The following is a 1,129,978-nucleotide window of genomic DNA, read 5'->3' on the forward strand; positions in this document are numbered from 1 at the left end:
AATAAAAAAATCTAATAGGTATAATTTACTTTCGAGCAACTAAGGCCCATAAACATACCTACCTTAACTAACATATTTTCATACAATAATTATAATCTTAACAGCTAAAATTCAATCTGGCGATTGCATTATTTCGACATTCACTCGGAACAGCCGAAATACCACACCATTCGGACACACCCATGCCCGCGATGGTTTCCAGCCGCGGAACACGCTTTATGGCTCCTCTACACAATGGGCCAGCGCCGGCCACTCCAAGGGACGCATTTATGCGGTAGAGGGAGCAAGTGATATTGCTATCTCATTCTACCGCATGGCTGCGTCACTTGGAGTGGCCGGCGCTGGCCCATCGTGTAGAGGAGCCATTACGAATGAGCTGAAACGCACGCAATTGCACGATTTCCTTAGTTTTTTCTAATCCATCGGTGTCGGCGGATGGTCGTGGGCGTTGTTGATCTTCACGACTTGATCGTCAAAGGTGACCGCGGCGCCCTTGCAATTGAATCGTTGGTGTGTAGCGCACTGCCAGCGTACCTTAGCGCCATGGTTACGATGCTTGATATACCGGTAACCGCCGAAGATAAGCGAGCGCGCTCCGCGGGATGACTTCATAAATATAGGGCCTAAAACATGAAATATTTTACCACCTGTACAAAAAGGACAAATCTAACAACAGAAATGTAAAAATGACGGTTAGAGACAAACGATTATCCACGGTTTATTATATTTAACAAACGAATATCAACGGTGTTATATTAAAAAAAAACGTTTATGAATAACGCTGTTAATATTTCCAGTTACCGTATTCCCGTAGCAAATAATACTTTGCACTTCAAGCAATGACTAAAATTTGCAGGTTAACACTGATGATTTAGGTATAACAGACTTTCACGTTTTGTGTAAATAATAAACTAAGCTTTTAATAATCGATATTTTTAGAGTACTGTTTTTAAATAATCTTATTTTTAATTGTGGGTCATTGTTATCAATAAAAAAATGTAACTATTATTTATCTTTCTTTATACACAAGGATATATAGTACATATATGTAAATAGTTCACACATAAGCAAATAACTAAGTCTAAACAGTAAAACTTACATCTAATAAATCTTATTACTTACTAAAATCATAACAATGCCCATAATATTTGATGAGTTCCTTCGATTTCTCCAAGATCTTAACAAAATTAGAATTTCCACATTCTAACCCATCGGTGTAGGCGGATGGTCGTGGGCGTCATTGATTTTCACGACTATATCCTCAAAGGTGACCACGGCGCCCTTGCAATTGAATCGTTGGTGTGTAGCGCATTTCCAGCGTATCTTAGCGCCGTAACCACGATGCCTGGTATACCGGTAACCGCCGATGATTAGCGTGCGCGCTCCGCGGGATGACGTCATAAATATAGGGCCTAAAACATGAAATATTTTACCACCTACTACAATAAGGACAAATCTAACAACAGAAATGTAAAAATGACGGTTAGAGACAAATATTTGCAGGTTAACACTGATGATTTAGGTATAACAGACTTACATGTTTTGTATAAATAATAAACTAAACTTTTAATCATCTTTATTTTCAGAGTACTATTTTATAACTAATCTTATTTTAAATTGTGGGTCATTGTTACCAATAAAAGAAGGTAAGTATTATTTATCTTTGTAAACAAGGATATATAAATATGTAAATATTTTATACACAGGCAAATAACGAAGTCTAAACAGTAAAACTTACATCTAATAAATCTTATTACTTAAGTAAGTACTAAAATCATTTATTTATTTTTATTTATTAAGCCTTTTATTCCTTAAATATATATATAGGTAACTACATTTTATTTTATTTCTAATTTAAGGACCCCTTTTGGGTATAGGCCTCCTCCAATCCTTTCCAGTATATCCTATTTTTTGCATCTTTGGTCCAATTAGATCCAGTACGGATATGATGGTCGTTCTTGTCTACGTGACAGCGTGATAAAACGGTGTCCGTCACTTTCTTTCCCACGGTGTTAAACAGTGACAGTTATTTTATCACGTGGATAAAGATGGATAAAGCTATCCATAATAGGCTGGCTGATATTGAGACAATATCATCTGTCCACCTCGTCCGTGGTTTCCCACGGTGTCTGGTACCTTGAGGTCCTTGCCATTCTGTGACTGTCTTTGTCCATCTTTGGTCTTCTAATCTGGCTAAGTGACCTGCCCATTTCCACTTTAGGGTTCTTGAGTAATCGAGTGCATCTATGACTCATGACTATGTGCATGTTATTTTTCTTATATCTGAACATCTTTTTTGTCCTTAAGTTTTATGTTGAGTATGCTTCTTTCTATGACACACCTGGATGTCCTTCATTGTCTTGGTATTGTAAATCCACGTTTGGCATGCATAGGTGAGGCTAGGAAGTATACATGTGTTAAGGACCTTGCGCTTGAGTTTCATAGGCAGGTTAGATTTTAGAATTTCTTTATGACTCCAGAACTTTTTCCATGTAATGTTAATCCGTCTGTTTATTTCTTCATAGTGTCTGCTTTTTCTAAATGTTATTTGCTTTCCCAAGTATATATATTCTTCTACATATTCGAGATGTTTTTAGTTTACATGTATAGGGATTTGAAGCCCGTTGCTTATTACTTTAGTTTTGGCGGTGTTCAGTTCTAGACCAATACTTTTGCTGACCATGCAGAGTTCATATTTTATCATTTCTTGTAGCTGTCTTGGGTTTTCGGAGAAGACTATGATATCGTCTGCATACCTCAAGTGACTTAGATACTTTCCGTTTATAAATATTCCTTTTCTTGCCCAATCTAATTTTTCGAATATGTGTTGAAGTACAGATAGTATAAAATAATTTAGGCGATAGGGGGTCACCCTGTTTTACTCCTCGCTTTATTTTTATAGCTGGTCCTGTTTCATCTAGTTTCACTCTACTTGTACTTTTCTCATATATATTTTTCAGTATGTCTATGTACATTATTAAATTATACAACGGGACTTAATCGCGTATCTAAGTTTTAAGATTTACCTCCGACGTTTCGAGGACGGCGTTGTCCCCGTGGTCTCGGAGAAGACTGGCTTACGTTGACATCAGCATCGTCTAACCGCGCGAGTCTTAGACGATGCTGATGTCAACTTAAGCCATTCTTCTCCGAGACCACGGGGACAACGCCGTCTTCGAAACGTCGGAGGTAAATCTTAAAACTTAGATACGCGATTAAGTCCCGTTGTATAATTTAATAATGTGTAAAAATCGTGAAAGTTTAAATCAGTGTTATGTCTATGTACGTTTGGTGGACTTTTTGGTGTCGTAGGGCTTCCCATATGCTTATGTGGTTGATTGAATCAAACGCTTTCATGTAATCAATGAAACACAGGTATAATGTCCTTCTTTTTTCTACGTATATTTCTACTATTTGTTCCACTACATGGATGTGGTCTATTGTAGAGAACCCTTTCCGAAATCCTGCTTGTTCGATTGGTTGTCTGTAATAGGTGTTATTCTTTTTTCTATCACTGATGAGAAAACTTTATATAGGGTCGGCAACAGGCTAATGGGACGATAGTTCCCTGCATCTGTGGGGTCGCCTTTTTTATATAGTAGTATGATGCTCGATTCTGTCCATGCATTGGGTACTACCTTGTTTTGTATGATTTTGTTAAATAGAGATGTTAGGGGATGGAGTAGTATTTTTATCCCGTACTTTATGACATCGTTTGTTATATTATCTGGTCCTGGGCTCTTGTCGCTTTTTAATAGTTGGATTGTCTTCTCTATTTCAGAACATGTAAACGCTGGAACTTGTGTTTAACTAAAATCATTACAGTGCCCGTAATATTTGATGAGTTCCTTCAATTTCTCCAAGATCTTAACAAAATTAGAATTACTAAAAACGGTTCAGCTATCCTCAAAAACTGGGGAACATACAGGCTTTGCGAATGATCTAAAGTGCACGTTCACGTTTGCAGCTGTTTACCCTCAGCTCGTTCTAACCCATCGGTGTCGGCGGATGGTCGTGGGCGTCATTTATTTTCACGACTTGATCCTCAAAGGTGACTACGGCGCCCTTGCAGTTGAATCGTTGGTGTGTAGCACACTTCCAGCGAACCTTAGCGCCGTGACCACGGTGCCTGATGTAGCGGTAACCGCCGAAGAAAAGCGTGCGTGCTCCTCGGATTGAAGTCATAAACAAAGGGCCTAAAAAAAGAATAAAAGTTATCTTTTTACCACCTGTACAAAAAGTAGAACAGTTAATAGTAAAAAGTTAGTAAGACAATGTTCATGTTTTGATAAGTGGACATATGTGAAACTTGATTTATTCGAAGATATCGACAAAGGACGAAGCTTAAAAACACCAGGTGCCTTGTTAACACAAGTAGGCTTTTAAAGACCCAGGAGCAAATAACAAAAACTTTAAATTGAAACAGGTATTAATTTGGAACTGGACCCACTACGATTAAATTACGACTCTCAAAGACACTGGCATAGTTGACTAATATACATTTATGTAAATCATGTTTGTTAATAACCGACTGAAAGTTTGATGATAGCTTTCAACCGCAGATTTTTTTTAATTCAGAGTAAACTTATGTAGTTAAATAAGAGTACTTATATTTTAAATAGGAATAGGAGTAACAAACTTACACGTTTTTTGTTATTAAGTAATATTTTAATAATTCTACATTCTTAAAATATCATTTTATAAATAATCTTATTTTAAATTTCAATCAATAAAAAAATCTACATGATAAAATCAAGTAGAAACCGTAAAATGTAGGTATATAAATATTGTAGGTAATTTCTTTACTACTGTTAAATAATCACTATCTACGGGTCCTCGATTTCTCCAAGATCCTAACAAAAACAAAATTTCCCAAAATGGTTCAGCCATCTTTAAAAACGTGTTCCCCACACGTGAAAAAAGATCTGGGATCGTACGAAATTTTTAAGTCTGTAAAAATACATTTTTTCTGTTCTCCGTGCGGCAGGCGTCAATTTTCGACACGCTGCGCTAAACATCGTCGTCGAAAAGAAAAAGCTAGTGTATTCACATCTCGGCTAGTAAAAAAGAAATAAAGATACATTTCTTACTCTACTGCCCTATAAGGTATAGGTAGGTACAATTGTTTACATAAACTCGTCCTGATAAGCATCGTGTCGAAAAGGCTCCGGCGGCGGCGGCGGGTGGTCGTGCGCATCGTTGACTTTGACGATGTGGTTGTCGACGGTGAGCACGGCGCCTTTACAACAGAACCGCTTGTGCGTGGCGCAGCGCCAGCGCACCTTGGCGCCGTGGTTACGGTGACGCACGTAGCGGTAACCGCCGAAGCAGAGGGAGCGCGCGCCGCGGGTCGACAGAGTGAATATGGCACCTGAAGTAAAATAATTACAGATTAGTTATATTTACCAGTTATGTTGGGAGAAGAGAATAACATCAATCACTAATCAGTGTTAGCGTGTGCTAGTGAAAAAGAAAATGGTTTAACATCGGTTACTCGAAATTCCGTTTTTGCATTAATTCGTCTCATTCCCTACTCAAGAAGCTTACCTGGCTAAAACGTTGCGTATATTTAACTAAAGATAGGTAATGAAATCTGCATAATACTCATTGCATTTTCATAATAAAATTCCTAAAATTAAAACAGATACAATAAAATTCTTATTAACAATCAAAACAGGAAGGAAACTGTAAAATTTTCCTTATGAAAAATACACTTCTGCTCTATTCTTATGTTTATTCCAAAAATGTAGAATCTCAATAACAAAACACACGTATACAAATTAAAACTAAACTAAACCTAGCAACCTATGGGGTATTATATGTATGTACAACTCGGTATTTGTTAGTTGTGGGTAAATGTAAAGTTGACGAAATATAAAGTGAGCCGATCTTGTTCAAACTTGTTCGAGAGATCGTCTCACTTTCTATTTTGTCAACCTTACTGTATTTTATTGCTATTTTATGTATTTAATTTGCCAGTTGTCGATCGCAAAAGGGAGGATCCTCCGATCGTGCAGTCAATTGCATTTTTTTCATACCTAACTAAGAATGCAAAAATATCTGGCGTACTTACTTTAAGACTCGTAAAAGCCAGTTACACACTTTTTCGGGTTTTAGTGTCCATTATATTTTTACAGGTGAATACTCTCATCTTTCAAAATCCAAAGGTTAGAGGAACATGAGAGTTTACCGACAAAAATATAATAAAATGAAATCATAGGCCAATAAATTTTAATCATAATTATATAAATTAATTCATTTTCATTTTAATTATTTTAATAAATAGCATAACGCTAAGTTTAATACTCTCATAATTATAGAGAGCTTATATATATTATTATAATTTAAGTTGACATTTGTACGGCTACTGTGACCATATAAAGGTCGTCTGTGACATACAAATGTCGACACGGTGAAATAAAAATGTCGGGATTGCCATATAAATGTCGATATTTTAGAGTACAATCCATAATATATCTGGTCTAGCTAACTACTCGTATAAGAAGTAGAGTGGTGCCTTGTACATTATATTTTTTGTAATTAAAGTTACTCCTTACACAATCATTAGGTACTAACGAATCTATTTTTCCAGAATGATGAAAAATGCACTAGTAAGTTGCAAATGTACGAACTCACAATTGCACTATTCCGTATTGCACTTAAAATGATGTGTCACAACAGCTTAAATCAGATTATTTTCATTCTTAATTATTTCATTATAATACATCATTAGCTCATGAAATGCTTCAGGCGGATGGTTATGACAAATCTTCGTACTGCACAACCTCCTCTCGATGGTGGTCACGGAGCCGAGACAGGCTTTTTTGCGTCGGACGCAATGCCAGCGGGTCTTGCCTGCCCTGGTGTATTGGCGGTGGTACTTGTATCCCGAGTGATATAGGACAAGGGAGCCTAATCGCGATGGCAGGAACACAGGCTCTGGAAAGGATAGAACTGTTAATACAAGTACGAGTAGGTACCAGGTAGTAGATAAATAGGTTGTAACCTACGTCTCATGAAGCTTTTAGTGTAGTGTACTTGTAATCATAGATATAAATATCCTAGAATTCCTAGAAATTTTGAAACTGTTAAAAGTACTGACTTTTATTTAATAAACTTAAAATTAACATCTTACAATTAATTTTTTCTTTTATTTTAGATTCCACAGACGTTTATGCATAACAACTGTACCTAAAGTTAGTGTACGAGTGTAAGGTTTTTTTTAGAGATCAGATAACGTTTATGTATGAGTAATTGAACATTTAAAAAAATAAACTAACTTACCTATAAAATAAAACAACAAACTAAAAACTAATACCAAATAAAATTAAAATGAATCTAAGAAATTGGGCCCCTTTGGCATGGTGCCGAGGCCGCTGGCAGCATTTCCCCGCTGTATTGCGAGGCTAATATGCTTCGCGAGAAAGCTGCCAGCTCTTCGGTCACCAGTGAGGTCGATCAGTCTTTTCGACAGGTCTTTAAAAAGTTGTAGGGCATTAAGACCCCACGGGCCAAGGGTCTCAATCCCAAATGGCATAAATATATACTCGAGGCCGAGACCCCTGTACTTATGGGTTTTAAGGTTTTCGGCCGCTTTAGCCGCCGCATCTGCTTGGTTACTGGTTCCGGTGAGGTGGGAAGGGGTCAGTGTGTCTACACAGGTCCTACAGCGTCCCACACTAGCACCCTTCCCAAACCCTAAAGAACCAGGGACATACCGTCTGGGCCCCTGCCGTCGTCTTTGGATATGTTAGTAAGTTCCATTTTTAACACAATTCGTACATTCATCTTATGATTAACTACAGATCTAGTTATCAATTTCTTGGTCGTAAGGAAATAGTATAACCTGCTCGTAATTTTCTCCTTCCTTTCCTTTAACTTCCTGACAGAGAAAATTAAATACGAGTCAGAGTAAATTATGATCATGTTTATTAAGGGTTGTGACAATAATATCGTCTATGGTATGTACAATAGCATTGCAACCCGCCCGCTGGTGAGTGCCGCACTGCCAGCGCGTCTTTTTCCCCCAAACACTGTGTTTGTGGAACTTGTACCCTTTATACCTATAGTACAGTAATCTTCCCCCTTTTTTAGTCCTTCCGAATACTGCTGAAAATTCCATGTCTTGTTGGTTTTCTGAAAACATGAAATTGTCAAGGATATAAGTTAATAAATGGGCATTTCTATTTAAAGTTGTACCTAAAAAAATCTCCTAAATTTTGTTTCTTTCTGCGTCAGTCAGGTGAAAATATTCATATTATTAAATGATTGTTTTGTGTTTGATGCCTGTGTAATCTCATGGAGAATATCAATAATACAAGAATGATACATTCTTTTCTGTGTTTGTACCACTTGTATCACTGGTAGTGTAGGGAATAAAGACCTGCTTTAGAATAAGGAAACTTGAATAATGTCACACTACTTTTATTTCATACAAGTTCAAAGTACTACATTCCTCTCTAAACACACAATATTTATTCTACATAGTATTACTATCATTATAAATGCACTAAAAAGATCAAAGCGTATTTAGTTATTAATAAATGTATATCAATAATTGTAGTAAATTATCAAAAGCGCTTAAATTCTGTGACAATACCTACTCAAATCAAATTGTTTATCATATCACTAAGTCAAAGCGAGTTCTTTAATTTAGGAGTCTAACCATGCACGTTTATCAAAAACTACCACCGGTTTTTAAGGATAAACTTATGTCTCAAGAAGAACCGGGGAACGACGAAGTATATATTTTTTAACAGTATACCTACACCATAGATTACAACTGAGGTAGGTATATTAATTAATTAGACAGAGATTGTAGTATATTTCTATCCCGGTTTTATAGTCACAAAACATATTATATGTTTCAGTTGTCCTATATTGTTACATACTAGTGAAACAATACAATGTTTCACATAGTGAAACGCCATATTTTGCATATGAATAAGTTTGCGCAAATAACAATGCACCGTGCGGCATTTACTTGTAACAGTTGGCGAGTAAATAAATGCAAAATGGACTGTGGACTTGTGTTTACATATCACTTTATATTACAAAACTTTTCAGTTGTATTCTGGCATCAGAGGGGCCTAGCAAAGTAACAATCATTGGTAGAAAACGCCAATCGAAAATTAAGAAACGTATGCTAAATGATCACGTGACTTTTCGATGCATTGTCAGTTCATTGTTTATCATCTTGATTGTCATCTTGATTAGACCCCCATATCAGCTGTTTATGGCTATAAATACATATTATGTTACCTACTGACGGTATACGTGTGAATAGAAATGGTGCTCCCTTATAACAGCGTCCAATATAAAATCAACATAAAATTAAAATGTTGCATGCCAAGGTTATATTTTGTTATTTTGAGTCCCATACAATTTTCTGAACCATTTCTTATTGACAGACCTTCCATGATTGTGGCTGTCCTTGTACTTCACCACGAAGTTATCTACCGTGTGCACTGTCGCCTTGCAGTGTGTCTTGTGTTCATGACAAATCCAGAGTGTCTTGCATCCATACACCATGTTTTTGTAGAACTTGTACCCCCTGAAGTGTAGGACTCGACCACCAGCCCTAGTCGGTTGAAAAAAGGCTGAAACAAGTAAGGTAAGCAAGATCATATCGAATGCCTACAAATTACACACACTTAAAACAATTCACTAAAACATACAGCTGGGTAAAAATATAGGCTTAGGCAGGTAAAACAAAGTTATAGATTCATGAGTGAAATACTTTTTAATAACTTACAAATCTTACAATTCCACATTTACTTAGGTATACAGTAGGGTGGAGCGAAATCCAAAATTCTTGAATATAGCAATGGAACCCCTCTAAAAGGATGTCTAATTTTTTATTATTTAATGGAAAAATAATAAAAAGATATTGGTATATACTTTTAGCCCTCTACTATTCGATTATATATAGCAATATATGTATATTTTTAATAAATTTCATTTATGCTTGTTTTTTTATAACAAGTTTTATTCATTAATTTTTTACACATTTTATTCATTTTTTTACACTGTAGCATTTTCCTTGTTTTGCATGAAATTGCTGTTTAATATGAAAGTTTGAAATTTTATTTAAAAATGCACAAAATTTTTGGTAATAACTTATTATACGCTTATTAAGTATTATACAATTTCAATAAAATGTACACATATTAGTGAAATAGTATATTTAAATAATTGATGAAAATTTACCTTTATTAATTTCTTGAGCGGCTGGGTAGAGGGCTAAAAGTAGTGTTTATTTTGAAACTTTATATAATCACTATAATCTACATGACAAACTGCAACTTTTTGTATCGGTTCCACATTGATAATCAAATTTTTATTTTTTCCCATACAACGACGCTCCACCCTATTATACAGGGTCATTTTTGGACCGTTAGCCATATTGTGCGAGGTGATTAGGTAGGCCATACTGAACAACTTTTTCTATGGGACCAACTCCGAAATCACAAAAAATTTTTTGGCCGTCTCATACTTACATTTTGGTCGAGTGGATGTCGACGTTTTCTATGGGAAGGCCAAATTTTTTTTTGGGATTTTGGGGTTGGTTCCATAGAAAAACTTGTTCAGTATGACCTACCTAATCATCTCGCACAATATGGCTAACGGTCCAAAAATGACCCTGTGTTTAACTTGAATAAAATATGTCTATTTTCATATCTACTTTACGATGGCAGCTGTAAATATCGCTTTATACGTATTTTAATTTAAACGACGGTACGGTACGATCACAGTTGCTAATGGTTGTGATTATTGTGACACCTGACCACGGCATTGTCTATTGTGACCACAACCGCGTTACAAGAACGCCTTTGCATTTCACACTTCCATCGCGTCTTCGCCCCAATGTTGTATTGCCGGTAGAATTTGTATCCCTTGTAGAGTAGTGTTAGACCGCCTCTGTTATTTTTCTGGAATGTAACTGAAAACAAAAATAAAGAAAATAAGTACCTTTTTGGAAACTACGATGTACAGTCAGCATCAGTCATCACTAACAAAAATAACGGATCAGCCTACGCGTCAAAAGTTTCCACGCAAATCATTTATTATTATGCATGATTATTGTACCTATTTAATATTTTAGATTTAATATATTAAAAAACGACCTTTCTATAAAACACAACTAAATACTACAACTACAATTAGACAGTGACTACACAATTACTTTAGAACGCGAATTGTAGAGATATAAGATTCGGAAAATCATTCCAGGATGATAGATAACTGAGGTTACATGCTCTCTTTCCTACTAAGTGTTGGAGTGAGTTTCGTTCAGTGGGTCGAAAACGACCCAATGGGCTTATCTGGGTTAGGTATCCAAAAAGGACATTGGCCTAGCGCGTCGGGAGTCGGAAGATGATTATGATTGTCGCTGCGTTTGACCATTATATCACCAACAGTGTGTATGGAAGCAGGGCACGTCCGTCTACATTGCCACCGAGTCTTGTTCCCGTTGCACACGTGTTTGTAGAACTTGTAGCCTCTGTAGTATAACAAGCGACCGCCGGTTGGAGTGCTTATGAACGCGACTGGAAGAAATCAGTTATTGTTAGTATATTATGCCAAAAATAAAGAGCTTTAAAACGGTAACAAAGGAATATAAATATTCACATAAATAAAAAATAAAATAAAGAAACAGTAAGTACAAAAGAAAACAAATCGTACAAAAGTTTAAGTTACATATAGGTGATAACTATTTTTAATTTTAAGCTTATGTTCAGCACAATAATTTTTTGTTGTGAATAATTAAAGAAAATATAGTATGTGCAACTGAGTTGTTACAATAAATATCTGATAACGTAGCAAAACACTGTTACAGGTAATTTAGTATAGTTAGGTATTGTAAATTTGTACAACTAAAGCTATTACACACACACACACACACACACACGTCGTGTTGGATGAAATAAGACTAAGTAGGTAATTCTAGGACTAGGTAGGTGATCTTTTGAATGTTTCTAGGTGTCCGTGTAAATTACAATGCCTCTCTTTGTAACAAATATGGTTAACCCGTGGAGCGCCCTAACAAGACACGTGTGCCAGTAACTAGTATAGGAGTTCCATACTACGGTAATTTTGGGGCGCTCCAGGGGTTAATATGTTACAAGCCTTTTATAAAACGAAACCTCTTTTAGAAATTTAAGTAAAAGCCTATGAAATTTATACAAATTAAGTAACGCAGACTAGATATATATGTTGCGAAACTATTCGTCTATCAATAATGGTTATGTAACTCTTTCGCCTTCACTATCACATCTTCTATAGTGTACACCACCGAGGTACAATGATTCTTGTGACGGTGGCACTGCCAACGTGTCCTCTTTCCGTAGCACTCCTGCCGGTAGTATTTGTATCCCTTGTAGTGTAGGGTAAGACCACCTCTGATGCTACGCTGAAATGTTACTGGAACCAAAAAAAAAGGGAAATAAGTACATTTTTAGACTAACTACGATGTACTAATGTGAGGTGCCTGCCGTACATCGTAAGTGGAAATATCGCTAAAAAAAACCACGTTACCGATACCTTATTGCTAGTAACGTCGTCGAACGTGTGCGTAGACGTGCACGTGCGCGTGCGCTAAAATATTGGAGCCATGCACGCACACGTCACGCAAGCGGTGTGCTGTCACCGTCTCTCATAAGGATCTCTATATAGGGTATGAGGGGTCTCTATTGTTTCCCAAATAGTTTTAAGCCATAATGTATTGTTTGCCCGAATTTTCGTTATTCATAATTCATTTGGTTCAGAAACGGGTCACTTTTCAGGATTGCCATAAAACAAACCTAACCTAACCTAACCTATCTATAGGATAACCTAACAAAGTTCAGTTTTATGACTAACGATAATATGACAAACAATACAATATGAATTAAAACTTTATGGGAAACAACGGGACCCCGGGGCAGGGATCGGAACCGGTTTTTTGCAAAAACTTAGAAATAACCATATTTTTCGAATTATTGTATTCTCGAAATGTAGGACTCAGTTGTGTTTTTAGGTTACGACTTCGTATTATTAGATTGCCCAATTAGAAATGAAGTAATTAGCAAAGAACGAAAAAATACCGTTTCCGTTCCCATACAAAAAATACCGGTATCCGATCCCTGCCCCGGGGTATGACACACTGCGTCCGATTCGCACGTCGTTATTTCATTTCAAAATCATAAAAGAGATAACAGCTAAAATTACAATTAGAACACTAAATTGATTTTATTGTTATAATTTCAAATGCAAATTAAAAAAATAGCACGACTAAAAAACTAATTACATAATATCATCTATCTGCATAGCAAAAACGTAAGTATAATATAGTGTATTCTAAATACTGTAGACAAAGCTAAATATAAAATTACACAACATTAGAAAATACATATCTAAAATATTTATAGGTTCAAGTACCTAAAGGGCAACAGTTCCGATAAGGTTGGATTTGTATTCCTTTACGTAGTTTCAGGATAAACTAAAATAAATGTCACGAAAGAAAAAAAGGCAATCTCCCTTGACCAGGGGCCCGTTTCTCAAAAGCGTGTAACTCGTAATACAAGTGGAAGTCCCTTTCTAACAAAAGCTGTCAAAAAGTGACATGCGCTTGTATTACAAGATACAAGCTTTTAAGAAACGGGATCCAGTTCTACAATACGTGGTAGACGCCTTAATCCTTAGGCCACCCGAGTCATCGCGTTACCGTGCAAAATTTCTTCAGCATTGACCACAGTATGTACTTGCACTTCCTATACGGATCCCTATCGAGATTACTATATTACAGTTTTAGGATATTTGAGAGAACTAGGCTGGTCGTGGATGTGAAATTCGTTCGCTTTGACGATGCAACCGTCAATTGTGTGTATGACAGCATTGCAGCCGAGTCGCTGGTGGGTGCCGCACTGCCAGCGGGTTCGCATGCCGCTACTCCGGTGGCGGTGGTACTTGTACCCCTTGTAGTACAGGCACGGACCACCGGTGTTAGTCACTCCGAATATTATGGCTGAAAGAAAGTCCCGATGTATTGCCGAAAAGGAACATTTTAAAACTAAATATAACTTGGTTAAGGTCAATGTGCAGAAGAGCCGTACATGGTTAAAATTGAATTCTGAGAAGACCGTCATAGGTCAAGAATTCTCGTAGGTAAAGTGTACGTACGTACTTCGCACATACAGAGTCACAAAAAAGTAATAGTTTCACTCCTTCTGCTCTACTGACCTTCTTTACGGAGTAAATATGTCGTGTAGGTATGTGTACAAACGTTTTGTGATTCGGTAGTTATGAATTTAATATACAATAAAAATACACAACTGCCTGAAAAGATTTATATATAATAAAAATACACAACTGCCTGAAAAGATTTTGTATCTAAATTAGAAATGATTAGTAAGACACTTGTCATCTGATCAGTGGCGGGATGTCCATATAACTGGATTACCGTTGGTATTTTTTTATAAGAAAAAAGAATAATTCTAGTTAATTTTTCTGTCAAAAAATATTGAAATATTGCTTAGAAAAATAATCATCGTCTTGAAACACAAAAAATACGTGTTTGTCCGTACAAAAACAGCCCTTGGAATGCTTGTCAAAATCATTAGGTATGTACGTCACGTCATAGTATAGTAGACTGTCTACTTCACTTGGTACTTATAGGTACTATGGCGGGGTTTCGAAACTTCGGACGAATACTAATTTAAGTCTGTCATTTTAGTACAAAACTAGTCAGATTGGCCAATCTAACCGTCTTTTTAGTATCTTACTTCACATGGTGACCCTAGAGGTCCATTCTCTCTGTATTATGTACATCGCCGGGGATGCAGTTTTAACATTTCACCTGCAATTTTTCTATCTGAAAATTCATCAAATGGTTATGCGTTGCATGAATTTTAACGACACGACTCCCCACAGTGTGTACTATGGCGGGACAACGGAGCCTCTGATGGGTACTACATCTCCAGCGGTACTTGGTGCCGCTGACGCTGGTGGCTACTTTGTAGTACTTGTATCCTTGGTGCACGAGGACTATACCGCCTTTCCGGGATCTAACAAATTTTCCTGTAACATAACACATGTATAAAATAAATAGGTAATCAATTATATAAGTTTATATACGTATTAGTTACACCTGTTCATTGTTTATCTAATAACACCAAGGTAATTTTTTGAGCTCAGTGTGGATTGTGACGGTATTGTTCATTTCGCTTGAGGATCTTTTAGCCTCCTGACGTCGACATAAGGTACCTACTTATATGGGAGTTATACTGTACTACGAGTAGGATACCGGACGTCAGAATATCAAATAAAAATGGGTAATTTTGTACTACTAACAACGGTAATTTACTCAAGCGGATGAATGATGATTATTTAATCTAAATAAGTACTGAATTATTATTTTTATTTCGTAAATGAGTAGAACTTATGTATAATTATGTTTTTTTTGTTGATGACTAGAAGTTATGAACTTATGAATTATATTTTTATTTTGTAAATGACTAGAACTTATGTATAATGTAGATACTGCTGATGGTTGTGTGGTGCACTTAATTTGACCACACAATTTTCTATGACATGTATCATGGCTTTGCACCCAAACTTGCGACGGTCGCAGCACCTCCATCTCGACTTGACGCCAGCGCAGCTGTGTAAGTGAAACTTGTACCCATTGTAGTGGAGAAGACGACCTCCAGTCTTGCAGAACTCGTACACCATGTCTGAAAATATTTTATGTTGATAATGAACACATGACAAAATGGTGTTTTCCATTTATGTAAGTATGCATTTCTCTATTTAAGTATGTATAATTATATCGTCGCCTAGTAGACCCTCACTACAAGCTTTGCTTAGTTTGATCTGTGTAAGATGTCACCTTATATTTATTTATTTATGTACCTATTCATTAATCATTTACCTACTTTCATACACTTACACTCTGAAAATGAGTCCTCTAAGTACGTTATTCTTGTTTCATATAATGACAACGCAAAATAAAAGATATCTATTCTTATTTATTAGTAAGGTACTCATTTTGACTTATTAACAATGCTTTCAAAAAGGATTGTACATAATGTACAATACCGCGTCTTGTAGTGGTACTAAAACTAACCACTCGTACATCTTTATTATCTTACAACAGTTTCATGTACACATATATATCGCCCAGTGACTTTTATTACAGCATAATCTACATAGCAGGCTGAGCGTTACCCCAGCCAAAGGTATTGTCTTATACCACCTTTAGTCTCTTCTTCTTCCTCGCGTTATCCCAGCATTTTGCCACGGCTCATGGGAGCCTGGGGTCCGCTTGACAACTAATCCCAAGAATTGACGTAGGCTCTAGTTTTTACGAAAGGGACTGCCATCTGACCTTCCAACCCAGAGGGGAAACTAGGCCTGATTGGGATTGACTAATCCGGTTTACTCACGATGTTTTCCTTCACCGAAAAGCAACTGGTAAATATCAAATGATATTTACATAAGTTCCGAAAAACTCTTTGGAACGAGGCGGGGTTTGAACCCGCGACCTCCGGATTGAAAGTCGCACGCTCTTACCGCTAGGCCACCAGCGCTTCTTATACCACCTTTAGTATACTGTTACAAAACACTTTCATGTATATGTTCTCTGGCGACCTTTATCACCACGTCATCCACAGTGAGGGCTGACGCGTTGCACCCCAACCGCTGGTGGGTACCGCACTGCCATCTGGTCTTAACCCCGCTGTGGCTCTGATAGTGATATTTGTACCCCATGTAGTAGAGAACACGACCACCTTTTCTTGACTTCGTGTATATTGCTGTAAAATAATAAATTTAAGTGTTAGTAGTACTCAATTGAGATATTGTTGATTACTTTTTTCTAAACCTAAATCATAAATATACAAATAGAGAAAACCTCATTAAAAAAACATAATAAGTTTAAATTTAGACACACGGGGGATAAGTACAACTATTAGTCACGATTCTTTAAAACCTATTTAATTATTTATATCATATTAGCCTTGTTATTCCTATACAGTATGACATCAACAACCACACTACTAATGTTTTTATTAATTCCATGAGTCTCGATAAATAATATCTATAAAAAATTATATCCCGGATAACATAATGCATCATAAAAGTTCAGCTAGGCAGGTAGATTATATTGAGTTACTGCTATTCTATAAGTCGGTTAAAACCTACTAATAATGGTTCATTGTTCAACTTAATCATCTCAATCACAACGTGATATACATATTATTCTTTTGATCTCGTAATAAATGGACCACTACTGTTTTCGCTACTTACAGAGTTATTTGTTTTATGATTGAGCATGACGGTAAAATGGCTAAGCCCTTATCGAAAGTTTGTTAGCAGTGAAGAACTAACAGAAGGGGCCATAAATGTTCTTGTACTGATCGTCGTGCTTGCTCTTCAAATGATTTTTCAGCGAAGAAGTTCCAGCAGCCTTGCCCTGGCCGCCGCGCGATAGTTTGGATTTGCAAAGTTTACAAATTGCGTGCCTTGGGTAGGCCATGTCCGTGTCAAAAAACTGCCAAACAGGTGATCTTTTGGTTACGGTTTTTGGCTCTTCTATTATCGCAAGCACTAAAGAACCTATAAAAATAACAAAAAAAGTTAATTAGCCTTAGCGTATACTCGTATATTAACCTAATGTTAATAATAACATAACTGCTAATTATAAAATTAGCAGATAACTTATAATAATTAACAGTGCTTGAACTGGCACAGTTAAACACTTATAAGAATCAAATATTTTATTTGCATAGAACACATTAGGTAAATGAAGACAAAAACTAAAACGTACGCTATTCAAAAAATAAATGATTTTTTACCCACTATTTGTGTTATACCTTGTAGGTCTAAAATTATGTATGTATAATGTTTAGCCCAGTATACGAAATAATGGTGATTGCTGGAGCTACAGTATTTTGTGCATTGTTTATAGTTGTGATGCGATCGCGAAATCACTCATTGTGGTCCCTTCGTCCTCTCCGGTGTTGTATAGGCCCGGAGAGGACTTTTGGACCACAATATGGATTTTATTGGCAGGTAAAATCTTTCTATTTTCGTTTTTTCTACACGGTCCTTTCATTATAATCTTATGATTGTGATTCTCATTACATTTAATAACAACGTCGTCAATCGTAGTAACGGAGCCAGTGCAACCCTCCTTGCGCTGATGGGTGCATTGCCACTGAGTTTTGAAATTAAGCTTTCTCTTCACGTGGTATTTGTACCCGTTGTAGTACAGAATGCGACCGCCTCGTTGCGACACTCCGAAATTGGCTGAAAAATAACATTGTTCGCATAAATAAGTCAAAATAAAATAAAAATAATAAAAAAAACTCGACAGATTTTAAAGGTGTATCCTTGACCGCATTTAGATACTAAAATGTCATATAACGTTTTTTGAAATCGATGTTGTTTTAGGGGGCATTTTAATTTTAATTTGTACTTTAAAGCGCGACTTAAGTCGTGTTTCAGTAACTTCTAACCTTTACATTCCTGACAAAATTTATAGGATTTGACATTGACATCAGTTTTTTAACGATTGCTAGCCGGCCGTTAATTATAAAAACTTACCTTATTCGTTGTAATGTTTTTTTTCGCCAAGATGTAATAATAAATAAAATTATAATTTGAACCTTGTTGTACAGTAAATTGGATATCGTTTGTTTGAGAAAGTAATGAAACAAAAGAAATGCTACTTTATTTAGTTTGTGACAAGTCCTAATTAAATTGAACTGGAGTGTGCATTGTAATGCACATCGGGCATTACGAGGCTTGACAATTTGATCCTTGCATAGATTAAGATACAATATAGCAGCCATACTCTAAGTGTGTTCCGCGGAACCCTAGGGTTCCGCGACACCCCTACAGGGGTTCCGCAAGAATTTAGAACACTATGCTTTAGTCGCCTCGAAAAATTTTACTATGCCGCCACCGTATTGTAGGGTTCCATCAAGTATTTCGCTTTCCAAAAGGGTTCCGTCAAAAAAAAAGATTGAGAACCGCTGCAATATAGGAAACAAATATATTTTGTGTGGGGATTTAATATAATGAAACAGAAACATAGTTTCAAACGTGTACTGAAAGTCACACCAATTCATAAATTCATACAGAGAATGAAAAAATAATAAAACATTGAAACAGAATTATAAATTAACAGTCAGTAGAAATGGTACAAAATTATGTGGGTTTGTGGGTCAAGGTCTTTAAAGGCTTCGGCACACAGGCGCGTTTTCCGGGCGGGGCGGAGCGGGGTGTGAGCATTTTGTATGTAAAAGCGGCGCGCCCCGCTCACGCCGCGCCCGGAAAACGCGCCTGTGTGAAGAAACCTTAAATTTGCTTAGCGCCGCTTGCACCATCCCACTAACCCGCGGGGTTAACCGGTTAAACCTGGAGTTATTATGGTTAGGTACCAGTACAATTTGACACTGGGTTAACGGTTTAACGGTTAACCCCGGGTTAGTGGGATGGTGCACGTGGCGCTTAGTCAATTAACAAGTTTTAAATATATTCCTACGTGATATATCTTTTATTATTTATCACAACACAGAACACATCAATGATCATAAATGATAATTCATTTTTATGATGATGGATTAGAAGAAGAAATACATTTATACATTTATTTTAACGCCACAACATAGTACATGAAAACAAAGAAAAAAATAAAAGCATGCAGACATAAAAGACATTTGGACGCTAAAATAGGATCCCCACTCAGCATAATGCCGCGGCAAACCGTGACGCTGGTTTTCTGTTATCTGGCGTGGGATTAGGTATTTGTATACAATACATTTGGTTTAAGATGAAAATAATAGGTACAATGTCCTTATTCTAACACGCATTGTTAGTGACGTGATAATTGGTAGAGACAGGTAGACTTGACCGTGCTGTATTCTCTATGGACTAACATCAACCCTACCAACTCAAACCCGAATTTTGGGTGCCGTAGGCTAAATTATTATTTTACAGTACTGGGTAATGGTAATAGTAGGTATATGTAGTTTGCAAACTTGATTAACTTATTATCCATGGTAGTGACATTTCACATGCACCCAAGTTTTAAATGTCACAGTGTCAAGCTAATTAGATAATTATTTTAAAGTTGATACTAAGATATGGTTTTACCAACTATATACCACGGTGGTGACCCAAAACTTGGGTTGTGAATACAATATATAGGTGCTATAGTGACAGGCTGACTAGATAATTATTTTAAAGGACTGGGTGATGGTAATGACAGGTAAACTTGACCACCGTTTCATCGATGGTAGTGACCATTCCCTTGCAGCCGAGTTTCCTATGGGTGCCACAGTGCCAGGCGGTCTTATTGCCCGTCTCACGTTTCTTGTGGTGCTTGTAGCCTCTGTAGAACAACGTCTTATTGCCAAGGTGTGATGTCCCGAAAAATAATCCTGAAATTTCATATCTGGTAATATGTGTTTTTTTTTTTAATAAATAAAAGGAAATGTTTTGAAGAGGATATTTATGTTTGCTTGCAAACATTACCAAATTAATCCGCTCTTCCTTATTCAAGGATATTCTATAGATTCACTCGAATAAGAATTATAACACCCGATTACCCAATTAGCCAAGTATTTTTTTATTTTTATTTTACTTTATTTTAACCCAAGTAATTTGATATTGTTTACACATAATAGATACCTGACCGATAAGTAAAAGTATTAAAATTATTTGGGAACGTTTATTTATTGTACAAAAACATTTGACGGATTTTTTCAATTATTGATCTTACGGGGCTTTTTAAATTTGTAAAAGCAACATTTTTTGTACTAGTATTACACATTACGTTAACATTTCAGCTCAGTTTTTACTCTTATACCATTTTTACTAAAGCCGCTCCCGCATTTTAGGCATTCCATTCTATATAGACAATCCGTCCCTAAATAATTCGTTGTCTTCCCAATGGCTAAGCATATACTCCAGATTTCCACTATCCAAAAGTCACGGGACCATGATTATGTTCATGTGCTTTCAAAAACTGGCCCTCATACGTAGTGACAGTGCCCGTACACCCAACCCGGCGATGTGTCCTGCAATGCCACGTGGTTTTACCGTGCCTCTCCTGCTTACGGTGATGTTTGTATCCACGGTAAAAGAGCACTCTGTTTCCTAGCTGGGATGTTCCGTAGTAGAGGCCTGGAAGTATGATGTTGTTAAGTTGCATCAACACCGCAGCAACACTTAACACTTTGTGGAACAACACAACACACACAACACAACACAAGGAAACCTACCTGACGATAGGTAACTTACCTAGTTTCTCACTGTTGCACTGTGTTACTCCACAAAGTGTGAAGTTTAGCTGCGGTGTGGATGCACCTTTAGACATTGGTCCTCGTCAGAGATGTGAAAAATACTTTATAAAAAGTATTTAAATACAAAATACAAATACTTCCTTGATATACTATTTCAAATGCAAAATACAAAATAGTTTTTGAATTTGTATTTAAAATACAAAATACGAAATAGGTATTTTCAAAATACTTTTTAAAAATACAAATACTTTGCGATAAAAGGTACTCTGAATAGTGAATACCTAGTCTGAATTAAAAAGTATTACTCAGAATATCCGAATTGAAAAGACTCTCTTCATTCTTTGAAAACAGTGTATCAATCAGTCCTCTATCTAAAGTGCAAATTTCTAGTTGTTTGCTCATATTAACCGGAAGGATGGATGGATGATGGTTTATAACGGACAATTTTTAAAAGCATTAATTTAGATTTGTAATGTTTTACAGCTAGTATAATGCCTCTAGTATAATGAAAACGTCTCGTTTGTGCAGAAAAGTTTCATCAGGGCAGAAAAGTTTGTTCTCCTCTCGTACCTTGAAACCCTCGCACTCGCAACACTCAAGATTCCACTTTTTTTAACCACTCGCTACGCTTGTGGTCATGTGCGACGTTACTAAACAGATTCAACAGTATGAGAGAGTTGCCAGGATTGTAACATCAGAAGAGATTGTAACTCCTACCTACATTACCTACTATAAAGTATTTTGTATTTTGAAAATAGAAAATAGGTCCCAAAAACTATTTCAAATAAAATACAAAATAGTTTTCTTCAAAAGGTATTTAAATACAAAATACAAAATAGGTATTTTGCATTTAGTATTTGCATTTTAAATACAAGTATTTCAAATAAGTCACATCTCTGGTCCTCGTAGTAGAAAAAAATGTGCAATACAGTCAAAATTGTACTGACTAAACTACCCACACAAATTGTATGGATTAGAAATAATAGTAGATTTTGTACGATACAAGTTATGTAAGTAGTTATTTAAAAAAATTTGGTAAGTCATTTTCGGTTTTTATAATTTTCTGACCTATTTACCTGTCTCCGACACATTTAAATTAGCGTCATAATGAAGAAAAAAATATGTATCTGAAACAAAAGAAAACTTATCTTATTATACCGTTCCGAATATCATTATGTAACGAGCTTATAAAGTAATGTCACATAATTAATAGGTACTTTACTTACGCGACAGATTATTAAAAAATTAAAACAACCATGTGCCAAAACATACAAAGTACTTGTTGTCAAATCATTAGATACTATCAAATTAAAATAACAATATAGGTACCAATAAAAATAAACATTTTGAAATCTGGTCCCACACTGGCTGTTATATAACGTTATATAACATCGTGTGACACGGACAACATGATAGTATTTGATTATGTTGTCCCTGTCACACAGTGTTAACAACAGCCACTGTGGGACCACCATTATATTAATCTAATTTATAAATTTAAACTTATTATTTATTTTACAGTCCATGCCAATAATATTTACATTTTCGCCTTACTTCAAAGGAGACAGATGTAAAAGTATCTTGAACATCAACTATACACATATGTACTCAATTTTATTATTTATTCATAGCTAATACAGTGTCATCGTTGTTAACACTACATTGTCTCTCGCAATATTGCTCGTAGTCAACGCACAAGATGCTTGTTTTATCACGGTTATCAGTTACAAAATTTGTTGTACTCTTTTCCAACCTTACGTGTAAGTCTCAGGATGGTTATGGGCGTTACTGGCCCTCACCACCATGTCGTCCACGGTAATGACAGAGCCGGTGCACCCGAATCTGGCGTGTGTGCCGCAATGCCATCGCGTTTTTATCCCGCGTTGCCTCTCACGGTGATACTTGAAGCCATCGAAGCATAGCACTCGGCCGCCTTTCTTGGATGGTAGGAATATGGGTGCTGACAAAAAAACAATGTGTTATTTAATACAAGTTTGCTGTAGTAAAGTTTCTTCTTACGGAATCGCAACTAACCAGAAAGTTAATACCTATTAAATTTACAACGTAAGTACACAACGCAGTTGATGCACACAATGGTAAAATGGTAAGTCCCATATGTAAATAAATGTCATATAAATTACTTTATTATCAAAATAATTAGTTCAATCTCAATATGACATTTTATTATTGCCATTTTATTTTGTCTCCTGGAAAATGTATTGTCTGCATCAAAACATATCAAACACAAGAATGGAATTTGCAAACTTATTTTGGTATTTCACCAAATTCAAACATCTACTTGTTAAGTTGATTCATAAACCACTTGAAGTCGGCATCTGTTGGCTTGGCATCACCATCCACGGTATGATTATGTTGGTAACTGAGCTTGACCACCTGGCCCTTTAACGTGGTTGCGGTTGCTTGCAACCGTTTCTCTTGCGAGCGGCGCAATGCCAATGAACTTTGAGGCCGCGGGTATGCTTTTTATGGTACTTGTGGCCAGTGTGGATGAGCATGACGTTGCCTTTCTTCGTTCGTTGGAATGTGGCTGGAACAAATGTTTGGTTAGCTACGAGGGCTGTTTGATAAGTACCCGTTTTCCAAATGTATTAATATCACGGGCCGAAAATATGTATACAATCGTTTTAAGCCATTTTTCAGAGGTGGGAAAATTTAAAAAAAAACAGCATTCTTTTGTTTTTTTCTCATTTGACAGCGATTCAGTGAAAGCGTGAACTTAAAATTGTGAAAATGGAGAAAGAGCAGTATCGGTCTGTAATTAGATTCTTGTTTTTTAAAGATAAGATAAAGAAAGATAAAGATAAAAGATAAAAGATAGTTTATTCAAGTAGGCATAATTACAATGCGCTTATGAACGTCAAATAAAGCTAGGTAGACCGGCTCCAACCCTACACCTCTGCCCCTGTCGCGACACGCCTTTGTCATTATGGGAATGTTATGTAACTACAGTGGTAGAGTGAATGAGACTTGACAAGGCGTCGCGATGGTATGAGATAAAGATGTTTGAATCTTACCTTTATCTCCTAGTATAAGCCTTGAGGTTCCCACGTCTATGCCCTCGGACAACTCGTGCTCCTCGCATGATAGGCCACGCCTGCGGTGTTCCAGCGCACCACCTAAGGGTTTTAAGTGATCTATGACATCACCGTTATCACTGAGTATCTCGGATATCTTTTGGGGTTTCACGAAGCTACTAATACAAGTTGGCATGATGAAGATATGGTGGGTACATGCGTCTAATAGAGATTCAGTCGGTCAGTAATGTCGTGGAGACTCTGCTAAGTTACTTGGTCAGTTAGTCGGTAATGTCCCGTAGATCATACACGCTGATTAGGCTTCAAGGCATTAAACACCACAAGTGGTTGCCGTTACGGATAAGATACATTCGAGGCGTTAACACCACCAAATGGTCGCCGATATAGTCAAGGCGTGAACGCCGCACGGGCCGCCGTCATATAGATATGTCTCGTCAGACTTGTTCCAGGCATTAGCGCCCCCTTTTACAGGCTGCCGATATTGAACCATTCTCCTCCTCCATCTCCTCGTCGACCCTATCTAAGTTGTGGTCACATCTATCCAGTTACGGGGACAAACATTATAGAAGTAATTCTCATGGAGGATCTTAGGTATCAAGAGTCATGAAACTAGTAGTGAAACAAATTAGCTACATTATGAGTTCACATTACATGATCAGGATAGAGAGCAAAACAAATACAAACAAGTGGAGAATACTCAGCTTTAGGGGGACCAGCCCATGTGGTTCCCTGCTTCGTAGGATGAACATAACCTCTAACACACTTCACTGTTCCTCTCGGAATGGCGACAAAGTATGATATCTCATTAGCCACGTGTACGGAGACAGTGATGACCATAGAGACTTCCATAGACAATGAAGATTATGACCATAGAGACTTCCATAGACCATGAAGCTTGTTTACTCACCATAGATACACTACTCCCTGGTAGGGTTGCCAGCGGTGAATATTGCTGTTAAACGTCATCGCAGTGCCTGGCACTCGCGACACTCCCAACGGCGAGCAGAAGAGAAGATAGGGATCGCGTCCACTGCCGGATCTTCTCTCGGGCCTTGGCGGCGGCATCCCTTTGCTGCCGCGGTCGTGGAGATGCGCCAGTGTCATCATCAGCATTTGATCCATTGTCTGTCTCAATATTATTAGGCGAAGTGACTCTCTGTAGAGTACACTCTTCACTAATACCTTCCGTATCATATAAACTTTCCTTATCCCCTTCATCATTAAAAGGCATGTCGCCCAAATTATCGACTTCGAGGTCGATATCTAAAATTTGTGAATCTTCAAGAACTCTTGAGTCTTCTTTATTCACCGTTGATGCAGCAGCTTCTTCGCTTGTCACATCTTCTACTTCTAATGGATACAATTGTGCTAAAGAACGAGTATACACTTTATTCCCTACTTTAACGCAGGCAACACGACACAAATTGTCGCTTCCCCTTTCAAGAGATATAATTTTCCCTACTTTCCAGTCTTGTCTATTCTTGTTATCTGCCTTTATTTGTACTACTTGGCCCTCCGATGGTTCAAGCTTGGATGTGCACCTAGGTTGTTTAGGAGAGTGTGAATACCTTTCTCTCAGGCTCAAAAGGTACCGATCTATGAACATTCTTTTAAACTCTTCCAATATGCTGATACCTCTCTTCCAGCTTTGTACTAGATCACTCTTTGTCTGTGTTTCTAGAGGTAAGGATTCATCACTCCCGGTGTCTGTTATTATGGTTCTTCCCATGGCTATGAAATCAGACGGCCTAAGTATATGTTCTACATCTTCGTCGACATATGTTAGCGGTCGCGTATTGACAACAGCTTCAATTTCCTTGACTACGGTACTTAGTTGATTATCCGTAAGAAGATGTTTCTGAAGAGTCGTTCTCATGCAGACTTTGACCATACCCACAAGTCTCTCATAGAAGCCCCCGAACCATGGTGCTAATTGAGGGATGAAACGCCACTTAATCTTCTTTTCTATACAATAAGGTCGTGTCATAACTTCGGATATTAATTTAAAATTAGTGGCATTGTCAGATGTTACTACTGTGGGTACGTTCCTAGTAGCTATGAATCTTCTTAATGCGAGAAGTCCTTCTTCTGCTGTCAAATCTCTCACTACTTCCAGATGTATGGCGCGTACGGCAAGACAGGTAAATAGGCAAATCCATCTCTTCTTCGTTCCTGATTGGGTTTTAACTAGTATCGGGCCTAGATAATCTATCCCTGTAAAAGTAAAAGGTTCCGTGTAGTTGACCCTTTCAGGAGGTAAAGCCGGTGTAGGCGGTAGTTTAAACGGTCCACCCCGTTGTTTGATACATTGACTACATTTATTTATGACATTAAGAACTCGCTTCTTCCCTTGTGGTATCCAGAAGTTCTGACGAATTATACTAAGAGTGTGGGCGGCTCCGACGTGATAATTATCATTATGAGTTCTCATAATGATATTATCTGTATATGTACTCTTAGGAGGTAGTAAGATTGGATATCGTTTGTCATACGTCCAATTAGCGTATTGGAATCGCCCCTTGCTTCTCATTATTCCATCTTCATCTATAAAAAGACCTAGATTTCTTTTTAAGCTAGTCTCTTTTCCTGCTAGTTCTTCGGGAAAGTACTTAGCTTGGACTTCTTTGATCTCGGAAACCTTAGTATATACGATTCCGATGTCTTCGTGCGTCCCTACTTTAGGTCCAGTTCCTGAGCTGTCCTCTCTATGTGTTGTTTCTTCAGATCCAATACTTAAACTACCAGCTTCAACCTGTATCTCTCTGTCGTCAAGTTCTATTTCCATTGGAATGCTCGACAGACCCTCCCCAACCAAAAGAGAAGTGTTACTTGACGGACTGACAGGCCATTCTACTGGGTCTTTCGATAAGAACTCGGGTCCTGTCAACCATTTCTCCAGTTCCTCCTTTGGCTGTGTGGGCCTGGTAGCCACGTCCGCTGGGTTTAAATCCGTTGGAACATATCGTACTTTCAGTTCTTTATTTTTCTTCATTTCTTGTATTCTTCTTGATACGAACGGTGTTAGAAGTTTATCTGAGTAGTACCAACCGATTACAATCTGACTGTCCGTCCAGAGGATTTGTTCAGTTATTTCGCCTTGTAGTGACTTCTTAACGTACTGGATTAAACGATGACCTATAAGAGATGCGATAAGCTCTAATTTCGGGATCTTCAAATCATCTTGATCCTTAATAGGTATCAGTCTTGACTTTCCTATTACGAAGTTTCTCTGGTTGCCCTGCACTATGTAGACAACCGCTGCATATGCTTTAGTAGAAGCATCTGTGAAGCAATGGATGGAGTAGCTCTTCTGCCGAAGGTTCTCTACACAGCACCGGGGAACACAGATGTCCTTTAAGTTCTTAAGTTCTTTCTGTATGTCAATCCATCTCTTCGCTTCATCTCCAGTTAAAGGGTTATCCCATTTTGATTTAAGTTTCCACAAATCCTGTAGAAGAAGCTTCGCTGATAGTGTAGAGGGTGCTGCGTACCCACAAGGGTCGTACACTGACGCGATGCATTGTAGAACTCCTCTCTTTGTGCTAGGATACTCACGTTCCTTTAGTCGCAAGTGAAGTGTATCTGATTCTAAGTTCCAGTCCAGTCCGAGTACTTTAACTATTCTATCTTGACAGCTGTCTGGAACCTGTTCTATGAAGTCACGTGAGTTGGAGCTCCACTCCCTCAAGTTCATTGACATTCGTTGAAACTCTTGTTTTGTTGCGCTATATAAGTCTATAGCCTCTTCTACAGTATCTGTTCCAGTCACCATATTATCTACATAGATGTCATAAGCAACACGTTGTATACTTTCTAAACTAGATCTAGATAAATGGTATTTAATTGTGGCGTTCAGTAAGAACGGACTGCTGATCACACCGAATGGGACTCTACAGAATCTCATATGTATTAAATTGTTATTTTCTATTGGTTTATCTAGATCCTTGATCCAAAGGAATCTAGTTACGTCACGGTCTTTAACTTGTAAACCTATTTGTAGAAATGCTTTCTCGACATCTGCACAAATACCTATGTTATGTGATCTAAACTTCAACAATATTCCTGTTAACTCTTCCAGCATTAAGGGACCACAGTAAAGACACTGGTTTAAGCTCTTATTGTCCTTGATTTTAGATGACGCGTCGTATACTATGCGCGGAGGCTTATTCTTCTGTTTGACACAGTGATGTGGTAGGTAGTGAACGGGATGACTAGGGCTAATAACCTCTTCCTCCGGTACGACTTCTATTATACCTAATTTCTCTTGTTCCTTAATTAATTCGTCGTACGAAGTCAATGTGTCAGCATCTAGACGATTAATTAAACTGACAAGTCGTCCTAGTGCCAAACCGAAGTTAGGATCCAAGTCTGGAGGGTATTCTACCCATGGCCACGAGACTTGGTATCTGCCATGTTCAAACCGGGTCGTCTCGTTGAAATGACGTAAGGCTTCTTCCTCTCTGCTCTCTTTCGGAGAGTCCACGATGCCAATTGTTTCAAGATCCCATAGTTCCTTTAGGTTTACACCTTCTAATGGTAAGTCAGGTTTGTTTCTTCCTATATCCAAGTTAGTCTGACAATAGGTGATGATTTCCAAGTTATTATCTGTTTCTATCTCTGGTTTTCCACCGAAAGTCCATCCAAACTTGGTGTTAATCATGAAAAGATCTTCCTTTAATTCTATTATCTCGGGTAATAACAGAGATAGATAGTAGTCGTTACCCACTAAAAGGTCTATCCGGTCACCGAAGGATCCATCATCAGCTAACTTATATTCCGGATTCCATAATTTAAGGTCAGGTCCTAAGTATGGAACGCCTCTTGCAATCACAGGGATGACGTTGACATTAATTGAAACAATTTCACCGGTTTGTGTCACCATCTGTATCTTGACTTTGGGACTTTCCACTTCTTGAGGTGTATTGGTACCAAAAACAAATATGGTAAGATGACTATCTTCTATGGTTACCAAGTTGAGTTTCTTTGCGAAGTCCTTTGTAATGTAAGATCTCATGCTTCCTCCATCAAGCATTACCCTACCCTTATGCCTGTTGTTATTTCCTTCAGCAGTTATCTCTATAATGGCTGTTTGCATAACGGTGGGTCGCACATCGTTCACTAAGCCTAGTCACAAAGGAATGGTAGGCCCGGAGGCTCCGTTGTTTTCCTGTTCATTTTTAGATGTTTCCGCTTTGTTCTTCTGTACTTCCGTTGTCTTTATCTGCTTATTTTCTGGAAGTAACCTTGGGCACAGAAGCAAGTGATGGTATCTGTCTCCACAGTGCGTGCAAGGTTTCCTTTCTCTGCACATTCGCCTCTGGTGCCCCCTTCTTATACATCTAAAACAACGAGTCCTAAGTCTATCCATTCTCCCTTTTATTGTCGTGTATCTGTTGCAATCTTGGGAGTTATGTTCTGCTTCACAGAAGATGCATGACTTCTTAAACCTCTTTCCAGATGGTTCCGTTGAAAATTTTCTTTCTTGATTATTTTCAAACTTCCTCTTCCGCCCCTGGTCTCTTGAAAGTGAAGTATAATTGTTTCGCTGTCCATTACCATTATTCTTAAATCTATAATTATTTCTTCCTCTTCCAAATCTAGGGTTATTAAATCTTTCACTGATGTGCAGTGTCTCAGTAGTGTAGTTGCCTGAAGTACTTTCACTTGTCTGAGACATAAATCGACTAGCATCTTCCTTGGCGGATATCAGCTTCTCTAGCTCCTTCCTTATTTCGGGTACCGAGTCATCCTGAACTCTTTTCTTCAACTCATAGACTATTTCTTCGGGGAATTTTTCCAGTATTACAAACCGAAGGTAGCTGTGTGTGTCGTCTTCGCCTAAGGAACTTAACACTCTAAGATGAGTCTCTATCTCGTTCAAAACCTTCCGGCAACTGCTAGTGGAACTGTCGGCAGGCTTGATCTTGCTTAAAGCAGAGTAATGTGCATCCTTAACAAGTTCCACGCGTCCATATCTTTCTTTCAAAGTGTTGACAGCAATGGCGTAGTTCCTGTTGGTGGTTCCTAGCCCTTCGATCAGCTTCTTGGCTTCTCCCTTAACAGCAGAATTGAGATACATGAATTTATCTACATCACTTAGTCTTCTACTATCAACTAAGGAGACGAACTGATCCTAAAACTGGTGCCAGGTTAGAATATCGCCGTGGTACTCTGGTAGATTCAATTTGGGTAACTTCCCCGAGACCGGCATGGTAGCTTCTTTTGATGTGGCTCGAGCTCTTCTAATCCGCACTTGGAGCTCACATAAATCTTCTTCAGCTGCCAGCTGGATCGTAGAAACCCTGGAGATCTCGTCGGCATCAGGCTGGTTAGCCATCTTAAAATAGTTGTTCATTTCGGCCTTTATCCTACTCAAGCTACTCTCTAGCTTGGAGATGACAATTTCTATTTCCAGAAGAAACTCGTCCGTAGGGGAACCAGGTATGATACTCAATATCTCCCTCGCCTTGACAGACAAACTTTCTAAATGGTTGGCAGTAAACCGAAGTGCAGTCTTCAAACCTTCCTCCATGTTGATTAGTAACGTAGATACCTGTAATATACACACACCAAAATAGTAGAACCACATTGCACACCGCTTAATGTACAATGTCCCAGGGAAAATAATTCGAGAAAAAGCATGAATTCTTTGGTTATTTGTAGTATAGCATCGTAGGCATATATTATTTAAAGTTATTCCATAAGCCTTGTATGTGTCCAGCATAACTCAAACTTTCACTTCATATAATTACTTAGATCTAAGGGTTCAACGTTAGTTGGTCGAGGTCGTATGCTGATAGCTCTTGGCGGGTCAATAATCGTTTCGTTTATTTTGTGTAAACAAACCTAGTTATCAATGCAAAATGGACTAAATGTTCCCAAATGTGGAATGTGTACCTATTCGAAAATTAAGAAACTAATATTCTAAGGAAGTTTTAAATACTAGCAAATTTTCTAATAATTATTCATTAAGTCATCACCAAGTCTATTTGGAAATTAAAAGGCTAACTTATTAATCATGATTTGTGTATATTTTGTGTCAAAATAAATGAAGTTAAGTAATCATAGATTGAAAGTGTCTTTATGTTGTAAATGTCACTAAAGAAACCTTCCATCCAATAAAATTAATTTTGTCATTGATGTATATCTCAGGATTGGCCTTACGGGCAATAATATTGTCCACAAAGTTAGCTAACTTTCTTATGAATTTGTAATGCTGAATTAACACTGACTCTAATTTGCAATATTTATTCATTACTTAATTTGTGTATAAACTATTGATGTATAATAACTCTCAAAGAAAATCTATAATTTCAAAGTGTGTTCACTGTGTTTTAACAAAATCAAAAGTCAAGAAATATCTAACAAAGTATTTATGTCACATAATGATAATCATAGTGTAATCATTTAGTTTTAAGTTTGATATTTTATTTTAATTTTAAGTTTCACTTTATTTGTTTGTATTGTTCTTCAATTACTACAACCTACATCATGTATATATTGAAAAACACTGTCACATATAACCGCTGTAAATTAACACACAAAGCATTCACCAAATTATAAGCATGGGTAAACAGGGTATGGGGCATGGGTTTTGTAAAAAATCAACACACAAATATTTATTTAATCACACATAGCAGAAGCAGTTCTCTAAAATTTGTAAAACTCCAGGCGGCAGGCAATATAGAGAAATCTCAACGTTTGATGAAATTACTGGACTAAAGTTGAAATTCTTTTCCGTTCATATTTAATTTGTTTGAGCACATCTTTGAATTTACTTCTAAATAAGATATTATATCATGATATGAATATACTACTGATAGTCTGGAATATTATTTATTACTCTATCAAAATAATGTTGCTCCGATGATGGCTAGAATTTTACTATAAAGTTAAATTGATTATGATATTTAGTAAAAATATAGTGAAGTACTAATTTTATAAGAATTTACTTATATAATTAATCAAGTAATTAATTTGTTGGACGCATTATTAATTTTAGTTTCTAAACAAATGAAGGTAAATTAAGCAAATATATCACACAATTATATTCAAAATGAATTACTCCTTTCACTAAAGTGCTCGTGAATCTCATATCAAGTATAGATAATATTTATTTAGCGGCGAAATAAGCCCCAAGCAAGGCATATAGTGTAGCAGGCACATGTCCCGGTATGCAGCAGCTTCTCGGTCTTCTCATGAACAAACGCTAGATGAATTTAGGTAGATAACATGTACTTACGGTAAAACAGATGAATCTCGCCTCAGATGACACCGGGCAGACGTCGCGCTGGCTCCGTGGGACGTAGGTTAGGTGGCAGCTATTAGCCTATGGATACCGGAATATTTTGTCAAACAACGCTAAAAACTAAGTTAGTCAGAGAGAGGGACCCTCCCTTTAACTAGATTTTGAAAGTTTTCTCACAAACAGGTCGAGTTCTAACTAGAAGTCTCAAAAGAGTTTGAAAAGGGAACGTGGATAATATATGGCGTCAACATTAATTGGGAAATCGCGTAAATATCTGGTGTCTACATGGTATCTTTATTTGATTCGCATTCTCTAATGAACAATCTAAAAATTTTCCTATTTTAAAATAACTAAAAGAACTTACCCCGCAACAAAAATATAATTATCAACTTTGTCACCGAGTTCTCGAAGTCGTAGTTGAACGAAAAAAGAAGATGGCTACCCACGCTGTGATGTTATGCGCTCGCTGAGTTGACAATACCAATTATACCAACACAACAAACTGAACCGCTTCCAATAATCGTAATTGTGTCGTAGTAAAATAAACCTTAGACTGATGAAAATAAAGCTCATAACGGTCTATTCTTTTAATTTACTTAAAGATGGAATAAAATATGAAAATATAATGATTATTAGGTTTTATACCTATTCAAGTTTATTAATCATTAAATTAATTAAGACGAATAAATAAATGTGTTCTAACATATTAGGTTGTGTTAAATGATTTTAAGATGAAAATAATACCAACGATTGACCAACCAAGCGCTCTACAGTTTACTTTCTCATAAACCCACGTAATTCTAACTTAAATACTATCACATCCATTTTACTCAATAATAATACATAATTAAATTTTCCACGCTATTTTTGACAATTTTCTTGAGTATATCCCTTTTTCCGAAATTAATTATATTTTTTGTACTCCGTGGTTGTTCCGGTCGTCGCTCTGTGTTGCCATTCTAAAATTTCTTCAGTATCGATGATTATGAATCGAATGAGTCAAACAACATTCGATCTCTTCATTGATCGAATCGAATGCTTATCGATTGATTATATTCGCAATTCGTCATTAAGTTTAAATCGGTTTCTTGTTGTTTCTCTTTTACACCTTAAGTAGAAATTAATACTTAGCTTATGAACTATGTATTAACCTAATCTCGTATCTGAAATGGACATTAAATAACAAACACATTATCAGTTATTCACCCGTTCTGATCAATGCGATCCTGGTATCTGAAATAAATTTCTTCTATTTCCTGAAAGCTCGAAGAACAACATCGACTATTTTTTGGCCCATATCACGAGTTTTAGGCATAGATTCATACATCTCAGCATCATTCCACCATGTCGCGACACGCCTTTGTCATTATGGGAATGTTATGTAACTACAGTGGTAGAGTGAATGAGACTTGACAAGGCGTCGCGATGGTATGAGATAAAGATGTTTGAATCTTACCTTTATCTCCTAGTATAAGCCTTGAGGTTCCCACGTCTATGCCCTCGGACAACTCGTGCTCCTCGCATGATAGGCCACGCCTGCGGTGTTCCAGCGCACCACCTAAGGGTTTTAAGTGATCTATGACATCACCGTTATCACTGAGTATCTCGGATATCTTTTGGGGTTTCACGAAGCTACTAATACAAGTTGGCATGATGAAGATATGGTGGGTACATGCGTCTAATAGAGATTCAGTCGGTCAGTAATGTCGTGGAGACTCTGCTAAGTTACTTGGTCAGTTAGTCGGTAATGTCCCGTAGATCATACACGCTGATTAGACTTCAAGGCATTAAACACCACAAGTGGTTGCCGTTACGGATAAGATACATTCGAGGCGTTAACACCACCAAATGGTCGCCGATATAGTCAAGGCGTGAACGCCGCACGGGCCGCCGTCATATAGATATGTCTCGTCAGACTTGTTCCAGGCATTAGCGCCCCCTTTTACAGGCTGCCGATATTGAACCATTCTCCTCCTCCATCTCCTCGTCGACCCTATCTAAGTTGTGGTCACATCTATCCAGTTACGGGGACAAACATTATAGAAGTAATTCTCATGGAGGATCTTAGGTATCAAGAGTCATGAAACTAGTAGTGAAACAAATTAGCTACATTATGAGTTCACATTACATGATCAGGATAGAGAGCAAAACAAATACAAACAAGTGGAGAATACTCAGCTTTAGGGGGACCAGCCCATGTGGTTCCCTGCTTCGTAGGATGAACATAACCTCTAACACACTTCACTGTTCCTCTCGGAATGGCGACAAAGTATGATATCTCATTAGCCACGTGTACGGAGACAGTGATGACCATAGAGACTTCCATAGACAATGAAGATTATGACCATAGAGACTTCCATAGACCATGAAGCTTGTTTACTCACCATAGATACACTACTCCCTGGTAGGGTTGCCAGCGGTGAATATTGCTGTTAAACGTCATCGCAGTGCCTGGCACTCGCGACAGCCCCGAGAAGATTTAAATCCCCCCTCAATTGGAGGAGGGTATCCCAATATGGGACCGGCAACAAACTCGGCGGGACACATCTTTTCAAAAATAATTACATCTTATAATTAACATGCATTACGAGAAAATAAGGGAAAAAATACAATTTAAATTACTATAGAATTCATGCAATTATACACATAAGGTGTAATAGAAATTTGATTTAGAAAATATACATATGTACATGGAATCATACAAAATCGTAGCTCTTTCAGAAAACATATCAAATTCTTACAAAAGGAAAAGAAAATAAAGTTATTAAAAGAAATGGGAAAACATATTATATAAATCTGATTGATTATTATTAATTACCAACATATAATATTTGATGTGCTTTCCTGCTTACCTGAGCTGTGTCACCTATAACTCTATACATAATACAATGTTTTTAATTGCTACTACTTTTTATTAGTTAGTTTCTGGTTTGGACCATGCATGTTTGTCTGTCAAGTAGTCCTCGACTCTGTAATAAGCTTTTAACATCAATGACTTTTTTAAGTAATTCTTAAGAGCTGGAAAGGGTAATCTTAAAGCATTCTCAGGTAACTTGTTATAAAAATGAATGCATTGCCCAACGAATGACTTTTGTACTTTACGGACACGAAACTTTCTGATAGCAAGCTTATTTCTATTTCTAGTGTTAAAGTTATGGACATCAGAATTCTTAGTGAAGGAGTCTAGATTCTTAATAACATAAATAATACTATCATATATGTATTGGGAAGCTACAGTTAAAATATTAATTTCTTTGAAAAGTTCTCTTAATGATTCACGCGCTCTTAAGTTATATATAGAACGAATGGCTCTCTTTTGTAAGACAAATATAGTCTGTATGTCAGCTGCTTTGCCCCAAACCAGAATACCATATGACATTACACTATGAAAATAACTATAATAAACAAGGCGAGCTGTTTCAACATTAGTCAGTTGTCTAATTCTCCTCACGGCGTAAGCGGCCGAACTTAATTTGTTAGCTAGTGTTCCGATATGAGGACTCCATTGTAGATTTTTGTCCAATGTTAAACCAAGAAACAGAGCTTTATCTACCATCTCTAAGCATTCATTATTCAAAAGTATTTTAGTATCGACTGGTTTAACATTCGGCAAAGAAAATCTAATACATTTGGTTTTCTTAGCATTAAGAAGTAAATTGTTCATAGTAAACCAGTTAAGTACATTAACGAGTGTGCTGTTAATTACACTATAATCGGTAGATTTCCGATCAACCTTAAAAAGTAATGATGTGTCATCAGCAAAAAGAACTATTTCACAAAGATTTTCTACTATACATGGCAAATCATTTATATAAACCAAAAACAGGAATGGACCCAAAATAGAACCTTGCGGCACTCCTAATTGGACTACAGCTCCGCTAGACTGGGTTTTGTTTACAACAACTGTTTGTGTTCTATTGCTAAGGTAAGAAGACATAAAGTTTAGGGCATTTTCTGACAGACCATAGTGTTCTAATTTCAAAATGAGCGTTCCATGAAAGGAAGGAAATTTTGGAAGGAAAAACATGTGATGAAATAAAAGTAAGAATGCAAGCGGTTTACCATGAATGTGCTCCTTCTATGACAACCGTCAGATACTGGTTTAACGAGTTTAAGCGGGGGAGAACAACCGTCTTTGATGAGGATCGCCCAGGCCGCCCAATTGAGGTGACTACAGACGATATGGTTAAGAAAATTGAAAATATCGTTTTAGCCGACCGCCGAATTGAACTTCGAGAAATCGTTGATGCTGTAAATGTTCCAATCGAGCGGGTACAAAACATATTAGAAGAAAAATTGGGTATGAAGACAGTATCGGCGAGGTGGGTGCCGCGTTTACTCACGGAGGAGCAAAAACGGAACCGACTGACTACTTCGGAGCAGTGTTTGGCCGTGTTCAAACGTAACCCGAAGGAGTTTCTGCGTCGTTTCGTGACCGTAGACGAAACGTGGGTCACCACTACCCCCCGGAAATGAAAGGGCAGTCGAAGCAGTGGATTTTACCGGGTGAACCTGCGCGAAAGATAGCAAAAATCGTTCCATCGGCTGGAAAGGTCATGGCGACCGTTTTTTGGGATTCGCAGGGTATTATACATATTGAGTTCTTAGAAAAGGGGAAAACGATAACAGGGCAGTACTATGCCAATTTATTGGATGAATTTGACGCTGGGTTGAAGGACAAACGACCCCATTTAAAAAATAAAAAAGTACTGTCTCATCACGACAACGCACCAGCTCATTCGTCTAGAGTTGTGATGGCTAAATTAACACAATTACGCTACGCCCTATTGCCTTACCCCCCGTATTCTCCAGATTTGACCCCATGCGATTTATTTTTGTTTCCCAACCTGAAAAAATGGCTCGGTGGTAAGCGATTTGGATCAAATGACGAAGTCATTGCCGCCACAGAGGCCTATTTTAATGACTTTCCGAAATCATACTTTTTGGATGGTTTATTGAAGCTTGAATATAGGTGGAACAAGTGTATAGAGTTAAAAGGAGACTATGAAGAAAAATAAATGCATATAAACAAAAACAACTGATTATTTTTTTCATAAACGGGTACTTATCAAACAGCCCTCGTACAAGCTGATTCGACAGGATGGCTGATGACATGGCTATCGTCTCCACTTTCCTCATTGGCTAATCCAATAGCATTGCCGGATCGTCTTGCAGCCGCGTTGAACAGTGTTGCCGTTCATTAAGGTGCTCCAAGTTACCGTGGAGAGCGTGTATACCAAACTAGTGTATACACACACACACGAAAGATCCAAATATTTTTTAAACTACATACATATTTTTTACTAACTTAATACCGATCATATTAGGAGAGTATTATAAAGAAGAATAGAATTTCGGACATTTATAACAACATATTATTTATTTATGGAAATAAAAAGGCTTAGAATAGAATAGAAACATTTATTTGTAAGAATACGTAAGTAACTACAAGGTGTTACAGTATATACATAGAGTATTCAGCCGAAACAGCAAATCCAATAACCAAAACCTACTCATCTAATTTGTTAAAAAATATTCCAAATTAACACAAATAACAGCTTACGAATGATTATGATTATGGCTAAGCTTCACAATATCGTCTCCTATAGTAACCGCTGTTGCCGGACAACGGCATTTCAGTCGCGCTGCGCATTGCCAGCGAGTCTTGCAACCGTGTTGGCGCTCTCTGTGGTACCTGAAGTTACCGTGGACGAGCACTTGACCGCCGCGTTTTGTTGCCAGGAAGATTGCTGAAAAAATCAGCGTGCGATGATAATTGATAAGTAAGGGCTCATTTAGACGGCGCACGAACTCGCATGCGATTTTAGTTACATTGCGGATCAGTGAGGTTACAACAATTCAGCCGACCGATCAAATAACGCAATGTAATGAAACTCGCATGCGAGTTCTCGCACCGTCTAAATGAGCCCTAATGTAGTTAGCTCACGCGCTGATCTGGTTAAGGTAATTCCTATAGGTATCGCCATTAAGAATGTAACTATGATTGCATATTAAGATTTCTGCTGAAGATAAGTAAAATATTGCGTCAATTCAGTATTTATTTAGCAATTTATAGGACAGTTTTTGAATGAAAGGCAGGATTTATTATATCTAAAATGAGGTAAGTAAAACCACTTTATTTAATATTTATACAAAAAAAATGTTCAGTAGCAGCGCAGTATCGTTTCTCTTACAATAATATATATGCTTTCTGTTGTACTCGGAACCTTTGTTTTAGTTTAGAGAATGCGATTTAGCGATGCAGTTGCAATACATAAAAAAAACATTAAACGGCCGATCGCACGACGTGGCCTGAATCAGTCACTCAGTTTACAACGATTTTAAATTAATACCTAGATTTTTTATACCTGTAGATTATGACAGTTCAAAAATTGACACATTTCTTCCGGGCTCTGAAAACAACTGTCAACAGATTCCTAATCAAAGAAACAAGGGACATGGTTGTGCACAGATATCTTGATCACTTGGTCCTCTAGAGTGGTGACGGCCCCGTGGCACCCTTTCTTCTGGTGTGTGCCGCATTGCCACCGGATCTTGGCGCCCTTCTGTCGCTCGCGGTGGTACTTGTGCCCTCTGAAGTACATGATGCGGCTCCCTCTGGATGTCAGTTGGAAAATTGGTTCTGAAAATAGACAGGCAACTATGTTAGAAGTAAGTAGTTAAATATTTATTTACTAGTATTGCCTTTATTAGACAATTTTTGGTTTTAATGTGACGGTCATCCTTTGAATCTATAGCTTCCAAGCTATTACCACCATTTCTAGCACCAGGCAATCAACAATTTTTTTTCTGAAAATAGACGGGTAAGTAACTAAGTATGTTAGAAGTAAGTACTTCTATATTATATTTATAAAAATATAAAAGGACTTGTTATAAAAATGATGAAACAATATTTTACATTATTTAGTATTACTGCTACTCCTCGAAATCGAAACGAGTTTAGAAGTTGTTAATACTTTATGTAAGGTAGTTTTTTAATATTATGTTTTTGAAAGATATAACACCCGTCATCAGCCCGTTGCAGTCCACTGCTGGACATACTTAGGCCTCTCCTAAGGTACGCCACAGAGCCCGGTCTGCCGCTTTATGTATCCAGTCGCTGCCGGCCCTCCTGTGCAAGTCATTCCGTCGTCTGGCCAGAGGGCATGCCCCTAAAGTAGTGGAATGCCCCTAAAGTAACGTGGGTTCCCCAGTGTCCCTCTATACTTCCAAACTCTTCATTATGGCTATGTGGCTTGGTATGTTTCGTCACATTGTTTCCAATGGTGACAGCGGAACCGTGGCATCCCTTCATGAGATGAGTCCCACATTACCAGTACACTTTTACGCCACTCTTCGATGGCCTTTGATTCCTGATGTGGTATTTGTAGCCTTGGTAAAACATACTGGTCCATTATTCCATTTATTGGTGGTGAATGCATTTTTTTCTATATTTATGCAAGTACTTAGGCGTTTCACCAATGACATCTTGGTCATCTTCAATGTTTTTAGTAATTGCTATTTGCCGACCTACCATTTAAAAAATCGTTTGTGTGTGTTGTGTTTAGTTTTTACCTTATATTGTATTTTAATTTATTTAAGAATCTGGTAGCATTAGCACAGCAACGTAAAAGAACACATATTTTATGGTCCTAGTAAAATGCAATATGTCATATATGAATGATTAAGTTTTATTTCCAAATTAATTAAAATCGTAAAACAGTGACACTTACAAAATTCAATTTACCGTTTATTATTTCAATAAACTAGTCAGAGGCGCAGTCTTATTGTAATAACGGGTTATACATTTGATCTGGATTTTTATAGACATGGTCTGTCAGTGTCAAAAGTGACGTTTGTGGTTGAGTCTAGGTATCTACCTAGACTACAGGTCCAAACAGCGATTTAATTCTCCCATGACTATTGGAAATCGCGGTTAGTCGCGTTCTTACTCCACAGTGGTTAAAAAGTGACAATTATTCGTCATTACTATAAACAAAATCTTGTATAAAGCTATTCATTCATTTGTTTACAGTACATATGGTGCTACTTTCCCGAACTAGTGCGGGTAAGAGCACTTTCCGTGCGTATATCTAAAGTTTAAAGTGCATAGCATATGTATGTATGTCACTTTATTGCACATAAACAGGTTTACATAAAACGGACAAAAACAAAACAAAAATAAAAATGTTATGTACAAAGGCGAACCTATCCCTAAAAGGGATCTCTTTCAGCTAACCTTTGAGAAAATGCGAAAGGACTGTACTGTAAAACGTACAATACACATTCGCAACTCGTGTCGATTTAAATCATCGCGTCGTGTTTTAATTTAATGAATCGCCACGTTTTTCGAATTTCCTCTTTTACGCACTTGTATCGTAAATAGCTATTCAAAGTGATTTCCAAGATCTTTCCTTATGGTTATCCGTTTATTCAACACATTTTCTACAGGATGATGGTTATGCGAATGTGTTTTCTTGGTCGGTACAATTTCACCGCCTAACGTACAAACAGAGCCAGTACAGCCTATCTTCTTTCTATGCGTTGCGCAAATCCACCTTAACTTTGCTCCGATTACTTTATCTTTGTGATATTTGTACCTTTGGTAGTATAGTACAGAGCCACCGCGTAAACCGTTTTGAAATACTGGGCCTGAAAAACAGACACTAATCATAATCAGTAAAAGTAAGTTCTTTATACTTTTCAACCAACGATAAGCTTAAAGATTATCAGTTTAATGACGTAGTTATCAATCCATTTCTCGGAACTCTTTCAGACTTGGAATTTTTTGGTCTTAGTTTAGTTATAAGTACCTACATATTTAGGACATTTACATATTGAAGAATTTCTAACCACTAAGATTATTGTAGGTATATGCTTACAAGATTATCTAGTCACTATCCTCTTATAATTATCATCATCATCATATTTTAGGTACCTACTAAAACGGATACCCACCGTTTATTCAACACATTTTCTACAGGATGATGGTTATGCGGATGTGTTTTCTTGGTCGGTACAATTTCACCGCCTAACGTACAAACAGAGCCAGTACAGCCTATCTTCTTTCTATGCGTTGCGCTAATCCACCTTAACTTTGCTCCGATTACTTTATCTTTGTGATATTTGTACCTTTGGTAGTATAGTACAGAGCCACCGCGTAAACCGTTTCGAAATACTGGGCCTGAAAAACAGACACTAATCATAATCAGTAAAAGTAAGTTCTTTATACTTTTCAACCAACGATAAGCTTAAAGATTATCAGTTTAATGACGTAGTTATCAATCCATTTCTCGGAACTCTTTCAGACTTGGAATTTTTTGGTCTTAGTTTAGTTATAAGTACCTACATATTTAGGACATCCTGAAGAATTTCTAACCATTAAGATTATTGTAGGTATATGCTTACAAGATTATCTAGTCACTATCCTCTTATAATTATCATCATCATCATATTTTAGGTACCTACTAAAATAAGTCATTGTTGTTATAATTAGATTTATTAAGTTAAATGAGGGTTAACTGCTAATTAATTTAGAATAAATAAAAAGTACATAATCCGGTACAGGAAAAAACCGCTTACATCTATAGAACAACAAACACACCACATCATTCAAATGATCTTGTTAATTACTTAAATATGTTTTCGGTTTTAATAAATTACCTATAAAAAACACTAAATAATTTCACCACACTCGGTGGCCCCATGAATGTGTATATTATTCAACTTCACGATGGTAGAGTCTACAGTGGTGACTGTAGCCACGCAGCCGTACTTCTGATGGGTCCCGCAGTGCCAAGTGACCTTCGCGCCTGACTGACGCTTGCGGTGGTACTTGTAGCCTCGGTAGAAAAGCATTACGCCACCTCTACTCGTCTGTTGGAAAACGGGACCTGAAATATAAGAGGAAAATTACTGCCGTATTCGAACTTCATGATATTCACAAGAGGCGACACGTACTAGATCCATTCTAGATACGTTATAGTTTAGATTTCAACTAGGTCTCTATTGCAGCGCAATTCGGGCAACCAATGTCACTTTTACGATAGTGTTAGATATCTATTAGATGTGAATTAGATCTCTAAGTAATATCTTGCGGAAATCGTTCAAGAGTATCTCCAGAATCGCGGAAATGTCAAATTTGACAGCTTAGATCTTAAACATATCGTTATCGTATCTTGGCGATGTCTATTAAGATATCTAACAGATGTCTATTACAAAATCCGAATCGGGCCGTTAAGATGTTGTTCAGACGCACAGAGTTCCAATAAATACAAGACAAGAGAATTAAGTGCAGTTTTCGGATATGACACAATTGAATCAAACGTGATACAATAGAATACATTGACAATTTGACATCATAAAACAAGCCTCATCTGGCTTGTTTGTGCTGGAGATAAGTCAAGGAGAGTGGCTGTCTTTCTGTCAAATTAAACCGTAGATACTTATCATTACCTTTTTTACTGATATTGAAAGTAAAATAAAAAAGACGCATTATAGCTAGGTAGGTAGGTACCTATACGTATGTAAATTATGGTATTTATATTTACTCGTACAATCGTAACTGAACAACTACTTTACGCGTAGTGCGCAGTGCACAGTGATGCGGATCAGCAATATACCCCTTCAGTGATTCTTCTTCTTAGGTATACACAATTTAAAATTGTTTCAATGGTTATGGGGGTATGCACTTTTGCAACTCACAGTAATTGAAGCCTTGGAAGAACAGCATTATCACGCTATGTTTAATGATTTATTTTCTCGCAACGTAGATAATTTTAACATCATTAATGGTTTTGCATGCTATGTGATCGTGGTAGCTTTTCCCAAGCAGTCTTCTTGTAGTTCATCCCACAGACTCACGCTGCTTTGGCACCTGTCTGTTTTCTGCGATAATACTTATAATCTTGGTAGCACATAATTTCGCTATGTTTAATGATTTATTTTCTTCCAACGTACTGATAACTTTAACAACATGAATGGTTATGCATATTATGTGTAAATATCTCAGTATTCATCGTGGTAGCTTTGCCTAGGCAGCCTTGCTTGTAATGCGTCCCACAGACCCACGCTACCTTAGCGCCTGTCTGTCTTTTGCGGCGGTACTTGTAATCTTGGTCTGCGCATTATTTCGCTATGTTTAATGATTTCTATTCTTCCAACGTACTGATAACTTTAACAACATGAATGGTTATGCATGTTATGTGTAAATATCTCAGTATTAATGGTGGTAGCTTTGCCTAGGCAGCCTTGCTTGTAATGCGTCCCACAGACCCACGCTACCTTAGCGCCTGTCTGTCTTTTGCGGTGGTACTTGTAATCTTGGTAGCACATTATTTCGCTATGTTTAATGATTTATTTTCTTCCAACATACTAATAACATTAATAACATAAATTGTTATGCATGTTATGTGTAAATATCTCAGTATTAATCGTGGTAGCTTTGCCTAGGCAGCCTTGCTTGTAATGCGTCCCACAGACCCACGCTACCTTAGCGACTGTCTGTCTTTTGCGGTAGTACATGTAATCTTGCTACCACATTATTTCGCTGTTTAATGATTTATTTTCTTCCAACGTATTGATAACTTTAACAACATAAATGGTTATACATGGTATGTGTAAATCTCTCAGTATTAATCGTGGTAGCTTTGCCTAGGCAGCCTTGCTTGTAATGCGTCCCACAGACCCAAGCTACCTTAGCGCCGGTCTGTCTTTTGCGGTAGTACATGTAATATTGGTACCACATTATTTCGCTGTTTAATGATTTATTTTCTTCCAGCGTACTGATAACTTTAACAACATAAATGGTTATGCATGTTATGTGTAAAAATCTCAGTATTAATCGTGGTAGCTTTGCCTAGGCAGCCTTGCTTGTAATGCGTCCCACAGACCCACGCTACCTTAGCGCCTGTCTGTCTTTTGCGGTAGTACTTGTAGCCTTGGTAGAACATCATAACCCCACCGTGGCTGGTTTGGACGAACATGGGTGCTGAAAGAAAAACAAACGTTGTAAAAAATAAATCTTGGCACATTCTTGACCGTCGACGCTGCTGTATGTGTCCCGTCTACACTACCTTACGAAGGTCGATGATATCGTAAAGTATGTGAAAGCAAAAACCGGAGTCATCCTGAGGGTCGCGAAGTTGGAATCTCGACACAATGCGAATTTTAATTCGTTTTTGGTGACCGTTCCGACTGAACATCTAGCGACCTTCACCAAGGAGGAGTTTTGGCCGAAGGGTGTCAAGTTTCGGCGGTTCCGCGGCTGGTTCCCTGACACTGTGGGGTTGCGTAATGCATCACAATCATAATGTGTTTATTAGTGTTTAGTCATATTTTTTTTATAATATGTATGCTAGTTTGAAGGTATTTATGTATGGTCCACTAGTTGCCTGAAATAAAAGATTTCATTCATTCATTCATTCTTCATAATATTTGCCTTTAAATGATATAACTGTAAAGGGTTCACGAGTAAATAACTATATAACAATTACCAAAAACACAACAATAATTAAATACATAATAAACTATTATGATAAATCAAATTAGATGTCAATGTCACTACATAGTATAAAACAAAGTCGCTTCCCATTGTATGTCTGTCCCTATAAATGCTTCGATCTTTAAAACTACGCAACGGATTTTGATGCGGTTTTTTTAAATAGATAGAGTGATTGTTTCAAGAGGAAGGTTTATGTATAATTTATTAACCCGTGCGAATCTGGGGCGGGTCGCTAGTTTCAGTATAATTAAGGATACGACGTACAAAATTATAAACAGTTATAAGCATTACTCGTATGGAAATAAAAAAGCAATAGGTACTTTTTTGAAAACTTTTACTCCTTTACTGTCACTTGACAGACTTCGAACGGAGGCTCATGGTCATGGTCCCCGTGACGTTTGACTATGACGTCATCAACCGTGAATACGAGAGCTGGGCTGGGCTTATGTGTAAATATCTCAGTATTAATCGTGGTAGCTTTGCCTAGGCAGCCTTGCTTGTAATGCGTCCCACAGACCCACGCTACCTTAGCGCCTGTCTGTCTTTTGCGGTGGTACTTGTAGCCTTGGTAGAACATCATAACCCCACCGTGGCTTGTTTGGACGTACATGGGTGCTGAAAAAAAACGTTTTAAAAATTAAATCTTGGCACATTCTTCATGATATTTGCCTTTATGTGATATAACTGTAAAAGGTTCATGAGTAAATAACTAACGATTACCAAAAACACAACAATAATTAAAAACATAATAAACTATTATGAGAAATCAAATTAGATGTCAATGAAAACTTCAACATTCAATATACCTTCCTGCGTATTACAGTATAAATAAGGATACGACGTACAAAATTATAAACAGTTGTAAGCCTTACTCGTTTGGAAATAAAAGAGGTATACTATTTTCGAAACTTTTACTTCTTTACTGTCACTTGACAGACTTCAAATGGAGGCTCATGGTCATGGTCCCCGTTACGTTTGACGATGACGTCATCAACTGTGAAGACGAGAGCTGGGCACCCATACCGCTGTGTCTGGCTGCAGTGCCACCTGGTCCTGTCCCCGTGCTGACGATGTCTGAGGAACTTGTAGCCTTCGAGGATTAATGCTCGACCGCCTTTGCGTGTGCTTGTAAAGTTCAGTTCTGAAAAAAATGTTTCTGAATTAAGAATCTGCTTTACCGGCCGCTGTATCCAAACCCCACCCCATCGTACAATGCAGTACTAGGAACCTGGGTACTAACCGCCTAAGTACATTTTTTTTTTATCTGTATTATGTATTCTAAGTTAAAAATAATTGTAAATGTAAAATTATTAATAAAGCATTTTAGATTTAAGCCCTAGGATTATAACATTTATAAAAGTCCTTTAGTTATCGACTAGTAATATTTATTTTAATTAAGGGTAGGTAACATTTGAATAAGTAAGAACTAAATAGGTAATACTGTGTGCAAACTGAGTGAACACTTGACACTAAGTTGCACGCTCCGCTGGACTCTTGCCATTGAGCCCTATACTTAATTGTGATTTCATTAAACGCATCAGTATTGTGTATAACGTGACATTAATCATTATACATTAAAATTGTCTAAGCGTAAATTCTTCCGTTATTATCGGTCCGCAATGGAGCAACACGGGTGGATCCGAGAGACCTACGGGTGGATCAGGAGGAGCAGGGGTTATATACGCTGTTGGATCAATAGGCGTATGGTCGTGCTTGCCAGTGAACTTGATGATGACGTCATCGACCGTGTAGACCACAGCGAGGCAGCCTAGTCGCTGGTGGGTCGCGCAGTGCCAGCGAACCTGGCCACCACGCGTTTGCCGATGCTTGTGGTATTTGAACCCGTTGTGGTTGAGGACACGGCCGCCTTTTAGCGATTTTGTGAAGAATATACCTAAGAAGACAAAGTTGTATTAGATACTAGTGGTAGGTAAGAAAGGAATCAATCCACAAATATGTAAAGGATAATTCAGGTAGAAAAAAAGACGTACAAATGTAGAGCTACATTTGAATTGCAATTAAATTACGTAAAGTGTGAGTAGAGAATACAAAATGCAATTAGAAATGATTAGACTTTCATTAAGGTTGGCGCATCGTTTCCGTAGCCAAATAATAAAGAGATGAGGATGTCATTGCGTTTATGAAGTGTCCAATTCTGACGCCCTTGACACTTAAAGCTAAATATTACAATCGAAGTAACATCGTATGTTTCAAAATAATTCCAATAACATAAAAAAATGTGCTGTCTCAAAAATGTGCGAGCATTCTCTCTATAAGTACCCATTATTATAGTAGGTATGCAATATCGTGAAAATTGTCTTCAAATGCAGTCATTCAAATTTTAGAGTACACTATGTGTTTCTTTATATGTGGTACCTACATATTCTATCTGGAGGTATCTCGCAAGTTTTCACCGGAACGTAGTACCTAGTTATTCATTAAAACAGCATATTTAATTATAAATGTTTTTATGGCATTTCAAATTAAGGTACATATATGTATAATCTACAAAACAAAACACAACATTTTTTTTAATAACTATAATGCCGCGCGGCTATAGGACTCTATAGCCATCGACGGCGTTGCGTAACCCCGTAAACACACAAGCGCCGCAACAAACATCTACAACAGATGCTGTGGCCAATGATGATAAATGACTAATAAATCAGGGCTATTGAGGGAACTTTATAAAATCCTCTTCCTCGTATTGCTCCAATACACTCAAGCACCTGTTTCTACGACCTAACTTTGGTAACCAAACTGCCTTTCCGCCAACAGCTTATTAAATTGCTTCCAATGCTCTTCACTAGGAGGATGGTGGTGAACGTTTTTGTACTTGTAGATGGTCTCAGTGTTATCAAAGCTGTAAAGGAAGGCGTTACACCCATCTTTCCTAAAGGGACAGTGCCATCTCACTCTGCCACTAATAGTTCTGTGTTTTGAAAACTTGTAGCCATCTAAGTACACGCAGCTAGCTCCTCGGACCGTGGTGGTGAATATAGCTGGGGAAGAACACACAGTGTGTATAAATAAGGTGTACCTAGATAGTCAAAAAGCGGATGATTTGTTGGGATTATCGTAACGTACTAAAGAGAAGATAGTTCAATTTATAATTTTATTAAATCATGAACACAAATATTTTGCGATGACAACGCTGATCATAGCAAATATTGAGCAGCCACAGTACATATAGTGGACAAGTTGTTTAAAGGTACTAACCATTTCATATTTATTTATATACAGGAAACTAGCCCATTGCCTTTATTTCAATTCTACGTTGTTCTATATATTATGGTGAAATTATACTCCGTAGAGATACAAAACATAGGTAATAATATTTACAGTACATATGGGGCTACTTTTCCTCGCTAGTGCGTAAAATAGCTCTTTTCGTGCGTATGTCGAAACTTTAAAGTGCCATATGTACTGTAAAACGTTGTCCGATACACGTGCGAATAGGTAATTCGCAAGTCGTATCGATTTAAAACACTCCCTTTGGTCGTGTTTTAATTTATCGCCACTCGTTTCGAATTTCCTCTTTTTCGCACTTGTATCGAAAATAACTATTTATACAGCAGATACATGAATAGATTTATTCTAATTCAAGGGTTCCAAAGTTTTTCATTATATATATTGACTAAGTACAAATTACAGTAGGTATTAATTGCATGCCACTCTGATAAAGTAAAATAAAAGTCTGCGGGATACCGGAATGTATTACATATTTAAATACTGATATTCTAATAACAATTTTAATAACAAAACTTCCGTGAGACACAGACATATTAAATATATTAAAAACTGATTATATTAACTGATATTCTATATTGTAATTGGAAAGCAGTTGTGTTAAAGTACTTAACTTATTTTATAAAGGTTACAAATAACCTAAAACAAAACGCACAAAACATTTCATTAAGTCATATATGGTGGATCATGGTAATGATCATTATTGCATTTAATGATTTCGTCATCATTCTATACTGTAATTGACGTGTGTTAAAGTAACTTATTTATAAAAGATTAAAAACACATAACCTAAAACAAAACGCACAAAACATTTCATTAAGTCATATAATTGGCGGATCATGGTTATGATCATTATTGCATTTAATGATTTGGTCATCAATAGTGAAGATGACCGCCTTGCAGCCCCGCTTTTGGCCGGAGCAGAACCAGCGGGTCTTCAGGCCGTAAGTAAATTGCTTGAAGAATTTGTAGCCGCCCAACACAATCATTCGGCGGCCGCGCGATGTCATTTGAAATGTGGCGCCTAAAATTGTAAATATTTTTTTATTATTTTTCTAAAACAAAAAGCTGATTGTTTGGGAATGCACTTCACAATGTCAACGCTTTATTGCAATATTTTGTTGCAGCAAGTTGTTAAGTGGCTGAGTGGGTAAACCATTTCATATTACAACCTACTACAACAATACAGAGAAGCAGGGAACGAGTCAATTAAACTTCATAGATACTCCATAGTAAACATAATATTTTATGCAGCAGTTACATAAATATAATTGTTACGAGTATAAGCCAGGTATTCCGAAGCATTCGTTTTAATTAAAAAAACAGTGGCAGGATATGGGTATTCGCACGCAAAATAAAAAAAAAACAGATGCACAAATATTGTAATAAGAAACGGCTAGCAATTAGAAACATCCTTGTCTATGGTATACCAAAACACATTTTATTGCAATAATGTTGTTATGGATTTTAATTATATTTAAGTGTTACCCATCTGTCTGTCTGTGGTATCTACCGCTGGGGAGACAGTGTGGAAGCGGATCTGCGTCAGCTTCAAGCCGATAATTGGCAGGAAACGGCGCAGGATCGGGAAGAATGGTGTGCTCTCGTTTCGGAGGCCAAGATCCTTTTTGGGTCGCTGAGCCGTAATAGTTAAGTGTTAAAGTAGAAAACTTACTTATGAAATGTCAAAAATAACGCCTGTTCCATCTATCCCTACCGCCTTATCCCCCCCGATAGAGATATGTGGAATATTTTTCCTTCTTTCCCTATCGGTAGGGATATAATTCCATGTATCCCCACTATAATTCACTGCGGTAGGGATTCGTGGAATTATTTCCAACCATGCATACCAGCATACTCCCTGGTAGGGACTCGTGGAATTATTTCCAACCATCCATACCAGCATGCCCCCTGGTAGGGACTCGTGGAATTATTTCCAACCATCCATACCAGCATGCCCGCTGGTAGGGCCTCGTGGAATTATTTCCAACTATCCGTACTAGATTCAATAATTCAATAATACCAATACAGTACCCGGCGATAAATATGCACATCGGTCTTTGAAAAGAGATTCGGCTTCGTAGCGCATTGTCACACTCCATGCATGTGACGTTTGTCAGTCGTTGTACAGATAGAGCGTGACAACACTCTAGGAAGCCGAATCTCTCTTTTACAAAGACCGATGTGCATTATTTATTGGGTATTGTAATGTAAATTAGAGTGTTTGTTTCGCTAGGCATCAGTTAAGTTGGTTTATTGAGCTCATATATACGGAATAAAATCCATGTGTCTCTACCAAAAAACCAGCTAGTAGGGATAAGTGAAATAAAATCCAATTATCCCTACTAAGGGGCATTGCAGTAGAAAAAGGTGGAAGAAATTCCATCTTTCCAACCAAGGGGGCTAGCTAGTAGACATGGGTGGAAGAAATTCCAATTGTCCCTACTAAGGGGCACCGTAGTAAAGAAATGTGGAAGAAATTCCATCTATCCCTACCCATGGCGGCTAGGAGGGATAGGTGGACATATTATTTCCATATATCCCTACCGGTAGGGAAACAAGGAAAAATATTCCACATATCTCTATCAGGGGGGATAAGGCGGTAGGGATAGGTGGAACAAGCGAAAAAATAACCTACAATAAAACGCATTCATCATTGCGTTAAGTCCTGTAAGGCGGATCATGGTTATGATCATTATTGCATTTAATGATTTGGTCATCAACGGTGAAGATGACCGCCTTGCAGCCCCGCTTTTGGCCGGAGCAGAACCAGCGGGTCTTCGGGCCGTAAGTAATTTGTTTGAGGAACTTGTAGCCGCCCATAATGATCATTCGGCCGCCGTGAGATGTTGTTTGAAATCTGGCACCTAAAATTGTAAATACTTTTATATTAACTTCGTAGACAAAAGGTAAATATAAAAACGGGTTGCACTCCAGGAGTGCCGGCAGAAGTGAAAACTCAATGACATTGTAACAGGTCACGTGTCCGTCTTACGAATTTTTAATCTGTCGAATCTGTTGGTCACGTGACCTGTCGCGAGTTTAACATTTTTTCCCCACCTCAAAAAATGCACAGCGCCGCTAAAGAAGTTTTCACTTCCAAAACATAAATTGAATTTATTGTGGCAGAATACAGTGTTACAAAAAGCCTTTCTGATAAGGTAATAAATAACAGGTGCACAATAGTGTAATAAGGAACTGCTAGAATTAAACAATTCTTTGTCCATGGTATACCAAAAATTACAACCATTATTTAAATAATGATCTTCAATTTTTTATTAGACAAATTTTGTATTACCTATGAAACAAATACACAAAATTGCAATGAAGTGACAACAAATGTATAAAATGTCACAAATATAAAACAACACACAAAACACTGAATTAAAAAATTCTATAAGGCGGATCATGATTATGTTCATTATTGCATTTAAAGATTTGGTCATCGATGGTGAAGATGACGGCTCTGCATCCCCGGGCGTGGGAGGAGCAGTACCAGCGGGTCTTCTGGCCGTAGGTTACTTGTTTGAATAATTTGTAGCCACCCATGGTGATGATACGAGCGCCACGTGATGTTGTTTGAAATGTGGGACCTAAAACGGAAAGAGGCGTTGAATGTCTAAACAAAATAAGCCATACCACTTCCTTGCGCTGTTCCGGGCGAAGTATTTACTCATTTTCGAAGAACGAGGAACTGTAAATGTAAACATTCCTGTTTTTTGTCCAAACTGTAAGTAGGTAATCACAGTTATATAAAGTCACCAAATACGTAACTAAACTGACCCATCGCATCATAGTTGTTTTTAGATAAATCATTAAAACAAATTTATGATAAAACAATATAATTTGCGCTTTTATCAACCGGATTTAAAGGAGGTTCATTAACCATTAAATGTTTTTTTTTACTTGTCTTAAAAAGCCTCTAAATTCACTCAGTCGGGCAGTGCATACTGTAAATGCTACTAGGTGGATCGTGGTCATGCTCATTTTTGCCCTTGAAGATCTCGTCACTAGTGGTGAAGACTGCCGCTCGTCATCCCAACATATTTTTGAAGAAGAAAATAAAAGCATGCAAATTTTATTTATAAAAGTATTTCATAATGAATATTACGTAGTGTTTTGGCATGGCCAAAAACGTAAATAAAGAAAAAAATGTATTTATTCAAATGAAAATACACACACAAGAGACACATTAAATTACATTGGCGGATCGTGGTTATGTTCATTCCTGCCCTTTATGATCTGGTCATCAACAGTGAAGACCACAGCTCGGCATCCTCGACCCTGGCCTGAGCAGAACCAGCGGGTCTTCGGGCCCGTGGTCATTTGGCGGAAGAACTTGTAACCGTCCATGAAAATAATCCGGGCTCCACGTGAAGTTGTCATGAACATTGGACCTGAGACGATATAGGTTAATAGTAACACTGAAAATACAAGTACCAACTAAAAATGTATAATAAAAATTTCTTTAGGGGTGTAAGATTTTAGGTAACATGAAATTACGAACTCGCAATGTAGCGATAACTTCTAAGTAAGTATATGTGATCATAATACCTACGCTAAAAAATTGTGATGCCATTAAATCGTTGTACTGATGAAATCAATAAAAAATGCTAGTGCTTGTTGAAGGACAGATAATTTATTTATACACAAGGCACATTCATAATTGATGGACATAACAAAATATTAAGTAGATCTGTTTGTTAAACGCGCCGTGATTGGCGGTCGTGAGTGGCGATAGGTAAGGTAAACGCACTGGTGCTCGACGCGGTCCCAGTACATGTAACCTTGAAACTTAAGGCTCCGTTAACGATTTTAGAGCCAAAATGTAAAATTGATAGATTTAGTCGTTGAAATTGTACTCCTTTTGTTACGTAATATCTAAATAACAAGTATTGGTTTCTATTAACACGTCTTCTCATCTTACCTTTTAATAATAAGGTCCCGAGCGTGCGTCACCGGCAATATATGACGAGAAGGGGCAGTTTTTAAAAATTCATCAAAAAATTATAGTTATAAATTATAAAAAATGATGTATAAGAACAGTTTCAGGAAATGTTGTAGATTGTTTAAGTATCAAAATTACGTTGAAATTAAGTCGATTTTCACGAAAATTTTTCACTTATTTTGAAGTAATTTCTGGTGAAAATTGATTTCGTCTAACTTTCATTTACTCTTGTTCAATATCATATAACAAAAATGTAGTATATGAAAGTTGGAGTACAGGATATGTGTAATACAAAATTACCATTTTTAGCAGTCCAAACTTTACGAAATTTACAAATAAGATCGACCAAATCAGTGCTTTACGCGCGTTTACCTAAACGTCCATCAGAAAAAAAATCATTACTAATTTATTGAGTCAGTTTTCAAAAAAATTATCTGTACAAATGCAAGATAAGAAGACGTGCTAATAGATACCAGTACTTGTTGTTTCTATTACGTAACAAAAGGTGGACAATCTCATCGACTCAATCTATCAATTTTACATTTTGCGACTAAAATCGATACCGGCCTCTTAAGTCATTGTCAATAGAAGTGTGTCATCTATTGAGCATTAGCATGTCGAGCACTAGTACGTTTACCTTAGGTACTTGCCTTAGCCACTCAAGAGACGATAATGGCACACAGTTGAAATTGCGTCCTTAGCTATTGTTAAGAACGTCAAGGATCATGGTTATGAAAATTCTTCCACTGACAGAACTCTTCTCCGATGGTTATCAGACCAGCTTTGCACTGTCTGGCGTTGTGTTTGGCGCAACGCCATACCCTCTTCACGCCTAGCACGCTTTTTATATGGTACTTGTAACCGAGATGAATGACCATCACGTTCCCGTTTTTAGACGTCAGGAACTGTAGATCTGGAAAAAATACGTCCCGGTTGATTCTTTTTTGAGTTTGCAGTGTTTGGTTAATTCATTTCATTATTTGTTAATTTGGTTAGGTCAGGCCTAAATAGCAATACGCGACATATGAACCTTATGATGATCTGAACAGTTTAGAAATAAATGAAAAATGGAAATTATAGTATATACTCTTCAAGGACGAACTAATGAAACAGCAGGCCTGGATGCGTAGACAAGATGACAATCTTTAACGCTCCGTAGCGAATGAAATGCAACGGACACTGTCGCACTAATATGGAAGAGTGATAGAGAGAGGTGACTACGCTACGCTAAGGAGCGTTAACGATTGCACTCTATTTCCAATTCACAAAATTCGAAGTTATCAATTTAATAAAAGTATTTATGACAATTATTAGCTTCGATAATGGCACCATCGTGTTTGAGGACTGTGATCTATCAATATTCATGGTGATTCGAGGACATATTGAATCAACTAGCTATTCAAGGACAAACTCAATATATTTATAAAGAGACAGGTATAAAAGCACGGCGCAAATCTACAGCTATTTCAAGTCCTTAACATTTGGCAAGTGGTTATGAGTATGCTTTTCAGCTACGAGGACTCCTTTGTAGGTGTGGACCGTGGCCTTGCATCTCTGGTGCTGGTGGGTTGAGCAGCGCCATCTGATGGCCTTACTCCGCAGTGGTGATCCCGCAGAGTAGGTGTAGCCGTTGTACTTTATCAGCCGTTTACCACGTTTGGAGCGGACGTACTCAACTGGAAATAAGATCATCTTAGTAAAATTTAGTAATTTGTACATTTAAGATCACTTTCAATTAATTCAGCTGTTGAAGAATGCTGTTCAGCTAAATACTAGTTTAAACATATATTATATAATAATAATACGCAACAGTAGGAACAAAACAAAAAAAAAACAGTAAGAGATCATAATGTTTTAATGCATTTAAATACAGGCTACTTACAAGTAGCCTTTTTTTTCAAAAATCCTAATAGTACAATTTTGACCTGACTTAACTATAAATGTACTTTTTCATGCTCAATAAAATTAAATTTGAGCAATTTATTGAATAGCTGACTACTAAATGTTGGGAATTTGCCTTCTATAAGCCACTCCTCAAAAATGTACATAATCACGGACCAATTTCTGCCCCTTTTTTTGTCTTAGCAACATTCATTATGTGTAAAGGGAGATAGTGCCAAATAAAATATAAGCACGGTTATAAAACTATTTATCTTACCATTCCCGGTAGGTATATATTAATTGACTCTTAGTGTAAGGCCTGAGTGGACGCTCGAGTTGGGCGTGCAGCGGGGCGGGGCGTGCGGCGTGCATGTTAAACAAATGCAAACGTATAGGAGCGGCCTTAGTGCACGCTGCTCAAATCACTTGGGAGCTCGACGCCACGCTGTACGCCCCGCCGAACGCTCCGCTTGGAGCGTCCACTCAGGCCTTACATTTAGCGCACGCTGCTCAAATCACTTGGGAGCTCGACGCCACGCTGTACGCCCCGCCGAACGCTCCGCTTGGAGCGTCCACTCAGGCCTTACACTTAGGCAACCATTTTGACTATATCACCCAATCTTCTTTATTACCTCGCACAGTATAACGACAACACGCTTTTACAAAACAAACGTTACAACAGATGGCATGTAATTATAGATAATTGCGACGAAAAAAGAAACTGATGACTTTAGTCAGATACGCTATTACTGGAAATTTGCTTAAACCACGTAGCGGCAAGCGGCGCGTGATTATGCTCATTTCTGACAGCAATTACTGCATCAACATCTCGTATAGTATATACAGCAGCTCTACATCCCTGGTTGTGATGCGAGGAGCATCGCCAGCGGACTTTGGGTCCTCGTGAAATGGTGCTGGAGAACGTGTAGCCTAGGTACATTATCTGTCGGCGGCCTTTTGCTGACGTCACGAATTGAACTGAAATGAGAGGAATATGTTAAAATCGGTTCTGCCAAAATAAACGCAAATTCATGCAAATAATTTTAAAAAGGGTGGGTCAATCATTTTAATAATTATTCACAAGCAGGTATTGAGGTATGTTTTAAGTAGGTTCATATTTATTTAAACTTTATTGCACATAAAATAAGAAGTAAAAATGGCATACTTAATAGGTACCTACATGCCTTAAGGCAATCTCAACAACTGTGCCAAAAAGGGACATTTATAAAGTCTGTGCGGAAAAAGAAGAGTCGTGGAATGTATTGCGCCCCTCGACTCTTCTCTTTCCGCACAGACTCTACAGGTGTATCCATACATGTATTAATTACAAGTAGATAAGTATATTTCACATTTCCTGTTTTAAAATAATCTTGGATTTTATTCTTACAAACCGGATCCATCTATTCAGCAACCAGCATCCCAGCTATCACTGGCGCAGTCGGTGTGTTTTATCATAGAATTATCTAACTACCTACCTATCCTGGAATTTCAAAGGAAAATATTTCCCTTATCCAGTCTGGGCTCGTGATTGTGCGCCTCCCAAACGGAGACGATGACGTCATCGATGGTCATGACCGAGGCTCGGCAACCATGATTGCAGTGGGTAGAACAGCGCCAACGTAGTTTGCCTCCGCGCGATCGGTCCGCGCAGAACGAGTATCCGTTGAGTTTTAGCAAGCGTCTTCCGCGCTGGGACGTTACATATAGCGCTGAAATAACACATATATTTAAGAAATGTTGTTTTGAAAATAATAAGGGACTTATTGTACCTACGAATAAAGCCGCTAGCGAAAATGCTAGGATGGCGGCCAAGCGCAAGCCAATTAACGAACAGAAATGAAAGTTTAAAAAAATGTAGGCAGTTACTTAAGTAAGGCATAAATTTATTTTGCTTCTTTTAGCTTCCGGTGCATGGTTATGTTCGCCCGATATAAACACGATGCAGTCGTCCACGGTCGTGACAATAACTAGGCAGCGATTTCTAGGTTTCAGCTGGTGCAACTCAGCTGAAACGTCGGAATTTAAGGTAAAAACAATGAAACTATATCGCGGTAGACCCGTTTGTGTAATTAAATAAGAGCAAGGGTAGCAGATACTTACGATGTTTCAACCATTGACTTTTTAAGCTTTGGTCGATGATTTTCATGAAAAAAGCATGATACTCGTATAATAAAATTAATGTATCTCAGAGTACTCATAAGATTTCATAAATATTATGAGGGATGCTAAATGAAATGCAAACCCAAAGTGCCAAATATTTACCAACAATTTAATAACATTACATTTTATTATTTATTTATTTATCTTCTCAGTTTAGGTTCTTTATAATATGTATATAAAAGTAAAATATATAAACACTTACAAAACAATAAAAAATACATATAAACACATTATAAAAAACCTAACCTAGAATGCCGCCGACATTACATTTATTATTATTATCATAATGTTTTCTTCGTTATTGTAGTATCATACTTCCTATATTTTTTCACTGGTGGTGAATGGTCATGACATTCTTTCAAGTAGACAACCTCGTCCTTCACGGTTGTGACAGTAGCGCGGCAACCGCGGTGCGTGGAGCAGCGCCAAATTTTTCGATTAGGATATGAACGATGTAAATTATATGTAAAGCCGTTTACACTTAAAAGCTGCTTTCCGCGTTGCGAAATTATGTATTTCGCTGAAATAAAAAAGAATAGAAAACCTTCAACGCCTATTAGGAATGAAACACTAATGATTGTAGCGATAAATAACCCCTTATTGTGTAATTATTTTATGAGGCTAAAATTAGGTAGGTAATAGTAGGTACATTATTTTACACTTTTGATTGAAACGGTAGTTTAAAATTCAACAAATATATTAAATAAATATATTACAACGAATTTAAGGAATACCTATGCCTAAATAAATAATCAAGTTAATGATAAAGTTTTCGCGGCAAATGGTCATGACTGTTCTTCACGGCGGCAATTATGTTCTCCACGGTCGTGACTGAAGCGCGACAGGACCGGTGCGTGGAACAGCGCCAATAATACCGGAAGCCATTCCTACTTCTACGGTCTAAGTTGTAAGTATAGCCGTTTAAGCACAGCAACCGCTTGCCACGTTGCGAAATAATGTACTCAGCTAAAACGTAACAAGTTAAGAATTAAGAAAAAAACAAAGGATTTAATTAACTTAGGTATAAATCCCGAAAACAAATAATTTATGTCACGAGTTAAAAAAAAAAAGTAATTTATTAGAGTTTATATATTTAAATACATTTAAAGCTGCAATATTCGATATCCAATACACACATGTCTTCACTTACTTGCCCGAATAATGTAAAGTCGTATGTTACATTGTTACGAAGGATGATCATGTTCATTCTTCATGGTAACATTAGTAACAATTTAACCTTTTCGTCTACGGTCATTCTACGGTAGTGGCAGTGGCGCAGCGCGATCTCTGTTGCAGCATAACGGCCGCGCTTACGCGCCGCTAATAACGAACGAACTTCATTACTATTATAAGTATTAGAACAAATTGAATTGTTTTCAGAAAAAAAAATGTTTTTATATCAAGTAGAAACACAACCTATATAAATTACTAATTGAAATAAATGTCATATATCTACTAAGAATAAGTGACCAAGGCCCTCCAGTGCCCCAGGCTTCAGTAAGAAGTGCATTTACTTAGAAAAATTCGACCTATGCCACTGTGGCCCGGTGGCCGAATGGCACAGGCACCTCCCGCGATAGCAGAGGACGTTGGGTTCGATTCCAGCCTGGGGCACTGGAAAACTTACATTGTCTAGTAATTATGAAGTGGAGGATGATCATGTTCGTTCTTCACAGTAACAACTTCGTTTCCCACGGTCGTGACGGAGGCGCGACAACCCTTGTTGCATTGCAGGCAACGCCAGCGAACCTTCGGACCGCTCGCGCTCGCGAAGCTTAACGTGAACACGTACTTGTTCCACTTCAGCAGCCGCTTGCCGCGCACCGATGTCACGTACTGTGCTGAAAGTGAGGTGTAATCTTAATTATACTGGACTAGGATATTTTTTGTCAGGACCACGATATAGGCCGTGTATGGTCAAACACATCTGACAATACATAAGTACCTAATATCTGTACGGCTACCATCAGTTTGGCACTGACATAAACGCCGTCGAGAACGTAATTTACTTTCTATACATTTCGCTCGTACTCGCATATTTGTGCGAACGAGATGTAAAGAAAGTAAATTACGTTCTCGATAGCATAAATGTCAGTTTTGACACTGTCAGTGACTCATGGTACGGGCTCTGATTATCCAGTAATAACATAGACAGTGACATATATATAGTGACATTCTGACATAGGTACATCTTTAAAAGTATACACGGAAGTGTTTAAACGAAGTGTCATTTTGCCTATATAATATAGTCAGTGATTTGCCTTTTATTGAACAACCTTAAAACACTTTTTTTTTCAATATAGGTATTTAATGTTGTTATTTAAACTAAGCAAAACATTATATTGTAAAAAACAAGTACCTATACCTATACCTATAACAAACAGAAGAATTAGTAAATGTGTAAAACACACGCGAACTTATCAATTAAAGGGTTCTCAACACTAGGGCAACTATGCGTTATTTTCTTGTCCGGCCAAATAATATCCATAGCATGTTTGTGTATCGTGCTCGTTGGTGACTTTAACGACAACATCCTCAATCGTAACCACACTGGCGCGACACCCTTTCTTTTGCTGCCTGCACCGCCACCGCAGCTTCGCACCACTTGCGCGGTCCAAGAAGAATAGGTGTTCGTTAAACTTTAACAGTCGCTTGCCTTTCTTAGATGTCACGTATTCCACTGCAAACAATGGTAGGTACATTACTATGTAATATGGGCCTTGTTGCCTGATTTAAATTACTAAATAAGAAAAAAAAAACTATATAATATATATATCTGGAGGCCTAACCAAGGTGACAATCGCTTGTGCTTCGCCATCGAATCGCTTTGTTTCTCTTTATCGCTCTTCCATATTAGTGTGACAGTGGTAGTTGCGTTTCGTTCACTACGTAGCGTTAGCGATTGGCATCTTGTCTACGGGGTCACGACATCGACCGAATATCAAAATACCTACCTAACAATGTTTTTCCCATTCCAACAAAAAGAGTTAACCTTTTGGACGCCAATATGACCGATATATCTGCACCGTAGGTTCAACGCCAAAGATCGATTAATCGGTCACAGACCACAGAGCAACATAGACCTACATGGATATGCATAAAGTTCAATTTCAGTTTTGACACTTCGGTGACGTGGCGTCAGCGTGACAGCTTTTGTGTTTGACACGGCGTCGAAAAGGTTAATGAAAAAACTTAAGTTGAAATGCTTATTCTGATTGTCATTGTGTGATTGAGCATTCAAACACTTCGTAATTAATTATATTTTTAATTTCATAATAATTTATGATCATTTTACGAGTACGCCAAGCGAATAAACGGTAGTTAATTGTTTCAAATTTCATACAATTCTATAAGTAATCATTTTACGCTAAGCGAATAAAAAAAAGGTAAATATGAGTTGACGATCCTATTATAAATTCGTATAGATTACTTAGCTTAAAATAATTTATAATATAATTTCATATTATGAAATAAATAAATCTAAATCGCAATCTATATCAATTAAAAATAATTGGAGTCCATTTTAATTAAAAACGATAATTGTCTTACTAAAACGAGTATACTCATTAGTGTATTATGTGTAGAGCCGTACACGCATACATCACGCAAGCGGTGTGCCGTCTCTTATAAGAATCTGTATATTACAACGGGCAACTGCACGCACACGGATCCAGTATAAATAGCCCTTTTAAGGACTACGTTATTGGCAAATAAGTGTACGGCCCTGATTCAGTGCCCGGCTGATGGCTGTGGTCGTTGTTCAGGCTGACGATGAGGTCATTTTCGGTGAAGATGCTGGCACGGCAGCCCTTGTAGTGGCGGATGCACCTCCAGCGGACCCTGGAACCCCTCTCGCGGTCCACACCGAATATGTACTCGTTGAGCTTTAACTGACGCTTGCCTTTCTTCGATAACATGTATTCCGCTGCAAATTAAATTTGGTTAATGTAGAATTAGAATATTGGGAAAATCATCCTTATTCCTAACTCACACCACAGCCGCAAGAGGATACCGGAGCAGGAAACTGGGCGGGTCTTTTTTTTTGTTTAATCTTATAAATTATATGTAACGCGTTGCATTAGCTTTAGAGATTCTCCCTGCAAAATGTTCGGCCCTCGGTGGAACATTTCGCAGGGATAATAAGATTTCTGTAGGATTATCTTAGACCGGATATATAATTAATTCTCAAATAAATTCTTTATAATTCCGTATCGTCTATACTTACCCAAAGTTCAATTGATTTTTTCAAGAGATAACTTCAGTGAAACCAATCCATTTTGCGTTTTGTACACAAAACTAAATCAATATTAACCGAAATAAACCAAGGTTGGAAATGGTCATAATATATAATATTATATATTATGACCATTTCCAACCTTGGTTTATTTCTTAATTACCAATATATACTCGTATTTTATTTTATTAGAAATAGATAGATATGTACTAAGTTAAAAACAAACAAATTATTTAATTGCAATATGATTTTATCGGGTCTATATATTAGGACTGAATTGTAATATGATTAAATTAAAGAATTAAGATTAAGAAATTATATATTATATTATATTTGGAAATTTCGACACATAGGTACCACCGTGACCAAGTGGCCGAGCGGTTCAGGTATCTGTCGCGTAAACGGAGGACGCTGGTTCGTTTCCAGCCTTCGACACTTGAGGCCTTGGTATTTTTTTCCTTCGTATATGACATGTATTTCGGTTTGTAATTTAAAATATGTAGTAGTTTGTCTATTTGAAATAACACAAATCAAAATATTGTCATAGAAAGTAATTTAATTTGTTCTTACAGTAAATCTGGGGACACGACACGGCAGTGCCCCCGCCAAGTCGAGTAACACAAAGAGGCACGGCCGTACCATCCTTTTCTCGAAGCCATTCAAGCCATTATCAACGTACATACCTATTATGTAAAATAATTTCGATTTGTACGAGGATGGTTGTGATCATTCTTCAGGTGAAATATCTCACCGTCGAACATACCGACAACAGCGTGGCAACCATTCCGGTGATGCGTCGAACAGCGCCAGCGAATTTTGGCCGCGTGACTTGCCGTCTTTATAAAACGTGTATCCGTCCACCATGAGCAGACGATTTCCCTTCTGTGATGTGATGTATTTTGCTAGAAACACAAACTGGTTCGTAAAATATACGTAAAGAAGTTATTATTTGAGGTCCCGTGTAATTCTGCACCGACTTTGACAGAACAAACTGTGAAAGTGCCACTATACTAAAACGTCATACTACGAGTATATGTAGTCTAAAAATAAATAATGAATGGTGAAAATTCCACACTTTATCACTGCTAGGCCTATACAATGTACAATAGCTTTAAAGAACTAAAAAACAAAACCTCGTTAAATGTAGGTACTATGTTCTTTATTATAAGTATATTATTTACTTATTACACAATCTTTAATTTAAGTAATGTGTTTAAATATATAATTACCTAATGAGTTTGTACATTTGTTAAGAATATGTATTTGTAGTTTTCAATTACCTGTGTTTTTGGCAATTTATGACATCAGGATATTCAGGACGTGTGACCTTTACCTTTTCATTACGTAAGTATTTATCTTTTTTTGACCACTATTAAATGATCATGTTTTGTGATGCTGTAATTTGGCTTGACATTATCTAGTGCATGGGTGTGCCAATTTTTTCTGGCAACTATTTTATTGTCTATAGTTAAAACAGCAGCAGGACAGCCCGTTTGGTTCCTTTTTAAGCACAACCACATCATTTTCTCTTCAACTTTTCGTACAAAATAGTACTTGTAGTCATTGGGTACATCCAGTATGTATCGTGGTCTCTTCGCTGTAACAAGTACCATATTATTTTAGAGAAAACAATTCAAATAAAAACGGCACGTTTAACCGTATTGCGGCCAGAGCACACCGGCAGCGGCGTGTGTGTAGACGCGCATGCACAGTATGCACACGACACGCCAGCGGTGTGCCGTCTCTCATAAAGATCTGTATATCACAACGCGTACGTGTACGTGCACGACTACGCACATATATCTGGCGTGCACAGGCCTTTCAGATAAGTACAACAGTATTGGTTGATGTATCTCATCTCAAATGAAACGTCGGAGGTAATTTCAACGGGACGCAGATCCGGGGCCGAACGGAGATTCGAAAATGGAGTTAGTGGGTGAGTAAAACAAACATTTCGTAATAATTTAACGCTTTTTTGTACCAAATTATAATTATATATCAAATATTTTTATTTTTCCGAAAACTATACAAAGTGTTAATACGCAATGACGTTAACAATCTTGTTGTAGATGATGATGACGGTGGAGCGACAACCATGGCGGTGGTAGGAGAGTAAAAAAATATTTATATTCTTCAAAGCTATTCTCTACTAAGTTAAAATTCTATATTGTATTATTAAATTTTTCCTAGAACTATAAAAATGTTAACACGCAACTATAAAAAAATATTATGAAACTTGTATTTAGTCAGCTTCGTGGCATGATTATGAAAGTTCTTGAGGTTAACAATCTTGTTGTAGATGGTCGTGACCGTGGCGCGGCAGCCATGTCGATGGTGGGTTGAGCAATGCCATCGCTTTTTGAAGCCCCTCGCATTATATAAGCTGTAGGTAAATCCACGGTATGTGAGTAAGGGTTTCCCTTGAGATGATGTCACGAAGTTGCCTGTGAAAGTGTTTTATTTCAGTAATATATCGTTTATAATGTTTTCGTAACAATATATACTCGTATTTTATTTTATTAGAAATAGATAGATATGTACTAAGTTAAAAACAAACAAATTATTTAATTGCAATATGATTTTATCGGGTCTATATATTAGGACTGAATTGTAATATGATTAAATTAAAGAATTAAGATTTATATTAAAATAAAAATATATAAATATATCATATAAAATGAGACATATAATATTATTCATTGGAATACATAATAAGACAGAAAATAAACACAATACATTTAACTTAATTCAATAACGAGCACTTATTTGAGCTTAGAATATAAGTATTGTTAAGTATATTTATTCAGCGTTCCCGCGGAATGACTCAAATTTTCATGCTTTTAATATTTTTCTTCATTTGTAGGCGGTAAATGTGTAGCTATTACGAGGCACCATATCGCGTGTGTGTGGAGCATCGCCAGCGCATCTTCTGGCCGTGACCGCAGTGAGCGCTAAACGTATATCTTTTGTACTTCAAACGTTCGAGGTTAGTGCATGTGATCATTTTTAATGGAAACTATGACGTCATCATACGTCGTGACAGCTGCGAGACAGCTATATCACGTGTGTGGTGTGTGGAGCATCACCAGCGCATCTTCTGGCCGTGACCACAGTGAGCGCTAAACGTATATCTTTTGTTCTTCAAACGTGCGAGTTTAGTGCATGTGATCATTTTTAATGGAAACTATGACGTCATCATACGTCATGACAGCTGCGAGGCAGCCATATCGCGTGTGTGTGGAGCATCGCCAGCGCATCTTCTGGCCGTGAGTGCAGTGAGCGCTAAACGTATATCTTTTGTTCTTCAAACGTTCTTGGTCAATGCATGTGATCATTTTTAATGGAAACTATGACGTCATCATACGTCGTAACAGCTGCGAGGCAACCATGTCGCGTGTGTGTGGAGCACAGCCAGTGCATCTTCGGGCCGTGTCCGTAGTGGGCGCTAAACGTATATCTTTTGTTCTTCAAACGTTCTTGGTGAATGCATGTGATCATTTTTAATGGAAACTATGACGTCATCATACGTCGTGACAGCTGCGAGGCAGCCATATCGCGTGTGTGTGGAGCATCGCCAGCGCATCTTCCGGCCGTGTCCGTAGTGGGCGCTAAACGTATATATTTTGTTCTTCAAACGTTCTTGGTGAATGCATGTGATCATTTTTAATGGAAACTATGACGTCATCATACGTCGTGACAGCTGCGAGGCAACCATATCGCGTGTGTGTGGAGCATCGCCAGTGCATCTTCGGGCCGTGTCCGTAGTGGGCGCTAAACGTATATCTTTTGTTCTTCAAACGTTCTTGGTGAATGCATGTGATCATTTTTAATGGAAACTATGACGTCATCATACGTCGTGACAGCTGCGAGGCAGCCATATCGCGTGTGTGTGGAGCATCGCCAGCGCATCTTCCGGCCGTGTCCGTAGTGGGCGCTAAACGTGTATCCATTGTACTTCAAGAGGCGTTTGTTGGATCGAGACGATGTTATGAATTCAGCTGAAAATAAATCTTATTTTATTTCTCATTTAACTTTAGGTCCACGAAGATTAATACGACTAGGTAACACCCCAGGATCGTGCAGTTGCGATGGAACTGGTATGCAATCATATAGATTGGTTCCAAGGCAGAGTACTTTGTATTGTATGCTTCTGTTTAGCCGCATACGCAGCCGAACTAGCAGCATTGATGGTCAGACTCAAATGAGCGAGGCAAAAGTACTAACATTTGTTGAGTCACAGAAAGAGATTGAGTAAAAGTGGTTCAACTTAGTTTCTGTGAGTATCCAAATAATTAAACAGGAAAAAATACAACACAAAAAAGGTGTTAAAATGTATTTATTTAATAATTATGACCAACTTAGGCTACAGTCCCTATCAGAGCAAATAGGTAAGATGATTTGTTGGCAGTGTCAAAACTGACATATGCTATCGAGAACGTAACTTACTTTCTATACATCTCGCTCGCACTAATATGCAAGTATGAGCGAGATACATACAAAGTAAGTTGTGTTCTCGATAGCGTTTATGTCAGTGCCTAACTGGTGGTAGCCACACTGGTCACTTGTACATTACCATAAAAATTTAAACTATCAATTTATCACTTACCGTTATCGAAATGCTAAATTACTGTAACGTAACACACATACACAAACATGCGCGCGCGCACACCCATACACATATTACAAATAGTACTACTATCGTTATAGATGTATCTGAGTAGTCGATATTAAACAATAAAAGATATAATTGATACTAATAGCTTAAGTTGAAGAAATATTATGTACCTTACATACTTACATCTAAATCCAATTGCTTTCAAACTGTATTATGACGTATTTTTTTTTCTTTATTTATTTATTACTAAAGCTACTTCAAGTACCTATTCGCACTAAAGTATCAAAATCTATTATTTTTCACTGATTTGCACTGGATGGTTGTGGTCATTCTTCAAATAAACGATAACGTCTTCGACTGTCATAATGAGTGCCTGGCAAGCTTTCCGCGTATACTTTGAGCAACGCCAACGTGTTTTCTGTCCAGTAGAGTACTGTGCGCTAAATGTGTACCCATTGTACTTTAGCAAGCGTTTTTCAGATCGCCCCCATGTGACGAATTCAGCTGAAACAAAAGATAATAATAAGTAAAGCCTTGCCTTTCTTAGAGCCACTTGCACCATGCCACTAACCCGGGGCTAATCTGTTAAACCGTTAACCCAGTGTCAAATTGTACTGGTAACCATGGTAACTCCAGGTTTAACCGGTTAACCCTGGGTTAGTCGGATGGTGCAAGTGGTGCTTATGGATGTCAAACTTGATGATAGAAAGTAATAAAGAATTATAGAACTATATCCAATATCTTGGCCCATAGGGCTGCGTCTTCACTTCACGAGGCGCGTACAAAAGTCTTCATGGTTGCTAATAAACTTACTCTTAGGCTAGTCGAGTATTATTTATTACTATCTAATATTTTAAGCAACTCGAATCTTGTTTGCCATACGATTAGTTTATTTTTATTTTTATAGAATGCCAATTAAGTACATATTATACTGATAAGTAAAATCTCAGTAAAAATAGTAACATGGTTTAATAACTAATTCGGTATTAGAAAAAAATACAAAATCACAGTCCCATCCCGCGCGGATCTGTCGTTGTCGATACGCATAATATAGCATCTTGCTCATTACAAGACATAATTATGATCGAAACCACTAAGAGTGATCTTACGTAGTCGCTAGCGAAAACAGCTGTGCTGTGTTGAACTCATGGTACAGCCACCAGCAAAAATATGTTACGCAATGAAGGCAGCAAAAATATCTGGACATGATCTTATTTGTAGCGCAATAAAAGCGCGTCACATATTTTTGCAGCCTTCGTTGTGTAACATATTATTGCAGGTGACTGTACCTACCCTTATTTTTTTTATTTCTCTGCAGGGAATTTACAATGACAAAACGTGGATTTATTTAGTTAATGTAAAATTCCTATTATTGTTTATAGTGCCACTTTCTCACTTTGTACTATCCAAATCGGTTCAATGTTAGGATAGCCAGACTCTAGCAACTTGGGAATGGATGATTATGATAGTTTTTCATGGTAATAATAACGCCGTTTAATGTCCATATGATAGCCAGGCAGCCTTTTGAGTTATGCGTGGAACATCGCCATCTTGCTTTCGACCCCTTTGTGTAGTGCATGCTGTAAGCGTATCCTTTGTACTTTAGCAAACGTTTCTTCGATCGCGCCGATGGTGTGAATTCAGCTAAAATGATAATACTTTATTTTATTTCATATTATCGTCGCTGCGCTTGTAAAATCCCACACGTTTTTGAAAAATGGTTTTTGACGTATTTTGAAACTACTTTTAAAGGCGTATGGAATTTCAACGCATTTCAATGGAATGGTAATTAAATAAATCTAATACCTTTAAACGAGCAATTCTTGCATATTTATTTATATATATTTCGGGGATCTTGGAAACGGCTCTAACGATTTCGGTGAAATTTGGTATATGGGGGTTTTCGGGGGCGAAAAATCGATCTAGCTAGGTCTTATCTCTGGGAAAACGCTAATTTTTGAGAGTTTATATGTTTTCCGAGCAAAGTTCGGTCTCCCAGATATTAAATATTATAGGACATTCTTATACACAGATTGACCAAGTCCCACGGTAAGCCCAAGGAGGCCAGTGTTATGGGTACTCAGACAACGACATTATATAATTTATAAATGCTTAAATACATGGAAAACACCCATGACTCAGGAACAAATATCTGTGCTCATCACACACATAAATGCCCTTACAGGGATTTGAACCCAGAACCATCGGCAGTTGGCTTCACAGGCAGGGTCACTACCCACTAGGCCAGACCGGTCGCCAAAGAATCTCCTCTCTACACGCGCTTATATTTGCAATAAATCTTAATCACCCGTCAACCAGAAAGGAAACTCCACTGTTATCCTCATAAGGTAGTGTTTATTTTATATTATTAACGGTTATGACTCATAGATGACCGGCAACCACTGGGAGATTTTATGCTTCAATAATAATTTTATTCGTTTCGCCGCAACCGTGGTGAATGGTTGTGCGTTTCTCGTAGGCTGACGATAATATCTTCTATAGTTATAATGGCCGCTCGGCAACCCATAGCGCAGTGCGTAGAACATCTCCATCGGACTTTCTGGTGCCGTTCCCGGTCAAGCCGGTACGCGTAGCCGTTGAGAATCACCATACGTTTACCCCTTTGTGATGTTATAAATCTCGCTGCAAAGGATTACCATTGTTAGTAGGTACAGTCGCCATCAGATATATCGGAGCGGTAAAGGCGTTCACAAATATCTGAACACACCTCTATTGTCAAGGCGGTAGAGTACGTGTTCAGATATTGTAAACACCTTCGCCGCTCCGATATATTCGATGACGACCTATAGTGTACCTATAGTAAATTATAAAATGCAGTTATTTTTTACATGAAAGAGTATGGAAAACATGTCGTACCTAACGATCACCAAATTCGGGGTCTCTATTGTTTCCCAAATAGTTTTAAGCCATAATGTATTGTTTGCCCGAATTTTCGTTAGTCATAATTCATTTCGTTCAGAAACGCGTCACTTTTCAGGATTGCCATAAAACAAACCTAACCTAACTTATCTATAGGATAACCTAACGAAAATCCTGAAATGTTAACGGTTTCAGTTTTATGACTAATGATAATATGACAAACAATACATTATGACTTAAAACTTTATGGGAAACAACGGGACCCCCCAAATTCAATGTACCTATATCTGACGAATAGTGAAACATAATATTTGGTAACGACGCCATTCTGTAGATATTTCCTGTGATACGATGTCGATTATTCTTGCTAAAATCACTACACTTTATAAAACAATGTTCCCCGTCGTGTCTGTCTGTATGTACCACGTATGTTCACGATTCGATTAACTCAAAAACTACTAAACGGATTGTCATGCGGTTTTCACTTATCAAAGTGATTCTTGAGGAAGGTTTAAATAATTTGTTAAGGTTTTGTGTAACCCGTGCAAAGCTGGGGTTAGTCGCTTGTATGTAGGTACAAAAAAGAGAGCTAGGCGGAATGAAATGATAAAGTAAATTTTAACTGTAATTTGAGATCTAACACCATATTCCGTACTATGAATATGCGTGGAAAAATAAATAATTTTGATTTAACTCACAGTTTGAATCACAATAGATACATAATAAGAGGCGATTGTGCGTCGTCGATATTGATCAGTTTGCTAACAGAAATTTATAGGTCTATTTTAACAATGAGGATTTCTTAAAATAAATGGCCGATCGACTTCTAGGCGGATGATTATGATTCTCTCTCACGTATACGATCTGACCATCAATAGTGAAGATGTACGCACAGCATCCAAACGTGCGAGTGGAGCACCTCCATCGGATCTTAACGTTAGTGACTTTGTCTTTGCAAAATGTGTAGCCGTTCAGTTGGATCATGGTCTTTCCTCGTTGTGAGGTTATGAAGATCGCTGTAATGTAACATATTTTTAAGGTACTTAAAACAATAACGGGATTCATTCTAGTAATCTTAGTTTAAAGATGGATATAAAATAAGGTTTAAATATATATAAAATTTAAATACAATGTAAAAATATAATACAAGATAATAAATAAACACACGCATACAAATATCCAGTCACACATTTTACAACGGCGTCGTATATAGATGATGGTTTATCTATATATATAGGTATTAGAGAAAAAAACTGAGAAAGTGCAAGAGAAGTCTTGCTCGCATAGTTTAGATGTCATTTGGACACCTGCTAGATAATTTTGTATGTACAAGGCGCCTTTAAAATAAATGGTATTAAAATTAACTTAAAAGGCAGATTTCGTAACGGATAACGAACCACGCTCGGTTTCATTTTTGTCAATACGCGTATGTTTCCGTCATCAAACAAAACGAACATCAACAAACCTAGGTTCTGACTATTATTCATCAGAATCTTTCGCAAATCGCGGTGGATGGTTATGGTTTTCCTTTTTGGTGACAATCTTGCTGTCAGCCGTGGTGACATACGCACTACAGCCAGTGCCCGTCGAGCATTTCCACCGCAGTTTGGAGCCGCCCGCCGTCAGCTTGTGTTTGCAGTACGCGTAACCGTTTAGTTTTATGAGTGTTTTCCCACGTCGTGACGTAATGAACGTAGCTGGAAATAAAAATGTATTTAGCATACGTGTAAAATTTTATTTCAAAGAGGGACTTATCGGACGGAATCAGAAACACCACATAGGGGACCAACTGGTCAATCTTGCCAGAATATATCGATGTTTGGTGTAAATTACCCTTCAAGCTCTACCTCACACACTACAAAACTAAGAGATTTTCTAGTAGAAATAAATACAATACAATATTTCGTAAATGAATGGAACATTCTATTGTTAGAAACAAAACTTCAATTTTATACTACCCTGAACCCATCCAATTCATCATCTGAACCTACGGAATTCTGACATCATAATTATTTCAAGCTTCATAAGCTCACATTATTTGCCAAATATCAATACTGAGAATACACCTCCTTACTAATTGCTCTATCTTATTGAAATCGAGGAGGGTGATTATGCATTGCATTTTTGTGAACGATATCTTCCCCAATAGTGACGACGTAAGCGCAGCAACCAATATTGTGCGTGGAACACCTCCATCGGACCTTGATACCTCCGCTACTTGCCCTGTCTCGGCAGAACGTGTAGCCGTCTAGTTTTATCAAAGTCTTTCCTCGCGCAGATGTGATGAAAATAGCTAGAACAATAAAATAAAATCATACTCGTATAATTGTGTTAATTGTAAGTAATTTAGATAATTTGGGTAAGAAAAAAGTTGAGTTGGTGATTAATGTAATATATTGTAGTTCGACTCAACGTTTTTTTAACTAATGGGCTTGCGCTTAAGATCTCGCGAGACAGTCTATGAATAGGCTGTCTTAAAACTAAAAAATGGCACAAAATTATAACATGCATTTATTTAGAAGAAAGGGACATTTATCGAAAACGAGAGGGAAAGTGTTTTTCATTGAAACACTGCAGACACATTGATTTATCACATTCCGTACAAAATGTCATAATTCTTTTAGCTCTCTTGGAAGCTTCTGTACCACTCATTTTAAGTCTTAATCTGTTATAACAACCAACGCAGCGCCTTTTCTTATCACGTCGTTGAAACACATGGCCCATTATTTCTTCAGGGTGTTCTGCAAAGTCAATATAGACATTCGTGTAAGACATAATCTCTATAAGTAAATTGTAGTAGGTACCTATGACAATTTCGTTATGAAGATGAAAATGCTCATTTATTTTGTTCTGCTACCAGTACCAAAAATCTTGGAGGATACAACTAAACGGAGTAGCCATTAACAGGCTTTCCCCTCTGTCGAAAATAGGCGGCCAACGGTCATACACAATGTATGGACTGACGTTTATCTGACATGGCTATTTTTACGTTACGCATACATTTGACGTTCCCCTCCCCCGCAAAAATCGGCAGACTGTTTTGTACAGAAAATTACAGACATGGCGTCTCCGTTTGATTATATCCTCCAAGCCAAAAATAGATGTTTCATATAAATAAACTTGACAATACTTGTTGTTGTCTCGTCAAAGGTCAAAGGTCGATAGCTGTGATAAAAGCATGACAATGCTTGTCGTGACTAGGTACGCGTACACCACCATCTTAACTTGAGTTTAAAACTTTCGCATTTTGAACACATAATAAAACGTTTTTAAAGCGGGTCTATCATGGGCCAATTTTTCATAGACTTTTCGTCGGGTAGACCTGCACCTCTGTTTTGACACTTTTGACATTTTGCTGGGACATCATTATGCGCGACCACGACCAGTGAAACCTGCGTCGTAACGTGGAAAATAAAGGTATCAAAATAAATTTGCGATTTAAATATGTTTTTTTAATAGTGACGTGACTACAGGGGGCCTAGCCAAGATGACAATCGTACAACGAAAAACGCCGATCGAAAAGAAAAAATGTATCGGGACGACATAGTGCATCAAAAAGTCACGTGATCATTTCCATACATTATTGAAGTTTCGATTGTCGTTTTCTATTAATGATTGTCACTTGGACAGATGAAACATATACCATATAGGGAAAAAGTACCCACAAATTGCAGAATAGTGAACTGACTGAGATCGCCTGTTATTATTATTATTTTTTTAATTTGCATTGAATTTTTTGGGTAAGATTTTAACTATTATACTGTGTCACTACACCACAAAACAATACAAACATTCCTTATTGCACACCTCGGAAAAAACGATAGAGGTACAAAATAGAGGCAGACAACGGGCAGACAACTTTTATTTTATTTTTACTATTTATTGTTGTATCTACCTAACGGCAATCAAAATGCACAAATTGTGTGAGGGGAATCCTTGGAGAGCGAATATTACTTGCACTTCAATGATTTTTAGGTACCTACTTATAATATATTAAAAATGCATAGTTTATTCATATTGTTTTTATTTAAGTAGGTATTGTATTTTAGTATGAAACTTTGCACTCACTTTTAAGGCCAAGCCACACCGAATGCGTGTGCGTAGACGTGCACGTGCACGTACGCGTCCCGCTGCGTTGTAGAATACGAAAACTCATAAGAGAGGACACACCGCTTGCGTGACGTGTGCGTGACGTGCGCGTACGCGTGACTTGCACGCAACGCAGCTCCGACGAGACAAACCGGCTGCGTACTGCGTGCACGCGTCCACGCAGCGGAGCGGCAACGTCGCTTCGTTGCGTGCAGTGATGACGTTGTGTTTAACTGCGTTCCCTATGAGAGGGCGAACCGAGCAGGTTCGGACACGCACAGCTCGGTGCTGCATAGGTGCTGTGCGTGTACACGCGCAGCTCGCTTGTATTTATTTACAACTCGGTCGGTGCGCGTGCTGGTTTTTAATATGGATTCAGTGATAAAAGAAAACTAATTAAAATCGTTCGTCAATACGAATGTATATTTACAACATAGCACAAAGATTACAAAAAAATACGTCTTATATAAATTTAATTTGGCCTGTGGGAACAAATCGATGTTAGGTATTAAGGCCGAGCCACGCCGGCTGCGTGTGCAGCACACTGCGTGGCGTGCGCTGCGTGACGTGCGCAGCACCCCTGTCACACCGGGTGACGCGCACGTCACGCAGCGCACGCCACGCAGTGTGCTGCACACGCCACGCAGGTGCACGCTGCAGCTCAGTCATGCGTGCAGTAAAATAAAATACTCCTGCGACAGTACCTACATCATGTGACTCCCGTTGCAAATGGAAGCAGCTCACCTAATGCCGCCATTGCAATTATTACACATATAACATGCCTGGTTAATACCTAACATCGATTTGTTCCCACAGGCCAAATTATTTATATAAGACGTATTTTTTTGTAATCTTTGTGCTATGTTGTAAATATACATTCGTATTGACGAAAGATTTTAATTAGTTTTTCTTTTATCACTGAATCCATATTAAAAACCAGCACGCGCACCGACCGAGTTGTAAATAAATACAAGCGAGCTGCGCGTGTACACGCACAGCACCTATGCAGCACCGAGCTGTGCGTGTCCGAACCTGCTCGGTTCGCCCTCTCATAGGGATCGCAGTTAAACACAACGTCATCACTGCACGCAACGAAGCGACGTTGCCGCTCCGCTGCGTGGACGCGTGCACGCAGTACGCAGCCGGTTTGTCTCATCGGAGCTGCGTTGCGTGCAAGTCACGCGTACGCGCACGTCACGCACACGTCACGCAAGCGGTGTGTCCTCTCTTATGTGTTTTCGTATTCTACAACGCAGCGGGACGCGTACGTGTACGTGCACGTCACGCACACGCATCCGGTGTGGCTTGGCCTTTATTTTACTGCACGCATGACTGAGCTGCAGCGTGCACCTGCGTGGCGTGCGCTGCGTGACGTGCGCGTCACCCGGTGTGACAGGGGTGCTGCGCACGTCACGCAGCGCACGCCACGCAGTGTGCTGCACACGCAGCCGGTGTGGCTCGGCCTTTAATTATGGAATTAAGTTACTACATCCTAAATTTTACTATAGGTACGTTTTAATGAACCTATTTCTATCATTATAGTAGGTAGCCGACTTATTTGCCCAACTTTATTAGTGGCTCCCTGGCTACAATTAAAAAGAGAAGAAAAGATGGGAGCAGAAATATAAGTTATTTAATTATGGATGGTCATAAAACATGGTTTGATACATACGGTTTTTGAACATCCCACACAGAAAGTAGAGATTCGTTTTTTGCAAACAACACATTTCCGGCGATTTTTTGTATTTGTATTTGGGCGACATGGAAACACGTCCAGGTGGTGTTGTTTAACCCAATCAACCTGGACAGTGGCGATAGTCGATTGGTTGGTCGCATGCACAAATAGCGAATGCCGTGCCAACAAGGTTTTTACCAAGATGGTACGGAAGTCATGATGCTGACTATGGTTGGTTCCTTTAAATAGTATGTATGCATTTAGCGTCGAGACGTTTACGAGTCGTCTAAACAATTTCTTATACCAAACCCTGGTTCTTTTGCGTTCAATGGGGAAAGCGGTCAACATTTGGTCCTTATTATCCACCCCACCCATCATTGTATTGTAATCATGAATGACAGTGGGTTTGGTGACCCCATTTATTTGTGTAGTAGCGACACCGTGGTAGGTAGAAATGGTCGCCACCCTGTTTTTATCACGCCAGACTAGGAGGTCCACGTCCTCAGAGGTATATCCCGTTATTTGTCCTTTCTTCATCATCGCTTTCGTTAAGTCTGTCAATTCTTTAGGTACGTACTGGCGATTCGTCCGGAGAGTTCCAACGCAGTCGAAGTTGAGCGTTTTTAAGGTTCGTGCCAGTGCTGGGGAATTGTAGAAACTATCCATCCAGACAGTGTGTCCCTTGTTTTCAAGCCCCTCTAGGAGCTTCAATACTTGAGAAGGTGCAGAAGAGCGGTCTGTATCAGTGCGTGCATTTCCAGTCTGGCGCTTATGACCGTGTATAAAAAAGCGCCATAAATACCCAGTTTGGGGATCACATATTTCGTAAGTTCTTAAGCCCGCTGTTGCAGCTTTCTTAGACTGCAGCAGTGATTCATCGATCACGATGTTTCGACCTAGGTTGTAAAGAGATTGAAATTTATTATTTAAATGCTGGATAATCGGTTGAATTTTGAATAGTTTTGCGTCGGAGGCGTCTCTCGTACACATATCTTCATTGTCACAGAAATGAAGGCAGCGACTCAGCAGCTGAAACTTTCTGAGGGACATGTGCACGTGAAAACCGGGTGTCGAAAATATGTCCTCGTCGGCGTTCCAGTAGTCTTTCAGGCGAGCTTTCACAACGAGTCCCATAGCGAGAATCATAGCCAAATAAACGTAGACATCATCCACTGTCACATCTTTCCAATCGCAAATGCGACTCGTCGGAAGGAGCCGACTCTCGTTAAACATTTGTAGGCTCAGTTGCTGGGCGTATCTATTAGTTTCCAAGCAGATATGCTCGATAATTGGCCGATCCCATATCGCTACAAACGCTTCGTATGGATCAGCGTATGGAATCGTTGGACCTACGTTAAATTCAGAAAACATTTCCCTCCTCAACTCAAAAGGGACCGGAGGATTGGGAGATATGGTCCACGTAAAGTCGTCAACAGTTAGTGTCGGTGCTGCAGCGTTTTCGTCATCATCGTCGTCTACGGGTGTATCCATCATCGACAAAGCTACACGTGAAATGCCTTGCGCAGTTGGTATATCATCGTCACTGTCCTCCGATTCAGACTCAGATCCTGTAAAAAAACGCATATTAATAATAGCCTAAGGGAGACCAGTAGGTTAGTCGGGATATACAGGGTATAGGGTATGGGGCTTGAATTACACGAATTAGGGTTTAGGGTCGGAAACTGTTAAGTTTATTAGATTATTTTTATAAAAATGTTATCAAATTTTACTTCAAAATAATCAAGGTTTTTTTTCACATCACTACAATTTTTCGTTTCGGTTCGGGTGTATCTACCTTTTCTCTAAGGGACACAACCCTGTGGCTGTTTCGTTCTCCACGCGGAGATCCTTTACAACATCCAGGAAATTGTGGTCGGAAACTGCAGTGCTTTACAGTGCTTTTGCAGTGCAGTAATACGATGACATAGAAATGACAAATAGGTACCACCTCTTCCAGCTGATAATACAGGGGAAAATCCAAGGCAAACGAAAAGGTGAAAGAAGACGTACCACGTGGCTCAAAAACCTGGTGGTGATGGTTCAAGATGAGCACCAGATCGCTGTTTCGAACTGCAGCGTCAAAAGTGAAAATAGCCCTAATGCATGATAGCCAACCTCCGGCAGGAGACCGCACCATAAGAAGAAGAAGAAGAAGAAGGAAATTGTGAAGAGAATATAAGTGTTTAAAGTCATATACTAAAGACAGACTGACCAAGCCCTATAGTGGTCTAGGCCGGGATCGAATCGGCGTCTTCGACTTACGCGGCTAACGCTCTGTACCTACCTCTAGGCCACTCGGCCACGGCGGTACCCGTTCCACATACTCGAGTATATATGCAGTATGAAAGGCTAGCCTTTGACTTACTGTAAATGGCGAGTAATGCATGCTTGCACCTCCTACACGAATCCCTTACGGAAGTCGTGGTGGATGCGTGTGTTTGCCTTTAATACTAATGATTGTTTTCTCAAAAGTCACCAAACCCGCGCGGCAACCGTAGGTGACATGGGTGGAACAGCGCCAACTCATTTTATCTCCATATGCTCTGTCTCGGTAGTAAGTGTAGCCGTGGAGGCTGATCAATGGGTTCCCTCGCTGTGATGTTGTGAATGTCGCTGGAAGAAACAAATTATTGAAATAGTAATAATATGGCATTACTTATAACGAGTGTTTTTTTAGAGGTTTGGTTTTTAAATTAGCAAAACTGTTTCTAGTGATTGTCAATTTAACAGTTGGCGGGATATTTGTGGTCAGTACGTTTTGCCATTTTCACAATGAATAGACTTACTCCAGAACAACGATTGAAAATTGTGCAAATTTATTTTGAAAATCAAAATCACCATCAATTCATTGCGGTGAGCGCATAATTTCCCGTAATGGACCTGTGAACTGGCCTCCACGATCGTGTGATCTCACACCTATGGATCACTTTCTTTAGGGATATGTGAAATCACAGGCGTAGACCTTGGAGATAGCGTTGACCCAGATAACGTTGGACCACTTGGAAGTCAACATTCGCCGCGTTATTGCCAATATACGGCCCCAGTTTCTCAAAAAAGTGGTCGAAAATTGGTTTTCCCGATTACGCTTCATTCGAGCCAGCCGTGGCGCCCATATGCCCGAAATCATTTTTAAGAACTAATGGCATAAGAATATCTTTTAAGTAAAACCAATACCATTATAATAAAATTAATTTTTACGTGTTTTATTTAATTTTGAATTTGTATACCTTTAAAAAAAACATGCTTTATATAAAACACAACATGCTAATGCCCAATAGATGACACCCTGCTGTCACCTCTATTGACAATGACTTAAGTTTCAAGATGAAATGTACTGGGACCGCGTCGAGCACCAGTACGTTTACCTTATACCCCGGTACCGAGAGATGTTTCATTAGGAAATTCTCGGCACTAGATTTTGACTGCGGCACCTACCAACCATAAATGCGAAGAAAGTGGCATTGCAGCGTTGCCTACTTACTCGATATAAATCTCAATGTAAAATTATAATTTCGTACCTACATTCCTGCTATAAAAAAAACATTTGCAACAGTCTTAACATTAGTGGCATTCAGTGTATTAGTTATTAAATTAGGCAGACATTTTTAAGTACAGTTTTATTAATACCTTCTTGGAAATAGTAGAAATAAATTAAAAAAAAAAAACATATTTCTAGCTTATTGTCATGACCATTCATTTCATACCTAGGACATATTACCTCCCAGTTTTAGCTTCTTTTGTTAGTAGATTAACATTTTTAACTACATACCTATTGTGGGTGTAAATATTTAAAATAAAGAATTCAATTTTATTATTACTATCCACTTGACATTTTATTCGCGCACAAAACTATTCCGTGCCTTCAATAATCTAATAATGAATTATCTATTATCTATCTAATATAATAATCTTATACCTTTAAACGAGCAATTCTTGTATATTTATTTATTTATATATATATTTCGGGGATCTCGGAAACGGCTCTAACGATATCGATGAAATTTGGTATATGGGGGTTTTCGAGGGCGAAAAATCGATCTAGCTAGGTCTTATCTCTGGGAAAACGCTAATTTTTGAGATTTTATATGTTCTCCGAGCAGAGCTAGGTCTCCCAGATATTCATTATTAACATCGCATAATATATTGTTAATCATCAATGTGCGTGTAATGTTTGTGTGGATGTGTGCATAATATACGCGACATGATATAGAGCAGGCGCCACTTTTGAGCATCTATATTAAGTAAAATAAACTTAATAAACATTTTATGCACGCTGCTCAGATCTCGAAGCTAAACGAACCGCTCGACCCGCCGAACGCGCCGTTCGGTGAGACCCGGACTTCTGAGGCCGCGGGCCGGACCGGACCGGAGCGCGGCAAGCGGCAAATCAAGGCCGTTCATACTTTGGTCGAACGCAATGTATGATGGCCTTGATTTGGACGCGCCGCGTGCGTCCAGTCCCCGCCTTTGACGGCCTGGCCACGACATTGCGCGACTGGCTTCGGCTAAGTCCATAGATGCGAACGAAAGGTGATAAATGCGAAGAACTGTGCTTCGCTAAGGCGACAAACATAGGTGGGAACGAAAGGTCTGATCGCTGTATTTCGCTCCAACCTATGGTTGTCGCCTTAGCCGAAGCCAGTCGCGTAATGTCGTGGTCAGGCCGTGAGGTATACACCTTTTTAATAATAGTATTTGGTCGGATAATGGTTATGGACGCCCCTCATCAACAACACCACATCCTCATAAGTGTGAACAGTGACTCGACAGCCACGGGACCAGTGAGTGGAGCAGCGCCATCGCATCTTCTTGCCGACCGATGATTTCGGGTAATAGGTGTACCCGTGGTACACTAGCAAACGGTTGCCTCTTGAAGATGTGGTGAAATGGGCTACAATTGAATTATTAAATACATTAATTCTATGATTAATTCACCGTTTGATGAAATAGGGATCTGAATTTTGTAGAAATTTAAACACGTCTGATGCTAAGCGAAATATTACTTATAAAAGGATAAATAGTGCTTTTATAGAACACTAGCTTAAACAACAAATTGCTTATATATTAAATAAAACTAGGTATGTTATAACTAAATAAAAGATAACAATTCTTAAAGAAAATAAAATATGTAGGTTCACTACCTTTACCTACACAATATTAAAATATATAAAAAAATCGAGACAATTTTAGTGTGATTATAAAATATCCGTAACAGCTATGTTATTATTACGTAATATTCTAATTTAAATAGAACCTTTAGCAGTGTGATTATGTATTGCTTTCACCGCAATTATTACATCATCGTAAGTATAAATTGAAGCGCGGCAACCTCGCGACCAGTTGGTCGAACAAACCCACCGCACCTTGCTTCTGACTCCTGATTTCGCGTAGTAGGTAAACCCGTCCTGTACTAGGAGACGATTACCTCGTAATGATTTGGTGAAGTAGGCTGTAAGAAGAATTAATTCAAGTTTTAGTTATTTTAATTAAGATATTTTCTCATTTACATAGAAACTTTAGAAGTCTAATTATGGTTGCTTTCACCGAATTCATTACATCATTCGTAAGTACATAAATAAAAGCGCGGCACTCTCGCGACCTGTTGGTCGAACGGATCCACCGCACCTTGCATCCAACTCCTAATTTCGCGCGTAATAAGTACATTATTGTCGAGGTTCGGAAGTAGCTACTTGCAGGCTGAGGATTCGTTTTAAACGGTCGACCTTGGGAGTCCGTTTAATTGAATCCGAAGCCAGCAAGTAGCCTTCCAGCCGAGTCATATATATATGACACAAGCACTATAGTGCTTTTCTCAAAAATGGTGCAAGAAATAGAAATATTTTACAAAAGCAACGTTCTAATTTTCACAGAATAAAGTAAAACCATTAAAAAGATTTGCTTGCCGCCTTTAAAAAAAAAAGACGTGTATTTTCTGCTGAAAATACGCCAACGTATTTGAGACACCTAAATAGTCGCGGTACCAACATTATAATAATACGTGCTGATCATCTGTTTGGCTGTTTAATGGACCTATGCCTTCATTTGATATGGCCATTTAAAGTTTTAAAAAGTTTGGAACTCGTTAAATAATGGAATTTGTATGCAACATTGCAGTCCCGAAATCGAGACTGCAATGTTTTTAACTTTTTAATTTTTTGAATGACCATAAACTACGCACTTCGCGACCTATTTTTTAACCGCCAACGTCGACTTTGCCGTCCATTTTTGAGAAAAATAACTTGGTATGTGGGTTTTCCTTTAATTCAAAGAATGCACTTAACCCTTTATAGAGAAAACATATATATTATACGACAAAAATGACCACCGTTTAACATCTTTTGTAATTTTTTTACACAGAACTTTTAGGACTACAGAGGCGAGGCTATAATCGTGTTTTTTTTTAATTAACAAAAGATCTAAAATGTTAAATATCTTATTTGTTAGAACATGTTACAAGGCATGATCTTAATATGGCTACGTTGGCAATAATGCATAATATTCAACCTGCATTCAGGCGTGTAAATTACCAATAAAAAAGAGGGGATGGAATTGTGGACTGTAATGAATAAAAAGGGGGAATTATACCTTCGATAGTGATTTAATTATCAATACCTATTTACAATAAATCAGAAAATCACATGAATGACACAACCAATCAATGTAACCTGAAGTAATGGAATGACAATGTTACATTTTAATTTATAATAGACAAATAAACCTGAACCTGCAAAGAGTCTGCAACATATGTTATTACAAATTCTAAACTAAAAATACAATATTAAAATGTCCATATAATTAATGGATCAAATAAAAATCTAAATGTGTAATTGTTAGTAGGTAACTAACAATTACACTTTCATTATATTGTCTAAATTTCACATGTCAAATACTCCTTATCGCTATAAAAACATTTGTCAAGTAGCCATTTCGATAATTTAGTATTAAATGAGGTATTATTTTGTATGTGTTCCATGTTGTAGCAGTTTTTTTTTGTAAATGGCTGTTTGGCAGGAAGGCTGATGTAAAAGGTTTTGTGTTCGTGTATGTCTTGTACTAAAATCGCAACGATTGATTAAATAACAGGGGGTTCCTAACGTGGAAACATGCGTCTCTGATATAGAGACACGGAAGTGGAAAAATATTGAATTTCTTTAAAAAATAGAAGTCAGGTCAGCTACTCTCTAGAAACCACGCGTTATCAGACGCCCTTTTACGTCGCTTCTGAATAAATGCCCGGTCGGAGTAATTTCCACGTAATTTCCCCATAAGAGTTTCATCAATCACACAGAAATCTTACTTAATTATTTTATTCCATTTCTGAACGTAGCTTTCACTTGCAACATGATTGTGAGTTCCTCTCGTTGAAAATATTACATCTTCAAAGGTATGAACGGTAGCACGGCAACCGCGCGACCAGTGGGTCGAACACACCCATCGCACCTTTCCGCTGAACCCTGACTTTGCGAAATAGGTATACCCATCATACATAAGCAACCGCTTGCCTCGTTGCGATACAGTAAATTGGGCTGAAACAAACACTTTATTTAAAATATTATAGACAGGTATACATCGCCAAAAGAGGGTTAACATATAGAATATTTTAGGAGATTAAGAAAAGTTCCATTGATGACACAAAAATAGTAATTAACAATTTTATACTATTTCTGAACGGAGCTTTTAGTTGCAACATGATTGTGAGTTCCTCTCGTCGAAAATATTACATCTTCAAAGGTGTGAACGGTAGCACGGCAGCCGCGCGACCAGTGGGTCGAACACACCCATCGCACCTTTCCGCTGAACCCTGATTTTGCGAAATAGGTATACCCGTCATACATAAGCAACCGCTTACCCCTTCGCGATACAGTAAATTGGGCTGAAAGCAAATACTTTACTTAGAATCTCAGACAATCGAGATAAGGAAAGAATGAAATAACCTATCTCAAGCAACTAACAGACAATATTAGTAACATAATATTTAAACCAGTGTCAACCAGTGAAACGTGTGTCCTCTTTTAAACGTCGGTAAATAAAGGTAATTAAATAAATTTCGCGATAGACCCGTCTATAAATGTGAGTTAATAAATAATAGTAACACTTCGACCATCAAACAAAATATAATATAGGACGGTCGGCGTCAGCGTGGAACATACGTTTAGTGGCCCTCAGGAAAAGTAAAAAAAACACCTTATTCCATTTTTCAATCATGAATATAAACTGTACAAACATAATACACATTTAAGTATAAAGTATTAAATCCATCTTCCTTTTATGAATAACCCTTAGGTGCACCATGGTTATGAGTTCCTTTCGTCCTCACTATTACATCCTCATAAGTATAAACTGCCGCGCAGCACCCACGAGATATGTGTGTAGAACAACACCACCGGAATTTGCCAGCCACAAATGATTTCTCGTAGTAGGTGAACCCGTCGTATACTAGGAGGCGCTTGCCCTTTGCTGATGTGGTGAAATGGGCTAAAAGTAGAAAAAAATATACATATTATTAAACGATTTAGACGACAACGGTTTCAGTCACTTATATTTTTAGTCGCTATGGCGACATGTTTCGGGCCCGTTGGGGGTTTGAATGAATCAGATTAAAATATGTCTCGCGAAAGTTTAATTTCGAATATAATACATTAACAAAAAGTAATAACTACCAATACAAATACATTTCATAATTAATTTATTTATTTCTAGAAAGCCATGCATTGTTATCATTAATATAATCTTCGACCGTATAATATGCCACAGCAGACCCCCTATTGATATTTATGTAGTATCTATCTAGTAGTAGGACGGGTCGGAGCTTCCGGCGCTTCGTTTTCGATGGAAAGCACCACGTGCTCACTAGAGCTCGGCGGGGGTGAGCTATTTACCTTATAATTTGACATGTCTTACGTCATATTATAAGGAAAATAGCTCACCCCCACCGAGCTCTGGTGATCACCGATCAGCCATCATAGAAAATGAGATGTTTGACGTCTCGGCCCGGACTAGCGTGTCCATCCATAATCGGTAACCGGTAATCATTTTTTGGGACCATGATTATGAATTGGATTCATCGACCATACAAAGTCCTTGTAAGTATAGATTGTCGCGCGACAACGGCGGCGACTTCCAACCGAGCAACACCACCGCAGCTTGTCGCCGTTGGGCCCGTTGGAGGATTTCACATAGTACTTAAACCCTTCGTATACAAGTTGACGCCGGCCTCGTGTCGATGTCTCGAATTGGACTGGAAGGAGAACGGAAACATGTATTAAATTGAAAATGAAAAAGGTAAATGTGTAAAACTCTTAATCTGTCAGCTCCCACGGCTCATATATGAGCCAGAACGCTTATGGTGACGTCATATCGTGGGATTCGACAGGAAGTAGAATACTTCAGGCGTGCAACGAATTGCTCCGGGGTTAAATTTTTAATTTCTTTAAATAAAAGTCTTGTAACCGTAGTGTTCTTGTTTTCTTTATATAAATACTCTATACTTAAGACCCTTAAAATAATAGTTTTTACAAATTTATAAACTAATAAAAACTGACAAGAATGCTTTTAAAAGACAAATACTTAAGTTTTTTTCTCACGTTTATTTCCACTTAAAGCAGGTAACTATTTCTTTTATTTAGCGGTCATTCCTTACATTCATTTTATAAAAATAGGTAGGTACATAATTATTTGCGGCCACGGAGTTTTTGTCGCATGGTAAGACTAATAGCAAGCTATGGAGTCGACATTTGCCATAAATGTAAACTCTTATTCATACTCATACTCATTTATTTAATTTATCTTAAAATGCCTTTAGAGCGGTCGGTCGTGTATATTATCTTAGTCGAATTATATAAAAAAATATTTTTCTATTACATTATGAATTCATAACTTCAACTATTTTAACATACAACTATACAAACTACATCGCTGCGAAAGACCTAATGTCATGTAGGTACTGACCGCTGATAAAATTGATTAGTATTTGTCATGTGTCAATCACTGGTGATTGCAAACGTAGTAGTTATTTATATCTGTATGTGGTAAATACGTTGAGGAATATTCCATAATTAATTATTATGCCTAACCCAGAAATAGCTGCAATTTTGGCATGGATAGAGCCATACAACGATTTACAATATGACTATGAAAAATCTGCTATAGTGTGCTTGAGTTGTGAAGTACAACTCACCCAATTGTAACAATACATTTATTGCAACAAATGAGGTTTAATAAATTAAACTGATATACGTAGTAACTATTTAGTAATCTGTTCTCATATTAAATAAAATTAATCATGAGTATGAGTATGAATAAGAGTTTACATTTATGGCAAATGTCGACTCCATAGCTTGCTATTAGTCTTACCATGCGACAAAAACTCCGATGCCTGAATTTATTTATTTGCCAGTCAGTTTTGTACGGCCGGCATTTTAGTTGATTTAAGAATTGATGTTATTCACATAAATTATTTACAAAAATCATTTTACTAGAACTTGGGGGCAAAAAAGCTATAAAATGGGATTGAATATTAATAATTTAAGTATGTGTTTTACTTGGGGAATGAAAATACAACAAATGCGTAGTGTAGAATACTTTTGAGTATTTATTCACCAAATTGCATGCATCAATCAATAGCAGGTCAGTTTTGTACGGCTAGCCAGTCGCCGCAACGTATTTAAATTGCATTAGGGTAAGTTGTTGATCAATGAAACACTAAAAGTTCAAGCCTTTCTATCTCTGGTGTTTTTAAAGTTACGAGTGCGACATTTCGCATGAAGATAAACAATTTAGTTGGCTATCGTATGGCATTTAAGGTTTCTACTTATCTTTATCAGTTTCTGTATTGTAAACCCTTTTTTGAAAAATGAGTTTTGTTTCATTGTGTACTTGTGCATGTTTTCAATGAAACACTCTAATTTTTACAGTGAAACAGATGTAATATATATAGTCTACCATGAAACATCCTTAATAAACATTGAAACGTTGTAATAAATAAGTTACATTAATACATACATCCTTTCAATCAATTGATGAGAAAGGAAAGGAGAAAATAGTGGTAGGCTGAAATTTGTTATTTAAAAGGTTTCCGAAATATGGAATCGTTATAAGATTGCTGAAATATCTAAAAGCGAAAGACTTATTTCATTGTGCGCACACCTAAGTTTCATTGTGAATCGAAAATCTGGTCGGCACTTACGGCATGCTGCGAGAAAGGCGCCTTTTATGTCCACGGAGCATGATTGCCAACTAGGTGGACGCGGAAGGGTTTTAAGCATCTCCATGCTTGATATCATACACTTTCTTGCAACATAGTGTTTATAAACGACTGTTTCAATGTTAAACATGTGACCTTAATCTTGCCATCAATGAAACATTGAACATATAAACTATCCTATCTCAGCCATTTCTAAAGTTAAGTATCTTATATTTTGTCATGTGATAGACAAATTATTATCAATTTTCATGGTATTTTAGTTTCACAAATTACGCACATAGTCTTTAATTAATTAAAAAAATAATGAGTTTGTTTCATTGTGTACTAATACTGGTGTTCAGTAAACATCATGTTTCATTGTTTACTACATAAACATGTTTCATTGTGAGACTAGGGGGTGTTTTTTGAAACAATTAAAAAAACTGCACCAAAGAGTGAAAGAAATTTAAAAATACTTAACTCCAAAGTAACTTTAATACACATAGAACACAACAAAAAATTAAATAACGCCAAACTAGACTCTATATCTTGGTAAAAAATTGCGAAACATAAATGAAAAATATTACTTTTGTCGCACGAATTCACAATAACCCTCGTAGCAACGTGCTCCTTCTCCGTGGCGCGCTCGCGTATTGGGGAGGTGCTGGGGGTCCCTGAGCCTGCCCTTGCTTGACAGACGGCACTAGCTGATAACACCTATTTTCCGAGATATCGCAAAGTTTCACTGTGTACGATTGTTTCAATGTTCGACAAGTGACTCTACATGAATTACATCTAATTCTAATCGATTTATTGATTAGTACGATTCACGCATTTACATAATATTTATATTATGTAAATGAGTGTATATTTTTCTGGAACGTGATTATGAGTTGTCTCCGCCTTTATTATATCTGTTACCGTAATTAAATATGGCCAGGGAACCTGTATTATAATGTATGTGTATACCTATCTCAGAAGCATCAAATTGACGTGATTTTTTTTTACTAGCCTGGTTTAGTGTCCCACTGCTGGGCAAAGGCCTCCCCTCCTTTCCTCCACTCAACCCCGTCGTTTGTATTTTCCTGCCAATCCGGATAAAATGCGTCCGTGATTAATTACATAAAATATTTTGCTGGACCATGATTATGAGTTGTCCTCGCCGTTAATATATCTCTCGCCATAATTATGTCCAGGGGCGTATTAAAAGTGTGTATCTCAGCGCGACAGCCGCGGCGATTGTGTGTTGAGCAACACCACCGTAGCTTCGGGCCGCGTGTTGCTCTCATGTAGTACGTGAAACCATCGTACACTAGTAGAGGCTTGCCTTTTTTGGATGTGGTGAATTCGACTGAAATTGGAAGAAGGCAATGTTTAAACAACAGCAAATGAAGAACATTTTAAAAATCTGGATTTTTTTGTGTCTCACAAAATCATCTTACGCGCTGCCGTCGCCGCTTTTCACGATATGATCAACTCTTTCATCAGGTTCCTAGTCTCTAAATAAACACGTCAAGTTTAAGAAAAAGGTACTTTATTTAATTAAAAATCAGTCGTTCAACTTATACCTACAATTACTTAACACGGCTAGTTTTGGCATCACTGATGAAGCATTAAACGCCAATTGATTGGCGTAGAAAAGTACCTATTAAAAGCATACCTACCTACTCATTAATAAAATATAAACAATTCGCAGAAAAAAAAATATGATTTGGTCTGGCTGTCACTATCTCGGTCTAGATCGTAAGCGCAAATCGTCACCCGGAATCCGCAAGGGCAGTGGGTCTACCAGCACCATCGCAGCTTGTCGCTGTTCAATGATTCCAGAGGCCCGTTTCTCAAAAGCTTGTAACTTGTAATATAAGTGGAAGTCCCTTTCTAACAAAAGCTGTCAAAAAGTGACAGCCGCTTGTATTACATGTTACAAGCTTTTGATAAACAGGGCACAGGTCGTAGAGATTTTAATATAAACATTTCGCAGGAAAATGATTGTGATTCGGTCTCGCCGTCAGTATCTCGTCCTCGTAAGTGTAGATCGTTGCCCGGCAACCGCGAGGGCAGTGGGTGGAGCAGCACCATCGCAGCTTGCCCCCGTTAGATGACTTCACGTAGTAGGTAAACCCGTCGTAAACTAGGAGACGTTTGCCTTTTATCGATGTGGTGAAATGGGCTAAAAGTTGAATAAAATTATAAATTTATATTTGAATAAGTACATATAAATTTAACCTGTAGCTGCCAACCTCCAACACGTCAAAATTTGAAAGGACAAAATGTAATTTGGATTTTAGGCATCAGACTTCTCCTAGTTAATTCACTGCATTTCCCTTCCTTGTATTGCGGTGGCGAATATTGTACCATAAAATACCTATTAATTTTTTTTATGTAGTATTATTTTATAAAAAAAAAATCTAACATCAGTTTCAAATTAAATTATACAATGAATTTTTGTAGCATCATGGTTGTGATTTCCTTTCGTCTTCAAAATGTCACCATCAGCAGTATAAGCCGTCGCTAGGCATCCTTTGGAGCAGTGTGTGGAACAACACCACCGCGGCATGCCGCCGGCTCGTGATTTCATGAAGTAGGTGAACCCGCTGTGTACAGCCATCAGATATATAGGAGCGGCCGAGGCGCTCAAAAATATCTGAACACGCACTCTAAAACCTTGACAATAGAGGCGTGTTCAAATATTTGTGAGCACCTTGGCCGCTCCGATATATCTGATGGCGACTGTACTAGCAGACGTTTTCCCCGTATAGACGTTGTGTATTGAGCTGCAAGTAAAAGTACCTAAAACTAAAAAATACTAGAAATGCCTGAAATAGAACACTCTTTTTTGTTTAATTAAGCAAAATCAACATTCAACTTAATTCTTATCAATTGTTTTTATTTCCTTTAGCCTTGGATACCTTAATTATGTACTTGTTTGATATGCCTATAAATAGCGAACACAATCGTTGTTAGGTTTGTCGTCGTTATCAAGTTGCGAGGTTCGAACGGTCACTCGCCAAATCATGAAATGGCGGAGTTTCATGAATTTCGTGATCTGGCGGATTTTACGATCAATAGCCGACCTTGTAAAGAATAAAAAATAAATAAAAAAGCACTTTATTAATTTATGATCATACAGAACATGACTGAAATATTGATTTTACAAACATCTTTTTCATTGTATAAAATTTGCATAAAAGGTTGTACGCATAGGGATTCAGGTATCTCTGCCACTATATAGTAAAAAAATAAGTACCGAAAATAAAAATAAAACTTAAAGCGTACATTATTCGCCATTTTACGTTCTGAAGAAGAAATTATTAATGAAATAATTAAATCTCATAAGACTATGGATACTCGTATTATCGATTCTAAAGAAACTAAATTATTATATTAGAAATGTATACTTACAAGTAAAGTTAAACCAAGGAATAAAATTAATTGTAACTCTATGAAACTAAAAAAAAACTAGACTACATACGTTTAATGGGAATGTTATTGTTCTACAAAAAAAAAATAACGTGGCTACAAACTATATAGTAGTAGACGACCTCGACTCGACCTCGACCTTAAACTAGTAGACGATATTTTGGACAAAGATCCCCTACGCTACATGGTTATGAGGCCCTCTTGCCATAACTATTACGTCGTCGTAGGTATATACTACAGCGCGGCACTTGCTAGTAGACCCAGTAGAACAGCACCACCGTAACTTGCCGCCGGTTGACGATTTCGCGTAGTAGGTAAACCCGTCGTGAACCAGGAGACGAATGCCTTTGGACGTTGTAAATTTGGCTGAAAAAATAATTCAGTGTCATTTTATTTGCAAAAAAGACGTAGGCTTAGGTACCATATTTTATTAAATATATTAAAAATAGATTACATAATATGTATTGGGACTACCTATTGGGTTTTGTTAGTTACCAATATCTAAAAAAACAAAATGAGAATTAATATTATTTATTAAAAAAACCGGAAACTTTTAAAATGCTTCGGGAAACTTAAAAATAAAAATGCACGGAAACGAATCAACACATTTTATTCTGAATAAAAATGTATAAGAAACAGTGTGGCAGTGTCATAATATACCTCACAGTACGAGTATGAAACACATACCTAAGTAACGAAAGGCAATCGCAATTTTTTGAAGTGAAAACTTCTTTAGCGGCGCTGTGCACTTTTTGTGATGGGGAAAACAAGGGAAAACATGTTATACTCGTAACAGGTGTCACGTGACCGTAAGACGGTCACGTGACTTGATCGAAAAACTGGTACTTAAATGTCATTGAGTTTTTCTTTATTGATTTAAATGCCATATTCTAGTGAGTTTCGATCTAACTGGTATTAATATAACTCGAGTATTTAATCAGTGATGTGCTTAGGGGTTTCAAGTAATGCGACGAAATAACGCTAGATGGCGTTAACCTCAATTATACATAGTGCTGCAGACATTTTGCAATAGTGATTGAGTCTTCACTTCTGCAGGCACTCCCTGAGTGCAACCCGTTGTTTTTTTTTTAATTTTAATTCCACTTTGGTGGTAAATGACTATGGTTATTCTTTACTACTATCATAACATCATCGACGGTGTAAATGACCGCTCGGCATCCAAGGTGGCCGTGAGTGGAGCAACACCACCGCACTTTGTAACCGCACTTGGAACGGCTATAGAAGGTATAACCATCGCACTCCAGGAGACGTTTGCCTACTTTTCGTGATTCAATATATTTAGCTAAAAAAGGAAAAATAATATTATAAGAAAATATATGTTTAAGTGTGTTTAAAATTTCTGTGTATGAAATCTAGGTCACGCTATTTACCTACCACTCTTTTTTGTATTACTTTTCTCGTGGAGGCAATTATACTGCAAACAAATAACAAGGAAGGCAGACTCCACCTTCAGATGGAAATAATAATTGCCAAGGAGAGAGAGACAGAACGAGAGACGCGAGATCAACTGCTGGTTTATTCAATCATTAGCATTATTTTTAAATATGTACTTACTTATTTTATAAACCTTTTTTTATAATACTATTTATACAAACGTATACAAATGTAGAACATAATAAAATTGAAGGCGCATAATGCAAAAGTATAATGAAAGTGTACAGACAGCATAAATATAAGTTGAAGATAAACCATCTAATCTAAGTGGTGAATTTACCAAAGCCTCTCACATTTCTGTCAATAACTTTCGTTGAATTCTCGCTGCCTATGATGATTGTGTGAGCTTTTCACCCACACCACCCTATCTTCAACCGTGTACGCGGCCGCACGACACCCCAGAGGTTCGTGAGTAGAGCAACACCAGCGGATTTTCCCACGGCCTTTTGATTTCTCGTAGTAGGTGAAGCCATCGTGAAGTAGAAGCCGTTTTCCTCTTTTCGAAGTGATGAATATTGCTGGAATTGGGAAAGATGTTTATTTAGGACCGATTGACTATAGAAGACAACGACATAATAAACCCACAAAGGCATATTGGTCAAACTACGAGCTCTTATATTTGTTAGATAGGGTTATTTTCTTGCTATATGTATGCAGATTAAACTACGCATTTAATCAAACTAAGAATTATGGTTTTATTCGTGCCTATCACAAATCACAAATATAAATTTCAACAACGAGCAAAAGAAAAAAAATCGTACCTAATACTTTAGCCATTAAAATAGTTCCAAAAACGCACCAACATATTATCCAAATAGTACATGGTTAAACAGGCTAGAAATTTACCAACATAAAGAAGGACGGTATATTGAACTTTCGGCTGAGTCATTACAAAGTTCTTTAACTTTCTAGCCTCTTTAACAAATTACAACACATGTGTAACAATGCATTATATTGCAGACATATTAGTCTCTAGGGCCGTGCCACGTCTGTCGGTGATTGTGTGACCCCTTAACGACGATCACCTGATCATCGACGGTGAAAACGACCGCTCGGCATTTCAACGACTCGTGTGTCGAACAACACCATCGCTGCTTCCCATTCGCCCTCTGTGCCTTCAAATACCTAGTAGGTGTACCCGTCGTGTAGTAGTAGACGTTTGACATTTGCCTCTTCTCGAAACCACGAATTCATTCTCACCCATGGAAACTAGTCTTTAGGGCCGTGCCACGTCTGTCGGTGATTGTGTGACCCCTTAACGACGATCACCTGATCATCGACGGTGAAAACGACCGCTCGGCATTTCAACGACTCGTGTGTCGAACAACACCATCGCTGCTTCCCATTCATCCTCTGTGCCTTCAAATAGTAGGTGTACCCGTCATGTAGTAGTAGACGTTTACCTCTTCTCGAAACCACGAATTCAGCTGAAGAGAAAGAAAATGTTGAAAATGTTAGGTACATCATGGATTGTTGAAGTTTGCTCCAAGGTGTTTTTACCTTCTTTACACTTATGCCGTGGGGTCCGCTTGGCAACTAATCCCAGTAATTGGCGTGAGCACTAGTTTTTACGAAAGCGACTGCCATCTGACCTTCCAACCCAGAGGGTAAACTAGGCCCGTATTGGTATTAGTCCGGTTTCCTCACGATGTTTTCCTTCACCGAAAAGCGACTGGTAAATATCAAATGATATTTCGTACATAAAGTTCCGAAAAACTCATTGGTTCAAACCCGCGACCTCCGGATTGCAAGTCGCACGCTCTTACCGCTAGGCCACCAGCGCTTTCTTTACACTTATAACCTACCAATATAATTATCAAAATATCGTTGATCGACATGACCGACGAGTTGCTATGGCCGATGGCGAAGGGAAGGGACAGGGGCATATATTTAGTGACAAATTTGCTCACATGTGAATAAAATGCAACTTTGCTATCAGTTTTTGAATAATCAAGAGAGCCTTTACCAGTTGGTGTGGTAGATTTTATTTAACAATATAAGGATATCGAATTATGTATTTCAACGAGTCTATTAATGTAAATTATTAAAGCATTCTAAACAAAGATGTGGTTTTTGAGGACAGGCGTCACAATAAGTCGTAACTTTTCGAACCCGTCTCTTGGCTGTTGAACTTCCTAGTTCGACTGCCAGTTGTTTATAACAACTGACACACGTTCTTCTGGTTTTTCTGGCGAATCCAGGTTTTTCCCGCAAATGGTGTCTTGTTCGTTCTATGAAACATTAGAGTAATTTAATGTTTTTTATCCGTTAGAGTGGCGTAGTTTAAAAAGTCAAAGTAGATTTTGAATAGCAATTTGAAATAGGTTACACGAAACGAACGGTTACGAAACACGCGATAACGATACCTACAAGGGATTCATTACACATAATGATGTTTTATAGCGTTTTAGGGCAATACAACAATCGAATAAAATAATAGTTTGTGTAAACTCATCAAAATAGTGGTAGATGTGTATAAAAGTATTTATTTTCACAATTTACATGAGTTTTAATGGTTACATTATAGACATACCAATACTAATTATAAAACAGGTACCACACGAGAAATAAAAATGTCAAGTTACATATATCCATAACCTTCTGTATGTGCGGGTGCGTCATGATTATGAGAGCCCTTAAACACCAGTATCTCCTGATTTTCGCCTTCGCCCATCGTGCACACTGCCGCATTACACCTCATGCTCTGCTGGTTGGAACACACCCAGCGGATTTTTTTGTTGCGACACGATTTTTGGTAGAAGGTGAATCCGTTGTATACGAGGAGAGGCTTGCCACGCTTAGATCTGATGAAATGGACTGAAAAATAAATAATATATGTTACAAATACTCATAGAATATATTGTTTCTGTACTTATTGGAATTTGAAAAATGTACCTAATTGGTGTTCCTGAGATTATTAAATGAAAAATTATCGATTCACCAATTTTAAGGTTAACAACATTTTTTTAAATAAAATGTAAGGAATCTAATGGTACCATTATTTTTTCCTATTTGGAAGTTAAAATAGTACATTATTGCCGAGGCTCGGAAGTAGCTACTTGCTGGCTGAGGATTCGTTTTAAACGGACGTCCTTGGGATATTTGAATCTGAAGCCAGCAAGTATTAGCCTTCCAGCAGAGTCATATAATTATAGTGCTTTTCTCAAAAATGGTGCAAGAAATAAAAAATAAAATATTGCCGCCTTTTTATTTTTTTAATAAAAAAACAGAAGTGTATTTTTCTGCTGTAAATACGCCAACCTATTTGAGACACCTAAATAGTCGCGGTACCAACATTATAATAATAAGTACCTACTGATCATCTGTTTGGCTGTTTAATGGACCTATGCCTTCATTTGATATCCATTTCAACTTTTAAAAAGTTTGGAACTCGACAATAATATTTGAAAAGAATAAAGTTTGAAAATTGTATGGAAATTTTAGGACACTTTTTTTTCTTCTATAAGGATGAAAAGGGCTCGCGATCCTGACTAGAAATAACACAAACGTGGCAAAAAAGGTCACAATATACCTATAAAAATGGCTAAAATGCCATGCCATGCTGTTAGAATTAGGTAACATGCGTTTATGAATAACGCAATTATTTAGGTTCTATTCTAGTTCCCCATACTTTCTTGTTTCTCTTGTTTCAATACATGTGGGTAGGTACAGTCAGCAGCAGAAGTTGCTAAGCGGGCAAGGTGTTCAAAATGATCATGACGCGACGTTAAGTTAAGAGAATAAGAGCGTGTCATTTTGAACACCTCGCCCGCTAAGCAACTTCTGCTGCTGACTGTACCTAGCTTTTGATGTAAGATCATATTGTTTACAAAATTATGTTAGTTTAGTACTTACTGTAATAAAATTTAATGAAATATGTTCAGTCTGACTGATGCGTTTTGTAATGACAGCTGTATTCGCATGTTACACACATACACACAATAAACGATCGGTTTGATCATAAAAATTAAAATAAATTACGGTTATTTTCACCCAACCCACATTTCTTCGAACAATCGAGAGGAACTCCCGAAATCGAGACGGCAATGTTTTTAACTTTTTAATTTTTTGACTGACCATAAACTTCGCGACCTAAAATATTTTTTGAAACTGATGGTCCTGTATTTTTTTATTATTCCTATATTTTTTTTAAATTTTCAATGCATTATGATAAATTGCTCATTTTCTATGTGTCAACGACCCTATTGCATGGTTGTGTATATTCTTGACCTTAACAATCTGATCATTATTTGTACAAAGGGACGCGCGGCACTTCAAAGTCTGCTGTTTTGAGCAGCTCCACCATCCTTTAACGCCTTGCTTCTTTTTCTCGAAGTGGCTGAACCCTTTGTAGATCAGTAGACGCTTGCCCCTACGAGACTTTATGAAGTAAACTGAAAAGATAAGAAACTTTTGAACTATTCACATTAACTGCTTGTAGTTAAGATGTTAGATGAGAGAGTTAACAATGTTAACATCTATCCGCATTAGCCAGTTTTCTCAAAATGCAAAAGTTGCGGATAGGTTCTAAAAAGTTGGAAAAGTTCTCAGAAATTTCACAGGAAACAAAGGAAAACAATGGAGCCTTTACCTAACAGTGGAGCACTGAATATAGTATTTTTTTTAATATTGTATTTAATATTTAAGACAAGCATGAACCTGACAAGTACCTAAACATAAGAATTCAAAAGGCGTGTACCGATTACTCTGGGGAATAGCCAAGTAGGGGTTGCACGACGGATTTGAAATGTATGGGAAGATCCGCGGATCCGGATCCAGATCCGGATAATTTCATACATTTCGGATCCGGATTGCAAACCCTATAGCCAAGTGACAATCGTTGATAAAAACGCCAATTGAAAGCAAAGAAATGTATGAAAATGATTACGTGACTTTTTGATTCATCTGTCATCTCCATACATTTTTTTATTTTCTTTCAGCGTTTATATACGATTGGTATCTTGGCTAGAAACCCTGTTGCAGTTGCGTTATTGAAATGACAGCGACGAACTCGAAATTCCGTCTTTCGAAAATGTCGGTAGCCAATACCCTGGTGGCTCATGGTTGTGAGCACCTATGACGACCACGATGACATCTTCGCTCGTGATAATCTTCACTTGACACCCCGCGTTCTGTTGCTGGCAGCAAGCCCAGCGCACTTGGTTGCGGCGTTTCGATCTGTTCTTCTGATAATAGCGGAACCCTTCGTAGATTAGTATACGCTTGCCTTTCACAGACGTAGTGAAATAAGCTGAAAAACAAAAGTATTAAGGCGAGATGTTCAGTACGGCAGAAAGGGAGCTTGGAAGTTTCTGCTTAAGAGCCCATCAACGCGCACACTAGCGCCACTGTTAAATAATCGTGATTATTTCAATTTAGCGAAAGATATTTAAAAAAGGGCCGCTACGTACTGTATCTTGTATTAAAGTACCTTTTGAATACATCAAACTAGTTTCTATGTTGCTGGATTCGTCAATCTATGCGTCCAAAGTTAAAACGGCTGTTTTTGTTTTGAGTTTATAGATTGAATCCAGCAACATAGAAACTAGTTTGATGTATTCAAAAGGTACTTTAATACAAGATACAGTACGTAGTGGCCCCCTTTTTTAAATATCTTTCGTTAAATTGAAATAATCATGATTATTTAACAGTGGCGCTAGTGTGCACTTTGATGGGCTCTTATAGCAAAAAAATGTTTTAAGCATTTCTTCTATAATATACCGCTGCGCAATTTTCATGTATGTACTCGCCAAGCGCTGATTTGATATTGTTCACAAGAAATAAGCATAAAGCATAAGACGGATAGTCACATCTGTCCTTGTGGTTATTGCATATCTAGTTTATAGGTAATTTTTAGGGTTCCGTACCCAAAGGGTAAAAACGGGACCCTATTACTAAGGCTCCGCTGTCCGTCCGTCCGTCCGTCTGTCACCAGGCTGTATCTCACGAACCGTGATAGCTAGACAGTTGAAATTTTCACAGATGATGTATTTCTGTTACCGCTATAACAACAAATACTAAAAACAGAATAAAATAAAGATTTAAGTGGGGCTCCCATACAACAAACGTGATTTTTGACCGAAGTTAAGCAACGTCGGGCGGGGTCAGTACTTGGATGGGTGACCGTTTTTTTGCTTGTTTTTTTTTTTACTTGTTTTGCTCTATTTTTTGTTGATGGTGCGGAACCCTCCGTGCGCGAGTCCGACTCGCACTTGGCCGGTTTTTTCAATTAGAGGAAAAAAAGAAAAAACACAAATAGCACCTCACTTGAGTTGCACTGAGAAAAAAATCGTTTAAAACAATTGAAATTGCATTAACGTTTAATGTTTTAAACAGTTCCATATGAGCCTATCGAACCAAGCAGTAAAGTTAACTGTTTGTACGTTACGTATGAACGTACGTACATTTATTGATATTGTAAAAGCAGTTAATCTTAATGAAATAATTTTAATGAGTGCTCATCATATTTTTTTCAGAGTGGCTATTAAAAAATACCTAAGCATAAGTTTTTTTAAGTTTTAGAGTGGTAATCTTATTCTTTTTTGTCACTGCACGTGTTGAAAAGGTCTGGGAATCGAAAACAATGTAAAAGGAATTTCGAAGCGTTGATCACTCGCAATCAGTAACAATAGGATGGGTTCGCTGAGTTCCGGCTTTAAGATTCTTATGTTTTAGGCAGATTTTTAGGGTTCCGTACCTCAAAAGTAAAAGGCTGTCCGTCTGTCACAGCCCATTTTCTCCGAAACTGCTGAATCAATTAAGTTGAAATTTGGTACACATACATGTAAGTCTGTGACTCAAAGACGGACATGTAACGTAATGAAATGAATATTAAACATAGGGGGCACTTTTGGGGGTGAATGAGACAGATAGAAATCAAAGTTTTGCAAACTATATTGTGTTATATTTTATATGAAAGAGCTCATTGTGAAAATCTCAAATACCTATATATTTTTTTTAATTTTAAGATAAATATGTAGTTTAGAAGTAATTTAAGAAAATATGCAAAAAATTACCATTCATCTCCCCCTTATCTCCGAAACTACTGGGTCTAAAATTTTGAAAAAAATACAGAAAATAGGTTTTTACCTATCATTGAGATCACTGGAAAACCTATTAGAAATGTGCAGTCAAGCGTGAGCCAGATTTAATTACTTAGTTTTAGATCCGACCCTTACGGGTTTTTTTAAGACATTTCACTCACGTTTCATATCAAAACATACATACATTGTTAAAAATTGTGTAATGTACGGAACCCTTGGAACGCGAGTCCGGCTCGCACTTGGCCGGTTTTTTGCGTATTACACCTAAATGTCGTATTTTTAAACATATTAAATTTAGCTAGTGTTAAATTGTATCAACTAAATTATTAACTCGTATTCATTGACTCATTTACTTATATTACTTAGTAAAGACGGGCCCCACGAACCGGGCCAGTTCGCTAGCGCGCAAATGGCGCTTGTGCACATTTCGTTGGTGCGCATGTTCGATAGGCATTACTTACATCTTTAGAAATCTATGCTCATATAACCAAACTTAACCCCAACAATACCCAATGTTATACCTAACCTACCTACAAACACTGTTAGGAACGGAAAGATATTTAAACGTGAAAATGGACAGATCTCACCAGTAATTCACACTGTTGACTTTGCTGCTGTTTCACTTTGGCGTATGCGCACTAAGACATTTGAAAACTCACGTACAGCAAACCCACGTTTTTCAAGATAAGAAGATTCTACAGAAACGTAAATTGCATATATCTATCTCGATGCGCGCGTCGGTTACAAACTATCTCGGTCCGGTCAACATCTGGTGCCATTGTAAAGGGCTCCCGGAATACACAACCGATCCCGGCCGCGGTCAAAACCGAACTCCAACATTTATAGTAGAAACTTAAATATAAATACAAACTAAATATATAAAAAATAACTACCTACTAAAACCTCTTTATGGAAGTAGGTGAACCCGTGATTTCACAGGAGGCACTTTTCCAATCGGGCCTATGGCCTATCATGATTATGAGGAGTATTTTTGACGGCAACCAATTGGTCGTCAACCGTGTAGACGGTGGCTCGACACCCGCGGCGCTCGTGTGTAGAGCAACACCAGCGCGTCTTGATGGTTACATTCTTTTGGTAGTAGGTGTAACCGTCGTGGACTAGGAGACGCTTTCCATTTCGGGATGTTGTGAAATACACTGAAAAATGAATATATTTTTCTGATTAAGAAAAAATAAATAGAATAACCCACAATATCACCAATCATATAGAGAAAAAACCCAAGAGTGAATACTTATACAAAGAAAAAATATTTCCCAGATAGTAAGTAGTAGTAGTAATCACTTTATTGGACACAACACAGATTTAGGTACAGAAATAAACTTACGTACAAAAAGTTACAAGGTAGATAGTATACCTATAATTCAAATTACATAATATATATGAAAAATAATAGAACAAAAATAGTTGCGTCAAGAAATATTATCTACTTCAGATCAGATGACAACATTTAACTCTGTAAAAAAGGATTTCGCATCACCCGCTTCAAGGTAATCTTACTATTAGCTTTCTTAACCATAGATGGATGGTTATGACTACTCTTGGCCGCCACTAACTGGTCGTCTACCGTGAGAATTGAGGCTCGACAACCGCGAGGTTCGTGTGTAGAACACCGCCACCGGACTTTGCCGCCAGTCGATGGTCGCTGGTAGTATGTGTATCCGGCGTATACCAGGAGACGGTTTCCCCTCGCTGAGCTTGTAAATGACACTGAAATAGGAAAAGATTATAATAGTAGCTGTAAAATATTTATTAGTGTCGATAGAAGCTAAGAGCAAGCATACTGTAATGGATAAAGTCAGATAAAAGAAGCACATGCAACTGACGAGATATACTTAGAAGCTAAAATAAAATACCTGTTGCGTTTATTATATTAACAAACACTTATAAAGGGAATAATAATCGTACTGGGTTTTTATTGGGTTTATTATGAGAAAGAACAGCTTTACTCGTACCTACCCAATACACAATATATGGCAAAAACCAGCCTCCATTATTTATTTTAAAACCCGGTAAAATCCATATACACAGTGTTTATTATTATTTTTATTATTTATTTATTTATTAACCAAAAAAATATACAGCTTATACAAGAACAGTGTCCCACAAAACAGTTTACACGGTTTGACTGTGGGATCGTGCAGTCTCTACTCTCTTATATTACAAAATAGTTTACATCTATCTTTACTAATAATGCTCAACAATTACTATATGCGATTTACGAGATAACTACGCAGCTTTTTACCAAATTTTACATTATTGGCTTCCTGTCTGATGTCAGAGGGCAGGCTGTTGAGTATGTAGGGAAGGCGTTTATAAAGACATCTATCGCCGTAGTAATTAATCACCCTCGGCACAACAAACTTGCCCGCAGACACCGACCTGGTTCCACAAACATCGTTACGGTGTAACTGGGTATGCTCTCGACTGCCATGATTGTTGTACAAAATTAAATATTTATGCTTAAGGCTCACCGGAAGAATATTACATATTTTAAACAAATTTCTGTAGTCTTTTTTATTTTTATCTCTAGTTTTATTATTAACTAACAGTTTTAGGAATCTTACTTGCATACATTCTAACTTGTTTAAATTAGTTTTAGTTGTTAATCCGTAACAGTCAAGTGCATAACCAATTATCGATTCAACTAATGATACATATAAATATTTTAGAACATGCAGAGGTACTTTGAATCTTAGATAATAAAATCTTCCTAGTAATACTTTAAGTTTGCTATAAATAAACTCGACATGGTGCGACCAGGTAAAATACTCATCTACTTTGAGACCTAAATACGTTACACAGCTAACACGAGATATTGGGTTACATTGACAGTCTAATATATCATTATGCATACAAGAAAAATCATGGGTTATAATAGGAGTTGACAGGTTAGACACTTCTAAGTAGGGAGATCGAATGAATAATAGCTTAGTTTTATCAGCATTAAGCACAATGCCATTATCATGCGACCAGCGAACTACTGCATCGACATCTTGCTGCACCAAGCGGCAGGTGTCGGGCAGCTCGCTCGCACTGCCGGCGCACAATATACACAGGTCGTCGGCGAACATGTGCGCCGAGCAGTGCCGCAGCACGCCGCACAGGCTGTTCACATGCATCAGATAACTCACGGGTCCAGTACAAGAGCCCTGTGGTACGCCACAAGACACCTGTCGCTCGTCGCTGAGCGCAGAACCCACCCGCACACGGTACGAGCGCCCAGTGAGGTAGTCGCGGAACCATTGGTTCAGCGGCTCCCCCACGCCGCACTCACTCATAGCCTGTAACAGCGTGCAGGTCTCTAAAGTGTCAAATGCTTTGCTGAAATCGAAAAATACTGCCACGACTACACACATTACTATTACACACATTCTTAGGCATTACATTATCTATCTAGATACAGTTACAATGGTGGATCGACATTCTATGAGAAATAAATTAATCTGAATCTGAATCAGTAAAACTGTGTAAAACAGGTTTCCGCATAACTCGCGTCAAGGTAATCTTACTATTATTAGGTTTCATTTTCACTGGTGGATGGTTATGAATACCCTTGACCGACACCAGATTGTCGTCTTCGGTGAGAACCGCCGCTCGGCAACAGCGACGTTCGTGAGTGGAACACCGCCACCGCACTTTACCGGTAATCAATGTTGGTCGTTGGTAGTATCTGTATCCGGCGTATAAAAGGAGACGTTTGCCTCTTATTGAGCTTGTGAAAGACACTGAAATTGGAAAAGTTTATAATTGTAGTTAGATTTCTTTAAAATGACTATAGGAGCTAAGAGGAAACATCTTATATGGATCGATTGCGATAAAGGAAGCACTTGTGAGTTGTGAAGTCAATCAAATAGGTTTTATGTCAAAAATTTCATTTTTGATGCAAGCTTTTATCGCTGTCTAAACTTTTCTTTCAACAGGCAATTCTGTTCTTATTGACGCGATTACATTATCTATATCTAGTAACATCTTCGACATTGTAAGGGCTCATGCGTACATCTTTAATTCCTTTAAAACATTCAAAGGGAAGGAAAAGGAAAGGGGGGTTCATCATGTGACTTATAATTTCTTGTGTGATTATTATTTAGTTCTAATAAGTATATCCTTTACATAGTGGTTTGACGTCGTACGGGCTCGAATGTTTTGTAAATGAAGATACATTCCAAGTAATAACTCAATCAAGTAATTTTTCATTACATATGCAGCATGATCTTTGCATCATTGCCTGACAGGTTCATGATTATGTTCTCCTCAGAGCGCCACTAATTCGTCTCCGAGCGTGTGTATGGTGGCGCGACATCCGCGGCGCTCGTGTGTGGAACACCGCCATCTTGATTTGCCATTGGACAACGGTCTCTGGTAGTGTGTGAAGCCGCGGTGTACTAGGAGACGGTTACCTTTTAGGGAGTTTGTAAAGAAAACTGAAAATAAAGGATAATTATGTGGTCTTGTTTATACAATACTTGTAGACAAACATATTTAAACAAAGATAATTAAAAAGAGGTACTTGACAATACGCGGTATTATCGCTTTAGTTAGCAGAGATAAAACTATATATATATATAGGCAAGTACATAGTTATGTAGGTATTGTCGAGAAAAAAACGAAACATTACGTAAATAAGTATAATCCTAATAATGTTTATCATATTTCTTAGATTTATGAAAATATTAAAATACCTTAAACGTAGGTACGTTCAATTTTATACGTACCTACCTATCTGATAACTAATCTGAATCATAACTATGATGATGAATTGCGAAAATGTTTGAACGACCAAGAACCACTTTGTCTTTTAAATAAAAATGAAAAAAATAAGACACCATGTGTGTGTGTGACATTAACAGGGCGTCCTTAAAACTCGATTTCCACCAGAGGCCTAATGTTCACACAGAGTTAAGCACTATTTCTACAGATCATGAAAAAAAGGACAGCTATATTAGCTCCAGCTTGTGGTCCGGCTTATTTATCATTAATCTTTGACGCGCCGCCACTGGTACAGCCAGCAGCAGAAGTTGCTAAGCGAGCGAGATGTTCAAAATTACCTTGACGCGCTCTTATTCTCTTAACAATAAAGTCGCGTCAAGATCATTTTGAACACCTCGCCCGCTTAGCAACTATTGCTGCTGACTGTACAATGTCAAAATCAAGCTACGCATCTTTCGGCGGGTGGTTGTGAGAACAGCGCACAGAGAGAACCGTTTCGTCCAGGGTGTATATAGTAGCTTTACATCCTAAGGGCTCATGAGTCGAGCAGCGCCAGCGGGTTTTGCCATAGTTGGTCGCCGATTTCCTGTAGAACGTGTACCCGTTGTGTATTATTTGACGTTTTCCTCGTTGAGATGTGGTGAATGTCACTATAAAACGGTATAAATACTATTTATATAAAAATATTTATTAAATTGATAATGTTATTAGTAAACATGATAAGGTTATTACTTATTATTTATTAAGGTTAGATTGGGTAAAAGAAACATTGGGGCAAAGAAACACTTGTAGCGAATTCTCATACTATATCCTTATCAGTCTTACCACGAATTGACACTGACATACATTCGAGTTCAGTTGAGTTTCTCTTAAGTCACATGACCTTAGGTAAATGGTTTTATGAAAATTCAATTGTAATCAATATCATAATTTCCATGTTTTGAAACACTTCGCCATATGGTTATGCGAGTTGCTCACTGACGCTACTTGATCGTTGACCAAGTACACGTCGCGTCGCAGCATCCCGAGGGATATGTACGAACCCAGCGAAGTGAGAAGATAAGGCTAAAGTAGGCCGCATGGCTCACCACTTCGTGTATCGAGTATCAAGATACTGATTAGAGTATCTCGCCGCGTGGTTATGCGAGTTGCTCACTAACACTACTTGGTCGTCGACCGTGTAAACTGCGGCGCAGCATCCAGAAGGTGCGCGGGTCGAACAGCACCATCGCACTTTGCCGCCGCGCGTCGCTCGCTGGTAGTAAGTGAAGCCTTCGTAAACTAGGAGACGTTTCCCTCTTTGAGACATGGTGAATGTAACTGAAATATAAAAGTATTTTGTCAATGTCAATTGACATTTGACATTGACAAGAGGAAAACGTATATTTGTTTACTCCGCAGAAAATAATTAAAATATCGTGCTAAATCAACTCAGTGATATTTTAAAACACATGAACTGAAGTATTAACACACAGTGCTATCTATTTGCGATTATATTTATACACGAGAAGCATCGAAACAATGAGTTATGACCATTGTCAATATCAACATATAACTTAAAAGCTTACGGATTTAAATCGCCTAAGCTTCTGTTCATGCTCATGTACGCATGTGTGATCAGCCAACGCGCATTTACATACACCAAAGAGAGCCACAGGAGTTATTCCGCAGCGGTCATTTACTTGCGCGACTACGTTCCTAACGGAGCTGGCAAAACGCTTTCCTTTTCTGCCGCACCACATTTCATGAATTCAAATGGAACCAAATCACACAAACCAGAATGGAAGTAATACAATTAAGTATATAACAGTACAAAAGTATAGATTTGTGATGTGAATTTAGAACGTTTTATCAGTTTGCAGTTGTGCAAGTACTATTTTCGTGGTATTTTGGGATTTTAAATTGCATCCTTTTTATATTTATGTTATAAGCACTGTTTTTCTTTATTTGTTGTCATTGCTGTGCCCCCTTTTTTATTCCTTTGCATTTAGAGATAGTATTGTTTTTTTAGGTCAGAGTGATTTGAAATTGTATATATATATTTGTATATGTTGCTATGCAAGCCGCATCCCAACCTACCGCAACATATTCGTGTCATTTATGTCCGAAATCGTTTCTAACCTCTAAGGGTTTGAACATTCACAAAACCAAGGCTCACCGCACCTGTGTTAGTCAAGATGATGTCCCACTGAACTTAGGTGGCGCGCTACCGCCTCATCATACCCATCCTTTTCATATACAGCTAAGCCAACTGAAGAACAACGTTGAGGTGGTTAAGCGGATCCCTCGCGGGGCTAGAATCGTCGTGGCAACTCACCTCGCACAACTGGTACAAAAGTGTTACGAGTCAAACTCACCTCAAGACTGGCATAACCTGCTTGTTTTTCCGTATACCATACTTCATGTTAAAGACGACGATCATAATATATCATTGACGCAAAAAATTAAAAATAATTGCTCACCCCATTCTGTCCCGCCGGTTGTACGAGAAGACCGTCCGTCAACTTTGTATCGAAAAAACAAGAATATTGAAAATAAGATCAGTGACGGAGATCTAAAAGGTGCCGCTCGCCTTTTCTCTAGTGATGTGTTGTCTCCGGATAACCCTGACACTCTATTGGCCCTGCAGGCTAAGCACCCTGCCGCTCCGGCAACCCCCTTTTTTTTTGATCCCCCAGTACCGCCAGAGTTATGCCTGCACATCAAAGACGTCGATGTTTACAACGCCGTCCTTTCTTTTAAAACTGGTTCGGCGGCTGGCTTGGACGGGCTGGCTCCTCAACACCTAAAGGACTTGACGTGCCCGTCTGTTGGAGATGCAGGTGTGCAACTCATCGCTTGCATTACTAAATTAATAAACTTTATGTACTCAGGTGGCGTCCACCCGGATATTGTACCCATTATATACGGAGCAAATTTAATTGCACTCACTAAAAAAGATGGAGGTGTACGGCCAATCGCTGTGGGTTCAACGTTTCGCCGTTTGGCGTCTAAAATAGCAGTTCGGTACATTTTGGCAAAGTTGCAAAAAATTTTTGAACCTGTTCAATTAGGTTTCGGGGTCAGGGGAGGCTGTGAGGCTGCTGTGCATGCCCTCCGGTCTTATCTGGAGGCTGGACAGTGTGAGGTTTTACTGAAAATCGATGTAAAGAATGCATTCAATTCTTTAAACAGAGATATTTTGCTTTCTGAGGTAAAATCTCACATTCCTGAAATATACAATTACCTACTACATTGTTATGGGGACCCTTCGAAACTAATGTATCATTCGCATGAATTGTCGTCCGAAGTCGGTTGCCAGCAGGGAGATCCCCTGGGGCCGGCAATTTTTAGTTTAGGGATAAACCAAATAATTAAAAATTTGTCATCAAAATTCAATGTATGGTATTTGGACGACGGGACTCTAGGAGGTGACGTGGACTCTGTACTGGTCGATCTTTCGTTGATAAACGATAAATTTAGATCCATCGGCCTAACTTTAAATTTCGATAAATGCGAACTTTACATTCCAGATTCCTGCGTCGTCGATGTCAATAGTTTAGTACAAAGGTTCAATCAGCTGGCACCCAATATTAAAATTCTCGATAGACGTACACTTTGCCTCCTAGGATCCCCAATATTCGAGGAAAGTTTTCCCGATTACATTCAAAATTCTGTATCAAAATTCCAGGATAATTCTCATCGTTTGCTCGAAATTAGTCCCCACTATGCACTCTCTATTATCAAATTTTGTCTCTTCATTCCAAAGTTAACATACGTGCTCCGATGCTGTCCTCTGTGGAAGAATCAAGATCTTTTATCGCGAGTAGATGATTTAATTAAAAATAATTTAGAGAGAGTCCTTAACATTAAGTTTAGTGACCGGTCTTGGTGTCAAGGGTCCCTTCCCATCAGGCACGGTGGCTTAGGCATCCGTACGATGTCTGGTGTAGCTTTGCCAGCTTTTTTGTCGTCGGTCCATAGTTCCTTGGGTCTCATAGGTAAAATCCTTCGCACAAACTATGAGATCTCGGGCTTGGAAGACGCAAAAAATGCATGGCTGTGTGCGTGTCCCGGTCAAGACATCCCTGAACATCCAGAGTCACAAAGAAATTGGGACGACCCAGTGTGCAAATTGGCTTTAGATACCCTTCTCGACCAGTGCGGCGGCGCTGCGGAAAGAGCTAGACTCTTGGCAGTAGGCACTAGAGAGGCTGGGCACTGGCTCCGCGCGCATCCTTCTCCTAAAATCGGAACTTTTTTAGAGCCCAACACGCTCCGGCTCTCGATTTGCCTCCGTTTAGGTATCCCGGTGTGTGCCCCTCATCGTTGCCCCTGCGGTGCGGACGTAGACCAGTTAGGTCACCACGGTCTCTCCTGCCAGAGGAGCGCGGGCCGCTTCTCCAGGCATGCCGCCCTTAACGACATCATCCGTCGGTCTCTTGCATCGGTCAATGTGCCTGCTCTATTGGAGCCGACCGGCATATTGAGAAGTGACGGCAAGAGACCCGACGGGATGTCTTTGATTCCGTGGAGTATGGGACGGGTGCTAGTGTGGGATGCAACCTGCGTAGACACGCTGGCCCCGTCACATCTCCACGGAACCTCTGTGAGGGCGGCAGCTGCTGCAGAGGCGGCCGAAAATGCAAAGGTGGGGAAATATCGCGGTCTCGGTGCCGAATATAGGTTTATTCCTTTCGGCGTCGAGACCCTGGGTCCGTGGGGTCCTGGCGCTCTGAGTCTCTTTGGAGACCTTTCAAAGAGACTCAGGGACGCAACTGGGGATCCAAGAGCTGGCAGTTACCTCGCTCAACGCTTCAGTCTGGCAGTTCAGCGGGGTAACGCAGCCAGCATCTTGGGGACCTTGCCGCAGGGGCCTTTTTTAGATTTAGGTTAGTTTTAGTTTAGTTTTATTTTAGAATAGTTTTTAGTTTGTATTTAGTTTAATTGTAATTTTAAGTTGTTTTTATTTATTGTTTTTTTTTGTGTCATGTTTGTTATGTTTTTGTTCAATAAATACTCTTCTTTTGTCAAAAATGTAATTTCTGATACAAGCTTTCATTGAATCGCTGACTGTACTTTTCTTTTAACAGGTAACTAAAAACTCATCGAGGCCATCCTAACACACCCAAACACGAGGTTGCGTTGTTTTATCACAGAGTTCCTATGGCCACATAAGTATTATCTAGTTATTTACCTATTCAACTTTGCAAATGTTTAGTTAGGATTTTGCTGAGTACACCTAAGAAAAAAATTGGTTGATTTTCTTCAGCAGATTGTCAGATTAGAGATTGGTTTCTAGACAATATTCGGCTTGTTGAAGCCATAAAATATAGGTACCTATGCTATAACCGATTAAAGTGTGAATGATATTTCAGAGATGAGGACCGTGAGGAGAATTGCAAATGACCGTACATTTTTGGAAATTTTAGTACTTATTCTAATAAATAGCTGTATCATACATAAAATATAACATAAGTACTGGAACAACCTTACAATACTTTCAGTACAGATTCACTATGTAGTCACATACTCAAAAGTGCAGCCTGGGATTGCGATTTTGTTTATTGAACTAGGTACTTTCTCCTTCGAGATAAATCGTAGCTTCATGATATTATACTGTATCGTGTCGTATAGGTAATATCTAATACCTTTAAACGAGCAATTCTTGTTCATTTATTTATTTATTTATATATATATATATATGTATATATATATTAAAACCCCCGTATAGCAAATTTCATCGAAATCGTTAGAGCCGTTTCCGAGATCCCCGAAATATATATATATATATATTAAAACCCCCGTATAGCAAATTTCATCGAAATCGTTAGAGCCGTTTCCGAGATCCCCGAAATATATATATATATATATATTTCGGGGATCTCGGAAACGGCTCTAACGATTTCGATGAAATTTGCTATACGGGGGTTTTAATATATATATACATATATATATATATATAAATAAATAAATAAATGAACAAGAATTGCTCGTTTAAAGGTATTAGATATTACCTATACGACACGATACAGTATAATATCATGAAGCTACGATTTATCTCGAAGGAGAAAGTACCTAGTTCAATAAACAAAATCGCAATCCCAGGCTGCACTTTTGAGTATGTGACTACATAGTGAATCTGTACTGAAAGTATTGTAAGGTTGTTCCAGTACTTATGTTATATTTTATGTATGATACAGCTATTTATTAGAATAAGTATTAAAATTTCCAAAAATGTACGGTCATTTGCAATTCTCCTCACGGTCCTCATCTCTGAAATATCATTCACACTTTAATCGGTTATAGCATAGGTACCTATATTTTATGGCTTCAACAAGCCGAATATTGTCTAGAAACCAATCTCTAATCTGACAATCTGCTGAAGAAAATCAACCAATTTTTTTCTTAGGTGTACTCAGCAAAATCCTAACTAAACATTTGCAAAGTTGAATAGGTAAATAACTAGATAATACTTATGTGGCCATAGGAACTCTGTGATAAAACAACGCAACCTCGTGTTTGGGTGTGTTAGGATGGCCTCGATGAGTTTTTAGTTACCTGTTAAAAGAAAAGTACAGTCAGCGATTCAATGAAAGCTTGTATCAGAAATTACATTTTTGACAAAAGAAGAGTATTTATTGAACAAAAACATAACAAACATGACACAAAAAAAAACAATAAATAAAAACAACTTAAAATTACAATTAAACTAAATACAAACTAAAAACTATTCTAAAATAAAACTAAACTAAAACTAACCTAAATCTAAAAAAGGCCCCTGCGGCAAGGTCCCCAAGATGCTGGCTGCGTTACCCCGCTGAACTGCCAGACTGAAGCGTTGAGCGAGGTAACTGCCAGCTCTTGGATCCCCAGTTGCGTCCCTGAGTCTCTTTGAAAGGTCTCCAAAGAGACTCAGAGCGCCAGGACCCCACGGACCCAGGGTCTCGACGCCGAAAGGAATAAACCTATATTCGGCACCGAGACCGCGATATTTCCCCACCTTTGCATTTTCGGCCGCCTCTGCAGCAGCTGCCGCCCTCACAGAGGTTCCGTGGAGATGTGACGGGGCCAGCGTGTCTACGCGGGTTGCATCCCACACTAGCACCCGTCCCATACTCCACGGAATCAAAGACATCCCGTCGGGTCTCTTGCCGTCACTTCTCAATATGCCGGTCGGCTCCAATAGAGCAGGCACATTGACCGATGCAAGAGACCGACGGATGATGTCGTTAAGGGCGGCATGCCTGGAGAAGCGGCCCGCGCTCCTCTGGCAGGAGAGACCGTGGTGACCTAACTGGTCTACGTCCGCACCGCAGGGGCAACGATGAGGGGCACACACCGGGATACCTAAACGGAGGCAAATCGAGAGCCGGAGCGTGTTGGGCTCTAAAAAAGTTCCGATTTTAGGAGAAGGATGCGCGCGGAGCCAGTGCCCAGCCTCTCTAGTGCCTACTGCCAAGAGTCTAGCTCTTTCCGCAGCGCCGCCGCACTGGTCGAGAAGGGTATCTAAAGCCAATTTGCACACTGGGTCGTCCCAATTTCTTTGTGACTCTGGATGTTCAGGGATGTCTTGACCGGGACACGCACACAGCCATGCATTTTTTGCGTCTTCCAAGCCCGAGATCTCATAGTTTGTGCGAAGGATTTTACCTATGAGACCCAAGGAACTATGGACCGACGACAAAAAAGCTGGCAAAGCTACACCAGACATCGTACGGATGCCTAAGCCACCGTGCCTGATGGGAAGGGACCCTTGACACCAAGACCGGTCACTAAACTTAATGTTAAGGACTCTCTCTAAATTATTTTTAATTAAATCATCTACTCGCGATAAAAGATCTTGATTCTTCCACAGAGGACAGCATCGGAGCACGTATGTTAACTTTGGAATGAAGAGACAAAATTTGATAATAGAGAGTGCATAGTGGGGACTAATTTCGAGCAAACGATGAGAATTATCCTGGAATTTTGATACAGAATTTTGAATGTAATCGGGAAAACTTTCCTCGAATATTGAGGATCCTAGGAGGCAAAGTGTACGTCTATCGAGAATTTTAATATTGGGTGCCAGCTGATTGAACCTTTGTACTAAACTATTGACATCGACGACGCAGGAATCTGGAATGTAAAGTTCGCATTTATCGAAATTTAAAGTTAGGCCGATGGATCTAAATTTATCGTTTATCAACGAAAGATCGACCAGTACAGAGTCCACGTCACCTCCTAGAGTCCCGTCGTCCAAATACCATACATTGAATTTTGATGACAAATTTTTAATTATTTGGTTTATCCCTAAACTAAAAATTGCCGGCCCCAGGGGATCTCCCTGCTGGCAACCGACTTCGGACGACAATTCATGCGAATGATACATTAGTTTCGAAGGGTCCCCATAACAATGTAGTATATATATATATATATACACATATATATATATAATATATATATATATATATATATATATATATTTCGGGGATCTCGGAAACGGCTCTAACGATTTCGATGAAATTTGCTATACGGGGGTTTTAGGGGGCGATAAATCGATCTATCTAGGTCTTATCTCTGGGAAAACGCGCATTTTCGAGTTTTTATATGTTTTCCGAGCGAAGCTCGGTCACCCAGATATTTATAACTACATTAGGACATCCTTGCGGTACATAATCTCGGTTAGTCGGTGAATCCATCGTCTATTAGTAGAAATTTCCTTCTTATTATTGTAGTCATTGTTCGTATAGAGAACATCCTCGTGAGACATGATTATGAGTGTTTCTCACTGATAATAATATGTTCTCAAACGTGTAAATAGTGGCTGTGCATCCCAAGGCGGCGTTGGTGGAGCAACACCACCGCACTTTACCGGTCTGCTTCGATTCTGATCTAGCGTAATAGGTGTATCCTTCGTATACTAGTAGGCGCTTGCCCCTCCTTGACATAGTAAAGGTGGCTGAAATCGAAATTCACAAGTTGGATTTGAAAGATTATATGTAAAATGGTTAAAGCAAATATTGTAAAATGAGTCACCTTTATAAGAAAATGATACAATAGTTGTCAGACCGATTGTCACCTGCCTCTATTTCTCGAAATACTGAAGCTTGAAGGTGGAAAAAATTGGGACAGTTACACTAATGTTTGGGCACTGGGAGATTTACATCATAGAAAACCAGGTAAACAGAACAATTTAATTTAATGTCACCTTGAAATTCTTTACAAAAATAAAGTAACTCGTTATTTTTGTATCGTTCGATTTCATTTGTTTTTGACACCAATCGTATTTTTTACAATCGAAATAGTCAGATACAGCCCCAAGCCCACTTTTAAAACTTAAAATGTCCTTGATTACAATTAAAAAAGCTGTCTAATGACTAAAAATCCATAGCTCGTGCCTCATGACTGTGTTTCCCTTTAAGAGACAGTATTTGATCGTCAAACGTGTAGATAGTAGCATTACATCCAAGAGACTGATGGGTCGAGCAACACCACCGTAGCTTCAAGGAGGTTGTCGGTCGCGAGTATATAGTAGGTAAACCCGTTGTATACTAAGAGACGTTTGTCTCTTCTTGACATTACGAATTGCGCTGCAAAAATAGTTTGGTGTAGTATTAAGAGTATCACTGTAGTAGGTAGATAAAATAAAGCTCGATAATACGAGTAGAAAAGTTGATATCCGAGTAGAAAGGTAGGTGTATAGTTGAAAATATAAATAGGTATTTATAGTAAAGATATTTATTTTGTTTGAGGTTGTTACTAGGTACGCCTAAAAACATTACGAAATTTATGATTATGAGTCCCTTTCATGCACAGAAATTGGTCGTCCAATGTATAAACAGTCGCTAAACATCCATGTTGACGTTGGCTAGTGCTGCAACACCACCGCAGCTTATCTTGACTGACATCTTGACCCTGTCGTAGTTTCGAGTAGTACGTAAACCCCTTGTATACTAGTAGACGCTTGCCTCTCCTTGACTTTATAAATTTCACTGTAACCAATTAAAACTAAGATTTTCTTTGACAAAATAAGATAACGAGAATAAATAAATTCTACAAAAAATACCAACTGTAAAGAAGGTGTACTGCTATTTACGCAGCTCAATCTCAATATACAACACAATATAATTATATATTTTTTTAATGGGCACGCTAAAACGATGAATAATCATTAATTCAAAAGTAGTGTATTGCGAAACCAACGGATTAAAAGTCGATTTTACTTGTATAATTTATATTTCAAAAGCTTATCATTGTAATTTAGTACAAATAAATATACATCTGGCAAAAATATACCTGTTTTTTTAGATATTGTATTTAGCTAAAACAATGCGTCCTATATAGGCCAGTTCTCTAATTTCGGATAACGCGCTTCATGGTTATGCGGTCCTTTCACAGAAATTATCGCGTCCTTATAAGTATAAATCTCGGCTCTGCAGCCATGGCGTCGTTGGTGGGTCGAGCAACACCATCGTAGCTTATGGGCGCCTTCGCGGGGTTTCGCGTAGTACGTGAACCCATTGAATACTAGTTGACGCTTGCCTCTTCCTGACATTATGAACTGCACTGTAACGAATTAAATACCTACTAGAAATAAATGGGGCATTATCTATGAGAAGGGACCTTATTGTCGATGGCGCTTACGCCGCACAGCGTCGCGCGGCATCGTTTTTATATGGTAGTTCGTTAATAATGGCGTAAGCGCCATCGACAATAAGGTCCCTTTTCATAGATAACGTCACAAATAAGCAACAATTAAGGCTAAACACGGGAATGTAGAGAATTTAAATAAAAATACATTTATAGGGGACATTTTAATGAAAGGGTTTAAAAAACAGGGCGCCATTGGACGATCGATTCAGTGTTAATGGTTATGAACATTATCACATTTGACAACGTCATCATTCACGGTATACAAGTGGGCCTTACAACGTGAGTTTCGTGGTGGACGCAATACCATCGGACTCTCCAGTGTTTCGCTGGACCTGCTAAACCTGTTAAAGCGCATTCTGTTTTGTAAGTGAACACCTATTCTTTGGCTAATTTGAAATATTCCCGCACCGAATTCCCCGTTGTATGATGATGATGATTATGGATATTATCACATTTGACAACCTCGTCATTCACAGTATACAAGTGGGCTTTGCACTTGTGAGTCGCATGGTGGGCGCAGTACCTACCACCGTACTTTCCCGTGTCTCTCTGGTCGCGCGGAGAACGTGTGTCCGTCGACGACTAGCTGACGATTACCACGCTTAGATAGTTTGTAGGAGTAGGACACTGAAATCGAAGAGGCTTTTAGAATCATTTAGGTTCCAATGTCATTTTATTACTTAATATTTTGCATAGGTTGTGTAGAACAAGGTAGGTTAGGTTAGGTTTCTTTTATAATTTTGCATAAATGTTAATAGTTTCAGCACAATAACAAATATGCGAAATAAGACCGTCTATAAGACCATCATTAGACCTGCCCTTCTGTACGGCAGCGAGACTTGGCCTTTACTAGAGCGGCACAAGCAGGAACTGCGTGTCACGGAAATGAAGATGCTGCGGTGGATGTGCGGAGTTTCACGCAAGGATCGCGTCCGAAACGCCCACATCCGGGGTAGTCTTGGCGTCCGTGACATCGCTGACAAACTGCAAGAGTGCCGCCTTCGTTGGTATGGCCACGTCTCGCACAGACCGGCAAGTTACGTGGGTAACAAATGCCTGGCCATGCCGCCTCCTCCCGGTACGGGAAGAAAAGGCCGGCCTAGGAAGCGATGGTTTGATGTCGTTAAGGAGGACATGCGTGCCAACGGACTCACCACCAGGGACGCCGAAGATCGGGCAAAGTGGACACGAAGGAGTCGGAAGGCGGACCCTGGGTCCTCGCGCCCCGCGCGGGGGCACAGCTGGGATTGACGCCAGGATGATGATGATGATGATGATGAACAAATATGCGAAATGAGTTTATTAGGACAATCAATTATTATGCGACCCAATACTGGCCAATACGGACCCCTTTTCCATCACAGCAGGGGCGGTAGCATGGTAGGATTATTATCGCCTGTCACTATTCCTGCCACTTTCGCACTTACATACTTGTTAGAACGCGACAGGCATGGTGATAGGTGATAAAATTGCGATCATGCTACAAACGCAGATTAGATTAACGGAACTGTAATTTGCGTAATACCATATCACCGAGTATTTACCTAGTGGACCTTTCTTTTCTTTTCATCATATAATAGTAACGAAATAGGTAATCTATTTCGTCCGCGAGATGTCTGGCATATGGGCCAGGGGTACTGATTATTTGATTGATGGTATGTACTTACATATTATACAGATGTATATACATTGTAGATTAATCACACATTTTTCATTCTGTATAATAAGAGAGAAAATTATAATATTAAAGGTTTTTTTCATTCAGATATATTAGAGAAGATAAATAGAAGAAAAACTCTGCAATGACTAAGACGTATTTAATTTTATACTTACTTACAAATTAAGTAACTTTAGTACGAACATTACAAAATCAATTTTAATTCAGTATCAGTGTTTGTAGGTAATAAATTGAATGCAATTTTTCGTTTTATAAAATGGCTTACTACCGACATGGCTAGTTATATTGGGTATAATTTGATTCTTCACCCATTCTCATATCAGAGACTGTTCTCCGAAAGTCATGATTGTGTTGGTTTCTTATTGACACAACGACATTTCCGACGGTGTAAATAATAGCCTTACACCCGTGAGGAACGTGTGTGGAGCAGTACCACCGCACTTTCCCGTTTTTCTCTTGTCGCGCGGAAAACGAGTACCCGTCGACGACTAGCTGACGATTGCCCCGCTTTGACAGTTTGTAGGACACTGAAATAGCAAGCTTTTAGAATCTTATGACAGTTATGACGTTCCAACGTCATTTTATTACTTTTACGTCACTCTAGTCCCGTAAGTTGTATTTTCTTCCCGCTACGCGAGGAGAAAATCACACTTCCTGGCCAAGTCAAGACGTAAAACTTTAGACAAACCACGGGCGGTAATTCGTAAAACCCCAGATCGCATATTTATGGCCCTCACCTTCGGTTCGGGCCACAAACACCTGCGATCTGGAGCATTCACGAATTCACCTCCCTAGGTATGTAATGTACTATACCGTCACCGGACTAGTTAACGGAAGCGTTATTTGCGTAATACCATAACACTTAGTAGAATTTAGGTAGAGATAGACTACCTTTCTTTTCAACTGTAATTAATAGGTAAGAAAAAAATAGGTGGTTATCTTATCTTTCTTGTGCGCGAGATGTCTGGCACATCATAGGCCAGGGGTGCTGATCATTTGATTGATGGTATGTACATTATACATATACAGAAATACATATATACATTTTTAATTTTAAACAAGCAGAAACGTCTGCGATCGATGCTATTAAGCTTATAGAATAAATATTAAAAGTGGAAAAATTACTGTCTTGGGTGAGACTTGAACTCAGAGTCAGAGTTGTATCCAGAGGCCGTGAGTTCAAGTCTCACCCAAGACAGTAATTTTTCCACTTTTAAAATTTATTCTAAACGTATATACATTGTAGATTAATCACACTCTTGTCGTTCTGTACTAATAAATAAGAGACAATTATCATAATCTAGATTTCTTGGTAAATTTGGGATAAATTGAAGAAAAAATCTGATATGAGGAAGACGATTTTAATATACTTACAAATTAAGGTACTTAAGTACATATAGCATAAAAAATTTAAATATATTTTGAATTTTAATTTTTTTATATATATAAATAAATAAAATAAATATACAATTGTTCATTTTTAGGGTTCCGTAGCCAAATGGCAAAAACGGAACCCTTATAGATTCGTCATGTCTGTCTGTCTGTCTGTCTGTCTGTCTGTCTGTCCGTCTGTCCGTCTGTCTGTCCGTCCGTATGTCACAGCCACTTTTCTCCGAAACTATAAGAACTATACTGTTGAAACTTGGTAAGTAGATGTATTATGTGAACCGCATTAAGATTTTCACACAAAAATAGAAAAAAAACAATAATTTTTTGGGGTTCCCCATACTTCGAACTGAAACTCAATTTTTTTTTTCATCAAACCCATACGTGTGGGGATAGATACATAGGTCTTCAAAAATGATATTGAGGTTTCTAATATCATTTTTTTCTAAACTGAATAGTTTGCGCGAGAGACACTTCCAAAGTGGTAAAATGTGTGTCGTCCCCCCCCCTGTAACTTCTAAAATAAGACAATGATAAAACTAAAAAAAATATACGATGTACATTACCATGTAAACTTCCACCGAAAATTGGTTTGAACGAGATCTAGTAAGTAGTTTTTTTTAATACGTCATAAATCGCCTAAATACGGAACCCTTCATGGGCGAGTCCGACTCGCACTTGGCCGCTTTTTAGATATTGGCATATTATAACATGGCTAATTGTAATTATATTTGGTATAATTTGAAAATCCTTCTCTTATCTGCATTGCACAGTCTGTATTCCGAAGCCCGTGATTATGTTGGTTCCTCACTGCCACAAGATCATCCTCTACGGTGTAAATAAACGCCTTGCATCCTTGAGGCACGTGGGTCGAGCAGTACCATCTGACCTTCCCGTGCTTTTCTGGCCGGGCGGAAAAAGTGTAGCCGTGGTATACTAGCTGACGTTTTCCTTTTTGTGACAGTTGGAAATACGCTGAAAAATGTGGACGAATTTAAAAAAATGGTTTACTAAATCAAAACCGAACCAAATGGGCCGCCTGGTGCCCGTTTCTCAAAAGCTTGTAACTTGTAATACAAGCGGAGGAGACTTTTTGACAACTTTTGTTAGAACGGACTTCCACTTGTATCACAAGTTACAAGCTTTTGAGAAACTGCCCCCTGGACGTACAGAGTTGACGCACATTGCAAACAATGGCACGTTTTTATTAGTATTAATTTTTATTCTCTTACTCTTTCCCATTTACCTACTTAGCACAGGCCAGATTGCAGTACGTTCCAGGTTTAACAGTAAAAAGAAAATCAATTAATAAATAGTTGTATTTTTATTTTATTTTTATATAAACTGATAAAGGCGCTTGAGCATACATATTATGTATTGTTCAACATTAATGATTATGACCATGTTTCACTGCCATGATAATATCATCGAGGGTGTAAATGACAGCTTTGCACCCGACGTACCCGCGCGTAGAGCACGTCCACCTCACTTTACCGTTATTCACAGGTCGTGGGCTGTAGGCGTACCCATTGTACACCAGCTGCCGGTTGCCTCTCTGCGAGCGTTTGAAAAACACTGAAAATTATTTAATATGAATAATAAACATGCTATAGATTCTTATATATACATGTCATACTTTTTTGTTTTTTCGGCGATTGGCTCTAGTCACCAAGGAGGTTCAGTAATTTAAATTTATATAGACGCGGCGCGCCGCAGTTCGCGATACACGGCCGTCGTGAACGCTGCTCGCACTATTAGTGCTTGAGAAAGAAAACTTAGGATCACCGAAACATGTCGCGCGAGTGAGTCTAAAACCGTAAAATTATTCAATGTAAATTTATAGACTTGATGTAATTGTTTAGGTATACTTTTTAACCGCCGCTTAAACTTACTTAAAAAAAAGTACTTAATGAAGAAAAACAATAGTGTAGTAAGGGTTACTCTCCGCAGACGAAAACAACGTAGTTATCTCAGTCGGCTTATTTATTGCAATAGTAACGTTATTACAATTAAACTGATACGTATCGAAGCTAATGTAACCTCAGTAGGCGTTTCGACAGAGACACCGCACTGTTATTACAATAGTTCGCAGGATTAATGTTGGAAGGTGTTCAATAACTTGAATGCAGCCAACCAAGCACTATTCCGCTCCTAGCGTTTGACATCGATCGGTAATTTGCATCTCGGAGGTCATGATTCTACGTCGACACATCGTTAGCGCGTTCTATCTCGGAGGTGGCGCCATCTCTTGACGAGTTTGGGTACTACATTCCCCCCCATTTGTTTCCGAGATGCCCCAGCGAGGGTAACTCACTGTTTCTTCGGTCGGCCACGACCCCGTGTGGGACGATCTTGCTGGGTTGCCTTGCGTGGTCGTCCTCGTTTCCTCAAAGGTTGAGCGGGAGTAGGTAAGTCATTGACTGGGCCCGTGTAGGGTGTCAGCGCATTCTCCGCACTCACTTTATCCGCTAACATCTTCTCGATTTCAGCTTTCAAAATTTGCTTCCTTTGTTCGGACAGCCTATCTGGAGGGACAGATATGGGCAAATGATTAGGCGTATCGATTGTGTGTTCCACATCATTCACTGGATTGCCATTTGATTCTAATATGTCTTTGAACTCTTGAAGCAAACCGTCGGGTTGTGCTGCTTGTACTTCATCCATAGTGGTAGATACATCTATAGCGCATAGGCCCACATCATCAAAGAGCGTGGCCGTGTGCGGAGATAAGTTGTATTCAGCTTCCTCAATATTCTTTATGGCATCTCGCATCATGTATTCCATTCTTGGTGAATATCCATCGAAAAGAAGTTTATCTTCAGAGCAGTTAATTTTCGAAGGCAATGTGGCTTCTCCAGCCTTTGTAGACACTGCTTCGTCAGCAGCAATTGCTTGCCTTAACTGTCTCTTCCCTCGTTCCATATCAACAGGAGCAACTGCGATTTTAGGAGCAACTGTAGCTTTAGGAGCAGTCGCGTCTGGTTGCGTGAACATGATAAATCTCTCTTGGTATAGTTCAAACTCCTGGTGCGGTTGGTCTATGTAGCTCCACGTGAACTGTGCGATATTCAAAATCATGCCAGCCTTTTGCATAAGGTCGATTCCTAACAACGTACGGTTGTCATGGGACTGTTGTAGGACGATGAAAGGGGCGTGTAAACGACGACCACCAAGGTCAACTTCAGCCTCGAAAACTAGTACTCTTTGCAGTCTTGGAAGCCCATCCGCCAAGGTCACTGTAGCCATTTCTTCATAGAAAATCTGTCCACGCGCTTTTAGTAACCCATATAGTTCCAATGATGCAACGCTAATCTTAGCTCCAGTATCCACGTAGGCTTTACCTTTAACGCCATTGACCTCCAGAAACACCATTGGACGAGACCGCATCTCTAACTGTATATTTATAGCACAAAATCCTAAAGTGCCCTTCTTCTCAAGCGAATCACTGGGCTTGTTAGAGCATATCTTGCAGTTACTGCGATAGACCCCTGGTGCACCGCACCCATAACAGGAAAACTTCACATCGCTTGATGTTGGCAGAACAGTATCCGCTTGTCCATTACCCGCTTCCATTGTCTTTTTGCGTTTTCTACACTCTTCTATGACGTGGCCAAGCTTCTTGCAGAAATTACATCGAGATGCTTTCTTCGCACGTGTCGAGACCGAAGTGTCTGATTTGGAGGCTTCAGCAGTTTTATCGCTGGTTTCTTTCTTCCCTTCCCCCAGTGCTTTCTCTTTCAGTAAAGCTTCAGCGCTGCGTGCCTGCTTGAGAAGGTCATCAAAGTCTTTAACTTTCTCTATAGGGACTTTCTCCCTAATTTTAAGATTTAACAGCCCATAAGTTATGTTAAGCTGCTGCTTCTGATTAAGGGCTTCATCGCTGGGAAGTTCGGAGAACAGCATTCTCTTTTTTGTGACGAAATCATCGGTAGAGACTCCTGGGCCTTGCTTGGTCCCGCAAGCTTCCAAATAAATTTCATATACGGGTTTCTTTGGAGCGAACGTGTTTCTTAGTGCTTCTTCAAATTTAGCCCATGTAGTGATGATGTTCTTGGTACCTTGCCACCATACTGCAGCCTCGTCTCGCAGGATTAAAGGTAGACCAGCTAGTGCGTCGCTGTCGGTTATATTTTCAAGCTTCTTGAAAACTTGCACCGCCGTAAGAAAAGCTTCAACTGTCTCTCTGTCCTTTTTACCGTTATAAGTAGCTTTGCATGACGTCATACTGCCTTTCCGATTACTTCCTATGCTGGCCAATAATTGCTGGAATTGCTCCTGAGTTAGGTTGACAGACATCTTGTCTTCAATTTTCCCTCGGAGAGCTTTCACTGGATAAGTTGTTTTCCTTCCGAGTCGTGTAACCACGTATCTGGGTTCGTTCGAGCCCGAGTTGGACGCCACTGTAGTAAGGGTTACTCTCCGCAGACGAAAACAACGTAGTTATCTCAGTCGGCTTATTTATTGCAATAGTAACGTTATTACAATTAAACTGATACGTATCGAAGCTAATGTAACCTCAGTAGGCGTTTCGACAGAGACACCGCACTGTTATTACAATAGTTCGCAGGATTAATGTTGGAAGGTGTTCAATAACTTGAATGCAGCCAACCAAGCACTATTCCGCTCCTAGCGTTTGACATCGATCGGTAATTTGCATCTCGGAGGTCATGATTCTACGTCGACACATCGTTAGCGCGTTCTATCTCGGAGGTGGCGCCATCTCTTGACGAGTTTGGGTACTACAATAGTATAAAGTTATCAATTTTGATAAAAAAGTTATTCCACAAAATATCAATATTAGCTTTTGATAACGCTAATAATAGCAGTGCTAGGTGAAAAGGACCAATCTTGGAGTGAAATGAAGTGAAATTAGTCAAGACACCATATTGGCAATTCACTCAAATAAGTCGTTAGCTCAGAAATATTGGATGTCCTGTGATCGCCAGTATAACAAAAAACGAAATACGAGTTTTTTTATTTTATTATTAAATAAAAGTGAACTTCAATAATATAAACATACTGAATAAGCTTTCCTACTCCAATATCTGTAGGTAAGCTTTTAATTAAAACAGCTGCACTAAACTTTATTATTACATCACGATAAAATTCACACCTTACAAAAATGTAAAAAAAAAATGGCGTTATACATATAAAATACTAAAATACTCTACTATACAATAGAAGACATTGATGTGTTAGATATGACTGTGTTGCAAACTCTAATATTAGCCATATGATTATGACAATTTTTAACATTAACCACATCGTCGCCAACAGTGAAGGCAACCGCTCGACATCCACCAAAGTGCATTGCGCAGCGCCATCTAGTTTTAAAACCGGTGGTGGTGTGCTTGTAGAATGAGTACCCATGTATGACAAGTCGACGACCTTTCTTTGATGGCAAGAACATGACTGAAACGTAAATATAGTTATCGTAATAATGTTCCTACATGATTTTATAGATTTGTAGAAACTTAACAAAACTTAACTTAACGTACAGTCAAAGATTTCAATTTCGGGCCCATTTTGTATTGTATGACAATCGTATGAGGACTCTAGCGACTGTCATATTGATTGTCACTGTGACAAGGTACGAAATCGGTCATAATCATAAACTAAAATATTCTAAGCAACAGCGATTTGTGAGGTTAGCAAAGCTTTTTAATCGTAGCTATTGTTTAATCAATATTAATGCCTATTTAATAAAAATCGGTGTTATGGCGTTTAAAACCACTGTAGGGTAAGGAAATTAATTTCTGTACCATTTTACAGTAACAAAATTGTGCGATCCCTGCGGCTTTAATATTGATTGTCACTATGACAACTTGACAAGGTTCAAAGTGGTGAATAAATCAAATTTCTTAATAACTGTACTAATTTAATGAAATCCCCGTGATTATCCAATCGTGTCTTTCACCCCGGTTTACCATATAGGCTTCGTCACACAGGCGCGTTTTCCGGGCGCGGCGTGAGCGGGGCGCGACCCTTTTACATATAAAATGCTCACACCGCGCCCGGAAAACGCGCCTGTGTGACGAAGCCTTATCAAGTGAGCATAAACTTGCAGTCTCTCAAAAAAAATAGGCGCAGGGATTAGTGTTTTAGTGTTTAGTTTATATTCTTATAATATGTATGCTAGTTTAGTATACGTATGTATGTTTGTGTGTGGTATTTATGTATGGGCCACTAGTTGCCTGAAATAAAGATTTCATTCATTTTCATTCATTCATTCATAAACTACCACCCTAGCAGAGAAGTTCGGTAAGAAGGATCAGGTTTATTTTGGTCTAAAATAATTATACTGACAAAATTATTACGTCCATTAAAAATGTATTAAGAAGCAAGTTTATTAATCAACGAATTCTAAATAATCCTATCAAATAAATAGAGATACATCACTGAGATATCCCATTAGTCCCTATCAGATACCTAATACACATATGCTAACTTAGGTATCTTACCATGAAAAGCTGCATATTCGATAGACTTATAGTTATAACCGGACCAAGTTAACTCTGCATCGACTGATTACAATGAAGTATCATGGTGACACCTGTACGGCTATGATGGTCGTTCTTGTCTACGTGATAGCGTGACAAGTTATTTTATCACGTGGATAAAACCATCCATATTTCTCATCCTGCACACATTGTCATTGAAAAGATTGTGTAGAATTAGCTTAGTTCGACTCTATCAGTCTTAACAAGGTGGATGCGTGTGTTCATGTCTCACAGAAACGATCTCGTCATCAATGGTGTGGATAACGGAGCGACATTTGTGCGAACTTTGCCGGTTGCACCGCCAACGCGTCTTGATCCCGAAGACTGTGTGCGACTGATAGGTGTAACCGTTGTAGCGAAGCCAGCGGGAGCCGGTCTCGCGGGTGACGAATTTGGCTGGAATTTGAGACAAATGTTTATATTAAGCTATGTAATCAATCTCAAGTGCTTTCAAGAGAAAGCAATCCGTTCAAGTCATCTCGGATATGACAAAAAAGTAACAAAATAATAATACATATTGTGAAGAACCTTTTAATCAAATACTCGATTACAATAAAACTTAAAACAATTTAAACCGATACATTAAACGCTTATGATAACAAAAAGGAACAATCTCAAATAAGCTCAACCAATACATGGTGACAGTGGTGACTGATGCCATTCCCGGATTACTTAATCGATTGAATTAAAAAAATTAACTGAATACACAGGATGGCTAGGAGCATCAGATTTAAGATCAAAAAATAGGTCAAAACAATCGCAGACGCGTCATAAGAACATTTTCTTGGTACCGTAAAATGGGGTGAGTAAAGTTCACGGGGAGAGTTGAGTTATGAATGGGCAGAGAAGGGATGAAAGGGGGGTGAGATGGGATTTTAGGGCTACTGCTACAAAAATAATGTACCTATTCCAATTTAAAATGGAGCTATAGTAATACTCATAATAAAAAAAAACGATCCAACAATCTTCCAAAATCACCTTTGTATGAAATGCCATCTCACCCCAATTACGAGGGACTACGGGGTGAGGTGGAATTTCCTGTTTATCGTCAAAGTTATGAAATGGAACTACCCAAAATAAAATAAAAACTAAAATACAAACGTCCGGAACACTTATTATATACACCATTCAGTTTGTATATGTAAAAATAAAATGTTATCGAGGTTTGAATGTCAGTTTTGCCCATACTCGCCCCATTTTACGGTATTCCAAAAGTTTTGTTTTCATAACAAAGCAATACAAACTTTTCTATTTAGATAGTTTACAAAGGGATCTAATCAATTTGTGCTTGCCGATCCAAATGATTATCTTAAACTATCCCTAAACAAAAACGTACATTTTGGATTTCTAAAGTAGTCTCATTTCCGTAATCTTAACGAACTACCATATATTTCGCTTATTCGCTATGTGCACGACTGGTGCTGCCCTCATTTTGTCGGACTTTCTACGTTAAATCTTATGGAGTAAAATTCGTTCAAGCGGCTGCCGCTAGTACTAATGTCGGACATTCCATAAGATTACCTGTGTTTGTGACGATCAGCGCCACTTCCCCCTGCACCGACTTCGCACCTTCCCAATAGGCGCGTATAGAACGCCAGTCTGAAACCTCCCTTAGCCTCCACGCTCTTTTCCCAATGTTTCCTATTATAAATTTCGGATGGCCTATGGTTATGGCTGTTTTTAAATCGCACGATCTTGTCAGCACTTGTCTGTATCTTAGCTCGGCAGCCGCGTGCCCAGTGAGTGGAACACCTCCATTGTGCCTTGACACCAGCAGTCGGCAAGTACGACTGGTAATACGTGTAGCTCTGGTAACGAAGCAGTCGCTTGCCTTTTACGGAAGTTACGAAGTCCACTGAAAGAATTCGTCACTTTAGTCACCTACATAAAGTTTTAACACGATGATGAAACCTATTCTAAACAATCATTAAACTAAATATTGCTACTTTAAAGGGGCCCACTGATTACCAGTCCGCCGGACGGTATCGGCCTGTCAGTTGCTCGGAACTGTCAACTTTTTGTTCTAAATTACCAGCCGATACCGTCCGGCGGACTGTTAATCAGTGGGCCCCTTTAACGTATATATATGTCACCGTAAAATTGTAAACACTCGTCATATTATAATCTCGTTAGTTACATTATAAACTGACGGTAGGGAGATTATAATCTAACCTAACCTAACCTACGTTAGATTATAAACTAACGGGTTCACAATCTTACGGTGTCATATATATCATATGTCAAGGTAACAATTTGACACAAGTTTATTGTTATTCTAACTACCGGCCCAATTCGAATAATGCTTAGAAAATTATTCGAATTGGGTCGTAAGCGTAAGAATTTACACCAACTCAGAATCAGATCACATTTGCAAAACCAAGCAAAATATATTTATAAACAGTTTTTAATCATAAAATTACAAATAAAACAATATAAAGAAAAACTCTTATCTCAATACCCAAGCTGACAATCATTAGGTACACCAGCCAGCAACAATAAGGGAAAGCTTACGAAAAATACTCTCACTCTTCAGAGGAGGAAGATTCTCTTCAGAGGACAAAAAGCTTATTCAAAATATGCTGATGGCCTTTCCATACAAAAAAATACAAGTTTTTTTAGGATCTCGAAATCCTGTTTAAGGAATGCCCCAATTACTCAATTTCGGCGGTGGATGATTATGACTATCATTTAAGAAAACAATTCGGCCGTCATCTATCATCATGCGAGCCCTACACTTATGTTTGGCGCCTGTGGAACACTTCCAGCGTATGTTGGGGTCCTTAGTTAGACGTCGGTACTCGAAGAAAGTGTAGCCTTTGAAGAGAATCAGTTGGTTTCCTTTCTTCGAAGTGATGAAGTTAACTGAAAAAGGTGCGATTATTTAGACTGTTCAAGTGTTCCGATTCGTGATAATAATTTGATATAAACAGCCCGATTCGAACTTTTACTATACCTACGTCAAATATTACGTCTAGTTACGATATGGATTAGATATTTTAGTGTCAAAAGTGACGTTTTTGTTTGAAGAAACGTCACGTTTAACTCTGACATATCTAATCCAATTCGTATCTAGATTGTAGACGTAATATTTGACGAATCTTAAAGTTCAAATCGGGCCGAAACCTACAATAAGTGATATGCTTATTGTACATGTAAGATTTATTTTCAAAAAATATATATCTGCAGACAGGTTTAATAAACTATTTTTGTACAATTCTGAAGTCGTGTCAACTAGCACCGCATACTATGTTTTTATTGAATTGTTTTCTGTAGGTACATTTTTTTAAAAGCAAAACACCTACCACAGATTTTCGTGTTTTATTTTTATATATTTAATATTTACATTTAGTTAAGATTAATTTTATACTGGAAACGCGGCCAGCCTGCTGGGTACCCGGCCCGTTGACGGCGATTTAGGGCAATTTTTTTACCTGTAGGATAGTGTAGTAGGTTTAGTAAGTGTTATTATGTTGATTTTATTTTTATTTTTGTGTGTTAATAAACGAACAATAAATTTAATAAATAATTTAATGCATATCGGTAATTTCTACCATAACAGCCAAGGAAGAGTGATAAGGTCACGTGGGGTAAGAGAAACATAGTTTATTTTATTACCCTCTAGCCGCCCATACGTCAAACCTTGCCAAGCATAATGAAAATTTATTTTGTCAACACAAAGTTCAAATTAGAATGGAACAGGAGACCTTTTTATAGGTCTCTGGGCGGCTAGAGATTAAGGGCAAGAGGAACTGTATGAGAATTTCCTGCAAGCATTGCTCTTGTCTCGGTGTTTTTCTTACCACACTTGACCGTATCAGATTAAAACACTACTTCCTTCTAAGTCCCGATGTCCTTTTAAAACGACAAAATCAAATAGAATTTGAAACTATAATGGCAAAGAAACTATAATGGCGGGGAGGCCTTTGCCCAGCAGTGGGACACACTAATAGGCTAAAAAAAAATTTGGGACTGAGAAGGATATATTGCAATGGACAGATATTTCTGGTCCTGGTGTAGTGTGCACTAACTCTGTTGTTTCTCGAAGGCAAATGAGTATGAACATCGCTGACGGTGATCAGTTCGTCTTCGTACATAACTACGGTAACCCGGCAGCCTTTGGACCAATGTGTCGACAAACCCAATGGGTATTCGAGGTTGTCAAGTCAGTGAATAAGTACGTATAGCCAGCGTATAGGAGCAGTTTATTTCCTTTTTCAGACTTGATGAATTTCACTAAAACATAAAAAAATATGTTAGTTGAATAAAACATAAAAAAATAGTTAGCTAGCTAGAGAAAAATAACGGTACTCCCAATTAAGTTAATGAGCTCATATTTGATCAGAGTTTCAATAAAAAAAAACCTTTGCTGTTCATAATGATTAACTTGATGAGTTAAATTATAACCATAAGAACTAACTAGCGCATGCACACGCTACAAATATAGCTGGTCAACCAAATCTTGTCAGTAAAAAAAGGCGCAGAATTCAAATTTTCTATGGGACGATATCCCTTCACGCCTACATTTTTCAAATTTGCCGCCTTTTTCTACTGTAAGATCTGGTTGACCAAGTATATTAAACAAATTTTAAAGAATAATAAATAATACATCCATTTCAATTAATATCATATAATGAACAGATTTTCATTAGAGGCCACGCGATAGAAAATTCTACTGATGTTCCACACATATTTATCATAATTTTATTATATTACATTTTTAATAATACTATTTATTTTGAGGGTCACACAAACCTTAACCACGTACATACGTTTTATATACTTAACATGAAATTTGACATAATTAGGGCTTGCAATATCGGACGGTTTCCAATTCCGGAACTGATTTTCGATATTCGTTCCCAATTCCGGAATTCCGGAACTGGTTCCGGAATTAGGGTTTATCATATTTTTATTAGATTTTTTAATCAAAAAACAACAAAAAATACGAAATACTGATACACGTTTATTAAAGAAAGTATTGTTTTAGAGAAATTTAATCTGACGTATTATGAATCGAAAAATATCAATAAATTGAGTACTTAGTGCCGTCTTTGCACCTTATTAGTTTATTACTATGGTCACTTTTATTCACTTCAATGATACGGTGTATTTATTTGGGGAAACTACGGATGCTAGAAATCGGTTACATGCCCAATTTTATATAATGTGTACATATAACGGCTTCGTAGCCTAGTAGGTATGTAGGAAGTGGCCCTGTTTACGAAGATGAAGGTCCTGGGGTTCCGATCTCGGTAAGGTCATTTATTGTGCTATGACGATTATTTGTTTCGGAGTAAAGGTTGTTTTCTATGCATTAAAGTAGGTATTCAGCTATTATACAATACATATTACCTTTATGCATTGCCGACTAGTGCCAAAAACGCCAGCCTTATTGAGATTACGCTTTTTAAGTAAGGTTTTTTCCTTACTAGTTCCTAAATTCCTAATTCAGAATATAAGCTTCTACAGGATCCAAAAATTCCATCGAGGAAACTTCTTTCTGAATTGAGAATAAAATATCCAAATGTTTATAAATTTTAAATCAAAAGTTTCGCGTTGGTAGGATTCTGGGCAAGTAAATATATGGCTTTGCTTCAAGTATCAAAAGTAAAAAAAATATGGTTACGTTAACGGGGCATGTTAATGCATGCTGCTAGACTTCAGACTTTTATCAGTGACGGCTAATAACACCAGCATATTGTAGTTTTCTTGGAAATTTTCAGTAGTATTAAAATCTAATAAAAGTACTTAAATCTAATTCCGGAATTTTCGATATTCAGTGGTCTCAATTCTGGAATATCGGAAAATTTGTCCGAGATTCCGGAATTTCGAAATTCCGGAATTCCGGAATGCAAGCCCTAGACATAATCAAGTAACAGATCGGGTACCAGCATTTTTTGCTAGATATTGTAATACAAAGATATTAGAGCGAGACGCTCTATTGTCTTTGATATAGGTATGTAAGGTATGTTACGTTAACTTAATGTTCGTGCCATATTCCATGTAATTTAGAAAAGTATATATTTTTAGGGTTCCGTAGCCAAATGGCAAAAAAAAAACGGAACCCTTATGGATTCGTTATGTCTGTGTGTATGTCTGTCTGTCTGTCCGTCCGTATGTCACGGCCACTTTTTTCCGAAAATATAAGAACTATACTGTTAAAACTTGGTAAGTAGATGTATTCTGTGAACCCCACTAAGATTTTCACACAAAAAAAGAAAAAAAAAACAATAAATTTTGGGGGTTCCCCATACTTACAATAGAACTGAAACTCAAAAATTTTTTTTTCATCAAATCCATACGTGTGGGGTATCTATGGATAGGTCTTCAAAAATGATATTGAGGTTTCTAATATCATTTTTTTTCTAAACTGAATAGTTTGCGCGAGAGACACTTCCAAAGTGGTAAAATGTGCCCCCCCCCCCCCTGTAACTTCTAAAATAAGATAATGATAAAACTAAAAAAAATATATTATGTACATTACCATGCAAACTTCCACCGAAAATTGGTTTGAACGAGATCTAGTAAGTAGTTTTTTTAATACGTCATAAATCCCCTAAATACGGAACCCTTCATGGGCGAGTCCGACTCGCACTTGGCCGCTTTTTTTTAAATGAGGGCTTGACTTCGTTTGTATGGGAGCGGTTTTTTGGCAGCATGTTCTTAGTCTTAATAACAAAGCATATTGCTTTTAGAAGGCGGATGGTTATGCGCATCGTTTACGCTGATAATTTCTTCATGGAACATCACAACAGCAGCTCGACAGCCTTTGGACCAGTGTGTGGAACAGATCCACCGGATCTTCGGAGGGGTGGACCGTTTCAATGTAGCTGAGTATGTGTAGTCCTTAAGGAGAAGCAACCGATTTCCTCTTCTGGAGGTGATGAATTTTACTGAAAAAAGTACTTCGATTAGTGTCATTTAAACTTAGGCAGCAATGGGGGATATTCCACCAGTGTCGGATTTTTTTTCTTTCTAAAAACGCTAGGAAGCAAAAGTTTGGTTTGACACTCTGACATTCTAAATTTATCAGACCGAAAATTGGCTTCCTTACCATAAAAAAAAACAAGTAGAGTACACACACAGGAAAATTCATGATGGCAGTGGTTTATGTAAACTGTCACAGAATAAATAATAGTACTAAGGACAGAAGACTCACTCTCTAACAGAACGCGTCTGTTACGATCAGCACAGATATGACCGCTAGGTGGCGACAGCGCCACGCGCGGCTTATGGCTTTCCCCAAAATTGGGGCCGAACGGATGTAATTTTAGCTACCTGTAGCAAAGCGACGAAATCGCGGAGTGAGACACGCCTGAAACTCATACAAAATACGTAAATAATACAGCAGTAAAAATAAATACACAAAGAAAATAAATAAATGTTTTATTTACTTAAGTACCTACTTTATCATAATTGAACTTGGCTTGACACGTTGCCGCGTGTCTAGATCATACGATTTAGATACGTAAAATAGGTTTTCAATGGGCACTTTTTATTTTTATACTAAATAAATAAAAGTAAAATTTTACAATTTAACCAATGCAATAACATAAATTATTTATATTTTGTTAGAATTAAACAAAAATTAAAAATGTGGTTATCAGACCACATTCAATTTCCTAAAAATATAACCTAAATAATAACATTTAGAAATACAAAATACAACGCATGCTAGATATATTGGAGATTCAGTCTCGGCTAACACTGTCTTTTTATTTACACTTCTGAATGTTTCTCTTAGTATGTCTTGGTAGGTGGTTCATGATTATGTTTATCATTGATCGCTATGACCTCATCGTCTATCATGGTTATAGTTGCCCTACAACCTTTAGGGTAATGCGTGGAACATATCCAACGGCGTTTCGGCCCTCGACTGTTTTGGTACTCGAAGTAAGTGTAGCCCTTGAACAGTATCAAACGCTTCCCTCGTTTCGACTTGATATACTGCGGCGGTGGATAGTCTGAAAAAGCATGTATTAAAAAATATATATATAATTATTAACTTAATCGGAGAGGAACTTTGGATAGATTGTATTATAATACGTTGGAGTAAATTGGTATGGCTAAATAAGAAGAAATCATCATTTTATTCAGACATTTATTCTATTTATGAATACCTCGTTAATCAACAATCTAGTTATGACAATTAAAGTAGTTTTGTTTGAGATATGTGATATTTATATTATTATTTTCATGACTGACAGTAGTGACAGTGTATTTTTATTTTTACTTTATTTTTAATTTTGTTGATATTTAATTTTACAAAACAAGCTTAAATAGGTTAAGTTAGAAATATATTATACTAAGATTTGCATGCTCCATAGTCAGTTAAGAAAGATGGGAGTTTAAATTGTATATTTTAAAGAAAGAACTTGTATATAACCTTTTTTAACGCAAATAAATGATTAAATGATTATTAATAAAAGTACAGCTATCCATTTTAATTAAAACATTTAGTTAAAGGTTGCCTTTGTGCCCAATAGCCTGTGTCGCGTCGCTTAACTTTACTATGAAGGTATGTATATTTAATGCTTCGTTGAAAGAGTGCATGCCCCGTAAGATTTTTTTTCATGTTTTGCCAGTCTAGATATTGATGTCGTGGCCAGATCAGGAAATTTGATCATGTCATGAAATGTAATTTTAGAAAACCACTTTTTCCGAAGGTAATAAAACGATTTCCAGCTTGCCAGGAATTGATTTCTGAATACTCTTTTTTCGGATCTAATTTGACTGTCTAGATATGGTTTGATGGGAGCAACCGACAATTTCACGAAATGATCAATTCTGAACCGAGGAAACGCTGCAGGCATCATGGGGACTTTTGAGCCGGGTACGATGCGGGGTGGAGGCGCATATTAGACGTTTTTTAGTTTATTATTAGTTTTAATGATCATGTTTTTTTATTATTTATTTATTCTTTATTAAATAAAAAGCTTTTAAGCATTCTGAAATATGGTCACAACATTAACCTGTACTTTTAAATTAATTAACAAACATTTTCCTACATCAATACATATATGTTGATTCAAAAATGTAGGTAGCTCATAAAATGTCGACAGGAATGACGTCTTTTAACAACTGGCGGCTAACGGCCCATTTAACTCTTGTCATAATTTTAATGAAAATAAATACCTAGCTGTTTGATTTACCTATACATGAACGTAGGATTTTATTTGGGGCCTTAAGGAATAATAAACTCTTCTTTTATATCAATTTCAGAGACAGAACGCGGCGAAGCTGAACCAAGTTTAGTTTTCTGTGCTTTCTTTTTATAATAGTACCTTTGAGAATTTTGTCTATTTCGTTCCCTTATTTCTTCTTGAATTTTCTTTGGCCATTTGTGAATTGGTTTTATTTTTCCGTCTTGTTTCCTTTTATTATATTGCTCTTTTTCTTTTTCCTTATACTCCTCATAGAGTGCTGGGTCGCTTAATATTTTTTCATATCTGGCACGACCAGCTAACCTTTTCTTTTGTAGAATGTCTTCTCTTGATAATTTTTTTCTTTTCTTCTTTCTGTTTCCTACAACATTAAAAGTTATTATATTTTCTGCTGTAAGAGCTATTCTCTATACAGGTAGCCACATGTGACGAATATAAAGTACGAAAAATAATTTAATAAATATTGGAAAGAAATATCAAAGATGTTAAGAACAATACCTTTTCGTGGTAATTGTTTTTATTAGGTACAAGTATTGAAAGCCCAATATATCCAATATTCCAATATTATATTATTATTGTTGAAGATCTTCAACAAAATTGGAATCTAAATTTATCAGACCTAAGTAAATTACTAAATTTTGATACGAAATAATAAGAAAACATACTTTTGTTATATGTGTATTAAGTAACAAAATCTTTAATATAATATCAGACGCATGTATCGCCCGACAAAAATGCTCATCTTCCAGTGATTTCTTTTAAAATTACAGAGTTATTTATTTTATGTCTGGCCATCCTATTTTTTGTAGACGTGAATAACTTAGTCCTACTGAACAACTTTTACTATGAGGCCAAATTCTAAAATGAAAATCATCCTGAAATGGCATTTTGTTAATTTTTCCGTATAGTTTAATATAAATTATAAATAAGAAAACTAAATAACCGTAATAAGACAAATCATACCGTAACACGATCCATTCCTGGTGAATTTATTTTTTAAATATTTGTTTTTAATTTATTGTGAAACTGCTGACTAGTAATTTAATACCTAAATTTTGAATGAAATTTTGATTGTGACTGTTATTCTTCATAGTTATTCAATTATTCGTAATGTAAAAAAACTGGCAATCACAATATAAATTCCTGACAATCTACCATATGTAAAGAGCGAAGGCAGACTAATATACTTAAGAAGTAATATATTTTTCTTTTGTTTCTTCATTTCTATTTCCCTGTGCCTCCTTCTTCTTCTTTAAAATATGTTTTCGGCTGCTAATTCTGTTTTTCAACCGTATAGCTTTTTGCACTTTAACAGGCATTTCGTGAAGCATTTTTACTTTTCCAGCCGCTTTCCTATCGTAGTAACGTTGTCTGTCTTTTTCTTTATATTTCTCATAAAGTGCTGGATTGCTTGCTATCTTTGCTTTTCTTATACGTTCTGCTATCCTCTTCTTTTGTAGTTGTTCTTCTCTACTTAGTTTATGTCGATGACGTTGCTTTTTTTTGTGACCTGTAATATCAATGTGTTTGAAAAACAGTTTTAACATTCACACAAGCTATTTACTACAAAAATGAAGTGGGGAAGGTATTTAAACGGTTGTTAATGTAATGAAAATAAAAACAAAGATTTTGATTACATAATTTATACCTAAGCTCTTTTAGTACGTACCTACAGCAATTTAATTTTTTCGCGCCTGGAATAAGAAAACTGGAAAACTTTGCCGCTAAGGTTATCCAGTTTCATTAATAATTGTTTTATTTTATGGAAGTCATTTAATTTCTTCTTTATTTACATACTTTAAGAATGTTTTATTCAAAACGCAAGTGAAGTAAACCTTAAGGTCCAACTTCCTTTTGAATTTAATTATATGAAAATCTATCACTTTTTTATTACTAATAATTATTTAGAAGCTTAATGTAATCAAATAAAATATAATCATTAAAAGGAGGTGATTAAGGAGTTATGTATTCTGCTTCAGATTGTGTTTCTGGAGACAGACGTGATAAGAGCAATATATTTTTGAACTCCTCTTGTAACTTTTTTTGCTTTTCTGTTTTATATTTTCGATAGTTAATTCTATTTCTTTCCCTTCTTATTTTTCGCAAACGTGGTGGTAATTCTTTAATCGGTTTTAATCCTTTTATTTTTCCTTCTGCTTTCTTTTTAAGATAGCGTTGTCTGTCATACTCTTTCACCTTCTCATACAATGCAGGATCGCTTGCTATCTTTAATCTTCTATTACGTTCTGCTATTCTTTTCTTTTCTAGCTTCTCTTCTCGACTTTTCTTCACTTTTTTCTTTTTTTGTCTTATGTGATCTGTAATGTTAAAGTTTTTCTTTAACCCTTCTATTGTAACTTTTCGACACCACTTAACTAAGTCACCAACTCTTGTTCCCATGATACGTAGTAAATATACAAACTGTTTTTGTAAGTCTTTATTAAAATTTTAATAAATAAATATTTTAATAATGTGATTGTTTAGAATCCTAAAATAATGTAACTTGAAATAAGCAAATAAAATTGTTAATTACCAAATTAACGACTTAGGTGTGTAGGTACTAAAACTAAAAAAATCTGTCATTAGCTCTAAATATGCCAAGTATAAAATATGTCACAAACTTAAACTCAACATATTTCTTTGCTACAAGTAAGCACAGTAGCATGCAAACAAAAACAGTTAAATTATAATAAACAATAGCAACAGGTATAAAACAAATTAAATTATAAATCTAAATAAAAAAGTAAAATAGTATACAATTAGTAGTATAATAATGGAAAAAATGTCAAGTTAAAATATAATTTAATGCATTACGAATACTTTGATATTCGTCAATACAGTAATATGACATAAAATATTTATAAAATCACCTCACTTTACTGTCAAATAGTTTAATAGAGTCACAATTCCTTATATCTTTGGACAACGTACTTTACCTACTTAACTTTATACGGTGTATCGGTATAGTATAATTGAATTGACTCTGACCAAAATTCATAATAATTTCCTGCATAATTATGTGTGATAGCTTCTCTAAGGTACTTTATAGGTCATATTGACGCCGTTTTCCTAAGCCTCAATACAATAGCTGATTGTAATGATATTTAGATAAAAATAAATTGGCACTTTTTAATACATACTTATGAGAACAACTAAATATTTTTGAATGCATAGAATGCGCTAGCAAATTTCCTATTAATGTACATATGTTCAGTAGCCATTAACTATAACTTAAACATTTTTATAATAAGACTTAAGCATTTCCTAACAGAAACTACCTACATAACCCACCACAAAGCATAAGCTTACATGGTACTGACCAATCTTGAATCAGACAAGTTTAGGTTGCAGAACCTGTATCAATATCAATACGTATTATAAAACAAGTTGGCTTAAGCCTATGATGCATGTTATCTCATAAGTTAGTGTTAAGTATATTGCTATACCCTTACAGGGTTCATGTGGAACTGTACTAAGTAGTTTTTAAGATCTGTATACTAATATGAGTGCAATAAACAATTCTGATTCTGATTCTGATTCTGATTCTGAACAAAGTCCCCTGCCGCGTCTGTCTGTCTGTATGTTCTCACTCAAAAACTACTGTAGGGATTTTCATGCGGTTTTCACCTATTAATAGAGTGATTCTTGAGGAAGGTTTTGATGTATAATTTCTAAAGGTTTTGTGTAAATTCGTTGACCTACCCGTGCGAAGCCGAGGCGGGTCGCTAGTAAATAATACAGTACTATGGTGTAATAATTTCTTCTGAAGTAGAAACCAAGGATGATACAGACTTTATAACTATATTATTCTTCATTTTTTTCCTGTATTTAGAAACAGACTCCCTGTTTCGACGTCTTAATCTTTTTTGAACGCGTGTTGGCATTTCACGTATCGGAACTATTCTTCCTTTTGCCTTTGCTTGATAATATCTCTGCCTGCTCTTTGCTCTATACTGTTCAAGCAGTATTGGGTCGCTTTTAATTCTTGCTAATCGTGCACGCTCAGCCAACTTCTTTCGTTCTCTTTTTTCTTCTATAGACATTTTTCTACGAGTACCAATCCAACGGTTATGATCTGAAAAAACAAGTACTTACTTAAAACAATGCTCTATGAAAAAAATACTAAAAGTAAGTACTTACTTATCCTGAATTTCTATGACTTCCCCTTGACTTATTTTTTCTTAAAACATGACAAGAGGTTTAAGGATGTAGGTAAGTATTCGCTATTAAATCTTATAGATCACTTCATTATATTTGTTTTTCAATAAGCAGTATGGAATGTTTTTAGCCGTTTAAAAATGTTTTAGCTATAGATTGTTGACTGTAATTTATACCACAAAAACATATATGCACATAATAAAACTAAACTTTTGAATAATTGAATTATATTATGTATGAGTAGGTTACAATATTAAGCTTAATTATGTATGTTTATGCTTTTCATATCAAATAAATTAAATAAATAAATATTATAGGACATTCTTACACAGATTGACTAAGTTCCACAGTAAGCTCAAGAAGGCTTGTGTTGTCATATCATTCATATCTCAAGACCACGGGGTCCCAGACCTTTGGAAAGCGTAACGTGCGTGGGCCCTAAGCCAACAACGCAGAGGCTGATCGAATACCATCCCGAAGCGCCCAATATGATACACCCGGAGATGATCCCCGTCAGGTGCAAAAACTATTGAAGTGCAACACTAAGTGCGGCTGCGATGGGCGCTAAGGTCATAGATAGGGAGTGCTCCCGGCACTGGTTTTCTATATACAAATACAGTACCGGAACCGGGAATTCCCGGTTCTCGCCATATAAACTCAGTGCCGGGAGGCCCGGGAGCGTTCCCTAGTCATAGACTATTGATTTGTATGTTGGGTATGGGCAATGGGAGGACACTAACGGACAATCCCATCAAGGCTAACACATGGTGCAATGCGACCCGCTAGGCAGGGCATAAAATTATATATTTCTATTTCGTCAATGTATATGTTCAGGATTAGCAAAGATGATAGAGTTATCTATAGTGCGCAGAGAGGCGCGACAGCCACGCGTGTGGTGCGACGAACAAAACCAGTAGACGACTGGGGTGTTCCCGCGTTTGGTGCGCGTGGAGAACTTGTAGCCATCGTACAGGATCTGTTGGAGGCCCTTGCGTGACGTCACGAATACGGCAGCTGAAAGAAAAGATTTATTAGTATCATCAGTTACTGTTGTGGATGATAAATAGTACCGTTATTTAAGTGCCCGAGATTAAAAACCAAATTTTTTGTAACGATTACATATTAATGAATATATTAACTATGTTATCTTGCCACACGGACGCCCGCCTCTGACTTTACTTAGTAGTCCTAGTACCCCACAGTGTCAACGTATGTATATGTAACTCTTAATACATACTTACAGAGATTGAAGGAAACCTTTAAAATAATGTGTTCAATCGCCTGCTCTTTATATTAGTTGTAAAATTTAAAAAATTAAGCAACGTATTATTTTTGCAAGTGATTTTTTAAGTACACTCACTGTGTATATTAGCTATGTTTAAAACTTACTTAGTAAGTTTTGAGACTAGATATTATAATACTTAAGAAATAAAAAAATATTTAGCTACTTAAAAATAAAATTAGCTACCTAAGGAACTCAAAGTATAATGCTATCATGTCAGCAAAATAAAATCAGTATTTCAGGTTTTTTGATTTGTTGGTTGTAAGACATAAGGATGGGCAAGACATGGGGAAGACAACCAATAGCATTGGTTGATTTCCACACGTTTCCTCTCATATCCGCTCATCTCCGCCTCAGTGAAAAAGCCAGCCTAACGAAGCCTTCAATGTATTTCATTCAAAATATAAGTCATACATTGTTTATGTTTCTGGTGGAGTTACACTGAAAACATATCCGACAGGTAAGTAACATACACACTTAGTTTTATTTTTATTCAAGGTAAATCATGGTTATGTTCATTCCTAACTCTCGTAATTCTATCTCCAACAGTATAAATGACAGCCCGACAGCCCTTGTGCTGCCGGCGACAGTACCATCTGATATTCAGAGCGTTGTTTATCATCCTGTGTAGGGTTTGCACGACGGATTCGAAATGTATGGGAATATCCGCGGATCCGGATCCAGATCCGGATAATTTCATACATTTCGGATCCGGATTGCAAACCCTAATCCTGTGGTAGTGCGGAGTGAATATGTAGTTCTGGTAGAAGAGGCGCTTGGATTTACCTTCCCCGTATATTTGGTAGTATTCACCTGTATAGACAGTTATTATAGTGTAATTTGTCTAAAATTTAGGGGCCCACAAAAAATGCCTCGACAAATGAAATACATTTGTTAAAATAAAAATTCAAAATGCGATGGAATTAAAGGCCTTTTCGTAAACGCTTGAAATGTTTAAATTTGGGTAGTATATAAACAAAAAAGAAGGCATAACACTAAAACGGGATGTAATTGCACAAAAGAAATAAGCTTAAAAAAATCCTACGACGACCAAAAGTATTTATGCAAAAGTACTTTTTGTCAATCTCATTCTTAAAACTCAGCAAGGAAATTGCAGGTATGAAATTACGAAGTTGCTACACGGTAATGTTTTCTTTAATTCAAGGTGTATCATGGTTATGCTCATTTTTGACACTTATAATTCTGTCTTCGATAGTGTAAATGAACAGCCCTGCAGTTCCTGTGCTGCCGGCGACAGTACCATCTGGTCTTCAGTACGTTGTTTAGCATCCTGTGGTAGTGCGGAGTGAATATGTAGTTCTGGTAGAAGAGGCGCTTGGATTTACCTTCCCCGTATACTTGGTAATATTCACCTGTATTAGACAGTTATTATAGTCTCATTTGATTTAAAATTTAGGGGCCCACAAAAAATGCCTCGACAAATGAAATACATTTGTTAAAATAAAAATGCGATGGAATTAAAGGCCTTTTCGTAAACGCTTGAAATGTTTAAATTTGGGTAGTATATCAACAAAAAAAAAGGCATAACACTAAAACGGGATATAATCGCACATAAGAAATAAGTAAGCTTAAAAAATTCCTACGCCGACCAAAAGTTTATTCAAAAGTACTTTTTGACAATTTAATTGTTAAAACTCAGTAAGGAAATTGCAGGTATAAAATTACGAAATTGCTACACGGTAATGTTTTCTTTAATTCAAGGTGTATCATGGTTATGCTCATTTTTGACGCTTATAATTCTATCTTCGATAGTGTAAATGACAGCCCTGCAGTTCCTGTGCTGCCGGCGACAGTACCATCTGGTCTTCAGTACGTTGTTTAGCATCCTGTGGTAGTGCGGAGTGAATATGTAGTTCTGGTAGAAGAGGCGCTTGGATTTACCTTCCCCGTATACTTGATAATATTCACCTGTATTAGACAGTTATTATAGTGTCATTTGTCTTAAGATTTAGGGGCCCACAAGAAAATATTTGCCACTACAAATAAAGTTCAGATAAGTATGTTAAAATAAAGATTAAAAAAGAAATGGAATAAAAGGCCTTTTCGTAAACGATTAAAAGGTAAGTTTATAAATATAATCGCACATAATAAATAAGCTTAAAAATTTTCTCCGATGACAAAAGTAATTTTTCAAAAGTACCTAAGTACCTAAAAGTATTTCATTTTATTTGGAAACTATTTAGAAACTCATTTTGTCAAGGAAATTGCAGGTATGAAATTACGAAATTGCTACACGGTAATGTTTTCTTTAATTCAAGGTGTATCATGGTTATGCTCATTTTTGACGCTTATAATTCTATCTTCGATAGTGTAAATGACAGCCCTGCAGTTCCTGTGCTGCCGGCGACAGTACCATCTGGTCTTCAGTACGTTGTTTAGCATCCTGTGGTAGTGCGGAGTGAATATGTAGTTCTGGTAGAAGAGGCGCTTGGATTTACCTTCCCCGTATACTTGGTAATATTCACCTGTATTAGACAGTTATTATCGTCTCATTTGATTTAAAATTTAGGGGCCCACAAAAAATGCCTCGACAAATGAAATACATTTGTTAAAATAAAAATGCGATGGAATTAAAGGCCTTTTCGTAAACGCTTGAAATGTTTAAATTTGGGTAGTATATCAACAAAAAAAAAGGCATAATACTAAAACGGGATATAATCGCACATAAGAAATAAGTAAGCTTAAAAAATTCCTACGCCGACCAAAAGTTTATTCAAAAGTACTTTTTGTCAATTTAATTGTTAAAACTCAGTAAGGAAATTGCAGGTATGAAATTACGAAATTGCTACACGGTAATGTTTTCTTTAATTCAAGGTGTATCATGGTTATGCTCATTTTTGACGCTTATAATTCTATCTTCGATAGTGTAAATGACAGCCCTGCAGTTCCTGTGCTGCCGGCGACAGTACCATCTGGTCTTCAGTACGTTGTTTAGCATCCTGTGGTAGTGCGGAGTGAATATGTAGTTCTGGTAGAAGAGACGCTTGGATTTACCTTCCCCGTATATTTGGTGATATGCGCCTAAGAAGAAAATTATAACCTATATATTGTCATTAGATCATAACGCTTAACTTTTTAAATCCGGTCACGCAAGTAGGTAAAATAAAAATAAACTTAAACGATAAAAAAAAATACTACAAAATGTATTCGATAGCTCGTATACATTGGGGTGTATTAAGACGTTTAAGGCGAAAACACACTTATCCCACGTACGCAACGTATGCAACGCATTATGACAATCTGAACCCTGAAAGTTGTATGCTTAGAACCATATTTGTCATGCGTTGCGTTGCGTATGCCAAGTATGTCTCTAAGCATACAAATTTCAGGGTTCAGATGTCATAATGCATTGCATACGTTGCATACGAGGCATTAGTGTGTTTTCGCCTTTAACTTTTAGAAGTACTTGTAAATTGAACAAAATACTTATACATATAATTCTATAGATTGACAGTGTACGGAACCAATCACAGCGCACCAAGTTCATTTGGTGATTTGATGATATAGACGGCACGCTGGTAGGAATCTAAAATAAATAATTAATAAAGTAATAAGGTTAAAAATCCAGAAAACGCTCGTAGGCAATTGTTAACTTTAAGGTCTCATTCTATTTCATTATCTGCAGTGCGAAAACTGTACAATTTTGGGTCAACTTCATAAACAAAAAGGTCAGTTAAAAACATTTATTTCTATCTAACGACACTGCGATGAGATACAGCTAGGGTTTGCAATCCGGATCCGAAATGTATGAAATAATCCGGATCTGGATCCGGATCCGGGGATATTCCCATACATTTCGGATCCGTCGTGCAAACCCTAGATACAGCTACATACATATAAGGCACAAAGTAGATTTTTTTAAGAAACTATCGGTTTTTTTTTAATTTATACCCCTTGGGTCTTCCTAGCTGTTTGGTATATTTTCCTGATTTGAGATGATTTCTGAGAGTTCTCCGAGGTATGCCGTAACGTGCAGCCGCTCGATGTTGGGTCAGCTCCTTATTTAGTACAGCATCCATTGCGGCGCGCATATTGGATTCAGACCAAAGGCCTCGCTTTTTCTGTCCAGAATAGTCGATGAACTCATATTTAACTAAAACAAAGAAGAATAATAATAGGTACTTAGATTATATAACATTGGCATTAAGTAAGTAAAGTTCAATATAGGTGGAGGATAAAATAGGCATTTATGTCCGAGTTATTATATACTCTGCCTTTCACTTCGATTACGAGGGAAATATACAAAATTATCAAAATGTAAGGATTTTTTACCATATTTATTCAAGACTAAAGAAACTCACAAGAAATGAGTAGGTAATACCTACTCGGGCCCACGTACGGCGGCGTGGGGAGGGAAGCGCACCAGCCCCCAGCTGCAGCATGGTATTTATGGCGAGTTTCGGATTTTATTACTAAGTCAATTAAGTCAATAAGGGTCGTGATAATTTTTTTTATGCTCTAGAGCGTAAAGAGTAACTTTAAGCATCCTGTAAGTAATTTTGATATTCATTATATGGACAATGAATTCAAAATTTAATTACACAAACGGATCTACCGCGATATAATTTCATTGTTTTTACCTTAAATTCCGACGTTTCAGCTGAGTTGCACCAGCTGTGGTCACGGAAAGACTGACGTCGCAGCAAATGTCAACGGAGATATAAATAAAACAACACAGAACTACCCGAAATTAGTTTATAAAAATGTTCGGGGTAGACAAAGGAATTGCGGGTAGCTGCAGTCAGTATACTGAAGAAGATCTCCATTAAGACTGTATACACGCCCTATATCTACTATGTAATATACAGATCTTTAGTGTAAGGCCTGAGTGGACGCTCGAGTTGGGCGTGCAGCGGGGCGGGGCGTGCGGCGTGCATGTTGAACAAATGCAAACGTATAGGATCGGCCTTAGTGCACGCTGCTCAAATCACTTGTTAGCCCGACGCCACGCTGCACGCCCCGCCAAACGCTCCGCTTCGAGCGTCCACTCAGGCCCACTGCACGCCCAACTTGAGCGCCCACTCAGGCCTTACACTTATGTGCACGTTTACGCACACCCGATGTGGTCTGGCCTCAAGGTGAGGTAAAACAAGGCACAGGGTACAAGTAAAACACGTGACCGTCAAAAATATTTTTTGATACACACTTTTATTGCCGACTGTACTTTCTCACCTGTACATGTCTAAACAGTGCTCTCGAGATCTTTCTAATAAGCCTAAACTCAATGTGTTTATGTTTTTCCATTGAAGAGTTCCTTTGGCTATATTCCGACTGCATCATCAGATCAGCTCCATGTTAGCATAATATTGCATTGTCATTGGAAATACGGAACTATACCAAATTTCAGCTCAATCAGACACCGGGAAGTGGTTCAAATTTAAGTTACAAGATTTGAAGCACATATATGTATATACAAAGAATACGCGCATAAATTATTACACACTTTTTATTAAAAAAGGGGTGATTTTCTTAATTTAGTCCGCTGCCTGGGTCGTCTTAATTATAGATACATATTTACTTAAACATTTGTACCTGTAAGTGGAAACTGAAAAAGTCACAACCAAATCCGAGATGACGAAATATATAATAAGTATTAATTTTTTATCTAGGTGATAAAATAATTGCGAAAAAAAAACAAATATGAATTCCTTTAAACTTGCAGGCAGTGTACATTTGTACAATACATAGGAAAGTATTTCACAAATACAATAATGAGGAAACAGTTAGGTAATGAAGAACCTATTATTGCTTTCAAAATTATAGTCTAAACTTACCAATAAGCCGCCCCTCCGAATTATAGGATTCACTTTCCTTTATTACTTAATCACAATCACTTACAAGAGTCACAGAGTCACAATCCAAAAATCTTACTTAGGTATCTATCATCACAACACTATGAAATACCTATCACAAATTTATCTATACAGACAAAACACACGTTAACGCTAGCGACTATCTTGCTCGCTCTCACGCGTTAATATATCCGTGAATTGAGAGACACAAAATTTTGCGATCTAGCGTCAAAACTTTGAATATCTACCCACGATGATATTTTTACCCGCTCTAATATTTTTAACCACTGCGAATAGGTAAGGTAAAAAAGAGGGTAACAGTCACAAAAACTGGCAGCGTGCAAGGGCAGGTATACAAAAGGGTCCCTTTATCGGAGTTTCGAAGTAGGGTCGCTTGCACCTGTCATTTGTAAGACCGACGACCCTATGGCGACTAACGTAAAACCATTATTGGTTGGTTAGTGGGACAATTTAAACGTTATGTTTTTTTTGCGCCTGGCTTTTTTTATGACTGGGCTTGACGTATTCTAAAATCTTAAGACACGTTTAGTATATAGTTTTATTTTTCATACATTATTTGAAACACAAGTGTATAATGTTTACAGATAATCTCGTCAACAACAAACTCCATGGTCTCGGAGAAGACTGGCTAGCCAGACGTAATTACACTTACATGTAAACTTAAGTAGCTACACGCGACGTGATTAAGTTTTTTTTTCTGCATTGTTTTTCTTTATGTACACTAGCCTTTAGGCTATTAAGATGCATTTTACTAACACACCTATAGATTATGTTGGTCCGAAATAAACAATTTTTATTTTATTTATAAGTCCCGCTTTAGCAAATAGTGAGTCATTGTTTGACTCGTTCTTTTCCTCACTTCTTCCGCTGTTTCCGTATGTTGGTCAGGTAGCTGTTCAGCTGCTGATCAACCAAGTCCAGTATTATTGGCTCGGGCTCTCGAAGACCACCTGAAACCAGACATTTTTCTTAGACCTGTTCAGTATTAGGTATTTTAATGGGCTCTCAATTTTCTACTAAAATTGTTGACTAGGAGCACGAAATTAATCTAATTTTAAGCTTATCTTTGGTTATAGGTATATCAGTTAGATGTACCTAATAACCATGTAAGGTAGGGTCGCCTAAGATCGGATGTGACATAACACCATTACATACACACCATTTGCTTGGTATGTGTGGGTGGGAGAAATTCATGCAAAAAAAATGAAAATTAAATTAAAGCATTATAAAAAGTTGGAGGCGCCGGGTATCGATCCCGGTACCTCTCGCATGCTAAGCGAGCGCTCTACCATCTGAGCTACGCCCCCGTGCTGGCTGCAGTTGAAATCCCACAAGCATTTAAAGAGAGAAAGCAGTTATAGTTACACTTGACACTGTGCCAAAAGTGGTATCATACTGATGTGAGTTCGCACGTCCGCTCGGTATGAGCGTGATTATGCTATATTCTAGCTAATCTAGCTAGCTCCGGAGCTGCGTGCGTGTTTAATTATATCATGAAAACGGTCAGATATAATGTAGATACATATATAAAGGTAGGTTATACCTCTTCGTTGATAAGACTAAAATAGTTCAAAAAGTTCGAAGAATCATGATTTTAAGAAATATTGTAACGAGCACAAATTACAGATTTATAAATTCATACAAATTAATTACATAAATACAGATATCGGACCAAATATGCCTTGTGAAAGGTAATTAAAGTAACAAACATACACAATAAAAGAAAATTCGTATTTATTTCAAAATTAGTTTTGTATTTTCTATTGTGGAGATATTATTGGAATAAATAAGACATTTAAATCAGTAAATACCTTAACTCGCATTTTAATTCTTCTGTTGATTAAGTACCTGTGAAGAAACGTACCTTATCAGTACTATTACCTTCTTTTTACATAGTTACATAAAATAAATCAACATCCCGGTTTGAGACTAGTTAGAACATAAACAAAAAATGTGCCATCACATACCATTATTTACAATACTAATTTAAGATTAAGTCTTATCATTGTCATTTAAAATTAATAAAACTGCCACTGTCATGATATGTGATAAAGCAAACGTCTCTTTTGAACACCGCACTCTGCGTCTGATACTGAGTCTCTACGACCCAAATTGAGTTAATATCACACGTGTGATACTATGGCTCACCACGGGTTAAACAATGATATCATATAACCGTAGATAGGTTATACTCATACTTGAGGAGCACAAAAAATACTTCCATATTTATTTCTGTGCCTACGAAGAAATCTTTTATTTTTGATAAATTTTCTCATTTCATCCATCTTTGTCCCACTCGTTGTTAAACATAAGGTCGTCTCTTTCTCTTTCGTTGTGCGGAAGCTCGTTAGCGCGTGCACATTTCTCGCTGGACCAGCCGCGACTAAAGGAAACTTGTCCAATTTGTCACAAGGTAAGCGCTTCAATTTTGGAACGCCTATAACCTATCTTGAGTTATAAATTATTGGGGTTAAAGATAATACCTGGACAAACATGACCATATCAAAATACAATCAGACGCTAAAGCGGCTAAGCCGGTGAGGTTTTGAAAACCTGCACACGCTTTTATTCTCTTAACAATAAACTTTACATATATTATGTAAACCATGTAATTCTATAAAGGCATGTATACATTAGTAAAAACAAGCACTTCTACAAATATTCTATTTAAGTCTATATGTTGAAAATATTTAATCACTCATGAGAGAAGCTGTTAGGTTAGGCACTTACTTATGTCCTATGTACGTATAATGGAAATCTAAGCACTATCGCACATTTTATACCAACAGAAAAGTACAAAATTATTATGCAGCAATAGCTAAACAAAATTATCTACGTAAAAATTATCACTAAACTGATCTATTGGCCCAGGAAAATAAAGCCAAAAAAGGGGTCAAACTTGGAATTAAAGATAATACGTTGGCAACTCGTATACACCGTCGTCATGACCTTCTTAAGGTTCCCTTAAAACCTTTAATATGCCTGAGCCATAATATAATTTCTTTTGTCACAAATAATTATTGAACACTAACTTATTAAACTTGTAAAATAAAAATCACCTCTTTAATAGCATCAAAGCTTTATAATACTTAAAAAAAATCCGCCTCTTCCCAGCTTCCCACAGACTTTTTGAAGTGAAAACTTCTTTAGCGGCGCTGTGCACTTTTTTTGAGGTGGGGAAAAAATGTTAAACTCGCGACAGATCCCGTGACCGTAAGACGGTCACGCGTGACCGTAAGACGGACACGTGACCTGATCGAAAAACTGTTACAATGTCATTGAGTTTTTCTTTATTGATTTAAATGCCATCTAATGAGTTTCCCTCTAACTGGTATTAATATAACTCGAGTACTAACAGTGATGTGCTTAGGGGTTTCAACTTTCAAGTAATGCGACGAAATAACGTTAACCTCAATTATATTGATTAATGATGAAGAAATTGATATTCCGATGTATGAACTTCTTTTGCTTTTTTTTATTTATTTGACATTTAGATTTTATTCTAGAAACATTCTAGACTAGTATTTTTTTATACAATTTTTTTCATGTTTGACGATCCTTTTGTGAAATTCTTAAATTTGTGTTAAATTTGATTTGTATAATAATCCAATATTATTATGGAATAATAACATCAATAAATTGCTCTGATAATTAGCTTAAGATAATATTTATGTTAACGATTCATAAGTGCTTGTTGCTAGGCCTACATGAATAAAGTATATATAGTGCTGCAGACATTTTGGACTAGTCATTGAGTTTTCACTTCTGCCGGCACTCCCGGAGTGCAACCCGTTGTTGTTGTTTTTTCAAGCCTATCTGAGTGTCCAACTGCTGGGCAAAGGCCTCTCCCCTTGATTTCCACGACTCGCTATTTGGTGTTTCCTCTGGCCAGTTGTTCAGGAAGCTGTCCAGTTCATCCCGCCACCTCCGTTTAGGCCTGCACCGTCCACGTTTCTCTACCGGCATCCACTTGGTGGCTAAGCTAGCCCACCTCTCCTCCCACAGACTAACAATCATATAATCAATGGTTATGCTGATTCTTAATAAAGATGATTTCATCCTCAACCATGTGTAAGACAGCTCTGCACCCCCTCGAGTTGTGTGTGGAGCACATCCACCGCGACTTGGCGCCCCCCAGCTTCTGGAACCCGAATGTGTAGCGGCCGAGCTGGATGAGCTTGCGGCCTCGGCGTGACGTCACGAAATGAGGTACTGGAAAAGATGAGGTGGTTAGGATCATTCTAATGTTTGGTAAACCATTTACAAGATTTTAGCCTTGTAAATAAGTGGTTGACATACAAAACGAATCTTACTGAGCTTTTTCTTTAACCTTTTCCACGCCGTGTCCAACACAAAAGCTGTCTCTCAGACGCCACGTCATCGAAGTGTCAAAACTGAAATGGAACTTTATGCATATGCACCTAGGTCTATGTTGCTCCGGTTGTTGTCATAGACCACAGTCTATGACCGATTAATACGTCTTTGGCGTTGGACCTGCGGTGCGTATATATCGGTCATTGGCGTCCAAAAGGTTAAACAGTAACACAGTACATGTAAGTAGGTAAAGATAAACACATGTTAGTGCAACAATGCATTCAATAGCTATCTTAAAAATGTAATGTTAGAAATAAGCATGTAAGCAAATTATGTATCCAGGTAGCAGTAAGATTTGTTTATTTAATTTTTAAGAACCAATATGTATATACCATAGAATTAAGTACATATACTTGTAAACCAAAAATAGTTCTGCAAATTTACTATTTTCGTCTCAAAAAAAAGGAGAGAGTTGTAGTGAGGCCACACAGCTGACCACAGCTGATCAGCTGACAAATAGATAAATTATAATTCTTTATCACGCTTCAATAATAATCGGCATTCCAATGTAACTCGAGACGACACAATAAAATATATAATTAATATTATTATGATTCATTGCGATTTTCCACATGATTGAACTCAGACAAAGGATGTAAATTAGTATATAAGGCCAACAGTTTTCTATTAAAGTATTCATTATTTACCCGACTATAGTGGTGTTACTTTCTACCCTTCCGCATCATATTTCAGTTCGTAATCCGAATAGAATAATATCTTGGCTTCAACATGACTTTAACTTTGCCAAACCGAATTTGATTTTATAGAATCGATACTTGCTAGTCTTATAAGATAACGCAATGGTGTAGGCAACTAGGCACTAGTTTATCACAGTTCAGCTGGTTCTGTATCTTTTATTCTAAATTCTAGATTATAAGTGAACAGTAACATGTATACATAATAGCGTAAGCGCCAACCGCCATAAGGTACCTTTACCCGTGGGACGTCACAAATAATAACATATATACCCCCTGAACTTGCAAAAGCTTATAGGCAACTCTCACCATATTAATAGATATCATTTGGATGTTTACGATATTTGAACAATAAAAAGCCTGAGTAAACTAAAACATGCAATTATTTAATAAATCGTATGACTGAAGCATAACTGACGATAACTTAATGTAATTTCCTCCACCTACTTATTAAATTCATAATTTTTAGCGATGCCATACAGCATTTAATCTTTTCTTAAAGTTAAGACTACTACTTAAAAATGTATGTACTTAATCGACTAAAAATGTGTTATAGAGTAATGAACAAAACAAAACGTACTTACTGAAAAAGTACAATTCTGAGAACATAAAACATTTACTTCGGGCACTTATGATTTACATGGCCAAAATCACAATTGGCTATCCTAGTGGTCAAATCAGCTTCTTTTATAGAACTGTCAAAACGAATTGCCAATATGGAATTTATATGAAAAGGAGTATAGTGACGTCACAGTCAACTCTTCAACTTTTTATATTTCTATCCGATTTATTAAATAGAAATTGTGTTTCAAAATAAGTGCTCTTAATGCGTGTAATGTATCATAAATAATTTTATAGACTTACATTACATTTCAAATAAGTGCTATCTATGTACATATTTCTAATAATTATCTGGTGCTTTATTTCGCGCACGGTGCGAAATAATTTATTTTAACGGTTATCTACAGAAAGATAATTCGAAAGCTTAAATAGATTAAGCTTTCGAATTATCTTTCTGTAGAGGGTTATAGCTATTAGTATCTAGTTACGTTTCCAGCTGCTTCTGAATTTGATTGACCTGTCGACACTGCACGCTCCATTTTCTAAGTTTATCCAAATATTCGGTGTACTTCACAGGGTCTGCTTTTAATTCAGTGAACCTTACTCGCTCACTGAGAGCATTCTTCGCCTCTTCTACTGGTGACATCGATTTAACAAAGATTTTGACACCTGTGACAATACAGAAGAGTTAATTAAAAAGCGTGAAGAAACGTTAATTGAGTTTGTAACTATGTATGCAGATTATTAAATGGTCTTCTCTTTCATACGATTCTGTACTTATATCATTTTAATAATTTCTGACATTCGTGAAATAAACAAGAAATTATTAATATTTAGAGACTATTCCATTGCCTGAGCGTTCTTAAAGCATAAGTATAGGGAGAGCCTACCGCAAAAAACGAGAATGGAACTTTCGTTAACTGCTTCTATATCGCTCTTGCATATTCGAGCATTATAGAGGCAGTTACACAAAATTGTTTTTCCCGCCAGAATGTCTGGAATCGTGTCTTAGGATCCTAAGCGAAGGAAAATAATTACCATACTACTTTCAATCCTATTTTTTAATAATAACAGAAACAATATTTATAAACAATCAACATTTATTAACATAAAGGCCACATCACCAAGGAAACAAGTCGTTCCTCAATTGGTTAAAAGTCGGATCATGGTTATGGTCGTTCCTGACCGACACTATAGTGTCATCCACGGTATAGATAACAGCTTTACACCCGCGGCAGAAGTTGGTCGAACACACCCATCTCTTCTTCAAGGATGGCGGCCCTATGGTCTGCTCACGCTTCTTGTGGTAAAAGGTGAAACCACCTAAACTTATCAGGGTATTACCACGCTGTGACGTCACGAAGGTCGCTGAAAGATAAGATAAGGTTACAGTTAACTGAGACTAAAAGTTAAACTTGACAGTGAGAAACAAATTATGAGAATCAAAAAATCTATGATTATTACAAAATTAAACGAACTTAGTCGAAATACATAGAATCGTGCGGTACCTACACGTATTGAGTTAGATATTAATAACCTTTGATGCTTATATCTCATATGGTATTATACTGTTGGTAACTGTAACAAATGAAACCCCTGAGTGTATAATCATAATATTTTACTGCTGTCGTTAACAAATAGCTTCAATCTTGTACAATTTTAATAGAAGGCATAAAGTTAAGCGATAAAGTACATCATGCAAAATAATTATCACGATAAAATTATGAAATTCATAAGTAACAACATCTGTAGGGCGTCATCATTCCACAAGTCAACGAATATACCTACTGGTCGGGCGTAAAGGTGACGTCAACATTAACAAAATGCAAGTTAATTTGGCTTAATATTTTATAAAGAGCTTTTAAAAAAAAAACTGAAAATCAGAACAACCTTTATGGCTGGTTAATGTGGAAATCTATGAACGCCACCACATGTTGAAAGCCTAACCTAACCTAATCACTATCATCAATTCTGTCTTTCTCTTCTTCAAACAAGATGGTAACTTTCTGCGGTGGTATTTTAACCATACGGCCATCCATCTTTATACCATGGTCATGCTTCCCATCGTAGGAAACGATAGTTTCTCCAACGGTGGTGACTTTAGCCTTGCAGTCGCGGTTGGTGGAACACACCCACTTGGTCTTCACGTATGGGGATCTTCGTCTGGAGTCGCGTTTCTCGTAGAACTTGAAGCCGTCGATGATCAGGTTTTTGCTGCCGCGGTTGGAGATTACGAATGACACTCGTGCTGTGAAAGACAGGTGTGCTTTAGCTTCTTCACCGAATACCACCATATACAGTCAGCTACAGAGACAGTTGACCCCCCTGCAAACAAACTTCTATGCAGGGCGGAGTCAGGTATCTCTGCAGCTGACTGTCCAAGGAGCATACTTTAGAGAGTTTAGAGGCTACGATTGGTGAGTAAAAGGTAACTGTAGACTCAGACTATTTATTCCATATTAATTAGTACTTTAATAAGCGTAATAGGTACTACATTCTTAATCTATAGCAATGCAGGCATAATCGGCGGCAACAACGACGCCGCCATAGCGCGCTGGCCACGACATTGCGCGACTGACTTCGGCTAAGGCGACAACATAGGATCAGGGGCGTATTTACCCTAGGGCCAAGGGGGCCATGGCCCGGGGCGGCAGGCTCGCTGCTTTTTCTGGGCGCCTTTTATAATCAAATTTAGCTATATTTTTTATTATATTTTAATTGACATTTAAATTAATAAACAAACGAACGCTTCAAACCCCACCAATTGCTTAAAATATCTACCAACAAGTACCTAAATTAAGCAACATTTTCGTTCAAGAAGTATTAGTACGGCGTGATCAGTTGTTAGCCGGGTTGAGGAAGCGCAAAACGTCATACGACGTAGTAACGGCCAATTTTGTCTTCTTAGGTAAATTAGACACAATGTCTGAGGCAGAAGTCAGGAGTGCCGTAAACCTTCAAACAGTATATCCGTTAGATCTCGCGGTAGACCTACAAGAAGAATGTGTTTTATTAAAACATTTTCTGACCGCCTACGAAAATAAAATCAGCTTAAGGCCTCCTACTAACGAGCGCTTTTTCAACGCGCGTTAAAAAAGCGCTTGAATCCGTCCATACGCTAAATTCGATTTAACGACCAACGCTTAAAGTTGAAAATCCAACAACGCTTGATAAAAAGCGCTACCGCCATTGTGTGAATGTTTCCATTTGTGTCCTTCAAACGCTTTTTTAACGCGCGTTGAAAAAGCGCTCGTGAGAATGAGGCCTAAGGCAAGTAAGCTTACTCATAAAAAGGGCCTTAAAGAAGCATTCCCATATGTAGAAATTGCACTGCGCATTTTTCTTTGCACCGCAGTGACTAATTGCAGTGCAGAACGATCATTTTCTGCACTCAAAAGAATAAAAAAAATATCTACGTTCCAGGGCCCGGCCACATATATGTCAGCGGTGCGACGCCGCCGCCGCCTAGGGCTTCCAATACCGGGATCCCGGGATCCCGTCGTTTTAAACGCATTTTTCAATACCGGTATTTTTAAAGGCAATACCGGGATCCCGGTATTTTAAAAAATGAGGGAAATGCGCAGTATAAACCCCTTAAATCCATTATATTCGGCTGTATCAAAAAGCTTACTAAACGTCAGACGCATCTAGAGTTAGACCAAGAAAAGTCTGCAACCATTTTGATAACACGCGCAGTGCATGTGTTATATTAAACGTCAAACTTCTATGAAATTATGACGTACAAATAACACTTGCACTGCGTACTGCGTATACTATCAAAATCGTTGCAGACTTTACTTGGTCTAACTCTAACTGGTCTCTAGCCCGCATTTTATTATTGAAACAAGATCGTTGCCTAATGCGTCAGATAAATATTTGGTGGTTGGTGGTGGATGAATCCTGAAGTTATGTGAGTGATGAATATGATGATAGTGACTTTAACATTAACATAATTCGTTCTTATAATTTTATCAAAAAATAAAACGAAAGAGCAAGGATAACTGTAATAATGGCTAACCAATTTTGACGGAAATTTTAAAAATGTTGTCTGGTTGGTTAAGTTGGACTACAAATGTGACTGGTGAGGTGAAGTCAACAACCTGGAGTGTGAAATAAAATTATTGCAGATGGCGGCATTGATTGTTTATTGTTGTAATAGCTTTTAGGACATATCTGGTATTCCAGTGAGCCTTTCTAAGTCCCCTTTTTAATAAAACTATATATTTTAAGCGATTCATATCCAATACCGGGATCCCGGGATCCCGGTATTGCTGAAGACAGTTTCGGTAAGAGGCCGGTATCGATTTTAGTCGCAAAAATGTAAAATTGATAGATTGAGTCGATGAAATTGTCCACCTTTTGTTACGTAATAGAAACAACAAGTACTGGTATCTATTAGCACGTCTTCTTATCTTGCATTTGTACAGATCATTTTTTTGAAAACTGACTCACTAAATTAGTAATGATTTTTTTTCTGATGGACGTTTAGGTAAACGCGCGTAAAGCACTGATTTAGTCGATCTTATTTGTAAATTTCGTAAAGTTTGGACTGCTAAAAATGGTAATTTTGTATTACACATATCCTGTACTCCAACTTTCATAGACTACATTTTTGTTATATGATATTGAACAAGAGTAAATGAAAGTTAGACGAAATCAATTTTCACCAGAAATTACTTGAAAACAAGTGAACATTTTTCGTGAAAATCGACTTAATTTCAACGTAATTTTGATTCTTAAACAATCTACAACATTTCCTGAAACTGTTCTTATACATCATTTTTTATAATTTATGACTATAATTTTTTGATGAATTTTTAAAAACTGCCCCTTCTCGTCATATATTTCCGGTGACGCACGCTTGGGACCTGATTATTAAAAGGCAAGATGAGAAGACGTGTTAATAGAAACCAATACTTGTTATTTAGATATTACGTAACAAAAGGAGTACAATTTCAACGACTAAATCTATCAATTTTACATTTTGGCCCTAAAATAGTTAACGGAGCCTTAATGCCGCGCGGCGTCGCCCGCCGCACCACAATATTTAGCGGTGCGCGGCGCCTTCATAGCGATAGCGGTTCGCCAAAAAACGCTGCAAATGGTGTTAAAGGTATGAAAATCGGTACGATTGATCTTTAGGACATTTGAAACAATTTGACCCGAAGCACCAACAAATAAAAAAAAACGAGAGGAGTTATGACGTCATCTTTTTTTTGTATAGAATTAAAAAAAAATTTAGAAACCTATCGTGTGTGGTATTACACGAAAGGTCTTTCTGAGCCGATTCCAAAAATGTATCACATCATTACATTTGAGTTTTAAATTATAATAAAACTAATTTTCAAGACGTACCAAGTTTGAGCTTCTCCAGATACAATACCGTTAATTTTTTTTGGAAAGTATACCTCAAATTATACCTTTAAATACGAGGCGTTGAAGATGACTGAAAATAAATTTTATAACTGTTTTCGAATGTCTGTGCCGTGTTTTGAAGAACTTTTAAGCAAAATATCACCTCGACAACAGCAAGAACAGAACACGTGTGAGGGGATTCATGTCTGATCAAACAACTGGTAGTCGAATTTTTATTCTTTACTATGCAGCGCGGCATCGCACGCGGCGACGCACGCCGCTCGGCGACAACGCGCGCGGCGCCGCGCACCGCTTTGAGGCGCCGCCAGGCGGCACCGCTAAATTTTGCGGTGCGGCGGGCGACGCCGCAGAGCAGTTTGCGGCGCCGCGCGGCGGCGGCGGTGTCGCACCGCTGACATGTGGCCGGGCCCATCAGCGAAGAGCGCCTGAATAGCTTAGCTCTTCTTAATATGGAAGCTAAGCTAAGCTAAGCTATAATATGGAAACGTTTTAAATTACGACAGATTCATTGATGATTTTGTCAACCAATTTGTACATAGGAAAACAATGTAAATGCCTATGTGAGTAAATGGTAAATGTTTAGTTTTTTTTTATTTCACACCCCAAAGGTACTTGTTGCAGGTGTCCTAAATAAAATACTTTATCGTCACTGATGAAGGGGGGCGGCAAATCAAAATGGCCCGGGGCGCCAAATTTGTAAATACGCCTCTGCATAGGATGGAGCGAGCTACAGCGATCGGACCTTTTGTTCCCACCTATAGTTGTCGCCTAAGCCGAAGCCAGTCGCGCAATGAACGTCGAGGTTTGCGGTCACGGTTCTCAAAATGGAGGAGGATGGTTGTGACAATTCTTCTTGCTTATTATTTCATCGTCATACGTATGCACAACTGCCTTGCACTGCTTCTTAAACATGGAACACCTCCAACGTGTCTTTCTGCCGGTTTTATAGTAGACATAGAATCGGTAACCACCGAAGGACAGCAGGCGAGTACCCTTTGAGGTTTGCAAGTAGTGTGGTTGTGCACCTTCACCCAAAAAACAGAATCAAAATACATGAACTGCTAGTAACCTTAATGTTATGAGGTCTAAAAGATCTATGTCGATTGGTGAAACTTAAAAAAAAGTAGTTAATAATTTGTATAATTAAAATAAAACTTCGGTATTTGTTTTTCTAATAAGTAGCTGTTTGTTTATCAAGTTATTGATTTGATGGACTTTTTTGTAATATTAAAATTTAAGTGTAAAAGACATTCATCATTTAGATATGATAATTATCATATATTTTATTATATGCAACACAACATATAACAAAAGTTTGTGGTACTTCATTTATTACCCTTAACAACATATGTATAGTCACACATATTCGTTAGAATGTCAAACGATACCTACTAATATCGTCAGGTGACAAACTCAACTCACTAATTACTAAAAAATATTTAAACAAAAATCAAACTTCTTTTAGTACTAATATGGTTCACTATGGCTATGAACTTGGGGTGATAGTGAGTTTTGGTTGTCACGTGACGATATATGGGCTAAAATTATACGAAATGTAGTGCACCCTTATTATTCATAATATGCATCGGAGGATGATTATGGCCGTTCTTCTCTGCTACCACGTCATTTTCATACGTGAAGACAACGGCTTTACACCCGATGCTGTATTTTGAGCATCTCCAGCGTATCTTCGTTGACTGCTTAGCCTTCAGCCGCTCGGCTCGCATGTGGAATCTGTAGCCGCCGATGAATAGATACCGGGTACCGCTGATGGTGGTTTCGAAATACGGTTTCGTGCCTAAAAAGGAATAAAATAAAATTAAAAACAATACTTCACCCAATGAAACTTCATCTGTTTCACTGCATTGGGTTTATATTGATAAAACACGCCTAAGAACCACTGCTAGAAAAACTGCTTTTCAAATAATAAAAAGGCGCAAATCGGTTCACTTGTTTAAGAGCTACGGTGCCACAAGAAACACACACATAGTAGTCAAACTTACAGCACCCCTCTTTTTTGTGTTGGAGGTTAAAAAGGGTCTCTATTGTTTCCCAAAAAGTTTTAAGTCATACTGTATTGTTTGCTCGCATTTTCGTTAGTCATAATTTAGTTGGTTCAGAAGCGCGTCACTTTTCAGGATTGCCATAAAACAAACCTAACCTGAAAAGTTAACGGTTTCAGTTTTAGGACTAATGATAATGTGACAAACAGTACATTATGACTTAAAACTTTATGGGAAACAAAGGGACCCCGGTTAAAAATTATAAAGTTGTGGAATGAGCCGTTTTGCCGGCACGTGAGATCAATAACCCTGAACAACAAATATGATAAAAAACATGCTTAGTTAGCATTTGTCTTTATTTCTACGCAAATTCCGGAATATATTCTAAGCAGAGCAATGAAATACTTCCTATAAGTCAGCCAATCCTAGTTGTTATTTACAAATGGTTGTGTAAATTCTTCTCTGATATGACCTCATCATAAGACGAGTACACTACAGCTTTGCATCCACTTTTGTATTTCGAGCACCGCCAATGTATTTTCATGTTTTTACTGTTCTGATGCCATTTGTGAAATCTGTGACCATGAATATATAAATGCTTAGTGCCGTGTTTTGAAGATTCGAAGTATGGCTTTAGACCTGAAAAAAAAATTGTATTTTAGAATGTTTGGATCCAAAACAACAAAGAGAAAGGCAAATTTTTGAATTGGCTTTAGTACGACCTTGACGTTTGTCTATGGCGCACACAATGTATAACACGCACGACTTTTACTTCATTGCGCATGCACCAATCACCTTGTGTGTCACCCTGAAAACGGCGTGGGTCATATATTCATACCATGGTCAACGTTGGCGCAAGTCTAAGCTTTCGTACCTCTGTACCATCGTATGCATTGTTCCGTATCTGTTTTACGCCTATTGTATGACGGAGAGTACCTACAAGGAGAGTAGAGTGTAGATAATGCAATCTCGAACCAAGATTGGCGATTCAAGATCTCGCGCGAAAAATCTGAATCGAAATTGGAGGCGTATTCTTATTTTAAAATATGAAATTAAACATTTTTTAGAATTTTGGAAGCCCAATATTATTAAGGATATAATTGTGGAATACGATTTTTAAAAAGTGGCGATATTGTAAAACAAAAGGTGTTTTACAACGACACCGGACGGGCAACCTGTGTTAGTTAATTATGCAAGCATAATATATAAAGAAAAGTTAAAATATTTACAGATTTAATACGTAAAAAACTTTATTAGAAACAAATAATGAAATAGGCCAGTACATGACTGAACTATGATACATTAACTGAAAAAAAAACTTAAAGTAAAAAATAACTAAGTAAGTACAATCAATTCTCCCAACATAAAAAAGTAAGTGACCCGTTTTAAATATACCACCACCTTGTAAAATAAGTAAGGCCAATACGTGTAAGTGTAAACAGGCACCAATATGTAAGCCAGTCACACTTATCCCGCAGTTGGCCTTATTTTAATCGGTATAAGTATACAAAGGATAATTAAAAAACTCGCCATGTGAAGAATTTTTATCTATCAAATGAGGGTGCGTCGGGGGGTGATTATGGCAGTTCCTTTCCGAAACCACATTATCTTTATATGAAAACACTACTGCTTTGCATCCTTTACTTTTCTTGGTGCACTTCCAACGAATTTTGGGAGATTTTTTATGTTTTCGTAACCACGTGCGAAATCGGTGACCACGCATGTATAGATGTCGATTGCCGTTTTTTGAGGTTTGGAAGAAGTATGGTTTGTACCCTGAAAATTAATTTTGATTGTTGAGTGTTAGGAAGTCAATAGTTATTTTTGAAACAATTGTGGAATACGATTCTTAAAGAGTGGCCATAATGGTAAAAAAGAGGTGTTTTAGTTGTATTGTAAGTGTCGTGTTGGACACCAGACGGGAAACCTACTTCAGTTATTTTTACGAGCAAATGAAGAAAACTTAAAATTAAATTATAAACTTTATTATAAACCATCATCTATATGTACTATAAGTATATAAAAATCAATCTTTATTTCCCTATTGGTCCCGGAATCACGCGTGAACGGGTAGCCCAATTTCGCTAATTCTTTTACAGTACATATGCACCTACTTTCCCGCACTAGTGCGTAAATAAGCACTTTTCGTTGCTATGTCAAATATTTAAAGGGGCATATGTACTGTAAAACGTTGTACGATACGCGTACGAATAGGTGATTCGCAACTCGTGTCGATTTAAAACCCTCCCTTCGGTCGTGTTTTAATTTATCGCCACTCGTTTCGAATTTCCTCTTTTCCGCACTTGTCTCGTAAATAGCTATTTTGTTGCGTTTGTCAGGAGAAGGTTCTTATGAAAGAAAAAAAATAATAAAGTACCAAAAACTTAAAGGTAAAAATTACTAAAATAAATTGTCCAAACATGATTTAAATTTGTATAATAGGTATTTCTGTGTTAATTCGTTTGTTCGTTCAAAACCTGTAAAGGTGACGTTCGGATGTCAACTGCAAAACCGTATAACTGTTGCAGCGTCGTTTTCTTCTTTGATAAACTGAGTGATGTTTACCTCCGCATTAATGCCACGATTATGACGTTCATTCCATCACTCAATTTATCAAGGAAATTAAGGGTAACATTCCATTTCTGCCGCAGCTGCACTACTGGTACTGAACGCGTCGCCGTTACTGTCAATTTCCATAGTAAAATGAACAGTAGTGTAGCTGCGGTTGGAAATGGACTGTCACCTTAAAGGTAACAGTCCATTTCCAACGACAGCTGCACTAGTGTTGCGACGATACTGTCATTTATTTTACTATGGAAATTGACAATAACATCGACGTGTCGGAGCAGTAGTGCAGCTGCGGTCAGAAATGGAATGTTATTTTAAGAGTTATGCAGCTGCAGTTGACATCCGAATGTCACCTTAAGACATCAGGTATAAACACAAGAGTTGTTCAGGAGAGCCTAGAACGTTCCTCAAGATTGCATCGGAGGCATTGACATAGATATCTAAGGGACTGGCTTTACGGGCAATAATAATGAGGCATGACAGGGGCCAGTACAGCGGTGCGAAATCGCTACAACGCGATTGGTAGATGAGTTCGCATCACGCGCGCGATTGGTTGACGAGTTCGCATTACGCGCGCTATTGGTCGCAACTAGTTGCGTTAGACTGCACGATTGGCTGGAATTCGTGAGTAGCACCGCTGAACTTGTACCATTTTTAGTGCCCCATTAGCCCGTCCTTAGATATTATACGTCAATGATCGGAGGATGATTATGACAATTCTTCTCCGATATCACCATATCTTCATACGAGTACACGATTACTTTGCACCCAGACCTGTATTTAGAGCATCTCCAGCGTATCTTCACAGGGTTTTGGCAGTATTCCCTTGCATTCTGCAGCCACATGTGGAAGCGGTAACCACGGACGTATAGATGACGAGTACCGGTTGTTGAGGTTTCGAAGTAGTATGGTTTTATACCTGAAAATGTAACTGAGTTTTTACTTAGAATCGATACATTTATTAAGCATACATTTAAGGATCATCAATATTATGATATCAACCGAAAGAATACTGGACAAATTGCGTTTTTCATAGAGTTGATAAAGACGGTCTCCTGGTAGGTAGCTTGGCTAAATCGTAAGTCGACCTTGTTGGGGCACACTGCTCTTACTCTCATATCTGCTCGTCGCTCAAAAACCTTGATGAATCCTTTATTTGGGTAAGATTTAACTTACTCTAAACAAAGTATCGTAACATATCGTAACGCTTGGACTTAATAAATCGAGTTCTAATCAGGACAGCAATGTGGCAACGAAAGCAAAGCAATTTATCAGGATATGGACAGTAATATTGCAACGCTGCAGTCGCATTCCAAATGCATGTAACGTGTATTTTTATCTCCTTTATTCATTAAAGATCTTAGATTAGGTTTTTACCAATATGGATAATAATATAATAGTATTTTATGCAACAGAGGGGTCAAAAAAGGCGAGTGGCGTGAGTAACAATTTGAGGCGAAGCCGAAAATTGTTCATAAAGAAGCCACGAGTATTTTTTGACTCAGTTAAACAACGTTGCATGCAATACTTTTTCTACGACCAAGCACTTACATTGAAATAAAACAGTAAATTTAACAAATATTTTTCATTCAAGAAGTAAGAATGGAGGGAACGGGCGTGAAAAGAATGAATGAAATAAAAAAACATGTCTATGGTTCACTCATCTGTCAGAGATGACAATTAAAATTAGGTTGGCAACACTGTCTTTCATTCAATATTTTTAAGTGGTTATTACACGAAGTATAGTAAAATCGCCAAAAAGATACTGCGTGTATGCGCAAATACTTTTTTGGGGAATAGACTAAAGACTTGTCTTGACAACTATAAGATAGGGGTTTAAAGGTGTGTGCACGACCCTTTAAATGACAAATAAAAGTACGGGAGTAGAAAAAATATGAAAACACGAGCGGCGTTGGTTGGTGGTTATTTTTCCAAACAATATTGCATAAAAATTCAAAACGTAAATTCAGTTAAAGCTCTGAGTATGCAAGTCAAATAAAGTAAAATATAATTTTATCATCAAAACAGTTAATATTGAATTATATAAATATGTAGGTAATACCTACACAAACTACACAGTATTTATATTAACACACAGGACGAAGTCCTCCATTAACTTAACGCCATAAACTCTTTAACTTTCATCAGCTCCGACGGAGGATGATTGTGCTTCTTATTGACCGCTACCACCACGTCGTCCACGGTATGGACGACGGCGGAGCAGCCTTTTTTGTGTAAAGAGCATCTCCATCGGATCTTCCGTTGCTGACGGCAGTTCGTCGTAGTGTGGTAGTGGAAAAGGTAGCCAGCCATTTTAAGAATTTGAGAACCTTTCGGAGACCTCTCGAAGGTGTAGAAATTACCTGAAAAATAGTGTCTAGTCAATTTTCCCTCTTAGCATTTACTAGTAAGCAAGATACACACTCAAGATCACTACAAACTTGGTCACTTTGTGTAGGAATTTCCAGATAAAGTGAGTCGTTTTCACTGCTCTTAAGTGTAATTGAATATCAAGCTCGATATATGTATTTCGAGCATAAGTATATAGTATGTAGGTAGGTACTTGTTTAACTTAAATTTAAGTGAAAATTTAAGTCGGTAGGTATTTACTGAAGACGAAAGAAAAAAAGAGAGAAAGACGTGTTAGGGGTAAATAAAGCACTCTTTTCAATGTCACTAAATTTAATTTATAGCCAATATGTATATAGGGTAACGGTATAATGTATAATTATCACCCACACAAACATTTACTACAAACGTTAAACCCAAGTATTATAAGTACCTATACTTATTAAGTAATTAAACACTCAAATACATTTATACGATGTTGTATATACACTAAAATACACAGCGACAATAAAATATGTAATTTTATTTTAGGCATCTATTCCCAAAACCGAATAAATGTCTGATACATAAATTACTTTTTAGGGTTCCGCACCCAAAGGGTAAAAACGGGATTTTTTTGAGCTATTTAACGACAATATAGAGTTAAATTAAGACTAAAAAACTGCAAGCATATATTATGCAGTATTTTTAGACCACAGATCGGCGTGACCCAATGTTAGGTTAGATCAGGAATCGGCAAAATTTTTAGAAGAGCCGTCCATAGTAGAAATCGTAATTTTTCTGAACCGCAAAGAGCCACATTTGTTGCCTTTGTTGGTTTTAATAATCTAAGAACTCTAAGGGCCATTTGCACCATTCAGTAACCCGGGGTTAACCGGTTAAGCCTGGAGTTACACGACACTGGGTTGACACTGGGTTAAGGGTTTGACCGGGTTAGTGGAATGGTGCAAGTGGCGCAAAGTGTCAATCTTTCGGATTATTTGAAGAGCCGCACTTGTTATACCTCCATAGAGTCGCACGCGGCTGGCGAGCCGCGATTTGCCGACCTTAGACCTTAATTAGAGTTAAGACGAACAAAATCGAGTAGAAAGGCAGTATCAAATAAACTCAATTCGAAAAATAGAATAAATCTCAATTCGGTGATCGTTGCCATTAGAATAACTTTCGCTAGGAAACATGTCATTGAAACTATATATGGTTGACTATGTTATGGTTAGTTAGCAACTATACTTTATTTTACTTAGCTTTTATTTTAACTTTGTAAGATATCTACGTATAGTATCTGAAGCGATGATGGCAGTATGGATATTCAGTCAGAATGGCTGAGTAACAAAAACCAGAACCCGCGCTAAAATTTTGATTTTAATAGTTATTCAATAGCCTTTTCCAGTCAGAGTTTCTTGCCGGTCCCATATTGGGATACCCTTTTAGAATTTAGGAGGGACTTAAACCTTCTCGGGCAGAGGTGTAGGGTTAGAGCCGGTGTAGCTATCTTTAGACAACACAGTGGAAGGCCATTTATTTTCCTGGCTTTATTATTGGTGTACAGTACATTATTGGGTTAATTTCATGTCAAATTATAGAATCCATATCATTTGGCGGATGCGAATGATTATTTTTCGAAGATACCGGTACATTATCGATGGTATGGACCACAGCCTTGCAGCCATACTTGGGGCATCTCCATCTCTTGTTCACCTTATTCTTGTAGTCGCCGTGGACGTAATATTTATACCCGTTCAGGCTCATGACGATGCCGCCGCTCCTAGACACTTTGAACTTGCACAAATTGGGACCTGAAATTTATAAAAAATATTAAATACCATGTCAGGTGTATTGTGGAAAAAGACTACAATTACAAGGGAAATTTCCAAAGATGAGTTATATCTGGTTACCATACCAGGTACGTAATCATACATGCTCAAGTAACAATCTATAATATACCTGGAGCCCGATTGAAATTTAACAACTTGTAATGGTTTTGATCTTAAGCGCTGGTGGCCTAGCGGTAAGAGCGTGCGACTTGCAATCCGGAGGTCGCGGGTTCGAACCCCGGCTCGTACCAATGAGTTTTTCGGAACTTATGTACGAAATATCATTTGATATTTAGCAGTCGCTTTTCGGTGAAGGAAAACATCGTGAGGAAACCGGACTAATCCCTAAACGGGCCTTTACCCTCTGGGTTGGAAGGTCAGATGGCAGTCGCTTTCTTAAAAACTAGTGCCCACGCCAATTACTGGGATTAGTTGCCAAGCGGACCCCAGGCTCCCATGAGCCGTGGCAAAATGCCGGGACAACGCGAGCAAGATGATGATGTAATGGTTTTGATCTTATTTCGATACGACCTTGCAGATCGCTCAAGCTGATTGGTGCATGCGAAATAAAGTGAAAGTCGTGTGAGACTAAGACGATCGTCTAGGTTGCATCAAAATCCAAGTTGTACTTCCTCTAACCTAAGGAAAGAAATAAATCACAATACAATACAAATCCTCTTTATTGCACAACCTCAATAAAATATTTACAGCAGCGGTCTCGCTTGATAGTCATTTAACTAAGTGACTTGGTAATCACTTGAGTTTCATATTCAGTCACATGTGCATGTATGGTCATTTTTAATTGCCACCAGTGATTTTTCCATAGTATGCACTACCGCTTTACAGCCTTTTTTATAAAGAGAGCACCTCCATATCTTCTTGATTTTGTTCTTATATTCGTTGAAGAGGTAGTACTTATACTCGCCCATGTGCATCACATGCCCGCCTTTACCGTTCGATTTGAAGTACAAAGTATCTAAAAGGCAAATAAATATACCAATAAAGTAACGAGGTAAGATATTTAATTATTTATATGCAATAAGAAAATAGTAACTTGGGTTTAAAGAATTTATTTCTCATAAGATTTTATACAATTCACTTACAATTAACTTTAACTACTTACTTATATATTATAACTCAAAGTTTCAGCAACACGGACAACAGTCTAGACTTTTCAAAATGTACAAATAAGGACTACTAAATCAGGAGTTTTCCTAAATGTTCATCGGAAAATAATCATTCTCAATATAATGAGTCCGTTTTAAAAAAGGTCATTTATTTTCAAACACACATAAAAAATAAAACAGAAATAATACTAAATTAAATTAATTAAAAATATTTTCAATTGATGAATATATTTATGGTTAAAGATTAAAATAAGTAGTATATAACAATTAATAAAAATCCTTAAAATAAAAATTACAAACTAACATTAAAAACAAAAATTAAAAACTAAGCTTGAAAACTAAGCATAGAAATAAACTATAGCTAGAAAGTTTGCCCCAAATCGCCGTCTATGGGCAGCGTGCCCAGAAGGCTGGCAGCATTGCCAGTATTGCCACGTTGTATGGCAATTATGATCCGCTGTGCAAGATATGACCCAGCCCTCTGGTCACGCGTCAATTCAACTAACCTGCGGCATAGATAAAAAAATACATAGAGTGCTCACTCCATACATCAGTTTTAGTACCAAAAAGACTATTAGCATCTAGTATCGAGTAGCGGAACTACCAGTACTGCTACATCTATTGTCAAGTAGCAGTACTGATAGTTCCGCTACTCGATGCTAGATGTAGATACTGAAATTAATAGTCTGAACTGATGTATGGAGTGAGCACTCTTGTCTTACTATATTTCTCTATGCCTGCGGCTACATTGGTTAAAAACCATGTGGGCGCTTTCCCCCCAAGGCCCCATTGTCCCCAAATAATTGTTTTATTAACATGAAAGAAAGAAAACCGCGCTAATTGGGACTAGTTTTTAGTTTCTATTAAGAAAAGAAAAATGTACAATTTCAATGGTGAAAACTATAAATTTAAAAATTTTCTTTTTTCTTAAAACTTTTGTTTGTTATTCTCAAGTCCTTTTGTGAAATAGACAGTTTAATTTATTTACCGGTTTAATTTTATATTTAGGAAAATGTGAATGGTATTCTTTCATGGAGACCGGGACGTCATTGACTGTGTGTACACTTGCCTTACAGCCTTTTTTAAAATGGGTGCATCTCCATATTTGTCTTGCCTTGTCTTTGTAGTAATCGTCAACGTTGAACTGGTACCCGTCGATGACTATGGATCGGCTGCCTTTAGCGTTTGTTTTGAAGTAGTAATTGTCTGTAATTTAGACAAATAAATGAATACCATTTTGGTATGAGATTTTTCAGAACGTAACAAAAAACAGGACACACATACCAGACCAATAGAACCATTTGGGCTAAAAAGAAATAGTTTGGTGCAGGATTGTAAAGAGTGGATATGAAAATAGACACAAGTCGAGACTACTATGATACTATATTTACACAATATGTATACAATATATACCTACATATCATAACTCTATTTCTCAATTTCAACTACCTACTCAAAGGTTATCTGGAAAAGATCGCCTTTTTGCGATAAGACCGCCTGTTTTTTACACTTTTAATCTTTAATATGTTATTTGACTTTTTTTAAACATTCTTAAATCCTTTTATGAAATAAACAGTCTAATTTTTTTTCCGTTTTACTTTTAGGAGGATGTGAATGGTAATTTTTCATGGAGACCGGTACGTCATCGACCGTGTGTACACCCGCCTTACAGCCTTCACTGAAATGGGAACATCTCCATATCTTCTTTATTTTGTCTCTGTAGTAATTGCAGAGGTAGAACTGGTACCCGTCGATGACTATGGATCGGCCGCCTTTAGCGTTCGTTTTAAAGTAGAAATTGTCTGTAATTTAGATAAATATATTAATAATTAAAACAATTGATTTTTCAGAACATAATCAAGATACAAACGAGCCGACTAATCAGCGCTTTTTTGAAAATATTTATTAGGTATTATTTTTATACCAAAAACTGCCAGCAATAACAATAAACCAGTACCAGACATAGATACACGTAGGTATATTAAATAAATGTTCATGCCAAGTTTCATGTAATAGCATTTTTTTCTTACATATTAATTTTGTATTATTTATATTTATATTACCAACATGTACATTATTACATTAAAAGTGGCTTTATCCACATTTAAGTATGTCGTGTGACTTCGATTGTATTTGAGCGTGTTTTTTCTGCAGGTTTATGTAATTTTTAAGTCGTAGTATTCGATTTCATCACCATATCATGGGATACAATGGGATATGTTAGAATCCCTACAAAATTGCGGTGGATGTGTACTTATGCTCATTCCTCATAGAGATCGGTTTCTGTAATATCGTGTACACAGTAGCCTTACAACCACTCTTGAAAAGGGAACATCTCCATATCTTATTGATATTCGTCTTGGACTCGTTGCGTTGGTAATACTTGTACCCGTTTCTGTACATGGTTTGACCGCCTTTCATGTTAGTTTCGAAGTAAACTGCGTTATCTGAAATAACTGAAAAAAAAAATGGTATAGGACTTATTGAAGAATAATAAACGTAAAATGGATGCTGGTACCTATTTACTATCAGAACAAAATCTTAATCTTATTATTACTTAGGGTTTTCATATGAATAATTGAAATACCCTGACAAAAATTCGGACATCACACTGAAATTCCCGACATTTCCTAGATAATCATTTCTTTAAAAACCTTCCTTTTCCTCTGACCTACTCGAAATTTTCAGCTTGTTAGCTATTGTTGTTGTTGTTGTTGGTGTTTTTGTCGTGTTGTTGTTAGCTGAGGTTTCTAAAAAACCCTAATTCTCTCAAATTCCATTCGAAGCTTGACAAAGGAGAAAATCCTGACGTACGGAAAACCCTACTAGTACTAGAACTTAAATATGATATTAATTTTTATCATCTTTATCTTTAGTAGGTTTTACCAACAACTTCAATAACTACCATCTTACCACATCCATATCTTCTTGGTCTTGATTTTTTTGAAAGTAGCAGAATATTACAGAGTGACAAAAATATGTGAACACGCAATCCGATAAAAAAGTAATAGTTTGATATAAACGCATAGTAAATTGAAGATTCACTAGTAAGTATTTGGACCTTAGCCAGAGTTAGGACCTTAGCCAGAACTTAAAAACAACATTGAAAACAAAACGACCGAAAAAATATGACGTATTTGATTTATGTAATAAGTATAATATTAAAAAAAATCCTACTTAAAACTCACATTACATTACGATATTCACTATCAATTAAAAAGAGTTAAATATTGCTGGCCCATGATTTCTTTCTTTACAAGGACAATTCGTGCGTGTAGACAATCGAACTGCACCTTGTGCGAGGATCCACTTATAATTATTTTTAACCATTCTATCTTATTAACGATATCCACTTGCAACTCACATAATATCTATAACCGGTAGACTGCTGTTACTGCAAGTCGCAATCAAGATACTTTTCATTTCCTGCAGCAATGGAATCTCAGCAGCAATGCTGCTCAGCAAGGCAGTTGCAGTCAATATCCGAATGTTAAGCCGTGAGACGCATGACGCTGATTCTTAGGATAACCAGACGAAAAACGAAAACTGGACAGTGGACATCTATGAACTTACTTTGCTCAATTTACCATAGCCATACAAAAATATAGAGTTTGTTGGCATAACCTCAGTCTAAAATTGATCCGATAACAAAATAAAAATATATTAAACTAATGTTACATTATGTAATCCAGACATTTTAAATTTTCCAGGTCCGTGATTGTGTTCCTTTCTCACAGAGACAATTCGGTTCTCGAGCGTATAGACAACCGATTTGCACTTTGTCCGCGTATGGTTTGCGCACCTCCACAATATCTTATTCTTGGTCGTCATGTACATTCTCTTGCACCTCGCATAATATCTATAACCGTTGCACTCGATATGCCGAGACCCTTTTTTGGACATGACAAACTGGTAGCCCGGAAATCCTGAAAAATTACAAGAACTTTAGTTTAGACTGAAAATATTGGGGAGTGTCGTACGATTTTTATTACCAAAAACAAAATAAAACTGCCATGAAAAATAAAACAGTTTGTATTGGGTAAAATCACTTTTTATCTGAATAAAATGTATCCATAACTATTTGAAATACCTCATACAATCATAATCCTCATATCTATCTATACATAATACAATAAATGTTGCTTTCTAACTTTGAAATCTTATTATTGTGAAGTTATTTAAATAGAAAAGGATAATAAATTAATAATACATGTCTTAATAACCACATCACATTGGTCAATGTTTATTGAACTAATTAAATTATTGATATAATTCAACATGAACATCCGAAATAAAACATAAATAATTAAGAAAACAATATGTATTTAATTTCACAATAAAATATGGTTAAAACATTGAGCTAAAATTATTTATTTTGACCTTTCTTCTTATGGTAATAGGTGGATACCTATATCAAAAGTAATGGTTGTACCCTTTCCTTCACATACCCTTCAGTTTTTTTATAGTTAACTATCATAGTCCGTTAGCTCGTTGGGTGAACGACATTCGTAAGATCGCGGGCACTTCTGGAAGAGGCAAGCCAGAACCGGGATAAGAGGCGTACACAAAGAAAGGCCTATGCTCAGAAGTTAGCGACAGGAGTCTAAAATGATGATGATGATGTTGGCTATAGGCAGGGGCAGCTATATCAGCTGGTCCTCCATTTGCAGACGCGGCCAGCAGGCACTTTTCCTGGCTCTCTTTTTGCTACCACTCTACTTTTTCTCATGGTTATGTTGGTTATATATGGCTACTATTTTATTATCCACCATATGAAGACACGCCCGGCAGTACTTGTTCTGTGTGCAACACCATCTTTTCTTGTAAGTCTTGTTGTTGCCAGGCTTCAGGTAGAATGTGTAGGCGCCTACTTTGATGTTGATCTTCCCCTTCTTCGTCTTTATTATGCTTACTGAAACATTATCTTAGTTTAATGATAGTTCCATTATTACTTCAGGATCTCCTGTCAATTAGAAGAATGTTTAAAATATTTAATAAGGTTTAGAACTTAGATAAAAAAAAATTGTTAGCGGCTTCTTTATTATTTAATCTACAACTAAATATAAACCTAAGAACACAAGGTTTTGTTAAAGTTTATTTTATTTTTATAGTAAATCAATCTGGATAGTCGCAACAGGATATAGGTACATTCAATTAAAGTTAGTTTCATATATTTGGTACAACAAAAAGTTGGGTCGTTAAGCCAACGGATTAAGTAGGTAAGTAAGATTGGTAAGTAAAAATAACTCGACCAATATAATTTGGAAAATGAATCAACTTGATCTAATTTGTTTCAATGTTAAAGCACAGGGCGGACACGCCATACATCGAAAATCATTGGCGTTTATATGTGTGAACGGCACGTCTGTACACGCGTCATTGTGTAAGTCGCTTAGGGCTGAATCTCGTGCGGCGCGCTGGGAAGGCTAAGCCGAAGCCAAGGCCGGCCGAAGTGACACGACGAGCCGCCCGCTGCATTGGATAATTCAAGCGAAATATGTTAACTAATGTTTAAGTTTAATTACGCTCCAATTGTTTTGTTACGCCATTATTATATTTACTTACGTTATTGTTGATACCTATTGATTTTATATAACATACATACCTCCAGGAAAAATTCAATAGGTATGTATTAACTAGCTGTTGCCCGCGACTTCGTACGCGTGGATTTGTATATTGGTGGTTATATATTCTACATTAGCTTAGAACATTATGCAGCAAGAGATTGCGGTAGGACGGTTAATCATTTCTTAATTATTAATATTATACGACGCATGAGACTTGTCTTTCACAACCTACGAAGTTTCAAGCCCCTAACTGAATAAAATTGTCCTCGATGTAATCCCTCTAAACCCCCTTAGAAGATTTTCATGTCCTCTATTTAATAAAACCTACTACCTAACTACCTATTTACGTAGTTTCAAGTTCCTAGCTTTAAATAAAATTTGCACCCTAAGACGAACTTTCATCCCCTTTTTAACCCCCTTAGGTTGAATTTCCAAAAACGTTGCAATTACTTTTTTAATCGGCTATTATGCTTTTCTAAGAAGTTTTAAAGCATTTGTAATGGATTCAAACATTCAACCCCTGTTTAACCCTGTTAGGGGATGAATTTTACAAAACGCTGAAATTACTTTCCCTGTATTTTAATAATATCCCGAAATACAAAGTTTCAAGTCCCGCGTTCGAAAAAATGTTTGATATCCATACAAATTTTCAACCCCTTTTTCACCACTTTAGGGGATGAATATTCAATAACGCTGAAATTAGTTTTCTTGTATTTTAATAACATATATATTTACGAAGTTTCAAGTTCCTAGCTTAAAATAAAATTTTAACTCCATACAAAATTTCAACCCCTTTTTAACCCTGTTAGGGGATTTACAAAACGCTGAAATAACTTTTCCTGTCTTCTAATAATATCTCCAAATACAAAGATTCAAGTCCCCACTCTCAAAAATATTTGATATCCGTAAAAATTTTCAACCCCATGTTTTACCACCTTGGGGGATGAATTTTTAAAAACGCTGAAATTTGTTTTCTTGTATCTTAATTCAATACCTTTTTGCAAAGTTTCAAGTTCCTAGCTTAAAATAAAATTTGCACCCTAAGACGAACTTTCATCCCCTTTTTAACCCCCTTAGGGGTTGAATTTCCAAAAACGTTGCAATTATTTTTTTTGTAATCGGCTATTATGCCTTTCTAAGAAGTTTCAAAGCATTTGTAATGGATTCAAACTTTCAACCCCTGTTTAACCCTGTTAGGGGATGAATTATACAAAACGCTGAAATTACTTTTCCTGTATTTTAATAATATCCCGAAATACAAAGATTCAAGTCCCGCGTTCGAAAAAATGTTTGATATCCGTACAAACTTTCAACCCCTGTTTCACCACTTTAGGGGATGAATATTCAAAAACGCTGAAATTAGTTTTCTTGTATTTTAATAACATATATTTTTACAAAGTATCAAGTTCCTAGCTTAAAATAAAATTTGAACTCCATACAAACTTTCAACCCCTTTTTAACCCTGTTAGGGGATGAATTTTACAAAACGCTGAAATAACTTAACCTGTCTTCTAATAATATCTCCAAATACAAAGATTCAAGTCCCGCACTCTCAAAAATATTTGATATCCGTACAAATTTTCAACCCCATGTTTTACCACCTTGGGGGATGAATTTTTAAAAACGCTGAAATTTGTTTTCTTGTATCTTAATTCAATACCTTTTTGCAAAGTTTCAAGTTCGTAGCTAAAACTAAAATTTGCAACCTAAGACGAACTTTAATCCCCTTTTTAACCCCCTTAGGGGTTGAATTTCCAAAAACGTTGCAATTACTTTTTTTTGTTATCGGCTATTATGCCTTTCTAAGAAGTTTCAAAGCATTTGTAATGGATTCAAACTTTCAACCCCTGTTTAACCCTGTTAGGGGATGAATTTTACAAAACGCTGAAATTACTTTTCCTGCATTTTAATAATATCCCCAAATACAAAGATTCAAGTCCCGCGTTCGAAAAAATTTTTGATATCCATACAAACTTTCAACCCCTTTTTCACCACTTTAGGGGATGAATATTCAAAAACGCTGAAATTAGTTTTCTTGTATTTTAATAACATATATTTTTACGACGTTTCAAGTTCCTAGCTTAAAATAAAATTTGAACGCCATACAAACATTCAACCCCTTTTTAAACCTGTTAGGGGATGAATTTTACCAAACGCTGAAATAACTTTTCCTGTCTTCTAATAATATCCCCAACTACAAAGATTCAAGTCCCGCACTCTCAAAAATATTTGATATCCGTACAAATTTTTAACCCCATGTTTTACCACCTTGGGGGATGAATTTTTAAAAACGCTGAAATTTGTTTCCTTGTATCTTAATTCAATACCTTTTTGCAAAGTTTCAAGTTCGTAGCTTAAAATAAAATTTGCACCCTAAGACGAACTTTAATCCCCTTTTTAACCCCCTTAGGGGTTGAATTTCCAAAAACGTTGCAATTACTTTTTTTTGTTATCGGCTATTATGCCTTTCTAAGAAGTTTCAAAGCATTTGTAATGGATTCAAACTTTCAACCCCTGTTTAACCCTGTTAGGGGATGAATTTTACAAAACGCTGAAATTACTTTTCCTGCATTTTAATAATATCCCCAAATACAAAGATTCAAGTCCCGCGTTCGAAAAAATTTTTGATATCCATACAAACTTTCAACCCCTTTTTCACCACTTTAGGGGATGAATATTCAAAAACGCTGAAATTAGTTTTCTTGTATTTTAATAACATATATTTTTACGACGTTTCAAGTTCCTAGCTTAAAATAAAATTTGAACGCCATACATACTTTCAACCCCTTTTTAAACCTGTTAGGGGATGAATTTTACCAAACGCTGAAATAACTTTTCCTGTCTTCTAATAATATCCCCAAATACAAAGATTCAAGTCCCGCACTCTCAAAAATATTTGATATCCGTACAAATTTTTAACCCCATGTTTTACCACCTTGGGGGATGAATTTTTAAAAACGCTGAAATTTGTTTCCTTGTATCTTAATTCAATACCTTTTTGCAAAGTTTCAAGTTCGTAGCTTAAAATAAAATTTGCACCCTAAGACGAACTTTAATCCCCTTTTTAACCCCCTTAGGGGTTGAATTTCCAAAAACGTTGCAATTACTTTTTTTGTTATCGGCTATTATGCCTTTCTAAGAAGTTTCAAAGCATTTGTAATGGATTCAAACTTTCAACCCCTGTTTAACCCTGTTAGGGGATGAATTTTACAAAACGCTGAAATTACTTTTCCTGTATTTTAATAATATCCCCAAATACAAAGATTCAAGTCCCGCACTCTCAAAAATATTTGATCTCCGTACAAATTTTCAACCCCTTTTTTACTACCTTGGGGGATGAATTTTTAAAAACACTGAAATTAGTTTTCTTGTTTTTTAATTTAATACCTTTTTCGAAGTTTCAAGGTCCTAGCTTAAAATAAAATTTGCACCACAGGACAAAGTTTCATCCCCTTTTTTACCCCCTTAGAGGTTGAATTAACTAAAACGTCGCAATTACTTTTTTTATCATCGGCTATTATGCCTTTCTAAGAAGTTTCAAAGCATTTGTAATGGATTCAAACTTTCAACCCTTTTTTAACCCTGTTAGGGGATGAATTTTCAAAAACGCTGAAATTGCTTTTCCTGTCTTATAATAATATCCCCATATACAAAGTTTCAAGTCCAACACTCACAAAAATATTTGATCTCCATACAAACTTTCAACCCCTTTTTCACCACCTTGGGGGATGAATTTTCGAAAACGCAAAAATTAATTTTCTTGTTTTTTAATTGAATACCTTTTTACGAAGTTTCAAGGTCCTAGCTTAAAATAAAATTTGCACCCCAGGACAAAGTTTCATCCCCTTTTTTACCCCCTTAGAGGTTGAATTACCTAAAACGTCGCAATTACTTTTTTTTGTCATCGGCTATTATGCCTTTCTAAGAAGTTTCAAAGCATTTGTAATGGATTCAATCTTTCAACCCCTGTTTAACCCTGTTAGGGGATGAATTTTACAAAACGCTGAAATTGCTTTTCCTGTATTTTAATAATATCCCCAAATACAAAAATTCAAGTCCCGCACTCTCAAAAATATTTGATCTCCGTACAAATTTTCAACCCCTTTTTTACCACCTTGGGGGATGAATTTTTAAAAATGCTGAAATTAGTTTTCTTGTTTTTTAATTTAATACCTTTTTACGAAGTTTCAAGGTTCTAGCTTAAAATAAAATTTGCACCCCAGGACAAAGTTTCATCCCCTTTTTTACCCCCTTAGAGGTTGAATTACCTAAAACGTCGCAATTACTTTTTTTTGTCATCGGCTATTATGCCTTTCTAAGAAGTTTCAAAGCATTTGTAATGGATTCAAACTTTCAACCCCTTTTTAACCCTGTTAGGGGATGAATTTTCAAAAACGCTGAAATTACTTTTCCCGTCTTATAATAATATCCCCATATACAAAGTTTCAAGTCCAACACTCACAAAAATATTTGATCTCCATATAAACTTTCAACCCCTTTTTCACCACCTTGGGGGATGAATTTTCGAAAACGCAGAAATTAATTTTCTTGTTTTTTAATATAGTACATTTTTACAAAATTTCAATTTCCTAGCTCAAAATAAAACTTGAACCCCATACAAACTTTCATCCCCTTTTTAACCCCCTTAGGAGTTGAATTTCTCAAAATCGCTCCTTAGCTCTTATACATTTTATAAATGCAACCTAGTGTCCAAATTTCAACTTTCTAGCATTTGTAGTTTCGGCTCTGCGTTGATGAGTCAGTCAGTCAGTCAGTCAGTCAGTCAATCAGTCAGGACACGTGCATTTATATATATAGATAACAGAGATTGAATAACAAAATAAATCAAAAATCTAACCCTAAATTAGCCCTAAATTAACCCTAAGTTGGATCTCCATAATATAAATAAATAAATCAATAAAAACGCGAATATTCCGAGCATAAATTCTTTTTTGTGAAAAGAGTGTAAACTAAAAATAAAACATTTACAAGTACGAGTAATATCTGTGTAGGTATTTACATTAAAATGTTAACTTAACAATGTTCCTAAATTCAACGATCAAAAAATCGGTAGGCGTGTATGTATGTGACGTTCGATATTATTATCTATTATTATACAAAAGTTTAGCCTTATACACATTTCGTGTATTTTAAATTGAAAAACTTGATTACTTATTTCTAAAATAACACACACACACACATACACACACACACACACCCACAGGGTACACTCGGTACTCGTACATAGCGCAATAGACCGGCATTTTGAGATTTGAACGTTCCGTCCGTCATCGCGTCGCTAACCGAACAGTACGGTTAGGCATCAGTTTGTCACTGACATAAACGCCGTCGAGAACGTAATTTACTTTCTATACATCCCGTTTGCACCAATATGCGAGTGCGAGCGAGATGTATAGAAAGTAAATTACGTTCTCGACGGCGTTTATGTCAGTGACAAACTGATGGTAACCGTACTGAGCGCGCGGGTAAAACTCTGCTAACTGCTGTCGAGAGGCGAGGTAATCCGAGTCGGGGCGGGGCGGTGCGTGTCCGTTATGTATGATAATACTATTACTTATTCTGTGGTTAAAGTATTAGCTGGCATGATTCAATTCGCATAATTTTAGTTATTACTTGAATTATATCAATTCCTCAGCTTCAAAGTACGCGTAAATGAGCTTGATGTGTCAGTAAAGGAATGGTCTTGATTAACATCAACCTTATGTTTTATATTATTATTTCATCATTCTCACTATTCCCACTCTGAGGTGCAGAGCTTTCCATATGAACCTGGTTACTTTTAGTTTTTTCCTTCCGTCTCTTAAGATAATTTAGAGAATTTCTTCTCCATCTGCGCCGCTGTTCTCTTTTCTCTCTTTCGCTCATTTCCTTGATACTGATGATCGTCTTCTTTTTCTTTTTCAATAAATATCGTTGCTTCTCCTTTTCTTGATGAATACGATAAAGCTCCGGATTTTTCTTCATTGCGGCATATTTCAACCTCTTGCGTTCTCTATCCTTCGCCAATATTTCATCCTTGATCAATCTTTTCTTTGTCTTTCTTTTCTTCTTTAAAACATTACCTAGAATAGACACATACATCTAGTTAATCTAATAGATCATATAAGAAGATTATCACATTCTGGCGCCTATTTTACTACGGTGATAATTGACACCTGACACTGGTAATTTTCTGTCATATTTACTTGTTAGACTAACAATGAACAGTGTATTATCATTTTTAGGTAATGATTGTCACCGTAGTGAAATAAGGCCCTGTGACCTTCGCTGTTTCACAATAATCCCAACGGTGGGCTACATTTTGGTACTGAGAGAGAATATATTTTTTTAGGTGTATTAATATTTATTTTAATCACAAGGTTCAACGAATTTCACATAAATGCTTACCTACTTTTGCAAAATTGAATACCTTACTTAACTGCAGAATATAACCATATGTTAAATATGGAATATGGAAATTAAAACACTAGATTTGACTGAATTGAAATCTAGTATTTTAATTTCCACACGTAATCCGAACGAAATTGGTAGAATGCAACAGCAAACTTTGGTTTAAGTTATATTTTATTCTATATAATGTTTTTAACGATAAGATTACTTAAACGTTTATGTATTCCTTTAACATGTATTCGCTTGGCGATATTTGGGCTTTATCACTGAATGAGTAGGTAGGTACTAAATCTTATCATTTTCAATAAAAAAAATGATTTTAAGTAAATTACTACTGTTAGTGATATTTATGATCTTGACTAAATTTAAAGAGTATTTTAAATAAGCGAAAAACTAGATACTAACGATTATTAGCAGGCATCGGAGTTTTTGTCGCATGGTAAGACTAATAGCAAGCTATGGAGTCGACATTTGCCATAAATGTAAACTCTTATTCATACTCATACTCATGATTAATTTTATTTAATATGAGAACAGATTACAAAATTGCAGCTATTTCTGGGTTAGGCATAATAATGAATTATGGAATATTCCACAACATATTTACCACTTACAGATATAAATAACTACTACGTTTGCAATCACCAGTGATTGACACATGACAAATACTAATCAATTTTATCAGCGGTCAGTACCTACATGACATCAGGTCTTTCGCAGCGATGTTGTTTGTATAGTTGTATGTTAAAATAGTTGAAGTTATGAATTCATAATGTAATAGAAAAATATTTTATTATATAAGTCGACTAAGATAATATACACGACCGACCGCTCTAAAGGCATTTTAAGATAAATTAAATAAATGAGTATGAGTATGAATAAGAGTTTACATTTATGGCAAATGTCGACTCCATAGCTTGCTATTAGTCTTACCATGCGACAAAAACTCCGATGCCTGATTATTAGTAAGAAAATTAAGGGACCTTTTTAACAAAATAATAGCACACTTTTTAGAAACTGTAATTAAGAATGTAACCTAAGAAATATAAACATGAAAATCTAATTTGACTAACTTAAAACATTTCTTTGGAAAAATAAATTATTCCTTTTTTCGACTTAAAACTAACACAGCTACGAGGACTAAAAAGCACAGCACAGGGCAAAGACAATTTCGAAATCTACGACCAATCTACGTTGTTAGAGTGTTATTATTTCCTGACATTAACATAGTGTCCCTTAGCTGTCCTCATGAGTACAGGAGGGTCATGATTATGTTTGAACATGGTCGCCAGTACGCTGTTCCCATCATCTAACACCAAGGCAGCCTTACATCCTGCGTACAGTTCTGTGCATGCACAGCGCCCTCGGTTCTTTAGTTGGTATGTGTGACTTTGGTAGAGGAGGACTCGGACATCATTCTCGAGACATATCTTCTTTACTGAAAAGGAATACGAATATTTAAATTTAAGTTAATAAATTACACAAATGATTTTCGCTTTTGGCATAATATTTACGAATTCAGGGTGAAAAAGCTCTTTCAGACAAACCTTCAAGCCTTAACGTTTGTAAAAGAAAGCTTGTTTTACAAATCGTTAATGGTGATAACATTACCAGCATAAATATAATCAAACGACGATATTTTTTACTCCTGAGAAAAATATATGTACAATAGACTGATTAATAAAAATATTTTATTTGATAAAACTAAAAAAAGGATACAAATTACGAATTAAATAACAACTAAAGCTTACAAATAAAAATTAAAACTAAAAATGTAAAAAGACAAACCGCTCCCTGTGCAAAGGTGCCAATGATGCTCGCAGCATTTCCACGCTGGATAACCACGGACAGCCTTTGCACAAGGAACGAATCGACTTATAAAATAAACAAAGCCTTACAAAGTAACAAACTAATTAAATTTGGTCCCTGGATAACCCCTCATTTACACATCAAGCTCAAAAAAAAAAGACATTTTTGTAGTCCAACGCAGCACCCATTCATAGGACACAATTATAAAACCTTGGGGCCACCCAACATCTAGCGTCTTTCGAGCGTCGGCGTCTACAACTCTATGGCCGCTGCTCGACGCAACGTCGAGTCAACTGCGCAGCGACGTCATTTTCCATAGCGCTGACCAGACGCCGACGCTCGAAAGACGCGAGATGTGGGGTGGCCCTTAGCACAAACAGATATTACTCGGAATTCAGAAATTTTTTGGCCGGTGGATGCTTATGTGAGCCTTGATGTTTGATGACTTTGCCGTCAATGGAGGTGTGCACGGTGGCGTTGCAGTCCTTCTTAGAGGAGCAGGCCCACCGGAGCTGGTCCTTGAGCCAGCGGTGCTGGCGGTACGGGTAGCCGGCGAACACCATCATCGGATTCCCGTAACGGGTCATTTGGAAGACCGCTGCAAAATATATTTAAAACTTAGATTTTTCATTTATTAGGAATACAGGCGGTTCCATCGCTAAGCGGCCATTTCCTGATAAACAATGTGATTGTAGTGATAAACTGATAAAATATCACGTAACAGGTAAGTTATATTAGGTTAAGTTAAGTTATATTATATTAAGTTATATTAAGAAAAAAATTACGCAGGGCAGTAGACAAACAAAAGAAAAATGAAATTTTAATTTTTTTCAAAATTATTCCAAATAAAACTTAAGTAACGTTAAAATAGATTTATTAACTCCCGTTTATCTTTGAGTACCTACATAATATTAAAAACCTACATTTGCAATAAAAAAAATATGATTATATTAAAATTAATAAATCTTCCGAGTATAGCAAAGTATCAAATATACCTACCTACCTACCTACTGCCTACCTTTATATGTATAAAGTATAATTTCACCTAATCTCCCTTTAGCTGGATGAAAATTTGAAAGCATTGTGACTTAAGTATTAATACTTCACAACTAAGACCAAATCATTCTTAACATACCTAGCTTAGAACCAATATCACAATACATCTTTTAGCTAATAACCATTTTGTACCTCATTTTTCTAGTGCTCAATCATAAAATTATCATATACAATAATATACATCATATCACCAAATACGAAATAAATGTCCACTGCAGTGCAGTGGCATCCCCAAAAAAAAATCCAAAATGTTCGCTGTGGTACGGTGTCCGTATCCCATGGTTTCCACTAATCCCACTGTTCCCAGCCAATTTTATCTGACCTCTTCGTCCAGATGGATACCTAGTCTTATTACAGACCCATTTGTTTTTTCCAGTACGCAGTCGCCAATTAAGGGTAGGGTGCACAAAACTGCCTGTCACTATAAAAGCGTTCGTTCAATTTTATTGTTTATTTCTTAGTTGTCTTCTGCGTGCCGTAAAGTTGAACAGTCTGTCAATTGAGGTTTTACAGTACTTATGGCCCTTTAAACTTTTGACATCGCATAAAAAGTGCTATTTTACGCACTAGTGCGGGAAAATAGGACCATATGTACTGTAATAGTTATTTTCGATACAAGTGCGAAAAAGAGGAAATTAGAAACGAGTGGCGATAAATTAAAACACGACCGAAGGGAGTGTTTTAAATCGACACGAGTTGCGAATTACTTATTCGCACGTGTACCGAACAACGTTTTACAGTACATATGGCACTTTAAAGTTTCGACATCGCACGAAAAGTGCTATTTTACGCACTAGTGCGGAAAAGTAGCCCCATATGTACTGTAAAAGTCTATTCAGGAGAAATCTTGCTTCTCTGTTTGTTTAGTGATTGTGATTCTTGTCCCCTATAGAAACAATCGTATCATCCACCGTGTAAACACACGCCTTGCATCCTTTGAATACATGCGAGGAACACACCCACCGTTTCTTGAAGCCCTGGGAAATTCTTTGGCTATACAGATATTTCCCTAGCTTAATCATAGGGCGCCCCCTTTGAGAATTTACGAATTCTGGTTCTGAAAAACAAACAAAAACACTTGTTGAAACCTTTGTAAAATTTTACTGAAATAGGTATATAAACCTATTTAAATAAGTTTTATTGGAGGTCGTCGAGGAGTTCGTATCAAACTTTTAGAACAACTCCCACTATTTTCCATTAAGGTGGTTCGACTAGGTTACTCAAAGCTTAACCCTCGCTAGATGGTGCCACTTTCGCAAAATTTCATGTTTAATTTTTTTATGGAATGGTCTTGGTATTTGTATACTTAAAAGTATGTTTAGCGAACTCTTTAAGTAAATATTGAACTATTAAAATAAACATTGAATACTTCATTATGCAAAAACCAGCCTTTAAAGTCGACGGAGTGTTGCTGTCATGCTTTTTCCTACTATAACTCACACATGCAAACAGTGTTTCCGTGATGCTTATAGTAGACAATTTCACACAACGTAAGTATACTGCAATAGCGTTACGGTATGTTCGTGGAAATACGTGCAAGAGGATTGGGGTTCAAGACTGGTGCGAGTAGGTAATTTCTTTTTGTTTATTTTTGTCCTTTTTGTGTTATCTTACCTTTAAACGAGCAATTATTATATATATATTTATTTATATATTTGGATGATATCAGAAACAGCTCTAACGATTTCGATGAAATTTGCTATAAGGGGTTTGATCTCTTAGCTAGGTCTGATCTGTGAGAAAACGCGCATTTTTGGGTTTTTATATGTTTTCTGAGCTTTGGTCGGTCTCCCAGATATTCAATCTCTTCTTCCTCGCGTGGGGTCCGCTTGGCAACTAATCCCAGAATTGGCATGGGCACTAGTTTTTACGAAAGCGACTGCCCTGACCTTCCAACCCAGAGAGTAAACTTATTGGGATTAGTCCGTTTTCCTCACATTGGTTTCTTTCACCGAAAAATAGGTATCGGTATATAAATAGGTTCCGGTAAATAGGTATCAAATGATATTTCGTACAAAAGTTCCGAAAAATCATTGGTACGACGGTACGAGCAGGGGTTAGAACCCGCGACCTCCGGATTGCAAGTCGCACGCTCTTTCCGCTAGGCCACCAGCGCTTCCCCCAGATATTCAGTATCATCATCATCACTATTACTACATAGTATAAAACAAAGTCGCTTTTCTGTCTGTCTGTCTGTATGCTTAGATCTTTAAAACTACGCAACGGATTTTGATGCGGTTTTTTTTAATAGATAGAGTGATTCAAGAGGGAGGTTTATGTATAATTTGTTAACCCGTGCGAAGCCGGGGCGGGTAGCTATTATCAATAAATTACATTATCAACGTTTTCAAAAAAAAATCAATACCAGATTTTCACAGATTATGATCTTTTTGGGTTCTTCCAACTCAGAATCACTAGCATATTCTTATTGAATCCTGAAGCTAAATGTCCCAAATATTTGTATAGAAGTTTTAGTTTCCGCTACGTCACGCAGGCTGGGAAACATTTTTGATACTAAAACCTGACGTGATGACCGACATTTTAGGATATCTTTTTATGCTAGGATGGAGAATACCTACTGACGATTCTTAAGGCTTGGCCAGACTCAGAGCGCGACGCAGCGCCGCGTCCGCGCCGCGCGACCGCGGCACATGCTAACAGGTTACCGACGTCAAACAGACTGCGTCCCGCCGGTATCACGCCCCGCTTCTGTCGCGCCCCGCGCCGCGCGGCCCCTTGCGTCCGCGCAGCGCTGCGCCGCGCGGACGCGGCGGGCCGCCGCGTCGCGCTGGGTCACATCAGTCGGATCGGACGTTAGGCAGCGAGCGGTGGCGCGCGGCCGCGCCGCGTTCCCGCGCGGCCGCGCCGCGTTCGCGCGCGCGATGAGGGCGTGTTGAGAGCGCGGTCCGCGCGCGCCCTGTTTGAACAGTCATCGCGTCGGCATCACGCGGCGCTGCGTCGCGCTCTGTGTCTGGCCAAGCCTTTAGTAGAATAAGCCCAAAGAAGTCCAGTTTGTAAGTGTCAGGTATCAGTTTTTTTTAAAGCGCTAATAGTTTGTTCTACAAGTAAAGCAATCCCTTACTGCCCAGCCTCTAATAAAGTAGTAGGTAATTGTAAAATAAAATAAAAGGAAAACATTTTTTTTTATTCAAGTACCTACAGTACATTTTTTTATATTTGTTATCCGTAGTAATCCCTGTACCTGAAAGAAATATAATATCATGAATCATGATAGAAAAAAATATCTAATGTAATAGGAAGAAAGATGATGCAACAATATGGATTCTAATAAAGTTATAATCAAGTTATAATTTACATACCTGGTAGTAACTAGTAATAATTCTGTTTTTCATTCATAGACAAAATTCCATTATTTTCAACCACAGGAAATTTTATACATTTCTTTTTTATTGCTGTGAGGATGTCCTGATTGTAAAAATCAAAGAGATTAGGTAGAGTATAATTTCTAATTATCTTTGTAAAAATTAAACGAATACGCTTAGCCCATACTTAATCCATCGATTTTTGAAAATAAGAAAAATTAAATAAAAATAAAAAACACAACACGAAATTTAGGTGTAAAAAAAAAATACAAAAAGTTATGTCCCAGCATACAATGACTGGGGTTTGAACCGGGGACCTTCCGTTTGTAAGCAAAAAAGCGACTGTTTACAAAACGCGCCATGATACTTCTTAGCTAAGCTGACGAACTTCGGGTACTTATTCAACAAAATCGGGTAGGTCAACAAAATTGCGCTAAACATCACGGCACTTCAAATTCGCGCCGTGGTCAGCCCGGCAACGTCGGAAATGGTATGGCAACGTCGCAAATGTATCCGTACACGACATTTGTGACGCACACATACGTAAAATTGATGAAAAGTTAACTATGATTTTTGCATGATTTCTGTATGAAACATTGTTTTCCTATTCATTTAGAGAAAATGAATATTCGAAAGAAGATAAATGCGGAAATATTTATGTAGTAAAAGTGTGTAGTTACTTAATGAAAGTCGATTGAATTTTGTATGAAAATCGAACCACCTTAATATCTACCTCATTCTGTTTCATAATTTATAATCATAATCAAGGATTTAGTTGTTACTAATAAGAATGACGTAGTTTAGATACGTACTGATTTATTCTGTTTATAATCAGAACATGTCTCGTTTAACTGGCCCTATAAACAAGTCTGGCCATCATGAGTCGAACAAAAAAGATACCCTCGCATGTTCCTATTACTAACCAATTAAATCTAAACCTTATGTTAAGACCATTAGGGTCGATTTTTAGTCTTATTCTTGTGTTTTAATTATTAGTTTAAATCTAAATGCAACTGTTTATTGTTAAACACTGTCATTAAGTGCTTGCTTATTGCGTAACTTGTAAATACTGTAAGTTATCTATTTATAAGTTGTCTTATAAGTGAAATTTCTGTAATTTCTTAGACAATAAAATTTCTTTCTTTAAACCGAACATTAACGTGTATTCCATTTGCAGGAATCTTAAAAGCCATGAAAATGTTTTAAATAAAATAGAGTTACGAAATATCGTAAATTTCAACAAAACTCATTGTGTTCAATAATTTTCGTACAATGAATCCTGTAATTCAGAACTTGACACATAATTATTTGTACTTCAGCTTGACCACATCCTCAACGCGTCATTATTCGTCGCTGCACCTTCATACTGCAACTTATGCAAAACATTACACATATATATGTTTCAATTGATTTATTGAAATTACCTCACGAGATTCATCTTCGTTACATTTTCAAGAAAATTAATTAAAATAATATTACAAATGTTTTAGTATCACTACTGAAAATCAGCACGAGTAGTATGTACACCTTTTACTGCTACTATTTCATTTTCTATGGTCTGTATTGACGATTTGCAGTTATATGCAGCGTGCGAGGTGCATCTCCAAATAATTTTGTGAGCTGAGCGGCGGTTCACCCTGTATTTGTTTCCTTTGTATATGAGTATCTGGCTCCCTCTGCTTGAAGTGGAGAACATTGCTGAAAAAATTGACCGAAAACGTATTTAATGTAAAACGGAAAACCTTTTCGAGAACAGTACAAACTACAAACAGTCCAAAATATTTAGCTACGGCCGAAAATAATTAGAGCGTATTTGGCTAACATCGTACGAGTATGTTGGATAATTCCGAAAATGTCATGAGAATCACAAAAAATCCATCATAATAATTTTCAGAATTACTCGTAATCAGGAAGTTACAAAATATTTTATTTGTTTACTCATTTCATTTATTCAGAACAATAAATATTGTGTTGATCACATTAATTTACATAATTATGGATAGTGCACATAATACTATAGTTACATTGGTAGGTATATTCAAGTTTTGTCTGTCATTAAGCATTGTTAGGCAGCGGTGTTAGTTAACAGCACTGGCCGTCGAACTCCAAACAGCGTACAAACTGAAAAGATGCTCAAGCTGAACTTCATCTTCCTCGCGTTGTCCCGGCATTTTGGCCACGGCTCATGGGAGCCTGGGGTCTGCTTGGCAACTAATCCTAGGAATTGGTGTAGGCACTAGTTTTTACGAAAGCGACTGCCATCTGACCTTCCAACCCAGAGGGTAAACTAGGCCTTATTGGGATAAGTCCGGTTTCCTCACGATGTTTTCCTTCACCGAAAAGCGACTAGTAAATATCAAATGAATTCAAATGATATTTCGTACATAAGTTCCGAGAAACTCATTGGTACGAGCCGGGGTTTGAACCCGCGACCTCCGGATTGCAAGTCGCACGCTCTTACCGCTAGGCCACCAGCGCTTCATCTCAGCTCAAGCTGAGTGTGTAGTGGAAATGGAAATGAAGGTGAGCGGCCTGTATCACTCTGCGCTAAACAATTTGCCACATGCCGCTCCGCTGAAGGCCCCGCTGGACGCTCGCCACTCATACCGCACCCTTACTAACATGACTATTAACATGTATACCTTTCGTGCACACTACCAGGTCCCCAATCGTCTGCACTGAAGCTTTACACCTGCATCTACTATGGCTGGTACACCGCCATATGATCTTCTGAGCTAATTCTGGAGCGTCCTTGCTAGAACATACGTACGCTTGTCGGTAGTTCACACCTTCGTATGTCAATGTTAGGTTCCCTTTTTTGTTTAGGGAGAAAAATGGAGTTTGTCCTGAAAGAACAATGGTATTAAAATAATTATGCTTACCAGAACATGTAACATTAATTTGCTGAATTCTGAATTATATTTAATAAGTATTAGGTATGCTTACATTTTCTTATGCAGTATAGGTATTATTATTATAAATGCCGCTGTATATGAATCGTAGATTTCTACAAACTGTTTCTGTATTTCATAGATAAAAATACTAAAACACACTATAATTGTAACACATTTATTAAAACGCAAAAATATAAAAATATTTTGTAGTGATACGTACGTTTACGTATACTGTAGCTACTTAGCTACGACAATATAAAAAAAGTCTACAAAATATATTAAAATATATGTTAACGTGTATAACGCCTTTGACCAGCAGTCGGTTTATGAATGAGGTGACATTACTGATAACAAAACTACGATGTTTTAAAAAAAAATGTTACATGAGGCACATTTGTACTCATTTTAGCGCTATTCCTTATAGTGAGTATCACGACTTTCACCCGAGAAGCATCTTCGTCGGTCCTTGTCATTTTCTTTACTTTTTACACCCACATCGGTGACAAACAAGCATGCAGTCACCTGACAGTAAGTAGTTACTGTAGCTTATAGACGCTTGCAACTCCAGCCGGGCTAGCACATGATTGGCGCGACGGTATCTCGCGGCGAGATAAACTACCCGTCCCTCTATTATTAACATAGTTTGAAAAAGACGGCAAGTCTATCTCGCCGCGAGATACTGTCGCGCCAATCATGTGGTTCGTTTTTTAGCATTAGAAATAAAGTAGGTAAACAATCTTGATGTGTCTTTTAATTGAAAATCACATTTTTAAAATAAGTTACGGTAAATATGTAACAATTATGAATCTAATACGATCTTTTATAGTCTTCTGCTTTCATACGTAATAGAACAGTTATTGATTTTTAAAAAGTGTTTTTCAATTAAAAGACATATCACAATCGCTTACCATCTTTCAAGTTCTTTCTAATGCTAAAAAAACGAACTATATAAGCCTACAGGGGAGGCACACGCGCGATCTACTAAAAATGTATACAGTCTTATGAGGCTACACCTACAGTCTCTTAAAAAGACTTCAAGGTAAAAAGGTTTATTATTCGGCGTGAGAGAGAGGGTACAATTATCATTTAAATTCAGTAGTGTGTGTATCCTTCAGTACTATTAGCTCGTTCCCAATAGTAAGGATCATGGCCCTGCACCCATACTTGGAGTGAGTGGTGCACCGCCACCGAACTTTGTCGGTGCGGCTCGTCTTGTTCTGCATCTGGTACTTTATTCCACCGAACATTAGAGTCTGGTTTCCGGATATAGACGTGGAGAAGTAAGGAACGTGGTCGTCTTCTGAAAAGATAAACAATGCTTACATTATAGGTATACATTAAATTTTTTATCGATTTGGTATTCGGGTCATAGACATTTACTTGTTCGCGTCTTTCCTGTAGACATCGCAAAGTTAGATTCCAAAGCTAATACTTGAACTAGGTGCACACGTTACCGACTCATGTACCCAGCTCGCTAAATTTTGATATTTTCTCAGAAGTAACCTTTTTCGGAAATGTGATTGACTCATTCTAGAAACTACAATAAAATATATATGTGTATAATCCACATTTATTTGAACACAATCATTAATGAAAACAGAACATGAAATTAAAACAAATCAGACTATCGTGCAAAGTTTACACAACATCCTCATTTGTAACAACTTTGTTATTAAACAGAAATATATTCATATATAAAAAAAATTGGAGCCTCATAACGCAGTACAGAGTCAAAAAGGTGTACGGATGTCAACAGCAGCTGCATTACTGTTGCGGCGTTGTTGTAGCCGCCGCTATATCTGTCAATTTCAATAAAATGAGTGACGTTCGCCGCCGCATCACTGCCGGGATTATAACGCTCATTCCGGTATTCATTTTACAAAGGAAATTGTCAGATACAGGAGGGAACAAGGAATCCGCAACAGTAATGCAGCTATAGGTGACAACCGAACGTCACTCTTAGACGTTTTTCAGTTTACTGCTAGCTTGGCAGTAATTAATACACTACGTATTCATCATAGGTACCTCAATAAAATAGCACAGAGAAGTTAACATGTTTAATTTTACCTTAAAAAAACTTGAACAAAACTAGATAACTCTTAATTATATCAATTTTTAGGGTTCCGTAGCCAAATGGCAAAAAACGGAACCCTTATAGATTCGTCATGTCTGTCCGTCTGTCTGTCCGTCCGTATGTCACAGCCACTTTTCTACGAAACTATAAGAACTATACTGTTGAAACTTGGTAAGTAGATGTATTATGTGAACCGCATTAAAATTTTCACACAAAAATAGAAAAAAAAAAACAATAAATTTTTGGGGTTCCCCATACTTCGAACTGAAACTCAAAAAATTTTTTTTCATCAAACCCATACGTGTGGGGTATCTATGGATAGGTCTTCAAAAATGATATTGAGGTTTCTAATATCATTTTTTTCTAAACTGAATAGTTTGCGCGAGAGACACTTCCAAAGTGGTAAAATGTGTGTCCCCCCCCCCTGTAACTTCTAAAATAAGAGAATGATAAAACTAAAAAAAATATATGATGTACATTACCATGTAAACTTCCACCGAAAATTGGTTTGAACGAGATCTAGTAAGTAGTTTTTTTTTTATACGTCATAAATCGCCTAAATACGGAACCCTTCATGGGCGAGTCCGACTCGCACTTGGCCGCTTTTATTTCTGCTAACTTTGCGATACACGAAATTTTAATAAAGGTGACTGTTGGATGACTACTGTAGCAGTATCACTGTTGCAAGATTACTGCTGCCGCGTTGATGCGGGTGATATCACTGTTATTTTCCATGAAAGTTTGCGTTTGTTATGGTGCGGGATTTATTGTCGAGATTAGAATATTAAATTTGTCACTCATTATATAAACGAGATCAACAGTGACATTCCCCTCGTCAACGCCGCAACAGTAACGTTGCAACGGTAATGCTGCTGATGCAGTCGTCATTCGATCGTCGCCTCCTCCTCTTCCTCTTCCTCCTCCTCTCGTAAAGGAAGTTAGTTTATAGTATGCTCCCTCTCGATACAGATAATATAATCGCCCTTGGTAACGATTACCCCTCTGCAATGGTTCTCTGAATGTGTTGTAAGTACATCTCCAATGGGCCGTGTGAGTCATCTTAGATTCGTGGTTAAGACGGTACCTTATGCCTATGTGAATGAGGATCTTCGCACCGGTGCAGGATAAGGCGAAAATAGCTGGTTCTGAAACAAAGATCAATAGGTACCTATAATGTAAGTGGTTGAGACCGTTTAAGAAAATCAGATTTTATACTACTCTTTTAGTACGTGGCATGCAAGTGTTGGACGTTAATAAAATAAATACATTGAAATTATTGTACATACTTGAAACAATTTAATGTAATTATAAGTTTATTATAAATTAGGTGTAATAATTACCTCGGGAGTAGCAAAATCATATAATACCTATCTTAACAAATAAAGTAATACAAAGAAAAAATAAAACACCTAAAAGTATACGTACGTATGTATCCTAAACTAAAACAACATTGTACTAAGCATAAAATGATAGAAACAGAACGGCGTGGCTCCATTGAATCGTCTGCTCATGTGTCGGATATTGCACTTTACCGTGGAACCTCCGAAATACGACACCCTTCAGTCAAAAGTCGGCCCACTCGATGGTCCCCTGCAGCGGTCACGGCAGGCGCGTACAAAGAGTTGAAGTTCTAAAACTCGTGAGCACTAGTAGTGTGAACATTCTTCTCATATACAACAACGTCGCCAACAGTAATGACGGCAGCTTTGCATTTGAATCGCGCATGCGTGGTGCACCTCCAACGGACCTTATCGTGAGACTGACGGTGTATTCTGTACTTAACGCCATTCAAAATTAATATCTGGTTACCTCTGGAGTTCATTGAGAAAAATGCTAAAAAGGAAGGGTAAATATTAAAATCTTTTATAGGTATAACGCAACATGTGTAAGTTACTACGACTAGCTAGTTCTTGTCAGATGGCTCCGCTTGAAAATTGTTACTCGGGTCAAACAGCTGATTATGTCTCCTAGCCAGTCGCTTTACCTCAGGCTACCCCAAGGAACAAATGTATGCAAGGTTCAACTATCACATTTTGACGTTAGGTAGTCCTGCATCTGTCTCTACTGGCCATAAAATAAATATGCAAGATTGCAAGATCACGAACGCTGTAAAGGAGATTAGCGTGATTACAATATTTAAAAGCACATTTTTATATCTATTTTTTTTAATCAAGAACTACATTGTTAGGTTCTGTCAAAAATATTTTTCATAAGTTCACACTTCTATTGCCGACTGTATTTCCTCTGATATCATTACAAGTTTCTACTGAATGCCCTTTCATCAACCTCAGTAAAAGGTCCATAGAGTATCTGAAGAGTGCAAACATCAATATCTAGAATAATATTTAATTTAAATCCAGTAACTTTAATGACATAGGTATGATAAAAAATAATGTTTCTACTCATACTCTTCAAGACCTCTATAATGAGCCTAAACTCAATGAGCTTGTGTTTTTCCGTCGAAAAGTGTCTTCGGCTATCCATGGTTCATGGTCCATGTTAGCAGCACTGTCAACGCCTCATTTTCTCAGGAATTTGGCATGCAGCATAAATAATAATACGGTTGCAGTATCATTTCATTCCCTAATATCCCGTGGTATGTTCGCCTTTGACAAGAGCAATGACGTCCCCAATAGTAATGACCACAGCTTTGCACTTGAACCTAGTATGCGTGGTGCACCTCCAGCGAACCTTCTCACCAGTTCTAGCGTGTATTCTGTATTTGATGCCGTTTAATGTCAGCGTCTTATTTCCTCTGGGGTTCAATGAGAAATAAGCTGGAAGAGATTAAACAATTAAATTAATCCTTTCATTCAGGCATACCTTACCCATATAAGTGTTAAAAGACAGTTACTTAGTCAAATAACCTTTGGCGAAATGAATGGTCTTCATAAAAGAATGGACTTCATAGGCAGTCTTTAATATATAATTTGCTAATAATGTAAACTTTGCTACCACTACACAAATTCGAAAAGGTTAGTTGTCTCATCACACTGAAATACAATTAATTAATTAATATAATATTTAAAACTTTCGCGTTTTGAACACAAATTATCTGACATTTATAAACGGTTCTATCGCGAAATTTATTTTATTACCTTTATTTACCGACATTTCGACACAGGTTTCAGGTTAGCCGCGACCACGACCATATAAAAAAAAAAACATCGGTAAATAAAGATAATAAAATAACTTTCGTGATATCGTCTTTAAATGTCAGTTAATTAATTAATTTATATTATATTTAGCTTCTACTTAGCCGCCCAGAGTAGTTTGCATCTTGAATCTATAATTGGCAAATCAGAATTGCATTTGTCTTGGCAAGTTTTGACGTAAGTACTAGGACAATAGGTACACTAATTGGTTCATTCGTACTGAGTGGTATGCGTGTTTTTCTCAAAAACAATCATGTCTCCAACCGTCATGATTACAGCCTTGCACCGATATTTAGCATGTGTAGTGCACCTCCAGCGAATCTTATCCTTAGTGGTGTCTCGAGAGTTCTTCCTATATTTAATGCCGCGGTGTATTAGAATACGGCTTCCTGCATCCGAGTACGTGAAGTAAGCGGGACCTTTGGAAAAACAGAGATGGTAGATAAGTATCATTTTCGAATTTTGTGAGCAGCTCATTCTGTTGCTTCGTAATATTGATTTCTTTTTTGGTATTTGCCCAATTGTCTGACATAAACATACCTATTTAAAGTGGCGCCCAAATTAGCCCGATCCTCTCTGCTGTGACGCCGCCTGTTTTTGCAGTCACTTGTAAGTTACCACAGAAAGTATCAATATCACCCCAATGATCTCGTAATGGACGAGAAAATTACATGTATCAACGTATATAGACTATATAATCATTAGATCTGCCGTCAAAGACGTGTGTTTCAAGGAACAGGTTTTTGGTAAAAAAAAAAATTGTTTCCTTTGGACACCTAATCAAACATGGTTGCAGTCCTCATTATTTAATAAAATAACCAAATGTGTGATCATTATAGAAACTAAGTAAATTAAGTTGTGTGCGAAGTATCCACGTATAGCAAGATGTCACCAACACTTCTAGCAGTGGCTTTACACCCGGATCTAGTGTGCGTGGTACATCTCCAGAGAATTTTGTCGCCATTTTGATAGTTGATTCTATACTTGATACCTTTAAATATTAAAATTTTGTTACCTCTTTTGTTAATTTTGAAAAAACACTCTGAAAATGCAATAAGTAATATTATTGTACGAAGAAGGACTCTATAGATTAAAAGGTTATTTATTAGTAAGGTTATTAGTTTTTTAATATTTATTTTAGGTACCTACCTAAAATAAATATTAAAAAACAACACCGAAACTGAAACATGTATATTATTGTTTAAACTATGTTAATATCTACATTCATTCATGATAATAAGATTACTATAATGGATGTCATTCAAATAATTAATTATTGTGAAAAAAAAATTAGTCACATATTTTTATAATCATTTTTATTTTGATTGACTTTGTATATAACTAATAGATCTTTAACGATCATAACATACATTAATATAGAAAGAAAATTTAATATCATTTAGCTTGTATTATATAAGTAAGTACCTAAAATATACAGTGTTTCAATGACACAGTAAAATATTAAATTTATTTAGAAAGAATATTTAATTAGATAAAACTTAAAAAAGAATACAAATTAAAAACTATACATTTAACATATTATTTATTTAATATTATGTATGAAATAAATCTTATCATATACATAGCAGGAAACTTGCAACATAATGACGATAAAAAAATTCAAACACAACTTTAGGGCCACCCCACACTGCTGCTGGCGTCTTTTGAGCGTCGGTGTCTGGTAGATGTGCCGTCAAAGCCGTGTGTTTCAAGGAACAGGTATGTGGTAAATGTTTTTATTGTTTCCTTTGGACACCTAATCAAACATGGTAGCAGACCTCATTATTTAATAAAATAACCAAATGTGTGATCATTACAGAAACTAAGTAAATTAAGTTGTGTGCGAAGTATCCACGTATAACAAGACGGCACCAACAGTCCTAGCAGTGGCTTTACACCCGGCTCTAGCGTGCGTGGTACATCTCCAGACAATTTTGTCGCCATTTTGATAGTTGATTCTATACTTGATACCTTCTAATATTAAAATTCTGTTACCTCTTTTGTTTATTGTGAAAAAACACTCTGAAAATACAATAAGTAACATTATTGTACGAAGGACTCTAGATTAAAATGTTATTTAGGTACCTAAAATAAATATTAAAAAAACAACACCGAAACTTGAATATGTATATTATTGTTTAAACTATGTTAATACATTCATTCATTATAATCACCTTCATTCAAATCATTAATCATTGTGAAAAAAATAATTAGTCATTTATTTTTATAATCATTTTTATTTTGATTGACATTTGTATATAATTAGGATATGTTTAACGATCATTAACATACATTAATATTACTTGGTTCAACAGTTCTCCATAGCAGTTCAGCGGGGGAATGCTGCAGGCATTATGGGGACATTTGAGCCAAGTACGGTTATTTTAAGTTTAGTGTAGGTTAAGTTTTATTTGTATTTTTCTCTTTATTTATTTATCATCTTAAGTTAGGTTAATTTATAATATGGATATAAAAATAAAATACAAAAACACTTACAAAAACAATACAAAATACTTATAAACATATTATAAAAAAACCTAACCTAGGGTGCCGCCAGCAGCGGGGCAAGGCCCAAGCTGCCGGTGGTCAGGGCCGCAGAGAGAGGAACCGACGGACTATCCGCGCCGTGTCCAAGATCACCGCCTTCTGCATCTGACCCTTGATCCAACCACCTAGCGAGAGTCTCTCAAGATGTTGGTCGAGACTCTTCTCTTATTTGTATTATTTTTAGGGTTTTTTATTTTTATGTATAATTTAAGGATTAAATGTTTTAAGTTTAAGTAAATTATTATTTAAAATTAAGATCAATAAACTATGTAGCAGGTTTTAATATTAATTATTTAAAAAAAATAATGTCTAAATCATAAGCACCTAATATAGAAAGATAATTTAATATTATTTAGCTTGTATGTTATACCTAAAAGATACAATAAGTTTCAATGTCACAGTAAATAATTATAAATATGTACAATAACATAATTAGGTACAATATAATATTAGATATATTTAGAAATAAGATTTTATTTGATAAAACTAAACAAAGGATATAAATTACAAATTAAATTACAACTAAAGCTTACAAATAAAAATTAAAACTATAAATTTAATATATTATATTTATATATTATTTATTTAATATTATGAATCAAATAAATATTATCATATACACAACAGGAAACTTGCAACACAATGACGATAAAAAAAATCAAACACACGTTTAAAGCCACCCCACACTGGCGTCTTTTGAGCGTCCGTGTCTGGTCAGCGCTAAGAAAAATGGCGTCGCTGCGCAGTTGCGCCAACATAACCCTAGAGTTGGCTAATGTGGGGTGGTTCTTAGATTCAATAACAATTTTAAGAGGCACATCCACATATCCACAGTAAATGAAAATTTGGTACTAAATACATCAATTATTAGAATTAGGTGAAAAACATTTATTATAATATGTATTTAAAACTGTCGCGTTTTAAATACATATTATAATAAACGTCGCGAACTGGGACATCAGTTAAATAGCCGCGACCACGACCAGTGAAACCTGTGTCGAAACGTCGGTAAATAAAGGTAATAAAATTAAATTTCGCGATCCCGTCTATAAATGTGAGTTACCAATTTTTTTTAATGCATGTTTGTGAGACTAGTCAGACTCCGTATGTGTATATTTTGTACAGAAAAACTTATCATCGACAGTTACCAGAGCAGCTCTACAACTGTATTTGGCATGCGTCGTACACCTCCAACGGGTCCTGTTGCCTCTCTTGTAGTCAATCCTGTACTTGATACCATTAAATAGAAGAACTTGATTGCCTCTGGCGTTGACAGAGAAATAAAACTCTGAAAGTAACCAAAATATGAGTATCAGTACAGAGTTTTGGTCATTAAAATTATTCTTATTTAAAAAACGGCTTCCATCAAACGAATGATGAATTGATGAATTCGACAGTGTCAAAACTGCACTAGCATGACGTCTTTCAGTAGTAGCTTTTAGTACAGTGATAACTAGACTGTTTTGTCGAAGCCATAAAGGTGATTTTAGTCTAACTTTGTCAAGTATAAAGCTAAAAGCCTGAATTAAAAGTGACCAAGACGGAATAATGAAACAAAGATATTCTCATTAACATTTTATTAGAAATTATAGTTTAATAATTATTTTATTTCTAAGGGCTATTTGCATCATTCACTAACCCGGGGTTAACCGGTTAAACCTGGAGTTACCATGGTTACCAGTTCAATGTTACCAGTACAATTTGGCACTGGGTTAACGGTTTAATCTACATGGTTAATGGTGCAAGTGGCGTTAAGACATTTTGCCCCTGAGCTCAAGCAGTTTCACATCACACTTCTTCTACTGCAAAAAAGTTTTGCGATTGTACAACAAGTCGGTTAATTTATTGAGGATATTATTTGTCAGTCCATAGGACTGAACTATTGTAATTTGTTACGTAATAATAATAAGTTAACTAATTACTAATATTAGTTATTTTTTAGAAAAAAAGAATGATACAAATATTACAAATCCTTATACATTATACATTACCCTACACATCTCAAGTTTTGAGACTCTCTTCACGACGAAAACGTTTCGATATGTGAGTTCTTCATTAAAATTATCTCATCATTATAAGTTACAACTATAGCTTTGCATCCGTACTTGTCGTGGGTGGTGCACCTCCAGTTCATCGGGTTTTATTGGTTGGATTTTGAGTTCATCCTGTATTTGATGCCATTGACAGTCAAAATTCTACTTCCTCTGGCGTTTATTGAGTATAAAGCTTCTGGGACTAAAAACCAAACAACCGAAATGTTAGTATTTACTTAAACTAATATTTTATCTTTTTTGAAACCAGAGAAAAATGTAACCAGAAGGTAAATGAAATGCATATTTTAACAAGCATACCACATGTAATCTTTCTTCATTTCTCATGCTCTGAAAGAGGGTCATTGTTGTTCAAAAAAGTGTGCAGTAAATTATGCGTTTCTGCACTAGAGCGTTTTACTCTGCAAGTACGATTATGTCCATGTTTTATGATAATCAATTGAAATTTCGTTTTAAACGGATTTGTTATACAATTTCCATTATGATATTTAACTACCCATTCCATAAATAACGATACTTTTGCCTAAATTGTTAATAGAAAGTACCCTCAAGGAATACTATAAAAAATATTCTTAGTCATGTTTTAAAATGCATGCATTTCGTATTCGAAATGAATAGTAGAGTGTTTAACTCAGGTGAAAGGCATCATTTTAGCCTCGGACTATTGGCACTCTCACTGCGCTCGAGCGCCAATCTACCTCGGCAGAAATGAATGCCTTTCATCCCTCGGTTAACAATCTACTATTATATAATCTTAACTAGGTACCTACGTTTGGTATACAATATTATTATTATAACAGGTACTTATGATGTTATCCGGTAGCTGATAAATAGTTTCAATACGGTTGTACATATCAGCTGCCAAGCGTCATAATATTTATACAGTTAGTATGGATGGGTCATAAAGATGTATTGTATTATTTTATGTAGTCGATCAAGATGCCACTCCACTACAGAGTAGATGTCCATGGGCAAAGCCTTCAACCTGAAATTACTTTATGGCACGGATTTCGATTACCGCACAACAAATTTAAATTTCGTAGAACCTTTCCCTCTTTCCACTTCCTCAGCAAAAAAATCGGAGCTCAGTGCGTCGTTTCAAATCCCAATTACCTGAGCAATTTTATGTTCATTATACACATAAATAATCTGGTCATTAACCGTAATGACAAAAGATTTACAGCCATACTTGGCGTGTGTAGTGCATCGCCAGCGGCTCTTCTCGCCGGCTTTGTAGTGTAGTCTGTACTTAACCCCGCTCAGGTTTAGTACCTGGCTCCCTCTCGAGTTTACTGAGAAGAAAGCATCTTGATCTGAAAATATAGTTGAGTCAATAGGAAGTAGAGTTTTAAAACAATACTAAGTTCTACCTGTAATTACTTAATATAAAACATTTGGATGCTGATATATTCAAAGACATTCAATCATATTTACTAAATTTAGATATTAGCCTGCGAAAGTTATCAAGCGGTTCACTAAAGGTGACAGTCCATTTCCAACCGCAGCTGCACTACTGTTCATTTTACTATGAAAATTGTCAGTAACTGCGACGCGTCCAGTACCAGTAGTGCAGCTGCGGTCAGAAATGGAATGTTACCCTAATTGAAACTTTCACGATTTTCACACATTTTTAGGGTTCCGTAGCCAAATGGCAAAAAACGGAACCCTTATAGATTCGTCATGTCTGTCTGTCCGTCCGTATGTCACAGCCACTTTTCTCCGAAACTATAAGAACTATACTGTTGAAACTTGGTAAGTAGATGTATTCTGTGAACCGCATTAAGATTTTCACACAAAAATAGAAAAAAAACAATAAAGTTTTGGGGTTCCCCATACTTCGAACTGAAACTCAAAAATTTTTTTTTCATCAAACCCATACGTGTGGGGTATCTATGGATAGGTCTTCAAAAATGATATTGAGGTTTCTAATATCATTTTTTTCTAAACTGAATAGTTTGCGCGAGAGACACTTCCAAAGTGGTAAAATGTGTCCCCCCCCCCCCCCCCTGTAACTTCTAAAATAAGAGAATGATAAAACTAAAAAAAATATATGATGTACATTAATTACCATGTAAACTTCCACCGAAAATTGGTTTGAACGAGATCTAGTAAGTAGTTTTTTTTTTATACGTCATAAATCGCCTAAATACGGAACCCTTCATGGGCGAGTCCGACTCGCACTTGGCCGCTTTTTATTTACTTTAACGGGCCCTAATAATCGTATAGCTACTCCGAGAATATGGGGACAATGCCCCCCTTGAAACATCGGAGGTACTTTTAAAAGTGTACAGTAAAGTGTACGAAGCGTTTAAGTCCCGTTAAAATAAATAATATTATCAATATTAAACTGTTGACAAAAGAAAAAGAAATAACAAAATCAGCATGTATAAAGTCTTGCTTATGTGATATCTACATATACTGGGTGTTTCCTGTAACAGGAGCAATAAATTAATTTGTACTCCTCAAACTGACCAACATTTGTTCAGCAACTTTTAAAAATAGCTTATAATTATATTGATTTTTATTAAAGTTTAAAGATGTATTGCAAATTTTGCTATGTTTATAGCGTGACATACAAGCAACGTCAAACACACGGATGTCAGCGTACAATTAAAAGCAATATTTATTTTGTATGAAAACGAGGAATTCTAAAGGATTCATAATATTTAAAAGATGTTTAACAAAAGTTTTACAGTTTAAGGAGTATAATATAATATGTTTTAATTATTTTCTCGCGTTGCAGGCAACACCCGGTATAAAACAACAAACTTATATCCTTAAATAAAATAAATAAATAAATAATAAATAAATATTATAGGACTTTCTTACACAGATTGACTAAGTCCCACAGTAAGCTCAAAAAGGCTTGTGTTGTGGGTACTCAGACCTCATAAATACATAGAAAACACCCAAGACTCAGGAACAAATATCTTTGTTAATCACACAAATAAATGCCCTTACCAGGATTCGAAGCCAGGACCGCGGCTTAACAGGCAGGGTCACTACCCACTAGGCCAGACCTGTCGTCAAGCGTCGTCGTCGTCGTCTTAAGTGTTACGTATTTAATCAATGTTACGAGTATGTACTTACATGAAATGAAACCACCATTAATATTAAATAAAATCCAGTCTTATCCAAAATAAATATACATAAAACTAAGAAAAATAGTTATAATATATTGATTTACCATACTTCTTCACTTAAATATATAAACCATACACTATGATACATATAATATAACATATACTTACCTACTTGGGCGTTTTTTTTTTGTTGTTCCCTACACTTTTTTTTCAAATTCGGGATTTTTTATGTTATTTCTACTCAGAATCACGAGCTCTTTCTAACCTAATAGGAGAAAAAAAGTGTTCCAAGGTTTTTTCCCATTCCGTTACCATTTTTCATAGACTTTGTATGGCGGTTTCGGAATGGAAAGATCGAAAATGTATGGAAATCTTGGGATACTTTTTTTCTCCTATTAAGATCAAAAGAGCTCATGATTCTGAGTAGAAATAACATAAAAAGTCCCAATTTAAAAAAAAAGTCTAAGGGACAACTTTAAATAAAATGGCCCAAAAATAGATATAATATATTGATTTACCATACTTCTTCACTTAAATATTTAAACAACAACCCATACACTATGATTTTAACATATACCTACCTACTTATGGTTTTACTTATCAACACCCACCCCAAATGAATACTACGATCTTATAAATTAAACATTTCAGTTGATTTTTTAACAGGACAGTTTGGCAACTCTCAAATGTAAACGCAAAGAACAAATCAAAAGAAACGGTATAGAATAAAACAATATGTAGATCTAAGACAGAGGCAGAAACAAGCGGCCTCATCACTCTAGGTACCTTTCGTCTCGAATGATGGTCATTATGACAGTTCTGTTCCTTTAAGTATCTTGGTTAAGTTTAATTTTTAAAAATAAAAAATAAACATATTATTATCGTATTTTTAGTTCTAAAAGAATTACTGTGCGAAACTTCCAAAAAATGTCTACAGACACACATTTACCTTGACAGCGATTCCATATAAATACGAACTGTCATAGGCTCCATTATTTGACGCGAGAGGTATAAAAAGCGATGTCTTCCAGAAAACGTTCAGCCACAAAATTCTACCCCGGGAACGTATGCTCATTCCTATAATACACTATCGTGTCGCCTATAGTGTGCACCAACGCCCTGCACCCGTGCCTCTCGTGGCTGGAACACCTCCACCTGACCTTCGGACCCTCATTGCCGTTCATACGGAACCTGCAGCCGTCTACGATGAGGATCTTCCGGCCTCTGTTTGAAGTGCTGAACGTTGCGGTGCATTCTGGAAGAAAGGGGAGGGTTAGGTTTGGACAAAGGAGGAGCCTTAACCAATGAACCTACAGCCACAGATCTCCCGACCCACTTAAACCTATGATATCGTTAAAGCTCCTTGAAGCTTAACATGTTGAGCAATTTTTGACTTATTAATACGTGAGTGACCCCCGTTTTAATAAATTTATTATATCATTATGCTAAAAGACGAACGCTAGGTATTTACTTAAAATATTATTTCTACTAAACCTGAATGCTTAAAGGTTACACACCCTTTTTGTCAGTTTTTGTAGGTATTTAGAGACTTTAACTATACTCGTATAATTTGGTAATATACAATGATTGACTAGTCAAAGAAACATTCAACACGATAGTTTCGGTGTTTGACTACAACATACCTATACGAAAGACTTGTTTAGAACGTGAAATAATACCTGCAGAACAATAATTAAAGAGTAAATTTATTAACTGAAAAGAAAGTAATACATATATCACAGAAAAACCTTTTAGGCTAAAACTACAAAATGTTAAAAACTACGTTGAGTAAATAGCTTCAAAATTAAGTTACAATACAAATTAAAACATAATCAAGTTCATAAAGTACATTTAAATGCGTAATTTCTTAAAGATAAACATTTAGTAGCAATAATAATCATGACATCTATTTTTTCAAATACTTTAAAAGCAACTTAAAATTTAAGTAAAAAGCAGTTTTATTTTATATGCTTTAACTATTAATATTTAGCCACTTTAGTATAATTAGTAATCGTAAGTTATAAAAAGCTGCTCTATTCAATAGATCTTTATTGTTAACATAATAATAACTTAATCTTAATAACGAAAGATATTCGAATATTTATTAACAACCAATCATATCAAATATTTCAATTTTATTTAAAGATTATACGTAACAACCGGGATTTGACCAAATTTTTATTATTTTCTGTGTGTTACAATAAAAAGTATAGCCCTATTTTTTCACACTTTTCTGTCCTTAGCAATAAGAAAAAAGTTTAATAACGTCTATGAAACTCCAAAAGATTGAACCTGTCCTGTTTTGGACATATTATACTTAGACGATTTTATCTTCATCTTAGTGTTGTATCATAACTCATTACTATCTTTCCTAATAATATCGTATACAGGAAATAATATAAAACAAACTGAAATCGCCAATTGGCTCCTTCCACAACTGTACCGTTCTGTTTTCTAAAGGTGATGTCAGATGTCAACTGCAGCTTCATTCCTGCCGCTGTATTTATCAAATTCCTGGATAAAATGAGGGACGTTCACGGCATTACTGCCGCGAGTACGACGTTCCGTTATTTAGTATCCGAACATCACTTTTACGTAGTCTACTGGACGCTTGGCAGTTTAGTTCAAGTACGGATACTTGATGCTAGGGTTGACCACGCACGGCGGGTGCGTGTGCTCATCCCTAACCGACACAACGTTGTTATACACCATGACAATCCTCGCTTTGCAACCTTTAGCGTAGTGGGTCGAGCACGCCCAGCGGGTCGTGTCACGGCGCGACGACGCCGAGTGCTTGTAGTACGTGTATCCGTTGAGCTTCAGCATTCTGTTGCCTTTTTGTGACGTCACGAAGGATACTGGAATGAAGTAAAGAGTTAGGTAGAGGTCATTTATGATGCGTGTTGTGTGTTAAGTTAAGACGTTCAACGTCAAAAAGATTTGTTTTGATTTAGCACGACATACATACAATGGTCTACGGATACGTAAATATAATCTACATATTTTGAGCCTGTAAATAAAAAATATTTGCCTTGCATTATAAATGAAAACAAAACAGCGCTATATAAACGTCTATTTATTAAATATATTGCACTTGATAAAATCTAATGACTTAAATATTATACTCGAATTACAAATACCACACGCAAATAAATCTCAAAAACAAATATGCATTTATGTATTACACTGACTAGAAACATTACTATTATTCTTTGCACTATCTTTATTTTTATTTTTATAGAGAATATAATTCTAATTTAAGCTTACGTTTGTAAGCTGTACCTATATTATACGAAAAGATTCTCGCCTCTCAGTATACACTACCGCCTTGCAGTTGTACTTAGCATGGCCACCCGTTGGTTGGTTCTACAGGGTGGCCAAATAAGAGGTATACACTTTATTTTTGTAATTTTATCTATAAAACATAAAAAATATTAAGTATTCCTTGTTAAATATAATATGTAGGGTCAGTAATTACACATGGAAAATAATGTCAGACAAATGTCCACCTCTAGCAGCATGGCAGATGCGAACCCTTTTCATCGCGTTTTTCATCACTTTTTCACACATTTCTGGCGTTATCTCAGCGACAGTGTTTCGAATATTTTGTTTTAATTGCTGAAGGTTCGTTGGCCTATTAGCACAGACACGTCCCTTTAGATAGCCCCACAGAAAAAAGTCAGGAGCTGTTAAATCAGGCGATCTTGGGGGCCAGTAAATGTCACCGTTTCTCGAAATTAATCGACCGGAAAACGTTATTTTTAATGTTTCTATTGTTTTTAATGATTAAAACACGTTGTTCCGTTGTAAAACGCTCCATAATAATTTTGCCGTATCTACACAAACTAATTTTCTAACTGTCATATTTACCGCCAAAATAAAATGGCGGCAAAAAAAAGTTGTATACCTCTAAGTTGGCCACCTTGTACTACCAATTTACATTATGCCTACTTGGCTTCTAAACACTTTCAAGGGTAAAGTATGTTGTACATTATACGAAAAGATCCTCGCCCCCTCCGTATAAACAACCGCCTTACAGTTGTATTTAGCGTGCGTGGTACACCTCCACCTCACCCGTTGGTTCGACTCGTAGTTCTTCCGGAAACGGAAGCCCCCCATTACTAGGACTACAGCTCCGCCTCGGCCTTTCACGAATTGTGCTGTTAAACCTGGAATATGCATTTTGATTATATTATTATAATAACTTAAATTATAGTTAGGTATTTTCCAAATATTGCCAACACAGAATAAAAGTTTTATAATAAGTAACTAAAAGTCTGAAATCAAAATAAAAAAATAATCTACTCATAATACTTAGTACATAAGTTATGAAATATAAAATTAAAACATAATAACTCTGGTTTTTTTAAGGCATTTATTTGCTCAGCACCCAGAGCATGAAACCGTTGAACTGTTGCGAGGGATTTCTTGTTAAAGAACATACTCTTTCGTTATTATTTTACTATGTATTAATTAACTATAGTAGTTGTACGTAACAAACAGTTTACAACATATTGCTTACTAATAAATGTGTATAACATCCTCTTGTATTACACAAGTCTTAAATTAAGTAAACTTAATTATTAACAATGTATGAATTCGTAAGGATAACGTAATCGGATAATTTTTTTTATAAACTAACACATATTGTCATGTTTATTTCAACCAACATTTGAAAAACAACACAACATTTTCTTTCATTCAACATGTCACTTAAATAAAAAAGCTGCTATCAATATTGGCCATATATATGGGGTATGTTTACTATTTTTATTTATTAATATACATTAAATCCGTTCACAATGCAGAAATTAACAAAGGCCAACGTTTCATTTTATTTATTTTTAACAAAGTACGTTTTTAGCTAGTCATACAATATGTATATAGAATTAGATTTCCTCTTAAGAGATGTATTAACTACGTCAATAGCAGTCTTGTCACTGTGCACAAAAGTCCTGAGCGTAGTTTTAGGTACCATATATTCTTTGACGGCTTTTTTGAGACCCATTTTGCCTTCCCGGACTGCTGTTATGGCATCTATCATTTTGGTTGGGTCCCAACATCTTCTTTTAGGTCTTAGGGGGCTAGTTAAACCGGCAAGAAAATCTGAAAATAAAATTGTATTTATAGTTTATTCAAATGGAGCAGGAGAGTGAGCAGAGATTATGTATTTAGGTAGAAAAAAAAACAATAAATATTATACACAAATAGGTAAAAAAAGTTTATTTACTAAAATATAATGGCACGACACATCTTAAAATAAATTTTGACGAGGATCATAATATTATCACAGTTACAAAAATATAAATGCAATACTTAAAATACAAATAATATAATATAACCTATTGATTGCTAAATTTTCTTTCGTTTGGTTTCGCACGGTTAAACATTTTAACCACACTAAAATATTTACAAAAGGCTAAAATATTAGGTACTTAATAGGGGTAAGTACATAATATCTATACTGGCCTAATATCTAAATCTAAATTTAAAAAATGCACACTTAAATACCCTCTAAGAAGTCGAAACCTCCTAAATGTTACTTACAGATATTTAAAATGATATATCACACCTGAAAAAATCGAACTAATCTTGTTTAAAAGTAACTACCTCTAAAAAGTATCCTCTAGTTTAGCTGCAGAAATATATATAGATAAAAAACAAATACACATTGCAAGTAACTCGCGGACTTCACAACTTGGTCCCCGATAATCTTGGTTACCTTATCTCTAAGGTAAAAGTAAAGGTCTCTAAGGTGTCTTAAATATAGTATACCTAAATCAATTTACTTAACGATCAATTTAACCTCGCAATAAAGCTGTCAACAGAACGGAATTTTTGACTGCAGTTTTAACAGTATTTTGAAAAAAAAGACCGAGCCTTGCTCGGAAAACATATAAAATCTCAAAAATTAGCGTTTTCCCAGAGATAAGACCTAGCTAGTTCGATTTTTCGCCTCCGAAAACCCCCATATACCAAATTTCATCGAAATCGTTAATCGTTATCGTTAGTCGTTTCATCGTTAGAGCCGTTTCCGAGATCCCCGAAATATATATATAAATAAATAAATAAATAAATATGCAAGAATTGCTCGTTTAAAGGTATTAGATATGTAATATGCACAATTTCACTTCGACCATGGCAAATCGGCTTTCCGCGCTTTACTCCACAAATTAACATTCGCATCATGAGCATAATATGTTTCACCACGAACTTCATCACTTGATCCCGATGACGGCGAAGCGTCGAGGCATGCGAAGGCCAAAGGCCGAGCTCCGCGTAGGACCGAAGGCCCAAAGCGTCGCCCGAGAGGGGGAAGTTGGAGCTTAAACACGACCCAATAGTAAAAGTGTCTTGATAAGCTCACGTCGGGCCTATGGCCTTATCATGAACGCACCGCAGCGATGTTTGAAGTATTTTATATTTATTAATATTTATTCACAAATTTTACTTGGACCATTGCAAATCAGCCTTCCATACTGTACCCCTCACATTACTGTTTGCGCTATGCGCATGTTTGGCCACGAACTTCACCACTTGACCCCCTATGATCATCATGAACGCGCCGCAGCGGTGGTTTGTGCACTTCCATCGCTCCTTCGCGCCGGTCACGCGATAGCTGTAGTATGTGTAGCCGTCGATGTATATCAGCTTGTTGCCGCGTTGCGATTTCGTGTAGAACACTGAAAGGGATATTGAAGTTAATTTGAATCCGGTCTGTAAAGATGCCCTTGCTTCGGAATTGTGTAAAGTGTATTGAAATGCAGAAGCACTAAGTGTCAAATTAAATGTCTGTAAATAAATTTGTAAAATCAGCACTTACCATTTGTTTTATTTGCGCCATCGGTTTTTTTAATGGATTGGGAATTAAAAAACCACCTACCTGTAAACTTTGAAATATATTAATGTAAAAATAGTAATCATATCCTATACTATTGTATAATAATAACTTGATTGCGAAGGTAGTATTGTCAATTTTATTACAACTATAATCACTCTTTCAAAGCCCTTAAAACATTTTTTTTAAAGATTAAATATAAAGTCAACAAAATAATATATCTAAGTTATTAACAAATATTCCCTACTGCGTAATATGACTATTTTACATAAAAACTATTTTATATAAAAACGTAAAAATAAGCTATCTGGTCCTTGATACCATAAATCTCTAATTTGAGCAACAATGTATATTTCCTTACATAATAATTACTAAGGTATTACATTTACTATGCCCATAAATAAATATTAGGTATACTTAGTTACATTTGTTTAAGATGTCGGAATCCAGAAGAGCTCTGGCTTTGGTAACTAACATACGGACATGTTATAAAAGTATGCACTTGCATTTACTTTTTCATACTAAAACATCACCATATATTTGTCCTCTTTCCCCACAACTCTCATTTCAATCAACTTTACTATAGTGTATGGTGGAGCGCCGTGATGTTAAAATTATGCTATCCCCCCCCCCCTCCCCCTTCAAACTCTCGTTAAGTACGTTATGTTCTTTGCCATAACCATCACCATCGTTGTCATTCTTTGCCGTGAAAATCATATCGATTAATTCTACTATACAGCGCTATGGAGACGCCGTAATTATGATAACAGTTTTGAATGATTCACGGTTAGTTTCACTAGACTTATATCGACCGGGATATGAACCGTGATTACCTTTTGTATTTTTTTCGAGCTCCCGATACCGAGCTGTGATTATGGTCCATATTGACAAATATTGGCATATCATCCAACGTGTGTACCCTCGCCGAGCATTTCCTAACTGTACACCGCCAACGCACTTTCCCCGTGTGCTGGGACACGGCGTGCTGACAAAATCTAAAGCCGTTTACTATAAGTCTGCTTCGGCCGCGCCCGTCGGTGACGATTGACACTGAAACAGACATAATTGTGTTATTTGATTATATGAAATATATTTGTTATACTATTAACTTCAGACCCATTATGCCCTCCTAAGGTAAAAGGCCGTATTTTCATATAGAGTTCTTTGAAAATACGGCCTTTTAACTTAGGAGGGCAGCATTGGACATAATATCTGTGGTTATTTGTCGCAAAACGACACAAGTACAACTGGCGAAAATGGATTAGAGCAATATTGATACCGACAGTCAACGTACAGCCTAAATTGCTGAAGGTAGGACCATTAATTTTTTCTAAGTTTACATGTTGTAAATGTGGGATGACAATGGATTGAAATTATTTTTTTTACCACACCAGCTCGTAAAGGCCCTCTTGATACTTCAAAAACGAATAAGAAAGTTGCATTTTATCCACAAGAGTGGCAAAGCAATTAGATGCAAATTTTGAGTTGTTTCCTCATCCATCCTTTTAGCTGGTGGAATTGACGAAGTGATGATGAAATTTTGAATAATACATATTCAATAGCGTTCATTTGGATTTGATTTGTAATGTTTTATAGTTAGTATTTTCCTCGCGTTGGTGTGGTGAACAATTTGGTGTACCACACGGTGGAAAACTTTGTTAAACCTTCGTACAGTTTAAGATTCCATCTTCGTACCACTCGCTACGTTCGTGGTTCAATTTCGATATATTTCGCTTGCGCGGGTATCAATGTTAGTTAGAACGAGGGGTTAAACAACAACTGTGCCCCCTTGTAAAACAAATAACTACTCGTATTAACAACTTGTACGAGGATCGAGGAAGAAAGTCGCGGCCGGACACTAGTTTGTAGGTAATTTAATTAAATGATACAATGAACATTAAAAAAAAAAATATATATATATATATATATATATATATATATATATTATTATTATAGGTATGTAAAAAAAAATATTTTTACTTTTCAAAACAGATTAATAAAAGAAGATAATTTAAAGGAGATGATTTATTTTGCGTATTAAAATTAAATCACAATTATATGTTATTTTATTACACACATTATAAATTAATAAATAGAGGATATAAATAGTACAATACCGTAACAGATAGATCAATAGTTAAAATTAAACTTATTAATTATTTTAAATTGCCATGTTTTCAATTAAGTTTCATTTCAGATTCATAACTTATAACTGTAAATTGTTTAGGTAACATACTTAATTTATTAGGTATGGCAGAGTTTATTTTGATTTATCTACTTATATTGACCGACTAACCTAACGATTAGAATTGCAGTAGGATTGCACTATTTAATACTTTATAAATAAAGTAATTATTAATATTACTTATTAAACGTAGACGTAGCTGACTTTTCCTATCAAACCTTCCGTGAGACAGACATATTTAATATGTGCATTCACTTACGTGTTCTAAGCCGAAAATGGCTAGACATTCCGATCATGCTCTCCGGTATGGAGTGATACATTCTTGCTAAGATGAAACCGTTTTCATCAGTATTGCTGTCATAACTTTTTACAATATTATGGTATTATGTCACTCTGTTTTTACATGTCTATAAGATTCATTGTTACATACCTAGTACTTTAATTTATTAAATACATCGTTTCTAGTTTTTGGTGTTCGGGACGGGACCCTATTAATAAAACTTCACTGTCCGTCTGTCTGTCACCAGGCTGTATCTCATGAACCGTGATAGATTGACAGTTGAAATTTTCACAGATGATGATTGTATTTCTGTCGCCGCTATAACAACAAATGCTAAAAAAGTACGGAACCCTCGGTGGGCGAGTCCGACTTGCACATGTCTGGTTTTTTCATCAAACTATCATAGTATTACACTCTATCAATAGCTATGATGAAGCTCAGTGTCCATTCTGAAATATATACATAACCACAGAATAAATATAATAGTACTAGGTACAGAAGACTCACTCTCTAACAAAACGCGTCTGTTACGATCAGCACAGATATGGCCGCTAGGTGGCGACAGTGCCACGCGCGGCTTATGGCTAGCCACCAAAATTGATGTGGAACGGATGTACTTTTAGCTACCTGTAGCAAAGCGACGAAATCGCGGAGTGAGCCACGCCTGACATAACTGACAATTTCAATAAAATGCATTGCCTAATATTTTTCTCGGCGTCCTAGCCGGATGGTTATGGTTATTGTTCATAGAGATGATTTCCTCAAATTTGGTGACGACGACGGCCTTGCAGCCCTTCGGCCTGTCTGTGGAGCAGTACCAGCGCTTGCAGACGCTCTGCCGGTAGTGCTTGGGCAGCACGAAGGTGTAACCGGCACAGGAGAGACGCATTTGCCCCTTTTGGGATCGACCGATGTTCACTAGAAGAGACAAGCCGTTAGTGTGCGATTTCGTAACATCATTTGTAGGAAGTTTAGCTCATATACATATATTATTTTAAGATAAGTATATATATGAGCTTACGTTGTAAGAAACGATCATTATATGAATATGTAACTTTAACTTGCTAAAGCAAAACTACTTGTATTTTGGTAAGCTGATTATAATTCGAAATCTTGGTTTAGCTTAGGTACATTGTTTACTAAACGTGAAAAAACTGATAAAACCTGACGCTTAGTCCTTAAATAGGCTAAACAAAAGCATCCATGTTGATAAGATTTTTTCTAATTAATTTATAAACAAAAATCATTACTTTATAGTATTAATGCAGATTTTTTTAACACACAACTAATTGTGTAAAATACCTATATCATCATTTTGCTTTTGCTGACGAGATCAGCTATGAAGAGACTATATGTATTATGTCAATTAAAAAATAAGTATGATTTCAGCTATTCCTATTTTTTCATATCAAGTGGATTTGCTAGCAGAATACTGATCCAGTTTGATAAATATGATTATGCGTCCACTTCGCTGTAACAACAATCCCACGTACCGTAGTCACCACATGATGCATCATGGCAGGAGTACTAATTCTTCCGTTGGGATCCATCGGATCGTATCGGTCTCCTTCTGTCGGGTTTACATATTACTCTAACTATTAGGTACTTAAGGTAGTGTCAAATTGTGTTTTGAAGTTGCACGAAATTCCGATATCCATATAAACTTGTTGTTTAAAATATAGAAGAATATCATTATTAATTAATTATATCCAGTATGATTATGCACCCCCTTCGTCGACACCACATTCCCCCGCACAGTTGTCACCACAGCCTGGCAGGAGAACTTCTTTCGCTGGGAGCAGTACCACCGGCGGGCAGTATCGGTTTCCTTCCGACGATTCCAGTTACTGGAGTACATGTAGCGCTCGAAACGGAGCACGTAGTTGCCTTTCGATGTCGGTATCATTTCTGCAACTGAGGGAGACAGTAGGTTACCAAACCCTTTGTTACATGACGTGGTTCATTAATATTTTGTGGTTTCTTTCTTCTAAAGGGTCGTGTAAAATGTATTTAATAATTTAAATAGGCAACCATACTAATTAAACAATTCTGATGGCACGAAGTGCATAAATATTTATTTGTGTGACTAATGTATCGGAATACTCTTCATTCACACTGCTTACACTGCGGGGTTGCGTAACGCATCGCAATCATAAAGTGATTTTTAGTGTTGAGTAACATTTTTATAATATGTATGCTAGTTTTAGGTTATGTATGGGCCACTAGTTGCCTGAAATTAGGGTTTGCACGACGGATCCGAAATGTATGTAAATATCCGCGGATCCGGATCCAGATCCGGATAATTTCATACATTTCGGATCCGGATTGGAAACCCTACCTGAAATAAAGATTTTATTCATTCATTAACTCGGCTCCCCTCCAGTAGGCTTTAGGGCCTACCAGAATACTCCAACTTTAAGTACAATCTAAGATTACTGAAGGTCAGTGAAGTTGGAATAGGTACATTTGTTTTTATTACAAAAGAAATAAGGAAACTACACTAATAAGTTTCTGAGATATATCGTTCACTAGTTTTTGGTTTCTAACCGCCAAGGTCATCACAAATCCACGTGCCACAAATATGTGCATATTTTAGAAAAAATCTAATAGTCTGCATTTCTCTCTATGAGAAGCCTACACCTACCTATATAACCTGTATATATGGTACATGGTTTCGCATCAATGACAATGTGTGCCCTTGATAGACAAGATGGTCTCTCCCATCGTCACTACGGTGACTTGACAGCGCTTCTTCCTTTTCGAGCAGTACCAACGACGTGATTTGCTAGAGTTCACGTCGCAAATATTAAAATTGGAGTGAAACGTGTACTCTCCGATTCGTAGTAACAGGTTACCAGTTTTGGTCGGCATGAACTCCGCATCTGGAATATTAATTAGATAGTTAAGAAATTTTAATTCCGAGATCTCAGGTATGTTAACTGAGCAAAACCAGAAAACGGAAACACAGCGGCCATACTCGTATTCCGGTCGGGTCGGGGAGTGTCGGACAGAGAAACAAACCTTACAGCACGGTCGACGGCTGTCTTATAAATAAAAATATTGTGAAATTAATAAATTTTGCTAAATATTTTATTTACGGACAACACATTCCTTGAATAAAATAAATCGCCATAAAACAATAGTTCGAATGCAAAAAAGGTACTAACACAAATTCGATTGAACACTGATCAATGGGTAAAAAGGGTAGAAATATTGATAAATAAAATGAGTGAAGTTCGTCACCGCATTACGGCCGCGATCAGAACGTCAATCCGTCACTGACAGTGACAGCCTTAAAAACGCAGTAGGTAGTATGTTCGCACCGCAGCAACAATGCAGCTGAGGTTGCCATCCGTACGTTAGCTTTATATAGCTGGGTAATAAATAACACAAAACATGGCATTTTTAAATACAGATAAAAAAGGAAAACTCACCGCTTCCCGCAAGATTCAGGTTTTTTTTACATATGCCAATGATTTACGTAAAATTAATTTCTTAGTTCCTTGAGCAGCAAAAGCATACACTTGAAAATCGTGACATGGTAAATTCATTTATGATTATGCTGGTAGGACTGTCCCGTGACAGATGTGCCTTTGGTCAACAAAAGAGCTGGACATCTCTTGTCCAATTTCCTGACACAAATCCATGACACATCGCAGTTTAGCCTACCGGGGTTTTTTGACATTGGGAAATTTGAGTAATCGTATCTGTGTGTGTAGCGTTCCTTTTTGTAGACACATTCCCATTTTCTTTCGGAGGTTCGTAGGAAAATGGGCCCTGAAAACAATTAACATAGTAGATGACTGTTTTATTGAAATAATAACTTATTCTATAATCGTACCGGCGTACCAAGGAAGACTGGTGCCCACCCAGTAGGTCGGCCCAGATACCGCCGGGGAGACAGTGTGGAAGCGGATCTGCGTCAGCTTCAAGCCGATAATTGGCAGGAAACGGCGCAGAATCGGGAAAAGTGGTGTGCTCTCGTTTCGGAGGCCAAGATCCTCTTTGGGCCGCTGAGCCGTAATAGTTAGTTATAGTTAGTTAGTTATAATCTATGGGCTGAAAAACGAAAATAGAATAGGAGAAATTGAAATAGTATTACAATTTGTAATACTTGATATATATTGATTAAAAACGGAACTAAAACCAAAGCCTACAACGATTCATTCAGGAAGTAAATGTCATCATTGAAGGCAACTTGATTCTCATTTCATCTCAGGTACGGTATGGAAGTAAAAACTAGTGTAGGCCTTGCTTATTACAATGAATTCATACATTTTTATATTATATTATATAAAACGGAATTGTACGGCATACGGATGGCATACGAATGGGATACGTAATAAATCCCGTCTTACTTTAACAGTTTGTAACTTGTGAAATGTAAAGTGTAAATCAATACATTAATAAATGCGTTACAAACTTAAATTATACGTATATTATGCGTTTGGTTACTGGCCAAAATAAGACTAGTAAAAAAACAAGTCAAATCACAAGTCAAATCTCTTACAGCCTGTCCGATTTCTAAAATAAAGTTCGCCATAGATTTACTATGGCGCACTTAGAAAAACGGACGGACTATACAAACCTAATGCTCTAGGTACATTCGCTATCAGATATATCGGAGCGGCCGAGGTGCTCAAAGTTCACTTTTTGTTAAGATGTAGATACTTTTGACGCATTGTTTGATCAGCTACTTATGATGCTGAGCACAAATATTAATTAAAGCTATACATGCGAATGTTCTCCAATGTAAGCGACAATGTACCCTCGGGCCATCTTGATCGAGGCCCGACACTTCCGACTGACCCTCTTAGAACAGTACCATAAGGCCTTCTCGTGAATGTTCTTGCAATTTGTCGAATACGAGTGAGACCCGACCATTAGTAGGTGGCCGCCGCTGCGTAGAGGAATCAATTGGTAACCTGAAAATAAAACGATATATTTTACATTTGTCAAATAACATATCAGCGAAACGATGTCCAACGATGAATATTATATTCTTCCTCGGTGATTGCCACAATAGAGAAGACTGGTGTTGATGTACGCACTACTTCAAAATATATATCGCGAAATTACTTTTAAAGTATGTTTCTTGTGAAACAAAATTCGAAAAATAAAAGAAAATCATTACTTAAATATCCGGTATTTTTTTGTTAAATCATGTGAATCATTATAAACATACACACAAAATATACAAAAACAATAATCCAGTCTGGCGCGAAGCGATCTAAAATTAAACGACTATTTTTATTTTCTGATTTGCCCGTGAGTTGGCATCGTGTTGGCTACCCAAGTAACATTTTAGTCCTATAATTTTAGTTTTTATCGCTAAAAGCTTGTATAGACGTCGTATTAAGGTTTCAGAGGTGACCACATGTTGTATAAAAGCGTTTGACAACACTTTTTTGCTCTATAGGCTTATACAGCTAATATATTTTATGAGAAATTGATGTAAAGGTTTACTTCACCATTTTATAGAACCGTTATAGGCGTGTACTATAGTTGGTTCAAATATAGCCACTATAGAGCAATATTACTGTATAATAGTATTTGGAATCACTTTTATGCAACTATTCTATAAGCAACTGATGTAAAGGTTTACATCATCATTTTATAGAGCCGTTATAGGCATGTACTATAGTAGGTTCAAATATAGCTAAGTTAAGTTCAGTATAATGGTACTTAGAATCACTTTTATGCGACTAATTTGCGCTATTAAGGTTCCCTGCAAGCCGCTATAATTTTGTGTTTTAACAGTGACAAAAAACCCAACTATACAACAATTTTAGGATATAGTGGCTTTAGAGATCACTGCTATAGTACATAATACTTTAGTAGTGATACGAACACTATTATAGAACTGTTTTGCTCTATAGTAGCGTTTTTGGGACATATTTATAGCGTTAAAAAGCGCTATAGTAGTTTTTAAATCCCTATTATATCTCATCGCTATAAACGTCACAATGACTCTTTTATATCACAAAACCGTTGTATAGTGGTTTTGGGTTTTCTTTTAAAAGATAACAGCGTTATAGCTGAGTTTTTATGTCTTTTATAAACCCATTTAGATACATAAAGGTAGAAAACGACTACTTTTAAATGATAAACTTGACCTGTAATGGCTACTTATATCTTGCTTATATCAGTTCAGGCCTAAGCCACATAATGTGGTTCCGTACAAAATATTTTTTATATAAATGAATTGATAAAAAAGTTCCCAGTGATATTAGTCATTATAGTTTAGATTTATCAAGCAATGACAAATCACAAATACAACAATACAACAACACAAACAACACAAAACGACGATACAAGTAGAAAATCGTGACAGTTTAGATATTTATCGACATCCACTATTAGCACATTTTTTTACCAATGACACTGAAAAAGAAAACAACAGTAATGACTACATCTAAATTAAATAAATATCCTATGTCTTTCTAAAGAATTTGTAGGTGTAGCTGGGTCACGGCAAAATTCTTTTGGAACCCTAATTTTATTCATGATGGCGGTGAATACTTCGTCGTAAGTTCTATAGTTAGCCTATAAGAGTGTATGTTTTACTTATTGGCTCCATAATTGTAACTATGGTGCCATTCATTTTATTTTATTAAATTATATTTAATTATTTTATTAAAAACATATATAAATCCAGGGCGCATTTAAAATACTTCATTAATCTAATACTATTCTAACGGTAAAACTTCCGTCCCATACACATTTTTGCAGTAAAGATGAATTTAATCGACATCTAAATAATGCATATTATAAACTCTTTACTTACCACTTATTATACAATTCCAAGTTTCCTTGTGTTGAACCGTTTTTAGGGTTCCGTAGCCAAATGGCAAAAAACGGAACCCTTATAGATTCGTCATGTCTGTCTGTCTGTCTGTCCGTCTGTCCGTCTGTCTGTCCGTCCGTATGTCACAGCCACTTTTCTCCGAAACTATAAGAACTATACTGTTGAAACTTGGTAAGTAGATGTATTATGTGAACCGCATTAAGATTTTCACACAAAAATAGAAAAAAAACAATAAATTTTTGGGGTTCCCCATACTTCGAACTGAAACTCAAAAATTTTTTTTTCATCAAACCCATACGTGTGGGGTATCTATGGATAGGTCTTCAAAAATGATATTGAGGTTTCTAATATCATTTTTTTCTAAACTGAATAGTTTGTGCGAGAGACACTTCCAAAGTGGTAAAATGTGTGTCCCCCCCCCTGTAACTTCTAAAATAAGAGAATGATAAAACTAAAAAAAATATATGATGTACATTACCATGTAAACTTCCACCGAAAATTGGTTTGAACGAGATCTAGTAAGTAGTTTTTTTTTATACGTCATAAATCGCCTAAATACGGAACCCTTCATGGGCGAGTCCGACTCGCACTTGGCCGCTTTTTGTTTATCTTTACTGACGAATTGCTGCGTTGTAAAGGAACTATAAATTCTATTATAGCATAAAAAGGTGATATAATGGAATCACAAATGCTACTATAGTATAAATTAACACTATAATGGCGTTACTGACAACAAATTAGCACAAGAGTCATTATTACATCACTTTTATAGACCTAAAACGTCACGACTGACACTGCTACAGGTCTGCTACGTCACTGAATGGCACATAAGATGCGCCATTTCGGCTTTATAGGGCCTTCTTAGGTCTTTTATAGGGCCAGTAAGTGGTATTGAAAACGTTCTCTTGACTACTATAGTACCACAAATTGTTACTTGGGTAGTCATGATGACTAGCACAAATGGGTTAAAAACGTTCGGTAAAACCAGCGTTTCTTCTGTGGACATTACAAAAATTAACGACTTTATTTATTTTTCTAAAACTCTCATCATACAAATATAAAAACTAAGAGGTTTTAACATACCTATAATAATAAAGTACAAAAATTAGACTAAAGTCCGTTTATTTTTAGCGTTCAGGAAAGTCGCATTACTCGTATATTATACATATCTTTATACAAACAAGTTGTTGCCTCATATTTACTTAGCTACTCGATTATCAGCGTTTCGCTCTTAATATACTTATGTCCATAGATAACTTAATAATGGTGAGCAAGAAAAAAGGTACAACTTGAGCTAGCCCTACAATCTGCTTCTCGAATAAGTACAGTCACTTATTTTTCGGTAGACCAAAGATCTCGCCTTGCACCAGTCGCGCCAGTTGAAATCACGACACGACCACATCTCCAGCTCCAGCATACTTATCTCAACCAATAAATGTTTTCTGATATGACCATCTTAGTGAGTATGGTCGCCTCGGATGGATAAAAGTTCTCCATAAAACACTTTGACAGCAGCACGACACCCTTTGCTAATGCGCTTTGAACAATACCACATACTTCCGTCCTTCACGTCTTTCGCTTTCGAATACGTATTCTCCCCGATATGAAGGAGATACCGCCCCGAGGGTAGTTGAGTGAAGTGGCTGGTTAGTTCTGAAAAATTGTGTTTGTAATAGTAATAAAATTTCTGTGATGTTGTTTCTTACAAAATTCGATAAGATAAATAAAAATCTTTTTATTTCCGCTAAGTATTTTTTTATGAATCTTTATACACAAAGCACCCAAAAACAATAAGGCAGTCTAAAACGAAGCGAGCTAAAATTAAATCATTAAGTAATTTTATTTTATGATTTGACTAGCACCAACGGGTCAAACTCGAATTTGCATCGAATATCAAAGTCATTTATTTCTCGGTGGACCAAAGATAAGAACTCGCCTCGTGATTCAGTCTAGTTATGTTCTAATGTATGGGGAAGACAAACAAATTATAGCCAGCATAAAAATACCTTTGGGTATGGTGCTTTACGCGCCAATTGAAACCACAACCACATCGAATAATTTTACGGTTTAGACTCACTTGTTTTAAGTCACTCGTGCGACATGTTTCGGAGAGCCTAGGTCTCAGCACTAACAGTGCGAGCAGCGTTCACGACGACCGTGTATCGCGTACGCGAGTGACTTAAAACAAGTGAGTCTAAACCGTAAAATTATTCAATGTTACTTAGTATCAGTTTAAATTCGACAGTTTAAATTCGATCACGTCCGCATCCTAACTCCAGCATACCTTTTCTGATACCTATGGTCTTCTTAGTGAGTATGCTCGCCTCGGCTGGATATGAGTTCTCCATTAAACACTTTGACGGCAGCACGACAACCTTTTCTGATGCGTTTTGAACAGTACCACGTACTTCCATTCTTCAAGTGTCTTGCTTTGGAGGAATACGTGTTGTCACCAACATGAAGGAGATACCGACCCGTGGGCAGTTGTGTGAAGTGGCTGGTTAGTTCTGAAAAATTGTGTTAGTAATAAAACTTCAATGATATTCGTACAGATTTGTTCGTGCTACTAAATACCTCCTTGCAAACAATCTATTAGTTCAAAACAGGTAGACATTACTTCTTTCTGAAGTCATATGATTGACTATGACTATGAAATCTGCACATATCTTTAAATTATAAAACGGAGATTACACTTTGTTTTTGTAAAGAAAAAGAGATACATTATGTTTTGGCAATAAAATGATTTGAACTTTGAAGATAAATGGAAGCGTCTTCTTAATAAATAGATTTATCTGCAGATAAAATAAAATAAAAATATTTAAATATATTTATTTACCAAAGAAAAGTAAATGAAACTACACATTTAAATATAATTTGCTAAAAATAATAGAAGGAAAATAAGATTGCCTAGGTATAGACATGAAGACATTTTGAGTAAAATATTATAACTAAAGTATACATGCAGCCGTTAATTTAACTTAGACACACATAAGTATGAAAGGAAAAACTAGCAACACAAATATTAAACAGAAGACCCCGGCAACCTTCAAATCAAGGGTGAACAGGCACCTTCTGGGCAGGCTCGCTCCATCGTAGGCCACGTCTTCGCCTCGGCTAGTCTGTGGCCATGAGTAAGCCCATTAATTATAAAAAAGCGGCCAAGTGCGACTCGGACTCGCCCATGAAGGGTTCCGTATTTAGGCGATTTATGACGTATAAAAAAAAAACTACTTACTAGATCTCATTCAAACCAATTTTCGGTGGAAGTTTACATGGTAATGTACATCATATATTTTTTTTAGTTTTATCATTCTCTTATTTTAGAAGTTACAGGGGGGGGGACACACATTTTACCACTTTGGAAGTGTCTCCCGCGCAAACTATTCAGTTTAGAAAAAAATGATATTAGAAACCTCAATATCATTTTTGAAGACCTATCCATAGATACCCCACACGTATGGGTTTGATGAAAAAAAATTTTTTGAGTTTCAGTTCGAAGTATGGGGAACCCCAAAAATTTATTGTTTTTTTTCTATTTTTGTGTGAAAATCTTAATGCGGTTCACAGAATACATCTACTTACCAAGTTTCAACAGTATAGTTCTTATAGTTTCGGAGAAAAGTGGCTGTGACATACGGACGGACAGACAGACGGACAGACGGACAGACAGACAGACAGACAGACAGACATGACGAATCTATAAGGGTTCCGTTTTTTGCCATTTGGCTACGGAACCCTAAAAAAGACAGCATTCTGTAATATCAATACTAACTAATACTAAGAACTTAACAATAACTACCTATAGGCAACAAAATGCATTGTGAATTTCAGGTGTGTGTAAGTCATTAAGTTGCTTTTTCTAATATTAAAAATTGTAAATAATACTTTAACGTTAAAATAAAATAAAACCACCTTTAAACAAGCGACTGCATTCAAAATTCATGTCATATCCAAATGATTTTTGATAGCGTACATAAAACATATCTAGACGAGTATAAATTTTCTGCTATATTTTGATATATTTCCCTTCATGTAAATAATATTTGGCGGGTGGGTGTGTATGCTTATTCTCAAAATGCACTATTCTAAAGTCCTCATCCAACAACAGTTTCGCGTTGCATCCCTTGCAGTTGTGTGTCGAACAGTACCAGTTGTTCAGTTTGGACTTTTTGCTCTGCTTCTTGCAATAGTACGTGTATTCATTGTACATGATGAGGCGCTTGCCAGAGTACCGGGAATTGGCTAAGACAATGATAGCTGGAAGGAAATTATATATTGTTACAGATTTGTTCTCTGATCGAATTCTCAGTTCACACATAGCCAATCTACAAGAGATACTACTACTACTTACAGGGCAAAAATACCTAAGTATACAAAAATAAAATAATAATAACTGATTTTTTTACTTTGCACAATAGTTATATTTTTGGCTTTATCTTAAGATAATGCGAACACCGTCTTGAAGTAAATACTGGCCATTAAGCGTACGTACATTAAGCGTACCTATAGAGTACGATATTAATTGTCTTTCTCTACTAACAAAGCTGGCTCGCCAGACGATAAGATGTAATGTTTTCACTTCTGCCATTGATGGCACGACAAGCTTTATTAGTTCTCAGAAGGAACCAAACTTAAACCTAGAGCATACAGCTCTATATTGATGAAACAATATTAGGTAGGTACCTATTTTGTACGCGCAAATTGTTTAAAATGCGTACACATTTAGAATTCAACAAATTTAGGAAATATGGCCGCAATTTTAAGCCCATCAAAACAGAACTAAATAATTTGATGTTCATAATTTCTGCCAAAATTTGTTTGATGGCCAAAATTCAGAGCTAACATTAGTTACTTACACATTAAACTACTTTTAAAAACACGCCATCTTGTATAACGTAATTCGCCTTAGGATGGCTATGGAAGAGGTAATGCTTGTAGATGGTGTAGTCGACAGTTGTCATGCTGAACCTAGCCTTGCAGGCTTTTCCCTTTGTGCAGCGAAACGAGCGAGTGGTCGTGCCTCGCCAGTCGGGATAGTAGGTGAAACCGTCTAGCAGCGCCATCTCTTTTCCGTTCAACGTTCTGACCAATTGGACTGGTAACTCGCAGAACTCTGAAATAATTAAGTTGTTAGAGATGATCACGGTTACAAATTGCTTAGATGAGAAAATTTTCACGTGAGACTAACGTGTGGCGTTTAGTGATTCTGATTAGGTACATACATAGTATTTGTTTATAAAACATATTTAATTATATATAAATTAAACAATAAAAACGATATGATAGTCTTAATAATAACACCCACCAAAAACCAAACTGAAGTTATTACAAAAACAGAATACAATGAAACTTGGGACGGAAGATATGGCTATCGCGCGGTTTTCTTTTTCTTTTATCTCAAGTACCCTGAAAATAATATACTTCTGTTTAACATTTTACTAGATTTTTACGCTGCTCGTGATTTTTTCTAATATAAGTAGTCCCAAGTTCAACCTTTTAAGGTATTGGTCGGAGTGTACCCTCGCATAGGTCTAGTTTCCGTGTGTGTTTTCCACGGGATTTGATCCTTAATTAATACATGTAAAAATGTAAAAATTAAATATAAAAAATACAATTTTGCGTTAGCCATTATGTTTATAAATGACCCCATCAGTTACATAGAACTTAGGCGGCAGATGATCATGTTCAAAATTAGGTCTGATAATCTCACGGTCCGTGGTGAGATGGAAGCGAGCCTTGCACTTCCTTCCGGCCGTGCAACGCCAAACCTCCCTGTACTGTCTCTTAGCTTCGCAGTAAAACGTGAACCCTCCGTGTATGATGATATCCTTGCCTTGTGAATTGCGGACCATTTGAACTAGAAAATAAAGGGTATCAGATTAATAAAGGGGTTCTACGTAATGTTTGCGTACCCACCAGACTAGCAGCAGTTACAGAAGAGCTTGTAAAGAATAGATGACATCCTAGCTGACAACAACAACACACCAAACCGCAAGGCCGGCCCAAGATGCTTTGGGACCTAATGGTTCCAGGAAGGCCAAAGACAAAAGTGCAACATGGAAGATTATTAGAAATTAGGCAGTAAATCTGTTAGTTCCATTTCTAGAAAAAAATCCAGTTCTCTGTTAGAAAATAAAATATTGGCGGATAGACGTTGTTAATAAAAAGTCTTAATCATTACAGGCTTCGTAGTACTAACTACTCTTGGACATTAGTAAAACGCATTTTTTCACACATATTTTTTTATATTGATAATTAATTGGATGGCAATTAAATCGCATCCGATCACGATAATTTAACAAATCCAGTGTTTCATTACCCATTCCCGTATAGCAGTCACACTTAAACCCTGACTTTCTGCTTTGCGTACATTTGAAACCCTAAATCTTGTAGAAAATACCGTTTCTTATAATATGTGGCGGAGGCGCGTGGTCATGCAAGCACGCGTATCGAATCACGCGCCGATCCTGATACCTCGAGTGTAACCTCGCCCTGCAGAGTCGAGTGCGACATCGCCAGACGACCTTGGACTGAGAGCGGGACTCACAGTAGAATGAGTAGCCTTCATATATGGCCAGTTCCTTGCCACGGCTGTCGCGGAGGATTGTCACTGTAATAAAGTTGGAAAAATACTTAAAATACAGGATGAGCTAGTCGTCATTGACAAATATTGGTGAGAGACTTGACAGGATATGGTAGGGTTGCCAACTATTTTTTGGTAGAATATAGTATTTTCCAGAATAGGGCATCAAAAATATAGTACATTTCAAAAAAATATGGTACTTTTAGATAAAATACTAAACATAAGTGTATTATAGCGTACTATATATTTTTCCAAAAGTATATAGTACAGAGAGCCAAAATATAGTACTATATTTTGGCTCTCTATACTATATAATATAGTACGGTTGGCAACCCTAGGATATGGCCACGTAGAAAAAAAGAGAATACGAGTACCTTGCCACTTACCAAATTGTCACGCGGCTTTTCCTAGCCCAGCTGTGGGCTTTACTTGGAGGAAAACCGCGCACAATAATATTAGGTACTAAAATTCATTCATTTGGAATAGGTAGGTATGTTCAAGGTTGTCAAATTAAGCGTTGAAGATGTTGTGCCAATTAGAACGTTTTGAACTATGAGATTTCCCTTTTAAGTAGGTAACAATTTTATTGCGGACAGCGGTTTGGTGCAACCGGCTCTAATATTATTCATTTTATGATAGGTAGTAATAGTGATGAGCACTTTTCTACAAAAAGTAATCAAATAAAACAATACTCTAAAATAAATTAATTTTAATTTGTAAATTTGTAATATTATTACAAATATAAGGCTACCTGTTTAACAGTTTATCTTTATAATTTCAAAGTAATGTTGGAGATAAACATTAACGTTCCAAACAACATTTTTTCTACTTATTAAACAAGTTATTTTGTATTATATTCGTATTTATTTCTGGATAATTAACAATGTAGTACATCTCGCTCGCTTGCCAATGTACGCGAATTTAGAGCCGCCATAAAAGAAAAAATCACCAACTGTCACGATGACACTTCATATATTTTGCGCGCGCCGTAACGCATCTGTCGCATAGTTATTAAAAATTAAGTTTTATCGAGTAATTACTAGTTTTTCCCATGCAGTTATACCTAAAAGGTCTATATACAGTGCAATGTGTACATGGAAAATGAAATTTGTAAATATCGCAACGTAAGTACCACGGACTGTGGTAAGTACATTGTACAGCCTTGTACATCTTTACGGACAGCATTTGTCAGCTAGTAAACAAAAGTAGTTTTCATTTTCTAAATTCTTGCAGCTAGAAGGTGCTAAGAGTGCTCCCGTGGGGAAACTTGGACTTCTGATACAAGTCATGTACTTAACCTCACTTTATTATAGAGTACCTATACAAAGTTTTTATACATTCTCGTGTGACGAGTTTGTCTATGTCCGTGGGACATTGTTCGAGGTGTTGGCTTAAAGATATTTACATACTTAACCTCACTTTATTATAGAGTACCTATACAAAGTTTTTATACATTCTCGTGTGACGAGCTTGTCTATGTCCGTGGGACATTGTTGGAGGTGTTGACTTAAAGATATTCACATATCGCGTAGCGACATTTTGTGCTTCGTTCTATAGAGAACATAGACTTAGGTCCGTGGGACATTGTTTGAAATGTTGGCTTGAAAATATCCACATGTTGCGTGGCAACATTGTGCTTTGTTCGTGGAACGAAGGTCAGATCTTTTTCAACTCACTTTGACTATAATATAATGCTTATTGCATAGCAAGGAGCCCTTCGTCCGTGGGACGAGCACGAGTATCACTATTCAATAATAAAATGGATTAAATGTGAAGAAACACCTCATCCGTGGGATGATAATTTGTGAATGGGAAAAGTTTTTTATTTCAATAATATAATTATGTACATACAAAACTTAAGAACTAAAACCTGTTCTGAGCCATGCCGGGTCCAAAGGCCCCAATCACACTTGCAGCGTTACATTTGTGAATTGTTTTGTATTACCTAATAATTTCTTATAATGACATTAGCACTTGAAATTCAGTGCATGAATTTCGTCACACTCAGGGATGTGATCCTGTATCATTTACAAGCATATTCTGATATAGATGATATTCTGTCATTAGCAAGCCCGCTAGCGGCATTAAACAAATTGTATGCTAATTAAGCATCTACTTACTGTTTACAAATAATAACAATATTCTGGATGCTGTTGGAATAATGCCTCTGGATTAATGTATATGCTAAGCATTTATAATATATGCTGAACCCTTTTAAGGCTTAAGAATGGCCTACCATTTTTATTATTTCTTTGCTAATCAAAACTTCTGTAACCTGCACTAATACAATAAAATAAATAAGTGCCGTGGCAGTGTACAGCACACACATACTAGTGTACAAAAGAATGCTATTTAACAGCCTTTATAAGGACTAGATCCAAACCACTGCCTTATTGTGAAGGTCATATCCTGGGGTTAATGGCTTATACTTATTTCACTCTTACAAGTTTACTATAGCTTGAGCGTGTTTCATAATAATATATCATATTGTGTGAATATGGATAACTTGTTCCCTTTTCAGGCAGTTTGGTAAATTGCCATACAAGTTTACTAAAAAATTCTAATATCATAACATCATAACATAACCCTTCAAGGGCTACTAATTTATTTTAGCCAAAATGTCACAATTATAGTGTGAACAAAATTATGAAATGTCCCCGGATAGCTCAGTCAGTTGAGCATGGGAATTTTAAGTTCTTGAAGCCCAATTGCCTTCGGTGAAAATGTTCAAAAGATATATAAAGATATTATATACTGAATTAAGTGAGTTTATTATTACTTTCAAATGTAAGATAATGAGAAGTATGTTGTATAAAATACAAGACTGTAGGTGAACAAGGATACAATACCGAAACTATACCTACATATGAAATCTTAATCAGTCAGCCATTGGATGGATATTTAATATCAATTAAATTATAACCCAACGCTTCAAACTCATTTATTTATCAAACTTTCAGACCTTTATAAGCCAGTGGTAACATTTATTTATTTTTTGGAACCCTTATACAAAATGATAGGGTTCAGTTTAGCACAAGTTCATGCCCATTAAATGGCAGACTTGAATACATTTGTGATAAGAAAGAGAAATGGTTAGGTTGGTATGTAATATAATATAAGTAGGTAGGTAGGTAGATAATTAGTTAGGTTTATAGGTAAGTATGTAATAGCTATATTACATTTCCCAACTTTTGAACAGTAGTGTAGTAACAAATCTCTATAGCAGAATCCTTGACTTTTTAAAACAGTAACGGCCTTAGCCAAATTAAGCCCAAAACATAAAATGAAGATAATATAATTACTTACGTATTTATTTATATTTGTGTTAGAATGTTTGATACCTCTTGGTACTGTAAATTTACTTTGAACGGTTGGGGGGCTAATGATAATGGGTCAGGTCCATCGGAGACAATTATCAATAGTAGAGCTGAAATGAAAGAAGGATTGGATTCCGAAAGTAAAATTATGCTTTATGCCCATTTTATGCCATAATGAGCAATAGATATTTTTCTTTTATCTCTAATGATCTAATTAATCAATTATAAATGTATAAATAATCAGTAGTGAATTGAAACAATTTCAAAAGTATAATAAAATGTACAACAGATCATTTTGTTGCATTTATATGCTTTTCTTTATACTCTCTGTACGAATATGATCAGAAAGATCCAACAGAAAGTGGATAGATAGTTACACCTCTCAGCAGTCTTACTGTTCAAGCTGATCTATGAAGATATTTTTGGGCACTTAACAGAGCATTATAGACAAACTGTCGATCCATAATAACTAATGACTATGTTATATAAATAGTCATTTTCTGTTTTTCTTAGTACCTATTTAGAATTCTCGAGGTGTATGCATATGTACAACATACGAAGTACGAACATATGTCACTTACAAGTGATTTGCGGTTTTTATTATGGGATAATACACGAAACGTCACAGACCGATCCACATACATATGTGTGGTTTTATAATTCACACAGTCCCTAAATAAATGTTTTACATTATTTTACCTAATTACATGTTGTTTTGGTTTAAACTGCTTATTTTGTTAGATTCTGTAGTGGTGAGAAATACTAGAACAAATAATTGAAAGAATGTTACCCAACAGGATCATCTTTTTATATAAGTACCTCTAGATATTTATAATAAGTACTTAAATAAAATATTCCCTATGCCCATGTCCAGCAGTGGACGTCCTCTGGCTGATAGGATGATGATGATGAGGAAATAAATTATTAAAATATAATACAAAGTGAAACTTGTTGTAGCTAGGAAAGCAATTTATCGTATTTTAAGTGTAGGCTATATAATTGGTAATACCCCGTTTAGCATAATTAGCAAGTAAGCAAGTGAATACTTACTTAGCTTAGTTAAGTACTTAACAATATTTTAAATAAGGGTACTTAATCCCTTCTAACGTAAACTATCTGGTGTTAAGTCACCATGTAGTAACAAATTTACTATATTTAGTTTAAACAGCTCCAAACATGTCTCAAGATTCTCCAAACGGGGAAAGAAGAGTTTATTCGGATTAGAATATGGACATGCAATCAATTACGCTTAATTGCATGCATGAGAAGCAATGCGAGTATATTTAAGGGTGTATGACACGAATAATAAATCAACTTGAGAATTTGAAACTAAGATTACAGGGTTAGTTACTTCATGTTTCAACAAATAGCTAGTACATTTATTTTTATGTTTACTTAGAATAGCAAAACTCTTTGAAGACCTTAGCTAAGAAAAATTAATAGTGTCAAGATTTTACTTACTGGGTGATGCCCAGAACCTATGACTATTGACACAATTTTAATAAAATGAAATTATGTATTTATTGGAATAAACGAATACAATATAAGAGAAAAATATGGCATCATAATGTCTTAAAACCTTGTCTTACGTATCTTAGACAAGTAACAAGAAAGTACAAGGTATTTTAGTAGCCATTCACATGTCTTCTTTCTTTTATGGAGGCTTTATATTTATATATATCTATATTATATATATCATACATTACTTAGATGCTATTTAGTACTAAAAGAGGGGGTAATAATATTTCTATATTTTCTTTACATATGACAATTATCATGTCTCACATTGGATAAGGTAAAGATCATAAGGGCAGGTCTCACCAGTGAATTTAATGTTTTAATATAATGGAGGGATGCTTCAGATAACTAGTCTGCTACTTTTGTTAGATACTAATTTATTAGATATATTTACATGTTCAAAATTTTGTATACAGTATATCTTTGATTCTCAAAGTATTTACCTATTAAAATAGCAGACTCTAATTTTATTGTTGATAATTCCCATGTCATAGGAAGGAGAATTTTTATTTTAACATTGATCTACTTTAAGATGTCTCATAGCAACTTATGTTTAGTTTACCTTTGATGATATATAGAGATAGGTATCCATTATAGATATATAGATATATATGTATATTCTTACCAAAAAGACAAGTGCTTGTTTTTGGGTAGATTTTTGAGATATTTGGTTTTTACAAATTATTTAATTCTCTTCTCTAAACATCTACATTGTTAATTATCCAGAAATAAATACGAATATAATTATAGGATTAAACGAACTTACCTGAAGTGAAGTTCAATCCTGATTATATGAAGTATTTATTTCTGGATAAGGGATATCCCCACCCTCCTCGAGTAACCATGGATCCATGGTTACTTCCCAATTCGTGTATGAATACTCTAAACTATATGAAGTGTCATCGTGACAGTTGGTGATTTTTTCTTTTATGGCGGCTCTAAATTCGCGTACATTGGCAAGCGAGCGAGATGTACTACATTGTTAATTATCCAGAAATAAATACTTCATATAATCAGGATTGAACTTCACTTCAGGTAAGTTCGTTTAATCCTATAATTATATGCCTTTGCACCTAATTCGTATCGTAATTAATTATGTTTCTAGGGTTAGCTACTTCTTTGAAGTCTTGCGAAAATCAAATACAAAAATTAAATTTGAATTTGATTATCGAGTAGCATTGTTGTACCTATATGAACATTGTTGTATACCAACATAATTCATTGTATCTACTTAGTCGAAATTCCTATCCAACTCCACTTGAAGTGGCGAATTTGTCTTATGACGCTGACGCTTCGTATTGCGTATATATACTCCATCTACTATTGAAAATGAAGGCCGCCTGTGACCGTGTTCCAAGTTTGCTTTATACATATTACCGTCCATCATGCTGAACGCACTGCGGCACCGCTTACTGTTCGTGCATCTCCAATAGCTCTGACCACAGTGGACAGGTCCCTTATATGTGGAATAGTAACTGTAGCCATTGATTAGGACGAAAGTCTTCCCAGCTTTGTTTTTGACCACTGCAAAAAAATGAGTTAAGTGGTGAGCCTTTAAAGTAGCTTCAAAGTATGTTTCTCAAACATGCAATGAAATGTCGTCGCTACGGGCGCTATATCAGGCTTCGAAGTATCACGTTTCGGGCGGAGCAACTCGAGAGAACTGTAAAGGAATATCATACAAAATTGAAGGCCTAGGCCGGGAAGTAATTTTTTTTAATTTCCATTTCACAGATATTTGTAACACAGCTTTCTGGCATTCAGCCATTAAAAAACTATAGGCAGTATTTGCTTATTGTTCGATTTATTTTTCATATTTATAGGGCTGTATCTCCTAAACAGTGTGTCGTAGCGCAAAAATAATCAAATTCTCGTTCCCCTTTAAGGAACCCCTAATTAATATTTAAATAAAACCAAAAAATAATAAATAAACTTTATAAGGCTGTATCTCCTAAACCGTACGTCGTAGCCCAAAAATAATCAAAATTTATATGCCTACTCACCCGGCAAACCCTTCTTTCCCGGCGTCTGCAATAATGTACTATTAAATTAAGGGCAAAAGAGAGAATGCACAGATAATAATCAATATTACACACAATTGAATTCTCGGAGATTAAATTTGACACACCACCCACCACTGTAGTAGCGTATAACATATATATTTATAACTTTTCTGCTATAAATGTTCGAAATCACTGTTAAATTTTTGCTTTTAAATTTATGAAGCCGTTCATACTAAAGCTACAGTACACAAGAAATTAAAAACTAAAATAAAACGGTGTTTACTTTTCATAACAATATATATTATATTATTTGGCATTATTAATAATTTAGTTAATTAATTGATTGCTTAATGGTTTTTAAATTGTGTATTGCTTTACATTTGTATAATTACAATCAATTGTTATTTTCCTACTTGATGATCATAATATAAATTCGTATATAGCAGTGGTTCCTAACCTGGAGGTAATTACCCCCGTGGGGGTAAAACTGGTATTTTACGGGGGTAATAAGCTAACCTAATATAACAATACAACAAACGTACACGTTTTATTTTTTATTACCATTGGGAGGAGGGGTAAAATCAGGTTCCCTAGTTAGTCATAGGGGTGACCGGACTGAAAAGGTTAGGAACCACTGGTATATAGATTAGTGTAAAATAATTTATATTGTGATTTCATATTATGATAAATCTATTATTTGAAGTAATCAAATTATACTAAAGAAAACATAATTAATAATCTTTAAGGGGCCCACTGATTAACAGTCCGCCGGACGATATCGGCCTGTCAGTTGTTCGGAACTGTCACCGTTTGCGTTTAACTGATAGGCCGTCGTCCGGCGGACTGGTAATCAGTGGGCCCCTTTAGACAGACATTTTATTCCGCACGATGTTTGATATACACTCCGTTCCGTATAGAAAATAAAGGCGGTTTGTGAGTGTGCTCCAAGTTGGTTTTATACAAATGACCGTCTATCATGTGGAAGCCGCTGCGACACCGCTTACTGTTAGTGCATCTCCAGGTGCTCTTAGGACCGTGAAGCCCTCCACGTTTATTGTAAAAACTGTAGCCCCCGACTATGATAAGAGGCTTCCCTGCTCTGTTTTGGACAACTGCAACAAAGTAAAAATATGGAACATTTAAAGTAATCACAGCGTGTTTTGTATAATTATTCACCAGTATCACGTCTTTCTTTCAGAAGTGCCTTTCCATGGCTGCAGCAAAGGGAGGAAGGGGCAGGCCAGACCTGGCTGACGAATGTCCGGAGAGACATGAAGGAGTTGGGCCTGTCCAGTGACGACGCTTATCAGCGAACAAAGTGGCGCTTCAAGATTAGGAAAGCCGACCCGCGTAACGGGATAAGACGAGGATAAAGAAGAAGAAAAAGACGTCTTTCTTTAATAATAGGAAAAACTTCACATGTAATTAAACAATAAGTTATATATTATAAACTTTAATTTATTTGCGAGAGAGACTTATGGCTGTACTGTATCTTAGCAGTCTAATAGTCATAATAATCAAAAAATGTACATTGCTTAACACACACCTAACAGTTTTTCGTTCTAATAAGCAAACCATCTCGTATTATGAACTTTGGCGGTATATGATCGTGAGTAGGGAGACATTTAAGTACGATTCCCTCTTGGGTGAGATGTATGCGAGCTTTACATCCACTGGTGCAACGCCAGATCTTCGAGTCAGTCGTAGTGTGATAATAGGTGTAACCCTTGTATACTAGCAGCTGCTTTCCCGAAGTGTTGTGAACCATTATCACTGAAATTGAACTTATTTAAAGTTTTTGAATGTTTAATAAAAATCCTAATGTTATCAATTCCATGACTATATTTGTATGAAACAAAAAAGGTCCAATAAAACTTTTAATTTAATTTATGTGTTATATACTGTTTATTATGTAACAGTAGGTATATACCACGTACATACTATGGTGATTTCGTAGTAAATGGCACAGTTCTACAGACTTTTTGCATTTGCGGATAATGTACTATGGATATCTTTCATTTATTTGTTTCATTCAATATAAACTTTGTGTTACACCAATAAGTTTACATTAGACTATTACATATGTATATGTTACCTATACATAAGACATTAATATATTAAGAAACAAACAATGTCAGCAAAAGATAAACAAAAGAAAACCTAAAGATTTTACCCACATTAAAAATAAATACAAGGCACTAAAAAAATGTCAGATCATTACAATTAAATAATCAAAATTTACACACTTAAATTAAATTAGAGCAATCAAGTTAGAATAAAACAATTAAATTATAACAACAAAATAAATTAACACATAAAATTAAACTTAGGAGACATTTTCTGCAAAATTCACCAATATGATCTGTGAAAACTTCAATGTCATGAACCTCAATAGTCATTACATTAAAAACGGACAGTGCCCAGGGCGTTAATTTGTCAGCCTGCCGGTGCGCGTGCGCAGTCACGCGAACAGGCAGCGCGTTCACGGCGTCCGACACCCTCCGCTGTACTGGCATTGGCACACACAGGCCCATTCGTACTAGTACGAATGAATTATTTACTCTCTCGTGTACAAAGGCATGGTAATGTACCAACAAAAGTAGTTTTTCTACTCGTCGACTGCAATGCTTGAATTAAGACTTCGTATTTCAAAGTGAAATCGCATAATTTTTTCACTATGGGACCCCAACTCAACTATAACATTTATTTCGATACAGTTTAGTCAACTATAATATTCATTTCGATACCGTTTAGTCAACTATAATATTCATTTTGATACAGTTTAGTCAACTATAATGAAATTGACCAATCGTTTCGTCTCAGTTCTAGAGATTTTTATCAAACTCGACACTGCTTAAGGCTCAGCTCCCTTCGCAGTATCTACGAGGGGCGTTCAATATATAATGAGAATGAGATGCAAACTCTTTAAATATTAGGAAAGTAAATACTGGCCGGTAAAGCTAATCTACCTAGCTGATTGCCATGAAAAAAAAAACTAACTGTTTTTTGTTTAAAAAAAAAATACGGCGATTTCTTTGCGATGCTGTTGAGTACGTTAGCGAAAATGGAGAAAATTGAACTGCGCGCCGTTATTAAATACTTGTGTTTGAAAAATTTTTCTACGGACCAAGTCAATTTAGATTTACGGGACACTTTAAGGTCTAATGCTCCTGCGTATTCGACAGTTACACGTTGGTGCGCCGAATTTAGACGTGGAAGAACATCGACCATGGATGACCCCCGCTCCGGACGCCCTACTACAGCAGTAACTGAAGAAATTGTGAAAAAAGTCGAAAACTTAGTTTTGGCGGATCGTCGTGTCACGGTTCGTTTTATTGCTGAAAATGTAAAGATTTCAACGGGGAGCGTGCATAATATTTTACATGAACGCTTGGGTATGAAAAAGGTATCAGCGCGTTGGGTACCCAGAATGCTTACTGACACGCAAAAACAAACTAGAGTCGAGATTTGTCAAGAAGCTTTGGACCTGATACAGCAAGACCGGGAACTTTTTTTGGCGCGATTTATAACAATGGACGAAACATGGCTCCATCATTACGACCCTGAAACGAAACTGCAGTCTATGACATGGAAAAGGCCATCATCTCCAACTCCGAAGAAATTCAAGGTGGGCCCATCTGCCGATAAGGTCATGGGCTCTGTTTTTTGGGATGGTAAAGGGGTCGTAGTGATTGAGTATCTCGAGCATGGAGCCACTATTACGGGCTCTTTATATGCCAAACAAATAGCAACATTGCGCAATGAGATCCGTGAAAAACGGCGAGGTAAACTATCGAAAATTGTGTTGTTCCATCAGGACAATGCACCGGCACACAAGTCCGCCGTTGCAATGGCTGCAATACGTGATGCTGGGTTCGATATCCTTAAGCATCCTCCGTATTCACCAGACCTCGCCCCTAGTGATTTCTACCTATTTCCGAGATTGAAGAAATACCTAAGAGGCAAGAAATTTGAAGACGACGACGCGGTAGTCGCTGCAGTACAAGATTTTTTAAGTACTCAAGATAAAACCTTTTTTAGAAATGGAATATTAAGTTTAGAATAAAGATATACTAAGTGTATTATGTTAAAAGGTGACTATGTCGAAAAATAAAATAACATTTAATAAAAGTTGTATATAACATACTCATTCTCACTTTTTATTGAACGCCCCTCGTACCTACATCCCCTGCGTTGCAGAGGTACTTGTAAATGTATAAATGTGTGTGTAAATTAAAGCAGAACGCAACGCGAGCGACAAACTACGCAGAAAACCGGAGATGTGTTGCATTCCGTTGAGGTCAGACCTTGAAAGATTCAACTATAACTATTGAAGTTTGTACAGTACTCCCTCCCGTATCACAAAGTTCGGTGGAGGATGGTTATGAGTCAGCTGCGACTTGTACACAAGACCCTCGGGTGTAAGGTACACGCGCGCTCTGCACGTTTTGCTGCTGGTGCACCGCCAAATCTTCTTCCAGACACTGGTATTGGGCGAATTCCAGTAATATGTAAAGCCATTGTAAATCAAAATCTGCTTTCCAGCGGCGTTGTATACCATCGTCACTGTAAATAAGAAAGTTGTAAAATTCACAACACAAGTCTTCTTAATCTTACTGTGGGGCTTAGTAAATATTTGTAAAGGAGTCCTATAATATTTTTAAACAGTACTAGCTCGGTTTAGTAGGGTGATTGTTAGCGTCAACGTCAATAATACCTACCTACACACCTGTAATTATTTAGAGGTTGTGAAATAAAGATGAACTAATGACGTGAAGCACTAGAAATGTTAATACACTACAACATCACAATTATAGGACATAGGACATAGGACATTTTTACACAAATTGACTAAGCCCCACAGCAGATTATGTTATTATTATTGGGGTGGTACTGGGCCCTTGAGTGTCACGTCGACCAGGTATTGATCTATTGTGACGGCCCTTTAAAGTTTATTACTAATGCCCGTTGCATCCAGAAAATTACAGGTGCTTTGGGCCGTAACGTTCTGTACCTCATAGGGTTGCAATACATGCCGCCCTAAGTAGGTATTTCTTTTTGACATTAATGGTCCACAGGAACAGAGAATGTGCATTGCAGTCTCCTCTGACTCCTGGCAGAACCTGCATGTGGCATCCTGTTTCTTGCAAATTTGAAACATGTGCTTGTTCAACTTACAGTGTCCAGTCAGTATTCTGGTCACCGCGCACGTTTTGTGCCTTTTGAGCCCTAGAAGCTCCTTAGCGATTTTGCTGTTGAACCCTTTGATTAGAGCTTTCGAGTGTTCTTGTCCTTTAGCGAACTTTCACCAATCGATTGCTCTCGTTTTTTCTAAGTTGCTGAGCAGAGAATATGCATCCCGTTTTGTGATTCCACAGAACGGTTCTGGGCCGACCAGGGGTGTGTCTGATGCGCCCTTTCTTGCAAGTTCGTCTGCTTTTTCGTTTCCGTTAATGTCGGAGTGCCCTGGTACCCATCTAAGTGTGACTTTGTTGGAGTTAGCCAGTGCATTAAGGTTTGTTTTACAGTTCTGGACTAGTTTTGTCACAATTATACATATGTCACACACTGTATGTTACATACTTAATATGTGTAAATTATGGTAAATAGATTATTTAGAAAGACGCATAGTCTCACCCGCCATTATTGACGCTGACGCTACAAAAAGGTTTATAGGTAATTAGAACGGGGTAAAACCATAATAATCAAAAACCTTAATCAAAAAGTAAAAAAATCTAATGCACTTAGATAAATGTTGTGAATACATTGTACAATACAATACATATTAAAAATACAAAAACTATTGACGATTACAGTTTAATATACATATTGTTCCTTATCAAAAATCTCGGCGCTAGATGACAATGATCCAACTGAGCCTTCATAACAACCAGATCAGGAGACAAATGCAATCGAGCAGTGCATGCACCGCCCGTAGTGCACCGCCAGATCTTCTTATAACCACTGGTGTGGGCGTTGCAGTAATACGTGAAACCTTTGTATACGGCTAATTGTTTTCCGGCGCGATTATGTACCATTTGTACTGAAAAATAATAAGATATTATACAATGCAAGAATCTTTTAAAGAGTAGATAACATTAATTAGAGATTTAGGTACAGTCAGCAGCAGAAGTTGCTAAGTGGGCGAGATGTTCAAAATTACCTTGACGCGCTCTTATTCTCTAAAGTCTAAACAATAAAGTCAGGCCAACTTCATTTTGAACACCTGGCCCGCTTAGCAACTATTACTGCTGACTGTATATCTAATATAACCTGTAGTAATATTATTAGTTATTGACTAACACGAAAAGCCTTTAATGGCTTTAATTTAACCAACTTAAAGATTCTTCGTAAAATTCGTAAATTTCGTACTTATACAAAATGAGAAGGGGTAGGTACTATACATTCAAGAATGATTTTATTTCATAAATGTATTACGTACTATACAACACAACGGAAATTTTAACGGATTAAACAAATACCTGCACATGTCAGTTTTCTCTGTCTAATTCAGAATACCAGTGAAGTTGACATCTAAAATGACGACAGGGCTACAGATGTAAGTTTCTCTAGTAACACATTAAAATATGTAGAATGGGTATTATATAAAACTATTTGCATAACTTGCCAACTAGGTACAACATTACAAATATACGTGAAGCAAATGAAGTGAACATTATTAATGCCTTGAATAACTTTGGATACAGTGGAAACACGGAACATGAAACATGTACCAAAACGGATCTATATCTGAATCCCTAAAGTATCTTCTCCTATCTTTGCATTCCCTAATATTGTTTGTCATAATGATCAGTTGTCCTAACACTAAAAACCCTAATTTTGGTTCCCCTAATTATTGATTACTTATCCTAATGTTATTAAGCATATTTTCTTTTTTGCGAGGGTCGCAGTTCTAACCCTAACCTAACCCACTTTTGTGGCAGCAAGTTATAAAACCTAACCATTTTTCAGAACCTTACATTATGGAAAATATTTTTTATGACAGTTGATCGTTAGGGCATGTGCCCATTAGGACAAACCAGTTAGGGCAAGTGACTTTAGGACAAACATTGTTAGGGATTGCAAACATGGTGGACTCATAGATATCACTAGCGTTCCTACTTACAAGAGCTTAAGAAGGGATTTCAGCATCAGTTTTGAATGATTCACGGTTAGTTTGACTAGACTTATATCGACTGGGATATGAACCGTGATTACCTGTTGTATTGTTTTCGAGCTCCCGATATTAATTTAATAATCCCGGTATCCCGGTCGATATAAGTCTAGGGATTTTGGCACGTTTATCCTATTTTAGTATAAACTCCATTCCTAACGATAAAGCGTGGAGGTGGATGGTGATGCTCATCAATGATCTTAATGACACTGTAATCCGGCGACAGATGCAGTCTAGCAGTGCACCCTCCGGAGCCGCAGCGAGTGCATCTCCAGTACTTTTTCCAACCGTTAGCGCTGGTCACGTTGCAGTAATATGTGTGGCCGTTGTATATAACTAGCTCTTTCCCCAAATGGGTGCGGACGATTAGTACTGAAATCAAATGAGCTGGTTAACTTTCTGACAAATGTGTTACGTAAATATGGCTGCATGAATTATGATGAAAAATGATGCGACACGAATATTTATTAACTCAGTGATTTACGGCACCTACACTGGAGCAGCCTATATGTATTTATTTTATTTAAGGTAATATGTTTTTTCTAGTATGAGTTAAGCTTGCCAGTAATTAAAATATACATAGGAATCAAAATAGAATTTATTTTATATAGAAAACAACAACGAACTAAAAGTACCTATAATACTGTCGACAATCTTTGACACGTTGTTTAATGAAATTGTTCAAATTTTATTAAGACAAGTAAAAATAAATTAAGTAGTCAAACAACTTATTGATAAAAACAAACACACACCTACGATACGCCTATACCTACATAAATACATCAAATACCCCTATTGTCCCATTTTACGGAACGACACATGTACTTAAGAATCCATTAAATTCATATCTAGTTTCACGATGGTTTGTGTTGGTATACAACCATAGTTTGCTGCGGCATCGGGTCACGAGTCACGACCTCGACGTTAACTGAGTAATTGTCACAGCAAAAATACAAGTAACAATTATTTATTTATGTTATCTATTTAGCCGCTTACTAACGTTTGATATACAAACCATTTTGAATAACAAACTTTGGTGCTTTGTGTGAATGTAGCGGCTGACATTTAATCATATGCGAGTCTTGGAGCAGATGAAAGCGTGCAAGGCAGCCTTGCTGGCCACGGTTGGTGCAAACCCATACCTTCTTCGTACCACTCTTGTTGGTATGCTTACAGTAAAATGTATAACCTTGGTACACAGCTAGCTGCTTTCCTTTGTTTTGTACCATTCTTACTGTAAGAAAGTAGATAATTGTTTACATTTTAAATGAAATTGATATGGATCAACTAAACAGAGCAGAAGCGTTATTCCTTTTTTATAACACGAAAATAAAACTAATACTAAATAATATTAATTATATATTTATTTATCGTCGTGTGGGGCGAATAGCCATAGGGCTTGATTCTAATTTTAATAAACGTCAAAAATTAGATCCACATCGTATCGGGATCTAATTATTGACGTTTATTAAAATTAGATTCAGGCCGATAATTAAGACAAAAAATAATATTGTGTCTGTTTTTTATTTTAGTTCGAAAAAGACAAAAACAAAATTAAAAGAAATTTTTGCCTAGTTGGTCATAATGCTGCGCGCGGAACAAAAAGCTAAAACAATCTACCTATTCGTAATTAACATTTTATTTTTTATTAATAAGTAGGTACCTACCTAAACGTATGTGCCTCCTAAAGTTTTATATACAAACCATTGCGAATTATAAACGTTGGAGCTTGGTGTGAATGTAGCGGCTGGCATTTGATCATGTACGAGTCCTCAAGCAGATGGAACCGGGCTCGGCAGCCTGTGCCACGGTTGGTGCAACCCCAAATCTTGGTACCACTCTTGTTGGTGTGCATACAGTAAAATGTGTAACCTTGGTACAACGCTACCTGTTTTCCTGCTTTGTTTTGTACTATTCTTACTGTAAGAAAGAATTGTTTGTTATTTCAAATGAAACTGATATGGATCGACTAGATAGAGAAGGAGCGTTCTTACTGTTATAGTAAGTAACTAATCAAAACGAATGCTAAATAATCTGACACACCAGAATAAAACCAATCAAGTAAAATTAAACTTTAATAACAGCCTTAACTAGCCACCTTATACTAAAATGAATTATGTTTATCGGTAAATGGAATCATTTTTAGTTTAGGGTGGCCAGTTACTAATAGGTAGCCAGTTACTGGTGAATTACCCTACTTTCTGTCATGTCCTGTAATGCAGAGACGCAGAAAAAATAAATGAAAAATAGTAGGTACATAATACACATAAATCTAATACAATTTATTTAGTTTTAACATACATCCCATCCTTGATAACATACTCATACGGTTCGTGCGTATGCACCAGGTAGACGTTTGCAAGGACTTCATCCTTGGTGATAGTGAAGCGCGCCTTGCACGAGCACGAGTTTTTCCTAGTGCAGCGCCAGTACTGCCCACCAACTCTTGCTCTTTCGCAATAAAATGTGTACCCGTTTACCAGCGCTAGTGTTCTGTTTGCGTGATTCCGGACGAAAACAACTGGAAATTATAAAAGTTTTGTTGTATCTATGGTATTATTAATGGAACCTCTTCATTTTCTAGGCGTTGCTGCTCAATTTTATATGCATTCTTTTGTAATTTTACCCTTATCGCAAATTGCGCAAGTGTCACTTTTCAATATTTATATCGTGTGATATTGTGCGTAGATACATATAAACAAACTACCAAAAACAAGTACGAATACTAGAAGTATACTGACACCAACTTTTAGTTCCCATAGGTATTAGATAAGTTGCATTAGGGTAACATCAAAAGCGGGATATTTTTGAAAATGACAAATACCTATAAAAATCTGAATCATTTCATACTTTAGCATAACTTACGCAACTGCAACGTTTACCACCACATCTTGCTTGCCGTTGCAACAGAATTACCCCGTTTTCAAAATTACCCCAATGCACCCTTACATAGTTAATCCAGGTTATAATATGAATGACAAATTCAACTAGTTTACTAACAGATTTTGGGCGATTGAGTAACAAGCACACATTATAAATGTATTTATAAATGTAATTTTAAGCGTAGCACTATACCAAATACAACTCACACTTAGAGTTTAACATACCGCCCCTCTATTATAACATATTTAAATGCCTCATGTGTATGCTGCAGATGCACATTAAAAAATGTATTTACGTCCATCTTGTATACAGTAAAACGTGCTCCGCAACCGCGAGACCTTTTTCTCGTGCAGCGCCAATTTTGCGTGTCAACGTTCTCCTTCTCGCAATAGAATGTATACCCGTTCACGAGCGCTAGGATTTTCTGCGCAGGGCCTCTTACAAACTCAACTGGAACAAAAAACTTGTCTTACATAGCTCAGTAATACGAAGATAATAGAGCTTTTTTATAAGGTTATTCTAACCTACAACCTGCTGCGTGATTACATAGGACAAGTTTTTTTAAGATTCTGAACCAATGGTATCGGTAGTTTCATCCTAGTTGCAGGGAACTAATATGAAACTAAAGGTCTTATAATAATTAGCTTCGTAGAACTAAGTAAGAAGCGTGCGTCTAGGGCATTGCCAGTATACCTTCTCGCAGCAAAAGGCGTACCCTTTGACCAGCGCTAGTTGCTTCTGAGTCAGTAACCACTGTGTTAATTGCTTTCATAGGTACCTAATACAAGTTCTAGTCGTTAGGCTCCAGACAAACTCGACTGGAATATCCGCTAAAAGAAGTGTTTTTAGTTATTGTATGATATTTAAATAGATTTTAGTCACAGAGCTACACCCTCAACTACACGTATGAGTTATTCAATAGGGTTGTTTATGATTAGTATTTATTTATTTAATAAAATACAGAGGTATTCTTAAAATATAAATAGTCATAGCCCCGCAAAACTCAACAATGAGTTTGACTGTGGGGTCATCAGTCTATATATCTATAGTTACCTTTGTAACTTGATAACTTATAGTAAGTACTATTGAATTACAATAACATACGATAAGATGTTTATTTGTATAGTCATGTACATGGGATGTTATTACAGTTATACAGGCGGCTTCCATGACACCCTGTCAGGGCAAACAAATAATTATCTTATATCTAGCTTAATACTAAATTACATTACAGGTCATGCATGCTATTTGTATAATATTTGAATTAATCATTGGTCAGTGCGAATTTCGTATATGTATGAGTTATATATTATGGTAGTGTTTTTTAACATCATCTTATCTTATGCGTTCAGGCAAACTATTCTTTTAGTAGTAGTTATTAATTCTAGGAACGGATAGTTTTCCTGAAGTCACAGCCTTTGTGATGCATATCCCACCAAAAACATAAATGTAAAAAAGGAGAGCCAAGTTCAATACAAAAATTATGCTTGACTGTGGGCTTCGCCGCAAAAAGAATGGATATCTAAATGAGTGCCAAGTTCTATGCAAAATCCAAATATGTATTTATAGGAAAAAAATTACATTATGAACAAGTATTAAACTCTATTTCTTTGCTTTATTGGATACCTATAACAATTGCTGTTATTTAAAAAAAAAATTGAGTTCTTAAAGTAGGTTAGATTTGACTTGGCCAGTTTCCATTACATCAGTCAGTTCCTTTGCTTGAACTTGGCTTGACACGCTGCCGCGTGTCTAGATATGATTAACTGGTGATAAGGAATCTGTTGAGTTAAGCTCTTGGTAGCTATGGTTATGGATCGCAAGTAAGTATGTATTTATGTTTTAAACTAACTGGTAAAATATTGCAAATTTTGAATAGGAGTCTGTAGTTACCTTTACATTTCCCTGCTGTATGTGTCCCGTCTGCACTACCTTACGAAGGTCGATGATATCGTAAAGTATGTGAAAGCAAAAACCGGATTCATCCTGAGCGTCGCGAAGTTGGAATCTCGACACAATGCGAATTTTAATTCGTTTGTGATGACCGTTCCGACTGAACATCTAGCGACCTTCACCAAGGAGGAGTTTTGGCCGAAGGGTGTCAAGTTTCGGCGGTTCCGCGGCCGGCTCCCTGACACTGCGGGGTTGCGTAATGCATCGCAATCATAATGTGTTTTTAGTGTTTAGTTATATTTTTATAATATGTATGCTAGTTTTTAAGCGGTGGTGGCCGAGTGGATATGACGCCCGACTTTCAATCCGGAGGTCGCGGGTTCAAATCCTGGCTCGTACCAATGAGTTTTTCGGAACTTATGTACGAAATATCATTTGATATTTACCACTAGCTTTTCGGTGAAGGAAAACATCGTGAGGAAACCTGCATGCATCTGCGAAGAAATTCAAAGGTGTATGTGAAGTCCCCAATCCGCATTGGGCTAGCGTGGGGAATACAGCCCGAACCCTCTCGTGCATGAGAGGAGGCCTGTGCCCAGCAGTGGGACGTCTATAGGCTCAAATTATTATTATTATTATTATTTATGCTAGTTTTTAAGGTATTTATGTATGGGCCACTAGTTGCCTGAAATAAAAGATTTCATTTCATTCATTCATTCATTTGAGTTAAATTTTAGGGTTGACAAGTAATTTTAAAAATCTGATCTGCAATATTTTCTAAATTAAGTCAATTTCTAAAAAAAAAACTTAATGCTTATTTTGCAAAACATAAATACTAGTAGGCAACATGTACAAATAGAGCTGTTTTATTGCGTGAAAATGTGTCTTTAAGTTAATTTTTAAGTTTTACATATATACCGTTTTCAATGACGTATTTGTGTGCATCATGGGAATGTTTTAATCTGGCATTATGTACTTCGGAGATCTCTTCCGTCTTTGTGATAGTAAATCTGGCTTTGCATTTATTTTTCTTAAGACAACACCAATATTTCGTGTTTCCTTGGGCCTTGTCGCTGTAAAACGGGTATCCCTCGACGAGAGCTAGTTGCTTGTTAGCTTGACTCCGGACGAACTCGATCAAAAACTCCTCTAAAAAGATTTATTTAGTTCCTAAGATGTTTTGAATTTAAGTCAAAATCTACGATCTGCATTACGCTCAAGGGCAATGAATAACACTATGTATGTATATTTCGAATATACATATGTTTAAGGAGTAATAAATAATTGGTTATAATTTAATGAAAACAGGTGAGACGACCCGAGAACTTCGGCGGTCGTTTTTCAAAATAATTATAAAGAAAACATATCAAACGTGTGTTTTTTTTTCGTTATTTAATTCTTTAAATTTACATTACATTCTATTATAAAGGCAGTAAGTACCTAAAACCGAGAAATGTAAGCAAGAAAAAATACATTGAAATACATTAGGTACGTTTAATACGGGTGTATTACATAACTAGGGCAGTAAAGTAAAAAAAGTCTCGGCTTCGCCTCGGCCGACACTTACATGGGATCTGAGTCTGATGCTTTCTTATTCACTGTGTGTGCATACAATTTTTCTGTTCGACGGAGCCAGAAAGCGGCAACTTCGTTTAGCGCAGTGGGCTGAAAGTTGACGCTTTCCGAACGGAGGGCAGAAAAACGTTTTAAATGCTACCCGTGCTAGTGTTTAGGAATTTTTAAATATATCCCATCCTTTATAATGTATTCGTTTGGGTCATGCGTATGTTGCAATTTCGCATGATAAATTGTGGATGTTTCTTCCCTGTTTTTGGTAGTAAAGCGTGCTTTGCATATATTATGACTCGTACATCGCCAATAATGAGCGCTACCACGCGCCGTCTGACAGTGAAACGGGTACCCGTTGACGAGCGCTATTTCCTTGTTCGCGTGGTTCCGGACGAATTTAACTGGAAACAACATTAAAACTTAGATGCTTCAATGGTTATACAGATATAAAATTATTAAAAAATTCAGCAAATTGTGTTAGGAGATACAAACATAGATTTTAAGTAAACACTTCTTAGTTGCCTCTGTAGCGAAAAATTTATCTTTAAAAATGTTTACAAAAACATAGGTAACTTACAGTTTACAAATATTAAAAAACAAATTAAGTTTCGTTAAAAAACACAGGTATAGGTATAATAAATTATGTGATACGTTCGTTGCATCCTATTGTATCCACCGCAATGATGTGACTTACTAAATGTTGTACTGTATTGAATGCAAAAAAAAACCAACAACCACAAACAAAAGTTGTAATACGATCAATCAATTAGTCAGAGCATTACAGAACGCCTTACAGCATTAACTAAAAATAATCTAATATGTTTATTTTTAAAAACATCTATTAAATATAAAAATATATTTATGTACAATATATATTGGGTAACTTACTAAGTTGTACAGGTAGCTGTGTGTGTCTAATTATTTTTAGTTTTTAATTAAGCATTCTGTAGGGCTAAGATGGCCGGCTCTTTATAGGTGACAGTCCATTTCCAACGACAGCTGCACTACTGTCAATTTTACTATGGAAATTGACAGTAACAGCGACGCGTTCAGTACCAGTAGTGCAGCTGCGGTCAGAAATGGAATGTTACCCTATCATTTTGTCACCATGGCTGTCACGTTCTAACAAATACGTAAGTGCGAAAGTGACGCATAGCATGACAGGTGATAAAAATGCGACCATGATAGCTGGTCTGGACACTTGTGTTAAGAGATACTGGTCTTCCACAGAAGGTAACAACGTTGTAAGGGATGAAAACCACCGTGTGATAAAATTTACCACTGACATAGAGAAATATAGTACCAAAACTGATGTTTGGAATGAGCAATCTATGTATTTTTTTCTCTATGCCACCGACGAAAAGGAGTAAGGAGATTTCGATCAATGTTTACAAGATATGTATAACTTATATTATAACTACTATTAACAAATTTTTGTATATAATCCATTCTTTACGATGTATTTATCTGCGGCATGGGTATGTTTAAGCTTGGCGTTGTGTAGGGTGGAGCTATTTTCAGATTTAGTGATGGTAAACCGCGCGTTGCACGAACTATGTTTAAGACATCGCCAATATTGTTTAGTTCCTGTCTCCTTCAAGCAACTATACGGGTACCCGCCAACGAGCGCCAGTCGCAGATTCGATTTGGTCCATACGAACTCAACTGAAAAATTCAAGCATGCTCATTACTAAACTCTATAATACATAATACCTACAAAAATCGCTAAACAATTATTGTCTTTACCGCACCACAAAACTGTTTGATATAGAGGGAGCTTTAAATTCTCAGCAGCCAAAATCTGGAATGATCTGCCTCCACCTCTAAGAAATAATGTGTCACAAAATACTTTAAAACTATACTGAAATCAATACTCGTATTACCTATAAACAAAAGAATACTTAAGCACCCTTGAAACACCTAATGAACAACATTTAGTAATTTTTCATATCTTGCCCTAGCTATTAGTTTTATTTTTATTTTTGACGTTATAACGTCTTATAAATCGATTAACACCGGTAGCATGTACGAGAAAGTGTCACGTTGTGGACAGATCTCCATGGTAACGTTGTGGATAGATCTCCATGGTAACGTATAAAAGTATGCAATTATTCATCAATGTATTCTTATGACGTTATCACGCAAAATTATCGTCCGTAAACTGACTTTACAGACAACCATTTTTTTCATGCCTTTTCCTCATGCCTTACCCTTGCTAAGTTAACTTAGATTTAGTTATTAGTAAATAAAAAAACACTTGTTAAGTATATATTTTAATATTTAATTTATAAATAAAGTACCTTAGGTGGAACAATTTGGAGGGTCAGAAAAGGCAAAGGATGATCCAGAATATCGAGATCCAGTTACGTGGCTTAAGAAAAAAGTTGGCTTTGTTTTATCTCATACCTCTCGTATACGCTAAACGCTATAGCACTCGAAGTGGTAGGAACCGACTCCCGGACAATTTACGTCATTTAAATTTGAAATTTGACTAATTAAAATAAAATCGAAATTCCTGCAATGTCACCAAAAAACAAATAGAATTAGACCAAGATAACTCTGCAACTGCAAGTGTTATTTATACGTCATAATTTCATAGAAGTTTTAAGTTTAAAATAACAGTTGCACAATGCACAATTGCACAGTCTGGGCTATCAAAATCGCTGCAGACATATCTTGGCCTAACTCTAGTCTAGCTTGCATTATAATTAACTCTTAAACTTTAACATATACCCCGTCCTTTATGATATATTTGAACGGTTCATGTGGATGTTGCAGATTTATGTTGACCATGACATTCATGGTGTACGTGAAGCGGGCCTTGCAGATTTTGTTTCTGGTACAGGGCCAATACTGAGTTTTAGTAGTCTCTTTTTCACAGTAGAAAGAGTATCCATTTATAAGCGCTAGTGGTCGATTTGCGGCATTCCGGAGAAATTGAACTGGAAATATTGGGCATAGTTTAGCCACTAGTAGTTTCAGCTTTTCATATCATCGTCTTTAATATATGTAGGTACATATTCTTAAATTAATATATGTATTAATAGTTGACTGTCAACAAAAGGTTGTTCCCGTCAAATCCAACCTATTGACATGACCTCCATTTGGCACGCTGTTGTACCTTGTGCACGCAGTTTGAATAAATAAATAAATACCTACACTCAGTATGGCAATACTGCATCATTTTAGATGAAGATCCTGCGGTCTGCATGGAATATTTTTAGTTATTACATATTAGTTATAATAAATTTGAAAGCACTGCTAATACGATAAAAAAACAGTCAATTTTGAACGGAAAGTCTGTGCCGAAAGAGAAGAGTTGTGAAATGTATCCAGGGATCCAATACATTCTACGACTCTTCTCTTTTCGCACAGACCCACAGTTTACCGGGGTCGAATAATAATATCAATTTATTACCAGTCAAACCTCGCCGGGCATGTCATTCTCCTGCCATCTAAGCGGTCGCAGCTGCCGCTATCGCATTGGACTTGCTATAGACATTTAGGTAGTGTCACATTCTCATGGACGCTGCTTAATCTATCATATTATTGACGTTTGCCTTTAACCAAGAGGTCAAAAGTGTTTTCCATGAATGCATTTTACTTGTAATGTCATCTCGATTTGTGTGGTAGGATGTGTACAGCACAGGGGATGTCAGAGCATAGCCCAACTGGCGAAGTAATATAATACTAGACCCTACTCATAGTGTTGTGCACCCGCGGTGAGTAAGGTTGCCCAAGCTCAACGTGGTTGCGCTGTGTTAGGGTCGGCAATACGTATATAATACCTCTGTTTAAAAAGTCAAACATACAACAAGGTGGTGCTCCTGTGCTTTAAATTTGCTGAGTATAGAAGACAGCAATTTTGTTATTTAATTTATCACTACACCTATGAAATAAAATTTTCTGAAACTGGTTCATGAACATTTAGTAAAAGGTTCTACATAGTGATTTGCTGATTAACAGACATCACTAATTATATTTATTTTGAAATTTGAAACGTTAAACGCTACGATAATAAGACGTATCTTACATATTTAATTCTACACTTTCTACAGTGATTTAAAAATTGATTTCATTTGGTTAATAATTGCAAATATGTAACAAAACCTGACACCGTGTATCCTAAATATGCATTTTATTATTATGATTTCGAATATTTGTATACATAACTATTTTACATATTTTAAATATATATAAAATGCAACAGCAAAACGTTGCAATCTTAAACTTACCCATATATTTAATTATTATAATCATATTTTTGGTATTTACGTATTTGGTATTGTTTTAAGGTAAAAACAATGAAATTATATCGCGGTAGACCCGTTTGTGTAATTAATATAGGTATACGCTGTTATCCCGTCATCAAAATCTTATAGTTTAATATACACTCCATTCTTTATCATATATTTAAACGCTTCATGCGTATGCTGCAGTTTAGCGTTAAAGATTTCTTTTTTGACCATAGAGAAGCGCGCCTTACACTGCGTGCTACTTTGTCTCGTGCAACGCCAATACTGAGTTTCCACGTGTATCCTCTCGCGGTAGAACGTGAACCCGTTGATAAGCGCTAGTGGTTTATTGGCGTCGTTCCGGACGAATTGAACTGAAAAGTATCACCAAGTTAGGAAATGATATACCTATGTTAAAAACAAATGAGAAAGTTATATTTAGGTATGAGCGCTACCGGTATGTCTCACTATTCCGAACAAATTACAATGTATGATAATACCTATAGCTACACAAAAGCTGCCAATTTGTATGGAGTAGTCTATTCATGACACGGAATTAATACTTACGCTGAAACGCACTCACCTTCGATTTTGGATAAATAAATCACTCTCACCTGGATTCACGCGCCGTGACTATGAATAGAGAGGATTAAATTTCAAAATTTTCCAGGTCTAAATTATTAACAATGATACGAACAGTTATGAATTTATTTAAATAAGTACCTATAAAAAAAATATTCCATATTTTTACAATAGCGTAATATGCTGTAAGGGCAGCTAAAAAAATACCTGTCTGTTATTTTAGAGTACTCTATAACATATATAAAAATAAATTAAATCGAAGCCGGACAGTTAGGTACTTTCCTTATATGTTAAAATAAAAAAATATGTTTTTTTTTATATTTTCGTATATCAAACATAATTATATTTAAATGCATTTTATGTCGTAAAGAAATGGAACTACTCCTGTGTTTTTACGGTGCACCCACCACACCAAATAGCGACACTGTGCAACAGTAAATAACTAGATAATTTATCTAATATGGCTGTGTTGCAGTGTTGCTCAACAAGTTACGAGTAACGACGGTGTGGATGCACCTTTATAGGTACAAAAACCAAATTCATAACTATGGCGCTATGGATGGCGACTTCTTTAAAGGGTGTAGCAGATTTGGAGGAAAAAAATAAAATAGTTTTGGGGTTTATCGGGTATTGTGGACCCCCAGGGGGTCGGAGGGGGTTGAAATGTTGTGCAGCGTATTATATTGTATATATATTGTAAATATTTTAATAGTTAATTAGGTACTAACATTAGGAACGTAAGTCTACTAACAAATCTGTATGAGTCCATAGTTGCTCGAAATAAATATTTTTCATTTTCATTCATTATCCTCTTAAAATGCATCGTTTGGTTATAGTTTCGAACCAAAAGCTCTGGGGGCAATTTTTCAAAGGCTATCCTGCTACACCCTTTATTATCAAGTCAACGTTTAATGTACACGCCATTTCGTATGATATACCTATTGGCCTCGTGGTTGTGGTTAAGGTTAGCATTGATAACATCCCCTGCATGTGTGACCAGGAACCGTGCCCCGCAGGTGCTGCCTCTAGTACATCGCCAGGTTTTCGTTGACTGCCGTTGACATAAGAGGTGGAAGGAGTGGCCGCCGACAATCGCTACAGGTTTGTTTTTGATGTTCTGGACATATTGGACTGAAATAATTGAGTATATATAACATTTTGTGTTTAGAAATATTTGATATTTCGGTTTAAGAACAAGATCACTTTATGAATAATTCGAAGTAAGGATGTTGAATGCCGTGTTATTCACAAAGACAATAGAGTAATGTTGGTACCAATACTCATGAAATGATGCATATGGAAAAGAGGTAAAACAACAAAAAAAAAATCTGTAACTTTATAGATCATCATGTTAAATAGATAACTTTTTAACAACAATACCTACTCATATAACACTAAAACTTTATTTTATACAGATTTTAAGTACTTATTTATAAAAAAACTATCATTAAAAATAACATGCCTTCGTATTCCCTTATATAAATTTGATTTTGAATTGCACCATGATGGCAATAACGCTAAAGGTTCCGTCGCACAGGCGCGTTTTTCGGGCGGCACGAGAGCGGGGCGTGAGCGTTTTATATGTAAAAGCGGCGCGTCCCGCTCACGCCCCGCCCGGAAAACGCGCCTGTGTGACGAAGCATTAATATAGACAACGCTCCATGCGGTTGGCCAGTTACTTTAAAACGCCTACATTTTATGGTAAACGCCATTACGCAGAACATATCTGGAAGCTTCATGACTATGGACTAAGTTAGAACGAGTAACTATGTCATGGTTGACGACGAAGCGGGCCCTACAGCAGCTGCCCCTAGTGCATCTCCAGGTGGTCTTGGCGCCCTTCTGCAGGTCTAAGTAGAATGAGTATCCGTTGACAAGCGCTAGGGGCTTGTTTGATGTCTGGACACTTGTGTTAAGAGATACTGGTCTTCCACAGAAGGTAACAACGTTGTAAGGGATGAAAACCACCGTGTGATAAAATTTACCACTGACATAGAGAAATATAGTACCAAAACTGATGTTTGGAATGAGCAATCTATGTATTTTTTTCTCTATGCCACCGACGAAAAGGAGTAAGGAGATTTCGATCAATGTTTACAAGATATGTATAACTTATATTATAACTACTATTAACAAATTTTTGTATATAATCCATTCTTTACGATGTATTTGTCTGCGGCATGGGTATGTTTAAGCTTGGCGTTGTGTAGGGTGGAGCTATTTTCAGATTTAGTGATGGTAAACCGCGCGTTGCACGAACTATGTTTAAGACATCGCCAATATTGTTTAGTTCCTGTCTCCTTCAAGCAACTATACGGGTACCCGCCAACGAGCGCCAGTCGCAGATTCGATTTGGTCCATACGAACTCAACTGAAAAATTCAAGCATGCTCATTACTAAACTCTATAATACATAATACCTACAAAAATCGCTAAACAATTATTGTCTTTACCCTCGGAGGAATAATCATATGGAGTGGTGACACGCACTAATTTCTATGTGAAAAATTCTGCCGTTTTCGGCGCGGGGGGCGAGGAACGCACACAAATAATGTAAACACTAATGCATTTTTCGCATGCGTCGCTACACACGCACACGACAAAATTATCAAACACTAGCATAAACTATATTCACACAAATACAAGAACAAACACAGACAACCCCGTCCGTGAACGAGATGATGTCAGTTCTAAGTAAACGTAGAAGTGCGAGGGACTTGTCGATAATATTGTCGATATTTTATTGACTGAATTTTAACTGTCTGCTTTAGTCAATTATAACCATCAAAAACATTACATGTAAAAAGGTGCAAGTCTCGCAACGCTTCTACTACAAAAAAGTTTTGAGATTTAATGCTAATGTGAAACCAAGTCGGTTATTTTAATCAGTGCCAGGGGGTGTTAAAACCGTATCAATAAGATATCTTTAATTTGTAATAAGTATAATGACTTGGCCATCGCACGGCTGCATAATGACCTAGGGATCATCGTCACCTACTAAAAATAGTTCTAATTGAACATAACGCTAGCACAGCTAGCGCTAATTGCAGTTTGAGCATTACACATATTTACGAGTACGGTACGAGTAAATCATTATGTGCGATTGCCAAGTCATTATATCTTATTGATACGGTTTTAACACCCCCTGGCACTGATTAAAATAACCGACTTGGTTTCACGTTACATCTCAGAACTTTTTGTAATAAAAGCGTTGCGAGACTTGCACCTTTTTACATGTAATGTTTTTGATGGGATCTCAACTCTTTTTGTAGACAGTCCTTCTTTTCGGGTACTCATACCCATACTATGTATACACATTAACTAAACACATCTTTATTCATACTCACATCGTACATACATCGTAGTGTACCTTTACCTACTATTTGTAGGAACTGCAACAGTAACTTTGTAATAGCATATATTTATATGAAATTACAATCTTACTTATGCAGTTCTTAGATCTTTAAAACGTGACTGATATTGCAATATTTTTAGGTTTTCGATGGCTTGATAAGCTGAAAACTACTTATGTTTAAAATTTATTGCATCTTTTGGAAATCTAAAAAAGTAAATCGAAATAACAATATATTTATAATGTTCATATAGATTTTATCGATATTGGTTTTTATGGTGTCACATCGCTAACTACGGTAGAGTGATACCAGAGTAATAAATTAAAAGTGCCTATTTATGGAAAATGACGGCAGTAAATACCTTAAAATAAATAAAATACAATACAAATATTGGACATGTCAAATAAAAAATATAGATTAGATTAGATTTTAGATTAGATTAGATAGATAGATATACGATAGAAACTAAGAGAAAAATGAATTTTCAATAGGGTAGGTGCGTTAGTTTTCGTCCAGCTCTAGTTTTCGTCCACTTGACGAAATTGAATATAAATCTACATTGCTGCACAAATTTGGACTTAATGCAATCCTTAATGTCGAGACAATATATCTATCTACATAAAAAATGTATTTGGCAAGTAGCAAATTAAATATCAAATATGTTATTTGCTAATCTGTCATGTGGTCGAAAACTAGAGACTAGAGCATGGACGGAAACTAGCACAATGGCCCTATATCGGTAATATCACGTTATTTTTTATACTATTTATTTCATTGACTGGATTATGTTGATATAAAAATAAGGTGTTATATAAAAATAATGTGTTATATAAATTATATAATAATAAGCAACGCAAATTAGAAGTTAGGTATACCTAATGAATATTTAGAAAGTCTTCTTTAAATATTACCCTAAATTAGATCTAGTACCATGAAGTGGTATCACTTTCAGATTGACAATGTTTTTTAGTTTTTTGCTAAATTAGTGCACTATTTGATAATATTGTACTTACATATGAAAAGAAACGTGTTCTTTAAGTACGCTAGATGTTTCCGATCGGTTTTTACAGGAGAAAACGCTACAATTCGGCATTTTCTGCTCCTAACATTCCACTTAGACTGACGTTTGCTGAATGGCGTATGACGTATGGCAACTAGTTTTATATAACCTCCTTGACCGGCGGCCGCCGACTTTTGGCAGAGGGGAACGCCTGTTAATGGCGGTTCCTGTTGGTTTATTATTCCGAGTCTTTACCGCACCACAAAACTGTTTGATATAGAGGGAGCTTTAAATTCTCAGCAGCCAAAATCTGGAATGATCTGCCTCCACCTCTAAGAAATAATGTGTCACAAAATACTTTAAAACTATACTGAAATCAATACTCGTATTACCTATAAACAAAAGAATACTTAAGCACCCTTGAAACACCTAATGAACAACACTTAGTAATTTTTCATATCTTGCCCTAGCTATTAGTTTTATTTTTATTTTTGACGTTATAACGTCTTATAAATCGATTAACACCGGTAGCATGTACGAGAAAGTGTCACGTTGTGGACAGATCTCCATGGTAACGTTGTGGATAGATCTCCATGGTAACGTATAAAAGTATGCAATTATTCATCAATGTATTCTTATGACGTTATCACGCAAAATTATCGTCCGTAAACCGACTTTACAGACAACCATTTTTTTCATGCCTTTTCCTCATGCCTTACCCTTGCTAAGTTAACTTAGATTTAGTTATTAGTAAATAAAAAAACACTTGTTAAGTATATATTTTAATATTTAATTTATAAATAAAGTACCTTAGGTGGAACAATTTGGAGGGTCAGAAAAGGCAAAGGATGATCCAGAATATCGAGATCCAGTTACGTGGCTTAAGAAAAAAGTTGGCTTTGTTTTATCTCATACCTCTCGTATACGCTAAACGCTATAGCACTCGAAGTGGTAGGAACCGACTCCCGGACAATTTACGTCATTTAAATTTGAAATTTGACTAATTAAAATAAAATCGAAATTCCTGCAATGTCACCAAAAAACAAATAGAATTAGACCAAGATAACTCTGCAACTGCAAGTGTTATTTATACGTCATAATTTCATAGAAGTTTTAAGTTTAAAATAACAGTTGCACAATGCACAATTGCACAGTCTGGGCTATCAAAATCGCTGCAGACATATCTTGGCCTAACTCTAGTCTAGCTTGCATTATAATTAACTCTTAAACTTTAACATATACCCCGTCCTTTATGATATATTTGAACGGTTCATGTGGATGTTGCAGATTTATGTTGACCATGACATTCATGGTGTACGTGAAGCGGGCCTTGCAGATTTTGTTTCTGGTACAGCGCCAATACTGAGTTTTAGTAGTCTCTTTTTCACAGTAGAAAGAGTATCCATTTATAAGCGCTAGTGGTCGATTTGCGGCATTCCGGAGAAATTGAACTGGAAATATTGGGCATAGTTTAGCCACTAGTAGTTTCAGCTTTTCATATCATCGTCTTTAATATATGTAGGTACATATTCTTAAATTAATATATGTATTAATAGTTGACTGTCAACAAAAGGTTGTTCCCGTCAAATCCAACCTATTGACATGACCTCCATTTGGCACGCTGTTGTACCTTGTGCACGCAGTTTGAATAAATAAATAAATACCTACACTCAGTATGGCAATACTGCATCATTTTAGATGAAGATCCTGCGGTCTGCATGGAATATTTTTAGTTATTACATATTAGTTATAATAAATTTGAAAGCACTGCTAATACGATAAAAAAACAGTCAATTTTGAACGGAAAGTCTGTGCCGAAAGAGAAGAGTTGTGAAATGTATCCAGGGATCCAATACATTCTACGACTCTTCTCTTTTCGCACAGACCCACAGTTTACCGGGGTCGAATAATAATATCAATTTATTACCAGTCAAACCTTGCCGGGCATGTCATTCTCCTACCATCTAAGCGGTCGCAGCTGCCGCTATCGCATTGGACTTGCTATAGACATTTAGGTAGTGTCACATTCTCATGGACGCTGCTTAATCTATCATATTATTGACGTTTGCCTTTAACCAAGAGGTCAAAAGTGTTTTCCATGAATGCATTTTACTTGTAATGTCATCTCGATTTGTGTGGTAGGATGTGTACAGCACAGGGGATGTCAGAGCATAGCCCAACTGGCGAAGTAATATAATACTAGACCCTACTCATAGTGTTGTGCACCCGCGGTGAGTAAGGTTGCCCAAGCTCAACATGGTTGCGCTGTGTTAGGGTCGGCAATACGTATATAATACCTCTGTTTAAAAAGTCAAACATACAACAAGGTGGTGCTCCTGTGCTTTAAATTTGCTGAGTATAGAAGACAGCAATTTTGTTATTTAATTTATCACTACACCTATGAAATAAAATTTTCTGAAACTGGTTCATGAACATTTAGTAAAAGGTTCTACATAGTTATTTGCTGATTAACAGACATCACTAATTATATTTATTTTGAAATTTGAAACGTTAAACGCTACGATAATAAGACGTATCTTACATATTTAATTCTACACTTTCTACAGTGATTTAAAAATTGATTTCATTTGGTTAATAATTGCAAATATGTAACAAAACCTGACACCGTGTATCCTAAATATGCATTTTATTATTATGATTTCGAATATTTGTATACATAACTATTTTACATATTTTAAATATATATAAAATGCAACAGCAAAACGTTGCAATCTTAAACTTACCCATATATTTAATTATTATAATCATATTTTTGGTATTTACGTATTTGGTATTGTTTTAAGGTAAAAACAATGAAATTATATCGCGGTAGACCCGTTTGTGTAATTAATATAGGTATACGCTGTTATCCCGTCATCAAAATCTTATAGTTTAATATACACTCCATTCTTTATCATATATTTAAACGCTTCATGCGTATGCTGCAGTTTAGCGTTAAAGATTTCTTTTTTGACCATAGAGAAGCGCGCCTTACACTGCGTGCTACTTTGTCTCGTGCAACGCCAATACTGAGTTTCCACGTGTATCCTCTCGCGGTAGAACGTGAACCCGTTGATAAGCGCTAGTGGTTTATTGGCGTCGTTCCGGACGAATTGAACTGAAAAGTATCACCAAGTTAGGAAATGATATACCTATGTTAAAAACAAATGAGAAAGTTATATTTAGGTATGAGCGCTACCGGTATGGCTCACTATTCCGAACAAATTACAATGTATGATAATACCTATAGCTACACAAAAGCTGCCAATTTGTATGGAGTAGTCTATTCATGACACGGAATTAATACTTACGCTGAAACGCACTCACCTTCGATTTTGGATAAATAAATCACTCTCACCTGGATTCACGCGCCGTGACTATGAATAGAGAGGATTCAATTTCAAAATTTTCCAGGTCTAAATTATTAACAATGATACGAACAGTTATGAATTTATTTAAATAAGTACCTATAAAAAAAATATTCCATATTTTTACAATAGCGTAATATGCTGTAAGGGCAGCTAAAAAAATACCTGTCTGTTATTTTAGAGTACTCTATAACATATATAAAAATAAATTAAATCGAAGCCGGACAGTTAGGTACTTTCCTTATATGTTAAAATAAAAAAATATGTTTTTTTTTTATATTTTCGTATATCAAACATAATTATATTTAAATGCATTTTATGTCGTAAAGAAATGGAACTACTCCTGTGTTTTTACGGTGCACCCACCACACCAAATAGCGACACTGTGCAACAGTAAATAACTAGATAATTTATCTAATATGGCTGTGTTGCAGTGTTGCTCAACAAGTTACGAGTAACGACGGTGTGGATGCACCTTTATAGGTACAAAAACCAAATTCATAACTATGGCGCTATGGATGGCGACTTCTTTAAAGGGTGTAGCAGATTTGGAGGAAAAAAATAAAATAGTTTTGGGGTTTATCGGGTATTGTGGACCCCCAGGGGGTCGGAGGGGGTTGAAATGTTGTGCAGCGTATTATATTGTATATATATTGTAAATATTTTAATAGTTAATTAGGTACTAACATTAGGAACGTAAGTCTACTAACAAATCTGTATGAGTCCATAGTTGCTCGAAATAAATATTTTTCATTTTCATTCATTATCCTCTTAAAATGCATCGTTTGGTTATAGTTTCGAACCAAAAGCTCTGGGGGCAATTTTTCAAAGGCTATCCTGCTACACCCTTTATTATCAAGTCAACGTTTAATGTACACGCCATTTCGTATGATATACCTATTGGCCTCGTGGTTGTGGTTAAGGTTAGCATTGATAACATCCCCTGCATGTGTGACCAGGAACCGTGCCCCGCAGGTGCTGCCTCTAGTACATCGCCAGGTTTTCGTTGACTGCCGTTGACATAAGAGGTGGAAGGAATGGCCGCCGACAATCGCTACAGGTTTGTTTTTGATGTTCTGGACATATTGGACTGAAATAATTGAGTATATATAACATTTTGTGTTTAGAAATATTTGATATTTCGGTTTAAGAACAAGATCACTTTATGAATAATTCGAAGTAAGGATGTTGAATGCCGTGTTATTCACAAAGACAATAGAGTAATGTTGGTACCAATACTCATGAAATGATGCATATGGAAAAGAGGTAAAACAACAAAAAAAAAATCTGTAACTTTATAGATCATCATGTTAAATAGATAACTTTTTAACAACAATACCTACTCATATAACACTAAAACTTTATTTTATACAGATTTTAAGTACTTATTTATAAAAAAACTATCATTAAAAATAACATGCCTTCGTATTCCCTTATATAAATTTGATTTTGAATTGCACCATGATGGCAATAACGCTAAAGGTTCCGTCGCACAGGCGCGTTTTTCGGGCGGCACGAGAGCGGGGCGTGAGCGTTTTATATGTAAAAGCGGCGCGTCCCGCTCACGCCCCGCCCGGAAAACGCGCCTGTGTGACGAAGCATTAATATAGACAATGCTCCATGCGGTTGGCCAGTTACTTTAAAACGCCTACATTTTATGGTAAACGCCATTACGCAGAACATATCTGGAAGCTTCATGACTATGGACTAAGTTAGAACGTATAACTATATCATGGTTGACGACGAAGCGGGCCCTACAGCAGCTGCCCCTAGTGCATCTCCAGGTGGTCTTGGCGCCCTTCTGCAGGTCTAAGTAGAATGAGTATCCGTTGACAAGCGCTAGGGGCTTGTTTGATGGGTTCCGGACGTATTGAACTGCAAAATTATTCGAATTAAAATCAGCCTTTGAAATAACTCCATTTTGTATTCAAGTGCATTCACTTGTAAATCGAAGTACAGATGTCTCGGATGGCACCGTGCACTAGTAGGTACAGTAGTATATCTGTTACCCTGAAATACATCTCCAAATTAGAAACAAATCTGTACCGTTCGCGTTCAAAAGTAACTGTTACAGTTTAATTGTTGTACATGTATAATATAATCATATCTTCTTTTGTTAAGCTGTTAGAGAAGGTTACATACTTTTGAGGTTGACTGTACGTGATCTTATAAAATGCTACAATTGCCGTCAAACGATTGCAAGGCAATTAATCGTGTTTGGACCGATCGTGCCAATATCGTTGGCATCAGCATAATATTAGTCCGGCTAACCGGAAGAACGCAAGAAACTTGGTATGTTGTGTAGAAAAATTGATGTGGAAATAACTGGTCAAGTGTGTATTTCCCTCCTTCTCCCAACTTTGGTGTCCCATTTTGCAGTTACATATTAATGTTGTTAGAAAAGAGATGAACTAGGTACATAAGCTAAGAGTTTCATGCTTTCTTCCAGATGGAACAATACTTTTGAGATTTGTTACGGCAATGAGCCGTAATTAGGTTGTCATCAAACAAACATAGTCATTAAGAATTTTATTTACTGATTTTTATGTCGTGTTATATATTACTCGTAATTGTGAAATAACTATTTAATGTAGATGTTACGGATTTAATATCCATTATTTTTAACGCTAAATTTTCACATAGGTAAATACCATCCCTAATAATATACCGCGAGGCCTCATGCGAATGATCCAAATAATAATTGATAATCACTCCATCGTTTATCGTGAACTTCGCGTTACATTGATTGTGTCTCGTACAGCGCCAGGTTTGCTTGTTGCCGACCCTCTCACCGTCCTTCACGAAGAACGTGTACCTGTTCACGAGAGCTAGCTCTTATGAGAAGCGTTTTTGACGAACTGAACTGAAACAGTACTAATTATGAACAAAAGTATGAGCTGTGATGCTATTTGGAATAATTGAAGTCAAAAATTTAACTGTAGGTACCTCTTACATATTTATTTTAAATGTATAAAATATAACGGTAGCATCCAATTTTCTTTACCGTTATAAAAATAATGTCACTTAAAATTCCCTTGGTATTCCCAAATAAGTACCTACTTACCTACATAGTTTATTGAGTTTTTCAAAGTAAGGCAATAAAAACTATGTTGAAGTACATTTGTGTATGTTTTCTTGTAAGGGACATAGGAGATTACTCAAGCAACTCTTTATTATGCCACTGCTCGTTTATTAAATCGCATAGAAATACAAGTACTTCACGCTAAATATTTATACATCTATGCAATCGTATAAATACCTTACAAATACAAGGCCGTAAATACTTAATGATAAATATGCGTGGTATATAAATCATATTAAATTGAACAAAGCTGCAAAATAATATGACATATTTCGGGTTGATTTTTCTTGTTCAAAATAAATTTATAGAATTTTCTTACACAATATCTAAATAAAAGCATACAGAATTTAAAAAAAGTTGTGATAACTTCACCTCCTTCACAGCTTTATATATAAACCATCTCGAATAATATACTGATTTGGTTTATGCGGATGGTCCAAGTTAGCGTTGGTCACCACCCCCTTTTCGATGGTAAACTTGGCCTTGCAGCAGTTATGTCTGGTGCATACCCAGGTCTTCCTCAAAGCACTGCCAAACTTCAAAGGGAAGAAGGTGTAACCGTTGACGAGGGCCACAGGTTTGTTGGAGGCGTTACGGAGGAATTCAACTGAAATTAACAAACGAATAAACAATTATTTAACCAGCAGATACATATGTATTTTTTTAATTAAAGGTAGAATTGCAATAAAATCCCTGCTCCGAGCAAGACTCAAACTTGCGACCTGTTGGAACTCCGGTCTGGCTGATAGAAGCTTATTTAGTTGACTAAGAGCGATCAAAAGTTCACAAGTTGGACTTCTGCCTGAAGCGGTGAATTATTCCTTTAAATAAAATAAACAAACAATAAGTGGATTAAAATATTTAAACCTAAGATTTCCCAGGTAAGAAAGTTTCCAAGTAAACAATACTAGTAACGGATTGATTAATAAACAAGTGATAAAGCGTCGATTGTATGTGCATATTTTATTTAGAAGCATCATTAAAATCACAATTATGTTATAAGTACCTAGGTATTACAAGTGTTTATTATATCTACCTAAACATTAAACCTAAACATTAAAAAAAGTTATTTATCCTCGTACGACCCTCGATAATACGCTAGTAAAACTGATAAATTTATTAATAATAATTCATATTACATGATTTACATGTCATATTACAAACAAAAATTTTTGTAACTACCTTAATTTTTATATCAGAGTTTAAAGATCTAAATTGAATTCGTACTTGTAAAAGTACGCTAAAACTTACGAGGATAAGTATAGAGCATTTCTTAGTGAAAAACTATAATTCGAATTATAGGACTTAGGTACTATTGTTTCTCTTTAATTGCTATAATATGCCTACTGTTTAATTGCTTCTAATTGCATCTCATCATTCCTTTAGTTACTATTAAGAATTAATTGTAAGTAATATGAGTAATGAATAAAATAAAGAACAACACACACACGCAATATACACTATGTTGTATCTAGCTTATTAAACTACCAGATAGTTTGTTCCCCACTTCTTCATTTCCCTTTTTTATCTTTCTTCGTAACTTTTTTTTTATTTTCCTTATAATAGATGCCATCAGAGACAGTGAACGGGGGTGCCTCATGGTTGTGCTGGAAGTCCGACTTGATGAGGACCCCGCAGAGCGACTGGGTGAACCGGGACTTGCAGCCGTGGGTCCTGCTGCAGCGGCAGTACCACACCTTTTTGGTGGCGCTGAGGCTGTCCACATAGAAGGTGTGCCCGGCGACGAGCGCTAGGGGCTTGTTAGCGGTGTTCACGACGTACTCCACTAAAACAGGAATTTTATATGTAAGTGCTAAGTCAACTAATTGTTTAATTCCTTTATCATCAAAATATATTTTTTTAAATTATTTATTAGTTCGTTTAAATTATTACTACAAACGCGTAAACACTAACTATTATTTACGCGTTTGTAGTAGGTAACTTAGTATTTTGATGATAATGGAAGTCACAGAATGTATTGGTTCCCTTATATTTCACGACTATTATGTTTCCGCGCAGAATTTACTATGTCCATTCGTTTTAAATTAGTTTTAATTATTTTTTTAATGCAATATGGGTATCAATAACAGCGTGAAATAAATGCTTTTTAGTTTATTTTTTATTTTATTTATTTATACTTATGATAGAGGTAAAAATATTGAAATGTACATATAAAAGTTTATTCAAAGTTAGATACAATTCCACACATACATTTTTTTATCAAGAAGATACGTCTGCAAGCAATACTACCTACAATTTTTTCATTTAATATAAAAAAATTACATCCATAGACGAAAAAAACTAAATACCTATATGAAAATCAGAAGAGGAAACATTCCCCATATTATATCTAAAGAACTGAAAGAGGAATAAAAGGAAGAAAAAAGTTTAAATAATAATTAATTTATGATGGTTTTAAGAGTCACAACAACTCGCCACCGCCATACAAGCAAAGTTACGCTCTTTACTAAAGTTACGTGCTAAAGTTACGAAGAGTGGCATACGTGATATCCTCCTAAGGCCCAAGGTCCTACCTATAGTATCTGTTCAGTTCGATGAAATTTAAATCCTATTCAATTGGAACAGAGTCGCTGTTGCTTTGTTTCGTTCAATTTTCCAACAACGCAAAATCAACTATATTTCCTAGACTATAGGTTCAAATTTCAGTAGCAAATTTTGGATTTTTTATTTGTATGGCTGGGCCTTAGGAGGCTATTTCATTTTAGAGATTCTGTACACTAAAATTTATTTAGATATAACACATTACAGCTTAAAATAAATACCATCCCGTATGACATAACCGAATGCTTCATGACTATGCTCCAAGTTGAACCTGGCTACTTCGCCCGTATTCATCATCATGAACTTTGCTCTGCAAGAGTTGTGCCTCGTGCAGCGCCAATTGGTTTTGGAAGCCGTCGTTGTGTGCACGCAGAAAGTGTAGCCATTCACGATAGCCAGCCGTTTGTTTGATGAAGAACGGACAAAATGGACTGAAAGAAATAATACATTGAAATAGTGTGACCTCTTCTAAACTACAAGCACAATTAAATGGAACAAATACCGTGGTTCAGATATTCTTTCAGACATCTCTCATTGTCAGACGAACGATAATTATTAAAAACATCAAGGAATCATGAAAGGTACCTATGGTATCATAGCAAATGAACATACAGTTATGTTTAACATAAATATTTACAAAAAATTGGATTTTCAATGTTTACATTTGAATGAAAATTATTAGTATTAGGTACATTGTGTTAACTAAAACACCAATCATCATCAAATAAAGGATTTAATACAATAAAACAGACATAACTTGGGAAACCACTACGACGACACCGCCATTGCGGCGATGCTCATCTGACAGTCCTTGCCGCGCTATAGTGATGTGACCATTTCCAATACCGATTGTTGGGCTGCACTCGCGAAAGCTCATTATCGGTAATCAATTGTTATGTCGTAATGTTATTCCTCACAGCTTAATGTAGACCCCATTACGAACCATATACTCATACGCCTTATGGCTATGGTCAAGGTTGGCGCCCACCACGGTGCCGCACGACGTCACCGTGAACCTGGACTTGCAAACGTTGTGTCGGGTGCACCTCCAGCTAGTCGAGTACGGGTTCTTCACGGGATAGAAGGTGTAGCCGTTGACGAGAGCCAGCTGGTTTCCGGAGCAGTTGCGGAGGTATTGCACTGAAATATTTAATTATATTGGTCAAAGAAAGGAAAATTAAATATATTAAAACGGGTCACTCATCAGTCACGTATTTCGAAGTCGGATATTGCTCGACATGTTTCGGTCCATAACGAGGGGTTCAACGGGAGCCCGCGTTGGCGCACCAACGCAGAGCGCCGCGACACCGGTGAGTGCTTTAATATAATTAATAATAAGGTCCGTGATTGGAGTCTACCCCTGCAAACATGGTTTAGTTTCCGTGTGTTTATTTTTTCATAGAATTTGCCCATGATTAAAACTTGTAATAAGTCAATATAAAAACTTTTGAGTCATTCTCCTCTTAATATTATGGTGTTGGTTGCCACAAAAATTTTACTACCTATAAAGTTATATAGGTATGTATAAAAAGACTATTCAGTATGGCAAAAACTCAAAAAGAGATAAGTCAAAAACTGTGGTTGTTTTATTTATTAAATCTAAAACAGTAAATCACTTACACAGAAATAAATAACTAAAATACATAGATCAATATCTTAAAAACTAACATACTTAATATACCAAATATTTAACTTAAAACTAAAACACACACATTATGTTGGAACTCTATCTATGTATATTTTGCCCAGAACTCCTTCTAGGTAGGTAAAGATCTCTAGATGTTCAGTCGGAATTGAAACTCGACCAGTTCATCAAAACCAAGAAAACTAATACGGGTACCTTCGATAGGTACCTATCGACCCTAATAGCATATAATACCCTTAATTTTTATATTTACCTAGTTTGTACCTAAAAGTGTTCCAGAATAAATGATTTCAACAGAAAACTAATATCATATTATAAAATACATACAATACAATACAATACTCTTTATTGCACACCTCACATACACGTAGTTTACAATAAATGTACAATGACATAAACAAAGACAATAGAGGTAACATCAGGCGGTCTTATCGCTTAAGAGCGATCTCTTCCAGACAACGAAATTTCAGCAGCACAAAGACACAATCCAAAGTACTAACAAGTTAACAACATTCAAAGGTAGAACTTGATCTTGAACTGCAGTGCTGGAAATTGAACCGAAACTAAGGCAACGCGGGCGATAGCTGTTGAGCGCACTGTACTTTCTTCCTACAGTTTATAATAAGTACCATCCCTAATTACATACAAAGATTTCTCATGAGTATGGTCCAGGTTAGCCTGAATAACTTTCCCGTTGTGAGTGGTGAATTTTGCTTTGCACTTTCTACCTCTAGTACAGACCCAGCTCTTCTTTGCGGCGCTCTCATTGCCCCAATAGCATGCGAAAGTGTAGTCGTTGACCACAGCCATTAATTTGTTGGTTCTGCTCCGAACGTACTCGACTGAAAATATTGAATAATTAGTAATTTGTTCACAGTAAACTAAGGCAGCGACGACGCAATGTTATCTCCAAAGATTTTAACGCCTGTGGGTTAGCTAAAGATGATTTTCAGGATAAAACGGAGTCGAAGGAGAAAAGCAGTAAGGCGTCGACCCAGTCACAGTAAAGGCTTCGTCACACAGGCGCGTTTTCCGGGCGGCGCAGTTTTGTGTGACGAAACTTTAAGGAACAAACGCTAGGAGGATGATAAGTAATTTTCTCCCAGAACAAAGTTGCTACCAGATTTATTAATCGTTAATATCTCATACGCAAATCATCTCTCTCAGACTTTAAATGCTGTAAAGAAAGATTTGAATTATTTACATCGATTCCGACTCAAGGCCAAAGGGTAATCAACACGGGCATAAGTGACCAATCAAGCCAGTAGTAAAGTAAGTTTGTTTTTATTTACTTACAATGAATATCAGAGACATTCCAACTTAAATCTTAATTAGAACACCATCCCGTATGAAGTACTTTAACTCAGCATGACAATGTTGTAAATTGCCCATGATCATTTTTCCATTTTTCATGGTGAATCTGGCTTTGCATGGCGACCCTCTGGTGCAGCGCCAGACCTGTGAGTGGGACGCATTTGTTGCCAGATAGAAAGAGTAGTCGTTGACGAGTGCTATCAACCGGCCTGCGAGGTTCTTAACGTATTGTACTGGAAAATAAAAGTCACAGATATTAACTATAAACCTCCCGTCAGAGTCGAACAAACAATTTTAATACATATTACAGAGGATCATAGGTATAAAACATAATAATGATTGGGATCGTCACTGGAATTTTCATAAACTTCGAATTAGGGAATTGATTGTTTTATTGACTAGAAACAAATATTATTAAGACTACACAAACGTACGGGTAAAGTAATACTTTTAACACATAGATATCAATATATATATATATATATATATATATATATATATATATATATATATATATATATATATATATATATATATATATATATGTCGGAGCGAGACACCAGAAAGACGTATTGCAGCATTGCAGTTCATAGTTAGACGCCTGTATAAAATCGATTAGCAATGTTTGGCGTATTGTTGAACTAAATGACAGGTAGAAGGCTTTGGAACGTCAAGATGACGTAGTATCTTGAGTGAACGTAGGCACGAGCAGGCATTTTTGTCGTTATGTTGGTAGACTGGTCAGGCAGGTTTACCAACTTGAATTGGAGGCGGGAGCGGTTGGCTCCGCCGCTGGAACTGGCTTCCTTCTTCTTGATCGGACCGCGCTAGAGATCGGACGTTAGCCAAGCTCGTGCCTAATTCGCTACGTTCCTGAAGGCTTACACCTGAAGGATTATTCTGAAAGCTTATAGATTCTCACGTTGTTTAACCGTTTAGCTAAGTGTTTTATTCCAAGTGTTATTTTGATTTCTTATGTGCCATTAGAAGCTTACTTTTGTAAAATAAAGAAACTATGTGTTGTTTTGAAAAGATGTGTCCCGCCGAGTTTGTTGCCGGGTTAAATCTTTTCGGGTCAGATGTGTAGGGTTGGAGCCGGTGTAGTTTGACTTAAATAAAGATTTGAACGATTTCATGTGATCTTTTTATTTTTATTGAATACGATTCCATCGTAAGATCGTTTATTTAGTACTGAAATAATAGTAGGCACTAGTATGGTTAATGAGTCCGAATGTTTATTTCATGCGTTGGTAGTATACCTACTATTTTGGCTGTGAAGTAATACATCTAGGTACTACCCCCACGCGCCCACCGCCATCGGGACCATCCGTCGCCGACATCAGCAAGTGGGATCGATGCGGAGTTTCATGTATTGCTTACACAGCCACCTGGGAGCGTGGTGTATTTCTGGTGACCTACATTCCATAATCTGAACACGTGGTAAGGTAAGCTCACGTGTCTAACCTTGATTGAATGGCGAGTGTAATTCATTGTTATTTGGTGAGAATTATTGTGAAATTGTGAATTATGATTGAGGCAGTCGAGCATAGCGGTCGTTACGTGACGTCATGTCTGGGATCGTTATGTTTCTTTGTAATTAATTTTTGTAATCCATTTAAATCGAAGCGATCTTGAGTTATTTTGATTTGAAATCCATACTGTTAATTAAAACCAAGTATTAGCTATCACGACGTGATATTATTCATCGCTCACTTGTGAATCTACCCTCAATAATTGATTTTTCATGAAAATACAAATAATTTTTAAAATCCATTTAAATCTAAGTGATCTTAAGTTATTTTGGTATGAAATCCATATTGTTAATTAAAATCAAATATTGGCTGTCGCGACGTGATATTATTTCATCGCTCACTTGTGAATCTACCCTCAATAATTGATTTGAAAATACAAATAATTTTTAAAATCCGTTGAAATCTAAGTGATCTTAATTTATTTTGATGTGAAATCTATATTGTTAATTGAAATCAAATATTGGCTGTCGCGACGTGATATTATTTCATCGCTCACTTGTGCATCTACCTTCAAAAAATATTTTTTTTTTCATTAAAATACAATGCACCGTTAGAAATTGATCCTGCTGATTTGCCAATGCATAGGATTATGTAATCTTTACCCTGTAACGTTTAGTAATTAATAAAATTGCGACAAATTATTGCTCGTAATGCCCTGGTAGATCACAAATCGTGCATACTATGGAAACATGAGCTACGCATATGAAAATTAATGTTACAGTGTCCTGCAGCCAGAGCCGAGCGAACTTGCAGACATCATACCATTACGCCCGTGACACAGAAGCAGCTGTGCAGTATCTTAGTGCTGGAGATTTGGAAATAAAAGGACAGGTTTCGTTCTATTTGTTTATTAGTGAATTTTTTTTTTGAGTGTAATGGCGAAGCATAACAGTCGAACGTAACTAATAAGCTGTCACTTTTCGTATTGGCCCATTTTACCGTGTTACTTATTTTTGGAACACGTGTTTGTTTGTTCATAGAATGAAATAAAACACACTCATTGAAGTTTAAATCTTATTCTGAGATTTTTGAAGTCCCGTATACATTGGAAATTGGAAACATGTTTTTTGTGTCTGCTAGCTTGCATTTCATAAACCTTTTGAGTTTAGCCTGCATACATGATAAACCTGATACCGTGCAAATGATTTCAGTAACAGCCACCATTTCAGTTGAACCACATCGTGTCTCTCGCAATCTGCCACAGCAACGGCAATGGCAAGCGGAAAGGATCAGCCTCCGTGCTTGGGTTGGACCTCACCACCACCACCTTTGACTTGGTCGCGTGCATCATACTTTATTAAGCTGGTGAGCAATTCCCATTTCGTTGGGATTATTTTGAGATGTTTTACTTCTGCATAGAAGTCTTGAGCGAGTTTCTGTTGTTAAAGCTAAAGAATAAAGCTATTTTTAGTGATTTTGATCAGTAATGTTCAGTTTCAGTTGATCAGTTGACGCTGATAGTACCAATGGTTTCGAGTTCTGAGTTACATGATTTAAAGACCTGTTTTTATTTTCTTTTTTTTGGAATTCACTGTTAACATTGTTTTGCTTTCGACGGACTGAAAGCTTGTACTTTCGTATGGGCTGAAATCACGCCCGATGGACTGGACAATACTGTCATGCTTTCGATGGACTGAAGGCACGCCCGATGGACTGGGCAATACTGTTTTGCTTTTGATGGACTGAAAGTATGCCCGATGGACTGGGTATTGTTTAGTGACCGCATCAGAAGTGCCGGAGCATGTAAGAGGTGCACGTGGTCTGCTTTTTATGTGCAGAATGCTCTTTGCGAGGAGTAGCACTTACGCGGCTGAGATGGTTACTTCTGACGAGGGTCTGGTATCTGCCGAAGGACTGGCAATGCACCGAAGGACTGGTGTTGTTTTGTTAAAAATGAATTCCCGTTTATGTACTGTGTTCATATGAGTAAAATTGGAACTATCAATTCAGAATATTATTTATTTTAAGATGTCTTACAAAAATTTAGATCACATATGACCTTTTTTTTTTAATGCCAGATAATTTCCCCGTAAATTGATATTGACGACAATAGTAGTGATACTGTCGAGCAATGAATTAGAGCTGTTGTGATTTGTGTTTTTGATGTTTGGGATTGTTCTGTTTTCACATAAATTTGAGAATATCCGCCAGATGGAGGCGATGATTATTGGTGTGTATCCGTTAGATAGCGGCGATGATTACTGATGATTATTTTTATTTAGTCGTTGCTCGATGGACTATTTTTTGACTAGAGAATTGAGTATTGTTAAAGTAATTTTGAACAATTATTTTTTCTGGTTTGATTGATAACAAAGTTTGATTTTAATAGTAATTTGAGTGAGACCCAAATTGTTGGTCAGGAATGACCGAGCGATGAGATACTGTGCTGTATGTTTTGTTTCAGTATCAAATGCATACACCCACACACGAGGACGTGTGTAACGCAGGACGGCCGTGTCGGAGCGAGACACCAGAAAGACGTATTGCAGCATTGCAGTTCATAGTTAGACGCCTGTATAAAATCGATTAGCAATGTTTGGCGTATTGTTGAACTAAATGACAGGTAGAAGGCTTTGGAACGTCAAGATGACGTAGTATCTTGAGTGAACGTAGGCACGAGCAGGCATTTTTGTCGTTATGTTGGTAGACTGGTCAGGCAGGTTTACCAACTTGAATTGGAGGCGGGAGCGGTTGGCTCCGCCGCTGGAACTGGCTTCCTTCTTCTTGATCGGACCGCGCTAGAGATCGGACGTTAGCCAAGCTCGTGCCTAATTCGCTACGTTCCTGAAGGCTTACACCTGAAGGATTATTCTGAAAGCTTATAGATTCTCACGTTGTTTAACCGTTTAGCTAAGTGTTTTATTCCAAGTGTTATTTTGATTTCTTATGTGCCATTAGAAGCTTACTTTTGTAAAATAAAGAAACTATGTGTTGTTTTGAAAAGATGTGTCCCGCCGAGTTTGTTGCCGGGTTAAATCTTTTCGGGTCAGATGTGTAGGGTTGGAGCCGGTGTAGTTTGACTTAAATAAAGATTTGAACGATTTCATGTGATCTTTTTATTTTTATTGAATACGATTCCATCGTAAGATCGTTTATTTAGTACTGAAATAATAGTAGGCACTAGTATGGTTAATGAGTCCGAATGTTTATTTCATGCGTTGGTAGTATACCTACTATTTTGGCTGTGAAGTAATACATCTAGGTACTACCCCCACGCGCCCACCGCCATCGGGACCATCCGTCGCCGACATCAGCAAGTGGGATCGATGCGGAGTTTCATGTATTGCTTACACAGCCACCTGGGAGCGTGGTGTATTTCTGGTGACCTACATTCCATAATCTGAACACGTGGTAAGGTAAGCTCACGTGTCTAACCTTGATTGAATGGCGAGTGTAATTCATTGTTATTTGGTGAGAATTATTGTGAAATTGTGAATTATGATTGAGGCAGTCGAGCATAGCGGTCGTTACGTGACGTCATGTCTGGGATCGTTATGTTTCTTTGTAATTAATTTTTGTAATCCATTTAAATCGAAGCGATCTTGAGTTATTTTGATTTGAAATCCATACTGTTAATTAAAACCAAGTATTAGCTATCACGACGTGATATTATTCATCGCTCACTTGTGAATCTACCCTCAATAATTGATTTTTCATGAAAATACAAATAATTTTTAAAATCCATTTAAATCTAAGTGATCTTAAGTTATTTTGGTATGAAATCCATATTGTTAATTAAAATCAAATATTGGCTGTCGCGACGTGATATTATTTCATCGCTCACTTGTGAATCTACCCTCAATAATTGATTTGAAAATACAAATAATTTTTAAAATCCGTTGAAATCTAAGTGATCTTAATTTATTTTGATGTGAAATCTATATTGTTAATTGAAATCAAATATTGGCTGTCGCGACGTGATATTATTTCATCGCTCACTTGTGCATCTACCTTCAAAAAATATTTTTTTTTTCATTAAAATACAATGCACCGTTAGAAATTGATCCTGCTGATTTGCCAATGCATAGGATTATGTAATCTTTACCCTGTAACGTTTAGTAATTAATAAAATTGCGACAAATTATTGCTCGTAATGCCCTGGTAGATCACAAATCGTGCATACTATGGAAACATGAGCTACGCATATGAAAATTAATGTTACAGTGTCCTGCAGCCAGAGCCGAGCGAACTTGCAGACATCATACCATTACGCCCGTGACACAGAAGCAGCTGTGCAGTATCTTAGTGCTGGAGATTTGGAAATAAAAGGACAGGTTTCGTTCTATTTGTTTATTAGTGAATTTTTTTTTTGAGTGTAATGGCGAAGCATAACAGTCGAACGTAACTAATAAGCTGTCACTTTTCGTATTGGCCCATTTTACCGTGTTACTTATTTTTGGAACACGTGTTTGTTTGTTCATAGAATGAAATAAAACACACTCATTGAAGTTTAAATCTTATTCTGAGATTTTTGAAGTCCCGTATACATTGGAAATTGGAAACATGTTTTTTGTGTCTGCTAGCTTGCATTTCATAAACCTTTTGAGTTTAGCCTGCATACATGATAAACCTGATACCGTGCAAATGATTTCAGTAACAGCCACCATTTCAGTTGAACCACATCGTGTCTCTCGCAATCTGCCACAGCAACGGCAATGGCAAGCGGAAAGGATCAGCCTCCGTGCTTGGGTTGGACCTCACCACCACCACCTTTGACTTGGTCGCGTGCATCATACTTTATTAAGCTGGTGAGCAATTCCCATTTCGTTGGGATTATTTTGAGATGTTTTACTTCTGCATAGAAGTCTTGAGCGAGTTTCTGTTGTTAAAGCTAAAGAATAAAGCTATTTTTAGTGATTTTGATCAGTAATGTTCAGTTTCAGTTGATCAGTTGACGCTGATAGTACCAATGGTTTCGAGTTCTGAGTTACATGATTTAAAGACCTGTTTTTATTTTCTTTTTTTTGGAATTCACTGTTAACATTGTTTTGCTTTCGACGGACTGAAAGCTTGTACTTTCGTATGGGCTGAAATCACGCCCGATGGACTGGACAATACTGTCATGCTTTCGATGGACTGAAGGCACGCCCGATGGACTGGGCAATACTGTTTTGCTTTTGATGGACTGAAAGTATGCCCGATGGACTGGGTATTGTTTAGTGACCGCATCAGAAGTGCCGGAGCATGTAAGAGGTGCACGTGGTCTGCTTTTTATGTGCAGAATGCTCTTTGCGAGGAGTAGCACTTACGCGGCTGAGATGGTTACTTCTGACGAGGGTCTGGTATCTGCCGAAGGACTGGCAATGCACCGAAGGACTGGTGTTGTTTTGTTAAAAATGAATTCCCGTTTATGTACTGTGTTCATATGAGTAAAATTGGAACTATCAATTCAGAATATTATTTATTTTAAGATGTCTTACAAAAATTTAGATCACATATGACCTTTTTTTTTTAATGCCAGATAATTTCCCCGTAAATTGATATTGACGACAATAGTAGTGATACTGTCGAGCAATGAATTAGAGCTGTTGTGATTTGTGTTTTTGATGTTTGGGATTGTTCTGTTTTCACATAAATTTGAGAATATCCGCCAGATGGAGGCGATGATTATTGGTGTGTATCCGTTAGATAGCGGCGATGATTACTGATGATTATTTTTATTTAGTCGTTGCTCGATGGACTATTTTTTGACTAGAGAATTGAGTATTGTTAAAGTAATTTTGAACAATTATTTTTTCTGGTTTGATTGATAACAAAGTTTGATTTTAATAGTAATTTGAGTGAGACCCAAATTGTTGGTCAGGAATGACCGAGCGATGAGATACTGTGCTGTATGTTTTGTTTCAGTATCAAATGCATACACCCACACACGAGGACGTGTGTAACGCAGGACGGCCGTGTCGGAGCGAGACACCAGAAAGACGTATTGCAGCATTGCAGTTCATAGTTAGACGCCTGTATAAAATCGATTAGCAATGTTTGGCGTATTGTTGAACTAAATGACAGGTAGAAGGCTTTGGAACGTCAAGATGACGTAGTATCTTGAGTGAACGTAGGCACGAGCAGGCATTTTTGTCGTTATGTTGGTAGACTGGTCAGGCAGGTTTACCAACTTGAATTGGAGGCGGGAGCGGTTGGCTCCGCCGCTGGAACTGGCTTCCTTCTTCTTGATCGGACCGCGCTAGAGATCGGACGTTAGCCAAGCTCGTGCCTAATTCGCTACGTTCCTGAAGGCTTACACCTGAAGGATTATTCTGAAAGCTTATAGATTCTCACGTTGTTTAACCGTTTAGCTAAGTGTTTTATTCCAAGTGTTATTTTGATTTCTTATGTGCCATTAGAAGCTTACTTTTGTAAAATAAAGAAACTATGTGTTGTTTTGAAAAGATGTGTCCCGCCGAGTTTGTTGCCGGGTTAAATCTTTTCGGGTCAGATGTGTAGGGTTGGAGCCGGTGTAGTTTGACTTAAATAAAGATTTGAACGATTTCATGTGATCTTTTTATTTTTATTGAATACGATTCCATCGTAAGATCGTTTATTTAGTACTGAAATAATAGTAGGCACTAGTATGGTTAATGAGTCCGAATGTTTATTTCATGCGTTGGTAGTATACCTACTATTTTGGCTGTGAAGTAATACATCTAGGTACTACCCCCACGCGCCCACCGCCATCGGGACCATCCGTCGCCGACATATATATATATATATATATGTATATATATATATATCGAGACTTTAGTGGATTTGTCTTGTTGTTTCATAACAAGAGAACTTATTATATTTAGTATACTGCTACATCGAGTTAAATAGTATTTACGTACGTAAATATGTACGTTTATTTCAATTTAACTAATCAGTAAAATTATAATTTACTTATTTCTTTTCTTATTTCATTTGTCTTTGGTGCCGTAATACCGTTAAGTAAGTAATTGTCTCTATCTATTACGTCTGTGTATCCATAGTAATTTATATATTTTAAAAGATTCAAGCAAGCAGTTTCGTTTTCGTTTTTGTTTCGTTCGTTCGTTTCTTTTCGTTCGTTTCGTTTTTTTTTCGTTCCTTTTTGTTTGTCCAGATAATACGTCGTCTCAAAATTCACCTTCCTCGTTTTCTTTCTCTAAATAAAGGGTAATCCTAAAACATCAAGATATTGAGGCTATTTTATCTTAATATAACGCCCATCCTTTATGACATACTCGAACCGACTATGACAATGCTGAAGATTCGCATTATACATTTCACCTCCCTCCGATATGCTGAACCGGGCCTTACATGGCGACCCCTTGGTGCACTGCCAACTAATAGAATGGGACCTCACTTTTGCTCTGTAGAATGTGTAACCGTTGATGAGAGCAATGAAGCGACCTGCGGAGTTCTGGACATATTGTAATACTGAAATAAAATAACATGAGTAAGAATGAATTAGAATGGATAGGTACCTACAGGAGAGCTCTAGTTTATTTGGGGAATGCAATAACGTTCCTTGGTGCTCATATGCCTAGTGCTTTGTGTTATTAACTACAAGTTTCGTATAATATTAATATCAAAAATAGAAGATTAAAAGCCGAGGCATTTCATTTGACATTGATGTGACATTAAGTAGTACACAGAATCTCGTTTGTATTTTAGTTTATGTGCACGAGATACATTTAAAAAATTAAATATTAAAACCGATATATATAATAAAACATTACGGCAGACAGATATAAAGGATGATGAGATAAGATTTAAGCTAGTTTTTAATTTCTTTTAGTAATACACTGTATATATCTTGTTTGTAAATAAATGATTTTACCTAAAAAAAAAAAAAAGGATGATGATAATCGAAGCCCTTGATTGCCCACAGTAAGCAAGAACCAGCTGCAAAAGTATATGGCCACTTTATAAATAAATTTGATTTATAATGTGTTCCTGCAATTTTGCAGCTCGCTGCACGTACCTTTCTGCCTGAGCCCGTACCATGAGTCACTGACAGTGTCAAAACTGACATTAACGCTATCGAGAACGTAATTTACTTTCTATACATCTCGTTTGCACTAATATGCGAGTACGAGCGAGATGTATAGAAAGTAAATTACGTTCTCGACGGCGTTTATGTCAGTGACAAACTGATGGTAGCCGTAAGTACTGGTCAAAATTAAACATGCAGGTACCAGTTAGTTTTGCATTTACAATAACATATGAGGACGTACATATTAAAGTTACTAAATATATAAACATTATTAAAAAACAAAGTTAAATTTAGTCACTTCCTTCTAATATATTTACCTACTTACATAATAACATATAATATAAAAACTCAATTCTCCTTCTATAAAATAATATCGGTACATTTTCTCGTTGTTTTTCCATATTATTTAGTATTACTAACCTATTTTGTTCTTAAAACCAGTTGGTTTTTTAATAATAAAAATAATTTCCCCTAAACTTTCAGTAAGGTAAACTTCGTCGCTAGTGTGCACACCGTGACCATATTCTTAGTTTGCTGCATTGCTTGTAGCTAGACTTTAAGGTAAACGCCATCTTTGATAATAAACGACGGCGCTTTATGCATATGATCGAGATTAGTCCTTAAAATCATTCCGTCCTTCGTGGCTACGATCCTTGCTTTGCAGGGGCCGATGGTGCAGACCCACGCATTATTCCTGCCCTTGCTGGCGTGCTTATGTAAGTAGAAAGAGAAGCCGTTGTAGATCAGTACGTCCAAACCCTTGGTGTTACGCGCTATAAACACTGGAAAACAAAATAATCGCCAATATTAAGTCGTATTGTTTTAAAGATAAGTGCAAGTTTCGTTATTAAGATCTAATCCAATTAAAAAAAAACAATCGTAATGAAAATTGATGTATGGTACATTTGGTTTATAAAATGCATGGAAGATATTAAGAGTCTAATTAAATATTACAATGTATCTAGTTATAATCTTCTACATCTACACCAAGGTAAAGAATTAACAGGATAAAGTGTCATTATATGGAACTTGCTAACAACTTATTTATGTAAACAAAAGTCAATTCATATTTTTTGTTTCAATATGGCGGTTTGTTTACATAGGTAAGCAAGTTCCATAGAATGACACTTTACATAATATTAACTCATTTATTGATTCTTCATGTAAAGCTGAATATAATTATTTTAAACTTTTAAATATAAATGCTCCTAGAAATAAAATACAGTAATTACAGTTTAATGTAAACGCCATTTCTTATGATATACTTCTTCGCCGGATGGTTATGAGATTCGTTAACATGGGTAATCGTATTCTCCTTCGTAGCAGTAATTCTCGCTTTGCAGGTGTTAAGGGTACAGAGGTACACGTTTGTAGTCCATCTGCTACTCGCTTTGTGGAGGTAGTAGCAGTAGTCGTTATACACTAGGGATAGTCCACCGCGGATATTGCGCACCCAGTGGACTGAAGCTGTAATTAAAGTAAGTATAATGAACCAGACTGTCATTTTTTTATGAAGGGACTCAACGGAAATAACAGACAAAGACTGCTTAAATGAGTAGGTAGTAGTAAACAAAGTGTGTAAGAATAAAGCAAGCAATTAAGTAATGAGACAATACTTTTTCTCTTCAGTAATAAATTTGTAAATCGCCCATTAAGTCGCTCCCGACCCGTGGTCCAACCGCTATGTCCAACTGGTTGTGCCACGGGTAAGTACAATTATCCATAGTCCAACCGATTGTACCACGAGGAAGCAAGTTTACCCGTGGTCCAATCGGTTGGACTACGGGACACTAAGTTTATCGGTAGTCCAACACTAAAAAAAATTTTTACCCGTCGTCCAACTGTTGCACCACGGAAACGCACGTTTACCCATGGACCAACTCACATAAAGGCAAAAAGGTTATCTTAGTCAATTGATTGATTGCAACCTTGTTTCGATGACGATTAGAAATTGACACCAGTGTCAAAGCTTGCAGTCTTATCTCTACTGGACTCAAACTGGACACCACTAGAACAATAAAATGATTAGAATCATGCTATCTCTTTCGCACTCGTACGTTCTTAGAACGCATCTTGTTATCAGTAGGGTGGCGTAATGCAGGTAGTAAAGTAAGTAGAGTCAGACCGAGAAAAGTCTGCAGCGATTTTGATAGCCCACGCAGTGCAAGTGTAATTTTAAACGTCAATCTTCTATGAATTTATGACGTGTAAATAACACTTGCACTGCGTGGGCTATCAAAATCGCTGCAGACTTTTCTTGGTCTAACTCTACGCGGCTAAAGTGTAGAATCTAAATATTGCCGTTGAAACCATGTTTTGCACCTCAGATATCGATTTTGAATGCAAGCAGTCACTTTCAAAGAATGTCACTAAAATGTCCCAAAACAGGACACCTTTCAATATTGAAGTTGAAAAGATGTTTAGAATCCTCTGGTTACCTCAGATATCGATTTTAAACGCAATCGGGTAATTTCTAGAAATGTCCCAAAAAAGGTCATCTCAATATTTCCCTCGGAAACAAGTTTCGAAACCTTTGGGCACCTCAGATATCGATTTTGAACGCTATCGGTTAATTTCAAGGAAAGTCCCGAAAATGTTCCAAAAAGGACATCCTTCATATTGCCGTCGGAAACATGTTTCGGAACCTTTGGTAAACTCAGACACCGCTTTTGAACGCATTTGGTCAGTTTCGAAAAATGGCCTAAATAAAAAGGACATTAGGTAGGTAAGATACATACAAAGTAATCGTCAATACGAATTGATGATTGAGGATTGAGGATTGACCGATCAATTCGAATTAACGATTAGTAATCTTCAATCTTCAATCAGTAGATTTAGAATTAGTTTCGTCAATCGTCAATCGTCAATTCTAATTGATCAGTCAATCCTCAGTCATCAATCGTCAATTCGAATTGATTTTTTACCAACAGTGATCACTAGTACAGTGCTCTGCCATCTGAGCAGCTCATCTGGTAGCTCAGATGGCAAAGCACTGTACTAGTGATCCAGTGGTCGTGGGTTCAAGTCCCACCCAAGACAGTGAATTTTTCCACTTTTAATTTATTTCGAAGCTTAATAGCATCGTTCGCAGACGTTTCTGCTTAATACAAAATTAATTATTAAATCTAGGTAAATTTTGTTATAAATTATTCATATTACAATAGTTATTAGAGATTTATAACAAAGCATTATTAAATTTATTATATCTTCTTATTATTAACCATATAATTGTAGCTTTATTTAAATCGGAAATAAAAATTCATTAAACGTCACAATTCGATACCTCAGTCTAGGTGTCATCCAATCGTAATCGCTTGCTGTGACAATCGATTTGGGTTAGTTACATCTCTATATACGTCAGTCATAATGTGTCAAATAATGCAAATACGAATAATCCCACTATAGTTAATTATTAGGTAACAACTTTAGAATAATAAGGTTAAAAAGAATAAGATTTATTCTGTTGCGAGTAGCGAGAATATTTTGTTTATTAAAGTTATATTTTTAGGTTTGTATTTTGTATGTGTTTGTTTTTTGAATTCGCATACCTACAAATTCCAAAAAATGCTAAAGATCCAAAAAATGCAAGTCTTTATTTCATTCAAAACCATTACAAATCTTACAATGCACAAGGGCTGGAGTCTCCTTGTTGTAAGTTATTTACAAAATAACCTGTGCTAGGAGGCACCGTGTGTCTTCCGTGTGTGTGTGTGTCTGTGTGTCTGTGTGTCGGTGTGTCGGTGTGTCGGTGTGTCAGTGTGTCTGTATGTCTGTGTGTCGGTGTGTCGGTGTGTCGGTGTGTCGGTGTGTCAGTGTGTCTGTGTGTCTGTCTGTGTCTGTGTACATCAACTGTGATCTACCTATTTAGTACCTAGTAGTAAAACACCTTATTGAACTGAATAATGTATAATAGTTAAAGGATTGTTTTTTTTTTACAAAATTTTACGCTTAGTAGTTTTGGAGATAAGTATTAGACCTCAGCAGAGCACTACCCGTCCCTCTCTAATTAATACCGCTACAAAAAGACGGGTTATCTATCTTTCGGGCGATATACTGTCGCGCCACTCCTCCTGTAGTCCTGTGCTAGGCCGGAAGGTTTTTTAGCCCATATCTCAAATTACTTTTAAACTATTTATCTTTAAATTATAAATTAGAGATTCTCTCAATGAGATATTTCCACTTCATATTGTAACACGATAATTATAGTTTGCAAAACATATTTTTTTAATTTTTAAGAGTAAATTTACGTTTCATGTCCGTCTTTGGGCTACAGACTTAGGTACCTACTTCAATATCTGTACCAAATTTTAACTGTAGTTTTTAACTGGTCGCGTAGTTTCGGAGCAAATAGGCTACAGACGGACAGATAGGCAGACGTTTTTTCCTTTTGTGGTACGGAACCCTAAAAATCGGTACAATGCGTCTCGGGTGATGGAGAGTTTCGTATCTTCGTAGGAGTCTCTGTGCTTCTAATTCTTTTGAATCTCTATAAAAAAATGTAGTAATTTATGCTTAGAGTTTCCTACTGAACAATAGATGCCGCTACATGTCATAACTGTACGAACTGCACCTACTTAAATATTGACAATTAGGAAAGACGTTAATGCCGTCGGTCTTACTCAAGTCTTACTCCATCATTTAATTAAAGGTAATAAATAGGCAACGATTATCTATGCATGATAAAAAAAATAGCTGTCACCTTATGTCATATAGAATACAATCCAAAATGACATTTTAAATAATCATTAATAAACAATTTGCTCATAAAATATTTTATTTTAACTATAATAATATTCTTAAAACGCTGTAGCTACGTTCAAGAAATGTAGCGAATATAAAGAAAAATTGCGTCACTCGTCCTATCGTCCCTGATAATGTAGGGCTATATTGGAGTTGAAGTAGAACTAGCATGTTGACGCTGACAATAAGAGACCATTTGAGAATATCGTTGAGCCCGGCGTGCCTGTTGTGTTCGAAGGCATCGTCGGACCTCCGAGGACCTCGGCCCGAAGACGTCATTACCGCAGTGGTACATACCCGGACGCCAAATCGTAGGCAGGTCGCAAAGCGCTAAGTGTGATGTTCCAACAGAGTACCGGTGTGTAACGACTGAAGGGCGTGTAGCCCGCGCCAGATTCCCTGCTACTAAGCGTCTGGCGTATCCAGAACCTGTGCTGTGTGATATATATGCCGGAGAAAATAAATTCATTGAAGTTATGCTGACAATCAATCTTCAAACGAGAACGAACGGGAGAAGGTAACGTGGTGGCGGTTCCTGGGCCGAACCCACTGGTTTGCTTTGGATAAGAAGTGTAACGTCTGCTATGATTTGTAATCAGTCTCGTCCAGTAATGAGTTGAATATCGTATTTCATTGAAAGCCCTCGTCATCCACGATTGAAGGTTCTGATGTACTGTCTCTAGTATACATATAATAAATAAGTGACATTAATACATATATGCTTTCAATCAATTAATGAGAAAGGAAAGGAGAAAATAGTGCTAGGGGGCTATTCATAAATTACGTCATTTCAAATTGGGAAACCGTGGGGGGGGGGTCTTAACATCGGATGATGGTAGCATGACGTAGGAGGAAACGGGGTCATTCGAAGCATGATTTTTGAATGATTTTAGGGAGGGGTCAGAAATCGTCAAAAATAGATGACGTAATTTATGAACAGCCCCTAGGCTGAAATTAGTTATTTAGTTAAGGTTTCCGACATATGGATTGATTATAAGATTGCTGAAGTGAGACCTGAGAGTGCACCAGCGATGCTCTTAGCCAGCGGTCGGCAACCCGTGGCCCGTGAAGCTGTCACTTGCGGCCCGCGAAGCCTCCCTGTCGTTTTTTTGTATGTTATATTGACAAACGACAATGTCTGATAAAGTCATAAATATTAACAATGTGCGGCCCGCGTCAACTTCGTTAACTACTATGTGGCCCTTGGCTGCTAAAAGGTTGCCGACCGCTGCCTTAGCGGTAGAAAGCACTCGCTGTGGCCGAAAACGGCTAGATGATGATTTGATTTGATGACCTATATATTATGTATTAATTATTTTACCCTAGAATAGTTGGTCAAACCAATTTGTCAGTAACTTACAAAAGTGCTTACAAATAAAACTATACTCATTCTTTTCTTTTGGGTGCTAGTACCAGTGTAAGACATAGATAGTATTATTCTCTCTGTCTATGTTTGAAATGAGACAGTCCTTTGACAAACTATACCACCTAACACCAGCGTTTATATTAAAATAAACGTTTGTTTTGCTATTGTCTATGATTTTGGTAAAATACAAAGAGCATATAATCACTACGTTCTAAAACAAAAAAACATAAAACAGTGACATTGTCACTGCAATAAACTGTCATTTCAATATACCTATTTCTTTCAAAAGCAGTGATATTGTATTCATAAAATGTATTTAAAAAGTATTAATAAAATAAAATAATGATTTATAGAAATAAGAAAAGTGTCTGCACCGTATTCTTCAGTATTTTGGTCACATTGCTCGCAGAAGCTCTGACAATCTAGAGCGCCTTATAGTCACCGAGCAAATCTGGTTCCAACCACCCTGGAGATGCAAGTGGACATATATATACATTTATTTCCAGGGATATATACAAGAGAACATGCTGAAATACCTTGAGATAAGTATTTTATAGTTATTGTGGACAACTGGCCTGTGTTTTTTTTAATAGGTGTGTAGTCTATGTAATTTTAAGCGTGGTGTAAGTAGTGACTGAAGTGCTCTTAAAATTCGATCGGGCCTACTAAGTGTCATATAAAGTGAAATCCCTACTACACAATGTTATAAATGCGATAGCAACTTTTCCTGTATGTCACCCAGCTCTTCACGCTTAAACTATTAGAACTGATTAAGATAACATTTGACAGGGAAATAACATAGAATAAGGAATGGAATGGTTGTATACCTAGTGCTTATTCTACACAAACAAAGCGACCAGTAATACATAGTTATATTATTAACAACAGACTCCTAGCCTAGGCGGTAGTGACCCTATGAAGCTAGAGGCCCTGGGTTCGAACCCCGGTGAGAGCATTCATGTATTTGGGTGTTTCTAGACAAAAAAGCCTTTGGGCCTTTTTACATGCGTACCAAACCCAATCAGTACTTCAAATGCATAGTATACCTACAGTAATAGTAGTATTAGTTTGCAGATTTCAATACAAGAATCATCCTTTCACTTTAATAGGTACCTAACTTTTGCAGCATTACATAAAAGTAATCGCAGTGCACGTAGGTATGTATGTAATTATATAGTTAAGGGTGTATGTATTAGTACCTATATTACGTGGGTGTGTTAGTACCTATATTACGATAATATGAATTACCTACTAATTTACAAAATAATGACGAAGATGAGGATATTTGTGAATATAAACGATGCTTATATGTACATACTCGTACAAACTACTTAAAATTGAGACCAAGACTGCTTTCACCCTAGTTAATAGCGACCCTAAGTTATGCTACTTTAGAAGTAAATAGGTGGCCGGCCCCGGGTTCGCATCCTGGTATAAAAAAAATCCTATTGTTGAGACTTGGAGCTGTTTTCTATCCACTTAATTGGCCACTAGAGTTGAGACTAAAACGAAGACAATGGATTGTGGGCTAATCGATAGAGTCCCTGGCTAAGAAGTTGGCAGCCTCTGGTTCGAATCCTGGTTGGGTACTTTATTTGTGAGATTTGAGAAGTTATTTATGCACTATATTTCCACTACCTACTCGTTTGAATCAAATGTAACAAAAACGATGTTAAAGAAAAAAGTACTAAACGGTATTTTAAAAGCTAAATAGAACTGATACCTACGACGATTCAACGGAGCCCGTTTTGTCGCCTAAATATTAGTGTTTAGTTTTTTTTATTTATGCCTTTTGGTATTAAGTCCCCCATTAGTTCAAGAAAATGATAGATGTGATAAAAAAATAAAACCTACATATTTTATTCTACTTGCAGTGAAAATTTGCGTAATTATATGGAAACGACACCGCAATGAACTATTCTGCGAAACTGCTCCTGAAAGATGGATTGTTGTCATAAGGTATGTTTATTAAATAATACTATTCTGGTAATTTTGCTGTGTTCAGTGTGTTGCCCCGCGTGACTGATGAGAGACAAATGAGAATAATTCATATGAATGTATCTATTCCCATTTACCTAATGCCATGAGAATGGGAAAATAGGAACACACCGTCAACTCGCTGTTATAGTTATCGGCCCTATCGCTCGTTCTATAATCCCAGGGTAATCTCTTTAGGCTTTAAGCACCTTTGAAAACATACTTATTACCGTGTCTTACTATTTTAGTCAGTCTCGGTACAAAAAGTACTGAAGTTGATTGAAGTAGCACGACTATTTAATACAAACGTTTCGAAGGATTACAATTATGCACTACATCTGTACAATATGTAATTTTATTTACCATTTCTCAGAAATAAAGATTCCGTTTGATTAACCAATATGTACTCATAGAGTTAACGTTAATATTTCATACAAAAAAAGTTGATCAGCTAAAAATTGGGCCTGAAAATGCAAAAAAGTAACTTGTTTTATTATAAATCAGGATGATAGCCACCCAAGAGTATGGCCAAGGGTTTTGTTATTAAATCAAGAAAAACATATATAATATATGTTATACTTACAGAGGTACATGGGATAGTATGTACATAGGCGACCTGTCTGGCCTAGTGGATAGTGACCCTTCCAGCGAAGCCGATGTTCCCGGATTCGAATCCCGGTAAGAGCATTTATTTGTGTGATGAGCACGGATATTATTTGTTCCTGAGTCACGGGTGTTTTATATGTATAATATCTGGGAGACCTAGCTATGCTCGGAAAACATACAAAAACTCAAAAATAAGCGTTTTCCCAGAGATAAAACCTACCTAGATCGATTGTTTTCCCCCGAAAACCCCCATGTAGCTAATTTCATCGAAATCGTTAGAGCCGTTTCCGAGATCCCCGAAATATATATATAAATAAATAAATAAACAAGAATTGCTCGTTTAAAGGTATAAGATAGGTATGTATGTATCTATTTAAGTATATATATCGTCGCCTATTACCCATAGTAGTCACCTGCAATAATAATATTACCCTTCGAAGGCCGCATTAATATGTGACACGCTTTTATGGCTCTATAAATAAAATCGTACACTGACTGTACAAGCTTTGCGTAGTTTGGGTCTAGGTCGATCTGTGTAAGATTGTCCCCAAATATTTATTTATATTTAACAAACCAACGTGGAGACTTTCTGAAAGTCTTTCCCCATGACCAGATTTTTGGCCCACATATCGGTATATGTGGGCCAAAAATGTGGGTGTTGTCGGTACAAGCAGCTGTTTTGCCTTTTGGTATGTACCTAACTGATATTTAAATAAATTTTGACTTATTGTGTTTTACGCTTTTAGGTAAGTAGGTATAAAGTAACTTGACGTTATTCGCGATTTCGGTAAGGTCAGTGTCAAAAAGACCATATAAAGTATAAGGGAAGACCATTTACAAGCTCTTTCCTCGCTTTTAACTGCTTTTAATTTTGCCAGTCGGAGTCTAAAAGACTTCAGCGTCGTCTGAATTGTTGCCTTTTGCGCATGCCACAAACTATGTGTTTTTCAGTTTATCACTACATAGTATAAAACAAAGTCGCTTCCCGCTGTCTGTCTGTCTGTCTGTTTGTATGTATGCTTAGATCTTTTTTCTAAACTACGCAACGGATTTTGATGCGGTTTTTTTTAATAGAGTGGTTCAAGAGGAAGGTTTATGTATAATTTATTAACCCGTGCAAAGCCGGGGCGGGTCGCTAGTAATTCATATCACTGTAAATACTTAAAAAACACACACACAAATAAAACTATTTCATAAAATAATTTGATTTGTTCCCAAAGTTGTAGGTATTATGTATGTTACTTTATTCTATGTAAGTACCTACGTTTTCATGTGTTTGTGTGCTTGGTTGCAAATAAATAATTTGAAATTAAAATATAACAGAGCACGTATTTCGAAATGCTTGTTTATTTAATGTATGGAAATAAAGTAAGTAGGTAAGCGTAATCAAAACTAAAACGCACAATTACTTTTTCAGAGATGCAAGTATGTACGACTTTCAATATGTACGACAAGCCTACGACAATATGTACGACTAAATCTGAAGCAAACAAGACGAAATTTATCCTCATATTTATCAGTATAAGTTTTCTGATTATTATGTATTCTCGATATTGACTAATAAATTAAACTATGTTGTGCATTAGAATGCCAGTATCATCCGGAATGCGTGTTATATCTCTGGTGGATATTGTGTATTCTAATGCACAGAATTTTTTGTTGTGTGCTGAATCTGAACAAAAATTCATGGGATCCATAAATTGAAATTATTAAAATAAACCTAATGAGGATTGCCCATAGTTTTTGTTTGGTTAGGAGTAAGAGAAGCATTCCTTTTTACCAATTGAGAAATGCCCTTGTTTCTTGCATCGTCCTGATTTAGGTCAACCGTAAACTTGTATGTAGTATTAAGATCATCTCTAGGGTACTTTTGGAGGTTTTATCCTACTTACTATGACAATGTATGAATTTGGAAAGTAAAAAAAATGGTAAGGAGTCGCCGTACATAGCCGCCGCCATACAAACGTATTTTATAACGACATGCTAAAATAATATGAAATTTGGCATTAACATTGAAGTAGCATATATTTAACAATTATTACCCCTGTCTGCCCTTCCGTCCGTCTGTCTGTATGTCTGTCTGTCTGTCTGTCTGCCTCTCTTCGTCTGTCTGTCATTCAGTTGAATAAGTCATACATTGTTCTATACGAACATTGAGCAGATTTAACAATTTTTACACTTGTCAGCCATTTGTTCGTTTGACTAGTGTAAAAATTTGTGTCTCTACGTATGTCTGTCTTTCAGTCCATCCGACCGTCTGTCTGTCAGTCAGTACGTCCGTCCATCTGTATCTCAGTCCGTGAGTCCGTCTGTCTGACCGGCCGTCCGTCTGCCTGTTAGTTTGTGTCTCTTTTTGTCTGTCTGTCCGTCCGTCCGTCCGTCTGCCTGTTAGTTTGCGTCTCTTTTTGTCTTTCTGTCTGTTTGTCCGTCCGTCCGCCTGTGTATATGTCTACCTGTAAGTTTGTGTCTCTGTTTGTCTGTCTCTCTCTCCGTCTGTCTGTCTGTCTGTCCGTCCGTACGTCTGCCTGTCTATATATCTTCATGGCAGTTTGTGTCTCTGTCTGTCTCTCCGTCTGTCTTTCTGTCTGTCTGTCCGTCCGTCCGTCCTTCCGTCTGAGTGTATGCCTGTCTGTCTGTCCGTCCGTCTGCCTGTCTATATGTCTTCATGTCAGTTTGTGTCTCTGTCTGTCTCTCTCTCCGTCTGTCTTTCTGTCTGTCTGTCTGTCTGTCTGTCCGTCCGTCCGTCTGTCTGTCCGTCCGTCCGTCCGTCCGTCCGTCCGTCCGTCCGTCCATCCGTCCTTCCGTCTGAGTGTATGTCTGTCTGTCTGACTGTCTGTCCGTCCGTCCGTCCTTCCGTCTGAGTGTATGCCTGTCTGTCTGTCTGTCCGTCCGTCTGCCTGTCTGTCTGTCTGTCCGTCCGTCTGCCTGTCTATATGTCTTCATGTCAGTTTGTGTCTCTGTCTGTCTCTCTCTCCGTCTGTCTTTCTGTCTGTCTGTCTGTCTGTCTGTCCGTCCGTCCGTCCGTCCGTCCGTCCGTCCGTCCTTCCGTCTGAGTGTATGTCTGTCTGTCTGTCTGTCCGTCCGTCCTTCCTTCCGTCTGAGTGTATGCCTGTCTGTCTCTCCGTCTGTCTTTCTGTCTGTCTGTTTGTCTGTCTGTCTGTCCGTCCGTCCGTCCTTCCGTCAGAGTGTATGCCTGTCTGTCTCTCCGTCTGTCTTTCTGTCCGTCCGTCTGTCTGTCTATCCGTCCGTCTGTCTGTCTGTCCGTCCGTCCGTCTGTCTGTCCGTCCGTCCGTCCGTCTGAGTGTACGTCTGTCTGTCTGGTAGTCCATCCATCTGTCTGTCTTTCTGTCCGTCCGTCTGTCTGTCTGTCCGTCCGTCTGTCTGTCTGTCTGTCCGTCTGTCTGTCCGTCCGTCCGTCTGTCTGTCTGTCTAAGATAGTTAACTATAATAAATAGTGACCTAATGTTTAAAGCTTAACTTAAACTGCTGCTTATAGAAAAAGCATGTTATTATAGCATTGACGAATTTATAAATACTCGATGAGGTCGTTGACTACTGCATCATAATTAAAATATTACCTAATGTTTACAATATTAAACGTAAATGAGTAATTTAAAGAACATATGTAAGTACCTACCAACATATATTTTGTGTAAATAGTGTATAAAATGTGACCTGTAAAATCTGCTATTACCAATAAAGATCTGTATTCTGTATTAATAGATTAGATAACAAGATGTACCTTTATTGGATGGTTTCAATATAAAGTACCTAGGTAGAGATATTACAGGCATGTGTCGAAGAATAAAATATGAATATTTATACGTCGCGTAGCACATATTTACCCGGAACATTTTGGGCATATACTGGAAGGATAGGGTCACGAACGAGAGGGTGCTTGAGATTTCTCAGCTGCCCATCAGCCTCTTTGCGCTGCTAAAGCAAAAACGCTTATGCTGGACCATGTGCATCGAATGCAACCACAATGCAACCTTCTCGTTTGCCGCGGCATGTTTTGCTTAGCGCCATAGCTGATGGCAAGAGAAGCGTCGTTCGGCCAATGCTACGACATAAGGACTGCGCCTGGCGAGACATGCACGCCTTCAACATACCAGTTCAAAAATGGGAGGAGCTTGCCGAGGACAGAGTCAAGAGGCGCAAAATGGTATTCAACGGATACGTCTATACGGAAATTCACGACGACGCATGGTTTAAGACAATCGCAAGTAAGTGAGCCAATCGTCATCAGCCCGACACCTGTTCGCTACGGGCACACTACACCTGCCAGGCCGGTGGTCATGTTTGCCGCTCCCGTATTGGCTTACACAGCCATGAAAACGTTGTCGGCCTACCTGACACAGGCCAATGATGATGATAGGTACGTGTACCAGAGTCCCTGAAAATTGCACTTATAATATAATACCTATAGCTATAATTATGTAATATACATATATGGCCTGTGATATATCGATGACTTATAGATGTGATGCGGTTGGCGAGAAAATGCAAAGTATTAATAATTATACGATATGATTGTGAAAGGCTGAAAGAGAAGAGGTAAACTAATTACGTAAGAAGAAAATGAATGAATGATATAACTGGTAACAGAGTGCAGAGGTCTGAAGCAATACTAATAAATAAGTGCCAGTTGCACCAACCGCTATTAGCGAACTGATTAAGTCACTCACTAGTGAACTATGAAATTTTCCATACAATAAAATTTAGCGAACGCTTTAACGGTGACAGACGGTCTGGTGCAAGTTCCGACCCTATATAAGATAAACAAATGGATAACAAACGTCCTAAAGTAGAATCAAGGGCCTAAGGGTTTGTAAACTATTTATTATTTAGTTCCCATAGTAGGTAGTGTTACAAAATCTTATAAGGAATATGGTAAAACGGAGTGCAGTGTTAAAAACCAAACGATGACACGGTCGTTCAAAATAATACAGCAGGCTTAAGGCTCTACACAGGAGCGCCACGACACCGCTTTACCGCGACACGATTACCGCGAGATAGGTCTAAGTTAGAAGCCTTAACTGAATTGGTAACGGCTTTGTAATTGAGGTTTGCCATAACTCATATACGGGGCACGGATTGAACGTGTAATAGTATTTTTCACATAGCTTGGGTACGGTGACAGCTGTCATCTGAATACAAATATGCGGAGTGTATACTATGATTTCTGGAAACCGTTTTTCTAAGTTGCGAATTCTGGTTTGTTCCTGGTTCGTCGTATTCCTGTTTCGTCGTATTCCTGTATCGTCGGATTTCTGATTCGTCGTATTCTTATTTCGTCGGAATTATATACATATAATTAAATATGTCGTGCAGTAAACCAGTATTTACTACCTAAATATGAAGATTTAATGTAATCACCAGTGATCGTACTTTTTATAGCATTTTTAGCACATTTCGACGAATCAGGAATCCGACGAAACAGGAATACGACGATACAGGAACAAACCCGAATTCTGCCATTCGCAATTTACCACTTTATTTTTTCTCAATAGCCTTCTTTCCCGAAAGCATGTCTAACCTATCGCATAAGTTTCCCATTATATTTATGTTACAGGAGCCTATCTCCACCTGTCTTCCGTGATTGTAAGGAAATGAAACATAGTGGCAAATCAAGTAAATAAGCTATTGAATAATAAATATAATGGGATATTATGCGTATGGTGAGAAATGCTTTTGGAAAAGGAAGCTATTGAGAGAAAATAAAGTGTTAAAAATTGCGAATGGAACAAATCGCAACTTGGAAAAAACACATTTAACTGATTTGCAAGACTGATGTGGTCCCATAAGTGTACCGCGAACAAAGTTTGTGCGGTACACTAAAAACGACTTCCGGAAACAACAGTACAGCTCATTATGCAATTTAAAGTCTGTCAAGCTATTTCCGCCAGTAGAAAAAAGCAAGCTTTCCTCCTCTTTTCAAATTTAAAAAATGTAGGCGCGAAGGGTAATCTTCTTATACTTAGAAGATTAAAATTTCGCTCCCTTTTCTACTGACAAAGTTGTTTGACAGGCTATAATTAATGTGATGTCGGCTATCAGTTGTCATCGTCACTAAGCTAGTGCGACATAAAAGTCGTAACATACTATCGCACCGCACCGCGACCTGTGCCGCACACATATTTTTTTCTCGCTCTCATAAGTGCGACGCACCACCAAGGTGCGATAGTATGTTACCACTTTAAAATAGTAGAAATTAAATAAAATGGAACTAAAAAGGTCCATACTAAATTGTTGCCCTCAATAATTTTCTACAATTACTTATCGGACTATATGTGAACAATGCTATGCTATTGCTGTCGGCTGACAGCAAAATGTCGGGTTTGAGCATGGTTTGAGTGTCGTTAAGACCAAAGAGTTATGAATTCTGGTGCGCTGTGTATAATTTCTGTTAGGCAACTCTAAAGAGGTTGTTACATCTATCCTTTTGCCAAATACTGCTGTTGAGAAAGACAGGAAAACAAACTGTGCCTTTGTGTCCCTCTTAGGGCCGGTACAGACGAACTGCAACCCGACTGCTATAGCTGGTCAACCAAATCTTGTCAGTAAAAAAAGGCGCGAAATTCAAATTTTCTATGGGACGATATCCCTTCGCACCTACATTTTTCAAATTTGCCGCCTTTTTCTACTGTCAAGATCTGGTTGACCAAGTATACTTGGGCGTGCAGTTGCCATACAAATTGCAGTCGGGTTGCAGTCCGTCTGTACCGGCCCTAAAGAAGACACTGTCCTGAAAAAGGATAGATGTGTAATAATCCCTCAAGGCACATCCCACACGGTACAGTATGTATGAAGTTATAGCCTGTCAAACAACTTTGTCAATGGGAAAAGGCGCGAAATTAAAATGTTCAATGAGACAATTACCCTTCGCGCCTAAATTTTTTTTTAATTTGCTGCGTTTTTCTACTGACGGAAATGGCTTGACAGACTATAAGAATAGGGGAATATTACTGCAATGTTCTGCCGTCAGAGTGCAGCATTAGTGCAGTTCAGGTTGATTTGCCCAGCTCGTCTGGACACGGTTTATAACTGGAGGTTTTAGTGACTTTTTAGCATCTGTTTAGTAAGGAATTGTAGGAAACACCCATATTCCTGTAAAATAAGTGTTTAACAGCGATTAAACAATGGCAAAATTTTACCATAAACAAATATAATTTAAGTTGGACGTTTCATTAATTTGTCTGATTTAAAAACACCCACGCCCAGTACGCCCACCCCTCATGCCGAGGGCCTACCGCGAACCACGGTGTGCGTCAGGAAGTCTGGATGCCGGGTGGACCTCAGCGAATTATTAGCAATATAAACATATTGTACCTTCGGTGTACCTTAGTGTAGGTACCTACCTTAATAGAATCCAGTGTACTTCTCCCGGAAACGAGATATTCAACAAAAAAGGTCCACCCGAACCACGTTCGACGTGTTGCCTCCCTGTCACACTTACGGCCGCATTTACAAGCGCGACAAAGAGGGAACGCGTCGAACGTGGTTCGCGGTAGACCTTCTGATTCAGTTAGGTATAGACCGACAAGAAATTGTAGAAATTAAAAAGTGGCAACATCGTAGTATCGTCCCGTTTTCTTAGATTGATTTGAAAGGGACGACTATATACTAGAATCATGAGTTAGCTTTGCTGGCAACATGACCCAAAAACGACCTACGTAATTTAATCGTGTTCAACAATGTAACGTCCTAGCTGCTTCCTTACGCATACTTTTTTCGGACGTGTAAAGTCATTATGTGGAGCTAGCATTATTGTCATAATATCGTTAGTTCTGCTACTCGCCACCTCAAACAATACAGTTTGAGTTCTTCTATCGCATACAAGATGTCACTAGCTAAACCTTATTATTAAAAAAAACTTGAAGTACGACAGAAACCATAATACTGGAATCGTTTTTTGTCCAGTATTACGTTTTCTTACACATGATACTTTCCGCTAAGGGGCAAAGCTTTTATGTATTTTACTGGACCTAGAAGCGATCTTACGAGCATTTCAAATTCAAAATTCAGCAAGGTTTACAAGTTCAATGAACTGGTGATTCTTTACCATTACTGCCTCATTCTGTGTTACCTCACACTAGGCGATGAGTGCTCTCTTAGAAAATCCTTCATTTTGGATATATCCATGATGCTGTGGCCGTTTCATTGTAATTATAATACTGGTTGTCTGTACCGGTTCTATAATTTAGTAATAATAGTTCAATGAGTAGAACATAACAAACTACTTTCCAACTGCGAAATTCTATCCTCCTAGTCCTATTCTATCATGAATATGTTTATTTTAGGTAAACTTACCAACTTTTAGGAACTAATTTAATACCTTACCCTGATAGGGAAACTAAATCGAAGAAATTATACTTGGTGCATGGTAAATTAACCGTTAATATATTTAAAATGAAATTTAAGTCAGGTTAATTCATCTGCATTTGGTCATAATCAAATAAACTTTAAGTAAACTTAGTTCACCTGCAGTGGGTCACAAGTACATTAAATGAACTTTTAGTTAACCTTATGCACCTTGGGTGAACAGAGTAAACGAAAAATACATTACATGTGTTAGTGTCAGTATAAACTCAAAGCTAGCTATAGTATAAACAGAGTTTTATTTCTACATACAGTATAATATTGGCTTGCCTGTCAGCACATGTATTCTGATAAACGGACATGACGAATAGACAATAATATCGCAGAAAAAAAATAATTCTGACAGTTGAACTACGGATAGTTTTACTTACCCGTGGTACCACCAGTTGGACATAGCGGTGGTTCATTATACTAGTTGGACAATTGCCCCTCAGTTGTACCACGGGTCATAAAAATATATCACAGAAAAAAAAATATTCTGACAGTCGAACTACGGATAGTTTTACTTACTCGTGGTGCAACCAGTTGGACATAGCGGTTGGACCACGGGTCGGGAGCGCAGTAAGTTAAGTACTAAGCTTTTGAGGGAAGGAAAGTATTTATAATTATAGGTACGTTGTTGAATTATTCCATTAAATAAAATATAAACAAAAAAAGAGCACTCCAATGGCCTTGAATTAGGAAGTTGTGGTCTATTTCAGTAGTGTGACTTCTTATAATCACAATCAAAATATTTAATAAAATTTGATGAATTTGATTAGTTTCCTGGTCAAATGTAGGTATATCATTTGAATAATATAAGTTGGTTGCAAATAAAATATTTTAATAAAATTGTCATACATTTATTACACACACAAAACTTAAGCACATCTTAAATATAGAAGCATTCAGATAAAAGATAGTTTATTCAAGTAGGCATAATTACAATGCGCTTATGAACGTCAAATCGTCAATTCGTATTTAGAGTCCGTCTAAGTTATCCCTGCTCCGGCTTTGCAATGATAAAGTGTCACCGTGATCATAATACTTCCATAGGAATTTTACATTATTGGTGCAACTTCCATATAAATAAGATATGGAAGCATAAATGTTACAAATGTTTTGCCATCTAAATCAAACCCACACATATGTAAACTATTCATTTACACAAAAACCTTTACAGTCTAAAGTAAACTCCATTTCTTATGATATACTTCTTCTTAGGATGACTATGTAATTCATTCACAAGCATAATCCTATTCTCCTTGGTAGCAACGATTCTCGCTTTGCAGGTGTTGCCCTGGCTGCAAAGGTAGACATTCTTGAGCTTGCTACTCGCTTTGTGGAGAAAGTAGCAGTAATCGTTGTAGACCAGCAAAGAATTGCCGCGAGTGTTTCGAATCCATTGGGCTGAGGCTGAAATTGTTTTCATTGTTAATATTGGATTAAGAGCCCATCAACGTGCACACTAGCGCCACTGCTAAATAATCGTGATTATTTAAATTTAAAACGGCCGTTTTTGTTTTGAGTTCATAGATTGACGAATCCAGCAACATAGAAACTAGTTTGATGTATTCATAAGGTACTTTATTACAAGATACAGTCCATAGCGGCCCCCTTTTTTTAGATATCTTTCGTTAAATTGAAATAATCGCGATTATTTAGCAGTGGCGCTAGTGTGCACGTTGATGGGCTCTGAAACATGATGTTATAACGTATGAATTGAAAAACGAAGCAGACAATAGAAGCACTACACAACACACTTACGAACACATTTCTTATTGTAAATTAATTATCATCAGGATAAATAAGCAATGCAACGTACATGATGACAAAATACTGTAATTCATTTATGGCATCGAACTATTTGAAATAAAATATATTAATTAAAATAATTATTGACGTACTAGGTAAAAACTAGTGATGTACCGACTATGGTTTTGGCCGACTAGCCGACTAACCGACTAATCGGCGCTCGGATGGCCGATTAGTCGGCCGACTAGTCGGCTAGTCAGCCGAGTTCATAATCGTTACTTCCCGATAAAGATTACATTCATATGGCAACTGTAGTAGCTTTATTCAAGTTCGGATGCATTAGAAAAACAATTGTTTTGCTCCTTGCGTCGTCGCGCTTTCAATATCAACTGAAAGATGTTCCGTGCTACTGTGACGATACACCTACATAAGTACCTATACATGAATTTAATATGAACACAAGCATATTTTGTACCCTAAATACGTTTTGAGTAAAATGGACATGTAACATTTGACTAATATGGCCTTTTTATTTTATTTATGTCCTGCTTTCTGTAATTAATAATATTAGGCCGACTAATCGGCCTTTTTCGCCGACTAGTCGCCGACTAATCGCCGACTACAAATTTGGCCGGATAGTCGGCTTTCCCGACTAGTCGGCGACTACTCGGTACATCCCTAGTAAAAACCAATGTAGTTATGCTTACACTTTAATAAAAATAACCAACATCTATTTCATATGTATCAGTTAAAACTATTTGATATGGTTACAGCTGAATATAAACTCCTTTTTTTATAACATAACGCTTCGGATTATGATTATGTGCTGCATTCATATGGATAATATTATTTTCTTTCGTAGCAACGATTCTCGCTTTGCAGTATGATCCGTGACTGCAGAGGTAAACCAAGACATTCTTGAGCCTTTTGCTTGGTTTATGCGGAATAAAGCAGTAATGGTTATAAACGACTGCAGTACCACCGCAGATATCACGCACCCATTGAACAGAAGCTGCAATTCAAGTAAAGAGGTATTGAACCATTTAGTAGAACCACGTAGAACCTAGAGACGTGGTAGAGCACTGAATATCTGTATAATGGCATCTAGTTAATCGAAATTGCTGAAATATACGAGTTATATCTCTATTTTTACTATTATTTATTTGGTAAGTAATAAATATAACACAACTTTACTGACCTCAGAATTAGGTACTTAAGTTTGACTATTAGAAAAATACTACTTATATTCTAAAACTTAATAATGATTTTAAAAAAACTAGCCATAAATGTTGACTTTGTACTAAAAATGCAATTATATGTATTTGTTATATATTTTATTTTATGTCATATTTGTATCTACATTCTAGATATACATTTTTAAATAAAGAAAGCATAGAAAATAGTACTGCCCGGCGATGTTACTATCGTCAGTGTCAAAGATGTTCGTATTTTTTGGGAGCCCTTGCAAACAAAGCAAACATTTCCTTTTCACATTCAATTTCTAATTCATCAAAGTCTTATGTATATACCGTTACGAATAACAAACTTGGCAGGTAGATGAAAATGGTCTTCCAAAACTCGATATATTACCCTTCCCTTGGTTGCGTAGATTTTCGCCTTGCAGTGCCGAGTACTGCAGCGCCAAAAAATGTTAGCTTCTCTAATTTTTTGCACAAAAAAGGTATAGCCATTATATACCAACATTTCACTGCCCCGAGAGTTTCGTCCCCAAATTACTGAAAAAATATAATAGATTAAAAGGGTCAATGGGGGCCTACTTTCCAAAAGTAGGTAAGTAGTACAAGTTTTGACTTATTAAAAGATGAAATAGTAAAATTAAATTACAGCCTTTTAATTCATATCTTGTATGGGTACAGCTCTGCAATACAGTAATAATGTAGGTATGTACTTTCCACCTTCGCTAGTTTATCTATAAAAGTTGAAAAGTATCTTAATACGGATCTTTATGAGAGACGGCACACCGCTTGCGTGAAATGTGCGTGCACGGCTCCAACATTTAAGCGCACATACAGCCGGTCTGGCCTTTAGGTCGGAAGGAGGTAATTCATGAAATAAATCAATTATCGTTGAATAATAGTTTAGTTTTATTTCCAGGTGAAAAATACATACATTGTTCTAGCTAAGTGCTCGACATTAACATGAATTTTGTCCGTGGTCCTTTGTATACACGTTTTACTACGAACTAATGTAAGTGTAAATAGTTTTCAGACCATATTATAAACCCACTATTGATAAAAAAAAATCAGTTTACACCATACACAGTCTAAACAGTTTAATTCCATAAAACATACATAACATTACAACTTAACTAATACTCCGTTACGCATGACGAATTTTGGTTGTGGGTGAGAATGGGTTTCCACGACGTGATAAATCTCTCTGCCCTTTGAAGCCATAATTCTTGCTTTGCATTTGGCGCCAGTGCAGTACCAAAAGTTACTGTTGCCTCTACTGTTGCCCTTGTGCATGTAAAATGTGTAGCCGTTGTACACTAAAAGCTCGTTACCACGTGGATTAACAACCCAGGCCACTGAAAAAAAAATACTAGTGAGCAAAGTTACGTATAAAATAAAATTTTAGTCACATACAGATTTAAATAGTACTAGGTCCGCAAGTAAAGTTTATAAGGAGTCTATATTGTGTCGCATAATTGTTGTTGAAACTCATTTCGCATAATTGTTATTGTGCTGAGACTATTAACATTTCTGAAAAATCATAAAAGAAACCTAACCTAACCTACCCTGTTCTACACAACCTATGCAAAATATTATCGAAAATACTTTCTGTTTCAGCTGGACAAAAATTATGCGAATAGAGCTTTATGCGTAACATTACATAAGGACAATCAATTATTATGCGACGAGATACGACCCCGTTTATAAGTCATGAACTTTCAAAATACTTTTTTTAAGAAAAACAAACTTATCAGTTGAAACATAGTTTATTTCAAACTTTATATTATATAGTAAACTCCGTGACGTATGACAAATTTGGTAGGCGGATGACCATGGGTCTCCACCGCGAACTTTATCTCTCCGTCTTTGGTCACCCAAATTCTCGCTTTGCAGTTACTGCCGGTGCAGTACCAAAAGTTACTACATCTACTATTAACCTTACGCGTATAAAACGTGAAACCGTTGTAGACTAGCATTTTGTTGCCACGTGGATTGACAACCCAGGAAACTGAAAAAGTTAGTAATTTGTTTGTATAACCCGTAAACTAGGGGGTTACTTTGATTCGCGGGGTAACATTTATCATCGATTTATGATGAATAGTTAGTTCATTTTGAAATGCTCGCGTAAGAATTTTATGATATGGGTTGGCAACCTTTACATAAATACGTGATAGACTTCGTTCAGAAACAAAAAAATCGGTGATCAAAGTTACCCCACGAATCAAAGTACCCCAGTTTACGGTACCTAATCAAAATATTTAAAATATTTGACTAGCTACATTTACAATGATAGAGAAGCAAGGAATATGGCTAACTACAAGGACAACTATACTACTTAGTCGTCTTCCAGAACAACATTATTGGTTAGTACAAATATACATGTATAAAAAATGTATTTTTCATCATGATTGAGGAAAACCAACATTAATAATAAAATAATAAGCATAGTTAATGTCAATTTAATTGAAGTAAAAATATTATAGTTTATAATACACTCCGTTACGTATAGCGAATTTTGTGGGTACATGACCATGGGTTCTAACCACGCGCAGTATTTCTCTATCCTTGGTACTCTTGGTAGTCCAAATTGTCACTTTGCAGCCGTGGCCAGTGCAGTACCAGTAGTCGGTAGAGTGTGTACTGTTGCCCTTGTGCAAGCAAAATGTATAACCGTTGTAGATTAATTGTTCATTTCCACGGGTATTACGAACCCAAGATACTGAAATTGTAAAGAATTTGATTATAATATAATTAAGAAATATAATATTAAAGATAATAATAAATAAATTAACCTGTCTTATGTACAATATAGTGTTTACATACATACATAAATTTAAAAAATAACACACTTTAGAAAGGCACAGCACCACGAGAAATTCTCTCAACATTTTTTATTGTTCACCAAATCACAAACGAAAACAACATAAAAACATAATCCAAACAAAGTATTTATTGCATAATATAACAATTTCTTTTTCTTATAGAAAAGTGTGTGTAAAAAAGTTTTACATCTTATAAATTAAAAAGGTATCTATGACAAATTACATACTCAAAGAAGTTTATAAAAAATAACCTATGACATATACTTACTATACAGTACACTAGCAGCTTTTGCAGTTACGGATAGCTAGTAAACAGTGTTGAATTATGGTTGAAATAGTCACAACGCATTAGCTGTCAATAACGACCCCACCTTTTGTTTCATTGGACTGATGCATGAATTAATTTCTCTATTTATTTTTGGTCTTAAGTTAGGTTATTTTATAATATGGATATAAAAATAAAATACAAAAACACTTACAAAAACAATACAAAATACTTATAAACATATTATAAAAAACCTAACGTAGGGTGCCGCCAGCAGCGGGGCAAGGCCCAAGCTGCCGGTGGTCAGGGCTGCAGAGAGAGGAACCGGCGGACTATCCGCGCCGTGTCCAAGATCACCGCCTTCTGCATCTGACCCTTGATCCAACCACCTAGCGAGAGTCTCTCAAGATGTTGGTCGAGACTCTTCGCTATTAGACCGTTCACTGAAACGACTATCGGGACAATGATCGTCGAATCAACATCCCACATGGCGGTTATCTCGTGAGCCAAGTCTAGGTACTTGCTGGACTTGTCCTTCTCGGCTTTCACGAGATTCTCATCATGGGGGATGGTGATGTCAACGAGCACGGCCCGGCGTTGCGATCGATCTATTATCACAATGTCAGGCTTATTGGCTACAATAGTCCTGTCAGTGATGACAGATCGATCCCAATAGAGCGTGGCACGACCATTCTCGAGAACTGGCGCAGGTGAATACTTGTAGTACGGTACTTCGCGGTCCACAAGGCCGTATAGAAGAGCAAGCTGCTGGTGTATAATCCTGGCTACGAGATTATGTCTGTGCAAGTACTCGCCGTTAGCAAGATGAGAACAACCGGAGATGATATGCCTGAGTGACTCTCCGGGACGACGGCATGCCCGACAAATGTCGACCGTACCGTCCTTCAGGATATATTTCCGATAGTTGTTCGTCATCATTACTTCATCCGCAATTGCACAGGCAAAACCCTCGGTTTCTCCGAAGAGGTCCCCGAATCGTAACCAGTTCACCGACGCGAGCAGGTCCACATCGGGTCCCGTGAGGGCCTTGTAGAACCGCCCGTGTAGCACCTTACTCTCCCATGCCGCCTTGCGATCCGCAGTACTTAGTACCACAGGTTTGCGCCAGTTCTCGTTTGCCAAGGAGAGCGGCGTGAGGTTCCTGTCTACTGCCACCACATCACGATGCATCCCACAGTCGTTGTTAAGGAAATAATTCCTGAGATTGTACACCTCGCGGTTGTGGAGATCCTTGGCGTTTAGGAAGCCTCGGCCTCCACATTTCCGTGGGATGTACAATCTCATAACTGACGAGCGCGGGTGTAGCATGCGATGCGCGGTGAGCAGTGATCGGACCCTCCGATCCAGGGCATCCAGCTCGGTCTGAGTCCACCTTAGTATGCCAAAGGAGTATGTGAGCAGGGGCATTACCCAGGCGTTGAAGGCGCGCACTTTGTTGCCTCCTGACAAAAGACTGTTAAGGACTTTTGTGAGCCGACTGAAAAAGCGCTCCTTCACCGACCGTCTAATACCCTCGTCCTCAATACCCAACGACTGTGACATACCAAGGTATTTATAGGTTTCTGACTCAGAGATAGATCTGAAAGACATTGTCTCAGAAGGTTGTAAATTTGTTGAATTTACAACCCTCCCCCGCTGTACATGCATAACCGCACATTTATCGACACCAAACTCCATGTTGATGGCACTACTGAAGACGTCGGTGGTTTTCAGTAGCTCCAACAAGTCTCGGCTATTTGGTGCAAATAATTTGAGGTCATCCATGTACAGAAGGTGAGAAATGACTTCACCCCCACTCCGGAGCCGGCAACCTAGTCCCAAATCCTTCAGCAGGGTGCTGAGGGGATTCAAAGCTAGGCAGAACCACAGGGGACTCAGACTGTCGCCCTGAAAGATTCCTCGCTCAATCCTTATAAAATCCTGCGGGCCAGGGCGGTCATCTCCGCCTCCTGGTTGACGAAGGACTGTGGTCCACTGCCTCATACACGCGCTTAGGAAGGCTCTCAAAGCTGCATCAACTTTATAAAGCTCTAAGACCCTCCCCAGCCATGAATGAGGCACCGAATCATAGGCCTTCTTATAGTCAATCCAAGCGGCTGAGAGGGCACCCCTGTTCCGCCGGACTTGTTGGCAGATGGTCATGTCTATGAGGAGGAGCTCTTTAGTACCACGGGACCCAACCCTACATCCATTTTGAGCGGAAGCCAGAATATTGTTTGCGACAATGTGCGCGTTGATTTTTGCTCTCAAAATGGATGTAAGGAGCTTGTATAGTGTAGGCAAGCATGTGATGGGTCTGTAGTTCTTCGCTTCCGTGGTACTACCGGACTTATAGAGCAGGAAGGTGACACCAGTTGTTAAGGAAGGTGGGAGAGAACCAAGCTCGAGGGCTTGTTGAAATTGTGCTGCCAAGCGCGAGTGCGAGCATCGGAACCACTTTAGCCAGAAGTTGTGCAATCCATCCGGCCCAGGACTTTTCCAGTTCTGGGCCGTGCGGATGGCACAACTCACGTCATCGGGGCTGATGGTGACTGCCCCCATGGATTCGATGGATTCGCACTCACGCTCGACAACACTCATCCAACCCCCCTCGGTGTGTCCGACAGGCACCGACCAGATGCTACGCCAGAAGTCAGTCATGGCAGTAGCATCCGGTGGCTGCGTGTCGGACGCACGAAGGTTGGTTTCCTCCCACTTTCGGTATACCTTCCTTTGGTCACTTTGAAAACGGTGATTCTGCTGGAATCGATCCACACGCTCTCTGTAGCGGCGAATACGGTTTGCCCATGCATAGACTTTCTGCTTTAGAAAGTCGATGCGCTCTGTGACATTGGCCATGTAGTCGCGGGGCCTGATATCCGTCCCCACGAACGCCTGGTTCACAAAGCGCATTACTCGGGGGCGATTGTTGCCCCCCCTGAAGCAGATCAGCTTTGCGATGAGAGTCCTAAACGAGCTGATACGTCGCTCAATCCGCGCTTGCCATGCAGGGACACCTCCGACGGTCCTAGGTGCACGTTCAGCGTCCGGAAACTTGACTCGAGCAACACGGCACGCCGCGATGGCTCCGCAGTACATGATTGAGTGCGTATCATCTAAATCTTTACTAGTCCGTAAATGTGGCTCTAGTAAAGCGTTTAGGGCTCCCATTAGCGCTAGATTGCGTCTATTCATAGGCAGACGTGGTAATCGGGGCCTAGAGTTGGTTGTGGCACGATACTGCGTAATCGCCTCTTCCAAAGTCCTCCTCAGTTGCTCATTAGCAATTGTACTCACATTCTGACTCGCGAAATCCCCCTCATCGGTGCAAAAATCAACCCGTGGCGCCCCCGGTGCCAGGTCGGGTGCGGGCACCGGATCCGGCGACATGGCGGGCAGATCTCGCACCGAGGTGGAGTCCGCGCGAGCAGAGAGAGCCTCCTGGCGAAGCCGATCAAGTGTCGCGTCATCCAGGCGCTTTAGCCTCTGAATGACGCGCACCTGATCCGATAATCGCTGCTCCGACACGGTGATGGTAGGTTCAAGAGCCTGAAACAGAGGCAGTATTCTTGAACGATAGGCGGATAGCTGTGTTCCCCCCTCTGTAGCCCCATAATAGGCGCGCATGACATTCTCGTTCATTTCTCGAGTCCATCGCATGCGTCGCACTATACCACCGGCAGCGGGAGCCGTGGGCGGGGCAGGATGTCCCGCAGGCCCCAAGCGTGCCGGCAGCGGTGGCCGCCCTCGTCGCGCAGGTGGTCGTGGCGGCGGCGGCGGCGGCCCGCTCTCGTCACTGGACCCGTCTGTGTCAGGCGCCGTTGCAAACTCGTCGCCTGACGACGATGCGGACGAGGAACTGGACGAGGCGGGCGGGGGTGGTGGGCGTGCGTTGTTGGTTGACTCCGCTGCACGTCTTTGACTCCTCGTAATCATTGTTTCATACGTTTTTTACCGTTTGCTGTAATATTGTGTTGACCGTTTTGTTAATTTTTACCTTTGCAAGGGAATTTCGGCGATTGAGTAGAGTGCTCAGAACGCGATTAATCTCTCTAAGTATACGTGAGCACCATTATTATCCCTTTGCAGTTAAGGACTATGCAACATTGTACTAACTTTGTTATAAATCCAATACCATGTTTATGTACTGTAATATTATATTTTAATAAATTCCCCGTTACGTAAAATAAATTTCGGCGGATGAGTATGGTGGCCGAGAACGCGGTATATCTCCTTATCCGTGGTTGCCCAGATTCTCGCCTTGCAGTTCCGGACCGTGCAGACCCAGCAGTTAGACGCGCCTTTACTGTTCGCCTTGTGGATGTAGAATTTGCAGCCGTTGACGAATAGAATTTCGTTGCCACGTTCGTTAAGGACCCAAGATACTGGAAGTCAATTAGGAAGTTAGTAAATTAAATTAAGTGTGACCTGCATTCGTCGTCGTCACGTGTCAATACTGTAAACCTTTGTATATCTTAAGTAAGAAAAGGGTCAACGCGCTTGTGTAGCATTTAGAGTATAGCAACAGTCCATAGGCCGTAGTATCCACTTCCCATCGAGCAGGAATAAGAAAAATCGAGAAAGGGATGAGCAGGGGCTTGTATTACAAGTTACAAGCTTTTGAGAAACGGGCCCCTGATATCGAGATTCTATACTTACGTGCTGCGGTGGAAATGCCCATTCACGAATTATGAAAATGGTCCATGGAGACTAGCCAACTTGAGGATAATTAAATAGAACGCATGGAAATAGTCACGTAACTTTTCGTACATCATACCATAACGATACATTGTTAATTTTCATTTGGCGTTTGTCAAACTACGACTGACATATTGGCTAGGCCGCCGTTTTAACTTAATAATACACTGAAATGTGTTTTAAAATAGTTTATTGAACCATAAATCATCGCGATTGAAATGTAAAAATATATTTTTATATAGGTATTTAAATTAATAAAATACATACGTAATTATTTACAGATAAGTGGTTTAAGTCGATTGTTGTACAATCTTAAGCACCTTTATTGTCTTTTATGTAAGTTTTTAATATAATTATAATTATATAATATTTTGATAGAATAATAAAATTATATAATATTTAAAACCTTCGCGTTTTGAACACATATTAACTCACATTTATAGACGGGTCTAACGCCGCGACCATGACCAGTGAAACCTATGTCGAAACCTCGGTAAATAAAGGTAATTCAATACATTTCGCGTTAGACCCGTCTATAAATGTGAGTTAATAAAATTATAGTCAACATTTCTACAGTCCATGAATTAATAAATAAAATCCTCGACACCAGTGCCATTCATACATTCTTTAAGTACTTACACCATGGTCATTCGATTATTAATAAATTATAATATGATTAAGCCTTTGAGGAACCCTTACCACTTTACAAATGATCTCAATTTGATACTTTTATAAGATTAATGAACAGTGTCTAAATTTTTATATACATTCCATCTTTTATAATAAACTTTGGCGGTGGATGGTTATGATCCACCGCCACCCTGTATATCTTCTTGTCTTTGGTTGAGCCGATCTTCGCCTTGCAGGAGCGGATGGTACAGCACCACGAAATAGTCGTTTTGTACGTCTTATTGACATAAAACGCGTAGTTATCGCAGATAAGTATTTCATTGCCGCGATTATTGCACACCCAGAAAACTAAAAAAACATAACATAATTATTGCCCATAAAAGAATAATTAATGTGACATAAGCTCTTCATATTGTTATCAGAACAAGATTAAGGTGGTACAGGCTGGCTGAAGAAGTCGAGACCTTTGGCTTTAATTGATGGAGTCATCTAGTTGTAGACCAAACTTTACACTTTCAAAAGGTTCTTAAAGCCTTACGTAAAAGTCAAGTTTCAAAATGTAGGAAGTACAAATAAAACAAATATTTCTTCAAGATTATAGTCTTAAATAAAGCCCTTTACGTATTACAAATGGATGCGGTAAATGTTCATGGTCATTATTAATTTTTATAATCTGACTATGTTCGGTGGTTATTCTCGCGGTGCATCCCCTTTTAGTGCAACACCAGTGCGTACGTTCACCCCTGCTGCTAGGTCTGTGGATGTAGAAGGCGTATCCATTGTATATCAGTACCTCAAAGCCGCGACTGTTCATGGCGAAAATAACTGAAAAAGGAAAATATACAAACTGCTTAGTGAGGGATTTATTACAGACATGTATTTCTGAAGAGCGTTCCTTATGCCAAGAGAGGATTGAGAAGTGTACGGGTATTACGGAATCATGAAGCGTAATAAATAATAATCATATTTTAAAACTGAATACCTAGTATAAAGCGGCAGTTACACTTCGTCGTTCGCCGCATGCTGCATGCGGCGACCGCAAAATTGAAAAGAACACGTTAGTCGGTCGCATTCGGCGATCGACAGCTGCCAACGCTTATAAGGTGACGTAATAAACTAGCTTTCCTAAGCACAAGCTTTGACATCGCGACAGCTCTCAGAGATCTGATGGATGACTTTGTAATTCAGCCGCCGCATTCGGCCACCGCATTCGGCCACCGCATTAGGCGGACAGACTAGTGTAAAGACGACGTCCGTTGAACGAATCCATTCAAGAGTCATGCGGTCGCCGTAGTAGGCGGACAGACTAATGTGAAGACGACGTTTGTTGGCCTAAGTAGTTTAAAATGAATTCGGCGACCGCTTTAAGTGAACGACGTAATTGCCGCTTAACTTCTCCAGTTGCCCAAATATATACTCCTCTCATCATTTCCCATACAGTGAGAAGCCCTAGTCTCATCAGGTTGTTCAGGTCATAAAAGAAGGTACCAACTAGGAAACCAGTTTATATTTCCAAGCAGCAATTATGTACAGTCAGTAATACTATTTGCTTAGCACCTTTGCATACAAACTTATATGCAGAGGGAACCTTTTCCCTGAAGCTGACTGTATGTAATTGTATGCTTAGTTCGTAATCAATAGGTGATAAGAATATCTTACCTGAATATGTACATACTTTCTAACTCATGGGTGTCAAAGAAATTAAAAAAAAAAACATCGTTCCCTTTAATCATATAATTTTTCAAGAAGTTGGAACACTTGAAATTTCATAATATATTATTAGAATATTTCTGCCAACTCACGAACCTATATAATTAGTAAATTAAACGAACTTATATACCTTAAGTGAAGTTCTATTATAATAACATTATTCTCTCTCCCTGTTAATTAACTATTGTATAACCTTTATTGTATCCAACATTTATCACAATTTTCAAAGCTTTTACATTTCATAATATTATTAGAATATTTCTGCCAACTCACGAACCTATATAATTCCAGTGTAATTCACCTACATTTTATAATAAATGCCCTTATTAATAATAAAATGCGGCTTATCATGTTTATGGCTGTCAAAAATCTTGACCAGTTCCCCTTCCCTGGTGGTGGAGATTCTGGCCTTGCACGTACTGGTGCAGCAGAACACGTTGAATCTGCCTTTACTGCTGTTGTACTTGTGGAGATAGAAAGAGAAGCCGTTGTAGATGAGCAATGTGTTGCCCCTCTGATTTTTAACAAATCGAGCTGCAATGACACGATATTGAAGCATGATGAATTGCAAAATCTTTGCGTTTGAAGATATATTGTAAATCGTCCGAATCAAGTTAAGAGCTTGTAACAACTTAAGGTCCCATTACAATCTTATACCTTTAAAAGAGCAATTCTTGTATATTTATATATTTCAGGGATCTCAGAAACGGCTCTAACGATTTCGATGAAATTTCCTATACGGGGATTTTCAGAGGCGAAAAATCGAGCTAGGTCTTATCTCTGGGAGAACGCGCATTTTTGAGTTTTTATGTTTTCGCCCAGATATTGTATCATAGAGGATGCCTCACGTTAGACGCGGCCGTGTCCGGGCCGGAGCTTCCGGAGCTTCGTTCTCTATGGAAAGCATCACGTGATCAACTGTCATCTGTTTTAGAAAAGTAAGCTCCGGCCCGGACACGGCCCGGTCTAGCGTGAGTCATCCTTAATGCCATGACCGTACCGTACTGCGAACGTACCTATCACCTTTAAATTGAAATTAATAATTAAGATAATCTTATCCTTGTGTCGGTTTGGTTGGTTTTGTTGCGCAGAGACATAGCTACAATGAATTAGGACAATGCGATCTTATTTCATGCGACATCTGGGTTACAATTGGATCATCTGGATGCCTTGTATCTACTAAATGTCTAAAACTCTGGGGACGAGTGGATGTCAAAGGATTTTCAATTAATAGATTGTGTTGAATTGTAAACTTTATTTACAGTAGATGTAATTCTTTACTTATAAATATTATTAAGTACATCACCTGTAGGACTTTCCTTTATTTACAAACAAGATGCTGGCGGCTACCTCGCACAACGTATCACCATTGCGCTACAGCGAGGAAATGTCGCCAGCATCCTTGGTACAATGCCTCAAGGGCCTATTTTACATTTAAGCTAGTTTTGAATTTCTTTTAGTAATACCATCACCTGTAGTAGTTCTAGAAGCTGTAAGTCCGTTTTATACTTTAATATAAACACCATTTCTCACTACAAACTTCGGTGGTCGATGCTTGTGGTCGACGTTGACACGTACGATCTCCTGCCGTTTCGTTGCACTGAGGCGCGACCTGCAGCTGGGTGTTTTGCACCGCCAGGCGTCCAGCATGCCCTTGCTGCTGTGTGTGTCCAGGTAGAAGGAGTAGCCGTTGTAAACGAGAATGCCCTTTCCTCGTGTATTGTGAAGCCATAGAGCTGCGGGATGGCAGAGAATTAAATAAAAGTTACCAGCAGTCAAGACTGCTGCAATTTGTTAACATTGCATTTAACATTTAGGGTAACATTCCATTTCTGACCGCAGCTGCACTACTGGTACTGAACGCGTAGCTGTTACTGTCAATTTCCATAATAAAATGAACAGTAGTGCAGCTGCGGTTGGAAATGGACTGTCCCCTTTAAGTAAATTTTTATCTGAGAACCTACAGGAGGCGCAGCTTTGACCATCTTTTGCTTCTTTTTTGAAATCATTAGGAATATCAAGCTCCGACCAGGCTACTTTGAGTTAAGTTTAAGAAAACACCCAATGTTTAGGATACATTCATTCATTCATCATACTGTTCAAAATATTAATACACTACACAACTTTGGGAACAAATCAAATTATTTTATCATATATTTTGATTTGTGTTCTTTTCAGTTTATAATTAATACACTATTTAAATTTATTTAAGAACCCAACCTGTGTAACTATAATTCGGTAAATATTTTTGGTCAAAAAAAATCTTTGGTTCACAAAAACTGTATAATATATTATATTTTAATAAAAATGCCATCTCGAACAATAAACTTCTGTGCCACATGTTGATGTTCTTCAGAAGTCCGAATGATCTGCCTTTCTTTGGTGGCGCTGATTCTCGACTTGCAACTGGGGATCCTGCAACGCCACATATTCCGGGTCCCTTTGCTGTTGTGTGAATCCAGGTAAAAGGAATAGCCGTTGTAGATAAGGATTTCCTTGTTTCGCGTATTGATAAGCCATTGAACTGCAAAATAAAGGATAATAATGATAAGCTCCGTACCTACTAGGTGTGCTCTAGCATACACGTGACGATGGTGTATTCCTATTTGTCCCGGGCACAGATGAGAATAGGTGCATTCATATCAATTCTTCCCTTTCTCTTCGCTTCATGTATGGCAGTAATCACCTGGGGCGGAGACAAATGGGAATACGACCGTGACGATCTCTATCTATAGCGCTATTCCTCTTGATAATCTTGATGGAGGCAGACATCTAATATTCACGTGTATCTTGGAATGCGAACTTGACTTAATAGAATCCAAACTACTTACTAACAAACAGGTTTGGTGACGAGGGTACGTTTCTACAGTGAATTTAACATACACAAATGGTTGAGTTCGTTTAGATGAAAAATAACATGCTATCTTTATCAAACATCCGCGCTAAAAACACAAATAAATTCCCTTACCAGGATTTGAACCCGGAACTTTCTGCTTCGTAGGCGGGATCACTAACGACTAGGCTAGGAGGGCGAACAAACATTCTAAAGAGTATTTTGGTGTAATAAATTTGTGACACTGGAATAAACTGCATGATAACACTTAATTCTTCCTTTCGTTTCAAAAACATGTCGTTGTTTTATTCACTGTTGTCATTATATTTTAATAAAAACGCCATTCCGTACTACAAAATTGGGTGCTCCATGCTTGTGATCGATATAAACCCGAATGATCTGTTTATGTTTAGTGGCGCTGATCCGTGATCTGCAGCTTCCATTAGTGCAGCGCCAAGCGTCCCGAAACCCTCGGCTGTTGTGCTTGTCCAGGTAGAAGGAGAAGCCGTTGTAGATGAGCAATGCCTTGTCTTGTACATTGCGAATCCATAGAACTGTAGAATGGTATTAACATATATATAGTAAATTAAAACATTTAAACAGGCTTAGTACTGAATTTAATGTAATAATGTAGAAATAATATATATATTATTTCTCATAATGAGAGTAAAGAAAATGAAAGATAGGAGTATGAAAGAGGAATTATCAGAATAAGAGACGTCGGACAACGTATACAAAAGGTGCGAAATTTTTCACAAAAAAAATTAAAAAAGTAAATCGTATATTATATATATATTTTTTTACATAACTATTAACGTAAAATCACATATTTAAAATAGCTGTCAAACTAATCATGGATCATTCGAGACCAATTATTTACCGGAAACACTTCCTGTATTTAATTCAATTGTTTGTAGTTTATAATTTTTTTTCTGTTAATTTCGTGCTTAACCAATAGTTTGCAAAACTGAACAAAGCTATGGTCCTTTATAACAGAATTTAAAAAAACAATATTGTATAAAAATATTAAAAATATCAGATCCTATGACAAAGACCATTCCGAATGACGAATCGCGGTGGCGGGTGATTGTGAACCAACTTCTGCCTTAAAATGGTGCCATCCTTGGATTCGTTGATTTTGGCGTTACACGTGCGTTGTCCACGCGCGCAGTACCAGTACCTGGTTCCCTTGATAGATACCTTGCGGCAGTAGAAAGTATAGCCATTCAAAACCAACAACTCTTTGCCTCTGCTGTTCCGCACGTGAGTGACTAGAAAAAAAGAATGAGTACTACAAGAATTAAAGCACATCAAATTTTTAATAATTTTACTGCCATAAGCGAAGCGACCACGTGCAAATTATATTGATATACTACTCTCAGTGCACCTTTCGTGTCCTTATTTGTTGGTGCGGTTAAACAAAAAAGATATCAATAAAAAAAGTACCTATGTGTTTTATTTTTCACATAATAAAATAAGTCACGATTGTATCAATATCTCAGATCTTAAAACAAACACCATCCCGAATGACGAATCGCGGTGGCTGGTGAGTGTGATCCAACTTTTTCCTTAAAATGCCGCCTTCCTTGGATTCGTTGACCCTGGTATTGCATGAGGTTCCCCGCGTGCAGTACCAATACCTCGTTCCCTGGGTGGAAACCTTGCGGCAGTAGAAAGTGAAGCCACTCAAAACCAACAACTCTTTACCTCTGCTGTTTCTGACGTGGGTCACTAGAAAAAATACGTACCATAAAAATTAAAGCACATCAAATTTTGGAATCATCCGATTAAAATGCCTTGGACGTTTTATTTAAGCACAGATATTGATGTGACATTTCCATCAATATTTCTCGTGCTCATGTGTTGGCGCGGTTAAACACAAAAACATGTTCAGAACCATAATTGACTATATTTTGGTTAAAAATACAAAACATTATTTCATTTTGTGTAAAATGCCATCTATAATTACACATTTTGGTGGCGCATGGTTGTGTTCCAGCCTCATCCTAAGAACTTGTCCGTCTTTGGTGGTGTTCACCATGCCTTTGCACGAGGACGCATAGGTACAGTACCAGAAGTCCGTTAGGCCCCGGCTGGAACGTTTGTGACGGTAAAAACTGTAGCCTTCTGCCATGAGGAGCTCGTTGCCGCGCTTGTTGCGAACCACTGCCACTGAAAAAAGATATACCGATTGGCATGGTCTAATAAAACATGGTCTTCTCTTCCCAGAGTGTCACAGGCCTACGTCACAATAACATTGCCACTTTATTTCAACATAACATGTTACATGGGTACATTTATATCGTCGCCCCCATGGAAAACTCACCTATCTGCAAAAAACACATTTTTGAGGGGAAGGATTTTAACTAGTCAATGTTGCGGTTGAACTGGTATTTTAAATATATAAGGGTTCCAAAATGTATGCATTATATGATCCATTTGTGAGATATACATTACGCTATTGTAATCAGAAGTAAACGCATTTTCGCAACTTTGTAACTCCATAGACAGTAAAAAAAGGTCAACTTATACACCGTGGTAAACTGATGAAAATGCCACTTTCGTAAGTAAAAAATACATTCCAAACATTTTGAACAAATGTAAAGTTACGGAAATGTTATTTTCGTAAGTTTCTTATGGTGCATGTGAAGTTGTGAATACGTTTTTATTCCTCTATATTTAGCTGTAAAGTTCCGAATGAGTAGGTATTTACTTTTGATCCTAGTAATATCTTATAATATATCATATGCGATTGTATCACAGAATTCACAGAATACAAAAGCAGTATTTTATGACACTTTTAGTAAAATTATGAACTTTTTCTATTTAAAATTTGCTATCACTTATTACATAGGCCAATTCGAACGTACTCTGTCTGACATAAAACTGATATAAAAATGATATTGGAATCATAACAGTTAGCTGTCATGCATTCTCACGGGGGTCTCGCTCTCATTGATATTTTCTAATAGGTATCGGTTTGATGTCAGTGCACGACTGCACGTTTGAATAGGCCTGACAGTTAGGCCAATAAAAAACATTATAAAATGTAGTGTAAGTATTTAATAAACAAAAGAAGTATGAAACAAGTGTTCATTTCATTAAAAAAAACTAATCTTCTTCCTGATCGGGTTCCGGCAAACGATCTACAGAAACTGGAAGGTTTGCAAAATATGAGTGATAGTATTTAGGTATTTGATTATCACGGCATAGTTTCATGAGATCACCTTTTTTTGCTTTTGAAATAGGCATTCCTTTATCATAAGCAGGAATAGGTAATAATGTGGCACTTTTTCCCCTTTTTGCTTTTAATTTTAACTCTGTAAAGTGTTTGTCACCATAATCACTTTTAATGAAAATTGATTTGGGACTTTCTTTACGATATTGAATCCATACTGCATCATAGAAATTAAACATAACTTTTTGTCCTGTTTCGTCCTGTGATCCATTCTCAATGCTTTCATTATTTTTAGTTCTCTTCTTCTTTTTCTGTTGTTTAGAATTGGTATCCTTTGCAAATTGCACCTCATTACTGTTAAAGTCTAAAAACTCATCATGAACCAAGACGTTTACATTAAATGGACGGGGATTCGTTCTAGCCAATCTCATTATTTGAGCCCATCCATCTGGTGTATATACTGGTACGTTTTTAGCCTTTTGTTCACTTTTAGAGTGAACTGAATCACACTCCATGTGGCTGTGGCCGGATTCAAAGAGTGATCTACTATTTCAATCGTTTCATGTGTCGAAACGAGGTGCAGAAGCATGCAACAGAAGTGGTAATTTTTCTGCTCCCCACCGCAATTATCTGATATCATTCTGACATGTGTGATACCTTCTTTGTCCAAAATATATTTATATACGCAGGTTGCGACTTCGACACTACCCCGCTTCCCTTTAGTTTCATCCCACGTATAACAGTCAACATCTTGATCATCAAACTTATAAAAAGTTAAGTTATAGACAGCTAACTTCCGAAAATACAAAAAGGGCCGAGCTGCCCCTTTAGGTGTTTGGAGAACTGCTTCTAAATAAAAGTTGAATGCCAAAGTTTTCACGTCATTCACTGCTGCTTGTCTGTCAGCGTCTCGACGCAAAAAAGCGTCATCTCTTCCTTTTAGGTGCTGAAGATAATCACCCTCTTCACATTCTCCATTTCTATATGACACGCACTTTTTGCAAAGATCTTTTTTTGGCACATGAAATTTTAATTTATATGATCTGAAAATTTTCCGATATGTCTCTATACATGCTGGAATAGTGCCTTTTTCTGAACACTGTATTTAACAAATTACATTGCTTACAAAACTTATTATATTATAACGATTATTCTAAATTTTTTACCTTAACTAAAATGCGATGCAGGTATATTCGCAAAAATGTGAAATGTGATTTCATTACTAAATTATAAATTACTACCATAAACTTGCGAAAATGCCTGATTCGCGTATTTACTTTGGATAACATTACGAACACAAACACACTTGCCACCCACTTGCCACCATAACAAATTAACGAATTAGCCAGATTCGCAAATTTGATGTAGGCTACTCATGTTACTAGGTAATAATCGCCACCATACAAATTAGCGAATATTTCAAATTCGCAGTTTTGCTATAGGTTTTTTATTATATCTTCGCCATAGCAAACTGACGAATATACCACATTCGCAAATATACTGCAGGCCAGTCATGTTGCTGGGTAATAATCACCATTCACCACCATAGCAAAGTAACGAAACAACTAGATTCGTTTATTTGCTATAGGCTACTTGCTTCATATATGTATAATATTTGACACAGTGAATATGCGAATTTGCCCGATTAGTAAGTTTACTATGGGACAAAATCTTTCATGATCCATATAATCGTACACGGAAAAATACCTTAACTACAAGTTGTAAGTTTACCATGGGTGCAAACATATAAACATTCAGATTTGTACAAATGTAACTCTGGAACCATGAATGTTAGATCTATGAAAATTTGTGAGGTGTATTCTCCTATTTGGTGCAGATTTATATCAAAAAGTCAATTTTGTAAAAATACGTAGCAGATACGTGAGTTTTCCATGGGGGCGACGATATCTATGGTTAATAAGTTAAAATATTTCTTTATAATTTTCATTTATATGTATTTTATCTTAAATTTTACAATAACACGACATTTTTAATTATTCGTTAGCAATACCTTTCGATTCACGAAAGAAATTTCAGACGTTCGGGTAATTCTGTTTACACTACTGGCAACACAGGACGCTGTCACATTTGACCATCCGCCATATTATCCCTGACCGTCATCCTTGTCGAACGCGTGTTAATTGTTATTTCCTTCTCGCTCAGTGTCAGCAGTCGCAGTGTTTTCCAAACTTTTCACGTCGTAAGCTTGGTAATTAATGTTTTGTTACGAAAATGGTTGGCTCTTCTATTCGGAACTGTAAGAGTAGGAGTGAAAAGGGCAGTATAGATTTGTTTTATTTTACTATGTTTCTACATGAATAACTTAAAATTAATGCCGTTAAAATAATTTTCACCGTTGGTTAAAATTCTCCCACATTTTAAAATTCGAGAACCTGTAAACAGCATGATGACGTAGGCCTGTGACAGTTAGGTCATTCGCGAATCTCGGAAGAGAGTACCAGGCGGAGTATATTATTATACCATGAGTCATGGTACAATAATATACTCCGCCTGGTCATGGTCCATGACCGATTGGTATCGCCGAATGTTTACACTGTTGGCGTGATCTTAAAGCAGTCAAGGAATGAAAGAAGAGTGGGTTTAAATGGAAATATTTTATTGTTCTTTATATATTTTTTATTGTAAGTAGGGCAAAACGGTGAAAATAGCGGATTGTCAGTGGTCCTTCATAATTAGAATCTAGCCGCCGTTATACAATGGAAGTTGCGCTTTCTTTTTAATACATTCGGATATAACATGAAATTTGAGCGTACCTAACTTTGATTATATGGGAGTTGTATTTTTGGCGGCGAGTTCGTGTACTCTTAAGATGAGCTACATTCTTTAGCTTCCAATGTCTAATACAACTCATTTTTTTTCGCCCTCTTATAAATGCCGTCTACTATGGCAAACTTTTGCGGCTCATGTTCATGCTCATTGGCTATCTTGATCTCAGTATTATCGTTAAAAGTAACAGCTCTAACTTTACACGGCCTTTGTGCACATCGCCAGCCCAGGGTTTTTTTAAGTTTCTTATGCAGCAGGAGCGTATAGCCGTCCATTATCATCACTCTGTTGCCAAACATGTTTTTCGCGTAGATAACTTCTGCAAATAACATCAAGTTCTTGTTAATAATACCTGTTATATTACTTAGGCGCCAATAGCTGAAGGCCTGAGGGCCCATTTCTGGAATGGTAATTTTTAACTAATATTATTAGTGCACTGAATAGAAAAATATACGATTTGAGGCAATTCGTGGACTAATAATACCTTTAGTAAAATGAACGCCAGGATTAGACACAAATTCTTCCTACTTCAAAGAATTAGCGTATTGATTAGGTGGTCACGAAAGCGACTTAATGTTCTACTGCAGCGGTCGGCAACCTGCGGCCCGCGAGCCTCCCCGGCTATTTTGTATGTTATATTGACAAACGACAATGTCTGTTAAAGTCATGCATATTAACAAAGTGCAACCCGCGTCAACTTCGTTAACTACTATGTGGCCCTTGGCTGCTAAAAGGTTGCCGACCGCTGTTCTACTGAATAAGAAACCAGACAGTCAGTCAACATTTTTTTTTTAATAATGTGACAACGTCCATTAAAATATGATGTTTCTCATTGTTGGCAGTTGGCACTTTGTCTTTGCAGAGTTTGCTTAGACGGTCTCTAAGTTTCTAACAAAATGATTTCTTCACTTTTCTATAAACACCATCATCTATAACGAATTTCGTTGGCGGGTGATTGTGCCCATGCGTCAATTTCACTTGGTCCTGGCTTTTGTTTGTCGTTGCGCGGACCTTGCACGGCCGTTTGGGACATCTCCACTCTAAAGTTTTCTTGTTTTCTCTATGGAAGTAGAGTGTGTGCTCGTCGATCACCATGACTAGGTTGCCGGATGAGTTCTTTGAGAATATTACTGTGAAAAGGATCATAGCAAGGTAAGATTATTCTTTAAGTAAATGTGATCTAAAACAGTGTTTTACAAGACTTCTTTTCTCAGGTCACTTATTAAAACTTCAGTATCCACGTGAATTTTACAATTATTTATTTATAAAATTAAAATAATGTTATCTTATTCCGTAGTGAGGTGATTAAATTAATCTATGAACCTTTTTCATCTACTGCCGTACCGTGAACCTGCATACTCGTAACAGTAATCGCTAGATTACTTGAGTCAAATCAATGACATATATTCAAATTCGATTCTGAAAATATTATACGACATATTTAATATAGTGTGTCAAAGGTCTGTTTGATTTCAAACATAGACAGAGATAATCATACTATCTTTGTCTAACACTAGTTCTAGAACCCAAAAGAAAAGGATGAGTATAGTTTTTTTGTTACTATTTACTGACAAGATTTGGTTGACCCAGTATAATATAATAAATTAGATCCTGGTCAAAGACTCTTTGAGGAAAATCTATCATTGCATGTATTTATACTATTATACTCGAATACAACTACACAAAGTCAATGCTGAACTGTTTTGATCAAACACAGATAAAACCAAATTATTGTATAGATAATGGGTTTGGAATCTCCTAATCTAAAGTTTAATATACACTCCACCACGTATAACATAATTCGGTGGTGGATGATGATGCTCCAACACGCCACCAATGATTTCCTGCAAATGCGTCACAGTAAGCTTAGCCTTGCACTTCCCGCTGTATGTACATGTCCACAAAGTGGTCGCCTTGTGCTGCTTCTTCATGTAGAACGTGAACCCGTTCACTAGGAGCAGCTGACGACCTCGAGTGTTCTTGGTCCACGTCACTGAAAAAATAAGTAACATTTCAATTCGGATCGATCATAGTCATCAAATTTACTCATGATTATTTTACAGTAAGTAGGTACAATCAGTAAAAAATCGAAATAAACGATAAAAATACTTATAATAGTAATATGTTTTTATCTACTATAGTTGTTTATTTTAACCTATCTTACCTTGTTAACGTTGTTAACCTACGAGGGGTGTTCAAAATATTCTCGGTATGAGAATGAAAACAAACAAGTACGAAAAGTTTGATATTTTTATTTTTCAATATACTCCCCCCCTATGTTCATACACTTAAAAGATCGATCAATTATTTTTTTTAATCCCTCGTAAAAATATTTTTTATCTTTCGTGTAAAAATGCTCCTCCACTGCCGCCTTCAATGCTTCATCGTCAGAAAATTTATTTCCACGCAGATCCTTTTTAAGATTGGGGAGCAAAAAGAAGTCGCTGGGGGCTAAGTCCGGACTATACGGTGGGTGAGTAACAGTTTTAAACCCACATTCAACAATAGCTGCCTTGGCAATATGAGCAGTATGGACGGGGGCGTTGTCATGCAGAAGCATAATACCTTTGGTTAACTTTCCTCGCCTCTTTTCTTTAAATACATCCTTTAATTGACGTAGAATGTTAGCGTAGTACTGTCCTGTGATATTTACACCTTTTTCTTTATAATCGATTAGTAATACTCCTTCACAATCCCAAAATATCGTGGCCATGACCTTGCCAGCTGAAGGGATGACCTTGAACTTCTTGGGATGAGCTGAACCCTTAATGTGCCACTGCATGGACTCTTGTTTACTCTCTGGGTCATAATGATGAACCCAGGTTTCATCTCCAGTAACTATTCTTTGCAGCACCTCATCAGGATTTTCACCGCACAGGTCAATAAAATCGGAACAACAAGCTACACGCATGTCTTTTTGAAGCCGAGTCAGCATTCGCGGAACCCATCTTGCACTTACTTTTGACATATTAAGATGGTCATGTATAATATCATGTACGGTACCAATAGAGAGATTGGTTACTTGTGCTATAGATTTTACCTTCACTCGACCATCTTCCAATATAAGTTTTTCCACTTTATCAATATTTTCTTGTGAAGTAGCTACTACAGGCCGGCCAGGTCTAGGGTCATCTTCAATACTCTCCCTTCCGCGTTTAAACTCGCTTGACCACTTTTGAATGGTAGATAAAGAAGGAGCAGACTCACGGTAAACACAATCCATTTCCTCTTTTATGGTTTTTTGATTTTTACCCTGTTTTGTCAAGAATTTTATCACGCATCGATGTTCTAATTTAGTTAACATTGTCAATTCGCACATGATGTTCATGTTTGTTCAGCAATTGCAGAAAAACAAAAGACTATCTCGGTTCGAATTATACTTTTTTTTAATGTCAATGAACAAACCTCAGCGGCCAGTAACGAAAGAAATTTTAGAAGAGGTCGTAAGATATCAATACCGAGAATATTTTGAACGCCCCTCGTACAAATGAAACTCCAGGTCTATTTGTTCTTTGTCTTTATTTCTGTACATTGTGTACAATATTATGTAATATGCTTATTACGACTGTTTGTGTTCTAAATAAACTTTTAAAAAAATCGAGCTTACATGAGCTAGTACACAGTAACACATACAAATATCAGCATGCATGCACCTGCATGCATGCTGATAGTTAAGTGAGCGCTTCATTCGCCAACAAACTGGTTAAAGTTTGACGCTATCATAAATTTTGTTTGTGAGCATGTACCTTTTGTGTAAAAAAAAAATCAAAGTCTAGAATAAATCCCGTTCGTTATAACAAAATCCGGAGCTTCGTGGTTATGTTCCAATGACGCTTTAAGTATTTTCCTGTCATGAGAGGCGAGGAAATGACTCTTGCACTTAAACTTGTAGTTAGTACACTTCCACGATATGTTCTTATGTCTCACTGTGTTCCTGCAGTACGAGTATCCGTTTATCAGCACCATGTCATTGCCTCGTGTGTTCAACGCCCAAATTACTAAAAAAAACAAGCATTGTAAAATTTGTACAACGAGTGAAATTGATTCTCTCAGATGGTATTGGTTGATAAAGAAACTCGAAATTTAAGAAAGTGTATATACTTAAGTACCTAATAAACCAGAAACCGTAACTATGACAAACACACAAAAATTCCCTTTTCAGTATCCGAACCCAGGACCTCCAGCTTCGTAGACAGGGTGACTATGGACTAGGCCCCTTTTAAGTTTTTTATATATCCCGTCCCTTATAACAAAATTCGGAGCTTCATGGTTATGTTCCAACGATGCCCTGAGTATTTTCCTCTCTTGAGTAGCGAGGAAACGACTCTTGCACTTGCTGTAAGAATTCGTACACTTCCACGATATGTTCTTTTCTCTCGTTGTGTTCCTGCAGTACGAGTATCCGTTAATCAGGGCCATCTCATTGCCTCGTGCGTTAAACGTCCAAACCACTAAAACATACAATAGAAACTGTACCTACAAGTGAAACGAATTCTCTCAGATGACATTAGTATAGAGTCTGTAATAAAGAGAAGAGTTGTTGAATGTACAGGGCCCAATACATTTCCTACCTCCTTTGACTACTTCCTCAAAATACCTCTTTAGTAGCTGCAAATATCATCTGCAAAGATGCTGTGGCCAATGATGAAGATGAATACATTCCACGACTCTTCTCTTTCCGCACAGACTCTATCCCAGGTAGCGCCGTGAGTCCTTAAGAGATTGCATATATTAAAGAAAATTCGACCCATGCCACAGTAGCTCGGGTGACTCAGTGGTTTAGGCATCTTCAGCAAATACAGAGGACGCTGGTTCGATTCCAGCCCCGGACACTGGTGGCCTTGGTCACTTTTTCTTTCATATATGACATCTATTTCAGTTTACAGATGGTAAACGTTGATACTGAAACTCGAACTTTAAAGATAATAGGTAAAATGATTTATTTATATTTCATTTTTATACGTAAAAATGCCTTAAAGGTATAACAGTAATTATAAATATAATTATTTTAATATAATACTAAATAAATTAATGCCTAGTTGCAACGAGACCATGTCACGTAATTAAACTTATTTATTGTACCATTCATATTACGTGCTGTTAAAACATAACATATATGTCGGAGCGAGACACCAGAAAGACGTATTGCAGCATTACAGTTCATAGTTAGACGCCTGTAAAAGTCGATTAGCAATGTTTGGCTACGTATTATTTGCTTGTAACGAAATAATAAAGTTGCGTAGTGAATAACGCCACCATCTATTGGCGTATTGATGAACTAAAATGACAGGTAGAAGGCTTTGGAACGTCAAGAGGAGTATCTTGAGTGAACATAGGCACGAGCAGACATTTTTGTCGTTATGTTGGTAGACTGGTCAGGCAGGTTTACCAACTTGAATTGGAGGCGGGAGCGGTTGGCTCCGCCGCTGGAACTGGCTTCCTTCTTCTTGATCGGACCGCGCTAGAGATCGGACGTTATCGTTAGCCATACCTCGTGCCTAATTCGCTACGTTCCTGAAGGCTTACACCTGAAGGATTATGCTGAAAGCTTATAGATTCTCACGTTCTTTAACCGTTTAGCTAAGTGTTTTATTCCAAGTGTTATTTTGATTTCTTATGTGCCATTAGAAGCTTACTTTTGTAAAATAAAGATTTGAACGGTTTCATGTGATCTTTTTATTTGGATTCAAATCATTTTGGAATAGTGATTGGTCGTTTTGATTATTTAGTACTAAAATATAGTAGGCACTAGTATGGATAACGAGTCTGAATGTTTATTTCATGCGTTGGTAGCATACCTACTATTTTGGCTGTGAAGTAATACATCTAGGTACTACCCCCACGCGCCCACCCGCCATCAGGACCATCCTTCACCGATATATATAACAGAAACAAAATGGTCTAACAAGATAAGAGGCCAAAAATGGTGCGAAGTACTAAGTAGACTCTAGAATCTACTAACATTTTCGTCATATTTTATTATGTCAGAGCCTAGGCTCTGGAGTTGCTGAGGACTTAATAAAGCTAACTTAAGGTAATATGTATATTACGTATTTTTACGTGTTTATTTTGGAGTAAGTGGGTTATACGTGAGTTAAGGCTCCGTTAACGATTTTAGAGCCAAAATGTAAAATTGATAGATTTAGTCGTTGAAATTGTACTCCTTTTGTTACGTAATATCTAAATAACAAGTATTGGTTTTTATTAACACGTCTTCTCATCTTGCCTTTTAATAATAAGGTCCCGAGCGTGCGTCACCGGCAATATATGACGAGAAGGGGCAGTTTTTAAAAATTCATCAAAAAAATATAGTTATAAATTATAAAAAATGATGTATAAGAACAGTTTCAGGAAATGTTGTAGATTGTTTAAGTATCAAAATTACGTTGAAATTAAGTCGATTTTCACGAAAAATTTTCACTTGTTTTGAAGTAATTTCTGGTGAAAATTGATTTCGTCTAACTTTCATTTACTCTTGTTCAATATCATATAACAAAAATGTAGTCTATTCAAGTTGGAGTACAGGATATGTGTAATACAAAATTACCATTTTTAGCAGTCCAAACTTTACGAAATTTACAAATATGATCGACTAAATCAGTGCTTTACGCGCGTTTACCTAAACGTCCATCAGAAAAAAAATCATTACTAATTTTCTGTACAAATGCAAGATAAGAAGACGTGCTAATAGATACCAGTACTGGTTATTTCTATTACGTAACAAAAGGTGCATAATTTCATCGACTAAATCTATCAATTTTACATTTTTGCGACTAAAATCGATACCGGCCTCTTAAGCCGTAAAATCTGTTTAAGGTTTAAATAGGTAACTCACGGCTCACGGCAGTTTAAATTAAATTAAATCAGAGTCTTCTAAAAACCCCGTTATCCGTCACATAGAACTTCGGAGCCCCGTGGTTATGTTCCAAAGTGGCCTTCAGGATCTTCTTCTTGTGAGTGGCGAGGAGGTGGCTCTTGCAGCGGTTGTGCGAAGACGACGTGCACTTCCATGATATCGTCTTCTTTCTCACCGTGTTTTTGCAGTACGGAAACCCGTTCACTATCACCATCTCTTTCCCTCGGGCGTTCACCGTCCAGATTACTGTGAACGGGAAACGATTGTGTGATGTAGTAAATTGTGGATAAATGCATATAAATAATTACTTCAGGTTTCTTTCGATGGGTGTAATGATAATTAAATGCAGATAGATATGTCGGCGGCAGATCGTAAAATCGGGCATATCGAGATATTCCTAGGCTTATCATGAAACGCCGCCATTTCATGATCTGACTAAGATTAACTCAGGCGTATCACGATCTGCCTTATAAAAGAGGCGGCAGATCGGTCAGACCAATGTATTCGTTGATATTCCTAGCTTCATACCGGGCGCATCGTAAAATAATTGACGAGATATTCCTAAGCATATCATGAAACGCCGCCATTTCATGATATGACTAAAATTAACTCAGGCATATCACGATGTATCTTATAAAACATTCGGCAGATCGATGGGAGCAATTCGTCGTCGTCGAATTCCTAGCTTCATTCATACCGATCGCATCTTAAAATAATTGCATTTTTTGCCACTGGTGGCGCTGCATTCTATATGGCGCTGCGTCCGAGTCCAGTGTTGCCAGATCGTACCTTTTAATACAAGTTTACGTTCCTTTTGAGCCTTGAGGTTTGCACGATATGGCTGGCGGTCGCGCTAGGCAGATCATGAAATGCCGGCGTTTCATGATCTGCCTAGGAATATCACCCCTTAAGGTTTACACGATATGGTTGGTGGTCGCTAGGCAGATCTGCCTAGGAATATCTCGATATGGCCGATTTACGATCTGCCTCCGACAGATATAAAAATAGAGGTTTTGTCAAGAACCTTTAATTTATTAAAAAAGTCTTTATAATACTCTTATTTAACAACATTTATACATAGAGGCGGATATACAATGTTATCATAAACGTTTAACTTAGCCGCGCGATCTCTTGTGTTGTGATATGCTAGTCACCTAAGAAATCACAAAATCAGGCGGTTTCACAGTTTAACATAAACCCCATTCCGTATAACAAACCGAGGAGGATCATGAGTGTGGTTGAGATCAGCACGCAATATGACTCTGTCCGGCGTAGACAGGAAATGGCTCTTACACTTGTGGTGAAGAGTACATTTCCAAGAGATTGTGTTCTTCCTGATACTGTTGGGGCCAAAGGAATACCCGTTGATTACTACCAACTCCGTCCCCTTGTGTGTTCTGCTCCAGATCACTGAAATATCAAAAATAATAACAATTCATAACGTGCGCTATGTTTACTGCTGTATTTAGTAAGTACCGGAAAACTTTGTCAAAGTAGCTACATTTTTATTCGAGTTGAGTGACATGATTCGCATATACATATATATTTATACATATTTTTTATTTTTTTATTTCGAGAAAAAGTAGATGATATGAGCATAACTGACATTTTCATTATATAAGTCACACACAAAATGTTACTATGCAACAAAGAACTATGAACACGCAATTCTCACACAAAATGTTACTATGCAACAAAGAACTATGAACATGAACTGTAGGCGACCGTATGTCTATCTGCTTATAGGTACCTATATTTTAAACACTATTCTGTCAGTAAACTTAAAGCGTCCTCATTAAAATTTTAAAGGCACGCATTATTCTCGGTAGCCCAACGTCAGATAGGTAATTATTATCCTTAATGATCACTTCACACCTTAATATACAGGCCATTTCGTATTTGGAACGAAGGCGGCGGGTGATCGTGATCTAAACGCGTCTTCACAATTTCGGAGCACACTGTGGTGATGACGCGCGCCTTGCACGTGCGGCCGAAGGTGCACCTCCAGTGTACTGTGCTCGTGCGACGGTAGTTAAAGCAGAAACAGTAGTCACGTAATACTAGTACCTCCTTGCCTCTGGAATTCCTCGCCCATAGAGCTAGAACAGATGATTTAGAAATTTAACACTGGAAGTCAAGTAACAAGGCGTGCATCTAGCTACCATAACAGGTCTTGGTTACGAAGACAGCTGACGAAAGCTTAAGCTAAAACCAATGCAACAATCGGCCTTTCTGACTTCAGGTTTGTCGTCAATCAGGCATCTCGTATGCCTTTTATCAGCAGTCACGTCTTAGTGTCACTTAGGTTCATAACGAATGTCTAAATACATAGGGGAGAAATTATGAATACATCAGAGCAAAAAGATGAGACGGTCTTTAATCAATATCCTGAATATGACCAGCAAGATTCTCCAGGATGATTAAACATAAAATAGGTACTGATTTAAATTTTAATATAAACGCCGTTGCGTATAACAAAATGATGTGCGTTGTGGTTATGGTCAAAGTTGCTTCGCAATATCTTTCCCTCTTTCGTGGCAAGGAAATGGCTTCCACACACATGGGTCTGCGTGCATCTCCAGGATATGGTTCTAGTGTTCTCTGCATTGATATAAAATGGGTAGCCATTGATGATAGCTGTGCGCTTTCCTCTTATTGTTTTGGCAAATATTACTGAAACAGAAATAGGTGAACCACGTTCTTATACGTTTTAGAAACTGTTACCTTTGACATTCATGATTAGGATATAACTTAATATCAAGAAACAAAATGCCTTTGTTAATTTTTTATTAACCAGAAACGTCTGCGAATGATGCGATATAGCTTAGAAATAAATTAAAAGTGGAATAATTCACTGTCTTGAGTGGAACTAAATCACTAGTACCGTGTTCTGCCATCTGAGTTACCAATCCCGTACCCAATTCAGAGAATATTTACACCATATACGAGACCTAGGAGGCTCTTAGTGACATCTACCGTAAGAGCCCAGTGGTCGTGGGTTTAAGTCCCACTCAAGACAGGAAATTTCTCGACTTTTAAATTATTTCTAAGCTTAAAATGCCTTTGTGTTCCTAAGAGGAAAGTGAACGACCCAGACGACCGCTTCTCCATACAAACGTACACCAAATTTTCCTCTGAATATTGACATGGAGAAAAATAAATAAAAATAAACTATAGAACTTTATTTCACATAAAAAAGTAAAAGATAAATATATATGACTCTGAATTCGCCAGAATTGTGGTAGTGACATAGGCTATATAAATTTTGCAAATTGCGCCCGCAGATAAAAAAAGGGGTGGGGTGACTGTATTTTTTCTTCCTATAGCAATATGGGTACCAAATGAAAGCTATTAAAAAGTATACTTCATTTTGATATAAATCCCGTTACGTATGACATACGCGGGTGCCACATGGTTGTGGTCAAGGCGAGCACGTATTATCCTTCTGTCCCTGCTGGCAAGGAAATGGCTCTTACATCTTATGTTGTTGTTGCTATACTGAGTGCATTTCCAAGATATGTTTTTGTTAGTTATTGTATTGATGCAGAAAGTATACCCGTCGATAATCACTATTTCCTTTCCTCTAATATTCTTCGTCCAAATGACTGGAAAACACGAAAAAATAAATATACTGTTAAAGTGTTTAATGATAAGTTTGCAAACGTGGAAATGGCATATGGAAAAAATACACAAAAATTACAATAATATTTATATTATACAGCAAACAAACATCCGCACGAATGATCTTTATTCACAAAAAAAACATATAAATAAAATGCATAGGTACGTCATATTTTGATATACATTCCATCACGTATAACAAAAGAAGGTGCCGCATGGTTATGCTCCAGAAAGGCACGGATTATTGTCCCATCCTGGGTGGCCAGGAAATGGCTTTTACACCTTTTGGTGTAATACTGAGAGCAACGCCAAGATATGTTTATCTTATTTACATTATTGAGGCTAAACGCAAACCCATCGAGGACCACTATGTCTTTCCCATTTGTATTTTTCGTCCAAATCACTAAAAAAACCCGAAAATAATAAATTACAAAAATAAAACAATACACAAAATAAACATTAAAAAGGTTATGTGCTATTATTTTTTTAAGGAAATAAACAAAAATACAACGGGTTAGGACGGTAATAAAAACGTTTAGCAATGAATCACACTTTAATATAAACTCTATCATGAATACCACAACATGATTGTGTTCGAATGTAAAATCAATTCTTAAAATAAAGAAAGTATCTTATAATAAACAAAAGGAAAATTTTGGGCAACTGTAAGAAAAATTAAGTGAATGTAAATTAACACATGCAGTAATACTTAAAAATCTTAAAACGTTTAGTAATGAAGTACCCTTTAAAATAGGTAAGCTTCATCAGGTATGACTACGAGTAACCCAACTTCAACATGTTCATTCTAAAAAAAAAAACAATTCTTAAAATTATACACATAAAAAGGGATATACATATATTAATTAAGCAAATAAAAATGTTTAGTACCAATTGGTTACGTTTTAATGTAAATCCCATCACGAATAATAAACGCAGGGGCAACATGATTGTGTTCGAGGTAGGCGCGAATTATTTCCCTGTTCCTTGTGGCTAGAAAAGTGCTCCTGCACTTTGTTCTGCTGTTATATTGCGTGCATTTCCAAGATACCGTAATCCTACTAGTGGTGTTGACGCAGAACGAGTAGCCGTTGATGACGACCGTCTCCTTTCCTTTCATGTTTGTGGCCCAGATCACTAAAATACAAGTGATTATGATTAAAAAAATAACTACCGAAGTGTTTACTCGAAGTGTACGAGTATACTACTTTGACGAAAAGTAACAGTTTAATTCAACAATGTCTTTATTTATGTAGAAAAAGAAAACATTTATTTCAGTAATATAAATACGTACAAAACTTAAGAACTAAAACCTGTTCTGAGCCATGCCGGGTCCAAATTGTTAATGTATTTTTTTTGCTTGTATGTAAATTAAATGTTGACGTGTTTGAATTCTGCCACAATAAAAAAATATGAATAATTCGCATACCTATGCAATTTTAATAATTAATTTTACAATACACGAATCATTAGATGAGTACAACAAATTAGACGCATTATATTATACATACTAGTAATAAATGCCATGTTGGATGAATTCAAATACACATCCTTTAAAGATAGCCATACTTTAAAATGAAAAATTGTTAAAAGCGTAATATTTTAATTGATTTTAACCTGCTTACATACAAATGAAGACATTATTACTTAAATAATGTCATAGTTTATAGTAAACTCCATCTCGTATAAAAAACGTAGGGGCCGCATGACTGTGATCCAGATGGGCGCGAATTATTCTCCTGTCCCTGGTGGCCAGGAAATGGCTTTTACACTTTTGTCCTGCGGTGCATCTCCAAGATACGTTTATTTTATTCATATTATTGATGCAGAACGAAAATCCGTTGATAATAACTGTCTCCTTTCCTTTTTTATTTGTGGCCCAGATCACTGAAATACAAGTTAAAATTACTTATGTAAGAAAAGTAAAACTACCCAATTCAAGTTTTCATTCTATAGGTACACTACGAAAGACATTAAGTAAGATTTATAATTGATTAAAATGTCGGCCTGCCTGACCGCCTGTTGTTGCCTGTCTTCATGTATTATGTGTGTCTCTCTGTAAATGTTTTATCGAGGTTGTGCAATAAAGAGGATTCATATTGTATTGTATAATAATATATATAAAACCGAGTTATATACTGATATAAACACCATCACGTATAATGTACGTTGGTGCCGCATGGTTGTGGCAGAGATTGGCACGGATTATTCTTCGGCCCGGTGTGGCAAGGAAACGGCTTGGACACCTTTTTCTGCTGCCCTGCGTACATCTCCAAGATACGTTTCTTTTGTTAACATTGTTGAGGTAGAACGTGAAACCATTGACGATTGCAGTCTCTCTTCCTTTCACGTTTTTGGCCCAGATTACTAAAAAAACATAGAAAATACCAACCAATAATTTATAGCATTTTCACACTTTGTCACCACAAAGTCGGTGCATAGTTAGCTAAGACGGATTCTAGGTATTAATTACTAAAGTGAACGAGCAAGATTAACAAAAAAGAGCAAAAAGAAAATGTCGTCTCGTGAAGGTATCATTTTACGTTTTAGATCCGGTTCACTCAAATAAATGTAAAATTAACTTAAGTACTCGTAGTCAAGAAATAACAATGAACGATTTTAGAATAAGATCATTTATTGAGATATTTGTGAATACATACATAGGTTAGAAGTTAGAAGTAATAGTTCATTAAAAAAAATAAACTAACTTATCTAGAATTAGGTCCCGAGATAAGGAAATACAGACAAATAATAATTTTAAAATTAAATTAAACAGCAGATAGCAGTAGCAAAATCATAATGATGATGATGTCCTCCCAGACGTATCCGTCGACGGCGACATCCTGACAAATATGTAGAACAAAAAAAAGGGTCTTAACTATTACGTGCATGAGCGCGAGCGTGGCTCGCAAAACCAAATTTGGTTTTGAAAGTGCGACAACATAAAGCACAGTAGAGCTGCCCAGATGCGTTGTATGTGTAATTGTAGGAGGGCTTGGGCCGAGATTTTCGGAGCTGGCGTTTGGCGTCAAGATCTTCAAGTCGGGTGTGTTCGAAGATATCAAGACCCGTATTGACAGCAGTCCGCCAGTCCGATCTCCGTGTTGCAAGCTCCTCCCACGACTCGCATGATATGCCGGTGGCCAAAAGGTGGCGTTTCAAGACATCCCTGTAGCGTAAATACTGCCCACCAGCCTTGCGTTTACCTGTGGCTAGCTCAGAGTAAAATACTTAACTAATAAAACATTTGTGGACATATTCCAAGTATATATTAACTGAAATACAATTAATATATACTTGGAAAATTCGCAGATTTATAGCCTAATGTAAACTCCATCTCGTATAATGAACGCTGGGACCTCATGACTATGTTCTAGGTTAGCTCGAATTATGGTTCCGTCCCTGGTAGCGAGGAACCGACTTTTACACTTTCTTCCTGTTGTGCATCGCCAATTCACGTTTTTTCCATTAACAGTATTCATGTAGAACGTAAAGCCGTTGATGATCGCAGTCTCCTTGCCTTTTCTGTTTCTGGTCCAGAAAACTGAAAAATAATAACAAATTTTAGTTCAAGTAGGTCAAGAAAACAGAAGACGACTAGATTGTATGATTTTTGAAGGATCTTAGTCTCCTTTCCTTTCACGTTTTAGGACTAGATCACTAAATTAAATGGGAAATAAAGATAGTGAAGAATTAATTATTGAGATATCAAGGAATAGGCTGAAATAAAACAACAAATAAAAATTTAACATTTATACTTTACAAAACATGCATTTGGGCACAATACGTGGTACACGGTTCAATCACGGCTCAATGCTTGGAAATAATGCAAAAGTAGAAAGATTTCTTGTATAGGGCGACACTCGAATTCGCGACTCCGGGCCAGAGGGGCTACCGCAAAAACAGTTTTTCGCAAATTGCGGGCATTTTTCTCTGTCACTCTAATTACGCTTTCATTGGAGTAAAAGATAAAGGTCCCCGCAATTTGCGAATTTCGGGTTTCGCGGTAGCCCCTCAACCCGCCCTTCTACCGCCTGAGCTAGGGTATAAGCTTACCCGCCGACAGAAAATATTTCCACCGTATGCTTAATATGTGCCTTCGGGAGACGCCTAGCCTACTTTTCCTTTATTTAGAAGCATTGTGACAATGTTGCTGCTATATACACAATTAGTTTAATACAGCTTGTTGAACGCTTCCAAAATTTACCTACAGTCTGACATAATGTCCTTCTCGTATAATGAACGGCGGAGCTTCATGGCTGTGTTCGAATCTGCCTCGTATAATTTTCCCCTCGCGGGTGGCCAGGAAATGGCTCTTACACCGTCTCCCTACTGTGCATCTCCAAGATACATTTCTTTCATTTTTAGTGGTACCGTAGAACGTAAAACCTTTGATGATCGCAATATCCTTTCCTCTGAGGTTTTTAGCTCGGGTAACTAAAAATATATGGGTAAACATAGTGAAAAAGTGTTGACGAAGACTTCAGTGTAAAAAAACAAATTAATAGGTAATAGATACCTTACGATTAAAATTATCATTACAGGTATTTGCACTGTCATAAAATTGTCATTTTCTAGATGTTATTTAACAAAACACACAAATAATAAGTCAAGTCAACATATTTAATAGGTAAGTAATTGATAATTAAAATGCAATAAGAATTACAATAATCAATTACTTTTATGAGAATCACGAAATAATGTCAAAGATTTTGAGACATGATAATTATAACTAGAATAAAGTATCCACTTCAAGTAAATTGCATATCGAATACAATAACACTTTATTGCATATCTACCTCAAATGACAACAACTGATATAAATGAACTTAATAAAATAACTCATCATCATCAGCCTTAGGGCTTATTTAGACGGTGCGAGAACTCGCATGCGAGTTTCATTACATTGCGTCATTTGATCGGTCGGCTGAATTGATGTAACCTCAATAGTCCGCAGTATAACTAAAATCGTATACGAGTTCGCGTGCCGTCTAAATGAGCCCTAAATCGCTCCACTGCTGGACAATCTTCCATGACACGTCACTGAAATCGATCCTCAGCTCTCCTCTTCCAATCACAGCTTGCTGCTTTCCGGATATAATCGCCCCACCTAGTTACAAAGCAACAAGCACTGCGTGTGCCGTCCCGTCGTCTTCACTCGAGAACCAGTCTGCCCCAGCAGCCATCGGTTCTTCGGCATATATGGCCTGCTTACTGCCACTTCAGCTTGTTAATTCGCTGAGCAATGTCGGTAACCGGTAACGGATATTCGCATAAAATAAAAACTAACTTAAATCATAGAGAAATAAAGACAAGAGTGCTCACTCCATACATCAGTTCAGACTATTAATTTCAGTGTCTACATCTAGCATCGAGTAGCGGAACTATCAGTACTGCTACTTGACAATAGATGTAGTACCGACCGGAAAGTCTTATCTCAACAGCATAAGACTTTCCGGTCGGTGCTACATCTATTGTCAAGTAGCAGTACTGATAGTTCCGCTACTCGATGCTAGATGCTAATAGTCTTTTTGGCACTAAAACTGATGTATGGAGTGAGCACTCCATGTATTTTTTTCTCTATGCTTAAATAAAGTTAGAGAGCTAAGTCATAGTTTTATAAAAATTCCATCTCTAATAACAAACGCAGGTGCCGCATGGTTGTGGTCGAGGTTGGCGCGAATGATCGTCCGGTCCGGTGTAGACAGCATACGACTCTTGCAACCCATGCTGCTGTATGTGCACTTCCAAGATACGTTCACACTGTAGGTGTTGATGCAGAAAGAAAAACCGTTGATAATCACAGTGTCCTTTCCTTTCTTCGTTTTGGCCCAGATCACTGAAAATATAAATCATTATTTAAAGTTATCATTCCCTATCAATAATTTTACCGATGTACAGTTAACAGTGTGGGCGATGGTACGAGTAGTTCTGTAAGTATTGAATTACCTATAGTCGGTAATAACGAATAACAGTCACTAAAAAACACCAAAAAACTTTTTATTGTAATTACACTTTAATATAAATGCCATTTCTCACAGTAAATGAAGGAGCCACATGATTATGATCGATACTTCCGCGGAGCATTTTTCCTCCCCTTCTAGCGAGAAAATGACTCATACATCGTGTCCTAGTCCAATATTGGGTGCACCGCATTGATACCATCTGGCTTTTTATGCTGGTCTTGCCATTTTTACAGAATGGGAAACCATCCACGATTGCTATATCATTTCCTCTCATGTTTCTTGTCCAAACCACTGAAAAAATAATTAGCAAAACATTAGATTTTTTTTAGTTATAAAATTGTTTACAACACCTATGTTCATTACCTGTAATACACAATACAGGGAGCGGTGAAGTAAGCAAGAAGAACAGGAGACAAAGAATGCATGGATCAAGTAAAAGTAAAACTCAACGTCGTGTCGTATTAGGCTGCCGAGGAGAATAGAATAAGACTGATAGGTATTACGAGTATATAGAAATCGCATCAAGAAAGGAGGATTTCTGTTTTTAATGATTACTAATAACAAATTTATTTACAATAAACGAAAGTAATGAATTGATCCGACACTGACATTAAAGAAAACTAAATTGTAGGTATGTAACACATAAATGTAATTCAAATTATTATAAGAAAATTAAAAAGCGATAGTTTTCTCTTGGTAAATCGGTTAAATAAAAAGGATTCTTAATGATCTGATAGTACATGTACTTACTTAATAAAAGAAGTTATTCAAAAGATTGCAGAACAAAATTAGACTCAGGTACTTGACGTATAAATTATGTGTAGGTATTTTTAAGTGCTGCTTCATCAAGTTGAAGCATTGATTGACTGATGATTCTATTAATTTCTGTACTTATAAGATTACACTTTGATATAAATTCCATTGCGTATAATATACGCCGGAGCATTATGGTTATGTTCGAGATTAGCACGAATAATTCTTCTATCCTTAGTGGCAAGGAAGTGGCTCTTACACCACCGGTTGGCGCCGTACAGCGTGCATTTCCAAGACACGTTCTTATTACTGACGGTGTTGATGCAATATGGGAAGCCGTTGATGACTGCTGTGTCCTTTCCTTTTACAGTTTTAAGCCAAATTACTGGAATTAAATATTAAAGTAAAATAATGGGTACAGACTAAAATTACAAACAGGTTTAAGGTGTATTTTTAACAATACAATACAACAATCGCATTTTTAGTTATTGTGTATTTACATTTTACAACAAAATTTTGCTCTATTATTTAAATATTGTATCATCTTATTGCATGTTGGCTCAATATTGCAAAAAATATAAATACTTATATATTTACAAAAATGGTTTTGTTATAGTAACCATAAGTGAAATGTAATTTATAATGCCGACAGCAAATCTTCGTATACGCTTTAGAAAAATCTATTTTCTATTTTAAATTGAAGTCTGGCTAACCTAGCCGAGGCGTGGCATAGCATGACTTCGTGGAATCCAGTGATTAGCAAATGTAAAGGTGAAAAAACATCCCATCTCATACCATCGGATGTCGTGAGTGTTATGTGTAGGCAAAGACAACCCTAGCGTACAAGCATGGTATAAAGCCTCCTCGCCAGTCTGCCTGTGACCACGAACGTAACGTCACGTTCGAAACGTATAGTAGCCATAAATAAACGTAAGTCTTACGCGATTAAGTCCCGTGGTAGTTATAAAAGTAACGCATGACTTATCAATGGATACACTTTTACTAATATTGCACTAAATTAGTAAATTAATCAAATATACTAGATCAGACTTTAACATAAACTCCATTTCGTATAATAAACGAAGGCGCCGCATGGTTATGCTCCAGATGTGTTCGCAGTATCAGTCCGTCCTTGGTCGCGAGGAAATGGCTCTTACACCTGTTCCAATAGTTGACACACCTCCAAGACTTGTTCCTGTTCGACACGTGGTTAATGGTAAACGCGTAACTGTTTATGACCGCTATGTCTTTCCCGTGCATGGTTTTGGCCCATTTCACTGGAACAAAATAAAGCAGGTTAGTTATTAAAACTTTATTGTCAAAAAAAAAAACAAGTTCAATTGAATAATGGAAAGTCAGTCTAATTTAGCTTGCAAAATTATTATTATTTTAAATTATAGTGTACTTATTTTAACCGTAGGTACATATTTAATTTGTTAAATATTAAACCGACTTACTAACTCACAAAAAAAACTGAAATTGCTAATCAGTCTGTAATCAAAAAGTAGAGAAGTAATTACAAAAAGGGATAGCTTGGTAAATAAAACAATAGTTACAGAATGCGTACCATATCACAACCATTCGCCGTATAGGTTCTGCCGGCAGGTTCGTAATGTGGGTACCTTTATTAAACGAGTTATTATGGTCAAAATGGTAACATAGCATTTCATACTAATCCAGACAAAACTATTACTTTCGACACAAAGCGAACACTTATCTTATACAGTAGAATAAACCCCATTTCTTAAAACAAATGGTGGCGCCACATGATTGTGATCGAAATGAAAGTATGGTTTAACTATTCGCCCTTCTTTTTTAGTAGCGAGAAATCGGCTCTTACAGTTGCTCTTGTATTCTGTGCACCTCCACGACACGTTAAAGTTACTCGGATTATGGATGATGCAAAAGGAGAACCCGTTGACTATCGCTATATCCTTCCCTTTTTTGGTTTTGACGTATGTCACTGGAAATCAATTTATGCAATTTAAAGTAAGTCGCAAGTAACTTCGATTGCAAGTAAATTTTAAAAAATGCATATATTTACTCAACTAGTAGCACCGTCTACTGTAGCAACAGTAAGCAAGATACCTTGATAAGCATTGCAGTAGATTAAGTGTTGATAAAAAATTAAATGCTTAACTGGTTTAGTATAAATTAGCGATTTTCAAAATTACCTATTGGCAAAAAGAAAGAGTTGAAATACTATGAGGTTAGATTTGTATTATTGAATAGACAATAAATAAAAACAGATTTAGACATTATATTTACCGTTTAATGAATTGGTCGACGTTGACAGATACTCAACCTTGCTTGATCTAAAATATGCTATCTGAAGTAGGTAGGTTAGGTAGGTTAATATACGCCCATGTGACCGCTTCGTCACATGGGCGTAAGGTGAAATATGTATTCACTATTAATTATTTTTTATTATAAAATAGTTTTTGTAATAATGAAACGGCCAAGCCACATATTTTGACTAAGGTGTAGAGTCTGTGAAGGTAGGGCCTGTAGAGTTAGAAGCTTGGCTCTACAAGATATCTGATAACTTTCTGTCAGTGCGAGCCTTATGGTTTCGTCTTGGCAACATTTTACATGAAAATGTTTTTGGTGCGATTTCACATCTTTTTGTAAGTTGCTTATGACAATCTTCTGATTTAAAGGGTTGCGGGTGATTTACTATTAAAAATCCTGAAATACGTACTTGGGGGGCATCTTTTATATACAATCTGATTTTTTTACTGATTCCCCATACAAACTTCAACCCCCTTTTTCCCCTAATGCCTTTTACCACCCCTTTTCACCCTTACGGGGTGATTTTGGGGTTGTAACTATTTTATATCCTTCCCCATAACAATAACTATCTACATATCAAATTTCAACTAAATCGGTTCCGCGGTTATCGATTTCCCATACAAAATTCCGCCCCCCTTTTTACCCCCTTAGGGGCTAATAATTTCAAGTTTTTGAATTATTTTGTTGTTTGTGGACTAATACTATCTCACATACCAAATTTCAGCTTCCTAGGACTTCAGGAAGTACCCTAGAGGTTTTGATGATCAACAGTGAGTGAATCAGTGACGAAATCGGGGTTTTTTTAGACATTAATAAAATCCAAGTATAAGAGCTATGCAATTGAAATTTTTTATGCTTAATAAGTCCACTATTGACATCATATCCCGAGAGTTTTGTTTATCTGGTATAATCCAAACCCAAGTTAAGAGGGTTAAAAAAAAACCGGCCAAGTGCGAGTCGGACTCGCGCACGGAGGGTTCCGCACCATCAACAAAAAATAGAGCAAACCAAGCAAAAAAACGGTCACCCATCCAAGTACTGACCCCGCCCGACGTTGCTTAACTTCGGTCAAAAATCACGTTTGTTGTATGGGAGCCCCACTTAAATCTTTATTTTATTCTGTTTTTAGTATTTGTTGTTATAGCGGCAACAGAAATACATCATCTGTGAAAATTTCAACTGTCTAGCTATCACGGTTCGTGAGATACAGCCTGGTGACAGACGGACGGACGGACGGACGGACGGACGGACGGACAGCGGAGTCTTAGTAATAGGGTCCCGTTTTTACCCTTTGGGTACGGAACCCTAAAAAACGACGAAGCGCTTCGAGAAAAGGTAGGTAGTGCCCTTGGGCTTCGCTTTGCTCGTCTTGGCGGGGGCACTACCGTGCCCCCAGATTACCTAAAATAAAATTATAATTGGTGATCGTCATGTATGGATCAGAGTGTTGACCCTTAAAGGTGACGGATGAAAAGAGATTGTATGTAGTGGAGATGAGAATGTTAAAATGGATGTGTGGCGTGACGAGAATGGATAGGATAAGGAATGAGTATATAAGAGGAAGCCTGAAAGTTGCACCCATAACAGAAAAAGTAAGGGCAAACCGCCTAGCGTGGTATGGGCATGTGATGCGGAGGGATGAAAGTCATGTGACGAGTAAGGTATTATGAATGAATGTGGAGGGAAGTACGAGGAGAGGAAAACCGAGGAAAAGGTGGATGGACTGTGAGAGAGATGATATGAAACGAACGCAAGTGAATGATGAGATGACGGGTGACAGAGAGGTATGGAAGAGAAAGACATGCTGCGCCGCCCCAAGTGAAAAAAAAATGGGACAAGGGCAAGAGAATGATGATGATGACGGTACCTAATTAAACATTAGAAATAACCAACAGAGTACTGATATACATATTTATTTATATTTTATAGTAGACTCCGTTCCGAATGATAAAAGAATTGGCCTCGTGGTTATGGTCGAGTGTAGCGCGAATGATTTTCCCGTCCCTAGTCGCGAGCAAGTGGCTTCTACACTTGCGTTGGTAGTGGAAGTTGCAGGTCCAAGTCACGTTTGCTCCTCTCACACTTTGAATGCCAAATGCGAAGCCGTTGACTATCATTACTTCATGTCCTTTTACACTTTTAGCCCGGATCACTACAAAGAAAAGTGCTATTTTTATGCTCTGTCCAGCTTTGCTCAAATGAATTCTGTAATCTCTCACTTACTGATAGTAGTAGTATAAAAAATGAAAAAACATTTCTTTAATGGTTTAATCGTAAATCGTAAATATTATGTAAGTACAAAAAATATATGTAAAAGACGTAAAGAAGAGTCTAGCACGATGCCAAAGAAAACAGCTCTGATAATGAAATTAATATGAAATCCACTCATTTAAAGAAACTAGTCTTAACTAGGGAAAACGCTTTTTGCCTATTAACCTTTTGGACGCCAATGGACCTTTAGTACTTATATAAAGGATGTAGAAAATTTGCAAACCAGATTAGTTAAGTATTTAGTTGACAGGAAAATAAAAAAAACGTGTAATGATTATAGCGAGTTATTCCCACTTTGTAAAATTTTATCTGTACATAACTTACGGCCAGCATTTAACAAATACAGCCTCCGACGGTTAATTATTATGGGAAAAGGTTAAATAAATATTTAGTGCCTAGACTGTTTAACGAAATAGGGTGGTTAAGAGGGAAACCTAAGTTAAATAAGCCGGTCCTTAAAAAGAGATTAAAAACATACCTTTTAGAAAATTAAAATTTTGGAAATTGTGATACCTATTTAACTTGTTAAGCATATGTGTGCATGTTAGTTTTTAGATTATAATAAGGATTACCTATTGTTTAAATGCTATTGTTTTGTACTAATTGTTTTGTTTAGGTGCATGATTCGATTAGTTAAGTGAGCGCTTCATTCGCCAACAAACTGGTTACAGTTTGGCGATATCATACATTTTGTTTGTGAGCATGTACCTTTTGTGTAAATAAAAAAAAAATAAAAAAAAATGATCGATATATCCGCACCGTAGGTTCAACGCCAAAGACCGATTAATCGATCACAGACCACAGAGCAACGTCGACCTACGTGCATATAGATAAAGTTCAACTTCAGTTTTGACACTTCAATGTTGTGGCGTCTGAGGGACAGCTTTTGTGTTTGACACGGCGTGGAAAAGGTTAAAGAAAGGAATATTCGTTTATTACCTTGTGATATTACTTTAAAAATACATCCACTTAAGGCAAATTAAATACATAAGTACCTATTAAAAAATTAAATAGGTAGGTACTAATATCACGTACATTACATTTATTCACACATTTAATAATATAACGATAGCCCAATGATAGGCTTGTAGTTGATGTAAATTTAATCAATCAATAAAAACTTATCATTCTAAGCGCCACTTGCACCATCCCACTAAGCCGGGATTAACCGATTTAACCGTTAACCCAGCGTCAAATTATACCGGTAACCATGGTAAATCCAGGTTTAACCGGCTTACCCCGGTTTATTGGGATAGTGCAAGTGGGCCTTACAAACCAAAGTTGAAGTAAACCTTATTTTTGTCTTAATTCAATAAATAATAATTCCTAAGGTATTAACAGGGAGAATCAACTTTTTAAGTCGTGCCAGTCGTTGCCGTGGTTAGGGTTAGTTGTCCAGGGGTTTTCTCCTGCACTTTAAATCCTGATTGTATGGTATAATAATTTGCGAAACATGCATTTCTTTGGCTGTTATAAACCATAACTATAATGGACCATCTTCTAAGCATGTTAGTGGAATGTGATAAAAGATTTCGTCTAACAAACTGTGCTACTATTGTCACTTGGACAACGACCTAGAATAACAGCAAAAAATATCGATCCACATACACAATATACACATAACGCTTTAAAGTCTCGCGTTTTGTACCTACACATACTTATTCAGTGATTTAAATGGGCCTTACGTAATAATATTTAATTACTTTTACCTTATTCGACATTTCAGCTGTGTTGCACCAGCTGTGGTCACGGATGAAACGCTGGCGTCCCAGCTAAATATCAGATAAGGTGAAAATAACGAAATAACTTTACGTTAGACCCGCTAAAATCGCCACCTATCTACAGTTTGATTATAACTCCATTTCGAATAATAAAATTCGGGGGCGCATGACAATGATAAAGAGGGGCGCGTAGAATCCGTCCATCCTTGGTAGAGTGGAACCGGCTCTTACAAACGTTGTTCTGAGTGCACTGCCAAGATATCTTCTCTTTGTATACTTTGTCGTGGCAAAAAGTAAAGCCGTTCACTATAGCCGTCTCCTTTCCTCTTAAATTTTTTACAATGGTTACTGCAAACAATACAGAAAACGATTAATTTCCAGCGATGCTCTTTATCAACCATAAAATAACGCTAGATTGTTAGTTACACACAGAAAACTAGGGGTTGGTATGTGGTTAAACCGAATCATTTAATCTCAGAATGGCTGTTAAGTAAAACAATCCATAAATAAATATGTAATAAACATTGATTAGGTACCTTTTTATAACTTATTTTTCTCAGTTCATCACTTATAGTTAATTAAATTGAAAACTCAATTTTTTTAAGACCCAAATACATTCGTAAAAATATTTACAAAAAATCCGGCTGGTTTCTTGCGCCGGTATCATCTCGAGCTGTGGTGCAGGGTAGTGGTAGTAAAAGATAAGATAAAGATAAAAGATAGTTTATTCAAGTAGGCATAATTACAATGCGCTTATGAAGGGTAAGTAATAGAACGTATACAAACTTATAATATATTGCTCAGAATATATAAATTCAATTAGTATAATTTTGAATGGCATAACGTGCAATAAGTATAACGTGTGATACGTATAACAATGAATTCCATAATTTTATGACGTATAATGAACTTTACATATAATATCGTTTATGATAAGTATAAAAAGATATAACGTTGAAATAATATAATATACAAAACCAATACCACGCAATAAACCTAACCTTTTATTTTTCTGGGGGTAACAGTTCTAACCTAACCTGAACCTACTTTTCTGGTAGCTGTTACTTTCTCCGAGGGTTCACAGTTCTAACCTAACCTAACCTACTTTTCTGGTAGCAGTTTTTTCTGTGGGGGGTCACAGTTTTAACCTAACCTAACCTATTTTTATGGTAGCAGTTTCTTTTTCTGTAGGGTAACAGTTCTAACCTAACCTAACCTACTTTTCTGGTAACAGTTTCTTTCTCAACCTAACCTACTTTTCTGGTAGCAGTTTCTTTCTCTGTTGGGTCACAGTTCTAACCTAACCTAACCTACTTTTCTGGTAGCAGTTTTTTTTTCTGGGGAGTCACAGTTCTAACCTAACCTAACCTACTTTTCCGACAATAATTACTTTCGAATGGTTTCGATGACCTATGAAATACTGAGCTATCCAAATAATTTTAGTAATGTTCAATGATCGGAATAGGTAGTGCCATTTGGGGTCAATGGCCTCAAACATTGTACTTAACATGGATAAGACTCGGGATTCCAAGACTCTTATTTTTTCACGAAAATATTTCTTGGTATGTCTTTAATAGGCTACAGGACTAATGTTCATTTATGGTATCAATCGATCGGCTTTGTTTTTAGGATCATTTGTCTTTATGGGACCCATTGCATTAAAGCAACACAAAAGTCAGAAATTATAGTCAAAGTCCGACAGTCGCACTTCACTCGCGAAACGCCCCTCACAAAAGGATAAGTGAACGTGACGTCAAGGTCATTGAGATCCTATCTTGAAGTATGGACAAAACAAGAAAATTGCGTTTTTGTCCGTGAAATATTGCGTTTATGTATATAGTTGCTGTACAATATTTTTTTGGATAAAATGTAAGGAATCAAATGGTACCCTTACTTTTATCGTTTTTGGAAGTTAAAAAAAACTTAAATTTTGAAACTTTCTGGTCCTGTATTTTTGTAACATTTCCGTATTTTATTCCACATTATTATGATAAATTGCTCATTTGCTATAAGATTTTGTTATAAAATTCAACATGTGTCATCATCCCTATTGAAGTAGGTAATATGAAAACTCGGGGTGAAAAGGTATATCCATACTATTATTATTATTGGGGTGGTATCGGGCCTTTGAGTGTCACGTCGACCAAGTATTGATCTATTGTGACGGCCCTTTAAAGTTCATTACTAATGCCCGTTGCATCCAGAAAATTACAGATGCTTTGGGCCGTAACGTTCTGTACCTCATAGGGTTGCAATACATGCCGCCCTAAGTAGGTACTTCTTTTTGACATTAGTGGTCCACAGGAACAGAGAATGTGCATTGCAGTCTCCTCTGACTCCTGGCAGAACCTGCATGTCGCATCTTGTTTCTTGCCAATTTGAAACATGTGCTTGTTCAACTTACAGTGTCCAGTCAGTATTCTAGTCACCGCGCAAGTTTTGTGCCTTTTGAGCCCCAGAAGCTCCTTAGCGATTTTGCTGTTGAACCCTTTGATTAGAGCTTTCGAGTGTACTTGTCCTTTAGCGAACTTCCACCAATCGATTGCTCTCTTTTTTTCTAAGTCGCTGAGCAGAGAATATGCATCCCGTTTTGTGATTCCACAGAACGGTTCTGGGCCGACCAGGGGTGTGTCTGCGCCCTTTCTTGCAAGTTCGTCTGCTTCTTCGTTTCCGTTAATGTCGGAGTGCCCTGGTACCCATCTAAGTGTGACTTTGTTGGAGTTAGCCAGTGCATTTAGGTTTGTTTTACAGTTCTGGACTAGTTTTGAGTTTGACTCAAGGGATTCTAGTGCCAGCAGAGCAGCCTGGCTGTCTGAGTTGATGTAGATATGTTGGTGTCTTAGGTTTCTGTCCAGGTTAATCTCCGCACATTTGTTGATGGCGAAGACTTCTGCCTGGAAGATTGAGGCCTTTGTGCCCATGCTGACGCTAGCTCTGAGCTTAGGTCTCTCACCATAGATCCCACATCCTACATCATTTCCTTTCTTTGAACCATCCGTGTACCAGATGTGGCTTCCCTCTTCAACGTACATTTGGTTGTTAGTCCATTTGTCTCTAGGAGGTATTTCTACTGTGTACAGTTTGGTGAAATGACATTCGGTGTGCGTGTCATCAGTGGGCATGTTAAGGGTTTTATTTGCAAAAACCCAGGCCTTTAGTTTGGCTAATGCTTGGGAGCGCCATTTTGGCCTATTTAGCGTGCATATTCTGTAGACGCACTGCTTGGCCTCCTTTTGCACCTGCAGATGGAGTGGTATAATGTCCAGCAGTGCATCTAGGGCCGCCCCCGGAGTCGAGAAGGCGCCTGTCGCTGTTAAACAAGCCGTGCGTTGCAGGCTGTTTAGAGTTTCTATTGCCGTCTTTTGGTTGGTTTTGTTACACCAGACTGCGGAGGCGTAGGTGATAATTGGCCTCACTACCGCTGTGTATAACCACATAGCAATATTGGGTCTTATGCCCCATCTTGCTCCTGCCATTCGACAGCAAGACCACATGGCCATTTTCGCTTTTTGTATAATATTTCTCAGGTGAGGGTTCCAAGTTAACTTTTGGTCGAAAATAACCCCTAGATACTTGACCTCTTCTGAGAATGGTATTATTTGTCCATTAAGTCTTGGTTCTTTAAGCTTTTCGAGCTTTCGTTTCCTTGTGAATGGTACTAGTACAGTCTTGCTCGGATTAATGGACAATTCATTTTCTCTACACCATTTGAATATTGTGTTTAGAGCTCCTTGCATTAAGTTGGATATTGTGTGGAGGCAAGGGCCTTTGACGATGACTACAAGGTCGTCGGCATATCCTTGTGTGTCAAAGTCTTGGCCTGACATAATTGCAAGAAGTTGGTCCACTACTAGGGTCCATAATAGTGGGGATAAAACTCCTCCTTGTGGGCACCCTTTTGTGGTATAAAATTCATGTTCTGTAGTATGGAGGGTCAGAGTGGCTACTCCGTTAGAGAGCATGCTATGTACCCATCTGGTGGTGGTTTCGTCTACTCCCTTTGACTTCATACCGTTGAGTATGGTCTCTGTGGGCGTATTGTCGAAAGCACCTTCAACATCAAGGAACGCACATAGAGCGGTTTGCTTTTCCTCTAGGGTTTTCTGCACCTTGTCAACCAGGTCAAGTAGGGCAGTCTCCGTAGATTTACCCTTTTGGTAAGCATGTTGGTTTACACTAAGTGGTCTTTCCACCAGGTATTTCGCTCTAATGTGCTGGTCAATGATTCTTTCCATCGTTTTAAGTAAAAACGATGTTAGACTAATAGGTCTGAAGGATTTAGGTTGTGAATAGTCCTTTTTCCCTGCTTTTGGTATGAAGCGTACCTTGACCCTAGTCCATTGATCTGGTATGATTCCCCACGCGAAACTTGCTCGGAATATTCTGACCAGATGCGGGAGGAGGAGGTCTTGTCCTTGCTGTAAAAGCGCTGGAAACACTCCGTCTTCTCCCGCTGATTTAAATGGTTTAAATTTTTCCAATGCCCATTTAATTTTGTTTGGTCTGAAGATATTAGTTGCCAAATTCCAGTCGATATTGCGTGCCCTGTGGATTTGATTATTCCTTTGGGCGCATAACTGTGTGTTACTGGTTGTGTACGAACCGGGGAAGTGGGTGCCTCTGAGCAAGTCTAGAGTTTCCTCTTCTGTGTTCGTAAAAGTGCCATCTGGTCTTTTAAGAAGACCGAGATAGTTCGTCGGTGTCTTTGAGAGTATTTTGTGAATTCGTGCTCCTTTGTGAGTTTGGGCAATCTCTTCACAAAACCTTCTCCATGACCTCCTTTTTGCCTTCCTGATTTGTTTATTATATTCAGTCAGCGCTCTACCATACCTTTTCCACTCATTCGGCGTGGTCGAGTGATTGAATATGCGACGTGTGGACCTACGGAGGTTTTCTAGCCTTTTGTTCCACCACGTTGTTGTGTTAGTAGTTTTAGTCTCTTTCAACGGACAGCTTAGTTCGTAGGCCCTAAGTATGCCTTCAGATATTAGGTTAACTGCTACGTTGAGAGAGTCTGGTGTTTTGACATATTTTGGTACATCCTTTAGACGGTTTTCAAGGTCAGCCTTATAGGCTTCCCATGACGTTTCTTTTGGATTTCTACGCGTTAGTGGTTCCCTATCTAGAGATCCTTTAACACTGAACAAAATATGTCTATGGTCCGACATTGAGTTTTCACTACTGACACGCCAGTCGGCTAGGCAGCTGGCCGCCTTTTCAGTAGCGAAGGTTATATCTAATACTTCTTGCCTAGCTCTGGTTACGAAAGTGGGCGTGTTTCCCTTATTCAACAAGTGCAGACAATTGGTAAAGATAAATTGGGATAGTAACTCACCTCTTTTATTGATTCCAGTGCTCCCCCAGATAGTGTGGTGGGCGTTGGCATCACATCCCACAATAAGTTCCGCCTTTTGTGCCTGAGCGTACTCTAGCACTTTAGTCAGTTCTTCTGTGGGGTCTTGCTTCTCTCCGGGCAGTTAGGCGGAGCAAACTATTACCTTCAGTGCTCCTCTCCCTTTGAGATCGACATAGGCAGCTACTGTATCTTCACTGCATAGCTCTGTAACAGGCAAGAAGTTAATATTTTTGTTAAATACGATGCAGGCTCTCGGTTTAGCACCTTTTTCGTAGTTTAGTACCTTTCCTGCTCTGTTGAGTCCTGTTACCATGGACTTGGTGTTTATCCATGGTTCTTGTATGAGGGCGATGTCCAGGCCATTTTCGCCGAAGAGTTTTTCTACGACCGCTGTGGCCGCTATGGCGTGGTGTAGATTGGCCTGGAGGAACATCATCCCCCTACCCCTGGTAGCGTCTTTATTTGCCACGGCGGTGGGCACTGCTGTGCCCTTGGTGGCCTCCTCCGTCCCCTCTACCCCTACAAACAATCCGGCTGGTTTCTTGCGCCGGTATCATCTCGAGCTGTGGTGCAGGGTAGTGGTAGTAAAAGATAAGATAAAGATAAAAGATAGTTTATTCAAGTAGGCATAATTACAATGCGCTTATGAAGGGTAAGTAATAGAACGTATACAAACTTATAATATATTGCTCAGAATATATAAATTCAATTAGTATAATTTTGAATGGCATAACGTGCAATAAGTATAACGTGTGATACGTATAACAATGAATTCCATAATTTTATGACGTATAATGAACTTTACATATAATATCGTTTATGATAAGTATAAAAAGATATAACGTTGAAATAATATAATATACAAAACCAATACCACGCAATAAACCTAACCTTTTATTTTTCTGGGGGTAACAGTTCTAACCTAACCTGAACCTACTTTTCTGGTAGCTGTTACTTTCTCCGAGGGTTCACAGTTCTAACCTAACCTAACCTACTTTTCTGGTAGCAGTTTTTTCTGTGGGGGGTCACAGTTTTAACCTAACCTAACCTATTTTTATGGTAGCAGTTTCTTTTTCTGTAGGGTAACAGTTCTAACCTAACCTAACCTACTTTTCTGGTAACAGTTTCTTTCTCAACCTAACCTACTTTTCTGGTAGCAGTTTCTTTCTCTGTTGGGTCACAGTTCTAACCTAACCTAACCTACTTTTCTGGTAGCAGTTTTTTTTTCTGGGGAGTCACAGTTCTAACCTAACCTAACCTACTTTTCCGACAATAATTACTTTCGAATGGTTTCGATGACCTATGAAATACTGAGCTATCCAAATAATTTTAGTAATGTTCAATGATCGGAATAGGTAGTGCCATTTGGGGTCAATGGCCTCAAACATTGTACTTAACATGGATAAGACTCGGGATTCCAAGACTCTTATTTTTTCACGAAAATATTTCTTGGTATGTCTTTAATAGGCTACAGGACTAATGTTCATTTATGGTATCAATCGATCGGCTTTGTTTTTAGGATCATTTGTCTATATGGGACCCATTGCATTAAAGCAACACAAAAGTCAGAAATTATAGTCAAAGTCCGACAGTCGCACTTCACTCGCGAAACGCCCCTCACAAAAGGATAAGTGAACGTGACGTCAAGGTCATTGAGATCCTATCTTGAAGTATGGACAAAACAAGAAAATTGCGTTTTTGTCCGTGAAATATTGCGTTTATGTATATAGTTGCTGTACAATATTTTTTTGGATAAAATGTAAGGAATCAAATGGTACCCTTACTTTTATCGTTTTTGGAAGTTAAAAAAAACTTAAATTTTGAAACTTTCTGGTCCTGTATTTTTGTAACATTTCCGTATTTTATTCCACATTATTATGATAAATTGCTCATTTGCTATAAGATTTTGTTATAAAATTCAACATGTGTCATCATCCCTATTGAAGTAGGTAATATGAAAACTCGGGGTGAAAAGGTATATCCATACTAAGCTTACGCACCGAAGTCCCGTGAAATGGCACTACCAATTCCGATCACTGGCTAATGTTATGTTCAGATACTTATATGAGATGTTATTCATTATTTTTATTTATATGCATAATGAAAGTTATATTCAATGTAATTAGTTTATTTGTATGTTATACTAAACAGCGGTATGTATATTGTATGTTATATTATTTTTATGTTATACTTATTGAAAATATATATTTAGTGCATTATACATAAGATTAGTATACGTTTTGAACGTTTGTAAACTGAAATTATACCAAAAGTGCGTATTCATTATGATACGCACCCCTTATGAACGTCAAATAAAGCTAGGTAGACCGGCTCCAACCCTACACCTCTGCCCCGAGAAGATTTAAGTCCCCCCTCAATTGGAGGAGGGTATCCCAATATGGGACCGGCAACAAACTCCGCGGGACACATCTTTTCAAAAAAAAATTACATCTTATAATTAACATGCATTACGAGAAAATAAGTTAAAAACAAAAACAATTTAAATTACTATAGAATTCATGCAATTATACACATAAGGTGTAATACAATTTGTATGGAATCATACAAATACGTAGCTCTTTCAGAAAACATATCAAATTCTTACAAAAGGAAAAGAAAATAAAGTTATTAAAATAAATGGGAGAACAATAAATCTGATTGATTGTTATGAATTACCAACATAACATACGTATTGATGTGCTTTCTTAACTGAGCTGTGTCACCTATAACTCTATACATAATACAATGTTTTTAATTGCTTTTAGTTTTTATTTGTTTCTGGTTTGGGCCATGCATGTTTGTCTGTCAAGTAGTTCTCGACTCTGTAATAAGCTTTCAACATCAATGACTTTTTTAAGTAATTCTTAAGAGCTGGAAAGGGTAATCTTAAAGCATCCTCAGGTAACTTGTTATAAAAACGAATGCATTGCCCAACGAATGACTTTTGTACTTTACGGACACGAAACTTTCTGATAGCAAGCTTATTTTTATTTCTAGTGTTAAAGTTATGGACATCAGAATTCTTAGTGAAGGAGTCTAGATTCTTAATAACATAAATAATACTTTCATATATGTATTGGGAAACTACAGTTAAAAAGAAAAGTTCTTTCTTTGAAAAGTTCTCTTAATGATTCATGCGCTCTTAAGTTATATATAGAACGAATGGCTCTCTTTTGTAAGACAAATATAGTCTGTATGTCAGCTGCTTTGCCCCAAACCAGAATACCATATGACATTACACTATGAAAATAACTATAATAAACAAGGCGAGCTGTTTCAACATTAGTCAATTGTCTAATTCTCCTCACGGCGTAAGCGGCCGAACTTAATTTGTTAGCCAGTGTTCCTATATGAGGACTCCATTGTAGATTTTTGTCCAATGTTACACCAAGAAACTGGTTTAACATTCGGCAAAGAAAATCTAATACATTTAGTGGCCGGTAATAACTACGCCGGTGGTAGTTTCTGCTATTTATACTTAAGTGGAATGTAATATGCTTAAATTGAAGAATAAAGACGTCTACTTATAGTTCCATTTATGTTCTATACCGTAAAACGGGGTGAATAGACACGATTTTCAACTTCAAGGACGATTTTCACCAAGAATCCATATTATACAAGTAATAATTTAGACATCATTATTTGAGTCTTGCTTCTTCAGTGAAATCAATTTTTACCCACCTATTTCAGAGAAAATCAAGTAGATTTTGATTAATTTAGATTTTTATTAAAACACCTTCCCCAATAACAAACGTAGGAGGCGTATGTTTATGATTCAAAGAAGCGCGCAGAATAAGACCATCCTTAGTAGCGAGAAAGTGGCTTCTACATACTTTACTATTCGTACAATGCCAAGATATTGTGTGCTTATTCACTCTGTTGTGGCCGAATGTATAGCTATCAATTATCGCCGTCGCTTTTCCTCTTTTATTCTTTACGATGGTCACTGCAAAGTAATGCAAAAACTATTAAGGTTACGATACACTCTAAGTATTACGTATGTACGAGTAGGTACATGGATGTTACCTTCATCAGTAACAGCAGTTTGACAGTAGTCAATAGTAAAGCCTTTCCTCAGTAAGAGTGACCTGGCCGGCTAACAGGCCAATCGCTTACGCTCCGTAGCGATCGTAACGCAACTGTCACTGTCGCACTAATATGAAAGAGTGATAGAGAGACACAAAGCTATTCAATCGCAAAGCGATAGCGATTGTAACCTTGGCTAGGCCCGCTGGTGACTATTGACGATTTGAAATGGGCACCCTCTGGACCGAAACGATTGTGAAGCTTCCTTAGTAATTACTGGTATTGTCTTACATAAGCTACTAATGAATAATAAAAAAATCCATACAAGGTTGATCTTTATTTGAGCTTACAATTTTACTCCAGGTGAGTTGAGTGTATAGGTACCCACCCAGTATTGAGGATGGTGTGGGAGGTGGTTAGTCAAACTGCCCAGGTCCCGTAGACAACATGCCAATCGCTAACGCTCCGTAGCGAACGAAACGCAGCTGTCACTGTCACACTAATATGAAAGAGTGATAGAGAGATACAAAGCTATTCGATAGCAAAGCGATAACGATTGTCACCTTGGCTAGGCCGCCTGGACCGCGCGGTATCAGTGGAAGATTATGAATCTAGCACAACCCACCAGAGCGTAATAGGATGAAACGAAAAAGAAAATTCTACTTCAGATTTTAATATAAATTCCATCACGAATGATAAAATTACCAGCCATATGATTATGATCGAGACTAGCGCGGAGAATCTGACCATCCTTTGTGGCAACAAAATGACTTTTACACATTGAATGCTTAGAGCACTTCCAAGATATTGTGTTTCTGTATCTTTTACTGCAGCAGAACGTAAAGCCGTCAACTATTGCTGTCTCTTTTCCTCTCATGTTTTGAACTACGAGTACTGAAAATAATACACATGTAACCTTAAATTATGCTATTATGTATATGCATGAATTGAATCATAAATAGTAATCGATGCATGATAAATTAAGAGCAGATCGAGACATTGCTAAGAAGATAACAATAAATAAATTAGAATGAAGTAAATACATATTAGGGGACATCTTACACAGATCAACCTAGCCCAAAACTAAGCAAAGCTTGTACTATGGGTTCTAGGCGACGATATACATTTGTACGTATAATAGACACCCTTAAATACATATAAAACACCCATGACTCAGAAATAAATAAATTAAAACAAAATACTCGTATCTTTAAGTATTCTCCTTTTTAGCAAGTTTTAAACAAGAAACAATTTCAACTTATTTACCACAAAAGAAAATGACACTGTCAATAGATCAACCTAGGCTTTTAGGATATATTATTATCCCATCAAAAACATTACATGTAAAAAGGTGAAGGCTCGCAACGCTTTTACTACAAAAAAGTTTTGAGATGTAATGTGAAACCAAGTCGGTTATTTTAATCAGTGCCAGGGGGTGTTAAAACCGTATCAATAAGATTTCTTTAATTTGAAATACATATAATGACTTGGCCATCGCACGGCTGCATAATGACATAAGGATCATATTCACCTATTAAAAATAATTCTAATTGAACATAACGCTAGCGCTAATTCCAGTTTAAGCATTACTTACACATATTTACGAGTACGGTACGAGTAAAGCATTAAGTGCGATTGCCAAGTCATTATATGTATTACAAATTAAAGATATCTTATTGATACGGTTTTAACACCCCCTGGCACTGATTAAAATAACCGACTTGGTTTCACATTACATCTCAAAACTTTTTTGTAATAAAAGCGTTGCGAGACTTGCACCTTTTTACATGTAATGTTTTTGATGGGATCTCATCTCTTTTTGTAGGCAGTCCTTCTTTTTGGGTATTCATACCCTTACTATGTATACACATATCATAACTAAACACATCTTCATTCATACTCACATCATACATCGTAGTGTACCTTTACTTTACCTACTATTTGTAGGAACTACCAACAGTAACTTTGTAATAGCATATATTTATATGGGATTACAAACTTACTTATGCAGTTCTTAGTTCTTTAAAACGTGACTGATATTGCAATATTTTTAGGTTTTCTATGGCTTGATAAGCTGAAAACTACTTATGTTTAAAATTTGAAACTTGTGGGTATGCTAAAAGTATGAGATCGAGAATGATCGGTGAATGAATGAGTGAGTGAGTGAGTGTGTCAGTGTCGAAACTAAGGAACTTTGACGTACAATAATTCTTAAACTACAAGTTCAAATTTAATGTTTTTGAGAATATATCTAAAGCATGTTAAGCCCTATATGTCACTGAAAATTCAGGGTTCTAGCTTCAGCCAGCACAAAATTACAGGACGTCGAAAATGGCCTGAATCGCTTCGAGAAAAGGATGGTACGGCCGTGCCTCTTTGTTTTGCTGGGACTGGCGCGGTCTCCTGTCACAGGTATATTTTACTTACTAGGAGACTCCATTAACTGTATTGTTAAAACGAAACATTTACCTAAATAAATAATTTTTCATTTTCATTTTCATTTTTTTCATTTTTCTCGACTTGGCGGGGGCACTGCCGTGCCCCCAGATGCTAGGTACTCTTTGCTTTTAGCGCGACAGTGGCGGTAAAACAGTGTTAGAATGACACTCGTTGCTGGTATGCTGTAAAATTTATTATTTATATTATACTTTTATTTGTTTAGTCGTATGAGTTGTGTAAAAGTAGGTTGACTGGTAGATAATGCCTTGTAACGTTAAGTCCGCCTTTTGTAGCCTTCTTCCTTTTGAAATAGAGTAGGTAAATATAAACAAACGCCATTAACCAAGTTTCAAGTAAACTCCATTCTCGACTAAAAAATTAGGTGCTTCATGGTTATGGTCGAAAATGCCGCGTATCATCTGGCCCTCCTTCGTAGCCAAAAAGCGACTCCTGCATTTTCTAAAGGTGCCTTTTTGAGTACATTTCCATGATATACGTTTCTTGCTAACGGAGTTATAGCAGAATGAAAATCCGTTGACGACGGCGGTTTCCTTCCCTCGGGCGTTTTTAGCTATGATCACTGCAAAAATGTACAAAATTACATTTTTAAATTTTTACTATTTAATTATCTCAGTTTACATGAGACAGTGTTCTCTGTGCTCAACGATGTGCACTGAAGATCTCCTGAGCGCTACACCCTGAGGGCTAGAAGTGGCAAAGCATTGGCAAACAAAAATTTTGCGAAAAAAAATAGTTTGATCCCTTTACACGAACAATAAGATTTCAGTTAGAGCATGATTATCTCAAAAAGTTCAAATAGAACAAGGCAGTAATAGTAAAAAACAAATATAAATTGAAATAAAAATGTATTACATTTTAATATGTACCTCTTTATTTAAGTTCATTTGATAAAGAAAACAGATACAGTCGAGAGTTTAACGAAAAACTAAAATAAATATCAAAACATCTTGGAATGTACTCAAATGATGTACCTATCAAATTAAGAGCCACGTGTGATCCAGATTGGCGCCGAGAGGTTATCAATCTTCACTGTCATTAAAAGCTCCTACATTTCATTTTACTTTCACCTTGGTTACTCTCCCTGTAGAAACATTAGCAACTAAATTTCAGAATTTAATATATAATCCATTTTGAATAACAAAATTGGGTGGTGCATGATTATGATCAATAGCAGCGCGTAGTACGTGGCCATCTTTAGTAGCGAGGAAATGGCTTCTGCATATACTGTGCTTAGTACACTGCCAAGATATAGTGTTTTTTCTTACTTTTTTTGCGCAGAACGTAAAGCCATTAAGAATCGCTGTCTCCTTTCCTCTAACGTTTCTTGCCAGATACACTGCAAGAGATAAAGATAAAATATAGGAGAAGATTGCATTTGTACCTTTATTCCTATTTGCGTTACAAGATAAGTTAAATTCATAGTACCGCGGAAAATAATTTAGACACGGGGTTGGAAGATCAGGTTAGCAGCCGCTTTCTTAAAAAGTAACTATTCGTTTCCTGGGTGTAGTTAACGGCCTCCTAGCCTTGTCAGCAGTGACGCTGCCTACGAAGCAAGAGCTTGTTCCCACCTTTTTCGAGTTGGTTAGTAAGTTATATAGGCGTGCGTGGTCATAAAATAAAGAATAAACCAAATTTTCATGTTTATTGAGTACATTTACAATAAAAATATGTAACAATTCACAAGTCTCAACAATTGCGGGCTGGAAACAGACTGCAAAGCAGTCCCAGTTTTATGAGCCGAGATTTCGTACGCCATGTAATTTTGCAGCAAGAGCATCTACATACATAGCACTCAACATCGATAGTAAACGTTTATTTTTCCAAATACTAGTAAAAAATATATACATATCTCGACAGTTTGCGTTCAAAACTGGCTACAATACTTAATTTTTTCTAAGCTAGAGATATATCTCTTTTTGTTAAGCTATCAGAAGATGATAGATACTTACTTTAAGTGCATAGTTTGATACGCTACTTTTGATGTTGACTAACTCGGTAGTTCTACCGAATCACAGTTTTTGACATTCAGCCGTTGAGATGGTCCTTTAGGTTTATAAATTCCATCTACTATGACGAACTTCGGGGCGATATGGTTATGCACGAAGTTACCTCTTATAATGGCCCATTCTTCCTTCGTGGCAAGGAAGTTACTAGCACAGCCTATGCCCGACTGTCTGCATTTCCACGATATAGTTTTTTGCCTCACAGTGCTGTAGCGGTATGGAAAACCATTAACGATCAACATATCATTTCCTCGCGCCGTTTTCGCCCAGATCACTGCGAAAAATAATCACAATAAAATTCTAGCAGTTGAAAACACCTGCCGTAAAACCACTTAAGTATTTATAAGTAAATTAACACAACTTTACAGTACAGTAACACAACTATGGTCTACAAGTTCAATACGTAATTAAGTAAATTGTAGTGTACTTTTTGAATTTGTCCGAGTTTATTCCTCCATTTTTGAAGTGAAAACTTCTTTAGCGGCGCTGGGCACTTTTTGAGGTGGGGAAAAAATTATAAACTCGAGACAGCGTAAGGCGATCACGTGACCGTAAGATTTAGATGGCCACTCATTTAGATGGCATTTAAATCAATAAAGAAAAACTCAATAACATTACATGAAAAAGGTTCTAATCTTGTACGGGCTGAAATACGAGGATCTCACAGTTACATTCTAACTTTATTAAATCGAAATCGCTAATAAAAGTGAACTCTAATACTCGTGAATAAAACTCAAAATATCATGACCAAATATATTTAGATGCGAGGTTTGCAAGGTAACTTTACAATTTCTATTCGAATTTTAAACAATTAACACTACAAATTTGAATTTCGAATTTAAACAAGCTCACTGGCCAGCAATTTCGGAACTAAAGTTTTTCAATAGAAAGGAGGATGGGTCAATTATACATAGTGCTGCAGACATTTTGGACTAGTCATTGAGTTTTCACTTCTGTCGGCACTCCCGGAGTGCAACCCGTTGTTTTTTTTATAAATTCCATAGAAAAACGACATTCGAGTGATAATTATTTTTAATATTGAAATGGGTTTATTTACATAACTAAAAGATTTATACAGCGGTACTACTAAACTAAATTAGTAAGGAAATATTCTACATTGACCATCACGAATTATACAAAACCGAGCTTAAGTGTAAGGCCTGAGTGGACGCTCGGAGCGGAGCGTTCGGCGGGGCGTGCAACGTGGCGTCGGGCTTACAAGTGATTTGAGCAGCGTGCACTAAGGCCGCTCCTATACGTTTGCATTTGTTTAACATGCACACGCCGCACGCCCCGCCCCGCTGCACGCACCGCCGAACGCTCCGCTCCGAGCGTCCACTCGTTATTTATCGTTTCTTTTTTTTTATTTAATTTAATTCCACAAAAACGGTATACCAATTACACTTGCTAATAAACAATTATATATATCAACAGAATTTTAACCATATCATTATATTTGACTTCACCAATGAGAGTCCTTAATTTATTTGAAACCAATTGTTTACAGCTTGATAAACATCCCGTTTCGAATACAATATCTTTTTGGATCATGGCTGTGCTGCAACTCCATACGAACAATTTTATTTTGGCTGTTGCATGTCACCCGCGCTTTACACTTGGCCGATCCCATGGAGCAGCGCCAGTATGAGTTGATGCGGCCGGCGTGGTCGAAGCAGAAACTGTAGTCGTTCACTATTAACACGCTCTTGCCTTTTAAGTTCCTTGCCCATGTCACTGTGGAGGAAAACTTTTATGTTCACTTGACCCGCAGTTTCAAAATAGGTTTATTGCACAAAATATAATATTGATCCTCAACCCAAATCGTTGATGTAGCTCGGATGGCTGCCAAGCTAACGGCTCGGCCACGACATTTCGCGACTGGCGACAGCGGCAGCGACAACAATAGGTGGGAACGAAAGGTCCGATCGCTGTGTGCGGTAAAATGGGACTGGGCCGGTAACATCTGCCAAATGCCGAACGAGTTGTGGGGCAAAATTACTACGGAGTGGGAGCCCGAAAACTCGAATCGGGGATCTGGCAGACCCTGCTGGCGATGGCGGGATGAACTGGACTCCTTGAAGAAGTGGCCAAACACAGCACTTTGAGATCAGTGGAGAAATTGGGGGATGCTTTTGCCCAGCAATGGGACACGACAGGCTCCAAATAATAATGTTGATGGATGTTTTACAATTTATTTTTATGTTTAAGACATTCCTAGTTTCAAGTTAAAAAAAAACTCTTTCGGTATGGAAATACGGTGAATGCATCGTTTATTTTTTTTAAACATATACACATGTATTGTTCGGATCCCTGCAAACCATATAAGTACAGTCCTGTCAGGGCCGGATCTAGGGTAGGGCGAGGGGAGCGGCCGCTCTAGGCGCCAAATGGTAGGGGGGCGCCAAAATGGCAGATACTGTGAAAACAAACATCTAGAAAAAACGGACGGGTAACTACGGAACCTAATACTGAGCATGGAGCGCCAAAACTTAATCTCGCTCTACCCTGATCGAGTGCTCGGGTCGGCGCTGAGTCCTGTTATCGAAAAGTCATACTCATAACAATTTGTCTATCTATAATAAGCCTTTAAACCCAAAACCTTTAAATAATATAGGTAACTTGCAAAATGTAACAACAGTATGACCATATGTACAAATTACTAAATTACGCTAAGAATTATTACTAATAAAGAAGTTATTATGAAAGATACAAAGCCATTTACTGATTAAATAGTTAAGTAAAATCCGTAACTTATCATGCGCCAGAATGAAATGGTTCTCGCACTTTTTGTAAATTAGCGAAGTTACTATAACGAAACCCAAAGTCACATAAAACATCGTAGGTAACCCTTTGAAGGCCACGTGCGTGACGGGCCATCGTGCATCTTGTCGGAGTGCAGGAAGGTTGATATTGGACTGTAGCCGCGCAAGTCAGTTGACCTCTTTGGCGGTCAAGGGGTTAAACTCTGATATAAACTCCATTCTTTATAATGAACTTATGAGGGGCATGGTTATGGTTAAGGTTTGCGCGAATAATCTGGCGGTCCGGGGTAGCCAAGAATCGGCTCTTGCACTTCTGATATGTGTTCGTGCACCTCCAGGAGACAGTCGTCCGCCGTATGCCGTTGTTGCAGAAGGAATAGCCGTTCACTACCACCATCTCGTTGCCTTTACTGTTTTTCGTCCATATTACTGAAAGGAAACAAATGAGAGTGATTAACCTAAGATCGATCCGATGATATTACTTATATAAAGTTTGTATGAAAATGAAATAATAAGCTACACGGAATGTGTAACAATATCTTTATTTAATTATATTATTTAAAGTAGGCAATTAGTCAATTGATTAATTGATTTATTAGTCAATAAATAAATGAAATATTTCAAACTTCAATGCTCATAACTGGTTAAAACAATAATACCTAACTTCAAAATATTCTAAATTAGTAATTTCAGAATACGATCAAATAAATATAACCATTGAAAGAAATAATAATAATACATGAATGTGACATGATGATCTGATCTGATCTGATCTGATCAGATAGATGACGATCGAGAATGCTCTGTGTAATTAACCTTGTCCAATTGTCCATCACCTACATATATTTACGCTACCTATATAATGAATATAAGTATAATTTAACATGTCCATCACATGAAAGAGGATCATATCGTGTCATATTGTCAATTGCAAATAGGTACTGTTTATTACTTTTAGTCCTAATTTTACCTTTTACATATTTTACAAATACTTAAGAAACTAAGCCACTTCGTTTCGTACCTGCAATGCAGCCACTTGGGCACCAACATTTTTAAAGGAAACTTAACTTTCTTATTTTTAATTAAGATTTAATCTTCAATAATCATCAATTTTGAGATGTGGCCGTAATGCCGGCAGGCGGCTATTTACGCTAAGCATCATAGCTTGAAGATCATTCCATCTCTTAAACAGTATTGAGGCGGCGGCGGATGGCTATGTTCCAAATTAATAAACTCTAACTGATTTTGAAAATCTGCCGTCACTCTTGCTTTACACTTTGTGGTGCCCAGCGTGCATCGCCAGTAGCTCTTGAACTGTTGGGCGGCGTGCAGGTAGAAACTGAAGCCGTTGATGATTAGCCTCTTCTTGCCTTTTGAGTTCGTTGTCCAAGTCACTGAAATAAAATGACGTTCACAATAAATAACAACGGAATCCACAAAGTAGCCAAAGCTTCCATCACCGATCTAGTGCGTTTATCTTACAAGTCATCATGTACTTACTAGGGCTTGCAATTCGAATATTCGAATATTCGGCCGCTCAGGTTTCGAATATTCGAATATTTTTTATTACTATAAAAAATCTATTTCATCCGCTGCAGTTACAGTTTCTGTGCGTTTTCCGGGTATTTACATTGAATGAGGAACGGTAGGTACCCAAATACGAAGGAAATAATATTTTTTACTGTATTCCTCTCGATAGACTTCGTGAATACAGTGAATACTAACGCAATTTGAAAGAAAACAAATTTGATCGAACCAAACCTGCCCAACTAGGTAGACTAACCATGCACCTTTCTGACGAATAATCCACCCAGTAGTCAACTAACTTTTACCCTTAAATATTCCAATATTATATAATTAGCCGACCATTCGAAATAAAAACTTGCCAAACCAAATAAAGTCAATAAAGATTCAAAATACAATGGAATTAAAGGCCTTTTTACAGGCCTCTGAGCGACTACAAGTTAATTTAAATCGGAAAATAATTACCTATTAAAAAAATGTCTTACATACCTAGTGTTTGGATGGTTAAAGATATATTATTTTACGCACCGACGCATTTATAATAAAAGTTTTATCTAGAAATATTGAATTTTGGCGTTTTACTTGTTTTTATAAATGTGGGCATCTCATAGTAGGATGATAAAATCTAGTCAATTAAGTGGATTTCTGCAAAATATCATTCGTTTTAGCAATATGTGAAAAAAGCTTTTGAATAAAACGATAATAAACCGATTTCTCGTTCCTTTTCTTATTTTTTATAATATTCGGATAATTAATCGAATATGTCGTCAGAAAAAGTCGAATATTCGAATACCTGAAAGTTTCGAATATTTGCAATCCCTAGTACTTACTATTGATGCTGACTGACGAAATGATTCCTAATAACATTTAATCTACAACGCAACGCGACCATCCTTTCTAAATTCGTATATAAACAAAAGAAAATGAGTAGTATACCCTTACGAATACGATTTTAGGTACTGTACATACCTATAGCTTGCTTCAAAAATAAAGAAACACTAAATAGGTTAGGTTCGGTTATTCCTAATATGTATAATTTAGTAGGTACGCGATTGAGCCAATGACCTTGATATTGTGAGGATCTTTTCTGTTTTTAATAGTAGTTATAATTAAAACCCATTTTATTGACTAGCAGCCACACTCTAAGTGTGTTCGCGGAACCCTAGGGTTCCGCAAGAATTTAGAACACTATGCTTTAGTCGCCTCGAAAAATTGTACTATGCCGCCACCGTATTGTAGGGTTCCATCAAGTATTTCGCTTTCCAAAAGGGTTCCGTCAAAAAAAAAGATTGAGAACCGCTGGACTAGAGCACATTCACAACATTATAATATAAAGAGTCATAGGTAGGTATTAAACATTAAATCAAATGGTGTTGAAATTTTTTCTAACAATTTATCATACAAAGTAGGTTTGGTGAAAACAATATATGTATATTATCTTCCTCGCGTTGTCCCGGCATTTTGCCACGGCTCATGGGAGCCTGGGGTCCGCTTGGCAACTAATCCCAGTAATTGGCGTGGGCACTAGTTTTACGAAAGCGACTGCCATCTGACCTTCCAACCCAGAGGGTAAACTAGGCCCGTATCGGGATTAGTCCGGTTTCCTCACGATGTTTTCCTTCACCGAAAAGCGACTGGTAAATATCAAATGATATTTCGTACATAAGTTCCGAAAAACTCATTGGTACGAGCCGGGGTCCGAACCCGCGACCTCCGGATTGCAAGTCGCACGCTCTTACCGCTAGGCCACCAGCGCTTGAAAACAATATATGTATTCCATTTAAATTACTATACTTTAACATGATTAATTGTAATAAAGTTTAGGCTCTCTAACTATTTTGACTAGCTTTAATAAACCACGGTTGACAGAAACCCCGCATTTCTTTAACCTATTTCGTGTAGTATTTTACAAAGTTTTATCAATTATCACATATATTTACAGTGAACATCTAGGTAACACTCCATTTCTTATAACAAATGTAAGCAGTTCGTGTCCATGTAACATATGTGCTCAGGTATATTCCTAATATTAGTCACTATAGGCGGGCCTTGCACTGCCCTTCGGTCGTGCAAGTCTAAGAGGCAGAGACAATCTTGCGGCGCTTGAACCAGTAGAACCAGTAGCTATTGTTGGTCCGAAGGTCTAGAAAACACTCCATTCCTTATTACAAATTTAGGTGGTTTGTGTCCATGCAACAGATTTGCTCGTATTATATCCCTATTGTTAGTGACTAGTAGGCGCGCCTTGCACTGCCCGCCGGCCGTGCAAGTCCAAGAGGCGGAGTCGTTTTTGCGCCGCTTGTGGCAATAAAACGTGTAACCGCTGATGATGAGGATCTCTTTGCCGCGGGCGTTGCAGGTCCACATCACTGAAAATATGGTAAAGTATGACTTTATATATATTTAATGGAATTATTACACTTGAGCGAGCTTTAAGCTTGTATTAAGTATACAACTATGTAGATAGCACAAGTGATAGGTGGATGAGTTTTTGTTGTGGTTAGGTAGAGCAAGGGAAAGCAGCTTTAGAAATTATTTTAGTTCAGATTAAGTTGGACGAGATATCAGACTTATGGAATAACGTGAATTCGAGACCGCTTGTTTGCTTCTCAAATAACCATTGAACTATTATTACTTACGTATAGAACCGGCACAGAGAACAAGTGTTTTGCGGCATGAGTTGATGTTGTTTTGACATCGAACCATAGAAGCGGAGCGTGAATCTCGCGACCTGTACGCGCAAGCGCCATGAATTTTACGTCGTTTACTACGTTTTGGTCGTATGGTACAAATTGTGATTGTGACAATTTCATTGTTCGGTATGGCTTCTCTATAGTAATAATAACTCAATGCAAATAACTGAACGGTCATGAAACCGGCTGCTTTTTATTCAGACTTTCTAACAAAGATAATAAATCAGAAGTAGGTTAGGAATGATTATTTTAATACCAAGCAGTTATTAGATCAAAATAAATGTAATTTTATTTATTAATCAATAAACGTAAGATCAGCTTCATTATGCAACTCAAAGCAGCAACATAGGTAGGTATGTACTCTACACTTATACTGTATTACTCTAATGAGTAGAATGAATACATATAAACATTCCCACAATACAATTCACAATTTAAAATACACTCCATGACGTATGATATACTTGGGAGCAGCATGCTCATGTTCTAAATGCGCACAAATCAATCTCCTGTCAACGGTGGTGACCACTTTGGCCTTGCACTTGGACCCGAACGTGCAGAGCCAGGCCACACTGGACTTCATGTGCCTCTGCAGGTAGAAGGTGAAACCGTTCACTATGCACAGCTCCTTGCCTCTCACGTTGCTTACGTAGGTCACTGAAATTTGAAGATTATTATAACAATCGGCCGTATTCGAACAATGCTTCTACGAGATCATTGCGGTACGATAACGATGTCAGTGGCAAAAGTGGCATTTCTTCAACCAAAAATGTCACTTTAGTGATCGGTATCGTAGGTAGTCGGTATACAAGGATCTTTATAATGGAACTGCTTGCCAAAACTTCAACCTCACTTTGGTTTTGGTTCATAATCCTTAATACATACCGGAATATTTTCGTGCTTTTTGTCGAGTTGTTCTAGTTGAAATTATCCTCAATATATCAATCCCGATAAGGAACCTCGAAATTGTTTAATGGCAGGCGTAACAAATTTCAAAACAAGCTGCGCCTGATGCCGGTTATAAATTTTTAACATATTCTCTAAAATAAAATGAGATGGGAAGAAATAACATTATTTATTACAAATACATAACGGTCAGTAACTTAAGTTCATAGCCTAACTATATTCAATAAAATGGTATATAAATATAACATCTATATTTTAAGATAATAACCTTTACTAATAACAAAATGCGGAGCTGCATGCGTATGTATCAAAATGGACTTTATAAACTTATTGGTGTATGCGTTGGTGATGACCCGCGCCTTGCAGTTGCAGTGGTTGGTGCATCTCCACTCGATGGTGTAACCACCACGACGCTTGAGGAAGAAGGAGTAGCCATTGTGTAAAAATAATAACACCTTGAAGATATTTATCATTTATTTTCTTGTCTTATTCCAATTCACAATAATCTCGTCTTATGACAACCGTTCGCTAGCAGGACTCAACAACCAAAAAAGAGCTGTCCGCCAAGTGTCTTTCTTTTTATACCCAACCAATAAGTCTTCAATTTCAAACTACCCTTAACTTTAAAAACTTATTAAGTAGGTATGCTAGGTCTTATTTCAAACTACCCGTAACTTTAAAAACGAATTAAATAGGTATGCTAAATACCAAAAACCCTACACTCGTCCATCCTGACTCCGTGTATGTCCTCATACACGTGCCAGGTGGAAACCCTACACTTGGCCGACAGACTACGTATACTACGTAACAGTGGATACACTAATCGCATAGGATACGAAACAGTTTCAATCAGGCATCAGCAAGTCAAAATCTCAAAAACATCATCTAAATAACATTTCGTATGCCTGCCACACAATTTGGACTAGAATTTACAGTTTCAAGGTTATTAATTCAGCGGTAAATTTTGACTAAAGCATACGAAGGGTTAAAATTGTTACTCTTCTGCCGGAGACATCCTGCTGGAGACGGCTCGCACCGGACTCTGGCGGCGCGAGGCGGGCTCCTGCTGGAGACGGCTCGCACCGGACTCGCACCGGACTCTGGCGGCGCGAGGGGGGCGGCTGCTGGAGACGGCTCGCATCGGACTCAGGCGGCGCGAGGCGGGGGACGCCGGTAGAGGTGCGGCGCTCAACTTGCTAAAAATATCCAACATTGGGTTAATAATCACAACAGTGTACACCTTGACTAGTAATTCAGGGTAACAGATCATTAAGTGCCATTTATTATTCGATTTTCATGAGTAATGATCATCTCTATCTGCAGGTAGATAGTACACGAACCAATTCAATTCTCGTGACTGAAACAACAGAGTACACGAACCAATTCAATTCTCGTGACTGAAGCACTATCAATCTTCCTGCCATATATAATATGAACCAGTTCAAATCTTTTCTAAAATGGTAGTACTTAGCTGTGTCAGCACACGAATCAAATCAAATTCTCGTGGCTTCAACATCATTTTCCATTATCATGTCAAGAAATCTTCAATTATAAACCTCACTCTTGAAACAGGAATATTTCCCGAGAACCTTTCAGTAACTTTAACCCTGACTATAATTTATAAAATATTACTATGATGAATAACAGCGATAATTAAGTAATTATTGTGTACAACTTGACCTATTATGTTCCCATTATCAATGCATTAATCATCTGGTACTAAAAACCTATACCTAATAGCTCCCCTCCCAATGTTTTCAGAGAAGGTCGTATATTCTAGCTTGTTAGGATTTATCCAAGCTGACAAAGTACTTAGTCCATCAATTGCAAGACGCGTTGGGATTAATATGCATATTGTTTTATGAAAGACTTGAACAGTATATTAATTCACTAAACGTCTTTATAGCATACCAAATCCCGCAGTTCGGGAATAAACATAGCACCTAAATAGGCGTGTTTCCGCAGAAAAAGGACCAGTAATATTTTCTCTACACGTTGAATTAAATAAATTATACGTTTCAAATGTTACATGGCAGACATAAACGATAGAACTGCAAAAACCTGATGTTTTACCTATCCGTACCTTCAGACTTGTTCTAGAATACAATCAAAAATGTATACCATGGAATCGCATATTTTGTAACTGAAATATGGTATCATTTAACTACTGGGGTGATTACGACGACGTTGTAATTATGTTTAGGTTGTAAGAAAACTGCCCACGCAATATGTATCACCAATATCCACTCAGAGATTTCTTCAAGGAAATACTTGCGTTAATTGAGATCTACATACTGGAGCTTCGCCTTTTTGTAAACATAAAATATTAAGAATAAATCTTTTAATTACGATTTGCGCACTAGTATAAATATAATTATCAAATTTCAAGTTCGGCAATAAGTTAAAGTATAAAAGTGAATTCTTTACCGCAATACGTGTCTTTAATAACCTCCCAGTTGAAATTAATATCTCTTATTATTAAATTATCTCTTTTAAAAACTGCCTCAATGGTAATCTACTATTATTTGACGAGTTTTTTATAGTTCATGCATTATTTAATATATCAGCTTATCTAGTAATGAGATAATGTTTATTATTGTACATCTATTTTTATCAAGTCTTAATTTAAACATAATAATATAACCAATAAGAGGCCATCAATCCTCCTCGATCTCGGTTTAATTGTGGTGAGTTCTACAGGTTCAACCATGCACTCTTCATTATCGCTTATATTAAAATCATCATATTAAAATAATTTCAATGTAATGCTGCAACATTAACTGCAGTAACCTATGAATTAAAAATATGATTCAATAATTCAATGATTCAATAATTCAATAATTCAACGATTCTACAATTCAATAATTCAACGATTCTACAATTCATTAATTCAACGATTCTACAATTCATTAATTCAACGATTCTACAATTCAATAATTCAACGATTCTACAATTCAATAATTCAACGATTCTACAATTCAATAATTCAACGATTCTACAATTCAATAATTCAACGATTCTACAATTCAATAATTCAATGATTCTACAATTCAATCAACCAACGATTCTACAATTCAATCAACCAACGATTCTACAATTCAATCAACCAACGATTCTACAATTCAATCAACCAACGATTCTACAATTCAATCAACCAACGATTCTTCTACAATTCAATCAACCAACGATTCTACAATTCAATCAACCAACGATTCTACAATTCAATCGACCAACGATTCTACAATTCAATCGACCAACGATTCTACAATTCAATCAACCAATGATTCTACAATTCAATCAACCAACGATTCTACAATTCAATCAACCAACGATTCTACAATTCAATCAACCAATGATTCTACAATTCAATCAACCAATGACTCTACAATTCAATCAACCAATGACTCTATAATTCAATCAACCAATGACTATAATTCAAGCCCAATAACTATAATTCAAGCCCAATGACTATAATTCAAGCCCAATGACTCTATAATTCAATAAACCAAATGACTATATAATTCAATAAACCAAATGACTCTATAATTCAATAAACCAAATGACTCTATAATTCAATAAACCAAATGACTCTATAATTCAATAAACCAAATGACTCTATAATTCAATAAACCAAATGACTCTATAATTCAATAAACCAAATGACTCTATAATTCAATAAACCAAATGACTCTATAATTCAATAAACCAAATGACTCTATAATTCAATAAACCAAATGACTCTATAATTCTATAAACCAAATGACTCTATAATTCAATAAACCAAATGACTCTATAATTCAATAAACCAAATGACTCTATAATTCAATAAACCAAATGACTCTATAATTCAATCAACCAATGATTCTACAATTCAATCAACCAATGACTCTACAATTCAATCAACCAATGACTCTATAATTCAATCAACCAATGACTATAATTCAAGCCCAATAACTATAATTCAAGCCCAATGACTATAATTCAATAAACCAAATGACTCTATAATTCAATAAACCAAATGACTATATAATTCAATAAACCAAATGACTCTATAATTCAATAAACCAAATGACTCTATAATTCAATAAACCAAATGACTCTATAATTCAATAAACCAAATGACTCTATAATTCAATAAACCAAATGTCTCTATAATTCAATAAACCAAATGACTCTATAATTCAATAAACCAAATGACTCTATAATTCAATAAACCAAATGACTCTATAATTCTATAAACCAAATGACTCTATAATTCAATAAACCAAATGACTCTATAATTCAATAAACCAAATGACTCTATAATTCAATAAACCAAATGACTCTATAATTCAATAAACCAAATGACTCTATAATTCAATAAACCAAATGACTCTATAATTCAATAAACCAAATGACTCTATAATTCAATAAACCAAATGACTCTATAATTCAATAAACCAAATGACTCTATAATTCTATAAACCAAATGACTCTATAATTCAATAAACCAAATGACTCTATAATTCAATAAACCAAATGACTCTATAATTCAATCAACCAAATGACTATAATTCAATAAACCAAATGACTATAATTCAATAAACCAAATGACTATAATTCAATAAACCAAATGACTATAATTCAAGAAACCAAATGACTATCAATACTAGATACTCGATACTAGATACTCGATACTAGATACTCGATACTAGATACTCGATACTAGATACTCGATACTAGATACTCGATACTAGATACTCGATACTAGATACTCGATACTAGATACTCGATACTAGATACTCGATACTAGATACTCGATACTAGATACTCGATACTAGATACTCGATACTAGATACTCGATACTAGATACTAGATACTAGATACTCGATACTCGATACTCGATACTCGATACTCGATACTCGATACTCGATACTCGATACTCGATACTCGATACTCGATACTCGATACTCGATACTCGATACTCGATACTCGATACTCGATACTCGATACTCGATACTCGATACTCGATACTCGATACTCGATACTCGATACTCGATACTCGATACTCGATACTCGATACTCGATACTCGATACTCGATACTCGATACTCGATACTCGATACTCGATACTCGATACTCGATACTCGATACTCGATACTCGATACTCGATACTCGATACTCGATACTCGATACTCGATACTCGATACTCGATACTCGATACTCGATACTCGATACTCGATACTCGATACTCGATACTCGATACTCGATACCTACTCGATACTCGACCAATAAATAAACAAAGCAACAAATCAATCAATTCACAGAAAATGTGCCGTTAATGAGCTAATTATTGTCCAATTTTGTTTATAAACAGATGGCATTATAAATGTGGAGCTTCCTTGCAGTTCAAATAGAAATCACAAAAGTTGGTCAAAGGCCTGACCGGCTGAGAACCACTCATAGATCGTATCTATTATTTCGTAAGATAAGATATATACGCGTTATTATATCGCATTGACATATTTAGGCAAAAATTTCTCATAATTGGTACACCAGTAATAGTTTCTATCGGTTCATCAAATTTATTTTTCTCAACTTATCCTCTGGCAATATATTCATCTTATACTTATGTTATATGTGCTAGATGTCGATGAACGAGATGAAGTCAAGCAATTCACGGTATCTAACACACATTACCATATCAATTCATTCATAATATAATAGTAAAAGTAGGTGTACATGACCTGATGTCCAGTGGCGCGTGCCTCTCGCTAAGGCTGTCGAAGCGGGGTTACTCCTGACTTTCACAACAGGACTCTGCTTCGGTCTGGATTCCTTTTTCACTGCCGCTGTTATTCCAGCTACATTCCCTTTCGCGAAGACCGAGGCTTCTGGTGTTCGCAAGCGCCGTTGATCATCATGAGTCATCGTCAGCCATATTCTCCAACAACTCGGCATGAAACGTAAAAGTATCCGGTGTTACATATACCTATATACTATATCATAATACCTTATAAACTATAAAGGAATTATATGACAAAATAATGTTTAATCTATGCGTCGTAGCAAAAAAAATGACTGAAAATTCAATGCCCCGTTTGCATAGTAAGCCATCTACTTATATTCCACAAATTTTAACATTAAGGATCAAAATCAAAACTCAAAATCTTCAATTAAATTGCGAGACCTGGTTATAAATCATAAATATCAATTTATCTCTGAAACTATGCGCCGTAGTGAAGAAATAATGAAAATTAAGGCACCCTTGAATACTCCAACCAACACATATCAAGACCCACGTGTTGATATATTCTGCCTAATTCCCACATGTGTGTGGGTAAGTAAGTAGCAAAGAAGTTAATAACTACAGTCACGTATCTACTTATTAAGAAGAACACGTGTACTTGATTTTGTTAACTGAACATTATTATGCCTAGCTGTCGGTGGCATGGTGGTTAAATACTTTGAATTCTCGACAAACTGACGCATATATTCTTATGATTACACATTGATATTATGTCCATTTAATTACATTTATGGGTCAAACTAACCTAAGTTTAACTGATATGCAATTAGATAGCCTATAATCATAATCATCATAATATTATTAATAAATGATGCAGGTACTCATTTAAATTAAATAAAAATGTTACCAGTACCATATTTCTTACGTAATCCATTAGAATTTCGTATAGTTAATTATCTCCAAGCTCAGAATAAGGGTCATGTTATCAGTTATCTCACTAAATCAATAAGTAATAGCAGTAGGCGTGTACTTACGTTCTGCACACTTCTGAAGTGTAAAAATAATAACACCTTGAAGATATTTATCATTTATTTTCTTGTCTTATTCCAATTCACAATAATCTCGTCTTATGACAACCGTTCGCTAGCAGGACTCAACAACCAAAAAAGAGCTGTCCGCCAAGTGTCTTTCTTTTTATACCCAACCAATAAGTCTTCAATTTCAAACTACCCTTAACTTTAAAAACTTATTAAGTAGGTATGCTAGGTCTTATTTCAAACTACCCGTAACTTTAAAAACGAATTAAATAGGTATGCTAAATACCAAAAACCCTACAATTGACTATCATCATGTCGCCTCCTCGACGGGACTTTGTCCATAGTACTGGAAATACATAGGTATGATGATCGAACAGACTCAAACAGTGCCTATAACGTGCATAAAACGCTTAAAGAATGAAGAGATAACTTACCTACAAGGCAAATTTAAACTTATATCCCGATTTTCCTAAAAAACAATGTGAGCGAAATGTTTTCAGATCTACAGAACTTGTTATAACTTGTACACAAAACACCCACTCTATATAACAAGAATATTGACGTATAATATCTAAGGACGGGCTATTGGGGCACTAAAAATCGTACTAGTTCAACGGTGCTACCCACGAATTCCAGCCAATCGTGCAGTCTAACGCGACTAATAGTTGCGACCAATAGCGCGCGAATGCGAACTCGTCAACCAATCGCGCGCGTGATGCGAACTCATCAACCAATCGCGTTGTAGCGATTTCACACCGCTGTACTGGCCCCTGTCATGCCTCATTTTTATTGCCCGTAAAGCCAGTCCCTAGATATCTATGTCAATGAACAAGAATGAGTAAATGTAAATAAAACTGGGCTGCTCACTGCTCAGTCTAAAATTCAAATCTGTTTAAATTTCTGTACGGCTACCATCAGTTTGGCACTAACATAAACGCCATCGAGAACGTAATTTCCTTTCTATACATCTCGCTCGTACTCGCATATAAGTGCAAACGAGATGTATATAGAAAGTAAATTACGTTCTCGATAGCGTATATGTCAGTTTTGACACTGTCAGTGACTCATGGTACGGGCTCTGAAAAATAAAGAAATACACTTACCTATGTTGAAATACGTACTTTATTTTAACAAATTACATCCTTAAATAATAACCATCTTCTTATCAGGAATTTGGGAAGCTGGGTTGGGTACTTATCTAGTGCATCACCACTTAATGGAAAAATTCAACCGCCGTTTAAGGTAGGTAGGTGTAACGGTTCACGATTAACGTGTCTTTTCAACGCATTTCTCTGACAAGCCACATAACATAGAAATAAGAGCATTATCGATTTATCATTATCAACAACAATAAACACAACCAAGATACGCCTCACAATTGATTTACTTCATTTACATATTTTCATAAAACGTCCATCCTTTATGACAAACTTAGGCGCTTCATGTCCATGATTGGTCATAACTCTAACAAATTCCCCCGTGAGAGTACTCGTAATGACCCTGGCCATGCAGGTGAGGTATTTGGTGCAGCGCCACTCTGTTGTCGAATTGGTGCTGCGTCGGTTGAAGAAGGGGTAACCTGCGACCACCAGCAGGGGCTTCCCGCGATTAGACTTTAAGTACATTACTGAAACATAAAAGAAATATGTGTCTTATAATTCTGATGATATATACATAATAATAATGATGAGTGGCATGACATTAAAGCTCTCCAAAGAGTATCTACGTGTTGGATTTATAGGCCCGTGAATTCCAAAAAAGGAGACACACAAATGATGAGTGGTACTAGATACCGATATGCTACATAATTTTTAATTACCGCGACGAACCGAAAGGGTAATGTTACCTATAAATAAACTTATATGTAATAAGGAGGGAATAAAAAGAAGATAAATAGATAAAAGTATATTCAGATAAGAAAAATAGTACATTACATACCTAGGGAGGTGAATTCGTAAATGCTCCAGATCGCAGGTGTTTGTGGCATTGATCGCATAAACATGCGATCTGGGGCTTTAAGGCCTGGCCAAACACACGGCGCGACGCAGCGCCGCGTCCGCGCCGCGTGATGCCGACGCGATGCCTGTTCAAACAGGGCGCGCGCGGATCGCGCTCTCAACACGCTCTCAACGCGCGCATGAACGCGGCGCGGCCGCGCGGAATCGCGGCTAACACGGACCGTGGGAAGCCGGCTTAACACGGGCCGTGGGAAGCCGGCTTAACACGGGCCGTGGGAAGCCGGCTTGATGTGACCCAGCGTGACGCGGCGGGCCGCCGCGTCCGCGCGGCGCAGCGCCGCGTGGGCGCAAGGGGCCGCGCGGCGCGGGGCGTGATAGAAGCGGGGCGTGATACCGGCGGGACGCAGTCTGTTTGACGTCGGTAACCTGTTAGCATGTGCCGCGGTCGCGCGGCACGACCTCGGCGCTGCGTCGCGCCGTGTGTTTGGCCAGGCCTTTACGAATTACCGCCCGTGGTTTGTCTTACGTCTTGCCTTGGCCAGGAAGTGAGACTTTTTGTATATTTTGTATGTTTTCTTTTCTATAATAAGGATTTAATTTATAAAGTATTCTTTGATTAGTTTAAAAATTATAAATAAATAATAAATAAATAAATAATGTATGTTCCGTACATATGCTCTTTAATTTCCCCGTGGCCAATGTCCGGATGATGCGAGCTTTACAGTGGAGCACCCCGCCGCCCGTGCTGCAGCGCCACTCCTGGGTCGTCTTAGAGCATGATCTGCGTTTGTAGAACGTGTAACCATCTATGACCAAAGTGATGTATCCGCGGCTGTTCCTGGCCCAAATCACTGTAAAATAAATGTAAGCTTTATTGATTAATTTATCGATTTCCGGCTTCGCGCACAGGGTTTAGTCAGTTTGTTTTTAGCAAGTATGTGACAGTTATTCCAGATTACAAAGTAAAATTTTCTCTAACAAAAGTATAATAACAATAACTGTTGTTGTTACTGAAAATATATTAAAATACCACCAAAACTTGACATCTAAAGATACATTTTTCCGTATCAGTATTACATTTAAGAAGTAGCTTTTTGGCAATGTAGAGCAGGCAAAATATCTTGTGTATTTTAGCTTTTTATCTTCATTAAACTTTTAAATAAACTGCATAATTGGACGTCGTTCAGTGAAAAGTAGAATCTTCAAAAATTACTCGTTTAAAAAAAGTCTTTTTCGTTTTCACAGAAAGTTCCAATTTTATTGACAAGTTTTTGTGGGTAGAATCATTTCATTTCCCTAAATTACGCACAATTCAGTTGCCTACCTATACCTATATTATACAATAATTTGTAACAAACTCCATCCCTAATAATGTGATTAGGTAGGTGCAGGCAGGGTGCAGGATATCCACGTTGTGCGCACAACCTGTGCGTGGGTGGCGATTTCAAGATGGCACCATGGCCAAGATGGCAATCGAATGCAGAAAAAGAGACGAAACGCTATTGTACGAGGGCTGTTTGATAAGTACTCGTTTATGAAAAAAATAATCAGTTGTTTTTGTTTATATGCATATATTTTTCTTCATAGTCTCCTTTTAACTCTATACACTTGTTCCACCTATATTCAAGCTTCAATAAACCATCCAAAAAGTATGATTTCGGAAAGTCATTAAAATAGGCCTCTGTGGCGGCAATGACTTCGTCATTTGATCCAAATCGCTTACCACCGAGCCATTTTTTCAGGTTGGGAAACAAAAATAAATCGCATGGGGTCAAATCTGGAGAATACGGGGGGTAAGGCAATAGGGCGTAGCGTAATTGTGTTAATTTAGCCATCACAACTCTAGACGAATGAGCTGGTGCGTTGTCGTGATGAGACAGTACTTTTTTATTTTTTAAATGGGGTCGTTTGTCCTTCAACCCAGCGTCAAATTCATCCAATAAATTGGCATAGTACTGCCCTGTTATCGTTTTCCCCTTTTCTAAGAACTCAATATGTATAATACCCTGCGAATCCCAAAAAACGGTCGCCATGACCTTTCCAGCCGATGGAACGATTTTTGCTATCTTTCGCGCAGGTTCACCCGGTAAAATCCACTGCTTCGACTGCCCTTTCATTTCCGGGGGGTAGTGGTGACCCACGTTTCGTCTACGGTCACGAAACGACGCAGAAACTCCTTCGGGTTACGTTTGAACACGGCCAAACACTGCTCCGAAGTAGTCAGTCGGTTCCGTTTTTGCTCCTCCGTGAGTAAACGCGGCACCCACCTCGCCGATACTGTCTTCATACCCAATTTTTCTTCTAATATGTTTTGTACCCGCTCGATTGGAACATTTACAGCATCAACGATTTCTCGAAGTTCAATTCGGCGGTCGGCTAAAACGATATTTTCAATTTTCTTAACCATATCGTCTGTAGTCACCTCAATTGGGCGGCCTGGGCGATCCTCATCAAAGACGGTTGTTCTCCCCCGCTTAAACTCGTTAAACCAGTATCTGACGGTTGTCATAGAAGGAGCACATTCATGGTAAACCGCTTGCATTCTTACTTTTATTTCATCACATGTTTTTCCTTCCAAAAACAAGAATCTAATTACAGACCGATACTGCTCTTTCTCCATTTTCACAATTTTAAGTTCACGCTTTCACTGAATCGCTGTCAAATGAGAAAAAAACAAAAGAATGCTGTTTTTTTTTTAAATTTTCCCACCTCTGAAAAATGGCTTAAAACGATTGTATACATATTTTCGGCCAGTGATATTAATACATTTGGAAAACGGGTACTTATCAAACAGCCCTCGTATGTCTATCACTCTTCCATATTAGTGAGATAGAGACATATAGCCTTTCGTTTCATTTCTATACGAACGAATGTCATCTTGTCGTCATGCCTCAGACATATATGTATACGATAGAACTTTGGTATATACAGTATCCTTGGACAGCCGGATACCCTTGATACTATATTTTGTGATATACTCCATTCCTAATAATAAATTTTGGTGCAGGATGTCCATGCTGTGTGCAAGACCGGCGCGTGCAGATTTCCCTCAAGTTGTTGACAAAGACACGCGCCGAGCATATATTGTTGGCTGTACATCGCCACTCAACCAGTTTGGTGCCGGCACGCTTTCGGTGGAATGTGTAACCATGGAGTAGAAGGAGATCGTTGCCTCGTGAGTTTTTGATCCACATACCTGAAGAGAAAACTTAATTGTAATGCGCAAGTTGCATAAAAATTTTCGTTGAGTTGTTATTTTTGGCCTAGCCTTTGCCCAGCAGCGGGATACAAAAAATGTTAAGGGAAGTAGTAGCACTTCCCGTGGAAACTTTTTACACATCTATGTTTGCGACCGAGAGAATCTCCAATAACAAAAGATTGACCACACTGTTACATCTTTATTAAATCTGTTACATTATAAAGAGACGCTATATTAAAATTACAATCACGGACCTTCGCGACAATGTCCCAACGTAGCAGGGAGGATGACTTCGTATAGTCATGTGTAGTTTACTTACATACATCAACGCACGACATCTAACATTTTACGTGCACAGCCATCGTTTGGATTTAAGTTGCTCTTTCTGGATGTAAAACGTGTAGCCGTTACATTCTAAAGAAGAGTCCATTTTTAACATAGAATCTCGGAGCGTCGTGACGATGGTCCAACGTAGCTCGGATGAGTGCTAGGTCATGTGTGGTGTACACCGCGCGACATTTCGCTCCGTACGTACATATATAGCCATCGTTTGGAATGCTGCTGCTCTCACTGGATGTAAAACGTGTAGCCGTTACATTCTAAAGAAGAGGCCATTTTTGACATAGAATCTCGGAGCCTCGTGACAATGGTCCAACGTGGCTCGGATGAGTTCGAGGTCATGTGTGGTGTACACCAAGGCGCGACATTTCGCTCCGTACGTACAAAGCCATCGTTTGGACTGCTGCTGCTCTCTCTGGATGTAGAACGTGTAGCCGTTGATGATACAAATACTCTTACCGTTTTTATTTTTCGCCCAGCTTACTGAAAATAAAAAACCAATTACTGTAATTTATCTTGACATTATGATTGGATCGTCAGTTTCAAATAATTTTTAATAATAGGTATGTACCTATACCTATTACAGCACCGTTGTGTATTTTAGATGAACAAGCTGTAGATAAGTAAGCAGACAAGAAAGTATCACTAAGGAAATAACATTAGGATAATTTAAATGTTGAAATACCATTAAACTATTTATTACAACTAATTTATGTACCTTTGAAACATGTGTATGGTTTTTTTAAGGTGAAAACATAACAATTTTATTATTAATAATTTATAATCTATAATGTTGATAAAATTATAAGATAACTATTGATAAAATTGAATGATAGAAAAACAAAAAATGCAATCACTACCGCATTGCTGCCCCAAGAATGCCTATGTGTCTTAATTGCCACAACAATAACGACACGGTACATAAACAATCTACTACACAAGCCAAAAGAATAAGGCAAACAAACTACACTGTAAAGGACACTTTTAAACAAATATATTATGACTCAGCTTTGAGTGTAGCACGGCAAGGTACCTATTAGGTAGATAGATATAGTCTGTATTGGGACAACGCATCAACCAATGGACCACCAGACAGCTCAGGAATATATGTTTTTAATTATTAACTCATTCAATCACTTAGTGCATGTGCATTGTACATTTACGTCTACTAAATTATACATTTTTTGGTTCTAAATAGGTCATAAGATTCGGTTTAAAAAACTTTAGAAACACAATTTGGTTCTATGACTTGGTAAGACACACATTCTTAAATGAGATCGAACGTAAGATATAATCGTAATTAAGAAGATAAATAAATAAATTTATCGTAATTATTCTTATATTAAAATAGGATTCAGATTAGTAGTAAAATACGGTTTAATCCTGACTAATCTGTCGTACATGATCTCATTTCAAGGCTAGTCTGGGTCAATTGCGAACGTGATTGCCCGACCATCAGTGTCGGATAAACACGAACACTAGAGGTTTTGTTTTTGTTATAAAAGTTAAGAATCGACTAACTATATTATTATTTAAGTAACTAAGATAAATTTAGGGCATCTACAATTCTACACACCGGTAGTAAATAATAAATGAAAAATAAATAGCGACTTTCCTACTCGCTTAAATTATAATTCCACTTACATACTTGTATAAAATTTACCAAAACATAAACACTCCTAGTTAAATAGTAGGTACCTATGCATTTACGAAAGTTGTATCAACATGAGCAAAATATATGCGAAAAAGCTTTGCTCTTTTATGACAACATAAAATAAACAATCTTGACTTATACTTGAAATATTGCGCAAATTTACAATTCGCAAAACCGACAGTTTTCAAAAATACAACAATAAAATTACTGGTTTGTAACCATCAAGCTCAATCCCGATAAATTTAGCACCTTGTGCTACCGACATTCGGTTTGCTACTTTGTATTTATAAGTTTTATAACACAATAGTTGTTCCCATTTTTTATCTTCACCTCCTTGGCATTCGTGGCCTGAATTCACTTCCCCCATTTGACACCATATGTTAGGGGCCAATGTTCTACACTAATCTACAGTTTGTAGTAAATGCCATTGTAGATAGCGTATCTAGGAGGCGGGTGTGTATGATTAGATAAAACATGTATGAACTCCCGCCGGGGGGGCTCGGCATCCGTAGTAATTATCTCCGCGCTGCACCTCGTCCCGGAGAAGCAGACCCACCTCATGGAGTTCTGCTTACTCGTCAGATGACTGTACGTGAAGCCGTCGATGATGCAGAGGTCGAGGCCGTGTAAGTTTCTAGTCCATGTTACTGGAAAATGAGAAATATTTTACCCATATACACGAAGTTATTCTAGCAAATATAGGCATTGACAACGCGCGTGAAACTTACTGTATTTTTGAGGTAAAGGTCGGAAAGGCATATTTACTAAAAATGGAAATTCTGTAAAGGGGCCCACAGATAACCAGTTCGCCGGACGATATCAGCCTGTCAGTTAAACGCAAAAGGTGAAAGTTCCAAACAACGAACAGGCTGATATCGTCCGGCGTACTGGTAATCTGTGGGCCCCTTTAAAGTTCATCAGCTCTCGACTCTATCAACATTAGGGTGTCAAGTTTCGGCGGTTCCGCGGCCGGTTCCCTGACACTGCGGGGTTGCGTAATGCATCGCAATCATAATGTGTATTTTAGTGTTAAGTTATATTTTTATAATATGTATGCTAGTTTTTAAGGTATTTATGTATGGGCCACTAGTTGCCTGAAATAAAAGATTTCATTTCATTTCATTAAGATGACCTATACACATAACTATAGGTATAATTGTAAATAAAATATTCGTTATTTTCTAAATATGTAACAGTTACAATTACTTTTTTATATTAAATTAAACGGACAAAAAATAATCAAAAACATCTATGAGTGCTCCCGGGCACACACATTCGTCTCGCTAACGCTTACGCTCAGTAAAAGTGAGAGACGAACGTGAACTTACTGGTCCTTAATCAGTGCATAACCCATTTATTCTCGAATAGACAAAAGTAGAATTCCATAAATCTCTAAAACTGATTTTTTTTATTTGACTTTAGATTTTAACATATACACCATCGACGATTGTAAACACAGGGGGTCGGTGACAGTGCTCCAATGAGTAACGAATGACCTCTTTGGTGAAAGTGGTGTAGATCTGAGCACGACATTTTGCGAATCTCGTGCAAACCCAGCGCATGGTGGTCTTGCTCTGACGGTGGTAACAAAACGTGTAGCCGTTTACTATGCACATTTGTTTGCCTTGGCGATTTTTAGTCCAAGTGACTGAAATAAAACGAAAAAAAGTATTTCATCATGTACCTGAGTGATTCTCAAAATAGTGGCATCGGCAGGTTAAAGTGAAAGCATTTTATTTATTTTTACTTTTTTCAACTTTTAATGATGAGAAAATATTATTAACCTATCATTTTTACCATTTTTTCGAAAGGGAACGAAATAATCATAAAAATGTAAAAGTTATAGCCTGTTAAAGATTTGAAGGTACAGGTGAAAGTGACATTAGACAGGTTAAAGAGAGTTGTATGGAATATAAAATAAAAGTGAATATATATATTTGAAATCTTTTTACAACCAACGTTATGCCAAATCTGAAAGTGCTCTGATTTTAATTTGTTTATACAAAAAATATGTGCGGTCTAGTTATTTATATTTAACTTTCCCTTCCTGTTTTCTTCGCTGATACTTTTCTTTATTTTTTCGTTTATACTCAGCATATAGTTCTGGATTTTTCATAATTTTTGCATATCTCTTCTTTTCATTTTCCCTTTTCCTAGCTAACAACTCTTCTTTAGACTGCTTTTTTCTTCTGTTTTCCCATTTCGCCTCTAAAATGTGATTAATATACCTATTATAGCACTTTAAAATGAAATGAATGTAGGTAAGGTGCAGCGAGGCAATTTCGACTCCAGGGTAATTTCTAATCTTCCATGTTTTACATCATTAACTAGGGTTCCATATAAGTTCAGATAGTGGAAAAGATGTGTTGTGTGTGTTGTGTGAAATTACCCGGTAGTCGAAATTGAATTATTATGGTGCAGCGGGCACCTTACCTAATCTGTATTGTAGGTACGTGGTTCTGAAGAAAGTTTCCCTACATCAACATATGTAAATAGGACCAGAGCCTAATAGAAAATAAAGAATAATACGTTAATGTAAATAAATTGTTGTCACGATCTAGAAGCTCTCTGAAAAGCTTAAAAAAGCACTTTAAAATAAAAATATTATTTTATATGCCTTCATTGTACATTTATGTCGGTGACAGTGGTAAGGTGACAGTTTTCATAAGCACGAAGCCAAAATGCAATAACTTATATATTAAATAAGCATACATTCCATTCAAAAACTCGATGACAGGTTAAGATGCCACTATTTTGAGAATCACTCACCTGACGAATGTTGCCTGGTATCAAATGCAGACATAAACTAAAACACCTAAGGTATCTTAAAATAATTTTTATTATATAGCATATAAAAATCATTAAAATACCGGACATTTGGTATGCCGACGTTGCAGTTGGCATGCCGTTCCCATACAAATTGCAGTCGGGTTGTAGTCCGTCTGTATCGGCCCCTTTTGTCGTTATTTTACATGACTAGGTACGATTTCATATTAACACAAAAACCATTAACAATTCTAAAGGTAGGTGGTAAATGACAGTGGTGTAATGTGGCACGAATGACCTCCCGATTGTGGGAGGTGTAGAACTGGGCGTGGCATTTCAAAGTGGAGCAGACCCAGCGTATGGTTGTGTGGCTCTGGCGATGGTAGCGAAACGTATACCCGTTTATAATGCCCATCTCCCTGCCTTTGATATTCCTTGTCCAAATAACTGAAATTTTTACATAGTTAGTAAAAATTTAACTTTGCTTATCAGGTAGTAAATAGCTGAGCTAGTCTTTACTCGAGGAAGTAAGCACGCGTGACGTGCGAAAAACTTTGTATAATAATCGTGCCAAAAAATACTCGTTATGTCCTGTATTGGTTGTATCAGTTGTATGTGGGTTTATTTGCAGTAAATATAGACGAACAGTTTGATTTATTTACTAAAATTTTATTTTAGAACATACAGAAATCTACACATGAGCGATACTTAAGCATATTTTCTACCGGTCAGTTACGAGTTTCAAACGAGGACACACAACGATTAATTAAATAATAATTAATGACACATTTTGGAACCGTATTTATATAGAAAGCTATGTACAAATTGCATAGAAATGTTTTTTATTATATTATTCAACAAATAAAATAATCTTATTTAGCATATGATAAAACAATGACTTCACTAGACTCTCACGTAAATACCATATTTAATAATTAAAGTCGGAGTCTTATTATTATGATCCAAGGTGACCCGAATAACTTGTCGTACTTGCGTTGTGATCGTCTTGGCGCGGCACGGCCGGCCGAAAGTACAGTACAGACTCACTGGATGAGAGATGTCCCTGCCTCTGGCAGCAAAATGAGTAGCCATCCGTTATTTATCTACCTATACCTATAGGGTTACCGAATCTCGTCGAGAAGATTCGAATAGAACATTATGACATAATGAACTATTTGACGACACCTCCTATGTACAAATGTAATAAGTACCTAAATTTTTTATTACCTGACCTAATTAGAGTTTCACATAAATCCCGTCTTTAATAATAAAAGTGGGAGGCGCATGATTATGTTTCAAGGTCGCTCGGATCACCTGTCGCGAGTGTGTTGTGATCATTTTGGCGCGGCACGCCCGGCCGAAAGTGCAGACCCACCGGGTTGAAAGCTGGGCCTGTCCTTGGAAGCAGAAGGTGTAGCCGTCTACGATGCACAGGTCTTTGCCGCGTTTGTTACGAGTCCAGATCACTGAAATTCAAGGGTTAAAAAAGCCATGTTATTATTTCTTTTTAGTTTTATATATTCAAATCGGTTACGTGTTCAGAATAATATCAGCGTGTTCTAAGGGCCAGTTGCATCAACCACATTTGACAGATTGATCAACGTCAACCGGCGCGCCCCGGCGCTTTACTATGAAACTGTGGGAACACTAGATTGACATCGTGTGTTTTAACGGAAACACAGAATTGTTCTGATAAGAACAGTTTGCAATCGACTGACAACTCTGCGATTAAACAGAGAAACAGGACGTGCCCTGAGAAGGGCAGTTTGCGTGCTCTGAAAAGAGCAGTTTTATATCGTCCTGAGAAGGACGGTTTAATATCCGGAGCCTGCAGCATCCCCGTCGGACTCGTTGTGTCTTCAACCAGCGAGAGCGTAGCAGCGGAGCGAGACACGGCGCACGACGGGACGATGTTGACTCCACGGCGGCCGGCGAGCGAAAGGACCTCAGCCGGCGCAGAATTCAGTTTTATTGAGAGCGACTCGCGCCGCGCATGCGCAGTGGCACGCGCGCGCGCACACTCTTCCGCGCGCCCCGCGCGGGGAACTATCTCTGTCTCACTCTATTGTAAATATGTCTCTTTCTTTGATTTTTGTATATATACCGTGTTTTCTTTAAATAAAATACTATTACAACTACCGAAGAAGGAGGAGACACCAACAAGCGGGCACCGCGCCGCTCCACGCACGCCCTCCGGACAGCCGCCGACAGAGGGAGACAGCCCACAGCAGCAGCGTGGCCCCACAGCCACAAAGCCACTGAGAGGCTACACAGAAGATAAAATGCCATGACAGGCCAGCCGGCTAGTTATGGCCATGAAGCCACCGCCCTAGAATAGGGCACTGAAAAGACCCGCCCGTAGTTACGGGCGGCGATTTGAAACCGCCAAAAATCCCCAAAAGGGATGGGAAGGCATCTCATACCTCCCTTCGGGAGGTATGAAAGAAGCAGACGAGAATAAAATACTATTCTATTCTTGTACTTACAAACAAGCGTTTGAATACTACTAACCTTCTGATAACAATATTGGCCCCAGTCTGCCATAAAACTTTCCATACATAAAAATTTAGCGAACTCTTTAACAATACGAACAGTTTGGTGCAACCGACACTAAGTATCACGATTACGTAATAAGATAGAACAGACACAGAATAGAATGGAATATAATTTATTCGTAAGCACAAACAAACGAGACAATACATAATATAAAAGAAAACACAAAATAAGATTAAACTGCCACGAAATGGCCTCATCTCAGCATGTTGCTGGTGGCTTCCAGCGCTGGTCTTCCGATGACTTAAAAAAACATAGTGTACAAATAGTTAAATAAGAAAAAGTTACACAGGAAGAAGATACAACATAAGGACTATATTAAATGAAGACTATTTATTTATACATTCGGTTAAAAGCATGTAGGTACCTAATTATGATAAGGGAACTTAGGTACCTAAGTAATTCTAAAAAGGTAAGATCTGGAATCAAAAATAATAGACTGCACGCATGGCATAGGGACGTTACAGTTTGTAATAAACACCGTCCCTGATTGTAAACTTGGCCGCCTCGTGAGTGTGGTCCAAGTTGGCACGGATCAGTTGGCGGTCCAGCGTGGTAAGCACCCTGGCGCGGCATCGACTCGTTCCGAGTGAGCAGATCCAACGTATCGTGCGTCTCGCTTGCAGTTGGCACAGGAACGAGTAGCCGTTCATTATGCAGAGGTCCTTCCCGCGTCTACTTTTAACAAAAAACCCTGAGAAGAGAAGTTTTTTTTTACTGACTTTCATACGTTATAGGTAATGAATGACATTGTGAGGCGCAACTTAATAATACGTAAGTAACACATTTCACGAGATACATTATATTTAAAAAAAAAAGCTGCTTATATTAAACCTTTAATATGAACTAAAATAAAAATGTTTTGAATCAAAAATGTTTTTGTATAAGTAGATATTAACATAATTGTGCTTTCACGTAAAAAACAGATAATAAAGCTGATACCGAATAACAAAATAGAGCGTGTAGAATGTAGATATAGCGTTTTACTCACAAATCATATACTCGTACAATTTTCTGTGTAATTACAATTATGTATTAGCAATGAAAATTAATACCAGGTGCCCGTTTCTCAAAAGCTTGACACTTGTAATACAAGTGGAAGTCCCTTTATAACAAAACCTGTCAAAAAGTGACATCCGCTTGTACACATTACAAGTTACAACCAGGGATGTTGCGAACATCCGCATCCGCATCCGCAACCGCGGAACTTCCGCATTATTTTCAACATCCGCATCCGCATCCGCATCCGCAAAAAATCGATGCGGATTTAATGCGGATGCGGATGTGGAACAGTTCGGTACAGGAACGTCTTAGCATCGGCGGAAGTGCTAGACTGCTAGGTAATTTAGTAATTAGCCACAAAACGTATTAGAAATTAGCAGTCAAGCGTGAGTGGGACTTATTGTACGGAACCCTTGGAACGCGAGTCCGACTCGCACTTGGCCGGTTTTTTGAAATAAAAATTACTAAAATGTAATATTTGACGTTTTTTATGTACCTATCTTGACATCCGCATCCGCATCCGCATCCGCGGATGTGAGCCTCGAAAAATCCGCATCCGCATCCGCATCCGCGGATGTCAAAAAATCGGCATCCGCAACATCCCAGAGGGCCTACCGCGAACCACGTTCGACGTGTTTCCTCTCTGTCGCACTTGTAAATTCGTACGTAAGTGTGACAGGGAGGCAACACGTCGTACGTGGTTCGCGGTAGCCCCTCTGGTTACAACCTTTTGAGAAACGGGCACCAGATAAGTACATTTATTTAATGTGTATACCAAATACCAAAGTTTCATATTATTTCAGCATATCGTTTTAAAATGATAACGTAAATTCAATTGTATGACGACGCTTATATTCTTGTTACTCTTAAGGTCCCAGTTTTAAATAAATGCCATTCATGATCACAAACTTAGGGGCCGCGTGTGTGTGAGCCAAGTCAGTTCGTATTACATATTGGCAGTCGAGCGTAGTTGTCAGCATGGCACGGCACTTGGCAGTCCCGAGAATACACGACCACCGAATTGATTTTGTTGAGTTTGTCGTCTGACAGTAAAACGGGTACCCGTTTACTATGCACATGTCTTTTCCGCGATTGTTTCTAGTCCATACCACTGAAATGTAAAGAAGAAAATTCAAGTTTGCTGTTTTATTACTACGTGTAAAACTTAAAACAAAACGCACTAGACACAAAAGTAGGTAAGTACAAGTAGGTTCTATCACCGATGGATTCCGTCTTTTTCTCACTGTATTAATTAGGGAGGGACGGGTAATTTATCTTGCTGGCGAGACTCTGTCGCGCTCATCTTGTGCTAGGCTCACAGGGCCACGTGAGGTTCTTGGACCGCTAGATTGTGATGTTTTAGCGTTTCACCGTTCATCTCCGAATTTAAAGCCCATTTACAACTGCTAGAGTAGGCGAGGCCAGATAGGTTCCTATAGCCTGTCCGATTTCTAAGGGCTCCTCTACACGATAGGCCAGCGCCGGCCACTCCAAGGGACGCAGCCATGCGGTAGAATGAGATAGCAACATCGCTTGCTCTAACGCATAAATGCGTCCCTTGGAGTGGCCGGCGCTGGCCCATCGTTTAGAGGAGCCATAAGATCAAGTCCGCCATAGATTTATGTGAACAGGATATCGGAATAAAGCCGTGTTACGATATATTTAGCCACTTTGACGTCAATATTATATATACGAGGGGCGTTCAAAATATTCTCGGTATTGATATCTTACGACCTCTTCTAAAATTTCTTTCGTTACTGGCCGCTAAGGTTTATTCATTGACATTAAAAAAAAGTATAATTCGAACCGAGATGGTCTTTTGTTTTTCTGCAATTGCTGAACAAACATGAACATCATGAGCGAATTGACAATGTTAACTAAATTAGAACATCGATGCGTGATAAAATTCTTGACAAAACAGGGTAAAAATCAAAAAACCATAAAAGAGGAAATGGATTGTGTTTACCGTGAGTCTGCTCCTTCTTTATCTACCATTCAAAAGTGGTCAAGCGAGTTTAAACGCGGAAGGGAGAGTATTGAAGATGACCCTAGACCTGGCCGGCCTGTAGTAGCTACTTCACAAGAAAATATTGATAAAGTGGAAAAACTTATATTGGAAGATGGTCGAGTGAAGGTAAAATCTATAGCACAAGTAACCAATCTCTCTATTGGTACCGTACATGATATTATACATGACCATCTTAATATGTCAAAAGTAAGTGCAAGATGGGTTCCGCGAATGCTGACTCGGCTTCAAAAAGACATGCGTGTAGCTTATTGTTCCGATTTTATTGACCTGTGCGGTGAAAATCCTGATGAGGTGCTGCAAAGAATAGTTACTGGAGATGAAACCTGGGTTCATCATTATGACCCAGAGAGTAAACAAGAGTCCATGCAGTGGCACATTAAGGGTTCAGCTCATCCCAAGAAGTTCAAGGTCATCCCTTCAGCTGGCAAGGTCATGGCCACGATATTTTGGGATTGTGAAGGAGTATTACTGATCGATTATAAAGAAAAAGGTGTAAATATCACAGGACAGTACTACGCTAACATTCTACGTCAATTAAAGGATGTAATTAAAGAAAAGAGGCGAGGAAAGTTAACCAAAGGTATTCTGCTTCTGCATGACAACGCCCCCGTCCATACTGCTCATATTGCCAAGGCAGCTATTGTTGAATGTGGGTTTAAAACTGTTACTCACCCACCGTATAGTCCGGACTTAGCCCCCAGCGACTTCTTTTTGCTCCCCAATCTTAAAAAGGATCTGCGTGGAAATAAATTTTCTGACGATGAAGCATTGAAGGCGGCAGTGGAGGAGCATTTTTACACGAAAGATAAAAAATATTTTTACGAGGGATTAAAAAAAATAATTGATCGATCTTTTAAGTGTATGAACATAGGGGGGGAGTATATTGAAAAATAAAAATATCAAACTTTTCGTACTTGTTTGTTTTCATTCTCATACCGAGAATATTTTGAACACCCCTCGTAGGTATTTGATGCTAACTATTCCATATCCACATGATTGGAAAAATAAAATTGGAACCAAATTACGTTTGACTGAATACTTGTTTTATTACGAAATGAAATACGTTGTATACGACTTAACCTACAGTTTACATCAAGGAATAAAATATTACCTACTTAAACTTGTTATACAGAAAAAAATAGCACACACAAAAAAAATAAAGGATTAAATCTAACAATTTACCTTATCTAATACCGCTTTAACAATAAGTTTTCCAAATACCAAATCTTTCATAAAATGAAATACACATAATGGTAGGTATCAAATTTCAACGAAATTCACCAAAGGTTTAAATGGACACTATTTCTGATTACTAAAATGGAGGCGGTGTGAGGATGATCTACATACTATGGCCCGTATTACGATCAAGCGTACTTGGTATCATGGCGTGGCATCTGGTATTGCCAAAGGTGCAACATAAACGAGTTATTTATTTATTTATTATTTATTTGTTAGCCTGTTGTGTCCCACTGCTGGGCAAAGGCCTCCCTCTCTTTCTTCCACGCGTCTCGTTCTAGGGCAATATTAGGCCAATCTTCCCGAAAGACGTCAAGATCGTGCCGCCATCTCCTTCGAGGTCTGCCGCTACGCCGCACTATGTTCGGTGTCCACTCAGTAGTTTCCTTGGCCCACAAGTCGTTTGGCATACGGCAGATGTGTCCGGCCCAGTCCCATTTAAGCTTAGCGGCTGTCAGGGCTACGTCGGCTATTTTAGTTATACAATTTTATAAAAAAACACAAACACTTAATCAGAAATAAGGATTAAATAGAAAATACATCGCTTTCAAACACTGAAACATTTCAATGCAATCCATCACAGCTTTAAATAGACACCATCTTTGATTATAAACTTGGGGGCGTGGTGAGAGTGGTCCAACGTCGCGCGAATTATTTCACGCCCGGACGTAGTGGCTATCACGGCGTGGCACTTCGCAGTGCCGAGGGTACACGCCCACCGGAGGGTCTTGGCCCTTTTCATTTGGCAGTAGAACGAGTATCCGTTTACTATACATACTTCGTTGCCGCGGGAATTTTTAGCCCAAAACACTGAAAATACAATCAAGATTTTATGTTTTTGCTTTGCATATACCTACAGGCTGTAACAAAAATGTGTGTAATTAAATTAAATAATAGTAAAAATCTTATGTCCAATAGCGTAAAGGGGAAAATCATATAATTATAATAGAATGTACGTTTAGATGTATAATTTAATATGATATATGATTTCAATAAAATATTTTACATAATTATTATTGTTACATCGATCTGATAGAAGACATAATATACATAGCTTTATCCACTTATAACTACAATATTTATTAAGTAGGAATATGATAGGTAAAAGGTACCAACCAAATTACACGATCGGCCGGTATAAACCAATTTTTAAATTATATAAGTAGTTATGTTATTCTTTGAATAACACTTATTATGACTGACATTTTAATATTAGTGAGGTCTTAGGGTTTATCGAACGAGCGAGCGAAGCGAAGTGAAATTCTTACATTCAATTTGGAACACACGGCTGGTTAGGGGCACGTCCCGGTATTTCGATGTTTTTAAGCTGAACTATCAGAGGATAGTTTGATACACAATAACTTAAGTAAATTTGTTCTAATTTAAACTAGTAGTTCGCCCCGAACTGTGAACTCGCGGATGCATTTACCTATACCTTGACCATGACCAATAAAACGACATCCATGACGACTTTTATGACATACTGCATGGCCGCCATCTTGGAATCCAAATTGATCATCATTTTCGAAATCAGCGCCCCCTAAAACCTATAAAACGACATCCATGACGACTTTTATGACATAGTGCATGGCCGCCATTTTGGAATCCAAAATGGTCATCATTTTCGAAATCTGCGCCCCCTAAAACCTATAAAACGACATCCATGACGACTTTTATGACATAGTGCATGGCCGCCATTTTGGAATCCAAAATGGTCATCATTTTCGAAATACGACGGACGTGCCCCTAGCCAGCCGTGTGTTCACTTCACTTCACTTCGCTTCGCTCGCTCGTTCGATGAAATTGGGTGAACGTAAAGTTGAGGGCATTATATTTTAGTCATTAAATTTTGAGAAGGCTCGATCAAGAGGTTATTGAGCTAGAAGAGCTTAAAATGCTAAAAAGCTTGCTATTCTGGTCATTTTAATTGCAAGAAAGTTTGGTATCAAATGAAAGTGCTCGGTTTACACATTTATAATAATTTATAATTTAAGATTTTTATATAATTAGCAAGATAAAAACGAAATAAAATAAACATAACATTAGTATTTGACATTTGACAAGAAAGATTACGGCTTACCACAGATATAGTTTATTTTAATTTATATGGTGACTTAAATTTATCAATTAAGGGCTCCACAGATCTTGCAATGAGTTGCACGCGGTTTTCGATCCTTTGCTTTGACGACTGCATTCAATTGATCTTTTTGGCGAACCGCGAGTTCTCAGTTCGGGGCGAACTACTAGTTAATCCCTATTAATGAAATAGAGGAACTTATGAAAGAATTAAATATATATAGAGTAAAGTCGACATAGAATCTATTGAAATGTATAGACATTTAAATGATCTCTACTACAATCGTTACATCTTGTGCATATGTCGCAGGCAAGTTTCCAGCTCACTACTGCTCGAATTTGATTTTTATGCCATTTCATTTCATATCGGACACGCAAACATGTGCAAGCCTACACAATTACGCCAATTACAATATATAAAGGAAGTAAAAATCTTTCTTTAACAGGGTAAAATTACCTAATTTTGATATAAAATCCGTCCCTGATAATGAACTTCGGCTTCGGATGCGCGTGGTCCAGACTAGACCGGAACACGTAGTAGTGATCCAACGTGGTAAGCAGTCTGGCGCGGCACTTGCTCGTGCCGAGCGAGCAGACGTAGCGGAGAGAACGTCTGGTGCGCTGCTGGCCGTAGAAGGTGTAGCCGTTCACTATGCACAGGTCTTTGCCTCGGGGACCTAGGGCGAAGATCACTGAAATTACCTAATTTTGATATAAAATCCGTCCCTGATAATGAACTTCGGCTTCGGATGCGCGTGTTCCAGACTAGACCGGAACACGTAGTGATCCAACGTGGTGAGAAGTCTGGCGCGGCACTTGCTCGTGCCGAGCGAGCAGACGTAGCGGAGAGAACGTCTGGTGCGTTGCTGGCAGTAGAAGGTGTAGCCGTTCACTATGCACAGGTCTTTGCCTCGGGGACCTAGGGCGAAGATCACTGAAATTACCTAATTTTGATATAAAATCCGTCCCTGATAATGAACTTCGGCTTCGGATGCGCGTGTTCCAGACTAGACCGGAACACGTAGTGATCCAACGTGGTGAGCAGTCTGGCGCGGCACTTGCTCGTGCCGAGCGAGCAGACGTAGCGGAGAGAACGTCTGGTGCGCTGCTGGCAGTAGAAGGTGTAGCCGTTCACTATGCACAGGTCTTTGCCTCGGGGACTTCGGGCGAAGATCACTGAAATTACCTAATTTTGATATAAAATCCGTCCCTGATAATGAACTTCGGCTTCGGATGCGCGTGTTCCAGACTAGACCGGAACACGTAGTGATCCAACGTGGTGAGAAGTCTGGCGCGGCACTTGCTCGTGCCGAGCGAGCAGACGTAGCGGAGAGAACGTCTGGTGCGTTGCTGGCAGTAGAAGGTGTAGCCGTTCACTATGCACAGGTCTTTGCCTCGGGGACTTCGGGCGAAGATCACTGAAAATATACGGTACCGTTTTAATAACGATGAGTTAACGATAGTATATACGTAATTAGATATAACGCCATATCTTGTGAGCAGTCTGGCGCGGCACTTGCTCGTGCCGAGCGAGCAGACGTAGCGGAGAGAACGTCTGGTGCGTTGCTGGCAGTAGAAGATGTAGCCGTTCACTATGCACAGGTCTTTGCCTCGGGGACTTCGAGCGAAGATCACTGAAAATATACGGTACCGTTTTAATAACGATTTTAAACGATAAGTTAACCATATATTACATATGTATGTACTGAGATATAACGCTGTATCTTACCCCTATACAGTTCGTTTTTTAGCATTAGAAAAAGACTGCGCGGTCTTGACGTGTCTTTTAATTGAAAAACGCTTTTTAAAATTCAGTAACTATTACTTATGAAAGCAAAAAAAATTGTTTACCTTTTTTCTAATGCTCAAAAAAAAAGGAACTATAATAACAGAATATTAAATTACTTACTATCACAATCACAAATAATTAATTATAGTAATTATATAATGGATATACTTTGGATGCAAGTTAGTCTTTCTGGTTGCTTGTATCATACAAGTACATTTTTTAAATAATATAAATATTCGTGTATTGTTACAAAGTGTTTTGCACAAATATGTATAGTATTAATTTTACAATTGAGATTACTTTATCATAGCAAGTAATACCTACACAAAAACAAACTTACAAAAATGTCTTTCTCCTTTCGAGAAAGTAACTTTAATGTTTTGTGAGTGACATGATTACAATATCGTATTGATAAAGTACCTAGTTAGTTTATAAAACAACTTAAAACTTCTCTTAAACTCTAATGTTACTCAGGCAGTTACAAAACATCGTGTCGGAACAACATGATAGTGTTGGTAATGTTATATTATGTTATTCCTGTTTCACAATGTTATATGACATTATAAAACCGCCAGTGTAGGAGCACTCAGCAGTGTTGGCCGAAGCGTTAATGCAAATGAAAATGTTGGCCATTAACCATTATAAATTGAACTGTAAACTGTAATCGTCCGTTACGGTTTAAGGTTCAATTTATAATGGTTAATGGCCAACATTTTCAATTGCATTAACGTTTCGGCCAACACTGGCACTCAGGCACACTTCACATGACAAGAAAGATTTGACCTCTATACCATCATTGGGGCAGACAATTACAATTTGTAATAAATACCATCCCTGATAATATGCTTGAAAGACGGATGAATATGGTCCAACGTGGCTCGCAGCACCTGGTGTGCGTGGTTGGTGATCACACTCGCGCGGCACCCCCCGCCGAACGTGCACACCCACCGCATAGACGTCTTCGTCTTGCCTTGGTAACAAAATGTGTAGCCGTTCACTAGGCATATCTGCTTGCCGCGTTTACTCAGGGCCCAAACGACTGAAAGTATGGAAGATAGTTATTTTGTTATTCGTATGACTAAAGCGTTGTTTATTTTATAGAATATGCAAAGTAGAGGTTGAATCCAAACGGATTCAACCTCTACTTTGCATATTATGTAAACTATGTAAACACTTTACATATTAAATAAATTCGGTCAATTACTTAAAAGTTTAATATTGCCTATGAATATTAGAAATCTTGTAATATTAATACAATTTTAGTATTTTTGATATTTTATACTTATTTATTACGCTAAACAAAAATAAATTTGTATTACATACGCCAAATACAAGAAGTATGTAGGTCGTATCATACGTATAAATGAGGAGAAAATGGGGGGTGTCATTCTGAATCCCTAACAACGTTTGTCCTAAAGTCACTTGCCCTAACTGGTTTGTCCTAATGGGCACATGCCATTACGATCAATTGTCATAACGATTATTTTCCATAATGTAAGGTTCTGAAAAATGGTTAGGTTTTAGAACTTGCTGCCACAAAAGTGGGTTAGGTTAGGGTTCAACTGCGACCCTCGCAAAAAAGAAAATATGCATAATAACATTAAGATAAGTAATCAATATTAGGATAACCAAAATTAGGGTTTTTCGTGTTAGGACAACTGATCATTATGACAAACAATATTAGGGAATGCATCGATAGGAGAAAAGACTTTAGGGATTTAGATATGGATCCGAAAATGGGATAATAGACTTTATTGAGTTTTATTGTCGCTTAAAAATCTGATCCCCACTCGATTTTAGGTACAACAGGGTGCCTACATGTATAAGAATTGTTTATAGAAAACTCCATTGAAACATAAGATAACTATGATATTGATGAATCTTAAGTATATTTACAGTTGAAACTTGGATATTTACTTAAATTTCACCATTGTATCTTATTTGCTGGTTATGATCTATCCGTTTATGATAAAATTATTATTGCGTTGTAAATCAAAGCACCTATAATATAAATAACCCTAACAAAGAAAACAAAATCTAAGTAGCTAACTAAACACCTAAAACAACTAAACAACTAAACCGCGCGCTTTACACAAATTATATTCAAATTATATCTATCTCTTGTAACTTACATGTGTCATTTACGAATGAAAAGATAATCATGAAACATATACTTGTTACTTTTCTTAATGATAACACCATCCACGATTCGAAATTCTGGGGGCAAGTGCGTGTGGTACAATTGGCAATGAATAATTTTGCGGTCGAGCGTCGTGGTCAAACATGCCCGGCAGTTATTCGTGCAGACCCATCGTATCGTTTTTATACACGTGACTTGGTGGCTAAATGTATAGCCGTTGACTATGCAGACATCCTTCCCGCGATTATTTTTGGCCCAAGTAACTGGAAATGTTCAGAAGTAGTTATTATCTTACTCAAAAAACATACTTATATAAGTATTACAGGAAATTATTGGTTATATTTTGTATTGAGGAAAAGTGTGAAAAAGTAACTCTTTGTTTGGTTTAAATTATATTAGCCATGTAAGCATAAGATTCAAATTCAACGTAGGCAGCAAAAGTTTTATCTTATCAACCATTATATTGAATAAAGCAGGGTAAACATCACTAATTCATCCTTATTCCAAGGTAAATAAAGAAACCTAAAATGTACGCGTTCCATGTGCAAAGAAAACTCCACGTCTACTGGCAACTAAAACTCTTCGAAACAGTTTTATTTATCACTTAGTTCCCATTGCCACCTCTTGTCTCCATCATCAAAATACAATTTAAAATGCCAAAAAGAAATACTTAACACTAAAATACAAAATAAACAATAATAAATAGTTAATTATGTAATATTAATAATCCGTCCTTAATTAAAAATTTCTGTGCAGGATTGGAACGGTCTAAAAGTCAGACGTACACTTCCCGCTCATGCGTGGTCAAGATCCTGGTGCTGGTGCGACAACAATTCGTTCCGAAGTGCAGACACAAACCTTTGCCCTATAATTTGACTAAATACCCATCACTGACTACAAAATTCGGGGCAGGATGAGAATGGTCTAAGAGCCCTCTCAACACATCCCGTTCGCGCGTGGTCAAGATCTTGGCGCGACATCGGTTGGTCCCGTAAGTGCAGACCCATCGTATCGTTTTTATACACGTGACTTGGTGGCTAAATGTGTAGCCGTTGACTATGCAAACATCCTTCCCGCGATTATTTTTGGCCCAAGTAACTGGAAATGTTCATAAGTAGTTATTATCTTACTCAAAAAATATCTAGGAATTATTGATAAAATTTTAATTAAAGAAAACAATGTAATATTTAGCATAAAATAAATTCAGCCACTTGCACCATTCCACTAACCCGGAGTTAACCGGTTGCCATGGTTACCAGTACAATTTGACGCTGGTTTAACGCTTTAACCGCTTAAACCCGGGTTAATGGGATGGTGCAAGTGGCCCTTATAGTTTTATATTACGGGTCATTAGATACATTACGTTAAATAAAACAATTTAAACATAGTAACGAGCAATAAAACAAAAATATTCTATTGACAATGATATTTTTATCATTATGTATCTAATTACATATTTCTTTCCCATTTTGACTATCTGAATATTACTTCGATTACGGGCGTCATTCACGAACGATAAAAGTGACATTCGGGTGTCAACTGCTACTGCATTACTTAACTTGATTTTTTGGCAACTTGTTGTTGTTGTTGTTATTTGTCCTAGGGCACCCCGAAGGTGCAAGGGCCTCCACAAGATCCTTCCACGCCTTTCTGTCTTGAGCAACCGTCTTGGCCTCGTTACAGCTCAGTCAATCAGCTCAGTTTTAGCAATGGGGTTCGCAACTGTGGCGCCATCATAGCTTGCCTATTTTTCTATGAGATTTGGCTTAAAGGGCTGGCATCCAAAGCATTAAAAAAACAAAAATTTGACATAATTCTAGGGACTGACAGGGCAAGCTATGATGGCGCCATCTGCTAAATATTTCGACCGCCCGACCCCATTGATTTACATCAGATTAATCATGGTATCTTATTTTCTGGTTATAATCTGCTAATGATAACATTATTATTGCATTGTAAATCCTAGTTCCTTTAGTTAGTGCAAACAACCCTTATTTACAATGAAAACAAAGTCCAAATAGCCGTACAACTATTTTTAACAAATTATATTCTGACGTATTGTAACTTACATTGTGTTATTTACGAATGAAAAGATGGTCCCAATTCACTAATTTCTTGGCCCTTTTTTTAATCATAACACCATCCACGATTTCAAATTCCGGAGGTATGTGGGTGTGGTACCATAGGTGACGTACAACGCCGCGGTCGAGCGTCGTGGTTAAACAAGCACGGCAGCGGTGACGGTTACTGCTCGTGCAGACCCATCGCATCGTAGTATTACTCGTCACTTGATGGACAAATGTGTAGCCATTGACTACACAGATATCGTTCCCGAGTTTAGATTTGGCCCAAATCACTGAAATTATACAGTAGTTATTTTCTTGCTCAAAAAACATACTTATATAAGTATTACAGGAAATTATTGGTTATATTTTGTATTGAGGAAAAATGTGAAAAAGTAACTCTTTGTTTGGTTTAAATTACATTCATCCATGTAAGTATAAGATTCAAATTAAACGTTGCAAAAGTTTTATCTTATCAACCATTATATTGAATAAAGCAGGGTAAACATCACTAATTCATCCTTATTCCAAGGATCCTTAATAAATAAAGAAACCTAAGATGTACGTGTTCAATGTGCAAAAAGACACTTCAATCAGGAATTCTTCTTTCTTTCCACGGGCAACTAAAACTTTCTGTCTTGAGCAACCGTCTTGGCCTCGTTCCAGCTCAGTCAATCAGCTCAGTTTTGGCAATATATTTACATCAGATGAATCATGTTATCTTATTTTCCGGTTATAATATGCTTATGATAATATTATTATTGCGTTGTAAATCCTAGTTCCTTTAGTTAGTGCAAATAACCCTTATTTACTATGAAAACAAAGTACAAGTAGCCATACAACTATTTTTTAACAACTTATATTCTGACGTATCTTTTTTGTAACTTACATTGTGTTATTTACGAATGAAAAGATGGTCCCAATTCACTAATTTCATGGTCCTTTTTTTAATCATAATTTTTTTAATAACACCATCCACGATTTCAAATTCCGGAGGTATATGGGTGTGGTGCCATAGGTGACGTACAACGCCGCGGTCGAGCGTCGTGGTTAAACAAGCACGGCAGCGGTGATAGTTACTGCTCGTGCAGACCCATCGCATCGTAGTATTACTCGTCACATGATGGACAAATGTGTAGCCATTGACTATGCAGATATCCTTCCCGAGTGTAGATTTGGCCCAAATCACTGAAAGGATACAGTAGTTATTTTCTTACTCAAAAAACATACTTATATAATTATTACAGGAAAGTATTGGTTATATTTTGTATTGAGGAAAAGTGGTAAAAAGTAACTCTTTGTTTGGCTTAAAATTATATTCATCCATGTAAAATAACACGTTCAAATTAAACGTTGCAGAAGTTTTATCTTATTAAGCATTATATTGAATAAAGCACGGTAAACATCACTAATTCATCCTTATTCCAAGGTAGATAAAGAAACCTAAAATATACGTGTTCAATGTGCAAAGAGACACTTCAATCAGGAATTCTTCTTTATTTCCACAGGCAACTAAAACTCTTCGAGACAATTCTATTTATCACTGAGTTCCCATTGCCACCTCTTGTCTCCATCATCAAAATACAATTTAAAATGCCAAAAAGAAATACTTAACACTAAAATACAGAATAAACAATAAAAATAATTAATTATGTAATATTAATAATCCGTTTTTAATTAAAGATTTCGTTGCAGGATTGGAATGGTCTAAAAGTCAGACGTACACTTCCCGCTCATGCGTGGTCAAGATCCTGGTGCTGGTGCGACAACGATTCGTTCCGTAAGTGCAGACACAAACCTTTGCCCTATAATTTGACTAAATACCCATCACTGACTACAAAGTTCGGGGCAGGATGAGAATGGTCTAAGAGCCCACTTAACACATCCCGTCCGCGCGTGGTCAAGATCTTGGCGCGACATCGGTTGGTCCCGTAAGTGCAGACCCATCGGAGCGTATTGGATTGCCGTTTTTGCAAGCTGAATGTGTATCCGTTGACGGTGCACATGTCTTTGCCGCGCTGGTTTTTGACCCAGGACACTGGAAAAGTTAATTATCATAAATATAATATAGAAAACACATGTTTTTTTTTTTTCTTCTTTTGCCTGGCTCCTTCCCATTTACTTGGGGTCGGCCCTTCTAATCATGCGTCGCAAGGCCCGTCGGTCCTGGGTCGTCTGGGTCTGGGTTATTTTTTAATTTAATTAATATATACCTTATGTAAAAAGATCATTAATTAAATTTAAAAAAGGTTTTAATTTAGACAACACGTATAGAAGTAGGTACACCCATATAAAAGTGCAATTTAAAATGCCAAAAAAGAAAAATTCTAATGTACTTACGCAAAATATTGCTCTAATTCTCGATAACATGAACGATGAGAAACGCTGAAAGGACGCTGAACATTTTGCGTTTACTAAGCATGATGACACGCACGATTACATTAAGATATACCTACTTACCTACTACATATCTTGATGTAATGTACCCCATGAAAAGGTACCTAGTTTTTGAACTAGTTATCTACAGTGCGAGTGCTCGTGTCCTAACACAGCGCCGCCGCGTTCATAAATAAGTTCGGAGCGTGCTTGCTTGCCACCTTTGGTGATAAAAATGTGTTTGAACCTGGAATCTACAGTTTCACTAATAATTCATTCTTAATTACAAAGTTCGGGGCAGGATGCGAGTGCTCCAGCACAGCGCTGAACACCTCTCCTTCATGCGAGGTCATGACCTTGGCCCGACATTTGATGGTCCCGTACGCGTCCGTACAGATCCATCGGAGCGAGTTTACATGCCGGCAGTGGAGCCGGAACGTGTAGCCGTTGACTACGCATACGTCTCTCCGTCGTTGATTTTTGAACCAGTAAACTGAAAAATAGGTTATTTTAGTTGTAATAGAATTCTTACAAAAATTACATCAAATCAATCATTATTCGACAGCGAATCCGTTAGCTCCGAAGAATTGTGCACTCTCCCGCGTCCTCGGTTCGAAAATCCGAATACTTAGTTACTGTGTACTGCCAGGACTTCGGTTAAGTAGCGTCAAAAAGGCATCATAAAATATGAACAATGTTGATAGCAAAATCCAACTTTGAATGTTTATTTTGGCACAAACGGTACATGTGTTTTATAACTGAAGGGTAAACGGAAAGAACATATCTAGTCACTTTTTTTTTGGAAATTTAGATTTTAATCTCATAATGTAGAGCCTTCAATTAACTATTAAGGTTACAACTTCTGTTACCGCTGCAATTATAAATATGTATAACTCCTTTTTTTCTTACTTTAAAAACACTTGTTCACACACGAAAATAATATCTATAGGTAAAATTACCTACATCGTTCCTTTCAAACCGCGATAACTCAAAATGTTGTCACAGTGAATAGACAGTCATGTTCTTTCCGTATACCCTTCAACTACTGTATATACAAATTTCATTAACAATACAGTTGCCACTAAGTAGAAAAATAGTCCAAGCTCTTTTCTGTATTTATTCGTCTTACCTCCAGATACATTTTGTTTATAATTTAATGTAGACCCCATCTCTAATCGTATAATGCGGCGGCGAATGGTTGTGGTTCAGCTCAGCTTTCACAAGTTCTCCTCCAGCGGAAGTGATGACGCGCGCTTTGCACTTGTTCTGGCCCGAGGCCGAGGTGCAAATCCACCGCTTCGTGTACGTAGACTTGAACTGGAAGCAGAAGCTATAGCCGTTGATGAGGATCATCGGCTTACCGCGGGTATTCGTCGTCCATGTCACTGAAAATATCAGGATTCTTAACATTGAAGACCCGCTAATCCACTGCTACAAATTAGTAAGTGAGGAAAGACAAATGTCAAAAAGCGAGGGGACGTATGTTTTATCTTTTTAATTTCTATTAGTTCAAATTATTCTACAATTTACAGTAGACTGACAGACTTTCCAAAAATTTACATAATTTTAATGTATTTACCTATACGTTTTGTCTTTTTAATTTGTCTACAGTTTACGGGTGGCGGTGGGTGACTATGTTTCAAGTCAGCCTTCACAATCTGTCCTTCCACATTAGTGAGGACTTTCGCTTTGCACTTAATATAACCAGAGTTGGAAGTGCAAACCCAACGCTTCGTGTGGATAGAAGTTTGTTGGTGGCAGAAGCTGTACCCGTTGACGAGGACCATCGGCTTGCCACGGGCGTTCGTCGTCCAAATTACTGAGAAAAGTTTTCAAAGATTGAGGAGTCAAAAGAAGTTCATGCAATGTTCGCATTCGAGTGAATGAATGTCGGCCTTCATGCAGAGTTGTGAAGCTGCAACTTTCGATAAAGATTTTCAAGCAACGGATAACCAGCTGCTAGAAATTAATAGCCAAATAACGCGTATATAAAACGTTATTTTAATGTTTACAATTCTGTAATGTAATGTGTGGTATACTGAAGACATAATACCTACTCATTTACAAAACATGAGTAAAAACTATAAAGCTTAAATTAGTATTACATGAAACTAAAAACATCCCGTCTAAAAGCTCCACCTGCGGCATGGAACCCATTATGTTGGCTGCGTTTCCTCTTTGTTTTGCCAGCGATGGTTGATGGTGGTAGAAGTAAGCGGAGAGGTTAGCGCTAGCTAGTCCTTAGGGTCTCCCGGAGTAATAGTATAATAATTTGTTATCTTCTCATGCCTAGAAAAAAAATGCGCATTTTTTCAGGTCTACGCCAGTTTTTCGTAAATTTCAAATTGTTACGTGCGTAGTAGTTAAAACGCCGTGGCCAATTTTTTTTCTAGGAATGAGAAGATAGCAAATGACTCAACCTATCTGCCGTTTTAATTTGTCAAAGATGTACCAAATATCCTGTATATCTATGTTTCATCATAGTTATGCATTTTATCATTTTTGCCTACAGTTTAAAGTACATTCCATCTCGAATCGCGTAATTCGGCGGTGGGTGATCATGTTTCAAATCAGCCTTTTGAATCTGTCCTTCCGTATTAATGATGACACGCGCTTTGCACTTAATATAACCAGAATTGGAGGTGCAAATCCACCGTTTCGTGTGGGTATAAGTATGCTGGTGACAAAAGCTGTAGCCGTTGATAACGACCATCGGCTTGCCGCGGGCACTCGTTGTCCAGGTCACTGAAAAATTGAGTTACGAGACGTGTTGTAGTACAACATTGTAAGACATATCATGTGTGTTTTTTACTTGTCTGTTTTAAATCGTACTCTTTAAAGCTGAACTAGTCTGATTGAAAAGGGAAATTACGAGTACATTATTGTCACTACAAGAAACTAAGTAAATAGGTAGGTAATTTTATGGATATTGGTCGACTTTCAAAACATTTTTGAAGACAGAAATAGGGAAATAATTACGAGTATATAAGGGTACCTACGGAACCTTTGGGGCGCGAGTCTGACTCGACGGGCTAATTTTTAGGGATAATAAATATGTTAAAATGCAAAGTTCATTAATATTTTTTAGTATGATACCTACTTTTACTCACGTTTAATTAGAGAATTTATAAAAATACAAAATTCAATCGTATGTGTCAACCTATTTTTCCGTCAGTATAGTATTTAACCGACTAATGTGCCCAATTTTATAAGTAGCCATAGTTACCCGTTCCCAGTCTGACCCATTCAGCCTGCACAGTTGCGATGGCCGAATTGATTGTGTTGTTGAAAACCATCTCTTTGCCACGGGCACCTGTTGTCCAGGTCGCTGAAAAATTAAAAGTTAAGAGGCTCGTGACATTGAAGGAAAGTAAATTATATTATGTATGTGCCTTTTACATTGTCCATTTCAAATCAAATTTGCTTGACTCTCGAAGGCTGCATTTCCACTGAAGACGTGTCATCGCAATCGCACGTCTCCGTCATCGCACGTATCACGTAGCGAGGGATGTGTTCCTTAGGAACCAATAGAATCACTTTACCTATCCTCACTCAGCGCAGCTCTAGTGTACAATATTTTAATGGTTCTTAACAAACACGTTACAAAAAATTAAGTAAGGTCGACTATTCAAAACATGTTTAAAGACAGACAGAAATAGGGCAATGATGATATAAAACATAATTTGCGTTAGTTCTATTATTATTAACTCCTAATCAGTTATTACAGTTTTAAGTAGACCCCATCTCGAATCGAGTACTGCGGCGGCGGGTGGCAATGGTCCAGCTCAGCCTTCACAATCTCTCGTTCCCTAGAAGTGATGACACGCGCTTTGCACTTGCGCCCCGTGGTGCATATCCAGCGCGCGGTGTGCATAGAAGTCTGCTGGTGACAGTAACTGTACCCGTTAACGACTACCATCTTCTTGCCGCGGAGATTCCTCACCCAGGTCACTGGAAAATTACTGATTTAAATACCGAGTTGCGTTCGATGATTCATTGCAGGTCGGCAAACTTTTGAGAAGAAGAGCCAACCGCAGTAGAAATCACCAGTTTTAGGAATCACAAAGCGCCGCAAATGTTATTTACAGTGGTCTAAGAACTCAAAATGTTTCTCTCTTCGCAACTCGTGTCGATTAAAAGTCCCTTCGGTCGTGTTTTAATTTATCGTCACTCATTGCGAATTTCCTACTTTTCGCACTTGTATCGTAATGTAGGTACTACATAATACATATTATGAAATACCGACCTGCCATACTTTTTAAATTTTTCTTTACAATACCGAAATAATGGATCGAAATGCTGGGATAAATTCATCATGGCTACTTTGCGTGGAAGAATTGGAGGTCTTTGCCCAGGAATCAGACACAAAATGAGCTACAAAATAAAACTGCCGGTATATCTAACCATTCTAAATTTTATAGTAGACTCCATCTTGAATGCTGTACTGTGGTGGCGGGTGATCGTGACGCAGCACAGCTTTCAAAATGTGTCCTTTTGAGCTTGTGATGAGTCGCGCCCTGCACTTCCTGCCCCTCGTGCAGGTCCACTGCGAGAGGTGTGTTTAGATTTCACGTGCTGGTAGAAACTGAAGCCGTTAATGAGGATCAGTGGCTTGCCGCGATAATTTGTCGTCCAGGTCACTAGAAAATTATTCAGGTTGAATTACACATTTAGAGAACCTTGACACATTATTATGATACGTTGCGCATATGCATTTTATGAAATACCAACCTGCCATACGTTTTACATATTTCTTTACAATACCGAAATAATGGATCGAAATGGTGGGATAAATTCATCATGGCTACTTTGCGTGGAAGAATTGGAATTCTTTGCCGAGAAATCGGACACAAAATAGGCTACAAAATAAAACTGCCGGTATCTTAATATTCTATTCTAAATTTTATAGTAGACTCCATCTTGAATCCTGTACTGTGGTGGCGGGTGACCGTGATACAGCACAGCTTTCAAGATGTGTCCTTCTGAGGTTGTGATGAGTCGCGCCCTGCACTTGCTTGCGCCAAACGTGCAGATCCATCGTGAGGAGTACTTATAACTCTCTTGTTGGTAGAAACTGAAGCCGTTAATGAGGATCAGTGGCTTGCCGCGAACATTTGTCGTCCAGGTCACTGGGAAATATAGGTACAATTTAAAATTTGGAGAACCTTGTCGTATAACATGATATGTTACGCATATAAACTTCGTTGTTCGTAATAATACAGACACTACAGGTTCAATTAATGGTGGGGTAAATTCATTATGGTCACTCTGCGATTGCCTTTAAAGCGATGATTAAAATAATAGGCGACTTTAGGCTTTCTGTGAGTACATGAAAAGTGAAAAGGAATTATTATCGGGAAAGTGAATTATCATGCTAATGAACCCCGGGTAGATTGATTTTCTTTTTTATTAACCCTACTACATACATAGCTCCTACTAAATAGGTTCTTAACTACAGCAGCTTAAGTAAAAAATATAATGATGTAGAGAGTATAATATGCCTAAAAATATTACACCAATTTAATTGTTCTTTAGATTAGCGTTGGCCAGCGTGAAACAACTAATCAAAACCAGATGTTATTTGTTAGAAAAAAAACTATTAGTTTGTTAGTAACGTATTTATACTCGTAATTTAAGTAGTTTTCAATTAACCCTTTCGATAAAATAAACTTGCAATGATAAATATTTTGTGACTTAGAGCAGGAAAAATATACCCTTATGAATCTTAAACGCTTTAGGCGGATGATTATGCCCTAACTTATCCTTGAATAACAAAACACCTTCCAACGACGTGATGCACCTGGCTCTGCACTTCTTTTTGGTTAACTTGCAGAAGCATTGGCACCGCCAGGAGATGGTCCTCTCCATGCGTTCGTGGACGAAGAAGCTGTAGCCATTCACGATCAGAACGCTACTTCCTCTCACGTTTTGGTACAATTGCGCTGAAAGAAAGAAATAACTCTAATGAACACCAGGATGGATCTGGGGGCAAGGGAAGACCCAAACGGAGATGGCGGGACAACCTTGATGCATTCTGTGTGGAGTAGCGGGAGTGTGCATTGGACGGAGTCAAGTGGCGGGAAAGAGGGGAGGCCTTTGCCCAGCAGTGGGACACACTAACAACAGGCTAAAAAAAAAAAAAAAGAAAAACAATTTCAAAAATTGCAAGGTCTAAAAATCAGTACCCTGCTGTTTCGAGTGAATAACACTGAAACCTTACTACATTTGTTTCAGTTATGACATATATAAAATTGTCATGACAACGTACCTACATGATTGTGAAATAAAGAAATAGATTTTAGAAATAATAGACATAATAGGTAAATGATAACAGTTATACTGTAATTACTTGTTTTTATGAACTTTAACTTAATAACATTTTGCTAACCTTATCCAAAAAACACGACAATACGCAAAAAATGCATCAAATTAATTTACTTATACTATAAATCGAATGGACGGTTTATTTTTAATTTAATACTTGCACAAATAGGTATTAAATATGTTCAATAGTAAAGTTTCATTATTACGTAAACATAACATTGATCACAGTGGAAGTTCACCAAATAATATTAAAAACATTATTTAAAGACACAATCATAATTATGATGTTTTAATTTTCACTAGGAAGGTGACTTACATTCTTGTTTTTATTTAAACAAATATTCATTATAATAATAGTATATTATTTCATATAGTAGAATTTTATTACCTATGAGCTCATGTTTGATGTTTGCAAGGACTACTTATGGGGATATACACAAGTAACTTGCAAAATTCAAATTACAAAAAACAATTGCGATACTGCTCTAATCATCCGGGATCTTAAACTGTATTGTATGGGTGGATGGTTATATAGACCACGGTACATCACCTACCAGCAACACTTCTCCGTCCACCATGCTTTTGACTTGAGCCTTGCTCCACAAAAGAACAAATATTGGTTCTTTTTGTTTAATTTATCGATTTTCAACCTTGTTTACAAATAATAAGTTAACAAAAAAACAATTGCGCTAATTCCCTGATCATCCGGGAACGAAAACACCGTTAAATATCTTAAACAGCCTGGGTGGGTGGTTATGCTTTGGTCCATCCCCTGCCAGCAGCACCACTCCGTCCGCTGTGGTCTTAACCCTCGCCCTGCACATGTTCTTGGTGGACCGGTCTATGCAACAGCAGCGCCAGGATATGGTGTCTTTCTTTCGTTCGTGCATGCTGAACGGAAAGCTGTTCAAGATGAGCACGGCGTTGCCTTTCTTGTTGTAGGCGATTTGCGCTGGAATATAAATGATACTTAGCATAACTATAATAGATAACTGAGAAGTTAGATTGTAGAAGAAACTTAAGAGTTACACAGTTTTTGAGTTGCGTTTCCCAGGTTCCAATACTTCTGGCTTGCAGTAACTATCTTCATCAACCTTCTTCTTTTTTCGATGTACCTTTCTTTGTATTTTGAATGAATGGTTGCTACACTAGCATTCATCAAATCAAACTTGAACGTAAAAAAGATACGAGTAGAACAAGAAAGGAACACATACCTCTCGGTGTTTCCTAAAACCAAATTACTTAATTTTAAAAATTAAATACACGGTTCAACTTTGCTTTTACTTACTTTAATATACATATTAATACCATTTACGAAATAGTTTCGTCTACATAGTGACTATGACAATTTTCTTGTTGATGCACAAAAAGTATAAAAAAACATTTTTTAAATTATACTTCGCTTACAATGAATGCTAGATTTTTTTAATGGCACATAAAACATACTTACCTAAAGCAGTTATATTTCAGATCACAGATAAGAGATAAGAAAAACAGTAGGGGTAACCGAAAAAGTGTATAAAATTGGTTACATTGAGATCGTTTCATTGAAATTATTATTTGACACTTTCAATTATATCTAACTTATTTTACATTAATTTCTAAATCTGTGACGTTTTTTGACCAGAATATGCAACAAACTTTGCGTAGGTATTTAAAATAAATATGTAGATTAATTCGAGCACTATCTAAAGTCTATTTTTTTATTCGGTAGACTAAAATGACATTTCATAGTATGAACATCATGTGTCATCTCATACTATGAAATGTCATTTTAATCTACCGAATAAAAAATAGACTTTATAAAATTTCATTATGTACATTAATACTTACTCTGATTTTAAAATGGTCGTCCGAAACCCACTCTATGACTATTGCGATTACATATAAGTATACGTTCACTCTATGTTTATTCACTGCCGCAATACAAAATTTGACCATAATCAACAATATTGAACGTTGTTACCATTGACATTTGTACATTATTGTATATATTTTATGCAATAAAGTTTAAATAATTAAATAAATAAGTCCCAACTAACGCTAGTACCAAATATTAGAAATATTAGTCATGTTATATTAGTAAAACCGTCGGCAGTTTACAGCGTAGTTAAAATAACGTAGCAAAACATGAACTAGACTAACTTTACACAGTAAATAAATACTCAAAGTATCATTAAAATCAGGACACAACATTGTCTAACCAATGATATTATATAACCTAGATAGGTTATACTCGTACTTGAGGAGCACAAAAAATACTTCCATATTTATTTCTGTGCCTACGAAGAATTCTGTTATTTTTGATGTATTTTCTCATTCCATCCATCTTTGTCACACTCGTTGTTAAACATAAGGTCGTCTCTTTCTCTTTCGGTGTGTCGTTAGCACGTGCACATTTCTCGCTTGTCCAGTCGCGACTAAAGGCAACTTGTCCAATTTGTCACAAGGTAAGCGCTTCAATTTTGGAACGCCTATAACCTATCTTGAGTTATAAATCATTGTGTCTAACGTAAAATATAAATTCACGGCTCCATTGATATATGTCTTATTACACTATTCTTTTTTACATGTCAATTGTCTCCTACTAATGTCACAAAAGAGCCTTATAAAAAGTTTGCATCTACCTAACTGACTGGTCGTGAAACCGCTTAAAGTTTAAAGTAAACGCCTCCATTAATAATATTTGGAGCGGTATGCCCGTGCTCCAGCTAAGCAGTGAGGAGCTCGCCTTAAATTTGGTGTACTTGGTCATAATGAAGCACGCATTTTGTCCCCCAGCGTGTGTATCATTAAATGTTAGTGGGAAGGTATGACTCACCGCACGCATCAAACCGTCTAAAGTTTAAAGTACACGCCTCCATTGATGACGTAATTGGGAGCAGTGTGCCCATGCTCTAACTGTGCCGTGAGCAGTTCGCACTTGGGGTACTTGGTCATGATGAAGCGCGCTTTGCAGGTCCCCCAGCGGGTGCAGCGCCATATATTGGTGCGCAGGTTCGACGCGCCGCAGTAGAAGGTGTAGCCGCCGACCAGGGCGAGCTGCTTGCCTGAGGCGTTGCGAACGAAGCGCACTGGAGAAAGGGATTCGGTTAGTTTCGGGGCAAAGGAATGTATGTTTTAATGTATGTATATTAACTTTAAGTATTACTTAATTATTATGGCGTGTATAGTTGCTGACATAAACTAGTAGACACTGGTGGTAGTGGTTTGGGTAGATATTAAAAAAAACATATACCTACCCGTTACAAATAATTATTATGTCAAAAATACGTTTTATAATTTAAATTTATGTAATTATATTTAAATAACTTAAAATTATGTACAATACTTTTACTTACTTACTTTTAACATTCCTAACAAAATAAATGGATAATACGATTACTTTAATATAACTTACTATTAGACAAGCTCTGTACATCTTCAAGTGTACTGCGTATAGTGGTACCTGAATAATTAAGAGTAGAGAGATTTGTTTAAAATGCTATTTTACTACTAAATGAGTATTCACACATTGCATAAACATCGCGTACCTATTTTTAATGTCTAATTTTCTATCCAAAAAGTTTCAAACGCATATGTTAATGTTTAAACCTCTTCGCTTTTATACGTTATTTATATATTCATGCTCAAAACAGTATCTGCGGCATCACTTTTTTCCTCTTCTCAGGTCTGATGAGTATGCCTTCCCTCATGTAGATCTTTGGTTGTTTATGGCTGTGTTCAAGATTAGTGACACGGATGATACCGCCGTTGGTGAACGCCTTGAACCTGGCCTTGCACGGGTACCCGGAGGTACACCGCCACATCGCTATCTCGGGGACAATCGCCTGGTCGCAGTAGAACGTGTACCCATTCACCACCGCCATCAGCTTGTCAGAGTCGTTTAAGTACCATGATATTGCTGCAACAAAACTCAGAAATGAGATAAGGCAATCAGTGAACTTTACAACCATAGTGTACAATAAATAGCGCACCTTTTTTAGGGAATTCAAATTATGAAAAAATATTATAACGTACAAAATTTCATAATTATAATCAGCGTTTTTCACAATCAAACTAAGTCGTTAATTTCTTATAGTTTGTCCAGTTTTAAAAATAATAGGTATTAGAATCAGAACAAGCTAACTCGGCGGCGACTGTGATAGTACAGACTGTGCAAGTGTCATTTTAAACATCAAACTTGTATTTAGGTATGCCTAATGCCTTTATTTCAGGGAGAAATCTCACCATCTAGTACATCTCAAGATTTTACGTTAAAGTCGATGATATATCCCATTAGAGTCTTTATAAAAAGAAGCTTGTTCATGAGGGTGGTCTCCAGAACTGTGCAGCACTTCAAGCTGCTGTGTGGTAACCAGTATAGCTCTGCAGCCGCGGTGGTACCGGGAGCAGTACCAACGGAGGTTGTTGCTGTTGGTGCGACGCTTGCGGTTGTAGAAGAAATCCTGGTACAGCAGGAGGGTGGCTCCGGTCGCAGTGGTGATGAGCTTACACTCTGTAAAATGGTGGTTTAGAATAATTTCATTACCTTTCAGTAGTATTTAATAAATTATATTAAATTGATTTCACTCTTTGGCACGCAAAAGTCAGCAATGAAGTTATTAAATACGTAGATTAATTGTAAGGTTTGAAATTAAACAATATTTGTAACTGTACTGTACCCTGTTATGGCATACTACTGTAACATGACCTTCACAACCGATACGTAATTAAATGGGTACACATATTTTTTTCTCTGGTGCTTTTTATTCGGTCGTGTTCAATGGGCACTTTTTATGTAAGTGTGATTATCATATCGTAAGTAAAACGACAACCATGTCAAAAAATAGTATATTTACTGGTAATTAAAAGTTAATTGAACGTCATGTAAATGCATATTTACTTGGGAGTGTACATAATTACACCAAAAAAATATTTGTTCTCTTAAAAACTACACAAAGGTATATACGAGTACACATAATCTCAATTATAGTACAAGTTTAAGTTACTAAAACCATGATCTTTGACATACGAAAAATGTTTTTTACCTTATCCATATATCACCACCAGAAAGTTCATATTCCCAATTTAACGTTCAACCGACTTATAAAATGTACCATCCCTTGTACGATACAACTTTGGCAGCCCATGGTTATGCTCTCCAGTGTAACTCAGCACCGTGATCGGGCCTGCGCGCGCGTCGGAGACCACGCTCACCCTGCACTGGCGATGGTATGACGCGCAGTACCACGAGGTGCCCGCGCGATTCTTGTGCGGACGGTTGTAGAGGAACCCCTCGTGGAACAGGTATGTGCGGTTGTTGATCTGGATTATGGTGCTCGCTGGAATGGTAGAAACTGTTTTAGGACATTTGAGTTGGTACCGTAAACAAACAATGGCAATTGGCGGCGATTAATAAAGAGATACAACATTGAGGTTTAAATTATGACGCAAATATTAATGTTGAAGAAATATTTATAATAAATAATACCTACTACCATAAAATATTAAAAATTCTTAAAGTCAATACTTATCACTAAATATATAAAAAACATTTCATTTTAAGTATTTTACTAAGGTCATTTTTGAATTTAGAATCACATTCCAAAAATTCTATCAAACTCTTTAGTCTCAAGCTATCACCAATTTTATTTAAAATCGTAATAAGATATATCATAATATTCATAATGCTTTGGTAATAATGTTAAATAAACAACGACGAATTATTTATTTACAATTATTCATGATTGTGAAAATTCCATTAAATTTGATACAGTTAATAATGGAATGCCTATGTTAATAAAGAACACGGTGGATTAATTCATCAATATAAACATGTATGAAAATATAATAGTCTTAAAATTAAAACTAGCCTAATAAAGTTTACAAATTAAAACACAACAATAATTTAAAAACTGAAGATAATAAATAGTGCAACAAAATAATACAACTCTTACATTCGCAATAATATTAACGATACGGTACACGCATAAATCTAAAGCACCTTTAACTTTAAAACGCACACAATTAATAATTAGAGAAATATAGATATAAAAATTTGTAAACAATTTCGTATTTAAGACGCCACACACGTAGTTGCCCTTCGGGCTGCATATCAGCAGGCTATTGCAAATCTTACCCTGATCGATTAATTCTAAGTAGTTGACAATTTATGTCTGACAAGAAAAGTTTGTGCTGTGATTAAGTAGACGCAGAGGAGAATACGTTATCGGCCAATATTCCTCGGTTATACTTCATACTGATACAGTTAATGAAAACTGCTCCTATCTACTTTTTAAAACGCCTCTGTGTTATTTGAAGAACATCATGCTGTTCCCATACATTAATTGTTAGCTTACGAACGTAATTTGCATACAATCACAGATAGCTTAACGAAACTTGTATCAAGAACAACAGAAAAAAATCTGGCAAACCACTTCAGCATAGTGGTGAATGCATTCCAGTAGTGGAGACGACAACGCCGTCAATAGTGATAGCCGACGCCTTGCATTTGTGCTTGTGTTTTTTGGCGCACGTCCATCTGATCCGGTTTCCGACCAATGATCTCGAATGCCTGAAGAACTTATGGCCTCCAATATAAATGTTCGTAGACTCTTTGGTAAAGCGAGCTCTTAAAATGGCGTGCAGGATGTCTGAAAACAATATATATTTTTCTATTTATTAAAAAGACCATCGAAGTTTTGAATTAAGAAACTTAATGATACACAGTATTATAATAGAACTGAAAGTGACCTCAACTAATTTTTTTACTCGAAATAGGTAAAGGGTTTCATAGAAAGGCGTAAGAAGAATAAAACGAAAAATATAGTTGAAAATTGGATCATTTTAATGTAATGTCTTAAGATCACAAAATAACACACAATTTTCATTACTGAAATGAGGACATGAACCTAATTACATATGTTTAATATATACACACACAAAATAAATTGAATAAATAACAACAAATACATAGAAATTCCTGAATCGATCGATTCAAATCGGCTAAAATTTTATGAAGGCTCCTGATTCGGTGCGATGGTATCTGGGAGGGTCATGGTTGTGGTATTTGGAAGCAGACGTCAGTTTCCCCGTAGAATCAGTTCGGGCTTTAGCCATGCATCCCGCTCTCTTCTTAGTGCAATACCAAAACGTCGTCTTGTACTCCGAGAAGGTGTAACCGTTTAACATAAGCAAACTTCGTTTACGGCCTGGTATCATCACCACTGCAATGATAAGTGTAGAAATGTTTATTTTTAAGTAGGCAATAATGTAAATCATATTGTTGTTGACAATGTGTGCTACCAGGAATAGCAGGAATAAGGTTGAGAATGAGAGGTAAGACCAGTTAGGTAGAATAGAACAAAATCCTTGTTCTTAGCTTCTACAAGTAAGTGCTTATTTAATATTAAGAGATTATAAGTACACAAAGGAGAAAATGATAATACGTTAAGGCATAGCAAATAACGAAGCGCGGAAAGATAAAATAAATGTATTAATATCAAATCAAATGTCATGTATCTTTGCATGGCCTACGAAAATACTATTATCTTGATTTAATTTGTACAGAAGATTCATAATAACTAAACCACCAATGTTTTGTGTAAGTTAAATTTTTGACAATTTTATTAATGCTTAGAATAAATTTAAAAGTAGAAAAATTACTGTCTTGGGTGAGACTTGAACTCACGGCCTCTGGAATTTTATTAATGAGTATGGTCGTTGGTGTATTTCACGATTTGGTTATCGATGGTCCAAATCTTGCACCGGCAGCCCAATCTTTTCAAGTTGCATCGCCAGGACACCTTGCACCCCACGTGGCTTTGTCTGTAGAAGCGATGGCCATCAAATATCAGAATCTTCCCTCCCGATTTAGTGTCCATAAAAATAAGTTCTGTAAAATTATTGGATTTATTTAACACTGTTAACAGCTAGTAGTGTCTGTCTGGAACTTGTGCAGTTGAAATATTCTGCAGTAGAAACCAGAATTATTAATGATACTTAGTACAAAAATATATTTAAATACAGGAACATGATCACTTACTATTTTATGTACTTCAATATTTAGCTCGTGGATAATGTCGGCGAGTATTTTAAAAGGTTCTCCTGAGATTAGTAAAATAAATGGCATAATGTAAGTAGGTAATTGATAATAGTACCCAACATCAAATGTTTACTTATACCTACCTCATTTATCTAGGCATCGGGTGAAGTCTGTAAGGGGACCAAGTTACCATCCTTATGTTAGCAGGTCTAGTGATGGTCAAGTTTAATGAGTGACCATAATTAATTAGGCTCGAAGACTGATCAATACAAATATAATTAATAATGTTACGTAAGCAATAAATTCATAATTTTGGACAACAAACAGATATTGTATTAGCTAACAAGAATAAAAGACGTCTAATAATTAGACGTCTTGATTGATAATAATTATTATCAATGATTATGTTCATTTTTCACCTCAACTATATAATCGTAACCTTTGGTAACGACGGAGGCTCGACAGCCAAAATCCTTTTTGGCACATCTCCAAGAGATCTCACCAGATCTGTCTTTCTTGATGTACGACCTGTTAAATTTATGGCCATTTAACTGTAGTGCCTTGTTTCCGCAATGATTCAGGACGAAAAATATATCTGAAAAGGTTATAAAAATACCACTCAATCGAATATGTCTGATATATTTAGCAAATAATTAAAGGTGTTCTAAAAATAATTGGACATTCCTTATAAGTCAAAATGAAATATAATTAATTACAAACTTTTATTCGTAATAATAGTTCATTAAAAACTATAGTTTGATTGTAGGCAACCGATATAAAAGATCAAAAGAAACGCGAAAAAAATACAAAGCAAATTCCTTCATTGATAAAGCCTGCAAATGTAATAATAATCTTTTCTCACACATTGATATGTTTAACATTCCGTTAGTTAAGTTTAAGTTTGAGGTTCTTAGTATATTGAATACTTAATGCTTAGAATATTTTAACTTTAACTCATTTTTTTTTCCCCACTAATATCTTTTATTTTTAAATTCATTAGTAATGCCGACAAATGTTTGTTCTGTGGATATTGTTATTCCGTTGTTTATTTTTTGTATACGTGTTAGTAGTTAGTGGCAACTTCATTGGTTCATGTATTGAATAATATTAATATCTGTAAGTATTATTGTACCGTTTGTGCCCAAATAAACATTAAAACATTAAAACATAACTCAATCCCGTCCCATTAAAAACGTAACATTTGACGTGTACGTGTACGTAACATTTGAACCAAGCTCACAATTGAATACAACAATGAATAAACATGACCAGAATGAAGTTCTAAGTATGGTTATGTTCTGTAAATTTAATAATGGTTTCTTCGAACAGCAACACATAAGCCTTGCACCCGTAGTTTCTTTTGTTGCATCGCCACCGACTCTTGTACTGTTTCTGGTAGTCTTTGGTAAAGCGGTGGCCGGCCAACACGAACACTTTGTTACCATTGCGGTTTTCTTCAAAATAACCTATGAGAAATCAAAACAAATAGGAAAGTAGTGAAACGACAAAAATACGAAGAGAGAAATTAAACCTGGACAATAAGGGGAAAAGTCGGTGAGCAGATTTTATTTATTTGATGCACGTGAATTTTTATGAACTTAACTGAACTGTTTAGCCCAATGGTTGACTGGTAGAGAATGCTTTAAGGCGTTAAGTCCGCCATTTGTACTCTTTTTGTGTATATTTGTGCAATAAAGTTTAAATAAATAAATAATAAATAAAATATGACGAGAAAAATTATACATCCATTTACTATTTAAAAATAACAGTAAATGTAATCTCTTGAACCTTATATTAATTCTTGGTAGTCTTAACTAAAGTTTATCTCACTGCTAAGTATCTAATACAATGTGACTAGAAACTATATGGCCCTAAATCGACAGGATCGGGAGCCATATTATATTTATTTCACATAGATGTAAGAGTCAATATTTATAAAAACTGTCCATACTTCTGGATTGACACACTTTCACTTTTCTGACATATGCAAAACGAATGAATCAGTAAGCGTTGGTCGTATCAGTGGTTATGGACATCCCTTATCTTGATTATCTGGTCTTCGATGGTGAGTACGAAGGCGAGGCAGCCGTAGTACTTGCGGAGGCAACGCCAGCGTGTTTTCGGACCCTCGTGCTGGTGAACCGTAAAGCGGCTGCGCCCGATGTCGAGGCAGCGCTTGCCGGTTGGCGTGAGGCCGAAGAACACTATAAATATTGGAAAACTTGATTTTAATAGTTTTAAAGGATGAAATCAAGTGCGCTGGAGAAACACAATCAAAGGGGCTGACCAAATGCTATTTGCAGGTACAAACATATATATATATATCACGACAAAACGTGTAAAAAATGTATGCCACGTCCTTATGCCTTTCCAATAAGATCGTATCACATATTCGAGTACGCTTCGTTGTGCAAGATATCATTGCAGGTGACTGTACCAGAAGGCCCAGTATTCAATTAACGTGACGGGACATTCCACCAAAATCAGGATCTACGAAGGCTTTCGAATGCTCATTGCTGCCAATTGATCGACTATGAATAAGAGGGTTTTAAACAAACAGCTGTAATTTTGGAATTTATTTCAAATATAACTGCTAAAATCATAAAACCCTTTCTTTCACACTTTTCTTTCCTAAATAAAATTTGCTCATTGAAAAGTTAATGGTGCCCATACAGACTCCAAAGTCAGGTACTAGCTCAATCCTCTCAGTACCTGTGCTGACTATGAACGCCCCGAGTCTTCACCACGGCATCATTGTGCGTAAGAACCGTCATTCTGCACCCTGAGTTCTTGTGGCTGCACACCCAGTGTGCGCTGAGGCCGTTCGACCAAGTTTTGTTCTTTGTGAACAGATGGTTGTCCAATAACAGCTTTGGGTGACCGCGCCCCCGTCTTATAATTAGTGCCTCGTCTAAAAAGTGGTCAGGATTAAAATACCTGGTAGATACCTACACATACACGTAGGGAGTAACAACTGTGAAAAGTTATGCAAATAAGCAAAATGTTTTATTTTTAAATAAAGGTAAAATTAAAGTGGAAGTCAATTTATATACCTATGTATGTACAGTTTCACTATGTTTTGCCAAACGGCGTACAAAAAGCTAAGATAAATTTTACAAAACTCTTTAATATGGCCGGTGACATTGTGCGATGTAAACGTGCGAATAGCATAGCAACGAATTAAGTTGAATGAGGTAGGTATCAAGTATTAAAATTTTGAGAGATTTGTGTATATGCACCATGCTGGCATTACATGCATCATTGGTGTCAGAATTAGTATTTAGTAAAAGATAAGTTTGACTAAGAACTGTAGTACTACTTACTAAAAAATAGTTATTTCTTTACATATATTAAAAACCGAATCACGTTTTAGTATAGAAAACCTACGTCTCTCTTAGGAAGGAACGTAATTATGCGCGTACGTAACTGGGATCATCGCATGTTCTAAGTCTTTCTCGGGATGATGAGTATGTTCGTATTTGGTAGAGACAACTAGATCGTCAAGGGTGATGGCAGTAGCAGGACACTTGTGGGAGCAACGCTTGATGCAACACCAGCGGTACTTGGGGCCCCTGCTGTCTGACCTCTTCCGGTACCGGTAACACTCAAAAATAAGAATACGGTTGCCGTATTTGCTCATCTCAAACGTTGCCAGTCGAAGTCCTGAAAAAAAAAGGACATTTTAAGTACTCCTTATTTAAAAGTCGGTGCTTTCGTAGCCTCCTGGGTATTTAATGCAATTTTATCATTATAGACTCGCCTTGGTTCAAACCTTGGCTTTAGCCCTGTGTCCTTTTTGCCTATTAACATGCCTGTATTATAGTTTCATACCACATATAAAACATGGCAACAAAAATGTCTTAAATCAAAATGGGATATAGATAGAAACAACTTTAGTTTTATTGTATATAACACACACTTCCTATATGTAAATATGTACATAAGATTATTTCTGGCTTGATAACATCGATATATCAAATTATTAAAATTAAAAAAGCAACTTCATGATAGGTAATATTGTGTATCTGATAATAGGAAACTAGTGACCGTTAAATTCAAGAGTTGGTCACTGACTCACAATATTCAAATAATTTGCTTTATAAAAAAAGATTTTAGTTATAATTACTTACTTATTATGAGGTAACTCTGTGCTTTTCAAATCCTGAATACATATTTATTATGTAATTCTTATTCTACCTAATTAACTGTGTAATTTAATTGTAGCGGCCTGCACCATTTTAGCTATTTTGGCGTCACTTTATGTACATATATTTGAAATATAATATTACAAACTTAATATTCAATATACTTGTTTTATTTAAAAAGGCACTTTGCTAAATACTGAAATTCCATTCATTTACTTTAATATTTAATCTTAATTGTTTTTGCCATGTAGTAGGTTGTTGCATTGCAACGTTTATTTCATAGTCAATTTACTTAAGTTTGTAACTTTGTGTTTTTGTTGATAAATACGTTACAAAATATTCCACTAAATGTTAGTAATTTTCATATAATTATTCATTAAAAAGTTAACTAAAAGTATAAAGCTAATAAAATTTGCTAGCTCTAACAAACAATACTCGTAAATAATACTCGTACCTACATAATTATAACGCCTCGAGTCCCAGCCAATAGACAATGTAAAAAACCTTTAAGTCCAAGTGGGTGTTGACTTTTCTTAAACTTTATATAAAATCGCGTTTGGGATCCAGTCCGTGAGACTTGCAATATCGACGCGATATCGCGTTCAGGGACTCCGCGGGCTAAGAGATGATAACGACCCGCAGCTATGTACCACAAGACCACCCAACTAGAAACCAAAAGCTCCCAACATGGTCCAAAATTAATTCTAATATCTAGATTCAGGTATGACTGTTAATACTGTAAAAGGAAAAACTCAAAAAGTACAATGCAATTTATACTGAACTAGCTTTTGCTCGCGACTTCGTCTGCGTGGAGTTAGTAATTTGGGCAGCTTATTTTTTACCCAATCTGCTTTTTATCGATTTCCCATACAAATTGACACAAGGGGGGTGTCTCACCGGGGGGTGATTTCTGAGATAAAAACTACCCTATGTCCTTCCCCGGGACTCAAACTATCTCCATACCAAATTACAACTAAATCGGTTCAGCGGTTTAAGCGTGGAAGAGGTAACAGACAGACAAACAGACACATTTTCGCATTTATAATATTAGTATGGATATGGATTACGTATTACTCGTAAACTTGTGGTACTGGACTATACTTAGTTGGTTTGATTTACGGTGAGTACTGATGTTATTTAGTGGTTATGTTGACAGTTAAATCTTCTTATATGGTTCTCTACCAGACTGATGCTAGCAGCACAGCCCGTGGAAGATCTCTTGATGCAGTGCCACCACGTCTTTATGCCGTAAGCGGAGGTCCTCTTGAAGCGGTACCCGCCCATCGTCACCACCGGGTTGCCCTTATGAGACACGCCGAAGTATACTGAAAATATAATAATACAGTTAATACAAAGTCATTGTACATTTCATTAAACTGAATTATGTCTTTATTAGCGATTATAACGCAGGGCAAGAACCGTTTAGTTTGAAAATACATTGATGCAAATATGAACTTCTTTTCTTCATTAATATATTAATATAGATAAGTAAAGTTCTTTACGTGAAATATATCAAATTTCCTTTTATTTGATAAAATACACTGGTGATAAGATATATTGAAATTAAATGACGGGATGTTCATTTTGAAAACAAAAAATAAACATTAATAATAATTGTTTAATCAACTTGGGTAAATGTCTTAATTCATATCCCTTGTATTTTTTTTACTTTTTAACTGCTTTGACTACCCCCTAACCATGCAACGGTATACATTTGTTGTGAGTAAATAACATGTTCAACATTTCAAAAATATGTAAGAAATATAAGACGTGGGTATGTATTGATTTACTTATTAATAGGTACTGAATAAAATATACAAAAACAGCCCAAGGCTTGCTCTACAACTATCAACTGTAACTAGTAATTTAAACGTATTTTATGACAATATGGTATTAAAACGAGTTTATTTCTTATATTTCGTTTTATCAAACGTTCCCAAAAATCAGTTTTAAAATTTAAAAATTTTGATGCCCTATTAAATCCCATTCTATAGCTGGTCAACCAAATCTTGTCAGTAAAAAAAGGCGCGAAATTCAAGTTTTCTATGGGACGATAATATATCGTCACGATATCCCTTCGCGCCTACATTTTTCAAATTTGCCGCCTTTTTCTACTGTCAAGATCTGGTTGACCAAGTATAGTTAAGTTCAGCATGCTTGCACAAATACATGTGCGTAATCGCAACGAATTATTGATGAAGGACATACTTGTTGTATCCATATTATACAAATTCAAATACACTTTATGGATACGGTCTCGCTAAGTCTCGTTACTGAATGAGAAGAAGTGATAATATGCTGGAGGCAGCAGCGTCAGTGATTATGTATCATCATCAGACTTTCAAGAAAGCGGCCTATCAAGCGAAACACACGAGACTCGATACCCTGGATCTTCCTCCTCCTAATTTGAAGAGGGATCCAAAGCAGCAACAATCATAAAATTATCAATAAAAAGGAATACGACGGTGAATGATATTGCTAACTCAACGGCAATATTTCCTGCGCCGTCAGTGATTATGCATCAAGCCGATTTTCAAGAGCGTCCCCCCGACGGTGACGAGCGACGCGGAGCAGTTCTTGCTGTGGCGCTTGCTGCACTTCCACCAGGTCTTGGCTCCGGCGCCGCAGTTCTTCGAGTACCGGTACCCGCCGTACCACAGGTGGAGGCGCCCGTGGACTTCCTCGAAGCGAACTGTACGACAATTTTTATCGGATCAAAAACACTGGTTTCAAAAATTCTGTGAAACTAAACGATCGCCAAAATATTTTTAGATTACAATTTCGCGACAAAGAGACAAACAAAAGTATTGAATTAAAATTAAGCATTAAAATATTATTATATTTATTACATTACGTACACAATATTTTTAACAAAGCTTAGGTATCTTAAATATTAATATCAAATTGTGTAAATAATTGACTTCTTAACAGTTCCCACTACCTATTCCCTAACAATCAACGTTTTAAAAATAGGTATGTAAGAAAATAGGGGTGGTATATAGTGTTTATTAATTTACTCCTCCTCCATACTCCATACTCCTACTACTCCATAAAATAAACGTACTTTTAACAAACAGAACCGTATAACAGGGCGGCCCGTCTCATGAAATTGTATTATTTTAATACCAATGGAAGTCTCTTTATACGATATTAAAAAGACTAACAGGCCACTTCTTCGTTTTGGTTATTAGATCTGTGTCAAAAGTGACATTTTTTCAACCAAAAACGTCACTTTTGACACTGACAGATCAGTAGGCATCATATAGATAAATATTATTTATTTCAGATTTTTTAAATCCATATTCCTGAAAATATGCATGTAAAAAAAACATTGGTTAATGAACAGTAAAATTATGAATTACCGTAATATACTAACATATATTCTAAAATAAGATTTTTGGGGTGATGCAACTCGACATTGCGTGTCAGTACAGTACACGCAATGTACACGCAATGTGGAGTTGCATCACCCCAAAAATCTTATTTTTGATATATAGATCTATTAGTATATTACGGTAAATCATAATTTTAATGTAATTTAAATAATTTAACTGTTCATTAACCAATGTTTTTACGTGCATACTTACACCCACTAAAACTGAATAGTATTGATTGTCCCATCTCTCAGCAACGTCTTTTACGAACTTGCGAGTTGCGAACTCGGGTTGAGACCGGGACCGATTGAGATCGGGAGCATCAGTGATGAGTAGGGATTGCAAATCGAATATTCGAATATTCGACCTGTTTTGATATTCGAATATTCGGCCGCTCAGGTTACGAATATTCGAATATTTTTTATTACTATAAAAAAATCTATGTCATCCGCTGTAGTTACAGTTTCTGTGTGTTTTACGGGTATTTACAGTGAATGAGGAACGGTAGGTACCCAAATACGAAGGAAATAATATTTTTACTGTATTCCTCTCGATAGACTTCATGAATATAGTGAAACCTAACTCAATTTAAAAGAAAACGAAATCAAAAAGTATGTTATTTTTAAGTTAAAGGGTCATTCTGTATATTCAGTACAAGCGTACGTTAAGCGAATTTTTGAAGTCTAAACCTTGCCACTTATCGCAATTCTCAAATTTAATCATACCAAACCTGCCCAACTTGGCAATCTAACCATGCACCTTTAGCTGACGAATAATCCACCCAGTACTCACTCAACTAACTTTTCCCCTTAAATATTCCAATATTATTATAATTAGCCGGCCATTAGGAATAATAACTTGCCAAAACAAATAAAGTCAATAAAGATTCAAAATACAATGAAATTAACGGCCTTTTTACAGGCCTCTGAGTGACAAGTTAATTTAAATCGGAAAATAATTACCTACTAAAAAAATATCTTACATACCTACGTGTTTGGATGGTTAAAGTTATATTATTACACGCAACGACGCATTTATAATAAGTTTTATCAAGAAATATTAAATACGTCTAATTTTGGCGTTTTACTTGTTTTTATAAATGTGGGCATCTTATAAATACCTAGTAGGATAATAAAATCTAGTCAATTAAGTGGATTTCTGCCAAATATCCTTAGTTTTAGCAATAGGTATGTGAAAAAAGCTTTTGAATAATTTTTAAGAAAAAAAAAACCGACTTCCATGAGGGACACCCCGGTAAAAGAATAGTTATTTGTTTTACAATGGGGCAAATTTGTTGTTTAACCCTCGTGCTTTGAAACCCTTGTAACGCTCAAGATTCCATTTTTCGAACCACTCGCTACGCTTGTGGTTCAATTTTGGAATCTTTCGCTTGCTCGGGTATCAATATTAGGTTCAGGTCCAGATAAAAGCCCGGATCCAGGTCCAGGTCTTGGTCCAGGTCCGGGTCCGGGTTTGAGTCTAGGTCCGGGTCCGAACCGGGCCGGGTCCGAGTCCGGGCCCTAGTCCGGATCCGGGTCCGGGTCCCAGTCCAAGTCGAAATCGAAATCGCCAAACGTGTACTATGCGTCGTTGAAGAGTTCTGTTCTGATCATCATCAGCAGTTCCAATGCATCAAATGCGACAGTTTTGAATGAAAACATACAACCGAATTGATAACCTCCTCCTTTTAGATTTGGAAGTCGGTTAATAAAACGATAATAAACCGATTTCTCGTTCCTTTTCTTATTTTTTATAATATTCGAATAATTATTGGAATATTCGAATACTTCGTCAGAAAAAGTCGAATATTCGAATATCTGAAAGTTTCGAATATTTGCAAGCCCTAGTGATGAGTAAGAAGGAGTGTTTCCTCTGCATCGTTTTTTTGCCTGTCACCCAGGACATCGGGATAAGATCCCGATGCAGCGCCGTCAGTGATTATGCGTCAAGCCGACTTTCAAGAGCGTCCCACCGACTGTGACGAGAGAAGCGGAGCATTTCTTGCGGTGGCGTTTGCTGCACTTCCACCAGGTCTTATCGCCAGCCGTGCGGTTCTTCGAGTACCGATAACGACCGTAACAGAGGTGGACGCGGCCGCGGACTGACTCGAAGCGGACTGTTGAACAACGTGAGTGCATTAAGGACCTTTTTGTCGAAGTCAAAAACACTGATAGGTATCAAAACTTCTGTAAAACCTAATGATCAACAAAGTCTCTTTAGATTACCATCTTAAAAGCTCTTTAATGTTGAACTTATATTTTTAGCTTTTATATAAGTAGCTTTTTTTGTCAAAAAAACCTTTACCGGCTTCGACTCTCATCATAACCCACACGACTAAACTTTTCTTACCTCTCTCATATTCATTCTTAATGAAGCTTTCTAAATATATACTTAATTCAATCATTCAGTAAAGAATATACGTGAAAGTTCGTTTAAAATAGGTACGCAATTGTATATTTCAGAATAATAAGTTTTTGGCAAAAAATTCATTTTTGGTACAAGCTTTTTTCGCTGGCTGTACTTTTCTTACGACAGACAACTAATACTCATCGAGACAATTCTAAACCCCTAACACAATTAGGTTGCGTTGTTTCATCACAGAGTTCCTATGGCCACCTCCTGTCTCCATCATCAAGATCAGTTCGACAGTACCATATTATTGTATTGTCATCAGAACTACATACAGCTGCCAATTTTCATGACGCTACGATCCTTGGAAGATGGTTAAATTTGTTACCTTAGATTCCATTACATAGTTACATACAGGTCGAGAGTTCCTATGGCCACCTCCTGTCTCCATCATCAGATCAGTTCGACGGTACCATATTATTGTATTGTCATCAGAACTACATACAGCTGCCAATTTTCATGACGCTACGATCCTTGGAAGATGGTTAAATTAGTTACCTTAGATTCCATTACATACCTAGTTACATACAGGTCGACCTTGTTAAAAATAAAAGTTTAAAGATTTTTAATTATTATTTATGTCCACTAAGAAACAACTACCTCCTAAGTGCAGCTTCTTGGCTTAATTTATAAATCTATATTAAGCATTTTTGAAATATCGACCCAAAAAACTGTCGACCTCCTAAGTGCTATCTACATATAATATATATATATATATATATATTTTACAAAACAAAATATTAAACAAAAATATTTTTATTTAATAAAATAGGACAATTCACAGAGAATATAATTTAAAAATACATATAAATTACCTTTTTATTCTATAATATATAACATATAAGCCATAAGGTCTGAATAAATAAAATTAATAAATTAGATAATTACCTACATGACAAATATTATGAATAAGATTCAGATGAAGAAGATTCATCACTAATGATTGTGGATCACATTGGTGATCGACAGAACTTCGTCCTCGATGGTTGTCGCCTTCGCCTTGCATCCCTCCCGGTGCTTCGAACACACCCAGTAGTCCTTCGTCTTCGTCTTCTTGTTCCTGTAGAACCGGTGGCCTTGGATCACCAATATGTTTGTACCGAATTTCGACACACCGTATTGCACCATGTCGTAGAATTTGTTTACTGAAAAACCACGTATGCTCACATAAGTGACCCAACTTATTAAAAACTGACGTTGTCTTAACGCTGTCAGAGACGCGGAGGGTTACAGATTCGCATGCATTTCAATAAGGTTTATGATAGTGCGGTAGGTAATATATAATAAGCGTGACGTAAGATGTGATGACAAACAATATCTACATAGTTATTTTCGAACAACTACCTACCGTTCAAATAAGGTGAGAACTTATAGCCAATTCAAGAAGGCCTCATATTATCATTAATATTCTTTATTGCAGGTTTACACATGCAATGCAATTAGTTAGGTATTTAAGGAATTTAACCGAATTAAAATAAATATTTAACTAGAATAATCACAACTTACATGTTACCTACCTATAAATGTGATCATATTAAGTCTAGACCTAAAATTACTTACAAACTCCTATTAGTATTTTTACTAAGGGAGACTAAAAGCTCATCATGGACTTCTGAGTCTGACTTATCAAAATCAGCCCATATTTATTAATATCATTTAGTTTCCTCAAACAGGGCCGACTTCAGGAAAATTTAGTTCCTTACTTATCTGTCAGAAGGCTAAGGATGATTGTGCTCATTAGCAACCTTGATGATGGCCCCATCAAAGGTGGTGATGTTGACTCGGCAGCCCTTCGGTGCCTTATTGCAGGTCCAGTACGCCTTGAGATCCATCTGCCTCTTTAGATTGTATCTGTGGTTCTGGATCTTCAGCAGTGGCTTGCCCGTGCGTGTTTGGAGGATCACTACAGCCCCTAAAACATGCACATACAGTATGAGGATACCCTAAAAGTGTTTATTTTGCCCGCATGTTTCTCTTACCCTTGTAACCTACCTCCTAAGTCCTGAGCTCCTTTTAGAAAGAACAAATTTAAATTGAATTTTGAACTACATCATGGAATAAAAGAAGGTTCCAAATACTAAACTGCAAAAATGACTATGGATCTTAAGAGGTTAATAATAATAATAAGACATGTTGCGGTATAGTTAAATTTTAATGTTATAAAAAGCAAAACAAAATATACACCCTAACATACGGGTCATTTCTACGTTCAACGAGTCGAGCGCAATGGACAGGTTAATTAGGTAATATTCTAGTTTAAATTAGGTTAAATTTACTACTTGTAAACTATATTTAAAAAAAATTACATTACTTTCTTAATTTTTAATTTCTTTAACACACTGTTAAATCGTTTCACTCACTCTTTCGTAATTTTTTTTTACCCCTCTTGCTTTTACGAGTAGGTTGATTCACGTTCATTCTTTCGTTTTTAAAACTACGGACCACCACATGATCGGAAATATCAAAAGTGTCCAGAAAAGTTTTCTTACACACCTGGACTCTTTTTCCGTCGGGCTGAGGAAGGGAATACCTGTAAGTGCATAACCGCCTGGACTCATGATGTACCTTCTTCCGTTTTATTGGTAACACCTCCACTGATCTTTTTAGGTATTCTCTACGTTCTTCGTTATTCTTCAAGTTCCAATATTGGTTGAAAAATATGGACCTCATTTCGTAAGGGAAATATAATGAACATTCAAATCGACAGGCATTTAAACATCCCGGCTTCATGTTTACCATTTTTTGCCGGTTACGTTTCTCTGAAGTCGTGATAATTAGCCAATTATCGAGGGGAGCTGTAAAAAAGCAAAATTTTAAATAAGCAAAAATACCAAATTTGACTTATCTTATAAATAGGTAAAACTAGCTAACTGTTATCAAAACAACACTATACCTGATTTCATGTATGAGCAACGCTAACTGACACGAACGCGTGCGACGGATTTGACCTACAATAATGGCACCCGCGTGCGTGCGCCCGCTTCGTGCACCCGCGCCAGCTAGCAACCATGATTAAAGGACGCCCTTTAGTCATGGTTGTTCATAACCATGATTAAAGGGCGTCCGCTAGCTACCTTCAAGGACGCCATTATCATTGGTCATTTTAATAATGGCGTCCTCGAAGTTCGTGACCTTGGCCTTGCAGCCGAGTCGGTCGTTCAAGCAGCGCCAGTACCCCCTGCTCTTGGTGCCACCAGTCTTGTAGAACCGGTGACCACCGACCATTACGTTTTGACCGAATTTTGATCTTGCGTAGTGGATTCCTGTAAATGAGGGATTATTGTTGAATTTGTAGTTTAAACACCAATTTTCGTTAGTAAAACCCTTATCTCGAAGAAAACTCTTAGAACATCTAACGTCATCGTTTTAATAGTTTACGACATAAGAAATCTACTTAAAGGTAACTAACTAGTGACTAGGTGTTCAACCGTATCACAATTGATCTCAATGATGCATTTTTTTTTTGCTTAGCTCTCATATTATTATACAATGTCTTAAATCTGTATACACTTTAAAAATAATTTCTTCTCATTTCAATGAATGAAGTTTAGCTGGTAGTTATTATTGCAGTAGACATCAATGAAAAATGTATGGTTTTTTGGAGTTCGAATAAAAAGAAACTATCGTTTTTAAGCTGATCGTAATCCAAAGGGCAAAGACCAAAAAAATTTAGTAATGATTATGATCTAAATTAGTCCTGCAGACGTTTTCATCTTCCGTAACAATTTTGGCTTTACAGCCCAACTTGAGCTTCCACTCGCAGTTCCAGGTGATCTTGCTTTTGAACTGTTTGTTCTTATAGAAAGTAATGTCACCACACTTTAGAACCGTCGTGCCTAATCTTGACTTGGCGAACTTTAGCAGTACAACTGTAACAAAAGAAAATACCGATGTACCTATGGGACACCAACATATATAAGTAGAGTGATTAACCCCTCGTATGCGGCCTGTCAAATCTGATCATTGAAAAAGTGACCTTGACATTTAATAAAATAGATTTAGATACACGCACGGATCCGTTTTTAAGAATAAGAGGGGTTAAATACGAATATCAACTACTTGTAAAAACAAACAATCAAAAGAAGTTGAAAATAGGATAAGGAACATAATATTGAAAAAATAACAACAAAGGAAAAATTAAAAAATAAACCATGTTTAATTGCAAGAGCAACGTGACGTAATAATAAACTTATCTTATTGACTAGATATTTGATTATAGTATAAAATAATTTTGACAACAAATAGAATTCACACGATATTTTCATTACATGAAATACACTCCTTTTTTAAGGCAGTTCGTGCAAATAGTGGCTCATGACTGAACTGTAATTCTATTACTCAGCTGTACTGAATGTTGTACTAAACCTTGATGTTCTTCCAAATCTAAAATTAGATAGTGCCATCGACGGTGGCGTACTAAATGGATTATAAATCATTTATCATAAATCATTATGGTATGGATTAAATGGTAAGTAATATAAGGACGAGCATACTCGTATGTGGATGGCACTATCTATACCGCGACACTTAAATCCGATATTCAAGTTAGGTACTCAAGTTCTTATTATCCTAATTAGATCAGTGATTATGGTATAGATTAGCTTTAACAATTTGATTTTGAATAGTGATGATCCTGGCGCGGCAGCCGTTGTTTTTCTTCACACAGACCCACGCCGTCTTGCCGATGATATCGTTGACTTGGTGCTTGTCGATGTAGCGGTTGAAGCGGTGCTCGTCGAGCAGGAGGTTCGGATTTCCCAACTTGTTGGTACTTAGTTATTATTAGATCTGTAAGTAATATTCAACGTGAATACATGGTTTACTTAAGATAGGTTCTTCTAGGTACTTCTAGACTTAGCAATATAGGAATATAAACTCCTTTACTGCTAAAGTATTTCACTAAGCGTTATATTATTTCATACTCGTATACTATATAATTGTCGTGTATACTAAATATATTTATCGTTTCCATACATCGTTTTTATTTCGATCCGCGTTAAACAAAGTATTTTTGTAATTAAGGTAGCTGCGCCAAAGAAGGCCCATCGGTTTTTTTTCTTATGATTGATATGAACTTGCAGTTTTGTCTAATACTAGTGAACATTGACGCAAATTGGAACAAGCAAGGCATGCTTAAAAATCAAATCTTCTTTGGCGCCGGTATCTTTTTAGTCGTGATTATGTGTGTTCATGATCTTAATGATCTCCCCCTGAAATGTAGTCAGCCGGGCGCGACACCCCGCGCTGGACCTCTTGCCGCACACCCAAGTTATCTTGTAGTCGTTCTTGGTTTCCACGCAGAAGCGGAACCGGCCGAGCTGGAGGACTGGGTTGCCTTTGCTTGAAGTTTTGAAGGTAACTGTGGGAATTATAAGATAGTCAGTAGGTATCTGCAATTATGGATAGATAGACTTTGAAAAAATGTAAGTAGTACCTATAATATATGTTACGAGTACCCACGAATTATATGAATACGAATTATCAACATTTTTGGCATTTTGGCTTTAGGGAATCATTCCTTCATTTTAGATATCCCTAACTTTAAAGGTATTCCCCTCCAGGGCATACTTATTTATAATTCCACCATTCATGAACTGATTTATTTTATTTGTATATACTCGTACCCGCGCGATACAGGCCATGCCTAGTGCGGGGTTCACTGTAATGTGCCTGTTACTTTTATTGTCAATAAAGATATTGTTATGTATATCTCAGAAATAAAACAAAAGAATCACTTAAATAAAATATAATTCTGTTATTTTCTAAATTGAAACTATACCAAAATATATAATGTAAGTATACAAGAATAGGAACATTAATCCTAAAACTGAGAGAGTATTCGAAATTTAATATTTTTTATTGATATCTGTTATTTGTGAATTCGAATCACCGTCATACAAAACCAGTTTAGTAATTACGTAACCACCGATAGGCGCATTAAATGGAGAGATTCCTAACGACGCGACGTCTAATAAGTACTAAAATACCTTGAGATTATATAGATAAACTACTGTGTTGAACAGTAGTTAATGATTATGCTCTATACTAAGGCCAATAATCCTGTTATCAATGGTCGTGAGCAACGCCTTGCACCGTCTGTTCTTCACGGTACACGACCACTTGCACTTGCTCTTGCCGTAGTATCCAGTCATTAAGTTATATCTGTATTTTCCTAGGATTATTACGGGACGACCGAAGCGAGATGTTGTAAAAATAGGTTCTGGAAAACAAATATACGTACGTATTGTATAAGACTTAACTTCTACAGGAGAGGCAGTGAATGGCCAAGCCTGTTTACAATTTATCCCAGAATTTATTAATCATGTCTTCCATCATTAAAACCGAAAAATGTGTAGGTACAACAACCAATCCAGCGATGCCATGTGGTGGGATTTGTTTGAGAGTTTCTCTTGCTTGCATCTTTAATTCACCTGGCGTATTTTACCAGAAAGAAAATACAGGCTGAAGGTAGAGATTATAGACAAGATTTTCAATACTATCTCCATGAAACTGATATGTTTATCCAAGTATTTTATAAGCGCTTTGGGAAGTAGAACGTGAAATAAGAACACAAAGATAAATAAGAAGAATGACTTATAAATTAAAGGCAAATCCATTTATTATAACTCTGTACAACATTTCTTTCACTTTCTTTTTATGAATAAGAGGGTTTAGACTAGTGTGTGTGTTCATTAGTAACATGCACGATGACGTTGTCAACAGTGGTAATTGACACTTTGCAACTGTGTGTGTTGCGGCCAGTGCAGAACCACTTGCCCTTGGCCTTCCCTGAGCAAGCGTTGTGAAGGTTGAACCGGTACTTTCCCTGCACTATCACAGGTCTTCCGTACTTGGATGTTGTGAAGAAATATGAATCTGGAGAAATAGAGCTATACTTAGTTCATATTTCCTGTATACCGTATTTATCTTCAAAAGTCAACTCTACCAGCCAACATAAGGGAACAACTCAAATTTTACATCAAATTACTTTGCCACTCTTGTGCATAAAACGCAATTTTCTCATTAGTTTTTGAACAATCAAGAGAGCCTTTACGAGCTGGTGGGGTGAAAAATACAATTTCGTAGAGAAGTTCATGCTTATTATGTTATGAAAGGTGGGGCAGCAAAGCAGGAACAATTTACGTGATGCGATTACGACGTTGGTATACATTTTCTTCCTAATTTGTAAATTTGTTAAAGTTCATACATACATATATTATAAAAATGAATGAAGGAATCGGAACTTCGTAAGGATTAACAATATTTTATTTATTGACAATATGATAATAGGCTTTATTATAAAATTAAACTGAACCAATCTTCTGGTTAGCTCTTCACAGTCAAATATTTTTTCAATTAATTGTTATTTTAAGCACGTGAGTGGAGAATATAAAATATTATTAGGTGAGTACCTACAACTTTAGTGATTGTGGTCATAAGAAATCCTCATTATTTCCTGGTTGACGGTACATATAGACGCCCGGCAGCCACTGTTTTTCTTCGTACAGAACCAGTTCTGCTTGATTTTGCTTGCGCTACCCTGATGGAGATTAAAGCGATAGTGGCCTACTTGGATGGCCGGTCGGCCAAACTTGGAGGTTGTGAATGTTGCATCTGAAAGAACTTGATCTTTACGAAACGTATGATATGTGAGTATGTCATGGGGAGGATGGAGAGATCTCAGAGATCATGAGAAATATTAATCTTATGTAATTTGTCCAAAATCGGCTGTCAGATAATCAATGTGTCCAAAAGAAGCAAATGCATCGCGGGATCACGGGTGAAGGATATAAATAATTTACTGATAAATGCAGAAAATTAAGCATTTTATTGCAATATAGAAAATAAAATATAATTACTGTTGTGACCGACAGGGATAAAGAATAAAACGTTAAAATTATTTAATTGAGTGTTTAAAGTGGTTGTAATTTGGGCTATTAAAACACCTATTATATTTTCCAAAAACTTTATCAACAGTAAAGATAGAGAAAGAGGTACAACATCAATAGTTGTGTTCATGCGAAGACTTGACTACTTTATTATCAACAGTAGTCACCACAGAACATATTAAAGAGGTTAGAACGGCTATCGCGCGCAGTTAGTATCGGAACCGGTGTCGCCGCTTGTTCCTCTCCACATTTCCACATTTCTCGCGCAACGGTAGTAAAAACTTGTGTGCCTGGTGAATGGGTACGCCTTCTTTAGACAGATTTGATGTCTGGCTTCTTAATCTGAACGCTATTGTGGCGCAAAAGGCATGTTTACGTTTTTCGGTCAGCGCGGGCGAGTACTAGCATGCGAGCGTTTGCTCATAACCGGCGGCGACACGTACCCTGCTCGCATCGCCATTCTACTTGTTCTGTGGTAGTCATCCTGTTTCGGCAGCCAGAGCCCTTTTTGGAGCGGATCGCATAATGTGCAATATATCAACAAGTAATTGTGCATTACATGAAACTGCTTAATGATTATGATCAAAGCTTGCCTCGCGGCTTGCCTATTCAGAGTGGTGAAGTCCATTTGGATCTGCGACCTACCGAACCGAAACAATAAGTGTGCCTAATGGTTATGATCACCAGAGATCTTGACTATTTCATTATCAATCGTAGCGATCGAGGCGCGGCAGCCATTGTTTTTCATGGTGCAGGCCCACTGACCTCGTGGCTTGCCTATGCAGGTGTGGTGAAGGTTATACCGGTAGACTCCTAACTGGATCACAGGCCTGCCGAATCGAGACGTTGTGAAGATTACACCTACAAACATTTTTAAAAATAAGTCACGCATGGGAAAAAAGCTTAAGTTTGATTTACGGAGGCTCAATTATGTAAGTCAAAGCACGTCGAATGAAAATAAATAAATGTTCTTAAAATATTGAAAACTGCAAATGCGTTAGTACCTACCAATGCAGCAACAGTTATCTAAGTTATCTTAACAAGTCTACTTACGGCCCAATTCGAACAATGCTTAGGTACCTATAAGATGTTCCACAACCAAAAACGTCACTTTTGACACCGACATATCGGTATCGTATCGCTGTGACATCTTTTAAGCATTGTTCGAATTGGGCCGTTAGTCGTTTCACTAAAAATCTTTTTTTTCCTCGCGGTATCCCGGCATTTTTGCCACGGCTCATGGGAGCCTGGGGTCCGCTCTTGGAAACGTTCTCCGGTTACAAATAAGTGGGAGTTCTCGCACGAGAACATTCACCATACAAAACGGTAAACGTTCTCAAGAACGACACAATTATATGCACCGCAGTGGTCACGGATGTGAACGGATGACGTCCCAGCAACTCTTATCTACCGGAAAACAGTTTATAAAAATGTTCGGGGTAGACAAAAATATTGAAACAATGCGTTTAGGCATGTTTAATGTTTATTGTCTGTAGACAATGCCGAGACAATGCCGTGCTGTAGCACGGCACAACACTCACAATATCCGTGCACTGGTCCAAAGATAGATGGTTTCAATGTGAAAATCGAGATGATATTATCATCCACAGTCATTATCCTAGCCTTGCATCCCTGCTTGGTCAGGCATCTCCAAGACGCTTTCGCTCCCGTGCACCGCCGGTCCTTACTGAAGCGGTGGTTGCCAAACACGATCGCTGGATAACCCAGTTTAGATGTTGTAAATATTGCATCTGGAAATTGAATGATTAATAAACCATACTATGTAAAAATCATAGTACACATACTTAAATGACTGGATTTTCACACAGCATACCAGTGTTTTTCAGCAACGAAATAGAGGAAAATGTATGAGTGGGGCTGGGGAACAAAAATCATAGAAAGGATAAATGATGATCATGAAACGATCATTTAATCATTATAAACTCGGCTTTATAAAATGTAACTGATACAAATTTCCCCGATTTCTTTCGTATTTGGCGAATCCACTTGTTTTCTCCTAAATATTTTTTTAATTTGACTCCTACACTCCTGTAGCTAGTAAGGGCACTGTCTTAATTGAAAAGACATAAACACCAACCGTACCAACACAGTCTATAGTTGCGGCCATAACAAAAGAAAGCTGACTGACACTGTGTGTTGTGGTGTGACGTGGGGTTCTAGATAAATCTCCTCAATATGGAGCGCTATAACACACAATTTTCGAATTAAAAAACACGTATGACTCGTTTAAATATATTTAATCTATCATTGTCATACTGAGTAGATTAATTTATCAATTTATATCACAATACAGGCGGTCTAGCATGAGTTGCGTTCTCGCGCGCGACTCCATACAGCTGGCGCGACTTCAAGTATGGACTCGCGCGCGAGAACGCGTTGTGCTAGACCGCCAGGTATGAGTAGCAGTGGCGCATTGTCAAGTAGTCGCGTCAGAATATCAGTTTGTTGGCAACTCCAAAACAAATTTAATTAATTCATTCATTCATGCTATTGAGTATACAACTGTACTCTCGGTCACTGTCTCGGTCTCTCAGTGTCATTTTAAGTGCATACATTCATTTTGTGCTTAATAGTATTTTTTTTTTACTGGAAAAAGGTAAGTGTCGTGGCTTCCAACCTCCGTGCCGACCTGACATAGACAAACTGATGGACTGGCTGACTGACATATATATTTGAAACTACGGACATTTAAATTTAAAATTAGACAAGATAACGACACGACAAAATAAGATCAGTTCACGACGGACAGCAAGACCAGACAGACTGTTCAGTAAGCATTTGACCAAAATTATAATTTATTGACCATATAAGGTTGCACCAGCCTCTAGACTCTCCGCTGAACACAGTGTACATCAAGTAAGACAAGCAGGATAATCAATGCGTATGCTCGTTAAAAATGGATATAATTTGTTCATCAACAGTCGTTATCCTGGCCTTGCAATTATGTTTGCTCTTGCACCTCCAGAAGATCTTCGGTCCCGCAAACCGGCGGTCCTGGCTGAACCGGTGCCTTCCGTACTCAATCGCCGGGTGCCCGTGTTTAGTTGTTGTAAATACGATACCTATAAGTTAAGCTTCATGTAAATATTAAGAATATAAGTAACTAAATAATTTCACTATATTAAATTGTTACGTAATACAGCGTACTAAATTCAGCAGTTTGAACCGATGTTAACTTTAAGCGTGAAGAACAAAATAAGTGTCTTAATTATATTACTAAGTAGAACTAGAAAATTAATTCAAAATAAGTGGCAATATAAATGGAACAGACTCTGAATGACGATAATATGTTAAATACAGATGTAGATCACATAATTTAGCTTATCAGTCATGTTATAGACGACGGCGCGTTAATTCGGCACTCAACACTATACGACAGGATACCAAGATAGCGGCCTGTATCGATATACCTATTTATACCTGAAAATGTCACCTAAAAGAGACGATAAAAGGTCAAATATCTAAACGTAATAAAATATCAATGTTTAAAATCGATATGCTTCATATTTATTCATTATTAATTATGCCCAAAACAATGACAACATATTATGATCAAGATACATAATGCGTGTGTTCGTTGAAAACATAAATGATCTGTTCATTCAAAGTCACTATCCTGGCTTTACAAATACTCTTCTTCTTGCATCTCCACGTGACCCTTGATCCCGTAGAACGGATATCTTTGTTAAAATGATGCTGTCCATAAATCATCACCGGATTGCCAGATTTGCTCTTCGTGAATGAAATACCTACAAAATAAAATCGACATTAGTTACGCCAAACAAATGAAGCCAAAATTAACTATTGTTTCAGTTTTGAGCAGGTTGATTCACGAAAGCTGGCGTGTATTTTCTATGAGAGATTTGACAGTCCATTGCAAATCTCCGACCAGTTCTTATAAATTAGGTTCAAGAAAAAAAAATGCACGATATATACGAAAGGATGAAAGTCATATCAAATAATAATATAATATCTGGGTGACCGAGCTTCGCTCGGAAAACATATAAAAACTCGAAAATGCGCGTTTTCCCAGAGATAAGACCTAACTAGATCGATTTTTCGCCCCCGAAAACCCCCATATAGCAAATTTCATCGAAATCGTTAGAGCCGTTTCCGAGATCCCCGAAATATATATATATATATACATAAACAAGAATTGCTCGTTTAAAGGTATTAAATTAGATTAGAACACATTGAGTGTACAATAATTAATACACTCGTCAGGCCAACCAACATCAAAGGCACATAAAAAACAAAACTTCATCAATATTAAGTAGAAAGAGTTATCAATTACATATCATCTTATCCACAGACAGCATTCGACGTAATTTGGATACCTGAACGAAATATTGTCGAATATTGGTTGCAATCGAGTGCGCCTAATTTTAACAGGAAACAGGCAATAACTTAAATCATGAATGGCTATGTTCATTATAAATGTTTATGATACGATCGTCAACAGTCATTATCCTGGCTTTGCATGCGAGCTTGCCCTGCTTCACGCATCTTCAAGAGGCCTTAGGCCCCGTAGTCCGGCGATCCTTGATGAAACGGTGTTTCCCGTACTGAATCAACGGATTGCCATGTTTAGTATGCGTCGCACTTACGATACCTGATGTATGTATGTTAAATACAGACATAAGTAGATCACATAATTTAGCTTATTAGTCATGTTATAGACGACGGTGCGTTTATTCGGCACCCAACACTATACGTCAGATACCAAGATAGCGGCCTGTATCGATATACCTATATCTGAAAATGTCACCTAAAATATACGATAAAAAGTTAAATAATAAACGTAAGAAAATATCAATGTTTACATCGGTATACTTCATCTTTATTATCTATATATAATTATACATGCCCAAAACAATGACAACATATTATGATCAAGATCCATAATGCGTGTGTTCATTGAAAACATAAATGATCTGTTCATTCAAAGTCAGTATCCTGGCTTTACAAATATTCTTCTTCTTGCATCTCCACGTGACCCTTGATCCCGTAGAACGGACATCTTTGTTAAAATGATGCTGTCCATAAATCATCACCGGATTTCCAGATTTGCTTTTCGTGAATAAAATACCTACAAAATAAAATCGTCATTAGTTACGCCAAACAAATGAAGCCAAAATTAACTATTGTTTCAGTTTTGAGCAGGTTGATTCACGAAAGCTGGCTTGTATTTTCGATGAGAGATTTGACAGTCCATTGCGAATCTCCGACCAGTTCTTATGAATTACTTTGTTCTAGAAAAAAAATTCACGATATATACGACAGGATGAGAATCCTAAAATATTTGACCTTTATTCACCATCACTAACAATATCAGTTACAATTAATTATACCTAGATACCTACAGAAAAACATTAACCAAATAATTTAATTTCATATCAAATAATATTCATTATCAATGTTTTATGTCTTAACAATTCAATACAAATTAATATTAGAACACATTGAGTGTACAATTAATTAATACACTCGTCAGGCCAACCAACATCAAAGGCACATAAAAAAACAAAAATTCATCAATATTAAGGAAACAGTTATCAGTTACATATCATTTCATCCATAGACCATAGACAGCATTCGACGTAATTTGGATACCTGAACGAAAGATTGTCGAACATTGGTTGCAATCGATTGCGCCTAATTTTACAGCGATGTAAACAGGAAACAGGCAAAACTTAAATCATGAATGGCTATGTTCATTATAAATATTAATGATACGATCGTCAACAGTCATTATCCTGGCTTTGCATGCGAGCTTGCCCTGCTTCACGCATCTCCAAGAGGCCTTAGGCCCCGTAGTGCGGCGATCTTTGATGAAACGGTGTTTCCCGTACTGAATCAACGGATTGCCATGTTTAGTATACGTCGTACTTACGATAGCTGAAATTTCAAATTAGGATAAATATAACTAGATATAAATAATTATAATATAACTAGTAGAACTACCTGAACGTTGTCGATCTGGTGACTATTCGGTATTACCCAAAGGCAACAATATGTCTGCTAGTAGTCACTTAATACAAACAAATGACAATAAATATCAAAGACAGGATTTGATCCTATCTTTAACGTTTGAGATGAAAAATGAACAGGTACTTATTTCAATCCTCTTCATTTTTCATTTACAAAGACAGGAAAAAATCGTCACGCCAAAACAAATAAAACTAAAAGCATTAAAGAAGAAACCACTCGTCATGGGAAATTATATTTTTTCTGAATTCAACGACAATGCAATTAAAAAGTCACAAATTCTGATTTAAACTTTCACGATTTTTACACATTATTACATTGTACAACGGGACTTAATCGCGTATCTAAGTTTTAAGATTTACCTCCGACGTTTCGAGGACGGCGTTGTCCCGTGGTCTCGGAGAAGAAATCAAAAATTAAAACTTAAAACTTAGATACGCGATTAAGACCCGTTGTACAATTTAATAAAGTCACAAGTTGACTATTTTGCCTTTATGTTATATTATGATGGGACCGACTGCACCAAAGCAATACAAAAACCATAAGTTATTAATAATGGGTATGTTCATTGTGAACAAAACATATATTGTTATTAATAGTCATGATCCTGGCCTTACAGCCTGCCTTAAACCTGCTCAAGCATCTCCATGTGACCTTTGGTCCCGAAGTCCGACGATCCTGGTAATAACGGTGACTCCCATACTGGATCGCAGGATAGCCGAGTCTCGATGTCGTAAATATAATTCCTGGAAAACGAAATCACAATAAATAAATTCAGTTAAGATACACTAATAAAATTAAATAACGTATAATGTGACTGAAATTTAACACATAAATAGCAAAGCTGATATGGGTTTTCAAATACCTTAAGTACGAACGAACTGTTGTTTAACGATCAATCTTGGCCTTTATTTATCTTAGTAAAAGATACAACTTAAGGAAAAAATAATTGCAAAAAGATAGAGGTTGACAACAGACGCATTCCTACAATCCAGCCAAACCCTGTTTATACAGCAGGGTACCTTACAGGCAATATTTTTTGTGCAATGTTATTAATTATTAAAATCAGGATCATCGATGCGTATGCTCGTTATAAACATGGATGATATTGCTATCAATAGTCATTATCTTGGCTTTACATCCGAGCCTAAACCTGCTCAGCACCTCCAGGTAGCCTTCGGGCCCGTAGACCTTCGATCTTTGATGAAGCGGTGCTGCCTGTACCTTATCACCGGGTAGCCTTTTTTAGACATCGTAATAAATACGATCCCTGAAAGTTTAAACTGAGATAAACCAATTTCACTGGGCATATAACTCTATATATTATGTGTGAATGACTCATGTGTTTACTATGTTTTATTGGATTATAAATGACGATCATATATGTCAATGAAAATAACATATATATTTTTACATTCATATAAATTATACACATAGTAAAAGATCGCGACTAGCACAATTTTAAACCATAGTTCCGCTCCTTTAATCTAAACTAGCGACCCGCCCTGGCTTTGCACGGGTTAACAAATTATACATAAACCTTCCTCTTGAATCACTCTATCTATTAAAAAAAACATTATGACATTTTTCTGATCGAATGATGTGTGATTATCAGATGATTCGGTATAATGATATGCTTCTTGTTTCTTCACACGACCTACGGTCTCGTACTCCCAATAAATTTATTCTAATTCTTATGTACGGCTTTCGGCAGATATGATAATTTTATTATAAGCGGCTCAATATCGATGTCCGTATCTCATCCGTATAACAGTGTCGCCGTGGGTATTAATGGAGGACCGGCATCCATGCGACTGCTGCTTCGAACAAACCCAGGTCCTCATCAGCTCGTTGTCGCGCGACGAATAGTTGAGGTTGTACCGGTGTCCGTCCAGGAGTACTACTGGCTCGCCACGTTGGGATATCGTGAAGATTGCCTTCTCTGAAATGCAATATGGATTATGTACCTAATGTAAAAGTGACGGCCATCCTTTCTGATGGTTCGTTTGTACGATGGTATCTGCCTAATATTTTGTTAACAAACAGTGGATGAGATTTTCGTAAGAATGCTCTACTCAATAGTGGACAGATCCGAATTTAATAGGCGGGATACCTATTATCGTTTCATTGGACTAATCCCGCCGTGGGCTATTTAAAAATATGTCAGCCTTAGGGAATTTAAAATCCCACGCTGAAGATATATCGAAAATCTTTCTTACCGTGTAAATCTAGACAATGATTTGGGTTGTCCGCGTCTAGAGCTATGGGTCCCAAAATTGTGTTTAGGAGGTCCTTCGGGCTGGGTGATGTCGTTTCGTTTAGAAAATGCGAAAGGCCAACTATCAACTGCAAAACAACATAGTGTCCTAAAATTACAGGTCTGCTTCCTACCTACGGTCTGCTTCTGATAGGTACTTGAAGAATTATTCCGGTAGAGATTCCTTAATCTTAAAAAATTAATTTGTTTTTTTATCGATTGGATCCTTAGATCCTTTATTTAAGAATCTAGAATATGTATTGTACCTACCTACATTAAGGGTTAATAAAATCTCAAGCTAAAACTTACGAAAAACGAAATGAAAATGTATTATTTATTATCCCCTATGGTTAGAATGTCGTGAAAGACGAGGAGCACGAGGCAAGCAGTATTTAGACTTAACTCACTATGAAGAAAATAGGTTAACCAATACCTGACGTGCTGTGGATAATCCACAGTGGATTAAAAAAATATATCAGTCGGTCGTCATCCTAAATAATTTCCTTAACCATATCGGTGCCTGCATAAACGTTACATTAACAGCGATATTTATACACTTTTTAAATACATAATTGATGTCTTTTACGTGGTTTTTATTACTAAAGAAAACGTGACCGCGATATAGATACCATTTAATTATTTTTCAATCATGAGAGTGGCAATTATTGTAGTTTATAATTTGGTTGTCGTAAGTGCGAACCGAGGCGCGACAGCGACGACTAGTCTGCTTGACGCAAACCCATCTTCTCCTGAGCCCGATTACGTTGTATTGGTTAAACCGATGTCGGCCGAGTAACATCACTGGTCGGCCACTACGCGACGTCGTGAAGGACGGTTCTAGAATAAAAGTAAATCCTAAAAATTATTTGAAATTATATGTCCTACACATTGAAAAGGCGCCCATAAGCGATAAAGATTTGCAAATTGTTGAATTCAAATTGTACAAATATTAGAACGCAATGTTTTATTGTCCCGTTGTCGTACTGATCAACCTGGCAGCTTCTTAGAATTAAATATAATATTAAACGTAATAAAACTAAACAAACCAAATCGATGGTACTTACTTACAGTCGTGTCTCATTGCTAAATTCATTTAATTGTAATTTTCTAAAAAATATTCATAAATGAACTCCTTAATATTTTTTAGTGATATTTTTTCATACAAATAAAAATTATTGAAAAGGGGTTTGTGGGTGTGTATAGTAGTAGTAGTAGTTGCTGTAGTCAGGTATACAAGCTCCCAAGGGTAAAAGCGACAGTAAATGGGTATCATCGAAATTTAGGTGCACACCCTATCCTAGTAGGCACTTGAATGAGTCTTAAAAAGTTACCGTGTTAAAATATAAACACCACATACTTTTCTTCCGAATCAAATATACTTACTACGTTCAATTACATACGATATGAAATTAGAACAACATGTAATAGTCAAATAAAATTATACAGGGTGACATTTGAGTCGTGATCAGTAATATGTTTTTCTAACTCCATAAGCAACGAGCAATTTAATGCCCCTACTACTCTTACTAAAATCAGACAAGATTCTTTTTAATTTTTTTGTTTATTTTTTGTCATTTATTTTACCTTTACAAGTGGCAATGTGGTATTTAAACAGCTTTGTAAATACTCCAAATCAATCATGTGTATGATTATTATTCACTTTAAGCAGATCATTTTCATAAGTGGTGAGCGTAGCGCGGCAGCCGGAGGACTGCTTAACGCACACCCACGTGGCTCTCGGGCCCTGGCTGCGGTGGTAGCGGTTGAACCGGTACTTGCCCAGTTGGATAACCGGTTTACCGAACCGAGACGTTGTAAATATCGGTTCATCTGGAAATAAAGGTATGAAATAGGTAAGGTATACCTAGTGTTCATTTAATAACCTGGTTAAAGAGAACGTTATATTTTACCTCTTAAATATGGAAAAACAAGGGGTGTCGTAACGAAGAAGAACCAAAAATTTTTCGTTTATTACAAGCACCAAAAAGTGTTTTGTGAATATGTACTTAATATTTCTAAACCATACACCAAAATTCTTAAATAATATAAGAAAGTCATGACATATTGTGCACTTACATATTATGTAAGTGCACAATATGTCATGATTTCTTTGAGTGACATTACAATACAGTATTTTTATTTAAACAAATTAGAGCTAATTCGTTCTAACATTTCAAATAGGTAATATTGTAACTTAGGCACCTATATTCACAGATATATTACGTATAATAATATCAATACAAAAAAATCCAGCCCCTATATACCATAACGTAAACGTTCATATCAATAATTAATAACATTCACATACATATCAATTATGCGTATGATTATTATTATACTTAATAATAACGTTCTCGTACGTAGTGACCGAGGCGCGACAACCCGAAGACTTACGAGCGCAAACCCAGCTGCCCTTCGGCCCGACGCTCCGGTGATACCGGTTAAACCGAAACCGGCCTATCTGGATTACCGGTTTGCCATATCGTGACGTGGTGTACAGGGGTTCATCTGAAATTTCAACAAATATTTTAAATCGTCCCTCAAAAAAAATACGTTGTACAAAAAATCTGATTTGCACAGCAGAATGCTGTTTAACTTTGCAATTAATTAGCTTTTAGATTAGGTCAATATTTTTTCTCGATCGTTTAAATAATACCCAAATTGAAATAGCGTTTTAGACTGGACATGCGTTTTTAGGGAGCATACTTAAATCCAGTATTGAAATAAATGACACGTTCCGTAACTATGTTTTCATAACAAATATTTTATTTTGCTTCCAGTAACACGCACTCAACAGCTTTAAGAACAAACCATTTTAATTTTGATAGCGATTACTGACTACCTAACTCAGCCATAGGTACTCTAAGTGTGTTCCGCGGAACCCTAGGGTTCCGCGACACCCCTGCAGGGGTTCCGCAAGAATTTAGAACACTATGCTTTAGTCGCCTCGAAAAATTTTACTATGCCGCCACCGTATTGTAGGGTTCCATCAAGTATTTCGCTTTCCAAAAGGGTTTAGTCAAAAAAAAGATTGAGAACCGCTGATCTAACTAATAAAGTTTGTGAGAAGTTATTGGTTTGACTACGATGTGATACGCAGTTCTACTATAAAGTAAACATGGAAAACAGAACGCCCTTAATGATTGTGCTCAGTGTTCTGCTTATATATAACATCGTCTATAGTGGATATGGTAGCCCGGCAGCCGGCGCTGACGCGGCTGCACGTCCACAGCGCCTTCGGCCCTTTGCTGCGGTTGTTCTTCGTGAACCGGAACCGACCTAGCAGGATGGCCGGCTTGCCGTAACGCGTTGTCGTGAACACCGGTCCTGGAGTAAAATAACTGATTACGTATTTATTTAAATTTTATTGCACAAAAGAAAGCCTTTACTTAACCTCAATTAAAAAAAATGTTTGTGGGCGGTGCTACTAACCTGCCTGCCTAACCTACCTAACCTGGCTGCCTGCTATGTGCTCGGTAACCTTGACTGGAGACAGTGATGGATTGCACAAGCGTGTTGTGGAGGGGAGAAAGCAGTGCGACCAAACCTGGTTCAATGCTTTAGATAGCAGAAGGTAACGCAGAAAGCAAACCAAGACTGGAACCTCAGGTGGCATGAACTTTCTCTGCCAAAAATGTGGCAGGTCGTGCCGCTCACGCATCGGCCTCCACAGTCACCAAATCCGTTGTCTAAACAGCAATGCATAAATCGTCTGCAATAGGCCTGTGATGATGGTGCTACTAATTTGCCATATTTTTTTTAATCTGTCAGCTCCCACGGCTCATATATGAGCCAGAACGCTTATGGTGACGTCATATCGTGGGATTCGACAGGTTAAGAGAGTAGGTCTAGGTACAGTACTTTATTTTGTACCTAGCATGAAAATACTAGGATAATGTTCGGTTTATGTCGGATACTAGTATAAACGTTTTCGTGCCACATAAGCGTGGGGTGCCGGTGGCGTTATTACTGTTATTAGTTGCCTAAACACTTACATTTAAATGTTGTGTTTGGACGTGACGGATATTTTTATCTACATAGGCATGCCTACTACATAGTTTATCTACGTATATATAAATATCTGTCACGTCCAAACACAAAATTTAAATGTAAGTGCTAAATTACAACAATTGTTGTATGTAATATAATAAAGTGAAAATCCTTACAAGTTAAAGTATACAAATACAAAAATACAAAATTATTTATTTCACAAAGTACACTTAAAACATAATACAATACAAGGGATGAAGCCGCTTGCTCTCTTGTTGTTTACATAACTATTGTCGACAAATACCATATAAGCGCGAGAACTTCCGAGTCTGCGAATGCAGAGGTACAACTTTCGGCTGTGATAGCGGCAGTAGTCATAACTAAGGATGGTTGTGATAGTTCTTAATCGTTAAGACGATGTTGTCGACAACGACGGCGGAGGCGCGGCAACCCATGCTGTTACGTTTGCAGAAATAAGTCGCCTTCGGGCCACGACTCCGGTTGTTCTTGTAGTATCGGTAATGGCCCATTTGCAGCACTTCGCGTCCACCGTTGGTCACTAAGAACTGCGGCTCTGAAATGTTTGAATACAAATGTGAACATGACTACCTATAGGGTTTATGAGTTATTTCATTTACATTAACTACTCTTTATTAAACCCAACACCAAGGGCTGCTGAGACTATGTAAAGGTCGTCTATATTGCCCTTTGAGTATATAGCCTAAGGAGATGTGATACACGGGCGACCCCCTCCGGCAAAGTACATTGGTCAACTGTTCAAACACGTTATATAAAACTACTTGAAGTCGCTTCACCGCCATTTTGCATCGTTCCGTGTCGCGAGACGTTTCTCTTAAAAAATGGTGACTTGTTCAGTATTATCGTGTAAAAGGTGATCTGATAGCTCAAATTCGCAACAAGATTGCGTTTCCTATCATAAATAAGTATTTATACTAACTATTAAATGTATATTGAAGTACAATCTCCATTTAAAGAAAAAACCGTTGCGATACATAAACGACAGAAAAATGTAAACATGAATACAGTGGTACGGGGACGAATCGGTCTTAAGGGATGTGACAAAGTCAAAAAAGCGACTCAACATTTGAATGATTGAATTAATCATTCATTCATTCAATCACTGCAGTTCTTTGAGTATATAGCCTAAGGAGATGTGATAACGTAAACTCTTCGAACAAATTTTTTCACCACTTTTAGCGGGGGGCAAGGTAAACACCTACAGCACACCACCAAAAGATAAGTAACTCAACAGACACAGATTTTGCTGTTGCGACAAACGCACACTACAATAAAATTCAACACATCAAAAATTACACGCACACAGACAGAGTTTTCACATAACTATGCAGCATACATACAAACATAATAGTGATGGGTCACATCTAAAGAATGAGTCAAATCAGTTTGATGAATGAACTGAATTGTCTTATACTATTTATTATAAAATTGTAAAAGTGAAAATTCTGTACATTGAAGATATTAGGTAGCCAATAAAATGATTGTTTGTATGTATGGTTGTCTGTATTTATGTGTCTTTGTGTCTTAGCCCGCACGCACAGCTAAACTGTGGAATGAACTGTCGCCCGCGGGTTTTCCGGGTTTATAGAAAACTAGCTTTTGCCCGCGGCTTCGCACGCGCAGGAGACTTTTTTTAAATTTTGGACCCCCATTTCACCCCTTTAGGGGACGAATTTTGAAAAATCCTTTCTTAGTGGACCCCTAGACCTTATAAGGAACCTACTTGCCAAATTTGGACTTTCTAGTCCCAGCGGTTTGGGCTGGGCGTTGATTTAAGTCAGTCAGTCAGGTCTTTCACGTTTATATATATAGATTTGAATTTCGCGCCTTTTTTTTACTGACATTATTTGCTTGATCAGCTATATTAAACAAACTGCAGTGATTGAATGAATGAATGATTCATTCAATCATTCAAATGTTGAGTCGCTTTTTTGACTTTGTCACATCCCTTAAGACCGATTCGTCCCCGTACCACTGTATTCATGTTTACATTTTTCTGTCGTTTATGTATCGCAACGGTTTTTTCTTTAAATGGAGATTGTACTTCAATATACATTTAATAGTTAGTATAAATACTTATTTATGATAGGAAACGCAATCTTGTTGCGAATTTGAGCTATCAGATCACCTTTTACACGATAATACTGAACAAGTCACCATTTTTTAAGAGAAACGTCTCGCGACACGGAACGATGCAAAATGGCGGTGAAGCGACTTCAAGTAGTTTTATATAACGTGTTTGAACAGTTGACCAATGTACTTTGCCGGAGGGGGTCGCCCGTGTATCACATCTCCTTAGGCTATATACTCAAAGCTGCAGTTTGTTTAATATAGCTGATCAAGCAAATAATGTCAGTAAAAAAAAGGCCCGAAATTCAAATCTATATATATAAACGTGAAAGACCTGACTGACTGACTTAAATCAACGCCCAGCCCAAACCGCTGGGACTAGAAAGTCCAAATTTGGCAAGTAGGTTCCTTATAAGGTCTAGGGGTCCACTAAGAAAGGATTTTTCAAAATTCGTCCCCTAAAGGGGTGAAATGGGGGTCCAAAATTTAAAAAAAGTCTCCTGCGCGTGCGAAGCCGCGGGCAAAAGCTAGTTTTCTATAAACCCGGAAAACCCGCGGGCGACAGTTCATTCCACAGTTTAGCTGTGCGTGCGGGCTAAGACACAAAGACACATAAATACAGACAACCATACATACAAACAATCATTTTATTGGCTACCTAATATCTTCAATGTACAGAATTTTCACTTTTACAATTTTATAATAAATAGTATAAGACAATTCAGTTCATTCATCAAACTGATTTGACTCATTCTTCAGATGTGACCCATCACTATTATGTTTGTATGTATGCTGCATAGTTATGTGAAAACTCTGTCTGTGTGCGTGTAATTTTTGATGTGTTGAATTTTATTGTAGTGTGCGTTTGTCGCAACAGCAAAATCTGTGTCTGTTGAGTTACTTATCTTTTGGTGGTGTGCTGTAGGTGTTTACCTTGCCCCCCGCTAAAAGTGGTGAAAAAATTTGTTCGAAGAGTTTACGTTATCACATCTCCTTAGGCTATATACTCAAAGATATTGCCATGCAAACAGATAGCTCCACAAAAACCTAATGAAGAACCTCATACATAAAGGATGGCAGCGACCAGGCTTTATGCAAGTTACTTCTACTAGCTATGCACTACAAGTAAATGGACATGTTCTTATATAAGACATTTATTAAATACATTTAAAACTTACAATATTTTTAATAACTTATAAAATTATAATAGCTATTTATAATATACGACGATAACAATTTTTACACATTATTAATTACTTAAACGATTCTCCGGGACTACGAAGACACGTCGGATACGTTATTTAGTATAGTATAATAATAAAAATTAGGACACTAGAAACTTGCAAGCATCGTTTCAGTATGGTTCGAAAGAGCTTCTGTATGATTTAGTATCTACTTGTACATACAATAGACTCTCACTTCGACAGATAATGGCTCTTTTTGAAGTATGAATTGATGATCGTGGTCATACTGGTCATCCTGGTCATACTGGTCATCCTGGATGGTAATTGAAGTTTCGATCCTAAAACAAGCCTTCTGCAGAAGAGTTGAAGCCTGTATTCTTTGTGACGTTTGTACCGTAGTTGCTCTTACTTCGTCGGAGGATGAGTATGGTTAAGGTTGGACTTGATAACACAGCCCTCCAGGGTGGTGATGGATCCCTTGCACCCTGATGCAACACGGGTGCAGAACCACTGCAGTTTAGGTCCTCTGCTCCGGTTGTTCAGGTTGTAGCGATGGCCACGATACAGAGCTGCGTAGTTGCCGGTTCTAGTCGTAGTTAACACCAATTCTGAAAGATAATTTTGCGTGCTGTATTTACGTTTTTTTTATCAATAGGAACTAAGTAGTTTATTATTTTCATAGAATTAGTAGAATGGTTAAAATAACAACAGTCAAAAGTCATCACTCAAATAAAAATAATGAATATGATATGTACAATGAGAGTGGTTGATAGGTATTTAATACAATTTGAAATCCTTAAAAACCTATTGATAATGTCCTCCCAGACGTATCCGGGTATCCGTCGACGGCGACACCCGGACAAATCAGGTATTTTGTAAATTCTGACGTGCATGGGCTCGAACGTGACTTGCGAAACCAAGTTTTGTTTTAAACTTTCGGCCGCAAGACATGCAGTCTCGCCATTTGAGTCGTAAGTGTATGTGTAGGAGGGCTTGGGTCGAGATTTTCGAAACTGGCGTTTAGCGTCAAGATCTTCGAGATCTTAAAAACCTATTAGTGTTAGAATGACATCTCTAAATTGTGAAAGTGTTGACATGGGATCAGAAAAAACGAACGGTCAACTTTGAGCTACACCAACAAGAGTACCTACATTTTTAAACATGAAAGTGGACAAAACCAATGAAGAGCGCCAGCAAAATTTTCAGTTATTATTCTCTTTATCATTTTTATTTTATTTATTTATAAACTATGCATGGTTATGTTCAACATATGCCTTGACTAGCTCGTTGGCCCAAGTGGTGAGGTTGGCGCGGCAGCCCTTGTTCTTTTTGGTGCAGCACCACAGGCCCCTGGCGCCTCTGCTGCGGTTGTTCAGGTTATAGCGGTGCCCTTGATACAGCGCTGCGTAGTTGCCACTACGAGTCGTTGTGAGCACAAACTCTGAAATTCATTAACACTTTTGGATACTCGATAAAAATATGTTAATCTGCTCATTGCAATTATCAATTACCACGCCTAGTGTCACATAAAACGCTTGGCGCGTGATGATGTTTGTCTTTGATCTTCCACGAAATATTTCAAAATAGAAGATGGCAGCTCATCAGTTAATTCATAACAACTTCTCATTCTAAAAAGTGACCTGCAAAAGGACTAAAAGCAAATTATTGACCTGCTATGCCAAAAGGTATATGTTTAATTCTTTTAATAAAATATATTTCTATGTTTTAATTGTTCTCAAACACGTGGGATTTGATTTACCTAAATCCACATTAAACACTTGAATTGAATTAGGTATACAAATATACATACGAAAATATTTTAACGTTGTTATCGCCATATCGATTGAGGTTCCTTATGCATGATTGTGCTCAGTAGCCTTGATGAGTTCTTTGCCGAAAGTGATCAGACTGCCGCTGCAGCCGCGGCTCTTCCTCAAGGAGCAAGTCCAGGACGCGCGGAGCCCTTTAGAGCGGTTGTTTCGGTGGAAACGATGCCCTCCGTACAGGGCCACAGTGTTTCCACGGCGCGACTCCGCGTAATGTACATCTGAAATATTGGGTTAAGTAGGTACATAAATAGAGAGCAATGTAGGATTATGTATGCACTAAAGGGTCATTCAATAGAACTTGCTATGTAAACAAACCACCATACTAAAATTGACACTGAATGTCAATTTACTAGTAACTTTTGTTTACATATATAGTTAGCAAGTTCTATTGAATGACACTTTATGCAGCCCAGGAAGAAGAAGAAAAAGTGATACAATCTGTGACTTTTGTCATAAGCGGTGATTCCACGGCTGACCACGGTCGGGTCTGTCGTTTTTTTTTTTTAATTTGACAATTTATATGGGAGTCGTGTCACATTCTGTAATATCAAGATATTACAGAAGGCCAAGGCCTGCCGCCCTCAATACCATACGAAAACAAATGTACTTATTCCTCGAAATATTTCTTTATTTACATCGTAATAACTAGTCTGAGTCGTGCAAAACCGTCACTGATATTGACATTGATTAAGTTATGATTAAAATTATTGCGTTGTTAGTTTAGTCTGTTCGATGTAGGTCACTATCACGTGATAATGGTAACACTGCTGACGGTATCTCTTACCGTTCAATTCAATTCTCCGAAGCAGAACCAAAATCCCTAATCATAATCTTTGAAGGTTGGATGATTATGGTCGAGGTTCGCCTTAACGACCATCTGGTCTATGGTGGCGAGGGTCGCCCGGCAACCCGTCTTCCTCCTCGAGCAGCTCCAATGAGTCTTGGACCCGCGCTGGTGTTTGACGTTGAAGCGACACCCTTCCAAGAGGATTACTGGATTCCCGTTGCGTGTTTGTGTGAAAACGATTTCTAGAAATTGAGGAAATGCAAACATTTATTCCGCAATTTTAATTTATCTTACCTTTTCAGCTTGTATAGCTATAATAGCTCAAATATTCATTCAAGTAAATTATCCTTATTAATTTGTACTTAAAATAAATTCACTTATGAAGGGGAGAGGGAAGGACTTGTTTGTACCCACTATACCTACTGTCGTCCTAATGGTTAAGAATACGAACATAGCGGGTACGGGTCCAAAACTCCCTAGCCCACCCCTTAGAAACAAGCATTCTATAACGAGCATTTATTAACTCCGTTCACTGATGGTTTTGAGAATCGCTCAATCTCCTGATTGAAGGTAAGTAGTAACGGAGACGCAGGCACCTGAAGTGCAGAACACCGAATCCCGGCCGTTTAAACTAGCATACTATAACGATCACATTCACACCTTCGTTCACTGATGGTTGTGAATACCGCTTATCTTGATGATCTCCTGGTTGAACGTAGTGACGGAGGCGCGACAACCCCTGCTGTACCGGGAACAAGTCCAGAACACCCTGGCTCGGCCCTTGGACTTACTGTTCTGGTTAAACCTGTAGCTACCCAGCACAAGCAAAGGATTACCGAACTTGGACACCGCGAATGTTGCACCTGAAAATGTATAAAAACACATTTTATACTTAATTCATACACATATTCAACCAGGAACATTAGTAACTAAGTTTAGATTACCTATAAATCCAAGATTTTTTATTAGCTTCGGTTATCCGTTACGTTCTAAATCTAAAATGTTTATTCCTACCTGTTATCATCCCACCACCCTATTCAATCAACAAAGTAAATTTTGGTAAATCCTACTATCCTCCTGCTGATTCCTGGGAGCAGTTTTATGACTCTACCGCCAACTTTTCTACTTTAAAATGAACCCCAAAATGTATACAAGTTCAGAACTGCTCATTTGAACTTGTTGACGTGAAAACTTCTTTAGCGGCGCTGCGGTTTTTTGTGATGGGGAAAAATGTTAAACAGGTGTCACGTGACCGTAAGACGTAAGACGGACACGTGACCTGATCGAATTGACCTGAATCGAAAATTGAGTTTTTCTTTATTGATTTAAATGCCATCTAGTGAGTTTCCCTCTAACTGGTATTAATATAACTCGAGTACTAACAGTGATGTACTTAGGGGTTTCAAGTAATGCGACATGCGACGAAATAACGCTAGATGGCGTTAACCTCAATTATACATAGTGCTGCAGACATTTTGCAATAGTGATTGAGTTTTCACTTCTGCCGGCACTCCCCGAGTGCAACCCGTTTAGTCTTACTGGTTATGAAGCTTTTTTGCTCGAAAGCTGCATTTTGAGAGGAAAGCAAGCCGCTTTGCACGATGATAGTGGAGGCTCAATAAAACGATTTTTTTCGAAGAACCGGTAATTTCGTCCCTTAGGAGCCGAGGTGAAGCGAGGTCTGTTATAAACAGAAAAAAATCCTACAAATTTTACAGATCATCCGATTTCGTTAAATTTGGTATCAATTGTAAGAAAATGACTTTCTTTATCGTAAAAAAAATTAAAACAAAATATGTCAACACAAAAATAATGTATAAAAAATTTAAAACTTATTTTTTCCTCTTACACTTTATTTTTGCAAATAGTGTGTTTCGTATAGAAAAAAGTCTACAAAAAGCACTAAATAATAAAATCAAACATATTTCTTATCGTATATTGAAAACCGCATCAAAATCGGTTAAGCCGTTTATGAGATTCAAGTTTTAAAATTTGGCTAAGTTTTATTTACATGGCGATTTTTAGTACTGTCATATTCTTGAGTTGGGACTATTATTGGGCTTCTGTTAATGACCAAGTTTATGCGCTGTAGGTTGTTAGGATAAGCAAGGATACACATGTTGAAGTGTTTGTGTTTTGATGCCAGTGGAAGATGCCCTTCGTGGACCAGAAGGTCTTCCAGGCGTTTTCGATGCGTCGATCGATTTCCTTGGACTGCATATTATCGAATGATTCTATCTGGCCCATGCAGGTGTATTCGTCAACAAAATTGTATATCCTGCCCATCTACCGTGACCCTACGTTTCACTCCATTGACCATTAACTGGGTTTTTGTCCTGTTCATTTCGAATCCGACTTCAAGACTTGCTGGTCTAAGGTCTAACATTTTCTCTAAATGAGGTGCAGTGTGGGAAAACAAGACTATGCCGTCGGAAGAACGCAGGTTTTTCAACCTTATTTCGCCGACGTCAATGCCCATTGTTTCCCATTTAGCCACCAGCTTCTGGACGATTTCCTGTAGGCAAGAGGTAAACAGCTTTGGAGATAGCGGGTCGATCATCCTGTTCGACTCCTTTTTGGATGCAGAATTAGGGCCGGGAACTTGCAGTACTTTTGCGGTAGATGGTTCCGATGAGCTTGTGCCTATAACGCTGCTCGCGTTGCTTCGCTGTGTGGCTAACGACGTGTCTTACACTAAATATGCGCCGGACCTGGGGTCGCCCCTTTTTCACGTAGGCATCATTGTCCTAACTTATTGATAGTTTTTTTTTTCCTCAGCACACTAAGAGCCGCTTGTCTCTACGGCTACTGGTACCTATGTACAAATTCGTAGGCAGGCTCCAAATTAGAATTATTAGAATATTTCGCTCGTTTAAGTTTTGCTGTATTTTAGGCGGCTGCTCCGACGCGCCCTGTGGTAGGTGTGATGGGGCAAGTGTGCTTACACACGTCGCATCCCAAACGGGGCTGCGTTTTCAGCAGTGTCAAACAATCTGGCCTTTTTCCGTCAGCCCTATTTAGGCCCTGAGACTACAACACGTCCAGCGTCCAGTAGCATTCTGAAGTACCTCCTGCCTTTATACCTAAGTAAGCTTATTTGGTTCCCTAGAAACCATTTTATTAAATTGTATTATGCACATGCAGAGCACAGAACGGTTTTTTACAGTACTTAAAGAACAAACTTGTAACTAACCTTCCCTCAACTCAAGCTGCACTTCACAAACATACGTTGCGTGCTTCATACCATGTGAGCTAAGTACGAATGAAGGCGAATAGACCTTTTCAGGGTTCCGTACTCAAAGGGTAAAAACGGGACCCTATTACTAAGACTCCGCTGTCCGTCTGTCCGTCCGTCTGTCCAAACGGAACATAACTGGTAAACATCCGACTGTATCTCATGAACCGTGATAGCTAGGCAGTTGAAATTTTCACAGATGATGTATTTCTGTTGCCGCTATAACAACAACTACTAAAAATAGAATAAAATAAATATTTAAGTGGGGCTCCCATACAACAAACGTACATTTTTTGCCGTTTTTTGCGTAATGGTACGGAACCTATCGTGCGCGAGTCCGACTCGCACTTGTCCAGTTTTTTGTGAATATATACACATATTTTTAAAATAGATAAAGTAAATACCCACAAAATACTTAAAATTTACTATGATTTACATGCTTCTTGGTCTATAAAATAAATAAATAAAACTAAGCCAACTTCTGAAACACGGATCTCATAAACTGCTTAACCGATTTTGATGCGGTTTTCAGTATATGATGAAAAATGTGTTTAATTTTATGGTACAGTACTTTTTTCTAAACATTATTCAATGTGGAAGACACTGTTTGCACAAATAAACCGTAAAAGGAAAAAATAGGTTTTCAATCTTTTCACACTATTTTTCTTTAATAATATTTTGTTTTTATTTTTTTTATAATTAAGAATGTAATTTTCTCACAATTGGCACCAAATTTAACGAAATTGGATGATCCGTGAAACTTGTAGGATTTTTTTTCTGTTTTTAACAGACCTCGCTTCACCTCGGCCTCTAAGGGACGAAATTACGGGTTCCTCGAAAAAAAATGTTTTAATGGGCCTCCACTATCATCGTGCAAAGCGGCTTGCTTTCCTCCAAAAGTGCAGCTTTTTTTTCATAACAAGCATGACTAGTTGTTTTTTTTTAGTTAATCACGGCCGCAACACGCGCGGCGAGCACCTCCTGCTGGTCCCGCGCTGCCGACTGGCCAAGGCGCGGAGGTCACTCGGTGTCATGGGTATAAAAATGTATAACAGACTTCCGAAAAAGGTCATTAACTCAGCTAGTGAGGCAATATTTGTAAGTAAACTTAAGAAAATGTTAATTGGTTTAGCTTGTTGTGAGCTATAAGCACTATAAGTGAATTTATGTTGAGAACTGCTGATGTTCCAAAATGATATAATTTATTAATAAAAACTGAACTCAAACAATGTAAAAATGTAACTAATAATTTAATTCAGTGATAAATTTATTTTTATTTTATTTAGTAATCAACTTTACATTGACAGTTAAATCAAACATGCAAGTTGTGGGTTACAAACGTATGTACTTAAAACTAATTATAATAAGCTATTATATATCACTAAAATTAATTAAAATTAAATTGATAATTATGTATATACCTGGGCAAGCAGATCGTGTCATGTCAGTAGAAAAAGTTGGCAAATTTGAAAAATGTAGGCGCGAAGGGATATCGTCCCATACAAAATATGAATTTCGCGCTTTTATTACTGACAAGATTTACTTGACCAGCCATATATAATATGCTTTTCTCCAATATGCTCGGAAATGTTCACCTTATTGTAGCAAAAATAGTACCGGAAGTACTTCTTTATTGTCAAACTCTAATTTAAAAAAATAAAACTATCGCTGTCCTGTTCTAGCGGACGGGAAGTAAAAAAACACTACAGTAATAACTTATTACTGTAGTGTTTTTTACTTTTTAAAAATAAAAAACGCAAACAGCCAATTATTATAGCCGCGGGCCGCGTCTACACGACCCGATCAGCTATCATTTCAAGCTATGGGATAGAGTGAGATAGTAATATAAACGACCTTACATGTCTCGTTCTTACAAGACCGTTGTGCTCGTGTATGATCGTGCGAATACTGCTTAATAAAATCAAAGATTATTTATATATTTTTTTAAGGATCTCATCCGTGTTCATAAAGCTTATATTGCACAATTATAGTTTGACATAGACAGAGAGAATCATACTATCTTTGTCTTACACCAGTACTAGAACCCAAAAGAAAAGGATGAGTATAGTTATTTTTGTTCTTATTTACTGACAATTTGGTTTGACCAACTATATTTTCAATGAACGAATATTGAATGGTACTGAATTGAATGGCAGAATAAGTTTGTGCCTTTAACTTTTAAAAATAACGAGGGAAATTGTTTTTGACGTTTTTGATGTGAAGTTTCGATTTGAGTGATGCTCGATGCTTAAATTATTATTATTTTACTTTATTTCCTCGCATGTTTTGGAGAAAAGCACTATATATGCCTCGGCAGGAATAGCAATTCGTGGATTCGTCTTCTTTGTCGGACTCCGCTACGCGTCGTCCGACAAAATCGAAACTCATCCACGAATTGCCCTTTCCCGGCCTCTGCAATAATGTACTATTGTTATGTGTAAAATTATTTATGATTTTATCAATAAATATCTCAATCTCAATATAGATATTCGTAATTTCAATTTCTTTATTGTTGGTTATTATGTGGGTAATACAGATTTTCTAAAATAGTTGTGTCCATTATAACCTGTGCCTTTAAAGCAGCCTTTACTTAATAAATTAATATACTATATTACACAATATTTTTTCTTTTCAATGTGGGGTGTAGGTACCATGCACATTCTAACATGCATTCCCATTAAATTTCCATAATTGATACAAAAGCAGTGTTTGACTATGATTCAGTTCAGGGATGGTTATGAAAACCACTCAGTTTGATGATCTCCTGATTAAGATTCCTGATCAAAGATTATTTATATATTTTTTTAAGGATCTCATCCGTGTTCATAAAGCTTATATTGCACAATTATAGTTTGACATAGACAGAGAGAATCATACTATCTTTGTCTTACACCAGTACTAGAACCCAAAAGAAAAGGATGAGTATAGTTATTTTTGTTCTTATTTACTGACAATTTGGTTTGACCAACTATATTTTCAATGAACGAATATTGAATGGTACTGAATTGAATGGCAGAATAAGTTTGTGCCTTTAACTTTTAAAAATAACGAGGGAAATTGTTTTTGACGTTTTTGATGTGAAGTTTCGATTTGAGTGATGCTCGATGCTTAAATTATTATTATTTTACTTTATTTCCTCGCATGTTTTGGAGAAAAGCACTATATATGCCTCGGCAGGAATAGCAATTCGTGGATTCGTCTTCTTTGTCGGACTCCGCTACGCGTCGTCCGACAAAATCGAAACTCATCCACGAATTGCCCTTTCCCGGCCTCTGCAATAATGTACTATTGTTATGTGTAAAATTATTTATGATTTTATCAATAAATATCTCAATCTCAATATAGATATTCGTAATTTCAATTTCTTTATTGTTGGTTATTATGTGGGTAATACAGATTTTCTAAAATAGTTGTGTCCATTATAACCTGTGCCTTTAAAGCAGCCTTTACTTAATAAATTAATATACTATATTACACAATATTTTTTCTTTTCAATGTGGGGTGTAGGTACCATGCACATTCTAACATGCATTCCCATTAAATTTCCATAATTGATACAAAAGCAGTGTTTGACTATGATTCAGTTCAGGGATGGTTATGAAAACCACTCAGTTTGATGATCTCCTGATTAAGGGTAGTGACAGAGGCTCGGCAGCCGGTTCTGTATCGGGTACAAGTCCAGTTAGCCCTGTTCCTGCCCTTAGACCTGCTGTTGCAGTTGAACCGTTTGGTGCCCAACACCAGCACGGGATAGCCGAACTTGGACGTTGTGAACGTAGCACCTAAAAATATAAAAAGAAATTATAGCATATTATACTATACCTTAAGTTCAATCAATAGTAACCTGCCCGAAGAACGTATGAATTCGCATAATTATTGTCTCTGATATGACAAACGACAAAGTAATTTTTAACACCAATCAAAATATTTATTAAAAAAAATTGATTTATTCCCAAAGTTGTGTAATTTTTAACAGTTTTGAATGATTCACGGTTAGTGTCACTAGACTTATATATGGGATATGAATGGGTTACCCGTGAACAAGATGCATGTAACTACGTCGAAATATCGGGAGCTCGAAAACAATACAAAAGGTAATCACGGTTCATATCCCGGTCGATATAAGTTTAAAGTAATTAATAAACAAGATAGAGGTTCAAATATTTTTCCATGAGTTTGAGGCACAGTTCCAATCAGGATATTTAAACACCTTGGTGACCAGAAGCACGAGCACGACTCATTACAATGACGTAGGAATAATCTGTATAATTTTTGAAGTTCTTACTTACTTAGATAAAAAAAATATATTACATGTTGCAAAAATTGTCTCTTTTATTATAATATACATGCTAGTGAGTAAGAGCGAATATACCGGATCGTCGCTAAATTGTACTTATATTTAAGTTTTTTCAAATTAATATTAATACGATGAAATTACTCGAAATTAATGATTGTGCTCATTGGTGGCCTTAACGACCTCCTGCTCAAAGGTGGTAAGGGAGGCGCGGCATCCGCGAGACCACTTGGAACACACCCAAAGGAACTTGGGCCCTGTCTTGCTACTGCTGTGACGGTAGTAGCGGTATGGCCCCACCTGGAGCAAGGGTTTGCCTTTCTGAGACACCGTACATGTTACATCTGTAAGGAAATCTTAAATAAACTAGGGTATCTTACAATGCCAGCTGCCATGGACGCTGGGCTGCCACACAAAGAATAAGAAACGTAACATTAGAAAACGATAATTTACTAGTTCTGTGGACTGCCCAGAAGTCGACTTGGGTGAAATTTCATGCCGCGGTAACATTCGAAGGTATCAACATGAGTCAAAAAAATAGCATATTGTTCTTATTCTTGCGCTAATTTGTAGGTGATCAAGAGATGTAGCTAATAGAAGTAATATCCTGCTTGGTTACAAAACTATTAAATCTTTATGTAGGTAGATGTAGGTTTAGGTACGCCATTTGCATGAAAATCAAAAGTTAAAATGTCCTTTTCCGGACAGAAGAATGAAAATTGTCCAATGATGTTAATTCATTAATTTATTCAAAAATACATGATTACAACAAGGTAGGTACTTAAAATTTTACCTTAATAACAATAAGTATTAAATTACAAATTTCGTTAATAACAATAATATTAATTGTAAGTTACAAAATTCGAGAATTTAAATATTTAATTGTATGCTTTCAAAAGCGACCTAAATTAATTATTACCGACGGTACCCATATTAAAATACGCCTCTGCGGCACCGTACGGTGGCAAATGGTTATGTAAGCCCTTAGTCTTGATGACCACGTTCTCCAGAGTCGTCACAGAGCTCCTGCAGTATCCTTTCCTCCACTTGACGCACCGGTAGAGGGTCTTGAGGCCTTTCTCCATGTGTCTGTGGTATCTATGGTTGTTGTAGATGAGGATGGGCTGCCCGCATCGTGATTTCTCGAAGTATAGCTCTGGAAACCAAATGGTATTGGTTAGGAAATATTTATGCTAAATGAACATAATATAATAGCTCAGCGACTTTAGGTTGCAGGGCAACATGAGTTTTGCGATATTAGGCCTCACGAGGTTCTGGAGCACATGTAATCCTACAAGAAAATATTCAGTTTGAAATAAAATTATATGTTAATTTAATATATTTAACTTATAATAATTTCAATTTAGACACACGATTTAAAATTACATGCATTCTTTGTATACCTTAATTATTTATTAGCATAGACTCTGCGATTTATTAATTGATAAATTACCTTTTAAACGTAATAAAATAACAATAACTATAAACATTAAAGTAGGATTCCAAAAAGGGTATAGAAAATGTGCAAGATACTTAAGTAATAATACTTATTAAGTACCTATCTTGTATATTTTCTTTTCATATATGTTTCATATTGGTACGATATAATTCCTCCCACAGCTATTTTCTAATTCTTAACTGTGGGAAGAGACCACGTGAAGCGCGTCCTAACGGATTTCGACTGACAACATCCATACGCAATACTTTGCTTGCTGATATGATGTATAATAATGATGATGATTGCAGGTTACTGGTTATTAATATACATTGATGTATGAATCATACAGTATGATGATGATCGGCTCATATTGAGTCACTTCTTTCTTGTAGAATTACTAGATAGGTATTTGTTTTAGTGGAGTGTTAAGTTAATCATGATTGTGTTCATTGTTAGTCTTGACGATACAACCCTCGATGGCCATCACCGTCGCCTTGCAGTGCGTGCGTGACTGCTGGTTGCACCGCCAAATACTCTTCAGCCCGCGCTTGACGTGGAAGTTAAACCTCTTGTCCCCGATCACCACTATCGGCTTCCCGAACTTGGACTGGGTGAATACTGGCTCTGTAATGATCGCAATGATATTGTGTATTGTGAAGGCAGTAAGACGTGCGGCGTGCAATCCTACGTGGATTTAAATAGCCTAAGCCATCTTGTAAAATTTGCCTTACTTTCTATCTCTCGATATTGGAGCTTTGGATAGGAAACATGATGATTAATTTAATTTATTAATACCTACTTCCTTTTTAGTATTATCTACCTAAAGAAAGGTGATTTTTTTATAACCCCGCTGGTCGGCTGGCTGATAATCACTCCCTCAAAAATACTATCAACGGTTAGGCTGATAGTAATTAGGAAAATCACATTAATAACAGTTATGAAACCAAATAAAAAGATGTAAAGAAATATTTACAAATGTAACATCGTATATTTCTTCGAATTATAAATTATAATTAACCAAAACACAAAAATTAGAAACTGTTAAAGGCACATTGTTTAATTTCAAGCTATCGTGTTGCAAAAGATCAACATGACAGACTAGCCTTCTATCAGACACTCAATATAACCGATAGACTTTAAGTAAATGTCAAGAATGGCTATGTTCGCTTTTGTTCTTAACAATTATACCGTCAATAGTCACAATGGACGCCTTGCAGTGCATGCGCGCTTGTTGGATGCACCGCCATATGGTCCTCGGGCCATATTCCAGGTGCACCTTGAACCGCTGCTTTCCCATCACTAGCACTGGCTTCCCGTATCTTGACGTTGAGAAGAAGCATGCTTCTGTGGAAATGAAGTGTAACCAGATATCCACATTCTGAAGTCATTTATTTGCAGAAATAAAACCATCGACATTTAGTGGTACCAAAACTGATAAAAAACAATGACAAATCAAGCCAGAAAAAGAGAAAAAAGGGGCATAAAGAAATCAAGTAGTTTCCTGTGTATATTAAATAGTTTAATATAATTACGTGTGATTACCTAATTCTTTTTCCACAATCATCTTTTGGCAGGTTGTTGTCACAACAGCTTTAAAACAATTCAATTTAAAATTCTTGCCATTTATTTTATAAACAACACATTTAAACATGTACAATATTTAATTGGTGGAAGCCATGAGTTCTTGGAGTTTTTATATTTCCTAACCAGTGTCTAATAATTAATAATTATTAGTTTTTTTAATAGCGGGAAATTTTTTAACGGTTCCAACTATTTTCACCGTGTTAGGTTAGTTTATTCTTGGATTACAATCCTCGTAAAATCTCAGATGTTTATTATTTGTATACAGCACCACAGCTGGAAACCATATCAATAACATTAAAAACCTTCACTATCCTTGTAAAATTTCTCATGATTATGCGCGTGTCTCTTCATGGCCATCTCGTTGTCGATGACGACGGAGGCGCGGCAGCCGATGGTGCTCTGCTTGACGCACCGCCACATGCCCTTCTTCTTGCCTTCGGGGTCCCCGTACGATAAGTTGTACCGGTGACCCTCCATTAGCATCACCGGCTTGCCCTTTCTGGATTCCGTGAAAGTTACTGGAAGAGTGAAAGCCCCAAAGATGAATATATATATGAATGACAATACTTTTTAGAATATCTGCCGACTACAAGATATACGAGTATGTTGAATTTATTAGGTAGCGATTTTTGGGATATATTCTTTAGGTAAGCTTATTTTTGTAACTCCTTGCTTTATTTATATTTTGTAATACATTATATTCAATTCTTAGTTAATTAACCACATTCGAACACATGATGATGATGATGATGAAGCTACGTAACTACTTAGGTATTATATATTTTAATTTTAGAACTATGACCCATTAGTATCAGTAGAATTAGTAGCATAGCTGTTAAACATACAGTCAAAGTATTTAACATTGCTGATTGATTGCAGGTGATTACAAATAATGTTGTTCACACGAAATAAGATTTAAACCCACACTGATTAGTAGCTAATGATTATGCTCATTCTTTTTTATAGTCTCTCCAGCGACTGTGATAACAGATGCTTCGCACTTGTGGGTCCAGCGCTTGACGCAGGCCCACACAGTTTTGTGGCCGTCGTTCGGGTTGCCCGAGCGATGGTTATACCGATATCCTTCCCAGAGACACACTGGCCTACCCCTCTTGGATTGCACGAAAATCGGCCCTGGAATCACGGACCAAGTTTAAGAAAAACATCTCAAAAATTAAAACTTAAGCAACCGCAGAATATGGTTATTATAAAATTGTGTAAGTAGTTGATACCGTAAACATAATTTAAAATATTATTTAAAGAAGAGTATTGTATTTTCACATCACAATTTTATTATAGACACGCTAATCAGTTTATAAAGGAAAAAAAAAACAAAAAGGAAGGCAGTATTAGTCAATGATTATGCTCCGTTCGTAGGATAGCCGACCCGTCTATAATCACTAGCTTAGCTCGGCATTTGCTGCTTCTCTGTTTATTGCAGGTCCAAAAACTATTAATATTTTGTTTGGGATCGCCACGGGTCCAGTTGTAGCGATACCCTTTCCAAAGGCACATCGGGAAACCTCTCTGTGATTTCATGAATATAGGCCCTAAAATCATTACAAAAAACATTTTTAGGACTCTCTCTGTAATATATTTTAAAATATTATTTAAAGATGAATAGAGTTGTTCTTCCCATCACAATTTTATTATAGATACTTAATCACTAATCAGTTAACAAAGGAAAAAAACCGGCCAAGTGCGAGTCGGACTCGCGCACGGAGGGTTCCGCACCCTCAACAAAAAATAAAGCAAAACAAGCAAAAAAACGGTCACCCATCCAAGTACTGACCCCGCCCGACGTTGCTTAACTTCGGTCATAAATCACGTTTGTTGTATGGGAACCCCACTTAAATCTTTATTTTATTCTGTTTTTAGTATTTGTTGTTATAGCGGCAACAGAAATACATCACCTGTGAAAATTTCAACTGTCTAGCTATCACGGTTCGTGAGATACAGCCTGGTGACAGACGGACGGACGGACGGACGGACGGACGGACGGACGGACGGACAGCGGAGTCTTAGTAATAGGGTCCCGTTTTTACCCTTTGGGTACGGAACCCTAAAAACACAAGAAGGATCAGTAGTCAATGGTTATGCTCCCTTCGTACGATAGCTGACCCGTCTATAATCATTAGAGTAGCTCGGCATTTGCTGCTTCTCTGTTTATTGCAGGTCCATACAGTCTTGATGTTTTGTGCGGGATCGCCACGGGTCCAGTTGTAGCGATGACCTTTCCATAAGCACACCGGGAAACCTCTCCGTGATTGAATGAATATAGGCGCTAAAATCATTAAAAATTGAGGACCTTCTCTTTGAGTAACTATTAAAAATATAATGAACTCGAAATAAAGGTATTTGAACAAAATGGAGCACATTGTTTAAACACAATTATTGACAGAGATTCCTTTATTTTTGTTCTATTGCATAATCTGATGGTCACGTCTCGCCTACATCGAGTGACTAACATTTTTCAATGGTTATGGTTCTTTCTCTGATAGGCAGCTCCATCGATGATGACGAGCGTTGCTGGGCGTTGTTACTCTGCTTGAAGCATATCCAGAGTGTCTTGCCGATTCCCGAGAGATCTCCACTCCTAAGATTATACCGATGTCCTTGCCAAAGGCACACTGGATTGCCTCTTCTAGATGGGACGAATATCGGCTCTGGAACCATGAAATACCATTCAATATTTTTTAATCAGATGCAATATTATTGCCATAGTTTCGCTACACGTAAATAAACCTACATTTGTAAGAAAAATACTGGAATGAACATAAGCAATAAATACATTTTGCGGAACGAAGATATAACGAAAAAGTTGAAATTATAAAAAAAGTAATATACCAAATAGTACCGACCTAACCAAGTGTTCTTCGTACGTACCAGAAACCATTACATTACTATTCATCTCCATTACTTAGGTAATATGAATTAACAAGTAACAACATTATTGGAAATTATCAAATAGCATCACTGATCACTGTATGTTTTTGCAGGCCCGGATCTAGGGTAGAGCGAGTGGAGCGGCCGCTCTAGGCGCCGGATGGCAAGGAGGGCGCCAAAATGGCAAATGAGAAAAAAAAAGTTTTAAAAGACGCGAGTGTCTCGAGGACCCAAAATTCGCTTGAAAACTTCAACGAAGGGCGCCGAAACCCGATTTCGCTCTACCCTGATCAAGGCTCGGGCCGGCACTGTGTATTTGTATCTAGTTTACATATTTCAACATGTTGAGCATAAGTTTGAGTGTTAATGACTGTGCTCGTACTTCCTCAGGAAGTGAGTTTCGTTGAAGATGGCAGTGATGGCTGCTCTGTTTGACATACCTCCACCAAGACGTACTGTTTTTAGTCGTTTTGCCACGGGACAAAGCGTAAAGGCGACCTTGCAAAAGGCACACCGGATTTTCCACCTGCGATTTGGCGAAAGTAAGCTCTGCGACATGGAAAATTGGATCATTTCAGAAAAGTTATTTATTATAGGGTTGAAATGCCAAAGGAAAAATTTATTATAATATGAAAGTAGTTAATTTTCTTTTTTTAAGGCATTTTCCTTTTTAAATCTATACTTATAATGGGCGTGACATAAATTAATGGTTGTGCTCGTGCTTTCTAACGAAATCCGTTCCGTTGAAGATAGTAATGGTCGCCCTACAATGGCGGTAACTCTGCTTGACACATCTCCACGACGAGCTACCTGACTTATCCCCGCGTGCCAGGAAGTACCGATGTCCTTGGTAGAGGCACACCGGCTTGCCAATTCGAGATTTGCCAAAAGTTAACTCTAGAAACCAAAAGTGGTGGATGTAAGTAGTTAGAAAAATGGTCAAAGGCATGATCGGTATTAAATACTGGTTTTCAGGATGCAACCGAGAAAGAGAGAATAGGCAAGAAAAGTCGGTTTTAGTTACGGTACATCTGGATTATTTATTATTCGACTGTAACGATTTCATATCCGGGTAATTAGTCTTACAGTTGAGTCGACACCGACATGATAACCGACATGTTAACTATGATTATGTTCATTCTTAAAAGCGACGATTTCTTCGCCGACCATGGTGATGATGGCCTTGCAGTTGTACCGGCCCGGCTGCTTGATGCACCGCCATGTTGATTTCTCCGCGCCCCTTCCCCGCACCCCGCTGCCGCCGTAGGAGAAGAAGTATTTGTGCCCGTATATATTTAGCACCCGCTTGCCTGTTCGAGATGTATGGTACAGCGGCCCTGAAAATATTACACCTAATCAAATTTATTGGTGTTGACTACCTAAATACTTTCGAATCTCAATTCAATCTCCATTTCAATCTACATGTTCAATCTTCTACATATTAATCCGAAAAAAATACGAAAAGAAATACCAGTCAAAAACTTTCACAGTTAGGATGTTGATACTTCGCATAAATATTCGTCACTAAAAGAGGTACTTACAAAAATACAGAAAGTGTAATCCCATTTGTCCCCGCCGGGCACAGATGGGAATAGGAGGATCGTAGTGTTAATTAGAAATGCGTAATTGAACCGATTTATTTACTATTTTAAATTATTTCCAGCAAACCCAATAGTTTTCCGCTAAACATTTTAAGTTGTGATTTTCCTTCTTTGATCTGTTTCTTCACATGTATCACGTTATGACGAAGGGTGGCCATTGGCAAGTTGTATTCTTTGGCGGTTCTGGTAAGTGACTTATTGTTTTGTATCACTTCTTTAACCGCTTTCTGCAACGTTTCTTCGCTGTAGCGCCGGCCCCACGGTTTTGATATATTATGATATAAGTTTTTTGTGTTTGCTGAAATATGTAAAAATAATAAGGTTGGTTATCGTTTCACTTTAGTTCGTATACAGTTAATAAGATAAATCTAAAAGACGCCTTTAGCCTTACGCTCTATCTTTAAATCTAACCTTATATAAACCGAAATAAATAACATGTATATATATATATATATATATATATAAAGGAAAAAAATACCAAGGGCAAAATTAATATAGTAGTGTTTCTGCTTGAAATAATTGAATTTGTTTCCTAATATTAGCCTTATATGCTATTGCATCAAAAAACAAAATTATTTTACTGTCATTTTATATTTGTTTGAAATCGAAAATAATCATAGTTAAGAAGTAAATATTAAAAAAAGCATTTTTTCACAAGGTCAATAGTTAAATATCTAAGAAGTCTCTTTTAATTATTTTCTGAAATAGTAGTTTTAATCTCCTATTTCGTTCTGGTTACGGTATTAGCGTATGTTGACAACCATGGTACGCGTTGACGCTCATAGGAAAAGCTTCAGTTACTGATCTTATACCCAGAATTTACAGTTACGATACCGAATTCAAAACCAGTACCGGAAGCATGCTTTACACATTCTTGAAGCCTTTCCAGAAATGTTTGTGTCGCCAGGTACGCTGTTGTAATTTAGTCGCAGCGTCAGACGGTATTTATACATTTTTTTCGGACTAGAATGTATCTCCGGGGTAAAATTGTCCCTCAGGGCCATGATTATGTTGGTTAGTGATCTTGACGATGTGACCATCCACGGTGGTGATGGAGACCCGGCAGCCGCCAGTGGTGGTCTTGACGCAGCGCCAGACAATCTTTGCACCTTTCTCCCGATAAAGACTGTATCGCCAGCCGCTGAACAACATTGTTCGGCGACCACCCTTACGGATTGGGTCCATGAATATTGGTTCTACAAACAAAGACGCTTTATGCAGTTATTTGTTACAATTTGCGAAAGTTAATTTAACATTTGTAAACCAGAAAAACGAAAGGTGAAAAGAGTATTAAATAGCTATAATATTTGCTAAAAATACAACGGGAACTATCTTAAAGAGTTTTATTACAAATCCGGAATATTTGCGCATTTTAAGATTAACGTTTTGTGGAACTAAGAAACAAAAACGTCCACGTGATCGGTAGATATAGGAACAGTCGACAGTTGCGGGGCCGTTGCGATCAATAGTCTCGTCATGGGTCAACTTCTCCTTTGGTACCCTGAGTAGCCTGTGATATTATGGGTGTTTCTTATGACATCCGTTCACCGCGACGATACTGCCTTCAATAGTCACTATGGATACTCGACACCCACGAAACCACTGCGTGCATCGCCATGTGCTCTTTGGCTCCTTCACTATGCAGCGGTTGTATCGCTGCCCACCTACTACCAGAATAGGTTTGCCTTGACGAGACGTCGTTAGGAAGGGCGCTGGAAATTCCGAACTCAATGTTAAAATCCTTGTTTGGATGTTAATCACAATATTTATAATTAAAATACAATTATAAGGTTTTGTGAGAATGATATATCAAAATTGGAAAAGATTCAGATAGATGTTTTATAATGGGAATGAATAAGTATGCAGTAATAAAAATAAAACTACGAAAATTACCTATTATATTAATTAACACGGGTGTTTTATGATAAGTAAACAAAGGGCTGATAAAAGAACTTCAGAAGAATCAAGAGGTCTATGGATTTAAACAACTGTAAACATTACAAGCAATTTATTCAATCATAAATGCTCTAAATCACAAAGTTTATTTACACCTAAATTTGATAGAAATACTGAGTAGCTAATTAAATTAAAATATGATTTCACACAGTTATAAACTTATCTTAAAGTTAATATATGTATACACAACATGTTTTTAAAACATTTACTTTTGTACATCAAATAGTTGAATATCCACCGAAACCCTTTTCGAGGACGATGGTGTACTACTACTCGGACCCGGACTATCGCCGTACTCTGCTGACTCGTGTTTCTCTTTCATTCTCCTGTTCTGGAACCATATCTTCAGGGCCTTGTCTGGGATCTGCAGCCGCTGCGCGAGCTCTATACGGTCCTTAGTATCGAGATACTTGCTGGCGAGGTAGATCTCCTCCAGCGCTTTCAGTTGTTCGGTGCTGAACGCGGTGCGGAATCGTTTTTGTCTTGACCGGATAATTATTTTGACTTCGGGGTCTACGGAAAAATATACAGCATTTAATAATTCAAGTGTGACCTCTACTATATTATATTTAAACATGGAAATAAATGTTTAATACCAATTTCATACTTGTTGAATAATGTCATATTTTACGTCATTGAATTTCACGCCGACAACATCAAGTCCATACCTAATAGGAACAAATGAAGAAAAGAATAGAGACAACAAAAACCTTTTTTTTATTTAGATCACTCCAAAAACATATCTCTAAAATGCAAAAACAATCAAAATCAATCAAAATATATATGTCACCGTAGAATTGTAAACACTCGTCAGATTATAATCTTGCTAGTTACATTATAAACTGACGGTAGGGAGATTATAATCTAACCTAACCTAACCTACGTTAGATTATAAACTAACGGGTTCACAATCTTACGGTGACATATACACACATGAATAACACAGATCTTACAGATCAGCCTTAGGTACCTATATAATAATTTATTAATAATCAGTGTTATATATAATAATTATTGTATTTTAACAAACCTCTAGGTAATGTTTATGTTCGTTAAGCGTCCTAGGGACGAACCCATCGATCGTGACGACGGTCGCACGGCAGGCGAACGTGGTGTACTAGACACACCGCCATCCTTGCTTGCTTGTGATAGGTGGTAACAAATACCTAATGGTTATGATCGTTAAGCGTCCTGACGACAACACCTTCGACGGTGGTGACGGACACGCGGCAGGCGAACGTGGTATACTTAACGCATCGCCACACAGTCTTTGCTCCCTGCTGCTTGTGGAAGTTGAACCGATTATGGCCCAGAAGTAAGACAGGCCGCCGGCCGCACCGAGACGATACGAACATTGGAACTAGAACTGAAATATGGAATGTAAGATTACAAAGGAAACTGTATTTTAATATGATAACAGTTATAATTTAAAATAAAAAAATATATAACGTTGCTGATTGCCGTGTTAGCTGTATTAGTGTATCAGCGAAAACAGAAAAAATAGATTTAGATTGACCCTAATCTCAGCTGATGAAAAATGAAGACAGAACTTAAGATAGCAATATAAACGGTGGCTCCTTGAATCCCTGGACACTGGAACTTAGCGAAAACCTACAACGCTCCAATGTTAAAAAAATGTTGGTTAGAGTCGAGTGCGGAAAGAGAAGAGTCGTGGAATGTATGGCGCCCAATACATTCCACGACTCTTCTCTTTCCGAACAGACTCTACAAGATTATAAATTTAATTTGGTAAAAAAAGAAACTAATTCAGATATGTGCAACTATTGTTTATTACATATTTAGATTTAGGTTAAAGCACGATCCTAGACAAGTGACTCGTAATAAAACTTATTCTATATACTATAAAATAATATTGTGTAGATAGTTCAAATAGTAAAGTGATCCACCATGCATAAAGGCTTCGTCACACAGGCGCGTATTCCGGGCGCGGCGTGAGCGGGGCGCGCCGCTTTTACATATAAAAAGCTCACGCCCCGCTTACGCCGCGCCTTAAAGATGCAACGCAATCAAATATAAGGCCCAAATCCAAGCTGCTACTATGGTCCCGAATACTAACAGGCACAGTCGATTTATTTTTCAAAAAATAAATTGCATTTTGGTTCCAATACGTCTATTTAAAGATGCTCTAGTAGACGTATTTACAGCAGCCGTTGCGAAATATAACTGTCAATAAAAGGACATGACAAGGCTTGTTCGCGCTATATAAACATACAGCGCTCGTCATCTTAAAAAGCAGCCAATTGCATAACTAGGTTTTATCTTAAAGAGAAAAGTGAACGGTGCTTCTCCATACAAACGTAGATAAGTTCCTCTTCCATCTACCTCTCTGGACTTTATGTCAAAATCCAGACAAGATAATGGGGATAAGGTATGTATGGTGAAGTGGTCGTCCACTATGCTCTAATAGTTATTTACGATACAAGTGCGGAAAAGAGGAAATTCGAAAAGAGTGGCGATAAATTAAAATACGACCGAAGGGAGTGTTTTAAATCAACACGAGTTGCGAATTACCTATTCGCACGTGTATCGTACAACGTTTTACAGTACATATGGCACTTTAAACTTTCGACATACGCACGGAAAGTGCTATTTCCCGCACTAGTTCGGGAAAGTAGTACCATATGTAGTGTAAACACTATTTTCACTCTAGTCTCTCTACTTCACAACACTTCAATGGTTATGTTTATTATTAATCTTCACGATTAAGTTTTCCATAGTAGTGATGGAGACTCGGCAGCTGAACTGCGAGTTGGTCTTGACGCACCGCCAAACCGCCTTGCCAGCTCGCTTGTTGAGCATGTTGTACCGTCTGCCGCGGAATATCATCACTGGGCGGCCGCGGGTCGATTTCGTAAAATATGGACCTACAAAGTTAAACACATTATGCGGTAGAACTTAGGGATGAACCAATTATTTTAATTTTAATTGATGTTTTAAAGTAGCCACATTAGTGTATGTAAATAATAAACTGAAATTGTTATCATATACTAAAGAAAAAGTGACCAAACCCTCTAGTGACATCCCGTCTCCGCCACTGAAGGGCTTGGTCACTTTTTCTATTTCAGTTTATACATTATTATGAGTTGTTGTCTGTTTATTTTCACTGTAATGGGAGAATTTCTGAATAAACAAATCCAAGCCGTGCAAAGGAACAGTTTCAAAGTAACTACCTAGTTTTAAGTATCATCTAAATATTTTATTTAGAACTAAAAATAGAATATACATAATTTATTTATAAGCACAAATAAGGATGTGACACGAAATGATCAGACGTCAGACCCATTAATTTAGTTCGTTTCTAAACTGTTTATTCACACGGAACATAACATAATACCCTCTATAATGCGTTCAAAAACCGCAAATTTCAGGTCGTTTCATAAGCCTCACTCGTATTGTAATGATTTTCATTTGCAGTCACATAAACTACTATTATTCCACAACTTCCTTGCTTATGTTCATTATACTCCTCGCGGTGAAAACCAATGCCCATGACAGTTCAAGACTTTCTCGGTTGAACTTGATTACAGAAAGTATCTCTGCTACGAAGATCCGCCACGCATCGCCAGATCGTCTTCATTCCTTGAATTTCATGTATGTGCAGTCAGCAATACTATTCGCTTAGCTTTGCCTACAAACATCTATCCAGGGGAGGTCAATTTTCTCTGCAACTGACTGTACATTTTTATTCGCTTTTGGTCTGTCAGATTCAGAATGATTCGAGTTCTAACTACTTTAAGGCTTGAGATACACTTGTAAGTTTTACTGACGTAAGTAGGGACAAAGCTATTTACCTTACTTAGAAGGATATTCATCTCTCATTCTGTAGTATAGCTGTGTCCCTACGTAAGTAAAACTTACAAGTGTATCTTGGGCCTAATGGTTATGCTTATTAGTTACTCTCACTATAGCGCCATTAACGGTCATCACAGAGACTCGACACGCCGCCCTCGTGTACTTGACGCACCGCCAGGTTGTCTTCATGCCCTGTATTTTGTGCATGTTGAAACGCTTCTGGTCCAGTAGCATCACGATGCCGCCGCGGTTAGAAGCTTTATAAATTGGACCTGCAAATAAAACTTTTATTAAATATGTGAGCGCTGGTGGCCTAGAGGTTAGAGCGTGCGACTTTTAATCCGGAGGTCGCGGGATAAACCCCGGCTCGTACCAATGAGTTTTCCGGAACTTATGTACGAAATATCATTTGATATTTACCAGTCGCTTTTCGGTGAAGGAAAACATCGTGAGGAAACCGGACTAATCCCAATAAGGCCGAGGGTACTCTGGGTTGGAAGGTCAGATGGCAGTCGCTTTCGTAAAAACTAGTGCCTACGCCCATTCTTGGGATTAGTTGCCGACCGAGGGGTTATAATGGCCGACCACATATTTCAGTAAAAGTACCTACACTGTTGTAGCCTACAGTCGTCCTTTTTTAAGTAATGATTAATAAGAAGGAGAATAATCATTTATTAGAGACTGTGCGGAAAGAGAAGAGTCGTGAAATGTATGGGATCCTATACATTCTACGACTCTTTTCTTTCCGCACAGACTCTATCCAATTGTTTGGTACATATATGTGATGACAAAAACAATATACCTAGGTTAATAAATCCATTTATATTGGTATTCAATTTAATGTTATTTTATTGATAGAACATTATCTTCATTCACATGTAAATTCATAAACCATTAATCTAGATCAGATCACACACCTACGAGAATTACCGCTGCGAATTGCTACGCCGCCGTAACGCGTAGGCCGTAGGAAGTTTATTCAGTGCAAGTTTAGTAATTGCTCTGTGAGAGAGAGTACAAAATATTCAATCCACAGCGCAGGTGTCGCCACAGGTGCTGCACCCAAACAAGAATCCACGACATGCTTCGTCAAAAAATACAAAACATCAACAAAAACACAGTAAACTGGCGAAAAAGATGGTCAATTCGAAGTTTTTGCAAAAAACCGGTTTGTAAAAAGCCTACAATTACCATTTTTCAAATGTGTTACATAAAATGAACCAGGGGTAGTCATTGGACGCCGGAATTAGTTACCAAAGTGAGTTAAAGAAGAAGAAGAAGTGGCGTATACCTGATATATTTACTGAGTTCCAGTGGATTTAACGCATCGCCAAATCGTCTTCATTCTTTAAATCACGTACATTACAATTCGCTTTTGGTCAGGCAGAGTAAAAATTCCTCGAATTGTTACTACTTTAATGGTTATGCTCATTTGTTGTTTTAATTATAGTGCCATTAATTGTCACCACAGAGACTCGACACGCCGTTGCGGGCGTGTACTTGACGCACCGCCAGATGGTCTTGACGCCATGTTTGCTGTACATGTTGAAACGCCTTTTGTTCAGTAGCATCACGATGCCGCCGCGGTTAGAAGTTTTATAAATTGGACCTGGAAATAAAACGTATACCTGTTTTGTAAAATTAAAAAATCTTTGGCATTCTTAAAGTACAAACACCACAGGGTAGGATATAATCCATTAGTAAAAGCACAAAAGCAAGAATCTCATAGTTGCCGGCCACATATTGCAGTAAAAGTGTATCACATCTAGATTCAAGGTTAATATTATTTACCAGACATTTGGTAGGTACCACATGTTGTAATAAAACAATATGAGGTTAATAAAGCCATTTATATTGTCACTTAATTCGAATGATATAAAACGAACGTTATTGAACGTTATTTTAATTATTTTTTCTACTCCCGTACCTTTATTTGTCATTTAAAAGGTTGTACACACACCTTTAAACCCCTATGTTATAGTTGTCAAGACAAGTCTTTAGTCTATTCCCCAAAAAAGTATTCAAGTATTCAAGTAGTTTATTTGCTTTCATGTTGTACATAACATCTTATGAAATAAAAGTTTCAAACATGAGCCCCGTAAGGGCATGGCAATTCTTATAAGTAACTTAAGCTAACTTAAACTAATGTGTTTCTTTTTCCACTAGGTAACAACTGTAACACGCTTATTAGATATTGTACAAAAAATATAATTATGACATTTTATAGTTGGTCGTTTAAAAATTCATTCACAGAATAATAGGTTTTCGTTATAAGCATTTGTTTTAGTTTATTTGCAAAAATATTTTCTTTTTCTTCTTTTTAGGGTTCCGTAGCCAAATGGCAAAAAACGGAACCCTTATAGATTCGTCATGTCTGTCTGTCTGTCTGTCTGTCCGTCTGTCCGTCTGTCCGTCTGTCCGTCTGTCCGTCTGTCTGTCCGTCCGTATGTCACAGCCACTTTTCTCCGAAACTATAAGAACTATATTGTTCAAACTTGGTAAGTAGATGTATTCTGTGAACCGCATTAAGATTTTCACACAAAAATAGAAAAAAAACAATAAATTTTTGGGGTTCCCCATACTTCGAACTGAAACTCAAAAAATTTTTTTTCATCAAACCCATACGTGTGGGGTATCTATGGATAGGTCTTCAAAAATGATATTGAGGTTTCTAATATCATTTTTTTCTAAACTGAATAGTTTGCGCGAGAGACACTTCCAATGTGGTAAAATGTGTGTCCCCCCCCCCTGTAACTTCTAAAATAAGAGAATGATAAAACTAAAAAAAATATATGATATACATTACCATGTAAACTTCCACCGAAAATTGGTTTGAACGAGATCTAGTAAGTAGTTTTTTTTTTATACGTCATAAATCGCCTAAATACGGAACCCTTCATGGGCGAGTCCGACTCGCACTTGGCCGCTTTTTAATTTCTTCAGGTAACTTATTATATAATTTAATCGACATTTTTAAAGGGCCTGAAGAATGTAGTTTTAATCGGGAGGGTGGTGGCATTAATCTTGAATTGTGTCTAGATGGGTAGGACGAGGGTATGTCTCCACGTTTTGTGTAAAATTCTGTGTATCTATGGACAAATTTGCAAGTCTCCAGAATGTAAAGGCAGGGTAGAGTAAGTATTTTATGTTTTACGAAGTATGGCTTGCAACTATCCAGTTCTTCAATATTGACGATTATCCGTATCAGGTTTTTTTGCTTAATGAAAAGGGAGGGAGCTTCACTACTATTATTTAAAAAATATTTAGATCTGTTAGCGCCACTTGCATCATCCAACTAATCCGGGGTTAACCGGTTAAACCTGGAGTTACCATTTAAGCTGCCGGGTTTTCCAATTGAACCAGCCACGGCACTGTTTTATGGATTTACAGTATTTGCACCTGACAATTTCTAACTACCCCCCCCACTAAAAGGAGGTGGCTTTCATCGGCTCTCGATCTCTATCAACTCAAGACCAGCTAAGAATCAATTGTGCCAAGTTTCAGCGCATAGTCACAAAGTGCAAGGTGTCGTGCACTATCAAAGCAGCTATTATTGCTTAGCACTGATTTAAACTTTCACGATTTTTACACATTATTAAATTGTAAAACGGGACTTAATCGCGTATCTAAGTTTTAAGATTTACCTCCGATGTTTCGAGGACGGCGTTGTCCCCGTGGTCTCGGAGAAGACTGGCTTAAGTTGACATCAGCATCTTCTAACCGCGCGAGTTTTTCGAACTACCCGCACGTGGTCTTGTTTATCAGCTTGAACGTTTTGCCCATTAGGGATGTCACTCTGTCGACATGTTATTGCTTATCAGCATCCTACGAGAATTGTCGCTACGAACTGCTACGCCGCCACCGTAACCCGTAGGCCGTAGCAAGTTTATTCAATTCTTGTCGTAGAGAAAAATTGTGCTCTGTGAGAGAGCTAATTATGTATTTTATATTATAAAATCTAACAAATGTACAGCTGCTTACACCTAATTGAGCTAGCCAGAGTATCGTCTCCACCAAAATTATCCTTAAATATTAATTTATTTTAAGTTCCCTTCCCACGTACCCTCTGGTCTTACACACACAATACATCTAAAAATGTGTATGTTGATTACTGATCCTAACGACAACTCCGTGCATGGTCTGCACGGAGACGCGGCACTCGTTCGAGTACTTGACGCAGCGCCAGATTATCTTCGGCCCGCGGACCTTGTGGCGGTTGTAGCGATTGTTGTTGAGTAACATCACTATGCCGCCGCGGGTGGAGCTTGTGAATATTGGACCTGGAAATTAAAAACTCATTTAATGTTTGTCCATAAGAGAGACCACACACTTTAGCATCTTTTGAACGTCAGCGTTGCGTAGGTAGGTTGCGCCAAAGTTGAGTCGAGCAGCAGCAACAGATTTGACTTGATATACGGGAGACGCCAGTGTGCATGGGGTCTCTCTAACATATAATTATTTCTTAGGTTTATTTAGCTAGAAGATTCTCAAAATGTTGGGCTCACGCAGATTTTAAGACAGATAAACAAAAGAGAAATAACAAGGTACAGTTATTAAGTTATTTAGTTAATTTGCAATATAGGTAAGTAATTAAGTAACATTTTGGTTTTTATGACTAGTTCTTCTTATTGCATCAGCCATTTATCCATTTTATAAGCACTAATATTGCATTCAGATTTACTATACACACCAGAAGACAGCATCTTTCCGGATAAACAATCCATTGAAACTAGTAACAAAACTTTTTATTAAATATTTTTTATATCTACAATTATTATAAATTACATAGTGTGGTTTGTCTACCTTTCATCTTATCTTGTGCACTTTGTGTATATCACCTGTCAGCCACTTACAAACCTTTATTCCTTGTAACACAATTTAATGTATGTACAGGACATACCAGGATGTACCAGGATGTACCATTAGGGGACAATTTAATGGGTATGTTCATTAGTGATTCTCACAACTTTCCCATCCACGGTGGCGACAGACACTCGACACGTGTTCGTCCTGTACTTCACGCATCGCCAAATGGTTCTTCTGCCTTTGATTTTGTGCACGTTGTACCGCCGGTCGTCCAGCAACAACACTATTCCGCCGCGGGTTGACGCCGTGAAAACAGGTCCTGAAACGTAATGCTTCGTTAGTACAAATTTACAAACTACTACAATGTCCTATACGTATAAGTAGAGTCAGATCAAGCTGACCCTGCATTCGCAATGACAAAGTGTGGAAATGCCATCAAGCTGTGTATCGAGAAATTCGCAAGGGTATCGCCCGTCCGCTAGTAACATCACTGGTCGTATACTTAGTGTAAGGCCTGAGTGGACGCTCGGAGCGGAGCGTTCGGCGGGGCGTGCAGCGGGGCGTGCAGCGGGGCGGGCGAGCATGAGATAGAGCGTCCAGAGACTGGCCTCGGTGCACGCTCACCGCTCGTGTGAATCGGCCGCAGCCACCATGACGTCGATGTCAGACGACTTTGTTCCCTAGCCTCAAGACGTGTGCGTGAACAGTTTTCTGACTATTTTTGGAGCAACAAGATTGATTTTTAAAATTAATTGTAAGATGTTATAAGTATAGGTAATATAATAAAATGGAATAAAATTGAAAATAAATACTTTTATTTATCTTCCATATCCAGTTTTGTTGCTAATCATTTCCATATTTTGTTTTTATATATTCTATTTTTGTATAAAGTATGAGATGATAGCCAAAGTGCTGGTTTATTTTGTATTTCAATAATTATTTGTTCGCTCGACATGACTGCACGTTCTTATCACCGCTGCAAATCTCAAACGGGTTTGAACCTCTCCGCGACGCCCCGTTCGACGCTGCATTGCCCGCTCGACATTCACCATATGCAGCGTCGACTCAGGACACTAGTATGAGCTTCCTTTGTTTGACATGCACGCCGCACGCCCCGTCCCGCTGCACGCCCAACTCTAGCGTGCACTCAGGCCTTACACTTATACGTGAGCACAGTGTGGAATGTAAAATTGCAGGACCTGAAAAATTCATTTTGCCTCGACATTTCAAAATGCATGCCTTATCAAGTTATCACATTCATTAATTACACGTTAGGAAATATAAAACCACGTTTTATTGAAAAAAATAATACTTTAATGAATATATCATCCTTATCAACAAATAATAAATATTTGTACCTACCAAGTAGATTTACTGCGTAGGTATAAGTATTAAGTCGTGGTGGTTAAGCGACATTGTATACAGTTAGAAACTCCCTATTCAACATCGTCTTGCAATCACTATCACTATCACTACATAGTATAAAACAAAGTCGCTTCCCTGTCTGTCTGTCTGTATGCTTAGATCTTTAAAACTACGCAACGGATTTTGATGCGGTTTTTTTAATAGATAGTGATTCAAGAGGAAGGTTTATGTATAATTTGTTAACCCGTGCGAAGCCGGGGCGGGTCGCTAGTAACTGATAAAGCGATGTGACTCCTGCGCAGCGGCAAGTGGTTAATGGTTATGCTCATTGGTTGTCCGGACGATGCGTCCGTCTACTGTGCACACGGACATCCGGCAACCGTCTCGTCTGTACTTCACGCAGCGCCAGGTGGACTTAGTGCCTTTGACCTCGTGTTGGCGGTACCGCTCCTCGCCTACTATCATCACGGGACGTAGGCGCCCGCATTTGGAGGTGATGAAGACTGGTGCTAAAACGTAATTTAGGCTGATAAAATGTAAAGTTAATTGTTACAATATTCGTATTTAAACAAAGGTAAATGACTGAAAAATATCTAACTACTTGAAAACGGAATAATTATCACTGGCTACATTCCAGGGTTGGGCAGTATTTCAATTACATGTATTTGAAATACGTATTTGAAATACAAATTAGTATTTTGTATTTGTATTTCAAATACTACCTCAAAAGTATTTTGTATTTGGTATTTCAAATACTGCACTCACATGTATTTAGTATTTTGTATTTCAAATACTTCAAGCTTCAAAATACATTTCTATAAATACATTTTATTAAATTCTATAATCCTAAAATGTCTAATCTCTCGCACAAGCTGTGAGCCGACCGCGAACCTCCGATCCAGCCGAGATACAATTTGCATTGGCTGGATACTGGATCTATATTAGGTCAACTTCTGCGTGGAACTTTTCGTTTAAATCTAGGGGATAGGGTCATTGCAGTAGTTTCCGTCCATGCACTAGTTTTCGACGACTTGACGGATTATCAAATATATATACGTATTTCATTTTTAATTTACTACTTTTTGCGAAATCTTCATCTTCCTCGCGTTATCCCGGCATTTTGCCACGGCTCATGGGAGCCTGGGGTCCGCTTGGAAACTAATCCCAGTAATTGGCGTTGGCACTAGTTTTTACGATAGCGACTGCCATCTGACCTTCAAACCCAGAGGGTAAACTAGGGCCGTAATTGGAATTAGTCCGGTTTTCTCACGATGTTTTCCTTCACCGAAAAGCGACTGGTAAATATCAAGTGATATTTCGTACATAGTTCCGAAAAACTCATTGCTTCGAGCCGGGGTTCGAACTCGCGACCTCCGGATTGCAAGTCGCACGCTCTTACCGCTAGGCCACCAGCGCTTCCTTTTTGCGAAATATCATTGTTATATGTAGACAGATATATTGCTTAGACGCCTTAGACATAAGGATTGAAATCAGTCCAAATTTGTGCAGGAATGTAGGTATATATACAAATTTCGTCAAGTGGACGTAAACTAGAGCTGGACGAAAACTAGCGCAATGACCCTATAAGTTTATATGAAAGGATATTCGTTAACGTTAAAACTAAATGCTAAACAAAAAAATAAATAAAGGTATATTTTGTAATTGAAATACATTATTTTAAACACTGTAATTTGTATTTTGTATTTCAAATACCCGTCACCAAAGTAGTTTGTATTTTGTATTTCAAATACTTTTAAAAATGTATTTTGTAATTTGTATTTCAAATACGTGGAAGCCAGTATTTTGCCCAACCCTGCTACATTCAAGTATTTTTACTATCATTATGTCATAAAAGTACCTACAACCGAGCAAATGTGATGTATTATGTTTGCAAATATGTATGTATGTATGTACAACCACCATACCCGTGCTGTATCTCTTTTGTTTTACTAACAATAAGGACCAAGAGAAGATCTTTGAGTAATATAAATAAAATTAATGTTAATAGGACGCTGAATTAGTCAACGTCTTTTAAAAGTCGACTTTATTTTGTTTAGGCCGATGTATAGGTAGAAACAACCATTTGGCATTCAGATAATGGGTAATAAAACAATCTATAACGATAAGACAATACGAATTTCTTCCTGGGGATTTCAGTTATTCGAAATGGCATTACATTAATTGATCGGACACTTACTTAATTATAGTAATAACCTAAACTAACACAAACTAACCAAAAAGGTTTACATAAGAAAACTAACAAAACCACAAGGAAAATAGTATGAACTATGGTATAATAGAATAAATATTTTCTTCATGGTTTCGATGATTTTCGCTGCGACAGCATTAATTTTATAAATTACATTCAGACAGGAAACCCTTAAAAGTTTTCATAAGTAAAATTAGATGGGTACTATACATATACTATACATAAAAACTTTGGTAGGTATACAATTGAGAATAAAGCTTGACAAAGCTTTTTAATTTTCATTAATGGTTTCGATGGCTTCCATTGATCGCCACAACCACGTTATCAACAGTGACGAGGGACGCCCTGCACCCCTGGTTCCTCCACTTGGCACACCGCCACGTTGACTTCGGCCCCGCGCTGTACAAGTTGTACCGAAACTCCCTGTTCACCACCAACATGGGTTTGCCTTGCCGGGACGTTGATATGACGACTTCTGAAAATATATCATTTTATTTATAATACCGGCTTTATTCTCTCAACCTTGAAGAGATATGTAAAAGCTATGTGATGCTTAAGGTGTTTGAATCAAGGAGATTATTAAGGCCTCCTATGCTTTAATAAGTTTTATCGCTAACTGTATTTTTCTTTCCACAGGCAACTACTATCTGATGGCAAGTTAAATAACCGCTTGTAAAATACTAATATAGGTGGTGTTAATTGTGACTGATGCCGATTAAATTTTTAAAATATGAAAGAAAACTTTTTTTATTATAGATTTATTAACAAACACAAATAAAAAACAATTGCTCTAACTTTATAAATTAGTAGCCTTTCATCAGGTTCAAGAGACTGGTTTCCACACAAATCATGTTTAAATTAATTATGTAACTGTTGGTCCATTTAGTGCCATCATCGACACAAGCATAGGTAACTCAAGAATGATTATGTTCATCTTTAATTTTGATGATTTCATCATTAAAGGTCCTTATAGAGGCGCGGCAGCCCGCAGCCCACCTGGTACATACGTAGAAGCCGCGCTCGCCCTTGCTGTTGCTGTGCTGGTTGTACCTGTGTCTGCCGAGGAGTACGACTGGCTTACCATACTTGGACATCGAGAACATAGGAACTGAAAACGGTTTAAAACTTTAATTTATACAAATCGTACCGTTTGAAACTCTAGGTCCATGGGGTCCCAGCGCGCATAAGTTGTTCGCAGAAATCGCGAAGCGTCTGGTTGACGTAACTGGTGACCGAAGAGCTGGCGGCTACCTCGCACAACGTATCAGCATTGCGATACAGCGAGGAAATGTCGCCAGCATCCTTGGTACAATGCCTCAAGGGCCTATTTTAGATTTAAGCTAGTTTTTAATTTCTTTTAGTAATACCTCTTTATATATATCTTGTTTGTAAATAAATGATTATTGAATTTAATCGTACCTACCATATATTTTATGTATCCACCCGCTGGGTGGATTTTGTGAAGAAGGCCTGGCAGAGATCCAAGTAAGCAACTATTATGACAGCGGAATATCACACAGAACAGTCGTCATGAGGAAAAGAGGAAAAAGAAGTAGAGGACCAGATATTGAGTTTAATAACTTTACATGACTAGACAATAAAACGCTTTCAATGTATTTATTATAACTATTTTCTATTATGCGAATGGTAATTCTTCGTCTGAATGATGCAATCATCAATAGTGGTGACATAGGCCCGGCAACCCTTGGAACACTGCGAGCACACCCAGCGCACCCTCGGCCCCTTGCTTCTACAGTACTTGTTGTACCGGTACTCTCCTATCTGCAGCACCGGTTTGCCGAATCTCGATGTTGTGAATGTCGCTTCTGAAAACACAGAAAACTAGATATACTTGCTCAAAGATTCGTTTGCCTCAAAGAGAAAACCACATGTTGTTTAACACGTTGCCAAAACAAAAAAGCATTAGAAAGGTGCTAATCTAACGTCGGTTAATTTTAATTGCCCATATATAAAAAATATAATGCAAATAATACATAATTTTAGTACATAATCATAATCGCGTACATGAAACTATAGACATACATACATGATCCATGATGTACGTAAATGAAAGTGTTATCTTTCAAGCCTTTGTTTGGTTAGTTAGAATATAGGTAATTAGTATTTAGGTATGCGTATGGCTCAATACACTAAAGCTTTCCTAACTACAAGAATTCATACCCGTACAACCAAAAAAGTTAATTATAATCAGGTTATTTTATTTTGGCGCAGATACCGTACTAATAAATGCAATTTAATTATTATTGAGAATCTACTTTGACTATGTTTTACCACCAGGTCGTCGCCAAAACAAAAGAGCATTAGAAAGGTGCTAATCTAACCTCGAACACAAATGACTGAATGAAATAGTTATGACAAACCTTTATTAATAACGATACAAATATATAAAAGCCGTCACTATATTATGTCAATGATTATGCGGTTTGCTCTTAACCATCTCGTCGCCAACAGTTATTAGTATTAGGATAGCTCGACAGCCGCTATGCACCTTGGTACAGACCCACCGCTTCCGTTCCGCGTCCTAACTGCCCGACCATTGGTTAAACCGGCATCTATACCTACCCATCTTCCTCACGGGGTACCCGCTGTGGGTCTCTAGTAATAGGTACACGAGTAAGACGAGTATACGATGTCAATGATTATGCGGCTTGCTCTTAACCATCTCGTTGCCCACAGTGATCAGGGTAGCTGGACAGCCGTTATGCACCTTGGTGCAGATCCAGCGCTTGCGCACATTATCACGACTGCCCGACCACTGGTTGAACCGGTACGCGCCCATCTGGATCACGGGGTTCCCGCTGCGGGTCTCTAGTAGTATCATCTCTAGAATAACATGAAAAAAAGATTAACAAATATACGAATTGCAGGCAGCGGTTAAAGCTTGGACTCGGAAATAGAAATACAAAAATATTTAGTTGCTTAAATTGCATCCTTTTATTAAGACAGAGTCTTTATTTTACTATAACTAAGATTTTGGAAGAGTGCTCAGCGTAGGCTTATTGTAGTCGCTATCGTGGTCATATTGACAAATTAGGGCGTTGTCATAAATGTTACTAATCCAGATATACTTGCCGGACCGAAAACGCAACAAAAAGCGGAAGGTCGTTTTAAACGGGAACACCCAAATATTCCGAAATATGTTTTTCCGACTTTCATAACCTCGATTTTCATAATCCCGATTTTTTATATGTCCGAAATATCGAAATTACGACTTTAAAAATCACGACTATGCTATTACCGAAAACTTAAAATACGATTTTCATATGCACGAAAGCTTAAAGATCCGATTTAAAAAAATCCGAAAATATTTTTTCCGAATTTGTCTATTCCGAAAAAAATCATTGACCGATCGGAAAAAAAGTAATTCGGTATTCAGAAATTTGATCTTTTGTAAACTCGGAATAATGAAATTCGTGATTTTCAAAATAAGATTTAAACGTACTTAGACTTAAAACTCTTAAAAGTCTATATGTATAACTAACGAAAATCCGAATCGGAGTACCCCACTATCCACGAGGTCTTGTCTGTCCTACCCCTAGAGTGTATGTAAAAAGCCGGAGGCGCGGAGGGGAAGCAGCCCTCGCCCGCCGTAGCAAAGCGCAGAGCACAACGCGAGCCGTAGCGGCTGAGGCTGGTCGCGGCCGAAGCTGCGGAGGCGAGCATTTGTGCCTGCGCTTTGCTACGCAAGGGCGAAGGGGCTGCTTTGCCCGTACCGCCGGAGCAGAGCGCCTACCGCGAACCACGTTCGACGTGTTGCCTCTCTGTCGCATTTGTAAATTCATACGTAAGTGTGACAGGGAGATAACACGTCGAACGTGGTTCGCGGTAGGCCCTCAGATGCGGAACACGACTCGATAAATTCGGAATTTTAAATATGGGGATAGTTAAAATAGGAATCATGTCAAATCGGAATACAAAATTTCGGAATAATGACAATTCGGAATTCGTGATTTCAAAAATCGAAAATGTTAAATTCGGTGTTTATCACTATCGGAATTTTTATATTCGGAATTATGTTGTTCGGAATTTTAAAAAATCGGCTTTTTTGCTATTCGGAAATAAATATCTTCGTGATTTTCATCCTTCGTCATTACGACAGTCGGAATTTTGATAGATCGAGCATTTAAAAATCGGAATAATAAAGTTCGATATTCTAAAATTCGGCATTAAATATTTCGGAATTATGTAGTGTACCCCGTTTTAAACATCGACAATCAACAGTTTTATTCTAATTAAATAGAAAAAAATGCAAATAGACTGTCCAGTATTTCGGACATTGTCTGATTAGGTTAATGATTATGACTATTAATCATTTTAACAATGGTCTCGTCGATAGTAACGATCCGAGCGCGGCAACCACTTCCCTTCGATATTCCGTTGTTGACCTTCGTGCAGTTCCAAGTCACTTTGGGCCCTTTGCTGCGGCTCCATCGATTAAATCGATACGGCCCTATTTGGAGGGCTGGCTTTCCGAAGCGTGATACCGTAAAATAGGGTTCTGAAAATAATATAAATTGATCAAAATAACTGAAATCACAAGAAAATCAAGGTCTTCATATAATTGTGTTTTAAGCACAAGTTTTTTATTAGCCCTATTTTGTTTTTATAACCAAAGTGCTCAGGCTCACGAACCTCACGGATTACCGTCCGACATGATTTCAGTCATTAGACTGAAATCACAAAAAAAGCGGCCAAGTGCGAGTCGGACTCACCCATGAAGGGTTCCGTATTTAGGCGATTTATGACGTATTAAAAAAAACTACTTACTAGATCTCGTTCAAACCAATTTTCGGTGGAAGTTTACACGGTAATGTACTCGTACATCATATATTTTTTTTAGTTTTATCATTCTGTTATTTTAGAAGTTACAGGGGGAGGGACACACATTTTACCACTTTGGAAGTGTCTCTCGCGCAAACTATTCAGTTTAGTTAAAAATGATATTAGAAACCTCAATATCATTTTTGAAGACCTATCCATAGATACCCCACACGTATAGGTTTGATGAAAAAAAAAATTTTGAGTTTCAGTTCTAAGTATAGGGAACCCCAAAAATTTATTGTTTTTTTTCTATTTTTGTGTGAAAATCTTAATGCGGTTCACAGAATACATCTATTTACCAAGTTTCAACAGTATAGTTCTTATAGTTTCGGAGAAAAGTGACTGTGACATACACGGACAGACAGACAGACATGACGAATCTATAAGGGTTCCGTTTTTTGCCATTTGGCTACGGAACCCTAAAAATCAAGGTCTTCATATAATTGTGTTTTAAGCACAAGTTTTTTATTAGCCCTATTTTGTTTTTATAACCAAAGTGCTCAGGCTCACGAACCTCACGGTAATGACTAGTGTATCACCAAAAATTGGCCCTGTATAATTACGGCATGGCCTTTCCACGTGGAAACAATAAGCAGAACAGGAGGCAAATAATATATTTATTTAAATTCAAGATTTTTTAATAGTAACTAACAAAATATTTCTTCAACTTTAAAATAAAATCAGTAAAAGCTAACTGACCTTAATTTGCTACGGTGACCCAACGATTAGGAATGATTGTGTTCATAACAAAACTGGACGATAACGTCATCGACAGTGTAAACTATGGCCTTGCACCCAGTGGCGATCTTCACACACCTCCAGCGAATGCGAGGGCCTTTACCACCCGGCCACTTGTTGTACCGGTAGCGCCCGATTAGGATCACGGGGTTGCCGTACCGGGACTTCGAGAAGATCGGTTCGTCTGACGGTAAAAATGAAACATCTCAAAACCATTACAGCTCAAAATGTTATAGAGTCGGACCGAGAAAAGTCGTCAGCGATTTTGATAGCCCACGCAGTGCAAGTGTCATTTTAAACGTCAAACTTCTATGAATTTATGACGTGTAAATAACAATCGCTGCAGACTTTTCTTGTTCTAACTCTAAGAAACAAAATTGACATTCATAAATGATTGTGTTGATTATAGATCTCGATGATGACGTCATCGACAGTGTAAACGATGGCCTTAATGGTGGTCCTACATCGGCTGGTAAGTAGGTATACAACATTGTGTGACAGGGACAACATAATAAAACACCATGCGTCGCCTAGTTTTTTGAAGTGAAAACTTCTTTAGCGGCGCTGTGCACTTTTTGAGGTGGGGAAAAAATGTTAAACTCGCGACAGATCACGTGACCGTAAGACGGACACGTGACCTGATCGAAAAACTGTTACAATGTCATTGAGTTTTTCTTTATTGATTTAAATGCCATCTAGTAAGTTTCCCTCTAACTGGTATTAATATAACTCGAGTACCAACAGTGATGTGCTTAAGGGTTTCAAGTAATGCGACGAAATAACGCTGGATGGCGTTAACCTCAATAATACATAGTGCTGCAGACATTTTGCACTAGTCAATGAGTTTTCACTTCTGCCGTTACTCCCGGAGTGCAACCCGTTGTTTTCTTTGCATTTTTTCCTTTTCAGCCATTGCTCTCTTTTTAGCATGTTTCAATAAAGCACCGCTAAAAAGTTTTTCATTCTTCTCATAAGACCATCTGGAGTCTGCTTTAAGCAATACTTTATGAAAGAGCTTTACGATATTTTCTAAAGTTTGAAAGGCAAACTTTTTTTGGAATTCTGCCGTTCTAGATACTCCTGTCCAAGACATCTTTGTCATTAAATCCCTGGTCATAATTTGCTCCGCCATTTTTTTTCCAAGTATTTCTCCTCTCCCTTGACCATCAGTCCCAACAAAAGAACTAAAATGCTTTACCAGAAAAATAAAGTACTTTGTAGGTAAGTACATACAGATTTTTAAATACATGACATTATATTTTTGATTGGATATTGTAAATGTTTTATTTATAGGTTTCTGTACCTCATTAAAAAACAAAGTTTTGCTAACTATGTCGTGTTATATCTATAACAAATGATGAAACTGATTGTGAATCTCAATTTTTTTGTATTATTTCAAGATAAATATTTTAGGAGTTATTTAAGATTTTTATATTTACGTTAGACGCTTATCCCCGAAACGAATGGATCTAAAATTATTAAAAAATATACTACATCCACCAAAATGAGCCAAGCGAAGCGCAAAGGCATTATCTACCATTTCGCGAAGCGCTTCATCGTTTTCTAAACCCTCATAACTTGGGTTTGCATTATACCAGATAAACTAAATTGGTGGAGTTGACTTTCATAGTTCTTATAATTTAGATTTTATTGATATCTAAAAAAACCCGGATTTCGTAACTGATTCACTCACTGATGAATTGATGATCATATCTTTCCTACATATATGTATTACAATCCGCATGCAAATAATTGTATAGTGGTCAAATAATACGTACCATGCGTCTAAAATAATTTTCTTGACTTAATTCTCGATCCATATCTTGTAAACATGTGAGGTCATTCAATGGAAGGGGATACTTGTCCAGAATATCATCGTCAGGAACACTTCCTGACAGCTCTCCCGAGTTATTTTCTCGTGTCATCTTAAAATCTTTAATGACGTTGTCTACCACGGTCGTCATTTTTACGGTGTTTACATTAAGCTGCTGCTGCAAAGCTGCTATACTTAATTTAATATGGTTTACGTCTGCCTGCAGGGTGTCCAATTTTTTCGGGCGTCCAACTTCGGCTTGAGCTGTAAATAAATATTGTGTATTTGTTTTTAATAATATAATGTGGGGTCATTACTTGAGATGAAATAAAAATGTTAGAAAAATGAAAAATACTGTGCAACAGGTACTTACATAATAAGGGTTCTTAAAATTCAAAGGCCGAAGTTACAAAACGAAACGAAGTTGAGTTTTGTAAAGACAGGCCCGAGAATTTTAAGACCTAATTATGTACCGTTGCACAACTTTCACACAATATTTTTTCTAAGACAGTAGCAAACACCTAAAATTATAAATACTTAAAATAACTAATTTTTTGTAGATATTTGCCTAGAAGTCAGAATTTAAAAAAAAAACAGTTGCATAATATTGTATGAATATTCCTAAGAACACTGCTCTTAGGATCCTAAGAACACTGCACCCAGGCCCGCCGCGCCGCGCTTACTATGAAGTTGATTTCGATCTCACCGGCAATCATTTTTTGAAGTGAAAACTTCTTTAGCGGCGCTGTGCACTTGTTGTGGTGGGGAAAATGTTAAACTCGCGAGAGCGTAAGACGTAAGACGTAAGATGTCATTGAGTTTTCACTTCTGTCGGCACTCCCGGAGTGCAACCCGTTGTTTTTTTTGTCATTTAATCTAAAAATAATAAGAGTTCAGTAGAAAAACAGATATTTTGATCTGGTCTGCTTTATTTCGAAACGTTAGAATGACGAATGACACTGATTAGGTTCTTATTATAATCAGTAAAGCTTATTTTGGCAAGAATAAAACGTTAAACCAATTTTGATGATTACAAAAATGAGCTTGATGACCACGAGAAAGAACATTTTCTACATATTTGTATAATCTGAACAGAACTCCGAATATATTTAGAGAATGATGTGTAAGTATTAACCAATCAAAGCTGTATCAGCTGAAAAAACATAAAAAATCCCTTTATTTGGCCTCTTAAATTAAAGTTTTAGAGCAAGTTACAATGTCCATATTGATGCCAAGTTTTATGTAATTGAATAACGTAGTTTTAAAATGAGAGCGTAACTTCCGTTGTAATTATGACATCGGGCATTTCACGCGCGGCCATAATTTGTTATGACCAACAACTGACTTATGAATGATTGTGTTCATGGCAGAATTCTATGATGACATCGTCGACGGTGTACACGATGGCCTTACACCCGTTGCCGGTCTTGACGCACCGCCAGCGCGCACGGGGCCCTTTACCGCCGGTCCATTTGTTGTACCGGTACGGCCCGACCAGGATCACCGGGTTGCCGTACCGGGACGTTGTGAAAATCGGAGTACCTGGCAATAAGGTTTTTACAATTACAAACATATTTATTTTCCAATTAGCACGAGGTCTGAATCTGTCTTTTACGAATTAAAGTATTCTAGATACCTACTTAATATTGCTGTATTTAAATAATGAACCTAGTACAGAAAAAAAACTAAACTAAAAAAGTAAGAGTAGGAAATAAAACCTACTTTAGGTCACTACAGTTAGCCGCGAAAACCTGTGTCGGTAAATAAGGGTAATAAAATGAATTTCTCGATAGACCCGTCTATAAAATGTTAGTTAATATGTGTTCAAAACGCGAAAGTTTTTTAATATTAGGTATACTTTAGGTCAGTTACGAAATCTCAAAATTGAAACACGAACATGTAACTTTTTACAAGGCAAAAGTTTCAACGCCCTTGACTTTACTTTAGGTTTAAAAACAACGTTAGGTACAATAGGAAGTAAAAATACTACGGACAGTACAAAATCAACCGCATAACATACATATGTCGATCACACGCTGTTTGACACAACTGTCGCTCACAATACATCAAACATCAACATTTATTCAGCAAATAGGCCACAAGGGCACTTTTACACGTCAACATGGAATTTACATACAAGCAAAATAAACATATCAACAATTATGAAATACATCTAACGGCAAATATCAATTCAAACTAAAGGATTAGAATTACATAGAGATGTATAAAGTCTCTAAATATCGAATTACACAAAAAAACGTCTATATCGTTTATATCGTCTATTAAACAATAAATGAGAAGGCGCCGAACCTTGAAAACAGATTTAAAAAAAAAACCTAATGTTACATCATAATATATTTAAATCTAGATACGTCTTAACACTTAGGTATTTACAATTAATTTCTTAGTCACTTATTCTTATTACTAACTGCATGATTTCCAAAAAAACCTAAATAATATCACAACTCATAAAATATTTATGTACCTACAACAAGTTTAAAATTAATTCGGACTAATGGTTGTGTTGATGGCGGACTTCGATGATAGTTTCCCCGATGGTGTAAATTCTGGCCTTACAGCCGTAAGACACCTTGACGCACTGCCATCGCTTGCGAGCTCCCTTACTGCCCACCCACCGGTTGAACCGGTAGGGCCCGAGCAGGATCACAGGGTTACCGTAGCGGGACGTTGTGAAAGTCGGAGGCCCTGGTGATAAAAATGGAACTGTCCCAATGAACAGACACTCGAAAAGTCAGGCCAGGTGGGCCCTGAACTAATCCACTGTTCAAATTCCTAACAAAAAGTTCGCTTGAAAGAAATCCCAATCTAAAATACTACAAATTGGTTATATTCTATAGATATAGATATATTCTGCTTAAATATTAATAGCCAAGGCATGCGAGCGGTGCCAGGTCAAGATGTGCATGCGGGATGCTGAATTGAAAGTAGTAAGACGTAAGTCATGAAAGTATTTCAAATTAACATTGAAGATGAGAGATAAGTATCAAAACTATTTCATGGGTTAAAACATGTTATTTTAATATTATTTCATAAAATAGGTTACTTATCTTACATAATCGCAGAGTCGATACTTATATACATATAGATTATATACTTAGATGAGAATCATGTAAAACAACAAGATAGGTTAATAAGTTATATTTATATCAATAATAAAAATGTGCTTCAGTAATAGTATCACAAATAAGTAATATCATAATAAGTAAAGCGCTCAAAAATTTAATTATACTAATAAAAAAAAAACATTAAAATTTTACGCGTTGTCATTAATGAAATACGTTATGGACGGGTATCTTCGCAACATTACGTCCTAAGTCCTAACCGGTGGTTTGACGCCTTGACGGTGTTCAAGTCAAAATCCCTTGTAAATGGATTACGTTGTCGGAACCGAGTAGGTAACAAGCACTCTGCAATGACTTTTTAAAACTCAGTGGTTATGTTCATGTAGAAAAGTCACAATATCGTCTTCTATGGTTATAACTGTGGCCTTGCAGCCACTGGTACTGTGTTTGACGCAACGCCACCGCACGCGGGGCCCTCTGCTGCCAATCCATTTGTTGTACCGGTGTGGCCCAATCAGAATAACCGGTTTGCCGTATCGAGACTTTCCAAACACAACCTGCTGATCTGAGAACAATCACTTATCATATTTTAACTTTTTAACTAAGATTTTATGTACCCATACGTCTAAATCGTAATTTAATACATTCAAAACATAGCGCGTCGTTGCATCATTACAACTACCTATATTTCTGATAAGCCGTGAGTAAAAGGATAGTTTTTAGTAGGCAGGTACCTTATCTAATTTAGAATCTAATGTTGAATTAAACATTCACAGTTTAAAAAAAGTAGCTTAATCATAATCATAATATATTTATTGAGACTAGGTATACAAATTTACTTAGGTACAGGTACTTAGTCCTTCCTTAACATAGTTTAAATATTTAATCTATCCAACAACTACCTGAGTCTTGGAGGATACAACTAAACGGAGTAGCCATTAACAGGCTTTCCCCTCTGTCGAAAATAGGCGGCCAACGGTCATACACAATGTATGGACTGACGTTTATCTGACATGGCTATTTTTACGTTACGCATACATTTGACGTTCCCCTCCCCCGCAAAAATCGGCAGACTGTTTTGTACAGAAAATTACAGACATGGCGTCTCCGTTTGATTATATCCTCCAAGACCTGAGTATAACACAAATGAATCGCTCACTGCTAAATCAACCACGAAGTGATCTTACAAACCATTCGATCACGAATTAGTGCGAATAACAAATTACTCTTGAAAACAAATAAAAATATTAAACATACTAGCAGAGATTGACACCAAATAAATTGCATATTCAATCAATTTATTATCATCAGGGATGTCTAAAAATTATCCGAATCCTAATGGTTATGTTCATGACAGAAAGCCACAATGACATTTTCACACGTGATAGCGCCAGCCTTGCAGCTCTTCTGGCTAGACTTGACGCACAGCCACCGCGTGCGGGGGCCGCTACTTCCAGGCCGTATATTGTACCGGTGACCCCCCACCAGCATTACCGGTTTACCGTGCCGAGACAAAGTAAAAGCTGGATCTGAGAACAATTTATACGATTCAAATCATTAGTAAAATACTGAACTTATTAATTTACCTACCTAAGGAATCTAAGGGCCACTTGCACAATTCCAGTAACCCAAGGTTACATATATATATATATATATACACATACATATGTAGAAACTAAATCAACGTCTGCCTATTTTCGTTCTGTCATTTTACTAATAACTAATTGGTATATACGAAATAGCGTATTTAATTTAGATAATTTAAGGTTCTGCAAAGCCTTTTTTAAGGAAAAACGACTGGTAAATAGATACCTATTAAATATTATAAGTTCATAAAAAATAAAACTAAAAACTCATTGATACGAACCAGGATTTTAATCAGCGACTTCCAGTTTGAAAGCCACGCGTAAGTTGCGTACGCTAAAGTACTTATAAACTTAAAATTAGCTTACCTAGTTAATTGATGGATGTTGAAAAAACTTTTTAATTAATATTTATTATACAATTTGAATTGGACCATTTCCTTTCAATGATTATGTTCATGACGGAAAGCCACAATAACATCATCACAGGTGATAGCCACGGCCTTGCACGCGACCGTACCAGACGACTTGACACACAGCCATCGCGCTCGGGGACCTTTGCTGCCAGCCCATTTGTTATACCGGTAACCCCCCACCAGCATTACCGGTCTGCCACGCTGGGATGAAGTAAAAACTGGCTGATCTGATGACAAGGAATGTGTATTATATCAGTAGGTCTAGTATACATTTTATGCGACTGTTAATTGAAGGGATGTTTACAAAAACAACATAACTGCTTAAAGCGGTTGACACTTTTTTATAAACATTGTTAATCGTTTCAGGTGTCAACTAGTGTAGTCAGTTATGTTGTTTTTGTAAACATCCCTTCAATTGATTTACGACAAGAGAAACACGTTCTAGTTAAACAAACTTTATTTCACACCTTAATTTACTGCATATTTTTCTCTGCTTTTGTCTGTTGGCTGATTAAATTAAATGGTTATGTTCATAATAATCATAATGAAATGCCATAATCTCATCCTCACAAGTGATGACGACTGCCTTACAGTTATTAATTACTACTCCTATTCTTGACGAACAACCACCGTGCGCAAGAACCCTTGGTGCGTGACCACTTATCGTACCGGTAACCCCCAACAACAATACTGGTTTACTCTTTAGAACACGACAATGAAAAACCATTCCAAAGGAAACAATGTGAATAAAAGGTATACTTGGTCAACCAGATCTTGACAGTAGAAAAAGGCGGCAAATTTGAAAAATGTAGGCGCGAAGTGATATCGTCCCATAGAAAATTTGAATTTCGCGCCTTTTTTTACTGACAAGATTTGGTTGACCAGTTATAGTAACAGCCGGCCTTATCGTCGATATATAAAATTGGTTGTTTTTTTCGAACATTTGTTTTAATTCTAGGTCATTATTTCTGCTTCCCTTTCAGCTTACATCAATGATTATGTTCATGATGGAATGCCACAATGACGTCCTCACAAGTAATGACGACTGCCTTACAGTTATTACTCCTATACTTGACACACAGCCACCGAGCGCGAGGACCTTTACTGCCCGACCATTTATTGTACCGGTAACCACCCACCAGCAATACAGGTGTCCCAAATCGTGATGTTGTAAATTCTGGTTGATCTGATAACAATAAGTAGGTACATTGCAAACGAAATACAATTTAAAATTCCTTTTACTTTTGTAAGGCATGCATTATTAATGGCTGTTCTCTGATAGAGTAAAAATTGAATTCTATTTATTAATTAATTTATACTCGTAGCACCACTAAAGAAAATACCAATTCAGAAAAAGATTTTCGACGTAAAAAAGTAAGCGACGGCCGGTCTCATCGCTAAGAGAATGAAAAGAACGGTACGCTTACTCGAACTTTTGTTTTATTATAGTTTCATTAAAAAAATCCGTTTTCCTTTCAGCTTATTAATTAATGATTATGTTCATGATGGCAAACCACAATATTATTTTGACGGGTGATGATAGTGGCCCTGCAGCTCATGTAGCTGTACTTGACACACAGCCAGCGTACGCGAGGACCTTTACTGTTGGCACATTTGTTGTACCGGTGACCTCCCACCAACATTACTGGCTTTCCAAATCGAGATGTAGTAAATACTGGCTGATCTGAAACAATACAATACATTTCAAGAGAATAAAAATATAACCTCCCTTTCAGTTTTTAAAATATGCTTTTTAATGACTGTTCAGCTAGAAAGCTCGAAATTTATTTATATCTAGATAAGTACCTACGTTTTTCTTCGGTCGTTAATTTTAACTATAATTTCACAATGCATTCATACTTGTACCTATATATTTATTTAACCTTTTCGACGCCAATGACGGTTATATCGGCACCGTAGGTCCAACGCCGAAGACGGATTAATCCGTCACAGACCTCATAGCAATATAGACCTACGTGCATATGCACCCATTTATTATGTTTCCTTTCAGCTTATTGATTATGATTATGTTCATAACGGAAAGCTGCAATGTCATATTTGTAGGTGTTGACGGCAGCTCTGCAGCTGGTGCTGCTAGACTTGACACACACTACACACTGCCACCGCGCGGAAGGTCCTTTACTGCCACTCCATTTATTGTACCGGTGACTCCCTACCAGCATTACCGGTCTTCCGCGTCGGGATGTAGTGAAAAATGGCAGATCTAATAACAATAAATAAATATTTGTAGAATAAGAACACCGCGAACAAAGCGCTGGTGGCCTAGCGGTAAGAGCATGCGACTTGCAATCCGGAGGTCGCGGGTTCGAACCCCGGCTCGTACCAATGAGTTTTTCGGAACTTATGTACGAAATATCATTTAATATTTACCAGTCGCTTTTCAGTTAAGGAAACATCGTGAGGAAACCGGACTAATCCCAATAAGGCCTAGTTTACCCTCTGGGTTGAAAGGTCAGATGGCAGTCGCTTTCGTATAAACTAGTGCCCACGCCAATTACTGGGATTAGTTGCCAAGCGGACCCCAGGCTCCCATGAGCCGTGGCAAAATGCCGGGACAACGCGAGGAAGAAGATGATGAGTAGAATAAGAACACCGCCTGGCTAATATAAATTAACTTCTATAATTGACCTTCACCTTTGGCCTTGTAGTCGTAGTCACGCACCTTCCGATTCAGGTAAGACTGTAAGAAGAAATCATATTTTTTCTTTCTTCCATCTCTTTATTTAAAAATAATTTCTCAACACAGTATTTTTATTATCTATGTTCTTCTTTGTTATTCTGATGGCATATTTAATTTAATGGTTGTGTTCGTGACGGAAAGCCACAATAACGTCCTCACAGGTGATAGCAACAGCTTTGCATGAATTGCTAGATGATTTGACACAGTACCAGCGCGCACGTGGACCTTTGCTGCCAGCCCATTTATTATACCGGTAACCCCCCACCAGCAATACCGGTTTGCCACGCCGGGATGAAGTAAATACTGGCTGATCTGCTGGCAAAATTACAAAATATGTTTTTATATGATTTTGAAAACCATTTAGCAAATCATATATTTTGAATAAGGCTTATTAGGTAAGGTACCTTTATTTAATAGGTACCTTTATTTAATAAACAATGTTTATTTTTATTTTCTTACACGACCAAACTTACAGGTAAACTTATTAGGTTATGTTCGTAGCAAAAAGCAAGGATCATATCATTGTGGGTAATAACCGCGGCGGCCTTACAAGTCTCTCTGCTGTTTTTACGCACTCAAAGTCAGCCGGCCTCTGCTCCCGATCCGTGGTTGTACCGGTACCACCCCACGAGTCTTACCGGTCGCCTGAACCGGGAGATTGTAAATGATGAATGAAACATGTATCAGACATCTGATGACGATCATTTTAATGGTACCTACTTAATTATTAAGGTACTTAATTCGATAGGACGTATTTTAATAATAAAAACTCATTACATTTTTTTTACCCTGTTTAACAAAATAAATTATTCAATGGTTGTGTTCATGCCGGAAAGCAAACACGTTATCCTCGTAAGTGATAACGGTAGCCTTGCAGGAATTGCTCCTGTTCTTCACGCACAGCCAGCGCAGGCGCGGGCCTCTGCTCGCAGCCTCCTTGAAGTACCGGTAGCATCCCAGTATCATCACCGGGTTTCCGTAGCGTGACACGGTGAACATGGGCAGGCCTGATGAACAGAGAGGGACAGCTTGAAAATGAAAAAAAAATTAAGCAATATTTACCGATTGCATTCCCTTAATTTTATTTATGACAACCATCGGAAATTAACCGGTTTGATGGTATTTTTATGTACAAAATCTTACCGATTTGCATTCATTACCTAGTAGGCAGGTGGTATTCATGCCAGAAGTAAGAATTAAATATAATATATATTTTTTTATATTGCAATAAGTACATCATTTGTTACTGAATCCCGTTTAAGCCAATTTCAACAAGTACAATATTTAAATCACATTTAACAACCTATTTTTTTATCATGAACGAAAATCAATGATTATGTTCGTTATTTGCTTTCATAATTTTATTTTCCGTCGTCATCACAGTTGCTCTGCATCCGTAATGGCGGCACAGCCACCGCACACGCGGCTCTTTACTGGGCAACCAGCGGTTGAACCGGTACTTGCCAAGTAACATCACTGGTCTGCCTCGCTGCGACGTTGAGAACTTTGGCTCAGGCAGATCTGATTTAGACTTTATACGTTGCTCAGTCTTTTTCTCTATATTTTTTTTCGTATCTACAAATTCCCAAGTACCTATAAAAGTAAAAATGGAAAAAATATTAACCAAAGCGTATAAGGGTAATTCCACCGTAACGTTACAAGTTGCGTATTTCAATTTAGGATATATGTACTATCATTATAAAACGAATAATAACTGCAAATGTTATACAGGATGTTTCCTGTTACAGCCTACAGTTTAATTTATTGCTCCTGTTACAGGAAGCACCCTGAATAAAAAGGTCCTAAATGTAGGCACTCAAAATAATAGATAAGTTTTGTAAAATATTGAATTTAATCGTTGTAACTGATGTTACAGTGAATAGACATGTAAGTATGAAGGTTTCAGGACATTGTTATTTTCTCTGAATCGAAGTTTGTTTAAAGAAAGACTTTCATTGATGAAAATTTCTTCATTAAACGATTTTTAGCTACTCTCTCGCTTACTTTTTTTTTTGTTCTTTCAGAGCTTTTAACTTTTTCGCCGGGGGCAGGCTATTACGGCTTGTTTCTTCCTTGCTCTGCTTCTTCGACACTCATCATTGTTCTTTTTTTTAGTATCTTCATATTTACCTTCTAGCTTTAATTTTTCTCTTCTTTTTTTCATTCTCTCTGCAGCAGTGAGCGGCATTTTCCCTAATATAATAAAATTTATTTAAGTAACTGAGGTTACGAACAGTGAGTAACGACAGTTATTAAGCCAGTTACTTAACTTTACTTATGTTTGACCTGACATATTGATTACACTTTACGAAAAATAAGACCACATAGTTTTTAGTCCTTGTGTAAATTCATAGATATAAAAATCTGATGCTTTTTTTTATCAATTGTAAAAAGTTATTGAAACTAAAATGTTAATGTCGTAACTGGCGTTACAAAACTAGTCTACATCTTGTTGTGTTTGAGGTGATAAACTAACAATCTAAACCAAGTTGAATGAATTTAAAATCATAGAACATTATGCGTGCCTATTACAAACTAATAAACATTACTCACCTGTATGTTTGTATATAAGATCAATTCTAAAAACACTCTTATCACAACTGCTACCTCACAAGTTGACTTTTGTCTCATCAATCTCATCATGTCTCTATTTATGTAGAATTACCCATAACTTCATACTTTGTAACTAAATCCTTATATTAATCGTACTAGTTAAGATAAGTGTTTTAATTAATTCCTTTTCTCAAAAATGGACGGCAAAGTCGACGTTGCCGGTTAAAAAATAGGTCGCGAAGTGCGTAGTTTATGGTTATTCAAAAAATTAAAAAGTTAAAAACATTGCAGTCTCGATTTCGGGACTGCAATGTTTATTATTATTATAAAGCCTATAACAGACTATCGCACCGCACCGCGACCTTGGAGCGTCGCACCCATAAGTGAGAGCGAGAATCAGATATCTCTTTCTCGCTCTCACTTATGGGTGCGACGCTCCAAGGTCGCGGTGCGGTGCGATAGTCTGTTACAGGCTTAATGTTGGTACCGCGACTATTTAGGTGTCTCAAATAGGTTGGCGTATTTTCAGCAGAAAAATACACTTCTTTTTTTTCTTTTAAAGGCGGCAAGCTAGTTTTTTTTAGCGATGTGACGAGTCCACTTTTTTTCAATTCGAATCATTCGAATTGATTCGGCCGCTGATTCGAATTCAAAATCGAGTTGACTCGACTCGACGATTCGCGTGGTTCGCGACAAGGTCACAGGCACAGGCGCGGAGCGAGTTGAGACGGCGAGTTACGCGGCAGTTGTTGTAAAAAGAACCTTCAGGGCACGGAATTAAGGTTTATTTTTGAATGGCCATACTAGCAGTGAACTCGAGTTGGGATACTTGGAATGGCGAATCAAGCGGCAGTTGTTGTAAAATGAACCTTCGGGTCACGGAATTAAGGTTTATTTTTGAATGGTCATAGTACCAACTCGAGTTGAGACGGCGAATCGAGCGGCAGTTGTTGTAAAAAGAGCCTTCGGGCTACAGTATTAAGGTTTATTTTTGAATGGCCTTAGTAGCAGTGTGATAGCGTTGACTCGGCTCGGCGAGTTGTTCGCCGAGTTAGCTAGTGGTCGAGTTGATTCGAATTGCCCATAGTCTTGATTCGAATTAACTCATCTGTAGGCTGATTCGAATTATTCGAATCAGATAACTCGACTCGCCCATCGCTAGTTTTTTTAATGGTTGTATTTTTTTCTGTGAAATTAGAACGTTGCTTCTGTAAGTTCTGTATTTTTATTTCTTGCACCATTTTTGAGAAAAGCACTATATATGACTCGGCTGGAAGGCTACTTGCAGGCTGAGGATTCAATTAAACGGACTCCCAAGGTCGTCCGTTTAAAACGAATCCTCAGCCTGCAAGTAGCTACTTCCGAACCTCGACAATAATGTACTATTATTCACAAACTTTTTAATACACATTAATTATTCTGTAGCTGTACAATGGTTATGCTTATTTAAGTGATCCAGTATGTCTTTTTCCTCGGTTATGACTAGCACGGCCTTTCTTGTATACTCGTACTTTAGTATCTCCAGTACATCTTAGGCCCCCTTCTTCTATTTCGGGTTGACCGGAACAGCGTATCCCAGTCAAGTCCTTAATGGTTGTGCTTCAGTATAACTTTATCACCGGTGATGACTCTAGCACGGCGTCCCTTGTGTACCTTTCCGCATATCCACGAAATTTTAAGCCCACTACTTCTACTTCGATTGGACCAGTACAGCGCGTCACAACCAAGCCCTCAATGGTTGTGCTCATTCAAGTGTTTCAGTATAACTTTATCCACGGTAATGACTCTAGCACGGCATCCCTTGTGTACCTTTCCGCATATCCACGATATTTTAGGTCCTCTGCTACCACTCCATCGGTTGAAACGGTAAGGCCCGATCTGGATGACGGGGTTGCCAAAACGGGACATTGTGAATATTGCACCTGAAATTGTAACGTATTTTATAATAAGAACCCCATATTAATAGATAAGTAACATAACATAACATAACAACGCAAATACAGATTGGTTTACGTGTAGGATATCTAAATATACACACCTATGTATAATGGATACAAAGTGTAATATCGTAAAAATTATAAAGTCCAAGGGAAAATATAGGTACGATGTGTAGTGTGTAGGTTTGTTTCTTATGAAGGTTATCATTGAATTCAAATTACTCGTACTTAATGAAATGCATATATTTGATAGGAAATGTTCTGTTCAATGGTTACAGTCATACACACGCTATGAATTCTTCAAAGTCTTTGCAAGACTTGCTTGATTCTACTTCACACACGACCAGGGCCCTGTTTATCAAAAGCTTGTAACTTGTAATACAAGTGGAAGTCACTTTTTGACAGCTTTTTTTAGAAAGGGACTTCCACTTGTATTACAAGTTACAAGCTTTTGATAAACAGGACACAGGACACTTTGAGCTCGTGGGCTCTAGTTTTCTGTTCAGTGGTTATGTTCATGCAAGCTCCTGACGATAACTCCATCTATGGTGACCAGCCTCGCGCGGCAAGCTTGGTTCCGCCTCACACAGGACCAGGACACCTTGAGCCCGCGGCTGCCGCTCCAGCGGTTGAATCGGTACTGACCTATCTGTATCGCCGTACTGCCGGACCGAGTCTGCATGAATATCGCTTCTGGAATAAAATATAATGTATGAACCATCGAAATAAATTCTTGGTGGCGGGTTGAATACAGAGCCATGAGAAGGATTCAAGAATAGAACTCGAGGATTCTAGTACGGAATCTTGACCTTAATAGCTAGGGAGTTAATAAAAAATATACAGATTTGTGACATAGAAAGGTTTAACACAGTCACTGTCAGCGACACCAGGCGGGTCCTCTGTTAGTAACCGCTTTTCGCTACATACGGTTTTCCCGTGTTGTCTGCTACGTTCGTAGCGCGAAGCTCGCGCTGGCACTGAATGTATTGCATTTAAAATTTCTTGATCTGATGAATGTACGATATAGTAACAAAAACAAAATTCAAGCACTCAACGTTGTATTAAGATCTATTTATTCACTACTAATAAGTTTGCCACCACTTAAATATAACACAGCTTATTTAATTGTTTTGACACATTTTTGACTAGAAATCTAGAGTTGTCAGGAATGTTTCTTGTTGGACTATACACTGCAAAACAGCACACTTGGAGCCCGATCCTGATTTTAATTTCGTGTTCTGACACTGGATTTTATCTCTTAGCTGTCAAAAAGTAACATTTCTGGCTCAATGACTATAAATACATTTTTAAAATTAGCCACCAGATAAGGTTTTACAATACCGTATCTGCTCTTAATTGTTTAAAATATCTTGGGTACTTATCGAAAACTTTATCTAGTCAAGGTAACTAGAGGACATAAGTACTTGACTTAGACTTAAAACTGTAACACGGAACCTGCGGCAACCGCCGTTTTTTTCTGCTACTTATTCGATAGGTATGCCTAAACGTCGCTGGCGGGTTCGAGGATCGGCCGTCGACATCAGTGATCATACTCCCGCCACTTCGCAACCAGTTTCTTGTTGATTGTGTGTGTGTGTGTGTGTGTGTGTGTGTGTGTGTAGTCGCAAGTGGCAACCGCGGTTCTTCATGACGCAAGTCCACACCGCGCGGGGCCCGCGGCTGTAGCCCACGTTGAAACTGTACTTTATACAACATCAGTGGTTATGCTCCCTCCACTTCGCAACCAATTTCTTGTTGAGCGTGTGTAGCCGCGCATGGCAACCGCGGTTCTTCTTGACGCAGATCCACACGGCGCGTGGCCCGCGGCTATAGGTCCACATGTTGAAGCTGTACTTGCCAAACACGACTTTTGGCTTTCCGAATCTTGAAACTGTGTAGACTAGCTCTGGTTCTAGAAGGAAGAGATACTTTAAGGAAATTCACATCTTGTGTGTCACTTGAGATAGATAATTTTCTAAATTCCACTCCAAATAAAATTGCAGTAGGCAATGTTTACAATTAATTACTGATAGGAAAATAAAAGTCTATACGATTAAAATGATCATTTAATTGTTTAATGCATGCCGTTCCAAGTCATGTTCATAATAAGTGTGTTTTAGTTTTCTATTTTCTCATAGTCATAATACAAGTTGACTAAACATAATTGTGGATTTTACCTCATTTGATTTTTATAAAACAATCATTTTTTTACATCTTACTAATAATTCCTACTTCATTATATCTACATCGATTTAACCATATGTATATGTCACCGTAAAATTGTAAACACTCGTCATATTATAATCTCGCTAGTTACATTATAAACTGACGGTAGGGAGATTATAATCTAACCTAACCTAACCTACGTTACATTATAAACTAACGGGTTCACAATCTTACGGTGTCATATACATCATTTAACGCCCATTCCAAGAACAATTCTGGAAAATAAATACACAACTTACACAAAGGAAAACGTTTGTTAGAATTATCAGCAATATGCACAGTAAAAAATCTTTGTCCCCTTATTTTTGGGGCACCAGTGGTAAATCACATAAGAAAGGCTAATCAGTGGTTATGCTCCCGCCACTCTTTGACAAGTTTATTGTTCTCCGTCATGAGACGCGCGCGGCAACCACGGCCCTTCCTCACGCAGAGCCACGAGTGCACCGGCCCCCGGCTGTACGTCCACTTGTTGAAGCTGTACTTGCCGAACAGGATCTTCGGCTTGCCGAACCGCGACAACGTGAAAACTAGCTGAGGCTCTGAAAGAACATTAAAGGTTCCGTCAGACATGCGCGTTTTCCGGGCGGGGCGTAAGCGGGGCGCGCCGCTTTAACATATAAAACGCTCACGCCCCGCCTGGAAAATGCGCCTGTGTGACGGAACCTTAGTATTCTAACTCAATATTTAAAAAAAAACGCAGTTTCTTAAAGTTGCCTTAAAGCCTTTAAGACTAAAATGTTACATTTTTGTAAAACATAACTATTTAAAAGTGAATATTGCTAGGTCTACTTGAATAAGGAATATTGTTGACTTTGATTTTTCCATGGTTACATCAATGCGTGTGTTCGTTCATGGCTTTGACGATGACGTCGTCAATGGTGACGATCCTCGCCCGGCACCCGCCCACGTTCTTCACGCAAACCCACGAAGTTCTCGGGGGCTTGCTGCCGCTCCATCTGTTGTACCGGTACTCTCCTAGCTGAAGAACCGGTTTCCCAAATCTGGAAGTGGTGTAAATCGGTTGTGAATCTGAAACGGTAAGGGATTTTTAATTATTTGTCTAAATGTATGCTCACACGTATGAAGTAAAAGATATAGTCACACTGTTCACAAATTTATTAATTCAAAATAAAATACAAATATATTCTGTATTTTACTATTCTGCTTAAAAATTAATCATACAAATTAAAAGTGTTTTGTCGTTAAAAGTAAATCAGATCCTTATTTCTATCAATATCTGTCCAAGCATTAAAAATACAAATATGTACACCTATACCTATTTGTAAAATACTGGTTTTAAAATAAACTTCATTATTTCTATAACTTTCATAAGTGCTATAGCGCAATAAAAGTTACAAGTTTCGAATTAATAAGAACAGACAAAAAGCATTCTGAAAGGCACTACCTACATAAAAGTATGTGATAACATTACGTCATACATTATTCAATTGAACAAGTAAGTAGTTAGCTGCTCCTTTTGCGTTTCAACGCACGTTGAAAGAGTAGATTTTTATCAAGCATTAGGCTCCACCCTTCGGTATCGTTTCACATCTCATCTCAGTATGGTATATCGAAGGCTTGAAAATAAAAGCATTGATGGTGACGCCCAACACTCTAAAGTCTAATCAATATGTATGTTTCTTCATTTTCTGAACGGATTTCTGGATGACGACAATAATCATCTAACAACCTGACACGCACACGACGTCCGCGGATTGGCCAACACTTCACTTATAGAATAATATTTCAATGAGTGTGTTCGTTCATACATTTGACAATGACGTCATCGATGGTGACGATCCTGGCACGGCAGCCCGCCACGTTCTTGACGCACGTCCAGGACGTCCGCGGGCCCTTGCTGCCACTCCAGCGGTTGTACCTGTACTCTCCCAACTGTATAACCGGGTTGCCGCGACGAGTTGTGATGAAAACCGGTTGCGGGTCTGAAAAATAGAAGTGTCATTTATTCACTCTGTTTTGTTTCCCTACTATAAAAAAGTGGGTACAAATAACTATTTATATGTATTAGTCCTTCCAGTGAAAGACCTGTAGTAGTAGGCAATTAATTCGTTTTAATGAATTTGGTTTTATTAATATACTTAAAACTCACGGTTTCCTTTACCCTTTATTATAAAAAAATAACCGAACACCCAAAAAAATTACAAAAATACAAATATAATAATTGATTTAGTAGAAATTAAATTACATACTTGATAACGAATAAAATTAACATCAAATGTTGCTACATTTAAGACACACATTATAAGATCAAATAAAATACAAATAACGAAAATGTCAAATATTTTGATTTAATTATACCTAGTTACTCAACTATATGTCACGTTTTTAAAGGCACTTTTAGGCAGTAGCATAAAATCAGGTACAACCGAATAATAGATGCCTCGAGGAATGTAGGTATATTACAGCCTAATTTAATTGTTTATTATGGTATCTAATGAAAATCTACGTATCACCTACAAACTTCACTTATGATTATGTTCATGCCATTGTGTTATAATAATGTCATTAATTGTGGTAAGCCTTGCTTTACAATACTGTTTCTTCACACAGGTCCAGGTAACCCTGTTGCCCTTGCTACCGCACCACCTGTTGTAACGGTATTTTCCAAGTTTTATGACCGGCTTTCCATATCTAGAAACGCTGAAAACAGGCTGCTCGGCGTCATCTGTAATAGTTAACGATAGGTACATATAAACACGGGTTACCATAGTTTGAATCTGGAATACTTGAATTATTTATTTATTAAGACTCAGGGCCAGTTGCACCAATCACAATTAGCGGACTGATCAACGTCACTCAGCAGTGATCTATGAAACATTCCATAGGTACCTACCATAACATTTAACATACGGTTTGGTGCAACCGTACCTTAAAATTCATGTAGTTACATATGTACCTAATTAAAAACAGGATTAATCACTTTCTACCAAACGCCAATTTCAGTAGGTGGAATACCAAATAAAAGTATGATAAATACTTTATTAATTAAAAAATTACAGAGTCATCATACAAAAAAAAACAATATATCACATGTTAAAATCTAAAACAAACCCGTAAGTATAAAACCAAACCAATAGTAAACAAAAACACTAAAACTAACTTTGAATTTAACTAGGTACATTATCTACAATATACAAATAAAATAACAAACTTTAACGACCTTGAACATAAGTTTTGACATCTCTTGTAGGATTTTAATTGAATTCATATAGTAATACTTTACAATTACATGATCATACTTATTGTAGATATATAATATTGTTATTCATAAACCCTGAAGTTCAATCGGTTTTCAATTGTCCAAGAAAAAATTATAACAAAAATATTATAATAATAGAATATTAATACATAATATGTAAATAAAAAACAAGTAAGTCATGAAATAGGAAGAATTAAAATGTGACTACATTAAAAATATTTTTAGTACCTACTTACCTATATTAATGGTTATGTTCATGTAAAGTATTAACAATAACATCATCGACCGTATACACCCTCGCCCGACACCTGGGGTTCTTCACGCAAGTCCAAACGACCTTAAGGCCCTTGCTGCCACTCCATCTGTTGTACCTGTATTGGCCTAGTTGTATAACCGGTTTGCCGAAGCGAGAAGTGATAAAAGTAGGATGGAGATCTGAAACGATTGGTATATTCAGTTTTAGGCGGCGCGGAAAACAAATATATACCAGTTTTCAACTAAATAATATGATTATTATATCTACGAACGATGAAGTTTTTGTAAGAGGCATTGGGTGAGTGATACCTGACACAGAAGCAGGCATCTTAGATGGCTTACGAGTCCTCTTCGTTGAACCGGTATCCCGATAACATAACCGTATCCCACATCTTTCCGGGAAAATCGTTATAATAACAGCATAATCGAAGCAAATATAATTTATAAATAAATTAACCTTAACCTTAATTTAACTTATACCTAACCTAACGTATTTAATACTATTTATGTATTCTAAAAAAAGGACCAGATACAAAACCCGCCTCGCGTCCCTCCAAACGCAAAGCTATCAATTATGCTCGCCGCTTTGTAAACTGCAGGTGTAGGTAAATCCACGATGTTGATTATCTTTACCATTCACGTACATCCAGACATTCGTCGTGCATCGACATTTATTTAATGGTTATGTTCATACAAAGTGCTAACAATGTCGTCTTCGATAGTGTACAGCCTCGCTCGACACTTCGGTTTTCTCACGCAAGTCCACACAGTCTTGAGACCTTTGCTGCCACACCATCTGTTGTACCGGTACTCTCCTAGCTGTATAACTGGTTTTCCGTAACGAGAAGTCATAAACTTTGGTTGACAATCTGAAACATCTCGTAGCGTCATTTTGAAAAATAAAGTCAACATAAATAATTATCTATTTAATATTTTTGTGTGGAATGCATCTTGATGAGAATCTTCTCCATTGAGTTAATTTCTGGTTGAGGCCTGTGCCACAGCATTCTATGCACAAAAACGATTGGTATGTACGTCACCTGCAATAATATGTTACTCTTCGAAGGCCGCAAAAATATGCTCTGGCTTTTATGGCTACGCAAATAAGATTATGACAGATATTTTTGCGGCCTTCGTTGTGTAACATATTATTGCAGGTGGCTGTACTAAAATCCACGACGACGCATGCAAGACCTTTAAGAGAATGAAAGCTATTTATGCAGAATTCAACTTTAACCACCCACCGAAGTGTATTATTTGTAAATAAATACAGTATACAATAATTACACCTATGCAACTACGTTGTTTCAATGATTGAAAACGTTTACCAAGCGTGAACATTGATCTATGTGGTTCAATATACTACATCCTACCGAAATCCAGTAGCTTATCCGTTCGGCTTGTCAGTACCATCGCCCACACTGTTAACTGACAGTCCGTAAATCTTATTACAAAAGGCTAATGCCGGTGTTGCTGTTTGTACCAACGAAGGACTCGAAAGAACACTACTTAGTCTCCGTGTTTTGTTCCTACTCTAACACTCTGTTTCCTTCCATAATCAAACTGACAAATCGACATCAATGATTATGTTCGCTCTTATACTTGATGATGGTATTCTCGAAGGTGACGACCGAGGCCTTGCAGCCAGTGCGTGCCTTGATGCAGGCGAAACGCGTGCGGTTGTTGCAACTCCTCATCTTACTGAACCGGTACTGCCCGATCTGCAGAACTGGGTTGCCGTGGCGAGAGGTCGAAAACGACATCAACATTGTATCTGAAAATAAAAACAGCAGTTTTGTAAGTCAGTTTAGGATCATCAAATATTATCACCATTAGTAAAATGTATAAAGGGTTTAGTTATAGACTGATATAGACGTCGGATACCTACTAAACAAAAGTGACCAACACTTCGGTTCCGGCCTCGGCGACTGAAAGGCTATATTTAATTAAAAAAAAGAATATTTGTAAAATAAAGAAGACCTGTAGAGGAGAACATCCAGACATACGAAAGCAAAATGCCAGAGTTAAAACTGGGACCTTCGCTAACGCTTCGGTCCATAATACTTTATTCTAATAATACTGTATATAACATTGGATTTGATGGTTTTGCACTAATATCTAATGTGTAGATAAGCATATGATCCACCCTAAAAGATGCTCATCATTTAAGTGACAGACAACGACTCTTTTAATTTATGGGACGTCAATAATATTCTTTGGCTTAAAATAAATTTAAAAAGTGTAAAAATTACTGTCTTGGGTGAGACTTGAACTCACGGCCTCTGGATCCAGAGGCCGTGAGTTCAAGTCTCACCCAAGACAGTAATTTTTACACTTTTAAATTTATTCTAAGCTTAATAGCATCGTTCGCAGACGTTTCTGCTTGTTAAAAATTAAAAATATTCTTTGGGTCTAAAAAAGGCGTCTAACTATATTACGTCAGCGTGATCAGACAAAACACATTTGCATAGACACATAAACCTTTCTCAGTGATCCGAAATACCTACTCTGTTCCTTGCCGTTTCAATCATCATATTCCCACAACAACATTCACCAGATCGCTGCGCCCGTACATCCTGGTGGATGAACTTCATCTTTACGTTTTCCAGCAAAAATTGCCTTCGTTCCAATCCATACATATTCCCTAATAAAATACGAAGCGCGCTCATTCATGGGTGTGATAGTTCTTCGACTTGACGACGACATTGTCAATAGTGGTGAGAGTGGCGCGGCAGCCCTGCTGGTTCTTGACGCAGGTCCACCGCACCTGGGGCCCGCGGCTGCCGCTCCAGCGGTTGTACCGGTACTGCCCCACCACTATCACGGGGTTGCCGTAACGCGTGGTTTCGAACTTGATACCTGGAACATAAGCTGTATTAGCTTACACATTTTCTATAGGCTGATTAAAGTGTCGTTACCAAAAAGTAAGGCACAATACGCTTGATAAGCTTCAGTTAGGCCTTGCATCTAGTGCAACAAAAATTAACAAGCAAATTGTATTCTAGATCGCACGATCGCACTTAGTGTACCTCTGTACCTGCACATATAGTAAATTGACAATGGAATAGGAACATTAACAACGCCATTCTATTAAATGTAAGGAAAATGTAAATTTTCATCAGTCCTTACTACCAGTTATCACATAACAGTAGTATACTTATTAAGTATAGTAAAAAAACGAATCCTTAAAACATTAAAATCACAGAGCGCGCACTAATCCCAAAACTCAATTCAGTGATTGTGCTTGTTCTTAACTTTAGTGATAACATTTTCGACCATGACTATTGTGGCCGTGCAGCCGAACTTGGCCTTGACGCAGTTCCACCGCGACACCACGCCCTTGCTGGAGCTGTGCTTGTTGAAGCGGTACTCGTTCACGCAGAGGGCGTACGTACCGTTACGCGTCTCCTCGAAATAGTACGCACCTAAGGCAAGAAAGTCAGGAATTACTCGGTCAGGAAATAAACTGTTAATTAATTCGTCTCCGAGGCCTTCGATTTTGCACTGACCTCTAGCCTAGCATAGCGCATGCAGCCCGAGGTCCGAGTTGGTATCAACAATAGTTAACCGGATTCAAATTACCTAACTACATATGTACCTAATTCGTTTGAATGCTTACTACCTAAATAGGTATTAACTTATTAAGATCAATTTAGCAGAAGCAAAGTCACAAAATGAGTCTGTTTTATGACCAATTTTAATTATGATTGCTAAAAAGAAATCAAAGAGTTCCTTTAAACGAAACAAACTTTATTTCCAACCTTTTTTTAAACTTACCAAATCTGTATAGTTTATCTATAAACTAATATACTTCGTTATATCCTAAACAAATTGTTACTCTCTTGTATATTTTCCGTCGTATTTTATCTAATATGTTTCATAAAGTCTTAAATTATGGTTATGGTATCCGATCATACCCACGACCTCATCACAGACGGTGAAGATCTTCGCCCTGCAGCCGATCCTCTTGTACTGGCAGGTGTACCGCTTCTTGTCGCCCAGCGTAGTGTGGTGGTAGTACTTGTAGCCACCCAATAGCAGGACCCTTGATCCTTTATGACTCAATACGTATGACACTGAAAAATATACTGTTAGGTACTAAATCAATGTCACCAAATTATTTATAGGCAAAGGTTTTACTTAGGCACCAAGGTGATCCAAGTCTCAAGGAATTGAATACCACCTAGCCAAGTAGCCACCTACACCTTCAGAACATAAAAAAATCTCATTTTATAATGAAAGAAAACGCATTATCTAATTTAATTAGAACTATATATTTTTATAAATCAATAATCAATTATTTATCAGGACATGTTATTAGTACTTCCTATACTAATGTAGTAACATTTAAAAGTAACGCCACTCTTGCAGTGTGGTATGATAAAGAATATATAATTAGATATGCACAGTTACTTAAATCATCTGTTATTAAATATGTATTACTTATTATTATATTCAATGTACGTTTCTAGGAACCTTGAGGTCACATATTTTTAGCGTTCCGTAGCCAAATGGCAAAAAACGGAACCCTTATAGATTCGTCATGTCTGTCTGTCTGTCCGTCCGTCTGTCCGTCTGTCTGTCCGTCCGTATGTCACAGCCACTTTTTTCCGAAACTATAAGAACTATACTGTTGAAACTTGGTAAGTAGATGTATTCTGTGAACCGCATTAAGATTTTCACACAAAAATAGAAAAAAAAAACAAAAAATTTTGGGGGTTCCCCATACTGTGAACTGAAACTCAAAAATTTTTTTTTCATCAAACCCATACGTGTGGGGTATGGGATAGGTCTTCAAAAATGATATTGAGGTTTCTAATATCATTTTTTTCACTTCCAAAGTGGTAAAATGTGTGTCCCCCCCTGTAACTTCTAAAATAAGAGAATGATAAAACTAAAAAAGCTGCCAAGTGCGAGTCGAACTCGCCCATGAAGGGTTCCATATTTAAAATTTTATTTAAAAAAAAACTACTTACTAGATCTCGTTCAAACCAATTTTCGGTGGAAGTTTACATGGTAATGTACATCATATATTTTTTTTAGTTTTATCATTCTCTTATTTTAGAAGTTACAGGGGGGGGGGACACACATTTTACCACTTTGGAAGTGTCTCTCGCGCAAACTATTCAGTTTAGAAAAAAATGATATTAGAAACCTCAATATCATTTTTGAAGACCTATCCATAGATACCCCACACGTATGGGTTTGATGAAAAAAAAATTTTTGAGTTTCAGTTCAAAGTATGGGGAACCCCAAAAATTTATTGTTTTTTTTTCTATTTTTGTGTGAAAATTTTAATGCGGTTCACAGAATACATCTACTTACCAAGTTTCAACAGTATAATTCTTATAGTTTCGGAGAAAAGTGGCTGTGACATACGGACGGACAGACAGACGGACAGACAGACAGACAGACATGACGAATCTATAAGGGTTCCGTTTTTTGCCATTTGGCTACGGAACCCTAAAAACTATATGATGTACATTACCATGCAAACTTCCACCGAAAATTGGTTTGAACGAGATCTAGTAAGTAGTTTTTTTTAATACGTCATAAATCCCCTGAATACGGATCCCTTCATGGGCGGGTCCGACTCGCACTTGGCCGCTTTTTATAATTATTACTTTAACATTAAACAACAGCCATTGGTATCCATGTATCGATAAGGCACTTTTCTTAAATCTAGTATAACGTGTACCACTTGTAATATCACGCCTTAAATTAGATAATTAAGTAAATTAACAACATATATTTTGTAAAGTAAGAGACTACTGTAGTAGTCGAAAAAAAATAAAAATTCGTAAGTCGTAATACAACATTAACAACGCCACTTAAATCGTAACGAACGAACTATTTAAACATTAAATACTTAAACAAAACATAAATCTCATAAAACATAAAGAATTATGTATACAGGGTGCTTCCTAAAACAGGAGCAATAAATTAAATGAAAGGCTGTACTCCTCAAACTAACCAACATTTGTTCAGCAACTTTTAAAAATAATGAATCCTTTAGACTTCCTCTTTTTCATACAAAATAAATATTGCCTTCAATGTACGCTGATATGAGTGTATTTGACGTTGTTTGTCACGCTTCAAACATAACAAAATTGCAATACATTGCGTCTTAGAATAAACTTTAAAGTGTAATAAAAATCGAAACATGAGTTATTTTCAACAGTTGCTGAACAAATGTTGGTCAGTTTGAGGAGTACAGCCTACAGTTTAATTTATTGCTCCTGTTACAGGAAGCACCCTGAAAACTAACCAAATTAGAGAGCAAAGGCCTTGGTTTTAAACTTTAATGTAGTACCTTTCTTAAATCAGTAGATCGTTATTTCCTATACTATTAAAGTGTGTTTATAATTCCCGGTCTGAATTATATATTTTAGCCTGCTGTATACATTATTTAATTCGAGACAGTGTTACAGTAAATGCAAATATTTAAAGTAAAACAGTTCATTGCTTAATGTTCAAAAAGTGGCGAAAGTAATTTTCAATAGCTTCTGTATTCAAACAGTGCATTTTGCTTAAGCTGGTTACATTATTTTTTCTGTGGACCAGACCTATGTCACCAGTCTGGAAATTATAAGCACACTTTCAAAGATCCCAGAGCTAAGACTCCTCATCCGTCAAATGGTTATGTTCGTTTTGGGTCTTGACGATAACATCTTTCTCGGTAAAGATGGTCGCCGGGCAGCGGCGTTGACTGCAGTGCCAGCGACACTGCTTGCCCTTGCTGGCGCTGGCGAGCCAGAACGTCTGCTTGCCTATGATGATGGTTCTGTTGCCTCTGCGTGTCCGCCCGAATACGGGGACTGGAAATATAAAATGCAATCTATCGAATGCGAACGTAAACGGACAAATGCAATGCAAAAATAAGCCAAAATAGTGTTAATGAATACAACTACTACTACTAATAGACTACTGTCATAAAAGAAACAGAATTACTGTTACAAGTATAATATTCGTAAAATTCGAACTTGGGTATTTATTCTGTTTCTTTCTACCATCACCAGCAACAAATACTCGCAACTAATCTGGCAACTATTTAAATACCAATCTAAGAAACTAGCAGTACCTATATAAATAATTGATAAAAATACAACAGTCGAGTTTTATTGGGCAAAAACAACATAACGTTATAATATGACTAACATAAATACGTGAAACTCTTCTTTAGACCTCAACAAAAAATAAGGAGTCCCCAAATTCATGCAAACCTCGCAAACTTTATAAAATTGAGAGAAAAAAATAAATCATAACATCAGATACAGATAAAAATAACAAAGTTAAAGCACAATGAGAAATAGATAACCAAACAAACACGATGGTGCTCCTCTTTTGAAAGATGCAAGGTAAAAATCCTACAGAAATGCACTCGTTGGAAGCTCACACCCTCCGGCAGCATACCCAGCGCCGGCTGCTGCCGTCCTTCAACATCCGGTACCGGGTGAACCGGTACGACAGGTCAGTGCTGGTGCTCGTTGCTGGTGCGCACGATGACGTCGTCGAGGGTGGAGAGAGAGGCGCGGCAGCCGCTCCGGCAGCACACCCAGCGCCGGCTGCGGCCGTCCTTCGACACCCGGTACCGGGTGAACCGGTACGAACCCAGCTCTATCTGAGGCCTGCCGAATCGTGTCGTACTGTACACCACTAGCGGGAAAGGGAAAAGGATTTGGGGTGAATATAAGGAAGGATTGGATTTTACATAACAACAATTGCTACAATTGTCACACAACACACAACTAGGTCTTAAGGTTGTGATTTCAATTGACAGTGTTCCGATATTCACATTAACTGTTGCATGACGAGTTTTATAGTTTTTACAACTATAAAGTACTTACAAATCTTAAACTGCAATTAAAACGTGATTACTAGGAAATAATTTATTGATCACCCGAAATACAAAAATATACAATTAAAATTAATAAATCGATAATAGTCTAAAGTTCTAAACAGTAATAAGATTAAGAACCTACATATTTCATATTTTAAGTACATTTAATTGTTGACTGCCAAGTTCCATCAAGCAGTCAGTGGTTGCGACAGGACCTTATGACATAAGTCAGTGGGGCATTAATCGCTTCACTGTCATTGATATAAAAACTACTACCTATTTACGACACTAAACAAATACTAAACGTTATCCTTAGGTATTATTATGCATTTGACTACATTTCCTCTTCACAGTAAACTTTCTAAATTAGTACTTACTATCTACCATTAAAGTTAATATAATAAAAAACACACAATTATTATAAAGTTCATTAAACGAGGAACTTCGTCAGCCTCAACTAATAATTATATTGGCAAAAAATATTTGGTAAATTTCTCTAAAAGTCAGACTATCAAAATATTTATAAAGCTGGCCATACACACTAGGGTATGCCTGCACAGTGTTACCTGTACAGTTAAACTGTACAGGTAAAACTGTGTAAACCCTAGCTGGGTGGAGCACACACACGGCAGCGGTAAACCTGCACAAACTCTCAGTTGTGTAGTCATGGCACCGTCGTCAGCTGTGCTTGATGTTGACGCAGCACTATATTAACGTTATTGTTTTTAATTATAAAGCTCAAGAAAGACAAAAAATAACGAATAATAAAAGTTGTTCAATATGAGTAATATGACCTACATTATCCACACCTCAGAGTATGGTCAGACATATGGTACCAAATCACCATGTATTATACTTCAAGTCTAAAAAAATAATACAAGAATAAAAAACATGTTTTATCATCAGGGGAATTAGGCAGGGCTCTGATTTATAAAGTTAATTTAACTCAACTAGCGTTTCATTCCGCTTACGAAACCGCGATCAACTGAGGCCTGCGCAGGTGAACGCCACACACGCTCAGTTTTAACTGTACAGTTTAAGAGCACACAGGTAAAAAATATCTATTTTCATATTCGCGCAGGTCAACTGTGCAGTCGTAGAAAACTGCACAGTCGAATGCCACACACGCTCCTTTTTACCTGCGCAGTTGAACTGTACAGGTAAAACTGCGCAGGCGTACCCTAGTGTGTATGGCCAGCTTAACTTATTTGCCGTCAACACAAACCGAACGTAAATAGAGTTCAAAATATATTAAGTAGTTTCAGACCGTATTAGGTAGGCATTTGCAAATAGTTGAAAATATAATTGATTTTTGTGCGATAATAATATCAGATCTTTAGCACATTTATATCAATAATTACATACCTATCGCCTACATTTTTAGTCATTTTATCATTGAAATCTGAAATCTAAGAAATGATTTAGATGTATGTTTCGCGGATGTATGCAGGTTTCCTCACGGTGTTTTCCTTTACTGAAAAATGACTGCGATTAATTCAAAGGCGCTTTGGGCCAGGCCAGCGTGGGGACTAGAGCAGTGGGACACCTAAATGCTACATTATTAAATCCATTTTCACTTCTGTGTTTGTGCTTACGAAAATATTTCTATTCTATTATATTATTATTTTAGATGTATTCAAAAACATCAGTGCATAATACTAATAGTTACATATATCAGATCATTTTAATTCTGAATACCTACCTAAACTTAATTTCATTTCGACATGTAATGAAAAAATCACTAATAAAAAAAAATCTATTATAAACTGGGAAAACTTATTTAAGTAATGGAATGTATAGGTAAATTCACACTATTGATAAAATAATGCATTTTTTTACATTACATAGCAAGTTTTAGAATCAATCAGGGCTCCTAGAACTGAGATGTCAGCGGCGTTTCCGACTGAAACTGAAAAGTTTATGAGGTAAAATATAAATCATCTCGATAGTGATGAAGTGACATGACTTTAATATTCGAATTTCATCTAGCCTGCCTCAAATTTTTCCGCCAAGTACGTCTATAGAAACTCTGATTGTGATTGCGTATGTAGGTACGCTAATGGTTGTGCTCATTCTTTGTATGAATGATGACGTCATCGAGTGTAGTGATGGAGGCGCGACACTCCTTGCGGTACTGGGTGCAGACCCAGCGCACTTTACCCCGCTTGCCCGCTTTACCGGTTTTGTGGAAGCGGTACGGCCCTATTTCAATCATGGGGTTGCCGGTTCTAGTTGAACCGAATACTGGTACTGAAAACAAATTAAAAGTTAATGCCATTATGTATAGGTATATTGCGCAAAGTTGCCATGCAAAAGCTTGGTGTACAAAAACACACTTAACTGATTCGAACCTGTAATTATATCTATCGGTACAAAGCACGTTCAAGAAGAAATACATTGCAGTAAAGTAAAAGCAAAGTTTAATTTTACATACCGACATTACATATGAATATCTATTATTTATAGTCTAGTATAGAGATTAATCAAACAAAAGGCACGACGATATTCTTTTACAAAGTCTTATCACAGTCCTTCAACGATTTTCAAATGGTTTTAAAATTATTATTCTATTCTTATAGGTATTATAATAGCATTCCTGGAAGGAGACTTTCATATTTCGTAAAAAATAGCCTGTTAATCTTGCCACATATTATGCATACTCCGCAAACGTAGAACGTTCTTCTGCACTTTCTGCGTATGGTCGTGCTCGTTCAAGTTCCTCACGATGACTCCGTCCAGCGTGGTGACGGTGGCCTTGCAGCCGTACGGTTTCTTCACGCAGGTCCACCGCGACTTGGTTCCGTTGACGTTCACGCGGTTGAACCGATACGCGCCCAGCTGGAGAACGTGGTTTCCGTGACGGGTTATTTCGAAAACTGCTGCTGAAAGTTGATGACGACTATTAGGTATCCACTATCCAATATAATTTTTACAAAAAAAAAAGATCACTTGTTGACAAATATTTCCTGAAGTCACACATGTCGAGAGGTCATCTAATACCTTTAAACGAGCAATTCTTGTTTATTTATTTATTTATATGTATATTTCGGGATCTCAGAAACGGCTCTAACGATTTCGATGAAATTTTGCTATATGGGGGTTTTCGGGGGCGATAAATCCACCTAGCCAGGTCTTATCTCTGGGAAAACGCGCATTTCTGAATTTTTAAATGTTTCCCGAGCAAAGCTCGGCCTCCCAGATACTAGAGAACGTGTTTTTTTATTACTATTAATTTGTATTTTACAATGCCAATGTATTTATTTCTCCGACTTCTTCATTTTCAACAACCAGGCTGGTTCCATCCAGTTGGGATTGTTATGGACATGTTCGTTCCTCATCTCGACGAATACTCCATTTTCAGTTATTATTCTGGCTTTACACCCGATTGATTTCTTCGAGCAGTACCAATACCACCGTCCTCGCTTGTCGACTTTACCTGTCCGGTGGTACCTATAGGGGCCCAAAATGATTAACGGGTTACCCTTAGGGGTGCGGCTAAGGCGTGCCTCTAGAAACAAATCCTTTGATTTGATTAGTATTGTAAGGAGTTTTCAATCAAGCTAAAACAATCAGGTATAAAGTACGCTTAGAAATTAACAGAACCAATTAAACTGTTTAGACAACAACGGTTTCACTCACTTGAATTTTTTCGAGCCTGAGGAAGGACCCCCGAAGGGCCCGAAACATGTCGCCAACGGCGACAAAAAATTCAATCAATCAATTAATTGTAAATGGATCTTAAATTAATTAGCTGCATTGGTAATTTTATTTCTTTATTCACAAGCACAATGCTTATATAGGTACATGTACAAGAAAGCATCTTGCAAGCTCTCGCTACGTTTTATTATGCGCAAATAAAAATTATCTTTGTACCTAATTACCTAATAACTTAATAGGTATTCATTATGTGTAATTTATAGTAACTACTTCAATCTGAAATTATTTACTATGCAACGTTTTAAAACCGGCCAAGTGCGAGTCGGACTCGCGCACGAAAGGTTCCGTACCATTAAGCAAAAAACGGCAATAAAAATCACGTTTGTTGTATGGGGGCCCCACTTAAATATTTATTTTATTTAGTTTTTAGTATTTGTTGTTATAGCTGTCTAGCTATCACGGTTCTTGAGATACAGCCTGGTGACATACAGACAGACGGACAGCGGAGTCTTAGTAATAGGGTTCCGTTTTTACCCTTTGGGTACAGAACCCTAAAAAAAGCAAGAAAAAAAAGGCTAAAGGTTCCGTCACACAGGCTGCGCGTTTTCCGGGCGGAGCGTGAGCGGCGCGTGAGCGTTTTATATGTAAAAGCGGCGCGCCCCGCTCACGCCTCGCCAGGAAAACGCGCCTGTGTGACGAAGCCTTAAGTTAAGTTTTTTAACTCTAACCTAACTAATTTTTACAAACAGTAACTAGGTACTTATACGTTTACTTGATGACTAAATTAAAACTACTTTTTAAGGAAAATTATGTTCGTAGCCGTGATAAGTTTTTAAGTTGACAAATATGTCCTATAGTAAAGGAAGTCATAGTAAATCATTAACAATTTCCTACTAAAATATAAAAGAGTTTTGGCTTCCTGAAAACTAACAATATGCAAATAACTTTTTTTATTACTTTTTATACCTACATAAATATGTCTTTTAAACAATGCCGATGATGCGTTATTTCTCCGTCTTTTTCGTTTTCAACAACCAGGAAGGTTCCATCCAGTTGGGCTTGTTATGATCATGCTCGGTCCTCATTTCGACGATTTCTCCATTTACAGTGACAATTCTGGCTTTACAACCAGTGTTTTTCTTGGAGCAGTAGAAACACCAACGCGTTTGCCCGGCGCGGATAGGGTTACCAGATACAAATTTAGAATTTCCTGACAAAATTCCTGATTTCCGAATATTTTTCCTGACATTCATATTTTTCACGACAACGACGACGGGGGGGGTCTAGCCGTTTAGTGATGGCCATCCGATTTGAGCCGAGCCACGCACGTCATGTATATGTATGCTTGGAAGTTGAGTGGATCTCATTTATTTATTTTATGTTTTTGATTAATTTAAGTAAATAGAAAGGTACTTTATAATAAAGTCTATCAATTCAAAAAATCCTGACATTTTCGTGTTTCGTCCCTATTCCTGACAGAAGGCCAAAATTCCTGACATGTCAGGAAAATTCCTGTCATCTGGTAACCCTAGGCGCGGAGTAATCCTGTTCGGTTGAAACGGTTCTGACCCAAAAGAATGGCCGGATTGCCTTTCCTGGTGTAAATAATTTTCGCCTCTGAAAATACCTTTCTTTTATGTTGTTAGGAATATGAAACGTTTCTTTCGTTTTGTACCAGCAACAAAACGGTCACAAGTATGTAGGTAATACAAATATGGGCACTAACGTATTGTTGGCGTAGAAATACCATAAGTTGACTACGTTCGTGTCAAGAGAGTATTCAATGAAAAACAAATCAAGTTGATATATTTATTTAATAAGTTTATAGTTACAAGCAACTATAAACTTTATGTATTATCTATTAAGTAAATACCAATAAAACTAAACTTATTTTTTACAGGCCTATGAACCCAAGTAAGTCATTATCTCTGAAAAAATATTGAGCATGCACGGCTTTAAACCCTTTCACGCAGTACCTACCAATTTTATTTATCTTTCCTACGGCGTCTCTTACGCCTAGGAGGTTCAACCGGTACGGACCCAAAATCATTGCAAGTGTATTAAAAAGTTATTAAAGTTATAATATATCTTCTACCTATATGCAAGATAATCATGGTCTCCAAATTAATAATTAATTGTATAATATTGTTTATTACATACTACAAAAAGGTTAAGGTATTTTAAGCTAAACTTTTATGAGCAAAGTGCAATATGTGTTTCACGCAATTCACATCTAACAAGTAGCTACGCTAAAATAGCAAAAATTAAAGGGATACGGTTGTCAAAGCTATTTGAAATATAACATTAAAATCCGCATTTAACCGATGTGATACGGAGCACTAATAACCGAACTAAGTTAAGTTTAAGTAACTCATTCCAAAATAGGTACCTAATTACTAAATTTAAATATTACTCTTAATTAGATATCCGATAAATTTAAATGGGTACTCGGACTTGCTGTGTACATTAGGGTGGAGCGTCATTGTATGGAAAAAAATAAAAAATTGTTTTTCAATGTGGAACCGGGACAAAAAGTTGCAGTTTGTCATGTAGATTATAGTAATTATATCAAGTTTCAAAATAAACACTACTTTTAGCCCTCTACCCAGCCGCTAAAGAAATTTGGATTTCGCTCCACCCTAGTGTACATGGTCATTACTCATCTCGACGAATGCTCCATTTTCTGTTATTATTCTGGCTTTACAATTTTTTTTTGTGCAGTACCAATACCACCGCGAGTTTTGATCTGTACCTGTCCGATTGTACCGATCAGGGCCCAAAATGAGTACCGGAGTACCCTTACTGGTGTAACTAAGGCGTGCCTCTAAAAACAAATCCTTTAATTAGTGCAAGAAATAAATCAAACAAATACATAATAATATAATATTATATGACAGTACGTAAATTGTGATGACACTAGGGCTTCCAATACCGGGATCCCGGTATTTCGGGATCCCGGGATCCCGTCTTTTTAAACGCATTTTTCAATACCGGTATTTTTAAAGGCAATACCGGGATCCCGGTATTTTAAAAAATGAGGGAAATGCTCAGTATAAACCCTTGAAATCCATTATATTCGGCTGTATCAAAAAGCTTACTAAACGTCAGACGCGTCTAGAGTTGACCAAGAAAAATCTGCAACGATTTTGATAGCACGCGCAGTGCAAGTGTTATATTAAACGACAAACTTCTATGAAATTATGACGTACAAATAACACTTGCACTGCTTACTGCGTATGCTATCAAAATCGTTGCAGACTTTACTTGGTCTAACTCTAACTGGTCTCTAGCCCGCATTTTATTATTGAAACAAGATCGTTGCCTAATGCGTCAGATAAATATTTGGTGGTTGGTGGTGGACGAATTCTGAAGTTATGTGAGTGATGAATATGATGATAGTGTCATTAACATTAACATAATTGGTCCTTATAATTTTATCAAAAAATAAAACGAAAGAGCAAGGATAACTGTAATAATGGCAAACCAATTTTGACGGAAATTTGAAAAAATGTTGTCTGGTTGGTTAAGTTGGACTACAAATGTGACTGGTGAGGTGAAGTCAACAAATTGGATAAAATTATTGCCAACCTGGAGTGTGAAATAAAATTATTGCAGATGGCGGCATTGATTGTTTATTGTTGTAATAGCTTTTAGGACATATCTGGTATTCCAGTGAGCCTTTCTAATTCCCCTTTTTAATAAAACTATATATTTTTAAGCAATTCATATCCAATACCGGGATCCCGGGATCCCGGTATTGATGAAGACATTTTCGGTATTAATACCGGTATTGTGAGAAGTCCGGTATTTGGAAGCCCTAGATGACACTCACGACGACTAATTTACAACTATTAATTTAAAAGGAAATATTCTGATCACGTTACAATAAAATAACGGCAAGTCAGTGTTATACATATTATATTACATTACATACCTATGATACAATTGAAAATACGCATAACGCACAGATTTTTTACAAAACCACCCAAGTTTTAGTTTCCTCCAATGATTTTTGCTTTTCGTGGATACAATTCTGCGTATAGGACCAAAATTAACTAAAGGAAAATATTTTTGTAGTTGTTATGTATGTTGTGATGTTGAAAAATGTTACCAGTAAGAAAAATTACTTACTAAACGTATTTTGCATCTGCTAATGTGACATACACAAATTATTTATTTATTTTTATAACTATTTATTAGTTTATAAAACGATGCCATTATATTATACTAATTCTTCGACTTCTCCATTTTCGACAACCAGGCTGGAACCATCCAGTTGGGCTTGTTATGAACATGCTCGTTCCTCATTTCGACGAATACTCCGTCTTTAGTCACTATTCTGGCTTTACACCCACGCCTGCTGCAATACCAATACCAACGCGTCTGCGTGTCGCTGAGTAATCCTGTCCGGTTGAACCGGTTCGCACCCAAAATCATTGCCGGATTACCGTTTTTGGTGTAAGTAATTTTCGCCTCTGAAAATACCCCTTATTTTAGTTTTGTTGTTAGGAATTGTAGACTGATATTATTTAAGGAATGGCATTATATAAAAAAAGATGTGAAGTCAAAATATACCTATAATATATAATAACGTAATAAAACATCAGTTTACGAACATACATGTCAAGCTCGTATTTATCATATCAAAAAAATAGATGTTTTGTTGAATAATATTGTTTATTACTACAAAAAGGTTAGGTACCTATTTTAAGCTAAACTTTTATAAGCAATGTGCAATATGTGTTTCACGAAATTCACAACTAACAAGTAGCTACGCTAAAATAGCCAAAATTAAAGGGATACGGTTGTCTAAGCTATTTGAAATATAATATTAAAAACCGCATTTAACCGATGTAAGAATTTTGGATTTCGCTCCACTCTAGTGTACATGGTCATTACTCATCTCGACGAATGCTCCATTTTCTGTTATTATTCTGGCTTTACAATTTTTTTTTGTGCAGTACCAATACCACCCCGAGTTTTGATCTGTACCTTTCCGATTGTACCGATCAGGGCCCAAAATAAGTACCGGAGTACCCTTACTGGTGTAACTAAGGCGTGCCTCTAAAAACAAATCCTTTAATTAGTGTAAGAAATAAATCAAACAAATACATAATATGTAAATTATTCAATACGAATTTCTAGCAGGATCAATAAAGTAAATGGACGGTCCATTTTAAAATATTTAAATAAAACACATTAAGTAATTGAATTGATTGTTTTATTTATTCATATGAATGTTAAAAGCGGCCAAGTGCGAGTCACGTATGGGTTTGATGAAAAAAAAAATTTTGAGTTTCAGTTCGAAGTATGGGGAACCCCAAAATTTATTGTTTTTTTTTCTATTTTTGTGTGAAAATCTTAATGCGGTTCACAGAATACATCTACTTACCAAGTTTCAACAGTATAGTTCTTATAGTTTCGGAGAAAAGTGGCTGTGACATACGGACGGACAGACAGACGGACAGACGGACAGACAGACAGACAGACATGACGAATCTATAAGGGTTCCGTTTTTTGCCATTTGGCTACGGAACCCTAAAAAGGTAAGGTATTTTAAGCTAAACTTTTATGAGCAATGTGCAATATGTGTTTCACGCAATTCACATCTAACAGGTAGCTAACAGCAAAAATTAAAGAGATACGGTTGTCAAAGCTATTTGAAATATAACATTAAAAACCGCATTTAACCGATGTGTAAGACCGCATTTATCCCATAAGTGCTCCGTGAACAAAGTTTAGTAGATACGGAGCACTAATAATAACTGAACTAAGTTAAGTTTAAGTAACTCATTCCAAAATAGGTACCTAATTACTACATTTAAATATTACACTTAATTAGATATCCGTTAAATGTGCGTCTGACGACTGACGTCATGCAATACACATCTAACAAGTTGTTACGTGAACTTAATAAATTCAATATCTGCAAGAAACAAGCTTTTTTTATGATATAAAAGGCAAACGAGCAGACGGATCACCTGATGAACTTTACGATTTTTGAGTTTTTGTTGTATGAAAAGCACTCTGCTACGAATGCTTATGTAATGTATATAGCTTTGTGACGTGTAAAATTATTTATGATTTTATCAATAAACATCTCAATCTCAATGATTATGAACGTTATTTATTTCACCAAATATACCATTTTTATCCTGGAGCTTGGCTTTACATCCGTAATGCCTTCTCACACAGTACCAATTTGATTTTCCTACGGCGCCTTTTGCACCAAGGCGGTTGAACCGATACGGACCTAAAATCATTACCGGATTACCCTGTCTGGTGTAAGTAATTCTCGCATCTGAAAACACAAATATATTTAGTAGTTATTACATTTTTTGCACGGCACATTAAAAAGGACAAAGACGCCTCAAAAACTAACCTAATTCTATATAATAATCTTACAAATTATCAGTAATAGTTGCCGAAATTGACTAGGACTGCTAAGGTACGGAATTACGGAAAACTTTTTCTGGCCACAATTAAATATTAAATCACAGAGAACCTACATAATACTACATACATTGTTGTTACACTCACGATCAATTATTAACTATTCATTTTAATAAAATCATACCAACAATGATACAATGAAATTCGGTTCATACGGTAGGTATACGGCTTACCATTAACATGCAATATGGTAACAATACGGTACAATTACGGTACAATCTGAATAGATTTAGAGCAAAATTACCCAAGTTTTTTCTAACCGTTTTGCTTGTCGCGGGGATGCATAATTGTTAATGATTTATTTCAGGGTTCTCACTGCTGGACATAGGCCTCCCCCTTTTTCTTCCACGGGTCCCCGGAGGTGGATGCTTGTGTACGTTGGATATCTCCACGAAGCGCCAGTACTTGCCCTCGCTCTCTTCGGTCATGATCCTCGCCTTGCAGCCGCCGACCTTCTTCGTGCAGTACCAGTACCAACGCGTCTTCCCGTCTTTGTCTTCTTTGGCGTTACCCAACCGGTTGAACCGGTAAGGACCTAAGGTAAGTGCTGGGTTACCCTTTTTGGTGTAATGAATCCTTGCCCCTGTAAAAGTCAGTATTTCATTTAGTTGTACCCACTTAAAGGAGTTATTAAGAGAAAAATAAAGTACATGTGGCATGAGGTACTTTATTTTTCTCTTAATAACTGAGGCTCATGCATGCTTTTACATTTCGGTATTCATTACCGTTGTTCAGGAATAGAAATATTACATACAGTTGATACAGCGTGAAACCAGACATAGCTGGCCTAGCGAATGTATTAAACCACTGGCACAGCTTAGGTTGTGATATTATTTATTTTAATATATATTACATTTATAAATTATAGTCTTTTTTGTTGTTCAAGCTTAGATATCTGGATTGTCGTTGTACTACTAGGGTTTATTTGAACACGGTTTTTTTTTTCAACGAAAGCGTACAGCTTTAAGTTGAGTCCACGCTCTACACAACCGAGTGAAATATAGGTTCGCCTTTAGTTTAAAACGCTGGAATAGGTAAATTGGGGGGAAAGTTATGGCACAGTCGTTCAGCGTACACCCAAGAAAGTCCTTAGGTAAATAATTCTGGTTTTATTAAATAATTTAAAAAACATAAATACGGAGCAATTTACTCGTGATATATTTTAAATCTTATATATTATCTCAACTTTTTATTTTCGTTTTGTTAACTGGATCTAAAACGATTCATTATCATATTCTCGTAAGTTATATTTACAAACTTAATGATTATGTTCATTTAAAATTCTGATTATATCATTGTTGAAGGTATTGACGACAGCGCGGCAGCCATTGGGGTGCTTGATGCACCTCCATCGGAACATGGGGCCCTTGTAGCCGCTCTGCCGGTTGAAGCGGTGCGGCCCGATCTGGAGCACGGGATTACCGGCTCGAGTTGTGGTAAATACTACCCCTGTAATCATGTCTATAATAGAGTTGTATGTATTTTAAAGTCATTATTCGCGATATAATCCGTTTTCATAGTTTTATTTGACATAGTCAAAACTCTTTTTATTATATAATAATAAATTAGTAACAATTTATAATACCGACTCACAAGCAAATTAGTTTCTATATGATTTTGGATTGAATTTTGATTGTCAAGTAAGATTTCCACACTGCAGGGCTAATCTGCAGTACAGGGTTCCCTGACCTGATCAACTATTTATTATTTGTTGAAGAAATTTTGATCTCTGTTATTGTTGTCTATTTTTTTTTATACCACATGGGTGGCAAACAAGCATACGGGCCGCCTGATGGTAAGCAGTCATCGTAGCCTATGGACGCCTGCAACTCCAGAGGTGTTACATGCGCGTTGCCGACCTTTTTTTAAAAACCTGTACACTCCTTTTTTGAAGAACCCCATACCGTAGACCCTCGGGAAAACCTGGGACTCGGGGTCTATTAACCTAACTATAACATACTTAGTAGATGGTCCATTATTGAATATGCTTATAATTTGTAAGTAAAAATATGGTTCGTTAGATTCCTTTGGTAAAAAATACTACAAAACCTAGATTTTAAGCGTAGCGCCAGGAACAAAACAATACCGATATGTAACAAGAAAAAGTAGATTCACCCAATTATGTTTACGTATAACGAAAGACGTAAAAAGTGTAAGTTACAAAAACAAAATATATATTTAATGATTATGGCCGTTAAGCACCTTTACAATAGAATTTTCTAAAGTAATGACAGAAGCAGTGCAGCCGTGTCTCCGTTTTATACATCTCCATCGTTTTTTGAACCCTTCCCTGGCGCTGAATTGGTTGTAACGATACGGGCCCACAAGCAACACCGGGTTGCTAGACTTGCTCATGACGAAAGTTGCTTCTAAAAATATATCAACTCATTTAGAAGTAAATAAAAAATACGGGTAAACTAAGCAGGGACCCACAAGAAATCCCAGGTTACCAGATTTGTTCGTGATGAAAACTGCTTCTAGATCCATAACAAATTATTTAGTAAAAGTCAAAAAGCTTTTCGTATAATTTTATTAACAAAAGCGGCAGTCTTGTTAAAAATATGGAGGCGGTCTTTAATACGCGGTTTTAAATACTTTAGAGAAAGAACCATGCGTTCTTTTGAGTCTTTCATTGTAATACATTTAATGATTATGCTCAGTTAACATCTGAATAATATCGTCTCCAACGGTAACAATGCTGGCGCGACAGCCTTGAGGTGTTTTGGTACATCTCCAGCGTTTCTTCAGGCCTTTATATCCACTGACACGGTTGAAGCGATGCGGGCCTATCTGCAATACCGGATTGCCAGAACGGGTAGTCATGAATACTGCCTCTAAAACGAAACGATACCATTCTAGTAATTACTCAAACTTATTTGTAGAAACTGTAGGTAACATATTGTAATCATATTATGCTCAGTGAACATCTGAATAATATCGTCTCCGACGGTAATAATGCTGGCGCGACAGCCTTGAGGTCTTTTGGTACATCTCCAGCGTTTCTTCAGGCCTTTATATCCGCTGACGCGGTTGAAGCGATGCTGCCCTATCTGCAATACTGGGTTGCCTGAACGAGTCAGTATCATGAATACTGGCTCTAAAACGACACGATAAACTGGTAAATTAAGTAACATAATCAGAAGACATATAAACAAATAGATGCCTAAATACTTATATTAAACATATTTAAATGAAATAAATTTGTTTTTGTGGCATTTTTTTATCTTAGTCCATAAATTTAAATATTAATAGTAATAATAACTGCTAATAAGGCCATAAAATATTCGAATACATCGGTACATCACAAACACGATTTAATGATTGTGTTCATCAAAGAGCTTCACAACGGTGCTCTCGATGGTGATCACATGAGCACGGCAACCAGTCGGCGTTTTGACGCAACGCCAACGCATCTTGGACCCCCTGTACCCGCTGTCCCGGTTATACCGGTGCGGGCCCACGTGCAACGCTGGGTTACCCGCTCGAGTCATTCCGAAGATAACTTGCTGATCATATGCTGAAACAAATTACTTGTCAAAATTATAGTAACCAAAATGTATCAGTTGAGAAAATTGACAAACATAATTCATTTTCGCCTGGACGGAGTGTAAACCAACACTCTGTCCAACACAGTACCTAACCCTAAGCAAAAATTTCCACGACCATAAGGTACAGATGGGATAGTACAGATATTACAATGAATTAAGTCGAAGAAATGCATATTTATGAACTCGACTGTAGTATGTTGATTTGACAATACTAATTATGAGATAGTATGTGACGGAAAGCATACTCAGTACATACTATCCAGTATCCACAGACCAACTGAGTGCTTTGCGTACAGCGGCCTACAACATTGTACTGACACATTATTAATGGAATTCATTCATAAAGTGACCTTGCACTTTTGCGGCTGGGCGTACAAACCAAATAAATAAAAAATAAATATCTGGGAACAATCTTACACAAATCAACCCAGCCCCAAACTAAGCAAAGTTTGTACTATGGGTACTAGGCGAGGATATACATACTTATATAGATAAATACATACTTAGATACATAGAAAACATCCATAACTCAGGAACAAATATTCGTGATAAACACACAAACAAATGCCCTGACCGGGATTCGAACCCGGGACCTCCTGCTTCATAGGCAGGGTCACTACCAACTAGGCTAAGAGGCCGTTAAAACTATCTCGTATGGAGCAATAAAATCGGATTATTTTGTTTAATATGTCTTTTTGTGCAATAAAGAGTTTACTAACTACTACTACTACTAAATGTGTCGAAGAAATGTGATCTGCTTTTTGTTGTTGTAGTTGGGTGTATTTACACCAGTTGAGTTTACTCCTTTCATAAAATACATCAACAACGACGAAAGAGTCAGAAATGGGGTATGAAATAAAACACCCCTTCAAATTATACTTGTATTTAGGTGCCCCACGCGTTTGTACAGGCTGTGATACGTTACGTCAAGATAATTAATTATAAGTTATCTATCATCATCATCAAGTATATTATTTATTAGATACTGACTGTAAAGCAACCCATTTATTTACCGCCACCACTAAATTTAGGGTAGTAACTTCGTAATTTCTAGTTAAGTGTAACAGTTTATTGCCCTATAGTTATCTTGGATTGTCTTACACTATAACACTTACTTACTAGCATAATTTATTCGAATAAAAAACTACTTAATTTATTATGTGATAAGTAACACTAACTACATATCTATTAATATTTAGCCTTAAGCCTCGCCGTGTATAAAATCTTTTGCGATTACATTGGAAAGCACCGACGTCATGGTTTGATTGGAGATTCTAAACCATTGAACTCAAAAGGGATACTTTGAAATACTTTGTTCTAGAGCCATGTAAAGTGGCCATATAATATAACATAACAAAACAAATACAAATCATAAATAAACTGATATAATATAGACAAGTCTACGTATAATATAACTAATACTTAAGCGTTACTTAAGAATAAATTAAGATAATTGGATAGGCTTATAAATCTAATACCTTTAAACGAGCAATTCTTGTTCGTCTATTTATTTATTTTTTATATGTATATATATTTCGGCGATCTCGGAAACGGCTCTAACGATTTCGATGAAATTTGGTACATATATGGGGGTTTTCTGGGGAAAAAACTCGATCTAGCTAAGTCTTATCTCTGGGAAAACGCTCATTTTTAGTTTTTATATGTTTACCGAGCAAAGCTCGGTCTCCCAGATATTTTATTTAATACAAGATAATTGCTTAATAAGTTTTTTTTTATTTAAATATTACTTCATCCGATTCTAAACAAAATACTATGAATGAATGTATCATGATTTAAAGTGTGTAAAATGTATTATAAATGTATTATTGCAAATGCACGCGATATGCATCATTAACAACAATTGAGTGCGAGATCGCTACATTTTTGATCATTACATTTTATCATTCGCTCTTGGCCCAATATCAATATGAAGCTACAGTTTGATTTTGTATATAAAACCTAAGGACTGCAATTTTACAAATGTTTGGAGTAAAAATGAATTCTTAGGTACCAACAAGATCGAAACATTTAGCTTCATAATAGATATCTATGTAGAAGGCCTGAAGCTTTCCACAAGGCATAAAAACCAATATCAACGTTAAGGTTTTATTCTGTGATAAAACGACGATGGTTATCTTCTAAGACTCTTCCTTAAAACAGTAGCAAAGGATGCGACATACCTACCTAGATAAAATAAATATACTGATCTGTTTTCTTTTAACTAGGTTAGAGTTGAAGTCCATCGAAGCGAGTAAAATTTCTAACAATCGAGGAAAGGCATAAGACGGAGCTCCTAAAACTAAATATCTACACAGTCCGTGAGCCTGTAAATTTTATTATTTTCTATAAGTACCTTGTGGACTTATAACTAGAATTTAAAACCGATTGGCGCTAGTATGCGCCATCGGATCATGAAAACCCCACACGCGTACGATGGCGTTGTCCATGGTGTGCAGCGACGCCCGGCAACCCGCCTTGGCCTTGACGCAGACCCAGCGCGTGCGACTGCCGTACTTGTTCACCCGGTTGAACCGGTACTGCCCGATCATGATCACTGGGTTGCCGCGCTGAGATTGGGCGAACACAGGGTTCAGATCTAAAAATATAATCTTGGTTAAATGCCTGCCCGGGGATATCATTAATAGTAGCGCTAATAAAACCAATTGTAAAAAGTATCAGCCACTATGTATATGTCGGCGGCAGATTGTAAGATCGGGCATATCGCGATATTCCTAGGCATATCATGAAACGCCGCCATTTCATGATCTGACTAAGATTAACCCAGGCGTATCACGATCTGCCTTATAAAAGAGGCGGCAGATCGGTCAGACCAATGTATTCGTTGATATTCCTAGCTTCATACCGGGCGCATCGTAAAATAATTGATGAGATATTCCTAGGCATATCATGAAACGCCGCCATTTCATGATCTGACTAAAATTAACTCAGACATATCACGATCTGTCTTATAAAAGATTCGGCAGATCGATGGGAGCAATGTATTCGTCGAATTCCTAACTTCATTCATACCGATCGAATCGTAAAATAATTGCATTTTTTGCCACTGGTGGCGCTGCATTCTATATGGCGCTGCGTCCGAGTCCAATGTTGCCAGATCGTACTTTTTAATACAAGTTTACGTTCCTTTTGAGCCTTGAGGTTTGCTCGATATGGCTGGTGGTCGCTAGGCAGATCATGAAATGCCGGCGTTTCATGATCTGCCTAGGAATATCACCCATTGAGGTTTGCACGATATGGCTGGTGGTCGCGCTAGGCAGATCATGAAATGCCGGCGTTTCATGATATGCCTAGGAATATCACACCCTACTTATTTGATATGGCGGCGTTTCATGGTATGCCTAGGAATATCTCGATATGGCCGATTTTACGATCTGCCTCCGACATATATAAGATACAAATATTTGCCTGTTAATACCTGTGTAATATTAATTATATTAATGTTGCTGGATGACGTTTTAAATAATAACAAAGGTATTATTCATGATTTATTGAATGAAAATCTAAAACTACGATTATATTTGCTACGTCAATAATATACCAACGATACATATAACATGAGCGACTATTCATCGTATTTATTATGTAAAATTGTAAGAGAAATTCGAGTACCAGAACATTCTTATAAAGAACTACTACTTCTAAAATCTAAAATTGGCTTTGACGCAAACTGGAACAATAACTATTACATCAATTAGTCTTACATTAATTTTGTCACCTTAATACTTCTGTAATAAATGCAATAATATAGCTTAAATCTAAAACTGATAAGTACAGTGTGTGTGTGTGTGTGCGTGTGTGTGTGTGTGTGTGTGTGTGTGTGTGTGTGTGTGTGTGTGTGTGTGTGTGGTTTTTGTGTGTGTGTGTGTGTGTGTGTATGTATGTGGGTGTGTGTGATTTTGTGTATATTTAAAAAATTATAAATTGAATAAATCTGTAAATATGATAGCTAATTTCATTTAGGAGTAAGCTAACCACCAGGAAACTTAAAAGTGTGTATAAAACAATGTTTTTAAAAGATTCATAAAGTTTACTGTGTAGATATCACTTAAAAGTATTCTTATACAACATTTTAATTAGAGGAAGATTTAAACTAAAATGCAACCATGCTAAAACCTAGGTTTAGGTAATTTTAGGATAGAACCTCAACTATACTTACAAGTCCACTTAAAGATATAAGTAGATAGTTAATTTCAGTTAAGTACACTACCTCGACGAGTGCCTTTTTAACGGATATAAAGTTCATCGTTCTCTAAAGGAAACTATAAACGAAGTTATATTTAAGTACCTACAAAAACAATATGGCCGACGATTTTAACAGCTAAACATATTTTAAAGTCACCATAAGTAAAGCCGGGTCCACGCGGCCGTTACATAAGCCCAACCAAGCACCTCCTCACGCTAAGTATCTAATGATTATGGGCTCCCAAAGTCTTAACAATAACATTGTCAATAGTAGTGATGGCCGCCGTGCAGCCGCTCTTCTTCTTGATGCACGTCCAGCGCACCTTGGAGCCCCAGCAGGCGTGCTTGTTGAACCGCCACTCCCCGATCTGCACGACCAGGTTGCCGCGCTGCGACAACCCGAACTGAGGTTCTGGAAAAGACAGTCGGTTAAAGAGCTAGGTTCGCTTTTAATTTTTAAATTTATTGATATACCGAGAGTAAAAACTTATCAATAATGTCAGATTGCCATGCCGCTCCAGTTAGTTTACTATGATGTATCATGCATAATGCTCACTTGAGGAACAGATATAATGAAATAAGACGGTGCTGAGTATGTTTTAATTTTTCAGAAATTACGACTAGAATATTTCAAAGAATTACCTATAAACCATTTTCCTAGAAAAAATACTAACTACATAAGCCATTTAGGCTTGACTAATGTAACATTGTTTTCTTTTTTCTAGATTTTACTAAACTGTCATTCAATAGAACTTGCTAACTATGTAAACAAAAGTTACTAGTAATTTGACATTCAGCGTCAATTTTAGTATGGCGGTTTGTTTACATAGTTAGCAAGTTCTATTGAATGACACTTTAGTATAGGTACTTAAAAATCTATATATTTTTTTAAATGGATTTAAGATAATTTCGTAACGTCGAACATATTATTTAATATGTAGGTATTCTAAAGGCTAGGACTAAGGTCTAAGACTATGATTCTGTATATATAAGGAAGTAGATTTGTTACTAATTAAAACATTAACCATAAAAATACTGGCAGTAATAAAGGTTTAAATATGTAGTTTTTTCAAAACAATTATACATAATAATGAGAATTAAAGCGTCTAACATAAAATAATATAAACTTCAAAAATGAAATCAAAATGTACAAATTTATAATGTTGTGTAACATTTTGATTAAACTACAGCCGAAGACGAAGGTCAACATTGAAACAAAAAATTATGATTAGAAAGGCAAGAACACTTATCGTGTAAACTTTAAAAATCTTGAGATCAACAATAATATGGAACAGCCTTGATATCTTTATTTTTACAACAGAAATAGATAATAGTTACAAAATGTAACCATAATCGAAAAACATCGGGCTATCACGTGAGGCGTCCTTTAAACTCTATATCCTGCTAAACATAACTGTCGGCCCATATGGCGAAGTGACTCAGGCTTTAAGCCAGATCATCTCTAATGATTATGCCACCCGTTGACTTTAACCAATCTATTCTCCGAGGTGACGACCACGCACCGGCACCCGCGGGTCTTCCTCGCCGTGCACTCCCACCACGTCTTGTTCCGCCGCCCCAGCTTCTTGATGAACCGATGGTTGCCCCAGCAGATAATCGGGTTGCCGAATATCGTCGTTTCAAACTTGATTCCTTGTGACATCCCTAAAAATTACAGATACGTTGTTTAAGATTTTTCAATCCAATGATATGTTTGTAACAATTATTTCAGATCATTGATTTTTTTACACACTTCAAAAATATTGAAAAAAAAAAGGAAAAATGCTCATTGGTAGAGAAGTATTGAATAAATATTTGAAGGAAATGAAGTAGACATCCTTATCACTCGAAAACAATAGGTATTCATGATAAATACACAAACCTTAACCTTAACCTAAACCTTACCTAACCTAAACCTTATCGAGTACTCAACCGAGGACCTCCAAAGTCATAGCAGGATCAGTATGTCAAACTGTAGGTGTAGAGGCGCTCAACGCGTAGGTATTATATAGCATATAGAGAGGTAGAGGTACGCTGTAGTAAAAAATAATTTATAACCAAAATAATCATTTAATGTATCTAACTAATTATTTATAACCTAAGCAAATTTAAGACATCTGCGGATTTTTTTTAAAATCTAGTTTTAAAAATTGGTGTAGGTATACCTTGTGGTGTCCAGATAAACATACTAAAAGTCCTCGAGGGTTGAAGGTACCTTTTTTCATATTTTTGCTCATTAATTATCCTAAGGGTATCAAACGGCTATTACAATTTAAGTACTTTATAGAACATAAAATTATTAATCCTCAATTTATTTAACACATTTAAATTTGTGCATTTTATTAGATGGCAATGTAGCGTCATTAGCCCATTTTTTTATAGCCATTAAGTACTACAAAGGAGCTTTCTTGGCAAGTCTGATCAATTGATCATTCTACAATGCGAGGTAAAGTAACTAAGAGACTAGCTCTTTTTAATTATTATGTCCATTATTCGCGCCATCCTTGACGTCCGAAACCACGGCAGACTGGTTCCTATAAATATGTTCAATGATTGTGTCTATTATCCGCCCTAACCAGCTCATCATTGACGGTGACGAGCCTCGCGCGGCAGCCGCGCGGCTGGTTGGTGCATCTCCAGGTCACCTTCGACTCCAGCCGGGACCGCTCGCAGAACCGGTACGGCCCCATACACAGCTGGGGCCGCCCCATCCTGGACGTCCGAAACCAGGGCACATTGGTACCTGCAAAGAAAGAAGTTGGATGATAATACAGAGGTAAATGGAATTATGAGAATATAACTGGTAGAAATGCGACATACCTTTTACGCACAGATTTTAAAGAAATACTCGGTTGAAGAGTTTAGACTTTATACACGGCAAAACCAAAAAAAATTACGTAACTGAACACTTTCGAAAAGGTGTTGAATGATATGAAGACTTAAAAAACACACAATAAAAAATCTAGGTGTCTAATTTTAATCATCACACAACACAAATAGTTACATACGAAAAAATAGGACATACATAATTATGTTTCATTCTTACAAACAATTTAATTATTATTATTATTCTTTTATTCAATTAGGGTCTTAGGTTAGGGTTTTACAATGTGAGTATAAAAGTAAAATATAAAAACACTTACAAAACATTACAAAAAATATATAAACACATTATAAAAAACCTAACCTAGGTAGGGTTGCCAGATGGTCGGGATTCGGCGGGATTCTCCCGATTTTTAGCATGTGTTACCGATTCCCGACAAAGTGAAAATTGTCCCGAAAAACAGCATCACGTTATAAAACAATAATTTCAAGTTCCGAACTGTCGCACGCGGGGCGCGCGTGGCGAGATTGGGCAGTGAAGCTGACGTAGTGCCAATAATGTAAAATAGGTATCGTTGTTTTTAATACAATTAATTTAATTTGAATGGTTTTTTTCCCGACTTAAGGCCCAAAATCCCGAAAAATTTATATTTTTTCCCGATAATAGCGCCTTTCAATCTGGCAACCCTAAACCTAGGGTGCCGCCGGCAGCGGGGCAGGGCCCAAGCTGCCGGTGGTCAGGGCCGCAGAGTGAGGAACCGACGTACTATACGCGCCGTGTCCAAAATTACCGCCTTCTGCATCTGACCCTTGATCTAACCACCCAGCGAGAGTCTCTCTAGGTGTTGGTCGAGACTCTTCGCTATTAGACCGTTCGCTGAAACAACTATCGGGACAATGATCGTCGAATCAACATCCCACATGGCGGTTATCTCGCGAGCCAAGTCTAGGTACTATTATTATCATTATTATTTAAACTTTATTGCACAGTAAAAATATACAGTGACAAAAGGCGGACTTAATGCTACACGGCATTCTCTACCAGTCAACCTTTAGGCCAAACAGAGAAACATAGTTGGTGCGGGGTATATAAAGAACACTAAAACTTGATGCTTAAAATTAATAGGCACAAATATAAATGTAATGTGAAGATATAATAAATATATATACAACAATAATATATACGTATATGTATACAATAAATATATATATATATATATATTAAATATATATATTTAATCACCATGGTTGTGATTATTTTTGAGACCAATAATCTGCCCTTCGATGGTGCAGACGCGCGCATTGCAAGCAGGCCGGTTGCATTTCCAGGAGATTCTATCCTTGTTCTGATAGTTTTTCGAAAAGCGGAAACCGCCGCATACCAGCATCGTGGTTCCTTTACTTGTCTGAATATACCTGGAATCTATTCAGAGTCGTTTTGAGGACCACCAAAACCGCTTAATATTTATGACAAAACAAAGAACAAACATCAAACACAAATTAAACTTTCAGAAGTAGTGATTTTATTAAGGTTTATATATCCAATAATTAAAAATACGTAATTTATCAAGTAAAGTACTTATACAATTAATAATTAAAATTGTTGCAAAGTCCACATGGGTCATCTAAATTGTAATTCACTCACAAAAATCAGAAAATTGTAAAACTATAAAAATCGATTACGAAACCTTAAAATTAGTAATACTTGATAAGTTAAGAAAAGATTCAATTCTAAGTATTAACGCGTTTACTAGAAGATAGTTTTTTTAGAAATAAGACGCCTAGAGGGACAAATATACGAGGGGCGTTCAAAATATTCTCGGTATTGATATCTTACGACCTCTTCTAAAATTTCTTTCGTTACTGGCCGCTAAGGTTTATTCATTGACATTAAAAAAAAGTATAATTCGAACCGAGATGGTCTTTTGTTTTTCTGCAATTGCTGAACAAACATGAACATCATGTGCGAATTGACAATGTTAACTAAATTAGAACATCGATGCGTGATAAAATTCTTGACAAAACAGGGTAAAAATCAAAAAACCATAAAAGAGGAAATGGATTGTGTTTACCGTGAGTCTGCTCCTTCTTTATCTACCATTCAAAAGTGGTCAAGCGAGTTTAAACGCGGAAGGGAGAGTATTGAAGATGACCCTAGACCTGGCCGGCCTGTAGTAGCTACTTCACAAGAAAATATTGATAAAGTGGAAAAACTTATATTGGAAGATGGTCGAGTGAAGGTAAAATCTATAGCACAAGTAACCAATCTCTCTATTGGTACCGTACATGATATTATACATGACCATCTTAATATGTCAAAAGTAAGTGCAAGATGGGTTCCGCGAATGCTGACTCGGCTTCAAAAAGACATGCGTGTAGCTTGTTGTTCCGATTTTATTGACCTGTGCGGTGAAAATCCTGATGAGGTGCTGCAAAGAATAGTTACTGGAGATGAAACCTGGGTTCATCATTATGACCCAGAGAGTAAACAAGAGTCCATGCAGTGGCACATTAAGGGTTCAGCTCATCCCAAGAAGTTCAAGGTCATCCCTTCAGCTGGCAAGGTCATGGCCACGATATTTTGGGATTGTGAAGGAGTATTACTAATCGATTATAAAGAAAAAGGTGTAAATATCACAGGACAGTACTACGCTAACATTCTACGTCAATTAAAGGATGTAATTAAAGAAAAGAGGCGAGGAAAGTTAACCAAAGGTATTCTGCTTCTGCATGACAACGCCCCCGTCCATACTGCTCATATTGCCAAGGCAGCTATTGTTGAATGTGGGTTTAAAACTGTTACTCACCCACCGTATAGTCCGGACTTAGCCCTCAGCGACTTCTTTTTGCTCCCCAATCTTAAAAAGGATCTGCGTGGAAATAAATTTTCTGACGATGAAGCATTGAAGGCGGCAGTGGAGGAGCATTTTTACACGAAAGATAAAAAATATTTTTACGAGGGATTAAAAAAAATAATTGATCGATCTTTTAAGTGTATGAACATAGGGGGGGAGTATATTGAAAAATAAAAATATCAAACTTTTCGTACTTGTTTGTTTTCATTCTCATACCGAGAATATTTTGAACACCCCTCGTATTCATTATTAACTTTAAAACTACGAAACTACGACAATAATATTACATTATTTTACGCCGAATTTTGCAAGCTAAAAATATTTTTAAATTTGTTAAAGTTGCCATCTGACTAGTGATTAACTACTAAGCTAATTTAAGCGTATATATTAAGTAAAATTGTGGAAATTTAAACTGTTTAGACGACAAGGGTTTTACTCACTTGAATTTTTAGTCGCTATTGAATTCAAGTGAGTGAAACCGTTGCCGTCTAAACAGTTTAAAATATGTCTCACGAAAGTTTAATATCGATTGTGGAAATTTCATCTAAAAACCACCAAGCTTAGATGTGTAGCGCTTGTCCTCGTGAGTGTGGAGGTTCTTGACACTGACGATCATTCCCTCGAGCGTGCACACTCGCGCCTTGCACCCGTACTTGTACTTGTTGCAGAGCCACGAGATCCGGTCCCTATTCTGATAATTCTTCAAATATCGGTTCCCATCGTACTCGAGTATCAAGGTCCCTTTGGTGCTTCTTACGAACCTGGCCACCGCTGAAATAGGAAAACATTACAATAATTGCATATAGAGTATTATATTCATGATCAGAAAATAAAAAGACAAAGGAAGAAACAAACATCGCCACAACATTATTTTGCAATACCATTTATCAAACACACTTCAAACAATAAATTAAGCTGCCTACGTTTTAATCATCACAAACCACTAACTGGCGACGAGTATACTCGCTTTGCCTATCAATAAGGTGAAATTGCTACCAATACTTGTCTACTCCTCGGAATGATCATGAATACCGATGCTGCTCACAACAGTTAAACCATTAGTTCGAAGTCTACTATTGCATTTTTTAAAACTGCATTTCCATGACGTAACTCCGTTGCTGCCTTCATAATTCTTATAATACACGCTATGGTCGTATTTTACAGCGAGATTGCCTCTTTTGGTTGTGTAAAATACTGCTCCTGAAATGTTAAATTGGTGTTACGTTTCTACTCGTCACATATAACCTAAACTAAACAAACTAAACTGATAATAATGACTAATTGGGATTTCATACCTGACAAATTGTTTCTTAAGAGCCAACAGGAGCTAAGATTTAAATATTTTAGGTAAATATACCCGTCTCGCTAACGGAAGCGGCTCCTAAAACTAGTGCGATAAGGACAAGGCGAAAAATCCTGCGTAAAAATATCAAAAATCGAGGTTTCGTACTCGACTGTTTCCTCCTCCAAAACTTAACCAATCGTAACCAAATTTGGAAATCTAAATGATTATGAAATTATCTGTGTCGGACCGTTTTGCTTTTTTGGCTAATTGATATCAGTTTTGAATACCACGCCTCCCATTGCGGCATAGTCAATTAGGCCATTTTGGCCATTTTTGAAGGGCTCTAGCGCCTTAAAAAACAAAAATATCAAAAAAAGCAAAACGGTCCGACACAGATATTGACAATATTAATCTGAGTTGAAAAAATCATTGCTCTAGCTTCAAACCCACGGAGGAAACAGTCGAGTACGTTTGTATGGAGAAATGACCACTCCTGTTGGCTCTTAAGATTGAAACAAATAAAAAAAGTAGCGTCACAGACTTCTAATATCAGTAACATCACGTAGTTACTTAATATTCTATGGCACTTACTTAGTTCATCACTTGTGGAAAGCATTTTCACATATCTACGCATACATATTTAATGATTATACATGACATGAGTCGTTACTTCATTGTTTCTTAGTTAGCCAGTTTACGATGCCTCATTATGACTATGAGCTCGGGCACTGCTTATAACCGCTAGACCACGCGTCCTGATTCTATTATTGCATCCTTTAAAACTGCATATCCATGATATGACGCCGTTGCTTCCTTCGTAGTTCTTGTGATAGTTGTTGTTTTTGTATTTTACGCCTAATTTACCTTTGCTGGTCGTGTAAAATACGCCTTCCCCTAAAATAAATTACAATGTTATGTAATTATACAGGTAGGTCAAATCAGTTAACATAGGTTCAATAGGACTGACGTCTGTTCATCTAAAAAAAATGTTTATCAATGTGATCAATTAAGATTTTTTTAATCATACCAGAAATAAATACTATAAATACTATATCAGATCGACGAAACAGTTGACAAATACAACTGTTACTTACTCTATTGGTAGAGTTAAAAAAATTATGTTATAGCTATTTATAAATGTTTATTTTCGAGACGCAATATTTTTTCCATTAATTGCCACTTGTTCCTTATAAGAAATAGTTAATAATACACACAATTTATTATTTAAACAGACCAAATTATTGAAATTATTCTTCATCGTGAGTATGTGATCGAAAGTTACTTATAACCGCCAAACCCTGCGTCCTGATCCTATTTCTGCACCCTTTAAAAGTACATCTCCAAGATATGATGCCGTTGCTTCCTTCGTAGTTCTTGTGGTACGTATTATTGTTGTATTTGACTCCCAAGTGACCTTTCTGTGTGTGGTAAAATACAGCATCTCCTAAAATAAATTGCATTATGATTAAGTTAACTTAAATTAACATGTCTTTTAGCTAATAGAATGCACGAACAAGTATTTTTCTGCTACTTCTTATATATCATATAGAAAAAATAAATTAATTGAATGAACAACATCAGGTACATTAAAGACAATTTATTCATGAATGAAAAAAAGTGATTATAATACTAATACTACATACAAAGTTTTACTGAATTATCCGTCATATACGTTTGGCATACTAACTAGGACATGTCGACAACTACCCCCCTTATTCATAAACGTTTACTAAAGTTGACAAGCCGATAATAATCATTTGCCCCTTTCCGACGTATTGGTATGATAGAAAGGGACAAACGATTATTATCGGCTTGTCAACTTTAGTAAACGTTTATGAATTAGGGGGTACGAGTATAAATACGTTAAAGTAAAGGTGTAAGATTATTTTAATTTATATTAATGAGCGTTGAAACGCAGTTAAACGCATTATTATTATTTGTTTATCATTTATAATACTTAGTATACACGGAATGAAGCATGCATCAGCATATCAACATTACTTTATTCAGTTGTCTCATCTACTGCATCAGTTTCTTCATTATTTTCGTCATTGTTGTCCTCCAGCGCATCTCCCTCATCAGAATTGTCATTTTCTTCGTCTAAGATCGACAAAATATGCGTTTCCGGTTCGTCGTAATTGCCAGTTACATGTTTAATCAGTTCCCTTTTTAAATTATAATCGCTTTTTTTTATTCTTCTTCTTGGAGTGGACCGTCTTAAACCTTTACTCTGGAAGCGCTTCCTCGAATTCTTCAAAATATTTTTAAAAAAGTTGTCGCAATCTTGTTCAGTGAAGGTAGAGTCAGTTATTCTGACAAGCGTTAAGAAACATTTTCTAAAGTTGTTGTAATATTTAAACGGAACTTTTTGGACATCAGTTTTACTGCTTCCCGCCCACGAGCAATTCATGATGCATTCGCGGGTTATGAAATAGTCAATAAGTATGTAACAGGCTTCGAGGCCCTTGCATGTACCGCTAGATCCACAAATTACTTCCATCTCTGATATTACCTGAGTGAAAAATTCCTCATTACCTAAATTTACTTCAAATTCATCAAATTCTTGCAAATTTTTAGCCGGTTCCACTCGTCTAAAAGTAGGAACGGATGGTTGTTCATTAATAGACGATTCATCGGGTAAACTTGGTCTACATCTAGTGGCTCTTGAAGTGTTCAGAGTAGATTGTATTGTCGATAATTGGCTCATCATCTTCGATTGGTTTGAAAGAAGTGCCAGTAATAAATCTTTATCAGTTGATTTTTTTAAATTTGACTGTTGTTTTTTATAATGCCGTTTGCCATCTGAAGCATTGTGTGTAAGCGGAACGTCATATTCTCGTGTACAATTTGCTGCTAATGGATCCCTTTCGGCAGTAGTCGTTTTTCCAACAATAGTTCGCACTAGGACAAATAAAACGTTTTTGATTAATCATCTTGAAAGAAATTGACATTAATGTGTCATTGATTCTAACAATAATAGTTATTTGTTTTACACGGGGGCAAAGTTGTTGTTTAACCCCCGTGCTAATATTGATACATGCTAAAAGATTCCAATTATCGAAAAGTGGAACCTTGAGCGTTGCGAGGATTTCAAGGCACGAGGGTTAAACAAACCTTACTCCCGAGTGAACACAAAAAAATTCACCACAACTGTAAAACATAACAAATAAAAATCAAATTAACGTTATTAAATATTTATAATTCAAAATCATCACCTAAATGTCAGTTCTATCAGCCAACATGAGCAAACAACTCAAAATTTGCATCAGATTACTTGTCCACTCATGTGGATGAAATACAACTTTCTTATCAATTTACAAAGAGAGCCTTTTCGAGTGTGGTGAAAATAAGTCTTACTGTGTAAGTCAGATATTAATATTATATTTTCGTTTCAGTTTTTTCTCTGCCCAGTCTTCAGTTACCTATTTGAATATAAAAAATGGCACTCCGGCCTGGAATAAATAAAAATACGTGAGATAAACTCCACAATTACTATATTGTCAGTATAATTCACGACGTTATAAATTGAACTTCCGTAAATTAAGCATCTGTAATACCTTTAGTAAGTAATAAGAATGAATAACTATATCAATATACATTAGCCAGACAAAAGAAGGAATATTGTGTACAAACTACATGATTTTAATACAGTACAATATAAGTAATAAGTACAAAAGAACTTAATACCAGTAATATTTGCAACAAAAAGCAGTCTCGTAGCTAAAGAGTAATCTCCTGTACAATTGTGCAATGCTTTTTTAATATTTTTTTCATTTCTCATGCTCTGAACATTGAGGTATATACCTACAAGAGACGACATCTCGAACAAAATGTTTCCGCACCTCAGAGAAGTGCATGCATGCATGCGAAGCCGAAAATTGTTAATAAAGACGCCACGAGTATTTTTTGACTCAGTTAAACAACGTTCCATACAATACTTTTTCTACGACCAAACATTTACTTTGAAAACTAAATAATAGTAAAACAACAGTTATTCCATTGCTTACCGGTGAAATGTTATTCCATCCCTTTTATTATATTTTCTTGTGCTATTGTTGCAACTTTTTAACACGCACGAAGGCATTTTTTAATTATTATTTTTTGTTTTAATTTTTGTACACGTGTGGCATCTCGTCAGTGGTCGGTGACGTACTAAAAGCAAAGAAGTGCAGTGCATGCACTTCTCTGAGGTGCAGAAGCATTTTGTTCGAGATGTCGTCTCTTGTATATACCTCAATGGCTCTGAAAGAGGGTCTTTATTGTTCTAAAAGGTGTGCAGAAAGTGATACGTTTCTGCACTAGAGCATTTAACTTTCCAAGTAAGATTTTTTCATTTTTTTAAGATAAACAATTGAAATTAGGTTTTAAATGAATTTATTATACCATTTCCATTCTGATTTTTAACTCCCCATTCCATAAATAACGATTACCTAAATTGTTAATTGAAAGTACCCTCGAGAAACAGTATAAAAATTTATACTCAGTCATGTTTATTAAAATCACATGCATTTTACTTTCCTCGTATTCGAAATGAAAAGTAGAATGTTTAACTCGGGTGAAAGGCATCATTCCAGCCTCGGACTATTGGCGCTCTCACTGCGTTCGAGCACCAAACTACCTCGGCAGAAATGGGTGCCTTTCACTCCTTGGTTAACAATCTACTATTGTTACTTGCTAGGTACTTTTATTACAGAGTATTTGCTGCTTTTATTTCAGTGTTACCAGTATCGTTGAATGCTTAGGTAGATTACAAACACAAATTACACATAAGACTATACTCTAATATAGCGGCCGTTCCTATAAACATAGTTCGGTGCCGGGTGCGTATGGGCCGTGTTCACACGGTTCACTCGCCGTCGTCCCAGGTACTGCACGCGCGCCTTGCAGCCGCTCGCCTTTGACGAGCACAGGTAGTGCCTGGTCTGGTGGTCCTGCGAGTACGTGTACCCGTCTACCATGAGCATAAACTTCTTGCCTGACCTCGTCGGTAACAACACCACCCCTAAAAGGTTTACGATGAGGGTTAGTCAGGATTTGATACGATTCGTGTTTTTTTAGTTATTTGAACATGAATACAGTACCTAGTGATAAGGTATTACTTACTTGGACAGAAAAACTTATACATTACGAAGACAATCTGTGACAATAAACCAACTTGATTAATATTTATTTATTAAACTTTAGGCGAAAAGATATAAATAAACTGCCTTATAATTTACGACATACTTTATCTTAAATTAGATACCAGTATTACAAGTACCTAGTAACATGACCGCAATATTGAAAAGGGTGCTAATAATTATTACATAAACTACATAAAGGATCTGAAAATGTATAACATGCTAATTAAATATTATTCAGTATTCTCAGGGGCCTCTGTGTTACTGTCCTCTTTATCGTCTGGAATTGTATTTATTTTCTGAAAATTGTCAACATCTTCCTCTAGAATTGCCATTACGTTATGACCATCAGTGATATGTTCAATAAGTTCCTTCTTTAAATTCAAGTCGCTTTTCTTCGCTCTCTTTTTAGGTGCTGACATTTTTTGTCCCGTACTTTGAAGACGCTTCTTTGCATTTCTTAAAATGATTTTAAAAAATTCGTCGCAGTCATGCTCGGAGAAGGTAGAGTCAGTTTCTCTAACAAGCGTAAGGAAACAATTTCTAAAGTTTTTAAAATATTTGAAAGGGACCTTTTGGATATCACTTTTACTGTTTCCCGCCCACGAACAATGTAAGAGGCATTGACGAGTAATAAAATGGTCAATAAGTCTGTGACAAGCCGCGAGGCCTCTGCATGTCCCGCTAGAACCACAAATAACACTCATTTCAGAAACTACCTGCGCGAAAAAGTCGTCATTGCCTAAATTTGCTTCCAATTCAGCTAATTCTTCCACATTTTTAACAGGTTCACGGCTTCGGAAAAGCGGCACAGACGTAGCCCGTTCATTAGAAGATTGTTCTTCAGAAGTAGATGATGTAGGTCTAGTGACAGTGACTCTTAAACTTGTTACAGTAGACTGAATTGTCGATAGCTGGCTCATCATTTTCGATTGATTAGCAATAATAGCATCTAATAAGGATTTATCCACTAGTAACGTGACATGACTTTGTTGTTTAGTCGATTGTTGTGAACCGGCATGGGTTACAGGGACCTGATTGTCCTGATTGCAGCCAGCTAATGGGTCTTTTTCGGATGCTGTAGTCCTCGCAGTGCTACCTGCAACAAGGAAAATGTTTTAAAATGTACCTACTAGCCTACTACATTTTAAATTAAGAGCCAACAGGAGTGGTCATTTCTCCATACAAACGTACTCGACTGTTTCCTCCGTGGGTTTTGACGCTAGAGCAATGATTTTTTCAACACAGATTAATATTGTCAATATCTGTGTCGGACCGTTTTGCTTTTTTTGATATTTTTGTTATTTAAGGCGCTAGAGCCCTTCAAAAATGGCCAAAATGGCCTAATTGACTATGCCGCAATGGGAGGCGTGGTATTCAAAACTGATATCAATTAGCCAAAAAAGCAAAACGGTCCGACACAGATAATTTCATAATCATTTAGATTTCCAAATTTGGTTACGATTGGTTAAGTTTTGGAGGAGGAAACAGTCGAGTACGAAACCTCGGTTTTTGAGATTTTTACGCAGGATTTTTCGCCTTGTCCTTATCGCACTAGTTTCAGGAGCCGCTTCCGTTAGCGAGACGGAAAATATTTAAATCTCAGCTCCTGTTGGCTCTTAACGGTTTGAATTGACTAACATTCAACTTAAGTAGTAAAAAAGTGAAAAGAACATGATTCAAAGTAAAAATCATTTAATTCTCCTAAGAGCTGCTCTAGGTTAAAATAATTTTATATAAAAATGAATAACTAAAATAAAATAAATCTACAATAATAGATAATAAATGTATTCTAACAGATTTGTAACTATAGTAAGGCTCGATTCAAATATACATATATAAAATATCACCGATTTACGTATCGCGTTGAGTAAAAAGTATCACTAAGCGTAGCTTATACTTAGCACAATTTTCGAAATATTTTTACATAGATTTTGAGATAATTATAGAGATCAACAATTAAAAGTAAGCTATGTCTAAATATATCAACAATAATCATATTATCATGTACCTAATGTATAACTGGACTTATCTACTATCTTACGGGATAGTCATAAATTATTGCTCATTATCAACGTATCACTGTTTAGTCGGGCGCTGAATTCTATTGATCTTTCTTTTCTTCTGGGTTGGGGGGCCGGAGCCAGAGATCGGTTCTCGGGAGTATTCTGGGGAAGTTCAAGGGCAGGGCGAGGGAGGTTGCCCGGGGCGACGTGAGGGGGGAGGGAAGGAGTGCAGCTGCTGTGGCGAGGAGACTGGAGGTGGCGGTCGCTGTGGAAGTGGAGGCGGGGGCAGGGAGCGCTCGGGGGCGCAGTTGGACGAAGGCACCGTTGCCGCAGCGCGCGTGGGACGGCGGCACGTGGTTATGCTTGTCGCCGGAGGCCACCAGCTTGCCGCTGGAGAGGCGCACGCGCGCGCGACAGCCCATGTGTTTGGAAGAGCAGTAGAAGAAACGCCCGCCGACCTGCGAATACGTGTATCCACGTAGCACCAGAATGTATTTGCCTTTCTCCGTCGGTATGAATTGGACATCTGCAAAAAATAATTACAATGAATAAGTGATTCTGTATTTATGTACAATGAATTAAAGATTACGGTTTAAATAATAACGTATTTTAACCTTATATAACTAGTTATGCATTTGTAGTCAGTAATATACACAAATATATAAATAAGTACACATTAAAACATTGCATTTTTTAATCCGACCAACTGATTATAGTCTTACTTACACTATGTCAAAAGTAATAAAATATTACAAAAAATAACTTAGGTATGACTAAAAGCATCGTTACAAGATCATTCCACAGTTGTACATAACAACATGGTAAATTTTTGCATATGTGCCGAAATCTACTCAAACCAGTACCGTATCGGTGACATGTCACAAAAAACTGCATTTGTAAAACCATTGAAAAACCTTCGACTCAGTCGAATCCGAATCCTCGTTAGCCTGACTGAAGTCTTAACACGTTCACTTCGGGATGGAGTCGATGAAACCACACGCAAAGTATGCAATATATACGACTTGCATAAAATGCCACAGCGAATGCATTAATAGATGAGCCAGGCATAACCATTATACTCGTATCAGGGTGCTGAGAAACCCATAAGAATCTAAATTTAAGTATAATTAAATCTAGGTATTATTCATAGCTATATTTAGTTCATAAGTTATATATATTTGTCTTTTTCAATTAAATCTTAAAATACTGTCCATTTTTCACGACATATTTAGGAGGCGGATGCGTGTGTTCAGTATGTATGCGCAGAACGACGTCGCCGCTGCGTCTCAGGCGAGCCTTGCAGCCACTCATCTTCGACGAGCAGCACCAGTGCGGGGTATCGTTGATCTGCGAGTACGTGTAGCCTTCTAGCATCAGGAGGTACTTGTTGCCGCTTCGTGTCGGAATCATTATCACTTCGTCTGAAAAGCATACATAGATTGGTTAGAATATTCTTCTTACCACAATCACCGCTGAGTTGCGGTCGTAGCCGATAACATGGGTTAATATCTCACTACATTGAAAGGTTACAGTGCCCTACGACACGATATCGTCAAAATAAACAAAAAATAAAATTCATATTAAAGTAACTTTTTTATTCAATTATTTGAAGTAACATCAGCTGTCTGTCTTGTGGTTCGATATCTTGAATACAAATACAGAACAGTAAATAACAATAAGAGACAGGCTAACTTCATGGCACTGAAGCGTGGCTTTATTTGACGTTCATAAGCGCATTGTAATATGCCTACATGAAAAATAAAATCTTTATTGCCATATAATTTTAATGAGAGTATATTATTACTTAGTCCCTTTGCCTGAATGTCTAGTAATCTCTGGATGTCTACGGAAGAATTCACGAGCCCATGTTACCCCTGCCATCTTGTTTTGTTTATTAAATGAATGTTTTATGTTATGTGCGACAGAAAATTCGTAAGCCAATTTTCGTAATCTTATCAAAGTTAGGCCGTCTTGTCCAGCCATATTCTTGACGTAAAAGCAAAAGATTTTCTCCATATCAAAATTAAATGTCGTAGGTTTACCAGCACACATTGCTGGTTTTCCTTTCTTTAGGCGATTACGAAGACTCGCTTCACTCAGTTTAAAAGAACGAGCAACTTTTCTAATGGACTCTCCATTGAATATTCTTTTGCGAGCCTCGGCGAAGATATTTTCCGTCCATAGCCGACGTTTGGTTCCAGTCGTGACATCTAGAGTCGCAAAAGTGAAAATAATGTCAAAAATAGTAGGACAGCACATGAAGGAAAAAAATAGCGATCACAGGTCCTGCGCATAGGTGCTTAATGCAGTATATCACTGGCATCCAGCGTGCGGCGGTACCCCGGTAACCATGTACTAACCTAACATGTATACACTTAGCTTTAGTTTTTTTTTTAACTTGTTTCCTAACTTTTTAATTAATATTTTTTTAATTTAATTTATTTAATTGTTTTGCAATAAAAATATGAAAAGATATGTATAAAAGGTTTTATTACTTATATTGTAGAAATATTTTGCTACCTATGGTTTCCAGAATCCAATAAATATATTGCAAATATTATATATAGGTACGAAACCTAAGAGAAATCTTTTTAGAGAAAAACTATAATAAAATTTACACAAGTAAAAGTAGTTTGAAATGTACCCGGTCCATCAGGTTAGTTAAATCTTGAAATAACTGCCGTTCTTGAAAATATACTTGGGCGGTGGATGTATGTGCTCAGTGTAGAGGCGGCGCGCGCGCAAGTTCCCTAAGTACTGCACGCGAGCTTTACAGCCCAAATGCTTCGATGAGCATAAGTAATGGGTGGTGTGGTGCACCTGGGAATACGTGTACCCATCCACCATGAGAAGAAACTTTTTGCCGGACTTCGTAGGTAGAAGCACAACATCTGTAAGTATTTTTAAATAAGCATTGCTATTAGAATATTAATTGATTATTTACATATTCGCGTTTTTTACTACACATATTTTTTCTAAGATTACAATAAATACAACTTTGGCATGGTTTATTCTCATTTATCATAATTTATTAATTGCAAATACACAAACAAACTCATAGTTAGGTACTTACAAATACACACAAAGCTAAATAAGAGGAATACCTAGTAGGCATAAGAAGAGATTTGAAAAAATCAAACCAAGAAAACCAAGAAATACATTGAATCACAAGTTGTCAGCGAATGCAAATCGAGCGTCGCCAGTAATTTTCATCTTGATATATAGAGATATATTTTATGGGGGACATCCTCCTCACTAGAATGGACATGGGAGCCAGTGGGAAATATCTGCAACTACAATGCCAAGAGCGTGTGACTAGTATCATTAATCTTAAATTTTAATATAGTTGCCATTTTTGTAAACATAATCCGGGCGCGGATGGCAGTGCGTGGTGTTCTGCCGCTCGACCTGACCATTCGCAAGCCTGTACACGGTGGCGCGACAGCCCTGCGATTTCTTGGACGAGCAGTAGTACCTCAGCCCGCGCGATGTCTTGTTCATCAAAGAGTAGGTGTAGCCCTCTAGCATGAGCAGGTCTTGCTTGCCTTTGCGGGATGGGATCATTATCACTTCTGCAAATGTTGTGCTCGATTAACATTTTATGTTACGATAGTATTAAAGCTTTTGAGGCTTGGGTTGTAAAGTCAAAACCTCAGAGGAATTTGTAGATAGGTATTTTTAAGTTTTTTATTTATTTAAGTGAACATAGCCCGTTTAAAATAATTTTTATATCTGAAGATTTGTTTTAATTTTATGGCTATTTGAAACTCGGATACTTAATCTGCCCAACCCTGTAAGTTTAGTTTGTGGGTAAAATTTGTGAATTTTTCATAATATGTATTCTTTGTCAGTTCTTTTCAATGTATTACTGAAATTCATGTTCTGTATTTTACTGAAAGTACTGAACGGTTTTTGTGAATGAGGGGATCAACCAACTGAGAATGAATACTGGATTAACCCCTGAGTAGGTACATAAATAGAAATAGAGTGACTTGTTAAATAATTGAAAACTTAAATAGTTTAATTACAATATAAAATATTGAGACAGCACAATCACAATCGCAATCACGTATTTTTTACATTAATTCCCAACATAATTTCCTTCATCTCAGTATTATCAATGCAATTTACAGCCACAATCACTGGTTGTTGTGATAAGAAAGAAAACAATTCCTTTTAGGTACAAAACAAAGTCTAACTTCACATTTGACGCACATGACAATCGTTTGTTTGCGCTTGCACAAACGACAACGACCCTTAGAAGTATGCATCGCGAAGTGTCCGTGGCAATCGAGTCGTATCCCGTCTTCGGGTAAGGGCTGGCGTTTAAAAACCGCGGTAGTGACAGCCTCCGAAACAAGCTTCGTGTCACGATTGTTACATTTAGTAGTCGGATTATTTTTCTTTCTTTTCTTCGTCAGTTTTTTTCGTCGATGTGCTGAAATGTTAAGCTGTTCTACTGAAATGGTAAATTGCTACGTTTATCTACCTATTCATTAAATACTGACCCAAATATCTAATACATGTGATTGTAATTATTATAAGACTGAATACACATTTTAACGATTATAAATTGAAATTTTATTGCATGTTAAATAACAATACAAAACGAACATCAACAATTACTGATTAGTATGATACAAAAGAAAACAATTTCTTTTAGAAGTGAAACACAACCTGTGTTCACACTTGTTGCACTTGACTGTTGTTTTCTTTTGAACGCACAGCTTACAGCGGCCAGACGTGGTGTAAACGGCGAAATGACCGTAGCTGTCGAGGCGAGCGCCGTCGTCAGGCTTGAACCTGTGAACTTCAGGGTCTACCATTATTTCTTCGGGTGCAAATTTGTGGGCTACAGTTTTTTTCTTTCTTTTTATCTTCTTTTTTTTACGACGAGTTACTGAAATATTAAAGTTTGGGTAAAGAGATTTTAATTCTACGTAGGTAGGTATTAGGCAGATATTTTTAATTTTTAATATAGTAATGTAAATGTATGTAATTGTGATGTAAGCCGTGAGGCATAACATAGTAGGTGTTGAGTAAAATAATAAGCCATATCAGCACATATCAATTTATTCTAGTTTAATGAAAAACAAACAATCTGTCACCAAAACCACACTTGGGAATACTTAACGATATATCTTTTAAAGATACCACACAATGTAAGCAACAAAATTAATAAAAAAGGAACATTTTATATTTGGTTCATAAAGCGGTACCTACTGCACCGCAAATAGCCTTATAGAATATGACACTTTGTGGACTTAAATATAGAGCAAAGCTCGGAAGCACTCCATTATCACACACGATTTAACAAAGCAAATACTTAATAATTAAATAATTATTGACTTGTAGACTAGATAAAAATCTCAATAATCATAAAACAGTACAACTTATGGCGTATAGTACAGTAAATGTTGCTAAGCGGCTAAAGCGGCCAGGTTCTTCAACATGAACTTAACACAACATTATTATTAAGAGAAAGTGCATATTAAATAACTACTGGTACTGGTTAGTTTAGTCAATCAAAAATCGATGCCTGAGATTTCTTCAACTAAAAATTTACTATTTATTAAAATTACATTTTACTATACATATTTACATTGCCTTTCCTACAAATTGTATCCTTTTAATGGCGTGTTATACCTAGTTATCATGGCAAGTACCTAGTCAAAGTCACGATCGTGACATCGAGCCGGTCACAACCTCAGTTCACTTAAATGTCAGTACACCGTAATACTGTAGAATCAGCATCAGTAAAAGCGGATGAAATAACGTTCTAAAAGTATATGCCTTCCTGGAATTCCAGATAGAGAAATATCTCTACGGTTTGCGTGTTTAGGTATCTGTAACAGTGTATATTTCCGTATACAGGCACTTTATATATTTTTGTTAAATACGAGAATGGCTATACGTACTTTCGACGCGTAGTCTGATCCGTTACTTATGATGCTAACTGTACCTGTTTCTACAATGATTAATATTGTCTTATTCTTAAAACTATTACATTTTATTTCAAACCTTACGCTAGCGATTACATTACGCGTCTATTAGCTTTGTTAAAAAAGCTGCATAATTTATAGTTATTGTCGCCATTAAGGCCTCTAAACATTATTTCTCCGACCAGATTTATAATTAAATGGTCAGCTTTGCTTATTTGAATAAGTCTAGACAGATTTTTTCTGTACCTATATTGCCAATATCTTTTAATCTATCGTAACTTTTATAATATCGTTATTAATAAATTACCTACTAATAACTAAAGTGATGTTCATGATTAATATTATAAAAACACTAGTAAAACTTTCTAATCTAAATTAAGAACAAACCCGTAAAACTTTGCGCCTTGCATGATGATTACGTAGAATATTTTTATTGAGTAAATAAATAAATAATAAATAAGTAAATATTAAAGGACAACTTTACACAGATCAACCTCGTCCCACAATAATCTCTTATAAAGACTTGTGTTATGGGTACTAGACGACAATATTTATAATATATAGTTATAACCATTATTATTCACAACGACGGGACTTAATCGCGTAAAATTAAATTAAAAATAATAATTAAATTAAAGTCCCGTCATTGTGAATAATAATGAGTAAAAATCAGTGTAGTTATAACCATATACATATTGAATACATAGAAAACATCCTTAAATCAGGAACATATTTGTGATATACACACAAATAAATGCACTACCGACTAGACTAGGATGCCGTCAAATCATCATCATCCTCTTATATTTGTGTAGCATAAAACACTGATTTTTGCGTCTATGCCGCAGGTACGAACAATGAAGACAAACATCATCATATCCAATGGAACATGCACGTTCAATGCATGCTCCCTTCATCCAACAGTTCTAAGATCTAGACCAGATTGTCTTATAGAACACGGAATGCGGTGGTGTGGGACCTGCGTTTTCCGGTACGAGTTCGCTAATCAAGGACCTTTCAGCCCCAACAGCCAGAGTTTCTTCATGGAGCAGGTTAATCACTGGAGCACTGGTGCAGCACGATCTCAAGGTCGTGGAAAGAGAACAGGCGCCCGCGCCGCTCATACACGCAATCCACTTCTGCTGGAAGTCGTATAATTTATTATAGATATAAGTTCCAGTATTTTCTTGACTTAAACAGTCCTCTCATGCAGCATTATAAGAATATAATCAAAGCCAGATAATTTAAATTATAACCTCTTAGTACAAAAGGTTATGTAGCATAATTTCTAAAATCAAATTTCCTAAGTACGAAATTCCTAAAGACAGAAAATCGAAAATCAAAATGTCTAATGTACGAAATTCCTAAAGATACATGTCCTACGGTTAATCAACCTACTATTTAAATGTCTAAAGTACAATACTGCTAGTGCACGAAAATACTAACGATCTTTTTTCCTACGTTCAGTTGACCTAAGTTTAAAATGTATAAACTGCGAAATTTCTAACGACATTTGTCCTACGTTTAGCTGACCTTAGCTTAAAGAGTCAAACGTACGCAACTTTATTTTCAAAAAACTTCCTTTACAACGTAACTAGACGGACCCCGCTTCGCAGGGCTCCTATTTCTTGGTGGTTTGCCCTTCGGGCATCTGAAGCTACCTAACGAACCTAACCTACCTACCTCCCTACGCTTTTTCTCCCAAAGTGTACTGTTTTCACGGACGTCACACTAAACTAAATCAATAGGTAGGTAGGTTAGGTTCGTTTGGTAGCTTCAGATGCCCGAAGGGCAAACCGCCCAGAAATAGGAGCCCCGCGTAGCGGCGCTCCGTCAACTTAGGGTAAGAAGGAAATGTTCTCGGAAATATTGATTTTCAACATATTGTCATTAGGCTTTTTGAACGTAGCTATTTTGAGCACTAGACATATTGACTTTCAAAGTATTGTCCTTAGGTATTGTGTACAAAGGAATATTGATTTTCGAAAATGAGATTGTTCGATTAAAAGTGTATTAGGAATATTAGGATATGCGTCTTTAGGAATTTCGTACATTCGACATTTTTATTTTCGATGTTCTGTTTTAGGAATTTCGTACTTAGGAAATGTGATTTTAGAAATTATGCTATATAACCGTACAAAAAGCATTATTTTTAACAAAGCAGTCGGTCAGGAAGAATTTAACCCACTGATAGAAAACAGACCAATATTAACAACGGTATAGATATATTATAATAAAACAAGAAAGTAAAAAATAAACACTGTATTATAAAAATATGATAATATATTTAATAAATGTTTACAGTAATCCACTAGGATTAACAAATTATCTACCGAATCTAAACCATTTAGGGCCACCCCACATCTAGCGTCTTTCGAGCGTCGGCGTCTGACAACTCTATGGCCGCTGCTCGACGCAACGTCGACGCAACTGCGCAGCGACGTCATTTTCCATAGCGCTAGATGTGGGGTGGCCCTTACTTACATGTTTGATAAAAACGAAAACGCACATCATTAAATGATAGGTACGTTGTTTATAGAATAAACCACTGTACCATATTAACCATTTCATCATGTCATAACATGATCAAAACATAAAACTATTAATATTCAAGCAAAGAGCTGGCCCTGTTTACAACGATCATTGCTGGTGATCATTCAACTAAGTTAGGTAAAAGATTTATTTATTTATTTATTAGCCTGTTGTGTTCCACTGCTGGGCAAAGGCCTCCCTCTCTTTCTTCCACGCGTCTCGTTCTAGGGCAATATTAGGCCAATCTTCCCGAAAGACGTCAAGATCGTGCCGCCATCTCCTTCGCGGCCCCAAAAATACACTCAAAGAAAACATATCTTACTTTTATGGAAATGTCTTTATAAATCAAACAATTTTCATTGTTCTTGAATGTAGAGCCTGTTGTATAGAGTGTAACATCACTATATCAGCATTAACATTATTACCTACTATCGACAGCTCAAATAAAGTTTAAGTTTCATACCGTTGTAGGTATATTTTGCAGCACCCCGAACTGTCTTACAATATCCAACATGATTTTGTCACACAAAATTCATCTGCTCCTGTGCCTACATAAATTTACTATTTTACCTACTTAAGCCATTATCATACATATGTACTTAGTTATATAATATACCAACAATTCTTAAAAAATACCTACATTGAAAGCACCAAAAATGAAAGAATAGCGTCCGTCATTTACTTAACGTATCATTATCGTATCGCTGTGACATCTTATAAGCATTGTTCGAATTGGGCCGTGTGTCATTGTCAGCCTTAAGGTGATAGTTCAGATAGTAACTCGTATTAAAGAGTTACTGCGTCGAAACTGTTGCTTATTTTTCTGCACTCCAAAAGTCCATTGACCGATTAAATTTCAGACTTAATAAATAATAAATAACACTGACTAATGGAATTTTTTTATTGAGTTACAATATAATTACGTGTATGTATAGTGTCATATCTGAATAACGAGAGCAGAAAATTAAATATTCCTGCGAAGTCTTTGATTTCGGTACGTTAATAAGCATACAAGCATGCAAGGGTTAAAACAAATCGCGAATACAATTTTATATCACTTTCAACCAATTGACATCCCAGGACCGATTATAATTTATTCAACGAAAAGTACTTAACATAAAATAAACTAAGGTTCGTTCGGGAAAGGGTTTTTCATTAGGGGTAAGACAAAAAATCGTCCGTATGCCGACGCATTACAAGCGTCTTTTCATCTTACCCCTTACACTTACCCATATTTATTCATTTTATATTAGGTAAGCGGAATGTATTTAGATTGATATTATAAGAAATGAATCATCGTTGAATTAGGACTCAAATAAGCGATGTGGTGCCATGCCTGGCGATAGTACGATTACTACAAATTATATATATGTAGTTCAAAGTCAGTATCAAAAGGTTCCCCTATCCTATCTACAATTCCTATAACAACTTAAACATTGCTGACTTTTTATAGAATTCGTTAATAACATAACAGCGTCGGTATGTCTTAGTGTAAGGTTTGAGTGGACGCTCGAAGCGGAGCGTTCGGCGGGGCGTCGAGCTCCCAAGGGATTTGAGCAGCGTGCACTAAGGCCGCTCCTATACGTTTGCATTTGTTTTATCATGCACGCCGCACGCCCCGCCCCGCTGCACGCCCAACTCGAGCGTCCACTCAGGCCTTACACTAATACAACTATGGTATAGGAATGGATCTATATCTGAATCCCTAAAGTCTTTTCTCCTATCTTTGCATTCCCTAATACTGTTTGTCATAATGATCAGTTGTCCTAACACTAAATACCCTAATTTTGGTTTCCCTAATTATTGATTACTTATCCTAATGTTATTAAGCATATTTTCTTTTTTGCGAGGGTCGCAGTTCTAACCCTAACCTAGCCCACTTTTGTGGCAGCAAGTTCTAAAACCTAACCATTTTTCAGAACCTTACATTATGGAAAATAATCGTTCTGACAATTGATCGTTAGGGCATGTGCCCATTAGGAGTATTAGGACAAACCAGTTAGGGCAAGTGACTTTAGGACAAAAGTTGTTAGAGATTCAGAATGACACCCTATGGGATGGGAATAAGGTCTAAGCTTTTATCGCTGCTGTCCCGGGTGATTCTGTCGGGTCGACCCCATGCCAAATTTTGCAGGCAGATAGTTGCTACAGTAGTTACAGTACCACAATACGTATTGCGTATAATTATAGGTAGAAATCGCACCGCTAGAGTCCCCTACGCTAAGGTTGTAGGAGTAACAGACGGTTGTCTTCGATGGTGGTATTGGTGGTGCTACTGGAGAATACAAGCGGTGCTTGACTTCTTTTTGATGAAGAACGCTTATGTAACATATGTAACCCGTACAACTGGCATGCTGTCGATGTGCACTTATGCAGGCAATGGTTGGAATCTCCTAAGTAATGCAGACTTCTCCCTTTGTTAGCTATGATTATGGAACCCGTACATCCTGACGACCCGCCCCTCGATGGTGGTGATGCTGGCGATGCACTGCAGCCGCCGCTTGCGCCCGCACACCCAGCGCGTGCGCGGCCCGCGGGACTTCTCCTTGATGAAGTTGTTGCCGCCGATTCGGATCATGGGGTTGCCTCGACACGACAGCACGAAACGGAAATCTGGAATTAAGTTAATATAGGAGGATAAAGTTATTGTGAGAAACTCGCCCCTGTCTCACCATTTTCTTATAAGTGCATATTTAAAAACATTCGCGGTGAAGACCTCGGATTTCCTTTATCTTAAGTTAGTAGCCTTCTCATTTTGGGCGTTTCGTTTGTTTCTTTTAATTTTCTAACATTTAGTAGATAGGTAAGTACCTAATTGTGTTGTTCTATTCCACATACTCTTGATGAAAAAGTAAGCCCGATGATATGAACAAAGTAAAATTTAAAATAATATAATCAATGAGAGTATTTGAATCATAATTAAAACCCTATAAACAATTCATGCATTTAAATCAAATGACCATAAAAGCATCTACAACTACATTTATCTCATCGGAATGCTTTAACTTTCAGATGATATTCGAGACTGTTAATGCCATCTATCGGGAAACTCGCGCGAGATGTCACCAGCGTGGGAAGGAGGCGACATCCATGCTATTGCCGTACTGGGATGACTAGCTAGCAACCAGATGGAGCTAGTATCGCCTGTATCGTTATCTTTACATCGTTACCTTGAACCGGGCAGATGCTTTGAGGTATGCCCTTTAGCTAAGCCCTACCGGTTTTATATCGCTTCATGTCTGATACTTTAAAACTTACTATGATTGATCATAAATAGAGTCACCCTACTTTAAAGCTATGGTTCGAATATGTTATCATACTTACTATGTATATCATATCAAGCCATGAAATATGTAGGTATTGTAGGTACCTATTTATTTTAAACTAATGACGTTTTTATTAAAACATTTTTGGTGAATCTTATAATTCAAGCAATAGTTTGGACCCCTGCTAGCCTTTATTTTCAGAAAATTGTGCTGTCAAATAATACAGATCATATGTTGACGCAATTTTTTGCAAGTGGGTGGGTATCGTATTTGCACGTCATTTACTTAATATCAGATGACATATCATAAACATTTATTTCATTACTTATTTGTGAACCAATTTTCAGTGTGATCTACAACACACTAATTCCTTTTTTTCTGAATTGACGCCGGTTCTACGAGTATGGAGGCTTTGCCACTTACTTATGCCTATATCAGACAGTTGGAATTAGAACTCTAGACAGTCTAGACTAGCGAAGAACTATTTCTAATTGCCAGAAACAGGTATTTTACGATTATAATTTGATTAGCTGTACCAACTTGATTTATGTAAGTCGTACCTATTTTCTAGTTTACTTATTTCTGTACTGATATTGCTCATATATTTGAGGCTCTATTGAAAAAGGTACAGTTACCACACGGGATTCTTATGCCATTCAGGGTTCTTGCTAAATTGGAAATTGTATAGCGTAAGTATTGAACAACCAAGTTAGCTAGGACACAGATTATATAATAGCGCTAGGACTAGGACCCTATCGCGAAGCGTGATGTACAACTAGCGCAGCTCAGATCAAAAAGGGTTTAAGTTTAATATATTATTAGACTTATATGACATTTACCTTGTTCATCTAAGCTGCGCGAGACTTGTACCCCTTTTCAGAGCCATAGATATATTACTTTACTTACTTATCATTATCATCATCTTTATACCGCCAACGCCAACCTGCACCTAAAAAGACACCATTAAGCCTAATACATTTACAGTAAAGGATTGCGTCATAAAACAACATCTAACATAAACATAAAATTCCCCAAGTATTTTTCGTGGGCTATTAAGTTATTATGCTAATATTGTAGGGACCTATTGCCAAAGCAATCATCTAACATTTCTCAAAAGGTAGCCTGGCTTCGCTTTTTAATTTTTTCGATTTTCGACGTAACCCATGTGAAAATGGCACTCTTTTTCATTTTCAGTAGATTTCCACACTGAAACATCTGTAATATAATGTAAGATTTAAATACCTGCATTATTAGTCTCCCGAACCTGGGACTCAAAGTGGACAGGAATGATATATTGTAATTTTTTAAGATATTTTTTATACTATATCGGTGGCAAACAAGGATACGACCCGCCTGATGGTAAGCAGTCTCCGTAGCCAATGGACGCCTGAAACTCCAGAGGTGTTACATGCGCGTTGCCGACCCTTACTTACACTCCGCACCCTCGATGAGCTCTGGCAACCTCACTCACCGGCAGCAGGAACACAACACGTAATCTGCATCTTTGAAATGTGATAGATACGAGTAATTACCATGATTTGTTTTAACCATATAAGTTTTCTAATAGGTAGGTATGTTAATAAATGCCAGGGCGCCAAAACCTTCCAAATCCAAAAATATTGTAATTTAGTACTGCCTATAAACAGGTTACCTTTAACACCCGTATTATTAACGAAAAAGTTGAGGAAATTAAAACTGACTTATAAAGTAAACTATAGTGCTGTGTGCTGTGTATATTTTGAAAAAATAAATGGAGTAACATAAAAAAATAAAAAACAGGCAAAAAAGTACAACAAACTTAAAACATAAGTAATAAACTAGTGTACATAAAAAATGAGGAATAAATGATGCAAACATAAATATAAAACATTAAGCCCAGTTGCACCAACCACATTTAACAGACTGATTAACGTCAAACAGCAGTGAAGTATGAAATTTCCCATACAAAAAGGTTTAGCGAACGCTTTAACGGTGACAGACGATTTGGTGCAACCGACCCTAAGTCATGCTAAAACGGTCCACTAGGTATTTTAACTATACCTACCTATTTATGGCGTTTTCCCAGAGATAAGACCTAGCTAGATCGATTTTTCGCCCCCGAAAACCCCCATATAGCAAATTTCATCGAAATCGTTAGAGCCGTTTCCGAGATCCCCGAAATATATATTGTTGGCAACACCAAGTCTACCCCACCCCGCATAGGGTATAAAAACCGGTGCAAACTGTTGCTCTGGACATTTTGCCTTCGGCCGCCGTCGTGTTCGAGTGAGCTATTTTGGGTATCGTTCCATTTTCTAATTTATGTTTCTTTATGCAATATAAAATGCGTGATTTGTTCCTTTGCTTATGTGATATTTAATAAAAAGTTTAATAAAATTATTGTGATTAGTTATTCTGATTGTTTGGTTCTAAAATCCACCCTGAGACCTTAAATCAGAAGTTGGATAAAGAACGTCGCAGCCCACATTAAAAAGGAACAAATTTTGCATTTGACTACTTTTATGGTGTATTAGTTAATACCTACGCGTGTCATTGTTATTTACGAGGTAATTCCGATTACGTGCGGGTAATTTTAAAAAGCATTCCGTTGCATTCGGCGTCGTATTTCGGCAAATCGTTATCACTCGTAGTTTTGTCGTTCCGTAGTCTTAGATATCGTTTGTGTGCGGTTACCAAAAGCGAGTTCGTTTAAATTGATTGTTGATTAGACGCATTGGACCGACTAGTGTTGTTTTTTGGTTAAGTGATTAAGGGTCATCCCTGCGACATTGGGGAAGTTGCGCGATGTCACGAAGTAGATCGTCATGTTCCTATGTGTAGTAGTAGTTCCCGAATTGGCTCACGCGTTCGTTCTCGGCATCAATTTTATTGCAATCTGACTCGCAGGAACGCAACTATTCGCGTACTAGGCGTTCTAGATCGCGTCTTCGTCGTGATTACTAGCGTGTTCGATCGCGTTACCGGTCTTGGAGTGCGCATCATAGTCTGTCTCCGCGATCTTATCGATATTCTCGTAGCAGGTCTCCAGACGATCATAATAGACCTCCAAGACGTTCGCATAGTTCTCGCGCTGGCAGCAGTTCTCGCACACGTAGGCGCAAACGAGACGAAAGCAGATTTGCTTATTTGAGGTGATTACCTCAACGACCTTTTCAGGATGACGCTAATCGTAATGAGCCTAAATGCTACGGTTGTAATCAAAGGGGACACTTAAGTCCTAATTGTTCTAAAAGGCCTAATCAGGCCTCGAACTGTGTTTCACCTTCAAAACCGGGTAGTCAATACTGCGGCCGTATACTGACTGATAATCAAATGAGGTCCTACGTTGCTTCATAGATTGCCGGAAACACGATTTATTGCATCAAACTTCGGAAGTGCTCTTTCCTGGTAATTGAGGTCGCATACCTAGGCAGGTTAAGGTCAAGGTCAGGTTAGGCCGAGCCCATGTAAAGTAAAGCCCTCGCTAAATCCTTGCCACCGTAAAACTTAATGTAAGTACGTCAGTTCCATGGCCCTACTGACATGGCGTTCGTCGCCTACTGATATGGCGTTCGTCGCCTACTGACATTGACATGGCGTTCGTCGCCTACTAACGTTGACATGGCGTTCGTCGCCTACTGACATTGACATGGCGTTCGTCGCCTACTGACATTGGCATGGCGTTCGTCGCCTACTGACATCGACATGACGTTTGTCGCCTACTGACATGGCGTTTGTCTCCAACTGACATCGACATGGCGTTTGTCGCCAACTGACATGGCGTTTGTCTCCAACTGACATCGACATGGCGTTTGTCGCCAACTGACATCGACATGGCGTTTGTCGCCAACTGACATTGACATGGCGTTTGTCGCCAACTGACATTGACATGGCGTTCGTCGCCTACTGACATGGCGTTCGTCGCCTACTGACATGGCGTTCGTCGCCTACTGACATGGCCTTCGTCGCCTACTGACATGGCGTCCATCGCCTACCTACTGACATGGCGTTCACCGCTTACCTACTGACATGACGTTCACCGCTTACCTACTGACATGGCGTTCGTCACCTACTGACATGGTGTTCGTCGCTTACTGATCATGCGTTCGTCGCTGGTCTAGCTCGTACGTCGAGCCTATCCGTTCGTCGGAGTACACCCGAACAAGCATACATTTGTTATTGCGTTTGGGCATGCCACAGGTGGGTAAAGACTTGATGTACGTCATCGTCTTGCCTAAAGGTCCTGTGTAGGTGTTCGTCACCTGGCTATGTGTTCGTCACTGTCTAACTTGTAGGTCGAGTTAAACTGTTCGTCGGTTACCCTGTGCATTCCGTCATTTAGATCAAGCTCCATACCCGGCGGATGCTGCTCTGAAGGAGTCGTAAGGTGAAGATCTGATGGAGCTCGCACCTGAAGCCCGTACGAGCTGCTTGGAACCGGCAGCACCAGCCCATCTGACCCGGCGCGAGCGGAGTACAGCTATCCTTCAGCCGTCTACTGCGGGCAGCACCACAGGCTCCGTCGATGTTACCCAAGAGGTCGTGGACGACCTCAAGTCAGGAGAAGCCGTGTTGGCAACACCAAGTCTACCCCACCCCGCATAGGGTATAAAAACCGGTGCAAACTGTTGCTCTGGACATTTTGCCTTCGGCCGCCGTCGTGTTCGAGTGAGCTATTTTGGGTATCGTTCCATTTTCTAATTTATGTTTCTTTATGCAATATAAAATGCGTGATTTGTTCCTTTGCTTATGTGATATTTAATAAAAAGTTTAATAAAATTATTGTGATTAGTTATTCTGATTGTTTGGTTCTAAAATCCACCCTGAGACCTTAAAATATATATATATAAATAAACAAGAATTGCTCGTTTAAAGGTATTAGATTTTTAAGTTAACCTTAGTTATAAGTTTTAAATTGATAAGATGTATTTACTAACAAAAATATGGACCATGTTTGTCTGAATTAAATGCATTTTTTTTTATAAGTACATTCAATAACGTAGTAGCTATAACTAACACTACTGTAGTAGGTATTTTTTTATCGAAGAAAATTAACCAATTCGCATTGTAGCACATGTCTAAATGTGACATAAAAATATATATTGTAAATTGTAACTTTCTTGAAATGAGCAACTACCTACTTAAATAGTAACTTCAAAGCCTACTTTACTCTATGTCTACCTCTTGAAGGTTTTCTCTGAATCCCAGTGTTAACGAGATCTAAACATTTCTTGAAACACAGATCTTTGGCTACCGAATGTAATCAATAACCTTAATAATTACTAGTTTTATATACCTATATTTATTTCATCATATAATATCAACATTTCTGGAAATAGATAAGCTTTTTTAAACACTAGACATTTAGTGTTAAGTGATGACGAGGATACATTAATAAGGCGACAGAATAGGTATTTTAATAACTGTGCATACTTGTCATTGCATTACCTATCTCACGCTTTATACCGCCCTGCCCGTTTGATAAATTCTGTAGTACTCGGTTACGCATATAACTTTTCAGTACGCTCCATAGATTGTTTATATTTCATTATTAGTTTATTTGACGCAAGTTAACAGACGCAAGTAGAGTAGCTGGTCTAACTATGAACAAGTCAAAAACGAAAGTAATGACGAACAAAAAGGAAATAGTAATAAAAGTTGATAATGAAATTATTGAATATGTGGAAAGCTATGTATACCTGGGGCAATTAATATCATTTAAAAACCAAATAAACTTAGAACTAGAAAGAAGAGTGGCCTCCGCGTGGAAAAGATTTTGGTCCCTTAAAGAAGTACTTAAAAGTCAACACTTCCCTATGTCAGCCAAGAGAAAAGTGTTCAACTCATGTATCCTACCCTGCCTCACGTATGGATGCCAGACATGGGCACTGACTCAAAAACAACTCCTTAAACTGAGAACCTGTCAGAGAGGAATCGAAAGGTGCATGCTTGGTGTTCGGCTAAACGACCGCAAACGAGCAGAGGAAATACGGTCTACGACAAAGGTGGAGGATATAGTAATGAAAATAAGACAGCTAAAATGGCGATGGACGGGACACATGACAAGAGATAGCAGGACAAAATGGACCAAAATTATAACGGAGTGGTTCCCACGGGATGGCAAAAGGAAAAAAGGCGGCCAATTCAACAGGTGGGGAGATGATATTAAAAAAATCGGAGGAGTGGAATGGTCCAAGAAAGCAGCGGACAAAACAGAATGGAGGAAGCTGGAAGAGGCCTATGTGTCACTTGACACGCTGACCACTAAACCGGAAAAACCGATGTGCTAGTTAATAAGATTTTAAGTATGTAAAATTTGTTGTATTTATGTTTAGTATCAGCAATAAAGGCTATATAATAAATATAATAAATTAGTTTATTTGATGTATTAACTCACATTTATAGACGGGTCTATCGCGAATTTATTTTATTACCTTTATTTACCGGCGTGGACGCGACCACGACCAGTGACACCTGTGTCGAAACGTCGGTAAATAAAGGTAATAAAATAAATTCGCGATAGATCCGTCTACAAATGTGAGTTATTTGATGTAGTTTGTATTCCACTACTGGGCTGAGGCCTCTCTTTTTCTCCACTCGGCAGTGTATAGCAATCATGACATCGTTTCATGGTACTTCCTGAAGCATTCAACACATAAGTAAATTCTACAGGTGACACACGTAAATCGGGTCTGTTTGCGTTTTTTTTGGGTCGAACAGTGTCGGCACCTTTGGAACTTGGTAAGTAGTACTGGCATGTGCTTTGCCAATTCCCGCCCAAGTACAGTTATTCTTACTTCCCTTCCTGCCTCTATCTTCTTTTCCTCATTTGTACTTGCACGTTGATTTACTGATTTACTTGTATATGAATCAAAGGTATCTGTGTCGCCTGCAAATAAAAAAGTATGTGGTCTATTGAATCAGTGCTTACGAGTAGGGTGCAACTCAGATTCTTCGGTATGTATACGAGGATAAGCTAATCTTGTAACTATATATATTTGTAACTGAATTTTACCTAATAGTAAAGACTCACATGATGTAATAGAATAAAGGCTGATTTAGACGGCGCGCGAATTCGCATGCGATTTTAGTTACATTGCGGACTATCGGTTACGTCCAATTCAACCGACCGATCAAAACCCGCAATGGTATGAAACTCGCATACGAGTTCTGATATCGTCTGAATCAGCCCTAAAACTTAAAAATAATACATATGTAGAAAATAGCACCTGTTCCAAGATTTTGGTGACCAGTGCCGGTGTACCAGTGGCCTGTCTTTCAGTGGCATGATTTTAGAAATAGAAATGCTTAGGATGATAAGCGTTAAGCGCAATACAGTTTGCCAGCTGGTATGTAGAGCATGTTTTAAACCACGTTTTTAGTTTAGTACTTATTTATATTTTAGCAATAAAATTAAATGCCTACTTATAATCATTCGTTTGATGTAAAATAAGCGAGAAACTTTCTGATATGACTGTTGATAGAACTGAAGATAAACCCTAACCTTAACCTCTAACGAAAATAATTAAATAAGGCATAATAAGGGCGTAATTTTTTTCATTTGTTTTGAAATACATATATCTACTTAGTCAATGTAAGGACTATAATTGTGTTACTGGGTTTGTAAAAGTGTAACGTAATTGTATACAGTAAATTTATTAGGAAGATTATTGCTCCACGTGTCTGAAAATGACGTACCTAGTAAGTACCTACATCATATCCAACTGATTAGAAACATAATGCATATAAACGACACATCACGTACTAGAATTCTTTTGAGCAACAGCACATTTGAGTATGGCTATACGAAAGAAATTGACAACATACACTGAGAACATTCGTTCTCCGTGAGTCAGATTGCTCTAATTAGCTTTTGCTGCTGGTTGGTATCAAGCCCAACATGATAGACTAGTTGCCATCGTTACGCACGAGGGTGAGGGCGGGAAAATGTCCCTTTATTTTATTATTATTTAGGAACAGTTATCTCAATTAGAGATACCTACGGTCGATCCACCTACGAGAATATCGACAGTAAATTTTCAAGATTCTATTTCCAGGCATATTAAAGTTATAGTTCTAGCTCCGCGAACGGCATTCCGTGGCCGAGACAGCGGAGGCTGCGGTAGGGTTTTGTCTCGGCGGTAATATTGGGCGCAGCCACAAGATCCTCAATTTCGGCGTTTTGGCGGTCTCTGAAACTGTTCTTCTCACAGAACCCAGGATCTTTCCGAGTTCTCTTTTCTGCCACCAGAAGCGTATTTTCTACATTATGGGTCGCACAACTCAGAACACAAGTATTGTGTCTAATTTAATTATTTTATGCGAATTAAATTTAATTAGATTTGTGTTTGTAATAATTTATTATTTGATCGTATTATGGATTATAATAAACACTGGAAAATCCATCATGGAATAGTTCAAAGCACCCAAGGCACAGATAGACCTCACAATATTTGCATGCAAATCTCGTCATCCTGCGTTCTCTGTTAATCGCGCAATGCTTGCACCTTTGATACTTGTCGATCCTTTGGGGCGTGTGCCCGGCTAAACCATAAGTCGATGCTCCTATTGCTTGTAATGTTTCTTGCTTCATGCCTGCAATTTCAACAATTAACTAATGATAATATATGTACCTAGGGGTGATAGGGCAGCACCTCGGTGCCTTTGCCTACTTAACTAGTTTATTCGCAATCGAATTAAGCCGATATTTAAAAACAAAGTTTGGGTGTGGTCCACAGCCACACCTAATGCGATAAATCGAAAATTCATATCATATTGTGAATATTCTTGCAAAAAAAGCCTCAGAATTTTGTAAAGCTTTCGGGTTCATGTGCAAAATATTATAAAATGTAACTTTAAGCTTTGGTTGGATGCCAAAATACTTAGCTCATAACAAAAATACTTTAAAAACATGTAGGGGCTTAAAGTTACATTTATAGTCTCGATTATGACATATAGGTTATTACAAATAGGTATATCAAACATTTATTGTATCGCACTCATGCTTTATCTCCGATTCTTGGCATGAATCCACCTAAATTACCTATAAGTAAATAGTTGCTTCTGCTAGCGTTATTATTTAAGAATATGTTACTACTAACTTTCAAAGTTTCAACAAAAAAAAGGTAACAATTTTTTTTTTTTGCCTGTTCAGACTTCTTTGTCGCTTTGTTTTCTTTAGGATATGATTTTTTCTTTCTTGGCGCCATGTCCTAAAAAAGTGTTATACTGTAATTTAGAATATTTATGCTTAGTTTTCATGAGGTGATCCATTTACACACACTAAATAGCCTGTCGACGTAAAACATACTATTTTTGTATTTAGCATTAAAATATTTTGGTGATAAAAACTGGGATTTTTCTCTGGTAATCACTGGTCCCTAACAACTTGGTGGTAACTAGTGGGAATAACCCATTACCACTAACAACGCGTAATAATTATATGCAAGTCGAATGCTTGCGTAAACCAGAGTGCGCTTTCTGCTCACGCATACCTATATAGTTCATGTTGAATCTTATGGTCGCAGTTACAGTGGTTTCCTTTATACCTCTCGCGTCGAATGATGGTCTCTATGGCAGGTCCCTCAAGTCTCTTTTAGTTTGGGTTAATTTAAAAAAGAATTTAATAAATATGTTTTTATCATATTTTTAAACCTGTCGAATCCCACGATATGACGTCACCCATAAGCGTTCTGGCTCAAGTTTGAGCCCTTGGGAGCTGACAGATTAAGTACTTACATAAATGTTAAAGCTTACTGCGTTAATGTGCTAAATTTCCAAAAAAATTCTTCCATCATTTTACGTGACAGCTATTCCATATAAAAAACCGGACAAGTGAGAGTCAGTCTCGCCTACCGAAGGTTATGTACTTTTTAGTATTTGTTGTTATAGCGGCAACAGTAATACATCTGTGAAAATTTCAACTGTCTAGCCAAGCTATCACGGTTCATGAGATACAGCCTGGTGACAGACAGACGGATAGACGGACAGACAGACAGACAGCGAAGTCTTAGTAATAGGGTCTCGTTTGGGTACGGAACCTTAAAAACAACTGTCATAGGGACCATCATTCGACGCGAGAGGTATAGTTAACCTTTTGGCCGCCGGACCTAGTCCGCAAAGACGCCCACTCACACGCCAGAGCAAATTTTAAGTAAACAACTAATAAAAAGTTTAGGGATTGCAAATAGTGATATCGATATTTACAATTTATGGTAAAAATCCTCTCAATTTGGCTTTGTTCTTATCCAACTTTAATTTATTTCGAAAATGCCAAAAATTAACATATTTTTTACACACGACAATGTTAAAAATAAAGGTCTTTATCATTAAAAACAACCACTAAACAATATCGATTCATGACGTAATATCACCGCACTAGGCTGTACAAGAAGTCGTTTATACAAGACAACGGCGCGCATGGACTGTCCGCAGTGCAGACCGACAAGGACTGTTTCCGCGCGAATTAAGTAATAATAGTCTCTAGGTCAACGGCGTAAGCGCTTGTCGGTACGTAAACTTTATAAGCGTAACGTTAGAGCCGCGCATCGTGTGTCGATAATATAAATGTAAGTACCGGAACTGCATTGGGGAAAATTGCACGTGGGTTAATTGAATTGTCAATGAGTGAAGAACAATAATATTGGAAAAGGGTGGGGATCGGAAATGTTCGGGAATGCATGTTTCACATTCGACATGTTCCTTAGATGAGCTTCTCAGTTCCCGTATTACATCCTCCCTACCATGACAACTTTTCGTCAATTTCAAATATATAACATTCTCATAGTTAGGCGACACTGACTATATAGTCCTAGCGTCCGCCTGTACCATTCTTGTGCGAAGCGGTCACTGCAGGGTATCACTCCCCACTACACTATCATCTTAAAATGAATCTTTTGTTCTGCAAATAAACCACAAGGACAGATTTACTTGTCTGACTCTACTATCAACAGCTGAAGAAGCTCCCTGAACTTCAGGTATAGTATAGTTAATGCCTGTCTCTCTCGTCTCGTTTTACGTATTCTAGTTACTAGTTACCACCAATTGGCATTTAACAAGTGTTCAAATGCTTAAATAAAACCAGATTTGCGATTTGATATTTATTTTGAATATTCTCATATCGAGTTAACATTCCCATCCCTAGCTGTCTTGTATACAAGACAACGGCGACGAGGAACAAGAAAAACGTTGAAATCTGGAGCAACTTTTTTGAGAGCCTTATTATGAAAGAATGGATTTCTATAGCTGCAATAAATGCAATTTTTTTTAAAACAAGGACCTAAAACATTAACATGAGTGTAAAAAAAATTATAATTGATATTTTTTCCACATTTACCGAGCGGTTGAATTTTTGTCTTGTATACAAGACAGCGGCGCCAGTGTATCGTTCTATCGTTGTCTTGTATACATGCCAACGGCGGTCAAAGGGTTAATGTTGAATCTCAAGGTCGCAGTTTCGGTGGTTTCATTTACTAATCGCCTCGGCAAGTAATAAGAACACAGCTCCAGCTGTGTAACTGTAAGCCATGTGAGCTAGAATAGTCTACATATTGATAATACCGCTTTCTCACGCATGTGCTCTCAATTAACATGCCGACTCATACTTTTTCTACTTTTCATCTGAACTGATTATTGATTTCTCTGTAATAGCTAGATCGGAATAAAACGCTGACAATACTATGTTGGAAAAAGATTTGCCCAAAATAAGCACGTTATATGACAGTAGCAATGAAATGTAGTTGTACACAAACATTTCACGCTTGATTTCCTCACTACGACAGGTGTTTCATTGTTTTTGAAAGGGTTGGTACTAAATTACTAGGTATTTAGCACACCACATTACCTAGCTAATCAGCCCTAAGTTAAAAAGCTGATAATTACATCCATGTACAATTACAGTAAATACCTATTTGTAACATATTGAGCCCGTTTTATACTTACTTACATGAGAACCTTGCCAATCGATAGACGGGATAATGAGAGGCTAAATAATCAAATACGCATTATATAACATACCTATATATTGTATAACACTTAGACATAGAAAGTATTTAATTCGATGAAAAAATATTAATCAATACCGACAAAATCTATAAGACAAAAATATTTACGCCAATCAAAACTGCTCCAGGAACGAATATTTAATTAGTATTCCTAAAGAATTGACTCATTTATTAATCAATGAGAAACTTTTAATTTGATAAATATTTCGGTTAATTATATTTTATTTATATTTCATCTCATGATAGAAAACGGGTAGGGTGAAATAAAACAACATTAAAAACGGAAAACTAAATCACTGTAATGAGATCAAAATTCAATCGAAAATATTGACATGGTAACTACCACTATTATATACATTAATTATACAAATATACATACCTACCTGTTTAAACCATTACGCGACTAAGTAATACAGTAAAAAAACTTTAGGCAGGGTATGTATTGTACAACAAATAGCATTTATCAGTAATTTAGGTAACAGGAACTAAACATCATAGTTTATAATAACTATTTAGTTATCAAAGTGTTCGTGGTATTACACTACTATTGCTTCATTAGACTAATTTATAATAAAACTGCGATAACGATTTTGTACACGAAGTTTGAGATTCAATACATTTCTGGGTACATAAATGGTAGTAAATCTTACACAGGTACATTTTAATATTTTAATTACGACAAGAAATTTTGACTCAAACTTCTTTGTATTTTCGTATTGTTTTAATACTTAGGTACAAACAGCAACACTAGTTGCTTAGCTTGCTGTCTTAAGAATAAAATCGTGTAAAAATAATTTTGAATTTAACCCAAATAACGACTTTTGTAGCTGACTGTACATGAAGAGTGCGTTCCAATTCACGTTCTATTCGTTCGTCGTATCATACACGTGCTTATGTATCACAAATCTCACGTCTTCCTCGCGTTGTCCCGGCATTTTACCACGGCTCATGAGAGCCTGGGGTCTGCATGGCAACTAATCCCAAGAATTGGCGTAGGCCCTAGTTTTTACGAAAACGACTGCCATCTGACCTTCCAACCCAGAGGGTAAAATAGGCCTTATTGGGATATGTATTATGTATAACAAATAAATACCTGAAGACAATATTAACATATCTGTGTTTAAATTACATACCATGTAATCATAATATACAGTAAATGGGGTATAATATAGATATTCTGTCATAAAAAGCGTTATGAACATTTAAATATGACGGGTGGCACGCACTAATTATAGTTTATTCACCGTAACGGTACAGAATGCCCGAGTACCATATACCAGATGTTTACCAGTTCTCGGCCCTTGCTTCCGATACAGCTGTTGACTGCTTTATTTAAAGTACTTGGAACGTAACACGTAATCGTATTGAAATTAAAATTATCTTTTAACTTATCCATAATATGTCTAGTATCTACTGCGTAAAACTTTCCTATTGTTGTTAATGTTAAAGATTTTTTCCTATATTTCCTGATGTTTCGTGAACCTCAGATATTATTCGGAAATCAATAAGAAAACCTGTTACAACGGTATAATACATTATACAATATAATATAATACTAAAACTCTTTATTGTAGGTACACCTCAAATAACAACAGCAAAATATGAATGATGATGTGTAATGTGTATATATAAGTACCAGATTTTTTTGTAATGGTCTTTCAAACATGAAAATAATGGGAATGTTAATCAGCCATATTATAAACATTAAGGTCAATGTGGCTAATTTTGTTATAGGGACTATTCCGTCAATTAGCGTTTTTCTCGAACAACGAACAAAATTGATAAATTCATCGACAAAGCAGCAGCGATTGCTTTTAGTTCAAAGAATTATACGGTCGTGGACGGAATAGCCCCTATGACGGAATTAGCCACATCAACCTTAACGCATTTGTTATGCCGTCACTGGCGTCACTACACACATGGCGTTGTGTTGCATTTTTTTTATATCGCAAATGAAAGTGACGCAGCCATATTTGATCAAATACAAATAGCCGCACAATCGAGACTTAACATCTAAAATTATGATATGAAATAAATGTATGGATTTACAATGAAATTCAGTAAAGAGTGCAATGCATGAAGCTGCATACCATTTCGATTTGAACACGATCACATAATTAGAATATGTATATTATAGAGTCGGGCCAAGATAACTCTACATGGGATTTGCAAAGACAAATTGTGGCAAATTTTATCATTTATGTCACATTTCTATGATAATATAATGTTTACAGTGAAACTCCCTCGCTTTGTCCTATTCAAATTGGTGTAAAGTTAGCTTAGTCGCACTCTATTGGATTTTGTACATTTTTATGATTGACAGATGATTTTCATACTAAATATAATTTTGTACCTTATAGTATAAATTATATCAATAAACCATGCACCAGCCAATATGCACCACCAAACCAAAACCCCAAAATCAGCAGAATGATTTTATACATAAAATAGCATGCAGGACATTTTATACATGAACATCGTAAAAATTTGGGTCTTTTGTTTTTTTTCATCTCAAAAGAAATCTAAGAAGGACTAAAACTTAACAACTGGTATTAGGTAGGTACTTATTATTAAAAAAACTTAAATTCTACAATGACTATTGTAATTAGTAACCAACACAAGGTGAACAGTGATTAGCAACAGGTTACTTAAAACTCAAGTACTTACCTACATTTACTTAATCCACTGATTTTCAATTACTAATTTAAATATGACCAAAGCATGTAGTTAGTCGGGGTCGTGACTACTCGTATGTTGATAATACTATGTTGTTGTATTCTATTTAGCAACGTGTACACGCCATATTTTTTTTCGCCTTCGAGGCCAATTCTAACCACATTGTGATATTATTAGATATCATTTTGATAACAATATTCCAAGTTCAATATGGAATTATTCATTTACAACTTAAAGTTGGTGTATGAGTGTATTAATAGATTACATTTAAGTAGATCAGAGTGAAAGAAGTCTTATCAATCATTAACCATCACATGAATCATATAAACTCGTATATAAAATTAAAATCATACTCACAACACACCATACCGAATTGTTAGAAACGATTCAGAACAAGGGAACGTTAACAAAGCGTAACATTTATCATGATTATAATTATATCAGTAGAGTACGTGTACTTTACGTCGAGTAGATCTTGTACTACTTGTTAGTAATTACGGCTCCCAACGAAACCCAGCGCTGTCTGTGTCACGGCCGGCCCTAGGTTAAAGTCCGCCGACGCAAATTAACTTATTTTTAACATAAAATAGGTGAGCAACTGCGGACGGGTACCTGGGGCCCATTTCTCGAATGATATTAGTCTAATATTATTAGTGTGTTGTCATGACAACCTTTTTTACGATTTGACAGTTCATGGACTAATAATATTAGTCTAATATCGATCGAGAAATGGGCCCCTGGCTATACCACTAATTTCACGGCTTAACTATAATGCGGCAGAGATCTTTTTGATATGTTGTAAGTAACGCAACATCCTTGTCTTAAATAAGTTATATTTAAATGCCCTAAATGACTTCCCTTCTGATAATGACTAGAACGTAAAAACCCTAACGGAATGCTCAATGTAAAAACATCATTTAAAATGATATACAAAAAAACACAAAACCCTAAAACTTACTTATCCTATAAGTACTTTTGAAGTACGGCAGGTGTATCGATTTTTTTACATTCACGAAATGGTAACAAAAATAAGGGCTGAGTTAACAAAAAACGTGACTACATCCAGCCTGCTAAGCGTCTGAGATCGTCATTATACGAAAAGAAAGCTTTACATCTACTGAATAAAGTAGTATTTAATGCTCAATGACGATTCGACTACCTGCCCTGGGCTTGGCCTAGAACATTGTATGCGATCGAAGTCTTTCACAAAAACCTTTTAAATAGAAAAAGCGCCCAAAGACAGGACGTCTAGACGTTCTTTTTGTTACTTCCCGGAACGGGCAGGTAGGCATTCTGCTTCACATAAAAACATGCGCTTTGCCTTACCCCTAAGGACTTAAATGTTAATACTATCTTACATCAAGATCACTAACAACAATACACATATTGGCAACAGTTTGGCACTTACTGTAACATCGACACATTAACTAATACTCTACTAAGCTCTGTCAATAAAATATTTATCAAGATATTGAGATAAATAGGCTAATATAAATTTTGTACTTTCCTATTTTTACGACTAAGACTTACATCGCGGCCACGCCCCCGATCTCTCCCCTCGCGTATGATAACGCTATTTCAGCGCATCTCAATACAATGTTTTTATTGATCTTACATATTCAATGTCTAGCTGTTTAATAATTTATGGCATAAACATGTCATGCTTGAGGCGGTAATATTGAATGTTTTAATTCATAAACACTACAGATACCTGAGGCCTTTGGCGGGTTTTAATTACCTACATTTCTTACTATTGCACTTTAAATTGATTCACAACTAAATTTGGCACATATGTTGCACTAGTTTTAACCCTATAAGTAGCTTCAACGTAAACTCCGAAACATGGAAATACGTAACGTGTAAATGAAGGATTGCAATTCTCCATAGACTCCTCGCGTAGAGTAGTTCAGAAACACATTGGGGCTCCCCGCGCTCAATTTAATTTGCGTTTCACGCGCAATAAACAAAAGCAGCTCAGCAGTATTCTTTGGCGCCGAAGTATGTGCTGGATATTTTAGGCGGGTGCGTGTGTATGGGCGCCTGGCCGAGCACGGTGTTGTTCATGATGAGCACGGAGGCGGGGCAGCTGCGGGACTTGCGGGAGGAGCAGTACCACAGCTGGCGCGTGCTGCTGCGCCGCCGGCTGCAGTTGATGAAGTACGTGTTGCCCTCGTAGAACAGCAGCCGCCCGCCGCGCGCCGTCGTCAGGTAGCGGGCCCGTCCTACACACAACCAATGAACAAATACTGTAATATCGTTCTCATACTGGTATTCAACTTCCGACTAATAACAAAGAAAAACTCACCGTCGACTAATTTTAATGACACGGATAAGGACAAATAAAAGGCCAGTACAGATAAGTTTCCACTATTTTACTTGAACGCTCACTATCGATTGAAAGTGCATCTATGTGGCTGTGCCGATTAAGTCTAATGACTGCTTGTGAAGATGTGTATAACCTATAACTTTATCGTTTTAACAAATATGATAGAATTGCTCTAATCACAATTTAACTAAGTGATGTGAATATGTACCAGAAATAACGTGAAGTACTCGTTTGATATAAACAGTGGAGTTAGGTTCAGGCCTTAAACCAGATACGAGTTACGTAATTTAAAACTTCATCGAGTGATCCGGTTCAAACCGTTGGAATTATTCCAAATTCCAGTAGCCTAGCTTTCATACGTGAAGATTAGCAGAAAACTTAATATTTGTTACTTACTTTATTTTATATCTATTTATCACATTGTTTGTTATGGATCGGAATAGCAGTTTTTCAGTAAACCAATGCTAACAGTTCATAAAATCATTATCGAGTGCTAAGCACTCGCAACCTAAACATACAATAGGACGGTTGCATAATATGCTCACTACCTATTTGGCTTCTAAAGCCCAACTGTACATTTTAAAGTCTAGGAACATGCAGTTGCAATACCAGTGCTGTGACTCGGTTAGTTGCTATTGCCATCGCTCTTGAGCTCTTTTTCTGACAAATAGTACAAGTTCGACCACGGCATGTAATAAAAAAAACAGTACCTACTGGTATACTAGTAAATGTTAAACTGCGAGCATGAGTACTGAGGCCTAGCCAAGTTGACAATCGTTGATAGAAAACGCCGGCCGAAACTTAACTAAGTATGGAAATGGTCAGATGAATTTTCGTAGCATCGGTCATTCCGATCCCGATTACCATCATGCTTTTCTCTTTCGATGTACGATTGTCATCTAGGTTATCCCCCTGCGGGCGCAGCATGGTTCCAATTTTATCGCCTGTAACTATATGCGTCACTTTCACACTTACATACTTGTTAAAACGTGACAGGCATGGTGACAAGCGATAAAAATGCAACCATGCTACCGCCCCGCCGCTGGTTTCTCCAGTCAGTTTACGTAGGTAAACGATGTCGATAACAACACTCTAATCTACATGATCTTACGATGGCAATCAACCTTCACCTTTGCTACAAAACACCACCGTCACCCTTAATCACATTTAGGGCTTACTTGTTTTCGAACACATCTTTGCCCAAACCGTTGGCAAGTTTGCTGAGCTGGCAGTCGCAGCGGCGAGAGCGCACGGAGAGGCGGCAAGCCGGGGCGTGCTTGAGCGCCGTGCTGCGGCAGCGCGCGACCAGCCAGCAAGCGCGCCACGACACCACCTCTACAACAGTCAAGGTGCAATTATACCCCTGCCGATATTACCTTCCAAGCTTCGACTTAGTCGTAAATGTGTACACTGTATATGTATATAACCTAAGCATTTCAGAGTGACGACATTTGGATTAGGAGAGTCCTCAACCCGCGGCTTTAATCATTGCTAGACCACTGATAACCTATGCGGTTCTTTGAGCTTCTGAAAATCGATGATTTCTACTGCGGTTGTCTCTTCTTTTGAAAAGTTTACCGACCACTGCATTAGGACATTACGATGGCCAACGACATCCATTTAAATCCATACAGTTTTCGTCGTGTTGCAGGTAAGTACGAGTTACTATATTATGAAGTTTCTCCGATTGACAAGAAAGACGGTATGGTTTCCCTAATCCTGTCCTGTTTATTAGAATATCTATTTAAACTTGAATGTTCAGTGAAACGGGATGTTAAATGATCAAAAACTACTCTCATATCATTAACTTTTATTTTTATTTCATGTCACATGTCAAATTAACACTAAATTCAAACTAAACATAAGCAAGTGTAACATTCAACTAACGTTATTAAAATAACGCAAAAAAATACTAGGCCCAAGATACACTTGCAAGTTTTACTTACGTAAGTAGGGACACAGCTATACTACAGAATGAGAGATGAATATCTTTATCTCATTCTAACAAATAGCGTTGTCCCAACTTACAAGTGTATAGTACTTACAATGTAGTCAAACTTACAAGTGTATCTCAGGCCTTATGCTAGCTTAGCAAGTAGGTAATTAATTGTAAAATGCAAAGAAGGTGCAGGTAGGCAGACGATGAATCACATTTTTTGTGTCAAACCAAAAAGATACGGAACTTACTAGTGACATTGCTATATTTTTAAATAAAACTGAATAAAAAACCGAATCAAAAAGCGGCCAAGTGCGAGTCGGACTCGCCCATGAAGGGTTCCGTATTTAAGCGATTTATGACGTATAAAAAAAAAACTACTTACTAGATCTCGTTCAAACCAATTTTCGGTGGAAGTTTACATGGTAATGTACATCATATATTTTTTTTAGTTTTATCATTCTCTTATTTTAGAAGTTACAGGGGGGGGGACACACATTTTACCACTTTGGAAGTGTCTCTCGCGCAAACTATTCAGTTTAGAAAAAAATGATATTAGAAACCTCAATATCATTTTTGAAGACCTATCCATAGATAGAGAACCCCACACGTATGGGTTTGATGAAAAACAAATTTTTGAGTTTCAGTTCGAAGTATGGGGAACCCCAAAAATTTATTATTTTTTTTCTATTTTTGTGTGAAAATCTTAATGCGGTTCACAGAATACATCTACTTACCAAGTTTCAACAGTATAGTTCTTATAGTTTCAGAGAAAAGTGGCTGTGACATACGGACGGACGGACAGACAGACAGACAGACAGACAGACGGACAGACGGACAGACGCGACAGACAGACAGACATGATGAATCTATAAGGGTTCCGTTTTTTGCCACTTGGCTACGGAACCCTAAAAATGGTGCATATATGATCCTCGGCCCACCTAACCTCAAGAATTATTCTTAAATTTTGTGTAATATCAATATCTATAAAAAAATACACGTAACCAGTTTGAAATATTGTGTGTTCTCTGAGGGTTAATAATTTATTTTAAAAATTAATATTTATTGAAACAATATAATGAGAAAAAAATCTTACGAAAACTTTGCACTCCGTTCAAATTGGTTACTTGTAAAGTCAAATACATAAATTTAATTCGTTTCTGTAGTCGTTAAAGATAAAAAATGACAAGATACGAAATAAAGCACAAAACAAATATCTTATTCATTAATCGTAATATATAATCATATAGATAACCAAATCATGAAATTTTCTAAAACTTCAAAATAAAAGGCCTAACCTTAAGGGGGTTAATACATTTAAAAAAGATTTTACGCACAATGTACGAACCAAATCACAGAGAAAAAGACCGAAGAAATAAAATCTAGTGTAACTGTATGCTTAACCGCCTATAAAATGTAATGACAGGTGAGCGGCTGACCGCTACTGCCGCCGCATTCGTCGCCCCGGAGCCCGGTTCAGATTTATCTTGGTACGGTTTTGATCTTATTTTGATACGACCTTGAAGGTCGTTCACGCTGCAAATTGTTGAATTAGAATCGACCTCCAGTTACATCACATTAAATACAGTGTTTCGTTGTTTATATTCAAATGGGACTGAAGGAAGAAAAAAAGAGAAATTTGTTCTTAGACGCCACTAGATCGATTTTGTGGACAAAAAAACTACATTAAAAGTTTTTGTAAAGCATTTTGGTAAACAAAATGACAAAGTTAAGCAATTTTCCTTAGTTATAAGAACATACATCCATAATAATGTATCCATCTTATACTCGTAGTTTCTGTAGTCTATGTTACAGATTTTTCTGTTTGATTTCCTGATCGACGTGAAGGTTGAAAATCTTTGAATGTAGTTTTTCTCCAAAACAGGTACAACATGTTTCTTAAGAACCAATTTGTCACTTTTAGTTTCCGATTTCCCCAACTGAATGAACAACCTGTATAAAATAATCCGAGCCTTAGAATATCAGGCCAAAACACTTGTTTCACAGCGGGACCAACACGAACGATAACAATGTCATTTGTTGCGTGACACCAATGACCCAATGCTAAACGATATTTTACTCGGAGATAGAAGCCTGTTCCGGAGCCCACTTCTCGAACGTTCTCGTAGACTAAGGGCTCATTTATACGGGGCGCGGGGGGCGGGGGGGGGGGGGGGGGGGGGGTATGCGAGTTTGTTTACATTGCGTCGTTTGATCACTCGGCTGAATTGATGTAACTTCAATGGTCCGCAATGTAACTAAAATCGTATACGAGTTCGCACGCCATCTAAATCAGCCCTAATGCTATTAGTATTTATTCACATCGTGGGTTTCCATGATAACGCGCAAATAATATAAGTCTTAAACTGTTTAAAAATGGGTTCCGTTCGAATAACGACTCGGTATCCAAAGTTGATATTTACTCGGTTCGATTCGAGCACTATGCGCAATAGCTAATACAGGAAAACTATATTTATAAATATTTAATAGCCTAATAACAAAAGTCCAATGCCCATATAACTTTGTCCCATTACTTACAAATAATATTAAATAATCGTAATAGTACCTAATTAAACAAGTAATGCATTTAAGATTAATAAATATAACTCACGGCCATGAAATACTGAAGCGACATTCAATTGTATTCATAGTGATAGCAACATTAAGTGTAACTGTAACTTAAATTTCTTTGAGCAATCAGTGATTAATCATGTTGGAAATATTATGCTTAGATGATACTTAATTTAATTTTCGAGTCGACCTGGCGCGGACTGGTAACTAGTGTTTAGTATGGAATCAACTAACTCTGGGTCAACAGTAAATTCTTGGCTGTCAGTAGAGTCCGAGTCTAACCTAACCGGGACAAAGTTTGGGAATCGCAGTCACAAGGTCCGACGTTTTTGTAGTTTCTCATAGGCCCGTTTCGCCTTGGCTTTCCACCTGTTTCTCTGTTGCCTGAGTTCGACGGGGCTCATGTCCTTAACGAGTTTCTTGGTCCGGTGGTATCTCTCTTGGTTTTTACGTCTCATTTCGGCCTCTTTCTCGGGGTCTTCCCTGATTTTCTGCATGTAGCGTCGTTGTTGCTGGGCTCGGGTCATCTTGCGTGGTTTCTGGTTCGCCGCCGTCAGAAGGCAGTTCTCTTCGTCGTCGTCTGGGATGACAGTCACGATGGCCTCAGGTGTGGGTTCATCCTGGGTTGGGGCTGAGCTTGTATTGGCTGAAAACGTTCGCTTCTTAGTAACATATTTATGACTGTTATATTCTCGACACCATATTATGGGCTTCGTAAGGCAACTTAATAGGAAACTTATCAAAATAAAACAAGTCCTTAATCAATTATATGAAATGTTTATTATCAAGTAAATTCAAAAATAATAAGTAAGTATGACAGGACTTCTCGAAATAGGTACTTATCTGTCTGATTTCGGCGTCGGCGGCATCGGCGGTTTTTACAATTCGTTATCAAAGCATTTGTACCCTACATATATTAATTTGAAGAGCTTTTCAGCCGATACTATTCCCGGAAAAGACAGTCATTAATCAACCAGTTCAAACATTTATTGAGTAGATATTTAGGTACCTACTTACTTCCGAGGGATTATTAATTGAGCGATAATCCCCACTCATAGCTATTAAAGCATATCAAAAACAAAACCCAACAAAAAAAACCCAAATTTCGAAATCGAAAGTTTCATTCAGTTTCATCATAAATTGAAGTCGAATCATCAGCAAAAAATAACAATATGGATATAAGTTTTAACATAAATAAAGCTGCAATATCTACAAAACATGTTATTTTATTACTTACATTTAAATAAAATTTGTAACAGGAAAACGCATCAAAATAAAACAATGTCTACGTGACTTAGGTAGCAAGCGTTTCCTTCCTAACCACATGTAGTGCCATATTTTCGCATTCAGAAACTTTCGCGGGGAGACATTACAGCAAGGTAACGTAAAAAGGACTTTATTATTGCATTGGGATGTTATATTTTATAGTCGCGAGACGGCCCTCCCGCGTGGGACGAGTGGAGACGGGCTGGGGATTCTGGGTCGTTATCGATTTGGGGCCCCATCACCACTCGCGGCACTCGCGCACGCGTAGGGTGGTACCACCACAGCGTCAACATAGCCTAAACCTTAGGTTCGCGGCTCTTGTAATTACATGATACCGTATTTTTCTCGAATCCTAGCGCATATTTTGAATGGAGTACACCGCTGTAGCGGAGGGTGTCGGTTTGTCAAATACGGATAGAGATTTATGATCGACCGATACCACAGAATAAATAATAGTACTAAGTACAGAAGACTCACTCTAACAAAACGCGTCTGTTACGATCAGCACAGATATGGCCGCTAGGTGGCGACAGCGCCACGCGCGGCTTATGGCTTTCCCCAAAATTGGGGCCGAACGGATGTACTTTTAGCTACCTGTAGCAAAGCGACGAAATAGCAATATTTTTTTTGTAGGTTGAACAATTGTAGCGATAGGGACTCATGTAAAAAGGACCGCGATCAATCACAATACATATTTTCACCCGCACAGCTCCCGAGTATTGCCAGGATTTATAAGACCTTTTATCGCAGTGAACGTGTTAAGTTAAAAATATACTAAACTTTGAATTTTAGGTGCCTCACAGAGAGCTTTTTATTTAAGCACTTTTCTAGTCTAGCTTAATCAATAACGCGTTCTGTGCCTAAAAAAACCTCAACAAAAAAATAGTAGGTTAAAAATGCAAATTAAAACTGGAACTCTACCACGTGTATGCAAATGACGCCAAATAAGACAAATAAATAAGTAGGTAAACTACAACAATACATACGACGTACCTAGTCATCATATTAATTTTTTACCAGCATATTTCGTTTGAAAACGCAACACAGAAATAGGTAACGCTAAATATAGCCATAACGTAAGATAGACTTACATAATTTATAGGTATAGTACCTACACCCTCCTCCCTAGTCTCCCTACGCCCTACGCATCTTCTACGCAGAACGCTACGCACCCTACACCTACACCCTAGTCCTAAGCCCTGCTACCGAATTCAAAGAACTTTTTTCTGTATGCTAGGCCCTGGTATAACTTGAACTCTAAGTCTGTAACAACCCTGAGTAATCTAATATCACCCTTATGCTGGTTTGCCGCAGCAAAGGAGATACGTTAGGTAAGCGTTCAATTATATTACTAGCAGGGTTGATATTCACTTATCTCACGTATCACTGCGTCATACGCGGACCAGTATATGCGTGATCGACGATTACGCAGATATTACAGATCTAAAGGTCAAATTATACTAGGGAAGAGGCTACTGTCGGGGGTGAAATGTGTTGTAAAAATAGCTGTTTACTCGCTCACGTGGTCCCAGAGCGTCAGCAACGGGGCGATAACGGCCTGACAACTCTACTACCCGCCGTGCGAACAGGGCTCCGATTATGTTGGCGTTGGCTATTCATTCATGGTTTACGAACGCCTGTATTTATTACACAATATCGTACGCACTCGCTCTACAGTACTACGTAGTATCTTTGGATGTTGGGACATGCGTTGCTTCTTTAAATATAAACCTTACACCAAGAGCTGTTTTTTAACATTAATAATTAAATGTATATTATTAAGGAAATTATTAATAATAGGTAATGTTTGTTCCTAAGTCTAGTATGTTTCTGATGAAACATTTAAACAACACATTCATGTTTTAAATAAAAAGTCGGCCTATAAAGCCCTGTACGTATCATAAATTAACCAGCGATTACCATAACCACCTATTTTTTTGAGTAAGCACGACTAATAGTTATCTGTAGGCCACGTCATTCGAGCTAGTATACCTACCAAAACATCGGGCATTCACATCGAGCTCCGTCATGAACATAAAAAACCAGCATCTAGTTAACTAGTGTAGATATACCTACCTACATAAGTCGATACGCGTGTAAGATACCGGTAAATACGCAAACTACAGAATGTCAATGATCTTAGCTTAGCAGCTAAACAAGAAACAAGTAAACATCGCGCACGTGCGGCGCGGAGGGAGGGGGCACGTAACAACCAGCAACCTAAATATCAAAATTAGGGCATTCAACGTAACTAGGCTGCACCCGGAAGGCTGGCACGCCCACATCCCGTGCCCTGCCGAAGTTGCTTCTTTCATAACTTTATAGGTCGTATTGATCCGACACAACTGCGCAAATCATGTCGCTCCCGGATACGGTATTGCAACGCAGTATCAGGAAAACTGTGCCTAAACAGATCTATATTATGTTTCGGGGGCTGTGTAGGCCGCGCTCGGCGCTCGCTCCGCGCGGCTCCCACGGCGGGCCGGCCTCTGTTGCTATATTAATTTTGGGGTTACTGAAACGCTTTCAACGATATTTTAATGATAATATTTATGTAAATGAAACTTGTCACATTGAGCGAAGTAACACAAAATAATACATTGTTTAACTTAACATTTTTGAACTCGTATAAAAATACAGGTCATGTAATTTAATAAAAAACTTAAGTTTCTTCTCTAATCTGCCTTCCAATTATAATTTAATTATTAATACAAAACGTTAAGTACCTACCTGCGGTATGAAATAATTAAGTATAATATCTTAACACTTTTCTCTCTTAAATCTTTTCATTTTTATAGGAACTTCGCTATATTTTATGAAAACTTCAACAATATTTTTCATCACAATGTCAGAAGCTGCTTGGTATAAAAAAAACAATAAAAATCTCGTTATTATGTATACAAAAAAAAGCAATATAAAGTACAATAAAATACAAATTTAGTTGTCCTTAAACTACTTAAAGAATAAAAAAAAACCGTCCAAAAAATCGATTTGTGGTAAACGTAAAAAAATATAAAATAAAAATATCACAAATGAAAATACAGTTTCAGCTACCTAGCAATCAACCTTGAGAGCTTCTGTCAATGTACCCATCCAATGGCATATTAAATATACCTAAGTACCCAAGCCTTCAGCTTATAAAAAAGGCCTTTGCACCAGCAGAATGTCCTAGGCCTGTTTTATAAGGGATCTATTTCCCTGCTTATCCGGGCTACCTGTACCGATGGTACACGTCCTTCCGCCGCACGTACTTGCCGTCCGGCGTGAAGTAGTAGTTCGGCGGGCGGTGTATGTGCCGGCCCCGCACCAGGAACAGTATGTCGCCCTCGCGGCCCATCGCCGGCGCCGTGATCACGTCCGCGCGGCATCCGGCCATGTCCCGCGACGAGCAGTACCACTGCTTCCTCCCATGAGCTTGTAAATTCTTCAGGTAGAACGTGTACCCGTCGTGCAGCAGCAGATTCTTCCCCGTCCTCGAAGGCACGTATATCGCCGGGGCTGTATCAAGCGACCGTATCAGTCCATTTTATAAATTGGTCACGCTTTTAGTGACCATGCCGGGTGCCTAAAACCTGATCTGAGCAGTCAATAACCTCTCGGATTCGGCTACAGATGGCTGTGGGAACCTGGCATGTGGGTGTGTAAGGGCTAATGAATTTTAAATTACCGACTCTACATTACTAACCAAGACATTATTTAGTTTGCTATATACAAATGAAAGGTGAATGCAAGTTTACTTTCGGACGAAAAATGTTAGCGTCTTAAGATGAATGTGCGTGTGAAAGGAGTGTAAGTAAAACCATTTCCATTCTGTATCGATTTTTTTAAATATTCATCTAATAATAAATAAGTTTCCATCTAAAAATGAACCTATAGTAACGAAACAAATAATTAAGACAATCAAAAATAACAAAACATACATTTTACTAGTAACAAACCATTTAAATATGGTAGTCCAATCATACGATTATTACAAAATAATAAATGGTTTTATTTTGATACAAGATAAAACGAGACCTTGATATTAAATTACTAATAATACCTATTGTATACACAGTAAAATTGTAATATTATTTTATTATTTGTGGCACATAATTTCTGATTGCGTTAGTATAACACACGAAATGAAATATAGATAGGAACTATCAAGTGATTTATCGTAGACATACAGTGCCCTAATACGAACGACCAAACGACGACGGAACTCTTTACTGTTTCAGTCTTTGTCGTTATATGGTTGGTTTTAGGAGACAGATTATAATTACTACTGTAATTTAAGAAAAATAGTTGTGGATATTCTTTGAGAAGATCTCACATTGTAATAAAAATTGTGACATTTAAATACAACCGTACCCTGATTTGATAGGATATGGATTTGACTAGGAACCACTATTAGGACGCCAATTTCGCGGAAATCACAACACAAACCGACGATTTACTTTCAACATCGCGCCTGGTATAGAGACATACTCGACATAGCATCTCTATCTTATTTAATTACAAGGCAGCTCGATTATGGAAGAACGTCAGGCGAACTGTTGAAAGCTTACCATTTCTTGATAGACTTACCCGTGGGCCCCGAAAGTGCGTTTCGTGGCCGAGGCATTAGCCGGACCTTTAGCATGGTCAAGTGTGTCTCTACGGCCTAAAGGATTCGTCACACAGGCGCGTTTTCCGGGCGGGACGTGAGCGGGGCGCGCCGCTTTTACATATAAAACGTTCACGCCCCGCTCTCGCCCCGCCCGGAAAACGCGCCTGTGTGACGGAACCTTAACACGACTGAAACGGCTATGGAATGTATGAGCTAAGAAGTGGAGCCAGTGGCGGGCGCAGCGAGCCGCTCGCCGTACAATCTGAACAGCTCATGGAGATGGCGCATGGACAGCTGGCGCGAGGCGGCGGGCGCCCGCGCTCGCGGCGGTCAGGCGGCGTGGTTATGGGCACCCCCTACGGCCACCACCTGCACATAGATGAAGACAAACTTTATCTAACGTTTATACATCACACTGTTCGTCTGTATTTAGGGAAACTGTCGATAGAATGTGTGTAGATATAAATAGGAAGGAACTGAACATCAATAGATGGCAAAATAGATGGGTTACATTTGACCTATACCGGCCATTATGACCTGGAAACGGGCATGACCTTTAAAATTTTTGTAAAGCTCTCTAACTAAGTAGGTAGGTAACTACTTTTCTGTCCCGTGAGTGAGGAAACAACAGCATCACACATTGTGAGAACTTTTGTTAACAAACCCCACTAACGTAAATAGACAGTTGGTAGTAATGACACAGGTTACCTTAACAACAGGATGGACCATATGTATAAGACAAGCCACGGTCGCCACACATGGGTATTAAAAATATGTACAAAAAATTGAATTGTTGAAAATATTGAATTGAGTTGTTTATGCTGTTATAGCTTCATGAGACCCAGAAGCAGTCGATTTGTATTGGAATTGAGAACCTTTAATAACGCAATAAAAGTTCAAAATAGATTGTGAATTATGTACAAAAAGTTGTACGAGGGTTCTCAGAAGGATAGGTAGTATAAAATGGGGGAGGATGTAACACTACTGTTAATTTTTTTTTAATTATTGACTACTGTCCTCGCGGCTAAGCGTTAAAAAATAAAATTACACCTGTCTGGTGACCTCGCGCTCTCTTGGTGCAGTGGCGGTGTATTCTATGGCCCGTAATGTAACGGCCGTAGGTATAACTAGGGTCGGACCACGCTAAGTTTTCCTGTCAAGTATGGCACTCCTATGGGATATCGTATATGCATTGTTATGGTCAAGTCAAAGTTAGGGTGGTCGGAGTCTAGTACAGTAGTATTAGACAATACCAACCTCGCGATGGTAGGTCCTCAGCGTCGCCGTGCACTGGAAGCGGCCCCGCGCCGCGCAGTACCACAGCACCTTGGGCTGGTTGCGGTACGCATTGTGCGGCCGATACAAGTACCCGTCCAGCATCAGCTTCGGGTACCCCGTCTCGTTGTATATCACGCGCACTGGAAAACCCCAACCGTTAATACATATTACTAAACAACTGTAGCCTCCTGAGCCCCAGAAGCAATTGTTTGGTTTTTCAATTTGGAACTCTTAGTTACGATATAAAAGTTCAGAATAGATTGTGGAATATGTACAAAAATAAATTTGGTTACCTTTTATAAATTTAGGTAGAGGTTAATGAAAGAACAATCAGTGATTATATGTTGAGTATTCAGATGTAACGAAATACAAATGAAAAGTAATTGTCTGATTTATACAAGTATAAAATATAAATGTGGCATTTCCACATCAAACGTGTATAAAACTTAATAGGAACATTCACACTAACAGAACTTAAACAAACTATTTACAAGCATGTATGAAATACCAACAAGAAGATACGTATAAAATCAATTGATTTTCCTTATCTTATCTGAGCACAACGGCAACCACTACCTTCTGCCGAGGCCGGGAACGCACCTAAAATAATCATTACCGAGAAGAGAAACCTTACAATTTAATAGAGAACATTTTCATTTAAGCTTAATGAGGTTAATATTTAAAATATTTCTTATGTTTACACTATCAGTCACGTTCATATGTTCTAAAAGCAATATTTTAGGATCAAGTAAAATATGCAACAAGTCCTGCTTGTAATTAAAACTATGAAGGAATATAATTCACGTCTTGATTGAATAATCTTAATAAATAATAATCTACACGTTTTCATCAATGTCATCTACGTTGTGAACTATGATGAAAATACTTATAATGGCATACGTTAAACGTGTCTTATATGTACGATAAAATACTATGTTCTCCTTCCATTGTCATTTATCTAACATAGACACAGCACTAATATAAAATATGCCCCAAGGTAAGTTTGTGACAACCTCACACTAATAACACATCACTGTTTCATACACTTCCACCGAATCGACCAGCAGTGCTTATTCGCTACAATATATCCTTAATCGCCTAGCTAAATCTAATTGTCAGATGTGAAGGGTTGGAAGACAAAATTTTCAAAGTCAGAGGTTGTAAATTTATCTTTCCGATAAAAAGGTGAATAAACGTGTGTGCCCTGTCTTGCAACGACGCTTCAAGTCAGGAAAAATCAGAAAACCAGTAGTTTACCAGCAACGCGCCCAAGTCCCACGTCTTTGTAGGAAACATCTCAAAACAGTACAAGTACCAGTACCCATATTGAGCCACATACTCGACGGTGCATCAGATCGTGTGGTTGATCTTACAGCGATGCCTCAGGTCCGAGAACACGAGTCGTTTCCCAGCCGTGTGCAGTCTTGCCGCGCAGCCGCGCGCGCACGTCCATCGCCGCTTGCCTCCGTAACACGCATCCAGGCGGTACCAGTACCCCGCCATCTTGAGCAGTGGGCCCTCGCTCAGCGCTGACAACATACCACATTCTTAAAACACATATATTGATATACACAAAAACAACATACGTCACCTTACTCCAGTGAGATCTGTAGAAAAATACAAGATTCCAATTTCAGGTTTTTACGTTAAGGTTCCGTCACACAGGCGCTTTTTCCGGGCGGGGCTTCAGCGTTTTATATGTAAAAGCGGCGGCGCCGCTCACGCCCCGCCCAGAAAACGCGCCTGTGTGACGAAGCCTTTATGGTAGTGCTACGTTTCCTTAGAACACATGTTCAAATAGTGCAAAAACATTGCACACAATGGTACCAGATAATAGATTTTACTAGACTTTCCAAGCATGTCTCTTAAGAAGTGGAAACAGCAAAATTAGTTTTTTTTTGCCCACTTTATCCAATAAAAAAAATTCAAATGTAGCGTAGCGCAATAGAAGGTGGAAGCGATCGAGGCCCCTTCGCGCATTGTCATTATTACTAGTCAAATCTGTCGATGTTACTTTTCGAAGGGCTTTATTAAGGGGTTTTTATCTAGCTGACCTTTATCTAATGTAGTTTGGATTTGTTCCTTCACCTCGACTAACAAAGCCATTTGGCATTTTGAGCATTTTGAGTGTCATGGACAAATTTAGAGGAACGCAAAAAAATAAACTAACTAATTTTAAAATTACTTTAGGTGCATCCTGTAATTAAACCTTGTTTTTGCGTTCCTCTAAATTTATCCATGAGACCACTTTTGAGTTTAGTTGATTAAATTTCATGTATTATATGTAATATAACTGACGTGTTTACCTACACTTGGCTAAATTGAAAACCAATTATCAGTAGGTGTAGGCATATTAATAAAAAAAACAGCCACTGGATAAACATGTTTATCAAATAAAAAATACTGCTAAGGAAACTAGATTCACAAATGACTCAGATCAAGATAAATAATATTGTAAATGTATAAGTAAGTATTGGCTTCTGGTAAATAAGATAGGCTTGTTTCTATATCATTACATTTGAACTTAATAACTAATTTTAACGTATTGCACTGCGGCTATAATGTTATAAGTTACAAGTCAATGAACACTCTTTTATGGTTTGCGTAAATGTATACTCAGTAGGTGAGTACATAATTAACCGAAAGACAGCGCTATAGGGAAGAATAGTTACTGACTAGCTACTGAATAGCTTAATTGGTACTTTATTCATACAATTTCCATTTCGGGAGAAAACGGTTTCCACTAACTAAATCTTATCAAATCTCTTTGATTTTGATGTCGATCGCTTCAGCATAATATATTCTAAGTTTACAGGTTTCGCTCTTTTTTTTAAACTATATTTATTTATATATCCAATTTTGAAAAAGGAAAACCTGTAATCCTAGTTTTTCATCGTGTCAATAACATACTAAAAAATCTTTAGAAGTGGAAAAACAATTTCTCTTTTTTTTGTATGGACGCGTACGTATTATACTTCCCTCTTAACGCGTTCAAAAATAAACACCAAGTAAATTGATGTAGAGTGAGTGTCAAGATATTTTTGAGTCCACCAATAGCGTCGTTACTTTTGCAGATAACTTACGAAATTAGGACACAAACGTAGTCAAATATATTTGAAGAGACTTTTCTTAGGGCGTATACAGTATTTAATGTATTTTACTTGCTGCTGACAGCCGCTTACTCTAGAAAGTCTAGATTTTCTCATTTCTATGCCATCCGTTAACAATGAATGCACAGTAGGTACGTAAAACACATGAAAAAATATCTGTTAGGTAATAGAATAGGAGAGTTTCGTTTCACAAAAATACAAGACCAAATTCCTAATGGCTGTACTCATTCCATAAAAATTCTAATAGGTATTGCAGGACAAGCTGCTATTTTTCAATAATTCAACACTTTCGTGAGACACAGACATATTAAATACATTAAAACGGAGTGAAACATGTCGAGCAATTTTTGACTTAAAATAAGATAGTGCCCCGATTGAATATATTTAATATGTTTGATTGTCTGCTATTTTTTGTTTACAAAAAATATTATTGACATATGTATTGTCTTATGAAATTATGTAAGCCCCCTACAAGATAACATTACATATATTCCCAACAAGATAAAACAGGTCGAGCCCCGAGTTCAGGCGGCCTAGCCAAGATGACAATCGCTATCGCTTCGCCATCGAATCGCTTTATGTCTCTCTATCACTCTTCCATATTAGTGCGACAGTGACAGTTGCGTTTCGATCGCTACGGAGCGTAAGCGATTGGCACGTTGGCTACGCGGCCTGAACATAATGTTGATATCCGATGATGTACTTTTGTGACTAAACCCTGCCCTAGTAGCACGGTCGCATTTTTATAGTTTATCACCATGCCTGTCACGTTCTAACAAGTATGTAAGTGCAAAAGTGACGGGCATAGTGATAGTCGATAAAAATGGAATCGTGCTGAGCCCGCTGAAGCTGGCTCTCGCGCTACGCAAACCGTACTCTGTATGTTACACTATTAAATAGGTATTCATAAGACTCTAATATAAAAACTATCGCTCATTAATAATAATCATAAGCTGATACATGTATGTAGTTTTACCTACGGTACCTACACTACACTACATCTAAATACATGTTATAAATCGGTGAGTAGCGTTTCGTATTATGCACTATCATTTAACTTATGATACAATATTTGCCACAAAATAAGGAAAATTGACTAAATACTCAGACGTCGAAATACCTTACTTATGTTCATGATAAAGAAGGCAAAATATTGTGACAAGGGATAATTTGTTTGGCTCGTAGGGAGTAGGTATGTATGTACTAAACTGTCAGGTATACTCTCGGCCTAAAATTACACTCAGCAGGCTTTCCCTTGCCAATAAACAATAATATGGGGCATTATCTATGAAAAGGGACCTTATTGTCGATGGCGCTTACGCCGCACAGCGTCGCGCGGCATTGTATTTATATCGGACCATCGTTAATAATGGCGTAAGCGCCATCGACAATAAGGTCCCTTTTCATAGATAACGTCACATATGATAAAAATTATTTTAAAAACCATATTTAATAATAAAAAAGACGACAAATATGGATTTATTTTAAATATATAGAGCCAAATTAGATTTAGGACCTAATAGCCTAATATAGCAAAATAAAATACGGAGTATCAACTCTAAAACCAAAAATATAAACTGTGTGCAACGATGCAACATGAAACGCTACACACTCGTCATAAATATTGGAGTTTTCCGTAACATCGTGGATCAGTCAACCCGCACTCTACGCCGCGGTCAATAAATAGAATTTTATAAAAAGCTTCAACAAGACGGCTACACTAGACTTAAGCTATACACTTTGTATACATAATTTCTAAACCGTTAAGAGAATATTGCACATCGACGATATCAATGAGTATAATTATTATAGTCTTATATAATTTAGCCGCTAAGGCATTGGTACAAGGCGACCTTAAAGCGTTACGAGGGATCTCTTCCCGACGTCGACTTCCAAAGCTTCATATCATATCGCTCGTTAGAGCTCGACTGAGCCTTCCAGACTCAAATCGTGAAGGTAAAGAGAAGCCTTCTATAGTACGGCTTGAGACTTTAAGGCTTCGATGAACCCTAAAAATGTCGAGCGAGCGCTAGTGTACTAGCGCTCGCTCGACATTCATCTACAGTCATTGACTGCCAATTCTCAAAAATCTGCCCAACAGACCTAGAACCTACGAAAATAAATATATAGGTACAATAATAGTTTATTCCCTCTTAAAACTTACTTTGTTTGGAAGATATTAATTAAGTTTGGTTTCAAGATACTTCCAAATCTAAGAATAGCTACTAATTAAGAATGACTTTAAACTAACAACAAAAGAAAATCATGACCTTTGGCATAATTAACAATATAAAGTATCAGTCTAAACGTATACGTACAAACGCAACAATCTACATTATACAATGCATTTACGTTAACCGGTGTTTATTTAGGTGGATGTAGAGTCCAATCAAAATGGGTTATAATTACTTTTTATATACTCTCAAAACTTCCCCGTATCCGTTGATACCATGCAGTATGATAAATGAGCATTATACATCAGGCACATCGTCAAAAATGGATGGTTAGATTGATAGGACCCCAATAATAATGTTTAGTCACGATGTTATAATACGTCATCAGAGGAATTCTTATTATACTGCAAGGCATCACAAATGAGTGAGTCACAGTAAACCTCAAGCCTAGATTGGACCAGTTTTAAATGTACGACGCTCCAAGTGTGCGGTCACTGCCGGGAATCAAGAAGACCGCGCACCAGGAGGTCGCGCCAGGCCTAGAGCAGCACCGCGGCCGGCGGCGGCGGCACCAGCGGCGCCGGCACCGTCACCACGGCCGGCCGCGGCGCGTGCGCCACTATCTTGTACTTGCCCATCGGATCCACTTCGAACTTCCGAGACTCGTGCTTCGAAGGGTTATACGTCGGCGGATGGTTATGCGATCCTCTGAAGTAGACTAGTCTTCCATCCCTCAGGCACAGCGCGACCTGACAGCGTTCCGCTTTCTGGTAGGAACGGGCGCAGCGCCAGGTCACCCTGCGTGGGTGAGAACCGCCATCTTCGTAGAATATATGACCCTCAGCGACCAGGTGCAGCCCGCCTCGCGCTGAGCGGATGTAGAACCAACCTGGGCCAACGTACCACAGTTTAAATAACGTTGACAAATACCACTTGCCTCTAAATTCAGCTATATACCTAAATTTAGTATAATTTAGGTCACCACATGCAAAAAAACTCTGCGGGTATAAACTACTCTTTAATTACGACAATATTATTTTTTCCTATTCACGTGAAAGAATTTACCTCATTAAGTCTGAGCACTATCGCTATTCCTGAAATATCCTTGACAATGGTACTGATAACCTTCCTAGAAAACTATGACATCCTTTTCACAAAATCTAGATGGCCGAACTTCTAGATTAGAAAACAAAAGAGTTATTGATTTAATCCGTAGTTATGTACATTCGCTTTCTTATGTACAGTCTCTTGTTTTAAAATACTGAACTTATCCGTTCGAAACTCTTTAGAAATATGAGTAAATATATCTGTATCTTCACTCTTCTTAATATAATTTCAATTCACACCGTTATCTTCTTCAGTTCTAGGTGCACAGTTTATTCTGTCCCATGACAACATTTTCATTTTATACCAATTGTAATGAAACCTAAGCTATAAATAAACTTGACAAAGAGATAAACAGATTAAGAGTAAATGAAACACAAAATAGTTACATCAGCGCAATATAATCACTTCTTTGTACCTATACACAAGTCTCCAGCTACCAGTACACTACACAGCATAAACAATTCAGGTCTGCTGACAAAAACAGTTGGGAAACCTGTATCCCCATTTTGCAAATGTTTCTCACTAAGTAACTTGTGGCCACAGACTACCCAACTCTTTCCACAGTAAGACGATTCCGATCCACGACTGACGCTTAGAGCTACTGTTATTCATAGTACTTTCTGGACTAAACCATAAAATAATATCTTATCACAATACACAAAATAATACTTCCAATATAATACTTCATAGGTTACAATGAATCGTATACATCTTTATCACTTAAATACAAAACAAAATCAGCGTAAAATATTATGTTAAACTTGGTAAAGTGTCATAAATTCATAATCCGGTTAACCTGCCGATACTGTAAAATATTTGTACCTAAAGTACGCTCGAGGCATAAATCATAAATAAAAAAATCTGTATAATAAGTACCACTTTAAAAAATATAAAATGATCAAAAAAATAACTACGAATAATAAAATCTCACTAAAAAACTTACAACTAGAACGTATACAATGAGTATTATTATAAGTGAAGTTTAATAAATGCAGATTCCTACTTTAACAAGTCGTTAGGCAGTCCTACTCGTGTATACAACGTATGATCCATTATCAACTCTCTGACAAGCACAGCTCCTACTCTTGACTGCAATCGAAACCAACCCGTGTGAGCTGCCGAGGGCCGGCACGCTCCGGCAACCTTTTATTTACTTCGCAATATACGAATAAAATCGTAAAAAAAATAATGTATAAAAATACTTAGAATAATATATCATAAGAGAACTATCACTTTGTACAATAAACTACAACTAATAGGGCCGTTGTGTGCGGAAGATCAGAACTGAGACTCGAGAGCGCGATCCATTACTGTTACACTATACATTTCATATGTTTGTTTAGTTATCATATTGAAATTGTATATCAATACTGTCAATGATAAGACAAGAGAGAATTTATTTTGTACTAATTTTATTAATATTAGCTGCCCTTAGCAATGGAAGCTCTCCGCTCTAGAATTGTCTCAAGTTATTTGTTCACGACGGCCTTTCTATCCTATAAAAGATTCGTATACTTTACACAGCGCAAAATATCTACTATTTAAAGGTATTCAATTAAATATATAGGTAATACACATTTGATCTCTTTGGAGAATAATATCAAAGACGGTAATAGCGAATTAAAATTCGCATGTCAATGTTCGTATACATGATGTGATGTCACTAAGCTACAATAAGAGTAATGTAATCGACCGCCGGCTTAAGGCACGAGAGCAAGATTTCACCCATCCAAATATATCTCCACCGAAAAATCGCTGACTGACGGTGAAAACTGTGAATTGCCATCAAAAGCATCAATCTGTGCCTAACCAACATTTTTATTAAAAGCCGACGGTCTTGGCTAAATTGAGTCGTCAACGTTACGTCACCCGCACGAAACATTTGATCATTAACAAGTTCATCGCTTATTGCCGTTGTCAGGACAATCGTCAGGGTCCGATAAGGGACGACGGCGACGAAAGGGACGTATTTGTGCGCAGCGATAAGTAACCTTAAAGCGATCATAATAATCCGCCTGGATGTGAGGGCGAGCTCGTGGTTAGAACATAGGCCTGAGCGGGGTGGCGCGGACGCCGCAGGTATGCGCGCTGTTCATCTGCACGACGCGCAGGCCGAAGGTGTGCACGGCGGCGCGGCAGCGGGGGTTGCGGGAACACCGCCACCACACTTTCCCACTGGCTGCGCGTCCGTTAAAGCAGAACCGGTGCGCGCCCACCTCGATGGCTGGCTTGCCACGCTTGCTCAGGCAGTAGCGGAACTGCCCGGGGAAGCAAGGGAACGGGAACGGAAGCCCCAGCGTGGGCGTCGTGGGCGTGGCCACTTCGTTGCCTGCAACTGAACACTGGCTAGTTAACACCCGCAATATAAGAACAACGTGATCCCAAACAGCAATAACTACTGGAGCAGAGGGAATAAAAGAAACGCTGTAATGAAACTATTTAATATGTTCTAACTATATAATTTCATAAAAATAGGATTCTTTAGACTAGAATTCTATACCACAACATCTCGAATACTTCACTAGTCTAACTTTGAATTAACAATTCTAAGTAAGCTCAAGTCACAGGTAAATATGTAATAAAGAAAGTGATTCGGATATACAAAATCTGCCGTATTGATAAACTTGCACGTGGGTCACACAGTGCCCCTTATTTTATATGATATAGTTAATATATCTATTGCACAAAATTTATACAAAAATCTACAAATGACGGACGTCAAATTTAAAATTGCATAAGTATGAGAAAATTTTATTATGACAACCAGTGATCTCTCAAATTGTCGCACATACCTAACCAGGCACATAATTTACTTAAAATTTTAATATTTTATGTATATTTCTGAAACGATTTTTATTGCACAAACTTTTTATTGTCAAGCATTTCGACATCGCAAATGAAGTTTTAACATTTGGCATAGGACCGTGCCCGACCATTGGCAAGCCTCGCTTTTGGAACAAGGAGTTCCTTGTTCCAACGAGTTTGTTAACCAGTTTTTTTTTACCTGGCTAGGTACTTACATAAATTTAATTTTGACTAATTGTAAATATCACATCCCTCTATTATCTATCTTGAACCTATTAGACGCACCGAATGATCACTTCCATAAATAATTATATAATATAGGTATTAACGCAACAACAGTTTTGAATAATTCACAGTTAGCTGTTAGTTTCACTAGACTAATATCGACCGGGTTATGAACCGTGATTACCTTTCGTATTGTTTTCGAGCTCGATATAAGTCTAGTGATTAACGCAACAGTCATATAAGTAAGTATAAAGTAAGTAAGAGCCTGTTCTATATGAATTGGACGAAAAAGTTAGGAAAATAATCTATCAAAAAATGTATCAAGGGGCAGGGTTTGTCGTCTAGCCTTTGAAATCTTAGGCAGCCTCGCCCTCCTCTTTTTGACGTTGTGCATATGCGAGAAGCCCATCGCGACGACCCTGTCGCAGAGCGTGACGACGTAGCAGCGGCAGCCCGTGTCCGACTTGATGCACAGCCAGGTGGCGCGGTCGCCGGCCGGGCGCCCGCAGCGCCGGAACCGCTGCCCGTCCACCACCACCACCGGGTTGCCGTGCCGAGACACGCCCCATTCCACTGAAATCACACTTTGACGCTACCTTTGTTTTTTCCGTAATTCAGCTTTTATTTTATGACATACATCGTAATACAATCACGTTTAGTGATACCATGATTCATTTACATTATTTTTATTTAATTTACTCTTTAAATAAATTAATAAAATAAGAATCAGGATGGGATGAAGGATGTTAAGTAAAATAAAAGGCTCAAATTAAAAAAATTAAGGTATTTAAAAATAGTGTCATGATCTTAAGATTATAAATCCTTATCGATTAGTGTCTTAATTATTATCAAAAAAATTTAGAACACATTTGCCTTAGTCCTTAGGTAAACCGAACACCGAATAAATTATCTGTCGTCTAATATCGAAGTGTTGAGTCACAAAGCGTATGTTAAATGTTTAGTCGGTTTATGTTTTTTGTACAAGCTGGGTTGCCTCGTGTAGCGGTATCCTAGTTTTTGTTTCTAGCCGAAGCACGAGCTAGCCTTCGACTAATATGCAAAGCTCTAGATCAAATTCTAGGAAATATGCCAGCCAAGCTCAATAACCTCGCGATTTTATTTGTTTTAATTTATTTTATACATAATTCTAGTAATTGACTTCAAATATTTTTGACAAAGGGTATAGCCGGGTAAGCATGGCCAAACTGCCCTTAGCGAAAAAAACAATTTCCTTTTACAGGATTATTAACCTATATATAAGTAGTGCTTTCACCAAATATTAAGCCTCAAATGCTTCAGATTAAAAAAAAATGCAAAAAAAGAAAAATCATTTTTGTTTTATTACAGCCAAAGTACTAATCCGATTTCTATGTAATTTGTGTATGTTGTATATATAATTAAGGTCGGTTTCTAAAAAAAATTATATTGAGTTATCTCTTAAAATAATAGTAAAAAATTGAGATGAAAATTTTCAGAAAAATAAAAAAAATACGTGCGAGATAGCGACAGTTATCAAATTTACATATTTTATGTAGAATTTAATAATGTTAAACATATATTTTTTTCAAAAATTAAAATCGGGATTAACAGTGTGAAAAACTCGAATTTGTAACATCCCATAATACTCTCTCTTCATACAAGCAAAGCTAAGTAGTCATAAACGAATGAAGTATATTGTGAACGCAGTCTTTACGAATTTGAATTTAGAATGTGACGTATTTTATATTTATTCATCAAAGGAACAGACATTTTTCAATCGTTAACGCTCTGTATAAAATTCGTGCCTATTTTCCTGTTACCGCGCTTTTTTAGGGTTCCGTAGCCAAATGGCAAAAAACGGAACCCTTATAGATTCGTCATGTCTGTCTGTCTGTCTGTCTGTCTGTCCGTCTGTCCGTCCGTATGTCATAGTCACTTTTCTCCGAAACTATAAGAACTATACTGTTGAAACTTGGTAAGTAGATGTATTCTGTGAACCGCATTAAGATTTTCACACAAAAATAGAAAAAAAAAACAATAAATTTTTGGGGTTCCCCATACTTAGAACTGAAACTCAAAATTTTTTTTTCATCAAACCCATACGTGTGGGGTATCTATGGATAGGTCTTCAAAAATGATATTGAGGTTTCTAATATCATTTTTTTCTAAACTGAATAGTTTGCGCGAGAGACACTTCCAAAGTGGTAAAATGTGTCCCCCCCCCCCCCGTAACTTCTAAAATAACAGAATGATAAAACTAAAAAAAATATATGATGTACATTACCATGTAAACTTCCACCGAAAATTGGTTTGAACGAGATCTAGTAAGTAGTTTTTTTTTAATACGTCATAAATCGCCTAAATACGGAACCCTTCATGGGCGAGTCCGACTCGCACTTGGCCGCTTTTTTTTTAAATCTCTGAATGCCGTTCGCCCTAGCCGCATACAGCCACGGAGTTTAAGGTCCGCGCTCAGCAAAATAAGTTGCGTTCTAAATTCAAATTGCGTTGGGAATATAACTTTCTAGTATAACGTACAAGTTATTTTGTATGAAGAGAAGGTATGATGGGATGTTACAAATTCGAGTTTTTAACACTGTTAATCCCGATTTTAATTTTTGAAAAAAATATATGTTAAACATTATTAAATTCTACATGAAATATGTAAATTTGATAACTGTCGCTATCTCGCATGTATTTTTTTTATTTTTCTGAAAATTTTCATCTCAATTTTTTACTATTATTTTAAGAGATAATTCAATATTATTTTTTTCAGAAAGCGACCTTAATTGTATATACAACATACCCAAATTACAAAGAAATCGGATTAGTACTTTGGCTGTAATAAAATAAAAATGATTTTTCTTTTTTTGCATTTTTTTTTAAATCTGAAGCATTTGAGGCTTAATATTTGGTGAAAGCACTACTTATATATAGGTTAATAATCCAGTAAAAGGAAATTGTTTTTTTCGCTAAGGGCAGTTTGGCCATGCTTACCCGGCTATACCCTTTGATTACATAAACACTTTTTAAATTGAGATGAGTTGATTATTAAGTAACTTAAAACAACAATAATTAACTTAAAATTAAGCCACACGATTAAATGACAAAAGTAAATAAAAGTTGCCCTTTTAAAATTCGTAACCATTATGACACAATACTTTAAAGCCGTGACTTGTGGACATGTACCTAAATGAGATTCCTTTTGTCTTTTTGTGACCTCATTATCACCAATAAAGTTAGGTAATATTAGAATAAAAAAGCTAATGGTAAAAACCTATCTTAACGATAAAATACTGGAAACTAATAAAATACAAATTATACACAGTTCGCTTCAACTTCAACAATAACTTCCATACAACACTATGCTAAACTTACGACGGAATGTATGCTTGAAAACAGAACAGTAATACGAATGTCATCTATCACAGCCACAAAAGTTGGAGTGGGTTTACAGAACTTCTTACCTACAAATATAAGTCGGGAATGGTTGAATGCGAACTAGCGGATTGTTTTAGTTTCGTACAAAATCTATTAAACTTGAGGCAATGCTAGAAAACAGCTTTAGATGATTCCACTTTAACTGCCTGGTGCCAGGCACCTACTGGGTGGCTGGATGGTTTCTCTATAGGTGATGGAGAGTCGAAATTTTCAGGAGTGAAGTTTGGCTTATGGTTGTGCAAGCCTTTGATCCTTACGAAACGGCCGTCCAAGGTTGTTTGGACCCTGCACAGGCAGCCCTTGGTATCTTTGTCGCGGCACGCCCAGTTCAGCTTCTCTCGGTAGTGGTTGTTTACCCAGAACTTGTTATTCCGGAAGATCAGGACCGATTTCCCCGCTCGCGAAGGTAAGAAAAATGCCTCTGAAAACGTAAATACACTTTAGCATCGATACCGGAAATAAATGTAGATGCTTTATATATTATTGGGAGTACTACAACAAACGGGTTATAAAGCAACCAACAAAAGGTCTTTATTCTTCTACAATTGAATGCTGCTGCGTAAAAACGTATCTACGCAATAGAATTAATTTGACTGTAGAGGAATTGAAGACTTAACATTATCATTAAATCCACCTTAATATAGTTAAGTTAACCTTTATTTTGAGGTCAAGATACAATAAGAATACCTATTACTTTTGGGTATAAAATCATGTTATTGAAAAATTACCTAACCAGAAGAACATTCCTTAAAAAATCAATCGGAAAAACAACGTTCACTATAATCTACAGCTGTCATATTTTTTGTACCTTTCTGATAAATCTGTACCTAATTTATGGGATTATGCTCGTTATGCAGAATAATTCTGCTCTTCTTGTTAGTATGTATGAGCGGTAGCGCGACAGCGACGCATTCTCAGGCAGGGTCGCCATGCACGAGATCTACTTCGCTTATCTACAGCTGTATCATCTTTTTAGTAGTTTTCTGATAGAATTTGGGTTTCTCGTGATTGTGCTCGTTGTGGAACTGGATGACCTCTCCCCTCTTGTTGGTACGCGCGGTGGCGCGGCACTGGAGCATCTTGCGCCGCGAGCACACCCAGTACGTCGGCGGGGTCTCGATGAACGAGAACCCTTCCAGCACTAGGTGTTTCTTGCCGCGCCCGGTCGGAATGTATGCTGCCGTTATTTTACCTAAAAGTTATACAATGCAAATTTACTTTACCTAGCCTATTTGAGCCCTGAAATTATGCAGGGGAAAACTAAAACGAATGTTTCAAGTATGCGTAATACGTATGCTGGTTTAATTCTTCAAATTATTATGCATCAGCTCTGGTGGACATACACTTAAACTTATATAATGGCACATTATGATTTATGCGTCAAACGCCAAACCTATTAAGACATTACAGGACTAATGAAAATAGTATGTACTAATACTAATTACCTACTGGATGGATAAATGTACCGGTATCAAACCAATTAACAGCCATTTCTTAACAGTGCCTCAAATTCTGTCCGATAGGTATGACTGTTGAACATAAAGTTATAAAACTAAGTTCTTAATTTTAATAAATGCAAACCATAGGTACTCGTACCTATAATGAATATAGAAAGAATTCAAAGGATAATTGCAAGACAGTTCATGTTTGTTATATCATTAAGCACAACACAGAAATCTAAATCACAATTAAATACAGACATAACATAAATCTTTAATTCATACCACGTAAACCTCATCACTATCATGGTTATGTTTATCATAAAGCATCACAACATCGTTCTCTATAGTATATATGTTCGCAGGGCAGGTGCCCGACGAGTGTGTACACTTCCACCGAGTGCGTCCGTTAGGTAACTCCCTGTCTTTGGCGAAGCAGAATTTGCCAGAGTAGATGACGGGATCTTGGCTCTGCGAGGTTCTGCCGAAGCGGAACTGTAGCTCTGGGACATTGTTGTCTGTCTCTGGTGCCTTCTCGCTCGGTTTGTTGTCAGCTGGTTTGTCTTCTTGCTTGTTCTCTGTCTTCCGATGATGACGACGTCGCCCTAGGAATCATAACATTACAAAGAATAACAATAGTTATGTTACCTATTTTTTTTTTCAGTGATAAAACTTTGATGTTTATATGTACTGTTATCATTGTTATTTATCAAACAAAATAGTATTGCGATAAATAATTACAAATCGCTACTGAGTACTGTACTACTGACTCTCCCTCACTGTCGGTGGTCGATAAGGACCATTGACATTTTTTTCGTGCAGAGACAGAATGAAGAGACGACTGCTTAACTAAATGCACAAATAAAACTGTTAGTAGTTAACAATTACGTAGATTAGTGATAAAGTCAGGGTGCGTAGCCAACATACCAATCGGTTACGCTCCGTAGCGAACGAAACGCAACTGTCACTGTCGCACTAATATGGAAGAGTGATAGAGAAACAGAAAGCGTTTCGTTATGGTAGCGCAAGCGATTGTCACCTTGGCAAGGCACCCTGGATGAAAGCACGCCCTGTTGGTAGATAACCAGAATACGAGTATGACCTCTTGGGTTTCAATAAAACTGTACACCGATATCTGTAGTTTACACAAATAAAAAGAGTCGTTAAATTTAAACATTAACTTTAATTAAACCATAAGGAGTAATACTCGTGATAAATGTAACGATGTCTTTTAAATTTATATAAAAGGTATCAAAATTTCATTTTCTTTTTATATATTTTATACGTAAATTTGTAAAGCCCAGGTAAATTTATAAAGGAATGTTTCAGTACATCAATTATTATAATTGACAATGGACCCATTGTTAACAATAAAGGCACTTTTACTTAATAATACATCTACTTAATACCAACATGGAATAAATACGCTTACATTATACAACTCTTAACAATACGATAAGTACATAATAAAAGTCAGTAAAATTTGTTTGGTAATAAAGATAGAAGTTTCTTATCTGCATAATTTTTCAAAAGATATACATAGTCGGATTGTCTTTTATCCCCGTGCTTTTAAAACATACAATTACATTTTAGCATAGCAAAGTATTATAAAAGTTAAGGGTGGGACAGTGGGCCACTCAGATAGGCTAGGAAAAAAAGGGTCACGTACCTATTCTATGAGCTATGCTATTATTGCTATTATATCTTTTTTAGCTAAAAGTTTTTACTTCGAAAAATGATATCAATGCAACTACTTAATATTTACAGTCAAGAGTAGCAAATAATATCCACAAAAAAAAGAAGTTCCCGAACACATCAAAACATGACTACCATCAAGAAAATTAATTCTTGTGTAGTTATTATTGAGCTTTCATGTTTACTGCTTACTATATCACTCTGGTCAAAGGTACCACACAAACATAATATATTATCTTCACAAGATTAATTCGAGACATATCGACCTACAACTTATCCAGTCAATATCGAAAAGGCAACTCCAAACTAGAGGAATGATATCAGAATACTCGAGTCAAATAATAACCTTAAATCTATACATGACATGAATGTAAGGCACGTCGTTACCAATCAAAAGAAATTCGCCATTCTATTACAATATTCTAAACTATAAACTAGCGTTTACTTGTCTACATTGCTTCTCTCATAAGAACTTTAATATCTAAGTGTAACAGTAACCTAGTAATAATGTCTTCTGTAAAGCTTAGGCTTTGTCCTAACACTTCTAACTGAACCGACAAATAACGACTTGGCTTACGTTGCGTAAAGATCTTATTAGCGCATTAAAATCGGCAGTAGTCTGCACTTAGAAACGTTAAGTTGAGATGCTAATATGAGTCAAATCCAATATCAGTGCGTCCGTCCAGTGATCAGAACGAGCCGAGCGTACAGATATTGATATCATACTTCAACGTTTCTGAATATTTAAATCCAGCTAGAGCTAGAACAACGAGTTATTCATTGAGCGAGGCGTCCATGATGGCCATGGCGTCGAGACTGACGCCGATGGGCGTGTGCAGCGGAGCGTCCAGCTGTTTGCGCGCGGGCCGACGGGCGGGCGCGCCGAGCGCGCGCGGCGGGTGGTTGTGCATGCCCTTTACCGCCACCACGCTCGACCCCAGCATGTGGATGCGCGCCTTGCAGTTCGTCTTCTTTGACGTGCACCGCCAGATCACCTTGTCCCGCAACTTCGACTCCTCGCAGAATGGAAACGTGTTTACCATCATGATTATCTTCCCTCGCCGTGATTTTAGAAATTTAATTCCTGCGGAGAAACATACCACGGTCAAAATATATGCAAAATGTCAAGATGGTACCAAACAACCTCCACCCAACACCGACTCTATAAAAGAAGGACGAGGTGATTAAATAAAACACGATTTTTTATTGTTCTTTATGCACGGGATTTAAGCTAACGAGATAAAATAAAACTAGCGGTTATTGATAAGTACAATTTAATATGATTCCACAAAATACCCCGTACACGAACAAAAATCTTATCATTAAAATGGTAGGTATGAAATTACTTATTAATAATAATTGTAGATTTACGAGTAGTTAACAGTAAAATGAGGTAGATAAATTGTGAGGTAAAGGTATAGTCCCACCCGTTTGTTCACCCACCACCAGGCTAGTGTTGGTCGCGCTCACGAGGACGTCATCGTCTATATCGCACAGTGCGACATGTATACATACATATGTCAAGAGCAACGAATGCTTTCCCAGCGTCGATAAACGCTAGCGTGCCGGAGGGTCCGACAGCGGAGCGGGCGCGACATAAACACGACATCATACACTTACGAGATTCATAAATTATTTAACAACATGAGCAATTCAACACACTTACCGCAATCTCCGATCAGACCAAAACTTATATAGAAAAATTACATTACCCACATCGATTCACAAATATAATGTTAATAAACCGGAAAAAAGTGAATGTTAGTAATTTCACATTATAAATAGTACACCTAGCTACGTTAAAATTTATTACGGCGAAGACGATTAGATTATCAAGAACGAATAACATTCACATGTACTCATTAAATTAGTGATTATTGTAAACTCTGGTTTATGTAGGTTTTTTTTTTAATTTGATCTGATTCGAATACACACACTTATTTTAGTGACAGTGCCAACTTAAGTTCATATCATTTAAATAATTGACGAATATTAGGTAGTGATCAAAAAGAGTAGAGACGTATACCTAATGTTAAACCTTTAATTAACCCTAATTAACATCTAGATCTAAATCTATTTATTATAAACTGTCACCACGGCTTTAGTAGATTACAAACGATTCGCCTAAAGTATTTGGTCTAGTTTATTATTATGTTCACCAATGGTCTTAGGTATCGACCACTCCCTGGTATTTACACGATTATTGCGATTAAATTAAATTGAAAATACAAATTAAAATACACTAGCTTATACTAAAGCTCCAATAGCAACAATTAAGTTTATATCAGATTAGAAAGCCAAATTCATAATTTTCCGTCATTGTTTAATCGCAATTCTTCAAACCTGACCGAAACTTAAATGAAGCTGGTAAATAAAATGTGTATAAATAAATCATTAGAGCCGTGTAATAATAATTCGTAAAACATTGTAAATATGGTTGTTTAAAATAAATGGCGAGAGTGGTCCGCACTTGGCTATATGCAGGTACACAGAAGTAGAGTGGACGACCTATTCCATGGGGGTGGGCAGAAATAGGATTCAGGTGCAACGGTACTATCCATTTGCATTCATGATTCGCGTGTAAAAACTAAGGACTTTTTAAATTACCAATTTACATTCCGAGAAAATCATAAATTGGCAAAAAATAGAATTATAGCACAAATGAGTGAATCCGCGAAAACACAAGCAAAATGTTGATAAGTTAAATGAGAAGTCGTCGCGTCACGTCACCTGAAGCCTATCAACCTGCGCCCCATGAGTACGAGCGTCCTTGAAGTCACCTTAAAGTCTACAGTACGTTCTAGATAATTTATTCAATTTATTCACAAGTCAAGACCCTATAGCAACTAAGTTTTCTAAATAACAATAGAAAATAGTAAAAATTTGTACTTGAATCGGAGACGTAGACATAAAAGTGGCCATATTCCTATTGAATAATAAATCGACGAGTAACAAATTATTCATTTTCTTTAAAAAAAACAATCAATAAAATATATTTAGACAACAGTTACAAAAAGAGTCTATTTATATTACAAGTCGTTAACAGCTAACGATCGAGTAGGTACAAGTTAAAACTAAGTAAAGAGGTATTTGAGTTTCAATAATAGGTAAATGAAGGGCGCGCCGGACCCTGCACGGCGGCCCGAGGCCCCGTCCCGGTGCGCCCGCTAGCCTAGCTTACCCTAGCCTACGCTACACACCTTACTCGAGTAAAGCTTCTGAGTATTCAATCATGTATATAAAAATTGTATAATTAAACTAATATACTGTATAACCCGTATAAAAAGTGAAGAGGTAGTTGATTGAGCTTAAGTACTTAAAATCGATCCATTTAAGAGCACAATTGCATCGACTTAACTCAGTGTCGAGGAGCGCGAGCGCGCGCGAATATCATCTCCCCGGGCGTCTGCGGACGCCCGGATTATATTCATTGAGGCGGACGTCTAATTTTCTAAATCGCAATAGCTTTTATTCTTACAAAAGTACGAAATTGTAAAGTATAAACTCTCAAAATAAATTAAATATCTTAAGTACATTCAGTCCGGGGACACCTTGCTTTCATCCGAACCTCGTACGTGTCTCAGTCGCCGACGCGTCGCCGACGGCCGTGGCCGCCGGCCTGGCCTCGCACCTGTGCCGACTCCTTTCCTACCAGTGTACATTCCTAATCCTGTTCCTGTTTGACGACTATCCTGACTGCTAACCTGATACGTCCCTTCCTCGTCCTGCGCTACAACGCGTTTCTGTTTCCTTGACGATGATGCTCGGATCGATTGAGCCAACATTAAACGAAACGCTAAAAATGGCCACATCCTGACAAAAACCTACGTATTTAGCTTCACATCCATACGAGCTGACACTTAACATTCAGAGTTCTTACACATTTAACACCCCTTAGCCTTTCTAAACGATTCGATAAATAGCCCACACCTATCTTAATGATCTCGAAGATATCCTAACCTACACGTCACGACGATGACCTTTCACTGGTTCCATCAGGTATAATTCTTCCACTGGTCGCAACTCCGAAATACCTTACCATATACCGTGACCTAAATGACGTTTCACATACATCCATATTACCAACATTAAGTAACTTGACAATAGCCACCGCTCATATCTAAGCAAACGACACCTTATCCCCTTATATATAATCACTAGTCTAAATAAATTATGCTATTTCGTGTGCCAATAGGCTGTTTTAGTTTCGTGAACAGCGCCTTATGTGAGCCAGCTGAGCAATCGGCGATACCGTGAGAAATTATTTTCTTTCAATTATAAAATCGTACACGACTTTATTTCGTTCATATGACTTAAAGATTTTTAGTCAAATCAAGTTTCATCCACGAGCGAGCATCGAACTTTAGCGAAAAAGTAGTGTATGATTTTGTAGGTCTCGCCTAGTCCTCCTCATTGCAAGGGGTATCGACCAGCAGCGGCTTGGCGGCCGAGTTGTGCTGCGGGGGCGCCGGCAGCGCCAGGGAGTTGGGCGAGGCCTGCGCCGGGCCGCCGGGTGCCGCGTTGGCCGCGGCGTTGGCGTTGGCGGAGGCCGTGGCGGTGGCGTGTGCGGTGGCGGCGTACAGCGCCAGCGCGTGCTGCAGCTGAAGCAGCTGGTGGTGGGGGTCAATAGGCGCGGGCGCGCGGTGGCCGCTCTGGTGCGGTGTGCGCACCACGTAGCGACCGTCGGCAAAGCGGCGCACGTTGGGCGGCGCGTGGTTGTGCGAGTAGCGGGAGCGCACGATACGCTCGTGGCCCTCGGGGCCCTCGGTGTTGACGTCGGCCAGGCAGCGCGAGGTGAGCCGCGACGAGCAGTACCACTGCTTGCGCCCGTGCGCCAAGTTGTTCTTCAGCCGGAACGTGTACCCGCGGTGCAGCAGCAGCCGCCCCTTGCCCGCTCGGATGAATTTTGCTAAAAATATTCATTCATTAGTATTGCCTGTGAAACTACTAATACTGGTAACTAATACCTAAATAGGATTAACATGCATAAAGGTGAAACGAGCGGAACTCGTTCGGCCTTACATACTTTTGCGAACTAATATTATAACATGGGTAATTATTGTAGATAAATTACATTGAGTAAAACAATCAATTGATATTTTACACTTTAATATTTTATTATTTCAATTAATTAAATAAAACGCTTTGAGGTTTGGCTTATTTATTTCACTTGCACAAATAACACGTACACTCGGTTTCAACATTAGATAGTTTTACTAATAAAATAATTTAAAAGAGTTTTTGATTCTCTATGAGACATAATACTAAATGAGCAATAAATATTTGGCACATACTTAAATAATTGGGACAAAATATGTCACTCTAAAACACGAGTTTAGGGAAAGGAAGACAAAGTATAAAATTTGCAAGTCTTAAATAAAGGGCGTTATAGTTGATTTCTATAAATAAATAAAATAATATTATTGAGTCGCAAGTCGTAACATAAAACACAAAAACAAAATAACAATGCAAAATAACGGAAGACTAACTTCGATGAACACTACCTACGCTTATCTTATCAACCACCTACTTACTTAATACTGACATTAAAAAATTACCTTTGTACAGTTTGTACCGATTTAATCTTAAAATAAATAGGTTGTTTGGTACTTAACTAACACAATACATAACAATTCAAAATTAGCTACTTGGCACCTATTTTACATTAGAAAATTGAGATCATTCACTAGTGAGCCTTGTATAAACCTACACTCATTTCCATGATTAATTAATAAATACTTTTTGCATAGTGACTAGGTTAACAACTAAACCAAATTAAATCATTGTAGGTTCTATTTGGCACTGGAGAAAGCTAAATCTAATACTGGTTTAGTTATTCGTTAGTAGACGAGCTACTAGTTCCGGCATTTCGCCACGTAGGTATGGTAGGTACTACAACGCCGCGTAACGGATATCATATAAATTATGCTATAAAAATATATAGAGCCTTACTTTGTGACTTCATTTGTAAACCAGTTTTATATCCCTTTTACTATTATAACTAATAACACACGACGTTCTCGATTAGACATACCATTCCTACTCACTTTAGACAAGATAAGAAATTAAATACTTTACCAATTTTCCATAAAAATATGAAAATGAGAACATATAAAATACGAAAAAGGACGCTATTACACAGAGGATTTGTAGTTATCGCTCAGCAATAGGAACGTGGTTACTACAGGATTTAAAAAAATCATAATGTAATAATAAAAAAAGAATTAGTACTTGACAACCCAAGCGTTTGGGTCAAAATTGTCAAAGTCCAAGCGCGGCGGGCGCGGCAGGAGCAGCGGCACCGGCGGCTCGGCCTGCTTGGCGGGGCGGCGGCCCGAGCGCGCCGCGTGGTTGTGCTCGCCCACCAGCTTGTGCAGGGTGCCCTTCTGCGTGTAGGCCTTGCAGCCGCAGCCGCCCATGGTGCAGCGCCAGCGCACCACGCCCGAGCGCATGGTGTGCGCGGCGTAGAAGCTGCGCCCGCGGACCCACAGCCGCGGCCGCCCGCCCGGCCCCACGCACAGCCGCACGTACTTCTCTACACACACAAAACATACCCTTACGCACTGCTCGACTGTAGCCACAACATGCAATGCAACCCGTATGTGTAGTATACGCAAGGAGAAAAGGCTTTTTGCAGTCACTTCCAGCATCTCATGATGTCAATGTGTTTTTCCTTCCAAGTTCAAATGCCTTTTCTCCTATGTTTCACCCACATTAAAAATACGCCCAAAGCAGCATGCAGTAGTTGTCAGTTAGGTTAAATGAAAGCGTTGTAATGGAATATGAGGTTATTTTTTAAACACTGAACACAAAAACAATGCATTTACATTATACTAGTACGCCAGCATTACAACCATATTGCCCGGTATTTTGACCCCCATTTTTCCAAATTTCTTGCTTAATAATTAAATTCTAGCTACATTATTGCTTTCAGTCCATCTGTACTTTACCCATAGATCATCGTAAATCCTTCAAACGCTTACATAATTGTGCATCAAATTTTAAATCAGTAAAAAAAAATTGGGAAATATATCACCTATGTCCCAAGTAAATACTGACTAGACGTAGATAAACAGCTTATTGCTGATTAAGCTCTTTTAACTTCAAATTAATAAATAATCAGATAATTATAATTAGTGCTATAATTATTATTGCTAGCTGACTAGAAACTGAAATACTCACACTTACCTATTTCTCTAATAAAAATATTTGCTACGTAATTACTAAAATATCTAGGTATATACAACGAGATCCAGAATCGCTTAGTTCCGCCTAAGCGACACATTTGAGAGCACCCTGCCGCTCGAGTCAATAACAATAGGATCGATCATAACTATTTGCAATATTTTTGCTCAAAATTCATCTTGTGACTTTACCTTTGACACTTTTACCAACAAACCTAAATTTATCGGAAACTACATAGTTTCTTCCGTACTTTGGTGAGGCTACGACTACACGCTCGCGTATTAGGTACTCACTTCAACGTCACATGTGAAACGGTTAGACAAACCCCACTACCAGCACTACATGCACCAATGTTAATGGGATTATTTAATTAACTGAGCTACGTTACTATAAATGTTAAACTACTAGCGACGAATCCTATAATGGGTTCTCAGTTTCGACTGTCGACAGATCGTAAAGCAGGATACGTGATTGGTTAGATTATTCGTCTAGAAGAGCCTTCGCCTGAGCAGCGAGAGCGGCGTGTGTGAGGGCTCTCTGCGCCGCGCTGGCGCTCGTGGGCTGGGGCGGGTCGTGTGAGTGAACGTTGCTGAGCGCGAAGATGCGGTCGTGCAGCGTGTGCGCGTACGCACGGCACGTGCGCCGCGTGCAGCGCCACCGCACCTTGTTCTTCTCCGGGAACACCTTCTCCGCGTAGAACGAGAACCCGCCCAGCTTCATGTGCCTCCGCCCGCGGTTCGATATCACGAACTCAACTGGAAAATACCACCACCGTCACTAACTGCGCCCTTATGTTATACTAGCATGCAGAATGGAGTTAGATGTTAGTAATTAATGGATGCTGTTAAATAAAATAAAGGCAGTGAAAGAAGCATGAAGTAAAAAGGAAAAAATCTGTGGCCCTAGTGAAGAAGCGTACAAGTCTCGGGCAGCGCAGGTGTGAAAGGGTACAAGTTCCACGTAAGACTTATGCCGAGACTTGTACCCTTTTTCACTAGGGCCACAGAAATATGTTTAAAAACAAACCTAATAATCTCAGTCTAGACGGAATCCACTAAAGTACATACATACTGATAAAGCTACAATCTCTATTTGAGAGAGGGGTCCTTGCGCACATGGAGCATAGGGACTCTTTAACGAACCTTTTAGTAAATTTGTAAAAAAAGGTATTCGTTTTAACAGGTCTTTTGCTTATTGGACTGAAGCAACGATCTCTTTTGTATTTCAGACTGAAATGCTTACGTACGACATTTGCTACACAACGTACCCTATAACTTACAAAAAACGTCAGGAGAGTTAATAAAACAAAACTGAATGGGTCAAATGTTTAATTATAACACATTTTCTTAGTACGTTATATTTGCCTTCCCGTTCAATTAATTAACAGGGTTTATTTGAAATTGCTTTTTTTTTTCTTTTTGCGCCTTAAGATTTGTTGCTTAAATCTCCATAGCACCCGAGTATTGTACTTCTCATCGGGAGATAGATCATTAATAAGCCTTTTTTTCGCGTGATAATGCGCTCTTTTCTTAGATTTGTACATTTCGTACATTTCAGGATTAAGTTTAACTCTTTGTTTATACCGTCTCTGCCTTTCTGCCGCCGTTAGTGGCATTCTTACTGGAAAAAATAGTGTCAATTATCAAAGTTTTGAAGCCAAATATCTCGGATACGACTACTACATAGCCAAGCCAATATAGTCTCGAATTTTTGGTTAACAAACTGGTTAATAAACTGGTATTTTTCCATAGATATGAAGCATTTATTGAGTGGCAACGATTTCAATAAGACTTTCGACGGTGCCATGCTGGTCGAGCTGCGGCGGGTGCGGCGGGTGGTTGTGGTGGCCAGCGCGCGCCAGCAGGCGGCCGTCGGCGGTGAGCGCGCGCGCCGCGCAGCCTCGCGCGCGCGCGCGGCACGACCAGTACACGCGCGTGCCGCGCCGCTTGCGCGCCACGAACCCGTGCCCGTCCAGCAGCAGCGACGGCGCGCCGCGCCGCGTCACTGTATAACGCACCTCCGACACTGCGTAACAAAATGCTCCCGCTACACGACCTCCACTCATAGCTAAATAGCTACGGACCTGATACCACCATCGACATAGTAGATCACTGTCGACTATGTTCCATTCTCATAGGTCACTACAGTACTCTATTGTGTCGATGGAAAACCCTTCTAAGTGATGGAGCAAACTCATCAAACGCTTATTCCACCTGACAATCTCAATCAAATGATACACAGCTATTTCGCCCCAGGGGAAAGTAAAGAATACATCATTCTTAATTGATTTATTCAAGTCCTAACTTACATCTCTTAAGGCTAACGGATCACAATGCTGATTAAAATTACAACATTTAATATTAAAAAACACTCATCGTGACTACCCATTTTCTTCAAAGTTTGGAATATGTTTTTAAACTCTCATACTTTCCAATATTAATTCCTTAGATCACTATGTGAAATTTCAGTTCTTTCAACTATTCGTCAACATTTCATGAAACGCATGATTGCCAATAAACCAAAATTCATAGTTTTACAAAAGTTCCTCACACATGCACTCACTTCAAAAATAATTGTCACTCATGCAAACATTAAACAATATAAATACAAAATTATTTTAGGGTAGGGTACACACTACACAGTACACAGTGATGGCAAGTCTAAACCGAAGGGCAAGTGACTACTTCCCCAAGGTCATATTTTCGGGTTATTTTCTCGAGGTGGTTCTCTTCGTGGTTATGTACGGCGTTGGTGACCTTTAGGACGTTGTTTTTAGAGGTGATTCTGGCGCGACACCGTTTCCCGTACTCCATGCAGCGCCAGAACGTCCTGCCGCTCCGCACGCTGTCCGTCACAAAGATATACGACTCGTGTATCAACTGCAGGTGTCCACTTTTGGTTTGTATAAAATGCAGTTCACGTTTTACGTTGGTATTTATTGATCCTAGAACTAAAGAGAAAATTATTTTAATAAATTATGTCCAGAGTCCGTCTCGGCTAACTCCGCTCTGACTTTGCAGCGACAAAGATGAAACTTGACGATTATGGTGGCCGTTCCACCTCCTGTCACTTGACAAGTCGTTGCAGAGTTAGCTTGGACTGACTCTAGTAACAGAAGTAAAATTAATGTTGGTACTGTCAAATTAAAGTAGCCTGAGCACAAAGGTGACTAACTGTGATTTTATAACCCACATACTATAATGACAGATCAAATGGCTATAATCTACAACCCAAACATTCCCAACCCAACTATCATTTTCGTTTATATAAAACCAGACACCAATCGAACTGTCATCATATAAGGCTTCGGCACACAGGCGCGTTTTCCGGGCGGGGCGTGAGCGTTTTGTATGTAAAAGCGGCGAGCCCCGCTCACGTGCCGCCCGGAAAACGGGCCTGCGTGACGAAGTCTATAATCTGGGATATGAAATATAGCGTAGCAATAAAATAAAATTATTTCGGGAATAGTTTCGTTTATTCATTTAATATCAACATTAAGACTCATCACAGTCATCACTGCATGCAAGTTTCCATGTAAAGCTTTAGATGAAAATTACCTTACTCGTAAAATTGGAATCCTCCTCAACATGGATTGAATTTTTTTATTTTATTTATGTAATAGGAAGCAAACGAGCAGACGAGCTGCCTGATGGGAAGCAGTCATCGCCGCCCATGGACATAAGCAACATCAGAGGAGCCACTTATGCGATACTGACCTTTGAGAACCCTACAGGTTCCGTCACACAGGCGCGTTTTCCGGGCGGGGCGCGAGCGTTTTATATGTAAAAGCGGCGCGCCCCGCTCACGCCCCGCCCCTCGCAAGCTAGCTCACCTAGCTCATTCCACAGCTTCCACATTCTGGGCAAAAACGAACGAGATGCTCGCTTGTTCTTGGTTTGCCACGTGTCGAGGAAGTGAGGATGAGCTTAAGCTTCTTAATTGGCACCTTGGCAATGCCAGATGCACCAATAAGCTAAGCTAACCAAAGAGAATAAAGTGTCTAGAGGCTTATTGTCATGGTAAATTTTGTAGTCACAGTAAATTTACTGCCATCTTTCGACACAGGATTAAAACTAAAAATAATAAATCATAAAAATATATACAAAATACAATGGATAATAGATTTTTTATTATTTTTAGATGCCAAATAACTTTCACCCAAGTTTTTTCACTGTTATATATCTGTTAATTTTTTTTTATACATATATCAAACGGTGACGCCATCTACACGAGTATATGCCAAAGGTATGACGCCATCTTTTCGAGCATACATTTTTCTTGATTTTCCGAGTTACGTTTTTTTTTAGACTTTACTTATCTTATACGGAGTTATATATATATATTATAATATATATATATAATACCTTTGAGCTAACTATGCAGTTGCTAGCCTAAGAGGGAACCATGTCTAGAGAGGTAATCTTAGAAATCAATTGAGTCAGATGAATAACTGTTAGAGGGTGCCACCAATGGTCTAGGAATTCTTAGGGCAGAGGTTTTTAACCTTTTCAGTGAATTCTGATTTCAGTGACCACTACACACTACATGTTTCTCTTACCCACGTAAATGCAACTGTATTGTGTGCACTTATGGAAAAATAATATATTCAGTTGTGTGCCAGACAATTTGCTTTTGAAGACTTTGCATTCAGCCCTCACTTGTTTCATTTTAATAATTGGTTAATCCTCTCATTTGAGGTTCTGGCAGGCGTGTCTCACTCCGCGATTTCGTCGCTTTGCTACAGGTAGCTAAAAGTACATCCGTTCGGCCCCAATTTTGTGGAAAGCCATAAGCCGCGCGTGGCGCTGTCGCCACCTAGCGGCCATATCTGTGCTGATCGTAACAGACGCGTTTTGTTAGAGAGTGAGTCTTCTGTACTTAGTACTATTATTTATTCTGTGGTTCTGGTTGCATTTCAGACATGTCTACCGCGCATATTGTTTCGGTGACAATATTTCTTCTAGATGGTGGTAGGGTATGGATCCAATGCCCATTATTATAATAGACCATAATAAATGTATTTTTATAAAATTTGTAGACTAACTAACTAACAAAGCAACCCAGTTCCAATTTGAGTTTGGAGACCAAAATTAAATAATATATATATATATAGTAAACTTTGATCCATAACCATGTACCACTAAGTTTGTAGGCAGGGTCATTAACAAGGATTGGGGTGTTTAGGCTGAAATTTAATTGTAGTAGTAAGCTGATGGTGATCTGGCCCACAGTGCAAAAGAGAAAGCCGATCTGCTTGGTACTCTTTTTGCCTCGAACTCGACCCTGAACGACGACGGTAGCGCCGTGCCGCCCACCACCCCGCGGTGCGCATACTCCATGCCAGAAATCTCATTCACGCAGAGCGATATTCGGCGGGAGTTGCTATCTCTGAACGTCCATAAGTCGAGCGGGCCAGACGGCATACCAGCTCTTGTGCTTAAGCGGTGTGCTCCTCAGTTGTGTCCCGTGTTGGCGCGTCTTTTCACACTCTCTAGCGACAAACGGCATGTTCCATCTTCGTGGAAGACGGTCCTTGTGCACCCTGTGCCTAAAAAGGGCGATAGATCGGACCCATCGAATTACAGGCCTATCGCTATTACCTCCCTTCTCTCCAAGGTCATGGAGCGTATAATTAACGCAAAGCTCCTGAGATACCTAGAAGAACACGATCTGATCAGCGACCGCCATTATGGTTTTCGCCACGGTCGCTCGACTGGTGATCTTCTAGTGTATCTCACACACCGCTGGGCTTCGGCCATTGAGAGTCAAGGCGAGGCATTGGCAGTCAGCCTAGATATAGCGAAGGCATTCGATCGGGTCTGGCATCGGGGTCTCCTGTCAAATTTACCATGTTATGGATTGCCGGAGGGACTGTGCAAGTGGATCGCTAGCTTCTTATCCGGCAGACGCATACGAGCTGTAGTAGACGGAAGCTGCTCCGATAGCATGGGCATTAACGCTGGCATCCCGCAAGGTTCTGTGCTATCCCCAACGCTGTTCTTGCTGCACATCAATGACATATTGTCTATCGACGACATTCATTGCTATGCGGACGACAGTGCTGGGGATGCCTTTTACACAGGCCGTGCCAACATCCCTCGTTCTGTGGTGCTTGAGAGTCGTGAAAAGCTTGTGTCGGACATTGAGAACACTCTATCCAGAGTTTCGGTGTGGGGTCGGGACAATTTAGTCCGATTCAACCCCACCAAGACGCAAGTTTGCGCCTTCACCGCTAAGAAAACCCCATTTACTGTGGTCCCACAGTTCCAAGGCACAGCCCTTACCATGTCAGGGAGTATTGGGATCCTTGGTGTCGACATCTCCAGTGACGTCCAATTCCGTAGCCACCTGGAAGGTAAGGCTAAGCTGGCATCGAAAAAACTCGGTGTGCTCAATAAAGCGAGGCGATACTTTACTCCGGGGCAAAGACTGCTGCTTTATAAATCGCAAGTCAGACCCCATATGGAGTACTGCTGTCACCTTTGGGCAGGAGCACCTGGATGCCAGCTTGGACCCTTCGACTCAATCCAAAGGCGCGCTGTACGAATCGTCGATGATCCCAAACTCACAAGCGGTATTGAACCTTTAAGTCTGAGGAGAGACCTTGCCTCCTTATGTGTGTTCTACCGCTTGTACAATGGGCTGTGCTCTGAAGAATTGTTTGACATGATGCCAACGGCAGCTTTCTATCACCGCACCGCTCGCCATCGGCAGGGTGTTCATCCACACACCCTAGAACCTAAATGGTCGCGTACTGTGCGGTTTAAGAGGAATTTCCTCCCGCGGACGCTCCGGCTGTGGCATGAGCTCCCTTCCGAGGTTTTCCCGAGGGTCTACGGTATGGGGTTCTTCAAAAAAGGAGTGTACAGGTTTTTAAAAAAAAGGTCGGCAACGCGCATGTAACACCTCTGGAGTTGCAGGCGTCCATAGGCTACGGTGACTGCTTACCATCAGGCGGCCCGTATGCTTGTTTGCCACCTATGTGGTATAAAAAAAAAAGTACTTTATTCTACAAAAAGTAAACATAAGAGGAAAAAACACACATCATTAGTATAAAGGCGAACTAATAACGAATAAAAGAAATACCTACTCCTAGAAAAAAAAAGGTTATATTCAAAAGGTGTATTTGACATACTGAACCCACTTTGGGCTAGCATGGAGGTTATTTAGACATACCAATCCCTCTTACATATGAGGGAAGGCCTCTTCTTGACAGTGTGACGTATGTAGGCTAATGATGATGATGACGATACATATAATTTTCATTCCCAGACAGCAACAGAATGACTATGTGATATTAAGCCCCGTCTCCATATCGCGCGGCAAACCATCGAACATTGGCTCGCGCGGCAGCCGCGCGCAATGGATACCGGGCTGCCGCGCGAGCCAACTTGATGCGCCCGGTATCCATTGCGCGCGGCTGCCGCGCGAGCCAATGTTCGATGGTTTGCCGCGCGATGTGGAGACGGGGCTTTAGGTATTTTGTTCTGCTGTAAATTGCCCTTGTCTACATATACCAAGTTCAATGGCATACAACCCTTTTGCAAAAAGATTGATTTGATTCATAGTATTCATACATAATTAATTAGAAATGTCTATATAACAAATAAATAACAGATAAAGGTATATTTCTTTTCGCGACGCATTTGAGTTGTGGTGTTGGCGCCGGCTTTTACAGATACCTTGAACAGCTATGCATACTAATCAGTCCATATTGGAAGAACTACGCATAAAACGCCGGTTGTCAACGATATGCCAGGACCTAATACTCATATACTTTGGACACCTCTCACGTCGTTCCCCGGATAGCGTGGAAAAAGTTATTGTGAGGGGCAAAGTTGAAGGCACCAGACCTCAGGGCCCTCTCCCTACTAGATTGTGTGCTCAAATCACTGCACCAATGCAATTACAACTGCACGAGGCCATGCGCTTGGCGACGAATAGAAGCCTATGGAGGAACCTGGTCTTCAACAGAAGAACATGATGTCACAATCCTCAGCATCGAGTGACCGACTGAAGAAGATATATTTCTTATCAAATCAAATCAAATATCATTTATTGTCAGGCAACTAAGGCCCATAGATACATACCTTATAAACTACTCTCCTCCTGCCTGTCATAGGATTAAGACACACATAGGAATATCCTTAGCACTTGGAAAACAACCCCACAGATGGTACTAGCTCTAGCGTACAATGTACCACTGAGTGTAGTGTAGTTTCAGTGATCAACAACTCATACCTGTTACATTCTTACACAATTATATTATATTCCAAATAAGTTGATATATGTACATAATCAAATGCAACTCTGATCCACAAAATCACATTCTTCTGATCTCAAAAATGATTCAGTTTTCATTGAATGATTAGTACCAATGTTAAGTTAAGACCGTGGGAAGCTAAAGGTTAAGCCCACATGTGTAAGTATTACTTGCACATGGAATGACAAACAAGAAGTACAACTACTTGACACAAACTATCAAAACACTACTTTCATCACTGATGCACCGTTTATGCTCTTTCCTGTACAGTGAACTGCAAAATTGCATCGACACATTATGAATTGAATTCATTCATAAAATGGCCATGCACTTTTGCATCTGGGTGTACAATTTCTATCAGGTCAAGCGACCTGGTAGCTAAACATAAATAAACCCATTCAAAAATAAAAATATGGTAGCCTAATCAGTAATATACTTCGCATTGCAACGGACAAAAGAAAAATATTACAGGAATAATAAATTAATACAGAAATATAATAAACAACTTTACCACATGCATGCAGGTTATCACTTTGAAACTTCACAACCATGCATATTTATTATGCAGAATGAGTAAACAAATATTCATGAGACTAATTGTATTCATTATTCTTGTGTATATCAAAAAATTGAGTTGATTGATTGCTCATACTAATAAGTTTGTAAAATTACAGGCAACATAACATAATTCATGTATTTACTTAGAATGAATTATTCCTGATGCCTAACACATTACATAAGATACGTACTTACCCCAAAACATTACATTTATAATAAATATACGATCAATTAAAGAAAAACTATTTGACGTTTCGTTAAATAAGTACTAACTAGTTTGAGAGAAGTTTACGTGAAATAAAGCATATTAGTAAAGATTTAGTTGGTGTTTGCGACTAGAAGATGTACAAATAACAATAATAAATTGTTTTTAAAGTTCAGTGACAGTAATTTGTATCAAAATACAAGTCGTTGTTCCGTAGAAGTAAATACAGGATCCGTGGAATTTTGTAGGTTATGTTTACAAGCTGCAAAAAAAGCGCGCAATATATGAATAACCTGGCATGAAATGAGGATATTTTAATTATTGTAAACCCCCTTAGAATAATTTACGGTACATAAACTCGATTTCCATAAAATACTGAAAGCTAACGGTGGTAGCCGAGATGACATCCTGCAATCGTTTACATGTCGTGTTAACTTACTTGTAGACTTTCTCCGTATTTCATGCGTTGATCCAAACGAACAGATAACGCCAAATACACATTAACCATCACTGCACTTTCATTATTCACATTTCCCACACTAATATCACTTCAAAACATTAAATAATTTAAAACATTTTGACGTAAACACGCTCAAGGCTGAAACGATAACGCTACTCGAAAATAGAAAACATTTTTTTAACACTGTAGTTACTGGCACTGATTTAATTGTTCGTTGTCATATAAACCATAATATCATTCACAATTATTAGATTATGTATTAATATTTCTTGAATTAGTAAACAATCATCCAGTGACACAATTGCAACCATAGATCCCACGGCGTAAACGACCACAGATACAACAACAGAACCCAGTCGTTCCGAAGTACGCTTTATTCGGTCAAACATATAAAACGAATCACTTCATTTGATCGTGATGTGTTTAGTTATACTTGGTCAACCAGATCTTGACAGTAGAAGAAGGCGGCAAATTTGAAAAATGTAGGAGCGAAGGGATATCGTCCCATAGAAAATTTGAATTTCGCGCCTTTTTTTACTGACAAGATTTGGTTGACCAACTATAAATTTTATGTTTGCAAAAGACTGTCTCATTTCAAACATAGACAGAGATAATCATACTATCTTTGTCTTACACTAGTACTATCACCCAAAAGAAAAGGATGAGTATAGTTCTTTTGGATCTTATTTACTGATAAATTGGTTTTACCAACTATAACTATAATATGGAATTGAAAACAAATAATTTCTTACCATGAAAATACATATCTGCTCCATTCCATGCTAAATCAATGTGGACAGTGGAGTTAGATTTCCTTGTAATAATTCAGTAGTTTTTTGTTTAGATCCAATTGTTTGACCTAAATTACCAAATCTGAATCAACTAGCAATTCAGTGCTTCTCTAAAGGCCCCAGTACACAATGGGCCATCGCCGGCCACTCCAAGGGACGCAGCCATGCGGTAGAATGAGATAGCAATATCACTTGCTCCCTCTAACGCATAAATGCGTCCCTTGGAGTGGCCGGCGATGGCCCATGTGTACTGGGGCCTTAAAATTCGTGCTTTTACAAGTCGTGCCTGAGGGCCTACCGCGAAACAAGAAAATCGAAATTTCATTTTACAGAAACACGTGAACCTACAAACTTCCAAAGTTGCGTAGCTTCTTATAGCCGTAACAGTCTACCGCACCGCACCGCGACCTTGGGTACGGCGCACGGTGACCTTGGTGCGGTGCGGTAGTCTGTTATGGCCTTTACACATTCGTAAGTCCGTCACAGACGGAGCGATAATATCGTCGGGTGACAAGTAAAAGTCACTAAGTAATATCAAAAAATTTAAAACAATGCACTTTATTTTATTACACTTGTAACACGATTTATTGTCCAATAATTTCAATGATGTTAGTTAGTGATTTTTACTTGTCACCCGACGATATATTGGCAGATACCCTAAGATACGGCATCTTACGATATCTTTTACGTCATTTTTACGTAATACACTCGGGTGCAAAGAAATCGGACCACCCCAGCATTTTCAACATTTTTTCAATTTGTGTAAAAACTGTAACCTCGATCATGATAATTTAAATACCACGTGGTAGATAATTTTCTGCCCTATCAAATGACATCAATATTCAGGAGTGGGGATGGATATTGTGCAAAATATGGGCCTGGAAATCACCCCCCTCCAACTGCCTCATTAGCGCATGCACTAATTGACCACTTATCATTAGGTATAAAAACAGTCATTATCATTGTTTATGCATCATTCGTGATTGGTACGTCTTCCTGAACACTTCTCTCATCGCCTGAACCTGGAAAAACTGGAGAAAAATGGATACTACCTCGACTGAAGCCGGCCAAGCAGTTGCCCTATTGCAGGGAGGGCTTAGTCAACGTGCAGTGGCTCGACAACTCAACCTATCGAAGTCATCGGTTCAACGTGTCTTCCAGAGATTCCGCGTAGATCAGACGTTATCCAGAAGACCCGGAACTGGCAGAACTCGCATCACTTCTGAGAGAGATGACCGTTTCATCGTTCTTACCTCGCTACGAAATCGTCGACTGAATGCCGTTCAGCTTCAGCAGAAGCTCCTAGAGACCAGGAATGTGTCTATCAGCCGATGGACAGTTAGAAGACGACTGAAGGAGAAGGAATTGACAGCTCACAGAGCTGCAAATGGCCCAAAACTCACCCCAATACATCGTGGACAACGACGCGTCTTCGCTCGCGAACATGAAGAATGGACCCTTCAGCAATGGAGTTCCGTACTTTTTTCCGACGAGTGCAGGATAACTTTGTCTGGCAATGACGGACGGGTACGAGTCTACCGAAGACCTGGGGAGCGGTTCTCTCAATGCTGCATCGAGGAACGTGTTGCTTATGGTGGGGGGTCAATCATGGTCTGGGCTGGTATTTCTTTGGAAGCGAAGACGGACATTGTGTTCATCACAGGGCCAGGTACCAGACCGAATTCAGGCGGTTTGACTGCACGTCGGTACGTGGAGGAAATCCTGGCTGATCATGTGGTCCCATTTGCGGGTTATATCGGCGATGAGTTCATCCTCATGCAAGATAACGCTCGGCCGCATACAGCCCGGATCACTAAGGAGTACTTGGAGGAGGTCGGCATCAGAGTCATGGAGTGGCCAGCCCGCAGTCCTGACCTAAACCCGATCGAGCACATTTGGAACGAGCTGAAAAGAAGAATCCGGGCCAGAAATCCCGCCCCTGAATCCTTACTGGAGCTAAAGACTGCGATCGAAGAAGAATGGGCGGGCATCCCTCAAGACACTGTAAAAAAATTCATAAGATCAATGAAAAACCGAATGACTGCATGTCGTAGGGCTAGAGGAGGCAATATACGGTATTAAAATGCTGAAAATTGTTTTAATTTTTACTTGATATCTTTAGAATCGCAGTTTTCCCATTATGCATAAGTTTCACTCCAGTATGCATTTTTAGGGTGACAAAGTTCTTAGCCCTGAAAGCCTGAAAATATTGGAAGTAAACCTGTGAAAAGCACATCAATTTATAGAGGAAAAGCCAACCTTTCATTAGGTATATAATATGTCACAGTAGCACATACAGTTTTTACAGAAATTGAAAAAATGATAAAAATGCTGGGGTGGTCCGATTTCTTTGCACCCGAGTGTATTTGACAGCTAGAGTCCACACACGAAGCTGTAATTGTATATTTTAGTATCTTACGATATCGGGGCAAAGACTGCTGCTTTATAAATCGCAAGTCAGACCCCATATGGAGTACTGCTGTCACCTTTGGGCAGGAGCACCTGGATGCCAGCTTGGACCCTTCGACTCAATCCAAAGGCGCGCTGTACGAATCGTCGATGATCCCAAACTCACAAGCGGTATTGAACCTTTAAGTCTGAGGAGAGACCTTGCCTCCTTATGTGTGTTCTACCGCTTGTACAATGGGCTGTGCTCTGAAGAATTGTTTGACATGATGCCAACGGCAGCTTTCTATCACCGCACCGCTCGCCATCGGCAGGGTGTTCATCCACACACCCTAGAACCTAAATGGTCGCGTACTGTGCGGTTTAAGAGGAATTTCCTCCCGCGGACGCTCCGGCTGTGGAATGAGCTCCTTTCCGAGGTTTTCCCGAGGGTCTACGATATGGGGTTCTTCAAAAAAGGAGTGTACAGGTTTTTAAAAAAAGGTCGGCAACGCGCATGTAACACCTCTGGAGTTGCAGGCGTCCATAGGCTACGGTGACTGCTTACCATCAGGCGGCCCGTATGCTTGTTTGCCACCTATGTGGTATTAAAAAAAAAAAAATCTTATCGCAAGGCATCTTAAGATACCTTAAAATGTTATAGATCGATAATTAAGATATATTTTGGTATGTATATTTCGTCTCTCTCACAATGTGGGTGCTAGACAGAGAGCAATATATATTTTGGTATCGTTGGCGTATGTGGTGCTTAGCGATCATTTAGCGATACTATACTAGATATCTTACGGTATCTGCCGATATAATTATCGCTCCGTCTGCGACGGGCGTAACCCGTTTGGGTGCAATCATACGTCAACTGTTGTCATCCATTCGCGCGATTGCGACCAATATTAGCCCTTCACATGCGTGCAATCCTTCGCACGATTGCAGCGCCATTTGTGTTGAGCTTTGCACGTATAATAAGCAATTAAGCAAATACAAATATGTATTACCTACCTATTGCTTAAATAATACGGATCCATTCGCGAACCCACTCGCACTCCTCATCGATAACTTGATTTTGCCGAAATGCCATCTATTCACATATCTATTATTATGGGTTGTACAGGAGGTCTTCCATATAAGACTAAGTAAGTGGAGGTGTAACATCTCTGGAGATGCAGGCGTCTACGATTATATAGGCTGCGGTGACTGATTAGTTGCTTACCATCAAGCGGGCCATATGCTTGTTTACCACCGACGTAAAAAATAATAGGTGAAGAGTTACTCCTAGAATTGTGGCCGATTTCCTCGCGATGTTTCCTTCAGCGAAATAATATTAATAAAATGATATCAGGGGAAAAAGGTAGATAAATCTCGTATGTATTCCCTAGCTTCTATCGCTAGAAAGATATGGGCTATATTATTTGAGTAGGCATAATATGTAGGTAGCTAGACTAGACGACTTTCAGCTCATTCAATTGCTGGTGATAGTAGTAGTAGGTACTTACGCCTTTCCGTTGTAGCACTGAAGTTTATAACAGTTATAACTTACGCCTTTCGGTTGTAGCACTGAAGTTTATAACGGTTGTACGTAGCGTAGAAAATAATTACTTAATTAGCTGCTGTAGGTACATTACAGAGGGCAACCTTGGAAAAAGTGCTGTTTGCACACAATGATTTATAACTCAAGATAGGTTATAGGCGTTCCAAAATTGAAGCGCTTACCTTGTGACAAATTGGACAAGTTGCCTTTAGTCGCGGCTGGACAAGCGAGAAATGTGCACGTGCTAACGAGCTCCCGCACACCGAAAGAGAAAGAGACGACCTTATGTATAACAACGAGTGTGACAAAGGTGGATGGAATGAGAAAATGAGTCATATAACAGATTTCTTCGTAGGCACAGAAATAAATAAGGAAGTATTTTTTGTGCTCCTCAAGTATGAGTATAACCTATCTATGGTTATATAATATCATTGTTTGCACATAGGCGCGGTCTGCATTGCATGTAGTAACTCACTATAAGAGCCAACTGTGACAGCCTTCTAGGTTTTTGGTAGGACTAGAGCCAACTGTGACAGCCTGTTAGGCTTTTTGTAGGACAACTTTGCGCTCAATTGTTCGCAGCCATTTTTTGCTTGTATATATGTATTACTATTACAGTATTAAATAAAATACAACCGAGCGCCTTTCTTTGCCTAACCGGTCATATTACATACCTATAAATATTTCCGATTAAACAAGAATCCAGCGAATCGGGAACTAATCTCCATCATCAGTTTAAACGGATATCATCATAATGCCTTACTTACCACTTACTCACTTACCATCTTTTTGCCGTAGGTACTTAACAGTAACTCCCTCTCCTTAACACTTATACATTCACACACATATCACACCTATTTAGGTTCTTTGTTGGTACATATCATGTTTTAAAAGTCTTGGCAACACCGCGCTGTTGTCGTTAACATCGGCTCCTTAAAAGCGGGGGCTCAATTTCAAAGTCTAGTTACTAGGTCGAGTGGGATATCATTTGAAAGAGCTCGAACTGAACATTACAAAACAATTTTCACCTCAGCAGCTCGAACAAGGGTACTTTGCTACTTAAAAAATGCGATTTTGCTCACTGTTTTTAAGTAGCAAAGTACCCTTGTTCGAGCTGCTGAGGTGAAAATTTAATTGCTGGTATATCTTAAGAAAACATGAGTGAATAGAGGTAAGTGATGAAGAAGGAATACATTTTTCGGGTTCTCTAATATGTTCTCACTGCTGAGGTGAAAAATGTTGTGTACTACACGAGATCAAAGTTATTTACATCTCGTGCGCTTTTGAGTCCCTTACTACGCTCAAGATTCTAAATTAGATTCACTCGCTACGCTCGTGAATCTATTATAGATTCTTTCGCTTGCACGGGACTCAAAATAAGCACTCGAAGAAATATCAAACTTTGATCTCTTGTTGTACAAATAACTATTTCAATTTTGTGGTTATAGTGAGAAAATTGAAAGTTGGCACGGAACCCTCGGTGCGCGAGTTAAACCAAAAGTTGAGTGAAGTTCCGCATTCCCATACAAATTGTTACCGTTCTAATTTTTACGATATATATTCTTTTATAATTAATGTATGAGAGAAAAAGGAAGGTCGAAATAAGTATTTTTCAAAAAATCTATTCAATTTTTTTTGTATTAGAACAAATTAAATTATTTTCAGAAAATATTTTAATTTGTTTTTATTTCAAGTAGACACACTACTATAATTCTGCCCTGCGAAGCCGAAAAGCGCTATCTCAAAAACAAATGATTTTGAAAATAGAATTCTCAGGTATAGAAACTAAAGCATAAGTTAGCAATGAATTTTCTTTTGAGATAGCGCTTTTCGGCTTAGCAGGGCAGAATTATAAACTTTGAATAAATGTCATATACTAAGAAAAAGTGACCAAGGCCTCCAGTGCCAAGTTCATTTTAACCTTTTCAACGCCAAGAGCCACTAAAGTGGTCGAGTGTTGTCGTGCCCATGACGCCAAAAGCCACTAAAAAGGCTATGACGGACGCTGTCAAAGCAATTTTCCTGCTGACAGATATTATTTTCGCTCTTCATATTGCAACCATTTGGCGTATAAGCCACATTTTAGCATGGGACGAAAAGCGTTGAAAAGGTTAATAAAACAGAGTACCTATTACAGGCGCTTCAAAATGAAACTATTGTATATCAGCATAAACATGCATGTATTTAATCAAAACAATTCACATACAGACATCAAGAATCTTACGTACCTACCAACCTACCTTTAATACGATACTACCTAGTACCACCACCCGCGGTAAACGTACTAGATATTTAGCTATTTTTTTGTAAGAAGCATAAGTAGTACATTGTTCATTCAATATTAAAATACAAATAATTTCCCATACACAGGACTAGTAAAATACAGGATAGGTGTATAATTTATCTGCACAATCCAGTTATTGAACTTCTAGCTCCATCTATCGCTAAACGTAGTAATCGTTCGAGGGCAATATTTGATTTTATTCCAACTATCAACTGTATATTATTAAACAAAAAATGAATTTATTATAAATTATGTGATGTTTATCACCTATACCTATACCTACTATTTCTAATAAACAAATAATTTTATTTCTCAACATATAACGCGGCTCGGTATAGTACTAGTGGCGCCATCTGTTGGAAGTCTTATTATTTCAAGTAATATTATGAGGTTTAATTTTGCCTAATTTTACTAATTTAATTTTCACGATTTAATATTTATATTTACTTCATTTATTTACCTTTACTAACCTTTGATATGCTTTGATTTTTGACGCGAGCCGTAAATGTGATGTTTATGCTTCCGATGTAGCCCACAGATGGTACTATGTACAGTTAGCGTCAAATACTTTGTAGCAGTCAAAAGTGGCCAAATAGTTTCGACCCCATAACAGAAATATAGCAAGGCTTCGTCACACAAGCGCGTTTTCCCTCCAGTACCATCGGTCCATTTTCCCAATCTGTCTACTTTACCAAACGGTCTACTTTCCCGATCTGCCTAATTGCTTTTCTCAATCTGTCTAATTACCTATCGGTCCACTTTCCCGATCCGTCTAATTACCGATCGGTCTACTTGACCAAATGGTCCGCTTTTCCGATCCCATGAAAAACATTTCATGTAAAATGTTGCCAAGACGAAACCACAGGGCTCGGACTGTCAAAAAGTTATCAGATATATCTTGTTGCCAAGCTTCTAACTCTACAAGCCACACTCATCACAACACTAACATCACAAACTCTACACCTTAGTCAAAATACGTAGCTTGGTCGTTTTGTTACTACAAAAATTATTGTATAATAAAAAATAATGAATAGATTTCACCTTCCGCCCATGTGACGGTAGCGAAACGGCCAAGCCACATATGTTGACTAAGGTGTAGAGTTTGTCATGTTAGGGCTTGCAGAGTTAGAAGCTTGGTTCTACAAGATATCTGATAACTTTTTGACAGTCCGAGCCTTGTGGTTTCGTCTTGGCAACATTTTACATGAAATGTTTTCATGGGATATTGTTTACTGGAATGATCCCAGACATTTTGTTCGTTGTAGTCACAAAACGGTAATTTGCTGCAACGCAATCAGTTATATTTGATTAAATACTGTCAGAATAATGACGGTGTCTCACTCGCACCTGTTACAATACTGATATTTCGGTCCTCTGTGGTTGACACATTGATTTGGCATTATGCTGGCACTAAGCGTTTTTGGTATTCTGAGAAACTGGTGGTTTGCGTGTATAAAAAATACATTTCGCGAATCGCCAAATGAAAGTTCACGAAGTTGGTACTATGCTACGAAACGAGTGAATCAATGGCGAAAGTAGACAACGTGCTCAAGTAGACAGATCGGGAAAGTGGACAGTTTGGCAAAATAGACAGACCGGAAAAGTGGACCGATGGTAAAGTGGACACATCGCGAAAGTGGACCGTTTGGTAAAGTACACAGATCGCGAAAATGGACCCTTTGGTAAAGTAGACAGATTGGGAAAGTGGACCGATGGTACTGGAGGGCGCGTTTTCCGGGCGGGACGTGAGCGGGGCGTGAGCGTTTTATATGTAAAAGCGGCGCGCCCCGCTCACGCCCCGCCCGGAAAACGCGCCTGTGTGACGAAGCCTTTAACCTTTTGGACGCCAATGACCGATATATACGCACCGCAGGTCCAACGCCAAAGACTTATTAATCGGTCATATAGACCACAGAGCAACATAGACCTAGGTGCATATGCATAAAGTTCAATTTCAGTTTTGACACTTCGGTGACGTGGCGTCTGAGTGACAGCTTTTGTGTTTGACATGGTGTGGAAAAGGTTAATGCTCACTCCTTAAGTCCATACATCAGTTTTGGTATACACCTATTATTTTCGTAGTCGACATCTAGCATCCGAGTAGCGGATTTATCAGTACTGAGCGCCTACCGCGGACCACGTTCGACGTGTTGCCTCCCTGTCACACTTACGTACGAATTCACAAGTGCGACAGAGAGCCAACACGTCGAACGTGATTCGCGGTAGACCCTCTGCTACTTGAAAATAGATGGTTCGAGTGTTGCGACAACCGAAAAAAGACTAATGCTCAACAATTTTCAGCTAATATTATAACCGGAACTCTATTTCCAACTCACTTCTGCCACAGAATAACTAATAGTACTACCTTCTTGCTGAAATTGTTGTTCAATAAAAATTTTGCGAGTAATTCCGTTAGGTACTCGATGCTAGATGACTACGAAAATAATAGGAGTCTTGGTACCAAAACTGATTTATGGAGTGTGCATGCCCATAAGCAGAAAGTATGCGTCCCGGCAGCGATCGTCAGTACGTGTTACAGTTTAATTAGCGTACAATTTCGTAATTTTTTTTTGATGCGTTTGAATTCCGTACTCCGTACGACGGATACCATGTCACCACTAGAAAGCATGACACGTTATTAGCCCGTCACAAACGGAGCGATTGTTTTTATTGAATTCCGTTACCTGGTTAAGTTTAACAAAATGGCATAGTTAATTTTCGATCTTCCGAGATAGTACCTACTCAATGAACTCGTACAGTCGCCATCAAATATATCGGAGCAGCCAAGGCGCGCACAAATATCTGACCAAGCAGCTATTGTCAAGGCGATAGTGCGTGTTCATATATTTGCGAGCACGTTGACCGCTCGGATATATATCTGATGGAAGTAATACAGTAGAGTCCGGTTATAACGACGCCCAAGGGACCGCCGATATTACGTCGTACTAACCGGACGTCGCACTAAACGAACTGTTAATTTTAATATTTTTTTTTAATCATAATAATGACATTTTGTATTTATTAATACTTATGCGACAATCAACGAAAAAAAAACATTTTAATTCAAATATTCATATACGTTAGTATTACAACACTTTGTCTTAAATGCAGAGACTTGTGTGTTTAGAAGAAGCCACTTTTGTAGGTTCGCGTACTCACTCATCATCCGCAAATTACTCAAATCCCGTAAAATAAAAAGTCGTAATTTTTAGGGATCTAATCAAGGTGACAATCGTACATGAAATAAATAAGTTTTTTCTCAAACATTTCAATTTTGACTCAAGCCTTTATCGCGGACTGTTTACTTTTGTTTCAACAAGCAACCTATACTCAATTGACACAATTCTTACAAACCCAAACTCAATTAGGATGCGTTGTTTTATCAAACAGTTCCTATGGCCATCTCCAGCTCGAAGGTACCAAAATATTGCATTGTCACCCAACTTACATAATTATGCATGTGAAGTTTAAGCTCAATTGAATAATGCGAATTGGCTTTTATTTAGTTTGCAAGATTACGAAAAGTCACAGTTTTTCATCTTGCTGATGCGTATAGGTAAAGGGTATTGGGTGCGCGGGACGGAGTAAGCTCCTTACCAACAATTTATTTGTAAAAATTACGTCGTTCGTCGTTGTAACCGGACTTGACGGACGGATTTTGTGTCAATTTCCGTCGTTAAAAGCGGTCAGTCGTTATAAGCGGAGTCGTAATAAACGGTTGTACTTTCATAGTAGCTCATACTAAAACCAAACAAGTGCTTATACTTACGTCGCTATAAGCGGTTGGTTGTTATATGCGAAGTCGTACTAATCGGACTCTACTGTATATTAATCAATATGTATACAGGCCCAAGGCAAGTGTACACCTACGAGCGTGTAAAGCCTCAGCACCTAGCCATAGCGAAGTAGTAATTACTTTTACGTCACCCTAGGCCCGTAAGTGGGATTTTCTTCCCCCTACGCGAGGAGAAAATCTCACTTCCTGGCCAAGGCAAGACGTAAAACCACCTCACCTTCGGTTCGGGCCACAAACACCTGCGATCATTCACGAATTCACCTCCCTAGTATGTAATGTTAATGTATAGCCTGACCAGTAATATATGATAATTGTCAAGAGGGCGCTGTTATTCTCATGTATAGGGTGACAATTCAGTGTAGTATGAAAAAATTAGTTCCAGTGAAATTTTGCAACATGGCGCACCCTCAACAGATCCTGGTTCACCTATACTATTTTTCACATCAATTCTTCCCTGCTAGGAGGGATCAAAGACACTTGTTCTAGGACACTTCTCTTTGTCGCATACTCTTTTTAGGGTTCCGTACCCAAAGGGTAAAAAACGGGACCCTATTACTAAGACTTCGCTGTCCGTCCGTCCGTCCGTCACCAGGCTGTATCTCATGAACCGCGATAGCTAGACAGTTGAATTTTTCACAAATGATGTATCTCTGTTGCCGCTATAACAAATACTAAAAATAAAATAAATATTTAAGGGGGGGCTCCCATTCAACAAACACGATTTTTTTGCTCTATTTTTTGTTGATGGTGCGGAACCCTCCGTGCGCGAGTCCGACTCGCACTTGGCTGGTTTTTATTTTGGTTAACCTTTTCGACGCCGTCTCTCAGACGCCACGTCACCGAAGTGTCAAATCAAAACTGAAATTGAACTTTATGCATATGCACCTAGGTCTGTTGCTCTGTGGTCTAAGACCGATTAATACGTCTTTGGCGTTGGACCTGCGGTGCGTATATATCGGTAATTGGCGTCCAAAAGGTTAAATACGTATATTCTTGGAACAATAATTTCCTGTGATGTGAAAAGCAGTATATATCACAATGGTAGCAAAATTATTTCCACCTTGGGCGTCTTAAATACCTCACTATGCTCAGGTATCAATTATAGATCCTGAACGAAATCCAGTGTACTGTACGCCCTCGCCGTAAATATGTAATTTTGCTCCCTTGTGACCTATTTTTTCAATTAACGAGTAATCGCCAGACGATATTTAGTTTAGGTAAAGCGATTTTTTTACGCAATGCCAACAGCGTACTTTCTCGCCATTTACAAACCTGTTATTCAAATTACATTCCAGACTGCAACACACGTTCGCGCGTTCATGAAAAGAGCCGTTCTTTACAAACGGCCCGTGTATTGATTTGTCCCCGGTAGTGAACGAATGAGACGTTGCCTGTGTCCCCCGCTTCACGAGACAAATATACAAACCGTAAATATGAACGTTGAACAATTCTCGCCTTCAGTAAAAGTGGATTCGTGTCCAGAGGGCCTACCGCGATCCACGTTGCCTTCGTAAGAATTATTTTAAGTCAGCCAAAAGGTAACCGAACGAGATAGTTCCTTAAAATTCTATCATTCACAATAGAATTTTACAATTGCCATGCAGGCGAGGGGTTCGGTTACCTTGACACATTCTTAGTCATCATTGAACACCTCGCCCGCTTAGCAACTTCTGCTGCAAACTTAAGGCCACCCCACATGTAGCGTCGGTGTCGTTTTCAGAGCGCGCCGCTTTTACATAAAACGCTCAGGCGTGTTAAAGCGGAGCGCCCCCGCTCGGAAAACGCGTGTGACGAAGCCTTTAGTATGCCGGAACGCAGATTCACGCAGAGTATTGAATTCTAATCGTCAGAGTTCAATACCTACCAACAGTGGATCAGCGTTCCGGCATACAAGGCTGTGCAGTTTTCATAAGGGCTCATTTTCAGTAGAGAAATGTGCACTTACGAAAAGATTCCTTGGTTAACGATCCCTCATTAGTAAGTCACGATCCTCTGTAATGAGGCTCATTACAGAAGATCGTAACCACTTGTGTAACCAGCTACTACCAGATAGACCATAGTGTATACAAACCTTTTAAGTACCAATACTCCAATAACCAATGAAGACGACCAGATACCAGTACTGTTTACCTTTTTCACCTTGTACCTTTTTTTTTACCAAATCAAATTTACGATTACCAATACAGTTTACCACATTACCATTTCACGTACCCATACAAATGAACTATTCTTCAACATCACATTGAAGAATAGTTTGAAATAGAAAATAAATCTGCAACAGGCAATTTACGTTACTAACTACAACTACTTAGGCTAACTTACAAATTTCATTTTAAGTCTAGAGACATGATAAACCTTTAGCAAATTTAACGGTGTCAATTAAAGAAATGAATAGGTTTATCATATCTAGGCAGATCGGACGCGACATACGATACCCCGCAAGATAGTATGCCCTGCCCGACCAGTTTAACCGGAGTGTGCAAACCTACCTTGCGCATCACCTACAGCTCCACCTTCCGCACCACCAGTCAAATTGCCATCGCCAGTTGTTGAGCCATCGAATCCTGCAACAACAATAAATGGAAGTTAATAGATGCCCCCATTCATTATAAACACAAATAAAAAAAGAAGTTAATATTTACCAGTCATTTCCATATTTGAATCATCTTCGCCGAAATTTGTTTCATCATTATTCGTTCCGTCATCGTCATCATCCCACATACTTTCGTTAACAAATTCGGGTTCCATTTTGGGTGCCACGGCGTTGTTTTCATCTTCGTCAGGTATCGTAACGAATTCTTCTTTAGCTGATCCAGATGGTCCGGCTTCTAATGGGTCCACACATTTTCGTTTCACAGGTCCAGATTGTGAAGATGAGGAATTGTTTGATGCTATTGATGGCCTATTTGGTCGCTTAATTGCTACTGGAGTTGAGGAGGGCTTAGAATCTAAATCAGTCTCTAACTTAGTCATAACAGATTGCCTTTGTTGTGACGACCTCGGGCCTGGCCTTGAGGTCGGCTTTGGTTTGGATGGCGTGGAACTTTCTTCATTTTGATTACCGGTTAAACCTTTCACTTGAAGCTGTTCCGCGGTACTAATAAACGACGCTAACTCTTCTTGCTTAACATTAACTTCACCTTGGTACATAAACTGTAATAAGTCCCTTAACGCTGAATGACTAACATCTTTTAAAAATACTGAAACAAAAAAAACCATCATTAGTACATTGTAAAGTTAAAATACACGAAACAATATCGGCAAATATTGAAGATCGTTACCTATTGGATGCTGAGTTGGGTTCATTTTGAACATCTCCTGGAAGTAGGGAGAACATACTGATAGGACTAATTTGTGTGCCTGCAATAGCCTGCCTTCGGCAGCTAATGTGACATCTACTAAATCTCCACGCGACAGCAGGCCATGAAAGCCTGCTGACATATTTGCGTGGAAATTGTTCCAACATAATGAAAATTGTTCGTCCGACGCCATGATGGCGACGTGTATTTCTTGAACCCTGAAACAAATAAATAAAGTATTTAATAAAATCACTCCAATATGACGCAATTAAACTTTGAGAAAACTTCACTCGAAATAATAGATATTTACCTATCCTAATACTTTGTACTTTATAATTCCGATATTAGAAACATTTGAAAAAAATAAAACAATGTTTCTAATAATGCACTGCACACTTGTTCATCCCACGTCCTCCCCGTTTGAGCGCTGTTCACGGTATGATGACGCAAACGCGACGTATACTGTGTCGTCACAGGAGTGGGGAGATTCCACAATATGGGACGATAAACAATTTCTTCAAAATTTGCTAAAATACGAATGAAAATTTAGAAAAAAAATTGTGCATTAGTTTTAAAATTGAATTCCACATAAAATAAGACCATATGATCTACAGAAAAAGCATGAAATAAAATAATGTAACGCTGACATTTGGTGAAAGGTTGTAGCCGGACGAGGTATAGGTATATTTTACAGGAATTTGTATTTTTCACGTTTATAATTATTAATAGTAATACTTTATTTATTATCAATGAATTATGAATCATTTGCATTTGTTTTCATACGGGAACTTATTAAAATAATATAACGCCACGATGAGGTTAATAAAAAATTCCTTATATTTAATATGGCTAAAGGTATTAAATTTAAGTGACTTGTACAGTTGTACAAAAACAATTACCAAAATAGTATTGTGCACTCGGTTTGTTTTCATTAAAATTAGGCTTTTTAAGTAAGTAAATTGTATTTCCTTTCCTCGCCATGACAAAACGAATAAGTACAAAAAGAATAACGGTGAACATTTCAACACTAACATTTTATATGTTGTCAAATTAGTATAAGATACTTAAAAACAATTAAAATTTTGTCAATTATAAACTAAAGTCTATTTTTTTATTCGGTAGACTGAAATGACAGTTCATAGTATGAACATAAAATGTCATTTCATACTATGAAATGTCATTTTAGTCTACCGAATAAACTAGTGGCTCTGTGAGCTATAGACCTCGCGAGCAGAGCTTAAAACTGAATAAATGTATGGCAAAAATATTTATTAAAATATAGGTATAGTACATGTAATATAAACAAAAAATAAAAACTACATAAAGCTACAAACAAAAATTAAACGAATACGCTTAACCCGCGCTTGATAAATAAAAAAAAAGAAATTTTTCATTTTTTCAAAATAAAATAAAAAACAACTATACGAAAAAGTATAAAAAAATACAAAAAGTTATGTAGCAGTATACAATTAATGGGGATGGAACCAGGGACCTCCCGATGCAAACAAAAAAGTAAACGTTTGCAAAATACGGCATTATAGTTCTTACTAAAGCTAACGAAATTTAGCTACTCATTCTCAAGTAAAAACTAAATATCTAAATACCGCCAAAACCAGCGATACAAATTTTCTGAATTTTTGGCCATTTAATCTATAAACATATCTCAAAAAGAAAAAACTCTTATGATACCGATACGACTATTTGTTTAGGCGGGAGCTATCACGACTCCGCCATTTTGAAAAATTTCCAAAAACCGGATCGACAAAAAAATTTTATTTAGTCATAGAATTCGGTCACAAAATTTCACGAAAATCGATTAAGAATTGCGACCTGTAGAGGAGAACATCCGGACATACAAAAGCAAAATGCCCGAGTCAAAACGTAGACCTTCGCTACGCTTCGGTCAAAAAATAGACTTTTTCTACTCCAGCACTTAAATGTGTCAATTAAATGACTGACAGTGATATCTAAAGCAATGTCATTTGAATGATTTGTCTATAGGCTCATAAGATGACTGCTACTGCTGCTGCTGCTAGCTTAAAATTCTCGGGTCTTTTTTTACAAAACTCGACTACGTCTCGTTTTGTAACTTCGACCCTTGAATTTTAAGAACCCTTATTATATCACTGTTGCATAAACTACTATTAAGTCACTATCACCGTATCACCACTATTTAAGTACATGGACTTTTTACTAAGTAAAGCTATTTTCCATGCTACATAATTTTATATTTTCATACCGTAGACGGCGTAGACGCAATTTAACGCAATCCAAAAATAAATATAATCTTCATACACGTAATCATAAATAAAATGTTGACTTAAAAATATTATTTAACCCACCATCAGCGTTTGACGCCGCAAACTTGAGATAGCTATAGTTTGAAGCTCTTTATGGTTGCTTTATTACAAAATAGCCTTTGTGTTCGTGTACATAAGGTTCTAATCAGAATGCATTTATATTCCACAATAATGTTGCTACACGAAATAAAAGTTATTCTTTGGGGAAAATTATGTTGCGAAAACAAATTAAAATGGTATGGAAATGGTTTTTTTTATTTAGGTTGTTTTATACTTGGTCAAGCAAATCTTGTCAGTAGAAAAAGGCGGCAAATTTCAAAAATCGCTGCGGGTTAGCGGGAATTGTTCGAAAATCGTGTGTCATTTATATCTTATCAGTGGAACTGTTTTGTTTTAATTTCATTGCATTTTCATCGAAGCGCCAAGGCGCGAAGAGTTATCGTCCTATAGAAAAATTAAATTCGCGCCTTTTTCTACTGACTTGGTTGGTCGGCTATACTCTGTCAAGCAAGAAAAGAGCGGCAAAATATAGTCGGTCCAACAATTTTTTCAGTAGTTAATGACGCGAAATTTAAATTGGGAAGATAATAAAAGTTTTCATTTTCATACAAATTGTATGGGAAAAGTTTTCTTCGATTTGTGGCTTTTCTAGCCGGAAATTTTGTTTTGGCTTCATACAAGCTTTTGATCCTTAATAGGAATGGGATCGATTGGCATAAAAAAAAGTTTTTCGAAAATGACCTTTTTCTCGCATCCTGTATGTTTTTTCCAAAATCTGTAAAAGCCAATCTTCATTCATTTGAAATCGAGGGAAAGTCTTCTTAGACCGTTTTCTCGTAGCAGCACGGGATCTGGTAGCTGCCCTCACTGACCCAAAAAGAAAATCCAGCCTGTATGATATGAGACATATGTGGAGTGGAGTACTACTTTTAATGAAAAAATATTTTGATTTATCGAGTTTGACCTCCCAGCCCGCGATATTGTAGATATAGTTGGTCAAACCAATTTGTCAGTAAATGAGAACAATAAAACTATAAGTACTTACTCGTCCTTTTCTTTTGGGTGGTAGTGGTAGGTGGTAGTACTTAGTACTAGTGTAAGACAAAGATAGTATGATTCTCTCTGTCTATGTTTGAATTGTTGAAATGAGACAGTCCTTTGACAAACTATAGGTAAATAGGTATAGTGTGTCAAAGGTCTGTTTGAATTCAAACATAGACAGAGAGAATCATACTATCTTTGTCTAACACTAGTACTAGCACCTAAAAGAAAAGGATGAGTATAGTTTATTTTGTTCCTATTTACTGACAAGATTTGGTTGACCCAGTATAGGTACCTCTACCCTACCTAGAGAGAGACCAAGTTATATTGGCAATGGCAGCGATTTTTGATAGCTAAGCCTAGACTGTGCAATTTCTTCCTACAGCCAATGATATATATAACCATAGATAGGTTATACTCATACTTGAGGAGCACAAAAAATCTTCCATATTTATTTCTGAGCCTACGAAGAAATCTGTTATTTTTGATTAATTTTCTCATTCCATCCATCTTTGTCACACTCGTTGTTAAACATAAGCTCCTCTCTTTCTATTTCGGTGTGCTGGAGCTCGTTAGCACGTGCGCATTTCTCGCTTGTCCAGCCGCGACTAAAGGCAACTTGTCCAATTTGTCACAAGGTAAGCGCTTCAATTTTGGAACGCCTATAACATATCATATCTTGAGCTACACTCTACCTACAGTCTACAACTACATGGCCCTCCTACTCACCTTGTATAAGTAGTACATAGATTGTGTCACATCACAAGGGAGCAAAATCTCATGAATCCTAAACGATAACGAAGAATTCTATAATAAAATCCCGAGAGTAGTGACTGATGTAGTTAGGGATTCTAAAGTAGAATCCTGAGCGTAGTGAGGGATTCAAGTGTGAGGGAGTTGAGGGACCCAAGATGAAAAAAAATGATTTGATTTGAGGTGGAATTTTGCTACCATGTGATGTGAATGATGTGACACATAGTGACATAGGTACTTACTGCTTTTGACATCCCCTAATTATGAGGTAATTAATTATGATGTTTAAAAATATTAATTAAGCTAAAAAAAATTGTTTCCTAGAACAGAAAAGTGTTACTAAGAAAAAGCTTGTTCTCGAATTGTTGATGTGAAAATTGAATCGAATTTGTTTTTGATCTACACGATGGGCCAACGCCGGCCACTCCAAGGGACGCAGCTCACGCAGCCATGCGGTAGAATGAGATAGTAATATCACTAGCTCCCTCTAACGCATAAATGCGTCCCTTGGAGTGGCCGGCGTTGGCCCATCGTGTAGAGGAGCCATATCATAAGAAAATTAGAAAAATCTGCGGAAATAATTCGTGTAGTTTTGAAAATTGGTGTAGGTATACCTTGTGGTGTCCATATAAACATACTAAAAGTCCTCGAGGCGAGGGTAGGGGGTGTGCAATGGCGAAAATACTCCGTTTTCTTAAATCGTCTATTTTTATCTCTTTGTTAACTTTAGCAGCCTAAAGTATTGATCGTAGAGTAAAAATAAACATAACCAAATTTGTAGGAAATTTTATGCTAAAACTTTTCTCCGAAATAATTATATTGCTATTCGTACAGATATTCGATATATGAGCAAAAATATGAAATAAGGTACCTTCAACACCCCCAAACCCCCTTAACCCACTACCCTCGACGACTTTTAGTATGTGTATCTGGACACCACAACTACCACAAGGTAAACCTGTACTGTACCAATTTTCAAAACTAAGTAGGTACATGAATTATTTCCGCAGATTGCCCAAATTCGGCTTAATTTGACGTGGATACAATGATACAATGTGGCATCAATGTGGCTTCTGATCAATCTAATAGACATTAAGGCTTCGTCACACAGGCGCGTTTTCCGGGCGGGGCGTGAGCGGGGCGCGCCGCTTTTACATATAAAACGCTCACGCCCCGCCCGGAAAACGCGCCTGTGTGACGAAGCCTGGGTTCCGTTGGTTCCGTAGTCAACTAAGGAACGTTGTTACCGAAAGTTGAAATTACAAAATTTGAACTGGTCTGATTTTGTTTGGTGATTGTCTTTTTTTATACCACATCGGTGGTAAACAAGTATACGGCTCGCCTGATGGTAAGCAGTCACCGTAGTCTATGGACGCCTGCAACTCCAGAGGTGTTAAAAACTCGTTGCCGACCTTTAAAAGGTCATTCTAAATACTATGTAGTAGGTACCCTATGTCAGACAGCCAGTGATATGTTACAGCATAAAACACGGACACATCGAAGATAACTCGGTTCCTGTAATCACACCCGTTTCCGACACCCAACTCAGTCAGCCATGTATCCGTTGTAGTGTAAGCTTCCCTCTTACACTAACCAAATTAAACATTTACCCGTTTCTGTACTTAAATCCTGGTTTAGTAACTGTGATCTTTCCTGGCGTTGACGCCCGTCTACAATGTACTTTATATTGTGGTGTGTACTAGGAGCACTGCTGAACAGCCCCGTGATTGTAGAAGCCGTGGTGGGAGGTGCCCCAGCGGCGCCACCTGAGCCCGATTCTGCGGTCGTCTTCGTGCAGAAGAATGGAAGAAGCGCGAGACTCGAAGGGATCAAGAATGATAAGCTTGGATATTACAGTTTCATGGGTATCAAGTAAGTTTCATTGAGTTAATAATACATGTTACACGAAGGTATAGCAGCGTGGGCCAAAAATGCTATAGGTTCATCACAATTACTTGTAATTTGTTGGTATTGGCATAGTCCATTATTCCTGGTATGCTTCATCCTAGACCGATGCTACTTTAGTACCAAAATATCATAATCACTAGTCAGCAGTGCAGCAGTGTTATTAGGGTTCCGTAGCCAAATGGCAAAAAACGGAACCCTTATAGATTCGTCATGTCTGTCTGTCTGTCTGTCTGTCTGTCCGTCTGTCTGTCCGTATGTCACAGTCACTTTTCTCCGAAACTATAAGAACTATACTGTTGAAACTGGGTAAGTAGATGTATTCTGTCAACCGCATTAAGATTTTCACACAAAAATAGAAAAAAAACAATAAATTTTTGGGGTTCTTCTCCATACTTCGAACTGAAACTCAAAAATTTTTTTTTCATCAAACCCATACGTGTGGGGTATCTATGGATAGGTCTTCAAAAATGATATTGAGGTTTCTAATATCATTTTTTTCTAAACTGAATAGTTTGCGCGAGAGACACTTCCAAAGTGGTAAAATGTGTGTCCCCTCCCCCGTAACTTCTAAAATAACAGAATGATAAAACTAAAAAAAATATATGATGTACATTACCATGTAAACTTCCACCGAAAATTGGTTTGAACGAGATCTAGTAAGTAGTTTTTTTTTCTACGTCATAAATTGCCTAAATACGGAACCCTTCATGGGCGAGTCCGACTCGCACTTGGCCGCTTTTTTTAATACCTAGATTCTTCATTGAATAAGCAGGTAGGTAAGGTAAGTACAAACAGTCACCTGAGATAGTTGACCGCGGGCCCGGGGAAAACAAATTCCTATGCAGGGGGGGTCATGCAGTTATCTCTGCAGCTGACTGTACCTACAGGCGACTTGTGAAAATTTTAGACATGCGTACCGAAAATGCCACTTTTTTTGACGCGTAGAGTATGGTGATCGTCGGAGCCATCGCTATTAAAAGCTGAGCTACCTATTAATGAGACTGAGATAATCTATGGCCATAAGAAATGCAGTATATCTTGTTAACTATTTGTAGTCCAATACAAATAGATAAATGTTCGTGATTGTGTATCATCCAATGTCAGACGAGACCAGCGGAAGCTGCGATACGATAAGCAGTTCCTGTCAGAATCGGTCTGATATGACTATGATAGCTTAAGTTGCTAAAAACAAAATACACGTCTATAAGCCTTCTGTTTTTTAACCGACTTCCAAATCTAAAAGGAGGAGGTTATCAATTCGGTTGTATGTTTTTTTTTATTTTTATTTTTTTTATTTTTTTTATTTTTTTTTATGTTTGTTACTCCATATCTCCGTCATTGCTGGACCGATTTTGAAAATTTTTTTTTTGATTGTAAGTATATGCATACAGATTGGTCCCGTTTTTGTCAAAACCCAGTTCTGATGATGGGATCCATGAGGAATCGAGGGAACTCCTCAAATCTTAAAGGCATACATATAGTGATTTTTGTGTTTTTATCAACAAATCAAGCATATGCATTCAGAAACGTGACATTTGATGAAGTGGAACTGCTGATGATGATCAGAACAGAACTCTTCAACGACGCATAGTTCACGTTTGGCGATTTGTCCTCTTCGTTATGTTTGTTAAGCAAGTTAAGTTTTTAAGCCACATTTTTGTCAAGCTCGAGTTCTGATGATGGGATCCATGAGGAATCGAGGGAACTCCTCAAATCTTAAAGGTGTGCGTATAGAGATTTTTGTATTTTCGTCAGAAAATCAAGCATTTTTATTAAAAACTGTCGCATTTGATGAAGTGGAACTGCTGATGATGATCAGAACAGAACTCTTCAACGACCCATAGTTCACGTTTGGCGATTTGTCCTCTTCGTTATGTTTGTTAAGCAAGTTTAGTTTTTAAGCCACATTTCTGTCAAGCTCGAGTTCTGATGATGAGATCCATAAGGAATCGAGGGAACTCCTCAAATCTTAAAGGCATACATATAGTGATTGTTGTGTTTTAATCAACAAATCAAGCATATACATTTAAAAAGTAACATTTGAGGAAGTGTAACTGCTGATGATGACCAGAACGAAACTCTTTAACGACGCATAGCTCGCGTTTGGCGATTTTTTCTTTTCGTTATGTTTGTTAAGCAAGTTAGGTTTTTAAGCCATATTTATGTCAAGCTCAAGTTCTGAACATGGGATCCATGAGAAATCGAGGGAACTCCTCAAATCTTAAAGGCACACTACGTATAGAATTTTCTGTATTTTCATCATAAAATAAAGCATTAACATTAAAAACTGTCGCATTTGATGAACTGGAACTGCTGAGGATGATCAGAACAGAACTCTTCAACGACGCATAGTACATGTTTGGTGATTTCGAATTTCGACTTTGACTTGGACTGGGACCCGGACTCGGATCCAGATCCGGACTCGTACCCGGATCCGGTTCGGACCCGGACCCGGACCTGGACTCGGATTCGGACTCGGACCTGGACTAGACCCGGACTCGGACCCGGACTCGGACACAGACCCGGACCTTGACCCGGAAAACAACTATGATACCTAAACTAAATAAACCACTATGATTACCTACCATAAAATGTAGGTATAAAGTATGATGAGGCCAAACCCCTCCCGCTCAAACCCCCGTACACCGCACCGCATGCGCCGTTAAGTGGGTTAGGTTAGGTTTGAACTGCTATCCTCACAGAACCGAACAAAAGTGGGTTAGGTTAGGTTAGAACTGCGAGCCTTACAGAAACGAAATGCTTCCTTTTCTACATAGCGCACCATCTACAATAATCTTTCACCGGGCCGCATAGAAGTCGGTTTTTTTTTCTTAAAAATTATTATTACCTTATTTACAAACAAGATATATACAGTGTATTACTAAAAGGAATTAAAAACTAGCTTAAATCTAAAATAGGCCCTTGAGGCATTGTACCAAGGATGCTGGCGACATTTCCTCGCTGTATCGCAATGCTGATACGTTGTGCGAGGTAGCCGCCAGCTCCTCGGTCACCAGTTACGTCAACCAGACGCTTCGCGATTTCTGCGAACAACTTATGCGCGCTGGGACCCCATGGACCTAGAGTTTCAACTCCAACAATATATGTTTTATTACCAACAATGCATGATCTATTTAAAGCAGGGGCTTTGGATAGGCTTTCACGAAACATTTTGCTAACATTTTGAAACATGTTCCGGTAGCTATTCAGCGTATACAGTTCTATGCCACCCGTGTCTATCTTGGGCTTCGAACAGTTTATACCAGCGGTCGGCAACCTTTTAGCAGCCAAGGGCCACATAGTAGTTAACGAAGTTGACGCGGGCCGTACTTTGTTAATATTTATGACTTTATCTGACATTTTCGTTTGTCAATATTACATACAAAATAGCCAGGGAGGCTCACGGGCCGCAAGTGACAGGTTCACGGGCCGCATGCGGCCCGCGGGCCGCAGGTTGCCGACCGCTGGTTTATATAATCAATGCAGTATCGATTGCTCAGAATAAAAATGTATTACTTACTTATATTTACTGTATTAAAATTAATACAGTCTACAGAATACTTAAAACTTGTTCAGATATGCCGAGCCACCGGTCGGTCCGCGGCGGTTCCAGCGTCCGGTGCGTCGCATGCTGACAGGAGACGTGAACGCCACCCGCTACTGCCCCCCTTGTATCCAGCCCGACACTCGCAACCCTGGCCGAGTCATCGGCCAAGAGGATTGCTTGTGTCTCAATGTGTTCTCTCCGAAGATGCCGGGAGAGGAGGAAGGTGAGTTTGTTAAAAGTCTATACAACTCCCGTTGCTGCTCAGTGCCCACCTTGTATACCTATTACCTATAGTCCGACACTCGCAACCCTCGTCGAGTCATTGGCCGAAAGAACTGCTTGTATCTCAATGTGTTATATCATAAAGCCGGCCACACACACTAGGTTATAACCGATGGTTATGCCTGCACAGTTCACTTGTGCAGGCATAACTGAACGTGTGTATGACATGACTCCTTGCCTGCGCAAGCAAACTCCTTGCCTGCGCAAGCAAAATTGAAAATATCAAAATTTAAGCTGGCCACACACACTAGGTTTTGCGTGTCGGTTTTGCTTGTGCAAGCAAAACCAACAGGCACGACCGAGTTCCATAGGGCACACACACGTAACGACAAACCTGCACAAACTCTCAAATCAAACCATCATGGCACCGGTAGCGGTCGTTGACGTCGATGCAATAGCGCTATTAGGTTTATATTTCGTCAGCCATACACGCATACAAACCATGAATCCACTCCACACTTAAAAAATAATAAAACTGGCCAAGTGCGAGTGGGACTCGCGCACGAAGGGTACCGTACCATTATCTATAAAAACGGAAAAAAAATCATGGGAGCCCCACTCCGACTCGCACTTGGCCGGTTTTTTAGTATTTGTTGTACTAGAGGCAACAGTAATAGATCATCTGTGAACATTTCAACAGTCTAACTAGCATAGTTCATGAGATACAGCCTAGTGACAGACGGACGGACGGACAGTGGAGTCTTAGTAATAGGGTCCCGTTTTACCCTTTGGTTACGGAACCCTAAAAATCTACTAAAAATCCTCTACAATTGCATTTCGTTTGCGAGACGACATTGTTGCACAGTGACTTGCGACCTATCCCCTCGGCAATCACTGGATAACTGAAGCCTGCCAGCCACACACGTTCAGTTATGCCTGCGCAAGCGAAGTGCGCAAGCACAACCGACAGGCAAAAAATATAAATTTTGATATTTTCAATTTTGCTTGCGCAGGCAAGGAGTTTGCTTGCGCAGGCAAGGAGTCATGTCATACACACGTTCAGTTATGCCTGCACAAGTAAACTGTGCAGGCATAACCATCGGTTATAACCTAGTGTGTGTGGCCGGCTTTATATTTTTTGCCTGTCGGTTGTGCTTGCGCACTTCGCTTGCGCAGGCATAACTGAACGTGTGTGGCTGGCAGGCTTGATAGGCTTCAGTTATCCAGTGATTGCCGAGGGGATAGGTCGCACGTCACTGTGCAACAATGTCGTCTCGCAAACGAAATGCAATTGTAGAGGATTTTTAGTAGATATTTAGGGTTCCGTAACCAAAGGGTAAAACGGGACCCTTTACTAAGACTCCACTGTCCGTCCGTTCGTCTGTCACTAGGCTGTATCTCATGAACTATGCTAGTTAGACTGTTGAAATGTTCACAGATGATATATTTCTGTTGCCTCTAGTACAACAAATACTAAAAAACCGGTCAAGTGCGAGTCGGAGTGGGGCTCCCATACAACACATGATGTTTTTCCGTTTTTATAGATAATGGTACGGTACCCTTCGTGCGCGAGTCCCACTCGCACTTGGCCAGTTTTATTATTTTTAAGTGTGGAGTGGATTCATGGTTTGTATGCGTGTATGGCTGACGAAATATAAACCTAATAGCGCTATTGCGTCTACGTCAACCACCGCTACCGGTGCCATGATGGTTTGAACTGAGAGTTTGTGCAGGTTTGTCGTTACGTGTGTGTGCCCTATGGAACTCGGTCGTGCCTGTTGGTTTTGCTTGCACAAGCAAAACCGACACGCAAAACCTAGTGTGTGTGGCCAGCTTTACGGTCCTCGCAACCCTGGCTACGTCATCGAATTTATGCCTATTTGTTCTACCTGAAGATGCCAGCCATAAGCCCGAAGACACATATAGTGGATAGAGAGCTAGGTTTTGGTTCCTGTGTCAATCCTTACGGTTCGGACACACGGAAGCGTATTCGAGCGCCGCGGCAGTGTGCGACATCGCTATATGTTTAATGTTCATAGTACTCGCTTATACAGCGGATCCGCACCCGTGTGTCCGAAGCCTTAAAGTCTATCGATAGTTAATTTATTCCATTTTGTAATTCATTCACAGGCAGTCCTGTCATCTTCTACATTCATGGCGGCAATTACCAAACAGGGTCAACTTCTGCCTATGGTGTAAGTATAATATCTAGGCTAGGTATTATTTTCCTCTTATCCTGAACAGCTAGATAATAGTTTACTTCCTTCTCCTCAGGGCCAGCATTTAGCCCAGAAGGACACTATCATCGTGTCAGCGCAGTACCGGCTGGGATCCCTTGGGTATCTTAGTACGGGTGAGAGAGATGCCTCGGGCAACGCCGGGCTGTTCGACCTGCGATCAGCTATGGCATGGGTAAGAACAAGTGTTAAAGTTTATTAGGTAGTTTAGGTACTTTAAATACCTACTATACCCATCTTGTGTAAGTTGTATACGTATGAGACCCTCTATTTTTAAATATTTTTCTAAGCTAACGTCTTTGACATAATACGAATATTTGTGCAACGTAGCAAGTGTAATATTTGGACCCTTTACTGTGGCTGTAGAATTATGATGATGATAGACTATAATTTTAGGATAAAAAAAAATAACTAGAGTTTTTTTTTTCAATGTTTTTGTTTCTATTTCTATCACACTTCCAGATCAACGACTATATAGAATTCTTCGGCGGCGACAAAAAGCGTATAGTCGTAATGGGTCAAGGCTCCGGCGGTAGCGCCGCGTCCCTCATGGCGATGTCCTCCGAAGGCCGAGCGGCCACCGGCGTTATTGCCCTGTCCGGGACTCCGCTGTCCCCCGGCGCCGTGAGGACAGACCCGGCCAGCCATGCTAAAGCTTTAGCGAAGGGAACCAAATGCCCCGAGTCCCCGCCCGAGAGACTGGTTATATGTTTAAGGAGTATGCCGGCAGAGAAGATCGTTTTGGTGAGAGCGTGTTCCGTCACACAGGCGCGTTTTCCGGACGGGGCGTGAGCGTTCTATATGTAAAAGCGGCGCGCACCGCTCACGCGCTGCCCAGGAAACGCGCCTGTGTGATTCGTCTTTATTTATCTGATGAAAGTAACTAGACGTATGGATAATATACTCATCAGTTATTGAACATTATAACTCAACTCAAATTGGTTATTTCAGGCGGACACGGAAATAAGCATGAGCATGGTCGACACTGAAAAATTCTTACAGGATATCTCTGGGCGTTCAGGTATGTGACATAACTATTTCAGTGTTTCGAAGATCCTCATTGCTTAGGTATCTAAATAATCTTCACCACAGCCTCAGATATCGCAAATTATGTATCTCTTTTTTTAAAACACAGAGCATTCTGCTCTTTACAACTCCCAAGTCCCAATCTCTCTGCGTCAGATGATGGTATCCGGCATGATTAATGAAATATGGTGTAATTTTTCAGGAGCGGGTGCGCGCGTAGAAGGCAAGGAAGACCTAAGGGGTCTACCGCCAATAGTAGAAGAGCAACCTGCAGATGCGCTAAATAAGAAGACTAAACGGGTGCCCATGCTCACAGGCGTAGTCTCTGCTGAGACCGCACGTGCGGTTCAAGGTAAATAAAACCATTTTCATTTCTGTTGCTCTGAAAATATCAATATATATTTATGTTATGACGTGATCATAAAATGATCTACTTACTTATCATGAAAGGTTAGTAAGTATGTCTATAAAAAAGGCTCCATGAAGCGAAATATTTTTACCATATTAATTATTGAAACATTTTACCTTGTAACTTGTAACCAAGAATGTTTTTACTAATACCATGGTAGCGCCAATGGAATTAAAGCTGATATGGGTGGTAAGTGACGAATTGATTTTATAGCTACTTATAACGCCTGCATAAATCCCAGAGCAACAATCGACTAACTAAAACTTATCACACTTGTTCCAGGCAAATACGCAGGCTTCCTAACCAACAAGCTAAACGACGTCAACTTCATAAAGAACGAGTTGATCGGTGGCCTCCGTGGAGTCGTGAACGATGTGCGAGGACTGATCCCTGATCTGGCTAGTCAGTTGCCCGCGGGCCTGCCGCAGCTTGACTACTACCATACGCTGTTCGACAGCACTTTCAACGTTGTCGATGGACTGATACAGATTGCTGAGGCTACAGGTAATGTGTAAAATAAAGAGTAATTATGGCTAGCATTAGATTTACAGCTCACAGACATAACGCTTAAAAAAGTAGACTAGGCCATAGATTAGTATATGTTATTACCTGGTTATTACTGAGACTAGGTATTCTAGGGTTACCAAGTTGTCATATTCGACATCTCTTCCTTCAGACGTTGTCGATGGTCTGAATTTATATACAGATTGCCGAAGCTGCAACTGCTAAATACACATACCTACATTAAAATCCTACCTATTAATCTACCTAAATATTTCATGTAGATACTTGAGGTGATACCTACTAAATTAATTAAATTATACTAAACGGTATACTGACCGCGTCATAATACTAACAATAATAAGTAACGCCTGATAAAAAAAATAACGCGCAATAGGCGCAATTTTAAAGGTTCCGTCACACAGGCGCGTTTTCCGGGCGGGGCGTGAGCGTCTTGTATGTAAGTAAAAGCGGCGCGCCTCGCTCACGCCCCGCCCGGAAACGCGCCTGTCTGACGAAGTCTTTAAGGTTGTGTGACGGAACCTTAAGACGTCGAGTTGCGGAAACCAAGCCCGCGACCTATGACCTATCAGTCAGTAGTTTTACGTTTCTTTAAATACTTACAACTCGATAATAATAATGAACAACAGTTGCACAAAAATAATAATTCTACCTAAAAATCGACCCTATAACTTGTATTGGCACGGCAGACGAGGGGTGAGATCAAAAGGGCTTTTTGAAAGCCCTAAACTGGGGTGGATTATTTCGTTATCCCCTGCCAGCCTCAGGTAGTCCTTTTTTGTTCCCTTTTCAATCAAGGGGCCCTTTGGAATTTGAACCATTTCAAATTATATCCTCGAGGACGAATAAATTGGGATCGAAATGCAAGCGATGTTTGATAATTTGATATACATAATTATCATTCGGAAATTGGCAATGACAACCGTTCTATAGTGAGGGAGATATGTCCCTAGTTTCCTTTCCCGGGATATAAAATCAATATTTTAACTAGGTAGGTACGTTAGGCTACCTTAGGAAAGGAACAAAGTAGGTTACCTATATTGCGCAGACTGGCAGAGTACCTAAATATACCTTTTCAGCGCAAAATTATTGATGTCTCTTATTTTCGCCAATGCCTGCCAGCGCCTGTGTGATTGGCATACCCCGGCCGGCGAGAGCAAAAATGCGTTGACAGCTTAATAGTGCGAGGACACACACTTTGGTCGATGTCGATAAAAACAACACGATGTACTGGACCACCGTTATGATATGCAGAAGTATTAATTATTGTTGTAAACAAAATTAAATTAAAACCAAGTGTTTGTATTTATTCAGTTTAAAATTGTTTTAGGGTTATTCTTAGAAACGCGTGGAGGTATCAAGTTGAAATAAATAACAAATACTAATGGCTCAGTTAAAAAAAAAAAAAAAAATGTGCTTAATTAAAAGTCGACTATTCTATCGACATCCATATGTCGATAGAATAGTCGATATTTAATTAAGCACTAGGAGCAGACGCATTTTTGCTCTCGCCGGCCGGGGTATGGTCACTGATTGGGCATGTTGTAGGATGATAATGAATAAGTGGGTAAGCCTTATTACCGTCTTTACCATGTTACTGTCTGCTAAGTTTCTACATCATTATTGATAAGTTGATAATGATTTATTAATTCATTATCAACTTATCAATGCTATTTATTTTGATATTTGGCATTTTATGTAGGCAGGCAGGCGCGACTATTAGTCGCGTGCCGTGCCGTCGAGCAAACTTTACAATTTATAAGTAACCGCAAGGCAAGGTGCTTCAATTTTGGAGCGCGTACAATACGTATCTATCATTTGTCAAGGCGCTACTATGTTTTACACTACTGCCAATATACCTCTAGAAAGAACGGTAAGACAATCTTAAAATATTCCTCGTTGTTAGATTGTACGAGTATATATGGTTTGTCTATACAGGCGACGCGCTGTTCAACTTCCCCGCATACCAGAGCGTGAAGCAATGGAGCCAAGGCGGCGGGCATGCCTACCTCTACAGCTTCGAGCACGTGGGAAACCTCAGCAAGGGCTCGCACTTCCTGCCCGGCGTGGCGCTCGCGGGTAACGCTGTCTACTACTGACTGACTAAGTACTGTTCCCAGAGCGGAATCAATGGTGCCAAGGCGGGCCCATAGTTCTACAGCTTCGAGCACGTGGGCAACCTCAGCAAGGGCTCGCACTTCCTGTCCGGCGTGGCGTTCGCGGCTAAGGTAACACTGTCTAGTACTGTTCTAGTCAGAACGGGAGCAATGAAGTGCCTTGCCTATACTTATACTTCTACAGTGTCGAGCATAGGTATACGCACTATCTGGTACGCAGTGGTTAAACGGCAACCAAAGAGACAGACCTTCGATTCTTATTATCTTTTTTAACCGCTACCTACACTAACTAACCTTTTACATATTCTAAGCTTGACATTAAATAAACTGAACTAAATATCTACTTTTACAGAGGATGATGCAAACACTAGAAACAAAAGAGAGGCCACTTCGAAAACAAAGCCAGGACCTTCCCATGGAGACGAGCTAGCTTACATATTCGAGCCTCTGGATGAAAACGGCAAATCTATCGCCGGAGAAGTGTCAGGTAGGTAGATACAGACAGACATTCGATTCATCCAATTTATTAGGTTACTTACTTAATTTTTTTTTCTAATGGCCGGCACATATTTAAGAGTACCAACTTCTATTTTATTTAATATACTGTAACAAATGAAATACTTACCTTATTTACCTACTTAAATATCTTGTCTTTAAGATTCACCGAGTCGATGATTAAAATCGTTTGTTCTTGGTTCAATTTCCATTCCAGCCTCGGACGCGCGCGCTCGGGAGAACTTCATCAACATCATCTCCAAGTTTGCGCACCAGCTGACCCCAGTCGAGGCCAAAAACGACTCCAGGAGACCCGGCCTGGCCGGCTTCCTGCCTTTCTCGGAGGGCAACGAGCAGTACTTGAAGATCAACGAAGATGTCACGGTGGATAAAGACTTTAGGTTGGTGTCCATCTTTCTGTCAGCATCCTCTGCACGATTCTGGGATGGTTCTGTCTAAATCATCGCCAGTCTCGCAAATCAGGCTCGTCGGGCTGGCCGGCACCCTGTCCTTCACAGTGGGAAAATATTCACTTTATCAAAAAATGTTTGTTGAAGATCCCATTTCCTATTTGTTTTGAAAGACCTATCCAACGATACCCCACACCGTAGGGTGGAAGCGAAAATAAATTACACCCTCACTTTACGTGTAGCGGAGGTACCCAAAAAACTTTTTTTTTTACGACTTTGTCGGATTTATTGATTTAAGTACCTACACTAACGATCAAGGAGCAAAGCCTCTGACAGACAGACGGACATGGCGAAACTATAAGAGTTCCTAGTTGAGTACGGAACCCTAAAGGAGGTTAAAATATGGTTGATGTCCATGTATCTAACGTAAAATCATCAATTCATCACCATTTCTTGGAAACAGAAAAAATCTCGTACCGTTTTGATTTATATCTATATACTTCTTCCTTCTTCTAGATACTGCCAAATCGGCCTCTGGGGCAACATGGCCGATCGCCTCACAGGCGCGCTCTGCAAGAACCTCATCGGTAACCTGCTCAACCTGCACTCAATCGTGACTCCAGACATTAAACTCCCCATCCAGGTGCCTACCAACGTGCCTAACCCATTGGGAGGTTTAGGCAACAACGGGGGCAACCCGTTAGGAGGTTTGACCAACACCGGTGGCAACGCGTTGGGAGGTTTGACCAACACCGGTGGCAACGCGTTGGGAGGTTTGGGCGGCCTAGGGGGGTTAGTGGGAGGGAACAAGGGACAGAGTCAGCGGCAAACGGCTCAGAAACCGAAAGCTACCACACAGAAACCTTCGATGAACTTCCCTAATCTGCCTTTTAGATTTTGATGTAGACAAAAATAAAATAATGAAATGAAATTTGGTATTAAAACTTGCTTTTTAACAGACTTAAAAAAAAGGAGCACCGACTTCCCGATTCCAGATATATCAGTTGCTAGCACATATAATTTAAACTTTTAAAGAGACACATAATTGTAATTTGCTTTTATCGTTTTGTTTGTTTATTTTTGTTCTCATGTAGTTGCTTATAGTTTACACTTTACAGCGATAAGATATTTAATGAATTACAAAATCTATAATTAACTTAATTGCCGGTGGATCGACTGTTTTATATGAGCTGAAAGCAAAGAGTTACCTATTAATGCTGAATTATGCTGGACCAAGGTGTCCCAGAGCTTTCACAACGTCAAGTCGTGCGCTACCCTCATACAACGCTATTTCTTGCGACCTTGAACCTATTGACCATGCGGAATAACAGCGAAAATTCTTGGAAACGACATCAATAACATTTTGCAATATTTACGATGAAACCTCGAGTGTTGGGGTGTTGCAATTTACATAGAAGATAACAACGTACCTAATGTACCTATATATCGATTTGTGTTCACAAGGATACCTGGGTACCTACAATCGATTGTTTATCATTTTGATGTAATGTTAAAGTTAGGTACAGGTTGCTCATACAAACCCGACACTATTATTCAAGTCATATCATCAAGACGTCACGATTTAAATTTTAAATCAGTTTCTTAAGGTAAAGTAGCTTTTTTTTCCCAATAATGACGTAGGTATAGAGGGCGAATTGTTCATTCAGGACAGGAAAACATGGCGGCAGGTATTGTGGCTAATAACCCGTGTTGGTTACTATAATACATATATTATAGGACTCATAATACCGAAACCCCCTGTCCGATCCTGCTCATGTTAGAACTTAAAAAATATATACTTATTTATCTTCTCTATAAGCTTACCAAAATTCAAAAACATCGGAAAAACTTCGAAATGCTCGGATGTGCTCCTACCCCTAGCTGACAGGTGTTTCCCAAGTTCAATGTAGGGACTTTCGCTTGATTACTGCCTATTAATATTGCGTAGGTACCAGTCAACTTAACGGAAACGACTTCTAGTTAGGTACTTGACTAGAGCATCTAACAGACAAGGTCTCTTAGACGCCCTACATAGATAAGCTAATAGTACCTACCTAGTTTCATTCATTACTACAGACTTAGACAGAACAGAAAAATTGTAGCTAGGTATTGCATCTACATATAGGGGTCTACCTGCGTCATCGTAACTTTGTAATGACAAACTAAAATAAATCGCCCTGTTAAATCTATTTACTAGGGCAATACCTTATCACCAACACGTAATGCGGGCACAGCTCCACTAATTGATCTGTGAAACGCCAAACTGCTTTAACTCATTGATATAGAGACTATTCTTGCTCGGCCGTATCACAGAAGTGCAGGGTTTGTACGCATGAGCTCACAAATGTGTCGTCACCTCAACCTGGCCGTATATCAGCCATAAATAAAATATAAGCGCTGCCCAACGCACCGCAACCTCAGTGTGCTAAACAACCGCAAACATGCATTGCATTTGGAAACTCGCCTTTGTCCTCTCCGTGCTTTTCCTTGTTGAAAATAATGCAAGCTCTATAAGGACAGAAGATGTCTCCACTAAAGATGTTCCTGTGCCCAAAGAAGATAATAATATAGACGTCGGATCGGAGATTCCTGCGGTGTTGGAAGTAGACGCTGTAGCTGATAAGATAGAAGAGAATAACACTCTGCAATGTGCCGAAATCGGATCTTTCGTGAGTACCTTCCTAACTATTATGTTAGGTATATAAGTACAGTTGAACCACGAAATGTTTATGCAGTTTTTTAACATTTTCTACTGTTTGTAAGTACATATTATCCCTTTTTCGCAAAAATATTATACCGCAACAACATGCAAAAAAATTCTTAGTGAAAAAGGACTGCTATAATCTCTAGATCTGCTAGACCTTTGTAATCTAAAATCCTGCACCAATCTCTTAACTAGGTTGACGTAGGTGAATAATACGATGGCACCTGATCTTATATTCTTAATTTATTTACAGTGCATCAACCACTCGGAATGCTGCTCCAACGCCTGTCTGGGATACATGAGGCGATGCGTCTCCGGCTCAGGATAATAGGCTTCGACATTTATTTACTCAAAACTTGAGAGAAAACACATTTGCTTGCAGCAATGGTACAATCGCAGACATGGATGCTCAGCAATGAGAACATCAGTAGTGGGACATGGACAGTGTCTAACTAAGCCTAACCCCACAGAAAGCAGCTATTTTTTTTCTTGATGTAACTCGTCGGAAGGAAGGATTTTATCCTTTATTTAAGATACAAACAGACGGCCTTCTAGGTTTAACTTTAACACAAAAGCAGTCGGCGTTTGGCGTGCAATCGTATGATGCATTGAATGTACCTAAAAGTATTTTCTCTCGAGTTTCTTATTTTATACAAAATCTATTTCTTAATTTTACGAACGGGATGGATTGGGTGGTTCATGTGACTCAAATCTGGAGGGTTGGCGTTGAAGTGTTGGATCTCCTTCATCGCGTCTTCCGAGATCTTCCATAGCTCTGGGTAATCTTTTTTGAAGTCGTCATACCACTGGCTGACCTGTAAACAATTTATAAATAAAATGTTAGTTAAGTATTACTTAAGTTTTATTTTATTTCACGGTTGAGAAGCAAGCCTATATCATGTCTAAATATGTATGTCTATCAAAATTCTAATATATTTAGGAAGTAGCTGCCAAACGTACACAGGTACTTACTACGTAAATATCAAATATCAAATATCAACATTTATTCAGCAAATAGGCCACAAGGGCACTTTTACACGTCAATATGGAATTTACATACAGCAAAAAAAAAACACATCAATAATTATAAAATACAACTAAGCCGTAAATATCAAATCAAACTAACATAGAGATGTATAAAGCCTCTAAATGTCGAATTACAAAAAACGCAATAACAATAGTATTGAAAAAAAAAACACAAAGATACAAAAACTATAATCTAAAATTATTTAGAGATGTAAATGTCTCTAAGTGTCATCATAACTAAAAGATTACAATATATAGTAGTTAATCAAATTATCCTTAGAGATGTATAGGGTCTCCAAGAGTCAAAATCCTGTATACCTAATTAAAACATTCATTAAATTAAAGAAAATGATAGTAAAAATAAAATAGCATACGAGAACCGAATGAGGTGTGTCCATGTAATTATACTCAAAAATAAAGTTACTAAATATAATAGCTCGTGTTAGCTTAAATAGACCAGTCTCCACAAACAGCACCCGTTCACGAGTATGACGCGTATCTCAGCCATCGCCTCTCTCAACCTTCATTCGGGAAAGTGGCGACCCGATCAACAACGCCACCGTAAGCAAAGACTTTTAAGCGAGCATGACATATTCAAGCTGCCGGGCCATATTAATATTTAAATTGTAATAACGTATAGCTGTGAGACACAACATTTTGTTCTTGTATGTTACATGAAAAATGTAACACAACCACATTGAAAGCGGTCACCGCTGTGGGCGGGCGGGCGCTTGGCTCTCAGGGGTGCTACGTGAAAGTTACTGGCTCTTTATCTTGTAAGATGTAAGTACGATGAGAAGTATGAAAATTTGAAGTGTGTTTTTTTCATGTTCTCCAACATATATATAATCAAACTTGTAATTAACTAGCAATTTGCCTGAACAAAACTCTCTACAGAAGTTATTAGAGAGCTTGTAGATCACTAAGATATAACACTATCCTTTCAGCTCAGTCTCTAGAAAATTCCTGTATAAAAATAAATCAAATCGGAGCCGGAGCCTTTCCTTTCCTTGTTAGATGGATTCTACTAACCTTTTCATATTTAGAGAAGTCAAATCCAATAGCTTCGAGGGTCATAGTGGAGTTGATGAGCTGGAAGTCTGCGATGGTGAGGTGGTCGGCAGCCGCGTGCGTGGTGCCGGCGCGGGTGAGGTACGTCTCGAACACATCCAGCGCCATGTGCACTTTCTTCAGGCCGAGTGGCGTCCGTTCGTAATCGAAGAATATGGGTGCCATCTGGAAATAGTTAATGTTTTGCCATTTGAATCACGGTATTGTGCGAAGGATATCGGGTTGGCAACTGTCATAGATGGCGCCATGTTTTACCTGTCTTTAGTTTTATTCTATGAGATTTTGCTTAAACGCGCGGCTAAGAGCCAGCTAGGCCATAAAAGTCCAAAACCATAAATTTAAGACACTTTTCGTAGGATTGACAGGTAAAGTTAAACCTGTTGCTGGCGCAAATTGTAAAGTAAGTAGGTACTTACTTCGACCGACCAACGTACCACATGTCCACATGGAGAGCAATTGACAAAAATATACAAATTGACGAATGCTACACCCTGTTAGGGTTCATGTTCACATGTTTGTTACCTTGTTTGATATTTGGTAGGTCTAAAGGCTTCGTCACACAGGCGCGTTTTCCGGGCGGGGCGTGAGCGTTTTATATGTAAAAGCGGCGCGCCCCGCTCACGCCCCGCCCGGAAAACACGCCTGTGTGACGAAGCCTTAAAATAGTATAACACATGGTACATATTTAGATTTACATCTTTACAAATAAAGATATTGCTTGGCTGGTGATTGAAGCGAAATAGCTAGTGTAAAAAAAGAAAGAAAAAATTCTGGGCCAAAAGGTCCATTTAACTACCGGACAGCCTGTATTACGACAACCCGTTCCTAAGGAGCGCAGTTAGAATAAGAATGCGAATGTCATTTCCGTGCCCGTTTAGCATACAATGACAGGGATTAATGAACTCCGTCCGTATTGTAAGTACAGTAAGTACTTAGATACATAATTATATGAATGGACTCACCGTGTAAGCCGATATGTTCGCGTAGTAGGTGGAGAGGTTGAAGCATAGCCGGTGATTTACTACGGCCCTGAAATAATTTACAAATATCTGATAAGTTTCACGTTAGATTAAAAAAAGTTCACACAAAAGACCGGAGCGGTATTCTGATTCTAAAATGCCATTGATATGGTCCTACGTCGTGGGGATGGAGAGACCGCGAGCTAACAATAAGCTAGCTTGGTGTTATTTGCCAGATGGAAGCAGAAACCTGCGATCCAATCCTACAGGTAGTTTCTAGAAGTGAGACTAGCTAGTCAGACTAGGTATATAGGTACCTACCTACTTTGAAGTGTTGGGCGTTGGCTTTCACATAAGGTTAGAAAGTTTAGGAGGAACATGCTGTTATTAGTTACCTACTACGCGAATTGACTGGAGCCTTGTGAATCTTGTGATCCTGTTAGTTTAAAAGCTCGCTCCAACATGTGTCATACAAAAAAGTGCCAATGCCCACAAAGATGAGGTCATCATTAAGTATATACTGTCCCAGGCCGGTTCCGCTCTAGAAACCGAGTCACATGATCGTGTAACTTGAGCCAGGTACCAATTTTGATGCTAGCGGTAACGACTCTACTTTATGAGGAAATATTATAAACTAATAGCTTCTACCCGTGATCTCGTCTGCGAAGTAGACATATAATGATAATTTCCGTGATTAAACTATCCCATGTCCTTCCTCGGAACTCAAATTATCTCCATACCAAATTGCATCTTAATTGGTTCAGCGATTTAACTGATTTAAGTGTGTAGAGGTAACATAATAGAAGGCATACTTACCTCCTAAAATAAAATAATAAATGTGAAAGTAACTCAGTATGACTGTATGTTTCTGTAGATCTATATTTCTGTTGTTCTATCTAGGAACTAATTAGATTGATATTGAATGCGAGTTAATATGTGTTCAAAACGCGAAAGTTTTAAATATTAGATTGATATAGTTAATTGTTTCTTCACCGTTGCGTTCATTACCTAATTACGTTTCAAAACTATTAGGTACCTACTACATATACAAGTAGGTAAGTGATTCCTAACTTCCTAACGAAACAACGCCAACCACAAATTACAACCACCTGACTATTTGAGTAGCCAAACAGAAACCAATTAGTGGCCACTTATAAAATGACAGACTGGATAGCTTCAGTCACGTTCAAAAAACCCAAACGACTTGCTAGTTTAATTTCTTGAATCGAGATATTGTACAATTAAACAAGAACTCTATGCAATAAAGCTGATTAATCAGAGAATACCGTCTTTACCATAAGGGCACGGGCACGGGGCCCGATTCCCTGAAGGCACAATTTCTTATGTGCCTAAGAGCCCCAGCATAGGTACCTACATATTTTAGACGGCTTGCCTCAGTATATATAAAGGTACTTACACGAAGATATTACAGGCCACTTGCACACTTGCACCATGCCACTATTAACCCGGGATTAACTAGTTAAGCCATTAACCCAGTGTCAAATAGTACCGCAGAAGGTTTGTTCCTGGTTCGTCGTATTCCTGTTTCGTCGTATTCCTGTTTCGTCGTATTCCTGTTTCGTCTGATTCCTGATTCGCCGTATTCTTGTTTCGTCGGAAATATATACATATAATTAAATATGTCGTGCAGTAAACCAGTATTTACTACCTAAATATGAAGATTTAATATAATCACTGATCGTACTTTTTCTAGCATTTTTAGCACATTTCGACGAATCAGGAATCCGACGAAACAGGAATACGACGAACCAGGAACAAACCCCGCAGAACAAGGGTTATAAATTAGACGGTCCTGAAGAAGGTCCCTCAAAGGGATAAGTTCGCCTTTGTACTTTGCTTTTCCTAATTGTATATTGTGTTTTTGTACAATTAAAGAAGAAGGCTCCTGAGAGTATAAAAGCGTGCCTGGATTAATGTTACAGATGTTATATGTAGGTTTTATTTACCTTATCTGTGGATCCACGGGATAAAGAGGTGTGCCTGGCTGATACTTATCGCAGATGTACTGCAGGATAGCGTTGCTCTCGCTGAGGAAGAAACCGTCGTCGTCCATGACCGGGATCTCCTTTTGTGGGTTCATCTGAAAATTGACGGAATTTTATGTTTTCATCAGGGGAGCGACTTAACTCGCAGTACTTAATAATTTCTGCATGCTTTAAGTAGGTAAATTAAGAGAGAGATATCATAATTTTTAATAGTTTAGTTGATCCGCGTATCTCCTTTGTGTGAAATTTGGGGATCTTATGAGTAGTTAAAACTACTTGAAACTGTTGAATATGCCTCTAATTTTACTCCTTTAGGTAAAGTTGCACTTCTGCTATGCGTGCTCTTGCCTTTCAAGTAGGGATAGGGATGAACAACAGGTACCTAATTTATGAGGCATGGGTACGTGCACCGAGGCTGTTGAAGTCTCCACCTCGTCGAAGTCTTTGTCCCCCATGCTGGTGTTTTACTACTGGCTATCCGCTCGGATAATGTTGTTTGATGGTTGTCCGCGCAGAAATCTAGTATTTAGTAAAAAAGTATCAGCAATGTTGGTTGATGGTAGCAGGGAGGTCCATCCGACATTTCGTGCTAATTTTTCGGACAAACTTGGATGGCGTGGCATGAGAGCCTGTTGCCAAAATTTAAGTCAACCTTCCGGCAGCATTTCGAGCAGTGCCAGCGCTCGCCGCATCGATCGTCACGGCTATCCGACACAACGAAGAATTTCAGTCATGACACTTACCAGCGCATATTCCTCGGTCATATGCTCTCCTTTGCCGAAGTCTATATCGATCTGCTGGAAGGGTATCTCAAGCAGGGCCAGAGCCTGCCGCACTGACAGCGACGGCGGCCCATCCGACACCACATAGAGTTTCAAAACCATCTGTACAAACACACATTGCATTTAATCTGTAAGTAGGTAAAATTATCACATGTTATCTAAAGCCAATGTGAAATATTTTAATCCTTTAATTTGCGCAATATTTTTTCCTCAAAATGGAAAAAAAGACCTACCGAGATGGGAAGAGAAGACCGACTAGTTTCCAAAATGATAAAAAATATTAAAGTCAGTTTTAAAAACGTGCCGACATTTGGCTAAGTAGGTAATGTAAGTAGGTATTTGCTGATGATTCGTGTCTCAAAAAGTCACGGATATTTTAGTAAGTACCTAAATGAGAAGTATAAATGAGATGTTGTATTCACATCCCGTCTTAAGAGAAACCTACCCCAAATGTAGGTACTTCAATTAATGGATCCCACAGGGATCTATTCTTGTACCTATACTTTTCATTCAGTACAGGTCAGTGAAGTACAGGTATATATATATGCATAGTACGGTGACTACGATACAGTTACGGTTAATGACTTCATCGTATTGTATAATATGTACCTACAATTAATACACGTAGCTAAAAGTCTCTGTTCGTAATATCCGTGTTAATCCGTATTGAAACCTTGTTTGTAACTTGGAGATTTATATTTAAGTAGATATATTATATATGGTTTTCTTGTCTACTTTTAACTGACCATTGGACCTTATGTCTTTGCAATAAGATTTTGGAATTAACATAATACATAAGTAATGGTATGCGAGACAGAAATATCTTGCGACTTTCGAAGATTGTTACAACAAATCCTATTAGAATACCTAATAATTACCCATGTGACATGTAAATATATCTAAAAAGCTGGGCAAACTGACACAAAATAATAAACTCGGATAAAACAAATGTTGTACTTAATGAAATTTTATTCCATAAACGCATGTAAATGTAACCTATCAGCAGATTTCCTACGAAATCTTGCTCAGTATGTATGTATTTAGTTACATAGGTATTTACTAGCCTGTTAGTTTTTTTGCTCATCTCAGGTAATGACTCAGTTTACGATTAGTACGATATGAATGATCAACACGGGGCACGTACTGCGATGCGGCATTAACGGATCACCCCGACTCAAGGCCCTTTGGCTTTTCCTAATTCCTCGTAATCTCAAATAACTTCCGCGTTAATACGTGCTTCTCAGATGCAACAGCAACAACTTTAAACAACATTAACATCAACTTTAACCACTTTACTCGTCGTACTTTACGGAAAACGACAGATCCAAACACTCAGCGAATAATTTTACGTAAAGTTACGGGATGTAAAACACTTGTCACAATGTCATTGTTATGAAATGCATCATTGAAGTGCACGCAGTGGGCGTTTGTAACCAGAGCGAGCATGGTAATAGCAGACCTGTTTTGTAATTAAAATTCCTCTCAGCTACCCAGATTGCAGAAGCAGGAAACAATGAGTTAGCGTAGCGATATAAGTAAGTATGTGTGGGTTAGATGTTAGAGGTAATATATTATTCAGGTAATACTAACCCCGAATCACTTGTTTCTAATTACAACACCGCTGTGCGCTACGTCTTTATCAAATGAGATAAAAACCTGAACTACGGCTGAGCGGTGTTGCGGCTCGCATAAGATACGTAGCTATAGTCAGCGAGGCAGCCGGCAGGCTCCTTTCACCGCATGTCGAGTTCAAAATTATTAATCACGCATCAAGCATGACGCACGAATTTTTAGGAATTTTCTTCTATACGCTTTTCAGTTGTCGAGAAGTGCGGTGGCGGTGACTAATCTGTCGTTTTGTTGCTGGCGCATCCTTGGCATAATTGAAAGTAAAGTGGCGTTACAAAGAATCTAAATAGGAACGGGAGGCAAAAATTGCTTTCTTGTTTGCAATTTAGCCTAACCACAGAATCGTTCTGTGATCATAAAACCCTCAATTGCAAACTGGGCTGGTATGAGGCATGATTCTGAGAAGTAAATACATAATATTTTTGCTTCAGAAAGAACCTAAACTACCTATAAGCATCATTTTGCAACTCGTCTTAATAAATAATGATAGATTTATCATCAGATTAGTCAGGAAAATGAACAAACTATGAAAGTTCGGTTCGGCTCTGTGACATCGCCACAAACACGTACTTAATCAGAAAAATAGCCACGTCACCTTCTATCAGGTTCTCGAGTGAAATTAGACCACACAACTTATTGTTGCTCCTGAAGTTATGATGAATGTGTTCTTATATAATATAAAATTCAAATGAGACTTACTCGTACTCGTAAGTCAAAAGATGAGTTACATGAAACACTTAGGTGATCAGCTGATCACTCACCATTCACCATGAACATTTCAGCAATTTTCCTGAACCTAATGGAATTTAAATTGAGCTAGGTAGCTATTTTCAACACCTAAGCGTTTTAGGGTTAACTGCGGTATTTCATAACCTAGCTGACGAACACAACTTCCTCTAAATTATTATAAAAGGGGCTACGCACTCTTCAGATCGTCTTTGTTGCACCAGTATCCATGAGGTCGCATACAGCCACCTGTCCCAGTTTATCCTTACAATGATTGCAAGATCATTGGTAAAAGTTCTACACGCTTCGCTTCTAGTATCTAGTGTCCTTTCCGAAGATGTCCGAGCGAAGCGGCAAGCCGGGTACGTGTATAATAGGCCAAGTATATCCTTCGATCTGCCTCCTCGGACAACAGGAGCACCTACACAAGGCACTCAAGCCCCTAATGTTGACAGGACACGAGGTGGCGCGCAACAGATGTTTTACGCGTACCCGGCGGCGCCCGCGGGCGGCTCCGTGGACATAGGGTACTCCACCACGGGTTCCACTGCTGGGACCACGGCGACAGCTGGGGGCTACAGCTATGGAGGAGCGCAAGCGGGAGCAGGCGGTGGCTACGGCGGAGGCGGTGGCTATGGAGGGGGCGGGGGCGGTGGAGGCTACGGTGGAGCAGGTGGCGGTGCAGGCGGAGGCTACGGTGGTGGCGGAGGCGCAGGTGGGGGTGGTAGTGGCGGTGGCGGAGGTGGTGCTGCTGCTGGATATTCTTACGACGCACCCAGTACCGCAGCGCCAAGGCCAAGCTCAACACCAGGAACATCAGGCACTGTATCTACTAACGCACCGGAGTACTTGCCACCTGTCGAGGGTGGAAGTGTCTCAATAGGCGGAAGCACGGGGGGTTACACTAGCCCCACTCCTGGATCTAGTCCGACTCCCGGCACGAGCCCAACTCCTGGGACGAGCCCGACGCCAGCGCCCACTCCGACCGCCTCGTATCTGCCGCCCAACCCTTCCACTCCAGCCCCACCCCCTCCTCCATCCACCCCAGCGCCACCGCCACCACCGCCACCGCCTCCTCCAGGGTCAGATCCAGGCGCCGGATATTTTCTGCCGATTCCTTCCCCTTCATTCCCACCGCCAGCCGGTACACTGCCTGCAGCTGGGACCCCGCCTCCACCACCTCCCCCAACAGCTGGATACTTGCCTCCTGTCTCGTCACCCGCGCCTACTCCAGACACCGTGTCCACCCCGGCTGCGACGTACTTGCCACCAGTATTTAAGAAATAAATTATTACTATTATTAGCTTTCAATGTAATTACCTACTGTGTGTATATAGGTATCTATCTTCTTTTATATATTTTTTTTTATTAAAGTGTTTGATTATTAAGCGTGGATTTTTTTCTAGCAAAGTATAAATAGTTGAGTCTATGGGTATTGGCCGCAACCACCATAGAAGAGGACCTATAGTTGGTCAAACTAATTTGTCAGTAGGTAAATAAGAACAAAAAAAACTCTACTCATCCTTTTCTTTTGAGTGCGAGTACTAGTGTAAGACAAAGATAGTATGATTATCTCTGTCTGTTTGAAATGAAACAGTCCTTTGACAAACTATACCTACTTATAATATTTATCACCACCATCTCCACCAATCCTCAGCACGAAAAACGGCGAGCATTTAATTTTTTTATATGCGTGCTATAAAGAAAAAAAGAGGTATAATATATTATACTTACTTGGTCAAGCAGAACTTGTCAGTAGAACAAGGCGGCAAATTTGAAAAATGTAGCCGTGCCGCGAAGGGATATCGTCCCATAGAAATTTTGAATTTCGCGTATGTGCATGCCAGTATGCAAAATAAAAAAACACTGGCTGATTATGGCCATATGCACTTTGTAGGTCTATTGTAGATTGTAGGTAGTCTATAGCTGGTCAACCAAATCTTGTCAATAAAAAAAAGCGCGAAATTCAGATTTTCTATGGGACGATATCCCTTCGCCTACATTTTTCAAATTTGCCGCCTTTTTCTACTGTCAAGATGGTTGACCAAGTATACCGATTCTACGAATTTACCTATTACGTTTAGTTTTGTCATTATTTACCAATTTGAGAGCAAAATCATTTAAGTCGTACATATAAATATTTATAATTGACTTGCTTGAGTAAACTGATTAATAATTTAGTTTATTTGAACTTATAGAATAAATAGCACGAATAATAAACAGAAACTACATATGTACTTGTGATAGTTGTTCGAACGTAGTTTCGAGCAGCACTGCTATTGAACCGTTGACAACTAAACGCTGTCTGTCAATGAACGTAGAACGTCATAAAAAAATGTGAAGATGAAAGTTATTTTTAATTATTTAGTTTAAATAATATATTTGACTTTTCTTTTGCTAATAAAATGTGTAGTGTAATCCCACATGAAGATTGGTTATTCGGGTACTGTTTTGTTACGTTGTGAATGTCGTGTCTATATTTAGAAGCAAAGTTTACATAAATTATGATTCTAATAAAGCAAACAGTACAATTCTCGCGAATAAGAAACAAGGTGATCACAAGGTACGGTTAATGTTAACGATTGTATTAGGTTTGTTCTAGGCAGGTTTGTATGAAACAGTTGTTGACCCTACGGTTGCTGCCACCGTTGTTCAAGGTTCACGACCTTTCTGTTACCTGCCCGTGCGTTCTACAGACACACTTGTTGGTTTCAGCAATTTTAACCTGACTGGCATTATTAGCAACCATGTTTACATTGTCAGAACCTCAATGTGCTTACCTAATTTACCAACGAGATGACTATTTGGACTACTAGTCTAAATCATGCATAATGCTTTCAGGATTGTAGAAGTGCGTGCTCCGTGGAAGGATGGTGCACTTGGAGATGACGGGGGGCCAGCAATGCTGCAGCACATTAACTATAAATGATCTGCCCAATGAACTGCTTATATACATTTTTTCTAAAATAGATTTTGAATCACTATTGGCTGTAGCAAAAGTTTGTATGAGATGGCAGCAACTCTGCCTGACGCCATGTGTGTGGGACAACACACGCCTCATTGTGTGTATGAAGAACTATGTGAGGATAAGTGAAAACATTGTGCCTTTTGTAGCAAAGTATTTAAAAAATGTAAAATTACAGTATTTCAAGTTGTATTCTCAAGTAAGGGCTTCCCTCATTAGCTACTGTCCTAACTTGACTCGTCTAGAAATTAGCATATCTCAAGTTGATAGTTGTATATTTGATGATCTACAATACTGGCCTAATTTAAAGTTTTTGAGTTTCCGTAATTCTTTAATAGTACAAAACCCAGAAAATGCAAATGGGAATTTTGTTTACCATTTGCCTTTTGAAAAATTAAAGAATCTTGAAACTCTGGTTCTCTCGAATTTTGCTCTTACTCATGGCAGCCTTTACAGCATGCTCGAATGTACCAGTTTAGTCAGTATTAATATGGAAAAAATGAAAAATATCCCTGCAGATTTCTTAGAATCCTTGCTGAGGACCAAGCAAGCCACTCTTGAAGCATTGTACATATATGGAGACACATTGAATGATGATATAGTTCGCTACATATCCAACTGCAAGGCGCTACAGGTCCTGCATGTCATGACCTGCAAAACCCTGTTTGATTCCAGTCTACTGCACTTAAACAGGTTAAAAAACTTGCGTTCACTCAAATTGCGACATGGGTATTTTTCAACCACAGCTTTACTTGGTTATTTTACAAATAATGTGTTCCAGCACTTGACCTACTTGAGTCTCTCCCGTTGCCCGCACGTGACCATGCAGGTTGCCAGGGCTATCAAAGCAAGTGCACCCAATCTTGAGGAGATGTCATTCTATTTGTGCCCATTTATTTGTGCTCCGGGTTTTAACCGAGGAGAGTTAGAAAATATGTTCAATATACAACTACTCCTTGACTAAATGATTCTCATCTTATGATTCTATAGAATTCAGAAAGATTCAAGAAAAGATTCAGTAGAATTTTTATGAATTCTTTTGAGTGTTTAATAAATTTATTTACCTACTGCAAGAGTAAAAGTAATATTTTAGGTGTGTTGTAATAAAACAAATTTGCCATATAATGGATTTGTTCTAGGTAAAATTAAGTGTATTAAATGATAAAATTTCAGTTAATTATTAAATGTGTTTGTGTGCTTAGTATTATAAAATATGATCTTGTTATGTATTAGAAGATAGCTATCAAACTGACAAATTATTTTATGAATATTGAAATTAACGAAATATTGTGAACCAGAGGTTGTGCTTGTGAGGTTTACTTGTTACAATGGTCCATAACAGTAATGAACTTCAGTATTTTGCTTATTGACAAGTATTAAAGTAGATAAGGTGTCTACTGACGTACTGACTACACATGGTAGAATAAAATGTAAAGTACACAAGCTGCAGAGATGACTTACCCCCTTCATAGAAGGATATAGCAGTGAGGGTCAGACATCTCTGCAGCTGACTGTACCTAGAGCTCCTACTTCATATACTTTAATATTGTTTATTTCCGCCTTTTTTGTTTTGAAAAGCATATTGTCAATTATTATTATAAAAGTGCCTTAAAAGAGTCAAAGTATTTATTCAGATATTGAGAGGGTGCCGATTGTATTTACACTGCACGCAACCTCATTATAATAAAAAATATATAGGTATTAGTTAAATCTTGGTGAAATGAAATATGGTATTTAGATAAACACGATGTGATTTCTATATTTTGTCTTCACTTGTTTGTGCTGCTCTATTGTCCATTTACACTCAATAATAAATGTATTTTGAACCAAAGTTTTTCATTTTCGCAATGTGTGTAAAAAATGCAAGTAACTAAAATCTTGAGTCTTGGGTTTTAATTTTACGGGTTTCCGTTTTTATGGGTCATCATTCCATTAAATTAAATTATCGAGTGGTTATAAATATAGAAATCATGACTGAATCACGTCTAAAGAATTGATCAGGAAGTTATTATCCATTTAAGCCACGTACTGACCTGATAATCTGCATACAAATGATAATCGAAAATTAAAATCGGGTGATTCATTAAGGTAAGTGTCAAATCAAAACAAAGACTTAAAAATAATGATTTAATGATAACAGTTATAAATATAAGTTACAACTTATTTAGACGATACTAGTGACACTATACCTGTGACCTAATAGTATTGCTGGAATGCTAGTCCTGATAGGAATAAATAATTATTACACTTTGCCTTAAATAATATTATAGAAAACATCTATCATTAATAAAATTCATTACAGAACAAATCCATACCAATCGCATAACTTAACTACCTAATCTACCTATGCCAGTGCCAGCACTCCAGCAAGACTGAGGTCCTACCGCGACATCCGTATATCAAAATACAAAATGATCCTTCCGTACGTCCGTTGTCCACAACACAAGTCCCTACTACGGGGCCTCCTTGAACTTGTAAGTTTCCGACAGTAGACTATAGAGTAGTTCACAGTGTTGCATACTAGTTAATTGACAACCAATTGTATTATTTTCTACAAAGGTCAGAGTAAGTGTAAGGCCTGAGTGGACGCTCGAAGCGGAGCGTTCGGCGGGGCGTGCAGCGTGGCGTCGGGCTCGCAAGTGATTTGAGCAGCGTGCACTAAGGCCGCCACTATACGTTTGCATTTGTTTAACATGCACGCCGCACGCCCCGCCCCGCTGCACGCCCAACTCGAGCGTCCACTCAGGCCTTGCACTAACCTCGGAGCGCCGGAAGCACAAAACAGATACAGTACAGAAGTCAATCACATGTATGTACTTCACTTTTCATACCTACGCTCGGCGGTCGCTCTAGGGTTGTCAACTATGACTTATGCACAAAAAACTATCGTGGCAGTGGCACTCGTATCTAGCTAATAGTGGCCGGGGCGGGGTGCTTACCTACCTACCTAACTGTCTGTTATAACGTTATAACGAACCATCGAAATACAAGCAGATACCAACTTAGCTCTCGTAAACCACTGGTAGCTTAAAAACGACAATTCACCTACAAAGCTACAAAGCTATAATAATAGGGTATTTTTGACCACTAGTCAAAACAGTTTCATTTTGCGAACAGTTAAAACGATTAGGTACCCACTATTAATTGATTGAATGTTGAATTTAAACAACCGTCCACTGAACAGTTATAATAACTTTTTTTTGTTTCTCCATTATTGCACAAAAAAGTTCACAGACGCGTGCCTCAAGCGGATGGCACTCGCGCTCAAACTGGTCCCAACCGGTCCGAGATATAGTGTCCGTGAGCAGTGTCTATGTGTGCGTTGCTCGAGCGCACTTTGTATGTAGATTGATTTCTGTATTGTGTCTGTTTTGTGCCGGAAGCTTGGTTGCCCGCCAGCCATGGAAGGTAAGCCTTAAGCTTTGGATTCCTCCGAAAACGGTGCCGTCATATTACGGCCGCTATATAGCGTTGACTGACGTCACTAGAACGTTGTCTTTGTAAACAAGATGGCGCGGTTTCCTAGACGGCGTTACGTTACGTTGATTGTCAACGTAACGTAAGATGACGGCCGTCATGACCTTGTCGATAGTTTCGTGAACGTTTTATTAGATAGCGGTGACGCCATTTTGAATAAATGACACGAGATTTGAATAAATGATTCCGTACTACGATTATTTTCCTCTTCTGATGATATTTCATCCTCCAAGTAAATTATAGATGATCAAGCAAATCTTGTCAGTAGGAAAAGGCGCGAAATTCAAATTTTCTATGGGACGTTATCCCATCGCGCCTACATTTTTCAAATTTGCCGCTTTATTCTTGGTGGATGACGGTGTGTTATGACGCCGTGGTACTTTCCACATGTCGCCACCGTAAAGACGGCCGTCTTTTGCTGCCGCTATATGACGGCACCGTTTTCGGAGGAATCCAAAGCTTTAGAGGAAAGGCTCGAGGTTGATCTCGAGCGCGGAGCAGGGGTTGGACAGGTCGAAGGCGGCCAGCACGGCGGGGTGCAGCACGCCCACGCGGCCGAGCACGGTGGACCCGAGTACCACTTCGGCGCAGCGCCCGGGGAAGTATGCGGGCTCTGGAAAATATGTACAATTTTTAGGGTTCCGTACCCAAAGGGTAAAAACGGGACCCTATTACTAAGACTCCGCTGTCCGTCCGTCCGTCCGTCTGTCACCAGGCTGTATCTCACGAACCGTGATAGCTAGACAGTTGAAATTTTCACAGATGATGTATTTCTGTTGCCGCTATAACAACAAATACTAAAAACAGAATAAAATAAAGATTTAAGTGGGGCTCCCATACAACAAACGTGATTTTTGACCGAAGTTAAGCAACGTCGGGCGGGGTCAGTACTTGGATGGGTGACCGTTTTTTTGCTTGTTTTGCTCTATTTTTTGTTGATGGTGCGGAACCCTCCGTGCGTGAGTCCGACTCGCACTTGGCCGGTTTTTATGTCCTGTCATGTTGATTTGTCTCCAAATAACTAAGTTAGAACTTAGTCTAATAGTGTCGAATGGTGTGGCCCTAATAAGCACTGAAGATATGCAATGGTTACGACCTAGGGGCCCATTTTTGAATTTCGATCGTTCGATTTCGTCACTCGAAAATCGGTGGAAAACGGCGAAATGCTAATTTTTGAAAAACGAGTGATAGAAATTTGGAACCGAGTGGTACTGACCACTCGTTTTCAATTCTATTAGTAGAATTTTTATGCCTAGTAGTGGAGATATTACTGAACGAAATACACGAAATCGAGCGGTCGAAATTCAAAAATTGGCCCCCTGCTCGGCGACGGTTACGCACCATAAGTCTTTATTATTTATATACATATTTGTTTGCGTAATATTAAAAACAAAATACTTTGTTTCCGCTCCGGTGGTGTATGAGCAAGACAGTGCAGTGCACGTATGTAGGTACTTGTAAAGTGTCATTCTATGGAACTTGCTAACTATGTAACAAACCGCCATATTAAAATTGTCTCTAAAGGTTTCGTCTCACAGACGCGTTTTCCGGGCGGGGAGTGAGCGGGGCGTGAGCGTTTTTTATGTAAAAGCGGCGCGCCCCGCTCACGCACCGTCCGGAAAACGAAGGCTTAAATGTTAACTTACCTACTAGCAGCCTACTAGTCACTTTTGTTTACATAGTTAGCAAGTTCCATAGAACGACACTTTAGGCTATCCGCTCGCATACCGGAGCGCCCTCCGGATTTGCATCCAATTCGAAGACCGCCTTAAGGCTTCGTCACACAGGCGCGTTTTCCGGGCGGGGCGTGAGCGGGGCGCGCCGCTTTTACATATAAAATGCTCACTTCTCGCCCGGAAAATGCGCCTGCTGTGTGACGGAACCGTTACTGCTACCATAACCCACGATGCTCACAGTTGCGTCTACACCACACGACATACATATGTTGTATGTGGTTGTGTGCTATTGTCTATAGTATTCCCTCGTCACCTTCCTTGGGCCGCAGCCTGTAACCGTCGCCGTGCGGCACGCGCAGCAGCAGCATCACGCGGTCCAGCAGCCCGTGCACGAACTGGAACCCCGCGCTTTTGCCACAGTGCACCGCGCACAGCCTTCTCTCGTTGCGGGCACCCGTCTCTGAAAAAAAAAAACAATTTAGTATGGTGCACGAATAGTTTGGTAAAAAAACGAAAGAAGAAATTTGAATTAAGGTCTCTTCACACTGACACAGTGTATCAGCGGGGCGTGATGAAAGGGGGCCGATACAAGGAAACGATGCGAAAATGGTGCAAGAGACACTTCTGACTTCGGGAAAACTCGGCTCCGTTCGGCTCAGCATTGCTCCGAGGAATTATTAGGGTTGACACAACTTGACGTCCCTTTGCGTGCACGACCACAGATAATATAATGGCTTGAATTTTGACAACCCTAAATAGCCGAAAGGGATAGTGCCATAAGTTACAAAGGGATATCATGATTAAACATTGAATCGCTGTCAAACTTCGGTTTTGTAGGAAATGTCCTTTTTGTATGGTAGTAGGTACTATTACTTATTATGTGGCTCAGCTACAACGCCCCGCTGCAGTGTAACGCATCCTTTACGGTCAGACAGACTAAGTAGGACAAAAAACCCTCTCGTATTGACCTCTCATATGTGAACGGCCTATAATAGGCATTAGGCGGCCTCTCATATACTACGAACTCTGTGGAAACACTTTTCTTAGGGTTGAAGATATGGATGTATGAGGAATTGACGATTAAGGGTCTCTTTCTTTATTATTTCCACCAGCGTCGGCATCCTGTAGGACAACGTCATTAATCTCGAACAGTTTAGCGGAAGAGGCATCTGTTGCCTAAAACTCTAGGACTTAGAAATTAGAGATGCCGAATTATGGCGTCTAGGGGTCCTATGTGGATTTTGTAAATATCCTTCTTTTATTATGAGTATTATGACTCACCAGCGCTGGTATCCTGTAGGACAACGTCACTGATCTCGAACAGTTTGAGCGGGAGCGGCATCTTCTTGCCTAGAACTCTAGGGTCTTGGAATTAGAGATGCTTATTATGGCGTCTAGGGGTCCCGCGTGGATTCTGTAAATATCCTTGTTTTATTGTGACTCACCAGCGTTGGTATCTTGTAGGACAACGTCACTGATCTCGAACAGTTTAGAGGCAGAGGCATGTTCTTGCCTAGAGAACCTTGGGATTAGAGATGCCGACTTATGGCGTCTAGAAGTCCTATGTGGATTCTGTAATATCCTCATTTTATCATTACTCACCAGCGTTGGTACCTTGTAGGACAACGTCACTGATCTCGAGTAGTTGAGGCACAGGCATGTTCTTGCCTAGAGAACCTTGGAATTCGGGATGCCGACTTATGGCGTGTAGAGGTCCCATGTGGATTCTGTAAATATCCTTGTTTTGAGTATTATGACTCACCAGCGCTGGTATCCTGTAGGACAACGTCACTGATCTCGAACAGTTTGAGCGGGAGCGGCATCTTCTTGTTGGCGGCGAGGGTTTTCAGCAGACCAGGCAGGAGCTGGGTGCGGACCACCTGGAACTCCAGGGTCTTGGGGTTGGAGATGTGGACGGCCGGGGTCTGCTCGATGGGGATGCCGAGTTTCGTTGAGATGTCTTCTCGGGAACACTGGAATGAAGGGGTTTAAGTTAAGTAGCCGCCAAATGACTATGAAGTTGTCGTCTCCAATGATTTATAACTCAAGATAGGTTATACGTGTTCCAAAATTGAAGCGCTTAACTTGTGACAAATTGGACAAGTTGCCTTTAGTCGCGGCTGGACAAACGAGAAATGTACACGTCCTAACGAGCTCCCGCACACCGAAAGAGCATAAAACGATCTTATGTTTAACAACGAATGTGACAAAGATGGATGGAATGAGAAAATTAATTAAAAATAACAGATTTCTTCGTAGCCACAGAAATAAATATGGAAGTATTTTATGTGCTCCTCAAGTATGAGTATAACCTATCTATGGTTATATAATATCATTGGTCGTCTCATGAATAATCACATTTTTCTTAGGCCGCGAGTTGTAGTCGCCTCTCTCGCCATGTTTGTCGTATCACTTACGGCATAGAGAAATATAGTAAGAATAGAGTGCTCACTCCATACATCAGTTTTGGTACCAAAAAGACCATTATTTTCGTAGACGACATCTAGCATCGAGTAGCGGAATTATCAGTACTTGACACTAGATGTCTCTGCTCTGAATCGCAACTTACGAAAATTGAATTGAAAAACAATTTACAACTAATATTAAATCAGGAGTTGAAAATAAGGTTCCGGCTAATCCGGTTATATTATTAGCTGAAAGCCCGAAAATAAAGTTTAATGGCAACCATACAGACCTGCTCGCGCCTAGTGAAGAGTTGACGCAGCCCTATGGGCCAAGACATTGAATATAGCCCTTTAATATTTTTTTTATATTCTAAGATACTCAAATCTTGCCATACGATTAAATAAATAAATTAAAGTGTCATTCAATAGAACTTGCAAACTATGTAAACAAAAGTTACTAGTAAATTGACATTCAGTGTCAATTTTAGTATGGCGGTTTGTTTACATATTTAGCAAGTTCTATTGAATGACACTTTAGCTGAAAATGGAGAGCACGAAAATAATAGTTTTTAGGGTTCCGTACCCAAAGGGTAAAAACGGGACCCTATTACTAAGACTCCGCTGTCCGTCCGTCCGTCTGTCACCAGGCTGTATCTCACGAACCGTGATAGCTAGACAGTTGAAATTTTCACAGATGATGTATTTCTGTTGCCGCTATAACAACGAATACTAAAAACAGAATAAAATAAAGATTTAAGTGGGGCTCCCATACAACAAACGTGATTTTTGACCGAAGTTAAGCAACGTCGGGCGGGGTTAGTACTTGGATGGGTGACCGTTTTTTTGCTTGGTTTGCTCTATTTTTTGTTGATGGTGCGGAACCCTCCGTGCGCGAGTCCGACTCGCACTTGGCCGGTTTTTATATTCTAAGATACTCAAATCTTACCATACGATTAAATAAATAAATTAGCTGAAAATTGAGAGCACGAAAATAATAGTTTTTTTGGTACCTACCAAACCAGACGTATGGAGTGAGGACTTTATGTATTTTTTTCTTTATGCCTATAGACAATACAGTATGAGTAGTAGAATGGGCATAGAGAAATAAAGACAAGAGTGCTCACTCCATACATCAGTTCAGACTATTAATTTCAGTGTCTACATCTAGCATCGAGTAGCGGAACTATCAGTACTGCTACTTGACAATAGATGTAGCACCGACCGGAAAGTCTTATCTCAACAGCATAAGACTTTCCTGTCGGTGCTACATCTATTGTCAAGTAGCAGTACTGATAGTTCCGCTACTCGATGCTAGATGCTAATAGTCTTTTTTGTACTAAAACTGATGCATGGAGTGAGCACTCTATGTATTTTTAGGGTTCCGTAGCCAAATGGCAAAAAACGGAACCCTTATAGATTCGTCATGTCTGTCTGTCTGTCCGTCTGTCCGTCTGTCTGTCCGTCCGTATGTCACAGCCACTTTTCTCCGAAACTATAAGAACTATACTGTTGAAACTTGGTAAGTAGATGTATTCTGTGAACCGCATTAAGATTTTCACACAAAAATAGAAAAAAAACAATAGATTTTTGGGGTTCCCCATACTTCGAACTGAAACTCAACATTTTTTTTTTCATCAAACCCATACGTGGATCCCATCCCATCTATGGATAGGTCTTCAAAAATGATATTGAGGTTTCTAATATCATTTTTTTCTAAACTGAATAGTTTGCGCGAGAGACACTTCCAAAGTGGTAAAATGTGTCCCCCCCCCCCTGTAACTTCTAAAATAAGAGAACGATAAAACTAAAAAAAATATATGATGTACATTACCATGTAAACTTCCACGGAAAATTGGTTTGAACGAGATCTAGTAAGTAGTTTTTTTTTATACGTCATAAATCGCCTAAATACGGAACCCTTCATGGGCGAGTCCGACTCGCACTTGGCCGCTTTTTTCTAAACTGAATAGTTTGCGCGAGAGACACTTCCAAAGTGGTAAAATGTGTGTCCCCCCCCTGTAACTTCTAAAATAAGAGAATGATAAAACTAAAAAAAATATATGATCTACATTACCATGTAAACTTCCGCCGAAAATTGGTTTGAACGAGATCTAGTAAGTAGTTTTTTTTATACGTCATAAATCGCCTAAATACGGAACCCTTCATGGGCGAGTCCGACTCGCACTTGGCCGCTTTTTTCTAAACTGAATAGTTTGCGCGAGAGACACTTCCAAAGTGGTAAAATGTGTGTCCCCCCCCCTGTAACTTCTAAAATAAGAGAATGATAATACTAAAAAAAAATATATGATGTACATTACCATGTAAACTTCCACCGAAAATTGGTTTGAACGAGATCTAGTAAGTAGTTTTTTTTTATACGTCATAAATCGCCTAAATACGGAACCCTTCATGGGCGAGTCCGACTCGCACTTGGCCGGTTTTTTCTTTATGCCTATAGACAATAGAGTATGAGTAGTAGAATGGGATACGCACCAGGCTGAAGGTGAGCGCCTCGGTGTAGCCTGCGTGCGCGCACTCGTGCCGCAGCTGCTCCGCCAGCTTGCTCAGCGCGGCCTGCCCGCCCGCCGTGCACACGCCCAGCGCCCGACGCGGGATGTTGTTGTACCTTCCCAGTGGACACATAAAGTCTATTTTTTTATTCGGTAGACTGAAATGACAGTTAATAGTATGAAATGACATTTCATGTTCATACAATTAGCTGTCATTTCAGTCTACCGAATAAAAAAATAGACTTTAGTTTGTCAAAGGACTGTCTCATTTCAAACATAGACAGAGAGAATAAAGATAAAATATAGTTTTCTCCAATATGCTCGGAAATGTTCACCTTATTGTAGCAAAAATAGTACAGGAAGTTCTACGTTATTGTCAAACTCTAATTTAAAAAAATCAAACTATCGCTGTCCTGTTCTAGCGGACGGGAATGAAAAAAACACTACAGTAATAACTTATTACTGTAGTGTTTTTTACTTTTTTTAAATAAAAAACGCAAACAGTCAATTATTAAAGCCGCGAGCCGCGTCTACACGACCCGATCAGCTATCATTTCAAGCTATAGGATAGAGTGAGATAGTAAGATAAACGACCTTACTTGTCTCGTTTTTACAAGACCGTTGTGCTCGTGTATGATCGTGCGAATACTGCTTAATAAAATCAAAGATTTTTTTTTTTAAGGATCTCATCCGTGTACATAAAGTTTATATAGTTTGTCAAAGGACTTTCTCATTTCAAACATAGACAGAGAGAATCATACTATCTTTGTCTTACACTAGTACTAGTACCCAAAAGAAAAGGATAGGTATAGTTTTCCTGGTTCTTACTGACTGACAAATTGGTTTGACCAACTATATTGCACAATTATATTGAATGAACGAATATTGAATGGTACTTAATGGCAGAATAACTTTGTGCCCTTAACTTTTAAAAATAAATTTTAGAGGGAAATTGTTTTTGACATTTTTGATGTGAAGGTTCGATTTGAGTCATGCTTGATGCTTAAATAATTATTATTTTACCTTATTTCCTCGCATTTTTGGAGAAAAGCACTATATATGCCTCGGCAGGAATAGCAATTCGTGGATTCGTCTTCTTTGTCGGACTCCGCTTCGCGTCGTCCGACAAAATCGAAACTCATCCACGAATTGCCCTTTCCCGGCCTCTGCAATAATGTACTATTATTCAAGTAGGCATATTACAATGCGCTTATGAACGTCAAATAAAGCTACACCGGCTCCAACCCTACACCTCTGCCCCGAGAAGTTTTAAATCCCCCCTCGATTGGAGGAGGGTATCCCAATATGGGACCGGCAACAAACTGGGCGGGACACATCGTTTCAAAAAATTACATCATCAATCATACATCTCTGTCTGTGTGTAATGGCACCCAAAAGAATAGGATGAGTATAGTTATTTGCGTTCCTATTTACTGACAAATTGGTTGAACTAATACATGATCATATTTTCAAGGTTGAGCTCCTGAATTCGGTAACAAATTAGGAACGTTACATAAACGTATAGTATGTCTAACCGATTTGCCAGTAGAAAAGTCTTGTGGATATGCTGGAAGTACCTTAGAATTATGATGATCGTGAGTGAGTGTGTCAGTGACAAACTAAGGAACTTTGACGTGCAATAATTCTTAAACTACAAGTTCTAATATAAATGTAAAATTGTAAACACTCGTCAGTTTATAATCTCGCTAGTTAAATTATAAACTGACGGCAGGGAGATTATAAACTAACCTAACCTAACCTACGTTAGATTATAAACTAACGGGTTCACAATCTTACGGTGTCATATCTAAAGTATGTTAAGCCATATATGTCACTGAAAATTCAGGGTTCTAGCTTTAGCCAGCACAAAATTACAGGACGTCGAAAATGGCCTGAACTGAACCGCTTCGAGAAAAAGATGCCTCTTTGTTTTGCTCGATTTAGCGGATACAAAAATATGTATAGAAAACATTACCCGTAAGCGATGGCGATGTCCTCATATAAGTCACAAGCGTGGATAACATCGTGGCGAGAAGGAGGCACGCTGACGTGCAGAAGCCCTCGCTCTGGCTCGTGCTTCGCTTTCAGACACATGCACGACAGAAGTGCCGCTAGCTTGTCGCCGCTCTCACTGAAAATCCATCAGGAAAATGTTATGTTATAAATGCACTAAGATTAACCGATTTTAACACAATTTTACAAGATATGTTGCCATTAATAATTATAATTAGGTATACGCCAAATTTTATTGGTGCTCCATATCAAAATTGTCCAAAGCGGAACACTTGAATAATACTAATATTTTCATATGTATAGACATATGAAAATATTACATAGGTAAAGTGTCATTCTATGGAATTTGCTAACTATGTAAACAAACCGCCATATTAAAATTGTCTCTAAATGTCAATTTACTAGTGACTTTTGTTTACATAGTTAGCAAGTTCTATAGAATGTCACTTTATAATAGATATATTATAGGATAATTTTAAATTTCCCCTGAAAGGAAATGGAACAGACAAAACACGGTACTACCCGAGCGGGGCAGCTTTTTAGGTATATATAAATAAATAAATATTATAGGACATTCTTACACAGATTGACTAAGTCCCACAGTAAGCTCAAGAAGGCTTGTGTTGTGGGTACTCAGACAACGATATATATAATATACAAATACATAAATAAATAGAAAACAACCAAGACTCAGGAACAAATATCTGTGCTCATCACACAAATAAATGCCCTTACCGGGATTCGAACCCAGGACCGCCGCTTCACAGGCAGGGTCACTACCCACTAGGCCAGACCAGTCGTCAAAATAATATATTCAAAGACCAACCTGATACCAATATAATTATTAGCCTTATCCACACTAATGGTCTCTTCTCTCGTCTCCATCTTCGGGTAGAGCTCGTAGGTGCCATCGGGTGCATAAACCTTGCACTGCTGCACTTGGAACTTGCAGTACGGAGCGAACATGCACACTATGGTGTCCAGTACCACTTTAGCCTAGAATTTAAATTGGGTTTGGATTAGATTTAAAGCGACCAAGTAATATGACAAATACATTTATGAAGTCGAGGATAGGGCGAAGTAGAAGCGAAAGACACGGAAAGCTGATCCCAACACCATGTGGGATAATAGCTTGGAAGAGAGAGAGATTTTGGTAAAATATAAAATCGAAAAAACGCTTAAAATTGAACTAATAAACGGGGGTCTTTTGCGGCACGTAGGGACGTTCTTTGACCCGGGCACCACACCAGGGGTTGTAAAATAACTTGAATTTAACACCATAAGGTATACAGTGTGTGGCCTATAACGCGGGCGAAAAATTAAAACGTAGATTCTACTCCTCAAACTAGACAATGTTTGTTCAGCGACTTTTAAAAATAACTTGTGATTTGTATTTTAAAACACTTTAAAATTTAATCGAACACGCAATGTATTACGAAATTGATTATGCCTGTACGGTGACAAGACTGACGGGCAATGTCAATTAGACGGAATTTAAAGTACATTGAAAATATTATTTAGTCTGTTTGAAAAAGGGACAATTTTAAGACTACATAACTTCAAAAAGTTGTTGAACAAAAGTTTTATTGTTTGAGGAGTAGAATCTACGTTTCAATTTTTCGCCCGCGTTATAGGCCACACACTGTATAGAGTTAGACCAAGATAAGTATGCAACGATTTTGATAGCACACGCAGTGAAAGTGTGATTTTTACGTCATGATTTCATAGAAGTTTGACGTTTAAAAATTAAAATAACACTTGCACTGCGTCTGCTATCAAAATCGTTGCAGAATTCTCATGGTCTAACTCCAAGTACCTTAGTCAAGTCCGTGGCGGTGCACTCGATGAAGACATTCTTGGTGTTGAGGGTGATCTTGGAGTGGTCGCCGTTGATGATGGGCGGCATGGATAGCACCACGCCGTTCTTGTCCTTGATGACCGGGTAGACGGGGCTATCGCGAATGATGGGTAGATACTGCTTCAGCTGCGCGTGGCTCTGGAATTGAAGAGAAAAAGATAAATCGAAGTAATTATAAATGCGAAAGTTATTCATGACTTTAGTACTGAATAGATTCTGGTGGAATTCAGCTTAAACCCTATCAATCATAATTAAATGACACTACACTTACGGAATACAAGTCCATCAGCTCAGTCGCTGTCATCTCCTTCTGTTGGTTGAGGGCCTTGAACTTGATGTCAGCTGGTGGCAGTGCGTCGTACACGAACGGCCCCTGTACGGTGTCCAGGTCGTGGGTACCGATGGCCACCAGAGTTCGCTTGCGGCAGATGTTCTGGTGCAATTTGTCCTGATAGGTAACAATATATGCCTTTAAGGCAAAGTAGATTCGTAGTAAAGGGGCTGTTCATAAATTACGTCATCCATTTTTGACGATTTTAGACCCCCCCCCCATTTGAAATGACGTAATTTATGAACAGCCACAAAGTAGAGTAGAAGGCAAAATAAGGCTTGTAAGTACATAAATGTCAAATACATTTCACGAAAATTGCAAAAGATTCGATCCTTCTATAGTTTGAACTGTTTGAAGCCCCCGGGCCCTACCCTATGTCCTTCCTAAGACAAGGTAGTCTTTATCAGTCATCATTATAATTTCACGCAGGCAGAAGCTAGTTTTCTATCATTCTGGCCAGGACCCGGATTGAAGGACATTAGTTATTTACGATACAAGTGCGGAAACTAGGAAATTCGCAACAAGTGGTGATAAACTAAGACACGACCAAAGGTCGACACGATAATTACCTATTCAGTGTTGTCCCTAAACTCACATGCGAAGGCGAGTTCTCGCACCGTCTAAATGAGCCCTAAGGCCTAACTTTGTAGCCGGTGTAGCTTTATTTGACGTTCATAAGCGCATTGTAATATGCCTACTTGAATAAACGATCTTATCTTATCTTTATCTTTAACATTGTTACCTGCAAGTCAATGAAGCTGTCGTAGGACTCCTTGGTGAAGTGGATGCCCTTGAGCACGGCGGCCACGGCGTAAGGCCGGATCTGCGCGGTGCTCGGCGTCAGGTGCAGCGAGTGAGAGTCCTCGTATTTCGTCAAGTGGTATTGAGGTGATTCTTTTCTGAAATGATTAAAAAAAAAAATGACTTAACCTCTCGTGTGCCGGGATTATTTTATGTAATAGTTTCCTCGTACGCGATTCGCGGGCATTCATGGGCTTGGCTAATTTCTGTAATTAAGCGATCATATCGGAACGCAGATCGCGTACGAGGAAAAGAAAAGGTATAATTTCTCTACAAAACTGGAATCGCCAAGCAATTTAACATATTAACTGCCAGCGACCCCCTAGTCCCGTTAGGCGGGTTCTCTTTTCATAATAGGCACTTTTTTGCCGCGCGAGGCAGCCTCGGTCAGGATTTGTTACATGAGGCTGCCGCGCGCGGTGAGGCTGAGCCAAACATCGAGCGCTCAGTTTAACGTGAAGTCGCACAGAGACTGTCTCGACTTTTCCCTCCTGTAAGATCCTAGCAAGGAGTCCATATTTTTCTTTAAATCAGTTATTGGAATGTTTATTTCCTGGCTTATATTTGTCCACGCATCTTCTCTTAGAATGGACATGGACAAATACCGACAACACTTGGCTCGGGCCGAGGCACGCTCGGCCGAGGCCGGGCATGCGTTTGCCAGTCCTGACTGACCGAGGATTTTCCTCTTCTGCGGCTGCTCGCTCAGTCAGTACCTGGCTAATAGCCGAGCTAATAATTTTTTTGGCTTATCATATTAAGATAGTTAAATAAAAAGGTACATTCTTTTTGGAATTGCCAGAAACCAATGCAAAACTTACTTTTTTTGGAACACCAGCAAACCATTGACCAGTCCCTCGAGACACAGAAGGTCATATCTGTTGGCAGGGATGTCTATGCGGTAAAGGATTTCTTCTGACACTCCGGCCCCTGCCTGGTCGCCTTGCTCTTTCATTAACATCTGTTTCTCAGTTGTCTGTAAATAAAGTTGGAAATTCAAGATATCAATTTTATGCTTGTATGGCCCAAAGCAGTTTTTGTGTTTTTGAATTTTCTTTTATTTCTGTAAGAGATTATTTTTTGAAATCAAATTGAATTTGTACTTAACAAGAACGAGGGTACCTACGAAGCTAAGTTACAAGTGTTACAACTAGGGAATGCAAATCGGTTATTTTTTTTGGTTGTTTCCATACAAAAAATAACCGAAAATAACCGATTTGCATTCCCTAGTTACAACCCAGTAATTTACAATTTTCCTTATTGCTGTGGGCAATTTCGACAATACATGCCATACTACACTTACATTAGTACCTTTAATTAATTTAATTGCGTGGTGTCTGCGTGGTGTATGTACAGTCGACATCAAAGATATGTTTACACCTTACTCCTTTGTAATAAGAATAAGTGAAAAATTTAAAGATATCTTTGACCTCTCTGACTGTACACTCTAACAATAATCAGAATATGAAATAACTATATTTTGAAATCAAATGACTAGTACCTACCGGGATTAAAACAAGGTAATAAAACATATAGAAAAGGTGAATACTTACGACTTCGTCAAGTTCTAATCCAAACTCAAAACATAGGTCTTGGAATTCATCATCAGCTGCAAAATAAATTGTTTGTTAATAAATTAGGTACTTGTAAATAACAAAAGTAACATTTAACATTTGCCCAAGTGGATCTTACTGTAAGTCTTTCCAAGTGCCGCGAATAGCGAATCACGTTTAACGGATATCGTTGGCATGTTGTCCAAGTTATAAAAATTATACTACAAATAATAAACAAGATATTTGAACTACTTCACTACTTTATTCTACTTTAAGAGATACTAGGTTAACAGCACAGTTGAGCACAGTACACGACTTTGTGACACTTGGTGACATGCGTGACATGCGTCACCATGCGTGACAGCTGACAGAAGACAGCTGTCGTTCACAGAGTATCCAAATTATTTTCAGATTTATTATGAACGCTTATCCTATTAAAATAAGTTATATTTAGATCTTGGAGGATATAATCAAACGGAGACGCCATGTCTGTAATTTTCTGTACAAAACAGTCTGCCGATTTTTGCGGGGGAGGGGAACGTCAAATGTATGCGTAACGTAAAAATAGCTATGTCAGATAAACGTCAGTCCATACATTGTGTATGACCGTTGGCCGCCTATTTTCGACAGAGGGGAAAGCCTGTTAATGGCTACTCCGTTTAGTTGTATCCTCCAAGATTTAGATATAATAGTTAAGCAACATCTGCATATTTTCAAAGATTATTAGTCATGTTCATATAAAATTACAAATAATTGATTGAATTTTTTTAAAGGGTATTAGGTTTAGGGTTACCATATGACCTACTATAAATTCTACCACATTTGTAAATGTTTACTGTTTATTATATGAGTGACTTGCCTATTCCACAACATAACATAATACCATCATTAAAAATAACCATTAAGTCGTTCTGAACTAGAGCAATCCAGGTTTACAAAAATTGCCTAATAGAATAAGATAGAGACAAATTAATTAACTTCACATCGTCCCACACTTCTATGAAATTATGACCATACGTAGTATCTTCTTAGATTTCTTATTATAGTTTATATTAAGGGGCTGTCAACACCCAATGTCATTAAAATGGATGTTACTTAATCAGTTTTTTAAGAAAAACTATTTGTTTCAGTAAAGCAAAAAAAAAAAAAGGTATGTCAAAGGACTGTCTCATTTCAATCAAACATAGACATTGAGAATCATACTTTTTTTGTCTTACACACTAGTGTAGTACTAACTAGCACCCCCCAAAAGAAAAGGATGAGTAAGTATAGTTTTATTTGTTCTTATTTACTGACAATTTGGTTTGACTAACTCTATGTTAATATTCATTTGTTGTGGAGTAAGCGCGAGCGTCCGTTCCGTAGCAGTGCACGGCAACTACTATGGCTAGACACCAAAATTGGTGTGGGCAGCATGAAATTGTAGGTATATGTAGCGACGCGACGAAATCGCGCAGTGTGCCACGGCTGCCTTTGCACCTACATTTTTTAACTTTGCCACCTTTTTCTACTGACAAAGTGGCCAGAGTATATTTCTACTATTTTTAAGAATGTACTATATAACAGAAGTATTTTTGTAATGGTAACATTGTTTTGGTCACGTGATAAATTAGTCGGTTTTGCAAACGGTGAGTGGAGTGCCTTGTCATCAGTCCTAAAAGTTTTTGGATGATTTTCTTTGGAATTCTTATTCAAAGTGAGTACTTTTTCAAAGAAAACCTTATAATAAGCATGCTTTAGTTTTTAGTGCTGTTTTTGTGGTGTTGTGTCTCGTGTTTCTGAATGACGAAATTGTACCTTGTTCCTTGACTAGTGATATGACGCCATTTTCTTCGTGAATGCCAATTATCTAAATTCTTCATTATTTCTTTGTTTCGATCATGTATTCGGTATTTGATGTGTTTTTGGTGTTATGTTTTTAGATCTGTGTGCTAATACGGTTGTTGTTACTTTGACCAAATACCTTATAAAAGATGAGCACTGTCGCACTCGTATTTTTTTGCCAGATAGTTCCCTTGTGAAGAAGGCGCAGTCTCTTCCATTCTTTTGTGATAATGAATTTTTTGTGGACTATTTTAAATGAGTTTCGTACAGATATTGTATTATAACTTTGCCCAAAGGAATAAGCAAGTGGTAATAACTAGTGACATGACATACCCACTTTTTAAATACCTAACTTCCTGGTAAAAAAACGTGCTGCACTGTAAACTGGTGCCTATTCACGAACTTTCCATTTGACCACCGGTAAGGTTTTGGCATGTTTTAGACTGGAGAGAATATTGAGTGGTGCAATAACATGAATTATTGAAAAGCCATGATGAGTAATGCAATTGAGTTTTAAATTTAGAGGTACCGAGGTATAACGGATGTTATTGTGTTAGCTGAGATGGATTAAATTCCTGCAATAGGTAAATTCCACAATTTATCTAATAACATATGTTTATTTGGTTTGATGACTCATTTCAAGGGTCAAGAAAAACGAAAAATAAATAAAGTGAATAATAGTAAAAGTGCTGTTGACAAGTGTTACAACATTATCATAATCAAACATTTTTAGTTGGATGTCTTGCAACTTGCAAGCTGCGGAGCCTGGGGTATTGCACTCACGTTCCCCTTTATAAATTCATTTAATGAATAAAGAAAAATTACTGTCTTGGGTGAGACTTAACTCATGGTCTCTGCTTAATGAAGAATTTTTAAATTTATTTTCTTCTTATTGGTAGTAAACGGGTGACTTCCTTTACCAATGTTTTTTTTGGCCCCCTGTCTTTGGGTGGTATTCCATCTGTCCAATATCTTGGTCCAATGTGTTTTTGCGTCTCGCATTTTGCTGAAGTGTGGTACTTCTTGGACCATATTTGTTTTCATCTCTGCATGTTCGTTGATCCTCTACCGGTTAACACTTTCAATGATCGAAGTGCCTTTCTATAATGTCATCAATATATCTGTCCTAAACATGTTTCCAAAGTCAAAAACTTGCTTTGACTTTGATAAGTCCCTGAACTCTTAAGGGCTTATGGTTTTTCATATACATATTTAGTATGAAATAACATGACATGATATCCAGTCTATGGGACATAGAGGTAACTTTTTCTGACCTGATATCACACCAATGGGATTCAAGCTTAATTGTACCCACTTGTTAGTCTCCAATTTCAGTTTTTAGTTTAGTATTATTGCTTACTTTTATCAATGTCACGGGAGTCTGTATGTTGACTTTGCTTTGTGTTTGGCAGATGCATCTTTATCTACCCATTTTAGCTTACAGCTAACTGGTGTTGTATGGCTTCTTTGCATGTAATATATGTACTTAGTATTAATTTAGTCCTACCTAGTACTAAATTCCTATCTAACTTACACCATAGGTTAGTTGAGTAATTAACCTTTCAATATAGTACAACAAATAATATGTAATGTTTTAATGGAACAGTTGTTGAACTGTTGTTGTTGTTGAAAAACTAGTGCCTACGTCAATTCTTGGGATTAGTTGTCATACCCCAGGCTCCCATAAGCCGTGGCAAAATGCCGGGATAAGGTGAGGAAGAAAAAAAAGTTGTTGAACATATGTCCGGCCCTTGCTAGAATATGCTTTTCAAGTATGGAATCCTTATTTCGTCAAAGACATTGACCTTCTAGAAAGTGCGCAGCGAAGAGCCACCAAGATTCCTTTTAAGCTGAAACGCTTGCCTTATGAAGAAAGGCTAAAGGTACTGAAGCTGCCCACACTCAAAGCTAGGAGAGTGAGAGGAGACCTCATCGAGTGTTTTAAGATTATCACCCACTGTTACAACCTCCCTGACATCCACAAAATAATCAATAAGAGAACTGTCAGCCGCGAGACCCGAGGTCACAGCCTACGAATTGTTCGCACTCCCACTACTACTAAAGCTGCATATCATTCCTTGTCGAACCGTGTCGTGGCGGCTTGGAACCGTTTACCGGATAGTGTTGTGACTGCCCCCTCGGTCAATGTGTTTAAAAACAGATTGGACAATTGGCTTTTAAGCAATAAGTTAGACTGATGATTACTAGTGAAGTGATATGACTATACAAACTTTGAACTATATAACACTGGACACTGTGTGACATAGGCTCATCAGCTCAATAGCTGCTCGCCTATAATTATATAATAATAATAATAATAATAAAAATATTTGTTTAAACTTTGCACCTTACATGTCTTTGACATTCACTGTATGTACAGTATCAGTGTTAACTTGTGTTTTTTTACGTACAGTATTGTGCTTATTCTTGTATATCAGCTGACCTATATTGTTTGGTCAGGGTACTGTGAGTTTCTGGAAACCACAAAAGTAGATTGTTGAGGTAATATTAGCGGCTTTTTATCAGTAAATGTGTGCTGGTAGCATGTAATAAATACATGGCAACTGTTTGATGCGGCATTATTTCATATCCAGACTGGAATCCGTGGGGAAAATTTTCTTGACAGGTAGGGACTTCCTATATCGATAAACTCAATTGTCGATGCTCGTTCTATATACTAGTAATCACTGAATGGTTTGCTTGTAAAAATATGTTTTTATTAAAAGTGTAAAAATAAAATAATAACTCAATTCGCTTTGATTGATAATCAATCAATAAAGAGGTTAAGATAATATTGACTATTTAATAGTGCAATAAGTATTACACCCTACCTTTATATAACCTAGCGATTATTTAAAATATGCTACGTGTGAATTTCATACTTGTCTTCAAAACAATAGTTACAAAAAACACACACTGTTGGCGGCGATCACTGGTATATAGAACTAGCATCGATAATTGAGTTTATCGATATAGGAAGTCCCTACCTGTCAAGAAAATTTGCCCCACGGATTCCTATGTCTGTTCATATCTTATACCTACCCATAGTAAAGGTTCAAATTTATGACATTAGATGTGTCATTTGTATTATTACAAGTATGACTCCTTGGGAGTGCTATATGAGCCTGTACTGCAAAATCAAAGAGGCTCAAATGCTTTTAGCAAACAGGGGGCACATGTTTAGTTAGGACATAGAGAAATATAATAAGACAAGAGTGCTCACTCCATACATCAGTTAGACATAATTTCAGTGTCTACATCTAGCATCGAGTAGCGGAACTATCAGTACTGCTACTTGACAATAGATGTAGCAGTACTGATAGTTCCGCTACTCAATGCTAGATACTAATAGTCTTGTAGTAGTGTTGTAGTTGTGTTAGTGTAGTGTTTTTGTTACTAAAACTGATATATGGAGTGAGCAATCTATGTATTCTTTTCTCTATGGTTAGGATTAACTAAAGCAAAGTAAATGTAGGAAATATATTTATTAGAAAAATGCAAAGTAATTAACAAGAGTAGTGACATTAACTTTACATTCAGTTAAATCCAATAAGGTGACTACCATCCAACAGGTTGAATACTTGAATAGGAGTGTTGGGCTGAATAGGGATAAAACCGGGAATGACATATCCCTGATGATTTATTAAAACTACTACCTACAAACACTGTATCTTGTGATTGAAAATAATAATCAGTTTTGCATGATAAGTGCAAATTGTGTGGATAGTTTCATTAATTTATGTTAGGGAGAACCAACAGCTTTAAACTTACAATTAGACGACAAGATTAAAACAGGAAGCCAATTACAGGAACTCACAGGTAGTACTTACGAGGGGTATTCAAAATATTCTCGGTATGAGAATGAAAACAAACAAGTACGAAAAGTTTGATATTTTTATTTTTCAATATACTCCCCCCCTATGTTCATACACTTAAAAGATCGATCAACTATTTTTTTTAATCCCTCGTAAAAATATTTTTTATCTTTCGTGTAAAAATGCTCCTCCACTGCCGCCTTCAATGCTTCATCGTCAGAAAATTTATTTCCACGCAGATCCTTTTTAAGATTGGGGAGCAAAAAGAAGTCGCTGGGGGCTAAGTCCGGACTATACGGTGGGTGAGTAACAGTTTTAAACCCACATTCAACAATAGCTGCCTTGGCAATATGAGCAGTATGGACGGGGGCGTTGTCATGCAGAAGCAGAATACCTTTGGTTAACTTTCCTCGCCTCTTTTCTTTAATTACATCCTTTAATTGACGTAGAATGTTAGCGTAGTACTGTCCTGTGATATTTACACCTTTTTCTTTATAATCGATTAGTAATACTCCTTCACAATCCCAAAATATCGTGGCCATGACCTTGCCAGCTGAAGGGATGACCTTGAACTTCTTGGGATGAGCTGAACCCTTAATGTGCCACTGCATGGACTCTTGTTTACTCTCTGGGTCATAATGATGAACCCAGGTTTCATCTCCAGTAACTATTCTTTGCAGCACCTCATCAGAATTTTCACCGCACAGGTCAATAAAATCGGAACAACAAGCTACTCGCATGTCTTTTTGAAGCCGAGTCAGCATTCGCGGAACCCATCTTGCACTTACTTTTGACATATTAAGATGGTCATGTATAATATCATGTACGGTACCAATAGAGAGATTGGTTACTTGTGCTATAGATTTTACCTTCACTCGACCATCTTCCAATATAAGTTTTTCCACTTTATCAATATTTTCTTGTGAAGTAGCTACTACAGGCCGGCCAGGTCTAGGGTCATCTTCAATACTCTCCCTTCCGCGTTTAAACTCGCTTGACCACTTTTGAATGGTAGATAAAGAAGGAGCAGACTCACGGTAAACACAATCCATTTCCTCTTTTATGGTTTTTTGATTTTTACCCTGTTTTATCACGCATCGATGTTCTAATTTAGTTAACATTGTCAATTCGCACATGATGTTCATGTTTGTTCAGCAATTGCAGAAAAACAAAAGACTATCTCGGTTCGAATTATACTTTTTTTTAATGTCAATGAATAAACCTTAGCGGCCAGTAACGAAAGAAATTTTGGAAGAGGTCGTAAGATATCAATACCGAGAATATTTTGAACGCCCCTCGTACATAGTTTTTAAGAAATTATCAGGTAAATGTCATACCCGGTTTTTATACATGTATATGGTTGTCACAATATTTAGGCTAGCACAGCACTAGGCCTTAGGAAAATGGGGGTGGTGCTGGCGATATGAGTCAGTTCTCAACTATGGATTTCTAATTATATATTATTATGTATGAGGTCCTGTGATTTTGCAGCATGAAGCATGCATTAGATGCCCAAAGTACTGTTCCCGAAAAAGATGTCTTTCTATTTTTTACTTGATATATATATTAATGATGCTTCTGCTATACATATATTCTGTTTGACCTAAATCGTCTTTCATTTGCGTCACGTTATGTGAAGTGAAATATAGTTACGTATATCCAATCTAATTATATTTCTGTACTTCGATAACGTGGAACAAATCCATTTGTACGAATAACACCAGAAATAGCGTATAAATATCTCCGAATCGATAGAAAATGCTAATGCTCTCACATTTTAACTGTGCAAACTTTCTTTACTGTCGTGTATTCGTGATCACGACTTAGCACGTAACTCAAGCAATATTTTCATAATTAGTTTAACCAAAGAATAGGTACGCGTCCACGCTAATTTTATTCGGCTCACGTCTTTAATTTTAGAAAATAATTGAAAGAAGATTAGCAAAGGAACATGCTTTATTCATTGACATATATCTAAGGAAGGGCCTTAGATTTATGTCAATGGTTTTAGTTGATGTCACTCTCATAGTTGTTTCTGCTTTTTAGGGTTCCGTACCCAAAGGGTAAAAACGGGACCCTATTACTAAGACTCCGCTGTCCGTCCGTCCGTCCGTCTGTCACCAGGCTGTATCTCACGAGCCGTGATAGCTAGACAGTTGAAATTTTCACAGATGATGTATTTCTGTTGCCGCTATAACAACAAATACTAAAAACAGAATAAAATAAAGATTTAAGTGGGGCTCCCATACAACAAACGTGATTTTTGACCGAAGTTAAGCAACGTCGGGCGGGGTCAGTACTTGGATGGGTGACCGTTTTTTTGCTTGTTTTGTTCTATTTTTTGTTGATGGTGCGGAACCCTCCGTGCGCGAGTCCGACTCGCACTTGGCCGGTTTTTGTTTTTGGGTTGCCTATTTTGTTTTGTGAGCACCTAAATAAAAATTTTGTTTTGTGAGATGTTAAATAAAAAGCAATTCGACTAAGCTCAAGTTTGCGCAACTGGTATACGGTGAAGGTACGGAATCGCAGTGACGTGCCGTAAGCGTCAGGATTTTGTCGTATGCCCTCCACACCGCTGCTCAAAATACGCTGACGCATCGTAGTTTCACGTCACGGCGTTTACGATGCGTCAGCGTATTGTGAGCAGCGGTGTGGAGAGCATGCGGTAAAGCTGTGGAGTTTACGGCACTGCGATTCTGCACTATAAGCTTATCTTCAGCAGCAGTGTGGAGTGGAGGGCATGGGATAAAATCGTGACGCTTACACACGGCACGTCACTGCGATTCTGTGCCGTCACCGTATTTTGAGCTGTGGTGTGGCCGATTCTTTTTTCGCTTACGCCGTTATACTTACTCGTGGTTGTTGCTATTGTAAGTCTGAATGAGGCTGTGAAGAAAAATCATAATAGTTACAGGTTTTCCCTCAGTGCCCCATTTGGATGTATATTTTTGTATGATATCTTTTCCCTACTTAGCGTGAGATCTCTTTTACGTAGATAAAGTACCTACGACATTTTCCTGTGATCGTTGCTGCAATATTGTTGATTGTTGTTACATACAATCACTATCAGCATTATTATTTTTTGTGCAACAAATACGAACTCCGATTTTTTTTTCTCTTAGGTTGAGATTCTTCAAATTGTGTCGACCATCAGGATTAAATACACTCTATACGATCAGTATAATATTGGGCACAGAAGATGCAAGAGTGCAGATTTGATAAATTAGTTGGCATTTACATATTTGCGTCGTGTAGGTTATCCTGGCTCTTCCCTTTCATTAGTAACTTATTGCAGAATGTATATTGTATGACTTGTCCCTAGGTGGTGTAACCATTCATTGTGATGCCGGTGGATGCTGACCTCAACTGCACAGACGTGGTGTCACCTGGCTGTGAGCTGAAGGGTCTGCGCACTTGGAAAGACATTTGTCTGGTACGGAATTCACTTTTTCAACATCAGGTACGTACGCGTCACCTCACTGCTACAGCTGGACTTTCCAGTGAAGCGACTCTGGCGGCCTAGCCAAGGTGACAATCGCTATCGCTTCGCCATCGAATCGCTTCTTGTCTCTGTATCACTCTTCCATATTAGCAACTACGAAACGCAACTGTCACAAAGTGAGTACAGTGACAGTTGCGTTTCGTTCGCTAGGGTGCGTGAGCGATGGGCATGTTGTCTACGAGGCCTGGTATCAATAGAGCGGCAATACTGGCGAGGTGATACATATAGCTTCTTGGGATTATACTTAGCAGTGCATCTGATATGATTCAAGAAACAGGGTCGGTTGCACCAAAATATCGAGCCGCTGTTAAAACATTCGCAAAATTGTATTGTATGGGAAGTTTCATAGTACTCTGCTGGGTCACGTCGATCAGTTGGTCTTGGCACAACAACTGGTTCTTGGGTCAGTTGGTCACCATTAAAACAACGAGTGGCATTGATCAGTCCGTCAATTGGTTGGTGCAACTGGCTTTTAATAGTTTATTTACACTGCACTCTACATATTTCTAAAATGTTGGGCCGATGGCGCATTGTCGCGAAGCAGTTTTGCTGGAAAGTCCAGATTGGCATTCATTTTTCGATGCGTTGTTATCATCACATCACCATTACCTGCTATCATCTCTTTTAACCTATCTTGTCATATTATAATGATTACGTCATTACGCTATCTTCGTGAGCCTGGGATCTGTGTAAGTCTTAGGTCGGTATTCCACCTGTCCAATTTCTTTTTCTAATGTGTATTTGAATCTCAAATTTTGCTTGTGAAAGAGTGAGATGCAATGCACATTGGACCCAGAAATTGGACAGGTGGAATACCAACCTTAAGCAGGTGCTTAATTTTGTATGCAATTTACTTCTAATGAGCATGGCACACAGACAAAACAGCTTATTTCCGTAGTGTCTAATAGGTAGATAGATACCAGATCCAACACGGATGGTGATAGTGGATGGTGATCCAAATCGATCGTCTAATAGAAACCTTTCAGTTCCGGTTTATTGTAATTATTTCGACAACGGTACTCATCTGGTTCTCATATCGGAGCCGTTCCGCTCCCACTTTATACGTATCCAATTTGTGCTTCTTTGTCGTTTGAAAAGAGCGCCTTTATAATGAAAATGTTTATCTGAACCTGACGTCTGATCTAAACCATATAAATGTATGTCACTGACACATTTACGAATAATCAGCTAACGTTGCGACACCGTTTACAATTAGCTCTTGATTGCTTTGCTAATTCAACGTTTTCTTATTTTTGTGACATTGAAAAACCCAATTCTAATAGTAGTTTATGCAACAGTGATATAATAAGGGTTCTTAAAATTCAAGGGTCGAAGTTACAAAACGAGACGTAGTCGAGTTTTGTAAAAAAAGACCCGAGAATTTTAAGAACCAATTATGAGCTGTTGCATACATTACTTTTTCTATGACAGCTGCAGCAAAAAAAAAAAAAAGAGTTATTATTAAAAAAAAAGAGTTATTATTTAAAAAAAATTGAGTTATTATTTAAAAAAAAAGAGTTATTATTTAAAAAAAAAAAGAGTTATTATTGTGAATGAAAACATACCTCTTTCAATCAAGATGATCGGAACTTGTATCTTTAAAAAAAATAAAGCAGTTGTATTATACTCATAAGATGACTGCTAGCAGTCATCTTATGAGCCTATAGACAAAGCATTCAAATGACATTGTTTTAGATATCACTGTCAGTCATTTAATTGACACATTTAAGTGCTGGAGTAGAAAAAATCTATTCTGTTCGGCCATATCGTATCGTTATCGCGGATTAAATATAGGATATAAATATGGGGACATATGGCAATCTGGCGTCGGTGGTCCTGCCACCCCTACGATTATTCCGCCAGCATGTTGCAAAGTATTGTTGTTATATTTCACTAATAACTGTAGTGTCCGACCGAAACATGTTTTTTTGCCGAAACCGAAACCGAAACCGAATGTTCGGCTTTGGCTCTAGTTTCGGCCGAAACCGAAACCGAAACTTTTGAAGACTTGTTAAAATCGTTGAAAAAATGTCATAAAACCGCTTTTAAACTCGTACTCGGGCTGTCAACACCCAATACCCAATGTCCTTGAGATTCATATTACTTAAGGGGCTCCGCCACGCCAATGACCTTCGATCTGAATCCCTTAGTTTTCGTATGTTTTTTGTAGCTTATCATATTAACAGCAACGGCTTTAAGCAATATAGTATTCCATATTTACTTAAAAGTTCATTAAATTGTCTTCGAGATATTTGGCATCAAAGTTGAACAATTTAAAGCCAAAAAGCGGCCAAGTGCGAGTCGGACTCGCCCATGAAGGGTTCCGTATTTAGGCGATTTATGACGTATTAAAAAAAAACTACTTGCTACATCTCGTTCAAACCAATTTTTGGTGGAAGTTTACATGGTAATGTACATCATATATTTTTTTTAGTTTTATCATTCTCTTATTTTAGAAGTTACAGGGAGGGGGGACACATTTTACCACTTTGGAAGTGTCTCTCGCGCAAACTATTCAGTTTAGAAAAAAATGATATTAGAAACCTCAATATCATTTTTGAAGACCTATCCATAGATACCCCACACGTATGGGTTTGATGAAAAAAAAAATTTTGAGTTTCAGTTCGAAGTATGGGGAACCCCAAAAATTTATTGTTTTTTTTCTATTTTTGTGTGAAAATCTTAATGCGGTTCACAGAATACATCTACTTACCAAGTTTCAACAGTATAGTTCTTATAGTTTCGGAGAAAAGTGGCTGTGACATACGGACGGACAGACAGACGGACAGACAGACGGACAGACAGACAGACATGACGAATCTATAAGGGTTCCGTTTTTTGCCATTTGGCTACGGAACCCTAAAAACCGGCCAAGTGCGAGTCGGACTCGCCCATGATGGGTTCCGTATTTAGGGGATTTATGACGTATTTAAAAAACTACTTACTAGATCTCGTTCAAACCAATTTTCGGTGGAAGTTTGCATGGTAATGTACATCATATACTTTTTTTAGATTTATCATTCTCTTATTTTAGAAGTTACAGGGAGGGGGGGGGGGACACATTTTACCACTTTGGAAGTGTCTCTCGCGCAAACTATGCAGTTTAGAAAAAAATGATATTAGAAACCTCAATATAATTTTTGAAGACCTATCCATGGATACCCCACACTTATGGGTTTGTTGAAAAAATAAATTGAGTTTCAGTTCTAAGTATGGTAAACCCCCAAAAAAAATTTTTTTTTTCTATTTTTGTGTGAAAATCTTAATGCGGTTCACAGAATACATCTACTTACCAAGTTTCAACAGTATAGGTCTTATAGTTTCGGAAAAAAGTGGCTGTGACATACGGACGGACGGACAGACAGACAGACAGATAGACAGACAGACATGACGAATCTATAAGGGTTCCGTTTTTTGCCATTTGGCTACGGAACCCTAAAAACTGGTTTTCTGGTCATAACTTTTGTGTTAATTCGTTTAAAATTAAAACCCTAGACACTTTTTACGACACGTCAAAGATGAACCCAAATATGTTGATTTCGTATAAGTAATATCCTTCACAGCAATCTACGAGGGGCGTTCAAAATATTCTCGGTATTGATATCTTACGACCTCTTCTAAAATTTCTTTCGTTACTGGCCGCTAAGGTTTATTCATTGACATTAAAAAAAAGTATAATTCGAACCGAGATAGTCTTTTGTTTTTCTGCAATTGCTGAACAAACATGAACATCATGTGCGAATTGACAATGTTAACTAAATTAGAACATCGATGCGTGATAAAATTCTTGACAAAACAGGGTAAAAATCAAAAAACCATAAAAGAGGAAATGGATTGTGTGTGTGTGTTGTGATTACCGTGAGTCTGCTCCTTCTTTATCTACCATTCAAAAGTGGTCAAGCGAGTTTAAACGCGGAAGGGAGAGTATTGAAGATGACCCTAGACCTGGCCGGCCTGTAGTAGCTACTTCACAAGAAAATATTGATAAAGTGGAAAAACTTATATTGGAAGATGGTCGAGTGAAGGTAAAATCTATAGCACAAGTAACCAATCTCTCTATTGGTACCGTACATGATATTATACATGACCATCTTAATATGTCAAAAGTAAGTGCAAGATGGGTTCCGCGAATGCTGACTCGGCTTCAAAAAGACATGCGTGTAGCTTGTTGTTCCGATTTTATTGACCTGTGCGGTGAAAATCCTGATGAGGTGCTGCAAAGAATAGTTACTGGAGATGAAACCTGGGTTCATCATTATGACCCAGAGAGTAAACAAGAGTCCATGCAGTGGCACATTAAGGGTTCAGCTCATCCCAAGAAGTTCAAGGTCATCCCTTCAGCTGGCAAGGTCATGGCCACGATATTTTGGGATTGTGAAGGAGTATTACTAATCGATTATAAAGAAAAAGGTGTAAATATCACAGGACAGTACTACGCTAACATTCTACGTCAATTAAAGGATGTAATTAAAGAAAAGAGGCGAGGAAAGTTAACCAAAGGTATTCTGCTTCTGCATGACAACGCCCCCGTCCATACTGCTCATATTGCCAAGGCAGCTATTGTTGAATGTGGGTTTAAAACTGTTACTCACCCACCGTATAGTCCGGACTTAGCCCCCAGCGACTTCTTTTTGCTCCCCAATCTTAAAAAGTATCTGCGTGGAAATAAATTTTCTGACGATGAAGCATTGAAGGCGGCAGTGGAGGAGCATTTTTACACGAAAGATAAAAAATATTTTTACGAGGGATTAAAAAAAATAATTGATCGATCTTCTAAGTGTATGAACATAGGGGGGGAGTATATTGAAAAATAAAAATATCAAACTTTTCGTACTTGTTTGTTTTCATTCTCATACCGAGAATATTTTGAACACCCCTCGTAGATACGAAAAAAGTGTTCTTTTAGACAATGTTTAAAAAAATCATAAAATAGTATGAATTTCTTTCAAAATCCCGTAGACAATAATGGAGATAAAGATTGAAGAACCGATAGCCGTTTGTCTTATAAAAATCTATATGTAGTGCAAAAGTAGGAGATACGATTCAAAACTTGTCAAAAATTGATGAAAACCGCAGGTAGCCCCTTTTAAGAAAAACTATTTGATTTAGTAAAGCAATAAATATATTCATACCTATGTTAATATTTATTATATTTTAAGACCGTGGCCGCACTCGATACATGATTGAACGATATCGGCTCGATAGAAAATTGTAATTGTAAAGATTGGTCTTAAAATCACCATTAAACGGTTCTAATGTCTTTATTTCTTGACTTATGTGTCTGAAATTAAAATCAATTTGTCAAATCATTTACTTATACTTACCTAAACCGCTAACGAGTAATATTACACAAATAATCCACATTTATTTTTATTTCAATAGTTTTCTTATTATTCCCGTGAGCGCTGGTGGCCTAGCGGTGAGTAAGAGCGTGAGACTTTCAATCCAAAGGTCGCTTAGTGGAACTGTGTTTAATAATAAATTGATTAATTTCTGTATACATAAATCAGTATATGTACGAGGGGTGTTCAAAATATTCTCGGTATGAGAATGAAAACAAACAAGTACGAAAAGTTTGATATTTTTATTTTTCAATATACTCCCCCCCTATGTTCATACACTTAAAAGATCGATCAATTTTTTTTTTTAATCCCTCGTAAAAATATTTTTTATCTTTCGTGTAAAAATGCTCCTCCACTGCCGCCTTCAATGCTTCATCGTCAGAAAATTTATTTCCACGCAGATCCTTTTTAAGATTGGGGAGCAAAAAGAAGTCGCTGGGGGCTAAGTCCGGACTATACGGTGGGTGAGTAACAGTTTTAAACCCACATTCAACAATAGCTGCCTTGGCAATATGAGCAGTATGGACGGGGGCGTTGTCATGCAGAAGCAGAATACCTTTGGTTAACTTTCCTCGCCTCTTTTCTTTAATTACATCCTTTAATTGACGTAGAATGTTAGCGTAGTACTGTCCTGTGATATTTACACCTTTTTCTTTATAATCGATTAGTAATACTCCTTCACAATCCCAAAATATCGTGGCCATGACCTTGCCAGCTGAAGGGATGACCTTGAACTTCTTGGGATGAGCTGAACCCTTAATGTGCCACTGCATGGACTCTTGTTTACTCTCTGGGTCATAATGATGAACCCAGGTTTCATCTCCAGTAATTATTCTTTGCAGCACCTCATCAGGATTTTCACCGCACAGGTCAATAAAATCGGAACAACAAGCTACACGCATGTCTTTTTGAAGCCGAGTCAGCATTCGCGGAACCCATCTTGCACTTACTTTTGACATATTAAGATGGTCATGTATAATATCATGTACGGTACCAATAGAGAGATTGGTTACTTGTGCTATAGATTTTACCTTCACTCGACCATCTTCCAATATAAGTTTTTCCACTTTATCAATATTTTCTTGTGAAGTAGCTACTACAGGCCGGCCAGGTCTAGGGTCATCTTCAATACTCTCCCTTCCGCGTTTAAACTCGCTTGACCACTTTTGAATGGTAGATAAAGAAGGAGCAGACTCACGGTAAACACAATCCATTTCCTCTTTTATGGTTTTTTGATTTTTACCCTGTTTTGTCAAGAATTTTATCATCGATGTTCTAATTTAGTTAACATTGTCAATTCGCACAGGATGTTCATGTTTGTTCAGCAATTGCAGAAAAACAAAAGACTATCTCGGTTCGAATTATACTTTTTTTTAATGTCAATGAATAAACCTTAGCGGCCAGTAACGAAAGAAATTTTAGAAGAGGTCGTAAGATATCAATACCGAGAATATTTTGAACGCCCCTCGTATTAATATTGTTGTCCTACTTGTTCCACAACGTTTGGTCTTTGTCACATAGTTTAGTTTCATAGAACGAAGTACCATTGCGTATGTTTCGGCCCGGGCCGAAAGGTTCGGCCGTTTTTTGGCCGAAACCGAAACATGATTTTGTGGCCGAAACTGGCCGAAACCGAAACCGAAACCGAACCTTCGGTCGGACACTACTAATAAGCTTTATTCCTTAAATAGGTGCAATAACCCACATATATTTTGCCGAAGTGGAAGATTCATTCTGTGAAAGGCAGATCTTTTAATTTATTAAAGTACGCAGCAGTTAAACAGTTGTGAGTTGGCCAACCTCTTTGTTAGTAAAATTACAATTATTCAGAGTCTTTTGTTTACCTTTGTGAATCGCCGTTGTTTTTTCACTCGCTCCTTGACAAAAACAAGGATTTCCTTCACCACATACAAATACAAACGTGCATATATCATGGTACCTAAAATAACGGTAGTGTACTGCGTCGTATTTGTTCACCGCTCTCGCGCTCCACGTGTCATTTCATCACTTTCTTTGTCTGTCTTTTGCAGGCTCTATGCGAAAGAGGACCTAATTGTAATTACGACATGATAATAACAGATTAGATTTAGCAGTGTCAATCGAGGGGTGTTTGGTGATGCTGGTTGTGCTTGGGTAGTAATGGCGTGGATTTACGAACGCGCGTGTGGCGGTGGCGTGAGGTCAGCGCCCTGGCCCAGGACTAATTCGGGGGAGATCGACGATGCTCCGCCGTCGGGGCTTTGTCTGCTCCCGCCTCCGCTCCGCCGTCTCCACGGTCATTCGTCGAGACGCATCGTTCGCACACATGGTTTTGTTTGTGTTCGCTATCACCTCACATCGACCGTTTTACCCATGTAAATTAATTTTCATAGACAATAAACAACTGCGCAAGACACTAAGTCGTATTAGTCGTGTAAATTCAATTCGCGAGTCATGTTACTTAACTATTTTGTTTGCCGAAGTTGACGAACTCACAAAATCTTATTGTTCGTGCAATTTGAGACAATGTCCTGTGTTTACTTTTTTGAGTTCAACGGTCCTTGAAGTTCGTTCGTTTATCGACCTCGGGACTTTTCACTTTCATCGGTCAAATACATATCCATAGCAGTACCGTAGGTATTTTATTGCCCAAATGGTATATTTTTTGTTTTATTCCGTTTATAAATTATTCTTTGTGTAGTGATGGTTTGAGTGTGTGAAAGCTATGACGATGACTAATGATAGAGAACTCGTCTCACACTAAGTCACACTTAAATTATGTGACTCACTCTTTATGCGCACCTCGAGGGTTTGAATTCCCGGTATATTGGGTACATACAATAACATGTTGATTGCGCGGTTGATGCTACTATAGGATAGGTATTGGTGGCAGTGATAATGGCCTGCTGCGTGTTGTGATGGCGAGATAGACATTAGAGCGAGCATGTGTTTATCAGGCACCGAGCAGCTTGTTTGTATTTGTGAATGCGTGCGCGTGTGGAGCGTGGAGTGGAATGACGCGAATAGTTGATGTCGGCGGGCGGCGACCGCGGGCCCGCGCCTCGCGCCTCGGTCGCCAGTCGCCAGCCCGCAGCCCGAGCGCGACGGACGGAGCTCGCAACCCGAGGCCAATTCATAAGTGATTGTTTGCAACATATTTAACGTGTACGCGACTAATGCAACTTATCTAGTCGGATAACAGGGAATTAGTCTGCTCGCGTCGTACCTATTTCAAAATGGTGATGTTTGTGCAAGTGTGGCGCTTTCGAGCGTAGTTAGTACGTGGCCATGGGCTCTAGTTCCTACTTGAAGGTAATGTTGGTTGTGTTAAGTAATGTGTGTGTGAGTGCCGTGGACCGAGAGGAGTCTCGCAGACAGACGAGGCTGTTTGAAGGCCGCCGCCCCGACCTTGGTGCAGAAGGTCGACGTCCTCACGTGTTTAGAACTTGGCATGCAATTTTGAATGTGGGCCCATTGTAGTCTGCCTATTTTTATTTTCTGCATTATGTTATTAGGTTGGCTTTAAGTTATTCAATCTCAGGGTGTACTAAATCGCTCAGTGACGACAAAGCATACGTTTATTTATCATTCATCAATAATAATATCAGAGTAGTTTATTACAAAGTAACTTAAATGAGTACGCTAGTGTCTAAATCTATTTGGAATTAGGTAATAACCAAAGTAGACTGATGCACTTAGTTAGGCACTTGGGTAATTGATAGATAAGCAATAAGCATGTAATTTACTTATGTATTCAACCTCATTGAATAATGGAATTAGGTGAATATTATTTGCAACTTTGATTTTATTGCAATATATATTTTAACATGTATAACCTAGGATGTAATGGAGTCGTTATTGTGCATATATATTTTTAATCACATCGTATTGTAGGTACCTGCAATCTGCAATACGGCCACTTGGGCACCAAATTTTTTAAAGAAAACTTTAACATTCAACATATAGGATAGAGTAGGCATGGCTAATTTGAATAAAAGGATAGCATAACGGTTAACAACGTTAGGTACTTAGGTCATACTGAGCAAGCTGGACTTCCCATAAAAATCAAAATGATGGTTTGGCCAGGTTTCCTTAGGCGGTCATCACATTGTTATGGTTTCCGGATACGGCGCCAATGTAATAATAAGTAATACACGTCCTAATGTGCGGTTTGAAGCAACCTACCTTTAGTACGTATTTAGTAGTACCTATTTGTATACTCAGTGGCAAACATTTCTTAGAATTTTACTGTGAGTGAAGTATTCAAAAAGTTCGCACGATCTTACTTTCTTATAAATGAACAGCAAAGTGCACGAGATCATTTTTAGCACACTGCATCTTCTAGTGATCTTCTGCTAAACCTGTTTATTCATTAGGTACCTATTTATTTACTGCAAAAAAAACTAGACCGGAAATATTTTCAAGCTATTATTTGTCGTTAAGATAATTGTATCGTTGGGATCTGTTAGTTTTTGTTACTATCATCGCAATCTTATTAGAATTGTCACACGGCATATATGGCATCTTTATTGATAAGTATTTCTATTTTGCGTTGCGTGACTGCGTAGTTTTTTGTATAACACAAACGCATATTTGTGATCCAAACAATAATAAAGCCCGACCATTGTGCGCTAGCGCGCACGAAAGAGAGAGCAACACGGCTAGATACAGGGCGCGGTGCGTGTGCGCCGCAGCAATCAGCTGACGCCGCGGCGGCCATCTTGCCATGCGCGGTCCATTGTCGCCGCGTCACTGCGCTCAGCAGTGACGTACGCGTTTCAAATACTAATGTCATTGTTCTTCCCTTCCTGTCCTAGCTCATCTTGACACTTTTGTGCAAACCTGTTGTGTCATTATGGAACAAGACGTATGTTTCCTTGTTGCCATACCACGCGGAAGGCTGCGCTCGGCTCGGATGCAAGACCCTGGCGCGTCTATTTTTGGTTAGCGTCTTATTTCCGGTGTAGAGCCGCTTTTTGTTCTACTGTTAATCCTGAATAGCTGCATGCATTCGGATCTACGTTTTACTACTTTTGGCACAGCACAGGCTATCCTTTTCAAAGTCCGGAACACCAACCAAAGTTTTCAGGATAGGCAGATAGCAAATTAAAGGAACTTTTCTACTAACTTCGAAGAAGAATAGAAGTAGTCCAATCCTAAGAAATTATTGCTTTATCTCGTCTTAGTTATTGTATACCAGAATTTCTGCTTAATACTTTGCAAGTGAATGACATTCATCTGAGGCGAGTACTGCATCATTGTACTGCGAAAGTTGCAGTTTCAGATTTTATCTGAGGTTCGTGAATCGGAAGGATTTCTGTGCACTGCACGATTTTTGTGCCTCTACTTTAGGGTCCCGTTACGGTTACCGTTGCCTGAGTGGTCAGACCAGTATTTTGTCTGAACCCAACTTTTAAATTGGATCAACGTATGTGTTCATTAAAAACTATAAAAACTGAAGTGGCCGGGAGAATATACGAAGTCTGATCAATTTTAATAAGTTACTTTTTTTCTTGATGGCAGTGTCCAAATCGAATGTGTCTAAGTGAAAAATAAATTATTGATTTAGTGTAAGCCCGTATCATGGTATGGGTACTTTCGCTCTTTTCTCTTTCACGATACCATACTATACAGAGTAACGTACAAGAATTGTGTCTGTTAAGAAAATCGTAACAAGTTAGTGTGTAGAGAGCGGTTATGGTTCGACCTATATTCCGCCTGCGGGAGGTAGCGAGGCAGAGGATGGGTCCGCTCGCGCGCCCCAGTTGGCTATTCGGTGTTATTACTCCGCAGCATTTTGCACGTAAATGGATGCATATTTCAAGACGAGGCTCCTTGAGGCATTAGCGCTTGTAGCTGTTAGTAACCTAAACGATTAAATATAAATATTAGGTTTATAATCTTTTCCTTACTCTGTTACTAATACAATGCTTATTTGGTATGGCAAGTCGGATGGGTTTACAAAATGGGCTTAAAGCAAGGTATTTTATTTAGTTTAAAGTTTACAGGTTTAAAATAAACGAGCAAATCAAATAGTTTCTAGTTAGTAAACAACAATATACAACGTGAAATGCGTACTAGCTCAACAGGTTACTTCGTCAATGTAAATTTAAAAGTGTTGTATTTGGCAACACGAGCGCGATATCAAACATGTTTGGCTGTATGCGTGTTGGGTCGGCCTCGCGGTGGGCCTTCGTAGGCTTGAATTAATCTCACTGTTAATAAATACGCGTTACTTAAGACTTACTTTAAAATTTAAAACTATTAATTTCCGATTGTTTCATTTTATTCTTAATTTGGTTGATGGTTTCATTTCATATTTGCCTTAAGTAGGTCTAGGTGTAGTTTAGAAATTAATCGTACCTCTCCTCTCCCCTAACTTCTCTTATCCCTAAAACTATGTTTATAGTAGGTACCAGTGAACACTATAGTCTTGAGTAAATGTCTAAGAAACCGACGTTAAATATCGAGTCTAAGTACGTTTTTGAATAATTCTTGCAGAACTTGTGGGTTAGAATTAGAACGTAGACATCCAATAGAAGTATTGTCCACAAACGAGCGAAGTGGCCACTCATTTATTTTCCATTCGCGATGGGTGCCGAGCCATTCGTGGTCGTCACTGTTCATTACACTGGCTGTATCTACAATGATGAATGGTGGGATAGTCCTTATTGTGAGACGGGTATGCCTCGAGCACAAGTCTATCTCCCCACCTTACTACCTATAAGTAAGCACGATTTTCAACCTTATCTATTTAGAGTTGACTATAAATTACTTGAATGATTAAATATAACAAGCATTGGGGAATTTGGGGATGATTCAAAATCCTGAAATTATGAAATTGAAAATTCTCAGCGATTGTAGAATACATCCATTGCATACTGAAACGTAATTTAATAAAAAGCTGGGTAATTTGAATTTGGTGTTAAAACGTTGACCTACATTCTAAAGTACTTAGATTCTGGGGGGCGTCCAGATGAATCAATCGAATTAGCACAAGAATTGTTTTGAGGGGGCTCAGGTTGGTATTTTGGGCACACGTGCGCCACAAAGGGTGCAGGGTAGACGGTAGACACATGGGTCGGTGCAGGCGCGAGCGGGTGCGTGGCGGCACTCGCACTCGGCAACTGGGTCAGCGGGCCACGGCGCAACGACGCGCCCCGTTTCGACTACGACACACATATAGCTCCCACCGCCACACACGCTTATCTCGCCATGCCACCTTTATCACACTTATCTCAATGGAAACAACCTTTAATTAGCCTTACTTTGCGACTTTCGTACTCGATAAAACTTTGACCAACTAAAATTTACGTTATATTCGCAGAATTTTTGCTATAAATGGATATAAAGGACAAACGTTAACTGCGCATTATATTTGACGACGTCTGCCAGAGAGTATTGTAGCCTTACTTTGCGACTTTCGTACTCGATAAAACTTTGACCAACTAAAATATACGTTATATTCGCAGAATTTGTGCTATAAATGGATGTAAAGGACAAACGTTAACTGCGCATTATATTTGACAACGTCTGCCAGAGAGTTTAACAATGAATTGGATTCAATCTGTCCACTTGTCGTCATTGTCTTTAAAGAGTAGATATTAATTGTATCTATCGCTACTGGTCTCACCAGCAAAATTATGGGCAGTGCAGTTAATTTGGCAACTGGCAGTGGCTAGGCATTGTAACGCTATAATTGAACATCACGTTTCCGTCGAGCCAGTCACCTTGGCACGGTTATTTCGTACCAAATTTACGTGCCTTTTTATTTACCAATATCTTGGGATATAGATACGCTCAGTTTGCCTTAAACATGGTATTTTGAATTTAGTGCCAATTTTATGTATGTATTTCAATTATCTGCTGGCCTTTTAGACGTAGGTATTTAATCTTAATTGGCTTGGTAAAGTTGTTTACTAAGGACAATCTCAACATTTAGATAAGGTCTCTCTTTGTGAGCATTGTATTTAGTTCTCCATAATAATACAAGTCAGAATACATTTTCTAACAATACGCTCGCTCGTGTTTTCAGGTAGGTGCTTACTAGTATTAAGGAAAATTGCAATAGATGTGACGTGAAATTGGTGCTACTATTGCGCACTATATTCTATTGAAATGAGTCAGTTACCAATAATAATAAGGCAAATTACCGTTTTCTAACGCAATAAATGTAAAGTGAAAACACGCTTATAGTCGATGTGTAAACGTGGAGACCGCTGAGCGAGAATACAAAAGAAGAACGAACGCAGCTAGCGACTCGGAACGCGTGTCGAGTCGCGGCCGGCCGCGGCCCGCGAGGCGATCGTGCTGCGCCAGCACTGTTTCGACAGATGCACGTGGACTTTGGACTTGTAGCCCAATCAATGAATGGCCTTTTTTAATACAACTGAAACTGGAAACGCGTAGAGTAGAGACCGCGTCAGCGGCTTGGCGGCGATAACTTTTATACTATTCCCGACCCAGACCAGCTATCATGGTCGCATTTTTATCACCTGTCATGCCATGCGTCACATTCGCACTTACATATTTGTTAGAACGTGACAGCCATGGTGACAAATGATAAAGAGCCGGCCATCTTAGCCCTACAGGTCTCGATTAGTTCTTTTTTTTTCGTGACCTCTATCAGTGTTTTCCATCGTGATAGAAATTTTATTTCTATTCAATAAGTTGTCCTGTGCAATATGTCATAGTACATCGTATATTTTACTTTATAATTAACTGGGGATATAAAAACATTCTTGATCAGTATTAATTTTAAATTTTTATTGGGATCAAATGTGGTAGGGGGAGTGTCGAGTGTCTAATCGACGACGCTCCTCGTGCATGGTTGTGCGATTAGCGTGTTGTTGTGAGGGCCCGCGCACCCCTGCCTGCGCCGGCGCCGGTCGATGCTCCCCCGGGCTCCCGGCCACCGACCTCGGCGCTCTCCACGGCATTCATAATTCTGCATTAATTGGTGCACGCTACGACGCCACCACTTGCGTTTGGGACGAATCTCGAATATAAACAAATTATATTAAAAACAAGGCTAAAGCTTGTTTATTATTCGTTTTGTTGATCGTTTGTGGAAAAAGATACGAGGTATCGGTACATACATGGGGCAAGCCGAAGTTAATTTGGCCTACTTATAGGATAACTTTCTCAATTTCCCAAATTAGGTTCGCCTGTAGGAATCACGTCAATTCAATTGCGCCACTGATACTCATAACAAAATGTAAAACTATCTTCCTATTTTCCGAAATTCCGTTGACGTTGAATATTTTAGTACTACAGTAGTTTTTTTTACTACAGTAGAACCTCGATTATCCGAAATTAGACGGACGGTTCGGATAATCGAAATGTACGTTTTATGTTTTATGGTACGAGAACAAACAAATACAACACCTTTTTACATAAAAACTAGGGATGTCACGATACATGATTTTGCCGATACGATACCGATATTTAAAGTAAATAATCGGCGATACCGATACCGATATCGATAGCCTGGTAGTTAGTTAATAAATCAAATACTTAAATAAAGAATCATATGATTTATATGCATAAAACATACTTATGTTTAATAGACACTCGATTTTAAGAAGTGTGAAATACTGAAAAATAAAAATTAAGAAAATTATATTCCTATTAGCAAAATAGCACGATTATAGCAGCTTCACTGTTACGTTGAGTAAGTAATATATCGTAGTAAAACTTACGTAAGTTTTGACACATCAAGTTAAAATTAAGGTGAAGAACTTGCCCAATAAAATACCTTACTATGGGTTGTTTACATTTTGTTATGATATCGGGTGTATTTAAATCGCCGATGCCGATATATCGGCCTGCCGATTATATCGGCCGATGTATCGTATCGGTATCGGAATAAAAACACTACAGTTTATTAAAGCACCTGATAAAAGTTCGGATAATTGAGGGATCGGTTAAAGTAAGTCAGCGCTCGGATGACGAGGGTTCGGATATTATTAACCTTTACAGGTTCGGATAATCGAGGTTCTACTGTACTATGATCTTTAACAGTACAGGACGTGTACTTGTGCGAATCTAGTATCTTTAAAACCTACACACGTCTCTAGATATGCTATCCAATCAACGTGCCGCGTCTCATTTATTATCTGCATACCTACGTGTTTGTATGTCTCATATCTTGGAGATATTTGATATAGTATTGAGTTCTCTGTGTGCGTGGTAATTCTGCCTGTTATGAATATAAATCTTATTATATTATACGCTCTTACTCTTAGGTTTTCTACGGTCAATATTTCTCTCTCTGCACCAATTGAAGGTATCTCTGTTTGGCCCTATGGTTAACTGGTAGAGAATGCCATTTGGCATTAAGTCCGCCATTTGTACATTGTTGTATATATTTTGTGCAATAAAGTTTAAATAAATAAATATCAGCGCATTGCCAATTATGTACTGATCACGCTCATTTGTGTTAACGGGTATCATTGAGAAACCTCTATGGTCTATGGATTTAACGGACAGTGATGGCCTGATTGCTGTACCTTGCTCATTTTTATTAGGAATGCGGTGAATGAATTCCGCGCGGGGAAATGTCCTGACATATTTAATGATGCTGCGTCGTCGTGATTCAGTGGTATATATTTACTGTACTCTATTACTACGCAGTAAATACGATTCCTTTGTGTTTATGCTTAGACTTAGCAATGACTAGGCTATTGATAATAAAGCCTGTTTCAGTTCAAGTCTAAATGAGGTCAATCAAATCTATGAATCACTAGTTGCCTAGTCGTTTTCTCCACCTGGCAGATAAAGTTTCTATCTACGTCATACTAGCTATTGAAGTTTCTATAGAAAATGCACATTTTTGTCGCTGCTTTATTTCATATAGAAAATTAACACTGAGATGCATATAATATTTGAAATCGTGGTATATCAGTTTGTACCTAATTGTTACAATACAAAATTAGAAATGTGTACACAATAAAATCAACGTACCGCTGCGGAACCTGTACTTACCTTACTTTAAGGAGTAGGTAGTGCTGTATCGGAGCGGGCAAGCTGGCTGCCTAGCCAAGGTGACGATCGCTTGCGCTTCGCCATCGAATCGCTTTATGTCTCTCTATCACTCTTCCATATTAGTGCGACAGTGACAGTTGCGTTTTGATCGCTACGGAGCGTAAGCGATTGGCACGTTGGCTACGCGGCCTGGTCACCATTATCTGACCTGAAAACGTCCTGAGCCTGACGTTGTTGGCTACAACGAAACAGAAAAATATACCTAACTTTGTCCGCTAAGATGTACATGAAGCTAACTACATATATGTATTTAAGTCCGTGTCGCAGCTAGGGTTGCCAGATCGAAAGGCGCATAGGCGATATTATCGGGAAAAAAATATCATTTTTTCGGGATTTTGGGACTTAAGTCGGAAAAAAAAACATCGTACCCTCACCGCACAGTCTCTCGCCACGCGCGCCCCGCGCGCTCTCTCGACGACAGTTCGGAACTTGAAATTATTGTTTTATAACGTTGATAACGTGAAGCTGTTTTTCGGGACAATTTTCATTTTGTCGGGAATCGGGAGCACATGCTAAAAATCGGGAGAATCCCGCCAAAACCCCAACCCCAGTCGCAGGCAACCCTAGTCGCAGCAGTTATCTCTGCACTCATTGGCGACATGGATTCACATTCGCATTAATTGAATTTTAAAAGGAATGTTACATCGCAATCTTCCCGGAGACTAGTTTTATTTCCACTACTAAAATAGTATGGTTCTGGTATGGTGCAAGTGCCTATCTAAACTTTAAAGGTAAAATGAGAATAGTAATTTGTACATGTAGGTTTTTAAACTGGAGGACCAATGATGCCAAACAAAGAGAGAAGTAACAGATCTTTTGAGAATCCCTGGTGTATTCAATCAATACAAATCCTCCAGAACTCACCATAAATCTTGTATAACTGCACAGTTCAAAAAAGGTTTGTACCTATAAAGCATATGCTTATGCTACCTATACAGTATAGTATAGGTGTATAGCCTAGTAATCTGCGACACGATTGTCGCGATGCACTCGGCGGCGCGACCTTGGCGCGGGGCTCGCGGCACGGGCGTCCCGTTTCGCGGACGCGTTCCACTTTTGCCATAGCTCTCTCTTGTTACGCAAACCCGTCGTTATGCATATTATGTTTTGCCTCAAATGTTTGCACCCAGATACCACTTTCTACAGTTAGAATCTGGTTTGTGTTGGCGTTCGTGATGATGTAGATTATAAACAAAAGGCGATTTGGAAATGGTTCATTTCACGACAGCTGGTTTATCTTCAATCGAGGCTTGCCGGTTTGCCAATGGCAAGTGGGCCTACATAATGTTCGAGCGATGACAAAAAAGTGAAACCGTTTGCTGTATCGTCATTAAGCTACTTTCGTGCCTAGCCACAAGAAAGAGTTTGAACCACAAGTGTATTTATAAATTCAAAATTGGCATGAATACATTTTTAAGATAACCGAAAGTATCGACTTTTCACATTACATCGATGAATAACACAATCAAGCCAGATGAATTCTTAGGATATGCATATTATTATATGTGCAAACGTTTGAAAATTGTTTAATTAACTTTTATTCTGTTCTGTCCCGTGAGCCAAAATTCTGTAACTACGTACTTGTTACAAAATTAGTAGCTCACGAAGAGAAATCATGGTTTCAACTGTGACCTAACCTAACCATGAAAACTGGGTGTACAAAAAAAAGTTGATGCACCCAAAATCATTGTAGTTATTAGGTAATTCAGGAGTCACCTTTCATGCTTTATGGGATCAGTTAATATATAAGAGATTTTGTTTTTTAGGATGATGTTAACAGGGTTTGTTTGTATTGTTTACAGGGCCCTCCGCGATCCTGACATAGCAAGAAGGACAGCACGTTGGCAAGGAAAGCCACTTACCGCGGCTACATCAGCCCAGATATTACCTCCCGTCTAAATTGAAACGTTCTATCACATCGTACACTGTGATCTGTGACTATAACAAGTGCAATAATATACTTTAGTGCAATCGTTTGTACTGTCGACTGCCAGTGAAGTGATTTGTTATAATTGTGGTGAAATTAATTGTGGACAATGGAGCGTGAATCAAATCCCATGGAGGCGTTATGCCGGTCAGGGTGTGGCTTCTATGGAAACCCTTCCACAGATGGACTCTGCTCAGTATGTTTTAAGGTAAAACATTTATATATTATCATTCTTATAACACGAATGTTCCAAAATTCAAGGTACTTAACTTGCGCTTAACTGATAATTCGTGAAAAGTCAAAGATAGCTACAGTGCGGTCAACAAAGATAACTACAATTACCCATGTCAATAAGATTAAATCTAATTAAATCTATGGCAGTATTGCCTTATTGACAACCGACAAGCTCGCTTTTGATTGAAATAGGCAGAAATAAAAATAGAATGGTTACTTAAAATAAACTCAGTCCTAAACACTGCCTCCTTGTTACGTATTTAACTACCTGCTTCATTAGTTCACGGTTCGCCCCGAACTCCGAAATTCGAAAATTGTCTTTATATTTCCCTTGAAATTAATATATCAGTAGAGATGGACCATAGATGGACATACTTGTGCATTTCGATTTTCGCGGCAGCAGTCCACCTGGGGCTCGTTTCTCACAAGCTTGTAACTTGTAATACAAGTGGAAGTCCCTTTCTAACAAAAGCTGTCAAAAAGTGACGTCTGCTTGTATTACAAGTTACAAGCTTTTGAGAAACGGGTCCCTGATCTATAAATAAATACCTACCATTATTTATCAGCATTAAATTTTTGACAAACAGACGCTGGCTGCGTCAAGGTCTTCTGTATTTTGGACGACAGCACAAATTTTTAGTTATTTCACATCGTTCTAAACATCTTTATCGAGTAGCGAGACGCCGAACGTTGTTTACATTTGATTGAGTTTAATCTACATAGCACTCTAGCCCTCAGATTTTCGGTCAAATATTAAATCTACTCTACTGTTAGGTATTATCTTATATATATATATGTAACAATACCAAAAATATTTAATGAAGTAATCAAAAAATGTGTAATAACAGCAGTGATGTATTTTTGACTGAAAACTAAGTATAATAATAGCTATCCCTAATATTTCATAGTACCTAGTACTCACCGAGTGAGTCACCCTGTGTGTATAGGTCCGCGTTCGGATAGTTACTCAATTACAGTATCATTTTATAAATGTCAGTGAAGTAGGTCAGCTAGGTTGAACTTGACAGATGGCGGGGGACTTTGGTTACGTAACCTGTGTTTGCGGAACGCCGGCTTTTTACTCGGGAACATGAGCAAAGTCGAAAACTTTTCTAATATCAGTAGCTGCTGTGTGTGGAGTTATAAGAGAACATAATAGCAATTTTTGACAAATTTCCTGGTAATTATGAAATTTACATATCTATATGGTTTATGGTTATTTTATTTGTCAATCTTACTGGAAGTTACAATGACGTCGCAATATGTAGAATAATATTTCCTGCTGGCTGGATTTCCTCATTCGTGCTATTATAAGTAGTAATATTACGTAATTTACCTCTTATAACTCTTATAAGGCAGAAAAATTATAATTTATGGTAATATACGTAACGCATAGAGTCTGTTCGGAAAGAGAAGAGTTGTGGAATGTATGGGGCCTAGTACATTCCACGACTCTTCTTTTTTCGCAAAGACTAGCAGGCGTGTCTCACTCCGCGATTTCGTCGCTTTGCTACAGGTAAAGTGTCATTCAATAGAACTTGCTAACTATGTAAACAAAAGTTACTAGTAAATTGACATTCAGTGTCAATTTTAGTATGGCGGTTTGTTTACATAGTTAGCAATTTCTATTGAATGACACTTTAGCTAAAAGTACATCCGTTCGGCCCCAATTTTGGGGAAAGCCATAAGCCGCGCGTGGCGCTGTCGCCACCTAGCGGCCATATCTGTGCTGATCGTAACAGACGCGTTTTGTTAGAGAGTGAGTCTTCTGTACTTAGTACTATTATTTATTCTGTGCGCATAGTATAGGTTACCTAGCTTTATCAATGTGTAATAACCTTTTCTCAAACATGCAATGAAATATTAATGTTATGTTCCTTATAATAGGCTGCGAAGTATGACGTTTCAGGTGCGGCTAGGACAAGAGGTCGTTGTAATGGAATTTCATACAAATCTTGCAGGCCTAGGCCGGCAAAGTCCTCTTTTTTAATTTCCATTTCACAGATATTTGTGACACAACATCGTGGCATTCATCCATTTAAAAAAACAAGAGGCAGTATTTGCTTTATGGTTCGTAATGACACTCTGCCACTACGCCTATATAAAAAAAAAAGAAAAAACAATGTTTGCTATAATTTGCAGTTTTATTGTATAAAATCAACATGAACATAATAAATAATACATTATTAACCAAATTCTATAATTTTAAATGACAAATTTAACTACAGAAATAAAAACATTTAAAATATTTCATCTAAACGTTAGCGGTAAAAAGGTCTACTCAAACACGCGTAGTTATTTTTTTTAAATTGTTATGGAGGCAAAGTTGAAACATTTTCATTCTGTATTTCTGTTTTAAAATAGTATTAAAAATATTATTATCTAAATTATTTATGTAGTCCCGGGCTACGGCGATGAACATTTTTTTTTTGCAAACAATTATTTACTTTTACGTTCCCCAAACTAACAAACATGCATGATATGCATGATATGTACTTTTGACACCAAAACAATCAACATATATTATTTACTTATTTTTAGTAATAGTGCAAATTTACGAGTAAACAAGTTAAGTTCAACCGGATTTATGATTGAGGATGAGGATACATTATCTGCTGTGTTGTGTGGACCAACTACATAAAAGAGATACCCATAGGTCCCACTCCTAAACCTTGCCTAAACCCAAAACCCAAGTATTACGCTATTTTTTTTTTCTGTTATTATATGGAAGCTGCTAAGGCCCTCAGCACACCGCGTCGTAAGTCGTAACGTAAGAGACGCCTGAGCCAGCCCAGATATTTGGAGAAACGATCGGCCAGGAAATGTAAGGATTTTTAGTGTGATGTTCGGACTTTTGTCTGGATATTCCTTTTTTAATGACATTCTTAAGCGAGGAATCGTATTTTTAAGGCGTGAATACTTATTACACAGGCGTGAATACTTATTTACCTATAGAAATTTAGTTTTGGCGACATAGCGATTAGCGACTAAAATTAAGCAGTTTTGCGAGGCTACCTGTAACGTAATGACGCAGTCAGCAAGTGAAGTGTTGAAGTGGGCGAGGTGTTAATAATTATCTTGGCATGATGTTTTATCGTTAAAAGCACCTAGGAAATCATTTATTTAAAATACTTCAGCCACTTAACTACTTCTACTACTTTGTCAAAATAAAAGCTCTTTTTACGACTGCGGCGAACGCAGAAAAACACGGTCATGTGTTTAACCTGTACTGTTTGCAATGCATGTCTGTTCCTCAGTTATCTCGTAACTACTAAACTCTATGCATACATTAATTATTCCAAGATAATGTAGATGACGCCATTTTCAGACTAATTTAAAAAAGAATGTCTTCTATGGCTTATCCGACATGACATTAGCAACGTTTTGCTGCCACAAAACAACCTTCACACTTAAAGTATTTGTTAATTTACCAGTAGCAGGCGTGGCTCACTCCGCGATTTCGTCGCGTCGTTACAAGTACCTACAACTTACAAGTACATGCAGCCCACACCAATTTTGGTGTCTAGCTATAGTAGTTGCCGCGCACCACTACGGACCGGACGCCTGCTCGCGTTTGCGCCACCTAGCGGTCATATCTGTCGTAATAGACGCGTTTTTGTTAGAGAGTGAATCTTCTGTACCTACTATACTATTATTTTATTCTGTGCCAGTAGCCAGTAAGCCTTTTGCTCCCAATGTTTCTTCTTAAATCGATTTCACAAATACGTGTAGAAATACTTAATTTGCCTTTTTTGTATAATAACACAGAAGTGCACCTAGATGTTGCCACATAGTGTAGATATGCTAAAAAACAGTAGCATTTGCACAATACAGCAAGGTTAACTACTGGCGAACTTTTACGTGTCTTTTATATTTCTTGGGGCATTTCATGTAGGTGTTGCGCATTTTACTTAGTGGTGTATTTTATAAAATAAAACATAAATGTTAAACTGATTTAAAAACTGTTCCTATAATATAATCGTTTGTTGAAAGTAGAATTTAGAACCATACTAATAACAGTAATTAACAAATGATTTTCTTTAATAGGTGAATGGATTTTAATGACTACATCTTGACAATAATTTCATGTTTTGTCAGTTTGCTTATTATTAATAAGTTATTAACTACAATTATTATGAAATTCACACCAATGTTAGTTGCTAGTTAGCATGTCAATAGGTACTGGCATAATATTGGCTAATTCAAGTGCACCGTTCGCGGACCGATGCTTTGCCTGTGCACACCGGCTGCGTGTGCGTGAAGTGAGCTGTTGGATGTTGGAGCTGCACACGCACACGTCACGCAAGCGGTGTGCCGTCTTTCATAAGGATCTGTACACTACAACGCCGCGCACGTGCACGTCACGCACACGCAGCCGGTGTGCGGCAGGCCTTAAGGACCGCGAACCACAGAAACTGAGTTTTTGAAAAGTCGTAGCGCTTTTTTAGATCACGATATATGATTATTATTATGATATTGATATGATTTTTAATTAGCAATCTTGAGGCATTTCTCTAGGGACTTCAGCGATTGGTATCTTGAGTCTTGAGTTAAAAAATCACGAATATAGGTCTACATTGCACTTAAAAAGAATAGAATAAGACTTGCATTAAAAACTAAAATATTTAAATTATTTCTAAAAATGCGCAATATTATGCTTGATGAACTCGGCGATTACTTTTTTTATTATCGCGATCGCGAGCACACACATCCATCTGACCATCTCGCTTACGCGAACGCTCAGTTAAAGTGGGAGAAGAACACGAACCTACTGGGCCTTAAGAACTATAAACACTTCGACCCAGTTACTGGCGAAAATAGTTATTTTCGATACAAGTGCGAAAAAGAGGAAATTCGAAACGAGTGGCGATAAATCGACAAGAGTTGCGAATTACCTATTCGCACATGTATCGAACAACGTTTTACAGTACATATGGCACTTTAAAGTTTCGACATACGCAATTACGCACTAAAAGTGCTATTTTACGCACTAGTGCTCCATATGTACTGTAAATAGTATTTTATACAATCATGATATAATGGAGAGCTTTTCAGTCGAGTACCGTGTTTAGGCAACGAAGCTTGCTGAGTTGCCTAAGTAAGGTACGAGATTGAAAAGCTTGATTATATCACTATTGTATACAATACTTTTTCTACGAAAAAATACTTAAAACTAGTAGAAGAATTATATATGTAGGTAAAAAAACCAAAAGTATACAGCTGATGCGCGAGCAGCCGCGATACATTCATACTCGTACGTGACCCGACCCCGCGCTCCGCGCCCCCGGCCGGTTGGTCAACGACACCTTCTCGTAACTCATGAGGCCCTGGTACTTGCTCCGCGCCTTCGATTGGTCAATTTCATTATAGTTAACTAAACTGTATCGAAATGAATATTATAGTCGAGTAAACTGTATCGAAATGAATATTATTGTTGACTAAACTGTATCGAAATGAATATTATAGTTGACTAAACTGTATCGAAATGAATATTATAGTTGACTAAACTGTATCGAAATTAATATTATAGTTGAGTTGGGGTCCCATAGTGAAAAAAGTATGCGATTTCACTTTGGTATACGAAGTCTTAATTCAAGCATTGCAGTCGACGAGTAGAATTTTTTTTTTAACACTTTCAGTGCCAAGCGCCCCATTTCGAATACAAAATGAACACACATAGGTACGTGTTCTTTGTAGTGAATGTGTTATATAATAACTTCATAGAAGTTTGACATTTAAAATAACACTAACACAGTCTGGGCTATCAAAGTCGGTGCCAACTTAGCTTGGTCTAACTCTAGGTATATAATTACATGGAGGTACATACATAGTTGTGGGCAACCAGTTGTGGGCTAGCTATAAAACACCGGTACTCGGTGCACTATCAAATCTAAGCTGCCTGGACACTGCCTGAACCAGTCCATAACGTGATTAAGTTTTATGTTTACAACAGTTTTGAGAAACGGGTCGCCTTGCTGAGCCGCGCTTTCACGATACAACTAATATACGTAGGTACATTTTAAGGTTTAAATGATAATTGTTAGGTACACAATTAGTTTCGCTGAAGGAACGTTTTTAATAAAACATTTATGTACAGTCAGCAGCAATAGTTGCTAAGCGGCCGAGGTGTTCAAAATGATCTTGACGCAACTTTATTGTTGAGAGAATAAGAGCGTGTCAAGGTCATTTTGAACAGCTCGCCCGCTTAGCAACTTCTGCTGCTGACTGTACATATGGAGAAGAGTCTACGAAGTAAATTATCGCAATTATTTTTTCTTACAAAAGTTTGTCGCACAGAAATTAACGCTATACATAAAACAGTTATTAAACTATATTCGCTTCTGCGTGCGCATACAGACTTAAGTTGATAATGGATCGTTTCTTTCTTTTCCTATTGATAACCAACTGTTATTTTCCTGGTATTTTGGGTTTTTGAACAGACGATGTTTTATGGTATTGAAATAACCCGGACGTCATACAAAATGTAATTGGGCCATAAAGTTTGACAAAAAATAAGTAAAATAACAATTTGGCGTGTCTATCTCTCAGTAACATAAACGTTACATTATAAATTACGTATGTAATGTATGTATGTAAGGTTTAAAGGTTTCCGAGATCCCCGAAATATATATATAATTTCGGGGATCTCGGAAACGCCTCTAACGATTACGATTATATGGAGGTTGTCGGGGGGGTGAAAAATCGATCTAGCTAGAGTCTGTGCGGAAAGAGAAGAGTCGTAGAATGTATGGGGCCCAATACATTCCACGACTCTTCTCTTTCCGAACAGACTATAGGTCTTATCTCTGGGAAAACGCGCATTTTTGAGCTTTTATATGTTTTCTGAGCAAAGCTCGGTCTCCCAGATATTAGGCAAGTTAAGCAAGGAAATGGCTATCTGCTGCTGAAATATGACTATAACAGGTATAAATCCTTCGTCTGGCAAATTCCCACAGCGTTGTCTGGCAAACAATTCTGTCTAGACATTTGTTTAATTGATAGAAAGTAAAGTTCCAACAACTGAAAGTGATAAAAGTGATTACAACGAAACATTGTCTGTATTCCAGGAGGCTCTGAAGAAGAAGCAGCAGCCGCCCGCGACGACGCCGTCGCCGGTGGCGGCGCCGTTCGTGCCGGCAGCGCCCGCGCTTGCGACCGCCCCCGCCCCCGCTCCCGCGCCTGCGCCTGCGCCCGCGCCCACGCCGCTCGCCGCCGCCGCGCCCACCGTGCCCTGCCTCGCCGCCCAACCGCAGCAGCACACAGACGTGAGGCCACAATTCTCTTGTTCTCTAAGGGCTCATACGCACTTGCCTGTTGGCTGTTGCCCGCCGCGTGTCGCGAATGCTCCCGCCGTTTTAGCCCGTTTTTTGTCCATGGCGGCGTAGTTGTTGCAACCGAACCGCAAGTGCGTACGAGCCCTAACACATCCACTACCCATGCCTGCAATGTCCACGCATAAGGACAACACTTTACGACGTTTTCAAATAAACACCTAATTAATCTACTCTTATCTATCCGTGATTCGGTTGAAATATGTCGATCGATGATCCATCAGATCTGGCCCCGTAGACAACATGCCAATCGCTAACGCTCCGTAGCGAACGAAACGCAACTGTCACTTTCACATCAATATGGAAGAGTGATAGAGAAACACTGTCATCAACTCAACTCTCCCATAAACCCAGGCAAAACAGTGGTAATACCGTTTACCAGGAAAAAGACCCTTAATGGCATGAAGCAGTTGAAGCTTTATGGAAGGGTACTGGAAATGTCCAATGAAGTGAACTATCTAGGCGTTCAAAAGAGCACATGCAGGAATGCCCCTTATGAAAATACAAAGAACGGCATGCATGGCTATTACTGGCGCGTTTAGAACGACGCCAACCGCGGCGATGGAGGTACTGCTAGACCTCCCGCCGCTACACCTAGTGATACAATCTGAGGCGCGGAAATCGTTACACAGGTTGGCCCTAACAGGCCTCTGGAGCGATAGCAAGCCAAAGACCAAACACACAAACATGGAATGTGACAATTTCATGAAAAGGATTACGAATATGGGCTGCGATAAGATGCAACCCAAGTTTGTGTTCCATAAGAATTTTAACGTTAAAATTCCAACAAGGGCTGAATGGACCGAAGGTCTTGAAGCACCAATCTCTGGTGGAAACGACATCATATGGTATACAGACGGGTCTAAGACAGAATCTGGTACATTTATGCAAATGACTTTAGTAGTAGTACAAGCATGGGCAATTACACCACTGTCTTCCAAGCCGAGACATTCGCTATAATTGTCTGTGTTCATGAGAATATAGTTAAGCAAACCCAAGGGAAGAATATCTATATACTCAGCGACAGTCGGGCTGCACTCAAAGCGCTTGAAGCGCCCAGCTTTCCGGTGGCGAATGCACTTATAGTCTCAAAACGCACTATTAGTCAATACACTCTAATTTCGAAAGTCCCTCTTCTCATAAGAAACTAGGCCCAAAATACCATATTTCCAAAAAGGCTCATTCTCGATTTACACGAGAACCATTGAGAACTAGTCCCAAAATACACCTTTCCCAAAATACCCCAAATTGTGTTCACCTGTGCGTGGCGTAATACTTTATTCTCATAATGCATAGGTCTCAAAACACTCTAGTTCCAAAATATCCTATTTTTTGGAATGTCTCTTTGTGATTGCTTTCAGCCGTAACCATTACCCGTTTGATGCCAAAAATATTTTTTGCAAAAATATGATTTATTTAATTATTATTTTGAGCTATACAGGGTGTAATCGTTAAGTGTTGCTCGGCGATAGTTCCGTAAATATAGCAGATATCAGAAATTTTCAAATTGATATCGAAAGTGCATAAAGTGAAAGTGAAGGGCAATATACACACGAGTGTTTTAATGTCTGTGTGGATAAAGCAGTGTATGGAACTATCATAATTAGGCATTACAATACAACACTCGTGTGTATATTGCCCTTCACTTTCACTTTATGCACTTTCGATATCAATTTGAAATTTTCTGATATCTGCTATATTTACGGAACTATCGCCGAGCAACACTTAACGATTACACCCTGTATAGCTCAAAATAATAGCCCAATATGGGACCGTGCACGATGGCAGCGCCGCCTAGCGTTCGCAACGTGGTCGGCGCTATCAAATAGCGAGCGCAACAAAATAAAGATTATTTCATAAAAATATTTACTATAATGTACTTAACAATGTGCGGAATCTATTCATTGGTTTTTGCTTTAGTGAAAACAGTAAGAATTATCTGTGTATTTTTACACGACTGCCCAAACAAAAAGAGTGTATTGTTTTATATTATTCGGTCAATTTCCTTCGTTGGTTTTTCAATGAAAAAACGCATGTTTCACTATGTTTTGATGACTCACTTAGTGATCCTCTTCCTGGGGATACGTACGATGCTTGCAATTATAAAAACTTTGACCTTTTTCACAGGTTTTAATCAACACATTTTATGATAAAAATTTATGTTCTCCCGCTTAATAGGCACAATGTCTGTTGTGGCACTTGTGATAGACGACAGACAACCCTACATGCCAAAAGTGTGCTTTTGATGGGCTTTCAATAACTAATATTACAATCACTTAATGTTGGTACACTGTATTAGCCATACTATTTTATTAACATACAAGAAAAACTCTGTGTTGACATAGACTAGATAAAATGTTTAGCCATTACGTTGTTAAGCCTGGAATAGTACTATATGGTATAAAAGGTTAATATCTAGCTCGGGGTTGAAAATATATGTATAAAATTTACTATTACTGTTTCGTCCAGTATTATTGCAGTTTACCACACAATAGTTATCGTGACTCATTTTTATCGTAAGTATGATTATAAAGTTAAAATAACTGAGAAGTATGGGAATTGACAGAAACACTGTTACCAATCTTGTCATTATTGGCCACATCAAGCGCTGCGATCGTTTCGGCATCCCCTACCACCCGCTTTGCACGGAGCGAATAGATGGGATTGACTGCGACATGTGTAATCTGTAATCTCTAGGGCGACGGCAATCGAATCTCAAGTTGTATCGAGGTGCATATAACCGCATTAAAGAGCCAAGCCGTTTGAGGTTACACAAGCCGATGATTTATCCTCTTCGTTATATCAGGAACGACGACACTTAGAGGACGACGAGGACGAGGTCGACGAGGAGGACGAGGGAGGAAGACGACTTAAAATCACTTTTTAGACGAATTCGTATTAGAAGATAATGCCATACGATAAATAAATAGATTAGAAGACGATGAATGAGTCCCTGTTACCGGACGTTTCGTCTCGTGTTTTAAAAGTCCGTCCCATCTTCATTTTTATGGCTTCGCTTCTAGTTGACTAGACAAAGCAAAATTTACGCTTTTGGCATTTGTGAACAAAGCAAACAGCCAGATTGGCAAACTATGGAGAGAATACTATGTAAAAAAGTTAAAATCTTCAGATTATTTGCAAAATCATCTGTATTGTAAGGGGTTTTAAATTAAATGTCAAAAGCGATGGATATTTGTATTTTATATTAGTATTAGACATAATATTTTCATTACCATTTTTTAGGGTTCCGTACCCAAAGGGTAAAAAACGGGACCCTATTACGAAAGATAAGATAAAAAAGATAAAAAGATAGTTTATTCAAGTAGGCATAATTACAATGCGCTTATGAACGTCAAATACAGCTAACCGGCTCCAACCCTACACCTCGGCCCCGAGAAGATTTAAATCCCCCCTCAATTGGAGGAGGGTATCCCAATATGGGACCGGCAACAAAATCGGCGGGACACATCTTTAAAAAAAAATTACATTAAAATTACTAAGACTTCGCTGTCCGTCCGTCCGTCCGTCTGTCACCAGGCTGTATCTCATGAACCGCGAACTAGACAGTTGAAATTTTCACAAATGATGTATCTCTGTTGCCGCTATAAAACAAATACTAAAAATAAAATAAAATAAATATTTAAGGGGGGCTTCCATACAATAAACACGATTTTTTTGCTCTATTTTTTGTTGATGCACTATCCGACTCGCACTTGGCCGGTTTTTTTCCTGTATACCTATTATTTGGTGTTTGCATTGATTGTGAAGAGTTGGGTAAGTAAGGTAAGGATCTCGGAGGTCTGAATTGCCTTACCTTTACACTCTGTATTTAATTCGAATTAAAAACATTGCATTAATACTCCCTGTATTACTGCAATGTTTTGCCGCCAGTGTGCAGCACTAGTGACATAAGTATACCATAGAGGTAACTTATACATACTGTACCTTAAACTGTTTTTTGATAAGTTCTCACAGACAATCAAATATGACATTGATACATCAAGGCGGTTTGTTTACAAATGGCCTACCGGGAAGCGCGAAATCTAAACTCAGCTATACAGTGTGTAAGTCAAATACGGGCAATAAATTAAACCAGATATAGAATTTACCCGTCTTATCATTAATTAAGATGTTTTTTAAGTTACACTTAATTATGACCCCGTGATTAATTTTTTCCACATGTACCGAGCAGCAATGTACTGTAAACATTAAGAAACAGAAGATGATAATGACATTACGAGATACGAGCTTTTCATAGGCATGACAGTTACTTTAAAAAGCTCGTATCCCGTAACGTGTGTGGTGTATTACATTGCGGGCCGAATTATTTTGTATGGTTAAAATTTTCAATGCATTTCTAAGTAAAATCTATCTCAATATACTTTTTAGGTCCTATGCTAACCACCGTTTAAATATTCGCCCATATTGGATTTACACACTGTATACCTATTTATCGCTCGAATATGCAAGAGTGATAGAGAGGTTAGATAACAAAATTCCGACTCTCTCGTTTGTGGTAGACCCTTAGATTGTGACTTATCGAAGGAGTGGCGCCCCCTACGCAGACTTTCGCGTAATATTCCCTAATCATCCTCATGCTGACAGGCACACAACCTTTTAGTGAAAAAAATATCATTGGCATAAAAGAAAGACTATTTCAAATTTAAATAGTGTCACACTGACAAACCTGACACTCGTGACTAATATAAAAAAAAATATTTACAACATATTTCATATTAATATTTACTGTAAATTAAAAATCAGAATATCGTAGTTATTGCTCGTCAGTAATTTTTAAAAGTTCTCAACTCTTAATAACTTGAGATGGGGGGCGATTTTCTATTATAACACGGTAAAGTTTCGTAGTTTTAAATTATACTTACGTACTTTTTACTCGAATAAATTTAATTAAATAGCTTCAAACCTGTCACGATCGGCAAGCAATATCGCCCCAGGTTTCATAATATTGTCGTGTTGCAGTCAAAATGTCCAACCAGAAACAAAACGAAAAACCCAATAATGGAAAATGACCCCAACAAAAAAGAATCGAAGGGTAAACGGCTCATAAAAAAAGCGCTTCGAAGAAAAACCAGCAACAACAGCCAAGGCTCCGGCCAGGAACATGCCCCCCCGGGGCGAATGAAGAGCTTCGACAAGAGGGGGCCGGCCCTAGACGTCAACAACAGCGTGCCGCTACCCGCCGCCGCCGCCGCCGCCGCCGCCGCCGCCGACGGCGTGCAGCCCGAGCGCGCGCCCGCCGACCACCGCCCCGTCAAGATGGTCGACATCCAGGAGAGCCGCAACGAGATCTTCCCCGCCGATGCCGACGCCCGGCCCGACGATAAAACACTCAAACTTGACACGCCCCGGTCCCCCCAACCAGAAACTAGCAAAAAGACTCTAAAACGGGTGTGTTAGTTTGATGACGATTTAAATTCTGGCTTAGGACTTTCCTCGTGACGTAATCGTTCGATTCGGTGCCGTACTGAAGTTATTCGTCCCATGTAGGGGCTTACGCGTGTTTTTAAGGTGTCGCTATATTTAAACGATGTAGACGTAATCGATAGTTCCGTCTAATCGATGAGTTTACCCTTGACGTCAATGACTGAAGTTGAGTTGAATCTCGCTCGTTGTCGATCGACGTTCGACATTAATTGCAAAGAATTCCTTAAACCAGAGGCAAGGAACAGATGTCCCTCGTATGATTTAGTTTTAATTTCTTCGGCCGTTTTGAGCGGATGTTTGCTAAGAATATTTAATTTACTAAGCGCCACTTTCACCATCCCACTAACCCGGGGTTAAGCGGTTAAACCGTTAACCCAGTGTCAAATTGTACTGGTAAGCTTGGTAACTCCAGGTTTAACCGGTTAACCCCGCGTTAGTGGAATGGTGCAAGTGGGCCTAAGAAAAGATTTGTCAAATAAATTACGAAGCATAATTTCTAAGTTTTGTCATTGTATTTTTCAGAAATTGGAAGATGAGAGTGGAGCGGGCACGAGCGGCGCCAGCACGACGTCCGACACGGACGCGGACGACAAGGACCCCAGCAAGGATAAGAAAAAGAAGAACAGATGTGCCGTCTGCCGCAAGAAGGTTGGACTTACAGGTAAATGTCACATTCATTCTACACAAAGTAGGCCGCTAGTCCGGTGTCGGGACGTTACGACTAATAGAGAGTAACGTAACAGCTAGGGTTAGTCAACTTTTTCTTGTCACACGTTGCTAACGTGTGACAAGAACACACGTTGGTTACGGTCTCCTGAGTCACTCTTAAAATTCTAGGTTTTTCGTATTTAAATGAACCAAACTTGCATTTCATGGTAGACCTTTCCATAATGGGACATCTACTGAGCATGTTAGTAGAACATGGTACGGCAGTTCTAACAATCTATGCTACTATAGTCTCCTCACTGATGGGACAGAATAACAACAAGAAGTAGTTGATTGACCCAACAGCAATCTACATAAAATTGACTATATTTAGTCGTCTTTTTATAACTTTCGATTAAATCTAAATAACCTAAGTATCTCACTTTTTTTCTACTTTAATACTTACTACTACAAAATTTGATAATGAAAGATGCAGGTTTTCTCTAGTAGTATCGTTCGTAGCGTTTTGCGTATGCAGCGATAGCAACAACGTGCGAAACGAGCAGTTTAAACTTCGTAAGAGCGGTTGCCCACGTCCGATTTGTGATAAGGAAATCTGTGTTATCGCGCGTGGCGATGACGTGCGCTGTGTTGACTCGGTCGGCACTTCTCTACCTTCCATCGTTCCGGCAGTTGTGATTAGCTTGTACGTCATTCGACAACTATACTGGATCAACCAAATCTTGTCAGTAGTAAAAGGCGGCAAATTTGAAAAATCGCGGGTTAGCAACACTGTGTTCGAATAATTCCAAAATCGCGTGTCATCTGTGTGTTATCTGTGGAATGTGGATCGTGAATGACAGCCATCATCTTATTGTTTACATTCTGAATCGTTTCTATTTCAAGAGAAATTTCTGCTGTCACCATTAAATACCAAGATTATGCATGACCTCAAGCAAAGCTAAGGTGCCTACAATGTACAATCATTCTCGTTGACGGTAAATATTACTAAAATTTGAGGTTATGATAATTCATTCGAACTGACGTATGAAGGGCGGAAAAATAAACACGTTATGGTTCGATGTACATTGCTGCTTTTCTTAGCGCAATTCTGCCTGAATTCTGCTCATTGGGTGTTACATGGTGTTACCCTACTTTAATTTGCAGTACATTGCTACTGACAAGATTTGCTTGACGCACTATATTATTGTGTTTGCCGCTTCAAACCGTGAAATATTTCAACCAACACATACACTTTCCGACGTAATTGTAGCAATTAGGTATATCTACAAGAAAACATTCCATGGGTTATTAGCAGAATGCACGCATAAATAGACAGGTGGAAATCGGCCTGTTTCGAGAAGAGTCGTCGACATCTCTTCTAAATACCTAAAACTGGTATGGATGTGTTCCTCGTGATCTCTAGAATACGAAATGACCGGTTTTAGTTTATGGAGAGGGGGACGGGTCGAAAAAAAGGGGGGCAAAGATGGCGGCCGACCATTATTGATATTTGTTCACATCTTGAGTCCTATGGGACCGATCGGTTCGTGTGAGGTGTCGTTTGGAAGAGTATTAAACGTGCTATTATTGTTTCATAATAACCGTAGTCATAACTGTAGTCGTTTACAAAATATTTTAAAATATTTGATTTTATACCGTGCATGGATGGCATAAGTACTGATTAAATATGCGCCTAACTCAATAAATTACAACAATACCGCAATTATTTTATTACAAAATATACGAGACATTTCATTAGCTTACCAAAAACATAAGTTTTATTGGCGTATGATATTATATAACCAATTAATAACGAATTTTGTTCAGCATGGGTCACTACGCACCGTCACGTAAATGGCGGGCGACCGACGTAAACTTTTCATTATTTCTCGGGTTCTATTTTATTGATCAATTGCTGATAGGTACCATTTGAAAGGTTATTAAACGTACAATAAATGGTTTCTAATAGCCGTAGTCATAACTTTAGTAATTTACAAAATATTTTAAAATATTTGATTTTTTTACCGTGCATGGATGGCATAAGTACTGATAAAATATGCGTCTAACTCAATAAATTATAACTTTACTCCAATAATATTCTTACAAAATGTACGTGAAATTTCATTAGCTTTCCAAAAATATAAGTTTTATTGGTGTATGATATTATATAACCAAGTAATTACGAATTTTGTTCAACATGGGTCACTAAGCGCCGTCACGTAAATGGCAGGAGATCGGCGTCAACTTTTCATTATTTCTCGGGTTTTATTTTATTGATCAGTTCGTGATAGATACCATTTGAAAGAATATTAAACGTACTATAATTGGTTTTCAATAACTGTAGTCATAACTTTACTCATTTTCAAAATAATTGAAAACATGATTTTTTACCGTGCATGCACATAAGTACTGCTAAAACATGGTTCTAACTTAATAAATTATAACTTTATCGCAATTAATGTATTTACAAAATATACGAGACATTTCATTATCTTTCCAAAAACATAAGATTTATTGGTGTAAGATATTATATAACCAAGTAATAATGAATTTTGTTCAGCATGGGTCACTGCGCACCGTCATATAAATCCCAACAAACAATTAGGCGACACTTAGCACCTATTTTCTTACCTAAAGACAGCCTGGCTCTAGAATAGCTACATCTATAGTCTTAGTTTACAGTTTACAGGCTCTGGTGAGATAAAAGTGTTTAAAAGGTTCATCTAAAGATTTAAGATCTACAGTAGCTGTTTTGGGCGCTATATTGCATGTTAAGCTGCTAGTATTATAGCTTATAGCTCAAAGTGAATTGAACAACCTTAACATCTATATGAGTAATAATCTGCAATTTGCACTTAAGGTTCTAAACGTGTGATAAAGCCTTCTACTTATAGCTTTTTATATCGCAATCGCTACTTAACTCTCTTGTATGACTTACAGTCGAACAGAGAAGTTATGAGTCGCTATTATAGATCTAAGATCATGTAGTTACAGACGAGCGTTATTTAAATACCGTAGTACATCTTATAACTGTCAATAGAGTCATACTTACAAGCTAAAACTACAATGCCAAACGCCAATGAATCAATAGGTAAGCAAAAACTATAAATTAGACCGTAAAATAAAATAGTAAATAAATATAATATAGATAGTTTACTCAATATTGACCTTATCTTACTATTACTATACTTAAAACCGGACTTCACGGATAGTTATTATGTGGACATACGCTGCTACTCAAATAGTAGTCACTTATTTTGCATCCTGGAACGTGCGGCGACAAATATCTCTTTAACGCCACAAGCCTCAGATCTCACTAAAAAGGTGATTTTAAATTATTAACTACGGAGTGGGTTTGAAAACGTTTTACGTGTAGACGCGTGAGTCAAATAACAACACAGATATTAAGTACTTCATATGCAGTGGTTTTGCAATCATGAAAGCTACGAACTTAACGATGTTATGAACCTAGAACTGGGCTTTTGTCAAAAGAGTCAAACTATACTTAAGTTTCCTGTGATAAAAAAACAAAACAAACAAACCATCATTTATATCGATATTTTATCATTTTGGATACCTACATTATAAAATTTACTGTCAAACAATAATAGAATGCTGCTGGTCTACCAGGCGCTCGCCGCGCCGTGTGTTTGCTTGCTTGGCGAAATTGGTCCTGGCATACCTACATATATGTTTATAGTTGTACGGTAACTAAACAATATTTTTGGAAAGTTAATAAATAGTTTGCTGATTTTACTCTAAAAATTTCACGCTATATTTACTACATTATCTCTTTCTCAAATTATTTCAGTCACTAAGCAAACCTCTAAGGTAAAAATTAAACATTTTCTTTAATATTTTTAAAATGGTTATTTTGGGCCTCAGATTTCAAACAATCGAGTATTCACAGAAAATTTAATATGCTTGCAAATGGTATCCACCATATATCAGAAAAATAGAACCTGAAATATAATGCAAACTCAACGATGGCCGGGCTCCATTTACGTGACGGTGCACAGTACCCATGCTGAACAAAATTCATGATTACTTAGTTATATAACATTATAAAGCAATAAAACTTATATTTTTGGATAGCTCATAAAATTTCCCGTATATTTTGAAAATATTTATTGCGGTAATGTTATAATCTATTGAGTTAGAAGCATGTTTTACCAGTACTTATGTCCATGCACGGTAAAAATCATATATTTTCAATTATTTTGTAAATGACTACAGTTATGACTACGGTTATTAGAAACCAATTATTGTACATTTAACATTCTTTCTAATGGTATCCATCACCAATTGATCAGTAAAATAGAACCCGAGAAACAATGAACAGTTGAGGTCGGTCGCCCGCCATTTACGTGACGGTGCGTAGTGACCCATGCTGAACAAAATTCATCATTACATGGTTATATAATACCATACACCAATAAACCTTATGTTTTTAGAAAGCTAATGAAATTTCTCGTATATTTTGTAATAACATTAATTGCGGTAAAGTTATAATTTATTGAGTTAGACGCATGTTTTGTCAGTACTTATGCCATCCATGCACGGTAAAAATCATATATTTTAAAATATTTTCTAAACGACTACAGTTATGACTACAGTTATTATGAAGCAATAATAGCACGTTTAATACTCTTTCAAACGACACCTGAAACGAACCGATCGGTCCCATAGGACTCAAGATGTGAACAAATATCAATGCTGGTCGGCCGCCCACATTCCCCCCCTTTTTATCGACACGTCCCCCTCTCCATAAACTAAAACCGGTCAATTCGTATTCTAGAGACCACGAGGAACACATCCATACCAGTTTTAGGTATTTAGAAGAGATGTCTACGAAAATCGTGAAGGAGACGACTTGTGTTTAATTTAACGCCAGACTAAAATGCTCGTTAGAACATAATTTAAGAAACTAACTTGCACTAAAAGTAAATGATAAAAAAAAATGATTTTAACCGCCGCTTTGAAACAGTTGTTAGTGTCCCTGCAAAGTTGGACTGTCCTTTGTATGAAGTGGCTGTTCCCTTTTTACAACGGCGACGACCACTTGAACATGATGAGCATGAGTATCCACAAAAAACGTCTATACAAACACCGCAACTCCATTAAGTTTGGGTTGTTAGATGTAGATAACTTAGTAGTCTGCGGATTAAACCGTGAAATATATCCCTGGCCTTTGGTAGCCTTTATCGTGTAGTCTTTATTATATACCTATTTTATGATAACTTATTCTGGATGATGACTATTAAACCATAGATGCCTATAGGGACCGTGCGCGTTGGAGGGTCTGCCATCTTTTTGCCTGAATCGGAACCATACACATGTACTTTGAGACTTCACGCCAAAGCAAGTGCTGCCTTCTACAGTTGATGCACGTTCCCTGTATGTAGAAGCTTCGCACTGGTAGGTTATTGAAGAAGAATGAAGCTTCGGCGTGAGTGTGTGTACTCTTGTGACGGTACGTCTTGTGTGTTGGTTGCAGGGTTCGAGTGTCGCTGCGGCGGGCTGTTCTGCGCCGTGCACCGGTACAGCGACAAGCACGACTGCTCGTTCGACTACCGGGAGCTGGGCGCGCAGGAAATCCGCCGCAACAACCCCGTGGTGGTGTCGCAGAAGATACACAAGATATGAGCCCCGTCGAGTCCCGACCATCCCGTCTATCCTTTACTCTAAATAAATTGTCGATCGAGTTTGTGTCTCTCATTTACGTATGTAGATTGACTCGGCGCCGGCCGCGCCGCCTAGTATTTAGTTTACCGGATTCTTCGACAGAGTTTACCTTTTGACGGTTGTCGGACAGAATTTATCGTAAATGGCAATTGTTAACGGTAAATCGGACGCGCAGACTCGATCCATCGAAATTTAGATTTATTTGTGGCGAGAGTTTTACTTTTAAATTTTTATTAAAAGTTGTAGATAAAGTTCATTTGGGTAGGATTTCAGGATTAATTTCGAGATACGAGTAGCGTTTTGAATATTGTCCATTCACCTCCATTGTAAATATTAGATATAATTAATTATAGAAACAAATCCTATATATTGTAAAAAAATTAAAACTCCAAAAAAAGCTACATTGTTATGATTCCGACGGAGAGCATAACCTGCTTAACATTTACGAAGTAACAATTGTTAGCTGCTCAGCGAGCGGCGGGAGTCGCTCTCGTGTATATTGTACAGAAGTTAGCGATACTACACAACACAACGACCGGCGGCACCGGTGTGCGCCGCGCGGTACTCGGCGATACTGCACAACGACCGGCCGCGCACGCCCGCGGGCGTGAACGTCTCTGGTGTTAGTACTGGCATTTTGGTTTGGGAAGTCGTCGCTTTCTTATTTGTCTAACATTGGCGTAAGTGACTAGTGTTTAGCGAGATTGTGGTGTGTCGGATAAGGCGAGCGTGCGCCGCGGCCGGCCTCGTCGGTCGCACGACTGGTCGGGCGACGCGACCGCCGCAGTCGTGCGACCGGTCGGGCGACGCGACCGCCGCAGTCGTGCGACCGGTCGGGCGACGCGACCGCCGCAGTCGTGCGACCGGTCGCGCGGCAGTCGGGGCGATGCCGGCCCTCCCCCCGCACTGCTCTATGTGTGAAAATTTTAAGTAAGCATATACATATTATAAGTAGTCGACACTTTATATTATAGTAGGAAAGAATTATTTAGCTTTTTTCTTTTTAATCACAATATTATTCAAAATTGTATGTTTTATTATGTAACTTGTTCATTTAGTGGTGATGTTGGATCAATAATACTTACGTATCTATTGTTTCGGTCGTTTGTCCACGGTAGACTTACTAATTGGTTGGACTTAATTATTTAATGACTTTTGTTGTATATTTTGTTAGGTCATTGATTAATTTGGTCTTTTTGCTTGAACATAATCAGATAAAAAGATGATGTTAATAATGAATGATTTTTTCTTCTAACTTGCTGTTTTAATTTAGTTATTCTTCTATTAAAGTCATTAAATTTTCAGGAACATGATACTTTGTTGTTTTCTTTGAATCCACCCCAATACAACATCTATTTTGTTCACGATATCCTGAGTATCCTGACAATGTACCTACGGTCAGCACCAAACACAGTTGAAGTGGTTAAATAGCAATCACGAACCTGCACCTGAAGTGGACTGTATTGAAATTGCATTTCATTTGGCCACTTCCGCCATCACTATATCTGAAGTTGTTATACCCCGGTCGGCGACGGATGGTCCTGTGACATTTAATTAAACAGTTCTTGAATAAATGGTTCCTATGGTGATGCAGCCCATTTAACCCATAGTGATGGAGACCATTTGTAATCTCAGAGATAGGTATAAGGTAAACCAGTGGTCACTCGACTTGCTGTTAGTTGTAGCTGACTACATATACACCGTGTTTTTATTGAATTCCGTTAACTTCGGAGTATGGTTAAGTACGTTTAAGAGGACTAAATGGCATAGATAATTAAAAAAAAAATTTTTTTGCTTTTTTTACCAAAAAAAATTATGTTTAAAAACTAATTAAATGTAGCATATAGCATTGTTGTAACACGGGCATTACATTTAACTCAACCAAACAATTGAAATCTGTGACATATCAATGTCATTTCGAACATCGATCGACCGAGATTGTACTTGAGTTTAGTAGCAAATCTATAAACTCATTCTAAACACTAATCAATATGTAAACCGGCCCTAAGGCACGGGCAAGTGTACACGCTTGTAGAGGCCTTATAGCAAAAAAATTAATTATCGATTATCTCTGAAATGGAGTTAATTAGAATATCGGTGTCTTTGAGAAAGTTACTAGATTTAAGCTCAGGAATGCACCCTTGAAATTAACGGAAATAAAAAAAAACACGGTGTATATATAATATTTCTTATTATTTGGCGGTATAATCTATAGTTCGTCTACACTAAGTTTTCCGTCAAGTATGGCACATTGTCGCTGCAGACAGGGCCAGTACACACTGACTGCAACCCAACTGCAACGTCGGCGTGCAATTCCCATACAAATTGAGGTCTTTAAATAAATGTCATATACTAAAAAAAAGTGATCAAGGCCTCCAGTGCCCCATCGAACCAGCGTCCTCTGCTATCGCGGAAGGTGCCTGTGCCATTCGGCCACTGGGCCACAGCGGCATAGGTCGAATTTTTCCAAGTTCGACCTATGCCGCTGTGGCCCAGTGGCCATGCACTTCTTACTGAAGGCTTATGGCGCCTCCTGGCCGCCTCTAAGGTAGAACAGTATGGGCCCGGCCACATGTCAGCGGTGCGGCGCCGCCGCCGCCGCGCGGCGCGGCACCGCAGAAATCTGCGGCGACGCCCGCCGCAACGCAAAATTCTGCGGTGCCGCGCTGCGGCGCCGCAAAGCGGTGCGCGGCGCCGCGCGCGGTGCCGCAAAGCGGTGCGTTTCGCCGCGCGCGGTGCCGCAAAGCGGTGAGTTTCGCCGCGCGCGGTGCCGCCAAGCGGCGTGCGGCGCCGCGTGCGATGCCACGCTGCATAGTAAAGAATAAAATTCGACTACCAGTTGTTTAATCAGACATGGATCCCTTCACACGTGTTCTGCTCTTGCTGTTGTTATAGCGATAGCGGTTCGCCAAAAAACGCTGCAAATGGTGTTAAAGGTATGAAAATCGGTACGATTGATCTTTAGGACATTTGAAACAATTTGACCCGAAGCACCAACAAATAAAAAAAAAACGAGAGGAGTTATGACGTCATCTTTTTTTTGTATGAAATTTAAAAAAAAATTGTTTAGAAACCTATCGTGTGTAGTATTAAACGAAAGGGCTTTCTGAGCCTATTCCAAAAATATATCACATCATTACATTTGAGTCATTTTTTTTCAATTATAATAAATAGTATTTTATGCAACCGTTGTTTAAGAGGGGTCAAAAAAGGCGAGTGGCGTGAGTAACAATTTGAGGCGAAGCCGAACATTGTTAATAAAGACGCCACGAGTATTTTTTGACTTAGTTAAACAACGTTGCATACAATACTTTTTCTACGAGCAAACACTTACTTTGAAATAAAATTGTAAATTTAACAAATATTTTTCATGTCATCTAGTGGACTTCTACCTACGGTATGTAGATCTCACTAACGTTCGTTTCTTAAACCCACACTCGTATTTTGATGCCTCTCATTATGTAGCAGTCACATAAACTACTATTTTTGTTAAATATAACTCAAATTATACCTAATATCCTCATATCTAATTCTAATAAAGCAATTTTGAAAATATTTACATTTAGTATATTTGTTTTAATTTTTTTCTACTCCCGTACCTTTATTTGTCATTTAAAAGGTCGTACACACACCGTTAAACTCCTATGTTATAGTTGTCAAGACAAGTCTTTAGTCTATTCCCCAAAAAAGTATTTGTGCATACACGCAGTATCCTTTTGATACTTTTACGATACTTTGTGTAATCACCACTTAAAAAATATTGTATGAAATACATTGTTGCCAACCTAATTTTAATTGTCATCTCTGACAGATGAGTACTAAGTGCATTGCTGCCAATTTACAAAATTATTTTTATTATAATTAAAAAAAATGACTGAAATGTAATGATATGATATTTTTGGAATCGGCTCAGAAAGCCCTTTCGTTTAATACCACACACGATAGGTTTCAAAACAGTTTTTTTAAATTCCATACAAAAAAAGATAACTCATCTCGTTTTTTTTTTATTTAATGGTGCTTCGGGTCAAATTGTTTCAAATGTCCTAAAGATCAATCGTACCGATTTTCATACCTTTAACATCATTTGCAGCATTTTACTGAATTTTTCGGTGTACTGCCAGCGCTATTAAGAAGGCGCAGAAATAAAAAAACAATTGAAAAGAAAATTTTGGGTGAACCCATATCTTCGTATAATGAATGAAGATGCAAATCATTTCAAAAGAAAATACCGGCGCGGCACCGCAGAAATCTGCGGCGCCGCACGCCGCTCGGCGGCACCGCGCGCGGCGAAACTCACCGCTTTGCGGCACCGCGCGCGGCGCCGCGCGCGGCGAAACTCACCGCTTTGCGGCGCCGCAGCGCGGCACCGCAAAATTTTGCGTTGCGGCGGGCGTCGCCGCAGAGCGGTTTGCGGCGCCGCAGATTTCTGCGGTGCCGCGCCGCGCGGCGGCGGCGGCGTCGCACCGCTGACATGTGGCCTGGCCCTATGGTTCGACCTTTCTAACTGGACCTTTCTTTTTAAATTGAGGTCTGGTTGCAGTCCGTCTGTACGGGCTATTAGTGTTGGGTTGGTGTTGGGGCTCATTTAGACGGGGCGAGAACTCTCATGCGAGCATAGAATTAGAATAGACAAGAACAACTGTCAATCTTCAAAAGTGCGACCAAAAATGAAATGCAAGTGTGTGCGTAAACTGTCTATGTGAGATCAAAAATAGTGATGTCATGTTATAACATATTAATAATCTGTCGGTGTTTGATTGCTTTATCGACTACTTTTTCAAATGTGTTATTTTAAACGTTAAAATTCTACGACATTATGATGTATAAAATAACACCTGCACTGCGTGTGCTATCAAAATCGTTACAGCCTTATCTTAGTCTAACTCTTACTGTGTTGGAAAGTGAAGTTTAAATTTACTGCTAAACATCTGCACCTTCAAAAAGGTATAGCAATCATTATTTGAAGTCGGTTATAAAGGTTAATATCTTAATTGGGGGATCAACTTTTTCTTTCACTCGTTGCCATGGTTACGTTCCCCTGGGTCACTCTTTAAAATCTGATTTTTAGGCATTTAAATTCTCCAAACACGCTTTATTGTGAAACTTATAAACCCTTTCCATTGAGGGTCGTCTACCAAGCGTGTCAGAAGAAGGTGGTGGACAATGTCTTCTAACAAACTATGCTACTATTGTCTCTTGGGTGACCGGACAGAATAACAACAAGAAATAGTTGATCCTCCCAATTATGTCTTGTGAAGAAATGATTACATAGGTAGCTATTAATATACCGACAAGTTATCGATACTGTCATCTGAACATTTTGTCAAGCCCTAGCGTAAAGTAACAGTTTATGTTTTTACACAAAATAATTTAAATTATTGAGTAAGGTGAGTTCGACTAAGATCGGACACCGGGTAAGATCGTATGATTCAAATTTCTGCCTGTTGCGGGGCTTTTTTTTAATGCTGGCAAGGTGATGCAATGCCCGGGACAAAACAGCGCATTGCATCACCTTGCCAGCATTGAAAAAAAGCCCCGCAACAGGCAGAAATTTGAATCATACGATCTTATCCGGTGTCCGATCTTAGTCGAACTCACCTTAATATGATAAAATATTAGCACACAAAGGAAGAAAAACTTATAATCAACTGTATAAACCGGCTTCTTACACTTTTTATGCTGTTAATTTGACAAAATATCGTTAAGAAAATTTCGCTCGGAATATCATTATTCCTCTGAAATTAATATTTGCTAGGTTTATTTGGCCCCGTGACACTGAAATCCGGTACACTACAAGACACTATCTTCATTGTATTAGTTTATCAAATAGTTTTCTTCCGAATTTGTGTATATTTTTCAAATTGAAAATTACGGTGATACGCTCTTGGCCGTCCGCGGCCGTCGTCAAACTCAAAAATGGTCACGTTTTCTCATTTGTAGTCTGACTCTTTCGCACTCATGCGATGTTCATATACGTGATGGCTTCCCTTTCGCACACTTCAGCTGTCTGTCAAGCGCGAGCGCGACAATGACAGGTCTGTGCATGCGAGTTTGATTCACGGATTTAGAGTTAATAAACTGGATCGAGTACATTGACCAAAAAGTGTGTCCACATGAGAAGTCAAACTAGAGCCCTGCATCTCGTTCTAATTAGGGTGACCATAAGACATCTGTATGTGGGATATTAGGATAACATGAAATATATCAGTAGGGTGTGACATTTTCTAAATAAAGTGAAATTTTAAGTAGTCGGGTTTTTTCTTTCATTTGTAGTCGGCCTCTTTAGCACTCACTCATGGTATGTTCATAAAGGTAGGCTTCCCTTTTGTCCACTTCAGCTTTTTTTAAGTGTAAGCGTCATTGAAGATCTGTTTAGCAAATATGACGTTTTTTTTAAGTTGGTGCCTTTTTTCTATTGACGGAAATGTGTCCTACCTATAAAGAATCGATTGCATATATATAAACAGTTTGACACACCTTTTCCGTAACAAAATATTATGTATAAATGAGAGTCTGTAATGTTTAAGGAGTTAAGCACTTTGGTTTTTAATTTTGGCAATTGAAGGGATGTTTACAAAAACAACATAACTGACTACACTGGTTGACACCTGAAACGATTAACATGTTCTTAAAAAAAATGACAACCGCTCTAATCAGTTATGTTGTTTTTGTAAACATCCCTTCAATTAGGTATTCTATAACAAATCTTAAATTAAACATGCCGAAATAAAGACATACCTATTAAGTTAAACTTACTTTTACATTACCTACGTTAATAATAAGAATTCTGTGAGACCGATTCACAACGTGCCGACATCATAGTCACCCTAATGAGTTTGACAATGTTGTCTTGTATTTTTATAGTAAAATGTAATAATTGTGGCTGTCTTGTGAAACAATATTCCACAATTAGCAATTATTTCACTCCAACAACCTTTAACATAACATTTCTTCACAATTTTTAAGAAATTTCGCATTCACGTGTTTTGAAGAAATGTCATCAAGTTGGGGATACCAATTAATATTTAAAGTTACTACAAATCCTACCGTACTAAAATTTAGGTTTTTTTTGCTGTGTATGCGCTTGGTTTAATCAGTTAATAATATTGGCATCATAATTATTTACAAATTACTTAAAATATATCAGAACTGTAATCTGATTATAGCACTAAAATTGTATAAGAAGGTAATTAAATTCAGTAGTTTAATGATATAATTTCTACCACAATGGTATCTTTTTAACATTGGCAACATGTGCGAGTGAGACACAGGGCTCGGGTTTTTCTATCTCAAGTGGACCGTTTTCTCTAGTCTGGTACGAACAACTTTCTGTCTCGGTGATAAGGTTCAAATTAGTATGGCAAAAAAAGTGACAACTCGCTCCAGTTTAAAAAATATAACTTCATGGTTTGATTACATTGCGTCGTTTGATCGGTCGGCTGAATGGTCCGCAATGTAACTAAAATCGTATACGAGTTCGCGCGCCGTCTAAATGAGGCCTAATGGGGCCCTAAAACCGTTTTCGCCCACTAATTACGTCCTTGGAATTATGAGAGAGGCGCTGGGTCAAAGATTTATCATATTTGGTTGTAGTGAGCTGATGACACGCTAAATATTCCTGCGTTGTATTGTACGTTGCAAATGTTGCGATCTTCTTCAGCCAAGTAATTAGCTAGCTAATTTAACCAGTTGGCTGCGACATATATACCTACTAGATATTATTTTGGGAAAAAGGGGAAAAAGCGATACAAAAAACGTACAAACAAATGACATTTATTAACGGAGATCACAGATATAATTGACATAAATATCTATTTTTGTGTTTATGTTTTAGATTTCAATTGGAGAATTACATTAATGTACTTAAATAGTAGTAGTTAGTTCTTTTAATATAACTAATTACGTACCTACTTAAGTTAATATAAATATATAATATTCAATAAAAAAATCTTTATTCATATACATAACATACCTAGATTGGATAAGTCATCATCATGTCCAGCATTAAAAACGTATAGTCTAATTAAGTATGTATTATTGTACGTTATTATGGCACATTGTCTTACGTAGGTACAGTCAGCAGCAGAACTGGCCAGCTGTCCAAAATTACCTGCACGTGTTTTTTTTGTTGACTCAATATATTACAGCTGCTGACTGTATGTGCCAACTACCTAATGCGTATTGCTGAGCAAGTTCATACTAACTACAACTACACTATTTACTTAGTACTTACCTACCTATGTATAAATCAAGTACTTAACCTAAGTAAAGATTAGGTACAGTGATTTAAGGTTTACGGCTTTTTTATGGGTTAAAACAAGAAACAAATAAGTTTCTGTCATTTTGTAGTAATATTCACTGATTTATTGTCCATATATTAGTATATAGCGCATTTCTAATCCAGCGGAACAATCTGCTTTTCCGCAAGTCCAAGAGGCTTGGTATAACACTGCTTTTTATACCTTTGGCATTAGAAAGTAGGTAGGACCTTACCTAACAATGTAATTTTTTTTAAGGTTTGGTTTTGCTTCGCTTTGCGGCACAAAGTTTTAGAGATTAAGCTTTTAATTGTTACCCGTACCTACCTACATACTTTCGTAGTCTTTCCGAGGGAAAGATGACACATTAGGTACACAAAGGTGTTCAGGTGTAGGGAAGTATAGTTACTTTACTTCAAGGCCAATGTACCTAATTCTTGGCTAATTTAGATTAACAACCTATTACGATATCCTATGAAATACATTATTGTACACTCAATTTTATTCCTACATAGTTATTCCACCACAGCAACATTCCGCAGTTAAAATCGACCAATGTTTTTAAAGGATAATTAGGATCTGGATCTAAAACTACTTCATCTAAAAGCGGACTCCGGGGTTCTATGCAATACCTGATGAGGATGCAAGATGAGGCAAATCTGTCCCGGTTCAAATTAAATGCAACTCTTAGAAGTAATGTTAGTTGGACAATTAACGGGGATACCTAATTTCCTACTATTACTTAGGTATTCTTCAAAACTACACTTTACACAGTCAGTCGCGTTTTTCACTAAAACAAACGTTCGTCATGCAGTCCTTTGAGCTTGGTCATAGAGAAATATAGTAAGACAAGAGTGCTCACTCCATTGTTCAGACTATTAATTTCAGTGTCTACGTCTAGCATCGACTAGCGGAACTATCAGTACTGCTACTTGACAATAGATGTAGCACCGACCGGAAAGTCTTATCTCAACAGCATAAGACTTTCCGGTCGGTGCTACATCTATTGTCAAGTAGCAGTACTGATAGTTCCGCTACTCGATGCTAGATGCTAATAGTCTTTTTGGTACTAAAAGTGATGTATGGAGTGAGCACTCTATGTATTTTTTTCTCTATGGCTTGGTGTCAAGATTGGCGGTTACAAGTCGAGGCCAGTGACCTGCTTGATCCAGGGGCGCGCCGCGGCCACGCGCGAGAACACTACGAGCTTGCCGGGGCTGCACTCGTTGGCGTCGTCCTCCACCCACGACGCCACGCCCAGCAAGCGACGGTTCTCCGTGCTCACCAAGCCGCTGCCGCTGTCACCCTGCCAGTGAACATTGACAATTTTAGATGTTATAATTATTACTACGCCACGTCGTTTACATTCTCTTTGTCCACGTATATACGTTTTTGGAGTAGCTATAAATTTGTGAGGTAGCGATTGACTCGTAAGTTCTTAGTCCTTGGTGGAGGAGGATGAATTTATTTAATCAATTTTACTAAGCCTAAAAACAAGTGAGTTAATTTAGACTAGGAGACCTTCTGCTCCCATCCAAGAGTAGAACAGTTATTATACTACAAGCAGGCCTACCTAGCCTGCAGGCCGTTCTGGCCCCGTAGACAATTGTTCAAATTGTATAACTGTGTAACCTGGCTCTGGTATTTAAGAAAAATCTTGCGAATGAATCATGAGTATAAATATAAACCCAGCCTTTTTTTGTCAGGGAAGGTAAGTTTTTGAGGACCTCAACAATTTGAGTCAATAGGTTGAACTCACGTTGCAAGCTGAGTCACGCGTCTCGGTGCGGCCCACTGCGCACAGCATGTCTTCTTTGCTGTACTGAGGGAGAGTGGAACACCGCTGGTCGCTCTCCGTCCGCAACTTCATCCCGTGCATGTGCCGCTGCATGACGCCCTGGACAATGAAGTACACATTTTAGCAGTGGAAAGTAAAATCTGCGCCGTCTACCGGCTTCAGAGACAGTTGCGGCAATATGGCGTGCGTTGCGTTGACTGCGACTGTATCGTCAAGAGAGGGGTGCTAGAATCAACCGGAATGTATGTATGCACTGGCGGCCTAGCCAAGGTGACAATCGCTATCGCTTCGCCATCGAATCGCTTTTTGTCTCTCTATCACTCTTCCATATTAGTGCGACAGTGACAGTTGCGTTTCGTTCGCTACGTAGCGTTAGCGATTGGCATGTTGGCTACGGGGCCAGGGCTATAGCTATAACAGCGAACTTTGAAAAATGAACCTGAACTATGAAGGCGGGGAGTCGAATTTCGAACTTCGGAAATTGCGGTACCTAGCCCAGCATCGAAATAATAACGGGGCTTAGAGGCCGTTAAATAAGGCTGCAGTAGCGGTGATAAAGATAATAAATCAAGTGGACTTTTTGAGGACGTTCCAGATAAACCAGTGGTTCCTAACCTTTTCAGTCCGGTCACCCCTATGACGCCTATGACTAACTAGGGAACCTGATTTTACCCCTCCTCCCAATGGTAATAAAAAATAAAACGTGTACGTTTATTGTATTGTTATATTAGGTTAGCTTATTACCCCCGTAAAATACCAGTTTTACCCTCACGGGGGTAATTACCCCCAGGTTAGGAACCACTGAGATAAACAAACATGTTTTAGCGTAGCATGACGTAGCCCAGCTAGACTTACCCCGTGATGGGTTGCACCGAAACCGGCGTAGTCGACGGTCAGCGACTCCGGGATATCTTTCCCGTCGTCAAGCGGCACGGCCGCGATGTTCACGCCGTCCAGCTGCAGCGGGGACTCCAGCTCCACCAGCATGAAGTCCCAGCGAGCGTGTACCTGAAATCACAACCAAACCACTTGTTACAAATGCTCTATATGGGTAGCTATTAGTAGCAAGAAGTGAATGATACGTAGGTAAAATACCTTATAATAAAATGTTGCTTAATGAGAGCATGCACGTGTTGTAATAAAAAATACCTACTTAGGTAATTGAAGAGTAATCCCGGTACAGCCATCTTTGAGAAATCACGGAATATTGCAAACAAGGTCCCGACGAATAGAGAAGCTCCTTTGAACCTTGACTTTTTGAAGTCGAAAAAAGTTATTATTGCGGTGCGTTTAGGTAGAGCAGCGGGTTCATGAAACTCATTAGTACCTAGTCACTGGAAGTGCTAGAGTCGACTTGGGCGTGGCGCCTCGAACACCGTATTGTCAGTGCCACTTGCCGGCTTGATGCCCAATTCGTGCGTGTTGAGCCAGTAGAGCTCGACGGCCAACACCGGAGCACGCCGCAGAGGCCGTCGCTAGAAGTGTCAGAAGGCCTACCGCGAACCACGTTCGACGTGTTGCCTCCCTGTCACACTTAAGTACGAAATTACAAGTGCGACAGAGATGCAACACGTCGTACGTGGTTCGCGGTAGCCCCTCTGTGCCGACGGGCGTGGCGTCTTCAACACCGTATCGTTAGTGACACTTGCCTGTTTGATGCCGAACTCGCGTGTGTTGACCCAGTAGGGCCCGACGGCGAACAGCGGGTGCAGGTACAGCTTCTTCACCTCCAGGTGCACGCCGCTGCCGTCGCCCGAGTTGCCCGTGCCGGCCAGCACGTTGCGCCCCGGCGTGAACAGCGTGCTGCGGCGCAGAAGGGAACTAGATTTAAGTATTAGAGCGTTTGTTTAAAAAATGCACATCTATTCTTGAATGCATGCTTGTATGAGTTTATGGCGATTGTCAGGTTTTTATTGTTAACAAGCTTTCCAGTCATTTGTTACCGACATGTATGTAAGTATTTTATGTTGATAATTTTGAAATGAGTACAACTACTTAGTTGATTAAGTAGTTAATTATAGAGACATATAAAACTTGTTAACGAAGCAAAAAAAGATGAACTCGATAGATAGTTGAGCATGCATGGGTAAATTGATGCACATCTTTAAAGGTCTTAAATATAAATAAAATTAAGTAAAAAGGTTTTAAGTTAAACGGTTTTATTTTAGTCAGAAATTGTACCAAAAACTAGAAAATAAAAATTATTATTGTCACGGGGGCTTGATACGCATGCTAAATTTCATCGAAATCGGTTAAGCAGAAGTGGTCGAAAAATCGATTGCAAGATTTGAACACATATGTAGATACGTATATACAAAGAAGATACGGGGTCAAGCTAAATAAAACCGTTTAAAAAAGCTAATATTAATCTAGGTACGGCGGAACTGATTGATGAAACGCGCTAGTAGATCGGCAAAATATGCCTACTTAACATATGAAAACGCAATAATTAGCATTACGTTTATTGTTTACAACATAAGTAGTGTTACGTTCTAATCATTGGCTCGTTAAAGTGTGATCAATTATGATGATGAATCTTATTATGCTGGTATAAGGCAAAGTAGAATGCAGTTCTTAATCGGTAACAAAACTTAATGAGGAACCGGTACCTATATGTATACTTGTATAGGCACCTGTACGTATTTATTATGTAATGTAGGTAAGTATCTGCCTATAATGTTCTATTTACCTACATAAATAAATGAATAGCCCATTGTAGGTACTTTAGCAACCCAGTAACCCAAATCGGACAATAACTTAAACTACTTAAAGCTATGTAGTACAATTTATAACACAATTATATAGGTATACCTACTTCTATACCTAGTAGGTAGATCGGGATGCGCTTCGATGCACATTTAAGAAATACCCATAATAACCCGGATATTAAAATCGAATTAGCTAATCCTAATCTATCCTATTCATTGGTAATCCATTGATTTCTAAAATACGTTTTAGTGATATCTACATACAAACTACTAGATTTAACTAATAAATTCGCATTAAGTTCTTGCAAGAAGCAGAACTTTTGAAGTCACCAACTAATAACTTTGCTGCTTTGGTAAATATCTAGACATTTGTGCACTGAAATTCTCGGAGTACGAGTATGCTTATCTTATGGGTTTAAGGTATCCATTGTTTCTTGTTACGAGGATAGGGTACCATTTCGGCAAGGTTACCCTAATGATTTTAATACGCGTTAATTCTTGATTTCCTAAATATCCATCCATCAGATATACACATCACACACTCATACAGGCTGATATCTGAAATATCATTGCCAGAGTAGGTATTTATGAAATCAGAAATTATTTATTTATTATTCCCTTGACGCTTGACAGCAACATTGACTCTGTGACCCTTTTATCTGCACGTGTCCTGCAAGTTCGTCTTAGGTACTCAACTACTGATAGGTATATATTAACTACTTAAAGAAATCTTGCTATTGATTATTGCATGTTATTTCAAGTTAAGGAATACTTATGCTAAATCGGATCCAGATTTGTTGACAAGAAGACGAGGCAATATTAAGACTAAGTACCTTGGTAATTATGTATCTTTAAAAACAACCGTTATCGGGAGAAGTAGGCAGGGTACCTACGTAATGATCTGCTTAAGTGTTTATAAGCTAATTACCCGTATAACGCGGTCATTACTAATGCCTACTAAGTATAAATGACTTCCTCATCCCAGTATTTCGTTGTTACTCTTATTACTTATGTAGGTTAACTACTGTCCTAGGTACATTATGGGAGAAATGAATGCCTGAAATTCTGTGAGGTGATGGATGCGAGGCCTACATCAGTTAAGGTGTAATTGTGGATTTGTAATTGTATTTATTTGTAATTGTTTGTTTGTACCTGATTGTTATTTGTAATAGTTATATGTACCTGTTTGGTATATGTTAATATTAAGTTTCATGGCGCATTGGATCTGTCTGTAAGGTCACGTAAACATTTTTTTTCAAATAAATAAATAAATTATGCGTGATGCAACTCGTAATTAATGTTTCATAATCTTGAATATAAGGATGAGGATCCATTGAATACTTTTGATACGTATATCTGAGCATTAGATAAATGTTCTCATGCATGCCGCAGCCTGCACGTCCATTTATATAATTAATTATTATTATTATACACTATTACGACTATGCTGCAACTATGCATTTTGCGAACATTCGATATTTTAGAAGCCATTTTCGGTGGTAGGTATAACTCTAGGTATGTTAAGGTTTGGAAGACTGGTTCGGTTGGCGTACAGTTCATTAATTCGTGGTAACTGGTAAATACAAGCCAATGCAATAAAAAGCGTAGCCCTGGACGGGCGAGGCATTGTTAACTGTGAACAACGAACTGATACTAAGCACGAATATTAAGATGAATAGGTACCTACCCTAGATCTTAGGTTTACCTAGGTTTCCAAATAATTAAACCTAGGTATTTTTGTGCTACTAAAGGTTGACGGATGACTTGGATCCTTGGACAGTCAGATATAAAGCCTACCAGTGGCCAGCGGTAAGGATCCAGCTGGGATGGATGATGGTGCCCCCGCAGGCCCCGCCGAACAGCACCGCGTGCGGGTACTGCTGGTGCAGCGGCGCCTCCGCGTGGGGAACTTGGGGCACCTCATTGGTTAATGCTGGAAATAAAAACAATTATAATCAAGCGTATAATTTTAATATGATCTTGCAATGGTCAATGTTTAAACTAGCTAGGTACACGTAAAAAATATTAAATAGAAAATAATTTCAGGTACCTTTGCTGAACCTTTATCTGAAAGGGCAAAATGCTATTCAAACTACAAAATACACCACGCACATATTCACATTCAGCAAAACTGAATTGATATTTACATTAGAGGCATAAAATCATGGTAGTTGATCTATCTACTCATAAATTAAGCTGTCTCCAAAACTACACGGCTTAATGGGTTTCCATTTTGCTGAGTGTAAGTAAGTTAAGCATTTAAAAAATGGAAATAAATACCAGCATAATGCCGTAATATCTGAATGAGCAACTTGGCCAAATCCATTACATTGTAACGTTTTAAAAATAAGTAAATGGATCATACTGAGTTTCAGGTTTTAAGTTATTAATATTTTCTTCTTCGGAATGTTAAGGATCGGTAACATAAACCCACGATTCTTGCAGTAGCCATAACAAAGTCGGGCCAGTTTTATGCCATCAATTAGCGTCCAGTATCCGAAACCTCAGGAAACAAAACATGACAACTATTGCTTTTGCGTGTCCCTATCTCTGTATAATTATAGTCTGTATGATCCAAATTGACTCTCGAATTTGCCAGTGAATTAAAGTACCTCGGTAGTACGACTGAAGTTGACAAGTTTTAAACGTGCAATGGGAGTGCAGAGATGCGAGTTTAATCAATTTAATCATACTTAAAATTGCACGAAGTGGTTTGATCTTCCCAATTAACTGGTTGGTTTCAACAGCAAATTAGATACGAAGTTTGTACAATATTTGTACCTACACGCAGCATCTATTTTAGACACATTTACATAGGTAATATGCTAATATCTAATATTTCTAAGATACACAGATACAGTATGAAATTCGAGCGGGTTTATTTATTAGTGAAATAACGCGATGTGCGATGTTTTTATTTTTTTTTGTCAGAGGTTGTGAATGGTGTTGTGATTGTGGCATTACGTTCCCAGGGTATAATATTAAAGTGTAGTAAATTTCAAATGTGATGCGAAAGGGCCATGGATTATCCCCAGGCTACTTTCCCACCACACACACCGATCGCTCTAGTGCTCCAGAAGTATGCCCACTGCGCCCAAGTCTATTGCCCAAACTAGTGCTCACGCCAATTACTGGGATAAGTTGCCAAGCGGACCTCAGGCTCCCATGAGCCGTGGGCCGTGGCAAAATGCCGGGACAACGCGAGGAGGATGATGATAATTCGTGCGTATATTATGTACATGAACTGTTAAAGTATTTATATTTAACTTTAATGCACTGTAGAAATAAGTAAAAAAAAAACAATAATTAGACAACAGGCTATGGATATCAATGTTATCATAATAGGTACGCCTGATGATAGGTCCTAGGTTACCTGTGTTAGCTTTGTCGGTTAAATTTATAGTAAGTACCTACTATTCGTATTTTTCCCATAGTCCAGATTTCAAACGTCACAACAAGCCACACTAAGCGAAGACAATGCACTTTATAAATTATACAGTCCTAATATAAATAAAGACAGTCATCAGTTCGTTAAGTATTTATAGATTGCCCACTTGCCCAGGGCCCAGGAGTGAATATAAAGTGTAAGGGAGTAAAACTATTCTATAAAAAGGCTGCACTAGACAATAGTACATTATTACATAGGTACCTAGGGAGGTGAATTCGTGAATGCTCCAGATCGCAGGTGTATATAAATATGCGATCTGGGGCTTTACGAATTACCGCCCATGGTTTGTCTAAAGTTTTACGTCTTGCCTTGGCCCCTCGCGTAGCGGGGAGAAAAGAAAATCCCACTTACGGGCCTAGGGTGACGTAAATATATTTGTCAGGCAATTAAACAAAATATCTCTTTAAAGGCAGTAGCAGACAAGACCACTCAAACGAAGAACTCCCTCTACAAATCTTACCACTCAAAATGCAAACATTCTTTTCCATTCTGGAGATAAGTTCCAAAAATTCTGAAAATAAAATATTTGCCTGTGAATCTACTACTTCCGTTTCCGCTCATTATACAGTAAGATTACATTTTCCTAATTGTTTTTTTAGAATTTTATAGGAATTGACCTCTGTATCTGAGATACCGTCAATCTACATATGACCTCTCTAACTTGGACTTTATTGATCAATTTCCGTATTCTTACTAACTCTTAGTCTATCCACAAATTCCGCATTTGCTTAATTGTGTCTAAACGACTTCAAGTTTCATTTAGTTACTTTATGTAGTTCAATTAAAACTATCGAAACCAAAGCTGAAATCTTGATAAGTAACACGAATAAACAAATTTTCATTTAATAAATTTCTAAGACGCAAGAAGTCCGTATCCGTATCAAATTTAATTGAAAAAATCTATCCTTTGGAGAATCATTCAAAATAAATTCAAAGAAATATTTAAACAGACTTAAAAAGTATTTAAAGACAAGGATTATTTTACCTTAAGTATTTATTTTTAAAGATAATTACAAAATACCTTATTAACCACCTCTATAACTGAAATATCCTCTATCCTCACCTCTATTAATGGGACCCTCTGTAAATGAGACAGAAATTTATTTGTACCTGGCTAACTGAGAGCCTGGGTAAGTGGAATACCTGTTTAAGTGAGACAAATCTGATGCTCGTCCCTTGAAGTCTCACTTATCCAGGTTTCACTATAATTATATGTCCCGACAAGGTTTAACATAAATAGATCTATCATAAAAATAAGTACCTTATAAATTCTAAGACCGTAACTTGTAACATATTAGTACTCGCAATTCTCAGGTAAGTATGGACTGTCATAAACACATTAGCAAGCACGTGTGTAACACGCTGGACTCACACGATGATGAAAAAAAAAACAAGTTTCATTGAAACAATGTATCGGTGTTAATGTTAGTAAGCTATTTGGGAAAATAGGGTTATAATTATAAATATCAGATGTAGGTTCTATTTTATCCTATTCTGTTACCGAAATTTAACAACACTGGTATAAACAAAGGTACACAATTTAGAACTTATCAGGATCATGGTTTTGGTTGATGTAGCAGCAAGAAATGAGGTTCCACTTAAGTTTAACAGAAAATACAAGATTGGGATTTGATCTTCAGTCGTTAGTTTAGATTGAGATTTTTAAACTGGAACTTGGAGTAGGTATGATGAGCATTACCTACATCACCTACATGTGACTTTGGCCTACAAAACGACCCATAAGAAATATCGCTAATCTTAGTGAATTATAGTCGCCAAAATCATTGACTACTGCTGCGTTAAAAACTACATAAACATTAAAATGCACTTATAAAAAATCAGACCGTGGTACTTCATACTGAAGCAGAAATAATAGTTTTAATAATGGCAGGTTAATTGCCGGTGTATAGGTAGCAGTGGCGACAGCGGGTGAATTCGTTTAAATAGTCTTATCGGAGCAAAACAACGTTTTTCCCCATGGCCTTCTAACAGGTAAATATAGGTACATATACTATACCTATCTAAGTACTTGTTTCCGCATAAAATACTACTCCGTCGTCTAACAGCTACTGCTCAGATATTCACGTTATATTTTTTTTATTACTATATATTAACGTGAATACCTAACTGCTAAAAATATTCAAGTGAATCTCCATAGAAAGTATAGAGACGGCAAAAATGTAAAAATGTCTGTGACATACAATTACGGACAAACGGACATGATTTTGATTAAACTACAAGGGTTCCGTTTTTGCCATTTTCGCTACGGAACTGTAAAAAGATATGGCTGGTTTAGCTAGTAAAATTTGGCACAACAACTTAATGAAGATTTTTTTATTAAAATATGAATATTTTAATTACACATACCTACCTATTTTAATTGTATCAGAAAGTGAATTTAAATACAAGGTTTGTTTACGTGTGTTAATTGTTGATAATAAGAGCATTCTTAACTTAGAGTGCGTGATTACGATTAATACGAATAGTTACGGAGCACCTAGCCTAATGAAGGTGAACATTGTGTTGTTTATTTTATTGAATTATACATAAGCTACAAGTAGGATAGAATTATAATACCAAATTTACAGCATAATTTGACACCGAATTATAAGAGCATACCTACACCTATTTTACCTCCTAATACTACTAGTTGCTTGACTGTGACTCACGTCAAAGTTAACTAGTTTAATACCTACCTAAGTGTTAAATATGGCACCTTCGATGTTCGAAGAGAAAGGTAGACGAGGAAGGTACCCCCGATCTCTGATCTCAATGTACGTAGGTAATAAGTAGTACATTTACGTTGTATTTACTGTAGGTAGCTAGACTAGCTAGTAGCTACTTCTTTGTTTATTTTGTTAAGGTTATAGGTGCTGTAAATCTCACGGAAGCGAGTCAATTAAATGAAACTGGGCTTTAATAATAAGTGCCAGTATGTTCTGATTTATGATATGAAATGCACACGATGTAATTTTATAGGGCGATAGTTGAGCAAGATTCTTTTCTTTTTATTATTTAAGTATCAGTTTATTATCTTTGGTGATAATGGGTTGTCGAATAACATTACTGATAATAATGACTTCGTTGGCACTTGTCAGTTGTCAGACTTATTTGGAATAAATGGAAAAAGTAGGTAGTTTTATTTTGTCAATTTAGGCACCTACAGTTTCGGTTAAACGTTAAAGGGGGGATATAACAAGAATAACAAAACCCTACATACAACACATCGACAATATTACCTTCCTATTTACTTAACTACCTATGTAAATCACTTTTCATAGACGAAACACTTACTACCTACCTCTCCTATATGAGCTTATTAGTATGACTTGAAAACTTGCTCTGTCTGTGGTTAATCCTTAATGTTATTCTGATTTGTTTTCACTTTGCATACTGCACTGTTTCTGTTTTGATACAACCCTCATGCGATTATTTTGTAGGTTCCAGTTATGGTACGTCGTGGTGTTTATGCACTTCACTGGGTAGTCCAACACACTGACACTGATGAGCAGGTAGCACATGATACTCACTGTTGCCTACTCGTGTGGTGGTGAGCGCGGGCTGCGCGTCGGGGCGCGCGTGCGCGGGCGCGGCGGCGGCGGCGAGCGCCAGCAGGCACGCGACTCGGAGCATGGCGGCGGTTTCCCGGCGCGCGGCCGGTTCCACATGTTTTATAGCCGATGCGTCACTCGTGCCGGCGCGTACGTCGTCATCGGTGAGCACAGGCCTATTTCTTAGGTTTTAGGGGTCCCCATACAGATCAGAAAAAATGTGGTTCGATGCGGCAGGCTGGCGAACTATACCTAAAGGTGGACCCCCTTATCTATAATAGGTACCTAAGTATAATAATAGTTCGCCCTGAAACGAGAAACTCGCGGAGAGGTAATTGTTCATTTATTTACCTATGGAATAGACTCTATGTAGGTAGTCCTAATCGTAATAAATTATCATGATGAATTATGATTATAACAGGTACTTACTTAGGTATATTAAATAGTCATCATAAAGTATACTTACTTAGTTCATGAATACGAGTAGGTATCTAATAGTACTAATTATGTAGGAAATGGGCGTTTTTTTTAAGTTGTCCCCTACACATTTTCAAATTTGGGATTTTTTATGTTATTTCTACTCAGAATCACGAGCTCTTTCTATCCTAATAGGAGAAAAAAAGTGTCCCAAAATTTCCATACATTTTTCGATTTTTCCATTCCGCGACCGCCATACAAAGTGGCCATACATACCATACATAAATACATGAAAAATGGTGACGGAATGGAAATAAAAACCTTAGGACACTTTTTTTCTCCTATTAGGATAGAAAGAGCTCGTGATTCTGAGTAAAAATAACATAAAAAATCCCAAATTTGAAAAAAAGTGTAGGGGACAACTTAAAAAAAAACCGCCCAAATATTAATTTGTCAAAAACGTCCACTTTCAAGTGTTCTCGTTTAATCAACGAAATTTTATAGTCGCTAATTCTGATAATGTCCGGAATTCCAATCAAGCATCGATTAGACCGTTGCCGACGCTGTTTACGGGTATGGTCGACCTTCCCTTTCGGAATAAAGTCACATCACATGTTTTTTGTTCAGAACCGGTACACTTACCTCGTGCTAACTTAGTGTGAGTATCAACAATCAACAAATGTTTTTGTTTTAGTGTTCGTATATCCTGTTTTCAATGCGTTTAAGCTATACTAAGCATGCATGTCATTTCAAAATATGCTCCTATTTTGAAGAAATAGCTAGTCATCGATGACTAAATTAGCAACGTGAGATGTGATCAGGATGCTGGAAACGTATTTCCTTATGTATTATGCAAATTGTATGCGTGTACAATACGTGTGTATGTAGTTACTTAGTTCTATGAATAATGCACATGTATTTATCTACTAATATTAAATTTTATTGGAATCTATGAATCACAAAGAATTGTGTTTTTCTATTCTTTGCACACGTTTATAGGTACTAACGTAGTCTAACTCATCAGTCTTTTTATTCAAAAGGTTTTATTTTATTTCTCGGCTTTGTTTGAATACATTTAAACTACTTAGTACTAAATAATTATAGAATACATTTGAAATATATAATATATTTATGCGTAAATAAAATTATTTTGAAATTATTAAGAACCCAGCAAGTGCACACTGTGGCATAATTTTCGTAATGCGTAATTAATTACGCGATGTTACTTACATCACATGTTTTAGTGGCACATTAACGTTAATGAAGAATAATGGAATTGTAAGGACGCTGCAGTCTTTGGGATTATCGGTCTGTTAAGTAAATATTCTATGTTGCATCACAATGTCGGTTCTGTTCTAAATGCAAATGATCTTCTTGACTCAGAGGGCTGGGTATGCCACAGCAGCTCGACGCCTTGACCTACAGCCTCCATGAGTCCTCGCCGTACATCGGCAGCCTGCTGGTGCTGGAGTTGCGTTCTATATGCCAGTGACCTGTTTGATCCAGTCACGCACAGCAGACACCCGCGAGAACACGACGAGCTTGCCAGGCGCGCACTCGCGCGCGTCGTCCTGCACCCACGACGCCACGCCCACCAGTCTCCGTGGACCTTCGCCCTCCGTCACCAGACCACTACCGCTATCACCCTGAAAATATGTTTAAATATTAAAATAAAAACAAATATCTGACCCATGCTGACTGACTATTGCAGAATGAAAACTGCAAGGTTCACCGATATTGCATAGATCTGTACGATACCTACACCAAACGGCAATGTTCTGCTATTATTTTGGACACTTAGGCTATCAATGCTTATGGTTTCTCTAAATGACAAATACCTATTTGGCGACAGAATTGCAATAGATCATCGATCGTTGCGTTCTGCGATTGCAGGGAACTCGAGAAAACTATTTTTCGAGGGAATGAAATCTATAGCTAGACCGGTTTCCCGAGCTATAGGTACCTAGTACAGGTAGGGTTACCAGACGTCAGGAATTTTGGCCTTTTGTCAGGAATGCGGCCGGAATACGAAAATGTCAGGAATTTTAGTGAATTAACAATATGTACCTAAAAAGGTACATTATTCAAATTTACTTATCAAGCATAGGTATCGCATACGGCTAGCTAGACCCCCCCGTCGCCCACCGATACGAGCGTCAGGAAAAAAATTCACAAATCAGGAATTTTGTCAGGAAATTCCAGATTTGGATCTGGTAACCCTAAGCACAGGTATGTTTTGAATAGTAGGTACCTACTTCTCCATCTTGACTCTGTGTTGCTAGATAGTTTTTTTTTAAATATAGATAGAGGGATACTTACGTTGCACGCGGAATCGAACCTGGGCGGTCGGCCCTTGGCGCAAAACATGTCTTCAGGGCTGAATTGCTCTAGCGTAGCGCAAGCATCGTTGTCTACCGTCTCTAGCTCCATGAGATGCATTTCTTCGCGCATCGTCTCCTGTGGAGTCAAACATTGCTCCAAAATTGGACAGCGTAATATGGTCGTCGCATACGCGCACAAGTTTTCGGACGATTATGGTAGCATTTTATCGAAGGCTTATATATACGTAAATTCGGTAACCATAGCCCAAACCGAACTAAACAATTAGACATTTAAAGCATTTATTTCGCCGTTCCACTGTATCGCCACGGTCATGGCCACCGGCCAATTTCACTAGGTACGTAAGCTTATATTAATGACGCGTTCCGTAATAGTGGTACCTACCTACTAAAATGATAAAGTTCATTTAGTACTGAGTAGTATGTTTTTTGAAAAAAATATTTCCTTATTTACCTACTGATCGCTGGAGGTGTTTAAGTATGGTTTAGTTAATCTGTTATGTATGCTTATTTTTAATTGTTGCAGTTTGCATAGTTAGATCCACATATTTAAGAGGTCGAGTACGTACATAGGATAAGTGCTTTTGTTTTGTTTACTTTGCGTACCTATAGAAATATTCAATATTAAAATCTCTCTTCTAACCGTTAGCGTGCACTTACGCGCTGCCAAGCGGCAGCCTGCTTCCTAGCCTCACCAACTCTGAGGTAGGTAGGTACTCACGCCATGGTGCGCCGCTCTGTAGCCCGTAAAGGCCACGCGCGTGCCGCGGTGCAGGTATTGGCCGTCGTTGTCGACAAGCAAGGCCAGTTGCAGCAGGAAGACTGCCCACCAGCTTCGAGGTACTCACGCCATGGTGCGCCGCTCCGTAGCCCGCGTAGGCCACGCGCGTGCCGTGGTGCAGGTAGCCCTCGTCGTCGAGCGGCACGGCTGAGATGTTTACTCCGTCCAGCGGCAGAGGCTCCTCCAGCTCCGCCAGCAGGAAGTCCCAGTGGGCGCCCACCTGACAACCAAATAAATTATTAACCCGTGATTAATTGTTATCAGGGGTATCATATAGCAACATCGACAAATGTTTTGTCTTTGGTTTAATTTGCCAAATGTTCTTTTAATCGAACACGTTTTTCTTCAAAACAGTATTTTATTCAAACTTTTAAATAAAGGCATCCTTTACTATACACAGGCGAACTTATACCTTTAAGGGTTATCTTCGAGTAAGTTAATTAGGTTAGGTTAGATTAGTAGGTAATCCTTTTTAAAAATCGTGGTATTTAAAAAAACTCCTGAAAAGAACTTTTTTAGACTTAAGATTACTGTTTTAGAGGTCTTCGAGATATTTCGAACATCAGGTAGAGTTTTGATAGTTTAATGTTACTAATAGGTAGGTAATAACACTAATTTTATAGTAAGTAGGTACTAGGTATCAGTTTTTATAGTCATATCAATTTATTTTTTAACTTAGCAATGAAGTGTAAGTGCTTAATAAAATCTGTTTTAGTACTTTTAGTTGATAAACACATAAAACATAATACCTATCGCAGTAAAAAGTTAAATGATCAGTATTTTCTGCGTGCACCAGCAAGGAGCCGGATATAGGTATTTATTGCTGTCATTGGTCGTCCCGACGATGTAGATAATTCCGCAGTTAGGAAAAACCCTTTTTTGTGTCGAACGTAATACCTATTCTTCGTCGAACTACTTCACATTCACAATGGTGTATTTTTTTTTCTTTTCTGGCCCCAATTTCACCACGGTGACAGGTGCGACAATTGTAAAACATCACTGTTGCTGACGTCACAGGCATCCATGGGCTACGGTTACCGCTTACCATCGGGCGGGCCGTATTCCTGTTTGCCACCATCAGTGTATTATTTAAAAAAAACTTTATTATATGGGAAAAAAAAACCGGCCAAGTGCGAGTCGGACTCGCGCACGGAGGGTTCCGCACCATCAACAAAAAATAGAACAAAACAAGCAAAAAACGGTCACCCATCCAAGTACTGACCCCGCCCGACGTTGCTTAACTTCGGTCAAAAATCACGTTTGTTGTATGGGAGCCCCGCTTAAATCTTTATTTTATTCTGTTTTTAGTATTTGTTGTTATAGCGGCAACAGAAATACATCATCTGTGAAAATTTCAACTGTCTAGCTATCACGGTTCGTGAGATACAGCCTGGTGACAGACGGACGGACGGACGGACGGACGGACGGACGGACGGACAGCGGAGTCTTAGTGGGTCCCGTTTTTACCCTTTGGGTACGGAACCCTAAAAACCAGACATTTCTCTTACCTCTCTTACTTTCTTAGATTTAAAAGGATTGTCGGCAATTCTTGACAGGAAATGAGTTCTGTGTCGGAATTATGTGACAATTGTCGTGTTTCTTGTGACAATTGTCAGAAACTTGGTAAGAGAAATATCTGTTTTTTTCCCATATAATAAAGTTTTTTTTAATAATATACTGATGGTGGCAAACAGGAATACGGCCCGCCCGATGGTAAGCGGTAACCGAAGCCCATGGATGCCTGTGACGTCAGCAACAGTGATGTTTTACAATTGTCGCACCTGTCACCGTGGTGAAATTTGGGCCTGGGGGCGCAGGAGAGGTCAAAAAGCGGAGAGTACATTCACTATTTTCGATCTAGCCGCCACAAAATTAAACGGCCTCCTATTATTAAGGAGGTGGACGCCACTTTTGTGCTGCTAGAAAATCACAGCTACTTTCATTAAGCCTGCCTAACAGACGGTCTATGTGTTTATTTCAGTGGATGTAATGTTACGATTAAATCGCCGAATAAATTCCAAGCTCATTTTGTAATGCAAAGTTGCAAAAAAGAAAGCGCCGAGATGCCAAATTTCTGAGGCAAGCCGTACGTACCGAAGCCTATACTCGTACCCAGGGATGTTGCGAACATCCGCATCCGCATCCGCAACCGCGGAACTTCCGCATTATTTTCAACATCCGCATCCGTATCCGCATCCGCATAAAATCGATGCGGAGCTTATGCGGATGCGGATGTCGAACAAGTCGGTACAGGAACGTCTTAGCGGCGGCGTAAGTGCTAGGTAATTTCGTCATTACCTATAACAAAATCGTCTAGATCCAGAAAAGTCGGCGATGTTACTGTTTATTAAATATAGCGCACCTAATATTCTTGCTGAAATACTAAACGTTTCGTTTTTTTAAATAAAAAAAATACTAAAAATGTATTATTTGACGTTTTCTAAGTACCTAATCTTGACATCCGCATCCGCATCCGCATCCGCGGATGTGAGCCTTTAAATATCCGCATCCGCATCCGCGGATGTCAAAAAATCTGCATCCGCAACCTCCCTGCTCGTACCTACCTAAACGCTTGCAAGTCTTGTAACACAAGCGCGTTGCCGACCTCTTTTCAGTACGTGGATCATGCCCTTCACAGACAATACAACACAGAGCTGCTAACTCAAACCCTTTATAGGGCACAGTCACCATCAGATATATGTATGAGATATTTATGAGCACCTTGGCCTCTCCGATATATCCGATGACGACTGTACAATCTATACTGTAAAGCAACAATGACCACCACCACCACCCTATAACATCGTCTTCTTGTATTTTTTTCAAATTTGCAGCACTATTAAGTAGGTAGCAATGAGGATTTATTGTGGATATTTTTTATTCAGGTTCGTTAAAGGAATAAAGCAAGTGATCGTACCTGGGTGATGTTGAAGTCCTGAGCTCTTAGCCAATAAGGCCCGACGGTGAAGCGCGGGTGCACCACCAGCCGCTTCACGGATCTCTGCACGCCGCTGTCGTCGTCGGTATGGCCCGTGCCCGCCACCACGTAGTCCGCCCCTGAGAAGATTGTGCTGAAAAGGTTTTTCTATTTTATTTGGAATTGCTATTACGGCCAGCGTCAAAAGTACCGGAGACTACGCTTTAAAAGTGTTTATGAAATATGATTCCAATATGATCCAAGACGAATGTTTCATATGGCTCGCTGACAGTGTTCAAAAGTTCAAGATCAGATCGGATCAGATCAACTTAATTCAGATCACATGTAGAGCCAAGCTTCTAACTCTACTCGCCCTAACTCCGCAAGCCTTAACTCTACAAGCTCTAACTTTACAAACTACACCTTAGTGTCCTTAGTCAAAACATGTGGCTTATTAACCGTTTCGTTACTACCAGAACTTTAACAGAAAATGAACAGTGAATAAAGTTTTCATCTTACACCCATGTGACGTACTTAACGTAGCTCCCCGATAACGGTGCCGCCGAACAGCACGACTGACGGGACCGCTGGTGCACCGGCGTCGCCGTGTTGTTCATAGGGGTTTTAGGGACAGTTGCAAGTTGGACGGGCTTATAATGTTTCATTAAAGACTGACCAGTGTGCCGCGGTGAGCACCCAGCGCTCGCCGATGACGGTGCCACCGCAGGTGCCTCCGAACAGCACGGCCGACGGGACCCGCCGGTGCACCGCCGTCGCTGTGTCGTTCATAGGGAGTTTGGGGACAGCTGCAAGTTGGACGGGCATCGACTGTTATATTGAACGAAACTTTATACCATTATTAGAATATGATTAGGGCAAAACTAGAATTATTCTAGTTGAGATTCTATTCTGGCACGACCACGCCTGGTGTAGTTGGAAACGTTTTCTTTTTGTTTACCTATATAGCTAGGTACACTGGTGTTTGCCCTAATCATATTCTAATTCTAGCGTTTCACTAGATCTAATGCGTTTTTTCCTGGAAAAGTAGCAACGATCTAACATATTCAATAGGTGAGTTTTGCAAGAAATTGAAATGAGTGTGCGTAAGATCTATTATTCGCTCGGCTGGTTATCGATAGAATTTGTCACATTTACAACAATGGAACTCATGCGCAATATGACCGTGGGATTTGGAATAGGTATCTGTGGCGAGACTAAATGTTACACTACATATTATAATTTTTTGCTTTAAATCGGTCGTTTTCGGATAGTATCTGATTGAAAAGTCTCAACATTTCTAATATTTTTGAAGGTCATGTAATAACATTTTGTTTGTAATAAGTACCTATATACATTTTTGTTTCTTTAAGTAAGTTATTACTTACTTAAAATTAGACATGTAAAATTGTAAATTATGTATATGTTTATGTAAAAGTAGGTACCGTAGTAGGTAATACCTACCTATCTCAGGGGTCTCCAAAATGTGCGCTGCAGCGCCCTGGTGCGCCGTAGACAGTGAAGAGGAGCGCCGTGAGCTACAAATATGTAGCAGTGGCGGCGCGTCCATAAAAGCCGATTCCCACCGGCTTGCCTGTTTTTGGACGTTTGAGCAGAGTTGTAAACAGAGATGTGAAAAATACTTTATAAAAAGTATTTAAATACAAAATACAAATACTTCCTTGATATACTATTTCAAATACAAAATACAAAATAGTTTTTGAATTTGTATTTAAAATACAAAATACGAAATAGGTATTTTCAAAATACTTTTTAAAAATACAAATACTTTGCGATAAAAGGTACTCTGAATAGTGAATACCTAGTCTGAATTAAAAAGTATTACTCAGAATATCCGAATTGAAAAGACTCTCTTTATTCTTTGAAAACAGTGTGTCAATCAGTCCTCTATCTAAAGTGCAAATTTCTAGTTGTTTGCTCATATTAACCGGAAGGATGGATCCGATGGATGATGGTTTATAACGGACAATTTTTAAAAGCATTAATTTAGATTTGTTATGTTTTACAGCTAGTATAATGCCTCTCGTTAGTGTGATAAAAACGTCTCGTTTGTATTTCATCAGGGCAGAAAAGTTTGTTCTCCTCTCGTACCTTGAAACCCTCGTAACACTCAAGATTCCCCTTTTTTAACCACTCGCTACACTTGTGATCATGTGCGACGTTACTAAACAGATTCAACAGTTCCATGTTAAAAGAATGAGAGAGTTGCCAGGATTGTAAGATCAGAAGAGGTTGTTGTTGTACTATAAAGTATTTTGTATTTTGAAAATAGAAAATAGGTCACAAAAACTATTTCAAATAAAATACAAAATAGTTTTCTTCAAAAGGTATTTAAATACAAAATACAAAATAGGTATTTTGCATTTTGTATTTGCATTTTAAATACAAGTATTTCAAATAAGTCACATCTCTGGTTGTAAAGGAAATATGCAAGCCAAATTAGCCCCGGATTACCTTTGGATATGTTTGACGCGCCGCCACTGCTATGTAGGTACCTGTCTATACTTACCTACAATGTATTTCGAATAGCCTAACTAGGATAGGGCGTCGTCAGTCTCCCTGGAAGCGTAGTACACTATTATAATTATATTCTATGAATCTACCAGTTTAACCAAACTACGGGCATTTTCCACTTTAACAGCAGGAATGTTACTTCCAGCTTAATAATCAACCTGTTGGCATTTTAATTAACCGAAAAAATGTATACACTTAATAATCACCTTTAATGGAGAATAAAAGTCACATTAAACTGGTTTGCGATGCACAATGTTGCGATTGGCTAATGATAGTTGTCGTGAGTATCAGGTCGGCAAAAAATGCTGCTATATTGCTTAAAACACCAATACTTAAATTATATACCTACATTGTACTGACGGTTTTCAGTTGTTTCCGTCCAACTGAAGTCAATAGTGGTTGTATCGATATCGAACCTGCTCGCGAAGCCAATGTGCCAATCGTTAACCTTTTCGACGCCGTGTCAAACACAAAAGCTGTCACGCTGACGCCACGTCACCGAAGTGTCAAAACTGAAATTGAACTTTATGCATATGCACGTAGGTCTATGTTGTTCTGTGGTCTGTGACCGATTAATCGGTCTTTGGCGTTGAACCTACGGTGCGGATATATCGGTCATTGGCGTCCAAAAGGTTAACGCTCCGCAGCGTATCGTTAGTCATCTCTCTCTAGCACTCTTCCACCTGTACGGATATGATGGTGGTTCTTGTCTACGTGACAGCGTGATAAAACGGTGTCCGTCACTTTCTATCCCACGGTGTTAAACAGTGACAGTTATTTTATCACGTGGATAAAGATGGATAAAGCTATCCATAATAGGCCGGCTGGTGCGACAGTGACACTTGCGGTTCGTTCGCTACGGAGCATTAACGATTGCACGTTGGCTAGGCACCCTATCTCCGCGGCCACGCCATCGCCAGGGCCCCGCGGGTCACTGTGAGCACTACACACACACATGATCACTAGGTACCTACATTTACTACCGCACTCATCGTCACTCCAACACTATTCGTGAGATCATTATTGATCATTAGTACGTATGCAAATTGTTGTTATTAATTTTATTGTTGTTATTAACCGACTTTGTGACAAATTAAACAGTAGGTAAATATGCTAAAACGTGTTGCTTATTTGCACCCAAAAATTACAAGAATACCTGTTTTGAGCAGACGTATGGAAATTAACTATTAGGTATACTTGTGTTTTTTTTACTTCTTTTAAGAACCGTTATATATAAATTGGTTGGTAGTGTGCTTACCGAGTTACATTTACGTAATATTGGTGGTTATTGTTTTAAAGTTACTCACGGTTTTCAGTAAGTTCCGGCGGACCGGAGTCGGTGGTGGTCGTGTGGGTCCGGTCCTCGGGCCGCGCCAGGGCGCCGCGGGTCACCGCGACCACCACACATAACCTTACTAGCGCATTCATCGTCACACTAAACACTGACTAGACCTGTCTATATCAGTAGAGCCTTTATATAAATTCTTATGATCGTTAGATGCATATTTAATTGCTTGTTATTGGGGAGAATCTATTTGTTATTTTATTGCTTGTTGCTTCGGACTTTGTTTGTGTACTTAAATTGTTTTCTCTTATACAAAACCACATTAGCTAAATTATGTACAGTAAAGTTTGATAAGGTTGTAAGTCGGGTCGAGCGCGCCAAGTGGGTAACTGGGTTTACCTTAGCAACAATTAATCGTAAATAAAGGGAGACTTAATCCGACATTTCTCAGCAAGCTAAGGGAGAGGTTAGGTAATAGGTATACAAAATGCTAACAGCGGGATTGCCGGATTTTTGATTTACGCGCTCAAAAAGGTAAGTAAAACAAATGAAAGACAACATTGAGTCAAATAAAATTTAATAGGGTACCTTCTCGTCAATGGCTACAATTTGAGAATTTGATCATAGATCTTTACAACTAGGTAAAATATCCGAGATGGACTTGCGTTATTACGTTAGATACAAACCATTATGCCAAATAAACTGAACTTGTAAAATGAGAGGTATATTTAATACACTAAATACTGTTATATTGCTCTTGAATATCACTCTACATTCACTATTTAACGTAACCTATTCAAAATATCATTCTTCAAATATCCAAGGAAACCATGTCCGGGTCCAGGCAGTCCGGGCGACCGGGTGGGCTTGTCGTCAAAGTACGCTATCATTACCTCATTCTAAAACAATTTCATTGGTTTCTACAAGTCATCTACTTATAAAAACGTGGATTAAGTTAATGATATAATAATCGTGTAAATAATTGATATTTAGGCGAGATAATTTGTAAAATTCACAAGGAGTACTTTAATATCAACAACTTAAATAACAGCCCTAAAAGTACTATTCAAAGATTAGTCCAATAACTTTTCAATGGTCAAAAATAAGTAGGTATAAGGTATTAACATCTGAGTAGAGGAGGTAAGTAATTTTACAGAAAAATAAATGCAATACTATTGTAAACACGTCGGAATATCGCTTTCCAAAAATATGACTGATGTTATAAATAAGTAATAATCAATTGTAGATGACGGTACAACAGCCGTGCGTTCGTTCTAACATCTAGTAAAAAACCTCAAGTACACTTTTCGATTTATGTAACACTACTACCTTCATGTTAAATTAATAATCAAAACAACAGAACTTTGACAAAAGTAGAATTGCTATCAAAAGACGCGGTAAAAAATTTCAACAATTGCTGTGTAAAGTACCTTCATTATTTTAATGTTTCTCTGCTACTTTTGTCAAATTTCTCAACAATAATTTTTGTCTATTATTTATTGCTTGTAATCTACCTATCTACTCGTACTACTGTAAGTTACGACTAGTTTATTGGATTAAAACTATCAAACTAGCGAAGGTAATCTAGTCCATCCGCGATGCTCACTTGCAATCAAGCTGCGATTGAAGCAAACGACACCTATAATACAAAAATATACCGCTCATTGGTCACTCAAAGAATTAGTTAAAACAATGTTGTAAGGCTCTGTTCCACCCGCCGTGTAAGTTGAAATAATTCAATGAACAATCTGGGTCGGAGGAAAAACTGGCTTATAAGCCCTGACTCAAACACGCTTTAATTAGCTCAAACATTTTAATATTTTTTCTCAGATGTACATTGTACTTGGCTAAATAATCATGGGTGCCGTGAGCCGTCTGCATGAATACATCATGATAAACTTGTGGTAGATAGCTACATATGAGCTACATACACTACATGATGCGTGTTGCCAGTCGCAATCGACCCAGAAAGCTCGTCGATCTCCTTGGAACCGATATAATCAAGGTGAAAATCGCAGAAAAACTTGTCATAATTAGATAATTACATTGCTCAGATGAGCACTGTAGCAATGTACTTATTTGTTTTCATCAGCTAACAATTGAGATTACTCGGCAGGCGAAACCAAAGTTACTAGCACCGGAGTCTCCTACGGTCCCCGAAACAATCTTATTAAGTGGCTTGTCATGGAGTACCAGTAGAATTTTTTGTAGTGAATTTCTCATGAAGGAAACATACGAATGTGGAGGAATATCAAGATCACTGGTACCTCTGGCACCTTGAAAAGGGTAGTTTAAAGATATTTCCTAGAAAGGACAGATTGTAATAAAAATGTACGAATTCATAGTAGTAATTCTTAAATACTATGCATATCATTAGCAGCAATCGTATCTGCACAAATTCTTATTAACAACCCGCTTTATTAAGTGTATGAAGTTGGTGTATTAGGATGTTACAAAATGAGATATGAACGGATTTTACTGTTCGGCACTTGAACACTTCTTAAAGCAACAACTTTGATAATTTTGTTTTCATCACACTTGCTGCTAGTAAAAGGTGTTGTCTCACGTATGTATGCCGACAGTTATAGCTGATATAACTTCCTTTACAATTTTGTCACTTAAGTCGTCTTAAGTAGGTACCATTATGGATATAGGCTGATATAGGTAAAAGTTAAACGTTAGTTATTAATTAGCTGTCTTTTTATATTACCTACTTAAACCATATTTTATACAATAATATCTTTAGTCCTGACTGTACACCAAATAGTCCCTTTCTCTTACTTGCCTCGTAAACGTAAAGCGAACCACTAACTGTCAATTTGTTGCAACGTTTTTGCCGTAAAATGACGTAATTTCCTCGCAAGTGTGATGAAAAATCATGTTGTACATATTCTTGAATATTAATGTTATAAGACCAATAAAAACGTCATTATTTTCTATTCGGACGACCCGACCTGATATCAGCCGGTATTAAGAAGTTTAGTAATTTGCTCATTTCTTGTCGGCGTTCGACAAGTGCGGTGAATAATGTAAGTTCCTACCCTTGATGAAGTTCCGTTCGCGGACGAGCCCTCACCCGCCACGTTTACCTGAGACTACAGATTACAGAAAAAGTTGTCAAGTCTCAAACTTACTTCTAATTAGCTATTAAGTACGAGGAAACGCTATCTACCTATTTTTAAAGATCTAGTTATTGTTAAAAGTGGCTTCGGCACAGGTTCGTACAGGAAGGTGCCTTCGACAAATCAATCGATATCAACTACCTATATACCTATCAACTTTGCAATCTATTCTAAATCCGAATTCGTAGGCCGTGATATTGTCTACTAGAAAATATATTTATAAGTTACAGATTGCGCTCATACGAATGTCTCGTCTCGTGTTCGGAATGATTTGAACAACTTTGATACTCGTTATGCACATTTTGTTACCAATTTCAAAGGCGTTACTAAGTGGAGGAGTTATAATAGCGTGTTAGTTGTATAGTATCGAGCGAGGAAGGTGCACTAAAGCGGGACACCGTCCATACCGTCTCCTGCCTTGACAAGGACGAGCTCGATCGTTTTGGTCAGTTGCGATATTTGCCTTCGTTCCAAATCATCCAAATAGACATTAACAACAAACTATGTGTCGGCAACATTAAAGTCTATTTTTTATTCGGTAGACTAAAATGACATTTCATAGTATGAACATCATGTGTCATTTCATACTATGAGATGTCATTTTAGTCTACCGATTAAAAAAATAGACTTTAGGCGGATATGTCCAGCCCAGGGGGATACGGTATGGTACGAAAGAACATACTTCACTAAAGCTATATATACAACCTAAGGCGACCCCTATCAGCGATTTTGCACTATAATTATTATCTTCATGTACTTTTAACTTTTAACAATATGACGGCAAATAATTTTTGTACATAGACTTCAGATATGTTTTAAAAGTACGTATTCAGTGAAAAAAAAAACAATGCAGAATATAATGTATACTTAGCTTATGACAATTTATAAAGTAAAATCAGAAGGTTGTGAAATTATGTATGAAATGTTTTAGAACTAGGAACAAAAATAATAAACTTTAACTTAGTTAGCCACACCTCAAAGTTATCAGTTATTTGGCTGTCACAGGTTTGAACAAAGAGCTACAAAAATGTGACGTTATCTATGAAAAGGGAACTTATTGTCGATGGCGGTTACGCCATTATTAACGATGCTCCGATATAAATACAATGCGCCATCGACAATAACGTCCCTTTTCATAGATAATGCCCCAAATATCTACACCTATATGGGCTAGGTATATACCTAGCCCATATAGCATATGCGCTCAGACATGAATGATCTGTACAAGTATGCACGTGTACCATCGTGTACAGTCTATTCGTTAGTTAATATTGAAAGCGTTCGCAGCGTAGATATTTTTGTAGCGACTCTATCAACATTTGTTACAAAGTGGAAAAACAACATTCTCGTTTATAACATGACGGCATCGCCATCCGTATTCCTTGAACAAATTATCCTCAATATTGTAACTGCTATGATTACCTTATGGTGGGTTTGTAGTCAATAAGGTCGAAGTTCAGTAAGTCACTCTTCAAGTCAAACGAGTATTATATTTTTCTAGATACAAAATATCACAAATACCGAAGACTGGCTTACTTCTAACTTTAACCTTCCTGACTACAGACATTGCTTTCGATAGACGAGCAAACGAGGCAGCCCCTTAGCTGTAGCTTAAATTGGACAGGTGTCACACACAAATCACCTAGATAATGTCACAGGTAGGGTAGGGCGGAAGTCTTCTCTTCACGGAATTATATTAAGGTGGGCTTTTTCTGTTCGCTACGGCACGAGGGAGTGCTTCAGCTCCTAAGCAATTTCAACCAGGCACGCAACGCCATGTTTCACAGAAATGGAAATTACTACCTATAGGTACTATAATGCGTGTTTCCATCCAGAAATGTAAATAACACACCAAGGTACATCTGGACTGCACCAATATTACGAGGGTGGTCCCAGAAGTGACCGACCTGACACACTTAAAGAGGTTTTTATTTTGAGTAAATACTTTTTTAAAACAGAATACCTCTTTATAAAGTTTAAATTTGAAATTCGAACACATAGCGTCGTTTGTCTTTTGTTTAGTAGCCATCAATAGTGAACGCTGTGAACAAATTTTCCGACATGGAGAAAATTGGCCATCGTTATGTGATACAATACTTTCATTTGAAAGGTTTTAGTCCAACTAGTATTAAAACGGAGCTAGATTCTACTTTGGGGGAGTCTGCTCCATCGTTTACAACAGTAAAATATTGGGTGGCAGAGTTTAAACGAGGTCGCTCTAGTTGTGAAGATGAACATCGATGTGGTCGACCAAATGAAGTGACTACGCCAGAAACTGTAAAAAAAATCCAGAAAATGGTATTAGATGACCGTCGATTGAAAGTACGCGAGCTACCAGACATGGCAGGTATTTCAAAAAGTGCTGTACATCGCATATTAACTGAAAATTTGGATATGAAAAAGATGTGCGCAAGGTGGGTGCCGCGATTGCTCACAGACGAACAAAAAATACATCGCGAAGATATTTCGACCGAGTGTTTGGCAAAATTTCACAACAATAAAGCGGAGTTTTTGCGGCGTTATATTACTATGGATGAAACGTGGGTGCATTATTTCACACCAGAGACGAAAGAACAGTCGAAGCAATGGACTCGAAGAGGAGAACCGGCCCCAAAGAAGGCTAAAACAGTTCCATCAGCAGGAAAGGTCATGGCCTCCGTTTTTTGGGATTGCCGTGGGATAATCTTCATAGATTATCTTCAGAAAGGAAAGACTATCAATGGCGAGTATTATGCCAACCTTTTGCATCAATTGATTGAAAAAATCTGTCAAAAACGACCACATCTGGCGAAAAAAAAAATTTTGTTTCACCAAGACAATGCACCAGTACACACGTGTGCCAAGGCCATGACCAAAATCCGCGAGTTAAAGTTCGAATTACTTCCTCATGCACCCTATTCGCCTGATTTGGCCCCTTCCGATTATTTTTTGTTTCCTAATTTTAAAAAATGGCTTGGTGGTAAAAGATTTGCCAGCAATGATGAAGTGGAGGCTGCGGTTGATGGGTATTTTGAAGACCTCGACAAATCTCACTACAAACAAGGTGTTGAAGCTCTCGAACATCGCTGGGCTAAGTGCATGGAACTAAAAGGAGATTATGTAGAAAAATAATAAAAAAAAGTTTAGATTTTCTTTTGTTTTCTTTGTCAGGTCGGTCACTTCTGGGACTACCCTCGTAAAGCAGATTTGGCGTCTAACATGTCGTTCTGGGCCTTCTTGCTCGCGTGATTATCGCATTGATTGCGTGATAAAGATAAGATAAAACTTTCGTCATTATTTTTATAGCTTCGAATAACTAGGGCTTCTTCGTGTATTAAATGAGTCTTATTACAGTTAGTAATTACCTAAGTATGGGTACGGCAGCGGTTAACGAAAAAGCTTTAAAGTATCCATGATCTTAAGGTAACCATAATTGTCAACTGGAGCAAAATCTCACCAGTCCGCATCATTTCCTAATTAACTTAATGTTGTGAGTTGGACCTAAGCTGAACTTTCTGTCTAAGACTTGACGGCTTATTGGATTTAACACAACTCACAACCGGTGACCAGTGGCTACCATGAGTGAACGTTCAAGCCGTTGCGTTGCCGGCAGCAGAGTTCTTTAGGAGGTGAATCCTGAAGACGCGACGTGTCGGGCACAGAGGGCGGGCGAGCGGACGGGCCGTCAGAGCGTGCGCAGCGGCGCGCGGCAGTCCACGCGCGACATCCACGCCAGGTCGCGCGTCGTCACCTGCAACACAAGATTTACCGTCGTTACACCTACAATATTTTAATCAGGATGCTTAACCATTGCTTAACAGACGAGATTGAATCTGGAGCAAACTTTTAGCAGCAAAAAACAAATAGAGAGAGAGAGAGAAAAGGTTATTCCCCGTTGAAATGGCTACGTTTTGTTTCTGTCTGCCTGGCTTTCTTCTACAATATGTTCTGTTGGCTATCAAGCAAGCCATGAAATCATAGAATACCGAGTGTGAGAACAATAAGCGCAAGCTTTATGAGATCGAATTTCAAACAACACGAAAATATAGATACTTAGGTACAAGGTAGGTAGGTACATGGAAACAAAGGCGACTACTATACATTTGTCCTAGTTTCCGCGAAACATTTCTGATGCCTGGATCTAGATAACCTTCCCAACATAGAAGTTTCTCGGAAATTCATACTACAACTGCTAACTGTAAATCGCACATTTTGATTGGACTTTTGTAGGTAACGAAAATGAGGAACATCAGCCATATTTTATTTATTTATTTGACATTTAGATTTTATTCTAGAAACATTCTAGACTAGTATTTTTTATACAATTTTTTTTCATATTTAACGATCCTTTTGTGAAATTCTTAAATTTGTGTTAAATTTGATTTGTATAATAATCCAATATTATTATGGAATAATAACATCAATAAATTGCTCTGATATTTAAGCTGATAATTTATAAGTATGTTACGATTCATAAGTGCTTGTTGCTAGGCCTACATGAAGAAAGTATATTTTGACTTGACTTGACTTGACTTGACTATTGGAACTTTAAGACACGTCAAATACTAGATATTGAAACGATATGGATTGGATATGTCAGTGTCAAACAAGTGTCAAAAGTTACGTTTCTTCAAACAAAAACGTCACTTTTGACACTTGTTTGACACTGACATATCTTGGTGATGTCTAATAGATATCTAAAGATAAAGATAAGATAAGATAAAAGATAGTTTATTCAAGTAGGCATAATTACAATGCGCTTATGAACGTCAAATAAAGCTAGGTAGACCGGCTCCAATCCTACACCTCTGCCCCGAGAAGATTTAAATCCCCCCTCAATTGGAGGAGGGTATCCCATTATGGGACTGGCAACAAACTCGGCGGGACACATCTTTTCAAAAATAATTACATCTTATAATTAACATGCATTACGAGAAAATAAGGAAAAAAAATACAATTTAAATTACTATAGAATTCATGCAATTATACACATAAGGTGTAATAGAAATTTGATTTAGAAAATATACATATGTACATGGAATCATACAAATTCGTAGCTCTTTCAGAAAACATATCAAATTCTTACAAAAGGAAAAGAAAATAAAGTTATTAAAAGAAATAGTTTAAAATCCGAATAGAGCCCCAATGCTCGTGATCGTGAGCGTATGTCCAGCTGGTAAGTAGAGATTACTGACGCACCGTTTTGATATGAGATTAGGTACCCATTTAGTCCATTTATTACAATATTTACATATTAATGCAGTGTGTTTACAACAGTTCTTTTATTTATGTCCGATTATGGCTGCGCAGACGGGTAGGTACAGTCTATCAAAAGTATCTACCATTCTCTAAGATGAAGATATCGAGGTAGGTATATCACATGATATGGCAATTTATATACAACTCGCCTCTTACTAACTTGAGTTAAGTGAGTTATGCTTAGCCATGCTCTCATTTGGTGCATGGACTATATGAGACCCATTTCACTTGGGGCATGGAGTACTCCAGGGTATGGATATGTGTGATATGACACAACCGCCAGTGGGGGCCTCACCTGGTGCATGGAGTACACGGCCAGCACGACCAGCACGTGCATGATGTTGTGCGAGTTGAGGCAGCGGTCCACGGCGCCCGGAAACCACTTCTCGGGGATGTGCATGGCGCCGATCACGCCGCCGCCGAGTGACACTGCATCCTGAAACCGGGAGATTTTTTTTTAGGCTTAGGGAGTTTTTACCCTACTTCTAAAGAAAAGCAAAAATTGTAATAATATGTTTTATGTCATATAGCCTCTAAATTAGTCATGTCTCGGCTTAATTACGTAAATAATGGTTTACTGCCTTAACCCAAATATCACATTAGGTAGGTATACAATTATACCTACATATGATTGTTCTTTTTACTCAAATACCCTGAGTAGATAATAGTTACTTTACGCGGTTGATCTACAAACATATTTATAATATAGTAAGCAATCTTCACACAGGACCATGGGGTCACATGTGCTTAATGCTGACCTTCAGTAGACAACAATAAATACAATATCAGAACGAGAACAGTGCGTTATCTATGGCGATAAATACGAGGTCGTAACCGCCAACCTCTTATGCACTTGACCCCCATGATATAAATAATGGTCCATAAAGGAGTATTTTAAAGTATTGAAATCGGTTTACAATATTCTGTGAATACCGGAGCATTATAAGACCCACAAATAATATGTAGTATGTAGTGATAATTAGTTAACAGAGTGTAATTATCCTATAGTAAAATGCGGATATGGCACAACATTTCTGAAAAATATGTTTTTCCAAAAACCGATTATAGTGTCAATTATAGCATATTTTTTGTTATTTTAAAAATCATTAAAAAACGATTTTGCTCAAAAATGGATATGACACAAACGTATTCTCAGCCGGCGAGATGTTAAAATATAGGTAGCTACTTGTAGTTACCGGCCTAGCCATAACCAAAAGTATACCTAGAGGTTATTCGCAGCAGTTGGTCCTCAACTCTCGTACCTCTATAGGTACTATAGAGAGTGTAGGTAGGTAGGTAGGGCTCATCTATATGAGCGAGTGCAAAAATAAGAGAATATAGGATCGCCATCTTGACAATTTTGCTATATGAACGAGTTAGGCGTTCCTAAGTGACATTTCAATTGTAGATTTCCTGTACCACAATAAAAAATAATCGATATTTAATAAGTATTTCAAACATTTCCGATAATGTATTTATCGGAAATGTTTGAAATACTTATTCAGTACCTAATTAAAATTAGCTGTATTGCGCGTTGAGCTACATAGTTGACCTATTTTTAGTGTTCCGCATGGTTCCGCACAAAAAATAATTCACGGAACACTTATGGGATCACTTCGGTCTTGCAAATCAGTTAATTCTACGCTCGAGTTGTGATGGGTTAATGCGTCATAGTTCTGGCATCTCCGAGTTGAGCAAGTTTGGCGTCGCGGTTCGCCCGTCGCAAACTTGCGAATGGAAGCCCCCAACCCCCAAGCTTGTTTTTGCTGACGTTGGTAACCTACTTATTTATATAGAATATCCTGCTTTCCTGCTACGCAAGTTACGCAACAACCCAACACGGGACATAAATGAACGCGAGAAAACTATTCCAATGGTTTTTTACGGTCATCAAAGATTACATACATATTAGGTTACGTTAACTTTAACTAAACGCAACTTTATGGGCAAATAATGAATTGAGAAAATGACTCGACTTTAAGGATGCTCCAAAGCATTACACACCATTTTCTGAAAAATACCAAAAGTATATGGTTTGTCTACAATGTATAGTTAGGAACTATCCATTTTATATATCTCTTGGAACCCATAAAACGCCAACTGAAATTGGGTCACACAGTAAGTAATTAGATTCACTTCTCTTCTGTAAACATACTCAAAGTTAAGGGCTACAAAGCCATCACTTACAAATAGGTACATTATTTTAACGTAATTTTCATCCGTTAGCCGCACATTAATAATTATGTAGGTAATGGAAATATAATATATCATAGTTATTGCGAGTATAATGCACCTTAAATGTAGGTAATGTTCACAAAAATGTATGTTCAGTAAAAGGTAGGTAAAAGTAACGAGACGTCATTCGTCCGGTAATAATGGGACGGTAAAGTTTAACTGTGATTTAACTATGAGCGGGGCGGCGCGACGTAGGTAAACAGACCGTAAGATTAGTAGAGTAAGAGTTCCTAATATTTATGTACCTTCAAATAATAGTCCACTCCTACAGAAATGGCCCTTGATCCAGGTTTGTCTTTGTATTACAGTGACCAGATTCCACATGATACTTGTCGCAGTTTTGCCTCATGCCAAATGACATCCTCCACCAACAATTACAGAACAGAACCAAGGGATACGTAAAGAGGGTAACGTCTATTGCAAATTCGTACTTATAGATCAAAATCTATTTTATCTTGATACTACCTAAAGTAACGCGCTACTACCTAAAGTAACGCGCTAAAGCGCTTACTTTCATTATTCCGAGGGCAATCGGATAAGAGCTGATCTGTGTGCTTTACACTACAGGCATAACATTACGCTCAAGTTAGTCTAATCTAAAAGACTAACCTAATGTCGGCGGTATATAGATTTCTTCGTACCTTACGAGTACCTAGGTCGAAGAATTTTGTATAAAACACTCTACATATACATTCTACATATACAAGGTATACATTTTCAACATTAATAAAAATATATATATTATAATTATAACTAAAGGTACTAATGTGACGGATGATATGTTTAGACGTTATTTTTAATATTGTAAAAATAAAATTTTCTATCCCATAGTATGTAGTACCTAACATTACCCTCGTTTATTCTCGTTACAGAACATTTCATTCTAAAGGGTCGGTCCGTATTTTCCGAAGCGGTCTGTCAGATTCGAACTTGGGGGTAAACGGGAGTAGAACGTGGAGGTATTACAGAAAGTTCCTATACAAGTAGAGTCCGCACCGAACTTCTAAACCGGTATGAAGTTGGTTAGCGCAGATGTAATACCTACTAGCTGTTTTCTCGTGGGCTCTGTCCGCGTGGGATTAAATACCTACGCCTGTTATTTAAGGGAGATTTTAGGGGAAAGTTAGTTTTTCTTTTTTCCAAAAATAAAGTAGCATGGGCTTAAACTTTATGGCTCCTCTACACGATGGGCCAACGCCGGCCACTCCAAGGGACGCAGCCATGCGGTAGAATGAGATAGCAATATTACTTGCTCCCTCTAACGCATAAATGCGTCCCTTGGAGTGGCCGGCGTTGGCCCATCGTGTAGAGGAGCCATTAAAAACAGAGTAGGTGGGGTAGGCCTTTGCCAATTATGGCAAGACTTTTTTTTTATTATATGCTATTGGCCCGGATTATAACTATTAGCCTGTTTGTCCTGATCATGCACGTAGGAAGGGTTGTTGTTCCAAATAAGTACTTAAAAAGCGTTTGTTTTTCGAACGCCTTTGTTGAGTCGAATGTAGGTATTTATAATGCACCCTCCCATTGCGCATAGTTGTTATTATGGACCTCGAGGCCACATTAACTTGTCTAGGTGCATAGCCAACACGTCAATCGTTTACGCTCCGTAGCGAACGAAACGCAACTGTCACTGTCGCACTCGCGTCGCACTAATATGGATGGGATGTACAAAGCGTTTCGTTGTCGTAACGTAAGCGATTGTCACCTAGGCTAGGCACCCTGAGCATTCGAGTATTAATACTTGGTAAGCAACGGGAGTACATGGCGAGTACAGTACGGCGATTATCTGGAACGGGGTGCGAGTAATTTATTACTCGCGAGGTATTGGCGCTGGCGCCAGGCCAGGTTCGGGCTGAGGAGAACCACTCGCCTACAAAATAAAAGCAAATAAATATTATACACAAATCGACCTAGTACTTACCAACCAAGTGAGGTCAATAAGGCTTGTGTTGTGGGTACTAGACGACGATATCTATAATAATAAATATATGTATAGATATAGATAAATACTTAAATACAGATATGTAGAAAACATCCATGCCAATAAATATCATTACCAGGATTCGAAGGATCCTACGTCACAGAAACATTGATTACAAAGTAAAAACGCCCAGTAAGTAATCGGCAATTTTGTATCTACTCGTATTCATCTATGAAACACATTTTATTCAATAGTTTTTCAGCAAAACAAGAGTTTTATTGTTCGACATTCGACATTTTACCAATCTATGTTGTGGTCATATACTCGTATCTAGGCTCGAAAAAATTATACATAAACAAAATAATAATTTCAAGTAGGCAACAAACAAAACTATGTAAGTGGGGTACCTATGTATGGTATATGTATTTTCCCGATAGCATTCCCTAATTGAAGTGAAACCTAACAAATGGCGACGTCGCCGAGCTAATGTCTCACGAAGCCCGACCGAGCGATGGAACTCATCGATGCGAAGTGGCCAACGAGCCGGCTGAGATTAATTACCTACTTGTGTATAGTTACTAATGTGACTAGTTACTGCAATAATAACGTGGCTAATAGAACCGATAGCGAGATGAGGACTATTCATTCCTCCATTCTGTTTTGTTTTTTGATCCAAGATTTTATGAGGAACAATACCTTCCGTATCTGTCTTTAGAGCAAATCGGCGCGATATGCTAATATTTACATTGTATACCGTAAAATGGGGTGAGAAGGGATTGAGGGGGCAGAAGGCACGCGACTGTTTTCTGTTACTAACTTTTATTTTCTGGCTCAGGTTGCTTTAAGAGTAATTTTATTATACTTTTAGACATTTATATTTCTTTTTCTTGTGGCAACACTGAGTAGCCAAATTATAACGTACAAAAACTGGAATCTCAAGAAGTGAGTGTAAAGGTGGCCACTGACGAGCCTTCCAACAGTCCAAATAGCGTGGCTGCAATCCAAAATCGGTCCGTGAATGTCAAAAACGTACAATGTTTAATATTAGGATGCCGTCCATTTGGATGAATCCATTGTAACGGCATCCATTTGGAAGGCTCGTCAGTGGCCTGCTTAAGACTTAAGATATTGGGCCGGGAGCAGAATCAGGGTCAGGGTTCATTTTTACATGTAGCTCGGTTTGGCTAACAAAAGTAATAAAATAAAAGATAGGTACAATTCAAAATATTTCTGTAGCTGATGGGTGGCTGACCGTGACCATGGCAGGCGTTCGTCTGAAATAGTAGTGTATGTGACTGCTACATAATGAGAAACGAACGTTAGTGAGTTTCTTAACCCCTCATTTCCCAGGACCTCTCAAATCCATACAATTCCGACTCATATTGGAGCCACTGGGAACTGAGAGGTTAATAGGATCACACGAGTGTTTTAATGCCTAATTATGTACAGTTACATACACTACTTTATCTAAACACATACTTTAAACGAATTAAAAGATAAACTGTAGGTACTTCAAATGGCGGTGAATGGAAACTTTTTTCACGCATGTCACGCATCCGTAGTTTTTTAAATTCCGAGACAAAAGAATGAAGTCTCTATTCTCATGTCACTCGAAATCAAATATCGTGCGGTTTATGTTAATACAAAAAATCTGTAATGTAATAACATTAAAGTACAAATTTTCCTACTACCACAGATAAGAAAGTTCTCATAGTAAAATTGGTTGTAATAAAGCTGGTCATTTCCTACGGTTTCTGAACGCATTATAGAGAACTAATGACATGTGTGTAGATAAACAATTGTTTCTAAATGGCTTTGTTTACTGTGCACTCCTTTCCGACTCATTATAGCATCGATGAAAACAAGCTAGGCTGAGACCCCAAAGCATAACAACTATACTCGTCAAACGTCTCAAAGTTTGTGAATTAATTTATCTAGAATCACAAGTTTTACAGAAAATTTAACGAATGAAAATGTTTTATTGCCACAAAAGAAAAACTAATTGTAATATAAATTACCTATATTATAAATGCTTACCTATATCTAATTAATAATGTGGTAAACGGTTTTGGCGTCTGCAAAAGGCTGAAAGTGCCCGCCCACATGAGTGACACTTCAGCGGCAAGGCTTGTACTATGTCTTCACTCTTCAATGTACTATAATATACCCTACTATGTAAGCTTCAGCGCTACGGGTACCCAGCCTAGCACGTGCTAACGCGAAGGTCAGTGCTAGTTCGTAGTTAGTTTATTGGCGGAGCACCGGGGCAGCACAGTTGGCGCGCCGCCAACTAGGTGGGCCGGAGGCTCGGTGCTGGCTCGGCCACATTTCACCGGTTATTGCCTCCTTCACCTCCTTGACTCACGGCAAGGGATTAACTAGTAGTAGTCATGTACTGATAATCACGACGTGTAAAGCCGGCTTCCCACGGCCCGTGTTTATTACAGGCCAGGCCGGATCGCGCCACGCCTGTGGATGCCTGTGCGGTTGATTAAGCCGGCTTCCCACGGCCCGTTTTTTCACAGATCTGACCGCGCCTCTACAGGCCGACAGATCGTGGGAACGGTCGCATCCGACGAGGCCTGTGCGCTGTCGCAGGTGAAATGAACCGACGCAGACGCGCCCCTACAGGCACCGTCGCGCCGCGCCGCGACGCGCCTTTGAAGTTACCGACTCCCGACGGATCGGACGGGTGACGACAGGCCTCGTCGGATGCGACCGTTCCCACGATCTTCGGCCTGTAGAGGCGCGGTCAGATCTGTGAAAAAACGGGCCGTGGGAAGCCGGCTTAAGACAACGCTATGTACGAATAAAGTGAACACTGGACCGGCGTGCGGATCCGCATCCAATGTGAAGAATCAAACAAATGATACTTGGAAGAAAACTAATTCAGATAATCATGTGCTTAGTGGAAATAAGTAGGTAGGTCTTAAAGAATAAATAACATCGTCCTGAAAGCAGTTTTTCCTCGCATCTCTCCTATAATGCATAACAAACTTCTGTCATCCCAGTTCCCACACAACGGGTTATAATACCATCAACTAAACCAAAAGTTTAATTAAATTTATATCAGTCCTAGCTATAAATGCAATGGTGTGGGCTTTTTAGTTGACTAGGCAGTTTGGTGAAATTGCACTTATTCATCTGAAATAATACTTATGCAATACACAAATAAACAAGAAACAAGTTTTAGCACTCTTACACCTGGCCAAGGGCATAGGCGACTCATTAATAGCTGTAAATATTTATAAAGAATATATAGTAACTTATAGGATCCGGACTATCCGGAGGTCGCGGGTTCAAATCCTGGCTCGTACTAATGAGTTATTCGGAACTTACGTCGGTTATTCTAAAAAAATATGATGTCTGCGGTCTATAGACAAAGCCATGCAGTTATAACCGCATGGCTTTCATGTGGGTCTGCCGCGACCATCATTGATATCTCCTATCATTACTACTAGCTTTTCGGTGAAAGAAAACATCGTGAAGAAACCTGCATACATTTGCGTAGAAATTCAAAGGTGTAAGTGGAGTCCCCAACCCGGTTTGGGCCAGCGCGGGGACGATAGTCCAAGTGTAAAAGTGTCATATATACTCGTATATAGGCTGAATTATTATAATGATATACCTGGAGGAACACGTGTAGGATGGCGTGCGGGCAGCCGCCGCCGAGCCGAGCTGCGCGCGCGCCGGCCAGCAGCACGCGCATGCAGAACGGAGCCGCGAAGCATAACCGCCGCTCCCACGGCGACCACGCGCGCATCGCCTGCGCACAAAGGACAAAATTAAAAACTGTGAGCGTTCGCCTTCTTTCTGTCTTGCTTTTTGTTTTCGTCGTGTGGTGTTAAATAATAGAGGGTAATGTGTAGAAACAGATGCTACCTCGCTACCCTAATTAAACAAAAGTGTGTTTAGATGAAAAAGACATCTTGCATATTATGAATGATACCAGAATTTTATTATAGCAATATTCCAAGGTAAATACTTATTTTGTTTAGTGGAAAATATTATTAAATATTTTATTTATTTCGTACCTAATTTTGTACTTATTAGGAGCGCAGGAAGTTTAATCTCGACGGATTACTTTAGACTCCCAAGTTATGAAGTGTTTATTTAGGTACTTTATTTTTCCCAAGTCTCCAGACACTAAAAGATTGAGGATTTCGTACAACTACATAATCCGATTGTGAGTCACAATAGCATTTCTTCATTAGTACCTACTCGTATTAAGGGAACAATGGGAATATTTTCACCAACATTTTCCGCACTCACACCTACGTTTAACGGTTTCACACTTCTTTGCAATGAAACTTGTTTGTTTTTTATTGGAGCGCAGGTGGCACCCCGTCACTTTGATCGCAGTGTGAAATCCCTGCAGCGGGCACCAAGTGTGACGCCCGCCTGTCGCCCGTCCATCAAAAACTCTTTTATTAAGCCGGCACAGAACAGTTGGGATGTTATTTCTCGATATTATAGCTGCTGAATTGTAAAATGATTGCGGGTCATGGGAGCTGATAGGTTGCACAATTAATCGTCGCTTACTTTTAACTAGGCAGCTAAGTGTTATTTCGAAGGATATTGATGTGTTATTCCGAAGGTTATTGATGTGTTATGATACCTTACTTAGGTTAGAGTAATTTTATTCGGGAAGTAGTAAGCATTTTATTATAAAAGTTTCAGTCCTATTTGCCCTCAAGATTATGTTTGTTAACGATTCACTGCAAGTAACCAATAGATAAACTTACCTTATCTACATAATTCAGCGCTATCCGTTCTTCATTCAGGCTGGCTTGCATGCCAACTGGCAACGTGATGGCAACATGCTGGCAACGCCGCTCGGATTGTCATAAAGGCTTCGTCACACAGGCGCGTTTTCCGGGTGGCGTGTGAGCGGGGCGTGAGCGTTTTATATGTAAAAGCGGCGCGCCCCGCTCACGCGTCGCCCGGAAAACGCGCCTGTGTGACGAAGCCTTAAGGGAGGCGAGCCAGTGAGTTACGATGGACATCACTTGGCATCCTCGTTGGCGTTTCACTAGCACAGTATGGAGTTCTTGGCACAGATACTGAGCACTTAAGAATTATCAATAGCCAAAACAACTTTTATATGAAGGAAAGTATGGTGATGCAATCTGACTTTTACTGTTACGATTTACGAGATGGCAGATGATAAAAAAATTGACAATCAAGATTCCTCCGTCCGGTATGTCCTCTTATATATCACAATGGCACGATGTTATGCATGTTACTGCCGAGGCTGTAGACTGGCAGTACCGAGTACCGTCATCACCGTCAACACGGGGGCACATAGCCACAATGGCGCGCTGGTATATATTGTGTTATAGGTACATGAGAGTTGTGTGTCACCTTATACAGGCCCAGCAGACTGCCGAGGCTGTAGACTGCCAGCACCGAGTACCGCAGCGGCGCGGGCGCGCAGTGCACCGTCGCCGTCACCATGGGGATTGCACCTGCAACAATAACAAATAAAAATTAAAATCACATTTTGGCTTGTTTACTACAAACAGACACAGGGCTCAAACTTCAAACTCAACCATTACCTGCAATTTTGACCTTTGTCGGTCTACATTATTGGGGGCCTTCTTGTATTAAACAGCCATGTTTTAAATAATAGCTAAATGAAGTGTGGTTGCTTGATGCACGACAGCTTTACCTTCTCATCACAAAGTTACTTACCGTAAAATGGGGTGAGTAGGGACAAAACTGACATTCAAACCTCGATAACATTTTATTTTTACATGTGCAAACTGAATGGTGTATATAATAAGTGTTCCGGACATTTGTATTTTAGTTTTTATTTTATTTTGGGTAGTTTCATTTCATAACTTTGACGATAAACAGGAAATCCCACCTCACCCCGTAGTCCCTCGTAATTGGGGTGAGATGGAATTTCATACAAAGGTGATTTTGGATGATTGTTGGATCGATTTTTTTTATTATGAGTATTACTATAGCTCAATTTTAAATTGGAATACATTATTTTTGTAGCACTAGCTTTAAAATCCCATCTCACCCCCCTTTCATCCCTTCTCTCCCCATTCATAACCCAACTCTCCCCGCGAACCCTACTCACCCCATTTTACGGTACTCTTTAAAGTTTAAGTCGATACCTTTCCGTTCTTTAATTTCTATTAGGTAATAGGTACATATTCTACATTTTAACGGACTCGGATGAATTCCACTTTCTGCTGGAATTAACCGCGGAAAATGCAATAGCTCTTAATTGAATTGGGTTGTCTGGCCGCCTCTGCATTCCAATGAATGCCACGGCGATTGGCAACAATCTATGTATAAATAGGAACCTACTGAGTACGATAAGCCGAACTTTGTACCTAGTTAATTTGGTCATTTTCTAGCTTTGTTTTAAATTCCTACCTACAGCTATACATTACATTACTTATAAAATAAACGTGTAAATTTTCCTCTAGTTGGAGTTTTTTTTGATGTTTTAGTTATATAGGAGTGAAAAACAATTCCATAGAAATTTTTACTAGCTGCTAAGTCTTAATCATCTAAAATTTTCTATTTATTCAAACTACAACGTGAAAAATGCTTTTCGTACAAAATGCATGAATTGAAAGGGCTCCTAATTACTTTACTAAAATAAATTGTCCTAAAGGTACGGACGCGGCAGTAGTTATGTACCTACTTAATCAGAATGGGGCGATAAAAACAAGGGAGGCAGTGTAGAATACAAGTATATGGTGCATTATCTATGAAAAGGGACCTTATTGTCGATGTCGCTTACGCCGCACAGCGTCGCGCGGCATTGTTTTATATCGGAGCATCGTTAATAATGGCGTAAGCGCCATCGACAATAAGGTCCCTTTTCATAGATAACGTCACATATTGAGGCACGAGTAGCCGTCGTCGCTATCTGCACTAGTAGCACGGTCGCATTTTTATCGTTTGTCACCATGCCTGTCACGTTCTAACAAGTATGTAAGTGCGAAAGTGACGGGCATAGTGATAGTCGATAAAAATGGAACCGCGCTGAGCCCGCTGCACTCCACACGCCTCGCACCTATTGATAATTCCGCACCACCTGCTACGTTGGGACCAGGAAGTATTATTCAAGTACATACATGCACATATTATGTCACCTTCCTGGTGAGTTGGAGTAATTATTTTTTTTGTTCTGATCGCCGACATATTTCAAAGTTATTATGCATAACGAATTGATTTTTACACATCATGTTATTTTTTTTAGGATATTTACGGTTTATTTATATAACAAATGTTAAAAGTAATATAACTAATTACAATAATTTACAAACTTAAAAAAAAAAAATTTAGGATGTTATTGTACTCATTATAATACTCGTAACTCGGTATTGTTAATTAATAGATGTGGCTTTTAGAGTTTAAAACAATTATTAATATGTATATTGAAACGTAAATTCGCTCGCTTGGTTCTAAAGTTATGGCAATATTCTCCGAGCGAGTTAATCCATAAAAAGACGACGACGACTCGAGTTCAGGAAATGAAAACCACACGACTCACACGAGTGAGTACCTACAGTAGAGCTAACTACACAGTACCAGAACCTCATAAGGCCCCTTTATGTCTTATTCAGTATGACCAGTAACGGCAATAACTAAACCGTAAGTTGACACTTGACGTTTACGTTAGCGACTGCGTAAACTCGATCACAGTCAATCTCGCTCGCACTAATGGATTGGTGCAATATAGAGCTAGGGAATGCGATCGAGTTCATACAGTCGTTAACGTAAGTGCCAACTAGTGGTAGCCGTGCAGCTCGCTACGGTACGAATATTTCATGTGTACATGCGTAATTTGTAAAGCGGGTCCAGATTCAGCAAATCCGCACACATGATTGCCTCAGATTGCTCTCTTATATATAATTAGCGCTTAGCGCAACTCATGTAAGGCACATGAAGCGCGCAATCCACTGCAAACATGTGCTCTCCTGAAACCCCTTCAAGGGGGTTGGTTATCTGGAGGGGTATTCAACAAGCGACGTTTCACGTATCGTGTTGAACTCCCGCTGAATCGGAACAATCCTGTGTCAAAATTTGACATTAGCAATCCACAGTTAGGTGACAACCAAACCAAACCATTATAAACCTTAAAGTAGTAATAAAACAAAGTTGATTTTTGTTGAATTATTGGTTGTACCAAATGATATTGTCCGCAGATGATGAACATTGCGATTCAATCAACTGTTGAATTGAAGTGGACGCGAAATCTGACAGTTGCACATCTGGAATAGGGGCACAGTTCTATTTTTATGTAAACTTTAATTATTTTCGAATTATCAATGAAGGGTCGTAAAAGCCACAATCCGTTTTAAAAAGTCAAAGTACAGGGAAACGAAGCCAATAGGCACTCAAATCTTACGACCACTTCACTCACCTCACAGTGAGCCTTTTCCGCGGTTGGTTTTCTACACCGACGGTCTTTTGATTGAGTAAGTAAATTTTGACGTTATTACGTATTGTGTCAATTGTGTGTCGGAGTGCTGTGTTGTGGCCCCGCTGTGGCTCCAGTCACGTTTCGCGAGATTACGTAAGTCGGACTTTGTTATATTTAGGAAACACCTTTGGAATCGTATTTACAATTTGACTGTGTGTCGCTTAGGTATATTACAACCTATATTTACGGATTATAGGTGAATATTCCAGTTTTTCTTGTTTAGTACGTAGGTACCGAACTACCTACCGAAAGGTGATCCGGTGCTACAAATGAACCATGAATTTATGAAATACGATAACATCCCTGCATTTGAATGTTACCCAGCATAATATTCAAATGTGAGTGTTTATTGTGCTAACATGGGCACGCCGTTAAAATTTACGACACTTGTACAAGCCGGGTCGGCCGCACCCGGCACCCGGGCTTTGATGACCCTTTCCAAGCCTATAATGAATGAATGAAATCGTTTATTTCAGGCAACTAGTGGCCCATACATAAATACCTTAAAACTAGCATACATATTATAAAAATATAACTAAACACTAAAAAACACATTATGATTGCGATGCATTACGCAACCCCGCAGTGTCAGGGAACCGGCCGCGGAACCGCCGAAACTTGACACCCTTCGGCCAAAACTCCTCCTTGGTGAAGGTCGCTAGATGTTCAGTCGGAACGGTCACCACAAACGAATTAAAATTCGCACTGTGTCGAGATTCCAACTTCGCAAAACAATTCGTTCCAATACCATGGTGTTTCTGATTTCTAGCATTACTTGACACCGAAATTCACCACAACTGCGTCTAATTACAGGCCAGTAGGTGTATTATGGATGGCCATGTCCACGTGATAAAATAACCGTCACTTTTAACACTGCGCGGTTGAAAGTGACGGACGCTGTCTTTATCACGCTGTCACGTAGACAAGAACGACCATCATATCCGCGCTGATACATATATGTGACAATGACCTATGGCCTACAATGGCGAAGTGGCCAGTAGAGACTGTAAATAGCAATCCAGATGTTACGTAGCAGGCAATGGGATGCTTAATGTATTATTCGATCAGGATTCGGGTAGACACTGATCTAACTAGACCAGATAGGTAAAGCTATTATTATACTCGTGACACTAGTATAGGTCAGCGACTAATAGGGATGATGACACATGTTGAATTTTATAACAAAATCTAGTAAAATATATAGCAAACGAGCAGTTTATCACAATAATGTGGATATTAAAATAAAATATTGAAAAATTACAAAAATACAGGACCTGAAAGTTTCAAAATTTAAGTTTTTTTAACTTCCAAAAACGATAAAAGTAAGGGTACCTACCATTCGATTCCTTACATTTCATCCAAAAAAATATTGTACAGCAACTATATACATAAACGCAATATTTCACCGACAAAAACGCAATTTTCTTGTTTTGTCCATACTACAAGATGGGCGATGACGTCACGGCCCCTGGCCGTTTTGTATAGGGCGTTTCGCGAGTGAAGTGAGACTGTCGGCCTTTGACTACAATTTCTGACTTTTGTGTTACTTTAATGCAATGGGTCCTATATAGACATTTGATCCTAAAAACAAACCCGATCGATTGATACCATAAATGAAAATTAGTCATGTAGCCTATTAGTGGTGTTAGCCGTCTTACGGTACACAAATCCACATATGGTTATGTATCAATTGTTGAAATATAGCACATTATATTGTAACATGTTATAATTATAAGCTTGTTTACCACTGTTGTGGTATAAAAACTCTTTCTAGTAAGTCTCACGTTGAGAGTTTCTTTTTTATTTTGGTTACTTACGGAACGTTACTTATTAGTAAGGACATTTGCTATTGGACCTTTTGTCGCAAATCTTCATAAACAAACACCTTACTTGAAGTAAAACAGTATCGTTTTATTTCTATAAATTAATTATGCCACATAATACCCACACACGTACCCAGGCCTAAAATACTGTCCAGTAGGTAATTCTTAAACACTTCATAAGTCCTGGATATGTTATTTTGCCTGAAAGAAACACTAACATACTGAGTACATTAACGGTAATCGGCTCCACTTAGTGCCTCCGTGCGGAATGAAACTTAGATAAGAACTTAAGTGTGACCGTAACTAAAATACATATATTACAAAGACAAATATAGTTCTGGTGTTCATGTTATGACCTTTAGTTTCGTATTCTCAATGTAGAATTCGTGTGGGCTTATTTGATAATATACAGGGCGCTTCCTGTAACAGGAGCAATAAATTAAACCAAAGGCTGTACTCCTCAAACTGACCAACATTTGTTCAGCAACTTTTAAAAATTATGAATCCTTTATACTTCCTCTTTTTCATACAAAATAAATATTGCCTTCAATGTACGCTGACATCAGTGTGTTTGACGTAGGGCTCGCGGTCGTGTCCGGGTTTCGTGTACACGTGTTCGGTACCCGTTTCCGTACTACACGTACACGGTTTTCTGACCCGTTCTACACGTGTAGTCGGGTACCCGTGTAATTAAGATCCGTGTATCCGTGTACCCGTGTACACGGTGAACGGACCAAATACACGCGGGCCTAACCCGTCCTTGGCGTGTAGCGGAGATTGAAGTAATGTATAGAGCTTTAAATAAAACAAAGATTCAGGATCAGGAGCTCCGATTGGAATCGAACACGATCAGTTTTATCGGATTTTCAATGTGATTGATATGTGTTGTACTAATTTAATTGATTTTGTATTGCCTTGGTCATCATTTAAGATATACAAAATAACTCGTTATTCAAGTAATAATTAGGTAGCTAGTAGCTACTCAAAAAAACCGGCCAAGTGCGAGTCGGACTCGCGCACGGAGGGTTCCGCACCATCAACAAAAAATAGAGCAAAACAAGCAAAATAACGGTCACCCATCCAAGTACTGACCCCACCCGACGTTGCTTAACTTCGGTCAAAAATCACGTTAGTTGTATGGGAGCCCCACTTAAATCTTTATTTTATTCTGTTTTTAGTATTTGTTGTTATAGCGGCAACAGAAATACATCATCTGTGAAAACTTCAACTGTCTAGCTATCACGGTTCGTGAGATACAGCCTGGTGACAGACGGACGGACGGACGGACGGACAGCGGAGTCTTAGTAATAGGGTCCCGTTTTTACCCTTTGGGTACGGAACCCTAAAAATAGGTAAGTGTTAGTCAGGCTCATGCGCATATACCTACCATCAATCGCACAATGATTGATAGTAGTTCTTTATCGTCGTAGACGTAGAATAACATGCATAGATAAAATAAAGACCATACCGTACGTGATGAGATACTTTATAAATCTTAGGCACAGATATTATTCATTGCTTGCTGTCTTTGTCATTAGCAAAATGCTCTTTCGTGCCGCGTTGCAACTAAACAATGAGATAATTCTACCTGAATGATTAGTTGTTGTATTTTTTGCAGACGTGTTAAGCTTGTTACAAAGAGATAAGACCAAAAGCACCAATTCATATTGTAAAAACAACACGGTATATTGAATGAAACACCTGCACTTTGTTTATTGCATACCATATGGCCATTTTAAATACTTAGGTAATCCCTTTTTGTGATGAACTGTATGTATGAATTCTTGTACATTTTCTTCACGCCATTCAACATTTAGATAGATAAAACAACACAGTTTATTTATCAGCACGATTGTAAATAGTAAATACACTGGAGCGGCGGCGAATTGATCGATCACGCTAATCAATGTAAGAAGGCTTTTAGGTTACCTACTTATGTTTGTAAAAAGGTCATAGATGCGTGCTTATTGCCTTGTCTATCTTACGGTGCACAAACATGGGTCTTCACAAAGGACATAAAAACAAAAATATAAGTTCATGTCAGCGAGCTATTGAACGAAGTATCCTGGGCATTAAGCTCAGTGACAGATGTAATAGCGAAAACATTCGCGAAAAAACTAAATTAATAGACGCAGGACAACACGCTCTACAGCTGAAATGGAGATGGGCGGGACACGTAGCTCGCATCACAGACAGAAGAGGGACAAAACGGGTAACTGAATGGGCGGATACTAAGATACCTATTGTTAATTTTAACATTATTTAGAGTAAAGCTAAAAATATAAATTATTGAAACAAAGTGTAGGTACTTACCTACCTATTGCATAGACATTACCAATCAATCCGGTAAAACTGCAAAGTAATCGAATTTTCCAATTCAATCGTTTGTCTTCAAAGTACGAATCTCCCCAACACGAGAGTGAAGGTCGGACCCGCGGGTAAATAAGATCCGTTATTTCGTGTACCCATGTACACGGATACCCGTGTACACGGGTACCCGTGTAAACGTTTCCGAGTCCGGGCGGGTTCGTGTAGTTCGGGTTCTTAATACCGCCGGGCTTAAGAACACGGGTACCCGTGTCAGCGTGTAACACGTGTATCGGGAGCTCTAGTTTGACGTTGCTTGTCACGCTTTAAACATAACAAAATTTGCAATACATTGCGTCTTAGAATAAACTTAAAAGTGTAATAAAAATCAAAACATGAGTTATTTTCAAAAGTTGCTGAACAAATGTTGGTCAGTTTGAGGAGTACAGCCTACAGTTTAATTTATTGCTCCTGTTACACGAAGCACCCTGTATATGTACTAGCAACTATTGGTGTAGGCGTTATAGCCACACACACAAACTTGTAGCAAATAATCCTCGCATAACCGGCCATATTTGTTTAGTCTGTGGGATAATAAAGAGCCGCGGTAACGGTAACTGTAGGGGTGCCTTCTGAAACAGGTGGTTTCTTTCTCAGCAAATTTAATTTAACAGTGTTTGCGGCGGTAGGTATTCTTATCGGCGATCAATTCACCTGCCATTATATTGAAACTGCTCAGTTTGCGAGATAACGGCGGCGAGGGGTATTAGGTAAACAACTGACTGACCATGATTATGATTATGATTATGAACCTACAGAGTGGCTTCTACAGATATTATGACCGAATTGTGCCAGGTGTTTGCCATTGACTAAAATCACCGTTTGCGGTTTTCTTTATTTTAATCTATATATATAAAATTGAAAAACCAGAACGGGATAAAAAATGAGGGAAGAAGCGAGATGGCGCCTTACAAATTTCTAAAAAAGTTTTTGACACGTTTCTCGAATACGACGTACGTATGATAAGAAAAAACTGTTTAAATCTATTATCTAAATACGAGAATAGAACTAGAGCATAAAAACTATCGCTTTCGATGCGTATTTAATTTACAATAACCAAAAGAAATTTTCATAACAATCTTCATTTTACGATGATCGACCATTTTCGGCAACATTCGGTTGCTTTCGTTTCAGTGGTGCTACAGACAAAATTATTTGATGTGGTGCTACAGACATACCAAATATTTATGTTTGTCATGTTGGTATACAGTTATTGTGGTGTTTTCTTATACGAAATAAAATAAAAAGTGCTGTCAACCTCAACCTTAGTCTATGCCCATCCGAGTGACTTATGCCATATATGACTTATCAATCAAATTAGTATTATCGTATGATTATCGTGTTAATAATTTGTATTTAATTGTTTAAATTTCTTTTTGAGTTATATTATTCAGATTGACTTTCACGGCTTCGGCAAACATTGCCATTCGTCCGGGGAACGGGCTGCCGAGATGGGCCAAAATCAAAAATACAAAGTTGATAGCAAGTTAATATTAATATCTATCCGGTGGCGAATGCACTAGTCCCAAAACGCACTATTAGTCAATACACTCTAATTTCGAAAGCCCCTCTTCTCATAAGAAACTAGGCCCAAAATACCATATTTCCAAAAAGGCTCATTCTCGATTTACACGAGAACCATTGAGAACTAGTCCCAAAATACACCTTTCCCAAAATACCCCAAATTGTGTTCACCTGTGCGTGGCGTAATACTTTATTCTCATAATGCGTAGGTCTCAAAACACTCTAGTTCCAAAATACCCTATTTTTTTGGAATGTCTCTTTGTGACTGCTTTCAGCCGTAATCATTACCCGTTTGATGCCTAAAATATTTTTTTCAAAAATAGGATTTATTTAATTATTATTTTGAGCTATACAGGGTGTAATCGTTAAGTGTTGCTCGGCGATAGTTCCGTAAATATAGCAGATATCAGAAAATTTCAAATTGATATCGAAAGTGCATATAGTGAAAGTGAAGGGCAATATACACACGAGTGTTTTAATGCCTGTGTTGATAAAGCAGTGTATGGAACTATCATAATTAGGTGGGCGAGAAACTACCCTCATTTATGGCATTTATGGCATGCCAGTGGCAGCAACACTTAACGATTACACCCTGTATAGCTCAAAATAATAATTAAATACGTAAATCCTATTTTTGAAAAAAATATTTTAGGCATCAAACGGGTAATGATTACGGCTGAAAGCAGTCACAAAGAGACATTCCAAAAAAATAGGGTATTTTGGAACTAGAGTGTTTTGAGACCTACGCATTATGAGAATAAAGTATTACGCCACGCACAGGTGAACACAATTTGGGGTATTTTGGGAAAGGTGTATTTTGGGACTAGTTCTCAATGGTTCTCGTGTAAATCGAGAATGAGCCTTTTTGGAAATATGGTATTTTGGGCCTAGTTTCTTATGAGAAGAGGGGCTTTCGAAATTAGAGTGTATTGACTAATAGTGCGTTTTGGGACTAGTGCATTCGCCACCGGATAGGTTAATATGAAGCCCATCAGTTCAAGGGATGGTGCCCGTAATAATGTGTGTATGATAATTATACTTTAATCATCATTAAAGTTTAATGACTTTACAGATATAAGTAAGCAATTCGAGAACTGTTTTCTCGCGTAATACGATACGACTCGACCAGGTAGGATTTTTTCTTCTTGCTGAACAGTCACCATCAGATATATCGGAACGGCCGAGGTATTCACAAATATCTGAACAATGTAAATTATAATGTAGTTCATGCTTAAGTGCATGCTCAGATATTTTGGAGCGACCTTGGTGGCTGCGATATATATCTAATGGCGACTACACATTCATGAAGCAAATGTACAGTCAGCATCAAATACATAGATGACTATATAGTGACGGCTAAAGTAGCCGAATATATCGTAATATAACGTTGTTGCCATAGAAATAAGGATGTGTTCCGTTATAGACCACTATAACGGAACACCACCAGATATATTTGGGCATTGGAGAGACCAAAGCGGCTAAGCTTCAGTGGCTCGGATACGAGAGAATGCGAGAGGATCGTGCCGTGAAGAGAGCGTACTTGGGACAACGAAATGGGAGACGCCCGATTGGACGTCCTATTAGGATCGCTGGAACGACGTAGTTGCTCAAACTCGGCCATGGCGACTGGCGAGAGCTATATCGCAAGACCGGGAAACATGGCGTGATCTGGCGTCGGACGCCAGGACTCATTTTGGGTCGTTGCGTCAACGTAGCCGTCGTAAGTAATGTCAATATCCAGACAGGGAAATGGGGACTACTTACGTTTGTATGAAAATGCGATTTATGGGCGGTGGTCGTACCTACATATATTCGTCTTAGGGCGGAAATTAATCTAATGAACGTTTTTGCCATTGGGCTTATAAAAATAAATAATAATTTTATGTTGAAACAAGTTTTAAATAAATACCTACGTAGATGAAAAAATACAATCTTGCCTTTTATCAAATCACATCATTTTTTGAGAAATTTGCGAATTAGTTCAAGAAATACCAATCGGTTACAAATAAGAAGTCCCTACCACAGTTATAAAGCCTGGCAGGGTTCAATACATAATAATATCGGTATTTAATTAAACATAAGACAAACTCTTTATTTCATTTACGCGAGCGGAGCTGCGGGCCCGTCTAGTAATTAATATCGTTAAATACAATACGGTTTCATAGCAAGTTTCAAAAATAACATTTTTTACATGACCCCATAAAAAGAAGTCCATGGGCGTCAGGTTTGGACTTCTTGCAGGCCATCTAAACGTCCCGTTTGTACCTATCCAGACATTGAAATTTTCATTGAGGTAAGCCCTGGCTATGAAACCGTTCAAGAGCTAAGGGTTGCGGTAGAAAATGTTATTAGGGGCATACACCACAACACTTTGCTGAAGGCTACAAGAAGTGAATTTCAACGGCGACTTTTGTGTAGCCGCAACGAGGGGGCTCATTTAGAACAATTTATCAGTTAAGTAATTTAAGTGTAACAGTATAACAAATTGATAGTAAAATAAAGTTAATGTTAGATTTAACGATCATTTTTATTTTTAAGACCAAATGTTTGTTAGAGAAATTTTATCCTGAATAATAATACTATCGATTAGTATAATAAAATAGGGAGTGTTTTTTTTTTAGTTGGTTCGAGTCCCGGGCAAGGAAAGCGAGTTTTAGAAAATCTTTGAATGCAGTTTTGTTTATTTAAAAAAATAAAGGAATGTCTCCTTTAAGTAAAATGAGCCAGCTTAAGGATTTAAGGTAGTTTCCCTCCAGGGCCCGACTTATCTTTCCACACTGTATATTAAACTCTCGTATGCTAAGTGTTTTAAGTTCGATGATTGCTCGACATGTTTCGCTCCATATCGAGGAGCTTCAACGGGAGCACGCGTTGGCGGACCGACGCAGACTGTGTTTTAAAGTATTTAATTTGCATCTGTCTCACAAAAGTTTTGTTATTAAAATATATCGTTGTATTTAAATTGGTAGATTGGCACTTTCATTAAATATAATAACTTGAGTAGGTATTGTATTTTTTTTAATGATTGATATATTTAACCCCTAAAATATAACCCCTAGTAATATATTTAACCCCTAAAACATAATGTAATAATACAAAAAAAAAGAAAAAAGTAACCGACTATGGCAGCAACTTCGAGTTTTATCTACACAAAGAATACGTGTTTTGTAAGAGCTTTATGGAGTAGGTCGGTAGTCTATCCTTCAGGATCTTTGATCTTCGTCCCTTTGTTTAGTAAAACGCGATGCGAAAATATTATTTTATTTAGTAGATTTATTTAAGAATAATAGCAAAACATACAAAGGCAGGTACATTAAGCTGGTGTGTCTATAATATTTTTAAATCTGCGAAGTTTTTATCTTGTTTACTTAGTAGTATTTTATCCCAAAAGGTAAATGGTAAGTCTTGATTATGTATCGATTTTACTTAAAATTTACTTGTTATTCATGTTTAAACTTTACATGGATGTTGTTTTCAATAGTTCACTTCCTTTGTTTCTTTTATGAACAATAGGTACCTATGTATGTCAGATACAAATATGATACAAACTATGACCACATTTGAAGTTGTACAGAACTCAATAGAAGACTTCCAGAGATTAATTTTGTACTTTTCTAAGGAGAAAATAAAGGGTCTTACCCCGATCCTTCTCTCAATATTATTTTAATTTGTTGTGTCTGATAAAAAATATTTATTCACTATGAAATAATTACTAACTGAAAGTAAATTATTTAAATATGTATCGACAACTGAGTTAGAACAAGTTTGTATTCAGTTTTTTGTTAAAGAGAACCGTGGGAGAAGTGTATTGAAAATCCGTTTTACTACCGTCCAAAATATTTGCTTAGTCGCGGTAAATATTATAAAGGCATATTACAGCTTTTGTTAAAGGAAAAGGGATTCATATTTTTTGCAGAAATCCTTAATTACAGTCCAGATTGTTGTCTATCATTTTTAGATTTTCTTTAAAGGAAGAAATATTACTGATACCTCGTCCTCTCTAAGGAATGACAAAAAAGAGAATAAAATTGAATTTTCTATCCAGTGTTAAATAATGATTACAAAGCCGTTGATTAGCTCGAGGTCATTATAATAAACGAGGAGACAAAGTACCAATTTTACATTGAACCAGGGCGTCCTTATCGATAACCATCGTGTCGCGGCCCTTTTCAATTCGCACGTCCCGCCATTTTGATTAATAGTGCAGTGAAAGAGCACGTCACTCCGGCGACAAATCATTGGCGATGAATAGCGAGCAAGGACTAGTGTTGGTATAGAGTCAACTCGATTCTTTCAGTAACACTTTGCATTCTCAACTCAGATTTTTACTCAAAATAATTGCAGAATTGATTTTTATTTATGTAAGTAGAGAAAGCTCTTTGGAATAGGTACACATTATCGTTACAGCATTTAAAACTTACAACAATTAACAAATTTTACAACACAAATAATAATAATCACTGTTCATAGTTAAACGTAGTAGGTACCTAATTGAATAGGCTTGATTTTCAAGTAAATTAAATGGTTATTTTTGATATAGGTAAATCTAAAAAATGGCTAGGCTATCAGTAAAAATACTATTACAATTACGATTCTGTTAAAAAAAGTGTCGGAAAAAACTTCACGTTCTTTCGAGTTGGCCGGTCGAAGTATTTTACAGGTGGCGTCAGTATAGGTTGCCCTGTTAAATTCTTGTTTTTTTTTTTGTAATTTTATGGTCAGGATATATACCAGCCTTTTAAGCCAAATTTGATGGAACAAAACTAGAGTAAAGGGCAAGCTATGATTGCGACATCTATGCAAACCTTTGACAGTTACCAACCCCATTTCATCTTCGTGAGGCTTGACACTTTACCAACTCTAGCACACATGCCTAAATATGTAATTTATGTACGTTGTCACGAGGTTTCCTCAAATCGATGTCATCTAGGTACGCCACACCACTTTTTTACGTGACTGGGGTGGGTATTTGGCGACATAACTTACTTTAACGTTAAAATGAATGGCAGATTCAACGCTCAGTCATGAGGTGACATCTGGAATTCCGGATCCAATTTTAAGTCAATTATCTCATTAAATTAATGATTTCCGCTCTAAGTGCAACTTTTTGTGATTTATATGCAAATAAACAGTATCTAGATATTATTAAATTGTACAACGGGACTTAATCGCGTATCTAAGTCTCAAGACTCTCAAGAGAAGACTCCGAGACCACGGGGACAACGCCGTCCTCGAAACGTCGGAGGTAAATCTTAAAACTTAGATACGCGGTTAAGTCCCGTTGTACAATTTAATAATGTGTAAAAATCGTGAAAGTTTAAATCAGTAGGTATATAGATACCTACACAATAGGGATGATGACACATGTTGAATTTTATAACAAAATCTAGTAAAATAGCAAACGAGCAATTTATCACAATAATGTGGATATTAAAATAAAATATTGAAAAATTACAAAAATACTGAAAGTTTCAAAATTTAAGTTTTTTTTAACTTCCAAAAACGATAAAAGTAAGGGTACCATTCGATTCCTTACATTGCATCCAAAAAAATATTGTATAGCAACTATATACATAAACGTAATATTTCACCGACATAAACGCAATTTTCTTGTTTTGTCCATACTACAAGATGCTCCCAGAGACCTTGATGTCACGTTCCCTTATCGTTTTGTTTAGGGCGTTTCGCGAGTGAAGTGCGCTTGTCGGCCTTTGACTACAATTTCTGACTTTTGTGTTACTTTAATGCAATGGGTCCCATATAGACATTTGATCCTAAAAACAAACCCGATCGATTGATACCATAAATGAAAATACCGAAGAAGACCGAAGAGACCGGATGGGTTAACTTTGGTTCCCTGGGAGAAAGGGAAATGTTTAGTGTGGGACGCAACGTGTGTCAGCACTTTCGCGGCGTCGCATATTGGCCGTACCGTGAGATCGGCGGGGGCAGCAGCCGAGTGGGCTGCAGTTCGCAAGCGGGAGAAATATGAGGTCCTGGCGAACTATTTATTTGTCCCGCTTGCAGTGGAAACCACAGGGTGCTGGTGTGTTGAGGCCAAGGCCTTTTTGGGGGAGGTGGGTAGACGCATGCGGGAGAGGGGTTTGGATCCTCGCTCTGGGTTCTTCCTGATGCAAAGGTTATCCATCGCGGTTCAACGTGGCAACGCAGCGAGCGTGATGGGCACTTTTGCATCGGGGGGGGTCGCGGAGCGATTTTATCGGCTAAATTTAGTCTAAGTGTAATTTGTGTTTAATTTTTTAAGTTTTCTTGTTTCTTTAGTTAGTTTAGATCGTATGTTTTTTTTAAGTTACTTTGATGTGTAATTCTGTAAATCTGACATTAGGTATATAATCTAGTAAATGTCTTGTATTGTAAAAGCATTATTAAATCATATTACCTACAATTTTAAATGAAAATTAGTTATGTAGCCTATTGATAATTTAGGATGGCTAATCAATTCCGGGTGAAGTGAATTAGAATGAAATTGTTAACTGTGAAGTAAGTAGTACTTAAGCGGGTTCGTTTTGAAATGTCATTGAAGCTGAGTGGTCCCGGGTCCGGCTAATATTAGAAGGGTTGTAGGTCGCCGCGTCTGGCTCGCCGCGTCTTATAATACTGTCGGCTGGTGACCGGTTATATAAGCCTTTGAGTCCGTAAATACCTCATGTGAGGACAAATTGGATTGGGGAACTGTCAACTAAATGAGGCAACGGCCTCTAGGCTACATTTAGGTGTCAGTTCCCTTCTCTTGAAACGTTCTGTGTAATGAAAACATAAATCTAATACCTTTAAACGAGCAATTCTTGTTTATTTATTTATTTATATATATATATATATATATATATTTCGGGGATCTCGGAAACGGCTCTAACGATTTCGATGAAATTTGGTATATAGGGGTTTTTCGGGGCGAAAAATCGATCTAGCTAGGTCTTATCTCTGGGAAACGCGCATTTCTGAGTTATTATATGTTTTCCGAGCGAAACTCGGTCACCCAGATATTTCATATTTATGTAATTACTTTTGAGCAAAGCGTCAGTGTATAGGTAGAGTTAGACCAAAAAAAGTCTGCAGCGATTTTGATAGCCCACGCATTGCAAGTGTTGCAACGCAAGTGTTATGTACACGTCATAAATTCATAGAAGTTTGACGTTTAAAAAGACACTTGCACTGCGTGGGCTATCAAAATCACTGCAGACTTCTCGGTCTGACTCTAGTACCAGTGTCTACGTCTCACACTGACACACACATCCACGAAGAAGAAACAAAATATCCATTAAAGTAAGTAGATAAAATAAGTTGGGAACAAAAGACAAGCGCGCCATATCTCCTACGCCCACGTTTACATTCTGCGCAGTGCCTTTAAGTAGAGCTGGGTCGTTTCGAGTTTCCTATTAAACGAAACGTAAAAAGGTAGGTATAGAAATTTGATTTCACATGTAAAGTTTTTCTCGAGAATCGCGTTGTGATCGTTACGTCTTAAATCTGCCGTGCTAACAACATATGCAGTAATCGCAGTTGAAAAGTCATGCAATTGTATATCTTGTTCTCTTTGAATAAGTTCTTTATTTAAACGATGATTTTCATGCAAGTACTGCACTTACTACTAGCAGGGCAGAAATGGACCGCGACACCACTAATAGTTACGACAGAAAACGAAAGAAATAAAAGCATTATATTTCTAGGTGATTTACCGTCACCGTTTTTCGTTTCAGTCTTTCCGTTACGTTAAAACGTTTTTTCTTTGTAAAGTGGTTTCTAGGTGACAGGAATAGATAGGTAGGTCACACATCGCACCAATGCTGTAAAGGACTAAAGGAATTTTAACTTTTAGAGTAACGTGAACGTGACAGTTTGATCAACAGCCTCAATAGTAGTAAACGCTTGAACTTCGTGAATATGTCTGGGTCTAAACTAAAGCCATCGACTCGGCGATTGGATTTTATTCCATTTTCAGAAGTCTGATTTTCAGAACTTTGAAATTATGTTTCTGCGAGTGGATGACCTATTAGGTGGTTGAACTTTATTACCACTCGAGGCATAAACTTGAGGTCTAGTCAAGCAGCAGGTACTTAATGCAAGACTCAACTTCGTGGGGGTTTCTAACGATGAAAAAGCAAACGGAAATTGCATTTCTGAGTTAGCCTCGCATAGGAGCAAGAGTTTGATATCTCTGGAGTTTGTAGCTTTACTTAGCTAACAATAACTAGATAACTCGGAACACATTACAGTATCAGATAGTCTACTCGCTTCAACTTTTTATATTCATGTTTAGTTTGACCTAGATAAACATAGACATAGACATAACTTATTCGTAATCAGGTATTACAGTTCACAATTTTACAACTTATTTTATACATCTTAAATCTATTAGTTTACACCAATTCTTTATACCTAATCTAAAAACTTTAAAAGTATAAAAGCTTTGCCTGACTAGCCATTTTCTAAATATTGTTATGAAGGAACTAAGCGTTGCCGCTTCTGTGATGGACTGGCAGCTTGTTGTATACTACCGGACCAGCAACATGCATAAGTCTTTCCGGTTAAATATTAACAAGTAATGGATTTATCACCTTTTTATGACTTTTGGCACTTCGCAAAATAGCAAAATAGTTAGTAGGTTTCTTTCTTTTTAGCCACCTTTCACTTTTTAGGGTTCCGTAGCCAAATGGCAAAAAACGGAACCCTTATAGATTCGTCATGTCTGTCTGTCTGTCTGTCCGTCTGTCCGTCTGTCCGTCTGTCTGTCCGTCCGTATGTCACAGCCACTTTTCTCCGAAACTATAAGAACTATACTGTTGAAACTTGGTAAGTAGATGTATTCTGTGAACCGCATTAAGATTTTCACACAAAAATAGAAAAAAAACAATAATTTTTTGGGGTTCCCCATACTTCGAACTGAAACTCAAAAATTTTTTTTTTTCATCAAACCCATACGTGTGGGGTATCTATGGATAGGTCTTCAAAAATGATATTGAGGTTTCTAATATCATTTTTTTCTAAACTGAATAGTTTGCGCGAGAGACACTTCCAAAGTGGTAAAATGTGTGTCCCCCCCCCCCCCCTGTAACTTCTAAAATAAGAGAATGAGCTGTCCTGCAGTTTGGCAGAAGGAAAAAAAATATGTATGTTAGGGTTTATTTCATCTGAATAAACGATTTTTTTTTTGATAAAACTAAAAAAAATATATGATGTACATTACCATGTAAACTTCCACCGAAAATTGGTTTGAACGAGATCTAGTAAGTAGTTTTTTTTAATACGTCATAAATCGCCTAAATACGGAACCCTTCATGGGCGAGTCCGACTCGCACTTGGCCGCTTTTTAGTACCTGTAGCTTATATTAGGTTGTAAATACTTAGCACTTGTAAGTGTTTAACCGTATTAGTTTTGACTTATTGTTTTAAGCTAAACAAGTATTCACGTATTTAAGTAGATATTCGTTTTCCTGTTGTGCAGAGACAAAATATTTAATTCTTATTACACAGGTTTATATACATCTCGTCCCGAATTAACACATTCACAGCCAATCGTCGTAGCCGATCCCAGCGTATTCCCGCTTTGTAGAGGAAAGCGGTTACGAACAGACACCCGCCGGTAACGAGTTACCAACACGATATTTAAACATTGGGTAAGCCAGAATGATTAGGCTTTTTCCTTAAGATATATAAGAGGTGTTCCATTATTTCAAATTTGGCGAGTCTTTGGAAGTCAAATTGTATAGATACACCGCTGCTGGTATCTGTAGTCCGTCTAAGAAAAGTCTGCAGCGCCACTTAATGAAAACCACCACCATAGCAAACTTTACATTTTCATAGGAATTTTGACGTTATGGTGGTGTTCCTTCGTTACCCTACTTTAACTTGATCAATCATAAACAAATGTTTTGTATATTTATCATATTAACCAAAAACATAATCGATCGACTTGTGAGTCTTGTGACTGATGACAGCTGTTAAGTAATGCAGAGTCATTGCTTCAATAATGTTAGCGGCGACTAATGATGCTAGTTTATACTTCCGGAGGCCCCGCCTTACCTTATTGTCAAAATTGTCGGCGTTATAGCCCAGTCGAAGAGGTTGTTCTTAGTTTGGAATCGGAACCAAATGATAATCAAAATACACTAAAATGTATCGATGGAGGCCCATAAATTGGCATGTATAATGGATTTCTAAAAGCGCCTCAATATATATTTTACAGTAATTAATAAATTATTGCAAAATGGTAATGACGTAACAACTTATTTTAAAGTGCAGCTTTAAAAAACGAAGCTTTAAGTTGTGTTTTTTGACCTTTATTTCACAAATACAAATGTATAAATGTCAAACTGAATGTTAACCGTAGCAATAGGTAAACAGAAAAGGGTATGATGTAAAGTGACAATTACATTGTGTGTTACGTAACACACTGTATAGTATTAAGAGCATCAATGATCCCACTGACATGTCAACATACTAAGAACAAAACGCTTTACATTTTTAAAGGTCGCACGCTGTGAGCCGCCGTAAATTGTGGCCTTCCTAAGAATAAATAAAAATAAAGGTAGATAATCCATACGGCTAATCCTCCTCGTTGATTAGACTACACAGTAGCTGGGCCTGTCGTTAAGGTGTTTGATAAGAAGCTTTACCCTGGCGTGCCGCGGTGACCGTGAACTGGCGTTCAGGGGCGCTTTAGAAACTTGTAAAAGAGTTAGTGACCTTACTTGTAACTTCACCTTCCGCTAGATTAGGTAATTCTTAGGTCGGCCTAGCCCACGGACGATAGAAATCTAAATGTAGATGTACCACGGTTTGACCTAACTCATTCGCCACGTAATATGATAACGGCTAGTTTAAGTCCGTTTTACGAAGGTCCATTATTTGAATTTGTACAGTCAGCTGTTTCTTAGATTATAGTAGGTACATTCATATTCTTAGGCTAATTTTGAAGGCAACTCAAACTGTTGAGAAAATTTCTATTTGACGTAGGTCATAAACCATTACGTTTTATATTGAATTGGCTTCAAGACTACGGATTAAAGTAGGGTTTGAACGTGTATGTATATGAACGAGTGTGTACATAAATTTATCAAAACGACTACGGGCTAATTTTGCTACATAGCGAACATGAACGCTCCAGGCTACGGCGTAGCACATGTTAAGAGCGTAGCAATCTATGTAGGTATGTATTGTAAAAAGGCACACAGGCCGATTCTAATTTAACTATTTGTAAAGGATTTATCTTGTTTTGATATGACTCAGGCAACTCACTCAACTGATGACATGACTCTGCCTAAGTCACGCGTACTGATTAACGGCCCGATACGAACAAAGCTTATAAGGCGTCACAGCGAGTGACGCCTATCACTGAAATCAGGTAGTAGTAGTAACATCGGATTGGCCCTCGCGGCCCCTCGAACCTCTCGGCGCGAATGATCGGCCCTCGCCGGCCACTTCTTTATCTCCTCACTGGACTCGAGAGGCTTTAGAGTTAAGAACAGTAATAAAACTGAAAGTTGCCTTTTCAAACCGTTTGATGACTACAGAATTTAATTTCTTTGAATTTGACAATGATAGACATCTTGTAGATAAAGGCTTCCATGTGTCATGTCATAGTCATTTCTAGTTATAAATTTAAAGTGTCGTGAGTCTTTATTACAATATCATTAATACAATATCACGTAAGTACTTCTTGATGTGATAAGTGGAGATTTCTTTTAAGTAATCTTTAGAGTTAACTTGTTATAGTGCAATATATCAGGGTACACAAACATAGTAGGTAGGTAATAACCAACATAAAAATATGTGTAGTATAAATAAGACATCGAAATTTGCTGTAAACAGGGTATATTTTTAGATACACGAAATAAGAAGTTATCTATTTCGTTATTCCCTGGGTGATACTACGCTCGTATCACTTCCCACCGCTTCATATACTCGTAATAACATTGTGAGAAAAACAAGGAAGTGTTTCGAATAGAAAATTACCGACACTAAAACGATCGCTTGGGTAGGTATCTAACTTAAAGATTGTGTTCAAAAGAAACATTCAAAAATATTATACTTTTTCTCACGATTTAATGCATTAGTTCAAAATCTTTTCACTACCCCCCTTTCGTTTCTATTACACCAAGGAAAGGCAAGGAAACTCGATATATCAACCAAATTTTCTCGAATTCTGACGAAAAAAAAAACTGCAATAAAATAATAATCGGCCTTTATAAGGATGTGATGTGGTGGTGTCGACGCACCCATATTTCCCAATAATGGGCACCAAAAGGCAAATATAAAGTACAACCATAATAATATATTACCTATTAAAGTGTTTAGGTGCATTTTACCTTGTACCTTCATTTGCATAAGTACCTACTAAAACGAATGAAAATTCGTACAAAATTTCTCTCAAGTAATAATGTTTAATGACTCAGCGGGCTGCAAAGCAACTATTATAATTTGGCGCGAAACTAAACGTTACCAACATTTTCCGTCATTAGGTCATAACGGCGGCCAAAAATGTGTTCAAACCTTAAAACAGGCTTTTATAAGTTTATGGCGGTATTGTTCATAAACAGAGTCATAAAGCAGTCGGTAAAACCTTAAAGCTTTGGAGTAAGCAAGCCGCACCGGCGCGTTTAGCTGTAAAACAGTAAAAGTAATACTCGCAATTGCTAGCAAGATTGTTTGTTATCTTACCTAACTATGACCAATGTTTGATTTTTAAAATATTTTACAGAAATTAAAGCTCTATTTTGTAATTAGATACCTAAATCCCAATAATGAACTTGGCTTGTATCCTATTCTGTTGTTGAAGAGAAGAATGCCTTACATAAGTCCTTTGTTTGTATATTATACATAAAATTACACAATAACTTTTAAAATAAATACAGCTTTGATTTTAGTTTCTCCGATTTTATTTTGTCTTATTTTCTAAAACCGCTCGTGCCTTTGTTCTAAGTCTTCAGCTGACTGTACATTACTGTTAAAGATTGGTTCTCTAGTTTTCATTCCTAATATTTGAAGTAAAATCTTAAAATATATATTCGAGCTAGTGTTTTTATAACCGTAATTTTCTAAGTTTTTTACATCTCAATGGCAATGTTACGTATGCATTTTATAATTATACATATTGTACTTGTTTTCTTTTGTTGATAAATGGAGAAATGGGCGGACAGGTGGATGATAAAATGAGATTAATAGGGTTGCTTTGGCCCCCGGGACCCAGCCACGTCGGCAATCAAGTAAACACTCCCTACTTCACCGCCGTGCAAATTGAGGGCCTTTGTTTGTTCGTTACGAAAATACTTAACAGTGTAACATTAGTATTAATGTTGATTGGGTGATTTATAGAGACGGCGTTGACAGAACCCGTTGTAAGCAGGTGAAATAGACTACTTGTTTATGTATCCTAACCCGGGCCTAATGGTTCACTAATTTAGCATTTTAACAGTAGCGCAGAGAATCTAAAATAATCTAAATCTACCTACTATAAATTTGTTACCGACTGTAACATAATATTTTCAAACTTTATTCATATCCTCGATGGCAACCCGTTGTGTGTATCCGTTGAGATTAACACGTGCAAAGTTGGGAATGATGCAGCACAGTGTGGCAAGCGGTCGCATTTGCATTCACGTGCCAGCTCGAGGTTACGTAAACCTTGTCCGACTAATGAACGACTGCGCAGTGGAAACCCTTTAGGGCTCCCAACACTTTTAAGAATTATAAAGCTAGCATGAGAAAATAAAGCGGAGTTTTGTTTTGACCGTCACCGAGGTCGGACGCGTCCCGGGGTGTTTTACAAGGGTGTACGCTATACCATTTTGTCGCCAGATGTGCGGGCCGGGCCGGACCGTGCCTTTTTTTTTTGTATATAAATGACCGCGCGCGTTTTGTGTGTTTCGGTTTCGATTCTATGATTCTATTCATTTCTATTAAAATATCTCATCCCGATAAATGCCGGTTTAACGTATTTTTTATTATTTTAAAATGTGTAAAATCACTGCGCATACGCCGAAGTAAACCTCAGCGAAGTCGAGACATGAGTACGAGTTACCTGGTGAGAGATTTCCATTTTACCTCCAAATAACATGCTCATGTGGATTGAATCTCTGTATATTTGCATTGTCTGTTTTAAGCAGGGTAGCAGTACAAGCAATACTTGAACTATGTTGAGTACCTGTATGTTGCTGTCTCTTTATGAGCAAATGTAGACGATTACCTTCAATCTTGCTCCAAAACAGGCAACTACATACTAGTATACCGAAAAATGCAAGTTGATAAAACGAACTCTATGTTAATTTCGTCGTTACGATACCATTCCAATTTTGTTCTAAATTAACATGCGTCACGACTCACGAGGGACGCTGCTTGTACACAATTTTTTTTCCTTCGCACGAGTTCGGTTGGTGGAAGTTGTTACTTCAGATAATGTCGTGGCGGTCTCATGTGCCTACTGTATACCTATAGCGGCAACTTTATTTTATTCCTAACAACTGGACTGGGTTAGGATAGAGGTAATTGAGTAAGAAAGATGCCTATGCCTGTAGGTGGGTGTAGCTTAAAAAGGGAAAGAAGGGACCTCTTACGGAACCCACTGATTTCAATGTACAGCGAGACATACTGGGCGATTGTAAAGGGTTGTAAAAGGCGAGCAAAATACGCAAGACAGTCGGCTCAAAGAAACGAATCAAAATACAAAGGCCCGCAGAAGTAATGGCGGACACCGCTTCAGAATTATTTTTTATACTATCCGGCTTCAAGGGTCTTACAGCCCATCACAACATGTGCAGTTGCAATAAATGACAAAAAAAAAGGGTACGAGGCACGGCTACTTTCACCACGACCACGCCGGGGCGCGAGGAATTGAAGGAATGTAACAGGTATGCTGGTAGAGACTTCAAAATAATACCATACAATTGTTTTATATATTTATATCGTCGATATATGAATTGCAAACTAAGAGATACCTACCAAGTATAACCGTAAATGGAATATTTGCATTGAGAAATATGAAGTTAAGATACCGGAACGGGAAGAGGGTGTCATGGGTCTTTAGCCCTAACTACCAAATAATATTCAGGTTTAACAATCAATTCAAGTGAAACTCTATTAATATATCTTTCTGTAATTTTTATTGAATTGTTTCGTTTGTGTGGTTTTTTTTTAAATCAAAGTGATAGTGCAATTTTCTCATGCTCGAAGTAAATATGTAATATGCTGATGTGCAAACTCTGTGTTTTTGCGGTTTTATTGTGTTAGAAGTGCCTGTGTTGTGCAGTGCTAAAATCCAGTTTTGTATGTCCTAGCGTGATTAAACTACTATCTATCTTTATTATTATTTTATATAAAGTAAAGGACCTCGCAAGTTGTGATTTTCTTTTTGTGCCTACTGAGTAATAATATAACAAACGTCAACCATTATACCAACCGGTAGATATTACTTACTCGTGCCTCCTGGGAAAAAAAAGGTCCCCCTAGAAATTCCTATATCTACAAGCTGCGCTACCTGTGCTACACTACACTTATACAACAGGACAAAATCCTTCGTCCACCTTACCGAAGCTCACCGTACGCTACGCAAGCACATACTTGATCGTCGATCAAGAAACTTAATGACCACTACCTGCCTTCTTCATTATCGCAAGAACGCAGCTCTGGAATATAAAGAGAAAGAGAGGAAGGAGGGACGCCCGATATATACGTGGGAGGACTCACTTAACCACGACATTCGACACTATACTTACTAACCGACCCCGATCCTATTGGGAGTACATATCTGAAAACAGAAGCAGCCTAAAAAAAACAAGCTGAAAAAAAAATATACAAACAACCGGAAACGGACACGGAATCAGAGCCAGAGGAAACGGAAAACGGTGGCGGCACTAGCGGTAGGATATCTAATACGGAGCCCCAAGTGACCTAGCACGCTTTGATTAGATCAGAGATTACGTAATAAAGACAAGATGAAGAAGAAGACATGAAGAAGACAGGAAGAAAAAGCAGTCATATTCCCTCACAACCAAGTATTTATTACACACCAAGTATAGTATCTATCTACCCCATGCTGACTTCACGATGCCTGTATTCGGGTCGGCTCAAAATTTCCTGTCTCTCCTACTATCCTGACTGCAAACCCTACACTCCAGTCCTATCTACTGGGTGCTCCGGTGTCTCGGGCAGGCTGCGGGCGCCTACGGAGGGGTGGCAGGGGTTGTTGCGTAATAAGCTGGTTTGCGCGCGTACTTTATTTGATTTCGCGTTTGAGGCTTAGCCGGTGTGAGGTGACGCTGACACCTCCACTGACTCGATGCCGCTTAGGTTGAATCAGCAGAGTCATACGAGCTTACAGGGCTATTTTCCTCAACTACGCCTCCCCCCTGTAGTCTCCTCTTCCTAGTCCTTGCTGCAGGATCTGCTGGCTGGAGTTACCCCTAGTATCAGTATCAGTATCAGTATCAGCTAGCATGAGAAAATAAAGCGTCACAGTCACTAAAGTCTATTTTTTTATTTGGTAGACTAAAATGACATTTCATAGTATGAAGATCATGTGTCATTTCATACTATGAACTATCATTTTAGTCTACCGAATAAAAAAATAGACTTAAGGTATCTGGTAGTATTTTTTATTTATTTCAAAGATTATGTCAGTCTCCGTTTCTTGTTCAACGGCCGGGCGTGGTTTGAACACGAACTGCCATGCAATGTGGCAAGTTTTCGAATTTGCATTCAAGTGTCATCTCCCTGAGGTTACGTAAGCCATAACCGACTAATGAACTGCGCCGGGCTCCACGGGGGCTTCAATGCAAGATAGCGGGCCGCGTTTCCACCTTCAAGAAAATTAACGCAAGAAATGTTCGACCGGAATTTGCTGGTAGTGCAGCTTTTGGAGGACATGATAAGCTACTCAGATAGAACTTATAAAGTTGTTTATTTTTCAGACTCTCTGTCGGACATCTCTCGCAGAAGTTTTTTACATGAAACTTTTTAATTAAGAAGTTAAATAAAAATACAAGTTTTCTTCAAATGTAAGCGATGGTATTTTAATCGCTTTTTGCGTACGTTTTGTTTCATTTATATCTATCTCGTATCTTCATAAGTTTCTCACACCATCGTTTCAATTAATATTTTTGCAACTAAATATTTTCAACGAGACAATGTACTTACCAGTATTTTTTATATAAATACACCCGACAAAAGTATTTGGTCGATCCTAAAGGTAAAGGTCCAGAAATTAAATCTTGACCTGCGTATTAAATTCTTCAGGAGAAAGACAGATAAGATAAAGATATACCTAAGTAAAGACTATTAGAAGTATTGGAACAAATTAAATTATTTTATAAACATTTTTTTTATATAATTTTATAATTAAATATTTAAAAAATAAGCGTAAAATAAATAGAAAACAAAAACTACAATTGGATTAAAATTGATAATGCCTAACCTTGTTACAGGCTTCTTTTTTCCTTAGACAGAAGGTTACCTTTTCTTTTTCAGAAGGTTCTCTTTTTAACCGACTTCCAAATCTAAAAGGAGGAGGTTATCAATTCGGTTGTATGTTTTTTTTTATTTTTTTTATTTATTTTTTTATTTTTTTTATGTTTGTTACTCCATATCTCCGTCATTACTGGACCGATTTTGAAAATTATTTTTTTGATTGTATGTATATGCATACAGATTGGTCCCGTTTTTGTCAAAACCCAGTTCTGATGATGGAATCCATGAGGAATCGAGGGAACTCCTCAAATCTTAAAGGCACACATATAGTGATTTTTGTATTTTTATCAACAAATCAAGCATATACATTCAAAAAAGTGACATTTGATGAAGTGGAACTGCTGATGATGATCAGAACGGAACTCTTCAACGATGCATAGCACACGTCTGACGATTTGTCCTCTTCGTTATGTTTGTTAAGCAAGTTAAGTTTTTAAGCTACATTTTTGTCAAGCTCGAGTGCTGATGATGGGATCCATGAGGAATCGAGGGAACTCCTCAAATCTTAAAGGCATGCATATAGAGATTTTTGTATTTTCATCAACAAATCAAGCATATACATAAAAAAAGTGACATTTGATGAAGTGGAACTGCTGATGATGATCAGAACAGAACTCTTCAACGACACATAGTTCACGTTTGGCGATTTGTCCTCTTCGTTATGTTAGTTAAGCAAGTTAGGTTTTTAGGCACATTTATGTCAATCTCAAGTCCTGAACATGGTATCCATGAGGAATCGAGGGAACTTCTCAAATCTTAAAGGCATCCGTATAGAATTTTATATATTTTCATCAGAAAATCAAGCATTTACATTAAAAACTGTGGCATTTGATGAAGTGGAACTGCTGATGATGATCAGAACAGAACTCCTCAACGACGCATAGTACACGTTTTGTGATTTTCAATTTCGATTTTGACTTGGATTGGGCCCCGGACTCCGGACTCGGACCCGTACTCGGACTCGGACCAGACCCGGACCTTGACCCGGAAAACCACTATGATACCTAAACTAAATCAGCCACTATGATTATCATAAAATTTATACATATTACCAAATAAAGTATAAGGACCGTTAAGTGGGTTAGGCTAGTAGTTAGAGAAGTCGGTTTTTTTCTATTAAAGATTATTAATTTAAGATTAGTAGTTAAGTTTTGTAAATATGCATGCTTATTTTATGAAATAAACAGATTAAATTTTAATTTTTTTTTAAAAATTTTTACCTACACAACTACATTTCAAATAAATATGTATGTACTAGGAAGTTTCAAGAATAATTTTCGAAAGAGAAAAAAATGCTGAGTTTAAGAACAGATTGAAACAGCACGGAAAAGTCTCACACGATTATACGCTTAGAAAGCGCTGGGTTCTTCTTAAAACAACTTTAAACTGCAGTAAGTATGCCCGTTTATTTAAAGCAGACTTTAGCTGGTTTATCTCAGAAAGTATTTTCAGCTCTACTAACTACTTATCAACTTAAGCTTGGGTTTACTGAAGGTGCTTTGTAAAAAATAGAAGATCGACATTAATGAGAATGAATAAATATTCAGTAGTTGCAAATTACATAAACTCAAAATACCTACTTATTCTCTCTTTCCCCAATTAACTGAAACATAACAATATGAAAATTGTTTTTAGAGCCTTTCGACAGAAAGCCACCAATATACATATTATTAACGGTGCAAAGATGCTTCTCTGTGTTTTCATGTTGGGGTTTAGCCTGAAATCCTAATGATTTTACTCAAGGTTTCTGTATTTTATCTCCTCAAATACAATATATTTGCAAGATACAAAAGGTAATCAAACACTGTAGCCTACCGACCAACACGATAGATTCAGACTCTCACTCTCATATAGGTACCGGTAGTTCGTTCTGGTGGGCCAGAACAGTGGCAATGTGCCAAGATAAAAAAGATAATTAATTTAATTAGGTAACTTATAGTTGCCATAGTTGGTCAAACCAATTTGTCAGTCAGTAAGAACCAGGAAAACTATATACTCAGACAAAGATAGTATGATTATCTCTGTCTATGTTTGAAATGAGACAATCCTTTGACAAACTACCTATACCTATTTCTACTGTACTTATTACAAAAATAGCACTCACTCCGTCGTAACGCAGCGCAGCTCGCAGTGGCGAGCATAATTCCTAATTACCCTTCATAATAATTTAAAGGGTGGGCGGCAAGTCGGCAAATGTCCAAAAGGAATTCATTCAACTGAATTAGAGAATTTGAGTTTCTTTGGGACTTAAATGATTATTTACAGGCGTTACTGTGTTCAGAATTGTTTTTGTAAAATTTGAACGATCGTTATGCTACAACTGTCGTTAAGTAGAGTCGGACCAAGTTAACTCTGCGTGCCATTTGCAATGACAAAGAGTACAAATGTCACGATTAATGTCAAATATGATTATATGACGTTTATAGGGACACCCCCTCACTTTGTTCATTGACGTCGATGCAAAGTAAGCTTAAACGGATGCAAGCATATTTTGGAATAAAGTCAAGCTCAGTTTCAGAGAAGCAAAAAACTTAATAAATAAAGCAAAAACCAGGGGTAAGGAAAAAGATATTCCAATTATTTACTGTTTACGTTAGTAAGCAGTAAATATTTAATTGAATTGAATAATATTTTGTAACAGTTTTTCGAAAGTTTGAGTGATTATTATCCTATAATGCTATAATATCATATCGCTATGTGCACAACTGGTGCTGCCCTCATTTTGTCGGACTTTCTACGTTAAATCTTATGGAGTAAAATTAGTTCAAGCGGCTGCCACTAGTACTAATGTCGGACATTCCATAAGATGGGGGAAGTGGCGCTGATCATCACAAACACAGGTAGTTTGTGACGATCAGCGCCACTTCCCCCTCCACCGACTTCGCACCTTCCCATAGCCGCGTGAGTTAGGTAATGCTTGAAATCAATCTGAAACACTGCGGCCACTGCGGGTATGTAGTTGTACTCACCAAATCCTCAAACAAGCGGCGAGCGACAGATGAGTTTTGAGAGCAATGTAGTCCACCGTACAGAATGGCTTCGCCTAACTGAATTCTGCGATGATATCCGTCAGGCATACAGGAAGCGACATTTAGTCCGGAAATAACCAAACTGTGACTGCAGCAAATGCAATCATACCGTTTAGCTTCGGGTGGCTGGGAAAGGGTTGGAATTTGGCGGCCATTCGCGCGTCGCTGCTGTGACCCATATACGGCGGCCTACTGGCATTTCTATTTGCTTTTAATTTGGGCGATGCAGTTAAATCTGTGTTGTGCTAAACAGATAAAATACTAACATTCAATCCAGAAACAGTAACATACAGTATCGAATTCCCACCGTCTAACAAACCTGACGTTTGATAAAAAAAAGTAATACTTATGTGTTTGCCTTCACATTAAATGCACGGCGGCGGCGCATGCATTTACAACCCGGTAAGATCCACCAGGCGAGTACCAACAGCCATCCGCACCCTTTGGAATTGTCTTCACGGGGCATTCAAAAAGCTGAACAGTGACACCCGCCTAGTTGATTTTCCTAACTTTAACTACCATTCAGTTCGTCTGTTTTGTCGACTATGATGTTACTTAGTATTTTATTGACTAGTTAGTTAGTAACCTAATCAGTTATGTAGGTACCTAATCAGTTAACAGTACTGGTGAATTATGAATTATAATTGAAATTATGCTTACAGTTACAGGTGCTTTTCGAAAAACGAACTTATGGTGTTTTTTTTTGAGACTATATAGTTAGTTACATTTGATGGCTGCACTTATTATCCGTCTCAATGTTTTTTCGTGCAGTCTAGAACCCTTTAATAATAAATTTTGATGCCTTCCCGTATTTCTCGCTTTTGTGGTACCTATTTGCTACCCTCAGAAGTGTTGAGATTCCCAATTTAATATCTAACAATATTGTGTTCTTGACATACAAAAGTGTTGGACTGTGTCCCCAAACTGGCTCGTAACTAGAGAAACGCACTTGCAAACTCTAACCCGGTTGCGTCGTTGATTGAAGCTGAAGCCCTATTCAAGCTCGTGACCTTTGCCTCTCTTCTCTACGGCCCTCGTTACTCAAGTAAAGCGTTTAATTGGACTGCCGCCACAAAGGCTAGGAACAAGAGACGCATTGACTAATGACTATTTCTGACCAAGTTGGATCGCCTGCTGTTTGCGGCGCCAACCTCTCGCTACTTGGGCTTTCAAAGTAAAGTCTATCCATAGGCGTTTCCAGTTTCTTTTAGAAGCTGCTTTGTAAGGTAAGTATTTTTTTTATTTACTCCTCCATAATAAAGTACAAACAGTCATAAGTTCTCGATAACGTAATGATATGGGAGGTACCTATTGTGTTATCCTACTATTAGGTACCAAAATAGGTAACCTATATTCTCAAAATTCTAATGCACTGTTTGGTATTATAGAGGAAAAGAAAGAAAAGAGAAGTTTCGAGAGAGTTAGTACATAAAAAAAATGTTTATAAAACTCAGGATATTTTTTTATTTTGTATTGATATATAACGGGGTGGACTGTAATCAACTTTACGCAATTTGGAAAAAAAAGGATAAGTACCTTTAACCCATACAACGCTAATCACTACATAAAATTAAAAAGTGCCTTTACAGTACATATGGGGCTACTTTTCCGCACTAGTGCGTATATCGAAAGTTTAAAGTGCCATATGTACTGTAAAACGTTGTACAATACACGTGCGAATAGGTAATTCGCAACTCGTGTCGATTTAACCCTTAAATGCATGACTTTTTCTTTTAGCCCGAAATTAATATATGTATCACATAATTGTTTGCCGATTCTAGGAAAAATAGTAAAAAAAATATAACTTCGATTTTCACTGCGAAATCAGTGTTAGAAGTTGAATTGGCTTAATCATATTTATGTAAATATGTAATTTTCAGTAATAGATATATGAAATTTTTTACTACCATTAGAAAGGTACACTATTTGTGATATACCTATGATAAAGTTTTTAAATATAAAATAATTACAAACCCCGAAAAATCTGCCCAAAATCACATACTAAAAATCATCAACTTCCAGGTTTTTCCAAGTTTTCCGACATTTCGTCTATAAACAAATGTAACTTTTATAAATTAAAATACTGCGTAAATTTATGTAATAATTCGGAAAATTTATTAGTTTTACTATTGAAATAATATACAAGAACAAATAGAATTTGTTTAATAATGCATAACATTTGATGTTTATGTTGTGTGATGCATTTAAGGGTTAAAACACTGCCTTCGGTCGTGTTTTAATTTATCGCCACTCGTTTCGAATTTCCTCTTTTTCGCACTTCTATCGAAAATAACTATTTTAAAGCATTTTCGCTAAATACTGAGAAAACCTTGTTTCGAACGCATTGCAATCGTAGCGTAGCGTAGCAGTGAATGAGCGCCTTATAGTAGGATCCCAAGAGGGGATTTTTGTGTTTACTCGAGCGCGTCAGATTAAGATATGAATGATATCTTGCTACCCCGTGTAGTCTACCTTTACCCCTTTTAGCCATCTATGTTGAGCCCTTGGTTGGTGGGGGGTTCAACAACTTGTTAAGCAGATTGTGGATTTGGTCATATTAGTCCAAATTAACGCTATAATTGTGCTATTACTAAATCTGATAATTATTTGCACGCATTTCCTTAATCTGACGGTTACAATGTAAAAATTAGGCGTCAAACTTGTGTCCGTCAGATTAAGAAAATGCCTACAAATAAGTGTTATATTAAGTTATAGAAAAAATATAGCATTAACGTGGACAAACACGACCAAACCCACAAACTGCTTAACGATTTTTTAACCCTCCACCAACCTACCGAAAAAAAAAATTATAGACGCGTTCCGGCAAACTGGAATAAAAAACTTTATATAACTTTATTTCTTCTTATCATCTAATATTTCGATTCCAATAGGACTGTACGACGCTCGAGTAAGTACACATTTAGCATCGTCGGCTCCCCAACTACTAGCACAGCACCGGCGTGGACGATCCCTTACCCGCGCCAGTCGCGGTGCGGTTGCGAGCTGAAGTGGCCCAGTTGCCCAGTTGCCCTGGCCTACTGACATTTGTGGAGCCTTTGTGGCGGCAACTGCAACACTTTCGCTTTCAACCCGGTACACCTATTAAGGTTACCTTGAAAATATTACTTTGACTACTATCCGAGCAAATTAAACTGGCGATAAATCTATATGACGTAATCTGAGTCCTTCATGAAATCTTATAGGAAATAACATGGTCCTTGAGGCCAATTCGAACTTACATTCAAATAACAAACTCATGCAATATGATATTACTTTTTAGTACATGTACCTATTGGTGCGAGCGAGATGCGCAGGCGAAAAATTATATCATTTTGCGATAGCAATTTAAGTAGGTACTTAATCAGGTTCGAATTGACCTTCTTGTTTCTCGAATTGAAGGTTATGTACTCATGTAAAGACGACTAAAATAATTTGACAGCCTTACACTTGAAAAGTGAGGTATGGATTTGGAGTAAACTTTATCTGTGCTAATTAGAATCATTAGTCCTTAATGTCTGCGAAAAATGGAGGGAAAACTTGAAGCAAGGAAAACAAAAACGAGTAGATTATGCTCAATCCTAGGGCCGAAAAAATATGGAACTGATCTTAAAATCACGGTTAAGATTAAGAACTTTGAATCTAATTCAAGGCTCAATTCCATTCAAAATAATTCTCATACTTCTTCTAATGACACTGCTATTTATAAAACAATTTTTTAGAAAACTCAAATGTTTTGAAATATAAAAATAAGTGTAGGTACATACAACCAATCTCTTTGAATCAAGGCTATGTTGAATATCGGCAAAGCTACCGGTTTCTAAAGTAAGCTACCTACTTACTTTTGTTTCTGAGGAAACGGGAATAGGATTGAATACAAATTAGAACCGCAATACAGCGGGGAAGTGCTGCCAGCGTCCTCGGCGCCATGCCAAAGGGACCCAATTTCTTAGATGTATTTTAATTTTATTTAGTATTCGTTTTTAGTTTTATTTTATAGATAAGTTAGCTTATATACGATATTAAATCAGTTTCAAATATCAATGTCCTAAGTATTATATAAGTGTTATATCAAAGTAACTGTGAGGGTGGAGTCCAGAGAGTATTACTCCTGGGTTGATAAATAAGATTTCCTTTGACGAGCCTACGCACGCGTCTACAGCTTCGATCTCAGTACCTACTCGAACCTACAAGAAGCCGTAAAGTCGAATTTAAATGCTTCGTGCTGAATACGAAAAATACCTAGTTTCGATTTATACATAACTAAAATGCACTATAATGAAATTAATTTAATTATATATTTCCATCTGTTACAAAGAGCAGAACTTCTTCAAATTGTTTCGTAAATCACAATAAGACATCACGTGTGTATCTCCTCTGAAAAACTTGTTAAGTTAATCTTTCATGTACATTTACGTCTTAATATCCCGCGGAGGTATTTAGAGAGACACGTGCTAATGTTAACGTATATTTCACCTTTCTTTCCCGACTTCTCAAGGTTACACTGAAGTTTGAGCTTTAATTTGTAATCGGTTAGGTTGGTCGTGCATTTAATAAATAAAACAAAACAAATTTGTGGAATTAATGAATACTTACTTAAGATAGATCTATTAGCATAGGGTTTTTACTGTGTGTAGCTGTACTTATTATTTTGTTCTTATTTCGCTGTGGCAGTAGCAAATGGCGTTATTATTGAATGCGCTACAACCCTCAATTAACTATTAATCACTTGTCTTAATCTGTGATTGTGACTTTTTAAGAAAGAAAAAAATATTTATTTGTGTAAGAAAGGGATAAAGCATAAACTAACAAATTTAAGCTTGTAAAGTTTCATGAACAACTAACTACATACAACGGAGTCAATTAATTACAACCATCCGATTTTTAAGAAACTTTATTTTCAGTTCAATAATGTAAGTATAGTGTCGTTTAATATAAATCGTTAACACGGTGTCTCAGTTAAAAGGAAATTCTCATTTAACTAAAAAAGTAACGTGTCGTATGTAGATTTCGTTTTATGAGGTATACAAAATATTGTTAAATTTTCTGTTAGCCATTCGAAGGAAAGGGTTAGGTAATCGGGCAAGGCAATTATTTTTAAAAACGTCGTATCCGCGTCTAACTTTGTACGTTTAATAAATCCTGAAGAAGACGAGAAAAATATAATAAAAGACTGCTCGGAAACGTGTCAGCGACAATCGACAATGGACGGGGAATTCTCGTGTTACTAAAAGGAGTATATAATGTTAAATACGTGTCGTAACATCTCACGCTGGCCTGTGCGGATGATATTAGAGTAGGTACATTCCGCCGCAGGATAATCGAGTCGACATTTAGGACCGTGCTATTACTACAACAAAATCTTACCGCGGTATTCGGAAAACAAGTTCCGTTCTAGAGAAGAGAACGATACGATATGTACAGATGTACACTACTACATACGATATGTACGATGTATACTAGATAGTATACCTGGTAGTTTCGATTTCAACTAGATATCTTTTGCAGCTCAATTCGGGCAACCATGTCACTTTTAAGAAAAATTATCGTATTAAGACCAGAGGGCCTACCGCGAACCACGTTCGACGTGTTGCCTCCCTGTCACACTTACGTACGAATTTACAAGACAGGCTAGATGCTAAAAAATTTCGTTGTCGTATCTTGGTGATGTCTAATAGATATTTAATAGATATCTTGTTCAAAATCCGAATCGGGCCATTAGCTTTATAGGCGTTCCTTTATAATAGCATTATCTAAGGCAAAGCACATATTGTGGGCGGTGTAACTATATAAATACCACTAATAGCACCACTCGGCTAGCTACGCTACTTGCATTAGGTACCCCTATATACCCCTACTCATGTATCTAACGACAAGTGCTTGCAGGAATAGGCGTAGGAGCGTGCATGAACTGTAGGGGACAGCACAGGAGCCTCTTGTTTATTGGCGCAAATTGTAAATGTGAAGTGTGTGAGTTTTATGTTTCCGATTTAGGCCACAAGATGGCAGGCACTCTAACGAACACGGTCCCTAGATACTCGATAGAAATACATGATAATTCCAATTCACGAAATATATTCATGTTACTTTTTGAAGTGAAAACTTTTTTAGCGGCGCTGGGCACTTTTTGAGGTGCGGAAAAATGATAAACTCGAGACAGCGTAAGGCGATCACGTGACCGTAAGGGGCGTAAGGTTTAGATGGCCACTCATAATTTAAATGGCATTTAAATCAATAAAGAAAAACTCGATGTTATTTGACATTTATGTTGCAGACCCCTTTTCAAGACTCTTTACCTATGTTCAAATAATTTGACGTTGTCATGGCAGTATGTGAATAAACATGTCAATGAAAAAGTGTGACATTATTTGAGAATGATAATAATATATAATAAATAAATAGAATACCACCGCTAAACGTATGTATCGTGTTACCGGGCGTCGGTAACATAGTGAGGTGAGTTTTCACTTCTATCGGCACTCCCGGAGTACAAACGTTGTTGCTTTTTTATTCTGAATTTAACATATAAATTGTTAGTTTTTTGATTATCATTGTTGACATTTTATAATTACACGTTTGCATTGACGACCATAATGTAAATTCATACAGATTAGCGTAAGAATTATTTATACTGTAATTTATCTAAAACTAAACTATTCTTAAACTAAATTAAACTATTCAACAGACAAAATTAAATACACATAAACTTTTTCATTCGCGATAAAAAGTTTGACCTACCTACTTAGAAATTGCATTTATCTTGAGAAGTCTTCGCGTGTGGGCCAGAGGTTATGTTTGTGCTCCTAAAAAAATGTTTTATATTTTTTTGTCTGAAGCAAAGTTAATACAATTTTCGAAAAACGAGAGCAGCGGGAATGGGATGCTACGTGCTACGGCGTAGCACGCATATTAAAAGTGTTGGTTGAAAGTGAACGCGAGGCGTATTCTGATTGTAATAACAAGTTATGAATGTGATCTGGATCTTCATAGCAAATCCATAACCTGTTATTACAATCATAATACGCCTCCGTGAATATTCTTGCTTCTAAGACGCACGTGACCCGAAGGTGTTTTATAATTCAATCTCACAAATGCGATTGTTTACCGAATTTAGACTTTGATAACATAATATTAAGGGTCATATCAGCGCCTACTAACTAGTTATAATTAAGTACGCACGTTCGACGTCTCGCACCAAGTTTTAGTAATCTAAGGATTAATCATGCAGAGCGAGGGCTGCTGTACACTTGCCGGCGAGGGACGGCGCTGCGTCAAACGATACTCTCGCATGCGAGACGAGCATCGGGCATGTTTAACTTTACCCTGGCGACATATTCACTTGGATATTTAGCATCAACTCCACTAAGGAGGTAACGTAATGTACGCTTTATTCATAATAAATATGCGTAAACTAGCAAGAAATATTACCTTACCGATAATGTACTGCCAAAGTTCCTTATATTTGTCGTTGAATATTGTGTGGTGATAAAACAACCCTAAGGTATAATATATAACTTGTGACTCTGTATTGAAACCGTTTCCACATAGTATATAAAATCCATGTCAAATTATTAAACCCCGTTATCTAATGCTCAGTTTGGGGGCAAGTGATGGGGCAGTTGCGATAATCAATATTGATAAAAAATTAAGTTGATTTACTCACTTAATAACATATAAATAGATCTGATTCATACTTAACAGAGCTCTGCTATAGTGTTTTTTAAAAATTGTTATGAAATAAAAAACTTTTATTTATTTTTTATTTATTACCTATACGTTTCATAATAAATTAACAATATTTTTTCCATATTGCATGACGTCAAACTTCGTCGCCGAACAGAGAAGTAGATTTGAAAAATATTAGAAGACACGAAAAAGGTTTTATAACTTTAAAGAAAAATACTTCATATTTCTTTACAAAATTGAAGAAGCTTACTGCTCTTTGTTACTAGGAAACGGGACTTAATCGTGTACCTGTAAATTATTTTTAACTAATATTCCCCTGAAAAAAGAAGTGATCCCTGTGAAGTGGTGGAAGAGATCCCTTATAGGGATAAGCTCGCCTTTGTACATTGTTTCTGTATCAACTGTGTTGTAACTTGTTTTATGTACAATAAAGTGCTACTACTACACCTGCTACTAATATTTACCCCCGAACTTAAACGGTTTATACAACACTATAGGCACCTAGTACCTAATTTAAGTCGTCTCTGTACGATTCTATAATTTGTCGCCGTCCTATCTGATGAAAAAGCTGGAATGAATGTCTAGAGCATTCACTAAATAAGAATTTTATTTTGACAAACAACCCTTTATAGATAAATTTATATCAATCGACTAATAATGTGAAGCAACATCACTATTTGCCCCCAAACTGAGCATTAGATAACGGGGTGTACAAATTATACATATTATTTCAGCGGTAAATGGCTTCTTTATTCGTCCTGGTTATGGTAATTAGCGAATTTGGAAATCGTTTGATATGAATTGCAATTAATGAATATCTAAGATCTCGTTGATTAATAAGTGATATGGACGTTTGATTTCGCTGTCGAAATTTAGAATAATTATCGCGAAAGGTACGGGAAGGTGAAGGGAACAGCCCTCTGAAGACCAACCCGATACGAAGATTCAAATATAGATCCTGTGATCATTTGAAAGCTAAGGCGATAACAATTTTAGGTACCCAATTAGTGCCTGTCAAGGGCAGACATCCGATGTAGGTAATATCCTCCCCGTATTAGCATGCATATAATATGCTAATACCTACATATCTACCGTTAGGTATGTGGCCTAGCCAGGGTGACATTCGCTTGCGCTTCGCCATCGAATCGCTTTGTGTCTTTTTATCACATTTCTATATTAGTGCGACAGTCAGCCACATTCGAACTTTAAGATACGTCAAATACTAGAGATTGAAACGATATGGATCGGATACGTCAGTGTCAAACAAGTGTCAAAAGTGACGCGTTTGTTTGAAGAAACGTCACTTTTGACACTTGTTTGACACTGACATATCCATTCCATATCGTTTCAATCTCTAGTATTTGACGTATCTTAAAGTTCGAATATGGCCGAGTGACAGTTGCGTTTCGTTCGCTACGTAGCGTTAGCGATTGGCATGATGTCTACGGGGCCAGGCATACCTGTTGGTGCGTCACTCCTTGTAACCACAAACGCCTTTTAAAATAAGGATAGGTGATTTTGTTATTGGATACATCATCTGATCTTTTAAATTTCCATGCAACACGTTTCTCCCATATGGTGATTAAAAGACAATAAAAGCCATGCAGTATTTTGAGTTGTTCTATTTAGTAACTCGAAACTGGGCCACTACACTATACTATACCTACAATCTAAGACGTACTATTCCCTGGACAAAACACCGCAAACAAGTCTCGCGTCGCTTCAAAACATCGTGCGAGGAACTAGGACGTCGAACAATAAAGCGAAGGAAATATAACAGTCGTGTATTCTCAAAGGAACTTCAACGAAAAGATAATACAAGTGTTTACCTACCACTACAACTGAACTACCAAAAGTGAACCTAGTTCTTAAGTAATTACATATAATATGTATTGCCCACGCGAATCGTAATTATTAGAGTTGGTAATAGGTATACATGAATGTTCAAAATTATATCTATAGGTAAACAGGTACAGGTTTCTCGATCCCCAAGATTGTTAATTGCGTAACACGATCCATTCACCTATATTGCTTACTTGTTTTGCTTGAAGTTGAATCAATCAAGATTAATACATTATCGTTATCCAAGCCAATTAATATTTAAATACCACGTTATTACCCGCTTTATTTGGAGATCATACATAAGTATACCGACCAAGTCAAGAACAGTGACGTCAGTGACTGTCCGTAACTCAAGTGTAGTTACAAACTAAGTTATCGGGCTATATGCAGAAATTAGCGTACAATATGGACATATGGCCCTTGCCAGCGAGTGCTTCAGTGCACACGGTGACCGGGAGCCAAATCAAGTCAGCGCCAAGTTGTTTCAAATTCCACCAAGTATTGATTCAAACACAGTTGGGAGAACAATCAGTACAATCTTTCATATTCGAGCGATTTCTTAATTCAGATAAATAATCAGTGGTGAGGCGTCAACGACACTCGATTCTCACCGTCTTGTGAATTTTGAAGACAATTGAGGACCTACTTTTAGGTACCTATCTAGGAAAAGGAAAGGAGTCTAATACCTACTTTAACGTAATTAAAATTATATCCTGCGATCGGTCATAAGTTTGACGCCCAGCTACTTATGCATATTTTTTTTACAAATTAACAGCGCGAGACAAGCATAACTAATACAAAGTGACAGTACTGGTTACACATTACTTTAGTATACTGTGCCCGAGGGTTGAAAACAAAGCGGGTCCATGATTTCAACAATTATTTAGATCACAAAGTTACGATTGCTTTCGGTCGGTTGCGCTTTTCATTGAAGGTAGGTATTTTGTAAGGAATAGAAAATTGACGTTGGATGAAACACTTCGGTAATTGTATAAGTTGCTAGGTTAACTCGTCTTGTTTGGTGAAGTGTTCGCTTGTCACTTTTAGGGTTCCGTACCAAAAATATACAAAAGGAACCCTGATGGTGCGACTCTGTCCGTCCGTCCATCCGTCTGTCTTTCAAATTCAAAAAAACTTAAATTTAAATTCAACAAACTTAAATTCAAAAAATTAGGTAAAACTTAAATATCAGTAACGATGAATATGTGTTGTCCACGACGACGATCCTGGCAACACTGAACGTGCCTACAGCGAGCTGCATAATTATTTATACATAATAAGTTGTATGTACTGACCTATGCTCTGACTGACCCAGATGCCGAGCATGTCCAGCTGCAGCAGGCGGTGGTAGAGCTGCTCGCCGCGCGCGTGGTTCATGAAGAGGTGGTAGAGGAAGGAGCCGCACCAGGGCGCCAGGGCGCCCAGCAGGTGGCACAGCGACAGGAACCACGCGCCGCCGCCGCCGCCCCACGGCAGCAGCCCCGGCAGCACCGCCAGGATATACACCAGGGATACGCCTGTCACAAAGGAAAGGTACATTTAATTAAATATAGCGAAGCTTAGCCAAGATATTCTGAGTTTGACTGATGTATGCGTAACTACACTTGAAATAAAATAAGAAGTTTTTTTGTTTTTACTAACATGGGAAGGATTTTTAAAGGATTCTTTGCTCAACAGCCGTAAATGGGTTACGTAAGAAGGATATAAAAGGTACATGTAATAGCAATAAGGATGTTTAGGTAAAAACAATTAAATTATACCCCGGTAGACCCGTTCATATCATTAAATAAGAACGTTTACTTAGGGTCCTACCTATCCTACTCAGTTACGATTTTATTTTACATTCTTTTCGCTTTTATTTTTTTGTAAAATATTTACCATTAAGTACTTGACACCGGGCTATTTTCCAACGAGTTGGTAAGACTTCAGGGTCCTTGTGTAACGATTTCCGCATAAAAAAGCATGAAATGTATTTTGAAATCATATTTTAATTTCATTATAAATGGGTCAAAATCAAAATTATGTTCACGTCTTTCCTGTAGACATACCCAAAAGTTAAGGGCTATAAGTAAATTTTCTTATTTAACCTTTATGCACATGAAAGGGTACTCCTGTTATTTGAATAACCATTGGATAAGTATGATAAAATCATGCCCACAAGCTGTTAACTATTAGAGCCAGGGGAGAATACTTGTGTGTTTATCGGAACTGTAAAGTAAAATATTCTGTACACATTAATTTTACGGATAAGATTGACAAGGATATGAGATACCAGCGGTTAAAAACCTTACGGGCAGCATGAGAGAATAATAGTGTTCCTAAAACAAAAGAAGGCCCTTGTCATTCGAAAAGCCTAAAATATTGCCGACCCCTAAACCACAGAACAGACCTAAACCTACATTTTAACAGTCCTTTGAAATCTCATAAATAGGGTAGCTAAGATAGCTAGGGGTAGATGGATATAATGTATTAAGGTTGAACAAAGTGACATAGGAGCTAGGCCACAGTTGCTAAATTAAATCAAGAAAATATTTTTATGTTAAACTAAAAATATCGTAATCTTATTAATGATCCTAAATGTGCTCGCCTCAAACGCAGTCCTTTAACCCCGCGAGGGGTGCGATTCCAGTCGGTCACGCAATACGTTCGCGTGCGCCAAATAAAAGAGAAATCCCTCCGACACCCAAATAGTTCAAGGTGATGTACCTATTTATAATTCACTTTTCGCGCTTTTCTGTAATCTATATCAACCGTTTCTAACGGTTTTCCTCGTACCCTTGTCAAGTTGCCCACATTGTCAGGGAAACGAAGGCGGATAAGTGCCGGTCGCGGATTGAGGTTAAGGGTTCATTCATATGCATCTGGGAAAATTTAAAAAGTTGGTTTCTTTGTTATCTGTTATAAATAAATCGATTATGTGAGCCCTTTACTAATATAACTTGACCTGGAGATCAGTAAGAACAATGCTTAATACGAGATCACAGCGATACTGGATGTACAGTGGCAAAGTGGTTGATAAGCATAGCGAGCCTTGGGCCTCGACGCTGGGGTGCGTGGGGCTATTCCCGACCGCGCTCTCCGCTGCGAGAGCCCTTCCCGCGGTCATGCCTGTTCAATACCAAAACCCTTTTGCGAATAGGGAATTGAATGGGATTGGTAATTTAGATGAGCATGAACTTTACCAATATTTGAAGTCGTAGTCTGTAACAGTCATTATGCGTGCGTGCGCAGCATCCCTGGTGCGCCGTGTGCGTGGCAGTCCCAACACCATCCTACGAATGATAGCGGACAGGGTTGACTGTCCCTACTTGTCGCACTGTGACGGATTGCATTCCCCCATCAGTGTTGTGTTGTTTTAAATGTTTGTACCTACTAACCCCCTAGCTTGTAAGCTCTACTAATAAAAATGTGTCCATGTGTTACACGAAATAAAAAAAAATATATATTCAAAAAATATATTACAGTTGCACTTTATTAAATTTAAAACAAAAACTAAATTGTTCTTAATAATCCAGTGAAATTGTAGAATTTTGTAACGTGGCTCTTCTGCGTCAAATCCGGTATTTCTGATTTTATGCAGACTTATTTATGATGTTGGCCCAATTAATAATCCAGGTTTGTGACCTCGAGCGCCGAACGCAACTTTGTCAAAAAACGAAAAAACCGCGAAAATTTCGGTTTTCTTTTAGATTTGGGCGATTATAAGCCTAAAGGACTAGTTTTTGATAGTACCTTCCTTAAACGTTTTTAAAGAAGACAAAATTTTCTACAATCCGAGATTAGAACTGCCTCTGTACGTAGATTGAACAGTTTCCGAGATAAAGGCTTTCAAAATTTAGATTCTTTTGAAATTGAGCTCGTAAGCTAAGTGAGTGCTGCAGTGAGTATGCAGTTTTGACTCAGGCGATGCCGCTTGGCACGATTGTTCTTAAGGTCAAACAAAGCTGATTTGGCCCAGTAGCTACGAGATCGTTCCGTGCCTACCCCCTAAAAAGGGAGGGGAAAGGGTCGGATCCCCAGGTCCAATCTAAACTATATTTCTTCCTGCTCTTAGCAACTAGAGCAAGTTATATATGATTTTCATATAATTTAGGGCTTCAATATTCTATAAAGTATCACTTCTAAGCAGGCAGTCATACATTTTTTTGTAAAAATATGAAGCGGATTGAGTGACGATTTCCATAGAAATGTAATTATGGCCAAGGTCAAAAGTTAAAAATCTTAAAGAAAACACTTAACTTGGCGTTTTAAAAGTATGAATATAATGTTTTCATCCCTAAATTGTATAAAATGATATATAACTTGCCCTAGTTGCTAAGAGTAGAAAGAAATATAGCAAAGATTGGACCTGGGGATCCGACTTTTCCCCTCCCTTTTGTACGGTACGATCTAGCTACTGGGCCAAATCATGTTTGTTTGACCTTAGGAACAATCGTGCCAAGCGGCATCGCCTGAGTCAAAAGTGCATACTCATACTCACTGCACTCACTTAGCTTACGAGCTCAATTTAAAAAAAAAATCCAAATTTTGAAAGCCTTTATCTCGGAAACTGTTCAATCTACAGTGACAGTTCTAATCTCGTATTGTACCAAATTTAGTCTTCTTTAAAAACGTCTAAGGAAGGTACTATCAAAAACTAGTCCTTTAGGGTTAGAATCGCCCAAAACTAAAAAAAAAAAGAAATTTTCGCAGTTTCTTCGATTTTTTAAAAAGTTGCTTTCGGCGCTCGAGGTCACGAACCTGGATTATTCATTGGGCCAACATGATAAACAAGTCTACAAAAAATCAGAACTACCGGATTTGACGCAAACGCAAAATGTATAAAGTTACTGGATCATAAAGTAAAGTACCTAGTCCAAAGTAAATCCTTCCGTATTTTGCATCAATAGGTAACAATGGACTTTTCAACAAAGTAAAATTCTAATTTTCCTGAAAATAGTTTAAAGAAGCTTGTATTTCCGCCAGATATTTAGTGGTTATTTATTTAAAACGTTTCTTATAGGAAAGTAATTTTTGTACGAAAAAATTCTGTCCAAACTTTGCTTCTAAACCAGCACAAAATAAAATTTACTTGCCTACCTAAATATTTAAGTTTGCATATACACGATTTGTTTGTTTTTGAAAATTTTAACTAAGTAACTAACTTGCGCATTACATTCCTCACATTCACAGCAAAACTTTTGTTATTGCCAAAAGTTTAAACGCTAAAATTGTATAAACGCTCATGTCATTTATGTCACTCTAGCTTGCAGATACTACTGAGTTTTAATAGCGAATGTTCTCCTTCCTCGATAATGACTGCACTTGAAAACACCTGCGTAAAGCACTGGCCAATGCAAATGCGACTCTAACTACGAAAACACAAAACACAAAATTAATATAACCTGCGTCCTGCCAATATTATTGAGGGTAAGAGTGGGCTCAAACTTTATTTACGTGACTCGTAATTTTAAGTTGACCCACAGGAAGCGATAAAGTGCTTGGTAACACGAGCGAAGTAAGGGTCTAGGTAGGGAATTTGAAATTACAATTAATAAGATCAAACATTTAGTAACAAAAATAGGTACTAAATATTCTCAGTTTTTCTTAAAATAGTTTTCTCTTTTGTTTTTTCCTCATTTTTGCGTCACAATTTGGTGTAAACTACGTCAGTTACCTTCATTAAGCAAGCTAATGTCACCTGCGGGACTCGCTCCTCCATTTATAAAATCTAAGTATGGCAGAGCACACGCACGGTACGGTACAGAAACAAAGTTTGGGGAACAAACAAATATCACATTCACTGCCAGCGACCCGCTAGACGGGTTTTCAATTCGTAGGCTCCTCCTTCCGCTACAAATCGGAAAGCACGTGTTATTGGCTACACTCGTAGTACGTAGATCGCGCTGCCAATAGGTAAATGTGTTAATTTGAAAAGTGTTCTGGTTTGGAGGATTGTTTTTTTTTTATTAAATTAAGTGTAAGGCCTGAGTGGACGCTCGAGTTGGGCGTGCAGCGGGGCGGGGCGTGCGGCGTGCATGTTAAACAAATGCAAGCGTATAGGAGCGGCCTTAGTGCACGCTGCTCAAATTACTTGTGAGCCCGACGCCTAAGGTTTAATTACTTACTTCATCATCTTCCTCGCGTTGTCCCGGCATTTTGCCACGGCTCATCCGCTTGGCAATCCCAGTAATTGGCGTGGGCACTAGTTTTTAGCGACTGCCATCCGACCTTTCAACCCCCCCCCCCCTAAAATCATCCAAAAATAATGCTTCGAATGACCCCCGTTTTCTCCTACGTCATGCTACCATCATCCGATATTTGAAATGACGTAATTTATGAATAGCCCCGTAGTGGGATTAGTCTGGTTTCCTCACGATGTTTTCCTTCACCGAAAAGCGATTGTATGGTACCTAAATATCAAATGATATTTCGTATATAATTTCCGAAAAACTCATTGGAGCCAGAATTCGAACCCCCGACCTCCGGATTGCAAGTCGCCCGCTCTTACCGCTAGGCCACCAGCGCTTCCAATAAAGATTAATTACTTACCTATCTCCCGCCGTTTTAAAAACAACATGAAATTTGACTCTCATCAATAACGTTCAGTTTAATTTGTAGAAACGTATATATATATATGTACCTTATCTTATGTTAGATTTTAATGTGTTTGGGATAAACAACAATAAATAAATAAATAATAGGTAAGTACATATCTCAACCACTTAGGTACCGCAAAATAAATATTGAAACACGTGTTACATACGAATTTAGCCAAACAACAAACAAAGTAAATTATAGCTTGTTCTACTAATGGGCTTGATTATCGCCACGAAATACGACGACCAAATAGCGGGTATCAAATACAACTGTGTGGATTGTCTACCTGGGAATAATCCCGACATAAGTGTACCGTATACTTATTAGGAAAATTATATATTATACTAGGGTTTTCCTAACAAATCAAAAAAGATCAGAGTTACTATTTATTGTAAGCCATCTCCAATTCATTCTGAAATACTTCTTGAAATTCTCAAGAATCTTCTTATAAGTACATATAACATTGATTAAAAATTAATTTTGCATCAAAAGATCCCAGGAACACGGTTAAACTCCCGCCGCATGTTTCTCACGACACAATATTTACCTGTTGTACGATGCTAGCATCAAACACGACACGAAGTTTAGTGTCGTAGGTATCATCAGTACCTGTTGGTCGACGTAGGTAATGATGCGAGATATTTCACCCGCGGGACTGCAATAATAATTCCATTACGGTTAACGCGAAGTCATCGCAAAAACTGGGTTAATCTGCTTCATACGTAGGTTAACGTAGGTAAACACTGAAGTCTTGTGTGAAAAATTGATGTCATTGTTGGGTTGGTTGTCATTGTTTGCATTTTATGTATCATATTTCGATGCTTAGATGCCTACGTAACACTTATGGCTTCGTCACACAGGCGCGTTTTCCGGGCGCGGCGTGAGCGTTTTATATGTAAAAGCGGCGCGCCCCGCTCACGCCGCGCCCGGAAAACGCGCCTGTGTGACGAAGCCATAGACTTATAAGTTATAACTTCATGAGCTACCGTACCGTACATTCAACGCCATGGTGAATTAATTGCAGTATAATACAAAGCCCTATACTTGGAATAACAATGTTTATTTCCGTTACATCAAATTAGAATATATTAACAATTATTTTGAAGTTTTAACACATAGTTTATCTATATGGGTGACGACAGGCCATTAGGCGGCTCGATCGAACCACATCCGTGTGCGGATTTATTTTATTCCGGGGACGTTCGTGCATGCGCGTGGTAATTAGCCGCAGATACATTTCTCATAGCTGAGGCTTTCAATTATTCAGCCAACGAGCTGCGCCCGCTTTTAGCCGCAGACGGGGACACACCGACCAAGCATGTCGTGTGAAAGAGTTAATTTTATTGCTATTTCAACAGATACCTGCAGACTAATATTTTATTTCGTTTTGTTGAACCTATCCACACAGTATTGAACTATCGTGGGTACTAAGTATATTAGAAATCCTCTGGTGACAGAGGACATATGCCCTATAGAAATAGAAGGACATAAGGTTGATGGTGTCTATTAATTTGTCGGCAGATATGCATATTAAATAAATAAATATATTACAACCGGTCACTTCACCTTTTAATATATACCTACCTGTGTATAATAGTTAAATGTCTGTGTCTCACAGAAGTTTTGTTATTAAAATCGGCAGATATAAACCTCACTGCTGAACACAAGCTTTCTCATTCTCAATTTTCTCATACAGTCATGAAAGAATGCCCGAAAAGGCTCAGGCTCTATAATAGGTATTTTCAATGCTGATCTATTAGTGCTTTGGGATTGGGAATTCACAATTCACATACACTTTTGAGTACCTATAACCGCAGAGGTTCCTTTCGTTGTGATGTTTTATGTTAGTAATTCATAATAGAGTTTGTGCGGAAAAAGAAGAGTCATATAGGTAATGTATTGGTTCCCTTATATCCTACGACTCTTCTCTTTCCGCACAAACCCTATTATATTTATAAACTAGCGACCCGACCCGACTTCGTACGGGTAACATAAAACCTTAACAAATTATACACCTAAACCTTCCTCAAGAATCACTCTATTGATAGTGAAACCCGCATGGAAATCCGTTCAGAAGTTTTTAAGTTTATCTCGAATATACAGACAGACAGACAGACGCGGCGAGGGACTTTGTTTTATAATATGTAGTGATATATAATAATAGTGACGGCCACGCCGTTCTATCGCCAAAATAGTGTTTAGTTTTTAAGTTTATTTATTTATATACATAAATTAATAAATATTATATTAGGTATCTGAAACAACAGCTTAGAAGCTCAGCGTCAGAAGATCGTTCTTAACTTTTTGCTCACGTAGCAAAAAACGAATTAAAATTTAAAAATCCTACACAATTCGATTAACCAATTTTTAATAAACTTTAGAGGGGTTGAGTTCTTACCGAGATTTCAAGCACGCACATGAAGGTGTGTGCTATTAGAACCGAATCAAAGCTAAATTTGAAAGACGACGAATCAAAGAGCTTTTCAGCCCATTACCTAAATGCGTTCCTGAGTGTATTGTTCTTTATCTACAGGTGTAATCAGGGCAAGGGCGGTCGGTATGAACTCCTTTATTAGGGGCTGAAAAAATATCATTAGTACAGTACTTGCACCGTCACTGCGATGTTATCTACGTCTACAAATGTTACAATGGGTCATAAATATTAAACGTTGCTTCAAAGTGAATTTACATTCCTGCTCGTACACAATCTCTGCTTTGCTGTTTGGGCATGTTTTGACAGCAACATAGAAATAACTGTATTTCTTTGATATGTAAAAAAAAAATCTTTTAGAGCGAAAGTATAATATTTACGCAAAACTCCCTTCATTAATATGCAACAAATGTTCATTTTAGAGAAATATAAGGATCTATTTTCTTTATTTTATCTTTGTTAAAGTACTTACAGTTTTGGAATCGATGACAGAACTATTTTTCAAATCTAAATTTAGATATTGCACAATTTTATGGTTAAATGTTTTTTTTTTACCTATTTACTGACTTATTTTGTTTTATTTTGTATTTTTGTTTTTAAATCACAGCGTTCGTATCTAATATGGATGAATGATGGTAACGTTTAAAGGGGCCCACTGATTAGTAGTCCGCCGGATGATATCGGCCTGTCAGTTGTTCGGAACTGTCAACTTTTTGTTCTAACTGACAGGCCGATATCGTCCGGCGGACTGTTAATCTGTTAATCAGTGGGCCCCTTAACGGCCTTCTCCTCCTTATTTCTCCGTTGACCCTAAATCGCTACATCCGGTATCTGGTAGAGCTGGCTCGTGATAAATTATTTACCTACAGGGCTTCTGTTAGGTACGACAACGTGCAACGATATAATCGAATAGGGATTGGATTGATAAAGAAAACGATAAACAGTTTGCACTGATTCGCTGCGCCGGACGAGTTCTTTAAAAGTATAGGTATTTGTATTTCATCAATTATAACTTACGCATGTTATTCTTTACATTGAGATTCATAGGAAGTAATTAGACCTCTGCTCCGATGCAATATTGTATTATTTTGTTCGTTAGCGCTTTCTTCTAAATAATGGTGCAAAGACCCAAATTGCTGATTCTAAGTCAAAAAAAATATCTCCTCATGGGTCCTGTGCATAGCAGTATCGCTACCGATCTAATATACATGCCATTTGATCGTTCCACGAATGGAGGCGGAGGTTCTTCAACGTCTACCTATTTCCGGCCGATCTGTTGACTTCCGGCCCGGCTTCAGCCTGCTTTCCCAGCTTTCGCGGCAAGGCCGGCAAGTTTGTGCATGTGTTTCATGCTTAGCACCCGAAGGACTGCGGCAACTGTTATATTCATACTGAAAAATCATTGGAATTACCATAAATACAAATACAAATACAAATACAAATACAAATAGTTTATTTCCAAAAAATACATTACAGCATTTACACTTTATACTGACCCCCACACTAGGCAAAGCCTGTCCCGTGAGGGAAATCATACGATATACTTAAAGGTAGGTATTACATGAGCGGCTATTGAACAATTTTGAACACAAAAATTAAAGTAGACTTAGGAAATTAATTTATAAGAGAAACAATATATTTAAGGCCTAAAAATTATTATTCTAATTGAGTGTCAACACGTTGTGTGTGTGTGTGTGTGTGTGTGTGTGTGTGTGTGTGTGTGTGTGTGTGTGTGTGTGTGTGTGTGTGCGTGTGTGTGTTTGTGTGAGTGTGCGTGTGTGGGTGTGTGGGTGTGTGGTGTGTATAAGTGTGTTATATGTTAGGATATTATTCTAATAATGTTTTCTGTGTCTAAAAAGGATAAGTTTATCATCTTAACTGTTAAGAGCTTTTTTGTTTCGAAGACCGAGTAATTTTTAAAATTGTACAAGTTAACTAAACGATTGTAGATTCGGGGATGGAGAAAGACTGAGAAACGATGTGCAAATGTGGTTTTGACGGCAGTCGTAGGAATTTTAAATATTCGATTTTTAAGTAACCTATTGTAGTTTGATGAGTTTAGAACCATTTTGTGTACAGACAGAGCCACCCTCAGAAGATAGAGCTTCCGAACACTGAGTACTTGAGCGTCATTGTATAGGACCTTCGTAGGATACCTAATTGGTCTCTTCAAGGCTATCTTAAGCACCGCTCTTTGCGCTCTTTCTAATTTCAGAAGGATAGTCGAGGATGTACCTCCCCAGACAAGGATGCAGTAATTGATTATCGATTGTCCAAGTGCGGTATAAATAGTTCTTAATAGGGGTAAGTCAGCTGATTCCCTTAACATCTTCATGGTGTATATCAGCTTTCTGACCCTACCCGCCACTGCCTCCACATGCAGCCCGAAGTTTAGTTTATCGTCTATCACAATCCCGAGGTACTTTATTTTGTTCGATCTTATCATATGGTCACACATACAAGTTTGAGTTGAAGAATCAGTGCAACCACGATTGTGCACTTTAAGTTTCATCTGAAGCCCTGGTGACGAAGCCGCTGTCTTATGGAAACAAAGGAATTTCGATTTGGTTGTATTTAAAGTTAAAAGGTTCTGCTTTAACCAACCTGATAGTAGAGACATACCATGCTCGACATGGCTAAAGACGTTTTCCCAAGAGCAACCGTGAAAGACGATAGCGGTGTCATCGGCATAACACAGTAGCTCAGCATTCTGTAGCGGAGTAAGTGTAATGTCATTAATGTACAATAGAAAAAGGGTAGGACCTAAAATACTGCCCTGTGGTACGCCAAAGGAAACCGCCCTCAAGTCACTAAAGTGCTCCCCAATTTGAACACACTGCTTTCTTTCAGTCAGGTAACTAGTAAACCAACTTAGTGTATTCCCACGAAACCCGTATGCCTCTAGTTTTCTCAAAAGGATGGGGACAGAAACCGTGTCGAAGGCTTTTGCTAAATCTAGAAAGACTCCGACACAGGCCCGGCCCCCGTCCAAGTGTGATGAGACAATTTCTGTAAGAAGAGTAACGGCATCTTCGGTCGATTTCCCCTTTCTGAAACCAAACTGACGATCCGCTAGAAGGCCATTGGATTCAAGGTAAGTAACTATCCTTTTATTTACAATTCGCTCTAGAAGTTTTGAGAAACATCCCAGTAGTGATATAGGCCGATAGTTGCAGGGTTCATTTTTGGCATTCCCTTTGTGAATCGGAACTATTGCCGATATTTTCCAAGCCGTGGGAAATATACCACTTTCTATGCTTTGGTTAAAAATCACTGCAAGGGGTTCAGCAATAGCCGAACCAGTGGCTTTCAAAATTTTATTGTTAATATTGTCAAGGCCTGGAGAACTATCTGTGTCCAATTTTTGGATCAGGCTGAGAACCTCACTTTTGTCTGTGGGGCAAATGAAAATTGAGTTAAATCTCGATGATTTTACTTTAACTTTGGCTGCCAAAGACTCTTGTGTTTCATTTTCCTCTGTTAAGATTGTGTTCGCAAGGTTCTGACCCACAGTTGCAAAGTATTCGTTACATACGTTCAGGGACTCTTTTTCAGTATTTTTAATCTTTGTCAGATTTTGCGCAGTAGATTTTGTAGAGTTCCGGTGTGTAATTTTATTTATGGTTTTCCATAGTTTTTTTGGCGACTTTTTGTGGGCAGTAAGTTCTTTTCTCTGATGTTCCACTTTAAGATTTCTTAGAAGATTAGTAAAAAAGTTGCGATATCTTGTGTATACAAGTTTTTTAGTTTCGTCGTTCGGAGATTGCCGCGAAATCCGGTGTAGTTTGTCTCTCTGTTTTGAACACCTAATTAGCCCCGGAGTCATCCAAGGTTGGATACAGAATTTAGAGCGGCTTACTTGAATCTTTTCGGAGTTTCTGGAGATCGCCTCTGTGACAATGGTTGAGAAAACCGACACGGCATCATTCACAGAGCTTGCCCGCACAACAGGGGACCAGTCAGCAAATTCAAGTTCTCTGCTGAGTCCGGCGTAGTTGACCTTTAGTCTTGATCTTTTTTGAGTAGTATTCCTAATACTTTCCGTTACGATGCCGATCATAATTAGATCATGATCAGTTAGGTCGGACTGGCATACAATCGATTCAGCAGAAAGACTGCTTGATATGAATATATGGTCTATGCACGTTTTACTGTGTGTTGGTTTGTTGACCGAGGAGAGTAATCCATGCGAAGCAAGCACATCCAGGTATCTTGATGCATTTTCGTCATCTGCTGCTGATTCCAAAATGTTAATGTTCATATCACCTGACACTATTAGACATGACTTTCGGCAGACGGTTCTAAGAAACTGGTCCAGGGATAAGCAAAAAAGCGAAAATAATAATGTCAAAACTTATATTTAAACGAGCAAAAATCAATAAGAAGTTGTCAAAGTTGCGTTGTACACTTCTTATGTTTATTTGAAGAAGTTTCAATGAATACTTAGAGATAATGGGACTACACTCTTCAGGGGTGGATATTGCATGGCATTCAACATTAAAGGAGTTGTCGATTTCAGACATTAGTTCTAACGCTGCCATTCACAATACAAGAATAAATAAAAGAGAGTATTGTATTCGAAAGTGATAATGCCTCTACGGGTTGTGAGCATCCCATCTACGGTATGAGCAATGACATAATGTATAAAGTAAAGTATGCTTATTACGTATATTTTCCTATAAGTATGTGTGTGTGTATGTATGTGTGTGTGAAGTGAAGAGTTGATGTGGATGTGGGTAACATATGTCAACATTCTATTCAAAAAGTAATGTAAGGCCATGATGGTTAGACACTGCTGTCTCATTATTAGCGAAAAACGTGAGACAAAATAAAACCAGGTAAACAAACACATTCCTAGAAAGTTATTCGTTACATTGTCCTGAAAACTTTTGGAGATCTTCGTGAGATCGAATCTGAAGGGCCGGGCTTCCATCTTTACCTTCATGCTTCCTGATGTAGATGTTACCTCTGCGAATCCAGCAGTATTTATAACCGTGTTCCTTAACCCATGACCGTGTGTCACGAAATAAGCGCCTGCCGTCACTGGTCAAGCGCTCATTCACGAATACCCTCGTCGTGGGACTTGCTGGTACGATGTCCTTGCTACTGAGCGTTGACCGCCGAGTTTTTGCCTGTTTTAAGAACTCTTCACGTTTCGCCCTCCTCACAAAAGAAACCACTAGGGGCCTAGATTGATTGATTTTGTCACCCTGGCGTCGCGGGCCCACGCGGGTCACAAAGTTTACATCAACTTCATCGAGGTTCATCCCTAGCGTCGAGGCTGTAGTCAGGACTATGTGGTAGGGGTTTTCATTTGGCGTTTCAGGAAGGCCCATTATCTCCAGTTCTGAACTTAGCGACTGCTGAGCTTGCTGGTTTAATTGATTTTGGAGATCTACAACCTGGGTCTTGAGGAAGACGTTCTCCCTTTCCTTCTCTTCCAGTTTTAAAATACGCGTATTATAGTCTGCAACCTGTTGAGATAAGGAATCGAGGCGGCTGGCGAAATCGGATTGTAATTTAGCCACGTCTGCACGAAGAAAACGAATTTCTGAAAACAGCGATTCTAAATTCGCCGGCGGGTTCTGTGGCGCATCAGGCGACGGATTATGCTGCAGATTCGTTTTGCGGAAGGTAACATTACCAGCTGACCGTACTGGGGTGTGCGTATTGTCCCCACCGACCCTGGAGCTCGCCCGACAGTCTGGACATATCCACGTCTTCACTTGCTCTGAGTCTACGTGTAGAGCATTTCCACATATCAAGTGGCACGTCTTTCCACAATTTTGTGATGTACAGGCAATACATTGCCCGTCCGCTATCGGCAGAAAGCAGCCGGAGCAAATCATTATGGCCCTCGTACCAAGCAATCCTAAGCGATACCTAAACGATACGACGCACAGCGCGCCGATTCCGTCGAGTCTCGTGGTGGCGGGGCAGAGCGAGCGGTGATTCACGATGCGCGCCGGGTTCGCGTTCAATGTTTAGACGGGTAACGCTTTTTAGAAAAATAAATATCGTGATTGTACTTCGGGCACGCACTTCTCACTAACACTGGATATGTCACTGGATAGCTGATGAAATTGTCTTTATGTTGATCTAAATTTCAACGGGAACAGAACTGAATTTACAGCAATATTAGAATATTATTTACGGAGCAATAAAATACGGTGTTGTTGCTTAGCCGCTCCCCCATTCATCATCAAAGCCATCAGCCATCAAATGAAATGATACCTCCTACCAATAACATACGATGTCCATGCAGTTACATAGTTATATGCTGAATAAAATAACACTCTGCATACATTTTTACTACTAGATAAGTTTACAAAATTTGGTATTATTTATTAAGTAATTATCCTTAGTATCGATCGATTACAACATGACACGATTATGACTTTTTTTAATATATTGGAGATATCACTGCTGCTTACGCTATAAAAACCTATTTTTATTTATTTAGGTAATCTAAATTAAAGCGAAGAAAAGAAAGAAGTACTTTTACTAACAACGCACAATTAAATGAATAAACATACCATTAAAGTTCGCACAATTTCGGTTCTCGTTTGATTTTTATTTATCCTCACGAATCAACGTCATCATAACAATTAAATAGACATGGCGGCAATGGCGTATTAAACTATCGATTGGACAACTTATTAAGCGACACGCAGCAAAGGTTCGTGGTGACGTGGCCCTTCCGGCATAAAAACAGCATAGGTTCTAAGCCACACGAATAAAAAAAATCAGATCAAAAGCGCTAAGTAAAAACACCTTGGAAAAAGTAAATACTTATGATTCAAACAATGCATCGAGTTGTTGGCAGCTATCGATCGGGCTCATTGAGCGACACGCTGCATGTGACGAGGCCTAGCAATTATAATTTAATAGCGGGTCGTCGTTCTGGAACTCCTTTCTTTCTCGTAGTAGTAGTAGGTTGACTAGGTGGAGTAGATACGTTGAATTAGGAACTGCAAACGGGCAATTAGATGCGCCTTGAACTACATAGGTACCTACAACAAATACGCAAATTTCAAACTGCGCATTGCTCGTCGAGCAAACTCTTAGGCAGCAAGCCACGAGTTAAGTCACTATCGGAAGAAGATCAAGGAAAACCGTTGATTAAGCACAATAAACTATTAAATATAAAGAGGTGCAGTTGCTTCTAATCTCTGATGGTGATAATGAATCATCAGATGATGATATTATCATTAAGTAAACTGTAAGACGGTACGGTCAACTCACGAGACGAATTTCAGTTTCTACTCGCGAATCTCGCGATGTATTTTTTCACATTCACATTCAAATTTAAACACGCTATTTCAGATTTTATTCAAGCCTAAATCAAAATTAAAAATTCTTCAGCTAGATGCAGTGAGTGGATGAAATACTCCAGCACCGCGATCGTGACCGGGGAATAAAGTGGCTTCAACTGTGCAAACTAAGCATATACATATAGCATAGTATAATGTTAATATATATTACATTGAAAGTTTTATGATATTAATAAGGTACTAAACTTCTGTGTATTAAATTATAATTTTAAATTCTAAGTTGCACTCGTCTATGATTATACCATCAAAATAAATAGAAATATCAATGAAATGACTGAGAATATAAGATATATGTTCCAGATTATTGACCGAGCCTCTGGTTCAGCTTGGGCAAAATGCTTTCGTACATCCTCGGTTGTTTTGATTTTTGTAAGCAAGTTCGCCAATTATACGGATTTTTTTGGCGGAGCCATTGAATATTAGTGAGGTCTACATTTCATATATTTACCCACTTGCCCTATTTATAAATGATTTATAATAATAGTACCTACATATTTAATAAAAGGGCAGTTACAAAATGAATATTAGGTATAATGTTGTTATTAAAATGACTTTACTCGCTCCACTCGATGTGTCGGGGCCAGCCGGGGACGGAAGTCGGCTGCGGAATAAATAGCAGCGCAGCCCTCCATAGTGTAATGTAGCGGAAAAGCGCATTATCGCCGACCAAATTTCCTATCAAAACAATCTTTCCTTTTAAATTAAGGATTCATTTTTAATCTCGATATAAATATGGATGGATTGAAAAGTAGAGTACGTAGTATAGAGGTCTTTAATTGATGAACTGTTTGTTCATCTGAAAGGTGTATTCTGATTGTATTAACAGGTTATGAACTTGATCTAAATTTGTTATGGATATGATCTGTCAGTGTAAAAAGTAACGTTTCTGGTTAAGTCATTAAGACACCTATAAGACATTAAACGAATTGGTCCCAAATTCCATAAGATTTAAATCGAAGAAAGGAGACATAGGGTAGACCGAGGCGAATCGGGTCATTTCGCATTTGACGGTAAATAAATACAATTTTTAAAGGTGATACTGTTTTTATTAATATTCAGTTGGACAAATTATTTATTAATTAAAAGAATCCAAGGTTCAGACATACAATAAAACATAAATATGATTTATGAAAAATAAAATACTAAACCTCTAAGAAAATCCGATTCCCCCCATTTTTAGGGGTAAATAGGATCAAAAAAACTGTGTCATAAAATCTAAATTAATAATATTTAACAACGTTAAACATATCATTAAGAATCACGAAGGGCAAACACTTGATCAACTATAATTGGTGTCTTTAATATTGCATTTGAGCCTTAATTTTATTGTTCCTTTCTAGTTCAATTTTTTATCACACCGCAATATAAAGCGCAACATAAAATCACTCCTATATGCTACTATATGTTTTAACAATAAATCTAAAACATGCTAATGGCCTTTTAGCAACAAAAATGAATAACTTAAATGAAAATAAACAAAAAATTTAAACTTTTGCATACCAAAACTTGAACATCACATATAACCGATTCACCCCATATCAGAAAATTTGTTGTTTGTTACGGGATGATAATTGCAATAGTCGATCGGCAAATAACTTCTCGGCGTCTTGGTTTAATGTTGGCAGTCCACCACGGCTTTTTGCTATGCTTTGAGACATTGTGACTCGCGGCGTTTCAAGCTCGTGAACGGAACGTTGTACAACTCAGCCGCTCGACGTAGGGATAGCTGTTTCGTTAGAACCTTATCAGCAGCTGTAGTCATATTTTCTGCCGACCATTCCCCCTGGTGGGTCTTCTTTTTATACGTACGCACCATCTTAAACATGCAAGCATATAATAAGCTAAACAAAACCGTCCAAAATCCTTGTTTTACAATGTGATCCTAAACGCCCCCCATCAGATGATCCGAATAACCCCATATCATAGGTTTGAATTATTTTCGCTTAACGGAAATATACTTTTAAATACAATGAAAACAAAAACAAACCAGGAAACACTATGCATGATTAACAATAAGTAACAACAATTACTAACCTTTAGCCTTTCGCGTTCACTTTTATCACGGAATGTATTTGCACATTTTTTACATCGGAGTCAAAATCACAATACACCTGTACGAGGGACTCATCGGGAACCGTCACCGTGGCTGACGCGTGAGCCTTATCCAAGGGCAGTAACTGTGGCGGCTTGCGTTAGGAACAGAGCTAACCCGGGATGCTGATTGGCTGGCTGTAACTATCCACGATTTTTCAAATTTGATAAAAATGCTTATTTTGATCCGATTTCCCCAGTGATCCGAAACGCCTCGGTCGACCCTAATCTTGTAAGTGAGTAGTAACCTTTATGTGGCGAGGCGTCACTGTCACCACTGGCTTGTCTAATGTAAGACAATTTAAGCACCTTATCCTAAAGTACTCAAAGTAAAAGAGGTACTTATTAAGTTATTATGTTTGATGCCGCGCCACTGCACCTTATATATATTATTATTGTGAGACACTAACGACATTATTAATAAAAGGAAGCCATGCAAAACCCGTGTATTGAAGATATCGATTTGTGGCTACGTACATTCTATTTTCTACACATGCTTTATTCTGTATTAACTAATCATACGATTAACAGCTTAAAACGTGACTGAACGTTCCAATCACGACAGCAGTGCGGCAACGGCCCTTTTAAATCATTCTACTATTTCTACCAGTGTATTTTTCCGATCGCTGCTCTAATATTTTTCTGGGAATGCTAAAATGTTAAGTTTTGGTTTGACATTGTTCTTTTCCTAAGAATGTCATCAGAGCAAGGATCACTTCTGAACGTTTTAGAAGTAAGTAATAGCCTATTAAATCCAGCGTTCGTAAAAGGAAATCTGGTGCTCTGGAAGTCATTTTAGTATACAATCTTAAAAGCTGTAAAATAGTAGTCAGGTTTTCATGCAAAGTTGAATAAAATGAATGAGTAGTAGTTATGTGTAAGTACATTTCGGTATATTTTGACCTGTGATATTTGATCCAATACAAATTGCATGTCTGGCCCTGTAGTGTGTCTGTAGGTATACATACTACAAAAGTGAATAAACCACTAGGCCAAGAATAAAGCCGCTTGCATGTCCGTCAGTCTGCATATTGCATGCCCTACGTTTCGTGAAGCCGTCAAACCTAAACTCAACCCGTTAAGAGCTATATTCGAACGTCTGATACACATTTAAAGTTTAAAGAGTAGGGCGCTCGTCGCCTTGTTGACCGCCTTATTTATTCAAAATACTTTCTCGTTTGTACTAGCGTTAGACAACAAAAGTGGTGGTAATAATGAATAGATAGTAAAGACATTTGGTCAATCACGTCTTTATTTATTAGGGTTCCATCAAAATTTGTATGAGATTTAGTCGCAAAATCATCGCCCGCGTCAGTAATCCTACACTTAAAGTGATGCATAGTGACTGCTCCTAGCCTAGTCGGTAGTGACCCTGCCTACGAAGCAGGAGTTCCCGGGTTCAAATCCTGTTAATCTGTAAATCTCGGGTCCCGACTGCTAACAGCAGTCAGTGGCGTAACTAGGGGGGGGCTGGGGGGGGGGGCACGTGCCCCGGGCGCCGTCCAAGGGGGGCGCCAAAATGGGCAAAAGACCTCCCATAGAAAATGGACCAGCCAAAAAGTAGGAAACAGAAAAAAATTTTTTCGCGACTTAGGGGTTGGTCTCATAGTAAAAATTGCTCAGTATAATCCCAAAACCTCCCTGGCAACGGAAATGCAGTTATTTTTTAGCCACCCATACAGGGTTGTCCAAACCTTGACGTCCAAAACATTTTTTTAGAATCCTCGTCAGAATCAGAATATACCCCATGTATGTTAGCCGATTTTTCGTAATTTTCGAGTTTAACTTTTAACTTTTGTTAAGAAATTCCGGGGTGAAGCTTTGCGTTGCTTTTATGCCTTCTAATAATTGTTCGTGGTCCTTCTAATAATTGCACTGATAACATGAAATATCGATGGGGAAGTGAACCCATAAAATAATAGTAGAAATAAGAAAAGAGGATTTTTGTAATGAATTACTAATTTGGAAGCTTTCCACCTCAGATCCTTTGACCAGCGACTGACAAATTATGACTATTAAGTATTACTTTTTTGACCTTTTAAAAAAACGTAGGGTCTAGCAGTTTCTAAAATAACCAAAAGTCCTTGAAATCGCTTGTATTTTTTATTTATTTAGGTAAGGGCAACATCTAAGCTTGAACGTAAAAGTTTGTCTTTTTTTTCCCAACTCAGCCAAGTGAGGATGCTGATTTTTTTTAGCAACTGCGCCGTTTGTGAAGGATTATGTTACAAAAAGAAATATTCAAAAAAGTTCAATAGTTTTTTTTAATAAATAATTGCTTCACCCCGGAATTTCTCAACAAAAGTTAAAAGTAATAAAAATAAAAATCATAATTCGAAAACTACGAAAAGTCGGCTAACATACACATAGCCCACAGCGTGAGGAATCTAAAAAAAATTTTTGCACGGCAAGGTTTGGACCAACCTGTATAACACATGCCGTGCTAACATCGCTCGTTCTGTGATACTAGAATGCCGTGAAAAACCTGTGTCAGGTATTGAGAGCATTCTATCCAGAGTATCGGTGTGGGATCCAAGGCTCAATTTTGCGCGTTTACCGCTAAGAAAACCTCATCTTTCAAGGCACAACCCTTCCCATGTCAGGGAGTATTGGGAGCCTCGGTGTTGACATCTCCATCAGGGATGTCTAATAATTTCGTAGCCACCTTGCTGGGTAGGCTGCGCTCGTATCAAAGAAACTCGGTGTGCTCAATAAAGGGAGGCGATACTTTACTCTGGGGCAGACAGATTCATAGGCGTACCCACGGTGGGGCAAGGTGGGGCAGTTGTCCCACCCTGGTCTCTGACCATAAGCTAATAAGAATCTCTGTTTCAACCGTACCCTGTTACAACGTCCCCAGCCTCCCCTACTTCTGCCCCACCTCTTAAAAAATGCTGCGTACGACCATGGACAGATCCCATATAATGAGCACCTAGATGCCACCTTGGTCCCTTCAAATCAGTCCAAAGGTGCGCTATGAATAGTCTACGATCCCAAACTTACAAGCGATATTGTATCTTCAAGTCTAAGGAGATCTCCAAAAAAGAAGTGTATAAGTTTTAAAATGGTCGGCAACGCGCATGTAACGCCCCTGGAGTGTAGACGTCAATAGGATGCGGTGACCGCTTACGATCAGGTGAGTCGTAAGCTTGTTAGCCACCGATGGACTAAAAAAACACTTATTTGTCTAAATCAAAAGTAAACTTTAATAAGTAAAAAGTAACGCTTTTGTTAGTTCATTTCGTTTGGCCGCCCGGGCGCCATATCCTCTAGCTACGCCACTGACAGCAGTACCTAATTAAGACCAAGTACCAAAGTAAAGACAAGTACCAAGACGACAATCGTTGATAGACGTCACGTGACTTTTTGTAGCATCTGTCATCCCGTAGGTACATTTATCCAAGACGAGACAAAGGGCAAAAGGCAGTGTTATTTTCTCTTGGCGTTTGTCGATGTATGATTGTCATCTTGGTTAGGCGCCCTTATCTTAATTACGTTAGAGTCAACGTGACCTTCCTCTGTCAAACACCGTTTTGTTAGACAGTGAGAGCTCTGTAAAAGTATTTACGTATAGTACTATCGTACTACTATTTTGTGTTTATTATCCAAATAAGTTTTTGTCAAAAATTTAATTTTTGGTACACGCTTTTATCGCTGACTGTACTTTTCTTACGACAGACAACTAATACTCATCGAGACAATTCTAAAAACCCCTAACACAATTAGGTTGCGTTGTTTCATCACAGAGTTCCTATGGCCACCTCCTGTCTCCATCATCAGAACAGCTCGATAGTACCATAATATTGCATTGTCACCCGACTTACATGTGCATGCAAAATTTCAGCTCAATCGGAAACCGGGAAGTGGATCAAATTTAACTTGCAAGATTCCATTACAATTTAGTTACATACAGGTCGAGTTCCTATGGCCACCTCCTGTCTCCATCATCAGATCAGCTCGATGGTACCATAATATTGCATTGTCACCCGACTTACATGTGTATGCAAAATTTCAGCTCAATCGGAAACCGGGAAGTGGATCAAATTTAACTTGCAAGATTCCATTACATGTTAGTTACATACAGGTCGACCTAATAAAAGCGTGTTAAAGCTAGGGATCGAATAAATTATTAATTCCGTACTTCATTAATAAGAACGAGTGTTCAGTAGAAAACTGACGGTTCAGAAAATAATTATTCCAACAAGAATGCTTAATGGAAAAGTTGTTGAGCTTTTTCACATTTTTACGGACCGATAGTCGACTTCTTTTACCGCAATCATGTTTAATGCAATACTTGGTTCGAAAACGATTAAACTTTTTTCAATTGCTGTTAGCAAATTTACGTAGACTTGAGAGCAATGAGAACCGGTTACTTCAGGGAAAACTTGGAAGGTAACCGGCCGGAATTATGATCGGGTAAAGAAAATTCTTGTTTTGTATTCAGGAGGCTGGATGGATTGTATTGATTACGGTTTGGCAAAGCCTTTACCTGCCCAATATAATCTAATTATAGTAATTATTGATAACAACATAAATAACAAATTTTCTTATTATGTGAATAGGTATTCTTCAAAGTATTAACCTAAGACTTAGGATAGCCCACTTTTTTATGTTACATCAATTTTAAAAGCGCTGACGTAGCCTGTGCCGTGGATATCAATTTTAGTTTTTATTTGTAGTATTTTATTGTAGATCTACATAAAAGTACCTATATACATTTTAAAATTAATTTTCTACGTTCTAGTCAGCCTTGCCGAGATGTCACTGTATGCCAAGTACTATAATTATATGGCAGGTGTCCGTACGTATTTGCAATAGCCCAGTCTCATAGTCTACCCAAACTTCAATCCATAGACCGGTATTCTGTTCATTTTTTTTTTCTACAATAGTCCCAATGCCTGCTGAGACCGGTTCATGGGTGTCTATTGTTGCACCTGTAAACGGGTCCCAGCAGGCGTTCTACATGACATTAAAGCTCTCCAAAGGGCCTCTACGTGTTGGATCTATATCCCCACGCAAGCCTATCAAAAGACCGGGATTTATAGGCCCGTGATCCCAAAAAAGGAGATACAAATAATAATAATTAAGCCTTTTATTTCCAATAGAACCAATCATATCATAGCTTAGCACATCATTCCTTAACGTATCATTAATTAGATAGAAGTTAATTAATTAATTAATCGTATAGCATTCATTTTTAATTTATATTTATAGCATTATAAACTAATATTTTTAAGTACATAAATATAAGATGCGATAATTTTAATATTAAGTATACATTTATTATAATAATTTTCTTAATTTCTATTGGGCTGTCCATTTTCGGACATAGGCCTCCTCCCTCCTGTTCCACTCGTTTCTGTCGGTGGCTACTCGGGTCCAGGCGATGCCCGCCTCGGCGACGATGTCGTCTCGCCAGCGTCGCTGCGGGCGGTGCGCGTGCCGCGTGAAGCCGCGCGGGTACCAGTGCAGGATTTTCTCGCTCCATCGTCCGTCATTAGTGCGAGCCGTGTGCCCGGCCCATCGCCATTTTAATTTGCAAGCCATTTCTGCTGCATCTATTATCTTTGTGCGACGGCGGATATCCGAGCTGCGTACTCTATCTCTTAACTTAAGATTTAGCATGCTTCTTTCGGCTGATCGTTGAAACACTTTGATTCTGTGCACAAGTTCTTTAGTTAATGGCCATGTTTGGCATCCATACAATAGAGTGGGCGTTACTAGCTATGCCAAGTACTAGTAGATATGATGTAGTCGGAGCTCGGGCCGCGCTTAATTAATTGTAAGGTGAAGAGCACCGTCCTTTGATCCACGGCACGGCGGCTTTCAGAGCCGGCGCCGCTGCATGTATTCACTGTGCAGTAAATAACATCCCGCTAGTTATTTGAAGCTAAACAGAAAGCTCACAACGTAGATGGCGCATCGGTGAAACGGCCCCAAGTGTGCTAAATCCGATTCCATGAGTTGGAATTATAGGTTTTGATAAATAATTGAGCTTGTTAATGGACTTGAAACTCGAACTTGCTCGTTTATATTTTTTAACGCTCCACGCTGTTGCAATTAACTTGCATATCCATCACTCAGGAACCCATGCCCTTGTCGGAATACCAGCCCAGGAGGGCCAGTACCTCCAGTTCCGTAGGCACGTCCACGGACGTCGCGTCGTTATCTTGTAAGTTATCTTATGAAAAATTGACAATTTAATTTAATTCAAGTGCGATCAAATATTTGAACAAATATATTATTCATGTAAAAGGTTACGTATTTATTGATGTTTCTTCCGTCTGATTCGGAGCCACAAAGTCTACATTGTAAATAGGTTCCGTTCCGTCGATCAATCATGAATATTGACAGGGGGAATTTGTATTTGGATAATGAAAGAATGTTCCATTGTGTTACTAGGGCGCAAAATATTAACCGCTTTAAGGACTTGCTGACTAAACACACTACTGAACAAGACTTAGACCGTTTCCACATTGTCCGCTCCGATATCAGATGTCGGATGACCTTTAGAGAAAACCAGCTGCTAGAAAAAACCCTATGGCGGATGCCTTCCATTTTTGCAACGCTTTCAAAACAACAAAAAATTATAAATAATTTAAAAAAGGGTATTTTTCTTTTTTGCTTCTTTTTAGTCTTATCCGGTGTACGATATCGGATCATACAATGTGAAAACGATCTTAAAACACTAGACTTTAGTAATTTATGATTAAACATGTTTGTTATAAAACGGGCAGACAGCCGTAGCGCGTAGCCCGCGCGTAGAGGTTGCGCAGAGCTACGATAAACTGTAACTTCTTCTGATGACATGTTAGCAAATAATATTTTCATCACACTTCCTCTATGCAGGTGTGAAGGGCAGGCGTACCTCAGAGAGTATTATTTTGCGTGAAAAAAGAGGCGTTACGTACCTACAACATAAGCGATAGGTATTAAAAATTTGAGGGTCTAAAACGTATGTGCTAACTTCTTAAAACTAAATTTTTGTTAATGTGCTAACTACTAAATGTTTTATAATTTTTCTGTGTGATAATTTTCCTCTTATCAGATAATTCAAAACGTATTTAAAATCGGTAGGTTTCAAAGTTGTAGTCTCTCGTAATTGCCTATTTAATTATGACAATTATAACTATCGAGGTTTCTGTAAAATTTATGAATTTACTAAATGCCACTTTTACATTGAAATTCGGCAATGAAATTGAAAATTCCAATAGGCAAGAACCGAGCAAGCAATGAACCCGAACGCCAACCACCATCATAAATCACAAGTCCCCTTTAAGTTTAGCTTTGTTTACAACAAACACTATTCTCACTATTAGGCTCTTGCAGCAGGGATTACAATGTCGAATATGCACAATATTTTATCAACTAATCCGAAAGGAACAACCTGTGATTTATGTTGTGCAAAGGAGAAGATGAAATGAAGAAGGGCCCGAAAGGTCGAAGGCATTTTCGAAAACCCAATAATCAAGATATACGATAAAAGGCCAGGTAAATGAAATCCCGCTATTTTGTGTAAAAAATAATATATCACGTCACATTAATACACAGTAATCCAATGCTTTACTGAAAGCTGAGACCTAGGTAACCTGCGGCCCGAGTTGGTCATTAATCTTTCTTTTCGTAATGTCCCTAAATAAATATCGGCCAGTCATTCCTACGCTGGAATAAGACCACCCCCATCGCGTTATTGCTTAAAACTTTTCAACAAGCTTGGAGTTCTGATATTATATGGCCACTTTATTTCTATTCTAGAGTATATACATAGTTATATACAAACAATTTATATTTTTGTACAGTCGCTATCAGATATATCGGAGCGGCCAAGTTGTTCACAATATTTGAACGCGCGCTCTAATGCCCTGACAATAGAGGCGTGTTCCGATATATGTGAATGGCGACTTTACCTAACAAATGGCGAATAAATATAGTTGTCTTGGCGCACACTACGAATTTGTAGCCTTTGGCGTCGAGACACTAGGTCCGTGGGGTAGGGGGGCTCGGGGGCTCCACAAGGCGCTCAGCAAACGCCTAAGGCAGGCCACAGGTGACCCTCGCGCAGGCAGCTTTCTCGCGCAAAGATTGGCCATAGCAATCCAGCGCGGGAACGCTGCCTGCGTGATGGGCACCTTACCAAAGGCGCAAAATTTTGATAGGTATTTTTAATTTTTTAGCTTTAGTATTGGTTGTACTTAATTTTAGTTTTATATTCATTTTATAACACTTATTCTGCAATAAATGAGTTATTTTTAACAAATGGGTCCTTGACAAATCTCACTACTTGATGTCTTATATCGTTTTGTTTCGGGAGATTGACATACGCAAATATTATTGGTTTTATAAACGTAAGAGCCGTGAGATTTCTATAAACAATGCCAAGAATTCTGAATACATTATTTTTAATATATCTGCTTTGCTGTACGGGTCCTATACATCTACCTACCTAACTCCCTACCTAAAACGAATAAGCATTTGCTTCTAATATGTATTAGTAGGTATTTGTGGCTTTCCATTACAGAAAGATCCTTAAATCCTTATGCTTCAAGTGCAATAAGAACGTTTCCATCTGAAATTACAACAACAATTCTGATAGTACCGTCCTTATTGTGAATGAAGCATTAAGAACCCTTCTCTCATGGAAAGTCACTTTTAACTACCTATTACAATTAATTAGGTATACTTGACGCAAACCCGCAATAAGTTGCCTCTAAAATAGAATTAACATTACAAAATTCCCGTGCGAAAAGTCTCTAAATAAATAGCAGCGTTATTCCTAGGTTATTCCGTTCTAAAACGAACTCCAAATTGTTTTCACGGCTGAAAGTTTTCCACGTTCAATTGATTATATTTTCCAACAAATTATTATTTATGAATCCCCAGATGTGCTCAAATTGAATTAAAAGGATTTTTCGGCACGGATAAGCCGCGCGAAGCCAATTAATTGCTTGAGACACTCGTTTTAACGATGTTAAATCCGTGCGACGTTGAAACGCTCGACTTGACGACTTGTGACACAAACTCACAGGACCTACCTACTTGTACAACCTACATGCTCGTTCATACATAATAAATCACTTTTTCAGAAGAAGATATCTAATAACCGTTAACATTCACGAAACAATGATTTTCGAGGGTGTTTATTTAAATTGTAGTTAGTACTTTACAGCTGAAAGAATCGCCTCATCGTCTTCTTTGTCGGTCTCAGTTTCGCATCGTCCAACAAAATCAAATCTCATCCACGAAATGCCAATTCCCCTCTGCAATTTTTGTGTAGGTAATATGAATATCAAATCAATATCAAGGCAGGATAATATTTCAAAACAAGATTGTGCCTCCTGGTCACCGCCGGGTACTCGGGCACATATTTGCCGGAGATAACGGAAATTGTTTACCAAGCTTTCCCTCTTATTGCATTCTATTGTTATTGAAAATACCCGAAGGACCTTTTTACGTTTGACAGCCTTTTACTGTCTTGGTTTGCGAAATGTTTTCGGAGATAATATGCTTTTGTTGGCATTGTTTTCTCGAGAAATACAATTACCATTAACTGTAGAGTTTTTTAGAGGGTTTAAATGGTTTTTTTTTTCAATATTTTACCAAAGAATAATGGAGTAAAAGGGGTTCGATACGCATCAAATTCGATATCGAATTTGTTTTTTGAATAGGTAAATTCATGCGATGTTGTTAGCAGATGTAGCTGTATTACCTAAGTACTTATTTCCTTGATAAAGTGAGTGAAAAAATGGAACGTCATAATCGCGGTTATTATGTGGCGGCAAAATTGCAAATACAGCCAATATTTTATATGCTGGTCAAACGACTTCAAAGCCACCATTGTTGCTTTTTTAACTTAAGTTTAATAACGAAGTTTTCTCGCTACCTATTTTATGTACTTAGCGTTAGATTTTGTACACTGAATAGTTACATTTTTACAATTGTACAAAATCGAACGCTAAGTAGGTACCTACATGAAATAGGTAGCGAAAAAACTTAGTTATTATAGGTACTCTCTGAATTGCACTATACAGTGTGTAAGTCCAATACGGGCAATAAATTAAACCAGATATAAGAATTTACCCGTCTAATCATTAATTAAGAAGTTTTTAAAGTTACACTTAATATGACTCCGTAATGAATTTTTTTTACATGTACCAAGCAGCAATGTACTGCAAACATTAAGAAACAGAAGATGACATGACATTACGAGATACGAGCTTTTTATTGTAACTGCTAACAAACGTTGACAGTTACTTTAAAAAGCTCGTATCCCTTAACGTGTGGTGTATTACATTGCGGGCCGAATTATTTTGTATGGTTAAAATTTTCATTGCATTTCTAACTAAAATGTATCTCAATATACTTTTTAGGTCCTATGCTAACCACCGTTTAAATATTCGCCCGTATTGGATTTACACACTGTATAAACTGATTAGTAAGAAAGCTTATAAAAGTCATTAATTTGATATTAAACAGAATGGCGTTGTAAACATGCCGTGTTGTATAAACATCCTAATGAAGATTACTTTGAAACAAAAGTTAACGTAATAAAACACGTATATGTATACCTAGAGAGAATTAATGCATACCCCAAATATTACTCGCCACCACCCCATTATTACGCCCACTTAACTACTCTCACTAACCGACGATATATCAACAGGTAAACTGAAACAAAACAAAATAATTGCTACAAGAGCTACTCGGACGCGTGAGAAACATTCATAGATGACGAACTAGGTATGTGAAAAACGTGGGCCGGACAGTTGACCAAACAATACAATCATATGTTTATCGCGACCGTTACACCTATTCCATCGCAATTTAAATACAGCTTTCTCTTTCAGATATTTCTCTAGTGAAAATGAGCGAAGATAGTGAAGCCCCGGTCTGAAAAATTAAGTCTTAAGTAGTAGACGTGTCTTGATACGAGTAATCACGGCGCCCGGAATCGATTACCGCTTGTTACTCGCCAATCATCGGATAATGCATGTAATCGAGACTGATCGGAGCGTGTTGGATAAAGCCTGCAAAGCAGTGATTTGATGCAATTTCATTGTTGTTATAATAAGAATCGTTTGCGTTAACTATAGAACAATTACGATTGCGTCTCGTGTATTTGCTATGGAAGATGGCTCGTCGATATACTAATACATATATATACATATGGTAGGTATGGATATGGAATTTAATGAAAAGTTATATTATTTTGAGCAACAAGAGCACAACACTTGTTTTTATTTCGAGACATTAATAAAATCGTAATTTTATTTAATTGTGTACTTAAATACGAATGTTTTATCCCAATGAATATTGTTGTTGTAAAGCAGCATAGAACGTGAGAAGAATAAATGTTTTACCAAAAAGTATATTAGCATTATTTTTGGCTATGCTTTGAGGTAAGAATATATTATCGTAACTGAATTCGGCCAGCTTATCTAGACGGGTTCGCCTGTCACACCCTTTTAATTTCTGCGCCGTTTGACTGCTGAGCTATAAAAGTGGAATAGAACGACCCCATAGACAGATAAAATAGCCATTCTCTCGACTACTTTTTAGATCGTATTAGATGGGTTTAAAATAAGTATATAATTAAACAGTTTAATTCTTAAATTAATCTGCTAAATTAATATAGTAAATATAAAGTTCAAGTGAAGCCTTTTTTTTTGTTCTACTGACAGCATCAGAATTATCTAAGAGGTGTATAAAATTATTAGCACGTGCTCTTATTCTCTTTACAATTAGCTGTATTCAGGTCTTTTTAAACATTGCTGCTGACGACTCTACGCATTCAAATATTCTTTTAGGAAACACAACGTAAGTTTTATTAGTAGCCTAATAGCTTTTTATAACCAAATTGTCATTAAAACCGAGACACATAAAGGGCCGAGTTGCAATGTTTAAAAAGTCGTAAAGATAATGCCCACGGACATTAAGACGACGGCTGATGACCGCAAATGTTTATTCATGTCACAGGAATTAGGAGATCATAAATCATAGGGCGAGGCCACATTTGACCTATTTTCTGGGACCCTTGAAATGGCTTCTGTATTAAGAGTTTTAACAGTACTCTTAATCTCTGAAAGTAATCGCGCTAGGTATTTGGTTTAATGGCGACGCTTTATTCTCGTAACTGACGTTATAACTTTTCCTTACAGACAAAATGCATTAAACAATTGTTATATTTGAACCACTCATTTTAAATATTATTTGGAAGTAGTATTGTTATTTAATGTTTGTTTATCGTTAAGGTTCAGTAATAATCGCTTTAAGCTTACCATCAAAGACATACTTAGGTATACCTTAGTGGCATTATTCATAAACGCATTACAAGCCTGAGTAATCTTTTGTCTTTATCTGTTAAATGTTATATAATGTGGAATTGTTGTATTGGTCTACGTATGTAAGTTTACGACAGACATTGCATCATGCTTGAGCTGTTAATGAAATCGACTGAATGCTTTTATCGTCCCTCTATTTATATAGGCTTCTTTTATATGAATCCGTAACCTCCTGCTTCTAGGCCAGGCTAGCTTTGTACACAGAGTCATCATAACTAGGCCAAGCATTCGAAAATGAATCAAACGTAGCAAGCGTTGTATTTATACTATTTACCTATTGATTAACACTGATTTAAACTTTCACGATTTTTACACATTATTAAATTATACAACGGGACTTAATCGCGTATCTAAGTTTTAAGATTTACCTCCGACGTTTCGAGGACGGCGTTGTCCCCGTGGCGATTAAGTCCCGTTGTATAATTTAATAATACCTATTGATTGTTATTGTCCCACGCCCGCTAGGAACATTTCCAGTGCACGCAATCTGCTATTGGCTATAGTGGTGATCGATCAAGCATGTTTGTTGTCCATGTCAGCGGCTGTTTCACTTCGATTTATTCGTTTGTGTTCAATCAATAGAACGTGTTACCACAGGGGTTAATATACCTATGAGAATATTGTGTAGGTAAAGCAACTTTGTTAATAAATCTTTATTTTTAGATATGTCAAGCCATATACTACATATATGCTCAAAGGAAGTTTATAGGTTTGTAAAAACATTTCAGGTATTTTATTATTATAACACTTATACGAGTATATATTACGTACAACCAACTGCTATCAGCGTATTGTACTCATAGTGTGGATATCTTTTTCTAATACTTGATGCAAATAAGTAATGGCTCAATGGCTCACTATCATCCTCAATGTGAATACAAAGTTCTTGCTGCAAACTGAAAGTATGTCCAAAAATACTTTCTTATATCTGGTTTCTACTCTCTTTAACATTCATCTTCATTCATACCCTTGTCCCTATTTTAACATAATGTGTGTCAGGTATAGTTTCGGAAAGTTTCGACATATATTCCACGTAGAATACCGGCTACGAAGTTCGTAGCAGCTACGGCCGTAGCCACCGGGAGAATCCCGAGCTCACCTATTTCCATTATTTATCTCCCGCGCATGAAGCCCGCTGCTCCACTGCCTTTCTTTTAGTACACATGCAATTTATTCTGGCAATTTCATGGAAATAAGTAATGAGAAAGAATGCTTTTGTATAATAACGCTTGCGTAAAGCTTTTCATAAAAAAGTTACACAATTAGCATTTTACAACCGCAACGTTTATATGGTTTTCATAATAAAGTAAAGGAATTGGAAAAAAACCGGCCAAGTGCGAGTCGGACTCGCGTTCCAAGGGTTCCGTACATTAAGTCCGACTCACGCTTGACTGCACATTTCTAATAGGTTTTCCTGTCATCTATAGGTAGGTAAAGAACTATAGTCTGTCAAAGGACTGTCTCATTTCAAACATAGACCGAGAGAATCATACTATCTTTGTCTTACACTAGTACTAGCACCCAAAATAAAATGATGACGATTGTAGTTTTTTTTGTTCTTATTTACTGACAAATTGGTTTGACCAACTATATTTTGTGTATTTTTTTTTGAAAATTTTAGACCCAGTAGTTTCGGAGATACCTATATAATAGGAGGGAAAATGGTAATTTTCTGGCTATTTTCTTATATAGCTTCTAACCTATGTATTTTATGCAACCGTTGTTTAAGGGGGGTCAAAAAAGGCGAGTAGCGTGAGTAACAATTTGAGGCGAAGCCGAAAATTGTTAATAAAGACGCCACGAGTATTTTTTTGACTTAGTTAAACAACGTTGCATACAATACTTTTTCTACGACCAAGCACTTACTTTGAAAAAAAAAATTTAATTTAACAAACATTTTTCATTCAACAAAAATAATACTTAACAAGTGGAATCATATAGGACATATATGTAGGTAAACAAACCAAACCCGGCCACCGCGCCCCAAGCCCCACGGCCGGTTGGTCAGCGACACCTTCTTGTAACTCATGAGGCCCTGGTACTTGCTCTTAGTTAAATAACAATTTTGGATAGTTTTTTTCTCGATTTTGGCCGCAGTAGCCTATGGAGACTAACAAGCAACGCTAAGCGGTGTTCGTAGTCTACGGATCTTGCTTTACGGGTGTCACAAATGCACTTAGTACTCATCTGTCAGAGATGACAATTAAAATTAGGTTGGCAACAATGTATTTCATACAATATTTTTTAAGTGGTGATTACACGAAGTATCGTAAAAGTACCAAAAAGATACTGCGTTTATGCACAAATACTTTTTTGGGGAATAGACTAGACTTGTCTTGACAACTATAACATAGGGGTTTGAAGGTGTGTGCACGACCTTTTAAATGACAAATAAAGGTACGGGAGTAGAAAAAATTATAAAAGAAATATTATTTGAAATTCTCAAAATTAGCTCTTTGTTTTGTTACCATCCATCAAACATCAATTAAAGGGAAAATGATACTGTGTAAATAATTCGTTGGTTCATAGACCACAAAACACGAAAGCACGAATGGTAAATTTATCCTGGAGGAAAATACCTATATCGGCTTCATACAACACAATACTTATTATTACAATATTTTTGTATACTTACAAATACCAGTCTTAAAAGTTAGTTATCTAATTGTTTACTTTGATGCATTATCTAGTCACTTGTGCACAATTAGTCGTCTATTCAAGACAGAAATAAATACTGGTATTCCTGTCATGATTTTTCACAATTGTCGGTTGAGGCGCGAAAAACTGAAAGTTTTGCCGAGGGTGGCGCGGCTTGATCTATTGGCCGAGATTGTGGTTTAACGGCAGTGTAAGGGCAGGTTTGGCAGGCACCGTTATATACCTAACTTTAGAAACGAATAACATAACTCATCCGTTAAATATCTCAGGTAACAGAATTTGAGCATTCCGCATGATGTATTTTACATGTTTTCATGGCAAGTTTTAGTCGTAATTTTCTAATAAGAGGCGCCGAACGAAGAGGTTAGGTTAGTTTAAAACGGTCTATAGATTCAGCGAAAAATATAAATTAGTACGTACCGTGGGTGAGTATATTAATGGTTTCATTGTGAAAGTAGAAGAGGCTGCCAACGCAGCCGGCCCAGCCCTGCAGCGGGCGGTAGCCGGTCAGCACGTACGGGTTGAACTGCAGGTGCTGCGGCATGTCCCGCCAGTGCAGCAGCTCCACGCCGCCGGGCCCCGGGGCGCCCTTGGCGCTCTGGGCCCCCGGCTTGGCGTCCACGGCGCCATTCTTCCCGCTATCCGCCGCACCGTCCCCCGCGTTCAGCTCCGAACGCTCCCGTCGCTCCTCATTATCACAGATACGCTCCAACGACTTTTTCCTTTTCTTAGGACCCTTCCCGTTCACTTCTTGAATTGACATATCGAACATTTTTGTACATGTATCAGGAGCAACGTCTCTCATAAACTAGCGCGTGGAGCGGTGCGACGCACGTACGGAGAGCGTATCGCGACCTGTTTCCGCATGGCCGTACGCCGGTTTGTACAAATAGGTATCACAGCAGCGCTTGGTGCGGGTCGGGGCGCTCGGCCTCGGCGCGGCGCTCGCGCGGACACCGCGCCCGTGACGCCGGCTCCGCGGAGGCTGGTGCAGCAGACCGCGGGACCGCGACTGGCCGGGCGCCGCCGCACACCCTCTCGTTGCGCGCTGCCGCCTCCCCTGCCCCGTATTCCCCCTTCACTCACCCGCGCCCCCTAGATTTGCGCATTGCGCAAACCCGATCAGCTGATTCCCGCCAGAAGGTCGGCCTGCTTCCTTTCTGGCCATAGTCGCACTTTCACTCATCGTTAACCCGAGGTTTCTGACACATTCTCGCCCTGTCAGTAAGTAAGTAGGTACATTTGGTACATAGGCACTATAGGCACTATAAATAAATTTAGAAATTTTCCCTATTCGAAATAGAAAAGTACAAAAACTCTCGTGAAATCCCATTTTAGGGAACAGTTACCCTAAACATAAACGAGTACGTGTTAAACCGCAAAGTTTGTACAGGAGAAGTAAAATACCAGCAGTGGAAATCAATCTCGCTATGTAGCGAAGAAGTTTCTTAGAGGCACAACGACAATGTACCTATCGTCACAGAATAACTAATCTATCGTGATTGCTTAGCGATGAATAGAATAAAATAAGACTCGTCCAATCGTCACGTACCTACGTAACATAATTATTAATTATGTGTACCCAGTAACCCATCTGTTATTATGTATAAGACATGCCACAAGCGTGAAGAGAGAAGCCCAAGTCGAAACCCATGAATATCCCGTCTCATCCCTTAAAAATTAATTAACACACTTTCCACACAACTACACACCCTAAAGTCGCTAAACGTTTCGATTGAATGGTTTTTATCATACGTGATTTTACTTATCCCCAGTGTTGGCGGGTGAATCAACTTTTTCTTGTCACTCGTTGCCATAGTTACGGTAGCCTGGGCCTGTGTCACTCTTTAAATCCTTCTTGAATGGCATTTAAATTAACCAAACATGATGCATTCTTGTGGTAGAGCTTAGAGGTATATAACAACCATAATGGGTTTTCTTGGCATCTACCAAGCAAGATAATAGGGTGACTGCTATAGTTATTGGCCACTACAACTACAGTGAAACCTGGTTAAGTGGGACCTGGATAAGTGAGAAACCTCTATAACTGGGACTCATGGTGCGGTCCCGACACTTTAGCACTGAATTACCTCTGTTAGTGAGATAAAACGAACCTCTATAACTGGGATTAGTTGTGATTTTATAGTCACATTTACCTCTATAATTGAGACAGAGAGTGTATTTTACCTCTTTTACTGAGAGTATATTTATAAGATTACATTTTCCTAATTGTTTTTTTTTTTAATTTTATACGAATTTATCTCTGTATCTGAGACAACGTCAATCTATGACCTCTCTAACTTGGACTTTATTTATCAATTTCCGTATAAGTATAAGAATTTGTGCATAGACTAAGAGTTAGTAAGAACCGACTCTTAGTCTATGCACAAATTCCGCATTTGCTTAATTGTGTCTAAACGACTTCAAGTTTCATTTAGTTAATTTATGTAGTTAAAACTATCGAAACGAAAGCTCTAAATAAGTAACACGAATAAACAGATTTTCATTTAATAAATTTCTAAGACGCAATGAAGTCCGTATCAAAAATTGAAAGTTCTATCCTTTGGAGAATCATTCAAAATAAATTCAAAGAAATATTTTGTAGGGTGTGTATTTTGCTAAAGTGCCAGTGGGCTGGTCAGACTCACACGTTGAAAGTTTAAATCACGCAATCATTAATTACCTAATGTGTGTTTCTATGTGTATGCCATATTTCTGGTGAATGGACGGGATTGCTAGAAGGTTTGTTGAGGATTGACAATAGTGAAAAGACAAAGGCCTAACATAGTGTCTTCTTTGCCTTAAAATAGGCTATCGCCTTAAAGCAAGTGATAATACGATTGAAAGTTTTTAGGGTTCGGTAGCCAAATGGCAAAAAACGGAACCCTTATAGATTCGTCATGTCTGTCTGTCTGTCTGTCCGTCCGTATGTCACAACCACTTTTCTCCGAAACTATAAGAACTATACTGTTGAAACTTGGTAAGTAGATGTATTCTGTGAACCGCATTAAGATTTTCACACAAAAATAGAAAAAACAATAAATTTTGGGGGTTCCCTATACTTAGAACTGAAATTCAAACATTTTTTTTTTCATCAAACCCATACGTGTGGGGTATCTATGGATAGGTCTTCAAAAATGATATTGAGGTTTCTAATATCATTTTTTTCTAAACTGAATAGTTTGCGCGAGAGACACGTTCAAAGTGGTAAAATGTGTCCACCCCTTTGTAACTTCTAAAATAAGAGAATGATAAAACTAAAAAAAATATATGATGTACATTACCATGTAAACTTCCACCGAAAATTGGTTTGAACGAGATCTAGTACGTAGTTTTTTTTAATACGTCATAAATCGCCTAAATACGGAACCCTTCATGTGCGAGTCCGACTCGCACTTGGCCGCTTTTTAGGGTTCCGTAGCCAAATGGCAAAAAACGGAACCCTTATAGATTCGTCATGTCTGTCTGTCTGTCCGTCTGTCTGTCCGTCCGTATGTCACAGCCACTTTTCTCCGAAACTATAAGAACTATACTGTTGAAACTTGGTACGTAGATGTATTCTGTGAACCGCATTAAGATTTTCACACAAAAATAGAAAAAAAACAGTAAATTTTTGGGGTTCCCCATACTTCGAACTGAAACTCAAAAATTTTTTTTTCATCAAACCCATACGTGTGGGATATCTATGGATAGGTCTTCAAAAATGATATTGAGGTTTCTAATATCATTTTTTTCTAAACTGAATAGTTTGCGCGAGAGACACGTTCAAAGTGGTAAAATGTGTCCACCCCTTTGTAACTTCTAAAATAAGAGAATGATAAAACTAAAAAAAATATATGATGTACATTACCATGTAAACTTCCACCGAAAATTGGTTTGAACGAGATCTAGTAAGTAGTTTTTTTTTTATACGTCATAAATCGCATAAATACGGAACCCTTCATGGGCGAGTCCGACTCGCACTTGGCCGCTTTTTAAAAGTAAAGTCGCGAGCGGAGACTATTTTATAACTCTCCTTCTAACGGCGTGAGAGGATGTTGAAAATATGTAACGATAACAAATACCTATTCCTATGAGTGATTGAAGGATTTGAAGTGTCCTAGAAAGACATTTATGACATGTAAGCCAGTCTGTAGGTATGTACGCTGGGCGGAATACGCTGGACGCTGGACTAATCAATCGACAGGCGGCGGCATCGACTTGTCACTTGTCAGAGTTGTCAGTTCCAAGCTCCATTAGGTTTGAGCGAGCATTCCCATTCGGCTGCATGAGCGAGTTAGGTTTTTATACCAACCAGTTTAACCTAGTAAGACCCACCATAGAAAGTTTTAAATTTGAACCTTGTCCTATAGGTATCTAAGTAAACTGGAACGAATTTCGTTTGTACTAAAACACAATGATACAAAAGAAATGCTGCTTTATTTGTTTAATGAAAGATTCAAATTGGATTGCAACGAATATGTACATTTTAATGAAAATTTAGACTCATAAGGTTAAAGCCCGTCCACTCTAAGTTTGCACTGATTTGGGGACAATCTTTCGGAGCGCCAAGTTTTGACGTTGTATTTACCTACGAAAGCTGGCACGAATGGAATGAACGAAACATTCATTGTATGAGTGACACCTGTATCGGTATACCTACAGTCTTAATATGATACACACATAGATATTTTCATTCACTTATTCATTCCATTCATGCCAGCTCTTGTGAATCGACCTGTAAGCGGCGTGAAAGCTTAGCATAGGCGGTCGCTAGTACAATTTACAGTACATATGGCGCTAATGCCTAATTTACCGCCCTAGTGCAGTAACCAGCGGGCGCAGCACGGTTCCATTTTTATCGCATATCACTATGCGCGTCCCTTTCGCACTTACATACTTGTTAGAACGTGACAGGCATGGTGACAAGTGATAAAAACGCGACCGTGCTACGCCGCCTGCACCAGTAAGTCGAATATTTAAAGGGCCATATGTACTGTAAAACGTTAACAAAGTTATCGCCACTCGTTGCGAATTTCCTACTTTTCGCACTTGTATCGTAATGTACTATTACTATTTCGTACCAATATCTACGTACACAATTACACATTCACAGTGACAATAATGATTATCAACGCGACATGGTACCAAACGGTACATACATTAAATTCCATGACTGCGTACTGCGTAGGTACTTACCTATATCCCACTTGCACACCGCAGTGGCGTGCGGATCCAATGTGAAGACACATTCACTGCCAGCAACCCGCCAGGCGGGTTCTTTGTTCGTATAACCGCTTTTCGCCACAAATCTGAAAAAACGCATTGTCGGCTACAAGCGTAGCTCATATCATAGCTCGCGCTCGGGCTTCGCTCGTTCGCTTAATTTCGACCTCTTCGATGGCCAATTCTCGGGTAGCGACGCGAATGGAACCCTTGTGGCTCAAAAAATCGCCAATTAGACTCCGGTGACCTTGACCCCTTAGGATTTTAGGGACAAGGTATAAACCCCTCTGTAAATAGCCTGGGTGAACAGGCTCAAAACTGCCTCTGTAGTGTTGCGTTGTGACAAATTTTGAAAGAAGTTGTACGTTCAGGAAGTTGTTAGTGTACATAAATACGTACCTAGTACAAATTTACTAGGTAGGTTAAAACTACTCAGTAAATCGAAATGAGACCATTTTTTTCAGCTATTATGTTTATGTTCGTAAATGACCAAAAAACTGCAATATCGCTTGCAACGGCTGCAACTTGGACAATTAATTCCTGCTGGACTTCTGAAAATCCAAACCGAAGACGGACCAACGTTGTAGATTGCAGTATATTTGCAGAGTGTACGTATGTGTGTGAACATTGTACGCACACCACACACGTGTATTGTGTCTTGGAAGATAAGTTTTACACACACCGAGGTCTAGAATAATATCAGGAGGTAAGTCTGTACAGTCGTCATCAGATCATGTCGGAGCACCCGACTCACCCGAGGTGCCTCAAAAATATCTAAACACGCACTCTAACGCCTTGACAATAGAGGCGTGTTCAGATATTTGTGAGCCCTTGGACGTTCTGATATATCCGATGGCGACTGTACCTAATGAGTACAGTCGGTGCCCAAATGTACCTTATGTACCTAAGCCAAAGAGGGAATGGCTCTAGTACTATCCTAATCTTTTTATAATGCGATATAGCAATGACCTTATCTGTTCTGTATCTACTGATTTAGAGTGCATATATATCATACTCTGATACCTACCTAGGGTTAGGTTCCCAGAAATTAAATAGGTACCCACCAAAAAACATAAGACGAAACCATAAAGGATCCCGTTAGACCGAGTCGTGTCCGGGCCGGAGCTTCCGAGGCTTCGTTTTCTATGGAAAGCATGACGTCATCACCTGTCATTTGTCATAGAAAAGTATCCTCCATCCTTAAGGCTCGCACTGTCAAAAAGTTATCAGATTTCTTGTAGAGCCAAGCTTCTAACTCCACAAACCCTACCTACACGTTAGTCAAAATGTGTTAGTGGCCGTTTCGCTACCGTTCGGTATATGTACCGTAAGGTGAAAAATTTATTCAGTATTCATTACTTTTTATTAATATACAATAGTTCTTGTAGCATACGTGGACCGGCCTCTCTTATAAAGTGCCCGGCGACCGCGAAGATGTAATAAGCGTTTCAGTGCGAACTGCACGTTAACACTTTAAACTCTCGCGTTTTGTACACATAAGTATTTAATTACATAAACGGGTCTACCGCGATATAATTTCATTGTTTTTACCTTTAAGGCCTGTGCACACCGGCTTGCGTGTGCGTGACGTGTACGTGCGCGTGCGCTAAAATGTTGGAGCCGCACACGCACACGTCACGTAAGCGGTGTGCCGTCTCTCATAAGGATCTGTATACTACAACGCTGCACGCGCACGTGCACGTCACGCACACGCAGCCGGTGTGCACAGGCCTTTAATTCCGACGTTTCAGCTGAGTTGCACCAGCTAAAACAATAAAATTATATCGCGGTAGACCCGTTTGTGTAATTAAATATGTGAACTGCACGTTTTTTGCAAGTCGCGAAAACTTTTTAGGCTTCCTTACCTCAAAAGGAAAAAACTGAACCCTTAATACTCCTTATAGGATCACTCGTGCGTCTGGCTGTCCGTCTGTCACAGCCTATTTTCTCCGAAACTACTGGCCCAATTAAGTTGAAATTTGGTACACATATACAAGTTTGTGACCCAAAGACGGAAATGTAACGAAATGTAATGAAACAAATGGAGGCAACTTTTGGGGGGTAAATGAGAAAACTAAAAAAAAAAGTTTTTCACCACACCAGCTCGGAAAGGGTTACTTTTGCATTCAAAAACTGATAGCAAAGTTGCATTTTATTCACATGTGAGGCAAAGTAATCAAAATATGCAAATTTTGAATTGTTTTCTTATGTTTGCTGGTAGAATTTACTTTTAAATTATGACTTTGGATGATAAATATTTAATAACATTCATTTGGATTTGATTTTGTTTGATTTGCTTCGGGTTCGTGTGGTGAAAAATTTTGTGTTTCACTCGGGGGCAAATTTTGTTTAACCCTCGTGCTTTGAAACCCCCGCAACGCTCAAGATTCCATTTTTCGAACCACTCGCTACGCCCGTGGTTCAATTTTGGAATATTTCGGTTGCTCGGGTATCAATATTAGCACGAGCGGTTAAACAACAACTTTGCTCCCTTGTAAAACAAACAACTATTTCAAACTACCTATATCATGTTACATATCAAATGGAATTCAAAGAGCTCATTATGAGAATCTCAATTTTTTTTATATAATTTTAAAATAAACAATTTAGAAGTAATTCAAGAAAATAGGTAAAAAATGACCATTAATGACCACCCTTTACCTCCGAAACTACTGGGTTTAAAATGATGAAAAAAAAAGACACAAAAATAGTTCTTTACCTATAGATAACAGGAAAACCTATTATTAGAACTGTGCAGTGAAGCGTGAGTCGGACTTAATTCGTTTTTGATATTGTTAAAAATTGTGTAATGTACGGAACCCTTGGAACGCGAGTCCGAGTCGCACTTGGCCGGTTTTTAGGGTTCCGTAGCCAAATGGCAAAAAACGGAACCCTTATAGATTCGTCATGTCTGTCTGTCTGTCCGTCTGTCTGTCCGTCTGTCTGTCCGTCCGTATGTCACAGCCACTTTTCTCCGAAACTATAAGAACTATACTGTTGAAACTTGGTAAGTAGATGTATTCTGTGAACCGCATTAAGATTTTCACACAAAAATTGAAAAAAAAAACAATAAATTTTTGGGGTTCCCCATACTTCGAACTGAAACTCAAAAATTTTTTTTTCATCAAACCCATACGTGTGGGGTATCTATGGATAGGTCTTCAATAAAAATAAACAAAAATAAACCCAAAATAAAATAACTTAATATAATATCTTTTTAAAAAAAAGGGAACCGCCTTCAAAAAACCAACCCACTGAAAAGCACATAATAATTTCTATATGGCACTCCTCTACGTGTCCAGTCCCTATCCCGTCAAAAGCAAATTTCTGCCAAAAAGTAATTAATACCTAATAATAAGAAAATTAATAATCATCCGGGTAATTACTTAGTTTTTGAAGTCGGTGCCAAACCAAAATTTTTGAGAACCGATATTTTAGACAACGAAGAACGAACGCTTCACTTACTTGCATTATAAAGACATAGTTGGTTTACTCATTAATTTAGTTCTTGTAGGTACTACAACGTACTCGTATTTTTTTTCTGATTGGTAGTAAAGAATGTTTTTGTTGGTTTGGCACCGCCTTCAAAAAGTAAGTAATTACCCGGATGATTATTAATTTTCTTATTATTAGGTATTAATTACTTTTTGGCAGAAATTTGCTTTTGACGGGATAGGGACTGGACACGTAGAGGAGTGCCATATAGAAATTATTTTGTGCTTTTCAGTGGGTTGGTTTTTTGAAGGCGGTTCCCTTTTTATTTTAAAGATATTATATTAAGTTATTTTATTTTGGGTTTATTTTTGTTTATTTTTAATTTTTTAATTCTTTTTTATTTATTTTATTTTATTTTTTACTTTTTAGTGATAGGTAGGTACTTCATTTATTTTAGGTTTTGGGCTAAAATACTAGTTTTTTAGGCTCTCCATTTAGTTTTGGGCTAGTAACTACCTACTAATGTTGGGGATGGCCTAACTCGATGATAATTGCGTCACAACATAATATGACGTTTCGGTGCTAAACGATTTGTATGTATATTGCTCCCACTCCCACTATTTTATCTAAATCGGTTTCAGCAACTTAAATTTGTTGGTAGGTATACCGTTAGCATGGCCACCTACCGGGTCCAATTGGTTTTTCAAACCATCCATGTACTGTACACTAAAACTTTTTCCAGAATGTGTAACAAACACTTTTCTGAAAACCGCATCAAAATCGGTTCAGCCAAACGCGAGATAATCACGAACACACATACATACATACATATATACGGGTCAAACTGAGAACGTCCTTTTTTTAATGGCAGTTAGAAAAAAGTTCATCGACCCACCTAGTGGAACTCTGTAACATAGGCACACGACGACAAGTCGGATAACCAAAACAAAGTGTGTATGTTGCACCAAACCTGAGTTCCACTAGGTACAGCAAGGGTTCAGCATCAGCTCTATTTTGGGTACTGCTCTCCCAAGTGCTCATCAAGATGTGACGGATGACCAAAATAGCGTGGGCCTATGTTGCACCAAACCTGAGTTCCACTAGGTACAGCCAGGGTTCAGCATCAGCTCTATCTTGGGTACTGCTCTCCCAAGTGCTAATCAAGATGTAACGGATGACCAAAATAGCGTGGGCCTATGTTGCACCAAACCTGAGTTCCACTAGGTACATCCTGAGTTCCATTAGGTACAGCAAGGGTTCAGCATCAGCTCTATCTTGGGTACTGCTCTCCCAAGTGCTCATCAAGATGTGACGGATGGCCAAAATAGCGTGGGCCTATGGTGCACCAAACCTGAGTTCCACTAGGTACAGCCAGGGTTCAGCATCAGCTCTATCTTGGGTACTGCTCTCCCAAGTGCTCATCAAGATGTGACGGATGACCAAAATAGCGTGGGCCTATGTTGCACCAAACCTGAGTTCCACTAGGTACAGCCAGGGTTCTCCAGCTTTTAGTGATAGGTAAGTACTTCTATGCAATGAAGTACCTACCTATCACTAATAAGGTACAGCCAGGGTTCAGCATCAGCTCTATCTTGGGTACTGCTCTCCCAAGTGCTCATCAAGATGTGACGGATGACCAAAATAGCGTGAGCCTATGTTGCACCAAACCTGAGTTCCACTAGGTACAGCCAGGGTTCAGCATCAGCTCTATCTTGGGTACTGCTCTCCCAAGTGCTCATAAAGATGTGAAGGATGACCAAAACAGCGTGAGCCTATGTTGCACCAAACCTGAGTTCCACTAGGTACAGCCAGGGTTCAGCATCAGCTCAGATCTATGTATACTAAAACCTTCTCCAGAATGTAAGAAACACTTTTTTGAAAACCGCATCAAAATCGGTTCAGCCAAACGCGAGATAATCGCGAACAAATATACATACATACATACATACATACATACGGGTCAAACTGAGAACCTCCTTTTTTTTTTGAAGTCGGTTAAAAATGATATTGAGGTTTCTAATATCATTTTTTTCTAAACTGAATAGTTTGCGCGAGAGACCCTTCCAAAGTGGTAAAATGTGTGTGTCCCCCCCCCCCCCCCCCCCGTAACTTCTAAAATAAGAGAATGATAAAACTAAAAAAAATATATGATGTACATTACCATGTAAACTTCCACCGAAAATTGGTTTGAACGAGATCTAGTAAGTAGTTTTTTTTTAATACGTCATAAATCGCCTAAATACGGAACCCTTCATGGGCGAGTCCGACTCGCACTTGGCCGCTTTTTGAAGCTTAGATACTTATTCTAATAGTGAAGTAGTTGTTTTACAAGGGGGCAAAGTTGTGGTTTAACCTCTCATGATAATATTCATACCAGAGCAAGCGAAAGAATCCAAAAATGGAACCTTGAGCGTTGCGAGTGTTTCAAAGCACGAGGGTTAAACATTTTGCCACCGAGTGAAACAAAAAAAGCGGCCAAGTGCGAGTCGGACTCGCCCATGAAGGGTTCCGTATTTAGGCGATTTATGACGTATAAAAAAAACTACTTACTAGATCTCGTTCAAACCAATTTTCGGTGGAAGTTTACATGGTAATGTACATCATATATTTTTTTTAGTTTTATCATTCTCTTATTTTAGAAGTTACAGGGGGGGGGGGACACACATTTTACCACTTTGGAAGTGTCTCTCGCGCAAACTATTCAGTTTAGAAAAAAATGATATTAGTATAACCTCAATATCATTTTTGAAGACCTATCCATAGATACCCCACACGTATGGGTTTGATGAAAAAAAAATTTTTGAGTTTCAGTTCGAAGTATGGGGAACCCCAAAAATGTATTGTTTTTTTCTATTTTTGTGTGAAAATCTTAATGCGGTTCACAGAATACATCTACTTACCAAGTTTCAACAGTATAGTTCTAAGGGTTCCGTTTTTTGCCATTTGGCTACGGAACCCTAAAAATTACCACACCAACACAACACAAAGAAAATACTTACTGTAAAATATCGAACAAAACCAAAGCAAATCGATTCAAAATGTTAATTTACTTTTATTAAATATTTATCATTCAAAATCATCATATTCATCATTTAAAAGTCCATTCTACCAGCTAAGTAACAAAAAAATACAACTCAAAATTTGCGTTTTAGATAAAATGCAACTTTATTCTAAGTTTTTGAACAATCAAGAGAGCCTTTACCATTTGGTGTGGTGAAAAAACATATCCAGCTTGCACGAAAGCAAAGAAGAGTAAAGTAAAAAAAATCAAAATCGGTCCAGTTCGGTTCATGACGGAAATATGGAGTAACTAACATAGGTAACTTAAACAAAAAAAAAACATACAATCGAATTACACATATAATAGAAAAAATACAATAGAAAATTTGAATTTCGCGCCTTTTTTTACTGACAGGATTTGGTTGACCAGCTATATTTTCGAAAATATTTTGCATAGGTTGTGTAGAACAGGGTAGGTTAGGTTAGGTTTCTTTTATAATTTTTCAGAAATGTTAATACATATTTTAGTTTCAGCACAATAACAATTATGCGAAATGAGTTTTATGCGTAACATTACATTATGACAATCAATTATTATGCGACCCAATATGGACCCGACGATATCCCTTCGCGCCTACATTTTTCAAATTTGCCGCCTTTTTCTACTGTCAAGATCTGGTTGACCAAGTATACATAGGGTAATTGTGTCAGATACCGTCCAATTATAGGAGATGTCTACTTTGAAATGCTAAAAAAAAATATTTAAGTAGTCTTACTTAAATGTGCTATATTTGTTTGTATTGCTCATATTGTCTATTTTAGGTTAATATTACGTGACCTTAAATAATATTTACGGTTTATTTCATAAAAAATATATTATGAAAAAGTAGGGTTATTTCAGTTTCCGTCCGCCTGTGAGCTACTTTTCGTCCACGTATGAGTCAGTTTTCGTCCACTGTATGAAAAAGTACTGTAGGGTGCATTATTGCATTGAAAATCAATTATACCTATCTTTATTTTTTGTTTTTATGTTATATAGATAATTCTTAGTTAGTTACTAGCTTCTGCCCGTGACTTCGACCGCGTAGAACTTGGAGGATACAACTAAACGGAGTAGCCATTAACAGGCTTTCCCCTCTGTCGAAAATAGGCGGCCAACGGTCATACACAATGTATGGACTGACGTTTATCTGACATGGCTATTTTTACGTTACGCATACATTTGACGTTCCCCTCCCCCGCAAAAATCGGCAGACTGTTTTGTACAGAAAATTACAGACATGGCGTCTCCGTTTGATTATATCCTCCAAGGCGTAGAATGGTTATTTTCGTGATAAATATTTATATATATTTCCTTCCTCAGGACTCAGACCGACAAACAGTGTTACATTCGCATTTATAATATATAATATCAATATAATAAGGAATCATTTATTTTTAAGCTATGTACGTTACTAGTACCGACTTAGTTTTGTTGTATATAGGGTCGTTGCGTTAGTTTTCATCAACTTATCGGAGCTGCCAGAGTAGCTGGACAGTAAAATTTATCATGAAATACCCACTTAAATATATGATAGTTATTTGTTTTCTTGTGTTAATTTATGTATAGGAAAAACGAATGCAGATGCATTATTAAGATAAACACCAGTTATAATTATAATACCTACCCACTTTTAATTTATTAATTACAGATATTTAACTCGTTTTTCTTAAATTACTAACAATCTAATACAATCTATTTATCAACTTTAGATAATATTATTATTTGAGAAATTCAGAGTCTCAATATACATGGTCATTCAATAATTTATTTTTTTGTAGGAAAAGATCTCTATGTATGGTCATAGTCGTCAGGGAGTTCATTCTGAATTAATTAAGTGACCATAGAGATTTAGGCACTGAAATTCTTTAGAAAAACAGCTCGTGTCGTGTATGTGCCTTATAAAGAATTTATGATAAATAATATGCAAAATATTAATGTTAATAACAGCATAAAACAAATTAAAATAAAATTAATGACGGAATGAACGTAATAATCGCGGCAGTAGTACGGCGGTGAACGTCATTTATTTTATTACGGAAATTGACAGATACAGCAACAGTAATGCAGCTGCAATTATCAGTCGGACGCCTTCCTTAACCCTGGCCACAGACAATCGGAATTTTCATTCGATTTCCGTATGGAATGACATGTGGGAACGGGACGTCGCTCTACAAATGCATAGCGCTGTCTCGCTTACACATGTCATTCCTTACGGAAAATTCCGAACGTCTGCGGCCAGGCTTTTAAAAATACAGTTCGGATTCAGGGCTTCAACCGCGAAAATCGAAGTTCGCAAATTGCGGGCATTTTTCTCTGTCACTCTAATTACGCCGTCATTGGAATAAAAGAGAAAGTGCCCCGCAATTTTGCGAATTTCGATTTTGGCGGTAGCCCCTCTGACTACACCAGCATTATTGCAGCGTGACAATACTGCCGACTGCATTATTGCTGCAAATGTCAAAAATCCATGCAGCAACATGGGTTTTGACAAATGCGACAGTAAGGCCAAGCGCGCACCACGACTTTTTGTCGCACGATAATTTAGTCGCAGAAATGTAACGTATGTGTTTATATGTCAGTGCGCGCATATGCGACAAAAAAATCGCAGCGATTTTAAAATTGTGATTTGTCACATTTTTCCGCGACTGCTCGCGACGCCATTGTCACAAAGTGAATTGCAGCATACGGAGTTGTATGGCCCCGCGCGCACTGCGATAATAAAATCGCACCCCGGACCTCAGTCGGCATTTCGCTCTCCAAGAGTCAACATATCGGAACCTGCTTCTCCAATGGAGTCACAAGATGAGACGCTAGATGTTGACCGTTTAATTATAGAAATAGAAGGAGATCACCTTTGTGGTATAAATACTCAGTCATACAGCGATTGCATATTGTTTCACGCCTGGCGACTGGTACGAAATCCATGTCGAGAATGAACAAATCGTCGACTTTTCATCGCAGTGCGCGCAGTGAATTTTCTGCGATAAATTACAGCGCGATTCTAAAATCGTCTCGCAAAAATTAAAATCGTGGTGCGCGCTTGGCCTTACAGACGCCCGGACCGTGACTTTGCGGTCCGGCGCACGTTCGATCGTGTGTAAGGTGATCCGCCGTATGTACGTCCATTAAAGCCGTGTAACAGACAACCGCACCCATGAGTGAGAGCGAGAAAGAGATGGCTTTTAAGGACGCAGTTTTATAAAGCCCCACATTCACACTCCTACCGTGTAGGCCGCCTCGTAGTCCGCCTCGTTGGGTAGGATTGTGTATGGGGGTTGTGGACTACGAGCCGTCCTACAAACGGCTAAACGGTAGGACGGCTCGTAGTCTACAACCCCCATACACAATCCTACCCAACGAGGCGGACTACGAGGCGGCCTACAAGGTAGGAGTGTGAATGCGGGGCTTAAGTGAGAGCGAAAAACAGATACTTATTAAACCAGCATCCACACGGCCTGGTACAGCTATCAGTTCATGCTGTAGGATATAGAGCGAGATAGGGAGACAATTATATGTCTCATTCTTGCAGGACTATTTTGTAACATCGTGTAAATACTGCTTAATAATCATAGACATTTCAATTATTTTAAAGCCCGCTCCACACTCGTGCGCGAGATATTAAGGAGGGAAAATCGTAAGATTTGACATTTTTTATATTAAGATTCGAGTAATGCTTGATGCTTAAATAATTAATTGCCTATTTTAACTTATTTCCTCGCATATTTGGGGCAAACCACTATGCTCCGGTGGGAATAGCAATTCGTGGAATCGTCTCATTGTCGGACTCAGTTCAATTCTTTCATTTCGTCGAACAAAATCGAAACTCATCCACGAATTGCTATTTTCGCCCTCAGTAATCATGTAATAATAAATCTCGTCTACACCACTCATAGTACATGGACGGAAACTGAAACAATATTTAAAGCTATTTTTAGTTTTCGACCACGTATTTTAAACATGATTTTAATCAAGCAACACTGACAAAATCGTGGACGAAAACTAAAATGTATAATCTTATAAGCAAGAAACATCATTTTAAGAGAAAATATATAGTAGTTTATAAGTCTTTTGAAGTAAAACGATCACAACAAATACTCACCTAGCTGTTCCAGTTACCGTCCGTGTGGTCGGAAACTAAATATTTTTCAAAATTAGTATGTCAGTACTCGTCCACTAAATTTATCAAAGATTATTATGAAAAAACTATAAAAAACACTTAAAATTGCGTTTACTATACTTTTAAGTTGCAGTATGTGCCAATAACGTAACTTAAACTAGTTAAATTAATTAATAAACTTACCGTGAACATTTGCCGCCAACACTTTTTTTTTCTTGCAAAATGACGTTTTCAAGCTCTGGATGCAATGCCGCCACTTACATAATTTTTTTTAAAGCCGCTATTTGTCAAATAACACTTTTATTTTGGTAAAAATATTGCTTAGACATTATGGATTGCAACAAATCCAAACATGTGTGAGAAGGCTTGTTTATATTCAAATTTTCCGCAATTCTTTGTAGCAACTCCGCCAAGTGGACGGAAACAGGCACTGGACGGCAAACAGACACAATTACCCTATTTTCTGTAAATATTTTTCTTCAATATGCGCACATAACACTATCTTTAGAGCTAGCAACACACTTGGTCCCATGGCAACACATAGTTCCGTTTCCGGTGTTGTATCAATTTGACATGATTAGATTTATTAGTTTTATTACTTTGATTTATATTTTCGAGAAGAACATAACATTATTTTTTAGAAAATATATAATTTTTATAACTTGTGATTTGTAATAGTTCACAAATAAACACTTATAATTTGTTAGTATGTACGTTGCTTGACTAACTTGACTGACTACGCCATTGCAGTGCTGTTCAGCCAACCAACAAAGTGCTTGGATTCGGATCGATGTTCGGGCCCTTGTTGCGAGGAAACATTCTACAAGGCTCTGCATCACGAACTTGGAACTGCGTTACAACTTTCAGCCATCAACTTTGGTGTAAATTGAAGTATTTACGTGAATTGAGGGTGAGTTAGAAGAATATGTTACGTTCTAGATTAGCGTACCCTATAGTTCCCACAAACTTGGAAACCAACATGGCGTTAGCGTAGCATGTAAATAACTATTGACGTTTATCTAATGGGTTCAGTTATTTATATGCGTAGTGTCGTTTTAGGCGTAGAAATATGTTGTAGTCGTAGTTACAATAATGTTTATATACAGGTTGTTATCCTTGGTTTACAACGTAGCCTACTATGAATATAATACCCTACTCGTAGGCTAACTTGAGAGTTACACTGGGAAGTTTATTTTGGTATCTTATTGCTATATTCGAGTAGATCTACGTCTTTTATTGCAATTTAAAAGTATACATTACTAAAATATTTCCAAGATTTAGTAATACATACGTTGTATTTGTCTCAAAAAGCTAAGGAATGTTCATAGAAAACATAATTTCTAAAGATTTTACTGCTTTGTACTTTGATGTCATAAGTAGATACATTATAAGTATCGCATCCATAAATGTAAATACTTAATGATAATAGTGAAATATGTTATTCCTGTTTAGCAAGGTTATTTTTCTTTTTTTTTAACTGAAGACTGGTTTGCATGGCTAGAAACTTATGCACAATCCCAATAGACGGGTTTTCCAGAATCCTTGCTGTTAAACCTACCTATTTGGCATGACCTATCAGTCTGCTATAATACCCGGGGGTGCAATTCCATTGGTTAAATAAGTTTATGTTTTTCAGCTTTTTCTCATTGGATAGGAGTTTTGGTATCCGATTTATGGTAAGTGAAGGTACCGCTGTACTTTCCTTATTGTAAGTAAAAACAGTGACCCTGTCAAAAATATCCATTGTTTAACATTCATGATGATAACCCGGCCAACATTCATTATTATTTTTGACAGGCTCATACAGCATGATTGGTTTTGTGATCAAAGCTTTCTCTTTTAATTGCATAGTGGCAGGCTCATCTGTCCACATTTGAACATATTTTAACACTGCCTGACCTTTAATATGGGAAGATTACCTAAGCATAGACATCAAGTGTGAATATCTAAATCACTATTTACTATTAATAAAAACTTGTATTCACAGCAGCAAAAGTGCATACCAGCCGGCCTAGCCAATGTGACAATCACTATCGCTTCGACAGCAAAACCCTTTGTGTCTCTCTATGACTCTTCCATATTAGTGTGACAGTGACAGTTGCGTTTCGATATCCGTAGCTCTCGAAACGCAACTGTCACTGTCGCACTAATATGGAAGAGTGATAGAGAGACACAAAGAGTTTAGCGATTAGCAACGAGCGTTAGCGATTGCCAGGTTGGCTACGGGACCTGCTTTATGAATGGAAATGGAATGCATTCATAAAGTGGGTAAGTATTTTTGCAGCTCATTGGACATACATAATTATATTTGACATCTAATATTAGGTAATTCTTCTGGGCCCCTCCTAAATCTATTAACTCTCCAACCCAACCACCACATCTATGAATTAACTCTCCATCATTTCAATTTTTGAATCAACAATTTCGAAAAATATACTAAAGGTGAAATCAAAGTGAAATTATACTTGCAGCCTTAAAAATTACAATTTCTGCTTGCGCTAGCAACAATTGCTTCTAAATATACATAATATTGTCATTTAGTTCATTTTACTCTTCAAGTTGTAGCCTGTGTAGGTGAAGTTTAATAAATTGTTTACTTTGTTGTTAACCTAATGACAATAAGCCAAACTGTTTAGATTATTTGAGCTTTGCAGAGCCTCTCGCATTGTGGTTTGCTTTTTGCACCCACTGTGTGCTGCAGTAGTGATTCACACAACAAAATACATATTCTTTTATAATATTAAATTAGTATTATATATTATATAATATAATGGTAAAAGAAATTAGTATTAAAAAGTGGTGTAGATTTGAAGAGAATTGCCATGTGTAGAATTTTACTAAAGAATAAACTGGATGCTCCACAATCAATAGTCTTATCTGACTTGTTGTCCTAATATAAATACCTATGTTGACAATTTAGACATTGGGTGGATAGACTGTATATTCGTACAATGTTACACCCTAGTTTTCATTGCATTTTAATATTTCCATTAACACAATGTCTTTTATTAAACACACCTGTTTTTCATTATTACAAACATTATACATTTATGTTACGGTTAACTTTTTCTAATTAATTGCTTATCAAGTTATCACTAGAACTAGAACCTTATGCATAATCTTTTACTACTTTAATACAAGCTGATGCCTCATTCCAATTCCTTGTTTTTAAAAGAGACTTCTGCTTATATTACAAATTGTTAATGGTTATGTTATGCTACAAACCCTTGAACTTGATTTCAACCTCTTCAAAATTCATCAATGATTGTACAATGTATTAGGTCCTTATACATTATATTGCTAATACAAGATTTTCTTCTACAATTTTATATCATTGAGCCATTGTCAATAGCTTGTTACACTCAGCCGTGCAAATATTTGTAGAACACCATTGTTTTCACACCTATTGACACAATTGCCACAGCATAGAGCCATGGAGATGGTACAGTGTACAACAACCGATTTGCCAAGGGCACCAGTTACGACATGAAACAATGGTTACAGATGCCGCGAACCCGGAGGAAGCACTACGCATCGCACTCGCGGTCCCGGTCCCGGTCCTACGAGGCGAAGCGGAGGCGCCTGGACGACGGCGACAGGGAGAAGGAGGAGCCACACAGGAAACGTAGCAGGGATAATGACAGGTTAGTGCTGCTCTTCGCTTTACAACCATAATGCCAATAAGGTTAGGTTTAGGTTTAAAGATATTTATTCTCATAAAAGACATACAAGTCACTTACACGAGAACAGAGTTACAAAGTAAAAGTAATTATATCTAATATCAATAAAATAAGATGTTCCGAATCAAAAGTCTAAGGGCTTTAATGATGCTTTGTTTTATAAAGATATAATTAAATCAATGCCTAATTGGGTTTTCAATCTCTTTACCTCACTTAGTGTGTTTACATTGAGTAACTGGCAAGTGAAAGCTGTGAAAGTGAAACCAACATGTAATTTGATATGGTAGGTAATGGAGTGCATTACGGTAACAATAACTGCAGCAATTTGCTCTAGAGTTAAATTACTATTCAAGCTATCAGTAAGTGTAACGTTTGTAATAAAATGGCATTTATTTACTCGGTTACACGTACTTATGTTGGTCAATAAAGTTATGCGCATACAGCATCGTTAAGTGGCGCCCTCTATTAGCGCGACGCATATTCAGTTAGCTAAAGAGAGAACTGTTAGGCAGCGAACTTGTGTCAACTGCAGTTACTGTAGCTTCGTTGTTTTGCTACTTGCTCACAGATGGCGCCTTTAGTAGCGCAAAGCAAAGCTAATCCATCTACCAAAAGTACCAAAACCAACAAAATGATGATTGATGTCTGTGAAGTAAGCACATTAAATTTCAGCATATCACGTTTTATTAGTTCTTGAATTTCTGATAGTTTTTACCAATAAAACCATTAAAACTGATTCCATATCATGCTCGCTTCTGACACACACTAGCATAAGTATGTATTCGTTGAGTTCATGAAGGACGAATGTTCCTAATGGAATAAAACAATAATCTAATCCCATTATAGTATGACAGAGTTCTTGATATTAAAAATACACCAATTTAATGAACTGCAAAGATATTTTTACGTTCCTTTTTTTATAAAAAAATAATTTGTATGAAATAAGCACACTCTACAATTGAAAGAAGTGTTTTTGACGTTGTAAATCGTCACAGATCTTGAAATCTGGGGCCCATTTCTCGATCGGTATTAGTCTAATATTATTAGTGTGTTGCCATGGTAACCCATACGACTTGACAGTTCGAGGACTAATAATATTAGTCTAATACCTTTCTAGAAATAGGCCCCTGGTAGGAACATTATTTATTTCATAATAATAATCGCGCAGTACCTACGGAATATTTGCGCCAGCAACAGTTTACCAATATAGTCATAAACGTCATTAATTGACTTTGAATTTCCTTTAAATGACGCAGTAAATGACATTATCGTCATTGATGATAAACGCATGGAAGGCAGTGAGTGTGACGCAGGTCATATCTACTTAACTAGTAAGATGTACTTAAGTAATTAGAAACTGTTAGCGTATGTAGGAAATGACCTCCAAACATGTCAGTTTAACGTTTAACCACAACCCGTAATTTTATAACCTAATTAGTAAGTTTTGAATTCAAATTGAATTCACTTGAGATACTTATTAATGTTATTTGTTTTAAGAATTCAAATTACATGCAAGAATAAATCCCCAAAGACAAATGCTCTCCAGGGCATAATCTTTCAATTTGTACTACATGCTGTAATTTGCCTACTTAGTAACTAGTTTTTCCGTGAGAAAACTATCCATTGCAGAATTATGATGTTACATGTAGTTCAATCGTTCACCTGCATGATCGCGCAGCGTGAATGTAACGGTCAGTGCGCCGGCCGCTTCACCCGGCGACCTAACGGAGACCTTTGCCGAGCAAGGAGTTACGGACCAATAAAACATAACAATTATGTAAAACTATCCATTACAGAGATGTCGACATGTAGATCGATCGGTAGCCTGAATGGTCAGTGCGCCAGCTGACCCGAAGATTTGATGCTCTTGCACGAACACCACGATTATCTGACTCGCCCGTACAATGGTCCGATACTAAAACCTTATCAATAACACTTCAAAGCAAAACATATAACAAAAATGAAACTTAAAGGCAATCGGTCGCCCGTACTTCTAGCTAGGACCGATTGATCCTAAACTAATACTTTGGTATAATAAAAAACTCTTTGGTCTCCCGAAGTGAAGCCAAAAACCAACAATAATTAAGAAATATAGTTACCTGTCTAACCACTCGTTAGATAAGACGACAGACGACGTCTCGTGAGCTTTTTTCCATACAAACGTACTTAGTCCCCATTTTACTCTTTGGATATTCAAATTATAGGATTTTTAGGTATACTATCCTCTTAATCAAATTTTAAGCATAAACCACCCGAATTGGAGTATTTAGAATCAAACTCACTTCTCATAATTAGATCAATTAGAAATCAATTTCATAACATGATTGGGCATTCTTACTGCAATTTGGTTTTTTTAAATGACTCATTTACTCTCAGAAAACATCATGTCCAGGTTGAATCGTATTCGATAGATTTCGCGGCATCTGTAACCATATGTTTTTTATATATACCAATTGGTATCTACCTGGTTTTAAAAACATCGAACAGGAAGCAGCGATGCCGTGAATATCTTTAACGTAACGCTTCACAATAAATTAGGTATTTTCACCTCTATTTCGTTAAGTGTACTTATAAGAATCACGAAAAGTTGAACGATGCGATTCGTATAGTAGTCCGTGCTGCTGGGGAAGTCGTGCCGCGCCGCGCCGGGTGAATCAATCGACCTCGCTCCCAGCGCTACCGGCCGACCCCGGTGAACTACGGCACTGGGAAATGCCGTACTTGAACACTTCGTCGAAGATTGGAAATGGCAGACGTCCTCAATACACTTATTACTTTCAGATTAAATCTGCCGAAGTAAACATGAATTCACAATAGTAGTATTCATCAAATATGACCTAGAGAACGGACAGACAACAAGAAAATCTGATGAGCAACCAATTAATAGTGAAGAATAGCAGCATAACAGCGGCTATGACCAACTTGTCCAGACCAAAGTTTAATTATGAATACTTAACGTATTTTGAGCGAAGACAAGAAAGTAAACATTTTACCAGTTTGTTAGGTAGGTAGCTAGTTTCTCCAACAAAATGTAATGCCAATAATCCAAACAAGGACCAAATTACCAACAGTACTAAATGACAGGCATGAAATCAGTGAGAAATTTTATGTGTCTGTCGAAAAAACGAAACGGGTGGCGCAAGAGCCTCCGTAAAATATGTTGTGGCAGCTCACGGTTACGATAAATAAGTAATTTTACCGACTCAATGTATGAAACTGTTATTGAATGCGTAGAGTTGGCGGCGCCTTTTTGTTGGCGCTCGTCAAGAGGTGCCAATCAAATTCGATTGATTACCTTATAAACCTCCTATGAAGTGCAATTATTTATTCGGAAAAGCGACCACATGAACTAGGGAGTAAGATTCAAGTTTCGAAAAGGTGTCATTAAAGTTATGAGTTTGGGAAGTAAGTGATCGATTTATTGTATGATTAAGTAGGTGGTTTTCATGTCGAGAGTTGTACAAATTGGCAGCACGACGTATGGCGGGGTGTCACACGTGTCATGATTAAACACTCGGCCTTCAGCGCGTCTCTTCGTGGGAATGCGTTTTTTTTTCTTTTAGCTAGTTACTTTGACATTTACGCATATCAGAATACGCGATTCAAGCGATCGTGACATGTGAAAGGTCGTTGTATGTTTATCTGAACTTCCAGACTCACTCAGCAAAAGTTGCTTTTGGTGGTATTGTTATGTATGTATTGTATCTGTATTTTTGTATTGTATCTGAACGATAATCCGGGTTTCATAATATTATACTTGCCTTCTAGGTAGGTATTAACATATTTTTGAAAAAATCGACCGTAAAAATGTTTTCATTACCTATAGATATTTTTTCCATCCATATGACGGTTTTTTTTTCGATGTACTTAATCTTTTCAGTTATTGTGTAATTGGCTAAAAAGACAGCAAATTAAACATATTACACTCGTGGACAAATGTACAGGAACGCTAAAAGAAAGGTTTGCTAATTTTGAAATAACTTTAGGTGCTGTAATCCAGTAATTAAACCTTTTTTTGCGTTCCTCTAAATTTGTCCATGAGTATACCAGAGATGTTTTCCAAAAGTTAACAAAATATAAGTACATATATATATTTTCCTGCTCTTTTTGATACGACGGTATGTTTGCATTCTCGATTAGAATAAAAAGTTCTTCGGGTTTAGGTTAGGAATAGGAATTATTCAATAATTTGTTATTAATACAATAAAATTAGTAAATTTTATGGATATTGTAATATAACGTTGATATTTCTTTACATGTATTTAGACAACATGCACATACATAGAACAAATACCTATTACTGTGAAATTGTTAATGCGAGTCGGACTGGTTGAAGGTGGAAGGCCCGGCCGGCGCAGGCGCGGGCCTGCAGCGCGCGGAATCCTGTTTTGTCCTTGCGTGCCTCGCGCTCGGTTTTTCATCGCACCTCCTTCACGGATCCCTGGCCACCAAGTTAACGAAATGCAGCAATGTTTTATTTTCTTCGTTGTCATTTTTAATTAGATGTTAATGCATTCAAGTAAAAAGATGGTCGGGCACCGGGCATTTAAGAATTCCTGAAATAACTTGTTAAAGAAGTGTATTTTAACGTCACGTCAGTTTTACAATTTAGCTCACCTGTGGCGATTGTTACTCGTTTCAAATTCAAACTGATACCTAACATCAATTTGTCTAATATGTAGTTATAATTGACACATTAAGTACAATAGGAACGTTTGTTAACGTTAAGTTTATAGTTCCTTAGTTGACGATGATGTAACTCGGTTATTGCTTCTAATGCATTTGTCCAAGAGGCCGTTGAACTAGCGCGCGCGCCGAGGGCCAAGTCATTTACATGATAAATGTAACTCGTAGGGCAATAAATTGATATTTCGCACAAAGGCCCGACGACAGTAATTGTAGGTTGTCGGAAAATCGCGCGAACGTGTCGCAAGAACAATTTCTTTAATCACATGTCTGGTCTCAAGGATATGACTCAGCTAATGCCAAACTGTAATTTATGACAATGAGTGCTTATTGGCACTGAGATGAGCATCGTGAACAAAGTGCCATTATGTCGATAATTCACGAGAGAGAGTGTTATAAAAGTCGTCGCATAAATTCTCTTTTTGGCTGACACGATTGTTTTTATTATGAATTTTGGTATTTTGCAATATTCGCAAACCGTGTACTGCAAGGTCGCCTACTGAAAATGGTAATCTTAATATTGATCTGTAATATGAACGGGCGATGGCGATACATAAGTTTTCACTGACGTCATGTCAACGCGTTTGATACGCTTGGATTCCACTGTTTACGTTTTCAGTTGGACAATGCATACCTAAATTTGTTATGATTGGTACACACAATACATATTGCGTGCCTGTGGCAATTTTTCTTTGCTTTAAAAAGAAAAGGCTTCGTCGTTTAGTAAAAAACTGTCAGATAGTCTCGTAAGCGCTTGCGCACGTCCAAAGTTCTATTGTCGCAAGACTTGGGTAGAGGCGACGGGCGAGCCGGGGTAGTAGTGCGGGGCGCGGGGGCGAGGGCGACAGGCGTTGTTCTTGACACAGTAAAACTAGAAGTGCAGTAGGTGCAACTTGCAGCCCACGTAGAGCTTTTTGCAAGCCGACGGTACCTTACAGACATACTTCGTCTAACCCTCCTAGTTACCAAACTCGATATAAGTCGTTTCAGTCAGAACATCTGTCTAAAGCGAGATTATGTTAATTGTAGTTGCAGTGAAACTTGCATAAATTATGAACATTGTATAGAAACTGAGTGAGAACAAAAGGCATTCTTAGCAATTAAGACCCCGTTTGGAAGTGCTGTTAGTGTATAGTATTTTTGATTTCACCGCGTTCCCGGCTCGGTAAGGCACGCGGCTCGCGAGTTATCTGGCGTGATCTGCGTAGATCTCGGCCAAGAAACGCTTTCCATGTCGCGAGGCGGAACAGCGGCCCGCGATTTATGCCCCGTATCGCGCAGGCGCGATACAATCCGATCAGGATTTATACTTGACTTTTACCCCAGCACTGCCCGGCTTCCTGCATACTTTAAAATAGCACATATTCATTACTCCTAATATGTACATTTACACATTGAATTTTTATTAAAAAGTTAAACTAATTTGGTTAATTGTGCCAAAAAGTGTGCTAAACAACCAATAGACCCCTTAAAATGATATCACCACCAGTGCAAAAAAAATCTGCCACCGTTAAGTTCTATGGAAGAGCATAACATAATCCGCGAAAGTGCATAGTATATCCTCGATTCGATATGTCGGAGCTTGAAACTAAATTGCTACGTCGTTTAATCCAGTTAGATGGTACAAAAGAGCGTCGGAGTGGCATACTTGATCTCAATAGTAATCGCTTGAGTTGTCAATTTATATTTATAGAACATGTTGAGTTTCTAGTCCGTGCAAAATTAAAAAAGAATATAAGAATGTTATTAGCTTGTAATATTCTTTTCAAGAGTGATACATATTAATTTTATTTGAATCGTTCAATCGATATGATCAGTTTGAATAGTCTTGTCTTTCAATAACGAGTCTTGTGTTTTCAATAGTATTATTTTGTTTGAAGAATTGCCGGGGCCAAACGAATAACTAATTATTGCAGTTTACTTTTATGTGTTACAAGTCACGACCCTACTAATGGTGTTAAATATGAATGTAGTTGCAGTCTAATGTTTTAGTCAAGGCACTGCCGAGTAGTGTCACATTTATGCCGCAAGGTGATGATCATTACCGAAAATGATTTCCTACCGTGTCGGGCGCATCGTCGGATTACCGCGAGGTCGCCACAGCCACATCCTGCTGTCGACAATAGCCCATCTCGGCCTTGCCGCGAGGGTCTTCAGGGCCTAGTTACACACGTCTGAGGATTAGGTACACCTCTGCACTGCACTATTTATGTTGTTTATATTATAGATAGGTGATAATAGCGCGATAACTTGAGTTTATTCCTGCGATTTTTTATGTCACTTATCTTAAACTGCACATTACCATGCGATAGAATAAGCAACGAGTGAAATGTATGTCGTTTTTTCAAAGATTTCGCCGCATTCGATCTGTAAATTCGTTAAAATTAGGGTTAGATTTTTAAATTACATTCTTGATTGGTAGCGGGCAAGCGAATCTGAAAAAAATTAGATTTTAGTGAAATAAAAAACTCGTCAGAATTTCATTAAATACTCTTCTTTGTGTGGGGATTAAGCACACCTCTGCAAACTTGCTTCAGTCTCATAATTTTAATAGCGACAGCTTAAGACATTTTAATGACGTTTTTATTAGGTTCCTCACTCCCACATCCCGACAGTACTTATAATTTTACGAATGTTTTTTCCACTGTTGCTAGTAGATATCCGATGTATGATATGTGTTACCTATGTATAGACAAGTAAGTGTATTTAACTTTAACTTAGCGAAACCAATCCTAACGATTTCTCATGTCTATAATTATTAACGCAAATCATAAATCGGATCTTAGTAGTAATTACTATGTTCAATTAATTCGTGTTGTGGCGTGAATTAAATGTTATTAAAGTTAGTGTCGTTCAAATTCTATTTAGAGAGGAAGAAACAATCGGCTCATTCGGCTCGCTGGAGCACCATCCGCCATTTAGCTTTCTTCGCGCGTTCCCCATTATAGTAAGGAATTTTTGTTTTGTCCCTGAACTAATTATATTTAAAATCCAATTTAAGTTTCCAAACCAGCGATAATCGTATGAACCCTTAAGCCTGATTTAAAACCATTGTTGGCGATTTGACGCAAGAATTGTCCAAGTTAACGGAGAATTGACGTGTTTATGACGATTCCCCGGTTGTGCTCGCATTGTGCGCCGGAACCAACGACCGTTTAGTGAGAGCTCGTTGACTTATTTATAAATACTGCAATCACGCTAATAGGTACGCTACGCAAAATGAAACTAGCCACTTGGAACATCTAAATTTCTAATATTAGACCATTAACCGCTGCCAAATACGCGACAATAAAACTTATTTATCTGTCTATATCGTTTATTATTTCAACGATGTTCTTTAGAACAAATTAAATAGCAACACAGAAACAATGTCTGGTCGTAGAGATGTTGATCATAAATGGATACATCGTCATAAAACAACATAAGAGCCGTGTATTTATTGATTGTTGGTTCCGATAAATCACTGCTAGCGGTCCTCCTCGGCTCGTCTATAAATCATTCGACTTTGCGACTTTTTACCTTAATCGGTCTGCAACTAAATGTTTTTTAACCGGGAAAATTACATTTTTATCATCTTTACTGTTATGACAACGATACAATACATGTACAAACTACGTCAAATACATCTATACTACTTATATAAGTAGGCTGCACATAGTGCACATGATCCCTGAACATCAAGCATCTTAAGTACCTAACACCTTGACATACGCTCGTATCAGATTGTTCAGATATTTCTTATTTTAATTATAATGTTAACATTTTTCGCCTCCGGTCTATCCTATGGCAACTCTGCAACCCATTGAGAAAATGCATACAATCCTACGCAAAACTGAACTCTTAGCACTTGTACCTATTAATTACCTAATATCTGGGATACCGAGCTTTGCTCGGAGAACATATAAAAACTCAAAAATGCGCGTTTTTTCCAGAGATAAAACCTAGCTAGATCGATTTTTCGCCCCTCAAAACCCTCATATAGCAAATTTCATCGAAATCGTTAGAGCCGTTCCCGAGATCCCCGAAATATACAGGTTGTCCCAAGAAGTAGTGATATACTGAAGCTGGGAGGTAGAGGACGTAGAGGGCTATCTGAATCACCCCCATGTATGTTCCGCGATTTTTTGTATTTTCGGAGTTATGATTTTTTTTAATTTTTCACCTATCGCCGAGTACGATGAGATTTTTATTTATGGTGACGTGAATTATTGCGGTAGATGCTTGATTTTTTTTGTGTGCTAAGCTGATAGATAGGCCAATTCAGTATGGTAACATTTACTATCGTTAGATCTTTGAATGGAATTTGATCTGATTCAGATAGCCCTCTACGTCCTCTACCTCCCAGCTTCAGTATATCACTACTTCTTGGGACACCCTGTATATACATATAAATAAATAAATATACAAGAGTTGCTCATTTATTAATTACCTATTCAGTAAAATTATGTACCTAGTGTACTCGAATTAGCTTTTAGCATTACGGCGGAACATCGACCTACTCGTCCGGAATCCTACTTGTTGCTTGGTCGGCCACGGCGTCGGCGCTGACCGACACGAGCAGACAATAGCGCGATTGTCACGTCTGTGTCTCGTTTGACGTGACATTTGACGCCCAATTTACTTTAGTGAAATTGCGCGAGGGAACAATCGTTCCGTTCACCTATTAACACAACAACTCGGATAATAGCCAGTACTTTATCTTCATACAACACGGCACAGATTATGTTACGACGGGGTGCCTCGAACATGTTAACGATTATTATTATTGGTTTCATAAAATTTACTAACATTTAGAACACGCTAAAACTGCCAATGATTAAAACGACTGTTACTTTCCCGTTATTTTCCGCTGAAAGAGAGGCAGCCTAAAGATTACTAACATTGCGTATTTTAACAAACTACACGTTACAAATTTTTGTCGGATGGACTTTCGTACTTGGTGTGTTTGTTAACTTACAAAGTAATGGTACTGATGATGTATAACTGTGACTAAACTGTGACATAATGACTTTGATTGTCTCCGCTGCACAACAAGCCGATATTAGTAAATCAATACGTGCCTAGTTATTCGTTACGTATACCCGAGTTAAGAAACGATCGCTGAAGAAATGCAGACATGTCTCATCAAAACGTTGAATAAATAGACTTCTCTTATTAGAATATAATAACTTAAGTAACTTTAGTAAGTATGAATTCTGACAATATTACTTACAAGCAATTTTCATCACATTGTATTTAGTTTTCTTTGTAATTTTATGTCTTAATAAAATTTCAATTGAGTAATTTTCATCTAATAAATACAACAAACAAATAGCAAAGGCAAAATGTTTTCCACAAAGCAACAAAGCAGGTTTTCTGTGAAACCAGCGGGTGTTGCAGACAGCGTACTGTACGATTGTTATCAGGCAAATTAAATTAGTCAATTAATTATATGCATGTTAATGAATACTTGTTCGGTTACGAATATTGAAGCATAAAGATGTCGAACTGGGCCTAAAATGATTACTGGAGTGAATCAACTTTGGCGAAGTGTGTCGTTAAAATTATCCACGCTTCCTAAATTTCAAGTTGATTGGATTTCAAGCACCTAAATTGGTTTTCAAGTGAATGTAAGTATAAGAAATCTGTTGACGACGGATCAACTAAAGGTGATGATATCTTCTGCTAATTAAAAAGAAGCTCGACCGCTTTTTACCGGCGTGTCGTAGAAAGCCTAAGCATGATGGGCACTTGATGAGCTCGCGATTTACTACTACAGTTAAGGTTGCCTTTTATGCAGATTTCTCTGTACATATTTCTTCAAATGAATTTAGCAGACACTGGTGCAGAGTGCTGACATGGTTAAATTGGTAAGGGACAATTTTGCGACTTTCTGTCGATAAACAATACATACTTTACTTTGTGTAGATATCAGTGGGTATCATTGTGTCGGTTGGCTCTACTAATAATTTAAAATACGAAAGTATAACTCTGTCTGAATACGTGTATGTTACTTTTACCTCTTCGCGCTTAAACAGCAGAACCGATTTGAATGAAATTTGGCATGGATATACCTAGATTGAGTCCCGCAAAAGGACACAGGAAAGTTTTTATCAAGTAAATAAAGGCATAAAAAGGGGAATTTGAATTCTAGTACTAATTTAAACGCAGACGATGTCGAGAGTCGAAGTTAGTACTAAATGCATACGTATTATCACACTACACTGCCCAGCTTATTCTGATGTTGATCATATGGCAACCAATACTATCCGCAACGGGTTGTGCATGTTGCGGAGAAGCCGTTAGCCGCGTTTAGGCGCGGACGGGAGCGGTGCGGGATCGATTAGTGAACCGGTCCCGTGGACGTTGACTCCCGAGCCTGCGCCCACGTCGCGAATTGTGCCCGCTGCCTAGCCACATCAACTAACCAGGGCTATATGCGCGAAATTCGACGCTCTTTTATTTCATGAAATACACAAAAGACAGGAGAGGACAATGAATTTCAACAATTTAAATTCACGCTAGGTCCTACGATGCACTTTAAAGGCTTTCTTTATTAAAAAAGGCGTTTCTGATTTAGGGAATCACGCACAGATCGCACGATTCGTCGTCGAGCGAGATTCAACCCTTCTTTTTCTAATTAATATTGTATTAGTGAATAATTGAATACAGAGAACGGTGCTGTTTTTCTTGTATTGGGCAATTAACAACATGGCGACCAGCCAGCCTATTATGGATAGCTTTATCCATCTTTATCCATGTGATAAAATAACTGTCACTGTTTAACACCGTGGGAAAGAAAGTGACGGACACCGTTTTATCACGCTGTCACGTAGACAAGAACGACCATCATATCCGTACAGGTCAGATATATATTTTTATCGAATACCTACCTATTTGATCCATACCTACGAAAATTATAAATGCAAAAGTAACGTCTGTCTGTTTACCTCTTCACGCTGAAACCGCTGAACTAATTTAGATGAATTTGGGTATGGGGAGATAGTTTAAGACTAAAGAAAGGACATAGGATCGTTTTTAATAATCATTATCATCAACCCACGCAGACGAAGTTTTGCTATAGTTACATACCCAAAGTACAGCAAATATTAATTTTAAACCATAAAATCAAGATGCATCGACGACTAGTGTTTAGGTACCGTTCACTTTTTAAAGTGACGCCCAAACAGTATGAGTAATTGAGTACCCTTTAATAATACTTGAGGCTGTATGTCAGGCAGTGCCCCAGTTGATGATATGTGAGTCATAGCATGATATGCGATATTAACTTGAAATTTAGCACAGTTAAAATAATGCATGTCAATTTCTCTTTCAACATTAAATGTAAAAAGGCTTTTTAATCGAAAGTGATGTTTTCTTTTCACTATACCATAGATGTAATAATTGAGTACCATTATAATCTTATTCAAAGTTAGAATTGTTATTTATTTACAGCGCCTACATTATAAATACCTATATTGACTAATATACATTTCATTAACTTACACGAATACAAATTGTGTTTAAGTCATAAATTACCCCATATGGATTCTGCATATTGACTAAAGACTTTTAAGACGCACCAAATATTCGTACTTCACTTTTTTTTTTTGCAAGTGTCAAGTACCAAACCCCACTCAGCCGCGCACTCTTTCCCTTTCGTTTTTCCAACTGTCAGACGTTTGCTTTAATAGAAATGTCTCAACCATAATTCATAATTTATTGTACAAATTTAACCAAAGTTAAAAGTACCTATGTAGTTTGCACTCGTGGCTCGTTTGATTTACATAATATTGAGAGGGCTTGCTTGAATCTATCATCTTTGAATGAGCGATTCCAAAAACTCGCGGTCATAACACAGCTAAGTAGTGGTTGCATAAATATTGGATATGGGCCATTCCATCTGAAATCGACAAATTTGGAATAAAAACTGTGCCGCATGATTTTTGATTTAATTGAAAAAATTTGAGGATAACCTTTATGATACCAGAAGTGTTACACCACCACCGTTTATTTTTTTATCTTTTAATTTCCGAGCAGTGCCCATTCAAAGGAAAAAATTGGGCCAAATTCCTGCTTGTACATAATGTGCTCTAACTTTTGATGTAGAATAGGTAACCACATACGTCTTTCTTTATTTTATTAGGAATGAAATGCAGATTTAATATTGTATAACAAAAGTTAGCTAAACTAACTACAAATAAAATGGTGGCCATCTAAAATGTTCACGCTTTCGGTCCATTTTTACGATTTTCAAACATTTTCTATGGCAACCCTATTGCACATCAAGAGTAACTTTTTTCCTTGCCCTTCTTAAACTGGTAAATAAATTTCAGCATCATAGAATAATATCTTCAATTAAGAAAGTAGTTGTGAAAATTGAGAATTTCGAAAAATGGTCAACTTTGACCCTTAAAAAACCCATGTAAAAAATATGACATTATTTGGCAACTTTTGCTTGTTCGAAGTTATCTGAGGTTGAAAAACGTCGCACTTTCAATTCATTTTTAGAGATGGGGACGAAACTATGATAGGAACGTGTGTTTGTGAACGTGTGTGGCTAATGTTTTCGGACACCATGAGGATAGTTGTCAATTTTTTTTATTCATATTAAAAATCACACGGCGCACCCCATTTGTCGATTTCAGATGGAATGGCCCACATGGGAGCGCCAACGCGTGGTGACCGCCACGCCAGTAGTCTTAGTTCACTTAGGTATACGTTAGTGATCTGGGGATCAAGTATATCAAGTTAGCGCACGTAGGCATAGTTTCACTGTGGTTGACAGGTTTAGTGACTGCCAAGATAAGCAGGTGCAGGACTCAGGTGGTGACTATTATGAGGAAAAAATCCTGTTCTTGTTCCGTTTGGGCTTTAACTACCAGTTCTTAACGGACAAGATAATGTTTCCTCTTTTTTTACTTGCGTTTGACCCTCACCTGCTAAATGACATCAGGGTGGAAAATTGCTACTCTGAAGTCTCGGAACTCTCGTCTTACTATCTGAGATAGTATACAAGACTTACCTACTTAGTATCGGTATTTGGTCTAGAAGTCTACCGGAAAGTAACCTAAAACCTGGGTTATAACCGCGAAAATAGAAGTTCGCAAATTGCGGGCATCTTGCTCTGTCACTTTAAATTACGCCTTCATTAGAGTAAAAGAGAAAGATCCCTGCAATTTGCGATTTTCGGTTTTCGTGGTAGGCCCTCTGATTGCCAACCTACTAACTGATCCATACATGATAAATTTAGATAAAATTACAAATAACATTACGAATCATACATACCACCATACAAATCATCATCTTCAAAATGAATAAAACATAGTTATTCACTTTGTTTCTTTTGCTTGGTAAGCCACATAATCCCGAGTCAATGTCGCAGTCGTGTCCTTGCCGAGTGTGAAAAAAATAAACACATTACGTTTTTTTCGCCTTACTAACAGTTGTGATGCCATTTCCTAACCTTGTCGTACGTAGAAAGAACCCAAATAAAGGCTATTCGCAATAAATGGTCAGGGAGCGACTGCTGTCAAGGTTAGAAGAATCCGCTAAGTAGCCAGTGTCGAACTTTTAGTTATGAAATCTTGTGCATTTGACAATGACCAACAAACTGCTAAATTGCTATAGTGAGGCTTCTTTTAAACTTTAGTTCAGTTAACTTACAAAGTGGCCGAGATTTGTGTAAAATATTTCGTTAAATCCGTCCCATTAAAAAGAACTCAGTCCTTTTGTGTTAACTGGTTTCTCCTTTCTTTCGCCATTTATCTTCAACGGTCTTGCACTCGGACAGGAAATTCTGGGAAGTGTAAACAAGAGGCAACTGTCGGAGCTGATTAAACATGATAAAGCCGTCTGGTATCGTCCTGAAGGTGCAAGGGCCACGGGCGCGCGGGGAGGGCCGGGCGACGAACCCGCGTGGGTCGTGGGTCAGCTCCGCGCCGCGACGCGTTCATTAGCGGCGCAGGCGCACAATACTGCATTTTACGCATATTTGAAGGAATAAGTGGGCACAAACATTTTACGCCTTTAAACAACTCTCCGTTTACTCAACTCCGCATAACTTATCTCAAATCTAGAAATTGAAACTTAAAAGTCATTAACTCCTTTGTGGCTACCAGCAGTTTGGCATTGACATACACGCCATCGAGAACGTAACTACGTTCTCGATTGCTTATGTTAATTTTGACTCTGTCAGTGACTCATGGTCATGGTACGGGCTCTTGACTCGTAATTAAAGGTCGGGTGAGATATCGGACGAAGACCTCACCGCGGAAGCTGTAACTTTTTGTTTTCCGCCCTGTCCAAATCGCGCTTTATTGACTGCCCTCGAATATGTTTATTCTTGTTTTTATTGTCTACTGCTGTATGTACGGTCCGATCCGGTTAATAATAATTCATTTCTTTGTAAAGGAAACCTATTGTTGAATTAAAGGTTTTGTGAGGGCATAGCTCTCTCCGTTCAGGGCCGACCGCGAAGGTTTGCGGCTTGACAATAATTTTCTCTGCACACAATGCGTTAATTTAATACGCTCACTCATTTTAACTTGATGTTTACTGCGCAAGTAACGTTAAGTGGCGAGATGACTCGAGTCTTGTACGTGGGCACTGGGGATAACCGGCGACGCTTTTCATAAAACTGACAAAGAAATGTACCTACATGTATGTGTGTACCGTACGTATAAGTAGGTACTGTCATTGTTGCAGAGAAACAGTGTCAACGAAAGTTTTTGTTATTGACATTATGAATTTGTGTCAACGAAAAATAATTTAGACCGGTATCATTAATCTAATTCGAGTCGCTAGACGTATGCAATGAATCAGTATGAGTCAATCGAGAAAGTAAACCAGTAAGCATTGTTCCAGTGGATGCGCGGCGCACCGAGACTGCGTGGGCGCAGCGCGAATTAAAGCAGCTCTCTATTCATTACTCATCATTATTGCTATATCCATTTTCGGAGACGAAAGCGAGTGTTTTTGAGCTTTCTTAACTATCTTAAAGATAAAGAAACCTTTAAATTAACGGTTTCGGTGTACCCCCCTCTGACTGTACACGAGCGACCTGTTGAGGAATTGATTATTCTGTGAACACTCAACCGCCCTCTCAAAACGAATCTGAATGAATAGCAGAGCGATGTTACATTTAAGAAAAATATTGTTCTATTTAACTATTCGCTTATTAATATTATTAATTTAGTCGCTATTAAGCACAGAGTAACCCGGTCCTTATTTTGTCGAAGTTATATTTTTCTACTACAAATTATTTATTTCCGCCAAAAAATTTGTAATGTTTTTTTTTAAACATTTTACCGCACTTCGAAAATTTTGGACCCTCCATACAAGATGTTGTTTTTTACCTTTTTTTAATTTTCATTGTGGAACGACGATTCAAAGTGTATTAATGTCCAATTTATTATAAAATAACATGGGTGCACCATAGGAAATTATAACTGCGACGAAATAAGGACGACCCTAACATAGAGCTTTCCCCATTGGCTCTTTTTTCCGGTAAACTGTATTAAGTACTGGCACTGCCCCATTTCTTTATCTCTTATTGTCTTTTTAACACTTGGCTAACACCGGGGTCGCTCCCAGAAGTCGTCGGCAACGTCAAGGGTCTGCTAGGCTTCCTGGTAGAACTGGGTTGGCAGGAATAGGCCGCCAACCCATCACGCAAAATAGGCGCAATAATATGACGTCGAGTTGCGGAAACCAAGCCCGCGAATACCTATAACCTATAACACTTGGCTAATTAGCATTGCTAACACTGATGGGAAAAAAATAGATAAATCAATAATTTATCCAAATGGTTTCAACGGGAACGACTAACGAGTTGTTATAGAAATACAAACACGAATATTATCAAATAAACTACAATGCAACAATAAGTGCAAGTAATTGGCCATGGCGTAGTTGTTTAATAAGAAAAGACAGACAATGTTTACTCTTACTAATCTACACAATAGGTATAATAAAGCGATTGTTCGCGGATCGCAGTCGTCGGGGCTAGAAAGTACTGTGCGTAAGAGCGGTAATTACTTGACGCACAAATTGTATTGTTCCGACACCAGTAGAGTTTCCATATGCTTGCAGTTTCTACGTCGTTTGTAATAGCAGATAGCGGTAATAATTTTAAATGCTATATTCCTTCTAAACCTCACTTTGTTGCACAATACCTACAAAATAATGAACAAATGGGAGACTTAACAATCTAATGTCATTTTGTACACTACCTATAAACCATAGGGCCAACCATACAGAGACTCAAAATTGATGCAAGAGGAGGTGTGTTGGTACAGTCACGTTCCGTGATTGTTGTGCCATTTAGGGTTCTAGCTAAATTGGACATTGGATAGCGTAAGTATCGAACAACCAATTTAGCTAGGACCCTAAATGGCTCAACAAACACGGAGCGTGGCGTGACCCACTGACAATCCAACCTCTAGACTGAGCTTAGGCCAATTCTATCATGAAACCGATGCTGCCAAAAATACGGGGGTGCGGGGGGTCGAGGTGAGCGAATCCCGTGCCGTGATTGGTCCGTTCAAAGACACGGTCCAATCACGGCACGGGATTGACTCGAAGATGGAGTAACGCTACCGTATGTGTGGCAGAGGGGGTAGCGCGACTATGCTATGTCTAGAGGTTGGATTGTCTGTGGCGTGACCGTACCTTGCGATTGGTAGTTGTGGTTGTGCTTCTTCATGCAGTATCATTATTTCATCACTTGTCACAACAACAAGTTATAAAACAACTTACATATTCTCTGTACTGATATGTCTTGAATATTTGTTATATTTACAACGTATAAATAATTGGAAAGGAATAACTTTTTTCTCTCTACGTTTGAGACTGACTACTTTTGAGGGTGACTTCAGGTCTTTAACACACTAAGGTAGCGGCAGCAGATTTTCACATATTTCCCTTCACCATTTTACGCCGGGGAAGACATGACTAACGAATATCGTTCCTGGCGACATCTATAAAAGATTATTAGCACGATTCATATACTAATGCAAGTAGCTTTAACTAGTAGCTCTTTCCAAACCTGCCTGTATGTAGTTAGATAATAGACATGCCAGTTTCCCACTACAGTCATGTGACATTTAAATAGTACAGTCGCAAGTTAAACTGACATTTTCATTTATTCTAATTCTAAATTATTCTTTTGTTGCCGTCAGTGCGCCTTATATTAATTAGTACTAATTTCGTAATCATAATTCATATGCGTGTGGTAATAAGCGAATACCAAATAGATATACACATTAAATATTTTTCGTCTTTCTTGTGCCTTTCTCTATCAAAATTACACACCGTGATATCTTTTCACTTTCACGACCACAATGCCAATCAAAATTAATCTTAAAAAATGTAAATTTAATTAAAATAATTAGATTAAATTATAAGACGCCTAAGGGAATACTTGTACTAGTAATTACATACTTTAAATGGTATATTGTAGTAATATTATATGATTTTATATATTTCGATTAATTTTATAGTTACAGGGTGTTTTTCTACCCTTAACTAATTTAACTATCCTTTTTCATGAGTCGTATCATATATATTTTTTTTTTTCAAATATTTTTCGCCAACAAATCCACTTGAGAATGTCGCTATTAGACGTGTGCGCCGATTAAAAAATGATCGGCGGCGGCGTTTGCCAAAAAATCGGCGGCGGCGGCGTGTTTTCGGCGTGAAATCGGCGTGACCTTGACTTTCAGGTTTCTTATGAAAAATCATTAAATTGTTGTTTTCCTTCAAAATTTGATCAATCCAGGTTGCTGGTCAGTGAACTACGTGTAGTTTTGAATAGGCTGTGAGTAAAAAAGGGTTTGTAAATGAATATAGGATAGGTATAATAACTTGATTTCCCTAGTAACTGGCTTGCAATAAGGGGTTACCTGGTCCCATTGACCTTCGATCGGTAACCCTCCATTTTCTCATGATTGCCATGGTTTTTCGTATTATTTAAAAATGTCGTACTTTAACAAAACAGAAATGCCCTTGAAAATTGAAAATTTTGAAATAGTGACACATGACATAGTGGACTGCTATGGCTTCCTTTTAATTGTTTTTTTTGTCGTACAAGCATCAGGCTCACTGAGGCTCCTTTCTCCTTTTTTCATTGCTGAGGATCGCGACCACATGTAATTTGTTTCCATTTCGTGCGGTCATAAGCCGTGTGACTTCACGGTGCAGACTGTCGCAAGCACGATTGCCATTAATTCGGACTAAATTCATGTTTTCCTCTACATCATGCGTTGGATAATATGTCCGAAGAATCTAAGGGCTTACCAGCTCACCCATTGCATGTTGTGAAGAGCTGACTGGCGATATTGAGCTCTCTGAGAATGGAGGGGTTTGTTTTTCTAGCTGTCCAAGGTATACGCAGCAATCTTCGTTAACACCATATCTAAAAAGCGCCAACCTTTGCCACTTCACACTTTTTGAGGCTCCATGTTTCGGCCCCTTACTGGAATATTGAAAAGACGGTAGCTCGTACCAAGCGCACTTTAGTTTCACGACAAATACCTCTGTTCTTCCAGATCTTATCGAGGTTAGCCATGCCAGCTCTGCGGTGTATCTCGGCGGTGCAACCACTGGCACTGGTTATCAATCCAAGATATACAAACTAGCTCGCTTTTTCGTAATCTCCGAGTGCGTCGGTAATTACTTCAAAAATGTTTGGTTAATGGAAAGCAACGAGTGATAAGAAAATGTTGCTTCGTCCATTTACAGCTTGCAGATTTCCGCGGGGCAAGCATTTGCGCTATTCGCTAGAGAGGCAGTGAATCTACAGGGTTGTCACTCTGTCTTTCTCTTTCTATTTCTCGAAATTTTTGGCACACGACTTTTTTAGGAAACTCGGGGTCTTGAGAGTTTTCGCACATCAATGTTCTCAGATTTTTGCTGGACACTACTACATGAGCCCTGTGTTTTCTTTGTCTAGTTAATTGTAAAGGGGCCCACTGATTAACAGTCCGCCGGACGGTATCGGCCTCTCAGTTAGAACAAAAAGTTGACAGCTCCGAAAAACTGACAGGCCGATACCGTCTGATGGACTGTTAATCAGTGGGCCCCTTAAGTCTTTTCATGACGGAGCATTCTACCTTCGTATGTGAGGCAATGTGAATTTACAATTAACAGGATAAATCCTACTTCATATTATCGTTTCCTCATCTTTCTTGACGGTGAATACTTAGTTACTTTATTAATTGGTGTGTCAAATAGTTTGTGCAACTGGCTATTCTGTTTCATTTAATTAATAATTGATGTATATTTGAGAACTGTAAAATATATAATACATAAAAATCCATATTGTAATTCAAAAACCAACTTGGAATAGCTAATTAACAACACTCAAGGTCACGCCGATTTCACGCCGATCATTTGTCGGCGGCGGCGGCGTGGCAAAAAAACCCGGCGGCGGCGGCGCGCCGGCGCGGCGCACACGTCTAGTCGCTATCATGGAACTGGAATGATGAAGATCGCTACTGTAGCGTGACTAGGTTGTACGTCAAACCGAATCGATTGAATGGTTTTGTCTGATCTTTACGATAAACCGAATTTCTTTGGGCCCCATTACGCACGATTCAAATAAATTTATGACGGTTTTCTACGAAGCAGTAGCAGCAAACCAGTACCGGCGGCATTGAAGTGCTCTTCTGGCGGTAGGCGGCAGTGAAAGCTATTTTATTTGCGCTTGTTTACATCGGCTTATCTGTAAACATTAATTATCTTCCTACCTATACACTCTCCATTTCACGGATCGTAATGATTTTTGATGCTATCATATCTCCGGAGGCCACAGAATGGAGACATTGCAGACTCCTTTTTTTATAGGATTAGAAACTTGCTTTATTTGGTGTTCAGACTTCTGAGTCTTCTGACTGATCTGCGCTTATAAATCGTGGGTGATAACTTTAAGATCACTTTCAATAAGATTAATGAGTGTTTCTTTTTATTACTTTTACTTCATAGTCTTCATACTACTGCTGTATGCGAGCGGAAAACCAATAAAAAAATATTAACTTACAGTCTGACCAAATTCCTTCATTGAACGCTTCGGGTTAGCGAGGGTCTTCGTTTTAACTTGAGTAAAATGATTTCGTAAATTCGTATGTCCGGAATGTGTTCTCCTCTACAGGTAGCAATTCTCAACGGATCCTCGTAAAATTTTGAGACCAGTTACTATGATTAAAAATATGAGTATAGTATGAGTAACTTAACATTCAATTTAGATATGGGCTTAGATGGCGTCACTGTAAAAATGGTTAATTTATACCTATTTTTATCTGGTAGGTTTTGAAGCAAAAGGTACCGTGGGTTTTTTCGGGCAAAGTGTATCATGGGTGCAGTTTCGATTGTCCGCTAAGGCAAATTCTTATTGCATTTATCGATACATCCGACAATGGTGGTGTCCTAAATATGTCTGAAAACGCTTCTTTATCCTAATAATTTTACCCCTTTTTAGGGTTCCGTACCGTACCCAAAGGGTAAAAAACGGGACCCTATTACTAAGACTTCGCTGTCCGTCCCTCCGTCAGTCTGTCACCAGGCTGTATCTCATGAACCGTGATAGCTAGACAGTTGAAATTTTCACAAATGATGTATCTCTATTGCCGCTATAACAACAGATACTAAAAATAAAATAAATATTTAAGGGGGGCTCCCATACAACAAACACGATTTTTTTGCTCTATTTTTTGTTGATGGTGCGGAACCCTCCGTGCGCGAGTCCGACTCGCACTTGGCCGGTTTTTTTTAATCGAACTAGTCATTGGTTATTAATTATTATAAGCCTGTAATAGTAGTGTAGCAGTTATAGGAAAGTCGATAAGAAATCTTCATTGTATTCATATAAGAAGTAATCGAATGTACCAAATAAATATGCGCATGTTATTAGATAAAATGGTATCCGTTATGTGTTCCAACGTGCTGATTTATAAGGTACCTACTCGTTGTATTGTTTCGTCCGGGTGTGGGCAGCGGGTCTGTTTAGCAATAAAATATGGGTCACATACTACATATACAAGATATAATAATATGTATGTAAGTTTGTAAGTACCTATTATCAAAAGCTCCTGGTTGGATTATATTTTATTATTATAACATTCGAACATACGCCAAGCTTGTGCTGGCCGTTAGAAATAGTTTAACAAATGTTCATGGTTTTTATGAGATGTAGCCGCTATAATTAAGAAGAAAAAAAGTATGTACATATCATCATCATAGGCCTTTTACCATCTGTGTCAGCAGATGTTTAAGCAGCATCCCGGTTTCGACACTTGTGTTCGTGGCTGTAAATGTACATTTCACAATCAATCATATTAAAGTTATACACAAAGATAAAATTTTGAGTGAACGAGTTTGAGCATTGTGTTGAATTTGGAGTAATTTGCAAATGTGGGGAATGGGGGCAATCGGACCTAAGCCAATACTGTTAGCTCCGGTGTTGAGTCATTGGTAAATGCTTTTGTTAACTCGATTTTCATGAACACGAACAGACACGTGTTACCGTATCCACAATCGCCTGGCGATGTTTGAGATTATTCATACACAACAGGTAGGTCTCAGGTAGGTATCTACACTTTACTCGAATACATAGACCGGTAATCATTGGGCAAGAGGAGTGTTGTGTTTGTTGTGATAGGTAAATAAAATAAGTTTTTGGCAAAAATTTAATTTTTGGTACAAGCTTTTATCGCTGACTGTACTTTTCTTACGACAGACAACTAATACACATCGAGACAATTCTAAAAACCCCTAACACAATTAGGTTGTGTTGTTTCATCACAGAGTTCCTATGGCCACCTCCTGTCTCCATCATCAGATCAGTTCGACAGTACCATATTATTGTATTGTCATCAGAACTACATACAGCTGCCAATTTACATGACGCTTCGATCCTTGGACGATGGTTAAATTAGTTACCTTAGATTCCATTACATAGTTACATACAGGTCGAGAGTTCCTATTGCCACCTCCTGTCTCCATCATCAGATCAGTTCGACAGTGCCATATTATTGTATTGTCATCAGAAATACATACAACTGCCAATTTTCATGACTCTACGATCCTTGGAAGATGGTTAAATTAGTTACCTTAGATTCCATTACATAGTTATATACAGGGGCCTATTGCATAACATTTTACAACTCATAATACAAGCGGAAGTCTCTTTCTAATAAAAGGCAATGAAAAGAGGCGTCCGCTTGTATTATGAATTGTAAAATGTTATGCAATAGGCCCCAGGTCGACCTAATAAAAGCTTGTTAAAAATGAGTGTAACATTATTAAAAAATCGAAAGGGTTGCAAAAAAATAAGCTTTCTCGAATTATTTTTCTACGCGTGTCTTTTTACGTTGAGAATTGTATAACCGAACCATGCAATCATTATAGTATTTTATGCAACCGTTGTTTAAGAGGGGTCAAAAAAGTCGAGTGGCGTGAGTAACAATTTGAGGCGAAGCCGAAAATTGTTAATAAAGACGCCACGAGTATTTTTTGACTCAGTTAAACAACGTTGCATACAATACTTTTTCTACGACCAAACACTTACTTTGAAATAAAATTGTAAATTTAACAAATATTTTTCATTTCACCTAGTGGACTTATACCTACGGTATCTACCTGTTTTCAGTGATTCTTGTGCTATCACTGATATTTCTTCAGGCGTAGACACTTAAGTTTTTGTCTTCATCAATTTTAACTTGAAAGACACACTGTTTCTTAACACAAAAGTTAAATTTTTATTCGACAGGCACAATAAGTATTCATATTCAAGATTCAAAATATTCAAGAAGTATCAAAGAATGGAGGGTACGGGCGGGAAAAGAATGAATGAAATTAAAAAAACATATGTCTATGGTTCATTTATTTGTCAGATTTGTCATTCGCACCCATAAGCGAGAGCGAGAAAAAGATATTTCTTTCTCGCTCTCACTTATGGATGCGACGAACCAAGGTCGCGTTGCGATGCGGCAGTGTGTTACGACTATAAGGTTGGCAACAATGTATTTCATACAATATTTTTTAAGTGGTCATTATACGAAGTATCGTAAAAGTGCCAAAAAGATACTAAGTGTATGCACAAATGCTTTTTTAGGGAATAGACTTGTCTTGACTATAAGATAGGGTTTTAAAGATGTGTGCACGACCCTTTAAATGACAAATAAAAGTACGGGGGTAGAAAAAATTGTTAATAAAGACACCACGAGTATTTTTTGACTCAGTTAAACAACGTTGCATACAATACTTTTTCTACGACCAAGCACTTTGAAAAAACATTGTAAATTTAACAAATATTTTTCATTCAACAAAATAATACTTTAAACAAGTGGAATCATATAGGACATATATGTAGGTAAACAAACCAAAAGTATACAGCTAAGATACGCGACCCGGCCACCGCGCCCCGTGCCCCACGGCCGTTTGGTCAGCGACACCTTCTTGTAACTCATGAGGCCCTGGTACTAGTAGGAGATATATGGTCGACCTTCACCGATCTGTCTGACGGATGAAACTTACATATTATGAAAGAAAATATGTTCCTGAACATAAATAAATAGGGTTGCCTAAATAAATATGGTCAAGGCTATTTTCAATTAATTTTTGAAAAAAAAATTTTTTTTTTCTTCAAATTTCACCGATCTGTCTGACAAACGAAATAAGTTCCAATGGAAAGTATACAACTTGTACAACATAAATCAACTAGGTTGCCTATCTTTTTCCGGTCACTATTATGTGGTTGCCTAGTTTAAACAGGTGAGTTTTTATCGATAATTGCACTCATCTGTCTGACGCTTGAATTATACATCAAAATGATGGTAATTTTATTGCGAATACAGTGGCATAGGGTTGCCTGCGAAAATCCGGTCACAAATAAGTGTTGCCAGGCTTTTAAATAAAATAAGAAGGGAAGACTTTTGGCGATAACTCATAAACGGCTTATCAAGTTTGTTTTAATTTTGTTTGAATGCGTTTTTTAAGCACTATTTTTATGTTTTTTTTTCATATTTTTTGGATCGATTTTTCAAAAGTTACAAGGAATAACCGTTTTTTGTTTTTTCTAAATTATTATTTCCGAAATGATACATTATCAAAAAATGTTGTTTGCAGACCCCCATTTATTTTTAAAGACCTATCCAACCACACCCCACACTATAGGGTTAAAACGATAAAAATAAAATCACATACATTTTGTTTCTTTCAAAGCGATTATTTTCGAAAACATTCACTTAATCAAAAAATGATTTTCTAAGACCCCTATTTATTTTAAAAGACCTATCCAACTATATCCCACATCGTAGGTTTGAAGTGAAAAAAAAACTCGCATACATTTTGTTTCGTTAGAAGCGACTATTTTCGAAAATGTTCATGTTCACTTTATCAAAAAATGTTCTTTGAAGACTTATTCATTTTAAAAGACCTATCCAACGACATCCCACACATTAAGGTTGAAACGAAAAAAAAAATCGCCACACATTTAGTTTCTTTCGAAGCATTTATTTCCGAAAATTTTCACTATATCAAAAAATTTCTATAGAAAACCCCCATCTATTTTAAAAGACCTATCCAACGACACACATTATGTATCTTTTAAAGCGATTATTTCCGAAAATATTCACTTTATCAAAAAATGTTTTTCTAAAACCCCTATTCATTTTAAAAGACCTATCCAACGATATCCCACATCATATGGTTGAAACGAAAAAAATAATGCTCACCTACATTTTGTTTCGTTAGAAGCGATTATTTTCGAAAATGTTCACTTTATCAAAAAATGTGTGGGGTGTCGTTGGATAGGTCTTTCAAAATAAATAGGAGTCTGCAAACAACATTTTTTGATAAAGTGAATCATTTCGGAAATAATAATTTAGAAAGAACAAATAACGGTTACTCCTTCTAACTTTTGAAAAATCGATCCAAAAATATGAAAAAAATTATAAAAATAGTGCTTAAAAAACTCACTCAAACAAAATTAAAACAAACTTGATAAGTTAAGCCGTTTATGAGTTATCGCTAAAAGTCTTCCCTTCTTATTTTATTTCAAAGCCTGGCAACCCTTATTTGTGACCGGATTTTCGCAGGCAACCCTATGCCACTGTATTCGCAATAAAATTACCATCATTTTGATGTATAATTCAAGCGTCAGACAGATGAGTGCAATTATCGATAAAAACTCACCTGTTTAAACTAGGCAACCACATAATAGTGACCGGAAAAAGATAGGCAACCTAGTTGATTTATGTTGTACAAGTTGTATACTTCCCATTGGAACTTATTTCGTTTGTCAGACAGATCGGTGAAATTTGAAGAATATTTTTTTTTTCAAAAATTAATTAAAAATTGCCTTGACCATATTTCTTTAGGTAACCCTATTTATTTATGTTCAGGAACATATCTTCTTTCATAATATGTGAGTTTCATCCGTCAGACAGATCGGTGAAGGTCGACCATATATGCCGGATCTTAGACTATACTTGCTCTTAGTTAAATTACAATTTTGGACAGTTTTTTTCTCGATTTTGGCCACAGTAGCCTATGGAGACTAACAAGCAACGCTAAGCGGTGTTCGTAGTCTATGGATCTTGCTATATTACGGGTGTCACATGCGCGTTTCTGACTTCTGAAGCAATTTTATTGTTTCTACTAGTTAGTACTCATCTCTGACAGATGACAATTAAAATTAGGTTGGCAACAATTTGTTTTCATACAATATTTTTTAAGTGGTGATTACACGAAGTATCGTTAAAGTACCAAAAAAATACTGCGTGTATGCACAAATACTTTTTTGGGGAATAGACTACACTTGTCTTGACAACTATAACATAGGGGTTTAAAGGTGTGTGTACGACCTTTTAAATGACAAATAAAAGTACGGGAGTAGAAAAAAAATATTTTATACGCAGATTTTCCTTTTAACACTTATCTTGTATTCCAGTAGGGCAGCCTATAGAGTAAATAAATGCACACCGATATGGCGACGCGTTTCGCCAGTGCCAAAGCACGTTCTATCAAGCTTAGTGACCGTTAGTAATCAGACCTTTGCACGTGGCCTGTTTACTCATCCTTAGACAGGAAGCTGTAAGGCAGAACTTAGACATTAGTCTGAATCATGAAGAAGCTCTTTGTTCGTCTCGGTGTTGATGTGTAGTTGCCAGTTAGTAGCAATGACATTGACCATCACGCTCGCCATAGGAGGCAGTGCCCTGCCTGCGATTAGTCCGTATGTTTATATTATAGCTTATAAAACTCAACGTCACACCAAATTAGCATCTTAATATGACATTTTATAGGTAATGTATTCAACTCTGTGCAGCTAGACTGCGAGCTGCGCCTGACTTGTGATAGTTTATCCGATTGGCTTACCAAATAAAGACATACCGTGACCAGACCTCTAGACGATTATGCAAATTGTATCATTTATTGCCATTTACGAATCGAATCAAAATTAAAATTATCGAGTTGCCGATGCACTCGTGATGTTTACCAGCGGGGCCTTCTCAGGCCGCTCACGTTTACGGAAGTAAAACACTATTCCGATCATTATTGTCAAGGACAAGCGTCTGGGTGAAATTCCACATTCTTCCCAAGAACGAACTTAATGACTCGAGGCCTTGCAGAACCGAGAGCGATACTATTTTAAAGGAAAGACAAGTAAGTAAGGTACCCGTTTAAGGAGTTGCGGCAATGCATCGACCGCCCACGATTCCTTCGTAAATCGATGGAGGCGTCGCACTAAAACCCTACAAACGATCTTTCGGGTCGTAATTTGTACACGGAAGCATTTAACTGATACTCTTTGTTAATAAATGGTCTCGCGGTCACTTTTCTATCGCGTACTTCATAAAATTGCTTCTCGTTTAGGTCTGTAGGTATAGCACCTATACGTAGATTCAAATTAACATTAAACAGCTATTGAGTTGACACCAGATTTACAACTATAAATGAAACATTTTCATGTATATACGTGATCCTGATCTTGTTAGCTGAAGCTAGTTAAATATGATACCATAGCTAATTAAACTAGGCAGTTGCTGCACATCCCAAGCGTGGGCGCCGTGGTTTCCCTCGAAGCAAAGCTCGTCGTTTACGCAACTCTCAGTATTTGGCGTCTCTCGTAAACTATGATCACTTTTGTTTTCAAACACACAGCCGCGCCGTGGCCTTGATTACGATCCCGCGCGGTATTATTTGCAGCCATTTGTCAGCTGACGTGACATGATTTCCCTTTTATCAAAAGAAATATTAATAAGCGAAAGTTTCCTTTTCAAGCACTGGTTAAATGACGATTTATGACAAGTATCCAATCAACGAATGACGTGTCAGATTATAAAGCAACGTCAACTCTTAACCTTTTTCTTGTAAAATGCTTCCGCGATTCGAAAACAAAGTGCATTTTCTGCATGAGTCAGTCAACCCGATGCTAATGACGGCGGCGTTAATTCATATTAAATAAACGTTTGTCTTGAGCAATGCTTTATTGCCTTGTTGAAAAGGACTTGTTTGATAAATTAAGTTTATCTGGAAACTTTCCGACGCGGTATATTTTTACACCTAAGGATAATTAAATTACATGTTTACAAGTTTAATTTCTGCGTTGAAAGTAGGTTAAGCTATTCGCGCTACGCTAAAGCAACTACGGCACTTCACCTGTTTTATGACCCGCAAACGAAGCTTTAATTGCTTCTTAAACTTAAAACCATGTACAACACCCACAAGCGGTATTTTCTCTAAAAGCATTACATACAATTGCAATTTCTAATCACACGTCATAAGTGTGACACGACCCCAAAAGTTTGATTATGGGAACAAGTAATGTTGTGTATGAAGGATGACGAGCGGCGGCGGTAAATGCTGGCCGCCTACGCGCTCATTCGCCGAATCGAACTGTACGACGCTGTACTGACAGCTTTCTGCCCCAATTACACGTCTCGATTTCGCCGAATTGCGGGAAGTCGCCACCCGGTCATAGACAGCGATTTGTACTCCCGCCGATAAATAATGAAGCAAACTTTTACTTTACTCCTACGTTATCTATATCACAAGTTGTAGCCACCAGTTTTTGTTACTAATCTTAAAAGAATTTAACTTTTACGTTGTCGTTGATTTTTAACAAGTCACGCTATAAACACTCGAATGCTGACTTTTTTTGTCTGGCGTAAAGGCTCTACCGTCTCCGTGAGTCACAAGCACGAAGGATCTTTGTTGTGCTTCTGAGAAGCTTTACCGTCGTGTGATAAAAACTTCTTGAAATGCGGGTCGATCGGAGAAAATAATTAAACGTCGCATTTAGTTTGATATCGGATGCCTGCATCCGCTTGAATGTCGTCCAATCGGTCGCTTGAATTATTTAGGTTTAAAATTAAAACGTAATAGTTATAACATTAAACTACATTTATGTATTAAAATGCATTTTATTTTATTTAAATAATTAAAAGTTGTTATAGTGATTGTTTGAACCATAGAGAGAGAATGTCACTTAAGAGAAACTGTGACACTGCAATGGCGGACGGTTTGAATCTGTGCGTGTAGACGAGTGTTCCCATGTAACACAAATTCTCCCCTAATGGTGAAACAATTATTTTTAATATCGTCCTTGTTTTCAAATAAAAAAATTAGGACAGTTTTACGTTAGACAATAAAAAAGGTGTGTACGTATCTGATTTTATAGGTCTTGAAAATGCGAAATATGTATTGCACAATTACTTTCTGCAAACATTATTTTCAATACCTAATGATATTTAGCATCGTAATGAAATCAGTTCGTCATGTTTTTTTTATTTATACATTTAACTTGAAATATATCTGGTTTTCAACAAAAAAATTATATAACAAACAAACGTTATCTATCAAACATTCATGTAAGCGTCTAATCTCCTTAGTATCGGGAAATTACCATATCGACCTAGTTTGAAATGCACAATCAATAATTAAACCATTTACCTAAATGATCTCTTATATACATAATGATTTAATAAGAAGGGTATCAATTACCCTACTTCCGGGAAATTACCCTATTCATGTTACTGGTCACACTCCTGTTTTGCAGTTTGATAATTTATAAACCACAAATTATCGTGATTTTATGTACTAATTGATAAACATAAGTATGAAAAGTCATTCCGTGACTTTTTTTCTTTCGATCGGTACAATTCTAGCAGGATTTAACTACGCATGCCGGCATATTTTATATTTTATATTTTTCTTCGACATGTTTACTTCAATGACGTTTCGATTCGTCTGACGGCAAACTGGTGGATGTGGGCTGTCAATGTGTGTGTCACGTGTAAATACTATGAAACTGGTGGATGTTGGAATCACAGTTGTGTTGTAAGCGAAACTCCGTCCGTAATATTATAGGTCCATGGCTTGAACTGATTTTTTGATTGACTGTTAAACATTAATTAGGAGATGACGAATCTATAACGAGTAGGTAATGTTCGGTTATTCATGAATCTGTATGACCCATTCTGACCCCAATGAATAATATGGACCGTTAGCTACTCCTAACTTGTTATTATTGCGTTACTTTTTGAAATATCCGCCGTCGATATAAGCCTTTTTTTTGCATAGTTTCGAGTGTTCGTATTAGGATGTAATCGGTGCGCTTATTGTAATTATAATTATTATTGTAGTAATGATTGGCTTAAGAACTCTCGGGTACACGCAGGAAAACGTTAGTGAGGAATCCCAGATTTACAGGAAGTCCATATATGGAAGCTATTTTGATAAATTGTTTAGATTGTAGGTACTGATAGATCAGGTTTCCGTGAGGGCTCCATTTACGGCGCTGGATTAATTTGCTACAGCACGGATCGTGTTTTAAGTGCCGACTAATCCTTTTAGTCGAGCATGTTTAAATGATTTGATTAGCCTTAAAAGATTTGAATGGTTTTTCACGTCATTTTCATCCGCGGAGCTTTTTAGGCGGTACTCGAGGAGTGTCAGTATAAAATCGTGTCGAATTCGTACTTGTTCATGACGAATTCATCTCACATATGTAATTCATCAATGTTCATGAATCGCGGAAGCGATCCGGCCTTTGATTTATTATAGGCAGCTCGGAAGAGTTGGAAACATAATTTAACCTTTATAACAGCAGAATATTTAATTATAGAACTCCTAATTTAGTCACGTTTTGCGTAAATAGAAACAAAGCAGTGGTGTAACGGGCGGCTCTGACCGATTTTTCTTTCATTATTTGTCTAGCAAGGCGGCCTAGTAATGAACCATTTGGGTCATTGGTCCTCGCCGTTGGCTGGCTGACGCCGCCTCCGGTGCCATTATTTTTTGCCGCTGTTTGCCGCCAATTGAATAGTCTGACGTAGTAGCCTACAATTACAACTCGCAAGTGTTTTCCATAAGCGTACCTCTATGACTATACTGATTGTGTTTTCATTATACTCGCGAGTAACGGATTCATCTTGAGGGTTCGTTTACCAGCAGTTGCGTAGGTTGGAGCCAAATACGTGTTTTAGTATAGGTAGAGGGTACATACACACAGGGTGAAATCGTAAATAATAAAATTAATCATCAACTTAATTGATCCAGGAGGACGGTGCCCATGGATGTTTATGAACAGAGGTCAAATTTATTTTTTTATCAAGAATCAAATATGTATCTTAATTAATGCTTCATGTTCATTTAAGAAAGCTTTTTCGGAAGATGTGGCAGTTTCACGATTTTATCTCTTCACGCTTTTACCTGAAAAGGTGATAACTGATGAGATATATTTTTTATATTATAGAATTTATAGATCAATTTTACCTAGATGGACCTAGTCCCAAAGTAAGCTCAATAATACAATCTCTCAATAAATTTTCTAGTGTGGAATATTTTTACAATTAAGTTATTAGTCAACAAGTAAAGCGACTCGCGTTCAAGTAAATGCACCATGTTTTCCAAGTCATATGCGTCGTTTTATCCTACGAGTTTATGAGTTTTATTTATAATAACGATCGGGATATAGGTCAAGCTCTACTGCGTTAGCTTTGAGCCTAAAGGGGAAAAATTACAGAAGCGCATAATCGCTGGCAGTGACACACTTTGTCCGCTGAACAGGAGATAACACTCTGGGCTGTTTATTTCTTACATAAATAAATGCCTAATGAGCCGTGTCGCGATATAGTGTGGATGTTTACACAGCGGCTAAATGACATCGCATCGACCGATGCGTTTATGTAGGCTAAGCTAATGCACTTTAACACCTGAGTACATTTTACCCGAAAATTTATAAAGTACTTTCTCGTTTTATAAGATACTGTGTTATTATTATTGATAAACGATTAAATAAAACTATTAACTCACATTTATAGACGGGTCTAACGCGAAATTTATTCACATACCTTTATTTACCGACGTTTCGACACAGGTTTCACTGATCATGGTGGCGTGGATCAGTTGGCCGCGACCATGACCAGTGAAACCTGTGTCGAAACGTCGGTAAATAAAGGTATGTGATTAAATTTCGCGTTAGACCCGTCTATAAATGTGAGTTAATATGTGTTCAAAAGGCGAAAGTTTTAAATATTATAAATAAAACTATTGTTATCAGTTCTAAGATTCAAAGACAATTACGACCGATTTACGGAATAATGTGTAAAAATCTTAACCTCGGTAAGTCCCGGCGTACTTGTACAAAAGAAATTTCCAAATTCAAAAGTGAAAAAATTGGCCTGGGTCTTACGAGGTATTTAAACTGTTAGAAATGCAAATAGGCATTGATTATATAAAATTGTGTCGAAGTAAGTATAATGTTATCTTCCTTTGTCGAAAGCGTTTTCTCGGTAAAGGACTGTAGGCCGCAATGATTTATGTCGGTTATTAATTCGATTTGTTTCTAATATTCGATCTTCGCCACTTTCTCCCATATTGGGCAGCCTTTAAGCTGGTATCTAAATTTCACAAACAATTGATTTATATGTCCTGCCATTTTTTAATTATAAAGAATCAATAAAATCTTAATTTATGTTACAAATGTAGATTAAAATAAATATACGAATAAATAAATATTGATCGAGCAACATGGTCTCTGCTTTGTTTTAATTATGAATGTGACTTATTGAACTTATGAATTAAATCTGTCAGAGTATTGAAACCGCACATGCCTTGTGTTCAATTAACGTAAATTTTGGACGCACGTGAATATGCGTTGTTTTATTTTTGTCTGTGGCCCAAATGCATATGTAGTAATGTTCGATGCGTGCAGTGTTTCGAAACTTGACTCGGCCATCTGCCCTTGTCCGTAGGCATTTTATGAATGTTTACTTCTGGGTAGGTACTTATACATAAGTGGACATTATCGCTTTAGAATGGATAATAATGTTTTATTCTTGTTTCAGGTAAACAAACAGCTTGAAATCTGTGCAAAATATTTGAGGTGAGGGCTTATACATACCTACATGACAGTAAATAACGAAATATCGTTTTATATACTGATCTTAATTAATAGTTACGTATAGCGTGTGTTGTTTATAAATTATATTTAATTCGGTCCGTGGAGCTGTTACTTCTCATGAAATGGTTTTATTTGATCGTCTCCTGCTGTCGTCCAATCTTGTAGTTTCTTGTAACTACGTATGTATTTTAATCCATTTAAAACGCAAATGTATTTCTTTTACGCTTTATTTTTGTCTCTTACTGCGTGATTGACAAAGTTTTTTTTCTGTCTGTGTTGAATTATCAAATTATGGTAGTTCGTTCGCTGTTTTTAACATAATTTATTAAGTTCTATCTTAATGTTGCACGTACTTACTGTATGGTATGGTGGTGGCTTAAAAGCCGTGTCGAGCAGCCGATCCTATGCAGGGCAGTCGAACTGGCTCGGACGTATGTCGGCGGACGCTCCTGCGATTCCACCCGTAGCGCTATCGAGTTAGAGTCACTTGTGGTAGACCGCAGGAGAGAGGCGCGCAGCGGTGGGGTCCTCGCACCGGGCCGCTCTACGCTTCCCTTCAGTCAGTTTAGTAGCAGCGGTGCACGCACACCGCACGCACAGTTCTCGCGCGCGCAACGAGAAGGTACGAGTATGCATGCGATCACGCATTGGCTTCCGGTGCCCTCTCGACCGATACCGAGCAATCCCGGCTAATGGGCCCCGCACTTATCGGACTTTGTGTATTGCACCGAGTGCCCCGTGGAGCCAGTGTATACGATCCGGTGCCTAGATCGCAGTGAAATACCCAGTGCCTTTTAATGAGCGGAAACATGTTGATCTAATTTATGATACTAATAGTGTAGTGTTTATTTCTCTCAACGATAAAACTAATACTATAATTTATATACAAATAAACTCAGTGTCTCATATGATCTGTCTATCACATTTAACCATACACGCTCGACGCATTCATACATAATTAATGTGTTTCGGCCTTGTTGTCATAGCTTAATTGACAAGAATAATAATATTGATAGAATATGTTTAATGTGATTGCAATGAGTAGAAAACTAATAAAATACGATTTAAATATTATAGACTAAACAGAAGTCATGAAATAATGTATTATAATCTCATTTAAATAGCTTGCATTGTAATATTGCATTAACCTAGAAAAGTCGCGGTTAGATAGCGATAATAATATGTCTGTGGCGGTGCAGCTGGGGTGTAGACAGGCGAGGATGTGTCCGCCGCGGGCCATATGGCAGCAGCGCTAGTAGCCTTATTAGGGACGCCACCAAGGCGACACTCGATGCACTTATACGGCGTAATTGCTTCACGAAACGGGCTAACGTACAAAACTCTTATCACCACTTAATAACGGATACTTAACATTTTTTTAAAGATCTTTTAAAACTGTAGAGTATTGAAAGCGGTTAAAGTTTGACCGGCTGCGTAACTGCATAAGAGATAAGGTAGGGCAAGCGGTTTGCGACTAAGTTATGCAAGCGAGACGAGCGGTGGAGCGCTGCACGGCGGGCACGGCCTGGCGGGGCGGTTCGTTGACCAGTGCGTTGTCCCGCCGCGCGCGGCTGCGCGAAGGTCGCGGCCCACAGCCCACAGACATCCATGCACCACACGCTGCACCTTCACGACTATCCGCAGAAATACCGCCAACTCCCGTCGTCCCTAATTAGATCAACACGTCACCGTTCCCTCCTTTTTTTCTGTACAGGTAGAGCAGCTATGTGTTCACTGTGTTCAGTGCTGAAAGTTTGATTGTGAAACTAGTTATTTTTAATTGACAGTGGAATTTTTGATCTCAAAATGGTGACTTCGAGAATACCGGCTTATTCTCTTAATTCGGAGTTCAACAGGGAGTTCAGAAGTTTCCGCATAACGCGAGCGACGCCGCGGTCGAGCCTATACGCGCCAGCCATTGTCCCCATCCACGAGTACCCTAGGGTCAGCGTTCATGAACGAAGGGAGGCGCTCAAAGCGGCGCTCGCCAAAGCGTGGTCATCCAAGAGCAGCGAAAAGAAAAAGCACGACACGTGGACCGTTCCCAACGAACAGAGCCGGACTGGTATCATGACCGCAGATTTCTCCAACAAGTCGCAATATAAAAATGGCGTCAACGGCGAAGACGTTTCACGAGTTGCACTCGTCAAACATGAATTCGAAAGCAAAGATGTGGAACGTAGAGAATCGTTCGACAATCGGGTGGAAGGCGGTCAGCCTGCAAGCTTTAGTTACAGCCGGCTCAACGGGAACGGTATAGACATACAAGAAACTCTCAAGAATGGCTGTGATAAAGGTTTACACAGTAAACATTTAGGCTATACAGACTACTTAAATAATGTTCCTAAATGTAAAACTAGTTTCGAGAACAACTTCCTCAAACAGAACCACGAGGATCGTTACGGAAAACGAAACGGGTACGATGTGGTACTGAAGCGTGCTGATAGAGACGTAAACCTTAACAATGTCGAATACAGCAGCCTAAATGGAGACACTTACGATTCTTTGAAGTATTCGCGAACTGCGAACGGAACAGAATCAGTGCAATATAAAAGTTACGGTAAGGCGGACACCGTTAAGAGTAAATTGCTCAGCACAGATAGTCCGAGAAGCGTAACGTCTTGCAACGGAGAAAAGTTAAATGGATACGGAGGAGCCGAACGACGCAGCGTCAAAGAGCAACAGAGGCTGCTGACCAGCGGCCCCAAGTCCGTCGTGGAGCAGCGCCTGGCCGAGCGGCTCGAGGTGAAGGTGGCCGAGCTGCCGGCGCTGTACCTCGGCGTCGACTCGTGGACGCCCAAGTCCCACGCCTTCCAGAAGAGCATGCGCGAACACGAGTGGAGCGTATCGTATGTAACACTATTTTGCCAAGGAGCAATGCATTTTCATGTTCTTTACTAACAACCAATTTTCTAATATCCTTTCGATGATCGTCCGATAATATGAAATTTCAGTAGGTATATTTGTCAAGAATGTATTACTAAATACTGACGGATTAACGCCAAGCGGTCACGTGAATGGCAATAATAAGCTAGGTTTGCGATGCCCGAGTGCATCGACTTGCTACTGGTCTGGAGCGCGCGAGCCGGTCCCTGCACATGTTTCGCTAACCACCAACTTACCATGAATGCTCTACCGTTCTTACTCCATTTCTATTTACCGTGAATTAATTCAAATTTCCTAGATTTTTATTTCTTGAACATTTTACACTTCCTTATGTTACGAAATGAAATACTTACGAAGTTACGACAGTTATTTAACTATAGCATTTTTTTAGATATAGGAAATTTGTGAGATAGGTATTGATGCAGATTATGCTTTATTTATTTCTGATTAGAATTATCGTTATGTAGATGATGACAACATTTATATCAATATGTTCGGCGACAAAATTAGGACCTACATTCTCGATCGTAAATTGATTTACATACTTATAAATTGGGGTCATTCGATGATGAGGTCTGATAGAATTGCCCATATGTTTTTTAAATAGCTACAAACCAACATACGGTATTACGTAATAGCTACTATACGGAAGTACAAGTTGCATGCCTATCAGCAGATTAAGTATCATATAACAGAATTAAAAATATTTATTATTAACTTAAAAATATTAACTCACGATCCGTATAAAAATCTACTGAGGACCTAAAATCGCTTTACAATAAAGGCCCTTGAGAGTAAGCCGTGGGCTTTTCAGGGTGATTCCATTCTAAAGAGACTGCAGAAAGAGATTAGTTAAGAGCCAACAGGAGCTAAGATTTAAATATTTTAGGTAAATATACCCGTCTCGCTAACGGAAGCGGCTCCTAAAACTAGTACGATAAGGACAAGGCGAAAAATCCTGCGTAAAAATCTCAAAAATCGAGGTTTCGTACTCGACTGTTTCCTCCTCCAAAACTTAACCAATCGTAACCAAATTTGGAAATCAAAATGATTATGACATTATCTGTGTCGGACCGTTTTGATTTTTTGACTAATTGATATCAGTTTTGAATAGCACACCTCTCATTGCGGCATAGTCAATTAGGCCATTTTGGCCATTTTTGAAGGGCTCTAGCTTCTTAAAAAACAAAAATATCAAAAAAAGCAAAACGGTCCGACACAGATATTGACAATATTAATCTGTGTTGAAAAAATCATTGCTCTAGCTTTAAAACCCACGGAGGAAACAGTCGAGTACGTTTGTATCGAGAAATGACCACTCCTGTTGGCTCTTAACCATTCTAAAAAATTTACTAACCTAATTAAAACAGCTTCCCTATATAAAAAAAAAAACTTCCAGTGTTCCTGGTACGCATTAAATAACTTCTATTCCTCTTAAGCCGATACGCTAAATTCTTTAGAAAAATAATCAATTTGCGCATAATGCAATTTTATAATTGAAAGTGTCAGTCTCCGAGTAGTTTGGCGGGTTGTGCAAATTGTTGCACAATTTAGCGTGAGTCACCATCGTTGCGCTTTATTCCATCCTGCTGCTGCCCGGGTTGCTTAACCTCGCTCGCTCGCTACTCATTATCGCCATTTCGCCGTCATAATGATAAACGCATATTGAAGTCAAATGTTCATTAAAACAATTTTTCTCAAAAATGGACGGCAAAGTCAACGTTGCCAGTTAAAAAATAGGTCGCGAAGTGCGTAGTTTATGGTCATTCAAAAAATTAAAACGTTAAAAACATTGCAGTCTCGACTTTTTAAAACTTTTTTCTACTCCCCTACATTTATTTGTCATTTAAAGGGTCGTGCACACATCTTTAAAACCCTATCTTATAGTTGTCAAGACAAGTCTTTAGTCTATTCCCTAAAAAAGCATTTGTGCATACACGCAGTATCTTTTTGGCACTTTTACGATATTTCGTGTAATGACCACTTAAAAATATTGTATGAAATACATTGTTGCCAACCTTATAGTCATAACACACTACCGCACCGCAACGCGACCTTGGTTCGTCGCATCCATAAGAGCGAGAAAGAAATATCTTTTTCTCGCTCTCGCTTATGGGTGCGAATGTCATCTAGCTGACAAATAAGTGAACCATAGACATATTTTTTTTTAAATTTCATTCATTCTTTTCCCGCCCGTACGCTCCATTCTTTGCTACTTCTTGAATATTGTGAATCTTTAATATGAATAGGTACTTATTGTGCCTGTCGAATAAAAACTTAACATTTGTGTTAAGAAACAGTGTCTTTCAAGATGCTTTCAAGTTAAAATGGATGAAGACAAACACTTAGGGCAACTTGCACCATCCCACTAACCCAGGTTAACCGGTTAAAGCTGGAGTTACCATGGTAACCAGTACAATTTGACACTGGGTTAACGGTTTAACCGGTTAATCCCGGGTTAGTGAGATGGTGCAAGTGGCGCTTAGTGTCTACGCCTGATGAAATATCAGTGATAGCACAAGAATCACTTAAAACAGCTAGATACTGTATACCGTAGGTAGAAGTCCACTAGATGAAATGAAAAATATTTGTTAAATTTACAATTTTATTTCAAAGTAAGTGTTTGGTCGTAGAAAAAGTATTGTATACAACGTTGTTTAACTGAGTCAAAAAATACTCGTGGCGTCTTTATTAACAATTTTCGGCTTCGCCTCAAATTGTTACTCACGCCACTCGCTCTTTTTGACCCCTCTTAAACAACGGTTGCATAAAATACTATAAATGGCCATATCAAATGAAGGCATAGGTCCATTAAACAGCCAAACAGATGATCAGCACTTATTATTATAATGTTGGTACCGCGACTATTTAGGTGTCTCAAATACGTTGGCGTATTTTCAGCAGAAAAATACACGTCTTTTTTTTTAAAGGCGGCAAGCAAATCTTTTTAATGGTTTTACTTTATTTTGTGAAAATTAGAACGTTGCTTCTGTAAAATATTTCCATTTCTTGCACCATTTTTGAGAAAAGCACTATATATGACTCGGCTGGAAGGCTACTTGCTGGCTTCGGATGCAATTAAACGGACTTCCAAGGTCGTCCGTTTAAAACGAATCCTCAGCCTGCAAGTAGCTACTTCCGAACCTCGACAACAATGTACTATTTTCGTTAAGAACTCCCAAAATACATACAGGGTCATTTTTGGACCGCCATATTGTGCGAGGTGATTACCTACCAAATCACCTCGCACAATATGGCTAACGGTCCAAAAATGACCCTGTATAATATTGTACACATTTTTCATAATTATGGGTTTTGTTAACATACGTTGTTTTATAGTACATATTAGGTCTTAATGTGACATTTTTAACCGTGTCATTTTCGTGGTCACGTCCATCAAATCGGCTACCACTTTTATACAGGGTGCTTCCTGTAACAGGAGCAATAACATCTACTGTACCATATGTTTTCGTGAATAAACTTTCATTTCATTTCAATAAATTAAACTAAAGGCTGTACTCCTCAAACTGACCAACATGTGTTCAGCAAATTTTAAAAATTATGAATTCTTTAGACTTCCCCTTTTTCATACAAAATAAATATTGCCTTCAATGTACGCTGACATCAGTGTGTTTTTTTTTCAAAAGTTTCTGAACAAATGTTGGTCAGTTTGAGGAGTACAGCCTATACTTTAATTTATTGCTCCTGTTACAGGAAACACCCTGTATAAATGTGTCCATGAGATTAATTTCAAGTTATAATTTAACAGCAATCAAGTTTAATCTGCACGACAGGTGACCGAAAGAGAAGTGCTTACCTAATCTAGCCATAAATTAAAGTTTTATATGTATACCTAATAAAGGGACTAATAAGTAATAACGAAAAAAATGCTTACGAAGAAATAACACCGGTCGCGGTCTAAGGGTATCAAAATTAATTTTACTGATAACATTTTTCACAAATACTGTTAACTAAACACTACTTAGTGCGTAACTTTAATGAGCTATCAGTCACGTAAGTAAATGCCGCAATAGTTAATTGTTCTCTTTACCTTTTTAAATCTGATGTAATAAAAACTAATGACATAAGGGAACGTAGATGCATTCGTCCATTGAGATTCATTTCAATATTTTTCAGTAAATGTTTCAAGGTCTTCTTCTGCTTAGGTGCTCGAATAGGATTTGTCAACTCTGTTATCTGTATTGTAATGTGTCTTTGTTCCACTTCTCTTGCCACCCTTCATATGAGCACTGCAACGTGGTAGGGAAAGTGTCTTCAATATGTTGCAGTGAAGCTTTGTGGCTTCCCCGCGAAATCTTGAGACTAATTTCACTAATTCATTTCAATAATTAAAATCAGCTAGGTACTTTGCCCAGATATTCTCAATTCAGGGAAGTCTTACAGGGAATAATATCTTAACGTAACTGTCTAGAACATAATACCTAAATAAGTAATATTCATATTCATTAACGTGTACAAGTTACGCCTGAACCGAAATTACGATCGTTTTCTGTTAAATCAAAATGTATAAACTTTCAGTCAATGCGCTTATATTTATGATGGATAGAAAAGATGTAAGTTTGTTTGGTTCGTACGTCAGACAAATGTCAAATGTAAGTCCGATCAACTTTCACTGTAGACTGACTGGTCACACTCGGTACCACAAACACGTGCCCGCACCATACCTAACAACGAACGCCTCTTGCATGTTTTTATGCAATTTCTTTACGACTTCTAACATAACATTTAAAATCGGTTAGAATAATCTCGTATTCAACATATTAGGCAGTAGGCGGCACCTAAAAATTGTCAGGCGATTAGTTATAATAAATAGTCTCACCTTAATGCAAGGTGTAATTTATTGCAGCTCGATTCGCTAACTAACTAGTAACTAATTAGGTACATATCGGTTTATTTGAGAGTTACATTTCGTAATAAACTAATTTGCCTAAAGGTCATCATATATTTTCTATTGGTTTGTAAATTGAAAGTAAGTATGTTAACTTGTGATTCCATATATTGATGTTGATAAATAAGTAAGGGTTAGTCCACCTAGTTACACCTAGTCCACCTAGTTATACTACTAGTTATACGATATAACAAAATGAACAAATAAAATCCTAATAGTTATACTGAGCAGTATGACTAAACGGATTTGATTATTTTGGTTCGGGTACGTCCATTTAGTTATATTGTTAAATAAACTCAATATATATCTATACATCTATCTATCTTGATATATATATCTGTATCAATAGATTGACTTGACGTTGTTATTTTAAATGAAGTAAAATGTGTGAAAACGTAAAATATCCAAAAAAATTAATTGAGTTTATTTAACAATATAACTAAATGGACGTACCTACCCGAACCAAAATAATCAAATCCGTTTAGTCATACTGCTCAGTATAACTATTAGGATTTTATTTGTTCATTTTGTTATATCGTATAACTAGTAGTATAACTAGGTGGACTAACCCATAAGTAAGGGTTAGCTAAACAAGTATTAGAATAAAAGTAATTACCTACAAAATGCGTACATCCGACTGCACATGGTGAAATCGTTAATTCGGTAGCAGTCTAATTTGTTTAGCGCTAGAAAGTCATGGTTGTCATTGACCCGAGGACCGCCGGCGCGGGCGGTGTTTTTTAGTCTCGCCCGTACTGACACAGTTCACAGTATCTGCTCATCCGGCACGGCCTTGTCGGCGGCCGACAACCGACCAACTTGACACCAAATGCAAACAATTTCCCAGCTATGGAAATATTTCCACACATAACTGGCGCACTGCTCAAGAATGTGCTCTCTATAGATATCGAAAAGTTTTAATATTCGGACTCGATTCTTTGTACTTCAGCGAAAAAATAATTGTAAAACTATTAAATATATTAATTTGCAATATTCCTCGGACAATTAATTCACTTGTTAGTCCATATCCATGCAATTCAGAACTTACGGTTCCTCCACTTTGACTATCATATTTTCTAATTTCGTAATTATTGCTTTTAAAATGCAGTTGGTCCTATTCATAGGAATAGATAGACATGCTAAAGTTGCAAACCTCGTAAAGTCGTAACTCCTGTCCTGGAGGGCTGAGACTCCATCCGACGGTGTGATCCTTACAAAAACGGACTCGATTAAGATCAAGAAAAAAGAGGCAAGCGTATTACCTACCGGCTCACAATTGGCGTGAAGCCTTGACCGGACGTGGTCGTGTCACGTTGGGTTATGATTTCGTAACCGAGTCGACTCGCAGTTTCGGCCCGAGATCGATTATGGTCATTGTGCCACGACGTTTCACTCTCGGTTTCACGATCTGGGGGCCGATTTTTGAATTTCGACCGCTCGATTTCGTGTATTTCGTTCAATAATATCTCCACTACTAGGCATATGACAGGGGTTTGTCTATTCGTAGTATAATAATAACATAATTCGTCACTCTAAATCGAATTTGTTTCTTTGTTTTTTATACAATAGTCTCCGGCGACTAAATAGTAAACAACGATTCTTTTAACATTTACCATTCCAAATACCTACTTTTAGTAAACCAGAACTATTTGATAGCTTTAATAAATAATTAATAGATTTTCCAGTGGCTATAATATAATTAGAACTAACGTAGATATTAAGTGCAATAACTGGGAAATAACGAGCCGTAAAGGAAATATCTATTGCTTTTCCTTCTCAATATACTGCCATAAAATGTCTAATTACTTCCACCAGTAAGTAGTGTTTACATATACTTGAACATGTGTTACAGGTTCCAAGTTACATACTCATATAGTTACGTAGTCGGCTTTCACCTTCGACGAGCAACCACCTCAGGTTGCCCGTCGTAATTAAAGCTCCCTAACAGGCAGTTTTACGAGAAGAGCGGAAGGAACCGACCGACCTGGCGCTTTCCATTCCACCAATTAAAAAGAAAACAAGGCCTTAATGAGCGAAATTAAGCCAGCCGTTAATAAAACTCATAACGAGAACTTTCAGATGTTTTAAATCACGAGCTGCAACTTCTCGCCACTGATATGTCATAAGCATTAGTTTCTTAAAGAGATTCACAAGCCGGTTTTCGCAGTAAACATAACAGATACCGTGAATCGATAATGTTGACGTCGTCAGTCGTTGAAAGTGAACGCTGCGTGTTTGTATTCGCGACATATCGTTTGACACTGACGCTTGGCTTTGTCAATCATTGAATGAAACGCCCTGGGTGACTGCCGGTCGCGGCGGGCCGACGCGACAATACTAGCTATTCAGCGGAAGTACGTAAACGTGCCTTCAACATTTTATATTCAAACGATTCCCATCTGATAATGACTCACCTCCTGTTGCTAAAATTATTCACGCATGTCACAGTCCGTCAGATTTAATTTACTTGCAGTTTCATGCCTATTTGAAACAATAATATTTCATAATACACCTGCATTGTAATGCCTAACTTCATTATGCACGTGCAGAATCGATCACATGAGCTGCCATTGAGACGTGTTAGTTCAAGTTCAACGTGTGGTGCTAAACACAATGTGACATTTAAATGCTGCCATTTATTAGGCGCCGCCCGCGCAGCTCTGTTCGCGTTAGTTGACGACTCGACCGAGCTCGGAATTGTATCATTCGTGAATGCATATAACTTAATCTAACGCCATATGCCGCATATGGCCATCCATCTATCGTTCTGTTCACGGCTTCATTAAGGCAAGACTTCAATACTCGAGGCGATTATGTTTAAGTAAATTAATCTCAAACATAATTTTATGGCGAAGTTTATATCAGAATCAGTTGATAATCCTAAACAGTAGTCAAAATAAGATTTTTCGTAACTTGGTTAGTACTATTTGAAGGGTCGAATAATGAATGACGTTCGATTCGTATAAATAATGATTCAGCTACTCGTTACTAGATGTTGGCACTTTTTCAATATCTTCCAACAAATGATTATAAGATTCTCACTCTCTACTTAAAATTGGCATAATCTCACACTTCTAGTCATGTATGCTATATTTAACTCTTTAATGTCTCCGTCGGTCGGTAAACCAATTATGTAAAGTTAATTCCATTAGAAGTGAGAGCGCCACTTACACATTCTTGTAGTTGCAGTTCACGACAGTTAGCCATTCATTCCCTACCGTCTTCTTGACCGGTACATATTTGTATTTAAGATCAATTTCAAGCATGATGTATATAGAACAATTAGACGAAGATTGTGATGATAGTGTTCGATTGATAAGGTTTTTCGACACGCTTCTCTATAGTCCACAACACATGCGGGTTTGTTGGTAAGTCACATTACCAGTCTGAAACCAAGTCAAGGCGTGACAAACGTTCGCGCTCGTCATCAGAAATGAAAACTGGTTTGTTTGCAAGAGCCTGTCTACTTTCATCAATCCGAAATCCGAATACTTTTTGCCTACGAACCGTAAAGTAATTTTCAATATTAGATGCATGCAAATTTAAGGTCAAGGTAAGCTGTTCTTAACAAAGTTAACTCGTTGCTCCTATGCCTACACGCTCAAGTATGCACCTTTATCTCTGTCAAACACGCGATGTAATGATAACCTCGTAGGATTATTATTCGTAATAATAACGTTTCACCAAGCTAGATTGTTCAGTTAGGTATGAAGTTAGTTGACGCACCGTTTGCAAACGCGAATTTATTGTATGTCGCTGTATCTAAGCAATCATGCCGCACGTGCGACAGTGGTCGTGCTGAGTCGATTGGCAGTACGCCGGTGACCGCAGCCCACGGCGGGTCCCTGTCAAGTGTGGCGTACTCTTGGCATACCTCGCTTCGTTTTACAATGGCAGTTCTCGACCCTCTATCGCAACATTCGCTATCATTCAAAGAAACTGTCGACCGCGACACATGTCATCTGTTAACCTTGGCTTAAGTATTTATTTTGTGCCCGACAATGCAGCGGATTTAGTGCTAACATATTTACGGTTATATTAATCAGTGTATACTTTCATATTGTAGCTATTACATCAGTACTTGTTAAAGATAATAAGTAGATAATATTTATTTCTAATTGAATGATGAGTGAACAGAAAAGAAGTTGATACATGGCATCGTTATATACAAATGTTTCACTGTAATCACCAGTGGACTGTAAGGTTATTAAAGGCCTAGGCACGGGGCGACGTCGTTGGGGTGCTCTATGCGCGGTCCTACGCGTCTGCTGCGTGCCGCCTCCCGACCAACTCGCGCAGCTCGTAGACCCTCACTCCGACGGCAGAGGACGATCGACAACGTTAGTAACAGCTCCGCGTTCCTAATAGCACGCTCTAACCTCACCTCAGCATTACGATTCGTTATCGTGTTACTTATTCACTAACCCCCTACAGCCTATTGATCGATGATTTCGCAGCTCGGAGCACTCGTGGAGGCGGCGAAATGAACGCTCCAAACGTTCGCATCACAGGCGATCGCCGACTTCACACAGGCGGCGGAGACATCACCGCGACGAGTCTTCACCACGTTCACCCCCGGAACAGGTCAGTAACCGTTCCTCATTTCTTACTTTAAGGAGAAGTATGAAAGGATTTTTTTCTTTATACCCAACGCTCAACATCACCACAAGTGTTCACCCGAAAGCCTGTCTGTTAGTCGTTCGTGATAACGTTAGCTCGTGTACCTGTCGAATGCAAAATGCGGAACCAGAATAAAGCGCGAAACGTCAGCGCGCCCGTTTGGGATAACGTGCGGGACGGGTTTGGATTGTATACGCGCGTGCGCCTTCGCCCGTGAAGATGTGCGCGAGAGACGGCGACCTCCTCGCGCTTGCGCCCGTTCTATTTGCGTTCGCCTTCGTCAGTTGGTACGCCTTCAGTCAGTCGCGAAGCTCTGCCGGCCGCCTGGCGCGCTTCTCCCGACGCCCCGAAATACTCGCCCGCCGCGCCCGGCCGCGCGCGAGCGCGAGCCATGGCTGACCAACCGTCGCGTCCGCCGCCTAACAATTTACTCTTCTGCGGGCCCCCGCCCGCCCTTCCACCCGTTCTTCTCTTGCCTGCAAACTACCCGCTCGAACCACCCGCACTGCCTGCGCAACCTGACAGTACCCCAAGTTTAACAAACAATGAAAATACTCTGCACGAAATAAACAACGTGGGTGTGCCAACTTACAACACTCAATTTGAAACACATGTGGATGACCCCGAGCTACAGAAGGACCTTTATACACAGCCTGTGTTGCCAGTATTCAATAGCAATTTTAGGAGAACAAATAGTTTCGACACGTCATACATATACAATGAATTAGAAAACGAAATTGAAATTACACCACGGCGGTGTAGGTCTGTGCCAGACTTATCTAGATGTGGGTTGATGGTTGAACCTGATGTTTTTGTAGAATATGAACCCCATGACCCTGCTCCACTTGTACTTAATAATCCGTTTTATGACGGATCATACGCCCTAGGTCCCGTGCAATACAGCCAGCCAATGGTCATGTTACCTGATAATTACATGGCGTTTGAAGACTGCTTCGTGCCGACGTGGGATTACAAACCAGAACAATTTGTTGAGAGAGAAATGTATTATGACGGTTTACCCATGATACCGTCCAACGATCCTTGGGCCATTATGCAGTATGGCACAGACAATGCTGCATTTGAATATTACACTCCTCATTACGACGAAAACGCTATTGGAGATCATAAAGATATTCATTACATGCCATTGAGTGACATAGAATACGCGATACCTCAATATATGAGTTTGCCAGTGGTAGAAGAACCTAAAGCTGAAACGTTTACGGATAGTCATAGTCAACCGTCGGCAACAACAATTACTGTTAATAACGAACAAACCGAAGACGACACAAGTTTGCGAACTAAAGATGATCAAAGTTTACGAACTGAAGATGATCAAAGTTTACGAACGGAAGATGCAACAACAACTTGTCTTTCAAGTGTTTCTAATCAAGAAACTGGCGACAATGAAAAAGTCTGCGGTGTAGACTCTATCTCCGATAACAGACAATCATCGGTCCAAAGTGAAGGGTCGTTAATCGCAGACACCTCGATCGATGTTACGTCTAGCTTGGCATTCGTACCGACCAGCCAAAGTTCAGAGACGCCCCTCGGCGGCGACGCCACCAGCGACGACGACACGTCCCCATCCTCCACCGACTACCACGAGGCTTCTGCTCTCGACCTAGCTCAAAGTCTCGACGAACTGTCTTCTTGTGAAAGCACAGACTTTTCACAAAGTAGGGACGAGGTTTCGCCGCTTATTCCTAATCCACCAAAATATGACGAAATAGTGCCAAGTGATGTTAGTAACAGTGTGAAAGATGAAAACTTAGTTTCAAATAAAACACCAGTTAATATTCCTAATCAGCTCATTCCAAATAATAACAATGTGCCTATAATTAACATAACTAATAGTATACCAGATAGAATAGACTCAACGCTAGAAACAGATGCAACGCCAGGCATATTCGTTGAAAAACACGCCATTGTACCTGTCTCTGAAAATCATGAACAAGTTACAAAAGTGAGTGATACGTTATACTGTAATAACAATAATGAAAAAATTATAGAAGCTAGTCAAATTGTGAATACCAGTGCAGCAAAAGTCAGTGTCCCCGAAATATCGCCCATAACACCGCCGCATCCGCCGGCAGTGCCGTCTTCTTGGTTAACTAGCAAAACATCGGTTTGTGACAATGAGAAAGATGCATTGCCTTACACATCACCTCAGATACAAATAGAACATGTAGAGGCGTCAACAGTGGAAAAGGATGCTAAACTTCCGCCAAAGCAGCCATCTTTCGAGAGCAACCCGGCTCCAGCGGAACCCAAGCCTTCCTGCTCTTTTGTGCCGCTTGTTGTACCACAACACGTGCCCCAATTCAAGCCGAAAGAACCACCTAAAGAAGTAGAGGTCAGACTCATATTTAACTTTAAAAGAGTGTGTTTATAATTATATAAAACTACAAAAAATAGTATATTAGTCATTATATTTTTATTAGACATTTCTGAATCAAATATGACCGCTATTTAGAAGATCTATGTACCTACGCATTGCGCTGCTGCTACTAGCATTCGTGAATATTGAGAGCATGTGTATCTATTTTTGCATATTATCAGGTCAAGGATTGGTATTCTTAACAATCAGATATTTAACAACGCTGTTGAAACCGCTGCATTAAATGTTTTAACTAATGAAATGCATTCTCTCAGATTGCTGTTTCGTTACATAATATTTTACACAATAACAAATTAATTATGCATGTATGTCCTCCTTTAGATGTTAAATTCAAATTAATTTGTATCAATGGCAATTTTCTGTTTAGGTTAATTCCGCATATTTTCGGTGTTGTAGTTGGCTTATGTCATGACATGAATATATACGCAATGAAATTCTTATGAAGCCATCGTCTGTAAACAAATCCACGTACATGACAACGAAAATAGTTTTAGCAGCTGGTACAAGTATGTGATTCCAATGGCGTTCGCTAGATGGCGCCACGTGGCGCATATTCGCGCATTAAAAACAACGCATGCGCACAGGAATAGTATCGCGACGATCACCTTCACCTAGGCGAAGCACCAGCACCACACGGCCGTTGTTATGATTACACCCGACCCTCAAACGCGCGCCGCCCACTCGATGAAAAGACAAAGCTTTATCCATGCATTGATATGATGATGAAAAGATACCGTCAACACCTCACTTTATGAAATATCTTATATTTGTCGTCTGCAACCATCTACAAAGTCATGTTTTTGTTCAACAGTAATATAACCAGACGCTTTAAACTGTTGTTCTGCGCTGTGTCACGTTTTATTGTTTCTGGCGTTTAACAGTTTTTGAATTCTATTGATACTTAAATTATTTCAAATTATAAACAGGGTGTTTCCTGTAACAGGAGCAATAAATTAAAATAAATTAAATTAAATTAGTATACACAAAACAAAAACTTTCAAAGTGCGAAGTAGTAATGTACCAAAATAGGTTTAGTATTTTAGGTAGATAGGTAAATGTGTGATAAAGAAGCTCGACTTATGATGGCTACCGATGTTCTATGTACTTCCCGAGTATCATTTACAAACTGTAACCGAAGCCATCAGGGTTCAAAACAAAGGGTCCACAAAAGCGTAACGACCTTTGTCTTGTCTCTCTATGTAGACGAGGAGCGCACAACAGACGCGAACGAATTAAATAATTGTTCTCCTTTGGGATTCCAGTACTGATTTGAGTATGTAATATCCGATTTTTAGGTACTTGTCCGCCAGGGTGGCACAGCATTTCCGGAAAACTGAAATTGATAAAATGAAGTAATAATTTACTTGATAGCTCTAGGATTTCTATTACCTACCTGTAACTCAAGCCTTCACTTCGATTACACCGTACGCTGAATTGTGTAGACATAAGAGTATTCCCACCCATACAATCTGACGCTATACGCAGCAAACGGATTAACGGGGACCAAGTCATAAGCCGTGTACCATATACTTGCTTAACATTGCCTGGTTAAAAAAACAGTACTTACTCTTAAAGTCAACGTAGACCCACTCGAACATTTGACTAATAGATAATAATCAAGAAGCGTCCGCTTCAATTGTTTTGAATCGTACTACGAATTTTAAATTGAAACCCGCCTCCAGCTAGTTCGAGTCAGTTTTGCGAATGAATCAGATGTCCCGCTGCTTCATTACAACTGAAGAAGAAATTAATCTGACGTTTATAATCCCCGACCAACGACCCATATCGTATATGTGCAGGTTTATTGAGAGTTGGAGTATTCTCCAACTCCAAATTTCTCTCATTATCGTCTTACTAGGGATTGCAAATATTCGAAACTTTCAGGTATTCGAATATTCGACTTTTTCTGACGACATATTCGAATAATTATTCGAATATTATAAAAAATAAGAAAAGGAACGAGAAATCGATATATTATCGTTTTATTCAAAAGCTTTTTTCACATATTGCTAAAACTAATGATATTTTGCAGAAATCCACTTAATTGACTAGATTTTATCATCCTACTATGAAATGCCCACATTTTATAAAAACAAGTAAAACGCCAAAATTAGACGTATTCAATATTTCTAGATAAAACTATTATTATAAATGCGTCGTTGCGTGAAATAAAAAGATTTTTTTTTTATTAGGTAATTATTTTCCGATTTAAATTAACTTGTAGTCACTCAGAGGCCTGTAAAAAGGCCTTTATTTCCATTGTATTTTGAATCTTTATTGACTTTATTTGTTTTGGAAAGTTTTTATTCCTAATGGTCGGCTAATTATATAATATTGGAATATTTAAGGGAAAAAGTTAGTTGACTACTGGGTGGATTATTCGTCAGCTAAAGGTGCATGGTTAGATTACCTAGTTGGGCAGGTTTGGTATGATCAAATTTGAGAATTGCGATAAGTGGCAAGGTTTAGACTTCAAAAATTCGCTTAACGTACGCTTGTACTGAATAAACAGAATGACCCTTTAACTTAAAACTTACGCACCGTAAAAATAACATACTTTATGATTTCGTTTTCTTTCAAATTGAGTTAGGTTTCACTGTATTCACGAAGTCTATCGAGAGGAATACAGTAAAAATATTATTTCCTTCGTATTTGGGTACCTACCCGTGTACGGGTGTTCCTCATTCACTGTAAATACCCGGAAAACACACAGAAACTGTAACTACAGCGGATAAAATAGATTTTTTATTAGTAATAAAAAATATTCGAATATTCGAAACCTGAGCGGCCGAATATTCGAGTATCAAAACAGGTCGAATATTCGACAAATTCTAATATTCTAATTGCAAGCCCTACGTGTTACGTGACTGTACACAGCTATGTATGTATTCTGTTTAATGTTAAAAAGGCCGTGTTATCTTCTTCCTTAATAACAGTCTAGTTAAAACAAATTAACAAATATAAATTAAACTAATAACTAAACATACTAAACTAAAACTACCTAAAAAGTAAAAACCTACAAATAAAAAATTGGCCCCAAGTCTGCGCCGTCCGGTAGGGTGCCCAGAAGGCTGGCGGCGTTGCCGCGCTGAACGGCAACGCCAATGCGTTGGGCGAGGTATGCTCCAGCCAGCCTTCCGGTCACCCGTTGCGTCTATAAGGCGCTTGGCCAACTCCTTATAAACGCTGTGCGCGCTTTGACTCCACGGCCCAAGCGTCTCCACCGTCTCCAGTTATCTGTTGTCCTTCTGGATGTTTTTAGCGTTTATATGTTATTCCGTAATTACGAACATTTACACTTAACGATTACTCAATAGCAAAGTCAAGAGTTCAAGTTCGCTGGTATAGGATGTATGTAGTGTAGGCATGTCGGTATCGCGTATCATTAAAGCCGGCGAGTGGCACGCTCGCAGATATGGTCTGATAAATGCGGTACGCCGTTTCGTAGCCCACCTATCTATTTGGTAATGCCCAGTTCCTTCCGGCCGACCTTGCCCGTATCGCTTGCTGCGACTCTGCGCCGGCCACCTTCAGTTAACTCAATCAATTTTATGTAGCCCTCGTGAGACGTACATACGAATATATTTCATGTTTATTTTTATTCAAAAATAAAAAATAAAATTGCAAGAGTACCTACTTACAGTCATCAAAATTGATATGATTATAGTATTCCGCAAAAACCGTCATTAATTACTGGCAGAAATAAAAAATATGTAGTCTACCTATACCTATATTTCGTCCTTTACCTAGGTATATTAAAAGCGTCGTCGGTAACGCGCTTGTGTGACAACTGGGAGTTGCAAGTGTATATCAACGTACCACCAGACGGATCGTACGCTACAGTAACTACACTTATGTAAAAAATAATATATTTTTTACATTTCCCGATCCAAGTAGCAAATTTATTTATCCTCTACTAGCGACCCGCCCCGGCTTCGCACGGGTTAACAAATTATACATAATCCTTCCTCTTGAATCACTCTATCTATTTAAAAAAAAGCGCATCAAAATCCGTTGCGTAGTTTTAAAGATCTAAGCATACAGACAGACAGACAGACAGATAGCGGGAAGCGACTTTGTTTTATACTATGTAGTGATAAATTCATGTCGGCAGAAAAATTACCTCCCGTCCACACAGCTCCGACATCGCTCAATGGATTTCATAGAAAATATATGAAGAGTTAAAAAACGCGTGGGAGTTAAAGACTTTTGACAATTTGCTGTGCTGGGAGTAAAGGGATTAATGAAATTGACAAATAGGATAAAATGACGCCATACAAAATCTAGTCAACATGCGTATAGCGATACCTAAGTGTATATTATGGTGTTTATTCAAAGAAAACTATGTGTAATTGCGTTGCTCAAGGAGTAGTCGACAATTAACGGGCCGCCTGAGCGCGGATAAATCCTGTTCCAACCGAAAGATTCCATTACGAGTCTCCGTTCCATTGGTTTGCACTCCTCAATCCGTCGCGGCACCATACAGTTCGCTTCAAGACGACCAACGCGAACCCTGAAATTCTGCCACAGTCGTTTTTTTAATTTTGTTTTATTAAAATATAATCTTTATTATCCATTGTTATTGGAAGAAGATACGCCGCGCACTGGGTGGTTGTATCGCCCCCGCGATACAGTTGTGAGGCAGTCGGCGGGCTGAACACCCGCCGCCCTAACTAGGGCTCTGCTCCGTGTAAAGTTGTAAACTGTGTGAAGTGTCGTGCTAACACAATGACAGAATTAGTAATAAAACACCAGCATATAAGGCTTCCTCCCTCCTTGAGGTTCACGTCTTTCTATGAATTGTACAAGCGGTTTCTTAAAGATCACGGGTGCAAGTGGCATGATGTAGTTAAAGTGCTCTCCGCGGTAGCTGAAATACTTTTCGATGTGGATGGTGCGTGTAGTGGACTAGGTTCCAAGGTCAGTGTCATCTCTATAAAGGGATCTCTCATATATTTTCCTCACTTCATGCCATTCTTTTGCTGCTTCAGGTTAATGAACTTTCTTATTTAAATTTTAATATAAGTATTTACATTTAGTAAATTACGTTTAGCAAATGATAAATCTCTTAAATTATCTTTACGAGTAAATTGAGTCGGACGATACATATTATAGTACATACTTCATTTATTTATGAGTTCACTCGATCCATAAACAAATGTCTTAACCCAAGCTTCTCGGGTCTTTGTAGTCTTAACAATACGTGCCCCTGGGAACTAGGGGTTGCGTTATCCAATCCCGAATCGTTTCTTACCTGCACCCCAACTCGAATAAATACTAACAACTGACTTCATCGACAGTTGACAGCCGGCTGCACTATGTAAATGTACGAAACGTTCGTAAAGATAGTGTTTAGTGATGATAGTGCCCATTCCATACCTAGAATTCACCTGTGCTGACCCTTTCGGGACGTTGTTTTTATTAATTACTCTGTGTATAACTGCTTACAAAATGAAAACTTTAAACATTGTAAAAGCTTTCAAATATAAGTTACAAAGTTTTAACTATCCTCTGTCTCTCGATGATTACTTGTTAATACCAACGGTATGTATGTACCTACATTTTCCAGTATGTATATTAAATAAAATAATATTTTCTCAATAGTTGCGAAATAAGTGGATTCTGTATTGGTCTAATCTAAGCCATAGCTACTAGTCAAACACGTTGGGCATGTGAAGTAGTTTGCATGTCGTGCTATTTAAATTCTAGAACCACAAACGTTGCCATTTCGCTGAAAATGAACGTAACCTACTACCTACTGTAAATTTGTAAAATTGGCAAGTGAAAGTAGTCACTTTTAAATGACGTCGGGTTGCGATAAACATGCTAAGATCGTGAAATATCTTGGCAGGGCGTTTCCGTTGCATTGCATGCAAATGTACCTAAAAATGAGAAGTAATGCAACTCACCCTTTACGCGTTCAAATCAAACATTTATTTAAAGTAAGCCAAACGAGTACGTACTAAGATAAAGATATCGCAATGAGTACTCTCTTTGCTCGCAACAGTGTTATTTACTTACACTGTGCCTTGTAAGTGATAAGTGTGACAGTCGCACAGACCGCACTCGTGTTTCGTCGTTTCCCAGCTATCGGACGTACTTCATTGCGCCCGCATCCGTTCTGCTTTTAATGCATTATACTTTTTCCCTATTAGGATATATAAATGATACAATATCCTTATCGTCCGACATTTGACCTGTTAGATTAGAATTACGGCATATAGTGATGATGATATTGTGGCACACGCGTGTCCAACGGCAGCGCATCATTGTTCCGTGCACGCGCTCCACTAACCCAATTACAAGCAGCTTATTGACAGAACTGTCTTGGCTCTCAGCTCGCCGGTCAGAGAAAGGCGCTCGCCTCGCTATCGGGCAAACATTGCAATATGTCCCTTTCAATGAACATTATAAAAGGCGCCCTTGGCGCTGAAGGTAGATGTCATCTCCACCTGAAATTAATCTCGAAAGCGTAGGCAATAGAATGGATGCCAAAATCCTGTGTGCGTTGATGACTAATACCGATATTATTTATGAAAATATAATATTAAATTGAAATGTACATATAGGTATATGACTGATATGCACTTTTAAATCAAAGCTGCATATGTGCTACCGTTATTTTTTTTTATAACTTAATATGTACATGACTATTAGGTTACCATAATATTTTTAAGCAAAAATATCGAATTTTCATTATGCCAAATGCAGTCAATCGAGTGCGGTATAATTTATAATATCGTTGAATAGGTATCTGTTAGAAAAATTAGGTGTAAATGCCACTTTGACATATACTCGTAGGTATAGAGAGAGTAATGCGACGAAATGCGCGCACGGCGGCCAGCCCGAGCGTGCGGGAGGGCGCTCCCACGGGTTGCTGATATTTTTAGTCCACGACCATTACTTGGCACTGCCGGCCGCACTCGCCTGCGCCACTGATCTTTCTGAATATCGTTCGCGCTTAGGTACGCTCCCAATCTCGAGATAGAACCAGTGGTATGTCCGGTGGTGAAGCATTAACCCCATCGGCGAATACAAAACATATCCATTTAATAATCCTGAATGTGAAATTATGACGTTTAGTGAGTGTTGCGAGACGTGTCCCAGTGAAAAGAGTGCTTACATAAAAGTGAAAACTACTCGCAAGACTAAACAAACATGGCCAACATAACTGCAAACGGTAATGGCACAACAAGCCCTAGACGGCACCGCTACCAGAGATCGTCTACTACGGCAAGCGTAACTCAGTTGTTATCAGATGGGTATTCCAGCTTTATCAATAGATTGACACGACGGGGACCCTCCGAGAAATCAGATGCCGATACAAAGTTGACAGCCGCGAGAACTAGATATGACGATAAGCTTTTATCCAACAAAAACTTGTCGTTGTCGAACGTCCAACGATATGACACCAATGGGCACATCTCGCCGTATACGTCGCTCTCCGGTGTGTCCAGTGCGAGGAAACTAAACGACGACCGTACGTACTCGAGTTACCTGGGCGCTTCCAAATCCCGAATAGACCTATCCCCACTGCATTCTACCTCCGGTATTAATGCTCTCGGACGTAGTGACTCATTCCGCAGAGCTCACATAAAAAATAACAATAATAAGTTGTCACCGTTTTCCAAACGATATCCCCTTAAAGAAGCTAATAACAATATAGAGAGCACCATTTTTCTAGGTAGCACTAGAAGTCGCTTAGAAGATAAATATTCATCCGTACTTGATCGAATTGCAGTTCAGAAAAAGGAGAAGGCCAGAAAAGACATTGTGGACCGAGATAAGACGTTAGAGCCCGAACCGCCAAGAGGGTTGATGAAAAGTTTAACGACTACTTTCTTTGGGGAAAACTCATTTAAAAGAAATAATATTTCTAGAGAAAAAACTCGAGATAAGACGCCTTACAGAAATACAGCTGACCGTCGAATGCCTTCGTTGGGTAAAAAAAACCTGGAGAAGGAACTCTATGATAAAAATGGGTTTGATGATCCTCTTAGAAACCATCATTATGGAAAGGATAGAGATAGCATTTATCGCAAGCATAGAAGGAGGTCCTTGAGGGCCGAAAGAAGCGAGCACAACGACAGAAAGAAACTTTCGCTTCGACCCATTGATATCAACATACATCCAGCTGCTCGGGACTTAATCTCCCCTCCACAGCACAGTATTTACGATACGAATTCGAAAAACAAAGTGACAAGAACTCCAACCTCGCCGGTGGGAGAAGTGGGTAGACAGAGACAGATTTACTTTCCGTCGAGCGACGAGGACGACGACAAAACCCCTGTCGGCGACCGCATACTCAGCGAGCGGGAAACGCGACGTAAAGAAATCCAGAGTTTGATAATGAAGTATGCCCACCTAGACGAGATGTACGGGCGCATGGCGGAGAAAGGGTCGGAGCTGACGGAACCCGGGCGCAAGCCGGAGCCTCTGGGCGTGGGCGACGTGGTGGCGCTGCCGCCCGAGCTGCGCAGCCGCCGGCGCCCGCAGCGCCCGCGCCACCACTTGCGGCGCGCGGCCACGCCGCCTGTAAGCACCGCCTAACCCACCGCCTGCCGTCTGCGTCTGTGTGCCGCGTGTCAATAACCTGGTCCGTGCTTTTTTTGCTCACATTCCAATAGTTTCAATTTGGTTTGATATAACTTTCCGGTTCGGCCGAACCCTAATTCAAATAAGTCCCTGTTAAAAAAAATAGTTAATAAAATAGTTTTCCTTAAACTGCAACCTATTAAATCCATTACTAAACAATATCTAGCGTGGCTAACACCGATCACACAGTATTGGCTGTGTCGTTCGTTACGCTTGCAAAATTGGCATGTGCACGATAAAACTTTCTGTAAAAAGTAAATTTGGGTTTAGGTATTATATTACCGTATCATTACTAGTCATATTTTATGCACATATAGGATTTTGTAAGCGTAGCGACGCCACATTTAAAATGCACGTATTTCGTTACTGAAACATAAATTATATATGTGGGTACTTAGTAAAGCATAAACTGAGGGTACACGATAAACTTCGAGTCGTTATCAGTAGCCGAAGTATAACCGTGCGTTGACATTGATTTAGTTTAAATATTAGTAAAATTATCAATGACTGCAATGATAGTGCATGTATTGTGCTATTTTGTACGTTTTCTCAAGACTAACGTGTCATTATTTTGCGTGAACATATTTTCGAAGTCCAAAAGAAAAAGGTGCTACATAGATACGAGTGCTAGTGTTAGTATTGCAATGTTATGATTCTATTAGTGTTTTAACGTCAGGATACGGGTGGACACTTCCCCTATGTGACCTGTTTGAGTGGTTATTATGAGAGAGAGATGAAAGTCAAGTGCGTATGTTCCGGTCCCACCCCGTCCCGGTCCGATCCCGTCGAGCGACGCGCGGCGGAGGCGGCAGCGTCGCATTGGCCCGCCGCGCGTCGCTCGACACCGCTCCGCAGCGCCCACCGTCCGCCATCTAACAGCATGTACGACACACAATACCAATTGTCGCTTGTCTGACGGGCAACCGTTCCATTGTCTGATTGTTGGGTACAACACTACTCGGGTCGTGGCGATCGCGTGGCGCTCCTCGTGCTTGTGGCGTGGTGCGTGTGCGACGCGGTGTGACGGCGCGGCGCGGTGCTGACGGCGCTGGCGGCGACGGCGCGCGACTCCCGGCGGCCTGGCGCGACGGCGGCGTCCCTCTGCAGAGTTCCCGCGCGCGCTCCTCCGTCAAGGACGACAAGGACGGACACCTCGTCTACTGGCCCGGATATGTCATGGGAGCGAGATGTTCGTGTCCACAACATAACTTAACAAACTATATCTTTATTTTACACTACACATAAAATAACACTGTTTCAAAGACACTTAATAATAACTAAAATTCTGGTGACAAATTTTCATTTGTCGTGCATTTACATTCACACAACAGTTTAAATCAACATTTAAAAAAATTACACAGAACAATCGACTTTTACAACCATTTGTTTCTTACTAGAACTGCAATCAAGCTTTCCAGTTCAGTGTTCCAGTTGAAAATGAAGATTTTAAATTTATTTTTTCATTTCAATTTAGATTACAAATAATATAAATACATAACGTTGTTTACAAATACCATCATTGTAATGATATTTTATCGGAAGTCATGGTGGGGCTATCAACATTGGTTTTAATCCTTTTTGAACCACATTGAAATTAACAAGTTACAAGTCTTAAATATCGATGCTAGTCATCAAATGGTAACATGGCGGTTTTATGGTTTAAAATCGAATGTAAACTCCACCATGACTTTGTCACCGCTTCATTTGACTAATTGCGACTACTTGGTTTCATTGCAGACAAAATCATCGACACGCTCGGTGAGGGCACGTTCGGCAAAGTGGTGGAGGTGAAAGATTTAGAAATGTAAGTATTATTTATTTTGTTTTTGTTATTAGGTATTAATATTATGCGACTTATAGATTATTTTACTGTTAAAGTCTATATCTCCTGGACTGTTCTAAGGAACACTGATAATAGCAACTATGGTACCTATCCAAAAAAAATCATTGTGTAACAAGTTGTAGACTGAAAGACTTGACATCTTTACGTACCTTAAACTCCTGCAAAAAACAAGGCAATACCTGTATGGGAAGTTTTAAATGATCAATTACTCTCACGTGTTTTGTTTACAAGTCGGTTGTACAATAAATCGTGCCGAATTAGAGCGATGACTAGTACTTTGAACGCCGGATGCTGAAACATTGTTTGGCAGTGTTGTTGTGTATTTTTATGTTTTTGCTTTGAAATTTTTCTCAGCAAACTCAATCGTAATCATAGATTAAGTAATTGTTTATATGATTCCAGGGAACACAGAATGGCTCTGAAGATAATTAAAAATGTAGAGAAGTACAGAGAGGCTGCGAAACTAGAGATAAACGTATTAGAAAAGTTAGCAGAAGTGGACCCAGACTGTAAAAAGTGAGTACCTACACCTACATTTTTTGAATAGTTTGCGAAACGATTTTACTATTTGATATCAAGGAGATTCGAATGTAACAATATTTGACCTTGCACGATTATAAGCGAGATTATGGCTTCTGTTTGGCAGGTGGCCAATGAACAAGTTGGTGTCAACTCAAAACGCAAAAATACCGTCTGCTCCCGCGTCATATATTTCTAAATAGCGAACTTTTTGATAATAATTCTGGACTCCTACAAATTCCTGTCTCGCACGTAGACTTCATACTAATTCTTTGTATTTATACCCATGATATTAATGCAAATGTACTAACGGAAATTGTTTCTCTTTCAGCTTATGTGTGAAAATGTTAGACTGGTTCGAATACCACGGACACATGTGCATCGCATTTGAAATGCTCGGACAAAGCGTATTCGATTTTCTGGTGAGTTCTACCTTTCATTTTGATAAATCTCTTGAAAGAACAATAAGTAAAATCCATGCATACACAATTATATAAAAGATACATCGTGAAAAGAAACTCGCGAATGCCGTCACGCTCCACATACCATGCAGTTTTGCTAAAATTTAATCTCGAATACTAAAGAAGCGTAGCGTGTCAATTTATTGCCTAATTCACTCTCAGAAATAATCTGTCGCGGCGATAACGCCTTTTCTAATTGTCAGCTGTAAAGCTCATTAGAAAGCAACGTAAAGAGAGTGTCCTTTCTCCAGGGGTCTATAGTTTCTTTCATACTTGTATATCGCTCCTTTAAGAAAATGTTGAGTTTATTCATTCACCAAAACTGGCGCGAATAATCGACAACTACATAGGTGATATAATAGTATTTTATGCAACCGTTGTTTAAGAGAGGTCAAAAAAGGCGAGTGGCGTGAGTAACAATTTGAGGCGAAGCCGAAACGCACGAGTATTTTTTGACTCAGTTAAACAACGTTGCATACAATACTTTTTCTACGACCTAGCACTTACTTTGAAATAAAATTGTAGCAAAAATGGAGGGTACGGGCGGGAAAAGAATGAATGAATGATGAAATTTAAAAGTGGTCATTACACGAAGTATCGTAAAAGTACCAAAAAGATACTGCGTGTATGCACACATTCTTTTTGGGGAATAGACTAAAGACTTGTCTTGACAACTATAAAGTAGGGTTTTAAGGGCCTACTGCAGCCGCGTCTGGCGCTTCGTAAACCACGCCCGCTAGTTCTTCCCTCCCCGCTAACACGCACACATGGAAACGCTTCGCGCCGCACGTGAAGTTTGTGTGACCTTTTAGCACCATCTAACGTTACAGAAGTTAACTACCATTATACGCGGTCGCTGCGGTCGGCCAGAAACTTAAATTCGGAAAAAATTGAAACAGATGGCGTTGTTACTTGTTCATAATAGCAAACAATAAAATAATTAATTAATAAACCTGAATATTTATTGTTGTTTTGGAAGATGTTAACAGCATAGAAGCAGCAGCGTATATAGCATATAAGTTAAGAGTATTGATAATAAGAAAATAGCACAAGAACAGAAAAGAGATTATTTTTGATAAAATATGATGAAAACAGATTTACTTGATTACGCTCACCTGACTTTGCGGTCACTAAATGCAAATTTCAACCTTATTGTTATGGGGTTACAATACCCCTGGGGTTGCAGGCGTCCATAGTCGTTATTATTATAAATGCTTTGGTTGAAATGCTTTTTAACCCTCGAATTTTTCATAGGTACAGTCACCTGCAATAAAATGTTACTCTTCGACGGCCGCAAAAATATGTGACACGCTCTTATGGCTCTACAAATAAGATCTAACATGATCTACCGCAAAACGGCCTTCGGTGTGTAACATATTATTGCAGCTGACTGTACTCGTATTCATTGTTGTATAGGTAGGTATTAATATCTTTTATCCGATCGATTTGCATTTATTTGAAATAAATCAGTGTTTAGTAATTATATGTTTTATTGAATAAGAGATTATTTAGGTATGTAATGAATACAGGGTGCCTTTTTGAAACACTCATTTTTAGGGTTCCGTAGCCAAATGGCAAAAAACGGAACCCTTATAGATTCGTCATGTCTGTCTGTCTGTCTGTCCGTCTGTCCGTCCGTATGTCACAGCCACTTTTTTCCGAAACTATAAGAACTATACTGTTGAAACTTGGTAAGTAGATGTATTCTGTGAACCGCATTAAGATTTTCACACAAAAATAGAAAAAAAAAATTTTTTTTGGGGGTTCCCCATACTTAGAACTGAAACTCATTTTTTTCATCAAACCCATACGTGTGGGGTATCTATGGATAGGTCTTCAAAAATGATATTGAGGTTTCTAACATCATTTTTTTCTAAACTGAATAGTTTGCGCGAGAGACACTTCCAAAGTGGTAAAATGTGTCCCCCCCCCCCCACCCCTGTAACTTTTAAAATAAGAGAATGATAAAACTAAAAAAAAAATATATGATGTACATTACCATGCAAACTTCCACCGAAAATTGGTTTGAACAAGATCTAGTAAGTAGTTTTTTTTTAATACGTCATAAATCCCCTAAATACGGAACCCTTCATGGGCGAGTCCGACTCGCACTTGGCCGCTTTTTCTGGATAATTTTGAATTTCAATTGTCAGGGGTGCCTACATTATTTTTTAATACATTTTACAACGACAACAAACAAAAGTTCAAATTCGCCGTATTTTTATTACCCGGGTCGATCGCAACAAAATAGAAAATTATGTTTTTCAAATCTAAGCGTTATTGTAATTTATCTCAAATAACCAAAAAGTCAATCTGACTAGAACTTAAAAACGAACTGAATTATTTTAATATGTTGATTTTTCTTGGTGACCCAGGAGAATTTTTTTTTGTATCCCATACAAAAAGAGCGTATCCCAATCGCGTATCGATTTTAGTTTTTACTTATAAGTGTGAAAAATATATTCTACCATATGCGAAGGATGTGTGTTTTTTCATGTTTTATGTGTCTTTTTGTACAATAAAGTGTTTTACTGCTACTAATATATCATTAACGATTAACTAAAAAGGTATTTACATCTAATTTAACTGGTAAATTATTAAAGTCCGCTAAAGTTAATATATACCTATTCAACAAAATATTTGTTAATATGTCCCAAAATCATGGCTCATTTTTTAAGAGCCAACAGGAGCTGAGATTTAAATATTTTAGGTAAATATTACCCATCTCGCTAACGGAAGCGGCTCCTGAAACTAGTGCGATAAGGACAAGGCGAAAAATCCTGCGTAAAAATCTCAAAAATCGAGGTTTCGTACTCGACTGTTTCCTCCTCCAAAACTTAACCAATCGTAACCAAATTTGGAAATCTAAATTATTATAAAATTATCTGTGTCGGACCGTTTTGCTTTTTTGGCTAATTGATATGAGTTTTGAATACCACGCCTCTCATTGCGGCATAGTCAATTAGGCCATTTTGGCCATTTTTGAAGGGCTCTAGCGCCTTAAAAAACAAAAATGTCAAAAAAAGCAAAACGGTCCGACACAGATATTGACTATATTAATCTGTGTTGAAAAAATCATTGCTCTGGCTTCAAAACCCACGGAGGAAACAGTCGAGTACGTTTGTATGGAGAAATGACCACTCCTGTTGGCTCTTAAGTCTCCTGACTTACCAAACATATCGCAACGAAGGCAAGGGTACAACGCGGCATCGTGAACCTAATAACGTAAGGTTTCAGTTACTTTTTTAGTCGCCGACCATTTTATCCGGGGTACGAAAAGAGGTATTAGATCTATCCTGGGTCTAATATGTTATAAAAACATAGTTTTTTGAAAAATGTTCGTAGGTAGTACACAAAATTTACATTTTCTTTTAAATGTGATTTGGGTCATCGTTCTCCCTGGTGACTTTTCTGGTGACCCAAGAGACATCAATTTTATTATGACTCAGGAGACTTTTTTTCTATGCACTTTGATTTTTTTGATGCGCTAATTTTGTAATCTAAAATAACTTTAAACTGCTGATATACTTATATCACTTTGCTGATGAGTGGAAGTGGAATTTAAACTTAATTTATTGTTCTCTCCCTTGACATTTTGGCATACATTTTACATGCTGCAGTGCACTCCTAACGTTAATAAAGACATCATTTTTAGAAAAAGCTTTAGGAAAACTCACTCTTGAGCTTAAAACGATTAAGTCCTTATCATATTATGTTAGATTTTTAGTACAGACCCCAAATCAGTGAAAATGTCTCTTAGCCAACTAAATTTGTCCCTGGGAAAAGTACGATATCCCTAAAAATTGTACGTACATTTCGCATTTTTCTGAAGGAACGGAATTCATAAATTGGGTTATTATTATTTTTTCAGATTATTTGATTGCATTGACATATCACCAAGATAGATAGAACATTTAAGTTACCAGAAGAAAAGCATTTGTGTTCTTTTATACAGTGTGGAAAAAGTAGGTTCGATTCCCGGGCGCGACTAAGCGAATTTAAAAAAAACAACGTGTTGCATTCCGGGAGTGCCGACAGAAGTGAAAACTCAATGACTAGTCCAAAATGTCTGCAGCACTATGTATAATTGACCCATCCTCCTTTCTATTGAAAACTTTTGGTTCCGAAATTGCTGGTCAGTGAGCTTGTTTAAAATTCGAAATTCAAATTTATAGCGTTAATTGTTTAAAATTCGAATAGAAATTGTAAAGTTACCTTGCAGACCTCGCATCTAAATATATTTGGTCATGATATTTTGAGTTTTATTCACCAGTACTAGAGTTCACTTTTATTAGCGATTTCATCAAGATGTAGCTTTATTGAATTATATTTGAGTGATATAAAGTTATAATACTGTGAGATCCTCGTATTTCAGCCCGTACAAGATTATAACCTTTTTCATGTAATGTCATTGAGTTTTTCTTTATTGATTTAAATGCCATCTAAACCTGGTCGCCTTAAGCTGTCTCGAGTTCATCATTTTTTTCCCCACCTCAAAAAGTGCCTAGCGCCGCTAAAGAAGTTTTGACTTCAAAAATCTTTGAATGCAGTTGTTTCTTTAAAAAACAATAATGTTTCATTTAAGTAAAATGAGCAAACTTAAGGTTTTAAGGCACTTTCCCTCCAGGGCCCATAATTTTTTTCCACCCGGTAGTAGACAACTATTATTTTCGACTAAATGAAGTTTTATTAGATAAATCGTTGATCACATGGTTCGTTTCACACATCACATCAAATCGTTTGTCATCACAATCAAAATTTGTCAAAAGTAATGAAATTTATGCCAAAAAAACATAAATAAAACATATAAATTCAACACATTTTTTTAATAAAAATCTTTCTCGATGATATAAAAAAGAACATCGACAAATTATGTTCAAAGAATTAATATCAAAACAGATGTCATAATTAGGATTGGCTACTTTAAGAAAGGGACAGAGAGATTTAATCCTCTCGCTCTGCACGTTTTTCTCATTCCTCCTTGTCAAGCCAAAATAAACTATAAAATGATAGTAACACAGTACATTGTAATATTCACTTTTTCCACGGTATCATGTCATTGTAAATTACTTATGTGAAATTGTAGTGGCGTGCGACTTTCAAACCGGAGGTCACGGGTTCGAACCCCGGCCCGTGCAAGTGAGTTTTTGTAAGTAGGGACCTTTTTTTAGTGGTACTTAAATATAATAACTTTTCGTATTATTGAAATAAAATATTTTATTCAAACAAACTTAATAATATAATAATTAAAACGAATAATATCAATTAGTTTTTAATATTGATTCAATTATTTTAAATTATTTGAGCATGAAACATACTAGATTTATTTTTATCATTACAATAGAAAAACAGCAAAAAATATATTCTTATAGATATTTTATTTTCAAACAAAAATAAAGCAAAAAGTTACGGTTAGATTCTGATGGCTAAATACCAAACAGCTACCGATACATTTCAATATCTGTCGAAATTTCCTAACCCGTTGTAACTGACAAAGGGTATAGATTTCGACGTAGCATGACGTAGCCTAGCAAACACGCACACATGCGTAACGTATAGGCCTGTAAGAAGGCACCATCATAGGTTTACCTCCGATTCCGTTACTACTCAATGGAGTTACGACTCAACGTTTATTGGATATTTAAATTTTACGTAATTCGGAGCGCTGCGCGAAGTGACATAGGTCTTACCTCTTTGAGGCACGACGGCCATCTAACATTACTGGCATAAAGAATGCATTTATGACTTTGACGCATGACAGAAAGAGAAACCGAACTGCGTAAAATGGGCGTTTGCTGTTGAATTCATAAAATCAAAAATCGATAATAAATCCATCGGTAAAGGATAATAAGTTAATATTTAGTTCTTTGAAAGTTAAGACGAGATGAAAACCTTTGCTGTAAGGTGGGTTGTGCTGGATATGGATGTGTTTTCTAGTTGTACGAAGCTAAAACCGAAAAATGAACACGTAAGTTTGGATTTATTTTCTATCGAGAAAATTTAAAGCATTCGTGTTTCGACTACTACGAAATCTCTTATCATATAGTCAAGAAACATATATCCGAAAATCACTACTGTTTGTTTCCGGGGCTAGCCACTGCCACCTTTCTAAGATCCTGTTATTTTTCGATGCACGGCCTTAAAGGTGTGTGCACGACCCTTTAAATGACAAATAAAAGTACGGGAGTAGAAAAAATAGTTAAACGTCGAGCGCGAATGAGGGTTATGCGATGTGTTTAACATGGTAGTTATATGTCGTTGCAGAAAGACAACAACTACCAGCCTTACCCGCTGGAGCAGGTGCGGCACATCGCGTACCAGCTGGTGTACTCCGTGCTGTTCCTGCACGACAACAAGCTCACGCACACCGACCTCAAGCCGGAGAACATCCTCTTCGTGGACTCCGACTACGAGGTGCTCAGTGTGTACGCTAGCTCTAAGAAGGTACGGACAAGCGCCTGAGCGACGGCGTTCATACACATACACGTCGCATACATTACTCTTTCTAACCAGTACGGTTACCATCAGTTTGTCACTGACATAAACGCCGTCGAGAACGTAATTTACTTTCTATACATCCCGTTTGCACGAATATGCGAGTGCGGGCGAGATGTATAGAAAGTAAATTACGTTCTCGACGGCGTTTATGTCAGTGACAAACTGATGGTAACCGTACTGGCGTTGTAACACGTGTGGCGTGGCAACACGGGTTGTGAAGTGTAGACGTTAACAATAGGGTAAACGAGGAAAATTGTTGTCCATTATATGCCATTTATTTAAATGCTTTTCAAAGTAGTGTTCAGTTTAGACACCGATTGGTGGAACTGAAATGAAAACACGCCAGGAAACGTAGATTTACGATGGTAAACTTTAATGTTGATGGGGAGTTTAATTCGCAATTTATTGGGTATTTTTGTGTACGATACCTTGTATATAACTGTACATTTCAATATTACACCTCAACATGTACCCGATGACTCGAAATCTAATATTACTTTCGCGACGCATTGAGCGAATCCGTACGACTCCGACGTTTGTCTCGCCCACTTACAGACTTAGGTACAATAAGCTTATTAATATCACGAATTGGTTTCATGAATACATATTATCACTGTAACGTAACTCAAGAGTGCATTGCTTTGGTTTCTGGTTTTCCCTAACATTGTTTTTCATAATACGGTTCTCCATTCTTCATTATTGTTATCATCTGTGTAGTCACATTTCCTGTTATGTATACATTCTGTGCCGTCGTCCCCGTTTGTATTCGGACTGATTATATTACTACTAATGAGGAAAAATCAGTCCATTTAATCCTTTGACGTCACGGAATCATGTGTTATTAACTACTGTAGTATCAAATAGGTACGTCGGTATAATAAAAAGAACTATCATGTAAAAAACGTGCCCTTATTAAATTTATTGCCTTATGACGACGAAATATTTTCCTAAAAATAGTCGAGAGCAGATTACTATAAAGAAATTTGTTTAGTATTTTTACTCCGGTCACAACCCGAACAACTCGCTCGACTAGGAGTAAATATATCAAAAGATAAGTTCCTATTCGAGTTTAAACCGGTGATAATATTCGTCGAATCCAGTAAACGGGGATGGATAACGAAATCCGCTTAATCAAAAAGATTGTATGTATGTATTACAAACACGTTATTGTACATAAGACTGGTTAAGATACAATTTAAAGAAAGTATATACAATGTACAAAGGCGAACTTATCCCTATAAGGGATCTCTTCCAGTCAACCTTAAGATTGACCCAAGATAAATAGGTACGGGCACGGTCGGTACAAGCTTGTGCGTTGCGGTTGCAGAAGCACGACCTGCGGCGCGTGAAGCGCAGCGACGTGCGGCTGATTGACTTCGGCAGCGCCACCTTCGACCACGAGCACCACTCCACCATCGTCTCCACACGCCACTACCGAGCGCCCGAGGTCATACTAGGTAACTACCAATCAGTGTTGGCCGAAAGTTAATGCAAATTGAAAATGCTGGCCATTAACCATTATAAATTGAATCGTAAACTATAATCGTCCGATACGGTTTAAGGTTCAATTTATAATGGTTAATGGCCAACATTTTCAATTCGCATTAACTTTCGGCCAACACTGCTACCAATACCATATCTACTCTAGGGTGGGTCACTTGTGTATGGAGAAAAAAAAAGTATTAGTTATCCTTCGGGCACAGTTGCAAATACTTGCGTAATAATGCCAATAAACAGTGTTTCAAATTATTCTGTAATCGAAATTCATTTTCTGCCTCCGGATCCATTTCAAAGATTTCATATAAATATTGTTATATTTTGTATGGTCTGCGGAGTATATTTATGTATCGTCTCTTTATTCAAACTTTAGCTAAAAAGTTATACCATTATTAGCTCGAAATAGCATGGTAAAGGTTCAGAGCCATAAATAAATAAAAAAGTACTCAAAAAGAAACATTTTTTTTTTCACAATGTCCATACATTTAACAAAAATTTTAACTAAAATCCGGAGGCAGTAAAATTAAAGCTAAAAATAAAACAAAAATACGTGCAATAATGAATTACCAAATGGCACCTTTTTTTAACTGTGCCCCCTAATAAATTAAAAAAAAGTAAAAATGACCCACCCTAATCTACTCGCTACTAATGCTACTGTTGATTCACCGAACCTGACTGGAATTAAATTAGTGATAAATATCACGATCCGTAGACACGTACCTATAGTTTGGGAAGCCATTTACGTCAGTAGAAAAAAGCCGCATTAAAAAAAAAATCCAAAGGGTTGACCTCCAGTACAAAATTTGATTATCGCGCCTTTTTGTATTGACAAAGTGGGTTTTCCCGAGTATAATATACTTTTTTTAGTACACGCATATATTTTGTCACATATTCTCTTAATTCACACCAGCTTTGATGAATCAAACGTTCGACCTGTTTAAAAAATGAAAGGGAAAAAATACTTGCACATATGTATTTATGTAAATAAATTTACAACATCAATTAATGACGATTATTCAAGTTGAGGTAATTATTGTATCACTACGGCAATTTTTTGTCCTATCAAACCACCATAATAAAATGTCCATGATATAATCTCATGATACCATTCTAGATAAATTTGTAAGGGCATCATAAATATCATAATATTATTCAATATTGTTATCTTGCGTTACATATGCGCTCTTTGACCTTAATTCTCATATCTACTTTTACTGCATTTCTAAACAGCCACTATCTGTTTATTGGCCTTAAAATATCAATGCTATTGGCATGAACATTAAATAACTAATATACGCTATTGTCGTTTCATAATCAAAATAACCATTATTATAATATTATGTAAGTATAAAAGTAAATTTGTGACATTCCAGAATTAGGATGGTCGCAGCCGTGCGACGTGTGGTCGATAGGCTGCATAATGTTCGAGCTGCACCTCGGCATCACGCTGTTCCAGACGCACGACAACCGCGAGCACCTCGCCATGATGGAGCGCATCCTGGGGCCCATCCCCTACAGGTACCCTCCATACACCTACACTACACTTAGGGTTGCCAGATCGGAAGGCACTATTATCGGGAAAAAATATAAATTTTTCGAGTTTTTGGGCCTTAAGTCGGGAAAATGAACCATTCAAATTAAATTAATTGTATTAAAAACAACGATATTTTACGCACTACGTCAGCTGCTCTGCCCAATCTCGCCACGCGCGCGCTGACGGGCTCGACGCGGGTCGCTGGTTCGCTCGACGACAGTTCAGAACTTGAAATTATTGTTTTAAAACGTGATGCTGTTTTTCGGGACAATTTTCACTTTGTCGGGAATCGGGAACACATGCTAAAAATCGCCGAATCCCGGGCATCTGGCAACCCTAACTACACTCCACACCACACCTCCATGCAACGCCCCACTAGTAGGGAATGCTTCCGCTACTGAATCTGTATATCGAGGGCCGGGCATTCTCGGTTCCAATAGTGAATAGTGTTTGTATTTTCAAAATTAAGACCGGGAGCACTCCCTACACACTATTGGCGTTATTCATAAACGGCTGCTAACTTAATCAGTTGATGATCGTCGTTTGTCCCTATCTGTCGTTATGTCATAGAGAGAGAAACGATGATCATCAGCTGATTAACTTAGTAGACGTTTATGAATAAGGGGGTAAGTCTACTTGCTCTCTTTCCAGCCATTTCGCGGTCTGATAGTGGCTTTATTTTTCTTTGATATATGTAGGAAAGAGATGACTCATTAATATTTGGGCAAATACGGCAGCGAGTGTTGCTGGAATTTGATAATAATTAATAAGAAGACGCGCCTAACGATAAATAGGATTATTCATACCTACTCCGTTTTCTGAGACAAATTACTATCTTATCTACAATTTACCCGCGATCGGCCTCGTTTTTTCAAAACACACTAGACAGGGCACTCCTTAATCCAGGCTAATATTAGCATATAACTTGTTTGATTTAGTTACAATCTGATATTTACTCGTACACAGACGTTGTGAACATGGCGTACTGTTTATTTATTATTTTATATTACTAAACTGTAATCATAATAATCATAATCATAATCATAATATATTTATTGTGACTATAGGTATATAAAAAAAGCGGCCAAGTGCGAGTCGGACTCGCCCATGAAGGGTTCCGTATTTAGGCGATTTATGACGTATTAAAAAAAAACTACTTGCTAGATCTCGTTCAAACCAATTTTCGGTGGAAGTTTACATGGTAATGTACATCATATATTTTTTTTAGTTTTATCATTCTCTTATTTTAGAAGTTAGGGGGGGGGGGGACACACATTTTACCACTTTGGAAGTGTCTCTCGCGCAAACTATTCAGTTTAGAAAAAAATGATATTAGGAACCTCAATATCATTTTTGAAGACCTATCCATAGATACCCCACACGTATGGGTTTGATGAAAAAAAAATTTTTGAGTTTCAGTTCGAAGTATGGGGAACCCCAAAAATTAATTGTTTTTTTTCTATTTTTGTGTGAAAATCTTAATGCGGTTCACAGAATACATCTACTTACCAAGTTTCAACAGTATAGTTCTTATAGTTTCGGAGAAAAGTGGCTGTGACATACGGACGGACAGACAGACGGACAGACAGACAGACATGACGAATCTATAAGGGTTCCGTTTTTTGCCATTTGGCTACGGAACCCTAAAAAAGGTGTTACATTTCATAAGTACTAAAACCATAGCCTACCATCTTAATGGTGTACAATATTTGTTACTTAAAGCTAAAAATAATATTTAATGTCATTATTATAGCATAATTGCATTTGGCTAAGCATAATGTATCTAATATATTGATTGTATATTTCCAGAATGGCGCGCAAAACGAGAACGAAATACTTTTACCACGGCAAATTAGACTGGGACGAAAAGTCATCAGCCGGCAGATACGTCAGAGAAAATTGCAAACCACTATTAGTAAGTGACCGTTCTGTCCCCTTCACGCTCCACTGAAGTGCGCGCTCCACATAGTGCGGCACGCATTGCGTATTTAACTTCCGATACCCTTGACTGGTGCCCTGATTACACGATTTCTAACATAAACAAAGTTAATTTAGATAAGTATCTGTCTGATTAAAGATAATCCGCTGTGTATGCATTGAGGTGTTTCTAACTCCCGACTACCTTCTGATTAGTGCCAAATTAACTAGGTATTTCAATGCTACATCTGTCGGAGCAATTAGAAAAAACCTTTATAAATAAAATATAGTAAATAAATAAGTTAACCCTGGCCGTCGATTTGTACGGTTTCTTTTTTCGACAATTCAACATCCCCATTACTTTCAGCATGTGTTTTAATGCGAATCGCAGTATGTAGATTACAACTTTTACTCGAGTTATGCGGCAATTACATAGGTCGGTCGCCACATGGAAACCTAAAGCGATCAGCTTGACATCGAATGCGGATTTGGATACAGCTCGGATGTGCGAGCGACACATCGCCGTGTACGTGATTAGCGCAGTCTCGCTCACACACCGGAGCGCCGTGTGTGAGCAAGACTGCAAAAATACGATATCCGCGTAAGGTCTCCACGCAACCGACATACCGATTATTACCGACTGCATTAGATGAACCTATAATATTTAAAACCTTCACGTTTTGAACACATATTAACTCACAATATCTGGGTGACCGAGCTTCGCTCGGAAAACATATAAAAACTCGAAAATGCGCGTTTCCCCAGAGATAAGACCTAGCTAGATCGATTTTTCGCCCCCAAAAACCCCCGTATAGCAAATTTCATCGAAATCGTTAGAGCCGTTTTCGAGATCCCCGAAATATATCTAATACCTTTAAACGAGCAATTCTTGTTTATTTATATATTTCGGGGATCTCGGAAACGGCTCTAACGATTTCGATGAAATTTGGTATGTAGGGGTTTTCGGGGGCGAAAAATCGATCTAGCTAGGTCTTATCTCTGGGAAAACGCGCATTTCCGAGTTATTATACGTTTTCCGAGCGAAGCTCGGTCACCCAGATATTATATATATAAATAAATAAACAAGAATTGCTCGTTTAAAGGTATTAGATTTAGAGACGGGTCTAACGGGTCGGACGGGTATATAAAGGTAATTGAATAAATTTCGCGTTAGACCCGTCTATAAATGTGAGTTAATAGATGAACCTAGTAATGTAATGCGATTATTATGTTCGTGCAGAGGTACCAACAAAGCAACAGCGAGGAGCACCGGCAGCTGTTTGATCTCATCACGCGCATGCTGGAGTACGAGCCCAGCCAGCGCATCACGCTGCGCGAGGCGCTCAAGCATCCCTTCTTCAGCAAACTGCCCACACACCAGAAATTAGGTCCGTATACTAACTAGCGTAAACCGACAACGACAAACAAAAAAAACAATTGGAAATTATCTTTACCTACAATGTAGTACCCCTTGATGAACACGTCACTTGCAAAGCGAAATGGACAGAATTGCAAATTGGATCATACAAGTTGATATGAGAGAACATTATTTACACAACGATAGGTTCAACAATCTGTCTAATTCATCCAAGTCTGACGTCAGCTGTGGTGAATAGATCTGAAATATGATGCGAGAAAATAGGCCCTATGTACAAGCCATTACCTCGCCTTTTTTTTCGATCTATTTTGTACTGTTTGTGTTTTGTATTTTATTTACAAATATTTCAGTTAGTCACGTTTGATAATCTAAAATTCTAAATCATTAAAACAATGTACATAATTTAAATCACATTGTATGTGTTACATGATCACATAATCAACATCGATCTAAAAGACACACTTAAAGCAGACGGCTTCAAAGTACTTAAAGCTACAAGTAGCTTTCAAAGTTTTGAACATGTATGGTGTTATTATTATGATGAATGGTTTTTTGTTATAGGACACCAGTTTACAAGGCCATCATTCCTTAGGTCAGGCCCGTTTCACTTCTAGATGCTTCCGAGGCTTCTTTATGTTTCGCGTAAACCATAGTGCGACATGATATTTGGAATGATTGTTTATTGTGTTGTCAGTGTGCTCTTAATCTACTCGCTTCCGTATTAATTATATATCTGGTTATTTTATGTTTTAAGTATCATTTTAATACTTGCAAATCTATTTGAAGCTTCCGTTTCTTAACAAAGGAATTGTAAAAGATATTCATTTCATTTAAACAATTTAATTGTGACACTATCATCACTATTTTTGTCGTTTCCGACTTCGGGTAGTTTGATATTCTGTCTTTCCAAATTTGAATACCGTGGGTCGGAACGGAGTGTAGATTTTATGTTACTAAAGTCGCTCCGTTCTTAATTAATTGTACCTAGTGCTAAAATGGACGAAGAGGGCCTATTTTACCGATTACTTAAATATTTATAGGCCTCGTGTAGTAATTATTCTGTGCTCGTTACAGGCAATGACCGGTCACGCGCCGGAGCCGGAGCCGGGTCGGCGGGGTCGCGGGAGCGCTCGCACTCGCTGTCGCGGTGAGGCCGCCGCGTGAGGCCGCCGCGCGAGGCCGCGAGGCCGGCGGCCGCGGGGCGACGCGCCTGTGGAGCGCCCGCTCCCAAGTTGTACATAGATCGTTATAATGAAGTGATAAGTGATCATTATTTTGTCGAACATTGTAATCTAGGTAATTTGTTGTGAATCGGTACTTCTCATTTGTATTTATAAATAATTATTCAAAATAAAGACTGTCGGTCTGAAATTACACATGCATTTTTACTGACGCGAGGTCGAGATAATTATGGTTATTAGCCCCTGGAGCGCCCCAGAATTACCGTAATATGGAACTCCTATACTAGTTACTAGCACACGTGTCTTGTTAGGGCGCTCCACGGGTTAGACAGGTACTCTGCAACAGAGTGCACTTTGCGGTTTTACAAAACTTAAACTTGACTTAAGTCCTTTTTTCCTTCACCTATAAATATCCAAGCTCTGCACCATAACATACCCGTCAGTACGCATTACCAAAATTTAAGAGGCACAAAACCTGATAAGTTCAAATAGGTTTGGTGGTTTAGTATCACACTAAGCTTCATTAATTATTGCATTCAAATCCAACCCATATATCTCAACTATCAAACTAGGAGCACGATATGTGACGTCCCACGGATAAAGGTACCTTATGGCGCTTACGCTATTATTAACGCCGCTCCAATATTGCGGCGCTATGCGACGTAAGCGCCAGCCGCCATAAGGTACCTTTTGCCGTGGAACGTCACATATGTCTTCTAAAGGCCGGAGTATACACGCTGTGTGTGCGTCGACGTGCACGTGCGCGTGTACTAAAATGTTGCCGTACACGCATACGTCATGCAAACGGTGTACCTACTGTCTTTCATAAGGTTCTGTAGGTTAACGCCAACGTGCACGTCTACGCATACGCATCCAGTGTGCGCGTGGTGCGCAGGCTTCACATCTCCCAACAAAAATCAATAACTCTACACCTCGTTATTTGTAGCATTAGAAATATGGTAAACAATCTTGCAGTATTTAAAAAAAAACTAAACATTAGTAACTATTACCGCCTTTTTATTATTTTGAGTACAGGTTTTTTTTAATGTATGAATGCAGTTCTTCTTGTTATTAAAATCGATGACATGGTTCCTAAGAACAGATCTTCGTAGTTTCAGATTTTCCCATACTAAATGGGCCATCCTGTATATTATTCCATATTTACCTAAATGTGATTTTGATTTATAAATGAAAGATTGTGGAACATTTCATTCGTTTTTATTATAAATACCTTTTATTAAAAATGCCGTGTAGCATTACAATCGCCTGCTTAGTTTTAGTATCTCGGCGTATACACAGTTAAAAGGAACAGAGCTAAAACTTGAGCCATTATAAAATCTACCTCATATAAAAATATTATAAATCACAATTTAGATCCGGGTAACTTCAACATAAACACCAATCATTATAACTAATAGAAATCTTTGTTCGAAGATAGACCGACATTACCGTAAATATCATCGTCAAATGATTGAAATCTTTTATGTACATATAAACTACTGGAATCCCATCCATCTGAACTACTAGCGAGATACTAAAACAATAAATACAAGAGTTTACCGTTTTAGTTAAAAACACTTCCAGTTGGGTAGAACGCAGTCTATGATAGGAAAATAAATAATCATACACCTAAATAATTTCAACAAAATTTTGTCTCTTATCCACAAACAATAGTGTCATATATTATAACATAAAATAAATAACTAAACCCCGAGCTGTAATTAGATTCCAAAAAAAGTAAGACAATGTTGCCACTTTTTACTAGCGCGTCTTGTATTTATGTAAAAATAAGTATACTTGGTCAAGCAGATCTTGTCAGTAGAAAAAGGCGGCAAATTTGAAAAATGTAGGCGCAAAGGGATATCATCCCATAGAAAATTTGAATATCGCGCCTTTTTCTACTGACAAGATTTGGTTGACCATCTATAAATAAAAGTCCTTTTTTAAAACGTAGGAGTAAAATTACCAATAAATAAATTATCTTAGCGTGTTTATTCATAAAAATGAATGTACTATTTTGCAATCAAATTATTGCAGTGGCAACATTCTCTTACTTTTTTTGGAATCTAATTACGACTCGGAGTATAGGTACGGACTTTTTTAAACACCGCCAAGAATATTTTGGAATGATAAATGTAACGACTTGCCTGATTTCGGAAAAAGGCATTTGTTACCTATATTGAACACTGGCTCTGCTGGAGATAGATAAGCCTTTACTATTTATTTTTTTGTAAAGTAACTGCATATGTGAGGGGTAATTTAATTTACTCGTATCATTTATAGCAAAGCACTAACAATTTTCTCAGAAGTGCCTACTCGGCACGTAAATGCACTAAACTTAAATTTTAACTTGTTTTAAAATTCATATTAGATATTTCTTCAAAAAAATTAAACTTAAATTTATATACATATAAACGTTGCATCACAGATTGCAAACTGCTTTCATGTTTATTGTAGCTTGGGTCGGTAAGATAGGTGTCCCAGAGCACAAAAATGTATACATATCTTAAAGTCGCCGTAATTAACATTTAAACCAATTTTACCATTGTAATACATATTTGGAAAATTCGGATTGATTATTGTACCAATTAATATATGTCATAAGCGACTGTAAGGTATACTGACGATAAATCACTAGTCACTAATTTACCTCCTAATTACGATCTTTATATATGTACAGTCGACTACAAAGAGAGGTATCCACTTTTTCACCTTACTGCCTTGTAATAAGGTGAAAAAGTGGATACATCTCTTTGTAGTCGACCCTACACAACACACCGCGCAGCACATTTGTTATACCATACTGAATATGATTTAGTACACATATTTACATACTCAAAGTGAACCTTATGTAGTTAAAGAGAAGGTTAGTTAGTGATTGGTGATCGCCGGGTGGGTAGGTGTGGTTAGACGACGTCGACGCGGGGCTCGCTGGGCCACGAGTACACGGGCGGCACGGCGTTGCCGTACCGCACGTCGTACATCTGCGCGCGGATGAACGCCTCCGTGTCCAGTGGCTGCGGCTGCACGGTCGCTTTGCCTGCGAATATTTTTTTTAAACTTTAAATAAATGTCATATACTAAGAAAAAGTGACCAAGGCCTCCTGTGCCCCAGGCTGGAATCGAACCAGCGTCCTCTGCTATCGCGGCAGGTGTGTCTACTTGAAATAAAAACAAATTAAAATATTTTCTGAAAATAATTTGTCATAAGCGACTATAAGGTATACTGACGATAAATCACTAGTCACTGATTTACCTCCTAATTTGTTCTAATACAATATTTTTTATTTTTAAAATCATCGCCAGATCCAGAGGGAGGGGAAAGACCGAAGGGCACGTGGATAGTTTGCAATGTTTCTGGAACCTATATAGACACCTAACAAGACAATGGGGAAGGAATAAACAGAGAAGGCAGAATAATAGGTACCATCATGGGAACAAAGAATCATTAAAAAAAGATTGCAATCAATAATAAGGATGGAGAAAGTGTGCTCGTAGTGAAATTAGAAGCGCAATAATAAATGAATAGGTATAGGTATTAGTATTTTATGGAACTCATAATACCTGTGTAGAAGTTAACGTAAGATACGTTAGTATAATACTAATAGAACGTAAATAAATAGGAAATCTCATGATATTTACAACTTCATGCCTAATGTAGTGAATCAGATAGGTTAATAAACGAGTTTAAATCTATTTACATCTTTTTCCAAGATTTGGCAACTATAATATATTCCGGAACTAGTCTATAAAGATGAGGAACGCCAATAATATCCTTCTAAAACTGGATATAGAAAAACTGCAGACAAATTCATTACAAATCACAGGTACCTACGTTTTCTTTGGCCATCTATAATTGACATTTTGGCACGGTTTTGCGCCACGACAGATGTGTCCTCAAAACATAATTCGTCATGACGCCCCGAAAATAGACGTGACGTTGACCCTCCGCCGACGCGAGGTGGAATAAGAACAGGTGACTACTAAACTATTATTGTAAAAAATAAGCCTAGAAATTTCTTAGAACGCTAAAATTAGAAGAATAAATTTAACCTAGGTCGAACTATTATAATAATTTTGTTTAGGTAATCTAGTCATTCGTTTAGCTAATCTAACCTTAGTTAAGGTTTCGTGTTTTTTTAGGGTTCCGTAGCCAAATGGCAAAAAACGGAACCCTTATAGATTCGTCATGTCTGTCTGTCTGTCTGTCTGTCCGTCTGTCTGTCCGTCCGTATGTCACAGCCACTTTTCTCCGAAACTATAAGAACTATACTGTTGAAACTTGGTAAGTAATGTATTCTGTGAACCGCATTAAGATTTTCACACAAAAATAGAAAAAAAAAACAATAAATTTTTGGGGTTCCCCATACTTCGAACTGAAACTCAAAATTTTTTTTTTCATCAAACCCATACGTGTGGGTTATCTATGGATAGGTCTTCAAAAATGATATTGAGGTTTCTAATATCATTTTTTTCTAAACTGAATAGTTTGCGCGAGAGACACTTCCAAAGTGGTAAAATGTGTGTCCCCCCCCCCCTGTAACTTCTAAAATAAGAGAATGATAAAACTAAAAAAAATATATGATGTACATTACCTTGTAAACTTCCACCGAAAATTGGTTTGAACGAGATCTAGTAAGTAGTTTTTTTTTATACGTCATAAATCGCCTAAATACGGAACCCTTCATGGGCGAGTCCGACTCGCACTTGGCCGCTTTTTTATAATTGGGATCCGTTCGGTAACTTATGCACCTCGTGAGTTGAAAAAAACGTGATATAAAAATCGTTGCAGAGTTATCTTGGTCTGACTCTATAATTTTTTACAATACAATACTCTTTATTGCACACCTCACATACCTACTCGTTTTGCAGAACGTACTCGTAAATGTATTAAATTGTATGCAATTCGACTCACCAGTCTTGTAGGCGCGCTCAACGATCTTCTTGGCGATCTTGACCGAGCAGTCCTGAATGGTCTCGAGCGGCGGGTACAGCCCGCCGTGCGCCAAGTCGTCGTCCGACACGATCTCCGCCAGGGTCTGCAACATATTTGCTACATTAAGATCTTCCGGTGATGTCATGTCAGTAGGTAAGTACCTACTTGCCTAGCCAATTGTGTGACAAAGAAGGCTCACAATTTGACAGACGGGTAGGACTGCAAAGATGGACAAATTGTTTTAATCTGTAAGGTGTCTGAACACCTTCAACGCCAATAATGCGTTGGATTTGTCGACCTATTTATGTTCGGGAAACGAGAACAATTACCTACATATATTTGAATACTGTATCCCCAAATAACCAAGATACAAATTTGGATGATTTTTAGGGTAAAAACGGGACCCTATTACTAAGACTCCGCTGTCCGTCCGTCCGTCCGTCCGTCCGTCTGTCACCAGGCTGTATCTCACGAACCGTGATAGCTAGACAGTTGAAATTTTCACAGATGATGTATTTCTGTTGCCGCTATAACAACAAATCCTAAAAACAGAATAAAATAAAGATTTAAGTGGGGCTCCCATACAACAAACGTGATTTTTGACCTAAGTTAAGCAACGTCGGGCGGGGTCAGTACTTGGATGGGTGACCGGTTTTTTTGCTTGTTTTGCTCTATTTTTGTTGATGGTGCGGAACCCTCCGTGCGCGAGTCCGACTCGCACTTGGCCGGTTTTTTTCCTGTTCCTTAATTAGGTTACCAAACATGGTTACAAAAAGGCCTAATTAAATCCCGTTCGGTACCATATTAAGATTTCAAAGAACTGTGACTATTTTACCAAATTTGAGCAACAAATATGCCAGTGGTTACCTCGGCTGCGAGCAGCATGAAGTCCTCGCTGATGTCGATGAGGCCGGCGCAGATGATGCCGAGCGCCAGGCCGGGGAAGATGTAGGAGTTGTTGCCCTGCCCGGGCCGCAGCACGCGCCCGTCCTTGGCGCGGTACTCGGGGAACGGCGAGCCGGACGCGAAAATCGCGCGGTCCTGGGTATTACAGATGGATACTTGGAATCATTGTTCACAAACAATACCTATCGATCCTAAGGTTTAAAAAGAACAGATCATCTCCTTTTTAGGGTTCCGTACCCAAAGGGTAAAAACGGGACCCTATTACTAAGACTCCGCTGTCCGTCCGTCCGTCCGTCCGTCTGTCACCAGGTTGTATCTCACGAACCGTGATAGCTAGACAGTTGAAATTTTCACAGATGATGTATTTCTGTTGCCGCTATAACAACAAATACTAAAAACAATAAAATAAAGATTTAAGTGGGGCTCCCATACAACAAACGTGATTTTTGACCGAAGTTAAGCAACGTCGGGCGGGCTCAATACTTGGATGGGTGACCGTTTTTATGCTTGTTTTGCTCTATTTTTTGTTGATGGTGCGGAACCCTCCGTGCGCGAGTCCGACTCGCACTTTGCCGGGTTTTTAAGTAAAGTTATCAATCAGTTGCGCCGTGTTCAAGTGACGGGTGGTATAACTAACAGGTTTTTTGTGTAAATAACTTGGTAGTGGTATTACACCTGTCCAATTTCTTTGTCCAATGTGTATTGCGTCTCACTCTCTCATTAAGCAAAATGTTACAGATTACGGAGATATACTCGATACGGCGACCTCTCTCGGGATTATCCAAGATCGTCATCCGTTATAGGATCACCAATGAACAGTCAAGGTAGGTATTTAATATCGGCACGGACAAGCTACCAAAAATATGTGTACACGACCCTATTGCCCATGCAGGTAGTGTGTACCAACATATTTTTGGCACTTTGTCGGTGTCGATATGTAATTACTTTGACTGTACTCAATTCCAGCAAGGTATCTGTAAGCTGCTTCGACAGTACAAGTGCACTCGGCCGGTGCTGGTGAGGTTGGGGAGCGAGAAGATGATCGGTTTGTCGTTTAGCTTACTGCGCTAATGGCCGAATGGCTGACACTTCAGTTCGACGGTGATTAGTAAACAAGACTTACGCCAGTGTTGGAGTAAGCGGCTTCGGCAGTGCACTCTGCTTTGCTGGTGGGGTTGGACAGTGCGAAGATGACCGGCTTGTCGTTTAGCTTGTTGCGCTAATGGCCGGATGGCTGGCACTTCAGTTCCAACGTGATTAGTAAACTTACGCCAGTGTTGGAGTAAGCGGCTTCGGCGGTGCACTCTGCCTTGCTGGTGGGGTTGGACAGCGCGAAGATGACCGGCTTGTCGTTTAGCTCGCCCATGCGCTGGAGGATGGCCGGCGTGAACGCTCCGCCAATCGCAGCCGCACCTAAACACCATACATTACAATTAGGAATTGCTTATCAAATCTTCAAAATCACCTTAATATGTTCAAAATGTGAACGCGACTCCCTGGAGTATGCACATCCACAAGTACGTCAAAGGGGTTGTGCACAAATCACGCGAGGTGTTTTCGGCTACTTTTTGAACCCCCTCCCCCTTAGTGATATTTGGTGGCAGTTTGATGGCAGTTAGTTTAGCTCTTGATATACATTTTTGTGTCAATGAAATATTTATAAACATGCTGTATTATTTTAACTTAATAACTAAGGATGCAAAAGTTAATTCTAATTATTCTATTAGGCCTTCAGGGTCAACAAACACGGGTCCACTTTCGTAATGATGAAGCGGTTCTGCATAAAAGACCGATCTTGTGCAATATTATTTTGTGACGATGAGATGTAGTGAGTTCAACCTCGAGTCGGTTATTGACGAAGACCTTCTTGGGGTTGACAATCCAGATAAAAGTTAAGTAAGCCATCTAAATGGAATAAATCTTACCGATAAGCACAGTAGGCTTGGCAGTTTCAACGACTTCGGCAAGTGTCTTAATGGTGGGACGATTTTGTGCGAACTTCTCCTTGTGATGGTTGAGGCCGCCCTCGGGCCGGTCCTTGACGATGAGGCCCTTGGAGTCCACCATCCAGATGCGCGCGCGCGCGTCCGCGTCGCTCGTGCCTTCCGCCTTCATCGCCATCACGCACAGCTCCGCGATTCCGAGAGCAGCCTGGGAAGACGATTACGTTAATATGGCCTGAGTGGACGCTCGAAGCGGAGCGTTCGGCGGGGCGTGCAGCGTGGCGTCGAGCTCACACAAGTGATTTGAGCAGCGTGCACTAAGGCCGCTCGTATAAGTTTGCAATTTGTTTAACATGCACGCCCAATATGAGCGTCCACTCAGGCCGTACACTAAGGGAAAATTGGACACGTGAAATATAACGCGTTAGCGTTAATTTTTTTGGACTTGTAGCTCGTAACATTATTAACGTAACGTATTAACGTTGGAGATTTTAGTTTAGGTCTTGGAATAAATATATATTGGAGCAAATTAATAGTTTCATGGTCGAATCACTTAATTCTGAATGTAAGTGTTACTCATTCGAGTTAAACGAAAGAAAAGATAAAAATCAAAATTACAGCCGGGCCTCGTAGGTATGTCGTCGTTGAAAATATACGAGTAAGGCCCACTTGCACCATTCCACTAACCCGGGGTTAAGCAATTAAACCGTTAACTCAGTGTCAAATTGTACTGGCAACCGTGGTTACTGCAGGTTTAACCAGTTAACCCCGGGTTAGTGGGCTGGTGCAAGTGGCGCTAAGTAGGTTCTTAATTTGTGAAGCTCACCTCGCCAGCGCCCTGGAAGACGATGGTGTTCGACGACAGCTTCGTGCCCGTGAGCCTCAAGCTGGCCAGCAGCCCGGCCACCGCCACCGCCGCGGTGCCTTGAATATCGTCGTTGAACGTGCAGTACCTGACGACAAACGTCCATCATTTCATTTTATTGCACACCTAAGTATCACATATAAATGTTACATTCACATGTTACCATTAATAGTATACATGTTTTATACATTGAGAAACCTTGACCATACATCCGAGGTAACATAGCTTAGATACTTGACACAAATCAATGCCTAGATAAAGCACTAATACGTATTTATCTTATCTACGACACTTTAGACACTAAGTAGTATGTAACGCTATGCGTAAGTACTGTAGAGTGTAGAGAAAGTAAGATTTTTACAGTTTGTCTACATAACATCATTTATCCTATAAAAGAGTAAAGTCTATTTTTTTATTCGGTAGACTAAAATGACATTTCATAGTATGAACATGAAATGTCATTTCATACTATTAAATGTCATTTTAGTCTACCGACTTTAGGTAGGTACGTAATTCGCTTTGAGTTAACATAATCATGCTTGCCGTTAAAAGTTTAAATGAAGCTACTTTAACCTAGTCAGAACTAAATTCACTTGCTAACGTAATTCTCAACAACCAAGCATTTACTTTGGCGAAGCCGTCAAACTAGATCGGTCGAATTGCCCAAAGCGGTGAACTACTTCGAACCAGTCAAACAATGCAAACTTCGCCACTCACTTGCCGCGGTACTTCTCGAGCAGCCTGAACGCGTTGGCATTAGCGAAGTCCTCGAACTGTATGAGGCAGTTCTGCCCGAAGCGGCGCACCACCGCGCACATGAACTCTTCGATGAACTCGTCGTAGGCGGCGCCGCGCACGCGCTTGTGCCGCAGCCCGATGTACAGCGGGTCGTCCAGGAGCGACTGCGTGTTGGTGCCCACGTCTGGAAACATTGTCAGATTTTGTTAAACTCTGGTTAATTGGCAGGAAACTGCGCAGGATCGGGAAAACTGGTGCGCTCTCGTTTCGGAGGCCAAGCTCCTCTTTAGGTCGCTGAGCCATATTAGGTAATTAATAGTTAGGTAGCTGGTTTGTTGAACTATTGACAAATCTTACTGAGTTTTGAACTTTAGAGGAATGAAGGCTTTGACTCTTCGTCTATACTTCTACCTACATTTAGTAATTTTTTTGCCTAATTTATTGGCCTGGGACTAAGGCTAGCGGTGGCCTAGGTAGCCTTTCGGCAACTAAGGCGCGTGTATGAGTACAAGTTTACAAAAGGCGCACTTTATACCGCGCGTCTTACTTAATAGGTAAGTACCTCGCGTATCTGGCGATTGAACCCCCTAAGGGCGCCAATGAGGTGCTAGCCAAGAACTGACGACATTCAAATAATCTATCTGCGTCTGGCTATGGTTGAATGAAACCGAAAACATGTTTATTTTGACACGGATAATCGGAATTAGTAATGCCTGGCTGATTAATCACGGCCTTTAAATCTCGAGCCGTAAATTACCCGTGACCAATGTTTTCGTTTTCAAATACAAATAATTAAATATTTGCCTAGAACCATTTACATGTGTTTACATAAGATACAGAAGGCCTTTATCAGCAAGTACCTAATTTTAGATCGTATTTAAGATTTTCACGTGATCGTAAATACTTGCTACTGACAAATAATATTTCGCGTTCTGATTGCACCGGGTAATTGTTGTGAATATTGAAGCAAAGTATAAGGAAAAATAGCTCGTCTGGTAGTCATTTAATTGGCACAAGAACAAAAATTTTGCCCACGCACTTGTTACATATAAAAAAGTAGACTTAAATAAAAATAGAATAATGTTTTTGCACGGTAAACTAGTGTAAGTTGCATACAAAGTGTGGGTTTATTTTGTTAGTTCGCTGACGTTCAGTCACACTCCGTGATTGTTACGCCATTTAGGGTACTAGCTAAATTCCTTAGTTACGCTATGGACATTCCATAGCGTAAGTATGGAACAACTAATTTAGTTAGGACCCTAAATGGCGTACCTAACAATTCCGTGTGGCGACTATACACTAATAAAATAACACCAGGCCCAGGCCGTTGCTACAGTGTACCGTAGGTGTTGCTACAGTGTACTGACCCAGCGTGATGGGCAGGCACTGGTGCGGCTTGATGCCGGCCAGCGCGGTGTAGAGCGACAGCTTGCCGACGGGGATGCCCATGCCGCACGCGCCCAGGTCGCCCAGGCCCAGAATGCGCTCGCCGTCCGTCACCACGATCGCGCGGACGTCCGTCTCGGGCCTAAAACAAAAAATACCAATCTCTTATATACTCTGTTCATTATACGTGGGTTCATCTACAGTTAAAAATGGCGTCACAACAAAGGTCCTACGTAAGTATGTACCTATATATTAGACCAGGGATGTTGCGAACATCCGCATCCGCATCCGCAACCGCGGAACATCCGCATTATTTTCAACATCCGCATCCGCATCCGCATCCGCATAAAATCGATGCGGAGCTTATGCGGATGCGGATGTCGAACAAGTCGGTACAGGAACGTCTTAGCGGCGGCGTAAGTGCTAGGTAATTTCGTCATTACCTCAGATCATAGAAGTAAGGAGATTTATAACGAAGCATAATTTCAACGAGACTCGGTGTCTCCAACTGTGCCCCACCACATCATTGAGGGCGTGGCCAGACAACCAACTCACGCGCTGTGATTGGCCGAACCGCGCGGGGTAAAGGACAAGAGCGGCGACGCTAGAGAGTAGGACAAGTCGATAAATTTACAACAGCTATCGATATTTTGTATTATGATCTAAACATGACTTTATTGTTTTGGCATTAAACTATTTTAAGTAATAATTGCCATTGACTTAATTTATGCACCTTTAAACATTTGACCTTATTTGCGACCTATGATTTTTAAGGTACGATTAAGGTAAGTACCTATAATATTATTCGGTCCATAAAGTTCTGTCACAAAGGTTTCTACTGATAGAATGTAATACAAAGCTTTAAATAAAAAAATTGCAATGATTCGAAAGCTTGTTATATGTTTATCAAAACGTACCTAACATAATTGGTATAAAATTTAGTAACGATTTTATTTACTGTTTGTTTATATTGTTTGGATTGTCGTTAGATGCGAGCAGTCGCCTGGATTGTGAAAAATTAAACTCCACAAAAAGGAGTAAAAATCAGTGTTAAAGTAATAAAATAGTTACAATTGTATTTTTTAATGAACATAATTTATTATAGCATATTTCGTCACCCGAATCCGAATATTAGGTACATAGAGCTATGAAGAACTGAGAAAGAAAATATGTTAAATTATATTGTAAGTTAGGTATGCACCATTAAATAAGCTTTAAAATCATATACGAATAATAATAAACACTCTATACCTATAATTTTTATCGATAACGCTTAAACCTCAATTATGTACGAGCGCCACTCTAGTTCCTTGCGGAAAGAAGGGAACCGGTTAGCGGTCGTACCAAGAAACAATAATGCCGTTGTGGATATCGTTAGCGGCTTAATGCATTGTGCCGTTGCCTAGCACACTACAAATAGTTTTCCATGCTAAGCCGTCAATGTAGAATGCATATTCAAATTGCCACGCGTTTGTTTGGCAAAATGGTCCGACTCAGTAAAATCATATGTCACTGGATTTATTTGTTAAAATGTGTTGTTTTATTGACTAATACGTAAAAAAAAATGTACTCACATGTGGTATGTAACTCCATGATCCCTAAGCACTCCTATTTCTACACGAAACAACGCTACAAACCGGCATTTTACGTAAATTGACGAGCACATTTTTCTACGACAGCTAAATTGCGACTGTCTTACGGCGGAAAGAAAAATGGTCAGCCTGACCATGTTGCGGCGACACGCGCCACGCCTCCGTCAGATATCTAGTACCTTCTATGATCTGAGGTCATTACCTATAACGAAATCGTCTAGATCCAGAAAAGTCGGCGAAGTTACTGTTTATTAAATATAACGCACCTATATTCTTGCTCAAATACTAAACGTTTCGGTTTTTTTAATAAAAAATTACTAAAAATGTAATATTTGACGTTTTCTAAGTACCTAATCTTGACATCCGCATCCGCATCCGCATCCGCGGATGTGAGCCTTTAAATATCCGCATCCGCATCCGCATCCGCGGATGTCAAAAAATCTGCATCCGCAACATCCCTGTATTAGACTAGGTAAAATAATGAAGTAACACCACGAGTAGAAATCAAATCATGCAGAATTTACGTAGGTAACAACTAACCTAGTGCCATCTAACTGCCCTATTAAGAATAAATAGCTCTTTGTAATGAGATTGTTAAAGACGTATTTTCTTTCAAATAGAATTACTTAATCGGCCTGAAAAATCCTAAGTAACAATAGGCAATATAAAACAATGTTATTCAGGAAAAATGTTGAAGTAATAAGTAAATACAATTTACAGTACATATGGAACTGTAAAACGTTGTACGATACAAGTGCGAATAGGTAATTCGCAATTCGTGTCTCGATATAAAACACGCCCTTCGGTCGTGTAGTCGTGTTTTTATTTCCTACTTTGCGCACGTGTATCGTAAATAACTATTCCTTCTGACCACGCTGATAGATTTTTCCTTGGTTCTAAGAGATTCTTGATAGCAACTGTTTAAAACCACCACCACACCAGTTCTTGAGCATGTCGTAGGTACCTAAACAATAAACATGTCCGTATGGATAGCGTTGAAGAGACCACACGGACGGCGGTAAATGATTCCGTAGTACTTCTGGCAGGCCAAGCCCACCGTGAGGTATACAGTACGGGAATCAAAACAACAGGTAACACTCACCAATTCTTAAGGATGTCGTAGACATGTCCCTTGTCGTGGATAGTGATGAAGAGGCCGCGCGGGCGGCGGTAGATGAGCCCGTACTTCTGGCAGGCCAGCCCTACGGTCGGCGTGTACACGATAGGCATCATCTCCGCCACGTTCTCGCCGATGAAACGGTAGAACAGGTGCTCGTTGCGGTCCTGCAGAAAACCCATAGGTACTCGGTAAGCTTCAATCTAGTATTATCACTACTATTAATAGGTAGGTATATACCAATAATTTTTCTGATAGGTACTGTCTGTCGCTATGCTCAATTTTAAGTCACACTTGATATTTCGACTAACTTCCTGACTAGTAAAGATACATTACGACTATGTCCGCACAGACAGGCGGCTTGCTCTAGCTTGCGGCGTCTAGAAGAAACAGTATTTTTCATTGTCATGTTGCTCCGGAGGTTGAAATAAAATGACTACTCACCAAGAGTCCCATCAGGTAGATGTACTTGTTCAAGGGCTCTTCATAACGGTCGATAGATAGCTTGCAGAGCTGCACCTGTTCCTCCTGACTCTTTACACGTGCTGGCAACAGCCCGTGGATGCCCAGCATCTGGCGCTCCTCGATCGAGAACGCCAAGCCCTGTCGAACAAAACATTTTATATTTACAATGTGAAAGATGCACTTAATGTAAAATAGAAGACGATCAAGACTGGAAAAACTACTTTGAATTCCTATCTAGTATTTTAATTACTATCAAAGTGCATAATAAGAGACAACATCGTATGGGCATGTTTTACGAGTAAAGTAGGTATTAATAAGTGACATTGATGTAACTCAAGAGGATTATTAAAAATTCAAACTTAACAAGAATGAAGTCGGCGACGAGGTTTTCAAATGTTGATTCGCAAGAAGATTTAAATGGAATAGGAATGAAATTTCTGGTTGCAGAATGGAAGTTAACAAGATAGGTTATTGAATATTCTACAATGGACACGTTACGTCCGGGTTTCTGAAAGCTAAAATAAGTACTCTAGCTATCTATTTACCTCCAATAAGCATTAATAGCTTAGCTTTATGGCTATATCCATTCAACTACATACTACAGAATCAGAGGTGGGTTACAAAATCTGATCAATATAATTATGTAACTTTATGTTTAACAATTTTACCATGTTTAGTCGTTTTGTTTGGGTACTTACTTATACCTTGATTTGTAAACTGAATAAATAACTAATGTTTTACGGTTTTGGCATTCTATATGATCAAATCGACATTGGTGGGTTCTGTAATTATAATTACTTTCAGTTATGTACGTATTTATCTATCAACCGCCTTTGTTGAAGACTTTGTTCCACGAAAAACAATGCCACTGAAGTTCAGAAACAAAAGAGAAAGCGGTCGATTGTTAGCAAACAACATACCTTGGTTAAGCCTTGGTATCGAATGTAGATAAAAGTCAGAAATTCCTCGTCGAATCATAAATTTTTCTCAGATCATTTAATTTCAATGCCATTTCTCGACGTCATCTTTCAACGCGTTACCAGTTACTATAGTGAGTCATGCATTTCCTTGTCACAATCCGTCAATTATTCGCAAGGCTGCACATTTAGAGGTCTAATCGTTCGTTTTATTGTTTAAAATCGAGCAATTTATAATGTACTTAGACAAAAGTATCGCAAAAATACCATTGAATATCACATCTCGATAATGTACTATAGGTAGATAGGTATGTTTCTTAAGATGATTTTCTAAATTAAGTATAGGAAACGTAATACATATGTATGATTGTCTATGCAAAGACCTAGGAATTAAGTCACAGAAGGCGAGAATATTAGAATTGTATGTGAAGTAAGCGGCCACTTCCTTATTACAACTGCAGATCTATATACATTCTCACTACTGCAAGCAGTTTGAGTCAGTTTTTCATGGGCAAGAAGTACTTAGCCGAACTAAAAATGCATTAGGTATATATATAGGTAGGTAGTAGTAAATCTGCTTCATTTCATAATACCTACCTGAAAATACATATGAAAAACTTATTGCCTAAATATATTCTGCACCTGTAAACTAGGTATTGGCTAAATATGTTACTGAGATACCAAGGTACGTTAAATTAAATAAATTATCTACGACAATAGTCGAGGCATTATAGTTTATAGTGTTACTACTTACCCAGGTATTGTGCGCTAACACTGAAATAATGTGCAACGAAGAAACCTTTGAACGGTAACCGACCCGCGTACCTCATCAATATGTACTTCTAGTATCATCCATATTCCATTTGTTTGTGTAAACTGTTAATTTATTTTGAGGCTTATTTTATGCTTCATTCCTTTGTGTTTCTTTATTTTTGTCTGTTACCTTCCGTAATTATTTCTCACTTGATGGTCTCATCAGAAGATCAGCGCTGGAAGTCGCCAGCCACATGCTGAGATGGGCAATTTCGGGACACTTTATTTTCACTTTGTTCTTTTTATGTAATTATGTCTATTGTCTGTGTCTGTGTTTACGAATAAAAAGCTATTCCATTCTATTCTATTTGTAATTAATTTATGAACAAGCCCATGTTATCACTTCCATTACGTACCTACCATAATAGTGACATGAAACTCTACCTCCCTGTTGTTAACTTTTGTTTTGAAAATATTTTTCCCAAGTTACGCATAGATACGTTGGATAACATTTCTCCGTTTCTAACAAATACCTAACTGATGATCAGTTATCTTGTCTCTATAGCGAAAAAATCGTGACCTGGCCGTTAAACACTGTATTAGCTTAGCTCTCATGTGTCACGTACGAACTTACGAAGGTCATCTCTGCAAAACGTATATGTCTTCAATCACGCGACAAAGTCATAAAGTTGAGACAAAATTGACAATGACAAGTGGGTGAAGAAAAATGAGTGTACGGTACGGCTTTTATAAGTGACCCCGGAAACGAGTTCGCACCGTTTGATAACAGTCAGCTGTGCGGTGAAGGTGACCGCTACCGACCTTCAACACTCTTGCTTCAACCCGCATACTTAACGATTCCGCCTGCGCAGTACTTAAACCACGGATATAGAGTCCGTTATTGTTATAACGGAGTTTAGAAGTTAAATTTGTTTGGGTAAAGTGTGAATAAAATCACGTCAATTTCCACTATCGCCTGTTCGCGTGTCACGAGTGTCACGGCGGGACTTTGACCGGTCATCATAAAAATGTACCTATGTCTGTTGTAGGCGGCAATGAAATTGATAGGTCGGTTAATACAGTCAGCAGCGGAAGTTGCTAAGTGGGCGAGGTGTTCAAAATTACCATGACACGCTCTTATTCTCTTAACAATAAAGTCGCGTCAAGATCATTTTGAACACCTCGCCCCCTTTGCAACTTCTGCTGCTGACTGTACCTACTAATACATTTTAATTGATGATATTACTTAACATGTACAAATCCAGCTGCAGATAGGTACTCAAGAGCTATGTTAGATCTTATTTCAATACGAAATCAGTCCAAAAAGCAAGAATCCGGCCATTCTAAACATCGTATTACCAACAAATCGTACCGAAATGTCAAGGATATAAAGTTAGAAATTAAACTAGAAATTTGCTGAAGGGTAAAAAACCGTTTCATACCTAAATAAATTTTAAATATTTCATTTCAATTTAGATACCTCGAAGCGAAAATCGCTATGATCCAGTAATGACGCAATTTCTCTTCGATCAAAGGGTACAGGACTTAACTGGGTCTTGGTAATTTATTCGCATTCTTAAACAGGCAGAGTTCCCAATGTTACTTTTTTTTCTCAAGTTTCGGCTTATATCGTTACACCGAAGCCGATCGATCGATCTGTAGGGCTAAGATGGCCGGCTCTTTATCATTTGTCACCATGGCTGTCACGTTCTAACAAATATGTAAGTGCGAAAGTGACGCATGGCATGACAGGTGATAAAAATACGACCATGATACCGCTGCTGAAGCATTCCAATTCTAGAGCCCCAATACACACAACGCTACAATAACGACGCTAACGCTATCGCGATAGAGTATGAAATGAAAATTATACATAAACACAAAGTCACCGGAGGCGCGGCTGTGACGTCACGACCAAATGCGAAGAGGTCGTTATACTTCATGTACTGTGGACTTAATTAGCATGAAATACCTTATGTCGACTGAGAAAGGGCTAAACTCGAATGTCAGCCTTAATCGCGCTAGGTTACCTCTCACTCGGCACCTACGTGTACACGCGTCATGGAAAATTGAATCAATCTAAACTCAGAATAAATTGGATGTGAGCTTAAATGGCAATGTAATTAATACAAATTAATTTGTTTAGACGCGTCAGTCCCACGCCCACCTGGTGGTGTAATAACTGGAAATTATCGAAATAGGTATGTCGAAATCATGACAAGTACGAATCAACGTACCAACGTACCTACCTAAACCAGTAAGTAATTGAATGTTGAAGTGGGATAATTAGATATTGAAATGTTTGTGTTTACCCGAGTGACGTTTATGGATTGACATAGAATTTCTCTAGACGTCACTATTGACGTCGAGACATTCTATAATGTATTCGCATACTGTGTACAAATCTAAACGGTGTAGGTAGGTGGAACGGGAAAACGTAGGGTTTTCCCAATATGAAAAAGTGATTCGTTACGGCTGCTGGCGTCTGTCTGTTCAAAGTAATCTCAAGGCTACAGTGCACAAAGTGGTTCTGTGACTATGGTTTAACAAAAAAATCCCTCTAATTTACAACATACATTACCTATAACAATGTAGTACGACACTTTATTAAATGAATTCATTCATAATCTGTCCATGCAATTTTACAAGTCACTGTACTTATACGCCGTGTTGTGCTCAATCCCTTTACAGCTTTCACGAGTAGCGACAAGCAAGGTGTGTGAACGACGAGAGGCGTCTGCAATGGGCACGAACCCTGGAGTCGACAGCTGCCAGGCACTCCGGCAGCGCGCACAGCTCGCGCCGCGGCGTCAACTGCCACCACTCGCGCTCCATCTGCACCTGCTCCACCACCGACAGCCCCTGGGACGCCGGACTCGTGATGGTGTGGTCGACAACTTCACAACTTCGCACTACACAGTAAGTCCAAACACTCTTTGCATATGGCACGCGGCGTTACCGCGCAGAAACTCGGTCCGCGTTTTCTCTAATCCGTTTTATTGACACAACAAACAATACTTCGCTAACACAATTCCGGCACTCGTAATTTGTTAACGACAAGCTCTTGTACCTTGATTCTCAAATCCCTCATAAAACGAAGCTTAACGATCATTTGTGAAAATAAAACGTTGATTAACATTCGAGCCCGTTAAATTAACACTGAATTATATTGTTTACCCGTTTATTTTCTTCCGTATTTGTAGCAAATTAGAGACGTGTGTCTAGTGGAGTGCGACTGAAGGAATATGTAGAACTACAAGCTTTAGTCCCGGCCAATATTATTAGGAATTTATTAGAAATGCAGCCAACACCGCGATCGATAAGTAGGTTAGGTACTTAGTTATGCCACGGTTATGATATGAACTTATGAAATATTATATAGGTAATATTGGTATTTGTCTACTGAAGGTGTTAAAATTAGGACTGGTTGACATAAGGTAGGTAATAATTACGTACTTATTCATTACAAAATCTACTTTACCCGTTTACATAAAACGGAAAGACAAAAAATTTGCTACTATTTTATTACTGTATATACCAAAATACGATATGCATTTACATATTATTAAGATTGACAAGGCGCTGTCCAATCTGTCGATAGTTATAAATTATAAACAAGTTTAAGAGACATTTACTTAAGTGCCCCATAATGGATCTGATTACTTTTAGATACAATATAAAATAATAAATACATCAAACCACTTCTGATGAATTAATTATGTAAGTTAAAGAGGTTTGTGGAGAAATGGCGAGAAACACGGCGACTTACGGAAGTTAAAGTGGAAGTTTAACTCTCATTAATTACGAGTAAATTACCCACCCTCCGAGCTCTACGACCATTACGACCAAGCAAGGATTTGTTTTAGATTAAACAAAAGACTTGCGTAGTCCCGACTGATAATCGGTTTGTGCTATTCAATCCGTTTTGTAATAAAAATGTACAGTACAAATTTGCAACTTTACCGCACTAGTGCGATAATTAGCACTTGACGCGCCTATGTCGAAAATTTGGGCCATATATTATGTACTATAAGACGCGAATAGGTAATTCGCAACTCCAAGCATCGCATGCGCCGCCAAGTGAATGGGACAAGGGCAAGAGAATGATGATGATGAGGTAATTCGCAACTCGTGTCGATTAAACAGTTAAACACTCCCTTCGGTAGTATTTTAATTTATCGCCACTCTTTACGAATTTCCTACTTTTCGCACTTTTGTCGTAATGTACTAATATTAAATAAATTTAATGCAATACAGTCATTCACCAAAGTTAGAGCAGTACTTCTCTACCATCCATTACTGTGAATTGTAATAATTTACGTATGAGTTAAATTACTTAGCTCGAAAAAGTTCAATAATTAAAGCCAACATTGACCTATCAAGAAACAAAAAAGCATCAGTGATAGGTAATTGGTTTTTTAGTTTAACCATGTTTAACTAAAGGTCAAGATCACAAACTTTTTGCAGTGTTTCAGCAAGAGTGAACACAAAAAGTAGGCACATCATGAGTAGTTAAAGGATAAAGCGCCTGAAAATACGCTCGCAATAAACCCATAGTGTTCATTAGGGAAATATTACGGCGGCTATGATGTAAAGCGTATGAATGAGCAATATGTATTGTTCGATAGAGCCATACGCAGCGACAACATAATGGTTTTGTTAAGGTCGACATTTAATTATAAGCACTAGCTCTATTTAAAAGAGCTATATTTTTTACTCCTTTTTAAAATAAACGACTTCCACAACCCTAAAGAAACATACCTTTACCTAAGTTCAATAGTAATAGAAAATGATCAGTTTGATTCATGTATCCTCAGGTGACAACCAAAACTCACTTATTACTACTTATTACAACTTTAGAGTCATAGTACTCATAGTAAACTGTACAAGTAAGAAGACAATGTTTTATTTAATTGTTTTGCAATTAGTGACTTTTAGTTGTCACCTGACGATATTCGATGAAAAGTGTTTCCTTTTTCATCGCTCTGCATTCTAGTAGTTACCTATACAAATAATTCAGCTACCCTATAAAATATAATGTATCACCTATTGTACAAATTATTGAAGTGAGTATTATAGCCTAAACTGTACGGATGACGTATGAAGTAAAAGTAATTCGAGCTAGAGCTCGGAGTGGGCCCGGCGTAGCAACTATTAACATCCATTCGTCGGTTGCATTCCTCCACTTGTTTCATTGATTGTAAACCACTTAGATTGTGCAAGTGTTGACTTTGATTATAAACGAGTACTGCATTATCAATATTTTTTAAATGGCAATAGAAGGACGAGGAGTCAATCGTTAATTAAAAGCTGCTGAATTTAAAGTGAAATATTTGAGAGTAAACGCAGAACGTGGACGAAAATCGTTTGTTCCGAAAACGAAATGATTTGAAATGTTTATGTTGTAGGTATTTATATTCTTGGACCTACAAAGATTATTGAATAGTTATATATGTAAAATCAACAAGTCAGGTTTTTAATAATTTCATTTAAAATTTTGTTTCTTGTGTTGTATTGTATTAGGTAATTTATTTTTATCTAATTTATTTTGGAGTGTTTTAATTTTAAATCGTTGCAGTACTAAATATATACCTACACCAGCATATGATTTTGAGATAATACATTCAATGCTTGCAATATGTGACTTTCAACACAAAGCAAGGATAGCCTGGCTTAGGCCGCACAAATGCTTTACGACCTAGGCCAGACTCTCGACGGATATAAGTGTTCTAGGTCTGGTCGCAACGCCTAGGCTATACACATGTCCACATATTAAGATCAAGGTACAAGGCACCACGCATTGACATTTGCACACAATTATGTTTTTATACAGGTGTTTAACGCGTAAGCGCGTAACCACATCCTGCTCGCGCGCGAGAAAAACTATCGAGAAAAGGAGTTGTAGGTATTTAGGTACGCACTCTTTTATTAGACGCTAAACAGCAAGAGTTTTGGACAGCCTGGTAATTAACGAGTTTTATGAAATCCGCCTCCCGAATGTTACGAGGCAAGTTACGAGGTCCCCTTGACAGGGGACCTGAAGGTTCACAATTAATCTTTTTACGGCCATATCAAGCCTTCACTTGACTAAACCCTATTAAGTCCAGAACTAAACACATCGCATATACCTATATGTTATTTTGAGATCTTAGTGCAAATACTAAGCTATAAAACTAACAAACTCCCGTTCTCTTTAGTTTGTGGTGTAACCTCAGTCGCGGCGGAGCGGAGGGCTCAATTGAACTAATATTGTGTCGGGGTTTAGCGCCGCCGACGCGTTATCTGTCGTTATGGCGACGTTAATCCCGCCCGCAAACAGCCGGAATGCCGATCATTAGTTTTCCTCGGTTTAACAGGTACGCTTTCATTCAAATGGATCGCAAACGAACACGAACATTTCCAATCAAATTGTCTCGGATTTAATAATTACTCAAAGTTTGAGTCTCAAATCGCTGTGTTATTTCTGAAGATATCGAAAAGTAGGTAATTATGTAAAGAAAAAACTGAAATAGGTATTCGTACTACATCACACACACACACATTCATTGCGGGATGTTATTGGAGTGATAAAAATGGCAAACACGAACTTAATCCCTATTAATATGGCAATAAGACAATAAAAGTTGTTGTCTAAATATGTTATTGCAGTTGTTGCTTATAATTCGTTTTTTTTTAGCGTTAGAAATAAGGTAAACAAACTTGAAGTGTCTTTTTACTGAAACTGTTTGAAAAACGCTTTTTAAAAATTACTTAGTTTATACCTATTACTTATGAAAGCAAAAGAATGTAAATAAACGTATATGAATTATAATTGTTACATATTTGCTGTGACTTATTTTTAAAAAGTATTTTTTAATAAAAAGACACGTCAAGATCACTTACCTTCTTTCTAATGCTAAAAAAACGGACTTTAGGAAACGTAAATATGAATAAGATATATACTGTACATATCATAATACTAAGCTTTCTGAAAATTTGGGTTCACACTATATCGCAAACAATTAAGTAAACACCTAAACAATGTACAATATCGTACAAATACGTCAGAGAAACTCCCGATCCCGTCCCGACATTGAACGCAATTTCGAGCTCGCAGGAATTCACTCACAGACATATTTGGGACGAATTCGATGATAAAACATTCAAATAGAACAGAAAGGGATCTCTAATACGACATATATTTAGTAAAGACGTACTGACATGTCAGCCTTTCGCACATTTTTGTTTATGCGCCGTTTCCTATGGCGCACAACTAAGTCCACAAAGCAAAGGGTGTTTGATTGAAATTTTGCGTTTTTTATTTCAGCTTCTAGCAATAGGCAAATAAAACGCGTCCCTTGTCTAAGTTATTCGAAAAATGAAACGATAATCAATGATTTCATGAACCCAATAACAATCAGTATGTAGTCTCACTTAATAGTTACTTCATTAATATTAAGTTATCGAGGTACAAACACTAGGTAATCGATAAAATATTAGCAAAGTGACTTACATTATATTATTATGTCCTGCTTATAATCGTTATGTTGTCAACCATTATAAACATTATATTAGCCGTGTCCCACGCCCGCGGGCTGAACCGATATGCCAACACATGCTCGTCCCTGAACTACATGCATGTCACGTGCTCCATTACTCACTGCTTTAACCCGATCATTAGTATTACCTGTCTTTCATTGACCCACAGACATAATCTATCGATCAGGGTCGATTTATGCAGATAACTTAAAGAACAGGACGAAATTAACGAACGAAAAGTATTCAAGACAACCCACCTTGCAGCCATCAAGCCTCTATAGGTTATTTAAGAAAATCTCTAAAAACAGTTTATAAATAGCATTTATCTGCAGATCAAAATACGAAATGTAGAAAGAATAGGATAACCTGGGAAGAGTGGGAAGATCAAAGGTTCTACGAGTGCCAATTAGGCAACAGCTTTGCAAAAAGCTCAAGCTTGTAAAAGCAAAACTTTGGTACCTATATTTGATTAGTGAGTTTGGCGAGTAGACTTTCGAGAAAAAACTGTGAAACAATTACGCAATCATTTATACTCGCAACGACAATTTACTTGAATCTTATGGGTACCAGTTATGGCATATTTGATGGACCTTACTAGGTACTTACACTACTTACCAACGAATACTTAAGATAGGTCCTAATGGTTGCAAAAATACTTGGAATTGGAATTAATTACATATTTAGAGATTTTATGTACTCATACCTTTCCTACGTCATGCTATTTTACTCGCATAATCAATAATTTCTACTTCGTAGGCATTAAGTTTGCTTGTACCTTGTACCTACTTACTTCAAATTAATTTAATTTAGCTAATGGCAATAACGTATGATATGAGTCGATACAGTAGCGGATAGTATTAGTCTGGTTTGGTAGAATTTTCAAACTTCTAAAAATAATATGCGTATTATGCGTGCGCCTCGTCACGGTGATACGCATGAGGCAGGTGGTTTTCCTTCAGATTTTCAGCAACCAACATTGACTGTTCAATTTTGAAAAACGTAATGACATGGTATTTTCGCCGTCGATATGTCTACTAATAGCTACTTATTCATTTTATTGAGGAGTTATATATGTTGACCACCTTTTGAACGGCTGAAAATGACGGGCATAGATACCTACCGATTCACAAGTAACAAACGATATTGATTGCTTGCCAACAACGAGCAACTTGCGTGATATCAGGAAATCCGATATTGAAATTATATTATCGTTTAAGTTTGCCAATATGAGTCACGAAGACTTTTGCAAATTAAAGGGGTAGGTAGCAACTAGCCCGTATTGAAAATTAAATAGTTAGTGTACTTACCTATAAACACTAACCTTTAGCTTTAAGTTTAATTTATTTGTTTTGTTTTCTTTTGTTATTAACAACTATACTATGAATGAAGTCTGTTCTTCGAAATAAAGATGTTTATTTTTTTTTATTCTTATTTGCAGGTGTCTGTCATAGCGAAAACAAGACTTCTTCTTCTTCTTTAGACTACCTACACTGCCTATAAGTTTTTATTTTTATTTTTAATTATGGTAGACCATAAAACCTTACTATGATATAATTTTATGCTGATGTTTCTACAACGCCACGCCATGACGCCCATGACATAATAATATCAATGTGAGTCATTTGATTGTAAACAGGCATTATTGACTTTTTTTAGTTTAGGTAAGCAAGAGTCTGACTTGACCGAGCATTTTGTGTCAGAAATGTTTATTAAGCATCAAACTGCAAGACCGAGTGAGGAATGTCGAGATCCGACGACGCACCACGGTGCAAGATGTCGGATACATCATTACCAAACTTAAATGGAGCTGGGCGGAACATGTTGCCAGGCAGAGTGATGGCAGGTGGGCCAGAATGTTAACGGAGTGGTGGCCGCTTACAGACGAAAGGAGTGCCTGGCGTCCGTTGGGTCGTTGGGTAGACGATATTCGGAAGATTGCGGGTCAGTTTTGGATGAGATTGGCTCAGGACCGGGATAAGTGGCGTACTCGAAGAGAGGCCTATGCTCAGCAGTGGGTGATAAAAGGCTGATATGATTTATGAGATAGGTTAGAGATACCTACTCGTAAATATGTACAAAAATTTATTTAGAAGGCATTAGAGCCTTACAAAATAGTGCGTCTCGCTCGCATCAATATACCTCTACATAGAGATAGCACTGAAAATGGGTCACTTTATGTGGAAATTCCCATATAAGTCCCTATAATGTAAGTAAGACATGTCATGTCAACATGCAAATTACAATATCGTGCCAGGAGGTATCCACAAACTATATTTAAGGAAAAATAACTCATAACGCTAAGACGCTATTATTTCAAAGCCAATTGCTTAAATGTTAAATGTGTGACCTGAATGATATTTCTCTCTGTAGCGGCATAACTGAATACATGAATACTGAATCTAGATATTTAGCTGAGCTCTAGGAGAGTATGTAATAGCTCGGCTCGGGTTAAGACCTTAACTTAATATGCACGACTCGGTTTTATGAGCTTACGACTGTTATGAATGGTGAGTCAAATTTATTTCGAAAGTTTTATTGAAATAAAGCTATGAAAGTTGATGCAATGAATGGATTTCATCCATAATGCGTCCATGCACTTTTGTATCTCACTGTACCACATCAAGTCTGAAGTTATTAAAGTCTTATAAAGAAAAATATCTGGAAGACCGAGCTTTGCTCGGTAAACATATAAAAACTCATAAATAAGCGTTTTCCCAGAGATAAGACCTAGCTAGATCAATTTTTTGCCCCCGAAAATCCCCATGTAATAAATTTCATCGAAATCGTTAGAGCCGTTTCTGAGATCGCCGAAATATATAATATATAAATAAATAAAGAAATAAACAAACAAGAATTGCCCGTTTAAAGGTACTTATAAGATTATTTATAAGTAGGTATGATTGCACAATCTAATCGATAAATATGATATTATAGGAACCTAAGAAATATCTCGAACGAGTTTGTATTCGTGTAAATTTTCACTACTTAATATTTAAAAGCTAATAAAATGTGCAATTAAGTAGGTAAATTTTACGTACCTTTGTTCATGAAAATATTACTCTCACGATTCTCACATGATATGGCGACCATTGGAAGTTCTTCATGTCATAAAATAAAGTTACAAAATGGAGAGATTCATTTAGTACCTATACCTACATATTTTTATCAAATGTTTCCAACCCGTTTTACAAATACAAAATATAAATACAAATACAAAATTACTTTTAAGTATGTACTTGGACTACATTACTTTCAGCATAAATAATCGACTCTCCGCTGTCGTTATATGTACTTAATCGTCTGTAATGTTATCAGTAAGTCAGACAATTCCTCGAATTAACAAATACATTGAAATCAAATTAGAATTACAACAATGCGAAAGACGAACCTAGCAAGCCGAGTCTCCCGATCTCAGACGATTTGAATGCCATTGAAAATGTTGACGAAAACACGTGTACTGACTGTACTGAGGGGTCTGCTCGCCACACAGACCCCCTCGCGAAGGGCGGCTACAAGGGGCCGTAGTACAAAGACTGGTCGGTAAGTACTAAAGGTTTTTGTACCTATAGGTAGGTATTGTAGTCTTTGGCTATTGACATGCATGCCGATTAGATATTTACTACTCACGACTGGTGCGGTAATCTAAAGTCTATTTTTTTATTTGGTAGACTAAAATGACATTTCATAGTATGAAATGACATTTTATGTTCATACTATGAACTGTCATTTCAGTTTACCGAATAAAAAAATAGACTTTACCTACTTGAATACTGAATAATTTCGAATTTGTATTATTACTACATTTATTTTGTTATTAGGTCGAATACATTAAATTTTTCCAGATGCTGATGGGAATATCTAAAATGGGTAGCATTATTCATAATAAATATCAGTTTACGTATTGGAATATTTATTCCGAATGCAGACAAGGATTACAGTTACTTGTACGATAATATAACTAACAGTTAACTGGTCAATTTTATATGGTAATGTAATGATATTCCAGATATATAATTCACTTAATTGTTACAAAAGAAATATGAAATATTATTCTATCACATGTGGTTTAATTATCACTTTTTAAATATTTTTACCAATACCTTTAGAAGCACATATCTCAACGAATAACGAAGTAATATAGGCATTTTACGTATATATTCATCGTTAATCGTTTTAACAAGAACCAGGATGCAGGAAATAAATATTTATATTTAAAGGTAACTAGCGAGTCATAATATGTTAAATAATATTAGTCATAGTCATTGAAATTTAATAGGGTGTTCATTAAAATAAACTATTTTAAATGACTTATGTATTTCCAATGGTACCCGAAAAGAAAAGTAAAGACTTACTGCCGTATTCGAACTTTAAGATATTCACAAGAGACGACACGTACTAGATCCATTATAGATACGTAATAGTTTAGATTTCAACTAGTTCTCGTTTGCAGCGCAATTCCGGCAACCAATGTCACTTTTACGCTAGATCGTGTTAGATATCTATTAGATGTGAATTAGATCTCTAAGTAATATCTTGTGGAAATCGTTCAAGAGTATCTCCAGAATCGCGGAAATGTCAAATATGACAGGTTAGATTTTAAAAACATATCGTTATCGTATCTTGGCGATGTCTAAAAGATATCTAATAGATGTATATTACAAAATCCGAATCGGGCCCTTAGTTGTAGTTAATGTTGAGCCCTACATTTAATTCAATTGTTTTCATTAAAATGTAAACAGTCTAAACTCGGTTCAAAGTTGTCAGAAAGTTTAAACCACGTGAACTTTGACACCTAGCGTAAACAAACATCGCGATTAGCATGACAATCGAGCAGCTGTTCCAAGTTCCGACGCCGGATCCGGGCCGCGGTGGATCACTGCGGCCACTTCCGCACACAACCATGACCTAACCAAATTACTAGCGGTCACCGATCTATCCACGGGTCGCTGTAAAGGTACTACCACTAGTTACCTTGTTCAGGCCGGGGTGTTTGAGCCGGTCGAGTCCCGACAGTCGGCTGGAAGACTGTCCGTCCCCGCAGCCCCACAACCCGAGTCTGTCGCGGTCCATAGCGTCGAACGTGCACTTGGCTCTGGCGTCGGCCAGCGACTGCCGTTCGCCGCCGAACGCGCCGGTTTTGTCTCTCACCGCGGGGGGACCCATGGCGCACTCGCTCCTGGGAAAGCGAGAAAATTTTCAGCGATAAGTTTTCCCTGATAGCGGTGCGGTTGCGGCCGCCCGATAAGAGATGGCGCTGTGATATATTCCACTTATTAACACAAGAATGACTGAATACAACGGCGCCTATCTATATAATAGGAAGGGCAAACTGAAAGTTTTTAGAATCAGAGAAAACTCTTTATTTTAACCTTTTGGACGCCATTTACTGATATATCCGCACCGTAGGTTCAACGCCAAAGACCGATTAATCGGTCACAGACCACAGAGCAACATCGACCTACGTGCATATAGGTACATAAAGTTCAACTTCAGTTTTGACACTTCAATGATGTGGCGTCTGAGTGACAGATTTTGTGTTTGACACGGCGTGGAAAAGGTTAATGCACTAACTCTTTCTGAGTTTGTGTACAAATTTTGATTAGGTATTTTGTAGATAGCGATTTTAAAATTCATGAGTTACAAAAGCGATTAAATTACCCGCGATTAAGTATAACCCTTTACAGCATTCAATGCCATATATGGCGGATATGATATTCAACTCTATTGACATTTGACAGCTATTAAAGTTCGAATTTAAACAAATATTTTTATTACATTGCAGTAAGTTAAGTGTATATAGTCGTAGAAAAACTAGACTTTATTAAAAAAATATAAATGTAGCTCTATTGTAGGCTCAACTCTCTAAGAAAATCGTATAAAAGTGAGATATGTCTTGGCAGCAATCCTGAAATATGTACAAATAAAATCCGAATAGCATATACCTCAAAAAAAATCTCGCAGTGTATGTATATTTAGCATACATTTATAATGCGGTACATTTCCTACCACATCTTTTTGCAAGTCATGTCATGGAACTCGTGCTCGTGCGGTGCGGTCTGGCCATTCGATAACAGATGGCAGGCCGTGCGAGTGCGATTGCACAATTTATGTAATTAACTAATTAACTTCATTAATTGAATATCTAGAGAAAAATTACATCGATTGTTTTTATATGTTTGAGAAACATCAATCAGTTATTATATTTTTAAATAGTGTCATTGCTTATGGATATTTGGAAAAGAGTGATTGTAAAATTCTACTTGATTAAATAAAATTATATTCTATTCTTTAGAAAACGTAAGGTAAATTTCTCGAGTCTCAATATTACAATAGTTATAGATTTTTGTTTTGAATCATGATGATTTTATTTTAAAAAGTCGGATTAGTCCATGTCTTACTAAGGTCAAGCGGGGTTGCAAGTAGCAACTATCGGGACTATGGGGTTATTGCGTCTGTTTCTCGAAAACGATTGCTCGGAACGCCCTCTATCGTTTTATTCTCCAAGTAGCTCAGGCTTTTATAACTATACATAGACAGTGGATATAGATACTTATAAACTACGAAGTAGGTAATATTATAGGTCTATGTAACTAGATGACGGGAGCTCTTGTAATTCACGTCACGTCGCAATAATCCCGTAGTGACCTTGCTTATAAGTAGGTACATATAGTACTAAGTAGCGCTATGGGTTCCAAACATAATGACATAACAATTATAATTATATTTTTTGATAAAACAATTCCACCAGAGACCAGAGTTATCTATAGTTGCGTAATAGATATACCTAAAACTTCAGTTACACCACTGAATAATAAATAACAGTCATGGGAATCGATACAACCACCGAAACCACATACGTTGGAGTTATCATTCAGCGATAATTGCGAGGGTCGGTGACCCGCGACCAACACACGTCGCTATGTATAGCAAACTACAAGTAAATACTTATATAAGTTATACCTATATCTATCGCCATGACCTCAACTCAACCCCCCTAAAATAGGTCGATTAAGAATTTTAAAGCGATAGCGACTTGCCTACTTGAAGTATACACGAGCGCTTTTGCTTTCGACTAAAAGGAGGTATACCTACTTACATTAGGTAAATACTTAGATACTTACAGCAAAAACTGATTGTGATTGTAGCTATAAAACAGTAAATGGTTTCACACGCGGCCTGCTATTACGTAACTAATCGCTTAGAAAGGTTTATTCTTGGACACAGCTGTTACAACTTATATATTATTATTGGTAATTTTAATTTTTTTATAGTTATAGGAAACACAATCTGCACGTCATAAACTCATAAAATACATCATATCTAAAGCTACATTTCGTATGTACATAGAGCTGACCTGTAACTAATTAATTAGGAATGGAAAAAATGGTCTGGACTGATGATCTCATTTTTTTCAAGTTAAGCAATGAAGTTTATTTAGAAATGTAACATTTTAGTAAAAAAATACGGTAAAAAACATATTTCTTCAATATTTTTAAAAATAATCCCAAGCAAAAGAGATTAGAAGGAACGGCTCAGGACCGCTTCGGCCTCAGTTTCATTTCGGCAACTTCTTAAGTAGTTCTCATTCGCATTTGGTCTACTGTTCCGATTCGCCAGCATTCCTATATCGTCACTTTCTTATCTCGCCCGCTTTCTTACGTGGGCCACTGTAGTAACTTGGTTATATTCCTAATTAGACTACAGTGCCGATTCGTCAACACTCCTAATTCGTCCATAGTGCTTACTCGTCAACATTCCTATTTAGACCACAGTGCCAACTCGTCAACTACATAGCAGCCCTAATAGTACATCATCATTATCATCAAAGTTATCTTTATGGTTAAGGACAAGTGTGACAACAGCAAATACTAATTGTAACTGCCGCATACTAGCTGGAAAATAGCACTTAAGAAGATATGAAGTGCACATTGACATTAATTTTATCTATGATTCAATGACACACACAAAAAAAAACACTTGTAACTACCTATTTATCTGTCTTTCTTAGATACCTATTGAGCTAGAAAAAATATTTTATTTGAATAAAATGTGTGCTGCTTCTGACAGTTTAAGTGACAATCAGTATTAATTCTACATTCTCAATTCAAATAAAAGAACGCGGACGAGTTGGCACTTTGGTCGAAATAGGAACGTAGACAAAAATGGTATATTGACGATATCAGATATTGGACGAGTTGGCACTATGGTCAAAATAGGAATTTAGACAAAATGGGGTATTGACGATATCAGAAAGTAGGCAAGTTAGGAAGGTGACGATTTAGGAATTGTAGGCTGACGACATGGCACTGTGGACGATTTATGGAGATGACGAAATGAAACTGAGGCCGAAGCGGTCCTGAGCCGAAGGAACTGTCATAGGGTCATCATTCGACGCGACAGGCGTAAATAACCTTAACCACTTTGTATAGAATCTCAAAGGTAGATTAAATAAGTTAAAGTTATTGGTAACAATTTAAAGATAAGTAGAATTATACTTTAAATAAATTAACAAAAAATAAGTAGAGTCTGTTCGGAAAGAGAAGAGTCGTGGAATGTATGGAGCCCAATACATTCCACGACTCTTCTCTTTCCGAACAGACTCTACAATCATTTATACTAGGTAGCAGTACCGTAGGGACTTTAGTAGTAAGTAAACTACTGTAAAACTAGGTCCGATCATTGGCTACTTTACCCTACTAAATGGCCAACCTCTACGAGATGACTACGACGGCCCTATACAGCTACGGTCTACGCAATGCTACGTCACTGCCCTGAAAGTTAGTTCAAACAAAAGGGCCAAGGCGCATAAATTACTTTCCCTAGGCTTCGGTAATAATGCTGTGTTGAATGTAAATAATATTTTTTTTACATAAACGACCATTTAAATAACATAATAGGTATGACATTATTAGTATTATTACACATCTAAAAGGCGGGAAATGTGGTTTCAAAAATGTTTTTTTTTTACACTTATGTAATTATTTAACCTTATCACCTAAAGCTAGTTAAGGTGCCTTTAGCGTATTGGTTGAACTAATTTTGTCGATAAATCCTTGGCTACGGCCTACCTACGCGGGCACCCCGGGCATTCGAAGCCTCTCCTCTGGCACACACACGCTTCCAGACCCGACATTCAGCTGTAGGCAAACAGTCTAGAGTAAGTGCAACACATAGTACTACCTACTACAAACGCTAAATGGCTTACATATTAGGGTGAAATCAAATATATCAGACGGTCTAGCATGAGTTGCGTTCTCGCGCGCGACTCCATACTTGAAGTCGCGCAAGATGTATGGAGTCGCGCGCGAGAACACAACTCATGCTAGACCGGCAGCATCGAGCCGCATTTTATTCGCTCATGACAAATCGCTCGTTAGTATGAAGCTATATGAAGATCCTTACGTATGCTTTCAGCTTTCCGATGCGTAGGTACGCATCTTCATACTAACGAGCGATGTATATAAAATTAGCGACCCGCCCCGGCTTCGCACGGATTAACAAAAATATCAACCTTCCTCTTGAACTACTCCATCTATTAAAAAACCGCATCAAAATCCGTTGCGTAGTTTTAAAGATCTAAGCATACATAGGGACAGACAGACCGCGGAAAGCGACTTTGTTTTATGCTATGTAGTGATGCTGCTCGATGCTGATTAGAGAAAGATGAGATTCCATCACCCTTAAGTTATGCATAGTTCAAGAAAATTGTGTACATTTTTACATGTACATTTTTAACTACTTATTGTGTTGATAAACGTATAAAAATACTCAATGAAAGAAATTGTAACAATTGCTAATAATCTCTTTCTACATGCTGTACACTATTTATTAGCAGGTACTTAGAAAAGAAATCATTTTTAGTAGTATTACTCAGCTATAATATTCCGCGCCGTGGCAAATGTCGCCTCTAGAGCTGGGGACAGGGCTACAAACCGGTCAAACACAAAAATAATTAAAATACCTCATAACAAAAATACTTGTACGTAGGTACCTATACATTGAATATTCAATTATTAAAGTGCTTGGTGATGCATAATGCTAATTAATTTTTTCTTTGAATTTATGGTATAGATACAAAGCATATTTAAGCGTACAAGACCATGATTTATCACAGATCTTGTGAAGACCGAACTTACCTTTACCAGTATCTAGAGCTGTCTCTAATTGCACGGGCTCCATAGCGTTTAGTCAAGAGATAAAAATATAGATACTGCTATTTTTAAGCAACAATATAAATAATTATTCTCGTGTGAGACTAATATTAATACAATAAATCATGTAACTCACCGTGTACTCTGTAAAGTGCCCGCGCCATTCACCTGACGGGTGTCAAGCTGCCCGTTCGATCTGACTTTACGCGACAAAAATTCCATATTCAAATACCAAAGAGATCAAATAATATCACAGTAAAAACGTTTACTAAAAAGTAAATATATTTTTCAAATATTATTTAGATTTTAGATTTTTTTTAATAAAATTCCGAAAACTTAAAAATGATAAGACATTTTTAGCACAGAGCTTAGGTAGAGCTCTAGTGAACTCTCAAAGACGACTGAAGGATGGAAATCTGGTGATCCCGATAAATAAGAAGCTTATCGACGACTATGGCGCGGCTTATATAACCAAAATAAATAAAGGAATGGTTGAAATAAAAACATCGTGGTTTTATAAATCGACAGCACGGTCTCTAAAATAATTAGTTATATTTCATCTATGTTGTTACTAAAAAGACAGATATACGTAATCTTAGTGCAAAATTAACTTAAAAAAAAACAGGTACATACTACCAATATCCTTTTTAACAATGGAATAATTAAAATGCAAAAGTGTTAAATACGCATACACTTATTTCACGTGTGACATACACGCGCGTGGTCTGACCGCGGTGGTCAAATCATATTTATTTATTTTACCCTCACGATAAAGCCGATTCTTAATTTTATTTTAGTTTTCAGCTTCATTGTTTATTTTTCCGATCGCGTTCGTCCACCATTTTAATCCTGCACCTATACGCTATTTTTACAACCTTCTATCAAATGTGCGAGTAATGTGTATTTTATGCAAACAGACTTTAATCTTTGCTCGAGCTAAGCACGGTAAAGTTTACTGGCAACATGTAAATTAATAGAATTGAAATAGATAAATAAATATAAGTAGATAAATATTGTGAAGTCCCGAATGGACAGAAAGAATAATAAATTAAACAACTGTACCGATATTCGGAACCTAAAGTAATATATTGAGAGAGTGGCAACACTGTAGTTAGTCGTATTGTCCTTTTCTAGCATATACGTCCATCTCTCTCCCACACCCCCACCACTTCAGGCAGTTGCGTTTGACAATTTTGACAGTTAGAAACAAACGCAAATTACCTCATTGGCTTGCTGTTTTTCCATCTGGAAGGTCGTGAAGCTAAACTGCTGGTGAGTTTTTGAATTTGTACCCCAGTTTAGCTGACTATATTGAAAAACAGTTTCTAACGGCTTTTGCCGTTCGAAATAAATATTTAAATTTAGTTGTCCGTTAAACTATCTAGCATATAAAAATGATCCGGAATAGTGATGTGCAAGTGTTTTCAAAGGCTGCCTGCGCGCACCGTGGCTATGCCAATGAAAATACTAAAACACATGGTAGAAAACACATCGAGCTGGTAAAGCGTGCACGTGTCACCATTATAATTTAATTTTATTAAGTCTCTTCCGAGTCTTGTTAGTTTAAATCTTTGTGTGTGTATAATAACGGTTGAAATTATATAATACTTAAATGGTGATGTGTGGAGGTATACCCTTTCAAGTGATTTGTGTTTTCGAATACGAATGGATCGGATAGTTAATACGTGTTACGTAGAACCGTAGCTTATAGACGTGTAGGTTTTTTATCTGTCCAAGTATCTATCAGCAATTTATCTTTTTATCCCGTTCCGGGTTAATATAATATTGCAAAATTAATTTTTTGGTAATAAACTTGCTGATAAATAACGTGTACCCGAATAGGAGTCGACGATATTTCCGCTCTAAGGGACACAAGGTAACGAACAAACCTACATCGCAAACATTGCATTTATTTTTGTGGAAAGTGAGTACTTCGGCAGTACATAAACTTAAATCTGACTAGACATAGAGAGAGATTAGCATGGCTCTGCGCAAGAATGACATGCGAATTCGTGAAGTATTTCACTCTGTATCTATCAACTTATATCTCTCCAACTAGATCTTTGATTTATGTAGGTAGGTACCTACTTAAATATATAACTTAGCAGGTACTTACAGCTTTAAAGGTTAAGGAAAAGAACTCTTGCATGTAGGTGCTATATGTGCTTGTGTTATTTTGAATTTGAATAACTTGATTATTAATTCTATACGTAACTACATACAAGAGGGCCAATTCTTAAGCCTACTTACCTACCTACATAAATAGTACACTTAAATTAAACGTTTCAAATAAAATCGGAAGCCTGTGACATGGAAGGGCATTAACGATACGGGAATCTTTAGATTGATTCATTGACGAAGACGCATGGTTTGGTTCATATTGTCAAATTATATTAGTTAACTGTAGAGTTAAAGTTTAGTTTTGGCAAATCTGCACGTCACCGTGAATGACACTTTCTAAAAGTGCCTGTTAAAGCCTGCGTAAAGCCTTTCACCTTGTCGAGCAAGGAACCCGCAACTTAGGGAATATTACCCATAAACTCAGGGTATTTGATTTGAATGATACTTATTCTTAAACTTACGTTTGTTATGGTTCCACCTGCTAAGGTGCGCCTAAGAGAATCTTTTATTCGTTCACAAACTAACGTCAAGTTATTTGTGATGAAACCAATATATTATGTACCTATCTAAACCTGCGCAAGGCTGCCATGTTTACACCTGTGTAAGGTGTGCCAAAAGAATCTTTGATTCGTTCACAAACTAACGTCAAGTTATTTGTGATGAAACCAATATATTATGTACCTATCTAAACCTGCGCAAGGCTGCCATGTTTACACCTGCGTAAGGTGTGCCAAAAGAATCTTTGATTCGTTCACAAACTGACGTCAAGTTATTGATGATGATATTATAACCTATGTAAGCCTGCGCAAGGCACGTCAGACATATTCACAGAAATATAAATGATATGGTCATAACACAGGCGTGCGAGTAGACCACAATCACAAAAATATTACAAAGATTAAGTTGTAAATATCTCTTTTTAAAGAAAGTAAAAATGGTTTAAAATAATGTTTTGGGTAAAAATCAGTCGAAATAGGCAAGGCTTCGTTATTAGAGTTTTCATTTTTGTTTACCAATCTATTTCAAGGGTCCCGAACACCCTATTGGCTAAACCCGAAATTGGGCTAATTAACTGTGGTAAAAGTGAAAACTGCTTTCCATTTACATAACATTTCTAAAATTATAATAGGTAAAATAAAAACCTAAGATTCCAGGCCTATCTCGACTCATTTTTATTTTAAAGATGAAAAAATCTTTGCACCCTAATATAAAATTGTGGTCTGGAGACGCTAAGCCTCATAACTTGGGTGGCATAGATAATACTAAGAGATTTAGTCACCTAATTTCGACTATAAGCCCAGGCAGAACATTGATAATTAGAATAAGGAGTGGTCAATCCTCCAAGGTCCATACAATCTGTGGACTCTAATTAAATCAGGCTCGGTAAGCTCACGACACGACAGAGCTTACGATTCCATTCTGAAATAAGCTATGTTTACAATATATATTACCCATGGTGTGAAACAAACAGCCTGCTCAAGGTGTACAAAGGGTCCGTTTAACGGCCCTATAAACATCTACAAACCTTTGAAGTCTAGGCCTGCTACAATATGACAGACTAGAAATAAATACATATGATCCCAATGTAAGAGCAGCTCACAGTTGCATAAATTATATTTGGCTGGAGAGCACTTGTCTTTCAGTTAACATGTTTACGAGTACCTACCTATGTACACGACATGACCAAGGTTACCTACTATGGTATACGGGGGTTGTTTAGGGGATGAAGTAACGGAACACGGCGTCGTTCATACGGCGTTTATTACAGAACTGATTTTTGGATTATCTACCCACCTAACATTTACATACCTAGTTGCGTCTACCCCCAAGTACATATACCACACCCTTACACTTAAATTATGTTATACCTAAAGACTTAACTTATTTAACCCTTTACCGCATACTAAGCCATAGGTATATGGCGGATACGATATTTAATTATTTAGATTGTAATTTTAATTAATTAAGGCTATTAAAGTTCTAATTTAAATGGATATTTTTTTTTTACATGCCGTAAGGGGTTATTAACACTTATTTAACTTATTTAATACAATCGATAAGTAAGAATATAAAAATAAATAGTGGCAGTCCACTAATATAAAAGAGGATCACCGTAATGATCGACCGGTGGTAAATTCCGACGAGGCCTCTGCACTGACGGCGGCACGGGTGGTATCGGTGGTTGGGTGATTCCAGGATGGTCCATCGGACCAGGCCACGCCAACGCGGAAACTGGTGATCGCGCTCTAACTTGATCTACATGCCTCTTAAACCTAGTTGATAAATCGTTTTCCTTTACCACTAACACAGTCCTAGAACCTATCAAGCTATCCACCTTCCCTTTAAGCCATTTCTCCCCCGAGCTGTAATCCCTAAACCACACAAGATCTCCTATCCGGAACGCCCTATCGGTACCCCCCGCCTGCTGCACCTGCCTTTCTTGTGCCGCCTCCACCCGCTGCTCGAGCCCGCGACCAGGCCGTAACATGTCCAGACGGCAACGCAATGCCCGCTTTTGGAGAAGCATGGCCGGTGTTTGTCCCGTTGTGCTGTGGGGAGTATTCCTATATGCCATCAAATATTCCTGAAGAGCCTCTTCCACATCTACTTGATCTCTAACTGCCTTTTTTAGCGCCCTTTTGCACAACTTAACAGCTGTTTCGGCGGCCCCATTTGATGCCGGGTGGTATGCGGGTGTAAAAGTATGAGTAATACCATAATATCGCATGAAGGTATCCACCTCCCTGCTAGTAAATGGAGGCCCGTTGTCCGAAACTACCTGTTTAGGAACGCCAAAACGTGCAAATATCTCCCTTAGCACTTTTAGTACTGCCGCTCCTGTAGTGGTTGTCATTAAGAAAGCCTCTATCCACTTAGAAGACGCATCTATTAAAATCAAAAAAGTTTTACCATGCCACGGACCCAAAAAATCGACGTGCACCCGCGTCCATACCTCCCCGGGGTACTCCCACGGCATAACCGGCGCGCGCGGCGGCGCCGGTGCCTCCGCTGCGCACGTGTGACAACCCGCGCAGCACGCCTCAATGTCGGCATCAATACCGGGCCACCACACGTAGCTTCGGGCCACGGCCTTCATTTTTACTATCCCTAAGTGTCCTACATGTAGTTCCTGAAGGATTTGTTCCCTAAGCACCGGTGGAATAATAATTTACATAATTATTATATCCCTGACTGCCATGGTATATTAGGAAAATTATCATGTGCTGGCGGTGCTGCACAAGCATGTTTGAAATAAAATATACAAAACTGGCCTAACGGGCGTTTATGAATTATGTATTTTACACCCTTGTGTCTGTATTGTGACCCTGGAAGTTTTAAACCACCTGTATCGTAAGTGCTCCTATGCACGGATTAAGTTTATAATAAACTACCCATGCCCTAACCTCAAGGGCAAGTGCTTCTATGCACGGACCAGATACTGTTATCACTTATTTCACTTATCATGACTTGTCATAGTTTGATACTACACGTTTAATAAATTTAAGACCGTGGAATGTACCCACTACAAAAGGTTTTTAAAAATAGTGACTGAATGGTTTGCACGAACGGTTCTAGCACAGTTTCTGGGCGGTCACGTCTAGGGCATGACCCTCAAGTTCTCAATTTATACAAAATTATAGCATTGTGATACTGTTCGCTTTGCACAATAAAATAGGGGAACAGGAGCACGCCTTGCGAAAAGGCGAAGCTATTTTGAAACGCAAACCTTTCAAAAATAGATTGAAATATATAAATAATTATGTTTTTGGTGTGGAACATGTAATTGTACACCCAAACAAATGCAATCATTTATTATATGTTAGCAAAACTCTGCCAAAGTGTTAGTCTGTCTCTACAGTGTAACCTGAAGGCATGAATGCACATGAATCTCTTGAAACATGGTGGATTAACTAATTTACACCCCGTCTGTGTCTTGCTCCTACCAAATCCACAAGTTGAGGACCTCAACCTATCTAGGCACCCTTCTTGCTCGAGACCTGAAAAAATAATCTCATGCAGTCAAGTGTCGGAAAACCAGGTCCACACTCTTAGCACTACCGTGAATATATCTAAGAAGTCTGTATACTGCCTTCCAGGAGGCGGGATGTTAATAGACTAGCCTATATAGTAGGCCAGAGATATAGTATACAAAAGCACACTGGCCCAAATCCAGTAATATTATATGCACTTCAGAATACAAAATAATTGACTATTCTGCGTATATTTGATATCAAAAAGTTACAATTACCTACCCTTAGGTCATAAGGAGGATAAATATACATAAATATCAAATATATTCGACAAAGTGTTGACCCTAGCATTGGATAAAATAGGTTCCTCTTAAACGGCATCTGCGCTGTTGGCTTTGGGCCCACGGGTGCCCGGCAAAAGGTCGGGGACCCCATGGTTCCGCACAGTTATTGCAAATAATGTAAAATCACAAAATAAACATAAATTTTCATTTTGGTTAAAAACACATATGCGATGAGCTAAGGTTTCGAATTAAGTACCTTATTCTTAATCTGGAAAGAGAAGACTGAATATTCAGAATTAAGCTATGTCTATGAATGGTTTACATAAATTAAGCCACTTTAGCGTTCAGAAATAATCAAGTTTATGTCTACTAGTAGGCACCAGATAAGGTAAACTACTCATACTGCATATATAGACAACAATGAGTACAATTAAGGTCACTTGATGATAGCTAAACATGAATATAAGCAGAATGAGCTGCACCTATACAAATATCATTGATAAAGCTCTGTGGCAATTCTACATTTACCATTTGAACGCCAAGAGCACCAAAAAGCGTCGTAACTAGTGCCCACATGAGTATTATGATATGGCTTAAGCTCTCAAAGTAACCTTCACAATTTTAAGTAAGGTTTGTTTAAGTCCATTAGCTCGCGTTCGCGTTAGTAAAGCGTACAAACGATTAAATGCATTTTATAGCTATAACCAAATAAATAGCTCACACTGGCTCACAGTCATTAAAAGAATTCAGTAAAATCATTAAAAGTATTCCCTATGACATTTTATTAAGTACCTACCCAATATTAACTTTGTGGGTAGTGATAGTGATATAACGAATATTTAAAATATTCGTCTACTTAATCCTAAGGGATTCTGGAAATAAGAAAGGTCTTGTCCTTGTTATATCCTGCAACTGCTTACCTTACTAGATAATTATTATCAAATTTGTCAATAATTGGGAGTTATAAATAAAAACTACTCGAGTACTTTATGAGTTTTATCTTTTCATATTTTAATTACATCACTCCATATCACAGATGTTGTATGCTCCCTGAAGAGTAGACTGACTTATCTTCTTTTACATAGTCTCACATACATATAATTAAGTACTATAGCACCCTTGTGGTGACTCACTTATTTTCGTTGAAAATTTATAAGTACCTACATTAAATACGTATATGAAATGGAAAGTTAGTATCATAATATAATGGTATATAAAATTGTATGCTTTACTAAATACCTCTCTCCTCACATGTATTAAAATAAAGGGTGTACTACATAATTAATTAATTAATTAAACACTCCTAATAAAATAATATTACATATACATAATATGTAAGTACATGTATAATCACATTGGCTTGGCGTCTTCCCACCACCAGGCGATAACAAACACGTCTCAATATATTACTTTAGGTTCCGAATATCGGTACAGTTGTTTAATGACAGCGTTTTACACAAAAATAAAACGCTAATTAAATAACTTACCATATTCGGAACCTAAAGTTTTAATCCTGCCTGGTGTAAATATGTATAATTTTGAGACAATGAGGTAATTTGCGTTTGTTTCTAACTGTCAAAATTGTCAAACGCAACTGCCTGAAGTGGTGGGGGTGTGGGAGAGAGATGGACGTATATGCTAGAAAAGGACAATACGACTAACTACAGTGTTGCCACTCTCTCAATATATTACTTTAGGTTCCGAATATGGTAAGTTATTTAATTAGCGTTTTATTTTTGTGTAAAACGCTGTCATTAACTGCTATGGCGTGATGTTTTAACATAACATAAGTAATATATTTATAAATAACGAGTAGATAACAAACACGTGAAACCATTATCTCAGGGGTTATGGCTATTTACCATTGAAATAGCCATGACGTACACCTCTGATTACAACCAGTTAATTACGATAAAACTTCATCAATCATTAAATAGAAAAAAAACTATTTTTTTGTTTTTGTTTTTAGAAGCATTTATTTAGTTTCACCTGTCCCGTTGTCTGTCTGTCGGTCTGTAATCAAATCTTGCAAGCTAAATGTGATCCAATTCCCGGTTTCCGATAGAGCTGAAATTTTGCATACACATGTAAGTCGGGTGACAATGCAATATTATGGTACCATCGAGCTGATCTAATGATGGAGACAGGAGGTGGCTATAGGAACTTTGCGATGAAACAACGCAACCTTTTACCGGGGTTTTTAGAAATTGTCTCGATGAGTATTAGTTGTCTGTCGTAAGAAAAGTAAAGTACAGTCAGCGATAAAAGCTTGCACCAAAAATGAAATTTTTGCCAAATACTTTTTTTATCCAAGTTAACTTTTTTATCCGGCAGCGTGCGAGTATAGGCTAAACAGGCCAAAGAGTATAGTAAGATAAGTAAGTATCACTTAGTGTCTGTGCGGAAAGAGATGCGAGTCGTAGAATGTATGGGCTCCCCTACATCTTACGACTCTTCTCTTTCCGCACAGACTCTAATCCAAACGGTTAGCAATTTGCTAATTCTAAACCTCTGTTGCTAGGACGATGATTGTCTACGGTCGACTTCGAAATAAAACCTTTAATACTTAGATAATCTATTTTTGTATTGTTATGGCTGTCTGATCAACTATCTAGCCGGAATAAGCAAACAACACAACAACAACAACAGAATAAGACCAAAGTCGAATTTTGATAATAATATTTAGGGTTATTAAAATTCGACTTTGGTACTTCGTATTGTTCGTAGGTATATACTGTAATTAAGTATGTATTGTATTTAGGTAGGTAGGTATAGCTAGTAGAGATTAGGTACCTATTTTTCTTGTGTTAAGCAGACTGAAATATTAGTAATGAAGGCGCTCATGCACCACACACTCGAGCTTTATGACTGTGGACTAGCATGATGCAGAGATGCTATGCTATGTAGTTCACTGAAGTGTAACACGCGCTAACAAAGATATTTAATGACAATAGTTACGTCCGAAACAACACATAAGTGAACAAAAATAAACTATGTATTATCTGTTTTTATCCCGTTTTGTTTAAATTTTTACATGCGTTTTAGATTTCCTCGTATTTTAACGTAGATTACCTTAAGTCAGAGCGAAGAACAGCACTATGAATTCCTAATATCAAACCTTGAGGGGGGTTGATGGTGAGAATGACTGCAGTTTTGTTGGGACAGTTAATCAAGAAATTTCAGATTAATATACCTACCCATTATTTTTCTTTAAAAAAAACACTAACCCTAATTGATTCAACTCGTAAAACGTAGTGTCCAGTAAAACGTCAGAGATAAACGCAAAGATAATCCCACAGGTCGCAAGCTACAAGCGCATGGTCAAGATCAGCGGAAGGTCGCGCGCACGTGTCCCGCATGCTGCGTGATTAGGGCGCCAGCGCAGCGCACGGGTCATTGACGGTCATTCCGAGCCTAGGGATTGTGACACTGACTACGTCATTTTGAAACATGAGCGAATGCGAGCGAAACGATACTCTTACCGTACGGACGTCCATGACAAAAAGTGAATCTCTTTGAGTCGTGTGTCGAGCGCGTCGCACTCGCACTTCCATCTTCGAATCTCTTTGGTCCAATACAATAATAAAAGCGACGGCATACAGTCTCATACATTTAGGTCTCCAGCTTTATCATGACGATAAATCGTATCGTTGCCGTCGATGACCTGACCTATACCTGAAATCGAGTGGGTAAGCTACGTCAACTCAGGTATATTTAGGTAAAATACGCATGGTTTAATACGCATGATTTCACGAGGAATATATTGTGTTCAGATACTGCATTTTTTAGATGTGCCTAGTGTTTATTAAGTACTTTATGATTCTACTCGTAGTATTTATTCATACAGGATTGTGTTTGAAAGTACGTGTAGAGAGAGAAAAAAAACAACAACAAAGAACTAATCAAATATACAACTAGACACAAATATCGGGCAATTTCAATTATTTATTTCGTGATGACCGATTATAAAGTCCACTGGGGTGTCTAGATGACCATTGATGCAAACCAGTAATAACAGCTCTCTCCAATCATGCAAACCAAGAACCTTACTATCGTTATACACATAACGAGGTCACATTACACAGGATAGTCCAAAAACCGGAGTCGCCCGCGTCTAAAAATTCTAAAATATCCTATTTATTATTGCTTTGTTCGTATGGCTGGCACACATACTAACATGTAACATTTCAATAAGTATATACAGTAATCCACACTTTACTAATAGAGGATACTATAAAATAATATCGTCACAACAAAGCTGTTTTGCCTACCTACCTACCTACCTGTAATTATAAGACCTCGAAATAAGTCTTAGTCATACCGGTCATTAAATAGTCAGTTTTTTTGTAGTTAGTAGGTTACTTGTGAGTACAAAATGTTAATATTTCGCAATTCATTTAACTACTATATAGTGTATCTTATAATTCTGTGAATTCACAATAGTTTTTGTATTTATATAAATGAGCCTTGAGATTTACACAAAATATGCGTAATCGGAGATCACAATACTATACCTAGTCTGATGGCAGTGAAGTAGTCGGTAAGCATTAGAACTGACTGCTAATACTGCACACAGTTTCGCAAGTCCCGTCCCGAGTCATGGTGGCGGATGGTTTAGCAACTGTGTGGTCTACCGCAACCTCATCGTGCTTCGCGATACAGGACCTTACGACGAGTGAATAGGCAAACTATTCGCGATTTATGCATATTGTTGCAATTTTAGCACAAACTACTAAAATGCCTTATTTATAACAATGGAAGAAAATGCTTTTTGTGGAGCCTGAGTGCACATACGTAATATATCACGTATGTTTAGCATGAAGAACTTTTTTACTACCTAAGCAATGATATCTAATAAGTATTAAATGTGCAATTGTATATTACTGGCGACCGTGACAAAAGTGTTACTGAAACCGAGTCGTTACTACTAATCAGTGTTTGAAGAAAGTGTAATTTGATAGGTACAGATTTGGCGAACGATATGAGCTTGGAGAGAGCGAACAATAAACATCTCAATCGATATAGCTGCATCTATTGTTAAGCAGCGCTTCAAGCGTATACATGTATACACATTATATTGCATCTTAGGTATATCACAGTTAACATTAAGTATACCTAGTTATTCAAATATTAAATTTGATATATTAAATTTGCAAATCATATATTAGCTAAAATAGGCGGAGTTCTTCTTAGCTGCATTCACCGTTCAGTGACTTCATTCTGTACAGCAGCGGTCGGCAACCTTTTAGCAGCCAAATAGTAGTTTAACGAAGTTGACGCGGGCCGCACTTTATTAATATTTATGACTTTATCAGACATTGTCGTTTGACAATATTACAAACAAAATAGCCAGGGAGGCTCGCGGGCGTCCTGTTCCCGACCGCTGCTGTATAGGTACAGAGCCCAGGATACAAAATGCGAGTGTGATGATGAGGTCGGCCCGTTGAACCTACGATGTGTCCGTACCTACTTACAATGATTTACCTACATCTCGTTGTACCTAATTAAATAAGCAATGAATTTTAGAGCCCTTGCTCGATTAAGGATTTCCTGCCTCGCCGGGCGCTAGCCGTACTTTCCGGATTTATAGTCTACTGAGATGAATAATTTACTTATTTCAAAATTAATTGTTTGTTCTTAATAAAAGAGCTTACCTTCGTTTGATTCGAACTCTATCATTAATTGGAAAATCGTACGTCAACTTTTTACTCACGAACATTTTGCATTGTTAGTCTTATTGCATTAATTGATATTCTGTCAGGTCAGCTTAGAACATCTAGAAGTCTAGAGGTATTAAATAAATACGCTATTCATAATTTAGGTACTTTAAAAACAATCGCTGCCATTACATGGAGAAAGCTACTAGACGCGAAGCATATCACTACATAGTATAAAACAAAGTCCCTTCCCGCTGTCTGTCTGTCTGTCTGTATGTATGCTTAGATCTTTAAAACTACGCAACGGATTTTGATGCGATTTTTAAATAGATAGAGTGATTCAAGAGGAAGGTTTATGTATATTAGCAGTGGCGGATTTCCCATAAGGCACAGTAGGCTCGAGCCTAGGGCGGCGAGATATTAGGGGCGGCAAATTGTGACAAAAAATTCGCTGATTATAACAAGAAATAATTAAAAATTAGGCAACGAATTCTCAAAAAAAGGTACCCATAGAGGGAAATGCTTGGAAGTCTTGAAACACAATTTTGGACTTCGTAACTTTGTTTGAACTAGTTAGGAGGTGAACATATCAAAAGTCCCCGGCCGTAGCCCTTGCTGAGCCGGGGGAAGGGGGGTTTCAAAGTCCCATTTTTCGGTTTTTCGCTTATATCTCGGAAACTATGCGTTCTAACGACAAACATGATCATTATACAAAATGAAACCTGATTAAATTTGCTACAAGTTTTACTCAGTCAAGTTTTTCGATATCTTGAGGGCCCTCTACACTTGTGCGCGAATCGCGTCGCGAAGCCCCGAACGCGAGTGTGGCGTCGATTTCGCAGTGGCTCTTGAAATATTGCATTAAATTTTCTTCAATAATATTGACGAGGAAAGGAACCCGAAAAATTTTAACAGTTTATTACTGATCATATTAAATGACTAAAATGTCCTTTCAACTTCTCTGGAGGCCAAAATAAGGAAAAAAAATGTTATATGAGTGTTTATAGGTGAATTTTGGCAAAAAAAAAAGATTTACTTATGTTTCTTTTTAGATTTTTTGAATGTTTTTGTACATAAAAAGTAAGTGTTATTGGTAAAACTGTCACTTAAAATGAATAAGTAATTGCTTTTTTTCGTAAAACCTATTTTTTTTGCAAAGCGTTACTACTTTCTGACATTTATTAATAAGGATAATATGTAGACTACGTCGCATAGTGGCAACATCGCCACCGTAAATGCATTTTAGATGTTTTGTTTTTTAATTGGTAATAATTCTGAAACTAGGAGAGTTCCAGAAAAGTTTATAGGACATTTTAGTCTTAACTTAAATTAAATATGATCAGCGGCTATATCATGGTCGCATTTTTATCACTTGTCATGTTATGCGTCACTTTCGCACTTACATACTTGTTAGAACGTGACAGGCATGATATCATAAAAAACCGACCATCTTAGCCCTACAGGAATACACTGTTAAAATCTTATAGGTTGTACGTAGTTGTACCGTAAATATTTACATATTAATTGAAGGAAATTTAATGCAAAATTACAGAGCGGATTTCTCAAAAACTAAACAAAATACCTATCGAAAAACTCGACTGACTCGACTGTATAAAACTTGTAGCAAATTTAATTAGCTTTGATTTTGTATAATGAATTTGTCACAAGGACGCATAGTTACTGAGATATAATAAGCAAAAACCCGAAAAATGGGACCTTCAACCAAACCCTCCTACCCCCGCTCAAGGGGACTTTTGATATGTTCACCTCCTAATGAGTCCAAATAGAGTTACTAAGTTAAAAATTTGTCCCAAGCATTTCCCTCTACCCTTTTCGTCGCCTGACCTAAATGTAGTCAATATGATGGGTGCTGATGCTGAGAAAGGGGCGGCTACAAGGCCTGGAGCCTAGGGCGGCAAAGACTGCAAATCCGCCACTGTATATTAGCCACGCACGGGTTAACAAGTTACAAGGTTAATGTATATTGTTAACCCGTGCGAAGCCGGGGCGGGTCGCTAGTTGCCTATAAAAGGGTACCATACTTAACAATTTAACAACTTCTTCCAAGGGCACTACTTTAATTATTTTGAATGGCTAGCTATTGATGGCCATTACATTACATTTATACCTATGCATCATCCGGCTTTATGCGATTAAACCACATGGCTTAAAAAATAAACTAAAGCATATTGAATTAATTGAATATACCATCATATATGTACCTATTTATTACAGCCTGGCCGGAAGACCGGGTCCCTTCCGGCATCACTAAGCTAAAACAGTGGTTTAGAACAGATTCAGAAGAATACATATGTACATGTAGTAAGTAGTAATGGTCTTTGCACTTGTTCTTAAAATCAAATCACACCACACTATAGATATTTAGCTACTTAACTTAAGTATATACAAGTACTTATATATCCATATTGTTCTGACTCCGAACAGCATATTGTTATATATGCTTATGCTTGACACTTAATTATCTTACGTAGTTTACTATAATTAATTACTACCGCACTGGGTCTTGTTTGACATGTTTACATACTTTCAGTTCTTCAAAATTAGTTTTATCTAAAGAGTTATGTACCTACTTGCGCATATTTGTATGAATGCAATAATGTCTTATAATTGCGTCATGCGTAAATGTTAGCATGAACGATGTGAATGTGAAGGAAAAGTTTAAATATCATTATTATTTCAATTTAGTCATTTCCTTCACGCGCAGCAAAAGTGCCAAGATAGGCCTACCATCAGGGCCCAACGAAATTAGTTCTTCGTCCACATTGGCATAAGGATTTAATAACAAACTCTTTGCGATATCGCTTTATCTATACTGAATAAGTTTACAAAACAGACTAATATAAATTTAAATATGTACCTACTTACTACTTACCTCGACGTTTCAAATAATGCCCCATAAATTTGCACCAATGTTTGCAATTTAGAAATCAGACTTATACGATACAATTACGGGTGAATTTCAGAATTACCCGATATTCTGAAGTATTCGAAATCACTCGAATACATTACCTACCTGAAAATATGATCATACTAGCTGTTGCCCGCGACTTCGTACGCGTGGATTTGTATATTGGTGGTTATATATTCTACATTAGCTTAGAACATTATGCAGCAAAAGATCGCAGTAGGACGGTTAATCATTTGTTAATTATTAAAATTATACAACGCATGAGACTTGTCTTTCACAACCTACGAAGTTTCAAGCCCCTAACTGAATAAAATTGTTCTCGATATAATCCCTCCAACCCCCTTAGAAGATTCTCATGTCCTCTATTTAATAAAAACCTACTACCTATTTAGGAAGTTTGAAGTTCCTAGCTTTAAATAAAATTTGAACCCCATACAAACTTTCAACCCCTTTTTAACCCTGTTAAGAGATGAATTTTACAAAACGCTGAAATTACTTTTCCTGTCTTCTAATAATATCCCCAAATATAATATAAGATTCAAGTCCCGCGCTCGAAAAAATGTTTGATATCCATACAAACTTTCAACCCCGCTTTCACCACCTTAGGGGATGAATTTTCAAAAACGCCGAAATTAGTGTTCTTGTATTTTAATAATATATATTATCTTTTTAAGAAGTTTCAAGTTCCTAGCTTAAAATAAAATTTGAACCCTATACGAACTTTCAACCCCTTTTTAACCCTGTTAGGGGATGAAGTTTACAAATCGCTGAAATTACATTTCGTGCCTTCTAATAATATCCCGAAATACAAAGGTTCAAGTCCCGCGCTCGAAAAAATGTTTGATATCCATACAAATTTCAACCCTTTATTCACCACCTTAGGAGATGAATTTTCAAAAACGCTGAAATTAGTTTTTTGCCGTTTTAAAATAATACCTTTTTACGAAGTTTCAAGTTCCTAGCTTAAAATAAAATTTAAACCCCATACAAACTTTCAACCCCTTTTTAACCCTGTTAGGGGATTAATTTTACAAAACGCTGAAATTACTTTTCCTGTCTTCTAATAATATCCCAAATACAAAGATTCAAGCCCCGCACTCGAAAAAATGTTTGATATCCATACAAACTTTCAACCCCTTTTTCACCACCTTGGGGGATGAATTTTCAAAACGCTGTAATTAGTTTTCTTGTATTTTAATAATATATCTTTTAACGAAGTTTCAAGTTCCTAGCTTAAAATAAAATTTGAACCCTATACTTTCAACCCCTTTTTAACCCTGGTAGGGGATGAATTTTACAAAACGCTAAAATTACTTTTCCTGTCTTCTAATAATATCCCCAAATACAAAGATTCAAGTCCCGCGCTCGAAAAAATGTTTGATATCCATACAAACTTTTAACCCGTTTTTCACCACATTAGGGGATGAATTTAAAAAAACGCTGAAATCAGTTTTCTTGTTTTTTTTTTCTCTAGCCTATTTTGGTGTCCCACTGCTGGGCAAAGGCCTCCCCTCGTTTTTTCCACTCGACCCTGTCATCGGCATTTTCCCACCATTTGGGGTAGAATGCGTCCAAGTCGTCCCGCCATCTCCTTTTCGGTCTGCCTGAACTCCGGCCTGTACCGTCTATTGTGTTCCGTGGGTCCCACTCAGTAACCATTTTCTTGTATTTTAATTTAATACCTTTTTGCAAAGTTTCAAGTTCCTAGCTTAAAATAAAATTTGCACCCCAAACCGAACCGTAAAAATTACACATATAATGGGTCCAGCAGTTTATAACCGTCTGCCACCACACGTCACAGAAGCGCCGTCACTAAACAGTTTTAAATACAGGTTAAAACGATGGCTTATCGAGCACACTTTCTACAGTTTTGCAGATTTCGCTAATTAAGTAATTAGGGACCTAATGTAACTGTAGGTATATGTAAGTACTTTTATTTGACATTGTATTTTATTATGCTAATTTTAATTAACTTAATTGTTAATTCTTATTTTATTTTTTTATTTTTAATGTAATTATGAAAAACGACATGTAATATGAATTATTATGAATATACGAATATGAATATGAATATGAATATGAAATTTCATCCCCTTTTTAACCCCCTTAGGGGTGAATTTCCAAAAACGTTGCAATTACTTTTTTTTGTAATCGGCTATTATGCCTTTCTAAGAAGTTTCAAAGCATTTGTAATGGATTCAAACTTTCAACCCCTTTTTAACCCTGTTAGGGGATGAATTTTACAAAACGCTGAAATTACTTTTCCTGTCTTTTAATAATATCCCCAAATACAAAGATTCGAGTCCCGCGTTCGAAAAATCGTTTGTTATCTATACAAACTTTCAACCCCTTTTTCACCCCTTTAGGGGATGAATTTTCAAAAACGCTGAAATTAAGTTTTTTGTATTTTAATAATATATCATTTTATGAAGTTTCAAATTTCTAGCTTAAAATAAAACTTGAACCCCATACAAATTTTCATTCCCTTTTTATCCCCCTTAGGGGTTGAATTTCTCAAAATCGCTTCTTACCTCTTGTACACTTTATAAATGTAATCTGGTGTGCAAATTTCAACTTTCTATCTTTTGTAGTTTCGGCTCTGCGTTGATGAATCAGTCAGTCAGTCAGTCAGTCAGGACACTTGCATTTATATATGAAAAATCATATTTTCGAAAATTAAATAAGTAAGTAGTAGGTGTTCATTTTTATTGCATGAAATTCGGGACAATTGCTAGGGAGATGGCAACTCTAAGGGCTCCATTCCAAAAACATTCAGTGTTATCCTCATACTCAATCACTGTAATTTTAGCAACTGTTCCAATAGCATAGCTTGTCTAACCACTTGCACGGTTTCGTTTTCTTTCGCGCGCTTTTTATAACGTAATGACATTGAACGTTACCGTAATTTTAAGTAACGGCTGTTATTATTTATAATGACTGCTTCGTTATAGAAACGCGACGGCTAGAGTATGTTACATAGAAATCTTGTCGTGGTAAAGAAAATCTGTTAGTGCCGACCAGAGAGGTAGCAGCTTAATGTTATGTTAAACCAGCCACATTAAGTACCTACCTACGTGATAAAGACTTGAAAGTGTTTATAGTTTATAGTGCTATCTCAAACACTTCAGATACCATTTACTACACTGATAGGGTAGGAAGAGTGTATATGTAATAATTAGTTTGTATTATTTGTACGGTATACAGTATGTACCTATGTCAAATTTTATTGGATTATGCGATCGACAACACAAACGCAATTCTTCCTATTCGCGATTCCCATACAATATAGATTCCACACAACTGCAGTTTACTACATTCGTGATTCTACACAATTGTTTTTTTTTACGAAATCGAGATTCTTCCTATTCGCGACAATATTTTTTCGACGCAACCGCAGTTTACTACATTCGTAATTGCACTCGGTTGTTATTTTTACACAATCGGGATTCTTCCTATTCGCGATTTTACACAATATTTTTTCGACACAACCGCAGTTTACTACATTCGTAATTGAACTCAGTTGTTATTTATACACATTAATATAGCGTTTCATCTTAATCAATAAATTCATATTTTTAACTCGGCCGCAATCAAGAGGCGCTGGTAGACTTTCAACCCGGAGTCGCGGGTTCAAACCCCGGCTCGTACCAATGAGTTTTTCGGATTTTGGGTCGTTATTTTTATTTCATTTTTTATTATTATTTTTTTCTATTCTCTCATGTCACTCGAGATCAAAGGTCGTGCGGTTTATATTTAAAAAATATACTGAATAGGGTGTATTACTGCAATGTTTTGCCGCCAGAGTGCAGCACTAGCGACGTAAGTATACCCAGAGTTGGGAAAAATTTAACTGACTAACGATTAACTATTAAAATTAACAGATTTAATCGCGAGCGACGATTAATTAGTTTTATTCGAAGAGCTTCGATTAACATTAGTCGCGATTAAATTAATCGTCGACTAATTTCCGCAATTAATTTTTTCATTAATCTTAGGAACCATGACCCACACTGTTAACTGTACATCGGTGGACCTTGCCTTTTGTAATAAGGTCTTTGTTGTTTTATAGGTTTTCAGGACTGCGGATTTAGAAAATGATGACTGTTTTGGAATCCAAGATGGCGACCGTGCACTTTGTAAAGTCATTATGGGTGTCGTTTTATAGGTTTTAGGGAGTGCCGGTTTCGAAAATGATGACAGTTTTGGAACCCAAGATGTCTGCCGTGCACTTTGACAAAATCTAAAATGATGACTATTTTGGAATCCAAAATCCAAATTCAAGCCCATCATTTTTTAATCGGCGCACACGTCTAGCAGCGATATCATCATTTTCGAATTCTGCACTCCCTGAAACCTATAAAACGACACCCATGATCACTTTTATGTCAAAGTGCACGGCAGACATCTTGGATTCTAAAACTGTCATCATGTTCGATTAATTCGGTTCGGTTAATTTTAATCGTTAATCATTGGTCGATTAAAATTTGCCCAACTCTGAGGTGTATACTTACGTCGCTAGTGCTGCACTCTGGCGGCAAAACATTGCAGTAATACACCCTATTCAGTATATTTTTTAAATATAAACCGCACGACCTTTGATCTCGAGTGAAATGAGAGAATAGTACCTATAGAATTCGTTGGCAAACAACGAAAATAATAATAATAAAAAATTAAATAAAAAGAAGAACCCAAAATCCGAAAACTCATTGGTACGAGCCGGGGTTTGAACCCGCGACTCCGGGTTGAAAGTCTACCAGCGCCTCTTGATTGCGGCCCAGTTAAAAATATGAATTTATTGATTAAGATGAAACGCTATACCTATTACTGTGTCAAAAAGAACAACTGAGTTCAATTACGAATGTAGTAAACTGCGGTTGCGTCGAAAAAATATTGTGTAGAATCGCGAATAGGAAGAATCACGAATGTAGTAAACTGCAGTTGTGTGGAATCTATATTGTATGGGAATCGCGAATAGGAAGAATTACGTTTGTGTTGTCGATCGCATAATTCATTATTTCGCACCCTTTACTATATATATTAAAATATTTTATTTTAGCTTTATACGGTAAAAAAATTAGCTTTTAATGGTATATGATAAGTAGGTACCTACATTTACTTTAATATTTACCTACACAAAGTCAGTGGATACGATACTTTAATAGGTACCGAATCCGAATAGGGAGTAGGTACTGTTTTTTTATCGGTTTTGTCGGTGGTTACAGGACTTACAGCCCACCAAGTCTAATGGACCTACAATTCTAGAGGTGTCACATGCGCGTTACCGGCGCTGTTATGTGTAAAATGGGTTCATTCCCTTGAACTTTTATCACTGACCCCAACAGTAAATGGAGCGCTCTATTACTAGAACAAGGACACAGGTGACGATTTTCCCAAGAAAATTCATTTATCCAAGTCTTAGGGCCTCGTGTACACACTGATTCTACCTGTAAAAGCAATTTAAGGTAAATGCAAAACGATAGTCACTACGAAACAGTCAAAGGGAGATGGACATGAAACCTAGAACCTAAACTTATATAGGTAATATATATGCCTATTACCATCCTACACTTTTTTCTAATTCCAGGGTAAGTAAGTAAACATTTTGTTGATAGAGTCAAATTAAATCTTTTTTCTTCGTTTTCGTAAAATTCGTCCAATAATATAAGTTCAAAGAAGAATAAAAAATAATCATAATTTCCGTGCGTCATTGTTAGAATAAGCTATTAATTAAGTTGGTACTTATATGCGACGCTGCTGGCTAGGGCCACTTTACGAGTATTGGTGATAAATATACATATATGTTAATCATAAAACAACAAGATCTTTACTACCTAATCATTTATATGATACAAGCATAATCATAGAACTTAGTAACAGGAAATTCAAATACTTCGATGAGTAGATGCATAGCATAAAATAAATATCTAGGTATTCGTATGCATAACATACATTATAAGGTATTTAGATGTTATGGTATATCGTTGCATTTGAATGGTTCATTAAGTACCGTAACACGGGGTGAGTAGGTTTCCCAGGGAGAGGTGGGTTATGAATGGGGAGAGAAGGTTTGAGAGGGGGGTGAGAAGGGATTTTAAGGCTACTGCTACAAAAATAATGTATTCCAATTTAAAATGGAGCTATAGTAATACGCATAATAAAAATAATCGATCCAACAATCTTTTAAAATCACCTTTATATGAAAACCCCTCTCACCCCAAATACGAGGCACTACGGGGTGAGGTGAGTTTTCCTCTTTATCGTCAAAGTTATGAAATGGAACTACCCAAAATAAAATAAAAACTAAAATACAAACGTCCGGAACACTTATTATATACACCATTCCAGTTTTCATATGTAAAAATAAAATGTTATCGAGGTTTGAATTTCAGTTTTGACCCTACTCACCCCATTTTACGGTATTTAACTATTTATTACAGCTGCAGCATCTAAGTAAATATTTCATAAACAATAGACAAGACAACTCTTGCTATTCATCAGTAATAATGGTTACCTATACCTAATACCGAATTAAGACTAAATAGGTGACCGAAATCAATTTAATCGTTCATTGTTTGTCATGGTTCATTGTCGACTAACCCCAAGGAAAAAGGCCTACCCCATTCTCGCTAATGCACTAGCCTTAATCCTCAGACTTTATTTCAACAGGCAACTTGTTAAAAACCTTTATTGCTGCAATGTAGGCACTTTTATCCATAAGTTTTGACCATAAGTGAAACATGCTTCGTAAGCATCTTTTTTTTAACCTGTGTATATAGTTAGAACATCAACAGAATCACCCCAATAAATGATACCATATGTGAGTTGTGAATATACATTTCTATAGTAAGGATCTACGTCCGTGTACACAGTTATTTATACAATAGATCTTATCTTATCTAACTTATCTTATCTTAGTTATTGTCGAAGCATTTAATTTGTTATCTTTTCGTAAAGGTCTAAGCATTTATTTTGTTATCTTATCATTTCACCAGTGACCAGCTTGGTCTGGCCCTGTGGTCTGGTCTGGCCTGAGTGCATATCTTGGCAAGTTATGTTTCTGTCCAGAGGACAAAACTAATTTTACACCGTCGTAGTCCCATGTACCTTTGGCATACCTACGTGTATAATTTCATCAATAAAATATAATGCTTAATAATTTCATACCTACCCTATTAATAACGTAAAGTCTATTTTTTATTCGGTAGACTGAAATGACAGCTAATTGTATGAACATGAAATGTCATTTCATACTATTAACTGTCATTTCAGTCTACCGAATAAAAAAATAGACTAACTAGATCTAATTCTCGCGAACGACCGTTACTCAAACGATGAAATAATGTCGTTTATTTATAAACAAACAATCACAACAACTTACTGCCACTTCCTCTTATCGTTCAGCTTGACGGACGCGGAGTTCCCCATGGCACCTGCACTTCAAGAACTTTATTTACAACTAATAGTAAAACGGTAGACTCGATCGACAGCGAGTGGCGGTGTGCGCGCGGCTTAGCCATCCGACTCCTCGAGACTGTTCTCCGCGGCCCTGACTTTCCCTCCACCTTTTCCACCACTTGTTGCGAACAATGAACATTATCGTAAAATGAGCTCCGAATTATCAAGATTGCGTTATCACTATGGGTAGTTTTAATTTTCATTTTGATGCCATATTTTTTCTACTTGGCGGTAGATAGTTCCGTAATTCCGTTGATTCAATCTTCCTGCTGCCAATGATAACTTATTCCTAGCCACCTAGACTTTGCTTTGATAAAGCAATAGATAGATAACGCACCCTTGTTTTTTGCATGTTTACAATAAGCGTAAATTAAACATTAAATGACACGAAAGCACCGCCCCAGTACGTTTTATAAGTACCTACATAAGACGAAGTGGGTAACTGAACATTCAAAACTATTTTTTGCACGCTTTTATTCTTTCAACAATAGAGTTGTAGAATAGTAAAATGCAAATTTTTAAATATATTTCGAGCTACTCGAAGCTAGATGGCGGTAGTGTCAAGTTTCCCACAATGCACTAACATGTTTTCTGTAGCTGAATTATGTTTAATCATAACATTCATGACCTTTGTTATTGTTTTTTGTAGCGCTAACAAAAACTGAGTAATTTGCAGAGACTCGCCGTACATCTCGGTAACAAAAAATCTAAATTCGACTGAAATTTGTTAATGTAATGAATTGTAATGAGATAATTAAATTGTTCTAAACGGTATTAAATTGTCAATAGCTGGTAGCGTAACTAGGTTCAGTCAGTATTTTTGACGGTAGTTTGTTTCCTAGTTAAGTTAGATCTATCTGGGGGTCATAAACACAGAAAAGCAAAAGTTCTGTCTTCTTCCCGAAAGGCATGTGTTATGCTCTAAAGGAAAGAGTGTTACGAAGTTCTGGGATTGTTATCCTAGGGAATTCTTGATATGGCGATAGTGTTTTTATTTCACGGAACAGCGCCATCTAGCTTAACATTTGGAGACAAACTAATAACTTATGAACACAGGCTCATTAATGTCATTATCCCAAGAAACTGTTTGATAGCGCGATTTAAGATTTTCACCACATGGAACAGCGACATCTAGCGAGCAATTTACAACCGAAAGGAAAATAATAAATCTGGGGTCATCATCCCGAAATAAATCTTTACGGTAGGCGGTAGGTAGCTAGGTAGATATGGTGATTATGGTGCTACTTTCCCGCGCCAGTGCACTTTGCACGGAATAAGCACTTTGCGTGCATATTTAAGGGGCCTATTTGTTTTATACTTACCATCCAAAACAGCGAAATCTAACGTGGTATTCGTAAACTAAACAAAATGTGTGCAAGTCTGGGGTCATTATCTTTAGAAAAATCTTAATAGAGCGATTCAGGATTTTTAAAACATACACATACAGCGCCATCTTTCGAAATTTGATACCAAACACTCCCTATTTCCCTTACGTATTACATAATGGTCATTTCAATAGAACTTGCTAACTATGTAAACAAAAGTTACTAGTAAATTGACATTCAGTGTCAATTTTAGTATGGCGGTTTGTTTACATAGTTAGCAAGTTCTATTGAATGACACTTTAGAACGCACTAGTAAGTTTAGTAAGATGTTGTTCCGAACGCAACCAGAGTTTTCTGTCACTGTCAAAGTGACATTTGTTTGACAACGGTAAAGCGAACTGACGAAATATTGAAATAGGTTAAGAAAACTAATGCTATAAATGTTTAGAAACACATTTGTAGCATTATTTTATATTATAGAAAATTAAAGAATTAATTCAGTATACTTTACATAATACTAGTGCTTAAATCACAATGAAAAAAGAAGGCAAGTCTCCTAAGAATGATTTCAAACACCTTATTGTTCTTAGAAGTTTTTAATAACTTATGTTTCATTACAGAAGTTCAAGAAATTTTCTTGAAAATTTTGAGAGAAGAGGAAGATGTATCCGCTGGGGTTGCTGCAATCAGAACCTTGCTGACTGTTATAAAAACATATAAAGGTAGGATTTTATCTTACGCAAACATATTCAGTATTTATAATTTCAATTTGTAACAAAATACAGTCAAGTAAACATTTTCATATGCCACGACAACTTAGCCGTAAACTATAAACATAGGTGATTCAGGGGTATTACATAGCAGTAAAAATCGGTCAGACTGTACGAAAGGGGGGGCTGGGACTTAGAATTTTTTTGACAAAGTGGTATCATTATGACACTATTTTTAAATGATTGTAATGTGTAGATCACGTCAAAATAAGCATCTTTTATTGGAAAAACTTTTCTCTAAAATAAAAAATGGCCGAGTTAGACGCGACCAAAGATTGATGTTTTTAAAGGGAGCTGGGACTTGTAAAATTGTATTATTATAAAAACGTCGGTTCTGGCGCTTCGCCGGCCGCTGCCGCGGCACGCTCGCTTCGCTCGCTCGGCTCGCGCGCTGTATGGTCGCAGTTCTACCTAACACTCCTCCTCGCTTCGCTCGTCGTCGTACCTACTCCGACCTGCCTTAAAAGCCTGGCCTGCCTTAAGCTCTATCTCCGCCATTTTCAGTTTTAGTAAAAAGTTTTCCAAGTAAAAGTTGCTTATTTCGATGTGTTCTATACATTAAAATCATTTAAAATATATGTCATAATGACACCACTCTCAATGAAAATTTTCTAAGTCCCAGCTCCCTTTAAAAATATCAATCTTTGGAGGTGTCTAACTCGGCCATTTTTTATTTTAGAGAAAAGTTTTTCCAATAAAAGATGCTTATTTTGACGTGATATACACATTACAATCATTTAAAAATAGTGTCATAATGACACCACTTTGTCAAAAAAAAATCTAAGTCCCAGCCCCCCCTTTGCTACAGTCCAACCTAAAAATCACTTTTTAGCAAGATTGTGTAATAGCAAACAACATGTAGAAACAAAAATTATTCAATGACATTATCATGAATGCTCAATCTCTTTCAATTGTTTTCCATTAAAAATTAGGCTACTAGTATTTTCATACTAATTTAACTCATACAATAGGAATGTATGCTTTGTATAAAATAGGGTACATAGCTGGGCAGAAGTCCGTTAATCCGTTAATCGTTAATTAACGAAGTTAAGTTTTCGAGTAACGGATTAACTTTTAAGTTAACTTTAAAAACCTGTAACGGACTTGTTAACTTCCGTTTACTTTCCTTAAGTCCGTTAATCGTTAATGCCTAAGTACCTACTCACACCAAGGCCGCACGCTGCCGCGCCGCGCCGATCATGTTCCGACTACTTTGCGTTAGGTTTGTATGCAGTGCAACTTTACATAGCGTGAATCGTACTACAGACTAAGAGTCTGATATTGCTTACCCCGTGCGCCGGTTTAATTTTGTTATTACGAGAGTATGACAGAGTCGATCGCGGCAACCTGAGCAGTTGCCATATAAGATACACGGGTGCGAGCGAGACAAATATAACAACTTACTTACTATTCGAGACCGAGCGGTCACACGACACGACGATATGATTATTTCTACTAGTTTTATTTCCTATTGCGTATATTTACGATTTCGAGTTAACGATTAAAGATTAACTTTAACTTCCGTTAAAACTTTTGAAAAGTAACGTTTTAACGTTTAACGAAGTTAACTTTTTATTTAACGGATTAACGACTGTGACATCACGATGTAATGTTTCATATAAATTCCATATCAGCAAATCATTTTGACAGTTCTAAAAAAGAAACTGATTTGACTAGTAGGAAAATATCCTATTGTTAGTAATTTGAAAGTTTTAGGTATAGCATGTCTCAATAGTAGAATATAACATTGATTGCAGTGGCAACAGTGCGCGAGCTGGACCTGAACCTGCAGCTGGCAGTGGACGCCATGCGCCACTGCGACCAGCCCGTCACCGCCATCTCCTCCGGCTGTGAGCTCTTCATGCGCTTCATCACATTCGCCAAACTTGACATGGAGGTTTGGAAACTCTTACACTTTTATATACTAAACGCCATTGGCACCATCCCACTAACCCGTGGTTAACCCTTTATACCGTTAACCCAGTGTCCAATTTGTACTGGCCGCGTAGCCAACATGCCAATCGCTTATGCTCCGTAGCGATCGAAATGCAACTATCACTGTCGCACTAATATGGAAGTGATAGAGAGACACAAAGCGATTTGATGGCGAAGCGATAGCGATTGTGACCTTGGCTAGGCCGCCAGGTAACCATGGTTATCCCAGATTTAACCGGTTAACCCCAGGTTAGTGGGATGGTGCAAGTGGCACTTAATGGAATAATTGAATAGTTCTGTGGGAACTTTAGAGCATTATTTAATGACTATGGGAAGAACTCTATGATCAACAATGAGATAGGTACAGTATTTTGGAGCTGTATAATCCTTGCTTTCATATTGAACATCAACAATGTTTGAGCTGGCAATACTGAACTCTGTTTTTCTCAAATTTCACTGCACAAGTGCACACATTGGTAAAACTAAGCAGTCTGGGCTTAGAAATTATTAGCATCTGCTATAATAAATCTGCTATAACTGCTATAGTAAGCACATCAGTCTGGTGAGACATCCATAGAACTTGTCTTGTACTTATTGCAGATTTATTTTCTCATACTTCAGCTTCCCTACTGTTCATTTTCCCACAAAAACACAGTGTTCATAATTTGGTAAAACTAATTATGTTTATTTGCAGTCATTTGACAAGTGCCAGGAGATCATGCTGGAGCGCGGTAACGTGTTCCTGCAGACGCTGCTCGAGGCGCGCGGCAAGGTCGCCGCTCAGGCACTGCCTTTCATCAGTGATGGATGTGTGAGTATATACCTGCTCTGTGAAACCGGCAGAACAATGTCTGGCTGCTTCAAATGACATAACCATTTCTGGGACAGCGCTACAAATTATAGATAGCATACTTAAGTTATCAGTCATTTCCAATTTAATCCCTCTATTGACAGTAGCTACAGAGGCAAAGATAAAGCATAATTTTTCCGTTATTACTCACTATTTTAATCTGTGGAAATCATCAGGGGACTTGTTGTGTTTTTCATTGCTCTATGAAGTTTGGACTATATTTCAGCAAATTCATTAATTTTAATTGTAGATATTTTTTTATAAAATGGATACCTATGTACAGTTACCTGCAATAATATTATGTTACACAGGGAAGGCCGCAAAAATATCGGACACTACCTTATTTGTAGAGCCATTAGCGTGTCAAATATTTCTGCGGCCTTCGTTGCGTGACATATTATTGCAGGTGACTGTACTCACTGTACTATGATGCAACATCATATTATGTATCTTCTTTTTTTTAGAAAATATTGACACATTCGAGATCAAGAGTGGTACTGCAAGCCATGCTGGAGGCTGCTCAAGCCAACAAGAGGTTTCAAGTTTACGTCACCATGTCCGGCCCAGAGAATAGTGGGTTCGTATTATATTCAATATTTCATCTCCAATGCCCAGTGCATTCAGGTAGGTTAGATACAACTGCGACAAAATGTACATAAATAGATAGAGTACACAATAGTTTTGATATTTCCTGTAGTTTCGTTGCTAATAGAGCCAATGGAGTATTTGAATAGACGTAAGGAAGAGATCACGAAAATATTATTTCGTCTTCTAGGTACCTATAGATAAGAAACTGTCAACGCCATTTCAAATTCATTATTTTTTTATAACTTGTGTGTAGCATTCCATTGATTCACCATCCGGATATAATTATCCGCCTTTTATTCTCTGAATTTCGAGACCTCTAACTGAGAGTCTGAGGGATTTGTCTTGTCTATTCTAGAGCTCTTATGCATAAGCAGCTGACAGCAGCGGGCGTGGACTCCACGCTGATCCTGGACGCGGCCGTGGGCTACATCCTGGAGCAGGTGGACATCGTGATGCTCGGCGCCGAGGGCGTCACCGAGAGCGGCGGCATCATCAACAAGGTACCGACCCCGGATATATAACACGTCAGCTGACAGCTGCGGGCGTGGACTCCACGCTGATCCTGGACTACATCCTGGAGCAGGTGGACATCGTGACGCTCGGCGCCGAGGGCGTCACCGAGAGCGGCGGCATCATCAACAAGGTACACTCGCGTTCTAATTAACAGGTGGCTAACGCTAAATTGTAGTTTTTATATTGAATTTTTACACGTTACAATCAAGGGCAAATGCCATGAAAACATTCACACGGAAACTAGACTATATTTGCAGACTCCAACCAAAACCTTAAAATCCTATCCTATTCTATAAAAAAAACACGAAACATGTACCTGCATAGCATACCCGAGGCAACCCGAGGTATGCCCTATAGATATAGCCGAGGGATTTGACGAGCATAATAGGCTACATGACTAATTTTCATTTATGGTATTAATTGATCGGGTTTGTTTTTAAGATCAAATGCCTATATGGGACCCAGTAACACAAAAGTCAGAAACTGTAGTCAAAGGACGACAGTCGCACTTCACTCGCGTAACGCCCTTAACAAAACGATAAATGAACGTGACGTCAAGGTCTCTGAGAGCACATCTTGTCGTATGGACAAAACAAGAAAATTGCGTTTTTGTCGGTGAAATATTGCGTTTATGGATATAAGTTGCTATACAATATTTTTTTGGATAAAATGTAAGGAATCGAATGGTACTTTTATCGTTTTTGGAAGTTTAAAAAAAACTAAAATGTTGCAACTTTCAGGTCCTGTATTATTGTAACATTTCCATATTTTATTTTAATATCCAGATTATTGTGATAAATTGCTTGTTTGCTATCTATTTTACTAGATTTTGTTATAAAATTCCCTATTAAAAAAAATATATTTTCAAAGCAATTGAGGTAAAAGGTAAAAACTTGGACGTACGTCCTGAGAATTCTGAGTGAAGCCTCGAGCGGGGCATGTGATGTTAAACCGAGTGTGCGAGTACACTCACCACGAAATTATCTTTCCGTTGCCCTCAGATCACCCTTCTGATCGTTTTTTTAGAAAGGCCATAACTTAATTTTGAATTTAAATCAACAGATCGGCACATACGGCCTGGCGATGGCAGCACTAGAGCTGAAGAAACCCGTATACGTACTCACAGAAAGCTTTAAATTCTCAAGAATATACCCCCTCAACCAGCAGGACCTGCCTAAGGAGTTCAAGTATCTGTCCAGTGTGCTAAAGGTAATCTTTTTGTAAACTTATTTTTTCACTGTCGCTCGTACAGTTGGCAAGATGAACTTTTCTACTCCTTTTTTAATATTTTAACGATACACTTCGTGATCTAAATCTAAAACTTATTTGACATTTCGCGTCAGTTAATAGGAGGCTGCTGTGCTGCTTCTTATTGTAACACACTATCGCACCGCACCGCGACCTTGTTGCGCCGCACCCATAAGGTTTCTCGCTCTCACTTGTGGGTACGGCGCACGGCGCACCGTGACCTTGAACGGTGCGATAATGTGTTACGGTTTTTTTAGGCCCCGTGCATGTTGGAGAGTCTGGTGATTGATGCTGACATAGAGTTGTTACCTGTGCAGAACGGCGCAGAGCTGAGCAAGCAGCACCCGCTGGTGGACTACACGCCGCCCGCCTACATCACGCTGCTGTTCACCGACCTCGGCATCCTCACCCCCTCCGCCGTCAGCGACGAGCTCATTAAACTATACTTGTAATATATCTATTGTATATACAGGCTTGTTTTACTTGTGTCCTCTGTACTGTGCCCTCGGAAAGTTACCAAAACTGCGAAATTTCCACTCAAATTCTCATATTTTTCAATATGGAAGTTGCCTTTGTTTCTTGTGGAAATTTCGAGAACTTTTCCAACTAGTGCTCTGTGTAAACAAGGCTAACCTTGCCATGTATTGAGTAGCGTAGCATTGGTGTAAAGTAAGATACAATATTTTGGAATTGAACTGTACTAATTATTTTGCACTCTCGACCTTATTTCAAGGCGAAAATGATGACAAGCGTAGCTCTTTAACAAGCTTTTATTAGCTCGACCTGTATGTAACTATGTAATGGAATCTAAGGTAACTAATTTAACCATCTTCCAAGGATCGTAGCGTCATGAAAATTGGCAGCTGTATGTAGTTCTGATGACAATACAATAATATGGTACTGTCGAACTGATCTGATGATGGAGACAGGAGGTGGCCATAGGAACTCTCGACCTGTATGTAACTAACATGTAATGGAATCTAAGGTAACTAATTTAACCATCTTCCAAGGATCGTAGCGTCATGAAAATTGGCAGCTGTATGTAGTTCTGATGACAATACAATAATATGGTACTGTCGAACTGATCTGATGATGGAGACAGGAGGTGGCCATAGGAACTCTGTGATGAAACAACACAACCTAATTGTGTTAGAGGTTTTTAGAATTGTCTCGATGAGTATTAGTCGTCTGTCGTAAGAAAAGTACAGTCAGCGATAAAAGCTTGTACCAAAAATTAAATTTTTGCCAAAAACTTATTTGAATAAATACTTTAGGTACTTTTTAATTGGATAGTTTAAATGCTCAACATTTCTTGGAAAAAAAAAACAAACATTTCCAATATTATCTGGCACTTTTATTATGAAAAAAAATATGTACAGTCAATTTGTTACAATTAAAATATTAAACGCAATATACTATAGCACTAACATTAATATTCATCTCACTTTGTGTTTCATCAACGATAAATTCAAAAACTCATCACGTATTCATGCACAATATACTAGGCAAGACACATAAGATATATATAGAAAATAAAGTATTTCACGTAAGCACTATACGAGTTATCACATTACATACTGAACTCCCGTTTTCATTTCTTAAACATATAAATTGACAAACCATTTAACAAACATGTTTTATAATATAACATCAAGATATACAAGGCACATAATGGAAGCACAGTGAAGTATTTTACTGAAACTACACAGCAATATCATAATAAAAATACAAATCTCATTACATAATATTCATACAAAAAGCAATATGAACTACACAATATTTATTCCATCAAAAACTTATGTATTTATTACGTGGACGACTTTGTTAATACACCTACGTTTGAAACATAGTCTTCAGTCCTATATATGAAGACATTTTACTGACTACTATCCGTTTCCTACTTGCTAGAAAGTACCATTCGAAAGAGATCATCACTCCGCGTCGTTCCAACAATACTAAGCAACAAGTACTCTAACTGTACACAGACACACACATTATTCTTACGACTTACTTTATTCAAACAAAATAACGTTACATTTCATTTTTACAAACTGACGTACCTATATTTAAGAATGTTTTCACAAAGATGTACAAGTCAAAATACTATTCCTCTAAATTATTCCTAACTCTCGGTTCAATAGAATCTGGCCATTATTTTACACCTTGCTGCAAACTTTCACTATTTTTCTTGGCCAAACATCTTTAAAAGGTAGTACATATATACTTGTCAGATAAATAAAAAAAATTGATCCAAACGATATCATTGAAAATACACATTCACTTATCACATTGCAAGGTTTCCTCAGAATAATTTCTATGAATGAAATGAATAGGCAATACAAATAGAAAATACTATATCAAATCAATGTCAATATTTTGGTCATTTGCATCACTTTGAATATAAACTTTACTTAACTGACCATTATTATTTTTTGTCACATAAGGTTCTAGAAAGGTCAATTAACTAGAAATTAGATATAAGTGCTAAAGTAAAAGAACAAATTCGGAAAATAGTGCCTAATGATCGTTTGTTACCTATTTGTACCGTTCCACTGCGACGGTCGTACGGTGCGATCTCCAACACCTCGAGATCCTTCAAGATCGGGAGCTCAAAAACAATATAAAGGTAATCACAGTTCATATCTCGGTCGATATAAGTCTAATGCATCACGAGCCAGACCAACGAGAATATCTATTTAAGTAGCCTTCGGCTTGACCTTTTCACCGTTTGTTTCGGTTTGTACCGTTGATACAAAGGACTTGGGACTTGGAGATCGCACCGTACGACCATCGTTGCAGCGAAACGGTATTAACCGTGAATCATTCAAAACTGTTAGGGTCGGTTGCACCAAACCGACTGTCACCGTTAAAGCGTTCGCAAAATTTTATTGTATGGGAATTTTCATAGTTTTCTGCCGAGTGATGTTGATCACGATCAGTCTGTCAAATGTAGTTGGTGCAACTGGCCCTTAAGCTTTGGATTCCTCCGAAAGCGGTGCCGTCATATAGCGGCCGTCTCCATACTAAATTATACGGCTAAATATGGATGTCGTAGTATTTATATGGAGACGGTCGCTATATGACGGCACCGCTTTCGGAGGAATCCAAAGCTTTAGTGATGCATTACCAGCCCAATCATTAGATATGTGAACGTCACGGCCACGTGGCGAGCAGTCCCCACTGCAGTCATCAGCTCTATGGCCAAGTGTTTAGCACCAGCAGCGTAATAGCATAGAGAAATATAGTAAGACAAGAGTGCTCACTCCATACATCAGTTCAGACTATTAATTTCAGTGTATACATCTAGCATCGAGTAGCGGAACTATCAGTACTGCTACTTGACAATAGATGTAGCACCAACCGGAAAGTCTTATCTCAACAACATAAGACTTTCCGGTCGGTGCTACATCTATTGTCAAGTAGCGGTACTGATAGTTCCGCTACTCGATGCTAGATGCTAATAGTCTTTTTGGTACTAAAACTGATGTATGGAGTGAGCACTCTATGTATTTTTTTCTCTATGGTAATAGTTAGATAGGTGAGCAGCAGCCCCTGGACGCACAGGGCAGGGCTACCTGTTGTAGATGTTGTCGATGGCGGTGTAGAGTTGGTGGAAGTGCGGCCGCTTGTCGGGCTCGTACTCCCAGCAGCGCAGCATCAGCGCGTACACGTCCTCGCCGCAGCCCTCGGGCGCCGGCATGCGGTACCCTACAACATGAAACACTCAATAAACGAGGACAAACTGGGTGCGTATATGGTAACAAAAACAAAAAAAATGTCGAATGGTGTCAGCACAGAACAAGTTAGAATGGCGATGCGAGCAGGGTACGTGTCGTCGCCGGTTATGAGCAAACGCTCGCATGCTAATACTCGCCCGCGCTGACCGAAAAACGTAAACATGCCTTTTGCGCCACAATAACGTTCAGATTAAGAAGCCAGACATCAAATCTGTCTAAAGGAGGCGTATCCATTCCCCAGGCACACAAGTTTTTACTACCGTTGCGCGAGTGTTAGTAAATGTGGAGAGGAACGAGCGGCGACACCGGTTCCGATACTAACTGCGCGCGATAGCCGTTCTAACCTCTTTAATATGTTCTGTGGGTGTCAGAACGATGCCAGGGTATTTTTTTCCTAAACGTAGACAAATATTGTGAGAACATAATATTGTAATCAAATAGGTCAACCTAGATGGCACATAATATGACCGCTCAATTCGGTCTAATTTGGATTTCAGTGGATAAGAGCATAAGAGTTATCACACAAAAGGTTAAAATGTTACGAGTACAGTCAGCAGCAGAAGTTGCTAAGCGGGCGAGGTGTTCAAAATTACCTTGACCCGCTCTTATTCCCTTAACAATAAAGTCGCGTCAAGATAATTTTGAACACCTCGCCCGCTTAGCAACTATTGCTGCTGACCGTACTTAGGCGTCACCCAAGTAAATTAACTGAATGTTAGGATAATTTAGATGGAGCGTCGTACCCGAGTCGATCTTCTCTCGAGCCCTCGAGTTGGTCATGCCGGCGTAGGGCGTCTCGCCCTTGGAGAAGATCTCCCACATCAGCACGCCGTAACTCCACACGTCGCACAGGGACGTGTACTTGCCTGGAACACGCAAACGTTATTTAATATATTTAGTCTGGTTGCTAATTCGGTTTTACAAAGACATGCTAAATGGCAAGCATGCAGTAAGAATTATTGATTTTTATGGGATCCTTTTCTGAGCCATTGACTGACAGGAGTGACAGGCCATTTAACTGTAACGGGCTATTACTGAATCGCGATTAGAAAGGCATTGAGATAGCTGTCAATCCATATTGATTTTGACGTAAGTGTATGGAAATCTGTTATTTCTAATCCCTTTCTGATCGCGGCATGATAATAACGGGAGTTGCATGCTGTCAGGTCGCGGCGGATGCCGTTCTTGTCAGGTCGCGGCGGATGCCGTTCTTGTCAGAATAGTTGATACACTAACCGTAATTCAAGGCCTCCGGCGCCGTCCACTTGATGGGTATCTGCTTCATGCCGCCCGACACGATATACTCCTCTTCCTCTCTTGACATTCCGAAGTCCGAGATCTTGACCGCGTGGTCATCTCCAACCAAACAGTTCCTCGCGGCCAGATCGCGGTGGATGCAGTTCTTGGACTCGAGGTAGCGCATGCCGGCGGCGGCGTCGCGGCACATGGCGAGCAGCGCGCGCGCCCCGAGCGACGAGGCGCGCTGCCGGAGGAACGTTAGCAGGGAACCGCCTGGAAAAAGTTATTCGGTCAGCTATTATAAATTAAGGCCATTGTACACGAGGTATACCAACTTTTAGGGTTCCGTACCCAAAGGGTAAAAACGGGACCCTGTTACTAAGACTCCGCTGTCCGTCCGTCCGTCTGTCACCAGGCTGTATCTCACGAACCGTGATAGCTAGACAGTTGAAATTTTCACACATGATGTATTTCTGTTGCCGCTATAACAACAAATACTAAAAACAGAATAAAATAAAGATTTAAGTGGGGCTCCCATACATCAAACGTGATTTTTGACCGAAGTTAAGCAACGTCGGGCGGGGTCAGTACTTGGATGGGTGACCGTTATTTTTGCTTGTTTTGCTCTATTTTTTGTTGATGGTGCGGAACCCTCCGTGCGCGAGTCCGACTCGCACTTGGCCGGTTTTTTATAGAACGTGACGCAGTCAGCTTACGCATTCTCGATTCTTGAAATATATCTTGAAAGTTTAATCGATGGATTGACTGCTCAATGCATATCTGTGTAACGCTTATGGCGAATAGGTGGTCCGGTCGCGTGTATCCAGTTTGCGACTTTAGCTACGAGTATTTAGTATTTCCCATCCCATTCGTCTTGAATGACCACATTACCTGAGACATCCATAACTATCATAATGAGCCGCTTCTGCCCGGCGATGCCGATGAGCCAGATGATGCTGCTGGTGCTGGCACTGGTACCGCTTGAGCATCCTGCCTTCTAACCGGAAGGTCCGGTTCTGCTACTCGGAGCCACTTACCTGAGACCAGCTCCATGACTATCATGATGGGCTGCTTCTGCACGGCGATACCGATGAGCCGCATGATGCTGCTGGTGCTGGCACTGGTACCGCTTGAGCATCCTGCCTTCTAACCGGAAGGTCCGGTTCTGCTACTCGGAGCCACTTACCTGAGACCAGCTCCATGACTATCATGATGGGCTGCTTCTGCACGGCGATGCCGATGAGCCGCATGATGCTGCTGGTGCTGGCACTGGTACCGCTTGAGCATCCTACCTTCTTGTCGGAAGGTCTGCTTCTGCTCCTCGGAGCCACTTACCTGTGCCCTCCGTAGCTAATATCATGATGGGCCGCTTCTGCACAGCGATGCCGATGAGCCGCACGATGCTGCTGGTGCTGGTACCGCTTGAGCATCCTGCCTTCTTGCCGGAAGGTCCGGTTCTGCTCCTCGGAGCCACTTACCTGAGACCATCTCCATGACTATCATGATGGGCTGCTTCTGCACAGAGATGCCGAAAAGCCGCACGATGCTGCTGGTGCTGGTACCGCTTGAGCATCCTGCCTTCTAACCGGAAGGTCCGGTTCTGCTTCTCGGAGCCACTTACCTGAGACCAGCTCCATGATTATCATGATGGGCTGCTTCTGCACGGCGATGCCGATGAGCCGCACGATGCTGCTGGTGCTGGTACCGCTTGAGCATCCTGCCTTCTAACCGGAAGGTCCGGTTCTGCTACTCGGAGCCACTTACCTGAGACCAGCTCCATGACTATCATGATGGGCTGCTTCTGCATGGCGATGCCGATGAGCCGCACGATGTTGCTGGTGCTGGTACCGCTTGAGCATCCTGCCTTCTAACCGGAAGGTCCGGTTCTGCTACTCGGAGCCACTTACCTGAGACCAGCTCCATGACTATCATGATGGGCTGCTTCTGCACGGCGATGCCGATGAGCCGCATGATGCTGCTGGTGCTGGCACTGGTACCGCTTGAGCATCCTACCTTCTTGTCGGAAGGTCTGCTTCTGCTCCTCGGAGCCACTTACCTGTGCCCTCCGTAGCTAATATCATGATGGGCCGCTTCTGCACAGCGATGCCGATGAGCCGCACGATGCTGCTGGTGCTGGTACCGCTTGAGCATCCTGCCTTCTAACCGGAAGGTCCGGTTCTGCTACTCGGAGCCACTTACCTGAGACCAGCTCCATGACTATCATGATGGGCTGCTTCTGCACGGCGATACCGATGAGCCGCACGATGTTGCTGGTGCTGGTACCGCTTGAGCATCCTGCCTTCTAACCGGAAGGTCCGGTTCTGCTACTCGGAGCCACTTACCTGAGACCAGCTCCATGACTATCATGATGGGCTGCTTCTGCACAGCGATGCCGAAAAGCCGCACGATGCTGCTGGTGCTGGTACCGCTTGAGCATCCTGCCTTCTTGCCAGAAGGTCCGCTTCTGCTCCTCGGAGCCACTTACCTGAGACCAGCTCCATGACTATCATGATGGGCTGCTTCTGCACGGCGATGCCGATGAGCCGCACGATGTTGGGGTGCTGGTACTGCTTGAGGATCCTTCCCTCTTGCAGGAAGGTCCGCTTCTGCTCCTCCGGTAGGGCTACGCGACATGTCTTCACCGCTACCTCCTGCCCTGTCGTCTTTAGCCGCGCCTTGTACACATCGCCGAAGTTGCCCTGTCAAGCAATTAGGTAACTGTTAGAAAATATTTTGCGAAGAAAGTATGTCGTTAGTAAAATTGAATGATTCAGAGCTAACCGTAACTAAATACGATACTTATACAGAGTGCTTCCTGTAACAGGAGCAATAAATTAAACTGTAGGCTGTACTCCTCAAACTGACCAACATTTGTTCAGCAACTTTTGAAAATAACTCAGGTTTCGATTTTTATTACACTTTAAAGTTTATTCTAAGACGCAATGTATTGCAAATTTTGTTATGTTTAAAGCGTGACAAGCAACGTCAAACACACTGATGTCAGCGTACATTAAAGGCAATATTTATTTTGTATGAAAAAGAGGAAGTCTAAAGGATTCATAATTTTTAAAAGTTGGTGAACAAATGTTGGTCAGTTTGAGGAGTACAGCCTACAGTTTAATTTATTGCTCCTGTTACAGGAAGCACCCTGTATATCAAAAAAAAATCATAACAATTATTGCTGCAGGTACAGAATCAAACATCGCAAGTACCGAAAACGTGTAAAATATGAACATAATGTCATGTGACTAAAGAAAGGTGACAAATAGTGTCGACACGATAAGTTTATGCTTGTTCATATGATATGTAATACTTAGTATTAAGTAGAAATATTAATTTTAAGTTAACAATGTACCTACCAAATAGATGAAGACTAATACAACTATGAATACCATCAAGATAATATTTGCATGCTTAACCAGCAAAATGTTTCTGTACGGGAATATCTTTACAATAACACCTTGTTATACCATATTTTATGCGAATAAAGAATTTTCATTTTCATTTCATTTCTTTTCAATGCGGGTGTGTACGTACCCGTCCGATCTTGTCGAGCAGCTGCACGTCGTCGTTGTTGAGCTCCCACGTCTCGCGCGGCACGGCGCGGCGCAGCAGCGCGCCCGAGCGCGCCGTCACGGGCACGCCGCTGGTGCGCTGCCACGCGATCAGCTCCGCCACCGACGGAAACGCCGCGCCCTCGAACCTGTAGTGCCCCTGAAACACGCACACACGCCACATGGACTTAGAGTATAACACTTTAAACTCTCGCGTTTTGTACACATATTTAATTACACAAACGGGTCTAACGCGATATAATTTGACCGTCAGTCTTGCCGTGACCACAGCTGGTGCAACTCAGCTGAAACGTCGGAATTAAAGGTAAAAACAATGAAATTATATCGCGTTAGACCCGTTTGTGTAATTAAATATGGACTTAGAGTATAAGTAATCATTCAAACATTTGTAAGAATAGGAACGTTCCAACAAGGGTACAGTATGTATTACAACCATAATCACACAAGTATTTGCGTACACATCTCACTCCAGACAGGCGAAGACATAAAATAAATAGATGATTTGAGAGACTGACGCTGTTTTATTTTCGGAGGTGACAGAAGAAATTAAGAATTCCACTGCAATGCTGTTCCAACCAACTAGAGGTGTAAAGTGCTTTCTGATAGTTGATTTCGGAAAATTATTTTTAAGTTAAGGCTCGTGTTGTAAATGGATTCTTCTGACGTGATTGTACACGGACAGCACCAGCTGCCACGCGTGATTGCACATGCTACTAACAGCATACGATCATGGCGTACCTCCGGCGTGGTCTGCACGATGAAGTGCTTGTGCTGCCCCCAGCAGACGGACAGCACTAGTTGCCTGGCGTGGTTGCGCGTGGTCTCTCCACCACCAGCATACGATCGTGACGTACCTCCGGCGTGGTCTGCACGATGAAGTGCTTGTGCTGCCCCCAGCAGACGGACAGCACTAGTTGCCTGGCGTGGTTGCGCGTGGTCTCTCCACCACCAGCATACGATCGTGACGTACCTCCGGCGTGGTCTGCACGATGAAGTGCTTGTGCTGCCCCCAGCAGACGGACAGCACTAGTTGCCTGGCGTGGTTGCGCGTGGTCTCGCGCACGAGGTAGTCGCCGTCGGCGCGCAGCAGCCGCACCACCTCCTCGCGCGGCAGCACGCCGTGGAACCACTCCTGCTCCACCAGCGACCGCTCCGCCTCCAGCGTGACCACCTGCCAATCACACTGCACATGAGTACAAGCATTGGTTAAGAAAAAGAAAGCATATTTAGCCTGTTAACTTGGACCTGATTTGAACACGATGTGCTTTCTCGAGTACCTATACTTACAAGATGGTCATTAAAGTGATAACAAATAACTAGGTGTGCGCATGCTTCTGAAGTTACCGTATATTGCCATAGAATGCCATAGATACAGGTACAGCCGACTCTCGTTTATTCAAACCTGCGCTAATTCGAACCTCTCTATAATTCGAAGTTATCACGAGTTCCCTAGAAAATCTCTTTATATTTCGAAAAAAATCAATACATTTTTAAACACTTGGTAATTCGAACCAAAAAATCATCGCTACGTTACAAAACCACGCGTTAATTCGAACTCATTGGCGTCAAACACTCGACAATTCAAAGTTGTTAGATTGCAGAGGAAAGTACCCTACATTTTGAAACAAGTTCAAGTTCATCATTGCATGAGCATTTGTTATTGTAATGATTAGTTTGCCACACACTTCCGCACTAATTTGTTTGTTTACTTTAGTTTCAGTTACTCTTTGTACTTACCTCTAACCTTTTGATATTGTTAAAAAATAAGCGGTTAATAAATAATAATTGATTATTAGTTATTAGGTACTCAATAATTCGAAGTTTCATATTTTTTCTCTCAATAAATTTGAACCATTTGATATTTCAAACTCTCGTTAATTCGTAATATTTTAAAAGTCCTTCGAGTTTCGAATTAACGAGAGTCGACTGTATACGCCTGCAATACAACAGGCATACATCACTCAGCACGCTAGTGATCAGTGTTCAGCTCCCTAAGTATATAAATAAACCTAACGAAGTAACGACACCCTCTTTCTCACATTAATTGTAAGTTGGTATTTCATAGAAAGGGTTAGTGCACTTGACCCTGCTGGTAAGATAAAATGACATGACAGAACATCACTAGATTATGACCCAAAACCAAAACTTTCCTTATGACTCACCACTAAAGAATTAAGTGGGTCGATGTGACGCTTCTTTCTAATAATACGTAAATTGGGTCAAGTGTTAGGTTATTTATTCCCCTAACAATGAAAATCGCAGAGCTAATTAGTTCTCACAACGAAACAGCATCACGCGTTAGGTGTAAACGAAAACAAAAACCGAACGATTAACTTCAAATTACATGCAAACACAACATTCCAACAACAACGATGCAGAAATCGGACGTACGCATTCTTCTTCAAGTTGTAATTCTTGTAGCTGCTGTAACTCCTGCAACTGCTGTAAGTCGTGTAGCTGTTGCAATTCTTGTAAATGCTGTAATTCCTGCAGTTTTTTCAGACGCTTCTTACGCCGCGGCACCACCACCGGCGGCGGCAACTCCGAGCGGGTTATGTACATCGAAAACGGATCATCCATCACGGCAATAGATAATTTTATAGTATCACTTAATTATTAAATGCACATAATCACCAGACAGCGACCGAGAGAAACAGGATGCGGTTGACGTAAAACCACCGACTGAATCGTGTTCAGACATCACGTAAACAGGGAAACGTGCGAAGAACGTCGCAAGTTCGCTTTACCTTGATTTTGAAACTGAGTTTTGGAGCGGGGCGGTGCTATTTTAATTTCATTTGAAAGCTATCCCGAGCGAAGTTCGCACGCTCGCGCACGGCGCGTCTATAGTTAGAACGCCGCTGACGAACTCGTGTGTTTATACGTTGTCGTAAACATTTCGGTGTAAAAATAAGCATCATGCATCCTGCGAAAGCCCATGCCTTGCCTGATGGCGTTCGCCTGCAGGCGCCGGCGGACGACGCCGAGGCGACCTTCGACCATCGAGCGGCGTGCGAGAGCGCGGGACTTGCCTTTGTACAGTTTCGATGGATCGAAGGCAACCACCGCGCGGTCCCGGCCGCCGGAGGAGAAGCCACCCGTGCGAGTGATCTTCAGCGTTAGGCTCGCGCACTCACCACACCGTTAGGACAACTACGTTTTCGCCTCCTTCTCTTCTTAAGGATGCCTCCGTTTACACGACAATGCACATACACGTCCATGCGTTTGGTCAAACGTGTCCTGAGGACTCCGAGCCGTTTCTCGCGGCGGGTCCCGTCGGTTACCGAGTCGGCGGGCCCCTCGCTGCTGCTGCGGAAGGTTTTGGCGGGGAGGGCCGGGCTGGATGGCGCGGACTTGCGGCGGAAGGGGCGCGCGAACATCCGGAAGAAGGGGCGCGGCGGGATTATGGAGTGCAGGCGCAGGCGCAGCGCCTCGGTGGACGTTCTCGACCCGATCGAGGAACGCTCCTGAATTCAATTACCTTTTAGTGTCCTTATTAAGCAGATGCTTGTTTGTTTTGGGCACCGATGGCTTAACTACTTAACATAAGGAAACTCTTAAATGTGAGCTGGACAAGAAATACTTACAAAAACGTATTAACGTAGCGGATATTGCAGACGTTTGTAGGAATTGTAGATGTAGATTTTAGTTTGTGAACTCTAATATTTTACCGGAAATCGGAAGGTTAACTTGTTACTCGCTGCCAGATACCTGTTTGTTATCTTAATCATGTATTTGTATGTTTTCACATTATGATAACTAAAAAAACTCATAACTCTCGTAGCTCCGCTAAACATAACATCTTACGCGCAGTTTCCGATGTACAACTGTTATTCTGCAGCCTGAATTAACAACGCGTAGGTTTCACGAATTAAACCATGAATCACAAAATACAGTAGCCAAATGTAGTTCTACTTCGCAAACACCATTTCATTCAAGTGTAGGTAAAACAGGTTCATAAAAACTTAAGATTCGATTTAGAATGATACAATATTACATAATTTAATAAAATGCATATTAATGAAATTCACGATCTAGGCGAATGAATCCTGGATTCGTACCTGATTAACTCCCAATCCCAAGTCTCAATTATTTGGAAAACATCTTCATTACAAACAAATACATATTATATTGACTAATTCATCAGATTCCCAAGATACCAATGTCCCAGTTATCTGTTCTCGTAGTTTAAGTATAACAGTTATACTCATACTCATACTCGTTTATTCATAAAGCCAATAAAGCCAATTTACATGTCAAATAAATTATACACTTACACTTAAACTTAAAGTATCTATTAGTAAATACACGGTTATTTGGACCAGCAGTATACTGACCTGGTGGTCGGGCGAGCTGCCGTCCAGGCTGTCCACGCCCACGGTCTCGGCCGACAGGTCGGGGCAGCCGCTCGGCGCCTCCTCGCACCCTAGCTCCGCCAGCGCAGACCTATTGGAAAAAAAAGTGGCTGTGACATACGGACGGACAGACAGACGGACAGACAGACAGACAGACATGACGAATCTATAAGGGTTCCGTTTTTTGCCATTTGGCTACGGAACCCTAAAAACACATGATAACAAACTCGCAGGATAACTGTCAAATTGTATGTTTATGAACACTATACACCTTACCTTAGGGGACTGCCTGGTAACGAAATAGTCGGTTCTTACGACTATTATTTATTAATGTAACGGGTGACGACCAACAACGGCAACAACTAAGTATTTCAAGGAATCAATCAAAAGTTAAACACGTTAATTTTAGGTATGTAACACTTATCGGTTTCTAAGGAATATGCATGACACAAAGTAAGTTGTGTACAGATAGAGTATTCTTATTTAGGACATTACCCTGCATTTAACGGTACAATTTAGATCCAAGAAAGCAAAAAATCAGAAACAAAGACCACGAACCAAGGCTCTCTCTCTCTAGAATTTTATGAAGTTGGAGGTCTAAAAATGCTAGCCAAACCTAACCTAACCAGTATATTGATTCCAGCCGCAGTTTTTACGAATCCAGCAGTCAGTCAATGAATGGAGGTTGTATCGTACTGAGTGTGGTAGGGACTGACCTGATCATCTCTGCCTGCTTGGCGCACTTGCGCTCGGCCATGCGCAGCTCCAGCAGCTTGACCGGCTCGGGCGCCGTCGCCGGGACCGGCGGGGGAGAGTGCCTGGAACAATGGTAACGATACACCACTGTCTTAGGGAGTCACGCCGTCACAGGGCGGACACGCCATACATCAAAAATGATTTGCGTTTATATATGTGCGCGGCACGTCTGTACGTCATTGAGTTTCTGACGGAATCCTGACGGAATCTCAGTAGAGCGACTTACGCACACATTCATGTCGCGGCCTGTCGCGGGCGAGGTAATCCGAATCGGGGCGGGGCGGTGCGTGTCCATTCTGTATGATAATACTATTACTTATTCTGTGACGCCGTATAACACATATTTCTAAAATGTAGGTACCTATATTTCACTGCAATATATATTTAGAATACATTTATTTTACAATTTGTTTACATTCATAAAATCTTATTTATACATAATGTTAAGAAGATAAAAATAAATATAGGTAGGGCCGGTAAGAGCATATTTTATATTATAACATCGCTATATTAATGTATTTGCTGTAATTTATTTTAGATAGATACCTAACTTACTCTGTGCAAACTAGACCAAGTTAGTAAGTACGAATTGGGTACGCAGTAATACTTTCATAACTATCAAAGATAATTAGTTAATCATACTGATACAAATATCGGCTAATATGAGTACCCGTAACTACCGTAATTATTAAATACGCGTTTAGCCTACAATTACGTAGTTTCCCACAAATTCTCACAATCTGTATTATATATACCTATAATTTGTTGATTTCTTCTCGGTAAGGTAAGTAGGTACTAATTTAGGCTAGACTTCCGTAACGTTATCGCGTAACCTAAACAAGTATGTGTGTTTACCCCATTCCACTGTGTTACCATACATAAAGTCGTATGAATATCGGATTTTTATGACGCATAGGCTTTTTTGAGTAATAGGTAGGTACATCATTACGAACATAATAAGCCTGCAATGCGCACTGAGCAGTATTTCAACACAATGCACTTGCAATGTAAGCTATATACATGAAGATAAAATATCATCAGCAAACAAAACAATGTAATAGTTACACCCATTATGCTGATCATATATTTATGTGATCAAAGTTATGCTACCGCCGAATGAGTATCAGGAAATATACTCGTAGTTTTATAATAATATAGGTATTTATACTTTAATATACTTTGTTTGTTTGTTTAAAGTGAAAGTGGGAAAATACGCATTTTAACTAAGGTAAAACAAGTAAAAAACAAATCAACCAACAACCAATTTTAGTAATGCCGAATGCGATAAGAATATAGCATATCCGATATCCTCAAAATATACCTACATTAACAAAAAACGTGCGGAAAAATATACAATCAATAATAATTTTTATTTATTTGCCTACAGAAATATCGTTGCATAATTGACCGAAGAAGTGCAATGATTTATTTTTTCATACATGTCAATTCCATTGTCACCGTTGGTGAGGCTGAGGCTGCTGCTGTTCTTGCAGACGCCACTGATGGCCTCCGACACTGCGCCTGCTTCTCGCGGTTATACTGCAGCGCACCCTCTAGTTCCGTCAGCTTCTAGAGCCAGTCAGGTTGTCTACAGCCCACACAGCCACTAGTCCTACCTGTCGATCCCGTTGACGCCGTTGGTGAGGCTGGTGTTGTTGTTCTTGCAGACGCCATTGGCCTCCGACACTGCGCCTGCGCGCACCCTCGAGTTCCGTCAGCTTCTAGAGCCAGTCAGGTTGTCTACAGCTCACACAGCCACTACATACCTGTCGATCCCATTGACGCCGTTGGTGAGGCTGGTGTTGTTGTTCTTGCAGACGCCATTGGCCTCCGACACTGCGCCTGCGCGCACCCTCGAGTTCCGTCAGCTTCTCCAGTCAGGTTGTCTACAGCTCACACAGCCACTACATACCTGTCGATCCCATTGACGCCGTTGGTGAGGCTGGTGTTGTTGTTCTTGCAGACGCCATTGGCCTCCGGCACCAGCTGCGCCTGCTTCTCGCGGTTGTCTTGCAGGGTGCCCTCAAGTTCCGTCAGCTTCTCCTTCAGCCACTCTACGGTGAGGTTGTCCACTGTCAGTTGGTTGGGCTGCAGCTTGCCGCTCGTGTCTTCCACTAGGCTCTCATCGAACGTGAACGATACTGGCGTTGAAGGGGGTGATCTGAAACAATTTTGACATTAATAATAAATAAGGGTAATAGCTTGAAGGTTTGAGGCTATTGATCTTAAAAAGCCAATAAATTCATCAGAAAATATTTATTTTCAATCAACTGCATTCTTTAAAACACCACGCATGTATTTGTTGGTAGAAGCATCGTATTGTTTTCTGAGCAGCCATTGTCTAAGCTCAGGAACCTCGACACGAAAGAAGAAGAAAGACAATACGGAAGGAGGAATTTTGTATTAGGGGATTTACATAGTTAGTTTTGGTGGGCCTTTTCCGCAAATCGACAACCAATACGAGTACAACCATTGTGCGTGCTTTGCGTGAAACGAGGCATCGCTACTCTAACCACCCCATTTTATGAGGGGACGTAAAGCTTCAAAAATTGTACTGTATTTATATTATTTATATAATTATATAATTGTGCGGTAAACGGTTGAACAATAATGAACTCAACTACTACAACCAATAAAACAATGGTCTGTACAGCTTTATCAACAATAACATTTGAACAGCCTAGCCTTGGTTCAAATCATTAATAAAGAAAAAACAACAATTTACAGTTGTATCGGTTAACCAAAATGTGAAGGTAATGGTATTAGTATTCTTAAAAATCTTATTTAATAAAACCATTCGTATCCTCAGTTAATAGAATCATAAAATACCTACAGGGCCTTTTCCTGCTCATAATTTAACGGCCATGCCATGCAAAACAAATTAAATTATGAATCATATATAACCACAACACAATACAAATATAACGATCAAAAAAAAATTGTTGATTAGGTAATTAACATAAGTAGGTAGGGTTTCCCCTACGTACTGACTTGTACATTTCTATTAACTCCTTGTACTCGTGGTTCTTGAGGTTCTGTACGGTGGAGACCACCTTGCTCTGGATCTCGGATCTCTCGAAACTAGCCCGAGTTGACATCCGACCGCTGGTAAGGTAAATAACATGGTAGATGCGTGATTAAGTTACGAGTAGGTAGCCCTACGTACTGACTTGTATTTGTCTATGAACTCCTTGTACTCCTCGTGGGGCTTGAGGTTCTGCACGGTGGAGTCCACCTTGCTCTGGATCTCCCGGAACTTGTCCGTGTTGAAGTCCGACCGCTGCACCACCTCCAGAAGGATGCTCTTCCTGTTGACAACACATATTAGATTATATTTGAGACCTGTAAAATCTGCTTTTACTAATAAAGATGTGTCTTCTGTATAAGGCCAGCATATCTCACCGAAACACCGCGGTCTCAACTAACAGTCTCTCTCGCCTGGTCTCTCATTGTTTTTGGTACAGCCTTTGACACGCTTTGCCATACCTATTATACGTACATGTCACAGTGTGTACTGACCAGGAGGTGGCGGTGGCCTCGCCCTGCCGCCGCTGCAGGTCGAGCAGCGCGGGCAGCGCGGCCGTGCGCAGCGCGCGCTCGCACTCCGTGGCCTCGGCCAGGAGCAGCACGTACTCGTTGTGCGCCCGGTGCAGCCTCCGACACGCCTTGCCGTACTTGTCCCGCGTCTCGTCCAGCTTGCGACCACCGCGACTCGTTGGACCTGGAATATGCGCATATTTAAAGACAAATATCAATTGAAAAATATGAATGGATTTAATATACCGATCGAGAAGTCGCTCCAAGTACGTTTTCAAGTGTAAATCATTTCGTTTTATAAGTAGCTACTAGGTAGCCGGAAGTATTCGTGTTGCATCTATTTCCCAGTACCAATAGAAAAAAAACGTAACTATGCTCCAACTGTCAGTATACTGAGATTGGTTTATTTATTACTGGAATGAAATAAGACGTTCCGCACCAGGAAATAAAGAAATAAATTTTCTATAGTTTTTACAGATGAATTATTTTATTGACATATTTTAGAAAGGACACTGAACGGGTTTTGAAAAATATTCCTCGTTTTCTACCTAAATCAGAAAAAAACTTGATAAGCGTTAGCGGTTACTACAAGCACAGGCATATAGATTTAGACACAGGTTATTTTTATTCCTAAGCCAATTAGGTTGTAAATTATGTTGTGACATAATTAATGTAACATTGACAAAAAACATCTAGGTAATAAAATATAACTACTCCAAACGCCAACTTGACGAAGAAAACACTCATAACACCGCAATGTAAAATTATTAGATTAATTTTCAATAATTATAAAATTTACGGAATTGTCTTTCTCTAAACTGAAAATTAGTGTTGAGTCGGTCACTCGTGAGGCACCTCATCTGTACCACTCATTTTGTTAATTTGTCGCAGTACTTCGTACCGCAAAAATGTCTTACTTCACTCCTCTATTCATTTTACTTGATTCTAAAATTATCTTTCTCCTAAAAGTTCTATTCTTAACCTCCAGAATTGCACTCTAATTAAATGTTACTATTTATTTATTTATAAAGGAAGTGATGAATACATAAATATGTATATACATTAAATATTTTTGTCGCCGTTGGAATTAATGGAATAGTCGACGCTGAAAATATGCTAGTACCTCACCTCATTTGAAGTAAGACATTGTAACACCTCATTTTAGAAAATGAGGTACTCATACAAACTCATTTTAAATTGATGTCCTACCCATCACTACTGAAAATCGTAATTAGATTCCAAAAAAAGTAAGACAATGTTGCGACTTTTTACTTGCGCGTCTTGTATTTATGTAAAAATAAGTAAATAAAACTACTTTTTTAAATCGTAGGAGTAAAATTACCAATAAATAAATTATCTTAGCGTGTTTATTTATAAAAAGGAATTTACTATTTTACAAACAAATTATTGCAGTGGCAACATTTTTTGGAATCTAATTACGACTCGGAGATTATACGAGTTATAGATACTTACGGATTATGGAAAATCATATTCAGAATGAATGGCCAATTAAAATAGATGAGATGCTTAAAAAGTGGTAAAGAAAGCCGGTGTACGAGTACGTTGCACGTCGTTAGTCCGGATAATAAACTCTGTAAGTATTGGGTGCACGATGAGATTTGCAAGTGGCTGATGTCGATCAAATTGCCCCGCTTTCATACATTTTCTGAAATATTCATGTAGAGACGTTTTCTCCCGTTGTAAAGAAAATTGAACGAGACTTAATTACTTAAATTTATATAGGTACCTATGTGAACAAGTTTGTGTTCCATGTCAAACCATTGCAGCTGTACGTTGGCACCGGCGCCCTCAGTGCATTAGATCCACTCATACCATCACTCACTACTGTCCTTCATTTCACGATAATAAAGGTACCTACTACCTACTCGTAACTATTTCTATTTCCACTACATACCTAACCATTATCAATTTCATGTGCAATGAGCTTTTTTAACCTCGGATTACATTTAAAATGTTGTAGAACTTTCATATAAATTTCATAGGAATACCTACACAAGCGGAGAGGAAAGGGCGGCTCATAAATACGTTGATTTATGGAATATTTTTCTTAATACACAATACACATCCTTTACAAAATGACATTAAAAATGAATACTACAATCATTGTGAAACAAAATGTACTATCTTCCAAAAATCTTCTTCGGCTTTGATACACAAACACGAACGTTTGTTAAAATTATTATTTATCAACATTAGGTATGCATGCATATAGTAAAAAATCTTTTCTCAAAAATGGACGGCAAAGTCGACGTTGCCGGTTAAAAAATAGGTCGCGAAGTGCGTAGTTTATGGTCATTCAAAAAATTAAAAAGTTAAAAACATTGCAGTCTCGATTTCGGGACTGCAATGTTGCATACAAATTCCATTATTTAACGAGTTCCAAACTTTTTAAAACTTTAAATGGCCATATCAAATGAAGGCATAGGTCCCTTAGATGATCAGCACTTATTATTATAAAGCCTATAACAGACTATCGCACCGCACCGCGACCTTGGAGCGTCGCACCCATAAGTGAGAGCGAGAAACAGATATCTCTTTCTCGCTCTCACTTATGGGTGCGACGCTCCAAAGTCGCGGTGCGGTGCGATAGTCTGTTACAGGCTTAATGTTGGTACCGCGACTATTTAGGTGTCTCAAATAGGTTGGCGTATTTTCAGCAGAAAAATACACTTCATTTTTTTTTAAAGGCGGCAAGTAAATCTTTTTAATGGTTGTACTTTTTTCTGTGAAAATTAGAACGTTGCTTCTGTAAAATATTTCTATTTCTTGCACCATTTTTGAGAAAAGCACTATATATGACTCGGCTGGAAGGCTACTTGCTGGCTTCGGATTCAATTAAACGGACTCCCAAGGTCGTCCGTTTAAAACGAATCCTCAGCCTGCAAGTAGCTACTTCCGAACCTCGACAATAATGTACTATTGTCAACGTATTTTTGAGCCACCCTGTAAGAAAAACATAAGGAGAAAACTAGTTATCTAATCTACTGAGGTTTTCATTATCATATGCTTATGTACGTACGTGTGCTTTCTCATTACCATGCACTATCAGTAAAGCATAAGTAATGTCGTCCAACTTACACTTACATTTAAGGTAGTTCTCCTCGAACTTGGCGCGCATCTGCTTGTACGACTCCAGGCACTTCTGGTACTCGCTCTGCTTCCGCGTCACCTCCTCTGACAGCTGTAATAAGATAAGATAAAAATAAGGTGACAATTACTTTATTGCATAAAAAACAGATAAATAGAATACAAGAATAAAACACATTATGGTTAATTTCTCATACTCTTACGAGTTAAATTACAGGGGTCCCCACACAAGGCTAGGTCTGTATCGATATAGCAGGAAACCAGTAGGTATGCTGGGTTGGGCCTTGGGAGGTTAGACGGCAGTCGCCTTCGTAAATAACTAGTGCCTACGCCATGTCCCTGCCTGACGCTTCATACATCTCTGATAATGATTTTTCTTATACCTAAACCAAATTGTATCATGGATATAGAAAGTTTAAACGCACAAAAAATTTCATGAAAAAAACATCATATCCTGGCTCCCGGGCACGCACTTCCATCTCGCTCATGCAGCATCACTTACGCTCAGAGAAGAACACGAACTTACTGGGCTTAATCACTTTTATCGACTTCTATTCTGTGGTTGTGCAATGCTGCTCTGCTTACCACCAGTGTGAAATCCACAATCAATAGAACCGTATAATTATCGGTAATTACCAAGCAATAAAGACAAAGTGTCAATTGACTCAACTTGAAAACTACTTTCAAATCAAGACCCGAGAAACGTAATTTTATACGCATCGGAATCGAATCAAATTACAGACATCGAGGAAAATGAACGAGAAATAAAGTTGCCTCTTTGCGAGCTATGTTATGGAGTGAAACAAGATGTAATAAACCGGTGCGCCAATAATAAACAATGAAATTAATGATAGGCGCGGTCTGATCGATGAAGCGACTTGATTGATCGAAGACCAGAAGGTACCGACGTGAGGAAAGTTTCTCACGAGCCGCTTGTTAAATGAACACCTGAATTGCTTTTATTTAAGGCTGCTCTACACAATCTTACTGATATGTCGATAAATCATATAAGAATAAGTCATACGAAGATTACGAAGACTGGTCGATCATCTAATCTAATAGGTCGAAATTTTAGTCGCAGAATGAAGCGCGCTGGTTTATTAACAAGCTTTTATTAGATCGACCTGTATGTAACTAACATGTAATGGAATCTTGCAAGTTAAATCTGATCCACTTCCCGGTTTCCGATTGAGCTGAAATTTTGCATACACACGTAAGTCGGGTGACAATGCAATATTATGGTACCATCGAGCTGATCTGATGATGGAGACAGGAGGTGGCCATAGGAACTCGACCTGTATGTAACTAACTTGTAATGGAATCTTGCAAGTTAAATTTGATCCACTTCCCGGTTTCCGATTGAGCTGAAATTTTGCATACACATGTAAGTCGGGTGACAATGCAATATTATGGTACCATCGAGCTGATCTGATGATGGAGACAGGAGGTGGCCATAGGAACTCTGTGATGAAACAACGCAACCTAATTGTGTTAGGGGTTTTTAGAATTGTTTCGATGAGTATTAGTTGTCTGTCGTAAGAAAAGTACAGTCAGCGATAAAAGCTTGTACCAAAAATGAAATTTTTGCCAAAAACTTATTTTCTACTAATACTAATTTGGGGACAAGCTACAATTGTACAAATCTAAACCGCTAACACCGATAAAAAAAAGCGGCCAAGTGCGAGTCGGACTCGCCCATGAAGGGTTCCGTATTTAGGCGATTTATGACGTATAAAAAAAAAACTACTTACTAGATCTCGTTCAAACCAATTTTCGGTGGAAGTTTACATGGTAATGTACATCATATATTTTTTTTTAGTATTATCATTCTCTTATTTTAGAAGTTACAGGGGGGGGGGGGGACACACATTTTACCACTTTGGAAGTGTCTCTCGCGCAAACTATTCAGTTTAGAAAAAAATGATATTAGAAACCTCAATATCATTTTTGAAGACCTATCCATAGATACCCCACACGTATGAGTTTGATGAAAAAAAAATTTTTGAGTTTCAGTTCGAAGGATGGGGAACCCCAAAAATTTATTGTTTTTTTTCTATTTTTGTGTGAAAATCTTAATGCGGTTCACAGAATACATCTACTTACCAAGTTTCAACAGTATAGTTCTTATAGTTTCGGAGAAAAGTGGCTGTGACATACGGACGGACAGACAGACGGACAGACAGACAGACATGACGAATCTATAAGGGTTCCGTTTTTTGCCATTTGGCTACGGAACCCTAATAAAAAGGCCGCTAATCATTGTTCAACCCCGTAAAGAATTTGTACATTTATAACATGTTTGAGATACGACCGAACATAAAGCGAGCAGTCGACTTGCAATTTTGACACTGTTGACAGCAACGATAAGGCAATAAAGAAATTAGTAGTACGTTATGACTAGACTATTAAATAGCTGTTGTTGATTACTTCGTTAACGTCAATTTATCAACAGACATATGTATTAAGTTTGATAGGTACTTGCTTTACATTAGGTTTATTTTAAGTAGCATTCTCTACTTAACCAGTAGCCGGCACTCAATTTTGTAATTTTAAAGTAAAGATTGCCAAAGCTTGCCCTAGATTTGGCAACAGCACTGTTGCAGCCACCTTCATTAAATATTTAAGTAATATATCTACCGTCTTATGAACTCTTAAGTGACATTGTACAGTCAGCAGCAATAGTTGCTAAGCGGACGAAGTGTTCAAAATGATTTATTGTTAGGAGAATAAGAGCGCGTCAAGGTAATTTTGTTTTGAACACCTCGCCCGCTTAGCAACTTATGCTGCTGACTGTATGTCATGTCTTCTATCATGTAAATTGTAAACAATTTAAAACCCTGATTTTCTGTAGTAAGTATAGACTTTTTGGAAGTGTGTTAAAATAAGTCAACCGGACTATAAAAAATAATTGATAGACTCATTAGACTCCTTATAGTCAGTTAGTTATCCATCATAATCGGCTTAGTATTTTTAGTAGAAGTGAAGATACGGTGTGGAACACTAGGTAGACATAACGTACACAATACAAAACCACCCACACTGCGAAATTCATAGCAGTTCCTTTTGGCTTTGCCCTTCCTTTACATGTGTAGGTATTATTGTGTATTCAGCCAAATATATTTAGTTACCTCTGATTCTGCAATAATTGTAATCGAAATCCGTTTTCAAACTTTATTAAGGACAGTCACGAGCAAAAATTAATGAATCACGACTTTATTCACAGCAAAATGTAGTCGTCTTATAACTGTCTTTAACGACACAGACACTTATCATTACCCGAGAATACCAGTACCAGGTGTACCCTTATGTTCAAGTTGCGAAATATGGCTATAAAATATGAGGCCTATTGGATCGAGCTGCCTTTCAAAATGATCGCTCAGCTATCTAATTCATAAAACATTACCCCTGTGTTGTATAGTTGCCAGTGTAACTTGACTTCAATGTTGGTTACAGATGTCCATAACCAGTGGTCAGACCTATACTGGCACGGCCGTAGCGACGCGCTCGGTAGGATACGTGAATAGCAGTGACGCGAGCGCCGGAAACGGTTCGAATTACAATCCCATGCCAGCGTCGCGAGACGGACAGACGCGTGCGACATCAGCATCACATAGCTACACAAATTAACATCATAGGACCAAGACATTTCAATTAACAACTAACAACTTTATAAATGGGCTTTAGAACATGATGCCACTGATATATGCCACTAACGCCCACTTAGGACATAATTAATCACTAGCAAGATATTTTAAATAACAGAGTGACATCTCACAAGAGTAAGATCGATTTTCCATCCAAGATTAATTAATTTCATAAAAAAATCGTTAAATAGGGATGATGACACATGTTGAATTTTATAACAATAAGTTTTTGGCAAAAATTTAATTTTTGGTACAAGCTTTTATCGCTGACTGTAGGCACTTTTCTTACGACAGAAACTCATCGCGACAATTCTAAAAACCCCTAACACAATTAGGTTGCGTTGTTTCATCACAGAGTTCCTATGGCCACCTCCTGTCTCCATCATCAGATCAGTTCGACAGTACCATATTATTGTATTGTCATCAGAACTACATACAGCTGCCAATTTTCATGACGCTACGATCCTTGGAAGATGGTTAAATTAGTTACCTTAGATTCCATTACATGTTAGTTACATACAGGTCGAGAGTTCCTATGGCCACCTCCTGTCTCCATCATCAGATCAGTTCGACAGTACCATATTATTGTATTGTCCATTGGTCCCATATAGACGATCCTAAAAACAAATACGATCGATTGATACCATAAATGAAAATTAGTCATGTAGCCTATTAGAATATTGTGCGTTTATACTTTAAGATCAGTTTAGTTGCCCCAGGCTACCATGAGCCGTGACAGAAAGCCGAGACAACGCTAGAAAGATGATAATGCTTTAAAATTATCACAATTATTAAAGTTCATAATGAAAAGGAGCATGGGCAGATTTGTATGTCCATATCTAGCTAACTATAAAAAGTAGAGTGGTGCCTCGTACAGTATATTTTTTGTTCTTAAGAATCCTTCCTAAAACGATGATAATAAATTAAATTTTCCAAAAATAAAAAATTGCCATACAAATGTCGAAAAAACACCCTCTTCAAAAATTGACCCACAAATACAAAATTCTTTATTTCAAAAAATACACATATTTATGATGCAAGGGATGGAGCTACCCTGTAAGCAAAAATATGCCCGTGTTGGGTAACACCGCTCTTCCCTATGTAACATAATGTACTTAGGTATACAATTAAATTAAAATAAACTAATTAATTACACAAAATTACAGTATACAGTATTACAATGGAAATACAAAGGAAGCACAACTTTTTTAGCATTCCGTACCCAAAGGGTAAAAACGGGACCCTATTACTAAGACTCCGCTGTCCGTCCGTCCGTCCGTCCGTCCGTCTGTCACCAGGCTGTATCTCACGAACTGTGATAGCTAGACAGTTGAAATTTTCACAGATGATGTATTTCTGTTGCCGCTATAACAACAAATACTAAAAACAGAATAAAATAAAGATTTAAGTGGGGCTCGTGATTTTTGACCGAAGTTAAGCAACGTCGGGCGGGGTCAGTACTTGGATGGGTGACCGTTTTTTTGCTTGTTTTGCTCAATTTTTTGTTGATGGTGCGGAACCCTCCGTGCGCGAGTCCGACTCGCACTTGGCCGGTTTTTTTACCTAAACTAAAACTAAGTCTATGTATCTACGGAGGTAAGGTAATGCTAAGGTCTATGCTAATTTTAATTCATAAACAATTAAATTTATGGGTTCTTCTGTGAGTGTGTGTGTGTGTGTGTATGTGTGTGTATGTGTGTGTATGTGTGTGTGTGTGTGTGTGTGGGTGTGTGGGTGTGTGTGGGTGTGTATCGAGCGTGAGCTTCATCTCAGTAAATTTTCTGTCTCATCATACGTTTTACTTTCCAACCATTTAATTAAAACATTTTTGCACTCTGTATGCGGTTTGGAGTGAATATCTAGTAAATTATTAATTTTATTGTAAAGGTGCGCAGATGTGGTGACGTACTGTGATCTAGCAAATTTAGTTTTAGTCTTAACCACCTTAGCAATATATATTTTGTGCCTCTTATTCTTGTAGTTTGGGTTGTACGGGAGAGTTTTACGCTTTTTTAGAGTGGTCTGCAAGATGTACAATTTCCGAACTGATAAATATATAGATAACTCTCGGTTATCGTCTACTGTGGCATAAGTGCAAGCATGAGAGCAAATAAATTTTACAAGTTTCAGCGCTCACAAAGAAATCTCTGCATTCCGCAGGTATATTTGGTTCACCCATTTTACACTTTTTTATTATATTATCGAATAAATAGTAGTAAACCAGAAGAAATTATTTGAAAAACTTAAAGAAAAACTTACAAAAAGGTTAATCTGTATGGTTTTATCATCATTTTGTTACCTGTATATTCAATAAAAACCGGCCAAGTGCGAGTCGGACTGGCGCACGAAGGGTTCCGCACCATCAACAAAAAATAGAGCAAAACAAGCAAAAAAAACCAAGCAAAAAACGGTCACCCATCCAAGTACTGACCCCGCCCGACGTTGCTTAACTTCGGTCAAAAATCACGTTTGTTGTATAGGAGCCCCACTTAAATCTTTATTTTATTCTGTTTTTAGTATTTGTTGTTATAGCGGCAACAGAAATACATCATCTGTGAAAATTTCAACTGTCTAGCTATCACGGTTCGTGAGTTACAGCCTGGTGACAGACGGACGGACGGACGGACGGACAGCTGAGTCTTAGTAATAGGGTCCCGTTTTTACCCTTTGGGTATGGAACCCTAAAAACTATCCAATATAGATATAACGTCCCTGTAGTGGGCAAATTATTATACTAGTCCATCTTTGCACTGCTCCTAAAACTTATTACTTGACGACCTCGCTAAGCCTCGACCGTCAAAAACAGCTCCGTCAAACTATTCTATATATCACGGTATATGTCATAGCAGCTTATTTTAACACGAATAGAAACGAAGAATCTCTAAGACTATGAACATTTTATAGGGGATTTTCAAGGGGGTGGTGGGGGGAACGGCACCTCTTTTCAGCCCGGCAACATCAGGTTTCTTGTAGCCCAGGAGCCCTACTACAAGGATCAGAAGTCAAACTGCGGTCTAACAATTATGCATACGACACTCTTCTAGAGATCCTCGTCTAACAGGAAGTCCCAAAAATATTTTGTTTCATAGAGTAAGTTTAGTATAAGTCGTAAAATGTAATATGAAATGTACATATTATAGTTAAATTAAAGTGATATTTTAGGCAAAAGGTACCATTGTCGGTCATAATATAACGATTTGATTGATAATTTAAAAAACTTCATGTTCTGTTCTGATGGACCGTTCTAAGTAAAAACTATATTATTTTTTAAATAAGAAAATATATAGTGCCTGTTAATAAATTAACCCGTAGATAAATAATCGAATTATCAAGTCAAGACAAGCCTCAGACATGAATGGCCCTAATTCATGAATGAGTCTCATGAATAGGCAACAAGACAATGTAATTCTGAAATCTCACGATTAACAACAATGGACTATCCCATCCTGTTAATGATTGGCAGCCATAAATACTTACATCCACTCAGGCGGGACCAGAGCAAAAAGCCGTATAAATACAAGAGCTTAATGAAGCATACACTTTTAATCGGAATTAACCCAGCGTTCAGAACAAAAATGTTTAAAACCCATACATTGTAATCTAGTTAGTACCTTTTTCTTTCAAACGATACTTTATGGCAGTACCGTTAGCAAGAACAATGGACGTGTGCTGTATCTCGCGAATTATCGACAAATGTCGCGTCGGTGCAGATGTTAATTATGATTGCCTTGATACCATAATAAACTTTGAAACACAGCAGGAGCGATGCGGTGGCGGTAACATTCCTAATATTCCAGCTTGGTTGGACGATGTTACATAAAGCATCTCGTGCGCCGAACGACCAAATTCATGCTCTATTATGTGAGCTATTTCAGACAAGTTCGAATAATTACCACCACCGATGCGCACTGGTACCGCTTTCTGTGCGTTCCCAGCTTTACCTGCGATTCCATATAAACGATAAGTAAGTGTAATGGCAAACCGTTTCAGATTGAGATCTTTCGAGACCGAACAACTGTTAAGGCGCCGGTTGAGTTCGCCGCTGTTGAGATATTATTAAGAATCGTTAAGACAATAAGATAACGACGTTTAGCCTAACTGAGTACCCGCCTCGCGTAACATGACTTAAGCACCTACAGTATTAAACAATATGAAAGGAAACTACGCTTAGATAAAATCCATTAAGAAGCCATGAATATACGAGAGAGCCCCTCTCATGTAAGTGAACCAAGTTAGTTCCCGAATTTATGTGAAAAGGCAGACAAGATTTCTATTATTTATATATAAAATGTATGTCTATGTACTACCCGATACCTATTTCGCTTTAGCTGGTCAGGAAAACTGGACAGAAATGTTTAAATGGACACAATCTACATGCTCGTAGGTACCTAATTTGTATAATATATAACTAATAACTTTAACTGTAAACCGTAAAATTTAAAGTCATAGTCAACGTCTTGTGGTTTTCTAAAAAAATGCTTGAAATATCTTGATGCCTTAACTCATGTCTTAATAAAACAGCCTTATCATGCCATAGATGATACTATACGTGCGTGCGCGGACCGCAAGTTTTAACGGGTTGTAATGAACACAAATTATTGCTTTAGACATGCTGGTTGATGACGGCTGCAATTGGGCTCCATTTTGCTGGTAAAACCCGTTTTCTAACTAATATTTTCAATGAGGTATAATAAATTATTTAAGAAACATTTAACGAAAACTCATAATCCAACACAACATTCACACAGGTTAGTGTCGGAACAAATCCTTTGCGAGAAACTTAATCTGCATACCGGTTTCAGAATTCAATTTAACCCTCACCAATAAAACATCGTTTATAGGCCGGATTGTTTAGTACAAAGAAACCATAAACATGGGGTCCCAGAGTCGGACCCTGCGGTACACCGCTAACTTGGTTCATTGACTCGAATCACTCTCCCTCTTACTTGGTGATATCGCCGCCCAGTCTCATCTCATGTCCACATACAATTAAAATGCATTGCTGTTGCAATTGCTAAAACCGGTGTAATTTAACAACGTAACAGTCCCTCAGTCGATTCCTTACCCTAAGTCAAAATCAAAAATTGTAACTACTCTCCGCAAAATTAAGCACTCGGCCAACTCCAAAAATAAAATGTTAATTTGTCGAAATAATGTTCCTACGTTCCTTGTGTTAAGATAGGTACTTAAGTAATTCATTTGCGCTATCAAAGAGAATTTGATAACAATAGCAGAAAGTAGTCTCTTCCAGCAATCAAGATACCTGTCATTTGCAACTGCAGAATTGCAGATGGAAGACAGAATAACATCGCATCAAAGCGTCATGAGCAATGAGGCTGACAAAGGCTGAAAGTGAAAATGTCGCGGAACAGCTTAAGCCGACATAAATATTTCTTGCAATATCTTTTGTGGTATTTTTTGCCCGGTGTTCTCTTGATTTAATAGTGTTTTTTTGCATGGGTATTCCAGCCATTAACTTTCAAGCTTTTTCGTGTCGCAATGATTGCATTGTTTAAAGCAGGTACGACAATACAGGCTGGCATGATATAGGCAACAAATACTAAGTTACTCGATCGATTTTTCAGTATTAATGTAAGTACTTACACTACTTAAATAGTACATACTATGCATTCGGACCTCGCTTCACACTACCTATAGATTTTTAGATTATATATCAGGATAGTGACAAACGGAACTTAATGACAAACTACGGTTAACTTTCCAAAACAGACTTGGGAGCTTTTATGAAAAAAGTTATTACTTTTACCGTTACAACGACGCAGCATTTGTTTGAATGTATTTAAAAACCATCTATTGTCAACCAAGCGCTGACCTACATACCGCGAGTCGCTGCTCAAGTGTACATACCGAACTACATCTGTCAGTATGTCATCGACAGATTTGCGCCTGACATGCCGACTTTGATCAATTAGTAACTTCGCATTAGTTAAAATGTAAATGTCATAAAAATTACTTAACGTGAACAAATGATGTGAGTTTTAAAATACCTGTTTATTTAGAGTTACTTTTTTCAGAACATACTCGTAAACATAGAATAAGTAAAATGACACGAGTAACGTGTGAATGAGGAATATCTACTGCAAATTACCAGAATGTGATTGGCCTGTGATTATAAAATACATAGAAAATGGTACGGCAGGTAGTAACTTTTAGCTATAATCCCAATTTTGGACAGAAGTTAATGGTAAATAAAAAAGAGATATCGAGCTACGGAAACGATATAAAACCGTGCCACATTGACACCGCAACACTGACACCTTGCCTAAGTGCACTTTTAAGTGAGCCAACAACACATAAAGATACTATAAGCTAGCTGCCGCGCGGAGAAAGCGTTTTTCTCGGAAAACCAGAAGGCCGCTCTTTGTGACACTTGCCACATTGCCTTAAACGAAGCAAACGCGCCTTTACACAAAATATATGTTCTTGAAATTAATGAGTAACACTTGAAACAGATATTAAAATGCAAAACAGACCGCAACCCACCGTCTGGCCAATGCATCGGCAAGAAAAACTCGTTCAAGAGCAACTCTTGTTATTAACCATGGATACATTGTTTTTTTTTTTGTACGTTAAATAAGAAAGAATAAAAATTGATTTAGAGCTACCCACACAAAATGAAAAGCGAAGATTAAGGGCGAAGCTTAGCTTCTGAACACCGTATTATAGCTAGGTATTTGATAGGCTAGGACATGACGTTATTGTAAAGAATGTTGACGTATCAACATGGCTTGCAGGTAACATTTTAATTGGTTATCGACATGAGTCATACTTAGGGACCGGGGGAGCTTTCTCGTGCGTGGAATAATATTCTTGCTGCTCTTTTACTTCAACAACGGCGAATCTTGCAGTATGTTTTTGCTCTCTATGACTTTATTTAGCCAGCAGGCAAGGGAAGGTAATTTCAGATGAGTAATGATGTAAGCATAGTTGTATGTAGGTAATTTTTGTTATACATTACATATAGTGCTCGGGATACGCCTCGGAATGGCGTACACGGTTTAAATTCCACAGTTCTTCACGCGCGCGTGCGTGTAAAAAATTACTATAGGTACCTAATAAACTAAACGGCAGGGTGCCCAGGCAAGGTAAAACAAGTTTGCGCTACGATAACGAAACGCTATGTGTAACTCTTCCATATTAGTGCGACAGTGACAATTTCATTTCGTTCGCTACGGAACGTAAACGATTGGCATGTTGGTTACGCAAGTACGCTACGCACCCAAGGATATCGATGTAAGACTCACTAAATATGTTTGGATTTGGACCTTTTGGTCTCGTATTCATTATCCCAATCTCGTTCTGTAAGAAAAATAATTTTAGTAATTCCATCGTATTAAAATCCAGTCAAGGGTTGAAGTAACAATGTCAAATTATCAAATGTGTTGTATAATTGCGTTATTTAATTTCCAGGCAGGACATACAGTACATAGATGTATATATGCCCTGTTTATCAAAAGGTACCTAATTTGCAGGAGATATATTTGGCCTAAAACATATTACATTTGGCTAAAAGGAAACCGTTTGGCTGGCAGCCAGGTCCGGAGAGAAACGAGGCAATCGACGTAAAGAAACAACAAGCCTAACAAGTGAGTTGCTCGATTAGCAATAAAGTCGATAAATCTCGGAATGGGCAGCGTGTCTAATGTCTATCCACAATTTTGTCTCGACTGTGAACTGGTTTCTAATGTAACTTGACCTGGTGATTGATGACAGTTGTGCGTGATAAAGACGTTATACTTATTCTGGTCTGATTGTGGTGGTGTGGTTGGTAAAAGTTGTGAATAGCTGGGCAGGAAAAGGCGAGGCGTGGCCGGCCGGGCGGGCTTTCACCGGCCGCACACGTGCAGTCACCTGCGTACGCGCGGATCCTATTCCGCAGTCCTGCCTGACCGCCGCGCAGACATTACAAGCTCTAGGTTTGAGTGAGATTATATATTTTCATACATTTGTTTCGTCGTTACCTTGTTATTAAACATGGCATAAGACTCACAAAGACTTGGACAAGTTGGAAAGAATAATTAAAGTCATAATCACCATCGTGTCTTATAATGTCATTCTATTTGTAACCCTTATTAAACCCGTAACGACGGAGCGATAATATGTCGGCAGATACCGTAAGATCAAGCATCTTACGATATCTTTTACGTACTATTTGACACAGAGTCCACACACGAAGCTGTAATATATATTTTGGTATCTTAAGATATCTTATCGCAAGGCATCTGCAGCTGCCTTAAGATGCCTTGCGATATATCGCTGGGTATATTTTGCCTCTCTCACAATGTAGGTGCTAGACAGAGAGCGATATATATTTTGGTATCGTTGGCGTGTGTGGTGCTTAGTGATACTCTAAAATATCTGTCGGTATTTGCCGATATATTATCGCTCCGTCGGTGACGAGCTTTTTCCTACAGTATTTAATTAATACGTGAACAGGCCTTTCTCACCCCAGTTATAAACATTTTATGAGTTCACTCTGTCTGCCGTGTAAATAGGTAAATTTTAATTAAGCGGGTGGAGCACAAAAGCTAGGTGGCATCCTTTCCTATATTCTTCATCCTTAATTCAAATCAAGCATGAACTGAACACAAATATTTATCCCTGTTCCATTGAGTGTTTAATCCTCAGTTTTCCTCAAGCGAGGCTCGAGAGCCGGAGTGCCCCCGGCGGGTCCCACGTGAAACGCCAATTATGCGCCACGCCTGTCTTACGTGTAACGTAACATTCCATTTTTTTGCGATGCATAATTTTTATACTACGCTGCGACTACATGTTTTGATACTGATGATTGAATAATAGTCATTGAAATATAACTGACCAGCGATTGACCCTAGTCGGAATCCTGACGGTTCTGGTGGAAGATGACGACTAGATAAGTGTATTATATAATACAAACACTGTGCGTTGTGGAAAAAAAATTGTCAGGAAGAAAGCAACTCGCGTTGCATACATATATTGTATTAATTCATTTGACACACCATCCTACTATATCCGTGAACACTAAGCTTTAATGCAATTTGTGTATGTGTCGTAGTCGGATCGTATAATCCACCGAATTACATTACGGCTAGCCGTTTTAAAAACAGGGGCGTTTTGAAATGCGGCGGTTCGACGATTAGCCGGATTGTCATTGCGATACGTTCTTCAATAAGGCGGCCTACGTTTAGCCGCATCGTATCTACTATTTAGATTGTAGAGTGACCAGTTCTTTCGGTCGCCTACGTAACCGGAGTTTGACAATGTTTGCAATTTAATTTATTTTTACCATAGTCCCACCGCACTACATGTGCTTCTTTTCCAAAACATTTCCTTCACAAAAGCGGGGCTCCTATTTCTGGGCGGTTTGCCCTTCGGGCATCTGAAGGTAATACCTAACGAACCTAACCTACTTACCTACCTACGCTTTTCTCCCCAAAGTGTAATGTTTTCACGGACATCTCACTAAATCAATAGGTAGGTAGGTTAGGTTCGTTAGGTAGCTTCAGAAGATGCCCGAAGGGCAAACCGCTCAGAAATAGGAGCCCAGCAAAGCGGGGCTCCGTCTAGTTAAGTTGCGAAGGAAATGTTTTTTGAAATTTGAAAAGAAACAGTCCGACGAACTCCAGATTTGATGGACACCCCACCCCAGTGTTTTTCATAGTTTGTTGTTGTTATGTCAGGCAGCGCCACGAGTGTTAAAAATGGGAACTAAAACTGTCAAAGCGGCGGCTAATGACTCGCTGTATTACATTACGGCTAGCCGTGTTGAAGAACGTATGGCGCCGAATACATTCCAGCGGATTCTCATACAGCCGCATTCAATCCGGCTAATCGTTAAGAGCCAACAGGAGCTGAGATTTAAATCTTTTAGGTAAATATACCCGTCTCGCTAACGGAAGCGGCTCCTAAAACTAGTGCGATAAGGACAAGGCGAAAAATCCTGCGAAAAAATCTCAAAAATCGAGGTTTCGTACTCGACTGTTTCCTCCTCCAAAACTTAACCAATCGTAACCAAATTTGGAAATCTAAATGATTATGACATTATCTGTGTCGGACCGTTTTGATTTTTTGGCTAATTGATATAAGTTTTGAATAGCGCGCCTCTCATTGCGGCATAGTCAATTAGGCCATTTTGGCCATTTTTGAAGGGCTCTAGCGCCTTAAAAAACAAAAATATCAAAAAAAGCAAAACGGTCCGACACAGATATTGACAATATTAATCTGTGTTGAAAAAATCATTGCTCTAGCTTCAAAACCCACGGAGGAAACAGTCGAGTACGTTTGTATGGAGAAATGACCACTCCTGTTGGCTCTTAAACCGCCGCATTTCAAAACGCCCCTGTTTTGAAATCGGCTAGCCGTAATGTAATACGGCGGATTATACGATCCGACTGCGACATATGTATTAACTATACAGACAGACACCGGTTTAACTGCATCGGATGACTCACCTCTACTCAGTCTACTGTTTATTTTTTCCTAGAGTATAGTCCTTTACTGGGATTGTACAAAACCCGTCGGGGAACCTTTTTTATACTTTACCTCTTACATTTATGTTGTTTACAAACTACCTGCTATAAAGTCGCGATGTCAACAAATAATTAAAAGGGAAGTCAAATTGAGAGTCATTTATTTATTGAAAGATCCCCATATTATGTTATACATATTTTATAATCTAAAATTCTAAATATTCCGATTTTGTACCTCAAACAAGATAACCGGTAGTTAAGTAAGTATAATAATTAGTTGGGTTGGGTGTAAAATAATGTGAAGTAGTAACTTTGTATACCTATACCTAGCCAACCCTACCTAATATACTTATAAGTTTTTTTTTTAGTTTTCAACCATCAAACATCCATGTGTTCTAGAACTTAGTACCAAGTAGGTACCAACTGCAACGGTAGTTTGCCATAACAAAGTGAGGTGAGCAGGAAAACAAATGTGACCTAAGGGCGTTGACACAGCATGCCGACGCGTACGCAGCGTGACGAGGACCTCCCGCGGAACTAACAACCAAATCCTTTATCCGTAGATACTTTTTCTTACAATTTTGTTTTAAGATTTTTAAGTCTCTTCAACTAAGAGCTGGGGTACCTAAGAGTTTGATTTTATAAAGAAGTCATTAATCAAGCAACGATTTTATTCATTTGTCCAACATTTTTTTTTAGTTCCAAATGTAGTAATGTACCTATTTCAAATTCATGAATAAACATGGATAAAACCACCCTCCAGGTTCCTGATTATCATACACATCCTACAATATATCCTTATTTAAATAAGCCGAGACACTAATCTCCAGCAACCGTTATCAACACCTTATCAACACTAGACTCTTAATAAACCATATATAAAGATAAATATTAATAAACTAAATAAACGGGAAAGTTCTTGGTAGTGGGCGCGTGGTGCTACCAAACCTGCTATTTGCACAGCTAAGTAAACTACATGCGTTTGTTGTTATCGTCAAACCATTGTCATAAGAACCGTAGAGTCTAGGCTAATGGGTTGCGACAGAGATCTTGACGGAATAGTTCAGTTTTATCTGAGTATTCAGAGTGTTATGTGTACCTATGACGGAGTTGCGCCAGCTAAGGAAAGCTGTAAAAAAATAGGATCATTGTCGCCGATATCGCTTAAACCGGGTTAGGTTGTTTACTTGTACCTTACAGGCAGCTAAGCAGTGTTTTGCTGAACGAAAGCATTTATACGAAAACATATTGTGCGACCAGAAGCAGCTTTTTGTTTGGCTAGCTAAAGCTAGTCTTTCCAACACAGGTTACACAGGCTGTAACGAAGACAGAACCATAATATTGATTTCAAATACAGGTCGACCTAATAAAAGCGTGTTAAAAAGTAAAATATAACCCATGTGCCATTTGGCATTAATTCCGCCATTTGTATATTGTTGTATATATTTTGTGCAATGAAATTAAAAAAAAGAAACTGCACGCGATTAGGTCCCGTTTTAATTTAAATTATGGTAGACAGAACTGAAAGCTAAAAGGCGCTGAGGATACGTGATGAGGTAGGTGAAGAGCCCAGATATACAGCAAAGAATAATGCTGTTCAAGCAGTCTATTCCGAGGGGACTCGGGGACCCCACGATCACGATGACCTCTGTGCCCAGAATCCCGAATAGACAAATGGAAAACCGACACTCCCGGAAATTCAGCATAGACATAGGATAACTCCTGTGAGAAAGCCAGTGCAAAGGAAATAAACAAATGCAAATGGCGTAAAACAAAACACCCATTGATTGACGCTCAAAATGACAGCTGTAGACACCTTTTTGGTTCCCTTACATTCCTTAAAACATTATTGAAACTACTATTCTAGGAACCTGGCTGAACCCATGACCTTAGAAGGATTTCTGGCGGTGGTTGTATGAGGAAAGCCCAGGATTGAATTTTATGGTGCAACATAGTTAACATGAAGGAGGCTCACGATCAGAATCCGAGTGATCGGATTTGTTTTGTAGGTAGAAAACTTGACACTTTAAATAGGTAAAATGGGAGGTTTAATCTATGCTTATTAAATAGTGGTAGGTATTTGTATTGGCAGTGATGCTGCTTGCAGGGCCCGTACAGGCGTACACTTATTGTCTTGTCTATTATCCGCCGAGTTTACATAAGTGGCAGAGGCACTGTTTGAACAACTAATTAAACTTTTTGATGTGTGAATTGACGTCCACGCCCCTGTTGTGTGTAGATACCGTAAACTAAATATTTAGTTCGGGTTTATTACGTACATGTAACAGCTGTGAAGGAGTAATTTTGAAAATTCTAAGGAAATCAGGTTTGCCAAAATAATTAAGAACCATTTTAAGTGAAAAGCTATGTTATGTTTCGTCTTAGTAGTATGTAACAGTAAAGAGTGCATATTAGTACCTACCTACTTCGCTGCAAAAATATTTACTCTATATACGGATTTATTTATACAAAGAGATTGATTATATATAGATAGGTATATCCAGGGTATATCTGAGAACGTTGTTGTGAACAATGTGAACTTCTGTTGACGGTAAGTATGTGTACACATTTTTGAATCGTTTCACTAAATTCACTAACCTGTGGTGTAGTCGCGGGCAAATGTTTCGATTTACGATAGTTTTTGTAATAGTTATTTTAACATTTGCCACGCAATGCCCACGCAACTTATGTAAATTATATAAAATCTTAATTTATGCCCGTGAAACTTTTTAGGGTTCCGTAGCCAAATGGCAAAAAACGGAACCCTTATAGATTCGTCATGTCTGTCTGTCTGTCCGTCTGTCTGTCCGTCTGTCTGTCCGTCCGTATGTCACAGCCACTTTTCTCCGAAACTATAAGAACTATACTGTTGAAACTTGGTAAGTAGATGTATTCTGTGAACCGCATTAAGATTTTCACACAAAAATAGAAAAAAAAAAGCGGCCAAGTGCGAGTCGGACTCGCCCATGAAGGGTTCCGTATTTAGGCGATTTATGACGTATAAAAAAAAAACGACTTACTAGATCTCGTTCAAACCAATTTTCGGTGGAAGTTTACATGGTAATGTACATCATATATTTTTTTTAGTTTTATCATTCTCTTATTTTAGAAGTTACAGGGGGGGGGGACACACATTTTACCACTTTGGAAGTGTCTCTCGCGCAAACTATTTAGTTTAGAAAAAAATGATATTATAAACCTCAATATCATTTTTGAAGACCTATCCATAGATACCCCACACGTATGGGTTTGATGAAAAAAAATTTTTTGAGTTTCAGTTCGAAGTATGGGGAACCCCAAAAATTTATTGTTTTTTTTTTCTATTTTTGTGTGAAAATCTTAATGCGGTTCACAGAATACATCTACTTACCAAGTTTCAACAGTATAGTTCTTATAGTTTCGGAGAAAAGTGGCTGTGACATACGGACGGACAGACAGACGGACAGACGGACAGACAGACAGACATGACGAATCTATAAGGGTTCCGTTTTTTGCCATTTGGCTACGGAACCCTAACAATAAATTTTTGGGGTTCCCCATACTTCGAACTGAAACTCAAAATTTTTTTTTTCATCAAACCCATACGTGTGGGGTATCTATAGATAGGTCTTCAAAAATGATATTGAGGTTTCCAATATCATTTTTTTCTAAACTGAATAGTTTGCGCGAGAGACACTTCCAAAGTGGTAAAATGTGTGTCCCCCCCCCCCCCCTAACTTCTAAAATAAGAGAATGATAAAACTGAAAAAAATATATGATGTACATTACCATGTAAACTTCCACCGAAAATTGGTTTGAACGAGATCTAGCAAGTAGTTTTTTTTAATACGTCATAAATCGCCTAAATACGGAACCCTTCATGGGCGAGTCCGACTCGCACTTGGCCGCTTTTTTAATCGATCAGTATTCAGATTACCGTCGACTTTCCCTCGTGTGATGGGTTAGTCCAACAGCCATTCCATGCTTTGTCTTCATCCATTAGTCCAAGCTTCTATACATAAGTCGTAAATGATTTGAATGAGAAAATGGTATTTTAAGTAACAACAGGGAGCTGCACACTTCATGTCCAGGCGGGGCAGACTTCCCTCCTTACATTTTTCTCCTCCTACTCGTATTTGCCCATTTCACATTTGTATTAATTATTAGGATTAAATTATCTGCAACCCCAATCCCATTTGGACTAGCTTGGACATCAAGATCCAACCTCAAAAATTATAGTTATTAAAAACCATTTACCCCCCAAAAGATGTCGAAACACCAAACGATAAAGGACAAAGTCTCCAGACAAATAACAACTGTTATGGTGAACGAAACACGTTCAAGCGGCGCCGAGTCGTAAATTTACGACCACAAACAAGCAGCACTCACACAGAAAATAGACATGGCACACAAGCGAGGGTACCTACACACAGCGCAGGCGGGTCGTGCGTCGTGCGCGCCGGCGGCGGCGGCTGCGAGCCCGACACAGAGGGCCTACCGCGAACCACGTTCGACGTGTTGCCTCCCTGTCACACTTACGTACGAATTTACAAGTGCGACAGAGAGGCAACACGTCGAACGTGGTTCGCGGTAGGCCCTGACACAGGTTTACTCAATGAACACAAGCCAGAGACGGGATAGCCAACTAATTATCGATTGCCATTGAGGCAACACGAAGATGTTGCTAATATTTTAATTAGATTTGAAGTTATTGCGAGACTTCACTAAATCAAAACAAACGAACTACTCAGTGAACACAAAACACAATACAAAATAGTCGAATGTCGATTTCCTTTAGCACACACTGACATTATACCAGAACAGGTCCCATAAGCGCACATATAATAATATATGCAACCGACGAGCTTGTCAGAATATTACAAAAGTGAATGAGGCATTAAGAGGTGTGCCAACTGTCAGGGACGTACAGTCAGCAATACTATTATTAGCTTAAAGGGCGTGATAATACGTCATGTAAGGTATAATAATAAATAGCAATAAGTACACGTACTTAATTTATGCTGTTCTTGCACGTTGACTATTTTGTATGACAAACGACAAATGCAATGTTTTTAAAGGGTCGGCAACCCGCATGTATTTGCAGGCGTCCATAGGCTACCGTGACTGGGCTGGGCCGTATGCTTGTTGGCCACCGATGTGGTGTTTTAAAAAACCGAAAGCGGTCACCAGGTTCTTAACCGAATATACAGTATTCGAAACTGTTTCTTAATGTATAAGATTTTAATATAGACATGATGTTAGCATGATTGACGAAATATACAAAAAGATTTACTGCCAATAGATATCTATGTTGATGCGTCATCTACATCTTCATACGCAGCGGCACGTCCAACGGACAACTTCTTTACGACCGTCCATGTCACTCACTTTTTAATTTATCGGTCCAATAGCTTATTATGTCATGATCTTAACGAACCTATGCTCCCTATGTATGCTAGAATAATTTGTCAAAATCGAATTAAAACAGTTTAACAAAAAAAGGTAGGACATGTTCTAGGATCGTAAACATAAGATTAATGATTGAGATTTTGACACGGTGGTGTATCGATGTGGCGCCACCACACCACTAGCGCAGGCGTATATTAACGTTAAGTAGGCGGGATCGTTGCACCGGCTAGCAATAGCGGTGCAGTGGTGCAGTACAGCCTTCCTTTCCACTCTCGGAGTCTCATGCCGATTCAATCTATTGTTGCCAAATATAGGTGACAAGTTACATTTAGCACGGCGTGAATAATTCATACCGAGATTAAACGCCAAGTTCCCGAAGCGACTGCGCCATAATTCGTACCGCTGACAACTACAACGGGTGGTCCGGCCGCAATGCAATTCCGTCGCCCGAGGACGGTATCAGAAGCGTATGGCGTTTCTAGTCATAAACACAGGTGCGATAAGTATCGGGACGCGGGCGATGGGTGGTCGAAGCGAAATTCGGCGCAGCACTCGGGCTCCAGACCGGTTCTGGGAAGGCTCGGCGGCGGCTATTGTGTCTGCCCTCCTCCGCCACACGCACCGCTTCATTACGACTCGCGGCTCGCGGCCCGAGGACCTCTCGCGAGTCCTATAAAACGACGTGTGATTACACCAATTTATAATACCTTCCGATTCTAATTAGGCTTCAATCTGCCCTGATAAAACTATTGTTTCTAAAGTAGGTGAAAACGTAGACATAAATAAAAGGGCGTCATCTAATATGATAAACCTTATGATAATCTTAAAAAAACAGTGAGCCTTCGTCACAGTCTAACAGGTTGCCCAAAAATAACATGTAAAAAGCTTTTCAAACGGCAAACAGCGCCGCCGCTGGCGATGGCACAATAGACGAGGAATAATATCGTCCACCTAATCTCTTTTTCGTTACCGGCGCGCCATATTTCATTCTGGCAGCCATTGTCAATAACAACCGAGGTCAGAGGCAAATAGGAGTAAAAGAACTTCCACTTTTGTTTTCTTTTTCGAACACTCAAACAAAATAAACTCCGGAGCAGCCGCTTGAACGCGCCGCCTTTTAAAATTCAAATTCTAATACTTTTTGTAATACATTTTCTATCCCATCTTTTCATTAATATATTATGTTGAGCGCGGGCTGTCAATTTTAGTTTTTTTAACGTCGAGTTCGTTAGAGCTGGTACCTACCTGAGCAGCAGCACCGGTGGGCGGTCAGCGGCGGCGTGTGAAACACCATAAAATATAAATACGTAATTGTAGAGCGCAGGCAACCATTAACCAAACAAGCATGTGTCAAACACGTTCATAATAGTTTATTTTAAATAATAACTTATGTTAATTTGATCACTTTGTTCAATTAAACAATTTCTGTTATAAATAAAGCGTTGGCGTAGCCGTCTTGAATAAAAGGAAGGAGTGCCAAATTGATATGCTTAATTAATTCATCCGAGCGGAGGCAGCACATAACTAATTAATTGGTGTTTCATATGATCACCCACTGAGCTGTGCGCCGCCGCGCCGCCGCTGACTAGCGAGCTGTCAGATTCCGGTGCCTGTATTATTTGTCGTTTGTCGCCCTCCACAAACATTTAACTCGATTCGAATCCAAAATTATCCTCTACTAGCAAAATAAGTATTCCACGACCAATACGTAGATCAAATCAAGATCATAAAACAAACAGTAGGTCTATATACTTACTTTACTCTTTGCAGTAAGTTCTGCTTGATCTTCGAAAAGAGGCCGACAAATTTACTGTAAAGTGTAAACATTAACAGATAATAGAACCATTTTTGACAAGCGCTCATTCGTCATAGGATGTGAATTATATCTATGCGTATAACTAATTTCCGTCCTTTAAGGTAAATTTTTTTTTAATAAGATTTTACGGAAGGTACCTACATTATGTACTTCATCCGAAAAGATCTGATGATTAAGCCAGAATGGTAGGAAAAGAACTTCACTACAGAACAAGGTATCCTACCGGGGTTTGTTTTTACTTTCTAGATGTGCCTCGAAATCGAAAGGCACTTTTGGCCATGATGATTGGATTTCAAAGCCTATTTAGAGCCGGAAGATTGGAAGTATTGGAACGCCCTAGTAAAACAATCCTAAACATTTTTTTTATCTCTGTGGAGTATCTTGAGAGGCAATGATCACGATTGGACGGGCAAAGTACACGTACTTTTCATGAAAGCATTGAGCAAACTCAAGGTGCTAAATGGGTCGCCTTAATAATCATAATCATGATTCCGGCATACCAGATCTCAAGTAAGCAATTAGACGGTGACAATCTGAAAGGAAATTGGCAATTGACCCCTCAGTTGACCCTGCAATTGCTGGCCAGCTATGCCAACTGACAACCAGAAACGTTCTAAGTACTGTTTGCTCAATAGCATACTGTGATATGATTATGAAAATATAATAGTGTAGGGTCACTTCATTCACCCACTTCATCGTATTCCAATAGTAAGTATGAAAAAAGAAACCTCGACACGAAACGAAGAAGAAGAATACTGAGTCAGTTGCACTAAACACTAATTTTCATTGTATTGGAGGTTTCTCGATAATCATCAAATTTTGCCCTCTAAAAATGCATGATCTACTTTAGGGCGGAATGCCTGGGTTCTAAAAAATATTATCGGAAATTTGAGAGATTTCATGCAATTCCGATAGGAAACATGCCTCACAACATATTTATGCAGGTTACTATTACAATTGATTGTGTTTAACCAGAAAAATTGTTTGTAGTTTAATTTTTTTTAAAGATTACATCTGTTGTATGATCTGATCAACTGTCCCAGATTCGCCTTAATGTAATTCTCAAGACTTGCCGACACAAACTCATCAACCAGTGCACGAAATGTGAGTAACTGTGGTGATGTTATTGTGGAAAATGATGTAATTTTAATTAACTGTATATAATTATGTCGTAGTCATCTTCCTCGCGTTGTCCTGGCATTTTGCCACGGCTCATGGGAGCCTGGGGTCCGCTTGGCAACTAATCCCAGTGATTGGCGTGGACACTAGTTTTTACGAAAGCGACTGCCATCTGACCTTCCAACCCAGAGGATAAACTAGGCCCATATTGGGATTAGTCCGGTTTCCTCACGATGTTTTCCTTCACCGAAAAGCGACTGGTAAATATCAAATGATATAATATAATAATGTCGTAGTCAGATCGTATAATCCGCCGTATTACATTACGGCTAGACGTTTTCAAAAACAGGGGCGTTTTGTCATTGCGATACGTTCTTCAAAAAAGCGGCCAAGTGCGAGTCGGACTCGCCCATGAAGGGTTCCGTATTTAGGCGATTTATGACGTATTAAAAAAAAAAACTACTTGCTAGATCTCGTTCAAACCAATTTTCGGTGGAAGTTTACATGGTAATGTACATCATATATTTTTTTTAGTTTTATCATTCTCTTATTTTAGAAGTTAGGGGGGGGGGGACACACATTTTACCACTTTGGAAGTGTATCTCGCGCAAACTATTCAGTTTAGAAAAAAATGATATTAGAAACCTCAATATCATTTTTGAAGACCTATCCATAGATACCCCACACGTATGGGTTTGATGAAAAAAAAATTTTGAGTTTCAGTTCGAAGTATGGGGAACCCCAAAAATTTATTGTTTTTTTTCTATTTTTGTGTGAAAATCTTAATGCGGTTCACAGAATACATCTACTTACCAAGTTTCAACAGTATAGTTCTTATTAGTTTCGGAGAAAAGTGGCTGTGACATACGGACGGACAGACAGACGGACAGACGGACAGACAGACAGACAGACAGACAGACATGACGAATCTATAAGGGTTCCGTTTTTTGCCATTTGGCTACGGAACCCTAAAAAGGCGGCCTACGCTTAGCCGCATCGTACTACTATTTAAGATTGTAGTGACCAGTTCTTTCGGTCGCCTACGTAACCGGAGTTTGACAATGTTTGCAATTTAATTTATTTTTACCATGGTCCCACCGCACTACATGTGTTTCTTTTCCAAAACATTTCCTTCACAACTTACCTACCTACGCTTTTTCCCCAAAGTGTAATGTTTTCACGGACGTCTCACTAAATCAATAGGTAGGTTAGGTTTGTTAGGTAGCTTCAAATGCCCGAAGGGCAAACCGCCAATAGAAAATTGAAACTAAAAACTGTCAAAGCGGCGGCTAATGACTCGCTGTATTACATTACGGCTAGCCGTGTTGAAGAACGTATGGCGCCGAATACATTCCGGCGGATTCTCATTCAGCCGCATTCAATCCGGCTAATCGTTGAACCGCCGCATTTCAAAACGCCCCTATTTTTGAAAACGGCTAGCCGTAATGTAATACAGCGGATTATACGATCCGACTGCGACATATATAATGCGTAACTTGTTCGTCCAGCACGAGACGGATTCCCACAGCCCATAGACAACAACCTTCAGTTTATTATGTCATTAGTATGAAAGAAATAACAATATCATCATATCATGAACTGTGTCGATAAGCATCTGTTACGATAAGATTATTTATGGGTGTTTTTGTGTTTTCATTAGTTACGTTAAGTAATGTAACTTATAACAATATTGCAATTGCACGGGAATTTCATACAAGAATTACAGCTTCAGCATTACTATTTTAAGTATTTTATGACTGGCCAAAATAAACTTCTGAAAATCAGATCTCTAAGTTTACGTAAAAATATCACTTATGTGGATTAAGGTACATCAGAAAAGTGTAGAGTATAATGCTGGTACAAACGAGTGAAGTAAAATATTGTGAGATTTTTAACGATTTTTATTTTTGGTTCTGCGTTAACAAATCAAACCAATTTCAATTTCAATTTTCAGCAAAATTCTATTTTTTGAAGTGAAAACTTCTTTAGCTACGCTGTGCACTTTTTGTGATGGGAAAAAAATGTTAAAATCGCGAGAGGTAAGATTGGTAAGACGTAACCCTCTCTTTCTACCGCGCGGCGAAAATGGAAAATGTATGCCTGAGCCTGCTGTTTCGTTTTTATTCACCAAAGAACTTTAGTCATAACGTATCATAATCAGGTCAATTATTTAAAACTGGACTTTTAGATTAAGCTCAATGTTCTAATCTTGTACGGGCTGAAATACGAGGATCTCACAGTTACATTCTAACTTTATATCACTCAAATATAAATCGCAAATAAAAATGAACTCTAGTACTGGTGAATAAAACTCAAAATATCATGACCAAATATATGATGAGATGCGAGGTCTGCAAGGTAACTTTACAATTTCTATTCGAATTTTAAACATTTAACGCTACAAATTTAAGCTCACTGACGAGCAATTTCGGAACTAAAGTTTTTCAATAGAAAGGAGGATGTGTCAATTATACATAGTGCTGCAGACATTTTGGACTAGTCATTGAGTTTTCACTTCTGCCGGCACTCCCGGAGTGCAACCCGTTGTTTTTAGGGTTCCGTAGCCAAATGGCAAAAAACGGAACCCTTATAGATTCGTCATGTCTGTCTGTCTGTCTGTCCGTCTGTCTGTCCGTCCGTATGTCACAGCCACTTTTCTCCGAAACTATAAGAACTATACTGTTGAAACTTGGTAAGTAGATGTATTCTGTGAACCGCATTAAGATTTTCACACAAAAATAGAAAAAAAACAATACATTTTTGGGGTTCCCCATACTTCGAACTGAAACTCAAAATTTTTTTTTTCATCAAACCCATACGTGTGGGGTATCTATGGATAGGTCTTCAAAAATGATATTGAGGTTCCTAATATCATTTTTTTCTAAACTGAATAGTTTGCGCGAGAGACACTTCCAAAGTGGTAAAATGTGTGTCCCCCCCCCTGTAACTTCTAAAATAAGAGAATGATAAAACTAAAAAAAATATATGATGTACATTACCATGTAAACTTCCACCGAAAATTGGTTTGAACGAGATCTAGTAAGTAGTTTTTTTTATACGTCATAAATCGCCTAAATACGGAACCCTTCATGGGCGAGTCCGACTCGCACTTGGCCGCTTTTTTTTTAGTTTATTGTCAATTTGTTTAGTATACTAAGGTACAAATATCTACCCTTTCTAGTAATTCTAGACATTCTAGTATTGCGCAATAAAATACGAACTATATGGAATGATATATGTCACGAATGTCACGATGCAGCCCTAGTAGCACGGCCGCATTTTTATCGTTTATCACCATGCCTGTCACGTTCTAACAAGTATGTAAGTAAGTGCGAAAGTGACGGGCATAGTGATAGTCGATAAAAATGGAACCGTGCTGAGCCCGCAGCTGTTGTAAAAAAATAATAACATCGTCATCGTGTTGTAAATACATAATGGTTTATAAACAGAGCCAACGTATGTATTGGTCAATGTTCTTGTCACGAATCCGAATTATTTACAAACATCCGGGGCGCGTTGATCGATAGATACAAACATATAATAATGATCATAAATATATGAATGTAATATAAATTGCATGCACATTTTCACCGTTTGGAAAAAGAAGAGGCTTTTCGCATTGGCAATATGACCTACTTAAAGTGTCATTCTATAGAACTTGCTAACTATGTAAACAAACCGCCATATTGAAATTGTCTCTGAATGTCAATTTACCAGTAACTTTTGTTTACATAGTTAGCAAGTTCCATAGAATGACACTTTAGTAAAAGTAATTAGTTAAAGTTAAAACCGTAGGTATAAAATTGTCAGTACAAAATGATAAGCAGCCTACTTCTGTAGGTGCCTGTTTGTTTTCTTAGTCCAGTCAAAGAACATCGAATGTCCTCTTTTTTAGCGTTTCAGCCCATAGTGTAGTGCATCGTAGGTACCTACGCACCTATCTACTCGTATTCTTACCGTCTCTTTACCGCATTTTATGTCCGTACAAGTTGTTTATTGCGGCCGCACAGTGCAACGAACTATTTAGAGCAGTGCGACATCGCGTTCCGAGAAACGCACCGCCTCGGCCAAGAGCCAGGGCACAGAATAGACAAGTTTTTTATACACTATGATCGTGGTAAACAAGCGCAGCGACGAATTGACTAGTAACCACTAATACTAAGCAGTATGAAGTAGTATGAACTTGTAACTAGTCGGGGGTGTTTACGGGGATAAATATTCGGCTGAAACCAAAGAAAAAAATATCTATAAACATGTTAATAGCTACATAATACCTAATAGCCATCAATATCATTGTAGGGAGTAGAGTAGTAGTATAATTTAAACAACTGATATAGCTTGAGTATCACTGACTTAATATAAAAGAAATAGACACACAAAGCAGAACAAAAACGTCAAGAAATGTGGATCCCAATGACGTTTCGCACCATTTGCATTGATGATAAAAACGCTTACGTAAATTTTGAGTCAAGATAAATGTTTCGTACAGAAAAGAGCTTAATGTCGTAAGCATTAAGTGTCAAATTTGCAAACATAAGTACCAACACTGTTAAAAAATTTAGTCCGATGGCACTAAACGTAACGTATTTACGTCAAACAACGTCAAACGAGAATAATGAACGAATGGAGTCACTTTGGTACACTTTAATATGTATTACTGTACAGGAAAATATTAAAATTGAAGTAATAAATAAAACAAATTTAATTTAATCGGGAGCTCAAATAAAATTAATTTGTGGTTCAAATTCAAACAAATTAAATTTTAAATTCGTAAGTATACGTCTTTAAATACTAATTTCCTTGAAATAAATTGTACTTATTAAATAACTGTGTATCTACATTTACTCATAGCACGGGTGCACGGGGACATTTAGATACTGATTGGATTTTTTTTATAAAGTCTACCTATACTTTATAAAAAAAAAATCCTGTGGTTGTCACTGTGTTCCGACAGGTTTAGCATTTACAGTCAGTCGATATAAGCCCTTATTGGTGGTGTATATGTCGGAAACAGGGAAATGGGCCAAACACACAAGTGCCGTTTTGCCTTGTTTAAAACTGCATCACCCCTATCTCTTGCTATAATTAAATAGCAGTCCACTTTGCACGTCGCATAGGTTTTCTTGGAAATCTTCAATTTAAACATAATATTATTTCTTATGAATTCCATATAAAAATATAAAAAAATATTGACCTCACATCGACTCAATAGAATTTTGTTCCTTGACATCCCTTCTTTGGTACTAACAAATTAATTTATTCAAAACCATAAAATTACCACCAGATTACATAAATTATGTAATGCTATCCAAAGAACTAACCGAAAGAAATACATTCCATCCTTTTTCCTTGTTTTATCATTGTTATTTTTACATATTTTAACGGCACATTTCGTAATTGTTGACAACTTCACATTTGAGCGTTTCAAACAAGACTAAACGAAAAAGTAATGCATGATCTGTTTTGACATCACTTTTGTGGGGCCATTTTTGGCGGCTGATTGGGTATCCAGTTCTTTATACTATATTAATGTTGAGTATGATGTAGACTGATACAGCTGAGTTACCATTTATTGAAACGTACCTATGTATTCGTATAACCGGTCTAAAGTGACTTAATGGGCGATGACGTATCTCGACGAATTAAAAACAATAAGTATCAGATTCTACATCATTATGGTTCAGTGTTTAGACAATGACAAAAACGATTCTGATTCTAATATAACAGACTATGAGCTTTGTCGTCTTTTAACTATTGAAAGCTACCGAATTTTAGATAGGTATTAAGTTAAGCATTTTTATGTATTCGAAATTAGATTATAGGTAATTAAGTTTGTAGTACCACCTACCTAAATAAGTGCGTACTTACTTTAGTACTTAGCGTAAAAAGTTAAAGAAAAAGAATATCATTAATTCTATAGTAGTCTTCTGAAACGTATAACGCAAAACGAACATTTCTATGACTACTTTGTCTATCAAACAAAGACATTTTTTAGACATTTGGATTGCGACAGAAACTAACTTTTGGTTATTTTTAAAAACTTTGCGTAAAAGTGTATTTATACTTTTGGCCCCTATCACCAGATCCGAGTGAAAACCGCTTAAAACTAGGTCTCGTTTAATATTCTAGAAGAATGTTTAGGAAGGCTACCGCGAGGACGAACCGACGAATGCCCGCTAATGTCTATTTCTGTTGTGTTGTCACGCTCACGATTAATTCCGTGCGACTACCACTGATTAGACATATGGCCTTAGACATGTGGACGTGGCATTTGTGCGGCAATAATGGTGTTGTTATGATTACTGATGAATAATGATGATGTATATTGAGAATCAACCAATTATAATTTTATTTGATTGTATTAAATGGGTTTCTTTTATTATTTTACTGGCATTCGTACGTGCATGGCGCAGGTGTTAATTGAAAAAGAAATCTATTAACATATCCTCACAAGGTACCAAAAAATATTTAAATACATAGCTATACTGTCACTCCCATAACAGAGTTTGCTAAAAAAATAGTTCAGGGATAGATGTTCACGGTTACATTCATAATATTCATATACTTAAGATATTATCTCTCGTTTTTTCATCAGTCGAATAAAAACGTAGTGAAATCGAGATGAAAATTAGAAAACCTAAGAAATTGCAGAATCACCAATAACATTAATTAGAAACTTACCAAGGCAAACAAACTCCAAGTCCACAACCCAAACTAACTTTCGAAATGTCCCGTCAAAATATAGATAGGTATAGACGTTATCGTACCGGTAACCAATCTTTATAATCAGCTGCAATACAAAGGATTATTTAAGGTATCATAAAAGCGGCGAATTCAAGTAAAGATACACGTACAGCAGCTGCTTTATCCACCTCGCATCTTACAATGCTACATCCAAACATAAACGTTATTACACACAAAACAAGGTCGCTTTTAATACTATAAGACGGAGTGAGATAAGAGTTTTACAAAAGTATGGATGATAGAGGCGGTCAGACGCAAATAACAGGTCTGAAAGAAGCTCTAACGAGGGACCGTCGGCGGCGCGAGTTCGGTTGCTTCAAAATAAGTAAACAGCGGCTTGCGGCACCTCAAAGTCCGAGTAAAGGTGAGTGTCCACTACACAATATGTTACCGTAAACAATAATCATTAATCGTGATGACATATTCATAGGATTTCTTTTTCTAGCTAGGCTTCCTTATCTGGGCAGTCTGGAGTGCAATCATTATCAAGCAAGAATTTCAAAACCGATCGGCATGAAAAGCCACTGTAGACGCCCTCTGCCCCATCGAAGGGGCAATACTAAGCCAACCCTGGCTAGGTGGACCGAGGATTTGATCAAGATCGCATGGTAGAGTGGGAGGCCATTGCCCAGACGTGGAACATTAGGTATCAGCTGATATGACGATCTGTAATTTGGGTAGGTAGGTATCAACAATCTTTGGGAGCTTTGGGACAGTTGTCAGATGATTCTTTGTAGTGAGTACAGGCCTAAGCAATTGACTGCATATCACCGAAGACGATACAGAATACATTAACGATCGATCGATAAAGCCTGCAAATTGCTTCACGGTCTCATTTCTGGGAAGTTCGGATCAATCGCTTCAAAAGTGGGCGGCATAAGTGAATGAATATGGCCGACAGGCCGGAACCGAGTTAGAATAGTTTAAGCGGCTAAGATAAAGGAAAATCAAGGTTATAGATATTTTATTATGGCGATTAAACAATTTATTACTCAATTTACGTATTACTTTATTTTACCTTATTCATTACATACCGTATGTTTGCGAAATTATATTAGTACTACGAGTACATAGCAACAGCGAAATAGAAGGTAAAAACTGAATGCAGCTGCGGCGTTACTTGACAGACATATGTACCATTTACAATACAAACCTACGTGCCATTTACATTTACATATGTACCATTTACAATACAAACCTAGAGCGTGTACCTCTCGAGTAGGGTTACCAGATACAAATATAGAATTTCCTGATTTCCGAATATTTTTCCTGACATTCATATTTTTGACGAACGACGACGACGACTTTTCTAGCCGTTAGCGATGCACCCGATTGAGCCGATAGCCGCGTTTTATTATTAAGTTTTATTAAATTTATTTTTTGTATTGATTTAAGTAAATAAAAAGGTACTTTATAAAGAAGTCTATCAATTCCAAAAATTCCTGACATTTTCGTGTTCCGTCCCTATTCCTGACAAAAGGCCAAAATTCCTGACATGTCAGGAAAATTCCTGTCATCTGGTAACCCTACTCTCGAGCGACTTTGTATGCTACCGTAGATATAATAACGTTTACTTTATAACTCTGTTCTCGTGTAAGTGACTTGTATGAGAATAAATATCTTTAAACCTAAACCTAACCTACCTACTCGTACCTACCTATAATTATGACCAAAACAAGCAAAAATGTATGGATTGGTTATGTTATGAATGTTATGATGATATTTTACGTAAATAAATATTTTGTTAATCGACTTTCTAAGAAATCAGAATCGCGTAAAGGCCCGACTATGTACTTGCAAATATAGATAGCAAGTAGGTATCAGATATCAATTGTTATGAATATAATATTATATTATTATAATGTTATTCGTCTCTTAACGTATAAATACACAATTAAATAAGGCTTGTTGGCTGAGTAGAATCAGGGTGCAGAAGAAAATTTATATGAATTCATAACTCAGTATGCTTGTCTTGCCATACTTCATTACCATATCACAGCAATATGTAATAATTCGTAATATTTAGTACAATGTAAAACGCTGGAAATTAAGTTCATGAGCATAGCAAATTATAAATTGTATCTGTCACAATTTTTAGGGTTCCGTAGCCAAATGGCAAAAAACGGAACCCTTATGGATTCGTCATGTCTGTCTGTCTGTCTGTCCGTCCGTATGTCACAGCCACTTTTTTCCGAAACTATAAGAACTATACTGTTGAAACTTGGTAAGTAGATGTATTCTGTGAACCGCATTAAGATTTTCACACAAAAATAGAAAAAAAATTTTTTTTTTTGGGGGGTTCCCCATACTTAAAACTGAAACTCAAAAAAAAATTTTTCATCAAACCCATACGTGTGGGGTATCTATGGATAGGTCTTCAAAAATGATATTGAGGTTTCTAATACCATTTTTTTCTAAACTGAATAGTTTGAGCTAGAGACACTTCCAAAGTGGTAAAATGTGTGTCCCCCCCCCCCTGTAACTTCTAAAATAAGAGAATGATAAAACTAATTAATATATATGATGTACATTACCATGCAAACTTCCACCGAAAATTGGTTTGAACGAGATCTAGTAAGTAATTTTTTTTAATACGTCATAAATTACGGAACCCTTCATGGGCGAGTCCGACTCGCACTTGGCCGCTTTTTATTACCTTCTACAACCGCACTATATTGCATGTTTTTTGGAAAACGTATACAGTTTAAGATATACCTACCGACGAACAAAAGTTATATATTGTGCCTTAAGCACAGGCTATTCGGGATCCCCAAAAGAAAATAATGATGTCATAGATAGTGGAACGGCAATGATATGACCTTAAGAGTTAAGACGATAACGAAATGAACTCATCAAACAGGGGAAGAACTGCTAACTGGATTTGCCGTCTGTAAGAAACGCATCTCTAATAAAAGAGCTACAGCCAACACCGATCACTCATTTGCTCGATCTCATCTGAAACAACTACAATGAAGAATTATTCGGTAACCGGGAACAATTTGACGATCAAAATACACGAGAACAAAACACGACTACGGATTATAGGAAACAACAATAATGTGGAGGCCGATAAGAACGAAGGCGAAATACAAATGGTGGGAGTCAACTGCACTGTGACAGTCCACCAGAATTCAGGAACGATCAGACTAGTCACAGATCTAAGAAAAGAAGAAAGCAAGATATTAGATGTTGTGAAGGATATGAAAATGTCTTTTATCGGAAAGCTTAGGCAAACGTTAAGGAAGAATATCTTCACATAATGAATAGTGACAGTGTGTAGCTGTAGTGTAGTGGATTGTGTTCTGTGAATTGTGATGTGCCCGTGAACTCTGATATTACTAGATTGTCAATACTCAATTATGTATTATAAATAAACCTCGCAAGATGAGATATTTTACACACTCATGTGTCACTCGTAACAAATTATTGCAGGACAGTACGTCTATATTTTTTAGGCGGGGTCATACCCGGTTACACCGTAACATTAATATGTAAAATGAACTTTTATTTCTGAAATTCTCAAAATTTAATAATTATCTATGAAACAAGCACACTTGTGTTGCACTTGTTATCTCGTCACCGTCAGACGCAGCCTTGATATTTGCCGTGGTAAAAGGAATTCCTGACGGATAACCGTTTGGAACAACTGTGCTTGGAATGTAGTAGATAAAGCCTCTTTGTTCACGATAAACTTACGTATGCATTCAATTGCAAATGCAATGCATAATTTACTATTGAGGAATTGCATTTTTCTGGCGCATACTTATATCATGTTACGTTATATATATGTCGTAGTCAGATTGTATAATCCGCCGTATTACATTACGGCTAGCCGTTTTACAAAACAGGGGCGTTTTGAAATGCGGCGGTTCGACGATTAGCCGGATTGTCATTGCGATACGTTCTTCAATAAGGCGGCCTACGTTTAGCCGCATCGTATCTACTATTTAGACTGTAGAGTGACCAGTTCTTTCGGTCGTCTACGTAACTGGAGTTTGACAATGTTTGCAATTTAATTTATTTTTACCATGGTCCCACCGCACTACATGTGTTTCTTTGCCAAAACATTTCCTTCACAACTTAAATAGACGGAGCCCCGCAAGCGGGGCTCCTATTTCTGGGCGGTTTGCCCTTCGGGCATCTGAAGCTACCTAACGAACCTAACCTACTTACCTAACTACGCTTTTTTCCCCAAAGTGTAATGTTTTCACGGACGTCTCACTAAATCAATAGGTAGGTAGGTTAGGTTCGTTAGGTAGCTTCAGATGCCCGAAGGGCAAACCGCTAAGAAATAGGAGCCCCGCGATGCGGGGCTCCGTCTAGTTAAGTTGCGAGGGAAATGTTTTTTGAAAAGAAACAGTCCGACGAACTCCAGATTTGATGGACACCCCAGCGTTTTTCATAGTTTGTTGTTGTTATATCAGGCAGCGCCACGAGTGTTAAAAATGGGAACTAAAAACTGTCAAAGCGGCGGCTAATGACTCGCTGTATTACATTACGGCTAGCCGTGTTGAAGAACGTATGGCGCCGAATACATTCCGTCGGATTTTCATTCAGCCGCATTCAATCCGGCTAATCGTCGAACCGCCGCATTTCAAAACGCCCCTGTTTTGTAAAACGGCTAGCCGTAATGTAATACGGCGGATTATACGATCCGACTGCGACATATGTATATACAAATGGCGATTTTTTTGCGCTTCTTAAATTTTGTTTTATAACGAAGCTGTTAGATACCTACTTTTGCCTTACGCACGGTAAAAGATAGATAGATAGATAGATAAATCGTTTATTTGTTTGCTGCAACAACACACATTTTACAAATAGGTAGGTAGATTACAAACACGACGAAGATTGAATATGGATTAAAAAAAGGCTACTTAATTAGGCTATTATAGGATAGGCTAATTGCTGCAATCATTGTCATTGTACTTTAGGGCTACTCTCAGTAATAGCTACTACGTCCTCAAATTAAGGTTTCAGATTCTGGTACATGGCCAACCATTAGCAGATGGGTAGGAAGCACTTTGTTCAAAAGCCTCATGTAACTTGATTTATGATTTATTTTTTAAGCTCTAAGTGAAATAAACTGGATTAATGTCTTATCATGATGATAACATTGATGACGTAGAACCATCTTGTATACTGTCTCTAATTTTTTACGCGTGCACAAACTATTACCTTACCTATAGTTTAGCTACGAGCATTTTACCAAGTACTTGCTTGGATTGCAAATAGCAAGGGCACTAAAAGTCAAAGGTTGATTTATTATTTTTGCACAATTTGGTGTGGTGACTACAAAGACAAAATACCTAACCTTTGCCATTTATTTGTAAACTTTCAATGTCAAGTCAAGATTATCCTATCCTATCCTAATCGGGTCGCTGTAACATCCGCAACCCGAACAGGTGTGACGTCACGCCAACCTGTTGCCGAACTATCAAAATTAGATAACGGCGATGGGAGACTTTCACTCATCGACTGATTTCACTTTCCCCGCGCGGCCGGCCCACTAATGAGACGGTTCGATCTTGCGCAATAACAATGAGACGTCGCATCGAACCAGGCTAGCTGGCTGTTTAACTTAATATCAGCTGATATCTCTTTTTAACCATGCAGGCAAAAGACAGGAGGACCTGAGAAAGAGGGACCATTGACAACCATTAGGACGGGATAGACTATTCGAGACATAAATTATCACATGTGGGCGACTTGTCCTTAAACGAAATGCAAACATATAACGTTTTACATGAGCGTTCACACACAAGCATTACCATTTTGCAAGCCAAGCATTATGTTTGTATTCTATAGCCTTCTCGAATTCGCAACGAAAGTATACCAGCAAATGAGGAACTGAAACGAAGGCCCAAGGTAGCGACACGAGAATGTACACGATAAATATATCGGTTAGTTCGTTTTTATCAAGATAGAGTAGGTTCTAAAATAATGCAATGTCGTGTCGCAGAAACACGTGGCTGTTTGCCAAATTCAAATCCAATCAATAATGTGTCAAACGCAGCACTAAATTTTGTCGCCCCATTTTATGATTTATGAATTTTTAGTAACTATGTGACCGCGACGTTTTGCAGTATTTTAGTTAAATCATAAACAGTGACGTAATTTTCGGATACGTTTGTGTAAATAATTTATAGAACTACCAGCTACAAAGACTAATTAAATTCAATGCTGTCTTCAATTAAAATTATACAGAAAATAAAGTATACAATCGCCTATTCATTCACAGAAATAGCAGGATTCATTTTTATACCGGCAGTTTGGCCTAGTTGCTTCTCTGATCTCAGTCGGCCTACATGGATGAACAAAAATGAATCCAGCTCATAAACTTGCAATGTAATTTGCGGTTTAATACTGTACTTTTATGATTGTTTTAGTTTAATTCTTTTACATATTTACTTCAACAAGCTCATGGTAAATTTTTGGTTTTCTCATTTTTCTTTCAGAAACAGAAAATAAATATTAGTATTAGTAATACCTACTAAAGTCAATTTTTTTATTCCGTAGACTAAAATGACATTTCATAGTATGAACATTATGTGTCATTTCATACTATGAAATGTCATTTTAGTCTACCGAATAAAAAAATAGACTTTAGAATAACGAATATCTGAGCATCTTTAAAAATGTTTACTCACTACTGTTTTAAAATTCAATCCTTGACGTTTAGAAACGTGAGAGGAGCCATGCGTCAATGTATTGTGAAAATCTACCTTAGCCTTACATCATGAGTCATCGCAAATCGTTGGAAGGTCCGTGTTTGAGGAGGTCATTAAAATTGAGGGAAGTGTCACTGAGTGTCTGTGAAATCAAAAAAATCTAAGTAAGTAAGAAATTACATAGGTAGTTTTAAAATAAAAGACATTCGAAAGATGAGAAGAACATCTAAGGATCAATATAGTTTTAATTCAATGCTTGCTGCCTTGCCTATAAATATAGTTAGCATATCTTTATACATTCGGGCGCTGAGCGAAGCCTAATGGGGCAATTACCATGGTCTAGGAAGGACCTAGAAGTACTTGTTAATGGCGGCCATTCATTCTGGGATTTAAATTGATTCGCAGTCGATGAGGTCCACGGCAGCCAAATGGCCAAGAAATTAAAAACTTATCATAATCTGAAATGGGCACACAAGTGTAGCAGCTTCCCAGAAATAGGGAAGTTGATATAATCGGCCTAGATCCCACATCTCTCGACTCTCGACCACGGCTGGGTTACTCGATCTCTGCGACCGAAGTAACTGGGCCACGTCCGCTGCAACTACTCGGAAACAAAAACATTGACTGATACAGTCAGTAACATTAGTGTTCTATATTATATGTCGGCGGAAGTGAAACGTGAAAATCATTGCCTCGTTCCCTGAGTCGACGGAACCGCTGTATTTCTGGACAGTTTGCCCTTCGGACATCTGAAGCGACCTAACGGACCTATCCTACCTATCTATTCATCAAAACATAAGTATATTACACACAGGAACTTTACGATCGGACGGATATTACGATCGGCCGCCGACACATTCATATACTTATTAGGCCCACTTGCACCATTCCACTAACCTGGGGTTAACCGGTTAAACCGTAAACCAAGTGTCAATTTGTACTGGTAACTACGGTAACATCAGGTTTAACCGGTTAACCCCGAGTTAGTGTAATGGTGATTCATGCAGATTTAACTTCATAGAATGTTTGACGTTATGACTTATGAGTCAAGACATTTCGCATTACTTTTAAAAGTCATGCGCTAAGATTGCTTGGAAGTTGGGCGAGGGGAAGTCCAACGTTGTCGCGTTGCACGTGTATTTTATAAGTACATATTTAGATAGCCGATATTTTTGTTTCGATCTTTTATCGAGCTATCTTTATGTGTAACTATTTATCGACGTCGAACTTTAATGAGCAAATTAGATCAATCAGATACACGATTAGATAAAGTTCAATCGATAATCTTTAATATAAAGATCTGACTTTAACACAACGACAAACAGTTGAAAACACCCTATTGATTGGCCATGGTTATAGAACCTAAATGTTATTAAAATTATATTTAGCCTAAACATGGGACGAGTTCCGTTGTTCATTTTAAGGTCCTCATAGACAGTTCAATTTCAACAAAATAATGCTTATTTCGGTGAATAAATGCCTCGCCCTCAGGTAAACAGTATAGCTGTACTATAAATCTAAAATTCCACAGAACGGAATAAAATGTTAAATTCCAAAAAAACGACCGGGACAGTTATAATTATAAACATTACTTAATTGAGCTAATACATCTTTAATAAAAAGTCATAGTAATAACACACACACAGTAAAGGTAGAGCCGGAACGGAAATCCGAATTTTACTGATTGAAGGTACCGTATTTCGTTATTAGTTTAGATGTTCGGTTCAAAGTTAAATACACGGTAGTAGATTACTGGGCAAGAGTGTAAATACATAAATACATTCAACTTCGGAAGTCTAGGATAAATTTGTCAACAAAAAGCTAGTGGAAATAATGGCAGTGCAATAAAAACAAATGTAAGACGTCGGTGCGGTGCACGCGCCGGGCGCAGGCCAATGAACGGTGACAGGTGCTGCAGCCAATCCCGGCACTTAATCCGACTCGTTTACGGAGATCATAGCGTGTCTTATGTCCTTTTCTAGCTCGTGAACACCTAGTATACCTGAGCGAGAGCGCCGGCAAGACAGGATATTTTTAAACTCTGTTGGGATGAAGTTATGTCTGGGCAGCTTTGTTTACCGATCAATCTCAGCTAAGCTTTCCTTTTTAGGATATTACGGAAAATTTGCCTTGTAATTGGTTTACACAAAGTATAGTGGCCGGTGGTTTTTATCTAAAACCAACCATATTTTACTCGCAATCGTGCTGCTTTACTCAGATAAGTATTCCTTTGTTCTCTAACATCTAAACTACGCGTGTCACGCTAAATTTTCATGTTGAACCAGACAATGACCTGCAGCCATTGTCATTCTATGGGGATAGGCCCACGCATTCCAGGAGGTCGTTACTGCGGACTCTAATGTCAGTCATTCATTAACTGAAGTGCATTTCCCTACATACAAATGACTCTACAGCCCGCTACACTCGATGAGAATTCTAATGGAGGATTTAAAAGAAACAGAGCTAAATGACCGGCGCCAGATTATTCAAGAATACTTTACTCGACATTTGGTCCAGTTTACAAGTTAAGCTAACTCGAATGTATGAACCTTTATTGGATGTACCTTCGTAGCGGGAGATCGTAAAACCAACTTCAAACAAACGCACAGAACCGCACAATAAACGCTGTTAGAGACTGGAACAACTTAAAACATGTAAATATTTCAGAGCCAACATCTGTTGTATAATACATAAGTATTACAAAAGAGCATTCGGAATACTAGGGCAGCATGGGCGCTTTCAAGATCGAATGCAAAAGCTACAATCTCGTACCTATGAAATTTATTTTGTAACTGAAAAAGAAGCCTTTTATGGGGCAGAATAAGATTCAAATCTCAAACGCAAGAAAGATGAGAGTTTGAGAAAACAGATCCAGTTATAAAAGCATTTTTATTTACATCACGCTGCCAAAAAATTGGCAATAAGCCCGATTAGCGAACAGACCGGGAATTATAACCTTGCAATTCGCTATGATCCTATGATATACATGTATATTTCTCGCAGGTCATTATGTATAATGACCTGCGAGAATATCGTAACGCATGTAAGAATAATGTTTTGTAACAATTAAAGTATGTAGGCAGGAACTATTAAGTAACCCAAGTAATAATTAAAAACAGTAGTATCAGACCATAATAAATTGTCTACCTATGTTATGTAACTTATGATGATATGAAATCGATCTTAGTAAATGTGTCCGAGTTAACGTATAACGTGACATTTTTATTTCAATGTATATAGTGTAGGTACCTACTAGGGCTCGCGGTCGTGTCCGGGTTTCGTGTACACGTGTTCGGTACCCGTTTCCGTACTACACGTACACGGTTTTCTGACCCGTTCTACACGTGTAGACGGGTACACGTGTAATTATCCGTGTATCCGTGTACCCGTGTACACGGTGAAACGGATCTTAAATACACGCGGGTCTAACCCGTTCTTGACGTGTAGCGGAGATTAAAGTTATGTATAGCTTTAAATAAAACACAGATTCAGGGTCAGGAGCCCCGATTGTTTACCAGTTTTATCGGTGTTTCAAATTCGGACTTGCAAGTCATATTTGACCCACTTCCGATGAAGCTGAAAATTTCCATACGTGTGTAAGTCGGGTGACAATGCAATATTAATGGAGCTGAACTGATGATGGAGACAGGAGGAGGCCATATGAACTCTGTGATATAACAACCGAATTGTGTTTGGGGTTTTTAGAATATACTCGTGGAAAGAAAAGTACAGTTAGCGATAAAATCTTGTACCAAAAATGAAAGTTTTGCCAAAAACTTATTTATTCTTTATTTGAATACTCCAGGACCCGCTTATTTTAATCGCTTAATATCGCTTTCAAATAATTGCTAAAAACGACACCGTTATTGGTAGAGTGAACAGAAATGAAAATATTTATTTTTGTGTACTAGTTAAAATATCAAATTGTATTATAAAAAGAAACATAAATGCTATTATTATTCGACAAAGGCTGTGAAATGCTTTACAACTGTTCTCATTTTTAACACGCTTTTATTAGGTCGACCTGTATGTAACTAAATTGTAATGGAATCTTGCAAGTTAAATTTGATCCACTTCCCGGTTTCCGATTGAGCTGAAATTTTGCATACATATGTAAGTCGGGTGACAATGCAATATTATGGTACCATCGAGCTGATCTGATGATGGAGACAGGAGGTGGCCATAGGAACTCTGTGATGAAACAACGCAACCTAATTGTGTTAGGGGTTTTTAGAATTGTCTCGATGAGTATTAGTTGTCTGTCGTAAGAAAAGTACAGTCAGCGATAAGAGCGTGTAACAAAAATGAAATTTTTGCCAAAAACTTATTTTAAATTAAACAGTAATTTTCAAAGATATAAAAAATTGTCACAAATGATAAAATGCTTGTTTCCATATAGAAAAGACCCATTAATCACAAAATTATTTGTAATATGTAGTGACTGTTTATGGTGCATAATATTTTGTGAATTGATTACTTTAAACTTAAAGTATCTACAAGTAAAATGTGAAGATTTCATTAGTTGATTTATTGATTGATTGATAAAAACTTCATTATATATCATATACCACACAATAATAAGAACGGTAGTTTTAAATCCCATCCTCATTCCCATTCTGACCCTTATTGTTTCAATACCTTAATTACAAATATACTACAGAACTGTTTATTTAAATATACTAAACATTCTAATAAATTATAACTGTTATAAATGTAAAAAAATCGCATTCATTTTAACGCAGTTTTTGGTTTTACTATACGAAGTAGGAAGAAATGTACTTGCTCAGGGGTCGTCATGGTGGGTTATTTTTGATGTATTGATAACAAATGTCTTCCTATGGCTCCTGTTGAACCACCATGGCACGAAAACTCGTTATTTGCCCGGTCATTGCACAAAGAGCAATAGGCTTTGTCACCGGATCTGGCAAAGTTCCACACCCAACTTCTTCTCATTTTTTTTAACAAACATTAACAGTAAACAACAAAACAAAAACTATTAATAAAACAACAAAACGGTACGATTAATGTAGATAGACTTTAGTATCCAACTGACCAATAGGCGAACTGGAGTCTAACTAAAGTTCTATGAGATACTTTTTAAATCTTAGATAGGCATAGATATTATTCATTGTTTTCTGTCTCTGTCACTAGTAAAATACTTTTAAGAGCCGCGCGGCAACAAAACAATAGAATAATCCTACCTGAAAGATTAGTTGTTGTATTTTTTTGCAGATGTGTCTAGCTTATCACAAAGAGATAAGACCAAAAGCACCAACGCACGTTGTAAAAACAACACGTTCTATTGAATGAAACTTCTGCACTTTGTTTATTATCTATGTCATGTATTTTGTTTTTCACACGATATGGCAATTTAAAATACTTAATGTCATTTTGTTAGTACCCCGTTCGTGGTAGTTCCAGTTATGCTTACTATCTACTTTTGTCTTAGTTAGATAATCATTTAGGTCGTTAAATATTAAATTATAAATATAGATTTCATTGCTATACGTATAAAATGCATGTACCTACCTAGACTTAACAAATATGGAGTGCCCTAACAGGGTGTCATATATGTACCTACCATCCTCAAATTATAACAGCTGATGTATAATGAGCATGACTATATGTAGATGACAATACAATAAAGAATAGGTTTACTTTCATTATCAAAAAACTACATCAATGAAGAAAGTTATATAAATGAACTCAACGGTATCTAAGTTATTGTTAATTTTAATTTAATTAGAGTAAAACAAAACATATGAAATATTGAAACAAAGTCTACTTTATTATTGACATTACCAATCAATAACACGTTAAACTGAAAAGTAATCGAACTTTCCTAATCTCTCTTATATTCCACCGTATCTCTTCATAGCACGAATCTCTGCTACACGAAAATGAACGGTTGAACCCGCGGGTAAATAAGATCCGTTCTTTCGTGTACCCGTGTACCCGTGTACACGGGTACCCGTGTAAACGTTTCTGGATCCGGGCGGGTTCGTGTAGTTCGGGTTCTTAGTACCGCCGGGCTTAAGAACACGGGTACCCGTGTCAGCGTGTAACACGTGTATCGGGAGCTCTAGTACCTACGCTACGCTATTGTAACAGCAAAACACAATCAGTGTCACTGTTCCTGATATCTGGTGCATTTAATCGTCCAATAATCAACAGACTCAACAGATGACCAAGTCCGCTAATTTAGCTCGCGTCGTTTACCGTCATAAATCATTTTCTGGATCGAATGCGATCGTGCGATCGCTTAGCCTACATAAAAATACGGTAATGAACAGGTTGGAAAATCCTATTTAACAGCTGATGAAATTGGCCTCGACATAGTTTAGCCTCAGACCTAATTATGTACAGCGAACAGGGTGCCGCAACTAGATCGACGATAGGAAGCAAGGCGGGAATGACTTCTCGTGCTTTTGAAAATCACGTATGCGCCAATGAGACCCGAATGTGCATACAACATTTCAATTACAGTGCTAAGCGTCTACCCCGACCGGTCGTAACGGTCGAACACTTAACACATTCATTCAAATGTAGCAAGAGCAGTGTGATTACAACAACATTCGAGACAGAGCGGGGAAAAGGAATATACAATAGGGATTTTAGTTGCATGAAGCTTCTTATACAACGTGCTGAATTAGAAACCTTTTAAATGATAGATACCTATATAAAATGTGGTTTTGAGAAAAGCGAAGTCTTACGTCTACTTACTTACGCCATTGCTTTAGCAGTTGGGATGGGAATCGGCCCATATTGAATAATGGGGATAAGGCTAGAAGAATTATGTTCTAATGATATTTTGGCGTTATTCATTGTTATGAATAACGCCAAAACACTTGTCAATTCCAACCAGCCCTTGATAATCGTTTGTCCCTGTCATTAAGACATTTTGTGTTTGTTAGAAAGGGACAAAATTTAACAAAAGTTTGCTAAGTTTTATGAATAAAGGCTCCGTCACACAGGCGTGTTTTGCTGGCGGGGTGTGAGCGGGGCGCGACGCGAGCGCCTCGCGCGCGCGATCAGCGCGTGGCCGCAGCGCCCCGCCGGCGCGCCGCGTGCTTCCCCCGCTTTGATCGCACCCGCACAGTCACATACAACAACACAGCGCGCGTTGCGAACGGTTTGGGTTGTGAGCGCGTCGCTGGCGGGCCGCGAGCGTGACGTTGGCGCGACCCGCGCGTTCTGTTCTGCCGACGTCCTCAAGGCGCGATGCGGGCGGGACGCGGGCGCGGCGCTGGCGCCGCGCGCGCCGCTCTCATCGCGCCCCACTCACGCCGCGCTCGCAAAACGCGCCTGTGTGACGGAGCCTTTAGGGGCTTTGATAAGGGGCTTATATAATATGTTGCTTAAAATTTCATGACCTTATTTTAAAATATCATGCTGGGCAACATGAACGTGACTTGTCACAAGCTAAAAAACAGTAAAAAATAAACAGTACAGACAGAGTGCCATGGAAACAGTAAAGTTGTTGACAAACTTTACGGCTAAAAGCCTTTGTCAATTACAAAATATTTACGAGCGGTTATACCGCAACCCGTAAGTGGGTGAGTCAGTTACTTATCGACAGCTAGACGTGATCCGACACGGTGATAACGATAAGTTTATCGGCTTACGACATTAGTCGTCATAGTCGTGTGTCGTTCGAAAGTTTATTGTTTTGATTCGAAGGCGTGTGGGCACGTTGACAAAGATAGTTTACTCATGACATGAACCATTCTAGGTTAACAAAGGAACTGGCTAAATAACTAAAGTTTGTAATGTGCCGTTTTCCATGTCTTTTGTAAGAATTTCTCTTGTTCAGATTTCTAAATGTAACCAAGTTAAATATCTAGGATTAAAGACTTGCACACCTGCGAGATGCAGACGATATAATTTCACGCACAATCTAACTAAATTGGCAATCAAATCAATTGGATAGGTAGATAATATTGACGCCTGGCTGAAAATGCGATTTCTAACTTCATCGTCAATCGATGCGAAATTTACGAGACGTTTGTTTTCGGATTCTAGGATACAAAAGTCAGGCCGACCGCCGACGAGACTCGAGAATAGTAGACAGACCATCAACGTGTTGACGGAAAATACAAAAGTTTATCTCGCACCTGATAGACTAGACAACTGACCTGTGTGAACTGCGAGGATATCTTAGCGTGGTCCTCCTGGTAGACCTTGCGGGCCTTCCGCCGCTCCACCATGAGCGAGGTGAGCCGGTCCAGCGCGCGCGCCTCCAGCGCCTCGGCGTTGGCTTTGATCTGCCTGCTCGTGTTCTCCCACTCTTCAGTCATGGTGCGCCAGGCGGAGGCTATCACTGAGCCTGGAAACGAAATACTCTTTAATTTCGGACCCGTAGCAGAAAAAGAACAAGACTACGCCGTTGCACTCGTAACTAAGAATTTAGTCATTTGAAAACTACTCGGAGAAATTGGTGTACCTACCTATAGCTGATTTCCAATTAAAGATGTTTAGTATCTAATAGAATATCTACCTAATGTCAATAATTGTCAATAGTAAGAAGTAAGATTATATACTTTCATAGTTTAGGTAACAATTGCTGGTCGAAATGGGTACAGCAAAGCTCTGTGAAGGTCTGAAAGCCCTGGATGAACGGTAAAGCAGTGAGAACTAGTGTCACTTCTATTTTGACATTATTATCCGCTTATCAGTCTCGGCCCATAGCCCACCTCAAGTTAGGAAGTCGCATTCGAGCCGTTAGTATTTCAAAACACTACAGGCAACCTATTTAATTAATCCAGTTAAAATGTGTCTATATCTACGTTTACCTACCTACTCTTATATAAATTGAGGCAACAAAAATCATCTAAGTACACGAGTTTCTAACAAATTTGACGGTAGGTCTACGAACGTCAGTGAGAAACTGAGAAACTTTCACAGGGAACTTTACTTATTCCTTCATAATTTAAATATGTAAGTAGTTGTACCTATAACGTTCGCGTGTTAGTTTATTAATTGGCGACGTTTATTGGCAATAACAGCTATTAAGTCGGCCTAATTAATATTTAAAGCTGCAATTCAGGCCAAAGTTCTTATTATCATAAAGTTAGAGACGAATTTTGCAAAGTGGATCAGAGATCAACAAAGGAGAAGATCGTACCGTTAAGTTCCTCGCATTTGTCCATCTTCTGGCCCTGAGCAGCGGCCGCGGAGAGTGCGAGGGCGTATTCCCGGTCGCTCTTCATCTTGGCCTGGAGACTCCTCTTCATCGTCTCCATGAGCCGGAGCTCGGCGTCCTGTCGGGCCAGCAGCGCCTCGTGCGCCGCCCGCCCCGTGACAGCCGACGCATACCCCATTCTAACCAGAACTACACAAGGCACATCTCAATCACAACACAACACAATTCACATCACTCTTGTCACCGGCACTGTTTTTACGTCATCGTCAACAAAAAGCTTTACAATGAAAGAATATATCAATTTGTAAAATAAAAATCTGTTAAACAGCTTCGCGTCAAGAGCACACCAAAAGGATTTGAACAAAAAACGAACGCTGAAATATTGTTAACGATAAAGTGAATGCGCCGCTGCAACATACGTCCGTACAGACACGTCGCGCGACCCGAATGCCATCTATCGCGATCACAGCGCCGGCTCGAAGCTCGAAATCAGGGATGTTGCGAACATCCGCATCCGCATCCGCAACCGCGGAACTTCCGCATTATTTTCAACATCCGCATCCGCATCCGCATCCGCATAAAATCGATGCGGAGCTTATGCGGATGCGGATGTGGAACAAGTCGGTACAGGAACGTCTTAGCGGCGGCGTAAGTGCTAGGTAATTTCGTCATTACCTATGACGAAATCGTCTAGATCCAGAAAAGTCGGCGTAGTTACTGTTTATTAAATATAACGCACCTATATTCTTGCTCAAATACTAAACGTTTCGTTTTTAGGGTTCCGTACCCAAAGGGTAAAAACGGGACCCTATTACTAAGACTCCGCTGTCCGTCCGTCCGTCCGTCCGTCCGTCCGTCCGTCCGTCTGTCACCAGGCTGTATCTCACGAACCGTGATAGCTAGAAAGTTGAAATTTTCACAGATGATGTATTTCTGTTGCCGCTATAACAACAAATACTAAAAACAGAATAAAATAAAGATTTAAGTGGGGCTCCCATACAACAAACGTGATTTTTGACCGAAGTTAAGCAACGTCGGGCGGGGTCAGTACTTGGATGGTGACCGTTTTTTTGCTTGTTTTGCTCTATTTTTTGTTGATGGTGCGGAACCCTCTGTGCGCGAGTCCGACTCGCACTTGGCCGGTTTTTTTTTAATAAAAATATACTAAAAATGTAATATTTGACGTTTTCTAAGTACCTAATCTTGACATCCGCATCCGCATCCGCATCCGCGGATGTGAGCCTTTAAATATCCGCATCCGCATCCGCATCCGCGGATGTCAAAAAATCTGCATCCGCAACATCCCTGCTCGAAATTGGCTCGAAAGGTGAGGTGAGGCGCTCGAATCGGTGGCATCGGTGCGCAGCGCAGGCAGCTCGGGCTTTGTCACGGGAGTCAAGAGTCACAGCGCCGCCACACGAGAACTACTTATAGGATTTATAGGAATCTTAATGCGGCACAACAATCTTTTGCCCACTATAGCTATTTTAGCATTTTAAAACGATTTGCGGGTAGTATTCATGATCATAAATCATAATATTTGGGAGCCAGTGCGTGATGCCCATGCCCCCACTTCTCGCTTTTGTCCTACTTTTTAGGGTTCCGTACCCAAAGGGTAAAAACGGGACCTTATTACTAAGATGTTACTAAGACTTCGCTGTCCGTCCGTCCGTCCGTCCGTCTGTCACCAGGCTGTATCTCATGAACCGCGATAGCTAGACAGTTGAAATTTTCACAAATGATGTATATATCTCTGTTGCCGCTATAACAACAAATACTAAAAATAAAATAAATATTTAAGGGGGGCTCCCATACAACAAACACGATTTTTTTGCTGTATTTTTTGTTGATGGTGCGGAACCCTCCGTGCGCGAGTCCGACTCACACTTGGCCGGTTTTTATTTATTATTTAGTTATATGTATATTACATGAGTCGATTTCGCTGTCTGTGAAAATCGACTCGATTCGCGCACGAGTTTGAAGGGGGCTTGACGTATCCTAGCTATCCTGGGGGGCTACCGCGAAAACCAAACTTCAGGGATCTTTTCCTTTTACTCCAATGAAGGCGTAATTAGAGCTTTGGATTAGAGTGACAGAGAATAATGCCCGCAATGTGCGGAAAGAGAAGAGAAATGACTGAAATGTATGGAACCCAATACATACTACGACTCTTCTCTTTCCGCACCTTTCTGAATTTTAAGTGAGGACGTATTATATTATTTGGTGAGGACGCTAAGCTCGAATAATTTCGTACATTGACCCGCCTATTTCGATCTCCACGTTGAAGATATCTCCATCTCACTTCTACGTATCTTTACGAACTCTCTATTTTTGGACGGTTTTTCTGAGTCTGGGAGTCTATAAGACCCTTTTTTTATTTTTTTGGTCATCTGAACGCATCTTTAATATGGCAGCATTTGAATTTCGACAGTTTTTAGATCACTGGTAACATTTGCCCTAGCCTTATAATATGGCCGCTACAGGTTAGTTGCTCAAATTTTTTCACATGAAAAAAACCCCAATTTTAACTTGTTTTCTTTGTTAATTTTGATATTTTCGTATATTTTTAGTTTCTCCCAACACATGTTAATATTATTTAACCTTTAAGTATGTATTAAGTCTCAATTATTAATGCTAACGTGTCATCATTTCACCTCTGCGGACGTTTGGATTTACCGCGTGGCCACATTCTTAACTTTTTGTGCAGAATATAAATTACTTAAATTTCAGCATTATGTAGATTCGTTTTAACCTGATAAATTAAAACTATAAATAAAACTTTGATCAGTGTACTCAAACATCTGTGCGGCAAGTGGCGATTGTCCTTTGGATACGTGCCTGTTCTCCACGGATAACCGCTTTTCAGATTCGGTCGTAGTAGGTCGTTCGTTTGCTATGCGTCATCGAAACAATGCCATCCACTCACGCTTCATTCTTATTCCATATCATATAATACGCTTTCACCGAAATTAATTCAGTTTTACGTAATGTCTTGCAGGCAACAAGAAATCAAAGAAGGCGAAATGGATCCCCGTGAACATCACAGATATTCTTGCGGAACCGACTACTATTCCGACCACAAACAACTGGGCGGACTCTGTAGATGATGAACGTAAGTATATTCGTTATATTTCGTTTGACTAACGCCTTATAAAAATTCAAATATGTGACCCAATGATGATGTGCAGAGGGCAATGGCCGGCCAATGTTAATCTCGTACTTGGGACACACATACGAGTGCTAGTCACTCTCTTTGTCCCGGGAAGGTCTGAGGAAAGGTCTTTTGTGTTTTATACACATTCTAGCCGGGTGCTTCTCTCACAGAGAAGGAGGGGGAACCAGAAATCACGGTGCCATGTCTAGCCAGGGAAGCTCAACCTGTGGGGCTGGGTGGAGGCACAAACATGCTGCTGTTGGAAACCCCCATGACCAGCAGTTTGAGCACAATCTACGAGATGGCTTTTGCCACAACTCAATTCAGACTAGTCTTTCATTGGCCAGCTCCCTAAATACTGCTGAGGGTCCATTTGCAACAACTTCACTAATAACACTGATAAATATGTAAAATTTTCCAAGAATTAGATCATTGCTTTAGTTATTCCTTATCTGTATATCAGGTAGAAGTGAGTTTAACATAAACAAATAGGTAATACAATTTTACAAACAAATTGCTGTTATTTTCGATGTCTATTTCTTTTTGTTGTACCAACAGGAAAATTTACTGAACTTATACACCGGAAATTACCTACACATTACCTGCTTCCGGACTTCAACTACTAACAAGAAACAAGTCAATTCAGTGAAATTTAAAATGTACATCTCTCCAATTACTATACAAACCTATAACCATGTCATAACCGGTTATACTCAATATTCTAGCATGATTTTTGCACTTTTAGTTACAGTAAAAAAGTCCAATATTTTTTGTATTCTCAAGTAAGCTAATTTTTATTGAGTATAAAGTTCTTAAACCGTATATTTAGTACATTTAAGTAGCGAGAGTAGTCTAGACATGCCCCGAATAGTGGGTTTGGCCTACCGTATATTCGCCCCTTCTCTCGGCCGAAGCACCGAATATGCTGCATAACATTTGTATATTTTGGATCACATTTATTATGAAAACTATTCGCCAACAAAGCACAACGTTAGCTAAGATAAAATTTTAGTTGCCCATAACTAGGGAATGTAATCAGAGTCAATAAAATGCATCCCATGTTAAAATAAAATTATTTATTTATTATTTATTAAAGCTTTATTTATTCCATAAATTTTTAACAGTTTTATGTATTATATTATTTGACATGAATGATAGTTTTATATGGACCCCGTTTGGGTAAAAGCCTCCTCCAACCCATGCCATTTTACTCGGTCTTTGGCTGACTCCATCCAGCTTGCACCTGCGACCTTATGAATGTCTTCTGCCCTAATAAAATTATTAGTAACCAACAAATGCTAAAAAAAACATTGTTAGTTCGTATTTAAGAAAGAAGAAGAAGTTTCCAAGGAAACATTAGAAACATTGTTTCTGTCAGGGATCGGAACCGGTTTTTTGCAAAAACTTAGAAATAAGCATATTTTTCGAATTATTTTAACTCGAAATGTAGGACTCGGTTGTGTTTTTAGGTTACGACTTCGTATTATTAGATTGCCCAATTAGAAATGAAGTAATTAGCAAAGAACGAAAAAATACCGTTTCCGTCCCCATACAAAAAATACCGGTATCCGATCCCTGGTTTCTGTTGTGGCAGCTACGGAGAGCTACGGGTACGCGTCGCGGTCGCGCGCGCCGGTGGTGCTGCCCTCGGCGTCGCGCGCGGCGCGCGGCGGGCTGGCCGTCGACGACGACTCAATCCCGCGCCGTCCGCCCTTCATCGCGCACATCTCCAACCTGCCCTACGATGTGGACGAGAGCGCCATTTCGGACCTCTTTGAGGGACTCAAGGTAATACGGTTTCCCTTTAACACAATCGGTGCCAGCGCGAGCTACGCGCTACGAGCGTAGCCGATAACACGGGAAAAACTCGTGAAATGAAAAACACGGGAATAAGTAGCGAAAAGCGCCTACGAACAGTGAACTCCACTAGCGAGTCGCTGGCACTGAATGTGTTAATATTAAAGATGCCCCGAATAGTGGTTTTGGCCGAATACCGAATATTCGGCCCTTCTCTCGGCCGAATACCGAATATTCGGCGACCGAATATTCGGCATGACATGCAACATTTTGAGTCACAATTATTATGAAAACTGATCGCTAAAAAAAGCTCAACGTTAGATGACGTTATTAGCTAAGATATATTTTTGTTGAACAGCATTAACGAATAGAGTCAAATAAAACACTCATGATAAAAATAAAATGTTTTTTAATCAACAAATGCTCAATAAAGGGTCTTCGCATTTATGTGCAACAGATATTCGGTATTCGGCTGAATAGTAGGCAACATTCAGCCGAATACCGAATATTCGGTAAAGTGGCCGAATAGGCCGAATACCGAATAGTTGCCGAATATTCGTGGCATCTCTAGTTAATATACATGGAAGTGCAATAATTGTTCACTACCTACATCAAAATCAACATAATATAACTGACAATAAAGAAATTGAAATTGAAAATCTATGAAAATTTTAACTTTTTATCACTTACACCTATTTTAAATTATCCATAAAGATGTGGTGGCTTTATGATTTGTACATCTCATTGATAGATTTAGTCGTTGAAATTGTTACGTAATATCTAAATAACACGTATTGGTTTCTATTAGCACGTCTTCTCATCTTGCCTTTTAATAATGAGGTCCCGAGCGTGCGTCATCGGCAATATATGACGAGAAGGGCCAGTTTTTAAAAATTCATCAAATGATAAGTAGTGGTAAATTATACAAAATGATGTATAAGAACAGTTTTAGGAAATGTTGTAGATTGTTTAAGTATCAAAATTACGTTGAAATTAAGTCATTTTCATGAATAATTGTCACTTGTTTTGAAGTAATTTCTAGTGATAATTGATTTCGTCTAACTTTCATTTACTCTTGTTCAATATCATATAACAAAAGTGTAGTCTATTAAAAGTGGAGTACAAGATATATGTAATACAAAATTACCATTTTTAGCAGTCCAATCTTTACGAAATTTACAAATAAGATCGACAAAATAAGTGCATTACGCGCGTTTACCTAAACGTCCATCAGAAAAAAAATCATTACTAATTTAAGTATTGAGTCTCTTTTCAAAAAAAATGATCTGTAAAAGTGCAAGATAAGAAGACGTGCTAATAGATACCAGTACTTGTTATTTCTGTTACGTAACAAAAAGGTGTACAATTTCATCTACTAAATCTATCAATTTTACATTTTTGCGACTAAAATCGATACCGGCCTCTTAAATGCAATTTAAATGAAGTCCTATTATATTTGCAAAAATTAAATTTGAAGCATGCAATCTGATACTTTTCAGACTATTCTACTTTGCTGAAAAATATTATAAAATAATGTAGATTTATCAACATTTTGTATGAATATTTGGTGTTATAAATAAAAGAAAATAATTATTGTACCATTATTAATTACCTCGATTTTCTACAGATCATTAACTTGAGGCTGCCACGAGAAGGTGACCGCCTCAAAGGATTTGGATATGTTGACTTTGAAGACCGAGAGAGCCTTATCGATGCCATGAACCTGCCCGATCTTGTAAGTATATTTCATATGTATGCAGGGGAAATATGTGGGTTGTTCTGAAAAAAAGCTGCATATTCAATTTCCTGGCAGCTTTCCAATGCATCTACTCCAGTAATCTGGGTTTACATAAAATATCTGATGAAGCGGCAGTTGGCCCAGCTTGACCTGACCTAGTTTCAATGTAAAATGTTGACTAACTTGTTTTTTTGAATGTGGATCAGATTTATGTAGCTAGGGGTTTTTTTTAGTTTTAACTTAGTGGAATAAATAATTAGTAATATTTATATGCATTTGTTTATTATCTACATTTAATTAAATTGTGTTCTTTATCAATCTGCATTTATTGTCTAAGATTGCTTTCTCTTTGCGTACTCTACAGATAAATTGTGCGAAATCATTGTGAATAACAATAATTTTGTTTATCAGAGTGTCGGCGGCCGGCGGATTAGGATAGAGGTGTCGACCGAGAACAATGACCGGCGCATGGGCCGAGGGGGCCGCTCCGACCGGGACAGGTAAAACTTTATAGCCGGTTTAAACTCGCGCGAGCCACGAGACGAGGCGCGAGCCGCGCCACGAGACGCGAGTCCACCGCTTACACTCGCGTTCGGCTTGTCATTCGGTTATAAACCTTATGCCGTGCCGTTAGTGTTTAAATTATATTAGCTCGACGAGCTTGCGAGCCACGAGACGAGCCGCGAGCCCACCGCTTACACTCGCGTCTCGTGGCGCGGCTCGTCTCGTGGCTCGCGCGAGAGTTTAAACCGGCTATTACGACCATTTGCATAGAATTAAGAAAAATGGGACTCCCCTCCGATTTTGACAAACAACTGTTCCCAAATTTTACATAATTTATTCAACGGTTTCAATGTGGTAAAAGAATGTGAGATAACTGTATTGTGCAATGTTAAACGCATCCAATAAGTCACGTTTATATGCATGTGACATGAGAACAGAGGAATGTGACCTACATTAGAAGCTCGATTACGAATGCTCTCAGGCTTGATATTGACTGGTTTATGTATTCAGGACAGGTTATGCAACCATTGTGTTACTGTCATTTGTATATAGTTAAATTCGCAAATTGCGGGGATCTTTCTCTTTTACTCCAATGAATCCGTAATTAGAGTGACAGAGGAAGATGCCCGCAATTTGAAAACTTCGATTTTCGCAGTTATAGCCCAGGGTCCCAAAGTTTCCACGCCGCACATATGTGTTTGCTTGATAGACCAGCATATTTGCGGCGCTTTAGAGCTCAAGCTGCCGCCGCCGCTCCGCCGGGCCTCGATGAAGTGAGGCAACCACACATCCACACAAATGAGCGGCCGTCCCATCCGCCAGGGAAAGGGTCATTCCGTTGGGCCTCTTTCCGTCGTTGCGCACAAGACCGGGGAGCTTCAAAACGGACGGCACGCCCACGCCGACAAGGGCCCGACAGCCAATCATAGGGAGTTGTTACTGGAGGGATACGCTTGAAGCCAATACCCTGACTCCGTTTTGGAAGAAGCTACTTCTAGCTTCTCTGAAACGAAGACAGGCTTTCTCTGAAATGAAATTTGGATGTGTTTTTACGGAATCCTAATCGTTGGTGGTCTTGGAGGATATAATCAAACGGAGACGCCATGTCTGTAATTTTCTGTAGAAAACAGTCTGCCGATTTTTGCGGGGGAGGGGAACGTCAAATGTATGCGTAACGTAAAAATAGCCATGTCAGATAAACGTCAGTCCATACATTGTGTATGACCGTTGGCCGCCTATTTTCGACAGAGGGGAAAGCCTGTTAATGGCTACTCCGTTTAGTTGTATCCTCCAAGTTGGTGGTCCCAGGTCATTCTTTTACGAGTGGTCCATTATCAGTGAAAGGTAAAGAAGTAGTGATGTAAGCAATGTATCGTTTGTTACAGAGACTACGACCCGGAGCGCACGATGGGCGACTGGCGCTCGGGGCCGCGCGCGGCGCCCGAGCCCACGGCGCGGCCGCGCGAGATGACCCGCGACCGCGACATCACCCGCGACCGCGACATCACGCGCGACCGCGACATCACGCGCGACCGAGACATCACCCGCGACCGAGATCGAGACCGCGATCGGGAGGAATGTCAGTACTAAACATTATCTTTAAATTTTTTGTCAAATTCAGTTTCTTTGATTGGAGCGAGCATATTTCGACAGGCGTTAGTGATCATGGCTACAGATTTTTAGTTCTAAAAGGAAAGGATCATCATTCTTTCCTTTTCAATTCAATCGTCAAGTATGTATTTATATTCCACTTGTATAAAAAATTTGTTCTAGAGAATTCTGTCTATCACGCCTCTGAATAGAATATTAAAGTGTTCCTAGTATGCCTAGTAATGCGATCTATTAAGTACGAATAATGCCGTCGCAATGATGATAGGCAAATAGTGTTATGGAGCGGGCTCTAATGTCACACATGGGACGTACACGCTGAGTACATTAATTATCAGGAAGCACACCATTTAGCCTCTTTTATTTTTGTAACTAAATTATTAACCACTGTTCTTCAACCACTATCGACAGGTTTCTTATTACCGAAGCTTGGGAGGTCATCTTTTGGTAGCAAAATTGATAATTTAAGTTACTCCCAATCGTCCCGGGAAGGTCTGAGTAAAGGTCAGGTGTGTTTTATCACCAGCCAAGAGTTCATCTACACTAGCTATTTACTTGTATGTACCCTTAGAGATAAAATACTGTTCGGAGAGGACATACGCTTAACGATCAAGAGCCTTCTCTTTGGAATGTTTGCAAACCGCTAGCGTAAGGATTCGGACCCTCTAGCCGGGCGCGTCGCCCACAGCGACGGCGGGACCCCAGACACGCCGCGCGCGGGGCCCCCGAGCGGGCGGCCGAGGCGAGGCCCCAAGGCGCGTTGGAAGCGACCCGCGGCCCCGAGAAGTACAATCTGTGACGCGGCACGGCCGTAACTCAATTCAGACTACTCTTCGGACAGCTCCAAAAGTCTTTCGCTTAAAACTGACACTAGGTGTAAACTAGGTATAGGTAAAAGAGAGGTCTTAATTTAGGATTGTGTGTTGCTCTTGCAGCGACGGCCGACATGCGGCCGGGCGCGTGGCGCGACGGCGAGCGGCCGGCGCCCGAGCCGGCGCGAGCGCCCTACGGCGGCCGCGACTCCTTCGGCCGCGACCGCGACCGCTACGGCGACGACCGGTACCTACACAACACGACTACCTGTCTACATGTCTAGTGCCGTCTGCTCTGCTTTCAATTATACTGTTCTTAAGGAAATCGACTAAATTAAAAAATGGCTAACGGCTGCCATGAAGTGCTATGCCGCACCTGTCACAGCTGAAAACTGGTAAAAATCTGACCTACAGAGCGCTTCGTGCTCACGTTCCGTTCTGGATGGACACGATTTGTTTCAATTACTCGTCAATTGACCAGAATTAACGTCGAAAGCAAAACTATTGAACATGAAATTTCAAGATTAGGGTGTACGCTTTAACTATACAAATGGTCAATTAATAGATGATGAGGAGACCTAGCCGAGTATCAATTATTTATAGAAAACGCCTATCCAATATTGTCATCTTATGTACGGCCCCAGATGAATCGACTTTAATCCAGTATACTAGTGATGTAGGGTAGGAAGCTAATGTGTGTTGGTCGTGCAGCGGCCGCGAGCGCGGGTTCGGGCGCGACGGCGAGCGCGAGCGCGGCGGCTACGGCGGCCGCGACGGGTTCCGCACCGCCGAGCGGGACGGCCAGGGCTTCGGGTACGTACCAACATGATACATGAGGGTTATTCCCACTAGTTACCACCAAGTTGTTACCAGTGGTAACTACTGGGAATTTTTTTCCCACCTTTTACCACTGGTAACTACTGGGAAAAATTATTCCCAGTAGTTACCACCAACTCGGTTTAGTGATTTAATAAATAATTATAAGTCGATTAGTGTTTTAGTAAACTGCCTTAAAAGTGACCAAAATTAACACGGAAACAGTTTAACCGGTACTAGTACAAAAACTATAATATATGTAAGGATAAATGTAATAATCCATTCAAATTATTTCTCAAGTGATTTTATTAGGTAATTCAAAATCACACAATATTTATACTATACTATTTATACTGTTTTTATTAGTATTTAACTCTTAACAAAATTTTGCTGGTAACTACTGGGAATTATTTTTCCCAGTAGTTACCAGTGGTAAAAGGTGGGAAAAATATTCCCAGTAGTTACCACTGGTAACAACTTGGTGGTAACTAGTGGGAATAACCCATACATGAGAGCTCCGCAGGCCAATAAGTGACAACCCAAACCAAATGCTAGTTTAGTTTGGTCGCTTGCAACCTTGTGATTACGAGGTTCGGAGAAACGGCAGTCATTTTGAAAACAAATCATAATTTAGGATCCATTTACGAGAGGAAAATGTTCGTTTACGGTCTCCGAATGTCATTGGGGCATATTTAATCGTTGACATTGGTATAAAGAAGTCTGTGTTGTACGGAACAGGGTGATGTTTTCAAAATGACGGGCGTTTTTCCGAGCCTTGCTTATGAATCTGCATTTGCTCCAATTAAGCATTTGTTTCATTGGTAATTGCTACAATTATCAGTATCATTACACGTCTTATGCACATGAAGCGACAGCCAAAATTAGAATATCTTGATTGTCGTCACTTTATCTTCTGTGTGCTATATGAAACGGGTTACCTAGACACCGATTCGTGCCTAATTATGCGCGAACTGGTCGCTTTACACCAACATACTACTCAAATTTATTTTATTCTGGATTCTAAGCTAAAATAGTTACTTAAGTTAATACAGGCGAATAAACACATGGCTATCATTACCTGCACTGCCTCCTGCTTCCATTTCTAAACTTAATTAGGTACTTTATAACGGCGAAACAACACTGCTATTTTATAGCCTTGAATATACATCAAATGTGTCAAATACCAAGCACATAACCAGTAAATCAATGATTCCTACTTATTACTTTTTAGGGTTCCGTACCCAAAGGCTAAAAAAAACGGTCCGGTTTTATTACATGTTCTTGGTATATTTTTTTGTAATAGCAGTTAAATCTTTTAATGCTAATTTTAGGAACCGCGAAGGTAGAGGATTTGGAGGCCGAGGTTTTGGTGACAGGGATCGCGACCCACCGCCACCCAGAGATGGTAAGTTTTGTTATATCCAATAGAATTTTATTTATATATTTTTAATTATTATTACGTTATCAGTGTTATTATTTAATCATATTAGTTCGAGCAAAGATTTATTAATGGTGTACCAAGGAAATTTTGAGAAATAAATGTCTTTAAACCGATCTTAACAGGTCCAATGTACATTACAATGCACTCTCCGTTTCAGTGGTTTCCTCAAACAAACTAAATTCATCCCAATTAACTGTACACGAAGATTCAAATTAAAATAGGATAATTTTGTACTTAAGCTTTGGATTCCTCCGAAAACGGTGCCGTCATATTACGGCCGCTATATAGCGTTGACTGACGTCACTAGAACGTTGTCTATGTAAACAAGATGGCGCGGTTTCCTAGACGGCGTTACGTTACGTTGATTGTCAACGTAACGTAAGATGACGGCCGTCATGACGGTGTCGATAGTTTCGTGAACGTTTTATTAGATAGCGGTGACGCCATTTTGAATAAATGACACGAGATTTGAATAAATGATTCCGTACTACGATTATTTTCCCTTTCTGATGATATTTCATCCTCCAAGTAAATTATAGATGATCAAGCAAATCTTGTCAGTAGGAAAAGGCGCGAAATTCAAATGTTCTATGGGACGTTATCCCATCGCGCCTACATTTTTCAAATTTGCCGCTTTGACCTTGGTGGATGACGGTGTGTTATGACGCCGTGGTACTTTCCACATGTCGCCACCGTAAAGACGGCCGTCTTTTGCGGCCGCTATATGACGGCCGTCATATGACGGCACCGTTTTCGGAGGAATCCAAAGCTTTAGTTTGTAGGTAGGAAACGTTAGTTTTCGAATTCGATAGTTGAAGTACACGTCGCTGTACAGCTCCATACATTACGCGGTAGTTTGACTTTGACCGCCAATTCAATTGCCACAAATCCAGGCGCCGGTTTTTCTTATATACTTGGTCAAGCAGATCTTGTCAGTAGAAAAAGGCGGCAAATTTGAAAAATGTAGGCGCGAAGGGATATCGTCCCATAGAAAATTTGAATTTCGCGCCTTTTTTTACTGACAAGATTTGCTTGACCAGCTATACTTTATACTTCTACAGTCTAGACTAGATACTCTTTGATTGTAGACAAAATGTTATTTTTACTAGAAGGGATTTAAAATGTAAACAATGTCAGGCGTGTCTCACTCCGCGATTTCGTCGCTTTGCTACAGGTAGCTAAAAGTACATCCGTTCCACACCAATTTTGGTGGCTAGCCATAAGCCGCGCGTGGCGCTGTCGCCACCTAGCGGCCATATCTGTGCTGATCGTAACAGACGCGGTTTGTTAGTGAGTCTTCTGTACTTAGTACTATTATTACACGACTGCCCCAAAAAACCGGCCAAGTGCGAGTCGGACTCGCGCACAGAGGGTTCCGCACCATCAACAAAAAATAGAATAAAACAAGCAAAAAAACGGTCACCCATCCAAGTACTGACCCCGCCCGACGTTGCTTAACTTCGGTCAAAAATCACGTTTGTTGTATGGGAGCCCCACTTAAATCTTTATTTTATTCTGTTTTTAGTATTTGTTGTTATAGCGGCAACAGAAATACATCATCTGTGAAAATTTCAACTGTCTAGCTATCACGGTTCGTGAGATACAGCCTGGTGACAGACGGACGGACAGCGGAGTCTTAGTAATAGGGTCCCGTTTTTACCCTTTGGGTACGGAACCCTAAAAAGGAGTGTATTGTTTATTCTGTGACAATGTGTGTGTGTGCAGACAAGCCCCGCGAGCGGCCGAAGCTGAACCTGCTGCCGCGCACCGTGCCGCGCGCCGCCTCGCCGGCCGCCGCCGCCGCCGCCGCGGACGAGCGCGACAAGCCGCCGCCCAAGCCCGTCTCCGCAGAGAAGGTGTTCGGCGCCGCCAAGCCCGTCGACACCGCCGCCAAGTCAGTACCGCCCGCGTCTCCCCTCCTAAAGCTTTGGATTCCTCCGAAAACGGTGCCGTCATATTACGGCCGCTATATAGCGTTGAATGACAGCACTAGAACGTTGTCTATGTAAACAAGATGGCGCGGTTTCCTAGACGACGTTATAACGTAACGTAAGATGACGGCCGTATTGACCTTGTCGATAGTTTCGTGAACGTTTTATTAGATAGCGGTGACGCCATTTTGAATAAATGACACGAAATTTGAATAAATGATTCCGTACTACGATTATTTTCCTCTTCTGATGATATTTCATCCTCCAAGTAAATTATAGATGGTCAAGCAAATCTTGTCAGTAGGAAAAGGCGCGAAATTCAAATTTTCTATGGGACGTTATCCCATCACGCCTACATTTTTCAAATTTGCCGCTTTACCTTGGTGGATGACGTTGTGTTATGACGCCGTGGTACTTTCCACATGTCGCCACCGTAAAGACGGCCGTCTTTTGCGGCCGCTATATGACGGCACCGTTTTCGAAGGAATCCAAAGCTTAAGGCCCAAGGTCCTACCCATAGTACTTATTAACTTTGTTATTCAGACCCAGCTCCTTCAACAATTGTGTAGTCATAGCGAACCACGGTCCTACCAGTAGGACTTAATAGAAAACCCATCATTTTGTTTTTAAATTACGCGCTTTTAAATTACGAACTTCTAAAGGACTGTTTTGTTTTGTCTGTGAGCCCTTTAACAAATTCGCAAAAAAAAAACAAAGTGCTGTAGTAGGTGCTGTATAAAATACAATAACATTAAAAAAAGTCTTCTAAGTACTTGGGTCTGAATGAGTATAAAACAATAGTACTACTGGTAGGACTACGGGCCGTACTGACTATATACTCAATTTTTTGTTGGGCCTTAGGAGGATATATTTATATGGGGCATTATCTATGAAAAGGGCCCTTATTGTCGATGGCGCTTACGCCGCACAGCGTCGCGCGGCATTGTATTTATATCGGAGCATCGTTAATAATGGCGTAAGCGCCATCTACAATAAGGTCCCTTTTCATAAATAACGTCACATATTATCTTATACCTTTAAACGAGCAATTCTTGTATATTTGTGTATTTATAAGTATATCTCCCAGGTGTTTTTATGATGTAGCATTCAACTATATTAACTTACTGTTAAACAGTGTGTGATGCCATATTATACCACCGATTTATCGGATGACACTGCTTTGGTGTTTGAGGTCGTTGTGCTCGAGCTCGAGACCGTGACTTAAAATTCATGTGACGAAATAATACCACATATTGCAATTACTCATCTGTGACCAGAAAAACACGCGCCCCTTTGTCTCATCACTACGCCCTCGGCCCAGTCGGCCCTGCGCAATAAATCCATGCTCTTATTATAAATTCTGATAATATCGTCACATGACAAGCAAAAGTCACTAATTACTATAAAATATTTAAACTAAAATCAACCTTTTCGTACTAATATGGTTTACTATGGCTATGAACTTGTGGTGGTACTTAGTTACTTTTCCTGGTCACCTGACGATATGCACATGAAGCTACTTTAAAAATTAAAGATGTTTTTAAAGTTGGGATATTTACTTCTCTGTGCTATAATAAAAGGGTCACCTAGACATCATTCCGTGGCTATCGATGTACGGATCGATCGCTTTAAACCGACATATTGCCGTTATGATTTTATCGGTTTCAAGCTTTACTTTATAGCGCAAAATGTAATTTTATAAACTTTTTCTTCTAGGGAAAGGGAAATAGAAGAACGTCTTCGTAAACAAGAAGAGGAGGCACGAAAGGGAACTGATGAGAAGGAACGTTGGGGGCGCAGGGTAGGTTTAATACTTACATCGATATTTGTATTGTGAGTTAGTTTTGAATTCATAAAAAACATACTTGTTTTTTCTTTTCAGAATGACCATTCCGGGGAACGTCGTGGTGGCGCTAGACGTGGTATGTATTGTGTATTTTCTGTTCCTGGTATCCATCTCCTTCCTTCAGTATCAATTATTATCAACATAAATGAATATCCAGAAGTTACAAGCAATTAGTTACCATCTCAACCAGGGATGTTGCGAATATGCGCATCCGCAACCGCGGAACTTCCGCATTATTTTCAACATCCGCATCCGCATAAAATCGATGCGGATTTAATGCGGATGTGGAACAGGTCGGTACAGGAACGTCTTAGCATTGGCGTAAGTGCTAGACTGCTAGGTAATTTAGTCATTAGCCAATAAACCTATTAGAAATTAGCAGTCAAGCGTGAGTCGGACTTAATGTACGGAACCCTTGGAACGCGAGTCCGACTCGCACTTGGCCGGTTTTTTGAAATAAAAATTACTAAAATGTAATATTTGACGTTTTTTATGTACCTATCTTGACATCCGCATCCGCGGATGTGAGCCTTTAAAAATCCGCATCCGCGGATGTCAAAAAATCGGCATCCGCAACATCCCTGATCTCAACCAATTGATTTATATTATTTTGGCAGACGACCGCGGCAGAGACAGCTACAACAGAGACCGACGCGACAGGGACGACAACGATCGGCGCGACAACAGAGACGACCGCGACCGGCGCGACTACTCGGGCAACCGCGACCGGCGCGACTACTCGAAGGACGACCGAGACAGGCGCGACCCCAAGGACGACAAAGACAGGCGCGACCCCAAGGACGACAGAGACAGGCGCGACTACTCCAAAGACGATCGCGACAGACGCGACTACTCCAGAGACGACAGAGAACGACGCGACTACTCTCGAGAGGACCGCGAGCGCCGCCCGCCCTCCCGGGACCGCCGGCCGGCATCCCGGGACCGCGAGCACCGAGAGTCGCGCGACGCGCGGGACTACCCGCGGGACTCGCGGGACGCCGACTCGCGGGACCGCGACCCGCGGCCCGCCGAGCGCGAGCCGTCCCGCGAGCGCGGCGCCGACGACCGCAACGGCCGCAACCTCACTCCCGACCCGAAGCTGCCCAAGATGAAGGAGCACGAGAAACCTGTGAGTACTCATCCTATTCTTCAACTTTCCTCATCAATTTCAATTCAATTTCAATTTCTTTATTCATAACGTAAGTTACATGTCAATTTTATTATACATATTTACATCTTAATTTTATATTAACAATAATAAGTATCTCATTTCAATAATCACATATAACATTGTATGGATTCATAAATTCATCGAATGAGTAGAACGCCTTATCTATTAAATATTCCTTTAGCTTTCTAATAAACATATTGTCTGATAATTCTGCTGACTTCAAATTATTTGGCAAACGATTATAAATTCTAGGACCTATGTACCACACACATTGTTCAAACTTTTTTAGTCTGTGCCGGTTAGGGAGGAGATTATTTCCATTTCGGAAGTTAGGACCACGTGCTCTAAATTCATTAAGAGTTTTTCGAACTACCTTTGCCACTTCAAATATGTACAGACCTGGAACAGTCATGATCCTTAACTTCCGAAATAGGCTACGGGCAGGGGTGTCCCAGGGTACCCCAGCCATACTCCTAATTACCCTCTTTTGCATTATAAACACCCTTTGTCTGTCCGCAGCTTGTCCCCACATATCAATTCCGTACGTTACAATTGACTGAAAGTAAGCAAAGTATGCATTTCTGACACATTGCTCATCAAGCATTTTTGTCAGTCTTGAAATTGCAAAACATGCCTTGCCTAACCTCGACTTCTAATGTGATAGTAGTAAATAAAATGCAAAATTAATTTATAAGCGCTGGATACGTCAAAATAAAAATAAAAAACATTTAAGATGAACTTTGTTTTTAATTGTTGATAATAGTAGAAGAGTAATAAGGGCTCAATATTTTCTTTAATTACGCTGATCCCTTCACCTGATACATGATATCCAAATACTGTTAGTTGTTCTTCAAAAAACTTGCACTTTGATATTTTTAATTTCAACTCTGCCTCTGTGAAGCGTTGCAATACAGATTTTAATCTTGAATTTACTTCTTCTATTGTTTTTCCTGCAATGAAAACATTATCTATATAAACCTTCACACCTTCCAGTCCCGACAACAACTGAACAATTAGGCGCTGAAAAGATCCCGGCCCCGTACTGACTCCATAGGGCAGATATAAATACTTATATATGCCCTTTTCAGTCACTATTGTAGTTAGTTCTTGTGAATCTGGATCAAGTGGTGCTTGAAGGTAAGCTTCTTTCAAATCCAGCTCACAAAAACAACTATTTCCTTCGAAATTTGACAGTATGTCATTTATTGTCGGGAGTGGAAAATGGTCTATTTCTAGGTTAGGGTTCAAAGTTACTTTGTAGTCCCCACAGAGGCGCACTGAGCCATCACCCTTCATAACTGGTACAACTGGTGTACCCCAGTCGCTAAACTCGATTGGAGCAATGCGACCATTTGTTAACAGCCTATTTATTTCTGTTTCGACCTTGGATTTTAACGCAAATGGCACATTTCTAGCTGGCAAAAATTTTGGCTTGGTATTTGGTTTTAATTTTAGAGTTATATTTGCCTTCTTAAAATTACCCCAGCCCGGTTCGAATACAATAGGGAACTCTTTTTTTATTTTATCTAGATAGGCCTGTTTAGTTGGAACATTAGTACATACATTAATATTTTGTTGTAGTTTAAACGGCCATAAATGTAATTTTTTTAACCAATCTTTTCCTATAACCCTTGGTAACCCATCTTCTACAACTATGAGTGTCATATCCTCAAATTTTGATTCATTAAATGTCACATTCAAATTTTTTAATAATCCAATTGGCTTTGAAATGGACTGGTCAAAATTGATCATAGTCATTTTAGAGTTTTCTATGTTGATTTGTGGGAAAAATTTATTTCTGTCACTTTTGTTCATTGTAGTTATATCTGAACCCGAGTCCACTTCAAACTCAAATGGAATCCCTTCAATTTTTAGCTTTAAAAACATAGATGGTATTTTCTTAAATAACTTACACCCCAAATTAAGCGTCTGATACATGTCATCTAGTTCATTAGTTTCACAAACATCTTCTTTTTCTTCGGAGCAAACCACAGTTTTCAGGCTTGGTTTCTTTAGGGGGCATAGCCTAAATATGTGTCCCTTCCTGCCACATTCCGAACAGTACTTAAAGCGCAAGGTGCACTGATCCTTCCAATGTCCTGTCTTGCCGCAACACAGGCACTTTGACTGTTGTTGTTGTTGTTGCCGCTTTTTTTGAGGCTGTAGACTCACTTTCCCACGATCCGTTGAGAGCTTGAACACATCAACTGGCTTGGCCGATAGTTTAAAAGCCATCTCTGCTGTCTCCGCCACTGCTGTTAACTTTGCCAGAGTCGCATCGGCCATCTTCAATACTTCATATCTGATTGTCTCGTTGTGAACGCCATTCAACAGTCTTTCTTTTAAATGTTCATCTACATCCTTGAAATCGCAGTCTTTAGCCAGTTTGCGAACAGCTAACAGGTATTCTTTTATCGTTTCTCCTTCTTCTTGTTTCCTGTCCATGAATCTCGCTCTGTGCACTGCTAGATTTATTTTGGGGTGATAAAATTCTTGCAGTTTTTTACATAGATCCTCATATGTACTTTTAATTGGTATATCTGGGGCACATAACCCTGACAATGTGTCATACACGTTACTTGTTAATTTCGTTATTAAGAGCGGAACCTTTTTGTCTTCCGAGATATCATGCAATAACATGTAACAATTGAGTTGCTCCTCATAACTTCTCCAATTTCCACCACTGAAATTTTCTAAGCTAGTAATAGGGAGCGTTGACTGGTGTGTCATTTTTTTTTTTTTTGTTTTAACGTGGTCCCGAAGCACTTTCCGCAAATCGTCGATACTTGGATTTGGGCCTGTCGGTAATTCTAACTGTATTATGAGTTGTGATAATGTATCTTTTGGTAACTCCTGAATCCACGACGTTTGACCACTTGCAATTTTTAATTTAAATTCTTCGAGGGACATTATGTCACTAAACTTGTTGATTATCACCTTCAGTTGTGCGTAGTAACAGTAGCAAGCAAGATGGTTGCCATTGCCATGTCTGTATTGTCTGTTTTACCGACAGAGTTGTGACATATGACGTATAGTGTCGTTTGACGTTTGCGTTTTGATATTGCTAGAATGTATGTTCTGATTGCTCTGCTTTACCGACCGGTTTCCTTCACATTTACTGTCAACTGCTCCGTGGTGACGTTTTGAATGATGATAACCTCTAATTGCGAGATGTTAAAAATACGTACAGTTTCACGTCGATCCGTAACCTTCTCGTCGCCAGTGTAATGTCTGATGCTCTAATGGGTTTGTTTGTATCCGGTAATTAATTAATACCAATACTCGAACAGTTTACTATTATTTATTGTAATAAATGATGAGAGCACATCTTACTAGTACAATGTCTATATCCCAAGAGAGGGGGGACCGGAGCAGACAGCGTTTAGTTACCACAAGTAGAAGAGTAGAAAAAAACTTATTACAATACCATTTCTCTATTGTTACAGAACTTTGTAGCGTCGAATAAATTTAGCTTCCTGGAGGACGCGGACGACGGAGCGTCCGAGTAGCGCGCGGTTGTCGTGTAAAGTGTAAATTGATCAAGTGTAAAGACTTGCGCCACTGAGACTCAGTCGCGCCGTGTAACAGGACTACAGTGCGGTGTGGAATATACGTCTGGAGGGTTGCTACATGCTCCCGCTGCTCCGAGCCCGGCCCCAGCTCTCACTGGCCCCTAGAAGGCTGTGACTTCTACTTCTGTAATATGTAGTCGGCTTGTCTCCATTCCGGTTGTGGGTACTCATTGTACATATTAGGGGCTCCGACGTTGCTTTCCTTGTAAAGGAGGCCGCAGTGAGGGCTGGGGCTCAATTTGTGACCATGTACTGATTTGATGTAAAATTTTCTATGGGTTTGCTACGTAATAGTAAGCGTACGGTCGCAAAGGCAACGGCGAGCCTTCCCGCGAAGTTTAGCGACAGGTTTTGTTTTTACGATTTGATACAGGTGCTGCTCTCCGATATTTTGTGAATATTGTTTTGTAATTTCATTTACTTTGTTGAAATATCAAAGCTTTTTTTGAGTACTGCGACGCAATACATTGTGATTGCCACCAAGGGATTCTTATTTCATTATTTTAGAATATTCCTTTATGTTAAATATGTAGTCGATTTAGATTATTAAAATATTAATTGTATTATTTATCTTTACAAACAGTTATGATTCCATAATCAATTGCCATGGTAGTGCAACAATTACTTGCAAGTATGCATTTTTCTGTTGTGTGGCCTGCCCCATTGAGTTTAGTCAATGTGGAAATTCAGTGTACCTACAGACGTTTAGGACCTTGTCACAAGGATATTTTTATTGGTAAACTCAAGTCCAACGACGTGAAAATTGTTTAATATGTATTAATTTCTCAGGTTTATTTCATATACTTTGTTCCAATTGTGAATTATAAATAAAATAACTCTTTTTACAACCAAATAAGTGTCTTTCCTTTTCAATGTACGTAGATCAGGTTCCTCCTAGAAATAGGGTAAATTGGCTGTACTCTGTACAAATTATTTCACTGCATGAAATAAAGCACCAGATAATGATTAGAAAAACATAGATATCAGTTATTTTTAAGCACAAGTCCTTCAATCGGATAGAAATATAAATAGTAGATGAGTTGACCGTAACGTCACTGTAATGTTTCATATAAATTCCATATACCAGCTGTAAGGCAATACAGCCGGCATAACTTATCTCAAGTTACAGGCCAGTGTTTTTCAATCTTTTTCATGACGCGACCCCCTTTGTATGAACAAAATATTTCGCTTATGTATTGCCTTACAGCTGGTATAGTTTTTTTTAGCATTAGAAATAAGGTAAACAATCTTGATGTGTCTTTTAATTGAAAAACACATTTTAAAAATAAGTTACGCCAAATATGTAACAATTATGAATCTAATACGATCATTTATATTCTTCTGCTTTCATAAGTAATAGTTTTTGATTATTAAAAAGCGTTTTTCAATTAAAAGACATGTCAAGATCGCTTACCTTCTTGCAAGTTCTTTCTAATGCTAAAAAAGGGGCCAAGTGCGAGTCGGACTCGCCCATGAAGGGTTCCGTATTTAGGCGATTTATGACGTATAAAAAAAAAACTACTTACTAGATCTCGTTCAAACCAATTTTCGGTGGAAGTTTACATGGCAATGTACATCATATATTTTTTTTAGTTTTATCATTCTCTTATTTTAGAAGTTACGGGGGGGGGGGGGGGGGGGGACACATTTTACCACTTTGGAAGTGTCTCTCGCGCAAACTATTCAGTTTAGAAAAAAATGATATTAGAAACCTCAATATCATTTTTGAAGACCTATCCATAGATACCCCACACGTATGGGTTTGATGAAAAAAAAATTTTTGAGTTTCAGTTCGAAGTATGGGGAACCCCAAAAATTTATTGTTTTTTTTCTATTTTTGTGTGAAAATCTTAATGCGGTTCACAGAATACATCTACTTACCAAGTTTCAACAGTATAGTTCTTATAGTTTCGGAGAAAAGTGGCTGTGACATACGGACGGACAGACAGACAGACATGACGAATCTATAAGGGTTCCGTTTTTTGCCATTTGGCTACGGAACCCTAAAAAACGAACTATAGAGGTTCCACCCACCCACACCCACAGTTTGAAAAACACTGTTATAGGCGTTCCAACAAAATTGAAGCGCTCACCTTGTGAGACATCATAGAAGTTGGCTTTAGTCATAGTGATTATATGCTCTTTGGCTTTAGTGTAGGCCTGAGTGGACGCTAAAGTTGGGCGTGCGGCGTGCATGTTAAAAGCGGTTTAGACTCTCGCGCGAGCCGTGCCACGAGACGAGAGTGTAAGCGGTGGGCTCGCGGCTCGTCTCGTGGCTCGCAAGCTCGTCGAGCTAATATTATTTAAACACTAACGGCACGGCATAAGGTTTATAACCGAATGACAAGCCGAACGCGAGTGTAAGCGGTGGACTCGCGTCTCGTGTCGCGGCTCGCGGTTCGTCTCGTGGCTCGCGCGAGAGTCTAAATCGACTATTAAACAAATGCAAACGTATAGGAGCGGCCTTAGTGCACGTGGTGTCGGGCTCACAAAGTGATTTGAGCAGCGTGCACTATACGTTTGCATTTGTTTGACCCCCGGTTTAAACTCTCGCGCGAGCCACGAGACGAGCCGCGCCACGAGACGCGAGTCCACCGTTTACACTCGCGTTCAGCTTGTCATTCGGTTATAAACCTTATGCCGTGCCGTTGCCGTTAGTGTTTAAATTATATTAGCTCGACGAGCTTGCAAGCCACGAGACGAGCCGCGAGCCCACCGCTTACACTCTCGTCTTGTGGCTCGGCTCGCGGCTCGTCTCGTGGCTCGCGCGAGAGTCTAAATCGACTATGACATGCGCGCCGCACGCCCCGCCCCGCTGCACGCCCAACATGAGCGTCCACTCAGGCCTTAAGCCCTTGCTAGTCTTGCTACACGGTCGCCGACAAGCCCCTCAGACCGCGTGGCCTTGGTCTGGACGGACCGTGTAGACAGATGTTTCCAACAAAATTTGACCAAAACTGACCAAGGTCAGACGGTTAGAAGGCTTGTCGGCGACCGTGTAGCGAGGGCTTTACACTTAGTCGCACCTGGGCAAAGGAGATGTACTAACGATGTACTTTTCTTATTTTTAGATAATATCTGGTTATATAATTATTTTTTAACATTCTATAATGTAATGAGAGGATATCCACAGTAATTTGGTATGTATTTTAGACTAATCCATTCAGCCATTTTCAATTTTTTCTACTCCAGCACTTAAATGTGTCAATTAAATGACTGACAGTGATATCTAAAGCAATGTCATTTGAATGATTTGTCTATAGGCTCATAAGATGACTGCTAGCAGTCATCTTATGAGTATAATACAACTGCTTTATTTTTTTTAAAGATACAAGTTCCGATCATCTTGATTGAAAGAGGTATGTTTTCATTTACAATAATAACTCTTTTTTTTTTTAAATAATAACTCAATTTTTAGGGTTCCGTAGCCAAATGGCAAAAAACGGAACCCTTATAGATTCGTCATGTCTGTCTGTCTGTCTGTCTGTCTGTCCGTCTGTCCGTCTGTCTGTCCGTCCGTATGTCACAGCCACTTTTCTCCGAAACTATAAGAACTATATTGTTGAAACTTGGTAAGTAGATGTATTCTGTGAACCGCATTAAGATTTTCACACAAAAATAGAAAAAAAACAATAAATTTTTGGGGTTCCCCATACTTCGAACTGAAACTCAAAAATTTTTTTTTCATCAAACCCATACCTGTGGGGTAATGGATAGGTCTTCAAAAATGATATTGAGGTTTCTAATATCATTTTTTTCTAAACTGAATAGTTTGCGCGAGAGACACTTCCAAAGTGGTAAAATGTGTGTCCCCCCCCCTGTAACTTCTAAAATAAGAGAATGATAAAACTAAAAAAAATATATGATGTACATTGTACATTACCATGCAAACTTCCACCGAAAATTGGTTTGAACGAGATCTAGTAAGTAGTTTTTTTTATACGTCATAAATCGCCTAAATACGGAACCCTTCATGGGCGAGTCCGACTCGCACTTGGCCGCTTTTTTTTTAAATAATAACTCTTTTTTTTTAATAATAACTCTTTTTAGGGTTCCGTAGCCAAATGGCAAAAAACGGAACCCTTATAGATTCGTCATGTCTGTCTGTCTGTCCGTCTGTCCGTCCGTATGTCACAGCCACTTTTCTCCGAAACTATAAGAACTATACTGTTGAAACTTGGTAAGTAGATGTATTCTGTGAACCGCATTAAGATTTTCACACAAAAATAGAAAAAAAATAATAAATTTTTGGGGTTCCCCATACTTCGAACTGAAACACAAAAATTTTTTTTTCATCAAACCCATACGTGTGTACCCGTACATGGATAGGTCTTCAAAAATGATATTGAGGTTTCTAATATCATTTTTTTCTAAACTGAATAGTTTGCGCGAGAGACACTTCCAAAGTGGTAAAATGTGTGTCCCCCCCCCTGTAACTTCTAAAATAAGAGAATGATAAAACTAAAAAAAATATATGATGTACATTACCATGCAAACTTCCACCGAAAATTGGTTTGAACGAGATCTAGTAAGTAGTTTTTTTTTATACGTCATAAATCGCCTAAATACGGAACCCTTCATGGGCGAGTCCGACTCGCACTTGGCCGCTTTTTTTTTGCTGCAGCTGTCATAGAAAAAGTAATGTATGCAACAGCTCATAATTGGTTCTTAAAATTCTCGGGTCTTTTTTTACAAAACTCGACTACGTCTCGTTTTGTAACTTCGACCCTTGAATTTTAAGAACCCTTATTATATCACTGTTGCATAAACTACTATAGAGCTCTTGATAGTCAACTGTGCATTGTGAAATTTTTGAACGCTTTCTAATAATTTGTTAGACCAAGAGATGGCAAGGTGCGAAGTCGGTGGAGGGGGAAGTGGCGCTGATCGTCACAAACACAGGTAATCTTATGGAATGTCCGCCATTAGTACTAGCGGCAGCCGCTTGAACTAATTTTACTCCATAAGATTTAACGTAGAAAGTCCGCCAAAATGAGGGCAGCACCAGTCGTGCACCTAGCGAATATTTGTGATCTACTCACAAAGCCCTTTCATTCGGTACCCCACATGATATTTTTAAAAGAAAAGTTTGTACGGCAGTACTTTATGACGTCACAGCAAGTACCCCCACCAATTTCGCGCTTGTCGTCTCATATATTTGTGTTCAGGGCATAACACTGAATGCATCGATACCAAATTCACCCATATCCGAGACGACATGAGCGAAACTCGACTTCCAGAAGACTACGTTCGCTGGCCGGTTTACTAAGTAGGAAACTACCCTATTGAAGTCAGATCGGTTTTCCTAGGATAGCGGCACCGTCATATAGCAGCCGTCTCCATACTAAATAATACGGCTAAATATGGATGTCGTAGTATTTGTATGGAGACGGCCGCTATATGACGGCACCGCTATCGGAGGAAACCTTGCGAGTTATTGGAGAATTGGAGAAACAAAATTTGGTTTCTTTATTGTATTGATTGACACACAATGTCGGCCCGGTATACGTTCGTAAATACAATAGCTGCAGATTCATCGAACTGGGTTTAGAGGTAATATTGCATATAATATTTAAAAGACGTTTCAATTCACAATCATAGTTTACTTTCATTTGATAACATATACAAAAAAACAACTTGAAACCATCACATTACCATGCAATATTTTATAGGAGTAAGCAATTACAATATTAAGATTTTACGATTAGTATTGAATGTCGACAATTTAAAACTCTATAGAGACCTAATTACACGACATTTTCAACTTATTCAAGATTTTTTTTTTCATTTAATTCTAGCAAGATAAATTATCAGTATAATACGAGACATTGTCGACATAAGATAAATGTAAGCTCTAAAGTAATTAAATCTTAAGTCTAAAAGTCAAATCTGTTTTTTTTTTCATTTCCATGCTTTTTATACAATCCAATGATTGCGAACATAACATATTAAAGACAATCACACATGCTATGTGACTGACACCAGTCCCATCCGTTTTCACACGAGGTACATCGCACTAATCGTTAATATATTAGTTGTACTGGCCAAGAGGCGTCACCCGTGCTGTGAGCGTGGTAGACTAGCGTACGTTTAGAGTGCAAGGCACTGGAGACGGGATCAGCTCGAGCGGGGCCCGATTATTTCTGCATGATCGACGTGAGCAGAGCATCCTTGAGCCTCTTGGCCATCTCCTCCAGGATGCCGGCCTGAACTCTGAGCTTCTTGTTCCTCTCCTCGAGTTGGTCGGCCTCCTGCTCCATCTGGAGTTCCTTCAGTTTCCTGTGCATCCTGGATCGCTTGGAAGCCTCGTTGTTTTTGTCCCTCAGTTCCCTGTACTTCGTGTCCTGCGTGGACATGGAGGAGTTCTCGCTGCACGCGTTGGAGACGGCGCTGTCTCTCCGCTTGGGAGGGCGTCCTCTGCGGGCCCTCGTGAGCTGCTGCGAGCCCTCGAGCGCCAAGATCATGTCCTTTAGAGGTATGTTGGGCTTTCTCCTCTTGTATTTTCTGGGGGTGGTGCGCTCCTGATGTGGTGAATACTCCTCGTCGCTGTCCTCGCTGCGGCGGCGGCGCCGGGGCACCCTGGCGGCAGGCTCCTCCTCGGAGTCGGCCTGCGGCTCGCTCTTGGGTGTGATGGGCTGGTAGTCCAGCGGAGCCGGCGCCGCTGCCAGCGGAGACAAGAAAGTCTCCTGTACCAGAGTTTGCTGCCGAGATTTCTGAGGACAAAGAAATTTAAATAATTAATCAAATTAATTTAAATTTAAGCTGGCAAGAATAGATTGATTGACGAGTTGATGACTGATAGAAACAAGTAAATTTGCTCAAATATATTGAGCACTGTTCTGTGAAAACGACGCTCCAACCTAGGTACCTAATTAGTAATCACATTTATACTGGGGAACAAAGCAAATTATTTTAAGAAATATTTTTTAAGTAATTACACTACTATACATAAATGAAATAGATTGTTATGCTGTTGCGTACACTAAAGAAAAGGTGACCAAGTCCACCTATGGCCGAGGCGGGAATCGAACCCGGGTCTTGAGCTTACGCGGTTAACGTCCTGACCACTAGACCACCCGGCCACGGCGGTACCCGTCCCAAAATTCGCGCCTCGGCCACCGGTGGACTTGGTCACTTTGTCTTTAGTGTATGACTGTTATATATTTCAGTTAATAATGACTATAAAGTCTCAATGCAATGAGTGGCCTTCTCCTGAAGAGCTGTAGTGGGATACTTACCAAGCCAGCGAGGGGGTGTTTCTCCTGCTCCAGTTGCTCGACGAAGGACAGCACCTCGGGCGTGCTGATGACGTGGCCGGCCAGCGCGGGCCGCGCCGCCACGTCCAGCGACAGGCCCGCGTGTTTCCGTGGAGACACGATGTACTCTGTGATCACGTCGTCGCAGCGCTCCACCTCGCTCGGCGTCACCGACGCCATGTACTTCAGGTCCTGGGAGTCGTCATCGATGAAGGGCGTATCGTGTGTGAGGAGTTTAGTGTATGTGTCCCAGCCGGCCCGCTGCTCCTGCTGGTCGATGACCACGGGCAGGCTGGCGATGTCGACGAACTGCTCGGTCTCCGGCAGGGCGAACATCGCATCGACGCCCTCGGCCGGCGACAGCGGGTCCCTGGGCGTCGTGGTGTAGAAGCTCGCCTGCGCGGCGACGTTGGCGTCGAAGCTGTCCCAACCGGGGGACAGTGGTGTGTGTAGTGTGTCAGTGTTGAATGCCCTGTCTTCAATTTGTTTTGCTGAATCTGTGTTAGAAACTTGCTGTTAGAAAATACATTGGATTAGGCACCAATCATTCTTTCCATCGTCATATCGAGCATCCCTTCACGTCATTTCGTTAATTTTGTGATAAATTTGAAAACTACTGGTTAACAGACTGATGCTGATTTTAGCAGGCGTGGCTCACTCCGCGATTTCGTCGCTTTGTTACAGGTAGCTAAAAGTACATCCGTTCCACACCAATTTTGGTGGCTAGCCATAAGCCGCGCGTGGCGCTGTCGCCACCTAGCGGCCATATCTGTGCTGATCGTAACAGACGCGTTTTGTTAGAGTGAGTCTTCTGTACCTAGTACTATTATTTATTCTGTGATTTTAGTAACATGTAGATTATTTTCAGGGATAGTTTTAGGCACTAATGCTTTACGAGTCTTTACAGTACTGCATGTAAAGTAGGTAAGGTACGATTGTATTACTAGTGTTCGCTAAAAGTAGCGAGAGAGTAAAGAGTAAGAAATATGTAATCACGACGTGATGTAAAATATCTCACCAATGATTTGTGCTTGTTCTTCCTTGGCGGGATCGGAGCACCACCCAGCCAGTTCTTGGAAGAACTCGTAGTCCGTGTCGTGATACATATTGCTCTCGAACACTGGCTCCGGTTTCAGATACTCCTGAAAATTCAGTTTAACCATGTTAGCAAAAATCCTGGAGGTGAGCGGAGCTAAAAGTAATCTTATCATACATAATAATTGATTATTTTAGGTACTCACGTGAGTACTCACCTCGGCGAAGCTGCAGTGCGGCTGAGGCGTTGCGGTTGGTCCGTCGGCGATTACTCCGTTCAGGCCGTTCTCCTGATTCTCTTTCTTTATGCGATCTATGTCTACCACATTCAAAATACTTTGAGTCCTGTGACTCGTTTGCGAAAAAACCATATCTTTTGGTGTATAAATTGTTGTTTTGATATCCGAGATTGTCGGTGCCACTCGCACAGATGATCTTTTGACCAACCATTTTGAATAGAACTACAAACAAAAATGATACGACGTAACATAATGTGCACATCCGTATGAAGCCAGGAGGAGGGGGAAGGGAGGGGGCTGATGGAAAAATACACGAATATGCTTGATTATATTATTATATGTAAGACATTGAAAATGAAAAATAAATAATGGATATGTTTCAAGACTTTCAAGGAGAGATTCAAAAGCTCGAAAAAAAATATGTATCGGGGTAGAAGATGCAATAAGAAGTCGGACGCATATACATATTATGTAGAGGTGTATGATAATTAGGACTTTTAGGACAGACGATAAAGAGCAAAGGTCTCTCGGAGAGCATTCTGTCCCGTTTTCCACATGCATTTATGATAATAATGATGTGCTCGGTCACCGTGACTGGCAGAATCGAGGCATTACGTAACGTCACAAGAGACCTTGGCCACGACATTATAATAGATAAATGCTTTACATACATGTGTAGTTTTTATATAGAGTTGGATAACGCATAAATATATATTATATGTAACCATACCTATATAGGTATAACATGAACGGAAGATTAAACCCTAGTTTGATTTGAATGAAAATATATTTTTAGATTTTATTTGTAATGTAGCGTAGGTACCTAGAGAGAATTTCCTGCAAGTAAAAAATGAGTGTAATTGGTCCCGGAAACTGCTATTAAGCGAGGCCCGGCTTGCAACCGGGCCTGACTATATCCGCCCCTGTGTTAGAATTAGACTTAGCTAGAAAAACGTGACTAAATTACTGTCTTTATACTAAAAGGGGAGACTGCTTCTACAAGCGAGACCCGGTGTGGTTAACCGGGTCTGACTTTCAGACCCTGTTGTTAGATTAACTTAACTAGACTTAGCTAGGGAATCGTAATTAGAATTACATATGTGTTTTAAGCTAAAATAAACGCTAACTATATTCTATGGAATTATGTATCAAGATGTAATATTTCTTAGAACTAGGGCGAAAAGGTACCTACGTTATCTTAACACTAATTAAATTAGTAATAAAGATAGGAATTTTAATGGTTTTTAAATGTTAATCCATTATTTGTTTTTCATTAATAGATCATTACGCAATAATGTAGTGTAGAAGCATTATTGAACTTGTTAACTGTTTAATTTGCGTCATGAACCTGTACTAGTCATTGTATGAAATGTTCGTGCTCATGTTTAGCGACAGGAGTAATTTAGATGAAGCTCACTGTGTGTGTGTGTGTGTGTGTGTGTGTGTGTGTGTGTGTGTGTGTGTGTGCGTGTGTAAACGTGTTGTTTATATATGTGATGTATATTTATTAAGAGTACCTATATTTAATATTTATTTTTTGCTCAAATAGAAAATTGAATTGTAACTGTTTACAATATTCGTTTATTGTGTATTCGTGTAATGTCAGACGTTGTGCGTTGGTACCGTGGTACCAGTAGACTTGAATGTAAGACTTTTAAGAGCCAGGACATGGATGATGATAATGAGGAATGATATGATCAGAATTTAGAATTCGTCTCTACGCCCACTGCTAAAAAAAATCGAAGAATTTAGTTATGTAATTATTTTCCACAAAAGAACTTGAAGTTCAGTTTAAGTAGGTATATAATGCACGTGATTTTGTCTCGAAGTGACTAAACAGTAAGTCATACGAGGCTAATTTATTGTAACCACGATTTAAATGCAAAGATTTTGATAAAATTTATGTTTAATTTGCATTTTTTTATCAGGAATCGTATAGTTAATTAGTTTTAAATGCAATCCTTAGTTAATTGCTTTTCCGTTCAAAAAAGTTCAGTCTACATTTGAATTTTTAGCTAAAATAGCTTCTGGTGTTGACCCCGAGACGCAAGGGCATGTGGGTTCTGTAACAGAAAGGGTTATGGAGGTTGCGCGAACGCAATAATACTTACTTGTTCGAACTCTTCTTGAGCTCTAGTTGAAATTGTAACCCTTTAGGCTCCCAACCAAGTGACTGTCACGACAGTAGGCCTGCAACAACGAAAAAAATACGCGTTAATACCTAAATATCATAGAACACGCAAACAAAACGGCGGCCTAAAAATTATCCCTTTTCTATAGCAACGTACTTACTTTAATTTAGTATAATACATATCTATTGTGACGACCGGTTTGGCGCAGTGGTACAGTGTCTGCCTACTGTGCACGAGGTCTCGGGTTCGAATCCTGGTAAGGTTGGGCATTTATTTGTGTGACGAGCACGAATATTTGTTCCTGAGTCATGGATGTTTTATTTATATGTATACCAAGGGTATGTATATATGAATTGTATGGGATGTATATATTTTCCCGCGTAGAAATCGTATTTCGCATATCCCTCAGGAAACATATTTTTTACCGGAACAATAAGTATCCTATGTGTTAATAATTATGTATCCTATGTGTTATCGACACACAGTCTTTCCGACAGTCGATCAAATATCGATATCACGGTGTCCCGGCTCAGTTCCCGTAAGTATCGTTGTGTGCGTGCGTGATGACACGACTCGCTGGTCGTTCGCATGTACATAGACAGCGAAATGATGCGCGTGTATTGTGCAATAGGAGCGTCCATCTACAAGTGTGCGTACTTTAGGTGTGTGCGTGCGTTGTCTTTATAATTACTGGTGCTTTGTGTGGGTTCAAGAACTTGCGACAGGCGTATTCAATACAAATCGCCGTGCATGTCCGATCTCCTTCCTTCCTATATCTGTGGTTTATCCCTATGACCAGGCGTGTCTCACTCCGCGATTTCGTCGCTTTGCTACAGGTAGCTAAAAGTACATCCGTTCGGCCTCAATTTTGGGGAAAGCCATAAGCCGCGCGTGGCGCTGTCGCCACCTAGCGGCCATATATTATTATGTGCGGATCGTAATGGCTCCTCTACACGATGGGCCAACGCCGGCCACTCCAAGGGACGCAGCCATGCCGTAGAATGAGATAGCAATATCACTTGCTCCCTCTAACGCATAAATGCGTCCTTTGGAGTGGCCGGCGTTGGCCCATCGTGTAGAGGAGCCATAACAGACGCGTTTTGTTAGAGAGTGAGTCTTCTGTACTTAGTACTATTATTTATTCTGTGCTATCAGTTATTTTATTATATTATTTATTTTATGCTTTGAAATCCGAAACAGTATAATGGGTAGGCTCTAGGTTCTAGGTATTACCAAGCCGCCTACGACGTCGTGTAGTCTTGCCTACGACGCAATAAAACACCAATGTAGGTCAAGGCAAAAATAAGGCACCATAAAGCAATAGTAGTCTACTTATATCAACATTACAACAATCCCCTTAACTATCCCTGTCTGTATTTCAAAGTTAATAGGTAGGTAAGTACATAGAAACTCTACATGTGCGTAGTAAATCTTTCATAATTACGACATTTTTCTTCTGGTTTTATTTGCAGAGTTATTGAATAAGATACAAGATAGTTTTTTAAGTCCCTATCCCTAGGGACGATATATCTAACGGAAAACACCTGGGCAAAGACCTTACAAGACGAGACCAGCAGCTTAAGTGGGTTACAAGAACCGTTATTACAAGGAAAACGACTGGAATTTCAATTATTAATTGCTTGCTGCGTCAGGGGTTTCCCGTCTTCGTCCGCCCACTCACTCACGCACGGTGCGCGGCGGGGGCTTCGAGAGTACATACATTTCTCACGGCCATTTTATTGTTCTGATAGAATTCGGTGCAAAACTTATGTAGTTTCAACTCACAATTTTGACTACTTTTCTACTATCTAAGCTTCAGTAAATCACTAGGCATTGAAAAGGTACATACCTACTAGTAATTCCTAAAGGCATACCTCGGCTATTTTGAATAGGTGGTTTTAAAGCCCTAATATGTAGTTTAATGTCAATATATATAAAAAAATCTTATTTACTATCTTATTAGGATTTTCTTATAGGTAGCTACTTAATCATAAATAATATAAAAGTAATAATAACTCAAAAGTCAAAACTCGAGCAACAGATTAAAAGTTAAACCCCTCGCCCGACTCCCAGCACTTAAATGTTGTCATAGGTAATAGGCTAGATGACAAATTTTCATTTATGGTATCAATCGATCAGGTTTGTTTTTAGGATCAAAGGTCTATATGGGACCCAGTGCATTAAAGCAATACAAAAGTTAGAAATTATAGTCAAAGTCCGACACGACAGTCGTACTTCACTCGCGAAACGCCCTTAACAAATCGCTATGTGACGCCAAGGTCACTGAGATCGCATCTTGAAGTATGAACAAAACAAGAAAATTGCATTTTTGTCGGTGAAATGTTGCGTTTAGTTGCTATACCTACAATCTTTTTTTGGATAAAATGTGAGGAATCGAATGGTATACTTAGGTACTTATTTCGTTTTTGGAAGTTAAAAATAATCTTAAATTTTGAAACTTTCAGGTGCTGTATTTTTGTATTATTTCCATATACATATTTTTTTAATATTTACAATATAGTGATACATTGCTCATTTGCTATCTATTGTACTAGATTTTCTTATAAAATTCAACATGTGTCATCATCTCTACAATAGGTAGGTACTTATGTACCTACTTAAAACCAATTTACGATGTCAAATTTATCAAATTATTAACAAAGTAATCGAATCAATAACTTAAGAATTGAAACAATAATCAACTACTCGGAAGCAACTCGGAAGGAACAAAGTCGAAATTTCTAGAATTGAAAGCTGGCGTAGAATCAGAATATGCCAATTCGGTTCCAATTCCAAATCAAATAGACGAGTGAGGGAGCGAGCAGCCGTTCAAAACGAGGGGACGACACCGACAGGTTGGAACTTGCTCGCGGGAGGTACGTCGACGCAAGCTGCATATCACTGTATATCACTCCTTTCCGAGTTATAAAACATTGTACTTAAATTATAAAAAAATGTACCACCAAAATCCAAGCTGAATCGACTTACTTTGGAAAAACAATATTGGAATAATTTAACTAAACTCACCTCGTTACGAACAAATAATGTAACGCCTCCAGTCGAGTAGAGCTCGTGGAACTTTTCTTTTCACAAAGAATTAAATTAATTGAATGCCTTAACGCGTATGTCTTATTAGCGTTAGCTAGCAAAGGCAATTGAACCGAGTAAAAAGTTAGCGTACGGTAATAGCGCAAATGCGGAGAGCAGTACGTGCACTCCGTTAAGACTCCGAAAATGTTGTGCAATAACAACGTGCTCGCAGCAGACACAGTTTTCTTCTATCCCCACCATTCACAATTTCATTCTAAAAATAAATTTGCCGCTCCGCTATTGGCCGCCGGTAATGACGTCAACTGGGAGGGCCAATGAGATGGGGTTACAGTCACGAGACGTAGGACATCGACTCGTATCATAGTGTGTGTGGATGCGGAGCGGAGCTATGCATGTTGGATCTTGTTTTTCACAAGTGCCATTGCCATGGGTTTTTAACTAAAGCCGGCAAAGCCGCTGTGCAAGAGAAACGATTGCTTTGGTCGGAAACATAACATCCATCGGTAATTCCGTGTGAACGCTGCAGAATGATTCATTTTCTTCAATGTTTGGAGCGAGCAAAAATTTACGGCTCCTCATCGTGGCCTGGCTGCTGGCTGGTCAGAATTTTAAATAAGTATAAATGACGAATAAACTACTATCGTATCGCTATCGATAACAGCAAGCAAGGGCCAAGTTCTTTATAGTTTGTCAAAGGACTGTCTCAGTCTCACTTGAAACATAGAGAGAATCCTTCTAATATTAGCTTTGTCTGTACTAGCAGGCACCCAAAAGAAAAGGACGAGTATACATAGGTAGGTAGTTTTTTTGTTTTTATTTACTAACAAATTGGTTTGACCAACTATAATAAATAGTAAATTTACTAGGAATAAATATATTTTTTAGCTAATTCCACCACACCACATAAGGGACCGGTCCACAGTGGGTCCACAAATCATTCTTGTCCGCTTTACACAAAAATGCGCTGCCGAATAATAATCTTCTTAAGAAAAAATCTCATTGCTCTCTGATGTAATGCAATGCATGTAATTAATGTTATTTTCCTTATTGCAATTCCGAGAAGAGGATGAGCGCCGTAGGTAGCTGTCGTGCACAATAACAACCCAAAAATAACCAGTAAAATAGGTAGTCTCAACATTCACCACGGTCTGTCTTGTCTTGTTGCCACGTCGTCAAAACAGATGAAAAACACGTTTGTACTAACTTTACTGAGGTATTAATTAGCTTGAATTTCGGAGATCAATCACCAGATCACCACATAAAGTTTAGGATTTTTTTTACTGTTTTGTGTCCCACTCCCAACGGCCCTATTAACGCCACTGATTTGCTTTTTTGAAAATGAAAAGTGATAATTAAAGTCGACACTCGTTCTCCGGAGTGTCATTGTCCGGAGGGTTTTTTCCCCCAGAGGGTTTTTTAGCAAATTTTTCATTAGCCTTTTTTTCCCACCCGAATTTCTTCCCATAGGGGCCATAGGTACCCTTTTTTGTCATTCGCTTGTTTCTGAGAGACTGGAGAGTGGAGAGATAGGCTCCAAAATTAGGAAATCCATCAAAAATACGAGTACAATTCGTACAATGAACATATAAATTGACTGTACTTTGCCTTGAAGCAATGCAAGGTCAGTTGTTTTTCTAGAATGATTCACAACTCAATATCTTGCTCGAACTAAACATAGTTGATAGTATGACATCAACGATAGGTTGTTCAACCCTAGTACGTCGATTATGTGTTACAAAATTTGTTTAGGGGGCTGAGATTTAATTTTTATGATTATATGTCCTGTATCCATCTCAGTTGCTATTTTGCCATTGGTCCTTTTTTTAACAGATTAGGGCCCGAGCCTTTACCTTGACTATTCAACCATTTCAACCCAATCTCTCAATCTGATTTCTTAATTAGTGGAATTGGCACGACATTTCATGTCAATGTAAATTATCTTATGCTGTCGGAGCCCGGAAATCTGCAAAATCAAAGTTTTCACGAATTATATTTACACGTGCTGGAAGTTTAAGCTATTTAGCTGAAACCGGAAAGATGTATTTACTCGATCGTCGCACCTGGTGAGAGATATCGTGTCGTGTTCTAATCTAGTGTACCTAGTACCTATGTACATCTACATCTACACGATACGGTGGAAACCACCCATTGGGGCCTCGTACTCGTACCTCTCTGTGAAGTGCAACTCGCTGTAGCACCGTGACTATGCAATTACTACGACATGTTATGTACTCGAATGCTAATGTTACTCAGGAAAATTTATATATAAAGGTCATCATCATTAACTTAAGAGTTATTCTCTTGTCGGTGGAGTATCTTCCAGCATTCCCTATCTTGCGCCAGCTCTTTGACTTTCTGATACGACACGACCCCCACTTTTTCTTTCACTTGGTCTAGAAAGCTGCGTCTGGGTTTTCCTTTACCCCGCTTACGTCCTATCCGCCCCTCCAGGATAGTTTACAAAGTATAAGAAGATTAAGAAGTTATTAATATATAAATAAAGGTACACGTTTTAATGCTGTTGAGTGTAGTTTTATCGGCACAGTCCACAATGTTATGCGTTGACTTTATGTAGCTTTCACCTACGTTATGTTATGTTATATGCTATTTAAATATATATATTTTTTTTAGTTGACATGATTCGGTAAAGCATGCAATTTTATCAGAGTTGAGGTCGTCGTCGATGATAAGATAGCGGTGAAGGCGTCTAAATAATCAATGGCAGCTTTAAAGTAGGCATGGCATGATATATAGTGAGAATAATTAATTCCCTTCTTCCTCGCGTTATCCCGGCATTTTGCCACGGCTCATGGGAGCCTGGGGTCCGCTTGGCAACTAATCCCAGGAATTGGCGTGGGCACTAGTTTTTACGAAAGCGACTACCATCTGACCTTCCAACCCAGAGGGGAAACTAGGCCTCATTGGGATAAGTCCGGTTTCCTCACGATGTTTTCCTTCACCGAAAAGCGACTGGTAAATATCAAATGATATTTCGCACATAAGTTCCGAAACATTTCCGAAAAGCTCATTGGTACGAGCCGGGGTTTGAACCCGCAACCTCCGGATTGCAAGTCGCATGCTCTTACCGCTAGGCACCAGCGCTTGGAGGACATTAGTTGTTCGGAAATGTTGAACTTGTTGAAGATCTGGGCTAATAAAATTAACCGAAGGCCGATTATAGGCCGACGCAATTTTTTACATGTCACACCTTTGAGTGTCATACGTTTAGGGTCAATATCCGTCAATGTGACTGCGTATATAACAATTAATTACGCTAGTGAATCTGTTACCGTGTTACGACGATACACTAGCTAGAATAAAGGCAAGACAAACAGACCTGACTGTAGTTATGATTGTTATGAAGTAGCAGTGAGTTATTAGAATTCCTTATACAGGGTGTCCCAAGAAGTAGTGATATACTGAAGCTGGGAGGTAGAGGACCTAGAGGGCTATCTGAATCACCCCCATGTATGTTCCGCGATTTTTCGTATTTTCGGAGTTATGATTTTTTTTAATTTTTCACCTATCGCCGAGTACGATGAGATTTTTAACCGCCTTCAAAAAAAAAGGAGGTTCTCAGTTTGACCCGTATGTATGTATGTATGTATGTACGTATGTATGTATGTATGTATGTATATTTGTTCGCGATTATCTCGCGTTTGGCTGAACCGATTTTGATGCGGTTTTCAGAAAACTGTTTCTTATATATACATAGATCTGAGCTGATGCTGAACCCTGGTTGTACCTAGTGGAACTCAGGTTTGGTGCAACATAGGCTCACGCTGTTTTGGTCATCCGACACGCCTTGATGAGCACTTGGGAGAGCAGTAACCAAGATAGAGCTGATGCTGAACCCTGGATGTACCTAGTGGAACTCGGGATGTACCTAGTGGAACTCAGGTTTGGTGCAACATAGGCCCACGCTATTTTGGTCATCCATCACATCATGATCAGCACTTGGGAGAGCAGTACCCAAGATAGAGCTGATGCTGAACCCTTACTGTACCTAGTGGAACTCAGGTTTGGTGCAACGTAGGCCAACGCTATTTTGGTCATCCGTCACATCTTGATGAGCACTTGGGAGAGCAGTACCCAAGATAGAGCTGATGCTGAACCCTTGCTGTACCTAGTGGAACTCAGGTTTGGTGTAACATAGGCCAACGCTATTTTCGTCATCCGTCACATCTTGATGAGCACTTGGGAGAGCAGTACCCAAGATAGAGCTGATGCTGAACCCTTGCTGTACCTAGTGGAACTCAGGTTTGGTGCAACATAGGCCAACGCTATTTTGGTCATCCGTCACATCTTGATGAGCACTTGGGAGAGCAGTACCCAAGATAGAGCTGATGCTGAACCCTTGCTGTACCTAGTGGAACTCAGGTTTGGTGCAACATCGGCACACTTTGTTTTGGTTAACCGACTTGTCGTCGTGTGCCTATGTTGCAGAGTTCCACTAGGTGGGTCGATGAACTTTTTTCTAACTGCCTTTAAAAAAAGGACGTTCTCAGTTTGACCCGTATGTATGTGTGTATGTTTGTTCGTGATTATCTCGCGTTTGGCTGAACCGATTTTGATTCGGTTTTCAGAAAAGTGTTTGTTACATTCTGGAGAAGGTTTTAGTGTACAGTAGGTACATGGATGGTTTGAAAAACCAATTGGACCCGGTAGGTGGCCATGCTATAATTTATGTTGCTGAATCCGATTTAGATAAAATAGTGGGAGTGGGAGTCGGACTCGGACTGGGACCGGGAATGGGAGTGGGAGTGGGAGCAATATACTTACAAATCGTTTAGCACCAAAACGTCATATTATGTTGTGTCGCGATTATCATCGAGTTAGGCCATCACCAACATTGGTAGGTAGTTACTAGCCCAAAACTAAATGGAGAGCCTAACAAACTAGTATTTTAGCCTAAAACCTAAAATAAATGAAGTACCTACCTATCACTAAAAAGTAAAAAATAAAATAAAATAAATAAAAAATAATTAAAAAATTAAAGATAAACAAAAATAAAACCAAAATAAAATAACTTAATATAATATCTTTTTTAAAAAAAGGGAACCGCCTTCAGAAAACCAACCCACTGAAAAGTACAAAATAATTTTTATATGGCACCCCTTTTCGTGTCCAGTCCCTATCCCGTCGTAAAGCAAATTTTTGCCAAAAAGTAATTAATACCTAATAATAAGAAAATTAATAACCATTCGGGTAATTACTTAGTTTTTGAAGGCGGTGCCAAACCAACAAAAACAGTATTTACTACCAATCAGAAAAAAAATACGAGTACGTAGTACCTACAAGAACTAAATTAATGAGTAAACTAAGTATGTCTTTATAATGCAAGTAAGTGCAGCGTTCTTTGTTGTCTAAAATATCGGTTCTCAAAAATTTTGGTTTGGCACCGACTTCAAAAACTAATTAATTACCCGGATGATTATTAATTTTCTTATTATTAGGTATTAATTACTTTTTGGCAAAAATTTGCTTTACGACGGGATAGGGACTGGACACGAAAAGGGGTGCCATATAAAAATTATTTTGTACTTTTCAGTGGGTTGGTTTTCTGAAGGCGGTTCCCTTTTTTTAAAAAAGATATTATATTAAGTTATTTTATTTTGGTTTTATTTTTGTTTATTATTTATGGTGACGTGAATTATTGCGGTAGATGCTTGATTTTTTTGTGTGCTAAGCTGATAGATAGGCCAATTCAGTATGGTAACATTTACTATCGTTAGATCTCTGAATGGAATTAAAAAAAAATTTAATGCCAAGAAAGATAAAATTACCCAGTATGTTTTATTTTTCTAAGCGCCCTTGAAGTTGTGAACATACTGGGTAATTTTATCTTTCTTGGCATTAATTTTTTTTAATTCCATTCAAAGATCTAACGATAGTAAATGTTACCATACTGAATTGGCCTATCTATCAGCGTAGCACACAAAAAAAATCAAGCATCTACCGCAATAATTCACGTCACCATAAATAAAAATCTCATCGTACTCGGCGATAGGTGAAAAATTTAAAAAAATCATAACTCCGAAAATACGAAAAATCGCGGAACATACATGGGGGTGATTCAGATAGCCCTATAGGTCCTCTACCTCCCAGCTTCAGTATATCACTGCTTCTTGGGACTACCTGTATAAGAGATACAGAATTCGATCTCCCTGGGAAATTTTTTGCACAAACTTTGTGCCACAAAGGAGTATGTATAATGCAGTCGAACCGCATATGTATACTACCAAATCTACCAATACGCATACATCAGTCTCGTAAAGTCGATGACGTCCACGATATATATTACCGTCCAGAGTAATAGTTATTCCCTGCTTTAAGGGGTTACTGCATTCAAGGGCGTCGCCAGGGGGTGGCAGACTGACAGCCCTAAATATAATAAAATTTGTAACTGTAAGGCCCTCCCAGGCCCAGGGAGAGGAAAGGGCCTTGGCCATTGACCAGTTGACCACATCAACTTCGGCAGGCAGGATTCGGCATAAAAATCATGTTTTGGCTCAAAGTTCGATTGCGGCTGCGGCCAAAAAACTGCCGAAACTTTCGGCCACGCCGAAACATGATTTCAACGTCTATAAAAGTTTCGGTTTCGACCGAAACTGAGTCTAAACCAAACCTTCGGCTTCACCCATTTATCGTGTCGTGACGGGTAAAACGTTTGCCGTAAAAATCCACAGTAAAATATAAACTGTCTAAAAGCACCCAATAATGACGATAATCAAAATGCTGTTTGTCAAAAGTTGTCCAAGAGCTTCTGAAGTGAATTAAGTTTCGTCGCGTCGCTACAAAAAGTACATGCCGCCCACACCAATTTTGGTGTCAAGCCTACTTAGTTGCCGCGCACCACTACGGAACAGAAGCCTCGCCTGCTCGCGCTTGCGCCACCTAGCGGTCATATCTGTCGTAATTGACGCGTTTTGTTAGAGAGTGAACCTTCTGTACCTAGTACATACTGTTATTTGTTCTGTGGTCGTCTGTGCGGAAAGAGAAGAGTCGTGAAGTGTATCCAATACATTATACGACTCTTCTCTTTCCGCACAGACTATCGTGAACGTAAGATGCATCAATGAATAATCGAACTCTGTATAGGTAGGTGCCACTACTTCTATCTTTCGCTAGCTTTATACTATCGCTAGACTAGAGGGTGGGGCGGTGGCTGGAAGGAAGAGGTGGGGTCAGAGGAGACGAGACGAAGAGGTCAAATCAAAGGGCAAGGGCGCGGAACGAAAGCGGGAGTTTTAAACTAAGTACTTACATCTTGATATGTCTTCTAAAAATGCTGGTCTTAAACTTCTTTGACTTCTCCTTTCGCAAACAAATATTTCTACACACAGTGCCCTGCATCAACTGGGGCATGGGATGGTTATACAACGCGCTGACCAAACTCTTGGGTTTTTGGGAGTACACGTAGCTCATGATACCTTCTCTACAACCTCGTCTTCTTTACTTTTAGATTTCTTTCTTTATTTGCAACGAAAAAACACTGGCGGAGGTCTTATAACTTCTGTTAATAAGACCGGAATTAAAATAAAATAGACGAATGTAACAGCCAGAATCACGAAAATAAACGCCGCTTACGGAAAAAAACTGAAATATGTTTTCTTTTCTTGATTCATAAACTATTATGAGTAAACAATACAATTTAGAGATTGAATCGCGTGTGTAACAGACAACCAGAAGCACGTGAAACTTTGACAAAGAGTGTGTCAGGAATGACGACTGGCTGCGGCTACGGCTAGGGCAGGCAGACCGGTACAGACAGAATAGAAGTTTCCCGTTGAGATGATAACCTCGAACCGGGGCGGCTGATGCAATAGTAACGTTCCGTTCTACATCTTTATCTAATTCTAGATGTTACAATTGAAAGGTTCTTGTAAACATGATATCTGAAAGTTATAGGACTGTTGGTATAATGTGTTCTTATTTACTACTATGTTTTTAATTTTTGAATTATAAATGAAAATGTCAGGAGATAAAAAATGATTTCTAAAAATAACTAATAGAACACACCTACAAAGTCCTCTGCGTAGAAAGGAAAATGTTAAATAACTTTAGTGCGTTCTTGTAGTCACGAGTTGCGCTAATTTTAATTATGTTTACAAATTGAAGACATTATTATTGATTCTCTACTCACCGGAGAAAAGTCATAAATTATAATGACAATGTTTCTTTACCTTATTTGGAAAACTCTTTGCAAGGATTTCCTGAATGTTGGTTCTGTTTTTCCATAGATGGTAGTATTTCTATAGATGTGGCCTACCGCGTGCCCCCGTAAGGGATAGACATAGATGACGTCACAAACCCGGGGATACCATATAGGTAAAAATTACCCCAATATTATCAAATATTGGAGTAATTTTAATCACGTTCACGAGTTGTTCGCCTACGTAAGACGCAGCGATAAATAAAATATCAATGGGCCAATTTTCTTTTTTTTTTTAATTTATTTAGAAAACAAACAGCCTTTTACAAATAAGTCTTACAAAAATGACTAAAAATAGACCTAAAGTTTCATACGTTACTAAGTTGACTATTACAATGAAAAGTAAATAGGTTACTTAATTATAAATTACCCGTAGGTATAGTTGTGAGTACAACACGCAAATAAAGTAAAAAAACAATGCAAAATATTTACTTGAAACAATTTTTCAATTACTAGTAAACAAAATATGCCGAACTTTGTTCTTGCAAACGGACAAACTATGAACAAAAATGTCTATATCATTAAGCGATTAATTATACATATTACAAGTAATAGAAAAGGTAGGTTTTCGTAATATGCTTTGAGCATATCCGGCAGTTTTGCGTCGGTGCCCAGTTTCTCCTTCCGGTTGCTAAAATCCATTTAGCACGCGTGCCTGCATCTTGTGAAAATCTGGAGGTAATAAACGAAATATTAATTTTGTAATCTATGACTCTTATTGCAAAATTAAGAATTAGTGCCTGCAGCATATCATAGAATTAGATTATCTGAGTCGTGGCAAAACCCCCTATAACGTTAGAAAGAATCCGTAATGCTTAAATAACATTGATATAGTATAAAGAACTGGATACCCAATCAGCCGCCAAAAATGGCCCCACAAAAGTGATGTCAAAACAGATCATGCATTACTTTTTCGTTTAGTCTTGTTTGAAACGCTCAAATGTGAAGTTGTCAACAATTACGAAATGTGCCGTTAAAATATGTAAAAATAACAATGATAAAGCAAGGAAAAAGGATGGAATGTATTTCTTTCGGTTAGTTCTTTGGATAGCATTACATAATTTATGTAATCTGGTGGTAATTTTATGGTTTTGAATAAATTAATTTGTTAGTACCAAAGAAGGGATGTCAAGGAACAAAATTCTAATGAGTCGATGTGAGGTCAATATTTTTTTTTATTTTTATATGGAATTCATAAGAAACAATATTATGTTTAAATTGAAGATTTCCAAGAAAACCTATGCGACGTGCAAAGTGGACTGCTATTTAATTATAGCAAGAGATAGGGGTGATGCAGTTTTAAACAAGGCAAAACGGCACTTGTGTGTTCGGCCCATTTCCCTGTTTCCGACATATACACCACCAATAAGGGCTTATATCGACTAACTGTAAATGCTAAACCTGTCGGAACACAGTGACAACCACAGGATTTTTTTTATAAAGTATAGGTAGACTTTATAAAAAAAATCCAATCAGTATCTAAATTTCCCCGTGCACCCGTGCTATGAGTAAATGTAGATCTTAAATACACAGTTATTTAATAAGTAGAATTTATTTCAAGGAAATTAGTATTTAAAGACGTATACTTACGAATTAAAAATTTAATTTGTTTGAATTTGAACCACGAATTAATTTTATTTGAGCTCCCGATTAAATTAAATTTGTTTTATTTATTACTTCAATTGGTTTTCCTGTACAGTAATACATATTAAAGTTTACCAAAGTGACTCCATTCATTCATTAGTCTCGTTTGACGTTGTTTGACGTAAATACGTTACGTTTAGTGCCATCGGACTAAATTTTTTAACAGTGTTGGTACTTATGTTTGCAAATTTGACACTTAATGCTTACGACATTAAGCTCTTTTCTGTACGAATCATTTATCTTGACTCAAAATTTACGTAAGCGTTTTTATCATCAATGCAAATGGTGCGAAACGTCATTGGGATCCACATTTCTTGACGTTTTTGTTCTGCTTTGTGTGTCTATTTCTTTTATATTAAGTCAGTGTTAAATAAATATAATTTACATTCTAATTTAAACACAGTTCAATTTTATTGTTCGTATATGTCCAGTTCTACAGCAAAATTATTTATAAAAATGTTATTAAAATGCAAAATACCCGAATTTTGGGGTAATGATATGCATCGCGGGCTGGTATCCCTCGAATAATAGCTATGCGACTAAATTGAATACACGTTATTAAAAGGGTGACGGCTTACTGTCAATATGCGTACGTAATTTGGTCGGTTAATTTATCAGGAAATATTTATAGGTTAATTTTTTTACCCGAGTTATTATTTACTGTAAATGCTTTTTCTACTCAGATTTTAATTGATATAGATTGTAGGATGCTGTTACTAAGCATGATAATGTGACCGAAGTATAAAATACTGTATTTACCTGTGAAATGTTACGTTGTCCTGTTTTTGCCGGCAGTCACTTGTACAGCGCAAAACTGAGCAATTCACCATATTTGTTGAATTGTTAAGTACTACTACATGCACACGAAACACTGATTTCAATATTTTTCCTGATAATCTTTGCACTGTTCATATGTTTCACACCAATTTGACGTTTACGCATTGTTTGTATCCCACCATAAACTACGGTGGGGAATAAAAAAATATGAGACTCTGACAAAGACAAACAATAATAGCGCTTTCTCTGCTACTCCTAGTGAAAGATACATAAGACTATCCCGTTCTGTCAGTTATCCCCACCACTCATGCCATACCCTCGTGTTTTTCAGTATTTGATGACGTCACGTCATACACTCCACGAATCCGGTTTTCTGTCTCTTTCAAACAACTTTTCTGATGTTTAGTTGTGTAATTTAATAAACATATACTGATTACAAAGGCTTGTATGGTCATTTAAATACGTGTTGGTGTTATTGCTTTATTAATATTTAAAACATATTATGGGTTAAGTAGTCATAGTAAAACATAGGATGATGTAACTGATTACAACATTGAGTGAGAATATTGAACAACCTGTCCGCTTCTAAAGCTGGTCAACCAAATCTTGTCAGTAAAAAAAGGCGCGAAATTCAAATTTTCTATGGGACGATATCGTCGATATCCCTTCGCGTCTACATTTTTCAAATTTGCCGCCTTTTTCTACTGTAAAGATCTGGTTGACCAAGTATAGTTTCCAGAGTTAATAATTGTGAAAAAAATAACAAAAGGTTAAATACTTAACAAAAAGTTAATAAAATTGTCCCTAGTCCGACTAGTCCGAGACTGTTTGTTTTTTAATTTGGAACCTTCTCTTATAAGGGCCTCGCCCGCGCCGTCGGGACTCAGGAGGATAGAACGGCCCGGGCATGGACCTAGAATATTTTAGGTCCATGGGCCCGGGTAGGTATCCAGGTTGCCAATGAGGATTCCATGCTCCTAGTAGAATGCATCTGCAACCGGGAAAACGCAAAGATGCGAAGGAGACTCGTAATTAAGTACCTATGCGATAACGACTGAAATAAATGCTACTAGCTAGCTTATGCTATGCCCTTGTCTTGGTAGACTCGTGGATCTGTGTTTATCAATAATTCAATAAATAATATCTTAATTAAACACCTTAATACGGTGTTATTACTGTTATTAGAGCAGTGTTAACGCTTGAAATTACACATAATATATTGTTGTTAGACTATACATCTAAATATGCGACTCACTTAACCATTTCAGTTCAGCAGTTCTTTTATTTTTTAGGGTTCCGTAGCCAAATGGCAAAAAACGGAACCCTTATGGATTCGTCATGTCTGTCTGTCTGTCTGTCCGTCTGTCTGTCCGTTCGTATGTCACAGCCACTTTTTTCCGAAACTATAAGAACTATACTGTTGAAACTTGGTAAGTAGATGTATTCTGTGAACCGCATTAAGATTTTCACACAAAACTAAAAAAAACAATAAATTTTGGGGTTCCCCATACTTAGAACTGAAACACAAAAAAATTTTTTTCATCAAACCCATACGTGTTACGTGTGGGGTATCTATGGATAGGTCTTCAAAAATTATATTGGTTTCTAATATCATTTTTTTCTAAACTGAATAGTTTGCGCGAGAGACACTTTCAAAGTGGTAAAATGTGTCCCCCCCCCTGTAACTTCTAAAATAAGAGAATGATAAAACTAAAAAAATATATGATGTAGGTACATTACCATGCAAACTTCCACCGAAAATTGGTTTGAACGAGATCTATAGCTGGTCAACCAAATCTTGTCAGTAAAAAAGGCGCGAAATTCAAATTTTCTATGGGACGATATCCCTTCGCGCCTACATTTTTTAAATTTGCCGCCTTTTTCTACTGTCAAGATCTGGTTGACCAAGTATAAACTGAAAATCGTAATTATAATAGTAAATTCCTTTTTATAAATAAACACGCTAAGATAATTTACTTATTGGTAATTTTACTCCTACGAATTAAAAAAGTAGTTACATAAATACAAGACGCGCTAGTAAAAAGTGGCAACATTGTCTTACTTTTTTTGGAATCTAATGACGATTTTCAGTTTTTTTAGTGGCGCACGAGTGTGGAGGGGGCTCTAGAGTACCTTAGCACCCTTTTAGCACCCGAAAGATTCTTACTGACTGACGCGTTGTGTTTGTCAGACTATATTTTATAACGCTAGCAGTGCTGTTATAGCCAGTTTAAACTCTCCTAGGCAGATTATAGCCAGTTTAAACTCTCGCACGAGCCACGAGACGAGCCGCGAGCCGCGCCACGAGACGCGAGTGTAAGCGGTGGGCTCGCGGCTCGTCTCGTGGCTCGCAAGCTCGTCGAGCTAATATAATTTAAACACTAACGGCACGGCATAAGGTTTATAACCGAATGACAAGCCGAACGCGAGTGTAAACGGTGGACTCGCGTCTCGTGGCGCGGCTCGCGGCTTGTCTCGTGGCTCGTGCGAAAGTTTAAACTGGCTATTAAAATATGGAGTTAAAACCAAAGAGTACGAAAAAGAGTTAAGAGTATAATATTTTTTTGCGTCTAGTAATTCCTTTAGATAAATGTCAACGGATCTGTCAATCTCTCCCAGAGTCCCAGAATCTGTCACTCTGGGGCATTGTTATTTATATTATTTCCGTCGTATCTCAATTGCAAATTACTTATTTAGCATCATCTCATTCTACTTTTTTGTTAATATGATACAAGTGATCGTGCTCGGTGCATGGGCGTTGCATTTCTCGTAGTGTATTCCGTATCCATTGGGTTCTTAGGCTAATACTGCAAACACAGGTAAGCAATGGTGATTTGTGATCTCTCAGCTGTGTCAAGATGTCGCGCTATTATTGATGTTATCTCATCTAGATGTATTTTGGAACATATGTTCGCCGTTAACAGCATAACGGTGTATAAGATTAAGGTAAAAACTATGGGAAGTGACATTAGGATAACCACTTGGATGACCTTGAGTAAATCTACGGCCTAGGAAAGTTTATCTAGATATAGACAGACCTTATGTCCATAGATAGATTTAGATCTGAGGTTTGCGACTTAGCCTAAAGCCTTGGGCTAGCTTTAAATCATTAACCTGTACATGTGTATTTTGCATTGTGGATAGAACAACTGAAGATCCTGCTGGTTGTTTGAATTGTATGGACTAGTTGCCAAACATGGTGTGAAGGCAACTTGGTGCAACAAATGGATATTTAAAATATTGGGAGGGAACCAATCTAGCAATTTTATTAAATGTTTTGATTTCGGTTAGGTATTTTTTAGAAACACAACTTTAAAAATTATAAACTGAAATAGACATTATATATAATATTGTCTTTGGTTACCGCGGTAGTTACTCATGAAATAAAACTATTAAAACAGATTATATAGTGTATATTGAATTTATACTACATGATGGAGTATAAATTCAATATAAATGATATAATCCGTTTTAATAGTTAGACATTATATTATATACTAAAGAAAAAGTGACCAAGGCTTCCAGTGCCTAGGCAGCCTAGGACTAGTTGATAAACATTAGCTGTGACTGTATATAACATCTACTTAATTGGTGAAAAATATGTTTTTCCTACTCTCGTCTAAAATACCGTTATATCAGCTACACTTTTAATATTGTTTTGTAATTTATATTGGAACATAAATTAGTTTTATCATACAATAGCAATGTCTCCAAAATTCTAAATATAGTTTGTCATGCCAGATTGCTGTTACTAACTCTTCAATGCATATTATAAAATAAAGTCCCCTGCTGCGTCTGTTTGTTCGCGATAAACTCAAAAACGACTGAACGGATTTTCATGCGGTTTTCACCTATCAATAGAGTGATTCTCGAGGAAGGTTTAGTTGTTAATTTGTAAAGGTTTTGTTTAAATTGGTTGAACTACCCGTGCAAAGCCGGGGCGGGTCGGTAGGATATTTATAAAACATAAATATGACATTTCAAAGTGTAAAGCCTCATCGCAGATATATTCCATCAAAACATGTGGTATCATGGGTGGCATCATGAATTCATGATACAGAGATTTTGAGTTATTCCCTTCACACCCGTTACTGCCAAATTGGGAACTGTTTGGTTTTTTTTTCACATCTGTTATCACTGGGCTTGCTTGATCATTATATATTTTTCAATAATTATGCAATATAAGTATTAGAACATATTAAAATATTTAATATATGGCACCTGTGGCAATAGGCACTGGAGGCCTTGGTCACTTTTTCTTAGTATATGACATTTATTTCAGTTAATATAACATTCTTTCAATAATTACACTATGCTAAATTACTATCATTTAGCATATTAAAACAAAAATGTAACCCACTCCTTTTTATGTGAGCGCTTCGGCCCGCGACTTATTTTGCCTAGAATGATCAAAACTATTGTATGTCCTTTCCTTGGCAATTTTTCCCCCAATTTACTTTGTTAATTCCTGGATTCAAGGATGCAGCAGGCTTTATACTCTCTACAACTAAGCCAAATGTTAAAGGGCACTTGACACTTCTGACAAAATCACACACTTGTTTAAATCTTCTCAATATTAGGTACCTATATACAATATATTCTTGAATCTGCTAGCAGCAATATGACTTTTAAATCGAATCATATTTAGTTATATTGTAATTTTTTTATATATAGTTATTAACAACATTAAGCATGGTGTAATACACTCATATGACATTATACAAAATGACGTAAGGTTTGAGCATTGAGCATGAACACAACAAACATAATTGACATGTTTGCAGATCACTGAGGATGACATTGATAGAAGGAGTGGGTGATGAAGTGGTCCAATTCATGGCCGCACTGGCGGTGGTGGGCGTCGGCATGCTGGCCTGGTGGTCCACCAACGCCCGGCCGGACCGCTACCGGACCGTGCTGGTCATGCGGTCGCGCGCACATCCTGTCACAGTCAGCATACGGCCTAGCCCTAGTAAGTACCATCATACCATGTGTGCATTGTCATGCGGGCGCGCACACAAACCCATCATAAATTCATAATCTAGCATGTGCTCCAATGTAGTAGCTAATTCATAGATGTGTCAAATATAAGTATATTTTACTTAGTATACCGTTATCGTTGACATCCTTTACCTACCTTCCTTACTAAGGACAATGTTATAGGTACAAATCGACCTGGTTGAAAGAAAATGATCTCATGATCATTGATATTGTATCTAGCATATTTTAACATTGATTCACGGCATATTTATTATATTACCAGGCCATCATGATATTTTTTAATCTCTACCTAAATTCGCGTTTTGCTGATAATGGTATATTTTATTGACTTATTTTGCACAGTGCATAACATTAGGTGCCTTATCAACTGCTTATCGAGATTTTAAAGTCCTGAATGTATTAAAACGTTAGTTTAACCTTCCAGGGCCTGCAACAATCGTCGCAAGTACAGTTGCCACGGTTTCCACGCCAGCTTCTACCTCTGAATCAAATGGTAAGCTTATGATTTTGAAATGTATACAGTCAACATCAGAAATAGCTAAGCGGGTGAGGTGTGAAAAATGATTGCAGGCGTTCTTATTCTCTAAACCAGGGGTTTCCAAACTGTGGTAAGTTTGCGTGTGACTAATTTTAATCTTGCTACACGCTTCAAGCGTACGAGTACGTTCTTCTTCTTCTTCTTCTTGTTAGGGGCTATATAAGGCTCCAAAGCCTATGTATCACTGCGACCATCGCTGATCTATTGTGATCGCCACCTACTACAACTCTCGATCCAAACATGCAACTTCAAATAGCTGCAGGATCTTTTTGAACTCGAGAGACTTTACCTCCTCCGGGCGCAATATGTGCCCGCCCAGGATTAAGTCACGAGTACGCATTAGGCAAGGGCACTCTGTGAGGATGTGCAAGGGCGTCTCCTCTGCCTCCATGCAGAGTCTGCACCGCCCCATGTCACGTTTCCCCATGGTGTGCATGTGCTTATTTAGGCAACAGTGCCCAGTAAGCACCCTTACCAAGTTGCGCAGTTGGTTCCTAGACAGCGCTAAGGCGTTCGAGGACGCCTTTTTGCTGAAGGCCTTGATAAGCGCTTTGGAATGGTTCAAACCTGTTGTTTCCCTCCAGAGTTGAATTGTTGTGTATTGACAGTAGGTCTTTAGGGTGAGCCGCGTTAGGCTTTTGGGGATACCACAAAACGGCTCAGGACTGTAGTTTATCCCTTTAGCCCCTGCTCGCGCGAGCTCGTCGGCCTTTTCATTTCCTACGATACCCGCATGCCCTGGGACCCAACGTAGAACAACTTTGTTCCTGGCTCCAAGGTTGTTCAATAGTTGCCTGCAGTTCTCAACCAGCCTCGATGTGGTGACATCAGAGGTTAGGGCTAAGAGTGCCGCCTGGCTATCCGAATGGATATAGATTGTGTGATTACCGTAGTTGCTTTGCAGATTGATTGACGCACATTCTAGGATGGCGTATACCTCCGCCTGGAATATAGAGCAAAAACGTCCTAGGTTTAAGCTGATGCTTTTCCTAGGCGCTTCACCGTATACTCCGCAGCCTACTTCAGATCCGGATTTGGAGCCATCAGTGTACCACCTTAGGCTTCCTTCTTTCCACTTAATTTGACTGTTTGACCAGTCCTCCCTTTTGGGGAGTTCCACTGAGTAATGTTTGAGTGGACAAAATTTGGGTGCCATAGTGTCGGATGGCATCCCAAGAACAGGGATATCATACACTGATTCCTTAAACAGTCTCAGAGTTTTCGATAACCAATTACCTCTCCTCGCGCCCGCTATTCTAAGCATACTAGATTTCGCCTCCAACTCCAGATGCAGGTGAAGGGGCGGTAGATTTAGTATGGCCTCTAGGGCTGCCGTCGGGGAGGATGACATGGCTCCAGTGACGATGACACAGGCAGTTCTTTGCAGGCTGCCAAGCTTCGTCACTGTTACCTTCTGCGTCGTTTTCCTGTACCATGCTACAGAGGCGTAAGACACTATCGGCCTCACTATAGATGTGTACAGCCATAAGGCAATTTTGGGTTTTAGACCCCATCGGTTGCCTGCTAAACGACAGCATATTGCCAGGGCTGATCTAGCCTTTTGTATAATTCCGTCCACATGCTTGTTCCAGGTCAGTTTCTGGTCCAGTGTTACCCCCAGATATTTGACCTCTGTTGAGAACGGAATACTTTTACCATTCATGACAAGCGGTTTGAGTTTGTCTATTTTCCGCTTGTTCGTGAATGGAACTATAATTGTCTTATCTGCGTTGATAGACAATTCATTATCTCCACACCATGTATTTATGGTGTTGAGAGCCCTCTGCATAAGGTCTGATAAAGTACTTTGGCAGTTGCCCCTCACCGTCACAACAAGGTCGTCAGCGTACCCCTGTGTGTCGATTCGGAGCTCCGCCATCTTGTGCAGAAGTCCATCCACCGCAAGAGTCCAGAGCAGGGGAGATAAGACACCCCCCTGCGGGCAGCCTCTCACAGTGGCCACTTCGAGTGTGGTGTTAAGCAAGTCCAGCCTAACCATTCTGCTTGAGAGCATGCTTTGCACCCAGCGGATAGTGGTGGAGTCCACCTCTTTGGCCCTAAGCCCTTCCACCAGTGTCCGAATGGGTGTATTATCAAAAGCGCCCTCAATATCTAAGAAGGCCGATAGGGCTATTTCCTTGTCTTCCAAAGCCCTTTCCACTCTGTCAACCAGCTCCAGCAAGGCAGTCTCTGTAGATCTGCCCCTACGGTAAGCATGTTGGCTGTCGTGTATGGGTTTACTCAGAAGACAGCTCTCCCTGATGTACCTATCAATTACCTTTTCCAAGGTCTTAAGGAGGAACGAGGAGAGGCTGATGGGTCTGAAGGACTTGGCTAACGCGTAATCCTTCCTCCCAGCCTTCGGTATAAATAATACCTTGACCTTGTTCCACTGTTCTGGTAGATGTCCCCAGGCATAGCTAGCTCTGAAGATTCTAACCAAATGCGGGATTAGGACTTCAGCTCCTCGCTGCATTAGCACAGGGCTTACTCCGTCCAGGCCGCACGTCTTGTAGGGTTTAAACGAGCTTATGGCCCACCTCACTATCCCGGGTCTTATGACGAGGGCAGCCTGCCTCCAGTCCTCCGGGCAGGGCCTATGCAGGCCCCTGACCACCTGGGGCTCGTGTGACTGTCCTGCCCCTGGAAAGTGAGTTTCAGCTAAGAGCTCCAGAGTCTCCGTCTCACTAGCAGTGAAGGAGCCATCATGCCTCCTGAGAAGGCCCACTTGATTACTTCTAGCTTTGGAGAGTATCCTGTGAAGTCTCGCTCCTTGAGGCGTATTTTCAATGTCCTCGCAGAACCTCCTCCATGACGCTCTCTTAGCTTTCCTAATCTCTTTACTGTATTCATTTAGGGCTTTCCGATAGACCTCCCACTCATCTGTCCTCTTAGCCCTATTGAATAACTTGCGTGCTTTGGCCCTGAGCCTCCTGAGGTTGGAGTTCCACCATGGGACCACACGTTTAGTTGATTTGACCTTGGGAGCACAGTTTTCTTCAAAGGCACTTACAATGCCATTTGAGACCACCTCTACCGCAAGTTCTAAACTCTCCCTCGTTTTTATCACCTTCGCTGCGGATTCCAGATTACGTTCTAGGCTGCTCCTGTAGCCCTCCCAGTCCGTCCTCCGGGGATCCCTGAAGGTGACCGTTTGAACACTGAGAGAAAAACATATATTAAAACAGATGTGCTTATGATCTGACAGCGATTCCACATCACTTACCCTCCAGTTCTGTATATGCCTGGCTAGATTTGAGGATGCAAAAGTCAAGTCTAAAACCTCCTTCCTAACCCTAGTGACAAAGGTGGGTGTACATCCTATGTTTAGAATTTGGAAGTTATTGAATAGAAGAAAGTCATGTAGTAACTCACCCCTATCATTGATGTCAGTGCTTCCCCAGTTGGTGTGGTGGGCGTTAGCGTCGCATCCCACCAGAATTTCTGCGTTGTGTCTGCGGGCATAGTCGGCCACGGCTGTGAGTTCCGCAGAGGGGTCATTCCTGTCTCCAGGGAGGTATGCCGAGCAAAGTATAATCCTCTGCCCGCTCCATCCCTTGAGATTTACATACGCTGCTACCAGGTCGTCTGTGCATAACTCTGGAACAGGTAGAAAGTCAATGTTCTTGCCAAAAGCAATACAAGCCCTAGGCTTAATTCCGTTAGTATTGTATAAAACTTTACCAACCGAGTTCAGTCCTAGTATGGTTGAGTTTCGCACCCAAGGTTCTTGAAGTAATGCGAGGTCGACGTGTCCTGCAAGCCGGCTTTCAACAATGGCCGTGGCAGCTGCCGCATGATGGATGTTCGCTTGCAGGACCCTCGCGGGTGCCATAGGGCCAACGCCTTTTATTTGGCCCTTTTGGTGACCCGTTGTGGCCCTCCCCTGCCTCTCGCACTAGGAGTCCCTTGAGGTCCTCCTGTTGCTGAGGTTGTGGGTCTGGCCCGTCCGGGTACCATGCCCCTCATCGCGCCCCTTGTGCCTCTGGCTGCCGGTTGCCCGCCCCCACGGCCACGGGAGCCCTGGGGTATAGGGTTTCGGCTGTCAGGTACCATGGTACTTGGCCCAGGAGTAGGTTCAGCGAGGGGCTGAGGTTGCTGCTTCGTCTGCTGTGCTGGGGGAGCATTTGGCCCCCCTTTTAGCCGGAACAGCACCTTCTTAAAGCCAATGGCTACTTCTCCACCATTGGCCTTAAGGGTCTCGGCAGAAGGCTCATCCAGAGCGAAAGTGACCACCCTGCCACCCTGCTCAGCCTTCTCCCCGAGAACTTTCCAGAGTTCTGTGTTCAGGCCAAAGTTCTGGACCCTGAACAGCGCCAAGGCTTCCTCCACAGAGGCCGCCTCGGACTCCGGAATGAAGGTGATAGCCGTGGCTGGTTTGGGCAATTCACCCTCAGGGATGACCGAGAGTTTCGCCTCCGGCCACGGCTTAAGGTTCGGGACTTCCTTCACAAGCCAGTCCCTGCTAACCTGGTTGACACAGGTCACAAGTATCCAGCCTGTCTTGTGAATGAAGCCCAGAAACTGCGGTGCACCGCCCTTCGCATTCGCCCATTGCTTAACCATGGCGAGATTTAGGTGCCGGTGGACCGACTTCATTTGATCCTCACTCATAGGGTCCGAATTACGGATCCCTACTCGTGAGGACCCCGCTACCTCCCGGAAGCTAGGATGCCGAAGCTCCCCTGAGGTATCAGCGCGGATTTTCGGGGCCTTTTTCGCTGATCCCTGTGGAGAATCGTCCTCAGAGCGGACCCTTTTTACAGGGCCTTTCTCCGTGGCCGGCTTCTCCACAGGGATGTCCGCCCTAGGCTTACGGGCCATTGACAGGGCTTGCTCTTTGGCTACCCCGTCGCCCATAAGCCTGCGGAACCTCTTGCGAGCAGCACCCGACAAGCGTTTGTGTTTACGCGGCTCTTTGGCAGAGGAGCTGTCGCCGGGCGTGCCAGAGACGACGACGTCTCTATCGACCACAGCTTCACTCTCCCCTCCCTGGGAGCAAACCTCGGGCGTACTGGAGGCTTCTACAGCCTCCTTCGCTCCGACACGATCATCGGCCAGGATCGACTCCAGAGCCGAGGAAATGGCGTCTAAACTATCTTCTGCTTTTTCTTTTAAATTATCCATAAACGTCCCACGAGTAGCTAGGGAAAAGAGGTCACAGAACGGCAGAGCCCCGCTTGCCGACTGAAGGACTAGAATACTTCTACGATTCGTCCCGGTTTCGTAGAGACGCCGTTAACGACTGGTCTCGCCACCAGCCACGCATCCATCGGCACGGTACGTATGTCACCTTGGATTGGCGGAGAGGTAATAGGGTAGGGTAGCGGAACAAAGGATGGAAGATAGGGGAGGGGGGGGGATAAGAGAGAGAATGGATTAAGATAGGAGTAGAGACGGGAAATGACTATTTGGATCACGGGATGTTAGACAGGAACAAAGGTAGGGGAAAAGGATTACCCGGCGGTTGGGACTGACACACCAGGTATGGCCCTCATACTTGGCTGCTAGTGGTCCGGGGTTGTTGGTAAATAATGCGACGCCCGTCGCGACCACTAGCATTTCCGGGGTGTACGACCCACCCAGCAGTGAACCCCGGGTGGGTTCGACCCTGATCCGCGGCGGCAGATCCAGGGTCGACGGGGACGTGTATGAAGGACTTGAGTGAGTAGACCTGTAGCTCAGCGTCGCAAACCTGAGCGTGCCTACCCCCTCCTACACCCCTTACACGAGTACGTTACGATTCTATAGTTTTTTGTTTTCTGCGAGTTAACCAAACATGATTGATCCTAGGAAGCACAGAGGAGGCGCCCCGGGACAACTCCAGGGTGATCCCCCTGCAGGAGATGGACAGCATCGTGGACGCCGACATGGCCATGATGGACAACAATCGTCTGCACTTCTACAGGAGGATTGACTGTATGTTTAGATGTTTAGGCTAGTTATAGTATAAATTGGGGTTTCTCACACTTTACCCTGCATAGTCCTAAGGGGCCATCCATTAATTACATCACACGAATTTCTAGGTTTTTTGACCCCTCCCCCCCTCATTGTCACACTTGGTCACATTTGGCAAACCCCTCCCCCCTGGTGTGACGTCACATTTTTTCAACGAAATCGCCAAATCGAATGAAGTAGGTTGTACAATGTACCTATTATTCATATTTTACCAAAATATTTTTGAAAAAAGAAATATTAGCAATTTTATATCCCAAAACTGATTAGGAAAGAAAATTAAACTAATAAAAATGATTATCTTTCCAAAAATTTGTTATTTAACTGTACAGCGAATTAAGTATTTTAAATAAGTTAAAGTGACGTCACAAAGTTTGTGACTCCCCCCTCCTCCTGTCACAACATGTCACATTTTCTTGCCCCCCTCCCCCCCATAAACGTGTGATGTAATTAATGGATGACCCCTAATCAAATCAGGGGCCTTACCAAGTCACTATGATGTCTTATTGCGACTCTGTTTAGGACCTAAACTGAATTGCTAAAGGACGGAGCTACATAAGTCGCATAACTCCGTCCCTTAGCAATTCAGTTTAGGGCCTAAACAGAATCGCAATAAGACATCATGGTAAGATTTCTGGTTATATTAGGTACTTGTCACTTGTTGTGAATTCCTTTACGATCGCCGGCGAACCATAGGTGGTTTACGTAACGCAATTTGAGATCCCCTGGCATAAATGTTCTTATCAAAATTGTTTTGTTTTTAAATAGTAGCCAAGTTATCAATTACATAATACTTTGCTTTGACAATGTTTACGATTTTTATACAAAAATACTGACATCTGCTAACCTTAAAGTTAGGTAGTATTATTAACGTCATGACAGAGCAAATTTTTTTTGTATTTCATTATAATACGTACAAAAATAGGTATAGATATACGAGTATTACTTAAGAAAATGCCATTTTTACTAGTTCTTATTTACTTTCGTCTGTCCCAGGGAATATCTGTTCTGTGTACTTATACATGTGCATACTTATGTATGTTACATACATACTTATGTGTGTAAATATAATTGTAGCCCCCCACACGCCGCTGTTGACGCCAGAGTCATCAGGCGACGAGGTGGAAGAGGAGCGGGCACGCGCGGGCGCCGCGCAGATGCAGGAGATGGACAGCATCGTGAGCGCCATGGAGGCCGACGTCACTGCGCGGGACCTGTTCACGCCAGGTCAGTCGAGTTTAGTTTTAATTGTAGCCCCCCACACGCCACTGTTGACGCCAGAGTCATCAGGCGACGAGGTGGAAGAGGAGCGGACACGCGCGGGCGCCGCGCAGATGCAGGAGATGGACAGCATCGTGAGCGCCATGGAGGCCGACGTCACTGCGCGGGACCTGTTCACGCCAGGTCAGTCGAGTTTAGTTTTAATTGTAGCCCCCCACACGCCACTGTTGACGCCAGAGTCATCAGGCGACGAGGTGGAAGAGGAGCGGACACGCGCGGGCGCCGCGCAGATGCAGGAGATGGACAGCATCGTGAGCGCCATGGAGGCCGACGTCACTGCGCGGGACCTGTTCACGCCAGGTCAGTCGAGTTTCGTTTTAATTGTAGCCCCCCACACGCCACTGTTGACGCCAGAGTCATCAGGCGACGAGGTGGAAGAGGAGCGGACACGCGCGGGCGCCGCGCAGATGCAGGAGATGGACAGCATCGTGAGCGCCATGGAGGCCGACGTCACTGCGCGGGACCTGTTCACGCCAGGTCAGTCGAGTTTCGTTTTGATTGACCTCGCTGACTGACGCGAGGTCACATGAAGAAGATGGACAGCATCGTCGTCAAGAGGCCGAAAATGAAAACAAAATAAAAAAGTACCTATCCTTTAACGAATAAAGCCCATATGTGGCCGTATTGCAGGCATCAGACGGTGTATCTTTTAATTGTATACCTACGAGTAGATATCTAGATGCAGGAGATGGACAGCATCGTGAGCGCCATGGAGGCAGACGTCACTGCCCGGGACCTGTTCACGCCAGGTCAGTTCAGCTTTGATTGTTGATTGGACGAGTAGTAGTACATAGTTAGTAAACTCTTTATTGTACAAAAATACATACCTATTAAAAATAACAATAAAATAGTAAGAAGTACAAAGGCGAACTTATCCCTTTGAGGGATCTCTTCTAAACCTTTGAGTAGATGAGAGGACAGAGACGAGACGAGTTTAGCTTTGATTGACCTTGCTGACTGACACCAAGACACATGAAGATGGACAGCATAGCTGGCTTTGGAGCCCGAAAACTAAAACAAAATAAAAAAGTACCTATCCTTTAAAGAATATTATAGCCCATATGTGGCTGTATTGCAGGCATCAGACGGTGTATCTTTTAATTTTATACCAACTCGCCAAAATCGAATTAGCATTTCGGACCTTATTGTAACGAGATAAGGCCAATTCTATGCTTCAGGGCTAATAGGGATGATGACACATGTTGAATTTAATAACAAAATCTAGTAAAATAGATAGCAAATGAGCAATTAATCACAATATTGTGTAAATTAAAAAAATATATGGAAATAATACAAAAATCGAGCACCTGAAAGTTTCATAATTTAAGTTTTTCTTTCACTTCCAAAAACGAAATAAGTAAGGATACCATTCGATTCCTCACATTTTACACAAAAAAAACATTGTATAGCAACTATATACATAAACGCAATATTTCACCGACAAAAACGCTTTTTTCTTCTTTTGTTCATACTTCAAGATGCGCTCTCAGTGACCTTGACGTCACGTTCACATATCAATTTGTTCGGGACGTTTCGCGAGTGAAGTACGACTGTCGGACTTTGACTATCATTTCTGACTTTTGTATTGCTTTAATGCAATGGCTCCCATAGAGACATTTGGTCCTAAAAACAAACCTGATTGATTGATACCAGGGATGTTGCGGATGCAGATTTTTTGACATCCGCGGACGCGGATGCGGATGCGGATATTTAAAGGCTCTCATCCGCGGATGCGGATGTCAAGATTACGTACTTAAAAAACGTCAAATATTAAATTTTTTGTGCTTTTATTAAAAAAAAACGAAACGTTTAGTATTTGTGCAAGAATATAAGTGCGTTATATTTAATAAACAGTAACTTGGCCGACTTTTCTGGATCTAAACTATTCTAGACGATATCGTTATAGGTACCTAATGACGAAATTACCTAGCACTTACGCCGCCGCTAAGACGTTCCTGTACCGACTTGTTCGACATCCGCATCCGCATAAGCTCCGCATCGATTTTATGCGGATGCGGATGCGGATGTCGAAAATAATGCGGAAGTTCCGCAGTTGTGGATGCGGATGTTCGCAACATCCCTGATTGATACCATAAATGAAAATTTGTCATGTAGCCTATTGTAATGTGTATTATATCCTTCCAGAAGCAAACTCCTCCAAGGCGGGAGCCAAAGGCGACACAAAGGATAATAAAGAAGAATCCGAACCCGACGTCGCCGCCGTCGCCGCCGACACCGCCGACGCCGACGCCGACGCCGACGCCGACGCCGACGCCGACGCCGACGCCGCGGCGAGGAAGATACACATCAAACTTAAATATCTTAACGATACGCTCAAAGAGGTGGAGGGGAGTCTAGACGAGTTACTTAAGGACTTTAAATGGTGAGTTTTAAAACTGATTTGACGCTAACAAATGACCTTGACAAATGTCCCGTGTACAGTCGCCATCAGATATATCGGAGCAGCCAAGGTGCTCAAAAATATCTGAACACGCACTCTAACGCCTTGACAATAGAGGCGTGTTCAGATATTTGTGAGCGCCTTGGCCGCTGCGATATATCTGATGGCGACTGTACCACGGGCGGCAAAATTCGCAAGCACTCTAGGGTTCAAAACGGGTTATTGTAACCTCTAATTTCTTTGACGTCTCGATTTTTCGGAAAAAAAAATAATGTACATGGTAATTCCGGTTTACAGCAATATTAAAAAGATAGTTGCTTAGACCGTACAAAATTACAAATGTTTTAATCGACAATTTAAAACCATGTATGTATTTCTTTCTCATGGTATGAACACTATGAACTAATATGATTCAGCTTTGAAGTAGTACTATATTATGTATAATCTAATAAATGAGTTGTTTATCATTATAGGACAGAGGTCAACTCATAAAATAACTATAATTTAAATTAAACAAAACAATAAGAATTGCATAATCGTATCTCTCGTGGAAATACCTACGCTAAATGATATAATGTTGTCATCGGTTTTGACGGTTTTATTTGATGACCTGTCGACCGCAGCCACAGATCACTTACGTAAGACGAAGCATTGTAAGGCGAGTCGAGATCGCTACATATTGCAATAGAGAATATTACGCGAAACTCTGCGTTTCCATTTCCACAATCCGTCACAAACGAGAGAGTCGAAATTTTGTTATGTACCCTCTCTATCACTCTTGCATATTCGAGCGATAAAGAGGCAGATAGCTGAGTTTCGATTTCGCGTTTCCCGGTAGAACCTGTGTAAACAAACCGCCTTGATGTTCAATGTCATATTTTATTGTCTGTGGAAACTTGTCAAAAAACAAGTTTGTATATGATACTCTATGGTTTACGATGGGTGCTAGTGCTGCACTCTGGCGGCAGAACATTGTAGTAATACTACACCGCTTATTTTAGTTGCGGACAAATAATAAAATAATATAAAATATTTTTATTGACAAAAAACAAGTTACCAAGTAGGTTTTGAAGTCCCTGACTTCTGAGCTAGGTAAAGACCTGTGTTATAAAATAAAAAACATTTATTTCGGGTCTTAAAAAACCCATATTTCACTTATAAAATAAAATATAATCATATAAAACAAAAACTAAAAATAAAATACATTAACAAACTAGATACGCTACAAACATTAATTTAGTATATTAGCAACACTAGGTAAAACTAGGCAAATGTAAACAAAAAATTAGTTTCGATAAGCATAGGTTATACGCGTATTACTTATTAGTAACCATTGGTTGTTGAAGAATAAACTGGCAAAGGATAGGAATGATAGGATGCAATACGTCGTAACGTAATAGAGCGCCTTTATGTGGTCGCCTCAATTTGGTCGGCATATGTAAATGCTTCACTAATCGGAATCTTGTGGGTGGTAGTCTATGATCCCAGCGAATGCTCCATCAGCAACGGCTACGTAACACGTTTAATTACCTATCTCATACATGGAAAAATACTAATGATACGTTGCAGTTTAAAAAAATCCAATTTTAAATGTATTTTAATGTTCCGAATTTAATTTAATAACTTAAGTGATTATTTTCAAATTTATAAGTTTTAAGATTAATTTGTAACCTAGCGTGATACAAATTTCAATTTCAATTATATATTTTATTGAGTCACGTGTAACTTTGCGTTGTGACCTTAACTAATTTTAAGACGACCACTAACTGGCAGTAAAAGGTACCTACATAATTATTAATTTATTAACTCAAAACATCCATTAAAGTGACTCTGAGCAAATTTCGATTTTGCAAAGTTGGCGGTATAGTTTGAATGTTGTATGGTGCCCGTAAAATGGTAGGAAGAGACTCCCTATAGAGATGGTATTACTTATTATATTACCATCGTCCATATCCACATTAAACAAATCATATGGCACCGTACAGCACCATCTTATTATGTTGTTATGTCTAGCTATAATAAATAAGACACTGTTTTATATTTTTATTTATTATTTATTTATTTAAACTTTATTGCACAGTAAAAAAATGTACAAAAGGCAAACTTAATGCCAGAAGGCATTCTCTACCAGTGAACCCTCGGGCCAAACAGAGAACAAGCAGTAATAGGTACAAGAAAAATTAAAAATACGAAATTTTTCTATTAGACATAAATTTTTATGTTGTACAACATACTATTTCAACTACACTGCGTACTGTGCGGTTTAAGAGGAATTTCCTCCTGCGGACGCTCCGGCTGTGGAATGAGCTCCCTTCCGAGGTTTTCCCGAGGGTCTACAGTATGGGGTACTTCAAAAAAGTGTACAGGTTTTTAAAAAGGTCGGCAACATGTAACACCTCTGGAGTTGCAGGCGTCCATAGGCTACGCCGACTGCTTACCATCAGGCGGCCCGTATGCTTGTTTGCCACCGATGTGGTATAAAAAAATACATATTGCTATATATGTGTCCTATCAGGCGGCATTTCTCCGTGGAGCTGTCCGCGGAGTCCCGCGTGCGGCTCATCTTCAACGGGCGGGTGCTGCTCGACGACGGGCTGACGCTGCGCGCGTGCGGCCTGCACGACCGCGCCGTCGTGCACTGCCTGGTGCACCCCAAGCGCGCACCACCCGCACAGGTATAGGATCTATATCTGAATAAAGTCTTTTCTCCTATCTTTGCATTCCCTAATACTGTTTGTCATAATGATCAGTTGTCCTAACACTAAAAACCCTAATTTTAATTTCCCTAATTATTGATTACTTATCCTAATGTTATTAAGCATATTTTCTTTTTTGCGAGGGTCGCAGTTCTAACCCTAACCTAACCCACTTTTGTGGCAGCGAGTTCTAAAACCTAACCATTTTTCAGAACCTTACATTATGGAAAATAATCGTTATGACAATTGATCGTTAGGGCATGTGCCCATTAGGACGAACCAGTTAGGGCAAGTGACTTTAGGACAAACGTTGTTAGGGATTCAGAATGACACCCCAGGTATACACTTACGGCGTTATTCATAAACGTGATGATAGTCGTTTGTCCTTATCTATCGTTATGCCATAGAGAGGGACAAACGACGATCATCAGCTGATTAACTTTAGCAGCCGTTTATGAATAACGCCATTAGGAATCACATGTACATACAATGAGCTGACATACAGGCGGTTTTCACATTGGATGCGGATCCGCACGCCACTCCGGTGTGCCAGCGGGACATTGCCATATACGTCAATACGTGCATAGCGCTCTCTCAGTCACACATCGTGACATACATTCCTCTGTCAGGCTTGCGGTAGATCATGTGGCTACCGCACTGATCCCCATAAACAATGATAATGATGTTTATCAAATCGCCTTCTATAATTCCAACTGCATACAGCCAAATCTTCACCCACATCGTAGCTAACCATAATATCTCACCAAACGTCAGAGTTAATCGGTAAACCTATCTTGCCGCTAAGCTTGAGCTTTTACTTCCAGATAGTTTAAGGATAGGTGAGCGTTTTCCAAAAAAAAATGTACATTTCATTCACGTCTTCAAAATATTGACTTCTTGGGCTCATTTTACTCAGAATCATTTGTACATTCACGCCTCATACATGGAAAAATGTGTCCCAAAATTATGTATGAAAAAATATTTTTCCAGTGCGTCACGTTCATACAAATTCATACAAAAATGTGACGATCTGGAAAGGAAACCCTGGGACACATTTTTTCATGTATGAAGCGTGAATGTACAAATGATTCTGAGTAAAATGAGCCCAAGAAGTCAGTATTTTGAAGACATGAATGAAATGTACATTTTTTTTGGAAAACGCTCAGGTACCATAAAAAGAAGACGTGTTAAGATTCAATGCACTAACTTGATACATTTGTATCAGGGATGTTGCGGATGCCGATTTTTTGACATCCGCGGATGCGGATTTTTAAAGGCTCACATCCGCGGATGCGGATGCGGATGTCAAGATAGTACCATAAAAACGTCAAATATTACATTTTAGCAATTTTTATTTCAAAAAACCGGCCAAGTGCGAGTCGGACTCGCGTTCCAAGGGTTCCGTACATTAAGTCCCAACTCACGCTTGACTGCTCATTTCTAATAGGTTTTTTGGTTAACGACTAAATTACCTAGCAGTCTAGCACTTAGCTTACGCCGATGCTAAGACGTTCCTGTACCGACCTGTTCCACATCCGCATCCGCATTAAATCCGCATCGATTTTATGCGGATGCGGATGTTGAAAATAATGCGGAAGTTCCGCGGTTGCGGATGCGGATATTCGCAACATCCCTGATTTGTATTTCCAGACTCTGAATCCAGAGGAGACGGGCACAGCTGAGTTGGTGACGGATGGCACGCCGCCCGAGCGCGCCTGGGACCTGGAGAACATCCTCATGACGCTCGTGTCCGTGGCTCTCACCGTTGTCTGGTTCTTCAGGTCAGTCTGTAGACCTGTCACAGGATAGATAAAATCACAGTAATCCTACTAACGAACTTCATCAAGCAAGTATCAAGTCTGTCCGTCAAAAGTCCGACTCGAATCGAGCCATAAACGCTGACTGGCGCTCGACGCAACTGCACAACGACACCATTTTGCATATCGCCGACTATTAGGGCTCAATTAGACGGCGCGCGAACCTCGTATACGATTTCAGTTACATTGCGGACCCTTGAGGTTACATCAATTCAGCCAATCGATGAAATGACGCAATCTAATGAAAGTCGCATGCGAGTTCTCGCACCGTCTAAATGAGCCCTTAGTGTGGTGTCTTAGACCCGGTGCCCACTATCGGCAGGCAAAGCACGGCACGGTTCGGTGGCATCGGCATGCCTATTTACGCCTTGACATTCTGCTGGATTCTTCGGCAGCCTAAGAGTACCTAAAGACGACCGAGGAAGTTACTATCCAGATAGTTATTAAGTTGATATCTGGATAAAACGAATAATTCGAATATCATTTATAACAAAAATATTATTAAAAATTATAAGAGAACTATTTTAAGAACGCTGAAAGTTATAGGTAGTAAAATTTACATGAAATAAAGCCAAATATCTCGTGATCATCTGAAGTAAACAAGAAAATAATTTTTCACCACACCAGCTGGTAAAGGCTCTCTTGATTGTTCAAAAACTGATGAGAAAGTTGCATTTCATCCACATGTGTGGCAAATTTTGGAGCGGTGAAAAATTCTGTTTCACTCGGTGGCAAAATTGTTTAACTAACTCGCTACGCTCGTGGTTCAATTTTGGAATCCTTATCTTACTCGGGTGTCAATAATTAATGAATTGTGCGTTTGCCAACAGGTGCGAATATTCGAACATGTTCACGGCGAGCGCGAGCGTGGCGCTGTTCGGGCTGACGGTGTTCTACAGCGTGGCCATCTTCGGCCTGTACCTGTCCGACACCTTCCACTTCGAGCGGCGGCCGCAGCCCGTGCCCAACAACTAGGAACCTTATTATCTAAGCCGTTAGGTCGTTTTCAGGCTGCGATACTAAACCGATATAAGCGATGACGCTCAGCTCTGGTGGCTTATTTCAGGGGTCGGCAAACATTTGAGGAGAACCAACCGCAGTAGAAATCACCAGTTTAAGGAATCTCGGAGCCGCAAATGTTGTTTTCAGTAGTCTAAAATATCTAAATGTAATTTTGTTCGTCCCTTGAAATCATACCTCCAAACAGCCGCGGTTTGCCGACCCCTGCCTATTTAAATGAATGGCAAGCTGGAGCAATTAAGCCACATATATTTGTCTCATTCACCTGCGTTATGTAACCTTAGCAAGGCTCGGTGACAACAAACCATATCTGCGGGCTCAGCACGGTTCCATTTTTATCCACTATCACTAAGCCCGTCACTTTCGCACTTACATACTTGTTAGAACGTGACAGGCATGGTGATAAATGATAAAACTGCGACCGTGCTACTAGGGCAGGTCTGATTACGGCCTAAGAAGAGTTGATGTTCAGGCACAGAATAAATAATAGTACTAAGTACAGAAGACTCACTCTCTAACAAAACGCGTCTGTTACGACCAGCACAGATATGGCCGCTAGGTGGCGACAGCACCACGCGCGGCTATGGCTTCCCCCAAAATTGGGGCCAAACGGATGTACTTTTAGCTACCTGTAGCATAGCGACGAAATCGCGGAGTGACCCACTCCTGGTTCAGGTAGGAATCATTCGGATAAAGGTTTTCTTTAATGCGGAATCGACTGCGTCTTACTAAAGAATCTTGTACAGTCAGCAGCAGAAGTTGCTAAGCGGGCGAGGTGTTCAAAAACACATTGACACGCTCTTATTGTCTTAACAATAAAGTCGCGTTAAGATACTTTTGAACACCTGGCCCACTTAGCAACTTCTGCTGCTGACTGTACAGTTATTATGTTATTTGATACCTACAGTCAAAGAAAGCTTTAGGAACAGGTTGCAGATCCAGTCTCTTTTAACATATTCACTACCAGACAAAAAACGGCGCACTACCCCAGAAACCGGTCGTCTATAGCTGCGTATAAAACTCCCCGCCGAGCGGGTTGTCCGGCATCTGAGCAAAGTTTACGAGCGCCCACCAGGTGGGTTCCTGGTAGTGAATGTGTTAAATCGTTGATGTCAACTTCAAAATGTCATCAAAAGTGAAATAGGTACGGAAATTAGGAGTAATTGAAGTCGTAATCGGGGAAATATTGTAATAATGTGAATCGAATGTTGTGAGACAGTTTTTTTGTCTATGGATTATTATAAAGTAACTACGATACATTTATCTTGGAAAAAGATATCTTTATAATGACAATGTATAATCATAATCCATTTTGTTTTTCCAATGGATAGGTACCTATGTGAAATTTACTACCATATTTTCTAGCTGAGGGACGTACGCTCCTAACCAGGGATGTTGCGGATGCAGATTTTTTGACATCCGCGGATGCGGATGCGGATGCGGATTTTTAAAGGCTCACATCCGCGGATGCGGATGCGGATGCGGATGTCAAGATTAGGTACTTAGAAAACGTCAAATATTACATTTTTAGTATTTTTTTTATTAAAAAAACCAAACGTTTAGTATTTGAGCAAGAATATAGGTGCGTTATATTTAATAAACAGTAACTTCGCCGACTTTTCTGGATCTAGACGATTTCGTTATAGGTAATGACGAAATTACCTAGCACTTACGCCGCCGCTAAGACGTTCCTGTACCGACTTGTTCAACATCCGCATCCGCATAAGCTCCGCATCGATTTTATGCGGATGCGGATGCGGATGTTGAAAATAATGCGGATGTTCCGCGGTTGCGGATGCGGATGCGGATGTTCGCAACATCCCTGCTCCTAACATAACATACCAACTAAACTATTTGCACCAACCAAATTTTATGTGCGTACTACAGGTAAACAAAAGGTTATTTATTATTGTTTATTATACTTATCCTGATTCGTTGCAATAACAACCTTTATTTACTATAGGATATAACCCGATTCAAAAGTAAATTGTTTTTATTTTAGTAATTATTTAAAACGGCTCTTGGCGGCTTTGGCTATTTTTGTTTTATTTTCTACTAGGAAAAGGTTTTGGGTGTAGGATTTCGTGTTTATTAAGTTGAATATGAACTTAACACGTTATAATAAACGATACTGATTTTCTTTTCCTAGTCAGTCATTTATTTATTGTTGTGCGTGGAACTTAATTACTACGGGGATAGTCTCTATACAGTATGTGTACACTGCGTACCGCCAGCTGAAAAAACCTAACACCCTGTGCAAGCATAAATGTTAACTCTCCTTTTTGGATGGAATGTCTCATCTAGCCTTGCACAAATACCTAAGTAAAATAACCAACATCGCGGGCTCGATGGAATAGGGACAATTCCATTATAATCAATAATCATCACTGGAGTTTCGTCATAATCAAAAGTTTAGCTCCCTATTATCAAAGCATTACGGTATATTTTCGAATGGCCGGGTAATCGTTGTATTTTGGGTGACTTAGTTTTAGAGACGTCGGTAAATAAAGCCGTTGGACTTGTAGTAGGCAGGATTTTATGAAAACAGAAAGTACCTACACTCAAAAAGGGTTTAAATTAGATTCGAGAAATGTTGCTTTGATGTTTTATCGTGTGTACTTTCGGATAGAGATAGTTTCTGTGGGTATTTAACGCTGCAAAGCGTTTCAGCTACCACACTTTTATGCACCAACATCATCAACATGGATTAAAGATTAAATGGAAAATATGATGAAATTCAAAATGTGCGACATATATTCCATGCAAACTTTATGAATGTCTTGCATTTTATATCAATGAGTAAAAATGCGGCTGAAACGCTGTGATTTTTTAGTTGAAATCGTTTGAGATGATGTAATTTACAAAAACTTTCATTAGAATTAGACGGACAATAGTCAACATTTGAATGGAATATTTTGTTAAAACGCGTGTTAAATGATTTTAACCATACTTCTTTATCTGCAGGCATCGATATAACTAGCGAGGTTCATAGCATAGCATCATCTAGCAAACTAATGTAAATATACACGTACCTACTAGATATATATACTTTTTGTATTAATTTAGGTGTAAGATTCATTTATTTTTTCATAATTATGTACCCATTTGAACACGCATTTGACGCATTCATTTCTCATCGCTACCATATTATAAGCGTGTTTGCACTTGTACATACCAAATTAATGAAAACATACGGGATATCTATGTATTTGCCACAATCACGGTATGAGAACACGGAGAGTAAAGTTGTGTCCTGCGCTATACTTTATTGTTATTTACTTTTTAAGATCATTCATTATTCAAATAAAATATTGAGACTTCGTTGTAAATTTATTTTGAGCATAATTCATTGAATTATGGTGAAACCCAGATCCCTGTATGCTAATAAAGAGCTTTTTTTTACATTTGAATCGACTTCTACTTGTAGTCATCTCATTCGTATGAAAAATGGCGTTTATAAGGACACGAACACTTTGTTCAAAGTCGGTGTAGAGTTAGCTTAGATGGCCTCTCAAGGTGAATTTAGGAACTATAGTACGATGCAGAATTTGTATTATACTGAGGCGCATGCTGCTCGCGCATGTTAGCTTTGGTTTTTTTACCTACATATGATTCTTCTACTAGTTTTAAGTATTTTTTTTGTTGACTCGTAGAAAAAGTATTGTATACAATAGTGATATAATCAAGCTTCTGAAAAGCTCTCCATTATATCACGATTGTATAAAATACTAACATCAGTTTGCAAAGTTTTCTGGATTCGAGTTGGTTTCAGCCAAAGATCTATCTACTCAATTATCTTTGGTTTCAACTGAAGCTGCTGTCGGGTAATTGGTGCAATTAATGAAGCCACGAGAAACATTTAATAATTTATTATGAAAAATATAATTTTGGCCGGTTGCACCAAGCAGTAACTCCAAAATTACATGTACGAAAATTTTACTTTTTTTTCTATTGGATGACAGATGCATTGCGGTCATAGTTTTATCACTATGTTAATGTGCATGGTGCAACCTGCCCTAAGTAGTTTAAATAACCCTGGTTCTTTCTTCATTCTCCAGCCCAGATGTTTTACCTGAAAACAAATACGGACAAAGTCAGAAAATATAGAAATTATACAATTGCTGGAAGTTATTTGTAGCTTTGTGCAGTATGTATCTCGCCGGATTGAGGTTTATTGAAAATGTACATAACAATAACCTCACCTAGACAAGAAGTTGCTCTCTCCAAATTCAAAGTTCTTGTAAACATGAGGAATAACAAGCAATCTAATTTGAGTTTGGATGATTAAAGTACTGTGGAAAAAGAATATTTACCTGTGGAGAGTGCGGAATGTGGAGGCAAAGTTGATGCGATGCTGGCTTCATCCTGTAAGACAAAGAAAAATGCATTGTAGAGATTTGTTTGCTTTTTCACTTCACTATTTAAAATAGAATGAGAGGTCAGCCATCCAAGGAAGTTTTAAATGCGTGGTAATCAGGGTTGCGCATATCATAAAGCATTATATCATCATTCAAACTACTGTGGAATTTAGTTTCAAGGAGGGTACTAGTTGGATATGGATACATTTATTTATTTGGGGCAGTCATTCAATGTATTACTAAGGGGGCAAACCATAATATGTAATGCAAATTACCTTTTTTCGAGTTTGGCTCTTTCTCAGCCGAAAGCTTCATCTGAAATTAATAAAAAACTAGTAAGTGGCCAAATTTTACATCAATTCAATATGCATCCACTATTTTTGATATACTTACATGAACATATCACTTAGGAAATGACTCGACAAAAACAGATATAGGTTTTTATGTTTATTAGGCCATTGGCTTTCCATGTGAAAATAAAGATAGACAAATAGAAAGTCATTGACAAGTGGCATTTGTTGTTTATCGCTTGCGGTGGAGTTGCAGCGTGTTGCGGCGCAGCCAGGCGGCGCGGCGGGAGCCTCCCTTGGTCTGTGAGTAGCGATGGCCCTTGCCAAGACCACGAGAGCTGCGACCAGCGGAGGTGAGGCCGCGCATCTCGCGATGCTTGTGGACAGCATTCACTATCCAGTTGATCTTGGGGTCTCTACGGATGGCCTGTAAATATGGGACAAGTTTAGTGAATTGTGTAGATAGGCATGAAAGGATGGAGTTTGTGAAGGTATATCAGATAGTTTGGTAGGTGAGTATTCAGCAAAACCTTTCAGATTGGTGCATGACAAAGTTGTTCATCATAAGAATGCTAATGTTAACATTTGTGTAATTGCCTTTAAAATAGACAAAAAAATCAGACTAAGGGCTCATTTACACGATGCGAGTTTCATTACATTGCGGTTTTGATCGCACGCAACCAACAGTCCGCAATGTAACTGAAATCGCATGCGTCTAAATCAGCCCTAACTCAGATATTTTCTTTGTTAAGTTATAATATTGATAGTAAGTATAAGTCTGGTATTTCTAACCTTGTGGGAAGGATCAACAAGGATGACCTCGAAGTATTTGTAGGAAGAGTCCTGGGCAACCCAGTAGGAGTTCAGGACGCGGAGACCTCCGCAACGGCGACCAACACGCTCCTAAAAATACAGAAATAAGTTCATTTAGACAACGTAAACTGTTTGGGCAAGACAGTCTGATATCAGTTTTCCTACAAATTATTTAAGAGCAGCATGTTTGACATAGTATTTAGCTTGAAAACAGCACGTGTATCCTGCATAAGGTTCTCTGACCACCATAAACATGGCATTCCTGTAAAAACTAACCTCAGCAATGGACTGCAGGTTGCGCGTGGGCTTCAACTGGTTAACTCCGTGGCTCTTGGGCTTGCCGTAGGTGGCGCCCTTGGCGACCGGGCGCTTGCGGCCTCCGCGGCGCACGCGGATTCTGAAGATTACGTACCCTGCACAAACGGCGATTTTTGGGTTAGGATACAAAGTTGGCAAGAGATTTAACGTTACAGATGGATATTTTATTTGATGAATCGTGAAGGCCAAACAAACTTTAATATGCCATTTATTGAAATCGATTACTAGAGAAACAACGTGGTTTAGGTTAGAAAATTTATGAGAGAAGAGGTACATTACCTTGCTTGGCGCGGTATCCCATCCTCCTCGCCTTGTCAGGCCTGGTGGGCCTGGGGGCGCGGTGCATGCGCGTCAACTGCCGGTATTGCCATACCCTTATGCGCAAGAGAAAACGCATAACATCGCTCAGTTTTTTGCGGTACAATTCCTGAATATATCTGTACGCGCCCATCTTGGGAAGCCTGTGGCAGACCTAGCAACAAAATCAATTATTTGATCAGAAGTCACATCATCGGTCTGGCCACAAATAGAGCGATCCACGACCCTTCCCCGTCACATAAAACATGTTCACGCTGTAATCAAAAACTAGATTTAAATCAGATAATACACTTAAATACTTCAAAAGAACAATGCATTAAGGCTTTTTAGTACTATGATTACTTAGAACACCACGAATTCACTATGATTATTAAAGATTAAATTTAACATACGTCTCGCGTACTCCACAGGTAAACCGGAAAAGAATACTAAATGTACAATGTGCTGACATTGACAAACAACATCAATGTGGCAGCATTGGCAGCGCAGCAGTGTATGTTGCCATGTGCATGAATAACTTTTTCCCATTTCAGCTAATTCAAGTTATGTAGCTGAATATTTTTTTTTATCCTGTGCTCAAAAGTAATGTTTAAAATAGTGCCGTTTTTAACTGAAAGGGTACTTATTGTTTGTTGTTAATAAGACGCTGTTTTCATAAAGTTTCAATTTGAAATCAACCTTACCGACGACCGACAATGTGGTACGTTTTAGTTGAAAACGTGCCAATTACTGTTTTAAGCCCATAAATACGCATTTGGAATACCTATTTGGTATCTTATCTAGTGATTTGATTATAGCCTGCGTTGTATTTTCATATCAAAGAATATAATGTACTTAATCAACTTATATCCCTCGTTAAGGGTAAATTTATTAAACTGGCAACATTTTGACACTGCCAATGCTACCAATGTACAGGAAAAAACCGAGCTATTTAAGACAAATATAAAAACGCGAAAATATCGAAGGTATAGTTTGTCAAGGGACTGTCTCATTTCAAACATAGACAGAGAATTATACTATCTTTGTCTTACACTAGTATTAGCACCCAAAAGAAAAGGATGGGTATAGTTTTATTTGTTCTTATTTACTGCCAAATTGGTTTGACCAACTATATTTATGCCTGATTCGTTTTGACTAGAAATTAAAATAGCTTTTTTAAATTTCTAAACGAAATAAAAATGTTGCCATTAATTCAAGTTACATCAACCCTCTAAATTTAGGGGTTTATTCAGGTTTTTTAATGTTTACAGAGTATTGTGTAGATTACTTAGATGTAAAGGGAACGTTAACCACGGTAAAAACATTTTAAGAACAC

At 38.2% G+C, this 1,129,978-nt stretch overlaps 21 protein-coding genes, 1 long non-coding RNA gene and 3 other non-coding genes across 90 annotated transcripts; 11 read left to right on the forward strand and 14 right to left on the reverse strand.

Annotated features, from left to right (window-relative positions):
• Positions 1–115,221: 115,221 nt before the first annotated feature.
• On the reverse strand, positions 115,222–622,121 carry LOC134661654 (protein tramtrack, beta isoform). 50 transcript variants are annotated; one of them, XM_063517820.1, is made up of 7 exons: positions 621,962–622,120; positions 621,634–621,869; positions 620,995–621,552; positions 620,842–620,916; positions 580,823–581,077; positions 574,884–575,044; positions 573,942–573,995 (listed from the first exon to the last, which is right to left on the reverse strand). In XM_063517820.1, the coding sequence occupies exons 2-7, from the start codon at positions 621,842–621,844 to the stop codon at positions 573,957–573,959; spliced, it is 1,299 nt and encodes a 432-aa protein (XP_063373890.1). In that variant the 5' UTR covers positions 621,845–621,869; positions 621,962–622,120; the 3' UTR covers positions 573,942–573,956. The 50 variants fall into 50 exon arrangements, with proteins under 50 accessions (XP_063374045.1, XP_063373935.1, XP_063374082.1 ...); XM_063517842.1 differs by lacking the exons at positions 573,942–573,995; positions 574,884–575,044; positions 580,823–581,077 and adding exons at positions 526,664–526,899; positions 527,161–527,328; XM_063517849.1 differs by lacking the exons at positions 573,942–573,995; positions 574,884–575,044; positions 580,823–581,077 and adding exons at positions 562,936–563,158; positions 564,441–564,597.
• Trnaa-agc (transfer RNA alanine (anticodon AGC)) lies at positions 144,509–144,581 on the reverse strand. Its single transcript has one exon. It is a non-coding gene; the product is annotated as a tRNA-Ala (tRNA).
• A 5,266-nt stretch (positions 622,122–627,387) lies between the features above and the next one.
• Positions 627,388–639,587, forward strand: LOC134656920 (carboxylesterase 4A). 2 transcript variants are annotated; one of them, XM_063512484.1, is made up of 13 exons: positions 627,388–627,617; positions 631,230–631,423; positions 633,553–633,617; positions 633,697–633,834; positions 634,122–634,403; positions 634,611–634,680; positions 634,888–635,037; positions 635,377–635,598; positions 637,555–637,695; positions 638,086–638,220; positions 638,446–638,629; positions 639,155–639,393; positions 639,436–639,586. In XM_063512484.1, exons 1-13 carry the CDS (start codon positions 627,421–627,423, stop codon positions 639,537–639,539), a joined length of 2,121 nt encoding a protein of 706 aa, XP_063368554.1. In that variant the 5' UTR covers positions 627,388–627,420; the 3' UTR covers positions 639,540–639,586. The 2 variants fall into 2 exon arrangements, with proteins under 2 accessions (XP_063368554.1, XP_063368546.1); XM_063512476.1 differs by having other exon boundaries at positions 639,155–639,587.
• A 1,208-nt stretch (positions 639,588–640,795) lies between these two features.
• On the forward strand, positions 640,796–641,752 carry LOC134662108 (uncharacterized). The gene is made up of 2 exons (XM_063518378.1): positions 640,796–641,307; positions 641,596–641,752. Exons 1-2 carry the CDS (start codon positions 641,080–641,082, stop codon positions 641,668–641,670), a joined length of 303 nt encoding a protein of 100 aa, XP_063374448.1. The 5' UTR covers positions 640,796–641,079; the 3' UTR covers positions 641,671–641,752.
• A 193-nt stretch (positions 641,753–641,945) lies between these two features.
• On the reverse strand, positions 641,946–648,899 carry LOC134662044 (glutathione S-transferase 1-1). Its single transcript, XM_063518309.1, has 6 exons — positions 648,777–648,899; positions 647,148–647,288; positions 646,366–646,499; positions 644,402–644,468; positions 643,401–643,604; positions 641,946–642,157 (listed from the first exon to the last, which is right to left on the reverse strand). Exons 2-6 carry the CDS (start codon positions 647,286–647,288, stop codon positions 642,002–642,004), a joined length of 702 nt encoding a protein of 233 aa, XP_063374379.1. The 5' UTR covers positions 648,777–648,899; the 3' UTR covers positions 641,946–642,001.
• Positions 648,900–649,646: 747 nt separating this feature from the next.
• On the forward strand, positions 649,647–650,828 carry LOC134655216 (basic proline-rich protein-like). The gene has a single exon (XM_063510671.1). The coding sequence runs from the start codon at positions 649,812–649,814 to the stop codon at positions 650,826–650,828; it is 1,017 nt and encodes a 338-aa protein (XP_063366741.1). The 5' UTR covers positions 649,647–649,811.
• Positions 650,829–651,859: 1,031 nt separating this feature from the next.
• Positions 651,860–653,489, forward strand: LOC134662026 (F-box/LRR-repeat protein fbxl-1-like). The gene is made up of 2 exons (XM_063518281.1): positions 651,860–652,104; positions 652,383–653,489. The coding sequence occupies exon 2, from the start codon at positions 652,412–652,414 to the stop codon at positions 653,468–653,470; it is 1,059 nt and encodes a 352-aa protein (XP_063374351.1). The 5' UTR covers positions 651,860–652,104; positions 652,383–652,411; the 3' UTR covers positions 653,471–653,489.
• A 2,955-nt stretch (positions 653,490–656,444) lies between these two features.
• LOC134662004 (phenylalanine--tRNA ligase beta subunit) lies at positions 656,445–669,395 on the reverse strand. Its single transcript, XM_063518244.1, has 12 exons — positions 669,270–669,395; positions 669,131–669,186; positions 668,399–668,553; positions 667,519–667,675; positions 666,717–666,893; positions 666,404–666,583; positions 665,414–665,583; positions 664,550–664,705; positions 662,558–662,690; positions 659,422–659,632; positions 657,973–658,119; positions 656,445–656,596 (listed from the first exon to the last, which is right to left on the reverse strand). The coding sequence occupies exons 1-12, from the start codon at positions 669,325–669,327 to the stop codon at positions 656,445–656,447; spliced, it is 1,752 nt and encodes a 583-aa protein (XP_063374314.1). The 5' UTR covers positions 669,328–669,395.
• A 1,325-nt stretch (positions 669,396–670,720) lies between these two features.
• LOC134662048 (AN1-type zinc finger protein 6) lies at positions 670,721–717,221 on the forward strand. 4 transcript variants are annotated; one of them, XM_063518315.1, is made up of 6 exons: positions 670,721–670,826; positions 678,092–678,229; positions 696,441–696,773; positions 703,867–704,064; positions 710,098–710,236; positions 715,721–717,221. In XM_063518315.1, the coding sequence occupies exons 3-6, from the start codon at positions 696,675–696,677 to the stop codon at positions 715,867–715,869; spliced, it is 585 nt and encodes a 194-aa protein (XP_063374385.1). In that variant the 5' UTR covers positions 670,721–670,826; positions 678,092–678,229; positions 696,441–696,674; the 3' UTR covers positions 715,870–717,221. The 4 variants fall into 4 exon arrangements, with proteins under 4 accessions (XP_063374385.1, XP_063374387.1, XP_063374386.1 ...); XM_063518317.1 differs by having other exon boundaries at positions 678,092–678,202; XM_063518316.1 differs by lacking the exons at positions 670,721–670,826; positions 678,092–678,229 and adding an exon at positions 686,656–686,904.
• Positions 717,222–725,302: 8,081 nt separating this feature from the next.
• On the reverse strand, positions 725,303–735,806 carry LOC134656945 (scolexin B-like). The gene is made up of 6 exons (XM_063512507.1): positions 735,651–735,806; positions 730,470–730,605; positions 727,614–727,767; positions 726,820–726,972; positions 725,926–726,063; positions 725,303–725,472 (listed from the first exon to the last, which is right to left on the reverse strand). Exons 1-6 carry the CDS (start codon positions 735,751–735,753, stop codon positions 725,305–725,307), a joined length of 852 nt encoding a protein of 283 aa, XP_063368577.1. The 5' UTR covers positions 735,754–735,806; the 3' UTR covers positions 725,303–725,304.
• Positions 735,807–737,530: 1,724 nt separating this feature from the next.
• Positions 737,531–746,113, reverse strand: LOC134656937 (scolexin B-like). The gene is made up of 6 exons (XM_063512495.1): positions 745,965–746,113; positions 742,802–742,931; positions 742,126–742,279; positions 739,276–739,428; positions 738,408–738,545; positions 737,531–737,734 (listed from the first exon to the last, which is right to left on the reverse strand). The coding sequence occupies exons 1-6, from the start codon at positions 746,083–746,085 to the stop codon at positions 737,567–737,569; spliced, it is 864 nt and encodes a 287-aa protein (XP_063368565.1). The 5' UTR covers positions 746,086–746,113; the 3' UTR covers positions 737,531–737,566.
• A 6,331-nt stretch (positions 746,114–752,444) lies between these two features.
• Positions 752,445–837,272, reverse strand: LOC134662029 (progestin and adipoQ receptor family member 4). The gene is made up of 6 exons (XM_063518284.1): positions 836,514–837,272; positions 803,958–804,179; positions 763,826–763,929; positions 762,090–762,227; positions 754,598–754,738; positions 752,445–752,794 (listed from the first exon to the last, which is right to left on the reverse strand). The coding sequence occupies exons 1-6, from the start codon at positions 836,896–836,898 to the stop codon at positions 752,729–752,731; spliced, it is 1,056 nt and encodes a 351-aa protein (XP_063374354.1). The 5' UTR covers positions 836,899–837,272; the 3' UTR covers positions 752,445–752,728.
• Positions 837,273–852,642: 15,370 nt separating this feature from the next.
• On the forward strand, positions 852,643–929,078 carry LOC134661561 (serine/threonine-protein kinase Doa). 8 transcript variants are annotated; one of them, XM_063517740.1, is made up of 14 exons: positions 852,662–852,803; positions 853,530–853,569; positions 855,398–855,537; positions 900,899–901,025; positions 913,165–913,246; positions 913,795–913,861; positions 914,303–914,416; positions 914,751–914,841; positions 921,145–921,324; positions 922,706–922,835; positions 924,249–924,393; positions 926,219–926,324; positions 927,567–927,714; positions 928,779–929,078. In XM_063517740.1, exons 2-14 carry the CDS (start codon positions 853,567–853,569, stop codon positions 928,853–928,855), a joined length of 1,410 nt encoding a protein of 469 aa, XP_063373810.1. In that variant the 5' UTR covers positions 852,662–852,803; positions 853,530–853,566; the 3' UTR covers positions 928,856–929,078. The 8 variants fall into 8 exon arrangements, with proteins under 8 accessions (XP_063373802.1, XP_063373810.1, XP_063373780.1 ...); XM_063517732.1 differs by lacking the exon at positions 853,530–853,569 and having other exon boundaries at positions 852,643–852,803; XM_063517710.1 differs by lacking the exons at positions 852,662–852,803; positions 853,530–853,569; positions 855,398–855,537 and adding exons at positions 889,136–889,268; positions 890,361–891,495.
• Positions 929,079–931,790: 2,712 nt separating this feature from the next.
• LOC134661998 (NADP-dependent malic enzyme) lies at positions 931,791–984,681 on the reverse strand. 2 transcript variants are annotated; one of them, XM_063518236.1, is made up of 12 exons: positions 984,513–984,681; positions 956,993–957,197; positions 942,813–942,971; positions 942,354–942,535; positions 939,641–939,801; positions 938,253–938,457; positions 937,497–937,623; positions 936,653–936,878; positions 935,998–936,140; positions 934,689–934,862; positions 933,801–933,924; positions 931,791–931,925 (listed from the first exon to the last, which is right to left on the reverse strand). In XM_063518236.1, the coding sequence occupies exons 1-12, from the start codon at positions 984,557–984,559 to the stop codon at positions 931,792–931,794; spliced, it is 1,887 nt and encodes a 628-aa protein (XP_063374306.1). In that variant the 5' UTR covers positions 984,560–984,681; the 3' UTR covers position 931,791. The 2 variants fall into 2 exon arrangements, with proteins under 2 accessions (XP_063374306.1, XP_063374305.1); XM_063518235.1 differs by lacking the exon at positions 984,513–984,681 and adding an exon at positions 962,309–962,484.
• On the forward strand, positions 964,101–964,204 carry LOC134662247 (U6 spliceosomal RNA). Its single transcript, XR_010098049.1, has one exon. It is a non-coding gene; the product is annotated as a U6 spliceosomal RNA (small nuclear RNA).
• Positions 984,682–986,377: 1,696 nt separating the features above from the next.
• LOC134662037 (translation initiation factor eIF2B subunit alpha) lies at positions 986,378–992,287 on the forward strand. Of its 2 annotated transcripts, XM_063518298.1 has the most exons (9): positions 986,378–986,461; positions 986,535–986,636; positions 988,442–988,581; positions 989,314–989,430; positions 989,934–990,046; positions 990,413–990,497; positions 990,641–990,700; positions 991,633–991,779; positions 992,136–992,287. In XM_063518298.1, the coding sequence occupies exons 1-9, from the start codon at positions 986,449–986,451 to the stop codon at positions 992,268–992,270; spliced, it is 912 nt and encodes a 303-aa protein (XP_063374368.1). In that variant the 5' UTR covers positions 986,378–986,448; the 3' UTR covers positions 992,271–992,287. The 2 variants fall into 2 exon arrangements, with proteins under 2 accessions (XP_063374368.1, XP_063374367.1); XM_063518297.1 differs by lacking the exon at positions 990,641–990,700 and having other exon boundaries at positions 990,413–990,557.
• Positions 992,288–995,369: 3,082 nt separating this feature from the next.
• LOC134662066 (tyrosine-protein kinase Fer) lies at positions 995,370–1,057,527 on the reverse strand. 2 transcript variants are annotated; one of them, XM_063518341.1, is made up of 15 exons: positions 1,057,101–1,057,526; positions 1,056,112–1,056,302; positions 1,012,123–1,012,219; positions 1,009,000–1,009,201; positions 1,008,651–1,008,788; positions 1,007,393–1,007,641; positions 1,005,441–1,005,542; positions 1,004,707–1,004,815; positions 1,003,654–1,003,836; positions 1,001,340–1,001,540; positions 1,000,332–1,000,508; positions 999,280–999,493; positions 996,792–997,067; positions 996,299–996,421; positions 995,370–995,526 (listed from the first exon to the last, which is right to left on the reverse strand). In XM_063518341.1, exons 1-15 carry the CDS (start codon positions 1,057,294–1,057,296, stop codon positions 995,390–995,392), a joined length of 2,595 nt encoding a protein of 864 aa, XP_063374411.1. In that variant the 5' UTR covers positions 1,057,297–1,057,526; the 3' UTR covers positions 995,370–995,389. The 2 variants fall into 2 exon arrangements, with proteins under 2 accessions (XP_063374411.1, XP_063374412.1); XM_063518342.1 differs by lacking the exon at positions 1,003,654–1,003,836 and having other exon boundaries at positions 1,000,332–1,000,535; positions 1,001,340–1,001,525; positions 1,004,692–1,004,815; positions 1,012,117–1,012,219; positions 1,057,101–1,057,527.
• Positions 1,029,254–1,079,144, forward strand: LOC134662078 (uncharacterized). The gene is made up of 2 exons (XR_010098011.1): positions 1,029,254–1,029,509; positions 1,079,001–1,079,144. It is a non-coding gene; the product is annotated as an uncharacterized LOC134662078 (long non-coding RNA).
• On the forward strand, positions 1,059,533–1,078,364 carry LOC134662000 (eukaryotic translation initiation factor 4B). The gene is made up of 14 exons (XM_063518237.1): positions 1,059,533–1,059,601; positions 1,060,117–1,060,230; positions 1,061,867–1,062,060; positions 1,063,697–1,063,804; positions 1,064,219–1,064,307; positions 1,065,697–1,065,890; positions 1,066,855–1,066,978; positions 1,067,443–1,067,544; positions 1,068,879–1,068,952; positions 1,070,714–1,070,882; positions 1,072,636–1,072,720; positions 1,072,802–1,072,841; positions 1,073,383–1,073,894; positions 1,077,383–1,078,364. The coding sequence occupies exons 1-14, from the start codon at positions 1,059,589–1,059,591 to the stop codon at positions 1,077,443–1,077,445; spliced, it is 1,881 nt and encodes a 626-aa protein (XP_063374307.1). The 5' UTR covers positions 1,059,533–1,059,588; the 3' UTR covers positions 1,077,446–1,078,364.
• On the reverse strand, positions 1,074,725–1,076,843 carry LOC134662039 (uncharacterized). The gene is made up of 2 exons (XM_063518305.1): positions 1,075,850–1,076,843; positions 1,074,725–1,074,886 (listed from the first exon to the last, which is right to left on the reverse strand). Coding segments are annotated over exons 1-2 (819 nt in total). The 5' UTR covers positions 1,076,667–1,076,843; the 3' UTR covers positions 1,074,725–1,074,884.
• A 4,277-nt stretch (positions 1,079,145–1,083,421) lies between the features above and the next one.
• On the reverse strand, positions 1,083,422–1,098,812 carry LOC134662017 (uncharacterized). Of its 3 annotated transcripts, none has more exons than XM_063518261.1 (6): positions 1,098,489–1,098,812; positions 1,088,150–1,088,228; positions 1,086,006–1,086,260; positions 1,085,783–1,085,906; positions 1,084,747–1,085,261; positions 1,083,422–1,084,221 (listed from the first exon to the last, which is right to left on the reverse strand). In XM_063518261.1, the coding sequence occupies exons 3-6, from the start codon at positions 1,086,168–1,086,170 to the stop codon at positions 1,083,646–1,083,648; spliced, it is 1,380 nt and encodes a 459-aa protein (XP_063374331.1). In that variant the 5' UTR covers positions 1,086,171–1,086,260; positions 1,088,150–1,088,228; positions 1,098,489–1,098,812; the 3' UTR covers positions 1,083,422–1,083,645. The 3 variants fall into 3 exon arrangements, with proteins under 3 accessions (XP_063374331.1, XP_063374329.1, XP_063374332.1); XM_063518259.1 differs by lacking the exon at positions 1,098,489–1,098,812 and adding an exon at positions 1,091,198–1,091,406; XM_063518262.1 differs by lacking the exon at positions 1,098,489–1,098,812 and adding an exon at positions 1,091,198–1,091,404 and having other exon boundaries at positions 1,086,018–1,086,260.
• On the reverse strand, positions 1,084,519–1,084,590 carry Trnat-cgu (transfer RNA threonine (anticodon CGU)). Its single transcript has one exon. It is a non-coding gene; the product is annotated as a tRNA-Thr (tRNA).
• Positions 1,098,813–1,104,485: 5,673 nt separating the features above from the next.
• LOC134656964 (transmembrane and ubiquitin-like domain-containing protein 1) lies at positions 1,104,486–1,122,671 on the forward strand. Its single transcript, XM_063512531.1, has 9 exons — positions 1,104,486–1,104,676; positions 1,106,642–1,106,829; positions 1,107,283–1,107,351; positions 1,113,190–1,113,315; positions 1,114,429–1,114,587; positions 1,116,781–1,117,015; positions 1,119,549–1,119,708; positions 1,121,380–1,121,510; positions 1,122,377–1,122,671. Exons 2-9 carry the CDS (start codon positions 1,106,652–1,106,654, stop codon positions 1,122,519–1,122,521), a joined length of 1,203 nt encoding a protein of 400 aa, XP_063368601.1. The 5' UTR covers positions 1,104,486–1,104,676; positions 1,106,642–1,106,651; the 3' UTR covers positions 1,122,522–1,122,671.
• LOC134656954 (uncharacterized) lies at positions 1,109,131–1,112,415 on the reverse strand. Its single transcript, XM_063512519.1, has 2 exons — positions 1,110,361–1,112,415; positions 1,109,131–1,109,648 (listed from the first exon to the last, which is right to left on the reverse strand). The coding sequence occupies exons 1-2, from the start codon at positions 1,111,229–1,111,231 to the stop codon at positions 1,109,638–1,109,640; spliced, it is 882 nt and encodes a 293-aa protein (XP_063368589.1). The 5' UTR covers positions 1,111,232–1,112,415; the 3' UTR covers positions 1,109,131–1,109,637.
• A 4,687-nt stretch (positions 1,122,672–1,127,358) lies between the features above and the next one.
• Positions 1,127,359–1,129,119, reverse strand: LOC134656974 (large ribosomal subunit protein eL15). Its single transcript, XM_063512542.1, has 5 exons — positions 1,129,056–1,129,119; positions 1,128,625–1,128,817; positions 1,128,304–1,128,440; positions 1,128,007–1,128,117; positions 1,127,359–1,127,641 (listed from the first exon to the last, which is right to left on the reverse strand). Exons 2-5 carry the CDS (start codon positions 1,128,794–1,128,796, stop codon positions 1,127,447–1,127,449), a joined length of 615 nt encoding a protein of 204 aa, XP_063368612.1. The 5' UTR covers positions 1,128,797–1,128,817; positions 1,129,056–1,129,119; the 3' UTR covers positions 1,127,359–1,127,446.
• Positions 1,129,120–1,129,978: the final 859 nt, after the last annotated feature.

This window comes from Cydia amplana, chromosome 2, assembly GCF_948474715.1.
Source record: "Cydia amplana chromosome 2, ilCydAmpl1.1, whole genome shotgun sequence".
Taxonomy (NCBI): Eukaryota; Metazoa; Arthropoda; class Insecta; order Lepidoptera; family Tortricidae; genus Cydia; species Cydia amplana.

Bases quoted from the DNA above. Each gene is read 5' to 3' on its own strand.
- LOC134662026 (XM_063518281.1), top strand. From the start codon at position 652,412: ATGGTGCACTTGGAGATGACGGGGGGCCAGCAATGCTGCAGCACATTA.
- LOC134662004 (XM_063518244.1), bottom strand. From the start codon at position 669,327: ATGCCAACGATATCCGTTAAACGTGATTCGCTATTCGCGGCACTTGGA. The intron at 659,633-662,557 runs GTGCGTATCCCA...CCTTCATTCCAG, and splicing joins AGGCGCTCACCTTCAGCCTG to TGTTCCCGAGAAGACATCTC. The intron at 658,120-659,421 runs GTGAGTCATAAT...TTTTTTTTTCAG, and splicing joins CCTACAGGATACCAGCGCTG to AGACGGGTGCCCGCAACGAG.
- LOC134662000 (XM_063518237.1), top strand. The intron at 1,062,061-1,063,696 runs GTAATACGGTTT...GATTTTCTACAG, and splicing joins ACCTCTTTGAGGGACTCAAG to ATCATTAACTTGAGGCTGCC. The intron at 1,072,721-1,072,801 runs GTAGGTTTAATA...TTTTCTTTTCAG, and splicing joins AGGAACGTTGGGGGCGCAGG to AATGACCATTCCGGGGAACG.
- LOC134655216 (XM_063510671.1), top strand. From the start codon at position 649,812: ATGATTGCAAGATCATTGGTAAAAGTTCTACACGCTTCGCTTCTAGTA.
- LOC134656964 (XM_063512531.1), top strand. From the start codon at position 1,106,652: ATGACATTGATAGAAGGAGTGGGTGATGAAGTGGTCCAATTCATGGCC. The intron at 1,107,352-1,113,189 runs GTAAGCTTATGA...GATTGATCCTAG, and splicing joins TTCTACCTCTGAATCAAATG to GAAGCACAGAGGAGGCGCCC. The intron at 1,114,588-1,116,780 runs GTTTAGTTTTAA...TCCTTCCAGAAG, and splicing joins GTTCACGCCAGGTCAGTCGA to CAAACTCCTCCAAGGCGGGA.
- LOC134662066 (XM_063518341.1), bottom strand. From the start codon at position 1,057,296: ATGGGGTATGCGTCGGCTGTCACGGGGCGGGCGGCGCACGAGGCGCTG. The intron at 1,003,837-1,004,706 runs GTCAGTATACTG...AATTGAATTCAG, and splicing joins GCAGCTCGCCCGACCACCAG to GAGCGTTCCTCGATCGGGTC. The intron at 1,001,541-1,003,653 runs GTAACCGACGGG...TGTGATTGGCAG, and splicing joins GCGAGGGGCCCGCCGACTCG to GTGGTCACGCTGGAGGCGGA.
- LOC134656974 (XM_063512542.1), bottom strand. From the start codon at position 1,128,796: ATGGGCGCGTACAGATATATTCAGGAATTGTACCGCAAAAAACTGAGC. The intron at 1,128,441-1,128,624 runs GTAATGTACCTC...CCGTTTGTGCAG, and splicing joins GGGATACCGCGCCAAGCAAG to GGTACGTAATCTTCAGAATC. The intron at 1,128,118-1,128,303 runs GTTAGTTTTTAC...CTGTATTTTTAG, and splicing joins ACCTGCAGTCCATTGCTGAG to GAGCGTGTTGGTCGCCGTTG.
- LOC134656937 (XM_063512495.1), bottom strand. From the start codon at position 746,085: ATGAATGCGCTAGTAAGGTTATGTGTGGTGGTCGCGGTGACCCGCGGC. The intron at 739,429-742,125 runs GTACGATCACTT...TTTGGTTGTCAG, and splicing joins AGGACTTCAACATCACCCAG to GTGGGCGCCCACTGGGACTT. The intron at 738,546-739,275 runs GTGAGTACCTCG...TTGACTCCACAG, and splicing joins ACGGAGCGGCGCACCATGGC to GAGACGATGCGCGAAGAAAT.
- LOC134661561 (XM_063517694.1), top strand. From the start codon at position 901,453: ATGGCTGACCAACCGTCGCGTCCGCCGCCTAACAATTTACTCTTCTGC. The intron at 921,325-922,705 runs GTACGGACAAGC...TTGCGGTTGCAG, and splicing joins TGTACGCTAGCTCTAAGAAG to AAGCACGACCTGCGGCGCGT. The intron at 926,325-927,566 runs GTAAGTGACCGT...ATGTTCGTGCAG, and splicing joins AAAATTGCAAACCACTATTA to AGGTACCAACAAAGCAACAG.
- LOC134662048 (XM_063518314.1), top strand. From the start codon at position 709,150: ATGGAAAATGACCCCAACAAAAAAGAATCGAAGGGTAAACGGCTCATA. The intron at 709,540-710,097 runs GTGTGTTAGTTT...TGTATTTTTCAG, and splicing joins GCAAAAAGACTCTAAAACGG to AAATTGGAAGATGAGAGTGG. The intron at 710,237-715,720 runs GTAAATGTCACA...TGTTGGTTGCAG, and splicing joins CAAGAAGGTTGGACTTACAG to GGTTCGAGTGTCGCTGCGGC.
- LOC134662108 (XM_063518378.1), top strand. From the start codon at position 641,080: ATGCATTGCATTTGGAAACTCGCCTTTGTCCTCTCCGTGCTTTTCCTT. The intron at 641,308-641,595 runs GTGAGTACCTTC...ATTTATTTACAG, and splicing joins GTGCCGAAATCGGATCTTTC to TGCATCAACCACTCGGAATG.
- LOC134656920 (XM_063512476.1), top strand. From the start codon at position 627,421: ATGTACTTTATATTGTGGTGTGTACTAGGAGCACTGCTGAACAGCCCC. The intron at 634,681-634,887 runs GTATGTGACATA...GTAATTTTTCAG, and splicing joins GGATATCTCTGGGCGTTCAG to GAGCGGGTGCGCGCGTAGAA. The intron at 635,038-635,376 runs GTAAATAAAACC...CACTTGTTCCAG, and splicing joins GACCGCACGTGCGGTTCAAG to GCAAATACGCAGGCTTCCTA.
- LOC134662029 (XM_063518284.1), bottom strand. From the start codon at position 836,898: ATGAGAGACGTTGCTCCTGATACATGTACAAAAATGTTCGATATGTCA. The intron at 804,180-836,513 runs GTACGTACTAAT...CCTTTGTGACAG, and splicing joins CATTAATATACTCACCCACG to GCGTATCCCTGGTGTATATC. The intron at 762,228-763,825 runs GTGACACACAAC...CTTTGTGCGCAG, and splicing joins GTCTGCTGGGCCTGTATAAG to GCGATGCGCGCGTGGTCGCC.
- LOC134656954 (XM_063512519.1), bottom strand. From the start codon at position 1,111,231: ATGGCACCCGCGAGGGTCCTGCAAGCGAACATCCATCATGCGGCAGCT.
- LOC134661998 (XM_063518235.1), bottom strand. From the start codon at position 962,394: ATGGAATTTTTGTCGCGTAAAGTCAGATCGAACGGGCAGCTTGACACC. The intron at 938,458-939,640 runs GTCAGTACACTG...CAATGTTTCCAG, and splicing joins GTGCCTGCCCATCACGCTGG to ACGTGGGCACCAACACGCAG. The intron at 936,141-936,652 runs GTAAGATTTATT...TATGGTGTTTAG, and splicing joins CAAGCCTACTGTGCTTATCG to GTGCGGCTGCGATTGGCGGA.
- LOC134662039 (XM_063518305.1), bottom strand. From the start codon at position 1,076,666: ATGACACACCAGTCAACGCTCCCTATTACTAGCTTAGAAAATTTCAGT.
- LOC134656945 (XM_063512507.1), bottom strand. From the start codon at position 735,753: ATGCTCCGAGTCGCGTGCCTGCTGGCGCTCGCCGCCGCCGCCGCGCCC. The intron at 727,768-730,469 runs GTAGGCTTTATA...TCTGCGCCGCAG, and splicing joins ATCCTTACCGCTGGCCACTG to CACGCTGTTCACGCCGGGGC. The intron at 726,064-726,819 runs GTAAGTCTAGCT...TTCATTGTCCAG, and splicing joins TCGGTGCAACCCATCACGGG to GGCGTCATGCAGCGGCACAT.
- LOC134662037 (XM_063518297.1), top strand. The intron at 986,637-988,441 runs GTAGGATTTTAT...CATTGATTGCAG, and splicing joins TGTTATAAAAACATATAAAG to TGGCAACAGTGCGCGAGCTG. The intron at 990,047-990,412 runs GTTCGTATTATA...TGTCTATTCTAG, and splicing joins TCCGGCCCAGAGAATAGTGG to AGCTCTTATGCATAAGCAGC.
- LOC134662044 (XM_063518309.1), bottom strand. From the start codon at position 647,288: ATGGTTTTGAAACTCTATGTGGTGTCGGATGGGCCGCCGTCGCTGTCA. The intron at 646,500-647,147 runs GTAAGTGTCATG...GTCAATTTTCAG, and splicing joins TGACCGAGGAATATGCGCTG to ATGAACCCACAAAAGGAGAT. The intron at 642,158-643,400 runs GTTAGTAGAATC...AATTGTTTACAG, and splicing joins ACTTCTCTAAATATGAAAAG to GTCAGCCAGTGGTATGACGA.
- LOC134661654 (XM_063517804.1), bottom strand. From the start codon at position 621,844: ATGGCGTCGGACGAACAATTTTCATTATGTTGGAACAATTTCCACGCA. The intron at 620,917-620,994 runs GTAAATATTAAC...TTGTTGTTGCAG, and splicing joins TTCAAATATGGAAATGACTG to GATTCGATGGCTCAACAACT. The intron at 530,315-620,841 runs GTAGGTTTGCAC...TATTTGTCCTAG, and splicing joins AGCTGTAGGTGATGCGCAAG to TGCGAACTATTGTTGGAAAA.
- LOC134662017 (XM_063518261.1), bottom strand. From the start codon at position 1,086,170: ATGGTTTTTTCGCAAACGAGTCACAGGACTCAAAGTATTTTGAATGTG. The intron at 1,085,262-1,085,782 runs GTGAGATATTTT...TTTCTAACACAG, and splicing joins AGAACAAGCACAAATCATTG to ATTCAGCAAAACAAATTGAA. The intron at 1,084,222-1,084,746 runs GTAAGTATCCCA...CTTTGTCCTCAG, and splicing joins AACACCCCCTCGCTGGCTTG to AAATCTCGGCAGCAAACTCT.